This window comes from Lichenostomus cassidix, chromosome 2, assembly GCF_008360975.1.
Source record: "Lichenostomus cassidix isolate B80296 chromosome 2, HeHo_3.0, whole genome shotgun sequence".
Lineage (NCBI taxonomy): Eukaryota > Metazoa > Chordata > Aves > Passeriformes > Meliphagidae > Lichenostomus > Lichenostomus cassidix.
Window position 1 is genome coordinate 87185477 of NC_139482.1, and position 1153433 is coordinate 88338909.

Consider the following 1153433-nt stretch of genomic DNA (forward strand, 5'->3'; position numbering starts at 1 on the left):
TGCCTCCCTGAGGCTGGGGTTAAGGACATCACCAAGAAACTTCCCAGCCTGGTGCAGCTCTCAGACTGAACCCATGAGTGATCTGCCCCACAGGGGATGATGAAGTGGCAACACACAGTCCAAGAACAATCAAAAGAGGACTTCAGGGCCTTGGAACTCTTGGTAAGGGAATCTGGGCCACAGGTTATTTTCTCCTCTAGCCTTCCAGTTGCAGGCAGCAACACTGGAAGCAACAGATGGACAGAGTCTATTAATACACGGCTCCACAGCTGTTGCCACTACCAAAATTGTGGGTTTTGACAATGGAACAGCCTAGTCAGCACTGAGCATGCTGGCATCTGAAGGGACTCACCTTTTTCAGTGGAGAGTCTTTGCTCCACAACTAGTGGGGCTCATTGGCAGATCTTTAAATAAGATTTAATGGGAGAGGGGAGCAGCACCATGCTTGTCCCTGGAAAGCTCTGGGATGGAAGGACAGGGCGCTAGCAGGGCCAGGTTGGATGGGGCTCTGAGCTACGTGGTCTAGTGAAAGTTATCCCTGCCCATGGCAGGAGGGCTGGAACTCAATGACCTTTAAGGTTCCTCCCAAACAAAGTCATTCTTGATTCTATGACTCACTTTCTAAAATGCAATTTTAATTTCAGAGATCGTCGAAGTGGAGTGTAATTTTGAGAATTTGTTGATTGTTTTCTGGAAGAAGCATGTTCGGTGGTAAGAAACAAATCACTTTGCATTGCTTCTGGCAAGTTTGTGACATACCTGTTGAAACATAAAAAGTGAACAGGAGTAATAGGACTTTCACAAAAGTCCAATAGTCCTGGTCTGTGTGACATCCTTGGAAGGATGCAGGAAATAGACTGCATACTGTTAACTCAATAGTAAAAAGCAATTAATTGGTGGGAGTATAGGGGATGGAAGTGCTCATCACCATAATTTAGATACACATATTTACCAATTTATCCTAGAAAGGACTGACATGGCTGCAGTATAAATGAATACTGAAATTTTAGGTATGACAACCCTCCACAAAACCCCTTACAAGCCAAAGTATCACAAGTAATCCTTAATACTTTAAGCAGTTTTGACAGGAAGCAGACAGTTAAATACAGCTGTGACTCTGGACTAGTGATCACAATAGGCATTTTCTCTGATAGAGAGTAGAAACTTTCATATTAATAGAGAACTTAAGATAACAGCTACTTCTCTACTGAAGGAGAAGGGATTTCCCTCCATAACTCCATCATTTGTCTGCTTGGTTTCCAGCTCAATTGCTCTGCCTCAGTCTGGAACAAATGATTTGCTCACAAGTGCACATTATTAGCCTGGTTTATGTTAATTCAAATTGGTATGTAAAATTGTATCCAGATCTATCACAATGCTAATAATTTTAGAGCAAAAATATGATAATGCATGTCATATTTCTATTAATATGTAGTTAGATATTTTAAATTGCTGTCACTTGCATCAAACCGCAATCAGATATCAAACAACTCATTCAACACTACACATTATTAGAAATGTTTAGCATTTTAAAGACATACAGGGTAGAATAATAGTAACATTTTAAAAGAAGCCTTTGATGATAATTGGCAAAATGCATAAAACTTTTAACAAAACAATCAATAAGGTATAAGATCATAAGAATATTCAGGCTGGTCATCTAGTCAGAAGTGTTTCATTTCAGTGCTGTTTCCTATTTTTTTTCCCCTTCAATTCAAAAGCCTGTTTTCTTTTATTTCCTGGTCCCATTTTTAGAATTCTAACATTGCTTGCTTGTTAAATATCTTGTTTCACAAGTGCAGTAAATCTTACAAATAAAACCGATGGAACACATGCTTCTATCATGTTGTACAAGAGAAAATAAAGTCACAAGGCTACACCCCTTACACAATAATAGGTAATGGGGAGGTCATTTCTTAAAGGACATAGTCTAAAGTAATTGGCACATCTATGACCTCTGGGGACTTCCCAATCATCTTCAAGCACTACTGCTTGCACATCCATACTAAATTTGAGAGGGTACATTAAATGAAGGTTTTGACATGCTCTGTGAAAAGTTCCCAAGAATGTCCATAACCTGTGAAGTGGTTATCACACCCAGGCATGACTGATAGACCTTACCACGCTCAGGATGAAGCAGACAAAAGCCTAGACATCAGGGACAGTCAGAGAATCCCAAATTCTATAAATAAATAAATAGATATAGATATAAATAAATAATAAATATATATTTATTATTTCAATAATTAATAAATATAGATAGATATTTATCAATAAATATAGATATTTCAATTTGCATGAGATAATATTATTTTTAAAAATTTACTTATTGCCCTGAATAACTTACACTGATAAAAGTGTAACATACACTGATAAAAAAAAAAGCATCTGCATATACCAATAGCCAGAAAAAAAGGCATCATGCCTCTTTCAGACATATCACTAACAAGCATCATTCACTTGATGCTTGGTGATTTAGAAAGAATTTTTTTATTACATCCCTACCCATACAAAGACAAAGGGAGAGAGAAGAGAAAGAGGAGAGGAGAGGAGAGGAGAGGAGAGGAGAGGAGAGGAGAGGAGAGGAGAGGAGAGGAGAGGAGAGGAGAAAGGAGAGAAGGGAGAGAAAATATTTCACTTGGAAGGGACCTACAATGACCACTATTCCAACTGCCTGACCAGTTGAGGGATGACCAAAAGTTAAAGCACATTATAAAGGGCATTGTCAAAATACCACTTAAACACTGACAAGCTTGGAGCATCAACCACATCTACAGGAAGCCTGTTCCAGGGTTTGACCACCCTCCCAGTAGAGAACGCTTCCTACTGTCCAGTCAAAACCTCCCTTGACACAGTTTTGAACCATTCCCGTGTGCCCTGTCACTGGGTACCCAGGAGAAGACCTGAGCACCTCCCTTCCCATGTCCCTTCCTCAGGAAGCTGTAGGGAGCAATGAGGTTGCCCCTCAGCCTTCTTTTCTGCAAACTAAACAAACATGAAATCCTCAGCTGATCCTCACAGGACATGTGTTCCTGCTCCTTCACCAGCTTTGCTGCTCTCCTTTGGATGCATTCAAGGACCTTCACATCCTTCTTAAATGGTGGAGCCTAGAATCACACATAGTAGTCAAGGTTCACCAGCACCAAAGGTTGACCTCATGGCATCAGCATGGTTTTGAGGGAACAGTACTAATCAGCAGTGGAGATCTGCAGACATCTACAACAGGTTGAATGGAAACAAGGTGCTTTTTGCCTGGGTGTACCTTGCAGAAGATAAAATTTCTGCTAATGGGTACGACTGACTGACAAGGGGTCATGGTGGACTGGTTCATACCTCTCAGCAGTATAAGGACATCAAATGCAGTACCCAAACTGAAGTTTTTATCTCTCTACTTTGCTCCTCTGTCAGTGTAGGTGATTTGTGTATTTCAAAATGAACAAAACACAAAGTTTGTCTTCCTCTGGACAGCATGAACGAAAATCAGAGGAAAGCTGCCTGGCATTAACTGTTTGCAGCAACAGTGATGCCCTGAAGCAATATAATGACCTGTAAGGAATGATTTTGCATCAAATTAGATGTTCTGTCTAGTTTTCTCAGAAACCATTCCAACTACCTTTGGGTTATTTGAGCAATGCAGACAATTATCTATAATGCAGATATATTGTCTTCTGGAAAAAGAATTTCTACAAGAGCTCTACAGGTAATAAAAATCTCTGATTTTAACCCTTGTCATGATTTCCATCCACTTAAAAATATGTTTAAGCTGTAAAACTGTTTCCCAGCATGCAAAAGACTTGAGTATCGAGTTATGCTTGCAAATCAGACATTAAATATGCAGATCCTGTGACATGGAAATGGGAACATACATTTCAAAAAGACATGCTGGCATTGAAACATTTTCTATTTGGGTGTTCCTGAACACCACCAGTGTGTCTGTGCTTTTCATCATTTAACTATAAAGTCATTCATCAAAAGTGACTTTTTGGTTTTTTGGGTTCTTTTAATTTTGTTATGGCTTTGGTTTTGTTTTTAACTGAAAAAAAAATAATAGCTCTGTGCAAATTTGGGAAAGTCAATAGGGACACAGAGTTATAATTGACAGTAAGTACTACCCTGATATTACTGGGCACAGAGCAGCTCAGGGAGCTGGTAATGGTCAGAGCCTCGCACTGCATACTGAATGGACCTGTGGTTTACAGTAAATATGCTTTTGTTACAGTGCAAGATGATTCATAAATATTAAAAGATAATGAGAGTTCATGTAAATACATGCTAACTGAGATGCACTTTCTTGAAAATGAACTGAAATTAAAAGAAAATATTTACTAACATAATAATAAAACATTACCCTCACTTTAATGTATGAAATGTTTCCCCAACTTAGTTACTGCACAAAGTAGCACAAAGTTTATTTCCAATGTCTTTACTCCCCTTAGCGTGGCTGTGAATAATTTTGTACATATTTGATTTTTTTAAAAAAGAAAGACATCTTCCAAACCCTGTAAACTCTTGGGTTCATCCTTTATACTGCTGACCAATTTGGTTCAAGAGGAAACTGGAGAAGAAGTGGGCAGAAATTAAGCCTGTGTCAAGACAGAAGAGGATCTCCTTCCTCTGATTCCTGTGAGAAGCTCACTAAAGGACCGACATGCTCTTATTTTATTTCTGCTTCCCATGAGAGATTTGGAAAGTTTATTATTCCTGCAGTTCCTTCTTCCTCTAAACCCACAGGAAGCACTTTATCTGAAGGGAAAAAAAAAGAATTAAAATATAGGATTAAAATAAAATTGTTGTTTAGTTCTGAGAAGGTATCTTTTTCTATTTAATTTAGCAAGGATGTTCTGGTTCTAACCAACACTTGAATTCAAAATATTTGACCCCCTTCTCCATTTCAGCTGAGAGTGACTGGCAAGCCAGAGCACAGTGGTAACTATTGTATCCCTGAGAGCCCTTGTGGGAGCGCTCCAAAGGCACCTGTGAGGCCAGAGCCACGCTGAATGGCAAATAAAACTAGGCACTCCACATCCCTTGCCTACGACACTGATGGTTTGGTACTCAGTGGTTTGGGCACCATGACCTGTTTGTCTAGGCTGCCTGCAGACCTCCCATGGGCAGCTGGTTCACATAACATCCTCTCAGTGGGTACCGAGGCCAGTGTTCAGGAGCAACCATTTCATACCCCAGTACCTCCACAACAGTCATTCAGACAGCTTTATCTACTGCCAGCTATCAACAAATGACACTACTGTGAGTAAGCATCTTCCTTAGCATCAGTTTACATCCTGGAACACAATCCTTTACTATTTACTACATCTATTTACTATATGTACTTCTGGAGTAACTATGTACACTTACAGAGCTTACACGCTGGAGGAAATCTTCCACTATTTATTATATATGCTTATCTCAATGTAACAGTGGTGCTGAAGCACAGCTTGTATATCAGTTGCAAGTTGTGGATCCAACAGCTTGGCCTGCATTTGCTCTCATCATTTATGGGACAATGCCAATTCAAAATCACAAGTCATAAACAGACATATTTACTTGCAGTTGTTAATAGCACTGTAGATTATAGTACTTTTTAAAGCTCATTCATTTCTCTGCACTTAAATTCCTTATTTTTTTTCTTTTTTGTTCTTTTTTACTTCTTTCAATCTAGACAGTGAAAATGTAAAAAGGTGTCCAAAGTTTTTATATTTCTCTGCTTAAAAACAACTTTAACAGTATTTATTTTTAGTTGCAATGTATTCCTGTGGGTGTTAAGTCGGGTAAAAGCTTCCTTCAGTAACATGTAAATGTTTGCTGGATTTTGTCAGCTGTTTGAGATAAACGTGACCCTCCGATGGTCCTCATCAGCAAAATGCTGCGAAGTGGCTTCCATTTGGACCGGGAAGGAACATCATCTGCTGGCGCCGCTCTCTGCGAGTTACGCGTCTATTAAAGGCAAGGCTGAACGTAGTTTTACTACTTTTGATACGAATAAGCGCAGTTCTCAGCCTCCCGGCTTGTTACTGATGCTCTTCCCGACGACACCGTGCGACGTTGATGTGCCGCTGATAAGCAGCGTTCAGCTGTCAAAGCGCTGGCCGCCTTTCAGCACGCCCAACTTTCGCTTCCCAGCCCCGAGCTCCCTTTCTCCCGCGGGTGCCCCGGGAGGTGTGGGGCAGGAGCGGGGCACCGCACCCCGGAGGGCGAGCCCTGGTCCCGCCCGGACACCGGGGGCAAGGACCGCGATTCCCCCAGCCCCGCACGGGCTCTTCTCCCCGCGCAGCCGCTCGGCTCCGCGTCCCCGTCCGCGCAAGGCAGCGCGCAGAGCTCGCCGCCCCGCCGCCGTCCCGGCCGCCCCGGAGCCCCGGCCCGCAGCGCTGGGCGGCGGGGGGCGCCCGCGGGCGGCGGCGGCGGGAGCGCGGGCGCGGGGGTGGCCGAGGAGCGGCGGCGGCGTGAACGCGGCTGCAGAGCCCCAGCGAGCCGCGGGAGCGGGAGCGCCGCGCCCGCCGCAGCCGCCGGAGCCGGGCGAGGAGCGAGCGCGGCCGCCCGGAGCCGCCGGGAGCAGGCTCGGGCCGCGGCAGCCCGCGGGGAGGCAGCGAGGGGCTCCGAGCCGAAAGCGCGAACAACCCCCACACCCCCGCCCCGCCGCCTCCGCCCTCCCCCAGCGAAGAGAAACAAAACACAACCCCGGCACCGCCACGCTCTCCCTCCTGCTCCTCTCGGCATTTGGTGGTTGTTTTTTTTTTTTTAATTTTTTTTTCTTTTTAATTTTTTTTTCTTGGGGATTCTCCTCTCTCCTGCCAGACTGACTTACACGTTCTTGATAATTTCTCTTCCCCTCATTTTTTTATACTCCCTGCTTCCAAACCCTGTGTCTGTGTGTTTCAATACTATCACAACCTCTGCTAAAAATAGATCTTTTTATACCCTTCCTCCTCTCTGACCCCATCCAACACCCCTTGTTAAGGTGAGTTGTGTCTTTTCATCACTTTTTTCCTTGTGTGTTGTTTTTTTTGTTTTGGTTGTTTTTTTGGTATTTTGTTTTTGTTGGTTTTTTTTCCCCCCCATTTAGGGCAGGTTTTAGGGAGGAGGGGATGTGGATGAGAGAATTTCATGGGGAGTCAGGCATGTTTGCAAAGCCTTATTTTGCCTTCTGCAGCCTCAGCATCATTCCGGACTGCTCCCTTTTATCCCAAGGATGTAGCTAGCTGATGAAAGTGGGGAACTACTCTTCCTTAGCGCTGCATGCTTGGGAGCCACAGCAACAGCAGGAAAAAAACAAGCTTCTCTTTTTTCCTTCGTCCTCCCCCCCACTCCCCCCTCATTCCCTCCTCCTTTCTGTGTCCTTTTTTTCTTGGTTTGTTTTGGTTTTTTGGTTGTTTTTTCTTTTTTATATATTTTGGTGGGGTGTTTCGTTGGGGTTTGGTGGGCTCTTTCTTTTGGTTTGTTGTTTTGGTTTGGTTTTTTTGGTTTTTGTTTCTGTGTGTATGCTTGGTTTCTGTTTTTAAGCAATACACAGGGGACTTGGAATGAATTGCATGTGGTGCCGGGGGAGCTGCGTGTGTGTGCACGTGTGTCTCGGGAGTGAGTGAGCGTGTGTGTGCGAATGTGTGTGCAAAGTGCATTTGTATTTCGTGTTCCGGGGATGAGGAGTGTTAAAGCTTCCAAACAGTCCCTGTACATAGAGCAAGGAGCACGGCAGAGACTGCTGAGGGAGAAACCGGTCAGGGATGCAGGAAAGCTACAGAGCTCTGCACAGAGTTCAGTCTCCTGTGCTCCAGAACATCTTTCCATAGATCATTACTGGCACCTTCAAGGTGATGGCTCCCATTCCTTCTCTCCTGGTTTCTCAGTAGAGGAGCGCAGAAAAGGAAAACTTTACAGCTAATGTGAAGTGATGGCATTTCTGTTCCTCCAGCAGCCCGAGACAGTGTTATTCCAGGGATGAGTGGGGAAAATAGAGTTGCGATCCAGAGTAAATGGATCATTTGCTGTTACATATTAGTGTTCAGTGAGAAAAAGAGACATGAAACGTTATCAGTTTGGCCAGCCAGCAGAAGCATTGGAGTACAGCTTACTTCCCAATTCCAAAGTTGTTTTAGACCGTTTGTCATTCCTTAGCAAACTGTGCCTATTGATGGCAGAAATGTGTTTCTACGGTAAAACAGTCTATTATAAATCTGCTGGGGAACGATTTATTATTCAGAGGCAATCAAGTAATTTATATGTTTCATGGATTTCCCCCAAGTCTTTTAGTATGCCTTCAATTATGTATTTTACCTATGTGTGTGAAGCGGGGTAATATAGATTTTAGTTGCATTTTAACAAGGTGTTAAGGCATAACTTGCAGGGTGCCATTTGCAAAGTGTCACTTAATATAAAGCAAAATAACAGCCTCTAGCTCTTTTACATGGATTTTTCACATCTCCCTTGTTTTGCTTCAAAACAAGCGGAGATTTTGCTTAAGAACTTGTAAGGAAAACTGGCTTCACAATGGTACACAGTTTCAGATATTAGCTCAAAAGTATTAGACTTGTCTGGCTGTGAGACTTGAATTTTCTTATAAAATCTAGTTAATCCAAAGCACTTTGGAAAGCATGTGAAAGAGCACTTTGTATACATAGTTTTCTAACAGGTTGAATCATTTTTGTATCTAAAAGTTTACAAATGAGCTGAAATGGTTGTCGTGATCTGTGTTTGGAGGCCGTCATGGATACAGAAAATTAATGTTTCCTGTCTAGTTAATGCAATTCCAAAATATCCTGTCTTTCCACATGCTTCATAGATGACACTCAGCAAAAATGAGCAGTCATGGAAGTAGTTTCGTGCTATCAAGGGTCATTTCATCATTTCTTGTTAGCCTAAATTAAAATATTTTACACAAGTTTGCCTTGGGATTTTTTTCTGCTGTGGCTGGCTGATGTTGTGAAAGTGGCAAGCGTGCTTTGAGTGAGTTGTGGCATTCCTAATTCTTGATAGCTGTGAGCGGAGAGACACCTGATGTGCTGTGTACATCATCCCTGAAAGGATGCAGGGTAAGAAAAAGGGATGGAAAACGAGCTCAGTGCACTAGCAGTTTAGATAAATAAATATGGGTGATGCATGTTAGCTTGTCAGCTGCTGTTCTGCTGAACCCTGACTACTGGCTAAACACATTTTCTTGGTGAGCACTGCGATGTGATACAATTTTTCTGATTTGATAGAGTTTGCTGTTAAAATCACATGTAGCACAGAACAGCTCTTGTTCTCTAGACAAAAATTGTTTTAATCCACAGAAGGCTGAAATATCCATTACTCCTGCTGAAGTCACCAGGAGTTACTTGTGGTCAGCATTCTTCATGATTTTTTATCTTGACATGTCAGGATTTAGGATATTTCCAAAGGATGCTATTGATAGCATATCTGTAATATCTAATTTTGTTTCGATTTTACATTGGGTGCATATTGTAGGTTTACAGGTAGATATTTTGTTTTACCACAGCAACACTAAAATATTCAGGAAATGGAAAACCCTTGACATTGTTTTTCTCATGAGTTTTAAAGAGAATTCTGCTGGTGTCCTTTAACTGTTTCTGGAAAAGCAGTGCTCACTTGACAAATCTACACACTAAGTTTCTTAAGCTGATTGCTTATCTGTTGGTGAAGAAAAAAAAGATGATGGAATGTTTGTGCACAAAAAGAGCAAGTCATGTGTTTGAGGGTTTTTTTATCATAACAGCTGAAAGACAGGAGTGCTTTCAGCTGGATACGAAAGTGTTGAAGTAAGGTTAATGTCGGGTTTGATCTGGTGGTTGTTCCCATTGGTATGAGTGACAGCACACCAACACTTAGCTTATTCTGTAACATACTAACCTAGATTAAACATCCCTTTAATTTATGTTTTGAGACTTGGATATGACATCAAACCTTGGATTTATTCACTTCTAAAGCCTTTTTTGTTTGTTCGTTTTGTTTTTGAAACAAGCCTTTTAGAGCTGTGAACTGCTATAAACAAAGTAATGGAGTGTTCAGAAGTCATTCTGACTTTGTGGACCTTATTGTTATGAAAGTAAGGTGGGATTTCTCTCTACTGCTAACCAACTGAAATTATTATTTTGTATTATTGCATCTTGTTGTTCTGCAGTATCAATCTAAAATACTAGCCAAAGGAGTTTTTATTCTGTGGATGTGGTGGTTCCACAAAAGAAGAACATGTATGTTTTGTCTTGTCCTAAATTAAAACTACCCATCAGGTTCAGTGACCTTTTGTTGGCAGGGTGAAGTTGCTCTTTCATTTGGATATACTTTTCGAGAAAACTGTATTGACCATGGATTCTCTTAAATTTCTAAGAAACTAAATGAAAACTCTCACAGTGTTGCCTGGTATTTTGTGGAATGGGATGCAGTGGTTTTATCTATACCCATGCAGAGTACAATCACAATATACATTAAAAATCAGTAGCATCTGAAAACAATCAATTTTTCTCTTTAGATACCTCTTTTTTTTAAATGGCACTGTGTGTGTGTTTCCATCAAAATGTATATTTGTAGTTTTAAGATGTTTAGACAAATGATGTTACCTTATGCAAAGATGACTATTTATTTATATTTTATCTGCTGGAAATACAGTTTTTATAATAAAATAGGTATTTTTCTTCTGCTGTATTTGCTTACACATAGAAGATTAGTATTTTCCTCCTGGGAAATGTGTTACTCTGATGCTGAACAGATCTACAAGCAGTTCCCTTCCCAGTCTTGGTGAATGTGGAGGAGTGTCAGAGGTAACAAGTGCTTAAGCATGGCAGGGAAAGGAAGAGCATGGCTCTCTGGAGAGCAGGGTGTCTAACGATCTGGTGCTGCAGTGGCTGAGTTCCTCACGGCTAAGAGAGCAAAGTGCTCCCTCACCTTTACCGGTATTAAACTCCTCTGTCTTGTGGTTTGCATTCATCAGTCTGCTTCGTTTCCCCTTTATTAGATAGGGAGGACTTAATTACAGTCTGGCAGTGCTAATACAGCTCTCTGATGACAACTGTTTGTAGGAGGTCAAGTGGAAAGTAATTGTTGAGAGGGGTCTCCAGCTACCATGTTTCTTCTTTGTGGTATGTTTTTATTTACTCCAGTTTTCCCTGGATTTACATCCAGTTACTATACCCAACTTGCCAGCGTAGGCTGGAGGCTGTTTTGTGTGCAGAAAGTGTTTGTAGGAAAGGGAAAACAATAATACTGTTAACTTTGCACAACACAGTGTAACAGCTCCACCAATTGCAACCAAATGCAAGAAGAACTGTGGTGTTGCAGCTAAAATGTTCAGAATTTGCTTGACGTAAATATGAGATTTCATGTCTCCTGAGGAGAGACACATTTGTAAACATAATTCAAAGGTAATGCTTTTTTCAGAATGAGATTGAGTGTAAGTTTTATTGATCACTCTTGTCCCACAGGATCTGCTAGGAGCAGCCCAGGTAATTAGAGGTTAAAGTGGGGTGGGGCAGTTTCTCCTACTCAATCCACTGCTGTAACTCCATGCTGGTAGATGGGTGCCTCTTCCAGCACTGCCATTGTATCAGTAACAAAAACTTATATTTTGTTTATAGGGCAAAATATATAATGCACTATTGATTTCTGCTAGCAAGGCTTTTAACAAAGAGCATGAATCCAGTAATTTTGATTATGGATCTTGCAACATCTGACTTTGTCATCTATACATTAGATATATTTAGATACTGTGGACACTTAATAGAATCCAAGGAAGCAAAATGCTTGTCTTCTGTAAATTACAGATGAAATACTTAATTTGTTCATTCATTTGGTTTTTGGAGGTGTGGATGGCTCAGGACTACCCCTTATTTGATTACAATTCGGCTCTTGGTTTACTTAAAACTAGCTGCAGAAGGATTTATTATTAATAATTTTTAACAGTCTCTTCTGTATGCATTTTAAAAAAATGGTTATATAGCAAGGTTTTAGAGCCAACTTCAGAAGTCTGATGAAAACTCAGTCCTCTTAATAACTAGTAGTTAACATAATTTCATTAATATAAATGACATATTGTTGTGATTTAACCCCAGCTGGCAACTAAGCCCCACACAGCCACTTGCTCACTCCCCTACCAGCAGGATGGGGTGGAGAATTGAAAGAGTAAAAGGAAAAACTCGTGGGTTGAGACAAGACAGTTTAACAGGTAAAGAAAATGCCACACACACATGCAAAGCAAAACAAGGAATTGTTTCATCACTTCCTATGGGCAGGCAGGTGTTCAACCATCCCTGGGAAAGCCTGGTTCTGTCAGCTCTAACAGTGACTTGGGAAGACAAACACCATCATTCTGAACATCTCTCTCCTTCCTTCTTCTCCCAGCTCTATATGCTGCACATGATGCCATATACTAAGGAATATCTCTTGGATCAGTTGGGGTTAGCTGTCCCTGCTCTGTCCCTCCTAGCTTCTTGTACAGCCCCAGCCTCCTTGCTGCTGGGGTGGGATGAGAAGCAGGAAAGGCCTCAACACTGTGCAAGCACTGCTTAGCAGTAAGAAAAATATCCCTGTGTCATCAACGCGGTTTCCATGAAGAATCCAAAACACGGCCCTACTCTGGCTCCTGTAAAGAAAATTGGTTCTATCCCAGTCAAAACCAGTGCACATATAATAAAGTGACATGGTCTATTTCAAATGTACTGGCACTTTGCATACAACAGTATCTTTTATAGTGAGGCATCTGGAGGTCCCATAAAGATTTTTTTATTCTTCAATGAAATTTTGAAAATTTTAAGTAAATCAAAGTGGTGGAGTTCTTTGAGCTCTACTAGACTAAAACACCCATGAGTGTCTGATTATCTTACCAGTCATACCATTGCCATTCTTTCACCTGGTGAATTCATTATAAAACTTCTACAAACCAACCTTAGCAGTTTCAGGCAAAATCTTTAGGTCGTGATGGCTGCCTCAGTAATGTTGAGTACACCAGTGTTCAAAGATAACATGGTGAAAGACAGGGAAGGTCAACAGGGAAGTAAATATGATCCTGAGGTGGGCTTAGAAAACCCCTCAGGATAAAGAAAAAAACCTGCCTTTGTGAAGGAGAAGAAGACAAGTACCTGGCCATGATGTACTTGATGTACTTCCAAGCTTCTTTGTACTTTCTTGCCCAACAAAATCCCAGTGTTTATCAGCAGCAAAGAAACTTAATGAAATTTTGTAGAATTATAGAACTGTAGAATGAATTGGGGTTGAAAAAGACCCTAAAGATCACCTAGTTCCAAATTGTGCGATGGCCACCTTCCAGGGACATCTTCCAGGGACACCTTACAGTAGACCAGGTTTCAAATTTTTGTAACCCAGCTGAGGCTGCAACAGGAACAGAAAGGGAGAATTTAGCAAATGAAAATACTTGTTTTTAAATAAGAATGCAAATGGTTTCTTCTCCTATTGTGATACCAATGGAGAAGTGAATTCTGTTTCATTTTTGTACCTTTTGAAAAGGTTTATACATTTTGCCTTATAGTATTTAATGGGGAATGGCTTAGACTTAAAAATATAGAGATTGAACATCAAGGCTTATCTTTCATTTAACCATTACAGAGGCATGGTCCATATGTCAGGAGTTCTCATTGCAGGTCTTAGAAACATCTCCTAAAGTGGCACTGACTGTGGGGTTTGTGTGATGCTGTTCCTACCTGTAAAATGGGATAGCACAGCTATGGCTAAATTCAGCAATTCCTATTCGTGTTAAATAATTTTAGACTTCAGTGAGATTGCTTGCCTAAGCGAGAGACTCCAAACAGGCTCGTAGAACAGTGACAACAGGGAAGGTGTGAAGTATCTGTTATTATTACTTCAGAGAAGCTTATCTTGTATGAGATGGCTCCTGTTTCAGGCAGTCTGCATAGCTAAACCAAAATTCCCTGGCACTTTCGTTTGATTTCTGCAACATGACACTCTTGATTCCATCTCAGGATGAAATAATTTGAAAGTTCTTTCTAAAATCTGAGGTCTAAATAAAGCATATGTTAACTACACGAACATCTTATATGATAACGAAAATATAATGTTTTAGTGGTATGTTTTTGGTTATCCATCTATGTGCAAGAAATTATTTTGTCTATATTTGGATTTTCACCTAATGTAAAAATTTCAATAAATTCTAGAAGGAGGTGGATACTTCATTGTTTACTTTTTAGAGACACTGCTGAGGCACTGGAATAGGTTATGCAGAGAAGTTGTGGATGCCTCATCCTTGGAAGTCTTCAAAGCTGGGTTGGATGGGGCTTTGAGCAACCTGCTCTACTGAAGCCAGCACACCAGCATGGCAGAGGGATTAGAACTAGATGATCTTTGAAGTCCCTTTTAACCCAAACCATTCTGTTTCTGTGTCACGGACATCAGCTAATTAGTCATCTCAGCAACCCCCACCCTGTGATTTTGTAGTACATAGACAAAATTTTAAGCAGCAGTAATATTGAAATAAAAGGCCAGGAGAAGATAACTAATTTTCCTTCTCTTTTTTTTTTATCGTTAGCTTTCAGCAGTAATGTGGGGTAGAGACTAGAAAAGAATTGTAAATGTGACTGTTCCTAGCCACCAGCTTAGTTTTAAGACTGCTTTTTGAGTGGGGATAGGTGCCTGTGTTAGCATTTGGGATTGGCAGAATTCTCCTGCCTGGCAATATGGAAGAATCTGGGAAGAGGAGGATTTGATTCTTTCAAGTCTGAAGGTGGAACCTGCGGTGCCATATGGATAATATCAGATCATTCACTCCTGTGAGATCTTTCCAGTATGTATTGCAAAGGCAAACTCAGCTTCGATCTTCGTCTGAAATCTTAAAAGCAACATCTAAATTTGCACTCTCACTGAGATTTTGTTTGTTTGTGACACCTACAAGTGCAGCCTAGGGATGTGAGCAATGAGAGGCAGAAACAGGGATAGTAAAATATATGGAATCAAATAAACAATTAAACAAAAGGGTAAAAAAGTACCTGCATAAGCAAAAATTAAAGATAAATAAAGTAGGTATGAGGGAGTCCTTAAGAGAGAGGATGGAAGAGGGAAAATCATTGCTTCAGGATGGGATTAATAAGATTTAACAGTATGTGAGATAAAAGGCATATAACAAATATCAGAGATGGAGGCTGGATTGGAAGAAAGCACAACTAATGTTAGAAGGCAAAATGGCAGGCTGAAAGGGAGCTGTACACTGTCAGTTTAAAGCATAGTTTCAAAATCAGCTTAAGTTGATCTAAATTCCAGCTGCTTCTGCAAAGGGAGTCCTGCACAATGCTTCTTCTTTCCTCCAAATGGTATGCTGCAACTGGTAATATGAAAAAATAAAAATTTATCCCAATCAGATCCTTGATCCATCTAACCGCTCATCACTACAGCTGCCTCAAGGCAAAGTGGAAGAGAGGCATAGGAAAAGCCATCATAAAATTGACTTAGGCTGATGACAGATCTGTGTTCTTGGTCAGAAAGTCCTGGTGAGATTCTGAGTTATAAATTATTTAGAAGAGAGACTGGCTAGGAAGACATGGTGTGGTAACACAATGGAAGGAAGAAGCCACCTGGGACAGTACTTAGAGTGAGCAGTTAAAATGGCTGCATGCAAAGGAAAAAAGATGCTAAAAAAACTTACGAGGAAAAATCAAGCATTTAAATGTCACAAAAAGCCAGTATTTATGTTGTCTGTGTATTTCATTCAGCATCCACAGGCACACCTGCTGATGCAGTCTTTATTTACATGATCAAGTAGGGCATTTTCCCTACTCCCTGCAAGCAGCTACCTTATCCCCCATGACCCCCGTTGAGCAGAGCAGTGCTTGTGACCTGGGGCTTACTTCACCTGCCTGTATCCTGAATGACAAAGTCCAGTGCTCAGCAGTCCCACTGGCAGCTTCAGGCTTCCATCTCACATCCTTCATGGGCATCTCCATCATGGACCCCCAGCATATTCCACACTGACTTTTTATTAACCCACTGTTATACGCACTGTTTTAGTAACACAGTGTTTATGACTCCCAAACAAAACATCTTTCTGCACCTTTTTTCTCAGACCTCCACCTGCAGTGTGCTATATATGTGGAGAATGTGTTAATCTTACTTTTAAATATTAACTTATGCTTCAAGTTTCTCTTGGAATAAGAAGAAACAATATAGAAAGATAAAAGTAAATTCAGAATAAAATTCCTTCAGAGAAAAGGAGGCAAAGATTAGGATATGTTTTGTAAAGAATGAAATATAAAGCTCCCAGGTCTTATTGGTTATCTGTTTAATGATTTGTTTTAAAATATTAAATGGGGAAATAAGATTATGCAGAAATACACAGACATATACTAAACCACATTATGGATTCCATTCTTTAAAAGAGAGGGTTGAAAAAAGTAGTTTACCCAGCCCTGTGAGAAATAAGATGCTGGCAAATGATGTCATGCTGTCTAGACTGGAATAAAAGATGTATTTCAAAAAAATCTCAGCTAACTTATTTAAATAAAATATTTTGAAAGTCTGAGAAATCACAAGTGCTAGCTGATGATCTTAGATTTTACTTTGATCATGTTCTATGAGTTCTGGTGTCTTTTCATAACATATTTTTTAAAAACTTCGTTTTCTCCTTTAAACATACCAATAGAGAATTGCATGCTCATAAAAAGATATGACTGATTCTTCTGGGTTATCCAGTTCAGTCCCTTGCTTTTGCAGCCAAGATGTCATACAATCCCTTTCATGTACTGATCAAACTCCTTCTTACAACTATTTAGGGATTTTTTACTTCCCGTACTCCATTTGGAGGCTGTTCCAGTTTTCTGGTTTCTTTTCCCCTTAAAAATATGTTCATGGCTTGCTTTCATTACTTTTTTTTTGGACTAATGTACTTGAGCATCACTGTTAAGATGTTTACTGACTCAAAGTGTGGAGCAGTCCTGCTCATTGCTAAACTTAAAAAGCAAAGTCCTTGCTGGACAAAGGTCAGCTCTAATGATGACTGCTACATTCTTGTGGAGGATAGACAATGGTGTAGAATTAGACATAATAGGTTTCTGGTCATGCTCCTCATTTATGGATGACTAACCTTAAACCAGACTTCACTGTTGACCTTCAGAGTGTAAGTGATATGTCAAGAGCCTTACCCACATTTCTCTTTTCGGAGGTTTGATCTTCCAGTGCGCAGTGCTCCACGGGGTTTTTGCAGACTCATTTTCATTTGGCTTAGTTCTGGTTTCTCACTATAAATAGTTCAAGTAAGACAGAAAGAATCTTTGTTTATAGTTCGAAAAAAAGTCCTGTTTCCCCTTTGGATTAAATTTCAGTTGGTGAGAGTTGAGTTCTTGACATTTACATAGATGCAATATTCTAAGCATTAATCCTTCAAATAGGAGGTATAGCCATTATGCTATAAGCAAAGTTATTTTCATATCAGACTATCTAATACTCTTAATCAAGAATGCGTTGGATTTCACGTAGCTTTGGCACTTGTACTTCATTTGGGAAGCCAGAAATTACTAACTTTTGATTCTGGGCACATTTTCTGGTTTTAAAATTACTGGGAAAGGGAAGATGTATTTTTTATTTGTGATCCTTGAAGTATAATGTAAACAGAGGACAGGATATTCAAGTGGCTAGCTTTTTTACGTTTCAAGAATTTATTTCAAATGGCTTTCAAAAAGTGAAGGGCACCAATGTTGGCATACCCTCACCTTGAGTACTGTGTCAAGTTCTGGGCCTTGCAATTTAAGAAGAATGTGGAGATCCTTGAATGTGTCCAGAGGAGAACAACAAAGCTGGTGGAGGAGCTGGAACATATGTCTTGTGAGGAGCACCTGAGGAATTTGGGCTTATCTATAAAGTCTGGAGAAAAGGAGGTTGAAGGATGACCTTTCTACAGCTTCCTAAGGAGAGGACATGGGGAGGGAGGTGCTCAGCTCTTCTCCTGGGTACATGTGAATGGTTCAAAACTGGACCAGGAAAGGTTCTTACTAGATATGGAGAAGCATTTCTTCACTGGGAAAATGGTCAAACACTGGAACAGGCTCCCTGCTCAATGCCCTAAGCCTGTCAGTGTTTAAGAGGTATTTTGACAATGCCCTTTATAATATGCTTGAACTTTTGGTCAGCCCTGAATTGGTCAGGCAGTTGGACTAGATGATCATTTTAGATTCCTTCCAAGTGAAATATTCTATCCATTCACAATATTTTCAGTTTTCTCTTTCTGTTCTTTTTGAAAAACCAAGGAGTAAAGTTGTGGTATGGAAGCTTTTAGATCATTTGCAACTTGAAAGTCGTAGTCCCTATGTGTGAAATATTTTAAGTAATTTTATACATTACTATGTTATACAGGTAGTTAGTGTTTACCTAAAGTGGAATTACTGCATTTGTCTTTTACAAAAATACACTTCTGTGTATAGTACTTGTCATTATTCTTCTGCTGGAAATTTAACATGGATGAATAAGATACAGTTCTGTTATATTTATTATATTTTTTAAAATACCACAATAAGTAGTATTTACTATGGTAATGCTATAATGCTACTACAAGAAGCAGTATCTGAAACAGTAAAATTCCACACTGAATGAAGCAGCTGGAACTGTAACTCATATCAGCTGCCCAACACCAAACACTCCTTTCAGCTTCCTCCTGGGGCCGTTGACATTTGCCTTGCCTGCAGAATGACTGTGCATGTTATCTGCAAGGCATTAGTCCATTAGTAATGAGCCACCTTTAATCCTGGTGTAGATATCCTCTTCATGGAAAAGGATGTGTGTCACAGCATTAAGATTTCTGTATACCTACGTGGGCAAATAACTTCCCTCATTGGATTTGTCCCATTTAACCTAGTGGGACTGCGGTTTTGCATTTGAGTGTTTGTAGGAGTGAGCTCTGAGTCATATTTGTCCTGCAGACCTGGGCATGGAAAGGATTCAAAATCCATGTAGAGGAATAGATTGCCTGTGTGAATGCACAAAATGTGGGGCTGGGAAGGAGCCTGGAGTCCTTAGCACTAACTCAATCCAGAGTATTTGTGTTGGCTTAAAGGAATGCAGCAATACACACAGAAGTGTTGTTTGTGTTGCTGTTATTGAAAAAAAAAAAAAAAAAAAGGAGGAGGGGGGAACCACCAGACTTTTTTTTTTTTTTTTTTTTAAATTAAAAAATGAAATCTAGATCTGGAAAAAATATAATAATAATATGTCATGGCAGTGTCTGACCTGTTTTCCTGGGATGCTTTGGATGCTTTTTGATTTTGAATTTCTTTTTCCACATGCCATTGCTCTGGTAAGAATAAGCACATCGGGGAGATGTATCATAGCAAATAATTTCATAAAAAAAATAACCTGTAAGAGCTTTGTATTTCCTGGGACAGCATAGGGTCAGTTTGAAATTATTACTGAAGCCCTGTCAAAAGAGTTTTCAAACTGTGGGTGGCATCTCATTATTTGGGGATGGTTTTTGCATTATCAAAACAAATCAAGGAAGTCAACCTTTTAATCAATAAGGTTACATTACCTACAAATTAATTCTTACCTCCTTTAGAAAATATTAGGTCTTCCATAAATCAAGAGGGAAAAAAGATTTAAAAAAAAAAGGAATATGACAGGGCAATGGAGATGAAGCTAAGAAAAGCAAAATCAGAGATTTTCAGCTTTTGAAGGATGTATCGAGGGGAAGGAGGAGTAGAAAAGTATGATGTAGCCCAAGGTTTTCTCAACCTGACTTTTAGTAATCAAGTCATGATAAAATTGGATGAGTACAAGAACTTGGAAATACCAGCTGTGGCCTGTAATGGCATGCCAAACTCCTACATAGTAAAGATTGATCAAAGTAGTTGAGTATTGAAAAACAGGTGGCATCTTTAGATGGTTCCAGATCTAACTGCTGCAACATCATTATCAAGAGTACTTGTGTACCACAGCCTGCTAAACAGAGAGCCTATTGAGGAGAGTTTTGGATTTACTGAACAGAAGCTACCTACATTTCAAAATGTGATGAAATAAGCTTATCACGCGACGAGGCTCTGCTTTTAAAATAGTAACTGTAGTTACAGATTAATTATATTCATGAGAAGAGGTAGAGAGGGGATTAAAGACTCCAAGTTCTCTGAGTAGCTGAAGACGCAGGATGACAGGCAGTGGCTGTGTTAGAAGGTCAGGAGATCAACGGGAGTCCTTATTCAGTGTTAGAAGAGAGCAGGTTTGCAACACGACAAGTCTTAACTCCAATTTCTGCAACAAGACACTGGAGAAAATCGATGAGAGGGCTGCTGGTTCTCTCCAGAGTTATGGGCTTTTGATATAGGAGACTCTGGCCTGACCTGCCCATTTGATAGCCAGAAACAGAGAGACTGACCAAGAGAGTTTAATCCAAATTTAATGTTTGTCACCAAAACATTGAGGGTTTTTTTAATATAAATGTTTCCATTAATCCAGATGTTGCTCTAAACTGCCATTTAAATGCTAGGTAGAAGAGTAGCTCTGTAATATTAAACCATTTGAAATGGAAAGTATAAAAATATGTTTAGTGAGAGGTTAAGTTAATTCTTCAGACTACGATGACTTCAGTTATTTTTGAAGCAGACACCTCCTCATTCTCAGTCAGTGGCCTCATGCCAAGCCCAGCATCCATTCGGAATCATGCAGAGTTTGCACTTCCGTAGTGTTTTAGCAATGTGGCAGGCTTGCCTTCAAATGTCCTGGCTGCAATTTGCTCACAGTAACCTCATTCAGACCCACCTATGTGTTCCAAGGGTTAGCTTTCCTCTGTTTGGATGATGTTTTGATCCAGCACACCAGATCTCACTTGCAGGATGGTTTGCAAGCTCCCAGAGCAGCAAAGTTGTGGTGAAGATGCCTCCTTGGCAGCAGAAGAATTGTTTTTCTCTTGAAGAATTCTGCTGCTTGTTTGGTCCTCCTGCCTGCAAGCATAAATGCTCTCACATAGTGTGAACACAGTGGAGTTCAATAATTAGAGTTGAGGAAGCAGGGGGATAAGCTGTCCAAAAGACAGTCCTCTTGGAAAATCCCACTCTGATATCACTCACTAACTTCCATCAATATTGAAGAGGATTTTATGCCTAAGACCTCTCTGAAAATCCTGCTAACCTTCTGTTTTTGTCAGTCTTAGATGTGGATATTTCAAATGAGGGTGCAGAATTACTGTTATCTTTAGACTGTTTTTCTGAAAGGCTGTTGGTAATGTGCCTCTTGCCTTCCTCCTCTCCTCTCCTGTAACTCTTGTGTTTATTTGCTGATATCAGCCACATCTGCCATGAGAATGTGAAGCTCAAAATACAATCCAGTCCCTGGAAATTTCTTTCAGTTGTATGCCTGGACAGATGAGGAGAACACTGTAATTTCTCTGTGATGGGCTCCAAGAATTGACAGCTCCAGACCCTTGACATGCTCCAACTAGAGGAGTCAGACAACAGCTGGACCTTCTAAGACAAAGAAGAGACTTGCAATCAGCAAAAGTTTGCAGACTTTCTCTGTAATGCTTTTGTTCATAACCCTGACATGATAACTACACACCTTTCATGGCTAACCATGGCATTCAGGGATGCTCGGCACTGTGCAGACCTTTGTTTTCTGCTGCAACTTTTGTTAGAATTGTGCTAGTTTGCATTGTTATTACAGTGTCTGGTGAGTTTTGAATAGTCATATATTTCACTAAACAGTTTATTTTAAACGCTTCTTTGAGAAGGGCATTATTTTGAGGTTTAAAATGTGGAAGGTCTGAATGAAAAGGAATGTTCTTCTTTGTAGTCCTGTTTTGAGGATGTCTTCTGACACATGAAACTTTCATTATCCTTTAATTATTGATAGGAAGCATTTTCTTACCAGCATAGCACTTACCCACAGTGAAATCACTTTTCAGGAGAAATTACTGCAAGCAGTTTTTGGATGAGTTTCAGTTTTGCAAATTGCTTAGATTTTTTCCCTTGTTTTTTCTTAGTATCCCATAAATTAAGGTACAAATTATAAGCAAGATCGTTATGCTGTCATGAATCACTCAAGTACTAATGGCCTAATGCACTAACCCTTAATTAGTAATATTGTATTTTTAAAAAGACAATATTGTGAATGAAACCTGAACATGCACTGTTTTATAACTGGGCTTCCCAGAAGATTTTAAATGGATTCCTCTTCTTAGTATGTTTTTAAATAATTGATACGGCCACTTCAAGCCCTTAGTAGACAAACGAATTATTGGCTGCTGGTGACAAAATTTGGTTTGGGCATAATAACTTCACAGAGACATGGCACTGCATACATCTGCTGCTCTAATTAGAAAGTTTGCCTAGGGTGCTTGTATCAAAAAGAGTGGGAAAAAATAGTGCTGCACAATCTGTTGTAACAGAGTGATTCCTGCAAAATGTGATTTATTCAAGATTTCTGTTTAACTCTTTCACTTCTGCTGGAACACTCTGATACCATTTTAGCAAATTTTATACAGGCAGGACAGTACTGGCCTTACCTGAATGAGCTTCCTGCTTGGAAATTCCACTTCTGTGGGCTAGATTTAGGGCCTGCAAGTGCATTGTTCCATGGTGAAAAAGACCATTTTGCTGTCTTCTGTAGAACAGACCACTGAGACTATTGCTGCTCTGTCCTACAGAAGTCTTCTAAGAGGTCTTGAGCTGCTCCAGCCACAGAGAATAGCCACAAAATCTAGTGCTATGTCCCTTTATTCCAGGTAAGCTTTCCACTTATGGTTTTTTAACAGATAGTGAAAATGAAGAGTAACAGCTTAAAAAGAGTTTCGTAGCCCAGTGACAGCCATACCTTTTTGTGGGGAGAGTTGTTAAACTGGGTCTAAAACCAGTTGCTGTGAGACAATGATGAAGTGCATCTTGTTTAACCAGGGAACATACAGCACTGGAAACCAAGTCCCTTCCTACTGGAGTGGTTGGAATCCATCCAGTTGAACAGCATTCTGCTCAAAAGAAATAGCTGTTGTTATGGGAAGACTTAATTGGAAGTGTACAAGTAAGATTGGCTTTTTTTGTTGCCGGCTTAAATTTACCAATTCACTGACTATTTCCTGGAAAATGATCAGTTTCAACAAATGCCATGTATGTTCCATGACAACACACAGGAGTTTGGTGTCATGGAACTATAATTTATTGCAGCTTTCTGAAGAAAACTGGTAGGCTTGGTGGAGAGTGTACAGAGACCGATCTTGTTCTCCTTAGACCTCAAATTATTTATTTACATTAATAAATAATTCCAGTACAAGGCACTTTAAGGACACTGAAAATAAAGCAAAGTGGAATTTTAAGAAAAGGAAAGAAATCATGCCAAAAATGTTTATGCTTTGGAGGAAGTGAAATGTGGTTAGCCACATGAATGCCCTGTTATCAACCAATCTGAATGATTCAGAGAATAGGTAAATTTCTGAAAGGCAGGTACAAGTGTTGAGGGAGATAAAGCTATTTTACATGTCAAATTACCTGTTCATACTATCCTGTTGTGGAACAGCAAAGAGGCATAACAGCTATTCAGATAGGAAATGTTTATGAAAGCAAAATCCAATATCAGAAATTGGAGAAATGTAGCAACCTGAGATTAAGATGTACTTTGAAATATCTGTTGTTATTTTCAATTTTCCTTATTGATATCTTTACAAAGAAAGGCTGAAGCAGTGTGATGCTGACATATATTTATAGACACACAGCCTGACATACAGCTGGATTTGAATTTATTTCTTCTACATTTTTGTGCTCTAGTAATCCAAGCATTTAAGTAGGTTAACTCAATGGTGAATATAACTAGGAAAGTATTTCTCTTGTCTCTAAGACCACAAATGATGATGGTAGAATGGTATATAGAATATTTATACATATCCACAAATTTGTGGATAAAGATCATAAAGTCTTTATATTATTTCCATGAAATATCAGAGATTTTCTAAATAATGAAAAGGTAGTGGTTTTGTGCCAGGATGTAGGGAGGAATTAGAAAGGAAAGAAGGAGAGGAAGCTACAAATTGTTGCCATTTATTTGTTCCCCCAGCAGCAAACACCTAAAAATCAAAGAAATCTGATTGGAATGATGAGAGGCTTTAGATCACCTGGAGTTGGAGTTTATTTTCCCTGTCAGGTATGCTTACAGTGTTCTATTTATTGGTATTTGAGGGGTTTTTAAAGTTTAATTTCCACTGAACTGAAAGATATGGTTCTAGGGAGGATCTCATAAGGGAGGACTATATAAAACTCCTTTCTTATCCTTCTAAATGATTCTGCCTTTTCAGTGGGTCATTAGCTTTTATGCAGTGTGCTATGTTCATTTGTGCACTAACTTTTGACATATGTGTTAGTCATGTTGTGACTGGTATTCAAGTTTTATCAATGATTTCAGTGTCCAAAAGAACATTAGAAAGAAAGAGGAACATAATTTTGAATGCACTGGTACTCTACATGTTCATGTTGGGCATACACCCAGATTTTTGCATATCCTTTCTCAATCATTCTTGATACACAAGCAAAATTGAATAGTACAGAATAAGTATAGAAGGATATTTCAGCAGCAGCAAAGATGCATTCCATTCTCATTTGTTCTGCTTGCTTCATCAGCACAAAAGACCACATATACAGGCAATTTCTTTTTCGTCCTTCTGAAGTCCCCAGACAAGGGTACAAGACCAAAAGCATAACAGGAGGCAGTTTTTATGCTCAAATTACTTCCTAGTTTCAGAAATGATCACTCTTCAAAAATAAAAGAAAATGGAAGAAACGAGAATCAGAAGCTGATGGTCAAAAAGTGCAAAGGTGACTAAAACCTAAAATGTGACAGCTGGGAGATGTTTCCATGGCATCTCATTTCCATGGCCTGAAGTTCAGGGGGCTTATATCTTTCTAAGAACTTGGCTTCCTGACCAACCAGTGTCCCCTGGCATAAGGGAAAGCCTTTTCCCTTTTCTAGTGGCTCGTGAGAATGCGATGGCAAACAGCATCATGGAAGTCAAGCCAGAGGAATGAATAGGAGTAAATACATTTCAAATCACATGTGGGAAGAACTGTTACTTCCAAGTGCAAGTTTGTGAGCTTTGACTAACACTGGAAAAGCTTTTTGGTCAGGCTTTTTCATGAGAAGCAAGGTTTTCTGCCAGAGTGGGGTGAGAAAAGCAGGTGGAGGTGGGCATGGAGTGTTTGTCACTGAAGTATTTTTCTGTTGAAATGAGTTTTTGAAACAAAGTATTCGATCTTGTGCCATGGCAACACATGAGCAGGATGTGGCAGAATGTTGTCATAGCACCGCATGATCAGTGTAAGAAGGATGAGCAGCCAAAACCCCAGCTACACATATTTTTGGGCACTTGTTAGTAGACACTGAAAGTTCCTTGGATCTCATCTGTAGCTGTAACTGAGAGCCGAATGAAATACAATACTTGAAAACAATAAGGAAAAAAAGTCACTAAATATTTTGAGTGTAACAGAACTATATGCCAGCAGGCAGCAGGGATTCGCAGAATGAGAGCCTCATGAAGTTGTTATATATGTATTCATACAGACAGATATATGAAAAAAATACAAGAACCTAGAAGTTATGTGATATTCTGAGCAGAATGGAAGACAGTGCCTGTTAAAAAAACACAGTTATTTTTTGTGTCACGTGACCTCAAGGTTGGATGAAGAAAAACTAAAAAGTGCTGTCAGGTGGCTCCAAAGGAATCCTATTGTACTTATTTTTTAGGCATATTTTCTTGTCCAGTACCAACTTGAAGTTACTGATTTTTGGTAATCCTTTGAAGGTGCCAAGTGAAGCTCTCTAACTGTGTTGCAGTGCAACTTATTGCAGGCTACAGAGCTGGACTGCAGACTGGAATAAGCTCTAAGGAAAACAGAAAGATCTCATTCTTAATAAAGTAGCTCTGAAACAGAAACAGTGGAAGGAGATGCAGAGGGATCACTCAGGAAGTCTAGTTGCCTTATCCAGGTTGATTATTATTGTCATTTGCACATGCTGCTGCCAATTATACCTAGACTGAGTAGGTATAATTAGAGACCTGCCCTGGTCGCAAATATTTGTTGTGTAATAAGCAGCATTATCTGCAATGTGCCTCCTTTTCTTTGGTATAAGAATACAGTTGTGTTTGGAATAGTATAGGAGACACCTCAATATATATTCATTAGCATTTCTTTCAAGGAAAGTTGCTATCCTGCCTGGGTTCCTGCAGATTCCCTCTAATACTTGAAGCGTATTTTCTTCTGGTTGGAGAGTAGGTTGGGTAGTCACATTCATATGAATTGGAGACTTAATGAATAAGAGTGCCTCATAGAAATACTTAAAGAAATTTTTCCTCCTGAGCTTGCTCTTGTGAGATTTAATACGAGGAAGACTATTCCAGGCCAAATGAATGGCTAAATTCTTAGTTACAACTGAGATTTTTTCAATCTGCTATCTGCCTAGATACTCACAGTTTTCACAAAACAACCTTGAGAAATTCATGTGAGTGTATAGTTGCTGTGTACTTTATTTCTCTGCAATGATATTACAGGGAAATGCACTTGTTTCTTCTGTGTAGAGAATCAGGTTTGAATTTCCATATTCAAGGCCCAATGTATTTACAGTCTTCTGTGGTTTTCATTTTCTGGAGAACTTCTCACAGACAGCTTTGCTGGTGTTTTATTATGAGTCATGGTAGTATACTAGTCTCATCTGTGTCTGCCTAATCTCATCTGAAAATTTTAAAGTAATATTGGATTTCCTTTTTACTGAAATTGTATAACCTGTGGGATAAAATATAAAGCATTACTAATATATTGCCATTCAACATGATTCAGTTCAACCATTATACTTCCTTCAAAATCCGCCCCAACAGCTAACACTCAGAAGCACTGGGGTTTCTGACTCAGTGGGTAAGCTCCGTGTTGAAATCCCTCTTATTTGTTTCACTATTTTGAACACTTTAACATATTCCACCACAAGGTCTGTCGCTGCACAGAAATATTTTAAATAGCTCTGTTAGAGCAAGTTCAAAGGATGATCTCTCTGACATGCATTCTTCAAAGTAAGACTACATTTCTCCGCAACAAAAAAAAAGTGTCTTACCTCTCCCCCTTCCTACTGTGAGTTGTGCCAGAGCTGTCATTTTTTCAGTAGGGATTGTTTATAAAAAGGACCTATATTCTGCTGTTCAGCACAGTATAAACCCTTGAGTTTTCAGTTTCAGTGTATAAATATTGATTTTTGTACCTCACCGGTTTTGTTAGTTAACTCAAAGGTTATAGCATTTTTTGTTGAATGAATGTCTTTAAGGAAATAAAATATGGTACATTCCTGAAGACTAAGTGCTTGTATCAGAAAGTGACCATTTAATCCCAGCAGCTAAGTACAGTCTGGGGTATTCTCTCTTGGATCTGATGTGTTTTGTTGCTTAAGAAAGCCATTGTCAAAAATGACCACAGATGGCTGTTTATGTGCAAGCTATGGAAAATTTACACATAGATTCTAATTAAAGTCATCAAAACAGTTGATTCTTGTTAGATATGTGTAGCTATTCTTGATGCATTTCCTATAGCAATTTGCTTAATTCTTTCAATGTATCTTTAGATTAAACATAAGTATTATTCCTCATTAGAGAGCACTGGATTTTGCAGGACCGTCTTGATTTCACATTTCTGTTTTCAGTACTCCAAGAAATTTAGAACAGAGGATAAGTTAGAACTGGGAATGGTCCCATGCTTTGATCCAGTGAAAGTGCCCTTCGCAAAAAGCCTTTATAGCTAGTTATACATAGAAAAACTGCACTTTGAACCTCAGGCTCATGCTGTGGGATTTGATTTCTAGAAGTCATATTTGTGGCTCAATGACCAACCTTTGCTCCCCTTCCTGTGAACCTGACTTCAGAACTCCAGCCAGTTGGAAAGCACTTCTGCTACCGGAATGGGAATAGCCTCTGGCTTGCAAAGATTACAGATAGAGGATACTTGGCAATGTGAAAAATCATCCTCACTGATGTATATTTCAACACTTCTCTCAGGCTCAGTTTTGCAGGTTGTTGAGAATTGCTCAGCTGCCATCAATTCCTTCTGAAACCAGTGGACCAAACCCTCAGCTTTATAAATCGGGGAAACTGCTGCTGTTCCAAATATATGCGTTTGCTACACAGAGAAGTCACATCAAACCTGGACACTGTCTGAAATTTCAGGTCTGCATATTTTAAGTCTTCAGTTCTACCCAATGCTATTTGTCACTAGGGAAAGTTTCTGGTCAAATAGATTTGGAGGGGGGGATTTGATGCATAGATTAGGAAGCTGCTTTATTTTTTTCTTTTTAAGAGAGTAATTTTTTTATTTTTCCTCATAAGCATCGTGTGTCTCATTCCTCCTCCACTGATTAGTAAGATGTGAAAAGCACATCTGACTTACCAGCAATTCCTCTTTCAAGCACCTTCAGATAACATTTGATGAGTAGCACCAGTTGTGCAATATAAACAGGTGGCGACATTGCAGTTACTCTGTGCAGGTAATCTCTGCCTCAGACTTGATGAATTGAAGGCTTGATGGCTTTCACCAGCAAATACAAGAAACAAATCATCATTGCATTGCATTTTTCTAGGAGTTGGTGGAAAAAACTGAGGGAGAGTGAGCACAGCAATTCACATACATAACTCAGTAACAACTCCTGCTTTTGTCAAAACTTCCACAAGTTTGAAAAGAGCAATGAGGCAATGAGATGTGAAAGGGTAACAAGTACTCTTGTGTCTACACTTGCCCTCATCCTACAGTCTTCCAGAGAGCCTCACAAAGTGCTCCACACCAAATAAGGTTTTTCACCCTCTGAGCCCTGGAAGCTCATCCATAGGGTTTCCTAGTAAATCCCACAGTCTTGCATACATGGAGAATGCCAGCTTAAGGCTTTTTGTCAGAAGGCTTTTTGTGCAATAGTGAATCATAATTTCAGACTTGAAGAAGGCACTTCTTGCTCAGAACCACTACTTTCATAATGTTATTCCTTTCATACTTAATTTTGAAGTTATTCAGCAAGGCATCCATTCCTAGCTCTCTCCTTCTGCCAGGCTTTTATTCCTTCCTGTTTCATCATCATCACAACGGAGGTATTTCACACTTACCTGCAGTGTCTGCATGATTCAACTGCAGAGTTTGTTTGGGGCAGCAATCTGTCTCTACCTGTGCAAGCTTGTCTTCACAGGTGCAGTGGTGCAATTTTATCTGCCTCTTAGTGCATAGTTGGGAGCAAATGTTCTTGCTACGCTATTTATTTAGTTTGAATCTAAGTATTACGTCTTTCCCTTTGAATTGTACCTGTTCATAAAGAAGGCTCAACTTTTCACAGCTCTTTTACAGTTTAATGTACTGCAGTTTCTTTGGTCACTGAAAGTGTCAACTTTACTATAAGGAAATAGCACCTTGCAAGCTGTCTCAATGAAGATATTGCCTCTCCATAACTGTCTTCCTAATCCTTTAAGCCTTTCCCAACCTAAATTCCTGTCAAATTCATAAGAATTCAAGAAATCTAGGACAACAACTTAAAACAATTACCAAGATCAGTCTCTGTTTGAATAATGCAATAGTTGTATAAATATTGAAGTTGGGACTCTACATTTCTGTTTGTATTATTTCTGGCAATTAATCCTTCAAGAAGCCAAGGGGTTCATAAGTGAGAGCTGCTGATAGCTTACATAACCTTGCTTTGATGCTTGTTTTCATTGTGAATCCTAGCCTGGATGTAGACAGAAAAAAATTGCAGCTAAAATTCTGTTCTCTACGTATTAATTTTAAAAAAATTTAATTGTCTTTTATATGTGGGACAATAGCTAGCAAAGAAGCTGCATCTGCATATATTATTTGAGATAACTTTCTATTTTTAAGGTAGGGGCTGTGTAAAAATTATTTGCATAATTACTGTTGGAATATGGCAGTACTACACAAATCTTACTGTCAATAGAACTAGAAGGGAGAAAACAATTGAGAGAGCACATTAGCACTCCAAAGTATATAGTGTTAGTTCCACAAGAAAATACTTACTGAGCTGACAAACACTGGGCAAGGTTTTCCTTGCTGCCGATAAAATGAGTGCAGCTTCTCATTCCCATTTAAAAGCAATATTTGTAATTAAATGTCTGATATATATATATATAGTGTGTATATATATATATATATACACACAAAGCATATATATATATATACATACACAAAGATATACTGATAACTACTGATTTAAACTTTCTCAGCATGTGTGCACCCCAGTCTTCTTCTTTCCAAACTCTTTGCTTCATACTGTTTAGCATCCATTTCCTGATATGTTTCTGTGCTCAGCATCTTCGGGAATTAGGGGGAAAATACTTTGAGAAAGAGAGCACTTTTCTCCTTCTTTTAAAAGAAAAAGCAAATGTAAAAAACTCAACCCAAACTTAAGGCTTAAAAATAAGTAGTTTGGGATAGGGAGCACTGACCAGGCTGTAGCTTCCGTACTCTTGCTCTTGCCCTGTGCTCCTCCCAGGCAGAGGCAGAGTTCCTAGCAGTATTTTACAAAGGATGTGTTGTGAGCAGTCAAGCTGCCATTCTGAGACTGGTGTCCAAGCAGTATTATTCTTGACTAATTTTTAATCTTCTGATACAAAATACGCTGCTTGTTTTGATTAACGTAATGCATGCAGGAATCTACGTGTGAATCTGTGTTGAGCATAACCCATGTGAGAAATTCTTGTCTTTGCCCATTTAGAGTGACCTAAAAGAGATCTAGGGTCTCTTTAAGGGTGTCCAGAGCCCAGTCTCTCAGAGGCACCAAACTTCCACAAGGTTTTCTGTGAGTCTTCTCATGAGTACCTTTGAGGATCTGAGTCTTGCCCTTTTGATAACCCAACCTGAACTGATGAGCCTCAGCCTTGAAGAACCTACTGCACTGAAATATTACTTTGTGAATCAACATCTATCACAATAAGGCTTCTTTTAGTCTCAACAAGATATGCGTCTTAGGATGAGAAGCCTCTTCAGAGAAACATTGATTATAAATACCATGCATTTCACTTCTTTTAGTTCTTGAGCAGCTCCCTTAAGCACATCTGTTAGTCAATGTAGAGAGCTGGGAACCTCCAGAGGGACATTCAGTTATTATATGGATCAAGGTACCCTCAGGTTTAAGAGGACAATAGTTCCCTGGTAAATTAAGTGTTTTAATTTGTCCTGAAAAGACTTAAGAAATATTTCCGTAGGAACATAAATAATAATTGTTGCAAGGATCGTAATAGTTTTCAGCTATGATCTTACAGATCCCCCAGGCATCCCTCCTTAGGGATCAGTGAAAGGTAATTAACAATAACAACTCACTGTTAAAAATTTTAATTTTGTTATCTAGGCATCCATGCATTCATCATAAAATTATTGGGGAATAATTTTATATTGGGGAATATAAACAGAAAAAAACCACTGAAAAGCACAGAGAGCTCCTTCGTCACAGCCAAATGATTTTAGCATGCCAGATTATGATACAATCAAAGATACTCCCTAAATAACCCAAAATCATAAGGGTTTTTGTCGATGCATCTAGAGACAATAGTTATCTTACACCATGTCCTCCTGGGATCTCTATTTCCCAAGTTACTGCATTTTCACAGGACTCACCAATGCTTCATTTCTCCTAAAACAAATCATCCTGAAATGGGTCTGTGTTTCTGAGTCAGTTCTTCCAATCTTATATTTATAAGTGAGAAAGGGGATATTTGAAGTGAGGTGCTGTGGTTGTCCATGTGCCTGTCTGTAGCATCTGCTTGCCCAGTAGGTGAGACCTTTCAAGAGTCCAATTCTTTGAGCTCATTCTGTTCACACGGATGGCACAGAACACAAGTGGAAAACCATGTAAAAAGATAGAGGGAGTTCACCTCAGAAAACCACAGCTAGTAAAAGCAACAAGAACATTTACACAAATGTTGAAGGAGGTTTTGTGTTGAGGGCATACTGTCAGAGAGGTGATCACTGATCCACCTCTGTTTACTGCCCAGAAACATTTTGAGAGTATTTAGCTTTCTCCTACTTTTCTTCATTCAGATTTGTGCAAATTACCCTGCCTAAGGTTCTCATGACTAACCAAGAGGGACAATTTACATTAGCAACTTTATAGAGAACTGTGTAGATAGTGATGCAGACAGTTGAGTAAGAAGAGATCACTCAAAAGGATTTTGTTCAGATAATGAAAATCTACAAAGGAAAATAAATCACCACCCCAATAAGTTGTTTAACCTGAAATGAAGATGTTAGTTTTACTAACATTAATGAGTAAGAATTTTACTCAAATTAGTTAGTTAAATCTGTTCATTTTACTCAGAAGCAAGCATTAGAATGGTTAATTTACAGCTGCCTTGATTTTTTTTTTCAAACACAAACCAAAAAGCCCCAAGCCTTTGTACTGAATTTATTCATTCATGGTTAATTTTGCCAGGGAAGGCCAACAGGCTTTTTTTCTATATACTGAGGAGGGTGACATACCCAGACTTAATATCTGCAATGTTTGGGTATAGCAAATGCTAAGTTTGGAAAGGTCTCTGATTTTTCTCTTCCTCTTATTTTCTTCAGAAACATGAAAACATTTCTGATGTGATTGTCATTGTCTTAAGAGGTCAAATGTCTAGTAACTGGAAAATGGGAAATGTTTGATATGGTAGTTTGAGTCAGACTTTTTGTATGCTTTGTAAATGGCTGTTTAGCTGTACAGAAATAAATAGAGACTTCAAATTAATATCTTGTCTTATTAGCACATGAAAATTCCATTCAAATTATGCAAAAAGACCATACTGCCTTGTCCATAAAATGCTCTTGGGGTATGGTAATCTGATAATAACCAAACCCCATGGAGTTGTCTTGTTATTTTTTATAAAATCTTGTTAGTTATGTGGGCAAAGGTATGTGGAAAAAGATGAAAGACGAGATTGCTCATTTGGAACAGCTTCTCTTTAGGTTATTAATCTCTTCCCTTAAATGTTGATCAGCTACTCTGAGTTCCTCAGTGGAATCACTTCTGGGAATAAACCTGCATTATCTGTGAGCAGTATGACTTGGTGGAGGTAAAGGAGAATGATGCAAATCTTTGAATTTTCTTAAAATAGAGAGTGACAGAGAGATTTGTCATTTTGGTGGTGACTTTTTTCACCTTGCCTTTTGCCATGCAAAGTTTGCCATCAGGTAGGCTTGAATTTTGAGCGAATTGTTAATCTGTCAAGGAGAGTGTGCATGTGTGTGGGTGTGAGAGAGAGATTTTAAATGCATGTGGTCAGTTTTTCAAAGGAGCTTAAGACTTAAAACCTCTTCAAGTGTCACAGGCTAAGATGGGGGCTCTTTCTGGTGAGCTTTCATAAAAAGCTGAACATAAAAGTAAGGAGTCAAACTCAGGTCTCAGGTGGTATGAAATGATGCTCCACAGATTGATTCTGCAGAAACAGATCCAGAAAAACGTCCAGGAGGCAGATACTTCCCCCTAGGGCAGCTCTTTAACAACCCGTTAGATTTTCATGGTAGTGATTTCAGTAAGCTATCAAATCAGTGAACTGTTCTTGGCCAATATCCATTCCCAGTTCTCAGAGGCCTCTCTTGAGCATCAATATGTAATGCTAGAATAAAAAGAGAACAGTAAAGTCAGAGTTCATGTGGCTCACTTCTTCTCTATCCCTATGTTTTTACAGATTACAAAATGGGATCAGTTTGAAGTCATTTGTTATCGCACCAGAAATTTTCTGAAATCTCCTTACTTGTGAGATGATTCTCTAGTTCTCTATCCTACAAAAATATTTGGGTGGCTGTGCTGTTACACTGAAGTGCTGACAGGCAAAGAAATATAGTGGACTCTGCCAGATATTAATCCTTACAAATGCAAGGAATTCCACATTCAGGTTCAAGACTGAAACAGAGCAGGACTGCTTGTCTTCAGCATTTATGGCAGCAATTGCAAGCTTTTGGGTGACATTGAATGCTAACATTTAGGAGTCACCCGATGCTAACAGGAGTATTCTAACATTTTGAATGATGAACCCACCTGTTCATCCATCATTCAAAACTCCCTGTTCTTGAGCAAATCCTACTCTGGTTTGGGATTTAGAGTCTCCTCAGAAACCTGTGTGTGTTTCTATGTAGGTATGAACAAAGCCAATGGGCATCATAAGTGATGAGGTTTTTCTTCCCTCTTCCAAGTTGGTTTCACCTAAAGGGAAGGCTCCCTACAGACCAAACAAATAATATGTGTATTTCAATCAAGTGAGGCACTTCAGTCAGCAGTTCCATGATTCACTGAATTAAGGTCATTGACAATGCTAATTGGCATTAACCATTCTGAGCACTAAATCTTTCCACCTGTAGAGATGGTGTTCATTAATCATGTTTCAACGTTATAAATCTTTAGAAGTGAATTATGATAGTGGGAGTGCTTCTGCTTCTTTAGTGAAGGTAGGATGCATCAGGGATATGTCATAAATAACCAAAGATAGGTTCATGGCTCAGACCCTGAATTTTTTTGGCAGATGTGATTACTGGTTTGTGCTCAACCCTTGTCGCAAGTTTTTGTTTGCTGGGGTTTTTTGGGGGGTTTTTGTTGTGGTTTTTTTTTGTTGGTTTGTTTGTTTGGGCTTTTTTGTTTGGTTTTTGGTGGTGGTGGTGGTTTTTTTCTTTTTTTTTTTTTTTTTTTTTGCATGAGCATCATATTTTGGTTTCCTAGCAATAAAAAAAAAAGTCATTTTCTTGACTGAAAGGGTTATCAAGCACTTGGGAACAGGCTGCCTGGGGAAGTGGTTGAGTCACCATCCCTGGGGGTATTTAAAAGTCATGTCAATGTGACACTGGAGGGACATTGCTTAGGGATGGAGTTACTATGGAGGCACTATTAGTTAGGTGGTTGGACTCTATCATCTTAAGGGACTTTTCCAACCTAAATATTCCTATGATTCTATAATGATTTTTAGGGGGAGTGGCTTGAATTATGTGATCACAAATAGTTATCAAAACCTATATAAGTATTTATAGTAAGTTTAATAATCTAGTGAAACGAAATTGAATGGGGAAATTAATGTAGAAAGGCAGTATTTCAGTCCTTATTTCTACATTAACGTTGTAGAGTTTTATCTCCCAACACATTTAGCACCATCTTTGAAAATAATAAATTATGTTCAGAAAATTGTTGCTCAATTATTATTATTCAACTTTATTAAGTTAAATTCATGTTGGTCCTCATTTCATGCTTTCAGACTTAATTTGCATTTTAGGTCATAAGAACCATGAAATTATTCTACTTGGTAGAACAAACATATAAGAAAAAAAAAGAACACCTGTATCATGTACTTACTTAACATTACCTGTAAATGCTTCTGTTTTTTCTTTCATAGAATTTTGTGAAAATAAAATTTATTGTAAATTCAAGGATTATGAATTTTGCGCCTTGAGAGAGTGTACATACATAACATTAGAACTTTTGAAACCTTTTTGGAGGGAAGCTCTTGTCTTGAAGTCTTTGAAGGGTAATATGGATCATAAAACAGAACACAGCTGAGCAAACACTTGCTTAAATATGTTTTGAAGTGACCTGTAGAAGATAAAGGAAGGTTTTGATGCTTTGTTGGTTTGCGTAGGATTTTTTGAGGTTTTTTTGCTTTATATTTAAACATTAAACTTTCACGTGTTCAATCCTGTGTAATCAAGATAGCCCATGTTTGTGGGGCACTGAAGCAGCATGTCCAGTCCTGAACTGTCAGTCAAGTTGATAAGTATGTGTCATGTTGACTGCTCCTGTCAGAAGAAAGGTGATGATGGAAATCATGATATTTTTTCATTAAGTAACATTTCAAAATGTTTCATTGGTTTGAATAGCATTTTTTCTGCTCAAATACTTTTAATTTTTAACATCCAAGAAGAGCCTAATATGACTGAATGTAAATATAAGTTCTCTATTTTCTCTTTCCAAACTAACCCTTCTGCAATTCTGTATCAAGGGCTTTCTCTTCCATCTTCTCTACCACTATTACTGTTCTTATTTGCTTAATAATAGTGACTTTCTCCTTGCAGTCCAGCAAGGTATTATTCTGTCCTGAACTTATGTCCATTCTCTGTTCGAAGGAGAAATAGTTCTTCATATCTACATTTTCCACATCTTTAGGCAGTACAATAGTTACAGAGTGTATTAGGACATCACTTGGACCATGAATAATTCATGCCAGCATGCTTTCTTTCAGTTTATATTTGACTCAGTAGAACAATTCAGCAATAGGCATGCTTAGACTAGATTTTACTGACAGTTCAAGAAGAGCTGTTGGATATGGCTTTTAGGGTACTTGAGAATATTCAGTTTTATTTAACTTCTGGTCAGGTACCACACCTGAGGTTTCACAACCTGTCTCCCTGTTGTATTGGTCTTGTGCTACCAGATGCCATTCCAGTGACTCCAAAGATATTTTGCACCATACAGCAGGTTAATATAACAGGACATCAGGTCCAACTAAGTATGACTTTTGAGATGAAGTGTAAACACCTAGAGTGTCTTTATCTTAAAAGATTTTTTCTTAAATATTTTCATGTGTAATGATGCTTTCATTGTTTTATTGGATGTAGCAACAGTATCAGTTACCTAGGGTGGGTTTGTTGATTCAGAATCAGTTTTTGCAAATTGTGATCCAAGTGCTATGAAACTATACTTTAGGTTGAATGATTCATGTTGGGAGCTATAGTTTAGATGAACCAGGGGGTAGAACAGTGTGATGATAAATTAGCTGATTCACTAACCTTGTTCATGTGGCTAGCTAATAATAATAATAACCTCTGTGCTGGCCTGCATTGGCACCCCTGACAAATGCAGCTGGATAGGGTTACTGTTTTCATGGGGTTTTGGTTTGATTTTCTTCTGCCTTTTTTTCACCTTCATCTGTGAAATACTGAAAATTATATACTGGAGCTAAGGCTTGTAAGAGGAAGTTGGTATCCTGCTTGTCAAGAGCACAAAAGTTAACTATTAAATAGTGTTTTGAAGCTCTGACACAAGTTTTATCAAACTAATTTTTCCTGCCTGCTGTGCCCAAGTTATTATTGATGTCCTGTGCTTTAAATGACATAGAAAGCATGGTATTTTCTTGAAGGAAGCCTTTGTGAGATGTATTATTGGACAGAGTTGTTGACTGATTTAGGGGTTTCAATAGCATACTTTTTCTGAAGCTTTAGCAATCTGCTGAAATGAATGACTGAGTGTTAGCCATATCCCCCCTTTAATCCTTCATGTCTTATCTCTTTGCTTGCTGATGTTTTTTTATACTAATTTGGAGCACTCCTTCTTCTGCTATTCTGAGAAACTCTTAACTCATCAATGATGCTTTTGAAACTCAGGAGCATCACAGTCCAGTGTAACAACACCATCTCATCTTGTGGATTTCATACTTTTACTGTAACCACTTGCAACTTAATTTGCTGGGTGTACAGCATAATGTGAAATCTATCTCTCTTTTGATTTGTCCAGAAATTAACATTGTCAGCTGGTTTGATTAGGAGCATGATGCAGTCCTTGATGTCACGCATGAGAGAATGTCTTTGGAGATCTGAAGAGTACCTTGGGGGAGAAAGAGGAGAACATTGAATTCCCTTTTTGGTTTTTTTTTTTTTCTCTAACTCTAAATGTTCAGTGTATTTGAATAAAGTATGTTTCAGTTTTCTATGTATTTCCTATTTGTAGAGCATGGAATTACAGGTTGGGTACAACCTAAGCCATGGCTGGAACCTTGCAGGAGACATGTTTTCATTGGCTGGTTGGACTAAGTCTGGCCCATCAGCAGGCACATTTGGGTAATGAGGGCAAGAAGTGAGTTTTGATTTTGCAGCGCTCACCATTTCCCAAGGAGCAGAGAGAAGGGGTCTCCTCTGTAGCACAGTCATCCTTGCCTTGGTGAAGGCAGCATATCCCAGCACATTCCACCAATAGCTCCTCTCTCCCGTGGTTTTCCCTAGAGCTGAAGCCTTGTCCTTGGCTCCTCTTGTTTTGGTTGCTCTTCCTCCTGCCTCTCCTGCTGGTGGCCATGGCAGGGCATTAACTTCATGCTGGCTTCTAAGACAGAGCCATCCAGCTGATTCTGATCCATGTGTCACTTGCTGGCAACCCAGCTGCCCAGAGACTTGTCTGGAGGATGTGTGATTCACAGGTATCACACTGAGCATGAAGATCTTTTCCATTTCCATAATGGCTTTTTGCTTTTCTTTTTGAAAATAATGCTGCTGGTATTTTCCATGAAAAATGTCTGAATAAACACTGAGCATGAAGATCTTTTCCATTTCCATAATGGCTTTTTGCTTTTCTTTTTGAAAATAATGCTGCTGGTATTTTCCATGAAAAACGTCAGAATAAACACTTGTCCTCCATCAATGTTCTTTTACTCTTCTTTTGTTTTCCTCCTTTTTTTCCTACAGATATGGTATCTCTCCCTTCTTCCTCAAACAAATCCCAAATCTAAAAGTCAGGCAAATATTTTCAGCTTACTTTTTGTTGCCATCATTTGTATGTTTATGTGTAACAGAAGTTTATATAGTGGAATGGGGAGACTTGTCACTGGCTAATTTTGAATAGGAAAATGGTCTGTGGGAGAACCAGTATAAAAGTTGGCATGTGTGGTGACTGTTGTTAAAATACTTTGGAATGTGGTAGTAGTAGTAATGGAACAGGAAGCGGATAAAATTTTTCAATTTATAGCCCCTGATGTTTGAATTCAACTTGATTGTGACTAGCAGAAAATGGGACATATTCACAGCACTGCAATGAAAACTTCCCTTTTTACTGTGGCAAAAAGAAAATGAAAAAATGTAGGGAGGTAAGATAAACAGGAAATTTCACTGCAGCATTAGACACCAAGAATAGTGAGGTACTATTTTGAAGAAAAACATTGCAAATGCTGTGGCAACTGGCATTATCTTTGAATCAGTATTCATGAAGTTTATAATTAATTAGAATGTGTTGTTAGTCTTGCAGCTGAATTTTAACTCTACAGCATTTTAGAACGCTCTTTTTTCTTTGACCTAAATCCGTCTAATTTTTTGTCTTAGTTAAAAGTACTGAACAAAAACACTATTGTGTCTTGGGCTGTGCTCAAGCAGATCAAGTAAGTTTGCATTGCTAAGCAAAGCCATATACATTTTAGTCATCCCAGAAATGTTTGAGCTTGACACAATTAAGTGAGATGAATGTCCACGTGATGGAAATTTTAACTGGTTTTGCTTAAACCTGTTTATAAAACAGACAGTCCAATGGGGGAACAAAAGAGAGGGACAAATCTGAAAATGTAATCAGGCATCACAACACTTTAGAGAGGAGAAAGGTGTTTAATTTGTAGATGTAAATGAAATATCATTACAATTCAGGGTCTTCAGGAGAGTTCTTCATTTACATTGGTTAACGTTGGCATTTCTTACAGGTGATTTAATATATATGTTCAAAAGCTTTTTTTTTTTAAACTGGAAGATGATTCAGAAGAGCATGGCTGCATTCTTGCAGATATAATACAATCCACACTTCCCAGTCCTGTGATTTAGATTTCTATTCTAACCAGAAGAAAATGGAATACATTTTAAAATGCTGTGAAAAATAACAAAACACCCTATGTGCTAACATATTCAAGACAATTGCTCATGATATTATTAGATTCTGTTTTGTTATTTGAAAGTTAGTTCTATTTGCTGTCTTAAAAAGACCTGATTTTTATTAAAAAACATGCTGGGTTTGTTGTGGGGTTTTTTTGCCATGAAAGCAAAAGTCTTTGATCTATTGATAGGGTGGGATCACCAGCTGCCTTACAAGCTTTCATCCAGGCATGCCTTGCTGTTCCCTTGTGGTCCTAAGTGAAAAAAATTGTCTTTTCAACCCCTGGTATGTGTCACCATGTGTTTACAAGGCTGGTCCTCTAGATAATCCATAAGCGTAAATTCCATGCAATGCCAAACCAGGAGAAGACACTGCTGATTGCTAAGAAATGGGGTGGCCATCAATTCTTTTTAATATGGCTGATGAGCTAAGAATCTAGGACAAAGGCTGATGTAAAGGTTTGAGTATTTCTCACCAGGAGTGTGAACCAAAGAGGAGTAACAGAACTAAATAAAAGGAAGTTTGAAGGCTTTGGAGCAGAGCAGATCCTGCAAACTACAGTACCTATTGCAATGTTTGTTGAACAACCTTCAGTCTACAGCATAGACCTCTGGTTCACATCTTTTGCAAGATCCTTAGATCCTTCTCTAAATAAAAATTATCTGTATGTTTTAATTTTTTAAAGTAAGATCCTTTTTATTTTTCTATCTTCAAAACTTTTAAATGTACCTGCACTTTTTCATTAAAGGTTTTTCTACATTGGACCTACAAGTTACTGTCAAAAGTACATACCACAACTACTAATAGAAATAATAGAAATTTTCTAAGAGTATCTGTAGCCACGGGACAGCTAGCTTCTGGGCTATGTTCACTCTACTACCCTCCTACAGATAAACCTGTGGACAAATAAAACATTCCTGAAATGTGATGAACACTGGAAGGGAGAGTTGTGCATAAGAACAATATCATATTCAGGATCTCACAGCAAAGAGAAGACACATGACAAGCTAGAAATCCTGCTCTTGATGTCTTTCCTTCTCCCATCTGGATCACTTTCTGTGGATTGAGATACAGAGGTAGAGAGTCCATTTTATTTCCAGGAGAAGTATTTTCCAGGCAGATTTAAGGAAGATGTAACTCCAGACTGAACTTTTCAGTATCTTGGCTGTATGCACAAAGCGGTGCGGTAGCTATAACGGAGTGAATTCCATGAGGTGGATTATTTCTGAAGGTAGGCAAAAATAAAGGAAGGTCTGCTCACCCTATTTCAGGATTGTTTTATCATATCTTTATTCCACAGGGAGGAATGGGGTTATACTCATGTGGTTTTAAACTGTGACCCAGATAAAAAGACGTATGTATCATCTTACCATATTTAAGCCACCCAGTCTCCTTCTCATGGCTTTTGTTATTTTCTTGGACACAGTCCATCTTCCTCCATGACATTTCCTGGTTTTAGATGGTTTAGAAGCATGTTGTTGTTTGGACAGATGGGCTTCAGGTGTGCTGATGATCAAGTAGCCTAATTTTAAATGTTGGCAGTGCTGTTTCAAGTGTGATTGTATACTTGTCACGAATGTATGTTATTATGCTCTATATTTTGTGGTTTTTTAGACTTTGAATTGTCTGGTGGTTTTGTCATCTGGCAATTTCTTTTTATTTTTTTTTTCCAATCCTTGGAGTTTTTCTAGAGTTAGCTAAGCACTGTCACAGTTGACATTATCTTGTGTTAGTGATAATCCTTGCTGTGAGTGGGAGGTTCAAGTAGATGACCTCCAGCATTTTTTTCCAATCATTATTTCTATGATTCATCATGTATTAGTCATTGATTTTCTGTGTATCACAGGTGTCCTTAACTTTATATGCTTCCTGTGACTTCTTATCAAGTTTTGATGGAGCGGGAAGTCATTTCCTGCAGTTCCACAGCAGGTTGAGATCTCCAGTGACACAATCTCCTGTTAGTGGCAGGGAATGCCACATTCAGATGGCATGTCCTGTTAGTAAAAATCTGAGTTCTGTAGTTGGTGTCCTGATCTTTCCTTCACGGAAGGATCATTAGACACTTGCAGTGATGGGGGAGACCTCAGAAACTGAGTTTTCAGATTTATTTCAGTGGTTGTCTGAAAAGCTTCACGTTTTGTGCACAGATCAGTGAGGGTGGAGTTTGATCAGATGGATAAATAGCAGAGAAGAAAGAAAGAAGTTACCTAGTTGCAGAGCAGGACGTACCAGTAGACAGTGCACATAGGACTTAATTCACTGACATTTCTCCTGTACTATGCCAGCTGCAATGTTGACAAAGCAGTATAGTTATTTGAGACCTAGACCCTTAATATTTGCTTGAAAAGACATCTGCAGAACTGTAAATTTGCTACATGTATTGCTGTATTTGTTGGGCCAAGGTGTGGTATCTCACCGAAAACTCCAGCAGACCCTGTACCCCTGCACTTTCACACAGCAAAAGATAAATAGATTTGTGATGGGGAGTGCAAAAGCGAGAATCAGTTGGGGACTGACAGAGGTTGTATAATGAGCTGGAGATAAAAAATGAATAAAATTTAAATGTGTGTCTTGGCTAAGTGAGAGACAGATGGAAGAAATCTACAAATTTTGGGGGTGTGAAAGCTCTCCTGGAAAATGCAGCTCTGTTGAAATCAAAATAATTTACAAAGCAGGTCAACTGCAGTAGACTTTTACTTCAAAAAAATAAAAAAGGCTGTCAGACAGAACATATTTTAATATTTTGGAATACATCTTTTTTAATTCTTAGTTTTGAAGTGATCCTGTGGATTAGTTTTTTAATCTATTTTGTTTTATTTAGAAATAAGTGTGAACAATAAACAAATAATCAAAGGAGACATGGAATTTTCCTTCCAAGATTATTTGAAGTGTTTCAGTTTTGATGTAATTTGGAGCAAAGCCAGAGTATAAAATCCTTGGAAATTGCTGTCATCCATTCAGTTCCCAGGGGGCCTGAGAAGGACTCTGTTCTGTATCACACTTCAGCTGGTATCTCTTGAGATGCAGAAGCACCAGTAATTGCCAATAGCTGTACTACAGCTCATTTGCTTTGCACACTGGATTGCAAGGGATTGAATGTGCAAGTGATTTCAATATCCTGCTATGCCTGCTGTCCAGCTGTAGTGGTGCCACTTCTCCTGTAACACTGCTCTGAAAAGTAGAAGCCTTGCTTTTCCCCCCACATGCTGCACCTAATCTCTTTCAGGATCAAAACAAATGTAAGGGAAGATTTTCCTATTAACACTTGCTGGGGACTACATAAGAGATTTAATAGAGCTTTTCTTTCTCTGCCTTCCTTTTTCCACAAAATCTAGCATGAGGTGACTGAGATAAGTGCTGACTGGTATGTCTTGTAAGAAACAGCTCAGTTCTGCTATTGGCTATAAACTAATTGTTGTGTGCCATTGAGAGATCCTTTGCTGTGTTTGTACATGAAGAGTTCTATGATGCAGTCTGGTGTTTGAGTGTTTAAGGTATCATTTAGTGCTGAAGAAGTTATTGTTCTTGTGAGAATTCACAGAAAAAGTGTCTTGGAAAAGTGTTTGTTATCACTGCCTACTTCACAGTCTATTATAAATCTTTTGCATTATAGTAAGTTGGTTTGGGGTTTTTTTAAGAGACAAATTTCCTTGTCTTTATGTCTTGTAAGTAGGATATTTAAAGAAACACACAGATAGGACTTCATTTAGAAGTCAAACAACTGAATGAGCTTCTCAATTGAGCATGAAAACTGCGGGGGAAAAAAAGACTTGTAATTTTCATTCTGGTTCTGGTCCTGCAAACAACCTTTGGATTCATCTGGTGTGAGAAATTCACCATGATCCATTCAGCACTTTTCTGCCCACTTTGATGCAGTGCTGTCGTTCCTGTGAAATCCATGTTCAGGGGCTTTTTTCCTTTCAGGCATGCACATTGCTCCCACTGTGGATAATTGGTTATGTATGGGTAGCATGGGAAGAAGACTTTTCTTAAGTGCTTGCAAAGATGCTGCTCTGCAGAACTGCTATAAATAGCTACTTTAGCAGTGGTTTTAAAACCTAATTTATTAGTTTGTCCTTTTTAGATATGCCAACCTTTATACTAGCAAATACAAATTGCTTTATTGTTTAAAGACATCATCTGGCATTTTCAAGTGCTACTCAAGAGCTTTGTGTGCGTTCAAGATCAGTGGCCAATTTGCTTTGGTGAATGGAGGAGCTAGGTGTTCCACCCAGCTATCTTTTCAGCAGATTCCTTACTAGAAAGGAAAGTAAATTTGTCCCTGTTAAAACTTTAGTTCTTCTGTTTCATTCTCTGTGAAACCAGCTTTGCTCTGCACAATAGGTAATGCTACTCCTGTCTGGATCACAGCCAGGGGAGGATGGTCAGAAAGTCTGTGGATTCCAGGTGTGAAATGGACACTGATGAGTTTTTCAACAGAAATGCCTTTTTAAGATAGGAAAAGCTTATATGTTTGTGCTTTGTACCACTTTAACTGGGATTCACTGCATTTCAAGTAAAAGGTCTTTGTCATAAACCATAAAGAGAATATTCTATGGTATTAGTAGGGTTAAATATTTTGAAATTATAAAGTGCTTTTAAAATTTGAATAAATTACTTGAGGGTGGAGAAGGAAAAAAAATATTTAGCATTTCTGTATCTATTCAGGGAAGGTACTTAAGGGCTATTGTGTCTTTAACAGATAATTAGCATACATAACATGGAAATTTGCAAAAGTTACAGGCTGCATTGCAAAGTCACAATTAGAGCTGCAAATAATTAGACCACTGTAAATAGCACAAAAACTGGAGTTCCTTCAAAATAAGACATTAAGAAGGTCAGATTTTGGGGTTTGTTTGGTTTGGTTTGGTTTGGTTTGGTTTGGTTTGGTTTGGTTTGGTTTGTTAATGAAAAGGACCAAGCTGGATATGAAATAAAAAACATTATGTTCAAAAAGCATCTAATAGCTTTACATAATATCTCTTGAGTGAATGGCTTAGGTGCATTTTGGTGTCAAACTTCATCTCTTTGTGCATGACAAAGGGATTTTCTAATAGTAGATGCAAAACAGTAGCCAGAAATCTGTGCCAATCTAATGACAAAGCAGGTTATCAACTCACTTCATTTAGTACTAAGATCAGTGTAATTCCAAGAGGAGGGCCATTAAGGTTTATTAAATTTGTCTAACAATATCAGCCATACTTAGTTTAAAAAATACATGTAGTATTTAAGAAATATGTACAATCTGGAGCTAGTTTGCTTTCAAATAGCTCCTGTGAAAAGTAGTCCTTTATGATGATTTCATAAAGCCATTGAATGGCTAGACCAAATGTATTATTAAAGTGCTTAAGGATATATTTCATGCAGCAGCAGGAAGCAATGTGTGTTCCCGTTGTGATGCTTTGCCATTCACGAGAGAAAAAGTTCTTTTTTAGTATGTAGATACTGAATTTGTAAAATATATGTAGAAAAGCTTTAAGATCCCAGGAGCTCCAGTTCAATGCTTAGCTTGTAGAGATGTCTAAAGGAGGTGCAGATGAGCCTTTTGAAAACAGATAAGCAGAACAATTGTGGATCATCAAGCATGGTCATGGAGGAGGCTCTTCAAAGTGATGGAGACATATGGTGTTTATCAGAATTTATCTGTCCTGAGGTGGTCATCTGGGGTGAGAAGGACTGTTTCTTGTCAGTACTGGGGAGGCCCAGTGCTATCTGATACTTTCCTGGCTGATTGCAGACCTGGGAGCTGACTGTGCTCCTCTCTCAGGGTGGCAAGGCTCAGGGCTGCTGGGATACATACAAAAGTCCTAGTCCTTGGTCTTCCAGTACTGTGTGGTCCTGATCTAAAATCCCTTCACAAAACAGACTCTGGTGACTCAGGGTAACATGAATGATGGTTCTTGGTTCTCAAATGATCATAGCCTTTTCTCAAGATGTGTTTTGGTAACTCCATCAAACATCACCTTCATGAAGCAGAGGTCACATTTTTTTGCAAATGTTCTGCAGATGTGTCACTCCTCGCTGCTCATGATGGCTGCTACAGTGCTATCCTTGTTCAGGGTAGTCTTATAAAAAAGCACAGTCAAAAGCACACCTACAATATGAAGATAGAGGTAAATACTTAATTTAAATCCTCTCAAAAATTAAAAGAAAAAGCAATTAGTTCATGGCATTTTGACCTTCTAGGAGACATTAAAAAAATATGTGTTCCCTCAGTGATTGAGGATTTTCCTATTTTGGAGCTGCATCTTCTGTATCTTGTGCTGATCTTTTCCATTAGTCACTTAATTGCTGCCTCACAGGAACCTTTGTGGAGTAAGTCGAAGCTGTGCAGCAGTCCTGAAGCCCGTGGATAATCAGAGGGAGCATGCTGAGAGGGTATAATAATAGAGATACCAACTGCTCTGTTAAAAACCTTGGCTTGTCCCTGAGTCTGTCAAAGATTTCTGCAGCATCTTGCCTCTTTTCAGTACCCCTAGACAAGCCATAGTCATTGCACTGAGTAAGCAGAATTCCTTTTCAAAGCCTTGCTAGACTTTGACTGCTATTTTTGCACTAGAGAAGTCCTAAAATAAGTGCTCAGAATTCATTGATTCTACTTTTTTCCTGCAAAACATGTGGAGAGATTTTGCAATATTTCAATGTTTATTTAGTTAATCATACAGATAGAAACCCATATTTCTGTCAGGGACATTTCCAGCTCAGTGGTCCGTCTTGGAGAGCAGGAAAGTATAAAAATAGATTTACTGGAATCTATGCGAGTGACACAAGTATCTACTCCCAGCAAATATATCTCATAATGTCATCTTTATTGCAGTTTGTGAGCATCAGAAATACTTCAGGCCTCATGCGTTGTGAAGACAGAGCCATGGCAGGGAAACGGCGAGAGTGGTTTGAATAGCTTGTGCTACTTTTAAAAATTTCAACATCAAAATGATAGTAATATAGCCTGCTGTATTTTTAATATGCTCAAGTATAGTAATTTTTGCTTATGTTCAGCAGCATCCATGGATCAATGCTAATTTGTTAATGGGTTGAAAGGGCTACAGTTTTCAGAAATAAAGATGAAATTTTAGTAGGCTGAGGAGTCAGCTTTTTTTTCTGGAAAGGATAACCATTTTTTTTTCAAATGCAATTAATAATGACAGTACTGGTTTAATTGCAGGAGGAATTTGCCATCTCTTGGATATGATGGAATTCTGTTCCTTTTTGATTTGTTTCATGGTGCTTATGGAGCAAAGAAAACCCTAGCCATCTTGAGTTCTAGATTTTTCAGAAGTACTTAAAGCAGTAGTGAGTCAGAGCAATTTTGTTGATAGTAGGATGAGACCCATGTGTGTTTTATTTACAGACCTTTTAGCTATTAAACTACTAGTTCAGAACAATTTTCTTCTTAAGGGATTAATTCTTTTGTAAATGAGTGTGTGTTGCTGATATAACTTGTTGATCCTAAAATAACTGGACACATAAAATAAGTAAGGAGTTCAAACAACTGCTTTTAGCAATAAAATCTTTCAAAGGAGATAAAGCATAAACAAGTTATGATTACACTAACAAAAATTCATAAAATTAAATTCATTCATTCATTTTGTGATGAAAAACACTCCCTGATGCAACAAAATCACTTACAAAAATTAACAAAAAATATGAGAGACATAATTATGCTTTAGTTTTATGAAGAGGCAATTCTTCTTCACAGAATAAGGACAATTCTTATCTTTTTACAAACAGAAGTGTCTGTTTTGGAAGCCATACAAAAGAAAAAAAGTGGACGAGTGGGCCACCAAGTATGTAACACATAACAGATTCTGTTAAAATACAGTGGTTTTCTCTTGACTACAGCTATTCCTCATTTTTTTATTATGTTTACTTATTTCAGCTTTCATCAGTCACTTAAGCTACAAAACAGCTTTCTATAAGGAGCTTTTTTGCATAGATTTGATGAAGAGAAATCCAAAATGACAAGATAATATGAGAACACAATAATCCTGCTATACCCTCTTATGTCAGTGTGGCCAAGTGTTGTTATTTTTAGTTAGGGTCAGCTAGGTTTTTTTGTCCTATATCCTTTTGTTATAGATCTAGGAGAATTTGTGGGTTTTTTGACAAGAACTATTCAGTTGTTCTGTATTAATATAGATCATCCCTTCTAGATTTGCAGAACTGTTTAAGGCTTTAAAATCCCCTTGTCAGAAGTGCTGTAGGAGCCATGATAAGATGTTTCTCCTGACATAACTTCCATTTTTCATACCTTACTGTCTTAAAAACAGCAGGAGGAAAAAAAATTCACTCTCAAGCACAACAAATTGTCATGCAGGAAGATATATCCTAACCTATCACTTTAAAAAATGAAGCATATGACTTTTCTTACAAACCAAGGGGCAGCATCACTCCTACCTTAATTTTTATCACTCTTTCTGCACATGTTTCTATTGTTGTGGCAGTAAATCTTTGCCTGTGAGATCTGTCATGCTACGGGTTATCTTCTCTAGCTTCTGGGATTTTGAAGCTTATTGTTGTCTTCAGCCATGATTCACAGAGGGCAGTGGGGCCTGTGCAGTGAGCAGAGCTTTTCACAACCAGCCAGCTGTGGTGAGTCGCTGCGGAGAGCAGCACACACAGTCCGCCGTCATCATGGGCGGGTGAATAGCAGGAATGGTGAATAGGGATTAAACAATCCATTTTTTGTCCCAGTCCTGTATGGATGGGTTTTTTGTTACTGAAGAATCCTCAGAGAAAGACATTTCTCTGGCTGACCTACCCTGTCCTTCATTTCCAGGCAGCTTCACAGCCATTTCCCAAGCTGGAGAGTTCCCGTAGAGCGTAGTCCCTTTGCTCAGTTGTTTCTTTGAAAGCAGCAACCCTAGATGTGCAGTGCCTAAACACACATATGCTTGGTTACAGGAAACATTTCTAAGTGGGATGATTCCCCCACTGGCCAGCTATTAGAGCAATGGGATTTATGATTTTCATTTCCTGACTCCAGCAGCTAGGTAACATAAATAGTATTTGCCCTTCTTACTTCAAGAGCTTTTTTGGAAATCTTAATTTTTTTCTTCCTTTCTAGACTGACTCTTGAATCCTACTTATTTTTAAAAAAGCTGTAAATCTTGTTGAAGTTGATTTTTTTGTGGGGCAAAACCTCGCGTATGTCCTCCTGCCAATGAATTTTTTTCTTCCAGATTGTCTGGTCTTTAGGTTCCTGTGGATCAGTTGCACATTTTTTAATGATTTCTGATGGAAAAAACCCAACAAAATTATGTAATATTTTAAAAGTTTTTCTTTCTTTTTAGCTGTATGTGTGGATATCATTTTTCAACATTTTCTAAGCAATGTGGTTACTGTATACCAGTTATAGAACTGGAGTGGCTACACCCATGCGAGATCCATGCATAGCTACCTAGGATGATGCTCATTTGCAAAAGGCATCCTGTGATTGCTCTGATGTTGTAAGAACCACTTATTTTCCATTCAAAACATAGTCATGGTGTGGTGTTCATTCACCTGAATAAGATATTTTGATTACTCTGGTTCTAGCCAGAAGTAGAGTACATGGTAAACATACCTCCAGAGGCAGATCTGCAGATCTGGGGTTCCCTGCAGGATATCATCTTCAGGCTGGATCATTATGGCTGTTCAGTTCCTACAGTGAAAATCTTGAGCTTGTCTAAAAGTTTTGGAACTGCTAATCAGACTGGGGTAAGGCAGTAAGAGCTGCTCTTGGCTGAACACTGCTGTCCTGCCAGTGATGCTGTTTTTCTCCCCAGGAGTAAAATTGGATTGTAGGCTTTTGTAGCAAACTACAAAGTGGTCCAAACTTCTTTTCAATGAATTTCTACAAAGATTCATTTCAAACAACAACAAAAAATATAGAACATCAACTAATAAAGCTACATGGTATGACCTTGCCCGTGGAGAGCAGCTGACTGTTGCTGTCCAGGAAGTTTAATAGCAAGCCTTTGAACGTCAGTGATTCTGAGCCATAGCATGAAAGAGCCTCTCCAAAATCTGTGAGATCTTTTGTGTACTGAATACTGAAGTAGATTGCAGCAGTAGTAGTGCTGTTTTATGTAAATGTTAAAGCTACATATGTTACTAAATAAAAACTACTCACAGGTTTATAAACACAGCTCTGTAGGAATGTGACAATACTTCTGATGTCTCTGAACACAGCATTTTTTATTTGATGTTTCTTTTCTGTTGACAGATATATCAACTTAAAAGTAGCCATACGGTTCCCAGTTGAATATGAATTTGAGAGGGCTGATGCACATTGCTTAGTCTAAAAGTCTAAAATAAGTTACTCTAAAGCTATTTGCTCAGAAGTTGCCAGACTTTACAGGATATACATAAATAACTTTGTGAGAAACTTGAATCCACTGTCAAAGTTAAGCCATATGCCAATTTCAAGATCTCCAGCACAGGAGCATCAGACATATGCACCACTCCCTAATATTTTGGTGGAGCACATGTTTGATAAGAGATTGCAGCTCATGCCTCCTGGGGGTTGAGTCAATGGAGTGACTTCTGTTCACCACCATAGACTTTTGCTCAGGCACCATCTGTTGGTTTTTTCCCCGTGTTGGTAGTAGACAGCTGATTATTTGGAAACAGGATCAGGTCTTACATAATATTATTGTGTATTTAAGGGGCCATTGAAATGGGCAGAGTAGAAGTGATTGTTTGGATAACAGTCTGAATAAAACAAAGAACCCATGTTGCATTAATACTGCAACATTAATAATTAATCATGAAGGAATAAACTGATTTCTCAGAGAAAAGCATTTCCTAAACAGATAAATCCTTCAGAAAGATGTAGGACTCATGAGAAAGAAGTACTGGAAAGCTCAAGGAATCTAAGAATGGGGTATAAAAAGACAGAAAGCCCTTTTTTCTCCTGTCCCCCATTTATTTTGTTCAGAGGGCCACTATGAATCATATGTCTCTTGTGACTTGCAGGAATGATCTAACTGTCCAAATGGCTTAAAGAGAGCTTCACTAGGAAAGAAAATAATCAATAGGATGGGATATTAAAAGGGAATTTTTCCCCTTCTTACTCCAGGCAGCACTGTCAACACTCTATTGAATTTATGATCTACAGGAAATTAAACATTGACAGCATCACCCGCAAAGATAAGCATATATTGCTTAGGGTTAATGACTTGCTGAATTTTCTAAATCAAGCTATGTATACATTAGTACCTCAGATTTTTATCAAGTGACTGTTGGCAAGTAACCATGGATAATGATAGCAAATGAAAATTCCTTTTATAAATGACAGAGTCGTGCTGTTGCATTTTAAGCTCTGGCTTTCCAAATATCTGCCTACTGTCTTGGCAAAACTCATTTACATGTGTGCAGTATTTTATTTGAATAACATAATTGTTATGTCATCCACTTTTGCACACACTTATGGAGCCCTAGGAAAGGAATTAGAGATGCTGAAGCAGTTTGCAGTCCAGCAGATTTGGAAATATGTGCCCATGGTAGACTCTAAATTCATAATTAAGCATCTAAATTAATGGCTCTGTTTAAAAAAATGATGGGCTCTCGGGAGTCCCTTTATTTGCTTGAGATATACTGATCTTAAAATTAGGCCCCAGCTCATGGTCTCTGCTGCTCTAATCAGATGTTTTTCTTAACTTTCCAGCTTCCCCAGGGCTGCAGGCTCCTTTGAGCTAGAGGCATAAACAGATTGATTGAGCCCAGGACTTTTTAGTGTGCTTCTGTTTTAAATCACATAGTAGGGGCAGGCTAGTGGCAGGTCGGTATCCTCTTCCTTTGAGGGAAATCAAAGACCAGTTGCCTTTCCTGACTTGCCTCGTTGACCTACTGGAGGGAGGCTCCTTGATCACCAGGGCGCGATGTCCTTTGTGAAAGCCACCCTGCAAGACTGGTGATGATCAGCGGGAGCTGGCTGATAAGGAGAGGGCTGTGTGATACATACACAAACACTGAGCATTGCTGCTGTTGACATTTAGGTTATCTCTTTGGAAAAAAGAGGGAGAGAAGCTCCACACAAAATGTTCCAAATCATCTGGAGGAGCCTGTGTATTTCTGCTGGCCACAGGGGAACATCGTTTGTCAATCTAAACAAGATATCTGAAATTCATGCAGCAGTTCTCCAGTGTGGCAAAGTCAGAGTTACTGTAGACACTGTTAACTTACTGTTTTCTGCATGCTGCCTCTGTGATCTATTCATTTTTCACTAAAATTGAAGGAGGCAGTTGCAAACCAGGTTTATTTTTTGTTTTAATGAGGAAACAGAGAGGCAGAGAAAAAGTAGTTTTGGCAAAAATGCAAGAAGAATCTTCAGAGCAAAGAACATTTCCTTTGGGATGCATAATAATGGTACATACATTTCCTTTAACTTTTCTTCCTTTGAAGACCTATATAAAGCCACTGGTCAGGAACAACTGTCCCTTGCTTATGTGAGCTGAAAAGATTAAAACCTAGATTGGTTTGGTGTGCTTGGTTGGTACTGTTTTGTTTTGGGTATTTTTTAACAGTACTACTTGAAGCCTCGGGGTTTGACACAATAGTAAGAGGAATAAAATCCAGGTCAAGTACATAGCAGTTCTGATAATCCAATCCAGAGCACTGGCACTGGATTATCAGAAGAAAAATACCCCAAAACGTAAACATAGTCTATGGGTAAAATTTCCTTGGAAACTGCACAAGAAAATTAGAATTTTTGCAATAAACCTTTCCCCCTCTTGCTGCTTTGGATCTTTTTTTTTTTGTGGTCTTATCTGTATTTTACAAACAAAATTACAACTGTCAAAATGAGGCGGCAGAAAAAATATAATTAATACAGACAAGAAATAGACCTTTCCCTTGTATGCTTCTCCCTCTCCAACACTCTCATCCCCTCAAAGTCCTATCAGTCAAAGCCACAGCCAACAAAATAAAAAAACATTCTTCATTCCTGCTTTGAAGGGTGCTGAAGGCTTGTTATGAAAGACAAATGCCATGACAGAGGCACAAGCACCATGGTAGTAACATCTCTTCCCAGCCAAGAGTTAACAGTGTTCAAACCATTTTGCTTTATCAGCCAGATGAAAAGCCAAAGAAACTAATTTTCCAAAAGGAAGAGTATAAGTCTGACCCCCTCACATGTACCTACTTGTTAGTGAACCTTTAAAGAAATCTCTCTGGTAAACTCAAAGTTGGCACAATTTCAAGACTGCAATTTGTCAGTATCACTGATAGTGCACTTTGGCTTTAAGTGAAGAACAGATGACAAACAAAAATATATGAATCATTTGTCATGTGGCAGATTCAAAGTAGGTGAAAAGCCAATATTTTATCACAGTTGCAGTTTTGGTGGCAGTTTAGACTTTACCAGGCTTCAAGAAGAATTGAGCACTTATGGAAACATGACCATCAGAGTTAGAATGGTACTAACAAGAAAAGTAGTGATAATAATACAAATTCTCCTATTTCAATCTTTGTTTTCCCTTTGGGTTTTGAACAGGCTAAGTATATTTCTATTTAGAGGCCATTAAGGCAGCTTTTTTCTTCAGAAAACAAAATACATGTTTACTGGATGAAAAAAATTAGTCATATTTCATAATAAATCTAGAATCCATTTAGCAAGACTAAGATTGATGTACCACTCTGATGCCTAAAAGCAAGGGGACTCAATTTCTAGTCTCACAGAAAAATCCTGAGAATGCAGAAGGGAGAAGAGAATCTTTCACTGGGTCATGGAAAAGTTGCTGTCTTTACTGTTCTGTCCCCATAGTGTCAGGGCTCTTCTTGCTTCTGAGCAGTGTCTGCCATAGGCCTCCCTTTTGCATGCTGCAATCCTCAGGGAAAGGCTTTCCTTCAGAACACATACATTGTTGGAGAGAGAAGTGATTTCTGTATTTTTGGTAGCTGCATGCGACAGCCTAATCACTTGGAAACGGTACATGTTGAATCTTGGATGACCAAGTTATGAAACACACCAGTTTCATAACTAGTGTGTTTCATAACTTGGTCACACTAGACAGGCAAAATTGCTATGTTGTAATTGAATGTATAATTAAAAAATTAAAAAAAAAAAAAGGTGTTTCAGAAAGTATTCAGGCAAAGAAGATTTTCCAGATGTTCAGGATTAACTTTTCAGATAGGGGAGTGATCACCGAGCTTTCACAGTCTAGGTCTGTGGAAGATCAACATCTAAAAATTTGTTTGTAGAAGAATTTTGAGTTGCAACCAGTCAGACTGTAAGGATGTGTTAAATACCTAAAGAAGCTGGAACACCCATAATGAGACTTCAAAAGTACAGCAGTCACAGAATTTAGTTCAAGTTAGGTATCTAAGTACTGCTAAAAATTCTAGCAAATACCTACATTTGGCAGGAATAAATGCCTCTTAAAATCATGCCAGAAACTACAAAGGAATGTTCTAAACATCTATGAGAGAGAGAAAGAGAAAATGGCTTGATTCTCTAAATTTGCAGAGATTAAGAACAAAGAGAAAAATCACAATACAGGAGGAAAATGGGATCACCTTAAGGGGTGAAGTAATATCAGTAGAATGGAATTTTACAGTGAGAATTGGAAGGTTATGCATTTAGGGCCTCATAAAAAGCTGTGAATTTTTCCTAAAAAGATATTAGGCTAAGTGGCAGGAAAAAGCTATTTTCTAAGGAGCGACTTAAAGATTGTGGCTTCTCATTCTAGCATTCTCATTCTAGGCTAAGAGCAGGCAGCACTATTCTCTGTTATAACACCAAGTAGGTAAACATTTGAGATGAATAAACTAAGTGACTGCATTGGCACAGAGAAAAGGTGAGCACAAACAGGAAACAAATGAAAAGATTGTTAGCTATTAGAGAAATGCCTTTCTGCAAAAGATTTTCAATCTGAGCAGAAAAAAATCCCGGCAAGTTTTAACATTAAGATTATGGTGTTTGTAAAAGGCTTGATCTTGTGTCACTGATCTCCTAGTAGGGGAGAAGTAAAAGGTCTTTAGAGGACGCAATTCTTGAGGACTTTTTATTACTTCACATACTATACTATAGACTTTAAAGTGTGTTAATAATACCAGTTCTTAGCAAAATTCTCCTTAAACACTACCCATCTTAATTAAAAAAAAAAAAAAAGGATAGATTTTTTCTGTTCCTGGTGGGGGTTGTTGTTGTTGTTATTATTATTATTATTATTATTATTATTATTATTATTGCAATTGTGGTCATCATCATTACCTTGAAGTATCATTACCTTGAAGACTACAAGGACATTCAAAATGTGTGAAAAATTTCAGCCAGTGTATTTTTTGAGGAAAATTCCAAGGGGCTAAAACTAATGTTTCATATGTTAGTTTTATCATATTTGCAGTTGTTAAAGAGGAGTGAGTACTTCTGAATTTGGTGAATGCCTGGATATCTGCTTGTCACTGGAATCTCTGTTTCTAGAACTGATCTATGGCTGCTGATCTCAAGGTTTGTCCTTGCCTGCTTCATGGTGATCATCTACCAGGTTCCCAGGAAAATTATGAATGTGATTCAGGCTTCCATAATGTGTTCTTCTAGCATGTCCTGTCTGTGGCCTGTATGTGTTTTAGTCACTGATCAATACAGTCAGTGCTTGGTTATCTCTACTGAAGAAGGAATTTGGTGTTGGGCATGCTCAACATACAGCTGCTTGAAGCCCTGTTGTGTTAGGTGCAGCACAACTAAGTCACTCTGTTCATCAGCTAAAAGATGTTACAAGATCCAGCAGATAATTTTATCAGGTTGTTGCTGTGTAAGGGCTTGGATACGCCTTGATTGTTTGCCTTGTAGTTGTTTGTTGGTTACAGTTTCTAAATTATCTCTTCCCCCAATAAAATTTTGTGGGATTTTCTGGGGTTTTACCCATGTTTTTTTCTTTTATCCTCCATCTCCCTGGATGCATTGCTATTTATTCACTTTCATTGATATATTGGAAGTAAAAAACCACTTGATCAGGAACTATCTTAACACAATAACATTCCATGTTATATACCCAGTTTTTGACTACTTTCTGAAAAGTAAAAAGACTTTGTTGATATAAGCCAGCTTTTAAGTATTGTTGGTAGATTAAAAATGCTTTCTATAGTCCAAGAAGATGACTGCAATTTCACTTAAAGCTATACATCAGAAGGGGAATGAAATATTTCTTAATTGTGTTACTGGTAGGATACTGTGGTCCTCAGCTGAATAAGGATTTCAGAAAGAGGACTGAAATTCTGAAGTGGTTTATCTTAAAAACCTCATTCTTTTGATAGTTCCAACCCCTGCAGGTGTGAACAAATTGTGACAGAAAGGAGATGATTATTTTACAAAAAAAGTAAAAGAAAAGATGTTAATACAAAATGGAATTCAAATATTGGATACCTAGTGAAAAATGCTCTCATGATGGTAGAGCCATCATCCAAAACCATCTACATGAGTAACAAGGAAAATATGAAGAAATAATATTATTTGGCATAACTGAAAATCACAATATTGCTAGTTTGTAAAAATGCATCCAAAGAAAAGTCAGTGTTCTATCAGTGCAGAGAGAAAGGGTATGCATATGAATACTTTCCATTCTTATTTTTCTTCAACCCTTATTGTACAACCTGAATGAAAAAAAAAGGAGTGAGGTTACTTTCCATCAGAGTTGGTATCTACGAAGAGAATTTAGGACATTCAGACTTCAAAGTAATTGTTCCAAAATTTCTGAAAATCTGAGAAGTCATCCCTACAATAACCTCAGGGAATATGATTAAAATTTTCTTTAAAATTAAGGGAGAAGGGGAGTTCTTTGGGGTTTCAAGGTTGGGTTTTTTTGGGTTTTTTTTCCCAAAACCATAGAGATCTACCTATCCATGCTCCAACTAGCCCTTCACTCATGTGCCTCCATAATAGTCTGAAGTATATTTGCTTTCTGGAATAATCTTAAAAAACCTTGATTGATGCAATTTGGGAAACACGCTTATTACTTTGTTATGATTAGAAGAGATCTGCAGGATTCCTGAGGGGCAGCAGCCTGATGTTGAATTAGGTACAGCCAGTAAAAGATGTCCTAGCATATCACAAACAATAATAGTTCATATTACTCTTTGTGGCATGTAGTGGGACAGATTATTTTACTTGCTGAATCATTAGATTATCTTGTAAAAAACCCACTGAGAATAATGGCATAAATTAAATTATCTGTGCTGAAGTAAAAAAGCACCTTTTATAAGAGTGTAAGGACTGAATACTAAACACTCTGTTGTATGCAATGAAGAGTGTAAGATAAGGGGAAGTGAGGAAATACAACAGAGTCAAGAGAAGCTACTTTTGGAGGTCTCATTCATGGCCATGAACTAAAAAGCCATGATAAGAGAGATTTTCTTTTGAGTTCTGTTTCCAACCAGAAAATTTCAAAGGCAAAACATCACCTCAGCCCAGCCAGAAATTGCTTTGTTTCTCATATTTTTTTCAACCCAGCATTGGTGTAATGTGAAGAAAAAAAAATTTCATTTTAATTTTAAAAAGTTTGTTTAATTAAATTAGATGTAACTGTATTTTTAATACTTTTGGTCCATGTCAAACAGCTAATTTTGCCTGTTCTATTCTGATTTTTTCTTCTCATTCTTACTGTGCTACCATTTTCCTGTCTGCAGCTTGTGTTAAGGTACTGCATTCTGTTTGTTCTTCCACCTTCCTGTTGACAACACTGGTGTTTAAGTACCCTAAACTGACATGGTATTGCCATGTTTCATGATTTTTCTTTGGACATCTCTTGTAACTTCATGTCTCTTTCTAAAAAAACCCACATTTCTAGCCATCTCTGTTCAAGAAAAAATTTTGGCAAACTGATTCCACATATTTTTTTTTTAATTACCACAAAATACCTGTTCAACATTATATCTATGATATTATATTAGATATCTACTATATGTTTTAATGTTGTTTTTAGGAAGTAAAAAATGTCCTTACAGCACAAAATATTATTTTTTTTTCTTTGGCTTTTCACTAGTTTGGAAGCATTATGTAGTGTCAAGGTGAATAATGTGTGAATCCCAGTAATAACATGGCTGTATCTAAAGAGACAAAGGTCCGTGGCATTCCTGTCTTATTTTCTGGTTTACTTGTGCTATGTAGCTGTAGCAATAGTCTGGGGTGACATATAGTCCGGGAACATAACCAGAGGTCTTATCAGCAGTAGAGGATTCATAGTAATAAATTGCCTTTTTTTTTTAGTTACTGTTTTCCATAGCAACTCTGTTGAAATAGAACAGAGCTTATGATGAAAGTATGGAAGGCTGTGTCTAGCTCCCTTCCCCTCTCCAGCAGCAAGAGAAATTACGACAGGGTATTTTACACTCCTTATATTACACCGTTCTGTGCTTCTGGATTATCATGTGGGGCAGAAATTCAACCAGGTGGCCAGCACTGTCCTTTGGAGAAGTGTGTCTATCTCCATTAACTCTGGATGACTGTGGACAGCTGAGAGAGAACAGCTGCCTTAAGCTTGTGTGTGTTGTATACCTACCTTCCTTCCTTCCTTCCTTCCTTCCTTCCTTCCTTCCTTCCTTCCTTCCTTCCTTCCTTCCTTCCTTCCTTCCTTCCTGCCTTCCTGCCTTCCTGCCTTCCTGCCTTCCTGCCTTCCCTTGTTCCTAGCATCGTGTCTTACATGCCTTGGAAGTTAATGATGATCTAGGTGATGAATTACAGACCTATGTAAGAGATTATATATTTTTACTGTATTGCCTCATCTCTTCATATATTATCAGTTTATCTTCCTCAGCACTAAACAGAGTGTTCAAGACTTTGGAATCACTTCAGAGCACTGACTTTGTTTTCAAAATAGCAAGCAGTCTAGCACGGTGTTGTTTCTTTTTATTTAACCCACAGCCGCTGTGTCTATATTCAACAGCTACCAGAAAGCACCACTTGCAAATGATCTTCTGTCTGGAAGTGAGGCAGGTTGAGCTAGCAGCACACCCTGCACAGCTGGAAGGCCACAGCACAGCTGCTCACAAACAACTCATTTCCTGAGCCAGTCAGCATTTTCCCATTCTCCTTCGGCACTCCACCTCATTGATTTCAAACCGTCAGTATCTTTCCTGAAACACCTTATTAGAGGATTTGCTACACTTAGATGGGAAACTCATTGTATTTAATATCTTTGCCATGTCGCACCACTGGTTTTTAAGAAGGCTTCTCCATTGATCTCACTAGGGGTTCTGCTGTAAATCAAGGGTGTGTTTGGCTCTTTAGCAATAGTGTTGGTTCAAATAAGAGCAATCTCTGTTGCAGTCACAGGAATTCTTCCACACTGAAGGGATAAACATGCCTTCTATTTTAATCCTGACTTTGAATTGCCATCTTGCCCATCTCGAAATAAAAGTTTCAACAACTCCATATTTCCTATTGCCTGCCTAACACATTTGAGTGTAACTGGGACAAGATAGCATTGAAATGCAAAAGCTTGGGGAAAGGAGATGGTGTTTTCCTTCTCAGAGCAACTGCAGTGTTTGTGCTGAGAAACAGCTCTGTGCCCCACCCTTTATCTCAGGAGATAGTACTGCAGCTCTGTGTCATGAAGTCCTGCATGCATCTGATAATTTGTGACTTGTCTTTATGGCCCACTATAAATACACATGTGAACAGAATAGGGCATTCAGGAGATGGTATTCATTGTTTGTTCTCTTTCACCACCCTGGCACTCTGCACATGCACCAGGAACCCTGGAGGCACAGAAAACAAAAATTTTCTCTGTACATTTGTTCCTTGGCCAAACGAAGTAAGTGCTTTACTAGAGATACACACTCTCAGTAGAAATAAAGGGATCACGTAGCTTTATATAGATGATGGCATGAAGTACTTCCAGCAGGATGTGTAAGATGAAATGCAGTTCCTGAGAGAAGGGTACGACATACGGCAGCATACTGATGGAGAGGCAAGCAATCTGTTTGCAGCCTTATCTCAGCCTCAGCTCCTTATCAGGCAACCTTTTATAGACATGCCGATCCTGCAGAGAAAGGCATCATTAGTAGCTGTAATTGCTTCCTGTGCTGGAGTGGACCATTTAAAGAAATACTGTACAGCAAATATAAATGTCAAAGCTGCATCTGAAGAAGAACAGTGACAACCACAGGCATTATTCTCTGTGAGCAGACTGTGATTTTATGTTTAGATTTAGGAAAAATCAGTAATATTCTGAAACACATCTTTGCTTGTATAGAGGAGTACATACTGAGGTAACACCTAGACAAGACAGAAAGGGTCAATATTGACTATTCATGGTTTAGGTTTTTAATTTTAGTGGGAAGTCCTGCTCCCCCTATGTTTGACTCTGGGTTTTTTAACTTTTTTATTTTTATTTTACTTTGTTGGTGGTGGTGGTGTTGTCTTCCCTTTGCAGTGGCCATGAAAGTCTATTTAAATATTGCTGGTTTAAATGAGTGGTTATTGAAATTTGCTGTTCAACCAACTTCCTAGCACCATTTCTTAATTTTTTTTTCCCTTAATTACGTTTCTTGACTGGGCTAGTAAAAACCTTAAACCAAATTTGCTTAGTTGAGATGCAGTTTAAAAATGAGCAGTATCCAAATTGTCTGTTGGGTAAACTTCGTCATTCTGTTTTACACAGCTTTTTTAGATTCTAATATTTACTCACAGGTATAATTTTAGATAACCACCCAAACACAGTGATAGTTATAATAAGCAAGTACTTCCCTAGGAGTTTTAGAGATAATTTTCCTCATTTCTGTCAGTTAGCAAAATGTTAGCAAAAAAGATGCATTACATAACAAACCAGTGTAACATCTAATAAGCCTTTAATGAAGATCTTCAAAAGGTGTCTCGATTAGTCCTGGTCAACCTGTGCTAAGTGGCTTTGCTTGAGCAGGGAGTTAGACAAGATGACCTCTAGAGGTTCCTTCCCACCTCAACCATTCTGTGCGTCTGTGATTCTGCAATGGTGTGATATAATCCCCTTTTTTCATTGGTGAGCATGTCACCACTTCACATCTAAAATGCTCTGATCTGCTAAAGTATTTATTGCATACTGTTGAAATATAAGAATGGCTTGATTGGAGTTTCTTAAATGTTAAAACTACTATGTAATCCTATTTTAAATAGAGAACATAAATGTCTTCACTTCATAAGCATGTGATGCTGGCCTCAATCATACCAGCATAGCTCAGGAGTAGCTAACTAATTTCTAAGACTGCAGTAGTCTATAAGCTGAAGGGTGATAGAATATCTTGCCTGCTGTGCATATTTTTTTCCAGTGTCATAAAAAAAAGCTTGTTAGTACTCAATAAATCATACAACTCCCTGCCACAGGGTTTTTTTCATATTTTCTGGACTGCCTTCAAAGCAAGACTGGTGTCCTTTTTTTACCTCATTTGGGAGACTCTACTGTAAAAATCAACCAAGATTATGCCTATAATCTTGGGCGTTTTTTTAGGGTTTTTACTAGTGACTTACAGGTGGGAAAAATAAGTTTCTATTGAGCAGCTTTACCTGTACAGAAGAGCTTGATTGCTGTGATTTTAGTGTTGCATAGAGATATTAGAGCAAAATGTTTAAATATTTAGTTTGATTAGTCCATACAGTCTTGCCACAAAAGCACAGAACTCAGGGTCATAACTCCATTTTCAGCATATGTGCAGTTTCTACTGCTTAGTACAAATTCTTCTGATGCCCAAAAAGCACATTTAAAGCAAAAGTGGAGCTGCACCAGATCTTGTTTTAGAAGTCAGTGTCACAACTGCTGACACCATTCCCCAAAGGGAGGGCGGCTGACAGCCATTCAAGGAACCTCTCCAAATACATTTATTTGAGAAGAGAGAGAGTCCTTTCCTGCAGCTCTCTGTGTCCATGGAGTGGCAGAGTGGTCTACTCATAAACCTAGTCCTATTGGGGTTGTTTTTAATTCTTCAACAGGCCATGGAACTGTATCTAGGAAAAAAAAATGCCAGCATTTTAAAACATGTTAGGAAAATCAAGGAACAGAAATATTTATGTTCTGGGCTTGTGAGTCAGAGTTGGATTTTGGCAGAAGGTCTCAGAATATGGTGGGTATGGTGGCAGTATAGTAAGTGTGACTTTCAGCTGAGGAAAATTTAACACTTGGTTGGTGGCTGAGAATCAGATGGAAGTGTTGGTTTTCACTTACCTTTTTATCACAAAAGCAATGCAAGGACACATTTCCCAGGGTGTGCCAAACTGGGACCTCATTAGAGGGCAAAAAGAGAAAGATTCAGCAGTAAGATATACTGGGCAGGACAGGACAGGAGTACAGAGAGGTGAGCCTATTTATAGGAGCCATAGATTATCATCCCTGGTTCACTTCAGAGTCCCGCCGTGTCTGTGGAGATAGCCGTGCACTTCTGAACCCAGGCTGACAGTACAGCTTCAAGTCAGAAAGACAACACTGTGCTTAATCTGCTGCTCTTTCTGCACAAACCTTCCTAAAATAAGAGTTTCCCCGAATCACCAAAGTATTTGGAGATAGCAGCTTTGTATCTGTTAGCCATCAATCAATACCAATATTCAATGGGGTGACAAGTCCCTGGTATTTCTGACATCTAGGTGTCCCATCACACTTATTCTGTGATCTTCTCCAGTCATTGCTTCAAGTTTTGGATTCTTTATGCTTACTTTATAAATAGTGTTTCCATTTTATTATGTCAATCATTGCAAACCTCTAAGCTGAAAACAAATTTCAGTCCAGCTGACTTGTTATTCCCCTATACAAAAGTTTCACATTGCTTCTTCAGTATGAGCAGACATGAATCAAAGCCCTGGCTCCAAATTTCTAAGTTCTGAAATAGGTGAGATCCAGAAATTTCATCTGGGGTTTGTTTTTCCACTTTCACTTTCTGGTTCTTTACATGAGCAACACAGGATTTTTCAGGCATCTGTGAGGCTTAGCAGAACAAGCTGGATTGTAGTCCTAGGGGAAGAGAACAACCGTGGGGCTATCTGCCACCCCTTTTGTTCCCTAAGCTGGTTCTTTGACCAGGGCTAAGACTCCTCTTTGTAAGTTCCAATCTCAAGCCTTTAGGGGAAATGGCCTATCATTTCTTTGGCAGCTGCATTAAGACCTTACTGTCCATCTGTTAGGTGAGGGGATTAGTTAAATGGGAGCAATAGAGAACTCAGCAAACTCCTCAGCTAAAAAGAGAGAGCTCTTCATAACTTGAGTCAGCACTGTTCCCCTTCACCCCAGTAAATGTCTCCTGTTTCTATCCCCTCTGTTCCAGTATAACATTTGATGCAGTGCTACAGGGAAAGGCATGCCCTTGTTCCTTTCCATGCCGTTAAGTCAATATCTTTAGAAATAGTACAAGATTATCTGTGAGATTTCAGGGTGATGTGAAACTGTAGTCAAATGCTGTGTCTCCAAATCTCCTGTGGTGGAACAGTAGGATTTCAGCTGATTCAAGGTCCTAATTGTTTGTGGGTGGCACTCAAGTATTTTACTGAGATGTGGAGGTAAAATATCAGGCACTTCCAGTCTCGAGTGCTGTTGTAAACTGTAGCTCTTGTGCTCACTGGGAATACACTGCAAGTGCACTTCTCCTCCGTTACATTTTGAAATAATTTTTAAAATTATTCTGCAGATTTCAAGCACTGCAACTCCATTCTGGCAGGTCACAGTTTGTGAGGACATGGGAAAATTAATTTCTTGACCAAGGAGGAGAAGAGGAACCTGAACTATCTTGGTCCTACCAATAATTTCACATTTACTAAAATTGTAATCTTAGGAATAGATAGATTTAGATATATTAGGATATTAGGATTTAGATATATTGGAAAGTATTGGAGCATCAAGACTGAACAAGCACTTAAGAGACTGTGGCATTGTCATGAGGATTGTTCTGTTAATGCTTCTTTTCACCAGGCAGCAGCCTTTCTAGGCATGAGGCTGTCCCAAGCATTTGTTGTTGAGAGGAGGAATGGAAAGGGGAGATCAGCTCTTGGACCAGGGCCCCTGACCATTGCAATTAGAGCCATCATTGCAATGAGCTGGGCTTAATATGCTAAACACTAATAGAGGCCATTCCATTAGCGGATGATTTTAGGGGTTTTTTGGGGTAGTCACTTTTTCTGGGAGTGAATTATTGACAATTGTGCAACATCTTCTAAATATGGATGATGGTAAATTGTTCTACTTCTGCAGAAGATGGATTGAGGTATAAAGTTGTTTAAGAGGAGATTAATGTTCTTTTTTTTTTTTTCTTTTCTTATTACTCCCTCTTTTACCTTTTCAGTGCCATTTCCATACGGATTTAATCCTGTTCTAACTCTGTTAGGCACTAGTGCTGCATTAATGTGGATTGGCCATATAAGATCCTCCCAGGTGTATGGTCCTAGTTCCCATGGCATGCATAACTAAAGCAACTTGGTTTCCCATGGCTTCTCTCCTTCACTTCTAAAGTATTTACCAACCCTGCCTACTTTTCTGAATGAGTTTTATCACTGGTTATATTGATGCTATCCCTGAATGATGACTGATTTGGAGATACGAGATATTGAAAATTGACCCAGAAAAGACCAGAAGCTAGAAACCAATGGAAAAACCTTGCTGAGAGTGGTGTGTCATTAAAACTGTAATGCAGCACTATGTAATGATTTTATATTATATGAATATCAAAAAGAAAAATTATACTAATAACTGTGTATTTAAATGATCTTCAGAATCCTTTTTTTCCTCCCTCAAGTAATTCATTCATACTACTAAATTGTTTTGGTAACTTTGCAGCCCATACTTTATTTGGCAGTCTTACTTTGTGACTATGACAGTAATACTTCAGCTTGAATACCTTTTTAATTTTATGAAAACAAACTATTTGTTTTTCCTTTTCTATTGGTCTACAGAATGCAAAATAGCATTTCCTCAGTATTCACATTGAAATTGTCAGATGTGCATGTGCACTGTCAAAATCATTGTAGAATGTTAAATAAATTGTGACATCTGTGAGCAGCCTAGAATGACAAAAAGGCATGAGTCTGTGGAGAATAAAAGTAATGGCATGATGGATAGCCAAGCAAACATGTGAAATAATTTTCAGACATACCCGTTTTTCCCCCTGTACCACACCATACACTCTTAGCTGTTAAAATGAACTTGTGTATTTTAGGTATTGCATATTTGTGAATGCGCGAAATAGAGGATAGGTTTCATTCAGGAAGGAGTTATTCCTTTCAGAGCTTTTATATTTATAGGGAAGGAGAAAAATTTAAGACATTGCTTATATAAATATATTCACCTCAAGATCACCATAGCATGGGGTGGATGTGTGTAGCCAGTTTGCATGTTCTCTTCAGAGGACACTGTGCCAGCTCCCTCTGCCAAAGACTACAAGGTCAGGGAGTGACCGTGGGGGACAGAGACTGAATCTGGCCTGTGTCTGGCTGGTCCTTTGCAGGGTCTCAGCCACACAGCTGCCTGGTGGGTGTGCATTGCTGCCCAGTGCAACAGGGTCTCTCTGGAGAGCTCTGTACTCCTCTCAGCAAAAGGTCCCCTGAAGGCTATAAGACAAAACAGCAGCTAGTCTCATCCTCCAGCAGTTCTCCAGCTGTGGAGTTAACTTGTATCCTTTAACGGAGTTAATTCAGCTGGATAAGACTCACATGCCTATGTAGGGTAATGTCCATCAAGAAAATAAACAGGGAATTCTGCAAATTGCATTCAACAGAAAGCTTTAATTCAGGACATGTTTTGGTCCAAATCCAATGAGGAAAATTTGTTTTATACAGTTTATCCTTCTAGTAGGGTTTTCCCTATAGGGGAACCCAGGGGAAAGCTAAAATGAAAGCAATTCTAGCAGGTGTTTTTTATAAGGACGTTTACTACAGAACTAAACAAATCTAATGTGTATTTTAGCTGTATTAAAGTTGCTTAATCTATGAACCACATTCTGGTTTATGTTATTACTGGACAGGATCCTTCTGTTACAAAAATATTTAGTGGAATTGGTAACCTATTACATTTCTATGTTGTAAAATTCACCACATACCTACAGTAGGGGATAATACTGGTTACTCATATAAACACTTGCTTAACCTTCCCTAAGCTGTATGGAGTACATCTGTTACTGCATCAGGGACATAGTTCTCTGTTGTTCATTGTCCTAAAATAAATGTTGAAATACTGTTTCAAGAAATGATATGGGTAAATTCCATTTTATTCATGCAAGAGAAATGATCATTGAATCTTGTAAAACCTCCAACTCATATTCTTCCATGGAAACAAAATCTTACCAAGGTCCAGAGAGTTCTACCAGGAATTTTCATACTTTCAATGAAAGTTAATTTCTCTTTTTTTCTTTTTTTTTATTTTTGGGTGGGCTATAGAGGAGTAGGAGGAAGGGGCATGGTTACATCTAACTGTAGTACATTCTCATTGCAAACAAAGGACAAGCAAAAGAGTGGGATGTTGAAGAGGTAAAAGTAAAATAAATTACTTTTAGTCTGAAGCCATGATCTCATATGCAGAGGTAGGAACATTTTCTCATTTTAAATATGCAGAGTGAATGACTGGAGGCTAATAGTAATAATTATTAAAATAAAATTCCATTGTATTCTAACCACTGCAATCATTACACCCTTACAGATGAAATCCCAGACACTGAAGTCAGTCCCTAAATGCTTTGATAGGGCAAAATTATTCCCAGAGATTAGTTTGATCTCTAGCACCATTTTGTTCTCTGATACAGTATCTGGATCACATTATTACCTATAATGTCTAGATAATGCTGTGAAAACCTATGCTAATGCTATGAAAGGTTTCAAACAGCACTAGGTGTACTTAGTAACCAAGAATGTGGCCTTGAGCATTTTTGTATGAATGGTAGATGTTTGATACTTTCAGACAGGTATTGATCAGACAGAACATGGGTCAAACTTGTAGGAGGCTGTGGAATAATTGCCTTTACCAGTCAAAACCTCATGCAGCAGCCTGTTTGTTAAGGTTACACTGGGCTGATTTGTTATTTTCTTTTATGAAAAATGACTCCTGCTGTCACAAGGTCAGGTTCTTTGCAGTGCCATCTGCAATATATTCAGCATTTCTTGTAGTCACTGAAAGGTCTTTCTCTACCCATTGCACCTGAGAAAAAAAGTTTTTTGAGTTGAAGTTTAAACATTGCTTGGGAACCTCTGTTTGAAATATTATCATTTGATTCACTCAGCTCATGAATTACAGTTCTTGTTTTATCTTTTGCCTATAAGACTTTTCAGCTGCATAACAGAGCTCCAGCATTGTGGAACTGAAGATAGATGACATATAGCAAAAATATTATAATTTTATATATACCAGAAGGCAAAAGAAGATTTGACTTGGAGATGTTCTCAATCAGATCTGAAGAGTGAAGTAAATGCGGAGGATCAGCAGCATAAAGAAGTAATGAATAGCAAATTACACATAGTTGTCATAAGGCAATGTTTAAGCTCTTCTTCTGGTTGAAATAGGATCATGTGGCTTAGGAAATGAAAATGCAGAATAATATCATTAATTTATATGCCATTTTTCAAATCTCTATCATACTCATTGCTTTGCGTTGCTCAGTCTGTGCTTACGAGTTTGCTCAAATTCAGCCACCTTACAGACAGGCAGTAGGCAACAGATTCATAGCATACTGCAAAACAGTGGGAAGGAGGAGGAATTTTGCCAAAGATATTGACATAAACCTCTCAAGAAAAATGCTGCAGAGCAAGCAAGGAATGCAGTTTTTAATACATACTGATGCATTCACACATGGGCAGGATCTGTGTAATCTATTTCATCTGTAGTAAGCTGGTAGGATGAAAAGCTATGATTTTACTGATTCTAGGCATCTCAGTGCTGACACATACAGCTCTTACATCTTCCTTGTGGTGAAGCAGAGGCTTTAGAGAAAACGACTTTTAGGGCAAAGAGATTTTTAAAGGTTGGGAATATGTAACCTAGAAGGCTTAAATTTATAGATGAAACTGTTATAGCTGGATATGGAACAATAACCTGCAGACAAAAATAGTGGTCACAGACTAGCATTTCAAACATACCACAGGGCTGCTCATTTTTTCAAAATGTGGGGCTATAGCCATGTGTCAAGTTTAACTGCAGTCACAATATATTATCAGTATGGAAGCAGATGATGAATTTTTCACTCAAGGTCTTGAGCAGTTAATAAACTGGTAAGTTGGATTTGCAGCACATTCTCATGTATTTGTTTTAAACTTACAGATCCCTAAATTTCTTTGCTTTTTCAACTGAAAATGATGAGGGCTTTTGTTAATTCTTTTTCACTTTTATTGTGTCTCTTATCAGAGAAGAGCAAGGTAATAAAAAAAAGCATAAATGAAGAAGCATCCACTGACGTTTCATGTTTTCAGTCATTCAGCTGAAATCTAATAATCTAAGAATGTTTTCCAGGCCCTTCAAAACAAGTTCCTTTCATTGAATAAGGAATTTTTAATTATTTTTTCCCAAGTCCCATCCCTTGTTCTTCCATGGCTCACTGTGAGGTTAGCCTTAGTGCCACAAAAACTCAAGAAATGCCTTAATTCCTTTCCTATTGTAGATCATTAAAGACTGAAACATTGAGATGACAATTGCTAACCATTTTTTTCCTCCACCTGAATTGGATGTGATGATAGTACATGTATTATGGAAATAACAGGCTGCCTTAATACATAGCTCAGCATTTTGCAATGGAAATGGCCATAGACCAAATCAGCTGAATATTAGTATTGGCTTGTGTTGGTGGCATCGGGTGTTGGTATCATTTTGAGCAAGCAAAGGCTGAATATCTAATTCATTTTGTCTGGTTTACTTAATTCTTTGCTGAATCAACAATGACTCAGTAGGTTCAGCATAACAGTGATTATTGGAAGTTACTTTAGTGTGTACTTTGCCAAATGAATCTGTATTCAGAGTTGAATAATCACATTTTATATGGATACTTCACGAAATTGAGAGGTTGTATATAGCCCTGACCTTATTCAGGTCCATGTAAAACCCTTCACTAACTTCCTGGGGAATTGAGAACTGTCATTGCATTGCACATTACAGTGGTTTTGAGTAATTGCCACTACCTAGGCAATTCCCGAAGGTATTTCTTGAGATCATTAGCCCTTTTAAATGTGATATCGATACTTAAAAGACTTTGCTGGAAAACATTATGTGTGGAAAAAATAACAATTTTCCTACATTATCAGAACAAATAAAATCATAGGCATTTGTTTTCTTTGGCTTGACTAAAAGCCTCATAAGGGAAACATTGCATTCACATTTGAGAGTGGTAGACACAAGATCTTAATATGGTCACCATAGGCAAGAACATCAGTACTTTTTTGGAGATATCAAAGAAATACTTCCTATTGCTTATTGATGGACAGCTTTATCACTTCAAGTAGTATTTTTCCCTGTTTTCAAGTGTTCATTCATGTATCATTAGAGATGAGTTATGAACAGGAAAAATTGGGTTATTCACTTATATTTCCACTTTATATATTGCCTATTTTAAAAGAGCCTGCTGTAATAATTATATTTCACAGAATATTCCAATACTGACAATGACAATTTAGAGTTTAATTCTGCTGTATCTGTGTATCTATTCTGTTCTACTCTAAGGATCAGAAGTCAGATGAAATTCAAGGTTTTGTGTGCATTTTGCTGGAAATCCATTTCCAGGTTAACAGAAAAAAACATATATTTACCATCTGTAAATGCTCACACAATACAAGGTGACCATCAGGTGATTTTTAACCCTTTGAACTTTTCCCCCTCTTTGTTCTATTGCAGAGAATAAGACAGATTGGAAAAGTTCTTAGAAATGCTGAATTTTTCCCTGCTATTTAAAAATAAGAAATGTTGGAAACACCTGCTCTGATTCTTATTTTTAGAAAACGTACTGGAAATCTTAAAGATATATATCACAAGTTCTCACACTTAAGCTGAGACAAAAGTGTTAACAAAAAATCTCTTCTCCAAACTGTCAATGACTGTAGTTGCAGAATTTTTAAAAGAAACAAAGATTTTTTTTGTGTCTAACAGGAATAAAAAGTTATTTTATCTACACAACTTTTCTTTCATGTTTTCCATACTGTCATTTTGATGAGTTACCTTATCACTGTAGTGCAGGTAAACAAACTTTAAAATTTAAGTGTAAAAAAGTAGGAAAGTAGAGCTCATTCTTCCTCAAAAGGAAAAAAGGAGTTTTTAATCTCCTTGATTACACAAGGTTTGCACAAGCCAAAGAAACAGGACAAAATGCCATTTTGGTTCCATGCTCTTTGCTCATTCCCTTTATGGGTAGGTATCCAGAATGACTTTGAATCCTATTTAAAAGGTTCTTCAGAAAGCTTCCCTGCCCTCCTTGCACTTCCAGCCTTGTCATAGTTTAGTTACTGAAAATATGATGTATTTGGATTTATCATTTGCTTTTTGCCTCCCAGGTAGTGGACACTGCATATTGGTTATGATCTGTACTTTACTGCACTAATGTCAAACACAACACCAGAAAAAGTCATGATATGTTCAAAATTATTCACCACTAATAATAATTCATACGGGATAAAATTTATATTTTTCTGTGGGTGCTTCTGCCATTGAAGTGAACCTACCAGAACTTTTATTTCAGTGGAATATCTGGTGGACTGGGCCCCTTCTGGTGGGTACTCATGTACTCTTCCAGAAATAGAACTTCAGAGAAAGTCCATATAAATACGAAATTTAGTGGATAAATCAGCAGATGTTCATGCTGTAGATGTCAACACAGACTACTATTAACCTGTCTATTTGAAGGCTTTGAAGTTGATAAGGAAACAGTTAGAAAACAATTTAGCATTAAAAGCAAGACAGACGATTTGTAAAAAATAATAATTTAGATCTTTTACTTATAGGTATGAGGCAGGTAGTGCATAGTCTATTTGACCTGTTTTTCCTAAAGTGAGGAAATGATGAAGCTGAAAATGAGAGTTTCATAGTGTTCATTGCCTGAGGATTGATTTATACAACATGATATGTATTTAATAAAATTAACTTATTTTTCTTAGTATCAGAATTAGCTTTTTACTTAGCCACAATTACAGTTTCATCTCTGTAAATAATACCACCTGTATAACATGTTCTTCTACCCTTTCCCTTATCATCCTGCAGCCCCAGTTTTATGGGATACCAACCAGTTTTGCTCAAACACTGATCTTGCAGCAGTTTATTCAGATTTTGTGTCCTTTGCTCATCGTTTTCCTATGTTGTTCATCATTCAATGGCTCATTCCTTATGTTTTGCTTTTTAAATAGCGTGACTCATCTGTACTTGTCACACCAGTTTACTAAGAATGGCATTTTATCTTTAGAGAAAATAAGGCTCAGAGAAGATCCGTGATGCAGAGGTCAAAGGCGCAAGAGATTTCAGGTCTTAATTTGCATACACTGCCTGCCCACTTATAGGGCTGAGAGGAAGATTCGGGGAGAAAAATCCTCTAACCCAGACCTTCATGCCTCTACATGTGAGAAAATGGTATGCTATGGAGTTGAATAATTAGGACGAGATGCACCCTCCCTTAATCTTTAATAGTTTGCAAATGATTCAGTGGAGAGGCAGAATCACCGTGGAAGGACGGGGTCAGATTAGTTTGGGATGGAAGTGGTGTCAGCACGCATAGAATTTTTAAATTAAAATTATGGACTGATGACCCTAGTTGTGGCTACTTGTAGCACAGCCAGAGTGTGGTGCATTTTTTCTCACAACAAAGTGGTAATGTGTGGCTAGCGCAGGTCGTTCCCATGAGAATTCTTTTTGTGTTTTATAAATAAAGATAAGGTTTGGATGTTATTAAAAACAGTGTCCCAATATCTGGATGGTGCAGGCCTGGCCAATCAGGCCTAGGGGGAGGCTTCTGGCTGACCAATCTGGGTGACTTTTGAAAACTCTATATATATGATGAAATCAAAACAATAAAGGTCATTCCTTCTTGCCACTGAGAACGGAGTTCTTTACTCTGCTAGCTGCTCAACAGCGACAGTAATGCACCTCCCATAGAAGTGACCACAGCCACTGTGGTATCATATTCTGTGGTGATTTAAGGTGCAAGAGTCCTGCAGGAAGTGCCTTCAGATCACCATCCTCTTTTGGCTGATAGTGGAACTGGAGGCATTTTTTCATCCCCTAAAAAGGAATCAGTTGCTGTCTGAGTCCATATATAAATTTTATTTTTATAAATATATAAATAAAATAAATATATATTTATTTATATATAAATATAAATAAATATATAATTTATATATAAAATATATATATTTTTATATATATAAATAAATATATATATATAAAATTTAGGTTTGTGTTATAGCAGAAAAATACTTTCTGTGTCAGAATATGATTATGGATGCTCTTTATGTCTTTAGAGGAAGAGATAATCTGCTCTTCATTAAATTGGCTATGTCTTAGTATTATGCATCAATCAGTTCAGCATCTACCAGCAAATCCAAAATATGTCCTTGTAGAAGCAGAAGTAATCTATAGCTGGACTGTGCAGAAAAACTCTGGAACTATGCTGGATTTTACGTTTTCATGCTTGTAATACTGGAATGATTCCTTTTGTGTGCTGAATTTATTTACTACTTGAATCTAAAGCAGAGTATTGTCCATTTGGGTATTTTGAGACAGCCACTCACTAAAAATTATGAGGTAGCTAAAGATGGGGTTTATGGTCCACATTCACTCTGTTGGCTAATACATTTTTTCAGATCAGTTCAGGTAATGCAAGCTCTACGTAATGGGCCATTTTATCTCATGGCAGACTGACATAGAGAAATACTATAATTTTAAGAGAATGTTTGAGGTATCCTACATTTTTATGAAAAAAAATTTTTTTATATATTAGATTCATATTATATCCCATGGTGGACCTTTTTGACTCACCAAGGCTTGCAAGTGTGAGTCCCATGGATCTTAACAAAGATATACTGCAACTGAAAACAACCAGAACTTCACAAAATCATTATTCAACACTTTGAAAAAGGCATAAAAATGTCTCTTTTTCACTCGAAGTCTAATTATTGTATTGCAGAATTTTGAGAGACTAATAAGGATGTATTGAGCTTTTGAAAGCCTATTGCTGGTAGGCAATTTATTACTCAATAAATCCACTGCTGATGATCAGATTGCTAATGGAAAGTGCTCCAGACTTAACGTAACAACATGTGCTTTCACTATTAGCCCAATGTTTGCATTTAAAAGATCAATGAAAATAATTATTAGCACAATATCTACAAAAGAATATTCAGATTGTTCCTGGATCATTGAAAAATAATGTATTTTACATCAGGACTTTGGTTGTGGACTAGTTTTCCCCCAGTTTTATTTTCAGGCACAATGTCCTTGTTTGGGTTTTCCCCTGCATCTATCGCTAATGGATATTGAACTTCTTCCTCAGCAATAAAAATCTGAAGTTGGTACTTTATGTATTCCTTCTAGACATACACTGCTTTGCACAGTACCTCTCTGCAGCTTATCTAAGCTTCTTTGCTGCCAGCTGCCTTAGCTGGGGGTCAACTCTCACACGGTATTTCAGCAAATGTACTATCAAGACAGAGCTGGAGCCTGGGGCTGCTCTATAAAGATGTGTTTGACTCCTCTGTGGAGACAAATGCACAAGAGTGTCGTGATATTGAAATCACAGCATTGTACTCATAGAGTTAGCATTCAGTTTCTATATATTGATACGGAGATAGATTGCTTTGATTTTTTTCCCCTTACTAACCTTGAGCTCACCATTTCATTAACAGAAATACCACATGGCTATGATTAAATAAATGTTAAATCTTGAATTTCATTAGCCCTTGTTTGCATTGGCAACCTTAACCCACATAAAATCGAGAGCACAAATGAAAAGATCTATTTGTTGTCCAGTTCTTTCATTAGACATGGTTACATTTGGCATTAATCTGTTATCTGCGTTGTGTCTCATCTTGCAGCAGGTAGCCCAGGAACAGCAAAGCTGGAGTCTAAAATTGCATTCAGCTGTTAATAGGTAGTTTATATCTTAGCCTACAGCTAAGATTGCTTCTGTATGGGAAGTGTTGGAACTGCATTTGCCACTAAATTACTATGGATGTTCACATATTGTAAAGAAGAATATGTAAGTCCATGCTGTGTTTTGAAAGTTTCCCTGAGTCAGCACACAGTATTGCCAAATTATATTTTGCTCCAGACAAGGTCCTAAATATTTCCTGAGGAATATTCTCTCCACTGAGTGCAGGACCCAGAATATGCACAGACTTGAAGAGTACAACATCTACAACATTTCTTTCATTATGCTACAGTCTGCCTGTGGGTGGATTTTAGACAACTACTAACTTCCTTGCTGCTTCTGAGACATAAATTCAGACTGCAACTGCCATGGAAGTATGGTAACTTCTTCCCCAATGACTTCCCAATGGCTGGGGACAGAGACTGACAAGGAGGGCCTCTGACACCAGTGTGTGAAAGTTTTGCAGACACAAGAAAGGTGTTGCCAGATTGTCAAACACAAAGAGCAGTGCATGCTATTTACTCACACACTACTGATAATTTTAGATGCTTAATATAACAGGTGTCTAACATTTTAAGGTCTCCTCTACTTATAAATATTCATTCTTTAGACAACTGAGAGAGTACCACATCAATATTTATAAATATCTGAAGGGTGAGTGTCAAGAAGATGCATCCAGGCTCTTCTAGGTGGTGCTGAGCAATAGGGCAAAAGACAAGGGGCAGAAACTAATGCACAGGAAATTCCACCTGGATATGAGGAAGAACTTCTTTACTGTGCAGTGACCAAGCACTGGAGCAGGTTGCTCAGAGAGCTTGTGGAGCCTTCCCTCACTGGAGATACTCAAGGACCATCTGGACATAATCCTGTGCTCTAGGACTACACTGCTTGAGTAAAGAGGTTGGTGACCCACTGTGGTTCCTTTCAGCCTTACCTAGTCTGTGATTCCATGCTTTTTAAGAAACCTCTTCATTATAAAAGAATTTTCAGGGATAAGAGTTTAGAAAAGAAGTGATACTAAAAATTTAGACCATGGGTTATCATGAACAAAAGACAAATATTTGGGACATGCTGTATTGCCAGACCTATAGGAAGTATGGGAGTGGTTTTACAAAGCTTCCCACAATACCTGAGCACACAACATCTTGAAAGTTTAGAGAGATAATAGACCTTGTGCAGAGCAGACCTCATATAGGATGTCATTTGGTTTCCTTATATCCTACAAGCACTTGCTTTTAGGATGCCATTTATTTGCTAGGAAGTACTGAGGGACATAAGGGTTCAAATTCTTTCCTTAGAAAGAAGAGCTACTCATGTCTGGATAATAACAGTCTTTTATTTCATTTGGGTGCACCAAGTATCCTGCTGCCTATCATTTCAATTGCCAGACTTTTCAACATGCCATTAAAGGTAGTGACAGTAACAATGAGAACAAAAAGAAAAACAGGGATGAGAACAAAAAAAGCATCAATGAAAAATGCAAGAGGAAGTAAATCTTTATTCTCATTGTGTTACAACTCACTGAGTCACTGGGCTTGAAATGAGATCCCTGGATTTGCACTTCAATCTCATGTCTTGTTCAGTTGAGATGTAAAATCTTCCCCATCTTGAGTTAATTAAAGAACTGCCATTAATGCAAATTTGTTTGAAATTAGCTTTCATGCTGCATGCACAGGGAAGAAAAAGTTGGCAGATTTGAGTGGCAGAAATCTGTGCATGCATCTATGTGCCTTCTCAGGGTCCTCAGTCGCCTTTGGAATCCAGCTCTTTTGTACATGTGGAAGTCATCTTCATTGCTGAGATACAGGTCTCCCATAGAATACTCATTTCAGTGAGGTCCTGGACTACATATCCATAAAAGCTGTTTCTTTTTGGACAGGACATCTAAGGTCAACTGCAGAAGATGTAACAGTTTCCATTAGTTTGGTACTAGTTTAATTTGTCTCTTGTGCAGGGACTCCTAAAACTACCTTGGTACTCTCCTAGACTATATGGGTGCTTTTCCTGACAACCACTTCTGATGTAATTCTTTTGTGCTCTGTATTAGACCACCAAGACAGGATTTTCCTGCTGTCCCACAACGTGTATTCCTAAGTAGATATTTATTGACTCCAGCTCCACAATAAAATGCGGTGACCTTACCAGCTCCAGTGTCTTTGGTCAGTTAGGAATTCATTTTACAAGATATGTGCTTCCATTTACCTTATGAGTTTACCTTATGTTTTCAGAAAATAAGGTGAGATCCAAATTATGGACAAAAAGATTCTCAGACCTCTGTTTGAAACCAGACTCTTTTTCATTCTCAGATATAAATGGAAGGAAAGGTGTTGTCACCCAGATGAGGATACAACTACTGCACATCTTTAACAGCTGGGCTGCTTTTTCTCCCATCCTCCACTGTGTTGCTTTCTAGGGTACCTCTCCTGAATATATTGTGGGCATTATTTCTGTTCACTGGGGGATATAAATTGTAAGCATACAGCTGAGTGCAATGACCCAGATTGTTTTTTCCATGCAAGTAAGCTTCGCATTAAGGATTATCTGAATGTAAATATGATGCGTCATCTGATCAGAATAATGAGGACTTTGAAAATTCATTTGTCTATCAAGTGTTGATGGAAAACCTACACCAGATAGGAATTTTTCATCGTTTACATTTTAAAGTACTCTCTCTCAGAAAGATTATACTGCATCAAAAGACTTGCACTTAAGACATCATTTGAGTAGAGGAATGCTGCACAAAATCTTTGATTTGAAATCAAATTAGAAAAGGAAGCCATATTTTTTCTCTAAACAAAGGTGAAACGAAACAATTTGTAGATAACCTCCCAGATATCAAACTTCTGGTCATGTTGGCAAAATGCTGGGGAGAGCATGCTTTTCTTATTGAACACAGATTACAGGCTTGTAAAAATGATGTGGCGAAGGTTAATGGTTTGATAACTGAAAATGTTAACCTTTGCACTGCAGTTTCTGGGCTGGATGTGCACCATCCATGCTTCCTGTTTGCACTGACAGCTTTGGTACACACCTCCTCATCACCAGAAGAGCATTAGGTTTTCATTTCTTCAGTATAACCTCTGATCAATGTCACTGCTCCCCTCAGCCCGTAAAAACGCATTCTGTAACTAGGAAAAAATAATAATTCTGAGATGAAATATGAACAAGCAAGCACTTTTCTCCCCTCAGACAAATGGGTGTAATGAAAGCAAAGTGAAGCCTTTTGTTTGACAACTTGAATGAAAGTGTCCTTCACACAGTGACACACTCAGAAGGATGAACTCGCTTTGGATTCTAGGAACAGGCAATTTAAGGAGCTGGACTCCTCTGTAAAGTGGACCTGTGAGATCTGACACAGTTCTTTCTGTCTCTAGCATACAGGTACTCAGACCACAGAAAGGGGATTAAGACTAACTCTAATTAGTTCCCTTGCTAACTTTCTTGCTAGGACCTGTGAGCAACCAGTGTCCTAAGGGGCCTGAATTCTCTGTTGTGCTCAAAAGTGGAAGCTGGATTCCCCTTGGTTTGGTGTTATCTGATTCTCTGGTATCTGGCCCAAACATCTGTGCTAGCAAATGACTATAAAAACTATAATTAGAAAGAATTTACCATTATTTGCATAGATAAACAGTACATTGTTTACTAACTGACGGCAAAAGGCATAAACTAAACAGATCCAGTTCTCACTGGATTTGGACAGATCATAGAGATGGAGCAATCTGTTGCTGCTCTTGATGTGTCTAGCATGGGTAAAAAGGGGATGTTGCACCAAACACTGACATAAAGCCACAGCCAAGTTTTGTTCACTGGGACTTTCATAGCAGCTTAGTTCTTGATCATTACACTCATAAGCAATAAAAATAAGGAAAGTAAATTAACAGATTAGAGCAAGTGAGTGGAATATAATGCTTGAAGTATTGAATTATTTCAAAGAAGTAGAAGATGAACTGTGATGGTTCTATTTTCCTTTTTGAATCAAAAATCAAAATATTCTCTAAGCCACTAAATTAGACAAGCAGATTTATATTTTCTTTATTATGTTTTTAGTGGCATTAGCTACATGGGCATTGAACCACTTTGGAAAACCACTTGTTTTCAAATTGATCAAAAAAAAGTACTGAATGACAAATGCCTTCATTCCTGCTGGAATGAGCCGAAAAGAAAATAGTCCTTACAGTATAATGTAGAAATGCTGCAGTGCTATCTAACCAATAGGATGTAGTATCCCAAAGAGGGTAAATATTTTAACAAAACATAAAAACTTTTTTCTATCATCCTTTGACTAATTTTTTTCTTTTCAATATTCTCAGTTGTTCCAGGAATTCTCAGTAGTGCAGTATCCAGCAGTACCTGTCTGTTAAAACAGATGGCCATATTGCTGTAGGTTTTTCTGCAACGTAGCTTAAAGATGCTGACTGATTTTGCATCACAGTATTTGTTTCATGTCACAAAAAAAAAAAGGCAAATATCTTTCCAATGTGATTTCCTCATGTAGGCCCATGAGACTAATCAAATCATATTTAAAAACCACTTTTTTTCCTCTCTTGCCTTTCTCTCTACAGCAGTGGCCATCTATGATGCTCATACATTGCATTGAAATTTTTATCTTGGAAAAATCACTGTGTTTCTTAGGAATATCTTTATTTTCCTCAGGAGACCAGTCTTTCATTCTATCTATTAGTAAAATAGCACATGTATATGCACACAGCCTGCCCTGTGTTTGTAGTATTTTATACTGAGTTATTTTTTCACTGAATGTGAGTAAATAGTGTTTAGTGTCATAAAATACAAAAAAAATCAGGGCCACCTACCCCTTTAAAAATTAAGGAAAAGGTTAGATGACTGAAGAAAAGAAGTTGGTAAGAGCTTAAGACTAGTTGATGTTGTCAGTGGATCAGTGTGTTTGGCAGAGATTGGGAGAAATTTCAGTCAGTATGAATTTGATACATCCTGTCAGCTTGGTTAGCTCAACTTGTAATTCTTTTTTTTGCATTCTGAGGAGTCATAATTTCATGCTGATCTGTGCCAGCAGCAAACTATACTATGTTTGAGCAAATACATTTCCTCAAAAAGTTAGTAGAGAGCAAAGTGCAACCCATTTGTCAGTCCTTACTCAAGTCCTTGCCAATGGATCACATTTTCCTCAAGCCAGGGGGCTTTTCCTCTTTCTGGAGGGTACCATCACAAACTGTTAGATATGATTGGTCCAGCTGTAGGTTTTAGAGCTTAAAATGACAAATCTAATAAGGTCACAAGTGGATCAAGCTCTGCTGGGTCTTGCTCCATCAGTGTGAAAGGTTATAGCATCCTGTGGGCTGTGCTATCCATCCTCCAGTGGACATGAGCCCTGGAGCAGAAATAACAGAAGAGAGCATGCATCAGCTTCTTGACTGCAAATCACAGCCCAGCACATCTTCAACTGCCTTTGCATTAATATTCCAGGCTGTCAGCTGGAGCCTCTAAGGAACAGCCATCTTGCTGCAGGAAGATTAACGTCCAGGGAAAGTGGGAAAAGAGAGGGTTCAACCAGTTGATGGTTGTATCTTAAATCTCTGTTGTTCCTCTCTTCCTGAGACATTGGTAAAAGGCCAAGACTAAAATAAGCATGGTTTTGAAATTTAGTTGTATGATTGGTGTCCTGTTTCCTTTTTTCCCCCCTTTCCTATTCGTAGCTTTTTCTGCTTCTGCACAGGGGAAGCTGACTAAGAGTTTTTTGGTTATCTTGACTTCTGCATGTTTGGTGAGCAAATTTAATCCCACAAGAATCTTTTGTGTATTCTTCATAAATAACTAGAAGAGTACCATCTTCTTTAAGGCTGCAAAATATACTCATCAGAAATAACTAAGTTTTAACATCTATCCAGAACAAAGATTCCCACACGTTTGAAAAGTCAATATTAAAGCAACTTTAACTTTAAATATCTTTAAAATAAATTTAACTTTAAATATCTTTAAAATAAAGATATTTTACAGTGGGAAATTAGCGTGTCCATCATGCTTTAAGATAGGTGACAATGGGCAATTATTTTCTCCCACTATCTGGCATTCAAGCATTGTATCCATCACATACATACTATTAAGCAGCAGTTTTAACAAAATGTCAGATGTTAATGATACAATATGGCTCTTCTTAAATATTTCCTTAAATCTTTATCTTACTTGTATGGTATTAATAAATGTATGAGGATTTGAAGAGCTGTTCATGAAGTCTTATATTGGCCTTCAGATTCACTGAATTATTAGCCTGCTGTAGCAAAATGATAATGCAATTATGCTTTCACCAACAAATTCACCAAGGACAGGATCTTTTGTTTTCATTTTGCAAATACCAGCATGCTGGTCTTTGTTCCTGGATACTGACATCATGACAAGGTTTGTGCAAATGCTATTTCTGAAATACTGCCAAGCTTTGCAACTGAAAAGCTTCAGGGCCATATATCCTGCCTTGAGTGAACTCAGAATCTTCAGTGGAAAAATCAGTAGATCCCTCACATGTAATTGTGGAAAGATTTCTCTAAAGAATATGTTCAGATGGGATTTTTCAAGGAGTCTAAAGGAATGAAATGCCTTGTTTATATATCTGTATAAAATGGTATTGTCAGTCAGTGTTTTCATCCCCACAGCTCTTAGAGAAGAGACGAAAGCTCCCTTTTGATGCATAAATGCCCTGTAACTTAAATCACAGTTTGGGGAAACACATATGTCAGGCAGGCATGGCTGATCAAATTACTGGGCACACTGGCTCTGCATGCATTTTGCCTTTTGAAACTTGCTATTAGGCTAACAAAAACTGTGGCCTCTCCTTTTTTATTGCATTTGCAGGGCAAGAGTAAAAGGTGAAGGCTGTAAGAGAGAACTTCACTTGGAGCTCAGCAGCCCTTGGATTTGGCATGGGATGCTTTTCACTGTGCTAATATTTTTTTTTAATAGAATACAACCTACTAATAGCTTGTGTGTGCTGGATTAGTAAGGCAGCCCTGCATAGCTCTGTCAAAACAATCTCTTCTATGTGATTCTCTTGTTTCAATCCCCTCTCTGTTTGCTCTGATGTTGCCAAGACAGAAATTATGACAATGATGGGGGAGTAGGAAAGGATAGGTGGAAAAGTAGATAGAAGATTGCAAAAAAACCCAACAAACAGTGATCCTGAGATGTTTATATAGTACAAAAATATATTTAGTCCTGAAATTATTTAAACCACCTTGTAAAGCTCAGTTTAAAATGTCCTGTTCCCATTTACATTAATGGAGAATGATGTGTGGCTGGTGTGCCATCTCTTTGCTGTCCTGTTCCTCTGTTCTTCTCCCCCTCCTACTCATTTCATTACTGACTGATTGTCTGAAGGTCTTGCAAGTTGGTAGGTGTGGGTGAGACTAGCACTGACAAGTGCATGTCACTGGCCTTTTCATTTTTGCTTCTGAGTGCATGTGGATTAGCTGTCACTCTATCTGGTATTTATACCACTGGCACTGATGAAGATACTGGGCTTACTGCTTGAAAGCTTTTCCATTTAGGGAAGACTTTTTAAAAACACTGTAAAAACAATGCTCTTTTCTAGTAATAAAATAAGAAGCAAATAAGAGCCTTAGCAATTAGAGTAAAACAATAATACTAGTAATCCAAAAATAATTTATGTTACTGGGTGCTTCCACTTTTGTGCTGCTAGATGGGCAAATTATTTGATTCCTGTGGTAATCCATATGAGCCAGAAGGCATTTTTTCTTGACCTCTACAGTGCAAAATTTTTCACCTTTGGAGAGCTCTGTGAAGGGGGCAGGTGCTGGAGTCCAAAATTCTTGAGTGTAATTGGTCTTGTTGCACAACTGCAGCTCAATTATAAAAGTTACAGAATACAGCCTGCTCTGTAAATATTTAGAAGGACTACTTGACCACAGTATGTTAATTTTGTTTTATTTTACACTGTTCAGTCAAAGCTGTTTAAGTTCTCTCCAACTGAATATCTTTTGCTTTCTACTGGTTGCAGCCACACAGTGCGTTATGACAAAATATGTATATCTGTACAAGTAGGCATCTGTCTGAGCCTATGTGTATGTGTAGACATTAAGACATTATTGGTAAATTTAAGAAGAATTTTTTCCGTATTTAATTATTGATTATGCTTAATGGCAGCTAATGAGGTTTATTTTTGAGGGGCACATTATAGCTTGTGATTTTTCCATGCATCAGCAAAGTGAAGCAGATTAAATCGTCCCACTGAAATAAGTGAATATATCAAATCATTTAATCACTTGTCTACAGTGCAAACAGCAATCTTGTGTTTTGCTTATGTCATTAAAAAAATAAATTAAAAAAAAGGAATACTGAAGGGCTTATCTGGCGTACAGCACTACATATACAGACTTTTATTTTGCAGAATCACAGCATCATCGAATTGAGGTTGGAAGGAGCATCTTGGGATCACAGAGGACATCCCTTCTGCTCAAGCAGGCTCAATTAGAGCAAGCTGGGTTGGGTTTTGATTATCTCCCCAGAATGAGATCCTGCAACCTCTCTAGGCAATTGACTGCAGTGTTTTCAAGAATTCCCACTGCTAGCAATTGTTAAATAATGTAGGACAATGTACGGTAAGAGTGAAGATAAGTTTTAAGGGCTTTTTTCCAAACTTAAGAAATAATGTCTTCAAATGCATATAAGATCACTGGATGAAAACAAGACCTAAAAAACTGCAGATTTGAACCTCACCTTGATCTCAGAAAACTATATTATAAAGTATAATGGAAGTACAGATCATTGTTTTATTTCACATTTTCTGTGTTTCCTGTGGTTTTGAAGCTGAGGTTTTGCTCCTGGCTGGTGCACATAATAGCTCTAAATATTTCTTTGAAAATAAAATGTGGGATTTAGAATAGGAGAGGCATTTTTTTATCTGTGTGAAAGTTTGGATTTTCTCCTAGTATTTACTTTGGGTTTTCACATATCATATTTCTTTCACTATGTGAATAAACAATTCACATGATATGTGCACTGCAAGGAGTTCTTTGGTGGAAAGTAGTTTCCCATATCCTACAATTCCTATAGATGTTTGGATGTTTAAGAATGTTATATGGGTTAGTAACAGTTTCTAGAGGTTGTAGGTTCACTAATATTATCCCAGATATTTTTCTATGATAGATATATAGGCTATATTATCCTCGCAGCAAATAAAAAAATATGATTTAATTTAAAATAGTTTGTTCAATAATTTTATGTCATTCTTTGTGTCCATATATGAGCATGTCAAAATGGAAATTGGTAACAAAAATATACATGGGATTTTGCAGGGTACCAGGTGTCTTGTGTTAGACATGAAAAACCAGCACATAGGTACTGAGGAGAAACCTGCTAAAACCAACAAATGAAGTATACATTTGGGCAGTAAATATTTTAAGTATAGGTGGTAAAATCTTTGCTAAAATATTTAATGACAGCACTCTGTCTGTGTTGTGATCTGATTATAAGAGATGCCTCTCCCCGAGCTGAGGTGCAAGTAAGACCATGTGCCAAAGTCAATAGTACAGGTTTTATTTAACATGTGAGGTAGAAAGATAGAAGGCAATAGGGAGGTGAGGAGGAGAACAGAAAGAGAGTGAGAGAGAGAGAGAGAGCGATATTAAGCAAAAGATATCATCCCCATGTGGATTTCTCTGGCATCTTGCTGGTCATTCTTCACTCTGATCTGGATGGTGGGATTCCCAGAGTTGCCCTTCTGGAGGTACCATTTTTGTACAGTCCAAATGCTAGGTATGCCTGGGGTGTAGGTGTCATTCCCATAACTTGAGATGGCATGTACAAAAGCACTTGCTTCCTTTCCCACAATTTGCCATGGTGGGAATTTTTGTCTGGTTGCAATACCCAGATCTACCTGACCAGGCCTGAAATTAGCATCTTCCTGCTGTCGCCCTCTGTGCTTATCTCAAGTTCCATTGTGGTGACTTATGGGGACAGACTTTTGAGACCTACAATTGCATTCTTTAAGTCCTTACAGTCTATAAAACCAGATTGCATCAACCAACTAGGTAATGATGCAAGAGGAAAGAACCAACAAAATATGTGAAATTTTGCTAAGATAAAAAAATAAAAGGGCATCTTAGAAACCAAGGAAAGTTCCTTCTTTCTATGGGGTCTAGAGATAACCAAGCGCATGTTTCAGAATCAGGCATCTTATATATCGTTCAGATAGTTCTTTCAGGTGATCCAAGAAGATGTAGACAGAGGTTAAACTCAGAGGGAATTCATTCTCAGCCATTACACAGGCATTCCGAGATTCCAGTGCAATAGTGTACCAGTGCACTAGTCTGTGGGTGTACAAAGTGATATTTCTCAGTGGAAGCAGGAATAAACAGACCCTGCATGCAGCTAAACAATGCTAGTGGAAGGCTTGATCTGATGCTTTGGGCAGAATAAATGTTAGAGAGAAACTACCCACACTGTGGCTCGTGCTTGGTAGCAGAAATGCCAGTTGCAGGTTATGGAGAAAACTGATCTGGGAATCTGTGACTGTGATGCTCAGAAGCAGGAAGAGGAGAGACTTTTTGGACACAGGGCTTATTGTAACAGAAAGCCTGATCAAAACAAAGACACTTATTTGTTTTTCTTCTTTTCTTTCCGCTGTATTCAGAGAATCAGGACTTGACCTTTTAATTTTTTTCCCCTTTGTGTGTATGTAAACAGTATTACACTTAAACCAAAATGCTTACTTTAGGAGAAATACCATTATGAAGGCCCTAGTTTTGGGTAATGTAAAAGCCAAGAAAGCAATAAAGACAATAACGCTATTTTTTTCTCCCCTGCATGTCTGTGAACATCTGTTTTATGGTTAGATCTGAATAATCTGTATTAAATGATATTGAGCTCTACAGAAGAAAATTAAATCAGTCCTTTCATCTAGGAGTAAGCCTCTGAGGTGAGGAATGTCTATACAATAGCTAAAACTCAAGGGTTGCATTGGAAAAACTTTTGCTGAAAAACATTATCTTATAAATAATGTCACTGATTTTAGATGCTGCTCACTGATTGTAAGTCAGCTAGCCTTTGAGCCAAGGTGGAGACTTTGAGGACCCAATATTTATTTGTTTATAACTCTAAGTACCTTTATTATACTCTTTAATCTTATTGAATAATTAAAGTATAGATCTGTGCTAAGCATTGTGCTCCACTTTGAAAGGAATACACAGGTATTAACAGAATACATCCAGAAAAAAAGATCCAGAGCTCTGTGGTTGTTCACTAGCAGCTCATAGACCTGCAGAGTGGCCAGGAAGGTTTCTTCCAGCCTGTGGATCTCAGAGTGAAATGGTATGATTAAGGTAACATGGCAGAAGACCTCTCCCAAATCCTGCCAGGAAAACCATTGGTAAATGGCCTATTTGGGCACTGGGTCTGCTTGGGAAAACACAAGCAGATTATTTTTTTGTTCAGAAACAGGAGCTAAAAGAGAGAAATGTCCATCAACAGATGCACTAATCCAGTGGGGCTGGGATGAGAACAGTCTGAAAAGACAGTCCATTTCTGTTGAGTAGAACTGGTGCCTTGAAAGACAAATACAGAAAATTAATAGTTCAAGGACAGTGCTTATAAGCCAGGACAACTTTTGTTGTGTTCCTCTGGGGTAGCTGACAATTCAAATTCAGTAGTTTCTTTCCTGTCAAACCATTGTAACTGGGAGCCAAATCAATTCTACTTTGTTTGAGAACAGTTCTAGGAATGCTTGATCAATATTCACTTTCTCTTTTTGCCTCTTTGCATGGCTAAGTGATTTGTACCTTTGTTCTCTTACATAGCATCTGTTATAGACCTCATTGTGCAGTGTTTATCACTTGAAAAGTTCATGACTTGGAAGTACACTTTATTGTATCCACATGGGACTGTCAACAAAAGGATGTATTTTTCTTCAGAGTGAGATCTAAAGTTTCATTTCATAAAATAGCCATGTCAAATTGTACAGAGGAGAGATGGTCAATTTACCATTAACAAGTTAATAGCAATTGAATTTTTTTTTCCCTGGAACGCAAATGAGAGGGAAAGGACATTCCTTCTCTTATAGGTGACAGTACAGAAAATCTGTCACCTACATTCTTGTCCATTCTTGGACAGTCTTTACCCCTCAGCAATGATATTCCACTGTCTGTAATCACTTTATGTAGAAAGCAGTAAGAACCTCTAAATAATTGTTAAAAATCACAGGGAGTTGTGAAAGCTGGTCTCTAGCTACCCAAGTGTCAAGTGGCACAAAGTGGATTCACTTGCTCCATTCAAAAGTACTAATTTAAGCTTTACAAAGCCCTCAGAGTTTAGCAAGAAAAAGTTCTCGTGACTCCAGTGTGTATCAGCTATCAAATTCCTGCACAATTTACACAGAGCTAGGAACTTCTCCTGTTGTCTTACCTTTGTAGTATTCCACAAAGTGAAAATACCTCTCCCCCTTTCTCCCAGAATTATGTGAGATGTTAATGAGACTTTTTGCACTTGGCCTTTTTGAACTTCACGAGGTTTGCAAGGCACTGCCTCTCAAGCCTGTCAGGGTCCCTCTGGATGCCACCCTTTCCCATCAGTGTGTCAACTGCTTGGTGACACTGGCAAACTTGCTGAGGGTGCACTCAATACCACTGTCCATGCTGCCAACAAAGATGTTGAATAGTGATGGTCCCAATGCCTACCCCTGAGGACACCACTCGTCACTGGACTCCACTTGGACAATGGACATAGAGCCATTGACAACAAGTCTTTGAGTGTGACCATACAGCCAGTTCCTTATCCACTGGGTGGCCTGCCTGTCAAATCCATGTCTTTCCTGTTTAGAAACAGGATATCATTTGGAGCAGTGTGATATGCTTTACACAATTCCAGATAGATGAGGTCAGTTGCTCTTTCTTCATACACCAATACTTTATTCGCATCAGAGAAGGCCACCAAATTTGTCAGACATGATTTGCCCTTAAAGAAGCTATGCTGTCTGTCACAAATTACTTTATTTTCTGCCTGCCTTAGCATAGTTTTCAGGAGAATCTTTTGGAGGTATCACATTCTGGAATATCAAAATGTTCAGTTCCCTTTACTAATGGCCATTATTTTTCTTTCACATATCAAAGAAAAGGTAACATTGAGTTCCTGCAACTTGTTGGATCTCCCTGAAAGACTCTTGAAGGGCTTCTCTATATATTTCAATCTGTAAAATATGTTCATGATGTTTGTATTAGTATTTACATGACTGAAAGGATACTGTGGATATATATATCTGCAGAGTGTCTTCCACTTATATACATTCTTCCAACATCTAATGCACCATCTTATTTTAAGATTAACTCTAGAGAGCAGAGGAGTACCTCATAGACATAGTTTTCCCATCTTCTTTTTTTTTCATCCTTTTCTTTGGCGTCTGTAAAATTCATTAATGAACTTTGGAGCTGATCCCCTGCCAGAAATTCCAAACAAGTAAAGCCTAAGCAAAAGTCTTGATCCAGCTCATCTTCTTTCAAAGTCAGCTTTTCTGAAATGGGATGGTTTTGTTCAGAGAACCTTACTTGTATTCTACCTGTGCTTCTCAAATAAATGAGATGGAAAGGAAGGATAATATAATGAAAACTGCCTTTGAAATTTCACAATTCCCAGGATTTTGAGGGGTAGAGTTACTCAGGTAGAACAGTAATTTTATCATTGCTCTTCATGGTGTCTTTCAAACCAAAGTCTTCACCGGTTTAGCTACTGCATCAGACTAAGAAATTTATGTGGCAGTAGCAATTCTGTGTTGAAATCCTTCACAGCAGACTTCTTTACCTATGTGATTCGGCTATTGATGCTGTCAATATGGTAGCTTGATATACGGCATTTCTTATAAATCGTTATTTTCTAAGATTGTATTTCTGTCTAAAGTCAGTATATCACTTCTTGAAGGGAGCAGTTTAGTTATGCAACAGGAGAGAAACACTAAAAGTCTTTGAAAGGCAGGTTCTTTGCTAAACCAGAATAATGCAGTGCTTTTCCATAAATCTTTAGATGCCACTTAAAACCTGCCTTTTGAAGTAGCCCAGCTACAGTCTGTTCTCTAGCTAGTGTGACTGCAAGCATTTACCCTCACAGTTTTCAGGTGTTGGTCATAGGCAATTTTATTTTTTACGAGATCATAAGGCCATAAATTATTCTCATTGTTGTGAATCCACAATATTTCCCACAGAAAATTATGTACTGAAAAAGTCCAAAGAATTATTTTCTTTCTCACAAGAAGAATTTTTTTCATTCAAGTGGTAAGTCTTATGGACTTTCAGTTGTTTCTCTGGGTTTTTTTTTTTTTTGCCTTACCATGGGAGGTTTTCAAAGACAGAAGGATGAATTGGACCTCTCTGATTTTCACTGAGATGATGAATCCAGTGAATAGGCCCCTGAGTTTCCTCTAGTTCTTTGAAAACTGTCCACGTGATTCTTTTCATTTTCTGTGCATCCATTTCCCTGTCTCTGCTGCTTTTCAAACCTCTATAGAAACACTCATGTGAACCTGGAGGAGATATGTGCTCTATAGTCAACTCTTAATTGCCCTACTGGGTCCATCTCATTAAATGTTATGTCTTATTATCCATCTGTATCTTGGCCTTCAAACATAAAATGTGACCTTGGGCTGTGATCCATCTACTAACTAGACAAGATCAGATTTCACTACAGCTTGCACAAGAGATCTTCAAATGGAAACTAAGGTATCTAAAAAGGGTTTTTAATGATTGGGTAGGTGAGCTCAGTGAGCCACAGGATCAAAGAAGCTGATATGTGCTATCTCACTGTTTTGTAAAAGAAATAGCTGCATTTTACACCAGTTCTGACCATTAAATGCTCAATGTCATTTTCCTCAAGAACTGGTTAACAAAGAACCTAAGCTTTATCTCTGCACATCAAAGCACTCAAACCCATGTGCAATGAACCCAATTGTCCTTCTGTCCCTTCAGGATAAGTAAAGTCAGTGACGGGGTTCCATAACTGCTGTGGTTTTGGCAATCATGAATCGGTAAAAATTATCTAGCGGTTTCTGGTGAAAGAAAATTCCTCCATGGGATAAACAGCAGCCCCAAAAACCTTTGTTGACAGCAGCATAAACCATTTATCCTCTGGTTTGGCCATATAAAACACACACTACATGTAATTCACATACAATACCTTTAGAGTGTTCTAATGAGTATATATTTGGCTTCAGGAGACTTAAAATACATGAAATTATGATTTATGGAAAATCTTGATTGTTTTGATCAAATATCTACTAATAAATAGTAAATCCCTCCTTCAAGTGACGTACTAAGCATGTTACTGTCCCTTTATACAAGTGACAAGAGTGATAGGGCTAGAAAAAAATGCCTCCACTGTGAATTTTATTTTAATAATTTTCATTATTTTAAACTTATGTAATATTGCCTTATGAAAAAACATGTTGATAATCTAGGTGAACAACACAAGTGTTAAGAAGAGTATTTATTTTTATATATGAATTCATACACATATGCACACACACATACAGACAAACACATATATAAACACAACAGCTCTCTAAACGAAAACAAAATGGAGCAGTCAATTACAAAACTGAGGAATAGGCATTGGGAGTTAGGGGACAAAATCACAAACTTGTTCTGCCATAGCTGAAGAGTAATAAAGCAACATATGATGATTTTGTTTTCCTGTTAAATCAACTAGCCAAAACATGCTATTAAACCACAAACATGCCACTCATTAAAAATAATGCTCTGGAAAGAAAATATTTCCTGCACCTCTCTGCACAGCAGGTAATAACACCAGATGACAAAAGGATGGTGGACTAAGTCTCACAGTAGATGATTCAGTAATTCCTCCTGTAGTACTGCAAAACTGTAGACTCAGAGTCATACAGAAGAGAACTGTGTGAAGCTGGACTAGATTAACTGGATTTGTCCATACATTTCCCATGGTGGTTAGGTCAGACTCTTGCAGAAATCCTCACCATTTTATTACACACTGTAATCCTCATGGATGACATAGTACAACTGCTTTTTCCCTGTGCCTCTTAGATCTTTCTTCACTTAGTTACCTTTAAAGGTAAGAACTGATTCTGTCAGAAGTCATGTATTACAGAGAACTGAAAAATGTGTTAGTCAGGGGTGGGAAAAGGGTTAGTGTGGTGGGAAAAGTCTGCTTGAAAGGTGAATGAAGCATTCTCTACAGTGGATACTTTACAGTTGCTTCTTGAACTCAGAAAAGTAGGGGATGTTCCCAAAATATCATTTAGAGCTTAACTTAACAACTTAACAACTGGTCCAATTCAGATGTGACATAAATAGGAGAAGACAGAGGGAGTAAGCAACACTCCTGGTGTTCGTGCTAGGGTTTAAGGTGGCATCACTTGGTAACAGAGCGAGTGGAGAACAGAGCTGAAACAGGCAGGCTGACTTGTGAGAAGAGAAATAGAGAGTGCAGGACTGTTTCTGGAGGACAGACAGATGGGAAAGAATGTATGCACTATGTGGGCCAGAGACTAATCCTTGAAATGTTTGTGTGTTCTAGGCCAGGTCAGATGGGATTTTGAGTATCCTGATCTAGGGGAAGGTGTCCCTTCCCATGACAGTGGGTGTGGAACAAGATGATCTTTAAGGGTCCTTTCAACCCAAACTATTCTATGATTCTATGCTGTGTATTTCCACAGGTTCTTCCAAGTTCAGCTTTGTATAAGCAGTGATGTTATATCAGTGGATTAAGATTTTTCCCATGGATCAAATTTGGCTCATGGGCCAAACAAGAAGCCTGGCCCACAGATATGAAAATCTGTGTGTTACCTAGTTGGAGATGCTTATTTTGCCAGTCCGTGCTACGGAAAGTTGCAACCTCCTTACTGGAAATACTGAAATAGCCTTCCACCTTAATTGAGGAAGAAAGACAGATTTTTTTATACTATGTTCTGGAGCCCAGATCTACAAGTGTTTCCAAATTAATGTATGTACATCCCCAGTCACAATTTCTTCCCCCCTGCTAAGTTTGGAATTTAGGAATAAAAAAAAGGAAATCCCAGCTGCATAGCATTTATTATCATGCTTAAAAATTGCATGGAGAGTGCTTTCATTTGGTACAGTATTGCTTCTGACAGCCTAAATGAAATCTGCCTGCAGTGGATGTTGCCTGTTACTAGATAGAAACATTTATTAGGTCTGGTATGTGCTGCTTCAGCAGATAATGAAAAAGAGAAACAATGATTGCAATCAGAAGCCAAAACAAAAACATTGCAATAATGTTTCATATATGCATAGTTATCACTAACCTGTGGACAATGTATAAAATCACTTTTAATGCATATGCAGATGAGAATGAGTTTAAGAAAAGGGCCTGGGGAGACAGATACCAAGCACTATCAGACTGTGCAGTGACTTCTGACCTCTTTTGTACTGAATATGAAAGTCATCCAAAGCCTGGAAAAGCCAAAAGAGGAATCTTGATTTCAAGCTTGATGTTAATGGGCAGCTAGACTGACTACTTTTTGGGTAAAAAATAACAGTTTGTTCTCAGATGAAGGTTTTGGTGGAGTTTCTATATGAAATTCTCCCTCTCCAAAAAAGATAAGAGTTTCTTTCTCCAGCATAACTGACTGGCAGTAACATTCCAAGGCAAAGCCTTCATGTCATTTACTCCTGTCCAGAAGTCTTTGGAAATTAAAATTTCCATTTCACAAGTAATTCCAATATACTCCAATATGTTAATTTCCAAAACAGAATACAACACCGAGCAACACTTTGTCATTCTGTCTCTGAAACAAAGCTGGTGGAAGGAAGAGTGCACAGAAATATTAATATAAATAAATAATTTATCTTTTTCGGTTCATGACCATTTCTGGCTTTAGTATGTACATGTGATTTTATGTTGCTGTGCAATGGATGTGTTCTGATGAGCTGACTTCTTTCTACCTGTATTCATTAGGAATAAAGTATATAATTTTGGAAATCTAAAGCTGTCCCATCTCAATCCTATATAACTTTTCTGTCCTACCAATATCTGTGTTGAAATTCCCAATGACTTCAGTGGAAGCACAACTGAGACCTAAATTCCCTAAAAATGCTAAATTTAAATGGAACTCCAAAAACAAGACTTCATCTCCTCTTATTCCCAAAATGGACTAATACGTTGATTTTGAAGCCATTGTTTGGAGAATAAATCACAGATTAAGTGTGAGGGGTTTTTGAGACAGGAACTAGAAGTATATCAGTGGAAAAACACTTTAAACAAATTGTTTATATTGTCTGCCAGCTACTGCTTGGCTTTTGTAATTCAGCATTACTGATGTTGCTAACTTAGAATTAGATATTGTAAAATGACATGACGTCTGTTCTATGGAGAGAGAGGAATGCTGATGTGAGAGCACCTCTTAATGAGGAGCAGTTGATATATATGTGGGCAGTTTTATAGTTTTGTCAAACAACATAAAAGTGTTAGTCTGAATTTACTAGCAGGAAATAAAATCCAAATTGAAATTAGATTTTTAAATGGCACAAAATTCCAATGCTTTTTATGTCACCATTAAAAAGCCCATGCATCCTGTTAAATATGAAGCCTTAAAGCTGCAGTAGTGTCTTGAAGGCAAAATCAGGTATATTATTTACTCAAGCAAAAATTCTTTCTGTCTTACTAACATTGGAAAATGAGAAAGTATTATGCGTTATTTTGTCTTTGCTATAAGTTAGTTGCAGTTATTGATAGAAACACTGATTTTCCCATATCCTGTTAAATATGTCTGTAAGGGGTTCAATTCTGACACCTTTTCTTGCCATCCTTCCATCTTGAATTCTCAGTGAAGTTTTATCTCTGTAACAATTCATTTGCAATTTGAAGCAGTTTCAGGACTTTAATATCAAACCTTAGAAGCATAATCCTGAACATTCTTTTAGGTCAAATTATGGTTATTGACTTTTGAAACAGAGGTAAGAAGTGTTGATGCTTTTTTTTCTGTTTTGGAATGGAATATATATGACCAAACTCAACTTCTCCCTCTTATTTGATCCAAATCATCAACTTTAATGGGAAGCAACAGACAGGGTTTAGCCAGTGGGCACATAATGTTGAAAAGCAGACAATTCCACCTTTATCCTATTTCACATTTTTGCATCAATGTCTGCAGGGCATTCAGTTGTTTGCACTCAACTTCCATGGTTCACCGTTGCTTGTAGATGCATACAGTCCACTTTTTGTTTCTTTTTAAGATGAATTTCTCCCTCTCAGGCCTCACACTTACTGTTGCTTTAACTAGTTTTAGGACACAGGAAGGTGACACAGGCAGTTACTTTTTAGATGCAGGTGTGCTTGTTTGATGTGTTACTTGTTTCTCTGTGGAAAAGTAAATCTATTTACAAATACCTCCAAGGAATAAAAAACTCTCTTTTTGTCATTAATATAGAAGAGACACTCTTATAGTAGAGTGTGAGGTGCTTGGGACAAGATAAATGGTGTTTTTATTAAAATTAACCAAGCAAACCATTTTCTATAGGCTGGGTAGCATTAAAACATATTTTTCTTCCTAAAAGACAAGTGCAGTGACTCCCCAGTCTAGAATTAAAAAAATTTAAGGTATTGCTGGCAAATTATCAATAGACATAGAAGAGAGCTTGTTTTCCAGCTTGTGAAAAGAATCTGAAAGGGAAAAGGTGGGACCTGGCAGTCTCTTTTCTGACTTCAGCATGTAAATCACAAACCCTGCTGAGGATCACCTCTTGTCTGGGAAGAAGAGCTCAGAATGACTACAAAATTGGGTTACAGTGCAGTATTTAGATTAATCTATCTAAATCACTTTATTGATATTCTTCTTTCCTTGAGCAGCAAAATATATTTAGAAGGAATGGAAGGGAAGCTGTGTTTAACCTAACACTGCCATGCTGTGATATCCTACATCCTGGGATCAAAGGCTAACCTGTATCATGCTCTCCCTTCTGTCCCTTAATACAGAAAAGAAGGAAAGGAACAACTCCCTGGTGTTCCCCTCTGTTGTAGGAGGAGGAAATAAGCTCAGCCTATGGAAGAAGGGTAGAACTAAATTTGAGGCAAAGCTGTCAGTTAAGAGAGCATGGCATGATGTGATTTAGGGTGGGGAAAAGCAGGGGTTTATACTCCAGCCAATGTGTTATCTAAGGATTGGTAACCAAAAATTAATTTGTAACTGGAATATAGCAAAACTGTGTGGTCTGAAAACAAAGTGAGGTTAGGCAGGCAGGAAAATCTGACCAGAACACTTTACTTATGTCTCAGACAGTGATCTGAGCCCAGCCATGATTTTTGATAGGCACAACCAGGTTAGTCTGTTGTCTTGCTCCTACCTCAGGCTGCCAGAGAAGGGAAGTGCTGAAGAAAAAGCACAGTCAGACAACCAATAGCTGGGATATCTGGGGAACTGCACTGTTTTCTCTTCCAGGTTTGGACAGATGTTGCACTCCTGGCCAGTGTACCACCACTTTATTTCATATGGTCATTTCTTGCTGTGCAGCAAGGCTGGATTAAATTGCAGTAAAATCTGCAAAGAACCAGCTCAGGAATCAGGGAAGCCAAAGTGCTCCCACTCAGACTGTTTGCTTCATCTGTTCCTCTGATTTATGGATGTAGTGGGGGATTGACCTTATCATGTTTGAAAACATGAAATCCCATAAGAAATGTTGGGATACTGAGTTGCAAACAGGCCAGGATGAAGTAGAATTTTAGATGCTGTAGATTTCTGTGCGCGTGCAGGTAGGGTCTGTCCTGAGCAGAGATTAGCTCCTGTAGTTACACTGGATAAAGGAACCAACCTGATGGATGTATTAAGGCTTTCAGCTTAAACTGATCAGAATCAGATCACTTTGATATTGCAATTTTGATTACAGAAATCTTACAAAATTCACAACATAATGTCCTAGGTGAAACATGAAAGTAAAATACCTAGAAGTATTGCACATTAACCATGCATATATTTTCATATGCTTGCATTTCAGGTCTGATAAACTGATTGTGTATGATCTGAATGCATCCATTATTTTAGAGTAATCAAGCCTGATTTTAGTTTTCCCTTTCTAGTCTCCTTAAAAACAACCCCAAACCAAAATAAAAGTAACAAATTTCTCACCTTCTGGGGTAATATGCAAATGAACTGCTGACTCATAAGTACTTATGTTTTGCACAGATTGCCAGCTTGAGAGAAAAGCTGAGAGACTGTAACATTTTTTAGTTTTGAATTTTGTGGATGCCACTTGCTAATATGCACATGGGGCTTATGTTAGTGAAAAAGTCCATATTTTATCCTCTAGGCCTTCCATTAAAAAAATTAACTTCTGATTAATTGCTGCATGCTTCCATTACTTCAATGCAGATGGATTTTAAAAGCCATTTAACAAAAAAAAAAAAATGCACCTTGGGGTATTTTAAATGCAGCAGCTGTAGATCACTCAGTAATTTTTTTTGTGTGTTTTTAATATTCATAGTAACTGAAAAAGCAACTTCATCTAGGATCACAGGATAATAACTACAGTTCTGTTCTTCTCCAAAGTTTTATTTTCTGTTTGTGTTTAAGAAGCTGACAACCATATCTGAAACTCATTGATTATCTGCTTATAATAGCTCATCATCTCAATGGAACAGATCAACAAACTTTTTCCACTTTGTTGAATGTATTCCAAATAACAACAAAATGGGGCCAAAGATATTTGAAATTGAATTAGAATAATGCTAATCTTCTCTATTTTTTTCTGGAAAAAAGGCAGTATTTAAAGAATAATTTTGATCAATTTAAATGGATCCTGACTTCAGCTAAAACAAATTGTTCTCTTCATTTGTCTAAAGAGTATATTTATCTATTTTATATATAGAATATAGGATATGGTATATTTATTTATTCTATCACTGACTCATAATTTTTTTTCATAAATGAGAAGAACATCTTTGAGCAGTGCATGCATCCAATTAACATTATTTAATCTACTGATTCTAAGGTTTTCTCTCCTAGATTAAAAAAAAAAAATCCATTGCCCCACACACCAATTTTTCATGGTCATCCACATAACTTGACATTTGCTACTTCTTCATTAAATCTCACCAGACTAACATTGTTGTTCAAGTATGTGGAATTGGATGGCTTTCTTTTTTTTCTTTTTATTTGAAATCCAGATAATATGCTGGGTATTCTTGTTCAGTTTTTTGGCCTGTTCAAACACACCAGAAAACTGAAATATATCCCTTCTGTGATGAAACCAAGGCAACTCAGAGAATATTTCTGCTGAAGATCACAATTGACTGTCACAAATGAAAATAAATTGATAAATTACAGTTTGTAAATCCCTACAATAGGAAATTAATGTAGTGGTTTGAAATAAAGCAAATTTCAGCAGTTTTAGGCAATTGCTTACCACCATCTGCAAAAGAAAATTTTGTTTCTTTTTCATTGAATGTACAGAGATTTTTATAAAAACAGAATTGAATCCTTTCAAGAATCAGCTTTTGATCACAAGAGAATGAAATTATACTTCACAATGCATCTGCTAAATGACACATTTATATATGAGCAGGCACATTGATTGACCTCTGATTTTTGAAGAACTTTCAAAAATTGAAGTACAAAAAAATGTAATTCTCTGCTATTTATTTTGGGAAGCAAGTGGTTGAGCCATGTGCTGTGACTCAAATCTGGATGTCTGAATTTCTTATCAATATTTTGACAGAATGGTTGTAATGCACAGCCTTAAAATCAGTTAAAATGTTGGGCCAGGATGCCTGTGAACATAGAAAGTCGTGTATCATCCTAAAATACTGCCATTTGATTTTGGTACTTCACTGCAGCAAGAAAAAGCAGCAGTGAAATCTGGACCTATCAGAAACAGATTTATTTTTAAGTAACAATTTTAGTGTCCGGTCATTATTGTTAGTAATATGTAAATCCTAAGGAAATTTTGATATCAGTACTTCTACCCTGCATTAGTTCCTAGAAACACTTAGAATAGGAAATTACAGCCGAAATTAAACCAGTTGGTGTTCTTCCTTTGATCCCAATGGAGATTATGGATCCCAAGGGAGTCTTGTGGCTGTCCTGTCTTGCACCTTTCTTCCTGCAGCTGAGCAACTCAGCTAACCTTAGCTACCCTTAGCTACCTCTAACTGGTTTGACAGGGAAAATGAACCAACCTGGGCTCTGCTGGGATGGGGCAGCATTGCAGCGTCATGTTGTGAGACTGCTACCAACAAAATGCCTGTGAACTCACTTTTCACTTTTCTATGAGTCAGGTTTCCCTTGGAGCTTTTCAGTTAGAAGAAAGAAATAAACACTTAGCAAAGGCTACTGATAAAATCTACACTTTTACTATGTTTTTTTTATTATTATTATTTTTAATAGGAAAATGTGCAACCTCCCTTCCAGCAAAAAGATGTAAATTGTGGATTTTAAGAAACAAATCCTGCTGCACAGCAGGTTTAGACAGGCTGCTACAGTCGGGGCCTTAAGGCATTCTGTGGCTTCCCTGTGGTAAGCCATGGTTCTCATTTGTAAAGCCAGGAGAATACCCACTGTTGCTATAATCATATGCATGACCCTTCTTCCTTCTCAGTGCTTCCAGCATCAGTTAAAAAAAGAAAAATAGGGCAAATGTTGGTTGTCATGTAGTCAGCTATCCAAGAGCTTAGAAACTTCATATATTTCGAGGGATTTAATTTTGTCCTCAGGAAACAAATTAAACTCTTTAGCGGAAATCAAGAAAGGAAAATAAAAAAGAGAGAGAAAGAGAAAGAAGAGGAAAGAAGAGAAGAGAAGAAGAGAAGAGAAGAGAAGAGAAGAGAAGAGAAGAGAAGAGAAGAGAAGAGAAAACAACAGGGAAAAAAAACAAAACAACAACAACATCAAAACATGTCCTGATTCAGACGTAGCAGTAAAGGCATCAGAATTGGGGTTTTTGAGGTAAAATATTTTGATTTTTAGGTAAAATATTATCATTTTTCCCATGAACTCCTATTTTCCAAATATGGAAAATCCTTTCAGAAAAGGTCTGAGTTTATCCCATGATCCTTGCTGTAGTATAATCTCTGTGTTCTGTCACTTCTGCACTTGGTGACTTCCTGCCAGTGTTTCATTCTGCAGCTTTCCTATTAGCAGCCCTTGATGGACTCATTTTAGCATGTCTTTTTGATTCCCTTTATTCTTTTGATACTTGGAAAACATAAGTCAGTGTGTTTCACAGGTCAGTTATGTTTTGTGGGTGAAAGTATTTTGGTGTCTTTCAAGCCTTCCCTTTGAAAATTTCATTTTACATCCCCTCCTTCCTACACTGTGAAAAAATCTGACTATTTGCTCCCTACTTACTTTCTCTGAGTCTTTCATGATCCTGTAAACCTCAGTTTTCTCTCTTTCTGTCCTCTGTCTTTTGCTTTTCCTTGTTAAAAAGTGCTATCTGCTGCTTCTTGCCCTCTGTGGAAGCTGCTTCAGAAATTTCGTTATGCCTGCTGCCCCCTCATCTAGAAGCAGGGAAAAACCTAGATTGGGAGGAGCCTCTGGAGGTCAATTGAACCCACCTACAGCTGGCAGCACAGGTTTGGATTAAATTATCCATTGGCCCAACAAGATTAGTCTGGAATTACTTCCAGTAAGGGAGATGCCACAACTTCTCTAGACAACCTGTTCCAATGTTTGGTTGTTCTCACAGTGGAGAACTTTTTCATATAGTCTGATGAAACTGCCTTTTGAAGCAACTGATGCTCATTGCTTCTTTTCCTCTTGCTGTGTCCTTGTGAAAAGAGTATCTCCATCTATCACCCCTCTGTAGATACTGAATGTGATTAGACTTCCCCTTCCCTTCCAGCTGAATTCCTTTCACTCTTCAATAGGCATCAACTTGGTGGCCCTTAACTGCACCATCTCCAGTACTTCAATGTCTGTTTTGAACTGGGGGTCCAAAACTGGACACATTATTCCAAGTGAAACCTAACAAATACCAAGCAAAGCAGCAATGAGCTTTCATCTGCTAGTTTTACTTTGGTTGCTGCAGTCAATGCCCCAGGTTGATTTTGTTGGCACAGAGGTGCACAACCCACCCAGTCAGTCCTGGCCTATACTGCTGCTTGGGATTATTCCACACCAGATGCAGGATCTTATAAATATCTTTGTTAAATGCTACGCAATTCCTGTTGGCCCAGTCTTCCAACCTGCTGAGATCCTGTACGCTGTAGTATCTAATATATACCTTGTTGTGTCTTACTCTATTTTTTCTCACAGAGTGTGCAGCAGAACTCTGTTTCTGTTCCTTTACAGGTTATCAATAATGGTATATTTGCATTTTTGACCAATACTGAAACTGACTAGATGTTTTCACTAAAATATCCATGCTGATTTTGAGATCTGGTTCATCAACAGCAGTGTATCAGTGGTTCATAAGACCTAGCAGTGTATTTGAAGAGGGCATTTTATTCTCTGTGCATATTCATTTGAATTTAGCAGCACTGAATATCATCTATTATTTTATTGCCTAGTTTTTAAACTTCAAAAAGAGAAAACTGACATATGATATGGTCAAATATGAAATGGTACTGTTAAACAATACCAAGTGTACAGTGTTTCTGACAACTCAAGAAACAGAAGTCATCAAAAGAAGTTGTAGAATTTTTAAAACATGCAGAAATACTCTTATTTCTACACTATTTTAGCCACTGAAAATATGTACAGTTTCAATACTTATTTTAAAAATATATTTTTAAGAGATCTCTCTGGACTGAATAAGGACAAAACAGCCAAGGCTCAGAAAGTCCCAAACACAATGATTACAAAATTTCTTTATTTGACTGATTCTTAATTGTTTTATCACCGTGAATATCTGTGGTTTTCTATTACTAAAGGTAGAGTACTGAACTGTATGTTGTGATCTAGTACAGCCATTTCACATTATACTTCTGAATGAAATCTTCTTTAATTTCTAAGTCCATCTTAGACGGAAGTTCCCTGAATAAATCTTTCATGTCTACTTCCTTCTGTTTCTAAAGGTGGTCAGGGGAAAAAGTTGTTCTTAACTGTAAAACATATCCCTGGAACCCTGATGAATAGCATGCAATCTGTTTTAGAGGAAATAATCGTGAGAAAGTTCATTGCAAATAGCCAAAGGAATGTGCAAAGAAATGTGTTGGAATGATTCATAAACAGCTGCTCCTGTACAAGTGCTTGTAAGTGTAGTAGTGATCAGGCTGTTTATAAGGAGAAAGCTTTTCCAAACACACTGAAGTTAGAGATGAATACTAGATTTGACATAATTTTTAAAATAAACCCTTGGGAGAGTCCACAGACTGTATTTCTGAGAAATATATGGCTAAAATAACTAGCGATGCTTGCATGAGTTTATGTTTTATTTTTGGGATGTTACACCTAACAAATTTGCATCTTGTGTCTCCATTTTGTGTTTCCACAGAGCACCACTACATTTTAAAATTCCCTTGTCTTCTCACAGACATAATTCTCCTTATTTGCTAGCTATTTGTTACTCATCCTTTGGTATGCTTTCCTATATGAAGGGCTTGAATTCAGAATGGTTGTTGCTGTAATTTCTGATAAGTTGTCATATTTCCTCTTTCACTAGCAAATAAATGGAAGTACATGCTTGGTTGGGTGTGGCAGATAATTCTGGGATATAGAATGAAGAGTTCCTCTGGTGTCTGGGTTTGCTTCCTTTTCTGCTTCTAGGAAAGAGGGTGGACATGAGATCAAGCACTTTAAACTTCTACTGCCACTGAAGGAAGAGATCCTGCCCTCCTTCCACCCAACTGCTTTATTTCTTAGCTTGTGTTTTCTCTGGTGTTACCACAAGTGTTTCTGGAAGGAACCAGCGTGGGTTACACCCACAAAGGCAGCAATGTTAGCTGAGAGATCCAAGGCTACATTTGGTAGCAGCATCTGTTCATGCCAGCTTAAAATGTTAACACTTTAGCTTAAACAGGCTTTATTTGCTAATATTTGCAACATCAATGAACAGCCTTTACACTTCCAAATGGCTGTGTAAATGGGTAATCACACATATCTACATCACAGCTAATCCCTTAAAGTGATACTGAATGACTAAACAAGTTAATTTTTTCCTTTTCCCCTTGATAGAGAAATTTAAAAAAAAGTGGTTTTAACAGCAGACCCTGTAAGACCTCAAAAAGTAGTATGTAATAGGTTAATTTATTATTTTTGCCCATTAAATTGCTTGAATGTTCCCCATTGAGCTACTTGGTAGTGTAGAAGTCAGCTTCTTGCTAAATAAAATGGCATCAGTAAGTACTTGTTAGCTGAAGAGATGGCCTGTAACTGCACATTTAAGTTAATTTTAGCAACTATTCAGACAAATTCTCACCTCCTCCCCTTCACAGATATGTTCTAATTCCCTAGGAAAAAGGCGTAAAAAAGCCTGAAAATGATGTTTCCAATTAGTGTGGCTTTCTCATATTTAAATTCTGTGTGGCTCTGCCAGATAATTAAATAAAATGTGATACATTCTTTTGATCTTTGTTGAGATGATGTAGGCTGTAAATATTGCTTCGTTATACTGTTCACATTGACATAGATTGCATTGTGCCACTTATAGCTTCTTTGGCACAGCTCTGGAATCAAGTGTTCAGCAGTGATTAATGACCAAGGATACACAGACCTACTGTTGAGACTAAGAGCTCTCTAATCTCTGCTCCTGTTCTTTCCCTCAATTTCAGCATTAGTTAATGTGGCTTCTGTGAACACAGCAGTTCTGGTGACTTGTCACACAGCTTGTACTGCCAGCACTTAACATAGTGGTAGCATAGCCCTAATGATCATTAAATTCTCACATTTTTAATTCTTGCTTATTACTGTATCTTTGATGCCCTTTCTCACTCTTGCAGTTTTTTATTTAGAGTTTAATACAGAAAAGGCTTTTAAACCTGTGCTAGAGCCTTTTTTTCAGTCCTTGCACACTGTACAATCATTTAATATCCTTTGATATGTTATGCCAATTAAGTGATATGTGTGTTAACATAAATATTTAATTGTTAAAAGAGAGATCACTTTGGCCTAAAGCTTTAATTGAATTAGATGCTTTTCAGATGATTGTCAAGATTAAACAGTCCATTATGAACATTTGCCACTGCAGGAGATTTCTGCTTATTGAAAGACAAAAGGGTAATTTCATCTAGTATTGCTGTAAACTGTACGAGTCCTTCATACTGATAAGGGAATTCTCCCTCTTTTAACCTTGATATGTACTGTAGTAATGAATTTATGAATCTTTAAAATTCAGTCACATCATTAAAGTGGGGATATGATATTAACACTGCCAAGTAAATTAAAAGGATAAAAACTTATCTACATAACAGCTAAAGAGAATACAGTCAATACCAATTTGTCAATAATTACCATTGCTTTAAAAAGCAAAACTAACATGATAAAAGTAGGCAGCTATGGATCTTTATTGCATACTAACTGGAGTTTGATTAATTCCAATGACAGACTTCACATGGCAAACTCGAGTTTTAGGAAAATTAATTTTTCTTGAAATTTTCCTTGACACTGGGCTGCTGAGGCACCTAAACCATAACTCCCACAAAATATGCTTGTGTTAATATGGAGTCCAACTGTTTCATTATCAACCCAAAATATTTCTGGTTTGGGGCAAAATGTTCCTATATTGCAGTTTTGCCTAATTATGTGAACATCTTCCACAGATCAGAATCCTGTTTTTTGATGTGCTGTAGACTGTAGTCATGCATATATCTCACACTGAAAACACGTCACAGCAGTTTCCTTCAAAATATAGTACAGCTATGCATAATGCATGATAAGACTAGTGCAATGTGCAACGTGAATCAAAGTTTTAATGTCCTAGTTTTCCAGATATTATTATCTATTCACTGTGTTTTTAAAGGAGCTCTGATTAAGAATCATGTCAGCAGTGACAAACCATAAAGCCAAGCACGACTTTCAGTGAGAACCTGAAACAAACTCTGAACAAGTTTTAATATTAAAATCATTCTTGTGGAACCTGGTTCTTAATTTGCCAGGAGTGAAGGACTGCATCAATAGAATCCCACTTGCTGGCAAAGAAATTCAAAGCACAATTTGTGTTTGTTCTTTGTGTCTGACACAGCTGTCCTTACTGAAACTGTTCATCTGTGTTTGCTCCTTTGTATTTGTTGACCAGGTCTTCAAAAGGGCAGATGCAAAATTTCAACCAGCCTTGCCACCTTGGGACATGCTCTAAAGTAACTGAACGCCTGGCTTCACTTGAAGTCCTCTCTGCCCCCTTGGTCTGCAAAGCACCCAAATGTCAGAAAGGCTGTTTGAATGTAAAATATACAGCTCATCTTCACATCTGAGTGCAATCCGGTTGTGGGATTGCACATTCTATGGCTAGATCATTTTTTTTCCCCTTCCCCACTATCAGACCACTGGAGTCTACCTGAAACTTTATGCTACATGCAGTTCTTACATAGGCTTCAGGCTTGTGGAAGTCCAGCCACACCCTGAGTTGTTTACCATCTGTGGTAAATGGCATGAAATAGTCAACAGTGTGACTGATGCTAAGGTTACGTCTATGCATGTGAGGGAAGTCATATCCAGATTAAAATGAAACTGAAAATCAAACACCTTGCTACTTCTACAAGAATATTGGGAAGGGTTCTCTCATTAAGGTGACAAGTTCTTCCATTTTAAGCTGTCGGGCAAGATGCTTGCTTAAGCAGGCAGAAAGGTTTTCTCTTGTTCCTTGGTTTGTGTCCAAGATAGTGAAGGAATAGATTTGTGGAGGTGCTTTTAGGGTCCCAGTCATGTAACAAGTCTGAAATGAATTATTTTAAGTACTTGGATAATTCTTTTGTCATGATGCTTTCTTTAATAAAACCTATTTACTGAGCAGTGTATTACTGAGTGTATTTATTGAGTAGTAAATAAAATTTATTTGATAATTTCTGTATATTTATAGTTAATGGTAACAAAAAAAAAAGAGAGCAGTGCAAAAGTGCTTTATATACTTGGAATGATTGAGAACTGATTGTGTTTTGTATAAGAATTTTAAGTATCATTAAAGCAGTAGGCTAGACAGGGTGCTGTTTGGCTGGATGCTTTACTAGCCACTGGTGAGGGAGGCGATAAATTTGTATTGAAATATCATTTGAAAACCTAATACACAGGATGAGTTCTTACTGGGTTATGGATGTTCATTGATCAATTTTCTAGCTGTACTTTTTTATTCAACTGGAGACAGTAAAAGGAGAAAAAGACTGGTGGGAGTGCAGGAGCATGAGGGTCAATATGAGGAGCAGGTTGAGAAAGTGGGAAGAAATCAGACCAGGGAGGGGAAATGCAAAGATTTACTTTCAAATATGTTGGTAGAGATAGGAGAGCAAGTGCTGGAGGACACTGCAGAACAAGGTGCCCACAAAATAAAGAAGCAGACTCATGTAGTGAGGAGGGATTAGGAAAAACAGGCACTTCTAAATGCCATGTTTCTCACCGGTAAAGGTGGGTTTTGCAGCCACATTTCTGTCTTTGCTGAGTGGTGTGGCTGGACCCGAGGTGGAACTGGCAAGGGCAAGAGGGCTAAGGAAAACCCTTCGAGCTTGCCTTCCTGCTGCTGCCCTTGTCCATGCCTGCCCTTTCAAATGGGAATAAAGCTGAAGGGCAAGGCATGTCCATTCACTCTAGGAGGTGAACCTCACATATCAACAGCAGAATTGTCAGGCTGTTTTTCTCAGAGAAATTGCGTGCAATGGGAACTGAGCTGGGCAAGACCAACCTACAGTAGTGATTGAATCTAATAAGACCACATGTGACAGCCTGTGGAGAAGATTCCTCCAGGCCACTAAAAATGCCATTAACTTGGACATCTCCTTTACAGATGACCTCAGCTGTTAGCAGAGGTTCCAGTCTTCCAAGACCTTGCCTGCCCATAGCATGTGAAAGGCTGCATGGGACCTGCAGTAGGATTGCTTTTGATGCCCTCTGCCATTGGAGGGGAAGGCACGGTGCACACACAAAAAGTGTGCCACTTTTGCTTTCCCTCTGCATTCCTCTCCAGGATGCTGACACTCAGCAAAGCACCATAAGGGTTAGACAGTGAGCTGTCATTACTGGCACCAGACTGAGTGAAAATGAACCTACCCAGAGACAACTCTGCATAGGAATGACTCATGGCCCCCTTTCTTATGCCATGTCGTCTTTAGGCTGTACAAAACATCACAAGCATGCATACTCTGTTTTTAGCTCAATGCAGAATCAAATGCTAACTGTCCTGAACTGCATAAACATGAAATGTGGGGAAAACATAGTGTTTGTTGTGTCCAAAATTCAAATTAGACCTCCAGCTAGCTGAAACAAGTGACTTCTCACAAGCTGAGAATGAGCCTGTGATCCTAAAGCAGTCGTGCATAACCACATAGTGAATTGGAGTAACCCAAGTAAAGCAAAAATCACAACTCTGAAGAGAGACAATATTTGATATTTACAAACATTATTCCTGCACATGTAATTTGGTTCAACTCACCACAAAGAAGGGGTTTTGTGAATACAATTTTTGGAAATAACTATAAAAACCTTCTTTGTTTGCAAATTTGGAAGCCAGCTGAAAATTCAGCCTTAAGCAAATTTCTTCATAACTGTATAGCAACAATTGTTTGATAGCCTATAGATGTGCAATAAAGAAGCTTAGGCAGAGCACTGACCTGCACTGACAGCATTTGTGTTTTTTCTAGTTACCTCTGTGCTGGCCCTGTGATTCAGTATTATGTGGGTGAGATGTTTGTACTAGTACACAGAAAACCCTTGAACATGGAAAATAGTACTTGCTAAAATAGATAGCATTCCCAAGGGGGAAGTAGCAAAATTACATGAGATTCATAGAATAAAGTATAACTAAAATTGCTCAATTATTTAAACTGAGGTATTTTTCTATCAATATAATATCTTGCTGAGCTTGTGGAGCATAATTTAGAGTAGGCATTTTGCCTGCAGATCACGATATAAATATTTTATATTATCTCCCACACTATTAGAATAATAGAGGTAGTGTTATTTAATCCACTCCTGGCAAAGCAGATGCTTGCCAGAATGCATAAAGCACTCAAGGACCTGGTTTTGTTGTCGTTGAAACTGGTTGGTACAGTGATTTATCTGAAGTTTGATTCCTCATTGTGGAGGTGGATTTGACGATGCTTGTGAGACACAATTTAAGGTTGTATTGAAGCCTCAAAAAAAGAAATATGTTGTTGATGGAAATGTGAACAATATGAGGATGAAAAAAGCTCCTCAAATGTAAGCAGGTAAAGCAAAGCCATGTCTGGGTAGGAGGGCTGGGAGAGATTGCATGTCTGCAAATTCTTTGATTTAGACTTAATAGAAATTGTGAACGCAAAAAGTGAATTTGAATACACCTCTTGAAAAGCAGTTGCAAGCACAGAAACTACAAGCCACAGCAGAGAGCACTTTGATATCTTTGTAGCAGTCTCATAAAGTATGTTGGAAGACAGCAGGGGTGGAGAAGTTCAAAGTTTAATAAAGATTTTCCTAAAAATACAACCTTTGGAGTGTCATTTAATGCCTCTCTTGACAGTCATTGTTTCTATTATTCTTCTCCTGCAATACAAGTTTCAGTTTTGGTATCTATATGGCCTGACTACAATCCTTGGGCCTGAGGTGGGAATTTGGGTATTGCAGGACTTAGTGCAGGTGGTCCAAATACTTCCTCTCCAGCCTCCTTTTCTACAAAGTGGATGGGACATGAGTATTGATTGCTAAGCACCATAATTTTGCACACTTGAGCCAGGCTTTAGTAATCAAAATGTTAAAATCCTATGGAAAACATTTGAAGCTACGTCCTTTTTCCCTGAGGTGATTGTGCCTAAAGCTGATATGCATAGGGAACGACAAAAAGATGAGCATTGTTGTGTGCATCTGTATGTGATAAACTATATCATTCAGGACTCCTCCTGTCTATTTATGCTTTGTTTTTCTTGCTTATTGTAGCTTTTATTGATGTGTTTGATAACATGGCATCAGCTGCAAGGCAGAAATTTTTACTCTGTTGGGTTTTTTTTAAACTTTTCAATGTAGATTAAAAAACTTCAGCAGCCCCTGGATTGATAGGTTTAAGCTGAAAATTTACATGTGAGTAACAAATATTATAATGCAGATGAGCCAGACAGAGAAAAGGAAATTTATAATAAGGGACTGCTCTGGCAGTATTAATCTGCCTCATGTAGATTGTGTGATGAATCATCCCATGTCACCACAAGGACTGCTGCTGCTGCTGCTGCTGCTGCTGCTGCTGCTGCTGCTGCTGCTGCTGCTGCTGCTGCTGAGCTCTGCCAGCAAGTGGGACAATGAAAAGTGTGCATGGAAGAGTGGAGGGGAGGGCACACACAAGGGAAGAGGAAAGGGACAGAAAAAGAACAGCTATTTAAAACTGGACATCTCAAGCCTAGCGAGTAGTTCATGTTATATATAATTCAGCCAATTCACTGGGTAAATCATTTCATATGCTCCATGAAATGCAATTTGCTTCCATGGCCAAGCATGACAAAGGTTTCACAGAACTGCAGCTGGCAAAGAGCTCTTCTAGGATATTTAATTCAGGGCCTGTGAGATTGCTGAGGCATCTTGTCAGAACATTAAATAATCACACAATGTCACGAGGGAATATCTAATTAAGAGTCCAATTTCTCAAGGGTCTGAGTACCTGTTACAATGTGCCGAGAACCCTTAATTCCCACTGACAAGAGCAGCAGCTTAGGGTGTTCCCAGCAGGCATTTAATAGGATTGTGCCCTTACTTCATTTGGCTGGGGTAAGTCCAGGCCAGTGAGGTGAAGCAACAGTAATGAAACAAGACAAGATAATGACAAATAGGGTTACATTCCAGCAGGAATATTATTACTTGCAGATGACGAAACATTCCCGGGTGTGAAATCCCTGTGAAATATAGGAAAATATTTAGGGATGCATCCTTAGGGGTTAAATGTTTGCCTTTGAGAAGGATCTGTCTGTATTTATCCCATGCAAAAAGAGCTGTAAAAGGCAACACAAACCCTTTACCACCCCAGACCATTATCATGTATGAACAAGTGACAGAATTCCCATCCATGTTTTGGTTTCCAAGAACTTTAGTGATTTAGATGACCCCATGAGAGTTGTCTGCCTTACAAAGGCAGGCAGCTTTTCATCTGGTGTTTGGGAAGCAGAAAGCTTGAATAGAGTAGGGAAATGTGTGTGCTGAATTTTCCTGAGCAGCACTCTTGGTGAGACCGAAGAGATAGAACAAAATTTGAGGTGGACAGTTGAAGATTTACCAGTAAGACTTTTCCCTCCTTCTTATATACCTGCAGTTATATAAAGGACAAGAATGCTAGATACAGACAAAGGAGAAGAAATGTTGGATTTTGGCTTATGATGCTTCTCTCGGATGAAGGTAGAAATAGCATTCTTTTTCTGTCCTGAAGAAGCATTACAAAAAGGAGTAAATGAGTAAGGAGCATGGCATTATGTTAAGCACTTCTGGGAGAGTGAAAAGTTAAAATTAATCTTTGTGTTGTCAGGCTCTTAAGTGAGGAGTGATGCATTAGACTACCTGATTTTATTTGATTTGTTGGGAAACCAGAGCTGCAGTGCTATTTCTTGAACGGAATTACAGGCTTCATTTAAAGAGAGAGGCAAAGCACACACATCATTCTGGAGTAGATCAGCATAAGCATTTTCTATATCATGAGTAATGTTTACTGGAAGAAATCAAATTACTGTTACACAGACCATCTGTTTTCTTTGCATGCAATCATGTAAGTGTTTTAGGACAAGCCATCCTTTTTAATCAATTGTAAATCTCTTATGGCAAGGCACTGTTTTCTGTAATAAAATCTATTTTTATGATGAATGTAAGACTTTTAAATACTGGTTTCTCCTGCATAAATATAGTGTACATATTGTTCATAACATAAAGAGTAGGGGTTTACAGCATTAGTTATTATCTGTCAAGAACTTAATTTTAGGGCTTTTTGCATAGCCATTTTTGGATATTTGTTGGATTTGCAACTCATTGGTGTTCAACTATTATAGCAAATAACATAATGAGTAATACTGTCCATTTATAGCCCAGGAAGTTGATTCCTATCTGCATTTAGTAAATGGAGTATAATAGGGTCTCCATTTTGTAGCATGACTGCTGTGCCAAAAGTGATTACTCTGGAAGATTATTGTCCGTTGTCTAAATTCTTATGCTTGGAAACACTGAAGAAAACAAGGCATGGCTTATTAGAAATTGAGCCTGTGGAATGACATAATGACATTAAGGAAACTTGAATTTATGGTCCAAGAAGTCAGCGATACAGTGTGAGATTTACTTCATGTATAAGGATGGCTCATTCACAGACATACACAATCCCATTCATTTTAGTGGGTGCTGAATTGAGCCTACTATTTTATTTTTTTATCACTGTCAGCTGTCAACTTCCCTGATTCATGTATTGTTTTTGAGTGCACAGAGGTTGCTCTTGAATTCAGAAGAAGCTGAAGGTCTGCATCTTTAGCAAAGTCTCCTCTGATTTCAAAAGCAGCTGTGTGATTGAAATGCCAGAATTTGCTCTGTATTGCATCAAATGACCCTGAAATAAAAGAAAGAAACAAGAACTGTAAGTAACACAATTGGAAATTCCCTGAGCAGGTTGGCTGTCCTTCTCAATGAGGTTGGCAAGCTTGAATTTCATTTGTTCAGACACTTTCAAATCAATGTTATTTTGTCTGAATAATTAAGCTGCTTACTCAGGCTTGAAAAGTGTGTGGTGCTAAATTCTTGCTCTTTTTTGGGAAAACATGAAGAGGCAAAGAGGGAGAAACAGATGGACCATGCACCTGGAAAAATTATAGTGCCTACAGTCTGGTGCCATCCCTATGGTATAGTGGAAGTTTTCTGCTCAGGGAAACATCAGGTGAAATGAAGAGCCCCTATAAGTCCTCTTGTGAAGGCTGTACTCAAGATCTCCATGTCCTGTATATTGCCACTTATTATAATGTCATTTGTGAACTGACACTATGTGCCACAGGGAAAGCTGCCTTCCAAACTCCCATGATTACTGCTAGCACCTACCTAAACCTGATCAGTCAAGAATCAGATGAGAACTAAGTCATCAGTGAATTTCCTTTTATCACTTTGCACTAATTCAGTAAAAGGAAAAAAGAACAATGTGAATGGCTTAAAAAATATGCAGGTGATAGAGTGAAAGATAAAATATAACTGTAATTAGAAGCAGTCTAATAGTTTTACCTGTTCACATTTTTGTTGTTGTTGTTCAGATTCAGTATTCTTTCTTTGAGAAAAATATTAAGGATGAGACAAATTTTTACTTTTCTTCCTTCTGTTTTTTCTTGCTATGTTCACCCTTCGTTTATTCAGAGGGAAGAAAACCGCAGGCAAATTAAGTATGTCATAGAACCACAGCAATTTGTTCGTTAGAACAGACTTGTGGAGGGCTCTGGAGAGTATCAATAATGTCCTAGTTTAAGCAAGAAAAAATCAGATGACATCACCCACAGCCTTGTTCTGCTGAATTTGGAGTATCTACAAGGATGGAGATTTGCCAGCCTCTCCAAACAACCTATTCCTCAGATTTCCTTTTGTTCCCCTAGAAGCTCATCTGGTTGTTTCACGTGTTCCTCACCAGTTTCAAATCCAGCTGAGGTCTGGTTTCCCCAGTTTCATCCAAGCAGTCCAGAATGAGGAAGTTCTGCATTGCTCCCAGGTAGCCCTCCCAGCCTCTCCATCCTCTGCTGTCCATCTGTGCCTGCATGACTTTTCCCACATGGCAACCTGGGAAGTCCCAGTGCACCAGGGGAGCTGTTTTTGGCAAGCAGCTTCCACTTCTGGGCCCCTTTTTCTGTCTTGGCTTTCAGGAGGCACATTTCAGTTGGAGCTGTCAAAAAAGTTGATGCAAATGTTTGGTTTATATTTTTCATGTCATTATTCTTACTTCCATCTTCAGACCCCCAAATCTTTTTTCAGCAAGATATATCAGGGTAATGTGAGAGATATCAAAACAATCTATTTCCACAGGAGGGTTTTTTTAGCATGATTTTTCATTTGCATGTAAGTAAATTTACTTCAGTATATTGATTTTTTTTTAATTTTTTTTTTAATCTTGTTGTTTTTGTTGGGTTTTTTATCCTGAGCTTTGGAACAGTCACTACATCAGTTCTATGGAAGCTTCAGTAGAATAAGCACTATATTTTCTAGCTGTATGCTCTGTTTTTATCCAAGAAAGATATTTTGATGTATTTACAATTGTCATAGAAGACATTAGCCTACTTCTAGGAACAGTAAATGCTAACACTACTGCTTGAAAATTATCACATTTTTATTATCAAGAAACAATTCAGCAAAATCACTTAATTTGTTTAGTGGTAAAGACAGTGGTGAACTATGAATTACTGTTGTCATAGTTACACTGTATTTTGATACAGTAGATTTGTTCATTGAAACCATAATAAAACAATTTGCTCAATAGCAAGTATATACATCTCTTAAATTACAATTAATTACTTATTACAATGAATATCTTAAAATATAAATACAGAACTCTTTACTCCTTTTTAAGTGCAGTAAGTAGAGAATACTGCTGTTTATTTTAGGAATGTCCTGTGTCTGCAGTGCTCATTACACTGAAGTAGGAATCAATGACAATGTGCCATATAGGAGACTTTATTTATAGTAGCTTTATAACTGATCTAAAGTGAGACAATAGATTTTGATACCCATGACCTTTAATAGAAAACTCTCTGAAGAGAAGTTTCCAATTTTACCTCCAAAGTAACCCCTAGTGAAAGTCCTTTGTATTTTAGACTGTGAGGCAATTAAAATAATGACCCGATTTTGGTTTCTTTCTTCCTCAGTTACTCCTGTATCTTGGTTATTCAGTTGACAAAACAGAAAAACTATTCAGGGGAGCTCTACAAAGCTAGGAATTTGACCATTTCTGCTTTTTATAATGTTCTTAAGTGCAGCATGTTTAGAGTTTGCATGTTTACTTTTCTCCCCTTGACCTATTGCAGTCCAGTGGTTGTAGAGGATATGATCTGTGTGGGAGTTCCAAATTCTCCTCTTCCACTTCTTTGCCAGATGCACGGTATTCCTGAAGGAAATGGAGCAGAATAGATGATTATCATGCTTGGCTTTGAACTGCTGTCCCTCAGTTCACTTGGTGGTACAGGGAGGAAAAGAGGGAAACAGAAATGCTTAGTCACAATTTTGAAATATATTTAAGTCTGAGTGGTTCATCCTTAAAGAGGGAAAGGCTATAGGTATTCCAAAAAAAAACCATAAAACCACTGACTAATCTTCATTCTAGACATTCTGGAGTGAAAAACAAATGGAAAAAAGATAGCTTACAGAAGGTACAGGGAAGAGAATATGTGTAGAGTGGTGAGACTGAATTAATAGAGAAGATAATTGTCGTATCTGAACAATGGGATAGAATCGAAAAGTTAATGCATATAACACTGATGAAAAAAAGACAAACTTATTTGAAATGTGCTCTGTTAACTAGTAGAATTAATTAAGCCACTGAAAACTCTCCTCACAAATATTATTTCTCTACATCTTAATAGGGCAGCATAAAATTTTCTGGTCCTTACCAAAGAGTAATTCCCCCATGCTGTTTATTTTTAAACTAGCTATTGGGGTTTTTATTCCTCAATATTGGCTATAATTGAAGGAAGGAGGTAGGAACTACCTGAATTTCAGTACGATTGGAAATTACAGTTCCAGTGCCTTCAAATGCCACATTTGGTCTCTATATCCTCTCTGTCACAGGTAACCCCCTTACACCCAGAGCAAGAAAAGTAAATTCATTTGGCTGTCCCATATCTCTAAGGAACCTGATGCATGAGTGGACTAGAGAAGAGAAGAGAAAGAGAGAAAAACTCCAAAGACCTACGGATCATCTTGCTGGCAGGGTGAGTAAATGTCCTGTCATCTCAGCCATGTGTTATCAGGTGCAAAATGAGTTAGCCTGCTTTCAGCATTGCCTCAGGAATTACTTATACAGTAATTAGTGAGAAAAATAAGATCAAAATATGTCATGTTTCCAGGGCTCTGACACTGGTGCCTCACATGTATTCAGAAGTACAAACACCTCCTATATTTTCAGTTAAAGCCATGAACATGCATTTAATAGACAGGCAGTTCTGTGAAGGGAGGCAGGGGGTTAATGAAGGCTGTGCTGTTAAGGCGATTTTCAAATGGGGTAGGTGAAACAGAAATAGCCAACTATTACTGAATTAGTCCAAACTCTTCATGATTGAAAAAGAGATCCAAAAGAGGAAAGAACAGGAGAAAACTCATTTTCCCAGTGCTGACTCTAGTTAGATTCCTATGGATGTGGTTCTGTGTTCCCTGCTTTTCCAAAGCAACTTTTTCTTGTTTACAAAACACAATAAAAAAAAATTACGTAGCTGGGAAGCAAACATGCAGTTTCTGGCTTTGCCTGTTCCAAAAGGTGGTAGAAGCAGAGACTGTAGCAGGTTCTGGAGCATTTCCTCCAGTTCGAAGCAGTGAGCCAGGAGGTCTGTCAAGTACCAACAAGACAATTCAAGGGAATCAAAAGTCACATATACAGAGGATGACTTATTTTTCAAAAAGATGATGCAAGTCGAAACAGATCATGAACATGGCAGAAAATCCGACCTGAAGATTACCTCAGAGTCCTCTGTCTGGTGGTTTGTGTCTCTTCAAAAGATATAATAAAAAAAATGTTGCCGTCCTCATCTGGGGTGGCTGATGATTTCCCACTGTAGTTGGTCCTGCCCATTTCTGTACCCTAAACATTGGCAAGGCTCCATATGCTTCTGTCCTCTCTGCTGGGGCAAAAAGCATGAGTACAACCCATCTTCCCTGCAACCCAAGCCCAGTGCAAACTTGCTTTTTGAAAGGAAAAAAGCAGCTGAACTACATTTTTAGCTGTGTGAAAGTCCACCCTAGCTAGGAACCATAAGACAACTTACCAAAGCCAACAACATGATAAACAAAATAAAAAGGCGCACCAGAGGACAAACACTTTCTTTCAAATCCAACTTCAACTGCTCTCTGATAAGGAAAGCAAAACCTAGCAGTACAATAATGCCTTTACAATTCATATTAGGTGATGCCTTTAGTATATTAAGCTATTTTTATAAGCATATAAGCAGTACTTTGATATTGTCGAAAGTCTGCACTTTCCTACTCCCCATTCTTTGAGACCATCTGTCTAAATGCAAAGGCTGTCTGGACTTTACCTTATGCTCCAGTTAGAAGAAGAGAATTTTGCTAATTTTGCTTTTTATTGTGCTTTGGGTTATTTTGTTTTCAGTAAGCACTCCTCTGAATGTACTGGAAGATGACAATGGTGCACAGAATTTTTACAGAAATCAAGTCCCTTGCCCACTCTGAACCCAACAACAACAACAGCCAGTTCTGCTCTCTATTTCTGGAGTCTGACATCCATAGGAAAAGGGGTTCAGATGTTGATGAGTCACTTTTCTGCTCTAGCAGCTGCTTCTTGCCTCCTTGTGGAAAAGGCAGTGGAGCACATACAACCTGGGGGCACAGCTCTGTCTGTACTTCACACATAACACTGTCTTCTTCAACAATATTATTATGCTCTCTTGTTTTAATACAGTATTGTACTTTCTAAGGCACCACTTACTTGCCCCTTAGTTTTCTATTTTATTTGATATGATATCTGTGCAATGGAGATGGGCTTGATGTGTTTTGACCCAGTGACATCACTAAATGAGGGCCAGTATGACTGAGAGCAATAAAGGTGTTCAGTAAGACCTCAACATAGTTGAAGATTAAAGTTAATATTTTGTTTTATTCTTAAAACCATTTCTATGTGTGTTGCTTTTACAATTCATACAAAAATTAAATCAACCTCAAATTCAAATGTTGTTGAAGCTTCATGAACATTACTACAAGGAAAATAAGACATTGGCAAATGATTAAATGTGTAATTAAAGGTTTCACATTTAATCCTGTCACAATAGTGATTTACGGCTTATTATTTTGTCTAAGTGATGCACTTCTTTTCTAGTGTTTTTTCTGTCCTTCATTGTTGTGAATGTCTGTATTATTACGGTAAGGAAATTTATCACAAGGACAACACTTTTGTTGTCAGCTGCAAGATACAGAGGAGATGTAAATCAAAGCATAGAAGATGCAATACACTTCCCACTGCAGTTGGTGGGAGAATTGGGACGTGGTTACATTGTTGGGCCAGCAATGCTTTAGCTGTAAGAACAAAGGGCAAGATGTAGCCTCTGTGCTTCTCTGCTGTCATATTTAGGGCTGAAACAGGTGTCTTGAGCAGCCAGACCCAGAAAGGCTCGATAAAGACATGGAGCTGGGACACACAATCTCCCTCTGTGGTGCATACCAGAATTGGGTGGAAACCTGCAAACGCAGCAGAAACAGCCTTGAAATAACCCATAGCAAAGGCTGACCAGGGTGCAGTGCCTCCAGGCTGTGGAGTCCAGGCCCTTCTCCAGAGGTAGGTCCCCATAGCAGGGTGTTTTAAAAGGACTCACCAGGCTTTGTGGTCACCATGGCTGTCCAACAGATATGTGGGATCTTGTTGCTTGTGTGAAACCGGAGGCTCTTCCCTGCCTTTCCAGGTTGCCCAGCCACTGGGCTGCATGAAATTTGCAACTCAGCTCAGGCAGGGCGGTAGTATGTCTGGTGAAATAGCCCCAAATCCTGTTTCCAAACCAGCTTGTAGTTCTGATGGAAAGGCAGTGTCCACACAGCCTCAAGGTGGGGAGAGCCTAAAGACAGGATCCCTCACACTCAAGTTTGAGTGTTCGAGGTTATGCTTGTGTAGTACAGGATACTACTTCTTCCAGCTGCACCATAGAAAACAAGCCTGGGCAGATCTGAGATTTTGGGTCTTAGGTGTTGTTTCAGGGTCGGGAGGGCTCCTTAACTCGAGATGAACATCTTGTTGCTGAGGTGGAGTTTGTGGGACTTCAAAGACAGAGTGAGCATTGAGTTTTCCAGTGACAGTTTTCATATTCAGACTTGTAAATTTTTATGTGCTCTAACTTGCTCTTGATCAAGAACCCACTTAAAGAAATAAGACTTATTCTCTTACCAACATACGGTACTAAAAATCTCATTTTAGAGTAATTTCACACAAGTGTTGTTTCCAGATTACTGCAGGATGAAATAGCCTAGGTTTTATTTCTGGTTGGGAGTTTGAATTCACATTCATGTTAACTTCACCTAGTACTGTTAACCTGAGCAGAAAAAATATGTTGTCATCTTCACTGTTTTAACCTATGACTTACAGATGCACTTCACAGCAATGTTTAACACAGTTTGATTATGCACCGTTGAAGGTATTGTATTTTAGATTCTCTTTAATATTGTGTAATATTAATATGTTTCTTCATATTCTTTGTCTCATTGAAAACAGTGGGGCCATTTCTCTTAATCCTCTACAACAATTACCGTAGAAACTTCCAAGGGATCTTTACAGAATTGTAGCTGAACAAAAAGGGCAAAAATTAGTTTTCTTGAGAAATGGTGTTATAGAAAGGACCTCTGTTTCGTCTTTCTTTAGTATGTCTCTTTGTCTTTGCAAGTTTTTCATTGCCTTAATATTTTTCAGCTATTTGGGAGGATTTGGGGTGGGGTTTTTTGGGGTGGGGTTTCTGGGGGGTTTTGGAGGTTTTTTTGGTGTGTTTTCTCTTGTTGCTGTTTGGTTGGGGTTTTTTTGGTTTTTGTTGGGTTTTTTTGCTTGGTTTTGTTTTAAGGTAGCTAACTAGAGAGAAAATACTATTCTGGAAAGTTATAAGTCATGACTCGAGGACTACTTTTCTTAATATTTTTTGAGGCAGATATTCATGCCTTTTGAATAGATGTGTGGTTGTTTTAGGAAAGAATTTGTTCACATTAAACTTGTGATTTTTCCTGGAGTTATAATGGCTAGTTTAAGATCTGGCAATCCACATAAGAAGTTACTGTTACTCTACTCAATCACCAGACCTTTAATTGGCAGTCTGGCATTTTTCCCTGCAATTGCAATCCCCATTTGAATCAGAGATCACTCAAAATTTCATAACAGCTTCCTTCGTATCTGACTAACTTAATTAGTGATTGTTTATTATCTCCTCTTCAGAATAATAATTAAATATGTGCAATAAACCTAGGCCTACAGAAGTGCTGTGTTGTACCACCTTATGCTGATGATACAAAACAGGCAGGAGTAGCAGATACACCTGAAGGCTGAGCTGCCATTCAGTGGGACCTTCACAAGCTGGAGAGTTTGATGGGGAGAAACCTGATGAGGTTCAACAAGGGCAAGTGCAGGGTGTTGTACCTGGGGAGGAATAACCCCAAGCACCAGCACAGGCTGGGAACAGACCTGCTGGAGAGCAGCTCTGTGCAGAAGGACCTGGGAGTCTTGGTGGATCACAGGTTTGCCGTGAGCCAGGAGTGCCAATGGGATCCTGGGGTGCATTGGGAAGAGTGTGGCCAGCAGGTCAAGGAAGGTGATCCTTCCCCTCTATTCGGCCCTGGTGAGGCCACACCAGGAGTGCTGTGTCCAGTTCTGGGCTCCTCTGTACAAGGAAGACAAGGAGCTACTGGAGGCCACAGAGATTATTTGGGGTCTGGAGCATCTCTCTAATGTGGGAACTGGGCCTGTTTAGTCTAGAAAAAACTGAGAGGGGATCTCATCAGTGCATATAAATATCTCACAGGTGGGTGTCAAGAGGATGATGCCAGACTCTTTTTGGTCATTCCCAGTAACAAGATGAGGAGCAATGGCTGTAAATTAAAACATAAGACCCATCTCAACATGAGAAAGAACTTCTTTACATTAAGAGTGTCAGAGCACCTTCTGCCCAGGGAACAGACTGTCCATGGAGATTGGGAAGTCTTCCTCTCTGGAGATGTTCGAAACCCACCTGAATGTATTCCTGTATAACGTGCTTTAAGTGACCCTGCCTTGCCAGGGGGGTTTGACTAGATGATCTCCAAAGGTTCCTTTCAACTTTAGTGATTCTATGATTCACATCTTGCTGTTATTTAAAAGCTCATGGTGTAACTCATTTTATGGGTAAAAAAAAAAAAAAAAAATATTGTGCTATCATCTACCACATTTGATGCTTGAGATTTCTAGCCTTGCATTGTGAAGCACAGGTGTAGGTCACCCCACAGCAAGGTGAATGGTCCTGGTGGCTTCAGTGGGTTTTGTGCTTTGCATGAGTCACAGTTTAAAGATTGCAGCCCTTGCCTTCCTCGTGAGAAGCTTCCAGAAGAGCAATGCTATGGGTTGCCATCCATAATATTTGGCCCTGTTTGTGCTTAAGAATGAATAATTTATATTTTGGAACCCTCATATACATGCATATTTTGACAACATTGTTAGTTTGCTTTTTTCATTTTTTAGACAAATTCCTGCTTTTCACAGTGCACTGAACATATTTGCTTCTTCTGAGACACAGAAATCTGGTGTGTTAAATTCATTTGAGCTTGAGGATTACTACCCTTTTAGTGCTTATGATCAAAAGTGTTAGCAAGACCCTTGGGGCAAACTCCTTACTGGAATGAAGTAGGATGGATTATTTGAAGTCAACTGGTTGAGCCATTCCAGTAGAAAGGAAATTGGCCTCTGGTCCTTGTGCCGCCGGAATGTACTAGAGTTTTTACATACAGTACTAGCATATAAAAAAATACAAAATTTGGAGGCAGAGTATATTAACTGCTGTCTGCCTGACTCAGTATTAGAATCACAAAATCATTAAGGTTGGAAAAGACCTTTGAGGTCATTAAGTCCAACCATTAACCCGACACTGCCAAGTCCACCACTAGACTGTGTCACTCAATGCCACATCTACATGTCTTTTAAATACCTCCAGGGATGGTGACTCAAGAACTTTCCTGAGCAATTTAATCCAATGTTTTCAGTGAAAAAATGTTTCCTAATATCCAATGTTAATCTCCCCTGCTATACTCTATAAGTGTTTGGGTGGTCTATAACAGAATTTCACCAGGATATCTTCCCTGTTGGCCTTCCCTCTAAATATTCATTAACATTCAACCCATCATTAAGTTCTAGACAGTAGAAACACTCCCTGTCATACAGGACTACCTTAACTACCTCTCCTTCCTTGCCTATCTGTTCTGAAGAGTTTGTAGCCATATGATTTGGACTCTCTAGATGCTACAGTCTTACATATGCCATATTTAAACTTAAGAGATAGATATTTTCATCAACTTGGAAATAATGTACAAAGTGGAGGTCTGTAATGTAGATGCAAATATTACACCTGAGATCCCTGAGAATTCAAGTTCAAAACAAACTTTGCTGCTCAGATTGAAGTCCTGTTCAGGTGGAACAGTCCTTTTTTATTCTCATTGCACACCTTTTTGCCTTTTTAGCATGGAAGTGTTATTGTGGTATTACAGCCATTCCTTCAGAAAACTTGGGCAAAAACTGGTTTGTCTAGGTCACAAGGAAGAATAGACACAAGGAAAATGGTGATTGTTTTCTAAAATGCATATATTCTGTGGTGCATTGCTGAGTAGCAGAGGGCAAGCAGTTAGGAAGGGCTGATTCAATGAGATGTTTATGTAGAGCAGAGTTAGCATTGTGAAGTGAATTAATGGGAAAATTTTTATTGCTTACTTTTTTCCAGGTTGGATTTTTCCATCACAAGAACCTCAAGGCAGAAAAGCCACTTTAATAGTTAATACTATGTAGTAGTTAATACTATGTAGTTAATACTATGTAGTTAATACTATGTTAAGGTGGAAAATGTTATTTCATTCATTGTTTTCAGCAGCCCAATATTGTGCATAGAACTGAAGTTTATGAAGTTGCTCTTCCAATTGTAAACAACAAAAATGCTTCTGCTTTGCATGACATGTAGTGAACTTGGGATACCTTTATTTAGTATCTCTTAAAGATTGACAGCAAGGTAGCAATATCTCTATGGCATTTTTAAGTTTTGTAAAAGATATATAATAATGTTTTCTGATGGGTATGAGCTGACACTGAGAAGTATGGGAGGTTTTTTAGTGAGGTTTTTTTATACCCTTTTGTGGAGTGGAAGGTGGGAGATAGGTAGGGTGAAAGGAAGGTCCCTAGGGAATTTTTGAGGCTGAATGAAAGAAAAAAATTCTGCTGAACTTCATAGGAGAATGGCTGGTTTTCTCACTTGTGTGACTGCCTCTGGATGTTGTATTTAATAGGCAGTAAAACTTCATCTACAAGCAAAAATAATCATTTGGCGCAATAAAGATTGGAGGCTAATGAAAATGAGAAGCAACTTAAGTAAATGAGGAAAGCCAGTGGGAAAGGCCAGAGTGACTGAAGCAATATTCAAGTGAAAAAAATAAATGTGGGAGATGGGAAGAAAGAAAATTGGTATGATGGGACTGATAATATTTTTGTTCCCACAATCTTTGGGATTTATTCACTATTTTGTCTTTATGCATATGAACAAACCTCCCACCAGTCTGTGTTTCAGTGGATCTGACTCCACTTAACATATTAAATTTTTCTCCATGCTTAGCGAAACTTTTTCAGAAAAATACTCTAAACTGAAACCCAAAGTAACTTAAATGGGGTTTTTTTGTTAAAATTGTGAGATCCTTAAGTAAGCAAATGAAATATTAAATCCATATCTTCACTGTTCCCTAGCCTTTTGGCTTTCTTTTTCCTCAAGCAACCCAGGACTAACCTGGGAGATTTTACTGACTTTAAATGCATTAAATATATTGATCTGCAGAAAGCTTTGGCGCCAGGCTGTCTGTAGCCTGTGTCACGCTGTCAGAAAGGAAATGCTCCTGATTTTGTCTACAGAAAAAAACAAAATGTAAAACATTATCCTAGGTTCAAATTACTGTAAGAGCTGGAGAGGCCAGGGGAATTGGTTAATAGCAGCTGTATTGCAATTAAGGGGGAAGAGCATGGCTAAGAGCAGCAATGATTATTTTAGCATCTCAGAAAACATTAAATGTGTAATTTTTGAAAAACTATTTGTTCAGAAAGAACATATATATTCACTATATACCTATTCACCAGGCTCAGCAGCATTTTGTAGGGATATTTACATATCCTTTCCCATTTATAACATCATGTTCTCCCTTCAAAATTAGGTTCACTTGATGTCAGTACAGTCTTCTTTGAGTTCTGGACTAGCTTCAAGCTGTGAGTGAATCATATAAAGTCACTCTCCTATTTACCTTTTCTATTTCAGTAAGTTGCTTAGGTTCAGTGATTTGCCCCTACGAGCCTCTTAGTGCTTAGGCAGGTGAAAGGTTAGCTATCCAAATACACTCTCCCTGCAATTACAACTCACACAAACTGTCCACCACCATCTCCTCACAGGAGCTACAACATGAATTCAATCATTGTTGCTTTCCATCAGAGTTCCACTAAAAATAATGTGACTTTGGTCAGTGAACTCAATCCGGGTTCACCAAAAATAGTTAAAGGTTATGACTGCTGTCCTGAGTCACTTCCTACTCCACTGAATAATGACTTTTCCCATCAGTAATTGCCTGAAGAAACTTGTCATTTAGTCAAACTTAAATAGGAATTCTAAACACTTTTAGCTGCACTGCACAAACATATTCCCTTAGAATATCCACCACCTTAATGCCACACAAAACTCCCCTACTCCCATCAGCAGCTGCCCACATTTCCCTGGTCCCATCACCCTCCTGTCTTCCCTGTCTTCCCTGCCAGTCCTTAGTGAGCTCCTTCCTGCACTTTGCCATACAGAAGAACATCTTCTGCCACTGTTACCAGTAACTCCTGCACATGCAGCCTGTGCAGGTTTCACGCAGCCACAGGCACCACAAGTCCCTGCCTCTTCCCCCTTGAACACAGTGTAAAGCAGTGTAAGGAGTACCAAGAGGGGTGGCAGTGGCATGGCACCCCTCTCTCAAGTTAACCACATTGGATCTGAAGATTAGGCATGCTTCTGGGTGCTGTCTGCTCTTCAGATATGGGAGTAAGTTTGAGTGTGATGGGTTTTTAGAAAAATGTTGCTATATGAATGTTCATCCTTTTTTTTCTTTCTAAAATGTTGTGATACATTTTTGTAGGTATTACTACTCTTGTAGTAGTCCATACCTCAGTGCAGAGATTGCAGCTGTTTTCTATTTTTATTCTACACATGTAACATGTACACTTAGATAATGTACAGTCTTGCCTAGCAAATTTCCTTAAAGATCCGTTTTTCTGAATGTCAGTGCCACCTTCACAGGTGCTGCTGCTTTGCTTTCATTAATTCTGATATTTGATTATCCTCCCAAAGAGAAGTACCTTCCTGTATGGGCCAGGTGAAATGTCTCTTCTCGTTACAGCCAGTTCTTAGCTGGTGCCTACCAGGCAGCACTGGGGTTTATTTGTGCTGAGGAGCTCTGCTCAAGTGAGACAAGGAAATGCTTCTGGTGAGGTAATCCTGCATTGCAAATGAAAGTAGTGTGTGTTTTCTAGATTATCTCTGATTGTTACTTACCATAAGTATCTGTAACAATATATAGTTTCCTAAAATAAGTGTTTTCCTGGAGTTGTTTATCTTTGTTTTCCTTCAGCTTTGAAATGTAGAATCATAGAGTGTACTGTAAGGGTGCTGCTGGGGTGTATTAAAGCTATTTTCTGCTGTGTTGCTGAAGAGCATTCTTTCTGTGGTAATGAAGGAAGAGGGACTGGAAGCTGTCTTCTTCATTTTTTGCTGTCAGGACAGAGATGAATTAATTAAAAAAACAACAGGCCTGCTTAGTCTTGCTGGCATTAGTGTCCTAGGGTAAGGTGAATGCAGAGGGAGTTGAGATGTGGGTGAGGCAGGAAAAGGAGGGATTTGAAGTTGTATCTTGAATTACTTGAACACTGATACTATTTGCTCTTTGATCAGCTTGACCTCTGTTCTTTAGTAGAAACTCAAGCTAGGAGCATAGGATTGGAAGGGACCTCCTGAGTAATCCTGTTTTCCTTTTCCTGTTACAGCTGCTGTAGTATATAAATCTCTGAGAAGGTTGTTGTTCTGTATCTTCAGTTTAGTAGGGCTCTTTGCCCTTTTATAGATGGGCGGTTCTGTAGTTGAGCTTCTGTGAAAATTGGAAGCCTTCTAAATTTTTTCACTAAGACAAGTTTAAAGCCAATTTATTAATATTTACTTTATCTGTCCTTTATCTTAAATGATGTTGCCTCTTTGTTTCATGTGAAACTTCCTCACGTTTTATTTTTGTGAGAGTTGACAAATAAAGCCTTTAAAATGTGTCTTTTCAGATAAATGAGGTGGGGAACTGGGTGTTTTGTTTGGCTGTTTCAGTTAGGTGTTCTGTCAGCTTTCTTCATTTTTTTTTTTCAGTTGTGCTTGTTTTAGGATGGGTAAAATATTACCACTCAGCATTTCAAATTACTTTTCCAACAGTTTCTACAGAGTCAATGTTTCCTAATATAAAAACATTTATTGATACATCTTGGTCTCTCCTCTGGAGACAGAGCTTATAGGAAGCTTGTAGACTTCTTGACTAAGGGGAGATTCATCTTTCTTTCTTTGTCCATGTTGGAAGTAGCCACCTTGGGCTGACTGTATAGTCTCTACAGAAAAACAGGTAGAGCTAGGGTGAGATTAATCTGACCTATTTTAGGCATTCAATTTCAGATAAAAGGAATTGCACCCTAAATCTCAGAACCATTGAAGCCTAAGGTGGCTTGCATTGATGAGAGTTTCTGTATTTTATCAGAATAATCTTACTTCTCCTGATTGGCAGATTAGTTACTGGTTTGTAGTGGTAATTCCTGTTAATGTCTGTGAGTGCATGGAAGCACACTAGAATACAATCTTAATAGTTTTCCGTTCTTAAATTATGATTTCAAATTACAAAGACAAAATCTAAGACCTGCTTTAGACCTGCCTATACAAAATTATTTTCTACATGCTTCTGAAATAGTAGATATGGAGGGCTGATTCTGCTCTTAATCTTGCAAAATTAAAGAATTTTGAACTCTTAAGACTTGAAGGTGGGAGTTCAATGTTGGCAAAGCAAGAGGCCCTCAGACAAAGGTTTTTTTGTTTTGTTTTTTCAGTTGGTGGGGTTTTTTTGTTCGTTTTGTTTTGGTGGTTTTTTTTATTTTAATGACATCTAACTTAAAGCTGTTACATGTCAGACAGGGCACTGGGACTTGGCTGTTGCCAAGGAATAGGGAGGCAGACAGATGGCTCCAGATAGGGTAAAAGCTTCTTTTTAATGATTTTTAATAGAAAAATTCTTTCTGCTATCTCACCTACTAGATAATATTCAAGTAATATTATTGAGAACCTGGAGCATCTCAAGAATTTTCAAGATTAGCCAGTGCTATGCAGACCTTGAAGAAAGTACAAAGGTGTTCAAAATGCTTAAGCCCAGTTTTCAATCTTGCAGTGAAGCCAAGGATAAGCTTGGACTTGGATCGATTTTATGTTCTCCGTCAATCTTTTTTCTAAGGAGGCAACAACGTCTGTAAAGTCTTTCTGAATGACAGTTATTCAGAATTATTTGTAACAGCCTATTTGGAAATGCTTCACAGCTGTCTGCAAGCCTTGTAAGTACTCCATGCCTGCAAGCATGGGAACATGCTCCAAGCTGGTACAAGGCTAACCAAAGTGGCTTCACCAACACGTGCCCTGGTAGTCAGTGGTGATCATAAGAGGTAATGAATCTACTTGTACTTAAAAATTTGTCTAGCCTGCCACTCTTTCCCTGCCCAAAGTGGAATTCCCCACCCAGAGAAATGACTGGTCCTTAATTCAAGAAATATTAGTCCTCCACGGCTGGAGGGCAGTTCAGGCTTGGAAACACTTTCCACTTTGCTGGGTAAAAGGGAATCTTGTTCACTCATTTGCAGACAATGTCTGTTCAGAGCTGCTCTGATACAGAGAGGTGAAATGGATAAGAGGAGAAATGCAGCTGAGACAATCCAACGCCTGTGGGCCAGAGTGGGGAAGACATTTGTGTTCTGTGGTATGTGCATTCAAAATGTGTGGAAATGCTGTTATTGCTGTGATATGTAAAGGGAATGAAATTCCATGGAAGGCATGGAAAGACCTTAGGATTAGGTATTTTGTCTTGCTCCCACCATCCTGTGTAAGTGGAGGTCCCACCGATAGGTTTGTCTGCCAAGGCAGAAAATTTGAAGTGTACAGTTTTTGTCTTGCCACTTGGTAGGATTTGAAATATTGATTTTTTTTTTTTTAATTTTTTTTGGGGGGGGGCAGAATTGCACTTTCTGAAGTAATGATAAGTCATTAATTTACATCAGCAGATGTAATGGCCTGCCATCATCTTGATGACTTATGAATAGGCAAAACCAATTTTATTATTGAGTCATCCTTACTTACCAGTCAGTCTGCTGTTTCATTTGGCCTGCATGGGCTTTGCTGTATGACTGTGGTTTTGCAGGGTAACAGCTGATGGATGCCACCCAGAGTCTGTGTTCCATTTAGAAGCAGCTGCCAGAGCTTTCTCATGTCACTGCAGAATTTCTCTACTTCTTTATCCTTGTACTTCCTTTGGTTGTAGAACTGAGGAATTGGTTTTATGGTAGTGTGGTTCATATAATATTATGTTTCTCCTCAATTTGTAGACCTTGTGTAGGATCTTCTTATTACTTAACATCACCACCTCTGTAGTCTAATGATGTTGTACCAAATTCATGAATCTTTTCAGTATCATTCATATCACACTTCACTATCACTTCATCCTACACTTTACACAGTCATTCTATTGGCAGCCTTCTTGAAGACTTATAAGCCAACTAAAAATGATGAGAGCTCATTTTGTCTCATTTGGCTATACCTGCATGAAAGCTTTATGGTTGCTAGAGACTAACTGCTCAGCAACTGCCAGAGAGACCTGTTTCGTTCATTTATAACTTATACTTGTGGGATTTCAGTGCTATTTTGTCTTTTACCTTGGGAATAATATCTGCTGTAATTATGAGTGTTGTATGGGTTTGAGTCCCTTGGGATCATAATGCTGGTGTTATCCATCTCTTCTCCAGTGTTATCTACATTGCAGTCCAAGAATCACTATCCACCTTTGGAAGACCACCTTTGAGGTTTGTCTTTCATAAGACAAACCTTGACCTTGAAGCCCTTTTGAAACCTGGCACACTGTGTTAGGAACACACTGGCTTTGTTTTGCTGAATTTTAAGCTCAGAGAAGGGAAGTTGGGTTTATTAGTGAACTTGTTTGGTGTGTTTAAAAACTACCTCTAGTCTGAGAGTCATCTTTCTCATTGTGAGCCCAGCTTATGACTGCTGGTTTGTTTGACGCTCTCGTAGACAGCAGAGCTGAAACACTTTCCTCGCTTTCTGTAGATCAAGCCTTATCAGGTGACTTTGTCATACCCCCTCTCCTGTGGTGTGACAAAAGGGGTTTCCTCCACACCCCATGGACAAATATAACAATTTGATTATTGTAAAAAAATATAACAATTTGCTCTATTGGAATTGCCACAAATCCTACTGATCTATGTAAAAATCACCTGAAGGGGAAAAAAAATCCAGACAGCAGTTATCTGAAAAAGGGAATTGGATACTGTCAAAGCTGAAATGAATACCTCAGGATGCACTCGTGTAGATTGTACAGTACTGCTTAATTTAAAACTTCTGGGATTTTAAAAATGGAAGAATTCTCTGCAGGTTATGTATGTGTTAGTTCAGAGTCGAGTGTCTGTATAGACACATACATAAAAATACAGGCTAGATATGTAAACTGATATAACTGTTACTTGAAGGTCTCTCAAGACATCCCAAGTCTGACCATGTGAGCTTCTTTCTTTAGTCTTCTAGAAGTTTCCCACAAACAATGTTGTCTTCTTCTCTCTTGTGGACTCATTGTCTCATCTCTTGAATTGCTGGTACACTGATACTCCTTGGGACAATAGAAATAAGGACATTGTGGAAACTAATGCAGCTAGGAAAAAGGAAAGAAGCCAATCCACACAGTCATTCTTTTATACAATACAAGTAATAATTTCTTACTGAAAGAGATGAGAATAAGGAACTAAGATAGCTACTTCAGATGTAAAATATTTTGACTACTGAAGCTTTTAAATGATAAGTTTAAGGAGAGATCATAGAAAACCTATTTTCAATAAGGTCTCCAGACACTTTATGGAGGAGCATTGTGGATGATTCTAGTTCAGTTTTATTAAACTATTAGAGGTTTTGAAATATGTCATTTTGTGCTCAAAGAAAAAGAAACCTTTGAAAAGTAAAAAATTAGTTCATGACAAAAGGACTATTTTCAGTTAAGACTCCTATTGATGAAATATAAAAGATGTTGGTCAAAATATTATAACATTACTGAAGTATTCCAACTTTTATCAAACAATATGTTTGACAGAATATTTATTGTAAAGTTTCTACCCAGAACCTTGTGGTTATAAGACCAACTGTCTAATATGAGACAACTGTTGCAGACAGTGTAGTCTGATTAGACTATATGATTAGACTACATGCTACTCATATTTTTTTAACTGATTTACAAATGTAAATAAGAGTTAATCCCTCTTTTAAAATACATCTATCAAATACTTATTCTTTGAAGTGTGAGCTTGGATATCAAAGGTAATTTAACTTTTAAACAGATTTGGTATTCATAAACTATACATTAGCTGAGAAAATTTGAGTCCCTTGTTAAGATCCATAAAGTATTAGTAAGAAAAATAAATTCTAAAAATAAGTTTAATATCAAAGTAAAACAAAGGTCTGGGTTATTTTCAGCACATGAAACTTCCATGTATACTTTTTTTATGTTTCCAAGGGATCACCACATGAGAGAGTACTTACTAAATTGTTATATGACTATTGTTTAACACTTGCTTCCTATTAATTGTCATGGGGTTTTTTATCTCCTCAAGATGAATTGGAGTATGGGACCTACCTATGAAAGCTTCCAAACAAAATTAATCTGAAATATACCTGCTACTTGCTTGTTGTAATCAAGGTATCACGTTTGAAAATGTTAAATGCGGATTTTGTCAGAATAAAGTTACAAGATTTTTTGCCAGAATATGGTTGTGATTTAATCCCAGCTGTCAACTAAGCCCCACCCAGCTGCTCACTCACTAGCCCCCAGTGGGATGGGGGAGACAACTTAGAAGACAATAAAATACTCACTTCCAGCTTCTGAAAGCCAATGTAGCATAGTGTATATATGTTGATTTTTGAGCCACAGAAACCCTCACAATGTGCATTTGTTGCTTTCAGTACAGGTAAAAGGTGTTTTCTGGAGGTTCACAACCTGCATGTGTCCTTGTCTACATCAGTCAAGACCATACCTGCAAAAATAAACTGTAATGCTTCTCTGTTCCTTTGCAAGCTGTGACCACCACTGCAGGAGCAGTAGTTTTCATTTTTTGGCAGTGCACAAGAAAAGGTGATATCTTGAGACTCTATGTACCAGGCAGTGGGAAGTTAGCACCATGCTTCCACTACATTAAATACAGCATGCTGTTTTTAAAGTAACAAAAGTCTTTTCTATAAGTACCAGGTCTTGGTGACCCTAATGACCATGAGAGTTTTAGTTCATAAATGTAGTCGCATGAAAAATCCCTCTATGTTTTATGGTCTGATCCCATATTGGTTTTAAATTTCAAAACCTTACTTTTACAAATGCTTTTTAAATGACAGTCTCTGCTGAACAGAAATAGGTTCATGTTGCTTTGCTAGGAGGAAGACAAGAACCTAGAGCCACCTTTTGCTCTTAGAACCGGAAAAGTAAATCTCTTTCAGCTACTAAGGATGTTTTTGTTTCAAATTTGTACAGGATCAAGTATGGTGGTCTCTGGGCCTGTGATTAGGATGTCTAAATGCTATAAATGTGGTATATAAACAAAAATGGTTATAAGTGGAAATTTCCAAATTGGCTGTAGCTTGGCCTCATTCCTAGTGGCTTGGCTTATTGAAAATGTTCATCCTGTGTTTCTGAAGTATATGCATGTGATTCATATACTGCTTAGGTCATAATGGTGACTGACTGGCTCAGTGCCAGTCAGCAGAACTGAAAAAAGGGATGCCTTTTATGACAGCAGGCTTTCAGCTCTTTTAGACCAAAGGGGCAGTCTAGGGCCTTTCTCAAACTAGCTACTGCTAGTAAGAAATTTTTTTTTTTTCTTTTTTTTTTAATTTAACTTGCATCCATTCTGCCACATCTTTGCCATTTCAATGAGCAGCTTTGGACATGAGAGAAAAAGTGTTAAAATTTATTACATTTTTACTATAAACCCCTGAAAGAAGACATCAGAAGAAACAGCAGATCCACTTCAATGTTACTTAAGACAGGAATTCTTACCAAGTATGTTGACAGGTTGCATTTGGAGATAAAGGGATAGGTATTTTAGGTTTCTTTTGGTTTTTTTTAACAGATGGTATATAGTATAGTTCAAGGCCGCAATAAAGTGTTCACATTTCTATTTTTTTTCCCATTTTGAAGTACCAAGAAAACAATTGCAATCTTTCTCTCACTTCCCTTCTGGCATTATTATAATATATTTCCCGGGAAACTTCTGAGATAAATGTAACAAGTGTTAGCACATAGCTATTAAATCTTCTAAGACTGAAATAGCTGTTCCTGTCTGGCCATTTGCAGCCTTGTTATAAAGCACGTTTTAACTACAAAATCTATCATAGGTATAGAAAAGTTCTCACATTCTGTTTTCCCACAGTACTCCCTGCTAAACTTAAATGTACAAAATAACATCAATGTCAGCTGTAACTCTAGATTCATATATGCACAATTAAGAATGCAATAGAATTTTTTCAGTTTATGCTTTCATCATGGGTCTCAGTTGATACAATATTTGCTTTTCCATACTAATTTTGATACTTGTCTAGGGTGAGATCTAGAACACAGGTGCTGTTTCAATAATGTTTTATCCTGGTAGTATAAATTATTATTGGCTTCAGTTTAAGCTTAGAATTTGTTCTACATTGTACTGTTTAAAGTCTATTCTCTCTGTAAGATCTCTTCTGCACTTGCACACAGCATATCTTTACCACAAGCATGCAGCAACTTGTTATTTCTAGCCCATTACTCCGCATATGCAATGTGTGTGATTATGACATTTTGGAGACAGGAAACAATCTAATGCTAGTTTGAGGCTCTTCTAGTGGTGAGGTTTTTCCCTTCCATTAATTCTACTACAAAGATGATGTGATTTTCAAAGCAGTAAGATGAGGATGCAGATGAGGAACTTAGTCCTGCTTTATCTTCAAACTCTGCGTATCCTTTTTTCACTTAAACATCTTCCTAAAGAACATGATCCACTGAAAATATGTCTCCAGCAAACATGAAAATCTCTGCTATTTTTTTTTAATTTGGGTACCTAAGACTTTGGGTTTTTTCATCCTTCATCTTCAGATCCACAGATGTTCTATTATAATATTTTAGTTCTTTAGGGCAAGCTAAACAGTTGTGTTCAGTGTTATCTCCCAGATTTTCTTGCTTTCCTGTTCCCTTCTGCCTTTATAATTGAGATACTTCCTCAATTTCTCCAAGGGGAATTTTTATTTCACTAATAATCCCCATTTCAGGAAGTTTTAAAGCCACATTGCCTTACTGTTTTGTAAAGGAGTAATGTGAGTATTACTGAAATGGAATAAAACATTTTCCTGAATTTAATTTCTCAATTCAGTGTTCCATTAGTAAATTTAGTCAATTAGTATAGTCTTTTGCCTTTTTCTAATGCATTGTTTAAAGCCAGGTGTTGTCTCGAGTGGGATGCTGTTGTTATCTAAGAAAGTTATTTTATTCTTGGATTACTTTATTGGATGAATTTATAGAGTCTCCCATGACACAGACTCTTCTCTTCTCCCCGGCAGTAGCTGTATCTGCTCTAGCCAGATGTGCAGCACTGCTGCCCCTGCAGAGATCTGAGCCATCTGCTCTGTGTCAGTTGGACATAACCATCATTTCTTAAATAATTAGGTGGTCTTAACAACAATTTTAAGATACAGTGTTTGACATAAGCTGCAGGGAAAATAGATTTCAAACTGTGATTTCTGCAGGCAGCTTTGACTCCTTTACACCCACATCAATTACTTCTCATGTAAACTTGATAGAAACTGTCCCGTGAAAAAATGTGTGGTGTTTCTCACACAAACAGAAAAGTAAGAAAAAGCCTGGCTTTTGCTCACTTTCCTTCCTCATTCTTCTTAAGGGGCTTAGCCCTAGAGTAACAGCCTGATGCCTGCCCTCAGCTGTGAGCACGAGGCCTGGGTTGGGGTTCAGTGGGATTACAAATCACAATAGCAATTTATCTTGCTCTTCTTACATCCCTTCTAGCTGGTATGTGGTGTCAGGTGTTTTACAGACATACAGCAACAGTTTTACTGATGAACAGAGTATTTGTTTCCACCTCAAACAGGGAGAAAAATATTGCTTTCTTAACGCTGCAACATTGCAATTTCCAGAAAAGTAATTTTGAACCATTTCAGGGAGTACAACAATGTATTAGTACAAACTTCTTGACAAATTGTAGCTTGGGTGCTTGCAGAATAGAAGACAAAACAACACTAGATTATAAAGAACAAAATAGTGCTGATGCTGAAGTATTTTTCTGTTGTTAGAAATAAATTATTTGGAAACATTTCTGGAATGGGATATATCATTCTTGATTTTGCTCCTGTGGTGTTGTGGCTCCACTGATTAAACATTAAATATTCCCTCTTGTTTATTCCAGAACTGAGCAATGAAAGAGCCTCAATGTGATCTGAATTATGGCATTCATTGGAGGTAACCTCTATGGCTTGCTTCGAATTTTGGTGCATTTGATGTGGCTAATAAGGTGTTCTTAGTCATCTTATTTGCCCAGTCTGGCCCTAAGACCTGGATAAAACCTGTAGGTCTGTCTTATGATATTATTTATAGTAATTCAGCAAACTAATGCAAAATGCTAGTTAGATCTCTGCTCACATAGAACCTCACAGAACAGCTGAGGCTAGAAGAAACCACTCAAGATCTTTCGGTCCAATCCCCCTGCTCAAGCAGTGTGTAAGAGCAGGTTACCAGACCTGCTCACCCTTTCAATCAGGACAGGATGCTGTTGGAGCTTTTTGCCATGAGGATATGCTGCTGGCTCATGGTCAGCTTGTGCTTCACCACACCCCCAAAGTTGTCCTCCGCAAAGCTGCTTTCCAGACACTTCGTCTCCAGCATGTACTGGTGCTTGGGGTTATTCCTCTGCAGATGCAGGACTTGGTACCCTGCCTTGTCGAGGTTAATGAGATTGCTCTCTGTCTGTCTGCCCAGGTCCTGCTGAATAGCAGCACATTCCTGCTGAATAGCACAGACTAATACCATCTGGTGTTTCAGCCGCTTCTCCCAGTTTTGTTATGTGGGTTATTACTGAAGATGTTGACTGCACTGGCACCAGAATAAACCTGTGGGGTACATTACTAGTTACTTTCCTCCTGCTGGACTTTGTGCTACTCATCATAATTCTCTGGGACTGGCAGCTCCACCAGTTTCCCATCTACTCCACTGCCCACTTACCCAACCCACACCTTGTCAGCTTGTCTGAGGATGTTATGGCAGACTGTGTCAAAAGCCTTGCTAAGGTCAAGGTGAACATTCCCTGCTCAAACAAAACCCACCAAACTGGTCACCTCACAGAAGGTGATGATCTGCTCAGCATGATTTCCTCTGCATAAATATAGGCTGGCTACCTTCATGCCCTTTGTCTGTTTGGAAAGAAAAATTGCCCTGTCACCTTCCCAGGAACTGAGGGGAAGTCGATGCACCTGAGCCCAAGTCCACTCCCAAGTGTGTTGAAAGTTCCTCCTGTATGCAAAGCACAGATCACACCTGCTGTTTTGACATAGTAATAACCACCAAGTTAGTGACTCCATGTTTTTCCAGCTAGATGATTCTGCTCTGAGACACAGCACTGTGGACCAATCTGGTTTGGCAGCAGGGAGGTACTGCACCAAAGGGAATTTTGGTTGTACCTAGCATTTACCAGCATATATGAGAAATAGGCAGACCTCTTCAATAATAAAAGGTGTCTTTCCTTTCTTCATTATGGCATGTTCCTCATCCCAGGGAATAAAACAGTAACAGGTTGTTCTGACACTCTGGCCCTATATGTTGGCTTTAAAGGTGCAGGTTATCCCTGCTGCAAAGATGGCAGTGGGTCAGTGAGGTTTCCTTGTTTCTTCTTTGTTCCAGGCTCTCACATCTCAGTCTTGAATGTTTTCTGCAACTGTAATTGGTGAGTTGATGTACTTGAAGGAAATTTCCCTTCAGGTTGAGCACTGTGCCTCATTATAATTCATTTGTAGCCCATTGCAGCTGTTCCTCATCTTAAAAATATGGAATTTAGTAGTCCTCTGGTGAATTGTGCTCCTTATACAATGAGGGGCAGGTGGGGGTGGGGAGAAGCTTTTTCAGGCAGCTATTTCATCTGTGCTCACAGTTTTACCACAGCAGCATGCTGTAACATAAAATTTAAGAGGTCAGTAAACAACTTGGCAGTAACTAAGCAATTTAAACAAAAGCTTCTTCTCAGTATTTGATGATTGGAGGGAGAGGAGGAGATTCAGGATTCTATTGTTCAATGTGTTACCACAGTTGCTCCATTTCTAAAGAATTGTGTTTAATAAGGATAGTAACTATTGCTTTAAAGTGGCAGGCTTTTCTCCCAGATATTGTTGAATTTGTTTTTTGAAACTGATTGTGGATGCATTGCCACTAATGAGTTCTGTATCCTCCAACAAATGTAAAAATTGTGTGTCTGCACTGGGGAATTAATAACTGAGTTGGTTATGCCCCACTTTTTAACAGTTAGAATCAGAAAGATCTATGATCTGCATGCAACTAATGAAGGTACTGATTAATGTTATTTTTCTCTTTGAGGCCTTTATGTGCTCTTTTCCTGACCTAAAAATATTTTACAGTATCCAGCCTATGATAAAACTTGCTTTCATTAGGGCAACTGTGCTAATAAAGTGATGTGTCTTATTTTATGCAAAAAAAACCCTCCTTCATGTTAATTATTAGCCATATGATTGTCTTGTTTGTTTGTACTACGTGGTCAAGACTTAATTGGGTAATGCTATTATCGTCCAACAGATGGATGGTAGATTAACAAAATACGTGGATCTGAATTCTTCATCTATTTGCAATCTCCTCCTGTAGTGATGCATTTCTAGTTACTCTTTAACAGTATCCAAGGAAAATTTAAAGATCAATTTCAAATTCTGATTATAATTCAATCAGGTGGTTATTTTTTCTATAATAAGTGAATTCATACCAAAAACAGATTTGAATTTTGTCATAATAGCTCATATTTGCTTTTGTAATTTGGATAGAAAGACTAGTAAGCATAACGGACTAAAGTAAATATCACTGGTTTTGGAAACAACCACATAAACTGTTCTCAATGAAACTGAAAATTCAGTGATGTTGGACTCTGAGGATTCTGGTCTGACCCTTACCTGCTGCTTCACAGACTTGTGAGCAGACAGTGATGTGCACACATAGGGATTTGGGGCAGCATCTGCTGGAGCAGGGCCAAGCACGGAGACAGCACCAGGACAGAATGGATGAGGGGCTCAGTCAAGGCAGGCACTGCAGCAACCCCACACCCAGACAGTGACTCTGCACAGCCCTTCTGATATCCTACAAGCACACCAGGCCTTCATCTTCTCCACCCTGGGAGCACCATGGGGCCCTCTGTAGAAGGACCAGTCAGTGATATGGGGCAGGTTCAGAGCCAATGATTTAAAATGGCTTTTTCAGCTCTAGATTTTGAGGGAGCAACTTTGCTGCCAAGTGTTTCTCAGGAAAGTAGTTATTGCTTTTGCTTTACGTCATATATGCATGTGCATGCGTACACACATATAAAGTGTTTATATATATATATACACACTATAAGTTTTATACCTGCTTTTTTAAAAATTGTTTTTGTTATATGATTGAAAAAAGCAGAATGATGTATTTTTCAGGATGAGAGTGTTTGTTTTCAAAATAGTGTTGGAACCTGTTGGCCGTTAACATGGTCCATTTACAGTCTTTGGGCTTCTAGCTTGCATACAGTGATAGAGGCGTGGTGGGTTGGCATGGGTCAACAGCCACCCAGACACTTACTTACTCATTCTCCACTCCTGCAGAATGGGGAGAAAGTAGAAGGAAGGCAAGGAGACTTGTGGATAGGGATAATGACAGTTTAATAGGGAAAGTAAAAGCTGTGGGTACAAGCACAACAAGAGGAGGAGTTGATCCACTACCTCCCATCACTGGGTATGTGTCCATCCACTCCATGAGAAGCAAAGCCTTAGCACATATAATGTTTGCTCAGGACAACAATTACACAACTATGAATGTATGTGTGTCCCCTTCCTCCTCCTTCCTACATGTTTTTATTGCTGAGCTCTTTGAGGCTCTTAGGGTTTGAACCTGGCCAAACACCAGGCACCCATGACACCCTCACTTTCTCCTGCCAGAGCTGGGCAGAGGAGAGAAAAAAAATTTAAATGAAGGGGTTGAGATAAGGACCAGGAGAAAACACTCCAAGGGCAAAACAGGCTCAACTAACGGCGTCCTCCAGGCAGCCACTTGCTCCAGCGTGGGCATCTCCCTCACAGGCTGTGAGTGGATCTCTGCATCCCCTGTGGAACCCATGGGCTGCAGGGGCACAGCAGCTTCACCATGGTCATCACCACAGCCTACAGAGGAAATTCAGCTCTGGCACCTGGAGCACCTCCTGCCCCTCCTTCTCCATGACCTTAGTGTCTGCACGTTGTTTTCGTCACATGTTCTCAGCTCCTCACAGAAGCCATCTTTGTGAACCGCCCACTACCAAAAGCCAGGTCAAGCAAAACCAACACAGAGGAACACACTGAATTACTTCATCCTTCTGTGTTTTCCCCAAAGTGCACCTGGGTTCTTGACAGAAGGCAGTCCTAAGAATGGGCTTGGCTTTTCTCGGGAGAGGAGAAATCCATGCTGCTTTTTCCAGCTATTTCCCTTTATGCACTGAAATATTTGTGTTCCCACAGTATATAAGTACTTTGTTTGGGCAGCTGTTTGGATATCTGTTCCAGTAGCCTGAAGCTTTACACTCAAACAGTGCTGAAACCTATGATTTGTTGAGTTGAAGCTGAAGAGAGGAAGTTTAATAATGCCTTTTTCAGGCATCTGTCTCTGGAAGAAATGTAGCAGTGGTCTAGGAAGTTAGCTGTCATTTGACAAGGCTTGTAGGTTCCCAACCCAGAGTAAAACCTAGGGAAACTGGAGTTCCCCCCTAAAAGATGTTTAAACATGGTTGTGCTGGCTGAGACCCGCTTTTTTGGGATCTTTTGGCTCTTTTTTTGTTGTTGTTTGTTTTTGGTTTTGTATGAAACTCTACTGCAATTTTGAACTGAATCCCCTCCTTGTCCTCACTTATAATTGTTCACAAAGCAGTTTTCATGTGTACAAATAAGATGATTTGAATGAAGGCTGTAAAAAAACACTTCTTTCCAAGTGTGGTTCAGCCTCTAATGGGGATGGAAGACATTGGTGGCCCCTTTCAGCAGCTTGGTACTACTTCTGCATTTAGAACACCTATCCAGGGAACCAAACAAAATGCAGTTTTAAGCAACATACACCATCTACAGACAGATGTAGTGCCTTTGATGACAATTGCTTCAATGTACTACTCTGTTCATCTCGCACTAGTTTGCTAGTTACTTTGAACAGACCTAGAGAGCACTGCAGAGATTGCCAAGAGGTTTTTGTGACATGGTCTGAGAGCTGGGGCTTTTCCCTGGATAGGTGTTCCTGAGGCCTGTGGGAGCAGCTTACTTCATGTAGATGAGCCCTTGGAGCAGCATTCAATTTTTCCCTGTGAAGCACTCCAACCTGAGTCCTCAGAAGAGTGAAGGGTGCTTCACTGAAAATTCCTACATCTTAATTTCTGTGTGATGATCGTGCACTTGCTGCTGTGAGCCTTGGATGCTAACTGCATGACTGCTGGACTCACTTGAACTAACTAATCACAGTAAATCCAGAACTAATGGTGATTATGCTTTGGATGGGTCTGATACCTAATTACATACTGTTTCTTCACTTTGGGAGGGTACATCATGTCAAAAGAGACCTACAGAATTGCTGATTCCTGAAGGCAGAAAGCCTAGAAGAGAGGATGTGTAAGCGTTGCAAGAAGGGGTTTTCCAGGTATTAGACTAAAGGGAAAAGGTACAGCTCTAAAGGTTGAAGTAAAATCCTTTGAAAGGCAGATGTGTTTGTAGAGTAGAGGGCTGGCTGAGCATGCAGGAGTTGTGGATAGGGCAGCTGTGATCTGCCAAGGCACACAGAGCTGCTTACAAGAAAGGTGCTTGCTTACCTGGACAAGAGGTTACTTAGTGTTCCTTTGTGTTAATTCAAATGCAAGGATGAGGGGATTTTAAGAAAAATATCTTTGCAACCAGTGGTGAACAAATCCATAAAACACCTTGCTTCAGAAGGCTTTTTTTGGCCTGAGCGTGGAGCACCATGCTGGCTGGCTGTAATGTGATCACTGCAGCTCTGTCCCCATGGCCAACACGCTGGTGGCATGCCACACTTACTCTGTGTGGCAGGAAAACCCTGTAAGGAAACTCAATACAGAGAGAATTACAATAGCTTGTCTTTGTGTTTTGCTGTTGCGAGGCTGTAGAGGGATAAATAAGGTGACAACCTGTTCATACTATGCAGCTGCATGAGCTCTTTTCATGCTGCATCTGATGCCATGCCTTTTTGGTGGAATGGCCAAGGTCAGAAGCATTGTAAGGGTTCCTGAAGTGCCATGTGGCTTTCACACAGCCCGAGGGGCAGGCACTGTGCTTCATGTCATGTTTCAAGGGGCAGGGTGCACCTGCCCTGAGGAGAGCTGCTTCTTGCTATGCAGACATCTTTTGGCCAAACAACTCTGTGGAAGTGGATCCAAGTTAAGCAAGTAGTTCAGAAAAAGGAATATCTCATTTTTATACTGATTATACCAAAGATAATCTGAAAATGAGCATATGTACAGGCTTTCCATGCTTCTATAAAATACTGTTCCTAATGGGAGGTGGGTATGTCTCTCTAGTGACATAAGCTCTCATTTTGTGGAAGGAAGTTTCACAGGCATCATACAAAACAATAATCTGGTGCTTCAAAACAAGATTCATAGTAACTTTGGTAGCCAGTTAGATTTATTTTTGTACTTATTTTTAATCTGAAATTTGGGGGGAAATAGTTTCTGTGTGAAAATAATCAGTTTTCAGCTTGAAATTGTTGCTGAAATGGAAGAAACAGTGAGAGTTTCCATTGGCATTCTCTTCTCTGTCCAGCTCTGTGACTTTTCCTTGCCCAAGCAGAATGAGTGAAGTACATTGTAAGCAGGTGATTGTTGCCAAGAGATGCAGATTGTTCAGTTTAGCCCGAAGGGATGAATGTTGCTATAGAATTGCTCCCATTCACTGTAAGGCAGTGTTATGATTAGCTTTGATTAACTTCACTTTTTCTCTGATACTCTGGGAATTTTTTTCCCACATGTCTGACTGCTGTTTAGAAGAAAGCTGAACATATTTTTCCTTATCACTGCTGTGCTGAATCTGACTGCTGACAGCATAAGGCCTTTTGCAGCTCATTAACTCTTCATTTCTCCCCACCCACCCCCTATTTTTCAAATTTCATAAGTTATTTGTGCATCTGTGCTGGCCCTTGCTAGTACAATCTCTGTTCCAGCATTTCTCATGTATGCTAAGAAGGAGCAGGAGAAATTAAGCAAAGTCTAGAACAGTATTATGAGTGGTTTTCTTCATGGGTACAAATCTTACTTTTTTTAATTTAATGATATTCTGTGATGGGTCAGAGGACCTTAGGGCTCTTAGAGCCTCACCTCAACTACATGTAAACTTTTCACTCTTCAGACAGTTTTCTGTTAGAGCACATCCGTTGCATTCCCACTGAGGGTAGGATTTGAGGAGGGAGGACTTACCTACCACAGTGCTTCAGGAAACAAGTTGAGTGCATGAGGTCGAATATGGGTATCTGAAGAAGAGAGAAATCATTCAATGCAGACACAATTTCCTATTTTTCCCCCATGTGCAGCACAATGCATGCTCTAGCATGGCCGAATGGTACTAACTTGTTCATGTAGACTGATTTTACAGTTATGTACCTTGTACTGTTATTGCTAATTGAAGCTTGTATGTACCTGTGATGTACAGAAGATTTAAAGCCTTTGTATAAAGATGAGTTTTATAGCTTGCTTTCCTCTTGGTATTGGTCATCCTAATTATCCTTCACTTCCTTAGGGCAGTTTGAAAGAACTAAAGGGCATAAGAGGGTTCAGTTTTAATGATGCAAAAACTGTTTCTCATTGAACGATGATCTGATGCTTGAATAATTGTAGATTAGGGATTGAGTAGGAGAGTATGGCTTACTTTGCTGAATTGCAAGTGTAACTGGGGTCTGGGACTGAGGTTTTTCCCAAGTGAAGAGTTAAGGAGGGTGAGTAGATGTGTGGAAGTTTCAGCACTCAAATAGTCACTTGCTGAAGAGAGAATAGGAAGTGAATATAGGAAAAATGCTGTACCTCTGTAAAGCCATAAACACTAACCTTTCCTCTCTTCTGAGCTTTAAAACTTGGCTTAATCACCCACAGATGGAAATTGAATTGCTCAGTTTTGCCTCTAACTCGTGTTGCAGTTTAGGAGTGATACTGCCTGATATAGCTCTCCCACTGTGACTCTCCAAACCACTCTGTCCCATTCCTTTCTCCTGTGGAAGGACAGAGAGGAGAATTGGAGGCACAAAAGGTTAAGACCACAGGTTGAGATAAGAACAATTTCCTGGAGACAGCAATGAGATAAGACAATAAACTGTAACAGCAAAAGTACTAATGACAGAGGGTGCAGGAAAGAGGTGAATGATTCACACAGAAAACAACCACAACAATAGACAATACTGATCACTCCCTCTCCCACACAGCACCCACCCAGAAGAAAACCTTCTCCCTGGAAGAGACTCCTTTCCTCCTGCCCTGAAAATGACATGAGGTGTTAGAGAATAACCTCTGTCCTAACCATGCCTCCTCCTGGCTACTGTAAAAATTAACCCTGTCCTGGCTGGAACCGGGACAGTTGCTTCTTAAGTTCCACTTCAGGAGCCCCAATACCAAGTTTATAATTCTCAATATAAAAATCAATTTTTGTGGCCACTTGCTAACACCTCTGCTCTTGCAAATCTTCTGGTTTCATTTGATCCTATGAACAAACATTAAATATGCAATTATTGTGTTTTGGAGTTTGTAGATCTGTGATTTCCACCTTCATCTCTGAACTTCAAGACTTACTTTTACTTACTGTGATATTATCATTTTAAAGAAGTGGAATACCCTGCTGCCTCCTTCGAATGCTGGGAAGAAAGGGGAACAGAAGAAATATTGCTTATATTTGACTTGATAGATGCAAAGTCAGTTCAGGAGTCTGAGTATTTGCTGAATGAGATGTGTGTTACCTGTAAAGTCAGACTGAATGTATCTCAGTTTTGGCTCAGAAAAATTCCAGGACACTCCTATTATTGGAAGTGTGGAGGGAGGTTTTCTTGATTTTTGTTTGTTTGTTTTCACAAACTACATCAGGATTATGAGAACATTTCCTCCTTTGAGCTGCATAAGACATTAGCTGAAATTATGTTTTTCCCTGAAAGATTTGAATCCATATCTGTCTTCTGTCTATTGACTGCTGCAAGGATGGGGTAGCTTTCTAGTTCTGCAGCTCTGTCACACAAAGCAGAGATATTTATCAAGCAAGTCAGCAAGTGTTTATGTTGTCTGAAAGGCTGAAGATTTTGATTAACACATCTGTTCTAGTGCATGTATAATAGCAAAACTAACAACTCTGTCTTAAATTTTATGCCTCTGTAGAAAAACTGATATGCTAGGAGTGAGATTTCTCCTGCAATGTAATGGGTTTAACTTACCTAGAACTGAGGAAATGCTCTAAGAAATAGGATATTGGTTCAAAGGGAACATTCTGTGATTTCTACTTCTGTATTTATGTGGATCCTCTTTATTTTTCTAATTTACAAATGTATATATATATATATTCCAAAGTTCTATATTTAATTTTGGATTTGTTAGAAACTTGCATTTGAGCTGAATACAAACAAAAGCATTGTGAGATTCATGCATTAAAGTTTGCTTTTGTTCAATGGTCAAGCTAGGAAATATTATCTACACAGCCTTGCATTTGACTTTCTTTGCAGGAACAGTCATGAAATACAGGGGAAATGTGAGAGTTCTCTCACTTTAGTCTTTCAACACCAGCCAGTGTTACAGAACGTCTTAAGGTGCTGTAAATATTGTTTTTGTTTTCAGTGTGGATCCAGATAAGGGTAGGACAGCTTGTAGGAGAAAAGGTGTCTTAGATCCGTGTTACATTAAACAAAAGGGCATGAACTTTACAGTAACTATAATTTCATTACATCCTTAAAAAAGATGTAATTAGACAGCTTGTCTAAGACACACTTTATCTACAAGGACAGGAAAATGACTACATGATAAACCCGTAAACACTAATCTTCAATTTGCATTTTGGTATATACTGTTATAAGGAAGATGCCCAGAGTAACTCTATGTGAATGTGAAGTTGCCTTAGTCCTCAATTCCAAAGCATAACACACAAATTGCTGGTGAAATGTTTTGCTGTCAGGGCTCGTTGCATAGAATTTCTCAGTTTGCCAAAGAGCTTTTAATAACTTTCCTGGTTTTAGAACATTTTGTTTCCGAACTGTGCATGCTCACAGAGAATGACATGTAGGATGGGTAAATCCAAGTAATTTCTCAATCAGAGGCATCCAGGACAAAAAGACCCTTTTGTTTTTTTGGGGTTTTTTGCAAGATGCTGAATGGTAACTACGAAGAAGTTTGGGCTACTCTTTGTAAGCCTGAAGTATCTTTGAAGTGGCTCATGTGCATTGGGAGTATGGGAATAGACTCACAAAAGAGGACATAGCAAAGCTGATGGGAGTATTAGAGCAAAGAAACACTTGAAATTCATATTTATGCTCACTGAATGGTGTTCTCAATTTCAATTAAGTATTTTTGTTTCATGGAGATGTTACAGAGCTTTCTTCAACCGCATCCCCACTGTTTTGCAATTTGCCATTCGATGCAAGAGACCCCTGATTATCTGTGGTGGAAGGAGACAGAGCAGAGAAGGACAGTGACACTGGTGGCTGTGGAAAGCAAGTACAGTTAATACAAAACACATGTAAACCACGCTAGAAAAATGCATTGTAAAAGAGTAACAGAGATGAGATGTCGGTGAGGTAACACTCACTCAGGCCAGTTGGACACTGGCCATGTGAGCCAGGTTATGTGGGTTCTGAGCCAAAGCTGGCTATGCCTGGAGCCAACACAGATGCCTCTGTACCTGTATGGTTTGTGGTAAATTCAGTTGGCTGAACTTGATGTAAACGTATTTTCCCAAACTTTACCAGGTCCTTTTGCATTATATTTTTGCCTTCAGCTGTGTGTTTTTAACCCACTCTTAAGCCTACAAAACTCTTCCTCTTTGGTAGAGGATTTCCTGTCTTTGAATTGAAATTTGTGGCTTTTCTGAGAATGCCATGGCATTGCTTCCTACAGGATGTTGATATCCTATGATTTCAGTCTTGAATAGGTATGATTGTATATAAGAATCATTTAGAGGAAACTGAGGAAACAAACCCATGAACAATGTTTCCAGGTTGTGTAGGAAAGTTAGCAAAATGGAATAAATTGGAGAGATGACAGGAAGCTCAATGAGAGCAATAAGAAGTGATTGGTTTTTTTTTTTTAATATCTGAATTCCCCATTTTAGTTGGATGTGAACATACTTGTTCATTAAATTGTCATTAATAACATGTAGATCCCCATAGATTATTTTAGTAGAATAGAGTAAGTCTTCTAAATTCAACAAAACAAAAGCAATCTTTCAATGATAAACTAAAGCCAAGCAAGAATTGGCTGTGAGCATGAGCACGTGTCTTTCTGAAGTGTGAAATACTCAGCATAAATTCCTGACTGGAGTGAACTGAAATGTGGGATTGAGGGGATGCATCCCTTTTCCCCAACATCTGCTGCAAACTGCTGGATTGCTGCCAAGCATAGCCATCCTCTGACCACTACAGCTGCTTTTTACTGTTTTATTTCATTATCCCAGTAAGCTGACTTTCACCACAGTTTTGGAGCAGATAGACTGTAGCTTGCATGAGGCTCTCAGTGGCCTCTCCCTCACTTGTAGAAGTAATGGTCTCTCCACAATTATATCAACTGGGGTAAGATTTTAGCATAAGTAAGGCACAAGCTATGTCTCATGCCTTTGAACTGCAGCAAATGCCCATCTGTTGTCTGAATGCTATTTGGAATGCTTAACCCCTGCCAAATCCTGTTGTCTTTGAAGTCCATGGGAGTCTTGCCACTGACTCCAGTTGGGACAGAATTTAGATGACAACATTTCTGTTTGCCTTTGTTTCACATAATTTTCATATGGACTCTAACAGACAATAATATCTACTTATGATCAGGGCTGGATGAGAGAAGAGGAAATTTATAAGCAATATTCATCTCTGGCCTACTAATGGAGAATATTCTAGTTCACTGATTTTAAGTTAAGTTTTGATGTTGTCTTTTCTCCTTCCCTTTTAGAAATCATTTACTGGTGGTATGTCTTCACAAAGGGAAATTCAATTACATGAACTTGGACATCATACCAATTATTTAAAAATCAATTATTCATACAGTGCTGCTTTTCCTGAACAGTGAAGAAATATTTACCCTTGTTAGGAAAGACAGATGAATGGCTCCAGACACTCTTTGTAGAGAGTTGTTATATGAAATATTTAATCTTTTGGTAATATGCAGTTCCACACTGTGGAATGTATCAGCTTTTATTTCTGTATCACTTATGTACTTGTGAAGTGTAGTATACTTTTAAGCATCTGCTTAAGTATTGCCTGCACTTAATGTTTTCATGATCTGTGATTATACCATATTCTGCCATGGAGGGGATTATACTGTCAGTGTTGTGTCAGAGTAGCATGGAATTGCAGTCTGATATATAATTAGAAGGATATATTCAGGAATGTTTCTTAGGTGACTGAATTTATATTGATTATTCAGAAGAAGTGCACATCAAATTACAGACTTTGCATCTATGTAAGAAGCATACATACTCTTCAAATGCCACAGGCTGGTAAGGCACTGAAAAAATATGAAAGGATGAGCAGAAATGGATGCAGACCAGATCAAGTGCTCAGAACAGATTAGGGAGAGGTGTTTTGTGCAAAGTGATTTTGTGCTTAGTGGCTCCTCATCTTTCTTAGAGCCAGACTGTTCCTGTCACACAGATTAGAGATGGCTGGAGGGAGGATTCAGAGAGCTCTGGAAGGCCTTTGCAACAGCCAGCACCTATGAGACACAGCAGCATGTCTCTTTGGTGCTGGGATAAGCAAGGAGAGGCTGGTTTCATGGAGAATATTTTGCAGATGGGAAGGAAGAAACTACACTGGTACATGCCAGATTTATCCATGGCAGGATACATCAAAGCAGCCCTAGAGCTTTGGGAAAGCTGGCCCTATCAGCTGCTGCAGCTCTGGTGCTGGACAAAGAGGAAGAAAGGGTCTAACTTACTCGAGATAAATGCTACTTCTCTTTCTGCTGAGTGAATAAAAAATAATGGCTGAAGAAAGTCTCCCTTTTGCCTTTGCTTTTTTTCAACCCATAAATGCAAATTATAATAAATAGAGTGGGTTTGGTCCAGAACCTCCAGCTGTTGTTTTAAGGATGCCTTGTGTTTACAGACTCATATTGGAAATGTAATAGATAATGTAAAATAGCTGGTTCCATACTGTGTGAAACTATATCTCATTGTTTAGGGTGCTGCATAATTTAATGTGAGATCTAAATGTATTTCCAGATGCTGTAGTTCAATGCCTTGGGATTCGTCCATCTCAGATGAGATATAAACCCCTATAACTAAAGAGCTTGTTCTTGTATTTCTTCTACCAGATGCAAGATGAGACTTTCAGGTGTTCATCAATGTACAATTTAACCAAGAAGGAAACATATGTCTTGAGGAGGAATCACTGTAAATGTAGAAACAATAACTATTACAAATTTACAAGGGATTGTTCATACCAGATGTGTTGTCAGAATCTTCCTTGATTTTTGTATCACTGTGAAGCTGTAGAACTCACTGATTTGGAACTCACTGGAGAACTCACTGAGTTTCTGATTTGGAAACCTGAAAAAATGATGATAATCATTGCTTCTGTCTGTAAAGTTGTGTGTAAGAATAAACACAGGACTTGTTGTGGTTGCCCTGGGTAGCTACTAAATATTTTATATGAAGTGCTATTTTGAGTATTCTATTAATTATTCAAAGCTAAACATGGTTTCTCTTTATGACATATGAGATTTTTGAGTAGCAAAGGCTAAAGTGTATAGAATATTTTTGCGAAAACTTTATATTTTGTAGTATTCTGCTAAAGCCAGATGTATTTCAGCAGTGATTTAGGTAAGATTTCTCTTTGATAAAACTAGTCATTTTAGCAGGGATTTTATAAATGACCATTTGGATCAGCTTTGTGACCTGTAATGTTCAGTGTCCTGTCACTGCTCCTAGCTGCTCACAGATTTTTTCCCAAGGAAAATTTAATAAATCCATATATGGAATTGAGATTTTTTTTTAAAGATTGTAGTTAAAATTAATTCATCAAAGTAATCTCATTTGTTCTCCTTTATCTCCATATATAGCTGATGAATTTCAGCTGTATTGTATGCTGCTGAAGTTATAAGTAAATAACTCTGTTTCTGTTTATTGGAAATGTACCCTCAAAAAGCTAGAAACAAACTAATACAAATATGTAAACTACTGAAACACAACTACAAGACACTTACCTGGAAAAAACCCTGATATTTTAAGGGTGAGAAATCTGGGTGTGTTCAGCCTGGACAGGAGAAGGCTTCAGGGAGACCTTCCAGTGCCTAAAGGGGGCTACAGGGAGCTGGAGGGGGATTTGTACAAGGGCATGTATTGAGAGAATGAGGGGCAATGGTCTCATACTGAAAGAGGGCAGGTTTAGATTAGATATACTAAAAAAAATATTTTTGCAATGAAGGTAGCGAGACACTGGAAGAGGTGGCCCAGAGAAGTGGTAGAGGCCATAAACCTGCAAACATTCACAGTCAGGTTGGATGAGCCTCTGAGCAGCCTGATCTGGTGAAAGATGTCCCTGCGCTTTGCAGGTTGGTTGGACTACATGATCTTCAAAGGCTCACTCTAACCCAAACGATTCTATGATTCTTTTCAGTCCTAGAAGTCCAGCCTTAGTCTTTTTTTAGCTGTCTTTTACTGGCAACCTCATTTATTAATGACATCACATCACAGGTTGATTATATTGTCGGGTTTTGTATTCTGGTAGCAATATTTTCAGAGGGGTACACCACTTAATTTCAAACTGGTGTACTCACAGCACTTGCTTTATATACGTTTTGCATCATACAAGAAAATATCTAAATTTTTCATTCAGTTGATCATTTTGCTTTGTAATACATATTTCTCAGGTTTAAGAAATATGGGGGTTTTCTTGACTAAAAAAAAAAGCAAGGCAGTATACCTACTGATGTTTAGAATTCAGTTCAATTTGAGGAATTGTGCATATTTTCAGTCTGATCTAGAGTTTGTGTGAATAATTCAGGCTTGGGATGCTGCAGTTAAATTTATGCTTGAGACTTATGGGAGAGTATGGCTCTGGATTTAATGTTATACTAAGCTAGTAAAACTCATTCTTTACTGCCACAGTCAGTGATATTTGGATGTAAAATGAAACTGAGAAGCATTATTGCATCCACACATTTCTATTCCTTTAGTGGGGCTTACATTGATGTCCCTATTGTGTCACAGATAAGGATTATGGGTAGCTCTGGTCCCACAGTGCTGTGTGTCGGATCTGTAACCTTGCTGTAATGGAGCAAGAAGGAACAGGAATGCAGCACCAAGCAGAAGAAATTCTGTGGGTCTGTCACTCTGCTGTCACTTGTGAAAGTTTGTGACCAGACTCCTAGGATCATGCCTTTCCTGCCTGCCTTGGTGGCAAGCTCTCTCCTGCAAGGGGACACTGGTGCTTTTGTTATCCCATAAAAAGAGCACCCTGTGTTTCTTTTGGATTAGCCTATGTCTACTTTGAGTAATTTTCTAAGTATCTATCAGTTAGAATCCTTAAATTTAGTATCATAATCTCTCAACTTTTGGAGTTGTGACATTGGTTTTGTAGGTAAGAAACAGTAGCTGAAAGACTGCAAAGTTTAAGCATGAGATGTTTTTGACCTTTGTTTCATGAATATTTCCTAAGCTTGAAAGAGCATGTGTGGACTCCACAGGATTCCTGTATACATAATTTGTACCATTACAGAAAAATAACTAGTCATGTATATTTATTCATTAGTGTAAAAATATACTGTGGTTTTCTGTTGATCTCTCTTTTTTATTTTTTTTCTCTGAAAATATTTGGAAACAGTTGAGATTTAATGTTTATATTTGTTGTAATATTTTTAAGAGTAGCTTAGAAGAAAAAAAAGATATAACTTGGACTATAATTTTTTTTTCTTGTAGCTAAAAGAGCCATATGCTTTTTTCCTAGGCAGTGGTGGCACATGCTCCTTCTCAGGGCTGCTGGGTGATGGGGCATTTCCTCTCTAATAGTAGGACGTTTTTAGTAATATTTTATAGAGAAGCTGTTGAAATATGTGAATATGCACTCTTTAAAAGTGTTAACATCTTTCCTGTCCCACTTTTGAAGGCTTTGGCAAAGTTATGCTTGCATATTATTCTTGGTTCTTCAATGGTACTGTCTTGCACTTGGCAGGTTTCATTCAAAGTGTGGAAGTCCTTCTGTATGCAAGGAATTCTTCATTTTGCTGTGATTCATCCAAACATGTTCAGTGACACTGAAGTGGTTTTGATGGGAAGATGTGGTGGCTGGGGGGTTTCTTTGAGAGCACAAGGTTGCTGCCAGTCCTGTCAGTGTTTTATTGGAAGATTTTCTGCTCAGGGAGGGTGCGAAATCTAAAGCTTTCATGCACCGTAGTAATAGCTGCTGGATTTCAATATTAATGTGAAATTTTTGCAAAATGTTTGGGTTTATATGTCGAAATGTGTATATCTGAGGGCCATTAAGATTTAATCCTTGATGCTTGCACCACCTGCATAGTCTTGGGGGGGGGGGGAGTGGCGCAAGGGAAAGGATGCTTTCCACATCATTGTCCTCTGCCTTTTCTACATTTTTTTTTCTTTTTCACTTACCAGTCTAGTCTTTTTCTGCCTTTTTTCCTGTGATATTTCTTTCCCTTCCTTTAATCTGTATTACTTCTCTCACTGGTTGCCTGCCAGCTGCTCTTTGCTTTTGAGGGTGGAGCATCTGTACATGAGACAGGTGAATCTGGTATGTGCTCCCATTCTAAGATGACTGTCACAGGAGCAAAGAATCAAAGCTATTCTTATTTGTATTGGTCTTATGAGTGGTTCCTTCAGGGTCAGGAACTTGAAAATATTTTGGCTCCTTTTGTTTTAGGCTGCAGAATAGGACACACTGCAAAAACTGGTTCAGATTTGTGTTGGGTATGATTTCTTGCCCACAAAACTCCTTGCAGCAATCCCTGTGCTGAGGACTTACAAATCTTCTCACCTTGCCTTCTTCTCTTCCCTGCTCCTTTCCTGGGAGTACTTGGATATAGCAAAAGGTACCCACATGGGAAGTGATATTGGCAGAAACCCAAGAGGGGCTTTCTTTATAAAAAGCAGGCAAGCCATGGATTAAGAGAGCTGTAAAGTGGGGATAAAGTCTAACACAACTAGCCAGCTTTCTGTTACCTCTCATGTTAGGAATTCATTAAGCCTAGCCCCACAAGCACCAGCTGCAGTGGTGTGTTGCTCACTTTTGGAACACAGTGTGCATCATCTTCCTTTGCCTGGTTGCACTTGAGGCTTCTTTTGTTCTTTACAGATGGCTGCAAATGGATAATTCCAAATGTGACTGTATTAAGCATGTCTTACACCTAACACTTAGCTCTGTTTTGTGTTGTCAGTGTGGGTGGTGGGCTGCTTTTTGGGTTTTGGAGGCATCCTATTCTGTTACTCCAGATAACTGTGTTGGCTAAGTGCCGTCTTTTGTGGAGAATTGTGCCAGGATTTACTAATAGCAGTAGGGCATTCCCTGTTGGGTGCTGTGGATACATCAGCTTAGTCCTTGCGAAAACACATCTAAAGCATCACTGATGCTAACAGGAGTTTCATCACTGACTTCTGCCAAGTCCAGGATTTTCTATGTGGCTCCAAAGAGAGATCTGACTTTGCAGTTGTTCTCTTTGTACTTAGCTTGTGCATGACCCATGTTTAACCTGCGTGCTCTTGATATCAAAATTTCTATATAAGCTCTCTGGTTTCCTATATCTCAGTTTGTCTGCCTAATCAGAAAGAGGATTTTTAAACAATTCTTTAGTAGACATAAGAAAAAAGTGTGCTTAACATAACAGCAAGTGGGAAACAAGCAACCTTCTGCTGAAAGTTCACGTGCCAAACACAGATAATCCACCATATGTGTGACCTAAAAAGTACAGACATATGGATATTCTTCCCTCCCCCAGTTTCTCAGCCTTTTCATGGCTGCTGCAATTGTAAGTAGCCCAGTAACACTATATGCTTGATCAGTGTATGGGATCTGTGATGGTATTTTGCAGTTGGGATTGCTGCATTGCATAGCCTGCCTCAAAGTGAAATGAAAGGAATACCATAAGCTTTTCAGCTGTGACATGTCACCTCAGCCGTTGTGTGCCTTTAGAAAATACATAGGAGTACAGCCTTTCAGTAGCCCAGGGAAGGATGATGTCTAACAGCAAATATTCTCTTCTTGATTCTTATTTAAGTGGTTTGTACATTCCTGATGAGTTTCCCATATAAGGGACATGAATCTTTCCTTGCCCTCTGGCCACATCTGCTGCAGCCCCTGGAGTTACCTGGTTTCAGCATGGAGAGAATAAGACTCATGGTATGGGGAAAATAATAAGATTACATACTTTTAGAAAAGGATCTATTTCTTGGTCATAGCATAGGGAATATGTGGCTGTCATACCCTTGGGATTTGTTTTCTTGCCTTCAAAGACCAGTTATAAAAGGTTGAACAGTGGCCAGTGCTGCAACCCCCAAAGTCATTTGAGGTCTGATCCTGAACAGACGTCACATAAGTGGCAGACTTTGTGCTCCTTTCCAAGTAGGCTGGTACTCATCATGGGTCCAGTTTTGTGACACAGAATTCATGTCACTTGCTGTCTTGCTGCAGCATGTGGTATGTCACCCACTTAGGTCAAGATTAGAAAAACAAGCACAGTACATCCCACTTCATAGCCAAAGTGTAAGCACGTGCTTCACAACTCAGTTGTAGACAGAACACAGTTTGGCCAAAGTGAGTATAATCAGTTCATTTGTATGCAGAGCTAAAATTACTGACGAGTAGCTTCCAGATAAGGATTCGTTTAAGGAACTGTGGCAACTGCCTAATTAGCTATAGGTATGGCTTTAATTGCAGTGTATCGCCAATAAAGAATATATTTGGTCTATAGAAAGAAGCAGAGAAGTAGAATATGTCACGAGGCAGTTTGATGTTTAAAGTACTGTTTGCAAATGCAAGCTATTAAAAAAGTGAATCATGCTGGAAAATGGTCCCAAGCCATAAAATATTAATTGATCATTAAGTCCTTGTAGGAGGCACTGATATATACTTTGTATCTAAATGTGTCCCCTTTTAACTTCCATCTGCTTTGTGTACAACAGTGAAAGGAAAAAGCCACGTTTCTTGGGGATGAATGTGTAACAATGTTTGGATTTTACAGACAGTAGGATGTCCAAAGATTGACCAATATTTCACCAATAAGAGATTTTGTTCTAATGGAATGGTTATGTTAATAATAATGTTTTTCAAATCAAGAGATTAGTAAAAACCATGTCTTCTTTTGGGGACACGGCAAGTATGGAATATGGTATTTCTAATTTTATATCGAAGGTCTAACTAATTTAGTGTAAGAGAATATGCATACAATATAGATATGGAATTTAAGAGAAGACTTGAATCTTTGTCAACCTTGGGGCTGAGCCTGGAGAAATTTTTAGCTTGCAGGCAGAGAGCTGGAATGATGATGATTGCAAGGTCTGCACTGGGGAGAGTTCTTCAAGAGACAGCAGAATACAGGATGACTTAGGTGCCTATACAGGACAAGAGCATCAGCTCATGGAGAGTATCTGAAGGATGAAGCAGCAGATAGAGGGCTTGATAATTATGTAGCAATGTAATGATGATTCTTCAAAGAATCATACAATGATTCATGTTAAAATGGAGTTTAAAGATCACCTGGTTCCAGCCCTCCTGCCATGGGCAGGGACACCTTTCACTCAACCAGGTTGCTCAGGACTCCACCCATCCTGGCCTTGAATACTTCCAGGGATGGGACATCCACAACTTCTCTGAGCAACCTGTTCCTGTGGCTCACCACCCTCACAGTGAAGGGTTTCTTCTTAATATCTAATCTAGAGCAGTGCTTTCTGGTTGAAGCCATTACCCTTTATCCTAGCATTATATGCCCTTGTCAAAGGTCGTTCTCCAGCTTTCTTTCACTTTAGGTGCTGGAAGGCTGCTTCTCTTTTCCAGGCTGAAAAGTTCCAATTCTCTCAGTACAACTTCACAGGAGAGGTGCTCCAACCCTCTGATAATCTTCTTGGCCCTCCTCTGGATTTCCTCCAACAGGGCCAAGTCCTTATGGTGTGAGCATCAGAGCTGGATGCAATCCCCCGGATGAGGTCTCACTGGAGTGGAGGAGGGGGGCAGAATCCTCTCCCTTTACCTGATGGCCATGCTGCTTTTGCTGCAGCCCAGGATACACTTGGCTTTCTGAACTGTGAGAACACATTGCCAGGTCATGCTGAGCTTCTCATCGACACCCAAGTCCTTCTCCCGAAGGCTGCTCTCAATCCATTCTCTGCCCGGACAGTGTTTTCATTTGGGATTTCCCTGACCCGTGTGCAGGACCTTACCCTTGGCCTTGTTGAACTTCATGATGTTCACACAGGTCCACCTCTCAAGGTCCCTCTGCATGCATCCCTTTCCCCCCAGTGTGTCAACTGCACCCCACAGCCTGGTGTCATCAGCGAGCTTGCTGAGGGAGCACTCAGTCCCACTGTCCATGTTGCCAACAGAGAGTTTGAACAGTGATGATCCCAATATCAGCCCCTGAGGAGAACCCCCCTGTCACTTGTCTCCACTTGGATGACTTTCCATGAAAATCAGGTCTTCCAACTGAAAACATCACTCTGTCCTGTTATTTTAGCATCCACAGAGGACAAATTAGCTAGGTGCAAAAGGAAGTAGTCAATTAGCCAATGCACAGAGCTGTGGGTCTGTAATATGCAATACATGCATATGTGAGGAGAACCAGCAGAGTACACACTGAAGTCTGCTAGATTTTCCTTATGCTTATTGTTTTGTGTGTCTATATTGACAACTGTCTTCGGGGAAAATTTGAGTTTGATAACAAACAGTCTGCTGGGAAAGCATACACAAAAGAGGATGATATCTGCTTTACTTAAATATTTAACGTGCTAAAGCAGCACTAAAATACTACCCAACAGTACAATATATACAGTATTGCTGTACATTTTCCAAAACTGAAGTCTGATGGCCATATGTTAAAATAAAGGAACACGGCTTTCCCTGGAAGGTAATATTTTTTTACTTCTAACAACAGATGCATGTAGTGCTCTCTGCCAGTAAGATGAAAATGTCACAGTTAGGATAGGGCTGGAACTGGGGCTTGTTTGCACACTCAGAGAACTAGATTTCTCTCTAAACTTTTTCATTTGTGATTTCTAGCATTTCTGAATACAAACTAATAATTTCTGATGTGTTTTGCTTCTAGCAGGACTTTTTGGTAGTGTTTATCCTTCCATTCATGAGAAAACCTTGACAAATTTTTCTAATGTAAATAATTGACCCAGAGAATTTGAAAGTCCTTCTTCCAAAACTAATACCTTAATTTTCTAAAATGCAATGTACCCACTATTTCAAAATAGTCTCTTGCTTTTGGGGGAGGGAGAGGAGGAATATTACCTGAATCTCCTCAATTTAAAATGTTTTAAATATTTCATTTTGCAAACATCAGGTTTGTTCAGTTTCTCTCCCCCAGGATGTCTTGATGCCTGCACCATGGTGGAAAAGGGAATGTATGTAAGGACTGTTTTCTCCTCCTTTTGGCAGGGCATGCCAATGCATTATATTTAACATGCTGTATGGTATGCACCTGTCAGTGTCAAAAATGGTGCATGGAATGGTGACACCAATACTTTTTCCCCTCAGACCTGAACCAAATGTACCCATGGTACTCCTCTGTAGGTCTCACTTGTCGTCCATGGATAAATCATCTACTGTCCATGTCCTCAACTATACTAATTCCCCACATGTGTTACAAATTAAAACTCATAAAACACATGGATTCCTTTACTTCTTTGGCTTGTTTACAATGATATTCATTACTACATTCACATCAGTCCCCATCCCATCCTCTGCAATCACAGTGCAGCAGTTCTGCACTGCAGTGAAGCCCACATTATATCCATTCCATGTGGTCAGTACACAAAGAGCCATAAAGCATCTATTTTGTGACAAATTTAATCTACAGTAAAGGTGAAACCCAGCAATTTCTACTGTATCTCTCCCCACAACAGTCATTGCCCAGAGATGCTGTGAGTAATTGAGTGCATTACTCACACTCAGTCCTGCTAGAGCACAAGGCTTGGTTACAGAAAAACTGCTTGCCTTGGATCCTATACACACTTTGTGTTCATACACTGTGTCACATGGAGCCTGTTTAGAGCTCCTGTCAAGTCCGGAAAGAAACAGGGCAGGGTCCTGAGGAAGTTTACAGCATTCAAAAATTGAAGGTGAGATGTTTGAGGACTTTGCGATTGTCCAGTACTTTGTGTCGGAAGGACTGGTAAGACTTTCTTTGTCTGGCATTTGAACACAGCCTGTAACTCACTTCCATGGTCAATTAGGGATGGCTGTTAAATGTTTCTGATGGGTGCAGTAGTGGAAGAACTGATGTTGTGTGGTCTGAAACCTGGTGGAAGACAGCGGGGAAACTGGAAGGGTAGACAAAGAGAATTGGATCCTTTCTCAACTGATTTATGCTGTGTGAGAATTACTGGTGTCCTGATATTCTTACTGAGAGCAGATTTTTAGAACACAATGACTGAAACTGTCATCAGTTTAGTGACACACAGAGAAAGAAGGATAATTTCTGCCGTGAAATGCTGATGATTACAGGCAGAAAAAATTTACACAAATTGGCTTTTTAAATTTTTATGCATCTACCCATAATTTCACTATTACTTAACTAAATTCTTTACCCGATAAAATTGATATATATTCAGGGATAAAAAGTTGAAATAACATTTTGAAATTTCCTCCTAGATTGGACCCAATTATATAAAGCATTATGGCTTGATTTTTGCCCTTTATGTCTTTATAAGCTGAATATCTACTTGTTCTTCAAAAGTTTGGGGCTTGGGATTTTGTGGTGGTGATGGTGGTGGTTTTTGCCTGGGAACAAGCACCCTAAACTTATAAAAATTTTCATAATTAATTTTTGCTTTAAAAACACGTACAAAAAAAGCAAAACCAAAAAATCACTTTTGTGAAGAAATTAACTATAAGAAATTAGTTTCCAAGCTGGGTAATTGCATTCTAGCTCTGTAACTTTGCTTCTGAGACCCCAGCTAGACACAATGCACACTTTTTGCTAATCAGAGTGATCCTAATGAAGGACTATGGAAATTACCAAGGTAGTTTGTGTACTGGCATCACAGCTGCCATATTAAAATAGTGCTTCAACATGTTTTATTGATGCATCTGTTACCTCTCAGACAAGTAACATTAGCCATAGGTCAAGTAAGTTTATCTAACTTGATGAAATTCCTATTCTCTGTTGAAGGGGAATACTTTTCTCCTCTCTACTCTGAGCTTAGGCTCTTGTTCTGAAACGTGAAGGTGCACAGGAGTCCCTGGTGCAAATTAATCTTCTGTGGTCTTCTTTCAAGTGAAACTAACTCCCATGCTTGTCTCTTCTGTGCAGCTGTCAAGCCATTTGTAGACTTATTGATCCTTGCCACAATAGAACAGTGACACTTGAGCAACAGCAAACTGCCTTTGAATGTTTTCTGATGTATTGCTGGCATTAATGCTATTCAGGTTAGCACTTGAGCCAGATATGTTGTTTTGTTTCGCTTGCTGTTGCTCTGTTCTTTATCATCTTCTAATATGGATACGCTTACAATCTAATTTACACAGCAACCTAGAAACAGAGCTCCGTTTGTTAAAGTAGGTTGTTGTGCATTCCCGTTGTTTTTACGAACAGAGAAGCAAATAAGCCCCAGCACTGCAGTTTGTTCCAGTGCTGAAAAAGGAGAGGAAGAATTGCTGGAATCTGTGTTATACATGAGGCCAAAACTGCTAAAGTGCATGAGTCACTGAAGTCCTCTGACATGACTGGGCGTGTGAAGGCAGGGCAAGTATGTGTGTATGTATCTGCTTTGTTTTTTGGAGTGTATAGGTAATGGAAGCCATAGGGCTGCACTTGTCTCTGGACAGAAAGTCCAGAAATTAATCGAAAGGCAGATTTGTAATAACTGAGACCAAGAGCAACTTGTGGCAAGGTAGAGAAGCAGAACATTGCAGAGCTTGTTTCCCACTGCCTGTACAGAGATGATTTTCTTGAACTGCACTGAACAATGCATGAAAGATTCAGGGAGACTTTGTGATAAAGGGTGGGGTATGTGACATATGACAGCAGGAACAGTGGGACAGTTGTCATACTTGATTGTTGGTGTCAATCCTTTCCAGAAAAAGAAGCTGCATAATATGTCAAACTCCGGAGAAAAAAAAGAATAAAAGTGCAATACGTAGAAATAGGACACAACTTGAAAACACTCCTGTTGGAGACAGACAAAGCTTATTCTGGTATGTCCAACACACTGAAGCTTTTATAGAGAACCCTGCAGGTTCTCTGGAATTTCAAGCCAAAATGTCATGGTGTTTGGGTGTGATTATTTGCTCCGGGGCATTCAGGAGGTTCTTGAGGTGACAGACAATTATCTAGGTGTAGATAGTGCCTACACTCAGAAACCTATGTGAGAGATTTGAAACTTATTTTAGAAAAGAAAGCATTGATAAAATGCTATTTGAAAAGCCATTTGCAAGAAGTATATCTTGGGCTAGCAGTCACACACATCAGGTGTTTGATGCAGCTATTTTTGTACTGCATGTGGTAAATGTACTGAGTAATACTCTTATTAACCAATCTACTGTCCCTCCGGGTGCAAAGAAATGTGTCCTTTGTTTTCTGCCCAGGACTGGGAACAGTCTAAGTAATGCAATTTGGCAAAGAGGAGATAGGTGAGAGTCTCAGCATCTCTTCCAATGACCACTCAGAAATGCTGTCTGCTGTCTCCCCCGCCACAGCTGGTAGCCCCTATAAATAGCACCCGTTTGACAACAGCTTTTTTCATGGGAAATAATTGTGGAGGGAAGAGGTTAGGAAGGGAAAGAGGGCGCAAGCTCTGCTGCGTGACAGATGAGCACAGGTTAGAGGGTTTATTGAAGACTTTTCTTGAGGCCAAGATAAAACGTGTGAAAGGAGGGAAGAGGATCAGGCATTGTAAAAGGGAACAGAAGATGATGGAGACAAAGAAATAGTCTTTGAAGAGTTCTGAAGATAGGTGCTCTGAAAATATGAATTATGTTCTATCCCTCCTATATTTTTTTTGTTTGTTTTGTGTGTGTCTTTATCAACATAGAGCCTAAGAGAGGACCAGCATGGATATATTTTTCTTGGCTTGTGACAAAGCAGATTGCTTAATCTTCTAATGAAGTTGTAATACAGATTTGTTATTTCCCTTTCCACCATGCTGAGAAACTTGGAAAAGTGAAAATCCTAGGGAATTTCTTGTGCCAAAGGAAAATTTCAGGTTTGCATTTTTAAGTCTACGGCAGTCAGGGGTGTGTATCCTGTACTGGTGTGTGACAGACTGTCAGAGAATAAGTACTTTGTTAAGTACTAGTTAATTTATTGTGACATTCATCTCTTTGCAGTGATTAGGTTTTTGACAGATGTTTTTCCCATTTTCAATTAGCACCTGTGCAAGGAAAAACCTCATCTCAGCAGGTTATTTATTTGAGCTATCTTAAACTCTGCTTTCATCCATGGGTGCAAGAATACATGCAGTACACTGTAACTGAGCTCTGCCTCTGAGTCAAGGAAGCAAATAGCCTTCCTTCTACAGCTAAAGCAATCCTCATTTGCTGTCTGACTGAATCTTTTACACTGCTTCCTTGGCCAGAGGCCCTGACCCTGGCACCACTTTCCTGAGCAGCACTGCCCACAAAGTGGTGCAGTGTTCCCTGTCCCCACAATGTTGTCTGATGGAGTATCCTATTCCTGATGCAAAAACTAAAGTTTCTACAACATTGTCTTAATTAGCTTTAAAAATAAGGGTTGTTCAAACGTGTTTTCTGCAAATATATTTCCATATAAGTCCATGACATAAAGATAGAAATAAAATTTTTGAAAGGTTCTAATAGTGCTTTTGTGGGATATTCAAATTGAAAACCTCTAGCAATGCCTGATCATTTGACTGATTATTTATTTAAGCAAATTAAGTAATCTATTTCAGTCTTGGATCAAAGACCCAGGAGCACCTAGGTTTATGGAAGCCCATAAACCTCTCTTCTCTTGGAAACTGAAGTAGTTCAAGCTAACAAACTTTTGGGTTGAAAGTATATATCCAGAAAGAAAATGGTGCTGTATCCAGTTGGCATCCAGTCACTGATGGTGTTCCCCAGGGATCACGGTTGGGTACAGTCCTCTTTAATATCTTTATTGATGATAAAGATGAGACGACCAAGTGCGCCCTCAATAAATTTGCTGACACCAAGGTGGGTGAAAGTGTCAATCTGCTGGAAGGTAGGAGGGCTCTGTGGGGATCTGGACAGGCTGGATTGGTGGGAAAAGACCAGTGATATGAGGTTCAACAAGACCAAGTCCTGGATCCTGCACTTTGGCCACAATAATCCTATGCAGTGCTACAGGCTCAGGACAGTCTGGCAGAAAGTTGCTCAGCAGAAAAGGACCTCAGCAGAAAAGGACTGGTTGAACAGTGGCTGAATATGAGCCAGCAGTGTGCCCAGGTGGCCAAGAAGGCCAAAGGCATTCTGGTCTGTATCAGGAATTGTGTGGTCAGCAGAACAAGTGAAGTTCTTGTCCCACTTCCTCGGCACTGGTGAGGCCACACCTCAAGTGGCATTCCCAGTTCTGGACCCCCCAATTCAGGAAGAACATTAGGGTGCTGGAGCAAATCCAGAGGAGGGCAACAAAGCTGGTGAAGCATCCAGAGAGTAAAGATGAGGAGGAGCTGAGGGAGCTGGGGTTGTTTAGCCTGGAGAAAAGAAGGCTTAGGGGGAGCCTTATCCCTCTCTACAACCACCTGAAAGGAGGCTGCAGCCAGGTGGGGGTTGGTCTCTTGTCAGAGGCAACCAGTGACAGGATGAGAGGAAATGGCCTCAAGTTGTGCCAGGGGAGGTTCAGGATGGACATTAGGAGGAGTTTCTTCACAGAAAAGGCTATAAAACACTGGAATGAGCTGCTCAGGGAGGTGGTAGAGTCACTGTCCCTGGAGGGGTTTAAGGAAAGACTGGATGAGGCACTTAGTGCCATGGTTTAGTTGACACAGTGGTGTTCGGTCAAAGGTTGGACTTGATCTCAGAGGTCTTTTCCAAACTAATTGATTCAGTGAATCTGTGAATGAAAATAAGAGGGTTTTTAAATTGAGTTTTCCAATTAAAAGTCTTATGTCACCCATGCTGGTAATGAAGTGGAAAAGAGAAAATCTGAATATGTAGCACTGTAATGCATGTGAGGTGAACATCACTTTGGGGATAGCTGCCTGCCAGCCTCCAAATTCATCTGCTCTGGTGAGGCTGCACCCAGCAGGACATACTCCCAAGGACAGGGCACTGCAGCTGTCTCCTGGCCAGGCCAGACAGGAGCTGTGTCTCCTTTTGTCCTGTTGCTGATGGGCAGCCAGCACACTGTGGTCCTACATCCCTTTCAGGAGCATAGGGAAGAAGAGACCATGGTTGGTGGAGGCCCTGCCTGGTGGTATGAAGCAGAAAGAGCTATGCTGAAGGAGCAGGGAGATGAGAGGTTCTCTGACTCCCATAGTCTGAATAAAGAATTCCCTTTACACTCCTTAAAACTCAAATACTGTTTTCAGTCTGCTAGGAAGGATCTTACAGGCACCAATCACAGGGAAGGTGCTTAACAAGTAATAAAGAACAGCAATAACAACTGATTAGGTCTGGGCAGGTAAGAAGAAGGGGAATACTTTGTGAGTATTTAAAATCTTAAAATGTATTGCAAGCAAGTCCCTCCATGCACTGTTGTTAATTACCTAGACAATAGAAGCTGTGCAATCACCTTCAATCACAGGCTTCTATTTAATAAGCTTATTGTAATGTATTGCAATTAACACTCTTCTAACAGTTTGTGCAAATTTTCAGCTTTTTCTCCCAGGGCAGCATTGTAAATCAAGCTATAAAATTCATTGGTAAATCTGCTTTCACCCTGTTAAAATAAGTGGATGAAAATACCTGGTGGCAGAGTTGAGAGTGGCACCCTCTCGGTAGCAGGATGGGATTGCCAGGCAGCACTGGACAGCCACAGCTGTGCCCCCAGGGTGGGTGGCTCCCACAACTAATTGAGAAAACTCTAGGGAGATCTCACAAATTCCCCAGAAACATTTGTACATTCACACTATTTAAAATGCTTTCAGTGTCAGGAATGGGATCCTATCTGTCTCTCATCCATAGCTACATCAAACAAATTCCTTTTGTCTTGTACCAGTTGTGTTCAGAGCAACAGTCAGTTGGAAGTTGCTCCAATTGACACCAGAAAAATGCGAGCAAACTTTATCCTAAAAGAGTTCCCCCTAAGTTTACTTTGCCTTTGTATGGAATTGGCTGAATTTGTTTCCTAGATGTGTCTGCAACATCCACATGTGTGTCTATGCATCCGTGAGATTCTGCTGGCAGGCAGCTCTGGTGTGTGTGCTGTTAACAGTCACAAAAAATAAGTACAAGAGAGCACTTGAGAATGATTCTGCAAGGATGATACTGCCCAGGAAGCAATTCTTTACAGGCAGGATAGTACTGTTTAGGATATTATTCCTTGGCTATTTATGACCATAGATTTCCTTTCTGTTACTTTTCCATTCCAGGTTCGATTTAAGCAGTGAACTAGAATGCTGAAATAAAAGAAGCAGAGCAGTATTTTGACAGAGACACCCCCAAAAATAAGCATTAAATTCTGAATGACATTTCTCTTCTCCTAATAATTTGTTTAGACTATTTACAGGTTTTGAAAAATATTTATGGAGGAGAAATATCTGCAACACAGTTATCAATGATGGAATGAGACCTCTGAGGTTCTATAATTTAAAAACTGTGTGTGTGTGTTATCTGAAGATACCACCATGTGTAAAATTGGACAATATAAATGCCTTGTGTGATGTTTGTACCTGTATGACTCTTCAAGGTTGAGCAGAGAGAGAGAGGAAATTCTAAAAAGGTAAAGCACAGGCAGTTAGAGGCAGTTATCTCAATTGCCTATTCTCTTTTTGTAGTGTTTTTTTCTAAGCACAGAGCTTGAGTGCAGCCATCTCTCACAACAGGTGGACACTTCTGGACACCTACCGAGAGAAAAAATCTTCTTCCAGGAAAGGTTTGAAAGCATCAAAATTAAAATATTTGGTTTGTTTGTTTTTAATGCATGTCTTCATCTCCAAGGAACCATACTTTCGAGGTGAACTGTTGCAGGGGGTGGTTTGTTTGCTTTGAAGTTATTAGCCTCTCCACTGTGTAAGTCCTCAATAAGGTCTGTTTAAACAGTTTCTTTTCTGCTACAGAGATAGACAGGAGGCAGGTGCTTTAAGGTTTTAGAGGGAACAGCCTCCTCTCCCTCTGGTTTAGCTGTAGCTTTAATCCCATTCCCTTCCCCTCCCTTTTTTTTTTAAATTTAGTTGTTTTATTTTTTTAATAATAACCTTTCTTTCTGCATTTGTGCACTGGTGAGAAACAGGCAGAGAATAGCTTTTCAGTTCTCTAGGCAGTGGTGCAACTGCAGCCTGAATGTGGGATGCTCAGAGAGACACCCTGAGCCAAGTCTTGCTCCCTCCTTGGAAATATTACAGCAAGCAGCATTTTGGTGCAAGAAGCCATGGCACGTGCAAGGCTGTTGTTGTTCAATCTGAACTACAAGAGTTTCTTTCTGTAAAGTGCGTTTTTATGCATCTATGAAATATTTTGATTTTTCTGGGTATGGGATGCCCAGTGCCTCATTATAGGGTTCTCAGCAAGTAGCAGGGATGCTGTGTTGCTGCTGTGGGTGTGCTGTCACTCTGGTTAGTGGACTTCAGGGGCTCAGCTGCATTCCACATCCTCTCATGTATATTCCTATCACAAAAGTAATCTCAAGTTTGCAGCATAAGTTAAGAACATTTTTAACTGCACAGACCAAGGGACGTCAGAACAAGGCAAAGTGCTGGTAGAGCTGCAAGGCTTGCTGAACAGTTATCTTAAAGTTCAGAAAATGCTACAAGCTGTCTATTGAAACCAAGCCCCCAAATGAGAGAGAAAAATAAATATTGTACTGATTAATCTTCAGTTTTCATCCAAACTACATCTGTTTAGCCATAATGCCATCTATTTGTGGAAATTAAAGGCAGAAAATAAGTTAATTGTGGTAATTACTACATATCATGTTGTTTGCTCATTGAGCCTTTTCCCTGTGCCCTTCATCATGCTTATAGTTTGAAGAATATCTAGGTAATAATTTTCTTTTATTGTTTTGCTTAAAAGAATAAAATGCAACAAATAAGCAAGTTTTTTCATAACATGAACAGGAAATATAAGGTAACTTATACATAAATTAGGATGCCTTATTTCTGCTCCGCAAGACTGGTTTAACATTTTGATTGCAGTATGCCTGCTCCTCAACAGAATCCCCAGAGGAGTTCAACACAATTTCGTTCAGTGATATTTGTTTAGAAGCTTCAAGGGAAACTTTAATTAAAGGAGGTTATCAAAGCTTAGAAGGTATCACTTCCAAAGCATCTATGCAGATGTGTCAACTACAGTCAGCCTTCCCATCTGCACAGTAAAACTCTTCCTCAATCCCTTTTTTCTTTTTTGTTTCTTTTTTTTTTTTTTTTTGTGGGGGGGGTGGTTGTTTCGCTTTTTGGTTGGGGTTTTTTTTTGGGGTTTTGTTTTGGTTTTTTTTTTGAGAGCAGCAAAGGCAAGCATCTTTCTTTTATGTAGGTGAAAGACTAGACATGATTCTAACACCCTGTAGATTTGGGAAGGTGAGGGATGAATAGCACTTATTACTGCCTTATCCTAGGTCATTGATTAAACCATTTCCATTGCAAGTTTTGCTATTTTTGCAGAGTTACAGTACATTTTGGCTTTTCTCTTACATACATATTTTCTCTCTAATTATTTATACAGAGAAATGTCACATAAGATGATACAACTTCTGTAAGAGACGAGAAAGAAAACATCTATCAGGGAGTCATGAGAATTCTGAGATTTCGATGACAAATCTTTCAAGTTCTTTCATCTTCCAGTTTCTGACTTAGTTGAGAAAGAGTGGTCTTGAAGTACAGACTGTATGTCTGTATCCAAGAACAGTAACAACTAATTTTTGCTAAAATTAGTGTCCTAAAATGGAGGGGAAAACTTTCACAAATCTTGTACTCTAGAGTTGGAAGTACGGGATTTGATTACTGTCAATATTTAACATGACTTTTCAATTTATGTATATGCAAAGTCTCTGGGATCCTGATGTTGATGCACATAAATATAGAATGCTTTGCTGCTTAACAGAAAAATAAAATCTGGTATTATGTAGGTTTTTAGGACATCTCTCTTGATACATAACAGATATTCTGATTTTTGAAAAATGCTGAAATAATTTTGATTGTGCATCCTTGCTAAAACCAAGTAAATAGACAAGGATGTTTTGCAGAGTCCTACCTGGTAAGTGTATGGAAATTTGTGTAGTGCCACCGTGTTTATTTCTGAGTGCAGAAATGTCCTTGAATTCAAGCCACTCAGTGTAGGAAATTTGCCTGCATAGACTCCTTGGATATTGTTCTTGACAAGCTTATTTGCAGCTGAAAAGATAAAAGAATATTGAGAATACATGGAACAGTGAGTGTGTGGCCTTGTGGGATGTCACGGTTCTTTACAGGTAACACTGATTAAAAGATCTTGCACAGGTAACTCTACATGAAACAGTGCTTTGATAGCAGAATCACTTTGGAAATTGCTTTTTAAGCCTCCAAGTAGCTCCCAAGGAGGTGGTACTTGATAACAAGCTCTATATCATCAGGAAGGAGCAAGATCTGGCATCTGGAATCTGAGGAAACTTCAGACTGGGAATGTGGCACAATTTCTCAATAGTGAGGGTAGACTGCAAATAGAACACAGAAGTGTGTGGGTAACTTGGCACTTCTAGACCTTTAGGTCAATATCAGATGGTTTTGGGAAAGATACTTTTTGTTCAAGCATTTCTTTTTATTTAAAAGGTACTCTTGTTAAGAGTATTAAGGTTGAACACAAGAATTAGAAAATAGCATTCCCTGATATGATATTAAGAAAGGGTGACTAGATAATTTCAGAGTTCCAGTGCCTTATTCATTTCATCAAAATATATTGTAAAGGGCTTTTTGTTTTGCTTTACAGTTTCATGGTAGTTTTCCATACTGTACTGTACTGTGTACATTAATTTATTTCATACTTGAGAGTTGGAGTTGCATCTTTTTCACACAGAGCCATTGGTCCTGTTAACATCTTCACCTTTTGGATCCCAGGCTGCTGCCCTATGAAGGTTTTGCCAGAAATTTTAGGTTTTTATTCAGCCCTAAAGATGCCATTTTTTCTGCCATCAGCACCAGAAGCCAAATGTTCTTGACACAGAACAGAGGCAAATGTCAATGTGTCTTTGTACTTCTGTCACTGCTCAAAGTAGAACACCATTCATGAAAAAAAGCTTTTCTTTATTAATCTTCTCAAGGCAAAGGTATTCAGTCCAGATACTGAAACTCCCTGTATATTTTGAATATGATTAGAGAGAGCAGATGTTTTAATTTCAAAGAGTTTTTCAAGGTCCAGCTCTTGAGCAAAGAGCACAAACTGTGGGTAGTGCAATAGGCAGAAAGGCTAAAAGTCCTTGTCTCTGCATTATAACAAATATCCTCTTACTTTTCTGTCCTTTTGAGAAAGGAGATGGACTAAATCTGCTCTCTTGGCTGAAGGTAGTGTCTTCTATTTCTGAGAGTCATTGTTTTTGTTCGCTTATTCAATTTCCATGAACTCCCCACTTTGGAACTCAGATGACAAGAACTGGTTCAGGGTAAGATAATTTCTGTAAAGCTGTTTACTCCCTCTAAAGTCTCATATGGGTTCTTACAGTATCTATTTGACTACAGTCTGAAAGGGACAAAAATTATTGTGATGCTTTGTGGGCACTCATGCAATCTTACAGATTCTTTGTGTGTTGTACGAAATACTTGGATATATTAAAAAATAAACCACCAACAGAAAACAATGCAAGCTTTTATACACATGAAATAATGCTATAATTTATGTCAACACTTATATTGAAAATATGCACTATAGCACTAAGTAAACCTCGTTTCAGATTTATTATTGCCAGAAATTTGTTCTACAATACATATTTTCAGTCAAACATGACTAAGGAACACTGGAAATACAGGAGCTGCAAAGTTTAACTTAGATTGTCAGGAGTTAGCCAAATATGCTGCAGAACAATGAAAAAAGATGGAAGAGAAATAGAAATTTCATATATAAATGAAGCATTGAGTCTGTGTTGCCCGAAGGTATGCATCTTGAATGCTACTGAAAATTCCTCCGATCATTATATAATGAGGTCTCAACAGGTTTTATTACACTTGAGAAATTGTCCTGCATGGAATTAATTGTAGGTAATGAAAAAAAGACAAGAGCTTGAGTTTCTAGGTGTGCCAGAGCAGACTGGCTCATATCTGGGCTTGCTATAATAAATTCAGCTTAAATTTTGTGGAAGGAAGATGCAGAGGCTCACAGGGAACCTGAGAGAAAAAATTGCAGATATAAACAGAGATTAGTTTGTAGCAGTACTGGGGAGCCCAATGCCTAAAGAATCCTCACTCTGGTGATGAGGGTTTTGTGTTAGAGCTTTTACTGAACACTGATGTTGGCTGGATTGCATACATATGCTTGCACGAGATCATTTAGCTGAAAGGGCACTTTTCCCTGGCTCTGAACTGGGAAGAAGGGGAAGCTTCAGGTAATGAAGTTTTAGAAAACAGAGATGGAAATGTGAAATGGTTGTGTGTTTTTGTGAGTGAATTGAAATATGAGATCAATAAAAGTAACCCATATCTTTATTTCATTATCTATTAAAAGAAAATGGGGAGGTTTTCTTGTTTTATTGCCTGATGATTAGGTCATGTTTTATGAAATGTGTGAACCTCTTTAAAAATTGCATTTTCATTTAAGCTAGTAGAATTTTGGAGTGGAAGAAAGAGTCATCCTTGGAGAAGAAGGCCTCTTAGTATTCATGGGGGAGTTTTATTTTGGTTTTGGGGGTGTCTTTTTATCCCTTCAAAATAACATATATCCAGTATTGTAAAACTTTATGCCTTACAGGCAATTTCAGGAACTTGTTTAGTTGTATATCTAGCAGGCTGTCTATAGGCATAACAAAGACAAGATTTCTGGGAAAAACTGAAAATGAAGACATTTATCTTCACCTGTCAAGTTTGCTTTTTCTCAGAGAGAAGTGCTTTTTAAAAATTGCATATATGTCTAGAAGACAGCCTAAAGCCCACTTAAGTAGCATGGAATTAATCTAGATTCCTTTGTTTTCATAAAGATATTTATTGCTCTACACTGAACACAGCTATAAATATCAAACAACGCGAATAAAATATTTTTGCAGTGGAAAGCTCATTTGCATTTTTTGTAATGATTTATTTCAAATACTAGTTAATCTACTTTAAGTGCAAGTATGCTTTTACACTATCCATAAACTAATGAATTATTTATTAATCCATTTGTTTTAAATGTATCATAGTAATTTTTTTTTTAATTGTCATCTTATAAAAATATGTAAACCCCCCAGTAATTAACAGCAGAAACAATGGCTCTGGTATCTCAAATGCCTCTCCTAATCTCAAAGCATCCTTATCCTTGGACTACAACATGTCTTTCTAGAGAACAGGCAGGTTGCAACCAAGAGAGGCTCACTGGCCATGCAGTTCTGGACTGGGCCAGGGACTCCCAGCTGTCACAGATTTTTTTGGGTAGTGGTCCTTTATTTAAGTCTGGGGCTAGAAGATATCTGGTAGCTCAAGTAGAAAAATAAATAAAATAATATTTAGCAGAAGTTCCATTAAGGATTTTTGCTTTCCTAGGGATATTGAATGTCACCTGTGGATTGCTATGGTCAATTTAAAGTATTTCAGACTTGATCTCTTAAGCTTTTGTGCAACTTAAGTAAGAACTGGCTTACAGTAGTGAAAAGATCAGACTAAGCCTCTTCAGGTGGTACAGCAAGACATTTGTGCAATGAAGTTTTACTGAGCCAGCAAAATTAGAAGCTTATCCTTCCTAGAATGGGACTTCTACACTTCTTACTGGCTTTGGATGTGACAGAGAAAAACAGGATTTTGTTTGTGTCTGGACAATTCTAAATTTATGCTAGAATGGGCATGACTGAAAAATGGGACAACAGACTTTTTAAAAAAATATCTGCAGGCTGTGATGCCCTCAATTTTTGCAAGAGGTTTACAACGTGAGAGGCTTACAAAGGAAGCTTACCTTAACTTGTTTATTCATCAGATCAATTCAAATTTATTTTTGTCTGACACTCCTCCCTGCCCCCCTCTCTCCACAATTGTCATGGAAGGATAATTTGTGTGATACTTGACCTCCAAATGGGTTCACAAAATATTTAAACTAAAACCAACTATTCTGCTTTATACCAGTATTCTGTCTATATTATGGGGGTTTGGGGTTGCATAGTGGATTTTGGTTTCTTTGTGTTTTGGTTGTTTGGTTTTTTTGTCGTTGTTGGGGGGTAGTAGTGAGGTGGGAAGGGTAGGGCTCTTTATAAGATCAAGTAAGGTTGAGACGTTTGTCTTTCAAAAGAAAAAGTTGCCAACATCTCTGACAGGGTCAATTGAAAATATGTAAATATGAGAAGGCAGCTCATCTGAAATGAATGAACAGTTTGTTCCAAATGAAGATTTGCTCTAGTACTTTGTTTTTAAAATTCTGTAAGCCTGCATGAAAATATGCTTATTTTTACAACCAAAAATAAACCTTTTTGCTGATGCCCTGCAGGCTCATAAACAGCTTAAAAGCAATTCTGAGAGCTGATGCTATTAACAACTGCAACTCTGTTTTGATTGACTGGGAGTATTAAACCAAGAGCCCTCCACTGAACCTTGTAGCATTACATCAGTAACTCTGAGTAAAAATGAGATCATGCCATCATCCTGCAATCTGAGCTTTTTATTGTACCCACTGCACACACACTTTCTAGTTGGGTTAGAATTGTCATCCTGTTGCTTTCATGGGAACTGATTTTATTAATAAATGTAATATATAGTAATGGTGCAGACTGTTTTCCATTGCCTTGTGGTTTTGGGTTTTTATATTTGTCATGTGAACTGTGCAATGTGAAGTTAAGACTATAATATAGTGAACAGGGAGTGAAAAATGTTTCTGATTTTATTTATTTTATTTTAGAAAGATCTATCAGTACTCTGATCCCTTCTTAGCATTCAGATTTGTTAGGGGGAGAGTAGGATGATTCACTAATCATGACACGACAGCTGACTTAAAGTCAGGGTTCATTTCCTACTTCTGCCATCAGTGTTACTTTGCGATTCCTAATCCTTAGGCTCTCAGTTCCCTTGTGTATGTAGTGTGGACAGCAAGAGTTTCTTGTCTGAGGTGATTTTAGGGTAAATTGATTTATTTCTGCAATGTTTTGTTTGCAGCATTTTGCTTCACAGCTGAAACTGAAACAGGAATTTAAAGGAGAAAAGTACATAACAGGCTATGAAGGGTAAAAATATGTCAAACTGTCATGTAGTTGTCACCTGTAAAAATAATACCCTTTACATTGTTTTTCTCTTTTACATGTGCTCAACAGCTCTCTTTCCTGTGCCCAGTACCTTCATTGCCTGGAGTTTTTCTGTTGAATGCCTGTCAAGAAAGAGTGAAGTATTTGCCATAGCACATTGAGCTGACACCATGCCTTCATTCCTCTGGCATGGGGATGTGCCTAAGTCTACCACAGATGCAGCTACTCTCAGATTTAGAGTATTTCACACCACAGCAGCTCTGAGAAGACAGTAAAGAAGTGTAAATAGAGCATAAAATTCCTGACGGGATAACTTTTTGCCTTTATTTCTACCTGTTCAGAAGAGAGAGATGTCATGACTAGTGTGTCATATATACAATGGCAGTATTTTAGGTTGGAAGTGATTGAGATTTATATTGAGGAGACTTGTAAAGGAACGATAGAGCTAACATTCAGAGATTTTTATCTGGGGTTAGTTTTGACTTTCTCAGTAATTAGGAGTGTTTGTGATCCTCTAAGGAACTCAGTTGCAACACAATCAGCAAACTTGGTGAGTGATTATGATGTTGAAAAGCCATTTGTTTTGCTCACAAATGAGCAAGGATCACTGAAAACTGCGTTTGCAATTTAGACAAAGTTTGACAAACAGACCTCCTATCTTCAAAATTACTTGTAGCATGTGGTAATTTTTCCTGCGACTTTCAAAGAGGGTTTGGATCTGGAGGCTTTATATTTGGCTTTGGGATAATTTTGACAAAATGCATACTTTTTGATTTGCAAAAGACAAATTTGTTTTCCAACTTCTTGCAATTTTGAAACTGAAGAGTTCCTGAGCATAAGACATATGTTTGGCCCTCATAGATCTTGGGGAGGATTAGGTAGGAATTCAAAGGCTCTGTATGAGCCAAAGGATGTGCCAAGAAAAAGCTGATTTGGGAAGTATCCTTCTCTAACACCTCAGGAATGGTGTAAGCAGAGGAGCCTGAGATCCAACAGATGGTTGTATCTAAAGGCTGGTTTGATTTTTTTCACTGATATGATGACTAAGGGATCACTAAAATTGGGGAAGACAGCAGGAAAACAGCCTGTTTGAATCCTTTCCCATTTTCACTTTCAATGGAACTTCAGAGGCAACATCTGAGAGAGACCTGTAGGAATGTGTCATTTGTTCCATGACTTCGTTGCTTCTTTCTTTTTAAAGCAGTATTAAAATATATTTTTCCACAAAGTATTGATTTTTTTACATACGTTTTCAATATGTCCAGCCCTCAGCAAATGCATGGGACACGACAATTTCAGCTTACCAAAAGAAAAAAAAACAAATCTTATTGATGCCGAAATAATGCCTAAGGCTTCTAAGTGTTTCACTCGTTCCTTTTCATTCCAACCATATACTTTGGAATGTTGGTAAATTTGAGTTTGGCATTGCAGAATATGGGGTATAACCCAGCCTCTTTGAAGTAATACTATTTAAATGTCTCTTGCCTGATTAATCTTTTTTTCTGAGTTCATAGCAAGGGAAAATACCCAAACCTTTAAACTGTAGTTTATAATTCTCTTCTGTAAAACTGTTCTGTGCTCTCCTGGGTTTCCTAATTTTCATCCCTCTTGTGTAATCTTACTGCTTTTTTTCCCCCACCAGATTAGAGAACAATATCTTGCTGTCCTTGTCTAAGTTCTCAAGGTCTAAGGATAAGACTCACACTTACAAGACCAGTGAGTGCTCTTTAATTTTTCGCCAAAAGTTACCCAAAATAATTTTTCCTGACTGCCTTCATTGGTAATGGCTTTGTTACCAAGTTTGAAGCTAAGGGTAACAGAAACTGAAACCAGGCAAATTGTCATGCTTTGTAAAGTAAGTTTGTCACACAGCATCAAAAAGATTTTTTACCAAAAAAGATTTTTAAGCCCTAGCTCTTGATTATGAAAGTATCTTCCTGTACCTCAACAATTTCAATCAATTCAAAATTGGATTGCATCTGCTGTGCAACAATAAAACATAATGTACAGATTGATTTTTTTTGCCCCCAAAGAGCTGTACTTGTCTCAAACACTATATTTGGGAGTCCTCCATAATAGTGTTTTTTAGTTCAGTTTCTTCTGCTGCTGGTACAGTATTTTTTTTCCTGCTTTTGCATAGTGCCTATGGACATTTTTAATAAAGTAGAAGGAACTAGACGCTTATTTCCACATCAGAGATCATTTCTTAGGAGATTCTTAAGATTCTTGGAGGAACATTGCCAGTGAATAGCATTTGAGGCTCGGGTAAGTCCTCTGCTGGTGAAGAAATGACTTGGATTTAACACAACTTGTATTTGTGACACAGCTGGAGAATAGTTACAGTCTTTAATGCCTGCAGTGGCTTTTTTCTGGAGGCTGTCTGGTGTCAACTTCAAGTCAGAGAGAGTTCAGTGGTACTCACATCCAGTTCCTAGGCCCCTTAACGTATCACCCTGAGGTTGAGAGAAAGCTTCTGCTGCTTTCAGCATCCATGAGCGCAATGGGATGGTTGGTGGCTGTCCTCTGAGATATCTCTACCCTGAGTGAGGTAGTTTCTCATAGGTCAGTGACCTTTTTTCCTCGATTGCTTAGGAGTGCTACAAGTCATTGGTCAGCACTGTTCAGGGCTTAATTTGCTACTAGCACAGTTAATTTATTCTGTTTTTATAGCAGATGCCACCACTAAGTGTGCAGGGTTGCTGTCCCACCACAGCTGGTCTGCATGAATGAAGCACCATGCTTCATTCCCTGCGCTCTGTGGTGGAGGTTTTGTGACTGTACAAGAGCTCAAGGGAGCTTTTAGGAAAACTTTAAGGGTCTGCTCTGGCTGTGCTTCTCTCTTGTAGGGTTTGGAGAAAAAAACTACTTTAGACTGTTTGTGCACTGAATGGGAGTAGAAAAAAAGTCCTGAGGAGATGCAGGGCTTCACCAGTTCCAAGAGGAACTGAAATTCATGCATAAAACTAAAGAGAACTTTTAGGTGTCCTTAACACTAAGGAGAATTCTTAAGCACTACACATTTAGTGACCCTCTTTGGTACAATCAGAGAAAATGGACAACAAGGACATACAATGAGGGGTCAGCTGTTGGTTTTTGTTTTGTTTGTTTGTTTGTTTTTTTATTGCCATTGAAGCAGCAACATTAGAGCACCACTTTTTTTTTTTTTTTTTTTTTAGCCACTTCCAAAATATTCCCCCATCAAATTTTGTTCTATTCTTTTCTGTTTGAAGAAAGAGGAAATCTGTCCTGTAACATCACCATTTGTATTCTTAGGAGCTCTGATTATTTTTTTTTTCACATTTCAGACAGTAATTTAAAGGTCTTTGGGTAAGAGAGGGTTTTTTTTCTTGCATGCATACAGTACATCCATTCAATAATGCAGATATTCCAACTGGCACCTATACCTACTATCCCAATGGAAACAGGAATATCATCTAAAGCTTTTATTTTGAGGTTTCTTACTCAAGAGTTTGTTTCCCTGCTCATCTCTTAGATGAATCTCTAATTAATGGTTGGTCACTGACATGCTGGTTTTGATTAGTATATTGTATCCATTATCCTGGATAAGTCACCTGCTTTGTTAAAAACTGTTAAGGAATCCAGTATTTTTAATTTTTTTAATAATAAATACATACCCAAGTAACACAGCTTATCACAGTTATTTGTGTCCCTCTGTGTGCAGCTTCAGCTATTTGTCAAGTTGATCCCTTTGTCATCAAGTGGCATAGGAATTTTGGATGTGGAGTCAGTCTGCATGTACTCCCTTACCCAAAAATAAGCAGCAGAAGCACTTGCTTATGCAGGGTTCCTGGCAAATGTCTGCTATCTACTCATGCAAAATAAACATATCATTTCCATAAACACTCTAGGTATGCAGCATCTACCCTGTTTGAGATGCATGGCATTTTAATATGAAGAGAAGAGGCATAAATCAATCTTCACTTTCAGGAGCATGGCTCTCTTCCTCATAGATACTTTCTGGGTGTGCTCAGTTTGACGTGCAACAGGTTATATACCACACTCTAAATAGAAATGTTTCACACCAAAACATGGCACTGGACCAAAATTAATATATTTGAAAGGCAACCAGGAGACTTGTTAACATTAGACTGGGTGGATGGTCTGCTCTAAGAGGGAAGGAAGGAGAATGCCTGGATTGCTTTTATGAACTACAGGAGTTAATGATTTGTGTCAACAGTTCAAACTTTGGGTTTTTTTTTTTAATTGACCCTTTTTTAACAGAGTAAACTAGAGAAGAACAATGGCTCTTGGAAACTGATATGACAATCATCAGCAGAACACTAGCTATTGTAATGTGCACAACTATAATTAACTTCAAAGGCAATTAATTCTATGCAACTGTTGGCAGCAGGACAGAAACTTTACCTTCTAGAATAAAATAGCACAGAGGTGGGTTTTCTAGTCACATTTCTAATGTGATTAGAGCCTCTTCCATATCTCTGTGTTCCATGGCCCTTTCTTATCTTTACATAGTACTTTAATTGCCATAAAGCACATCCTGGGAAGCATTATTTTTCATAAAACTGCTACACATACTTTGCTTTCCCCTTGCCCTTTTTATTTTCTAGCCTCAGCACTATGAATTTTTGCCACTTGCTTTTCACCAGTTGATAGCTGATTTACTATGTAAGTGTAATCAGGCATGATAAAAGTGGTAATTACCAGTAACTACTTTCTTCCATTCTGAGATGTTTCTATGTCAAGTATTCAGAACAGTGTCTTGTAGGTATTCCAGAAGTGTGTGTACATACACATGTACACATTTTGTTATAGTATTAAAATATGGTCACCCATATTTTCTATTGATATACTGCAAGTTGTACTTGAAAAGAATCTATGAAAAATCCTTTGAAAAACAAACTTGTTTTTCTTGTTACTTTAGTCAGTCTGGTTATTTGTTCTGTTTAGTGAGATCTGTAGATAACTTTATTTTTTTACACTCAATTCAAAACTTGGGATTATTTGAAGGTTGCGGTTAAAGATAAGCCTGTCTTTTACAGACTAGTCAAAATGTGTCCTTTATTACTTTTCCCATTTTTATCTGTGTTGAATTGAGATGTGCTTAATCTGAAATTAATTTTATGTCTCAAACTTGTTCTGTGTCTAGATTTAAAGAGAAAAAAATTCTTCAAATTAAAAGAACATTATTTAAAAGAATTTTCTTTATATGCAATTTTCCAAGGAAAGACAAATAGCAAGAGGCACGTTCTTTAAAAGTGCATAGAGGGGTCAAGAGATCACCATGTCTTTGCTCATCCTGCAGAGGTTAAGCCATCTTCCTAACCTTTTCTGGGTGACATTTCAACAGTGACACTCAAGAAGCAGACCCTACTGTTTGAAGTAGCTTCTCAGGTTGCAAAAACTTACTGACCTAATCCAACAGCTGGCTGTCATCTAAACTGGTAATCCTGTTTACTCTTCTATCCCAAACTGCTTATCTGGTCTTGTCTTCTCTCTTGCTTTGATCCTGGTCAGCCACTATGCTTTGCCAGCAAAACAGACATTGGTGGCTTTTATTCTTTCCACAAAAAGCAAACCAAAAGTTTCTTGCCAGTTTACTGATGTAAAATGTCCAAGCACTGGCTCAGACAAATTTCTGTGTCAGTGCTGAGAAGATAGGGTAACAGCTGGCAGGTTGATCTATCCCCATTAGAACTGCAGCATGTCGTAGGACTTGAACTCAGAATACTCTGTCCTACCTGGAAAGGGCTGATTCTCCCAAAAGAGACCTTTAACATTTAACAAGATACCTACTGCTTGTCCTCCTGTTCGCTTGATCTACCAAACCTTACATTCTAATTTGCAGCATGTCATTGAGATGGATACTGGTAATATTTCTCAACCAGCTACCATAATTCAACAGAGTCCATCCCTAGCCAGATTTCTTCAGATGCAACTTGAGGGCCACCATCTTTGTGCCTTAATTATGCAGAATTCCCTGGGGCTTCAGCAGGATTTTTGACTGTGCAAGTGAGGCTGAATAAGGTCTCTAGTTTACAAGACTAATTACCCTGTACTTTGATTTGGCTCAAAGTCTGCAATTACTGCTGGAGAAAGTAGTACTAGGAGAAACCATCTTAAGGCAAAATTGGTTTAATTAATATCTTTATAAATTAAAGCTAGTGAATCTTTGCTCTGTTTCTTACTATGCTTTTTACACCTCCCCAAGACAAAATTTGTATCCAAACTGGTGTGAAAAAGATGAAAATAATCTGTGATTTATGCCGCAACATTTGCCTCTGTGTCTTTTGTTACAAATGTTATCTGTAGCTGCAAACATCTGTTGTCATGAGCTGCTTTTCTTTCTGTTTTATGTTGGCTTTCCCAGTAGACTTTTACTTTTGGTTTTCCCAGAAGAGTTCAGCGTCTTTTCCAGCATCACTAGCAATAAAAAGATCTCCCAGAAGGACAGATTTTACTTCCAGCTGGGTTCTACAAGTAACTTGAAAAGTCTTAATAACTCATGCAGAAAGTGGCTTATATTCCCAGGGAATTACTTAAATTACTCCTTTTCTTACTTCAATTCTGAGTTCAAAGGGGATTCATATGACACCCACACCACAAATTCTGTCTTTAATGCAGAGGCCAAAATGACATCAAACAGGAATGAAAAGCCCCTGTGCTGTCCTCGCCAGCTGCGCAGTGAGCTTTTAGCTCAGGGGAACTGTGATACCCAAAAACCTTCTAAGAGGCCACTTGTTCAGCAGCTCTTTCAGCTGCCTGCAGGAGCAGCCTGCAGAGCAGTGCTGCTGGATGCTGCAGAAGTCCCATTATGATAAATTATGCATGATAGTGGTACCTGCTGCTCCCATATCGGATGCACTTTGAATTCAGCTCGAGTTTATTTGAGGGACTCAGTACCTCTTGCAAACTGCACTTTTATAAATTATTGCTAATTTAAAATAGCTTTATGTTCAGTGGTGCTTAGAACCACAATTCCCATCAAAGTCGGCGAGTGCGCTTACAGCATTACATAGGTCTTCCAGCAAACCTTGTGGATCAGGTACCAGATTTGGATTTAATTCCTGTATGGTTTTTTGCCTTTGTGGGTAGGCATGCTGGTGGAAGAAATGTATTTTGCTTTCAATTCTGTTGTGACTTTGTTTTTTAAAAGTATTAAATTTGCTATCTTTTTATGTGGTTAGTAAATGCTCTTTTCCTCCTCATTTCAAGTAAATGAAAGTAGGTCCAATAAAGGGCTCATGTTGGAGTAACTGTGGGAAAAGTATCCCTATTGTCCTTCACCAGATAAATGTTGGAAACTGAAGGAGCTAACAAAGCTAGTGATCTTTGTTCAGATTTTTCAAGAATAGGATTTTTACCAAATGCTTATTTTCCCTCTTTTTCCTTAAAAATAAGGCAAACTGTAAATTCCAATCCATTTCTTTACTTTTCAATCCTCCCCCTGGATGTCAATGATAGATCTTAGTATCTTTAAAAAATGCAAAATTGACTGTCTTTTTTGGGCTTTTTCCTCTCAAAATTCAGGGTTGGAGGAGATTCTTTGTGGATCATGTCCTCCTCTTTTAAGTCTTAGCAAATTGGCCTTTTGCACCATGTTTGCTATAGACCTCTTACAGTAGAAAAATTATGATTTTGACATGTGGAGTATCTAGATACCTAATAAGTTATACTAATTTTACTGGTTTGATTCAGTTTAGATAAAAAACTATGCTACATGAAAAAAATAAAATGTGATGTGTTGCCTAGTGCAACTGACTTCAGCAAAATTTGGAACACAAATACATACAATCTGAATTTTCTCTTGCTTATTTTTCTTTTACTCTGTCTGTCCAACCTGTTGCTGTTGAGCAGTGTATGAAATAGAAGGGATGGCCATGATGTGTCAGTGGTTGATAAGTGAAATGCTATTTTAAAGGCTGTTCAACTCCACATTGTTTTTCTGGTCAGTTGTTCCTGTCATTTAAATCATGATTGCAGTAGATGTTAAAACAATCCCCCCTGATATGCAGCTCCCTTGATATATTTAACTTGATTTATTGTGGTTCATTGTCAGGATGCTTTGAGAGACAATTACAGCTCCTCTTAGCATTTTAAACAATGTGAAAATGTATTCACTGTCTTCAATAGTTCATGCCCAACTAGAACTTTCAGCTCAATTGCAATTATTGAGGAATTCTCTGAAAATTCATTTTAAATGTTCTTTCCTCTTGAGCCTGATGAAAAGCTAATGGATCTTCACCAGCAGGACCAATCCCAAGGATTTATCTTTTTGGTTTTGGTTTGGTTTGTTTTTTTCCATCTCATGTCTGTGTGTTTTGGCATAACATGGGACAGGCAGAGCAGCATGAAAGAGTCAGTCTCTGTGCACCTGCATTGCTGACAGTGCAAGGTATTTTACCTCATTCCCCGAGGCTTCTAAATTCCATTTCTCTCAGGAACCATAAGGAAAATTAAGCACTTTTAAGATTTTTGTTGTCTGAATGTCAATGCCTTTCTCTTTTCAAATGGAAAGGAGTCTCAGTTTAAGAAAAAGTAGCTTGGTCTGTGGTAAGGGTTTGTTTGGTAGGATATGGGGTGCCTCACCTCAGGTTTTCTCTCTGCTCAATTCAAAATAGTTTTGCATCCTATATCACTCACTGAAACAGAGCTCAGGCACTTGAACCTGGGCTTCCTGCTTCCTAGCCTATCATATTTGTCTTAGTTTGCTTTTCTTGTTCCTAAAAAATAATTTCATTGAAAGCATTCTCTAAATGGAAGTGTGTGTATGAAACATGTTGAGTTTGATGAGTTAGCACATATTTAACAGACTGTACAGATCAATCTTAGTGCCTACAGTTGGCAGGAGAGAGAAAATGCATAAAAATAGTTGCAAACAGACTACAATGGAGTTAATGCTGAGCAGGGATTTTTGCAAACAGTGAAGGAGGTGCTGTTTATTTTGAGCCAACTCATGCTTTGTTAATTCAGTTACTGGCAACTTGTCTGGGATTTGAGTCTCTCCATTTTGACTCATGAAAACTTAATTTTGCATGACAAAAATGCAGAATGATGAGTATGTGTTTCCAATTTTGAGAAGGCTGTTAAGGAGGATCCAGTCCTGTGCTAATGGAAGTCCTGCTGCTACTGTTGTGTAGTGGGAAAAGCAAAACTTGAAGGGTTGCACAGATAAGTGCCCCACTTAGCATTACATAGGGGATAGCATTTCAGCTAATGTGCCAGGCTCATTTCCTGCCAATTCCCACTCCTGCTCTTGGTTTGTTCTCCCATTTTTCCTCTTGGTATACGAGGGAAGGCTTCTGATACTTTTATTGCTAGTGACTATGGTCTAAGCCAACTCCTTGGCCTGCCTTGCTCTTGGTTACCTTGTGCTGCTACTGGCATGCACAATCTAGAAAATAGGCTTATTCTATTAGCTCATAAGGATTACTGGAGCCCCTGGAATCCTTGCCATTAAGGAATGGGGGAAGAGTGATATTGCAGTATGCCCAAAATTTAATATTTTTATATATGAGTCTTCCGTCTGTTGCTGAACTGGTGGGGTTTATCATCCTCTTTAATACACTCAAACCATGTTATGAGTTGGTGTACTTTTGAGGACTTTTTCTAAGCTTAGTTCTGAATTTTTGGCTATTGGGCCAACTTCTATAAAAGTGAGAGTTTCAAAATCAGGTAATTACTATGCAAAACAGAGCTCTGTCATAAAATGTGTCTCTGCTGTATATGGTGTACAGGTAGAAAAAAGGGAAACTTTTGTAATCTGGCCCTTCTATATTTTAGAAAAGCAATATATGTGTTTATTTGAGCCTGTAATGTTTAAATAAATTTTAACTGCATGCAGAAAAATCCTGTGAAAAATAACAGCAGCAACAAGATTGGATGCTATATTGTGGCAGAACAACTTCAAGGATGCTACCCTCTGAGGGCTGTTTTGCAATTCCAGTTTTGAATGTCACAGTTTTGTTTTTAAATTTGGGACTCTATGTGGAACCTTCAGGACTTTCACCTTTTCACTTTCCAGCTACCTTGATTGTTTTGCTGTGTTTATTTACCCTTTTGGTGGCATTGGCTTGCCTACTCACTGCTGTGGAGTTACTCAAGCACTCTTCTCAGCGAGCACTCGGCAGTGTTTGTTCCTTCAGTGTGGCTTTCCTCCTTTGCACTGGCCAGAGTGCAGTGGACTGCTAGCAAGCCATTCCCTTCTGCTGCTGCCTTCTGTGGTTATGCCCACCTTGGGCTTCGTTCATTGTTTTTGTCAAAAAAAGTGCTGCAACTAACTTCTTGAAATGGTTAGAAACTTGTCAGAAGTATGTAAGAAATGAGAAATCGACTTGATGCTGTTCTCTGTTGGCTTCTGTTGTACTTGCTTCAGATTTCAGATTTCCCTAGCCATCACTGTTTCTATTTTATTTACATATGTTCCAAGTTTTTACTTTTTGTGTGGTTCCTAATTTTCTCAAATAGGATTCTTAGAATATACTTCTTAGAATAATATTCCTGAACATATAGACCATCGAAATGTGATCATGCACATGTCCACTAATCCCTGGTGGTTACTAGCTTTGTGAATCATTTCAGGCACTCAGTTATAATAAAAATGTGTAATGCAGTCATCTGCCCTTCAAAATCCTCAACAAGAGACATACCCTGGTCCTATTTGTGTTGGTGTAAATCCAGAGTCCCTTTATATCCATTAGTAGCTTCAATATAGATTAACCCTGTTTGTAAATGGAATCAGGATTGGGCCAGTTGCATGTTTGCTTTGCATCTTAAATGGTGCTACTAGATTAATAGGAATTTGACAAGTGCTCAGTTTTCTCATGGGGGGAACACTCTGGCCATATTTGTCTTATGAACTTCAAAACTGACAATGTACAGCATTGCTTTAGGTTGCAGCAGGCTTATCCTGCCTTTGGAACTATGATACCAGCTTATATACCTTGTGAAGTTGCATTTTTAGCCCATTCATTAAATTTTGCTCCCAGCTGTTCTCAGATAGCAATGTAGAGGACTAAATTTTAACAGTATTTGGATCCATTCTTGAGAGATAACAATGGGTATAATTTGGAGCAGAACTTGAGATGTACTGCCCTATCACTAAGACAGGGAAACTTATTTTAATAAATGCCATTTGAAATATTTGTCAAATTATCTGTAAGCTTCCTAAAATATCATGGCTTTTATTTTGCATGTGTAAACAATAAAATATTAATTATTTAAAAAATTCCGATTTGAAAGGTTAAATATCAGCAACTAACAATAAAGAGGACTACTACAAATCTCACTGCTCAATGAGAGAGCACATCATTTGATGAAGCCAATGTTTCTAATGGTTTTACTCCTATCTGGTGTCAGTGAATGAAGCAAATGCAAGGGCTGCTTATCTAGTTCTGCTCATGGTATGTGACTCCCTAAAGAACACAGTGTTGCTGCTGTAAAGTCAGGATAAATGAAAATGGAGACTTGCTTAGTAGTGCTCATGTTGTTTGGTCTTGGGGAAGGGGATCCTGGTAATCTGTTTCCCCGTGGTTTGCAGGGAATTGCCTGAGTCTAGATGGGGACAAGGAAAGAAAGGAGTTCCTGGGAGATAGGGTTGCTTCTGTGAACAGATTATCAGGATGGGTTGTTCCAAGTACTCTTACGTAACTTGGGGTGAGAATAGTCCATCTTTTCAGTCAGGTATGCATCATTCTGAACATACTCTTCAGTGGCTTTTACCCCATGTAGCCATTTCTATTAAAAACTGCTGTGTTAGATTTTGACGTAAGGCTGCTGAAGGTTCTAGGGAGGGAGCGAGGGTGAGTGCAGCCGGCATTCATCCCACAAAATGCAGGACTGGAGAGGGATTCTTGAGCTCCACCTACAGTCAAATCAACGCTGTGCCTAAGCACGTGTAGGTTTATGCGGGCACCATGCCCACAGCTAAAGTTGCTTGCGTATTTTCCCAGCATGGTTATGTTAGAGTGGTGCTCCGGGGGCTGCTATTCTCTGTTTCTCAGTATAGTCTTGAGCATTGTGCTGACAACTTTATAATGCTGGCAGCGTTGCTGCTGGCATGTTCAAGTCTGCCTTGGCTATCTGCATCTGACTTCCTGTTACACACAGATGTGCCCAGTTTTGACTGGCTTTACTGAGAGCAGGTGAAGTTTGAGAAGCTCTGTTGGACAGATCACTTCATTTTTCCCCCCCTGCCTTTCTTGTGTGTGAGTTGAAAATAATGCTTTTATAATTGCTTTGAAAATTTAGGCACAAAGGGTGCTACATCATATCCTTGGCACATTTAAATGAAATTGTTTACATGGTGAGCGGGATGGAGATAGAAGTCTAATATTCAGCTGAACTGTATCCAACCAGAATGATGAGCCTTTGAACTTAAAGGAACTACCATTTGGGATTGGTACCGCTTTTCTTTCTAAAGTGTATTGCGTCCTTAGATGTGTCTTAAAAGCTCATAATGCAGTCAGGCTTTAAATTTCTGTCAGCTGTCTTCCCCCTACATGCTTTTGAATAAGTTTCCTTTCTCTTCTCCATTTCCAGCACATACATATATACTTAACAATAGACAGGCAAGACCAAAAGGAAGTAAAAATTCAAGTTTTTGCCACTGTCTTCTTATGAGGCTGGTATAAAGTGCACCCAGGACATATTTTATATCCTGTACTACTGCGTAATCTACTAAGATTAGTAGAAGTTATCTTCCTGCTATGGCTCCCCCCAGACCACGGGAAAAAGGATGGGTTGGTGATTCCTTCTGCTCAATGTCAGTAGAAGATGTTGGTCCTCAAAGGGATAGAGGAAGGGTGGGAGAAAAGAGGGGTACCCAAGGGCTTGTTTGCTCACCCACTGCATCAGCTGCTGTCCTATCATCTGCTTCATCTGAACAGATGTTGGATTACTATTCTAGGACTTCTGAGGATTATCACCTCCTTTTTCTACCTTCTCTCTCACCCTCCCACAATATGGTGCTTTACATCTCACCCTTGCCTTTTGCCTGCCCAACACCAGGGCAGCTTAATCCTTAAACACCATAAGGATTAAGCTGAGCAAGCTGACTCCAGAACAGAGAATTTGAAGATTCAGCTTGCATGGTTGTGATCTTGTTATGAATGCTGGAAATACCACAAATTTGACTTTTTCCATTTTTTCAGATTTGTTTAGTTGCTCTAAAACATATGCCTAAAATAGACTGCTGTCTCCAAGACTTGTTCTCTGTTAATCAGCAGCAAGCAAAGTAAGCCAGTGTGGACCATGTGTGCAGAGAAAAATCAAATGGATGAAGACATAATCAGAGCTATTCTTCTACTCAGAGTAAATATTAACAACAATGTTTTATGATAAACTGTAATTGAGGACATTAACTTACTGGGGAAAATAATTTTCCTTGATAAACAAGCACATGTTGCTGTTGCATCAGGTGCTGACAGAAGCAATATTATCTAGTTTTCAGTAAGTCTGCCTACATGAGTGTCTGTCTATAAAAGGGTGTTTTATGATGCAAAAGAATATTTTTGTGGAAGTGTTCCTGATTCCAATTTAATTTTCCCACTTGCTTTCTCTTCTTACAGAGTTAAATAGGTTTCATTTCTATTCACATTTTTGCAGCTACAAGAATAGCCTATATACATATTTATCTGTACCCATGCATATTTAGCTAGCTGCGCTTTGCCAATTTCAATACTATCAGAAGCTTTTATGCAAAGGTAGGTCTCATTTTTGGTCCAAATTTATATTTAGATTATTCTGTCTTTTATTCTTTTATGTCTGAATCTGTGTGATTCTGTTGGCATCAAGGCAATGTATATCAGATTCACAGTTGAAATAGAGAGACAAAGGCTATGCACCTTAATCTATTTTACTGTTGTGTTGTATTGGTAATAGAGAAAAGAACTTTAGTCCAGACTATAGCAGCAAAATGAAATATTAATTTCATTTTAAAAAACAAACCAACCCACCACCCCCAAAAAACCCCACACAGTTCATTAGCAGCAATGGAAGAAGGCAGGATTAGAAACCATTGGTTCCATTTAGGATTATACAGAAGAAAAATTGTCGGTGTGATTTTGGAGATGTTTGTTTGCTTGTCTGCTTGTTTGTTTTCCAGTGGGACTTGCTCTGTGCATGGAAACTAAATTGTTTGATAGAGCAGCAACAAAAGCAGGAACTGATCACTGTGAATTCATGTACTATCAGAAAGAAAACATATGCAGTAGATTAATGCAAAGATGGAAACGGGCAAGATCTTTTTTCCATAAAAGAAATCCCAGAGATCTTCAATTTTATTTTGACTGTGGTGATTCATGTCTCTTCAGAAGTTTCTCAACAGCAGCAACTGTTGTATGCTGCCTTTGAAACCCACATGCTCCCACTGAAGCAGGGTTTGAATCAGCATGGAATTTGGCTTATCAGACTGTGTCTGGGAAGCCAGCAGTTTTTGTCATGCCAGATTGCATCTGGATTAAAAACTGAAGAAAAATGTAGTGACACATTGTGAAAAGAAAAAGACAAGCTTTATTGGCTTCAGTGAAATCTCATAATCAGATAAATGTTTCATACTTTGGATATAATAGTTTTTAAGCAGTAACTATATTTTTTAAATATGTGCTTTAAATTTAATGTTGCTGGAGATATTTCAAGTATTAGAGATGGGCACGTAAGTAATTTTTCATATTTAGAAATCTTCTGATCCTCATAAGAATTTCATGCTTTTTGATGTGTTTATATGAAAATCAGGATGGAAGAACAGATTATTTTGTGTAGTCACAAACATCAAATAGTTTTATTTGTGATCACACCTTAAGAAGACATTGATACAACATCCTAGAGCAGTATGGTTTTTAATTGAGCAGTGACATTTTTATCTCACCCTGAAGAAAAACTGGATGTTCTTTAAGCATACATTAGTAGTCTGGACAGAAGATCAGAAAATAAAAGTTCATGTCTTTATTTAGGAGGTTAAGTTGGCTGAAATTTATTCTCTTTCCTAAAAGGAGTCTGACCAACAGTCCTGTACCTCTTTATCACCAAGGTGGCTGCAAATTGAATGATAACCTAGGAGAAACTGTAGGATTGCAAACACCCTCTCCTGAACATTTGTCAGAAGCATAGCTGTGGAAATTAGCTATTTCTAGCTAATCATAGCTAGATTATAAGGAATGTCAGTTTGATGGAGGTGAGGAAAGAAAGGGGCAGGAATGGGACTGTCAGAGTTAATTCTGTGAAATGACATCTGGCAAAAAAGCAATTAGGGTTATTTGGACAGCTTGCCCAGAATAGCATATTTCTCACCTTTGTCATTCATAGAAGGAGTAGCTGCCTGTACTAGATGCATTTTTGTGTAAAGGTTTAAAGAATATAGGTTATGTTTAAGCAAGCTGTCGTAAAATTTAAAACTAAAAGGGTAGTCCTAATATAACAAGTAGTTGGGTGGCTCACTACAGTACTAAGGTTCTTTTTTTTTTTTTTAAGTGGCATATCAATCTGTGTTTTGTGTTAAAATACAGCACAAGGCCAATAAAGTCCAGTTTTATCACCTGCTGTGCTAAGTGCACTGGAAGACTGAAGGCTGAGATGTTTTTACTCTGAGAAAAGCATGTCAAAGTTGCAAGAGTCTTGCAGATATGAGAAAACATGGAGAAAGAAAAATATAAACTCACAGTAATCTGAAAGCTCAGTGGTTTGCCCCAGCTTTATGAAACAACAGAATGAGATGACCAACTCCCACAGCATGTCACCACTGGAGCTAATGCGTTACTGACTGATGACAGTGATTATGATGTGAAAGAATGCCTATATGAGGCACCCCTAGGATTAATTAGCAGATAAAATTATGGAAATTCATTTCTGTAAATATTGCTGGGAAAGGCAGATGAAAATATTGGCTTCTGTATGGGGATTTGGAGAGGACTGGCTGATAGAGGTGGAATAACAGCTCACATAACCTAGAATGGTCTGGGACAATGGAGAAAGACCTCCCTTGGTTTCCTTGGCATCAACTAATTCCTGAACATAGCTGACCTGCCCATGTGCCTGTAGGCTCCTTCACAAGTTAGAGGATTTGCTCTGCTATTTTCCTGTAGCTCTGAAGCTCTTCTGCAGCTTTCTATTAATGACAGTAAGGTTCATCAGGTTCTTACTTGATTTTTCAGGCATATGGTGACTATTGGGGCACATGGGATTCTGGATTTGTTTCCCATTAATGTTAGCTGTAATGAGAGACAAGGCAAACAGAGGATTTCATCTAACACTAGCAGAGTCACAGGGTCTGGGATATTTTCCTTGGCTTTTTTTCAAATGTGTTTAACATGCCCTATCCTTTTTTCCTTTGCAATAGGAATAGATTTTCCTTCCACCTTCCCAGTAACCAGGTGGTACTGCAGTCACAGAGCATGTAGGCTCATGTGGGGTTAAATGGTTTCCTCCATTTCAGATTTTGTGCAGACTAGATTTAAATTTGACGGTGTTTGTTTAGGATTCTGTACTCAGCACTTTGTATTAGATGAGAAGAAGCCCTGTATTTAAATTATTCAGTCTTTAGGACTGATGAAAATTGTCAATCACCTTCTAGCATATTTAACTTATCCTAAAGGATGCTTACAGGTGCAAAAATTCACATCCAGTTGCATTTATATATCCTTGGGTTTATTTTGTCACTGAGTGTCTCTCAGTCCTCCTTCCCTTTTCATGTACTCTGGTGTTGCCCTACAGATGGTGGGCAGAAATCAGTTTTTGGGCATAAAAATAATAAATTCCATTTTCCTCAAATTGATAAGACTGACAACAAAACAAATAACATGGAAATGTTAAACATTAAATAACAGTGGCCAGCATGTCCTGCCTAAAGTCGTAGAAATGCCACTATAGCAGGTTATTCCCTTGGCTCTAACTGCAGAGTCAGTAAGTACTATAATTATTTCTGATACTTGCATTCTGTCCAGGCATCAGGAGCAGAGATGGTGTTAACTATGCAGTGAAAGCAGGGCTGCAGTGAAGGGAGGATGGGGCATGTATTCTGGGAGGGTGTGTGCGACAGACCTGAACCACCCACCCACCTTTCCCATCCTGCAGTGTCAAAATGTTTCCACACCACATCAGGATCATAGTTTTTCATTAAAATAAATAAATAAATGATTGGCAGGATCCTTCCAGGACCAGCCTATCCAGAAGCCACACTGGGATGCAAGGCCCAGGCCTGCTTGGACTGGGAGAGAGGCGTAAGGTTGGCTGCCTGTGACAGCATGTCCCAAGTGTCCAACCACCATGGGGGCAGAGGATGGCACAGGAATGGGCATGGCAAGGACAAGATCTCATGAGGCTCCAGGTGCCTCATGGCAAGGACAAGATCTCATGGGTGCCCAGGGTGCAAGGAGAAGCATGGAGGGTGTAGGCTGCCAGTTGAAACATCTCCTCATGGAGGAACTGGAGGCAGCACTGCCCCTGAAACAGGGTGGCTAGAAGGGGCTGAAGGCTGGCAGGCACTGCATTTGCTGGCTTGTGGCTTTGTGTTAGTAGGGAGTTCTTCCTGACATGGATGTGTTTTAGTTAGGAGAATCCCAGTCTGTTCTGCCATTTGAACAGTCAGGGAGCTGCTTTCTCCCTCCTAAAGGAGTCCCCATGGGTATGGTGAGCAAACCCCACAGTGGGAGAGATTTGTGCTCTTGAGCTTTTCCTGGGTTTCTGGCTACTTCAACCAGAAGAGACAGTCCCGGAGAATTGGCTGGTGGGCTGAAATTCATGTTCCTTCATTGCACATTTGCCCTCCTGCAGGTAAAGGTCATCCCTCAAAAGAAAACATTTGCCTTTATACCACATCCTGGTCTTGAATTTAGACAAAAGCCATTTGGTGATCTCCATAACGTACCAGACTTCAGTAAAAAGATGCTTCTAAGAAGGCTAATGGTCAAAGCATCACCATTGAGAAGTAGTTGGTTACTGAGCCAACACTGAAACTCTTTAAAACCATCTGAGGGAAATTCTCACATCCAATGCCCTTCACAGTGGGCAATGACTTCATAAAGCTTCATGCTGTAGTATTTTTACTGAGCTTATGGTCACTTCCATGGTGATATGAATTTCTGTGAGAACCTTCTTACGGACTTTAAAAAAAAACCCAAACATAAATAATGAGGAGGTAGAAATACCAGCTTATGACCAGGCCTGCATGCCTATGTTTCCAGAAGGACAGTATAGATAACATGTCTTATTTCTTCATATTTAGAAACTTTCCCTAGTGCTATTGAGCGAGGGACTCAAATTCAAAGCTATAAGTTTTTTTACTACATCCTGCAGGTCTCTGTAGTCTTTTACTTTTTTCCTTCTTCTGAATCTGGATTTTTTTTTTTAATATCATTTTCTGCCTGACTCAGCAGTTGTCTCTATGATAAATCTGAGGGACAGGAGACGGGACAGGCTCTTTATCTGGCAGAAATTTAATGAGGTGTGTGTTTCTTTCAGCTCTTAGTGGGAATAAAACTCCCTTTGTAAAAACCTCTGAGAAATTTATCCAACTGAGGGCTGTCGGATTTACATGGGCTTTTTTATTCATTTGCTAGCTTAAAAAGGAAAAATCAGACTTAGCAGTCAGGTGTACCATGTAGGTGTGCAATACACCCTAGAGGATTATGAAGCTGATGAATAGTTAGCTTCCTATAATGCTGAATATCTTGTCCATGATGTATAACAATACCAATTTTTAATGCCTTCAGAAATTCACACACAAGGGAGTTCTGCAGAGTCAAAGAATCCACATTAGAAAGCATCAAAACACTTTGTTTAGATTTCTCTTTTTCTTGCTTTATAATAAATAGTTGGGAGTAATTACTTGTATTTTATGTAACCATTTATGATGTTTCCAAGTAAGGAAGGATTATAAGTACATAACTTGAATGTAAAATTGTGGCTTCCTCATAAATGTTCAGTCCTAAAGTATTTTTTGGATGATTTTGAAGTGCATCAGGTAAAAATAAAGAAATATGGCACTGAATCTTTAAAACTAAATTAGAATGATGTCTTGGGGGGAATAGCTGGCTTATGAAACAGCAGAACCGTGTCAAATAATCATTTATTGGAGCTACAGGTGGCCAGCTGTCAGATGGGTCGCCACTGAAATACTTGCCCATTCCTGAAGATCTTTTCTTTTTTTGTTGTTTTACTTATTTGAGGTGAGGGGATCATGCTGTCATTTTCATCACTGTAATTGTACTTATCCGTGAGTTTGGAGTGTGCCTAGGAATCATAAAAGGAATAAATCCTTGAGGTTTGCCAAGAATCTGAAACCCTCACTTCTGATAATCTGCCTGTCATTTGCAACTAGGGAGATGTTAATATGAAAGGCAGGGTTTTTTAACGGGCTTGGGAAAGAGAATAAATTCCCATCACTTGTCCAGCTGCTGAGTGCAGTCAGCAAACAACTTTGAAGATACCTACACTATTTAAAATCAGTTTATGATTTTTCTGTGGGCTTTGGAGGGCCACCCAAACCAAATAAATGGGTATGTTTCAATGCAAACCATCTTACCGACCGTGTATTGCATAGTCAAATCTCCTACCATTCTCATTCCCTGCCATGATGTGTCCCTATCTGGGCCTTGGTGCTTATATCCATTCCCTTAATTTCATGGCCTCTCTTTCCAGCACAAATATATGCATCCCCACTTTCTACCTTTTATGCTGTGTAGCAATGTTAAAACTGACTCTTAACAGTCGAAGGGGAATATCTAACTGCTGGATTTATGATTCAATATACCACATTTTAGGAATTGGACTTCTCATTTCATTCCATGGTCTATACCTGCTTACTCCTCTGCTGAGGCCTCTTTGTATTAACCACGCTGGCCTCAGCACAGACATGTATTCTGGTGCAAGGGTCAGAAGAACCAAATCTGTGAGGAAGCAGTGCATTGTTGTATGTTGCAGCCTAAGATAGAAAGTGAAAAATGCTGCACTGACTCCCTTGAGGCCTGAAGAAACAATGATGTCTTGGGGAAGGTATTTGTATGTTTGCAAACTGTTTCAGTATTAGAGCTGGTGTGTCAGGATGATGGGCTGTGTAGCTAAAAGGGTCCTAATGCTGAATTGGGATCCTTGCAGCATTTCACTAGGTCACTCCACTAAGGGGTAGAGCTTTACCCCCTTGTTAGCCCTGATTACCTGCTAAATACAGAGATAGAAGTTTCTCCCCATCCCTATACCTGTCAGCTTCATCATCACAAGGCAGAAAACAGTCTTTTCATTTTTAAGAAGGTCCAAAACCAAATCTTTATTACTGGCACATGGTCAACTTTCAGAACTGGATCAGAGTGAACAAACAACTTTTCTATGTGCTTGATTGTCTTGCACTCAATTTTGATGAGAAATAGGAACGGGATGCTTGGTCTGCATGAAAACTGAGAAACCATACATACAAGCTGTGGGCTTTTCTCTGCTCAGCACCTACTTGCCTTACTGCTCAGCTGCAGAGAAAAGAGGTCTTTGTGAAAAGATGCACATGCAAAAATATTCCAGCTGTCTCTGCACAATCCAGCTCCATGGAGCAATATCAGCTAGGGCAGGCTGGGGCTGTCATCTAGTGACAGCAGTGTTGTTCCCTGAAAAGCAGCTGGAGTTTGCTGACAGAGCTCTGCTGCTCACACTGAGCTTTGCTGCAGTGGTGGTTTGGCTACTGGTGCCTGAGTTAGCCTAAGTGTGTCCACAGAGGACTTTTGGGATATAGTCAAACCACACTTATACATTTGTGTGTGTCTTTGCGCATGTGTGAGAGCAACTTCCTGAGGCAAATTACAGGTGGACTAATAATAAGGGTTGCCGGCATCTCAGGATCAGGTCAGACTTTTCTGAATTTGTCTCAGAGGTCTGCTCAGTGTCTCCGTTCAGGGATTTACTACTGATGATAAGAGATATTTATGGAACTTGATTCTGCATTGTTACACCAGTGAGTGAATATTTTCAGGACTGACGAATTAAGTTGAATTGAGCACTGAACTTGCAAGAGTGTTAATCTCCAGTAACTCACTTGTGCTGTGATGATTCAACTCTAGCTGTTGCTGCTTAGCTGACTACAAGATGGTACAGTAATACCATGTCATTAATTACCTGTACAATAATTCAGGAAGTGCATGGCTAAAATTCTTAATTCTTATTGTTTCCTGTTTTCTTACCTCAAAAGAATAGACTTTCACAAGGCGTTTAGGAACAATTTGAGCCCGCTGTCCTCCAGACTGTTTTTTTTCTGTGTGCTCAAACACCCCAGTTTGTATGTGCATTTTTTTGAACTAGGGTAAATTACAAATGTATCTCCTACTTTCATTTACTCTTGTTAAGTAATTAAAAACCTGTGACAAAAGGTGTGACTTCTGTGGGAAATGTACTTAGCACCTTGTATGCATCCAAAGAGACTTGAAACATTTTGTCTTCTACACTGGAGATGTAGTCGTGAAACTTGAAACAAAATAATCACCTCCTTAATTTTGTTTGCCTGGAGTATTTTTATTTCTACACTGAGAGCAAAAATGTAGGTGACTGGAGAGTAGCGTAGTATAAAGCATATAAAAGTTTATTTTTCTTTCAGAATAATATAAAGTTATATTCCTTATGAGCAGTGCTTGCAGCACTGAGGCCCTTTTTGCTTCTCACCTCACCCCACCAGAGAGGAGGCTGGGGAGCCACAAGGAGTTGGGAGGGAACACAGTTGACTCCAGCTGACCAAAGAGTCATTCCAAAAATATGGTATCATGCTGAGCCTATAGAGCTGGGAGGAGAATATGGAAGGAGGAGATGTTCAGAGTGATAGCATTTTTCCTCCCAAGTCGCTGTTGGGTGTGATGGAGTCCATCTCTCCTGTGGATGGGACACCTGCTTTCCCATGGGAAGTGGTGAATTAATTCCTTGTTTTGCTTTTTCCATTAAACCCGCTTTGCTTTCCCTATTTCAACCCACCAGCTGTCTCACTTTTACTCTTTCCATTCTCTCCCCCATCCCACCAGGGGAAGTGAATGAGTGACTGCAAGGGGCTTGGTTGCTTGGTTGCTGTCTGGGGTTAAACCATAATAGCTCCCTTCCTGCCTTTGTGTAGCTGGGGCTACAGAGCAAGGCTGACAGACAAGTACAGGTGCAAAATGGATTGTGGCAGGGTGATTTCTTTGGAAATATTCCACTTTTCTTGGAGTCGGGGAAAAGAACGTGGCCCAGTCAAACCTGGTGTTGGTGATGACTGAGACTGCAGTGCAGTCACAAGCTCTTCCACCAAAATGCATAAATTTTCACTTTGTTGCAATATTTAATTTTTTGTTCTATCACATAGAATAGTCAGTGGGGTGACTTGATTCAGTATTGAAGTGTTCAAATGGTTTAAAATGTTTGTGGCTGAAGTCATTCAGAATAGTATCAATTACTTTGGTTGCCATGTCTTGAAGAATTTTTTTAAGTACAAAGGGTGGATTTTTTTCTCATTTAATATGAATCACAAGAAAATACAAACTAGTCCTAACTTAAACTTCTCTGAATAGTAATTTGAATTTGTGTGTCTATTTTCTTTTTTTCTGAAGTACAAAATATTTAAATCAAGAGCTTGGGAAAATGAGCAGATTTCAGATGAACTAGAAAACATGATAAAACAAGAACACTTTTTCAAGAAGAAAAGTAAAGCTACATAATCAAAGGACAACAAATTTTTATTGGCTTGAGGTAGAACTCTATAGATGCCCAGTGGTTATTTTTAAGCACCTAAACCAGAATGCCCACAACAGATCTTTCTGTTTCAGATTTTATTATGTATGTTCACACAGTATTATTCTGATGACTCCTGTTTCAACTAATATCTTCTTCTTCTGTTTGTTTGTTTAATGAATAATCCATTACTCTAGAGCTCTATTTAGCAACACAGAGCATAAGCTGTGGTTTGTTGAGTGATTCTTGCAAACTCAGACCTTTCCCAGTAGCATCACACAAGTTATTTGATTTACCTTCAGCTATGCATGTCTTTGAAGTTTTAAGGGAAACCTGCCAGATATTGTTGACAAGGTAAAGAACAGCATTTTTTCAACATCTCCCATCTCCATGCTTTATTTATAGTTAGATCTTCACGTTTGGGCTGAGAAAGCCTGTATCAAATTTTATGGAATGTGATTTGACAACAAAAATCTACAACTCAGTGTCCCAAAGCATGTGAGCACTGTGAGGTTAAATAAAATGTTGAAATACCCCCAAAAAACTGCCAGAAAGCAGTGAAATTGCTTGATGTTCCAAAATCAGCTCTTATCATAGTGCTCTCCTTGCTCTGCAGCAATGGTGGGTTATGACCTTACTAGAAACTGATGTGGGATTTATTCACAAGCAAAAACATGCAAAAGTGTTTTGGGAAAAATAGGTTTGGAAAATACGAATTAAAATCAAACACTTTTAACTATGGAAATTCTTTCTAATGTCCATCTTGTCACTATCTAAAATTACACCAAAAAGAATAGTATTTTTGTCACCAAAGCTATTATAACTGAGGTTTTCACCTACAATTTTCAAAATGCATGAGATCAAAATTTACCGAATTTTCACAAATGTGTCTGTAATGCCTGAAAATTCTTGTGAAACTTTCTCTTCAAAGTGATATTTTACTGACTTTATAACTTGCTAGTGCATCTATGTAGTTCTTCTGAGAGAGAATTTATAGAGTTGTAGACATTAGGCTCAGAGAGCTTCCTGATTTTGCTTTTCTTTTCCAATAGTAACCAATGCAAATGTAAGCTAGGGGACAGAGGAATAGACTGAACTAATTTTAAATAAAGTTAATGATGTTTTTATGGCACCATAAATACTAATAGTAATCATTGTTACTAGTGAGCTCATAAATCAGATTAGGAAAATAGTGAAAAAGAGCCCTGTGGAAGTGAAGAATTTGATTTTATAAACTGAGGACAGAAACATCCTTGGATTGTATCTAAAGTCCTCTTTCACTTAAAAAGGATGTCACATCTATAACATATCAGAAAATCTTTTAAAATTTTGCATTGATTTTGTGCCCTTGAAGCGTAAGGTGGAAATATCGTTATCACATCTTATTGAAATTTGATAGGGAATTGATCTTCTTTATTTGATGTTGCAGGCTTTCCTTCAAGGAAAATTTGTACTGAAGTACCTGATAGATGGTATTTTCCCCCTCTTGCCTTTTCAGAAAGGTTTTGGGGCCAAACAGAATGAAAAAAAGAAGCTATTTTTGTGTTTTCCTGATGCAGAAATGCTTTGGAGGCAGAATGGATTCCCAGGGTAAACTGGCCAGCTCTGGTATCTCTGTAAATTGTGATTGTCACTCTGGAAACTGGCTGCAGTTTGCTTTAAACCATAAAAGACTTCACAGTGATGAGTGCTGTGGCCTTTTCCTTACGTCACTCCTTGTAGCAGCATCTGTGGAGGACAGCTTACAAGTCATCTTCCAGTGTGCCTGGGAAAGAGACAATTTTCCACTTTAACTTAGGCTTTGTATCACTTGAGTTTGCTTAATTATTGTCTAGTGGTTTTGTACCAACCTTATAAAGAACTTCCACAGCAATTATTTGGAAAACTCATTCAATAATAGAGCTGTGTTTTCAGATTGTTCAGTCCTCACCATAAACACAAAATGTCTTTGCCTATGGCAGAATTTGCTACCCTTGGTTTCTCAGTTTTTTTCCCTTTAGGGCAAATCTCAGAAAAAAACTGAGATCAAAAGCATCTTTTTTGATGATGAGCTCTAGAGGGACTAAATTGCTGTGGATAGGGAAATGAGATACTTCCTAATCTTACAGTTTCAATATTGATGTCATTAATTGGTTTATATTACACTGTCATGTTTTAAAAAAAAAAAAATATTCTGTGCTGATGTTAAAGACCTCACCTTGCTTTCTGAATAACACTCATGTGGCAGGTCAGCATACAGATTAAAGCACCTTCATCTTTAGTCCAAGGTACAACATTTTCCATTAACAATGCCAGATTTTCTTCATCTTTGTTTTGTACTCCCTAGAACAAATTTCTTCGGGAAAGGATAGTAAGAAAATCCTGACTTCACGTAGGCCTTGTTTCCAAATTTTGACTTGTAAAGATTATCTTAATAATTATCTTCTTGAAGAAGGAGGTATGGGACCAACAAAAATATTCCATCAAGAAACGTCCTGATATATAAGCATTTGAGACACATGAAACCTTGTTTGTCTTAGAATTTGTGTGTTAAAATAAATGTGATCCATTTATGTGTTTCAAAATAGAATTAATTAGGCTGGTACATGAAGTATAGAAAAGAAGTATGTTTTTAGGGGATTCAGAATCCCCTTAAGCTAAGACATTAAAAAAAACCCTGAACATACTTGTATTTAGAATTTCTAAGTGTACCATAACCATGCTACATTATCCTGCATCACCATTTTCCATTCAGCAGTTTGCCTCAAAACACAGAATATCTGGTCCTACTTTGTAATAAATTTACAGCTTCTATGGCCTCATCAGACCACTGCATTTCATTTTTTCTTTCTCTGAATGTTCATAGAGAAAATATGAGATACAGAGGAAGAAACACTCCTTCATCCTGCTTTCTTCCTGAAAACACGGGATTTGGATATGAAGCATCAGTGTGGGTGTACTTTCAGTTCCAATTATTTTGATGATGTTCTCCCAGCATTAAGGCTGAGAATCAGTGCACATCCCCACTCTTGCTAATCTGTTAGTGGCACAGGGTTGTGTTCCCTCAGAGTGGCAATGGTTTGAAGGGCCAGAGGCATTGCTGCCCACTGGCACCATCACCCATAGAAGGCAACAGGGAGCCAGCTTCCATCTGACAGATCATGTTCAAACCTGTGTGAAGATGGACACATTGCTTCCAGGGCCAGCTCCAGGCTGGAAGAATCAGATCTTGCAGTCTGAAATCTGGGCAGTTTAATCTCCCTGGGACCCAGGCTGGTTCCATGCCCATCCAGGGCAGGTGTCTGCGCGCTGTTCTTGTTTTCAGAACTCAGTATAGGCTGAAGTGGCTTTGAAAGGATATAGCAATGGTCCTGAGAGGTCCTTGCTCATCTCAGCCACCTGACTCGACCCATTCTTGTCCCTTGAGAGTTATTTCAGTACACAGACATTGTGTTTCCTATCTTTGCTGGTCCTTGGTAACTTTTTTCATTTGTGGAATGAATATGTGGGTACATGGGACATCTTAGTTCCCACGCAAAACCAGGCTGCATCCCTTAGTAGTTGTTAGCTCAGTAGAAGCAGCACAGTTTAAAAAAAAGAAAAATGAAGTGTCCTATTTCATACAAGAGAGTCCTCCTAAGAAGTCCAAGTAGAATTCATAAGACATCAGGCAGGGAAACATTTGTATGAGGGGGCAGAGCTACAAACTGAATCAGTACTATTAAAATGAGAAAAGAAAAAAAAAGCATCAGATGAATGGTTTTAGCAGGCTGGTGAAGAATAAGTGTAAGAATTTAAGAACTTATGGAAAGTAAGAGGCATTTAAAGCAAATGCCTCTTTTTGTAGATTCTCTTGTGCTTTTAGAGATGGAAACTTCCCTAGTTGACAGTCCAGAGAAATACTGATAGGCCCAGAAGGGAAACTCTGCCTGTCTTAACTGTGACAAAAACTTTGAAAGAAGACACAGCAATAATGTCAGCGTTTTCATAAGGGAGAGCAAAACTCCAGTGTCCTGAAAATGCTTCAGAGAAGCTTCCCAGTGGGGCTTTGTGAGGAGTTTAAAGAGGCCATGTGCCTTCACAGAAGGGAACTACATTGTCCTTTCCCCTCTGTGTAAGGTAGGGAGTTACGTGTTCTCCCAGTGAGCTAATAAATTGCTTTTGGAGGTGAATAACTAATGTGAGGGGCGAGAGAAACATTCAGTGCTGGATCTCAGTTCCTGCAAGAAACAAGCATGTCCTCCAAAAAGCTGAACATCCTTTTGGGCACAGGCTTCAGACATATGGCTGTTGGTATTTTGGACTCTTGAATAGCTGCCAGATGATACAAGATCTGATTGCATAGGTGAAGCTTGAAATTAGTCTTAAAACCTCCTAAGAGAAATCATTGCCCTTTGAAGTAATTCTCCTCACTCATGGCACAAGCAGAGGGCTCAGAAAGCATGGTCAAACACTTCTTAGTGCTCTCTACTCTAGTAGAGAGTCCTTTTTTTCTAGGTAAAAGAAGTAAAGTATTTCATTGCGGAAAACAGGAATCCTAGAATGCCAACACTGACAAGCCTTGAGACTTCTTGCAGATGAATTCCATGTGGAAAGCAAACTGATCCTGATATCACTATAACATCCAGGAATTCAAGCTTTGGAATAAGCCATGTATTTTACATGTGAAATGGAAAAGCTGTTCACTTTCAAGTTCTATAACGTTTGAACCTATCCCTGCTTGACATTCACTGTCAAAATGTGTGTGACCAATGGATGAACTCTGTATTATTATATCTGTTATATCATGAATGACTGCCAGACACCCTGCAGCCTTAAAAATTAAGCTAATAAAATTTTCACTGGGTAATGAAACTATTTTTTCAATGAAGAAAGGATTGTGGGGAGAAAGCATGGAAAGAAGGGTATTTTCAGAAGGTGCAATGTAAAATTATTTTATAAAGAAGATGGGAACATTTAAATTCTTGATGTGGATTTGTAGTGTCTGATTGAGGGATGTATATTGGTTACTTGCACTAATGTATTTACCTGCCAGCTGTCAGCAAGGACATGGACCTCAGTACAGAAAAAAATCACAAAATCTAATATTGATGGAAAACCTCCTTTACTACCTTTGACTTTTCTTTATTCATTTCAATTTCTTTCTTCTAGGAAATATTTTTGTGTGTCCTGTTAAAATGGACCTCATTAATTTTACCTTTTTTTTTTTTTTTGCTTATTCCATATGCACTCAAATACATTGTGGCATCTACAGGCTTTTTTCTGAATCAAATTAAGGCATACCATGTTTGATGAACCCATAAATAAAGAATTCTGTTTCAATCCATGTATATCGGCCAAACAGGGTAAGAAAACAGAACATATTTTCCTTTCAGTTTTTTGGGGTTACCTGAAAGATAGAGATGGAAAAAAGTGTTTGAAATCTTCTTTGTGTAAACTGAATAAATTGAAACAACTTATCGTGCAAATTTTTAGTACAAGACTGTCCAAGGAGAGGAGAAGTGAGAAACTTACATTCACATGCACTAACATCTTTTTTTTTTTCTTAAATGGAGATACATTTTGTGATGAAGCTGTTGAAGCAAGAATATTTTACCCTCTTGTAATACTTTAACTTTGGGCAGGAAGTTAATGTATATAAAATTTGGTAATAGTTGAGCACTTTTTCAAAGATTGTTTGAGATGGAAGTCAAAGTAACTAACAGCTCTTTGTCAGCAATACAGTTGCTGGGTGTGCAATGGCATATAAGTGTGTGAAGTCTTTCAGTTGCACATTTTATCACCCATATTCTAGGAAAAATAATAAATTATAGGAGGCTTTTATTTTTCAGACTTCTTTTAAACTTTGCAGATTCAGGCCTTAAAGTGCATAGAGTTTGGCATGTTAAACATACGTTTTCCTTGACTTTTGCAAATTGAAAAGAAAAATTTTTTTTTATGAGGTAACTGGAAAAGCCAACCAGAAAATTGCTGCATCTGATAGCAGTGCCTGTGGAAGCAACATTTCATAAATGTATGTGTAGAAAGATGAGATCCATTTGAAGTGCTTACTATGTCTAGCATCTACAGAATAGCAGGATTTCTATTTCTCAGCAAAAAATTCAGATATCTAATGCATATTCTTTTCAGCTGCTTTCTTATCTGCTGTCTATTTATAACTCTGAGTAGGGGAAAGTGGCCTTTATCAATGACTAGGACAAGAAGACACATTCTTTCCTCTTAAATTTGACATACTTAAGTGTCTGCTTTTGGTTTTACCTTCTCTATTTTTTTTACGTTTGAATTGAAGTGTACACTCTTATTTTAAAATTCTTGCTTACAAACACTTTTTATGTCTTTTAAAGCCATGACCACTTCAGTTAACAATGCCACTACTCCAGAGAGGGGTAGTAAAAAAAATTAAATTAAAAAAAAAAGAAGGGGAAGAAAAGAAAAATTTATCTTCTGAAGCAGTTCTTCTACAGCAGACAATTTCTTCTATTACATGGATATTCTGAAAATGCAAAACACAAATTCAGTAATTTCTGGGGTCCAAGGAGACCATATATAGCAGTAGGGAAAACAACCTTTAAACAATATGGCCAAAAACCAAATCACTATGAGAGTTCTGATATTGCAGAAGTGCAGATAGATCTATTGAAAAAGTCTTTTAAAGGTAATGTGGCATATGTGTGAAAGGAAACTGATCCAAAATTTAAGATACAACCGGCTTTGGTTTGAGGTTTTTTTCTCGTATCTATTTTTCCCTCAGCTAGTAATAAATTTTTATCTGGTTTGTTCTGCCTCCCCTGCCTGTTTTAAATTTGCTCCTGCCCTACCTTTCAATTTCCTACCACAAGCTTCCTCTCCCTTTTGCTGGAACCTACTTTTCTACTTGAAAACAAGCCAGGTGAGGAGAGTTCAGATGCCTGTTTATTTAAAATGCTGAAACACACAGGGGGTCACCATTTCATGCAGCAGGCACTGCTTATGAACAGTAGGATCTTATGGAGCTGCTCCCAGGTAATGTACTCAAGGTTCCACGCTTGGAATGGTCATTTCTCCTTACTGTGGATCACACAAGGCTCACCCTTCCTTCCTCTGCAACAAAATGGAAAAAGGCTGAGGATAACACTTGAAACCTTGCTACTTGTTTGAAAAATCAAAACATGTAGCCATTATTTTTGTGGAGGAAATCTTGTAAATGGAGAAGAGTAAATCCCAGACAATTGGAAACAAGATGGCAAATGAAACTACTCTGAATTTTAGAAATATCCTATTTTATTTAGCAGTTTTAGCGATTTAAGGTATATTTATGTTCTCAGGGTTTAGCAGAAAGTGTCTCTTCCATCAGCATTATCATTATCCTGCTGCTGTAATGAGCAGTGTTCAAGGCAAGGTGCAGATGCTCACCTCAGAAGAGGCTGAGCACCCGGGGAGGACACAGTGAGAAACTCTGCCAGTTACTTTAGTTAGGGCAGCACCACCATGGAAATTGGGTCAATACATTTGAGTGATTTTGGGGATCTGGAAGCTGTAGAGGTCTCTGTGCTGGGAACAAAAGTGTTGTTATGTCCTGTGCTGGCAGCATGTTGCTTTCCCCTGTGGCCTCACAGTCAGCCCCAGGCTTCCTTGTGGTGGCCAAGAGAACCAGTGGCTGGGGGACACTCTATATGGGTTTGGTCTTCACTGCACCTTTTCCCTCCTGCCCTTGGATGTTTCCTTTAATTGGCTTCAGCTTGGATTCTGTTCAACAAGTTTGCTTGGCTATAGGAAATGATTTGCTAAATCTAAATGCAAGTTAATATTTGTGTGCTTGTTATTTATGTGGGACTTCTTGCTGTGACAACTGCTTTTACAAAACTATGAAACAGTGATCATGTTTTTCACTCCCTGATATTTTTCTATTCAACACAATACAAATGTGTATTAAGATCAGTTTGAAGTATTTTTATAAGAAATGGCATATAAAAGTGGGTTGTTTGATAAATAATGGTGAAACATCTCCTCAAGATCAAAGAAAATGATGCAGTTATTATTTTAAAATAACTGCATAATTATAACTCCATGCTGATTTTTAATTTAGTCTACAGTTCCCAAGCAGCACCTAAACTGAAGAGAAGTTCAGATCCCTTGCTTTTCTATGGTCATTGACTCTAGTTAAGGGACTGTTTAGGAGCCAATGAGCAATGCTGAAGTTAATGAACCTGAAAAGGTGTTTGCAGTAATTTTATTGACAATGTTGAAAAAATTAATCTTAGTTTTAAACCAACTTCTCCCAATTCAGTCAATTGTCTGAGTTGTTAGAATAGCAATAACAGTGGATTCCAGAAGACAGTGATTTGAGTTGTCAAGCACAGGGAGAGGCATCCTTCTGTACATGTGCCTCCAAGCACAGTTATTTTAAAGGTGTGCAAATGCTGATGAGGGAGGAGGAAAGACTGCAGTAGTTTAGAAGATATAAAGCCCCACACCTGAAATCCCCTTTCATGGTCTCAACTACTAGCCACGGAACGCTCCAAAAACGTTAAAAAGATCAAAGTTTCAGACTGTCAAAATTCAGCTTATTGATTTGGAGTAAAACTAAGCTGTAAGCTTTAAAAGTCAGCACAGGCCAATTCCAAGTTGGTGCTTTACAGGCAGCCAAGAGCAAAGAGAATAGAGGGTGAGTGTAGCAGGAAGTTGTGTGCTGATGGGAGCACTTCAGACAGGGGATTGCTGTACTTGAGCTTCACTGATTAAAAGGCCAGGTGGTGTGGGTGTAAGGACTTATGGACTACAGAGAAAAGAAGAAATACCTGTGTGGAGAGTGTGCTTGAAGAGAGGAAGAAGGCAGAGGGCTTTAAGCCTTCAAAATAAGAATTTTATTACTTTGGAGGTTATATGAAACAAAGCTTCTCAAAACAAAGAAATGGTGTCCCTATTAAGTCAAAACAGAATGTAATGGATGACTTTGGGGCTTAAATTTCTGTAGCAGAGTTATAATTATATGCTGAATACTAGCGTATTCATTGCTGATTGGAAGTTGGGTTAATTTTAAAATGATGGAAGAGAGCAGAAATTTTATTCTTTGAAGGTAGAGAAAGATGAGAGGTTTGTGTGGGTGTTTAACAGCATAATGATGTGTTTGCTAACAAGATTTTTGCTAATTTTAGAGGCATTTCAGCAAGTGCTGAGGTATCCATATAGGAGTAAGAATAATACAAATGATATTACCTGCTAATGTTAACTGCTTTGCACTTGTTCTCATGGCTATTTTGGATCGGCACAATATCCAGAGGCATCTGCCAACAAGAAATGCCCTAAGAAGCAAAATTCACAAACACAATATAGGGTTTTGAACTAATTATTATTTTCTTTTTGTTTCTCCTTTGCTTCCTTGTATAGACAGTACCTTTCTTTCCCCTTTCATCTTCGTGAGTTGACCACTTCCATTACTTTCTTATTTCTGCTGAGGCTGGTAAGCTGGTTTGATGCATTCAGCAGTCAAAAGTGCAGTTCTCTGTGCATTTGTGTTGGCTGACTAAGCAAAGTGAAAGAGGCTGACTGTGAAAGTGAAAAGGTGATTTACGCTGGTGTCATAATGCTGTGCAGTAATAAAACTCAGGGATTGTTGGACACACATTATATTGTACAATTATATAATTATAAACAATATAATTGGAGGCAGTTGAGCTTGAATGCAGCAGGCTGTTATTTAGCAATCATCTCTTTCAAGGCTCATTAAACGCAGATTTATATACAAAACAAAAGCTTTGCTCTATAAAGGCTAACTGTGTAGTGGCCTTTATTCCCCAAAACATAATACATAGATCTAAAGCTGTCAGCATCTCTAATGGATTTAGTCAGTGATTGTGAATGAAGTTTTTCAGCACGTATGACAATCCTGAGCTCTCTGCATTTATTTGAGGCATTATTTCTGAGTTTTTATTTGTATGTCTGGTTTTGGAAGGCTAAAGAGCCTACATATACAGCTGTGATCTTAGATTTTGAAATTTGACAAGCAGGGACACTGCAGATGGTAAAGTGTTTTGAAAGATAGCAAAGATCTCTTAAAATCATCCATATTTTGGTCTTACATTAGCCCTTTAAAATTTTATAATTCTGAAATAATGAATGAGCTTATGGAGAAGAAAATTAGGAAGCTAAAAGATTTTGTTGCTGCTATCCCAAGGAATTTTTCTTTTATTACCTGATATAAAATAAGATTTTTTTTAAAAAAATAAAGGAATAATAATTTTATGGCTAAAAAAAGCCACAGAACTAAGAACATCCTACCATGAGGAGATCCACAACATATATAATGTTCCAGTCTGACTCAAGATTCTAATAGTTGGTAGAAGTGTGGAATATAAATGTATATTTAATGTTTATATATATTTATATACTGAAATTCAGGTGTTTAAATATTCTTTTCAGGTTTTTTTAATATCTAGAACTCTATCTACAGAGTTGTAAAAGAGCAACATAAAAAATTAAGGCACATTCTTGAAGGGAGAGCCTGCAGGCATCCTCTCTGAGTACAGCTCTGTGAGAGTACAGCTTAGCACTAGCAAGTGTCTGGCCCACATGTGCTCAAGACACTTTTGTGTTTGTTACCATTTCACACTTGAATTTTCAAATGCTTCGTTTTAATGCTGTCCCTGACATGCAGTGTGTTTCATTTCTATTCCTTCTCGGAGTGATCTGTGGGAGCCTTTTAGATGCAAGGCTCTGATTGCACAAATGCCCTGCCATGATACAGGTGCTGCATCACTGTCCCCAGAATGTGGCACCTGACCTCAGCAGCTTGTGGCTGTCAGCCTTGCAGTAAGTTACTGCATTTGGCACCACTAGCTTTCACTTTGCTATGTCAGAAATGTGGCTGCACAATAATTGTAGTTTACTTCAATTCACTTATGATACTGGAAAATGTTAATTAATCTAGTATCAGTCCTCGAAGATAAATGTTTTGAATATATGTAAAGCATTGTGCCGTTGATTTCTTTAGCAACTGTATCTTAGTTTTAGCTGTGATGCAGAGCTGTGTTTCAGAGCTGTTTTCCTTCCCCCACTTCTGACTTGTTGCTCATTTATCTAAATGTGTTAACTTGCAATGTTTCTCAGGGTCACATTAGTGAATTAACAAGGTCGAACTTCTTGTAACACCATTTTTAAAGTTTAGAGATACAGCATTCCAAAATGCCAGCCATGAAATTCAGTGTTTCTTGGTAAGACTCATTTTGTTTGCTTTTTATTTTTAAAAAAATATGTGTGTATTTTCTCAGGAACATAGGGAACATAGACAGTCTTCACTGTCTCCATTGTAAAATGGTCTTACAACATTGACAGTGGTTTGATAGAAAGGTTTTAGCACTTTTTTTCTGTCCTTTAAGTAAATCTACTCAATCTAACTAGGCAATCGCTTAGGTTTGGGTAGCAGATTTGGTTTGTGGGTTTGCTTTTAGTTTTCAGGGTTTTTTTTAGAAGTATGTAGATAATGAACCTTAGCTGGAAACAGTCTTGGAAAAGCTTGCACTGCTCATGTTCATTTTGTACCTTCTGAGAGCACAAGCAGGGCATAACTCAGATTGCCAAACTTTCAATTCCCCAGTTACATTAAACTCTTTTTAAAAGAAAATGCTGAGTTATGTTAATCAACACTGCCTTTTGTTTCTGTCTAAAGTCCTCTCAAATAAATTGCCAGTGGTCTCCTGGTGCTATGGATGAAAGAAGCAATCCTTATCTAGTGCTTTACAGCATTTCATGGCTAGAAAACAGTGCAATGTTAGAATTTATCTTGTTTAATCAGTACAGTAGCGTGTGCATAAACTGGTTGTATGATGTGCAAAATATTAAAGTTGAATGCCATATCAAGAGCTCATCTTTCCACATGTGCTTTGGGTTTTGGTTTTGGCTTTGAGTTACTCTCTCCTGATGTGCCACAGCTGCTCAGAGGAATTGCTGTATCACAGGGTTTTATCACCCTATGGAGTAGCAGACAACAGAAGAAACATCATGGGATTTCTCTTAAAATTCATGTTAGCAACATCTCCCCAAGGTGCCTGGTCCCTTGGGAGCCACAGACAGGGAGATCTCCACCACAGCAATCCCACATTGTCTTTGCTTGTATGACTTCTGCTGTGTGTCCTTGCCCTGAAAGTGAGCAGCTTATTCTCCAGGACACATAGTTTTGCCCTGCTTATCCCATCATGGCTAGCTTATTGGGAAGCTCTGCTCTGGGACAGAGCAGTAGCTGAACAAGGTTTTGTCTTTAGAGGCACTGTCATACCTGAACTGTTGTTGTTTCCCAGACTTGAAACAATAAATTAATATCTTGCCTCAGACATTAAGGAGCTTAGAGCTGAGGATCATTAGATTGTTATTTGAGGGAAAATAAAACAACATATAACACACACATTGTAAATTTAAAACAACCTTAAGATGAAAATGGAATAACGCTGCATGCCATATATTTTGCTCACTGAGGAAATTACTCCTTTTTGAAGCTTTAACTCTTTTAAGAAATTGGATAGTGGTTTGTGTCACTTGCATGTTTTTCCAATTGTATTTGTATCAGCTTTCATATAGTACATTTCCTAGTCTGACAGTTTAGTCCAAAGATAAAGTATTCCCTACTGTAAACAGCTATATTGCAGACAAACAGCACAGAGCACAACTAATAGGATTCACTCAAGGACCTTTTCCATCATTAGTATTGCATAACTGTGTGCTGTGCACTGGAGGTGGCGGTCTTTTGAAGGAAGCAAAGAGAAGATTGAGTCATGAACTCCATCTTGGTGTAAAAAGGAAATGCTTTCAGTTCTGTATATGAGGAAATATGTTTGAAATTAAAATAAGAAAAATGGTGTGTATTAAACGTGGTGAATTTTCAAACTAATTTTTAAAATCGAGATAAACATATGTATCAATGATTGAATATGTTGCTAATATATTTCCATTACACTGGTTTTGATTCATAAACCTTCTTCTAAACAAAAATGCAAATAAAGAGAAGGACACTATAGATTTGAAACATAAAAGTAGTATGCTTAAAGACATTATGAATCTTAAAGAATAAACAAATATATATATTTTGCTTCAGACTTTAACAAATAGATTATAAAGATGAGATAGCTACACCAGTGTTTATCCTGCCACTCACCTTTAAAATGTTTTCAGATCCTCATAAAAGGAGGCTGTGAAAGTCCTGAGTCATGGCTCTTCCTATGGCAGAGCCTGCTGGAGTGCCTGGACCACCCACGGAAGCCCACAGGACTTAGGTACCTTCAGGGAAATGTAGGGAGAGACCCTTCTGAGAACAGCAGGGGTCTAAAGAATCTGGTTTCATTTCCTACTCGTAATAGTTTCAAAGACAGAGAGAGGTTTGACTGCTTTGAAGGACCTAATGTAAATATTACTTCAAAGGCATTCAAGCCACAGGAAACGTAAAGCAAAGTGAAGTATAATTCACAGGGTGGGGGTGGCGAGGCAGCTCCGAGTTCTTCGTTTGAAAGCAGTGGATATATTTATTCTGCTCTGTAGTGCATTGTCCAGCTGGCTTAAAGCTTGTCTCTTTTAATTCAACACTTCGTCTTGAAGTGTTCCCTAGGAAAACTCTTGTAATAGCAAACAAGTGATGCAAATCAGCACAAAGGGCTGTGCAACTCATCTCTCACTTGAAGGTGTGTGTGACAAAGAAATTTGCTTGCAGGCAATATCAGAAGGTTGATGGCCTGCATCTCTTTGCTCTTGATACCATGCAAGTATGCTGTGGCAATATTATTCCTGAGGAAATTTATTTATGCGTTATAAAGCCAGATTGCTGGTTTGAACCTTGCAGCATTTAACAGTGTTAGTTTCACTTTCTTGTTTGCACTTAGCTATGTGTAAACATGGCTCACCACAAAACAAACAAGCCATGGAAATAATCCCCTCTCTCAACTCTCCCAAACAGCTACATTTTTTTTTTTCCCCTCCCTCTTATATCCTAAAATATTGATGGATATCATTCTAGTCCAAGGCAAGAAAAGAGGGCCTGCAGGATATCTTTTGCCATTCAGGCACTGCTATAACTTGCTATCAAGTTAATGGAAGTTCTGCCACTCAATTGTGTAGAAATGGGATTGAGCCTTTGCTTACTGATCTCATTCTGATGCAGTCGAGTTTCCTGCACCCGAATGAACAAAAGAAAAACAGGAAGGCCAACATTAATAGATATTGCATTCAAAAAAAAATCAATATTGGATGTCATAGGTTAAATGATCCTGACTTGTGTATCTTTTTGTAGCCTACTCTGAAACAAGATTTCTTGTTCTGCTTAAGTGGAGTCAGTGAAATAGTGTAAATCAGTAATAATGGATTCATATTTCATGCTTTGCTTGGGAGGCAAATAATCTAGCAAATTTACAGTTCTGTACACCAAAAGATGTAGATTGTGTGTTGTATCATCTCCAACTCACATTCATGTTATATTGCTGTCATGCTACTAGAGAGTTTAAGCTGTTTTCAAGAATATCAGCATTATAAATATGTTCTACAAACATTTATGAGTGTTGGACACATCTAACTTCTGCTTGCTTTTTAGTGAATGCAGATTGATAGGGAGTCTTGTTTGTCTTGCTTTGTAGCTCAAGAAATTTCAGCAAAGCTGTTTAAGATCTCAGTTTGTGTGAATATAAGAAGATTAAATACTTGACAGCTATGATTTTCAGAGAGCTGATTTTATAAAAATGGAATTGATATAATGGTACTGTTGGCAGAAAAGAGCCCCCTCATCTCTCTGACAGTCCTTATTATTTCCTTTCATTTGCCTTTTCCATTCCCTTTTTTTACTTTATTCTGAGAGAGAAAATATGTAGACTGGAGCAAAGATAAAAAGTGGGAGTAAAGGAAGAAAAATGTGTTTTGTTTTCTGGTCTTTACATATTTGTTCAAAGGGCATCATAAGAATTTGTATATACCAATTTTTAACAATCAGTCACTTCTACAGGTTTTTGCACATCTTTCTAATATAGTTCTTAGAGCCAAATGCTAGACCCCAGTGAACACTGTATAAATATTAAAATGAGATAGATCACTAATTGGGGAATCAAAATTATCTGTACATATTTGAATTGTAACAGAAAGTAAAAAGAAAGTTTTGGGATCATAAGTTGTCCGTGGTGCTAAACTGCCTTTTGTTCTTCCCCACAAAAATCCATGGTTTGTTAGCCTGTTCTAAAGAGGGCAAGATTTCATCTTTAGTGAAAATGTGTTGCTTCATATTCAACAGGTCAAGTTTTCTTCGGATTGAGGTGGAAGTGTGGCTCATGGACATCTGATGTGATACGTAAGTTGAATTTGACATGTCTTATTGCATTAACACCACATGAAAAACATTGATCTTGATTATGCTAGTACAAGTGCAAACTATTATCTTTGTTATTTTGCATTTTCACCAGTAGCAGTGAAATGAAAATTTACACCCCTTTCCATCTCTCCCAAATGACTCTTCAAAAACAATGTTTAAATAAGTATAGATGACCATTTTATTTAGAAACAATGTACATCAGGAAACATTTAACAAAAAAAAAGTAACTTCAATAAGCATATTTCTTGAAATAAGGTGCTAAGCTATTCTATTATGAAAAAGGATATTTGGGTTTATGAGAAGGCAGTTCAGAAAATCTGGTGTAATTGATGTATAGCCCATGTGCTGATAAATTAATAGATTATTGTTTGGGTGTCGTAATGGTCAACAATGCTAAATGATTCAATGACACTATTTTCTCTTTGGCTATTTAATCAATGGGCAGTGTTTTAAAAAAGCAGTCCAAGCATGCCTCTAATACATAAAAGTGAGTCTAAAGCAAGGGTAGAGTTTTATATTGTGCTGTTTGCTGAATGTTATTATTCGTGGCAATTATTTAATACTTAGGGCATGCATCTACATATCTGTTTGGTCTTATGAAACAGCAGTGTGACCAAGAAAGAGTTTTGCTTTTTCTGAAATATGTGAGGCTGCTCCAATTCTAGAGAAACAGTGAAGAAAATGTGAGAGGACTTGAGTTAAGCTGGTATAAGGCTCTAGAAACACTTTGTCACGGGGACATCCACCATGGAAACTATTCCTGGAAGGGTTTTGGCAATCAGAAGCAGTTAGGCAAATGGTGTCCTGCACTGCTTATGTCAATCAAATAGATGCATTGTGGAAAAGTGTATTTAATTAAGTGTATAGAGTTGAGCTGAACAAGTTGGAACTGTAACTTAAAGTTGCAGCAGAAATTTCTAAGTATGTTAAAAAAAAGAAAAAAGAGGAAATGACAAATTGCTATTGGTTTGCCATCTCTGAAAACCAGTTTAGGAGACTGCTTAATGATGTCATTTTTCAAGTTGCAAGGCAACTTCTTCTGAAGTAATCTAGACAAGATTATATATATTCCTGGTAGGATTTTGAGTCCTATTTACAATAAATGTTTTTTGTTCACGTTAACTTTTTTATGGTTAGGATTTAAAAATGAAGGCAGGAAAAGTATGTCAGTGCATTCTCTAGTAGTCTGAACATAATGATGAATTTCTGGAACTTTTGTGTTCATACTTCACAGTTCTCTTTTTATGAAGTTGTGTGGGAGAGAGTTTAACTCCTTTCAGCCCATTTTACTTTGATCACTTCATTCAAGGTATCAAATATGTTTGGGGTTTTTAACTTGCATTTTTCATTAATATTGATACAGACTATCAAAGGCAAACTGGGATGATGAAGTGCCAGTAAATTTAATGCCAGGGAAGGAAAAATATATGATAATATTTTTTGCACCAGAATAGCTTGCCACCCAGACCTGTATATCACACATGGATTGAGCAACTTCTAAAATGGTACATTGTGATTTACAGCTCAGAAATTTATCTTTTCCTAGATAAAATGAAGCTTAGTTTGTGTGTGTGTAATACCTTGCAATTTATTATAAAAGCAGGCACCTAATGGGGTCTGACCATGAATGCCTTAAATGAGAGGTGCACTCATATTGCAGGAGTGCTTGGGAGGAATTGGTGTTACACACTTGTTATGTAAATGTGATTGGGAACTGGATCAAATGGATATATTGCTGCATTGCCTTTTATCATGGATTGGATAAATTTATTCTTGCTTGTGGGAAGTGTAGAAAGGAAAAATGGTGCTGCAGAAATATGTGGATCACCCCTTCCTTGTAGAAAGGGAAAGACTCTTCTCAGAGAACACTATGAGCTCACCTTTTCAGTAGAGGTTTTGTTCTTTGTGTTTGTGTGTATCTGTTCTGTAGCATAAAAGATCAGGGCACTTCATAGATGGTTTTTTCCTTAAAAGAGGAAAAATCTAAGATCTAAGAGGATCAATTTTTTCCCTCACTGTGTCAGGAGCAAGTGTCCAATGCTTTGGAAGGTCTGAACCTGAGGAAATGGAATACAGACTGTACCACAGGCTTAAACCAGAAACAGAGTGACAGAATAGCAGTCTGTAACACACACAGAGTGTTGTCAAGCCAGGAACACACTGAAAATTTTTCATAGTAACATAATTAATATTTTAAAAAGCACCAGGAAAATAGATGTCAGACAGTGGATTTGATGTGCATATAGTTCATTATGTGGGGAGGATAGAGAGACTTCTATTGTTGCAAGAGGAACAGCACATAGCTGAAATAGAGAGGCAGGCACACTGGCAGCTGTTTCAGGAAACGAAATTCCAGCAAGTTGGAAATAGGGAGCTGAGAGAGAAATGAAGGACTCAAAGTGAGAGCTCAGTGGCAGAGGTTCTAGTGGAGGGATTACAGTGAGAAGCTGGTGGGGATGGGAAAGTGAACAAATACAGTTAAAAACATCCTTCATTATCACTGGTTCAGTGCTTTGGGTTTCTCTCATTGCTAGTGCTTAATTACCTGTTGTGATGGCAACTCCCCATCTTGATTCATTCTGCTTTAATTATCAGTTGCATGGCTTGAACAGAGCAAGAGGACAAAGGGGATGAAATTGGAGTCATAATGGCCAAGTTCAGACAGGTCTTCTAAGGATGGCAGAACAGAATAAAATCTGCCAAAGATATTTGTGTAAAGTTGCTTCTCTGTTAGGGAATAATGGTGGTAAGTGGTTTGTGGAGAAAATGAAGGAACACCATCCACATGTACTTCAAAAGTACAGGAGAGGTAAACTGTGCAGTGAACATGCACTATATGTGTAAGAACTCAAGCAAACTCACCTTTAAAAATTAGTTATCATATTGCTTTGCTTTTAAATTAATTATTAGAATGATTTATCACAGGTATATCATTATTTATCATTCAGCAGTCATATATTGGATACTGTTCCCCCCAGAGGTGAATTTGGAGTTGAAAAAAAAATGAAAATTGTTGCAGCAGAAAATAAACTTCCAGTGGAGACAGAGCTGAAAATGAAGCTGTTTCTGTTCTGACAGTATTGTTTTTATTAGAGGGCACTGCAACGTACAGAGGCTCAGAAAGATGTCAGTAATAATAACAACCTGACATTATATGTGCAGTAAATATTGAAGACTAGAGGCTGGTTTATTACTTTTTTTTTTTTTTAAATGTGTGGGTTGGTTGTTTAGGTTTTAGTTAATGCTAGTCTGCTTGATATCTGATTATCTTTCTCCTTTGGTTTCATGGCAGTCTATGTTTTTATGTTTATAGCTGTTTCTTTATCTAGTCTCATAATGTCATCATTTAAAAATGGTAACTCTGCTCAGATGTTTCCATAAGTAAATATCTCTTTAATTTAATATGGACCCACTGAAAAACTGAAGATCACTTACATTCAACAAATTTTACTAATAATATTATACAGTGCTTTGAGACTAAAGTGCAAAATTCAAAGTCTTTTAGATTGGATATCTAATCAGAGTTCATGACAATAATATAATTGGTTTTGTTTAAAAAAAAAAACATAATGCAAAAACAGACAAAACAAACAAACAAAAACATCAGGGCCACTGAGGACTTAGCCAGTTAAAGAAAAGCAAAAGCATTTCTTCTCCATCTCAAAAAACCTCCAAAGCTAGAATTGTGACCAGGATACTCACTGCTGCAAATATCAAGGTACATAGGTCTTTAAAAGCTGCATGGTAGTAAACACTGGGCTACGTGCTTTAAAAATTGTATGGCTGGCTGGGGAGTGGAAATGGTTGCTGAATTACTCAAGTGACTTTAAGCAGCTATGTGAGAAAGTATATGATTTGTATGATAACTGTTGGCCATCTCTTGGATGTCACTGAGGAATCCTCATGCCATGAATGAACCCCACAGTGTTGGCTGGGTTGCAATGGCAGGACACTCGCTGTGGGACCTCGGCTAAGGTTAGGAGCCTTATGGTGTCAGCTGTCAGTCCATTTATTGAGTGCAACTGAAAGACAGCAAGACCTCACCAGTAGGTGGATTGCTCTTGTGCTGTAGCATTGGAAACGAGGAAGAGTGGAGGGCAGAAAGAAAGAGAAAAACATGTAAAGTGATTCTTGTGTGATTGGGTTTGTGCATGAAACTTTTCTGTGTTTTCTCAGCAGTATCTCGTCCTGTGGAGCAACACAGTAAGTTAGCTGATCATCAGCCAGGAGGGAGTCCTTGCTCTTCTTCCTATTTTGTGGCATCAAACATGGATTTTGGAGAAAGCCCAGGATTAGATTTTAATAAACAAGTGGAGTTGTTTGTATGTTCTACAATGAGGGCACCTACAGTATTTTTGTCTCTTTTGATATTTCTCTGGTTCTTTCCTCTGATACACTCTTCCATGTGTCTATGTGCACTCAGATCTACACATGTAGCAATGTTTGTACTATACTGAATTAGCAAGAGATCCTCTATAAAACTTTGGTGTCTACTTTAGCAGTAATTTTAAAGGGAAGAAATAGTAACAAATCTTGTAGATGATTGCACTTCCTACTAAATTCATCACAGAGCGAGAGAAATCTCCCTGAATTGTGGAGGTAGTGTACTTCAACTTTTCTCAGTTCACACTCTGCTGCCTTGCTACTGTGATTGTTCTGAAGATCCTATGAGTCTGGCTGGTTGTTCATGCCGTGGTTCAGTGAACCAGAAGGCTCATGCTCTTGAGACCTTAATGAGACTTAAACATGGGCTGAAATGCCTTTTTCGCGGAACAATCACATAAGCATGAGCAAATACTGTAATGTGGCCTTAACTGTTAACATAAAACCTAACTTTGTGTTAAATATTCTGGGTTTGAAAATTAAATACATTTTAAAAGCTCTAGCTTTCACTTACCCATATATGTCCCACATATACATCACAGATTGACTTTGAAAATATTGCTGCTATTACCTTGAGGAAATATCATTTTACGAGTTGCTACCATCACTTGATCATTACCCTTCTTGTGCTCTTTCATTAGTTCATGGTAGGAAAAAATGCCATGTACTATGACATTTTGGTTTTATTTGAGAAATCAGAATATGCAAACAGATATATGACTTGTTTTCTGTAACTGCACTGAAATTTGCTTTCTGCAGCTGGAGAAGAAGAGAGCAACTGTGGGAGCATATGTGATTGAAAATGTGTAGTTTCACAGTGTGGCAGATTTGGTATGTAACAGGAGGGTCTTTTCCAGAGTGGCTGCTCTTGTGAATAAGGCTTTTCTTGACCTGCTGCTTTTCTTGAATGCCAACTCAGTTTTGCAAACCTCAGAGTAAGGGATGGGGGAACTGGAAGCTCAGGTCCTTCTGAGCTTGTGGCATTTATATTGCGAGACAGTTGAGATCGAGTTCATTTTGCTAAGCTGCTCACCCATAATGGATCTGTCACAGCAACTTGACACCATATTTATATCCATTTTGGGCAGCATTTGCTGCTCTGCACTCTCCCTGTGCAAGTTTCCAGCAGACCACTCCGATTTACTGTTAGTAAAGCCTCCTGTCCCCCTCGGAATACAGCTATCCTTTCCATAGGCTTAATAGGCAGTCGTCTGTTCCAGCTACCCTTTACCTTAGAATTGGTATCAAGTAGCTGAGAGCACCTCTTAATTTGATCCCAAATTTCTCTTGTTCAACTGGCATAAAGATGGCACAGCCAAAAAATTGAAAAAATTGTGTTCTATGTTAGCAACTCTATTGGGTTTTTTTGCCTGGAATTAATTTGTTTGAGTTTCTGGTTTATTGGTAATTTTGAAAGAGTTGTTGGTTTGTTTCTGATGTAAATATGTAGCAGGGCTGGTGGAAAGGAAAATAATGGTATTTCATAAACTGAAAATTGGACTTTCCTGCCAACTGTGTCTGGGAAACCAAGTTATCTTTCAGAGACTGGAGCTGCTAACAAATGGAGAAATAAATGACTGCTTTTTCATATCCAACACTAATGCTGATATTATGTAAGTGTATTTAACTCCAAGTTCTGATTCAAAATTGGATGTCTTATTCTACTGCAGACTTAATTGAATCTAAAATATAATTTCAGTCTTCATGGCAGAAGAGGATATTTTGCCCTCTCCCGTTCTCTTCCCCCACGAAGAGAATTTTTTCCAGTTCAAATCACTGAATAAACCTGCAGGAAGACATCCATTTCTAAATATAGCAAGCTGAGCTATAGGCATTACCAAGGCCTGGGGAAACAAGTAAAAATGAAACCACTGACTCTTCTCAACTAATTCATCCCCTGGGTCTCTACTTTTCGGATTTCTTTTTCTTCCTTCCCCTCCTTCTTCTCTGCCTTTCCCCTTCAGTGCTGCTTTTTCCTTAACAATAGTTATATAATGCTGTCTCTCCGTCTTTTTTTTATGCATCCTATATAGTATAGCTTATATATGTATTAGTAGATCTGTTCAAATCCTTATGCTTTCAGTTCACTTTATTGACTTTTTCCAAGCTTGAGCTCAAACAAGCAGTGGTTTTCCCAGAGAGTGCCAGGTCTCACAGCAATGCCCTGGTTCCAGGTCGGTGCATGGAGTTTAGGTTTAATAGGATGTCCTAGTATTTTCCTTCTTCGACCTACACAGCCCCATCTCTAATAAGACAGCATCTAAACTGCTCTTTTTGTGTTCACTGAGGCAGATAGAAATAATAATACTGGTCAAAGGGTAATGCTTGAAGGCACATTTTTTTCAGAAAAAACAGACACAAGTTCAATGAATTCTGCCACCAAAATGTGGCAGTTGAAAGTTAACTATGGAGAGAGAGTGAAGCTCACTTCATTCTCAACAAGGTCCATTTAGCAAAGCTGATCTTTTTCACTGGTGAAACTTTCTGCAATAAATAACTAAATTCTGTATCTAGTGCTTCTTTTTGGGATTTTCTTTTTCTTTTTGCAGAACTCTCTCCTAGAGCTGTCTGTGGCTTTCTGATTTCCATAATATTGGTATACTTCCTGTTGGTCTTCCATTACCTCCCCTTGAAAATGCATGTGGAAGACAAGCAGAGCACTTGACAAATCCACTGCTCTTCTGAGATATTTCCAACACTTCCAGTGTGAATATTAATTGTAAGAGATGAAATGAAATACCTTGGGCTGCACTGACCTCATCATCTGTTTTTTAAATAGCGTCTCCATCCCATAAATCCTCTTAGAGATAAATTAAAAATGCCTGTAGAAGAGATATAGCCTGAATGTAATAATTAAGAAGGTGCTAAGCAGTGGCCTATTATTCATATATCTGGGTTTTGCATGACCATTTTTAGAAAAAAAATTCTAAAAAGTTATTACTGCTTGAAGAGAGATTTGACTGATCACCCTCTCCGGCTGCCAAAGTGCAGAGTTGAGTAATTGGAGAAAAATCTTCTGAAAGAGACTCACCATCATCAGAGCAGAAGTTTCCTCCTAAGCAAATCAGTTTTAGGAGTAGCTTCTTCCTTGCTAGACAGTACCATTTACATTTTTTTGTCTGAATGCTGAATGAACTCTGAAGGGGCGAAAACCTTCTGTGTGTAAAAGGTGTAGGTGGAAACAGCACTGCTTCTATACCAGTGTCTTTTAAAATCCATTTTCAGTTATGCCTAGATGATAAGAGGTATTTATCCACAAGCTTGTGGTTAAGCAGTGGTGTATCAGAGACTGCTGTTCACAGATCATTCAAACTGAAGATTATCAGGCGATCCCAGCCTTGCAAATGAACAAGAGTGCAAAATTTCTGATGCCGTTTTTAAAATGGAAAGTGGAGGCAAACCCAGGATATTTATGTAGTGTGGCAGTAAATTCAGACATTTAGCAAGCAACTTCTGTAGTAAGTTTACTGTTTTCTACATAGAGAAAGTAGCCAACTGGGGTTTCGATTTTGTTTGGGTTTTTATGGTTTTTTTCACACTCTAAACTGCTTCTCATGAAATTATGATCACTTGCAATTTGGAAGCAGAAATACCACAGAGGGAATAAAAAGCCTCAGCTGCTTTTTCGCAATGAAATAACTGTGTCTAAAAGGACTCTGCCTAGGCAGCTTCCAGAGGGCTGCGGAGCACGCTGGCTCTGTGTGTGCCATGCTGGCGAGAGAAGAGCCTGGAGCCTGGGTAACGTGTTCTTTCCAAAAAGTGGGTGGCTGGAGAGATTTCAAATGTTTAATTGTCTTCAGAATAAAACCTTTATGCGTGGGGTTGGTAAATCTTACTTTAAACCCGTGTGTGAAATCGTGACAACGTCACTGGAGAAGGGCCTGTCTGACGGCAGTGATTGCGCTATCGCCAGCCAGCCACGTGTCACGGCCGCTGGATCAGGAGTAATTTGGGGAGATAAAACATCTGCCATTGTGTTTTGTACTGTGGCTGGCACAATGGGGCCCCACTGCTACCTGGCTCTGCTGGGCGCCGCCAGTCTGGGAGCATTAGAACAGCTTGGAAATTTGTGAAATGTGTAGAAAAGATGTTCAGATAAAAGGGGTACTGGAGCAGTGTGAAACTGAAAAAGCTTTTGAGAGATTTCCTGGTTAAACATTTGCTACTCTTCTGAGTTGTTTTGCTACTCTTCTGTGATGTTTTATCACCCCAAAAAAGTACTTTCTCATAAAAATAAAAAAGTATGCATTTCTTTCTTTCTGTGGAGAAAAGCAGGAATGCAAAGTCACAGTCAGGTCTCATTCAAGATGGATATTTTTCTCTATTTTCCTTTTCACATTGTTGAAGACATCATTTTATTTCAGCATTATGTCATATGTTAAAATCAATAAAAAATAAACACTCCTGAGCATTTTGTGATTTATAAAATATACTCTTTCAGATTTATTTTTTTCTGAACCAAGTATGGCATTCCCAATTTTATGAGTGGAGTCTCAAACACTCTAGAAGCCTTTTTTTTTCTTTACTATGAAAATAAGAGGTGGAAATTCCAAGGTGGAAAATGGTTGACATTCTCCAATATTTCTTTTGAATCTTGTAATTTTTAAGATTGTCATCAATATGTTATGAGCTTCTTCTTTTTGAAAATGTTTTCTTATAAAACAAGAACTCACTAATTTTTTTTAATTGTTGTGATTAGCTTTTGTAAAAATAAAATTTTAAAAAAGGCACAAGAACAGTAGAACTGTTTACAGTTTACCAATCTTTTGAACTGCAAGTAGTCATTTTCTCCACTGATGTCATAGTGCAAATCTGTGAGTCAGCAATTAGAAATATTTCCAGTATTTTCCTTGTAACATCTACATGTTGACAACTACCTTTCCCATATATACCTCTCCAGATGCCTGAGCATTTGAATAACAGCTAAGTACTTTAACTCTCCCATATTGTCACCCATCAGCTTGGTAGGACCACAGCAGCAGACTTGTAGAACCTTTTGTTTCAGTGACTGGTGATACAGCAGTGTAGGGATTTGAAGGAGGCTGAGTGCACAGATAAATTTGATTTGCAGGAGAAAAAAGTGGGAGTAAAGCTTGATAAAACTGAGTAGTTGATAGCAGTTATTTGATTTCCTTAATAAAGTCTCTGATTTCTTTGGACAAGAACAGTGCTGGAAGCATGTCAGGCCTAATTGCTTGTAGCACTCACCTAAAACAATGGGGGAAGGAGAAGATAACCCTTCCTTCCTTCCTTCCTTCCTTCCTTCCTTCCTTCCTTCCTTCCTTCCTTCCTTCCTTCCTTCCTTCCTTCCTTCCTTCCTTCCTTCCTTCCTTCCTTCCTTCCTTCCTTCCTTCTTTCCCTCCCTCCCTCCCTCCCTCCTTCTTCATGAAATGAATTAAATTAATCCAGGTTTCTCATCTCTAGGACTGAAAGCACATCCATGTCATTTGTTCTGACTTGGGTACCTGCAGGGGATCACTTGCAAAATCCCCACAGCTGGGAATGATCAGTGTAGGGAAAAAAACAGTTGCCTGTCTGAAGAAGGGTTTTATTATATCTTAACTCTAGTTAAATGTACACTGTCTTTACCAGAAGCATTTCTCTCAACTTGAGTTGTCTCCCGTATGTACTTCAAAGGCTGGAGATATTGCAGTTTGTGGCATGTTTCTTTTCCTTTAAAGGTTTTGAAATATCTGTAGAGCTGTTCTAAGATAAAAAGCAATATTTAAATATATCAATTATTTCAATACATTTAAAACATTTTTAAAGTCTACATGTCACAGTCAGTGTTGTTTTGTTTACTCCAAAATAGTTAGCAGAACTGAATGTGAGCATTTTTGTTTGAAGTGATCAAGAGGTTGAATATCCTCCTTTCTTTGCCTTCCAAAAGATTACATTGCTTTTAATTAGCTGTAGTCTTTTTGCTAAGTAGAATGAAATTTCCCAGCTGTGTAGGAGATGTGGGCCAGCAGAAGGTGTTGGAAGCTGGAAGCACTGTTTCCAGCAAAAGCATTCATGAGCCAATCTCATGTTGTGAGTAAAATAGCAGTGAAGTGCTTAGCTCTGTTTGCAGATCTGGACTGCAACCACATCTTTCTCTGGCCAAAATGTGCTGTTTCTGGCTTTTAAACTTAACTGTAGTAAAACATTATTATTGAGAATTTTCATATTTCCCAGTGCAGTTACACACTGTGATCTGAGCAGCAGTGCCATTCCTGTATTTACCAGGAAAACCAGCTAGTGTTTTAGCTTGATCATTCCCTGATGCTTGCTTGGCAGGTTAATTTGGGTCTTTCTCTAGAATTATTCATGGAAGATCAAATTGCAAAATCAATGGGGCCCCTTCTGCAAGCTGATGGTCTTCTACTGTGTGAGTAAATTACTTTTTCTGCTCTGTTGTCCTAGAGCTGCATTCAGACTGAGACCACATGGTCTCCTCATGCTTACAGCTGATTTTACTCTGTGTTGTAACTCATGCATAAGTGGACTGCATGTTTAACTTCTCAGTTGCTTTGTGCCATCTAGGACTTCATTTGGAAATATGAACTGGAAAAATGTGTGGAGAGTGATGTAGCTTCTAAATTTAACTTCTGAATTATGATTAGATTTTTGTCTCCTTTTTTTGTGCATAGTTGGTTCACCTCCTCAAAATAGTCACACACAGTTATTTAGCACTTCTGCACAGAAAGAGATGTGGTTTTAGTACCAAAAATCAACAAATACATTCTCTCAGATGTGCAATCCCATCGTGACAGAAATAAGATAAATGCTACATTTCAGAATACCATGTAGGGAAAGAGCAGCATAGAACCTGTTCTTTGATATCCTTCTTAACACATAACATTGTACACTCAGGGTTTTTTTTTTTTTTAATATGTATGTATATTATGTATGTAATATGTATATGTACAGTAAAAGAAAAGTACACTATTCTGCTGATTTCATAGCTCCATGAGCATTACAAATGATTTTTAATTTACCTTTTGCGTATTTACTTATGCAGGATTAAGTGCTCTTTGACTTTAAATCTAAACAAACCACTGGAAAATGTTTTTGTCAGTTTTTCCTTTTTTGCTTAGTAATAAAAGCACTGTAATCCTTAAGAAAAGTGTCATTTTCTTACTCTACAGTTTGAATGGCAGAAATCAGATGCTGACATGTCAAAGACAAATTATTCTCATATATATGTGTTATCAGAATGTTTACTTCTCTAGTTTTTTTGTTGTCTTCAAGGCTTAATTTTTCTTTTGTTATATTTGTCAAAGAATTTAAAAGAGTACTTCAAATGTGGATAGCACAGAACTGGGCAGCTTGGCTGATAGGACCAAATGATTAAGGGCAATGAGAGCTAACTCTTGTGGCAAAAAGGTCTAAGAAAACTTAATGTTATAGAGTGAATTTTCAGAAAAATAACAGATGAAATTTCATATTCAAATAATAAAAAACTTCATATTTGAAGCCAGTCTAGAGTACACATATTGCATTAATGGTCCTGAAATCAGCTATTAGCATTTAGACTTGGAGCAATGCTATATATCACTCCTTGAAAACTTTTCTTCAAACTTAGTAACAGCCAAATTTGAGCACTAGTAAGAAAGAATAATGAACAGAAAATTACTTAGGGTTTTGCATGTTTACTTGCATAAATCCATGGTGTGTTCATGTTTTGAAGTTTGCACGCTGGTCTGAATTTCTTTATCAAAAGAGAAAGGGGGAAATCACAAATTAATAAAAAGGCCAGCAATTAAGAGTACAAGACAACTTCCATATATGAGGAGATGAATTTCGCTGACACATTTTGCATTGCAAGAAACATATCTGAACAATAGCCCAGAGTTTTGTATAACCTTGAATAGTGTGGAAAAGAACACAGACTATTCTGTTTCTTATGGTGCAAGGAATCAGGGTATTGAACATAATTTTTCAACCTGAAAACTGTCAAAAAATTTTAAAACTGTTAGAAATTGTTTTACACAAGCAGGCTGTGAAATCATTTAATGAATTCTTGGCAAAAGCCTCCTGAAGCACTATCAGAGCAAAGGTATAGACACAAACTTGGACTTGGAAAATCCCTTGGCTCTTGAGGAAATATTGCTGCCATTCCCTCACTTATTTAGTCTTTCCTTAGGCGTCAGTTGCTTATAGTGGTAGTCAGAGGAAGAGTAATGAAAAATAGACATTGTGCCTGACTGACTTTTTTCCTACCAGTGCTATACACCATGCACATATGAGCCTTTTTAAATAAAAAGTATATTTTAAGGCTTGTTGTCAGTGCTTATGTGCTTGCTTTAGTAGATGACAGGGACTGGTTTTGTTTAAAATATCATGTCTGTGTATGTTTCATGAAAATTTCTTAGAATTAGAAATACACTGAAAGTGAATCTCCAGACAGGAGTTATATGTTATTGGCTAGGGAATATCTGTTATTAGTCTGCCAGTCTAGGTGCTGATTTTCTTTATTATCAGCTTCACTATCCTTGTTTACCTTTTTAGCACAGAGGGACCAGCAGTTCTGATGAACAGGGTCAAATTGTATGGGATGGAGTAGGAGCTCATTGGCATTCAAGTTGTGCAAGGCTGCGATTGCTATCCTGTCGGAGAGAAACAATAACGTTTTACAAGACTGATTTTTAATTGCATCCCTTACTTGGGTGCAGAGCAATCTCTGGAGGATGCCTTTTGCCTTCTTAACATGGAAAAAAAAGCAGTGCAAAATTATCATGTTCAAGGTAAAAGCAATGTGTGTTTGGAACTTGCTTGCTGGGTTATCTTCCTTATTTTTAATTGAAGAAATACTACATCTGAGACAACCTTGTAAGAAAATACTTGGTTTTGAAGAGACCTGTCAGTATTAGAGAATAGGATTTTTTTTTTTTTTTATATTCTAGTTCTAGAAAGCAAATAATCATGATTATGATTTTGTAGCTTCAAAGCGAGGTAGCTGAAGTCTTATTCTGTTTTAGGAGATCTTGGATAAAGAATTTGAATGTACCATATCATTATACTTGATTTCATTAGTATTTTAACTGCATTATGCTTAGTATTAATAAAAAACAGAATACATGTGACAGGTCGTGAAAGAAAAAGGACTTCTAATTCACTGGGATTGTGTTTCATTATACAGCTTGCATGGAGATCCATGAGATTCTAAAGCCTGAAAGAAAAAAACATGATTATTGTCAATGACTTTGAATTTACAATGCTTCCACCATGGAATTTTTAAAGGTTGTTAACCTCAAAAGGGTTGGAAGAAATGATTGAATTTGAGGACCTCCTGTCTTCAGCTGTTCTTGCCAATAAGTATGTTATGTTAGACAAGAGGTAGCAAAGTGGCTCTCTGCTCTGGGGTGCTTCCATATCCACCTTGGACATGGTGGGGTACAGTGCCAGCAAGTCACATAGGGTGTCACTGATTCTTTGTTTTGAAATAATTCACTACTAATCATGGGTATTCCCAGGGCATGACCTGCCTGGAAATGGGAGCAGTAAATATATTAAAAGTTTGCATGGTATGGGTCCCCTACACCAGAGTGTAGGTGTGGATTGACAGCTCTCAGTGAAAAATGATGCTGCAGCTGAGAGGCAGTAGAGAGTGGAGCTCTGCTGTGGGTGCAGATTTCTAGTGAACTTGCTGAAGACCTGCCTCAACTACTTTCTTGGTGACTGGGATTTGCTTCCTTGCATTCCTGCAGGTACATATACCATTCAGAAATTAACTCTCTTCCTTTTATTGATCATTTTCAGGGTGGGGGATGGTGGGTTGGTGATATCTTTTATTTCATCCAATAAGATTTAGTCTACATGGAGTCATGTTCTGCATAATGCAGCAGAAGCAAAAGTTTTTCTCCAGCTACCCATATATGACTTGTTGTCTTATGGGTGTTCACTTGCTTGAGAAGTTGTTGGTATTTGAGCTGAAAGTTGGAGGTGGCTCCAGCATTTTGGTTCCTTTGCACTGCTAAAAACCCTAAATATTTTTTGGTTTTGAGAGTAAAAGGAAAGAAGCACTGAATTTATGGTAGCGATTATTCTTCTCTGAGAATTCAGCTTACGGCTGGAAGATTATTTAGTGGCTTATGCCAGGTGAAATAGCTGCAGCAGAAGACAGAAAAGCAAGTAGAATATTGATCAAAATAAAGCAGCCTGGAAGGTAACGTTTCATAAAAATTTCTTGTCTGAGAAAAAAATGTTTGGATATTTCCCCCAGAAGCTTCCAAGGAATTTTTTTTCCTTTGGAAAGCATTTTTGATAGGAAACTGAAACATTTTGAAGGAAAAACCTCCCAGCCAAGTCTGATAACTGATGTGTGAAGACAGTAGTTCAAAATTGTGCCTCTCTCTGTCCAGACATTGCAGACTTTGAATTTAGAATCATATAATAGTTTGGGCTGAAAGGACTTTTGAAGGTCATCTAGTCCAACCCCTCTGCAATGAACAGGATCATCTTCAACTACGTCAAGTGCTCAGAGCCCCTTCCAGTCTGATCTTGACAGTTTCCAGGGAAACCACACCTCTCTGGGCCACCTGCTCCAGGGCCTCACCACCCTCCTTGTAAAAACTTCCTTTTAACTAACTAAATGCATCTAATTTTTTACATTTAAGCCTGAAAGCTAAAGTAGAAGACCTGAAGGATACTGTATGTATTATCTTTATAAAACTTTAGTACCGAAAATATAAATGCTTGCCACATTTTGAAAAATACCAACTTCTAACTTTTACGGGAAAGAAATGCCTCCTAAGCAGTTTTGCCAATGCTCACAAAAATTTTTTGCCTGTTATATTTCAATCATATTTGTATGCCTGATAATGCTACAGCTTATGTGGTGGCACGAATTACTCATGTAGTATTCTATGAATTTATGCAACATAGGACAAACACAAACATCTGATCCTGTCTGAATTTTTCAGTCCAAGATGGTTCACCTTAGTTGTGCTTATAAGGACTCCTATAAGGTTATAAACCTCCTTGCAGGTTCTAATTCCCTGTTTCCATCTTCCGTGGTATGAAGAGATGAAAGCACAGCAGTGTCTGTCTGCTAGGTTATGTTGCAATGCACATTATTGATATTAAATAAGAGGTGAATGTGCAGCTCATATTTTCCCAGTTCTGCCCTTTCTTGTGTTGAATGGATGAGGTCAGCTCTACCTGCTGAGGCAGGCTCCTTGGAAAGTCAGTCAGAATGGTGTTGCCTAAGTAAGGAAGAAAGAAGAGCATCAGAGCTCTGTTCCCATTCTGCAGAGTTCTAAGAGGGAAAACATAATATGCCATTACAGGAAGACTTTGTGGTTGAGGCTCAGAAAATCAAAGGAAGTTGAAAATTACACAAATGCAATCTGACAGTCTTACCTTTTAAAAGCAGGGCTGTCCGAGAGTCTGTTGAGTGTACCACACTTAGAAAGGAAGCAACAACAAAAACAAAAAAATAGGCAGTTGTATGATTCTAATAAAGGCTACATTTGAGATTTCACCTGTTGTTTTAAAAAGACAATAAATAAGTATACATAAATTTAATTTGTTTCATGGTTCTTGTTCTCAGCCTTTCGGGCTCTGTGTCCGAATTTTCTAATGTTAGTAACTTAAGTGTTGTAAGAGACTATTAGAAATCTTTAAAGCTTTTTATAGTCACCAGATAGTATGATCTGTATTTACTGCAAGTATTCAATTGCAGTAATTGTATTAAAATTATCATTAAAATTAAAGGCATTTTTTAGAAACATGAGAAGTTAGCAAACATACAAATTCTGAAAGCTATTACTATTTTTTCTCTCTGTTAAAGTCTTATCTAAAAGGATGTACAGTGTGATTTAATGGAATTCCTCTGATATTTGAAACTGGGATTTAACACCTTTTAGTTCTAATTCCACTGTTTCACTGTGGTATGTATCCAAATTATCCAGAAAATAATTTCTGCAAGCTTAGAGACAGTAGTATTAATCTTCTATAATTTGGTTTCCTTCTGATTGCTCTTATTGGAATATCTGTGCATTTTCAGGAAGGATTTAGTATGATGGAAGCAACCCTCCCACCAAACTTAATTAATCAGTCCTTTAGGTGACTAATTAGACATGCTGAATTTTCAGTGAGGTGTAATGTTTTATTCTAGGTCTTCATGCCTATCTTACCCAGCTGATATCTGTAAACTGAAAGAGGATGTTGCTACAGTGCATGGTTCCTAATAAAATTCAAATTAAATAATCACCTCAATTATAGATTAAAAACTCAGGTTCAACAATTATCCAAAGAGCTTCATTGAAAACCCACAGTCATGTAACTACTCCTTTCTCCTCCTGTCTGAATTTATAGCTCTCTCCTAGAGACATAATTTAGATTTAGTTTAAATTGTGCCCTAAGTTGTTTCCATTATCTCAACCTGGAGCAACCTGTGTCTATTCCTGGAATATGATTTCATTATTCTTGAACTGTGTTACCTACAGTGTGTGCTATCTTTTCTACACTGAACATTTTCCAGGAAAAGCTTTTTTGGTCCCTGTTAGTGCTTAGACATTTGAGTCAGTTAAATGTGTAAGGAAGAAGATTGTGTCTGATGTATTCATTCCAGTAATGGTAATGGTCTTTGGAAAACATTCTTATTTATTCATAGATTGTACCAAGTTTTTGGGATGTCCAATCTAATGTTTATAATACATAATTATACTTTATTTTGTAGATTAAGATGGCTACTGGTATTAGGTGGAAGAAAGAACAGCTGAATTCTTTTCATACCCCTGAGTCACTGTCACTACAAGAATACAGATTTCCTGGGATGACATTACTGGTGAAAAGGTTTAGGTTTTCAGAGACTTGATCAAAAACTCATGGAAATTCCTTTCTCACAAAGGCATTTCATTTTTCTTGTCAAATACCCTTGTATGTTATATGAATTCTCCTTTTGTGATCCAAGCTCATTTTGATTTGCTGCTGTTATCTGGGAAGTCAGATTTTTATAAAATTATGGGAACTCTTTCTCTCTGCTTACCCAAAAATGCATCTGCTTGAAGGCTGAAATGGTGAAGAAACTCTGGACAGAAGCCTTTGGAGTGAGGGGCTAATAATCTGTGTAGCAGAAGAAGAGTAAACAACAAATTAGGATCACAGATTATTCACGTAATAACAACCTGAAATCAGGGAGTCCTTTACTTCTAGTAACCTTCTGAATTGTGATTTTCCTTTGTATTTTGTGTCATAGGGTTTTGAGAATGAATGGGTTTTGGCACTGAATTTGTGGGTACAGCTGAAGTGCTAGATATGTGCTACTGACAATGTGCCTAATGCAAAAGGTGTGTTTTGGCTTCTGGGCGCGTTCAGGAGAAAATTATTCCTTGGATTTCAGTGGAGGTACAATGCTAGCAGTGCCTTTAGACTGAAAAACTCACCTTATTGATCCTCAGTGCAAACAGAGAATCTTACAATAGTTTGGGTTGGAAGGGACCTTTAAAGGTCATGTAGTCCAACATCGCTGCTGTAGGCATGGACATATTTAACTAGATCAGGTTGTCAGAGCCCCCATCCAACCTGTCCTTGAATCTCTCCAGCAATGGGGCATCCATCACTTCTCTAGGCAACCTATTCCAGTGTCACACTACACTTATAGCAAAGAATTTCTTCATAATATCTAATCTAAAGCTGCCCTCCTTTGGGATCTTTCCCTCTCATCCTATATGACTTTTTGAAAGATCCAGCTCACTAGTAGGCCCCCTTTAAGTACTGGAAGGTGCTACAAGCTCTACCTAGAGCCTGCTCTTCTCCAGGGTGAGCAATCTCTCAGCCTTCCCTTGTAGGAGAGGTATTTCACCCCCTCAGCCTTCTTTGTTGCCCTGCTCTGGACTCTCTCTGACAGGTCCACGTCAGATTATGCAGATTATCTTGGCTGATTAGAACATGGGGCTAATAACACCAAGGTCATGATCCCCATATGGGCCATTCACTCAAGAGCTGGACTCCATGATCCTTGCAGGTCCCCTACTACTCAGAAGATTCCGATTCTGTGATTCTATGTCCCTCCTATGTGGAGGACCCGAGAGCTGGAAGAAATGCTCTAGGAGGGGTCTCCAAGGCATTGCTAAAACTTTGGTCCTACTGGTCAAAGGTGAAGTGCTGAGGCTGGAGAAGCTTCTGAGGCTGAGACTAAGCTCAGTAGAAAGCAAATTAAGAAAAGGCTGAAGGGCTAATTTGATGTTCTGTCTGCAGCTGGTGCCTCGAGTCTCTGTTGGCACTAGGAGCAGGAGTAAGAAAGGAGGGGGCTAGCGCTGTCTATCAAGGGGATAGTACAGTTAATTGGAAATTAATTTACAGGCAGTGCTAGCAGTCGATCAGTGCTGCCATCTGCAGAAGTGACAGGCCAGATCATTCAAGGCAGAGAGAATTACTTATCCTGGGGTCAGGAGGAGGACTGCAATGTGAGACTAGTCCTCTCTCTTTCCTAAGAGGGCAGTCCTACAGAAGCTGTAGAGTTTTTCCAAGTGTCCCTGGAATTTCAGGTCGGATCACATCCATGCCTGGTTGCTCCTGCTTCCTCTTCCACTTCAGAGAAGGCTGGGCAAAGAATAAAAGGCAGGTCAATGGTCAATAAGCAGGGGCACAGCCTGGTGCTGTAAAGCTGTTGCTGCTGAGTTTTTCCATCCAAAAATTGCCCAGGGGAGGGAGGCTTTGCCCATGGAGCCAGAAAGATTTAACAGCTGGTGGAGTTCACTGTGCTAACACAGAAACTGGTGTTTTATTGTGTGATTATGTGATTTCCAAAACCCTTTAAGCTTAAGATATGAAACCTCTTAAGATACCCAGCATGATGTGGTGTTTGTAAAGATTTATTAGCTTTTCAAAGTTTCCATGTTTTCCCCTCCGTGACTGCTTAACGATTTTGAAAGAGCAAAATTAGTGCAACTCTAGAGTGGACAGGCAAACCTGTTTGCCGTACCAGCAAAGAAACAGAAGTGATGGTTTTGCCTGAAATAACTGAATCTGGAATTCTGTCATCTTTGAAACTTATGTTTGTAGCTGCTCTCACGTTGACATTGTCTTTCATAGGAATGTGGATAGTCTTGTATTTGTCATCTTCTCTCAAGCTGTTTGCCATGTAGATGGCTCTGTGGGGTTAAACAGTAAGAAATTGCTCATTTATAGGAAGGCAGGTAGAGCTCCTGTACCTTTTCACAGGCTGTATTTACCTCAGTGGTTGGTTTGAACCTCAATGTAGCACCAGAGATGCAGTTTCAGCAGGTCACCCAGGTATGTTCTCATGACCTAGTGACCATGAAGACAGTATCAAATTAATATTAGACATTCATCCATGTACTTTCCTAAATGAGACTCAGTGATTAAAAGCTGTGTGGGGTGGTCAGATATATTTAAGTTGAATTCCTTTTACTTCACTGTCAAATTACAGGGGGTTTTTTGCTGTTGAATGAAAATTATTACTCTTATTTACCAAGGCTTCTGTTTATTACACAGATTTTTGTAATTTTTTATTATTTGCTTAGCTTACTAAGAAGTAGAAAGGCTTATTTGGGATTTTTGCAGGGAAGAAAAATAATTACTCTAAATGCAGGAAAATATTCTCTTTCCCTGATATATTTGAAATGTAATTTTGTCAAGCAATTAGAGCCTATGAGAGACTGACTGGCTGGATATATCAGGTTATAGCCATGATCAAACAGAGTCCACTTTAATTAATCTGATTATTGTACATTTTGTGGTACTCTAAAATTGTTTCGGTTCCCTGACATTTATTAAGAATAAACTTCTCTTTTACCTAGGGATGATTGCATGATGCAGAATTATTAATGGTTAGTCATAAGAAACTAATCAAGTTAGAGGCAACATGAAGTGAGGGAATGAGTACAGAACCAGCGGCTAAGTTCTTATGTTAATTTGATACATGGTCTTGGAAAAAATCACTTACTGCTCATCACAGTCTCTTTATTTTCCTTCAGCTAAAAAAGGAATATTAATATTCACCTCCCTACTTTACCAGTTTGAGGAGAATTAGCTAATGCACATGTTTATAAATAAAATGTTAGTGCTTCAAAAAAGTCAATTTTTTTAAATCAAATGTTTATATATATATGTGTGTTTGTGTGTGTGCATTCAAAAAATTAATAATGAAACTAGAGACCTGATCATATTATTTATATCTGTAGTTCCCAATCCATCAATTAGGAAGGAACATTATCTGGTTTCTAGTTAAATGGCTTCTATCATGAACAGAAGAGCTAAAGGAGAACTTCCAGGAGAATCAACTCTTTTTTCAGACCTTTAGGTATACATGAGTTGAAAATTTTACTTGCTCTTAACTGCTCCCTGTTTCCTTTTGAGTGAAAAAAACTTCTTGTCTATTGAAATGTCGATGTTTTGGTTTCCTTTTTTTTGAGTAATTTGCTTAGAAGTGTAGAAGGAGTCTAGGAATAGAATTTGGTTCTTCTGGAGTCCTCATTTATTCCATGAAATTGCAAGGGTCCGTGAGTGTTAAATAACTTGGGCTCACCTGTAGTGTAAGCTTATTTAAATTAAAGGCTCAGGCTTTGAGATAAACCATTTTTATTTGTGTAAAAACTCATATGTTTTCATTCCATTGAAGCACTGTAATCTTTTGGCCACAAGAATTCTTTCCTCCAGGATGTGAAATGCTATTTGAAGAATACCCTGAGCCTTTGAACAAGAGAAGGCCTCAGTACTGTGCTTTCCTTATTTAGTAATTGTGCATTTCTGATAGCAAATATTTAAAATCATGGAGTCCTAGAATTATCTAAGATAGAAGGCACCTCGGAATGCCATCTGGTCCAAGCCACTGTCCGTCTCAGGATCTGCACAAAACAAGGCAAACCTAAAAGTTGGAGCTAATTTCAGACTTATATTGTGTTAGTTGGGGCCATTGGCAAAATGTCTACTATTTCCATCTTCCTTACCATTTATTGTGGTGGAATTTCTTATCTAACATCATCTGGGTATTCTTAGAATTTAGTCATCATCTACTAAACCCAGTAATGGCGTAATCCAGCTGAGTCAGTCCTTGATCTCTTGTCTAGATTTTCCTGGACACCAAGCTTTCTCAATATGTTTTGGAGGTAAAGTTTGGGCAAGCAACAAAATAAGGAAATATTTGCCTTGAACAGTGCCTAGACCATTTGACTGAGTTCCAGATAACAATATCTACAATATTGTTTTACTATCATGTAGTCAAAACCAGAGTTTAGTATGCTATATTGAAATGATATTCATGCTCAGAAAAATAATGTAATGTTCTATCTCTTAGAAAAAGAGTCATACGTGGAGAAAAGGAAAAACAACAACAACAACAAAACCAACCAACCAAGCAAAAAATCCCATACCAAACACATTCCAGGACTATTTTAGACCCTTTTTCTTATGGTTTTTAACTTTCTGAGCTGTGCCAGCATACTGTGTATGCATTGGAAATACAGGTTTATCACTTACATAGAATTCTGCAGGTTATACACTTATCCTGGTTGACCTTGCTTCTCTTTCTGCATCATGCAACTTAAATTTGTATTGTATGCATTCAAAATATAGATTTGGTGAAAATTACTGCAGTTGGCATCCGTTTCTTACCTCACAATTTACGACTCCACTAAATTTGAGCTTGAAGCTTCGTCCACAGTCTTCAATGCATTGTGGCTTTATTTAGACAATAGCTCAGTTGTTAGGTGTAGAAAAAGCATAAAGCTGTCCCATTTTAGAAGACTTATCTCAACAGGAAGGTGACAGATCAGGACAATCAGTACATGCTGAATGTCAGTCACAGCAGCTGTCTGTAGGTTTAGTAGGGTCTCATCCCAGTGTTGTCCATTGGACTGAGCCTTCCTTGCCAGGGGGATGAGCTAGACACTCCTGGAGCACATCTTTTGCTTTATAGAATCATAGACTCATTTAGGTTGGAAAAGACCCTTAACCCTCAGTCATTAACCTAACACTGCCAAGTTCCCCCACTAAGCCATGTCCATAAGTGCCACATGTACATGTCCTTTAAACACTTCCAAGGATGATGGCTCAACCACTTCCCTGAGCAGACTGTGCCTGTGCTTGACAATCTCTTTGATGAAGAAATCTTTCTTAATATACAATCTAAACCTCCCCTTGTGCAACTTTAGGCCATTTGCTCACTTCTTACTTGGGAAAAGACACTGACCCCCACCTCACTACATCCCCCTTTCAGGTAGTTGTAGAGAGCAATAATGTCCCCCCTCAGCCTCCATTTCTCCAGGCTAGACCCTGTTATCCAGACCCTTCACAAGCTTCATTGCTCTTCTTTGGATGCAAAAACCAAAGTGTAGCTTCATCCTGGAAAAATCCATGTCATTAGCTCTGAGACCCTTTTGTGATGTGTACCAAAGTGCAAAGTGAGGACACCTGGAAGATTTGCTTCAAAAGTGCCCTGCTGTTTCAGACCAAGACACTATTGTAGATCCATCTTAGACATTTAACACATTCACTTGAGAGGTCCTAAATACTTGCCTGTGAGGTAGTCTTAGGATTAGTCATGAGGTAAACAAAGGTGATGTATGGAAGGAGTGATCCCCTAGACTTTTATTAGCACAAGTAACATCAGAAGTAGGCCCTTTAGGTTTGCTGTCATGATAGATCAGAACTACTGGAAACCTGAGCTTCTGTGCAAGGGAAAGCAGGCAAAGCAAATAATTCTTCCTAGCAATTGTGTCCAACTCTTAATTAGAATTAAACTGAGAGAAATGCTCAATGAAACTGGTACAGAAAACCTCTTTCACTCTTCTGCCAGCTCGAGCCCACTGAAACCACATGACATGTTTTCTAAACTCAGTTAGATCAGCTCAAAAAACATTGACAGGAGCTTTGTTCCAGCAGGCTTCATGCTTCATTGTGTATCATCTGTTCTTCTGCAGCCAGCATAAACAAATCTACAGTGCACAGTGTGCCTTGGTGAATTTCAGGGCAGTGAGTGCCGCAGCCTCTCTGTGCCTGATTTGGAACATGCTCCTACTGCTGAGTAAACCAGCAGTGCACAGATCCAGCCCTTAGGACCGTGGCATTGTGACTGCGGGACGCTCACATAAATCTACTTCCCTTCTTTGGTAATGCTGCTTATTAAACATAGAGTCCTAATTTCTCATAATAATGTTTGTTGAAGTAATTTTTAATGACACCGGGGTGGGCTTTTCTTTCCAATTTTTCCTTCTGTGGCATTTGCAAAATGGCTTTTTAATGACTTCTAAGACAGGAAACTATTATCAATATTAGTAGTTCATACTCTCAAAAAACTCATTTTTTGCCTGAATGGACCGTATGCTGCTTTCCTTAGGTGTGAAAATGCAAGCAAAAACTCTGCTTTCAAAGCATAAAATGGTTTCTGCTCTGAAACAAACAAAAAAAAAAGCAGGAGATAGACATAAAGACATAATTAGCAATTTTAATGTTGAATACCTTATAAAGTAATAAAATTTAAATGCACACAGTTTTTCTGAGCTGAGTTGTTTCTGATGGTATGGTTTTAGTCTGAGTTGTTAAAATAGTGAGTATATGTATGAATCAGTTTGGACAGATTGCCTTCCTTTCCACACACATACACTACTGGCTTTGCTTAGTTGAACAGATATACAAACCCACATTTTAGAATCACGTATTACTAATATTGGAAGTAAAATATTTGCTATTTTCTAAGGGATCTTATGACACAATAATTATGGTACAGATAATGCAATGACATCTCTCAGTGGTATTTTGACAAGTATCTTCCCCAAAATCAAATAAATAAGTTACTTCCTAAAATTACATTAATATATCTGTTGGCCGTTTGGACACTGACCTGTGAGCCCTTATAATAATCCTGTGCAATGGTATTAGGCTTTTTCAAAGAATTCCATGAACTATTTACCTCTACACTGAATGTAGCACTGCAGCTGCATCTGGTGTAATAAAAGACAATGCTTGTTTTCACAGCAATGAAAAAATTTTATGAATACTAAAAAACTTACCTGGAATCTATATATTTTTCTTACTGAGCACTTCAAAATCAAGGATTTGTTTTCTCACTTCATAAGTAGCAGGAAACAAAAAATAAATCTGAGGTTAAAATACATTGCATATCTGTTAAATTATACACATTGAAAGAAATGGAACATAAACAAAAATAACTATTTTTTCCCCTGCTATATCAGTTTTATCTAGTCTAGTATTCCTTCAGGAGCAATTTTAATACTTCCAATTAGATGGTGAAATGACAGCTGAAAATGGAGATAGTGAGCAATACTGTGCAGAATTAGTAAGTTCAACGAAAAGCTCAAACTTTGGGTAAATTTGAATTCTTTCCGAAATGAAAGACTTGTGGCCTCTGAAACACAATTAATGGAGATTTTGTATTTCACTTGCTTCTGATTTACAGTCATGTAGCCATTTTCTGACGGTCTGGTCATTGTGTATGATTTTATAACCATAGTGCCTAAACAGTCTACAAATATGCAGTCAGGATTCAGAGCCAGAAACTCAGAAATTCTCTGTAATATTTCATTCTAACTATATCTCTCATCTTTTTTTCCCTGTTATTTTTCCTCCTCTGTTTTATAGTAGTTTTTTTAACTTTTCCCTTCTTATACCTAATTACCTAATGAAACAAGAATCTCATGACCATTCTCTGGATGTATCTGAGAGCTGCCTTCTTTTTAAACCAGCTTCAGGCAAACTTAACAGAGAGGTGAATTTCTAAAGCTTTTGAGTAACAGTGACTGTCACAAGAAAAGGAAGCCAGGCTATGTTTGTGCCCTCACTGAGCAAAAAACAACCAAAAAAGATCAGGCTATATTCAACACTAGCAAATGCACAGTAACCTTGACAAATCCATGCTTATTGGTAGTGATTCCCATGATTATTTTGTTATTAGCTACACTGGATATTTTCTTCTTGTTGCAGAAAAACTACCAGTTTTACATCAGTGTTGAGTGTGTTTTATACATTTATCTTACATATGCATACATAGATGTATATATATGTCTCCCAACCAAAGTATGTTCAGAAAACAGGAGAACTCATCCTATTTCTCCTGTGACTTCAGATACTCTTAAATCAATTTTCTAATTTCCAGGCTGAAAGGAAGCTAATGAGTTTTCCACGAGCTCACTGGGTAACCCTACACTAGGCCCAATGGCTTTGTGTAGAAAATACCAATTTTGACAGCAAATATTTAAGTCTGGTTCCATGTGAAGAGCAGTGGTTTGACAGATGTTGTTACAATGACTGAACCAATGTATTCTTGGCAAGAAAATTATAGGGCTAATAGCACAGAGATCTTTACAGCAAAAAGCATTGGTGGTGGGACAAACACAATAAAAAAACACCACCAAAACTTAAATTTGGACAGACTGCCCTAACCTCTTAATTCAGATGCTGAAGCAGAGTACTGCCTCAAGAGTTGTATGCATGGCAATAATTTATTACACTTTCTTTTATTTAAACCATTGGAAATATGTTCTCACTTAGTAAAGATTTTACTGAAAAGCAGAGAGCTCTTGTAAGCCTTGCAGGATTTTTTGGCTGAAATAATTGTTGCGTTTCAACCTATATTGAAGTTCTGGTAGAATTAACTCCATACTGTGTCTGTGCTGAGGTTGAAAGGTAATTAATAATCTCTAAGAATATGTGTGAGCTCCATTAAAACAGTCAGTTGAAAATTCCTCTGTTGCAGCCTGTCAGGAATACACATTTTGGAATAGATTGTTGCTATTTATTATTTGTATTTGCAACAATGCACTGGTCTCATTGTTCTGAAAAAGGACTCTCTGGCACAGAAGAAGTGTCCCCAAGGTCTTTGGTAAGGGACCCTCCCTTGATGTCTAATGAGAGGTTTGCATCTGGTAGCACTCCAAGCTGCATTCCTGCCTGTTCGATTTCCAGTTCTGCACTGAATGCCACCAACAGCCTGTTTCTGTTTTCTCCTGGCTTATTCCTGAGCACAGCTAATGCTCTCCTTGCCATGTCCCGGTCCAAACTGCTCATGCTGCTCTGGCATGGGTGGATAATCTCCAGTGTTGGCATGCTAACAGCACCCTTGAGAACTGCAGCTGCATGTCCAGCCACAGCTTCTAAAAACAGTAATAACTTGTTTGTGCAAACTGCCAGGCTAGTATGCCAAGAATAGGAAGAGAAGAGTTCTGGAAGAAGGACAAGAGTTCAAACATGCTTTTTTTTAAAAAAAAACAACTTGTTAATCAATGATGTTTATTGAGTCAGGAAGTCGTTTTTCTGTGGAAAGAAAAATGAGAGTTGACAGACCTTCAAACTCTTTGGGTGATTGCTGGGTGAAATAGTTTGAGTCACTTTCTTTTCCCATACTTTTGACAAACCTTTTTGTGTGTTCTTGCACAAAGACTATATTTTTGTTTTCACAATAAGGTAAGAAAAGCAAAATATTAATGGTCTTATTTGCGGGGGGGGAATTAGAAGGTTGTAACACTGCAGATGGCTTCAATAACCTTTCTGTTTTCAGCCTTGTTGCATCTCTGGTTTACAATTCATTCAAGGCAGATGTTTTCCAAGGAAAGCAAGCATGGTTCGTGCATGCATTGATATTGGTTGGGTTTTACAAGCAAATGTAAAATTCCAGTGATTTGTGTGTTCCTAAAATGTTTCATGACTTTGTCACCTTTAGCAGCTTAAACTAAAGTAAATGTAGTGCAGAAGATTGCATGAGAGGTATAAAAATGGGCAGAATTTGATGTGGTTCAGACATGGAATTTAGTTCTCTCACCTTACCTCATAATTCTAAGTAATGACAGCAATTGGTCAGTTGCTTTCTGTGGGGTTTAAATCACTATCTAAAAGTATCCAAAAATAAAAGGTTATAAGTGAGGTGAAATTTTACAGGAGAGAAGAAAAGCACCACATTTACTGAGGAAGGTCTGCTATCTGTCAAAATATGGAGCAGTTGGGATTATGTTACACAGTTAGTTTCATTGAAAAGCATATATGAAAAACATCAAAGGGCATGGCAACTTCTGCTGCAGTAAACAAAGTAGTTCCAGCATGTATCTCTCTAATTTGTAATCTTTTAACAATGGAAGATTATGTTGAGATTTTTTTTAACTGTTTCTGAAGTTTCTGGCTGAACAAGATGGCATTTATAATTTATAATGAAGTCTGTGTACTTGCATTAATGAGTGGTAGAGGTGCTACAAGATTTCTGACTGTGTCTTATATTAGCACTGCTCCCAGATAGAAATGAAAGGGTCTGGCTGTATGTGTTACATCTTTTAAACTCAGAGGCATTGCTTCTCTGGGATTGTGTTCTCACTCAGGGCCACCAGTGTGTGAGGAAGGGGGAGGGTATTAGTATTATTTCATATAGCTTTGGCTGAATTCCTCTTGCAGAGTCAGAAATTTAAAGGGCTTCCAAAAACAATTGGTGGCTTTTAAAGAAACACATGCCCTTGTTTGGTGAAGCAAACAGTCTACATCACCAAACACAGTACAGAATCACAAATTATAACATGGTCTTAGTGACAGTGATTTCAAACTCATCGTTTGAAAAGTAACATTAGACAATAACTTTTCCTTTAAATATGTTTTTATAAGAGGAATTAGCCTTCATCACATACAGAACAGTTCCCTCGATTTGTTGTGCCTGAAACAATCTCAGCCTAATCCTCTCTCTCAGGACCATTTCCTCCTTTTCTGCATGCAGGAGCAAGCACTGTCACACTCAGCACTTGCACTTAAAACTCCAAGAGCAGGTGAGCAGAGCTCTGCAAAGCTGAGCAAATACCAGTGGAAAAATCAGGCTGCTTAGAGAATGTTGAGCAACATGAAGGCAATGGGTTTATCCTCTCAACAGATTTTCTGCCTTCATTGGCACAGGATAAGGGCTTGATATTTGCTCTCCAATGCAAATTTCCATCTTGTCAGGCAGTGGGGCAGCCCCTGAGCCTTGGGGGCAGCTGTCTGATAGACTGCACACATCAGGCGTGCATTGCTGTTTCTTACAGGTGCTTCTTTACAGGAAGTAAGTATTTTCCTAAATATGCCACCCCATAGATTCTACAATTGTGGCACTCCCTGTTAACTGCTTTTTAAATAGTTGCTCAGCAGGAATTATTTGAAAAGCAGCAAGGTTTTGAGCTATGAATGGAGACATTCCTTTTTTACTTAAAATAGCACAAATATATATTTAAATACATTTAAATCTAATTGTCTTCCATGATTTTAAACTCTGTTTTAAACTATTTCTTTCTGGGATATGAAGTTGTAACAGTCACCTGAAAATCATTTTTTGTTTCAAGATCCAAATTAGGATCTACCAAAAAATTTGGGGATCTCTTTTTTTTGTTTGTTTGTTTAAATTTTATGACGTTTTCTCCTAGTTCTGTCATTATCTCATTGTCCTTTTCTGTCGCATCTAGTATCTTCCTATATAGAGAGCTGTTGTGGGTATCACACCTCAGGATAGCTTGGGAGCTGCCATGTTCATATGAGGGCAGCTGGGGGCATCTCTTGTCTCTAAAACAAACTGACAGTGGGTGAGGATGCTCAACCAGATGAGCCAAGCATGTTGAAAGATTTCTGGGGAGCAGGAATTCCTCAGACTCTGGGGAGTGAACCTGGGAATCTGGAATAAGAGATGGGCTTGGCTTCCCCAGCAGGATGCAGGGTCAAATCTTCAGGCTATAGAGAGGGAAGGGCTGATGAAACAGGACTGCAAGTTGTTTCTGCTGTATCCTCAAGTTATGGAATTGTGACCATGGCACTAGGATGCTGCAGTGGGCTTTTTGATATACAGCTCCCTTTCCCACAAGCTTCCTTAGGATGAAGTGATTTCCAAAAGACATTTTAGAAATATGAGTTTGCAGACATAAAATGTCTCTCTGTTCTTCAGCCTGATCCCTCATCTAACTGGGTCACTATTGTTACTCACAGTTCTAAAAAATTTCTTAGCAAAACCATCTCCTGGGTTAGCAGCACACTATTTCTCTTTCCTCTTGTGTGGCTTCTCACAATGAATCTCTCATTGCAGGGATGTATTTGTTCTTATTTTTATTCTGCTGAGACTGCCCTCTCTTTTTCCTAGCTCTCTGTTACATGACACCACACTTCTGCTGAGGCATATAACACCAACTAGAAGACTCTGTTCTGAACTGGATGCACTGCTCTGTCTTATCCAGTATTTCACAGTGACACAATAAATGTTTGGGTGATTCTCTGGGAAAAGCTAATGCAACGTTTTCCCCACTGCCTTTGGTTAATTGATGAGTTAATGTCGCTTGTCTAGTTTTCAGCCTTGTTTTATGCAAAATTACCTACAGGCAGATTGCTTTCATTTCAACAGTAGTTAATTCTTACAGCCATTTTAGAGATTCCCCTTCAAGTTTTGAAACAACTGCAATGGGTTCTTTCCAAGGTCACAGTAGATCTATTGTACACCTTGTTTATGGTCACACCTTAAATGAGAAAACAAAGAGTGACTCTGCTGAGATGAAGGATAAGTTTCTGTGCCTTTGAGCATGGTGAGTGTCATTGCTGTCACTTCTCCTGGGCACCTCCCAGTTTGACCCAAGAAACACAGGCCATTTCATCAGAAGGATAAAAAGAAATTAAATGTGTGCTAACCAAGTGCTAAAGATCCTCTGGTTCATATTTGGGTTTTATGGTAGCCTATTGGCCTCACTTTCAGACTGCTAAAGCAGTGCTTCTTAATAAGCCCTGTACCCAAATTATTGTTGGGTTCCTAATTTCAATGAACCCAGCCTCCCCAAGATGATGAGCTTCTTTTGCAACTGTCTCTGAACGACCACATGAGTGAGTACTCTACAGGAGTTGTAGGATTTTGGTTTTATTTTGGAAAACATTGCTACTATTTTGATAGACTATTTTTTTCCTTTACTATCTACTTCGCTTCCTCTCCTGTGATGATTTTCTCTGAAAAGCAATATTGTGTTTACCTAGTGACAGTGAAGGATAAGTTGTTCTCAGCAGTCAAATAGGCAACTAAAATTTGTGTTTGACCTAGAAACATTTAATGGCAGTGTCTTTTTCAGTGTCATATTGGAAGGTTGGGGAAGTTGGGAACAATCTGTGCGGTTTTAAAAGGAAGTTGCTTCTCAATGCATGGAAAAAAAAATTTGTGTGAGAAGGAAAAGAGATCTTTCATTACTTGATAGAAAGCAATAAGGAAAAATAAAACCTTTTTTTTCTTCAACTGGTAAAGAGATTTATAAAAGCAAAGTAACATAAGATAGATTTTTATCTTAGAGTACTAGATATTGCTTTTTCTCATAAGTGGACTGCCTAGGAACTACTGTACAAAAATGTTCTTTCTGCAGAACAAGTTACAGGGGATAGCAAATTCTGTGCTGGCAATTCCTGCTGGATGGCTGAGGTTACTACACCCTCTGCCTTAGAGCTGTGGGTTCCGAGATGCCCAAGTCAACCATGAAGCACTTTAGCATATTGAGCAAATCTATCAGGCCTTTGTTCAGGCAAACATTGCTGGACATTTACACCCTAGATAATTATCTATTGTTAGCCATTCTTGTTTTGAGTAAATACAGGGAGAAAGTTACAGATGAGGAACTATGTACCATACTACATCATGACAGATTTGGTTTCAGCATAGTAATACATCTTCACCATTTCATTATTTTTTCTCTTTACACCATGAAATGTTATTGCATGTATTCATTAAAGTTGTACCTGAACACGAAGAGCCCTGAGTAGTCTGCTTTTCTTGCTTTGACCACTAGTGCTGTTGTGTCATGCTGCAGAGCAGAATTGCTAGGACTTCTTGACTGTGATAAAGGTGAATCTTTGGACATGATGTTACTTAGACATACTAGTTGACTGCACTAACTTCTGCATAAAAACTTTTATGGTCTGCTGAGTGCTTATTTCTCTTTAACATCAACCTTAAGTAGCTGTAAGATTCACTTAGTTGTAGTTAATAACCTGTTTTTATGTTAATATACAATTACATACCACAAGATGTTTGAGTTGATTTTTATATTTTTTTTAATTTCTTGGTCATGTAAATATCAATGTCTTTGGTGATGTGGGTCCTGTACATTTCACTGTGAGAGTTCTAGGACTTGTTACACCCTGATACTTTAGGGCATCCATATAATTCTCTTTTTCTCAAAACTACGAACTTCATGCTCTTTTCATTATACAAAATTGATGGTTTGTGCCTGTAGACATAGACTTACGTTGCATAAATATAGATATCATTACAGGGGTTTGGTATTTATTGTTCATTGAAAGGCTTTTGTCTTAAAATGCAGTAGCTGTTCAACTGATATTCTCAAAAGAATAGTCAGTCTCTCAGACAAGGAATCTGATTTTTTTACAATGCCATTGACTGCACATGAATAATGTATGATTATGTCAGTCCACCTCCAGTATTACTTGAAGGCTGAAGTACTTAGAAAATCTATTTAATGACATTTTTAGCCAAGCTGCATTGAATGCTGTTATGGATGATGTAATGGTTCTTGATAGCATTTGGAAAGTTGGTGTTGTTAATTTATGTTCACACAGCTTCCAGCCAGCCAGTATGTTTAAGCCAGCTTGGTTATCTTACAGTAGGGACTTCTGGCAAACCATAAAAATCAGTATTTCCAGATGTAGTACAAGCAGACTCTGATTCCACTGACACATATTTGAGAGGAATAACTATAGTTTTGCTTGGAGTCACTCTCCACATATCATACGACTGAAATTTTACTCCACTGGCATATTAGTCAACTAAACAGCAATAATTGTAATGCAATTCAAGCTAGAACTTCATATCTGTATGGTCTGAAGTCTGAAGAAAAGTAGTGATTAGATGTAGTTTTTGCTTTTGGGATTATTTATAGATTTTACTAGAACTCTGTGAGCAATAAATGATACATCCTTATCTATCTTCAATGCAGAGCTACATTATGAAGGAAAAACAAATAATTTTTTTAAATTCATTTTGAATTAAGTACATGTAAACAGGAGAGCTTTAAAATGTTAGCAATCTGAAAAGAATAGTGACATTCAAAATGGTAGGTCTTTAGAAAGCTGGTATTGACAGTAAAACGAGTGCCAGAAGAGCTTTGCTGCTTCTAAAAAAGTGATAGGAACTATAATGCGAGCTTTTGAAATTAATTGAGGGATAAGTGATCATTAATGAAAATACTGAGTTTTCACTGATGCTGAAGATTTAGAGATATTTATCAGGAACAGGATAATTAATTTTTAAAATGCCATGCTTACTGTTGACAAAGTCCTGCTCTAGAGCTTTGTAGAACATGCATGGACATAAAGAGTTGTTGGGATGGTAGCAGCAGAGAGGACAGTTTGTTTAATAAGACCAAGGTAGAAGCAAGGGATTTGACAGTCTCCAGTGTCCTGAATAAAGAATCTTCATTATGTTTGTCATAACTGAATCGTATTCCTCCTGCTGCAGCTTGCATACATCTAATCACATTAGGACACAGTAGGTTTTACCCTGCTCATTTCCTTCACTCAAGAGCAATTTGACCTGAGATGATGATGATTCACAATGCACTTTATTAGAAACATTTGATAGCAAAAAGACAAATTCGTGTTCCTGTGTACAGAAGCCATTAGCAACCGAATCTCCAGGAGCCCATGAAAAGACAAACAGGAGCAGAATAGAAAATTCAGGAAGATCTCTGAAATGAGAGAAGTCTGACACAGTACAGTGAGATGCAGATGCACTCACTTAATGTATGCCATATGCACTGAGGGTGAAAATATTTGGAATTAATTTCTCTTCCCTGAAAGGATGAGATCTGAATAATGGTGACCTTCTTGCAGAAGTTAATGTTATTCTGAGACTGGAGGTAGCCAATGAATGGACATGCTTTCACAGGAGCATGCAGAGACCTGGGGAGAATGTGGAAATCTCTGAAGAAAGGCATGCAATCAAATAGGTATTTTGAGTTCAGTATGAGTAAGAAAAAACACATAAGAAATTGCCTGGTTGCTATGACCTTAAACAAGGACCTTTCAGATGAAAGCCCACTTTGATACCATCCACCTACTTCAGGTTTAGCTTGGCTTTAACCTAGCAGAAATAGAATATTCAGTACTGTCTTTGTGAAGATCACAAGGTTTTAGAAGTCCTCAAAGATCTAAGAGTCTGTGCCTTACAATATGATAAAATCAATGTTGAACCCTCAAGTCCTACAAAGTGTTCTTTACTACTAGCAGACAGATATACAGTGATTGTCCAAGCAACCAAATTTTCTTATGTAAGGAAAAAGTCTTATGTAGGATTGCTTGTGATCAACCTGAAGATGCTTAAAACTACATTTAGATTAAAGATGACCGGGGCAGGGAATCTGAGATGCTTGGACCTCTGAATCAGTGATGTTGAGTTAAGCAGTTTTATTGCCTTCCCTCCTCAATGCCTATTGTGGATATTTAGCACTCTCAGAAGAAAAAAAGCCAGTAGATCCTAGTTTCAGCATAATAACCCTGTGGCATGTTGAGTGAATGAAGGTTTTTCCCCCTTGTCATGTTGAAACAGTTGAAATATTTAACTATTGTTTGCTGTAAGGTCTTAAGAGCAATTGTCAGTAGAAAAAGAACATCAATAATAAAGATTAAAAATTGCCTGAGGTATAAGGAACTATTTATCTTGTTTTATTCCTCAGTAGTTAGTGTAGCTAATTTTTCTTACAGTTGGATGTAGATGTTATTTTACTTCTTGCAGTTCTTACACATCTCTTCCATAGCAAATATAGATCAAATTAATCTATCATTTGTGTCTTTTTTTTAACCTGCCTGGGACTGAAATATGATTTCATTGTTTAAGTACAGGATTTGAATGGGTATAGTAGAGATATACAGCATAGTGTATTTAAGCTCTTTGTGATCCTCTTTAGGAAATTACCTGTTTCACCACAGTGATTCCATTCTTGGCACTGCTTTCAGGAGCACCAAACTTTCAGACTGTGTTCTTGGAAGAAACTATTAGCATCAAAATGGACAGAGGAGGACTAGGCAGTGTGCAACTGATGAAACTTTTGGTGAAGAGGAAGCTGTTTGTGAGTCATCAGTGTACCCTGGCAGCAATGAAGTCTGCTAATATGTGGGTACGCATTACCAGGACTGCAGTTAGATCAAAGGAGGTGACTATTCCTCTTTGTTTCTTGGGCTACTAATAAAAGGAAAATTACAAACTGGAGCACATTCAGTGAAGAATCACCCAGATGGTAGGGAAATTGGTGCATTTGCCCCTTGAGGAGAGGCTGAGGGGATGGGGCTCCTTCATCCTTGGGAAGAGAGGAAACCTCACAGTGACCAGTCATACTATTGACATGTTTAAGATAATTTAAAAATTTAGGCAGCTAAACTGGGCTTTAAAATGTACACCTGAACAAAAGCAAGAGGGCTTGTTAGACCTTGGAGCTATAAGTGCAGGACCATCTAGACCATCTATGTCACTAGGATTTTTAGATGTGATCAGGTTTGAAATGCAAAGAATGTGATTAAACAGACCAGATGTGAATTCTGGGACCACACTTGTCTAGCTGGCTATTAATGTGTTGTAAATCGAAATGAGAAACTATGAGTTACACAATGAAGTTATAAGTTTGTAAAGAAACGATTAACTGACTCCTATTCTACCTCAGCAGAAAGTGCAATGCTGCTTTGGAAGGCTCTTTGTTTCAGAGCAGCTTGGTACTGATTTAAAAAGACTCCATACTCTTACACTTTTTTGGTATTTCTCTGTAGTCTTGGCATCCTACTGTGCTCACACTTACAGCTTTGTCCTTCTCTAACATTTACTGTCTTGCTGACTGCATCTTCATATTCACCTTTTCAAACTCTTTACGTTTTAGCAGTGAATTATTTTATCAGAAAAAACTCACAGCATTTTCATCCGATTAATGAAACACTGAACTCCTTCTCTATGACTGGTACAATGGTGACAATCATTTTCATTTGCACAGAAATTCATTTCAAAGCTGCTAACAAATTGGTATATGGTGACAGGTGAAGAACTGTAATTTCATTATTAAATTGCGGTCATTTCAAAGGGTCAGTAGAAGTGTCTGTTTAATAACCTTGCTCTTGCAGAAAGCGATATGGAAAGTTTGAAAGTGAGAGATTTTATGTGTTTCCTTTTTAATGAATCTTAATAAAGAAAATAATCTTCGACTAAATAATAGTTTTCAGAATCCTTATGCAGTTATGATTAAGTCTTAGCAGGATATAAAAATGCCATGCTGCATAGGTATTTGCTGGAGATATTAATGTATCTGTCTTGCAGTACACTTGGAAGAGAAGTCACCCACCAACCTGAGATATCATGGCTTCTGTGTGTAGTGCCTTCAGTCATGGGTGGGCAGACTCAGAGAATCTAAACAGACTAACTGAAGAGACATGAAGATGGCCTGTTTGCTCATAATCTTCACTCAGAAAGGAATTGAAAGCAGATGGTAAATCAGAAGTTTTCTTTGTGTAGTCACTGGGAAATTATACTCAGGAGTGATGTTTTGAAGATGCAGTTGTAATCAGAATGATGTTTCATTTCATCTGCTGAAAGTTTGATTACAAAGTAATTACAGGCATGGAAAGAAGTGATAATTATCTTAAAACAGTGAGGAATACATCAGCTCTTCTCTCTGAGCCAGCTCAAGTGTAGCCAGAGCTCGCTACTCCTGATGCTGTCAAGGGCAAGGTGTCAGCCACAGTTGCCCAGTGAGACCTTTCCTTTCTCACAGTAACCATGTTCTCCAACTCAGCCTCCCTCTCTGTGGCAGCAGCAGGACTGAAGGACTGTTCAGGGCAGAGAAGCTGCATGTGATGCTGGCATTGCTGGATCCCTTCTCCAGCCACAGGCACCTCAGCATTCTGCTGTCAGAGACAAATTTACTTTTACCTATAGTAAGGACTCTGTCTCCAGGCTGGCTGTTGTAAAACCAGTGTGGACTCCACATCATGGAAAAATTAGAATAGATAGTTCTTCCCTTGAGGATATCTGGTTTCAAAGACACTTCCTGTAAAATTTTTTCCCTATTAGATTTCCCTGTTTTGATGTGAACTGAAATGCCTCCACAGAATTCCAAAACATGAAGGGGAACAAGAGACTTAACTTATAAAGTAAATCTTGTTGGGGCAGTCCAGTTTTCAGACACAGAGAAACAGACATTGTAGTGAAGCTGGTGCTAAAGGAACCCTAACCTCTCAGAGTGATTTTCTTTTTAAGTCTCAAATATAAAACCTTCAGGAAACTAAATACAGTGGAAAAAGTCTAAGAAAGAGTTTATCAAGTAGATGAAATCCACAAAATTCTTATGATATTACTTGTCTCCTGGTTGGTGTCATTTATCACAGCTTTATTAATGCAGATTGTACATTGAAATTATATATAAGTAAGCAATTTTTCTTCCCTCCATATTGTATTGAACCCTGAACATTTTTCTGCTTCTCACATCAGTAGACATTGCTCCAGCAGAATCATAGGCTGTTTAGTTTGATGGACGTTCAATTTCCTGTAGAACTAGAGAAGTCCCCAGTTCTGGAGATAACTGCCTCTAGGTATTGTTTTGATACAATACTAATTGTACAGAAGCCAGCTGATTTAGCAAGAAACTTTTGCCTCAGACAATGAAAGAAACTACTTGATATAATTTCAGGATAAATAACAGTTTCTGGTATATGGATGTCTGCATGTCTGCATATTTATGCTTATTTGAAAGTCCATATACAAATTTGGTTTATGTGGTTGAAGAAATCCTCAGGATGATAGAGCTACTTCTCCATTCCCTCTCTTGTTCTCTCAGCTTCCTCCAAGGAAAGACTACTGCTCTTTCTTTAGCTCAGCTGACATAAAGGCTTTCAGCTTTAATTTAGGCTCTCATGAGGCTCTGAAGGATTAGCTGGGATTTAACTGCTTAGAACGCCTACATTTTCAGATGCAGTGTTTTAGAGCTTTGAACTAGAGCGAATGATAAACTATACATTAGGAGGAAGCAGTTGGGCAAATGTATCTGGTTCTTCTTAAAGTTTTTGAAAGCAGAACACTCCACAGCTGCTCCTGAATGCACCATTTCTATTTCAGGGTACACCTCCTGGCTATTAAAATAGCTGCAGAGCATGCCCAGCATAGTGTTCAAGTGCTTTGAGCTTTCCTAGGTCAGAAATCTTTCAAAGGATCAGGAGAGCTAAGCAAGGACCGTATGCATGGGCAAGGAGCATTTCTCACCTCCCACATACTTTTGAAGTAGCCTTGTTGAAAAAGAATAGAATGTACAGTCTGGTGTTCTACCTCTTTCATATAGAAACAGACAGTGGTTTGCTTTTTTTTTTGTGTCCCCTAAAGGTATGGATTTTATAGCTTAAGCTGCATTATGCAGCCTCTCAGCTTAACAAAGTTTGTTTTGTCTTTAATTTTTAGGTGCATGTTATACCTGACAGTGCATTGAGGGTGGAGGCAGAAACTGGGGAGAGAAACTTTGAACTGTGTCACTCCACTGAACTGTGGAGTTTGGCTTCCTATTGATGAGGATGTGACATCACACTTTAGAAAGAATTTTGGTTCAGTCTTCCCAAGATTCAATTTTATAGAGTAGTCTTAAGCATTAAAGCCACATTTCATTTCAGCAGGGATGCAGCTCAGTCTCATTCTATATTCACTCAATTCATAAGGATAAAGCCCAACTCTTCTTGTCTTTTATATATAACTGACATCCACAGATGCTCCAGCACAAGCTGTAGTTACTGCTCGTGATAAAATCTGACGGAGCAGTCAGAGCAGGCCAACGATGAAAACTTTTGCATTTACAATTTTGCTAGTAGTTTTCTTACCTGGATTCGGATTGGAGAAATTAATGGAAGAACATCAAGGTTCAACAAATGGAACATAACCTCTTTGGCTTGGGGAGTTCTTGAGTTGCTAGACTCTGACATAGAAAAGAAGTATGTTTGGCCTTTACTCACAATTTTCTAGACAACTACTGCTGACAGCGGTAACAAACTCCTTTTTTACTTTTGTAAGATTATTTGCAAAATTGCTACTAATACCAAGCATAGAACTGAACTTTTTCAGGTCATAAATATATGTTATTCAGATGTACATAGCAGTAGATAACTCCAGCTGTAGCATTTGGAGAAAACAGTATGCCATGCTGAAGAAATTATGCTTTCATTGAATACCTTGCTCAATTTTTAGCAAAGAAAAACAGAAGTATTTCCCCCAGGTGGTCCTTGGGATGTCCAGAGGATTATCACAAAATGAGATGCTGACATTTCTACTAGGTGCAAGACTAGAAGTTTGGGATACTACTTCTAAGGCAAGATAGAAAACATTCATATCCTTAAGTGAGTATTTCGTTATCTTCTTTACTGAATGTATAGGAAATAAAAACAAGTGAAGTGTCTTTTAAAGAGACTGCCAAGAAAGGAATAGGGCAGTGGTATGTGTACCTCTAAAGAAATTGTGTCAATCTAAGAATTAAGATAGATTTGAAATTCATAACTAAATGAAGACATGATTGTAATAGTGTATGTCAACATCTTACTGGAAAGAAGACGATCAAATAGACACTAATGCCAAATATTTGTATAAGGTGGAAGACTAATACTAATATAAGTGAAAGGAGATAAGATTCAAATTACAGTAGTCAACTCACTACTGCAGTTTCTAACATTAGAATTAATGTGGATTGAAATTCCCAGTGTGAGCAGGAAGAATGTAATACTTGGGCTACATTAATAACTACTTGACCAGAATGGTAGAACATTCAACCCCTCAATGGAGGATGTTACAAATGCAAAACGTAGACTCCACAGGAAATTGGAAAATCACTTGGACAAGAGACCTGTCAGAGACTGCTTTTGTTGACATTTTGGTCATTAGACAGGCTCTGCTGTGTCTCAGCAAGGATTATCAGCATTTTGCAGAGTACATCCTTCATTATTTATACACTTCCCCACACGTCTGTTAATTTCCCTCTTACTTTATAAACTGGAAGAAGAACTCCAGCTAACACAATGTTGAACTACTGATAATCAGACTGATGACTGATTTAAAAAGAAACTGTTAGTAACAAGACTTTTTCCTGTGGGTAGCAGAATGAAAGCTCTCCAATTTGCATCTCTTAATAAACTTTTGTGTAATGAAGTAAAATGCTGTTTCATTTATAATATGGTAGGTATGGTTCTGATTGTTAGTGCTCTTTGAAAAAAAATTGTCTAAAGTTCATTGTAGTAGAACTAGATCAAAATCTAATATTCAAATTTTCTTCTGTGTAATTGTAATGTGCTGAAAAGTACTTCTATGATTTCAGATCTGTGAAAGAACTGGCATTTTTGGGGTTTAAAGGCCATTTTTAAGCAGAATAGAATTGTATGTGGAGCAACTAGAAAAACAAATTCATTATTTTTCAAATAAGTTTTAGCTATTATTATGATTGAGGATACCTTACTCTTGCCAAGAGAGGAAGACCAAATGGATTCATTTAAAAGTGAGTAAATCAGGAAAAGCAGTAACAGCTTCTGAGAAAAATTGTGCAGAAATATAAAAAGCAATATAAAATACAAGGATTTGGATCTGAGAGTGAGGGGGTTGTCAAATGTCTTAGAAAAAATGACATGTTGACACTGAGTTGAGAAATTATGGCACTTTTTTATGGGTGGCTGAGAAAATTCCAATACCAGTAACTCATTGAAAAAATCCTCACACTAAACCAGCCATGGTGACAAACTGTGACTGCTCTGTTATAAAGAAATGGAGTCCCTTACAAGTCATCATGCAGGGGATTTGAAGTGGTTTGTGTTTGTTGGTTTGTTTCTGAAATCAAGGCTGTGTCTTCAGAACACCTAGAACCTGTAGCATACAAGCAAGTCTGCTTAGGAAGAATATAACTTTTATTACTTCAAGTTCATCATGAAAAGTTTTTCTTGGGCTTATAGCATTGCTTGTTTTCTTGTAGTTTTGTCATGATTATCCTCAGTTATTAATGTGTTTTTTAACAAGGTCCTTTTCTTTTTCACAGATCCAAATTTTCATTTACTCATATCCATATCTTAGGAGGTCTGTAGTTCCCAGAAGGAGTTCTTTTTATAATGTTCCTCTCTGCTGTTTCATTGGCATTTTTATGTCTAAGCAAAGTTTAATAATGGAAATTAGGGGAATAGAGTACTGCAGTGTGGGAGGACAAGAGAGAAAGACAGTGTTCTATTCTGAAAGGGAAAAATTTCTTTGTTGTTTTTAAAAGAATTTGGGGAAGGTTTTTTTTATTCATATGCTTCTTTCTATCCCTGGTGCTCTAAAAATGTCTGTCTGCAACCCTACTGTGTCTTGTGCCATTGACAGTCAGTTGCTTCTTAGCAGTGGCTTGGACTGTCATATGCATAGATAAACTTTTTCTACTCTTTAGCCAAAATTTAAGGAAAGGGGAAGGGGAAGAGGAAAGAGGAAAGAGGAAAGAAGGGAGGAGAGGAAGGAAGAAGAAAGGAGCATAAAATTTTGTCAGGATCCCTCTGTCAGGGAAGAGATGATGCCTTAAAAGAAAAAGTCAGCTTCCCATAGGTGTATCCTGGGTAAGATTTTCTTTGCTGGTCTTTTGTAGCAGCCTACAGCTCTCTTTCACAGATTCTCATCAGCATGTACTAACTTACGTGATCTTGGTCTGTAGCCCTGGTGGTTGCAAAAAGCAATTTTTAAAGCAATTACAGAAACTCATACCCCAGATGCAGCTACAAAGAATTCTCAATGCATTATTTAAAAGGCAGGAGAAGCTTAAATTTTTAATTAGTTATTAGAGTTGAAAATACCTATCTAGAAGAAGCCTCAGGTTTTGGCTTCCCAATGGTGTCAGTGTTGGAATCTAGCAAAACTAGTCTAGAATCTCTCCCTCATGCTAAACAGCAGCTGAAAATAAGAAACCAATGAAACAATCCTCCCATGTGAAAAAAGTTACTTTACCTGTTAAGTCTGTGTATGCAAATGTTGATCTAATGAAAGGAGTTTGAATAACTGATTTAAAGCTTAATCCTTGCAAGGGAGTTCAGAAAGGTTTTAGTTGATGCAGAATTCTTTCCATCATGTCAGAGTGTTTTCTAATTAAAAAATTTCACCCATTGTCTGACTCCAAGAAAGCTCAATGTGATTAAGAAATTTTAAACAAAAGTTATTCTCAGCTGTAGGAAAATGGCTGGAAAAAAGACCTCAACCAAAACTAATTATAAAAAACACCTTATCATGTTCTTTATTTTACACTGGTAAGGTGCTAAAGTTCATTGTAAACATTACCCAAGTGACTTAGAAATATTGGCTAATCAAAGAGCAAAAAAAATCCATTGGACAGATGAGGAAAATATGTAGTTTCCCTCACTACCCCAGCAAGGTATTGATAGAGATGAGAAAAGAAGGGCATCCAATTTCTGCAGACTTGTTGAAACAGGAACTGCTGCTCTAAGTCAAATGTTTGTTGAAGGCTACTGTGTTTTTATCTGTGCATTTTTATTTTTTTTTTAGTGATTCCTGCTTAGCTGGGAGATATTCTGAAATACATTGATTACATATCAGAAGCAATTTTAATGGAGAAAACAAAATTGTGCATATTTTCCAAATTTTCCTGAGTATATATGCTTTCTAATAATTATTCATCCACTTTCTGCTTGAACATGCAGGAGCAGTAACACTTTCTGCTTGTCAACATTTACGCAAAGACCATTTTATCAAGCTGAAATACTGATTTGGAATATTCAGGCTGATTCTGTTTTGCAAAAATCTCATGACAAAACTGCTCTTGTCATCTGTAGTGGAAAGATTAGGATTCATAAGCTAGTTCTCTGATAATGTAATGATGCAGGAGTTATGATTACAGCTCTTTCATAATAGCAGAGAGTGAGTTAATTCAGCCTTTTCTGAGATACTGAAATGACAAATATATCACTTAATTCAAAGTATGACTACAAAGAATCACAACTGGCATGGTTCATAAATACACAGCATCTCTTTGACTTTCACAGGGTTATCAATGTTTGTTATACAGCACTTCCTTTCTTGCCACATTGCGTGTTCCTGTGAATGTATTTTAGTCAATTTTTTAATAAGAGATAATCAGTGGGTATTAGTTGCACTAAGTATCTTATTTACTGGATATGGATATTGTCTTCCAGTATTTCAGATCTCTGACCTCTGCACATTAGTGTGTTTCTACAGCATTGCAAAAGTAAATCAGAAATCAGATATTCTAATACTATAATATGCTGCACTATCATCTCATCAGTTTTTAATTCTGTCACTTACTGTAAGCCCAAATTAAATTTCCAGCCCCAGAATGGATGACCTCAAAAATGATCCCAGCACTTCAGATCCGAAAATATTGTATTCACAGATTGAGATCAAGGATTAGCAATATGAAACACATTAACAAAATGCTAATAGAAGCAAACCTTTCTTCCCTTCCTATGACTTTAACATCTTTGTCACTCTGTAGGCATTTGGTCAGCCTGAGTCATTACAGTGTTATACAATGGGGATCCAAAAATTGCTTCTTTACATACAATGCTGGAAACAAGTTATATATAAAATTTGGTCTTAAAAGGCTTGCAGGGAAGGTGTGGCCATCATGGCTTATGCAGTCCAGAGAATTTTAGTAGCAAGTAATAGTTGCAGGAAGAGTAATCAAAGCATGCCGTGGAAGTAGGCATCATACACAATGAATGGAAAAAAACCTGCCAATGTCCCAGAGCCTAAGGACTGGTTTTTGGGTCTGCCTGCTCAGGTGGCTGCTGTTTAGGCTGTGCTTCTGGCTGATGTACTTCTGGCTGTACTTCCAGTTGATGGCAAGGGTGCAGGAGAGCACATGTGTATGCAGAGTACTGTGAACTGTGCCATTTCCATTCTCAAGGATATACAAAACCATGGATCCGACATCCACATGGTTCTCAGGGAGAGCCCTGTTGATGGATAAGCTTTAGGGTGTTCAGCACTGCCTATTGCCTGCGTGGCTGGACTGGAGGGGAGCTTAGAGCCTGGATGAAGGCAAGGATTTTGGTGTACCTCTCTGCCCTGGGTCTGACTGAGCTGCAGCAAAGTCTCTGGAGCAACACATGGAGAGACATTGGGCATATCCAGGCTACAGCAAAGGTTTGAGTATGTAGTACAAACCCATAGTAGGAAGAAAGAGTATAAACTCTTAAAAAGGCTATTCTGAAACAACAGGGGAAGGAAAACATTATGTTAAGCTTAGTCTGAAAATACAAAATTCTTTTGGAAGATTTCTGTGGTTAATTATTAAAAAAAATGAAAATAATAGCAATATTCCTGTGTCCATTTTCCCATAGAGGTGAATCTCACCCTGTCCTTCATCATCTTTTCCCAGAAACTTCACTTGTTTTCTGTTGTTTTGTGTTGTTAGGGCAAACTTTTAGATTCCATTCACTACGTCTCTGCTTTCATTCCACTTTGCAACTATTCCCTCTCTGCATCAGCCTTGAATATAAAAAGAACTTTAATACTGGAGAGTTGCATTTAAATCAAAGAGAGAAAAAGAGACAGGAAAAAAAAAGAAAATAAGAAGACATTTGGAACACCAAGACAAATGAGTATTTATTTGACTATTCGTACAACCATATTTCTTGAATATTGTGCTCTGCCTCTCTGCATTAGAAAAAAATTTTCACTTTTCTGTTTTTTCAAGTGTTCTCCTCTGGGTGACAGTGAAATGCTGTAAGCAGTGAGAGTGAGTGAGATGACTTCATTTCTGACACGAAGGTATGCCTTGCTGATCACCTATGTTCCTATCCTAGGAGACACCCCAATGAATGTGGGAAGGAAATGTCCCATAATCCTGTACTCTAAAATACAGTGCATTAGCCGCAAGGATGCAGCAAGAGCAGCTTGCAGAGTCATTGGGGAAATGTTCTCATCCATTTCTCCCTGCTTTAGCTGTTGCATGTTTCCCTTTCACTCCTGTCCCTAGGTCTTTTGAAATAAGTGTTTGATAGGCAATGTTCTGCAGGCAGTTTTGGTTTCTGAGTGGCTGCTAGTAGGTCTGCAGTGAATATAGAGGTTTTCAGAAAGAACAAAGGAATAAACAGAGAACATTCAAGAGGTTCAGACACACATGATTTTATCACCTTTTGGCAATTGTTCAGAAACACATTTCATTGTAAGCCAAGGCTTGAGTATCAACCTTTAGGCTGGTGTCCCTTCCTGCCTGTGTATGTAAAAATCATTTGATAGGCTGAATTAATCTGGTCTACAAAAATCAGTATGCATCTCTTGCCATATGGTAGGACATAAACTGAATCTCTGTCCCTCACATAGGGTAGTGGATACCAATCTGTCAGAAAATGGAAATGTGTTGACTAGTAAGTCTTTATAAGCACAGGGAAGATGAGCACAAGAATGGGAAGCATCTTGAGTTTTAAACATTGACTTGTTCTTTGAAGTTCTGCTGCTCTGTTTATGAATTTCATTTCAGCCAGTTGGCCTGAGCAGATCTCTTTTGTTTCTGAATGATTTGCTGAATCGGAAGAAAGTATTGTGAGTTTTATATAAATTGGGAAAAAAGGATTCATGCTTAAGCATTACTGAGCTTGTATTAGAAGAAGGCTCTTTTTGCCCTTTTCCAGAAGATGAAGCATTTTTACAGGAGGCTTTCATCCCCATTTGTAGATGAAACCAATTCATAAACAAAGGTCAAACAAAGCATCTAATTTTTTTTTTTGGCATTTTCCTACTGCTGAGATAATGTACTCTTTTAGCCTTTCCATGAGTCAGACTTAATGAACAAATCTGGTAGGCTCATTGGCATATGCTCACCAGCCAAAATCCTTAGCAGTAATGGGTGGTTATTCCATTTGTCAAACAATTCAGTAAATACACTGTGGGAGAAAAGGTTCCCTAGCAAGGTTTCTAAGGAAGCTAAAATGTTTCTCTCTTCATCTTTGTTTAATTTTTCATTCAGTTAATGAATTAATTGAGAATCAGGTCTTAAAAAAATGATTGCTTTATTAATAACGGATGGGCACCATTAGAAAGGCCTAATCAACCTGTTAGACAATTTCTTTAATAATGTGTGCAACATATTGTTAGCATTGTAAAGCTCTCATTTGAAGGGATATTTTCCCCAGTGGTTGCATTTTCATTATTACTGATTCATCTAATGCAAGTGGTGATTTTATATCCGCTTCTCAATTTATCATTGCTATCAACTGATATACACTGGACTGGATTTTCAACAAGTGTAAGGTAATAGAGTTTTATTTAGGTGAGATAAACGCACTGGTTTTTTTGCCCAGAACCTTAAACTGCAGCTCAAATCAGCTCTCAGCAGTACTCAGGATCACTCACCCACCCCTGGCTGTATCCAGTCCTCATGTCCTGTGCACTCACTTCCTCTCATCCACTGCCAAATGTGCAGGGGCACTGCCTTTGTGTTGCACAAACCCCTGGTATAGCTTTTCTGGTTTTCTCTCTAGCCTCCATTTCAATTTGTGTAATTAAGCTAAGCATGGCGCCAGCTCTAATTTAGTTATAATCTCAGCCTGAGACTGGCTTTTCAAAATCATTTCTCCTGTGTGTTCTTGTGTGTCAGCTTCTGACACTCAGCAGTAGTTTTGAATTGCTGCATATAATCAACAGTTTGGAGATGGAGCATCAGTAAAATTGAACAGGACTTTATGATGTGTTTATTAACTCTAGTGAGAGCTGGATGGCATTCTAGAAATCTCCACATTCTTCCTCTTAATGTAATTTTTTTTTTTAATAAATAATGCGTGTTAGTTACACCCCATGTAGGAATAGTATAAGCTGGAGCATTTCTTTAAGTTGAAATACGTAAAATGGAAGAACAGGATGAAAGAGAGTATGGGCTGAAAGGTGATTTGGTAATGGATTTGTGTTTTTTCAGTTTCGACTTTAATTTACAGCAGTAGTTGAAAGAGATCTTGTCAAGCTGTATGCTAAAAATGTGCTGGTAACCTCATGATTTCCTGTCATTTCAGCTCTAAAAGGCACTCTAAAATTCTGGCAATATAGCTCAGCAATGTAAAGTCTCATTTTGTTAATAACAATATGTATATTACACAGGTATAATTAGATGCACACACAGTAATACATACCGTACATGAGCACACATGTATATATTCACTGTATGTGTGTTTATAAATATCTTTACAATAAATACAGTAATTGCAAAAAACTCTGCAAATCCAATAAGTCAAGTTTTGGCAAGATTTTTCAGAACAATTTTCTTAGTGTTTGTATTTTTCTTTGTGATGTTCTTTGTCCACTGGGAAGAAGCTGTTCCCTGGAGGTGTCTCTGCCAATGGACCAGTCTTTTTTCAGCTCCTCTGAGTACCCTGATAAGGAACTGCAAGATCTCATAGAGCAGTGTCCAGGAAAGGGAAAGAGAGACACTGCCAAGCAATCAATATTTGTGCTGCCAGAGCTAAGTCAGCGATGGCATTAGTGTGTACAACCACATGTGATGTTGGACCTTACAAGAACTTGGGAGAATCCCAAGCAAAGGACGCTGTCCATGTGTGCAGTGTGAACAGCAGAGCAAAAAAGTCAGGTGTCTCCTGCCAGGATGTCACTGTCTGCAGGAAGAGATTTCTTGTGAGCTCTTCAGATTACACACTGAAATTTTGCTTCCTTTAATCTTGGCTACATTACCTCTGTTCTGTCCACAGTATCAGCCTGAAGCTTTCCTTACCCTTCAGATCAGAGATGAAGACTGAATACTAGAAACCTCAGATTTCCAGTGCAAGGTGTATTACACCAAAAAAAAAAGTTATTTAGCTCTCAACAGTTATAAATCCTGTGGACTAATAGGCTGGGTGACCTTGTAATCTATCTACACACTCCCTTTGATGTTAAATGTTGGGAAAAACACTTGACAGTCTGCAGAGGAAATCATGAATTCACATGAAAATGTGGTTTTACAAAGTTCTGTTAGAACAAAACAATGAAGGAAATCTTTTCACATCTTTCACAAAAGAATATATTTCCGCCTGTATTAACATTCAACTTTTGCCCTTGCCTTCTGGCTTAACCTTTTCTTAGGCTGTGTAAGACAGTCTTCCATTGAAGCAGATAGTGGAAACCTTTACATCAAAAGATAGTACCACAATAAGATACAGTGCTATGTCTAGCCCTAATTTCTTCCTACTTACCCTTTCCTTCCTTCATATGTTTTCAGTTCTTTTTTACCTCTATTGCTGCTGCTTCTCCCATTTTTTTATCATGACACTAGCTGAATGTATGAATTCTACAGGCTAATAAAAGAACTTTTTCACAGTCTTTTTCTCATCTCACTTTTATTCTTCAAACCTCAAACTGAAAAAAACCAAACAAACAACAAAAACATAAAATTACTTATTACACAAAATCAATCTAGTTGTGACTGGCTTATTCTGTTTGTAAACCCCATTCTTCCCTCCCCTTCTTTCCTGTACTATACAGATTCTGCATTGGCACCTGCAAACAGTATCAGGAAAAAAATGTTCTTTTCTCCCATTAACTGTTTTTAGGATATTGCTGGGAGAGGGTTTCCTTGTAACATAGTGCAGAGCACAATTAACACTGCTAATAATTTAGGCCATTCTAGAAAATCTGACAAGACATTATCTGAGATAATTCACTGCATTTCTCTCCTGTTATGAGATCCTATCACAGAACAGTGCAAATCCTGCCTGGCCTTCCTGCAACACTCTGTAAATGTGTGTGCAGTTGGCTTTTTTTTTTCTGGAGGTCTCTGCATATTGCTCAGCTGGGAGCAGCCAACTGTTTGTGCTACAGCCCCGAGTGCAGCATGAAATGCTCTATGGACTGCTCCACTCCTCAGTTTGTTCATGCTTTTTCTGAGCACAACATATCTCTGAGGCTTCAGCATGAGAGGGAGATAAGGATGGCTAGTGCAAGGGCTTCCAGGGTCTGGAGGGAAATGTGTGCCTGTGGCTGGAAGCAGAGCCAGAACCACCTCTGCAGCACCACCCAGATGAGGTGGCCTGACTCCTCCTGACTACCCAATTAGGACTCTTGACAAGCAAAAAGAGTTGAAGAATCCTTGTAACAATGTAGAAGAGCTGAAATAACACCTGTATTGTTAGTGGAGGTTAAAGAGTATAACATACATAAAGATATATTTGAGTATTATCATGATTTTCTGTCTTTATACGGTTTGAAAAGCAGTCCTCCAGAAAGGCTCATTTAATCTCATGCTGCTTAGGTCCTTTTGGCTGCTGCTCTCTTCAAGAATACACATTTAAAATCTGAAAAATCCGAATATGATTTTTTTGTCCATTCATTCACCCTGACATGGTGTCTCTGGCTTCTGTGCTTCTACAAAGAATCAAGCAGAGAAAGGCAAAAGCAAAACACCCCCTTCCTAGTTGTACCTGAATGGTAAATGATTCTCACTTTATTTCCTCTTTTTCCTGGCATACCCACCCTGCACACATGCCCACCTGATGTGCACCAGCAGCCCCCAGGGTCTGTCCCTCCAGTTGTCTCTGCAATGGTTTTCCCCCATTTGAAAAAGCAGCTGCTCTTCCTATTCCAGATCATGCTTGTTATTGATTACCTATAACATGCTTGTTATCCTTCTCAACTTACCTGGTCATCACAAGCTTTTATATTGCATGTGATTCTTCTCTCAACTAACAGTAAGAACTCCATTAGCTATAATAGGGAAATTGAACCTCTTCCAACTGTGGGTAGCTTATTTAGCCAAGATATGTTTTGCATGTGAATGGAGCATATTACATGTCAATTGAATTGAAAAGTGACTCTTAAAACTCTGTTTACCTTTTATTAAGTTTCAAAATGATTATGCCCTATGCCTAAATTAAATTTAGAAGCATTTCATTTTCATTTTTGTTTATGCTACTATGCTATGTAGTCTTATTTAGCTAATTAATGTCTTTTTGGCTTATTTGGCATTCCCAGCAATATTGTCTCATGCAGAATGTAATTGAAATTTTTTTTTTAAAATCAATTAAAGATGATTAATCTTCTTCACCTATTATTTTTTAAATTTATATATTTGGGGTATTTTTAAACCAATTTAGGCAAAATAATTTGTTACTATAATCATAAACTTGTGAGGGTTTTTTGTATTTATTTAAATCAAAAGTGATGCTATGTAAGTTCCTGGTCTTACCTTTCTGGCTTTTATGCTGGAGTAGCTGCATGCAGAATTTTCAGAGCTTTGCAGATTATCACTTAAGGGTGTGGAAATCTCTGTTGGTTAGTGCTTTATCACATCTTCCATGGGACTTCAAACAGGAATTAAAGCAGTTTCAGTATTGGCCCTGTGTCTATGTTGTAGTTGGAGACATCATTGGTTGATTAGAGTAATAAGATTCTCTAAAAGAATCTTGAGCTCAGTTTTGGTTGTAAAATTAATATGAACCTGAGAAACTGTGAGTACTTTCTCAGCTTGGTATGTGAATTTGCCGTAACAAAGGAAATTAAAAAAATAAAAGCATTGTCTCAATGTATTCTGGGGTTACAGTTAAACAGGATCAAATTTGCTTAGTCTGAGAGTCTGATTTTAAAACCAGGAGTTCATTTTGATATATTTCTGAGTTATTCTTGATGTGACTTGATTCTTCTCCCTTGAAAATTTCAATGTGCTTATCTGATAAAAAAAATGGCACTGCTTCCATTTAGATACCATGTGATTTTGTTTAGGATTGTAGATGAGCTTGAAGTGCTGAATAGCTGATGATCTCACTAGGGACAATGCTCTGAAACCATATTGATTGAAACATTTAAATCACGATTGAACAAATTTGTGGTAAATATTCAGTGCAGGAGTTTTCTAAATTAGTTTCTCCTTCAAAGGATGTTGGCATTTAAACCTATTAAAGCTTATTATTTTTATATGGCCTTTTTCCTAAATTAAAACTGAATACTTCAGTAGAATTGGTGTTAATCTCCTTGAAGTTGGAATACATTTGTCAAAATGTAAAGCAGAAGAGAAGATATGACTCCACACCGATATCACACAGGTATTTTATATATTTCATAGAAACTGCAGATGTTGACTGAACATACCTGACATCAAAGAGGTTGTCTAATATCTTTGATTGCAAAAAGATACCTATGCTGTTTCTGTGAATGAAACTACAGTGGTTATCCAAGGGGTGTACATTGTGTATATCTATATATATATATATAATTACAAATTAGAGGATTGGGCAATCACCAACCTCATGAAGTTCAACAAGGTAATGTGCCAGATTCTTCAACTGGGATGAGGCAGCCCTGGATGAACCCACAGACTGGGGAATGAGATGCTGGAAAGCAGTGCCATGGAAAGGGACCTGGGGGTCCTGGTAGATGGCAGGTTGAACATGAGTCAGCAATGCCCTGGCAGCCAGGAGGGCCAACCCTGTCCTGGGGGGCATCAGGCACAGCATTGCCAGCCAGGCAAGGGAGGGGATTGTCCTGCTCTGCTCTGCTCTGCTCTGCTCTGGGGCAGGCTCACCTCGAGTGCTGGGGGCAGCTTTGGATGCCACAATATAAAAAAGATATTGCATTATTAGAGAGTGTCCAAAGGAGAGCCATGAGGATGGTGAAGAGCCTTGAGGGGAAGCTGAAAGAGAAGCAGTCAAAGTAATTTGTTCTGTTCAGCCTGGAGAAGAGGAGACTGAGTGGAGGCCTCATTGCAGTTTTCAAATCCTCACAAAGAGAAGAGGAGGAGCAGGAGCTGATCTCTTTTCTGTGCTGACCAGTGACAGAACCTGGGGGAATGGCATAAAGTTGTGTCAGGGGATTTAGGTTGGACATCGGAGGTATGTTCTTCACCCAGAGGGTGGTTGGGCACTGGAACAGGCTCCCCAGGGAACTGGTCACAGCACCAGCCTGACAGAGCTCAAGAGGAGTTTGGACAATGCTCTCGGACACACAGCGTGACTCTTGGAATGTCCTGTGCAGGGGCAGGAGTTGGATTTTGATGATCATTTTTGGGTCCTTTCCAATTCAGCATATTTTGTGATTCCGTGATTAGGGGAGATTTTAGCTGCAAATATTTCCTTAAGTCTTCCTCCTGGGCAGTGCCAGTAACACACATGTGCTCTAGTCAGAGTGCTGCACACTTTGGTTTTGTCCCCACTTGGGGTAATATCTGAACACAGAAATGATTCATCTGAAAATGGTGAAATGGTGTTGCTGGTGCAGTTGTTATACTTGACCCCAACCATCTGTTTACTTAATGTGCTACAGTATTATAGTGAAATTTTCATTTCGCATCTTCAAGAAAGTCCTTTTCATCTTCCTAATGACTTTTAACATTGCCCATACTATTTGGGGTTAATTTTTCTGTAGCCTTCATCATCTCCTTAAATGTTAATATTTTCATTTTTCCCTTGATAGCTGATCTTCAAATCTACTAAAAGTTCACTTCATGTGCTTTTTTCTTTTTCTTTCAAAACTGTTTTTAAACCATGCTTTTGCATTATCTTTTTATTCCTTATTTCCATTTTTAGGTTTTGCTTAATTCTCTAAAATGTCAGCTCAGTTCACCTGCCTCCTACAACACCTCTTGTTTTAATTTAAATCTTGACTTTCAAGTAGCTACTGTCTCTCAAGCTTTTTCCTCTTTTTTGTTGTCCTGTGTTGCTTCTCTTTTGGAGCTGTGCAGTCAGTCATATTTTCAGCTTTTCTATCACTTGACCTCTGTGTGATCATTATTTTCACTGGGTTCCCTATGTTTTTCAGCTTCCTAATATTTATGTTTATAAAACTGAAGTTACTTCAAAGGAAGCATTTTCCATCCTGTAGTACAAACTGAGGTTGAACTTCTTGTTGTTCTCTTATATTATTTCTTAGGCTTTATAGCAATACAAGTAGTCAGAGTAGTATACTCATACATACAAGAGCAGATAGAAAGCTGGGGGGGAAAGGTTCTCAGAAATAAAAGTTCTCTAGAACCTGATAGAAGAAACTCATGTATATGTATGCCAGGTCTAGCATTTGACAAGTTTATGAACTCTGGGAATCTTTTATTTTGTGTTTGACAGAGGATACAAACTGCACTAGTAAATTAAACACTTCATAATATCTAGAAATACTTAATTTCAGGGATCACAGATTTTAAAGAATCCATGAGGAAAGCAGCCAAGTTAGTATTTTACATAAGTCTGTCTTGCATCCATTACCACTGGGTCTTGTAACTTCTTTTAAAATATATCTGCAGTTCCTAAGGTCATTGATTTGAGAGAAATTGGTGAATTGAGGTTCTATTATAAAAAGAGGTTTCTGGGTACTTCCAATGTTTGCCAATATAATTTGAGAGTTCTGGGTCATCAGAAGATGTCCAATGCAATAGTCACAGACTGGAACTATCACAGGCTAAGTCATGAAGTCTGAACTGCAGTGTTTCAAAGAGCTTTGTTTGTTTGTCAAGTTTGTTTCTGTTGGGCTTTGTTTTTTTCCTATATCAGTGACAGTGGTAAATAATATACAACTTTTACAAGTTCAGGTCATACAACTGAGGCATACCATAATACCTGTGAGGGAAAGATCCAAAGATCATGTAAGATAGCCAAACACTTTGATCTGACTATCTGTTGTTCACTGTGAATATTTAGAGATGCTTCTGTGTGATGCTTATTAGTGTAGCATTTGAGTGATACATGTACATTAATATTTTTATAGTTTATGGCAGAATAAGTAAGTGCTAGGTGTTTATTTTTGAATGAAATTAACAGTGTAGATCAAATGAGATGCTCTGGGGCTCACAAGAAACCCTTTGGTAGTTCTGGGAATGAAACCTTGCTCTTTCCAAGTTCCCCTTCTCATGGGATACTGTTAAGACTATGTGAACAGCACGTAGGCATGTGCCCAAAGGCAGTCAGCTGTAGAAACTGAGCCTGAGGAGGTAAGAGGAAGCTGTGACCACAGGCATGTTTTGTCTTTAATACAGTATAGAAATTCCTCTCTGAATTCCTCTGGGCAAGTGTCAGCAACAGGAATCAACTACGTTGTTTCAGATATTGTTTCTAAGAGAATGTATATCCTTTGTCCAAACTCGCTCACTCACAAGTTTCTACTCATTCCCAGGTTTCAGGAACTTTAAAAATCTGTCAGTCACCTTAAAATAAGTTTTTCATCCTACTTGATAAAACTTGTTCCCTCTTTGTTCACTTAAACTGAAAAATAGCACAAACCAAGTGGTGCATTATGGGTGGCACAGCCATTCCTACAGCCCTGGCTTTAGCTGGGCAGATCTTCACACAGCAGTTCTCCCTCCAGAGCTTCCACAAATCTGGTCCAGATGAGCTCAGAAGTGGACAAATAGTTCCTCCTGTGGACACTGACCCCAGATTAGCAGTGCTCATATGGAAGTCCTTTTCCCCAACAACCTGCTTCAGTTCCATGAAATCATCCAGTGAAGCTGCTGCCCAATGTGGTCTACCCAGAATCTGCTGCTTCCCTGCTGATCAAGTTTGGAAAAACCAACCTTCTTAAAGAAATCAAGTGCTCCCAGTAAAAACTAGGGACCAAAAGCAAAACACAATGGTTAACCAACTTTCTGCGTTTTCCAAGGGAAACTCTGGGTTTTGCCCTGCCCAATGTAGTTGACCAGCAAGAAGGAGTATATCAGGAAATTATTTTTATTCACTGAATTATGTTGTGTGACCCAAATAATGCATGACAGCACATATTTCAGTAACAAAAAAATATAATTAAAGTGTCTAGAGAGGAACTTCTTTGTTCTGTAGAGGAAAACAGGCAGTTGTTTGGGGGCTTATGTTTCTCCTTTTGCATTCACAGAGGAAATCTGTTTGCATTTATCATATCTGTCTTCTTCCTGTGCATCCCTCAGGAAACATTTTTTTGAAGACTAGGAAAAAATAAAACTAAATATGGCACAATAATATCCTCTTTTAAGCTCAACACAGTAATTTATATCTATTATCTAGCATATATTATTTTAAATACCAGAAAAATTATACCCTAGAATGAGCTGTGCTGCACATTGAGTTTTAATCTCCTTCTCCCTAGCAACAATCAAAAGAAACAATAAGGGCAATAAATAGCCAAATAGGGCATAAGAAATGAATAAAAACAGTGTCTCTGTTGGGGAAATGGATCTTTAATCACTTCTCCTCTGATGTCCCTAAAATTGAAGGTTAGAACAATTAACAGTTTCAAAGAGCAGTTTCAAAATAGCCTCAGAAATGGTCTTAGTCTCCAGAACAATAGGCCTTTTCTAAAATAAACATGATAATACCCAGGGGATCTTGCTGACTTCAGGAAGTTCAAAAGACATCCATGCTCCCACACACAGAAAAAGGAGAAGCAACAGCCTCAGGCCCTGTCTTCACTGGAAAAAGGGAGGTCTTTACACAGCATTAAATTTAGATGGTAGAGGTGTTGCTTTGCCATGACAGTGGGGGCAAGAGTAAAGTAGTTTTAGCTTTCTCATAGGCAGTTTGAGGTCCTACTTTAACTGAAATGCAGAGACAACCTTGATGAGGCTCAGTAATTGTGTAAAGCTAGGGTTTAAATAAGTTTAATGGCCATCCTGGATTATTTAGTTAAATGCAAAATGGAAATGGTTCATCATATCCAGGTGAAGTCAAGCCTGAATATGTTGTACACCAGCAAGCTGACAGCAACCCTATAGTAGGAACTACAACTGCAGCTGCTCTAACTTTCTGTGTTTAACAGAGGTTACATAAAAATAAATAAATAATAAATAAATAAAAAATAAAATTAATTAAAAATATTAAAAACCCCACCTTGTCTCAAAGGGTGGAGTTTGTATTTCCCAGTCTCCATCTGAAAGGGCTGAGTGGTTGAAGATACCTGTATTTGGGTAAATAAGTGTTAACCTAGGTAGTTCTTTGCTGCATTGCTCTTTGCTCTCTACACTCTGCAAACGAGCCAAAGCAGGTTTCAGAGGTTTGCTTCAACACTGAAGCTCTTTTAGGAAAGCAAAATGCCATCCCCAGCAGCTCTGTTATGTGAAAGCAGCAGAGAACCATGACCGTGCCTGAAAATGCTAGATATTAGTCCTAATTTTGCTAAATGTGGGAGCAATAGGAGCAAATTGTTATGTATCACTATTACTTGACTATAGAATGAGCCTAGGAAAACTAATTGTCTGCATTAGTAGGCTGGCATCACATGGCCCAAACATGTGCTACTCTCCAAGTGAACTGCAGAGTTATAGATGTCATTTTGCCACTCTGAGTAAGTGGCCACAGTGTTGTGCCTCCCAACAGTTTAAATGTTCAGTCCCTCAGACTGCTGATGTATTTTTTTTTCACAAAGACTTGTAGCAGCTCACAGGAGTCAGTGGCAGTTTTGCCATTGACTTACAACATGAAATTTTTGAAACCCCACTCTGGTTTACGTCTGAAAGTTATGACTTGCAAAGTTTAATTCAAAGATATAAGGATGCAGTTTGTTCTTCATTAACAACAGCTCCAAAGCTGTATTCTGCCTCAGTGAAATATTCACTGTGTGGGTTTTGTCCTGGTCTGTGGGTGGGAATTGTTGCTGCAATTAACTGTGCAGTTTATCTGGACCACCAGTCCAATCTGAATGTGTTGTGTCATTGGGCTTCCACTGAGCACCAGGGAGGAGGAAGCTTTCAAAAGCACACAGTGGGAGCTGGGTACTAGTTGGACTTTGAATCGGTTTTCTGCTTGGTCAGTAATATTTGTCAATAATTTTTGCTTTTTTTTTCAATTTAAAAATAAATGGGTCAGTAGATTCACAATAATACAGTAAAAAAAATGATGAGGGTTTCATGTTAGAAATACAGTTGACAGAATAGAAATACAGTTGACAGAAAATCACTATGGCTGCTTTCAAAACAAAAAATTCTGCTTTCAAAAATTCTGCAGTTTTTAAGTGATTTCTTACCCTTAAAATAACATTGAACTAAAAAGATTTTTCGAAGAAAAATGTTTCATCAAAGGTAATTTTATATTATTGTTATAATCTGTTGTGGGTTTTTTAAGAGACCCAGGGCTTTCCAGTAGGAGAATAAGTGTAAATAAACCAAGAACTGTAATTTTTAGCTCATCTTTTTAGAGAATCTGCTCTCATTTGTTGTTCTGAACTCAATACAATTTTGTATTTTCTTAGTTTTTTATTTAGTCTTGCAAGTTCACAGGAGAAAGTTGGCACAGAGAGAGTGCTCTGCTAGACTGCTATTTTGCCTGTGTGGGTAACATGATGAATTAGCATGTGCATTTATAGAAAAAGGTGTGAACCTCAAGATTTTCTGAAGAAAAGTGATGCCATGCAGTCAAGTGGACTGTTGAGAGATGTTTCCTTATTTATTACTACCCCAAATTTGCTTTTTGTTACGATCAATTATCATTAATTTTTGTGCACTAAGTGAAAATATTTTTTCTCCCTTTTCATTGCTTATAATATTGCAGTTCTTGAGGCTGACTTTCATACCCCCAATCTCCATAGCTTTAATTTAACCATGCGTTAATCTTTTAATCTTTACCCATAAATCACAGTCTCCTCTTCCTTAATAATGTGTTCCTCTTTTCTAAAAATTCCCTGTATTTTTTGTGATGCAGACTTTTCAGAAACAGGAACGCAATATTTCAGATACTGTCTCAGTGGTATATTGATTGGGATTTTCTTGTGTTGGACGTAAATAATACCATGTTCCTTGTTCTTCTATAAAATGTTACCAGTAGTGTGCAGCTAAAATGAGTATTTTGTAGCTTCTTCTCTTGTTGGCCTTGGATGCTCATGGTATGAAATAGATCCTGCTGGCAGACTGCAGCAGGGTCATCAACTGTGAACCATTGTGAGAGGGAAACTTTTCTTACCTCCACCAGTCCCTGCCTGGTGAAGCAGACACACTGCACTCATTCTTGGAGAGCTTGCTGTCCCCTGAGCATCGTTCTGCCTCACTTCTCTCTGTGAAAATGACTGCGAAAGAGGAAGAGCCTGTGTGTTAGCTGTGTGGGTAGATAGCTCTAGACTCTGTATCTTTAGATAGCAGTGTGTGGAAATCTCCAATATCACCTGCGTGTCAGCTGAACGTCACTGATGATCCAGAGGTAAAATTTTGTTTTGTTTTCCTTTAAATAAATTGATTAGAAACATGAGACATGTAAGTGCACAATTGGTTTTACTGGTTGAATATTGTCTGCTTAGGTAGCTTTCTGAAACTATGAAATCACTATGCACAATATTTGCAATCAAATCTTTATAGCTACCCTTACAAAGAGTAAGTTTGCTACAAGAGATGGAAAAAGGTGTAAATTTTTACTTAAATCCAGCCTTTCTTCTCTTTTGTGAATAATTTTCAGGCAGAACTGCATTTCTGTCAACTTGTTTGTTACTAAAGATTGTGTCATAAGCCCTGTCTGGGTATGTACTATAGCTCTGTGGCAGCAATTTCTGTTCAGAAAAAGTGAAATTTTAAAGATTTTAGTGTGACTGCATTGCCATGGGAATATATAAAGGCTTCTACAGGCTGGGGAAAGAGTGCCTTGAGAGCTACTCTTGAGAGCTGTTTGGCAGAAGGCGACCTGGGTGTGCTGGTTGACAGTCGGCTCAATATAAGCCAGCAGTGTGCCCAGGTGGCCAAAAAGGCCAATGGCATCCTGGCCTGTATCAAAAACAATGTGGTCAGCAGGACCAGGGCAGTGACCATCCCCCTGTACTCAGCACTGGTAAGGCAGCAGATCAAGTGCTGAGTTCTGAGCCTCTCATTTTAAAAAGGTCATGGAGGAGCTGGAGCATGTCCAGCAAAGAGCAACAAGGCTTATGAAAGGACCAGAGGACGTTTTATGGGGAGCAGCTGAGGGATCTGGCTTTGTTTAGTCTCAGAAGAGGAGGCTTGGGGGGAGCCTCATTGCTCTCTTCAACTCCCTGAGAGAAGGCTGTTGTGAGGTGGGACTGGTCTCTTCTACCGTGACTGCAGGGAGAGTACCAGAGGAAATGACCTTAAGCTGAGACAGGAGATTCATATGAGATATCAGAAAAAAAATTATTCACCATCAGGGTTATCAGATATTTGAATAGGCTTCCCAGGGGGAGGTGGTGGAGTTATCATCCCTGGAGGTGCCTAAGAAGTTTCTGGGGCTGGCGCTGGGTGATGCGGTTCAGTGATTTAGGGGTTACAGAGGTAGTGTTGGGTGACAGTTGGATTCGATGATCTTAGAGGTCTCTTCCAACCTTGACAATTCTATGATTCTATGGTGCTGAGTACATCAGTCACCAAGGTCTTTGATGCACACAGGGGACTTGTCACACATGTATTCTCTCTTGTTAGCCCTTCAGACAAGTCAGACTTCTATTTGTCTCACTAAGCACACAATTCTGGTGAAAGCTCTGTTCTCTCTTGGAAATTGTGCTTCAACAATCACATCTTCTAGTCTTCACCTCTTCTTTCTCTCTTGTCTTTTTGAAAAGTCACCTCTGAAGAAATTATGTTCACCTGGCTAGCTAACCCCACCCAAAGCATACACACTTTATTCTCCTTTTCTCCCTCATAAGCATCACTAATCTGTAGCACACAACTTTGCATATCGGTTTGGAGTTGTTTAAAAAACCAAGAGGGAAGAGTGCAATTAAAAACAGGTACTGCTGAAGAAAAATTCTTTGCCTATGTTGCCAGAGAGTAGCACTGATACCACACAGCAGGCAGAGCTTTTGAGGAACGGGAGGTCTTTCCATTCAACTAATGGATTCCTATAGTCCTGTTGAAATGGTCAGTGTGACGGTGCAGTCAGGGTTGACAGATGCCCAGTGCCTCCCAGAGCAGTGATTTTGTTTCGTCTGAAGAGATAAAAAGCAATACTGGCTGACACAGCAAGGTCTTTGGAGCCTTTCTTAGCAGGATACATCTTTCTACACTTTGCTCCTAAGCGCTCAGTATCCCATGGCAACCTCTTTTCTTCAGGGAGCTTTAGATTTTGACATATCATTAATACATGAGTTCAGGAAGCAAAGCTGCAAAGCTGGAGATTGGTTCATGGATTTAGCTGAGGTAAATAGCAAGGAAATTTAAAGGCAGGCTGAAACCAATTTTATGGTACTTCCTGTGGGATTAATGCCTAAATTTATTTGTCTGGTAATGAAGAAAAGTTATCACCTGCAGGTGCAGGTAGAAATTGCAGAGAGGTGTTTTGAAAGAGGAGAGCTACAAGATAACAACACCAATTTTTTTTTTTTAACTAGGGTATTTTAAAACACTGGCTGCTAATTGAAAAGGAGGGCTAGTGAAATTCATTCAGTACGGAAGTACTGCAATCTTCTTGACTACAGAATAGATATTATTGAGAGGACAGCAGGACCACTGGGAAAAAAAGTAGGGTGAAGTATGAACTTCATATATTCATATATACTTTGACATATAACAGACTGAAACACTTGAAATTACAACTGGCTCAGTTCATCCCTTTGGTATGTTGAGTTGTCAGCTCCTGAGCGATAGCTGTTCACTTTTTTGGCTCCAAGTTGCTCTAGCAGAGGGCAAAGTATGAGTTAAAAAGGATAATATGAAGATACTAAAGTGCAAACACTACATATTTTGACTGTACTATTCAGGAATATTTATTGAATAACCTCAAACTTTAATTTCTGTCAAGATCAGAATATGATGATTGACCAACAACATCCAAAACCCCTTTCCTCTGGAGTATACAGGACCTTGCTTAGCAAGAAAGATGCAAGTGTGTCAGCACCTCCACATGCTTATTCCCTGCCTGTAATGGCTTATATCAATATTTGGATTATATAGGGAGGAAAGGTGCATGGATGCAGATATTGAACCAGATTCTTCTTTTATTTATGAGATGCAGATCTTAGTTCACTGCAAAATGCTTGCTGATTCACCTGAAGGCAATTTCTGAAGTAAGAAACAGATCAACAAAGGAATACAGAGATGAAATGCATTCATGAATTTTATCTGCTGCTGCCTCTTGGTGCAAATTTGAAAGAATATAGCTTCAGATTTAAAAAATAGTTGTTTGGGGTTGTGGGTGGAAGGAACTCAGGAAGAAATTCAGGGACTTCAAAAACAAATACCTTGTGGAATAATTTTCCATGGAATTGGTAGGAGTTCATTTATTCCAGAGTAGACATGAAAACGAACCTGTGTACTTCATCTGGAGAGAATAGATGATAGGTTGTATAAATTCTCTACTTTTATGTTTTATTTTGCCTACACTGACACAAAGCAAGGTGCCTGAATGCATTTTGGAAAAACAAGCTTCTTCTGCTCATACTGTATTGCAAGGACATATCTGAAGTTGCTGATCTAGTTAATCGAGCAGAAGGTCCTGCTTCGTTATTTGTGGTTAATAGATTAAATCTAAAATGATATTCATTTGGATTGACATAATAACTTCAGTTAGAGGATAACATTAGCAAAGACCATTCTCTCTGAATGCACTTGAGCTACAGAACATCTGAGAAATGGTAAAAATAGCATTTTAGATATTGAACTTTGTAAATTAGATCTGACATTTTGCATTAGTTCTTCAGCCTTGAATTTTGTAAATGCATCTAGAAGATTCTGGGAGAGAAATGTCATCCTGTGTTGTGATCTCTTGCCCAGTGTAATTTTCCTTAGGACAAAATAATGTTTTAGACTGTAGCATAGTTAATTTATCTATGTCCAGCCTGAAATCTCAATTTTTAGATGTTAGGGGAAGATGACAGGGTCCTACTTTGCTGGAGTATTCAAGAAACCTGTCAGAGAAAAACAAAACCTACAATAACAAAAAGTACTATCTGTATTAAAAACCTTACCTAAGGTAGAATTTGCCTTTATTGAGCCTGAAAAAGCTATGGGTCTGGTTGGAGAAACGCCTCAAGCAGATATGAGGTCCTCTCTGGAAGCTGTGGAAATGCTGTGGCTCTTCAGAAAACGGCCATAGTACTTAGCCTTGGAAATGCTCAGCACTTATACAGATGAAGGATTACTGCTATTTTTTCTTTAATTCACTGTATCTGCATACCTGATGCACCATTTAGAACACTGAACAATTTTTTTGCAAAACGTGGTCTATTTGTGTGGCCACAGTGACGCAGCATGCCTTCTTCATCCCTCATACCCAGACTTTTAGTGATTAAATGGTGCTGTTATTTCTGGCAGGTTTTACTGCAAGACATGTACTTGTAGTTTTTCATTGAATCTATAGTTCTTGTGGAAAGTCAATAGAAGACACTTGATAGTCTTCATGATCACAAGGACAAATGTGAAAATATGGCCTTGCTGCATTTTGGAGGTTCAAAGTCACACTTAAAACTTCCTATTTTGTGATTAGACAGCTTGTGTTTGGCTGCTGTTGTCCTGTTTGGAGCTGATGATGGAAATGAGGTCCTCAGCTGCAGATGGGGGTTGTAAATGCAACTTTGAGATAAGCAGTGACAGCCACAGTAACTTGAGGTGTCTTGTCCTCAGAACTTTAGAGGTGACTTACCTGTGGTGGCTATCATGGTCCAATCCTTACCCTTTTGCCCATGTTTTTCAAGGAGTGACTTCTCACAAAGCAGATGGAAAGATGGAAACAAATACTCAGGAATATTTCTGCCTTTTAGGGAATGGCATCTTTTCTGCTTGTAAATGGATTGTCCAAGTCTGACCTGAAGAGGTACGGGGAGAGAGAGACTTGTCAGAGATTATGAATTGCTGGGTGTATTTGGAAGATGTGAGAATAAACAGGAGAAGATCAGCTTAGATCTTGATTTAGAAAAATGTGCTCTGGTTTACTTTAATATGTCTCTAAATACATTTCTTGGGTACTTCATTCAGCAGGACTTCCTGCCATTGAAAGATATTTAAATGATAAAAAGCCCAGAAAAATTGCAATAACTGAAAAAATAAGTGTAAGTACACTAGTTTTGTTGTCAACCCATCAATATGAATGTCTGTACATGAGATGCTTTTCATAAGGGTGGTATCATAAAACCTCCTACAGGCCTTGATAACATTAACATCAAACAAAGCTACTGGGGAAAAGAAGGTCCAGATGTGAGAGAGTAGTGCATTTCATATCATGCTTTTTTAAGAGGCAGATTCCATGTCAGAAACAGCACAAACAGCAGCAAAAAAGGGGCTCTCAGCTGTGACCAGGCTTAGGTGAACTGGCTGGCTGCAGATGGCCTCATAAATAATGAAACAAATAAGTGATAAAAGCACCTTCAAATATCCTTTCTGTATTAAGAGACATATACTTGAATGCGTCTTGCTGTCTTTATTCATTTCAGTTGCCCAGACACAGTATGTGGCTGAAACTCTCTTGTGGTATGACTGGGAATTTTTAATTTTAAATTAATCTTAAATGTAGTGAAATGCGAGCACATAGAAGGAATGAAAATGGTGATGTGTCACATCCTTTTCTTCATCTCCCACCACTTTCTACCACTGGACATTTTCAGATAAATTTTGTTACATTAATACCTGTAATTGATACTATTTTTCATTTGATTGAAAGCTGCTTACAGTTTCTGCAAGCAGAATAATGATGCCAATGCTGGTTGCTCACACAAAAGTGGCAGCTGGAAGATGCCATGTGACTCCATGCATATCTAGGAAGAGGGAAAGGCTGCTGATTCAAGTAGCTGTCTTGCCATGATCCTCCCTCCTCTCCACTTCCCTGGGCCTCAGAACCTGATCCATTTGGAGCAGCTAAGCAAGCACTCAATTGTTAGTATCTGATCTGTACCTCTTCTCCACCCTCATGAACCCAAATTTCCTTCCCATATCCTTTCTAACACCTCTGTAAGGCAAAAGTATTGTGCTGTGTGTGGTGTAGCACTGCATCAGCTGGGACTGTCCCTCCCATGGATTCCCATTTGGGAGCAACCTGAGGCTCACTGTCTCTCAGGTATATTTGCAGCAAAGCACAACTAGATCAAAGCAAGATAGCAAAACAGATTGCCAGGTGTAAAAGTTACCTTCATTAGTTCTGCACTGAGATGTCTCTGAACTGCTCAGTTGTTACAGGACTTTATAATACTCCTTGTCACTGGGTGCTCTTCTCCTTGTGCTGGCTGGGCAGGGACAAGGCAACAGAAATTTTCTGCTCTGACCACAGGATGTTTGGCCTTTCTCTGTGGATGAATATTCTCACAGTCTCTATCTATTATTATTTTACTGCCCATGTCTGAAGTAGGCTTGGAAACTAGGCAACAAAACATTTGAAACTCGTCAAAATAGATAAATATTTAGATTTGGAGTGGCTGCTACATTGGGTCTTAAGCATTTTGTGTTTTTTTCAAGCAAGGAAGCAGTGTACTTGTGACACAGATGAGTGATACAAGGTGTCCAAGAAGGGTTAATATCTTCCATTAAATCACTAATAAAGTCAGAAAGATGGACAGGCTTTTGGCAGCATGGTCCTTTATCTATGTCAAATATACAAATGAGTATGCAATAAGGAGTGTATTTACAAGATGTGTTATGATTTCATTTTATCTTTTTTTTACATCATTTTAGTAGGCCAACATTTAAGTGGAGGTAGAAGACAGTCCTATTTCTGTCTGACAGAACCATATCCTCCAATAGCTTCATTTTTTTTAAATACTCTCTTGCCCATATATGGCCCCTACCTGTTTATGATTTTGCCTATAACATGATTGGGTTACCTGAGCATGCAACATCACCCCAGTGCAATTTTACAGAATTCTGATAGTTATGAAAACATGGCTATATTTTGCAGCCTGTTTGCAGGACAGAAAGGTATAATTTTATCTGGATCTCAGATGTGCAGAACCAGAAACCTAAACAGAATGGGGAAGAAAGGACACCTGTAACTATTTTCTTAAACACATATAATTGAAAAAACAGGCTTCAGTGTTGGTTTGAATGAGATATGTTGTGTGGTACCTTTCCCTTCAGTCACAATATGTAGCATCATCAGAAAAGCCCTGCAGTTCAACCATCCTTGTACTCTGATATTCTTCAGTGGTCAGTGTCAATCTGCAATCCAGACCAAGGCAAAGAGGAAGTAAGAGGTATACAATAGGGAAATAACAATTATCTTCATATGTCTAGTCATTCCTTTCTCTCAAAGGTGTCATTGAGCAGGATCACCTTCATTATTCTTCATATTCTTGCAGTATTAGAACAGTTGTCACAGAAAGACTTTTAAATCATACTCTATCTGACCCTGGATCTTTTTTTCTTAAGTGATGTTCACTGTCTCAAGCTGTCAGTTTTGCAGAAGGTATTTTTCATGTCTGATCTTTTCAATGACTTTATCACTTACCTTCACCCTCTCACAAAGGTCTTTGGAGTTGTTGCAGTTAAACATGCCTAGGATTTCTCGGAGTTCAGTAGAAAGAAGACAAGTAGCAGAATTAAAACAGCAATGAGAAATCAATATTGAACTGCTGGACTCCTGAAGATCTATGGACCAGGGAATCAGGAATTCTCTGAGGTGCTGTGCAGACACTGCACTCCCTTGACACACGTGTTTTCCCTGTAGCTTCCTCAAAGAACTGGACAGGAAACAAAGCTGGAAGGTCATGTTCTGTTGTCCTGCAGGCATGAAGGCACTCATCATTGCATCTGTGTTGTGTTAGAACTTCATGATGTTTCATTTCCTTCCCCCCCTCTCTCCTACCTGGGAGTGTGGTTTAAAATACTTGGAGAAAAAATAGCTTCTGCTTTCTGACTCTTGTCCTTAAGCATGGCAGATGGCAGCTCAGTTTCAGAGTGTGCTCTAGCAGACTTTGATTAACAGTTAGCAAGCATGGGCTTTCAGGCTTTGCTTCCAGTCGTTTGGCAGTTCCCCATTATTAACTGTTAAAAACTGTTTTCACAAAAGTCCTTTTGCTGAATCCGTCAAAGCAAATTCCATGGTGACAGACTTAAGAGTGGAGAATATAGCTTTAAATAGAAAATAGTAGGATCTTGGTACAGATCACAGACAATTTAACATCTGTTCTTGTATTTCATCTATGATAATTACCTTTTGTTAATCAAAGTCTTAACTTTTGAGACAAATAATTGTATCATCATTGGAAAATAATGTCTTTAGCATACATTACTCCTAGTCCAGTTCCAATTTCTTTAGAAGCACCCTCTGACACCCCATATAACTGATTTTCCAGATAGTTATAAGATGGTGTTGGCAGCCTCTTGAGTCCTTCTTCAAGCACTGCATGATGGTAGCTGATAACTTTATGAAAGTGGAAGGGACAGTGTAAGACTGCAAGAAAATCTGGGAGCTATAAAGGTTTTCTTGAGATTCACTGGACCTCTAGAATGAGCAAAAGTAATGCCACAAATATTACACAGGAGGTCAGTTGAAATCCTTCCGGCCGTAAAGACTCAACTGTTACTCATACTTCATAAAGCTATTTATCTCTCTGCAGGGTTTAATAGCTCTGGGGTTTATGGTTATTTTTAGAGAAAACATAAAGCAAATGTCACCTGCCTTCTCTCCCTTACTCCTCACCAGGATTTCTCTCCAATACACGGTGCCACTGATTGCAAAGCTTAATGTTGATGGATGCTTGTAGAGTCCAATACCTGGTTTTGCACCCATTTTCACTAAAGCTATTCCCATTCAGAGGGATGGGCTGAGAGAAATGTCCTCCTGGATGTCCTTTAAGTTACATGGCAGCAGTTGTGGTGAAATTCTCATCACAGAGGAGGTATTTGTAGACTGTTGTGGGGCTCCTCACGCCAGGAATGTGGTGAACTCCAGCAGTGGCATCTTTGCTGCTGAGGAATTTGCAAACCACTCCCAGCTTTCCCCTTGGGATTCATTGCACAGAGGTTGTGAGGTGCAGTGTAAGCCTCAAAAGTTTCTGCTTTTCTTACATGCAGGAGCAAACATTTGTGGTTCCTAGATGAGGGGGATGTGTAAATAAATGAGCTGATGAAGAGTCCCTTCTCAGGATTCGGGACTAAAAACTGGTTGCAACCCAGTGAAGAGTGGGCAAAATGCAAGGACAAAAATATAGGGGGTATGTTTAATGAGCTGATTTAAACCAGAGCCCTGGGGATTTCCAACAGCATATGGAGAAATGCAAGAACAGTATCCCAGGAGGGATTGCCTAGTGAACCTCTTAACCTATAACTTAATTGGAGGCAGAGCTTGAGGACTGAGCTCTGGGATGAGCCCATCTCTGGCTGAAGCATTTGACAGAGCTCCAGTGCAGGTCTCACCGTGGCTCTCACCTGGAAGCTGGAGAAGTTCTCCAGGGTCTGGGGGCTTTGCACAGCTGTAATGTGAGAATCCCAAACATGGAGCCATATAAAAGATCATAACACTCTGAAGGCATTGAGACATAGCTGCTTGCAGAGGTTTTTTCACATCAATACTGTAATCCCTTTGGGAATCATGATTCTAAGGCAGTGATTTGTCTGATCAGCACTCCTGGGGGAACAGCGCTGCTCACCTAGCTCAGATGATTTGGCCTGTATGGCTGCAGCACTTCCTAAGTATTTACTGATCTTTACATTTTTGGAGCAATTGAATAAATGTTAATGTATCTAATTGAAAGTGCCTAGTACTTGAGATATCACTGTTTTCTCCTCTTCTTAGAAAAAATATGTGTATCATATCTCTGATAATGGGTTCTCTCTTAATGAACATTTTCATACATCTGCTTCTGGGAATAGTCTTAATAGTAAAGGAGAATCAAATTTTGCTTGTAAGAGGATCTGTGTAAATACATCCATCAAAGTCCAGGAGTTAAGTCTGGTTTAGTCTCATGTAACTAAAAGAAATAAACATAGAATAACTTGTCTTTTCTCTAAAACTGTAATTTTTTTCTTCTCATAAATTATGCACTCAGGCTTCCAAGATAAAACAGGCTGTAAATATATTATTGAGAAAGACATAAGGTCAAACATTTCTTACTCAGTTTTGAAATTCACATTCTAGTTAAGTTTGTAGGGCATTTTAGCTTCATATTGAGAAAGTATTAATCCCCAGGTCTGTTTTCTATTAGGGATAAATCAGCTAAAATGGTTTAGAGTCCCCTGTCATGCCTATATTCATGAAATTTCACATGCATTCCAGATTAAACAGTTTTGAAACCTGGAAGTATTTCAATGATGTTACTTTTCTTGATCATTGCCATTTGCACCTTTGCCTCCAAGGCTGGGCAATACCTTGGTGTTTCTGAAGCAAGCTATTGCAGCTCTTCTTTCAATTAAATGGTGTGGGATTGGCATTTATCTCAAAACCGTGTGTTGTTGCTGACCAGAAATTCTGCTTACTGGTCAGTTCAAATCAAAATACAGCTATTTGCATGTAGCTTCAGAGTATGTCTCTTACTTCTAAATATCTGAAGATTCACTTGAATTAACAGACCATGAGATGTAATGAAATTATACCACAAGTATCATACAACAGGAATCCTTGTCGTGCTGTCCTTTTGTTATATTTCTCATATAATAGAAAAAACACAAGCTCACTCTGAGAAAATGTCAGTAGTTTGGATGAAATGGGATATTTCTGGACCATCCCATGAAGATATTATATAAGTAATTAAGCAGAGCTAGATGTCAGGATGACAGATGCATTCACGGTCTAATGACTGTGACTCCTTCTTGCTGAGAGCACTGTCACTCCTGACTTTCTAGCTGAATGCAAGTATTCAACATGTATTATTTTCCCATATTTGAGTCTACATATGTAGATGTTGCAAAAAAAAAACAGGGTATTGAAGAATGATTGTTATAGGCTGAAAACTGAATTAAGATTACAGAGTAGGGCTCATATTTTATCAGCATGTGTTTATGTATCTTTCAAAGAAATAGAAGTCACGCCTTCAGCTGTTGCTTATTAACAAATTCTTGTGCTGGTCATAAGTCCAGTCACATATCTCACAGGATTTTTCCCCTTTCATCTCAGCTAAATTCATACTGTTTTTATTTTTTTGTGTATGATGGAAAAGTTAAGGTCTCAATACAATAACGAGGTCAACAAGAGTACTTCAGAGAACAAAAAATGTGGAATTGGGTCAGTTTTACTCAAGATAGTGATTTGTATGCTCTGATTGGCATGGTGTTCACAGACCTGGGCTTAGAAAGGACAATGAAAACTCTTTCATAGTGCAACACCAGAAGCCTGGTGGGCATGACTAGATGAAGATGTAAGGTGTCATTCCAGTGACAGGCAATTCTGTCACTAGAAGAACCCAGTGAGGACTTGCAGCTCCTCTGCTGCACTGATCAAACCCACCCATCCTTTTCTTTCATTTCAGTTCAAGCCCTGATAAGAACTTCTCAATTTCTGAGCAATCCTACTACCACACCATTAATGACAGGAAGCAATATTCCTTAAAATTTGCTTTTTTTATGGTTACTTTTCATCCTGCTGGGTTCAGGGAAGCATCTCTACTAAGAATCACAGTAGGGGACTGTGGAAGAATAGTCTGAGCAACAAGAAGATTTCTGGGCCCTTTTAATCAATAAAAGGTTGAGGACACTGAATCAGGCAATTTGTGAATTGAGGTGGCTTAAATGGGTGCTGGGAAACCAGAAGCTCAATACAAAATTTTTTATGTCTGAAAATTTCAATATTAATTTTTGCTACCCATTTTTGTGCCACTTCATCTTAAGAAAAAGAATCTGCAGAATAAATCTGATTAAGAAAACTCCCTTCAGGAGTTAGTTTCTCTTTCGTGTAGTATCACAAAAAAAAAAAAAGAAAACAACCCCAAACAAAAAAAACCAACATGGGTTTTTATCTTGTTCTTTTCATTAAGCATATATTGCTAGCAAGTAATCTGATTAGGTGATTCCTCTTTTCAGTGGTTTGTAGCAATTCAATATCTAATTCAGTACTGCAGTTCAGACTAGAACAAAAATCTGAACTCTAGAAAATCAATAAATAGAACACAATGCTTTAGCGAGATTCCTCAATGATAGAAGCTATGCCAAGTGCAAATTAAAACTGTGCTTTCTACTGACATTGCTGTGAATGTGAAATCAAATTCAAAATTACACTCATTTTCTCTTCAGTGATCTCCTGGAGGCATTTGGGATGCTCCATCCTAGGGCAAGAACCTGTCTCAAAAGTATTGTTTGTGATGCAATTTCTCACTCCTTTTAAATCCAAGTAGATAACTTGCCCTATCGTAAACAAATCCAAGAGCCACACAAATGTGTTTGAAAACAACAGATGGACACTGTATTAGTTGCCATATTTATTTCAATTTACAACTAAGCAAAAAAAGAAAGATTATTTAAGTTGCTATACATTATTTTTGTTTCCTTTTAGCTGTTTGTTTACTTGTAATGAATGGGAAAGTGCTTGCCATGTTTTTTAATCTTTAATTAAAACCAAAAGGTTTTTTGATTACTTATTGGACCAGTTTCCAATGTCTCCTTAGTCTCTGGTTGAGTAACACTGTTCTGCCATATGGGTGAAGTGTAGCTGGATGAAGCAGAATTTGGGAGAAAACAGTTCTTGGTTCATCTTTCTTAGGAAGTGAGAATGATCACCATCTTATCCTACTCACCACATGTGTCTTTGGCACCACCTTTTCTAATGAAGAAATATTTGATTCTATGCTTATTGTATTATTATTATCTAAAGTGAGAAAAACTGTTTCTGAACTGAGCACTCTTTGCACTGGGAAGATGATAAGTTAATGAAAAGCATGTGTCAGATGTTAATTATGTTATTTAATGCTCTGTTGGAAAGTGTTGGCAGCATGTTTTGTCATGTTTTTTAATTAATTTCTGAGTCAAATTACCTGCAACAAAATATTTACTTGGTTTAAAAAAAAAAAAAGCCACTTATAATGGAAAATTACAAGTGGATCATACCTCTGTCAGATCTTACTGTGAACAGCAAGAATCATAACCTTAAAGAAAGACATTAAGTTTGCTCTCATTTCTTTTTGCACCCGAGTTCCCTCTTGGCCTGCAGTGCCAAACCTGGAAAGTGAGCTTCCACTTTTCTGTTTCTGTTCTGCATACAGGTGTGAGGAATAAATTAGCAATTTAAATTAAATAGTTGCCTGTGAACCCTATTCTTTCTGTATGAAAATGTGATTGTTACAATCCACAGATGAAATCAGAAATGAATGCTCTGACTGAACTCCATTTAATATTTATGGTCATGAGCAAGAAAGTCTTGTGCAGAGCTGTGGATGAGAACAACAAAATACATAATTTTAAATTGTGTTTCGAATATTTGGTTTCAGAACGGTGGTAGGAGAGGTCTCCACATTTCCTGTGCTGCCATGGTTAAATCTTTTACCAAATTCAGCTGTGGAATGAGGATGGTGTTTGTTTGTTTGCTGTAGGGAACAATGAATATGTGAACCTCAGAATTACACTTGTTTGCCCTGTGGTATTAAAGTCTAGGTTGTGTGCACTTGTATGGCACACTACATGAGACAAGCAATACTAGGTCGTACTTGCCACTGAATGAAAGGAAGCAAGAACAGGTGTGAGACATCCCTGAGAACTGCCAGAAAATCAAAATTCACCCAGGAGAAGGAAGTGACTTTTTAGAAAAGAGCATGGAGTCTGGAGGTTCATCCTTCTCTAGGAAAATGAAGTGGTAGTGCTGTATTAGAACATAAAGGCACTGACTAGACTGCCCAGCAGCCCAGATGCTGACTGCCATGGCTGTAAACAAATTTGTGTGATAGCATGGAAATTCTAGCACTGGAATAGCCAAGGGCAGTTAAGTGGAAATTAGCAATAACATGGCACTGCCTCTGGCAGAGGTTTTTAGAGCACAGCTCAATACTTTTAGAGACTACCCTGTCTGAGAGGGTAGTGTGCTAATACAGGGATCATATCTCACTTTCAGCTGTAGAAAGAATGACAGGAACTACATCCTTGACGTCCCTTGGGATTCTGAGAACTGAAGAGCGCTGCTTTACACAGCAGGGACCAGTGATGATGTGCAGAAAGGCTAAAGACAAGCAGAGGCAAACAGATCTTTTATCTAAAACCAGGTCCAAGGTAGTGATACTTTTATGATCCCTGTGCATTAATCAGCAGAACTGAATTTAGGATGCTTGTTTGTGATGTGGCACTAGTGATGGAATTCAAACGCTTTTTCCAAATAAGCTGGATTGGATTCCCACTCTGCACTGAGCTAGGCACTTGGAGGCTGCTCTGTGATAGCTACAGCAGCACAGAGCAGGCTGGCAGTAGTCTCTCAAATATCACAGACCATTGCAAGTGCAAGAAACTTCTGAGAGTTTTTGAATGACTTATTGGTGAAATGGTCAAGGAAAGAGTGCAGCTGGGAAAGACTGTGGTGAGCAGATGTGAAAGTAAATGTTTGGACTGCAAGCCTCACGACACTGAGCAGTGCAAGTGAAACACATGGGTGGTAGTAAAACACCTGTAAAAAGGAATGACTTTGAACCACAGTGTCAGCTCATTCCAGTGTTTTCATGAACTTCCAGCTGCCACTGAAGCAAAACAACATTGATGAATGTGTAAAATATGGATGGGGATAGCAAATGAAAGGTGACACCTGTGTAAATTATTAATGCCTTCAGCATTTCTGGATTTCGGAGCTTAAACAAGTCCTGCTGTGGATTGTCTTGTGACGGTAACCATTGAAATTGCTCAAGTCCAGGGGTTTTGCTTTTATTTTGCCAGGCTTTTTAATGCTAGATAACAGTAAAGTGTGAACAAGTTCTGTTAGTGATGGACTATTGTTTAAGGAAGTGATGAAAACTCAGTTTGTTTCTGGTTTCTTCAGGAAGGTTTTGCAGTTCTGCTTAATATAAATGTTGCAATGATTGTAGGAAATGGTGGAGTATGAGGTCCAAAAGGAGTATTTTTATTTCCACTGAAATATGAGACACTTTCTCTAAGAACTTTCTTGCTCCAGAAGGACCACTGCTAGACATGATGGAATTGAAATATGTGCTGGTTCAGCCTCCCGTTGTTCTGTTTTGATGTCATTGTACATAATGTCTTCTGTTTGCTTGAGGTATGTGCATAGAAATTATCTATCCAAAACTGGGACAGGATTAACAACTTAACATGGTCTAAAAAAGAGAGTCGCTGTGAGGTATGAACATTTGGCAAAGATTGGTGTAAAAACAGCTTACTGTATATAAGCTCTGCCATTAGCAATAGGACTGACATAATCGTTTTTAAAGCACTCAGAGAAAATAAAGACCCGATTATAAGGTATATATCAGTGTATTTTACAGTTATCCCTTATTTATTTTTCACATCAAACTTAAGACATAAGTTGGCTACTTGCTTGTTCCAGGTCAATACAGGGATGCCTCAGCAGAAAATGCCTATAGTGTATTATTGCTTATAATAATGAAACTGCATTTTACTGGTTTTTATATAAGCAGCAGAGGGAAAAAATGTTTTGCCACTGTCTTTGAAACTCTCCTTTATAAGGGCAGATCTAACTCTGTGGGGACTGGAAGAAATTATTTAATGGGAGACTGAAGGAAACTACCAGCTTGACATCAAAGTTTTGATTTTTATTATAATTAATGTTTTGATATATGTTATTCCCATCAGTCTTTACATATACATGTGCATATACACTTGCTGTTATATAGTCAGCTAAAAAAGCAAAGTGAAAGATAAATATTTCACTTTAGCATATAAATAAACCCTACTTTGCTGAAGTCATATTCACCAAGATATAACATGTCTATTAGAACAGGTTTTACTTATTTATATAGTTTTCATCTGGTGACTTCAAATTCTTCAATGGATTTATCTTCACAAATAGACCCTAAAGATGATGAAGAACACACATTTTCACTTTACAGGTGGGAATGAGCTAGACAAAGACTATCAGACATATTAGTCCTAGTCTTTTTCTAAGCCCCAGTCACTGCTCTCTTTCTACCTCAACCTCTCATCAAGCTAGCAGAAAAGCAGAAAAAATCAGAAATTTGGATTCACTTTCTGCTCTGCAACACAACAGGCATTTGGGGGGATGTGCTTTCAACCTCTAATGTTCAGTAGTTTATTTCTGTACAAGGACAGTAACACCCTCCAGGCACTCATGAGAACATAAAAAAGGGTTCAGGTGAAAGATTGTTGTGAAGAGCACAAGTAAGTTTTATAATGAGACTCAAATAAATCCCCAACAATGATAAATCTTGTTCTTGCCCCATATTTAAGTCCAGCAGCTTCTGTGTGCTGAGTGGTGGTGAAGAAGTAGACTTGGTGTCCATTACACTGTCCTGCACACCTGCAGCCCAAGGGGATGAAGGAGGTTTATCCTTCTCTCTCTCCCTGGTGCAGCAGTCTGAGTTCTGCAGGGCAGGTGATAGTCAGGTGGTAAGTTCAGTCACAGACAGGGACAGGGAAAGAATGGAGCATTCTGAGCAAGAACAAGAGGTGCAGGCATTTTATCCAGCTCTGAAAAACCTCCCCTAAGTAAGTGTGTAAGTATTTCCATAGCAGTAGTCCCTGTTTCCATAGTTTGGCCAACGTTGGGAGGATTTGCATAAGAATATGGAGTGTATTTCTGCCACAAAATCTTACCCACCAATCTTCTGCAACTTACTCTTTCAGTGCATGAGATGCTGCAATTTCCCAGGGAACAATCACCTGAATTGTCTGAAATTGCAGAACATTGGGCTCTTTAACTCCTTTCATGGAAATGTCTGAACAGTTGTGTCTGAAATGGGGTGGTGTGATCGTGTATGGGAAATCCAGACTGTCAGAAAATAACAACCCAGTTGTTTGTTTTCCCTTCTCTTCAGGGGTTTGTAAGAAGAATTGGCAGGTAGCCCTAGTGGCTGGCAAAGCTGAGTTCTGCCACTGATAATGTTATTGATACAGCTACCAATGTTGCTGGCTTTCTAACAGGGCACATTGGTTCAAAATGACTGGTGCTCTTCTTTCTGTGTTGTCAGGATCCAGTGTAGGGTATTTTAACTCCTAACCAAAGACCAGTCTAAATGATGCCCAACATGCAACATCTGGCACACAAATTGATCATTCACATTTGTAATAACACTGGAAGTTGAAGGTTTTGATGTGTTTCTCAACTGATTACTTTGTAGGTATCTGAACAATTAATAATCACCAACGTGATATAGTTTGCTCCTTTGTACTGGGATATACATGAGAGTCATTCTAGAAAAATGCAGGGAAGCAGAGTTTGGCAACTACTGTAAGTGGAAAATTTAAACATGATTCAGCTTTTAATGAAGAGAGTAATTCTCTTTCATTTCCCTGCTAGACATGTAATTCTAGCTGGTCCTTCATTAGTACAGCTTTCATCAGAATGAAGATAAAGCTGTGTTTAAGAAATTACTTAAGATTAGAGTTCAGTCTGAATTTTCTTTGCTATCTAAATATATGTTGCATTTTTCAAACTGGAGTTTGATTGAATATGTCACAGAAAATATGTTTCTTTTGATTTTTTAAATTTTTTTTTTCTTTGAGGGTAGTGTTCTGGATGCCAGAGCCACTGTGAAACTCTTCAAATAGACATTACGTCTGTCACACACAGTTATGAATTAGTGAAGGAAAGGTTCAGAGTAAATTGTATTAGCAGAGGTGCATGTACTATTACATAATTCATTGCAAGCAGTGTTTTGTAAAATTAATATAAAATCTAACGTAGTCTTTAAAGGTTTAAAATGAAAAGACTAATTGCGTCAGCTCCATTTTGTCCTGTTTCCTGCTTACTGAATTCCAGCTGACAGCCTAGGAAACCCACACCTCATTACCATATTTTGAAACATCTGTTAAGGAAAACAGATCTGGTTGCCAGAATTCATCTTCCTTTCAGAAGTGCCAAGTATGTGAACAGAACCATTATTCCTTAGGCAAAAAAAAGACCATGTTCAGCTTTGCTGTCATCAGCCGCATTAACGCTTTATTTGGTTCAGAATGTATGTAATTAATTGAGGAAAGCTATTCATACAATGTCACTGTAATTACTGAAACATGAATATTTCTCCCTTGTATTTCATCTGAGAAATAATCCTTAGGTATCAGCCACATTCATTTTAATTCCACATTTTAACAGTTTGCTACCTGTTAATATTGTAATTATGACATCACAGCTACTGCTCTTTAAATGAGCTGCCATCAGAAACCAGATGCTGAAGTTGTGTTTCACATGAACAGGGATGGTGTCCTTCAGTCCATGGTTCTAAACCAGAGGTTCAGACACCTCTTATGCACTGTAACTACCTGTCTCTCAAAATACCCCTTGCAAGAACAGTACCTCTTTTAATTCTAGTCATTAAAGACTCCAGTAAGTCTTGAAAAAAGTACTTATTTAAACCTGTTTCACAAAAACAGTGAAATGTTAGCCTTTTATATTTGCATACTTTTTTCTTTTTTTTCTCTAGCCTTGCTTATTCCAAGTCTCTGTGGCCTTAAAGGGATTCAGTTATTGACATGTAGGTAAGTAGAAGATGATGAGGTTCTGGAAGAAATTAGTTTTCTTCTTATTTCCTAGAGTTGACAGCTGTGTAAGCACACCGTGCCAAGGTACTGCTCCCCATTTCATGCTTTGGCTTCGGTTTCCTAATTAGTGCAGCTGGCTCAGAATGAAAATGAAAAGCAAAAGAATTTATTTCAACTTTCTCCTTATCTCTTAATGGCAACTGATAACAACTGATAACAGTGGCAATTGATAACAAGGCAGAGAGCTTCTGCTCCATAACTGGGCAGCTCTCCTGGATTCAGACACCTGCCTTTTGGAGTTCAGGATGATGGCACAGTTTGGTGCTGTGCATGTGGCCAGATAGATTCAGAGACATATCTAGCTGAAAAGTAAGAAGGGGATGGCCTCAGTTTTCAGCTGGACCAGTCGTTGTTCAGGCTCATCACACTGCTGGTGCTGGCATGAAGAGAAGAAGGAAGGCAAGGCATTAGCATCTGAAGGGTTACTTTGGTGGCAAAAGCTTTATGGTACATGAAAGTTAGTCTTCAGATGTTCTTTTCACTCTCCCCACTTCGTATGTATTTACGTATGCTTTTGTAATGCTTTTCTCTCTGCTATTTCCCCTTACACTTTCATCTCTTGATCAGTCAGGTGTACATCATAGGGTGAATTTATCCCATTAGCTCTCCATGTTTCTCTAGTCCCTGCTGGAGTTAGGGTACCTTTCTTTATTCTGCATATTAAATTCATGCCCAGACACATGGATCACTAGCCTTCTCCTGGCCTTTTTCCACCTGCTTAAAACCCTGTCACCTGTGCATGGGCATCACCTGCTCTCAAACAGGGTCAGCACAGCGAGACAAATCATTTACATTGTAACAGAGTGTATTTGGAGGCGTGATAAGAAATAAGCCTTGAACTGATCTAACAACTTCACACAGCCGCTGAGAAGGGATGCTATTGTGCTTCTTTCCATCATCTTCCCTTGTTGTCTTGGTCACACAGCTCTGTTCAGTGCCTTGGGCCAGCTCTAGTGCCTGGTCAGTCTCTCCAGGAAATGTTTTATTCCTCTGACCTATTAGGGAGCTCGCCGAGCAAAGGGAAGGTAGGCTGACACAGTCCAAGGAAAGAAGAGTCACGGGGCTGGCTGTAGGATAGCAGATGTAAGGAGCAGGGGAAGAGAGATAGGAAGCAAGACCTTAAACTTTTGACAGCAGTGAGATCTGAGCATCCTTGTTGCCAGACTGACCTCACTTCTGGGGTCCCATTTGACAAATTACCAGCTGAGTGCTGAAGCAGTCAAGTGCACAATGTCTGTATACATTGGTGCTGTTAGACCACAGCAAAGCCTGACCTACTTTGTAACTGTGCAAACATAGGTTATATGTTTTCCTATGTTTTCAGGGTTCTCACTGATCCTTCAAAAGGCCAGTATAGTGTAATCTCAAAGCTCCCTGCCCAAGCTCTTCAGGTCTTCAGTAAAGTAGTTACCCTGCTCTTTCCTTTCCTTCCCACTTTTCCCACTGCTGGCTGAGTAATTGCTGCTTCTCTTAACTCAGCCAGTGCTCTCTCAGGTGAAGCACCTAAAACAGGAAGTGTAGCAGTCACAAAGTAGTTTTTAAATACATGGGTGATGCTCATCAGTCACCTGTAAATTATTGTTCAAACACCTAGTGTGTGTGTGTGTGTGTGTGTGTGTGTACTCCACCACTATTGCTTAACTCCAAAGGACCTGATGCCATTGCCAGAGTTTAGGAGGAAGTGTCTGTACCAAGCATTCTGAAGGGTTTAGAAACATTTTGTTATTCCATGTCTTTATGTTCTGGTTTAAAATTGTTAGATAAAATTATCTTTCCTTTGTTATCCTCCTCTGAAAACTTTCTTCCTATGATGCAAAAAGGTACCAATAATTAACTGCAGCTCCTGCCATGTCCAGCACCACTGCCACAGATGTTGGTTTGTCTCAGTTTTCTGGGTTTGGAACTTGTTTTGAAATATTATTACTATCTCTCTTTCACTAATATCTGTAAACTGGATTGCCTGTGGCAGCTTGTTCAGCATTTGGATATCAAAAGTAGCCAAGGCAGAGCAACATTCATACATCTTTCCTTCTTCTGTATTAGTGGTGGACAATGTCACTTGTAACTCTGTGTTTGTAGTAAAGATAGGTCACTTTATTACTTTCATTTAAAAGGTACAAAACATATTGTTAGACATTCCTCAGAGAAATGTACCTTGATGATAAAAGATAAATGAAAAAAAGGGAGATAAGGAGAGAATGTGCCCATGGCAAGGGCCTTGGAACTAGATCCCTTCCCATTCAAACCATTCTAGGATTCTGTGATTTTTTCCATACTTACCACTGCTCAGATCTGGGATGTAGGGAGGTGGAATGAGATGGCAACTTCTGGATGAGCATTTACTTATAAGGAAGTGCAGTTAAAAGGCACTGGCTTTCTTACTTGTCTGCTTAAAAGAAAAAAAAAAGACATGGTGTTTCAGCTATGGAGCTGGAATGGGAAAACCACGACTCACCAAGATCTATGTTTTTCCAAAACTTTTTTCCAATGGCAGTCAATTCTTCATCCCTCTGTGCCTGTGGAAGCAATTATTCTTCATTTTTCTGCCTATTTGGGTTGAAAATTCTTCCCTTAGTGACAGCTGTCTGTTACTGAACATTTTTGCAATTTACTCCAAAATGGGACTCCTGGTTCTAGAAGAACTCACTGATGAGACAGCTTTTTAAATACAAAATTGGGCTCATGAAATCCATCTTATGGAGGGTATATGTGAAGACTGGTGTAATGTCAATAGCTTGATCTCAGCTGTATCAAAAACAGATTCTGAATATTCAAGCTCATACTGAAAAAAGCTCAACTGGAAAAACAAAGAGATCACTTCCCTATATCAATGTAATTCTGAGTTCTGGGACTGTCAGAAATTGTTGTTGCTGCCTTTTGGCATTTTTTTGTTTTCTTGGAAGAAAATCCTATTCATTATCTCTGCCTCTGCATCCCAGCCTCACCTTTGAGAACTTTCTCTGCCTCCCCCTGTGCAACTCTCAGGAACATACTGCATGGACAGCATGCATAGCTGACAAGTTTAGCATGTACCATTCACCAGGAGTAAGATAAAAATGGGCTTATATGTTGGACCTCTTCCTTGGACCTATAGCTAGGGTGGAAAATCTTGCCTATGAGGATTTCCATCCCTATCATGGCTGCCATTTGATTTCTTGGAGGCTGAACATCCTGAGAAATTCCCTTAAATTTTTTCCCTTCTTACTTGGATGCCTGAGAAAAGTTTGGCAGTGAAATGTGACTCCTTTTTATCTGTCCCCCATTTCACATTCACGTTACCTCTCTCTCCCCTCTTTTTGCTTCTCTCTTTAAAGGTTGAGAGTGTCTGAAGTAATTTATGCTCCTGCATTTTGAATTTTTCTGAACTGTTTATAATGTGATTGCGAAATGCTTTTGTGACTGAAAGAAACTACAGAGAACCCAAGGGTGTAATATAAAACAGTCTGAGTGTCTTGAAATCAGAAAAGAGTCGGGTTCAATTTACCATCAATATTTGACCTTTCTTTAATTTTACAGATCTGTGAAGGTCTACTGGGACAGAAACTTTTTTTTTTTTTTTTAAATCTCTCAGTAATCACACTAGGGTCAAGTCCATTCCTGAGTATGGTCTAACAATAATAACCTGTATTTGTATGTGTCTAACCTGCAGGATATCTTGAAAGGTAGAATGTCATTCAGCAACAGAGTGGGTTGTATATGTGTGTGAGTAATAAAAGGAACAAAAATTTTCCTGGGAGTCCCATTGTCTGTTCCCTCTCCCTTGGTAACCCCACCTTCACCTTCCTTGCCTCATATTTGTTTGAGTTATCCCAGGGTGCAACGTGTATTTTTAATGAGTAGTGCTTTTAGAGGTGTGTGAGCTTATCTGAGCACAAGAGCTTTACATACAAAAATACAGTGTTACTGATGATATTGTCTAAATTTGTTTTAATCTGGTGCAATGACCTATTAAATTCACATTAAGAAAAAAATCTATCATCCCTTCCTCTATTGGACTGAAATCAGGAGGGGGTTGAATTCTTAACTGTGGCAAGGGAGAATTGCTCTGAGTAGATTTTCATTACCTGCTTAATACTAATACTTTTGAAATCATGTTTTAACAGCTAGTATTTGTCTGCCCTGTGCAATAAAAGTCACAGGATTGTGCAACACTATAAGGCACCCTGTGGTAAACTGCATCAGTGAACTCACCATAGCTGTGTCCTCACAGTTCCCCTTGTAGAAGTTAAAGGGACCCTTTTACTGTCTCCCCCACTCTGTGGAGCCACAAGGAGTGGGTTTCTCTATGGTGGAGCAAAGCAGTGGGCCAGATTACTTTCTTTGGGTGTAAGATTTGGCTTTAAATCAAAATATATACAGTTTCTGCTAACATGTTGAGCATTGGATTTGTGCAAGATCCCAGTGGCCTGTTGTAAAAGAAAAGTTTGCCACTACTTTCTTGGGAGCAAGGTTTATTCCTTGGTAAAGAGAGCAGAGCAATATTAAGATTCCTTATCTAATCTCTGCAAAATGTTATTGCCCAAGGGATACTTCAGTGTGTCTCACACCTTGTCTGAGCTCCATGAACTCTCTAAATTTGGATGCTCAAACTTTTATTGTGTTGGAGACCATTAAAATTCAGCTGGATGTACTGTGAGAGAAAACAATATAAATGCTTTGTAAGACCCTTTGTTATTTCTCTGGGGAAGTTTTCAGAGAACTTAGGCTTCAGAGGGATGGTCTGTGCTGGATTAAGCTACAGCAATAAGGACATTACTGCTTCCAGGTGTCCATAGCCTGAGCCATGAGAGACAGGCAGGTATGTGGTGGAGACGCAGGAGAGAATGCTGGTCTCCTCATCCTGCTGAGGGCTGGTTAAACACTGCAGTTTAATCCAACTTGTGAACTTCAGTGTCCAGAGAGCCATTGCTTTTCTTCGCATGCTGTTTCTGCTGTCCTTGTGAAGACAGTAATTGCTAAGAGGGTGGATGTCCAAGAATGTAATATTTTACACTTCAGCACTTAAATCCCACAGAATAAGTCTGTGGGAACACTGCAGGAGACCAGACTCTCTGTTTGGAAACGTTGGTCTATTTGTTTCTTTTGCTTATAAAATCATGACTAAACCTTTATATCCTTTGGGATATGTTTGTTGTTGTTTTAATTTTCACACTGGATATGTAACTTAGTGTGCAACTCTATGATTGCTTTCTCTTAAAACACATTCAGTGTATTTGCTATTTAAACAAATGTACAATGCAGAAAATAAGTGCCATAGTAGACAAGAAAACCTATCTATCATTATTTATTCACTCAGCAAAGCTATAAAAAAGTTTACTACATAATATACCAAAGCTATTCCTTTTGTTCCATTTATTTTAACTGAGTTATATGAGGGGTAAATGTGAACCAATAAATCTGAGTAATAGTTCCTCACCTACTACAATGTAACACATTTCAAAAATTATTCAGATGTGTTTCACTTGATGATACTGAGCTTTGCTGTCTCTGTGATTCTTTCATAACTGTCCGATCACGCTTTATTTAGTTTCATGGAGCCAAACGACAACGAGCTTTATGTCACTGAATCCATTGTTATGTATCTTTTTATGGCTACTGGCTTACTTATTAATGCAAGATAAACCGCGAAACTACAGGAATGTCTATACCAAAGATTACATCAGAGGAGCTAAACCTCGAACTAAGACATCCTTCTCCTTGAATGCATTTACAGCTGTGATCAGACTCAGACAGGGAGCTGTGTAGCACAGCTGTTGCCCAAAGAAACCTTATTTCAGCACTGTGTGTACTCCCAGAATATCCCATGTATCTGCCACTGAGATGCAGTTAGTACAGATGGCAAGTGTTTAGAGAGAAGGATTGAGGGGTATTCAAGCATTAACGTAACAGACACAGTTGAAGAGTTTGTGATGCCACTTTTTGTCTCTGTTTTGTGGAAAAATCAGAAGGGGGATTTATGCCAATGTATTTGCAAATCCTGTCTGTGGCACATCCTATTCTTTTAGAGCCAGCTAGACACCAGCCGTGTGCATGCAAGATGTTGGGATTGTTTTTCCTTCACTCCTTGCTTGACAGCAGAGATCCCTAATTTTATCTTCACCACATGCAGAAATTCAAGATTATCTCCCGTTTTCCCCATGATGTAAGTGGGGAAATTCTGAAATGAACATTTTGCCAGTATTTGTGGTCCTTACAGACACCAGTCTTGGCATGCTCCTTTTGTCTGAATTCTTGCCTAGGATAACAGACACTCTGTAAATCTGGAGAGGCTTGTGGCAATAAAATAAAACAAGTTAAGAATCAAACCAAAACACCACGGGAAGACAAACTTCATGTGGGACATTCTCCCTTCCAAAGATCTTTTAGCATTTCTTGGGAAGATGTGAATAGCTGGTAGTCTGTCAGGTACCAGCTGAAATATCTATCTTAATTTTTTAGACACCCACCAGTTCATACTCTAAGGCTTGTCTTATTATAGTTTTGTTACTCTGTGTATGGCACTTAGTTTAATAAGGTAGGAGGGTGAATTTTTTTCACAGAGTATTTTATTCAGAGACAAAGCCTCTGTCAGTTGTGAGTCTCCTCACTCAACTTTTGTGAAGGTTGGATGTGAATAAACTTAAGCTGAACCGCCTGATCTAACAGAGAGTATAGTGCTAGCACTGTTATGTGAACTTGAAGCCAAATGCAAAGAACCCTCTGACTCAATAGTTTCTGATGTTACTTTACCACAGGACCTGTAAGGCAGTCCTTTTGAGAACATGAAATTACAATGTTATCAAATCAAAGTCCAGATAGTCTGAAAAGGAGAAGTCAGGCTAAAGCTGACATATCCAAGCCTCCAAACTATATTTTAAGGTATAACCTTACTGTAGATAATAAAACCATACTAGGAATAAATGAGGCCCATTACTTCTTTTTTTCTCCATTGTCAATATGAAATTCTGATGATAGTCACTTTATTGCTCTGCATGAAGCTGCATATATTATTTAACTAGTTTGAATGATTTCCATCTATTCAGCTACGTGGGCAGCTTTCATGCGATAAAGTTTTATTCTGGCAGGGGAGTACTGCCAAGCTTTACTTTGGTTAAGTACATTAAAAGAAATTCTATCATCCATGTGAGTCTGCATTGTAAAATTCTGGTTTGCTCCCTGGATATTATTTTCACTAAGGTTATCAATGCGAGAAACCTTTTCAGTAATCTTTAGCACATGTTTGCTATGTAAATCAAATTATAAGTAGCAGATAAAACCTTGGAAGGGCTTATGGAACTGTGGATGTTAAATGGATTTGAATTCAGCACTAAGTCTAACTTAGAGAATGAAGAGCTTTGCTGTCTCACAAAATTCTGAATATACAGCTGTTAAATCTCCAGTTCCTGACACATTCTGTTTTGGTGACCTTGTCACTCTTACATCAGGTGTGTTCTTCTCTCTTATAAAAATCAGTAGCATATGATTGTACAATCTTCATTACAGTAAAGTAACACTCTAAGGCACTATCATGGTGGACATGATAGGCAGGAAACAGCATTTCAGGAAACAAAGAGTTTAAACTACTTTCTTATAAGTTTCTAGGAAGCAGAACAGTTCATCTTTTTAAAATCCTATTCTACACTCATGAAAGAAGATGCTGACAATGGGGCAGAATTGTTTGGTTTGAGCTCAGTATTCAGATTTGCCTTGACTGCAGTGGGGTAGTTCCTGGTCCGTTTGATCAAAGAGAGTTTTTTTCTGAAAAATTGAGGAGTTCAAAGGCCTCTGTTCCATTCTCTCTTGTTATGATAGCTGCTTTGGAGGTCATGGTGGCACGACTCAATACTTCTCAGGTCTGCTAGATCTACAGATAGAACAGATTTGATACATCACAAGTCCTTTTGCACTTTCCCTCATTCTTTTCCAGAATTACTTTAGGTTCAGAAATCTGATACACCTTTTTGTGCAGTCCAGTTTTCACCAAGATCCTTGCATCCCTTGAGAAGGACTGTACTTGTGTCCATCAGAATTTGATTCCTCTCAGCCTCACCCATGTTGCATCTGTTTTTCCATCACTTTTTCTCAGATCAGTCACACAGCTTCACAGCAGCTTCTGCTCTGCTTTGGCTCCAGACCTTTACTTGACCACCTTTTTTCTTAGTTTGCCTTCTCATCTTTGGTTTCTTCTCTTGCCATAGCTGTTGTGTCCTGTTCCTGCAGCTACCTACCAGCCCCAAACTCTGCCTTTGGGCTTATCTTTGTAGGCAGCTCTAACAGTGCCTGCTGTGTCTCATTGCTGAGCTCTCAGGGATCATGTCTCCACACTTCTGGTAACACAGTACTCTCAGACACTAACTCTGCAGGTCCTTGTTTTCCCATATGTGATTAAGGGTCAAACTTTACTCTTTAAATGGTTACCAAGAGATAAGAAGAGCAGTGATGAGTCAGAAGCTCTATAAAGCCAGCTGCATAATAAAGTTTAAGTGTTCAATGAGTTAGAATGGGAACAGTCATAAAGCCTTCAGTGCCAGAATGGTCTTTTTTGTTTATAAACACCTGCACAGTGGGATTTCCCATTGCATGACTGTAGTGCTTTGGCTCTTTTTCATTAAAAGACAACAATTTTTGAAAATAATACAAGCACTCAGGATGATGACTGAGAGAGTCCATGGAGAAATTGCATTTAGATAAAGAATCCTAGCTAGACAACACTCTCATCTTTCTTTCTTTTTCTTGTTTGACATTCTCTTTTGGACTTTATTGGGATGAAATAAGAGAAGAAAGTAAATTTTAGAGAGTTATTGCTGTATTTCTGAAATAGACACGTTTTGCTGTAGAACCTGTCTAGAAACCTGGATTATGTCAATCTGTGACTCTGGACAATAAATCAAGGCTTGGAGGATTCTTTAATTTTTCTACAAATGTTGGCTACACAGCATAACATTAACTTCTGTACATATCACTATGCTTTATTAAATGGAATGAGCAATGGCAAAAATGCTTCATGAATGAGCTACACTTGTGATCATATTGATGGCTTAAGCACTTTGAACAGTGGTGAGGTTACACTCACAGCACTCCATTTTTGGTTTCTTCCATGTAGTTTTCTAGAATAGGAATTAAAACTGTTTTAAAGAGTATAACAGGCATGCCTAAAGAAGATTTCAGCATTTCCAAAGAGTTCCTGATTTTACTGAGAAAGTAGAAAAAGTGGAAACAATAGTATGTACTTCAGAATAGTAAAACACATTTTAAAAGTTGAATTTCACCTCAGTAGAAATATCACAGGCGACTATAATAAAAAAGAGCTTGACTAACAGAGCAATAATCAGCATGAAAGAATTTTCTTTCAAAGAAAGAAAACATCCAAAGACAGAAATAAACTTAAGATCAAAGATATCATTAGTCTTCTCAATTTTTGAAATAGTCTCACAAGCAACATTTTCTTCCAAAATTACAGGGAAAATATGAAGGAACATAGAGTCTTATTAACCTTACTTTGGACATTTTCTTTTTGATGTCACAATCTGATAGCGCTGTGTCACAAGCATCTATTACAAGCTCATTTCCTTCAGTTCATGACTCCTGTGCAACAAATTTAATGCATATCCATTTATTATCAGTATCAGGAAGAGACAAAACATTCAAAGGCAACATACTGTTGTAACTCTGCCTTCCCAAACTTCAGGCATGCACTTAGTAAATCCCATCGAGAACCATGTATAGGATTATTCTCAGGTCTGAATGAAGAATTTTGTAAAGGGGTATTGCACACAGTGAAGAAGCAAAAAATAGAAATTGGACAGTGAAGAAGCAAGAAGTAAAAATATATATAAGTATGTTGAAATTCCTTAGATCACCCTCTGAATTTTGCCTAATTTACTTCTCCTGCAGGTTTTCTGTTCAGTGTCTTATGGTTCTCTTTTATTGGTGTGTTTTTATGTGCAATAGGGGCAAGAAGGTGTAGATAGAAATCAATAACTATAGATAGAAATCATATGACTGCTCAGGAAGCAGCTAAAGGCTGGAGCAGTTACAGAGATGGGGAAATGTCCTTTACAAGTAGAAGGGAGGCAAGATGAGATAGATGAAAGTAAGCATCTTTTATCTGAACAACAAAATACAAACAAACTTGGAGAAAAGCTCTTCTTCCTAGGCTGAGAACAGACACAACAGCACCAAGTGCAGATTAGGAACAATTTATGTTGATTTAAATTAATCGTACTGTTTAATAAGATAATTTAAAAGACAAAAATCACTGGTACCTGTGAAGCAAAAGGATGATACAACAGTGCTTATTCTTTCTAGAAGGGGAAGAGAGACAAGTTTTTGTCACCTACAGAACAAGATCTCGATAGGACGAAATTTTTACAGACCTAGAAAGCATAACCTGCTCCTTATGGAGGAATACCTGTTCCCTGTTATTTTGCTCTGAGACCTATTTCCTACATCTTCCTAGTGGATAAAAAATAAGCCAGAACTGGAGCTCTGTGGCAGTGATGTGGTATGATGTGGTTGTCCTCTATCAATGTGAATTCATTCTGGTGTGCAGAGAGTTTATTTTTGCACATACGTTTTCTTCTAAGACAGCTTGGTGAATAATAAGCACATTATATTTGGGAACATTGATATAAGGTGAATGAGAGCCCTGAGTCCTCCATAGTCTACAAATTTTTTACAATGATCAGTTTATGTAATTTAAAACACCTTAAATTCACATAGAATCTCATTCCAAAACTTTGCTCAGTACAGTTTAAGCCACATGAAATCAGTCACAAACTAGTTTACCTCTTTCAGTGCTAATTACATGAAGGGACTTCACATTTTTCATTGATTTTTTCATAGTTTTCCTTGATCTCCTATAGAGAAGGTCTTATTATTGTATCTGTGGATAATTGTGTGAATATATAATTTTTAAAATAATTCCTAGTTTTCAAAGACTATTAAATCAAGTTAAAACAATCACAAAGAGTACTGAATATTTTTCACACTTGGCTGCAAGCTAACTGCACCTATGAAGTGTGTCTACTTGACAGACCCAAGCACCTGCTGAAGCTTCTAGCAGGCCCTCCACGTTTTGCCCTGGTGTAAGCTGGCTTGCCATTGGGCTAAGGAGGCAAAGGCATATGCAGAGATCTATTCTAAATTTGTTTGGCCTTGACTGGTCATGACTAATAGAAAAAATCCTCTTTACCACTGAGCGTATATCGCAAGTAAACAGTTTTGCAGAACACGTATTTTTAGAAACCTTGTTGCATATCATCTTGGATTAGTGTAGGTTTTTGCTTCTGTGGAAGGCCACTCAGGAAAAGCCCATAACTTTCTGCTCAGGGTTCCATGAGAGAGGCAACTTCACATTGAGGTGATATATTACCATTTGCTGAAGTTTGGTGATTGCATTTAAATTTCCCTGGCACTGAAATTCCTCAGCTTTCCTGAAAGGTCAGATGGAGGAAAGAGAATTTCACCTGTAGCACAAGCATGCTTTGGTCAGATGGGGTATGTCTACTTTAACTTTTTATTTCAAATTGGAGGGTACTTTTTGATGTGACTCTCCCAACTCTCCCTAGGCACTGTGCTTTGGTTTGCAGTGCAGAGCTGTCTTAGAACATGTGAGATGTTTTCCTTTGGGAGGAAATAAAGCTATAAGATTTTCTCCAGAGGTGTTCATAGTGTGTTCCAGCTGAAAACAAGTATTCAGCCAGTGGAATCAGACCAGGACCACTCTGAAGTGAAAAGCTGCAAAATGGGAAAACTGCAGATGTGGGATCTCCAGTTACAAGCATTTTGCTCCACAGAGCTCATTTTGCTGGTGTGAACAACTGGAAAGTTAAGGACAGCCCTTGTGATCTCAGGGGTGCAGCATGTTCATGTGGACAGGATTCCCCCAGTTTCCATCTGAGTGACAAAAGATAATTTACTCCCACCTATGCTGGGACAAGGGGCATATAGACATATATAGATATATACTGACATTAAAAGATGCCTATAGGCTAAGGAAGAGCGAGGAAGATGTACAGTATGAATTGTTTGAGGTACATTTTTAAAAACAAGTATATGCTGTAGGGAGCTACCAGTCCTGATTTGACATAAAGAAATTATTCCAAGCACCAGAGGCATCTGCAGACACCCAATCCTAGAGAGTCAGTTCAGCAAAATTAAGACCTAGTTATTAAGTATAATCACCAATGTTTATAGAACAGATTACTGCTTTTGGGTGCCATTGATGTAGATATCTGATATACCACCAGTGACGTACCAAGTGAGAACTTGATTTTTCAAGGTTCATTATGTAATTAGTTCATATTTTTTACTGGGTGTTTTTTTACTGTAATGTCTTCATATCAGCTTCAAAATCTCTAACATAATTTTCACAGATAAATTATCAGTGCAGAAATTCTGCCATGCTAATTAAATGTGAGAAATTTACTCATTGCATTTGTGAATATGCATATCATTTCATACAAGTTTGCTTGCAAATGTATTGAAGGAATTTCTATAAGTATGTAATCATGTTTCGGAAAACTTACAGTTGTTTTTACTATGCTCTTGTGTTTCTTTTTCTTTTAATGTGTGGATAAATTACACATGTGGGGAATAAATTATTTATTCATATGAGGGTGAATTCTGCTACTCCCTCAAGCCTCTAGCTAGAAGGTAGTTCACCAAAATCAAGATGAATTACTTGTGGACTTCATGTCCTAGTTATTCTTTGGTCTGTGCCCATTTCTTTCTGTGCTTTTTTTGGAGAGGGGAAAGGGTGTGGCAGGGCAGAAGGGCGCCTGCTATGAAGTGGACTCTGACAAATCCCCTTGGGCTTGACCTCCAAGATGAACATAATCATGTAGCTTATTTACTCTAAGTTAATAGAGTCTGTGTTTAACATTTATTGTATTTGATTAATGAAGGTTTTGCTGTTCCTTTGCTGAAGGAAAGGACAGATGCATTCGTGGTCCATTGCTTCTACTTAAACAAACACAAAATCAAGTGTCAAATCTTACTCAAGGGCATACTTCATCAAGGGGACAATATATAGCCTTCAGTCTGAAATCAGCTGTCAGAAGCAGAAAGTACTATGGGGGTTTTTTTAATCACAGGTGTGAGAGTAGCTGTCCTTGAGCTTTCCACACCACTGAACATGCCCACTATTCAGAGCCAGGGGAAGAAACAACAGCCCTGGAAACCCAAGGCTGGTTCAGCCTTTGTATTCTTCATGTCCCTCAGCATAATATCCCACATTCCCTGCTTCAGGTTCAATTTTGGATGCCCAGTGCTCACAGCAGACACTTCCTAATCTGAATAATAACTATCATGTCATGTTTAGTTTGATGTACAGTACTAACTCTCAGAAACCACATGTAATTTACTGTCATTTAGAGCAAATCAAGTCCTGTATGCCAAATATGCAAAAGTTTTAGTTCATTCCTCCATTAATCTGCTTTATTTACTCTATTGAGCTATAGACAGGTGAGAGCTCAGTCATTGTCTATATATCTATCCATCTGCCATAAGTGCAGCAGTGGTCTTTTGACACTCAGGCTTGTTTGCCCATTCAGAGCAAAGTCAGAGGATGAATAGCATGGCTCCTTACTATAAGATTGACTTAAAAGTAAGAAACTTGGTTTGAAATATTAAGACAGGAATTCGTTTATGAAAGAAAACAGGATGATGGAGATTTTAGGAAATATAAAGCACATCTCAAAAGGAAAATCCCTTTGTTATCAGATATGCCCCATGTGTAGAAGCTGAGTATTGTTATGTAGAAGCTTAGTATTGTAATAAAATAAATAAAAATGTGTTGTGATTTGTGTTGCTGGTAGGCAGATGTCCCCATTGGCCACACTTGAAAATCTTACACAAGTGATCCCTCATATTTATAGCTCATCTAGAAAGTACAGACATTGCCACTAAAGTAGCATCTTCAACATATTTGTTTAATTTGCTAGCTCTAATGCAAGCTGCTTAATATGAAGAAGTTCTGACCTGATTTATAAGAACATAGTATCCATTATAGTGATGCTGCTGTGACCCTTCAGCTGATGGTGCACATAGCAGAACATCTTGACATAAATGTTTTTCAGGACAGACACTCTCAGTAAGCTGTGCTGTGCTATGAAATGTTTGTATTACTGCTGCTGAAAAGGTTTAACTGGAAATGACAATTGCATGGCGTTTTTCAGGTATTACTACTAAGGAAAACTTGAAAAATAGCAAAAGAGTGACTTTGTGCAGGCTTGTGCTAAATGGTGTGACTTACTGTCTCTGCAGAGATAGCCTACTAGTTTGTCTGGATAGTCAAGGCCTTGAAATGGTGTTTCTTTCTTGTGTATGTCTGGAGAAGTGACAGCTTATCTAAATCCAGTATTTTCAGGTCAAGAGATTGACCTGGAAGTTCCAGGGCGATGAAGTTACATGAACAGTTCTTATCACTAGCATCTTTTCTCACAGATTTTGACTGATAAAGGTTCCTCCTTGATCTTATCTCAGCAGAGTATTATGCACACAGTCATGTGAGCCTTCTGGGGCTTACAGCTTCCTCTGCTGGGACAAAACTATAACTAGGCTTCCTGGTTTTGAAAGGAAAAACAAGCTTACAATGCTTTATCCTGTGGTACAAAGGCGTTTTTCCTCTTGAAAAGAAAAAGATATAAAAGATTTTCCTAGAAAAAATGTATGACCTACTTTCTAGATGTGGCCAAGGGCTTTCACATTATTTAAGGCAAATGTGCTTAAACAATCTTAACTCTATTTCAGTACAGTTGGGAACATGAGATAGACACATAACCATAGTGTCTCTACAGATCATTCTGGGTAAACATAAATGCAAGTTCAGGTTTGCACTAAGCTCTTCATACCATTTCAACAGCTGCTAAAGCATGGTAATTAATTTATTTAAGAAAAGGAACATATTTTCACTTTACGTATGCTTACAAAAATCTTTGTCATAGGGGAATCATGTGGAAAACTTTCTGATTACATCTCTATTCTAGAAAACCAGCTGATTGCAACTAACATATCCAAGAAATAGCCTTGGTGTATTACTGCATTACATAACAAAGTCCTTCACCAGTAGAAGAATCAGCAAAAAATGCAAAACATTATATGCAGTTTTATTTTCATCATGAATTTGCAAAGTCAAAATCTTTACAGGAAATCCATGAAAAGCATAAACCATCATGTGTAATAAACATAATACATGGCATTCCTGCTTTAGCCTACTTCTCTACTGATAGTTTCATGGAATTTATTGAATTGTGATGGCTTCTTTACTCTGTTCCGCTTTTTCTAATTTCTAATGATGAATCCCAACAGAATCTGAGGGGCAGAGAGACAGATAGCATATGATGTAATATGCTAATAAATCTGGTAAACTGCTTTCTGTGCTAAATATGGCTAGACCTGGAGAGAAGCGATTAGCAAACGTTCTTTTTTAGGGATTCCTGCCAATTGTCAGTATGCATGACAGCTGAGAACTGCCTGTTCTTGAACACGAATGCTACCGCAGTCATTGTTTCCTGTTTCTGGCAGGAATATCGTGCCTGTTCTGAATCTGCAGGCCATAATCTTATTTTACCACTACGCCACATTCCAAAGGCTCATAACAGGGCTCCCAACTGCTTCTAGTGCTTAGAGCACTGCTGTACATCCAAAGCTGGCCTCCACCCAGCAGCTCTTATCACAGCCTGTGGAATACCAGAGTGGCCTGCCCTGAAAATGGGTTTGCTTGAATCTCTGATCACCTGCTGCATTACCACAGCAGTGCATGCTGCAGACATCATGTGTTTCTTGCTGGAACTGTGGTGTAACTCGAGTGTACCTGTGAAGGTGTTCTTGTCTCTAAACACAGTCTCTAAACACAGTAACTCCAGACACAGTGTTGAAACAAAGCCATTTATATTTTTAAGGTTCTGTATAGCTTGTCTTGGGAAAAGAGGACCAGAATCAAGTTAATTTGCCTGTTATGGTAGGAAAGACAGGTTTTTATCTCTTCCTTGAGCATTGCTCTTTTTCCTAATGTGCCTAATACACTGTACTTCTGCTTGCATTTAGGGGGATGCCCTACTGCAGTAGAATACTCAAAAGGTTTCTGGACAATCTTTATTAAACATGCATGCTCCACACATTCTGCACTATAAGTCTATGCAGCATCTATGTAAACCTCACCAGAAAGAGGGAAGAACATAACTTTGCCAACTGCATAGAACATGTTGAATCTGGAACTGTGATACACTGCAGGTTATTTCTTCAGATAACCTGAATGCAGGAAAATTCAGTGCAGGACAACCTTCACATTTACATTTTCAGTAAGTGTATTGCACCTGTCCAGTGTTCCAGAGGCTGGTATGCAAATCAAGTCCTGTGATGCAAAAATCCTAAAAAAGAAACTGCTAAAGTAAATTTTTATTATGGTTAACATTTCTCTTGAGAGGAGCTTGACTTTGAAGCTAAAAGCATCCCATGTTGAAGCAGAGGTTAATTATCTGGCTGCCACATCAGTATGTACCACAGAACCCACTGTACAAACCAATGAAATGGTCACTGCATGGCTCCAGACCCAGAGTAAGTTTATAAAGCACCTGACAGATGTGTGGGCAGGGTGAAAAGAGGTCAGGCATCATGAAAGTGTTTTCATAGCTCTGTGGTCTGGAGAAGCTCATCAATTCATCTGTTTCTTAGTCCTAGTGATATTTCTTTAACCGAATTATGAGAATATTCTGGGGTTTGACCTGCTTTTCAGCTTCACAGGGGACAAAATATCCTAACAGGTGTGACCAGCATGGCCTTAGTGCTTGGGCAATTAGAGTAAGTAAACTATAAAATATTCATAGCACATGATACTGTTGTGATTTTCTGGCAGATTGATTGCTTCACTCAGGCTGAGGGGACTGGCTGCCAAGGATTTACACTGGCTAGCAAAAAGCACTCATGATAATAGGTCCTACTGGTAAAAATGACAAAACCTGGAGGTCAAAGCACATAGAACAAAAAGTGAAATAAAGATTACTCTGTAGCGACTGTTCTGACCTAGGTGGGAGCAGCAAGTTCAGCATGCTAAAATACCTGGCAAATGGTTGGTTGCTTTTCCCAGGGCAGCACTCCAGTAGGAGTAGGGAAAAAGCTCTTATTTTAAAATGAATTCCTGATAAGGAACTACTGGCAAAAAGGTTATAAGGTTATGTTTAAAGCCACTTGATAGAACTTGTTCTCACTAATGAATTAGTTTAAATTGCATACACTCAAGCTAATGCCCCTCACATTAATGTGGCTTGAATGAGGAAAGCCACCCTATAAATTAACACCACAGCAATGCAGAGTAGCTGAGCTGATCAGCTCAGGGAATCAGTTTCCTGAGCTGATTTCCACTGTTTGGTCAGACAACTCCTGTTGAAAGTGTAACTATTCTTGAATGAGAGTTACTGGTTTTTTGAGGGTATTTTTTTCGTGCATGGGACCTGAGTTTTCAACACCACAAATATTAACTGAAGCTAACTCTGCCATGAAAAAAAGTCATGTGTCCATGCACTCCCCAGACCTCTTCACAGGCTGCGAGAGGAATTGTCTCTGTCTGTGGCCACATGCAGACCTTGGAAAGGATATTCCCACTGAAATTTGCATGTTTCTCCTTTTTGCTATGGGCATTTACAATTGGAAATCTAGCAAATTGATTTCATCCTCGCACTGAAGTTCACAGGAGTTTTTCTCGAGTAAAAGTGAGATGGCACAGTTTCAGCTTTGCAGATAGGCTTGTGATTATATCAGATGCAAGGGAAAGATATGCTTAAATAACAGAATGGCTGTCACAGAAGTGACAAAAGACAGACAGGTGTATGACACAAAGGAGGAACCAGCAAGTGAGATATTAGCTACTGCTGTAAAAATGAAAAACAAGGTCACTGCTGAGGCACTGAAGGACAGTGTTGCTTTCCATTTCTTTCTTTCAGTGGCTACTGAGGAGTAGTTGTTGAAGATTTAAATTATCTTTTAAAATCATTTATGAAATTATAAAAATTGAAAATATTTGTCAGTGAAGATGAGATACCTTTTTTGGATGCAGTCATATCTCTAGTCAATACTCAGGCAGTTGTTCAAAATGTGTACAATTTTCCTCAATAGCTACACAACTCTGACAGTTAAAAACAAGTTGACAAGCAGATTAAGGGCACTGCTTTATAAATTAGATTTAAAATAAATGGTAAAAAGGACAGAAGGCAACCTCCCTTGTTGAATTTCCACGTTCAACCTAATTCAAGGCAGACCAAGTTTCTACATCAGTTCAGATCAGAGAGGATCATAAGCTTCTTTTTGTAATGACCAGATACCCAGACTATCTCATGTGAAAGGTCAGAAGTAATTTCCTTCTTTCCAAAATACCAATGATCTGTGCCTGTGCTTGGGACTACATGGGGACCACAGCTTGCTTTAATCCAGCTAGTGACTTAGCCTTTCATTTCCTCGCTCTCTCTTTTCTTTTGCACTGCTTTCAGAAATTAGGTAACCACAGTAGTATTTCATATCCTTTAACAAACCTAGGACATTTCAGTGAGAGTGTGGAAAATCTAGGAGAAAGAAAATTCAGAGGAAATTAATCACTAAGGTCTAGTGGTTTTCCTATTGTGGCTACTTCAGTTGAGCATAAGGACTTGGGGGTCAGAGGGGGGCATTTATTTTAGTTTTGGATCAAAATATTTTTACTTGGAAAAGTCTAACATTGTATTGATAAAAAACTCCCTAATACCAACACAAAATGTTCCCCACCCCATTAAGGTCCAGTGATGGTTATTTCAGCAATTTCATACTGATATATTCAGCTCCACTGATCAAACTACTTTAATAAGTTCAACCATCAATTATGTGTATAAATGTCTTACATGCTGATCATATATCATAGATATTCAGAGCTGAGCCTTGGTCAGCTGTGCACGTGTGGATCAGATGTAGCACCAGTAAGCATAAGAGGAATATTTCTACTTGCACCTGGCTTTGCTGAAAGTAGTATTTGAGCCTATGAAGTGCTCATGAATCTTTGCATGATGTCATATTTACATATCACTTCCAGTGTGTGAGGTAGCCTTTCTATTCTGCATTACCTTTGATGTCCTTATTCACAAGAATGAAGATTGGAAAAAATATTATTTCCCTCTAGTTCTGTCTTACTGTTTACAGCTATGGAGGTAGCACACTGGCAAAAACTTTATCATTGTCCACTTTGTGATTTAATTCCTCTAGTTAAAGCTTAGTTGGGTACTGGAGTGGTTCTATCAGTATTAGAACCTTGGTTTAGAGGATAAAATGACTACTTTGGTTGATGAGTTCTACAAAAACATCTGCTACCTTTTGGCAGTGATATGGTGTATTGGGTTTGTGCGGACAAGTTTTGGTAGTGGTGGGGCTACAGGGGTGACTTCTGTGAGAAGCTGCCAGAAGCAGAGCCAATCCCTGGTAGCCCCAGAGGTGGACATGCTGCTGGCCAAGGCTGGGCCACTTGGCAATGGTGATAATGCCTCTGTGAGAACAGATTTAAGAAGAAAAAATAAGTTGCTGCACAGAAGTAAATGTAGCCAGAGGGTGAGAACCCAGCAGGGTGAGAACATGTGAGAGAAACAGCTCTGCAGACAGCAAGGTCAGTGGAGAAGGAAGGGGAGGAAATTATGCCAGAGCCAAGATTCCCCTGTAGTCCATGGTGAAGACCATGGTGAGGCAGCTCTACCCCTGCAATCCATGGAGGGATGCAGAGATCCACCCACAGCCCATGGAGGAGCCTCATGCTGGAGCAGCAGGTTGCCTGAGAGGAGGCTGTGACATTCTGGGAGACCTGTACTGGGTAGGGTTCTGGCAGGGACCTTCAGACCCAAAGAGAGAGTAGACCACACTGGAGCAGGTTTCCTGGAAGAACTTGTGACCCTGTGGGGGTGCCATGCTGGAGCAGGCTGTGCCTGAAGGACTGTGCCCTGCGAAAAGTGACCAACATTGGTGCAGTTTGTGAGCTGTCACCCGTGGGATGGACTCACATTGGAGATGCTCATGGAGGGAGGGACCTCAAGGTGGGAAGGACCTCATATTGGAGCAGGGGAAGAACTCCACTCCTGGAGCAGCAGTAGAAACAATGTGTGATGAACTGACCATAACCTCCATTCCCCCTCTTCATGCACCATTGCAGGGGAGGAGGTAGAGCTGGGAGGGAGGAGTGAGGGAAGGTGTCTTTAAGATTTATTTTACTTCTTATTATCCTGATTTTGGTAATAATATCCAGTTACTATCCCCAAATCAAGCCTGTTTTGCCCATGGTAGTATTTGGTGAGTGATCTCTCCCTGTCCTTGTTTCAACTCATGAACTCTTTGTTATATTTTCTCTCCACTGTCTGCTTGTAGAGAGGGGTGATAGAGCAGCTTTTGGTGGGTGCCTGGCTCCAGCCAGGGTCAACCCACTACATAAAGTGACCAATTTCACAGATTTCTGTCCCCAGAGCAGAGAAAATAATGTTCAAATTGCAACTGAACACCCAGTTTGGATCATATGACAAATTCAATACATTTTTAAGTTCTTCATGCACAGCTGACAACCCACCATTGATAATTGTACACTAAAATACACAGAGTGGATACACCATGTATCAAGAAGCTGGTATTACAACCACTGCCTACAAGTGCACTTTTTACATCTCTCACCTTGAATATCTTGATGCTGACGGACCATAAACATAGGTGGAAAATCCTGGAAATATAAGATCTCATGTCCCTTGTTCTCACTATCCTTTGGTAGCAGCTCTTGCTCCTCTGGAAGGCTCAAATTGCTCCCCATTTTTTAAGGAATCAAGTTTGGTAGTATGATGGTTTTGGGGGCTTTTTTTACTTTCTGTACTGCAGGACACATGAAACTTGGTGACTTTAACCTGACAATCAGAGACAAAAGACCTCCTTACACCATTGTCTGTTGTCCCTTTCAGATCTTCCCCTTCTCATGAGTTGTTGTCCAGGAAGGACAACAATTCCTGTAATTTGTTATAGTGGAAATTGAGAGCATGAAACTCTAGGATAAATAATTTCCCAGTATCATTTTCTGGTCTGGAAGAAGGAAGGGTTCCAGTGCTCTGCTATAAGCTCTGATTTTTCAAATGTACTTGCCAGTTGAAACACAAGATGGATTTCTATGCCAGGTCTTTCAAACGGGTGTTTTTCTTCTCTTCGTGAGACAAATACTTCTGTATCACATTTCACCTGTCCTAGAAGAGTTCCAACTGGCTGGTGGGAGATTCTTATTATCATTTCAGAGTGCTTTAACTTATCTATCTTCTGCGGGTAACTGTTGTAAGTTGGAAGCATGGCAAAGTGGCAAAAGGTTCAGTTGCTTTATATTTATTCTTGCAGGGCTACTTGTGTTTCTTTTGGGGCAGAAGCTCTCAGTGTTCTTTTTAGCATTTTATGGAAATTTAGCAAGCCAGTAGGATAAAAATCAATTAACCTGTAAACTTTTTTCTTTTACAAAACTGATTACAAGAGACTAGTACAATCAACAAATCAAATTTGTAGTTGGAGTTGCATTGATTGTGCTTAGTTGATTAAATTGATTTGTTAATGAATTAGTATCTGTGAAATTAAATCAACAGCATCCAGTTGTAGGTGGAAGGAAGATTCAAATTATGAAGTTGTGCAGCACAGCCAGAGAACTGCAAGGAATTTAACAACTCTCCAGCTCTTCAAGACAGTTCTGACAATCAGATTTGCTTCATGAGTTGCTTTTTTCTTCTCTTTTTTTCCCTCTTTTGTTCTCCTTTAGTAAGAAGGTGGGATTCACAATGCCAAAATAAATGTTTACAGTGTAAACGTTGATGTAGCCAAGCTTCTTAGCACCTTTTTAGTTCATAGAAAGTAATAAGCACCTGTAAGATGTACATGAGTCCATTCTAAATTATGTGTTTAAAAATGGTCACATAAATCACATGATCCCAATTTTTATTTCTCTTCACTGAGTCTAAAGAAAGTGCAGGGTATTAGCTTGACTGTAGACATCTTCATTGCAGAACTAAAATATTAGGTGGAAATTATCCTGTCAAGATGGTTCAATTTCTTCTATCCAGAAGATTAGTTTCACACAAACACACTGTTGCTGCCTCCAATGAAGCATTGCTTATTGAAAGCAACATTTGCCAAAATGTAGATACTGAAGAGTTAGCACTTCTTATGCTCACAGACGTGTATTCACACTATGTGAAGTGTTACAGCAAAACCGGTAATCAGGAGGCAGAAAACACCAATGCTATAAAATGTAGAAGAAAAGGAAATAGTGTTTAGAAAAGAAGAAGCTCCTCTGTTTGGAAGAAATTGAGCTCTTCAGAAATGGTGACACAGATGAGGGGAGCTCCAAGCCTCTTGTTTGCAAAGCAAGCTTGCAGTTTTCTTATTGCATAGACCGTAAAACTAGCAAGCTACTGATCATTTTTGGCCATAGAGGTCTAGAAGAAATGCACTGTGTCTAGAGCATGGTTGGACACATATTTCCTTCCCAAAGAGGAGCTAAGGAAATCTAAGTATAAATCATATTATCTGGTAAAGTGGCCCAGTTTGGAATAAGAGCTAAGAATATAAATTTTATTTACTGATTTTTTTTCTGCTTTCTTTTCTCTGTCAATTAAATAGCGTATACTGGGTTTGGGGTTTTTTTATGATATACATACATTCCAACAATCATCATAATCAAAGAAGTGAGAAAGAATAGTCTTAGCAGTAGGAATTTGCGAGTAATGCTGCATCCCATATTGAGGAGGGCAGTGGCAGTGTCACTGAGTTCAGTTTCTTTGCTCTCAGGTTTTGGTATAACCAGTTACTTTTCCATCCTTTTGGTCATTTACCATTACCTTTTTCATTTGCATTATCCTTGTTTTGTAAATGGTACAAATCCTGATAACTTACTGAGCAGCAGAGATACCCCTAGAAGAGTGCAGCCCCTCAGGTGCTTGCACCCTGGGAGAAGATCCCATGGGAACTTGTGCTTTCCCCTTGTGCTGAGACCTCATATGTGTGCCAGGGTTTTACTAGAGCCACCCAGCAAGAACACAAGGAGCAGAGGAGGAAGCTTCTGGTTGATAATTTCCCCAGGAGCAGGAGCCCTAGTATGCAGCAGTGATTCCAGCAGAAAAATAAATGATTCCATGATTTCTTTTATGTGTCTTGATGTATTGACTGTCTGCTCTACTGGTAGAAGGCTGCATTGCCAGTTCAGCTGTGCCTCCACAAGAGAAGGATTACAAGCTGTATCAGTATTTTGTCAAATCTTAAATTATTGGAATAAATGTATGTAAATCTTCAAATACGTTCAAGAGCTCAAGAGTAAATATTCATCACTCCTAAGATTAAGCAATCTAATCATGTTGTATGAGATAGACTCCTGAACTCTAGCTGTTTCTTATCTAGTACAATAACTTCGTAAATGATTCTGAATAGGAGGTTCTTATTCATTTTGTCAATGCACTCTCTCTGATACAACCACTCTTTGTGAAGGATGCTTACATTTTCTTGACTGTCATTCAGCTGGTCAGCAGATAACCTTCTTATCCTAGCATCCTCTAAAATTTTCCAAATAGAACTTACCCTTATCTAAATTGGATGCTCCAAGTACTGCTCTGACGTCTTTTCTTCATGCAGTTGAAAGCTAATGACAACACCTTCTTGCTGAAGCCTTTTTTTCTCAGGAAAAATAAGTAATCTGGAGAAAAAAGTAGGATAAAATAATAGAGTATCTGAATCCCTCAGAACTCAAGTATAATTTCATTCACACAGACAAGCTTCATTAAAGTAATATTAATATTGTAACCTAAGAAATTGAAAGGGTTAGCATTAGGTCTAGGAGGGGAAACGTAGGAAAAGTTTAAATAGCAAGTGTGCATGACAGGTAATGCAGGTTTTCCATAATTCCTACCGATTGGAGATCTATACATTAGTAGTTTTAGGTCTAATGATAAATCATGAGATTTGTAGTTTAGATGGGAATGCTTCAGTTTTAATTTGTTTTACAAGTTTCACCGTCAACCTAAGACAATTGGGACCAAAATTTACTTCCAACAAAGAAACTTGATCTGCCTGCTCCCTGAGGATTATAATGCTGCTCTAAGATTGTAGAGGGTTCCTGTGTCATGTTCCCTCTCCTCTTGTCCCATTATACCTCTGCTGAATCATGTAATGAGGAGCTAAAGAAACTCCTACTGTGAGCTAAAAATCCAAATAGACAAAGATATCTGAGAAAGATATGAGAACTTCTTTTAAATTAAAGAAAAACATCCTGACATGTTTCTTATTTTTAAAATGAACTTCTATGCCAAAAAAGTAGGGAAAACAAACACTAATATATTGAAAGCTGATATAAATGCATATATGTACTCTAGTCAGTTTAATTTGAAAAAAAAAAGGACTATAGTGGTCTAGCCTTTATATTTATTACTGTATGCTCTCCCTTTACAATGTTTTCTACTTTTTATTCCTGTGTAGGGATGAATGGAAACCTTGCAGAGAAAATCTCCCAATGAAATAATTTTTGCTTTCTACCAGTGTATTTTCCCTCTACCACAATATAATTCTATTCCCTTCAGTTATAGCTCCACAGCACAGTATTTTCAGGTGTTAGTTTTTTAGATTATTGAAGTTTTAGAAAAATTGAAATGGGCTTTTGTAGTATCCAGGAATTCTTTCAAAGAAAAAAAAATCAACAAATTGGTGTGCTGTTTTTCTGCCTTTCTAATAGCGAAGCAATGTATTTGAGGTTATTTCAAGTTGGTTAGGAATATTGCAAATTGTATCCCCAGAAAAATACCTTTAACAGAGGATGGCTATAATGTACTCCTCTGTGTTTATAAGCCAGCCTGCAGAGCAAGCTGTCACCTGGGAAATTTCTACCTGTTGTTCCATTAACAAGCAAGGAAATAACAGATCATTGCAAGAAGAGGAAATATTCAGAAAAGGTCATAGGTAAGACTTCCAATTAACTTGGCTAATGCAGGTATTATTGAAATTTGGAACCTTTGACAGTTTTCCCCATTAGATTTGCATGCAGGATATCAATATTCTGCTTCTTCACAGTGTATTTTCAGATACATTTTCTGCTAGGTAGTAGCAAGTTTATTCTCTGTAATGAGGTTTCCTGTGAGCATACTCTTTGTGAGACATTGGTTTTAACAAATTTGTAGTATGGTATGCCGGCATACGTGTTTGGAGCTTGCCCCTCTTAACACAAAAATTAGTATGTGGGCTTTTTATTGACTATTATCTAGTAATCATAGTTTTCAAAGCATTAGTTTAAGGACACTAGTCATAATATCTCCACTACAAATTACTAAAAATCAACAACTTGATGTTAAATCTGCATATTTGTGTAACTTGGTAGGGAAAGAATGTAAGACTCATGTTGTTGTTGCTTCTTATGCAACTTGCATTAGAATGTGTCTTTGCTGTGTAGCAATGTATGCAGTGTCATCTCGTCACACATTTTCATCCCTAGGCCCAAATTCATGCTGACCTCACATTTTTCCTTCTACTGAAGGATGTCTCTGGGTACATTACTGATTCTGTTCCTTAACAGGATTTTCTGGTTTCTATTGCTAGGTAGGGCTAAATAGAAACCTCTAAAAAAAAATCTTGTGATGAAATACTTATTTCTCTTTACTTGTCTATCCATCTATATTCTTATGTTATGGCTCTGCCACACACAGTACCTGTGAGCTGAGTGTATTCCTTTGCTTTGGCTCTGGTGTTCCTTGAACTGTTCAAGAGGACTCCTCTGTGACTCAGTTACCTTAAACAGCAGAAAAAAAAAAAACCTCCTCTAGACTGAGTTTCTGGGCATGACTTGATCTGGTTTGTTAGTGTCCAGGTGCAGAGCTTCAATTCTTGCCCTCCAAAGTCTAATGTCTTTCTCACACCACCCACCTTGTGCCAATTTGAATGCCATCTACAGCAAACCAGTTCAGGTCACTGAAATGGCACAAAAATAACTAGGTAAAATCTGCTTAGACAGACCTTGCAACTTCACCCTTTCCACAGTGTGCATCCCTCTATGAAAAAAAACCATCAGCAAAGGGCTTCTGACTTTTGGTAAGTTGCCTTTTTCACCTTGCCATGGTGATGGGGAGCTGTGTTATGCACAAAATAATTGATTGAGGAAAAAAAAAAGCAAAATATGGCATAACAGGAAAATGTAAGCATTTGCCTCAAGACTATCTGGAAGAAAAAATCTGACAGTCTATGTAATGTAAAAATATTCTGAATTCACCTTACACTTTCAAAAATATAGCTCAGAATAATACAGATAATCTGTGTCAGCATTTGTTGTTGTCCCCTGAACTTTTAAAAATAAGCTTGATCCTCAAGGCTTATAGTATTGCATCCAACTGATATAAGCAGTTTAGGAATATACAAACATACACCTCCACAGCTGTAAAACATTAAACCTGTAAAGCTCTTAGTGCTACTGCCTAGGATCAATGTTTCATTTCCTAAGCTCTGTAGTAACCTGTATATTTTTTTACTAACCTGGAGTGATACAGATTGCTCAGAAAATGCTGTCTGCTTTAATGTCTCTCTTGATACAACTATCCTATTAATAATATGTGGAAAAAACAAAGGGATTTAGTACTAAACATTTTTAAAAGGTCAAATGAATAGACAGCAATAGCATAAAAAGGAACACAATATGTTGAAAAGGAAGAAAAAGACCTGTCCTTCCAGCATGGACATGTTTCAAGTGTGCAGCTGGTTTAGATCTGTCTGAATGCTTCGGACAACAAGCATTGCATGGGCTAGTGCTGAGCTTGTTTACCTGCATGCAGCCATACCCATCTCTGCAAGCTTGCCTGGGGCACTGTCCTGCTCCAGGAACCTCCTCTGAGCCCTAGGGCAGCATGTCCATTCCCCTTCCTTTCTGAAAGACTCCAGACACTCTAATGGGGCACCAGCCCTAGGCACTGCTGGGTTGGGATGTGAATGTCCTGCTACTCAAGGCACCTTTCTTCTTGGTAATCCTGTGATCATGGGCCACAGGACAAAAGAATCTTGCTCTCACCTTTAACTGTAAGAGAATACTGAAAATGCTGTAAGCATTCAAGAACATATGCATGCTAAAATGAGAGATAATGCCTTTGTAATGTATTTTTAGATTATTTTCCCAGGGCAATAAAATTGTGAGCCAAAACACTTAGTGAATGAAGAAAGTGCTAGGCTGTCTCTGATAAAATCAACTTTTTGTGTGTCGAGGCAACAGTATGAATCTGACTCCTGGCTGACAACCATTTTTCCAAGCTTGATACACAAAAGGAATGGACAGTTCTACAGTCAATACTTTCAGGTTCTAATAAGCAGATAATAAAAGTCAATCTGAATAAGAAATAGGCAGATTTTGGCATATGTCCAGGTTAATATTAAGGACTGTCAGGTCACTGTAATGTTTTCTTTTGTCTAGGAAAAGTTGTCTCCTAGCTAACATGATGTAAAAAATACACCTTTTTATTTGTGAAAATTAGGCCTGCAAGCAATTAGTGAAGGTGAAGGCATTTACAAAGGAGTTTTAGTTTAGGAGCAATAGCTGTTCAATTTTTTTGCTCTATTTTCCCAGTAATGTTGGACATGTTCAGAAGCTTATCTGTCAGACAGCTATGGACAATCATTCAACTTTGAAGCATTCATCCTTATCATCATCCTGATCAGAGTCACATTCATCCACTTGGACATTGCAAATCAATAACTGGGAATGATTTGGGGAGCATTGTGGCAAAACAGTCTCTCAGAATATAGTCCTTAATGAAGTGAATATTGTGTATGCTTTTTGCAGTTGGCTAAATTCACATGTTTAATTCTACCTACAAGTTGCTGCTAGTTGTCCTTTTAGTGAATCAGCTTTCTATAGGCATCTTTTTTAATTCAGCTTTAGAACTAGTTTTGAATTCAGAACTAGTTTTGAATAAAGGACTTACATTCAGAAATCATGGCAATTCTCCTTAAGACAATATGTTGGTGACATTGTTTCTGTAAGTTCAATCTATGCTATTTATATTGTTCAGTAAAAAAGCACAACCTGTATCGAATAGCTGGACTTGAACTGCAATATAGTTTTTTAGAAAAAATTCAGTCTTGATTTGACATTACTGTCAAAATGTAGCACTTTTTTTTTAATCTTTTTCAGTAGTTTATTACTCCTACAGGTTAAAATTAAATGCATTAGCAAATAAACCTGCCTTCTATCTTTCCTGAATCTCAATGTATTTATATTCAGCTTTCAACCACCAGATCTCTGATAATGAGATAAACTCTTTTACTGTCAAACTTCTGCTTCTTGTATTAGATGTGAGACTATGATTAAGACCCAACCCTTAACCTTCTCTTTGATGAGCTAAGTAGATTAACCTTCTGGAGTCTTTCCCTAGAAGGCATGTCTTCTAATTCTTTAATCATTCCCTAGACTCTGTTATGAACCTTGTCCAATTTCTCAGCATCCTTCTTGATATTTGGATGCTTGAAATAGGCACAGTGTTCCAGCCACAGTTACACTGGTGCCAAATGCAGAAGTAATATATTGTCCTTCTGTCCCCCTCAATCAAATCTTACGAGTAAACTGGGAGTTGGGCTGCCTCATTTTATACAGATGAAACAGAGCAACACCATCTTACCCTTGAGACTTATTGTCATCCTTTTTGTCATGCTATGTCTGTGGTAGCATCCAGATTCTTATTCACAGTATTGCTCTTCTGTAGGCTTCCTGGAAAGGGGCTTGGTGTGTTTGGCAGGCTTAAATTTAGCTTTCATGCAGAGCTCTCCAGTCTGAACAACACATGGGGTTTTTTTGGTTTTGTTTTTGTTTTTGTTTTTGATGAGGCTCTGTTTTAGAGAAGATGTGTAATCAGCTGTAGCAGCAAGTTGATGTTTCAAATAGCCACATTGAGCTTCTCTCAAGTAGCAGGAAGTGTGTGAGCTAAGAGCAGAGAGCACCCCAAGCTGTTTGTAGCTTTCTTCATGCATCCCAATGCGTTCCTGGATGGAAACAATAGGAAAACACAATTACTGCCTGTTGGACCACTGTCAGACTCACAACCCAAAAGAGAGGAGTGGCTAAATCAACACCTGCAGTGGCACACAGAAACAGACCAGAGTTAATATTTTATACTTTATTTTCTTTCTAAGTTCTTAAAGAGATGCAGGTGCCTGGTGGTGCTCTTTTCTAATATTGGCTCATATATTTTAGTAATTTCTGTTCCCATAGTGCACTTACCGCCCATAGATCTGGTAACATGAAAATTATTTAACAGGTACAGTTTAATTCTTGTTCTTGACACTTGACCCTTTTATATTTTGGGCCAAATTCCCAAGTTGCTTTATAAGTCTGAGGGTGAAATCAAAGCCTTAAGAAAGTCAGAAGGTGCTCTGCTGACAGTATGGCCAGGGCCAAGCTCTTCCCTCAATCTTTATCTCCAAGTTCTTAAAGGCATTTTAGTAACTATCTGCCTTTGGCTCTTTATTTCTTTTTCCTGTGCATTTTAAAATTTAAAGCAATATTTCAAGTGTAGTCTAGTTGTTAAGACCCTTACAATGCCCCCATCTTTCAGGAGAGTGATGTCACTCAGCCCAGTGCAAAGACCAAGTGTACAATAGAGTGCTTTACTATTTATTTACAAACAAGAATGTGTGGTTTCAGAGAGAGAGCTCAAGGAAGGTCAGTCCTTGGCTTCATTCACCAGCAAAGGATTGTTCCCACTGAAAGGCAAGGATAGAGTAACTTACATCAGGCTTATGTAAATCTGGCATCATAGAAGAGCTTTATTCAAAGCTAATACATGCAGTTAGGATTCAATTAAAAATACCAGCACAACTGAATAAATTATGAGTAGATGACGAATATTACAAATAATTTTGTTAGAAGTTGTATTGTGGTAGGATTTACTTTAATACAGGAAGGCTTTCATTGAGCTTCTAACATGTAATCCAGTTTTTCTACATACACAGTTATACAAACGACCTTTCAAAGTTTTGTGAAAACATGTTCTTGTTTTGAGGTTGAATAGTATCCATGATGGAAAACTTAAAAGAAATAAAACAATGACCAGAACCATAAAGTTGGAAAATGCAGGTGCAGATACAGGTACTGAAGTGTATTTATTTTGTCAAGCTTGTGATAGTTGTGAGAATGAATGAATAGATCTACAACCAATAACATACACAAAGGGAACACCAGATCTTAAGACTTTTTTTTGAAGGCTAACAGGAAATTCTAGGGAAGTTTCACAGGTAAGAGTTATTGCTATTTTCTTTTTCTTATTCTCACTTCTCTATATGGGTCATGTTCACAGTTACTGTACATCTTAGGCATGTTATGTCTTTTAGGAAAGCATCTGCCTGCCCTGGTTTCTTTGCCACTTTTCATTAGCAGTAAAGCAGCAATGTCTGTGTGTTTTATTTTCTTCTTTCAATAGTAATTTTCTTTTTTCTTCTATTTTCTTCTTTCAATAGTAATTGTTTCTGAGAAGGCAATCAAACAAAATGCTTACAATATTCATCAGCTCTGTATGGATCAAAATTGGTCTTTGCAAGTGGAAATGGTCAATGGTTTTACAGAAAATAAGTCCACATTTGACAATGGACTTTTGATTAAACAACATTACAAATTGCGCAATCATTGTATCTTAAAATTATTTCATAGCTCAAAAAGAAATGAAACATTTTAATTATTATTGCTATTAGAGTTTACATGGTCACATTTGTAAGGTACTCCAGCAAGGGGCAGTGCAGGACACAGAAAGCAGTTCTTGACAGTAAATCTACTCCTCCCTAGTGAGGTTTGAAACATGTTTATTTCAGTTATTTTCTTGTGTTTATTTATTGTAGAAGTTCAAGTAAATTAAAATAATTTTAATTTGAGCAAACACTCTTGTTATTGGTCTAGATATAGTTTCTGAAATGGTGTTAAAAAGCCAGAAATCTTTCATGAAGGCAATTAATGACTGTATATCATTCCTTGGAATTTTTATCTATATTAAGTCTGTCTAAGACAATGGAACACAAGGCCAGGGCTGCAGAATCAGACCTGTATCCTGCTTCTTACCTTTTAAAAAGCAGCTATTCTTCCAGAATACAATCATAAAATTCCCAGAATTCACAAAATACCCAGTTATATATAGCCTGTATATATATCCTGTTGCAAGCAGAAGATAGGCAATGATTTGCAGCTTTATGCAAGTCAACAGAAAACATCAATCAGACCAAAATGTCATTCAGAAATTTTTACGGAGTTAAACAATACCTTCAAAGAAGTTTTTTATTGAACAAAGTTAGTTTCTATAATGGAAAGAACTTCAGCATTTTTCTTATTCTTCTGTTGATTACATCACTGAGGCAAAACAAGACATTAGAGAGCTCAAAAGTGTTCCAGGCTATTTTGTACCTTGGTTTACATTTACCTCCTGAGCAATAATTAACCTGATGATTGATAGTGAATTGAAACACGGGTGTGAGAATCAGAACTGTATTTCTCTGTTAAATTCTGAGCTTGACAAAGCCATTTTTTCAAAGCAGCAACCTGTTTGCTAATGGCACAGCAGTCTGTGAAATATCAGATTGAAAAGATGGAACAGAAAAATATAAGCATATTCTGAGGTAAATCTGCCATCTTGTTTCTGAAAGCTTGGATAAATTCACCTTGTCAGAACCAGTAATGTTGCTGCCGTGGGAAACTAATAGTTGTTGTCTCCTATATATTTAGTTATATTTGTTTTACTTTAGTTTACTTTATGAATTAAATTTTGCAAATATTCTGCATTCCTCATTTCCCATTCAAGAAAGCCTTATACATTTTTTAACCCATGAGCTTGCATTTTCCTTTTGAGAAATGAAATGCAAGTGGTGTGAGTTTAGTGTAGTTCTAGGAGTGACAAACCCAGGTGCCTTATTTTTTGAGGATGTGCAAGCTATTTTAAAGCATTTGGGTGTTGTATATCAATTGTTTGGAAATTTGAGAAAAAAAATAAGTCCATCAAGACTAGCTGTGTTAACCTCCTGTTCCTCATTAAAGTTCATCTGTTTGACATAAACACTTTGCAATGCTTAGGTTTTAATATGAAGTGTGAAAGTCCTCAACAGGCTGGGGTGTGGTCCTACATGTTGGTATGGTAGGTTTGTACTCTTTTCTGCAGTCACTAATGGGTAGAGGAGCCTTTCTAGTAGCAGAGTGATAACACCATTCAGTTCTTCTGACCCCAGAAAGGAAAAAATAACAAAAGTCAATTAAATTTATTCTGAGAATTGTGTCAGATCATTGACACTTCATATTTAAATAGATTTTGAAGACCATCTAATACATAAATCCTTAATGGATTGAGTTAGGCAAGCTCCAGACCTTCACCATGTTGTAAAAAGAAGTTGTCTCACTCCCACAGTTTTATTAAAATAAAACACAACCTGCAGTGGAGCTGACAGCTGAGCAGTCAGGTTACAAATCAGCCTGTGATGGTAGGGCAGACCGAATGAATATTGCCATGCAGCTTGTCAAAGGCAGGGTGAAAACAAGGCTTGATGAATGGTGGAGCATGGTCTGTGCAGTGCAAGGATGCACAAGAATAGCATGGGGGACCCTGGCTGACAGTACCTTCAAAAAGACATGAGCAAAGAGCAGAGAGCACCCCAAGCTGTTTGTAGCTTTCTTCATGCATCCCAACATGTTCCTGGATGGGGACAGTAGGAAGACACAATTTCTGTGTGTTGGACCTCTGTTAACCTCACACTCAGAGAAGAGGAGTGGCCAAATCACCTAGAATAGCACACAGAAACAGCAGAGTCAATATTCCATACCTCATTTTCTTTCTAAGTTCTTAAAGAGAGAACACATTTATTTTCACGTGCTGTGTGTTCTTAGGCTTTCATTAACAAAAGTATTCTGGAAGTCGGATTCTGGATGTTCAAAAGGAGAGGTATTTAAATAATACCTGTAGCAGTGGCAAGCAGTGACTGAAAAGTGAGTTGAACCAAGACCATGAGCTTTTTCTCCCAGCATGTGAGTTAATGGGCTAAGGACAGCCTGCCTGAATTACATTGGTGTATGGAGTTGTAATCAGAAGGATCATTTTAAGCAACAGTCTTTTGCTGTGATCAGTTAATGCTGACAAAATGAGTTCTCAACACCTCTTTGGATCGAGTGATAGGTAACCCTTTGAGTGATTTTGGCATGTATTTCTTTCTCTTCAGGGAATGCACTTCTCTGCAGCCTTGCCTGATAAATGTAATTGTCAGGGTAGTAATGATGTCTTCTGATTTTGCTTTCTCATCTTGATACATGCACACAGAAGGTGCTCTGGAATATTATTTTGGGCTCTCAGAGTCTGAGAACTAATAAATAATTTCAAGAAATCAGAAACTTTAAAATTTATTAGCAGGGATATACAGAACTCTTTTACAGATCAAGATGATTCAGATACAGAGCTGCAACTCTTCACAGCAGTAGTAAATGTCACTGAAAATAAGAACAGATACAGGTTAGAATAAAGGTTTCAGCACTGTGGAGTATGATTTGGGGTTTTTCTTTTTTAATTAAGGTTATTGGAAAGCTACATAATTATTACTTGCACACAGAAGAAAGAAGATCAATGTGTGCTATAGAGGAGTTCAAGAAAATAATCTGTCTTGAGAAGCTATAAAGGTACAGCAATTTAAAGAAAAAATGAACAGCAGTGGAGAACAGTAGTGAAGCAATTATGAGAGTCACTGCAGAGGACTGTAAGAGATGTACACTATTGGCCTTGGTTCCTCTAGGTTTTAGCATTGGCAGTGGCTCTGAGATAATTAAAATGCAAATGTGTAGTTCTGCCTGGCAAGGGAATGACAAAAACCATTCTCTGCTGTGGGTTGAGGCTGCAGGTTGGTAACCCAGGGCATGCACCCAGCAGACCCACAGGGCTACCTTCACCACAGCCCAGCCCATGCCCCTGAGGAAAAGCTGCCATCAAACCTCTCAGGCTTCAAATCAGATAAGCCTGCTTTGTCTTGGTTTGCAGCCCAGACATGTAGTCTCTGTCACTGCTGTTCACATGTCTTCCAGTGCACTTGGAAATTGGCAAACACACTGGAAATGTCTAAAACCCTGTGTTTCTCAGAACAATTATTCTAATATCAACAGCAGTCTCCAAGGTGGTTTTGTCTCACTCCACTTGACTGTCCTCTTTGTAGAGGAAGGAGGTGCTTTAATAATACTTTAACAGCAGAATATTTTAAAGGTAGATCAATAAATAGAAATATTGATTGACCAGTGTCCCTTTAGCTAGTACACTGTTGCCTTGATTTTTATGTTCTTAATAAAAATCATTGTACTAAGAAGAATCTGCTTCAATGGGTTAGAGCTATTATTATGTTGTCTCGTACGCATACATACATGTACATATCTATCTATCTGTCCTCCAAACTAAGTGTTCTATAATAATTATTTATTTGGCTCAAAGATGCTCTTATGTAACATGAATGGAATTTCATTCTGATTAAGACTTCACTGACTATTTCTGAATACACTTCAAGAATTCAGAGATGGTACAATAAGGTTTTATTAACTGATCAGGAAAAATGTATTTCTGTTCCATGTGATCAATTTCATTTCTTCAGACCTGTGAAATACTAAAAATTAGTAGGTTCAACCCCTGAGGATCTACTCAGAAGAAAACTGCTCATTTGTATTAGTCTTTTTAGGATGAGGTGTATTTCCTTTGATTTAGAGAAAAATACAAAAGGATCAGGAGGTAAAAATATGAGCTCACAAAGCCAAGGAAACAGCCCTTCCTTCCCCAACACAATTTCTGCTTCTGAGTGTTCAGTCTCTACATGCCATGAGAGCATTGGGCTCGGATGCTGTCAGGCTTTGCACCAATACCTACATGCAGCATCTTCCTTCTCTCTCAGGTTCATTGGTAATTTTCCTCAGTAAAGTGGGTGGACACCACCACAGAAAATGCAGCAGCTGATAGGTGCTATTTTATATTGTGCTATCTTAGGTGTAATGTTTCCTATCAGCAAAAGCATTTAAGTCATAAATTAGAATGGCTGTTATTAAAATGTTTCTGAAGTTATATCAGAACTAATTAATTTGTGAATCTAGTTGCTGAAGATGTAGTTGTTCTTTTTCTGTATTGAAGGCTGTCATTTTTCCTGAAACCTGACAGTTACATGTGTTGAACCTTAATACATAGTTTATTTATGACTCTTTAGGGATTTAATTTTTTTTCATTTTAATGAGTGGGAGGTTGTATGTGTACTTGCTAATAAAAGTAACTTCTCAAGAGCCACTCAGAATTTTTGGACACTCACAAGATTCACTTGATTTCTCTCACATGGCTTTCTGCAAGTCAAATATATAATTTTGGTCATAATTATTCAAGAAGAATTGAGCAGCTGAATCTGTGTTTAAAAAGGTAAGCTGCTTGCTATATTCCTCCAAACAGTGTGGGAAAAGCTGATGCTTATCTCTGGGAAGGAATTTAAATGGTGCTCATGTGGGTTCACACGAGCCTAGAGAAGTCTGAAGGAGGGAGATACTGGGCATAGTGAAATCTGTGGTGCAGGTGGAAGGGAATGTGCTGCCAGAGATGGTGCTGAATCTTCTTGCAGTAAACTGATGGGCAAGGAAGAGCTCTGGAGGGACTGACTTTCAAGGGGAGAGAGCTTACAGTGGTGTGAGATGTTTTCTAAGGCTCAGGTTGTGCAGTCAGTGCTTTCAGTAAGTCCATGGCTCCACAGGCAACAGCAAATGCTTCACAAACCTTCTGTGGACTTTCACCTTCCTGGGGTGTCCCATACAGAGGCTTTGTTCCTCTGTCTTCCTAAATGACAGCAAATCCTGTGCCACAGGCAAGCAGGCTGACTTGGTTAAAGGCTACGTTTAAAGGTGTGATTTCACCTCCACTTTTGCTGTAGCCTTCCTGGGAACAGGGAACAATGCACCTGTCTGTCATCTTCTCTGCTGACAAATTATTCTCCCCTCGGCAGCTTTGTTCTCCCTGCTCCTGTCCCCTTTGGGAAAGGAGCTAAGGGAGTCAGCCTTAGCCCACACCACTGCTGCTGGCAAGCGTCTGGGTGTTGCACAAGGGGCAAGATATTTGGCAACTGTCTCAGCTTAAACAAAAGGGGGCTTCCTGCTGCAAGCAGACCCACGTAAAGACAAGCACATTGTGATGGTACTGATTCATGTCACAGGAAATTCACAGGCTTGTCCTTGAAACAGACACTTCTAAAGGAGAAAATTATGGTATCAAGTCTGTGTGTTACCTCCAGGGACTGGAACAAGTTATTCATTCATTACACATTTATGAGATTGGTTATTCATCTGCTAATGTGTCTAGGAGTGCAAATGCCTATTTACTTAGAGGGTGTCTGGAGATATTAAAGCTCCTATAACAACATATTTCAGTTACAGTGAGCTTAATGGTCTTATAGCTCTGCTAGTAACAGAAATATGTTTCATCTCCTTCCTTCCTTTTGTATCTCATGGAATTCATTGGGGATGGAACAGAGCAGAGGTTTTCACAAGTTGTAAAGGTAAAGACAATAAAAAGATCAGGAAGCCCGTTAGTTGCAGGTTATTTGGGAACATTTCCAATGGGCTACTCCACCGTCCAGGATCTTTTCCTGAAAGAAAGTTTTCCCTTGTTTCTAAGCTGAATCTTCCTTCTTGTAGCCTATGTTCATTGTATCCTAACCTGCCTGTTGTGGACATGAAGAACAGATTTAGTTTTATGGCCTCACCTGAGTCTTCCAGTACTGGGAGAAGCAGAAGGGTCCTTTCATTTCTCTTGCAGTCTATTCTTCTGTTACCTATCTCCAGACAGAATTTGGCTTTCTTATGGCAGAGTGAAACTCACATGGCAATCTCCTTTGAGTGAAACTCACACTGCAATCTTCTTTGAGTTAAACTCACATGGCGACCTTCTATGAGCCTTACATGTTTTTTCCATTGTTTTCTTGCATAGACTCTTTTTTCCCCATCCTGCTGTTCCAGAGACATTGAGAGAAAGTGATTGATGAAGAAAAAAACATTTGTCAGGGTCTTATAGAGGGAGATTAAATCTCCTCAGCAAAATCTCCTCAGGTGTTTTTCTGGTAGTGACAGGAGTTTCCACTGGAAGGGCACTTGCAGCAGCTTTTTCAGCTGTATGGAGTGAGTCCCCTGAATCTCTGCTCTGCTCACCTCCTATAATCCAGGCACCACCCAGCACTTAATTAATTGCTACTTATATATCTTACCTACATCAAAATTTTCTTTTAAATATATTAACTGCACATAAAATACTGTCCTACATGACCATTTATGCAGGAAGAATTTGTATTGATTACTTAAAAATGTTTTATTTATGCAAAATTCTGCAGCAACAACCAGCAAGAGCAGTCTTTGGCACACAGGGTGTTAACCAGCTGTACATACTGGACTAGGCACAGCATGACCTGGGAGGAGGGAGTCATTCCCAGAAGTGTATTCCCACCAGGAATCTCCTGTAACTCCTGTGATTAACAGAATGGAAAGTCTTAAAAATGTTTTTCTTTGGAAAATTCAAATTTAGTATCTTGTCTATTTTGTGGTTGAGATAAAGCCACCTGAAAAGAAAAAAGTTTCTGTTTAAAGTGATACATCTTAGTTAATTTCTAACGTTTCAGGTGTAATACCAGGGGCAAGCCTTGGTGCTCCCGAATCGGAATCTTTTCTCTAGCAAGTAAACATTCTAACCAGAGTGAGAGTTTTGCATTCAGAACGGTTCCCAGTTACAAAAAGTTTTCTTCTTATATTTATCTTGACGTCCTGACACTCCTGGAACTGAGATGGACTTAAAAGTATCACAGAACCAGCAGAGAATGGCCTGACTTGTGATTCCTTTTGAGGCTCTGGGCATCTCTCTCTGGCACTGGCATCAAACTGACCTTAGTGAGCAAGGCACATACCTTGAAGTACCTGGTAGAATCTCTGCTGTGCAGAAATAGGTCACAGGTTCACTGAAGCTCAATCATCTTTTTATTTGGTAGATTTTTCTTTAAGGAATGTAAGCATGGAAATATATATATGACTATATGATGAAAATAAAACATTGCTTAGGTATGGATTCAATGTCTTAGAAATAAGGTACAGCAGAGAACAGGTTAAATGTTTCAAATGTTCTGTGGAAAGAAGAGTGAATTCTGATTTTCTGGTCCATCCTGAAGGATTTGCTCTGATAGCTGGGGATTTATTGATTGAATCTGAATCATTCAAAGAAGCAAATTAGCCCTTTGCTGTCAGATTCTGAAATAAAGTTCCATGCTGTGATTTGGTCTGTTTCAGCAAGAAAACTTTTTTTTTTTACAGTCTTTTCTTATTTGTTTTACTCCTGATGCACAGGAGTAGTCTTCCCACCTTGTTTACAGCAGTTCTTCAACACATTCATTGCTCAAATTACAGAAAGAAATCAATGACATGGGATGTGCTCCCTTCATTTGTGCTGCAGACTAATTACAAGCTTATGGAAAACACTGTATCTTGATTTCTGTTAGCCAGATTTGAGCACTAGTTGAAATCCCTGGAAATGTCAGTTAGTGACTAGGAGTTGTGTGGGCAGGGCTGAACCATGGCTCTGGTAGTCAAAACTCGTGTGGGTCCAGATTCTGCACTCAGCTGGGCTAGTGTGGCACCATGTTATGGTTTTAGCAGGGAATCCTTGGCAGAAAATGTGTTTCTCAGTGGAGTAGTAAGCCCAGCATTTGTATCTCTTTTGAAATGGTCTTATGTTGGTATCAAACCACTATATTAGGCAACTAAAACAATATTTGTGAATAATAATGAAAGGCACTGTGGTTTTATTTGCCAGCAGTGGTGCTTATTTCCAAATCTAGCTTAATAAAGATGCATTTCTGATAATTCTTTTTTGGTCTTGACAGATAAGGCTCTTACTATAACCAATATTTACCAGTGCCATTAATTTCTCTGTATATTAAGCATCCCTAAAATGTAATCTTTGTCAAAATCTTACATCTACAATTGAGGAAAGCAAGAAGCATTGTGACTTCTTGAAATGTTATAAGAAAGTATATTGGAGTGAATGGAGGAAGTCTGTTAGAGTAAAATAGAGCCTGTTCTTACAGATGATGTCAAATTCACTTGGCTTTGTTTCTCATTACTGCAACCAAGACTACACCCTGTGCTGGATATCAGTAAACTTATAGGCAGTGAAAAATAGTCCTATCACAGAACATGAACATTTTAAATTGACATGGGTTAAAGGAAAGACCATTAGAGCTGAATAAGCATCTGTGAATGTAGTCTACACCTCAATATACCTCCCAGAAAAATCAGTGCTCAAAATTGTTGAAAAAAATAGTCTTATTTTACCCTCCACTTGTTTTTAATGCTTAGAAGGTTTTATACTTTCCTCATGGAAGATATCTCTTGGTGTTTAGCCTTGGTAAATACTGGGGAGGCTGAAGGCATCACTTGATCCCTTGATCCAGTGGATGTACAATTGGGGAGAGGCTGTGGAGACAATCCCAGATGATCATACTGCGGTACTTCTTCAGATTAGTACCCAACATTCAAAACTGAATACTGTTAACCTGGATGGACAGCAATATCCTCATTTATGTGTCCATTTGACATATGCAGTTGCAGAAATAAATAAAATAAGTTCACTCAACAGGATACGTGTGAGTCAACAAAACAAACTAAGGCACTGTGATAAAACAGAACCAAAGCATGCCTTGCCCATTTCATTCCAAAGCCAGTTTTTCCAGGTTCTCTGAGTAGCTGAGAATAATGGAACTCACAGTGCCTTTTGGGTTTCTGTTTATCTTAAAAGACCAGAGAGTAATTAATTACCTTTATTTTCAATTAGTTTGAGAACACCTTAAAATAGCCATGACATTGCACATGGAATATTTGCATCTATTTTCAGATGGCTAACAATGCTGTTTAATACCAGATTACCTAAAAACTGAAGCTCTTTGCTTATGTTCATGCTCCATAGATATGGCTTCTTCCATGTATTTAAAAACAGTTGTTTTCATCATTTTTAATAGGTATCTTTCTGTTTGTTCTGTATTTTCCTCAGCAGTGATATGTCAACCACATTAAATTTTTCAGTAGGTATTTGCAGTCTGTGTTCTTTTTAGGGATGCTCTTCCATATGAGCATAAAGCCATGCAAGTAAAAATGATAGTAAATACTTAAACAAAACTTATAATTTTATTTAAAGTATTCATTTAATTATTTTAATAAATAAATTAACTAATTTATACTTTATTGAAAATATTAATATATTTTAATAATTTTTGCAATTATTTGCTCAAGTATACTACAGTGTTCTACATGCAGATGTATATGATCCTTATCCTTGACCTTCAGATTTCTCTTTTTATATCACCATTAAACACCGATTTGTTACTAATGCATACTTTGCAATTAAAAATTTATTGCTTAAAAAGCAAAGCCAGCTTCCTGCCTAGTCCTTAATTAATCTTTATTTAAGACACTTAAATATTTATAGTGACTTACTTCTTTTGTCATTATAAACACTGTCGTGCTTCAAAGAACTTTTATGTTTCTGAAGGGTTTTCACTTTAACTGCAATGGCTGCTCATAAAAAAAATTCAGCATCTGTCTCAATCCATAGGCTGTGATGTTATTGCAGCTGTAGGCACAAATATGTGAGTTTTAATGGTGGCAGATTGGTACAGAAAGGGTCAGGCTTCCCTTAGGCCTCATTCTCCCTCACTGAAAAGTGGAACAAAGTGCAGGTAAACTATTACTGTTCCTGCCAGACATAAGCAAGGCTCTACTAACTTCCCTTCATGCCAACTGCACAATTAAGGGAACAAAGAAGTATTGGATCTCTGGTCTTAACCTCCTGCCTGCACCAGCATTCAATGTGCCAGAGCAGCACCCTGCTGTCCTGAAGGACAGGGAGTGGCAGAGGTTTTGTCACACCATGGACAGTGTTTTCTGGCTCCTGTGCTTTATGAAAGCCACTGTCCAGTATCTGCATGGAGGGCTGGGTTATGCTTCCACCCTCGGGCCACCAATTGACTGTACTGCAAACCACTTTGCCCAATCCACAAGACAATTTTTTAGACTTTGTCAAATTTGCTGAACCCCTACTTATCTTGAAGATTTTCACAGGGGTGCCTGGACTTGAAATCATCAACTGAGCCCTATCCAGTATGAAACCTTTCAATTCCTCCAACTACTTAGTGGTTTTGGTAATGATGTAGCTGCAGATAGAATAGATTCTGCTTCCTTATTTTATAGACAAACCTGCCTTAGAGCTGGATGGGAGGCATTGGCCAGCAGTGATTTTACAGCACACTTTCTCTGACCATCTTTCAGTCTGTAGAGCAAATTTTTCTCTATCAGCTTTTCTTTTTCTTTTCTGTTTTCTCTTTAGAGAAGAAGGGAAAGCATAATTTATAAGAGAAATCCTATTTTCATACACTAAAACCAAACAGCTTTGCTGTTGAAAAGCAGGATACAGGTGGGAAGGGAGTAGTTCAGGGTTGTAGCCAGGGATTTGCAAACTAAATGGGATTCTGCATCACATATGCTAGAGGAGGTCACACTCAGTGATCAAGGAAGACCCATAAGAAGGTTTGAATCTGTAAGCAATGGAAACAACTGTGGCTTTCCTTTTGGTACAAGGAAGGGTAAGCTGGACTTCCATGTGCAAGTTAAACTAGAGAAACATCACTGTGCTTCTGCATGGTCAAATTGCCTTCAACAATAGGATCACCACGGTGTTCTGGGAAACATAGCAGGCAAAATTGCTAAGCGGATATGAGAAAACTGAAATCTAAACTGCAGTACAAGCAAATGACCTGCTGCTATAAACTGTACCCTTACAGATTTGCTTACTGATTGCAACATGCTATTTATTGTATATATAAGCTGTAGATTTATCAAGATTATTTGTTTCCATTTATATCTTGTTGGAAAGCAATGGGAGATCACTGTTTGAATGAGGTAGATTATTGCCAATTATTCTGATATGTGAAATGAGGAAATTGAATAAGCATTATTCTTGTCATTTTCAGCTGAGTTATTTAACTAAAACCATGGATGAAAAGGTGTGATTTTTCACACTGTTTAACTGGAAATATTAGATGTAGCCGGAGATCGATATTGGTGCTTAAATGGATGAAATATCATTTTAAGTATTGCAATGCTAGTATGGATAACATAACAGTATAATTGGTGATGTGTGATATGCATCAGGGATGCCAGCTGACCATATAAAGTGAAATCTTGCTCATCTTAATCATATGAATGATTTCAAGGAAGTGACCAAATGAGATTCTTTTACAAAGCAAGACCATTGTTTTAATGTATAAATGAAATGGGATTGTGCTCACAGATTCTTTTAACAAAGTGTGCATTCATTTATTCTAGTCCTGCAATAAAATTAGCTCATTTAATTGATACTATGCTAACATTTTTTTCTTCCTAGTATACCTATATCTCCTGTACAGTGAGTTCTCTGTGCAAATTGTAGGTCTGTGTTATTATTGTCCTGTTTCTCTTTGCTGGAGAGTACTTTAATGAGTGTCATTTTTGTGATGCTAGCAATAACTTTCAGCAATTCACAGTGAGACTCTTCTTTTCACTTGCCATCTGATAGCATCACCATTTCATTAACCTTAGCTTATTCCAGAGGCAGAGCAGTTTATCAGATAATGAAGCCTGAGTAAGCCTCACCGGTGTGACATGTGGCAAGTTATGTCATTTCTCTGCCCTTACCTGTTAGATGTATCATCTGTGTCAGTCAGTCTGCAGTGACTGGTACTTGCACAGAACTTAGGACAGCTGACATAAATTTTACTCCTAGTTCTGCCCCTTTCATTGCAAGACCTGAGGCAGTGGCGCAGCCTCTTTGTACTTGCATGATGCTGCATCCCAAATAGTAGAGGATTTTGATACTGTGGAAAAGAATGATAACCCTGAAGTGTTTAATATTCCTGCTGAGCAGTAAGGTACAATAAGCATGTCAAATTGAGATAGTGCATGAACTAGACAGTCTCTCAGAGATTCCATGTTCTTAACTATTACTGATCAGTGTCTACTGCACAGAGGTTATCTCATTCAGAGTGTGTAGAAGTGTGTGTAGAACCCCTGTTCCTTGCTATCTGCACAGTTTTCCCTAACTGTCAGTCCAAGCTTGTCAAACAAGGATCCCTTACTGACCACCACACTCTTTTTTGTCCATCCTCCCCAAGGCAATGCTTACTCAACTGTGGAATTTTCCTTGCACACATCTTTGTGTTGAGCATGTCCTCATGAAACTAAGCTGAGGCAATTAGAAAAGTTTAAGCATCTAAGTATTGCTTCCTGACACACCATGGTAACCTTCAATAAAAAAAACCAGCTTGGTTCTGAATGAGGTAGCACAGTGTCTGCTGCCTGGGATTACTCGTGTACTTTCCAACTGGAGTATTGCTCAAACTAGAAGGAGAGCACATTGCAAGCAGGAGGGAGATTTCTCTAGCACAGCAGCCACGAAAATTCTCAGTGCATTATGGACAGTTGGGACCAACTGAACAATCAGTATCAAATTAAGGAGGAGACAGCTGGGAGGACTTGAAATCTCTTCTTCCCTTGTCATAGATACAGTGATATTGCCTGTCTCTCTAAATGAAATAACAATAGGGGAGCCTCAGGGCAGATTGTCTGCTTCCCCTCTCTTGGGGAGTATGCCTTATTTTGCTCAGTGTATTAAGGGTGGCTGATCCATTGTAATGCAATGTCAAAGGCCTTTGGGACTTAAAAGATGTTGTGTGTGTGGTATTAGAAGGGTGAAGAGAAAGCTTTGACCCTACCAGATGTGATCTTTTCAGGTGGCATGTATGCATTTGGGTTGACCAAGCTTAAAGCAAATGAAATCATTCCAGATGATTATCCAAACTGACAGAAAATATAATTATTTTAATTTATTAATCCCATAGCTTTTAATCAAAACTCCTTGAGGAATATGGCAACCTTTGCATTACAGATTATATGATGGTCCCAGTAAAGTTATTTCTTAAAAAACTGGTTCATTTCTGCTGTAACATTTGACAAAAATGTCTGTTAGTTGCAACAGGTATTTGAGAACACTTACCTGTGTGAGGAAGCACTTTGTCTTGCTGATTGTTTTGTACTCACACGTAACCAACAAATCCAGGTGCAAACTAGCATTGTAGCTATTTTCTGTTTGTTAATCAGTCATTTTTTAGTCACCTGTATATTGTTGAAAGTTGTTTTGGTCTGTTCGGCAAGTAGAAACGTTATGGTTAATATGATGTGACCATTCATGAACAGTGTCATTCTTCCTCCACCATAAGGCAGAAGTAGAAAAAATTGTTACCAATGCGTGGCCAATAGCAAACAGCTGACAAACCACCAACATGCTAAAAGTGCGTTTTGTAAACAATTCAATGCACAATTAACAAATATCTTCCAAAATCTGCCCATTAACAATTTCCAAATGTAAAACAGGGCTGGAAAATGCATTTACTATCTATCTATACTGGATGTACAGTAGGACAGTAGGGCTGCATCCTCATGCTCCCAGAGAACAGAATCATTCTTTGTCTATGTAAGGGTTGCTCAGAGCAGTTCAGTTTCAGTTAACTGAAGATATGGAAATGGTGTGTATGACTGAGGTGCAACAAACCCAGTCTGGACACTTTCACTGAAAGCAAAGTTCCATAAATATGTTGCCTGCTCTAAGGATCCTGTAAGTTACCTTGGCCAGTGGCTCAGCACCCACCTGGCTGCTCCCTCAATCCACTTCGCTCAGAAGTGGAGCTCAAAAAGCTCATTACTCAAAATAAACTATATCATTTACCAATTACTGTCACAGAGAAGACAAACTCAACTTGGGGACTTGAATACCTTGCCCTAGACCAACACAACCCTCCAAGCTGAAGTACCAGTTAACCTTAGTGGTAACATTCATAGAGTAGACAGGTGTTGGAATAAGTACATGTCTGAATATGAAAGTCTTTTTGCTTGGACAGAATAATGATTTCAAGTCAATTGAGGTAACCTCTGAAGGAATTTATGCAGACACACTGATTTGTATGTAAACTTCATTTGTTTCCCATCAGTGTTGAACAGCTACCATTTCTCTCTATAGAGGATGAATTTCTAGTCACTGTTCCAACGCAGGTAGTTAGAAGTAGCTTTTTCAGCCATATCTCTTGAGTCTGGTTTCCGTGTTTTGAGCAAGGCTCTCAGGAATTGCTCCAGCTAGTGTGTAAGAAAAATTTTGAGAGCAGAAAGTTCTGAGTTTCACTGGGACCTCTGTACAATTTCCCATTCTAGGGTAATTAGAATAAATGAAGGGTTTTATTTTCAGAGTTCTTTTCTAGACCGTCCATAGTTTAGGGAATAAAAAATTAATACAATCATAATTATAATAATTCTCTGTACAGACCTGTGATGGTATTTTAGTGTTTTGGTATCTTGCATAAATGAGTAATTAAAAATGCCTACACTAGGTCAGACAGGTCTACCTAAGCCAGTATCCCACCTACAACAGTAGTCAAAATACCAAGTTAGCTTAGAATGGGATGACATATTCAGCTTTCAGGATATTTCACACTTTAGGAAGCCATGCAAACATTTTTTGTCCTGAACAGATATTGAGTAACCACTATGAAAGTACTGCAAGAAAATTCTCCTCAGGTTTCTGGTTCATTTCTCATCGACTGCAATCACACCAGGCTACGCCTCATCCCTCTTCTCACATGCTGGTTTTCAATGAAAAATAACCTGGGTAGGTAGCAGGAGTAAATAATTACAGCAACTAAGTTTAGTGATCTGAGAAACCAAGAACAGTGTGGGGCATGCCTGGCCCCACAACTTAGTTGCCACCTACACAACCAGAGACCTAGTCAGCCAAAGTCAGTCAGAACATTTCCATCATAGTCTTCTAAAAATATTTCCTGGCCATGGCCTTTTATCTGATCGGAAGCATTGGCCATCCTGTGGTGGAAGTCACAGGCCCTTCACCTGTGGCATAGCAGTCTCAGGGCAAAGTCTTTACTGGATCTGCATCAGATGAACAGAAGATGGATACAGAGTTCAAGCAACCTTGTTCATTCACTAAAATAATGTTATTTTATCACTGCAATAGACAGAAAGTGACAATTCCGTACATCCTATGTCTATGTGTTTGTCTGGAAAAATCTCTATTCCTCCCATCATGAGACACAAGAAACAGTTAAGATGAAGACCACTAACTACACAAGAAAGACCATTTTCTTCTTTTTGAGGGGAGAAAAGCCAGTATCATTACTTATTTCCATCAATATCCTTACTTATTTCCCTAAAATGAGAGTTTTGTTTATCAATCCCTTTAGTCTTCAGTAGCAGTTGGGTGCTTGGACACCAGACCTGAGGATCCTCAGAAAATCCTAGCCTAAGGCCTGCCTGCCTGACTAGGCTGCACTATTTGATCTTAAAATTATACATAAGCTCCTCTGTAGATATGTCTATATAAATCTAAAATCACGTATTTGCATTAATGCTAACATCTGCATGTTGCAAGAGATGACTAAGAATTCAGTAAAAGAGCAAAATTAATGCGAACAATTGGAACAGCTATATGGAAATCAGACCAAAGGACAACGTCCCTCGCTATCACCCTACAGCACTCTGTAATGCTTCTTAACCTGAAGGTTTATACTGTGCATCTTTGTGTAAAGCACAGACTAGTACTGGTTGATGTTTCTTTTACCACTACAATGACTTGCCTTTTCAAGCCCACACATGTTTGTGGCTTCCTCCCACATCCTGTGGCAATGAGTTTCTCCATTTAATTATGATCCTCGTGGAAAGCATCCTTTCTTGGGTTTTTTAAACTTGCTAACTCCTCATTTTATTGTGACTGCTTCCTTTGCTATGAAATAAAATGAAAAACATTCTTTTTTCACTTTCTCAGTAGTGTTTATGGTTTTCCTGGGGGTCTGTCACAGTCCTTTCCCTCATTTGTCTCTCTTCCATATGAAAATCCTAAAGCCTTTCTTTTTCATTTCCTAGTACAAAAACCATTAAATACCTTAGATCATCCTGTCACCCTTTTCTTTATCCTTCTATTGCTACCCTGTCATTTTTGCAATGAGATGACTGGAACTGTATTCAATATTCAAAATGCTAGGTGGGCAAAGGATTTCTATGGCAGCATTATCGTGTTTCTTCTGCTGTTTTCTGTTCTATTCCTAGTATTTCCTAATATACCATTTGGGGGGTTTTTTGACAGTTGATGAGGATTTAGGTGACATTTTCATAAGGCTGTCTCCAAGCTCTCTTTCCCAACTAGTAGTTAATTTCACTGTGTGTTTATAGATTTCCCAGGGTACAGGTAGGAGACCTTAGTCATTTAGCCCTGAAAACACATCTAAATTACAAGAGTAGTTGGGCTGTAAAAGGGAGATTGTTGATAGAATTTTGTACTTGCTCAGTTCTACTGGCAAATTTTATTCTTCTAGGTTTTGTTGTACCAGAGGTTTCTCACATGTATGTGAGGCAGTGTGAACGTTTGCCATGGATCTCACCTTTTTAGTGGGTTGTTGATTATGGTAACAGAACATTAATTTTTGCAGAAAACTCACTCAGGAAAGAGTTCATCCTATGAATTTTTGAGAGGGTTTTGCTATTTTTGCCACTGTAAGACATATCCTGACCAAAACCAAACAAGTCCAAACAAATACATAATCCTCTGCAGTACTAACTCGATGGAGATTTCATCCCATAACCTTCAATACCAGGTAGAGATGCACAGCACTTCAATCTTTTTCATTGCTGAAATGTGCTATTAGTATCATAATGATTGCTAAAATGGAGTTGGGGAGCTTAATGAAATCTGGAATTAAATAAATCACTTCAGGACTGTTAAAACCTAGCTGTGAAAGAACTTTAAATAGTTGTTTCTAAAAAAGTGCTGACAGAATAAATACATTGCTGCAAGTCGATCAGTCTCATCTCTGACTTTAAAGCACTTGCTATGTTATATTTCAGTGATTGCTGTCAAAAATTCCTTAACAGGCCAAAGACACCTCAGTATCATATCACAAGCAGAGATCTTTTTTAAATGACGTTTTCAGCAGTCTCCTTTCATGGAGTGAAAGGCATTTGATTTTGTCCTTTTTACCGTAAGCTCTTGTTTTCAAATTTGTGGTTACACTGCAGTACAGAATCTAGAGATCTATGAGATCTACATCTGATCAACATTTCTGCTCCTTACTTAATTCTGTTTATTCTTATGTGCTATAGGCAGAGTGTTATTTGTATGGATTTTTATGTCCATTCCAGTCTAAGTCCTGGGGATCTTGGAAAGATTGGCAATGGAAACATTATTTTATGCCTATGGTGGGCTGACTTTGGCCAGCAGCCAGGCACCCATCCATCTAGTCTCTCACTTCCTCTTCTCAGAAGAATGCAGGGAGAAAATATGATAGAAAATCTTACTGATTGGAATGAAGATAAGATGATAACTCACTGATCAACATCATGGGCAAAAAAACCCCCAGACACAACTTGAGGAAAATTAATTTAATGTTTTGCCTATTGAAAATAGAGTAGAAAAGTGAGAAACAAAGACAACACTAAATTCAATTTCCCTCTAACGCTTCTTTTTCAGAGGCTCAACTCCACTCTTAATTCCCAACTCCTCCATCCCCTTCCCCCACAGCCTGCATAGATGGAATCACTGATCATCTCTCTGTCTTTCAATTTCATTTTGATTTAGAGAGTTAAGAGGGCTCCTTGACACAGCCAACTCCCCTGTACGTTAAGGACAATTGGAAATTGCAAAGCCAGACTTCAATGTAGAATAACGTTTGAGTACAAAGAGATATTCTCAGCTACTAGACCACAAATTAGGAGGCCAAATACATCAACTAGTCCAAAAGATAGCAAATGAACTCTTGGTTATTTGTTTGAAAGACATTTAGGGACATGACTTTCTGTGCTTGTTTTGGAAAGTCATTTACTGCAGTGTATTGGTTTATTAAACAAGAAAGGAGCCAGACCTCTTTCATTTTCACTTGTCTCTGTCAACTGTAAGAGCTTGGAAAGGTAGGTATGCAAGAGAATAAGTTATATAATTACTTTTCTCATTGTCCTGACTCCCTGTGCACAGGAAGTTTGATCTGAGCAGTTCAACTTCTGGAAGCCCATAAAATCGCTACAAATTCACTGGGGAAATAAAACCATATTTTATGAATTAATAACCTCATAAAATGGGAAAGTAGTTTATGTTGAAAAAGTTTTAGTTTAGTATTTGATAAGTGATAAAATTACTAAATCCTTGATTCTTTTTCTTTTCAGAGCATACTCAACATTTTTAGATATCTTGAGACTGCAAAAGCTGACCAACGACAGCAGGTTTTTAAATATCACTGCTCTTCTGACAAGTAAGTCCTTCATTCTCAGATTTTTTTTTTTCCCCTGGCATTCCTGATTTGTATTTTATCCTTGTATTTATTATACAGACCAGCAAATTCATTGTCTGGGCCGAGTGAATATGAGTGCAAATGGAATAGTATTGAACTGCTCTTAAATTTCCCAGCTAGAATGAAACCTATTAACATTACAGATAGAGTTAAGATAAAGCACTGACTCACCTGATTATTCCAACTTGTAGAGCTGGAACTGTGGCCATATCTCTGGATGTTTTGGGTAACCTTTCTCCTGGTAATTTTTTTTTTTTAAAGAAAAATTAAATTATTTAGATATTTGGATTTTGTGCTGGACTTAGGGAAAGGAAGCTAGAAGAATTTGGAAACTGACAGAAATAATAGTGTCTGAGGATAGCCTCTACAGTTAGAAGAAAGAGTGCTAAAAGAACTGGTCAGGATTGGGAAAAGTGGAGAGGGAAAAAAATTTGCATTGGAAGAAGGAGGAATAGGATCCTTACTAAGAGGAACAGAAAGTAAAGTTCCTTTCTGTTCAGGACTTGTTGAAGGAGAGCTTCAGAACTTATTAAAAATTTTAGTTTTCCTGTGCATAAAGTTTAACTTTCATGAGAGACTACATCTTAAAAAACAAAGTTGTTATAAACAATGATGTTCACTTATCCTAACTTCTTAAATGAGAGATCTTATCTACCCAGAGACTGCTGCTCCAAAATATCAACAAAGATTCTTGTAGCACTACTAATATTCATTTTTCTTTCTAGTTTCATAAAACTACTGTAAATACTATGTTATTTGCTTCTTCTTGGAATATATTTCATTTCAGAGTAGCCAGTAGATTTTATGAAATGCAGTGCCTGGTTACAAGTTGGTTCAGCTTTGACATTTTATTATTCTGTGGATGATTGGTATAGAAATTTTGGGACTTTTTTTTTTGCCACTGCCTATTTCTGAGATAAAGAAGATAATACATTGAATTTAACTCATACAGTATCAAATATTTCATGACCTTGTATATGATAATTAAGCATGTTTGGCTACCAGCAGTCTCCAAAACAAAAGACTTCTGATGCATTATTTCTCATAAAAGAAGAAAAAGTGCTATAAAAATATGAACTCTTTCATAACTGCCAACAGGAATAAAAATCTTTGGGTTTATATTTATAAAAACAGCTTCCTTCTTTCTTATTGCTTGTTTGGTTGCATTTCAGGCATTTTGGCTATAAGCACACAGCCAAACTTTTGAGTCTTATTTGGGGTCTTAAAGATCACAGGGTCATGATTTCAATTTCTCTCTTCCCAGAAAGAAGTACCAAATACATCATTTGTTAAGTGATCCACTTGCCTGCACTTCTGTGTGGTCTGCTTGCCTATTTGGGCCAGAATGTGTCAGAGATGTGGATAAAAATACAAGCTTCCATTTCTACTTAATTGACATTCACTTGTATTTCACTGAGACAACAGACAGGCTAGAGCCAACAGCTTCCATTCTTTTTGGATTTGTCTCTGAGATGCAGTTTTGAAGCTCTGTCCTGTTTACCATGGAAAGCAGACTATAAGGAAGATGAGGCTGTTTGACACAATGAATCCAAGCTTAATAATTGAATTATTGAATCTCTGTGGCATTAAGCATGTCAGGACTGAGCACGAAACTGATTTATCTGTTCATCAACCCAGGAAATAAATAATAAATTGTGAGTCAATCTGAATGGAGAAAACAGAGGGTTTTGTTTCGAGATGAAGCAGGGAGGGCAAGTTCCAAGGAAGAGGCTCCATTTCTGCTTAGACAAATTAATTTATTTTCATTAACAACATTGTGTTTTGAGGCAAATGCTACAAAAGCAAAGGAGAAGGATAGGTGAAGTAGTGGTGGTTGTATCTCCTTTTATCTTGTAGTACAGCATTGTAATAGTCACAGGGCAAATCCCCTCTTCTTCTAAGTGATATTGGAACACAAATCCCTCACCTCTGATCACAGTAGCTATCAGCTTCCTTGGCTCTACAGTATTCCTAGAAAAGTATTTATTGTAGTTTACTTCAAACTACTCAATGTTCTGATAAAACATTAACCCTACATGGTGTCAATGGAGCACGTGCTAAATGAAAATATCACAGAAAACACTTGGGAAAAGGAATCATAATTGAGGGCGAGTTTTTGCAGATTTCAACAAGGTTCACAATTAGATATTTTCAGTATTTTGCAGGCAACCTGGAAGCCAACAGAATATCATTGTCAATGAAATTTGCAAATGATCCCAACAGTCCTGACCACTTGCTCTGTCAAGCAACCTGGGTTGCTTGGTAACCTCAGCCCATCTATGTAGAGCAACGTACTGAATTTAAGGCTGAAGAATACTAGCTTCATCGTGAAAAGAGGAACTGTGTTCTAAGGGGTCCTAATCTTTGAGGGAAATATTTCAGGAATTACAGCAGATAAGCAAGTTTGGTGAAAAATTTGATAATATAGAACAGGGGCTGTTGCTTTGGTTGTGAGTATGACTTTGGTGAGACTGAGGTCAGAAGGCTGTGTTTTGGTGTCTCTTCTTTAGGAAAGAGTGTTGAAAAAACAGAGAGGGTCAGACAAAATTATCTCTCTGTCTTTCATACTGTGCATTTACTTTGTCATTAGTTTTCTGGAAATGGGTTGATTCCTCTCATTTGGTATTATTAGAATATTTTGGCTTTCTGCCAGAATGGAGCAGTAAATAATATGGTGGTTGATAAACTCTCTAGTTTGATAATCTAGTCTGGGAAGTACAGTATTACCCAAATAAAAGTGGCTAATATCCTTTTACATCATCTTCTCCCTGCTTACTGAATTGTTGACTGGCAGCATAATTCCTGTAGTCAAAATAACAATGGGAGAAAAGTCTTTGATCACTATAATCAGTCCTGTTCCACTGTTGTGAGAATATCATACAACAGATTATTTTGACTGCAACTTTGTTTACATTAGGTACTTATATTGGTAAAGGTGAAGCTATATTAAGTTAAATTTAGAGAATTACATAAATTTATATCTAATATATATTAATATATCTGATATATTTATTCAGATTCTTGATATTTGCTTTTTGTTTTCTTAGAAACCAACTACTGACATTTCACTTTTTTATGTTTATTTAGTTATTACATATCTTAAGGTGATTTATTAGTCAAATTAGCCATTCTTTGTAATGAGTAAACAGAACAGTGTATTTCTTTCTGTGCCCTGCAAGATTTTAGAATTAGCAGATTTCAGTCTCTGCCATGGAGCTTTTCCCTACAGTAGTAAGTAAGATTTTCTGCCTTTATCAGCTCTCAAGAGATAGCTCTGCATGAACTAGATATTGCATAAAGCTAACCTGAATAAAGTGAAGAAAATACCTTCTCTGAACATGCAGACAAAGCTATAGATATCAAACTTGGACTAAACACTTCTGTCAGAAGCTGTTTTCTCCAGTCACTTAAACTCTCCCAGCTCAGGGGTTTGATGGTCAGCAGATATTTATCAACAGATACATAATACTTGAATACTGCATATTATTTAATGTAAATCCAGACATTGGATTTAAGAAGCTTGGCAGTACATTGTTGAAATTTCATTTTTTATTTTAAATTATCCTATTTGAAATAAAAGGATAATTTAAAGTAAAAATATATATTTAAATTGAAATAAATGCACCTATTAAGAAAAAAACAAACATCAGTTTGAGCAAAATCCATTCTTGTATTAAAGAATGATGCGTGACTTCCTATGCAGGCTGCCTGCAGGACAATGGAAAATGAAGCAAGCAGCTCTACTTTGCATGGCTATTTGGAAACCCTTGAGGTGTTAAAGAAGAGAAAGAGTGGCTTGCTTAAGGCAACAACTGTGTTAAACTTAGATGTTGATTTGCTTATTTAATAAGCATAACAAAATGGCAAAATACTAAATGAATTGTCGTAGTGAAAATAAACAGAATTATTACCATAAAGAAAACCAACATTATTTCTTATTTAGGGAATTTCAGAACCAAATTAAATGGACATGGAGATATAAAGGGAACAAGTATATTTGAGTTTTGTTTGGTAGTTATACAATATAAAGAAAAAAGAAGCTAAATGTGTATTCGATCTCTCTTTTTTCCTAGAAGTGCACCTTGAATCTTAGGCACTACTCCAGCTCCCTAATGTAAAATTGTGTTCAAATGAGTGTAATGGATTTACTTTCAGATATGTTTTCTGATTTCTAGCAGAATTTCTGCAGTAGAAGCCAATTGGCACTAAATTCTTTGTTGTAGAAAAAGGCACAGGAAAATTCAGATGAGTATAGAAAGACTATAAATAAAAAGCATTAGCCCCTGACCCAACAATTGTCCAGAAGCAAGTGCAATTATGTAGACAAATGGTGCTGATCACAATCTTCTTTCCCCACAGTGTGGCAATTGCTCTGCATAGAGCAGCGCTGAATAAATAGATGTGCTTTTGACATCAGCAGGATGGAATATGCCTGCCCACAGTGCGATAGAGCAGTCATTGACTGGGCTGACAGCTATAACAAATAAAGATCTTGGCTCAACGGGAGATGCTGAGTGCCTGTGGCACTTGTCTTTGCTAATTCAGATTTTTGCAGGTGAATGCAAGAGTGTATATGAAGGGCCACAGTCACCTGGTTGGGGGCGGGCAGCAGAGGGAACATCTGAAGGAAGAAATCAGTTTTAGGGAGCCTCTAATCAGTCAAGAAATACCAGTGGCACCAGACACAAAAAAAGCAAAAATTCAGATTTCATATTGTATTCAGGGATTACCTGTTCCCTCAGGATTTTGTGCTGGAGCAGGTATAGCCTGCCTTTGCCACCTGATGCTGAACCCACAGGCAGCACCTTCACTCCCTGCAGCAGTGGAAGCTCTTCACAGCTCTCCCTTCCTCCCAGGAATGTGTCTGCAGCCCCAGGCCTGATCCTGACCCCTCACGGGGACCCTTTGAGGGGACCCTCTGCAGGGCTGCTTATGGCAACAGGAGGAGTTAGGGGGGCAGGTCCTGCTGGGGTGTTGGGTGCTATTGTCACTGCTCTCATCCTCATGGATTCTCATTCCTTGAAAATCCCATGAACACACATCTGTCTAACTTCTGGCATTTAATGGAGGGCCCTAAGTTTAGTGGTGCCATCATCTCATGCTCTCCCAGCGAACATAAAGGAGGACTACTTGGAGTGCAAGACCTTGAGGGATCCTAGTCCGTTTAAGGGCTGAGTGAGCCTTCCAACATTTCTAGTTTCTTTCTGTTGTTGGCCAAAGGCAACTGTTCCCCAGAACTTGGAGCTTTGGTTAAGAGCCTAAAGGTAGGCAGGATCACTGTGAACCTCAGTCCTCACTCCTGTGAGTGAAGAGTGATCTCTGCTCTTTACAGTGCCCAGGCAGCCTGCTGCTCTGCTCTTGCTCTCCAGCAGGCACAGGAAGCTGAGCCTTCCAGACCTGGGCTCTCCCAGCCTCGCTCCCACAGGCACAAATCATGGATGCCCAGCAGCAGCTCTTGCAGTGAGCACAGGATTCTGGGCTGAAAGGGTCTGCAGGGTCAGCATGCCTGTCTCAGCCTTTTGGCTGAAGAATAGTTCTGCATCACTCACAGCATTAAAAATAGAAGAAATCGATGTCGCTGCAGCTGGGATCCCTGGGGCTATGGAGTATGTCTGTGACACCCTGCCCACAGCAGCTCCTCCTGGGGCTCTGGCAAAGGGCTGCAAATTCCTGACAGACCAAAGAACTTGGGGCAGAGAGCGAGTGTTTAGTGTCCTTTTAAGCTGGAGTGACACTTCCAAAGTATGATTCTCCCCACTTCTGATAGGACATGGCAGATTCAGTCCAGGTTAAGAGCAGTTTGGCTAAATGTGGTCTGATGTAACTCAACATGCATAGTATTTTTGTATTCTAGTAATAATAACCAGTTAAAAGATAACACTTATTAGGCAGATACAGACACATTATTTGCCTGTCTTGTCAGGGTAGGAATGAGCAAAAAGCCAGAAATACAGTTCATTAGGAAGGAACTAAGCCATACAATTATCCTAAGAAAACTGTCTTCGTATTTTTTTCTCTCTATTTTTTTGGTTGTTTTGTTTTTTGGTTTTGTTTTGTTGCTAATGGTTGCAGTGGTCTTACTATTCACTGAGATTTATATATTGAATAGAAGAGCAGAACATCTGTCTTCTGGCCTATGAACCTCATCAGGTTTAGGAAGTAGAGGAGGTAAAAGGAAAAGAAAATATGTGAATATAATGACAATAGCATGAATTATTTTATGCTGCCATATGGAGTTAAACTGGTTTGAAAAAAAAGAGGAGGAGATCTCCATTTCAATGCTATTTGTTTTATAACAGAAACTTTCCTTTTCTTCATGCTTCTGCTTCCAGAAGGGTCTTATTCAATGTATTCAATCCTAGACAAAAGGTCACTGCTGTCCTACAAGAGAGACCTCCCTCCCTTTCCTGTCACTTCTAGATACTGTGAATAGAGACCTCTCTCTCTCTGAGGCTGAGATCCATCGGTGGGAAGGTGCACTGGGAGCAGCTGAGTATCGCCCTCCACTCCCAGAGGTCAAGTATGTCACCCCTGGGTGCTGCGGAAATTGTGGGAAGAGAGGGATGGGCAATCCCACCAGTCCTACTGGCTCCGATCCTACAGCACTCACATCCTGACCACCCTTCCACTGCATTGTGCCATTAATTTAAATAAAGTCAGTCTCTTTGATAGATAGTTCCCTAGATAGGCAATTTTTAGTTTTATATCTGATTTCTTAACCTAGACATTAATATTTGTATTTGTATACACATTTTTCCGTGTGTAATCCTGACTTTGACAAGGCATTGATGAAGTAACACATCCTGCATATGAAGCAGTTAAAGGGCTGCTCGTTCCAGCCAAATTCTGATGTTTCTAATCACAGTAAATATGTTCCATTTTAGTTGTGTCTTATGGTATTCAGTAGTTCTTCTGGAGTGACATGCGAATCATTGTGAATAATGCTCTGGGCTTTTTCCTGTGATACCAGGAGAGGACATGCAGGAAGGCTGTTGCCATTCCAGCTTGTGCTGTGAAGAAATAAGAGACTAATTAACCATTATGAAATGCAGGCAGGACTGTATCATAAGGCTACTCAGCTTGGTGATTTCACTGGTTTGTGATCAGAGATGTCTCTTCAGCTCCACTGGGTGGTTTGAGTCAGACTGGAACAAAGAGCAACAGGCCCAACACTGGAGGAGGATTTGGGCTCTAGGATGAAAGAACAGTCTCAGACCCTCTGGCAGACATGTTTATGTCTGTCCTGCAAGAAATGGCTGTGAGGGCATAAAGGGACCTTTCTCTGCTTGTATTTTCGTACTTCCCAAATTAAACTGTGCCTGGGTGCCTTTACAAGCATCTCTCTCTCTTCACTTGCTTATAAAAACTCAGACCAGCTCCAAGTTGTTCCTATTAATAGGAAACTGTAAAGACATTTGATGAAAAAACCCAAACAAGACTCATTATTTGCAGGTAAAAGCTCAGAGGGAATAGGATATAAACAGCACAGAAGAAATCTTTAGAGAGTCTTGCTGCCAGTGTTTGGCATGCTTTTACTTAGTGTCTGCAAAAGGAGATTTGGGGCAAAGCTGAAAACACTCAAGAGACAGAGCAGAAGGTACACATGTAACATCAGGGAACTCCTGTCAAAATTAGCAGAGTTTCTCAGGGAAAAGGAATAAGAATAGCTAAATAGTGTTTTCCAAAACAGCTACATCAGTTTAATTGCGGCCTTTCAAAATATCTAACCTCAAATAGACAAGGAGCCTCAGAAGATTCAGACTGAGAATTTGAAAGTATGATAAGGTTGCAAACAATCTGTTAATTTTGGCTTAACTGTAGTCCTTTTTATCCTTAATTATTGGTGATCTTTTCCATGTACTGACATAGAAAAGGACAGACTAGAGACTCCTAAAACATGACTCTTGTAAGGCAGTGAGAGTGTTTGTATGAAAAGGACCAGAGAGGGACTAGATCAGTCCCCAGCAAATTAAGAATGTGTATTCACTATGCTTGTAATAACGATAGTATGTTTTATAACATTACATTTAAGCAATTGTAAGCTCAATCTTATGGAGCAAAAAGTGCAATCTCTGCTATTTAACTTTTAAATAGTGGATTTAATAGATACTGCTTGAAAAATATTCCCAGCCCTTCAATAGCTGGTATTGTCTCTCCCCTTATCCTACATGATTGTTTTAATTTAAACTAGCTCCCTGTTTTGTGCATAGAATTATTGGTGAAAATATGTCTTCCTTCAGCAAATTATTAGCTAAATCATCCTTTTATTTACAAGCAGCACTGTGTCCCTGTGCCCTAAATCTTGCTAGTTGGAAGAGTGGGAGGAGAAGCAATTTAATTAAGTTAACTTTATTGACCCACTGGAGCTGTTGTTTAATAGCATGGCTCCCTGGAGTGTAGTGCAGGTAAATTGAATGAATGCCACAGAATATCACTTCCCTGCGTTGCATATTTCAAACCTCTGCCAGGCAGTTTGGGATGAGCAGCCAATCAGGAAAAAGGTTTCCCAGGCTTGCTGGTGTGGCTGGCATTTCCCCTTATGCTCCAAACGAGGTGCCGAGTGCTACCCATGCGGTCCTCCGAGTTTATCGAGAGGGATAACTCTGGGACTGCGTGTTGTGCTCAGCTGCTGCATTTGGAAGGCAGCTTTGTGGATTGGCTCTTCAGCCATGTATCCAAAAATGCCTTTTTGTGAAGGAGGAAAACTAGCGTGTGAGTCTGAATGAAAGTACTGTGAGTAAACTATTTACTATTAAAACCTCAAAACACTCATTCTGCATGAGTAATCAGACTCCAGAAGGATAAGATATATTTTCTGGAGCTGTGCTTGTCATTAAATACTTGGGAACAAAAAGAAAAATCTGCAAAACTTTTTTGTTTAACTGTTATTTGATAAAACAAGAGCTACAAAGCCTTCTACAATGTATACTAATATATAATAGTGACTGGTACAATTTCAGTTATTGTTTCTGCTGTTAAAATTTGTCCCAATGTCTTATTGGTATATAAAATGAGTACAACTGCTCCTCTGCAGCTGACTGGAACACACACCGTTTTCTGCACTGTTCTTCAACACTGCCCACTGAATGATAAAAGACATTTTATCAAAGTCTGTTGCACCTGTACTTTCAATCACTTCTTTCAAAAGTCAAGCCAGATATGCAGTTCTGCAATGTAACAGCAACTTCCTACATCTTTTAACCCTTGAAGGATTTAATTTTCCTTTATTAAGCCTGAGACCCGAAGATTCAGTCTTACAGTTTTGCTTGAAGAATTAAATACAGGCACTCAGCTAATTTGTGTTTCACTCTGGAAAATAATAAGAGGTAGAATTTTAATTACAATGCCTACTTTTCTCATATTCATTCAATTCAATGTTCGAAAAAGTTTGTGTGTAATTTTTTATTTTATCTAGAAACAGATTTTTCTTTACTTCAGACTGCTGGTTTTCATTTTAAATGCTTGTGAGATGAGAGAGATGGGTTGTAGGGGAGAGGCACTGTTCTTTTTGGTGTGGACTAGGGTAACTGAGAGACACAGGCAAGTTTCAAGCTTGTAAATCCTTCTTTAGGTCAGACTTGTGTGTCTTCTAACAATCACATTTAAAGAATTGCAGTGATTTTTTTCCCCTATGTCAGGCTGATGATGAGACTGACTGTCCTTTAGAATGTCATTTCTCATGACACTGAGGCACTTTTTGGGGGTGGTTGGCCCTTGGGGCAATCATTTTCAATTCCTTTCCTGACCTTTATGCCCTAATATGCCACAGACATCCTCAGAAGTGGTGCCAGGTGCTTTTAATATAGAAACCCAAGCTGTGGTGCAGCCTAGGGAAACTCCAAGCACTCAGAATCTGGCTCTCTGCTCCGAGCTCTGGCCCATGATGTGAAGTTCAGAAGGTTAAACTCCTTTTAATTTGATGTTAAATTAATATGCCTTTTGACTGGCACTACGTGTTTGTGTGTTTGCAGAAAATGATGATGTCTTACATGAGTAACCCTGAGCAATTTACTAGCTGTTATTCTTCAGTGCTTTATTGCTTTACTTTCATTAAATGTGTGCTTTGGCAGCCATCGCTTGAAATCCATATTCTATATTTGTAAGAAAAGTGCAGGTTCTGTGCTAATGATTGTGTCTGAAACTATTCTGAAATAAAAATATTCTGAAAGCCTTATTGTGTATCTAATAGAATGAGAAGAAAACATATTTCCATGATGCCACCCCACAGTTCCTTCCAAGTGCAACAGACAAATCACAGTGAATCATAAGTGTCTGTTTTTCTGCGTGAGAATGCATGCTATATTTTAAGAAGAAGTTTCTTAAAGGTGCCAAAATACAAATACATTATAAATGCTTTCATTTTAGTTTTACTTGATTACAGTTTTAAAGGACTATTAAATCAAGGTTTCTAATATTACTCACTTAGTATGTTTAACATTTAACTTAAAATTATTTAATGTATGTATATATTAGTATTAATATAAATGAATATATGCTAATGGATTGTTCTTAGTGGGGCACAGAACTCATGTGTGACACTGTTTTAGACTTCTATGTGTATATTTTTTGGTAGGAAAATTGAATATAAGCATCTCTCATCCCTCTCTACAGCTTTCCACCCATCTCTGCCCCTTTCCTTCCCATTGTGCTGCCAGTTTTTTGTAGCACTGAACTCTGAACTGGGCTAACAACCTTTGAAGATTGTGCATCTCCTTTCTTTTTCTCAAGGTCCTTTCTAAAGCAGAGCAATGTGCTCACCTGGTTTGCAGTGTAGCCTCCAAATCATTGCTCCAGTGGGACTGAACATGCATCATGGGGAATGGAGCTGACTCTGTCCAGGCAGGCCAGGGAAAAGTGCCCATCTAACCACCAGTGGATGTTGAGATATGCCATTTGCTTGATGCTTTAGCCTGTAAACTCTACACAGACGCAAGTAATAGGAATGGTGTTTTTTTCTGAACTAAATCTTAGCTGAAAATGTTTACCAGTATAAAAGCAACATTTAGGGTTAGATTTAGTTTTTGAAATTTGAAGGCTTTGTGAGTTTGGAGATTTTTAGTGCCAAAAACTAGGGAAAAGCTTATGTCAGTGCATTTATACCACAGATAACGGCTGTTTTTTCATCTGAGAATTGGGTACAAGAAGTTTATTCTTTCTATACTTATAAGAGTGCTGATTTACAAGCTGGTTTTGGGTTGGTTTGTTGGGTTTTTTTCAAATACGGCATATATCAAGTGGATAGAAGTAACATACTGTAAATTTTTTCTCCCAGTAAAAAAGATTTTCCTGTGGCTGGTCTTTCCCACACCTAAGGGACACTGAGGCAAAAGTTTTACAGCTGCAGAGGGTTGGCATCTTCTATGCTCCAGCTGTTCTGCTTAAAGACATTCCTGCTTTCCACTGTCACCATCACCCAGCAGCTGGCAGTGCTGCCCCTCTGGTTTTGCTGCTGGATTGGCTTGCATGATTGCTTCTTAGCCTGAAGCCTGCAAACTCAGCCAAGCCAGCCCAGATCCACAACTCACAGTGCTTAAAATAAACTGCTTCCTTGTGCCCTGAGCATTTGAGAGAGGGTTCACCCAAACCCCTCTGCTGGCACAACTGTGGGGCAGAATGTGAAAAACAAGGAGAAGTAATGTTGTCAAACCAGAGTAATGTGTGATAAGTTTGCTGTTCCCTACGTCTCTTTAAACACAAGAGAAGGCAACAGAAGTGGCTGTAGCATGGTTGTGTCCAGCAGACTTGCTTCAGGCATGATGCTAAGCATGCAGCAATAAACAAACCCATATGCAAATATTTTTGTTCACTCAGAAATTTAAACATTCATTCACAGTTTCATCCCTTCTAAAGACAAGAGCTGGTTTATGCCTGCATTTTCAGCTTGGTTTTTTTAACTACACATTAATTGATTGTCCATTTATTTAAGTAGAGATCGATGATGATGTGTCAAACCTTTGCTACACAGGAGACAAAACTTTGATTTAGACTACAACATCATCTTTAAGTCAACCAGTTAGAAACATTAGAGTTGATTAGGAGGTGCTCTCAGCAGCTCATGGAGCTTAACCTGGCAGCAGACAGCTAATGCTCCATAATCCCAGCTATGGAAAGGCCTAAGGAGTTTGAAGAGTTCAGTTTGGTAATTTACTAGGAAATCCCTGATCATTCCTTCAGAAGAAAAATTAAGTATATGGAGAAGATAACTTGGCCTGGACACCTCAGGAGGAACCCAGATGCTGAAGAGGATTGATTAGCCTCTGTGACCTCAGTCAGAAGTCTGTTGCTGCAATATGTAAGTGGATTGTCAGCCTCATTGGGCATTACCATGAAAGGATGGCAGCACCACTGTCACAATAAGATCCATTCTCTGCTGCAAGATGTATCATCAACAAATTTGTGGTTTAAATTCTCTACCTGTAGATGACAATAACCTTTATGAGTAGAATTAACAGAAGAAGCAGGAGAAGAAATGTAGTTTTTAAGCTTGGAATTCACATATAAGAATTAATTAAACCCAGTGGGGCTTTTTTTCTTGAATAAGGGAGGTTAACTAAAATCATTAAGAGGAACCTTGTTCCCTTGCATAAATGCAGTGTAGCATTTCAAAAATCCTGACCACAGGAGAGAAGAAAAGATCACAGGAAAGAAACTTTGTTACTACAAAATCCAGGAAGTCTGAGGGGAACTCTATAGTACACTGGCAGTGGAGGTATTCTGATTCAAGAAACTACTTCAAAAGCACATCAGTCAAGTGAGACATGGTATTTTAAAGACTTTTATTGAAACACAAAAGGCCAGCAATAACCAACATCATCATTTCTGCCAGACAATAGGAATTAAATAGTCATTTCAGTATTTTATTTTATGATCATCATTAACTGTCTTCTGCACCCAGGTTATTAGACATCCCTTAGCTGTCTTCTGCATCCACAGAATCACAGTCAATTAGGTTGGAATAGACCTCTGAGATCACAGAGTTCAATGTTGAGGTGAACACCACCATGTCAACCAGGCCATGGCACTGAGTGCCAAGTCCAGTCCTTCCTTAAACACCTTCAGGGACAGTGACTCCACCAGCTCCCTGAGCAGTACATTCCAATCTTTAATTACGCTTTCTGTGAAGAAAGGTTAATTGGACATGAAGAGAGCTGCTGGGATATCCTTTAAACCTATCCTGTTCCTTGGCCTTGAGGGGAGGCTGAGGGAATGAGTTGGGGGAAGAAAGCCATATTCAGATGGACTTATTTCCATGTAAATTCCTGTGTTAGATGTTACTTAAAGTTTTAAGGTCAATTAAGGGAAAAGAACTAGACACAGAAATTAGTGTCCTTATATAGGCCCTTGTGACAATGACTTACAAATGGTATATAAAGCATAATATCTAAATGTAAGTAAGCATCACTCAACCACATTCCTCTTGGACTAGTTCATTTACAGAAGACATGGGAAATGTAGGAGTACCAGTGGTGCAACTGTAGCACAGCAAATTCACAGCTTTATTTGTGCTCTAGATTACCAGCCACAGACTGTCATGGTACTGGAAATACAGTGTCTCGTTAATGTGTGTGCTAATAGATTTTCTGTGTTGCAGAATACGAATATAATTTTGAATAATTCAACTCTCATAATGTGTGTTTCCTAGTCTAAGTAACTACTCGGTCTTTTAGCAATAATTCTTGATATTTTAAAAAATAGGGGTTTTAATTGATATTTGGGAGTTATAATTACTGGTTGAAAAAAGCCCACTAAAATACCTAGCCACCACTACTCAGTACATTTCCATGTGGAGTGGATGCAACTGCCATAATTCGAGTTAAATAAGAGGTTGCCTACATACTGGCCTATTTAATGGGTTTTACATCTAAGGAAGAAAAATCAAAGAGAAAAATCAAATGTTCTGTCTCTAGATTTTCTACTTTTTATTTCAGGTTCCATTCTATGGCTGAATTGTGGCAGAAAAGAGATGCTTTAATGCCTTGATAAAATTGTATTCTGAAGCCCCAGGCCTTGCCCAATAGAACTAGTTGTGATGACTAGCTTCAATAATTTAAAAGCAAATCTAGCACTGGCAGAGGAGGGGAGAACCACTTTTTGTGAAGTTTGACCTCCACATATGCATCCAGCAGTCTGGAAGAGTTTCAGAGATGAGCAAGACCTACTGTTTACCATGGAGTTGCAGTCGTGAATGTCACTTACAGGACCTGTTCTTGGCAAGAATAGCTCTGTAGGTTACAGGACAATCAAAAGAATGGTGGCCCTTTGCTTCTGGGGCACCTTCTGAACAGATATTACTGTAGACTGTGTTTAGGTCCTGTTTAATCATAAAATAATAGAATATGCTGAATAGAAAGGTACCTATCAAGATCATCACTCCTGGAGAGGACACTCCACAGGACACCCTAAGAATCCCTCCATGTGTGATTCTTGCATGGCACAAGTTTTCTCTGCATGAAGTACTGAAAAATATAAAAGCTGCTGGTTTTCACCCTTGTGAATATGCTGCATGAATTGCATGAATATGCTGCATAAATAGAAAGAGGCTGGATAGGAATTAAAGGAGAACCTGGAAATGACTGGCAGTGTTACGTAGAAGTAGCACAGCAGAGACTATGGATAGAATGAAGATGAACAGGAAGAAGGCCAAAGTAGCAAAAAGGAGAAAAGAGATAAATAGAATGGGAGAGGAGAAACATGCAATGATAGAAGGGCCAGAAAACTGTTAATGGAAAAATGAGAACAGAGAGAAGAGAGGTGGCACATTTTGTTGTTTAATGAACAACTTAATGTGCCAGGTACTCAGAAGAATTTTTAATCTAAATAAGGCAACTGAGTCATCTTCTTAACCTGAATTCTCTAAGCGTTCCCTTATGACCAGATGAATGTATGTGTCATCTCATAATGTGATTATGACAGAAGATGCAAGCAAAGCAGGTTTGAACCCAATATCTGTAGCATATAGGGAGAGCTCTTTGGAAAGTTGGGAACAGGTGGAAAGCCAGTGAACCTACCCAACTTTTAAAGCAGAATGCTTGAGAAAGCTGCTTTTTTGTTTGAAATACTACTTAAAGATCAGGACACACACAAACACACCCTTTCACTTTCCCACTCGAAGAGGGAGACTTGATAGCTTAGTCCTTTCGGTTTAGCCACATTTCAGCTCAAGGAGCTATGCAGATCTTGATCCTGTAATAATTTTTAAGCCATAAAACATACTTTGCTTACTCACTTTATAAGCTTCTGGGTGCTGCACCAACATTATTCAGCAAACTTCTCTTACAGAGAATAAATCATAAATTCCTGCCAATGAGCAAAAAGAACCTAAGGCAACATCCAATTACTTGTGTTCATTTAACATGGCTTTATAAGACACTGTACAATATTGCAGCTTGTAGCTCCCCAGTAGCATTTCATACCTCATTTATGTTGTAGGGGTGAATTTGGTTTCTCCATCTGCTACCCTCTCCCTGCACCCATGTGTGACATTGAACTGCATTGCTTTGGTCAAAATTACCAAAGTAATTTCTGTAATACAGTCCTAAATGACATTCTCAGATTCAAGGTGAGATTGCTTCTAAAAATACTTTTATATAACTTGAAGGAGATAATGTTATAGAAAGTGAAATTTTGATTATGTTTCATACAGATATCCTAAGTCTTACATATACATATTGCACTGTTTGCTTTTCATTCAAGAAATACTGTGAGAAGCATAGGCACAGATTAGTTCAAATAATTTTATTCATCAGCTATGTGTGGAAACACAGGATACTGAGAGAGCCATTAGTAGGGTAAGAGTATTTAAAGTGATACTGCCAAATTCTCAAGTGCCACTTCAGCATGTTAGTGGATTAGTGTTTAATCATTACTTTAAAATGTGTTGCAGACTCCAAAGTGGTCTGCTTTACAAGGGGAGCATTTTGAAAAACCAAAAATGTGAAGGCTGGATAAGAACACTGCCTAGATACTGTACAGATGGTAGGACAATTCAGAATCTGAAATGAGAGCTGGTTCCCTCCCTTCTGTGACCAATAAGGTTTATGTGCCTGTGTGATACAACAATATATAGTCAGCTACAAGGTCTGAGAAACTAAAGTAACAAATTAACGACTATTGTGATTCTGAAGCCCATCGATCTTTCTCCCTGTCCAAGATGGGGATGGCAATGTGAGTGTCAGGAAAAGCTATTACTAATGTAACATTTACTGGAAAAAAGCAGTGCTAGGGGAGGTTAAAATTAGAGCAGTCTTCAGTTTTTGCAATATTAAAATATAGATGATGAATCACAGTCAATGTGGATAAACCACTTACCTTCATAATGCTGATGTGGGATGGGAGCAAACGCTCCCCATTCAAATATCCTGTTGGATGCCTGTATACCATCCGACAGGCAGTAATCAAGGCAAAGCTCTGCTGAAATTAATTCCTATAATACTGAGGGGCTTAATGAAAATCCTGATGACAAATTGTCTTTGTTGTTCTCTTCACCACTTTATCTCTTGTATCCTAGGTTAATTACATGGTATTTCACAAGAAGCTTTTTGAGCGTACTATACATGTTGAAGGAAAAGTAAAATGCTGTCAGTTTCTAGAACTTGCTCAGTCTCTCACAAACACATATATTTAATTTCAATAGTATTTTAATCTGAGGGTTCATAATTTATATTTTTACCTGTCAAGCACTTATTCAGCTTCTCTTAGCATAACAGGTGGGAGCAAAAAACCAGTATTCTCCCTCTTGCTTCTCTTTTGTAAATAAAATGAAAGAAGCAGTAATTGCACATCTCACAACCTCATGATTTAGGACTAAAAAACACAATTACAGAATGTTTAAATTAGACACTGCTGTGAGTTGCAAAGCAGGCAAGACAAGGTTGCTGAAAAGTGAAACAGATGTTGACAGGCAGCAAGCAAAATCTGTGAGAGTCTGAGCTGGGAGGAGTTCTTTGTAACCTTTCTTGATTTTATTTTCCAGCCATATTGTCAGACAGTCATGGATCATTATTTACAAATTAGTATTTAAAATTAAAAATAATCTAAATTATTTATAGTCAGTAAGCATTAAGCATCTCTACTCCATTACTTTTCATTTTAGCTTAGTGAATGAATATGGTCTAGTGACTATGGCTCCTTGTAAAAGCTCAGTTGCATCTAAATTGACTTTGATAGACAAAAAAATTTTATTTAATTTATTTCTTTTTACTCTTTATTCTTTCAACAATTTTTTCTTTGACATGAACAAGTACTTTGAGCAAAAATTGAAAGTTTTCAGAATGATAACAGCAAATAGAGAGTTCAACAGCTCATTCTGGGAACTGTTTGGCAGGTTCCCATGTGAGACTGTCGAAGGGGAAGGGGAAGGAAACCTAGAGAGGATGCTGCTCTCTGATGATGACTTCCCCAGACCTCAGCTCAGCACAGAGCCCACACAGTCACACAGGCACGACAGGCAAGGGAGCTCCAGCCTCATCTCCAGTGCAACAAGGCAGAGGAAACCAAAGAGGGCTACTCAGGAGCAGAGTGGTGTTGGTCATGTAAACAAGGAATCAGGGAAGTCAGTGCTCAGCTGGATTTGAAATTGCTGAGGAATGGAAATGGCAGCAAGAAAAACTCCTAGAGGTAGAATCAAAAGGAGATCTAAGGAAGATGTGGGGCTGTGAAGCAAGGCAACAGGCTTGAAGCACACAGAAAAGGCTGAGCAACTCAGCATCTTCTTCTTGTTGGTGTTTCATGGACAGTTCTGTCCTCACATCTCCCAAGCAGAATCTGGGAATATTGCATTAGTGACCAAATACGCAAACTGGACATACACAAGACCATGGGATAAGAGAGAATGTATCCAAGGATGTGGAGAGAGGTGGCTAAGGTCACTGCTTTGTATCTTCTTCACAAGGTCCCTAGGAATCAGGAGAGGTTTCTGAAGGCTGGGAATAGGCAAATGTTACATGCATATGAGCATGAAGGCAGACCTGGGGAACTATTTGCTGATAGAGCTCCCTTCAGTTTCCACAAGGATTTTGGAGAAAACTCTTGTGAAGACCATGTGAAAACCTCCACATCCAGTCACATGGAGAAAAAGAATGCAATTGGGAATAGCACGGACTCACAAACGGACTGTGTGAGTCTTTGCTCTATGGAGATGGCTGGCATGATGGCTGAAGGAAAAGCAGTGGTTATTGACCTTGGCTTCTGCAAGGCCTGTTACATGGTGTTCCTACAGCCAAATAGATGAGACATGGATTTGAGCAGTGGACTACAAGGTGAACACACTATTGGCTACATCACAAGGCTCCAACAGGGGTGATCAGCTGTAAGAAGTCCATTTGATGAGTGATTTCTAGTAACATCTATCAGGAATCAACACCAGTGCTGACATTCATTCATGCCTTCACTGCAAATGTAGCCAGTGGGATGAAATAAAACCTTCAGCAAGTTCACAGATATCTGATTAGGGGAGCAATTAATGTGCCAGAGTGCACGGCTGCCATTCAGAGGATTCTCAACAAGCTGGAGAATAAATCTGGGAGAAACTTTTTTAAGTTCAGCACAGGCCAATGCAAATTCCTGATCATGCAGCAGGACAGGCTGGGCACCAACTGGCTCCAAAGCAGCACTGCATAAAAGGTCCTGGGTGTCCCAGCTGACAAAACCACTGCAAAGTGAGTCAGCAGTGCATCCTGAAGGTCAACGCCATCCTGGGCTGTACTACCAAGAATGTAGCCAGCAAGTTGAGAGAAGTGATTCTTTGCCCTCTGCTTGGCATTAGTGAGACCCTACCTAGAGGATTGTATCCTGTTTTGGATTCCACAGTACAAAATGGATATTGACATACTGGAATGAGTCTCTTGGAGCACCAGGTGGCTGGAGCACAGGACATGCTTGGAGAAGCTGACAGAAATAGGTTTCTTCTGACTGAAGGTGAGAACAAAGGCGGAATCTAATTGTTTCAAACTACGTACTGGCAACATACAGATAAGATTAAGTCAGACTCTTCTAGTTAGCGCACCAAAATGGGACTAGAGGCAGCAGTCACAAGTCGCAACATAGGAAATTTTGTTTGTCAGAAAAATCTTGCCTTTCTTGTGTGTGTATGTGTGTGTATACGTGTGTGTGAAATATTGGCACAGGTATCCAGAGAGTCTGCGGCATCTCTGTTCTTGGAGATAGGACAGAGCTGTCTGTGCAAGTCCCTGAGCAACCTTTGAACTTGGATGGAGCTTCATAGCTGATCTTGTTTGGGGAGGCCAGATGAGCCCCAAAGACATCTTCCAACCTGCTAATTCCAGCAGAATTTGTTTTACTAATTTAAATGTCTGCTTTGATGATTTAAGCAATATTCCTGGGACACTTTGTATTTTGAAGCAAAAGAACAGTGAAAATGCATATCATCATTATTACCAAAGTGTATGTTATTGCTGCTAGGAAATATTGTAGGAGTGACCATGTACACCGGGATGCCAGAATAGATTGTGAGTTTTTATTAAACAGAACAAAAAAAAGTCAGTTATCCCAACCTACTTATTGTTCCTCACACAGATACCATCCCTTACTATTAATTATCTTATTTATCTGTTCATCCTGGTTTATGTGTTTTCTACTTCAGGTGAGCCCCTTGGGGCTTAGAAGGTAAAGTGTATTTTCTTTGTGACTGTATAATCTCTCTTCCATTTAATTTTCCTAATAATTCACAATATTCCTTTTGCTTTAGGCTGATTCTTTTTAGAATGGTACATAGTTTCTCCAGTTGCAGTAGCCATATTTCAGATTTGTAGCAGCTCACTTAAAGCTCATCACTGGGTATACATAGTTAGGACTCTCTGTTTTTTATTCTAGATTGAACATTTATCAGCATTGCTCTTGGTCCACATTTTTATCACCAGTCACAAAGAATTAAGATTAATCTGCAACTTTTCAGACATCTTCGACTTTTACTACATTAAATAATCTAGTATGATTTACTGTCACCTCACTATTCAGCCTTAACCAAATTACTGAGGACTATGCTAAACAGTGCATTTCCCTACACTGATCTACTAGAAATCTCTCTGAATTGTGAAGAGTGACCATTTAATTTTCTGCTCTATGTTTCCTACTGTCTAACCAGCAAGGGACCTGTGCCCTGTGAAGAAGGTTTCAGCCTAGGAACCTCTGAAGTCTACTCCACGCTGAATACCTGTGTAAAGAATTCTTTTCCCTTTGCTGAGGTGGAATCTGATCTTATTTGGGTTCCCCTTTCCTGTCCAAGTTACTTATCCACCCTACAGACATTCTGACAGACTTCCTGTTTTGGATGTGCTTAAAAATATTTTATTATTTGTTTTATGCCTTTGGAAACTTGCTCTTCAAAATAATTTTTTGGCTGGACTTATTAAATTTAACTTTCCAGAGTTAATATTCTTTTCTATTTTTCTGGTTGAGAAACAACTTCCACTTTCAGAAGAACTTCTGCTAATCACCGTTACTGTGCTGTTAACTGAAATGGTGTAGAAAAAATGAGAACTCTATGTTGTTTGTCTTTCCACATTCCCTGCCTTTCCCCCCACCACAAAGTTGCCTGACATTTACTGAAAGAGGGCAGATTTAGATTAGATATTAGGAAAAAATTCTCTACTGTCAGGGTGGTGAGGCACTGAAACAGGTTGCCCAGAGAAGTTGTGGATGCTCCATCCATGGAAGTGTAGAAGGACAGGATGGATCAAGCTCTGGTTTATTGAAAGGTGACCCTGCCCACAGCAGGAGGGTTGGAACTAGATGATCTTTAAGGCACTTCCAAGCCATTCATTCTATGATTCTATGATTTTATGTAGTTAAAGTTATAAAATAATTATTGTTCTTTTTCTAAATTACTTTCTCTCTCTTTAGTGCCTCCTCAGAAGAGGCCCTAAGACGGGAAGAGAATGCTCATAAAATTCAAACCATGGGGAATAAAAAAAAATTAAAATAAAAAAAAGAAAGAGAAAACATTTGCAAAAATTAATAGGAAAAGGAGCAGAATGAAGAAAGAACAAGTGGGGGAAACTTACACAGATAAATAAAAAAGTGATCATGCCAAAATAATCACTTTTGAAATACAACCAATTTCACTGCAGCTTGCTCTACAGTTCAGTGAGATGAGTCCTAGAAATATTCTGAAACTATGAAATAGTGTGTCTTCTGAAAATTATACCCACATATAGATAGAAGTGTAGCTATAGATATATGCACGTGTTTAGGCATGCTCTGCCTCAACAATGAGGAAGTCTGAGGCAGCAAGGTTTCCACATTTTTTGATGGGATTTGAATAGCAAGCAGAACCCCCAAACTAGAGGCAATTTTCATCTTTGGGCAGCTGCCCAGATTTCATCAGCTAATTCCAAATAGTGGGTCCTGCAAACAGATGTGTACAGATGGGATTCCTGGGTATATTCTGGCTGTGGCCAAGCACTGCACACTGAAGCAACCAAGGATGGTGCCAGATTATGTCAGTGCCTTTGCGGGACTGAGTCCTGTGAGCTTTTGCTCATGAGCCACTCCAGGAGAGCTGCTGATTTCTCTCAGGGCCAGCTGCTCTGCACAAAAAGGGTGGTGGGTCTGTTTAGAGTTGTAACAAGGTAAAGCCTTCCAGCACTGTATTGACAACTTTAACCTTTCTCCAGAATTGCAGGGAGGAGATATCTTACCTTTTGGAACTCAGCAATTATCAAATATTAGAAATACACCTACCACCCCTTAAAGGGAAGTAATACAAAATCTAGTATCATTTTACATATAAATAACATATCCATTCTTACTCCAGAAGTTCTGTTTGATTCTGAGCTCTTATTTGAAAGGCCAAGTTGCAGTTGCAGTTATAAGCGTCTTTCATTGTTTTTTTAACTAGGCTTATCAATGAAACTTTTTATTTATTTTTCTGAGGACAGATATAGGTCCTCCAAATGACTGAAATCAAGGTAATTTGGCTGGTTGGTTCTGTCTTGAGAATCCACTGCACAGGACAAGGGAAAAAGCAGCTAGGAGCCATCAACACCTGGGCTGCAATCACTCCACAAACCATGTATAGCATGCAACAGCTTTGATTTTGTTTCCCAGTTGGGTCCAAGATATAAAATTTAACCTGTAAAGCATCCTGGGGTTTGAGCTGTAGCAACTTGAAGGCCTCTGCAAGGTTAGCAACTTTTTTGCACTGAACACTGTAGAAATCCTTATTTCAAGCAGACGCCATTCCTCCCCTGAAGCACTCATTATCTCTGAGGTGTTTTACACTGCTAAAGGCCTTCATGTATCCTGAATAACAGCTCTCTGATCATTCACTCTTTCTGATTTCCCTGTCTCCTCATCAATGAATGCTTGCCAGTGCAGGTCTCTCCTTTACCCCTGTAAAGGGAGAACAATTCCTTCAGGAGGCAAAGCAAGGTGGTTCACAGACAGGAAAGGAAACGTTCAGAGTAATAAGAGAGATACAAAGATCTGAGTAAGTTTGAGAATAGCTACTTATTCACAATCTAGAGAGACAGGCAATATCTGAGAAAGACTACAACAGTGGAGAAAAACACTGAAAGAAACCTCATCTCAGTAAGATGACACAGAAAAGTGACTGAAGCAATAAGACTACACGAGAAGACACAATACAGTACACAGCAAAACAAGGTGATGGAAGTTAGAAAAGAAAATGAAGAAACAAATGTTCAAGAGACAAATATAAGTTTTGTGGGTTTTTTTTAAAAGTTCAGTGGAAAATGTACACATAAAATGGTACATATAAAAACCATTTTTCTCCCATAATGATGTAATGCTACAGAATATAAATGAGCTGTGCTAATAGCAGCTCTGTGAGTTAGGACAAGTTATTATTTTATGTTCTTGGAGCTAAGGCACTGAAAGACAAAGTGAATCTCAAGAGGGCACAGTGGAAATCTGCAGGTGCAGAAGGGGTCTGAATTTGCTGAGCATCACTGAATTATTTCTCCCTTAGTAAAGTTTCATATATTAAAAAAACTATAATGGAAGTAAAATATGGGGCTTGATATAAAAAGTCATGATGGTACAGCAAGGTATGACTTTATGTTGAACAAAATTATTTTTCTACCTTCTTCCTCTGTTGTTGCTACTCTACTGGGCAACAACAGTACAATCTGTCAGAAAAGCTGCAGCAAATATACCTCCATAAGGCTTTAATAACTTCAGCTTGAAACACTGATATTTACGGAAATTTGAGTGTTATCTGCCAATATTGATGCAACATGTTCCAATGGTCCTGTAAAAGGAACAACTACCAATATACATTTCAAAGCTGTTTCTGATTTTACATCTATAATTTACTCCACAGCTCTTCAGTAGTTTCCTGATCAAACTAGTCATGCTCTAACCCTGACACACTGATAACTCTTATGTTGCACCAGCATATTAAAATATCTCACAGTAGCCTTTTACATCAAGAATTTCACTGCAATTTCACCTTCACAAGGAACTTGAAGAGCACAATACGGACAGCATATTAAAAATATTCTTGATCATTAGAGATGAACTATTTGCTTTTTTGATTTTATCCTCATTACTCTGGAGACAGAATTAAGACTGACACAAGCTGGATTTCATATGTTCAGAGTCAAGGCCCCTGACTCTCAGAAGCATTATGATACCAGTGAACATAAGTTTAGCTGAATCTTCTGAGAATGCAGAAGAAGCCAAGTTAAATTGGATCTCCAGCTTTCAGCAGCAAACTGGACTGTCTGTGAGCACAAGCAAAGCAGAAATTGTCTAAGGTGGCAGGCTCCTGGAAAGACAAAGCACACATCCCTTAACATCTGTCCACCCTCATTTTTTCCATATTAGGACAGGGAAAAACAGGTTGTCTGAAAGTGCTGCTGCCCCTAAAGTAGGAGTGGAAACTATTGGTAGAATGCCCAGCGCCAGCAGCTGTGATAGCTGACTGCAATCAATCCCTGGAGGCAGCCAGATTAACAGCATGGATCCTCTAGATCTCTCCATTGCAATTCTCCACTTTTCTGTGGCAGGCAGGGGTGGCCCTGTCCCATCTGTTATTTTAGGAGGATTGACAGTCAGTTTTGTCTGAGCTGTTGAAAAGTCTTGTGCTGGTTCTAGAATTGAAGGCATGCAAAATGTTTATAGTGAGGAATATTTTAAATGAGGAATAATCATGGGATTACTTATATTTAGAAATTCAGGGAGCATCCTTGGCCTCAATCTAGTATGTAGCATGCTACTCATTCCAAAATGCAGGTGACCTTATCAGTGTTTTATTCTCCACTTCTTTTTCTACCCCAAGTTCTTTGTGAGTTCAAGTTTAATATCAAAACCAATTTTCATTCAGAATGGATGGATGGATGGATGGATGGATGGATGGATGGATGGATGGTCTGCCATCACCGTCTGCTTTTGAGATTTGAATCACAAAGGTTCAGTTTTGAATTTCAGACTTCACTGTGTCTGGGAGATGTTGGTAATTTCTATACCTTCTACCAATGGAATTCCCAGACATTATTAATTCAGTAGCCAAAGTCAGAAATTCTAAGTGGAATTTCCCAAGTCTCTTCCAGAACTGCTTGATTTTTGTGCACTGGAGCTTTGTTCTTTCCAACTGGCAAACCTCAGGCCTTAAGAAATGGAAGTGAACCATTCCTTTAGATTTCTGAATTGTTGTCGTGGTCCATTCTGGCCTTGTGCTATTCCTTCATGTTGCAGCCAGTATTTTTCATAGTGGCAGAATTTTTGAACTTAACTGTTTCTCTGGTTTCACAAATCAAGATAGCTTTTTATTTAATTAATTATTTGCTTTTTACAATTGTTCATACATGCCACAGTGAACATTTTATCACACATTATAAACCCCCTTTTTGTTATCTGTATTAGGTCAAGGATTGCATTATGAGGCTCATGAGGATCAGATTTCTCACTCCTTTATTCATACTCCTTATGGCTGCTTCCTCTTTGGTATACTACTGCCCTAGGAGAGAAGAGGAACTTTCTGTGAGTTTTGCTCATGCTCAGTCTAGGGTGGCACTCTAGCCAGTTCACAGGCCTCCTTGCTCTTCCTATTTCTGCCATATTTTTGGTTGTTTGATTTTTTTTTTTCCCAGATGCAACTTATTCCAAGAGTAAGCAAGCGCTGATGTTTGTATACACATATCCTTGCCCTTTTTTGTGAAAACCCTTTGAGCACTGTGGCTGGAGGCTTACTTCAGCTTTTTAGTTGGACTGTGGCTCCCGTTATTTCAGTTGTCATTACTGTCAAGGAGCTGGATTGGTTTTTATATTAATCCCTGGTGAAGACTGGATAGTTGCTTGCAGTTATCAACAAACTATGAGGAAGCCACTCAAAAAAAAAGTCACCTCTTTGAGATTTTAAAGAAGAAAATGGTGGGTGATTTAATAATATTTTTAGCTATGTGATTAGTGGTGTATAGATGTTATTTAGACTTTATACAAAAAATACAGTAATTTCTTCTTTGTACCAGACAACTAGCAACTCCTCCTGCACCCGCTGGTATACTTAGTCACTTTTTTGCAAATCAGCACAAGCAAACTTCCCAAGGGCAGCTTTGATAAAATGGCACACTGCCCATTCCAGTGAAAAATGACCTGCTAGCTTCCCTGTAATAACCAAACACAGAGTCAGAGGCTGTTTGAAAACCCAGGGCTCACCCAGAACTGTGGAGTGCTGCTTTGCCAGCATGCAAGAGAAGAATTAGTTCATGCCTGTTAGGGATAATCCTTTCCCTGCTACTAAAGTCATCCCAAGCCAGTGACCCTTTGAAAATAGGAAGGAAATATTTGCCAGCTCTGTTCTTCTATGACCCTGCTGGAAGAGACATTCATGTCTCAAGACACCCTGTGCACCCTTCTTTGTTTTCTACTGATAATCTACTGGTTTCACTCTGTTTCATCTTGTCTCTCCACTGCAGTAGGCTTGGCTGGGTGGTGAGACACTGCAAAATTATGTTAAGCAAGACCTAAGGGCAGATATCCAAGTGCAAGACTGAGAGCAAAAGGGTACAAATAAAGCAATGACAAACTCACTTCCAGAGTTTACTTAACCATGACTCCATTTCTAAGTATCCCATGAGGGATTTCTTTTGCAGTGCTCTACAGTGAGAGCAGAAGATAGTGGATTCATAGTCAGATTTCTTCCCAGGTGGTGAGCTCACTTCTGTGTGGCTTCCATTTCTATATGCCCTGTATTCCTTTGGGACTCTGCTTCTGGATGCACATGTAAATGCTGATCATGTCCTGTCTTGAGAGGGACACCTCAGATACTTAAAAGGTTATTTCCATGTGAGCCTGGCAGGGAACTGTTAGTGAAATACCGCTGATTTTGCCTCCTGAGATCCGAAATGTTGCGCACCAAGAGTATATTCTCCTTTTGTCCTTCAGACTGCTGACAGGCTGCCCCCACCCATGAGATCCTTCAATTCTCATCATGCTCCACTGAGGTTATTTATAAAATCATCATATCTCTGAGATATCACTTGTGTGTGTGTATTCTGCAAGGTTCATGATCACTGGTACCTTAGTGACATTCTACAGACATCACACTTTAATAACACAGATATCTGATGCTGTAAAATTCATATGGTATGAGTGTTAATGCAACTTGTACCTAATGTTTCAGATTTTAAAACTGCAGGTTTATTATGATATTTTTGGAAGATCAGCTCCTCTCTGCTTTGCCATGTGTCTAGGTACAAAGTGCATTTTCTTCTGATCTAACTGCACTAGAATTCCAGGCAAAGGATATCACGTTTATAAAGCTACACTATAATCCCATTAAAAAAAAAAAAAATCCTGGTTTTATCTTATCTTGGATGTACAGTGCTCCTGGTTCCCTGCAGATACAGTCTCCCTTGATACAGAAACCCAGACACTGATTTTGAAGATAGACTTCATTTTGGACTTTATTGAGGCAATAGACCTTGGTTTTGGCTGCCTTCAGAGAACAGAATTTCAGTCAAGCAGAGCTGATGTTGTAATCTTGGATGATGATGGCATTTGTGATTGTTCAGTGAGCCTTCCAAAAGATCAGCCCACATCTCTGGGCTGATCTTTTGGAATTATTTAATAATCACAATTATTTAATAATCACAATTATTTTCATTCTGACAAAATTACTCATGGTGTGGAAGGATATCATGACTATAGCTGGGGTAGATTTAGATCTTTCCCACCCATAAGATGTTTTATTGTTTGCATCATGTCCTGCATTTTTAAAATTTTCAAAGTCAGTGGAGTAAAAGGCCATTCTGATTTTCTTTTCAGAATGTTGTATGAGGTCAGCTGTCCAGAGATATTTCTCTCTTTGCAGTATTTTTACTGGAAAAGAGGCAAATGTGTAGATTTTTAAAATTATGCTAAAACAGACATCATATTGAGATTTTAACTTTAGAAAAAAACTGGCTTTGAATGAAAGACTTCTCTCTTCCCTTCACTAATTCATGTTTAAAAACCCATCTTGGCACTTTTTTTTCCCCTGAAATGATACCTGTCTCTTTTTATCTGCATAAGATAGCTGTAAACCAAAATTATGCAATTACTTGAATTATATTATTCAAATGCTGTATATGTGGGGTTTTATCCCCTTTCTCCCTCCCACTAACAAGGGAAAGAATTCTATGTTTATGGGATTATACCACTAGGAATATGGTTTAATGTGAAGCTCAAATAATTGGCACTGGCAGTCTTATCAAACAAGAGTAACATCAGGATGGTAAAGTAAATGCAACCTAGAGAAATGAGACAGAAAGCAGAAACCAAGGAGCAGGTTTTTTCTACCACTAATGTTTTTGTAGTTGGTGGCCACAAAAACATCATTTTGAGATGTATTGCTTGCTGTGGTGGGCTGACCAAAGCAGGAGAGAGGTAGGATCAAAAGCTTTCTCGGACTTCCCAGCTACAGATACTTTCTGAAGAACAGGGCTCCTAATCAGTCAATAGAGCTATATGCTTTATGCCTCACTTATCACAGCTTTCTGTTGCAATCTTTGGCTTATTCACATCTAGTGAACTTAACTGTGCTTTCATTTTTTGGAGAACTAAATTTTTAATGTTTATCTGTTTGAAAGCAAGCCCTTGTAACACATGGTATGGAGTCAACATGGGCTTTTGGAACAGAGTATTGACTATTCTTTCTTCAAAGATCAGACTTTATTTCCAAATTTCAGATAGCTTTTTTTTTTTTTATTTTTTTTTTTGGTAATCTAGTGCATGGTGCAACCGCATTTGCAGAGTTTGATCCAGAAGAATCGAAGCACATGCTTAAGGAAAAGAATGGCATGCGGTTCATGAACCCCATAATTAGTTCCCCTTCCTAGCTCTAAGCAGTAATTAAATCTGTCACTTCTGCTCTGCTGATTCATTTATTTAGCTATTTAATTGCTCTGCTCAATAAGTCTTTATCTCCGGAACTGCAACATTTTATTCAGGCAAAGGAATAGCATAAGCCATTATTATTTTTTGTCCAAGGGCAGGGACATGTAAAAGAAAAGAACACTAATACTAGATGATTTGGTGGTGTTGTCAGTTTTCACTTATCAAACAAAACAGTATTTAAGGGAAAACTTCAACCAGTGCTTGAGGATAGCTTTCCATACACAAGCTTCCTTCTCCAGGAAATTATGTCAAATGCAAGGACCCAACTGATCCACGTTTCCATTTCTATAATGAAATTATGCATTCCAGGTAATGCATAATTCTCTATAAAATGAGTGATCTATTGGTGGAATATTTTATAAACAGTTTAAAATTGCAAATATACAGTAAATTGTTTATAAACTAAACATTATCTTTATGCATTTTAGTTTGGGGACATTGCTCAGTCAGGGAGATTTCTGTCATCTGTCTCTTAGATTTATCATCAAATGGAGCATTTTGATCTGAAAAGCAAATGGCATTTGGAATACTTTCAAGTTTGCAAAGACAGCCTAGCTGAATACCCCTCTCTGAGGTAAATTTCCATACATGAAGTTTTTCTCATGTTATATTTTCATCCGGCCTTGAGGGAGATTGCAAGATTCCTCCACCACTTCTATCCATAGGTTGGAAAAGCTGGTACAGAAAAGCAGGATGCAAAACCATGATGAGTAGATCAAGACAGACCAATAAAAACAGGGCCTTTTGACAAAAGGAGAATTTTTTAAATTTTTATTTTCATAAACCCTTTTTATTTCGCCTCTTTGAACTCTGGAATGACAGATACAAAAATTAAAGATACAAAACCCATCCAGAATTCAGAGACAAGGATATTTTTCTGTCACTTCTGGCATCAGTGGCTCAGTTGCACCAATTTATTCATCTGCCTGGCTGGCTAAATTTTTTTATCACGCACACAGTCTTGCATTTCACTCCATTACTGACTTATTTTGCTGTCTTGTTATTCAGTTCCAACTATGCAGTTATTAAGTCATTGCTCATGTTTTTGCCAGGTAAGCTTATTATTCTAAAAATCTTTTTCCTGCTTACCTGGAGGGGTTTTTGTTGTTGAGGATTATGTCGGGGTTTTTTATTCCTTCGGTGGGAGTTCTGTCTGCTCTTTCGCAATGCAAAACACACTTGTGCTGGTGCTGTGGACACCCAGCTTGGCCCTGGCTGAAGAAGAAGCAGGAGCCTGTTTAAAGACGAGTCAATGGAACTGGGGGGGTTTTAGCCATATTGCATGGCACACCTTGGAAATACAGGGGGATGTCCTGCCATAACTCTGGCTGCTGTGCTGGGCTGCACAGACCTGCACTATGCCTGGGCCGGAGTGGGGACCTCTGCTTCCCTCTCCCCCATCATCAGGGAGGGCTTTGTCAGCCCATGGGCTGGCAGCTTTGGCCCTACAATGCTCAGTCTGTGTTGTTCGTGTTGGTGTTATTTTTTTGCATTTGTACACTTGGGTTACTCAAAACTCTTTGTTGAAATAAAGAATAGTTCTGTCCCTGCTGAATCTAGGAAGTCTGAAAATCCTGTGGGCAGTTTTGTTCTTGCAAGCCTGCACACGTGATTTTTGGACTAGAGTTGTGCATGAGCTTCACTTAAATATTCTCTCTTTTAAATGTGTTTCTTCAAATGAACTTCTAAAAGTACACTCTTCGTTATGTCTGCTTTATTAATTCAGGGAATTGATAAAGCAGCAAAACCCCTCTGTGACCATCGTTTGTGAATAAGGGTGCTTTGAGAATAAGTCTATATGTGAATTGGTTTAGTTTGAGAAAGCAGAGTTCACTGCAGCAGGACAAACAAGTATGATCAGACAAGGGCATGGGAATGAAATGGAAAAAATAGTATTTATTTGTAGTAGAATTTGATTTTTGAGTTGATGGAAACCTGACAGAAGAAATAAAGGGTTAATTTCAGATGGCCTTTATCTCAGTTCTAAAAGAGCATGAGGTTGGTCAATAGGATTAACTACTTTTACACAGATTTGTACATAAACATTGAGGCACGAGACTTGGACATCAGCTGAGTGCCCTCCCTTTGCAATGATTACATTCTTGAGTGTCTGGGGAGGGAATTAGGTGACAGTGGCTATTGGCTTCCCCTCAGATGAACCTAGCTGTTGTCATCAGGCCATCAACAGACTGGAAATTACTATCTCGAAGGCACTGCAGAGTTTACAACAGTCTCATGGGACCGAAACCACTCTCTTCTCCCACTCTGCCGTGTGCTAGAACAGTGGCATCCAGCTACTTGCACAGTGTGAACTGGACATTTGTGGAGTGCTGCACAAGCCCAAGGTCTGGGCTGTGGAAGCACTTTGCTTGATCAAGGGTGTGAGGGTTTTCTGTGAGTTTTGTTGTTTGGTTGGTTTCTGTTTTTTTGTTAATTTTCAGCTCCAGCTCTCTGTATAGTTAGAAACCTCAAGTTGTAGTTTCTCCTCACTCACAGCACTGGAATATATTAGTGTAAAATGTGTCTAAATCACATTACATTAAATACTCCAGTCTTCATATAAATGCTCCCCTTTCTGCACTGTATCAGTGCATTGCTTTACTTAGTGGTGTATTTGGAACTTGTTAATGTTTTAACTTAAAGAAGTCACCGCTTGAACTATTTGTGTGATGCACCATATCTGTGGGGTTGGAGGTACCTCTGCCCAGCCCTGGTCAGTCGATTGGTTATATAAGGTGCACAGACTTGGGTACCTATAAATATTAGCCAGCAGCTGTCACAAAGGGATTGTGAACGAGCTGCTCGGGACCTCGAAAACATAATAGCTTGGCACCCAGAAATACACAACTTTGATAACATACTGCAAGGTCACGTACTGGGGGGAGAGGGTAAGGAGGTGGCAACTGCTTTTAATATTTGTCTCTTTTATAAAAAAACCCCTAATTTTCTTGTTTTGTGTTTCTCGTATACATGGAGCATTTACATTTTTTATCACATTAGGATATGACATTCCTGGCCTTGCCAGTGCTTTTGTTTGGCTATTTATAGCAGCTTCTGGTCATTGTTGAGAAAAGGCGATTGCCCTGCCCTCTGGCCCTTTCTTAAGCAGATTTTGGGCAGAAGCTCCTCTCATGTGGCACTAATTGAAGTGACTGGCGGGGGGGGGTGTTGTGAGCACACACTTGTGCTGATCTGCCAGGGTCTAAGCCAAAGGAGGAAGAGAAGAAAAAACGGGGAGAAAGGAGGAAAGAGGAAGGAGGAAGAAAAGAAAAAAAAAAAAAAAAAAAAAAAGGAGGGGAAGAAAAAAAAAAAAAAGCGGGCTTTGCCTGGCTCCGGCAGAGCGGAGGGCTGCGAGGGCTTGCCGGCCATCTGTCCGCGCAGGGCGGCACGGCGGAGCGGCGGCGCGGCCGGCGGCGGGAGCGGAGCGCTCCGCAGGTGGGTGCTGCCCGCGGGGCTCCGCGCCGCGCTCGGGGTGCCGGGGCGCTGCCGGGGTGAGCGCTGCCGGGGTGGGCTCTGCCGGGGTGGGCTCGGGGCTCTTTGTTGTGGCGGCGGCGGGAGCGGAGCCGGGCCGCCCGCAGGGAGCCTGGCGGGCCGCGTCCGGCCGCGCCGCCCGCCCGGGACGGGGCAGCACCGGGCCGAGTCGGGAAAACTCCGCTTGTAAAAGCCCGAAGCCAACAAGTTGCTGTGGAAGCGCTCCGTGCGGAGATGGGGCTGGCTGGTCCGCCGCACGAGTGAGCCGCGCTGAGGGAGATCCGTCAGGGACTGTCAGTCGGGCAGTGTGCGCTTCCCTCGGGTGAGTAACCCGCCTGAGCCGGGGCTGCGAGCCGATAATATCACCGGGAGCCTGCCCGCTGTGTGTCCGTGTGCCCCGGTTCGGAGTTCCCTGCAAGTTTAACGTGGAGCGGGCAGAGGCCAAGGAAAACCGCAGGGCTTGCGGAGGGATTAGGAAGGCAGAGGCTAATAAGTTTCTGACGTGCTGTAAACCAGCATCACTGTCGGAAGCAACCAACCTGGAATATTGTCCCGTATTTTGGGATTTGTATTGGCATTGGAGGTTATCACCTTTCGTTGAAGTGTTAACGCTTCTGGAGGCTTTTCTTGCTGTTGTTTTTAAGTTGCTGTGTAAACAGCCTAAGTAAACAAGCGGGTCGTCACTCTGCGAATTGCGCGGTGGGGGAAAGTAAACTTCAAAGTGTGTGTTTCCTAAAAGAAAGTTAGAAAATAGATGGTAGTTTTAAGCTAACGGTAATAATAGAGGAGTCTGGACTTCATACCTCATTGCTATGGTTATTAATATTATTATTTTTAAACATGAAAGAAATTTTGTTCGTGTGCGGCTAAAACTATATTTTAATGTCCTTTATGTATCTGTTAGAATGTTCTGTTAGTGGACATGGTCATGTTTAGTGCAGAGCTCATATTTGTGTTTCTGATAACTTTCCTAGTGCTACTGGAAAAATAAACACTGAGTTAACGCACATTACCTAAACGTATTTCAACAGCTCAGGAATCAATTGTAGGCAACAAAATGCAGTCATAACTGGCGATTCCTTTGAATGTTTATCTTCAAATGTTAAAAATAAATAAATAAATATCTGTTAGAAAAGTGTGTATGTGTGCACCATCCAGTCCAGCTGTAGTTCTTGTTTATTTCTTTGGCATACAGTTCTAGAAGTAGAACAACAGTGAAAAATGGAGTTGAGCAGTTGATAATCCATTTGGCCATTGCCTATCCCCACAAAGATTCCCAGTGCAAAGTTCGTGAACTGTCATTGAGAATGGTTCAAAACAGAGTCCAGGAATTGACCATGCTGAAGTCTGTCAAGAGTTTATAAAAATAAACTGAAAAGCTGGTGTTTGGTTCCTCATAAACATCTTAAAAATTATGTCCTCTATCTAGTGTGCTACTCACTGTATTGAAGGCAAGAAAAACCTTCATGGATCATGTGGCTATTGCTCCATACCATCCTTATCTATAATCGGGCAAACAAAAATATTTTTACTTTCCTCACAGTCTGGAATAGCTGGTTTCTTACAGAAGACCTTGCTCCCTTTCTTTCTCTCATCTGTGTCCTTGCTGCAAAAACAAGTCCTCAAGAATGTAAGCGTTTGTTTTAGTGGTTATATTCCTTATCTCTCCTGCCTTCCAATTTATGCTGGTTTGAATATTTCTGTAATATTGAAGTCAGTTGCCATTACTTCCTTCAAGGACCCTATTTAAACACATTTTAGAGCGTGTGCAGTATAACGTGTAGCACCATGGATATATTAATTTAATTTTTGCATGGCTCAATCTATTTCTCTTGTTACTTCAGAGAAGCAAGAAACATGATGAACACTCCATTAGTGGTATTGGTAAGAAATGTATTAACACGAGTGCACAGTCAGTAAGAAAGTGTTTTTGTTTGAAAGCCTTCTCGTACCAGACAGCGTACTAATAATCATAACCTGTGCCGCATATCTTCCGTGCTAGATTGCGTTTGCTTTTAAGTTCTTTGTCAATAGAATTTTTATTCAGGATAGCTGCATTTCTACCAGATGCCCAGGCTCCTTCTTCCTTTTCAGCCTCTGCAGCCTCTGAATGCTGCGGGAATTTGCTGGGCAAAGGACTGGGTGTCTGTGGGTTAGGCATTTCAGGATGCAGCCCTTCTCAGAAGCCAGCATCAGTATTGTAGGGCACTGAGGGTTGATAATAAAGTGAAGTTAAATGTGGTATTAAAAATATAAGTCAAATCCGAAGGCTGCTGTGTTGGTTGGATACCCAAGAGCAAGCTGGAATAGCCGCCTCTGACAGATTACTGAAAATGCGGTGAGCGACTTTTGCAAGCCGTGAGGGAAAGTGCTCAGTTTTCTGCATGTGAAGCTGCTTTCCACAGATCCCTTGCAGGGCAAGAGGCTGGGCTGGTTGAAGGACAGGGGTTCACATCCCTCATGGTGCTCAGGGAAGAAGGACAGGACATGGTGGAGCAGAGGGTGAGGTGGCTCTCCTGCTTGGGAGCCTGGATCCAAGCATGCTGGGCGGGGACAACTGCAGAGGGACGCTGCAGCAGGACAAGGGTGTATCACTTAGGTGGAAAGTTGTAGAGCAGCTTGCAAAACTAATGAGGGACATTACTGCAGCCACAGGTGTGTGTGGCAGAAGTGGAAAAGAGGTATTTGTGGCAGGGAAGGGTTTTGGAGTGTCAGATATTGTGGCAAAACACATGGTGCTTATGATGTAATGTTTTAAGATGGAAGAGACATCAAAGGCCTGATGGAGCAAGCAGTAAAGGCAGGTGGGTGATGCCAGGAGCCAAAGGGAGGCTATGCAGCTGGATGGATAACCCAGTTTGGGTGCTTTGGAAAGAGTGAGTCAGGAGCTGGGAAGAACCATCAAGGTTCTGATTTGTCATCACGGACCAAGGAGGAAGCACTGGGCAGCTTGAGCTGAGGGCAGATGACGTGCAGCAATTGTAACTGGGGTGCAGTGTGAGGGCTGACAGCCAGGAAGCAGGGGCACACTGAATAATCCTTAGCCTTTTCTGTTGCATATGTGAATTTGGGAAGACAGAGTTCAAAGCAAAACTTAAGGATAGCAATCAAAAGAATTCTGTGTCACTGAAGCTGTTTACTTTCATTGTTAGTCTTTCCCCAAGATTTTCAGTTAGTGGGATCTCCATCTTCTGTCCTTTATAACAACGTCATGATTGGTGATTGTAGAATGAACAGAAATTAATTTTCATAGGCTTTGCCACATCATTTTCCTTTAAAAGAGACCTAGTTGCACTTTTAATAACAGATGCACTTTGTTGTAATCATTTGCTAAGCAACAGGCTCACTGTGCTGCCTGTGAAGCACAAAAGCAAGGGACGCTTTGACACATCACGTAAAGCTTACGTAAAGTTTGTGAACAGCAGCACAAAGAATGAGTGATGAATGCTCTGTGTTTTGTTTCTTACTTTAAACTATTTTAAAGTTGGATATTTTTCTCTGCTGGCTGCCATCAGCAATAGGAGTATCAACAGGAGAAAAATGGGTCGCTTGGGTTTTAGCATTAAGCAGCAAATCCAGGGCCAATAGGATTTAGCTGGGATGTTAAGGTTTATTCAGTGCATTTAGTTAATGAAGTTGGGGGGAGGAAGAGGAAAAAAGTCAGTGTCTGGGCTTGGGGGAAGGGATGAAATAGCCTGCTGCCACTGCCTGCATCCCACAGTGACTCCTCCTGATTGATAGATGCTCCACAAGACAAAAAACAACTGAGCGAAGGAGGTTTTAATTAAAAACCAGCAACTCAATGCCAGCTCTTTCGGATTCAAATCAAGCAGAAATTCTTTGTAACAGACATCCACCTAGTCTTAAGGGTGTATATTTTTACCCCTATGTGTGTAGTGCCCATCAGCTGGGAGAAGGAAGAGGGAGATGGTAATATGTCCAAGCACCTGTAAAGTGGTCGTAGAGCTGCAGAGATACTCAGCAAGTGCAATTGTATGTTAACATTCGTCAGTCAGGCACAGAAATCAAGTTCAGGCTAACAAACTCCCATTTGAGCACTCTGCCAGATTTCTAGCAGACAGCCCATCATCCCCTACACACATGGGTGGCCCTTCGCTGTGCTCACCCGTATTCTGAAGCCTTTGTGTCCCCTGCCAGAGGCTGTCATCTTGTGTACACACATGCTGTTCAGCATCTTGACTTGCTTTCTGAGCCCTGAAAGCCTTCAGAGACACAAAAAACAATTAGTATAGAGAGTCATTGTTATTTAAAATATAAAGAGCTATTATCTATACTTCAAATAAAAATTTGCAAACCGACATGAATTGATCTCTTCTCCCGAGAGAGTTAGCTTGTTGGGTTTGTGAATTCTGGTTCTCTAATTCTGGCTCTCACTTGGATCAGACCTTGTTTTCCCCAAATCTGTAATGGTCATTTAGAGCTGGATGAAGTTTCTGTCTTCCATGCGATTCCTCGGAGGTCTGTGCTTGACCGTAGTGTCTCGACACTGCTGAGAGTTGTTGAGCAGCAATAAACACTGTCAAGACTCAGCCAGTGACCTCAGCAGACTTCCTCCTGTGGGCAGTGTGGGCATCAGCAGCAGGATTTGACTAACAGTATGGAATAAATAAGCAGCAGGTTTACAAAATTAACAAAAAGAGTCCGTGTACTTGTTGTTCTTGGTATAATCTAGTTGTTGTTCTTGGTATAATCTAGTTGCTCAGACAGGTTATAGCTTGATATAATTCTGTGAGGAGGATGCTGCAGTGTTTCTTAGTAGGATTTATTGCAGTGACACCTGAAAATTTTGATAAAATGGTCTGGAGAAAAACTTACACGTGTTATTTTTGGTTTTATTTCTTTTTGTTCTTACAGACATTTTAAGAGAAATATTTTGAAATAATAATTAAAAAAAAAGCAGTGAAAATACTTAGAAAAACACTTTACTTTTTTGCCTGGTCCTGTATTGTTTTATTTCTGTTAGATTTGCAGTACATTTACTGAAAAACATTCACTTACAGAGTAATTTCAGCACATGTCTGTAATAAGAAAGAAAGAATTTTATTTCATTAAAATTAAAAAGAAAAAAACCAGCAAAAGGACTTGACTGTGATGCTTTCAGCAGGGCTTTATGAATGTTCAGCCAAGTTTTAGAAAATGGGGGTGGCTGTGTCAGAACAGCAGTCCCAGGCACAGCAGCATCAGGAATCTGGGCAGCTACACACACAATGTGGAGCTCTAGGAAAAGACTATTATCATCTCTTATATACAAATAGATACATGTTTGTTGGTAAGCAAATACAGATATTACTGCTGATTTTAGGATTTCATTAAATGAAATCTGAACCGTCTGGTTGTCTTAGTGGCAACAAGGGAAGCATAATACCATCCCAGATGCAGAGCACGCTACAGAAAAGTGAAGAGGGGTACATCTCCCAGAGAAAAGAATACTTTTGGATGTATCTGCATGATAGTGAAGTGTTTGGTGCAATGTCTACACTATCTAGTCCTGTATTTATGATGTTCTATTACCTTTACCCTGTTGGATGTATTTTCTCATCAGTGGGCAGTGAAGCACCTGTTCAGCATTTGAGCTTAAACAATTAGAAAGACAGAGTCTGAGATTTGAAGACCACGGAATGACTTTTCTGTGATTTTACTCGATTGACGAAACTGCATGTATACCTCGAGGATCTCATTAGCGTGGTTCTGGCTGCATGCCAGCATCTAGCCAGAAGAGCAAACAGAAAATATCTGGCTGTGTTCTAACATTAAACATTCCATAGAATAACAGCAGAGGTTTTAAATTAAAAGCCTATGAAACATTGAGGGCTGATGAAACTTTCGTAAGTGCTGTAAATCCACTCAATAATTACTACATAGGCTCAATAATTACTATATAGTACTGGATTAAATACTGAAAGTCCCTGATCTGCATGGATCTGGTGGAGATTTCCTTACATATGATCAAAGTGATTTAAAAGACTGTTTATCTTTCTTTGTAAGTGTATGTTATACCTGTGAAAGAAAATTTAAATAAAATGTTTTGCTCCTGCAAATAGAAAGACATGAGAGTTCTACCTTTGTTCCACTAGACACATTTATAGTATTCATTCGCAGTCATGAGAATCAGGTTTGGAGTTGCAAGTCCTTTTAATTCAGAGAAGTTTAGATGGGTGGATTTTGATTGAGTAGGAGAGAACATCAAAAGTTACACCATTAAATTACTCTGTGAAGAACAAGGGCTCTAGCCAGATGCTGAGAGAGATACACTTTGTTTCCCCCTTCCTCCTTCTCCCATCAGCATTCACAGTGCATAAGTACAGATGCCTGGCATCTGTTAATTTACTGTGAGCATCCCATGGTGCTTACTGTGAGCTGGGATGGGGTAGAGGAAGCTGAATAAAAATGATAAGAGCTATTAAAACTGGCTTGTAACAAAGTCCAATTTCCCTTCAATGTTTGTAATGTCAAATAAGTAAGATTCTCAGAATCTGGACCTGTGTCTTAAAATACTGCTTAAATTTTGGAAGCTTCTCTTGTTTGTGTGGGAATGATACTGTTCTGAGAAAAGACTCCAACATGAGCCGTGATGGTGGAGCCTCCTGAAGCTGTTATTTTTCCATCCAGTAACTATAGCAGATCCCCAAACAACCCCCAATCCTGACAGAAATGTGGCTGGGCATGGAGGTGTCTGCTGTGAGCATCACGTGCTGGCTGTGGCTTTCCCACACTTCCAGCCAGTGTTGCTGTTGGACTCCTGTTTGCTTACAGGAGCTGTAACTACCAAAATAACGCTGGGAGCTTCAGTACCAATTAATCTGTACTTTAATGTGCTTGGATGACACTTTCCGATTTCTCAGAAATGTCCCTCTGGCCTTCTTGGTTTCTAGTTTCAATGAAAAGATGATAAAAGGCAGAAATAAGTGCCCTATCTTGATATTTCCATACTTTCTGTTACTACCCTTTTTCAGTCAAAGGTAGCCTTAGCTTTTGGATTTGGTAAACTACGACAGTGTTCTTTGTGTACTTTGGGTTTTGACTGGGCAATTGTATGAATACCACTTGCAGTGGATTACATTAATATACCCAGTTTTGTTGGTAGTTACTTCTTGACCCGGGATTTGCTGGCAGGAGATTGCTGACACACAGTTTGGAGTTTGGGCTTCGCCTTGTTATTCCTGTGTTTCTTGTTAGGGTGGTCTGCTAACCAGGACCTATTCACTTCTAATCCAGTTCGTTGTCTGAAAAGAAATCTCCCAGCGCCGTGACCTTTCCTTGTCTGTTGTACCACCAGTTGAGAAACAGCCCTGACCATGCTTTGAGTGGGTATGTGGGGTTACTGTGGTGCTGACAATAAAAGGCAAGCAGGCTTTACAAAAAAACATGTACAAGTATCTTTTTTACTGTGCTTTTATTAAACTTAGAGTGTTCTTCACTGATGGATGGGCTTTTACCTGGCTCAGGTGTAAAGGGCTCACTGATGTATGTCTAAACCTTTCTAAAGCAGCTTGAATTCCCCTAGGAGAAATGCATTAAAGTTCCTATGAGAATGTAGTTTTCTTTTACCTTGTGACCTTTCTGATTTCCCATCCCTAGACAGGAATGACCCAGTCTCCAGTGATTATTATTATTATTAGTCAATAAAGTTGAAAGTAGCATATCACGTATATAGTGGGGGATAAATGAAAATGAAAGTAGCCAGAACTAGGGTTGCCTATGGCTACTGATAAAATGTCACCTTTGTTTTAACTCTGTATGCCTTTGAGATCATACTTTAAAATACATCAAAATGCAATTCTCTCAATGAGAATATGGCTAAGTTGCCAGGAAAATAATTGTATTTCTAAATAATGTCCTTAATATATACAAGGACAAGCTTAAAAGGTTACTGATACACCTAAAATCAGTTAAATTTCTAGTTTCTGTGCTGCTAATGCAATTTAGATTTTTCAGATACATGTATTTTACATAGGGGGATTATTTTATGCGGAGTTTTTGAGATTTTTGCACAATCCTTTCTTGGTTGTGTTGATTTCAAAGATATTAATTCTTACGCAGTTGAAACAATTAACTGGGATCTTTATCTACAACTTTCTCAGGTTTATATTACATTAAATTTCTTGCATGCATTTCTAGAATGTGGCCAAATCGGGCAAAATTTGTGTATATGTTTGTCCTAGTTTAAAAGGAAACTAATTTGCCCTGTTACCCCTGCTTTCTGAAAAAAAGTTTGAGAAACTTCTGAGAAACTTTTTTGCTTGTGATAATCACAAAATTCCTCAGTAAAAGTTCTTTTGGATTGGTACTTTTATTTTCCTAATAGTAATTGCAGTGTTTTGGGGTGGGAATAGCCACAGAATAAAACCCCTCTGGCCCTGGAAATGTGTCCAAGTCTAAGGGCAAAGTCTCCTTTAAAAATCACATCAGCAGAGATTCAGTCTAGTAATGTGTTTGGCTCAGCATGCCTTCTGCTGAAAACCTTATTTCAAGAGATTATTAGTCAAAATTTGAAAACTGTGCAGACGTCTCTTGCAGAAAACTGATAATCTGTCTAATGAGCCTCAGCACTCTGGGGAAAGCCAAAGAACGGGGTGTGTACTTGAAGGCTTTTCATTAAGAACATCTATTAGGGTAGATGTCAAATAGATAGGCTATAGTAATAAACAAAAATGGGGTTAGAGCTCATGTTTGAAGCAAGCTTTAATGTCTGCAGCTCTGAATAGCTGCTGCCTCTAACAGTGTCTCTACACTTCTCATATAAGAGAAGGACTTACAGAAATGTATTTGTTCAGATAAATATATTTTTAATTTATTACGTGTAATCAACAAGGTATGAACATCATCTATATTAATTTTAACCTTATATTGTTATTCAGTTAATACTTAGTCAAACTCAGTCATTTTGTGCAAGCATTGAGCACCTAATTTACATACCCATGTGTGGTTTGTGTATATGCATAGTGACTTTGTGACAAAAATGGTATTAGAGGGGATTCTGAGACATAAATATCTTCCATTTATTGTCAATCTGAGGTACCATTGATCTGTATTCCTAGCCAGCAATGGTTTTGTACTTGTAGCTGTAGTTCTATTTTACTACGGTTTACCTGGTTAGTTTTTGGAAATTGAAACAGCTATTTCTATGTATTCCATTCATTTGCTGCCTTCTTTTGGACAGAGTGTGAAAGCTGTCCTGAATTTTAACATGTGTACAGAAGACCAAATGGGATTAAATTCCAAGCTGGAAGTAGCCTTGCCCTGTTGTAGCACCCAAGGAAGATGTTGAGGATGAGATGTCCACAAAACCCCTGACAGAATTTTTCCTCAATCTGTTGGAACAGTAGGATGAGAACAGGTTGCTGTCTAATCCCTGAGGATTTTGGGGATCCTCTGTCCTCCTACATCCATTTTTTATGATGACACAGTGTTGTTCCCAGACACTTCTGTTGGCTTTGGCTGCAAAATGACATCTTGTTGTGAAAGTGATGTGTGATACTGCTCCAGCTTGTGTCTGGATAAAAGCTTTTTCTCCAAGTTACAAGTGATAGGACAAGAGGAATCAGCTTCAGTTGTGCCAGGAGATGTTTAGGTTGGATGTTAGGAAAAAAATTGTTCTCTGGAAAGGTTATCTGCCAGTGGAACATGCTGCCCAGGGAAGGAGTCACCACCCTTGGAGATATTTAAAAACACGTCAATGTGACACTGAGGGACATGGTTTAGTGGTGAACTTGGCAGTGTTGGTTTAATGGTTGGTCTCGATGATCTTAAGGGTCTTTTCCAGCCTTAATGATTCTGTGCTTCTGTTGTCCATGGAAATTGCGTTTTCACAGGCTCTGTCTTCTTTCTCCATCCATTTCTCCTAACTTGCACTCCCCTATTCAGAAGATCTCCTGAGTTTTAAACCTGGATGGCTCCTTCTGTTGGGGTGAAAGGAGAAACGATGGGGTTCGCAAAGATACATTGTGTCAGTAATGGGACCATGGAGAGTGAGTGTAGTATGTCCATGAGATTGGAAACTGAGCCTTAAATAGTCTTTGCAGTATGTGTGAATACAAAAGCTTACCTTGGTATGTGGATTCTTTCCCACATCCCTGAGAGGAGATAATACTTCTATTGACGTAGGAAAGGTCAATGGTTAGTGCAGGAACGCTACTGTGTCCATCACCACTTCACATCAGTAGGAATAAACATTCCAAAACTTTTGTGTTTTCATTGCAACCACTTGGAACATTCAGCAGTGAAATAATTAAACGATCATATTCCAGGCAGAATTTTTTCCCACCCAGCCTATTCAAAGCAACCTTCTGGATCTCATATTAATCATAAGGCCAGCTTCTTGTTGTCTTTTTGTAGATCTCTGCTGCTCTGTTGAATGTATTAACAAAGTCTTATTGGAGATCGAAAATTATTTTTCAAGTTTGGCGTGTTTGCAGGAGAAGCTGGTCTTTGTTGTGCATGTATCGATATTGACTTTCAGGTTTTGAGGTAAATCTCTGCTACTCATTCCAATTTATATGAGAATGTATGGCTTACACTGACATTATTTGAAAATTGGGAAGTTGGATTAAGCTGGGAACAAGTCTTCTCTTGGCTGTTTGAGGCACATCCTGAGCACCCATGGTATGTCCATCTTTAACTGTTATGATGCGCCATTTGCTATGTTAATGCCATTTTTTTTCTCTTTGTGGGGGTAGTATTAACAACCTGTCTCCCATAAGTTGGAGGGGCAAATAAAAATACTTCTTTTGGACAGCCTGTTTTCTAAATTTATACTCAGCTTTGATGTCTCCTTTGAATTTATCTCTATGATTGAGCACCCAGACACCAAAACAAACCCCAGACCGTTTGGCAGATGACCGTACGATTGGGTTGTCTCCTGTGAGGCACAAGGCTTGCCTGTTTTACTTGGAACTGCTACATATATGAAATGCCTCCACCTCGATTAAAATGCAGTCCTGTGCATGCTGCTGTGAGGTATTAAGTTTTGCAAATGTCTGGCCTATATTCTTCTGTTCAGTTTTTCCTTCTTTAGCTGAAGGAAGTTGCTTCTCATCTTACCCTCTACCAATACTCTCAGTAATTCTCTTCTTTCATCTATATTGTTACCTGTAAGTTATTTATAGACTATGATCATATTCTGCTCAATCCTCTTTTCTGGATTATATAACTTTAGCTTGCTTAGTCTGTCTTCATATTCTGTGTCTTATCCTCCAATTCCTATATCATTTAAGTTAGCCTTCTTTGTATATGCCTAGTTATTTTATATCTTTTCTTTTTTGCAATAAGTGAAGATAAGAGCTGCATGAGATATTCCATTTGTGGTCACATCATGGCTTTGTACTCTGGAATTATTACCTCCTTGGATTTATATGAGGTGCATGCACATCAAAGACCAGCAGTTGCTTCTCCTGCAAACAGATCAAACTTGCAAGATAATCTTCGATCTCCAATCAAATATTGAGCCTATTTTCAGATGGCATCACATTCTATGCTTCTAGACAGCATTCAGTACTGCTTATATTCCAGCCTAAAGCAAGAATAGCCTTACTTACTATAATTAAATATTGCCTTGTTTTTTGCATCAAACATTTCAAATGTTTGTGGGTTACTATTCTCTTGTAGACAAAGACAAATCAAATGGGAAGGTGGGAAGTATTTTCCCCAAAGTACATGAACTTAGTGCTTGTGGACTTAAAATAATAAGTCATTCATCTTTACTGGAAATCTGTTTGGATTTTGTTTAATTTTCAAGTGTATTTGTCATTTTTTATTTCAAGAGAACAACAATGTAATAGTTCTAAAATAGAAAGAAATGAACTGCACATAAGACCAGCTGCTGGCAGGGCTCTCACAAAACCTACTTCAGTTTCTGTGCTTAGGAGGCTTGTAAATTTTTAGAAGCTTGGTTGGTTTTGTTCTTCACTCCTGACTCATACCCCCAGTGCATCAAACCTCTGAATTGTCTAATTTATCTGTCTTGAATTCAAAATGTTTTCAGTTAGTATGACCCAACAAGGAATTACATTCGTAAATCAAATTACATAGAAATATCATGTAGTTCCATTAATGACATCTGTAGTAACTTTTATTATCAAGAAATCTTTATTTTAGCTTGCTGTAATTTACTTGTAGTGTGCATTTTCTCAGTCAGTAGTCTTTTAGTGCTAAATTTATCCTACTAGTCTAATTCTTTCTCTACTGCTGCTGCTGCTTCTCTCTTGAGTAACATTTAGAACCTTTTACTTCCTGCCAGAGTTGCTTATCTGTGGAAAAGCTCACACTATTGACATCTTGTGTACTTGCCTGAGTGAATCCTAGAATTTCAGAACTAGTAAGGAATCAGTTTGTTGCTTGATTATCAAATTCATCTACCCATTCAGGTACAAACACTTAAAAGATTATGTGCTGATTGTATTGCCATTGGTCATTTCTTATTCTTCCCTTCCAGATTTATCATTGTCATAAGTGGTCTCATTTCTTATTTGCTTCCATACTAGTCTGTGCCAGAGATTAATTTGTTTCATCATGTTCAGTTGGAAAAAAATTAAGCATTGCTGTAATATTTTACAAAATATTTTGCTGCAAGGATGACTCTTGTCTAATTCAGGTGAAAGTTGAGTAAGGCAAGCTGTCTTTAAAACGTGCCTGCTTCCTCCTGTGGTGGAGGTCCTTGCCAATTGTTGGCAAATCCATTTTGACTGCTAGGTTATACTAGTTATTTTAAATAGTGTTAAAAAAGGTTTTAAATGCATTAAGTACTTTAAGATTAGTGCCAGAATGAGTGTCATTAAGTAGTCTAATGAATCCAGTATGTTGCCTTTTGAAGTCAGCAGTCACTGAGATCTGGGAGAGCAGTGTTAGTCTTGAAAAGTTGAAATGCTGTCCAAAGGAAGTCCAAGGAAAGGGCATATGCTGTAAAAATTGGACTGGAATTAGAAAGTAACAGGATTTAGGGGGAAAATTTAAGCCATTTGAGGGAAGTTTTCAAACCCTGGAGCTGGAGTCTTGTCTCATACATTGTTGCCACTGAATCTGCAGAGATGGCTTTGATTACCATCTGCCTGGTAAATGACTGGCTCCTTCCTAAAGTCTGTCTTGAGCTATTAGACGTGGAGTTTGTCTTGCCAGACTGTGCTGGATGATTATTCCTGGTTTGCCTCCCTGATCTGTAGAGCAAGTCTCTTGAATGCCTGTGACATTACTGTTAAGAGAAGGGTGGTGAGAGGCATTCTGCAGGATGAGTGTGTTCCATGAGTATCTGAGTTTGGGATGTTGAAGGGGCTAGTTATTTATTTATTTATTTTACTTGGCATCATTTCAGATTAGTAGGCTGCAGGAAGTTCGTGCTGTAGTACATAAATAGCAAAAGAAAAATGTGTGGTGAAAGACAGACACGTAGAGATAAGAGGTTCCCCAGATTAAAAGAAACCATTTGGTTTCCACTTGTACAGCTGAAGCTGTGTTGTTTGGTTTCCGAAACAAATGATGCTGCCATGTTACTGTGGTCAGCTGCAAAAGCCTGGGAGTGCCCTTGCAGTCCTGCAGTCTGTCTGGCATCTGGAGAGGAGGCCAGGGAACAGAAAGTGTGAGTGGGCTCTGCACAAGTGTGTGTCCCCATGGTATTTATAGGCTCTTACAGCACTGTTGGTAGGCAAGGCAAGGGCATGGAGCGTGTGACCATAATGCTTGTGGCTGCATTGCCAGCAAGAGAGAATAGGGGGGTGTATTTGGGGCTTTTTGTTTTGTGGATGGTTTGGTTGGGTTTTGTTGCTCTTGCATTTTGGGTTGGATTTCTTCCTTTTTTTTTTTTTTTTTTTTTTTTTTTTTTTTTTTTAACAAAGCCACCCAGCCTCATTAGTCTGCTGAGTGCAGGCAGTTGTGCTGCATGGACTGGTTGCTGTCTTTTGTCTGAACCTTCTGGGACCAGCAGAAGTGGTTATTCCGCAGCTTCACCTCACAGGCACTGGAAATGCAACCACATCCGCTCCTGGGTCAGCAGTTGTTTTTTGGGGGGGATTACTTTGCAAACAACCCAGATTTTTGAGGTGTGAGCAGTAATACTTAGTTTGCTTGCATTGTACTGGGCTCCCCTTCTAAGGTTAAGTAGGAGAACAGGCTCCTAGTCGTAGAGTTTCCTGGTGATTGGGGCAGGGGGAAGTCTGTAGCCATTCCAGATCCAGAGATGAGGGGGGCATGGGACACGAGTGACTGCTGCGTGTGACACTGCTCTTCCTGTTCCCTCAGCTGAGGCCGTGCCTCCTGCATTGACAGGCCATGGGATGCATCCCAGGCTGAGCTGGGAGCCAGCTGCATTTGGGACACGACGTCCCTGAGCATTGCTGGCACCAGGCTGGGAGTAAGGCAGCTGAGACCCACTGACAGTGCATTAATCCATTCTGACAGAGAATCAGAGCTGGCAAAGGATGATTTTCTGAAGAGTTAGGGCATCAGAAGTTGAAACCACAGCACCCATTGCGGGATTACAGTTACTTTCTCTTGACTGCTTTTTGTGCCTGGGTAATCCTTGCGCCTTAATTAATTCATCCTTCGGCTTGCAATGAGCATGTCCACCATGGTGCTTTGTCAGAAAGTCTGTCTTTAAGTTGGAATGACACCGGGAATGCTTACAGAGGCAGGAACTGTCCTACTATCCCTTCCGTGCGCTCTGTTTCCCCTTCCTCCCCCCCTACCCCCACTTTGTACACTCCCTCCACTTTTATCTTTCTGTTTTTTACCTTCTCTGCCAAAGCAAATGTAACACACAAATCAGAGTAACAATCACTTTGTGCACTTCTGACATGAAAAAAGAGGTCAGCTCAGGAGAGTTAAGTTGCAAAGTGCAGTGGAACAGTCACAGTTTAAGACCAATGGAGGAAAAGGATATTAGTTCATCATTCTCGGAGGGCTAAGTCACTTGGGTTAACTCTCTATTTCTCCTCCATACCCACTGATCAGGCAGTCACCAGTGGTAAGGAGGCACTTTCTGCTGCGATCTGAGTTATTTTACCCTATGTGTGGCAGTATTCTTTGCAAAGACAAGCCTCTATATTTCAAATTCACTTTAATATTATGAACCAAGGCTTATAAATTTTAGTGCAATTTTCAACAGCATGTTTCTTTTTTTTTTTTTTAGTAGTTTTATTGACATTACTTTCAGTTTTCTCTAGCTAAGCAGCCCAGTTGCCATTCCATCAAGTAACAAAGATGCTCAATAAGTTTTCATGGCCAATAAAGGAAAATCATATATTTTATTTCATCCAAAAATAAGAAGGATTTTTACTGAAGTAGTCAATTATTCTTTGAAGCCACTCTGGACCACTGATTCCGAGAGTCAAGTTTTTATTTGAGTTCTTTGCAGATTTATAGTAATACAAATATGAACATTAGATCTTTTATGATGTTGTAACTTGTTGGGGGAAAAAATGTACCAGTCTCTGCTGCATCTTTTGTTTCTCAACGAAGATTTCTGGTGTTATTTTATGTACTTGATCTGGATGTCTCTGAAAGCATGGTTGCACCCCGTTGCAAATGGGAGGTGCTGACTGAGCCTCAGTGTTAGTCAGTCAGACAGAGACTAAAAGAAAACAATTTTATTTTTCTTGACCAAGTGCAAGAGTAGATGCATACAACTTTTCTGGTTGACGTGCTCGTGAATTCCTCTCCCCGCGTGTTTGATCCATTTTTGATCCTCAAAAAGAATCTTGAATGTGAGCCAGATTTCTCTGGGAAGTTGTCCCCTTGATGATGACATTTGCCAGGAAATGGATTTCCACAGTGTGTTAGCAAGGGAAAGGACTGTTAACACGCTGTAGATGGAGGAATGGCTAACGTGAAAACCACCATAGAAAAAAATGATATTCTTCTCATCTGCATCAAATAAATATATAAGAAATTTTTCTGGTGATTCTATCAACCTATCCAGGTTTTTTCATGTTTTCTATCAAATTGCACTCTCTCTACAGAAGAATTTTTCTGAGTCTTTTTTGCATTATTACTTCCTGTATAAAATATTGAGAGGAGGGGTTGCTGTTATTGTAAAGAGCCTGCATAATCATCTAGATTGGGCCTTCACCAGTGCATGGTGGCTGTATTGTCCTTTCCTCTCTGTAGTACAGTGTATCCCCAGAAGCCATGATGTGCCTATGACAAACACCAGAGTTAGAGCTGAAGCTTGATCCTTTAGTCAGAGTTTGGAAAGGGACTGGGAAAAAGAAAGTACATAGCCATGAAGAACCCTGTTCAAATGATTATTTCTTTTAAATGCCTGCACCAAGAACACTCTATAAAGAATAGTAGAGATGCATATCTTCAAAGTGTGTACAAAACATGGATTGAACTAAATGATCCAGGAACTTCAATGCTTAGTGGGCACAAAGATGTTTTGTTTCCAAGTGCCTGAGGGGGTATCTGCCATGCAGAAGAGTCTCCTTGTAGACAGCATAATCCTGGCAGGGCCCTTTTTGTGAATCATATCTGTTGCTAAATAGGTGCATGAGATTCTCCCAGAGGAAATATGGAGAGGGCTAGACATCTGTCAGAGCAGCAGGCCCTCCCCTGGCTCCAGTGGGACTGAGGGAAGGAAAGAGTTCTGCAGGCAACTGAAATAAATAAAAAATAAGTGTTGTGTAGGTTGGTTCCACATCTGGTAATTCTTGGGCAAATGGAGGTGACAGGCAGGACTTCTCCAGGGTAGCAGGTGTGTATCTCCCTGGGCCCCAGATTGTGTATTGGCATTTCACTTTGAGCTGTAAATTAAGTCCACACATTCTGGCTCTGAACCAAGAGCAGGTGCAGATCTCACATCCTGATGGTCAGTCTGGAGTAGATAGACATGGATGCTTTCCTTTGTAATGGAAGGCTGATAAACTACAGAATGTAGGTTTGCAATGCAGTTCGTATCTAAATCTATCCATAGCAAAGAGACCTGAAAACATAAGCGTCTGTGACTTCAGTTGGAAGAAATCATGTCTACAGAACATGAGTAGGGTGTCTCTTCTTTCCCCTTCCTTTTGAGGTAGGTTGTGATAGCAGTATTCTAAGCAAAACAGCTAAATTGTGATAAAAAGATGTCTTTTAAAAAATAATTTTCAGCCGATGGTCTGTGAACCATATCTCAGAAACCCATGGCAGGTAAAAATGAAAAGCAAGCATTTTGCCTTGGGCTTAATTTTGCTATTCAAAGGTCTACGTCTCCACTGGAAAATATTTAGGGATCTGTGAATTGAAAACAGTTGAAAATCACTGACCTGAAAATATATTTCCTTGTTTTCAGAAAACCAGCAAGACTGAGCTAGCGGAACATTTCTCTATGGTGATGTTGATGTCTTTCCCTCCTACCCCCATCCTACTAATGGATCACATGACTTGTAACTAGAATATAGCCTTTCATTTCTTATGGTCCTTCTCTAATGAGATCTTTCTGTGTTGAAACATTAGCACGGAGCTTTCCTAGACTGCTTGTACAATTATCCAATGTACTGCAAATTTAAATGCAAATGAAAAGTTCAATTAGTTTTTTAAGAAATCATGTTTTCTACTAAATTTTAAATGGTCAGTCTTGCCAAAGAGATCTCCCATTATAATTAAGATGTCTTATAATTCTGGGATCAAGGTTTATTTCTATTTATGCTCAAAAAAAAAAAAAAAAAATTGACTACTGTAAATGGAACAGATGTGTCTACACTAGATGTCATAATTATCCTTGACAGTGTTGCCTGCCTTTGGAACACATGTGCTACAGGCACAGCATTCGAATATTTCAGACCTCTGACCTTAAGCAGATGTCATTATTTTAGTCATATGGACAAGCCAGAAGGAAGGTCAGAGCTCATTCATATATATTTATGTCATAGTCCTTTATTTTATGTATACATGTGGTATTTTTGCTTGAAGATTTATAGGAAGAGGCTACCGCTAAAAAGTGTTTAGGATGGAATTTGGCTTCTTTCTGACAGAACACAGGGTTTTTAGTGATGTGGCATTGTTTTTTTTGGTGTTTGGGATTCCCTGATGCCTTTTTTTCAGCACGGAACCCATAGGAGGTTGCTGTTACCTGAATTAAGCTCTGAAATCACTGGGATTGCCTGGAATGGACATCAGCCCAGACTTTTTTTCCCTCAAAGTAGCTGTCATCTCAAGTAACTGTCATCTTCATGGAATATGCTCATGTCTGATCATAGCCTTTGGGAACAGTCTTGAGCAGGAAAACATTCTTCAGTTCAGGTGATTGGGGCTTGTATGTGTTGCAGACCACTCTTAATGCAGGTAGGGAAGCTGCAGCTCATGGAGTTTAATTGTACTGCATTTTACTGGAGCACTGCTGTGATATTTGTGACCTTTCTCCTTCCGTTTGACTGAAACCCTATAATTTCATTTTGTGATGTTGCCTGAAGCCACCAGGTTATCTAAATAACTTGCTAGCCTCAAAGCAAGACTCTCCCCTTCTCCTGAACATCCTTTCACTACTACCACCAGCAATCTATCTTTTTTTCTGGGAGGGGGGAAAAAGCCATGCAAACCTCAAATCATTTTGCAATTGCTAACACAGCAAGTGAGTCTGATAAAAATAAAAGGACAACTGAGCAACAAATTAAAGGAAAGGAAAGGCCCTGAAAGGAAATGAATGTGTGAGTTCCTGTGTGGAAATGCACCTTTTTCTTACATTATGTGTATGGGGTGACAACTGCATTTTAGCTGAGTAATTGAACTCCGGGGTGCATGCTTTTGATGCCAGGAGAGCGGAATGGCTGAGGCTGAGAATTTCTCAGAGTTAAATCACAGACCTATTAAAGCTGAAGCAGCAGCCAGGTAAAACTGTGGCGCCATCTTTGTGGTAAGAATAGTCAGAGGGATTCTTGAAAACTTAAAACCATGAATTTATTGAAACAAATGCTGCTTTCAGCTCTTTAAGAAAGTACCTGCCTATAAGCAATGGTCAAAAGATGCTTATAGGTTATGAGAGGTACTTCTTCAACTGCATACTTTCTTATGCCTACAGAAGCATATTCAGCATCAATATGACATCCAAAACAGTTTTCTGTATGTATGACCTCAGTTTTGAAGAACACTGATGGAACAGCATGGTTGCAAGCAGTCGGTGTGTTGGAGCTAATTTCACCCATCACCTGGTACAAATTCTGGGCTGCTTGGTCCTCTCCAGTATGGTCCTCCTGGGACTGCTTGGTCCTTTGCCATGTGCTCCTCCTGGGCTCAGTGCTCAGGCAGAAACCCAGGCAAGAATTACTGAGCTGACACCAAGCTACAGCTGCCCTTTGGCTTTCTTACCGTTAATGAGGCTTGAGGCTCTTCATAAAGATAGGGTAGACAAGCCTGGCTTGTTTTTAAAAGGTTTGTTGCTTTGTTATTTGTATTTTAGGGAGAAAAAAAATCCTTAAAACCTTGAACACTGTAAAAATTGACAGCTCAATTCCTCTTTTTACCAAAACTCTCCTCTTTCCAAAATTATCCACCCTCCTGTTGTGCATTGTGGCTGAAAAGTACCAGAGCAAGTTAAGGGCAAACATTCATACTGTATGGATCTGTCTCTGGCCTTAAAGGATCCAACCAAACTGTATTGGGTTAAGATCTATTTTATCGTATTTTTTTATATAGTCCTGTAGAGCTGCATTTTGTAAGGCTTAAAGCTGTTGAAGTTTAAAGAAAAATAGATGAATTATGAAGAAGAGATATGAGAGTTCACTTACAGTTGGTCATACCTGGCACCTGTTTCCAACCACAGGTGGAAGGCAGCATATTTTGGCAAGGAGGTACACAGAAGTAGCCCCAGGCATTGTTTCTCTGTGGCACTAGATCACATCAAAATTACATAGGCATGACAATATTTAGATCAAAGCATTAGAGCTGAAAGGTCATCCAAACCTTATTGCACCTAAAAAAAAATCAAGTAATCCTTGTAGAAGCTTTGGCACAGCATTGCTTTGGTGGGAGGGGGAGATAACTCTTGAAAAAACCTGAGGTTTGCATAGATTGAAAGTAAAATTGAGATTTGCAGGTTGGCAGAAGTCACTTTTAAAGGATGAAATTGCATTGTCTAGTCTTCTTTTATAGAGAGATGATTAGTAACCTGATATGAAAATACCAAGTAGCTTCTTTGTACAATATGTGAGTAACAAGTGGGCACTATGAGTTAGCCTTGCAGTGTTCTGCATTGCTAGTACTGCTGGGAATAAGTCATTTAGGTTCCAGAACTCTGTGGGGGCCAAAGTAAAACGTGTTTGAAAATCACTGATATTCTAAAAGCCTGTTTGCTTCCCAGTTCATGCAGCTCAAGTTCTTAAAACCAAAGGAATGGAAGTTTAGGGCACAGTTTGTGTTCTTTCATAAGTGCAATTATGCATCCCAGTTGCTTCGAAAAAATAAGAGATCCATGGATGGGAGAAAGCTTTTGACTTTCTAAGACCCTTGCTGGTAAGAATCTGTCCCTCAGTATTCAACATCCTCATTAAAGAAAAGAAGCTTTTAACTGAGGATTTGCTTGGGCATGGGGCTTTGGGAATTCTGCTAGCTTTTCTATAACTTGGCTTTTTAAGAGTATCTTACTAGCTGGACCTAATAGAGTAGCAAGTGATGTTTGATCTAGAGGACAAATAAAGACATTATAGGCGACAAGCCAGTAAGTTGAAATGGGATATACCCTTTTAACAGTTTGCAGCTTTAATTTCTATGTCAGCCTGTAGAGAGACATGTCCCTGTGTCTTTACTGTAAACCTGGCAATATTGAAGCAAAAAATCTGTTTTCTGGGCCACAGTGGAAGAGCCCTAAATTTTGCTTTATATTAAAACCAGCCACAGTCTGCAGGGACCACAATACAGTTCTATGGAACAAATGTTAAAGTGGGAAGGATCAAAACAACGTAAGTGACTTCAGTTCCAATTTCTTGTTGTTGTCCAAACTGTAACAGATTTGGGCTGACTGGCCAAGACTAGTATAAAATACTGCTGGTACAAATTGGTGATGTTTTGCTCTCTTTTTGCAATGTTACACTGCAAGAGAAAAAAGCCAAGCAAGTTCTGTTATCTGTGCTGCCAGTAGGGAGATTTTCACTGACTGAAGACAACTGCTGTAAAAGCTTTAGCTGGTGGTAAACCCATCACAGGACTGAGGGAAAACTGGTTTTCTCTGCACTTTGGCACAGATGCCATTCTTTTCATGGAGAAGAGCATGGGGAATCTCTTGGCAAGTAAATTTTGTGGATGTTGCGCCTCTTAAGATTTCTCTCATTTCTATAAATCTCACAGAATAAGGCTTGTTTTCTGAAAGGGGATTTGTCACTGCTATCTGTTAACTGCCTGTAAACACTGTGTACTTTAAATATTTTATAGCTACATGAAAGTATTAGGGCTCAGGGCACTATGGTTTTATTCAGCTTATCTGTCAAATGGCTGTTATACCTTCAGTTTCATAATTTGTTTTACCTAGAAATGTGATTATCAGGACACATTTTAATAGATAACTCCTTTACACCAGGAGCGAAAAGTGAATATGGAAATCAATTCCTCATGAGTCTTTACATGTTAGTCCCTTGTTTGTTTTTTGGGTCATGGAAACCTCTAGCAGTGCACAAGAATAATCTGATTTAATGACAGGAACAAAGACCCAGCTCTCTGTTTTCCAAAGTTGCAGCAGATGTAGAGAATAAATTACAAACAATTTTCCAAACATAGCGTATAAATTCTTAGCAGTGACATCTTGATCTTGCATGAAAAACACAGCAGATACATACTAAACAGAGCAGTTCACTCTAACCAGATGCAAGGTTATCCATTAGGAATACTTTATCTGATTAGTATTGTTAATGGAAGGGCTTATCCGGCCATTCCGTAAAAGCGGATCTGCTGTAGATCATTATTTATTGTCAATACAGTCATCAAGGTTATCATGGTTGTGACAGCCCAGTATTAACCTACTAGAGAGAACTGGGCAGGAAAATACACCAAGCAGTCAGTGAAACAGAGACACTTCCATTTATTTCTTTTCCATGCATAGCATTGCCCCCTGCACTGCTTGTTTTCCATCATTCCACTTGGTAAGATATACTAGTTCAGTATCTTTCTTTACTCAACTTCTGATATATTCAGTGGCTTTATTGCAATAATTTATGATAGTTTTCATTTTTGTATTCATCATGGCCTTGATAAAAGGAAAGGTAGTGCAGAAAGGGCAAATTTCTGGAGCTGATGGACGTACCATGGTTATATTGTAGATTATACTAAACCATGAAAGTTAGGAAGCAAAACAAAAACTCAGTCTTCTACCTGAGAAAAGATTGATCTTGAGACTGGGATATCCTACATTAACTTTGAAGATGACCTAGCTAATATTTTAATTTTTTACAATACACTTTTGTTGTTTGTTGAAATATTTCTGACGACAATCACAGTATTTAATAATCTGTCTTGATTATAAATTGTATGTTTAGATATAAACATCTGTTTTCATTATAAACTGTATGTTTAGATATTAACAATTGAGCATAATTTTTAATCAAATTTAATTTATGTAGAAATCCGTTCAGTAGGTTATATTTTGTTTGAAGTCATCTATAGTACTTTTCAGTTGGTCTTTGAAGCCTCTTCAGTTAAAATACAGTGGATTTCTTGTTTATTTTTAATAACCTGGGAAAAATAAATCTTCTATTTGGAGTTAAGATACATGGCTTTAAATAAAACAGGTTTTCCTTAGCTATATGTCTAGCTCTGAGGGAAAACACTTATTTTTAATGTAAGATGCTGATACATTTAAAAAGCTGTTATGAGTGTAAATTCCTTGGAAAATAATCCTAAACCAAATGAGGCCTGCTATGACTGGCGTGCATGGTAACAAACACATGAAGCAGCTGTGCTATCACAGAGCTCTGAAACCACAGCACTTCTCTTGGTGCTGCTCACGATCCCAGTGCTGCACTGCCTTTGCAGCTCCCATGTGAGATCCTGGCAGCAGGAAGTCAGCTCTTTGTTGCCATGGTTGTAGAGCTGCACCATTGACTTGGAATAGCTGATCAATCCAAACCCATTCCTTTCCTGTTTTCAAGAATAACATAAAGATTAGTAAAAACTTTGGAAATATTTTGAATTTTATACACCTCCTGCTAAGACAAGGGGATTTTCATTGACATTTCATTGTGTGAGGGGGTTGTATTTCTATTCGTAACATTGTAAATGAGCTTACCTACCTAATTTTAGAGTTTATTAAATACTCTTTTAAGTTTCAAATACTTCCCCTGCTATTTTTTTCTCTGTATCACCCTTTATTGCATACACTTTCTTTCATTAATTTATTCTTGTCTTCTAACTGTGCTTGAATGTCTTAGATTATTTGTCCTTTTCTTTATTTCCATATCTTTCTTATCTTTGCCTTTCTGTTTTTACCCCTTCCATGTTTTCCTCCCCCACATGGGATACAGGAGCATGGGATATTATGTCCCATGCTCTGAGTGTGTCTGAATCCTGTTCACCTGCCTTTTCACCCCTTAGGTAGGGGTAAGGAGTAAAACTTGAAAGATCTGAAGAAGGGTCTGTCATAACCACAAGAAGATAACAATTCTTGAAATCTTGAGTGTACTGAGAGCTGTAAAAACTAGCAAAAAGACCACACCAAAAAAAAGTCACCAAAAAGAAGATAGTAAAGCCTTCAATGAAGACAAGAATTTCTACAAGAAATAGAAGCAAGACTGCAAGAGGTTAAAAAATGGAAATGGAGGATTTGAAACCATATTTGTAAAAATACTTGTGGTAAGTGGGATATCCAGACAGTTCCCATACTTTGTAATGAGGCAGAAGAACAAGTGAGTTCAGAGTGAAAAAAGTGGGAAAGAGGGATGATCTGCAGCCACATGCACAGGGGCAAAGGAATGCAAGAGTAAGTTGATTACAGGCAAAAAGACATCAGGGTTCATGACTTGGAAATCGCTGGGACTTCTAGTGACAGGCAGGAGGGGTTGATGCTCTGTTTTGGCTGAGACCAGAAGATACAGAAGGCTTGGGAAGAGAAGGCTCTGGGGAGACCTTAGACCTTTCAGTACCTAAAGGGACTGCAAGTGAGCTGGAGAGAATGGACGTGGCTCTCTGGCAGTTTGTCTTACTGCAGCAGAGCTGGCAATAACCTTTCATAGCATTCCCTTGGAGAGTTCAGCTCCTCACGTACCGACATTCTTGTATGGCTCTGTGTTTTCAGCCATCTAACACAGTTTTGATTTTAAGGAGTGCCCTTAAAAGAATAAAAAAGGGAAAATCTTGGTGAGAAACTGGAGGATTGAGAACAAGGTAAGCAGTTAGCACGTGTTTGTCGGGTTAAAGAATATAGTTTCTAAGTAGGAATTCTGTGTTGTGGCTTCATCAAGCTGCAGCTTACAGCAATCTGTTTCAAAATAATGATTTGCAGCTGATTATCTAATGCCAAATGGCCTGAAAATCAAATCTACAGTTGTGGGTTTCTACATGTACAACATACATTTGTAGGAAAACGGAGCCTTAAAAAAGATAACTAACTCCTTGGGAAAATGTATTGAGTTTAGTGAATTGGCTGGTTCAGGTGAGCAGTAGGGTCAATGCAAATGCCAGATTTAGAGTTTCCTTTACTATGCTGCTGTTTCTGGGAGGTCATTTTGTCTAAGTCTTCTCCACACTATTGTTCTCTTTTCTTTGAGCACTTCTGACAACATGCCCCTTGCACAAGCATTCTTAAACAAACTTCCAAGAACAAAGGGTTTGTGCTTGGTATCCAAAGAAGAGCAGCTCAAGTCCATTGCAATTAGGCTGTGATGGGTTAGGCACTGGAAGTGACCAAGGGGGTTAGTGAGGCTCTTCCCAAATGAAGAAATTAATGTTGTGTGTATTACCAGTCAATGTACCTGGCTTCTCTTTGGGTTGGGAGCTCTGTGTGCAAGAATTAACAGCTAGGCATTGAGCTCTAATGAAAAATGTACTATGTTATTGTTGGTTTGTGTGCCAAACAAGCTAAAACTGTCAGGAAAAAAAAATTAGTGACCTTGTCCTGCTAAGCCTTGAAATGGCATTGGAGCAGCAGCTGACTTTGGCCAAATTCTCTTGTAAAAACACCCTTAGCAACATTGCGACATATGAATAAACAGTAAGTGTTGTTCTAATAACAATGCAAGGTTGAATATAAAAATAAATAAAAACAAAGATAAAAACTGCTGACCTGAGGCACAGTTCTCAATCACAGATGTCAAGGGACTTTCAGCATGTTCCAAAGCAAGCAACATGTCAGGCTGACCGGGATTTGTATTTTTCCTGGTCTTGCTTGTATTTGCTCTCAACACAGCCTTACAGTGATCACTGTTTACACTGTGATCAGACATTAGTAGCTGTACTAGATGTGGGTCTTCTTTCACTGATATTGGAAGTGCAAACTTTTAGTTGTAGGGAGTTTTATTTTCACCTAGCAGCAGGATCACTTTTTACAATAATGAAATTGTCTCGTCATGCTAGCCGGTGCCTCTTGTGACTGTGTCTCTTCTTGTTGGGCTGGGCTCTGAATGTGGGATGTCACTGAATTCATTAATACATGGAAATGATTCATTTAAGGGAGGTTTCTTTCCCCTCCATACATGCTCACTAATTAGCAGATGAATTTTGATGTTCTAATTGATCTGCTGCAGAGAGACAGCTGTGCTCCCCAGCTGTCCCCCGCTCCGGTGGGGCTCCTGTGCAGCAGGGAGGCAGCAGCCCCGCTCCTGACAAATTGATTTAACTGGAGTGCTGTGCCTTGGGGGAGCCATGCGCCACGCTGTCGCTGCAGATGATCGCAGCCTTTGCGGATGGCAAACACTGGAGCGCTCTAATTGCCCAACAATGTCCTTTCCCTTGCCTTGCTGAAATTCAATTTTTCATGCCTCACCAAGCTTTCCAGTCCCCCTCCTGCCCCTAGTGTGGAAATGCTGTATTCTGCCTGACTGCCATTTTAGGTAAAAATTCAGATGTTTGAGAACAGGGCTTAAATTGTACTTAATATGCTAATACAATGTAATGTAATGTGCTCAGTTGCATATCAAAGTAGTTGCATTTAATTCATAGGGAAGTGTTCTCTAATTACACTGTATTTAGCAGGTAGTCATTGCTAGGAACCTTTCACACTAATCTTAGTGCATCAATGTTCTTTCCAATGCTGTATTGCTTGTGTAGGAATGATGGCTGTGGTGCCCTTTAAATATTTGCTTTTTCAGTTTTAAGTATAAATTTTTAAGACTTCATGTCCACTTACGCCCCATTTTGTCAAACCAGGTAAATCTTCTCATGTAACAGGTGCCTCTCCACAAAAATGACAACTGTGGCTTTAGAAAGTACAACTATCTAATAAGTCTTTCATGTCACTGTCCCTCATGAATGGAGTTCCAGGCTGTGCAGTGCAGCATCTACCCTTTCTCCAGGCCATTGATTTGGCCTGAATATAGCTCTGGGGGAAAAAACCTCAGCACTACAAAAAGTGTACTCATGAATTCTAATGTGTGCCACACCGCTACCTTTATGCATATCTGATAGATAACCAAGCATATCCTGTACATTTATGGGTGTGCAGATTTATAGACTACTAATAAGTAGCAGCTGTTCTGGACATTCACAGGTTTTGTGTGGAGGAGGGCATGCAGGTTTCCTCAGAAATGGCTGTTCATTGTGTTTGCAGAAATGTAATGTCACTTTATTATTATTACTATTATTTTTTCTCAGTATATATCTCTCTGTGTAAATGTGTGGAAGTGATGGGGAATCAGCAGAAACGAAAAGAATGTGAGTTATACCATTGCCTGTTGAAGTAAAACCAGTGTATATATGTATGCAGGTATTAAGCCATAAGGCTGCTAAAGATTTTGTCAAACTGACCATATGTTCAGACATATGTGACAGCCACTAAAAGTTTTCAGAAAACTACCTTTGTGAATTACACTGAGCTATAGTCCCAAAGAGCAGCAGAATGACCATTAGTGGGGGAGAAGCCAGGATTTTATCCTTCCTGTATGCCACTGTTCTCCACCCCTGCACACACAAACAGAACAGTATGGATAAAGCTTAAGCAAGTATTATTTAGGTAAATGTGTCTTCCTTGATGTGAGACAGACAATTTTCTTAATTGGCAGTGCTTTTCTCAAAACTCCTGTTATAATGTGCATATCTTCAGGATAAATACCTCTCTCTCTCTTAGGGTCAGCCCCTGTACCACATGTTGCCATTATTTTCATCCTTCAATAGCCTTTCTTGTTTTATTTGGTGTATTTCCAGTGAGATATAATGTAAGCAATTAGGCATTTTCCCTCACAGAATGACAGAAACATATCTTGCATAATGAGTAAGATGTTTTGTGGTTAAAAATAGTGCTTATCGGTCATTTTATTTCATTATATAGCAGAAGCTGAAGATTTACTGCGTACTGCTTGGTGGTACTACATGAAATTCATGGGCTGTGGAAGCAACCTGAACTCTTAATCTTTGGCAGCATTTAAAAAAGTGATGCCTAGTGGACCATCAGCAGTAGAACTAGATTATGCTGAGCTCATTTATGAGCCTTAATGGAGAGAAGGATATTCTTAGGGTTGAGCTTTGCATCCCACTACTGTGTGCTGTAGCCCCAAGGGGTGTAGAAGAGGATATGTTCTCCTGCCATGCCTGGGATCTCTTAAATGTGAATTGCTCCTTGAGGACTTCAGTGTTGATGGCTGTGCCTGCAGATGGCTACAAGTCACAGTTGGTGCTTCACTGGAGTGGGAATGGTATGGATGCTAAATGGCGATAGATGCATCCATCACCTTTGTCCAGCCAGCTCCTGTAGGGCATTACCCTGCCAGCCTGCTTGTGGCTTCATACCAGCAGTGCAATTGTGGCTGGTAAGTGAAAGCAGGAGGCCACAGTAGGGGGAGAAATCAAAAGGTTCTGTATCTTGCATTGTGAGGCACGTTTATCCCAGAAAAATTGCATTTGTGAGTCAAGTTTATCCCAGAAGGGCCTGAATGGGTAAAGCATATATCCTTAGGCACATTGCTCAGGATAAAAGTTCTCATGCTCTGACTGCCTCTGCTGTATGAGTACCATGTGCCCATCAGTCACCTTCACTGACTCGAGGTTGTTGCATTACAGGGCATTATTTGTTGCAGAAAGTACTGCTGGTCTTGGCATCTCTATGGATGGTCAGATGTTTGTCTTGCTTTATGTACAACTGTTTTTCACTGCCTTATTTCAGAGGGAAAAACAAACCTGGCAATCCTGTTTTGTTGTTAATACTGTGAGCATATGGCCCTCTGCAGCCCATATTCTAGATTCTGTCTCTGGGAAAAGCCAGTCCTTCCCTCCCTCCCCTCTGGTTGGGGTGAAAAGCCAGCAGCTACCTCTGGCTGATGCCAAACCTCTCTGCTTTCGTACACACTAGCAAGGCAGGCTGTTTCAGAGGAACACTGGAAATTGGAAAAATGTGGGGATTTCACCACTTCCAGGTTTAATTTTCTGGGAAGGGATTTTTTCCCCCACAGCCAAGATGGTTTATATTGAACATTTTAGGCTGTCATGTCACTACAGGGTGGTACTTTGCTAGCAGCAGGGTGCTCAAGATTGCCTGTCCTGTCATCTACATCGTAATGTTTGGCTGTTGTGTATCAGAGAAGTGTTTATTCCAGCATATGTTGCAAAGTACCATTTTGTGCTGCCATTATTTAGTTTTGTTTCATAAGAAGTGAATGGAATGGTAAAGGCACACCTGCAGTACAGCTTCCACAGTATATTATCACAGCTAAGGCATTAAGGAACTGCCACTTCAAGCAGGCAAATGAGTACAGACGTGAAAGAAAATGCAGTGCTTAGCTCTTTTATTTTGACCAGTGTAATGTAATTACTTACACTAATCTTCCATTATATTTCCTTGACTAGCAGAGACAGAGACCTAATTGTGTCTCTAGCTGTTGCTACTGCAAAGTACCTTTTAAATCATATTAACAACCGTACTTGATCTTCCTACTGGTTTTGACGTGTAGATCACAACATACTGTTAAATTACTCAGCAAGAGTGACTGGCTCACGGTGTATCCAAACCACAGCATAGCAATGTATCTAGTGTGAGTGATTTGATGAAAGTAGAAGAGACACTGACCCCTTTTCTCTGGGAAATCACTTGACCTTCCTTTTTCAAAGCATTATGAGTTCTGTGCAACATTCTACTCTAGCTGATACTTCAATACCAAGATGCCAGAAATAGTCAGAAATTAATTATTCTACTTCTGGCTATTCAAGAAACTATGCTTCCTTTTCTTTGGCGTGGATCTAGCAGTAGTGATGAACACATCCTGCATAACCAGGCTGGGTTATTGTAACTCACTGAAGCTGAAGATAAAAGCTCCACAGAACCTTCAGCTACTGCAGAGCGCAGCAGCCTACCTCATTAGTAGGTGCAGCACTGCGAGCACACAGCACCAGTGCTGTGCATCATCAGCTGGCATCCCATTTACTTCAGCAGCCAGCTGTGGGCTCATTCAGCACATAAGGCCACCAAAGGACTGGTATGGATGCTGTTTGACTACACATTGACACATTGCTAGCTTCGTGCCTCTGGTACAGTGCTGCCCATCATGTGCAGAATTAAAACTTCCTCGAACTTTACATGGCCAGTTTTGGCCAAAGACCTTTTCCAGAATCTAAGAGGCAGCTACAAAGAAAAAGTCTCTTCTCAATTTATAGCCTTTACGTTCTTTTGAAGGAATCCTTCCTCCTACAGAGGCATTTAAAATTTTGTATGTCTGAAAGGAAGGATAGTAAAACTTGGGAGCAGAGTCTACCCTGGAGAAGTCTGTGAACTTCCAGTTATGATGTTGCCATTCTAGTGATGTAGCAAAAGATGTCACAGAAATGCCTTAACTAGTGTTTTACTAATAAATACACCATAGTGTGCCATGGGTAGTTCTCAGTCTTGCTGTCAGGATAGGCATCAAGAAGACATTTAGCTCCTCTATGTAGCCTGGTTCCTACAAGAGCAGGAGACTGCTCCCCACAGTCCAAAGGGAGCTGTTGCCCATGCAAAGATTTGAGAAGGCTTGGGAGGCCATGGCAGAGGATCAGGGAAAGGCAGCAGGAAGACAGCTCTAGGAAATGGCAGATGGATGATGTGCTGACAGAGGGACTTCTGAAGAAAATGCATTGTTTGACTCCTGCTGCGTGCAGGAAAATGGAAGTGTTGTCATTCAGCTCTGTTACGCAGCCCTGTCTTGTCAGTCACAGAAATACAAGACTGGAGGGTAGAGAAGCTGTGAGGGTGACTTCTCCAGGCCCTTGGATGGGAGCATCGAGCTCTACTAGCCCCTCCTCAGCTGGGATGGGAAGCCATGCTACAGGGGAAAAGAGGCTTATCTCGTCCCCTCTGTCTTGTGGACCACCGTGGTTCTTACACTGCTTCTGCTAGAAGGGATCTCTAAAGGTAGCCTAGTTCCATTAGGATATAGAATTATTTAGGGCTACTTTATCTCTTTATCTCTTACAGATTTTTTTTTCCTTAAAAATCTACAGTGTAGCAGATTGCATGCAGTAGTCTATTTCTCTGCTTTGTGGTCCTTTTAGTTAGTAGCTCTGCCCTCTTATTAATTAGAATTACAAGATTATTATTTTTTTCTTTAATTTTCCTTTTTTTTTAAATTGCAATTAAAACCAGTGATTTTTTTGTCTATGGAGAAAACCAGCAGTGTCGTCATTTATGAAAACATTTTTCTCTCAGAAAGCTCTTATCTTTTTCTAAGACAAGGGCACCCACCCTTTTAATCTCTCCTTCCTCATCACACCTTCAGGAACTCTCTTTATATGTTGCTTTCTTCTAGATTCTCTCTGGTTTCTCCACACTTCCTGCAAGTGCAATGCCCCCAGACAATAAATGTGGCCTCCTTAGTGCTGAGCAGAGCACAGTAATTGCTTCCTGTCTTCTGCTAAACTATCACAGAATGAGAATTGTCCCTCCCCTGCCCCAAACAGCCTCACAGTATTGGTACTTAAGCAAGTCATAATTCATTGTGGGTTGCAGATCCCAAGGATTTTTGGGGGGGTTTGGGTTTTGGGGTGTTCTTTTGTTTTGTAGTTATACCCCACTGTGCATCTCTTGTATTTTGTACCAAACCTGAAAGTGTGTGCATCTAAGGATGTCTGATTTCACTGTGAACTTTTTGTTCTAATGAAAGCAGTCCTGTGAATTTTGGTGTATTGTTAAGGTCAGAAAAGGATATCAATAAGTTTTTATCAGGTATAGTGGTCTTAATGTGATGAATAACACAGTCATTACAGCATCTGGCTTTAAAATTGGTGAGAAGAAGGATTGATCCTAATGTTTTATGCCATGGTACATGTTAGGAGAATAGAAACAAATGAGGATCAGCTGTTGTTTTCCATATGAAGCCAAACTGTGGCAATGAGTCAGAAAACCTCAGAGAGTCCAAGCAAATTGTGTGGGTTTCCTGCTGAAATAAGTGGCATGCCCTGCAACATATGACATGTCTTCCTCTGACCTAGGACACCTTGCTTTTAGCAGCATTCGTCTCTGCAATTTATACAGGCATTCATATTTCACTTTCTCCATTTAATCCTAATAACCAGCTTTTAGAAGAACATGACAGCATAACATATGGGTGGTAAAACTGCTCATAAACCATAATAACATGGCCAAAAAAGATTAGATAGATAGATGCACTATGCTTATTGTGACATTCTCTGATTAAGAGCTATAGCTGCTTATTACAGCCATTAGCTTGGTGACTTGGAAGCAGACTGAAGCCATTATTTGAAAAACAGGTTGTAAGTCCAAATTCTAAACAACTGTGTACTTACTACATGTGAGAGATATAATTATGTTTGCAATTCTGTTCTTCAGTGTGCAGATGGTAATTTTGTTCATTTATGGTTTGCACACTGATAATGTCTTCTGTAGAACCAGCCTTGGCAGGATTAAGTGTGTGTTAACAGTAAGTAGGCAGTCTGTAATACATGGTTATAATTTTGTTGATAGGGTGCTGGTGGGATGAAAACCAACCAGAAACATAAGTCTGAATAATTTCTTACTGTAGACAGGCTTCCTCTGTGTGTGTACGTATGTTTTTGCACCTTATTATTTATTTTTATTGTGTGAAGAATTTTTTCTTTTTTTCCTTCTGATTTGGAAACTTTTATGTTAGCTTCATTTTCAGTGTAGGCAGTATCTGCAAGTTTGTACCTTTAAGAATAAAATTCAATTTCTACTCAAAGTAATTTGAATTTTCCTATTAGTTTTTAGGGGTTAATGTATTTAGTATACACTTACAAATGTAAGTGTATGAGAGAGATATAAAGAAGAAACCATCCGTTAGAGGTACCCTTTTTCTTTCATATTTCTCAGGAGTTATTCAACAGATGTTTGAGAACAATTAACAGAATATTTTCAACAGCTACTCCACTTTTCCAGATTGAAAAGGGAACAGATAAATATGCAGAACAAATGTGTAAAATGCTTTTATGATCTTGAGGTTAGGTGTTAGATAGTCATGGTACAGTACAGCTATTTCTCAGTTCATTGTTCAGGTTCTCCACTTTTAGAATTGTGTGGCACTCTCACTTCAATTTAATTAAATAGGTGTAAAAGGGGAAAAAAGTAGTTACACAGCAAGCCCAAGAGGCATAATAAACGTCTTCTCTTGTTCCTTGTTGTTTAGCCAGTACAAAGAGTGTTGCAATGTGTTAAGGAAAAAGGGGAGAGTACAGCATATTGCATCTAAAAATATATGTACATTAAATATATTACATATTATATAAATTAGGTACAAGTATACTTAAAAAATAGACTGCATATTACAATTATCTATGCATGTTTATATGTTAAAAATTCTGTATAATATGCATCAATTTTATGTCAAAAAAAAGAGTGCCATAGAATGTATTGACTTAGAATGGCCCAAATGGTATAAATTCTCAGAATAAATGATAAAGCTCAGTCTGGGCTTTGATACTATGCTTTAGCAACTCAAACAAAATTTTGCCAGAGCCACGTAAAGCAAATATGATTAAAAGGAGATCTCATTTAGCATCACAAAAATCCTGACTAGCTTATGTTCTTTTACTGTCCTCTACATTGCTAAGTCTGTGAAAGCAGCCTCATGGGTAAATGAGAGTGTTTCATCTCAGTTTTCCATGGTCATGGGAGGAGATAATCAGTCGTGGAGCCCTTTGTATCCTGTTAGGACCAACCCTAAAGGATCTTCCCTTTTACCTGTAACTTGTGGGCTGAAGCCTGATGTGAACAGACCTTCCTCCATGTGGAGCTGTGAGTGGCACTTCAGGAAAATGCACTCTGGTAATTGCATTGCACACAGATGTGTTTAGTAATGTGTGTGCAGTGTTCCCTGCTGTCTTTCCACTCTCACTCTTCTCTCTGAAGACTGTCAGCCTGCCAGGGCGAGGATTTCATCTGTTCTGTGGAGAACCTAGTGCAGTTGTTGGCAATGTAAATGTAAATGTAAAAGGAATATTAAAGATCACTTATATTAACATGAGTAAATGTATTCCGGACATAACCAAAACTAATTCTTTCTAAGACTGAAATGTTTACTGTGATTTTAAAGGAATATTTGTTTATGGGACATTAAGCCCTTTGGCTCCTCCATTCCAGATGTGTTAATAAGTCCTTTATTAGGTATTATTAGCACGAAATTATTCCATTCTTCATAGGTGTGACCATTCCACTTAGAATATGTTAGGGAGCTTTCAGACAGATGTGAGTAATTCAGGAGCTTGGAGACATGAGTGGAGATTGCTGTGGCAGTCATGAATTCTCTCATGAGGCAGTGCCATTTAAACATCTAGAAGATAATTTGGACTCCTATTTTTCAATTTTTTTTAATAAGCCAGCATAGAGTCAACTATCTGTGAATCAAAAAAACCTCATAAATAAATCTGAAATATCATTAAAAATCAACTTTTTTTTTAAGAAAATGAATAGGTTTATTTAAATTTTATAACTGAGAAAATATTACTCTTTAAATACAGTGTAGTTAAACATTTGAGTATGATCAAAAGCACACAACATGCATTTCTTTTCTTGTCTGTAAATAAACTTGCCTTTCCTTGCCCCTTGTTGATCTATTTATTGATGCAACACTGTTGATACTTCCTTAAATTGTTACAGCTTTGGGCAAATGCTCCTAATAGAGTGTTCTTTCACCAAACAGCAAGCAGTCTGTTGTGTGTTTAGTGCCCAGAGAGTTACACCATTGAAAATATATCCTTAAATATGTATTGCAAGTTTCCCAAATAATTTCTTCTTTTTCTGTCCTGGAGTCTCCTGGAAGTGAAGACACCTACTTGCCTGTCATGAATGCCACCCTGCAAAGTAGCATCTTTGGAAGGCATAAGCCACGATCCTCCTATTTCATCCCTATGCATTTTTGCTCCTCTGAGTCACCCATCTTCCCAATTTAAAATCCTAAGTAATGCTTTCTTGCTGCACTTTTACTCATCCCTCACTGTTGCTCCTTTTTGCAAGAGTAAAGTCTTTTTTTCAGACTAAGTGTTCAACCATCTGACTTGCTGGGACTTGGATTGTAGAGAAGGATGTGGCCTCAAAAAATCCAAACAGGATGGTATAACCTGTTATCAGACTGTCAGAAGAGATATGGCTAATTTTGAATCAGTCAGCAGAACTGGCTTTGACCATCTCTGAGGCCTTAAAATGTTTCTTGAGAAATACTGATGATTATTAAAAGAAAAGATAAAATGTTTCTTGAGAAATACTGATGATTATTAAAAGAAAAGATAAATTTCATGAGGCACTGGATGTTCATGCAGAGAAAAAAATAAATCATGTAAGTCTGGAGATTTCCATAGCATGTTTATGTAATCATTAGCAACCACCTCTTGTACAGTAGGTTGCTTTGTTGCAACATAAGTGAAATGTTGGAAAGAATCTCTCCGACACTTCCTTACTTTTTAGTCACCAGCTAATAAGTGTCACTTTTTGGCCTGGTTTACCTGTGAATGAAGTTTTGAATACTCTTGGAAAATAATCTGAATTGTGTGTTAGCAACCAGATACAATAGATAATCTTATGTAAATAACAAATTAAGTTAACAGACCACTATGTTGAATGTAATACTTAGGAATGCAAGTTCTGTCTTTGCCACAAATGCTTTCTAATAAATAGGGCTTTGCAAGCAGAGTCATAGGAAAGAGTGCTGCAAGGCACCTCAAAAGGTCATCCAGTGCAGCCCCACTGTCATAAGGATCAGCTTTCCTTAGTCATGCCCTGAAGGTCATCATGTTCCAGTTTGTTTGAAAAATTTGCTCCTTGTTGTGTTCTACAGTTTGTTGCCCTCATGATGAGTATGGGAGTTGAAATTCTGGTTTTTTCGTACAACAGTGAGAATCCACTCTGTAGCTATGGCAGAAAGGTACAGGAAGAGGAACAGTCACTTGAATGCATCAGACCAGGCTTGAAGTTACTGGAGAAGGGAGGGGAATGATTTGCTGCATCTTGTGACAGGAGAATACTTCTTCCCCCATTTCCCAAAGCTGGGCTGAGCTGTTGTCTGATGCTTGCTTATAATTTCATGTACAATAACCAACATCTCACACTCTGCCTGCAGCATACCTCCAAGCTTTGGTATGCTCAGCTGGCACGTTGCTTTTCTCCTCACTGACAGAAAGGTAGATACTTTCTGCCAAAGCCCCACTGTCACTGGAGGTGGTGAAGCCATGGAGGGTGAGTAGCAAGGCTGGTGTCTCTGGGAGAAGTTTCGTCTGCTCAAGTGCATCTGGTATGAGGTTGTCTGGAATAGTGATGTAATATGGTCAGTAGGTGGATGGGGAATGAGGAAGTAAATAAATCTATGCAGCAGACATTGGCAAATGGGACATAACCTGTATTATCTCGGTTGTTAAGGTTGATGGGGAGTTGTTGTATGGTGGGGAGGAGGGCAGAGCACTGACCACTGTGTTGCATGTCTGATGTTCTTCAGGCTTTGTGGCTCTGCCTTGAAGAGGTAGCAACCCTCCTGCTTCCTAATGCTCGTTATCCATAAGTGCTCATAGCTAAACTTAAGGAGTTGTCCTCTCTGATGCTTAGATAAACTCGTTCAGCAGTTGTAGTTGCATGTGGATGGTGCAAGACTGTGGTGCCTTCAGGGCACACTGCTATCCATCTTGCAGTACCTTGGGAGAGCACCTGGTCTCCCCTGTGACCTTCTTGGTGCTGATTGTTCCTCGTTACAAAGCTCAGCTGGATTTGTGCCATGAGAAAAGACAGAAGTTAATTCATTATCTCAGCCAATGTGCTCCTGGGTGTAAGGATGGACAGAGTGTGCGTGACCAGCGGAGATACCGAGAATGGCGAGACTGTGGAAAGCACTGTTATTTAGAGCTGTCCTATTCCTCTTTGAGTCAGACTCCTCAAGGCAAATGCAGTGAATTGCTTCAGTCAGCTGTGCCCTGTACCACAGGCTGATTTCTGTTTGAGTGCGTGATGTATGAGTAACTAACCGCCATGTTCCGTGGAGATCTTGTGCATTCCTGTGGAAAAGGCTGGAATCTGCAGCATCCCGCTGAAGGGACGGATAACTGTCTTCCTCTTGATATGAGTTATGTCACCTCAGCATTGAGAGGGAGCATTGTTCTTGCTCACCAGCTCCAAGGCTTTGTACACTACCAGGTGCTCCAAGTAGCCTCACAGTGTGTTCCTGGTCTCTGTCTCTCAGGTGGGCACTGCACACCTCATGGAAAAACTAATACTTTGGAAGGAAACAGAATGAAAATAAATGTATAGTAATTTAATCAGAGTTGAACTGCTTAGTTATTCACTTTCCCCTTTTATTGGGTTTTTGAACAGTTTATTTTTCCTGAAAATAGAATTTTTCATGGGTAATTTCTAGCTTTTTTTTCCTACTGAGTTTTTTTTTTCTCTTAATTCTGCCTTCTCAGATATTTCCTGATATCCTTTCAGCTTGGTGGTCGCTGAACACTTGGTTGTGAATTAGTATGTATTAAAAAATTATATGGACACACTGTCTTTGGTATGTAAGAGGTCTTTATCCCTTGCAGAATTGACCTGTGATAGTTAACACATTTCTTACAAAGACTCCAGGGAAGAACAATCCATCAGCTTGTAAAATAGATAAATGAATTCACTTGACAAAGATCAAGCAAAAAGTCTTTGGGAGAGGGGATGTGAAGCAAGGTTTCTTATAAGCCTGGTTTGGTAATGTGTGTCCTAGACCAGCCACTGTCTCTGATAAGGGCAGTCAGAAGCACTCAAAGGCATGTTTAATTTTGGCAATTGCAAAGGTCATTTCTTCAAAGCTGGTATTGTCCGCATCGATTATTTTTTCTTATATTTCTGTCCATCATTTGATTTTGATCACAATTCTTTCTTTTTAGGGTTATGTTGCTTGGGGGCAGGGTAATTTCATTATATGAAATGCTAGTGCTTCATCCAAAGAAAGGCTAAATTCTGGTATTAAGGTCTGTAGTGGCTTTCATAACAAAAGTAGTATTAAGTCCTCAGTTGCTGTAGATCACAGGGGAGCTTCAGAATCGCATTTGAATTAGGTTTCATCCTCATCCCAGACCTTTGCTGCATTCTACCTTTGCAACAAGCTGTCATTGCAAAATATTTATTTGTTTTTCAGTACAAATGTGATGGGCTTGTAGCTGTCCAGACCTGCCAGCCCAGGAAGTGCACACTTGGTAGGTTTTGCAGTGCTTGTGCTTGGCTCAGTGAATCCAAGGTAAATCGGAGGAGTCCTGAGGTTTCAGTGCATTGTTACACACTGGCTGCAGGAGATCATGGTGGAGGCACAGTAAAAATAAAAAGGCCCCAGCAAGGGTTAATGTACTGGAACGACTGAAGTGATCGCTGTTGATAAATACTTTATGTAATTTGTATAATACTTTCTTCTGTTAATGAACTGAAGCTGTGGTGGGGCGCAGCTGCTTGGGGGCAGGGAGCACTGAGGGGGGATTTGAGGCTGTTTGACAGCACATTCAGCCTCTAATAATCTACTAGGCCATTTTTAATTCACAATAGTTTTTTCACAATATTTGATGTAGTCCTTTTTTTGTGTGTATTGAAATTGCCCCTAAGGTTTTAATTCCCACCCCAATGGAACAGAAAGTGGATAAACAAGAAAAAGAATGGAGATATATGAAATTATGATCTTAAACTTAACAAGCTTGTTTGTTTTTTCAAGCTGCTGAATAAATCCTCTGTGGTTTGTGCTGCAGAGGTCAATGTTCTGCAGTAGGAAATGACTGGTTACATGTCAGTATTCTTTAAGAGTTCATCTCAATTACTGGATTTGTCAAACATGACAAGCCTGAATGACTGTGTGGTGAAAATAGCACACAGTTTGACTATTAAAGTAATTGGAGCATTGACATTTAACCAAACTGCAAGAGAATTGCAGTAATAAGTCTGAGAAGCACTACCACAAGCAAAGCAGAGACTAATATTTTTATAAAATCTCCAGTGAAACTGATGCTTTTTTGTATATTTTTTTGTAATTTCAGTATATTTTTAATTTAAATCAAAAAATTAAAAGGAAAAAGTGATTCCTTTTTGCTACTTTTTTTGGAATAAGTACTAAGATTTGTATAATTGGAAATTCCATTAATTTGATGCACACCCTGGTGCAATTTTAATATTGTTATGAATAATTCATGTGTGAATTTTCAATGCCCTCATAAAGTATATACACTATAAAGTTAAAAATCTGTTTATGTATATACTTATGTGTATGTGGAGATCATCATGTGATGATCATCACAGAATTAGTGATGCACCTATAAATGTGTCTATTACTTGATGTCCACTTGCTACTCTGACTTGCTAAAGAGCTATTTTTGGGCTTTCAAGCCTGAGATGTGGGTATTAAAACTCATTGCTCAGCGCTTTTCTAAAATCATTTAAAAGTCATTTATTTGTATCCATCTGCAGTGAGATTTTCATTTTTTTAAGATATTTTTCTGATGGTATATTCTACATACAACAACTTTTCTGAGACATATAAGGGCTTTGGAGAACAATACAACTATCAATCACCGTGGATAATTTGGATTTATACTTGTGGATCAGACTAGATTTTACAGTCACCAAAATTGTGTTTCAGACAATGGCTTAAACCACAGCCTCTTCCAATGTCTGGAGAAGGGCCAGAAGTAATGATGATTTATGGCAGTAGTCTGAGGGGGCTCATCCTCAGGTGAGTTACCTGCATTTTGGCACATTAATTTTACCTTATCTGAGCTTGAAAACTTGTTCTCTCCCAATTGTGGGAGCAAGTCTTCATGTGGAAACTGGGACTCACCTGTTCCTCGTGAAGTAAATCAGACAAAATAATCCCAAAAAGACAGGGTCAGGAGCATTGTGCAATCAACAATATGTCTGAAGTACCTCTATTACATTAAGTTATATTTCTTGTGGAGTACAGAGTATGATTTGCCACTTCTGTAGCCACATCTTAATTACTGTGCCATCACAGGAGCAGAGAGCAGTACTTACTAATTTGATCTGTTACTTGCCTTGACTTGCTTAAGTCACATCTCCAAACATTATGCTTGATGTTGAACATTATACTTAAATATCTCCCTTGAGTAAAAGTAAGTATATCCTTAAATTCTTTTTATTTCAGTGAGATCCATACATATACGTGAGTTTTTAGCTCAGTAGTGTAAATCAAAATATAAATTTAACTGGTTTACTGAATTTGGGGCTTCAGTGATCCAAAGCAATACTTAGTCACCACCTAAGTACAGATTTTGGGCAGTCTTTGTAAGGATAGACTTTCCTGTATTTCCCTATGGAAAAAATAAAGGAGAATTCAAGGAAATCCAGCAGATGCTTGGGTATTTGTTTGCTGACCTTAGTGTGAAAATAAACTATGTGTTAGGACCAGAGCAATATCTTGGGAAAAACAAAAGGTGCAGGTGAGAGTCATAGTTTTGGTTTGTTTGTTTTCCCCCTGAATTACATCCTGGGAGTCTGTATGGGCTCAGGGTTGGGGAGAGGAGACCTATAGGCCACTTCAACTTTTGAAGTACATTCTATAAAACCAGTTATCTTCTCCTCTGTCACTGATGTAAACCCATTCAGTATCCTGACATTGCTCCTGATTTGCCCCTAGTGTATTAGAGATGACATACACTTTCCCACAGAACAAGCTCCTGTTTCAGAGCTGAAGTTGCACTATCCTTACTTAATGTAATTCTATTTATTTGGAGCATCATGGCATATTGCAGTTGTCCATCTCCTAGTGTTCTGGCTGGCTTCACCTGTGAATTAGCTTTGAAGATCCAAACTCAGACTAAAGTGTTCCTCACAAAAGCAGCTGAAGTGAAATGATGTAAATAATTCTAAAGGAATAGCAAGCCGTCCCCTTTTCTGGAGCTTGAGGGTCTAAAAGCGGAAACCTCGGATTCATGCATGCAAGAAGAAACTTCCTTATTAAGCATTAAACAGTTTAGACAGTTTTAGCTGCAAAAGTTAATGTAGAGCCCCAAATCAGATATTCGGAATGTCGGGTAGGGAGGAATGATTTTTTGTGTACCATACAGTGGAAATAGGAGAAATATCCATCCAGTTACAGGTAAAAAGCATCATGATTCTGAGTGAACAGTAAAATAGGAATATACTTTGGAACAGTTTTTTTTTTCAAAGCTTCTGGATTAGAAGGAATCAAGCAAAAACTGGGAGCAACGTTACCTTTCCACCCTTGGGCAGAGGGATGAAGGCAGCATGTGCTCTGACATTAGGAGGGCAGCACAGCCTGTGTTAGCCATCCAGCCTGTTAACTGTGTCTTGAATTTTCAGATGATAGAAACGATGCAGAAATGCCAGATACCAAACAGAGTAAAGCAGCATCCAGCAAAAGGCTGCTGCCAGAGATCTTCGAAGCAGCAGGAGGACCTTGTAGGAATTTTACCTAACATGTAGGCTGAATACAGTGAAATAATTTGTTGTTCTTGGTGGTAAGAAAGGAAGTGCTAGGGAGACTTTGCAGATGACTTCCAGGGAGTCACTGTCAGTAGAGACATTTGGACAGGTACCAGTTGCATTGGGACTATTGAGACAATCTGCATAAATACCAAGTGGAAGAGCACTCATTCCAAAATACCGAGTTTTCCTCTTGATTACCGTTCCTGCAAGAAGACAATAGTCTGTGAGGCCTAAAAATAGTAGCTTTAAAATGCAAGAGTACAGTTACAAAATACACACAAAGTACTTTCAATCAGATTTCATTTTGATAAGTCTGCAAATTTGCCCAAGATCCAAAGCTGTCCAGGTAACTGCTCTTCTGAGCAGAACTGTCTGTCCAAGAAGTTTCATCTGCTTGGTGAAATTGAGTTATAAAAAGTTTAATTCCAGAGATTTGTCAGTGATTTGGCCAACAAAAGAAAGCAAATCCCAATATACTTTAGCAAATCCTATTGTGAGTGACTTATATGGAGCAGATGGGGAACTAGGCTGGGTTTTGCTCTGTGGACTCTGATTGAAGAGCTCAATCGATTCAGGCTGAGGCAGCTTAAGAAGCTACTGCCGTCTGCTTTGCCCTGCCTCAGTTGGAATTCCTTATCCTTGAGGTAAAAATAGCAAAAAGTAGTATGCCTGGTCCCCAGCCACTGAAGCTCCCAGCTTGAGGGCAGGGTAATTCACCTTCAGGTTTTATTTGGTATTGAGGCAGCCGTGAGCAGAGGCGGTGGGGAACTTGGAGTCACTAACTCATCAGATTTAACTTCGGCAATGGAGCAGTATGGGAATAGGATGAGAGGACCAGCGGCCTCTTCAGTCACCGCTGTTAAATCCAGTAGGATTTGCTTTGCAGAGTGCTTGCAGTCCCAATTGTAGAAGTTGCAGTGTATCATTCCTTTCCTGTAGCGTGGTTGAGCAGTGCTTTGCTATCTTCAGGGAGTGAAGGAGCCCCTTACTAGCTGGTAATGGTAGTCATCTTCTAATTGAGCTCCTTTAATGAGTTTGCTCAGAAAACCTTGATGGTTAGTTAAGAAGTAAATATTAAACACAAGTAATAAATAAGTAAGAACAAATATGGAGCATACTCATCTACCTACATTGTTTTAGTGTTTTCTAAGAGGTAATATCTTAGTTTTGCTCCTGTAACTGATTCAGGGCAGAAGTAAATACTCTGAAGTGACAAGTGGCTAACAATGCAGTCAGTAAAGCATCATCACTGTAAACTTTGTAAAGCAGTTGCATAATTCAAAGATGCTTCTGGAGTAATTTTCAAGAAACCGTCAAACTCATTGAATGCGGTAAGCATAAAGGTGTGGTTTTGTTCTGTGATTCTTCCCCCTTTTTTAGCAAATTTTAAACTAGAGATTAGATTACTGTTTTTGTTGGGTTGGGAGATTATCTTTCAGATGTCCATAGGACCATGTGGATGGATCTAAAGTTTTGAATTTACACTAGAAGGTATTTTGTGATGCATCATATTATTTTTACAGGAAAAAAAAAAGATCTGTAGGTCTATGAATCTTTATTCATGCTTATACAAAAGTAAAGGTCTTAAAAGCTTTAAAAATAAACCATCTCTGCTTGCAAGGTTAATATAGGCTTGATGTGGAAAGGCACTTTGGCATTAGTAGTACTTAAGCATATGCTTAACTTTGAGTCTAGAAGCATTCAAGTACCTTTCTGAAATGGAGAGATAACCTGGGGCTCTGTTCAGCATGACTTGGAAGCTTTCTCAAGGAGTCAAGGGTTTGATTGGCCTTGCTTCTTCCCTGTGAGAGGACAGACCTGAGTCTCCTTTCCTAAGAAGGATTTTTACTGTAGCACTCAGGGAGAAACAGGGAAGTAGGAAAGGACGTTTCCTAACATAGCCTAATACGCTGCTGCCATGAGACAGCATAATTTAATCATTGTGGTTTTTCACTAAAATGATGTGAAAATGCTTTAGTTTTATAATATGGAAACTTTGAGACTTATGCTGAGTTCTGCTTTTTTATTTGGTGCCCCTTTGAACACAGCACTTAGGTCTGTGAGCTCATCAGCTTCACTCATAGCCAAAGACAGCATTCACTCATATAAAACCCTACAAAGTCAGAGCTCTGTTTCATATTCTGACTTGTTATTAGCTTCTTCTTAATAGCAGAACTCACAGCTTTCTTTGTTGTTATTTTTTGTTAAGGGAAAGAATAAAAGTTGCTTTCATTTTTAGATAAATTTGGTTATTTAATCTGAGTGTGACACTCAGGCTTCAAAGAATCCTGTGCAGTACATTTTTAATCTGTTGTTTTTAATGAATTCTAGTCACTAGGAAATACTGTTATCTAGGTCAGATTTTTTGAATATTATTTTACTGGCTGTGCATCCTGCTGTGCTTTCTCTAAAATGAGCTCCCCAATGAGGTCTTGTTGTTTTACTTTCTCACAGCTTCGTGGAGTAACTTTCCTAACTATAAATGTAGGTTGTGCTGTGTTTTTCAATCCAGATGTATTCTTGACTCAACCAACATCCACCCACCTAAGACTCAGTCTTAAACTTTCTTGGGGGACAAGGGAAAAGGATGTAAAGTACCTCCAAATTTTTTCATTGATATTTTTGATCCTTGCTACCTGGAAGGAATGGAAAAGAGATGATCAACCCAAAATTTATTACTGAATTTCAAAGGTGTTGATATAACTGCTTCTCAGCTGATAACAGCAAAATGGCCTTATCCATAAGGCAGAGTGAGACATCCTTTGATGTGATGGAGAGGCTCTGAGGTTTCTGAACATTTATCTTTCTGGACCTTTATTGTGACATCTCTAACTTTACCCTAACTTTCCTCTTAGTGTGTCTCCCCAAGAGACTTCTCAGTTCCCTGAAAAGAAAAGCATCAGGTCTGCTAGACCTGCCTCCGGTAGGGGACACTGAGCAGTGGTCACCTTAGGTCACCTAGATCAGTGACAGAATCAAATTGTGCCGGATTTCCTTCAGCTGACTATCCTACCCTTTTCTGACATCATGTTTTCTTCTATATGGTGTATGGATTGGGCACATACCTCTGTGTCCATTAATAAAATATCACTACTCAGCTGCATGGTTTTTTCGTTTGATTGACATCCTTCATCACTCCTGATGGAATGATTACTTTCATAAAGATATTTCCAGATAGATATCCTAACAAAGTAGTTAATCTCTCAGGATTATTTTCTTCGCCAAAGAAGTGTTGCAACTTATAATTGTTACAATTTTCTATGTGGTGTATGAATTTCTGACAGTGATGTCAGATCAGCTTATAGGTAGCTGAAAGGAAACGCCAGTTTTGTGATCTAAATGGGTAAGAAGAGAAAAACAGAGAAATAGTGTGGAGTTTATATCAGAATGAGGATGCTGAAACTGAAGAGATTAGAAGAAACCTGGATGACAGTCTGCTGAAAACACTTCTGAGGCAGCTCACCCCGTGTTGCCTGTTCTGGAGCTCAGGTGTTGGGGATTCTGGACTTTCCATCTCCCTGAGGTTTAAGGCAAACCTCAGCAGTCTGAAAACAGGGACTATAACAAGGCACTCGAGGAGCAGTTGCTCTGAAAAGCTCGAGCTTAGAGAAAGTCTGGGTAGAGTCACTGGTGCCAAACCTAAATAAAACTGACTGATCCCGAGGAGTTCTGAGCTCTGGGAATGCTAGCTGGGATTAAAAAGCTTACTTTTAATCAATAAATAATTAATTAAATACAATACTGCAGCTTTACTAGAAGTTTGCAGCTAGCATTGATGTACAGCCAAAAAACAAAGGAGATGTGGACTTCAGCCAACAAGAAATCCAGCCATTTCAACTGACCTGACCTGGTGTAATTTCATTTTCAAGTAACACAAGAAGGACTTCAAAAGGCCCTTGAATAGATGGTGGATAATTGACTCTCAGCAATGAATGCTGAATATGGAGGTGCCTGTGCTGGTTATTATTAGATGTATTGTCAGCCTTTGACACCACTGATCACAAGACTGGTTGACTCGTGTGCTGTATGATCTACTTCATACCTCAGTTAAGCATTCAGGCAGGTGGTTCACATAACAGCTATACCTCTCCCAAGTCTCATTTAAACCCTAGTTTGAAAGTTCAAGAGGGACTTAAAGCTGGCTTCCTTTCTGCAAAAAGGGAGATTACCGAGGTGAATTTTGCTGTCTGAAGGAGCCACTGGATGTGGGTTTGTATTTCAGTAGGCACCTGTCTCTGATTAGATCTAGCACTCATTACTGAAAAGGTAGTGCGTTGGGACACATCTATGGAAATTGAGGCTTTTTATAGTAGCAGTTTGAAGGTAAAGCTGTCTTTTCAATCCTTTGCCAGGTCCATAAACATCCAATTCTGCTTTTGTAATGTAAATTAAGTGTCTTTAAAGACCAGCTGTGGTGCTGGATTTGTTTTTATTTGTATATATTGTATTTGTGCTGAAGACATATCCTTAGAAAGTACTTGTACCTTTTTATTAAAGGTTACAGTTCTTCTGAAGCATATTTATTTGGACATCTCTGACCAGTGACATTTCGAGATCAAGACCTTTGAGGTTCAGTGTGCAGAACAAAATGTTACAATTCTTTTGTTTCTGCCTTCAGATTCATTCATTGAGATGGCTGAAACTGTGCCCTGTGAATCCACAGAGATCTGTATCTTGCCCTCCTTAAAGCTGCTGGGCAGCGATGGGAGAGGGCAGCAGGGTGGCATTTAGTGAAATATGTCTTTTTATCCACAGTGTTGCTTGTCTTCTCCTGTGTAAGCTTGGTGATGCCTCTAACAGCTGTGCTAGTCCTCATAATTGGTCTAGTTTCCTGCAGGAAAACATGGGTTCTTCTTTACTTTTCTGCTCCTGTATCCATGTAATCATGCAATGGGAACAGTCTATCTGTCACTGCTGGTTAAGCCATAGGAGTGGGATTCTTGAGGACAATAACTGCGCAAAGTCATCCAAAGAAGTTTTAGGGAATTTGAGAAGTGTGTCAAACCCAACAGCAGGTCAGGGTCCCTGTTCACACTGGGCTGTCGGCACACTCCATCCGAGTTGGCAGGGAGGGCATCTCCTTCAGGTGCAGCAGCCTGGGCTCTTCGAGGTGTGCCAGTGGGAGCTGATAGGAATCCAGGCTTTCTGCGAGTTCCCAAAACCTATTGCCCTTTTTTGGAGGTGGTGGAAACACCCAGATCTACGAAATGTCTAAGTTCAAAATCTTCTCAAAGCTCGAGATAAAGCAGCTTGTGCCTTTCAAAAGGTGCAAACAATAAAACTAACGAATCAAGATGATTCATCCTCAGAGCCACTCCCTGAGGAAGAGACTGGAAAAGAAAGCAAGACAAAAGACATTAGCACACAATGTTCAAGCGAAAATGCTCAGTCCTGCTGCTGAGTTCTTTAATACGTTCTAAAGCAGCAGTAGGGACATAACATTTTGCTTAGCAGTTAACCTCTTTAAATGAGGAAAGCATCCAGTTAAGATGTATATCTTATTCGAGCATTGTGATGGCAGGCTGATGCTCACACACAGAGGCTGACTAACAGTAGCCTAAAGGTAAATGGCTTTACATGTGTAAGAACGCCAGAGACAATCTTAAATTTAATACATCTTAATTGACAGTGTTGGATTACTCTTTTATTTTACTAATTGACTCTGTAACACCTAAGATCTACATTGTAACGAATGAATCTTATTCTGCCTTCCTTTTTTTTCAATAAAGGTGCATTTTTAGGCAATTAATTTGCCTACTATTTCCATTACCGTTGATGTGGCTGCCATTTATTGTCATGGCAAAGTTCCTGTTGTTTTCCACAAGAGGAGTCTTAGGGATTTAATCAATGTTTTTGAGACCTAACTTTTGCAAGAAAGTGTGGATTCAGAGGAACTTTAAAAATTTATTTCTTTTCTTTTAAAATAAGACTCTATTTTTAAAACTTGCCTACAGCAAGTGTATTTGACTATTTTTAGTATTGTAAATTGGAGCCTAATCTGCCTTTCCCTTCCCTATGCAGTAATACCAATAAGATAATTTAATTTACTCTAGACTTTTATTAGTCCCAGTGAAAACAACATCTAGTGAAATCAAGGTAGTAAAGGCTTTGTGTATGTTATTTGCATATGTATTTTCAGGGGAAATAACAGAAAAACAATTCTGTTGGCTTTGTTTGACTAAATCTCTGTACAAAAACAACTAACAGATTAACAATGCATAATGTGCTCTGTGTGTGTGAACTTCTGAAGAGTCCTTTTGATGCATGACATTTTCAAAGAGGGTAACACCTTCAGCAGGTCACATCATATCACTGTATGTGGTTATTGAAAAAATTTTAAAGGTATTAATCACACATTTCATTGAAAAAAGTTTCATCCAAATGCTCAGTTTCAAAAGACAAATTCTTCTTTTTAAGTCTGGTTCAGAAAGTTCTATATTGTTTGGAGTACAACTGGATGTATTTTTATGTTGATGTATTATTTTGGAGAGCTGTGACTCATTGCAAATTGGTCTGGGGTGCTCTGCTTCCTTTGTGTTCTTTTCACCGTGCCTTGTTAACTTGCTCCTCATGCACTCCAGAGATTCTCTTCATGTAGTGGCCTGGTTTTTGTCTTTTTCTTAATATTGTACAATCTCCTACCACTTACACATGGTCAAAAATTGCATCATCAATTTTATTCTTGTTATAACATTACCCTAGAATCTTCCAAGCAGATTATCATATGTTATCAATATAGCAGCTGCTTTCGAAATAAAGCAATGTCCCTGGGGCTTCTCTTGCCAAGCAGTTTCCTAATAATGTGTTCTCCACAGCATCTTTTCTCTCTCTTTGTCTAGCAGTGGACAACCCTTCTGAAGAGTGCTTTTTCCCAGACCTACAGGTCCAGTCCCCTGCTAATTTGTTTAGCAACACAATCAGTGCTGCTGTTCCTAGCAAGATGAATTTCACTGCTGCGTGGATACAAAAATACAAGCCACAGATGCCTAGGTCTATTGGAAAGTGAAGACTTAATTCAATAGAAAACACCAACTTCCCTTACTTTGGCTGAATATTTAAAATACCCGTATAAAAAAAAAAAAGTCATCTAATTGAAACAGTTTCCCACTGTTTTTGTGCTAAAGCTTGCCAATTTCCCAGCTGTCTGCTATTCAGTACAAAGACAGGTATCATCCTCTGTTGTGCTTTTTTGACCCAGATTCTTCATTCACTTACGTCAGTGTTTGCAGTAAACAGGAATTTGCAATAACCAAGTGCTGAATCCTGTTGTCTTGTGACTGAACTCTTCAATCTTTGAATAACTACCCAGCAGCAAAATAAAAATGATGCAGAGGAATAAAGCCTGAAATAATAAAAATACAAGTGAGGATCATTCCGAAAAATGGATGTGCAATGTTTGTAGGAAGCTGCACTGAAAGATTTGCATGTGTTGCAATTTACAATCACATCTACTTTGCATAGTCCACAGTCACTTCTCTATCCCATTCCCATCGTAGCCAGTGCACCTGAGCCTATGTGGAAAAAAAACAGAGACATCTGAAGATTTTTTCTTCCCAGCCCCCTCCTCTCTGCATTTCTGTGACACTGTTGTCAACCTAACTGGGTTATGTGTAACTTCGTAAGGCATATCGGAGTGTCATTGCCATTCTGGAGCTGGATTTGTGCAACTTGGCAAAAGTAAAACAAATTCTGCTTTTTCAAAGTTGTAATAGCAGTAATAAAAGGAAATCAACTCAGAGGCCTCTAACTAATGCAGAGTAAGCTCATACATCTCCCTGGGAGGCAAAGCTGCGATTAGCATGTTTGAATGCCTTACTACAAGTGATACTTTGTGGAAATGCAGCACTTTTTGTGGGAATGAAAAGTGCAGTTGCGAAGAAGGCTGTTAATTAACAGAAGAGTTAGTGTAGTGTTTGCTGTGATTTCATCCTAGCTTAACAGAGCAGAACCAAACTGAAGAGCCAAAAAATCAGGCAAGCAAGAGCCTTGTTGTTGTTTTTTTACATCCTGAGAAGTTGACTTTGTACATTATTTTAGTTCCCTGTACATTAGGGTTGGGGGCAGAAAATACTGGCACTGATTTTAATTCAAGCTTCCATATGTTATTAAATGGGTACCTCTATTTTTCTGATATTATTTCTAGTTGTTACAAAGCTTGGAAATGAACAAAGCAGGTTTACATTGTTGAAATCTTATTCCATGGTTTAGTCTGATTTTTGCAGAAGAAATAAGAAGGAAAGACAGTCTCCATAGGGTAAAGGCAATACATTAAGGCCTCAGTGTTCTCTCTTGTACTGCACTAATCCCACTGCCTAAGCAAACTCGTGTGCAAATGCTCACCTGACATCATCTCTCTGGCACATTTGGAATTGTGCTTCAGGTTAAAGTGAGTGGACACTACTTTGCCACTGACCCAGTGAAGATTGTTGTGGTCTGCATGTTCTTAAGGTTTTACAGAATTGCCGTGAACAAATTAGGTGCATTCTGACATCTGATACAGAACATCACTAAAAACATACACTCTGTGAAAATTAGTATTAGCAATGCCAGAAGATCACATCTAATTTTATTAGAAAAGTCCTCCAGATGGGCGGTCAATTCCAATTTTTTTAATGGATACCCTATTTTCTTACATGTAAAAAGCAATATTACCACATCCTGTTGTCAGATGAGAGTAACTGATGGATGAAATTTGCTTTCAGTGTTAAACTGTATGATAATGCAGGATGACAAAATAAAGAGAATTATAGATCAGTGGCCGATGAAAAGTGCTCCATCCAAATAGTCATTGATACCATGACATGACAAAAAGACTCTCTGTGTATGTCCTGCTTTATGAAATTATTTGCATTGCTTGCTATTCCTGAGCTACTGAGCAACTTTGGTGCCTCACATCATATGTGCTCATGTTCCAGTAAAGAACAATACAATAATACCTTCAAATCCCGGCAGTCTTAAAGCAGACTTTGCACAGCTTCTTCTTTGGGAAGGAGATTGAGGAATTCTTCCTGCCTCTCCAGCCTCAAGTTCCCATCTCTGCGCAGCAGTACCTGGACAAGGGCAGTGATAGCTGGTTTTCTTTGATGCTAGAGTTAGTGAAGATGGTGGTTCACTGTGGTCAAAGAACAGATAATACTGTTCCCAGGTTTTGAGTGTCTTAGTAAAAACCCATTCAACAGTAAGAAATGTTTAGGGGCCTCAGCTCCTAGAGTGACTTCACATATTCACGTCTCTGTTTCATTTATTCTTAAGTGAAATATGCTCTGTAAATTAATTTTCCTTAGCTGAAGGCCTATTTATAAGTGGGTACTTAAACCTTCATGACTGCAAATGAAGACACCCTGTGCTGTTGAAATGCCCAGGGTTGTCCCAGGTCTGGTCTGAGGCCAGAGAGCTCTTTTGACTGCTCATGCACACTGAGCCGCACAGCATGGCAGCAGCACCCTGTGATGGCTTCCAGGGCTTGAAGTAGGTCTTCTCTGCCTCCAGCTTTATCACTCTTGACACAAATCTGCCCTGAGAGGATGGTTTCTCTGAGGCAGCCTTGCCTTGTGCTATGGAGGACACCATGCTATGTCCAAAATGCAAAGTAAAAGGCTGCTGGGGCAGCATGAGCAGGTCTGGGATGTGGCTTGCAGCACGTGAGTTGGCTATGAAGAGTCACAGCTGCACAAAGTGTAAACCATCACCCACTGGCCATGGCTGGTACCACTTGGCATCTGAAACATGAAGAAATAGTATACAAAAAGCAGGCTTCCCAGACCCGTAAAGAGATGACAGTTGTATTGCAGTTGTATATTAATTGTGCAGCACTAAACATTAGCAAGAAAAGATTGTTTCATTACTAATATTGGTGACAAATCAAGTGGTGTCTTTGTGACCACTGTGAACAGGACTGCAGTTGTAAGCCCAAAAAATGCAAGCTACAAAGCTTTCTTGTTTCCTGTGATCAAGTTATATTCTCACATCAATGTGCATAGCAACAAATTCAGAAAACAAAGAGTCTTTGTTCAAAATAAGTGATTATACAGTCCTTTTTAATTTAGCATAGAGTGACCCTTTATACTGAGAGGCTCAAACACGTCTGTGAATTTTTTGAGTGCCTAAAATTCTCAGCATATTAAAATTGCACTTATTAGAAATGGAAGCAGTGAGCATAGCAGTTGCAAGGCTTGCAAGGAAGAAGAGGGCAGAACCAAAGGTAGTGCTGCTTTTTCTTGGCTTAGGTTTTTTGCGTGCAGCTCTGACTCATTTTAAAAAATCTTAGTGTGTGATGTTATGTGATGTTACTTGTAAAGCAGAACAAAAGTAGATGTCATATTGATTAGAACAATGAAGCTTAATTAAGTAAATGCTAGGGCATAGCCTCCTTACTGAGGAGGCTTAAACGGCAAGTTTTTGCTCAGAAAAAGAGTCAAACCAACCCAGACTGTGTTTATGAATGAAGGTTGGTTGAACACTGGGAATTAATATCTATGCTGTAAGTGCTGCCACACTCTAGACTGGTAACAATATAGACTGAAGTTGTGTTTAGCTTATTTCCAAATGAAGGAGTTCTTGTGTGTCCCCTAGTAGTGGTGCAGGGTTGTGATGCCTGTAGATTTTACTTTGCTGGTGGTGGGAGGTGATCATGAAGTTCTGTGAGGCCACAGGGGTTCAGTCTCTTTTCTTTATGCATCTTTTTTGCTTGAAAAGATACTTCTCAAGACAGAGACTCTCTTTTATATCTGTTTCCATTGAGGCACTAACCTCACTGTCAGTGCTTAACAGTGAGTATGTAGCATTTCACTGAAAACCAACATGAAAAGAACTTTAAAGTGGCAGAAACAAGCTCTTGGAAGTTAGGAAAAGCCAGATGTGTGGTTTCTTCTGTGCCTCTGATTTGGCCTTATTATTCATACGTATTGTGTTTACTGTCCCAAATTACATCATTGCAGCCGTTTTTCCAGAGCACCAGCATTCCCTTAGAGCATGAGATGAGCAGTGTTCAGGACATGAATCAATTTGGTGTAATGAATGAGGATGTTGTCAAAGAAGTTAATCTAGGAATTGAAAATAGTGTGATGAAGAGCAAGGATGGCTTCAGGAAAGGAAATTACAGTCTTGTGTGTAAATCAGATTAACTGGAGGCAGGAGACTTCTCTGCTGGCACTGCCCCAGGGTGGCAGGGAGAAGGACAACACTGGGATTAGGAGCTGCTCTGAGCAGTGTGGGAAGGGAGAAGTGCAGCCAGGCTTATCTGTCCGTCTTGGCTGCTGGCCATGGGCAAGCCAGGTTGCTCTGGTCCCCAAGGTTCCCAACGCAGTGTGCACAGCTGTGACAGCAGCACGTGGGGAGCAGGGGGCAGCTGAGAGGCAGGCTGAGCTTTGGATGTTTTGTTGTCCCAAGTGTGGAGGGTGCAGGCCAGTGGTGGATAATGATCACTCTGGTTTGTTATGCAGGGAGAGGAGATGTCTCTCCAGGTTTGACGATGTAGAAAAATTTGTGTTGGTTCAAAGGTAGTGTTGGCAAGAGGCCACCAGGCTACCACGCCTGCAGAAGGCAGCACAGGAGATTTTGGAGCTGAGAGCCAGGAACAAGTGTCAATGCAGGTTTTGTTTGAGTGGGCAGGATGTGGGTCATGATGCTGGATTAGGGGGCTGCTGAGGACAGCAGGTCCTCTGGGAAATTTTAGGAGCATGCAATCCATAGCTGCTTAGATCTTTGTGGTTTTGTGGTCACTGGCATGCGCTCTCCAACTGGCCAGAAGCAACAGTCCTTTCCTGATCTAGCGACACTTAGTGAGGAGCTGCAGATATTTTGCAGAGCCTTATTTGCATTGGGAAAGGCACTGCATATTATTAACGTATAATATAGGGAATTTTATTGTTTGATGGAGAATAAAAATAGAAATAAAGTTAAGGCTCAGTTTTGAAGCTTAAATCTTTCTGTTGGGCTTTGGCGGAAATACTTCTACTTGTCAATAGAGTTTGGAAGAAGTGACACTTCAGAGTTTGGCATTCCCAGCTCTGGTCTTGATTTCAGCTCATCTTCAAAAATCACATTAGCAAAATTGTCGAAACAAGATAGTTGTGCAAAGACATGCTGGGATACTGGCATAGAAACAGGATGGTAAAGTTTGCTTTTGGGTCTTTGGGAAAAGCAGGAAACCTGCTGACGGTAGTTGTTCCCTGCCACACACTTCAATATAAGCAACATCTTTATTCATTCCAGGAGCTTCTGAACTAATCAGATTACTCTTATGTGGTTCTTCCTGCAAGACAAAAATGGGTTTAAATCCATTTCAGGTGAGCCGGGAGAATTCAGTTAATAACACTGAGCCATTTACACTGGAGTGCCAGCGGATCACTAAAATAAATTCAAGTTGCTTGGCATGCCTTTGACAGGACATCTGCTGCTGAAGTTCACCTGGTAACATCTGGGCCCAAGTGCTTTTCTAAAATAGGGGGGAAAAGTTGTTTTGGAGAAATAGTGTCGGCATTTCTGCTGCATTAAAATTCACTATGAGCATTTTGTGTACTGTCTGTGCAGATGAGCAGGTGGTAATTTTAACAGTAAGGCTTACACTTTGTCTTTTTCTGGGGAGCTTGAAACAATTTTGAAATGTGAAAGAACATTTTTATTTGGTAATCAAAATGTGTTTGCAATAAAGCTTTCATTTTCTTAGAAAGTTATAATTAATATATAAGAAGGCACAGTAAATATGTTTTTCTTTTCTTGACTTTTCAGTCTGTATTGATCATTTAGCTGTCACAGCTTACTGGAAAACAATGTATGCTGCTCTTTTCTAAAGAAAAGAGATCACACCTGTGATTTGATGTATAAATTGCTGAAGAAAATTTGCAAGTTAATTTAGCCTCCAAATTTGACACGTCTTTCCAAATTGGTTAACTATGAGCACAGCAGCTCTGAGACTGATGAAGGTGGCAGTAGTAAGAAAAGACCACTCCTCTTGTTTTGCCAGCAGAAAGGCAACTCACGGCACATTGCTGAGACATTCAGCTCCAGGAATGTCCTCCTCCATTCATGGAGGGGGTCAGCATCATTGAGAAACAGCAGGAAATTACAGATAGCAAGTTGTGGTGTGATCACATGGAAACAGCAGGAAATTTTAACCCTGGCCAACTAGAAATGGGCAATGTGACTAGGGAAAAATTGTAGCATCTGGTTGTTCAGTACCATCCATTCTGTACAGACAAGTGTGGTTACACAAGCGTTTTCTCAGCCAGCAAAGCTATTTTAATAAGGCACCATTCCTGCACTGTTGTTCACCCAATTCCATGTTGTGCCAGATGATTATTTGTAGGGTTGTCCTATAAACCATACCCAGATTTTGGGTTTGTTCTTTGGTTTGGTTTTCAAATCAAATCACCTCAGTACAGTTTTGTTCAGTGTATGGTTTCATCAGTGTGACTGAGGGGATAGAGCACAGCACGAAAGAAGCAAATATAAAGAAAAAAGTATGAAGTCTTCTTAAACTGCATTTGTCATCACATGTTTCTGTATCTGTGCTTTCATTTTTGCAGGCTGAAGATGTGCAGTGCCACTCTTCTGATGTGACAGCAGCTTCTTAGTAGTTTTCTAGTGAAAGAGAAAGGGGAGTTGTCAGAAAAAAAGCATTACCTGCCACTTTCCAAATAGTTTATGGAAACAAAGCAGTTTCAGCGTCTTCTAATGACATATTCCTCGTTATCTGTCAGGTTATGGAAGGGGGCTGCTGAGCATGTGAAAGTAATAGCATGTGTGTGGGAGATGAGGATGTGCAACATGCATGTGGGCTTGCCTGCTCTGACACCAGGAGATTGCGAGTCTGAGCTGTAATGGCTCAGAGTCACTTACAATTTTTATATAAATATATATACTTATGTGTATTTATATATATACAGATATATATAATAAATAAATTGATGGGAGATGTTTGATTAATTTGAAATTATTTTTTATTCTGTGTCCATGGAAATTTTAATTTAGCTTCATGGCCACATTTAAAGACTTAACAGTTTTTAGAAGGGATAGTATCACTATGTATGAAACCATAGTCAGAAACCAGCAACCTCTAAATAAATTGTTAAATTAGAAACTTTTTATTTGGATCTATCAGTGCCTCAGGAATTTATAAACCAGGTTGTATTAAATTGATTAATACTATTTTGTAATGTTAATTCAAACCAGATTGCCTTATGATGGAATAAACCAAGTTGGGTGCACACACAACCATCTTTGAATGCCAGATGCTTTATCTTGTCCAGTCAATTTGTTACTCCCTGTGTACAGTTCAGGATAAACCTGGAGCTAGATAAGTCAAACCCATACACCTAAGAATGGCAAAAACACGTACAAAACTTTATTTTCTTTACAGACAATTTACCAGCAGGATAAAAACATGGTATTTGTCAAACTGCTGACAAGCAGTGGTTGAACTAGATCCAGTGTGTTCATACTGATCACTTCCCCAGAACTGCAAGATTTTGGATTTAATCTTCTTCGGTGCCAGTATATGATAAATTGTAACTCTGTCACAAAAACTATGTGCTCATAAAGTATCTTAAAGCAAGGGTGTGTGTGAAAATAAGTGGATTAGCTTTTTACATACCAGGAACAAAAGGGACATAGAATCCTCAAAATTAAATTTGTCTGAAAAGCAAACTCAAATGAAGCCAGCACTTTTAATCTACTAAAGATGCAAATGGCTGCTCACCTTGCAGAGTTCAAGGTAATATTACAAGCACAAGGAAAAGGCCCAGTCCTGTGTACTTCCAGTCACAATGAAATTAGGGGTACCTCCTGTCTTTACAGCTTTGGATATTAAGTAAGCACATTATAGCTTGTACACAGTAAGAACAGTAAACTGCTTCTGGTAGGTGCATGGTTCTGGCCATGGTTTGGCCTGGAAGGTTGTGTTGGCAGAGCTTTAGCACCCAAGAGCTGCATATTCCTGTCTCTCAACAGGCAGCGCTGGCAGAAACCTGCAGTATCGATCTGGCTAAGCCTTGCTAGAAATCAGATTAATTCTCTCACAGCTGAGCCTACCTACAGAACTAGATGTTGCTTCCATTTGCTTTGGTCCTGTGTGGCTGTGGGGACCTTGGTCCCATTGCTCTGAACTCAGTAAGTCCCCAGGTAGTCCTTGGGATATTGCTGTCTTCAGTGACTGCCAAATTTGCAGCACAGGGCTGTAAGTTTGTGAGTCTTGAGGTTGCAATGATAGGATATCTAGGTCTAAATAGCAGGCCTGGGCTTGGCCAGAATTCTTGCAGGATCTGGGGTACAACCACAGTGTAGGAAATGGCATAGCTGGTTGATGTCTCAGCTGCACCTAAGACCTTGGACTTGGTTTTAGTCTCTCAAAGCTCAGATTGAAACTGCTCTGGGTAAGATCTGAAAAAGAGGAAAGGGAGTGAGCATGGCCATGGGTTCCCACTTTGGTATTCTACCAGCTACATCATATTTGCTAGCTGCCACTTCATGCAGCAAAGACCTCTCCCTGGGAAGAGCCATTGTTATTCTAATATATGCTGCAAAACTGTTTAGTGATTAAAATTGGAAAGTGGGATTTGGAATGTCCTTCATGCAAAAAATAAGACTCTTTGTTTAAAATTATAAAGGAAACAGCAATGGAATAACTCAGTTTTCAATGAAAAAGCTGTTTTCATTAAAATCTTGCAAGCAGTGTGTCTCAGTTACTTCTGCATTTAAGAAAGAGATCAACAAGATGCCTTTTGTAATAGGCAGTGCACAAATTTGCTTCCAGCCAAACCTACATGTCTCAGAATTACAAGCCAATATTTTTCTAGAATATGTGAGTCATTTTATCCTTCACTACACGGATTCATAAATTTTTTTTGTAAGTATGTCATCTGAAAGGAGTTTCATAGCCACAAGTAACAAACTGGTCTGATGACTCTGGTGGCAAAATTAATTACTCTGTATCTCATTTTCTGAAAGAGTACAGCTGTTAGTATATTCAGTCTGCTCTTAAAGTCAAGCGAGGTTGTGTTAATAGTCCATTGGTAAGGAGAGGTAAGATCCATTGAGTTTTGCATTTATTTCCAGAAGCTGTATGGCAAAACAGTAATTTTCGGGATGTCAGTAACTGAGGAGTGGTGTAAGGGGGTTTGTGGGGGAAGGAAGAGATCATGAAAGCCGTAACTATTCCTCTACATCAAGCTTCTGTCATTAAGGGAGTAGAAGGACTTGGATTATGTATTTGCATGACCTGAAAAGTACTGTTTCTTAAATATTTAGTCAGCTTTGTATTTCTCTGTTGTTTTGCTATTATTTTTGCTATTACTGTTAAAAGTACAATAACATTTCAGTATTGCAGTTATCTTGGTTGTCTGTACTCCTGGGAGAGCTGGCTTCCACTGTTTTTCAGAAGCAACTGATATTTGACGTATTTTTAGGTAACAGAAATAGGACCTTTAGACTAGTTTTCCTTTAGGAATTCTTAACAAAGCTCTTTGCAGAAATTCAGAATATTTGGCTTTGGGTCTCTTGAACTAACTAGCAGAGACCTACTGCAGGGAAGAAGGTAAGCAGCATGGAGTGAGGAGAGTTTGCCTAGGGCTTGGGGATATCATCACAGATATCCTTTTATTAACACGTACGTACCTCATATAAAACATGATGCCTTATGCTTTAAAACTTCATCTTTGAAGAAATACTCTGGGAGGCAGTGATATGATTTTGGAGGTTTTGGGGTTTTTTTTCAGCTAACCATAATAACAAACAAAAGTGCAATTCTTTTCCAAGGTCCTAATGTTTCAACAGAATTTGTGCTTCTCAGATTTCAGGAAACAAAAGCAAAAAAAAAGAAACACAGAAAGTTATTAGAATTATTAGGTTCAACATTTCTAGGCTGTCTACATATTTTTCTTCAATTTTGCCATTAACCAAATCTGTCACAATGGCAAATTGTGAAGTTGAGCCTTCTGGAGGCTGTCGGTAAAGCCCAGAAAATCCTTCAGAGTGGTTCACCACCTTTCCTGTTTAGAACACTGGGAAACCAAGGGAAACAGAAGGGAACAATTAACACATCAGGTATGTCTGATATTTTCTTTCCCTAAAATGCCTAGTTTTACACCCTCTTAATCAACGGGTTGCTGTTGAAATTGCAAAGGAGTTTTTCTCCGTAGAAGTCACCCACCAAGTGTTGTGCTGTTCTCTTTTACATGGGTTTTAGATGCCTGACATCTTCCTTAAAGGTCTAGTTTGTGCCCTACAAAGGGCACAAAAGTCCAGAAGAGCCCTACCTGTGAGCTATCAGTCTGCACTCACTTGTGCTCACAGATCAGGGAAGCTGGATTGTTAATTTTATATGTCCACAGAAGTTGTGCTTCTGAAGCAGTGCTGCCCTGCTTTTGTTTGATGCTGCAGTTTAGGGGTCAGAAGTGCATGGACTTAATATTTTATTTGTGCCTCTTCCATGCCAGAAAGGCAAGACCAGTGTACCTTTGCCTGTCACTGTGGCAAAGGCTTTTCATACTGCGAGGTGCTGAGAATTTGTACCTCAGCTCCATAGGGGACCCAGAATAATCTGGGGCATGTCTGCAGCCTATGGCCGATCCAAGCTGACATTTGCATTGGCAAGAACAATACATAATCTGACATTTGTGTAGAGAATGACTGTGTGAGGAAACAGTGCTTGCTGCTGCATTTTATGTGATCAGAATATTATCTCTGAGCATTGGAAGAGTGTTGGGGCTGATGCAGGCAGTTTTATGCATGTGGGACTCTGTCAGAATGAATAGATATATGTGTATATGTGTATTGCATGACTGATCTCTCAATTATCTTGATTTTATATTACAGTACAGTCAGGGAAGGCTCTAGGTAGTGTGACTGAATGCTGTTACAAAGACAGAGCTTCCACTTTATGGAAGCAATTGAAAACTTAGAAGATCCTGCTTATGAGCTCAATATTAAACAGGCTTGGGGCTCTTGCAGTCTGGGAAAATCGTGATTTGTTTTATAAAGTAATGCAGACTAGTTCCTCTTGGCAATGTTTTGGTGTCATATTCCAATTTATAGAAAATGGATCAACCCTGTTACCACTGGACATGGGTTCTACAAGCACGTGTGTGGACATGGAGGTGCACACTGCTGTGTGTTGCATATATTGAACAGAAGCTAATTAAGCAGAGCACAGTAAAGCCTCCCACACAGATAATTTTCCTTTTCTATATCTTATAACTTCTCCTACTGAGGTGAAGGGTAGCCACAGACAGAAACTAGGCTTGCCCATTACAAACAGGGTCCAATTTCTTTTCAGCCTCTTTTAGCTGATTTTTAGCTGTATATGTAAGATACATCCTTGTAGATGAAAATCAATTGCATAGTCGAGAAATGGAGCATCAGAAAGAAATTTTAAGTAGATTTCCTTAAATGCTGCAAGAACAATGGTTAATTTTGATGGAGCATGTCCAAGGGAAAGGCATGAGGAATAGTTAGTATGCTATAGGGAGGTCATCCTTTGGTGCTGACCTACAAGCAGTAATATGTACCAGGTCAGCTCTTCTGATGCATTGTTGGGTTAACTAATTGATTCCAGACGGTCTTGGACAGTGTCTGTGGGTAGCTGCAGGAAGATAACTATCCTATGCATAAGACCTTCTTTTAGGATAGAACGACTGTAGATGATATTTTGTTCCGTGATAGCAAAATTTGATGTCTGTGCCCACACTGGGCAGGCTCCAGGATCCTTCATGTGCTTGAATTAAGGGGTCTAAATCACCCAGTTTTAAAGTCAGCTAAGTACCTGAAGACGTGCCAGTATCGCGACACTCAGGAGGCATCTCTGCTGTTCCTGCTGACGCACATAGATTTCACTTTTGGAGAAGCTATTCCATGTTACAGTGTAGTCTTTATATAGTCTTCAAAAAATCTTGTTTGTGCCTTGCCAAAGACAGGGTTGATGGGTAAAAGGAGGGTTGTGCTTCTGCCTAAACTGAATTTCTCTTGTTGCTGGAGTTCAGTGGAAATGTCTTGGACAGAGCATGAACTGTTCTTCCTGTCACTCGCTGAGATGGGTCTCAAGTGCTCTTGATAGGAACCTGTCATTACAGCAGGAGGAGAAGCTCTTCCCTGGTGAAGGCTGACCATGTGACTGACCATGTGACGAGATCCAAACCCATTTCCACTGAATTTCTACTCTTTCCAAGCTGTTTATTCAAATTTGCTCAAAACTGGAGTTTTAACGCTTTAAAAGTTGCTTGTAAGAGGGCAAACTGGCACCGCTGCAGGCAACAAGCTAACACCTCTATTGTTCTCTTAAGTAACCTGAGAGCCACTTGCCCCCTGCTGCCCTATCCTGACTTGACCCTGACCTTACAAACTGCTTTTATTATCATTGCTCAAAGGATTGTGTTGCCTTCTCTATCTTCAATTGCTGCCAGTGGTTTGAAAGCTTCATTCCAAATTTATGTGGCTGAGCTAAGGTAAACATGTGTGTGTTCAAACACTGACCCTGTCCTTAAGAACGTTTTATGAAAGATTTGCTGCCAAGCCACATCTGACCAGCAGCACAGCACAGGCATCTACTCATTGTCCAACAGTGGTCACTAGCTGGTGCCTCAGAGGAAAACCTGTTTTCACCTCGGCTGTTAAACAATACATCCTTACAAATTCTTCAGGGAGAATTGCTAATTAAGCATGATGGCTTTTGTTCTTTGGTGATACTGGCAAGACGACAAAGCCTTGTCAGAATCCATGTGTCTTATGCCGTGTACATTTTACATTGAAGCTCTAGAAAAGCAATGAGTAATTTCTTTGCATGGCCACTGCACAACTGCTGTGTTACAGCCCAAGGTTGTGAGATGAAAAATGAGGGGAGGAAGTAAATTTGTCTAAATTAAAAGGAAAAAATAGGAAAAAACCAAAATAATTGTTAATAGTCTCTGTTAATAGGATTTTCACAGCGTGCCCTTTCACTGGAACGTTATCTATCTTCAGGGCAGCTTCCCTACCTGATTTAGCCAACTACAAATCTTCTGTGAATAGCTGATATCTGCTACCAAATATTCACCTCGTCTTGAGGCATCAGAGAGGTATGGGCAGGGGTTGGTTAGGAAGGAGGGGAGAGAGCCTTGTTCTACTGGGTTTCAAGTAATTGATCAGCAAAATACACTGATGGTTCTTTTCTTTTTTGCTAACTGCAGATTTTTGGTTTGGTCTCTTTCCTTCCAAGAGTTTGAGTTGTTTACTTTGGGGATTATGTCTTTTATGAAAATAACCAGGCTTCCAAAGGCAGACTGTCAGGCTTGCCAAGCTACTAGCATACAGGTTGCCAGAGGAGTTTTGCTTCTCGTATTGCCTGTAAGTAGATCGGCAGTGTGGAAGCTTTGATTTTTTTTCATGTCCTCAGCTCACCTGCTGTGTTTTGCTGAGGAAAGGTGAGGCAGTGCAATACAGAAGAGGAGGATTTGTTGTCGTTCCCATTCATGACCTTCCCATGGGGACAACAGCAAAGATCATGGACACCACTTAAGAGCATTTCTTTGGTGGATACAGAGTTATATGCCCTAGATGGATGAAATCCCAGAAGGAGGCTGGGATCTTGACTGGGGCAAGAGTCATTCTGGTCATATGGGAAAGGAAAGCCCAAATGTTTGTGATGGTTAAGGCTACACGACCATGGAAATCAGGCTAATACAGAATTGTTTGGGTCCAGCTATTGCGCATTTGCATGATACCTTTTATTTCTGGGGATGATGATTTTTCTTCATTGTTTTCCTGAGAACTCTCAGGCCTCTTTTGGCATTGTATTTAAGTAATTCTTACATTTATGTGTCCAAACCAGCTCATTTCTGATGTGCTTGCTACAGCGTTATAGCCCAGAAGACCAGCAAATACCATAAAAAAAATCTCCAAAAAGAAAGGAGCAATCAGACAGGCAAGATTTTAAACTCTCAAAAATAAGACCATGTTAGGGATTGTTTTGCTTATTATCCTTATGGTCAGCTAACTCTGGCACTTTGGATTTTAGTGGTATTTGTCCCTAAAGCCTTACTGTCTGCTTCTGTTGCCAGAACTGCCTTCCTTCAGCCCTTGCTTATGCAGGCAGTGGATGTGTCTTTACAAATACCTGTTCACCCTGCCCAAAAAAACAAGCAAAGAGAACCAAAGAGCAAAAAAAAAACCTTTTCCAACACCTGATCTGTTACAGGGTACATCTTCAAATGCTTTTAATGGTTTGTGGGTTAACAAATCCACCTATAACACAAAAGTAAACAGGAGCCAACAATGGCAGTTTCCATTGTGTTGAATCAAAGCTCAGGCAGGCATGGGCATGTTACAGATGCCTTGCACTCAGTCATCTGATACACAGGTGACCCAGTTCATGACTGCTGATATGTGGGAAGTTATGCTGGGCTGTGTGCTCTGTCCATAGCTGCACTGTGGCACTCAGCAACAGGTGTTGGCTGTAGCTGCCTTTGGAAGGATGTCAGGTCAGGCTGGAGCCTGGGTTTAGCTCATGTATTATAAGGACTTCTGTCAACTGCTACGGATCGTTTCAGACTGCTTTGTGACTCTCAGTGGATGAGGTTGCAAATGTAATTCATGGAAATTATATTAAACTGATCAAGCACAGCACAAAGCTTTACCTAGAATGTATTGCATCTATGAGCTCCCCTAAATGGTAAAAGGAACTGATTTAGTGACTCATCTTTTCATGTATCATATCATCCATCAGATAACAGCGTTTTCAGAAGCACGGGAAGAGGAGAGATTATTTTGATGTCTTCTGCAGTGTGCAGCATAGATCTGCTTTCTCTTTTTCCCTGGTCTCTTCCCTGTCTCCAATTCTGTCTCCGTGTCTCTCTCTTTTCCAATTTATCTGGATTAAACAAGTCTCTGATTATTCTTTATGCCACTGCAAATAAAGTCATTTTCAGAAACAGATGTCGAAAGAGCCCAGTGAAATAATCCTGGAGGCAGATGCAGTCTTCCATAAGCTGCCAAGTGCATGGTGCAATCAAAGTGATGAAACAAAATGGAACAGGCTGCAGAAAAAGTAATTAAATTATAGTTCCATTGTAGAAGCACATTTTAAAATTACTGAGATTCAGAGCCCATAATGCTGGTATTATAGTTGAAAGAATACTTGCCATGGGTCATGAGCATTTTTTTAAACAGTTATTAATCATGCTTGACTGGAAAGACATGTGTAACCTACAACAAGTAGTGGCTGTAGTTGTGCCAAAGGAAGCTTTTGTTCCCCGAAGAGAATTGTATCAAAGGCCAGTGTGTCCTATTATTATGTGTGCAATAGCAACGTGCAGAATCTGAAACGGGCTTTTCAGATTTCAATACAGAGCACTGGAGGGGAAAAAAGAAAACAAGTATTGTATCTCTTTGAATGCTATATGACCTCCTTTTCCTCTTACCAAGTTAACTTACTTATTGACAAAATATAGTAAAAAAAATTCTAAGATATCCTTTCCCTCCCCAGCTTCAATAAAAATAATTCCAGTGCTTTGGTATAAATGGAAAAGAGACAGAAAATGTATAAAGTCATGGAGACTGGAGAGTAAAAAAGACTCCATGAGTTCATTTGCCTCTGTTTCCTTTATGTTTGGCTGACAGTGGCTAAGAACCACCTCCATCTTTCTGTCATTTTTAGTAAGTAGGTTTTTTTCTGTTCTCCTCTCAATGAACTCTTTCTTTTTCCACTTTATTTTTTTGTTTGTTTGTTTGTGATCATTTGGGGTTTTTTTGTTAGGTTGGGTTGGGTTGGGGGTTTTTTGTGTTGCTATGGTTACGGATTGTCCAGATGCAAACATAAAATAGGAGATCATTGTGTGCACATAGTTATTTCCTTTTCCCCTGCTTCAAAGTACAAGTTTTCAACCTTTAATTTGTAGCCTGGGTCATCCCCAGCTCTGTTGTATCATCAGAGCCTTCCAGATGTGACTGATTTTTAAGAACTGGGTTTCCCAGTTGTATTTTATTGTAAATGTATTACTTGTATTGTAGATTTATTGTCACTTTTTTTTGGCTGTGTTACTTTTGGGGTTATTATCTTTCTGCTCCTATTTGAGCTCTTCTCTTTTTTAATGTCTGCAGTCCATCCAAATGGCAATCATTAGTGTGATGCTAATACCCCCTTCTAGTCATTGATGCAGAGACTACCAAAACTTCAGTAATGTGGGTTTTTTTTAATTTTTGGGGGGGTATTTATTTATTTAGTAGCAACCCATTCTATAGTATATCTCAGGTGTTTCTGCAATAAGTCAGAAATTACCTTCTCTTGATCTTTACTTTTTTCTCTTGAATGGAAATGAATCATTTTGTGGTCCCAAGCCAAAGGTGGGAAGGTAAGGGCACTGACAAATCATTCACATTAGCAAAGGTCCTGTCTTGCTTTCATAAAGAACATAGAGCACCAAGTTACACATCCAGTTATGTCCGTGAAACTCTGTTAAAGGTAGTGGGATTGTCTATGACCCACAAAGCTACTGGAGCAGCTGGGGAAAAAAAATGGAATGTGTGTCCTGGGTCTGCTTAAAGCATCTTTTGTTGGGAATTTCTCCGAATCATGGGACTTTATCAGTGATTGTATTAGTTAACTTTCAGAGTCCCCTCCTCCTGCTTTGCTCACTCAAAATTATCACTGGGAGAAGAGAGTCTCAGTGGCCTGCAGTGGAACTGTGACCTTGCACCTCTGCTTAGTCTGGGTCTCAATGAAACTTGTGTGAACCTGACACTCTGACATGGCTGTATCTCTGAAAAATGTTGGAAGCATGTTGTATACACTCATGCACATACACACATGTACATATGGGTGCATGAGTTCATATGGAAAAGGACTGATGGTCAGACAAGCGGACAGACACTCCATGAAGTGCTGTTTCATCAGATCAGCTTGGTGAAGCAAATGAGTTGTTTATTCAAAAATAGGCTCTTTCCTTTCTAAAGGCTCCACAGAAGTAATAAATGGATGGCTAGAGCCAAATGCAGTGCTAGAACAAAATATAGTGGCTCACTTTACAACTGGCACTTTGAAGCCACTAATAAACTATTAGATGTTTTTCTTTGGTTTTGAATAGTTCATCAATTAGCATGGCTTTTGAGTTTCAAAGATTCTCCTGGTTTAAATCAGTGGCAAAAATATTGATTTAAGTGGCTTAAATCTTGGCATCTGTTAGGCTCTTTACTCTGAGTATTGACTGCCCATAAAAGAGTCATTTATTGTAGTTTTGGTTTTTTTATTGGGTTGGAGGTTTTTTTTTGTTAATTCTTTTTTCAAATTAGGCTCTGGCACTTGGGTTTCTTTACCTACTGCAGAGTCCTGAGTTTCACAGTGAAATCTGTATAATGCTGTATGCTTTTGACTAACCATCAGTGGTTGAGGACTTAAATATTCAAGTTGTGGCTTTTGAAGGCAGCACTTCCAACACCCTGGCAGGACATTGCAACATTGCCTTTTGTTTTCCCCATTTATTCCCATGAATGATGGAAGTCTTTGCAGCATTCAGCCATATTTGCAGCTGTTACAGCTGTACTGCTGTTTGACCAGTTTCTCAGACAAATCTTTGCCTCAAGTGAGCACAAGGGTGGTGACCCAGGAGGGAGCCTGTGACTCACACTCCAGAGGCTGGTACCCATCCTCTTGCTACACAAGGATGGGAGCTCATCCTCTTCCCGTTCTGAGATGCTGTGTGAATTTCCCTTTCTTTAAATAAGTATTTATTTTATTCATCTGGGAACCTTGAATGGATTTTCAAATCACAGCCTTGCAAATAACATAATTAAGGTGATGGCAAAACTGATATTTCTGCTTGTTTTTGTCAGAGATTCAATTATATAAATATATTATATTTGTATGTTTAATAAAATGAAATGTACCACTATTATTATTATTAGCTTCATTTCACTAACCAACAACCATGTTTGTGGTTTGAGTTAGACAACTGACTCATGTTTATCAAACCAAATATGTCTAGAAAACATTCAATTTACAAATAGGTTGGACAAAGATATATTCTAGGACAGATATAATTTCAACACCGATGGAAATATTAAACCCCAAATATATTTAAATATGTGTTTGTTCTGTGCCCAGTGGGAACATACTTGATGGGTTAATGTTTCCTATTAAAGAAGCTTCTGTATTTCCTTGACTATTCTCTGGTTTGGGGAACTTTTTCCTTTGATCAATAAGAAGCTGTCTGTACTCCTGTATGTACTGGCAGAGAAAATTACAGATCTCTATGTCTGTGAGACTGTTTTTACTGAAGATAAAAATCTCATTTAAAAATCATTCTATTCCTAATATTTGCTCATTAGATTACACCCCAGCAACGTGGTGCATAATGTTTTAAAATTTGTCCTCATCTGTCATGTAAAAAAATATACCTCACTTGCTTCTCAGCATTTAAGCATATTCTATGCATATATGCATACAATGTTGAAATGCATCTTTTTATGTATGTACATAAATCTTAGTTTAAATATGTTGGAAATAGACCATGTGAACAATTTCTCTGTTCTCTCACACATTTTAAAAAATGGGAAAGAGAACATCTGTTTAGGCTTGAGTCTCTTTCGTTTAGTGCAAGTACATTTCTTTTTAAATCAACAAGCTAAGCTGTTGCTTTATTTGTTTTAAATTATATTAAGGTAAATTTACAATTTAAACACTTTCAAAATGGAAATATTTAATTGAGGAAATGTCACAGTCATGCATTTGACTTTAGGGGGGCAGAGGTTATTTAACAAATACACCACATATTCACAATGTTTAGGTCATCACAATGTAGGATTTTTCCAGGAACAGGAATGGACCAAAAATCTGTTCTTACATGGTAGGCCATTCTTTTAAGCAACTCTGTGCTGGACAGACCACTATGCTACTCAGGGTGGTGGTGGTCTGTTCTGATTTTTTCCCTCCTTCCCTGTGACTTATATGTACATTTCTTTATTAGATTTATTAACCCACACCATATGGAATGATAAATCCAATTTAGTTGGAGTGTCTGTTTCATAGTCAAACATAAGTGAGTATGGCAAAATTTCAGTTTGAAACAAACAACATAAAATATGCCAGAGGTTTGAGAAGCATGGTGCTTTACTTGAGGGTTTGGAGCCATAGGATAAAGTGGCAGGTAAAGCTGATTTTGTGCTTAAAGCTGTGATTAGAGCCTTAGATTCTCTGGTAAATAACTGGTCTACCATAAATTTACATATGCAGGAATTGTCTTCCCTGATATTGCCAACTGGCAGATTCGTGATGAAGCTTAAGATTCATTTCATTGCTGCCATTAGGAAAGAAAAGAAAGCACCTTCTGCTCTGTCCTCCTGACCTCATCCTGGAATCCTCCTGGAGAATATTCGTACAGAGTAATTTATAGTATTTATAGTGACTTACTTGAGGAAGCATTTATATTGCATTAGTCCAGCATGTCAGATTCTATCTACAAGAGCTTTTATCTGCCTGGCTTTTGCACGTATGCAGAAGTGCTTGTTGGCTGCTGGGTTTGTGCAAAGTATTGACATGCTCACTCCACTGCTTGTTTTTTAGCTCATGGGGAATTGTAAAGATGCTCTCTGCACTCCTGCCAGGGTAATTCTTTCTGGAATAACTGAAGAAGGAGGGAAAATTAGAAAGATGGAAGATACCTTTGGCAAAAGAATCACTGTTTTCCATAGCCTAGAAATTACTTACTTCCGTCAGATCCCAGATCTATTTGGCATTTGCTGAATGCCATTGTGCAGCTTTTCTAGATTTCCTGATACTTGATTTCAATATATTTGATAGCTTTTATTATTACCCATTTGCCATGTGATGCTTTTTAATGGGGTAACTTTCAATATTTTGGCAGTGTGTAGCTTTTGGAATAATACTTGGACATTAATTTATGTTTAATAAATAATTTTTCATTAAATGTTGATGGTAGAACATTAGTGAACAAGACAATAGTCTTTATTGTGCTTCTGTAATTTTCCTCCTGTAATAAATTCATACTGCTTATTCAAAAGGCTTTACAAAAAAGCATTATAAGTAGAAGAGTCAATAAATATGTTGCTGTTTACTTGCTTTAATAAATCAAAAAGGGAGTAACCAGTGTAATTGCCTGAAGCATATGCTTATTGACTAGTGTGAGGAAAAGTGGTCAGTTTTAAGAGCAGGACTCATATACATCAAGTTCAGCAGCTAAACATTCATCAGCTGAAAACAGACAAAAATAAGTCTCTAATTTTTGCTGTTCTCTTCAAAGATTGTTTGACATCTAGTGATCTTCAGCAAATGCGATGTCAGTTGTATAGAGTGAGGGCATTTCTCATTTTAGGGAGAACACAAAAGCAGCTGCAGGGAGAACACAAGGCACGTTTTTCTATAGATGACATAGGTTCTTCCTCTGGCAAAATACCATTAAACACATCAAAGAAAAACTAGTGTCACTTCGCAAACTTCATAAAATTTCATTCAAAAGGCAGCATTCCTTGAGTCTTACCAGTTTTTATACTTGCTGTTGCCTTTAAAAGTTGTTATTTTTTCATCCTGTTCTTTCCTCATCTGTTTCACATCTTTGGCGAAACTACTACTTCCAGCTATCTGTACTAACTACAGATCTTAGCATATGAGAGATAAAGAGGTTTTTACAATAATTAGTAAAGGAGCACAGGGCTTGCTAAGCTGTGTAACTGCCTTTTGTTAGTAGCTGTTAACTGGTGGAAGAATGTGTTGCTTTTTAATGCCCTTTGAATTTTGAGCTAATATTTTACCACTTAAAACCCACCCCACAAACATATATTTTGTATCTCTGTTTGTGTACTCAATTACTGCTCTCTTAGTGGCACATGTTCAGCTTACTTTTATTAGTTGTTATTTATATCTCCTTGAGGGTGAATTTATGGATTTCCTGAATCCTTCTTCTCTCTAGTGTTTCCTTAAATTTCATTCTTGAGCTGTTCTTTTATCTTACTTTACCTTTTTAGTGAAAGCCCATTTTGCCAACTGACGCATGCTTTGTTCTGGTAACACAAAGAATTATTTTTCTCATTTCTGGATTTTTGGATTCATACCAAGTATCCCCCTATTTAAAATGGGCCATGATACGACGATTTAAGGGAGCCAGGTTCTGCAGATCTTGTTCTCTTAATGAAAGAGTTAGAGATTAGCATTAAATCTATTTTGGGGATATAAATTATAAGGATGTGAATAAAATGTATAATCTTATTCCTTCATGTAGAATCCTCTCTAGTAATTTGGGAGATGGAACTGATAAAGTAGAAAAGTTTATACTGCACCTCCTTCTTTAGCTATTGTTCTTTAATGAGGTTCTCCTGGTGAGGCTTCTGTGTAAAACTGGAGTGCTCCAAAGCCTGGTTTTTCTTTTGCAAATAGTTATTATTGGGAGACAAATCCTTTGAAGAGTTGTCATTATTATTACTGTTATGTTTTGTGGGCTTCCTTTGAGCTTTTTGTTCTTAGTAACCTCACAACAATATGGTTTAGTAACAGTGGACGTCTTTATCCTTCAGTTGACACAGAAACTGAAGAAGTGTATGTTTAGGAACATCCAGTTGTCTTCTTTTGCTTCAGCTGAGACTGTAAATATTATCTGATCATTATCCCTTTTCATAATTTCCGAAAAAAAAGTTCCTTGAAACAAATTAATACAACTGGAGCTGAGCTGGTTTTGCTCTGGATTTCACTTAGAGTTGTGGTTGTTGGTTTTTGGTGAGGGCAACTTATTCCAGTGTTTTTCTGGGTAATTATACTGTTTAGTCCTTTGACACCCAGAGATGTTACTTTCAAGTGAAAAGCCATAGATAATACCTGCCTAGCTTATCAAAGAGCTTGAAATCAAAGTAATTTCCTCATTTGATAGCATGAACCTTTCTATGGCAGACAACTTATTTTTAATTTCAAGCCTTCCTGTATGGTCAAATGTGTCAATTTCTACTGATAATGTCATCAGTTCATGTCCTGTGGTAATTGTCTTATGTTCCTTATCCTGTCCTATATTCCCTCCAGTTTAAATGAAAGACTAAAATCATGTAAGTAGAATAAATCTGCCTCCAAAGAACTGTGCTCTGCTGAAAGCACAGGTTGTTTCTTCTCATCGTGATCCCTGGCAGTGTGTTTCTTCCAATTCCTGGGAGGTCTCCCTCCACCTGGAGTCTTCTGATCAAGAGGACTTAGCTACAGCCTCTTCATGACTTTCTGTGTTTCCATTTTCTCTGTTCTTTTTTATTCACTCTTGCTATCTCTCTATCTCTCTTTTTTTTTTTTTTTTTGGTAATACTGTTTTTTGGAGTTCTTGCTAAAAAGTTGGAACTCTGAACTATTTCTTCATGACTTCAGCATGTTGCTGTCCAATGTCCAGTTCTTCATAACTCATGATAAATCTCTTTATTCATCTTCACATTACTCTGCTCATGTCTTAGCCCTTTTTTTCATCCCCTGTCTTTCCCTGCCCTCATGCCTATGGCTTGGTATCTGCCTAGCTACCTCTCCTTTGGGATGTTTCCATATATTATGAAAATGATGTATTTACTGTGAGAGACTGGATGTTCTTATGTTTCCCATATAGAAGCCATCTTTTTCTAAACCTACAGATACGTGGAAACAGTATGACTGAGTTTGTGTCCTCATGAAAATTAGAAGTGGCTTCTTCTGAATGTCAGTGACTATAATTTCCCCATTCCTGTATGTTTGTTATTTTTCTTCCAATGGAACAGCTGGAATTTGTTCTTTTGAATTTCATCAGTAGATTCTTCCTTGCTTTCTTCATAATTGCATTTTTCTGTTGGAGGTCAGGAAGCATCATAATTAGGTTCAAGAGGTTTTGAGGCCCAAATACAGGGAATGCTGTGCTGGGTGCTCTGGCCAGTTCCTCTTTCCCAACAGCTCAGAATTAACAACCATATAGTCAAGATTTCACATAGCAGGGCAGGCTTCCTCCTTTAATATTTCCAGGTGGTTCTTGCTTCCACATTGATTTTTCTCACAAAAAATCTCATTTTTCAGATGGCCTGTATCAGCGATCTGAAGCTTCATTTCACTCTTTCTCCCTGCGTTTCTCCTTCTCTTCTCTCTGCACCTCTGCTTTCCAGCACACCTCTGTGACTCAGCTCTGCCCCATTTCACCCTGTGCACACTCTCTCTCCCTCCTCCCTTGCATCCCTCTGAATCTTCAAGATGAGCAGCTTTCTTGGCAGATTCACGGATGTCAAATTATTTATTTGGGCTTTAAACTCAGAGATCAATTGCCTGATGTCTACCTTGGTACTATGTTGATTTTATTCATCTTTGGCATCCCTGCCTGCTGCTTTCTTATCCTGCGTGCCTGCAGTGGTTGCCTTAACATATATCTCTTTTTTAAAGCACCATGCAGCCGTATTCTCTGCAATGGCCTGCTTATTTTCTTAGAGGAAATTAGTAGGCTTCAGGGATAGGAAGAAAGGGGGTCACAAGGTTGACTTTCCGTGTGTCGGGCTTCAGGCAGCCATCTCACACTGTCCCCTCAGCCACGAGGATTCCTGACCTCCCTGTGTGTGCATGTGTGGGGGTTGTGACACTGCCCTTTAGCTGTATAGTGCGTCTTGTAGCTTTTATTAATTCACTGAAATCCCTAAGGAACTGTGTTGGGGTTTTGTAGTAGTCTGATGAACATGTGGCTTAGCTGCTTGTTGTTTTATTCACTTAAAATACCCACAATTACAGAAAAGCCATGGTAGAAAATTGTATGTAATGAATATTGAGCATATAGGACTTGTGGGTTTATGCCAGCTTGGGATGGCTTATCTTAAAACAGTATAGAAACACATACTTACAGATAAAAGGCATTTGCATAAGATTGCACATCCATTTTATTGAAGTTTTTAAAAGGTTGTGTTTTTTAAAATGCATTTTGATGTCTTTTTCTACCTGAAGAAAACTGTTCGCTTTTTACATCATAAACAGTGGTGGAAATGTCCACAGGACAGTGGAAAAGCCCCAAAGGAACCGAGATCTGCAGTTTGGTAGGAACTATGTAATGTGAGCTACTTTCCTTTGTTCTGTGGGCAGGATATTTTTTGCTTGTTATCTGGAGCTGCAGAGCACCAGATCTTGGATTTTGTGCATTCTGGTCCAGAGTCCCAAGGTCAGAAAGAGGATGTTGTCCAGCTGTCCTCCTGTCCCTGCCAGCTCTCTGCTGAAGGCGGGCTAAAATGCATATACTCTCACCCTTATCATTTAGCCATGCCACTCTGTCTCCCTGCACAGTACTCTCTGCTCACCTGTGGAGCCCTCTCACTTTCCTCTGGCATCAGGAAAAATGTGACACACTGATTTTTTTCAGCCTGAGACTCAACTCTCCTAACCCCCAGGGTAGCCATGGGACCTCGCCATACAGAGCTTGAGAAAGGAAAGCCTTCTCTGTTCAGCCTCCTGTTTGCTCACAGAGAGGCACACACAAGGCAGAAACGTAGTAAATTGTGCAAAATGCTGATTTTGGAAAGGAGAGGGAAATTATTTTGCTGATTAAATATTCACGATGCACTTGTGTATGACTGCAGTAGGTTTATAAATACATGGATGTTTTGCAGTCTGGTAGGAGGCTTTGTGGAGGGAACCATTCTCTTCCTTGTGCTGTATCTGACATCTGCATGCACACGGAGATAGAGATCAGCATGTTTGCAATGTTGTCTGCAGAAAAATTTGCTTTAATTAGTTAAAAGTAATGAAGTACAACAATGCATTTTACATTAATCTGTCTGTAAAACCAAAATACCCAGGTCATTAACAGGGCTGTTGGTTTACTTTGTAAAGCTGTACATGTTTTGCCCAGAATACTTGCACTGTCAGGACAACTGAGGCAGATATAGAAGACCTGGCATAGTAAAAAGTCTTCTCTGTTCATGGTATATGTATAGGTTTTACATATCCTTCCTTAGCATGTGAGACTGCGTTTTTGAATTAATTCCTTTTGTATCTCACACAGCTGCTTAACTCCTTGCAGGCACGCACACTCAGCCCTCCCCCAGACATCTGTTCTGCTTCTTGGTACCAGGTGCCAGAGTTTAAGCTTGTCAGGAGGAGGGACAATGACAAAATCCTTCATAAAATCAGATAGCAGTGATGTTTTTAACAATATTTGTGGTGCAATTTCATTTCTAACCTCTGGTTTCTTAAAAAGAACCCAAAAGGTGTTAGCCTTAATTACTGGGGGTTTTTTTCAGGTTTTATCTGAAAAGGGTCAGGCTTGGGTGGGGGTTGGTTTGTTGTTGGGCTAAAGATTTTTCACCAAGTTTTTTTCCAAAGTGATGCTGTAGTGTCCCAGTAATAAAAGGCCATGGCAACTGTAAACCTGTTTCTAGTCTGGGATTGTTTTCCCCACATGGAAATACATCTCATTAGCATCACAGCTTCATCACTGAATTTTGATCCACAGAGATCTTACGTACCTTGCTTCTACTTGAAACACAGCTGTTCTGGAATCTTCTAAGCATGCTCTAAAGCTGCCATCGGTTTCTAGAGGTCTCAGATGCCCGGTGTTGTTCCAGTAAAGTCCAGAATGCCGAGGTCTAGTCTACTATTGATGTACCAAAGTGCTCCTGTTTGGCATTTTGGGTTTGGTTGGGTTGTCTTTGACAGAGAAAAAAATGCTGGGCTGTCAGAGCCAGGACATTTCCCTCAATAAGGAGCAGGTGGGCAGCATGAGATCATTCCCTTTCTCAGTCTGGGAACAGCCACAAGCACCTCCTCTGCTCCATGCACTGAACGTGTCAGAAGCGACTGTCATGGTCATCTAGTTGCAGGCTTTCCCCTGAGCCCTGGTCTAACCTTAAAGAAGCAGAGTACAGCAGATGCCTTTCTCTGCCATTCCCTAGGATCTGCCTTGGAACATTTTCCTCTCACCTTCTTGCACTCATGCTGCATCAGAGACATGGCCAGGCTGCTTCTGTTTTCTGCCTTCTCACCCAGACACCTGGCTTCTCATCTCCCTTTTTCCGTTGGGATAGGGAATATGTAATGTAAGTGATAAACCTAGAAACGTGGAATAAATGGATTTGTATCAGCAGCTGTGGTCTGGGTGGTGGAGCATATGGGGAAAATTACACCAAGTCCATGCTGGGTTAGGGAAAATCAGGAAGGTGGAAAGAGTAGTTTAAGTTGCTCTTTCTCACTCTTCGTCTCTCCTTAGGTATGTCTGCCACTTACTCTTGCAGTCACTGAAGGCACAGAAACTCTCTGTGGCCCTAGTATTCCTGCAGAGGCTTGAGAGAAAACTCTGCATCTTCCAGTGCATTCTCCAGGGCCAGAAACATCAGGAATGGCTTGGCCACTCACAGGACCTGGCTGAAATGAGAAGTTTCAGCTTCAGAGGAGTGGCTTGGTGTGAGAGTCTTCAGATAATACACACTGGACAAAATGTGTAACAAGGGAAATTTCAGTGAGCAAATTTAAGCCAGATAGAGTTGAGCACTTTTTTCCACACTAATAATGAATCTGTGAGAGCACCACTTTTGGAGACTAGGTATATAGATTCAAGAAGGCATTAGACAGATTCATGGAGGAGTGGTCCAGCAATGGCTATGGAAGATGCTGGTCTGGAGGCAGTCTCCCAGGACACTGTCAATCGCTGATTGCTGGCAGCTCAGCAAGTGCATCAGGAATCACTCCACACGTCTCTTGTGCTCTTACTTTAAGAATTGCTCTTGACTTCTCTCACACATAATATGTTCAGTAAAGGTGGGCTTTACTTTGGTCCAGTAAAGTGCTTAGTGGCTCTTAGGATAGAGCTTAATCAATTGGTTGAAACAGCCTCATGTTACTTCCCCCCAGCGTTTTTAGGGGAATGATCCCATAGGCCCTTCCAATTGTTTAGTCCCATGCCTGAGCAGTCTTGACAAGGGGACAGCAGCCTACCACAAAAGTGAAACACTGCTGTACACTCTGAAACACAAAATGGGTGTCCCTAGGACTGCTCATTAGCCAGTGTCCTATTTATATATAGTGCAAGGCAAATTTTTGGGAAGCCCAAAGATGCAAAGCTAATAGGGTTGTTACAGAGGATGAGTGACAAAAGGGGATGGTTACTGAGAGGCATGATGTCTGTTTAAGGGTTTTATGCTCTATAAGATAAGCCTGAAAAGAACAAAACTAAATAAGGAGTCGCTAAGTCTTTTCTACTACGGAATTTGCCTGCCCTTGGTAATATTCCTTCCTGCCCGCTTTTTGTTTGTGCTGATAAATGTCCTTGCATTAATAAACTCATAATGCATCTTGTTTATCCCTTCAAAGCCAGCCCTTGCAGCTTTCATTAGCATTTTAGGACATTTATGGCTTTGTAAATGACTGAAAATCTGCAATTTGTCATTAGGAATTAAGAAAAATCTTCATATCACTTAGGGCTGAAGCTCAGCTTTGGCCTTTGAGGGACTGAGCCACCTCTGGGCCTCATAGACAAAAACAAAGTCAGACAGTGCCCAGATTTACAACAGCAAGTGGCTCTTAGTTATTCAAATGTCTTTGATAATGTGTCATCCGCTGTTGCTGGCAGGAATCAGTGTTTAGGCTCAGAATTAATTTCTCTCTAGCTGGAGAGAAAACAAAAATATCTCATCTGCAAGAGCAAAAAGAGAAAGAGGTAGTAACAAGGAGAGAAATGAAAACAGCACCAGTTACATGTAAAAAAATGCATATGTATGTATACAGCATATGCACACTGCAGAGGTTAACAAAGCGCGCTTCAGAAGAAAACGTATTTCACTCTACTGTGCTCTGTACTTTCAGCTTTGAAATACAGGAAGTTAAAATTTTAAAGGTTTCAAAAGGGAGTTTATCTTGTAATTGGTGAAGGGCTAAAGAGTTGGATGGGGAGGGATAATAATCAAAGGAACCTTTTCAGCATTAAACTGCAGTCCAGAAAATCAAAGGAAAGAATGTTAATTGGTTTGTACAACATGATATTCTCAGTTCTGAGTAGCTTTAGCCACTCAATGGTACTTTTTTTTTTCTTTCTCTGTCTCTGTAGGTTGATTAAGTGAATAGAAGAAAAAAAAAGAAAAACGAAGCTACTTTCAAGTATTGAAGGTACAAGGCCAGGATGAACACGAAGGACGGAAAAGTGTCTGAAGGAGGTCTCAATGTCACGCTTACCATACGCCTTCTCATGCATGGCAAGGTGAAGCATTTCCTGTTGCCTGTGTGTTGAGTGTGTGTGCAGCTACCAGCAGAGCCTGGCAGTAACACTGGCAGAGGGTCTGCTCCTCCTCCACCTTGAGTCAAAAGCAGCACTGCCATGGCCAAAAATTCCCCCCCTGCCTTTTAGGGAACCCTGCTGAAGTTCACAGTGCAGCCCGAGCTCATTGAAACAAACCCAGCCTCTAACGGACCCGTTTTGAGCGGATCCAGCGGCAAAAAAAAAGGAGTTCTTCCATTGATAGTGAGCCAAATTGGGCAGACCCTTGCAGGAGGCTGACCTGCATACAGCTCGCTTTTCTCAGCGTTTGCTGGGTTTTACAGTGGTTTTTTAGGATACCAGAACATTGACTCGTATGGAATAATTGCCGCAGAGTTACTGTCTATTTCTGTTGAATACAAGTGGAGTAGAGTTCTTCATTATTCTGGTGTAACATCTCATCAGACTGAGCCCCCTGGTATGCCAGGGATTCATCCAGGCCCCTGTGGGTTTGGTTTGGAAGGTTGACTCTCATTTCCTTTCTGTCCAGTGCAGCACTTAAAGCATGCAGATAAGGGGGAAATCTGTGCCATAGGTAAAGTGCCGGTTCAGTATTGTCAGACTTAACAGTCTGGTCATTGCTTATTTCACATTGACAGATCATAAAGTGGGCTTTTAATTAAAAAACACATTTCACAGGTCACTTTGTATTATTTGGATCACTCAACTCCAGGCATTTTTAGGCTTAATGAATGAACGTTACATAAAGGAGGTGGTTTGGTCTCTCCCTTAACGGGGAGCAGTGAATATATATACATATTACTCTGGAGATCAAATTTGTGTATGTAAATCTAAAAAAGTATTTTTACTCCTAGAGTTTAATTTTATAACTAAAACACTTCTTACATTTTAAAATAGTGGATGTTTTCAACCTGTGACATGAACACACATGTGATATACCCAGAGCACAAATAGGACACTAAGGTATCTTCTACTGGATTTTACTTATGGAGAAGTATGAGGGGGTACAGCTTAAGTTTGCAAATTAAAAACCTCAGAAATTAGGTTATGTCAGATCAAATTATGTTTTTTCTCAGAAATGATCTAACCATTTTGTTTGATTTTTCTTTTCCCCCTGAAATATTCTGCTTCAGGCAGGCATCTGGTGTGTAAATCTGCATCTTAAATAGGGATCTGTCAAACAAATTTAATAACACTCTCTCTTACAAAACCCACCTAAAATCTGTACACGTGTCTGTGCTCAAAATTAGGTCTTCAGAGTTGATTCTACTGGGTTTTGGTCCCAATCCATAAAAGCATTTGAACACATACTTATCCCAGTGGATATAAGCAGCCCTACTGGTTGCGGTTAAATTCCCGTGTGCTTAGGTGGTGATGTTTTGGGGTTTTTTAGTCACTGTCAGACAGCTCTGTTTCTTTCAGAATCATGCCTTTAAAGCAAAAATCAAGTATCTGTCATTTTCAGGACATTTTAGTTAAACTGTGGACTAGGATTATTGGGGCTATTTTTTAATCAGAAATTAAGTCAGATAAAGTTCATTTTCTCTGTTAAACATCATTGATTGCATGTGCAACCACTTTTAACAATAATGGATGTTATGTGTCCAACCTTCAATGCATATGTAGCCCCAAGGGTCTAAATTAAACCCACAAAAGCTACAAAGTTCAAATTTTACCTGGATCTATACCATGCATCCTCAGTTAACAAGGCACGATGGGTATACTGTTAGCTCCACTATGCTCTAATCATGTATCCTGTTGTTCCTAAGTATTGGAAAGAGTACATTAAATCAGAGTTTATTTTGGTGATAAAAGTCAGACGCTTTCCGTTTCTTTCATGTCATTTCTGTGAATTACAAATAATGCAGAGAAATGAAGGGTGTCTGAATCAATATGAACTCAGTGTGAGAAGGCATTCTGAAAGCTGTATATGCCTCTGAAAAGGAAGAAACACTTTTCTAGACTCTTCCTTGAGATTTGTTGCAGTAATGACATCAGTGGAAATTGCTGATCTCTAATTAGTATTTCTAGACAAAACAGTTTGTCTAGAAGCAGAAGTTGGTCTGTAAATAACTGGTCGTAACTTCAGAGAGAAGAGGGGAAATAAGAAGGTTTTAAAAATAACAGTAGCAAACCGGATTCAGTGATTTTTAAATTAAGATAATTTTGAGGTTACTTATTTATTAATGCATTTCATGGAAAAATGAGGGTCTCTCCCCACTATCTTTAACTCTCTGTGTCTAAACCATTATTAGCAGTGTACCTTTGCTTAGGGAAGATCTATGTGTTTTGTGTTAATTCATTCATTTTGATAGGAAGTCCATAACTTGTCCTGCTGTGTTTGGTTATCTTGGCTGTAAGTCCTGCAGACTTAGGAAATTTTCAGTGTGTACTCTTCATGTGATTTGTATAGACGCTTTAAGTCAAGAATGGACATCTTAATTAGGCAATTAAGGTAAATTCTATACCTGCAGAAAAATTAGGATTTGTATAAATGGACAGACCTATGCAAGACAGTAGCAAATAAAAAAGCCACAAAACCAAACAAATTTTAAGTGGCAAAACCAAAAGTCAGCATTATTGTGTGGTGAAAAGAAAACAAGAGGGGAATAGTCCTGAGCTCTGGGAGAACCTAGTGTCTCCCCAGTGCAGGTTGGACACGACTCATCAGCACCTTGGCTTTATCTTGCTTAGAGGGAAGGAGCAGCTGTGCATCCAGCTGAGCTCCTGCAGGGCTTTGCGCAGCCTCTGGATGAAGAGGCTGGGGTGGCCCCTGGGAGCTCAGCCACTCAGCCACAGCACAGCAAGGTTTGGGAGCAGCCAGCTGGCAACAAGGCAAGGCACAGCCTTGATATTCTCATGGCAGAAAACGTGGTGTGAAGGGAGGGCAATTTTTTTATCATGGAAGTGGGAAAAAAACTTGCATGGGCCCTGCAAAAAGCCAACCCCTGCGAGATATAAAAGGTTAGCCTTGGGGTAACCTCAGTGTTTCCAGGGCCTCGTATGAAAGGTGTCCTCCTGAGCTGGGACTTCAGAAATTTTGTGATGGTGTAAGATGAAAGGCTTGATTTTTATCTTGTGCCATGTTACATCAGTTAAAAAGTTACGATGATGTTACAGCCCTGAAGAGAAATCATGAGCAACACAAAACATTTTGTCACATTTACTTGTGATGAATTAGAGGGCAGGTGTTGGGGAGGATGCTGCAAGGGCAGTGCTTAGGCATTCCTTGCGTCCACAGAGAAGCAACTGTCAGTGTTTGCAGGAAATCTGAAAAGCAAGATTAGGAAAAACTTGTTACAAGGATGTGTGAGGAAGGGAGGAGGCTGCCTGGGCATGCTGCACCATCCATCACTGAAGGTTTCTAAGGACAAGTCAGACAAAACTGAATTCATCCTGTAAAGCTGCAGTTCACAGGCACTGCAGCGTCTGCTGCTCAGCACCTTTTTGACCAATTACCTGAATGCTGCTCCAGAGGGGTCAGGAACAGAAGAGCCTTTTGAAGGACATGCAGTTGGATATATAGAATATGTTAAATAATGCAGGTCTGCATTTTCATCCTTTATTAATGAGAAAGATGCACCACGTTAAGAAATAAAGCTGTTTCATATATTTCATGCTGGAAAACAGAAAATATGAGTTAAGGCTGTTTACAATGCCCTACTTTTGTATTTTCCATCTAATTCTTGCGGTTTCTTGAATTAAAATAAGTAAAATCACTGTGTAGGACAGAGATGTGAATATGGGTATTTTATTATCTTTACTTTAAAAATACAATTTCTCAGCAAGATTAGAATATTGCAGGGGTTGCAAGGTTCCTGCTTCCAGCAAAGGCGAAAATGACAGTATTTCACCAGATCAGATCAGTGTTTTTGAATGGCTCAAGGAAGACAAATTGAGTGTATGTGCATTCATGGGCAAAAAGCCCCCAGCCATCAGAGCCCTCTGTATAGAGAGGCAGAGCTCAGGCCAAAAACAACTGTATCTTTTATTTTTTCTTCCTTTCTAAATTTTTGTCAAGATAAGAATTCTTTAGGCTCTTTGCACGTTATCGGATATGGGTGTAGAGCTCCATGTTTCTTACCATTCCTTGCTCACCTTTTGCTGAATTTTCTATTCCCATGACTTGTGGCTGATTTTTTTTCCTTTCTTACTGTCACAGGTAATGAGGTTGGGAGACTGTGGGAAATTGTAACCTTTTCCACAGGTTAAAGTATGCCAACATACCTTACCACTTGTCATCTGCAGTGTTCTTGAACTAGTTTTGGTCGGTTCATGCCCAGAAAGTAATAAATGTTGAAAAAGCACCTACTTTGACTATACTGGATAACGATTACATGATTACATGGTTTGGTTTGGTTTGTAAACAGCCAGTGTTAACAGGCTGATTAAGACCCTGGAGACTCACCATTCAAGGTTAATTTTAGCTGTGGATAGTAAGGAGACTGTGCTGGCAGAAAGCTCTTAAATCTCAGGAAAGCAGCTTAATGGAGATTTAAAAGCCAGGTCCATGAGGTGGAACAGGAGAAAATGCTAAAATGGGCCAGCATAGAAAGGGCAGCAGGTCACAAATCCACTATGAGATCCACCTCCATCTCATAGTGGTGGTGCAAGAATCTCTGCTTCCTCCATCCAGTACAAACCTGCAGGAGAAATGATGCATTGTTTCCAAAGGCACTGTGTGAACATGTGCATTGATGAAGTCATATTGGGTGCACTGAAGTTTTCAAGCAGCCAAAGTAGAATATAGTACTGTATTGAGTCTAAGGAATATTTTAGAGAAAGGGAATGGAGTTCAGCAATAAAAACCAAAATGGAATAATGAAGTCGGATGGTTAGGGAGAACAAGGAAATAATTTACAGGTAGGTGAAGGGAAAACTGGCAGGGAAGTAGGACTCTTGCCAGATACTGAGAGGTGTAAATTAGAGTTGAGGCAATTAACTGGAGGAGGTAATTTAGAAGATACATGTTCAACGACAGAAGGAAATCTGGAAAGCATAAAAGGCTAAAAAGCATCAGATGTGGCAGTGTCTAGAGAGTGGCACATTTGGGATACGCTAAGTTGGAGAGGAGAACTATTGCAGCAAAAGTGCATGCAATTTTGGATGTATGGTGTTGGTGCATCATGGGGCAAAGAGAAGGTAATTACCTTACTGTTCTCCTGGCAGAATCACACCTGCAGTTCTGTGCTCAGCAGCAGGTGCCACATGTGTGAGTGATGGTAAAGACTGAGCAGAGGGGGAATTCACAGAAAAATAACAGAAGTTTTAGGAGACTGAGGAGACTGTGCCTAGCTTTCCTCAGACATTCTCGTAAATACATGGAGAGAATAAATACAAATGTTATGGAGTGTAGTTATTTTGAATGCTGCAAGTGCTTGTGACTGGAAAGAATGGGATAAAATACCGTTCTGAAAATAAATCCTAATAAGGGAATCCCAAGAGAAATTTCTGGTATTGAGATTTTCATGACATTCTGCAGGTCTCCTATGCAAATTTTAAACATGTCTGGAAAAGAATAACACATGTATGATTAGATTGTATAATCTGCATTGATGGAGGAAGGATATGATAACTGAGTGGAGCTTTTCTTTCCCTAATACCATTTGCTCAATGATATATTTCTTATTGAACAGCAGGGAATTAGAAAATGTACCTTCAGTCAGATATTTGGGTTTGGACAAAACCCTATGAGTGCCTTGATTTTTAGGTGCTAAACTTCCAGTACTGACATCTTAATTCTACATTCCCTGAAGAACTCAGGGTATCTGAGTTCCAAATTATTTCAGCAGGGTTAGTGGGTGACTTGTGACACTGGAAGTACTGGTTACAATGGACTTACATCCAGCTTCAGTGGTGACTGTCAGATGTGTTGGTGATTACTCTATGGTGCTACATACAGAATTTTTACAAGAAAAGGAAGGAAAATTTAGGCTCATAAAGTGATTGCTTACACTTTACAGCTCAAATGCAGAATAAAATCATGGAGAAAAATTGCCTTTTACCATTTTAACATCAGGGATTTCTTTTACTGGCCACTTTATTTCTTTTTTTTTTCCCCTGTTTAATTACCTCCCTGAAAGACCATCAAGCAAGTACAGAAATAAATTTTCTCCATCTTAAAGTTAATGCCTTTGTCCTTTCTCATTTTTTCTTTTATTTTTTACCTATTGAAATGTGGCATACAACAAAGTAACTTTAGGAATCACCTTGTCAGTAATACAACCCAAGCCATGAAATGCCAGTCAAGCCAATGTTTGTTCTATTCTTTCCAGTTTCCACGGATGCTGTCAGGGTATTATGAGGATTGACTGTCGTGCCTACTACTATTATAGTTCCTGTTTTGTTTGCTTGCATTACTGCGATACCTGAGAGCCCTGGTCATGGAACAAAACTGCATGCAAATGCTCAACACAAGATGGATCTCCTCTCAGGGTGTTTGTAGGAGCAGCCAAGATACTCTCACTAGCCTCAAAAATCAGCAGAAAAGAAGAGAGAGAGTTCCCCAGCCCCTGGGCACTCGATGTCCCTGAAAACAATCTCCATAGCCGAGTGTTCCCACTTTTACCAAACAAAATTTCCTCATCAGTCCATGACTGTAATGAACAGAGATTACAGGAGGCACACACCCTACTCAGTGCTGCTGCTTCATCATCACAGGTGCAGGGACAAGCACAGGGACAGAGCTGGTTTTGGGTTTAGTTTTGAGAAGGCTCCCAGGGAAGGCTGGGAGCTTAGGTGTGAAATTGAACGTAAGCTGGCTACCCATCTGCTATCAAAAAGCAAAGGAAAAGTGCCCATTGGCACAGCTGCCCAAAAAAATGTTAGATGGACTTTCAGAAGATGCATAATACTGGAATCTCCATCAGAAAAGACATAATTTGTGTATTTCCTCATACACTACCACATTTGTTAGTGCATGATCTGCCTCAGTAAGGAAAGCCTTGGACTGCAGTGCCTTTCTAAACTAAGGCTATGAGCATCAGACAGTGACTAGTGAAGCATCACCTAGGAACATGAGATCTCCTGTGTCAGTGAGGCTAATCCCACATAATCCCAGAACACAAATCAGATTCTCAATTTATCCAAGGTAACCATTTTTTCCCCTGAGGTAGACATATTATGTCATGTTTCCAGAAACTGACTTTTGTTCCAGTCTTTGAAAAATGTTGATGCCCCACGTGCTCCATGGAAATGCATTTTTCAGAGTGTCTTTGTGGAACCTGTTTCTGGGGTCTTCCATGCAAGCATATTCATGACCTTAATCGACTATTGGCAATTCTATCCTGAGGTGAAGGTGAAGAGAGAGAGTTGAGTTATGTTATGCCTCTTTATGGATGGGAGAAAGACAACTGGTCTGGGTCTAGAAAATTTTATCAGCACAGCTGTCGTGTGCTGTTGCCAGGACCCCTCCTTGTCTCGTGAAGGATGTGTTTCCCCACCATGGAAGGCTGTATTTCTTTCCTTTCACAGCTGTTTTGTTTGTAGACTCAGCCCCTCTGATTCTACTTTTTCTTTGCTCATAGAAAGCAGGTTAGCATGGGCAATCAAGGAATTGCCTGAAGGAATTTCACTCTTTAGGATGGAGCCTGTGCTTTGTTGGATGCTTGGGGGTGAAAACATGTATTCCTGTATTATTTCTTAAAGGTGTTTTCCATCTAGACATGGCTTTATCTCAGTGATCCTATGAAGCTTTTGTTTCATTTGCCCCATAGCACTGCTAATGAAAACTGCATGATAATACAGCAAGACCTGTGCATTTCTGTGGTCCCACAATAGCTGCCTGGGTTTGGTTTGATTTTCCAGGACTCAGTAATTATCAAACCAATCTCACATTTAGAAAAAGTCATGGAATTTCACATGTTATGTTTACAGATCAAAGGTTAATCTTTCAACCAAGGTTTGTTACCATTTTTTAAGCCTCTTGTTTTCTTAATATGACTGATTTCTTTCTCTTGTTATTCAAAGGACAAACCAGGTAATTGATTAGGAAATAGCTTTCTTCTACAGCCAGTTTTATATCTTTGTTTAGTCATTCTTACATCAATAACCCTGTAAAAGCCTTGACTCAGACTTTTTTGCTGCCACCTTTTGTTCTGCTGGTGCTGCCTTGCCTTCACCACAGATGACGCAAAATCTGCAGAAATAGATTTCTACTCTTTGATGGGCCCACCACTTCCCAAGTGTTTATTAAGAACTAAATTCATCCCAGTCTTGTGAATAAGGTGTGCAAATAATACTATATGTTACATTTCAGCATGAAAGAAGCCATGCCCTGTTTTTACCATTGCTTTTCCTCAAGTTACCTACAATGAATTGGCTGTTTTGTTAGCAGTCTGCTTTATTTAGATTGGTTTTTGGTGAGGTTCATCTCTGGTTGTTTTATCTACTTTATTAGAAATTTCCTGCTGAAGAAAATCCTAAGTGTAACTCACTCCCCCAGGCTTGAGAATTATCTTCAGGCTATCTGAAATCAGTATGTAGATTGCAAACTTTCCTGGGGTTTTCCAAAGTGACTCTTTGAGTACAAGTGTGATGCTCTCCTGCTTGAGATGCTATCACCAGGATGTAATGCCCTTTGGAAGGCATTACCTGGGCTGGGTACTCAGCACCATCTGAAACTCAGGCCCTTCGATGAATCTCAGGATGGGCACCCCAAATTGCTGTCATTCCTTGAAGGAACGTTGGTACCTATCTGTTCAGTGCCTGCATGTATATGTTGACTTTACACACAAATATACAAATATACCTGTGTGTGTATGAGTATGTATCAGTGGATATAGGCAGACACACACTTGCTGCATTCTGGAGTCATCCTGTTCATCCATTCATGGCTGCTGTGGAGGGTGGGGTCCTCCCACCCTATATGTTGAGTCCAGGAAGCCTTGGCAATACTTTTATATCTGGTATCAGTCTGCCAGATGCATTAGCTTGGACCCTGTCTTTGTCCCACTGAGTTTTAGTTCCCCCCTTTATTACTTCTTGTTGTGCATTTCTTTTTGATCTGCTGTTGAAATGTGATTATATGAAACTGAGTAATTGTCATATAATTGTTTCCACTTACATATGGATGGTTAGTCAAGAAATCAGTCTGAAATTAATGATAAATAGTTACTGTTAGCTTATATTCCTGAGCACTGGAAAACAGCAAATACTTCAGGAGTTGTTAGTATATTATAATAGGTAATTATTTGCTAATGGAGCTAAATCAAACACTTGTCTGACCTGCAGTGAGGCTGCACTTGAAATCAGCTGTAGGACTCCTCTCACCAAACTTTACATTTGTTAATGTCAGTTTAGGCTGCTTCTACTGCAGATGAGAAAAGCCAAAACCCTTGGGAGTACACTTCTGCCCTCCTTTATTAGGAACAAAATATCCTCCATTATCTGTCCCTGGACTGCAGCAAGGGTTGGTTGCCTGACTTACACTGAACTCCTAACTTGTAATGAGCCAGTGTGACAGACATCTTATGCACTTAACTACAGCACATTTGGTGTCTGGCAGATTTAGAAATATTTTCTGAAGAAGATAAAGGCATCAAAGTAACCTTGGGTAGAAATAATGATATAACTTGAGTGTCACAAAAATGGTATTAGGTATGTCATTTAACAGTAACTTATTTCACGGTGATATAAGAAACTGTATGAAACAAATACTGGGCTCTATAAAGAAATGTTAAAGTTTTGGTGAAATAGCTTTGGTAGTTGGAAGAATGATGTGTAAAGAGTGTTTTGATTTAATCTGTGTCTGAACTAGGTTTCTCATCATAATTAAAGACATGATCTGTTGTCACCAGTACTTTTTAGGAGCTTTCCTAGAAAAAGCCAAAGCCCCAGAAGAAACTGAAGTGACCCATTTGAAACCATTCTGCACTTTTATTTGTCTTTTTTTGGTAATTTGTATGAAGCAAAATTCTGAAAAAAAATCAGAAATGTCCATGTATAGTGCTTGTCCCTGCCCCTTACCTCACATTGCCAAGCAGAATCCCAAATCCCAGTGTAGAGGAAGAGGTGGAATTGGCTTGGGTGTTTTGAAACTGCCTTAAAGAATTTTATCTCCCCCACTGATGAGGGGGAGATTTGAAGTGCTCCACAGAATGACAGTGACACTTGCTAGTGTGTTCCAAGGAACTGGTCACTAGTCTTTCTGGAACATTTTTTCTCACTGGGATTAACACAGTTCATTTGCTCAATTCTTCGGGAGATAGTACTCCTTGTTAATAAATGACAAGGTGCTGATCAGTCAGGTAGAATTCCTGTTGCCTCTGAAATCCAAAGCAAAACTCCCACATAATTCAGTGAAACAAGCAACTTGAGAATCTCTTATTTTATGCTTTCATTTGCTTGTTTGAATACTCCTAATTTCCTTGTTGGAAATGGACATTCTTTTTTATCAGCGCTACAAACAGTACAGTGTTTTTCTGTTCCTACAGCAAAGTATGTTTTCCTGTTTCCAAAGAAGATATTTTTGCATTTATTAGCCATGACCCATCCATACATTTGTAAAAGAACAGCATCTCTCATTGAGACCCAAGATAATCAAATGGATTGGGACAAGTTGTGTACTGAGTTTATACTGACAGAGCCTTTGAGGTTCAACACCAGGCCTACAGATGCTAATGAAATGAAACTTCAGGTATACAAAACCTGAAGTTGTACCATGGACTGAAATATAGTTGCTTGCCTATAGCAACTGAAACAGAATGCTCTCACCCCTAGCAAAAGGTGCTTCTACTTCCAAAGATTTTGTTTTATGAAACTAATTATTTCTGAAAGGTGAAACTTTCAGAAGAATGGAAAGAAGAATGGAAAAAGTTCTCAAGATAAAACTGCCAGATGTTCTAAGTGGTCAGATGGGAACTGCTGGACATGGGGAATTCCTAAGGCTTGTCATCACTGAGAGCCTTGCTCCCTGTATTGTAAACCCAATTACTGGCAGATTGGCAGAGTTACAGTGATAATATAAAAAGTAGTAAGTTCTTAAAAATTTGAGGGAATGGGTATCCCAGATTTATGTCACTGCTAACAAAAAAGCTGCATCTCGTTTGAGAACCTATACAGCATGTAGTCTCAGCCTCTGGTATGGCAGTCTCAGCCACAGGAAAAGGTGTAATGTAAACCAGCATATTGAGAGACAGTAATTACAATAATTTGGTTACAAGACAGAAAACTGGAGTGAGTCCACTTCACTCATTCCCATTCTCACAGAGCTGCTTCTTTGCACTGTATGTACAAAGGTGCAGATGTCCCACAGTCCCAGATGGACACAAGCAGCTTTACCAAAAACACTCACACAGCTGTGTGACATGTAAAGGTCTACTCTACCTTGGCCAGCAGAACTGTGGGTTTGTAAAGGAGATACTTTTGGAAAATTTTCAGCTCCTGTCTGGACGATATCTGGTCTCCAGTCAGTGTGTACAGGAGAGCAGAATGCCATCTTGAAAGAGCAGGTAGAAGGGAAATAAGGGAAATGGGAAACAGGAAAAGTACAGTTTGAAAATAAAGCTGAGAAGGGGCCTCACAGGACTGAGGAGCTTTGTGGCTAATAATGCATTGACTTCAGTGGGTGTAAGGCCATAACTGAAAAATCACAGAGCAATGAAGGCTGGAAGCAACCCCCAAAGGCCTCCAGTCTGACCTCCTGAATCAAGCAAATTCCATTACAGCAGATTATACAGGGCCTTGCCCAGGCTGGGTTCTGACACTTTTAAAGATGATGATTCCACAGCTTCTCTGGGTGCCTGTTTCAATGTCCAGCCATCCCCATGGTAATTTTTTTCCCTCACATCGAGTAGGAATTTGATATTATAGCTTGCTTTCTTTGTTGTACACTGCAGTAAGACTGCTCTGTCAAGTCTTCTTAACAATTGTAGTTCTCTCAGCCTCTCCTCATGTGTCCTGAGCTCTGGTCCCCTGACCAGCTTGGTGGCCTTCATGTCTTGTGAGCGGGATGTGAGGAGCTGGCAAGCACAAACAGCTTCATATCATGAGCTTATAAACAACTGGCGAAAATAACTCAAGGTCGCTGCAGGTAGTTCTTTCATGCAGAGTGAAGTCAGTACTGCTTTATCATGGGTCTGTCACTGGATAGAGCCCTGGAGGACGATTTCAAAAATCCTACACTTTGGACTGTGTTGCAGAACAGATCACACTTAAGTGTAGGGCCTGGGGTGGGGGGGAAATGGTGTATCATATGTCTGGGACAGCTCAACTGTCTGAGATCTTTAGCTGTAGATTTCACAATATTAGTATGGCAGAGGAGTTTATTTTCCTTTAGCTGGTCTCTCCATCAGATGATTTCCAGTCTGATGTCACAGCTGTATGATTTGTGTAAAACGTCCAGACTATTCATTTCAGCATTAATAGTTTCATTTTTGCTACCTGTTGGTTTTATTCACCGAGCTTTTAACCCTTGGGATGTTGCCAGAACTGCCACATTGTTCCCCTGCTGTATGCTCACAGCCACACTTCTCAGTATTTTCTTTCCCTTCGTATAAGATTGTGGGAGCCCAGTAGCAATTCCCAAATCCCTAAAAAGTGATTAGTAATTATTGTTCAGTAAGTGCTTAATAGGGAGATTAAGACAGGCCACCAGGTGTTTAAACAATAACACTCGGTAGTGTGGAAATTCAGCTCTCGCTATTACATGGTGTAAGGAGGGTAAATGCCTGCCCTTGGAGAAACCAGCAATTATTTTGATGCTTGTATATACCTCATTTTCTCCCACAGATTGTGTGGTTCTGTTATTTCTTAACTTTTCATTCTCTGATAGGGATTTGTCTGTGTTTATAGTAGCAGGATTGATCTGTAACCACGAGATCAGTTTCTGTTAAAGGTGTTTTTCTTGCACGATCAGTTGGCTGGCAAAGCTGCATTTTTAGTCCATCCTTTTGTATCTAACATGGCATATTTGTATACAGCAACAATGGGAGGGAGCTATGCTTCACACTGAAGCTTTGAAATAAATGATAGTGAAATAGCTTAGGAGCAGCACAAATGCTCTTCTGTAACAAATCGTATCATTCACAGTGTCTCTTTTTTTTCTGTTTCAGGAGGTTGGAAGCATTATCGGAAAGGTCAGAAAATAACTTTATTTATATTCATGTCAAAATATTGTATGTCGGTTCTCTTTTTTTAGCCCAGGCTAACGGGTTTTTTTTTATGTTTCTTTAACAGAAAGGTGAGACAGTGAAGAAGATGAGGGAGGAGGTAAGACAAGCCTTGATGTCTTCACTTGCCTTCCTTTCCAGCTCAGAAAAACAGGGGGTTCAGCATGTGCAGACCGAGGCTGCCATCAAGTGGCCAGATAGTTTAACATCCCCATTCTTTGCAAGCAGTGAGGTATAAATGTGCTGGCCTAAATTAAACCTCGTTGTTAATGTAACCTCCTTATCGCCGCAGCAGTCTGGAGTCTTTCATTCCCACAGCGATGTGCCTGCTGCTGTCTTATCTCAGGAACAGCTCACCAGCATGATTCTGTGCATCACACCCACTGTATCTTTCATTAACATACCAACATCGGCCCTGCACGTGGCTTGGCCTCCTGGTAGAGTTTCCAAAAATCTGAAACCAAGCGTTAGACTGATGCACATCAAGTTTTAGGGTAGAGACAAGCTTCAGCAGAGCTGGAGCCAGACTTGTATAAGCCAGAGAATCTCCCTGCCATGTCTTGGCAAAGCCTTAGCCTTTCTTCATTTTGCAGCTGTGAGTAGGACGTGGGCAGGCTCGACCTGCACACCTGCCATTTGCATCCTTTGAAAAGGTTGTAGACACAAAAGGATTAAAACAGGGCACTGCATGAACCTCAGCCCCCCCAGTGTCTGCAGGCTTCTTTCCCTGCCACAGAGCAAGCTGTGCTGTCTTCAGAGTGTGCTCAGGTGGAGGCTACAAACCCAAACTGGTCCTGGAAGGCAGCACATCCTACCTGGAGATCCATGTAATTTTTCTACTTTGAAGCAACTGCTAAAAGTGTAAGTCAAAAGACAAATCCTACTGTTTAAAACTTTAGGAGTACAGTGTAAAGAGGCTGCCTCAAGAAAAGTCAATTTGGCTCTAGTAAAGCTGCAGTACATTATGGTGTCAGCTGCTTTGTTGTTTTCTACTCCAATAGAAGGTCTGTGGCAGGGAAATGTCAAAGTATTTTAGTAAAGAAAATTGCAGACATCCATCTTTAAATATACACAATAGGGATTTCATTGTCAGGCTGAGTTTAGAGCTCCTTTTTTGATGACAAGGGTCTTCACCCATGTTTTCACACATTTGCTAAGGCTTAAAGAATAAAAGGTGAGAAAAATGTTTTCAGTGTACTAGATAAACCTGGCAGTTAATTAAACACAGTTTAATTATTAATTATGATCATGAGCTGATATCTTTGTATATAAATTGTATGTACAGAAGGGAAGCCAACATTGGAGCGTGCTCCTGATTTCTGAGTAGAGCATCTTAGAGAATACCTATAATCCTTGGTTTGTATTTCAAGATAAATATCAAATGTTCATCTTCCCATCCTGGACATTTGCTGTAATGTACATGTGGTCAGAAGAGGCTTTGTTTGGGTTTTTTTTTTAATAAAGGAATTTATACATCTCTATATCAGAGCAGGACTAAGAAGCTGTATCTCCACATGTTGATAACTTGGTCCCCCTTTAAATGACTACCTTCTTCAGGACCTTCAGTACCTTTAAATGACTACCTTCTTCTTTAAAAGCAAAATGCAGTTTTTATTTTGACTTCCTGGCAGATGTGGCAGGGTGCATGCCATCTTTACGGTGTGAAATGTAACTCTGTCTTTTAGGGAAATGTCAGAGACAATTCTGTCACTGGGGAAATGTCAGAGACAACTTCATGCCTAAAGGAAAGTACAGAACCCTCAGTTCTGTGCCCAGGTCTGTGGCAGCAAGATTTTTCTGTCAGAAGTGTTGAGTTTTGGTTTTCTCTTTTTGTGTGTGGGTGCTGTTGTATGGGGAAACACAGTCTCTTGCTGTAGAGCACCAGCATGCTGTGGATAAGGGCTGGGATGCACAGCAGATCATCTGCTGCATGGTGACCCTGAGGGCAAAGGACCAAACTAACCCAGGTTGTCCCACGTTTGCGTCAGGCCCTGATCCCCAAGAAGGTCAGTGCCTGTGGATGAGTTGAGGCTCCACTGACTTGTTAGGCTGCAATAGTGCACTTCCATGCCTGAAACCTCAGGGAGCGCATAGGGTGGGTCTTACCTGAACTGGATTTGATCCTTACCAACACCAAGATCCTCTTAAATATATATATTAAAAATATATAAAAATAAATTTATAAATATATAAAACGCCCTGGTTTAGAGTTTTCTCTGCACTGCTACGGTGACATAAAGAGGACTGAGTATACCTGAGAGCCAGCGTGGTTTTCTAGCTCCATCCAACAGGCTCTTTGCCGTATGGACACAGTACTGTTGCTGTTTCCTGTCCCACCACTGCTTCTTTAAAGAGTTGCTCAGTGCATGTTGACTGACTGCCTTCATTTGAGGCACGTGTACAAGGAGCCTTCTCCACAGGGCAAGGCAAGGTCCCACCAGAGAAGTCAAGCCCCAGCTTTGGGGCTCCAAACCAGAGAGGTGCATCATTCCTGCAAGGTGCTGGTGCTCCCTGGAAACAACCACCTTCTCTTAAATTCTGCAGCTCTAGCCCTACTTAAGGTTAATCCTGCAAGAAGGAAGGGAAAAGACTTGATAATACAATTATTTGCAACTTTGAGTTACAGAGGCTCTATTTGCATACTGCGAAGAAGGCTGTGTAAGTATCTACTCAGACAGAATCCGGCTTCCTGCAGTTAGATGAATTTTTGGAATGTGATCAGTTTATGCTGAAATTACATGATGATGGGGCTGCAGTTGTAGGGGAGCGTATTAGATGCCTCAAGGTATTCCTTTCCAAAGTATATCCCTAATCCGACTTAGTTTGCTCCCTGGGAAGTATAACTTTGAAAAATGTTTGTTCCTTTTGACAGAGTGGTGCTCGAATCAATATTTCAGAAGGCACTTGTCCAGAGAGAATTGTGACAATAACAGGCCCAACAGATGCAATTTTTAAAGCTTTTTCTATGATTGCACTAAAATTTGAAGAGGTAAGCAAATAAATTTTTTCTCTCTTCAAGTTGAAATACACTGTTTGAATTTCCTGGTGTTTGCTTTAATGTTAAATAGGATTTGTTTAATGTTCTATTTAATAGCAATGAAAGTGGTTATATTTTTATAAATGCTTTTGGCAGCAATGCTGAAGAAAAATAATGGGTCAATTTACAAGATGTTTGATCATTTCTTTTGCTTTTTGGAGGCTTCAGGGAAAAGCAATTGCTTCTAGTAATGTGCGCTAATGGTAGGAAAAATGTCTTGGAAAAATTCTATTCCCATTGTGGATTTGGTTTGAAAAGAATAATTACCTTTTAACTCTGTTTTTATATGAATCCGGTTGGTATTGATGTAAATGTTATATATGTCAAAATGAATATTTTAACTAGAAAATTTTTATTTTAAAAACAAACTATATGATTACCAATTACCATATTTAGAGCTTGTCTTTTAAAAGCAATTAAAGTAAAGGCACTCAGAGTGAGTAAGGCAAGAACTCAATTCACTGTAGACTAATTGTTCTGTGCAGATATGTATCTAAATTGCTGGGAATTCTTTCAGTTTCGTGGACCAGCTACAATTAGATATGATCACAATTTTAGTGGGGAGCCTCACAGAAAAGACAGCAGAGTACAGAACATGAACTCTGGTCACTCTGGAGAGGATTTAACTCCCTCTACTTTTGAAAATCGTGTGTCTAGTCCAGGCATCTCTCCTGTCCTCTCTGGAGAGACATATGACCCTGCAGGAAGCAGTTCACCTTCTCCTAATGGAAGAGCCTGAAGAGAGGTGGACTGAATCACCTGCAGCAGAAGCAAAAGGCTGGGTCTCTCCAGAATGGATTAAACTGAAGGGATGTTAATCCCTCTCTTAAGAGTTCTTATTTCTCCAAGTCAGCGAGGTTAGTCTCCACATCTCCCCATAGCAGAGGGAGATGGTGGAATTGATGAAAATTGTCATCATGTGCCTTTATTTACCCAGGGCAATTGTTCAAGTTTAGAGCAACAGGACTAGAAGGGAACTCATAAGTCAAGTGCAGTTGTCTTTAGCATCAGCTGTGTGACTTGAACTTGCAACTTCACAGCAGGTTCAAAAACTACTTAGAATTTTTTCTGTTTCCTGATACTGGGTCCACAACTTCAGGTCTCTGATAATTAGATGCCTTCTTTTGACTCCTCACCTGAATTTATTCATGAACAGTTCATGCAGCTTTGTTCCTGTGCCGGCACTGGCCATTAGTTTAGATGATTCTTGCCTTTCCATCCCTGAAGATTCCTCTTCTAGATATGTATTTAGAAGCTGATTTTGTTCCCTCACACCCTTGCTTTTGCCAGAGAAAGTGATCCAAGCACAGTCATTCAGAGGATGCATTCCCCACCTCTCATGACTCTAGTAGTCCCTTTTTCCAGTTAAATTTTATGGTAAATGTGCACACTAATTGTGGACAAGTTGCAAATTAAGTTCCACGAAAGGCTTATTTAGTGGCATTAACAGTCCCCTGTCCTAGTTATCATGCTACCATGTCTCTGCCAGTGCTGGAAATGCCTCACCTCCTACTAGTGTAATGCTTTGCACACAGCCATGCTTTGCCTGGTGAGTGTCCCCAGCTCCTGCTCAGGTGTTATCACCTCTTCAGTCTTGCCAAACATTCTTGTCAGACAAATGACCCCTTTTTTTTTAATACTGCAGATGTTAATCCCATTTATATTTCTTCAATCCTTCATGGGTTTTCAGATCTTCCTGTGTGATATTCCAGTCCTTCACCCTGTTGATAAAATATCTTAGTTTTGTGGCATGGCACATTTTATAAGAATGCTTGGGGTTTTTTTCCTGCCGGTTACTGATGAAATAATAATGATTTTGAGGTTTAACCCTGCAGAACCACACAAGTAATTTTGTCTAACCCAATTTTAAAACCTCCTGTCTTCATCTCTTTCTCCTCTTCATCTCCAACACATCATGGACCAATCCCAGTTTCTTCTAGTTTAAGAGGTAGCTTGGTGTACAGTGCCATACCCTCCAGTCCAGAGAGTCCTGGAGAGAGCAGTGTCTCTGCTCTCTACAGGAAAAACATGTTCCACGTAGGGCCTTATCCTGTAAAATGCTGAGAGAATCATTAGCACAGATAATCCCTGCCAGTTTCCACCAAAATGAGTACTCAGTGGAAATAATGCTGCATTTTTCATAAAAACATCAAACACTGCCAGCATCAGATCCCCAGCTCACCACCCAACAGGACATAGTCTTTGAAAGTGCTACCTGCAGTAGCAATAAGCAAAGAAATCTGAAATTCTGGCGTCTGGCCGGATTTTGCACGTGTTTGCACTTGCAGGTTTTAGAGGGTAGTCTGGCTTCTTCATATGAGCATTAGCAAAGGAGTATTGGCACTCCTTGCAGATCAAGTATTGCTCTGAGATATCTGTATTTAGTTTTAACATAATTGGTTTGTGGTATATTTAAAAGAACAGCAGTAAAGAAATATGTCTCATATAATGAGTTAGGTTTCCTATAAATCTTCCTGCCAATGAAATGAGGTAACTGTAACGCTCTGGAGGGAAAATAAAGTGCTGTTTCGAAATTACAAATTAGCTAGCTACCAAGTGCTATTTTTCATGCATATCTTTTTGCTGGAGATTTCTTCAGCCATTTAAAAAATTCAGTCCAGCTCTGGTTATTGCAGCTACGTTGAAATGGAAGAAAACAGATGCATATGTGAGACTGCTGCTTTGAGGGCTTTTTTTGGTATTTGTTATGCATGCCCACATGAAGACCTTGAACCCTTAATGTCAACCCTACAGCAGTATACCTAGGGATATGCAGGCCTAGGAAAACATAGAAACCCTGGAATGCTTTTCTAATGTTAGTAAAAATCTCAAAATTTGTCAAATAGATAGAAAAATAAGAAAGGTTGTGTTCTCGTTGTGGTTGCTCTGCAGCCTTACATCACTGTGCTTTGACAACCTTCCTAATGGAAGTTGCTTTTCTAGCAGTCTTATGATGAATTTACAAGCTAGGTAGGTGTTTACCTAAATACCTGAAGTATTCACTGCAGAGGAGAAAGAGAGTTGCTAGAAAGTGACACTAACCCAGGCAGACCAGTGGAATTGCAAGAGGGGACATTTTAGAGTAGTCATGTCTGGACTGGAGGCTGAGACCCAAGAAATGGCAGCTGTAATTTCACTTATAAGTGGGACCTCTAGCTTTGCTTGTAATTCTGTATAATCCACGGGAAGCACATGGTAGTTAAGCACTGGAATAACCAGCAGGCACAGCTCGGTAGTCAGACCTTCTCCATATAAATAAGAAAAGGTTTGTAAAGCTTGCTCATCTGTGAAGAACTTGCCCAGCTCTAGGGAGAAGGAGAAAAGGAAGGTGATGAAAACAATCAGAAAGATGCCTTTCTGACAAACATTAATTCTTGCCAGAACAACTGTGGTCAGTCATGTGGTGGTTATTGCCAAGTGAGAAGCCACCTCACAGAATCCTCCTTGCTGTGAAAACTGGCAGGTTTGACATTTCCTTTGAAACCAGTAAAGAAGAATTTTGCTATGTTTTTTCCTTGGAGGCTTGATAGATTTCTGAGCTGCCAGGTTAGCTTGCCTTGGGAAGCCTTACATTCTATGACCCTGGGATGCAAAGAGCTAGGGTTCCTGCTGGTTCTCCCAGCACTTCAGTTAGCCTGTCTTGGCTGAGGAGCAGCCCACCAAGCAGGGAGAAGGCCGTGCAAGGTTCAGCTGTAGTGTCTGCAGGAGCCCTGAGAAAATGGATGCAATACCACAGAAAGTTGGAGGTTAAAGAAATAGGAATCTCCCTGTTTGAAAGATGACTCTTCTGTGGGAAAGTCTCCAGCCATCCCTATTTGGAAGCCTGCAGTTCTGAAGGGGATTTTTTTTTGCTCATTTCTCCTTTCTCATGTTTTTAAGCTAGAACAATTCCTTTATGTATTCCATGCTACTGCGCCCACATGTTTAGATTTTGCTCTTCCTAAATGATGAGGACAAAACAAAGGGAACAGTGGCTTCCAGTTCGTGCAAAGTAATTTTGAAGGCAAGAAGTTCAGTGAAGGCTTTGAGGCCAGGCCACATACAGTACAGAAGTGGGAGACATTATTAGGTCTGTGCTGTGTGGGTGAAGTCCTAAATCTGGATGATCATGTGCCTCCACCTGACACAAACATGATACAGTGAGATGGCATCTTGCAGCTGAAAAATGGGCATAATTTTATCTCAGATACATGGGTGCTGCAAAATTCTGTTACCCCTGGCTTTATTTTGGATTGCAATCTCTCACTGACATAGGCACTAAACAGAATGTGAGTTACTAGTGGCTGGCAGAGGAATGATTTGATAGCTGTGTTGTCACATGCAGCAATGCCTCCTTCCATTCAAGATGTTATTTTCTTCTCTTTTAAGCTAAATAAGGTCATACGGAGCTGTTTCTTGGATGGGAGAATGCTGCCATCACAGTTGGGGAGGTACTGTAGGAATCAGTGCTGGTGTCACTGGGCTCCCATACTGGTTCAGTGAGATGTGCAGAGTTGCCTGAAGTGCTGAGTAGGTTTGTTGTTGGGTAGGTTTTTTAATAATTTGGAGGTCCTGATTGCATAATATAGGCTCTTTTTTTTCTTTTTTTCTTTTTTTTTTTCTTTTGAAGAAATGATAGTCTTTATAAGCATAGGGAATCACATCAGTTCTGTCTGCTGGAACTCTTGTTGCATCATAAATGAGTTAATAGGAAATGGATGTTTTCTCATTCCTGTCCTAATCTTTTGGGTAACATTTCTGTGAAGAGTATAATAACCTGTGCTATCTCACAGGTGGATGAGAGTCTTCCCAGCTCATAGCTAGTAAATGAGAGTTTCATACTGAAAAACTCTGAAATTCAAATCAGTTGGACAGTGCTGTTTATTTTTGTGATCCTAAGTTCCCTCAATTCTGTCTATTGATCAGCAGGAAGTAAACTTTATCTTCTGCTCTGTGATGAAGTCTTCAGAGGGATTGTTTTGTCTTGCCTACAAGGCAATGAACAAACTAAATAGATTTAAAACAATTTAAACTTGTTATATACAACAAGTAGTATACCAAAATGATTAGGGAAGTGTGTAGTGTGTTCTCTTTGAATAGTGGGATACATGGATACATGGATACATTACATTACGTGGACACAGGCAATTGCTGTTCTGCTGAGCTCTTTATACGCTGGTTATGCAGCCATGATGGAAAAGACTTTAGAAATTGTGTAGTGCTGCAAATATGTATGGATCTGCTACAGAAGAGAAATTAAATCTAGAGGGCAGCAAAATATTTATCAAAATTACCTGATTTTCTCTGCTTCAGATTATTCACAGGTTCTTTGTCATTCCTTTTTTTAACATTTTTCCTTTGAGTCAAATCTGAGAAGAAGCTGTGTGAAATGTAAAGATGTATTATGTAGTATAAATGTTATAACTGAGGTGGTGAAAAGGAAACCAAAACAGACTGAAGCAGGATTTGGAAGCTTGTGAATCCAAAAGCCTCTTTGTCTTTTCCATCTGTTTTGGCTGGTCTAATGACAGATACCACCTCCTCCTCCTAGTCCTGCCCTCTGGTCCCACAGCATGAGCCTTGGAATGCCAGACATCTGAAGGGTTTCTCTGGCACCAGCAGCTTCATGCTTGCAGGGTATCACTGGCAGAGCTGTGATGGGCTTTCCTTACCAGAAAAACAAGCCACAGCTGGCTGCACACTCCCCAGCTCTCCACAGACAGCCTGAGCATTTGCTCTGAGCCCTTCAGTGCTCACCAGGAGTGACAAATCCCCCGCTAATACTCGCTGACACTGTGATTACAGGACATAAACGCTTCGATGACAAACAGCACGGTGACAAGCAAACCGCCCGTAACACTGCGGCTTGTCGTCCCAGCAAGTCAGTGTGGATCCCTTATAGGAAAAGGAGGTTCCAAAATCAAAGAAATCAGGGAGGTAAGTCTTGGGATGTCTGCTGGGGACACTGGCTAGCTCAGCATCCTACTGCAGTGAGCCCTGCCAGCATCACCTGCTGCACTTTCCTGATCCCACCAACATGAGTATGTGTTGACTGAAAAACCTGGAAAAGCCTTGCTCTGGGAGAAACAGGGGGTCCAGCACAGCTGGACTTGTACTTTCCTTGACACTAAAGACTGGGTGTGAAATAGAGAAACAGCTTTACAATTCAGAAAATCTTTGATGCACAGTTAAGCAAAGCAACAGTGACAGAAATGGCTCTTCAAGTTTCTCTTCAGGCTCAGTCCCCTCCCCAGCAATACTCAGGTGATCCCAAATCAAAGACTTGCAGCATTTCCAAATTAGTTACCATCTTTACAGTCAGAGAAAAGCTCAAGGAGCACTGGGGATTCCAAGTCAGTAGATCTACCTTTTAGAAAAATTTGATTTTTATGCTTCTTTCCTGTTTCTCCCTAATGTCACTGGTCCACTGGTGACCTGATTTCATGTGTTCAAAACACATACTGATTTCTTTTTAGTCCAGACTTTAGCTAGAGGTGTTTATTCAGTGTGCTAGCAGCCACTTTTTTGTCACCAGAAAATGCAAAAAGTACTATACAGTGCCTGTTTTAACTCTTCCATGCATGACTGTAACAATACAGCACATGGGAAGCCAAGGATCTGGTGTTTGTAATCACTCATACAAGAAAATCAGGCACATGCTCAGTTATATAGAGAAAATATAAATAGGACATTTCAGAAAAATGGATTGTTATTCTGCTGACAATATTCCTTCTAAATTTGAGTTCATTCCAACATTGTTGGAATGAAAAGTGTTGAATACTAAGATAACACGTTGATCCATCTTTTTATTTTGCCTGTGTCAAAACAGAAGGCTTTGACAGGCTCTACAAAGTTCAAACTCCCTTTTTTTAATCTAAAATGTGGATTCAAGACAGTAGGTTTTATAGCGCTTTTGAGTTGATTTTTTAGTTGTGTTAAAGTAGAAGCAGGCATGTGTGTGGACTGTGTGCTGGTGAGTGCTTAGCTGTAGGTTTTACAGCTGTCCATACTTTGGGTTTTATATTAAATATTGGTAAATTCATTCAGAATACTGTTGGAATGTGTTCAGGACATAGGTTTTTAAAGGTGAGATTGGTCTGTTGGTTAAATGAAATGACTGAAGTGATTATCCTGGTGAGCATAGTTTCAGAAGAAATTACCTACATTATGGTACAAGGAAGTAAAAGGATAGTGTTTGGCCAAATAGGTGTTTTGATAAAGCTAATGTAGCAAGAAGTCACACTGCACATCTTCCTAAGCATGAGGGTCATGGACAAAATATGCTCATTTTTTGCTACTGACACACGACCAAAGTCAGAGAATAAACAAGATTAGTACTGGAAGCAGATACATAAAAGACTCTGGTATTTGGCAGTCTTTTGTGCTGGATGTACAGATACCCAGGAATGTAAATTCTTCAAAAGCAAATACCAGGAAAGAGGGGGAAAAAAGGAGCATCCAGCCCAAAATGTGGTCTAATTTCATCATCATAGCATCATCATCTAATTTCATCATCATAGCAGTTGCTAAAGGGATGATCTTTTGTGTTTAGTCATGCACCCAGGAACAGCATGTAGGGTTGCAGTACTATTTTCAAAATCAGATTATGAAAAAAAAGAAAGGAAAAGCACAAGGGGTTGATCAAACGACAGTGACATTCCAAAGTCTGTTATAGAGCATGGAATTGATTCTTTAGCCTTAAACAGCACTAGTGAACAGAAGAAGCAATCAGTACATTAATCAGTCTTTGGAAAGAAGGATAACATGTTGTGTATAACCAGGAAAACAAATTAACTCCTTGCTGACTGACACAAAGTCAGTGGTTACTGAAAATACTTTGGTTTAAAGCCCAAAATATTGCATTGCAAAACAGTCAGGAATAGATCTGTTTTGCAGTATGTTAAAGAGCTTAGTCAATGTCAATGCTTGGGTTTTTCTCTATTGACTGAAAAGGTCTTCTGTGTTTGTGTAATAGTGACAAGAGTTACTTGGGCCTCCTTTATTTTCTTATTTGTTTGGTTGTTTCTTTTTTTTTTTTTTATTAAGACACACTAGTGCCAAGATCAAGTTTAAAAAACAAAGCAAAAAAACCCCCCAAAGTGGCTCATTACCTTCTTGGGTTCCTTAATGAGCTAAAAGTTGATGATATGCATATATTTAATCAACACTAATTATGATTTAGAAGTGCTTCTGTACCATATAGCATAAGGCAGCCCCAAATTTCAACAAGAGATAGAAGTCAGCCATCATTAGATTAAAGAGCCATTTATCAATAGATTAAGGAGTGATTCAATTGATTAGCCAACCTTCTTCAGTTATTGGTATTTTTTTCCTTTTATTTTTTTATTATTAAAGAGTACTTCATTTCACCCTTTTCACTTTTTAGTCAGCATTGCAACTGTCTGTCTTTGAGAGGGTTAAAATGCTTCTCCTGAAATTCGGGTCGCTGTTTGATTCACTAACAGCTACTGAGGACAAACCTCCCTAGGGTGGTGGTGTTGGCAAACTGGCTTGAACAGGCAAATCCATGTCCTGGGTATGAGTTTACATATGTGCTCTAGTGATGCCTGGAATAAAACACAAAACCTTTCCAAACAACGTTAAAATGATAATATAAAAGCAAGTCTTTAATGAAAGCTTTCAGGTGCGCAAAACGTGGGTAAATGCACACCTGATACAGTATTTCTACAATTTTTATAAGGTTAATTAATTAGTATATCTAGCCATTGCATCCAGTAGAGTATCAGTTACCCCTATTACCCACGCCTGGGTCTGCCCCTTTGGAGTTGTTCCAGGGGCTTCTTTGCTCTATTTCTTGTTACGTCTTCTTAAGTTAATTGCAAAACAAAATGTCCTTGTTAGAGGTTCTCTTCTTCAAAATAAGACTAAACAGAATTTCAGGAATGTTAGAAGGGTTAGCTTATTATTCTAAAATCTAAGAGAAAGGGTAGAAAAAGTACTGTAAGCTACATTACTATATATTAAGATACCCCAAAGCTACGAATACGAAAAAAAGGCTAAAAATCTTTCGGGGTCACTGGCACCTGTCTGGCAAAGAGAAGACGAAAAGTTTAGGGCTGCACCCCCTCTGTTGCGTCAGTGAATGACTGGAAGGTGCCATTGCCTGCCTGATGATGACAGTGTCTTCGCTCTGTCTCTGCTGAAGTCCACAGGAGCCCAGGTGCAGGTGGCAGGGGACATGCTGCCCAACTCGACGGAGCGCGCTGTGACCATATCCGGCACTCCCGACGCCATCATCCAGTGCGTGAAGCAGATCTGTGTGGTGATGCTGGAGGTAAGCAGGCATCCAGCGTGTCTCCTCTCACTCAGGAGATGCTCAAACACATTATTAATATTTGTCAATTGCCATGGGTTCCCCAGGGGTGCTGCCTGTCCTTCCCGTGCCAGGGATTTCCAGAGGACTCTTAGACTCTACTTTTCCCCGTTTTTGAGAGCCAGTCACAGCAGGGTTGAACAATCAAAGGCTGCAATGACACTGTCAAACAACAGCCAGGTCCAGCAAAGATCTTCAGTCATTCTGAGAGAAACATATTTTATTCTGCTGCAGAATAGGGCAGAAAGTTTGATTTCTATAGCAGTTTTTTAGCACTTAGATTAAATGATACAAAATCAATTTAAATAAAAATCTTGGCATTTTAACCCTTCCTGAAAATGCCCATAATTTCCAAACCATTGACCATTTTCAAAATGTGCCCATGTTTCCTGAAATGCCTTAATGTGTTTAATGAAGCTTCATTGCTTCATCTGACAGTGGCAGTAATGAAGCCACTGGTGTCACCACTGCCTGTTTTGGCCATGCAGTCAGGTCTTCAGCTTTTCCCTCGAAGCCCAGACAGGAAGCCTGTAGCTTGCTGTTGGTCTGGTGGGGTGGAGGGCAGGGTGGGCTGGGCTGGGTTATCTGCATGCCTTGTCTGAGGTGACCAAGATAAAGAGTAATCTTTTTAATACAAGCTCTGCTTCATTCTGTATTTTGACTGCTTTGTGTTTTTGTCTGCAGTCCCCACCCAAAGGTGCCACCATCCCCTACCGTCCCAAACCTGCCTCTGCACCTATCATTTTTGCAGGTGGCCAGGTAAGAGCAGACACCATTTTGGCTTCAGCTGGAAACCACACCGTCCTGGCCCAGCCTCAGCCAGCGCCTGTTAGTTTTCAACTTTTATTCTTTCTTGCCTGGTATAGTATTGATGTGCTTTGTCTACTGTGTGTGCTTACAGTTTGCAGGACAGGAGAACACTGCATTGCAAACTACACAAAATTGTGACAAGCTGGTATTTTACCAAGATTTAACAATGACTTCTGTAATAAGAAAAGTTTGCCCTTCTGCAAATTGAGAGGTGTCCAAATCAGGAGCTCATTGAGTGGGGAAGCACTGCTTATTGTAAGGGTTGTTTTTTCACACTTGCAGCACTATAGCAGTATAAGCAATATTCTAAATATTTAGAGATGATCAAAAAGTAGGACATCTCTGTTCATGATAAGCATAATTTTTCTCTCCTAGTTTTCATACTTTTTGGGACCAAATAATGTGTTTTCCAGTAAAGATTTACACACATACAATTCCCATTGCTTGTAGTCCCTTGGAGCCAAGTTGCAGTGGAGTTCTGAGGTGGCTGGAGCTCCACACATATGAGTGTAGGCCTTCCCACCATGGCGTGGAGCAGCCTGATTGATAACACAAGAACAGAGTTCCTGTTTCTTTTTCGTGTAAGGAAGTTTTGATAATTCCTCCTTCACCTTAAGCTATATCAGTCAGGGTTCTCATCTGCCTTTAAAAACCCACATGCAATGTGGTTTTTCTGTGTCTTTTAGTAATGCTCTGAAATGGGTTTGCAGCATGTGGCAAAACCATGGCAGGAATGCTCTACCATTACCCATTGCAAGGGGAATGCAGCTTTCCCTGAAGAGCCAGTGATGAACACAGCTGAGAAATACTCTAAAAAAATCCATGGGAGGGTCACAAGGGGACCTGTGCAGCCACCAGGCTTCGAGCAGTGGTGGAGGAGTGAGATGCTGCAAGCCCTGTCCAACTCAAGGGGAAATCGACCCCATAAAAGCAGCCTAGAGGAAGGCAGCCATCCCTCTACTCAGGTTAAATATATGTAAAGCCTCTCTGGCAGTAAGGCATCCCCACCTAGCCAAATCTTCTCCCCAAGGTGATGCCAAAGCCTCTTTTTAAGCAGTTACCCAATTACTCACCTGCATGGTGGCAGGTCCCCCCTCCCACCCCATCAGCCCATCCCAGGTCATCACCCTGTCACATGGTGTGAGCTGATGGCACAGACTTTGTCCTACCCCGGGCAATTTGGAGATCATATGAAGAGTAGGGGAGCTCCAAGGTGCTGCTGGCATTGTTGGTGTGACAACCTGTGCCACCACAGTCACAAGGAATGTGTATAAGGAAGCTCCTGCACTTCTCAAGCTGACACCAAAATGCCACTGCTTCTGACAGCCGTTGTCATGAACTTTTGCTGAATTTTTTTTGTCTCAGAGTTTTACCTTCTACTCTGTAATGATACATTCTAATACAAATCCAGATTTTCATAACCTGGATATAGCAGCTTTCATCATACTCAAGCCTACTACTTTTAGTTGTAGTCAAAATAAGAAATCTGCTTCCTTAGTGACCAAAGTTGAATTGGAATGTAAAATAATTTGCCAGAAATTGGTCTGTGACTGAAAGTTCAGAATTATTTTCTCCATATATATGTTTACACTGCAGTGCTTTCCTTTAAGAAATATGTGTGTGTGTGCATGTGTGTGTGTGTGTGTATACATATATAGATATATATGTGTGTATTCAGCAGCCCATTCTACCAGTGTGGTAATTGCCACTGCCTTCAAACTCTGTCTCTACATAGGATTATTCAAAAGTATTGAAACTGTTTGCTAGAGTGTGCTGAGCAGTTTGTATTAATAATTGAAAGTGTCCTATTTTCAGGTTTAATAGCTCTTGTCATCTTCAGTTTTATCAGTCAAAAAAGTGTTCTCGCTTTTCTAATGCAACCTTGTTGATGTGAGAAAGGGTGTAAGAGGCAGACACTTTCTGTGTGCTTTCAATTTCTGTGTGCTCTAAGCAGACTTCTAAAGAAAATGCTTGAGGTGTGTTTGGACATCAGTATGGAAAGACACTTTAACCAAATTTCATAAGTGGAAATTAATACTGGAAATAAAATTTTATCATCACTGTTAATTCCATTCAACCTTTCAGCTAAACTTTCAGAAGTTATTTTTCTATTCTAAAGGATATCATGGCTATTTGGAAAGGTTTTGGTTTGTTTAACACTTAGGAAAATAAGTAACATTTGCAAAATTAAATCTCTAGTTTTCCTTAACAGGTTGGGGTTCTTCCACTTTAAGTATTGCTTTAATTCTCTTGTGCTTCTTTGATACTGGATTGCATAACAGAACTAAAAGGAACCTGAACGGTGCCCTGCTCTGCCTTTTACTGATACTTAGCATGTGCAGTGGTTAAATTGGAGATTTCTACTCCATGTGCTGCATTGGTGTTTAAATGGGTGCAGCTTTGCTTTATGTCTCTTACCAGTATGATGGTCCAAACTGAGGAAGATTTGCAGACCAGGTCATCCCTGCTGTTGCTTAGGTCAGTGGGGAGTTGCCCCTGACTTCAATGGAAGCAGATGCATAGCCCATGTGCTCGGTGGAGCATTACAGGACAGATGTCCCAGTAGCCTCTAATCAGGCTCAGCAAGCCCCAGCCCTCAGCCCCAGAGATGCATGATTCTGCTGACAAGGGGTAAAGCAGACAGAGACTGTTTTCTCAAGCTAAATCAATCAAATTACCTTTTGGCAGCCTGAGAAATTAAAACCTTTCTTTCTCTCTCTTTTTTTTTTTTTTTGTTTGTTTGTTTGGTCGGGTTTTTGGGGGGTTGTTTCTTTGTTTGTTTTTGTTTCTTTGTTTGTTTGGTTTTGGTTTTGTTGGTTTTGGTTTTATTTTGTTTTATTTTTGCTGGGAAAGAAAATTCAAGGCCCATCTTGTCAATTCTGATTTAATGGTTTTCATGGACAGCTAGGCAATGAAGTATACCTGGTCTATGCACTGAATGTTTGTTATTTTTGTTATGTGTGGTTTCCAAACTCGCTATTTGCTCATGGGCACAAGCTGTAACCTCCCTGAAGCTGCTCCTGTGCTTGGCTGAGCACAGAGCTCCCACTCGGGCTGTCCTCACTTGGTAAAACAGTTAAACAAGTTTCGTTTGCTGGAATACGTGTTTCCTTTTGACCCATTGATGGCAGCAATCATTTGTTTTTGTGGGCTGGAACCTTTTTTGTGATATATAACCCACCAGTGGTGGCCATCCCCTATAGATGCACATGCATGTTTGCCCATGAGCCTCCCACTGAGCCTGATGCACACACTTCTGCCTGAAAACTGCTCATGTGCATAATCTTTGCCAGATTATGGCCTGGCTTTATAACTAATCTAAAAACTAAATGAAATGTTTCTTCTCCAGAAGGGAAATTCTGCTGCAGAAATGTGCATCACACAGTTGAGACATTAAAGGTTTTAATATCCGAACTCCATTAAATGAATTGTTTTATCATTTGCAGAGGATTCATTACTTTCTAAGAGGCCTTTTATCAAATAAGCATTTTGCAAACTAAGCTAATCAGCTCTGTTCCTGTTTGTAATTCTCACACTACAAATATTTATGTTATAATTTGTCCTTCTGCTTTCCTGCCTGTCTAAGCACAAGCACATTAAAATTTTTCTGACATGCCATTCCTTTCATATGTAATAGAAAATTATAAACTCTCTGTAGTTTTTTTTTGTAGGCCACTGCAGAGAGTTGAACAGGACCAGCAGGGGAGACAAAGGGCTGTGCTAACAGGTGCCAGTCATGCCACTGTACCCCTCCTCAGTGATGAGCTTTCTTGCCCTCACACCTCACCCCAGTGCTGCCAGAAATGATGCCAGAAACTACACCCCTTGCACTGCTCATGTAGTGCAGAGTGGCTGGATTTGGAGGGAGGATTTTGGTTTGCTGATAAGCCAAAGATAAAACCACCCACTGCCTTGGGGGTCTCCATGATGCTCTTGTCTCCAAACTGGCCTGCTGACGCCGTGCCCAGGCACTGCAGGACAGGCTGCCATCATGCTCAGGTACCCACTGGCACGGCAGCCTGGGCAGCAGCCCCATGGCTCAGAGCTGGCTGGCACATGTCCCTGCACACACATGGCAGTCAGGAGCTGGAGGACAGGGCAGGGCTTCCCCTGAGCAGGTCTGTCCCCTCCTCACTGTGCCCCTTGCTGCTGTGGCATCAGCATCTCTCTACGTGCATTGGTGTCACTGGGCAGATGGAGTTATAGGGAGGGAAAGTGGCCATCCCTGTGCTCCTTGACCCCTTCAGTGCCCTCAGGCCTGCTGCTGGCAGACAGAGCTGCACTAAACAGAGGTCCTGAATACTAAGATCATCAGAGCTCAGGCAGCAGCACTTGGCATCCTCTGTTTGCAAGGGGTACAGAGGCAGCCTGACAGAGACCTTTCTGTACCATTCCAAGGGTTATCAAGCAGCACAAGACAATTAAACTTCACTCAGCATAGAAAGCAGTGCAGGTGGATTTTGCTGGGGGGGGCAGGAGAAGCTTTTCTGATGAGAACAGAAATGCTGCTTGTCCCACCTGACTAACCTGTGTCTTAACTGTGCTTGTTGTTTCCAGGCGTTCACGATTCAGGGGCAGTATGCTATCCCTCATCCAGACGTGAGTCCAGCACATGTAAATTACTCCCTTTTTGTTCCTCTCCCTCTTATTTGTTCTGGGCAGCATTTGCTTTCTACAGTTAGCAATAAAGACATGGCCTAAGGACACCTTTCCTGACCAACACACTGTATAGCCAAGTGTTAGCCCAGCTGCATCTCTTACCTTGTGTAATAATTGCTAGAAAGTACAATGGCCCAGGAACAAATGACAGTTATCTTGGTCTTTTTTGCATGTGATATATTTGAGTTCTTTTAATATGTAATTCTACAGTAATTAGTTAATATTAACAATAGCCATTACATGTAATAACTGTAGAGGTGTCATTTATAACCAGTTTGTTTGAGTTTTTTTTTCTCTATGGTAGATTAGAATGAATGATTAAACCTTTTATTTTTCAATATAATTTTAATTAATCCAGTTTTAGAACACGTAAGATGGTTTCTCTGCTCTGAAATAATTCCATTTGATTGGTTAGTTCTAATTTCCCATCCTGCCCTGCAGTTGACCAAGCTTCACCAGTTGGCTATGCAGCATCCCCCCTTTACTCCCCTTGGGCAGACCACCCCTGGTTTCCCTGGTACGTACCCATGACCCCCTGGGGATGTCCTTCTTCTTAACAGCTTTGTTTCCCGTGGTCATTACATCATTTTAATAATAAATGTGGTCAATGACCAGCAATCCTTCTGTTTTTACACATTAATCTCTCTTCTTCCCTCCCGTACCTCTGTTACAGTTCCTTTCATCATTACTAAAATATGCTTCGTTTGTTACTTTCATTAATCACAACTTGCTTCGTTTGTGCCCTTGGCTAAAAGCCCTGAGTTTCTTCTGTTCAGTCCTTGCAAAGTTATTGTGGACCATACAGTATGTACCAGTTGGTTCCAAGTGAAATATTTGGACATGCTTCTTCTCCAGTTTGGTAATATGGATCAGAGAGAAGCGAACAGTTTGTAGTCATGGCACAGAAACTGCAATTAAAGAAACTATGACATGCTGAGACTTGAATTCTTGTAGAGCCAAATGTCTTGAGAGCATCTGTAATCATCACTGCTGGGACAAGTGCCTCACTTCCTACTAGATAACACAGGTACAGCTACAAAATGCAATGGAAATTCAGTTAAGGACTTCAAATTTGCTCCATACTTAAAAAGGCTGAGGCTGACTTCTTGATTCAAGAGTGAGAAGTCACTTAACCCTGCAAATAAACATTTTTACTGTACTTCACAACATACATGCTTGGCATCTAAAAAACTTCACAGAACAGAAGTGCATCTGTACTGGTACATGCTTTGTATGGCAAATAACATTTTATCACATACATCACAAATTCTGTGAGCAGCTTGACTATTTGATACTCAATGTGAAATAAGCTTATGCAACTCATAATTGAAGGTAAACATCAATAAAATGTAAGTGAATCACTTTTTGGTAGAATATTTATTTTTTGTGTATTCTAGTTGGAAATGAGTATTTTTGGTATGTCTTTACAGATAATACAATAAACACAAAAAAAAGAGAAAATAAGAGAAAGATACATGGCATCCAAAATATACTTTCGTTTCTTCATGATGTATTTGATAAAATATCTACAAGTAATACTAAATTGCTTTTCCTAGCTTTGTATTTTCCTTATTCTTGTCATTAACATCCTGCTCCTTAATCTTTTCCTGGCTATATTTGTGAGATGTACGTTTCTGTAGCGTTACTGTGTGTTAGAGCAGTAATTCCATTTTTCCTGAGCATTTTCCTTTTGTCCACCCAATTTACAAACAAATGTGTGCAGCTTAGAGTACTTTGTTCCATCTCCCTTCCAAAATTACCCTTCCCAACATTTCTTCAACTAATCCCACATATAATTTCCAGATTTTCTTAGGTTAATTTCCTCGTCCTTATTTTAAAGGTGTTTTTTTTTAATTATTTTTCATAAATATGTATTTTGTTCTGCTAATTGTTCATTTGACATCCACTTTAATTTTCCATATTCTAGAACTCCTAGTAGACAGGTCAAATTTCAGCCATCCATTAATTTCTCAATTGATGTGTTTAGAACAAGCTTCGGAGACTATTTTTAGAGGAAACCTTTCATTTTCTAGAAACTTTTTATGATGACCCTGTAGAATCTCATGTGACATTTGTTGCTTTGGTGGGTTAAAGGTTAATTAAAATAAGACTCATTTAAAATTAGTCCAGCCCTCTGAGTTTTGCATCCTTTGCTTTCTTTTCCGTTTTACTAGCAGTTCTCTATTTTTCTTTGCTCCTTTCTTTTCTCTTTTTTTTTTTTCTCCTCTCCTTTCTGTATGTTTCCTTCTTTAAAATTTCATTTGTTGTGTCTTGCCCTTCTCGCAAACAGCTGGTGTAACATTTTCCCTCTGTCCCCTGAATAGGACTGGATGCCACTACTCCAACCAGTTCCCATGAACTTACTATTCCCAATGATGTAAGTGGACCAATAGTCCGTATCTCTTTCTCTTCTCTCCCTCCTCTGCCACCAGAGGGGACACCTCTAATCTTTGGCTGATCTGTAAACAGCAGCCCCAGAATAAACTGTGCAGCACTCAGTCTGTCGGGAGGGGTGTGATGGGTTGGTGAAATGCTGGATGGAAGCAGCAGGAGTGACTGTCCCCTCTTGTGCCCCATGGTGCCTGGGGGCTTCACAGGCTTCACGAGAGCCTGGGCTCCCAAAACTCATCTCTCAGGTGGCACTGGCACGGGTGGTCTCAGCAGAGGGGCTAAAGGGGGTGGAAGAACATGCAGCCCCATGTGCTGTGTGTTGGGCTGGAGTCCTCCGTGCCTCTCTCCACTGAACCCCACATTTCCCCAAGACAGCATTTTTCCTGAGCAAAAAAGCTACTTTGGTTACATAAAGGTGCAATATGAGGGGTTATTGGATGAACAAGGGCTAGAAACACTCCTGCTCCAGCAACTCTGGGTCAACTGTGATCAACAGGCCCAGTGTCCATAAGCATCACAGTGCTGAACCTTAAAACAGCTACTCAGAACGCTCAGCTGATACACTGGGCGTCACATAAAAATGCCTTCCCCTTTTATTCAGTTTCCTTGCAAACAGGGTTGGGGTCTTTTTTCAGTTTTCATTGCTAATGATCCACTTGGAAAATGGAAGTTTTCCCCTCCAGTAAAAAAAGCTTTCAAGCATGAGTGGGATCACAAATAGCAATTATATTACTTAAGAGATACCTACAATATTGTGCAAGCCCTATTAAACTCAGTGGCAATGATTTACAGTAAGAAAAAGATACATAATCACGAAGAAGTGGAGGCATGAGTGCTGTGATTTCTTGAGCTTTCTGTTACATAAAAAGTGCTCTGCTGATTTATCAGTTCCTGCTTTACAACCGAATTTATTGTATGTTGAGAATTTTTTAGGAGCACTCTCTTTATTCTTACAGCACAAGTTTCCTATACTCACTTTCAGGCAAATGTTGTTCTTGCCATCAGAGATACAAATCCAAGGGCACTCTTCTGACTTGCCTTCTTTTGAGGTTCATAGTGAAGAAGGAGAGGGAAAAAGTTGACCCTGGGTCCTGTAGTGCAGTAGAAAATTTTTAAAACCATCAGTTTCTCATCCATGAGGTGTGAAATGCTCCAGCTCAGCCCTGTCGGTGGAAAAGCAAACACAAATCCGCACAATGTTTCTCATAGGTTTTTCTGGCTACACAGTGTGTGTTTTACTGTTGTTGCTAAAGGAGCTAAGCCAAGGCCAAAATGGGGTTAGGCTTAGAAAGAGCCTGCAAGGGCTCCACAGATGGTGAGAGGGAGTTCTGGTGTTTGTATGGTGTTGAGGTGTGCATTAGAGGACCAAAAGGTTGGTGCTGCCCACCTGTGCTCTGTGTGCATCTGTCTGTGTGTGCAGAAGGAAAAACAGGCTCTTGTCCTGTTGGGCATCAGGAACTACTTGGGAATTTTGCAGGTACCTTTCCTGAGGTGATGACCATGCATAGCAACATCCCATGTCCCCATCACAGCTACAGCAGGGCTGCTCTCCAGGCAAAAAATGAAGAAAATCCAAAAATGGATTTCTATCAGCAATGGTGTGGCCAGCGGGACCAGGGCAGTGATTGTTCCCCTATGCTTGGCTCTGGTGAATCTGCACCTCAAACCCTGTGTTCAGTTTTGGGCCATGCAGTTCAGGAGGGACATTGAGGTACTTGATTGAGTCCAGAGAAGGGCAGTTAATCTGGTGAAGGGTCTGAACACAAGTCCCATAAGGAGCTGCTGATGGAGCTGAGGGTGTTTAGCCTGGAGAGAGGAGGCTCGGGAGGTACCTCATTGCTCTCTGTAACTACTTTAAAGGTGACTGTAGACAGGTGGGGGTTGGTCTCCCAAGTAAGTGATAGGAAAAGAGGAAATGGCCTCAGGTTGTTGCACCAGGGAGATTTAGACTGGATATTAGGAGAAATTTCTTCACTGGAGGGGTGGTCAGGGAAGTGGTGGAATCACCGTCCCTGGAAGTGTTCGAAAGTCTTGTGGATGTGGCATTTGAGGATTTGGTTTAGGGGTGAAACTGTGGTGCTGAGTTAATCATTGGGCTCCATGATCTTAGAAGTCTTTTGCAGCCTTAATGATTCAAAGAGAAATGAGGATATGAGGGGGACAGAGAGCTATGAGGCAGTGAGGGAGCAGGGTGGGAAGGCACCAGCACCGTCAGTCAGATGCTGTGTGTGGAGGGAGGTCAGGGCAGGACAGGCAGCAGCAGCTGTGCAGCGAAGCCTGCATGAGCAATCTGAGTTCTCTTTCCCAATAAGCATCTCCTAGCACCAGTTTTGATGGACAGGCCATCAGTGTGGTATGGTGATGGTTTATTGGGCTGAAGGTGAAGGAAGCTGCAGGCCCTGGCACGGAGCTTCAGTGAAGCCCTGAAGCTGCACATGGCCAGTCCTTTGCCTGCTCCAACTCCAGGCATCCCCTGTGCTGCACGAGTTCCACAGCTTTCCTATCATATCTTTTGCTTGTTTTTGCAAAAGTCCAGCACACATGAGAGCACCATGAGACTTGCAAATACCTACATGCTTTGCAGATACCAGAGAAGTCAGTGTATATCTACATGTGCTATAAAATACTTTTTAAAACCAAAATAATGATAAGCACATAGAGCCAAAGCCTCAGTAAGAATCTGATGGAGAAAAATCAGATATAAAGGCAATAAGGAGCTGAGAGTTTAGCCTAGTCTACTGCAAATAGATATTAACAGCCATTTACAAATTATATAGCTTTGTATTAAAATAAATTTTCCTTACTCCCTCTGGCATTTATGCTGTGACAGAAATATTTTTTTCTGTTATTAATAATTCCTGTAACAGCATCATGCTGCTTTCTTCATGCAATATGCTGACAATTGCAGCTAACCTGTTGCTCAATAACAAAGAGATATTGGAGAATTTTTTTCTAAAAGTTTCAGGTGGTTATTTTCCACATGCTAAAAGTGGAGGTTTCCTCTCCGAATAATGAATTCAGAAGATTTATCTTTCTAGGTTTTTTAATAACTTCTATGTAACTTCAGAAAGAGAACAGAGAGGACACTCCTCCTGAATCCTCTCAAAAATCACTTTGATCCTTATCTAGTATCTCCTTTTGCTCATCAAAACCTCTTACAGGGGCACTTAAATGCCTTTCTTTCCTTGCTGGGATTTTGTCTATCCTTCCCCTGCTGTCCAAGTTACACAATATAAGTGTGTTTAACTTAGATCCCAGAATAAAGTAGAGTTAACAGGTCCTTAAAAGAATGGAAGAGATGACACCCCTGGGTGTAGGGGATTGGGCAAAGATAACAGATGTCCTAGGATTTTATTATTCAATACCCAAAAATGTCCATTGAGTGTAAATGAACAAACTAATAATAAGTAAAAAAATCTTTCGCATTAAGAATTAGGCATAATTTGCATCTATGTGGGAGAGATGGTCAGGGACAAGCAAGAGGAAAGCAACTTACCCCTCAGAAAGCACCAAGAGCATTTAAAGGCAGCTATAAATCTGACTAGTACTCCATAGAAACAGAAGTGTCAATCCACCCAAGAAGGATATGGCAGACTTGAAGAGCTGCCTTTATTTCCCCGTGGTGCCTTGAATACTTCCCTGCAAATGAACAGGACCCACATGTGCCAAATGTTCTCAGAGCAGCCCACAGTGGTACCCAGCACCTGCTGCACTTGATATTTCAAGGAGGCCTATGTGGCACTACCCCTTCTCCTGGCAGTCACTGGGGAACTGAGCTCTCTTCTTTGCAGATGTGGCAGTCAATGCTCTGCAGCACTGAGCTCTTTTATTAGACTGTCAGTGCTTTGGCATTACAGGAAAATTTTATAATTATAAATTCAAGTCCCACCCTTTAAGGGTCCAGATTCCTGACTCAATCCTGTTTCCATTTGTGCCAGCAGAACTTTACTGAGGAGCAGAGTAAAGCTAGAAAAAGGCAAAAAGCAGAACCTGTGTTTTAGGGTTGGTTTGTTTGCAGTTTTTTTGGCACAAGGAGAGATGAGGTACATTGAGGTAGGGGAAGACAAATGGAGGTGGTGTAAAGAAAGTGGAAAGGGAACCATTTTTACCTGGTGCTCAGAGATCAAGAAGGAGGGTACCTCAGCTGAAATTTTGGGGTGTACGAAAAAATGGTGATACTTACACACAACACATCAGCAAGCTTTGCAATTCACTGTCATGGCCCTTGGACAGCAAAAGGAGAATCAGGTTCAAAAAGAATTTGTCAGACAGATGGACTATGGAGCATAAAGGCAGAGATACCAGCTACTGCGCAGGTGTTCTGTAAGCTTTAGGTGGAAATTTGGAACACTAGTGGAAACTTTATTTTATACCTCACACTGGTTTTTGGTTTTGGTTTGTTTTATTTTTTTGTACATGTGTGCTTCTGCCACAGTCAGAGACAGACTACTGGGCTTGATATACATCCGATGGGAGCTCTTCCAGCCAAGTCTTGAGAGAGTAAAACTATATATGCATATACATGTACATACTATGTGTGTGTGCATGTACATGTGTGTATATTATAGACACTTACAATACAAGTATTCACAGAATCACAGAACAGGTGAGGTTGAAGGATCCAACCTCCCTACTCCAGCAGGGTCATTCTAGAGCACATGGCACAGGATTGTGTCCAGACAGCTCTCGAATATCTCCAGTGAAGGAGACTCCACACCTCTCTGGGCAACCTGTACCTGTGCTCAGTCACCCACACAGTGAAGAAGTTCTTCCTCACATCCAGGTGGGATTTCCTGTCCATCAGTTTCTGCCAGTTCCCTCTTGTCCTGTTGCTCAGCACCACTGAGCAGAGCCTGGCTCCATTCTCTTGACACCCTGCCTTCAGATTCTGATGGACATTGATGAGATCCCCTCTCAGTCAGCTCTTCTCAAGGCTGAACAGGCCAAGTTCCCTCAGCATTTCCTCAAGGAAAGAGAGATGCTTCAGTCCCTTAATCATCTTTGTTGTCCTCTCCTGGACCTGCTCCAGGAACTCCATGTCTCTTGTGCTGAGAAGCTCAAAACGAACCTTGGAGGACACCACAAGTGACAGGCCTCCATCCAGACCTTGTGCCACTCATGAGTATGTTTATTAGTAACTATAGTATTAGACTACAGTGTATAGTGGGCTTGGTATAGTCTATGGTAGGTTTGGCTCATCTCCCAAGTGGCCCAGAGGTGTTTGGATACAGTTTGACATGATTCCATCTCAGAGCAAGGCTAGGCAGGTGTCTTTATATAAAACCAAATGCCCGAAACCAAATGTCCCTTGAATTTCTTCAAGAACATCAGCTCTTGAATACTCAGATACTGCTCAGATTTCAGTGTAAATAACATGTAATGAGAAAGGCACCCCAGAGAGAGTTCCAGCCCCCAGCACTACTGTCCTTCCTGCATGGCAGATGGAGTAGTGCATTCTGCACAGGCCACAGGCCATGTCACAGCTTGCAGAGTGTGTGCAAACAGCTCATTGTCACAGCAATGAAGGTGACTTTGGAGAGTTCCAGAACAAAGGTTACCAAATCTCTTTTCCAGACTCCAGTATCACTAGCGTCCTTCACCAGTCTGGACTGCATCCTCACTGCTTCTCAGACTCAGCTCGGAGATGGCACATTCTTTGCACTGACCCACCTGGGTAACAAGCTGGAGGTCACTGGAGGACCCCCAGCACATACAAGTGTCAGCTTCCTGAGTGACCCAGCAGGTGCCTTCTGTGCCTGTGCTCTGTTGCTTTCCTCTCCTGTGCCACCTTCACTCCCTGCAGACCGTGGAGGCCAGTGACACTGAGGCATCAGAAGCAGAGGCTTAGGGTGTTGCCCACAGGTAGCCAGTGCAGAGGTATTGGTGAGGACACAGACAGGCCACAGGCTTCCTGGTGAAGCTCACATCAGTCCTCTGCACTGGCATGTGTAGTCACACACTGAGAGAGATCCTGGGAATAAGGGCAGGGAGCTCAGCAAGGCCCTCCTGTAGTAACAGGATGGGAAATCCTGTGTGCGTTTCCTGCCACCCCATTTTCCCCCCTCGTGGTTGCTCCTCTTGTGCTCGTCACAGCTTGGTCTTTGTTTCAGCTACCTGGGTATCCACTTTGGCTTTCTGTTTGTCCCTGAGTGTGAAGCAAGGATTGCGTTGGGAGGTTTTTCTTCTTTTGATAAAATGTCTGGACAATGTGAACTGTTCCTGGCCAGTTACTCCAAGTACTACAGTGCCACAAAGGGTAACATGTCAGGGCCTGAAGCAGCAGATAGGGTGGGAGAGGAAGGGCAGTCTCTGAACCTTGGCACATGCTTTTGCACAACTGGCAACATTATCCCAGCATCAGCAGACTTGTAGAGCAAAGTTTCCATTTTCTATCCATTCTGGCCCTGGCTGAGCTTCTCAGCACCCATCCTTCCTTAACACAGAAAAAAAAATCCCCTCCTCACCCTTACAGAAACCAAAACATCTCAGCCTCAGCTCAGGTTCAGTTTTGTTCACAAAATAAGAGTTTTGGTAAGTTTCTGTAAAGAAAGGCAGACAAATTGCAGTCTCTTCCCACACCTACTTCTGCCTACAGTCAGAGAGCTGTAAATCCCACTGACTTTAATGCACAGTATCTGGCCAAGCAAGAACCACAGGTACCCAGGGAGGTGTAGGGCTGACAGCACCTTGGAAAGGTGCAGAGCCACATGCAGCAGCTTTGGATGATCAGCCTGACTTCCAGCTGCTGCTCTTGGCTTGCTGCTGCCACTGGCAAGTCAGGCAGAGCTGTGCTTTGTTTTTCTGAGCATCACAGCACGCTGTCATTTTCTGCCATGGGAGACAGTGAAATAGTCTTGAAATACCAGAAATAAGATACTGACTTAACCATGTAGCAGCAAAACTGGATCTAGAGGCATATGATCATAGAGCCAATAGACTGCACTAGTGATTCATTCCAAACAGCAGAGCAAAAATATTTTTGTTTTGCAACTGAGCTGCTCATAACCATGTTTTTAGCAATACTACAGATTGCAGTTAAGTGGTTTTTGCTTGTGTCTGTGGCACTAATCTCAGTCTTTGTCCCGCTCCAGTTAATAGGCTGCATTATTGGCAGACAAGGCAGTAAGATAAATGAAATCAGGCAGATGTCAGGAGCGCAGATCAAGATTGCTAATGCCACAGAAGGCTCCGCAGAACGACAAGTTACAATCACAGGATCCCCTGCAAACATCAGCTTAGCACAGTACCTCATTAATGCAAGGTAAGTTGGCTTTGTAAGTGATCATGCTTCTGCCAGATTGCTCTGTCTGCTCTCCAGTAAATGTCTGTCCTGGGTAGATCCAGAAAGTTGCTTTGCAGTGTCCATTTTGCACAGTATTACTCAATTCCTAGCGGTTTGTAAAGCCTGTGTTATTAGAAGCTGTGTTTGCTGTTGGTTTGTATAGAAAGGAGCTTAATCCAGTGCAATTCCAGGTACATGTTGAATGACAAAAGCTGCAAAATCTGAATACTCACATTAGCATTCACCTAGAATATCAGTGGTTAAATTAAATGAAATGACAATCATAAATTGTTTAGAGGAAAATACTTTTCACTGACCCATTTTACTGTCCTAAATGGCAAATATAGTGAAACAGATTGCAAAACAGATTTAATTTACCAAGTGGAAATTGCCACTCAGAGTTGATAAACTGACATTAGGTTGCTGAAGAAGCACAGGATTTACTTTTTCAGAGACAGCATCACAAATCTGTAAGAAGCATTCCCTAATGAGACAGGGTGAGACTATCTGCTTCTCCACTTCCTGGTCCCAGAATTAATGAAAGCACTGGCTGTGTAGCTAAGCCATGGTGATGGCTTAGGTCTCCAACAGTTTTTATATGATTATTTAGAAAAATATTAAAATTGATCCCACTTTTATTTGCAATTATGCGGAGAAGAAAGTGCAATGGGTATAGTGCTGTCTCACAGATCTACTTGTAAGTGCTGGACTGAGGCAATATATTGTGGGGGAGGGGGAGTAGCGATGTATTTTATGGCTTTTTTTTTCCTTTTTTTTCTTTTTTCCTCTCCCACAAAAATACTGTGATAAGAATCAAGCTTTGTGTTTAACTATGTTTGCTGTTAAGGTAGTACAAAGTGTGTGATTTTTGTGGAGGCTGCAGTCACAGCAAGTCTGCAGCTTCCTGTGGTCCAGCCTCCTCTCCATCCCAGTTCTGTAGTGCACCACTGCAGTGGTTGGAGTGGAGGAGGAGGATATTTGTGCAGCTCTGTGTTATAGCAAACAAAAATACTGCTTTTTATAATTGAGTCTGAAAGCAGCTTCCTAGGGAAAGATATATGTAGGGGTGGCACTGTGAAAACTAAGATAAGCCATTTCCATAATCTTAAAACAACCTAGAGCTCGTTTGATTTATATTCTTTGTAGCAAATATAAGTCACTTCCGTAAGCCCTGTAATCAAATAAAAATGTGTTCCCTCCTTTAACCCTTAAGGATATGTTCTTCTCTTGGTGTTCAGGGATTCCCCACACATCGAGACGAGAATAGACCCCTTCATTTTTAGTTGCACAAACACCATATGGCATGCATCTGGATCTCAGAAGATAACAATTTAAGATCTTCAAGACAGCTAAAGCATGCAAATAAAATAATGCACTTATTAATGGAGTTGCAGTGAGCTGCTCACCAGAGACAGAAACTCTAGTGAACAAAACTGTTTGACTCACTTTAGGAAAGCCTGTGAACGCTCACACTTCTGTTGATTACTGTTTAATGGTTCTTTTGATGGAATGGGATCTGTATGAGGTCTTTTAACATACTTTCGCAAAGAAGAAAACTCCTCAGCAGTCATATACCACGGATCTCTATCTATACCCTGTGAAACCAGAAACAAAGTATTTTGTTCCTGTTAAATTTCTAGATAGAAGTCATTTGTTACCATCGTCTACAATAAACCATCATCTATTATTATGTACCATGTGTTGGAACTGTATTTAGATGAAGTGACTTCATTTGTAAATGAAGACTCTTAAAGTAATGCATAATAAATTAAGCTGTAAGGTAACATAGGCAATTAAGGTGGCTTTTTCATTTTGAAAAGTGACACTGTTCCAGACCTCTCCTTTCACGTGAGACATTGCTGTCCAGCCAGGTGCCACCACGGCAGCAGTGCGAGTTCAGCCGCACTGGAGAAAGCCTGAGCAGCTGTGAGGCAGGCGGGAGGTTTGCTCTAGTGGGGTTTAGGTGCTCGGGCAGGACAGAGGTGCAGAGCCAGCCTGCTGCTGCTGCTGCTGCCTCTGTGTGCTGGGAGCCACTTCCTTAACCTGCCACAAGTGATGCTGTCTCTTTCAAAGATGGTGGCATAACACAGCTCTGGGGAAGAGATGAGTACAGTACCTAGACTGCCCAAAGTGTGGTCTGGTATGTGAAAATAGTAATTACAAGAAATAAAAGCCATGTAAGCATTCAGCATAAGGTAGAACTTACTCTCCCCTGCAAGATCTGTTGTTCACGGGAACTGGTTTCCAGGGTCAGTATTTCTGCATAAACCAATGTCTTTCAGCAACATAAGATGTAAAAAACCAAAATTAATCTATCCACAGTATTCCTGAAATGTTCTGTGTGTGTCTTTAAACTATCCTCCAACCAAAGTTGCTATCTGTAGAATAATTTATCAGCTTAAGACTTTTATTGCAATCTGATGTTGGATATGTACATAGTATATTCTAAATTATAGATATATAAATATATTGATATAATACCAAGGCAGAGATTTAAATCTTTCTAAAGTATTGGTTTGATTCTGTATTGCTTACCCGAGCGCTGGCCTCTGTACGAATAGAACGTGTCTTAGCTTGTTTGCAGTAGAAATGTCTTTTTTCCTGTAAAGCCTTCTGTCTCTTTAACTGGTCTCCACTGTAGTAACTAGATTTTCAGTACCCAATTCCATCTTCTAGCTTTTATTAAGATTGAACTGCAGTTTAGTTTGCCCGTGTAATATGTGACTTTGGATTATAAATTAACTTAGCCAGCAGCACTTGCTCCTTGTTGAAGGGCAGTTTCCTGAAGGTATTTCTTTATGAGAGGTTCATTCACAGAGCCAACACGGCTGCCAAAGCCACACCTGCTCTCTTCTTCTCACCATTTTTGGGTAATGCAGGATGTGGCCTTCAGTGTATGTATTCAGGAAGTGCAGGTCTGCAAAGGGATAGTGTAAAATTGTCACTGTGAAATTTTGTACGAAGGCTGCCTCACCCACTTTCACATGCAGTGTTGTTGCATTCACAGTTGGTGTGGGAAACTGTCATGGAACAGCTGATAGCTAACCTGATGAACTCCCACCTTATGTGTTGCCACCAGTAACAAATGGGAAATGGACAAATTACTGCCACAGTTGTACCTGTGTGAGTAAACCAGAGACAGGGAGTTGGAATGGCTGCTACCAAAACCAGCATTTTGGCCTGTGGGATCTGTTCTCTCTGCTGGTCCAGGGAAAAGCTTAAGCTCAAACACCCTCCCATATCAGTAAAGATTTTTTTGTTTTTGTTAAATGCATGGTAGGCAAATTTGGAGTCTCTGAAAGACTGAGGCCTGCACTACCTTTCTTGACATAAACCCCTCTGTGTGAGTAGATGGCCAACAGCACAAGGGTGCACTGCTCTCTGCTTAGAAAAGCTAAGAGTTGTTCATCCATGGGGACAGGTAAAGACCTTGGGACAAGAAAATCAAAACTTCACCTCCCGCAAAGGAGTCTGAATTTCATGCACTCTCCCTCCTCCCCTCCCAGCTCGTCACAGAAGACCCTTTCCTTCCAACTTCCCAGCAAAATCTGCTGAGGAGTTAATGGTCCAAGAGCCCTCTTTTTTTTCTGGGGAAGAGAAGAGCTTGGTGCTCAAGCCTTTCCCTCTCTCCTTCACACTCCTCTCCCCAGCTCAGCCCCACTGCAGGTGTCCTGCAGATTCCCATCAGCAGAAATGCTTTGGGAAGCTCTAGTCCAATGTCCCCATTCCCTACATAGCACTGCTTGATCCTTGCATCCTTGCACAAGGCAGGTAGGTAGGCAGCTGGCCATTGCCTTTCTCTGCCTGTGAATGGCCATGGGGCTGTTACTCTCAAAACTGTGTCTGAGTCTAGGGTGAGGGTTTCTAACCCATGGTCCTATTTACATGTTAGGCTGCCACAGCTCCCTGCTGGTCACCTGCAAAAAGCATTCTGCAATCAGTATTTGTGTTATTTGCCGACCCAAAAGCCAGTGCACAGGCTTCAACAAGGAAATGGGCAAAGGGAGGATTAATCCAGGCAAACATTTTGGCATATGAAAAAACCAGTGTGTCCTTGGAATTACTGTACTTTAATGTCTCAAAATGTACAGAAAAGCAGGAGTATATGGGCCAAACTCATTTTGCCAGCTGATGGGTGGAGTTAGATTCAAGTGAAGGTGGTTTGATACCTACATCCTCCAAAGAGCTCATCACTGCCTTGGGCTCAGGGGTGGGTCAGTCTCAGAGTTCCTGGTGCTGGCAGGGTCTGTCTGAGGATGTGTATGTTGTATCCATGTAGTTCCTTGTCTGTCAGCTGGAAAGCTTTGTCATGTTCACTGTAACCACTGCTGCAAGCTCAGGAAGGATACCACTGCTGTGGAAGCCGGGGTGTTCTTCAGTGTTCCTTTTTACTAATTGACTTCTAAGTAGATTGCATCAATATTTTGTTGTGATATAAAAAAAAGGTTTGGGGAAAGTACAAACCGAAGTGAACACACTGGCTAATCTGGTTTGTTTTATATGAAAAATGCACATTAACCTCACAGTGAATGAAATGAAAAACTAACTCACTTTAAAAAAAAAAAAAAAACCAAAACAACCAAAACTTTATGCCTTAAATGGAAGCAGCAAATCACTGCTCAGTCTCCTCTCATTCTAGCAAAATGACAAAGGGTACTATTTATGTCACAAAACTGACAAATTGAAAAAATTACCAAAACCCCCCGCGTCCCCCTTTCAAAAATACCTTAATTTTGAAAAGCAAAATTCACCATATCAGTGCTGGGGAGTAAACTTCATAGTTATTTTAAGTTCTCTTTTAAGTTTTGTCTTTTCCATCTTTTTTCCATTACCTGCATCCCTTAGATTTCTTTTCTTCATATGTAAAATGAACTAGCAACACCCCCATACCCTCTTCTTTTTTTTTTTTCTGTTCCAAAAGAACTTTAGAGTCTCAGTAATGTTTTCCCCATCAAATCATGGAAAACCCTTTTGTTATTTCTCTTCTTTAACACATAACATGTTCCTCCTTTGACCCTCATTTTCCCTTTTTTTCTCTCTCTCCCCCTTCTCCCTCCCACTCGTCTGTCCCCGTCGCCCACCGATCTAATCCTGGATCCTGCCCTTTCGTGGTTGCTGTCCTTCCTTCCCTCCCTCCCTCCTTCCCTCCTCCTCCTCCTCCTCCTCCTCCTCCCGGCCCCACCGCCCTGGCTGAACCCTCCCAACCTGTTTGTTCCTCTTCCTCTCTTCGTTTGCAGCTTAGAGATGGCTAAAGTCAGCACCCAGACCGCTTCCGTCACGACCCCTGTTGACCTGAACATGAACCTCTCTCAGTCTGCCACCCCTACCTCCACCCCCACCTCCATGGCCGTGCTGGCGGCCGCCTCCGCCGCTACCGTCAGTACCCCCCCTCCCCTACCAACTCTGCCAACCACCCACTATGCCGTTCCTGTCTCCAGTCTGCTTGGCATGAAAACTGTCCCACTCCTGGCACTAAATGCCGCGGCCGCCGCGGGGGCCACGGGGAGTTTGTCCGCTTACACTGCCAAAATTCCTTCGACGAGCGGGGTTAAGAAATCTGACCGCCAGAAGTTTGCTCCATATTGAAGGGATGAGACACAATGCAAGCTTTGCCAGCTCTGCCAAGAGGCTGTGGTAGATCCTAGTTATCAAGGAAACAATACGGCATCTTTTATTTTCTGTTCGATTGCTAGTGTTAACTGTTGCCGACTCAAGTCGTCTTCCGCTCTCCATAACAACTAACACCAGGCACCACCGACCAACTAGTTCCAACAGCCAGCAGCTCCCAGCCCGGGCGCTTTCTCCCCGGACACTGTCCCTCCCACGGGGCTGGCCCTCAGCAGCCCCACAGCAAGGCAGGGGCCAGCCCAGCCAGGGAGACACAGTGAACAGCAGCAAAAAACATAAAAGAGGCAAAATATTGACAGCTGGGTCCTGCTCTAGCAATGCTGCCCGGCATAAAAACACACCTAAATCCATTTGCAGGGATCCCTCCAACTGCAGAACAATTCCTTACAGCAAACTGGCATATTTGATGTATTTTTTCCATTGCTAGAATGTGCAAATCTGGTATTTCTGATGACCACTAGTGCCCCTGCCATGCCCTGTGAAGTGCTGCTGGCACCCTCAGCCATTCTGCTGTTCCCAGAAGGCCTGGAGACCCTCATCCCCCTGTCCCGACAGCTGCCAGCCAGCAGGAGATGGGGGCTAGGAAGTACCAAGCTCAGGTACTTCTGCGTGCAACAGGCGAAGCTTTCTGGTCTGAGAAAAACTGCTAAATTAAAATGAGTGGAAAACAGTCAGAAAAAAATATCAGGCACCTGTGCCTTTCCACATGATTCTTTTAAAGGGTGCAGCCATTTTTCTCTGCTTTGGAAAAATGTAATTTTAAGAGCTTTACTTTAGGGAAGAAGGGAGAGAGAGAGAGAGAGAGAGAGCAGGCTTCTCCTTTTGCACTCAGATGTTTTACATTCACCGACACAGGACTTATTTCTGTAAGTGCTTCAGAGCAAGTACAAACCAGATGCCGTCACTATTCTGATACTTCCTCCCATGTATATTTTATTCAGCCAAAATGACCATTTTTTGTTAGGTTTCTGTACAAAATACATCCCTGTTTAACTCACCACTAATCATGCACTCAGGTTGTATGGTAATCATGAAAAACATGTAGCATTTTAGAGGTCCTTCAAAGGCTGCTGCCTGGGCAGATCCCATCCCTTTAGCAAGCACTTCAGGATGTTCAGATTAACTAAAACAAGGCAGGTAATTCCAGCCAAAGCGAAGAGAGCTGGGGAATGGAGTGGCTGGTTGCCAGCTGTTGGAACTAGTTCTTAACTGCATTTTCTGTTTGTCCATCCACCTTCTTTTTAATTTCTGTTGCATAACTCAGTAATGCAATATTGTTTTCCTCACCACTTCCAAATCCAGATTCCCATTAGCCCGCCATGTTCATCCACTTTGCACTCCTTGGACACAAAGCTTTAACAATTGAACTGTATTCAGTGCATTTTAATATAAACTAAAAACACAATGCAAATGCAATACTTTTTAAAACATGGTATTTCAAAGTGTGTTATTGTATAGGGCTAAGTACTATCTCAGTATTTTGTGTCATTTCTGTATTCTGTGGGCTTTTCTTCACCTTAGCACCTTTGCACTAAGTTTTGTCACTGTAACCATTTGTAGAACTGCCATTGTTACAATTTGCATTTATCCAAATGGGGTTTTTGGTTGGTGGTGTTGGGGGTTTTTTGGTTTTGTGGGTTTTTTGTTTGTTTGTGGCTTCCATTTTTTTTTCCTTTTTCTTTTTTTTTTTTTTTTTTTTCTGGTTGTATATACTGAAGGAAAAACTGGGAATAATGTTAAGGTACCACAGATATTTAAAAGCTCTAGAAAACTGATGTAAAATTGTTCTGGACTATTGTAACTGTTTCAATCATTCACATTTAAGAGGAAAAAAAACAAACCACGAACCTCTGTGTGAGAAAATTTGCCTGCACTGAAATGCTGTTCTATGCTGGTTGTACTCAAGTGGTATTTTTTTAATAGTGAGAAGATTTTTTTTTCTTTTTTTTTGCCTTTTTTTTTTTATTCCTTTTCTTTTCCTTGTTTTTGTTCCTACATTTTAGGCTGTCTTCAGAAGTTACTGGCCTGGGGGCTCTGTAATGTATCTCATCATGCCCTAGTGCATTAGCCACCAGACAGGACTTTTCCAAAGCCCCATGAGACAATGCTTTCTATGGACTAATCTACAGAGGAGTTTCTGCCATTTCTAACTTTCTTATTATTCTGAGACATCAAAAGAAAATACTTCCTTTACTCTTTAAGCAACTGTGCTTCCTAACTCTTGTGTTGCTTTCATTACTGTTCCAGTTTTAACACTGTTGTGGCTCATAACATAAAGCAAAGACAAGTTATTTTCGGGGGTTAATTTTCATTGATGTTCATGCTTTGGCTAATCTGTATAAAAGCATGGGCCGTTAGTGTTCTAAACCACTGTATTCAGCTAGAGACTCGACAGTAAGTTAAATGAGACGTTTTTATAAATAAATTTTTTTCCTGATTAAAAAACAAAAAAAGACGTGGTAGCTTTGTGCATACAACTGTTGTGTTGTTTAAACTTTGTTCTTTGTAACCGAGTTGCTAACTTGTCATTGAAGAAGCACTATTTTATGGATTGTCAAACTAAGATCACAGACAAATTGCTTGTTTTCAATTAACGATTAAAGGTTTCATATCATCACACTTAAGGTCCCAGTGCTCATTGGGAAAGAGTGTAACACCTGTGCAATACTGGCAGCCTTAGTAAGGATGTTAGCTCATTGTCAGGGATGATGAGTCTCTTCAGGACTAGATGGAGCCAGATTGTGCCATTAGTAGAGTAAGCAGTATTTCTGTAAAACTTTATTTGGTTTTTAATGAAGCTGCTCTTGGAGAACTTCTCACACTGCATAGAAAAGACAAATTTGGTGTCATGTTACAAGCAGACACTGATGTGTACCTCCAGTCTTTTCCCAAATTGATTTATAGATCAGATACTGGGGACAGGAAAACAGCAACAAAAGAACTTGGATACTGAGTACAGTATTGCTAAGGCCCTTTGTATTTTCCCCTTCCCAGCAGCACTGTCCAGTGGCAAGGCTTCCAGTCAGCACCTTCCACCCAGCTGGGAACGAGCCCAGCAGCTGGGACGAGCACAGCAGTGTGCAGTAAAAGAGGGGGAATGGAGAGCTGAGCAGGTGCAGGAACTGTCTCCTCCTGCCCTGATACCCTGCTCCAGCTCTTCTGACCCTCCTCTGCATCTGCTGAGGCACTGCAGTCACAGCCTCGAGTTCTCTCTTCACACACAAGAGAAGGAAAAGGGCTGTCCCCAAGCTGTGGCTTTATTACAGCACCCCTGGCTGTGCTCTGGCCATCTCTCCTCTCAGGGCACTGCCAGCACCATCACACGTACTGCTTTGTCCTCAGGAGAGAGCAGCTTTTGGGCAGTGCAAGAGCAGCATCCTTAATGACACAAGACTGCTTGTGTCACAACCTCCTTCTCCCTCCTCTGTTAAAGGTCTCTACCTGCCTTCAGTATTTAGCTTGGGGTCCTGCTTCCCCTCCCTGCCCCAGCTGAGCTTTTGGGGCATACCAGGATTATTTTCCATGGTCTCCAGGGTACAGACAGCTCTTGAGTCTGAGCCTGGAACTACAGGATGAGCAAGATGTGCATACAGACTTGGAGACCTGTAGAAATCAACAGCTTTTTCAATACAGATGCAGCCACAGAACAACCCCTGATGATGAAGGGTGCCAAGGGCCATGACAGAACAGCTCACCACGCCCTAGCACCCAGGAATTCTCTGTTAATATTACTTAAAATATATTTTTATTATTTATAACGTATTTAACTTCTCCTTCTCGAAAGGAGAGCTGAAGTTGCTTTCACAGCAGAGACCTCCATAGCTCTTCAATTCCTCAACAGCAAAAGCTATTTCTATGGCTAGCCTGGCTACTGTAAATGAAAAAAAAATAAAGAACAAAAAAGAACATTAGTGCAGCTCAACACTAAGTAGGTCAAAGCTTTGCTCTCCCAGTAAAGCTGCCAGGCAAAGGGCAGCAGCAGCCCTGGGGTGTATAGTATCTTCTACATTAATAATTCACATGTGCCTTGCCGAATTAAAAGATTTAAACTAGTGCAGGGGCACGTTTGTGTGAGGAGAGGTAAAATAAAGACACATGGACAAAGAAGGAAGTCTTCTGAGAGTGTTTTTGCAAAAATACAGGCAGAAATGTGATAAAATCTAGGCTTACTGTAATTTCAGTATTCTACTCGGAAAATATTTCTGTATGGCAAGAAAAGCTCCTGAATAGCTTTAATATACAAAAGAGACAAACAAAACACAAGGTGGTAAAGAAAAAAGGGGGGAAAAGGTAAAGAATAATACTAACCAAAATAGAAAAGTAAACCACTCATGCCTAAAGGTAGGTAAGAGGAAGCATGTACCCACTGTGAAAAGGTCACTGCCCACACAACTGTGAGTTTCCAGATGAAAGACAGCACAAGTTCTGCAGCTTTTGCATCATCAAATTGGAATTAGGTTACTGGAAATATCTCAAATGAATTCAAGCAGCTCTGTTGTGTTTTTCAAGTGAAAAAACACTGACAGCATGAATGCTGGCTGAACAGTCAACCAGAAGGAAAATAAACAAACAAAGTTAGTCCTCTGCTAAAACACAGAGTGCTTTCTGTTCTCAGGCATAGCCAGGGGGCATCTGTGGGCCCCAGGGCTCAGATTTGTGCCAGTCAAGCTCTTAGGAAGCAGCACAGTCTCCCTGGTGCCACGAACAGAGGCACCTGGTAAGTTTCTCAGCCTCAGAAGGCTGCACAGGCAAGGTGCTGTTTTTGTCAGGCTTCACTAGACAGTCTGAACATCCAGTTTCTTCCACAGCCTTAGTATCAGCTGAATGTATTTCAGCACTATTTGTATACTTGGGACAGGATCTTCCCCTGCTGGAGTGAGAGTCATGATTATGTAAAAGAAAGTCACAACACTCACTGATCCTCTGGTTTTACAGTGGCACAGCTTCTGCAGGGAAGACTAATTGTCAGGCTGCTCACCTGGGTGACAAAAGTGTGTGTTCAAAGGACAGCATTGAAAGGAGAGATTTTAACAGAGATCTCTTCTATCCCTTGTAACTGCTGCAGCCACCAATGGTGCAAGGCATTAGTGCCTCCACTATATTTTTGAAAGAAAGACCTGATTTAGATGCCTACACAAAGAACTGCTCATATTTGTTTCCCCAGGTATCAGGCCAGGATAATTCTAACCGAACTGACGAACAGAAGATCAAATGAAAGCAGATACTGAAAAACACCTGAAATTTCCATCTCTTGGCCCGAACAACACTTTCTAGGGATATAATTACACACTGCCCTTCTTGGCACTGAAGTGTACTTAATTCCTTGGTTCTAGGAAGGAATGCAGTAATGTTGATTACATCCGTTTCTGCATCAATGTATGTGTCCTGTCACCCTGCAGGCTGGCATGTGTCTTAAGACAGTAACTGGAATTAAAGAGCCAAATTCATTTGATGGTACCTAACAAAAGGGAATTTCTGTAACAATACTTACTCACATTATGGTTTCTAATGACAGCAACAGCCTGATTCATACAGGCTGAATGTCTGATTTTCTAGGGCAGCCTTTTATGGATTATAAGAAAAAAGTATTTTTAAGTGCTGAAAATATATGAGTAATACAGCTTTTCTCATTTCTAGCTCAGTATTTTTAAGATGATAAAATGCAGAGAGTCTAATTATAGTAGCATGTAATAAGCAAAACTTTTCTCTCCTCAAATTGAATTTATTGGCAGGGGGCCTGGCCAAAGCTAATGTTAATGTTCTTTTTAATCAGCATTTGCAACTTGAAGCAAATTTTGAAATTAAATGCTGTACTAGAGGAATAACAATCATGTTAGCAAATGAGAACATTGTTTGGTTTGTTGTTTTTTGGGTTTATTGTTTTTATACAGTCACTTCTGGGCTCCTCTGCACCAAATACAGACCTTGTTCCACAGCTAAGTCATGACAGCAGCAGCTTATTTCATCAAGGGCAGGAGAGAAGTTAGCACAGCAATGACCATTTGTGACTGCCTGCCTAGCCAGAGGAGAGCAAACTACCAGCAGCTGTAGCTGTGGAGAGCTGCTCCCTGGAACTCCATTTCAGACACGCAGGCACACACACTCTGCCCCTGGAAGTCACTTGCCAGACCCAAAACCACTGAGCTGGGGAGTCTCAGCTACTTTTTGGTGGCATGAAATTCCACAGTTCTTAAGTTTGGGTAACACTCTCCATTATTATATCAATAAAGAAGGATTACAAATGTCTTCCTCCCAGTTCTTCCAATTCCAATAATTCCAATACTTCAGTTTTCTGCAGGTCCTGGAGATCAGAGAATTTAAATAGTCTTCCTAATTCCAATTTCATTTTTAATGGCTATTGATAGAGCTAGTTATTAGGACTACTTTCATCTTTATTGTTTAAAAATAGAATTCAAGAAAGTTAAGAAGTGAGAAATAAATTAAGGAAGTACATATTTTTAAAAACAATTATTTCCTCTGGTTAATAACCTAGCTAAATAGCTCATCAGATTTACATAAAATTGTTTTCTAAAGCTGAAGCCATACTTAAGATTACAAACTAATTATGCCTATGTTTTTCTGGGATACAGGAGATTATTTACCTTGATCAATTAGCTTAACTACTGAATAAGGGTAGGATATCTCCCTCCTCTCATTGCTAAAAATCAGGATGGTTTCTTGCCCTCTTGACACAATAGCACATTTACATCAGTGGGCACGAGGGACAAAGTCACTCTTCATCTTCACAAAGCTCTCTAAAAGCTTTGTTTCAAATGCTGAAGAAAGGTACAGTTGTATGCAGTGAGCTGTAAAAAAATCTGGATACAACACTATTTGGAGATCTATGAGATTTCTCCAAGGAAAAGAGCACCAGCTCCTGAACAAGACACAACCAAGAGGGATGGATGCTGTCACTTCCCCAGCAGTGCACACATGCACTAGCTGGTCCATCCTTACCCTTTCAGCAAGGATAATAAGTAAAATTATCAGTGATCTGGTGTGTATTCCTGCCATCTATTCCTAATAACAACAGGCTGCACTGGTTTGGATTTGAATGTTCAAGCTCCCTGCACTGTAACTAAACTCACTGCCTTTAGCTTCTTATCACAAGACACCTCTAAAGAGGAGAGCAACTGAACTAAAACAGCTCAACTGTTTTAATGCTCAGTTCATTTCCCACTCACCCACAGCTGAAACCATGATTTGCAGATTTATGTACAAAATGAAAGTAAAATTAGAGAAAAACATAAAAAATAAAATTCAGAGTCCTAATTTGTGTAAGACTGCAGTGTCACATCAAACATTTTAGCAGGAACAGCTACTTACACTTAATGCCAGTAAATCAGCCCAAACCCAACAGCTGTAAGGGAGCACATGTGGAAGCAATAAACCACTAAGGACCATTGCTTGAATTTTGACAGCTTTAAAAATAGGAAGAGCTGAACCCAAGGATCATGAAAATTGGGAGTAATAAAATAGCATCTCACTATAAAAAAAAGGGCTCCTGCCATATCAAATCTTTCCTCCAAAACAGACAAATGAAACATCTAAGTTTAGTTTTAATCTTTATTGCTTGGTTAATAACCATCTCTGGAGCAAGTTGCTGGAATGCTTTCATAAGAGCAAAGCTTGTTTTCTCCCTTTAAAATCTCACTAGTTTTAAAACTAGAATTGTAAAAAAAAATTACCCTGTTCTTTCACAACTTGACTTCTCTATATCAATCAAGCCACACATCTCTCCTATTTTTAAAGTCCTCAGCAAATTTGAAATATTTGAACATTTGCAAAAGTAAAAAAAAAATATATATAGACACTTACCACAGGTTGTTCTGCTTTCCTTGTCCCAGTTTTGTCAAGTTTGTTGGTTCCTGGTTTTGCTTAATCTGTATTTATCAGAACAGAATCAATTTTAGACACTTTTTGTGCCTAAGATAGTATTTTAAGAAAAATTCCAGTATTTACAGCTATTATTTTACCTCCTCAGTTTCCAGTGCAGTGCCTTCCTCTCAGACATTTTGTCAGCCTTTCATTTAGTGATGCATATATGTAACCACTGTGTTCTCACCCCTCTGGTTCAAGAAATGTGAGGTATGCTACACTATGGCTGCACTAAGCAAAACAGGAGACTATAAAGAAAAATATTCAGCAGTGCTATGGCACATCACAGGGTATACACTGTGGAGAAGATGTAGCTCAGCATTTCTGAGCTTAATCCTTATATACACAGAGAAACTGTAACAGACCCTGAAAAAAAAGTACATATTTTATTGGGAGCTGGGGCAATGGACAGAAGGGCACTTACAAATTTTAAGAAAAATTAAATGCATAATATTTTCCTTTCCCTAAACCCCCAATCTGGGAAAATTTTGTAGACTATGCAAGTCCTTTACTTCTATAGACAATAAGGCAAGTCTCAAAATTACCAAATTGAGCTAATGCTTCCAAAAGTTTAGAGATTCTTTACAGATTCTTTAATCCCATTAAAATACTTCTGGTAGGAAACCAATCATTTTAATAGGAAAGGTGCATTCAGTATTGTAAAACATTTGCAATATACAGTTTTTACAACAAGTAATACACCACTGTAGATCTACAAAAATTTTTTTTTAATAAGCTTGGCTCTCTACCATCTCACAATCCTCTTTAAATAAATATTTAACAAAAGTGTCTCACTTCTAACAGTGGAAGTAACACCACAGATAAAAAGAGTATCAGCCACGTTGCAGAAATGCTACAACAAAGCCCCCTTCACCCGCCAGTCTTGAGACAGCAAATCCTGCAGTTCTTCTTCATCTTCACTGCCAACATCCTCCTCCTCTTTCTCTTGTGCTGCTCTTAATCTCATGGCCTCCTTTAACTTCTCCTTCATCTCGTCCTGGCGGTTCCTCAAGAGCTCGACACGGCGATAGCATTCACTGTTGGAAAGCAAAACACCAATTAACACTTGGGGCCTTTCCACATTAATTTGATCATCTCCAGTGCTGCATTTTGCTTCTACAACTTTGGGTAAAGAAGCTTTACAGCTTCCCATCAATTAAAAAGAAGTAAGCTTTCAAGATGCTAGTGCACCTTCTCCATGTTCATCGAGTGGAAACAGACTGAGGAGAGGTGTGATCAATTCTCTAGCAAAGAGATCTAATCCAAATATTTAACAACTGCAATACAGCCACAGACCATTTCTTAAAATGCGCAGAACCAATATCCACTTCCACACACGAAGAAACACTATTCTTTGCTCCATTTATGGTTCTCATGATAGAAGGGTGAGACATCAATTATAAATTTTGGTAACTTAGTGCATCAATTGCCTATCCATTTTGATAACTTAGTGGTGGCATCTCTGAAAATAAAAAAGCAGCACAAAATGTTCAGATTCTTCATCTGCTTCCCCTATGCCATAACAGAACATTTTAAGTAAACACAATCCAGAAGTTTCAGGTTTCCATTTACTTTAAAAGTTATGTCCTTGAAATGTGTTTTGTAACTGTTCTAGCCATTTTAAACAGGGTATTTTGTTGAAAATGCGAAGTAGTACCAGCCTGATTTAAATTCATCTTTGCTCGTTTCATTCTTATTTGCTCAGAAGAGTCAATGGAAAGATTACTATCGGATCCTGTTTCCCCATATCTCCAATATGATTCTTACAGGCAGTCCTAGCTGAAGATTTGAAGGCCAAGGAATTTATTTGATTTTCAACCTAATTTGAAATAGCCTGCATTTAAATATACTCAGGAGACAAATGGTACAAAAATTCTTTAAAAATCTATTTGGAGTTTTTATTTTGGGGAAAAGTAATTACAGAAACAAACTTGAAATACTCTACGAATTTCTGAATTTGGTTCTACATACTACAGCAGCCTTAGCTAGTGAGAAAAATGAATCCTCAAAGAGAGGCAGGTTTAGCTCAAGCCTTCTCCAGAATTACATGAACATTGTTAAAAAACATTCCTGTAATACCAAAGTTCAGTTTGAACCCAATGCTGTTGTTACTATACAAAGATTTATGTGTTGCATGTAAATCTGCCCAGATGGCTTAAGTGTTGCTTGAATTTCCAGTGTTTTCTTTTTGTTGCATCTTTTTCTTTTCAGCTACCATTGACATTATCACTGTTAATATCAATGTGTCAAACTACATGATAATGGCAACAAATTGTTCCATTAAGCTGTATTTCAGGTAACTTGCGTTTAAACCAATGCTTATCCAACCACCACACTCACCGTTTCAGCAAAACTAAATGAAACAAACCACTTCATGAAATTAAGTGCACCATTCCACAAAACCTTTAAGTAAACTTCTACTAGAATTAAAGAGGGTTTGCCACAGGACAAGGACATTTTCAGTACACGACATGTTTCTTAAAAGCATTCACATAAGTTCTACATCAGTCAAAATTCCCAGGGAATTACAAATTAAGACATTTGATAGGCGGAAGAGGGATAGTTTGTTCCAAGAATTTGCCTTGTGTACTTTCAGTCATTTCAGTGCATTCTCTCTTTGGAGAAAGCTACATAAATTTGTACCAAAATTCATGTCTTTATTAGGTATCATTCTGCAATTTGAGGGAGTCTGTCCTTCAAATACTCAGGTGATTAATGAAAGGGGTAGTATTGCAGATTTAAAGTGTTTTTATCGCTCTAGTCAAAGAGCAGTCCATTACTGCTGGAGAACAGAGAGTTTGAGGAAAAATTGATCTACTTACATCTGCTCATCAATTTCTCCAATCTGGCGATCTAGTCGTCCCTCCTCATCATCTTCTGCCACTATTGCTTCTGAAATCTAAACCAGGAAAGTGCTGAAAAAATTCACCTTCATCATGAATTCCACTTCCATTCCCTGACAGTGTCTGTGTTCTCCCCTGCTCCCCTCTACCTCAAGTTAGTGTCAATCTCCTCTATGTATATTCCCATCTTCACAAGGGCAAATACAGGGAAAAAAATGGTCTGGTTTAATTTGAAATGGAAATGCTTTTTCTCAAAATCAAAAGTAGTTTGGCTGCTTTGGGGTTAATCTTTCAAAATTTTCTCTACACTACAATTTGAAACTGAGCATAAACAAACCACACACACCCACAGTCTGAGGTTGAAATGGGAGCTACATCCCACTGCTTGGGACTTAGTTACACACACTTATTGAACATACTGTTTAAATATTCCCGCTAGATCCCGAAGTGTTTCTAACCTGTTATTTTTTTCAGCATATACTTTCTCAAATCTGAATGTCTGGGAGATGCTATGCAATCAATGGTCCACGCATAACTGAGAAGATTCCTCCTAAGCTGAAGAATTATCTGAATGGCTTATGCTAGCAAAATGTATCCACCACCGCTTTTGTATGAACATTCGCTCTGTTTATAGTGCTGACTGCTTTAAAATGAGCAATGATACATTTTTCTGCACCACTTTTCTCAGCAGTTGACATATATGAGTAACTATTTGCAATTAGAATAATTGAAAAGATGGCAAGTACTCTAGGGGAAGACTGAGAACACCAGGAATCTGTAGTACAGTTTTATATTGTAAAAATGGCCAGATATAAACCTGCTGCAGGAAGACTTTCCATGCAATGGTAAACAGTGAAAAATGGAAGTACAGAAAAACTGTGGCAAATTTACGTGTCTCACACACAATCTCTTCTGTCACTTTCCCAGATTTTGGAGTTCCTTTCTAGTACATTTAAATTAAACATGAAACCCACGTTACCTACACTTTACAGATACTTTTTTAAAAGAGACAGACAAATGGGTGGTGTTTTGTTCTGTGTTTTTAGAAGTTAAAATATTAATATATCTCTAGATCTAAAGAAGAGCCCACGATTGTGTCCTGTTTGGATACAGGACACCGATCAGAGGTATATGCTAACTAAATAGTATTTACATAAAATACAGTGTAACAAATGTTACTAGATACATATGCTGACTGGATCTTGATCAAAAGTTTTTCAACCTAATTTCCTGTAAGTGGAAAATACAAGGAACCCTTTGCTCATTTATAAAGTGCATTTAACCACACACTGCATTGAAACAAACAGCTGACAAATGCAGATGTCAGTCATTCTGCAGAGCTGCATGAAACTGTTGTTTTCCTTATTGTGTATAGTATTTAGAATCAATAAAAATAGATTCCATTACTTACTGTGTTGACCTGTCGCATTGCCTTTTGAAATTCATCCCATTCTTTGTCCATCTGATCCTTTGGAGCATCCACTTTTCTCACCTAAGGAACATGAAAATTTATAAACCAAGAATTTAAGTCTAATGACTCTTTGGGGCACTGTAAAAAAAATCAGGAGAAATTGGAGAAATTATGCTGTGTTATCAGAAAAGTCTGGTTGATGTACTTCTAAGTAATGGATGTGAGTGAGAGAATGCAGCTGCACAATGGTTTCAGAGGAAAAATCTGACTCTACTCCTGGATTAAAACAACATCGTGAATGCAGCATTAAAGAATAATTGACTAAAAATGGCTGGTGTGGAATGTCTGGAGTAACAAAAGTGACTCTGATGGTCTGTCATTTCACTGTGTCAGGTGATAACTATTAAATCCTTCTGTAAGCTGCCTGTACAACTGCATACAATAGCCATTTCACAAGCCAAAAAGCAGTGAATTGTTTGCCTTTGGCATAACTTAAAGTATCAAACTTTCCAGTCACTAGTCTGCTGGTGTTAGATAGTCTGACTGTATTTAAAATCTAGTCTAATTTTTTTGGCTAGCAGAAGAAACTGTACAGCTACAAACCAATTTTAATGACATGCAAAGCTTTTTATTCTGTGGTAGATGGTGTTAAGTACTAAGACATGAAGTCTGAAAAAGTAGTAGTGGTAAGAATGTGTTTAAGATCTACAGCTAAGGTAATCAAAGCCAGATTGTATTTTTAATGCAAATAAATAAACAAGGTAGTCTACCTGTGTAATCAAAACTTCCACAATTCAAGCCTGGAAGATGTGGCATATAATGTATTTTAGAGGACAGATTATGCCTGACTCAGGACTGGGTAGAAATTATATAGCTAGGAGAACTAAGCAGTTTGAACATCATCATTCATGACACCGTCTTTTTGCATTAGTTTTATTTTTCCTTTATTCATTCTGCTCTTTCGGTGACACATCAGTCATCACCTTAGTAAAGACAAGTTTGGTGCGTTTTGTTCCTGAGTGATTATACAAAATCAAGTAGTATGAATTAAGTTTATAGAACAAATTAGAAGCTTCCAAGCAAACTCATACTGGGAAGTAATAGTCATCATTTCATTTTTCTGTTCTGTTATTATTTCTATCATATGTGTATGTACTGTGTTATTATGCATTGTGGTTGTCTTTTGTAATTCATAATTATTTGTATTTCTTACAATAAATTTCAACACTAAAGTTATTATTTCTTCTTGAAATATTTATCTAATCCAGAATTTATATGCTTTACAAATACCTGATGCAAATAGCAATCATTTTTCGCGCCCACAATCTCCCTTTCAAATGCCCACGTAATTCTTAAAATAATTATTTTGTGTATGATTCCAACAAAGACCCACTGCAGCCATCTCAATGTAATTGATGTCACAAACATTTTCCTTCCTCTGAGTATTAACTACACTCAGAAAGGGCTGATTAAAACAAAGAGCCTGTGCAAGCAATTTAAGGAAGAGCTTACTGGAACAAGTAACCACTGGTAAATTTATCAGTGGAGGCAATAACCAGAACAAAGGTCACTAACCAGTGTCCTCACAGATATAAGCAGATCCTACTTTGCCTGTGAGGCACTCTAGCTTTGTACTAGCTTCCCAACTCAGGATGAAACTAAGTATTTGAAAAATTTAACAGTCCCATTAGTTAGGCACAAAACAAAACAAAAGGTAAACCAAACACCCAAAGGGTGGCTTTTTCGGCTACATATTTCAATATTCAAAATATCATTATTCAAAACTATTAACATATGGCAACACATAGGCGTAAGTGGTGCCAAAAGAATCTTGCCAGGGCAAATAAAACACCTAAGCTTGTTAGCTGGGCCAGTGAGAGTAACTGAACATAAAGAAGCTTTATTTGGAAGGTCTCCAAATTAGAAGTCATGGCTTAACCTCACAATGCAATTCAAATACACCAGCAGCTTTCCATAGTGTGAACAGGGAAATATACTCAAGGAAAATAAAAAAGACTTAAGCCTACAGCACTGTATTTCATTAAAGAAAGCAAGCAAGCCATCAAATCTGTGGCAGATTTTACGAAACAAAACAAAAAATGCTTGTATTTCAAATATCAGTGTTTATTTTGGTCATCATTTGGCACTGTGCAAGTTGAAGGGAATAAGAATGGTTTTGATGACAATTCCAAGATTTTTAGTTGTGGGAGGTTTTTTGAGAAACAAGTTGAATGCCCACATTTCTTTTCTGAGCATCAAAAAACCCCAAAGTGGTAAAAGCCAAGAGGGCTGAAGACCAAGTTCACTCTTGTGTGTGCCAGTATTACAGATGATAGCATGTGCCATAATGGAGTTATTTTCATTCCAACAGGATGTACCCTATCAGGCACACAGTAACTGTTAACATTTTTCATCAGGATTTCACAAAGGACACTACAGAACTCTTATTATATCCCAAATTCCAAAGCAAAACTGAACATACAAATTAGGTGAAATGCTTTTCCTGGGATGACTCACAGAAATCAAAGTGGATTGTCCAAATCTCAGTCCAGCATTCCAACTGACAAAAAACATTTCTTTAAGAGCCACAGAGGAACCACAATCAAAAATACCTTCCAAGAGATGATTTTAACAAGCTCTTCCAGCCCCCCTCCATCCCTTTTCACATTTTCTAATTGATACAGAATGAATATTTAAAGCTGCACCAGGAGAGGTTCAGACTGGGCATTAGGAAGCATTTCTTTACTAAGAGGGTGGTCAAACACTGGAAAAGGCTTCCTGGAGAGGTGGTCGATGCCCCAAGCCTGTCTGTGTTCAAAAGGCATTTGGACAACAACCTTAATAACAAGCTATAACTTCTGTTCAGCCCTGAAGTTTTCAGGCAGTTGGAGTAGACAACTATTATAAGCCACTTCCAACTGAAACAGTCTAGTCTAAATATTTCAGTCATTTTCTTATATTCCAATATGACAGATTACCTGCAAAAGCATCCTTACTACTCAGAAAATCATTACAAGTGGCAGAAATAAATTCACTAGCATGATAAGAGTGAAACACTTACTTTTGCATCCACTTCAGGATCATCAAAGAAACCTTCTGGCAAAGCTTCAGCAGTGTTCTCTTTCCTGAAATAATTGATTACTATTAGCCCAAGTTAACACTTTACAATCTGCTTTACTGCAGAGTTAAAAATGGCCAAAAATAAAATTCATAATTCTTTATGTAAGTATATAGAAACACAGCAAGTTTTTTAAACCCCTAGTTTTATCTACAACCACCAAAAGTTCCTCCTCCACCTTGGCCTTGCCTCACTTTGAAGGAACTGCAAGGTTTAAATCTCACTGTTAAAACAAGAGCTGTAGCTTATGCTTCTTAAACTGTTCTTTCCAGTGTGCTGAGCACCCAAACATTTTAACAGCACAGTCACTACTTCTGAAAGACTAAACCACTGTCTAAAAAAAGTGCTCAAGTGAGCTGAACCCTTACTATGTAAAAAGCAGTTTTCTTTAAACAGTAGAAAGCAATGGTTGACATTAAGGTCCCAGAGTACCCTGTGTTAAAATTTGCAAACAGAGATGTCTAACAGACTCTGTATGACACTGCTCCATCTCTTCTCCTGTCCCTAGGGTCAACACATCTGTCTGAAATAATGCCTGAAGCTGACAGATATACAAACTATTCTGAATCCAACTTAACAATATGACAGGTTTCTAAGTGATCACAGTCTCTGTTTCCTGGAAGACAAACATTTCTTTGCAACCCCTAAGTCTATCAATATTCGATTTGACTGCTTACCTTTCCACTACCTTCTCCTGTATCTCTGCTTTCTGTATGGATCCCGAATGGGAAACTATAGGAGCAGCTGGAGTTTTGGTGTCAAAAAAGTCTATAGGAAAGGACAGAAGTCTATGACAAAAAGAACAGCTGTTCAGGCATTTTCTAAAATTCTGACTGTACAGGAATTTCAATACCTTACTGGTAGGGAAGCATACCTTACTTCAAGGGAAGAAAAGCCAGACATTACTTCCCTTGACAGCTTCAAACAATTAGAACATAAAATCAATAAGCACGCTGAGAAACCACCACACAATAACAGGAAATTTTTTGCTAGTTTTTCTCTACTTCCAGTATTACCCACCCTCACCATCACCTAATCACCTATCGCCTAATGGCAATAATTAGAAAAATAAAATAAAAAACTTTCATCATCAGTTAAATCACAGGTTCTCTTTACTGAATCACTTACTACTTCAGTCAGCATTACCTGCAGGCAGAGAATTAGCTATTACTTCTTGAGTTGGAGGTGGAATTTCAGTTTTATGCGCAACGGAAGATTTGCTTGATTGTTCTTGTTCTTCCTCCTCCTCATCATCATCGTCGTCATAATTCCCTGACAATAAACTGGGACCTGAGCCCTTGGAAAGCTGTACATTTGCACTGTCTTGCTCCACTCCATCAAAGAAATCTGCTGGCAGCCTGGTAAAGAGCCCACAACACAACTGTTTGAAACCTCACACAAGCGATTCCAGTCCAGCCCCAGCAGCCCAGTCCCTCTGTGAGCTGTGAGATACTGAGTAACAAACACCCTGAGCTGCACAGCTGCCAACACAGCCACTGTCTCAAGGCAGTATACACTTGTTGCTTTCAAGTTCCCCAGAAATGACCAGGTTAATTCTAAAAACACATTTCAGATCCATTTTTCTATCTGGATATTCAGTATCAGAAACATTAATAAAAATAACCCATAACAAGTTGGAATGGTGGCTAAAGTAATTATTTTTCCACATACAAAGTAACATGCTACTTATTTTGGATACCTACTGCTGTCCAGAACTGCAGTATAGCACAGCCACACAGGCTCAGCAATGAGCAAACATTGATCTGGTGAGAACAGCTGCAACCTCCAACCCAAACATTTTTCCACATTATATTTTACATGAATCACACCAATGAGTTAAAAAATGGACAAACCTCTCAAGTGTTAATTTTGCACACAAACTCAAATTTCTACAAGGAAACAGCACATTGTGTCTATGCAAGATAGTAATTTATCCTGTGAAGTAGAGACCCACAGGTGTCACCTGACATCTATCAACCCTGTAAAGATGACCAAATACCATCAGAAATTTTTAGTGGCAATTTAGATGCTTAACCCAACCCCTTGAAGTCAAATACAGTCCAAAATACTTTACAAATATTTATAAAAGCTCAACTGCAGCACATGCAATTACATGAACTTTATGTGAAAAAAACCATCCTAATGAAGATCTGTCAATGACATTAGTAGTTTTTGCTAATAAATATAATTTAATTATGCATTCAAAATTTGTCTTAACATTTCAGACTACCATCTCTTCTGTAGTATGCCAGCATTATTAGAGTACATGCTACCATCTAGTTATGTTCATTAGGTACAAGCTGTGTACCACCACATGTCAATCCTTAAAAGTCTGAGAGTGACAGTAAAAGAATTCCTGCTTTCTCAGAGACTCTTAAGAGTTGATACAATTATGTCATCTGCAGCCAGGAACATCCTGCCATGTTTAGGAATATAAAATTCTGTTAGAAAACAAGTAGAAGTAGGGATCTGCTGACTCTCTCAACCTTTGGCCCTGTCTAGGAAGCAGAGACAAGGAAGAGCTGGGCGAGAATGGAGCCACAGGTAGTTAGAAAAGATTTGTATGTAATAACAAGATCTACTCACCCAGATGAAGATGAGTGTGGCTTTTCATCTGTACCTGTACAACAGCCAAGAATCACTTCTTAAAATCCATGCTTTTAAAAGAAATATCCCTCAGATTTCTATTACAGCAGCAAGTTTCCAAATGCATATGTATTTAACATATCTCATATATTGACATGTCTGGCAGCACCAAGGGAAAAAATTAACTGTCTTTGCTTTGGCAAGAACTCTGGTGCATGGTTTGAGGTAAACCAGTGGCTTGATCCCACTGAAATGGAGTAACACCACTTCTAGGCAAGTGCTCCTATACTGCTTAATTTATACTGCTTCTCGCTCTATTTGGGCCAAGCCCACAGTTCCATGACCTAATTTAACCCAATAACCCAGAAGAAAACCAGGTAAACTTCCAAAAGCACAGTTTTCTCCTGATACTGAACTCACAGAGAAAGAGCAAGCAAACTTTTTCCCTTTTCAGCAGCAAAGGGCTGACATTAGCTCAACAGTCTGGTGTATATACTCACTTCCACAGGAACAAAACAAACCAAAAGCATTTAAAATTGATGGATTCTAGCAAGCATTTCTCTCTCATTACCTTTTACTCTCTTAAGGTCTGTATTTTCTGTCTCAGCTGTTTTTCTCTTGACAGGATGAGACAATGTGCCAGCTGCTGAGCCAGTGGCCGTCTGCTTTGTGCCTTTTAATTCTGCAACTCTCTGTAAAGAAGTAAAAATTCAGGACACGTTATTAGCAGTAACTTCTGGATTGCAGCTTAAAATACAGTGCTTTTACAATAGCTCATCAAAGTGAGCTAATGCCTTTCTAGAACAAGATCACTGAAACAGACACCACAGGTACCAAAACAAAAGACTGATGCTTCTGTCAGCCTCTGGAATGATGTGACATGGAGGAAGAGGATTTGTTCTAACGTCCGGGAATATTAAGTGTTTGAAAACCAAAACACAGCACTTTAACAGCATGAAAGACATGTCACCGTGCCTTGCCACACTCATCTAGTCTGAATGCAGGCAATGAACTGGAACCCCTCAGCAGTTCCTCTGGTCCTCTCCTCAGTACTTGTAAAATTAAACACAGTCTTTCAGTTTTTGCTAAGAAGTAGCAGCAGAATTTAAAAGGATAAAACCCCCCCCCCCCCAGATTTAGGGTGGCATCCAAGTGACAAACTCCCTGACTTGCTTTACAAGTTCTTCATCTTAACTGCTAAATTGCAAGGAAAGAAAAAAAGGTGTATTTCCTCAGCCCCGCTGAAGCTGTCCCTGGACAGCTCACAGGTCCCGCAGCAAGCCGGGGGGTTCCAAGGCCGAGCTGCAGACAAGTGACAGCCAAAAGCTGTCCCTAGCGTGGCCACTGCTTCACCTGCCCGCTGAGCAGGGACCCCCTCTTCTGGCTGGCTTTTGAATCCCGGCCCAGGCTTTGAGAACAGAACCCAGCCGAACCAGCCAGGCCCGTTCCCACAGCCATGCCGCGGCCGTCCCGCTGCTCCCATTCCCGCACACGGCCAGAGCAGCGAACCCCAGGCCTCTCCCAATGCTCCCTTTCCAAGCGCTCCCAACACAAAGCCCGGCCCGGACCCGCACCCAGCGCTGCCCCGCTCACCTCGCGGTGCTGCTTGCCCAGCACGTGTGTCTGCCACAGCAGCTCGCCCTTCACGGGCGCGTTGCACAGCGAGCAGCTCAGGTGCCCCAGGCTGTTGTACGTGTCGGCCGCGTTAAGGCAAGCACCGTGCGGGGCGCGGACCCCTCCTTCCGCCCGTCCCTCCCGCCCTCCCTCCCCGCCGAGCGCTAGGGAGCTCGGTGCCGAGGATATTTGGCGAAGGGCGAGTCGATGCGCTTCTTGCCCGCGTTCTGGCGCTGCTTCTCCCGCATGAGGCGCCGCAGCTCCTCCTGCCGCACCTGCTTCCGCCCCGCGCCCGCCCCGGCCGCCGCCATCTTGCCCCGGCGCGGCGCGCAGGGCAGGGCGCAGGGCGGGGCTGGCGCGCGCCGTGACGCGCCGGGAGCGCGCCGGGAAGGGAGGAGGAGAAGGAATCATAATAACAATGGATTCTCTGCCTTCGTCGGGATGTTCCTTAGTTAAGCCTTTGGAGCACCAACAGAACTCGACAGACGGAGCAATCCAGCTGTGGGACGCGTCTCTGAATAAACTGCCTGAATGGTACCCTCCCACCCCTCGCGCCAAACCACCCAAATAAGTAAAAATTAGCGAACGGTACATCCCGTACATCCAGATCCAGAAAGCACAGAATCCCAGTGGGATCAGGTCGGAAGGGACCGCAGGGGGTTATCTGCTCCAGCCTGCCTGCCCCAGCAGGGTCATCCCAGAGCACAAGGCGCAGGACTGTGGCCAGACGCTTCCTGTATCTCTCCAGTGACGGAGATGCCACAGCCGCTCCCGACAACCTGCTGCAGTGCACGGCTTCCAACACAGCTGCCTAAAGTTGTGGGTTTTTTAAAGACCAAGCCAGCTTTTCTAAGCTCTGTCTCCCTGCCAATCCCGGGAACACCAGAGGTCCCAAATCACTCGCCCAGCGGGTGCTCCCAATGGCACACATGGCAGCACCAGCGAGAGCAGTGTCCACCTTCCCCACTAAAATACGGCTCAAATACAGAATTTAGTGACTTCAACGTGACCAAGGATAGCAGAGAACTTCCTTTTATTTGTATCTTTTCATTTATCATAGTACAATAACGTAAGTTAACAAAAAAAAAAATCTAGTGCCAACTTCCACGGTGTCAAGTGCTCCACTCCAAACCATGAGTGTCCATTAGAAGTCAGAAAGCGTTGCTCCAGGCTTACAGCGGCATTACCTTCCAGAGGACTTGGTCACAGAGGATGCCACTGTAACTTTGTGCTGTTTCTGGAGAGCAACCTGCCCCATGGCTCCAGACTCCACAGTTCCCTGAATGTCGGGTTTGGTTCATCTCACACCAGCCCATGGGATCTGGGAGAGAAAATGGGCCAAGGGAGTGTGCAATTCAATTTCCATTTTGATAAAAGACAAACCCTGTGGAACATTTTGCCAGGATGGCAAGTCCAAGGTGTGTAAACACAGCCAGAGCAACACAGCAACTTCAGGAAGACAACGGGATAAGTGCAACTAAGGCAAAAGGGAGTAACTTCTGTTTTCACATGATCGCGGCAGATGGTTGGGCTGAGGAAATGATTCAGTAGCAAAACAGGTATCACAGTACACCTGGACTACGGAATCAGTGAGACTATAGCTTAAGCTTGCTTATTTATATTTACAAATTCTGAAGAATGTTTAAAATCTCCTCTTCGTTCCCCTTCCTCCCACATTTGTAGTCTGCTGCACTTTTCAAAAGCACAGACATTTGCTTTTACTGAATTTAAGGCTATTAAGACCAAAAAATGTTTAGGACTCCTCTCTCCAAAACTAAGTATAAAAGTCAATTCATTCTAGAATGTCTTGGATAACTCTAAATACAGCCATCTGTTTTTCAAAACAAATCAACTTTTATATTTGGAAGACAAAAAAATTTATACTGGCGAAGTTGGTCTTCATGCACATACTTATGTCCTAGAAACCAAACCACTAAGCACTGCAAGCTAAGTTTAGCTCAGGACACCCAACCTCTGCTGAATACAGATGTGCTGGTGGGAGAGGTTCACCATCACTCCCTTTGCCTCAAAGTACCAGACCACCAAAAGATCTGCTATGGAACATGCTAAAGTTGATCCACCTTGCTTTGAGACAGGCCGAGATGTACTCACACAAGCACATCCCAGGAAGCAGCAGTTTTTGGGAAAGAGTGCAGGGAAGACAATGTCTGCCTGTGTTCTCACCCACGAGAGAAAACTACACAGGAACAGCAGAAATAGTCACAATCTTAGCCATGAGCTCAGCTCCTAGTTCTCTCCATGGGCACAGCAGGATACTTGTTTATTGTACATGCACCTGTGAAAGCTCAAGGCATTGGAGAACCTATACTGGGGAGGGTGAGGATCCTTTCCATCACAGGAAAGTGGTTGATTTTGCATTCCCTGAATTAGGCAAGTGTTGCTGGTAGTTTAAGAGTCAGCTTAATCTGGTCCAGAAGCAGCCACAGGCTAGGCAGGGCTTCAAAAAAATGACTACAACCAACGCTTCCTCCTCTTAACCTTAAAGTGCTGGGAAAATGCAGCATGACCAGACTAGTTAGCCTAGGAAAAAACTTCCACAATCCTAGCATATCCTTTCCTAACATGATAGATAAGGTTCCTAGGAGTTTAGACCGTTAAATCCTCCGCAGATGCTGATAAGAAAATTTCATAAGGAAAAAATATAAGCTTGGAGTAACTGGTAATCAGCAAAAAACATGACAACTCAAATTCAAATCTTGGTATGGTCAACCAGCATTTTTAGAATACAAGTGACCCTTTCTAATGCTCAGCTATCACTTCATTTGTTCAATGGCATTTTTCACTAAAAAAAAAAAGTTCCTCCAATTACAAACATCAAAGACAATACTGTAATAATAACACTTTAGGTATTATTTAAGCTTTACAACTTATTAGAAGTTAAGATGTTTTTACATACATTTCCTATTTTTATCTTGAAAGGACACAACCTTAAAACATATGGATAAAGGCTCACTACCTAAGGGGCAGTTCTAAACATTCTCAGCCTGACTCATTTGGGATCAAAGAGCTTTATTTCTTTCACAGAAAGAGGCTCCTTACCAGTCCCTGCTTCGCCAGCCGCTGCGTATCTGGCTGACCTCCCAGTGAGGAGCAGCAGTGACAAAGCAGCTCCTATACATTTATGTTACCTACAGGCTGACATGCTCTACACGCTCTACAGTCTGGTCAGAGCCTCTGACTGCAAAGTTGGCTGCACCCACTCAAAGTCACTGTCTCCTGCAAAAGCTCATTTCTCACCTAACAGAGAAGGTTAAGCACAGCACATATCTGACTGTGAGAATCAGTCACAACCCTCACAGATGGCATTGCTAAAATAAAGCTGTGTCTCTTTGCAACATGTTATAAAAAATCACTGATTGCCTTAACATACTGGAAATAATCACTGCATTTTTCCATTAAATATAGCATCATGAATTCAGTAAAATCAGAAAAAAGTATAAAAACAAAAACCCTTTCAAAATAGCTCCTTAGTTATACCTTGCTTGAACTGAACCCTTGGTATTTGAGCAGCATGAGTAATCTCATTTCATTTCTCACCGTAACTCAAGACAGAACACAAATAATAAAAATACGAATAATCTATAAAAACCACAGTACATCAAAAATCTATGTAAAAAACATACACCTGTATCAAGGAGCTCAGTAACAACTTAAAGCACCACTCAAAATTAAGTACCATACATGTTACAGTACATTCCATTTATTATGACAATTTAAGGCTAAAATAGGTACGACTCCCTTATAGTCAAGCTTTCTTATATTTATAAATGCATACAAACATTAAGTAGATACAAATGCGTAGGGGTTTTTTATTGCTCTGAACTGTCTACGAGAATGTTCAACTTTTCCAGATGTTGTCTCAGTTTGCCTTTTTCAATCAAGCTGAAGTCCTACAACTGCAACTTATGGCACTTGTACAATTATAGACCTTCTTTGATTTGAGCTGTAAATAAATTCAAAGATACATCAGACAAAATTGCCCACCACTGAAACTTCGTAACTTAGTTAACTAAACTATCTTATCATCCAATAAGATACACAATTCATCACAAAGATTAGTTCTGCCATTCTTCAGGAAGGATTTTCTTTTCAAAATAATAGTTCTAACCAAGCGGCAAACAAGACAACCAGCAAGAAATGATTGACTGGTACCAGTCTAACAGACTGGGCTTTGGGAAAAAAAAAAAAGGAAGCTGGATATGTGCTCCAAAACAAAGAGCAAACTTTTCTTCTTGCTCATAGAGCAATTATGTTTCCTAATTATGTAAGGCGATGCCTCATTCTGCCAGTGCCAAATTCTTTGACTGTAGCTTGTCCATTTCTTGACCAATATTCCCTTCAATGGTATCACACTGGGCAAGAAAAACCTGAGAATAAGAAACAAACAAATGTTATTGGATACACAGTTTGGCACTGGGAGGTGCTTCTGAAGAGCTGAAACTGCAGTTTCTACCATGAATTTGAAGATGTCAACTCAACAACTACTTTCCAGTTGGTTTGGTAATAGCTTATCCACACCTGCATTTACCCAGAATCCAACAGAAACATGACATTGGATAAGGCAATAGCATGGCTGCTCATCATCACCAGTCCTGGCACTGCAGTACTTTCAGTGGATCCAAAGTTCATAAACAACAAAAGGAAACTTAAAGATTCCGACAAGTTAGTGCTTCATTCAGTCTGGAACGTGACTTTTAAGCTCCTTTCTAAAACACATACTTCAGAGGCCAAGCGTGGGAAGGACAAACCTGCTCAAGCAAATCTAAAACAAGCTTTCATTAAACCAAGACCTTTTCTATGTCTTAAGACTACAAGGCACCACTGAACCCTCATCTTTATCAGTAAGTAGCTGGTGTTCCTCAAAAGACAGAAGGCTCCTTTCAGAAAAGGACAGTCTACAGCACCTTTAAGATTTCTTAGAACCTGCCCACAAGTTCTCACAAGCAGAGCAGCTACACAAAGAGCAATTAGGAGCCAGCAGGCCCTGGTCACTTTGCTCGTACTGTACACAGCACAACATGCCAGCACTTTAAGCCAATAAATTGTTTTAGACCAATCTCAAGGTATGCAAGTACAGTGCACTTTCTGAGAAGATTTTTCTCATTATCTGTTCATGTCCTGCACTTGTTTTTGCTTTGTCCGCACCAGATTCTGACAGTCAAACCAGGTATTTCATGTTATTTACATTAAAATGACACTAAAAAACTGCTTCCCTTCTAGAGCAGCAAACTTGTGCCAGGGGAATGTTCCTCAACCACCACACTGCTTTGAATTATCTGTTTACAACCAATCCCTTGAGCTGTCACCAACTCCTGTCTATAAAAACTTGAGTGATGAAAAAGTGGAAGTGGCAACAGCTACAGTTGCTGACTGTAACAGTTTTATATTTTTTCCCCACCCTGGAAAATGTGTGACTGCCACCAGCAGAAATCAACAGCTCTCCCTTGCTTTCATGAAAATTTAAGAGTAATAAGCATAATTTTTTAAAACTTAAGAGTAATAAGCATAAAAGCCACCGTTTTCTTGTTCTTGCTCTGGAAAAACAAACTGTTGTTGACTGCTCTGGTCTGAAACTCCTTAGGATTCTTCTGCAGTCCTCAAAGGGTTCATAACCTACAGCTGCAAAATGCTGTGCCTTATAAAAGCACATCAATAATTCTGATCTCTGTTCAACAGAGTCTGTTTTATACTCTAACAGCAGCTCTTATACAAAGCCTCACTTATATCTGCTGTAACTTCACCCAAGGCTGGAAATACAGTAGCTTCCACAAAGTTGTTAACAGCCACCAGTCTATTACAAGGTTTTGCTGCCTTGGTTAGGCACATGGAATCAAGAGTGTGTTCGGAATCCCACATAACACAGCTAAACCAGCAACCAACCACCTTTGTTTCCATTTGCATTATCTGAACTTACCTCAGTAAATGAGTACAAAGTGCTTTGTCCCTAAAGCTGTAACCAAAACCTTTTCTACTACAAAGTAGTTCTTAGTAGACCTTCCTCTAAAACAGATGGCTATTCTAAAAAACTGGTGAAACATCAATGGGAAGTATTTAATAAGATTACAGTAAAAGACAAAATCATTCGACTCTATATACGAATGCAAGGTACTTCCATGAACAATTTTTAGAAGCCAAACCTGGGACTAAAACTAGCACAATACAAATAAAAACAGTAATACAAGTAGCATTGCCATTCATTTATGTAAGCATTGCCATTCATTTATGTAAGCTTGAGTGGAGGGAGCTGAATGTCAGTATTTATTAACAAACCTTCAGTTCAAGGTCTCTAAGGAAACAATGCCTAGGAATTCACAAGCATCATACAGTATCCTCCACCCAACTCTCCATTCCCAGCACAGCTGCTCTTCTGTACATATCTTAAAGACCTACTCTCCACAGAAGGTTGGTGCACTGTGAAAGAAGCTAAATTTTCCAAAGGACACCTCTGGCAAGGTCAGGGGTAGGTCAGCAGGAGTTACAGTTGACTGCATCCTTGTGCCCAGACCTCAGTCATTACACTCCCATCCACCAAGATCCAAAATAGGAGGAATGATCAATCCTGTTGTCTTTACAAGTTACCAGCATTACTTCACATCGTCAGAGAGCCATAAGATCAACCACTAATGTAAACGGTAAACATTATCTGAAAACAGTATGAATTATGAAAATCTGTATTTTTGTGTGCTGTTTTATAAAGCTATTAGATACCTCTCAAAAGGAGGTCATAAGAAATGCCCATGTAAGAACAAACACTGAAAAAATCTAAACAGCTCATTTTCACAAACTCTTTCTATACAAGTGCCCAGCATTAATGGGAAAAAGGAAAAAAACTCACCAAAAACAAACCAAGAAAACTCACCTGAACCCTCTTCACCAACCCCTTCTTTTTCAGTTTGCAATCACTGAAATTCTCTGGCAGATTCTGCAGTAAAATAAACAAAAAAGTTGATGAAACTTAATGTTGAAATTAACACACTTACAGTAAAAACAGAAATTATCAAAGAATCCTCTAAACAGGCATCCTGAAAATGCCATGCCTGCTCAGTAAGGATGATTATACAGGAAAGAACATAAGAAAAGGTCATTAAAAAGTCGGGTATGCAGCATGTCGACTGCAAAGAATTGAGCTAGCAAATCTACCATGTATCTGTAGGGAAAATACAGCAACAGACTACACACACTGCTTTTTCTACTGTGGTGTGTGTTAACTGTTCTGCTGAGCTTCATCTTCAGGGTTTTTTCAGACATTATACCAGGAGCAAATTTCTTACAAATACATTAACTCAAGCACTTGCCATCATTAGAATGTATCATCAGTACTGCAGACATTGCCAGTCTAAGCTGTACATCTGATCATCTCTGCAGTGTACTCATAGAAGGCAACAGATGTGAAGTGTTACACAGTGTCAGCTTTTAATTTAATTCAAACTGCATCGTTTTCTCTGCTCCTACCACCCATTATATTAATGTATGACATACTGGCAAACGTTATATGCTTTGTCCTTTGTGAGCTACATGAAATTGGGGTGTTGCTGGGGAATGGTGCTCAGGTTTATGAATTTTTTTTTAACAGGTAAAAACCCATACAGATGAGTATCATTATATAAAGTTTATGTAAGCATTCTTGGAAACATTGTGCTTTCACTAGTGAAGATGCATGAAAATCTTGAGAGTTTCTCACTAGCATACCTTTTATTTTCCACCCTAACTCCAGATCAAGAATAGAGGTTTGTCTATACTAATCTGTTTCATTTCAGCCAACACGTGAGCCCAGCAGGGAGGTTTAGATAAATAGACTTGCATAAAATAAAAAAAAAAGTGCTCCTTTCTTTTACTGCTCTGACAAATGGTTTCTACTCCTCCTGTTTGTTGCCCATGCAGTGCACACTGGAGTGAAGTACTTCAGCTGGGCCGTCAGCCATGTCACCTTCCTACAGGAACACTTCTTAACTCCTCTGAGGTGTTTCACCAGTGTTTCACTCTTGGATCCTAATAGCATGATGGCTGGAGTAGAAAGCTACAACCTAGTTTCCATTACTGAAATGTGGTAGGACAAATCCATGACTGGAGTCAGGAGATGGCATTGCAAGGAGGTTGGACTATACGACCACTGAAGGCTCCTGCCAACCCTAACTATTCTGTGATAAACTGGCAAGATGCACTGCAGGCAATCACATACTACAGCCTCAAAGACTCATCTCCTCTCTCATGTTTTATACAAGATATCCTCAAAACCAATCACTGTTTACACAGTAACGAATGTGTGCATTTTCCTGCCTCTAGAGCCTCTGGGTTTAAGTGTTCTTTTAACTAAGAAGCCAGCATTACTCTCTGAGTGCTGCTTCTTACAGAATACAGATTCTCTTGTACTTTCCACTCTCATAGCTGATCTCTTAATAAAAATCACTTCCCTTACCACAGAACACCACCTCAACCTCTGCTCAAGTTCCATTTGTTCTGGGACTGCTTCCAGTAACAATTTCTCAATTCAGTCCTGCCACCATGTCTTTTTGTTTTCCTCTTTTGGTTCCTAAACCATAGATCCCAGTACATAATATCTGATACCTGAACCTACTTTATGGCAGTGGAGTCAATCAACAACAAATGCAAGCCAGTAAAATTTATTATTTATGGCTATCTTATCAGAACCAAAGGGACACTATTATTAACACATGCAATCTTCCACACTGGATGTCACTTGCACTAATAGCTAGAAATATTTTGGGGTTGTTATCAAATTGCTAAAAAAAAACCCAATAAAAACCATTCTGCTACACATAGCATCAATACTAATCAGTCACAAAAAAGGATTTTTATTGACACTCCATCCATTAAACAAAAAAGCTTTTCCATTAGTTTCATTCAAAAATACAAATGAACAAATAGTCTTTTATTGTGCAGTTTTTACTGACTGAAAAGTTACATAAACTGTAGTCATCGTACCTGCTAAGAGGAGGATGAAATAGAGGATGGAGCAGGGTGGAAAGTTACCAACCCAGTTATATCAATATGGAAGATTATAGGGAGAAAATGCGGTTGCTACTCCCTGGATGGAATGCTGTCAGCATGCCTGACTTCGCACACCCAGTGCATGCTGAGGGGGCCTAAAGAGAGGGAGGACTGGAATGGAGACACCATGGCCAGGGCCTGTCCCAATCCTTGCAAGAGGGGGAACATGGTGGTACCTTGTAGCTGATAAGCCAAGTACCAGCTGTCACCCAGGGAAGGAAAAAGATTCCCTGCTGTTGAACCAGCAATTGTGGCAAGGTAACCGATGCCCAATTCCATCCTGAAGTTTAGCTCAGATGCAGTACAGCCCCAGCCCCAAAGGTCACCTCAGAGGCACTGCTGACATTACCCACCTCAAAAGCAATACCACCCCCCACTGAACATGATGTATGACTAGAGTCACTCCAGCTCCACCTAAAAGTAAAAATAGTATAAAAGTAAGTTAAAAATGGCGTAAAAATAGGAAAGACTCCATTACTGGGGATTAGAGCTGGTTAGTATATTGCTTTGAGTACTTTTTTGCAGCCAGATACTACGATCAGTAATCCTGTCACAGTTTTCTATCATATTAATAAAAGAGTGTTATTCCATAAACTGTTAAGAGTGAGTCCTTCAAGGGCACTAACAGTCCCTGGCAGCAGGTAACATATTTGACTGTGGATACCCAGGAGGGGGTCCCTCTAATGCTGTTGGCTTTGTCCCTGAATCTTGCCTGGAGAACCAACAGACCAGTGAAAGGTGTGGAGGCCCAGGAGGTGGCCTTTCTGTTTGCACGTGACTCCAACCAAGTCAATCAAACAGCTCTCCCATCCAGCAGCACTGCTCAGGAAGGATGCCCATAAAGGGACACTGACAGACTGGTGAGGCAGAGGGCTGTCATCTAACCGGGGGCACTGACACACAAATCAAACACGAGAGTGTTGGAGAAGATCTCCCCTTTCATATGAGAGGGTTGGAGAAAACCTCCCCTTTCACTTGACAATGCTCCTTGAGCTTTAGAAATACCTTCCTCTGAAGCTTTGATTTCATGTTTACAATTCATGCTAAGAGATTAAAGATTTATAGTAAGAAATGCTTATCGTGTTTTTATTGATCCAGGTAAATTCAAAAGGTTTAGTAATAAGTTCTCATTCCATTGTAAGTGGAAAAACTCCCCAGAGCCTGGGAAGCATTTGTTACAGGTACAATGATGGGTTTTTTTTCAGAATACTTCCTTCTTTTAATCCTTGTAATGTTAAATTTGGTATTGATTTACCCAATGACAAGTATAGCAGAGATAAGGACACAGTAAAATTTTATCAGAACAACATGGCAATTTAAGTAAGTTCTACAGAGGAATTATAAGAACAAAATAATCCTCCAGAAAGGAGGATGGGCCACCAGAACATAACATGAGTCAGTAACGCTACCAATGTCCTCAGTACTGATAGATGAAATTTGACAGATTTGTCATGAACTTATGTTAAGAAAATCAGTGACTGGTATTTCAGAAGAGAGAGCTTTTTGTCAGTTGTTAGAACAATCTGTTCTCTGCAATATTGTCTTTCTAGATTTAAAAATCTGCCATTTAATAGGAGACCATCATGAGGACTAAGCGAATGTTCAGACTGCAACATTGGTGAAAGTACTCATGCAAATCAGAGCTGGTTCACAGGTACATACTGTCATGACCATGGATTTACATTTTCCTACTCAGAAAGACTTTCCTCTTTTTCTTGAGAAAGCCTTTCAGATATTTAATATCTGTGCCAGATGACCAAGTAAAGCATTTCCCATGTACTTGTCACTGAGATTTGCAATAAGTAGTGTATTTTGCCTTCGACTCCTGGACCAAATGTTTTAGCTTATGAAATAAATAGCACTTCTGCTAATGCACACACACAAATCTTCAATTGTTGAGCAAGACTCAACTGCATTCCTCCTGAAGAAAACTTCAAACATCTGTGGCTTATGGCAACATCTGACTGTGTCACAATATTTAAAATCTGTAAGATGCTCCTAAGACCTTACAATCTTAGGAGCAGTGAAAGCAGTAGCTGTTTAAATACATTTATGTTACAATGTTTAATTTACAGGGGCTCTACCCAAAAGCATTCCTTCAAGACTTTTCTTTCACACCTCTTGCTGTAACAACACTGTATCTTTTCTCTCACACCACTGCACGACCATAAACTGACTTCTCCACTTCCCAAGTCCCTTCTTTTAAATTCACAGTTGTTGAACACACAGTGTCTAGTTAAAGTGAATATTTAGTTCCAAACTCAGCTCTTCTAGTTAATGAGCTTGTCTGCTACCTAGAATAGAGAGGAAATAATATGCAGGCTTCTTTACCCTTGGCTCTCTTTAACCAACCAATCTCATTTTGTATCAAGCTGTATAGTTTTGAGTTATCCAAATAACACACAGCAGCTGAGACACTTTAATGAGCTGTGACGATTCTGCCAAATTAAACATCTAGAACATTTATAGTGTGAGGTTGCTGGTATGTTCCACTTCTACAAGGCATCATCCATTCTTCTCAGTCAGTCGCATTTTTCCTCTCTGAAATTTTCAACATACCATTGACTCAGTATCTCTACATGTTCAGTAGTATTTAATAAACTTGTCAGAACTTGCTTTTTTACTTGGCTACCAAAAAGAACCCTAAAGACAGTATAAACCAATTCTACAATACAGATAAAATATTTTCTGGGAGCTTTATGCTTTCAATTTCTATTTGCCATTTTTCACTCCAGTGGAACCCATTTGTTGGTCATACACACCCCTCATTACCGTTCTGTACTTCTGCATCTGTACACTGCACAACTACCATCTCAGTAAGTCAGTGGCCTGTTCATCTGATCTGGTGTAATACCAGCACACTGAACTCCCACATTTCATGTAAAGATTCCACCCACCTACAGGTATTTCATCTGCAAGATTTCACAGATGTCCAGTTTTCATGACAAATCTCACAGCCAGCATTGTATATTAAAGGAAATAAATATGTGCAATGTATTCACTGGTAATGAAAATTCTCATTTCTTTTTAAAAAAGAGAAAAAAGAGGCTTTTCAGTGTCATAGGCTCTTACACAACAAAGTCAAAAAAATTATTACAAATTTTGAGAGACTCTAATTATAATTACTTTGAGCTCTGGCTGTTCCACTTTCACAAGAAACAAAACTGAGGCATGGGGACTCAATTACTTCCTAAATCTAAACACAGTCACTAGCTTGTAAGTCTTCTAAAATCTTGTAGTAGACCTAAAATCCTTTGTCCAGTACTGTTTAGAGTATTTTGGAAAAGGAGATAGATCACAGCATGCTTTTTAAACCATGTAAAAAGTAACAGAATTAAAAGTAAATTTGGGAAATTGAGTTTGGATTAATCAGGAAGCACTGAAATGATTTTACAAGGCTGCCTGCTGGGTTCCAGAACTGCACACCAGAATACAAATACTGCTTTTTTTCCTAAATAGGATTTGGTATCAAAAATTGAAGGGGTCAGAAAAAGGCTTTAATACCATCCAACTGAAACAGTTGTCACCTTATTGATATTTTCATGACAACACATAGTAAATCTGACACTGCAAACAGGAAACCAGTTATATGAAGTCTTTACGTCTAACAGCATTCAATAACTGTCAGCATAATATTCTCCTTTCTATGAGGCACAAGAGGTAAGAGAAATTTTAAGATTTCAAAATACTTAGAATACAGCAATTTTTTAAAGAAGTATTTAGAACTGTTGGCTGTCACAAGCAGCAAAGACTAGGTTATGATAATAGGCTCACAATATAAAAGCAGCAAACTAGTCAGTGAGCTTCCCACCATTCATTTCATGATGGCCAATTCAAATTATTATTCTTTGATATAGTCTACTGCTGAACTTTTTCAAAGTGTCCATTAAACTACATTTGTTTCACCAGTTATAGGTATTTGCATGTGCATCTTTCTGAAAAAAAAAATTAAATAAAAAAATTCACTGCACTAAGGAGGAGACCCAAAGATACCATTACTACAGAAAAGCGGCATTTTTCCTTCAGAGCAGGATATTATGATCTTGATATCCAATTTGTAGTGAAGCTTACAGAGAACAACCAGCAGACAGAGAAACAGTTTAGGAAATACCCTGGTTGGGCCAATCTTCTGTTTATCTCTGTGCAAGACACTTATTCTCATCTAGCTCTCAACTACATGATACAGGAAGATGTCTATTATACTCTGGAAACGTAAAGTAAGGTTATGATCCACTAATGACTGCAAAGCACTTTGATATACCCCAGTACATTCCAAAGGAAGAATCCAGTCCTCAATATACAGGTATCTCAGATAAAAGTAGTCAGTCCACATGTGACTGACCAGAAAATCCTTCACTCTGCAAGACCTCCTTGTTCCTGTATGGTATAGAATATGAAGTGTATCTCATTGTTTGGTTTTTTCCCAGACCTTTACTGTTATCATGAAAGTTTACTGAGACAAACTAAAAGGGCAAAGCCTGAGCAAAGGACATTCATTTCATGTGGTCTCAGTGGGCTGCTGCCCCAGTTACAGAATTCTGTAGAATGGGAATTCATACACAGGCATCAATGGCACCATTTAGAAAGAGAGGCTGCCAAGTAGATTTTTGAGACATACATGGACAAGTATCGCATATTAAAGAAAAAAAATGAACAAAGGGATTAACTGATTTTCAATGCCAAAGTGATTTTTAGTACATTAAAATATCAAATAAACTGTAAGATACAGTCTTCACAGCAGGCTTCTGCTGGGATTTGACCCTCTTCTGTGGTTAGTTACTTACAATGGCATCAATCTGTTCAAGGGTCTTCATGAACTGCTCTGCAATTCCTTTTATCCTCTTGTCCAGCTGTTTTAGTGCTTCTGCTTGGAGATCCTTTGCTAAAAATCCCTGAAGAAGAAAAAACAAAGTTATCCCATATCCTAAACAATACTCACTTTAGAAAATCGGTCAATCCACAAGAGCAGAAAACATCTTTTAATATTTCTGTATTTTCAGGCATAATAGGGACTCCAATCTTAATCTGTATTCTTCTGTATTTTATCAAAATTCTTGACATGGTAAATGTAAGATCTGATAGATTTACTTAAATGATAAATAAATAATACACACCCTTCTTTGGACTTTGAGAGAACTCTATGTTTTTCCAGATATAAAGAATATAACTTATCACATATGAAACAATATTTACCTTTATCCCAACAGCGCCATGTCTCTATTTTGCATACTCATAAATGGCCTTCAGAATTTACCAAGAATTATTACTGACTATTTAAGAGGGGCAGCCTATTACTGACTACTCAAAACCTTAAAACTGTTTTGTTTGGGTTTTTTCAAATAGATATACCTACAAAACTGCTTTGCAAAGATATAAAGTGATACAAAACTGGCATACCTTCTGGATACTTGTGAGCTCTTTATTAACTTCCTCTAACTTATTAGCTATTTGCTCCACTGACTTCTCCAAATCTTTTAACTTCTTTAATTCAGCCTCTTCTTCTGGACTATTCTGTGTATTCAAAAGTACAACATTCACAACTAAGGAACAAATAAAGACACGATGCAGCTAAAAAGCAGCAGCAGTGGTGATACAGACATGAAGGCTCTGATGACTTAAAACACAGACTACACAGTGGCTATTCTTTCCATATTTCAATATCTACCAAATAAGCTTCTTCCAAAGCTTAATTGCAAGTCCAGTTAAATCAGAAATGTTATATAAACACATTAAATGAGATTAATTTGAAGGGAAAAGGAAAAGTGCCTTTTTTTTCATTTTTGTTAACTTGGCTTTTTTAAAGTATAGGTAACATTTATATGATGAGCTTATTACCTCATCCTCTACTTGGCAATGCCAGCCACAAGTCATTTCACCAGAAATAACCCAGATGATCAAGACTCAGTAGCTACAGTTGGGGAAGTTTCTTTAAACTAGAAAAATAACATGAGCAGATAAGGCCATCAGTGCACAGAAGGTACATGAGCACTGACCACAGATTAGGCACTCTTGTCAATAATGTAAAGCAGAAGCCAGTCAATAATGTAATTTCAGAAAAGTAAAAACTGCAGTTATTTGCAGTGTAACATGAGACTGAACTCAACTTTGTGGGTAAGTATACAAAACTAGTTAATGCTGCAGCTTGTTTCTGTGTTCAGCAGCTGACTTACTGACAAAAAATGATGGTATCTTGTAGGGAGAAAAATGGTCCAAAGGCAATGCTTACCCTTTTCCCAATCAACATGACTTTGCAACCATTTTTAACACCAAGTGCTGACAATGGCTGCTCCAATTCTTTCAGAGACTTTCCTAAATGAAGAACGAGAGAGAAAAAATACAGTTAAAGTACAGTTAGTGGCATAAGAATGTAATTTTGAAGACATTCAAGACATGGACAACTGAAACTGACAAAGATGGAAGTTTTAATCTATAAGAAACATTGCAGACTCAAAAGTTACCTTTGTATATCAGTTTCTGAAAAGGAACTGGAACTCCAGTGACTTGTTCTATAAGTACAGCCATGTCTTGTAGTGTAGGTTCGCCATCTTCTCGTTGAGAAGCAACTTGAATACTGTGTTTTTCATTACCTAGCAGAAAAACAGAGTAACAGTGATACTTATTGTAACCTAGAAAATATTACAGAGAATCCATTTCTAAATATTTACTACCATTAATGCAGAAAGTTTTCAAATCACAGGTTCTCATGTAGAATCATAATTTTCAATCAAATGATTCTACTGCACTTTCTTCCCCTTGAAGTGACTGACCTCAGCTGAAAATTTTGGTTTACATTGGAACAACCTGAAGAGCTTGACTGGGTATATTTTACTGGCATAATGCTTCTGCTAAATATTATTCCCTATCTCTTTTTAAGAATACAGATGGTGTCCAGACATCCCACAAGCTAAAGCATGAAAGCCCACACCTTCCTAATGCATCCTATTTCCTACTTGTAACAACTTTCAGTGTCATGAGTCTTTGGTATCTGAGACTAATTTATCACTTCTTTCGCTCTCTACTCCTCAAACATGAGAAACAAGCAATCATTGTCTACCCTGTTTCATCTCCACCACCAATCAGAGAGAATTGTCAGTGTATAAAAGCTATTTCTCCCCATATGCTACTGATAAGCAGACATAACCACTTGGAGAAGACCCAGCTTATCTGTCACCTTCCACTTAGGGAGCATCCTATTCAGACCCCCTAGGATTACTTGTGTGCAAACAGGATGTAGTTCATAGGGAAAAAAAAGGAGTATACCTATTAATCTCTGCTTTGCAACAGACCCTTTCTACAACCCCCTGCTCCCACACACTTAAGGTCCAGCAATCTGAAAGCACCCACAGGAATCAACCACCACAGCCTGCAAGGGAAATCAAAACAGGCATTTTTCACTCTGCAGGAAGAGAGAACTTAACACATACCAGAAGGAAAACTATTCTCACACCACTAATTTAAAGTGCACATACCTTCTACAAAGAAGAGTGCTAGAAACATTGATTTTAAAATACTCCAGCCTCCCACAGTCACATGACAAGTGACACTGTAGCCTCAAAAATTTTAAAGCTCTAACCAAATCTGTTCATTCCAAGACAATTTTAATCTTAAAATCACATTATGCCACTCTCACCCAAACATATTCCATAAACAGCCCTTCTTACCAATCTGTTTCAGTAAAAAAAAAATAACCAAACACAACCTCAGTATATTTCAAAAGGTCATTTTGATATATACAACTGTTTTGTACAAGGGCTCTGCTGGTGAGCATTTGAAAAAAACAAGCATTAACTAAAGAAAAGAACAGATGAAGCTTGTCTAACAGTAGAACCAGTTTAATTACAAATTATGAGTAAAACTTAGGGCAGACTGTAACAAGCTTTACTGTAAATTCACAGCAGAGCAAAATCACCAGAAAAAGTAACTCATGAGTTAAAACTGGTTATCAGCTTGTTTCAGTAAATTACAACACTAATTTGAAGTAATCGCTACTGCAAAATTCCAAAATACTTGTTTTTAAAAAGCCTAAATACATTTCAAAAAACAGGTCAGTTCATTTTCTTGTTGTATTGGGCTTGCATGGCAAGATTTTGGTATCAGAGGGCTACAGGGTGGTTTCTGTGAGAAGCTGCTGGAAGCTTTCCCTATGTCTAACAGAGCCAACACCAGCTCTGTTGGACAGCTCTTCCCCTGCTCCAGGATGGACTCGGTGTTTGCCTTGGCTGAACCCACCAGTGACAATGGAAACACCTCTGCAATAACGTAGTTAACAAGGGGGGCAAGACAAACCTGTGCATCAGCAAGTGCAGCCACAGAGAGGAGTGAGAACATGTGACAGAAACAGCCTGCAGACACCAAGGTCAGCGCAGAAGGAGCTGGAGGTGCTCCAGAGCTGAGATTCCTCTGCAGCCCATGGTGAAGCAGCTGTGCTACTGCAGCCTATGGAGGCAGAGATCCATCTGCAGCTCATGGAGGATCCCACGCCAGAGCAGGTGGATGCCTGAGAGGAGGCTATGACCCTGTGGGAAGCCTGTGCTGGAGCAGAGTCCTGGCAGGGACTAGCAGACCCATAAAAAAAGGAGTCCACACTGGAGCAGGTTTGCTGGCAGGACTTGTCACCCTGTGGGGGACTCAGACTGGAGCAGTCTGTTCCTGAAGGACTGCAATCCATGAGAGGAACCCCAAGCTGGAGCAGGGGAAGAGTGTGAGAAGTCCTCCCCCTGAGGAGGAAGGAGCAGCAGAGACAAAGTGCTATGAACTGACTGCAGCTCCCATTCCCCTGCACTGCTCAGGAAGGAGGAGTGAAGAGAATTCAGAAGGAAAGTTAAGCCTAGTGGGCAAGTCAGGTTTTCTCTTTTAGTTCTCATTGTTCTACTCTGATTTAAATGTAAATAAACAACATTTCCCCAAGTCAAGTCTGTTTTGCCCATGACCTGGTGAGTGTTCTCTCCCTGCCGTTCTCCCAACCTTTTATGGTATTTTCTCTCCCCTGCCCAACTGAGGAGGGGAGTGACAGAGTGGCTTTGCTGGACATCTGATTTCCAGCCAGGACACTTGCAGACTGTCAAGTCACACTTGTGGGTCTCCTGTCGTTCTATTTCTCAGCCCTAATTTCCATCTTTCCCCACTTTCACTCATGCACACAAAATTTTCCTAAAAATGTTTTGTGCAAAGTGGTAAAACAGCATCTGATAGCTGCAGGTATAAATCAGACGGATGGTGAACAAAGGCTTCTGTTTGCTACTTATTAATGACAAAGTAACTATCAGGTAAGAAAACGACTGGAAAGACAAAAACATTCCCAGACAAGCAGGCTGTTGGCAAGCAGCAAAATGCTGGACTTATGTCGATACCACTCAATTATTGGTATCTGCAAAATTAAAAACCTTCAGATCAAATGGACCCCACTGAAGGCATCAGTGAGCACACAAATCATGATGATTCAAACAAATTATTCTACAAAATTCCTCACCAAAGACTCTTAAATAAAATTACCAGGTGATAAAGGAAACATTTTAACAAAACAATTTAAAACACAATTTGAAAACAGGAATGAGCAAGCCAAAATAAACAATAAGCTCTAGAGATGGAAAGAATGTCACCAACACAGTGCAAAAGGAACAAAGGCAGAATTTATTATTCAATATTTTAAAAAATCCAATAAAAATTACATTTTGCTAACAAAAGTCAGCACAACACCTCGCCGATTTAATAGTTTACTATCTTTTTCATTCCTCCTACTGTCTCATTTAGATCCACTTCAACATTTAACCATGGTGTTTCCCATGTTGTTTCTAAGAACTGTGAAGTCCAAGCTATTCTCACCCCTTTGCACTAATATTTTATACTTACAGACACAAGCCCACATTCCCCTCCACCTTCTTCTACCTCCTCCTGTCTTTCTTTTTGAAGGGGAAAAAGCCCAACTTTGTCAGCTGGCCTGTGAGTGACCCATTCCATCAGGTCATCCCCTGGCTGTCCTACTGAAGAAACCACTGTCTGTTACAGTCTTGCAGCTCATAGCTGCAAACATCCAAGCCCCTTCAACGAGCCAGAAGAAAGCCTACTGCATAGCACCTGCTTTTAACATGCAGAGCTGACATCAGCTATATATTTCATCTAAATGACGATTACCAAAACAACAGTATCACAGAGTGAGTCAGGTTGAAGTGACCACAATGGGTCATCTGGTCCAACTTCCCTGCTCAAGCAGGGTCATCCTAGAGCACACGGCACAGGATTGTGTCCAGACAGCTCTCGAATATCTCCAGTGACAGAGACTGCACAACCTCTCTGTCAACCTGTACCAGAGCACAGTTACCCCCACCCATAGTAAAGAAGTTCTTCCTCATAGTCAGATGGAACTTCCCGTGCATCAGTTTCTGCCCATTGTCTCTTATCCTAGTGCTTGGCACCACTGCGAAGAGCCTGACTCTACCTCCTTCGCATCCCCCCGCTCGGATATTCATACACATCAGTGAGGCCCCCTCTGTCACCTCTCCTCGAGGCTGAACAGGCCCAGCTCCCTCAGATCTTCCTCTTAGGAGAGACACTCGAGTCCCCCCATGATGCTCGTCGCCCCCAGACTGCTCTGCTCTGCGCTCTCCAGCAAAGCCCCCTTGTCACCTGCTCTATCACCCTCACAGCACACCCACGCCCGCGATCCAGCGGGAGGAGACACTGGGAAGCTGTGGCCAGCAAGCAGCAGCAGCCGGGCTGGAGCCCAGGCTGAGCGGGGCCAGGCCGTGTCCCCTGAGGCCGAGGCCGCCCCGGCCGCCCCCCGCTCGCCTCCGCCGCCGGTGCAGCCGCGGCCCGCGCTCCCCACAGCGCCCGGTGCCGCTCCGGGCCGCACAGGGATGGCGAGCAGAGAAGCGGGGAAGGGCCGGGAGCAGCCCCCGCGGCCGGAGATGCCCCCCCGCCCCTGCCCCTGCCCCGGGCGCTTACTGTAGGTGACGGTGACGGTGACCGGGGCTCCGGGCGCCGCCATCTCGCCCCGCCACAGGGACCCGTCCGCGGCGCTGCCGGGCGCGTCACTTCCGGAGCAGGCAAGCGGGAGCGCTGCGCTCGGCGGCAGCTCCCCGCAGCGGCACGGACGCGGCCGGGGCAGGCCTGCTGCAAAGGGGCCTTTTCTGCCCCATCCCGGGCCAGGCTCCGCCTCTGGCCAACCCTGAGCACGTCACGCTGATAATCTGCCCCCCGCCCCGTTCTTGGGACAAAATTAATTGCCAGAAACGCCACACAAAGGGATCTGCTAATCTACGTGATTTTATGTGTCCATAGAATACATAAAGTTAATGAAACCCGAGCAGTTTTCAAGAAGGTTACAAGTACAATCGCATAAAAGTCTCAGGACTGCAGTAGTTTAAAAATTGCTTTCAGTTCTTTTATCAAATAGACGTAGTAATAAGGGAGCTATTTTACAGAGTAAGCAGCAACATACAGTCTTAGTCTCGAGAAAGAGAAACATAATACAAAGTCAAACCTCAGCTACCGACAGCCACCACTAGTCCTCACGTTTTACTTTGTCCATAAGACACGGAAATCAAAACCTATCAGACTGACTGCTTCCACTGAAGGGAACTGCGACGAATTTTCCACTAACAGAAAAGTCAGTAGTAGAACAACTTTCTCCAAAGAAAGAACACCATCAGCCACTCATATTGCATTCTAGGATGTAGTGATATTAAGGTTACACTGGAAAGACAAGTTCTCCAGGATTTAAAATAAAAAGATTCTTAATACAATTTGAAAAGTATAGTTCATTGTACACATTGTGCTTTTGAAACATTTATGTTGCTGGGATCTTTGGCAACCCAAATTCATCCACCAGTACGCCATCCTGTAGGAAAGAAGAAGAAATGACAGGTTAACAACTCTCCCCCAACCAGAGCGTTTCACAGAAGCTTCCTTACCACTCCTATAAAGTGTCTGTATCTGCAATTGTCACTGTGTGAGACAGCTGGAATCAAAACAAGAGCGTCTTCTTGTGTTCTTCCTCACTACGAAGCTCTATTAAAGCCCCAAATGCAAACATACAGCCTTTCTTATGGTTTTAAGATTAAAGCTGGCAGTCCGACAGTGTTAGATAGGAGTGACAAAATGTCATTCTAGTTCTTTTAAACATAATTAAGAGTGTTAAGTATACTGCACACTGTATTCTCAAATTCTCTGGAATTATGCATCCAAAATACATAAAACATTAAGCGCACTTTTTTGTTCAAAATAATGAGGATCCCAAATATCAAGCAACCAACACAAATGTGATTAATCCAAAACAAACCAAAACCATAATTTGCTGTTGAAGAGCAAAGGACTCACTTTGTTTTTTGTGTCTGTAGGAGTGACCTCTGGGATTGCTGGAGCAGATGCGGCTTCATCTAAGTAGGAATTGTCTTCATCAGCTAAAAGCTCATCTCCTAGCGCATCCAGTTCTGAAATTGAATTATACTGGTTGAAACATTATGCATGAAGTTCATTTGTAAGAGAAAAGCTGCTCTTACAGACTCAGGATTCATATTCAGTGCTTACATTCACATTCCCTTAGCATCAGTCAAAAATTCTCAAACACACACACTCTCTGGAGAAAGCTTCTTCCCTGTCTTGTAGCATTCCATTGGTATTTCATGTTTGTCTCATGCTCTTGTTACTGCTCTTACAGGAAATGCAGCTTTAATGTTTTAAAAAAGCTTTTAAAGCTTTTTAAAACACGTTTAAATAATTCAACCAATGAAATTAAAAATCACTGTATGACACTATGATGATTTTTATATTCAGTAATATAAAAAAACATCCTCCCCCTTCCTAACCTGCTTCCAAATCATCTTCATCAATCTCTGGTGTTCCATAGCTACGACTCAGTGCCTCCTGGACTTCATTGGCTTCTTCCATCATATCTTCCAATTGATCTTGTATGTCCTGAAGCAAATATAATTTTCAATTGGTCCATATTTACTCAAATTCAGTTTAGTAATTCCAGTACACAAAGCACTCAATTATTTTAATGCATAAACCATTTTTTCAAGAAGCAAAAACACAGGTCAAGACACACACATTCAGGACAACAGTACCTGAAAAGCAGAAAAGGTATGAAATGAAAGGTAGGCAAATTAAATTTACCATCTGGAAAATAAGCACTAACCTGAGTTGTGCCACAGCAGAATTTAGAAAATACATTAGCATACTTACTGGCACTGTACTTGAGTACATGTAAGGGAAGAATACTTGCCTAAAGGTTTACCATGCAGGCCATATATAAAAAATAGAATTTAGATTAATTCAGCACTGTCATTGGATAAGAGCCTATGCTGGATAAGTGCAGCATACCTGAAATTATAGTTAGAGATCTTATGGGGGTTTTTATGTATGTTCTGAAGTCAGGGCCTTGCTGACATTTGGTTAGTGGATTTTTTTGTTTGTGGATTTTTTGGTTTTAGGTTTTTTGGGTTTTTTTAATCAGGCAGTATCTTGAACTGGATGGGGTAAAGGACTAATCTGCTTATTACTAGTAGAGGGAAGTGAAGAAGAACAAAAAAAAACCATAGAAGGAAGTATTCACTAACACTGATGCTGAAGTGCAAAGGGAAGGAAAGGAGTGATTAAAGATTAGCTCAGCAAGGAAACAATAATCAGTTCATTAAGGCCAACAAGTATGAGAAAAATCAGGAAGGAATTATGATGGTGGTCCCATAAAAAAGGCAGACAAATGCATGTGAACTAAACTAAACTAAAATAGTCATCTTACCTTCAAGTTACATAGTCCACTCATCACTGTTTCAGAACTTATTTTTGTTCTTTAATAATTTAAACTATAAAAGCTCACCTCAATTTGATCAATCTTGACTTGCTTGTAAGCTTTCTTCATTTCTTTCACCCCCAGTTTCATTGCATCCACCTAGAAGTCAAATATCATGCTTGTAACTGATGTAGCACTGATTAAACAAATTAAACAAGTGTGAGATTAATAAACTGATACCGTTGTCTTTGTATCCTTCAGTGCTTGAATAGTGTAATTAGCTTGTTCCATGTTAAAAGATTGCTGTGACAGATTATCCCTCTGTTGTTCATACCTATTAAAAAAGGTAAATAATGGCTTTAAAACACCACACTATTTATTACCACAAACACTCCTAATTTTTTAAGAGTTGAAAAATCAGCAGCAGTAGTCTAAAGATAGGAACAAATTTGGTTTGGTTTTTTTTTTCATTTCTTATACACAATTGCAGAATAGACACCTTCATAAAAATCTGACCATTACGCATTTCTGTGTATTTGAAGCTGACAAAGCTATTCCTGAACTAAGCTTTGTTTTAACTGACAGCAACACCGCATTTGCCTAGACTGACAAAGTAGGTGAGGACACAGCAAAAGTTTCATCACCATAAACTAAACATGCATGCTATGCTCACTACTGCTGTAAGGTCTTAGGTTTTGCTGTAAGGAGAATGGAAGAGTTGGCAGGTTATCCAAACCACAGTGGCTCCACACTGGAGTTTTTCAGGGCAGGGAGGAGGGGGAGGATAGGGTACCAAAAGGAAACCTTTAAGAGTAACCACAGAGAAAAGAGACACTTTAAAATTTAAGAAATCATCTTTATCAAAGCTAAACTTGTATCAAATCAAGAATGTACCATGTCAAGTTAAGCAAAAGAACAAAAGCATAAAAATTAACCAAGAGTCCTTCTAACATGCAAAGCGGGAGGTCTGAAGGACAAGGAGGATCGACAAGCAAAACCTTCTGGACGACTAATGACTGCACAGGTTACTGTTCCACAAGATCAGAAGAAATTACTAAGGGATATGACAACAGCCTATTACGAGGGGCCCAGTATTCCCACCAAGGAAGATTAGCAAGCAGCCTAGTCAAAAAACAGGGGAAAAAAAACCCTAAAGCCCAAAATCAAGCAGTCCTCTCCTCACAATATCTAACTAAGGTATTGCATTCCTTGCCATATGATATTATGGATGGTAAGGGTTCACTAATACTTAACAAGTAATTGAGCAAGTCCATAAAGGTACAATTCATCTGAGGGATATGAAATACAAAATGATAGGAGCTTTGGCTCAGACAGCTTCTAAGATTTGCAGTTCATGGACTATGAGATATTCCAATAAAACATTCCTGAACGCTTGCCATGATCTGATATTCTTTCCTTTAGATCTGTTGCTGGACACTTTCAAGATAGTACACTAGACAAAACCAGACCACAGGATCATCAGTCCTATCCATTTTGGGGTTTTTTGCATAGACACAACACCTGCACTACATTTACTCAAGTCCTCAAGGGCATCCATAGAGAACAGGTGAGTTTCCAGTAAACCAGGACAAGGTCATCAAGTACACAATTTAGAGTTATCAATTAATAATATAAAATCAGGCAATCTTTCAGAAAGTTTAGGAGCTAAACATAATTGTAATAATGAGCAGATTTAGGTCATCTTGTACCAATCCAAATTTATATACTGACATATAATCATAAATACGCTGATGCGAAATCTGTAAGAATATGCTTCTGAAAGGTTTGTTCAGCATTTTTCTTTAAAGAATGCTCAGGAGAGTACTGGAAAGAGAAATGAAAGTATGCCACCACCCCTTAAAGAAAACAAACTTTTATTAACCACAAACTGAGAAAAGGTTTCAACTTACATTCTCTTCTGCTTTAACACTCTCAATGCTTTCTGCTTTACTGTATTCTGAAAGACACAGTAGTGTTACATTAGAAAAAATATCTGACTTTACACTAGATTATGCTGTTTAAACCTAATGCATTGGGTTCAAGTTTTCCAAAAGATTTCTCAGTTACTAGTGCCAAGAGTTTAACAGTAGTTACATTCAGCATTTGGCCTGTATTAATGATGAACAAAACAGGAGAGCACACAAAGCTTCTAGTAGAAAATACTCTCAGTTTCTAGCTCCTGAATTACATTTTCAGTAAGGAAAATAAAATGTCAAACTTATTTCATCAGAATTATCTTTCATTAACGCATTTTAATGGTCAGCATCAAATAATACTGCAACAGGTACTTTAACAATACTGTTTATATCAGATATGTTTATTTTCAGATACATTTTATATTGTAAATTCATCCCCTTAAAAAATGGGTTGCCCTGCTCCCTCTAGGCATAGTGAGGAGCTTTTTATTTTGGATGACAAACAAAAGAGTCTCTCTATTAGACTTAATTCAGGTAACAAGTAAGAAGGGAAACAAGTTACTTCTCAAGAGGAATTACATTACACTCAGGAACAAATTAAAACCAATGAAAACACTGTTCAAAGATGCATGTCTAATAAAAATAATCCTGCAGGATCTTATATCTCATCCATAGGGTAAGATGCAGCTTTAAGAACCTGATGAACTGGCTAAATCACATGACAAGAAGTGTGAGTCACATCCTCTCATGCTTAAACTCCACAGAAGATTCTTACCTTTGCAGGTCCCTCTCTCATTTTCTTCATTTGATCCTTATACTTCACTAGTTCTGCATCAAGCCTAGCAATTTTCTTGTCAATTGATTCAGCTCTGCTATCCACCTTTAATACATGAGGAGAAAAACAAAGAAAACAACATTCATTAAGGTTTTATTCAGGTATTGGACAACAAAAAGAACAGACTCCGTTTTGGTGTTTCTAACTGAATTGTTTCTTCATTCAGTGGTTTTATAAGCAGGTTAGATTTTACAGAGAATCCAAAACCAGAATCAAGTGAAACAACTTCTACAAGGAGCACAAGAAACAACACACTGAGGTTGCAGGAAGCTCTACCATTGTAACATGTTCTCATCATTTTGAGATGCTCCCTTGCAAACCCACTCAAGTCAGGTCTCCATTCAGGAATTTCTAGTAACACATAGTGCCAGGGACTAAAGTGGAATGAAAAACTTCCAGGTGTTACCTGCTGGCATACCACAGAGCTCTCATTTAGAATATATTTTAACCCTTCAGCATAAGAGGGTTAAAGATGACAATTACACAACCAAGCACGGCTACAGGTATTTCTAACAGCATACACAAATGCATAAAAGGCCTTTTTAACATGAAAGGGCTACCCCAGCATTTCTCTGGAAACAACAAAATAAAGCTTATTAACTTCTCACTCCAAGGAGCCTCTCTAGGGATTAGATTATAATCACATTCCAATTACAGCATGAGACCCATCAGTGCAAATTTACAATTCTGACTTGGTAATGGTGTGGCTAAGCATGTACAATTATATGGATTTTCTTTTCAGTGTTTCAATGACCCTTTTAAGACCCTGCTCTAGGATAGCAACGTGCATTTGCCAGAGGCACCCAAGAATAACATCTGATATGAATATTCCACACAGGATATTAAAGTGCCAGGGCACAGCTGGCATTGAAAATTTTGTAACATGTTTTCTGTTATGCCAAATATTTTACTAATAGCAAGGAAGAAAGAAATTTGTGATTTTAAAACTCCTGTAGGTTCAAAGCATAGCACCTCCTTAAGATCTTCATTAGCTAACTGCACCTTTGAGGTCAGCCTCCAGTCAGTTTATTTATATAATGACTCAAGCAGTACTAGCAGGAAACAGAGACAGAACCTCCTACATTGATAAACTACGTAAAAATTTCACACACATGACAACACAGGACCTCAGCTTTTAAAAATGAGACTGGACAGAAGAGGAGAGAATTGATCTAATTTATCCAGAAAACTACACTGTGTATTAGGACTTGAAGAGCTTCTGTCTATTACTCACAAATAAGGCACATGATGAACGTTTAATTTCTATAGAAGGGCCTCAATCTACACAAAGAAAGTGATTCTGAATTTTAACACAGTTGTCACAACTAAAAGACTTTTTTCCCCTATGTTTCCTACTTACTAATCTGAAAAAACCGTAAGTTTAGAGTATTTTTTCAAAGAGGAAAAGGTAAAAGCACTATTAATGCTTCACTTCCTGGTGCATCCTTCCTCCTACCGGCCTTGTGACAGCTTTGAGTCATCTGACTGTGCTCAGCCAGAAAGCATAAAAAAACCCTGCCTTTAAGCACAATGAATTTTATATAACTAAACCTGCCTACACAGGAAAGAACATCCAAAACATAGGCATGATTGCTGCCTAAGAGTTGTCTACGCTTTTAGCAAGTGTTACATTAATCAGTGCTCACCAAACACATTTCCTAATTACCACTGAAGTAACATGGTAAGATCTTACACAGCAATTCGACTCTTTCAAAAGGCACAGCAAGATGTGTCTAAGACAAGAAACATCCCAGAAGCAACATTACTTGAGCTTCCAAACTGCTGGATTTAACATTGTAAAGAAATAGTAGAAGTTTTTTAATATCTCACACAACACTCTTCAATAATAATTCACATGTAATTGAAGATAAAAAAATCTAATCATGTCTAGAGTTTTAGCAGAACCTAACCAAGACACTCCACGATTGTGAAAAGACAGCAAATCTTTCACAAATCAGGTAGATTATTGCATATAACTTGGCACAAAAAGTTAATTTATAAACGTCAAACTTCTAACGGAAGCATGTTTCTCCCCATGCTTACTAGTATACGTGGATGTCTTAAACTTTAATTGTATCCACAGAAATGGAAAGGCATCAAAACTGGGAAGTTTATAGAGTCGCTGTGATGACCCACTCTCAAGGGGTGTGCTTGCAGCCAGCCCTTCTTTTCTCAACAGCTGACCAGCACAGGCTCTCCATTTCATATTTTAAAAACCACCCTGTAACTCATCATTGGTTGCCAAAGTCATCACATGCAAAAAATAAACCTGAAATTCTGCTTCTCGAGTAATCTGCTGTCTTGCATAGTCAAACTTTCAGACAATGCAATTACAGACAACTAGAAGAGGATCAAAACTCAGTTCAGCAGTGTTTTTTTTTAGGGAAAAACCCCTAAATTCCTGGTGTTGCCAATCAAAACAGCTGTTTAAATTACACTTTTATGTATCCCAAGAATCTACTAGGATTCAACAAGCTCTCAGAAGAAGACAGCCTGCTGACCTATCTAAATTTTTATTTACCTCAACATTAGAAAATGGACATTAACTTGAAACTGCCAAAAGCAGCGTGAAAAATCTAACAGACTAACTAATAAGGAGTTAGTTGTTGTGAGGGAAACAAGGTGTCCTGCTTTTCCACTTATATTTCCAAAATGGCGAACTTAAGTATTAATAAAAGTATCTCACATGGATTTTGGAGTACAAGTCATCCACCAAAGTGTTTACTGGCAACAATGGGAACGCTAATCCTGATTTTCAACCAGGTGTTTTTTCACTGTTCTAACTCAATATATTTAGAATTATGTTTGGGTTTAATACTGCTAAAAAGCAATACAGATTGTTTGTCAGTAAGATAAAGTACCAGGAAAAACATTATAACCACTTCTCTCTCTCCCCATACCAGCCAGTGATATACACAAGAGACTGATGCATAGGTTTGTGGAGGTAGCACTGACAAATATTAGATATTTAATTCAGAGAGTCTCTTTACTGGATAGCAAAATAAATCCTCTGGGAAGAAAACTGTGATTTTTCCACAGAAACTTTTTGTTGTCAGGTTCCAGTGACAAAGCTTGGTTAGCCTTAGTTAACCTACATTTATACCACATCCATTACTGACCTTTGTTTACTGACACAAATACTCAAGAAACTCCTTTTTTTTTCACTTCTTAAAATTAGCATACAACAGAAGGAGCTGCAAAACCATACTACAGTTTTCTTCACAAATTTTAAAGGGAAAAAAAAAAAAGAGTATGAAATTACAAAATAAATCTTAACACTTTTTCTTCGGCCTCCTTGCAGGCAGGCCAATATGACAAGAGCTGTAAAGTGCTCTGAGCATAAATGTTTCCTGAGCGTTTCTTACTTGGTCTGGTCTTATCTGCCCACGGCACACACCTTTGGCAGCAACCCTACTGCAACCCTACTCACCCCTAGGAGACAGAACACTCTTCTTTATTGGACAGGGAGGCTGATTTTCTTGCTCCTGCCCCTGCCTTGCCACAACTTGCCGTGGCAGGAGTTAGCTGGTGCAATCAAAGGAGTCCTCAGATGAAAATGCTGAGAACATCCATGAAGATGTAAGGAGAGCCATTCCTTCCATGGACCTTGTGTGCCCTCATTTATGGGATGTTTGTGTCATCCTAGGCACAGGGCACAAACACAGGCCTAGGTATCGGGACAAACAAAGGTACATTGCTGTGCGCGGACCTACAGACACACCGCACCAAAACACGCCGTGTGTGGGAATGCAGCACACTCCCGTGCTCACCGCCAGGCCGGGTGTGGCCCTGAGCAACCTGCTCTGGTGGAAGGTGTCCCTGCCCGTGGCAGGGGGTGCAGCTGGGCGACCTTTAAGGTCCCTTCTAGCCCAAGCCGTTCTGCGGTTCTGCGATGTACACACATGGACATACACAGTGCCCCCGCACAGCAGTGTCCCCACACATACTCACACACACCCCCCTAGGCAGAGCTGCGCGTCCCCAGGGCCGCCCCGCCGCTCCCGCCCCTGCCGGCCGCGCAGCGCCCAGGGCGGGCACTCACCGTCCCGATGCAGTCGGTGAGGCTGGGCGGCGGCGCCTTGGGCTTGGCCTTGCCGAAGAAGCGGTTCATGGCGGCGGCGGCGGCTCGGCGTCGCTCCCGGCCCCGGCGGCGGCGGCAGCGCTCTCTCCCGGCCGACCCGGAAGCGCACGGCCGGCCCGCCCCGCTCCGCCCCGCTCCGCCCCGCGGAGGAAGGGCCGGGGAAGCAGGAAGCATCCCGGAGCTCCCACCCTGCTGCATGGCGGTGGGCGTCACTGCCTCTCGGGCCACTCGGAGGCACAGCTGTCCCGCACACGGGAACGCTTTTCTCCCTCAATACAGCCCTTGTAGCCAACTGGTGCCTGCAGCGCCTGCTCGCAGTGTAGATCACCCCCGTACCAGCAGCTCAGCTGATGTGTCTAAAACGCCAGGAAAGCGTGTAAAACCAAAGCCTATCAAAAACGCGCTATGAATCGGAGGTAGCGCGCCGAGCAGGACAAGAGCAGTGACTGTCCCCGTGTTCTTGGCACTGGTGATGCTGCACGTCGAGTGCTGGGTCCAGCTCTGGGCCGCTCAGTTCAGGAAGGACATCGAGGTACTATGAAAGGTCCAGAGAAGGGCAGTGAAGGTAGTAAAGGGTCTGGAGCACTAGTCCTGTGAGGAGCAGCTGGGGGAGCTGGGGGTGTTTAGCCTGGAGAAGGCTCAGGGGAGACCTCACCACTCTCTACAACCACCTGAAAGGAGGCTGTACCAGGGTGGGTCAGCCTCTTCTCCCAGGTAAGAAGTGACAGGACAAGAGGACACAATCTCAAGGTACACTAGAGGAGGTTTAGGCTGGACATTAAAATAGTTTCTTCACAGAAAAGGTGATCAGACATGGGAATGGACTGCCCAGGGAGGTGTTGGAATCACAATCCTCAGAGGTGCTTAAGGAAAGACAGGATGTGGCACTTAGTTCTATGCTCTAGTTGATACAGTTATGTTTGGTCATAGGTTGGACTCAATGATCTCAGAAGTCTTTTCCAACTACTGGATTCCGTGATATCATATTTGTTTTATTTATTTTTTTACAATAAGAACACTTTTTTTTTTTTATACAGAAGTTACTGAGGACCTAACATATCTTTAGGCTTCACCCACTGATCAAACTGGTCTGAAGTAAGGAACCCCAGCTTTAGAGCAGCTTCTTTTAACGTTGTCCCCTCTTTGTGCGCAGTTTTGGCAATCTTGGCTGCTTTATCATATCCTGTTACAAAACAAAGCCAACGAGTTATCCATTTGCAATTTCAGATGATTCATTGGAGGTGAGAGAAAAGTGGGACACTTGGTCTTTGGAGAATTATTTGCTAAGCATTATTACTGCTTAACTCAATTTGCAGGAAATGCACACCAAATATTTACACCAACTCCTAACTTAAAGTGAAAGTAAATTTTGTAATTCCGGTCTTAATTAATTTAGATCAAAGATTTACAGGACCTTCTCTTTTAAAAAAATCTCGTAATATTTCACTCATCACTATTAGAGGTCAGTTTAGGAAAACTGGTACACAAGTTGTCCCAATCTCCTTTTGACTCTAATCACTTCTTTTTCTAATATCCTTGCATGGCCACTGCAAGGAGAACACAACTTTTACAACAGTAAAAGCAATCAGTGATGCTGAAGTAAATTATCTTTTGACTTTACTTGGTCTCCCAAACATTGTGACAATACAAATAAAGCGTACAAAATAATGTTACCATAAAATATTTCAACATCATGTTCTGAGAAGTTTCTGAGCCTTAAACCTACCTATATGTGGGTTCAGTGCTGTTACCAACATCAGAGATTCATTCATCAGTTTGTTGATCCTGTCAGTATTGGCTTGGATTCCAACTACACAGTTGTCAGTGAAAGAAACACACACATCTCCTAGAAGTCTTGCAGAGTTTAAAACGTTTTTGATCTAACAAGACAAAGAAATACCAATCATTTAATTCAGATATTACTAGTTGCACATTCTGGCACCTTTGTTCATAACCAGTGCCCCCACTGCAATATCAACTTATTTAACAGACTGTTTTCCTTCCAGTGTCTAAAGGGGGCCTACAGGGAATCCAGAGAGGGACTGACTCTGTCAGAACTGTAGTGATAGGACAAGGAACAATGGGTACAGAATGAAAGAGCAAAAATTTAGGCTTGATATCAGAAAGAAATTCTTTTCTGGGAGGGTGGTGACATAAGGGAACAGGTTGCCCAGGGATGTTGTGCATGCCCCAGCCCTGGCAGTGTTTGAGTGTCCCCTGAGGATCTTTCTGTCCGTAAGTTATCTGACTGTATAATTACTTAAAAAGTCCTAGACAGTAAAACTTTTTGAGCTTACCATCATGGGCTTAAAGACATTCAGTTCAAAGTGGCCATTGCTTCCTCCTACAGTAACCGCAACGTGATTTCCCATAACTTGGGCTGCCACCATGGTCACAGCTTCACACTGGGTAGGGTTCACTTTTCCTGGTTGGGAAGGGAAAGAAAAAGGTTACCTAAGGAGAATGAAAGGGAGAAACAAACCAATGATCCAACCACCAGCAGCCATTTACCAAATCACATTCAGTAGAAAATGTTTTGCAAGAGGTAACTTGTCTTACTCATCTGTATCTGTGCGCCACAGAAAATAAAAGTATTTCCACAAATGATATTAAATTGACTGTACTATTCCAGTATTTTCAGCTAGGATTTGTAGAATAGCTATGGCTGCTTCAGCAGTCTCCTGAGATTCTCAGAGCTTGATCACATGTGCATGAGCTAAACAGCTGTTCATTACCACCATTCTTAATAATCAAGAGATTATAACCTGTCTTTACATCTGCAAGTTGGCATTTCTGGGAGATCACTAAAAAAACCTCACTCAACCTAAGGAAAGTATTATTTGTTAGAATTACTATGTGATAAAGTTATTACACTTTCTCATAAAAAAACCAAACCAAACAAAAAAAACAACCCCCCCCCAAAAAAAACCACCAAAAAAGGCAAAAAACCCACCCAAAACCCAAAAAACAAAACAACCAAAAAACAAAACAACCAAAATCAAACAAACCCCAAACTAAACAAAGAAACAAAAAAAACCCCAGACACATGAAACAACCCACTCCAAAGCCAACAATCACACCAAGTTAGAGGGGCCTCCCAACAAGTTTGTTTTATGGTTTTATGATTTAATGTTTTAAAACAATCCTACTAAGAACATTCAAACCGTTGTTTGCTTTTTTAAGAGCCAGATATGCTCAGGACCTGTTTCTTTTTTTAATTTATCATATAGGAGAAAATCTTAGAATAGTTTTGGGTGTACAGTATTCATATATACATACTTTTTAGCAGAGGAAAGGTATGATTACTAGTATTATTCCTTTCTTTCTTATCCTCCCATACAATGGGATCATTGCAGAAGGGAAAATGTGAGAACATAGCACTAATGCTAGGAAGACAGAAGTCATGTGATGGTGTTGCTACAATTAATAGATTAAGGATTATGTCAGAAAAGCCTTTACCTAAAGATTGTAGAGATCTTGCAATTCTAAAAGAAGGCTTTGAGAGGTATGCTTGTATTAATAAATAACAATTAATTAATAATATTAATTAATAATAAAATAATAAATAATAATAAATAATTAATAATACAGATACTACTTTCTCCCATACACTTGCTAACCCATAGCTGTGTGCAAGCATTTTTATGAACACAGGTTTTGGTAAAATAGGGCAGTAGATAAAACTTGAGGGAATCATGGACTTACTGGACTTTGTGATGTTGTTTGGAAACATCTGTTAAGAGACAGTGGTCAAAAAAAAAAAAAAAAACAAACACCACAAAAAACCGCAGGTAATTCTTCTCTATGTTTTCTCTGTTTTCTCTGTACCTGGCATGATGCTGCTCCCTGGTTCATTTTCAGGCAGGATGAGTTCTCCCAGCCCAGAGCGCGGTCCAGAACCCAGGAAGCGAATGTCATTAGCTATTTTCATCAGACTGCATGCCACTGTGTTCATGGCTCCACTGAGCTCCACCAGAGCATCATGAGCTGCAAGAGCTTCAAACTTATTTGGAGCAGTGACAAAAGGCAAACCTACAGGGAGAGGGCATAAACATTAAGCCAGTGAAGCGCTGCCTGGCAGACATAAACCAGACAATCAAACACATAACTAGCTTAATAAAAATTAAAAATTAATAGCACTGTAACACATCTCTTTCCCCTAGAGCTTTCTTCACAAATGTATTTCTTAATCAAATTAAAAACAAAAAGACACAATAAAAACTATTAAAAACATAGAAGAGTATAAAATTTTAGTATCTACCTACAACGAAGGTACAAATTTCAAGCTTCCATAGTGTTGCATTCTAAGCACTGCTTCTGCACCACAGTAGTTTGTGAATGTCAATAATCTTTCAGAAGTTAGCCCAACTTACACATTTCTTGCATTAAATCAAATTAGATACTTTAGATTGTTAAATGCTGTGATGCTTTCAGTTATAAAAATAGATTTTTTGCAGCACAGTGCAGGCATTAGGGCAAATAAGAAGTAATCACAATGAAATTAACTACTGAAAGAAAAAAAGAGGCATCTCAGTATCAGGACAGGAAGGGAAAAATAAACTAGAAAATAAGAAAAAATAAGAAAATAAAGAGAAAAATGAGCCAGAACATGAGAAGCTGGTTCAGACTTACGAAGATGCCTGCCAACAGCAAAAGCACAGGAGCAATGGAAGGAACAGCTCTGTTTATATTAATCAAATGCCTGAGATTGAAGCCTAGGTTCCATAATCAACAACATTCCTTCAGGACTTTGCCCTGGAAGGACAGTTCCAGCAGAATGCTATGAGTGGTTACAGACATCAGACTGACTCATGGTTGGATTTCTGCCCCCTAGAACCACTGATCTGAGCTTTCAGCACTAGTTTGAAGGAGAGCAGCATAATTCCCATAACTTCTAGTGTTTTGCACTTCCTGACAAACACCAAACCCCACCCACTTTGCACGGACTTCTGAACTACACAGCTGCCTTCTCAGTTGCAGAGATCTTTCCAAACCTTTTCTTTTGTCCTTGCCAATAAACATTCTCTGTAAGAGCACGTGGAACTTCAGGAGTGTACCCTATATCCATACAACCTGCCCACAGAGGACACAAAGCATCCACTGAGATGGGAGAGCTTCCTAACACCACCCAAACATGCCCTGTACTGCTCCTGGCAGCTGTTGTTTACAGCAAGTTAATTCTTTCTCAGGGTACAAGAAAGTCTTCACCCTTCTGAAAGACACTGAAAAACAGATCCATTAAAACAAGTTTCAGATTTTACAGCAAATGTAAATGACAGATGTACACATTTGTTTGGAGAGCATTTTAAAAACTGATACCGTGGCACAAAAATCCCATTTACAGATCAAAAACCTCAATTGCACTATAAGTTATGTTTTAAGATCTAGAAAGACAGAATCAAAAAAAAATCAGTTAACTTTTACTCTTTCATATGAAAAAAACCAGAGTGGCTTTGGAAGCGTTTTTTTCCCTTCTTTTGTGCCAAGTCACTGTAAATTAAGAGAGCCAGAGGAGCAAAGATCAAGACAGAAGCATTATGTTGGGCTAATAATAGAAGTCTGAAACTGTATCCATATGCAAAGAGCCTTACTCAGATAGGCATCATAATTTCAGTCACTATTAATGCACTGAGTATGATTATAAAAACACATTTCACAAAAACTCTGAAGTTGAAGGCATATAACACATGGCATTAACAAACATTTCATGTTAAAATACAAATACAATTTAAGCTTTTGAGAAGTATGGAAACTGAAAAGGTGCAGTTAGAATTTGACTGTATGCTTCATACACTGCTTTGCTGATAACTCACTCCTCAGTATCATTCCTCACCTGTCAGTTCAGCCACTTTAGCAGCAACTTTCTCAGCAAAGCCAATTCTTGTGTTCAATCCTGTGCCAACTGCAGTCCCACCAGCTGCCAGCTGATACACTCTTGGCATGGTGGATTCAATCCTAGCCACACCATATTTAATTTGTTGCACATAGCCACTAAATTCCTTCAAAAGAAAGGAGGATGAAGTTAGGGAACTAAGACAACAACCAAGAATAAGCAGCTAGATTACTTTAGATTTTTAACATGATTTGACTAATTTCTTTAAAAACCTGAAGACACTGAATGTCACCCAAATGCTAAATCTAAGCATGTTTTCATTAACAGGGAAAGTATACAGCTATTAAAAGACTGCTCCCATGCTACAAAGAAATATACATAAAGCCAATCTTAACATATAAAAATATACATATAATGCATCTTTCTCTCACCTTTTATCTCAGTTGTGTACTTAGCAGGATCTGATTCCATAGAAAATCAGCTCCAAGGTTAAATGAATATTCTCAAAGTACAAATAGAGAAATGGATCTTGGGCTTTGTCCACTTAATTTTAGTTAGTAAAAACCCCACCTGGGCATTCTTGGGAAAAATCCATACATTTTACCTGGATTTCTATCAATTCAGTTTAATTCATCACCAAATTACTTTAATATAAACCATTCCTGACAATATGATAATATTTGCACATATACATATATTTTATATTCACACATACATACACACAGGATCATGCATTAAAGATTTGCATTCAAAATACTTAGTGTGTGTGTGTTGGCAAAACATTTTTTTATATATATTTAACAGACTACAGGCTACAGCTACTTCTTCCATGCAATGTCAAAGTAACAGAAAAACTGTGCAGGGTTATTTGGTGATAAAACATCATTTAAAAACAATTTATATTGTAGTACTGTTAGAAGTAAAGCACATATGGAAAAAAAAAAGAAGAAAAATTATGATATATGTACTAGAGTACAGCATATCCAGCAAACTCCAGTACAGACTAAAAATACTCAGACTGAGATTCAGCCAGTTTGCTGTATTTTCTCTTAAAATTTAATTAAACTTAACTTAAACTTAATCCTTAAGTTTGACTTAATTTCCTCCAACACATTTACAAGAATTTTCCAAAGAAATGCACTAGTTTTTCTTTTTTACCTGTCCAAGTGTAAGTGGAACAGCATCTTGCGTATGAGTGCGCCCTATTTTTATGATTTGGGAAAACTCTTTGGATTTCCCTTCGAGTGCATTCTGTAGCTTCTTTAGTCCAGGTAACAACACCTCATTAACCTCCTGGGCAGCAGCAATGTGCATTGCTGTTGGGAAAGTGTCATTTGAACTCTGTGGAGAAAATTCAGGAAATTAATTTACAAGCTTTTCTCACCATTGCTGCTGTAAGATGTACCTATATGGCTTTATTCTCTTTATTTCATAGACAATTAGAAACTAAAATAAGTAAGCAACTCAGGAGTGTTCCACAAGATCAGTTCCTTTTTGATAAATCAATTTTTTATGACTTATCATTTATTTTTTATGACTTATTATGGTGGTATTTTTATGACTTATTATTTAACACCCACAGAGAGTTAAATTGTATAGATTGTTCACAACAACCTTGTGACAAAGAAAAGAAAAATAATTACCACAGCAGTTAAGAGAGATGGCTAACAAATGGACAGATGATTTTAAAGGAATTGTAGGTGACTTTAAAACACACTCGTGTTGCTTTGATAATGTTAAATCCATAATTCACAGGATACTGAGAAACCACAAAGGATCAGGAAGGAAAACAGCCAAGTCAGTGGCTTAATATTTCCTTCAGATTAGGAGAAGTTTAAGAGTGAAGTATAATAAAAATGTCTACTATGATCCAACTTTTAGAACCTGGACCTATATTTAACTTCTTTAAGACTGCAGCAGTGGTTGTCACAAGGCCACCTCTAATACATTATGTGTGAATTTATCTATCATGAATGAGTTCAAAGTTTTTAATCTGAAAAGCTCATAGTGTCACTGACAAGCATCTTAAAGTTCCTTTGAACTGAAATAAAACAGAAAATTGTTGCCACAGTTGTCCACAAAACTTTTTTTTTTTTTAATCTAACCAGTGGATACAAGAAAACTCAAAATTCACAATTCAAAGACATAAAACTTTTGAAATTTAAAGCAGTATAATACAAGTGTAACAACCTGGCTTTTGTTAACATGATCATTTGGATGAACTGGCTTTTTGCTTCCCAGTGTGCCCCCCATTATCTCAATGGCTCTGTTACTGATGACTTCATTGACATTCATATTGGTTTGAGTTCCAGAACCAGTCTGCCACACCACCAAAGGGAAGTGATCATTTAATTTTCCTTCAGCTACCTATAATGGAAAAAAGAGAGAAAAATTGTTCCATGAGGAAAAAAAACAAACATAAACCTGAAAATTTTATTGCCATAATTAAAATTATGCTCTCCATTATATATTTAAGTCTACATATAACAATGGTAAATTTACACTAGCATAATTAAGAGGGTTTTATGTAATACCTGATATTAAAAGGGAAAAAAATTTACTCTGCTTTTTGAAGACACTGAATTGGGAAATACAGATATATATAGAATTGGACTTCATGTTTTTACAGACATAGAAAGCAAATATTTTTAAAACATATTTTAGGTTACATCTTCTCTCAGTGTAACTGGACTTTGATATTTCTCAATAAAGAAATTCCATACAGGGAAGTTCCAGACCTCTTACACCTGTAGACATTACATGTTGCACCAACAAAACCAGCAGATGGCTGCTAGTATCAAACACCTCCTTCCTGTAAGGTACTCTCCTGTTTGATCAACATCTTTTGGAGCCTGCTGAATCTTAGACATTTAGAAAGTTTTCTAAACATGTGTTTGTGATACTATCAAAATCTGTGCCAAGAAGTATCACCCCCATGCATATTAGCCTCAGAAAAACAAAGGATCTGTTATCACAACTCTGAGGCTAGATAACCAGATTACCAGCATACATCAGTCCTCCTGCAATCATGCTTTTCAAAAAAGAATCTTCTCTATTCCCCATCTTATACAGGGGCAATGTTCCCACCTCCAAGAGTAACTTGATTCCTCTATTTAAGTTGTATTAGAAAATTATTTTGGAGGTGACGGAAAGGATATCATGGCAGAGGTGTTTTTAAAATACAACAAAAAAAAGCCACAAACAACTTTTAGAATTTATGAATCTAAACTAAGGAGCCTTAATCCACCAAAACTTCTAATCCACCTTTAACTAGGGGAACCCTAGAAACCACAAGAAGAGCCTGGACATATTCTGGAGTTCTCCAAAGCTATTGAATCTTGGGACTTAAGGTGCTACACATGGTAGGAAGAGAATAAGGCTTCTACAAACACTGAAATATTTTTAAGCTAGTATGAACAAGAAAACTCTGTTAAAAGTGCAGAGATTAACAGATAAAAACAGATAAAAACAGATAAAAACCAAATCAACAAATCAGTTGATTTATACAAAGTAAAACACCTGATATTATCGCACCTCAAACAATGGTCACTCACAACTCTGCACTTGGGTGGCATTTATCAACATGTATTTGAACATCCTATCATTTCTTTACATGCAAGAAAGAAAACAGTAAAATATTATATGAAGTCAATGGTATCTGGAAAACAAGATTTACTAACCAGAAGTGCCTTCCTGTAACAATCTGAGAAATGCCAATGCCCCAACCTCCTGTGAAAAGCTTAACAAAAATACAGGGGCAGTTCTAGTATTTTGAACAGCAGGTTCCTACCTCAGTTGCTGCCTGTACAATGGCTTTAGCAATCTTTGGGTCGAGACCATAGTCTTGATTTACTTCAGCAGCTGCTCTCTTCAAGATGCCAAAAGCCCTTATAACTTGGACCTGAGACATAGGAGTAAGTTTAAATACACAATTTCTTTCCTCCAAGGGACATGTTAGCAATTTATAGGGCATGTCTAGTTCTAAACAGAACTCCTTCTGATCTTAAATCCAGCAGTAGTCCATCAACCAAACCAGAGAGCAACCAGGTCATCTGACCTATGCTCCCACTCACAGCAACATTCACCCAAGCAGTCCAGAGGGCAGCACACAGCTTTTTTTGCAAGCCCAGGTATGCTCTGTGTATCAAAAGTTACATGCATTAGAACTGAACTGGTTCCATCTCTAAAAGCCTTTTGAGGGAAAACTGACATATTTCAGTACACAAAAAGTCAGTGTATGACAAAGCACATGCACATTAATGGTCTATGCACAGCTACATGTGACAAATTAAGTTTATATCAATTCATGCTATGCCAGACAACTTCAATAACAAACTGTATAAATGCTACATCAGACAAATTCCATTTGCTTTTTCATCTTTGTAATTTTTATTTTTATTGACCCTGGTTATTAAAAAATAAAGCAACACCATAAAATTATTCAAAAGCAATATTCAATTTATTTAAATTCAACAAGAACTACTTCTACCAGGACAATATAGTGCCATTTTCTACCTTTAATTAAAATTCAAAGTTGCTCACACTTCCAGCAAAAGCCTAAGAAGAAGATATTCTCTTTCACATCTAAAACATACTCTAGAGAAGAAGAAAACACAGATTTGAATTACTTACTGGCATCCTTTCTGAAACACCTCCAATCTTGAAGTTCATTGTAGATCTTACAGTCTGGGCACCATAGTATTTGTCACTTGGGACCTTCAGTTCACCAAAGGTATCATACTCTATCCTAAATGCCTCTTTAGTTGACTGTGGAAAAGGAAAAAAAAAAATCAAACACTGTCAGTAAGTATATTCTTTTTGAAAGCAGTAGTCAAGAAAAAGAGGTTCAAGAAGAGGGAAAAAAATACACAGACATGCAGCTAGTCATAGGTATTTTTCTAATTATATTTTCAAAGTTGAGATATTTTTCTAGTTTGAGCACCTGTCTCACTAAATGCCCCAACTGCAAACAGCGTGTACCACAGCTGACCCATGTGACAAGCATCACTACAAGGCTGAAGACCTCGGGTGCTCACTGCATGAAACCCCATCTTGATAAAAGACTCTGATTCTCCTTTTCAAAGAATTAGTTACTTAGTTTACAATTTACAGAACGTGTGTTTTGTTAAAACCCACCTGAAGAAGTAGCATGGTAAGAATTCGGGCAGCATCCAACTGATACACACGTAACACTACTCCTATTTGAAATCCACACTACATGCAACACTTAATACTGGAAGGGAGCAACTGACTAATGCATTAACTGACCATTAATTATCCTTTCTAGCTTAATAAACCAGTAACACAGTTGCTCTCTAGCTGTGCAACACAAAGGAACTATCTAGGTATATTATGTGCAATATTTACATATGGTAATGTTTCTGTGCCATGTATACATCTAGCATCTATTGTTATCTAACACAGGCACTGGTAAATTAATTTTAGCTGAATTAATTCCCAAAAAAGTAATTCTTTACTTTTTGTAGAACAGCCCATCAATTTGTGATGATGCAATCACACTCAAATGCAGCCCTAGAAATATTATGGAACTGGAAAGGAAGCAAGAGCAGTTTGCTCTTCCTCTTCCCACACCTTGGTCAGCAAAGTCTCAACTTTCTGTTCTTTCAGAGTCTTCAGGAAGGGGCAGAAGTCTTTTTCATCTCTTTCTCATGGACAGAGTAAAACAATCTCAGCCCTGCAGTTAGAGTATCTACATATACAATGCTGAGTTCCTGACCTAACCACGACCCTTGGGAGTGAGTCCTTGGGAAGCCTCTTGTCAACAGATTCAAGTCAGTATTGCAGTGCAGTGAAAGAAGAAAATCAGATGCAAGGAACTATCTAGAAAAGTAGAAGATACAAACAGAAGCACTGCTGGGCCATCATGGTTCATCAACAGGTCTTTGTGCAGATTTGGTTTTTCATCTCCAAAGCGTGTATTACTGGAAACAGTTCAAAGGCAATGAAATTGATAAAAGGTAAGGAACAGCTTTCTTAAGACAAATTACTTTTTTGTTCAGAAAAAAGAGAACCTGAGAATTGAAGGAAAACTGAGGGATAACCAGTATTAGCTGCTCATTGTCTCTTCCAACAGAAGACACAGGAGCCCTAACATGCCTGTGGGAGTCAGGTTCAAAGCAAGGGAAAGGGAGCAGCTCATCACACAAGTCACAGACTGTGTGAAACTCCTTGCCAGCTGATGCTGAGAATGCAAGAAGTCCACAAGCCTTGAGGGAAGATAAGCCCTCAAAAGAAAGAGCTAAACTAGGTTATTCTACAGACAAACCACAGACTCAGGAAAACCCCTGATGTGAAAATCATAGAATCATCAAGGTGGGAAAAGTCCTCCAACATCATTAAGTCCAACCTCTGACCAAACATCACCGTGACAACAAAACCATAGCACTAAGTGCCACATCCAGTCATTTCATAAACATTTCCAGGGATGGTGATTCCACCACTTCCTGGGCACCCCATTCCAATGTCTGATCACCCTTCCAGTGGAGCTCTTCCTGATGTCCAACATGAACCTTCCCTGGTGCAGCCTGAGGCCATTTCCTCTCATCCTGTCACTAGTTGCTTGGGAGAAGAGGCCAACCTTCTACAGCCTCCTTTCAGGTGGCTGTAGAGAGCGATAAGGTACCCCCAAGTTTCCTTTTCTCCAGGCTAAATAACGCCAGCTCCCTCAGCTGCTCCTCACAGGACTTGTGCTCCAGACCCTTCAACAGCTTCATTGCCATTCTCTGGACTCACTCCAGCACCTCACTATCCTTCCTGAATTGAGAGGCCCAGAACTGAACACAGTACTTGAGGTGGGACCTCAGCAGTGCCTAGTACATAAGGAGTTTGGGTCAGAAGATGGGGAAAGCACTGTCTATGGTCACGCAGCTCTTACTCTTCTCTAGGAGTCCACTTCTGAAGTCAGACTGTTCCTCTCTCTTCTTGGTTCATTTTACTCGCTCCTTCTTTAGTGGGTCTCAGTGTTCTTTCACAGGAGCACAGCTTGGTCAGAGGGTCATGGCCAGAACACCCTCTCCAGCAGCCCTGACCTTCTGCCTGCCCAGGTTTGCATCACTGTGGATGGCAAGCTGCAGGCAGGGAGGGCGAAGTGTCCCAGCCTTTTTATTGTCCTAAGCATCATTCCCAGCCAGATGGAGACACTCTGCCATCAGGTACCATCAGTCACATACCAAAGACACCAGCTCTGCTCACTTTGAGTACTCAGTGAGGAGGTGGTGCCTGTGAACTGAAGAAACTGCAGCCCAGCCCACAACAAGGGTTAGCTCTCACATTGCTGTCCCCCTCCCCACATCTTGTGTTTTGGCTGATGCTCTCCCAAGCACTGACTCCACAAGAATAGAAAGCTTAGTGTGGAACAGTATGTCATTCCTATGCTCTTTAATCCCCTTTATCCTGCTTGAGTTGCTTAGCATTCATTTACATGCTAACAAGAAAGAGAACATAGTAAATGCTTCTTTGGCATATTACTACCAAAAATGTTTAACAGGGATGCTTGTGGGTCTTACTGTACACATGCACACATTAATATTCCAACAGTCGGGATGATTGACTCACAATCTTCAAAATCCCTGCTTTTGACATTTGGACACCTTGTAAAAGCACACAATGTCAAGCTTTCACAGAGCTGGATAAGCAGAACCAATTCAGCTCCAAGCCCAGCACTCAAAATCATCAGTGGTTTAAATTAACAAAAGTATTCACCCTCAAACAATACACAAAGTTAAACCACCTGTAACCTTTTGGACATAAAGGCTAGCAGTTGCACAACTGATTCCTCAAACTTACATAATTCCAATGTCAACAACAGTGAAACAAAGACAAATAGGATCAGTACATCTTCATTAAAGTACTTTTCAACAATGAAATCATTATTAAAAAACAATCTACTTTCCTAGCCAATTCCACATTCATAAATTCCAACGAAGTTAATAGGACTAGGTACTTTAAGATGAATGCAATTTGCTGATTCCTTAAGTAAGAGGTGCCATCAGGTAAAAAAGCCAAGTGATATTTTTCATATAGACTGAAGTAACTGAGCTGCAGCATTACCCTCAGACTGGTGCAGCAGCCTGCAGCAGCCACTGTCTGAACGTGAATGTAACAAACATGATTCCCTCACTCCTCAGCCAGAATTCAACCTCTTGAGTGGCTTTACGAGCTGAAGGTCCCAGTTCCTGTATGCAAAGCAGTTTCTGCAGTCAGTCCCTGACCCAGAGGACCAGCTGCAAAATGGTGCATCAGCACAATCTCATCAACCCTCTACTCCCCCTTCCTGGGCCTCAGGAGAAGCCAAAAGGAGACTTGGAAACTCTGCCAAAAGCCAAGGCAAACTCCTGTGCTCACCTAGTTTCCATCCTAGCTACAAGCAAGGCTCTGCTCACAACCAGTGTTCCTCACATTTATAAATTTATTTTTTTTTCCTTAGAAGGCCTGACAAAGTATGCTCAGCCCTCCAAAATCCCTAGAAAACACAGTCCAAAGCTTGCAGAGTTAGGCAAACAGACCTGTACTGCCTTGTTGCAGGGAACTGATCAGAACTGATTGCATCATAACACATCAGAGATACTCAAATGGCAGAACTGCTGCAATAATGCTTCCTGTGGAAAATTACATTCTGATTTATGGATGCAGCAACCTTTGGATACAAGTATTTAAATTCATAGAACCATCATTTTTAGCATGTCAAAAACAATCTTTCAAGGCTGTCAGAGTATGTAATTTCTGTTCAACTGCTCTCTTTAGCAGATGAAGAATTCTTCCATTTTTAAGCATTGCTCCTCTTTCATAACATAATTTGAGTCACAAATTCTGAAATTTACCTTTTATAACCCAAACATTTTACAATGTTCAGCTACAGAAGGACCATTATGACAATTCCATTTAAAATATCTTTTGCAGTTTACCTCTAAGTAAAGGCAACACAACAAACATACCAGGACAGCACGAGTATTTGGTTATATCTACATACACAACGTGTTTTAAAACAACTTTTGCTACTGAGAAAATCTCTACAAACATTAAAAAGTGATGGCTTGGGTTTGTTGGGTGGCTGTTTGGGTTTTTTTTTAATTTAAATACTGGTTAGTACCTTTTTAGTATCCTTTGGTGGTTCTTCTTTTACATAAAAACATACAGAACTTTTCCTGTAAGAATTCAACAGCTGCCCGACTTCCAAATTCATGGAGAGATGTTTTGTTTTACCTAGTGCTGTTATTTAAACCCAAGGAACTGACAATACACACAGGACTGGTCACATTTCTGACCTGCAAAGAGCAAAACACATCTCGTTCTTGTACGATTGCAGCCCTTCATAAATAGCAGGCTTTCAGCAAACGAATGAAGGCTGTGATCTATAATGTTTTTCTCAGACGATGTCAAATGGCAAAATAAAAAAGAGAACTATCCAACAGGCCAGTGGTTTGAGTTACATAGTTTGCTCTGACACCAGTTTTCTTATGCAGGTAAGTTTCACCCACCATGAAGTTTTCTCACTCGTTGGGGTGCTTGCTCTTTTAAACGCTACTTTTTACACCTTAATCAATATCACAGATTGAAAACTAATGTTTTAGATAAATTTATTAACTAATTCAGTAAACTAAGGAATCAATAAAATCGCAAACACATCTCTTACTGCTGAAATTCTTCTGACAGTCTCAATTACCTCGTTGTTTTAAGGAGTGAACTCACGAACAGGCACCTGTGACTAAGGCTTCCCTGCAACATCCTACGTGTTAGTACTGACATTTGAAGTTCCTTATCCGAATAGTGGTTCTGTTTCTGTGTTGAACCACATGCAACAACCAAGTCCACTCGCGTCTGAGCCCGAAAATAAATTTATTATATATGAACATCTACTGATGATGCCTGCTACAAGTACCAGGCAGTTCTCAGCTTAAAGCTCCCTAGTTTTCCGACAGGCCCAAAGCTACTCCAGTGAGGAACATTCCCATTCTTGTGAGGATACAACTGTTTGTTTTTTGTAATTCAGCAGCTCCCAGGAAGGGCCTACAATTCCCGCGGCAGCAGCTGCCGAGCACAGCGCTGTGAGGCGGGTCCTGCACCTTCCCTACCGCAGGATGCCCGCCCTGCCCGCCCACACCGGGCCTTGCTCGGGGCGTGAATCTCACCCGAGCAGCGCCACGGGAGAGCTGCGCGCTGCCCATCCCGGCCTGCCCGGCAGCGCCTGCCGAGCGGGGCCGAGCCCGGCCGGCGCTGCCGCAGAACGGTGCGGGAAACGCCGCCAAAGCCCGGCAGGGGATGGCGGCCACGTCTCTCCCGGTGCCGGTGCGCTCCCGACGGAGCAGCACGCGGGATTAAAGCCCCGGCCCTGCCGGCGGCTCCGCTCCCCCGCCAGCGCCCGCTCTCCGTTGCCCGCCAGGGCGGGGGCGGAGCGAGGGCGGCGGCGGCCGGCGGTGGCACTTAGAGGTCACGGCTGCCCGCTCCCCGCCCGGGGCTTACCATGGCGGCGCGGCGCGGCGGCGGGATCCAGCGGCCGGGGCTGGCGGCAGGCAGCGGGGCCGGCGGGCAGGAGAGCAGGAGGCCGGCGGAGCGGCCGAGGCGGCGGCAGGCGCGGAGTGAGCGGTGCATGGTGGCGGGGGGCCGGCAGCACCGCGGGGGCGGGAGGTGCGGCGGGACCGCCCCGGACGAGCGTCACGCTGCCGCCGGCGCCCGGCCCCGGAGGCTCCGCCGCGCCAATCGGCGCTGCAGCAGCGGCGGCGGGTGAGTGAGCCTTGGGGCGAGTCCAACCGGCCTGGGAAAACCCGGGGAAAAGCGCCCGCCCCGGGCGAAGGGCAGCGGGAAAAGCGCTGCAACAGCGATTTCCCTACGAGGGGAAAAAAAGCATGAGCTTGTTCTGCCTTACTGTAGCCTTTTCAAAGATGTATAAAACCTTATTCCCCCTTCCTAACGACAGTCAAGGCTCCTTTTGTAAATAAAGGCCAAGTCAGGTACAGTCTCTTTACTTCCTGCCCAAGAAGGCAGAGTGCTCCGAAGTGCTCCATCTCTCCCTGGTGCAAAGTGCAGAAACCCTTCAAGAGTGAAAGGTGTATTCCATTTTTCCGCCCACCAGCAGCAACATTCCAACACTTCAGGTTTTCCAACATTCTGGGGTTTTTTTCCAACAGCAGCCAACATTCAGCCGTTAACATTTTTTTGGTCAAACACTGAGAACATTGAAATGCAGTCTGCATAGTTACACTGAAGTTTTACAACTATGTTATTCACAAAAATGCTGCCAGAACCTGCTCTAGTAATGCCTTACAAGTTACACCTTGGCACTAAATGCACATTGAATTTGAGTCTTGTAACCTTAAATATTTAGGCAAGTCTTCTGCCCCTTGGCTCCTCTGAGAAAAGACAGTTTAGGAAACACACAGGGCATTATACATTCAGAAGTTTCAGAGACAGTAAAGATTGGGTAATAATATTACATTCTATACTGTCTATATTATATTGTTCTATATTGGAGGAAGTAGAAGTCTCTTTTTTCATTATTCAGTGAAACAACAGCAGGACAATACAAAGTTATAACTACTAGTTCTTTTCTTCATTACTTACAATCAGCAACTATGATGTTTAAGTCCCCACACCACAAAATTCAGCATCTCCATCATTGCAATGAATAGCATCTATCCATCGTCATCTACTGCAATGAACAGCCAGGGTTGGAAGGGATCTCTGGAGGTCATCTAGTCCAACCCCCCTGCAAAAGCAGGTTCACCTGGAGCAGGTTGCATAGGATCACATCCAGGTAGGCTTTTAGTATCTCCAGAAAAGGACACTCCACACAACCTCTTGGGCACCTTGTTCTAGTGTTTTGCCACCCTCAACATAAAGAGGATCTTCCTCATATTCAGATGGAATTTCCTGTGTCTCAGATTGTGCCAGCTGTCCCTTGTCCTGTCACTAGGCACCACATTTCTTGCTCTTAAAATATGGAAAAAACTATACATTCACAATAAGAGCATTATAATTGTATACAGACCAGCATATTCAAACAAATACAAGACTTGTAATGACTTTATTTAGACACCTTTTGTGTTTTCACTGTTTTAACAGATGGGTGAAAGAACATGAGTTCTGCTGTTCTGCATTCCATTTTTAATAAATGTACAATAAGCCACAGCAGAATACAAGCTGGAGAAAAGTTCTGCCAGCATTTTCCATTCATTGCTAAGCGACAACACCATTTTGGTTTGCCTGTGCTATGCTTATGTACACTGCTTATGTACTCTCTGGGAGAGGGCTTCAAGTGAGATGGAAGCTGCTAGTACGAGCGGATCGCCGGAGGGACCGTCTGGCAATCTTCCTCATTCAAAGTTCTGTCGATCACTGGTCTGTACTTCAAGGTAACCTGAAGTAAACAAAGAACTTTAGGATGACAGGATTCAGAGAATGAGATACAAAAAACCCCAACAGTTAAGATTTTTATACGATCAGAATTCAGTTCTATCTTTGAAATACCGTAAAGCTGTTCTGCTAAACACCGAACAACAGGTTTTGTCACTATCAGAAGAAAAAAGCTTTTGAACTAGCCTGACAAAAGGGGAAACACAATTCCAGCTCAAATAGCAAAGTCACTTCCCAACGATCAACAGTAACTTCTCCCAGTTATGCCTACTACTCAACAACAGAATAAGTCTGAGTTTGTGACAATCATTTGCAGGATTATCATAATTTCCAAGGCTGTTTATGAGCAAAAAAGACCCTCAAGCACCAAGCTCAAAGTACCTTCCCAGTTGGGATATCCACGTATGAAAGAGTGTGCTTTCTCCAGTGCTCCTCAAATGGTCTCCGCTGTTGGCCTTGAAGTGGCTTAGAGTAGTCAAACTCATCTACCCGTAACTAGGGAGAAAATGAGATTAGCATACACCAGAAGTTGTATCTGCAGATCACTTTACAACCACAAGGTTAGCTGCCTTTTAATTACACCTGTAACTCAATGTGTCTCAGAACAGACAGCAAGCTTTATCTTAACACTGCCTGTGCCCAACTTGAAATGCTCATGCTTAACAAGTGCTTTATGGTAACTTCCCTTGCATAGGACAATTATTCTGTTCATGCATCTTTATGTCCTGTTTATGCATCCATGATTTTATTACTATAGTCCTGTGGCTAGCACAGGTTTTTCCCATGAGAAATTTTCTTGTGTTTTATAAATAAAGTTTGGATGTTGTTGGAACAGTGTCCCAGAACTTGGACAGTGCAGGCCTGGCCAATCAGGCCTGGGGGAAGGCTTCTGACCGACCAATCTGGGTGACTTTTGAGAACTCTATATATGTGATGAAATCAAAACAATAAAGGTCATTCCTTCTTGCCACTGAGAACTGGTGCCTTCATTACTCTGCTAGCTGCTCAACAGCGACATAGTCCTGGTTTAGAGGTCTCTAATCACTCAGATGTGCACATGTAACAACTCATCTCAAGACAATTCCCAGATGGGACCACAAACAAATACTGCAATAATCTTAACACTGAAGACTGTTCTTTGAAGAAGTTACAAATTTAAAATATTCCATCTGAGGACACATAACAAGGAGATTCAATGCTACATGCAGGTCAGAGAGAATATTAATACCTTGTAATCCTCTCTGGCATGGGCACCCCGGGATTCTTTGCGAGCCTCAGCACCATAAATGGTTTGTAGAGCACAAAGCATCAGGTTCTGCAGTTCGAGGGTCTCCACCAAGTCAGTGTTCCACACAATACCTGGCAAAACATTAAAATACTATGGAAGATGGTCCACAAACAAGAGAAATACACGAGTGAACCAAAGGTGCATCATCAGTTGCACTTAAATAGCCAAGTTCTTTTAAGATACACCACAAGACATGGCAGTATCTGTCTGCATTGGGATCTGCCCAGCTGGAGAATGGAAACTGAGTGTTTGGCCTATCAATAGTCTTGCTACCTCTTTGCAACTCCCCAGCCTTTTCAGAAGATACTGACAAAGTTTATCGTTCATCTTAGTATTTGGACAACTTCACATCATGTTCTGAGGGAAGAGCAGTTTGTACCTTACATGTTTAAATCCAATTTCAGCCTCTGCTTCTTCAAAAGATTATGCAACCAGAAAGTAACTGGTAAGGTCAAGTATTTTACTCATTGCCATGTTTAGTAAGTAGGGCTCTACAAAATATTTTGAAAGATTCAAAATGGTGAAAATCTTCAGCCAAGATTCAAGAAACGTATTTGGTTTACAGAAAGAAGAGAACCAAAACCACCAACACTTTTCCAAGAGTACTCTAGGCAAGGTGTGTTCTTTGCTATCAAATTACCTCTGTCAAAAGTCTTTAGATGAGCCAGATCACCATAAATTTGGCTAAGCTTTTCACAGCCTTCTTGGAGTACAGAACCAGTGCGGAATACAGCAGCATGGTTTTGCATTGCCTGCAACACAGTAGAACAAAATCAGTTTGATATGCTGCATATTGAAAGCATATAACTTCGTTAGGTCAAACAGAGCTTGATACAGAGCTGTTCTGGGTTCAAACTTGTCTGCAGCCTGAAAAACCCTGCTGTGTTCCATTCACTCCAAACAACTGAAACCCCTCCCTATTATACAGCCAGTAAACTGCACAAGTGGAACAACCATGAAGGGAAGAAGAAATTAACAAAAGTGATACAACCTTTGCTACACACACAATCTTCTTACAGACTTTTTACTTCTACATGGTAAAAATACTGAAATGCATTTTGCCAAGTGACCAAACCCCACAGCTGCTTGCAGCTTGTCCCACCCTGTTCTTGAGAGCTTCCCCAGGCTTACCTTTTGCATGTTAAGTCGCACCTCTGAAGTCCTTATGCTTCCGTTAGCAAACCTTAACTTGTCAAGGTTAGCAACTGACTCTTCTCCGGCATTTGGTTTAATGGGGGGAACTGGATCTCCTAATAAGAAAGTTTCAGAAGTTTGGTAGTCAGGCCTGGGTTTGGTTTCTGCCAGTTTCATAGACCAGCAATTACTAAAAATCAGATTTGACTAGAATATAATCTGCTTTCTTCCTCTGAGGTATGCGGTAAGTGTAACTTTCCTGAAGTCCCACCAATTGTATGCATACATTTAAAGTTCTCAGTGGAATATAAATCCCATTCTTTCCTATAACAAATAGAAGAGATTTTATAGGTTTGGCAAAATTCTGCTGTTCATTCCTTCGAAGCAGCACTTGATGAAAATTCTTCTAAACTGTGGAATAAGCCTGGGGGCCCTATCACCTTCTGCTGTGCTTTCCTTGTCTCCTCACTCCCAAACCTCCCACCCTTTCTTGGACCTGTAAGGGACCAGGACCAGTCAATAAGCTTGGCAGTTACACATGAGCTCTGCATCTTGCCTCTAATACTGGAAGCCATGTGTACTGAGCAACAAAGCAAACACAGCATCTTACCAGCACAGTTCATCTCACATGTAGCTTTGCATTCAGATTAATAAACCCCTTTCTACAATTTCAAACTCTAAAGGGCCACAGAAGGATTCAAAGAGATGCTGGCACAAAGCCAGGCCAAAATGGCATCACAAGACCTAGGCTGATTCCACGAGGAATCATCAGTCTCTGAATCTGGTGCAGTTTGGACACTAAGCAGTAAGAAAACAGATGATTACATCTGGACTCCAGTTGCTCTGGCAATGTAACTGCCACTTCCAGTGTTTTGTTTGGGGGTTGGAAGGGAGGGTTTGCTTCTTTGTTTTCTCAGGTCAACAACTGTTGCTGAACCAGATTATTTAAAAATATCTAATATTCAGCAGTGAGAATCCAGGGAATGAGTTGTTGCAATTTTTAGTATCTATCTCTTACCACTTCCATGTCAGTCCTTCTTATAAATAAATCAGCAAGGTGGCAGCAAATTCGTCTATACAGAAGTGCCAAGTGTAAAACATTACATTTTGATGTAGAAGATGGTGCAAGATATAAAGAAGTCAGTCGTCACATTCAATATTCTGTTTTAATTTCTCAAAAATACCAACTGTTCCTGACCCAATTCAAGTTTTAAAAGGATCAATTTACAAAGCAAACAGCAGCGTCAAAATATTTGCATAGTGAAGAACATGCCTATAAAAAGCATTAACACTGATTTCTTCCTTTTCTAACAAGTAAGAGCCTATGTCTACCATTCTAAATTTGAATCAGGTAGCAACAACTCTTTGTTGGGTAGAAAATACATCAGAAATGCAAATGTCTCTAAAAAAAGTGAGACTTACCAGGCTTGCATGTATTTGCAATAGTCAGGGCACAAGCACGACCAAAGACCACCAAATCCAGAAGGGAGTTTGCTCCAAGCCGATTTGCGCCATGGACAGATGCAGAGGCTGCTTCCCCGCAGGCGTATAACCCAGGCACCACCTTATCCTCACCATTCACGTGTGTGATCACCTGACATTGCACACACTCCGTTAGTACTCAGGTTTTAAACAGTTTGTAACCGTGCAAACCTCCTTATCTGCAAAGGCCACATGCATGTAGGGATGGAACACAGCAACCTAAAGTTTTTTCAGCTCTAAACCCATAATTATCTTAGTTTAAAGGGCAAGTAATAATGTGTGCAGTATGTAAATACAGATGGGACTAAACCCTAAGATTTCCTTATGTATGTTTATGAAGAGCACGTGATTCTACTTCACCACAACTCTACAGCAAGTCAGAAATGCACAGGAATAAAGTCTGACCTGCACATGTTTCTAAGGCAAAGTTTTACAATTTTGAAATTAACAAGTACAATATCCAAAGAGAAGAATTCAGTGGACACCATCACATTGACTTCCAACTAGTGTCAGTTGGAGGAATCTGCTTTAGTGTTTAGATTACATGAACTACAGAGGAATAATACACATTAACTCATGTTATAGAATGCAATAGAGCCCTCCTTGGATACATGTTTATATTAACCTCAGCTCGATAAACAAAGAATTGTTGTCAGATATGACAGTTCATTTTAGATATTTCTTGGAACTCCTATCTCCAGATGAACTGGAACACGGTTTTCAGGTTATTTAAAAAAACAAAAAAGATTGTGTTTTAAGTACTCTGACATGATGATTATTATTATTATTAGTCATAATCATCCTTACATTTATGAAAAACATTCTTAATGCTTTTCTATTTGGAAAATAATTTCCTATTATGATGATGAAAATACAGTCCAAAAATGATGCATATTCCTTACCTGTCCTTTGTAGTTAGTAGGAATACCTCCCATATTATAATGCACAGTAGGCAGGACAGGGATAGGCTCTTTAGTGACATCAACTCCAGCGAATATCATGGCTGTTTCGGAAATCCCTGGGAGACGGGTTGCCAGCTGCTGTGGTGGCAAGTGGTGCAACTGCAAGTACACATGGTCTTTTTCAGGACCGCAACCCCTAGCAAAAAAAGCAACATTGGAATACATAACAGGAGTTTACAACACACTAGTAGCATTTCTAATCCAATTTGTTTCAATTTTGAAAAAACCTTATTTATTTTCACTTGTTATCTGCCAAAAATTAATATCTAGCATTTTTAATAAGACTGCTGCACTTGGATGAATTGAGGCCATTTTTCAACTCCCAAATTCACATCATTTAAGACTTTAAACTATTACACCTCTGCAAAATACATAAACATTAGGTAATTAGTTAAGAGAACAGAGTGCCAAATTATTTCACTGATTGTAGTAAGAGTATATACACTACACCTGTTTGAGCAACTGTCTCTAGAGACACTGAATTCAAACAGGAGACTCCTAATGTCTTCTGTTCTCTTTCAGTATCACTAGGAATTAATAAGGAAGATTTCTGCCTTACACATAGAGATCAGCTTAACAGTTAGTAAAGCTCACTTTTGTGAATTACCATGTGCTTATCAAATGAACAATTGCACTTCCTACAGTCTAGTATGATTAAGTATTTATTCTGCAGCTTTGCTAAGAACATTTAACTAACCTTCCTTCACGGATTTCTATGGTCATAGAACGAGACACTACATCCCTGGAAGCCAGATCCTTGGCAACAGGAGCATATCTCTCCATGAATCTTTCACCTTGACTGTTGATTAGAATACCTCCCTCTCCACGACATCCTTCCGTGATAAGGCAGCCAGCCCCATAGATACCTGTTCAAGAGAGAAAATGACATCAAAAGGAGATGTCTCTACACAGCTTCACAATCAGGATGATGAACACTGAATAAACAAGGTGTTCTCAAAACAGTGCAAGTAGACCAGAGGGGCAGATTTTATTCTACCCTAATCATACCACCAGGAACTGTCCCCCAAGACTGCATAAAAAAAGTGTTGCTATTCCTTTCAAACACTCTTCCCGAGAAGTAAGCAAGTTGATTTGGAACACCCACAGTATTTCAAGTATTAAAACTGGAAGTGATCTGCACCCATTAATGTCAGGAGAATTTTATGAAAACCTTGTAGACCTTCAGCAATTATTTTAAGACTTTTGATAAACCAGAAGTTAATTATCTCAAGGTCCATTTGCTCGTTTTTGTTCCCTCTTCTTCTATGCTAAAGCAGTAAAAGATGGCTTCAAATCCTGTGGAATGTAAAAGCTTACTCAGTTTTCTTTTCCTTTCCAGAAGGAAGGCCTACCTGTTATTCTGCAGCATTGATTATCACAGAGAACAAAAATGCAAACCAACTGATGCACTTCATAATTATCTTAAAAGCTACAGAATTATCATACAAACAATGAAGCTTTACTAAGTCAAATGAACATCAGATCTCTGTGATGCAACAATTAACATAAAACTAAGCAAACAATTTACAAAAAAGTCACAAGTTAAAATGAAGCATATAATCTCACAAGTTAAAATGAAGCATATAATTAGTTACAAAAGAAATATAGTTTGTGATAATTGTTATTCACAGTTTAGATACTGATCCTGTGCTATAAAATCACACTTCTAAATATGTATCTTAACTTCAACCACCCCACTTCCATAGAATATTCTATATAATTCCCTAACATTTGCACCTATCACATTGCTCTTGTATCAAATATCAAATCCCTTAAAATATTAAGGACAATGGAAACATATGTTTAAGAGGTGGTTTCACCGTGTAATTCATAAAACCTGTTAGTATTGTAAAGACCTCAAAACACCTCAAAATATTTAACACTGGTCTTTAAATTAAACAGTTGAAACCTTTCTCACATCTTAAATCTTACTCTCAAATTTATATTCAACAGCAGCTGCAGAGAAGTCTAAACACATGTCACAAGCAACTACTCAAGTGATACAGAGAAGAGCAAACTGACTTGAGCACATCATGCTTGGGGTGACATCAGACTGGTGACCTGCCACTAGTGGGGCTCCACAAGATTCTGTCTTAGGCCCTACGCTCTTCAACATCTTCATAAATGATTTGAACACAGGACTGGGAGGGATACTGAGCAAGTCTGCAGACAGTACACCACTAGGAGCTGTTGATTCCCTCGAAGGCAGGGAGGCCCTGCAGAGAGACCTCAACAAATTAAGAGGGCTGGGCAATCACCAGCTGTATGAAGTTCAACAAAGGCAAGGGCTGGATTGTGCACCTGGGATGGGACAACCCTGGATGTAGGGACAGACTGGGGAATGAGATGCTGGAAAGTAGTGCCGTGGAGAGAGACCTGGGGGTCTTGGTTGAGGGAGAGTTGAACATGAGTCAGCAGTGCCCTGGCAGCCAGGAGGGCCAGCTGAGGGGGACATCAGGCAGAGCATTGCCAGCCGGGCAAGGGAGGGGATTGTCCTGCTCTGCTCTGCACTGGGGCAGCCTCACCCCCAGTGCTGGGGGCAGCTTCGGGTGCCACAATTAAGAAAGACATTAAACTATTATTGAGTGCCCAAAGGAGGGCAACAAAAATGGTGAAGGGCCTTGAGGGGAAGACAAATGAGGAGGAGCAGCTGAGGTCACTTGGTCTGTTCAGCCTGGAGGAGACTGAGGGGAGACCTCATTGCAGTTACAACTTCCTCGTGAGGGGAAGAGAAGAGGCAAACACTGATCTCTTCTCTGTGGTAACCAGTGACAGGACCTGAGGGAATGGCCTGAAGTTGTATCTGGGGAGGTTTAGGCTGGGTATTAAAAAAAGGTTCTTCATCCAGAGGGTGGCTGGGCACTGAAACAGGCTCTCCATAGGACTGGTCACAGCACCAAGCCCAATAAAGTTAAGAAGTGTTTGGACAATGCTGTCAGTCACATGGTGTGACTCTTGGGGTGTCCTGTGCAGTGCCAGGAGTTGGACTTGATGAACCAGACAGGTCCCTTCCAACTCAGCCTGCTCTGGGATTCTGTGCCATTATAAAACAACATAAAAATCTGTTCAACTCACTAAAAATAACGTTTTAAGTACTATTTTGTATTCTGTACCTGTAGGGTGGAACTGCACAAATTCTAAGTCCTGGCAAGGAAGCCCAGCTCGTGTGACCATGGCGGTGCCATCACCAGTACTGGTATGAGCAGATGTGCAACTGAAGTAAGTGCGGCCGTATCCACTACGGAACACAAAAGTTCATTGAATTAGCAGGAAGAAAAGTTAAAACACCTCTAGAATATACTACTAAACTATTCTGTTTGCACAACAGTGGAAATAGAGAAAAGGGTTAATAAGAAAAGTATGTAAGTTTTACCATCTCCTGTACTAGTTCAACCAAAAGAAAGCAAAACTGGTTTAGCCCTGTTATGCTCAACCACATTTGAAAAATGGCTGGTGACAGAAACTCCAAGAAAAAAAAAATCCAATTCCAAAGCAGGGTAGCTAGGTTAATATCAGAAGCCTTTCTGCCAGAAAAAAGAAGTTATTTCATAAAGTTCTCTCAATCCAATACCATTCAGTTTCATTTGAGGTATCACTAGCAGTTTTATAAAAAATAGCATATAACAATGGTTTAGATCCTCTGTATGGCCCTGGTTTTATATTCTTAGATTTAAAAACTTAGTTGTCTAGTTATTAAACACAAATTATTATGCTGAAAACAGCTAGGTTAGCCTCCATTAATGAGAACTGCCAATCTGCCCAACTTCAGGACAAACTCTCAGAAATCAGTCTACATACCCTCTGTACCTCAAAGCACATAAGCATGAAAAATACCTCAGAGAGCCAAATTATGTAGGCAACCAAACTAAATATTTTTCTTTGACAGATACATTTATAAATATTTTACATATTGAAATAGATAGGAGACAGCCATAAGCAGCAAAAGACTGATTTAAATAGCATTCTAAAAAACATATACAAACTTTGCAACCAAGAAATGTTAAGTTACACTCTTATTCTGGTAATTTCAACCTTGAACAGATAGAATTACAATGGTAATGAACCCATAAATTATGTTTTGTCAGTCAATGTATCTTCTCCACACTGTGGGCTCAAATACATGTACAAGCACACAAACTTTGAGCTGGTAACACTCCCACGTTTTTGTCTTTCATCACAAATGTCACATTACCCAGTGGCAATGACCGTGTTCTTTGCCCTAAAACGATGTATGGTGCCATCTTCGATGCAGAGGGCAATAACACCACGGCATTCTCCATTCTCCATAAGTAGGTCCAGGGCAAAATATTCAACAAAGTAGCTTGTATCATATCGTAGAGACTGGAGGAAAATTAGAAAAGGAACTTTTACTGAAGGAACCTCTCTTCAAAACTGTCAATGCATATGAGCTGTACCAGGATAAAAAACATCCCCACCAACTCTCAGGGAAGACACTTCAAAAAATACTTATTAAATAATTTGCCAATTAATCTATTCTAGCTTTAAAAGATGCAAGTAGTGGCAAAAGCACTTAATTCTGAGCAGTCATAAGCTAGTCAGCAGGACTTGTCCTTTCACTGTACATTTGGCAACACCTTAGCCAGCTGCAGGGCTCCATACATGTACAAGCACGTGGCACATAACCTCTCCCAGAGAAAGGGAAAACACCTCCAGGAGTCCAAAAAACCAGCAGGAGCAGCAGGCACCGAGTCAAACATTATTTCATGCCCTCAGGGATTAGAGCAGTGTTTGGCAGCACTGAGCATTTGTATTGCAGCAGCACACACAGTGCTAATGTGGAGGAGAGCAATTAGCTGGCTACCAAGTAAACAAAAAACAGTAGCTCCCAGGTAGTTGGATTTGTGGTTTCAAGTAGCTCACTACCATTTTAAACAGCAAGAACTTTCTTCAATTATAGTTTGGAGAATAAATAGGCAGACATGCTGGAACAGTAGTCAATTACTTGCCATAGAAGCTCAGAAATGCACAGTAGGCCTTAATTAATTTACACCTTGTTTCCCCCTCCTTCCAGTTTGAAGATGAGTGAAAAAAACCGCTGGATTGTACCACTTTTCAGAAGTCCCCAATGCTGCTGTGTCAATTTTTTTTTAAAAAAGGGCTTTAGGGGGGCAAAGTTTATATAAATTCTCTTTGGGTCTAGTTAACACACACAAAGGTACTAAAAGTGCAGAACTAGTCCAGATCACAAAGCCAACAGTACACAATAATTAGAATCCATTGTGTTCATCCTTCCACACTGTCTCAGGAAGGAAGATAACCCAGAATTGTTATAAGCCATCCCCTTGGATTTCTCATTCATGTTTTAACAACTACATGTTTGTTTGGATTGGGTTTGATTTTTTTTTCCAAACTCTGGGGGGAAAAAGGAAAAGAAATGCATTAATGCAAATACCCAAATCAAGTTTACTTCACAACTGCTTACCCTGCCATACAGAGTATGTAAGAGTGAATGTCCAGTCCTGTCTGCAACACAACAACATCTGTGGGCCTGACCTCCTTTTCCAAACTGAAGACTCTGTCCACCAAATGCACGCTGATAGATTTTTCCTTCTTCAGTTCTGCTGAATGGCATCCCATAATTTTCCAGCTGTTGAACCCAAATACAACCATCAGAAACTCTTGTGCATCACAACACAAGTTATTTTAAGATCATCTCCTTGGAAGCTAGCCTGTGTTATTTATAACTATTTGTAACTATTTATAACATCAAATCCCATGAGTCTCACCTCTATCACAGCAGCTGGGGCTTGCTCAGTCATGTAGTGTATGGCATCCTGGTCACCCAGCCAGTCCGACCCTTTCACTGTGTCATAGAAATGCCACCTCCAGTTATCATCCTCCATGTTCCCCAGAGCAGCATTGATCCCTCCCTGAAAATGAAAATCCATTTCCCTGGAATTACATTACTCAAGTACAGCTTTAGTCAGTTTACCTCCTTTCTATTAAAAATCACATACCACTTATGCATGTGCGGACAAGAAATAAAATCAAGTAAGATTTAATGTGGCTGTGAAAAACCCATGAAATTCCTTAGTTTCACAATGGCTGGTTCTGCTGTTTTGTGTAACACAGTGAATTACAGTTACACTGTAGGCAGAGAAGCAGCACTCCATTTTGATAATGTTTAGAAAAGGTGAAGAAAAAAGAGGCAGTATAATGAAGTGAAAATATAAGAGGAAATAAGGATTAAAAAAACAACTGGAAGCAAGATAAAAAAATGTGTCTTGCAAAGTCATTAGCTTGAAAGTAAAATGAAGTGTACCCGTTACTTAATACAGAGTTTGGCAGTGATAGGTTAATACTCCTATAATCTTACAGGTCTTTCCCAAACTTAATGATTCTGGGATTCTATAACATACTTCCCTCCAAAAAAGTTTCAACTAAGTATGCAATGTTTATAAAAAGAAGCATAGCCTTGAAACATGATGTTAAATGCCCCATTCCTAGAAGTGTTCAGAGCCAGGTGGGATGGGGTCCTGAGCAATCTAATCCAATGGGTGGAACCCCTGCCCAAGCAGGGGGCTTGGAACTGGGTATCATTTAAGGCCCCTTCCAACCCAAACCATTCTTAATTTTTCTACAGCCAAATCATCTTTCTGACAGCAGGCATTTTTTAAACCTTCATTCTGCCTCATTTCTCACCTGCGCGGCAACAGTATGGGAGCGGGTGGGAAACAGCTTGGTAACACAGGCAGTGTTAAAGCCAGCCTCTGACAAACCAAAGGCAGCCCGCAGACCTGCTCCTCCTGCACCCACAACAACTGCATCGAACTCATGGTCCACTACTGGGTATTGGGTGGAAATCTGGAAAAACAAATCGGTCTGTTATGATCACAAAGAGTTCAAGACAGGTCAAACACGTTTAACAAAAACACAGGGAGTATAGATATAATGTTCTCAATATATTCTTGCAGCAATTGCTACATCTGATACACTCTCTTGAGCCTGGACGTTTGGTATCTGTCAAGCATTAAGTGCATCATTGAATCACAGTATAAAAAGTACAAACATACCGAGTCAGAAACCTTCGTGGAGACATTTTTCTTTCCATAGACTGTGAAGTGTAAGTTCCGTGCAGGAGCCTGGCACGCTGCTGGCCACTACAGAAAGAAGCCAAGACAACTATTATAGAACAAATGCTTCCACAGGATAGATTTTCAGCATTCTCAGGCACCCCATATTTATAACAAATCTTCACATACCACTGGTAGCACATATACAAGAACATTAATGTACTTCAGAGCTACCTGCAATGAACTTCTGGCTTTCCTATAATCATGCCATGTAATAAAAAAGAGTTTGACTGGATGAGAGAATAGCCTGCAGTTAACAGGGTGTCCCAGACTATCCATTATTTACTTCACTAACAGTGACCAGTCTCTCAGACCTATCTGAGGCTGCCCCAATGGAAGAATATGTTTGCAATTAATGCTGTAGTATTCTTGCAGTTTCTTTCATAATTATGCAAAGCTGAAGACAGCTTTGTGGGAACCATGGGAAAAAATGGAAAATACCTCTCCTGTCAAGCACTACTTAAAATCTGAATTATTTCAGGTGGTCAGAGTACTGAAAATTAAAAAAGGTTGAAAGGGATGCTCTTTCAGCTGAGCATTGCTTCAAAAGTCAAAGATATTTCTCTTATTCTTTATTAAATCAGTGAACAATTTAGAACCATTTTCTAATGCTAACCACAAGGGTACAAGTTTTACCCTTCTGCAATGTCACTCCGTCCCCCCTGACTTGTACAAAACCAAACCCAACCAACAAACACCAGCACCCAAACCTACTCAATATGCAGTCTTTGCTTTGGTAGATTAAAACAATCAGAATTTCAGTCTTCACCTCTCCAGTGTATCAGAACCTGGTATTCCTTCATGACACAGTTGAAAAAGTAAGCCTAACTCAGCATGTATGATTGCTGAGAACAGCAACACAAAGCCATATCAGTGACCTGTTCAGTGACACCAGCACTTCCCTATTTGAAATATATCCCAAAATGCACAGGAGTGCCTCTTCCAGCAGCTGTTACATTCATGGTTCAATCACCCTACAATATCCTAACAAGCAGCTCTTCCCTCCCCATTACTTTCAAATGTCCACCTCTTCCCCCATCTCTGAACTGCAGTACACTTTCCGCAACCTAGTTTTATAATTTTTCATACCAGTTTCCTCAAATTATCTTCTTGCGTAACAGCAAATCTACTGTGTCATTATATCTGGTAACACATTTCTGGTTTCTACAGTCATTCTGGAATGAGATCAGTCTGAACACCCATACATAAGAGTGTTCTACCAGTACTTTCATATAGTGTTCTAACAGTACTCTCCTCCAGGCAGCTACTCTCCATGTTCCACATCACTGTGTTATCACACTTTGAGTCCAAACAAAAGTCCACGAAGCAGAAAAAGATGTCACACTAGGTCTGAAGGAAACACTGATTTCAGTAATCCTGAATTGTTATGCTGTCAGGAGGATCATGGCCCTTGTGAAACTAAAAGGTCCAATAAGGGCCAGCCCACTGCTATCTAAAACACAGACACACTCTTTATTTAAGCCTTTCCCTCCCTCTGTAGTTTTCTCTTCTGCGCTTGCTTTGTAACACAAGTACAGCTACAGCTCTGTTTTGTAATCCCAAACTCGTTATGGACACACAGGGTGAGAACAGTGGAAAGAAACTGAAAAGTCCCACCTCACCATGGAAAAGAACAAGCCTTCACTCAGGACTTACAGCCCAGATAACACAAACCGGCCAGACACCTCAGCAGCCCTTTCTAGGCACAATCACCAGCCAGGTTCAAGCAACTCAAATATACACTGGCTACCCACACAGGTCCAGAATCAGAGGATCCATTAGGTCGGAAAAGGCCTTCGAAACCAATGACCAAATATGACCATGTCAACTAGACCACAAAATTAAGTGCTATGTCCAGTCTTTCCCTGAACACCTCCAGAAACAGTAACTCCACCACCCCTCTGGACAGCCCATTCCAATGCCTAATCACTCTTTCTGTAAAGAAATTCTTCCTGCCGTCCAGCCTGAACCTTCCCTGGTGCAACTTGAGGCCATTTCGTCTCCTCCTGTCACTAGCGACGAGGTAGGAGAGGCCAACCCCCATCTTGGTACAACCTATTCCCAGGCACTTGTAGAGAGCTACGGAGTCCCCCCTGAGCCTCTTTTTCTCCAGGCTAAACAACTCTAGCTCCTTCAGCCGCTCCTCACAGGATTTGTGCTCCAGACCCTTCACCAGTTTCACTGCCCTTCTCTGGACTCGCTCCAGCACCTCAGTGTCCTTCCTGAATTGAGTGCCCCAGATCCGGGCACAGGTCTCGAGGTGTGACCTCAGCAGGGCCGAGTACAGGAGCACAGTCACTTCCCTGGTCCTGCTGTACGTACTGCTGCTGACAGAGGAGTCTGCGGCGAGCTTTCTGTCTCGGTGCTGGGGCCGCACCTGCCGGTTCCTCCAGGGCCTTTCCACAGCACACCCCATTCCCGCTGCCTCCCTCAGCCCCTCAGCACCTGCTCTGGGCCTCAGGCTACGGCGCTCGCTGCCCGAGCCAGGAGGCGCGGCCCAGCCATACCCACAGCCACCTACTCCCAGGAACCTGCCCCCGGGACACGAGTAGCAAGGTCGGTGCCGCTCCAAAATAGCACCGGAGAGACCGAACCTGACGGGCGTGGGGAGATCACCGGGCGGGTCAAGGTCACGGAGGAGACAGCGGAGCCGGGCCGCCGCCGGCGGGAAAGCAGGGCAGGAACAAGGGCAAGGACAGGAACAAGGGCAAGGACAGGGACAAGGGCATGGACAGGCATAAGGGCAGAGACAGGGACAAGGTATGGACAGGGACTCACCGCCCGCGAAGCCGCGGCCGGGTGCAGCCAGCGCTTCGCCAAGCCCCGCGCAGCCGCCGCCGCCATCACGCACCGCAGAGCCGGGGGGAGCGGGGTGTGCAGCGCGCAAGCGCGGGGCTCGGCGGAACAGACCAACCGCGCCGCGAGGGGGAGCCCCCGCGGGAAGCTCCCCTTCGCCGTGGCGATCCAGCCCCACCCAAGGGCTGCACGATGGGAAGCTCCTAAACAGCTCCTGGTTTGAGTGTGATTTAAAAAAAGAGGAAAAAAGCCTAGAACTGTGTTACTGCCGTTGTTTTTCCTTGGTGTAATACTGAAAAATGTAGTTGTCCAATGTAAGAGTCAGCCTCTTTTTCCCTCTGACAGCGCCTGAAATATTGCGCAATAAACTGGCCAATATTATTTTTTGAAGTTGCGGGAACGACAATTTTCTGGACATAACATTTGGACAGAAGGGTGAAGGAAAGACCATTTTCTCTGTAAGGCAAAAAGCAGACTCAGGCAACTCAGAAACCGCAATCTAGCCGCGGCTCCCGGCCGTGTTTGCCACCGCTGTTAATGGAATATAAAGCGCCCGTCTGGGGCGGGACGGCCGGCCGGCGGCGCTCGACTCGGGCGAGCCCTTTCGCTGTGCCCCCTCGGCTCCCCCCCTTTCTCCGGGCTGATGGGCCGGTCCGGAGGGGGCGGGGCCGGCAGGTGAGTGGCAGCGGCAGGGCCCGCGCGCTGCCGGCTCGTGCGTGGGGTCCCGCCGTGGGGGAGCGGGCAGGGGCGGGATGGCGGTGGGAATGCGGATGGGAACGGGGATGGGAACGGGGATGGGCCCGGCGTGCCGCGCCGCCGCCGCGGCTGCCGCTCGGAGCGCGGCCGAGCTCCCGAGTGTCGGGGCCGCCGCCCGAGGGGCTCGGGCAGAATTCCCAGCCCCGCAGCGGGAGGAAAGGGCGGCAGCGGGAGCCGCCCCGGCCCCTGTGCGCCGCGCTGATGCCGCGTCTCCCCTCTGTGCATCGCAGGTGCCTTCATGAATAACTTAAACGAGCCTCCCAACTGGAACATCCTGCCCAATCGGCGCGATCCCGGGGATGACGGCAGCCGCTGGAACTACGCGCTGCTGGTGCCCATGCTGGGCCTGGCCGCCTTCCGTGAGTAGCGCCGGGCCCAGCCCGAGGGGCTCCTGGGGCAGGGCGGTGACAGTCATGCCCCCAGCCCGAGGGGCTCCTGGGGCGGGGCGGTGACAGTCATGCCCCCAGCCCGAGGGGCTCCTGGGGCAGGGCGGTGACAGTCATGCCCCCAGCCCGAGGGGCTCCTGGGGCAGGGCGGTGACAGTCATGCCCCCAGCCCGAGGGGCTCCTGGGGCAGGGCGGTGACAGTCATGCCCCAGCTGGGGACTGCCCCGGGCCTGCTTGTTTGTAATGCTGCAAACAACAGGCACTGTTGGTATCGCTAAAGCAATGATCGCTTTTCATGCATGGAGTTGATACTGTGTTTAATAAGCTCCAAGTTACAAAGCTCTCTCAAGAAAAATGGGCACAGGACGTGCTCCTTGGACAGGTCCTGTTTGTCATTTGCAGATGAGAACCTGCAGAGGTAGCAACCCCAGATGTTGCTGATGTGTATTTGTTTACTGGGCCTAGAAGGTTCTCCATGAAGTACCTGCATGATAAACCTCCAGTTTGTTTCTCCATGACTTTATTTTCCTTCTCTAATCCAAGTAGTGTGAGTGTTGGCAATGAGAGAATAGGGGTGTTCTACTTCAGAGAAAACATGATCATTTAAAGTGACTTACTGTGAAACAGGGACCACAGAAACACATTTTGTGGGAACAGGTGCATAGAAGTGAGTATCACTGGGGAGGGCAGGAAAGAAAGTGTTTTACCACTTAATAGCTTCATTTGAGGCATAGTTAATTAATCATACCCGTCATTGTTACATGTTATACTTGCATCTGAACTCTCATTTGTATATGATAGGTTGGATCTGGACCAGAGAGTGTCAAAAAGAAATAGAAAAAGAAAAACAAGAATACTACAAAAAAGAGTCAACTTTACAAAGAGACCTGGAAGGCAAGTACCGGGATATAATCACGGAGAATCGTCGTGCTGTTGCTCACTTGGAGGTGGAGCTGGAAAAGGAACGCAACAGGACCCTGAGTTACCGGGAAGCCCTCGTCTCCCAGAGCCGCAAACTTGTAGAAGAGAGGAAGCTCCTAGAGCAGGAGCAGGTGAAATTGGAGCAAGAAAAACAATTCCTTTTGCACTCAGGAGCAGAAGGTACCTTGTACCAGAGTTGCCTGGCAAAGGAAGAAGAGTGGCAACAGAGAGCCAATATTTTGCTAAAAGAATTTGAAGAGGGACTGAAAGAAAGACAGGACATCTACTGCAGTCTTATTGTACCCAGAAGTCAGAGACTAGAAATAGAGAAAAATCTGCTAGTTAAAGCAGCAACTAATCCCATTGCTATGTCTTTAGATGTGGAGAGTGGTTTAAAAGATATTTTCAAACATGATAACTACTGTGGCAATGTGCTGAACAGAACCAGGAGTCAAAATGGAAAGCTTATGTGGCTGTATCTGAGATACTGGGAACTAGCTGTTGAACTGCAGAAATTCAAGAGGGTAGAAAAGTCCATGTTAGGAAAACGCTGAGTAGGGGAAGCAATGGGATTCCGTGTGATCCGCCATGCATAGTAGGAACAATCACAGTTGTAGTCTGAAGCTGTTAAGTGCTTCTGCTGTGTTGCCATCTCTCCTCCTCCTTGCACTTGTATTTGCATGGGACATGTGCAGTGCTGGTGCCTTTCCTCTCACTAACAACAGATGCTCTGGTGAGCTGTGCATGCCCTTGAACTCCGTGAGTGTGTTTGTGTTGCGGTATAGAGATACTCCAACTCCCACAGGTACTGGAAGCAGCAAAACAGAGCTCAGTTTAGAGGGATTTGCCTCACTGATTGTCACACTCCATCAAAGGAGAAGTGTGGTTTGTCTACTCCAGGTGCAGTAGCACATTATGCTCCTTATCCCTCACATTTTACATGGTGTCTCAACAGTCTCTTTTTTTATTAACTACTATTTTTTTAAAATTTGTTTAAGCATGACTGACTTTGAGGCAGATGTTTAAAAGAGATGGTGTTGGAGCCAGCTGCTTGACACATAAATCTTATGTGTCTGTGTGTGCAATTATATAAATATATATATATGCGTGAATGTGTGTGTGTGTGTGTAACTGTGTTAGTATTCAAGGGGGGAAATAGTGTGATCCTGCTTCAGATTAATCAGTCTTCCATTGTCTTCCAGCTTAATATACAAATAGTGCTTTATGAATGAAACATCCAAAAGATAATAATTCAAATAACATGTAAAGGAACAGACTGATGTCTCATTGTCTCATGGGATCCATTCTCAAATACCAGGGAGTGTAACTGGAAGTTACATTCTCATAAATTGAAGATACTTTAAGAATACTTACATTTTTTTCTCAGTCGAGGTTTTAGTTGTAACCCAACAATGTGCCACCATTACGGATGTTGCCATGCTGCTGCCTCTGCCTCCCAGGGCACTGGCTGCCACCTGGTTTGCTTTCAGGAAATTCTTTGCCATTGCACCTGGCTCTGCTCCTTGGACAGGTCCTGTTTGCTATTTGCAGATGGGAACCTAAATGGTAGCCATTACTCGCTCTCTGACTGTCTCCCTTCTCCCAGAACTGAAGTACATACTCTTTTTCTGCAGCTCTTAAATTTTGTGCTTGTGGTTCATCACTTTACATACACATGGCCATGAAAGCCTACAGGTATACAAACTTAGCAAACTTTTAAGAAAGGGGGCTTTTTAATTTAGTGAGTAAAATATAATAGATTTGGTAAAAATAATATGTGCAGGAAAATAATACAGGAAAAGAAACTGATCCAGATTAAAAAATCCAACAACAAATAAATTTAAAAAACCTAGTGCACTTCAATACCTGCAATTTCTTAGAACTTTGGGTATACTTTTGGTCCTTTTAGCAGTAGGGGCGACCTTCTTTTTCAAACGTGCCATGCATTTCAAATGATAACTTTCTTTCTTCTTTCTGACCCAGCCTTAGGCCTCAAAGGCACAGTGTTTACCCTTTTGTTTCTAACATCTAGTCTTCTCTGTTAATTGACCTTGATTAGTGTTGTAGGTTGTCAGTTAATTAGCAGTTCATTATTTACTGAGGGCTAGACTTGACAAACACGTTTTCTCTAGGCAGTCACCTAGAACTGTGGCTTGGAAGCAATCCAGCTAATGAATGTTCATCCTCTTGCAGATGTGGGGCGTTTTGTCTTACTATTTTCTCTGGTTTCATTTCAGCCTGGGCACAGAAGACAGCAGATAAATCTTTTGAAATAGCATGTGCAACTTAAGTTACTAAGCAGAAATACTTAACATGTAACAAAATTCCTGAACAGAGTAGGTGTTTCCCAGCTACTTGGTTTTCCAGTTGTGATTTTGCTCACCTTGGTAGTACTAATTATATCGCTGTGTTGATTTATTAGTCTTTATATAGTTATTTTTTAAAATAAAGTTTCAGTAGATAAACTTGGAGGAAAAAAAGAGATCACAAATGCTATAAGGGCCACAGTTTGTCTGGGTGCCAAGTGTGTGCAGGCTGGGAGATGAGAACACAACTGAGTTACTACTCACATGTGACACCCTGAGCCAAGCTGCTGCAGCTGGACATAGGCACACATTCTAGTTGCCCAGGAGATCAAATTAGTTTGAATAACTTGGCCCATGTGTAATTCCTTCGGGATGTGGGAAGTGACTGTCCAGCTGTGGCACGTTTCTCACATACGTGCAGGCAGTTAAGCTGCTCAGCTGACTAAGAGAGACAGCGAATCAATGCCAATGAATTTGAGATTCATGCCTTGAATTTGTACAACTTAGCATTAAAAGATCAAAGATTTTACACTTTTTCATTTTTTCATCGTTTGTCACTCATATCATTCAAAATGTTTAAAGAAAATGTAATCAAGGGTAAAATACTATTTTTCCAGTATAAATATGTACATTCAAGCCTTACACACTTGTACAGGGTTGGATGCAATGTAGTAAAGCTTTGGTATTCACTTTATTTTAGAAGTGTAATTTCTTTGTACAACTAATTGAACTATTGTTCATGGACCCTCTGAAGATCATTGTATTAAGACTGAAGAGTTATTTCAGAAGGCTTTTTAAAAGTGTATGACTGGTTTAGAAGCACTGGTCCTGTTAGTTTCTCCCAAAACTCATGTTTGTGGGTATGCCATGTATTCTTGAAATGTTCCCCCTTTCTAGGTTGTTACGCTGAAAATTCTAATCTAAGTTTTATCTTCCCCAACACTTGTTCTGAATAGGTTAATTGTTTGGAACTGCCCATATATATTATGTAGAATGCAAGAATAATTTGTTTTCAAAGTATTTAATGAACTTATTTTTGTTACAAAATTGTCACTCACCTGTAAACAATAACAATTAATAAAAACCTTTACATATTTCTGCAGTTTTGTAACTTGGGCACGGTGGGTGGGGGAAGTGAATTTGCTTGTTTATTCTGACTTACCAAGCTAGTTCTACTATTTTAGGTTTTACAAATTGTACCTTTTTTAAATTGGCTCGTAAAAAGTTTTGGTCTTGGTGCTGAGAAAAGAACATGTTGTAAAGTTTTTTTTCTTAGGAAAGAGCACTGTTAAACAGGTAAATGCACCAGCATTAACTAAAGATGTGGGGTTAAAGGTGAACATCCCTCTGAAAAACTGGGGACATTCCTTCAACGGAATGTTGTGTAGGATATTCTGCCTTCCTCCAGAGTACCTCAGATATCTCATTCTGCATGTCAGCTGCTTTTAATTTCCATCATCTTCCAGCTCTCTGAAGAACTGCAGTCCAGCTGCTGTAGTGTTCAGATACTCTGGAAATCCTTTTTCCTATAATAAAAGATTCTCAGTCTATTTGGCACAATCCTTCACCGTGCTCTGGCTCTTTAATGCATGGATGTGAGCACTCCTGTGTGAGGATGACAAAACAGAGAATGTTCCTCTGTGGAGGATACAAGGCAGAAACTGCAGTCAGTTATTGTGGTGAAATCAAAGGAATTTGAGTAATTGCTGTGATAAAAGGATGGAAGTCAAGTTTATAGTTGCACTTGTGCAGCTGGATATGAAGGCTTTGCTGGTGTGCATGCCAAGGCCTGCATTTATTGGTCATTAATTTACTGCCTGGTCCAGGGGCTTTCTCTGGACACTGTGTATCTGAGACAACAAATGGACCTCCTAAGAGGTAATTCACTGAAATTGATCTGATTGCTGCAACAGAGAGCTGGAACTAAACTGAAGTAAAATGAAAGCAAACGATGGAAACAAGGAGTGCAGATGGAAGAGTTTGAAGAGAGGTGGGGGATTGTGAGGACTGTGGTGGCAGCTGCTCACAGTCATGCCTCCGAACAGCCTTGTGCTGATACCACCCGAGCGGTCCAGCTGCTGGGAAAAAAAGCCTCTTCACCCTTGTGTTACTAACAGGTTTACATTTCTGAGATCCCTCGTTGGTGTTGGTCTCGCTGGATGCTGCTTCCCCCTTGCGGCTGATGGCGCTTCCAGCCGCAGCAGCATCCTCTGTTCCCGCGAGCTCCGCTGGAGCACTTCTGAAGCCACACAGTCAGAGCTCTCTGGCCCAAACACCTCCGGGGCGTAATAACAGGAAAGGTGAGGAAAAACTTGGTGTTTGATGACCAAACCACATCGAACTTGTCTCCACCAAAGCGGGTACTGCGGCAGATCTCTGCAGGCAGAGGTTGGGTGTAGTTCAGCAACCTATTAGCACCTCATTGTCTAGTACAGCGCTGGGAAAAAAACCGTGACCAATTTGATTAATCAAGAACACTGTTCATTGCTTAATGTGGTGAGCGGCAATATCTACAGTTGTCAACATGTTCTGCTGCCTGCTGGAGAAGAGACAATTGTAGGACAGATCCCAAGCAATAGCACTTCACTAAGAAATTTATGGGGACTCTGACCATCATGGAATGGTTTGGGTTGGAAGGACTCTTTAAAGTTCGTCTAGTCCAACCAACTTGCAATGAGCAAGGACATCTCCAAACAGACCAGGTCGCTCAGAGCCCTGTCCAACCTGACTTGAATATTTCCAGGGATGGAGCACCTATCACCTCTTTAGAGCAACCTGTGCCAGTGTTTCACCACCCCTGTTGTGAAAAACATTGTTCCTTATATCTAGTCTAAACCAGCCCTCTCTTAGTTTGAAACCATTACCCCTTATCCTGTGGCAACAGGCCCTGCTAAAAATTTATCACTGTGTTCATATAAGCCCCCTTGAAGTACTGAAAGTACTCCCCAAGTCTTTTCTTCTCCAGGCTGAACATTTCTTCTGTGGCTAAGAACACTGCTACTTCGACAATGAACAATGAACAGACAGTTTCCAGGCATGTCAGATTGTTGAAGGAAACTCCTTGATACCAAAAAAACCACTCCAGAAGGGGATGCTTGTGGAAGTCATTGTGTGTAACATCCTACCTCTGTTGTGTTCCCAGTAGCCTGGGACAGAGTTTCAACAACAGTTCAATGCTGTCTTATTTCTCCTCTGCAGTGATACTTGTTGGCACAGAAGGACTTCTCTCCCATCTGGGGAAGTTAACAATCTCATGGGAAGAAATTTAGCCTCCAGAGTTTGTTGGACGTCTCCCAATTCTTTAAGGTATCACTGCCTGAACTGCTGTGGGCTGGTGGCACTGGCTGTCAAACACTCACATAGGAAATCAAATCATGCCAGCTGAAGAGCTGTGAGAGCTGTGCCTCTTGGTTACTTATCAGGTAGAGTTTGAGAACAACGGAGCATAAAACTTAGATCAAGTTAAAGATCTACAGATCATTTATTGGCAAGGTAAACTGCATGACCACCTGCAATTGTTTATTACCCTTAAAACTAAGCAACTCTGAAATATTTTGCCTGCGTATTTCCTTTCTAATATGATCATTATTGTCCCCCAGGCTGGGGATTTTGAGTCTCCTCCTGAGCCTGGGTCTCCCTTTTTGCACAGCTGGTCAAGGATGTTACCCGTTGTCAGCTTGTAAAAGGATTTTGTGTTTTTTCCACCTATTTTTAAGGATGGGCTGTCAGAGAGACTATTTCATTTAACCTCTGAATTTCTTCTTCTTCTTCCTCTTCTTCTTCCTCGTCTTCCTCTTCTTCTTCCTTCTCTTCTTCCTCTTCTTCCACTTCTTCTTCACCACCATTTTTACATTTCCATCTTTTCCTGGTTTAGGCTCATTACACAAGTAAGAGTAATTGTATTGCTCTATATGATGCTTCGACTACAAAGTAGAAGCTGACTGGAAAGAAAATAGGATTAAGGCTGGTAAGATACTGCTTTAGAATTACTAGAGTAAGAGATTTCACACCAGTATCTACTGCAGTACTAAAAAGGTTCAGAAAATAATGTAGGTAATCCTAATAGCCTGGTATATTGCAAGGAAATATGAAAATATCTGGAGAGTTACCAATATGTCCTATGTCATACCAGCATGATGGAATCACAATGAAAGGATTGTATTGCATTTCATGCCTGAAGCTATGACTGGTTGCAAACTACGTATATTGCCAGTGGTCTCTGCTTTTCTCAACGGCTTTATATGAAAGGAATTGTGGGTTTAATTTTTTAAAGAATGGTTCCCTGTCCTGTTGTGCTTCTTCCTCTTTGTCCTCCACAGGATCGAGGTAAAAGAAGTTCCCCCAGTGCAGTCTCCTCCAGCCCATGACAGAGGGCAGAAGAATCATAGAATCATAGAATATCTTGAACTGGAAAGGACCCAGAAGGATCATCATCCATTCCAACTCCTTGCTCCTCACAGGAGCATAGCTGCACATAATTTTACATACCTGAGAAAGATTTCAGTTCACTTTTAAATTATCTCAAATGTTTTATTGGGACAATAAATAGGAACAATTAATACACTACATGAAGCTGTGCAGAGCAGGTTGATCTGAAAGCACCATACTCAGACCTGGCCACAGAGAAGGAAATGAGTGGCTCCATCCTTCCTGTGGCCTTGATTTATATCCCAAATAACCTTCTTTTGCCATTTCTTTTATTTATTGCCTCCCCCCATCATACTCTTTCATAACATCATCATCCTGCAAGATGAAAGACACATTCATCTAAGAAAAGGAGTATGCCCCCATTCTTCCACAAATGCCTATGTGTGTATGTTCCAGTAAAATACAGGATTTTTTTAAAGGGGATATTTCCTTTTTAACTGTGTTTTTGTAAAATTGTGTGTTATTACAGGCAAGTTGTCTCACTTTTTTGTATAGCACTCCCTTTTTAACTTTTGAGCAAATACTACATTAAAATTATGGAGGTAGGAGACAAAAAGACAAATGTGTAATTAGAAATGTTTTAATGCAAGTAATCCAATCTAAATGTAAGATTCATTTTCTCTGGCATTTATAATTAGCAGCTTGCAATACATGTCTTGTGTAGCAGCCTGTATCATGAAAGGATGGATTTTGTAGAGGTTTATTAGCCCTAATAAACATGTGGGACCTGCCAAACATAAGCCTGGCATCACTTGAAGGAGAAGTTTACCTTGGAGCACAGGAAAGAGCTCTGTCGAATACACAAGTGACTGTGACTAGGGAAGAGCAGCCGCAACTCTCCTGTTCCAGTCCACAGGGTGGCAATGCAGACAACACCTCCGTGCACCTGTGGATCATGCTGGAGCTGGTGCCACTGCTAGTGTAGGTCCTTCAGAAAAAGGCACAGTGCCTTCCAAGGTCATTAGCCATGCTATTACACTGATAAAGAAATCTGAGCTAGATGCCAGACCAGCGTATTTGCTTCTGCAAATATTTAACAACTGATAAATAACTAACAATCACTGGCACCTTGCATTAACAGTGCAAGATAAAATTCTTCAAAAAGATGATTTATTCAATAGAAGGCAATCAGGACTGTATTTTCAGATCCTGACAGAAGCTGCTTGCACGTGAAACTTAGCAGAGAGAAATTTTTGGCAGACCAGTTGCCACATGACCACAACTGGATGTATTAATAGAACTAAAAAGGAGCTATAACATGAACAAAGTGGTGTAGCTGACACAACAGAAGGAAGGGATGCCATCCATGGGGACCTGGACAAGCTTGAGAAGTGGGCACATGACAACATAATGGGCTTCAGCTAGTCCAAGTGAAAGGTGCTGCACCTGGGTCAGGGCAATCCCAAGCACAAATACAGGCTGGGTGGCAAATGGACTGAGAGCAGCCCTGCAGAGAAGGACTGTCGGGATGCTTGTGGACAAAAACCTGGATGTGAGCCAACAGTATGCCTTTGCAGCCCAGGAGACCAATCAACCAACTTCTGCATCAAAAAAAGCGTGACCAGCAGGTCAAGGGAGGTGATTCTCCCCTCTACTCTACACTCATGAATCCTCACCTGGAGTACTGCATCTAGCTCTGGGGCCCTCTGCACAAGGAAGATGTGGACCTGTTGGAGCAAGCCCAGAGGTGTCCACAAAGATGATCAGAGGGCTGGAGCCCCTCTCCTGTGAAGACTGGCTGAGAGAGTTTGGGTTGTTCAGCCTGGAGAGGAGTAGGCTCCCAGGAGACCTTAATGCACCTTCCAGTACCTAAAGAGACAGCAAAGAAGCCAGAGAGGGACTTTTGACGGGGCATGCAGTGATAAGACAAAGGGTAATGGCTTCAAAATTAAAGAGAGTAGGTTTAGATTAGATACTAGGAAGCAATTCTTCACTGTAAGGGTAGTGAGGCACTGGGACAGGTTGCACAGTGAAGCTGTGGATGACCCATCCACAAGGTGGGTGGTTGCTTTGAGCAGCTTGGTCTAGTGGAAGGTGTCCCTGCCACTGGCTGGGAGGTTGGAACTAGGTGACCTAAAATATCCTTTCCAAACCATCCTATGATGACTCTGGGAAAAAAGAACTAGGTAAAAATCTAATTATGATAGTAAGCTGTGCTTGAAAGCAGAAATGGTGGTCTAAGGGTTACTAAGGCAGCTCTTCAAGGATCAGTTTAGGAGCATTGTTTTGTCACTCTTACACTAATGACTAGGGACAAAAAATAGTATCATATTAATTAAATACTCCTGACACAATCTCAGATGGACTGTGAATGCCGTAAAAGTAGCATTCAGGAAGAGCTGTGCAGCTCAATGCACTGGAGTAGCAGAAACTGAGTGAAACTGAACATATGCTTTCAGCAACCTAAACAAGGAGGTTCTGCCACAAGCTAGGAAATCCTTGGTTGGAATCAGTAAAGGAGAAGAAAATTGCTGATCCAATGAGATAGCACATCCACAGACCTGACAGGGTCATGAAAAAGGCAAGTGCTGTCACTAGGCAGACTGAGAGATATTTCAAGCCATGTTAGGGAAATATTAATACCTATGAGAAGGCACAGGGAAAATCCATATGGGCTACTGTATGCAGTTGTTCATGTGAAGGATGGAGACTGTTTTTTGTAACTTTTCTATCCAAAGATATCGAACAGCCTCTGGAATCAACTTTGAATAAACATGATAAGATTGCAAAGGGATGCTATGATGTGTTCACCTCTTTTACCAGGGGCTGGACTTGCAAGATCTCTCCTAATTCTATATTTTGAGCACCCTCTATCACTGCATGCAATGAGCCTGCAGCTGACAAAATTCCTTATGACATATACAGTATTAGAGTTTATATATAGTTTTCAGTGACAAGTACTTATCTTTTGAAAACAACGAGGTTCAAAGGGAACAGTTTTGTTATGATTGTGCTGAAATAATGAGGATATGAGTAGTATCTGTGATATTTGTTAACCTGTGTCTTTTTTTTTTTTTTTGACCACTATATCTAGGGTCACTGAAAAGGTGAAGAGACCTTTGATTTCAAGCCCATTTATAAAAAAGACATTATGTTCTTCAAACCTTGTTCTGTACTGATTAGAGGCATCAGGGTAAGCAGATTCTGCTTATGACTTTAAAGGTCAGATTTTATAATCCCCTGCATTCTCCATCCTTTTGGTCAGAACATTTAGTAGGGCACAATCTATTACAGGGAAACATTTGTCATGAAACATACAATTCTGTAAGCACACATAATGGGAAACTGAACGTGATGGTGAGTCACAAACAGTTTATCTTCCTGATAAAAAATCATATGAAATCCCTATATTTAGTCTGCAGCCAGTGGAATCTTACTATTCCTCATTTGCTAGGGCTATATATGTATTTAAGTGAGTTTAAACAGGGGAGTGGCAAGGGGTGTTACATATCCTTACAGGCGATTATGGTTTATAGCCAAATAATCTCCTGAATTACATTAGCTGAAATCAATGTATTCTACTGGACGAACAGACTGTTCTGTAAAACCTTGGCAGATAAAGCATTAATAAGTGTCAGAGCTGACTTGGTCAATCGAATGATTTGCTGACGCTTCTTTTTACCACAAGCCTGCACTTACAAGTCCAGTGCCAAAGGTTCACTATATATAGCTGAAGACAGCAAATAGATGGTCTCTTTTTGAGCAGGGTTCTGACAGGCTGACTGTGTCATTATTCCTCACTGGCAGCTCTTTCAGTCAGGAAATTTAAAACATGGTGAAGCTAAAGCTGCCCAATCCTGGCTTGGAGGACAGGATACCTTCCCATGCAGAACTTGAGGTCCTTGAGAAAGAAGAGGCAGGCTCCAGACCAAAATGGGACAACAAGGCTCAGTATATGCTGACATGTGTAGGGTTTTGTGTGGGCTTAGGAAATGTCTGGAGGTTCCCGTATCTCTGCCAGAGCCATGGAGGAGGTATGTCTTTAATACATCTTAACTTACTTTGTATATAAACCAGACTTAATATCTCTTTTGGTAAACAAATAATGGAGTATGTTTAGAACTGGTCAGTTCCTGTGAGAACAGTGATGTTCTCTCTAGAAGACTGTGTAATGCACAAGGTAATATCACAGGTCATGAACACCAACTGAGGTCATGGTAGAGATGGAAGAAAAGGAAGGGCCTGTTTTTATTTTAGGACACAGGATTGAACAAATGAGTCTTCCACTGTCATGTACATGGTATATTTTCTCAATCTAAACCCAATGTTACTTTACATACATACATACATATATGAAGTATATATTTAAAAATAGTAATAAACTGCTTGGGACTATGATTCTGGGCATGATCAAATGATCTTTTTATAATAGGTTTTTCATTGGGCTTGGACTGATCTGTATATCACCTGTAGAGTCAGTGTTTGTGTAATTTGTGCTAGGAGTAACAGCATGAATGAAGTTAACATTAAGAATACCTTTTTAGCAGTTGGTGTTATTAAGCAATTTAAAATCCGAGTGTATGTTATTTACTGTATAATTTACTGGGACTCCTTAGGGTTAAAGTAAGGACTGAATGACCATGTTAAAAATTTTGTTTTCTTTTGCTGTTTGTTTTGAAAGGTAATTTTGAGCTGAATCATTGCTTAAATATTATACAACAATATAAATTTTTTATTTTCTTACAGACTTTTCTGTCTGCTATCTAGTCATTGTCCATGTTTCACTCTGGGATATGTGTAAAATGCACTTGTTCCTTTGTAATTCTTGATCTTGTAGACAATTTTTGGCTTAAGAAACAGAATTTCAAAGTAATTTTCTTTACATGTACATGGTGAGATGTTTAAAAATTACTGTCCTACTTAGGGTAGGGACAAATGAGGGCTCTGTGGGGAGCTGCTCACACAGACTCAGGGACATGTAACAACAGGTGGCTCAGGAGCAAGAAGAGATGCTTCTATCATTCAGATTTCTCTAACATGGGCTGATGTTTAGAGTTTGCAGTGCAAACTGGAGGTCATTTGCAGCAGAGCCAGCTTTTGTAGCTGAAAAGTTACAAGGCACACACACACACACAAAATCAGAAGCCATTTTCCATGTTTGACAATTTTAATTTGAAAAAGTGGATCTATTTCTCCAAAATTGATGGCATTCACTGGCTTCTCAGGTTCTTCTATTTAGAAAGTAGATATGCCCTGTTTTCCAGGGTGGATTCATAGGCACTTCCCTGCTTTTTGGTCTGTCTTTCCCTTGTGTTCTTGTCATATGAAATGCAGCTGAAAAGCAAGCACCTAACAAATGCAAAGAACTTGGTATGGATCATGGTTTTACGACTGATGTCCATGGAGATTTATGAATTGCTTGTGTGTGTGTGTGTGTGTGTGTGTGTGTGTGTGAGTCCTCTGGCAGCAATTACTTTTGTATCTCATCATCCTGTAGTTTGCCCTTTCCCAGGAACACTGACAACAGTTAATCCTGGTTTCTTGTTTCCCTGGGGCCCTCTCACTCAAATTTTGGGCAGAAGTTGTAAGGGAGCACTTAGCAAAGAAATTACAAGCTAATAGACAGATATGTGTCCTTCTAGCCAGACTTGCTACCTTCTCTATCAATTATTCTGCACAGCACCAAATGCTTTGACTCATGTCAATAAACACAAGTAGTCAGCAATTCCTTCCTGTGACTTCTTAGAGAGGACTCCCTAATTTCACCACACATAAGGATGGAGAGCTATTGTGCAATCCCTCCTGCTCCTCTGCTGTACAGTGCACCTCAGTCTCTTGTGGTAGGTCTAAATCCAACTCCTGCCACCACTGTCCTACTCCCATTGCAGTTTCTGCTCTCAAAATTTTCCCTTAAATGAGAAAAAAAACCCAAAAAAGGGCTGCCTGCTCTTTGGATGGATGCCTTTGAGTTTGAACATGTGACTATTTATATTGTAAAAACAGATCTTGAAGTTTCTTGTTTCTGAAGATATCTAGGTGTTGAGACAATTTCTGCCTCATGAGATTTTCTGCCTCCTGCATCTCTAATTCTCATTTAGCCATGTTCACAGCATACCAAGCACCCAATAGAGGCAGCACTCTGCAACATCTTGGACTGCAGCTGTCAGGTTGCTGAAGGAAAGTCCCTGATGCCATAAAACCACTTCAGAGATGCTTGTTAGAGTCATTGTGTATGACATCCTACCTCTGTTGTGCTCCCTCTATCAGGTTTCACCTATACCCAGTTGGAAATGTGTATTTACTAAACATTTGGGGCAAGTTTTGCCTCAGTCTTTGCCCCTCAGCATGGTGGCCAAGATGATTGATTCATCTTCGCATTTCTGTGGTTCACTCAGGGGCACAGATGTGCCTCTATAACAGAGTAGGGTAAAACTGCAACATTATGTACTTTCTTCCAAGTTATCCACTAGAAAGCCAGCACCACACTCATGAGTTCACTGGGAAAACTCTATTTTTCCCCAGTAGGTGCAGTGCCTTTACCCTGGGTGGTATATGTCCTCATACTTTGTGTCTTCAAGAGATGTCTTCACTGAATCCTGGCTGCAGAGCAGCAGGAATCCCTGCTCCTGCTCTCTCACTGGAAATGAGGATCATGTTCCTCCTCAGATTGTTCCCGGAGTAATTATTTTAGAGCCCTAAAGCTCACATTGGATATGATGGTGGATTATGGTTGTGCATTGAGAGATTAAAACCAAACAAACAAACAAAACCCAAAACAAAAAAAACCCCAACCAGTTATTTGCTGTGCAAGAAATATCTACAGTGGATGTGAAAAAGTCCTGTGTGACTATATATCAGATATTAGGTATGTGCAGAATCAAGGCTGCATGGACTATGTCCTGGAAATTGTTTCTAATTTCTAAGGATTGGCTTTGCTATCTTAACTTCTTTCTTTTTGAATATGAGTTATATGGATGAATGTTTAGATCATTTTGCACGGGTGAGGTCTGGTAGCAATGGTGTAGAGAGTATTTCAGCCAAGGACACTCCTGAATGAGGATGGATGTCCACCTACTTTGTGAACTGGTGCTTGCACATTTTATATCCCTTATGAAACATAAATGGACTACAGTGAAGTATAAAATTTACCCTTGTGTGGTACCTGGACTTCAAAGAAGATGGATTTTTTTCTCTGCAAATTGTCTGTAGTGAAGGTAGTTAGGAACACTGAGTTTATAAGTAATGCTTACTTTCAGATGTTGAACTTAAATCTGGAATTATTGAAGAGCTGCTTCTTCCTAAACACAACACTATGATAGTATTTTAACACTGAGATGCCCAAATACACAAAAATGAATTGGTGGTTACATAATTTACTTACTTTTGTTGTCATAGATTGTGAGTTTATATTTTTTAATAGAATATTTACCCCAGTGAAATTTAGTAGAGCAAAATACATTTTATCCTTCAATGTCTTAAAAGTTGATAAATCCATCATTACCAGAGTCAAAATAGAGTTCAATATGCACACAATGTAAAAGGTGTGGTGTTTGCCTCAATGATTTCACCAGCTTAATGAGATTGAAATTTCCCTTCATTTGATAGCTGTCTCTGACTTTGCTCATAGCTTTTGTTTAATCTTTATGGAGCTGCATGTCATTTAATCAACTGTTAAACATTTTCATTTTATCCCTGATGACCATTATAAAAAAGGAGGATGCATATTTAATGTTTAAACCATTGATTAAAAAAAAGTCTCTATGTCTACTGCTTGCATAAGGAAGAATTTTTTATTTCTGTGCATTCCACACTGAATGAAGTGACAGTAATGACATCTGCAGCTCCTCACTTAGCAGCTGATAAAATGACATGTTTCTACAGCTGAGATCTAAGAATATGTTAATGTAGTAAAACATCTCCATCTGAAGTCTGCCTGCCTTCCCTTTGTGAGGAATTACGTGCAATAATGATTTTTTTTCAGTTTGACATTAGAAGCTCTTAGATTAAAGAGAGAATAACAGCTATACATATGTTCAAACCAAATAATATTTGCTCTGAAATACACTATTGAAACAGGATGAGAATCTAATATCTCAGTTGTAAGGTTTTCAGAATGGAATATTAATCAATTTTTATGTACATCTGCACAGCAACTATTTTCAGATCATTGGTTCATTTGTTAGGATCATAAAATTGTGACAAATTAAAAAGTATTGGTTTATTTTTTTATATCCCATGTGATCCTGGAAATGTTCTAAAGGTGTGTGGGTGTGGCACCTGGGGACATGGTGTAGTGGTGAACACTGTGGTTAGTGATTGGACTCCATGATCTTAGAGGTCTTTTCCAACCATAATGACTCTCTGGTTCTATATAGCAGCTTTGCCACATCAAATTATTATTTTTCATTATAGCTTCTTTCAGAAAAGTTGGGGGAAAATTGAGAGAAAGGGAAAATACAGCAGAGATGGATTTCTGAGCTAGCTGCTAGAGTTGAACCCTAGAAACCAAAGAACACAAGCAAGTGACATATATAATTGAGAGCTGTAATTTTATTTCTCTTGAAAATATAACAACATTCCTACAGCTAAATATTGGTATTTTCAAATACATAAAATGCTATTCAAAATGCTGAGCCCTTTGTGGCACGTGCCACACATCAGGATGAATGACTAATCACTGAAAAGTGATTAGAGCACCAGAAAAGATATTTTTTTATTGAAGCCAGCTTCCAAAGGTACCTCTAGAGACATTAGATAAATTACTTCTATAAAGCATGTCATTTAGCCACCTATAAAAAACCTTCTTACTAAAAAATTACCAGGTTTTTTAAATCGATGTGGTTCATCTTGCTTGCATTAAAAACTAGCTATTACTGTAAAAATGTAGACTGACAAACTGAAAAGGTTTCAGAGGAAAGCCAGAAGAATAACTGACTTGGGACATACTTTTTATTAGTCAAAGACTGAATGAATTTATTATTAATTTTTATTCGTAGAGATGTTTGCTAAACTTCCAGCTTTGCTGACTATTTCTCTCTTTCATCTGTGTCAGTCCAGCCCTTCAAGAAAAGAATTATGTGGACATCATCTCCAAGGAGAAGTGTATCTCATTTGTTTTCTTCCTCACTTTTCACATCTCAGCTATATCCCACTCTCAGGAGACCATTTAGTCCTTGCAAGAACAAAAGCCTTGCATTAGTGTGGAGCAGCTCTGGGATAGGTCTAGGAGCCTCAGGCTGGTGCTGTCTCACTTTGGAGAAAAGTGGCTATTTTGTAATGCCAGAAAAGAGTGAACTACGGTGATCCACCCTAGTTACGAGGAAAATGAACTCCCCTGGGTTGCAAATTCAAATTTAGCACTCACTTAGTTGAGATATTAATACAAATGGTGCCAATGCTAAAGCAGTCAATTTCTGACTTGTGTCTTTCTGACTGTGTGTTTTCATGTCACAAACCTGTGAAACTTATAGGGTATATTCCAATTTTTGAGGGACTAGGATCACTTCCAAGACAAGGTTCTTTTCTCTGTTTCCCACCAGTCCAGGGTCTTCTACAAATTTACTGACTGCAGGAGCTACTCAGTCAGATGTAACAGGGCAGCTCTCTTGCCATGCTTTGTTGACTGGAGGCTGAAAGGCAACTAAGCCAGAAATGTTGATGGACTCCTCATCCACCTGTGCCTGGCGTCATTGTTGACAGTACAAAGGTTTTACCCGTGTTGCCAGAGGTTCTGGGACTCATTGAAACTATGTTAGACTCAGTCACTGAGTCTAGCAAGGAACTGACTCCCTCTGTCCTTTCAGTTTCTAAAGGCTTGTCCCATTTTTTCTTTATGAGCTTCCTTAGCTGTGCTGGAACATGCATTGGTGTGCACCTAAGGGCCCCAATTCATCTGATTAGACATGCTGTGCATGCAAATTTGGCTTCAAATTGTTTTTTCTCCACTGATTCTCCACCCTCATTCTGTGAATAACACTTCTCCTGACTGTTTTACTTTTGCTTTCATAGAAAACAAGATTTTTGCAGTGCATGCAGTGAGTGCTCCCTCATTCCATCCCCTTCCATCCTGATGGCTCCCTTTCCCGATGGGAGGGAACCCACCCTCCCCCTCCTGATGGGAGGGTCAGTGGCACATCCCCCACACATAGTCTCTGGCCTTTCACAAAACCAAGTCACTTACCAATGCATGGAAGTGCAAGCAGCCATAAATATGTCCTGTGCTCCAAGCCCAGGTCAGTCTGGCACAGTTTCCCTTCTGTTGCACATGACCATTGTGTTTATACCAGCAATTTTAAATTCCAGAGGATTGTCTCTGTTTCAAGCCCAAGACACCTTATAAGAGTCTGAAACCTGACCCTGCAGAGTTTGTATGGCTGCCTCATCTAGATCTTTTCTTGTTGCTAGCTCTTTTGGGTGCCATATAGGTCTCTGCTGTACCACACTCAATTCTCTCTGGTAAAGCCCTTCTTCAGCAATGGTAACAGTTAAGTCCAGATGATGGATCTGTACAGTTACCTGATCCAAATACTCTGCATTTGCACTGAGGATAAGTCCTTGTCACCCCTTGAAACTCAGCTTCCAGTGATTTTAGATCATCTCTTGAAACAAGACTAGACTGGCAGTTAGTTCTGCTGAGGTGCTCCTAATGGAGACACATCACTTTTTTTTATCAGGTCACAGTAAGATCACTTAAGGACTTATTAGAAATTATCTCCCAGGTCAAAGATCTTGTTGAATAAGGAAATATACAACCTTTATAGTCTTTTCAAGCTACAACCAATTGTTCCTTATCATGCTTGTCAAAGAAAAATCTTTTTTGATAGCTACCATCTCTCTTGGCAGAAGTGGGGATTAGTCTGTTTCCTATGCAGCATTGGAAGGCATTCAAAGGTAGTCTGAACCTTTTGCTTTCAGCAGAGAGCAGGCAGACTGATATTCTGATTTAGGCTCTATTTTTTCCACATTCAAGACTTTCTCACTAAATTTAAGTGCACACCTCCACTCACAGAGTCTGGGCAGATGTGGCTTTCCCTCCAAGACAGGGAGATTCAGCAGCAGCACAGTCCTTACACCATAGCATGTCACAGCACGGTGTGTAAAATTTGCTGCAGGACTCTGGGAGTTGAACCACCTTCTGTGGTGGACATGCCAACAGTGCTCCTGCTTACAGAGCAGCTTTACCTTTACCTTTACCTTTACCTTTACCTTTACCTTTACCTTTGCCTTTGCCTTTGCCTTTGCCTTTGCCTTTGCCTTTGCCTTTGCCTTTGCCTTTGCCTTTGCCTTTGCCTTTGCCTTTACCTGTACCTGTACCTGTACCTTTACCTTTACCTTTACCTGTACCTTTACCTTTACCTTTACCTGTACCTTTACCTTTACCTTTACCTTTACCTTTACCTTTACCTTTACCTTTACCTTTACCTTTTCCTTAAGATGCTAAGGAAGAAGCCTTTAAGCATAACATATCTATGATGGACCAGTCAGATAAAGGGGTTCCATGGCCATCCTTGCACAGACACAAAAAGAGGAAAGGAAAAAAATTTAAAAGCTGAGCTGTGTGCTCACAGCTCCCCAGCCTTCATGATAGCTTGGAATCCCCAGGAAGTAAATTTCTGTTCCTGGAATTGTTTTCATTCTTCAGATTTCCTCTTTCACTTGCTGTCTGATTTTCATTGCACACATGAGGAAAACGTCAGTAAATACCCAGACCTGAACCCTTCACAATCTGGTCTGCAGGTTTTTTTATTGAATTCAGATTACTTGCTTCTGTTTAGATTAGGAAGTTAAAGACATTTTGTAATGACAGATAACCATAATTCTTATATGTAGCAATATTCAAGCATTTGACTCTGCACTTTCATAGTCCAGTATGGTGTTCCATGTTATCTCCTATATCCAAGGTACATCTTGTTCAGGAACAAAACAAAGAATACTTGTCCTATACAAACCAATTATATCATTATTAACAAGGTTTGAACCCTGTACTTCTGATGTCTTCTGATCAAACATAAAAGTTGCTGAACACGATGCCAAGAACTTAGTGCTGTTTTCGGCAGACAGCACCACGCTCCTGCTAATATTTCAAAGTGCATTGCTTAGTTCATTCAACTAATTCACATATACTTTGCATGAGTCACGGTTATAAAACCATAATCTTTTGCGGGAAAAAAAACCAAAACAAACCAGAAGTCATTCCAGCAGAATAGATACCTTTCCTCCACTTGCAATAAAAAGGTGACTTTTTCAAAGGTTAACGTTAAGAGTGTGTAATTTCTGTTTATGTGTGTCGCTTGGGAAGACTAAGGATTCTTACCTGAAACCACATACATAATCAAGTGCCCTGCTTGGGCAGTCAGGCAAAAGCATTGCTCAGAAAACAGAGAAGGGTTTCCACAGAGATGCTACAGGTCGCTTGCCATGTCAATATCTCACAAAACTAATGTGTTTTTTTTTTTTGTTGTAGTACTTCGCTAATTGGAATTGTTTTTCTTACCCATCCCAGGAGCCTTCATGATCCCTTTCCTGATTTTGCTAGTCCTGGAAGGTATCCCCCTGCTTCATCTTGAGTTTGCCATCGGTCAAAGGCTGAGGAAAGGCAGTGTGGGCGTATGGAGCTCTATCCACCCTACCCTGAAAGGGGTTGGTAAGTCAAAAAGCCTCCTGAGAAAGCACAAGTCTCTGAACAGATAATCTAAAGAACAAATCTGTCAGGTTTTATTCTGGTGTACCGTAAGAGATCCCAGAATCTATTACTTTTCCCTTCTTGCTAACTCTCCATTTATAGGTCAAACTAATAATGATAAAGCACTGTGATAATTTTGTGTTCACATTCCCAAGTACTTTGGGCCCAGTTAAAACCTTTCTCTAATCTGAGACCAATTTCGGGCCTCAGAGATATTTTCCGTGTTATCAACATTGGTGTTTTTACCATTAGGATGAATCTTTAAGTGTACCAAAAATTGTCCAGTAACTGTTCTGTGGATAAATATTAGTTGAGTCTTTAACTGATAGACCTCAGCTCCACATAATTTTACTTTTTTGCATCTGAGAGGTACCAATCCAAAAGCCAAGGAAACAGCATTTTGCAAAAAGTGCTTCTTCACCTCTGTAGCAGACTCCCAAGTATTCAAACACTCCATTTGAAAATGTAGTAAAAGCAGCATCATGCACACAACATAAAAATCTCCACAGGTGCCTCATTCCACAGGAAACACAGGAGGTGCCATGTGAATATCAGGAAACACTGTGAGGGTGAGCAGCAATGGCACAGGCTGCCCAGGGAGGTTGTGGAGTCTCTAGACACAGAGATATACAAAATCTGCCTGGACATGGTCCTGGGCAACCAACTTTGGGTGGCCCTGCTTGAGCAGGGACCAAATGACCTCCAGAGATCCCTTCCAACCTCAACCACACACTTGAGAGGGAAGGAAAAAGACTGTCTTGGCATCCACTGCATTTGTAAATCAGTTACAAAAGATAATTGTTCATTGCATCTGGAATTTTTCAAGATTCGTTAGAGCCTAAGAGCCCTCAGGAGCTAATCATTAGCACTTACTGTCTGCCAGAGAAGTCATCAGAGGTTGATTACTTGGGAACAAGCAGAAGAGGACAGATACCAGAGTGAATTCTGTACCTGGTCACAGCCTGTGCCTCCTGGCAGCCATCCATCCTATACAACACCACCTCTGCTGACTCCTGTAGGGACATTGTGGAAGAAGGAGACTATCTGGGTCTCATTTGAGCAAAAGCCCAAATTAGTTGAGCTTTACATGTACTCAGCATCCTGAACTCCCTAGATATCAGCTGGTGAGGCTGTGGACTGGATTGTGTGGTGTCTGTAGGGAGTTAGTTCTCTCATAAAGCTGACTCCTAAGTGGGCATTAGCTTTGGTCTCAGAGTGGTTTTAGGATGTAACTCCACGTAGGACTCACATGTCCAATCTTTTTAGGATGTAATTCTACATAGGACTCACCTGTCCAATCTCTAGGCAACAAATTCACAATGATAAACCTGCTTCCAAAACATAGCAGGGGAGGAAGGAAAGGTTGAGCTTTTTAACATATACTTTGATATATCTTGAAGACAAGAGTGTTGAAATTTACACTACGTTCTGATTTTTTTTTTTCAGGCATAGCATCAATGTTTGTATCTTTCCTGGTGGGCTTGTATTATAACACTATTATTGCCTGTGTGATGTGGTATTTCTTCAACTCCTTCCAAGAGCCCCTGCCTTGGAATAACTGTCCTCTTAATGACAACAGAACAGGTATATATTTTGAAGTACTGTATTTTGTTGCACCTCACAGATTTCTAACAGCAACCCTAAATGAGCCTTTCTGTGAAATAGCAGTAAGGCATGGCAGTCCTGTCAGGCACATTGCATTATTTGATGCTTGTGTTTTGTACAAATTTACATTACAGAAAATGTGGCCAGCATTTAATCTTTGGGACAAATGTGGACTTTTTATATGAAGCTTCATGGTTGATTTTGACAGATGAGTTCATATACAGAATATTCACTAAGTGTGGATCTAGCATAAATCCCAGATCTGGGCAATGTGTTTCATCCATCTTTTCACCAACAGCCCTCCGTTAGCATACTGAAAAGAAAATGCTTAATCCATTTGAAACCCCTGTATCTCTCAAAACAAGAAGTCTGCATCTCCTTGGAGATCGCATGGTGACACCAGCTTTGTTTGCCATAGTCAACCCTGCATGAAGCTGAATGCAGCATGTTTTTCTGGGTCTGTGAACAGCTGTTCAGAGTGCTTTGCTCCTCTGCTGCCAGAATAAGTATGGAAAGCCTCATTTATGGGCAGGCCAGAGCAGAATATTGTACAGGCCAGCACATGGCAGGGAGATGAGGATTCAGCTTGAGCTGACAAGATCTTGAACAATGCCCCACAAAACAGAAAGACAAAATATTGCTGAAGAAGGTGTGGGAGAGGAAGGAGGGGTAGAAGAGGAAGAGCCACTATATTAAAATATCTGATAAACAGCTGTCTTTTAAATCTCTTGTTTTTCCATGAAACTAACCTCTAAAAATCTGAAAATTTGCCAAGAACAAATTAATTGGCATTAAGTGGTACAATTTAGAGCACTGGTGTTTATTATTTAGCTTCCATTTTTCAAGTAAATAAAAGACATACAGAATGACAACCATTTTGTGGTTACAGATTATGTAGAAGAGTGTGCCAAGAGCTCTCCTGTAGATTATTTCTGGTACAGAGAAACACTGAACATCTCCACTTCCATTGAGGATTCCGGCAGCATTCAGTGGTGGCTTTTACTGTGTTTAACATGTGCATGGGGTGTGCTGTATGTGTGCACAATCAGAGGCATTGAAACAACAGGAAAGGTACTTTGTTTTGGGGGGATTTTTTATGAGATTATATTAATCATGCTGTTGTGATTCCCTATTTATATGAATTAATAATGCTGTGGAAACTGTCTGTTTTTTGAGTAAAAGCATGTCTAAAAGTCTGTGTCATCACTGTGACTGCTTTTTGAAAAACAAAGGTGAATAAAATGTAATCTGACTTGATTTGATTTGATTTATGTGCAGATTTTTGTGAGCAATTTTTTGTGAATCTTCCTTGTCCTCACAGATCCTAGTAACACGTTCTTTTGATATTATCACCTTAACTTTAATATTAATCTTTAATGCAGGATTGAAGGGCTCTCTTTTCATTATGGCCATTCTCTTCAAAACATACCTATACAGATTTATTTGGGTTTGTGCTAGTCCTAAATATTACCTCTATGAAAGAGTGGCCAATGTTCTTCTGCCCAGCAAAACCCTAGGGGTCCATCCTTGCATCACTCTGGTCTCAGTGTGTAGGTTATTTTTGATGCTGCTTTTGAGTGATCTGAGTTGAATTTCAACAATGACAATTTCTCTTAAATAGACTGCTATATCTTAAAAAAAAAAAGTTTATTATTAAAATGTTCTACACAAACTATTTCATTGAATATTTATTACTGTAGTATGCTAATTGTGAGTCACTTGAAACTTGCCATTATTGTTAGTCACCGTACCTTGATTATTCCCCTCTTTTCTTCATTGCAGTGCTTTTTTTAAATTCAAATGTTGTTTTGTTTTATTTGAGTGATTTATTCACATTCTTTTTGTGCAGGCTGTGTATATAACATCAACCCTTCCATACGTGGTGCTTACCATTTTCCTGATCCGTGGCTTGACGCTGAAAGGATCAACCAATGGAATTGTGTATCTCTTCACCCCTAATGTGAGTCCCTGCATGGGTCACTGCTCAGTGAAACGTGATGTAGTTCTCTCTGTAATTAACAACTGATGGAAAATTAGTCCTTTCCACTGGTGCTTTTCTAACTATCCCTCAGACATCTCAAAAATCTTGTTTCTGGGAGGAGAATCCTTTGCATTGGATATAACAAGTGTACATGCACACAAATACTTTCTCTCTCTCTCTATCCTCCATAAAAATCTGTTATAACACATTGAATGATCATCACAGAGCAATGGGGCTGCCATTTATGTGGCTTGATTTATTTTCCTGTATTCTACTTAAGAACCAGCCTAATTTTAAAGCATAAATCATGCCTTTGGGAGTAGAACCCATCTAATTACCATATGAACAAAAGGTTGAATTATACAACAGTTTTTAAACAAGATTAAAAAGAGGATAATTTTCCATGAGCAGATCTCTGAATGATCATTATTAACGCCAAGCAATAAACACCTTCTCTGAAAACAGACATGGCAGCTGTCAGCTATGAAAAGCATTTCTAGTCAGTTTTCAAAATACTTCTATAAAAACTTCAGATGGGTTTTCTTTTAGAAAAAAAAAGTAAGTTTGACAAAAGTATTGGCCTGTTTGTTGAAATTTTTCAAGAACGGTGAGTTTTGCATGGTTAATGTTCTTGTTTTAATTGTTGTTTTAAATCTCTCTTACTCAGTTTAAATAGCAATGTTGGATGTGCTTAAAGCTGTGTGTCTGATGTCTCAGGTTACCGAGCTGGCAAACCCAGTGACATGGCTGGATGCAGGAACTCAGGTGTTTTATTCCTTCTCCCTGGCCTTTGGAGGCCTCATTTCATTCTCCAGTTACAACTCTGTTCAGTAAGTAGCAAGGCAAAATCCATATTTTATATAAGTATTTCATTCTTTCAAATGGAACATCTCTACTTTTGTCCTATTATTGTGCTCCATGGGACTAGGACAGCCTCCCCTCAGGCATGTCAGGTGCATCTCCTCTGGCTGATCCTAGCTGTCCTCAACCAAGATTTCACAAAATATTAGGGCAACCACAAATGCCTCTTGGTGCTTCAGCACTCTTGAAGGGAAAACTGTGTGGCATGCTCTAAATCCAGTATTTTTTTAAGAACATCTCTGAATTAAGTTTTGAATATATGGTTTGGTCATGCATCCAGAAATTTGTTTCAGTTTTGGTTTGGATTCAATTACACCACCCCAGCATTTCAGTCACTGAGGAAGTTCCTTGACACCGCTCTTGATTTCAGGCGTTTTTGAGAAGATTATCTGGAATTTTAAGTGCCTGCAAGTCTCAGTGAGAGGTGTCAAGCCCTGCTTAAGGTCCAAGTCAATGTCCCACAGCCAAGGGATCAGGACTGAGAGTATTCACCTTTCCAAAAGACACAAAGGAAAGGAGCAGTGTCCTCTGGGGTTTCCAGCACACTGGGCAGTGGCATCAGCCCATGTTTGTTCAATGCCCGGTGATTCATAACTTAAGGAGTAAACAGAAGGAAGTCATTAAACTCCCAAGGAAATATAAGTTAAAAAATCCCCATGCAAATTCCTTGGTGTTACACTGTGGTGTTGGGCCACCTGCAATCCAGCACCAACTGGACCAGCTGTCAGTGACTCTGGCCCTGGATGGTTTGGGAGTATAAAAACATCAGAAAATACAATAAGATTTCAATGCCATCAAGGGATCACTAATTCATGAGAAGGATCTTGAGCATCTTACTTTCTCTAAAAGCAAGAAATGTTTTTCAAGCCTGTCACTGAGAATCTCATGTTACATTGCAAAAATTGACATGAGACTACAGCAAGGAGTTTCCATTCAATGTCCTACATCCAGCAGAAGCCTATTTGCAATGTTATAAATGGGGAAAGGACACAGTGTGACAGGTCTTGGTTGGACAGGCTTGTCTCTTCTCTAGAACATGTTCAGAAAATTAAATAGGACAACATCAAGTTAATCTCAATACTCCTCTCATGCCCAGGAGAAATAAGTTATCCACAGTTTTACAAACTACTCATAAAACCATTAATTAATTTAATATTGATATTTTATCTTGTCCCTCAGATGAAAGTCTGTTTCTGGCTCTGCAAATTTTTTGTGTCAGCACAAGCACACTGGCAAGAAGTGCCTGCAGCAGAGAAGTTTCTACAAACAGCTTTTCCATCCCATCTTATCAGCACAGCATTCCATTGGTCTTCCAAAATTTGAAAACATTTTGAATTATCTTTTGTTCAACAGTCAAAAAAAACTCTTCCCGAATGCCATTTGCTACTGTAATTTCACCATACCTAAGTGCTATGAAAAATGAACTTCTGCTCACTCTACCTGCCTGAGTGTCTGAATTCAAATCTTTCACCTTGTAGCACAATCCATCAGCAGTGAAGGCACAGCCCATGGCAATGTGTGTCTGCACACATCCACACCAAGCTTGGGAAGAAGAGACCATACTCTTTTGTCCCTCATACTTTACTTCCCCTGAGACAGACATGAAAACAACTCAGGCAGTTATGCCTTATGAACAGGATTATTTGAAGGGGAAAAAACCTCACCAAAACAAACCAAAATCAAAGCTATTAAATTGCTTAAAGCCCCAAGTTTTAATTTACTAAATCTATTTTTAATAGCAGTACTTGTGTGCTCTTAGAGGATACACTGCTGTACCCATGCATCTGCAAACTAACTTTTTCTAAGTCTTGGTAGCCACCTTCAGTATTTACTTTGGGAATGTGATTGACATCCCTTATTTCTTCTCTTTGAAATGCAGCAACAACTGTGAGAAAGATGCTGTGATCGTCTCAGTGATCAATGGTTTCACATCCATCTACGCTGCAACCGTCATATATTCCATCATTGGATTCAGAGCCACAGCAAGATATGATGACTGTTTTGACAAGTGAGTTAGTGGGGGAAAAAACCCCACAGATTATGCAGGTGTTTGTTAGGCTGAGACAGTTCTGTTAGCCTGTTGATAATGGATTTATCGTTTCTGAATAATTGCAGCTCTTGGCCCATCTGGTATTGGAACTACTCATTACTTTAAAAAACTTCAAATCATGTGGAATGAATCCCATAGAAAATGATAATTGTTTGAGCCACCTGATTTCCTACATAAATGTTGCATAAGCAACCATATTTTACATTATTCTCCATGCTGATATATGGCATGAATGTAATATTCCCTAACTCCTGTGTTAACTCTGTATTTAGGTTTTCTCCTGGAGAGCTTAAGTGCTTGAGTCTCATCAGAGGTGAAACCTAAACATTTTACCAGGGCAGCCAGACTGTGGTTTCCAGTCTAGTTCCTCCACATTTAACTGTGAAACCGAATGATTCACAGCTGCAGACAACTTAGACATTCCCAGAAGCTGTTCAGTCTGCAATGCAAAGACAGGCACCTAACTCCTGCACAGGTTCCTAGACTGTCCATCCATTTAGCTGTGCCATGGAAAACAGTGTTATACTTACCTTGGAAGAAGAAAGAGAGAATTGCACCTGCACATCTGCTGGACTTTCCAATGTCAAAATCTGAACTTTTTATCATACTCTTAATAACTTGTTTGATGATGTAAACAAATCCTGTTGATGCTTGCAAATTAATAATTTCAAATTACCTCCATTTGACTTTTTCAGAAATATTCTTACTCTGATGAATGCATTTGATTTGCCAGAAGGTAACGTAACCCAAGATAACTTTGAACAGATGCAGCAGCTCTGTAACATGACTGATCCAGCAACTTTTGCCACCCTCAAGTTTGAAACCTGTGATCTGGAAACTTTCCTGAATGATGTAAGTTTAACACCCTAACACATATTGATACCTTAAATATGGTAGGAATGCATAGCAACTATTTAATTGCCAAGCCAAGTGAATACCAATGTAAATTTAAGTGCCATGTGATGTTAATGATCCTAAACCTTCCCCAGGGAGCTGAAGGAACTGGCCTGGCCTTTATTGTCTTCACGGAAGCTATCACGAAAATGCCTGTCTCACCTCTGTGGTCCATTCTCTTCTTCATCATGCTCTTCTGCTTGGGTTTGTCGTCTATGTTTGGAAATATGGAAGGTGTGCTTGTACCTTTACAAGATCTCAAGTTGATACCCTCCAGAGTGCCTAAGGAACTTGTCACTGGTAAGTGCTTTTTTAGAGACAAGTGACCTTCTCTCCCTCACCAGGGAACAGATTTTGTGCTGAAAAAGCAGCCTACCCCACTTCTACCTTCTGATCTGGAGTGGTTTGAAGACTCCCAGATTTTCTCATGTCCCACAACAGAGCAGCTCCTGTGAGGTTCCTTCTGGGGCTGCAGACAGCTTTCACCCTTAGGCTTGCCCATCAGCCTGCTGAGGATGACCATTGTCTCCTCCACTGGGAAGCTGGACAATCTGAGTCCTTCACCCGGGCAGGATTTCCCTCAGGGAAACACTGTCCCATCAACTATGAGGAAGAGGACCTGTTTTCTCTCCTCAGCTTTCTCCCTTTTTGTTTGCAACATCTCCCACCTGTGCAATGTTCAGAGAGTTTTACCATTTTACCCACATAGAAGCAGGTCTCCCCAGTGTGCCATTAAAAAATAAAGTGGTGGCCTTCAGGCTCCAAGTGCTACATTTTAAGCTTTATAGCTACTAGGGAAATATTTTATTTCTCATTTTGCTTTTGCTTTCTTTGCCTAAGTGTGTTGTTGTTTTGGTTTTTTTCCCCACAGGTCTCGTTTGTTTGGTGTGCTATTTGATAGCTTTCATTTTTGTGCTTAATTCTGGCAATTACTGGCTGGCTTTATTTGATAATTTTGCTGGCTCTATTCCCCTGCTGATAATTGCATTTTGTGAGATGTTTTCAGTCGTCTACATTTATGGAATAGACAGGTATGAAATACAGCTTAACCATTACTAGATATCAGTGCATAAAGTGATTATTGTTGTATAGCTACAATCTTACTGCATCTCTGTACGCAGAATTTCTGTTACAGAAATCACTGAAATGATGCAGCTGTAGTTTAGGGTTGCTTATATGTTTCAGATTTCTTATCGAGCTCTCAACAAAAAGAAATAATGCTTAAGAATAAAATAAGAACACTTAAGAAATAATGTTAAGAATTTGTTCATGAAAGTTTTCCACTTTAGTAATACATTATAAAAATTAATGCTCTTTATCAACCAGCTCAAACAAACACACCCCTAAGATATTGCAAGAAAATATTAGGCATTAATAAGAGCCCTGGAGTGCAATAATATGAGTGCAAATAATTTACTTTTAGAGTAGGCACCAGAATGCAGGTATTTGCAACAGTTACATAAGAGCCACTACAGCTCATTTGCCTTTTAAAGATGGTTACATTACAATAACTCTTCTTTAGGGTAATTGTATTAAACATTTAATTGGCAGAAGCAAAGTACAAGCACATTGGCACTGAGCTGAAGTTCTAAACCAGAGGTATATCCCAGGAGTGTTTACAGGGAGTGCTAAATGATACTGCCCAACACAAGGATCTCCAGGCAGGCTGCAGATATTGGTTTACAGCAGGTTGCAAATCCAAGGCTACTGAGATACGTTCTTAGCTGATAAATCCAGGACTTTATCAGTTGTAGCAGGGAGTAATTATCCTCTCAACTTTCTAGAGATGTAATAAATCAAGTTTCAACATCTTCATGTTTATAATTAATACATAAGAAATGTGAAATAAAGCACAGGGAATTCCATCACCCATAAGTTTCACTTGAACTTGTGCCAGATCCAGCTGCTGCTCCTGGCAATGGGGTGAATGCCCTTGTGGCCCATTTTCCTATATTTTTATACTACTCAAGGAAGCATGAATCAGGTTAGGTAAATTACATAGTGTACCCTTCAGAAAGAAGGTTTATTTTAATTTGTCAAGGACAGAAAAGTCTATGTTGATCACTTTTCCTTCCCTTTAAGACAACAGGACTCTTTACAAAGTAAATTAAAATTATCCTCCCCAGGACACAAACATGAGTTGGGTCCAAGAAGTGGGGGCAATGTGTATGTGTGTATGTTTGATTCAGAAAAGAGCCTCCTACCAAACTTTAATGTTCCTGACCAGTACACATCACTGTACCCCTCTTTGAGAACAGAGCTTATCAGGGCTGCCCAAAAGTGGTTATGTGCTCCTGATGAGTTTCTGCGACCTTTTTGTGAGAGAGGGTTGTTGGTACAAAGATGGCTCTGTTGCTTGAAGGAGAACATGTGTTATCCACGACACACATGAACTACACCTGAACGTTCACTGCATTCACGACATGAGGCTCATATTATTTTAAGACACCTAGATCTCAGAAGTTAGGGGTGAAAAGATAAAATAAATTTACATAGTAATTGAGATTCAAATTGATTCAGTGTGTTGTTCATAGCTGAAGGACCAACTGAATAGCCCCCTCAGGTTTATCCCCACAGGATATGCAAGAAAGCCAGACAAAAGGACTAAAACAGAAACTCCAAACTTCCAAATTAACCATTTTTAAAGAAGTGTATGCACAGGGTGTTGCATTATATGGAGAGGCCATAAATTGGTTCATATGGACTGATGCATATATCCAAATAGGCAAACAGAATCTAATTATAAAATTACTGCTATTTGCCTTTGTTCTTTTTTAGTAGTGTGTCATTCCCTTTAATTTTTGTAGTGCTGAGATCCTTACCAAAAAATTGTGAAGCAATACTGCAATATGCTTTGGAGAAAGTCGGTCTCCACTGACCCTCTCTGTTGAAACTATTTCATATATGCTTCACAGACTTCTTGAACATAGTACATTTCCAAAAATAATTTTCCTGACTTGCAATGATGTGTGCCCTAATTTGACCAACTAAGAGCTAACTCCTGCTGTTGTCAATTCTGGCCTCACATTGACATTAGCGAATTCCTGGGAACCACAGCTAGGAGTAGTTTGGACTTTCCTGTCTATGAGCAGGCATCCTTTGATCCTGATCAGCTTTTAAGGTCCTGAACTTCCTGTTTTTGTTTCTAGGTTTAACAAGGATATTGAGTTCATGATTGGACACAAGCCAAACATTTTCTGGCAGGTTACCTGGAGACTTATCAGTCCTCTCATTATGTTAGTTATCTTTTTCTTCTATTTTGTGGTGCAAGTCAACAAAGAACTGCTCTACGGTGTTTGGGACCCTAGTTATGTAAGTGTATAAACCAAAATATTTATTTATAATTATTTTAAGTAGTCTTCTTTAATGTAAGGGTCATTGTCAGTTATATTCATCTTCCATCTGAAACAGTTTTCTGGCACTTGCTACAAGGCATGGAAATGGGTCTGCTTTCCTTTCTCCTCCTTTGCAACCTCACTTCCCTCTTAATAACATTTCAGCCCTCCCTCACCTTTTGATTTCAGCCTTCCCACCCAAAGCCTATTTGGCCAATGAAGCTCTGGTAGCCTGTCAGGCCATTCCCATTCCCATTCCCATTCCCATTCCCATTCCCATTCCCATTCCCATTCCCACATTCCTTTGTGCCCAGGAAGTGTTCCAGTCCCCCAGTCTCCCTTCTCGGCTCTTACTTCTTTCATGCCATTTTCTTTCCACCAATTTTAAGTAAAAAGAAATCCAAAACAGCTGAGGCTGGAAACCCTTGAGCCAAAAGCTGCTGTGGAATTGGCAAATCATTGTGCCATGATAGCAAACCATAATTGTTCTGATTATGGTTTTGATCTGTTGAATTATTGAACGTGTACATGTTTCCAGGAATTTGCTCCTCGTGACTTTCTACAGCTTGGTTGTTTGCCCTTTCAGGAGGAATTCCCCAAAACAGAGAAGGTTGAATATCCTCCCTGGGTGTATGCTGTCATTGTAATCCTTGCTGGAGTGCCCAGTTTGGCCATCCCTGCCTTTGCCATCTACAAAGCCATCAGAAACCACTGCCAGAAAAAGAATGATCAAACTGGCCTTATTGCTACATCTGAGACTTCTATTAATGGAAACTTGAAGTATTTATCTTAAAGCCATTTTTTTAATGTGGAAGGATGTTTTGTCAGTGAGGGAAGTAAAAAAACTTTTTTAAGAATCTGGAGTTAATTTTATTTTCATTAAAGGATAAGTGTGCATTGCTTCCAGATAAACATTTACTTAACAATGCAATGCACTGTGAAGAGTTGATGGTCTGGCTCCTGGAAGCAAAATGCTGACATTTGCAAGTGATTGAGGCACCAGGCCAAATCATTTGTCCTCTTTCCAGTTCTGAAGCCAGCTTGTTTGAAACTGGCTTCCATCCCTTCTGCTTGGGGATGCACTGTGCATGAAATGCCCTAAGTGACTCTTCCATGTGTAATCATTCTGGTTGGGTGACCAATATGAAGGGTAACTTAATGCTGTCTTCTCTTGCATGTTAAATTGTTTTTACTTTACATGCCACTGTGTTGCACAAAGCCACTAATATTATTTGTGTCATACAGAAGTTCGAAATATTTAATAAAAACATTTCTATGTATGTCAGCTTGATTAATTTAGGATTCTACATACTTTATAAATTGCCTATAACTCCCAAGATGGGAGATCCAAGGCACAGAAGTGATGCAAATCTCCTTGCTCTCCTCTGTTGCCTTCAAGGTGAGTGGCTCTGGTTCATGTGTACACACACACTTTACAACAATTTGAATTTTCTAACTTCCTTGTGAACCAGTGGAGCTCAGTGAGGAGTTCCATTCTTCTTGTGGCCACCAGAGAGGAAAAGGGGCACTGTGAGGGTACCCAGGCTGAGTGCCTGGAGCAGGCAGTGTCCATGTCCCCTGTGGACAGGTGATACTCTTCATCCGGCTGTGTACATGGACAACACACTTGTGTCACCTTGCATCAACTCCTACACCTACCTTGTGAAATGAGAATGGATCCAATTTACACCCTCACACTCACTGCAATCAAAACACTCTCTTACAAGAAATAGGTGAACTTAGGGGATATTCACTCTAGAATTATATTTATAGTAGCCTATATGCTCTATATAGAGTAAAGTACCAGGTGTTGCATGTGTACTTCATGGAATCATAGAATCAGTGATTTGGGTTGGAAAAGACCTTGAAGATCATCAAGTCCCATCCCCCCTGCCATGGGCAGGGACACCTCCCACTTGACCAGGTTTCTCCAAGTCCCATGCAACCTGGACATGAAGACTTGCAGGGAGAGGGCATCCACAGCTTCTCTGGGCAACCCCTTCCAGAGAACATGAATGATTAAATTAATCTAAATTCCATTTGCAATTTTAAAAAATTACATTAATGTAAGTAACTATTTGAACTATTTGAAGATGTTGCTCTTTAATGAGAAGATGAGCGTGACAGCCTGGGGAGAGTCATGTAGTCTTGATCTGAAACTGGCTTCTGGTTGGATGATCTGCAATCTGACCACATTTGTGTGCTTAGCTACAGAGCAGAGCTTTTATTCTGGGGAAAACAATTCACCTTCACTTAGAAACTCTCTAGGGAATCCAGGCAAAATGTTGATTTACCGAAGCAAACAAGCTGACTGGCTGCCTGGTTTAGTGTGAACTGATGTGACACGCACACCAGCAAAACCCTGGTATGACTGAAAGAAAACAGAAAAATATTCACACATACTTTCCGTTGAAGGAAAGCATTCAGTTCTTGCATTCATCAGTAACTATTTAATGAATAATAAAAATAGTCACTGGGGATTCATTGACAGGTGGGAAGTTATTAACTTATAGCAACTATTGTGAAAATGGACCAATTCTAATGTCTGAACATACATGTCAGATGTCTAGTTTTTCTCAGCTTTTTTTCTAATTGACTTTTTGCATTTGGAAAAGATGCCTTCATTTATTTACTTCTATTAGTAAACTAGGAAAGGAAATGACAACATTTTATACACACATTTTTACAACTATTTTGCAATTTTAATTAGTCCACGGCAAAGGTTTCTTTTTAATTATATTCAGTGTCACACTTCTCTGACAGAGTCTGAGAACAGAAGGAGAACATAAAATAAAAACCTGTTTGATCCTGAGTTACCCATTAACAACATATTCCCAAGTTGTCTAACTATAGAAGGAGCTGCAAAATAGGCAAGAGTGGTAACTCTCTATATAATAATAATTCCTGGTTTTGTCTTTAAACTGCAGCCTGGGCAATGACACAATCCTTTGCATCAGATAAAAAGAAAGCTCCACCTCTCTTCCAGGATCCTTCTGTCACCCTGCATAAAACCTGTAGGAGAGACAGGTTTTGAAGCATCTTCCAGTTTTTAGCGAAAGGCGCTGAGGAGCCAAGTAGGATATTTCATTAAAATGTCGAAAGACTTATCAGCAACTCCTGAAATCCCTAAAGAAGACGGCAGACCCAAGTGGGACAATAAGTTCCAGTATATTTTAAGCTGTATCGGATTTGCCGTTGGCCTGGGGAACGTGTGGCGATTTCCATATTTGTGTCAGATACATGGAGGCGGTAAGGTTGAAATGGGGCTTTGCCAAAATGCTGAACTGCAATTCTCACACAACTATTCTAACTTCTGATGGGTATGCAAGTTACATAATTTGTATCAGTTATATAATTTTTTAAGGACTGTCTAATTCTCATGAATGCTTTGCACCAGTAAATTCGCTTTTTCTATATAAGTTTGTTTAATTATAATATAAAATAATGTGTTCATTTAAGAAGATCAGACTGATGCTAATGAGACTGATGATGGAGAAAAATCCTTGTTAAAGTTTTTATACTACTACTACTACAGTCTCAATGGATGCAGGAAACTGAACCTGCAGCCGGCTACCTTAAGGAGAGGTGAGAAGTCCTGGGGAGGCCTGAGTGAACTGGTCCCCAGACAAATGGCCACTGAACTTCCCTTTGGGATGGTGAGTGAGTCATTCCCCACCCTCCTCTGATGCTCTTGGGAGCTACCTCATAATCTGGAATTGCCCCTGCACAAAACTAAATTGTGCTTTTGACTGTCTGTAAGGCTGTTTAAAACATTTAGCTGATGGAGCAGCAACAGGAGCCTGCCAGGTGTTGTGGAAAGCATAAGCCTGTGCCTGGGCACCACTCCCACAAAGAATTGCTTTAGAAGCAGACAATTTGGTAAATATGAATGGATCAGAAAACAGTACTTGAAAAGAGTACTCACCATTCACAGAAACTTTTGAAATCTCCTACGGTACGCTGTCTAAAGAAGAGTGAACAAATTGTTTCAGCCCGGTGTTATTTATCTTTCAATTAATTGGAGAAACTAAAAATTTGCACCTGGAGAAACTGTCAAATGACAGAAAATACTATCAAATCCAAGTTTGTTTTACTGAGGTGTCTGTATTACTTGATGAACTACATATACTTCAATCAGCCAAGGAACCAAGAATGGATCTTGCCTGTAATGGAAGGTGTTTCAGAGAGAAATAGCCACTTAGGGACTCTGGTAAGTAGCTCGATGAATGAGCTACAGCAGGTTGTATCAAGAGAAAGAATCTTGGCAGATATAAACAGAGCACCATGAAGTAAATAGAGACATTGCTGCCTATAGTAAGACAACTTCTGAACCTCTGACTTTTTCTGAAAGTCCACTTTCCAAAGTCAACTTGAAAAATTAGACAAAATACAGAAAAGCCCCAGCAATTATGCAAGGTTGGAAAACTCTGGGACAAGAAACAACTTAAGAATTCAATCTGTTTAGGTCATGAAGTTGAAAATTAAAGAGTATGTTTATCATAGTCTATAAACAGGAAAATGGAAATTATTTTGGTGGCAAGGAGCTCTTTAAGGCTGAATATGTAACAGCTGAAAGTTACAGTTACACAAATACAACTAAGAAAAGACAAGAAGCAGTAGGTTAGATTCCTCCCAGGCCACTTGATGGCTTCCATTGTTTATTTACAAGACATGACACCCAGTGAAACTCCTGCAGAAAAGTGCCATAACTGGGTGGCTAGGAAGCCATGGGTGCACATTGTTTTTCTGCATTTGTCCATGGGAATGACTGAAAAAGCCCTGTCACTTCAGTTAATGATACTGGCATAAATGAGACATGATAAACATCTTTAGAGAAACATCCCCATAGCAGATATGGCATGAGACCTGTAAGGAAAATATTCTTCTGAAGCAGGAGCTGTAGGTCAAATACTCTACAGCATCTCAGACGGCTTTTCTATCTTGGAAAGCAAGGAAAAAAGCATCCAAGATTAACAAATAATGTAATAAAACAAACATAGTGTGATGATATTTTTGCAATGTAATGAATGATTAACACAAAGTGCTCAGTGGAAGGTTTGAAACTCCCAGGCAGGTCCATAGCAAGATGCAGCTCCTCCATACATGTCATTGCACAGAGCAGCTTCTGGAGCCACCAGCTGCGTGAGGCTACACAAAATTTGTGCAAAATCGAGATTAAGATGAAATATTGTTCCACTGGCTGTAAAAAGGCTCTCACACTTTTCTGTGAAGCACCAATGGTTGCTTCTCCATGGCCAGCTGTGGATCTGCCATCTTCAGATCCCAGCCTCACTTCAGAAGATAGCAATGCTCATCTGCTCCTGAGGTTTGATCTCTCCCCTCCATCCTCCCTTCAGGGGTCCCCTGCATCCCTGCCCTACAGACCTCACCAACCCAAGAGAAGCATGAAACTGATTGCTAGGAGACCCATGGTGACCTGTCTTATGGACTGAACAGTGATCAGAAAGTCTGCTAGCTTGTGTATCCAACTCTAGAACTCTGGTATTCCCCACAGAAACTTCCAGGGACAAATAAGACAGGGGGTAGAGCAACGTTTAAAGATAATAAAAACAGGAAAATGCTGCAGGGACAAGGGCTGAGTGCTCCTTTGCTCCCTGAGTAGTAATGCTGCCAGTGAAAAACCAGTTTAAAATAACCACCAGACTCAGTAATGGCAAACAGCTAGTCTTCATCACCACAAACAATGGCACGAGACAGTGGTGAATTAAGGTCAACGAATGGATGTACAGCCAGTGTTTGGTCACAGGGTTTCAATAAAGGGCTCGGAGAGCTCAGTAGCAGGATGGACCCTGTAACAAAGTGCTACAGGGTTTGTGAATAATTCATCCTAGAAAGCTCATCCTAGAAAGTCATTGGAAAAGTTAAGTGTGTTACGAAGATCACTGAGAAGACAGAGCTCTTGCACTTACATCAGTGTATAAGGTAGCTGCATTTTTCTTCTGTTAATTTAAGGGAGTGATGTGATTTGGGGTTGCATTTTTGAGAGCAAACAACTCAGGTGCAAAAGCCCAATAGATTTTCATGGGTACTGGAGCATAAATCCTGCTTGTGTGCATGTGAAGATGCGAACAGGGGAGAGAGCAGCAGCACTGTGTTTAACTGGGAGCCCTGAGAGATGCCATGGCTTTGTGCCTGCAGCCACAGTCACAAGCACAGGGAAACCAGGGATGGATACAGCATAGACATGCTTGAAGGCTGAATGGCCTCTGGCGTGGTTTCACAGCTGGTTCAGGTGATATCCTTGTTTCTGCATCTTTTCAAAAAGGAGATGGAAACAAGTGCTTGTGTATTTGTCTCATGTCAGCTGTTCCCATCAGACCTCTGGCCCTGATTCATTGCACATTAGCGTTACTCAGTAACTCGGATATAATATAATATCAGTTCTGCTGACATTTAGCGCCTGCTGCCGTTACTGATTATTTGGATTTATTGCCTGAGTTAAGTTAGTTATTTACTTTTCATGACTAATGGGTATGAAGGTTGTTTGCCACAGTCAGTGGAGACAAACACAAATGTTCCCAGGCAACTGGGATTGAAAAGAAATCTCTGAATAGCCCACTATAGAGTTTTTCACTTAAAACTGAGACACTAACAAATCATACATCTATATGTGCATACATGGAGTCTACCCATCTGAGTATTCCTAAGAAAAATCAATGCAGTTCCAGCTAAAACTGACTGCAGTGGTTTACTTTTGATTATAACTAGTATATATACATATAATACGTATATATGTGTGTGTGCTTGCTTAACCCACATGTATTAAAAATCTGCAAAATGTCTGAACCTATAAAATGACGGGAAAATATCTTTAATATATAATACAGCATCTTTCTAGGAAAATAAATACATATAAACACTACAGTCATGAGAAAAAGGGAGAACTGGTTACTTCTGGGACAACCATTTACAGACTTTCATAACCCGTGGCCTACTTGACCTTTTGCTCAAATTTGAACTAAAACGTGCTGTGAAATGCCTGGTTCACTGTGTCCTCAAAAGGAAAACAAAACCTAAGGGGAACAAAAGTATAACTGGATGATACAGTTATAAAAACAACAAAAAAATAAACCCAAAAAACCAAACCAAACCAACCAACCAAACAAAAAACCCCAACAACAAAAAACCCAAAACCAACTCAAACAAACATATCATGTTGGGAAGAGCAGAACAGTTCACTCTGACACAAAAATTGAATCACAGCAAGTAACAATTTTCTGGTTTGTTGTCATGTCCTGCTTAAGCCCTTGGTGAAAAGCAGACATGCAGGGTTGACCTTTTCATAATTTGTTATATTTGATTGCCCTTTACAGCTCAGGTTGGTGCATGCTTGTATGCGAGTGCTGCCTGCTTGCATCCTTCGCCTTTCACAGGGAAATTCAGCAAGCTTACTTTTAAGAGTTATCTGTGGGTGTTTCCCATCATCATCTGAAATGGCTACTGCCCCTTTGGTTTTCTGGACACGGCCTCAGCTCCCTCACTGTTGGTCAAGGAGATATAGTAATTTACATGGGAAATTCAACCCTACCAAGTTTCAGAGTCACTCAAATGTGTAACATGTCCTGCAAGGCAAAATCAGCACCATCATAAGCATGCTGCACAAATACAAAGCTTAGAGTAACTCATACTTTTCATCTGGATTGAGGCATGTGCAGAAGACTTAAAAGAAGTCATGAAGTGCTATCTTCTAGAGAGAGGGCTGAGTGTGATTAGGTTGCTTTTTACCTGATGTCTTGATGTAATTCCTTGCTGTGTTGACTATACTACTCTGCTTAGCCAAATTCCCATGGAGAAAGCAGGACAGGTCTGATAATCCCCTTTCTAATAGCTAATAGCTTTTTCTCTGTATCTGAACAAGTAGCTACCACCTGTTGCATAAAATTGCATAAATTATCACAGGTATCTTGCCATTAAGTGCTCAGTCTTTTGGAAAAGGGCACCCATCGCCATTCCTCCTATGTACCAACAGAACTGGTGAAGTGGATCTCTAAATGCTTGTTGCATTTTATCACATTGAGATGTGATTTCTGAATTTTTCAGACTCTACAGATGCATCTTCTTTGAGACTACTACTTTGCCACTTTCTAGGTCATTTCAGTCTTTATTACAATTTTTTTTTTCTATTCCTAAATCTCTGTCTGAAGGAAAATTATTATTCATGTTCTGGCCTTTCAAATGCTGTTGTGTCTTTTTATCATTTCAAGTCAGTTTTCTTCTGCTAGCTGACCCACAGGCCCTGGTAAGATGCAAGACTGAACACATGGATCAGCTCCTCCAACTTTTTCTCCACCATTTAGGAAGTCTTAGTTAATATTCCAATATCAAGCAAAGCTGTTGGGTTTTCTTCTGTGCTTCTCACTGAGGCTCATTGATTTCTGCTGGTCGCAGTACACAAAGATTAGGACGTTGCTTGGCTGATACTTCAAACTGCTTTACATTTCCACTCATCAGGTCTGTCAGTCTCTCTTTCCAAATGACAAACCCAATTTGGTTGTTTCACTCTGCCTTTCTGGTTGCTGAGAACGAACTTTGTACTGTGCTCCTTCCTGAGCCTCCTGGTCCCTCTGCCCTGTGGTGCATCAGCAGCTCTCCACAGGCTGCCTAGTGGTTCATGCACTTCCCATCCAGATTGTCACATGCAGGTGATGTAACATAGGTTGTGCCCTTCACGTGTCATTTTACTGGATATGGTTGGGTGGTTGTTTTCTGACCTGATTTGCCTGTGCATTGCAATCGAGGGGTCAGTTTTTAAAAACTCTCTGTATCCTGAGAGCACCTGGTCCTTCCTTTCCTACTGCTATGACTGTGGAGCAGTCTCCACTCCAATGGTTCTTCAGCAATCATGTTACACACTGGTGCTCTTTGCCACTTGGGATTCTCTTGTTAACAAGACCAGCTCCCCAGCAGGGCAGTAGCTGCAGTTGTTGATAGACTGATTTGAAAAAGCCTCTGTAGGCATTCTGTGCCTTCTCATGTGCATTGAGATTGTTCCATAGCTTTGTGGTAGCCTTCTGCAGGACTCCTTCCAAAATAACTTTTAACTCATGTCTGTTTTGAAGAGTTTGGGGTTTTTTCCCCTTGACTTTCTTTTACTACTGCGTGTATCTACTTGCAGAACGGATACTTTATGAATCTTCAGTGTATTTCTGACAGAAGGAATCTTGTAGACTAAAATTTTCCTAGGTCACACCCCAGGGATGCAACTAAATTGCACTTTGGCAATATGTTTGATTTTTATGGGCATTTCTCCAGGCTTTTAAGGTACATAAAAATGATTCATCACTATCATTTTCCTTACCTACTTTTTGAGAGAGGAAAAAGCATTTTTTTTTTTGAGGTAGAATGTGGAGATACAGGATAATTTGTTACTGGTGCTTTATGACTTTTTCTGCAAAAGCTTCCTTTTCCCATGCCCCATGGAAGTCAAATCTACAGTGTTCTGCTGTGCCTGTGCTAAACATCATATGGGTTCTGCTGGGGCTTTGCTGTGCTTGTGTTTGGATGCTCTGGTTTGTGATACCTTCTGTGTCTTAGGTACCAGCTTGCTGCCTCATTCTGCTTCTTGGATTTTCTGATTGCTTTCTCCATGATTAGATTTCTCATGGTATTTTTAAAAGAAGGTATTTAAATTTGGCCTTGTGGCACATCCTCCCCTATCTAATAAACAGAGCCCTCGACTGTACAGTGCTAGAGCGTTCCTACTCAATATTCCATATCTGATACCTTTGTGTTAATGTTTTTCCATGCTTTTCTATAGGTGGGGGATTTTATTGTGGAAAAGAGTAAGCTTCAAGTGCTTCAGCAGACTGTCTGTCTTTTTCCTCTTTTCTTTTTCCCTAAAAATACTGTAATGCAATGGAATGAATAACTAAAAAGTTAATTTTACAGTGCAAGCCATTTACTTGGATTAGGTTTGAGAAAGATCAGCTTCATAAAGTATTTCTTCTTAACCCATTCTTTTGCCATATTTTCATATTTGCAGATAACAGACTATTTTATATAATTCTTGTGGAAAACCAGTATTTTCTTTCCAAGTGTGACATTATGTTTTGCCATGCTGTAAATATGCCTGAAGATACACACAAGCCAGCACAAAGTAAACATGCTTTTATCAGCAGAATGTCTAAACACACCCCACTGCCAGTGGTTCAACTAGCAAACAGAAATGGGTAGAGAGATAACAGTTTGCACTAATTATTGCACAGTTATTTCCCAGGAGATATGATATGGGAGATACGTTGGTCTCTTATGGAGTGCTCAGCTAGCAAGGGCTCAGCATGGATTGCAGTGGGACAGCTGCTGCCCAGAGCTGGTGTAGGGCCAGGCAGATGGATGAAGAGGCAGAGTGCTCCATACTGTGGTGCTCTGGTTACTTGCCTCAATATTTTGCTCTTCCCAGGAGACAGTCCAAGGCATCAGACTGTCAGGAGGGCTGGGCTAGCACCGTCAGGTGTGCTGTGGAGAGGGATACTGCAGCAGGTTTGAAACGGACCACAGGACTGAGCACAGCAAGAGGTTACTGAGTTCTTGTGGAAGGAACTTCAAACTGAGGATTTAACATACTGGGAATTAACTGAGACTCCTTTTTCAAATGTGCTTCTCAGTTAAAAACATTTTAGGAATAGAGATATTAAGGTGAGACATTTATTTCCAAGTCTGGCAGTTTCAGAACAGTTCTTTGCTAAGAAGAGCTTTGCTGATTTTTGTTCCTACGTATTTCTTGATAAAAGGCTAAACCATTCAACAACACACCTTCTCTGGGTGTTGTATGCATTTATTGCAGCACCTAGCAAGAGGTAGCAAAGTTATTGCAATACAACATTAGCTCAAGAGATTAGATTTTATCTGCCCAGCCTTTCTAAATAGCCAGTGATTGCAGAACCCAGGCGCCACTCCAGGTGGAGACCAGAAATCCTTGTGCATTCCCCCACCTCTCTCTCAGGGCCAAAGACAGAGCATAAAGGAAGTTTCTAGAGCTTGAAGAGCTGAGCAGACCCAGATATGAGGTCTGGAGGCAAAGCAGAAATGGTAGAACAAGACACAGGTTTATTGACAAAGCCATGATGAGCACAGAATCTGCACGCATTTGTAGGAGGATTGGGAGGTGGCTGACGCAGGAGTTCTGTCTTTGTTTCCCAGGAGAAAAGAGACTTTGTGGTCACAGTGAGCGTTGGTCATGGCAATACCCTACTCAACCATTTCAATTTAATTGGACATTTGGGCAGGTGGTATGAAAATACTGATGAAACTTCTGGTTTCATCAGTATTTTCATCAGTTTCTGATGCATGAAAATCAGCATTTGTGCAAAAGGGACCAAATGTGTGTCCTTTCTGAGTGAAGGTGGGGAAAGTGAGGCACTGCACAGAATTTAGCAGGAATCAGCCAGGCTGTTGGTAGGACTGGTCCTTTCCCACAGGCAAGTAACACGACATGCTGCTTCTGATCCAAGGGAGATGTTGTGAGGAAAACAGAAACGACATAAAGGGGACAAACGAGGAAGAAATGAGGTTTCACTACTCATGTGTCTTGCAGAACAACTTTGGCCTGCTTTCAGCTTTCCATTAGGCAGAGGCTCTGTGCTCTGAGCAGAGCTTCATGCAATAAAGTAACCGGGTCTCTTGGGGTTATACAGCACATAATCCTGCTTTTCCAGGGCAGGACAGAGGAGCACATGCCTGAGAGCTTTAAGAAAAGAAACGAGGCAATGCACTGAAGGGAAAAGAGATGATACAGGGGACAGCAAACCCTTGTGCTTTATGAGAAGGGGGAACAAAAGAAGATGCTTAAAATAAAGGGAAATTAATGAAATAGTGAGGCGACTTATATGGGTTGTAGCAATGCCTGAGGGAAGCATCCTGCAGCAGTAAGCATCCCAGACCCTCCTTCTCCATCTCCAATAACAAAATTACCAGCAACATGTTATTTGGTAGGTGTCCCTAGCAATGATCCCTCTCTCAACACATTCTACAAGAACTCTGTTAGGTTCATAAAGCAAATTAATTATAAAACAGCAATTTCATTGAGATGCAGATAACCTTGTGGCTTAATCACACTTAAATGTCTTTCCAGGGGCTTTCTTGATCCCATACTTCATCGCTCTCCTCTTCGAAGGAATCCCACTGCTCCATCTCGAGCTGGCCCTAGGACAGTGCCTGAGGAAAGGCAGCATCGGAGCCTGGAACACCATCTCTCCTTACCTTGGAGGCGTTGGTACATCTTTTCAGTCCCAGCTCAAGGAACTGCAGACAGCTCCTACCCAGCACTCACTTCCTACAGACCTGTGCCTGATGCGTTTTAGGATATAAACAGAAATAAGTGTTAGGATTAGAAAGAATTTTTTTGCAATGAGGGTGGTGAGATATTGAGGGGTGGTTTCCCCGGAAACATTCAAGGCCATGTTGCATGGGGTTCTGAGCAACCTGGTCTAGTTGAAATGTCCCTGTCCATGGCAGAGGGGTGGGACTAGATGATCTTTAATGTCCCTTCCAACCCAAACCAGTCTATGATTCTGTATTGCTCTCATCAGGTGTTACTCCAGGTACACAGGAGCCTAAAATGCAAACCTAATAACCTTTGCTGTGGGAAGCATAATGAACATGGGTTTTGCTACTCAACACTGCCCCATTCCTACCACGTCTTGGTGCTCAACAAGAGCAGCCTGCCCATTGTGCTTCTCACTCCTTGCTCACAGCCCCTCCAGGACCCAGTCTTCTCTGTCCATGAATAGTCGGACTTGAGGGAGGACAGAAAGACAGGGAATCTGGGATCCTGGCACCTCTTAATGAGTCCAAAGCACCTGGGAAGGCCCCCCTCCACAAGAGGGTAGTGCTACTGAAGGGACTGTACCAACACAGCTGGGCACAAGCAACAGTCCACATGGCAGTGTGCATCAGACAAGTGTGCAGTCCTGTACTGCCAATTCTTTGCTATTTATTGAATATATGAAAAAAAAAATCTGGTGTCCTGTATGCATTGTTAGGCTGCAAAAAATTATCCAGAATAGCCACCACGAGGGGGTTAAGGCATTGATTCTACTGGGTATTTGAGGTAACACTATTGCGGCTGCAGGGCAAGGGGAAACTCCTGGATGCTTCATGATCTCCTGGATGCTTGCTGCTGGATCATGACCTGCTTTAAGCAGATGCCTGAAATGGGCTGGGCTCTAACAGTCCTGCCTGTGGGCCTGTGTGGGAGGAGAATGGGTGGGTAAGAGGAATCATCCAAGGGCCAGAGGGCATCAAGGAAGAAATACCAAGCTGCAGGTGGTGCTTCCAGCTAAACCCCTCTCCTACAATCAGGCATGTTCATACTCCCTTTGCAAAAATGCAAGCAAGCAGAAACTGGTTTTTATATTCTTCCCTCCTTATCACAGGAGCAAAACAATTACCAGTCTAGGGCATATGAGCATGATTTGGGACAAGAGTGGCCTCATGCAGCTACAGCACACTATAAAACTTTGGTCTCTTTTGCTCTCTACTACTGAAGTTGTCTGGTGTTGTAGAAAATAATGGGTTATATACTAGAGCAAATATTTCAACCCTTTCTGTCTAAATAGAGTCTCATCATTCCTAGAGCAGGGCTGGTGATTGGGGGGACTGTGTGCTAGTGTCTGGCTACTGAGGACACAAATGCCCATCTTTCATGGAAAAATCTCAGTATGGGGTTAGGGGAATGGAGAAGAAAATCTTGAAAAAATAGAAAATGTGAGCTTCTAAGAGCTAGTGGTGTGACTGACTGCTAACTTTTTCCAAAGCTTTCTAAAATGAGATGTTGTGTTTTCTGCAGGAGTTGGTTCGTGGGTAGTGTCGGTTCTAGTGAGCTTATACTACAACACTGTTTTAACTTGGGTGATGTGGTATTTCATAAACTCCTTCCAAGAACCTCTTCCTTGGAGTGTTTGTCCTCTAAATGAAAACAGAACAGGTAAGTACACTTCCATGACCACTGCTAGCAAAAGGAGGATCACAAATATCAGACTCAGGGCTAATCAAGAAACTCTGAGAAGCCACACTTTATTTGGCCCTGAGTTGTATACAAGTCCTGGTTTGATTTCCTGTTAAAAAGGCACAAGAGTAATGATAGCCTACTCAAATTCATTATCCTCACAGGAACAATAGCCAGAAAGTCCATGAGTCCTTTCGATTGACTTCAGACTGGGAAACAAAATAAAGAATAAGCCCTGTAATCCATTACAAAACCTTTAGTAGGACCAAAGAGAGACAGTGTACAGGAGAACGCAGGATAAGGAAGAATGCTCTCAGGTTTTTAAAACTGTTTTTCAGCTTTCTTTTTTTCTCAGAGCATGAAAGAGAACAAGTTCCAGGGCACAGCAAGAAATATCATGAGTAAGACGCTAAGAAAAAAAGGACAAAACATAGCAGAAGTAACCTTTCCTTTGGGGACCTTAGGACTATTCTAGAGTAAGAAGACAATTAGACATCATAGGTTGTGGAGTACACCATGTTCCCAGTTCCCCTTTCTTTAGGCACAGAGCCTGGCTGAGGAATACCCACTCCCCTGGATGCAGATGCCTGAAGTTCCTGTTCAGAGAAGTCCTGGAAACACAAACCAAAGTGGCCAATGCCTGGGTCTTTCCCCACCACAGGGCCATGACATAGCCAGGGGAGCCAGGCTTAGATGTATCCTCAGGTGCCTGAAGTTTGTTATGGCTTGACCAACTTGTAGCCATACAGCTAAGAAATAGCAGAGTTTTCACTGCAATTAGTTTAGATTTTACCTTGCACTGAGTACAACACTGTTTCTAATTGGAAAGCTATCCCCTGCATAAAATGCTGGTGATGTTCTGGTGAAGGTCTCATGTAAGTCGCTCAGCCTGCTGTGAGAGTTTGTCTTGCTGCACATTACAGACAGGAAGTCCATCTCTCAATTTCATTTTGCAGCCCACAATTTATTCTAACACCTGCCACTATTTCTTTTCAGGGTTCAATGAAGAATGTCATGAAAGCACCTCAGTAAATTATTTTTGGTACAGGAAAACTTTGAACATAACACCTGATATTGCTGAGAGTGGCACTTTACAGTGGTGGCTTATTTTGTGCTTAGCAGCTTGCTGGGCAATTGTCTATCTCTGCACCATCCGAGGAATTGAAACCACAGGAAAGGTGAGGAGAGGGCAGAGAAATGACCATCCAACACTTTGAAATCTTGCTCTCCAGATACTGAGTTTGTACCTCAAGGAAAGCCCTCCCTGTTTACCACACTAGCACTATTCAGAGTGCTCCTTGTCCAATGAAGTGAGAACAGCTGTATAGGTGATTTAAAATGATGCCTCCCTCCTTTCCCACTTCTGCCCCACCAGTCTTCCCTCACACAGTTTGAAGAGCCATTTTGTCACAAGTATATTCTGCAAAAGTAAATCCTGTTTATTTGAAAAATGGCCATATTCATTTGTAGCTGTCTTATCTAATATTATTAGGATTGTAGGTTGCAATAACTTAAATAGGATTTATAGAAGTTATTGCCAGTAACTGTCTGTCTTCTCACCTCCTTACTTTAGGCAATTTATGTAACAGCAATATTTCCATACCTGGTCCTGACTATATTCCTTATTCAAGGACTCACTCTACCAGGAGCCACTGATGGTCTGATTTACCTCTTCACACCTAATGTAAGTATTGGAAATATTTTTCCTTTTACTCCCCCTCAGATTTCATACTGTGTACTCATTTTCCAACAACTCCTGGTTTAGATATCTATCCAAGAGCTCAGCTAAGCTCTTTTTCTGAGATGAAATTACTTAGTATTTTAATATATTTTCACAAGAAAAGAAGCAGGAAAGAATTTAACAGTTGAGTAGTAAGCATATCAGAAAATACTGGAAAATTAAGAGTATTATGGGTGCTTCAGCCTTGAATGTGTAAATGAAACTGACGTACTTCACAAGTATATGAGAAAGATGGGATTTCCCTGTCACTGCTACAGAATTCACACAACTTTAATCTTCTAAGAATTCACAAGGAGAACGACTGAGGAATTACACTGTGAGTTTTTTTAAAGGCTGAAAGTAATTTTCTCCTACCCATGTTTCTTCATAGCAGGCGTTTCTCCCCTCCCCCATATCTCTTACCAAAAGGCAGAACTGCTAGAGAACAGCCCCTCTCCCATTTTCTAATCTTCTCATATGGACAGGAGTTCCAGATCCCTCCACATGCTGGCCATTTCAGAAGGACCTTTTCTACACTGTCCTTGGCAGCACTCCTAAATGCAAAGTCAAACTGTCCCACTAAGTGGTTGCTATCCACTGTAGGCTCCTCACAACTCCATCTCCATGGCTAAAGCTCCATGAAGTGATGGGTGCAGAGGAGGAAAAGCAGCACCCACTGACACATTCTCAAGCATCTGCTGCCTCCACAGCCACAGCAGCACTTCCAACACACGAGCACTGAGGTTTTTCCCTTTCCTTTCCTCCAAGAACACAGACGTTAAAGAAAACATAAGCCAAGAAGCTCAGAGATACTTTATATGCCAGGCTGGAAAGGGATAAGAGTGAGAGAAAGCTTGGATGAGACACCTTTTTATCCCCTCTTCTGCAAGCCCAGTGGCACAGACACCCATCTAAAAGCTGTCAGAACTCAAAAAGGACAAGCTTGGTTTTTACAGGAGATCAGGACATACACTCATACATTTCTGTAGGGCCCAGAAAGGACTGTAAGAGCTTGGTACAATGTCTAAGTGAAAAAAGCAGGTTAGACAACACAACCAGAACAGGGCTTGGCCTGTCATCACCTGGTCTCAGCCAGGCTGTCATGTTTCTCTGGAAGAGCTCAGGCATCTTTGGGACTCAGTTTGCAATGATCCTGAACTGAATGCAGAAAACTTGATTTGTGTGTATTCACAAAGCCTGGAAGTATTGCAGTGCTGAGTAAGAGCAGATCATCGTAAAAGAGCCGGATGGATCTGCAGACTGGCAACAGAAGTCAGAATGAAAATCCACCTACAGTCAAACTGCAGCTGATGGTTAGCTGGTTTGAGGAAGCAGATCCTGGGGACATGCTTGAAAAGTCATTTCAAGATGGCTGTAGTGATGTTCTTATCTACAACTGTGGAAAAGCTGATGAAACAGCCTGGTAAGTGATATCTGCTATGGGTGTTGCTATTGCACAGAAAGTTAGTGTAAGACAGAGGTGGCTTTGTTAAACTAACCTACCAATTGCCATGGAGGATTGTGGCACTTCAAGGACTTCAAAAGGACAGTAAGCACACAGCTTCAACACTGCCCTTCTCTCTTCTCCCCCTTTTCCCACAACAGCAGTACCAGTATTGCCTTTGCTGTTAGCCACCCCTGCTGTGAGCAAACACCTATTTTTCTTTTACACTTCTCCACAGGGGATGTCCCAAAGTGAGTTGTACAGGAGGGAGAGATCTTTTGGCAGAGATTTGCTTGACCCACCCAGGCCACATCAGTTTACAAAGCTGTAAAGCATATTTCTGATGTGCATGCTCTTTTCTTCTTCTTTTCCTATCCTTTTTCAGGAAAAGTTTTAGCAAAATAAAGAATTAGATCACCTACTGTCTATTTCAGCTTGCTTTTAAAATAGAAAACCAACCTTCTTGTCATTCTTTCCAAACTGGAGGCTATCCTTTCCAACTTCTTTCCAACTTTGCAGTGCAGCAGAAAGTGTAGTTTCTCTGTAACAGCTGCCACATCCACCTTCTGGTAACTGTGACACCTCACTGTTTTTTGAAAATCTGTGAAGGAAAGTAATAGCTAGCATAAAAATTCCCATCTTACCCCGTTTAAACATCATAATCACCCATCTGAATTTAATTTTCTTTCTAAACCCCAATTTTTATTTATTTTTAAATAAGTTTATTCACTTTCCAAGTTTGTATTTTAGTTCTTGTTAATAAGTACCACAAATAATAAAAACATGCATACAAATTTTAATTATGTGAGGCCATGGTTTTATTTTCATGCAGAAAGACATAATCAGCTTTTGCCATCTGACACACTTTCACACCCTAAATTTTAGAGCAAATAATGACTACTTCTTTTCATTGACTTTCAGATGTGGAGAAGTCTGATGATTTACTCTCCTTGTCAAAATTCCCGGTTACTTGGAAAATGAAGCTGCCAAGAAAACAAAAAAATATCCTGAAGTGACACCTGAGGGGAAAGTTGTTCAAGCTGTACAATGATGAAGCAACACAGGAGCTGGAACAGACTTTTGGAAAGGTTTTTGGAAAAATAAATAACCAGAGGCAGAGGACATTCCATCAAGCATCAGCAACAGTCTGCATGGTTCAGCTTCAGTGGACACCTCTGTCAGCTAAGGACTACATATGTCTCCTTGTCCTGACTCTTTAACATTTGGAACAGCTTAAGAGACTGTAAACAGTTGGAGATTCTCTGGCAATGAACAATTCCAAGAACTCGGTTGGGCAACTGCTGCCTGCACCCAGAACTCTACAGCTATTTAACAAGCAGTCAGAATGGCCAAGAAAAAAAAAGGCAGCACAGGCACAAATCCTTCACAGAGGCAATTTGTAACTTTTTCCTCTATTTTGCAGTTATGATTTATTACTGTACATGGACATGTAAAGCACCCTTCAAGGTACCTGGTCAGTCCATACTGTTTCTGGTGTTAAGGAGAACGAAAACACTGCCTTAAAGAACTGCAGCCTTTAAGTGCAGTATTGCTGGCCACTTGCTTATGACAAAAACATTAGCTGTCTTTACACCACTTACACATCACAGGGACCCCAGTAATTTTTAATTCTGTTTCTATGTTTCATATATTCTACAATCCAAACATCTTACCACTCATGAGGGAGCAATTATACTTCCTTTCCTTCTTCCTCCCCTGTTCATTCATTAACGTTTTGGTTGTATATCTTCATCCATGTGTTTCTGGCATCAGCACATTTTTTCTTCTGAAAATATGCTTATAAAATCTGTGTGCCATATAAATATAAAATAACACTTGTAATAATTTGCTGAAGACCAGATAATGACATTGCCATGGCATGCTTGCCCAGCCATTATCTTTTCATGTTTGGGGGTTGAATAGTATCTTTTGAAGTCAATAAATGCACTGCACATAGTACCAGTCCAAACTATCTCCAGACTCATTTGCCAAAGCTCCCAGTCAGAAAGCCAGACTTTTAGGATTTGCATCTGTAAGCACCAACACTGACTTGGCAGCACTTAAAGTGTGAAGGCTACACAGCCACTTGAATCCCAAGTTTCTGCACTGCAACTGCACCTGCACAAGGTCCTGCCAGTGAGCACTGAGGCCTTGAAGGGCTTGGCTATGATCTTTCAAAACAAAGCTCTACAAGAGTTTGCCTTTGCTGAAGCATTTCAGCCAGCAATGGTTCCACATATCTGCTTGCTATGCCGCGTTGTACAAAAGGCGACACCAGTTCTGCTGCGATCAAATGCTGGTATCCCTGTGGAGAGAGCATCTTCAAGCTCCAGCCAGCTTCAGAGAAACCCAAAATGCTACGAGGGGTCTTTTGGCATGCTTACCTCTCACTCCTAATGATGTTCCCAGCCATGGACTAGGATGGCTAGCACAGGCACAAAGACACACAACACACAAATTGTCCTGCATGACTGGGATGCAGATTTGACTCAGACTGTTGTGAAATGAAGTGAAATACTCTACAGCACCAGCAGTACTTTTGAACTATTTAGCTTTTTAAACATTCTTAACACTTCTATTCCCCCTCCTTGATAATGGATCAGAAAGCAATTCACCTGGTAGGGTAGGGTAAGAATGTAATACGACTTTGTAGTTTCTGTGGGAAAGCAGTATTTATTGATCACATTTACATTTTGTCAATTACTTATGCTTTATCTCCTTCTTTTATATTGATTTCAACAGCAAGATTCTGTAATGCAGCTATTTAAAACAGCTTAATGTTTATGTAATCCACCAATCATTGCTTTTTAATTTAACTTCTGTATTGCATTGACCTTACATCAAAATTAAAATTTCACTATCAGTTTCTCCCTTCTCCTTATATTTCCAATGTTGCCCTTTTATCTTTCATTGCTGTTTTCACAGCAGTTTGAATCTCAGATGCTGTTTTTAATGAATGTTCTCTTCTTGTCTGCTTGGGCTTTTAGTTATTTTTATTGAATTATTTTGTAAGCAAATTTGAAAAGCTATGGAATCACTTTCTCTCTTAAAATAATGAAGATTTATTATTTGTTTATATACTTTTAGGAAGATAATATTCTTTAACTGCAGGTTAACTAGTATGTGAATTAAATAAAAGAAAGAAACTGAGAAAGAATGTAACTTATTGTCCCTGTTGTGTTCCTAGTGCCTATCATTTAGAAAAACATTTTTATAATCAGAAGAGGTGTACAATAAAAGATTATATAATTGTTGTATACATTTAAATAGCCTAAATGGCATCCTCAAAACACCTGTTTTATTGACCTGCTTAGTATCTCTTCCCAATTTCAAAGTATTTAGGTGGCAACACAGCTCAAAATTTCAGAAATGAAATAAGATGTGAGCTATGAGAACTGGAAGAGAAATTGAAATTTTAATTTAAGCCTAATTCATGCATTTTTTCCAATTATTTCAGCTGAACACTTTGAAAAATCCCCGTGTATGGCTTGATGCAGCTACACAGATTTTCTTCTCTCTTTCTTTGGCTTTTGGAGGGCTTATTGCATTCGCAAGCTACAATCCATCAAAGTAAGCAGACTCCAGCTTTCCAACCTTTAATAAATGGCTAAATTCTTGCTGCATTTTGTGCAGTTTTGTTAAATTTTCAAAACTCTTTCCTTAGAATATTTATAAATTATCTAAATTTTTCTAAAGGATGTTAGCAGGTGCTGTCTTTCTAAAGGGCTAAAAAGACTGCCTAACAGAAAGGAAAGGGGGGAGGAGGAATCTTAAAAAACAAATGAAAAAAAAGTTTGCAGAAATAACAGAGAATCACAGATAATATATTGCCTTTTTCTGGTCCCTTCACTTTTTTGAATTCTATCTCTAGAAATGACTGTGAGAAGGATGCTGTGACAGTAGCAATTGTGAACAGCATGACATCCCTCTACGCTTCCATCCCAGTCTTTTCTGTTTTGGGGTTTAAAGCAACCACAGCCTACTGGGACTGCTTGGACAGGTGAGAAAGTTTTGTTCCCAAAGTTAAACTGTGGTTTCAATGCCTAAATAGATGTTTTATTTGAAAAACATACATTTAGAGAATTTATTTTCATTATAAAGAAAAAGCATCTGTACGCAGTTTAATGTAAAAATATAAAGTACTATGGCATTGAGTCAAGGATGATCATTTGTAAGAAGCAAGAAAAATTATAAAACAACCCATTTCAAGTAGTGCATCAAGGTTTGCATCTTACTCTCAGGCTAGCATTAGAAGTAGTAAAAACACACCACCTTTTTCTATTTCACCAGAATTACTAAGTTATTGAACACAAGTAGTGGAAATGGTCTGAAGACCCAATAAAACAAAAACATTTTACAGACTGCATCTGCATACAGCACTCAAGAGGTTTTGTCTGAATGAGACATAAAATAGTCTGAATATTTTCTACCATTTTATATAGTCAATATTTTCCTTTATATTGTGAATTATAGCACAGAAAGTAAACACAGCTTTTGAGTTAACACCTGAATACATGGCATATCATTTCCAGCCACATCATCTGCAAACTTTTAAACTAATGACATGTTGGCCTCTCTGGCAGGAACATTATCAGTATCATCAACGAATTTGACCTTCCCGAAGAAAGCATTATGCGACAGAACTATACATCCTGGATTAGTTTTCTGAATTCATCACATCCAGAAAAAATTGCTGGACTCAAACTGAAAAGCTGTGATCTTCAAGAATTTCTTGATCAGGTACCATAACTGTTTTCAACAGCTAATCCTTGAACAAAATTACATAGAAGGATTGGTGTCTTCCTTTTTCTTGTAAATACACGTACTCTGTTCTATGTGCAATGATGTATTACACATAATCATGAAACAAATCAAGTTTTCAACATTTGAAATAACAATACTGATGTAGGATAGTCTGAACGTATAGCTGTCTGTTATGGCAAACAAAATTACACATTATTATCACAAAACTGATCTTCCAGGGTGCTCCCACCAGAAGGCAACCATGGACACTAGATTCAGTCCTAGTTTGGTTTACAGAAATAAGCATAACAGGGGGAACACATCTAGATGGAAGATTATAGAAAAAGGATGCTGAATGGGAATTTCCTAAATCTGTACTTACGAAAGTATCAAAAAATCTATTACAGTATACACTGTTTGCCTCCAAAATACATCATGATCCTCTTCCTCTCCTTATTTTCCAACCATCCTAAAACCTTTCCCCTACCACTAAACACAGATGTTTCTTCTCTGTTTACTTGTCCCACCTCATTCCACTTGCTCCAGTGATCCTGTTTGGCAGTCAGAGTGTGCTAATGCACGACAGACTTAACACACTATGATGGTGAAACAGGCTACTTTACTCACATGATGGAGAAGTCCAAGGACACCATTTCAGCCCTGGCCCAAGTCAGTTTCTCTTGTCTCACTTCTTCTGATGGCACCCATTTCTGATTTACAGTTTGAAACATTTTACTTCCAAATAATAGCAACATTAGCATTTTTCAATGCTTAGATTTAAATATCCTTGTCCTTGGGAGACTAAATCAAGAGAAATTTGGTTGAAATTGCCTTTTTCCCTATTAGCTTTTTCTGCCTTGGCAATTATGGGGGATTTTGTGATCAACAATTCACCAATTCTCTTGGTGTTAAGAGTGGTAATCATATTCTTATTTATATCCCTTTCTTTCCAGCAGCTACTACATCATAGATATTTTTAAAAATACATTGAAGACAGCAGTAGCAAAACAATTGCTATTTCAATTACAACTCTCTGACCTGCTTTATTCTGGACCCATCTCTCTTTGCAGGCTAAAATTCTGCTCTATGATTGTATAGACACCTCTAGTAGAACATTTCTAATATAAAATTAAACTCCCAATGCCCATTTTCTCAACTGCTGGCTGCCACAGAGGCTGACGAGCACCCTTGACTCCAGAGAAGGACAGCAGTGTGTTATACTTACTTTATGCATGAAAAATGACATTGTAATCTGTATTTTTATCTATCTGCTTGTGAATTCTGCAGAGTGCATCAGGAACTGGCTTGGCTTTCATCGTTTTCACTCAAGCTATCATCCTCATGCCAGGCTCCCAGGCCTGGGCTATCCTGTTTTTCATAATGCTGTTCTGCTTGGGCCTTTCTTCGATGTTTGGAAACATTGAGGGTGTCTTCACTCCTCTTCTAGAGTTTCGAATTATATCTAAATCAGCACCTAAAGAGATATTATCTGGTAAGGTAATCTGGTAAGCACCTTTTCAGGTGCTCAACACCTTTTTTTCACTGTTCAGAGACAGTGGCTTCCTTACAGATGCACAAACTACTAACTGCTTAATTAATGTAATAGAGGAATTCATAATTTGTATTATTTAGTTTAATCTCATAGTGTAAGTAAGGGCAGTGGATTATGTTTGCAGCAGATAAGCACAGAGATGAGGTAGCAGTTATGACAGAAGCTGTCAGGTGACAATATTATATTGCCTTTGCCAGTTTTTTTCTTAGTTTGCAAGTTAAGCTGTTTCGGTTTGAGAAAGCTTCTAAATTGCTATTCCTGGAGTCAAGTTCACTCTGAGCTGTTACAGACATGAGGAAGAGCCTTGTCTTCTCTTAAGCCTTTGGCACTGATACAAATCACTTTAAGGCACCCATGACATCAGCTTGTCTGCCATAACCACCTGCACTTGAACTTACCACTACAAGAAAGGTCATTCACCCCCATTTTATTCAGGTTTATGCTTCTAGAGATGGTTTCACATTTAGTGGGAACACACCAGAGTAGAAAATTACCACTTGGAAAATGACGAATGAGTGTGTGTGATCTTGTTATTGTACCAAAACTGGAATATTTTCAACCAGAAATGTTTACTGAACCCAACCTGCTCCTTAAGAACCAGACTCAATGAGTCTGAGAGATCCTACTGTGAAAGTGGTCCAGAAAGAATGGTTTAGAAAAATCTCTGGGAGTTGCAAGTAATGGATTACTATTCCCTCAACGTGTCCTTTTAAATTCTTATGGGAAATTTTGCTGTAATGTCTTTTGTAGAGTCTTCCTGTGGCATCTAAATTATATACTTCATTTTACAATTTTTCATGTAGAAACAAGTTTGTTCACAACTTGATGAGATAACCATATTATTTTTAAATTGACTTTCTGACTGTAAACTTTTTTAATAACAAAAAAAAACTAAAACAAAAAAAAAGAGTCTGGAGCTAACATTTTACAGAATTGAACCAAAGGCCATCTCAGAGTCAGAAGCAATTAGCAACACATTAGAAAGACATACAAACTGATTTGTAGCCCATGTCTGTGTCCAGCAACCCCTTTCTTCCCTCCTTCCCACTTTTTCCTCTCAATTACTGCAAATCTAAACCTTGGCTGAAGGGGAGCTGGCTGTACAGGAGTGTGCTGAGACCCAAGCCACCCATGCTGGAACACAAGGGACATACACATTTGTAGCTCTGGGCTCTTTGAGGAAATGGGGGGCAGAAATCCAGGGAATCCTTACACTTCCAAGGTGCTGCCTGCCTGTGCTTTGAGCCCATGGCTGCACGGAAATGAGGGCACTGGAAACTCACCACATCAGCCAAAAATCAGCCCAGGCTGTCTGATGGAGGAAAGTATGAACAACTGAAGGATGCTCTGAGTCACATGAATGCATTCCTTCTGCAACAGGGGTGCCTCTTGGCCAATACACAGGGGAAAACTGAGTTGGAGAAGTGGTATTAGCTCCCCTAAGGAGAAAACAGCTTGTGACTCCATAGAGGAAGAGAGAATAAAAATTATTAGAACAAGAACAAAACAATTTAGAACAAAAATACACCTACTAAGTTCAGCAGTCCAGTAACAAAGCTTTTTTTTTTTCAGGTATAATATGTCTAATTAGCTTCCTCATTGCTCTGTGTTTTACGCTGGGTTCAGGGAGTTACTGGATTGACATTTTTGACAGATATGCAGCCTCAGTGCCTCTTCTAGTCATCGCTTTCTTTGAGGTGCTTGGAGTTGCGTACGTCTACAAAATTAAAAGGTATGCTGGAAAGAGATGGATTTTTTTTCTCTCTTAAGACATAAATGCAATTCAGGCTGCAGTAACTTTGCCCCTGACCTGGTATGATTTGGTGCTGATTAAATGAGACTTCTTCCTAACATGCTGTTTGTTCCCTTGGAAATTTTGGGTTTTTTTATTTTAAGTATCTGAATAGTTAACAGACCTGCTGCAATATTATCATTTATTTATGCTTAGAAACCTTAGACTAGGTGCTCAGGTAATTAAACTGACAATGTAAATTGGTCACTCATGTCTGGTATGGATCAATAAAGACCTAATTGAATGATAATATTATTTACTCAAGCGAGTAGTAAGTTATTAAAGAATGGTATGGAATCGAAAAGATTTATGGTGCTGTACCATGTGCTTTCAACTTAGAGAAGATTATAAAAAAGGGAAATTGTTGCCACTCTAGATCTGACATCATCATAAACATGCCTTCTTTTACAAGGTTCAGTAAAGATGTGGAATGGATGACTGGACGAAAACTCAATCTCTACTGGCAGATCACATGGAGGTTTATTAGCCCTCTGCTCCTGCTAATTGTCTTCATAGCCTTTGTTACTCTTCAGACACAGAAGCCACCAAGCTACCCAGCCTGGAACCCGAAATATGTATGTTCTCAAATATTTTCAAAACTTCTAATAAAAGCAAGAATTCTCTCTTTCTCTCCCTTACCAGATCCTTTAAAATCACTGTTATCTACTGCTTACCCATGGAATGCAGCCTGAAGCGATGCAGTGCTCAGAATGAGAAGCATGCAAAGAGATTACACATACTAAAAGGCATCTCTTGAGATGTCCCACATACTCTGTGCTCCCTCTTCCTTATGGATGTGTGTAATGCTCAGAAGTGTTGGAGTGAAAAGTGTCACAGACATTCCATACCTACTGGAGGTTCAGAGATAGAACAAATGCCTGAGCAGAGCTTTAGCGCTGCAGAACAGATGTCAGGGATGAAGGCATTTCTTGGTAAGAAATACCAGTATCACCAGGGCCCTGGTGAATATATGAAGGTGTACTTTTGACAGGCAGACAGGGAGGCAGTGGTCTAAGAACAATGTTGGTTAATCCAGCAATAAAGACATGGCCATGCTGAGAACATTTGATCTGGATGTCACTGTCTCATATCAATTACAGTTTCTTTGATCCCTCTCAAATACACCCTTTGCAGGGGTTGATTTGAAGATCAATTCTGGTCTTAAACTATATGAGGATGACTCACCAGTACTGTCTCCCCCAAATGCCAATAAGTATTTATCATCCCAAACAATACTCAGCCACAGACTTGCAGAAATTGCTTTATCATCATTCCCTCAAAATCTCTGATATAAATCTTCCCTATTCAACAAAGAACATGCTCAGTAACTGCTGAAACCAGGTAAGCTTTGAGTACAACAAGAATGAACAGAGTTTAACCAAGAGAGGGTGATGGTTTGGTAACATTTTGGGCAACCCCTGTATCCCTAGGAATGTGTCACAATTCCAGCTGTAAGTCTTCGAAACTGTAAAACATTTACAGCTGTCTTTAGACCCACAGGAAGGGTTTGTAGAGGACACAGACTGAATGCTACTGCAGTCAGAGTAAACCTTTTGCTATCCTTACTAAAACTGTAAGAAAATAGAAATCATAGCAAAATCTAAGTGTACCTACCAATTATTTCTTTTGCTTGCTTTTTTATCTCCACAGGAGGACTTCCCCATGAAAGAGGAGAAAGTTTATCCACCCTGGGTACAGGCTATCTGTGTGCTGTTGGCTGCCCTTCCTTGCGTGTGTGTACCTCTGGTAGCTCTCTTCCAGCTGGTCAGAAAACACCACAGGAGCAAGGACCCAAGCCTGGTACCATCAGAAATGTTTTCATGTCAGGGGGCTAACAGCAACTTTTCTCATCCAAAAGAACAAATATCCATTGTATCTGTCTGTAAGTAAAAAAAAAAAACCAGCCTTTGTTAGACAGGATGAGCTGTCGTTTGGTATCATCCAACCAGCTTGGTATACAGAGTTTATACACTTACAGCAATCACCACACTCTATAAACAATGCTGCTGTATTTCCTGTAATTTCAACCAATTTCACAGCTTCATGTATCTCTCCAGCCAGAACTGAAACTTGGAAAGCCTGTTAAATATTGCTGCTGCCTTCTGTCCTCCTTCACTTTTAAAAACCAGTCTGTTCCTAAGGATCAGCAACATAAATTGGAACACAAGCACCTACAGTTTCATTCACTGCCCTGGCCCACTATTCTGAGAATTGCAGAATGGAAGCTCTTGAAGAGTAAGGACTCCTCTTTTCCTCTATAATTTTTGTAAATCCCTATACACACTTAAACAGCAGACATTTTGTGATTATTTCATATTCTGATTATTTCATATTCTTGAGCATTTCAAAGAGCAAAGATAAAGCATAAGCAGATAAAAGAACATATATTAACTAAATCAGCAATTAATTTTGCACAAATCTCTTATCTGAGCAGATTCCAGCATTTACTGTAGTGGAAAATCCTGTGAAAAAAAAGTCCCCCTTTTACCCCTTAATTTCTCATACTGAACACAATAGCTGAATAGCATAAAAAAAGTGCAGATGTATGGCAGCTTTTCAGTGAGCTGCAAATTTATAGGGCATGACAATGAAATTAATCTTTACTGAAAAACAGGATTTCCTGTACTTGGCTGCAGATCCTGGCCACTCTGCAGTGATGGGAGATGAGGATTCCTTTTGTCAAGATACTTGAGGAACGAGCAGCCTCTGAAAAAATATAGGGAAAGTATGTGAGGATAAGGTATGACAGTTCCTTTAGGCTGAGTAATTGAGCAAAGGAAAAGGATTAGGGTTAAAAAGCTGTAAACACATAAGAATTTTTACCTAACTAAAACATACACTTTATATTCAAGTTTCTGACCACAGATAGCTAAATGTTCATTAAAATCATATAGACAACTATATGCAGCAGGTTTAAGTAGTTGCTCAAAGTTCTGTTCTTAAACAAAAACACATCCAACAAACACAGACAGAAGTTGAGAAAATAATTAAACTACATATAAAAGACTTTCAAATCTTTAAATCCATCTTGAGTCACTGTTACGGCATTTAGACTTGACTTTTGAGCTGACCTTTCCATCCACCAGAAGTGAGACTTCATGGATGACCAGACATGCAGTTCAGCCCAGGACAAGACTCTGGGAAGGACAATTTTCAGCTCCAGTAACTACAAATGATGGCAGGAAAACACAAGCTGAAGTTACTGTTTAGCTCAAGTAGCTATGTAGAAAAGGTGTTGAGCAACTCTTGCATGAACATTGCTTTCTGTTGTCACTTCTGATGTGACCTCTACCAAAATTCCCATGCCAAAACTGTAGCCTTATTCTAATAAAATTAGTGTTACAATCTTCCCCATCTTATTCATGTGAAGCATGGCATCCTACAGGTAAATTTTTCTCTGGAATAGCACAACTGTGTTACTTGAGGGAGCATGTGTATGCAAACATGTAACTGAATGTGTTAAAGTCTTACATGTTCAGCGCTTTCTCCTTCTGCTCACTCTTCTCCCAAACTTTTACCTCCACATCCCATCAAATCTTCCTTGCTCCAATACTCTGCAGCGAACTCATGCTGTTCTGACAGACAAGACTTTCCTGGAGTTGTCTGGGCTGCAAGAACCACCTGGGTTCTTTGGTGGTAAATCAGTAAAAGACACAAACACAGTCATGGTGATGTTCAGCCTTAACCAGAATCCACAGCCCCAAGACAAGGAGATCAATCGCCTATTAAAGGGAAAAGCCTCAGAAGAAGCACTGCAACAGCACTGTAAATAAGGACACATCCAAATTATCATAACAGAATAAACAGAAAATAAATGCAGAGGAAAAGCATATTCTTTTTGCAACACAGGCAGTTTCCTACATTGTGAAATTTGATACCTACCTCAACTTGAGATTCCCAGTCCATATTTCCTTCCCAAAAGGAAGCAGTGGGGAAAAAAAGGACATGTTTGGTGGATGCATCCAGATACGATGATCTCCCCAGAGGGACTTCTGTCAAATCCCTTCCTTACAGCTCTGTGGACACACTAAAAAACAATGTTCAGCCCTACTCCTCTATCTCCCCATATAAACCTCCCAGCAAACTCAACTTGCAGAGTGGTTTGCAACGCTTACAAACACAGGTTGTGCAGGGAGTTGTGTTCAGTGGTTTAGCTCTCAGTCTCACTACTCACCTTCTCTTAAATACCGAGACCTTAACCTTCACCGCAACTCTCCAATCTTTTGCAATTTTCCCAGCTGTCCAATGATTGTTGAAAATCCACATTACAGATTCAGAACGCTCCTAAGGTAATTCATTTAATATTTCTAGATTCAAGTTATTCAATCCACCCAAATGTTTCCTGTCAGCAGTTGCTGTTTAACACACTGCCTTGCTACCAATTAAGTAGAATATATTTTACCACCGTAACGTATCACACTATTTGTTTTAGAACAGTTCTCTGCAGAAATAGCTTGATGGAATATTTCTACCTTCCCAACATTATAAACACTTATTCTTACAGCAACAACTGTATGCCCCTGCCACGATTAAGCTCTTCCTTACACATACGCTCATAGTATTTTTTTCCAATCATCATGAGCCACAGCAGCAAGTTCAAGTTTCCAGTACAGACTGCCTAGCTCTTCTTCAAATCTCCAAATTCTCCATTTGCTAAAACACATACCACTTTCAGCTTCACTTTCACTTGCCTTCTTGAGGGGAGGATATTTTAAATGAAATAGCCTTCTGATTCCAACATTGTATTTGTATCTGTTTACAAACAGCCTTCAGGAACAGCAGTTACTGTTTAAAACTGATAACTCAGCCAGTAATTACGGGGAAAGGCAAACATCAGCTCAGAGAATTGCAAGCAATACGTCTTCATTTTTATAAAATTATACCTCCAGCTGAGACCACATCATCAGTTTATAGGCTCACAGAGAAAAATGGTCTAATTCAAGCCATTGGTGAAGTTTACATTCCCTCCGTTCTTCAGGTTGGAACATCTTGCTGTCTCTTCCTGCCCCACAGTCCCCTAAAATAAAGCCTTCTGCACTGCCAGGCCTCTCTTATACAATGTTGTCCCTGACAATGCTCCCTCATCCAGTATTACTGCAGACCACTGTGGGGCACAGGGATGTTTAAAGGTTTGAGCTGCTGGCTGGGGAGCAACTGTGTTGCTCTTAATTTCTAGTAGGAACAATTGTTATGTGACTTTTTTAAAATGTATTTTAACGGCGCCACTTCACAGAAAGAAAAAAAATCAAATCTGTATGACTGACTGTACATTTTGAACTGAGTTATGATGTTAATGGACAGACTGCAATACTGCAAATCAAATTCTAGGATAAATTCAAATTCTGTTACCAGTCCCTGTGTGGTGGGAGTCTGCCAGGGCATGAAGCAACCATGACTTCTCTGGGCAAGCTGTTCTAGGGTCTCAATACCTCACAGTAAAGAATTTCTTCCTTATACTGAATGTAAACCTACTCTCTTTCAGTTTAAAGCCATTTTCCCTTTTTCTTTCACTATATGTCCTTGAAAAATAATTTATTTTCATGGAGCCAAAGATATGTAAAAAGAAAAGCAATATACTTGGTCTATTATCTAATTAAGAACCTTTGTTTTGTAGGTATAAATGCACCAGCACCATTCTGTACAACACTGTATTAAAAACATAAAAGTATTCAAAATAAAACATACACTAAACATAACCAGCTTGGACAGCAACATTTTGGCATATATTAATTGTGATCTCCAAGACATAAAATTTCTAGCCTGTGCATCTTGCCATGAAATGCATTTGCCCTGTGCAGGTAACTGTTTTTCATAACATAACCCAGCATATTAAAGATTACTATAAAATAAAGGCCTTGGAAACAAATACAAGTTATTGCAATTAACCAGCCAATTTATTAAAAAATAGTCTGCAACACAGAGAGGTAAAAAACAGTCCTTCATGACAAATCAGTGAAACAAGAAAATAAATAATTTCATACAAAACATAGTTTAATGATTCCTTCACCAAGAAGATGGGAATCATGGAACAAAATGAAATAAATTACTTCAAATAGCCTGTGAATTTACAAAGAAAACCCACCAACAAAAATCCCAAACAAGACTGTATTAACAAAACCATCTGCTCTTTTTATGTCTTTGTATGGTATCTGAGAAACAAACACATAAAACTTCTGAGTGAACTTGCTTTTGGTCCACTCTACCATAATAAACTACAGAGAAAAGTCACCTAAAGACATAGCCTTTATTTTCAAACCCGGGGAAACTGTGAAGTAAACCTCCATCAGTTAGTCCCGAATAGTTTTGAAATCTTGACAAAGAGACGGTTCTGTCACTGCATTCAGTAGTGCCACAATATTCTCTGGGAGCTTCCTGATTAGCTGCATCTTACCTACAAAAATATCAGAAACAATTCATTACAACAGCAAATAACTATAAATTCTGGTTTGGGGAAAATAATGAAGCAATGAAATCAATACTAGCTAAAACCAACTAAAAGTTGAAACATCTGGAATACTGGGATTAAAAAAGCTATAATAAAATATCCTACTATTCTTCTACCCTTAAATCAGGCTGACAAAAAAGTTCAAAACCATATGTGAAAATATTAACATAGAAAAATCAAGAAGCAAATTTCTCTTATTTTCTGTTCTTGTGATTTTTTTTGTTCAGATTTGAGAATGTTATCAAATTTTTTTTGAAAAGTGTAAGATGATTTGTTCAACAACTTTACCCACAAAATGCCTTCTGCTAAACCACAGTTACTTTGAAAGACTGAATGTCCCATCAACAGAATTACAGACAGTAAAAAGGACTTTTTAAAGATTGGGAAGAACATGTAAAAACCTAGCAACAGTTTAAGTCTGTCACTAAACAGAATCAGCAAAATTGTCAATGGTGCAGAAAACCAGAAGTGCTCAATAAACATTTGCCCTGTATGTGGAAAGGAGACAGATGATGTATTTATATCTTATCATGATAAGGAAAGACACTTGCTCCTTTACCCGCTGGTAATAATAGGAGGGATGTTAAACAGTAACTGTGTTTTAAATACTTAACTCTGAAGAATGATGACAACTCATACTGACAAGCCCCTGATGTTATTTAATAGGTGTGGGAATAATGGGAAGAACCTCCTCCTCAAAACCTATAAGCTCAATACTGACTCCCATGGGCATGTGCAGGGACACAAGAAATAAACATGTTTATATCAATTCCTGTCAACAACATGACCTTACAGAGGTAATAGGTTTTATATAGCCAATACAATCTCCAAAATGACAACTAAAAAATGCAGCTGTTAAGTCAACACAGGGGCTTTTACCAGCCTTATTTATCTCTGTGCTACAGATTACTGTAGCATATAGAGATACCAAGCTAACTTCACAGGATCCCACCCTGAGAGTGACTGACTTCCCTGTCACCTTCCTTCTCCTTTACAAGAGAACATCACCACTAACTATCTTTGGACCTTTGGACTTTTCCTGCTCCAGCTCCACAATAGTCAGCAAGTAGAGTGTTGATAGGCTTCCCCAGGAATTTAGGAAGAAAGATCATTCCATTTCTCAAGGGCAATTCTCACTGCCAGAGAAGCCAATTGACAGGTGGTCAGCTTTCTGTTCCTGGGTGAGAAACTGTGCACAGAGTTAGGCCTGGACCACATGCAAACTGCAGGTCAGTATTGCAGTTAGGCAAGCAGCTCTATGAATACAGCAGGAGGAGCTTAATGACAATCACTATTCAAACTAGGAAAGCTTCACCCCTACTTCCCAGCCCCCTTTCCCTGGCATCTGTGGTGGTGTGATTTTGTGGACGGCAGAGACTGCTTTTATGGCTGATGCACACAGCCATGGAAGATGAGATTCTGCTGAGAAAAAAGCTGTCTGGGGTTGTGCCTCCACCCTGAAGGTATTGTCAGATTAAACAGCAAAGCATGCACAGAGAAGGATGGAGGAGCTTTGGCTTGGATTGTGGTCTGCCAGTCAAACATCCCAAGAGCAAAACCTTCAGCATTAGAGATGAAAACTCAAACGTGCCCTATGTGGATCTTAGAGAAGCGAGGCAGAGAGTCCATTGTGAAGTGAGTCCCAGAGAAGCCACTGTCCTGCTGGGTGTGTCTACTGCATTCTCTGCTCAGTTCTTCAGTCCCTGTCCCCTCCAAGTGAAGCAAGCAGCCCTGCCCTGGTACTTAGCAGCAGCAGCAAGCAGAATTGGGGCCTCTCATTTTGGTGTCAGTGAGTAACTGAGAGAAGGAGCTTCTCTAGGAACAGCTTTTGGAATCCTGCACCTTACAGCAAGTCCATAGCTCTCAAGAACATGGCTGGTAAAATCCCAACCATGAATTTGTTTCCTGTAAAAATTTAAGTGTTGTCTTGATACACTCACACTGCACCAGCGAAAAATCAGACTCTGCCCTCAGGCATTGCTGCAAGCCTTTGATAGGGGAGGGAAATGCTTCCTTTCAAAAAGAGAACTGCTCTCTTTTTGGGGCACTGGATCTCAGTGCAGGTATCAAAGGAAGCTTATGATACATTTCAAATCAAATAGGTGATACTCTGGAAGGAGACCCAAGAATTTCTTGTTTTTGTATAATAAAACTGCCCAAGCAATGACTCATTCAGAATGCAAATTACAGAGTCAGTGTTGAGAGTCTGGCTTTCACCACAGCTACATTCATCAACAGTACTGGCTGCTTCAGGAAAACCTCTTGCTGTCCACTTTTAAGATATTAAAACTGGAAGTTCTGTTATTTCTGTGGCTGGCCTGCAGGCAGACTGCACAGCTATTTAAGCAGAGAGCTCCACAGAGGTCAGGGACACAGACAACTTCTTTCACCAAACAGAAGTGTCAGACACACCAACACCACAACTCTACAAATATGCACCTGCTGTGCAGCCAGTGGTTCTGTTTCCAAGTGACCCTGGTGACACCTTTTTGGGTAAGAGTTTAAATTGTGGGAGAAGTTTATTTAGTGGCCAGTTAATCTACATTTTTAAACATAGAAGCTTGAGCATTTATATTTCATTTAGTTAAACCTGCTGAGAATACTTACAAGACTAACCCAATCTTATTATGCCTTCTGAACTGTACAAGCTTACTGAGTGCCAAGCATCAACTGCCCTGTGAGAACAAAGCTCTAGAACATGCAGTGCTGAAAAACGTTTTGATCTGCCAACTTACACTAATTAAATTTTAATAAAATCAGAAAGATCTAAGATGTACATCTAAGAACAATATTTTACAATGAGAAAACTTTAAAAATCCCATTTGTTTTTAAGTTTTATTAAAATTAACCATGGATAAAACTGTAAAAGTAGCTGAATACTTACAGACTTTTAAGGGTGAAAGTAGACATTTGTAAATAACTCTGTGATTTGACAGCTTGACAGTGAAGGCATGGTAGCAGAGCCATTCTGCTGCCTGAATAGGGAGTATGCCAGATATATGTTTGTTACCTTCAGCAATCCCTAGAGATAGAAAAGGAAAATAATGTAACTGAAATTAGGAGCTCTAAGAAGTATGTCTGATCTCTCCTCTTTCAATAAAATCCCCCCAGGATTTTTTACTAGAATCCTGTGTAGTCAATGAAATCTCATACATCAGCAGAAAACAAAAAACTAGTGCCTGAAACACAGTCTTCAGAAAACTGAGCTTAAGAAGAAAAATGCACCATGATTCTTATCATGTACTTCACAATATTCATTCCTGATCTTTATCCCAAAATTACACTATCAGACTGCAGATTCAAGATGCTTTATAAATCTAAAAAAAAAAAACAAACAAAAACCCCCAAACAAATCCAAACCCACTACTTCATTGCCATTAACATCCTATACCTGCATTTATTGTTTTCAGGATAGCATAGCAGCATGATGCAGTCTGAGAGATGATCTTCAGGAAGAAAGGAGGATTTTTGCTAACTTGCTGGTTGAATGGAAGTTGCAGAACACAGGCATGGAATCTGTTCACAAAAACAGCCTATTTAATCAAAAGTCATTTGCAATCTCAAGTGAAATCATGACTACACAGCTTAGGCACTATATAACATTTAAAAGCACCCACCAGTCTTAAGCAGCACCAACACTGTTACTGCATGACACCTCCCCCAAATACACACTGTCCTGGAGTGTCAGACACATATGATGTTTGCTTCTAAATTTTATGCTGAAAGAAGATCTTGAAGCCATCTGCCTTGGTAACAATTCTCCTCTGAGGAGAGCAACTCTGTTATATGCAGGAAAAGGTAAACTACGTATCACAGACCATGCCACCAGAGAACACCCACACGAGAGTGTGAGAGGAAGAAAAAACAAAGCAAAACTCCACAATAAATTCTGTTCAGTATGCAGGAAAACAGACTTCCAAATGACTCCACAGACCAGGATACTCACTTCTTTGTCTATATGGAAGCCAACTCTATAGAAATTATTTGTACCATATGCTTCCTTACACCTGTTTGAAAACATTTTAGAACTGCTGACTTTTTTTAACCACTTTTTACCTTCATACTCTGGCATTATAATCCTGCTTATTCTGAATATAGCCAATTATAATGTTGATTTTTAATTATTCAACAATGTATATACTTGCTTATTAAATTAATCCAGCATATCACATTCACTTTAAAAAATTGTGACACTTTCAGTATTTAAAGGATAAACCTAAGTACCATGCTGCACTGCAGGTCTTTGGCTGAACTAACCTGACATGCAGTTATCATGGTGGACAGTTTTTTAAATAACATACAAAGGCCGTTGTCAGAATGTTACCATAAAACCAAAAAGAAGTAACTAAGTGATCATATCTAACAGAGAAAAATCTTAAATTACCCACAACATAGAAGTTTAAAAGCTGGACACATCAGTGCTGTACTAGACAAACACGCTTACACTTCCTGGACAAAGAATACAGCTTGAGTGTGGATGAAGCTGAATTTAAGAACAAAACTAAAATGTCCCTTCCTAACAAGTGCGAGCATAGCAAAAGAGCAACATTTTTCTGCAAAAAGTGAAGAGCCTCTTAAATATTTGCTGTGGTAAAACAATAAAAAACCAATTACTTCTGCTGCCAATCATTTAAAGTTTTCAATGCACAGAGTTTAGTATTTTCTTCCAACTTGTTTATCAGTTGTGATTTCTTCCCCTTATCTGTGTTTAAAACATTCACTTCCTCAGCTGATCAAGACCAACTCACAAATGCCAAGATACTACCAGTTAGAGAGCAATTAAAACCTTATCAGCAGTAAGAAACTACAGTTAACTTGGTGGAATGAAACCTCACTTCACCTAAAGTTATACTGGTCAAAGTTCTATATGATTTTAACAAAATTCTAAATATAAACTGGCTAATATTTAACTGATCTAAATATAAAATGCTTAATAAGGCTTCTTGTCACACTCCTTAAGCAAAACAGACTGATTTTCTTGAACTGTTAAAACTGTTCAAACCAAGACACTGAAAATGCATTTGGTGAAGTATCACTTACACATACACATCCAATATATTCCTATATCCTAAACCTAACAGTATTAGTTAAGAACAGTGTTGAAACAAGAATTGACCTACTACTGACGTTTACTACTGCACGCATCATACACACATATATATGTATATATACACTGCACACTTACATGGCACATTTTTTCCTAATTTGTAGCTCCTCCATGTGTCAAGAAAGAGTAATGAAACACTGACTCTTACTTCAGAAGACAATGACCTACCTGTAAGCCTGGAGTAAAAATATCTTGTAGATATTAATGAGAACTGTTCTAAGGCTGTTGATCTAGAACAGAACAGGAACAGAGCTATGAGAATAGTTTAGTGTCATAATAGGATTTCTTGAAGATTAAGACAAAAAAAAATTTATGCTAAACTTTAAAGACTTCTTCTTTGCAACTAAGTTAACAACGTTGTGAAGGGTCACTTCTGGAAGACCTTACATTTTAGTTGATGCCAACATTTTCACACTATGTGAATTTCCTCTCAAAATAAACTTTCCTATGTTAGAACTCAAAACAGTTTTAATGCTCTTCATCACTAATCACAATATTGCCAAACATCTGTTTTCATAATCCCACCTGTAAATCAAGAAATAAACCATGACATTTCAGTTTAAGGACTGCACTCAGTTTTTCTTTCATGTTTTTCCCAGCTGTTCTAGTTGAATCAAAGGAAAGACTTGACGTGATAGAAGTACAGGTATAACTAGAAGGAAAAAAAAAAGTAGTTAAATAAACTCCATGGGCTAATAGACTAAATTAAATTCTGTCAAGTAAGTCTCATTTAACTTCCCATGTTACAGAGATTTCCTGCTAATCAATGAGCCAGTAGCTGAAAGATGACCATAATTAAGTCCAGTGTTGAGAGAGACTAGGCCCTGTAGCATTAAGGGTATTAGCTAAGGGCTGACTTCAATACCTCAGGGCTGAAAATTCACCCTGCTAAAAAAGCCATATCAATAACCTTAAAACCAAACTAAATGTATTTCTTAAACATGTGGGTCTAGCTAGAACATTATTAATTACTCCAGTGACAATCAGCTTATCTATGATCCATGCAATGCAGGAGCTTATGCTTGAAGCTACCTTAGTCACTGGAACAACCCTGATGATCCAGCTACTTAAGTCAAGCTTATCAAAAGCAAAGCCTTGTAACAAACACTGTGGTGGACTTGGCAGTCCTGGGTTAATGGCTGGACTTGATCTCAAAGGTCTTTTCCAAGATGAACAATTCTATGATGTCATGATTCTGATTAGTGTCTCCCAGACCAGTGGTACAGATGGCTGTATTAACACAAACTATTTCTTTCAAGAACTCAAGACAGTGAATAAATCCCTTTGGCTGTTGGTTTTGGTCCTTTGCTATGGGAAAGAATGTCAAAAATCCCTTTCCTAAAATGACCCAACTTTTCTGTTTAGGAAGAATACTGAAGAACTTTACCACCCTGTTGGCAGAAAACCTCCTCCTAATTTTCCACTTAAATGCTTAAGGGCTATTTATACTAAAAATAGTTAGTAATGCAGCAATATTATCCTTGAGTTTAAACAGCTCTTTTCCATCTTTAGCAAATGTCTAATGCCATCTCCAGTAGTCCATGTAAAGGGTCTACAGAACTCTTCAGTAGGATACATCATCCTGTCCTGAGTTCTATGCCACTTCAGAGTGTTTTGTGTAAACAGTCAAGGTTGCTAGTTTAAAGAGAACTTCTCTTCCCCACACATTCTTTCCCATCTCAAGTGTACCAGAGGGAACACCTCTGATGTTGAAAGCTAGTCCCTCTGGTCTATACCAATTTAATCCCAATCCATTTTGCAGTGCATTCAACTACACCATTCCCAAGACACCCTTGTGCTTCTCCCACTATGTACGAGATACTGCAAAGCTGGCACTGGAGTATACAACTCTATTTACCTGGAGTAATCGCCGTAAACCTCAAGTGTTTTTATATCTAATAACAAACCACACCATGGGATCAAACGACAATCTGGCAGCTGCTTAAATTTGGAACATCCTGGGATATCATCAACAGGGAAATTCACCACTGTCTTATTTGGGTTTATTAAAAGGCCGTACTCAGGAATACCTGTTGCTAGAGTCCTAAAACAGATATAAACAGTTAGGCTAAGCACCCCCCCCAAGCAAAGCAGACAAAAACTGGCACCATGCTGCAGGACACAACATCTGGAACAAAAGGGCAGAAATCAAAGGATAAAGGGAACCACAGCCAACTCTTTAGGTTAAGGAACACAGCTAGAAATAAAGAAAGTGAAGACATTAGAGGTAAATAACTACATAAAATAAACTTGAGGAAAATGAAGGAAAAATTTTACAGATTAATGCAAATTAAGCACATCAGCCATGCAACACTTGAGACAAGCTGTATAAACCGCACTCACAGAAAACTCTGAGATCAAAATCACTGGAAAAAGACAGAGGACAAGTTATTGTCTTTGGAAGTTAACAAAATCAAGGAGAATCCATATAATAGGAATCTCATTTATCTGATTAAAATTTTGAATTTTGAGGGGAATATTTTTCCTAAGAATGTTTTCATAGCCAGAATGCCTTATTACCTGCTACATATTGGATCAGCAGTGTCATGGACAAGCAGCAGTTTGTCTTACTTGGCAATGTACTTATGTGCAAGCTTTATCCTTTCAAAGAGAGGAAGAGGTAGGCTCTTATTGGGTAGTCACAGTTGTAATGCTACCTCCTCAAAACTAATTTATTGAGTCTGCCAGTTCCATTACGACCTTAGGAAAAACTGGTACTATTCCATTTGTGGCAGAGAGTTCATAGGATCTGTAAACAGTTCTGGAAATCTCTCACCAAAATGGCTACTTCTCTAATGAAACTCCACACAGCTGGTGCAGAAGTTGATATAGAACAAAGATGCAGACAACTTCAAAGGGCAAGAAGGACAATATCTGCACTCCTACTCAAGTGACATTGTGTTGAAAAGATGTAACAGAGATTAATAGCTTGAGGCACCTACTGTTAGTTTGATTTATTGTTTCCAGAACTGTAAACCCACAGATCCCTAGAAATTTCTTTCAGTTCTGATATGGAAATGAGGTCAAATGAAGCCTTCAAAGTACACAATCCACTATTTCATACAATTTATTCTTCAAACTACACTTAACTGATTGCTCCATCACCTTTCAGGCTAACAGCAGAGCTGCATCTTTCTGACTACTGAAAATCACGATGCAACTGACTACACTGCAGATGCTAAGCTGTTCTTCAAGACCTGTCCTTTGGATCCTTTAAACTGACTTTGGCATCAGCAGAACTCCCCTAGGACTGACTGTACACTCCTATCCACGGTAACCAGGAACCTCTTCTGGGATTCAATTTTTGAAGAAAAGGTAGCTCTGAAGCACAATAAAGAATTACTGTTTTAAAACTTTTGTTTGAACTGCATACTACCATGCTATTGGTATCTTCAGATACTCATCATGGAATATTAATGACCAGAAAAGTCTTAGCAATATTGAATCAGACAAAGAGTTGCATTCTTTCCCAGGGAACAGAAAGCAGCAGCATGAGTGCCCACTAAAAACATTCTGGGAATGTAAATAAGCCATCTTAAAAATTTGACAGAAAATTATTTTAAAAGACAACTGTCAGATGCTTTGGCTAGCCTGCAATACTGATTTTTGCTTGAAGCTCCACTAAGGTCAGTAGGTAGGTCCCTAATTTATGTTAACTGGATATCAAGAATGTAGCTTTAGGATTCTTACCAAGTACAGGCTACTAGCAAGGACTCCAAAATAGCCCTTGATTGTTAACTCATAAAACAAATACCCCTATGTGCATAAAGATGAAAAATAACTACATAAAAGGTATTGATGCTTACAACTTTGAAGACTATCTCTATAACAGCATACCTTAGAAAAGCTTTTGCCTTCATTAAATCTGGTGTAAGCAGCAAAAAATCATCAATGAGACGTATTAGGACTCTGTAATCAAAAAGAAACCAATGTCAGATTTTTTAATACATAATCCTTTCAAAGCTTTTTCATACATTTCAGAGCAACAATGTGCTTTTTTTAAAATTCACAAGATGGTAGAGGCCAGTATGAACTCCAAATTGAAAATCATGAAAAAATTCCCAGTTCTGCTTCTTTCCTAAACGTAAATTAAAATTGAAATAAAATAAGAAAGCAATTGTGGCTTCCCTGGATACAGGGTTTACTGCAAGTTCTACCTTGGAAAAGTGTATCTATGAGACAAGGAAATGAGGTGCCAGACCAGGTACACAAGGAGATTCTTGACAGACTCTAACTCTTTATCTTCATTTACCATGTAAAAACTTGTTTATAAAGCTATCGCTTGAATGTAGAACAGAATACCATCTACCACTGTAAAGGCTAGAATTTTCTTTTCCAACAGAATTCAGATCCCAAACATGCCCATATTTTTCAGGTACATCCTGCCTAGCAAATCAGAGAGAAGTAGCTCTGGAGATGATGATGTACAGTCTCATCTTCAAAGCAAGAGTACTGCCATCACTATGAACAGATCAGGGGCACCTGGTCCTGCCAAATCAAGAGCCATGTTATTCTTTTGACTTAAAGGACAAATTGAATTCTTAAGTTAATTTAATAGACACCTAAGCAACATTATAAAATCTGCTTTACATAAAGACAACTACATTACAGAGTGCATTCTTCTGAATTGGTTTAATAATTTCAGTTTTGTAACAACACCCTTTCAAAGCAATAGACAACTGTTCAGACTCACATCATCAGAACATCCTCAAGCCTGTAAGAAATCCACTACTTTTGTACAGAAATGTTTAAAATTCTGAGACCCAGCAAGCCTCCCAAGAAGAGATATCAGACAGATGCACTTAGCTGGAGTATTCCTACACAATTCTTTTTTTTTTTCTTTGGGTAGAATCCACAGCAATGAAGGGAGATGTCTAAACACAGACAAGTTTCAGAACCCAGCTCATGACTAAACACCCTAATCCAGGATTCATTATGGGATCTGTTCATATGAAGGTAAAAGGAACTCCAAAATTTTTACAGCTAATAAAGAGGAAAAGGTTTCATTAGGGTAGCTTTCTGTCAAGCTCCCAAAGGGCCCAAAGACTGAGAAGATTTACCCGAAGTCACACAGCGCTTCAATCAAGAACCAACATCCCTCATAAAAAAATCTGCAATAAAGTTGACCTTGATAAAATGTTAAGATGTACTGATTTTGGATTGGAAAGACCTCAGGCAGAAGCCTGGAGTATAAGAAAGTCTGTAACAACCATCCCATTGTGTTTAACATCAAAAGACCACAGATGATGTGGGAATGAGCAAGGCAGAACCATAAACTTCTCAGAAGTACAAGAGCTGCTGTCAGACTCTGGAGCATCTCTAAATACAGCGCTCTTTGTAAGAATATATCTCCTACCAAAGATCTAGGAAAGCTTCTCAGCATTTTCTTTGAATCTTATAACACGAAAATTCTCCCAAAAAACCACCAGTTTCATTGGAGCTGTAGAGATGCTTGTGTGCACCACACTCCTAATGAAGTTGGGAATCCTTGAAATTCAAAATTAAATATCAGAGCAAATGACTAACACATATAGTATATAGCATACATTACTGTAACAGTACAGAACAAAGCATCCCTACCCATCCTGCTGTATTCCACTGAGCAATTTGTTTTCCATGTCTCCATAGAATAAGCTGCAAAGTAAGGTGGACAAAATGGAGCCCTGTGGAATTCCACAACACTGTAAGTAGTACCTAGCAAAGAATAAAAGAAAACCAAAAATCAAAACATGCAACATGATAGCAATAGCTGTTCAATATTTTTTCCAAGTGTAACATAAGCTTCAATAAGAAAATGCTATATATGTTTGCCAGTTAGCTTTATTTAAATTTGTTTGTTCTTTCCTCTAAGAACCTCCACAGAGATCCACAGATTAAAAGTTTCACAGTGAAGAAAACCCCACTAACACACATACTCCTTTCATATTAACAAACTCCAGGAGACAACTGCCATTAAATGAAAGACATCTTACAACTGATCTCAAACCACAAGGCCTCCTTCTGCTGCAGACACATCCTTCATTTAATTTTTTAATTCTTCATGTTACATCTTACTGTGACAGCTTCAAGAGAAGTGTTCTTGTAATTGAAACAAAATGCACTGGGAGAATTTTCTATGCTGGCAGCAACCAAATGGCTCACAAAACCCAAGGGAATTATTTTTACAGCACCTCTTTGGAGCAATGAGACACTATGATGTCCATTTCACCACTATTACATAGTGGGTTGGTGAAGCTGAAGAGAATGAATTCGGCCACATACTAATTTTGAGCACTGATCCTAACTATTTTGAATCATCTGAAAATTTTCCCTGGAGTAATTTTACTTGCTTACAGACTTATGATAAATGTATCAAATGGTACTAAAATATTCCTTATAGGTCCCCAGCTCTATAATCAGCATTCTTCTCAAAACATCAAGTGAATGTTGACTAATTGTCATGTTTTTCTTAAGAAAGAGTCTATTTATTTACTAAACTTACTAGGGTTTTTTTGGACAAACGAGAACAAGCTATTTAAAAGGGGTAAGTTCATTTCAGGACAAACAGTATTTTTTCAGCCATGATTGAATTTAAATTAAATGCATGAAGCTGGTTTTCTCAGGGTGTGCTTTCTTTGATACCATTAAAATTCCATGAAGCATACTCACATTGGTTAGTCATTATTAAAGTATGCCACAACACCATTCTCATTATTCTGCCAAAGGGAGTGTAAGCATCAGTGCTAGACAAACCTATAAACATTCTTCTGTTTGACTCCTTGAAAGCTTTTCTCACTCTCCCTCAATCCTGTGAGATTCTAAAATAAATATTCTGCAACAAAGGTATTTTTTCCAGAGCAAGAAGCTATTCATTCTAATATACATCACTCTGAATTTACAAATAAATATCATTAAGTACTTCCTTTTTTACATATGGTACACATTTGCCACCTAGAGGCAAAATATAAATACCAGATCAGTATCTCTACCAATAGAAGAAAAAATCTGCATTACTACCTCCGTCTGTAATACCTGATTCTTAATTTCGAAGTTGCCAATAATTTGAATTTCTATTGCTACTGCCCCTTTTTTTTTTTTGCAACTTGCCAAATAGCAAAACCATGCACAAAAGGTTTAATTTTGCACTACAGGGAAATGACTAATAGGCTTTTTTACAATTGCTTGCACGATTGCATTTGCTCACCACTATGGATCCTACCATTTTGAAGTATTTTCCTTTTGAATTATGCTTGCAGTTTTAAATGAAGGTTATTCCACTTTCTACAGAATGATGCATTGTGTATAGTTATCATCCACGTAAGGAAGAGAAATTTTATTCAATATAAATTTGATTCCAAACTCTTCATGCTTCTTTGGAGCTTAAATTGATACATAGATTTCAAATTAACATGAAATAAAAATATTTAAAAGACAGCTATCAAAAGACCCCTGAGTCAATTAAAGGTATCCTACCTAGCAGAAAACAAACAAACCAAGCATGCTATACAAAGAATAATTAATTTCTTTTTCACCTGTTCCCAATCTCCAGGATGCTGTTATGTATCATTTGAAGGAAAAAATTAAACAGGCTGGAACTTGTCTCATTGAAAGTTAAGCTCTAGAAATGTGAGAAAACAAAACAAGATTTGAAACAAAAAATACACTATAACTTTAAAGATACACAGAAATCTTAAAAAAGGTAGGCTGTAGCAGCTCAAACCCCTAAATAAGCAAAAAGATAAACCTTAAACCCAAGATCTGAACATACTAAGAAGCTGCTCACATCCAACAAGTTAATTTTTTGTTGGATTTTCTTTTTTTTGTTTTTCCTTTGGAGAAATCAAATCTAATGTCTAAACCCACTTTTTAAACTGCTGGCATAATATATTGGATTATTACAATGTATGAGACCTCACTCCTTTGGCCACTTTCTGTCCTGTAGGACAATTTCTGTCCTTGTCATGGACTTCATGATTCCCCAAGTCTAGATACACTCACTTGCCCATTCTGCTGCAAAGCAAACACTTTTCCAGGTACTACTAACACTTCCTGCATGACTGTCCAGCCAATATTTATGGAACATTTTGTTCAAAAAATTGTGTAATAAAAAATCCGTTTACAACAATTTAAGTACCTTTAACAGCGACTTAATTCAAATTAAAATAAAATTACTTACTACTTGCATAGACACCAGACAAATGCACCCAATTTTTGATAGAGCCATACAAGATTGTGATTACTTGCATTGAAAAGATAATGTGATGGATCTGAGGTACAGTCACCTGGCCTGACATGACACTTTTCTCAAAATACTTTGTTCTTTTAAAATAGTGACACACAAATTGTTTTCCAATGTAAAATATTTTTAAATAGGATGTAACTGCTTATGCAGTATCTAGCATTGTTCTCTAAATCAGTTGGAAAAAAATAACAAAACAATATATACTTATACATGATCAGAAATCCAGCTAGTTTCTGTTTTCATCCAGGTACTCATTAGTCTTGATTTTTGTAGGATCCTGGAACTGTACACCAGCCACACCATATATTCTACTCCTATGTCCAGATACACAAGATCATTTAATTTCTATGCTAGAAATCACCTTTTGTCAACTCTGTCATTTTCCACTGGCAGGTTTAGAAATGAAAAAACTAAACTCCCCTAAACCTAACTCCCCTAAAGAAGAGTTCATTCTCATTAATTCTGACAGGTAATCCCTAAAATAAGTATTTTTTTAATAAAGCATAAAATAAGATCTCAAAGAAAGAATATTCTTTGCAGGTTGCTATTCAAGATGCCACATCCTCAGCTACTTGGCTTACATTTTCCACATTCTTCTGAATATTTTGGGGACAGCAAGTGTTGAAGCCTGTTTTTACTAGATATTTAATTTCTCACTTGAGAACTGTTGCAAGAAACAATGAAATTAGGAAAGGAAAAAGAAAACACTGGTTAAAATTAAATTTTCATACAATGAGAAAATCTGGGAAAACTCTAGGAGTTTTTGTCAGATTTCTTGCCTGGTGCACTCTTCCCATTGAACAGAGAGAGCCTGTTACAAGCATCAAAGAAGAGATGACAAAATTCTACAGAAGGTGCTGGTTAACTAGAATAAAGGTAATGTCACCATATAATATGTACATACAAGTAAAAATTCCAATCTTCCTCTAATTCTTCTGCAGCTTTCTTTTTCAGCTGGAAAGAAGCCTCACAACACTTACCTGTTCAACTACTATTGCATTTTGCAATGAGGCTTTCTCCTTTAGATGGGACACAAACTGCTTCATGTCTGGCATAAAGTCCTTGAAAGTAGACACCTGTGTATTTGTGTAAAGAAACAGATGACAAAAGTGGAAGAAAATTCAGTAAATGACTTTTTTATTCAGTGGAGGTCAAAGGACCTATTATTGCATTATTTTAATCCAACAATTCTACTACTGTTAAAATGGAAACATCTCACTCACAATTCTCTATTTCCACAACACATTTATCTTGATTCTTACTAAGAGTGAGTAAAAACTTAAGAAGGTATGGACTAAAAAGAAACTTTTCTACCTCTGGAAAATATCTAACAGTATCAATAAACAGTTTAAGTGCTTAACCGGTTCAAATTGTGACTAAAGAAAGCTATAAAGGAAAAATTTTCCTTGGACCAGAATATGTTTACAACAGCACACAGAAGAAATCAGGAAGCCATACATGTCTCCTGAAGAGCCTCCTGGCTTGTCCACTTGGGGTAATCAAAATCACAGCATAGCGCCGTATGCAGTACACAGTCCTCTTCTCAGGCTTCAGCACCCGCGAAATCACTTCCACAAGTTTATTATGAGGAATGGTTTCATAAGCCCTGGACACATCAGCCTGAAATAGAAGAGATATCTTCCACTATGTACTTGTCAATATTGCTGTAAACATTGTGGTAGCAAGAATAAGGTATTGCTGTAGTATGTAAGCAAAGCTGAAGAATAGATCACATGGGAGTAAAATTACTGCATCATTCAGGCCAACTTTGTGCCAAAATAAAAACTCACTGTTTATCTGAAACATCTTCCCCCACCCACTATTTCCTTAGAAGGGATATCCAAATCATCAGTTTTAGCACAATCCATCTCATTAACAGAAGATTACACCATATGCAACCTTAAATCTAACACTGAACCCTCAATCATTTTTAAATGCTGATATTTTTATATGTTTAGATATTTTAAGAAACTTTCCTCACCATATAGCCACAGAGATGACATCTTATATTTTTAGAAAGCTGCAAACCTACAAATTTTACCTTTCCCAAACCCCAAATTGGAAACCCACCTCTGCTTTCACTTGTCATAGTAAAAACTGAAAACTTTCAGTATGAAACAACAATCTTAGGACTTTTATGTCGTAAAATAAGTCAGTGACACGATCCTTTGGCTTGAAAGATAATGAGATGAAATTATGAAAGCTATTTCAGGACAGGATGACAAGAGACATATGAGAAGTGAGAGAGGAGCCCCACTATAATACACATTAATATGTGTAATTTTCATCTGTATACATTGCCCCAATTCAAAGCTATGAACTGAGCTCAAACACAAAATGTTGCCTGCTAGATATAACTGAAAAACAAAAATGTGAAGAACAAACTCCTTCAAATAGTGGGCTAGAACAAGCACTGATTTTTTCAAAGTGGAAGAAGAAACTTATTGGAAAGACACCAACCACAAGCCATGTGTTCATTTTCAACAGAAACTAATGATACTGAGACAGAAACCAATTTTTAAAAGACACTGAATTTATTCTATGCACAAAGCAAGTTTTATCTGGTTTTCATATGGCTCAAAAGCCTATCAGACCTTTCTCCCACTTTTATACCCAACTAAATGTAACTACAAAAAATTCAGTGCATGTATAGGAGCAAGAGTTCCTACATGACAGAAAGATGGACAGAAAAACACCTGGGTAAAGGAAGCTCTACTGCAGGGATGCCCATCCACAAAATACAACCAACCCCGCACACCAAAAAACTAATCAGTCTGTGAGGTATGCACAGAATTTTATTTTGAAAAAGAAATAATTAGGCAGTCAGATCACAAACAGTACAGCTATAAAAGTATCTGCACAAGCTGGTTTAGAAAAGCTAGTTTGAGTATGTAATTAAAAATACATACCTTTACACAGTAGAAATGAGGAATTTCAGAACCAGATCTAAGAATCTTTGTAACAAACTGCTTCCATGTCTTGTAGATATCATCTTTCCCAAACACTGAAGAGCCTATAAAACTGGTGTTTACAGTCCGTTCATAATTTAACACACTGAACAGATTTTTTAGTTGAGTGTTGTAATGATTCATCTAAAGAGACCAAAGAGAATCACCTTAAATTATGTTGAAGCATATTAAATTCTGTGCAATATAAATATTTCACATTTACATGAAGTTTGAGATTAAATTTACGTATTTACTATATTATTGTGGTCAATTGAAGCTTTCAGAAACCCTCAATATCACTGCAGTAACTACTTCAAAGTGACAAAACAGCCTTGGAGGTTCGTTTTTTTTTTTTGGTAGTTAAATCCTATGGAAAATGTTTTCACTCCTGCACTTGACTCTTGGAAACCAAGGTGTAATAGTTACACAGATAAACAGATGAAAGCCAGCAAAGAAAACCATCATCAATCTGAAAATAACTTCTTAAATATCATTCATTCTCTCTGCTGGAGATAATGACAGCAACACGAATAGCAAAGAGAAGGTGTGCCCTGAGACTTTATGCTGAACTCCAACGGCACCATCAGCTGAGCCTCTGGAGGTACTTTCTCCAAGTAACTGAGCAAAGATTTAACTCTCAGCTGTGGGGAAAGTCAAGCATCTCAGAGCAGCACTGAAGTCGTGCAGGTCGATTAGCTCTGTAAACACCATAATGTGGAATATTATGTGAAATAACACTTCACATTTAAGAACAGCTTTTAGCTCATGCTCTTCATCTGGTCTGGGATCACATTGTCTGAACAGCAAGTGCTTAGAAGCTGTTGACACCTCACCCATTTGGTGAACATTTAATCTTGTGAATGAGACTCAGCCTTAAGGAAAAACAATTAATGCAGCCATGCAAGATAGTGAAACTGCACTGCCACTATGTCTTGTGCTTAACTGCCCTGTTAAATAGGTTATTCTGTGCACTGACTGCTCTGCCTCTGTTCCCACACTGCAATTATTCTCAGCTTCCTTCCCATCTCTCTATTGTGCTTGCTCCAGCTTCCCAGCCCTTCCTTAGACCCTCTTCTGGAACACACCCAGCTCACCACTGTTCACTGGCTCCACAGACAGCTTCACAGACCAACATTCACCATCAGTATTCAGGCAAATCCCAACAGGCCACACTCACCCATACTAAAGAAAATGGTATTGCCTTACAAGCCATTGTCATTCTGTTGGGCTCATTTCCTTAAGACAGGTTTGCAAATGTGATTGTGAAACTGGAGGCTAATGGTGATTAAACTTTGGAAAGGGAGAAGTTAAGCAACTGACCCATTCAGCCATTCTGATTAAAATGCTCCAGTCCACCATGTTAGAACTAGTTTTACGTAACAAAAATCCTTACTCCATTTAATAGTTACCTACATCAAATACACATAAAACAACAGAGAAAATAAAAACCTTCTTTGCTCTGCTCTTCTTGTTGAGTGCTTGCTGCTTAGATTCGACAAGACCGCTCACTTTTACTATGGGTCTCAACCCTTTTGGTTTGGGAATAAACCGGAGCTTTGAAGCAACAGGAACAAATTTTTTTTGACGGAAAGTTTCAATCTCCTTTGAAGATAGAGGCCGTAGCTGTACTTTGACAAAATGGTTTCTGAAATACAAATGCACACTTAGTGTAGGCAATAGGAAATACAGAAAAGCAAAATATTTAATTTCTTTATGATAACTAAAGCCAAATTATTTTTCTAATACAAATACTAACCTCTACAGAAAGTGACATGAAATTCTGAATTTCAGAACAATACCACAGTATCTTCATGACAATGTAATACAGTAAGAGACCACACATTTCTGTTTGATGCAAATAAAAACCCCTCTTAATTGACACTAAATTTAAGAACAGGTTAGTGGAATACATATGGACATTCTGAAATGTTTTATGCAAGAAACAAGAAGTTGAAAATTGCTCATGATTTCAGAAGTTTAAAAGACATTAACAAAGTTGAAAAGAACCTTCTGAAAAGTATTCTAAGAGAGCTCCTGGGAAGGACTCACAAACTGTAATGGGCTGTTCTACTCCCAGCATTTAGGGGATCTACTACTTATTAGGAGTTACAGCTAACTGAGGTGCTAAGATACACAGCCATAAGGGCATTTAGGTATCCAGGACTGATCTAATGAGCAGGTAGGGATCAGCTCAAGTGAACAGCAGAAAATGATGAAGAACCAAAGGCTCCCAAGTCACAGGTTCTGAGCTTTCCAAGTTCACCTTAACAGGAAATGTGCTTTCCCCTCACATTCTGTCTCAGGATTTACAGTTCCATGTAGCTTAGTCAAAACCAATACTTTTCCATACAATAAATCAGAAAAAGGTGGTGGAGCAAAGATCTTGCTTTTACCTAAGATGCAGTGTTAAATTATACCACCTGGAATATAAAAGACCTGGATCATCTCCTGCACTGCTAGTATTGCTCAGAAGGACAACACGTGCCCTACAGAGTAGTAGTTATGATATTTACCTGGGAAGTAAATGAGGCAATTCAAGTCCTCACAAAAGAAGGGACATGAATCTAAATTTGCATGAAGACTTTTTACATCCCACACAATCCACCAGGCTGGTTTAGCAAGAGGAGGCCACATTGTTATAAAAAGCAGTGGGTGGATGGGGGAAACCTGGTAAAGATGCTCTAGGAGACACCCAAGAAACCAAGGACGCAGGTTAGAGGCAGACAAATGCTTATCTTTTGTATGCCAACACAACTCAAATACAAGCTAATGATCCAGCTGCTTGGGACTTGAGGTCTGAGGGATACAGTGCATGACACCTAGAAGATACAGTGGCATGCAGGGCCAGTGAGTTGAGCTACCGAAAAAGAGTTTTGAGGATTTGTATTCAAAATTTGAAATTAAATTCCCAGTACAGATGCTGCCCAAGTAAAGCAGAAAGGACTGCTGTTCCACAATCCACAGTAGTGAGGGATCACTATTATTTACAGAATTACATTCTTGCTTGAACACATGAAACATCATCTACTATACTATTAGGTAGATAACCAAGACAAAACAAGTAATGCCAGTTCAACAGAACAACTTCGTTATCAAATCTCCCTCCCTTTATAGCTCACATTTAAGACTGGAGGGGAAAAAAAAAAAATGAACCTCTATCACTATTTTAAAAAATATTACTTTCTTTGAAAGTGACGACAAAGACCAGTTATTGGCATATCTTTGCTACTACCTCTGGCCAGCTTTAGAACTGTATGTCATTTTGCCTACAGCACTTTCATTGTTTACTTTACATTGTTTACTTCATGGCATTTATAGCAGTGCCAATGATTTTGAATGTGTGCTAATCTCTCAGCCACTGAACTACGCCTGCTCTCACTGGCACTCACAACACTGTTAAGCACTGAAACTTGAAAGACCGTGACTGGATGGTCTTGCTGTCTTTTGACATCTCACTGCAATCTGATGCAGAAGATTCAAAATTTCTGCACCATTTTGAATCCTCAGCAGCCAGTCTGTATGGCAAGGGCAGGGAGGGCACAAGCCTTAGGAAAACAGGTGCTGTCACCACAATATTGGGTCCATTACTTTTAAAATCAAACTTGACATTCTGCAGGCTATGTAACTTGAAGCAACTGTATCATTAAATACTGGATTTTTCTTAATAAATTCTGCTTTTAATTTGGGGAATGAAATTTGGTATGGCTTCAAAAATTAATACCAAGTTTTCTGTGTACACTGACAGCACAGTCCCATCTCCACCAATACAGCAAGGCTAACATACAGATCCGGAGCCCCTTTCAGAACTGTGCTCCACATCCTTGAGCAGGATTCTGCCCAAGATCATCTACTCATAAGGACAGTCCTTCAAGATGAGGATTTAGTCCCTAATGAGAAAGCAGTGCAAGGGTAAGTTCACAAAAGTAAGGTCCAGGTCCATTCAGTCCAGACTGCTCCATCCATTCTCTTCCTCCAAAGGAGGATGCAGTACTGGAAAGGAATCAGTGGCTACCAATGCTTCCTGTGAACAAGCTCAGAGCAGCTGCCTGGAGCAGCTCCAGCTGAGGAGAACCAGAACAACCACAGAACAGTCATTAGGACAATAACTGAGGTCACCAGATACTCTTCCTCCAGGGAAGATGGAAGCAGCTTAACAGCTTTTGGCACCGATTCACCAGCAGTGCCTGGCTGGCTAAGAACGGTCGGTGTCTGAACAGCTTCAAAATGGGCAAGGCAGCCCTAACACCTGTATCCCAACATCTGTAAGCCCCAATTTCTCTCCTCCTGTGTGAGGTTGGCAGCTGGCCACGTGTATGAATGCAGGAAGCTGGACTCGTGGCAGGTCTCATATTACACATTCCACTTGAAAGAGCAGCGCTGAAAGCCCTGTCAGTGAAGCTTAAGCATAGCTGCAGGGCTCAGACTGGAAGTCCTTATAAACTACAAATCATGCAGCCAAGAGCAAACATCCTGTTCTTAGAACACACCTTTGGCAAGCACACAGCAGTACTTCCTTGGGATGTTTGTCCAGCTTCCAACAACCCACAGTTTAGGGACCTTCCAAGCCAAAGGTGAGAAGGGGCTTCCTGCATGGTGAGGAAGTATGCAGGGAGGAAGTCAGAAGAAACAAGATCCTAAATTAATGTCTTTTGAGTTCAAAGCACCTTGTCCTTATACACTGGGCTTTTCTGGGAAACTGGGAAGAGGGACAAAAGAGCTAAATCCCAAGTTACTTGTTTTCTTTTAATGACAAACATCACTAGAAAAAGAGCAGCACATTTACTACGTAAAAGTCAGTACTTGATCATACTTTGTGCCAAAAAATAGTCTTCAAGTACATTAAAACTGCATAAAATACTAATTGCAACTCTATGGCTGTTAGTTTGAAGACAAGACAAACAGAACGAGTGGGACTGAAAATTACATTCTACTACTACTATTTAAAGTTCATATTCTGTGCTACAACTACAAGCAAGATCAAGACCCCATTAAGTGCAAACACAAATGCAAAGAGTGGCACTGGAGATATCAATGTTGAAATCAGGCAGTGATGGGGCAGGAGGGGAAAAATCACACAGGTAACATTGTGGACCAAGAGACCACTGCAAAATCAAAAGGTTCACTATACAAAACAGCCACTGTAACACGAGACATCAAGTAAGCTCATTTAGCACAGTTCCAAAGTTCTCTCAGTCACCAGCAATTTATAATGAAAACCTGAAAGATGTGAACTATGCAAATGGACACACCACACTGCTCATTAAAACTGCCGTCAGGTATTTTCTATTTTCTCACTTAATTGTTTAAAATTTTATCCTAAATAAATCCCTAACTTAAATACATGCATGCTTTTTAAGACCAAAAAACTAGCATGGAATTCCAGCTGTACTAAAAAGAAGCTGCAGCTTTTAAATCCCCTAAAATTAAAAAAAAAAAACCCACTCAGCTACTGTCTGATCTTTATGAATAGAGTATTACAGCATTTCAGCAAAGCCTTGATTTTGATTTAGTTATTTCTAAATGACAGTAGTTGAAGCAAACTGAGTATTTTTAAAATGAACTTTCCCAAGGTTACTTTGGTATTCCATCACTATGCTTTACCCATTGTTAAAAGGTTCAAAAAACTGACTTATCAAAACAAAATCCCCTTCATAATGGATTTTATTATTGCCAAGATTTCTCTTCTAATAAAGAAGTCTAAAGCTAAATCAGTTTTCTCACATTAAATATTTCTGAAATTACAAACTATGCATGCTACAATCACAGGTTGAATTTTCTTTTGGGAAATTAAGCAAACAAAAGGAGGATAAACGGGCAATAAATAAAAGCAGAAACATAACTTTATACTACAAAACATGTGATTTCTACATATCCATTAATGTTTAATTAACTTTCTAGTGTTACCTAATTCCAATGCTGTGTAACTTGCCCCAAACAAACTTTCGGTAGTAGAAGAGCATATTTTTCTGGAACATGGTCTCGGTGATATAGAAAAATGATCTGAGCAACTCAACAACATAGGTATCCATCAGCCAGTATAGGAACTTGGCCAAAATTTCTTCACGGAAACGATGCTCATCGGCAGGAACAAAGTGATCACCTTCAATAAACAATTCAAAGGTAGCTATAGTAACTATCAATTCTTAGTATGAGTAAAGAAACAGAACACACAAACCTGAAACTCACACAACATTCCTGCCTTGAGGTCATTCAAAGGAGAAAAATAAGTACCAACAATTACACAGATGCCACTCCAAATTTTGATGGCATTAAATAATGTGACTGACCCAAGCTTAAACCACAAACACAGGAACTAACTGGCAGTAACAAATTGACATAGAGGATGCAAATACATGCCAGCAGTAGCTCAAAGACTTTCTTTCTTCTCCCAAAACTGATTGTGCAAGATCTTTAATGCATGAAGGCAAGATTATTGTGACAGGAGAGGTAAAATAAAAACAAACCAAGTCTACTACAGTATAAAACTTTTTTTAAAAAAGGAAGCAAAAGACCAAAAATACTTAGGTATGCTGTAAAAATTAACAGAACTAAACTGGGATGACTTGGGGATAAGAATGATATTCAGATTTCCCAGTTATGTGAAAATTAATTTCAGAGTTAGGCTTTATTTCAGACATCCTATGTAAAACTTAAAGCTGCAGTCAAAGAAAAAGCCCAAAAAACCTCAAATCACCTTAAGTCCATCAGTACATCCAATATTTAGATGGAACAATTATGAGCCCAGAGCATTCCTACCTACTGCCAAATTTATGCTCACACAGATCTGTAATTATATCTAAATATGGATGAGCAGGGAACAAAACCCTGTGTTGCAATAATGATTTTTTGGCCAACTTCCAATAATAATATTTCTAATTACATTTAAAGAGTAGAATTCAGCAAAATGCAACAGGATTCTGAAAGAAACCATAGAGAAATATTAGTTTAGCCGCTTAGCACAAATCATGATTATGGCACGAATGTGTTAAAACCAGCTTAATTTTGATGCAACAAAGCTGACAGTAAAATTTATTAAAGAGAAGTTTCCAGTTCTCTACTCTGTTCAGTTCTTGTATGCTCCAGGGCAGAGACATTTTCATGTATTCACAGGACTTTAAAAAAGACTAACAGGAAGTGTTTGCTGCAACAAAAGCCAGGTAACACCAGTGAAAAAATTCAGTGACTGTTGGAAGTCTCTCCAACTGAAGCATTACAATATGCAGTTGTAACGTGCAAATTAAATCAGGATGCTGATAGGTAGCTGTTCTGGAACTAGGTTATTGGTTTTCTAAGTTCTTGGTAACAGATGTCAACAATGACTACAATTCAGAGAACTGACAAGAAACCACTACTACTACTACTTCTGGAGGAAAAAAACTCCCCACCTACAGTGCAGCAAAGCAATTAATGTTTAAACTTCAAGCACGTGGGAATACTTTCATGGAAATTAAAATCAGTCCTGTGTTGCTTTTCCTGGAATATGGCCAGATAATAAGAGGGCATTACATTTTTCAAAGATAACGTATTCCAAATGACTATGAATCAAAGACATTTTACAATAAAGCCTTTTAAAATATTTAACTCCTCAGCATTTGAAAAAGTGTGGCTTTGAACCATTGTTTCTGAATAAGGAAATAATGCATTTCCTAGAATTAAGAGTTTCTTATGAGAGTGTAACCTCCCCTATTTTTGACATCAGTTCTCAAACATCACACTTTTTATTTCCCTCCTACACCAGAAAGAACCTGCATTAATTTCAGAACTTATCACACCTTTTTACAAAAGAACACCACTTACAGCTCACATTACTGTAGGATCCAAGCACAACACCAGGTAAGAACAAACACTGCAAGCATACCAGTTAAAGAAGTACAATCCACACTGCATACATGGAGAAGCACAGAAAAATGAAAATATGCATTAGATCCTACAGCAATCAACCACAGAACTACAGCTCCAGGCTAGATTTAAATCCTAGGATACTGTCTGAAGAAGAAACTTGAGGAAAGGAACATTCACCTGTCATTTGAAAAGAGGACTAAACAGAAATGGATTCGTACAGAATTTGGAGGCATCAGCTGTTGTCCTCTCATGAGAGCTTTTTAGCCAGGCACCACTCAGCCCAGTGACTTCTGCACCACCAATTACTCAGGTGGTGCAGAAGCAGTGCTCAGTAAGGGTCTCTTGATCCTAGAGAAGGGCTCTAGAAAGCTGATGGATGATGACAGCCCTTTTTACAAGGACATGCAATGACAGGACAAGGGGGAAGGTCTTCAACTGAAAGAATGTAGGTTTAGATTAGATGTTAGGAAGAAATGCTTTACTGTGAGGGCAGTAAGGCACTGGAACAGGTTGCCCACAGAAGGTGTACATGTCCCAGCCCTGCAAGTGTTCAAGGACAGGCTAATGGGGTTCTGAGCAGCCTGGTCTAGTGAAAGGTGTTCCTGCCCGTGGCAGGGAGGTTGGAACCAGATCTTTAAGGTCCCTTCCAATCCAAACCATTCTGTGATTCTGTGACAGGCAACCCCTGTACTGAATGGGTCCCACAGTGACATTTTTCTCACAGGGTTGATGTGAGGGAGTAAAAATATTGGTTTTATCACTCCCACAGCAGAGGAACACATGCCACTGCCAAGTGTCTTGATTTGTTTTTAGCTCCTTCTGAAGGCTTATGCTAACAAATAGGCTTGGGAGGAAGACAAACTTAAGTGTCTTTACACCATCAGTTACAAACACTACTAGGTTTGTTCTCTCAGCTAGGGTTACTACCGAGCAACTCAGCAATGCTGACTGCAGATTCAATACCCTCCCCCTTCCCACTTTAAACATGAACACCAACCATCTGACAGCCCCACCACTTAGCTCTTTAATATAAGAAGTACCTTTGCCTAGACGAAGCCACATGCAGTCATTCACTCTCATCCTCCACATCAATTCCTGCAATGACATCTTAGCAAACTTCCCCCTGGAAATGAACACTTTCACATTTTTCAGGAACCGGCACTTGTTGTGGTTTGAACCCCAAAGCTCAGCAGGGATGACCTTCTCCAGGCATTCCCTCACAAACATGTACACCTGCCAGTGGCTGCTGTGCTGCCTGAGGAGCTCTTTGAGGGCTGAATCACAAGCCTCTGCCGGGTTTTGCTCCTCACTCTGCGACTCCCCATGCACAGATTTTGCAAGGGGAGCACCTAAGTTGCCTGGCACATTTGTGTGACCAGATTCACATCTGCTGCTTGTCACACACTCAGTAGACTCCTTCCTACACTGTTCTGCTTGCTTGGGAACCTCTGCTTCCCCAGGCAAGGCTGCCTGACAAAACAGTTTGATTTTTGTCATCGTGATTTCAGATATCCAAACGGGGCAATTTTTTCTCAAAAGAGCTGAGTAAGCACACTTCCCATGGTTCTCTAACAGTTTCTGAAATGTATGCCTCATTTGCCAGAAGCGTTTGGGCAATGTTTCCTTTCTCCACTTGCTTTTTCGCCGACTTCGCTTAGGCCTTCGCTTCCCCTGCTTCTGGATTGAGAATATGGTTTCTATAAGCTGTTTTCCACCTGCCTCACAGTCCCGCAAGCGATTCAATACAAATGATTTAGGGAAACATTCTCGGAAACTCCTGTGAGAATACAGAAGAGGCTTCCTCTCAATGTATAGTGCGGAACCCAGGAGCTTATCTGGTAACTTCTTTGACAAATAAGGTTGGGGATTTTCCTGCCTTCTGCATTGTGAAGAAGTACCAACCTTGGGTCTGGTTGGTACTGGAGCCAGCTGAGGTACAGATGTTTGCACCTCTACTCTTTCCCTACGGGATTCTGCTTGCTTTTTAGTTTTGGACTTGGGAGGTTTGCTTGTCTGAATTCCCCGTAGACGAGATCTTTTACGTTTCACAAACGTCCTCCAGCCACGAGATCTCCGTCGTGAAGAAGGACCAGACACAGCATTGTTACTTCCTTGAGAAACACCAGGGGTTTTAATGAGACTTGCAGAACGTGGTGCTAAACACCCGGTTTCAGATCTCTTGGAACTACTTTGGTTTGCACCAAGAGTAAGACCACAAGCATTTTCCTCTCTCACTTTCTCCCCCATTTTTGCCCTGTTGGCTGGCATTTCAGGTTGTTCTCTATTAATTTTTCTTTTCTGAGAGGGAGCTGCAGCTGTAACACATGAACTGGAACTACTCTGTTTTTCTTGATGTTCAGTAACCATTCTCACCTGTTTGCTTGCTTTAGCAACAGCTTTTACAGAACACTGGGCACCAGGCACTAAGCTTGCACCAGGAGTAAGATTACAAGCATTTTTCTCTCTCACTTTCTCCCCCATTTTTGCCCTGTTGGCTGGAATTTCAGGTTGTTCTCTATTAATTTTTCTTTTCTGAGAGGGAGCTGCAGCTGTAACACATGAACTGGAACTACTCTGTTTTTCTTGATGTTCAGTAACCATTCTCACCTGTTTGCTTGCTTTAGCAACAGCTTTTACAGAACACTGGGCACCAGGCACTAAGCTTGCACCAGGAGTAAGATTACAAGCATTTTCCTCTCTCTCTTTCTCCCCCATTTTTGCCCTCTTGGCTGGAATTTCAGGTTGTTCTCCCTGAATCTTTCTTTTCCTAGAGGGAGCTGCAGCTGTAACACGTGAACTGGAACGACTCTGTTTTTCCCGATGTTCAGTAACTACTCTGGTCTGTTTGCTTGCTTTAGCAGAACACTGGGCACCAGGCGCTAAGCTTTGTCTCTTATTTCTTTCATTTCTCATTCTCGAGACATTATCTTGGTTTCTTTGTCTGCATTTCCACCCATATGACCTTAAAAGATAATTTCTATGAAACATAAGCCTGTTTCGCATATATTTAAGCAAGCTAGTACGTTTATGCTTTGAGAACCTTTGTCTAACAAATACCAGGGATGAGTCTACATTACTTGAAATAAGTTCATAAATTGGCTGCCCACAAACTTGGTAACAATTACTAGGGGGGACCAGCATGAAGATTGCACAGTGTTCCAGTAAATACATCATCACGTCATCGCCTATCCTGCTCAACAGTGTCTCCCAGAAGCCGCTGATACGTAGAGTTTCTGTGACAGTATTGGGTAGGTAGTTGTGTATCTTTGAAAGCGGCATGACTGTCAGCTGAGAACTGTTTTCATCCGGTAAGGAGTATCCATATGCGAGGACATTCTTCATCCCTTTTTCACACAGTCTCTGAACAACTCTTGTGGTGACTTCACTCTGACTGGATAACTGAAGAAACAAAGAAATAAGAAAATTAGCTTTCTTCACTTACTTCTCCATAAATCACAGCATACCCTTTAAAAATACATGCAAAGCTACACAGCCCTAGACATCAGCTTTCAAAGCAGTGTTAATGATTCGCAAGCATCACACCCAAAAAGCAAGATTTTCCAAGCGTACAGCAAGACATTCACATGAAGCAACGTAAGCCTACGACTTTAAGGAAGTCTTCTTACCATCTGCCCTTTTGATCCTGTTTTTTATGCCCAGGAAACGCCCTACACTACTCCCCTGGAATCCCTCGGCAGCTCAGACTCCCCTGCCTTCAGGTCGCGGTGCCCGTGAATCCGTGTTGCAGATCCATGTTTGCAGGCACACATCCGCACACACGTGCTCGCACAGGCTCCAACCTCCAGGGAACTAACGCTGATTTTCTTCAGGCCTCCATTTCCTTTTATGTAAAGAAAGTTCAACTAAACGACTCCGTACCCAATTCCAAACCCCACAGAACAAGTTCGCAACATCTGCTTCCTACCACAGCACAGTTTTGCTCATGCGGCGCTAAGAAAAAAGCGGTCTTCCCTCTCCGAAAAGCTTTTCCTCTGCCTAAACACCGACCTGCGACCCGTTCTACCCGCGTCTTCTCTCATGTCCCAGGAGCGGGGAAAGCGGCATTTCCATTCCCAGCTGCTCCCGGCCGCACTCCGTCTGCTCATCGCTGCGCACATGGGCACGCCGGCATCAGGGAACCCCGCGCCTTAGCCGCCCGCCCGCTCGCCGGCACCGGGGCTCGGCTCACCCAGCCCCGCGGAGCAGGGGCCGATCTGATGCCGCCGCTGCCCGCCGGCTCTGGGGCCAGGCTGCAGCCGGGGATGGCTGAGGGAGCCGGGGCGGCTGAGGGAGCCGGGAGGCCCGGCCGGCAGCAGCCACGAGGGGCCGAGGGCCGCCCGCCGCCCCCGCGCACGCACGGAGCGCGGGAAGCGCTGGCCCCGGGAAGCCCCGGCAGGGCTCTCGCTGCCCGGCGAGGGCGGCAACCCCTCGCCCCCGGGCCCCCTCCTACCTGCTGGAAGGTGAAGGGCCGCGGGATGGCTCGGGCACCGCGGGGGACGCACACGAGGCACTGCCCCACGAAGGTGCGGTAGGCGGGGATGTCGCCGGCCCGCAGCACCTGGGCGTCCCCGGGGCCGCCGTCCCCCAGCTGCCGGACGAAGGTCTCCAGCGGCACGGCCTCGGCGTAGCAGCGGCGCAGCGCGGACAGCACGGGCGCGAAGGGCTCCCGGCCCGCCATGTTGCGGCCAGCAGGGCAAGGGGCCACCTGCGGCGCCCCTCCGGCCGCGCCGCTCCCCCGCCGGGCAGCGGGCTGCAGCCGCTTAGCCATGAATGAAAAAATAAACTAAAGCATTAACCGGAGAGGCGGGGAAAGAAAAACAGAGAAAACATGCTTTTAAAGGCGCGGCGCGGCTGCTGCGCCCCGGTGCCCCCAGCGTGGCCGGGCAGGGGCGGCGGGCGGGGCCGGGCCGGCGGGGCGGGGCTGCAGGCCGCTGTCCAGCTCTGCCGCCGGGATACAGCGGGAACATTCAGCTCCAAGGAATACTGTTCTTTCTCCAGGATCAGCACTCCGCTGAGGATCTGCCTGAAATAAGAGCAACTGTAGGAGAGGTTATGGTGGAGGTGAGCAGGCTAAGCCCTAAAAATGCCGAAGTGGCTCACCCTGGTTTATTTCATCAAACTCATGAATGGAGAAGCCAAATCACTTGTGGTAGTGTGTAACCTCCTACTCAAAATTTATCTTGGTGTCTGAAGACTTCATGATAGAAAACTCGATGTCAGGCTGTGAAAGGGATTGCAGTGCAGTTCTGGGGAACTGCAGGTCTCTAAGCCTGATGTTTCTTCCAGGTGGATTAGTAGGAATCCTAGAATCATAGCATGATTTGGGTTGAAAGGGACCTCAAAGGTAATCTGGTTCCAATCCCCTTGCTACAGGCAGGGACAATATCTGTGAAATATCTGTGCAACAACAGAATTAGGAGATGTTGGAGAAATTGCTTAGTCAACATTGCTCCTGTAAGAGGGAGTCCTGCCTTTGAGTTCTGTCAAGTATTGGAAAGACATGAGAATTGTGGTCATCTGGTTGATATATGCTACTTGAATTTCCAAAAACCGTTTCAATGGAAATGTGGCAAGACACACAGCATAAATTAAACAAGCCTGGGACTTTTGAGCAAATGTTTTGGCAAGGTGGAGTTAGCACTCCACCATGCATAGTGAGGTGACTGTCTTCTAGCTAGGCTTTGTAGTTCGGTTGCTGTGAGCATCCTGCAGGAATATAACAGAGTTTCTCCTTCCCAAAGATTAGAGAGTACCTTGTCTTGGAGAGGAATCATCTAACAGCTCCCATTGTGGAAAAGGTTATTTTTTCAGGTGTGTTACTATGTGAAGGGAGAGCCGTAGACAGTCTTGTCCCTGGTTGTGGTGATGCCATGCAGTGAGTAATTCTCATCAGTGGCAGGGACAGAGGTGTAGAAGTTATTGGTCTGCTGAGACTGAGCAATGTGTACCTTTCCCTTCCTCCTGTGAAGCCTTTACAGACTAGGGAGTGAGGTCAGCATGCCAGTGCTCATGGAGGACTGGCTTCCTTTCCTACTAAAACAATAAATTTCTTCCTGGGAGCAAAGCAGCTCATCTGGTAACATCAGCATGGCTGAGAAGTCAACTCCCTGGCACCTTGTGACCTACAAGTTGAGGCATTCCTACATCACTTCCAGTTCATCATTGCCTGCTTGCCAGACTCTTTTAGCCCTTGACAGAGATAGACACCAGCTGGCATTCCCAAGGGAGGTAGAGCAGTAATACCAGGCTTCATGGGACCTCAGCAGTGCTGTAATTGAAATATTGCACTGCCACTGCATACTGAGGGGCAGGGGGTTTGGAGACAATCTCAATCCATCAACATCTGCACCTAGGGTAGAGATAAAGCTGATGCCCTTGGTCTGACCTCTGAGGGGTCTATTTGACATGTATTTCCTCCCATCGCTCTGGTGCTCCAAAGGTGACAGCACCCTCAAGGTAGACTGTTGCCTGTGGCAAACACAAGGTTCACCATTTCCTGTGAGAAACATATTCAGGAAGAAAGTAAGAGGAAAAGGAAGAAAAAGGGGTTAATTAATCTCTGGCAGCTGTTGGCAAGTCCCAGCCTGTGCCTCTTCCTGATGCCTGCTTGGTGGCAATGACCACAGCAGTGGTGGAGCAGGAAAGGGCTGCTGCAGCCAAGCTAAGGGGGGCTCTTTCCTCTTTCTTTTCACAGGTACCACTTGTTTTTCTGTATGCCTACCATCAGGCTGGGGAGAGAATTTAGAAGGGATAGGAGGAATGAAGTGACATGGAAAAAGAGAAAAGTGGTTTTTTTGGGCTTTGTTTTTGTTTTTTGTTTTGTTTTGTTTTTGAGGTGGGGGTGGCAGGATGAGTAAGGAAAAGAGCAGAATCATAGAGACATAGAACAGCTGAAGCTGGAAGAGATGGAAGAGATCGATGGAGGTGTCTAGTCCACTCTGCTGCTCAAAGCAGGGTCACTTAGAGCAGATTGCCCAGTGCCATGTCTAATCAGGCTTTAATATCCTCAAGGATGGAGACTCCACAACCTTTCTGAGCAACCTCCTCCAGTGCTTTATCACCCTTGAAAAATAATAATAAAAAAAGGGCGATGTTTAAATGGGATTTCTTCTCTTTTAATTTGTGCCTGCTTCCTCTTATCCTGTCATTGGATACCATCGAGAAGAGTTTGGACCCATCTTGTTTAAAGCAGCCATTTATTCATTTTGATATGATCCCCACTGAGCCATTCCTTCTTGGGGCTAAACAATCCCAGCTGCCTCACAATCTCCTTATATGTCAGACTTTCCAGCTCCTTAATGACCTTAGTGACCCTTTGTGGAATTTTCTCTGTGCTCAGTACAGTATATCCAGATCTTTTACTGGGAATCCAGATCTGGACAAAGAATGAGGCCACAGTTCTCCTTAATTTATCCTTCAAGGCATACTTAACTTTATCCACATCCTGCCTTACAACTAGTTTCTGTGAAAGGGAGTTACCCTGGGAAGGGCTGATGATAGCGGAGTGATAAAACACTGTTTTTATGGTCAAGCAGCAAAGTGAAAGAAAATGAGATTTTATGTTTAGATCCAGCTTCAGTAATGGCTATTTAAATAGGCAAGCTTTCTGCCTCTCTTTTCAAAGCTCCATTTGGAAAGGGTAAAGGAAATTCTAATGAGAAATGCCACAAAATGAAGAAGTAAGGTATCTTTCAAAAACCTGGAGCTGTGCTCAAATAGAAAAGCAAAAATCTATTCAACCAATATCAGATTAGTTTGATGAATAACTTCTCAAATTTGAAAGAAACATGAAACATCAGAAGTGGAACAGCTTGTCAGGAAGACTATAGTGCAAAAATAGAAAAGGAACACTTAGGACAATTGTGGCAATACTGAGGAACTTGAGGGGGGTCTGTGTCAAGTCTTTGCACACAGCATGCTTTCTCTCAAGCTCAAGTACTGTGAATTACGTCGTTCAAGAAAGAAAAAGGAAAAAATTGTTCAAAAATCAGCAAGTCTCTATAATTAGACGGTAATTACCAGTGAATTTGAAGGAACTCAGTGACTACCAATGTCAAGCCAGATTATTTCAGTATCACAAACTATGAAAATACATAACCTGACATCAAGGACCCCAAAGGAGATCATGGGGACTACCTAGCAGTAAGTCTGAGGCCTCAGCTGTGAAAGCTAACTAACTCTGTAGTAGAGAATGGATGTAGTGGACACACGGGTAACTGTGGCACATTGGAGGAGTCAACATTACATTTGCTGAGGGTGACATTATATGGTGCAAAGTAACATTCCTTTGGTCAGTTCAGGTCAGTTGTCCCAGCTGTGTCCACTCCCAGTTTCTTGCCCACCCCAGTCTGCTTGTGGTGGGGGTAGAGTGGGAAAAAAGAAATCCTGATGCTGTCCAAGTGCTGCTTAGCAATACCAAAACGTGGGTGTGTTGTCTGTTAGCCACAGACCCAAAGCAGAACACAAACAGACTGCTTTGAAGGAAAGTAACTCTGTCCAAGCCAGACCCAGTACAATTTGTCAGAGTAAGACCCCTTTCTGACCCATGGCATCTATCAGTCTGACTGGGGAATCTTTCAGCTGATGTGGCTGATCTTGGTGCCAGTCTCACCCGAGGCTACTGCTTGAGACAGATCATACAGTCATGTATCCTTAATCAAGGATACCCCTTCAGCTTAACCAGCTGCTCAGTGTAATCCATTTTTAGAGCATCCATCACATGTCATGGCTTTTACCTGCTGTGGAATGAAGCCTGCTGTGACAGTGACTAGCCCTCTTCTTTGTTAGGTGGCATCTGTAGTCTTTGTTTTCTTTACAGTGGTCTTGTTAAATGGAGGTGCCATTCGGTTCTCTGGCTGGCCCTATGCAGAGGGTATGTGGTATGGGGGAACAAGCGCTTTCTAGCACTGCTATCACAATTTCCAGACTTACATGGGTCCGGCTCTTCCCATGCCTGTCCAGCACAATCCTCTGGATTGGGACTCTCCCTCAGAGTTGCAGTGGTCCCTTCCCTTTTTAAATGTTTTTTCCAGGCCACTGAGTGTCTCTCACACTATGTGATGGTCCCTGAATGGCATCTCTCTTCTCGCAACAGCCCCAGACCTTGTTTGATTCAGCTTCTCCCTACTTGCCTGTTGCTCCTTAAAACAGTTGTTTAGCCCTTCCTTTCCTCCCACATTTGCCTCCTTGAAGTCAGGTCTGAATTGAATCAGACTTTGTGTCCATCGAACACTGAACTTGTCTATTCTAATAAATGCTCAGTGCTGGGACACAGTCCCAGTATTTCCTCCCACAAGCTCTTTGATCCTTATCTCAGCCCCTTGGCTCACAGCCAGCCATGCCCAAGTATATCATACTTTGCTCTTTCTCACACACATTATTCCTCAGTTTCACACTGCCTTTCAGTGACTTTGAGGGAAAATTAACTTTCCATGTGCTGGTTTTGGCTGGGATAAGTATCTTCATAGTAGTTATTGCAGGGCTATGTTTTGAATTTGAGCTGGAAAGTCTTGGTAACACAGGGATGTTTTTGTTACTACTGAGCAATATTTACAGAGTGTCAAAGCCTTTTCTGCTCCTCACACCACCCCACCAGTGAGGAGGCTGGGGGTGCACAGGAATCTGGGAGAGGCTACAGCTGGGAAAGCTGACTCCAACTGACCTAAGGGATATTCCATACCATATGGTGTCACGCTTAGCATATAAAACTGGGGGGGAAGTTGAGGGGAAATGCTGCTCAGGGAGAGGCTGGGCATCAGTTTGTTGGTAGAATAATTGCTTTAATTTGCATAATTTGTCTTTTTTTGTGTGTTTTATTTTCCTCTGTTTTACTTTACTTTATTTTTATTTTATTTTAATTATTTTAAACACCAACCTGCAACCCATTCTACCCCCCTCTTCTCTAATCTCTCATGAGTGGGGAAAGTAGCATTTTCCATTCCCAGTTGCTCCCTGGTCACAGTCAGCTTGTGATTAGCAGGACCAAAGCATGCAGATGAACCTCACTAATGAAACATCTACCTCGCTTTAGGCTGCTTGACACACACTAGCCTGTGGCTAGAAATTGCTACAGGCAAATAATGCCTGGTAAAAATGTTCAGTCAGCTCTTCAAAGACCAAAAAAAGAATAAGATAGTCCACGAATCTTTGCAGGCGTGCAAGAATAGGAGGTCAAATCATCATAAAGGCAACCATCAGAGTTGTCTCTTAATAAGGGGATAGTGGAGCTGTAGATGATGAAAGAGAACATTAGGGGACAGAAACTGAGAAGCAACTATACTCAAATACATACTTAGACTCAAAACAGCTTGCAAGAGGTTTTATGGGTACCATATGGCAAGGACTAAAAGGACAGAGTACCACTAAACAGAAAGCTGGGGACACCAAGGGAGAAGCTATCCTACTCTTTTAATCAAACACAGGCAGGCATGAGCCACAATGCCCCAGTGTTAAAAGTGTCTTTCAGATCTATTCCTTTTGATGGAGTGGACGTGTTAAAAAAAAAAAAAGAAAGATCTTAAAACAAACCAGGATTTTTGGGGACCCACTATTAAAAGGAGCAGTAAGAAACAGAATAGCTTAAAGAAACAGCTGAAGCAAACTGATTCAGATATCCTTAAAAAGGAGACATCACAGTTCTCCCTTTGTACTGTAAGGAAATTCTTATATAGAATCATAGAATATGTTGAGTTTGAAAGGACTTATCAGGATGATTGAGTTCAACTCCTGGCCCTGCACAGCACCATTCTCAAGAGTCACACCGTGCACCTGAGAACATTATCCAAATGCTCCTTGAACTCTCTTAGGCTGGTGCTGTGACCACTCCCTTGGGGAGTCTGTTCCCTTGCCCAGCCACCCTCTGGGTGAAACACTTTTTTCCTAGTAGCCAACCTAAACCTCCCCTGACTCAGCTTCATGCTGCTTACTCAAGTCCTATCACTGGTCACAAGAGTGATCAGTACCTTCCCCTTTGCTTCCCTTTGCAAAGAACTTTTGGACTGCAATGAAGTCTCCTCCAGGCTGAAAACTAAGTGACCTCAGCTGCTCCTCATAAAGCTTCCCCTCCAGTCCCTTCATTATGCTCATTGCCCTCCTTTGGATGCTAATAGCTTAATGTTTTTTGTCTATATTCCTGTAATGACTGGAAAAGTGCATTGATACTCATAGACACAGGCCTAAACCTCTGCTAGTGGGAGAGGGTGAGCAGTCAGAGACTGTCACTGGGCATTTGGAGAGACTGGGCTCTTTCTGGCCTTGTTTCTCAATACCTACAGCTAGGTTTATTCACTCAGAGGATTTTATATGGGACTATCAGGAAAACCTAGTTAGTGTTGTAAGAGGGGTAAGATGATGTGCTGGTACTGAGCAGCCTCCTGAAGTCCCTTCCCACCTCATTTAGATAGTACTGTAAGGAAAAGCTGTAAGCTGTATGTAATGTAATGTAAATGGAACCAACATTACCAATAAATTGCCACATTTCACTTCTTCAAGATGAGATTTATCTTCTGATGGAAGAACTGGAAATCATGGTGTTTGCAGACAAACAGAATTATCTGTCTGAAGTGTTTCTGTTGCTGAGCCAGAGCAGCTGTAGCTGAGTTACTGGAGTGTCATGTTAAAAGGGAACATGCACTAGTGCCGCGGCTGCATTTTAGCAGCACCCACAGCCCCTTCCCCATAGGGACAGAAGCACAGCACAGCAGACTTCTGGAGCTCTCCTGGTAAGGCAAAACCTGTCTGTGCTGCTGCCATTTTTTAAATCTGTTTGTCCTGTGCCTCCTGGGGAAAAAAGTCCGAAGGGTGGAAGGTCACCTCCTGGAGAGCAGCAGCAGGAACTGATGAGTAGGAAGCAGCAGGGTAAAGAAGTGAAGAGCATAGGTTCAGTCACAGCTCAGAGGCACTGCACCACGGACCATCTACACCCACAGGGTCCAGCCAGCTGCCTTTTGTCACTTACGTCCTCAGAGAATCATGACTGCTGTGGTATTATGCTGTGCTAGGTCCTGAACAAGAGCAGCTTCCAGAAGCATATGATGATTTTCTCAATTAATTGTAAAACAGCCCCAACCCCAAATCACAGTCATCTTTTAACTTCCAAATTCTAATGAAGGTGAGAATGTGAGATGATCACCTAGTTGCTTACAACAGTAAATCCCATTAGAAGTGATGAAGTTTTTAAGTTACACTTGAACACTTAAATAGATCTTAGATATTGATAAACCAGCATGAGCTGCAATACTTTAAATTTCATACAAGTTTTTCTTCCACATTAATCACATACAGAACCACTTTTTTAAGCTGATGTCATTACCACGACCAGAAAGTTAAAACACATAATTTAGTATCTCCAACGTTACTACTTAAAGTTTTTTACCACCTTTTTTTCCAGTAACAGAAGGTACCTCTTTATCCCGTATTCCAAGTCTTTTATTTGGAAATGGAATGCATAAAACAATGACTTGAACAGGAAAGTCTTGCTCATTTTAAAGACTTAAAATGTTCTAATTTTATATGCTTTATGACTATTGTATAAGATATCATGAGGTCAGTGACAAGAAATGCAAGACAGAAGACCAGTAAACTCACAGTATGTAAAGGTGCAAGAGCAATTTTTCAACAGCTGTGTACAAAAATGAGCAATGAAACATTAGAAATACCCAAATATGGTATTCTGGATTTTGAGATGCTACTCTAGAAGAACCAGTGACTTGGTTGTTTTGAAATGGCACAAAAAGGGAATGTGCTATATACATTCTTTATATCAGGAAAACTTTTCACGCACATTTAACATAATGTGAAGTATTAGTATGCTTAACAGCAAAGAGCTCATTCCAAACAAATTCAAAACAGGTGTAAGACACACCAAATGCAACCCCAGTTTTGCGCAGACTTACTTAGGTGTGTTTAATGCTAAAATCAATAGCCTGTAGTTACAATTAACAGCATAAAGGGACTTTAACATGAACAGGAGATAGTCACTTCAAGACTCCTTTCCATTGCCAGCAGTGTGTAAGGATGATCTGCGGCAAAACACAATAGGCAGGCACACTTCTTTGTGTTTCTGGGACCCAAATATTTAAATGTTCAGACTTTTGCAGTATCAGAACTGGATAAAATCCACTTCACAAAGTACTTACAGGCACAGGGGCTGACCTGTGTTATTCAATGAATATTTTCAATTAATGACAAATTGAGGTTAAACAGCCTTGCACAAACCGCATGCAATTTAATAAACTTAAGAATCGTTGTGGTTAATTTGTAAATTTACTGACCAAAGCAAAACTAGAACTGGAAACTAGAATTCTGCCTTTTGGATTTAACTGTACTTTATTTGCTGCTGAAAGGAATGCACTCTATATTTTCCTTACTCTATATGCACTCTATATATCTCCTTCCCAATAAACTTGCTTTTAAGAATCCTTAAAGAGTTTAAATTTAGGATTTTTCTAATGATTTTTAAAAGTGGTTTCTAGATATAGCTGTGGAGTATGGATTATGGTATAATGATTCAACCTGATTATTTTTACAAGTTTGAAAGAAACAGATCAAAATTCCTCCCTTAATGAATTCCATTCCCATGGAATACAGATTTTAAATTGTATGAAAGGTATGAATTGCTGTTTACAGGGCTATTATTTTTCCACTGTATCAGTGTAGTTTGTTGAACCTGTACTTGAGCAAAATCATTCTACTTGAATGATAGGTGTTTCATCTAATAAACAGGATGGAGTAAAGAGGGAGAGGGGAAAAGACTGAGGAATTATTCCCTTTGAAACAGTACAAAATTGGCCTAATAGGTCACTGTGGTACCAAATGATGAAGAATATAAGAAGCGTTAAGAGACTTTCCCAGCACATAACAATGATTGGCATTACACGAATACCTGCTATGCCAAGAAATCAGGTGTGTCAACAATGCAGAAGGATTTCTATAAACTTGCATACATATTGAAACAAATCATGTTACTGTTTTTTCACACCTTGATTCATTTGAAGAAAACTGAAACCCTCTGCCATATTGTGGGCCAAGAACACAGCACGATTTGAAGTTCAACAATGCCATCTGCCTTATCCTATATTTCCAACAATGTATTTCTTTAGCTATGAATTCACAATTTCTAAGATTTCCATTATCTCCATTATCAAACAAGAATGATTTGTAATTAGCATATAATCCAATGTTACACCTTTTATTTTTGACAGGCCCCAGTTTGGCAAAAATCCTTGATTCTGCTGTAACACACTGTCTTGTTTTTTCAGTTTTCATAGCCTAGTGGCACAGGCACCACAGTTGCAGTTTGTGAGTTGTCTTAAAAACACAGATTCTGATCTTAATTACAATGGTCAGGATGCTTAGGTTTTCACTGAAGAGAAGATGAAATGCAGGAAGTTTATATAATGTCATCTGGCAGACTGTAGAGCTTGTGAGGACAGAAGAGGGTCTTCAAATAGGAGGATATCAAAACTAGATTTTGGCAATATAGAAGACTTATTGTCCATGTAGTTCTGTTATAAGCTTTAAAAATACTCTTATTAAATAAGTTTTTCCTTCCTTAAGACCAGGTAATACACAAAGTGAGTAAGAGTCTAGGAGTCAGCATCTTCTTCATTTCTCAGTTATTCTCTCTGAGCTTTTAGCTTTTTTTTTTTGACTTTTCTTCGTAAGATTCTCCATACTCATTTACTCTGCTCTTATCCACAGGATAAAGCCTGGCAGAGAAAGACAAATGATCACTTACATTACAGTCTCCTATCTGAAGGAATTAAGTAGTTCTGTGATGCCTAATTTTAAAAGTGAATTTCTTTGTCATCATATTCTCTATTCCCATTTGTGGCAAAACCCAACAGTTTTCAAGATTTGTACAGACATATCAGCTTTTTCACAGTATGACTTAACCAGCTGTCTCATAACAGGACCTGTTAAGAGATGTATTAGCTCCCCTAAACTTGGCTGGAGTCTTTTCTCAGATAATCCAGGATACCTCTCAAACTTGAAACTACTGCCCAGCCCCTAGTTAAGAGCTGCTGAGCTCTTAACATCTACAAAAATACCTCAGAAGGGGACCTATTTTACTACAAATTGGTGCAATTACATAAACCCCAAAATGAAGTCTGCATTTAGTATTAATGATTAGTTAGATGTACATATCTCTGTATTCTGGTATAATGTGAACTTGCCTTAGAATTCTTGTTTGCTCCACATAAAAATGTTTATTCTTGGGAACAAGAATACGTTTTCTGTAGCTTCAACTATAAACAGTATTTCATAAGTACTGTATATAGCTTTCTACCCCATTTGATTTTAGTTACCTAAAGAATCAGAAACTCAACAGATACTCAACTTACAAGAGAACCTGATAACTTGTGTTTACAATCTAGATAAAACAGAAAAGCAGAGCAGGGCAGTCCCCCATCAGAAAACACCCTTCACTACTGCCCTGAAGAACAGCTTGGAGAGCATGTCTCAAATATTGAGCATATGGAGACATGGCCCTCAGCAAGGGTTAGAAGCCCAGAACTCCTAAGTGGGTTTGTGAATACAAGCTTAGGAATTTTTCTCCTTCCCCCTACTTCAGGTATTTATGTCTCAGGTTTGGTTTGTGGTTGCTTTTTGTTGGTTTTGTTGTTGGCTTTTTTCTTGGCTTTTTGTTTATTTACTTTTTTTGGCTTGGTTTTTTTGTAACTTCCAAATCTGGTGAAAAGAAGGTTGTTTTGGGGAGGTGAAAGGGGTAACTGACAAAAATTCTGAGTACTGTGAGAAGAGGAATTTTTTGATTACCCTGTATCATGTCCAGGATTATTGTCAATAAGAGGAACAAAAATATTTCCCATAATTTGTATCAAGATCTCCTTTGCAGGGTGCCCTGCTCACCATTCCCTTCACTAGCCATATACACAAATACCATTATCCAGACCATACCATACTATATATTACTATGGTATAAAACTTCTGCTTCAAGTCTATCCCAATCTATAGCTCCTTATAGATATGAGAACTGCAACCATTTATAGCATGGTAAAAACTGTAATGGATATTAAAGGAAGTCATACCATCTTTGGTAGAGATAGACCAGGAACACAACATCATCTCTAAAGCACGCCAGCCTATGAGATGTTGGCATGGTGATGATAAAAGCAAATATATCATCAATAAAGGTGTTGAATGCCTACAAATAAAAGAAAAGTATACTTCAATTGACTGTGAAGAAAGGAAGTCATCAGTCATACAAAGTTACAGGCTTCCTATGTTTTTCAGTACAAACACAGACTTCTTCCATATTAATAACAACACTTAATGGTTATGCTGGAAAACTAATTAATGAAAGCTTTAAAATGCTTTTTTTTCTAATAAAGACCATACTGTCAACTACAGACCACAGATTACAAGTAAAACGAAGTAGGACTGTTTAAGGTAAGTGAAAGTATTGTCATGGGAGGGGAAAACCACAGACCCAATTTCAGAGAAAACTTCAAAGGAAACTGGAAAACCCCCCACACTTTTGTTCATCCATTACTCAAATGACAAGATTTACAAAATGTCACTTTGCTTTCGTTTTCTTTAGAAATTAGTGTAAAAATTTGTCAACTTACTGCTCTTAAGAAGATTAACTTGATAGCCTTGGAAAGACTTTAAAATTTTTTCAGTGCTTTCCTGTAAGTAATCACGTCTTGAATAACGGATGGATAATTTTCTACACCATCAATTAGACATACTATAGGCTCTATTTCTGCAGCAATAATGAAAGGTAAATTAACAGAAAGGCAACTCCTTGGATCTGGCTCTAGCCTACAGGGAGGCTGTACACATCAACTCTTACAGTGCACCAGCTCTAGTGCTCATATGATGCAATAAACTATTCCAACTCACTAAAAACATCAGGAAACAAATCCAGCAAAGAATATGCCCTGTTGGGTTAACAAACCGAGTCAGTAACATGGCTCCTTTCAGTTTTAGCAAGCTGTACATTAATCCATACCATAAAGGGCAGGGGGAAAGTGATGCAAGCACAGGACTCACAAAATGAACCAATGATTATATGTTGGAACAAAACATCAGCAGGAAATGGGGGTGGTGGATAGGAGAGAGCTCTGATTAGCTACAACAGGAGAGCTCTTTCTGTCAGGTCAAAACAACTCCATCAATCTGAAGTGACTGAAGAATATGGACGGCACTTCTCAAGCCTGTGCAAAGGTTTGTCACGGATCAAAACTAAAAACCTTGGCAAGCTGGAAAAGAGAGCCTTTCAAAGTCAACACCCAAGTGAGTGATCCTACAATGATGAAGAAAAAGCCAAATGCTCCATCCTTCAGGCACATAAGCAGTCTTCACAAGCCACTGCAAGTGAATGCACCAACGCAGCCCATCCAATAGTGTTTAGACTGGATAATTTTCTTTTGAGATTACCTCCCTGGAAGGTACTCCTCATAAACGTAAGAAAGGCATAAACATAAAACCCACAGGAAGTGGAAAGTCAGAATTCAAATTAAGGAAAAAACCCAATGAAGCTCTCTAAAACACTGATCGCAGATGAGTGCTCAGACTCTTCTTTCCACTTTGAGTGATGAGAGCAAGCAACTTTAAATATCTATTAAAGAAAGTAAATTACTGCCTCCAAAGCTCACTAAATTAAACATAATTGAAAATAAAATAGATTTCTTTCACCATACACACAAGCCTTTTTTGAGGGTAGCCTATGGCATCTAAACAGGAACCATAAATGCTCTGTAAGAAAAGGCTATTCAGGAAGGTTATACTACTTTTCAGTTGAATAACCTCCCTTTGTTGTTTATTTAACTGCTGATGTCTCTGCTCAGTTATTATCTTTAGTGAAGTAAAATTGTGAAATTACTTCACCAATACATCTTTTGTTCCCTCCTCTTAAGAAACACAGTGATTTGCCTAGTATATGCCTGAAACACTATGTTTATTGTTATTTTTGTCACTACTTCCACATCAAACACTGTTTATTTGCTATTCTGCTACCAGCTACATATGAATCTGTTTTCCTAGATGCAGCCTGGTTCCTTAAAAACATTATGGCAGCAGAAAATAGGACAACTGCTGTAGGCTAATAGAAATGGAAAAGCCTTTAAAGTGTCTTTAGATTTATACATTTTAGTTCTCTTGTCCCAAATCTTCTGTTCAGAACTGGACACCATTTCTTGATTAGTTTTTAACACTTTCTTTTAAAGTACTGATGTACTTTAAATCCTAATGACTGAGATCAGTGGGAAATAAGAGTCAAAATACCATCAGTTCTTCAGGGGTACAAGAACAAAACCAGCATACAGTTGCCAACTGAGGGAGAACATAGGAGACATAGGAATGGTAGGTGTCCCTTGTTACCCATATCAGTGCATGGAATCCTGACTGCGATACTTGGGTATATCGTCTTGGTGTCTGAATACTACACAAACCACTTGGACACACAAGCAGGTGCTTGTGGATATGTGGCTGTCAAGGGGTGAGCGAGCTGATTTTCTTTTAAAATAAACTTCCCTTCCCTTCCAAGGTCTGCTATTGAACTTGGCTGCAGCATTGCATGATTTCCTACCAGGTTAGTCTAGGTAGGGGGGACATGACAATGCAGCCTCCCTCGTCCCCCATGGGAAAACCCACCACACATTTGCCCAGAACTACCACCCTAGCACAGAACAGTGTGCACATTAATTCAGTCTCTGGTAGCTCCTGGAACCTGCCAAAATAAGGTCTTTTAGCATTCCTGTTTCTTGAGAATTATCCATTGTCAGTGATCCACTGACATATTCTTAAAATAATGCATTGAATTGAGATTGATTAATTTATCTGCAGGACCAACATCTGCAGTCATGCAAGACAGCTGACAGTACACAAAGCAGTATTATCATAAAAGCTAGGATACAAGTATTCTCATTATATGAAAGTAATTATGAAAAATGAAAATCAGTGGGTTTTTTTTTAATGACACTTGCAAACAAGTTCAGTTCTTAAACAAAAAAAAGTACTGCCATCCTTAAGCTATTTATTATTAGGCTGCTTCTTACAGGAAATAATTTTCAAAATGACTCCACCCATCTTTAATCTGGAGCTTTACTCACTTTGTATGTGAAAGCCTTCCACGGTAAGTGTGCAACAGATTTCATCTAGAAATAAAAAATATCAAATTTTAGTGAAGTCTATAAGAAGAGACTAGGAAAGTAGACCTTTATCACTTTTCAATCTTACCTTGTAGTTTACAAATAGTTGGGGCAGCATAAACAGGAATCCAAAAGCATACACTCCTGAAGATAAAAATGGAAAACAAATGCACAGATGTTCATCACACAACTATACTTCCATAATTAGTGATTTGTACTCATTTTTTCCAAAGAGAGAAGATGCATCTAATTCTTTTGTTCATTTTGGGTTGATTCTTCTCCCTTTTTCAATCACTGTGATAATTTAGTAAGTTACTGCTCTGTATTACACTGATTCAACTGACAGTAGTTAATATTATACTTTTGAGTCTTGGCCTCCATTTGAAGAAATATGGATAGAAAAAAGAACAGAAGGGACTCACCATTTACAAAACTGTTAATCAACCAAGAGTACCAGCTACAAACAAAGAAGACAGTAGAGTTATATTTCATTTCAGCCAAAATTATAAAGCATCCTATATAAGACTGTACACTGACTACTCCAAGAAATGGCTATGTTACAAATTACTTCATGCAAGAACTAAACATCTCACATCTCCCTTTGATTAGGAGAGCCTCCAGAGAAGGTAGTTTAAGCAAAGGATGGTTATCAGTCCAAACAAGACGTTTGGAGAGCTTTTTCAACTGCTTTTATACTTTTAGAGACCATTTTAAGACTTCTGTGTCAATAACCAGTTAACTAACATGAGATAATACCGTGCACCGAACCCTGATTGTATTAAAGCCTGCAAAGGTGACACTGTATTCTAAATACTAAAGAGACACTTAATATGGCACTATAAGGGCTTATCAAGTTTCAAACAACAAATACCATTCACTACAACCATGACAGCAGGTACTTAAATAAAATGTAAATACAAGGAATCTGTGTTTTCCCCTCCTTACATCTAATAACCCTCCCAGATGTTCAATGGAGCACAATCTTAGCAAAACAGCAGTAGTGCTACAGTGAGTGAATTCCATATTTCTGCTTGCACTCCCTGAGAACAGCTAACAACTGTCATGCTCTGGTTACATCATTTAAAATTAAACTTGCACTGCTGTGTTACTAACATGTTAATGGCAACATTACAGTTGTAGCAGCATTTCAGTAATCCACAAGCATTTCAAGAATGCATCAGAAAATGCCTCCAAGATTAAAGGACAATCCACTGCTAAAATTGCTTGCTCTGTCACATTTCTTTATTGATTTAACAATGGCAAGGATTCTATTATATGAATTGTTTTCACTTCCTTAAGCTGCAGCTCCTAAAACGTCTGGAATATAGTATTTACAGTACTGAACAGATTCAAGAATTTTGTGTGAAAAGCCGAATTTCAAAATGCTGCATATTTGTTAGCTGCTTACTAAGACAAAAACCTTTCAAAAAACCTGCTTTTCTAATAGCCCAGAAATTGCCCCAGGTCCTAGTATGAGTGTTACGGCTCAGGTATGCAGCAACAGTTGAAAATAACATTAGGAAGAACTACTACTGCTTGTTTTCTCCCATCTCATCTGGGCCTAAGGACTATTAAAAATCTACACAGCCACCACCACGCTTGTGTTTGCAGACTTTTCCTACAACAAAGTCTCATGACTGCACACTTGCTTGCATGTCTGAACACAAAATGACCTTGCTATTTTGAGTGAAAGGAGACAAGGGTTTCACTTGTTCATGAACTATTGAGCGTCCAGCTCTTGCTGAAGAATTAACATGTTGCAGGAAGTCCATGGCTTTGAAGGAATAAAGAGCCCTCTATCAAAAATGCTTTTGCTCGCTTGCCATCCTAGCTATCATATTTAGGAACAGAGAAGCCTCTTGTTCAAAGCAACTAATTTTGTGCAAGTTTTTGCTTCTCTCTGCTATTGCACAGGTTCAAGCACTGAACTCCTTTCATCTCTCCTGTTACCAACTGAACATCAACATCAACACCAACTGAACATCAATGGCAGCTTTCTTCCTCCTCTTCTGATTGACAGCTTACTCATGTATGCAAGCTGTTGAATTCTATACTAAAGTGACATCAGGTTACTTGTGAAATACAAAATCCTCTTGCTTACAGGATGTTAAAAAGCCATCTAGACTCTTCAGCTTTGGACAGACAGAATGAGGAAGCTTCCAGTTCCTGGCTTATGAATCGAACTAAAACAACTGATTTCCATAACCATATAGAAAAAATGGGGAATGTTTCAATTCCATATGAGATAATTTAGGGTTACAGTACCTTTTGTATTTGACATTCAGCAAGGAGTAACCTGCACCTCCAATACACAGTGGATATAGCAAATATGACAAGTATTTCATAGCCTAAGAGACAAGGAAAATAATTAGTTCACGTTTTATATACAGCAGATTTTTCATGGCACTAAATAGAAGACACTCGCATAATTTTTTCCTGAAAATCTTGTTCCATTCCCAAATGTCTGCTGTAATTTCCACTGTGCCCCCAGTTCTAGTGGTGGCAGTGAAAATTCCAAAGACCAGTTCAGACAACCAATCACCTTAGAGCATATGCATCAAGAGACAGCACAAAGATCAGTGTCTAAAAGTAGCTCCCTGCTTAACACCAATGTTGTCACCTATGTTCAACTGCTTACAGAAATCAGGAACCACATGAACTTTCCTTCAGTATAAATAACAAGTACAAATAACAAGTACAAATATCAACTTTCAAATTTGTGAGTGGTAACCCTTTCAGATCTCTCTTCGTGTAAGTCACTTGCAATTCCACTTCTCAGAGCAATGTTTCAACCAGATTCAGCTACCAAAGGAACTCTTTCACTGTTTCATAAATTATTAGAATGAATTTTTGCTATCTGATCATCTACACAATGATAATCCACTTGACAACTGTGAGAACATGGAAAATACACTTGTAGGAAAAAAAGAACAAAACAAGTCAATCAAGAGTTCACATATACAGACTTTGTAGATCAGAAGTCATAGGATTTCCTCTTACCTGGGCATCATATTCCTCAGTTTTCTTTTCAGAGTCATTGTATGCACCAAACTGCAATACATATAAAAACCACAATCAAGTCAGAACATAGCGGAAAAGCATTTGCTGTCCAACTATTATAAGCTTCTATATAGGAGAGTTATACATCTGTCCTGTGCAGCCTGCTAAAAAATACAGGGTAGGCAAAAAGATTAACCTTTCACCTCACATTTTACACCAAACTTCAGGACTTCTTTGCTTTGAAAAATGCTGTTCAGACAGCAGAATTCACAAGCAAAAGCCAAGTCAAGTAGCCAAAAACCTGTCAGATACAGGAAGCATTTATTAAAAACCATAGCCATGAAGGGTCAGTTATGTATTATCTCCCCATGTCCAGAAATTCTGCCTGCTTAAACACAGTTCTTTGATTGCTGACACAGGAACAAGCAGAGCTGTCAGTCACTCCAGACACACAGACTTCAAGCAGTACGAAATCCCAGCACTTCTTGTGAAGTAAACACTGAAGACCAGACAATTGTTTCTCCTACCAACACGATAAACTTTCAACATAGGTTGCACTTTGCCACTGTATGTTCTGCAGTCTCAGCACTTCACCGTTACCCAGAAGAATCACCAAAGAGTGTACTGTCCCCAGAACATGTCACATCTTCTGTTAGCTCCACAATGTAGAAGTTACTCCTACAGGTTCATGGAACAGCCAGTTTCTTATTTTAAAATATGATGAAGGAGTGCCTTTCTGAGACAGTGGCAGGAGCACAGTCCCAGCTACTAAGATTTAGCAGGACTGACAGAGAGGTTCTGAAGTTTCTCACACCATAAATACATACAAATAGCTGCTTCTTCTAAGAACTCAAAGAAAGAAAGAAGTTTGAAAATGCTCATCCTACTATTGGACTAAGCCATTCATAAAGAGATACACATAGGAAAGTTGTATAATTTTTAAAAAAAAATCTTAATTTCACTAAAAGTCAAGTTGCACAGTAACCTGGAAACGGATGACTTGGGAGTGTAGTCATTAACAGGGCAATGTCTACTATACCTGAAATTTGGGTCTCAAACCTCGCCACTTGATTGTCATTTTCAAGGCTTTCTTCACTTTCCAGAGCTGTGATTAACAAAAACAAAACATGTACATAAAAGATTATACAAAGGAATATCTTACAGAGGATTCAAATAATAGAATCAAGATTCCAGAATATCTATGTTAAGTACCCATTGCATAAAGCAGTAGCAGCCTGACTGCAGCACACACTGCCTGTGTCTACACAAGCCAAATGCTGTGTCATCAGACAAGTGCGACATTGTGAACTTGCGAAGTCTCTTTATCAGATGAGGCACTTTAAGTGAAGTAATGTAGTCCTTCCAGGATATCTGGATTGCAGTGCCTAGGTAGGGTTAGCACCAACATGCACCCCAGGTCAGGCATTTAGAAAATTCTCCAGGAGACACCTGCCAAGCAAGCTTTAACATGCCTTCAACTAAGGTGCCTCAGAACTCCTAACAGTGATTAAGTTGGCACTTAAATGGTCATTACATTTCAGTAGTGGACTACAAGCAAAAATCAGTGAACCCACTGAATTATTTGGCTACTTACTGCACAGCTGTAACAGCCTGACCCTGATGTAAGCCAAAAGTTTCAGTTCACCTGAAAATTTACTCATGTACCCACCCTGCTATACAGATTCAACAACTTAGGCAATGCAGCTCCCCAGGAGAGCTAAACTCCATGAAGCTTTTTGTAGGCAAGGTTCATTTGTTTAACTTTAGATACACCAATATTCTCTTCTCACCCACCAAATATTCCAAACAAAAAAAAGGGAACAGGGTAAAGATGATCCTTTATTGTCATCTTTGATGCAAGTGAGAAAATTACTTTTGACAGAATCAATGTCACTATTGGTACTGCATGAGAAACAAGAGTCAAGAACAAGTTGTGAAAAAGTTCCTCCTAGAAAATTCTTCTGAGATGTACTGTCCTTATGACTGTTAACACTTTGAGACAACTGTGCTACCTGCAACCCACTGAAAAATTAAATTAGATGTGGACTTGTGGAATCATGCACACAGGCAGCAGTCTCCTCCTTTTCATCCTTCCCCAATCACCTCAATGCCAGCACTGTCTGTGGGCACACAGCCTGCTCCTTGACAATGCTTCCATGCAGGCTTGTTGACATGGTTATACTTGCTTGGCCAGGAGTGGGGCCTATCGGATGATGTGATAGGTGGAACCTCAGCACTGCTCTATGTTAGGTTTCTACAGTATCAGCTGGACTATCCCAAAAAACCTGGTATTTCCAGTTCAGTTGTTTGATCAAGGAACACAATCTCCTCTGCTACTGAAAACCAAAGACGTGAATGCCACAGCAGAATTTTCCAGTAACTAGTTTAGCATTCTTTTTATACAATGAACTATGGATGTTGCTGTGAATACTGGTATCTGGTGCTACAGCTTTAAGAACTCACCTCAATCACTGCACCAATGCCTGCTGGGATCAGGACCAATAAACTTGTTTGTTCATCCAAAAGGAAAAGAAATATTACCACAGTACTAAAGCACCGCCAGAGCACTAGACAGAAAAAATGAAAATGGAAAGCTTATTAATATTTAAATGAACAGCTGAGATGACAGAAGACTGATGGCCTATTTGGTGTTATTCTGTCTTACACAGCTTAAGCATGAATGTAGTCCTAGAAACAACCAGTGATCTCCAGGCAAATAGGGAACAAAAACATTTTATGCAATCCTTATCAGAGAAGATGAAAGAAAATTGGAACATTTAATGAAGGCTTCTGTACTGCAGCAATTCAGTAATGTATCAGTACTATTAGAAACTACATTCATGATTCTGGTCTCCAGGAAGCTGCAAGGCTGTAAGATAACGTAACATCAGTCTTTGAAACTCATTTATTGTTTGTAAATGTTAAGTCTTTTCAGTTTGACTTTACTGAGTTTTGAAACTGGCAATTGACTCTTATTTCTGAAATTCCATGGACCATTTTGAATTTTTACTAACATTTTGGCATACATATGCCAACAGCAGTACAACTGCTTAAAAAAAACAAATGCATTCTCATAAAAATGATTCTCCACATGAAAAAAACTTGCTGGTCATCAAAAATTAACATGCCTTTTTTTTCCCCTGGTATTGCTATTCCTTACATGTTTTAATCCATCTGTAAGTACGACAGAATTAGGCATAGTCGCAGGTCAAGTGACTACAGGTTTATAATTTTGCTTTATAATCAAAATTGGAAAAAATCTACTGGAAAAACCTTCATCTGTTTCTAGGAAGGCTTGGCAGGATGTCAGATCACTATGTTACTCTCATCTTTCCTATACACAAATCAAGTCAGCCCTCCCATGCTCTCCCCCTCCCCCCAACCCCAGGAGCCTCTATTGCTCTTGTTTACATCCAAGCTCAAATCAAGCAAGAGCATTACACTACAGCACTTTCCACCCACAAATATTTTGGAACCTGTAGTTATCTAAAAGGAACACAAGGGACTTGCAGAACAGCATAACCCATGAAAGCACATTCTCTCCACCCACAGAACTTTTTCTGATCCTCATTCTTTTCTCAAAGTACTTTTCTGTTCCTTCAGCAAGTGAGATATGGTAACTGACTCAGTATTAATCTAATTCCCAATTCCAAAACAGCCAAACCTCAGAAGTGACACGAGTGCTTAAATTCAAGCAATACCTGAGCACACAACTAAGAAAGCTGGAACCACCTAACAGTGTAGACTGTTAGCCATCTCTTAGTACACAAAACCGCATCATTTTTCTATCTCTGTGAACCTACAAAGAGTCAACTTAGAGCAAGACTGAAAACACACCTCATATAATAGACAACACATAGACAACACTTTGCATGCTAGTCCATACCTGCTTTTGTAGACATCCCAATCATGCTCTGCTTTTTCTTCCAAAAACTGATGTCATTTTTAAATGCAAGGAAATCAAAGAGAAGCTGCAAATAGGAAGAAACATACTCATTTGCTTAAAACATGCATTAATTAGAGACTGAAAATGTTAACAATGCATTCAACATGGCATTAAAAAACTTCCCATTTTAGAAGCTTCAGAAATGAAAATTAAGAATCACAAGTAAAAACTAAAAAGAAAAGCTGTTTTAGAAGACCAAGCTTTAAAAGCAGTACAAAATGACAGAATGAATTTAAAATACTGCTAGCATTGCAATGCTGAACAAATCAGTGTCCTCTAAAAAAATCAGTGACCCAATACATGGTAACTCATGATAGAAGGTGAAAAATGAGGACCCTGAAGAACCACACACCTCCTTGAGAGACCAAGCAAAGGCACACTAAATTAGACTGAAAATGCTCTGTATTGGATTGATAGTCAATTTGGGTTTGGACAATACCAAAGTTTTTAAAAAAACCATCCTACAATACAGCAAGCCAGGTTTCCTCTGTATTTTGTCACTAAGTCAACCGGAACTTCCAGGACATTTTAGAATTCAATTCATTTGCAGGAAGCTTTTTTATTTTCTTCAGTATTTTGATTCAGTATAATTTTCAGTATTTCCTTTAAGCATGCAGTGTCTTAAAAAAATCTGAATAGATTACAAAAATTCTTGTGTCAGTGGATTTTAATGAGTAAGTTTTCAGTAGTTTTTGTGGGGTTTGTTTATTTATGGGAGGGGGTTGCTGAGTTTTTAAAAAGTATTTGGGAAAATGATGCACAAAAGAAAGAAGTATCATAAAAGTATCAGACTTGTCCCAGTCTACAGATACTTTGCAACCTGATAAACAGAGAGGAAAAATTAAATTAATATGTTATGGAATTCTAAGGCTTTCCAATCAAATTAACTGCAAGTAATGTAAATATAAAGACACATAACACTCCAGGCAAGTCCTTATCTTTCTCAGAGTACATGAATTGTGTTGAGTGTAATTGTAGATTACAAAAACATTCACGCTGGAACCACAAAGTCTAAAAAAATAAGTTCATTAAAACTAAGATTCAGACTTAAGACAATGCTAAGAAAGAGACAAACAACAACAACAACAACCATGAGTAGAACCCTGTGCTCCACACTTTACAGCAATATTTTGGAAGCAATTTGTATCAGCTGATGTAAATTTCTGCAGAGATTAGAAGTCAGAGACTCAAACCCTACTATTTGTGCCCCAGCTACGCTACTGCAGTGGTAAATCTTGTCAGAAGTCAACAAAATTTGAACCAATTCTAGGGGCTTCAGTTCAACTACAACTTTAAAAAAGTGATAATGAAGGTACTATTTTATAGTTCAGTCAAGACTCTCTTAGTTTCTATCTAACTATCTCAAATTACTGCTGTATTTAAGATTTTTATATTAACTCTGTATTGGAAATATAGCTGACATGTACCAGAAAACGCTACCATTGCTCTACTGAAATTACAATTTTCAAGAATAATTCTTAATAAATGAAACCTGAAACTCAGACACACATGCCCCTTTTTTCTTTTTCATCTTATGTAGTCCCTAAAAACAAAAACCACTTACATGGAATGCTGCTACGAAGAATGTCAAAGCCAGAAAATACAAGTTAGTATCAACAAAAATTCCTTTTACTTCATCTGCATCCTTTTCTGAAAACCCTGTGAAACAGAAGAAATCATTGTACAAGAAGAACCAGAAAGTTCATTGCTGTTATGCTTAAGTCCAGTATGAAAGGAATTTTATGTCATCTGCACAAGTTTTGTTAACAAATCATAAATTCAAAATATGATGGAAGCTTTATTGCTAAAATCCTAATCTACCCATATTTTGGCAAGTTATTTGGCCTGCCACAAACAAAACCCATCAGTTACAAACCTTTAACTTACGATTAATTATAATTTCAATTACAATGTGTTTTGTACTATGCCTTTAACTCGTTGCATAATTACAACCTAAGCTGAAGACCTGACAGACAAATGGCAAGATAGAAATGACAGGAAATCATTTTTGCCTCATTTGAAAGAAAAAATTCAAACTGGCCTCTGAACTTAAGTTTGATACACAAGAAGAGTGAGCTTCATACCAAAAGCTGAAAAATGAGAAAAGTACTATACTGTAAAGGACAAGAAAAGTCAGTGAGAAACATGGTCATGGATGTAACACTGTGATTGAAGCCTACAGTTCTCAGAAAATACACAATGCTACATGGCATTGCATGGTTAAGCACCGACTTACTTTGCCATCACAGCAAGAACATGGCCATTTTCACGTGATTTTGGAGTTTTGTTACTAATCTGAGGTGACTGTTCCACAAATTACTACAATAGGACAATTTCAAACCTTATGTTTCACTATCTCTATACTTAGGAGGAATAAGCAGCATTGCAGACAGGCTTTTTTCCAAGGTAGAGGGGGTATTCCTGGGATGATAGATCTTGATATATGTGTCTATCACAAGACAAGCATAACATGGAACATGAAAATTTCAATTCTGAGGAGGCTCACAAAAAATTATGGAGAAGTGATGGTGGACAAATGCCCTACACCAACTCTGAGCAAGTAATTACTTGACTATTTCAACCCAGTTATGTTTAGCAGACATACACGTAGCTTTAATGCACATGAACCTGAGCTAAGGAGCAGCTGGATTTTAATTAGGACAGCCTGCCTGTACTTCACTTTAGACATATGGCTACAGTGAGCAGCTGTATATATCTTATATCAAAGCCTATGCACCATTGATCTGGCTTTTCTCTTCCATGGATGACAGGGGAAACCTGTGGCGAACACACCCTTCTTCATTATGTCCTCTTATGCTTTTACGTAGTAATATCCAAGTAAAATTAATTTTAATAATGGTTAGTTCACCTCTGTATTCTTGTTTTCTACCACATGTCAACATATATTTTTAACTCAAGGTGAAACAACACAAGATTTGTAGTACTAAACCTTTGCACCAGCTCTCCAGAAAAAGTGTCATCTGTGCACATAAAAGAAACAAACTGAGGCATTAGTTGTAGTTTCTTGGCCTAAAGTCATTAAAGACAAGCATACCAAATTGCTGGAGGGAGTACACAGCATCCTGCATGTGGATCCAGAATCGGAGTTTTCCAAGGGATATTTTGTCATATGACACTGTAAGAGGTAGCTCCGTTGTTGAACGATTTATAACCTGCATTTCAAAAAGACATAGCTTCATTTTAATGGCAGAAAAATGGCAACAATTACTTCATTTTTTTAACAGAGGAAGCGATTTTATCACACTACGATTTAATGACACCATTTTGAGAACTCTGTTTTTTGAAAGAGAATAAGATCTTAGACTTCTATACCATGCTTGAAGTCTTTGCATTTTTTCCAAGAAATGTTAAATTAGCAGTTTGTTCTGTTCAAGTTCCTATAGCAACTTCATTGTTGCTGTGTACAAATGCCTCTGAGATGGCAGCATAAATTGGGAATAGTGTGCTTAAGATAATTCTTCTGACAGTTCTTCTCTGAATGTATATGCTAAGATTACCTAGAGCATTACAAAAAAACCACAAAAATCTCAGCCAACAACCAACTTGTATGCCAAAGGCCACAGTCAGAAATTTACTACATTGAGGTTGGTTTTGAGAGAAATTGAAAGAGTGGGGAAGCAAGATGCCAGCAGCTGTGACTAGGGAAAACATCATATGTAAAGCTAAGTAAGATAACTTTGGGATCTGCGACATCACAAAGACTTTCTTCCTGACCCTCAAAAAGTAAATTTCAGCTAATCCTACTATATCATTTACATGTTACTTAAGCTGGGGAAAAAAAAAAGTCTTAAATTGCCTCAGCTCCTGCATGATAGCTGTCTACTTCTCAAACAGGTTAAAAAAACCCCCAAAAACCAAAAAAATCAAACAACCAAAAAAACACCCTTGTCCTCCCAGATGTTAGAATTCTCTGCATCCACCTCAGTACAAATTCAGGCAGTATGTTTTACATTTCCAAAGATAGCTCAGGACTACAGATTGGCAGGCACTCTCTGCAAGAGTTCAAGATCTACTGCTCTAGGCTTCTAATTACTCCCAGTCATAATTCCCACCTCAGACCTGCTACTCTACACTGCATGTTTCTACAGTAATTTTAGTGGACACCTAACTGAGATGAACGGACTTCTGATTCTTGTGACACTGAACATGGTTTTAGGCTCCCCCACCTCTCAGTCAGATGTGAACTGAGGGCTACGTTCATTTTCCTATGCACTCTTTCCTCCACTGAGCACAAACAAATCTCAATTTCACCAATCTCCCAAGACCCTGTAAGCTTTTCAGACAGTGGCAGAACATGAGGGAGAGGAATGGAAGCTGAGAAAGTTTTATGAATGCAGCAGAGAGAGAAAAACTTGACAAACTCATCTGGGACCTCTGAACTGAATGGGATAAAAAACCAAGTGTGGTTAAAGCTGACTGCACAGAACGCTGGCAAGATTCTACAGCTGTTTACCAAAACCTATATCAACATCTTCCAGGCTGTTTCTCCTTTTCAAAGGATTCCTGTAATTCATTTGGTCTCATTTCAATTTCTCAGTCTATCAATGACAGCATTATCATTTCTGGGAGAAAAGGAAATTCTATCTGTTGAGTATGGACAAGAAAGAAAAATTTTGCAAATGCCTGGGTAAGCAGCATGTGGCAAGTGCACTCTCCACAGACAACTACTTTGGAGGAGTCCAGGGTAGTGTAGGGTGAAAATCAGATTGTGATAGAAGACAGAAATAGGAATTCTCCAACACGAAAAGCAAACTAAAATACAGGCAAGATTAGAAGAATGAATTCTTTCTCAACAAACAACTAAAAGCCCACAAGTGGTGCCTCACAGCCTCAATGTGAGTGTGATGTTTGCTAAGCCTTTGAAAGCTAGGAATAGCCAAATCCCTGCAATACAACCTACTCTTACAGTATGGCATCAGAGTATCACACATTACTTCTGGCACTCTACTTAATCAATACTACAAAACTGTGTGAGCACTGCAAATAAGTTCAGTGGTATGGATTTCAAAATTATCTCTTTATTAAATTCTGCACAATCCCCAAAACCCCAGCACTGGCAAGCACATTTAAAAACACAAGGAACACATAATCTCTAGACTGCAGTACTTACCACAGAAGACCTACATCTTGATCAAAATAAGAGTCAGTTGCCAATCTATACAGCCCAGGAAAAGCGAGGAAAATGCATCTTCAGCTCCATGATTTCAGGTCAGGCATAGAAAACAGACACTATTTGTGCCCTTATTTGCAGTCAAATGTTAACCTGGCTCCACAAAAGCTGTACCACCTTCTTCCCTGCTCTTCACTTACCCCTCATCTCCTCACAGAATGTTTACTACAAGACCACTCTTTCTGCAGGGCTTGAGAGCAGTTTGGCCAGTCACTACTGAGACATCACATAAGCCAGTGCTGAAGGGGAAGTTTGCTGGTTTTAGTGGAATAGTCTTTGCAGAGCTTCCCAGGATTTTTAATGACTTTCTAAGGCAGTCAGTTACAACAGCATTAACCTTGCCATGCATGACAATTGCAGGAATGGCAGTAGTAACATGAGAATGCTGAATTTATTTGTAAACAGGGTACATGATTTGACCAGTTAGAAGTTCACATGAATGTACTGAACTGGACTGGATGAGCTGTGATAAAAAAAAACTTAAAACAAAGGACAATGACCACTAATAAAGACATTACAAATGTATATCTAAAGAAATACTGAACAAAATTATCTGCTATCAAGACTTGTAACAAATGCTCAAGAGTTTATTTTGCTGAAAAAATTTGGGGTGGAAGAGACACAAGTTCTTAAACACTCTCCCAAACACTAAGTAACAAAATTCTTTGTCTGAGCTAAAGTAATGAATTGGAGAGACAATTTGGAAGGCTTATGGGAAGTTTACATCTACCAAGGCTTCCTTCTAGAAGATGGAGAACCCAGATGTGCTCATTTAACAGTTTTGAGACATTCCCCAAGACTGCTGTTTTCAGCAACTCCAATTACCAAACTCCAGTCAGTGCAACTGAAAACAACTTCAAAGCTTAACTAAGAGCTGCTAAGATCAGCATGGTTTAGATACAGGGGACTGAATGTGTAACCTGTAGCAAAGGAACTGCATGATTTCCTACAAGAGAAGAGCTGGATAAAAACTAAATACAGAAAATTCTATAAAAGTTTATAGAAATACTTTTTATTTAAAATTACTGCTGGAGTGACTGACCAGTTTCCCATAAGAGGCTGTGGCCTTTCCATCCTTGGATATAACCAAAACTCAACCAGAGAAGGTCTTGAACAACTCACACTGTGTGATCCTACTCTGAGAAGGGGCATTGGACTAGTAATCTTCAGAAATCTCATTCAACTTCATTCCTCTGTAATTCTATTACTGAAGTTTCAAAATCCTGACTTATTTGAGTGCACAAAATCACTGGACATACTGTAAAACCAAGCTTTCAGGTGCCCAAGTTACTCTAACATGATAAAGAGCAGCACCAGGAAATTCAACCACCAGCGAATTTTGAGGAGATAATAGTATAGCTACTGACTTATCTCAAGTGTAGCTCCACTATCAGCTGTGGATATGTCAATATGCTTATTTTCCTAGAAAGTATCAGAAGTTACTCTGGAATTCTAACACAACTTCTTCATCTCAGGGAGTCACACTACTTAGGAGACTGCTCCTGCCATTGCTGGTGCTACAGTGATGTCCTCCATATCCACCCAAAAGGCAGAAGCAATGGAATCTAAACATCTTTGGTGGAATAGAAGACACTGCTTGACAGATACTTCTGCCACAGAGAAGTCTTAAAATCCAGTTCCAGCTTCTGCAGTTACCACAGTTGATCATATTAAGCTAAACAGCCATTGAGTCCTTTTGTCCGTTCATACTTTTTCATTACAGCAAACAACCTATGAGAAAGTCTTACTTAAAACAACATGGAAGATTACTGTTAAAACTGTTAAACATAATTAAAGGCATTCTATTACTCACCATCAAATCTTTCACTCTGTTGCTTAGCTGATCAATAAATAATATTGGAAGGTAATGCACTGTCTTCCCCAACTGAACCCTAGGATGTTTAAACATGGATTTTATGACTGTAGTGATCTAAAAAGAAAACTACTTTTATTCAAATTAGCACTCAATCATCATTTTCAAATCTACCCATGTAGAAATTTCCCACCACCTTTTCAGGCACATTTTCTTTTAACACACAGCAAGAAATTAGCCACTAGCCTAGAATCAATCTTTCATTGAAAGATATCTGTATTGAAAAATTTTGTTTGCTTTTACTCTTCTGCAGAAAGACAGAACAAGCAAATAAAAATACAAATGAAATTGGTTGTGATGATGCTGAAGCTTTTGCATGACCAAGGGAAATTTAAAAGTCAGTAGAAGAGAAACATGCTGCAGTTTACTGCCATGTTTTTGTATCCCTTGTCTCAAATATCCCCCTCCTACTGCAACCATGACACCTCTCCACCATTTCCCCCACCCCTCTGTGCCTGGCAAGACATCTATCACATGCTCTAGCCCATGAATGTGATGGCTGATGCATAAAGGGGAAGGCCAGATACTATTGCAGGGAGTGCACAAGGAACAGAAATCTTCTCTGCCATCCACAGAATTTGGATTGCTCTCACTTGGATTGCTCCACCCTCACCAACCTGCTGGAATCGAATAGAAACTTCCCAGCCTTGAAGCCCTCTATCAAATTGATTACTGTAAAGTTATTTAGCAAATGATGACCTACATGCAATTGCTTTGTCAGTATCTTAGCAAAGTGTTTAGCCCAATGCCCTAACAGAGGTAAGTCCTTTAAGTCTTCACTGCAAAGGTGGTTATCTACGCTGTGATGTTCTTGGTAAAGGTCTATAGAAGTGGCATAATGGAGATTTTTAAAGCCTGAAAGCTGAATTTTTGCTGTTGACAAAAGAAAGAACTCTTCATGCATGCTAAGAAAGACTGCACATTAAATATACAATGTGCAACAGTAACACAGGAAAGTACTGAATAGGGGCTCAGAAGGAGTGCTTGGTTATTTAATTGAAGTGATTTAGATTTCTATGTAATAACTATGATTAAGGCTATGTTAGTGAAATTGCAGCGGGTTATTTCATATCCCAGTGATTTGCCTTGTTAATAAAATAACAAAACAGCACTGATGCAAATCAAACAGAACAAAACATCCTTGTTTATCAATCCCAGTCCAACAACCCCTTCTTGTTATGGCTCTATCTTATGAATTACTACATTTATCTATTCTGGCTGGGAAGTTATCCCAAAACTCTGGGGTCTGCTGGTTAACCAACCACTTCTGGATTTCAGAGGGTACTTGCAGAGAAGGCATCAACACATGGCAGCACAAGCCTATAGAGCACTACTTAGATGCTTGATACTGGAAGCAATTGAAGCAAGCTGTCAGCAGAAGCTACTGCCTGCACCTAGTGGCCTAAAAACCTATCCCTGCTTGCTAGTATTTTCTTGAGGAAAATGACATAATGTAGGAAGACACAGTGTCAAAGTAAAATATGGCCAATCATTAAGGGAAAACAAAAATATATCACAGGAGATCAGCTGTGCATCTTCAGCACCTGCAGTCTGTACAGATAACTTGCAAATGAAGGAAAATTGGAAAGGGTCAAGGGATGGCAATTGCTCTGAAGGCCAAAAGGACAATTGGAGAACAAATGGGTTTGAAGTCTGCTGTAGCATTTTACCTGTATCTTTGTAGTCCTGCTTTGCCTTAGTGTAACTCCACACAGAAGATGTATTCTAACTCTGAGCTGCTGAGTAACCAGGTAACTCCAATAAGGTTTTCTTGTATATAATATTTTAGCAATTTTTCACTACCAAAATGAAAGCATAAAGAGCATCTGCTCTTGTCTCTAGGTGCCAATTTAATTATAAAATACTAAAGAACACCAATGAAGATTTTTGAAGAAATGTGCCATAAGTTTATAATAACAAATCTCACAAAATTAAGCCATCAACTTACATTTTCATGTAACGATGAACATCAGCAGGGAGAGATGATCCATCAAACACAAAATCTTCCACCATGACATTTAAGGTTAGTCTTGACCTCCAGTGAGAGACCGGTTCATCCAGGGCATTGGTCTGTTTTTCTGCTTCAATTTGCTTTAAAAAAAGAATAAATATACATACTACTAAACAACACAAAATTTTGAATAGGGTAATAATCAAAACTCACAGAATCCAGGAAGTCATTAACTATATCAAAAACCAGAAGCCCACTAAGAAACACTTTCATTTTGACCTGATCAAGTATTTTGCTCAAATACAACAGACTGGATTATAAAAGCCCACCATAATCTGATACTGAAATACTTCAGTGTTCATTCGCAGCCTTGTTCATCAAGACTGAATATTTACCTAATTAATCTTCATACCTTAGGAATGGGGATACTAATAAGAAAAAAACCCTTTGAAAGAAGGACTGTACAGTAATCAGATATTACTTCAAAACAGTCAAAAGGATGTGGATGATCAACCAAACATTACCTGTTTGTTTTCATATCTTATTCTGCCATTTTACAACAGCAAAGCATATTATTTCATATGAATTCCATTGACTATAGAAAGCAGCAGCATGCTGTTACAGATTAATACAGTATTTCTACCAAAAGCAATGAATCCTTGAAATTATTATTATTAACTAGGGAAGTCTTTTAATAACTGGACAGTGTTTTAAAGAGCTCTGCCTCTGCTCTGCTGAGTGGTCTGCTATTAGCGCAATAATCAAGAAGAGGATTTTGATTTTTCTTCCTGTTGTATCAGTAGTTTAAAGATGCAAGCACAGCAGATACTAACACTAGAAGTGTCTATGAAAGAAATTACGTATTTTGCAGATGTTCTATAGATGGAACACACACCTACCTGTGTGGCTGATTCACCAGTGAGTAAATTAATCTCTTCTGGTTTGGGGACCATGTACGTGGTCAGAGGGCTTACTATATGCACCTGCTTACCATCATGCCAAGGCAAAATGCCAGCATGATGAAGAAATATAAATGCATATAATGTGCCATTATTTCGGGTTTTCTTTGGTACAGAGACATTCACTGTCCTAAAACACAAAATAAATACTGCATGAGATGACAAAGTACATGCTGAAATATTTAGCTATTACTAAACATTTGGGTTGCCTGGAACACAACAATTACTTCTGGCTAATATGTCCCATGGCTGGATGGGTTAATTTTTTTATAACCCAGTACGTTATTATTATCTTAAGATAGTTTAATCTTTGTCCACTTCATACTTTATTGCCCTAGACAACACAGGACTGCATCATCAATTCTTTTGTTGCTTTCCTTTACTGATAAGTCATAGGGCCAAAATTATGACAGCACTTGCAAAAAACAGCCTTCCATGTGCTGGATATGTATCACAGATTGCATACATGATACCAACTTTAGGAAGAAAATCACGAAGTTTTGCCATGCACTTTGCATTATTAAAATATCTTCTCAGCTATGGCATACCAAGCACAGCACTCTAAACTGGAGCCCCAAACCATGAAGTCACTCCCCTTGTACTAGCCAAGAAATCATCCTACTTCCACCCTTGCATAATGCCTCCTCTATTCCTGTAGTCTTGTTCAGCTTATTCTGCTCTGAATACTTTCAATGGCTTAGCAGGCCCTGTCAGTAAAACAATTCTTATAAAGTCTGTCAGAGATGAAGTTTAATACGACCAAAACTGCAACCAACAAATTCTTTAATCATAGAAAATGCAGAGAGTGAAAGAACCTGGGAGACTACAGTAAGAGAGTCAAGAATGAGGCAATTATTTAAAAAAAAAACCCAACAAAAATTGAGGCAGGAAATATTAATGACAAAACAAGTAGTTCCAGTTATTTTAACTGTACAAAGTGCATATGTAGAGTGCAGTGTTATACTCAAAAATTTCTCTAAGGGCACAATCTTGGCACCTATACCCATTCAGAAGACCCCCAGACCCTAAATTATCAGAAAAGGTTTTCTTGTGTGATTATTAACAGAGAAAGAGTTATGGGGGAGTGTGTTGCTAAAACACAGGAAAGGAGAATGCAGTTTGACTTCCATGTCCTGTTTCAGGTTTGAATCCACAGCAATTAAGAACCAAACATAACATGTAACCAATGTCAACCTATGTGATTAGAGGGAAGTCTCAAGCATTTCCAGGCACATTTGTTTTTAGATTTTTCTCAATGGAAAGTAATTTTTACCCCTATAAACAGGACACACTTCTGCAAAATGTTTGCCTATATGGCTGAAAACAGCACACTGATCTAAACTAACCAATAGTGTAGTCTTCCTTGCTTCATGCATACTTCTGTCCATGTAACTCCTAGTTAGAATGCACACATCAGAATTAAACAAAGAACTCTGATAATTTGGACCCTACTGGGCCGGATCCTTACCTTTCAAATTTGGACTCAATATCAAAGTCCTCCACATTCAAAACGAGATCTATATTACTCTCAGCACCAATGCTTGACCGTGTGGTAGTATACACGCTTAACTGAAATTAAAATACAGCACAGAGAAATTAGAGTATGGAAATAAATTCATGCATCACTACATTTAGTGTATAGGTCTGTACTTCAGCTTCACTAATTCTCCCAGGCACAGGAATGCTGAATACATAGGGAAAGAAAATAGCATACTCAAAAAAAGTCAGTTCCTTTTGGGGGCAGAAATACATACTGTAATATAGCCACTGAATACATTTTAATAGGATGACCTGTCCTGAAAGTTGAGAGAAGTGGAGCCAGTTCACAGAATCACAGAATTGTCAGGACTGTACAGAACCTCTGGAGACCACCTTGTCCAACTCCCTGCCAAGGCAGAGTCACCTGGGGCAGGTAACACAGGAACACATTTGGGTGGGTTTGGCATGTCACCAGAGAGGCACATTCCACGACCTCCCTGGGCAGCCTGTTCCAGTGCTCTGCCACCCCAAACATAACGAAGTTCTTCCTCACACTGAAATGGAACTGCTCGTGTTTTAGGTTATGGCCATTAGTCCTCATCCTGTCGCTCGGCATCACTTAAAAGAGTCTGGCACCATCCCCTAGGAATCCATCTTTTGAAATACTTATATGAATTAATGAGATCCCTTCTCAGCCTTCCCTGGACTAAACAGGACCAGCATTTCTTCTGCCAGGCTGCTCTAACCAGTATGTGTGTGACAACAGATATACCAAATCAATAAAACAAACGGAACCCTGCCAGTGCACCAGCCAAGGGCGCTCTCCACAAGGCCCAGCACTACGAGAGGGCGGGGGAGCGGCTGGCCCGGGCGGGGACAGGGACAGGGACAGGGACAGGGGGCAGAGGCAGGGACAGAGGGCAGAAGCGGGGGCAGGAGGCCGGGACAGGGGCAGGGGGCAGGGACAGGGTGGTGCCGAGGAGCCCGTGACTCGGGCGGTACACCGAAGGTCCGACGGCCTCCCTCGCCCCGCTCACCTGCAGTTTGGGCCTCTGCGCCAAGTAGGGCCAGACGCATCCCCCGGCCGCGCCGTCCGCCGCGGTGGGGCAGGGCCGCGTGTAGACGATGCCGTACATGACCCAGCAGGTGTGCGCCACGTACACGGCGAACACGCCCACCACGAGGCTGGTGAAGGAGCTGCGGCTCAGCATGGTGACAGTGCCGATGGCGATGGCGGCAGCCGCCCGCCGCCGCAGCCCCGCTCGCGATCCGCCGCCGCCGCTCGCGCATCCCCCACGCGCCGCCCGCCCCGCCCCGCCCCCCGGCCTTGTCGTCACTTCCGGCGGGCGCGAGAGGCACCGCCCCCTCCTCCCCCCGCCGCCGCCACGGCAACCGGCGCCGGGAGCCGCGCGCGCCCCGCGAGGACGGAACGGCCCCGCCCGCCGAGCGCGCGGCCGCTAGGGGGCGCTGTGTGCGGGGCAGAGCGGTGGTGGCAATGGTGGCAGTGATGGCAGTGATGGCAGTGATGGCAATGATGGCAGTGATGGCAGTGATGGCAGTGGTGGCAGTGATGGCAATGGTGGGATAATGATCGTGATGGGGATGATCACCGCGGGGGCACGCGGAGCCCATCAGGGTGGAAAAGGCTTCTGGGGCCATCGAGCCCAGCCTATGACATCAGCTAGACCATGGCACAAAGGGCCGGGTCCAGTTTTTCCTTGAACACCCCCAGCGTTGGTGACTCCACCACCTCCCTGGGCAGCCCATTCCAGTGTCTAATCACCCTTTCTGTGAAGAAATTCCTCCTCATGTACAACCTGAACCCCCAAGTACAGCTTAAGACTTTGTCCTCTCAGCCTAGGAGAAGAGAGCAACCCCCACCTGGCTACAGCCTCCCTTCAGGCAGCTTAGAGAGTGATGAGGGCCCTGCTGAGCCTCCTCTTCTCCAGGCTAAACAGCCCCAGCTCCCTCAGCTGCTCCTCACGGGACTTGGCCTCCAGACCCTTCACCAGCTTCATTGCCTTTCTCCAGACTTGCTCCAGCCCCTTAATGTCCTTCCTGAATCGGGGTGCCCAGAACTGGACACGACACTCGAGGTGACACCTCAGCAGTGCTGAATCCAGGGGGATGATGACTGCCCTAGTCCTGCTGGCCACACTACTGCTGGTGCAGGCCAGGATGCCATTGGCCTGCTTGGCCACTTGGGCACACACTGGCTCATGTTCAGCTGGCTGTCAGCCAGCACCCCCAGGTAATAATAACAACAATAGCAATAACTGTTGCAATAATAACAACAGTAAGAATAACAATAAACATATCCTTAGGCAGTCTAACAAAAAATTACCTTTGATACCTTTGATAGGCACGGGTAGTTCTATGTGATGCAAAAAAGAAGTCAGAGAAAGAAAAGGAGCAACACTTCAAGGCCAGGTTGGATGGGACCCTGAGCAAAGGTCTAGTGGGAGGTGTCCCTGCTGAGGGTACAGGGGCTGGAAATGCATGATCTTTAAAGTCCCTTCCAACATAAACAATTCCTTCTCTATTCTGTACTGGTGTGGTCTCACCTTGACTCCTGTTTCAGGCATCACAATGTAAGAAAGATATAGAACTATTAGAAAAGGTCCAAAGGAGAGCAGTGAAGATGGCAAAGAGCCTTGAGAGGAAGCTGTATGATGAGTAGCTGTGGTCATTTGGTCTGTTCAGCCTGGAGGAGATGAAGCTGAGGACCGACCTCATTGCAGTTATAACTTCCTCGTGAGGGGAAGAGGAGGGGCAGACACTGATCTCTTTTCTGTGGTAACCAGTGACAGGATGGGAGGGAGTCACCTGAAGTTGTATCAGGGGAGGTTTAGGTTGGATATTAGAAAAAGGTTCTTCACCCAGAGGGTATTTGGGCACTGGAACAGCTCCCCAGGGAAGTGGTCACAGCACCAAGCCTGACAGAGTCCAAGATGTGTTTGGACAATTCTCATGGTGTCCCTCTTGGGGCTGCCCTGTGAAGGGCCAGAAGTTGGACTCCTTGATCCTCGTGGATCCCTTCCAATTCAGCTTATTCTGTGATTCTGTGAACAGGAACTAACAGTGAAGGGTGGTGGCAGAACCCAGAAGAAGGGGAGAGTCTGGTGTCCCTCCATCAGCTGAGCAAGCAGTCCCTGGGCAACATGACTACCAAGCAGTCAGTCACACTCTACTCTCATAGGCCTGAGCTACCAAACATTGTCCCTCCAGGGAGCTGGGAAGGCTGTTCCAGATCCTGTGCTTGGATTGAAAAAGGAGCGTTTCTTGTGGTTCTTACATGCCTGCTTGTGTGTGGGTCAACCAGAAAAAAGTGATGTGAGTATTCACCTCAAGTGCACCTCAGCGGAGAGGCTTGGGCAGAAGGGGCAGGCGGGGCAGGAGAGGCACAAGCACGGGTTACAGATGACTGCCCTAGCAGCTCAGTGAGGTCGCACAACCAGGAGTTTCCCTGCAACACAGGCAAGAGAGAAAACAGGCATTTGGGTAGGTGAAGGGCATTTGCTCCTATCCTGATTTCAGCTGGGATAGAGTTTATTTTCTTCCTAGCGGCTCGTACAGAGCTGTGTTTTGGTTTAGTATGAGAATAATGTTGGTAGCACACTGATGTTCTGGTTGTTGCTAAGCATTGCTTATGCCAAATCAGGGACTTCTAGCATTCCATGGTCTGCCAGTGAGGAGGTGCACAAGAAGCTGGGAGGGAGCATAGCCTGGGCAGCTGACCCAAACTGTCCAAAGGGGTATTTCATACCACAGAACGTCATGCCCAGTATATAAACTGGGGGGAGTTACTGGGAGGGGCTAATCACTGCTCAGGGACAGGGTCTGGCACTGGTCAGTATGTGGTGAGCCACTGTATCATGCATCACTTGTCTTTCTTGGGTTTTATTATTATCTTTTTCGCTTTATCGCTTTTCATTACATTATTATTATTATTTTATTTATTTATTTTTATTTATTAAATTTAAATTCTTTTTCTTATGCCAACCCTTATGACAAAGGTTTTACCTTTTTCTGATTCTCCTCCCCATCCCACTGGGGGAGAAGAACGGGGTCAGTGGCTGCGTGGTACTTAGTTACTGGCTGGGGTTAATCTACAACAGGTCTTTTTGGCATCTGGCAGGGGGCCCAACAGGTTGAAATAATGATAAATCTGACTAGAATGCATTAGAAAAAATTTAAGTGTTCATTGTATTAGTCAAATAGCCACTGGTCACAAAGTTGATTTATTTGCTCTCAAAGTTGGTGTGCTTTTTCCTAAAGTTGCATTATGTGGTACCTTACTTGCAGTATGTGTTCTCTGTTGTGCAGTTTATCACCTGTGGGGACTGAATCAAGGTAATAATTTTGTTGTACTTTGCAACTCTGGCTCATGATATGATGGAATGACTGGCCATGGAACTAATCTGGTGTTTGTACTCAGCACTGCTGGGGACTTTGCGAGCCATCTATGGGAAACTATTAATAATTATGCCTTTTACCTTTTCTCCTTGGAGAACCAATCCGTGGACGAGACACCTCTTGAGAATTTTGATTGTCTTTGGGCTGTTCAGTCCAGCCTGTTCCTATTGCTATGTCTCCTGCATGTGTTCCAGGACTGGTCTGAGGTCAAACAGCTATTTAAGAATCCTACCCAGAGATCTGCCCTGGGGCTGGATATTTCCTAAGTGGCAGGGTGTGGGGGCTGTATTGGGTTTGTATGGCCAAGCTTTGGTAGCAGGAGGCAGGGGTGGGCTACAGGGATGGCTTCTGTCAGAAGCTGCCAGAAGTTTCCTCCATGTCTAGCAGAGCCAATCCCTGGTAGCCCCAAAGCTGGATGTGCTGCTGGCCAAGGCTGGGCCACTGAGAAATGGTGGTAGTGCCTCTGGGATAACAGATTTAAGAAGAAAGAAAAAACAACGTTTTTGTGTAGATGTAATTGCAGCCAGAGAAGAGTGGAGTGAGCATATGTGGAGAGAAACAACACTGCAGACACCAAGGTCAGTGGAGAAGGAGGGGCAGGAGGTGCTCCAAGTGCTGGAGCTGGGATTCCTCTGCAGCTTGGGGGACCTCACAGTGGAGCAGGGGAACGACTCCTCTCTTTGAGCAGCAGCAGAAATAATGTGTGATGAACTGACCATAACCCCCATTCCCTGTCTCCCTGCTAATCAATGCTCAGGGAGGTGCTGGGCTCAGGGTGGTGAGCTGTTATATTGTACATCACTTGTTTCTCTGGGGTTTTACTTCTGTCTCTTTGTTGTCATCCTTCTCATTATTATTATACTTTATTTCAGCTATTAAAGTGTTCTTATCTCAACCCATAGGGTTTTCCTTTCCCTGCCCCCCAGTTCTCCTCTTCCCACCAGGGGTGGGGGGGAGATTGAGCAAACAGATGTGTGGTGCTTAGTTGCCAGCTGAGGTTAACCACAATAACTCCATACTTGATATTAGAGAATAACACTAAGAAAAACATTTACAAGTCTTCCCTTGAAATCTTTGTATCCTGATGGATGTATGTCATTTGTCGGGTGAGCTTCCCCAGTGTTTCACTTTTATTCTTAATACTGTTCACATTAATGGTTCAGCTCACACCCACAGGACTTCAGAGGATGCCTTTTTTCCACTCTCCCTTATCAATTTCTCAGGTATATAGGTGTGTGGAGTGCTGGATCCCTTCTTGTCTGTTTCCTGGATAAAAAAAAATGTATCCAGAGCTATTTCAGTCTAATTTATACTTATTTTCTGAACTTCTGGAGCACCTTTCCTGAATATTTTTTGTTCTTTCAATATTCTTTAAGCACACAAAATAGACCTGGAGTCAATATCACTGTCACAGAGGGATATTGATTTTCATCTTTTTTTTTTTTTCACCCTTCCCTCCCCTGAAACCCCTGTATTTCGTGCTCCCAGTTGTCAGGTAGACAAACACTCTTTTCTTACACACACTGACACAGAGAACACACATCAACAAAGCATGCCTAAACATACACAGACCCAGTCTTACTCACAAAGATGGATTGTATCCTTTCCCTTATTGTAAGCTGTGTTGTTTATAAAAAAATCAGGAAAAAAATCCAGAGGAAACCAAATACTTTTTGTTTCATTTTTAATTTGGCTTTACGCTGAAAATTCAATTTACAAGCCATTCATGAAGAAAATGTTTAGTTGGGCAGAATGAGCCATGATTGTGTAACTGCACATCAACACTTGTAGTGTATCATTTAGGTCCTTTTTAGTAAATCATCATACGCCTTCCATAGCACAGTTTAAGCACCTACATCATGTGCTCACTTCATCACACCCTATATTCCATTTCAACCTATCAGACAAGTCACAAGAGAAGAATGCTCAAATTGAGGTATTTCCTTCAAAAATGTACTGATCACTGGTATTCAGAGGTAATGTTAAATCATATAGTTTTAAACATTGAAAAATGTACAAAAACCAAGTTCCTTTTTAAAAAATATTATCCTTAGTCTTCCATGCATATTAATAAAAAATATAAAAATCAAATTTATAACACTGAACCTATACTTTTTGTTCTGCAAAAGTATTTCCACAATTGGAGCCACAAGGTATGGTCATCTTTAGTACACTACTTGTTTTTGCTCTTCATTTTATGAAGTATAGTCAGTTCAGTGCAAAGGTAATAGTCTATGTACACATATCATTGGAGCCACATGAGGGAAATTTACAGCAGAAAATATGCATTTAGATCATTATTATCCAGTAGGACTGTATATTGTTACAGATTTACACTGCACATCCAAGGGCTCTTACAAGAAAAAGCTTTTCTTTAAACACAACAGGTCTGTTTGAGCAGCCTTGAAGTCAACAACAGAAGTTGTACCACTGATAGAACAACCATGTGCTACCTCACAAGTGAGTCCCTACAAAACAGGTTCCTGCTCTGTCAACACAGGTTTCCAGCTAAAAGCATCCTCTTCATGGCAGTGCCTAACTTGGATTCAGTAGCAGTACAAGAAAATTCCATGATGCGATCATTTAAGTGGTAACTTTTTCATTTTTGCATTTAAAGTATCAAGTGTGTTCAAAACCATAGCAATTTTTTTTCCCCAAAATATAAAAATTCTATCCTCAATGCAAGTTCAACAATAGAGATCAAAACTATTTTTTTTCTGAGTTATTTTTCAGCTTATTGATTAGTCAATTTTATTTTTCCAAAAAAGATGAACTAGTACCTGTGATCAAATTAGAAATGTCTCACACACCTGGAGAGATGCTGGGAATTACAAAAAGGTTTAGAAAGTGGTCCCATTGAACAGATGTCAAATACTTTCAGCACAATGCTGCAACATTGAAGTAGTATAGTACATAATACAAGGTTGGCTGATGCTTACTCTTGGTCCTCTTCCAGGAAACAAAGTCTGTCACTTCTAAAGAAATTTACTTCTGACTTCTATTTCTAACATTGCTGATTTACATGGACTCCTAATAGCCTTAGAGCAATCCGAAAAGCAATATAAACAAATCACCAAACACAAACAGCTATAGAGACAAGCAGCTGCAATGGTTTTGCTTTTTGTCTAAGTATATGCAATTGCTAAGGAGACATGTTTAACTTAAAGGAAGTCTAATTCACGTATTTAAAAATACAATTTCATTTTCAGATGTTTACTTTAAAACTGCTTCTGTTGTCTGGAAAATACAGCACTGGCTAACCTAAATGTCCTTTCTGAAATATAAGAAATATTTTGCTTGAAGTTCATTATAAAAGAAAACATAGGACAAAAAAATATATACTTAGGCCATAAAAGATCTTTCAAAGTTTATTTCTTTAGCATTTAAAATACAAAATTGTCTTCATGCTGGATAGTGAATAAAAGACATGTATTTGGGTTTTCCCCATATACATTCATAGACTTAGAAACAACCTATCACCAGATGAATTTCATTTCCAATACCATGGTAGGATGAAAAGCGTCTGAGCGTCAGCTTTCTTCAGTATCCATGAGAAGACTTTGTTTGCCATCACATTTATAGATCCTGCATCTGGAACATGGAAGTGAACAGGCTCACACTGAAAGTGATATATATAGCAAGTCAGGAGTCAATCCAATTTAAGGTTTCACTGTAAGGTTCTAATACTTCTAAATTTAATTTCTTGTTGCTCACAGGAACAAGGAGAATCTTATAAGCTCTTTCAGACCTGCTGTCACCTGGACACACCTGCAGTGGTTGCTGTGTGTGCAAAGAAGCAGCAGTTCTGTACCTAATGGCAGGCACGAGCTAAAATAGTCCATGGGCTTTTAGTTTTGGGTAGCATTACCAGAACAGGACTTGAGTATTCACCTGCTGCTCATGGCTCAGGGAGAAGAGTCCATGAATGTCACTTCAGCTTAAGAGGCAGCAGGGTCTCCCTCCGGCTGCAAGAAGCCTACAAAGAACAGACAGCACTAGCAAGAACTAGGGATAAAGCAGACTGAATTCACCTGCTCAAGAGGCAGAAAAGATCCTTATTTACTGTGGGAAAAGGACAGCTGCAGAGTAAAAACTTTGCTGTCATGCTAGCCTTGATGGGATTTTCTACTTGCTGGTTCGGGATCAGAAGTTCAGCCTGATTTCTATCCAGCTGACGTTGGCTCAGAACTGGCACTCTTAAATAACACCCCATTGATAGTATAAAAATAGAGTATTACAGAAGTCATGATGACTTTTTTCTCTTGCTTCTGACATTTTTGGTCTAAGTGAAAAAATCTGAAATGTAAAACTATACCAACAGATTATCATACAGCACCTTTTTTGAGATCCCCAAGCTATCTCAAGTGAGCTCTGATGTTCATATGGCTCTGTGCAACTTAGCTCAGAATAAAGCAGCATGATAACTGTGTTCACAAAAAATACCCCAAAGAGCTAAGTTAACTATCAAGAATAACTTACTGAGGTGCAATCAGTGCTAAAGTGATTCCACTGTTTCTGTTCAGAGAAACAGAGACTGATCATTTGAAAACTGCAAAGAAATCTATATCCCAAAGTTGGCCTGCACAGGAGTACTCTGCTCTGCCACCCTGCTAAGGAAAATGGAATAAGCAGCCACTGCCACTACACTAGTAAAACCACTTTGCATAATGAACTTGCAAGACAATCTAGGCAGTGTCAACTACTGTGCAGAAATGTCTCAGCATATCTCACAGAAACATAAACCTGCTATTTTCATAAGCCTCTTACATTCTCTGCTCTCTTGGTATCACCTACTTCAGTTTAATCACATTACACATGATAAAGCACATCACACCCTCTGGGGAAAAAAAGCTGCTTTCTACAAAACAGATCACTCTTCCACTTGGAGAAGTCAAAGTAATTATTGTCTTGAAAGAAATCTGAAGTGTTTCCTAGAGAAAGACCCTATCTTGACTTGAGCATTGTGGTATGCAGGAAATATTCACAGATCCAATTCCAAGCACATTTAAAGGATGACCTGTTTGCTGCTGTGTTCTCTGAGTAGTTTTACCTCAGAATTACGTAATTTGTGCATGGTTTGATCACAATGTGTTGGTGACCACCACTGTATACCCAGTTCACTGCCATAACTTTACCACAGACTAATCATTGTACCTCTGAGGTGGTGCCTGTTTTACCTATAAGGAGATCTTACAAGGTTCCTGTAATGGTTTGAGTACTTTTCTCTGTAATTGAAAGAAAAAAGGCAGGGTGAGAAGATGAAATATCACTGTCTATGCTGCCAGTAACCAAGACATTGCTGGGATACACAATGCTGCTGTACCTTCAAGAAATCATCCTCTGACTAAAAGCCACCTGTCTGAAATTCTGCCCAGTTAGGACAGCAAAATTACCTGAATGGCCATGTCAGCTTTCCTACTCATATGCAAAACAGATAATGCACTTTTGCTGGACTGATCAATTAATAACTTAATAACTAATTATCAATGGCACTGATGGTAACTTACTTTCCATTTTGTATTTTTTTTTTGTAATGATCTATCCAGAATAATTTGTTAATTTAAGTTTTCCAAATAAGGTGAAGTTCAGATACCTAAAAAGTAGCAAACTATTTGAAGTGCTTGGTTCACAAGGAACTTCTGTGCCTCAATGTGGCTTTAGGAGCCAAATTTGAGTTTTACTAACATAGAACTCTTGGCCAGCATGTTTGTAATTTCTTATTTCTAGAGCATTCATGAAAGCTCTGCTAGCAAAAATCCCAGAAGCTTCACATTAAGAAAAATGCAACATTTCAGGTCTCATGACCCACCGTCTGACCTAAAGAAAAATTAAACTTACTTGGTCAGAGCTTTTAATCAGAATTTTGTTTTCTCTCCAGCCTAGTTTAGTCCCATAACATATGCAAAGCTATACTTAGGGGTTTTTTTGGGTTTTTTTTTCCCCTGAGATCATAGGATCTACAGCACACGCCACTAGAGTTCTGCAACTAGTATTCTCAAAGTCAGGGTGGGTTTAGGATTTTTTGCCTTTATTTTGTCTTTTAATGAGAATGCTATTTTTGAAGGAGCAGAGACTTTTGAAGGACAGTGACAAAAATGGTTAACATGAGAAGCTATACTTACCACGTGGTAATATAAAGGTAGGAAGAATAATTTAGTGTCAGTGCCAAAGATGGCCTTATCAGGAAACTCATAAATAAATAAAAACACATCTGCTTTAAAAAACTATCAGATGTTGAAGTGCAACAATGACTTCTCAAGAAAAATGTTTACTGCATTTTATGAACACAAAAATACTCCAACCAGCCCAATGCTTAAACTAGCTAACAAAGGTATTCAGCTTGCATGAACATTTAATAAGGAGCTCTGTGTGACACTTAGCTATTTATTTCCGGCAGCTTTGTCACTGAAGAGGTTGCATCACTTCCCTACTGCACACGTGTCCTTTTCAACCCCTGTGACCTAAGGATTTATACCTTCAAAATGGGATTAGCAAACACACACGTCTCGTTGCTATTTATCACACTTAGATCATTCTAGATACAATAAATGCATCCAAACATATAGTGTAATTAATTAAAAGAAAACTAAGAGTACAGCCTAGTTTCTCCATAAGGCTCATAAATTTCCCTATGAAGCATTTTATCTGCTACAGTAATGGACTCCCAAAAAATCTGTAAAAACACTTGCCATACTGTGCCAGAGACAGTGGTTTAAACATGCTTTGCACCTACTGAACATTTGTTTGGGTTTAGTGGGGTTTCATTCTGTTTAAAAAATATAAATAAAGCAAAACCAAAACAAAACAACTCCCCAAAATTTCATGTATCTTGGATTTTGTGGTTTTCTGTGTAACATTAAATACTTGTTCAGGCATACAAGAAGAGCAAAGCCTTGGCTGGGTATCTCATACAGTATGTAAAAATTCAGGTTGATGCAAGAGTTCTACTGGCAAGGGATGGCAGTGTTACATAAGAGTACAAGAATGCTCATCAGAAATGTCAAATGCCTTCACACCCCTGCATTTTTGTGTAAGGATCATTTCTCAAGTTAAATGGTTGCAAAGAAGCAAAGTTATTTCTGCATATGTCTCCCTGTAAATGTAGGGCCTGTTGATACTACCTGTTAAAATATAACAATCTGTCTACAAAATCAGCAATATTTTAATGGAAAGAATTTACATGTCAATATTTAGTGAAGGGGAAAGGAAGTTTTCACTTCTACTCTGACTTTGCAGCAAGTCACTAAAACTTGACTTTCACAGTCCAGCTGCTCCACAGTCAGATGCCTCTAAAAAGGCTTCTCATCAGGAACTACTAAAACACTTCTGCAGCTGGAGTTCGATGGATGAGTTGTAATGAATATATTTGCCATCATGTCATATGTTACATGCCTCGGCCCTCAAGAGCCTGAGTTCACCACCCTGTGGCAATGTGGCTTTTCTCTCACTACAAGGCAGTCTAATATTACTGCCTTATATTCTACAGATGCTAAAATTACTGGAAATATATTCATTAATCTCAACTTTCGTGACGTGATATGTGATCTAACCATGTTTTCATTGCTTGCTGATCCTTCATCCTATCATTCACCCTATTATGTCTCTATCTCATCCTGTATTTTCTCAAAAGAGGGAGAACCACAATTGCTTCCAGAATCTGTTGTTTTGTCTTATGCTCTTTTTTTTTTAATTATTTAATCCACCAATTTATAAATGATTTTTAATCCACCAAGAATACTTGCTTGTGACTTGTGTTGGTCACCGCCTTCTCCAGCAGCAGCTCTGGACTGAGCTCACTGATGCACAGGGCTTTCAGTGCCTCTGCACTACACAATGTGGCACCTGTTTAAGGGCACAACTACTACAGGCTGCAGTGCCCTTCAATGCACTCTGTACAGCTATTACACTCACCACAATTACAGAACATCTCACAAATAAAAATTTAAAAAAGCCAGTGAACCTGTGGGCTTTCATAAAGCAGACCCTCAAGTTACCAACACCATATGTGCAAATTAGACACACTTGTGTTCAGCCAACTTCAATCAGCTTTCTTTGCTCTTTCACAGATGTGGGCAGAGTTATCTCTTCCTTTGGAGCTTCTCTCACTTCTGAGTTGTTTATGGGATTCTAAGCTTACCTTTTTCTTCTTTTCAAACACATGTGTTGGGGAACTCCCCCTCATTCCCTGCATTCTGAAATTCTCAAATGCCCAAGCTAACATACAAACCAAAGGTTACTATCTCAGGCAGCCAGCTTGAGCCATGTGCCACAGTCTTGTAGAGATGCAATATGTCCAGACTACATGTGCCTTCCCTTACATACTGTATAATTACAGAAAACAGACCTCAGGGACATCTCCCTGTGACCCTGGGGCATGATCAATAAAATCAAGTGTCTCTATCTTAGCTGTCTTTGTTTTCAAAAACTCCAGTGAAGGAAGGCAGGCTCTTCACCCTGCCTAGAATAACCCCTTTTCCTTTAGCTTAACTAGGTGCTGAAGAGACTTTTCCTAATGTTTAACTTGCCTTTTCAATTAACAGCCTATATCTACCACCCATGTGGAAAAGAGTGCTCCCATCTCCTCTACAGCAACTTTTCCCATATTTGATGACTGTTCACATCTTCCTTCAGTCTCCTCTTCTTTGGATTAAAGGATACTTTTGCTCTCTTTTTGAGTACTCTCTGTCCTCCTGATTTCATCTGATGCAGTTACACTGCATCTCTCTCAGGTGCCCCAATATGAACAGGTACCTCAGGTAAGATCTTATCACATCTTGGTAACGAAGAAATACCTCCCTGCTTCTCACAGGCTACATGCTGATGCATCCCTCTATCATGAGCATCTTTTCTGCAGCAGTGAGTTAACAGTGCTCAGTTTGATATATTCTATGCCATCCTTGCCTCAAGATATAACACAGTAATACCCACTCCCTCCTCTGTGCAGCTGACTATTCCTACTGAAGTGTAGTTTCTCATATGCCTTATTTTTTTCAATCCATTTCTCCTATTTTTCATGATCAGTTTTAATTCAAATCTTGTTTACCAGTCTGCTCTCTCCCTGTCATCTTGGCTTTTGTTACCTAGATAAATCAAAAATTTAATTATCACCTCCACATACCCCATAAAGCATATTTTCTTGTAATTTTTTCCTCCTACCCTTTTTATTAAAGCCAGTTCCAGTTTGGAGACCTGCCACATACAGTTAAGGATTTCTAAGGACACATTCCAAATCCCTAATGAGCTTTAAAACACCTCCTGCTATTTAAAAAATAGTTATAAAAGCATTTGGTACAAACAGACTTTTTTTGCTAGAATTCCTCCCTTTCAAATCTAGTTTTGAATTCCTTTGTGGAAGATTCAAATCTTAATAGTTTTGCAATCACAAAACCATCATATTTTAGCTGGCCCTACAAAATTAGAAATTACTTGCAAGGTTTCTTTTGTTTGTTTGTAAGCAGAATTGCCATCACAGTCATTTCATGACATAGTCCTCCTTCCTACTCCTAGAGGCTTTTGTCACATTTCCTAATCAATGAAGCTCTGTGGTTTTATCATAGGCTAGATTTTTCTCTGAGACCTCCAGCAGTAGTTAAGGCATCTGGCTTTACAAAAGGAAACATAAGTATTACTAATACAAGTGTGGTGTTTTTGGTTTTTTTTAACAGTTCCAAACTATTCTAAGCTTCATATATGTTCTGTGAAGTATATGTAATGTTGCTATAGAGATTTAACTAGCACTTCTTCAGGGTGTTCTGCAAGTTGTTGCTGGCTTGGCCTCTGAAGTGACTGCAACCTTTTCCAACTTGTGCTGATACACCAAAGTTTCCATGATGTGTTCCATGCTACATTACCTGTACAGGCTTGCTACAAAAGAAACCTGTGATTCCTGATAAACCTAAATCAAATATAATTGTGTAAACATCTCCCATTAAAATGTTGTGTGGACATGATTTGAATTGGTTATAAGAGAAGAGCACAAACAGTTCAGTTATGTATTTTCAAACAGTATGTGGCATGTCAGTTTGGAAAGAATTCATGTTTAATTGCATCCGGAAGATTACAGTAGAAAAGTGTTGGGGTGAGGGATAAGGAGCCTTTCCTTTTCATTCTACCATGGAAAGAGACAATTTTGTCATTCAACAATAAAAATAAAAGTAATCCTTAGCAAGTTTTTGTATTACTGTTTCCAAGCTGTTCACTGAAACCAAAACAAAGGGCCAAAGTATGCTTGCCTTGCTCAAGAGAATAATCCCACTGAAATCAACAAGACTGACTATCCAGATATGGACAGCAGAGTTTGGCCCCAAATAAACATCCCCATAACTAGGGAAAACACTAATCACCAAAGTGCACTTTACACCATAGTAGCTACAGTTTCTTTATACATGCACAGTTTGTGCGACACTTGGTACATGGAACTAGCCAATGGAATATAAATAAGTTGTGCCGCTTCCTTTTAAATATGAACATTAATAATGAAGCACATTCACATTTTTGCCTTTCAAAGACCTTTTAAAAAAAATAAAAACACCCTTCCCAAAGTAACCTGGAACATGTTGTTAAATATAGCACATACACTCAAAGGATGGTATTAAGGTAGAAGAATTTTCACACACAAAACTGGTATTTGCCATATAATTGGAGTGACTTATGAAAATCCCAAGAAAATACAACCCTCTCACCAGGAGAGGAAGGTAACAGTTGTAGTGTTAATTCAGTTTCTTCTGCAGGGGCTTCCTTCTATCTCCAGCGCTCTCAGGGCTGAAGTCAGTACAGATACCATTAGGAGCAGAAAGAGATGAAGTCTCCAAGCTGCTCTCAGCTCCCATCTGATCAGCATAGAGATAGTCTTCTGCAAAGTGTGGGTGCAACTCAGCAAATGTGTAGAAGTCATCTAAAAAAAAAAATTGTTGTTGCACAGATTCAGCTCTTTGAAACAGAAGGATGCTAAATTTGAATACTTACACATATATAATCACATGATTTCTTTGGATAAAAATAGCAGCAGTTAACATAATGCTATCCCCAGTGCTTGTTTTAGCTTCTCAGCATAAGTTTACCACATCCGCAGAGCTGAGATGCTGCAAAGAGTTATCTAAGCCCTCTGAAAACACTTCAGGCCAGAGCTCAGCTTGTCTGAAGGGGCAAACAGACTCAGATTTGCATTAAAATGCATGATGAGCACCACATGTCCTGACATAGCATTTTGCTATTCACTGGGGAAGTACAGAAACCGTCTAGCTGAAGATCACTAAACAGCAAGAGTAGTCATTTCTTAAATTCTTAAACTCTTTTGCAAACATACCCTTTAATGCTTTGCACTCACAATTTGCTTCAACCTAACAGCAGCTGTCATTGCTGCCTTCTGCTTTCAAGATTTCAGCATTTTAAAAGTCACAATATTTTAGAGAATAATCTTGAGAAGATAACTTTTAACACATGATTAGCTTTTAACTCTTGATTTTAATGTTGGATAATAACATGACAATAAAAAGAGCCAGATTAGTTCTTGGGGAATGGGCAATTCTTAACATCAGGAAGTAACATTTTGTGTTAAAAATCAGACGTTGAAACTTTGCCTCAATTCGCCCATATGACTCTATTCAGACATGATTTGAGCACAAGATGCTGTACAGGATCCAAGCAACAAGAAGCTATTCTTATAATGTAAACTGACACTAGAAAAATCTGGATGCAAATGTTTTCACTAACTCAGTCACCTACAGTGTATCACACACCTCCCACTCAAATTCAGTGTGCTATCCCAGAAGAGCTTATGATCAGACAACGCTGTGAATTCCCCGGAGTGCAGAGGAGATGATATCTGAAGAAGCCTTTCACAGGAGCGAAGCCCAATTCCTCCTAGTACAACTGGGCTGGTATGGAAGAAGGGAACCACTGCATCTTTCCCTCCCTGCCACTCTGAGATAACATGATTCTTCAATACTGCAAAGGGCAAGGGAATGCCATATGGCTCACAGGAGCGCTGAAGTTGTAGGGCAACCCTGCCTCTGAATTGTTGCAAAGGGATAGGTGAGGAGAAGGCAAAAAACCATAACTTTATCCTTCCACTAATAAAAAAGTGGGTATCCTTTATCCACAGTATTCTGGATCTATAACTTCAACCGAAGCTGATGAAGTTTAGGTCATGAAAACCAACAATACCATCTATGCTGAAAAACCTCTGTGTACAACAGGCTGATGGATCATAATGATAAAGTCTTCACGACAAAAGGGGAATCCAAAATACTTGAAAATGCATACAACAAAGATGTTTCTTTTGCAAGTATTTAATGCAAGTTCAGCTTTAAAAAAAACCCAGAACAACTTATAGCAAAGAATTTGATTCATCTAATCCATCTAATTCATCTAATTTCCAAGAAGGAAATGTATAACATTTTGATATTTAAAATATTTAACAGTTGTAGTAGTTGCAATAACATATTAGAAACACTTGAGTGTAAACTGATTCATCAGAACCAGAACAATTAAGTACATTCAATTAAACCAATGGATTATATTCTTTGTCTGCAGCTAACAAGGAGACAGCAATCAGCTGTCAGCCTTAACCTTAACTGGGTCTGGCCTGCAGAAAGACCATGAAAGCATTCCCTTTTTTAAAGCACATCCCAAGGATGTGGTGGTTTTTGTAACAACACATACAATATGCGCATCATATTAATGACCATGAAAAATAGCCTTTTTTGTTCCTTGGGAAAGGTCATTCTAATATTTAGTCCAACTAAGGCAAGTATAAAAATTTCAGCCAGAAGTACCAGAGATGTTCTTACAGTCACATTAAACTGGGAAACACTGGACTATTTACTGCAGATGTCATTCTAAGTAATTCCTCAAAAAGTTAAAAGTATCTTTTCAGAAAATAAATTCAGAAAAATCCTTGAAGCAGTTTTTCACACAGGTACAATAGTTTATATCCAAACAATCATCCTGACAACTCTGTGAGGATCTATCCCTCAATGTTTGAGCAGTACTGGATCTAAATGAAAAACCTCTGTTTCCAGGGAGGAGTGAATTGAACAGGGTAACATTTTGGATACATCTGAGTAAGTTGACATTTTGGGTCCTGCTGAAATAAGTCCTGAAGATATTAAGGAAGATTTATCAAATTTGTACTCAGCAGAGTGCAATGAATAGTGCTTGGGATCCCATTTGCCTCATTCATCAGAAATAAAGTGAAATAAAGTGATGTAGAAAGAACAAACTATTCCAGAATTACTTCTAATCATGGGTCTCATCTTGGAGCTCAAACTGAAAGCAACTGTGAAGCATTAGACTGAAGGAAAGATCACCTCAGTCATTAACTTGGGGGAAAAAGGTGATTTTGCTTCTCACCTCTACTAAGAGCACAGAGACATAAAGAACTCAAAGTGGAGTTAAGGCTCACGTCTATATCTTTGCATTTAGTACGCAGTTGTACTGCAAGAGCTTCCAGAGGTTTTTCTCCTACCCTTGAAACACCCTCCTACTACTTGATGCTCCTCCTGGAAGCTCTATGTTCATGAATCTTGTCTAGTTTTAGTTTTCACTCAGCTACATAATTACCTTAGTGTACAGCAATTTAATAGGATAATCCTGTGGTTAATATATAATCATTTTAAACAAATAATTCTTCTGTTTGTTCATCCATACAGATACTCAGAATATTGTCAATTTCCCTTTTTTTCTGGTTAAAGCAAGCCAGACAGTTTTCAGAACACTTTCACAGTCTCAACTGTCTGTCAAGAGCTGGTGCAGAGTTTCCTAGAATTTGAGATGCCCTCCTACAGAACCTATTCAAACTCTCCAAAATCACATCTTAAGACTGATCTATCTTGCCTCTGTCTATGTTAGACTAAAAAGATAAGCTTTGCAATCAAAGTGCATCTAAACAACTAAGCAAACTGCATACTCCTTAGGAGAACTGATACACAGATCTTTGGCAACCAGGGTGCTTTCAACTGTGCAACTAAAATCCAGATTCCTAACAGTTCGGATTCACAGTTATCAATCTAGTTACACAACCTTGATTTTGCTATAAGTTATTCTGTTTACCTGCAACCTGAGCTTTTCCTTTGAGATCTGTGGCTTCAGGGACTCTGCTGTGTGTGCAGCAATTCAGGTTTGATACTTTAGATATTTTATCTTTTGCTCTCACAAGTAAGACTCAAGATTCCTGCTTTATGTTCCAACACCTTAGAAAGGAGATTGCCAGCACACCTCTGCTGTGTGTATCCAAAGTAACATCAGTTCCACCAGACTCAGAACCTGTCTGGACAATATCTTCCCAGCAGGGTAGTCTCCATGTTTTTCCACCTCTCCTTTCTACTAAATACGTGCAACAAACTGAGCCTGTGCGAAGTTTCACATATTCTCAGGAAAGGCAAGAGGTTGAATATTTATAGCAGGAGCTTTCAAAACAACTGCAATACCAGAAGTTTATTTGCAACTTCTAATTCCCTACCACAATAAATGGAACATTTACTCTTACTATTAAACTTCCAGATATGTTAAAATGACATTTTTATTAAAAAATGAGCACTTCTCTCAGAAAAAAGAGCCAAGAAAAGTTTAAAAAAATTTTGTAAACACCGTCATACTACCTACTTTGTGCTACCTCATAAAAGATTATTCTTGACTACAGGAAATAAAATAATGAAAATGAGAGCTAAGCACTCTGGTGGCCACTGCTGTGGCTTGGTGGTCCAGATTTTCTTGTGATGGGAACATACGATAACCACTTACAGGAAAAGTGCAGATTAAATGCAACTATTAAAGATGAATATTAAAATACAAATTCTTTGGTAATTCACATGACCTGGTCTGAGTTTACTTGTACATGATTTCAAATTTAGCTCTTCTCAAACAATGAAATGTGCCAAAATTAGAGTTATGCTATGCTTACCAGCTTAACATTTGTGCTGGTATTTTTGAAACCGGTGCCCAGGAGGTGGGGGGAAGAGTTGAGTCACTCCCAACTCACACATGAGTTGGATGACAAGGATCAACAGTGATGGGCAGGATGGATGTGGAAATGCTGGGGATGTGACAGATGAGAGCCACAGAAAGGAAAGGGTTAGTACAGAAGGAACCAAGAAGAGAAGACACAGGAGTCAGAAAAAAAGGAATGGACAGTGGCAGTGATACTCATTTCAGTAATTCTAAATATTTGTGTATTTGAAGCTTTACATACATACTGTATGATTGAAACAAAGGAATTACTAGTGTAGTGTAGAAACTATAATTTACTAACAATGATGTATTAATTAGTAAGACTTTTGCAAATTAAATACTGATTATCCTGAGGGAAAACAACTAGAACAGGGTATGTCATAAGCATCTCTACTGGAGATACATAATATATTGACTATCAACGACTCAGCTCATACTTAAATGAAACAACTAAATTTAGAACCTTACTGCATAAAACATAAAGAATCTCAAGTAACACACGAGTACTCTGACTCCCAGCACAATCTATTCACCCAGGTCTCCAAATGCAACTTTTTCGCCTCCATACCACCTACATTTTACAGACTACAGAATAGGCAGCCTGGTTAACCCCTCATTTCCTGCTCCCAGACACAAGAGGGAAAACAACAGGACAGAGCTAAGGCAGCTTTCTTTAAAAATACATATTCACATACATCAAAATCCACAGAACAGAATATGCTGAAAGAGCTAATCCTCCTATTATGTAACTTAATGTGGAAGGGAAAACTGAAAACATGCAAACATGGCATTTGATACCAAAGGTGAAACTCATTTCTTAAAATGTAAATTTACTTTGTTTGCAGTGCTTTCATCAATATTGAAGTCAACAAGCCAACTAAATGCAGTAGAGTTTAATGAAAATGTAACTGCTTTGTTTACCAACATGAATGCAGGCAACTTTGACATTTTGTGACAGTTCAGATCCAGTTAGAATACTTACCATATGTAATCTTTCCTTTTTCTTCTTCATCTACGGCTCTAAAAAGATGTGTAACATCAATCTGTGACACACCCATGGCAGTCTTCAGAATACGAGCTAAATCCTCTTCTGTTATAGTTCCGCTTTCTGACTGATACAGCTAAGAACCAAGACAGCAAGATAAATCATTGCAAGGCTGAATGCCAACTGCTATAAACAGCACTACATTGAAGTAAAGCAAATTAAAAACTTGATATTAGAAATTCTAGTCGTTCTCAGACTGATGTGATATATTAAGGACTTCAGATTAGTATGTGTAAAAGGTATCATCATCAGTTCACCTGTGTATGCTTAGAAGCTTGCTATGTTCAGAAAAATGTCCTATGTTTACACACCTAACCACTGGAATTACAGTGATATTCAGTGACAAGACTGTCAAACACTAACATGTTTTAAAAATACGTAACAGAATAATATTCAGTCCATTGAGCTACATGTCTGAACTCCAAGACAGTCTGTGAAATCAGGAGATATATTTAAGTCAGCCTAAATAAGATACCATTTCCACTTGGTCAGATGTAAAACCCAAGATTCCTTTGACCAAAATCCAAAAGCCAGTTTGCATAAAATGCATGTGTCTAAATGGTATTAATCAGGAGAATCCTACCCCATACACCAGTGATGGGCATATCATTTTCTACAAGTATTTATCCTAGAAAACAATAATTTGCATAATCTTACATCCTAAAGAGTTACCTCACAGAAAGAGTTAGCTTTACTATTGATAGATTGGTAACTAAAAATAATTGCTCATAGTCTCATTCCATCTTTGCATATGTGTTGTGTTTTTCCCTGAAAAATGGACCTGAGTATTTCAAAACATCTGTACCAAATACAGCTTCATTAAGCTTCCTTAAAAAAACTCAATTTGCCTGTACAATGGAAAGTGAGAGAGAAGAGTTTTTGAAACATTCCTGTCTCCTTTTCAAGCATGACAACACTGCAAATATAAAATAATGTAAAAAATGCTGTCTTGGAAACTTCCTTTTAATTTCTCTATATCATCAGGAAGGTGGGAACTGATGAGACTGAACAAAATGGGCCTAAGTATATATTTTTCACACAAGCAGAAGTTGCTGTCACGAGACAGCACACCATAGTGAAATAAAAGTATTGAAGTTCCATGGAAGACAATATATGCTGAAATCAGAAATCCTGCCTTTTCCCTGCCAGTAACTAACCTGCACACTGTTTCACAGGAATAGGGGAAAGGGTAAGACCTTTTTTTAATAAAACCTGCTACATTTTCACAGAACAAGTAGTCAGGTAATACTTGATGGCCATGCTCACAAACACCATGTTGACAAAATTTACAACAGCCTTTAGTTTCATGAGCACTTTGGAAGAGAAGGTGAAACATTTACACTGGATTGCTGCTCTTAGTCCAAAGCCACTGCCAAGGCAGGGTCACAAGTTGCACAGGAGTGCATCCAGGTGGGTTTGGAATGTCTCCCTGTTTGGAGACAGGGAGACTCCACAACCTCCCTGGGCAGCCTATTCCAGTCCTCTGCCACCCTCAATGTAAGTAAGTTCTTCCTCAGGTTGAGGTGGAACTTGTGATTTCGTTTATGGTCATTGCTCCTCAACCAGTCAATGGCACAACTGAAAAGAGTCTGGCACCTTTGTCTTGACAACAACCTTTGAGATATTTATATGCATTAATGAGAGCCCCCTCAGTCTTCTCTTCTCTAGACTAAACAGTTGCCTCAGTCTCTCCTCATTGAAGAGATGCTCCACACTCCTCATCATCTCTGTGGCCTCTGCTGGACTCTCTCCAGTAGCTCCTTATCTTTCTTGCGCTGAGAAGCCCAGAACTGGGCACAGCACTGCAGATGTGGCCTCACCAGGGCAGAGTGGAGGGGAAGGATCACCTCCCTCAACGTGCTGGCCACACTCTTCCCAATGCACCCCAGGATCCCATTGGCACTCCTGGCCACAATGGCACTGCTGGCTCATGGTCAATCTGTCACTGACCAAGACTCCCAGGTCCTTCTCCACAGGTCCTCTCCAGCAGGTCAGTCCCCAGCCTGTGCTGGTACTTGGGGTTATTCCTCCCCAGGTGCAACACCCTGCACTTGCCCTTGTTGAACCTCACCAGGTTTCTCCCCATCAAACTCTCCAGCCTATGCAAGGTCCTGCTGAATGGCAGCTCAGCCTTCAGGTGTATCTGCTACTCCCCCCAGTTTTGTATCATCACCATATAATGGAACTATTTTTCAAGTTCTTCAGTCATATACTAAACACTTTCATTTTGAAAACTTGTAGCTATGTGAAGTGTTGCATTTTTCCTGAAAGCAAACACGATGGCAAAAATTAGCACATGGCAGAGGACGGCAGCTGTTCAAAGTCATACACTCGTAAACTGGCTAGATCCTTCAATGGCTCCAATAAGCTGTGTGAATATCTCATTGTATGTGAAGTAGGACAGGATGTAGGAAAGGATTAAAATGGTTCTCTTTCCTTTTTTTTTTCCTAAATGAGCAGAATTTCCTCAGCTTGAGACTTTTCTCAACCCTTCCAATCACCACCAGCAGGATAAAATGAGCCATACCTGCTTCCCATTGCTAAATACTTCCCCTTCTTAAAAGGCAAAGCTTCACACATAAAGCTTCTTTGTGGCTTTATAGCTAAATTTTTACTTTGTAATTAAAGTGACTCAAAATTATGTATTATGAGTTGGAGAATGAAGCAGATAATGAAGAATAGAAATTTTCCTAAGAAACAGTTTTATTAACTTCAAGTGCTTCCAGAAAATAACCACCCAATCGGAGCTTTTCTTCCTTTCAAATGATAAAATGATATTGCAATTATGAAACATAGCAGCTAAATTAAAAACAAAAAATCCTCAAAGCCCCCTTTACATTTACTTCAAATTTGTTCATTTTAGTATGAAGACACAGTTGACCAAACAGCACCTGACTATTTCTATGCCATTTTACAGCTGAAACAGACCAAGTCACAACAGAGACCTTTCTTTCTACTTTATCCTCAGAAGCAGCAGTAAGTAACAGCTGCTACTAACAGCAGACTTCCCACAGTATTTGTAGGAACTAAATGTTTTTGCTCCTTCCTTTTTTGTCAAATTTGTTGGATTCTGGCCGAAGAGTGAGAATGATAAATGTGAACACTAAGCATTCACAGGAGCCTCATTTCTTCAGCAAAACATAGTTCAAGTAGTCATGCTGAAGAACCTGAAAACAACTACACAGAAAATAAGGCTGATATGTAGCACCATGCAATTGAATGTTCTCAGCTCCATGCATTCGCTAGTGAAGACAGCATCAAGACTTAGCACTTAGTCTCAGTAACACTGAAGACCATGTGAATTCAAGGCAGAGAAAAGATGATGCAGGATGCAGCAGAGTTTGCATGTTGAAATAGCAATATTAAAGAAATTAATTGAAAAGTAATAAATTAAGGTGTCAGAAACCCGTTGGTTAAGCATTGCTGCTGTCACTTTCCCAAAAAGCTTGCATTAACAATCTACGGTGATGCTACAACAAACCACTGAGGCTAGAGCAAGATCAGGAGCACTTCTGGGAAGCATCAAGTCTGGACAAAGACTGCAGGACCACCACCCAAACATGGTAAGACTAAGAGGGAAGAAAATCTTAACAAGAAGAAAAAAGGAGATTAAAATGATAATCTCTATTCATGTAGGGAATTTTAAAAAGTATTTATTAACTTGAAAAATTAGATTTGTTTGAAACATTCTAAGAGTAGTAAGTACAACTCAACAGCCTGTAGTTTAGAGGAATCAATACAAAGGACTTGAGGTTTGAGACTCAGTTTGCTGAAAAGGATTCTACCAGATTTCTACAAAGGACAATCTCAAACAGCAAGTTTCCATAATTTTACACAATTTAAGCTTGTAATGCATTTCCTGTTAACATGAACTCTTAATCTAACTTTCCATTAATATTGTTTTAAAATGTATTTAAGTACTAAAAAGGAATGTAAAACTTCTGTTAAGTCTAATGGCAGTATTAATAATTTCTGAAAATAAGTAAACTATATAGAGCAAGAAAATGCTGCTTACCTGAAATGCCAACTGAATTGTTTCCAAAGTTTTGGATGGCTTACAGACAACTGACAGAGCAATGACAAATTCCCGAATGTCAATTACACCATCTTCATTCTGTGAAAGAAAATCTTCCCTCAAAATAGAGCAGTTTGTCTGAGAATTTTTTATAAATACCTAACAGTTGCTAAAAATGCAGAATATTCAGAAAGATTGTTACATATGCCACAACAAGAAAACAGTCTCACTGAAATGAAATCACATGAGGACAAGAGTCTGGGTGGGTGAAAGCTCTACAGGTCCTTTTCAGAGTCCCAGTCAGAAGTCATAGTTTAAATATTCTTGGAAGACAGTGCTGGCCACTGTCACCCTTTACTTGCATATTTAAGATTTTTCCATTAAACCATCTGAACTGCTGGGCTGAAATTAAAACCAGAGAACCAGAGGACAATGCACCCTAATTTAAGCTCTGAATACATGACATCTGCTCCAAGAGAGAACACTGTGGACATATCCACCTCCTGGCCAGACAGCACCTCATCCAGACAAAGATAATTGTCATTTCCTCATGCTGACTGATTGCCAGGAGAACAAAAAACTGGCTCATTTGCCAAGATCCTCCAGGTTTCAAGCATCGTAGAAGAACAAGTCATTTATTTACAAGGTAAATGAAATGTCAGCTAACAGACACTGCCACTCTGCTCCAATGAGCAGCAGCAGAGGTCTAGCCTGACCCTAGCTTTCTTCCTCTTCATATTTTGCATCAAGAAAAAGAATAATTTCTGTCCAGCTGATACTCCTCTTAAGTTCTACCTGAAGGAATGCTTTATTTATCTGATGACATGTGCCCTTACTTATCTGAAAGGGAAGTGCAGTAAGCAAATATCATGATGAAGTGCTCAGAATCAGACCCCAGGGAAATCAACTGAAACAGAAGTAGGCTAGAGTGGACTTTAGCTAAAGTAGTAAAATTTTTAAATTTAGTGATGTTTCTTACCTCATCAAAAAGTGCAAACATACTTTCTAATGTCTGAGAAACTGGAAATTCCAAGTATGCCGAAAATTCTTTAAGATCAACCTTTTCTTTCTTCATTTTCATGGCACTTGCAGCATATTTATCAAGATCATCTTCAAGTGTTTCCGGTTTCAGCCTATAAAGCATATTATTTTTCCACATTTTAAAAATCAACCCAGTTTTAACAGTACATATTTCAATATACCAAATGAGAAAGTGGATGATAATGGTATAAAGCATTACAAAGTCAGGAATTATTACACAACTTAATTATAAAATAATGTGTTTCTGTAATTTTAAGGCTCCTGTTAGTTTTCAAACTATTAAAAAAATTACTGCAAAGGCTTAAGAACCCTGGACAAACTCATGTCCTTTAGTCTACCTTGATTATGAGCCATTTGTGTAAGCAATTCAACAGGAAGAAATACAGTCTAGAACTAGCTAATAAATTCCAAGCACGGATAACTAGGTGGAATTTAGGTCACCCAAATATGGCTGTATTGTAGGACAGTAACATAAACCAATTATGTTTCCAAATTTACTAATGTCACTGAACAGGAAGGACATGATGCATCTTGCCTAAAAAAAAAACCAAAACAGGGATTACATAATAGTGATTATACTGCTAATCCTTTTTGTCAGTCCTCATTTTTCACATTCAGTCTTGAGCTGGACACTGTTAGGCGGTAACCCAAACAAAATTCTGGCAGTTCATACTGCTACCGAATTTCCTCAGTCCTTCCCATTGCAAAACCAGACTTTGACTGATGATGAATGAAGAGATTTATACTAATGTAGAGATGTATGCATGGTTGTTGGGTAGTTTTTTCCTTAGCCAAGCTTTCTGTTTTGGCATTCCAAAACAACAAGCAAAACAAAAAAACCAAAACCAAACCAAACCAAAAAAAACCCCCAACCCCCCGCCAAACAACAAAACATCAATCCATGAAAAACTCTTACTGTGAAAACTAACTTTCCCCCCCATAAACAACATCAAGCAAATCTTGATCGGGTCTCTTTTGAACTGATTTAGGGTAACTTGGGCATCCAAATTTTCCACCCTTCCACTCTGAAGACAAAAGATGCCAGTAAAGTCTCCTACAATATCCTTCTGCAGTTGCCTGTTTTGCTGTTTGCTGCTGCAGACAAGGAAAAGTAGTTATTCACACAACTCAGAAGTTTACACCAGAACTGTTCCCAGACTGCAGCTGGGACTCCTCAGCAGCTTCCTCTCAGTAACAAGAATGAATAAAATGCTTAATATCAGCATTCTGAGCAGATTCTGAAAAAAGATAAGAGCATTTATGATAGTGAGATTATCTGATACATTAGCTCCAGAACTTGATTGCTTACTGTAATGACCCTTCCTCAACATCATGACTTTTAAGTATAAATACAATTTTTACTCCTATGTTGTCTGTCATGGCCTATACTGACCTACCAGTGTATACTAACTAAACAATGCCAAGGCTTATATTTCTGAATTATAAGACTTGAACATGCAAGAATTCTTCCAGAAACCCATGGCTCCTACAGAACCTTCACATGTTCTCCATCCTAGCATTAAAGCATCTATTTTAAGGGTTAGTCCTGGACAGGATAAAAGAGTGAGACATCCCTCTGCAAACATTCATTTTCCATGATCAAGTAGAAGGAAAAGTAACAAAAAAAAAAATCCACAGAGGATTTGAGATGCACACAGAACTCAGCTTCTCACATGCAGGATTACATGCCAGTAGTGTCCACTGATAATACATCCCATAGTAGTAGCTGAAGTGGATTTTAACTGTAGCAGGAGGACAGCTGGCATCTAAATCCTCCCTTGAGATAAGCCCCTACTGACACAGAATACGTAGTGTAACATTTGTCTCTAAATCAGAGACATTTTGTTTGCAATGAATTGACTCAAAATTCACCTTCTAGAACTGAAGGAGCACTCATTTGGTGAGCAGCACTCAAGACTTGCAAGATCTCTTCACCAGCAATTAAGTCTGAAAAGCTAAAGAAGTTTGAAGGCAAAACCTTGTATGGGAAGTAGCACAGCTCACCACAAATCTTACAGACATCTTGTGGTTTGTGTTTTGTAAATACAGAAAGATGTGAGGCAATCTCAAAAGCAGCACGTGGATCAGTGAGGCAAACTACTGCAACTTGAGTATGACTGTATTGTACTTCTAAGCAATCCAAGGTGGGCTCACTTCCCTCTAGCCCTTCAAAATCAGAAAGTAATTAATATATTGATAACCATAAACTACTAAACTGAAGTCTTCTGAAACTAAGTGCAAATCTCATAGTAGGTTCTGAACCAATGTGAAAAGCTTTGATTGTCCCAATTCCTTTACAACTGTTACTTTTATCCCAATGGAGGCCATAAACTCTAGAAAGCCAACAGCAAATGTCTTTCCTCATGAAATCCTGGCTTGCTGGCTTAATGGTTTCCATGGAGGATCTAGACTTCACGATACATAAAATTATTTGGTGTTGTGGTGTTTTGCTTCATTTTTTAGTCAGTGCACACTAAAGAGAAGTATTCCTGAGTCCATGAAGATTACAAGGACATTTTTCAAGATTAACAGCTCTGAACATTAAATTCTTCACAGTAGACTTCACAAGGAAAACCAGATCCCTGAAGGTAGAATATTTTACAGCATAATTATCACTATTTTTAGCAAGTAAGCTAGTTTTAGCTATACTTGACTGTTTGAAAACAAGCTCATTTCTTGCATGCTGGGAACCTGCCAAAAACCTTCTAGTGTCTCAGAGAGCTGGAAGAACAGCTGGATCTTGTATCTAGCTACTGTAAGCTGCAAGCACAGAGAAACATGCCCTAAGCCAGAAAAGCACATTTCGTTGAGTTTTGTGTCTGCTGACGTACTTCTGTGCAACTTCTTGCCATAATGGAGCAAGTAGACTGAAAAGCTGCGAAACTGACCTTCTTGAATACTCTTGGCACACCCTGCCTTGAACCACAAAGGCAGGGGCTACCATGGTTGGTATTTGCTATTATGCCTGATCCATGATCACACTTCCTGTAGTGGAGAGGATTGCTTTTATCACAAATGCAGATGATAAACATCCTCCAGAGACTTTTTCTTGTTATAGGTGACCTCTGAGCACTCTGAAGTCACAGCACTGATAGTTAGCTGGGAGGGTGATTACTTTGGGGATCCAGAGTTCTTCCTACAGTCTGGACCACCATTTCAGGCACACATGGAGAGCAGAAATCTGCATTGTAATCTGGGTGGTAAAGGCTGTTGAGCAAGAATAGACAGGCACCAGACCTATGATGTTCCTGCAGATCTTAGTAGCCTCTAGCTGCATTGCCTAATAAGATCCTTACGGCCAACTTGATGAGGTAATATTGGACAGAAGTAGTCAAAATGGAACTGTTGTTTAATTCATGCCATTCTTACCAAAACACTATGCCTTTTAAGAGACAGCAGAACTGTTCCAAGACAAGTGGGTTTGAATTTCACCAGGGCCAGGGAATATGTAAGGAGGTAAACCCTGCAGGCCTGTTAAGGTTGTAGAACATTCTTCCAGACATCACTAGTGCCCATCACAAAGGTACAAGATGCCAATAATACTCATGGTCAGGAAAGCAAGCGAGACAGGAATTCAAAAGAATTCAAAATCAAATTGCTGCCCATTGCTAAAGATAAAAATCACTAAAAGTAATCCTATTGCAAAAGTCAAGGCATCAAGAACAGTGGATTTTTCTCAAATTTGACCTGAAAAAGATAATGTGGTACAACTGTATTTTCTTTGAAAGAAGTAGACAATCAGCAAAGCCATACTCTGTTCAGGGAAAAGTACAAATGTGTATTAAAGGCACATACCAGATCAAGAACCTGCCAAGCCACAGGATCTTGTCCCACATCTACACCAGTAACAAAATGCACATTCATTGTGTTACCAAATTATATTTTTGCTGTATTTTCTACACTTAGTGCTTTTTGATGCATGAAGTGGAGGCCAACTCCCATGCTGGAAGAGAAAAATGTATCATCTTGTATGCTTATCAGTGCTGTAAAGCTTCAAAAAGATTAGAAAAACAGATGCATAACCTTAATTTTAAATAATACTTTTCAGAAAAATACTTTAAACTAATAAGAAAAACCAGGAAGTAGAAAACAGTGACTAAAACAGCAGGGTATGACACACATCCACTCTTGCTAGATGTTCATACCTAGGGTTTCAAAAGTCAAGGATCTGGGATAAAACAACCACGAAGCAATTAAGTCAATGATGCAGAGTACTGAGTGCTAACAAATTGAAGGGTAGACAAAAAGCAAGAGAAAATACAAGATCAGTTAAAAAAAAAAAAAAGTCAAGCATGGGTAAGCAAACAGATGATCCTTAATCTGGCTGCAAGTCTGATGAAGCTATAGATTCCTTTCTCCTCTCCCTCTGCTCCCTGCCCCTTCCCACCCCCACAAAAGTGCAAAAGGCCTGGACCCACTGGAATTATTTGAGTAAAATTTCAAGGTACTTTAAGACCTGACTTTATTAACCCTCATCTAATAGCATGCAAAACACAGTCACTAAAAAAATTCTACTTTGAGTTGCAATATGTGCTACATTTGGTGCTTTTTTTGCCTTAGAAATGAGAGATCTTTAAAAATTTTGTCTTTTTTTTCCCAAAACCCAGAACAATTAAAATTGAGAACAATCACAACTAAAACAAAAATTAGAAAACTGAATTCTCTAAGGAGCCACTAATGGCCTAAAAGCCACTTTCCAGAAGAAAGGGGAGCAACAATTAAGGCTAGAAGGTCCCTCTAATTTGTGAGCAAAGTGAATTCATGAACAAAAAGAAGCTTGAAACAATAAGAACAAATCAATTAAAATCAGAACACAAGGATCTCCTTGCAGGCAACTACCTTAAAGCAGCTCATAAGAAGGGTCTCATAAAAAGACTGAGACTAAATTAACTGTTTTAACGCTACCTGGAGAAGATACCTCAAAAGGTCTTTAGTAAGGCACAAAATTCAAACAAGATTCAATGTCTAGAATATGGCAATAGATCCAGCTGAAGTGAAAACAGAGATTCACTTTAAACAGTGGGGTAATTAATTACAGAATAAATCATCAAATGTAGCAGAGGATTTACAAAGTATGAAAAAAAATGTATGAAAGCTATAACATAGACTGCACATAGCTTAGCAATCAGCTCGTTGGTCAGACAAATTATCAGACTGAAGAGAATCATGACTGCTTGAGGAGTAATGAATGCACAATTTGAGAAGGTCGGTCTGTGATCAGTTGACCTGATTGATAAAGTGGTCATTTAATTACAGTTTGGTGCAAGCCAGCTGTACAGCTCTGTTAACAGAGCCCGAGCTCCTCCTTAGATGAGGCATGGGAACTCACTGCTGTGCCTGCATGGATTCTGGACTGGATCCCATCCAGCTGAGAACAGACTAAGCAAATTTTACAGACAATGATAATGAACCCTGTAGATAGATAATGTGCACAGAAGGAAATCTTCAGTGTAGCAAATTGAGGTGTAAATTGATTTAAAAAAATCTAAACCAAAAAGAAGTCTGAATTTGTCTTACTATAGAAATCTTTTGAAACTGATCACTACCTCAAAGTTATGTTATTGCTCAAAAACAAATATTAGGACTGGATGAAAAATCCATTGGATAACATTTACTCTTCTAGTTATTTAGGGATACAAGTGGATGATCTTAATGCCTCCCTGGCCTCAAAACCTTTGAATAAACAGCAAAATGACTACATTATTATCAAACATGCATTAGAGATGAAGTCACATTACAATCTTCATCCAATTGTGCCAGAAAAATACCATAATAATATTCTTCTTATTGGCACAAGCCCAAATTCAGAGAGGATTATATTTCACCAATGATTAATTGCTCAAACCAGAGAAAGAACTGGGCTGCAGTGAACCTCACTCACAAATGCATGTAACTGTTTCAGAGGCCAAACCAAAACCTAGGAAAAGCATAATTTGAAAGAACAGCTTTAAATTGAGCAGACAGAAGCCAGACAACTTAACAAGAGGATTAAACTGAATCCTGGGATTATCAACTGCATAATAAGAGACGTGGGTGGTTGGTTTGTTTTGTTTTGCTTGCTTTTCTTCCCTAGTACTGTAAATTCAGAGCCTTTGAAACAAAGTGAAGAATCTTTCTTTTCCATTAGAAGTCTCTCCTATCCTAATGGAAGTCTTTTCAGATGGAGGTTGTGACAATAGATCAACATATGCTTGTCATCTGAATTCATGGTATGTGCTGTCCTACATTCCTTATTCTCCAATAAAGCCTTTTCTTCTTTATTTTCATTTATGTACACAAGCTGAAGATGAAGGAAAAATTAGTGAAAGGAAATAAAATGCACAGTGGAAACATTATGCTCTATACTTTCAGGCGATGAGAAGACAATGAAAAAGGGTGTTTGCATATTAAGAATTAATAGGATGAGGCTGTACTTAGTTTGTGGGGATGTATTTAGTTTGTCGATAGAATCACTCGAAAAGCAAGAGAAAAATTGAAAAACAGCAGCAAGGTCTACTATTTGGTTTATACAAATTTTTCAGGCTTGCTGAGGCTTTTTTGAAAGGTAAAGCCAGCAAGAAATGATGCTATGGGAAGAAAGAATAGAAGATCCATGCTGTATACACTGACCTACAGTTTAGAAAGTATAAAGTGTACAGTTTAAAAGTGACCTGCTCAGATCCACCACCACCTTTGTGCTTCTCAGGAAAGGGTGACCTCTTTGTCCTCACTATGAAGAGGTTAATCCAGTCACAAGATTGCTATGGCAGCACTTGTTTTCCCTTCACAGATATCACAGGAAAAGGCCATTGACTCTTAACTGTATCAAATATTAGGAATCCCACAGTATTCCTGATCCTTTTCAGAATGTGTCTTCTAGCTCAGGAATGAACTCTTCAGGCTCACTTTTCTCACTTGTCAGATGGAAAATAAGAACTTCAAAACCTACTCCTTAGGATTCAGGGGTGCTGCTTGCAAGTGAAATCTAGTAGTGGTTTTATTTTATACTGGTGTTTCCCTGATTGTATGATGACAATATTCCATATATATTCATATTGTTATATGACAATTCATATTGTTATATGACAGGAAAACTACATAAACATAGATATATAATAAAGATGCACTTTACATATAAATATTGTATATGCTCACCCAAGGCTTCTCACAAGCTTTGCAAATTCTAAAAGACATGTATCTGAAGGTAGACGAAGTTGTCCTTCAGCCAGTGCCAGCTGACAGTCTTCAAATGTGTAGTCTGTCACTGAAACTCCCAATGCCCTTGAATAAACCAAAGAAACATTGTAAACAAGACACTCTAAGAAAACTGAACAGAGCAATCTCTTTTTTCACAGCAAAACATCCTGTAATAATTATGCTCTCTATTCTGAAAAGCTATAAAGAAGAGCTCATAAAAGTAAGTCCACACAGAGAGAATTAAATATGGCACTTGATCCATTGCAGAACATCTTCTCTGACTTTGAGTCCATGAAAATATGCATGAACACAAGGCAAAAATTAAGCAGTGCATAGACTTTCATACACATATAAATTTCATATAAGCTTTATTTTATGTTATTATATATTCTTTATTACAAATAGTTTGATCTGTAGAGGCAGTTACCTCTCATGCAATAAACAATTTCTGTCAGTCTCTTCCTCAGAACCTAAGGCCTTTGAATACCAAGGTAAATAACATAAACCAGTTCTCTTCTGACCACCAATTAATTATCAAACTTCAGGAAATCTGATATATAAGACATACATTTAACCTTAAAGATACTGACCAGTGTTTCTCTCTTCTCTTTAAGGCTAAGAAAGTCAAACATTCAGGAAGAACACCTCGCTAATAAATATTCAAGCCCAGAAGTACCATTTATGGAAAAAAAATTGATATTTGTCAGCTATTTATGAACAAAACAAGGGCATCAAAGGTAGTGATCTTGGCTAAATAGCCTGCCCCTTCTTAAGAAGAAACAACAAAGAGAAAGGAAGAAAAGGACAAAGCCAACTAAACCAAATGATTCAGGTACACAGAGAAGTTATCTTGAAGAACGCAGAGTGTTGACGATTAGATTGCCTCATACTGATGATCTAAGCAATTACATCCAGTTCCTCCTAAGTTTTCTCTGTTTCAACGGTTCTTGTTTCATCAATCTACTCCTCCTATGAAGTGTATTAGAGGTATTTGTAAATCAGTAAACCACCTTAATGGAATGGACAAGATTCTTATGATACCTCACTTCATTCCACAGACTTAGGTTAACATAGCAGCAAATGCTGTGTAAAATACAGATGAAGAACTCCCCCATGCTGCGGGGATTTAAATCCACTTCCAAGTTCAACCTCACCTAGAGATCAGGCATTGCGAGTGTGTCAAGACTTCTGTTTTATAGTATTCAATATAGTGTTATACAAGATGAAATCACCGGTATTTTACAATAAAAAAATAATTTTTCCTCAAAAGAAGAAAAAAGGAGTGGATGAAAGAAGCAGAGTCTATCCTGCCAGTTGAAATTACTCCTGTTCCCCTCTTTTGTACTGTCTGTGCACTCAATCATCCCTATAGACTTCCATGCCAATTGTCTCCCACTCCAGCAAGGGCATGCTACAGGCAGTACCATCCAGAGCAGTTCCAGAAAAGAATGTGGCAATAAACAAAGATCTTGCCCAGCCAAGCATATTACACCAAAATTCATCAGTTCTCCAGGCCACACTATAGGTATAGCATATAACAGAAATACAGGAACTTATAGGCAATCAGCTGAAGCACAGGAGAACTACATGGAAAAGGGGAAACTTATTTTTAACAAGTTAAAAGAAGAAACTGAAAGGGCAAAGTGTTCCTCTGTTCCACATATTAGGGAATCAGAAGAAGTGGTAAGATGCTCAAATAAGGTTCTGAAAGGACAAAAAAAAATTAGTGTTGCTGAAACGGATTAAAGGTAGCAATTAAAATAAAGAGACTTTAAAGAAAAAAAAGAAACCCAAGTGCTCACTCAAGGGAAACAGAGAAGATGGACAAGTTAAAACATAACCATGAGGTGACAAGCCAAAGCAAGAAACAATAGCTTGTAAAACCAAAAGCGAGATGCTTTTCCAACACATCAAAAGAAAGATGACTAAGAAAGATCAGGGCACTCAACCTGGGGGGAGGGTTGAAGCCTGACTGACTGCCAGCCCAGCACCAATACCAGATTTAAATAACTGCTAAATAATGGTCCCTGAATATGCTGAAGGAGCCTAGCCAAAGAGGAATTTAAAAAACCCAAAACAAACAGTCAACGAACAAGTAAAGCCAAAATTAAGATACAAAACAAATTCCAGACAAAAGCAGGGCTCATTTCAGACCTAGCCAAACCACAAGGGGAAAACGACCTGCATCTTCTTGTAGCTTTGTGCACCCCGTATAAAAGGGGTGGTAGTTGGGCCAGACCTAACTTCTATGGCTATGAGTACAGGATAGCCATACAATAGGATAGCCCCAGTACAATTAATACCTGCATGTATGTTCAGCACATACACAAAATGGGATTGAGAAAGACAAAAGCAGCTTCTCTTGTTCACCTGTTGGAATTTTCCAGCTGTTGAACTTCAGAAAAAAAGAGCCAGATGAACTTAAAACAGTGTAAATATATATCCAGACTTTCACAATAACAAAGATTAGAAGTGAGGAAGGACAGAAACACTTTTGCTCAATGCAAAGTTCAATCACACAGTCAACCAAGGCCAGATAGAGTTCAAGGGGATCTTGAGTTCAGAAGACAAATCACAAGCTGTACAGGGCTAGCAGTTTAAAGGACCTTGATTTCAGCTTAGAATGTTGACAAAACTGAAGCTGGGGAACACATAAAGGTCATTATTTGTGCTAAGACTTGTGAATTTTTTAATTTCTTAGAACAAAGCCTGGCTTATTAGAGCCCACTGTAAGGCCTTGGTACACCTGCAACTCACAGGATTTTCTACAGAACCAATTATCAAACTATTCTAACTTGTCCTCCAGGGCAATCTTTTTCTACTTCAATTGGGAGGGGGGGGGGGAGAAGATTATTTCAATTTGAGATGCAAGTCACAAGTTCAACCCAGTATTTTTAATAAGCTAAAAGCAACTTTTCCCATGTCTTCATTTGAAAGCATTTTTCCTCCCTCTTTTCTTCAAACTACATCTGCTTTCAGTCTGTTAACCTGAGCCTGCCCTTTCTAAGAGTACAGCAGATTTATATGGCCTGACATGCATGTCTGGCTTGACATATCTTGAGACTTTTTCCTTCCCTGCCCTCCCCAAAATGCTGGCTATTTACCTGTCATGACATCACACTCCACTGAAATTTCAGAATCAGCAAGTCCCTTGAAAATAATAAACCCAAATGAAACAAAACCCAAAAAGCTTTCCTGCAAACCCAATCTGTTGCACACAACAGTTGTACTTGTTATTTCCTGATGTCTTACACCAAACAGCTCCCTATAGCTAACATTTGTGCAGTCATAATACAAAATAAATTATTAACTTCCTCATTTTCTGCATACCAATCCACGATGCATGCAAAATGCCACACATAAAACAGAATGTGTCTGCTGGAATGTTATGCGAAGTGAGAGAAAATAGTACAGGCAATATTGTGACATTCTGAATCTACATTTCAACAAAAACATTTTCAAAATGTTTTACACTGTTAATAAGCAGAACTGTGAACTAATCAAGAGAATATTCCACAGGCTGCTCAAAAAAACCCCTTTAAATCAACTATAATCTTTATAAGGTGCTGAAAACATGAGAATTCCAACTAATTTGGTATTTTTCCTCATTATCGGATGTTCAGCAAAAAGACATACAAAACACAGTGGATAAATAACTGCAATTACTAGTAGTCATCTGTATAGGAGCTTCCTGAACCAGAGACCTTTTGTACCACTATGTTTTAGAATCACCAATTAACAAGTTTTTTACAGTGTATCTCAGCTCTGATGAAGTCATTTTATCTATCTGGTAATGAATGTCACAATTTTGTAAACACACTTTGTTTTAAAGGCTTAGTCCATTTACTTTCAGCTGATCTACTGTTGAGTCCATCTCTTCTGCTATGAAAAGTAAGCCTTCCCTTACTTCCCTAATGAGTATTTCCAGGATACTCATCATTTTCCTGACCTTCAGAATAACCCTCTACTTTTTTTTTTTTTCCATCCCTTCCCAAGCTAAGGAGCTTTCACCTGTTTAGTTTTGGAAGCCCAGAGTAGGTAGTCCCTTTTCTCTCTTCAGACTAGTATTTTGTGACATTCTCCAAGCAAATTAAGGTCCAGTCATGAGTCTGAAGTTCACATCAGGAATCTATTATCTCATGATGATTTAATTTCTAAACAGAAAAAAAATATGCCAACAGCTGTATTTCTCACTGGTGTTGTTTGAAAATGGGTCCTGTAATTGTTGGTCTTGTAAGACTTCCACATCACAGATCATCAAGGGGTAAAAAACAAAGGAGGCTCTCCTTGTGTTAGCATTCAAAAACCAGTTCAAACTAGACTGTTGCAAAGTATTATTTTGCTTTAAAAATTTATTTCTTGAGAAAATAAACTTAGCAAGAAGCTGCACAGTTAACCCTGTTCTGTGGCTATGTTCTTCACCTGTCACACTCACAGAAATGATCAGAATGCACAATGTATTTCTCATTTCCATTTTTGCATATGACCTGAAACCCAAACAAAGCACAAAATATTTTAGGTTGGAAAAGACCTATGAGATCATCAAGTCCAACCTCTGACTGATCACTATCTTTTCAACTAGACCATGCCACTAAGTGCCACATCCAGTCGTTTCCTGAACATCTCCAGGGATGGTGACACCACCTCCACCACCTCCCTGGGCAGCCCATTCTAATATTTAACACCTTCTATGAAGAAATTCTTCCTGATGTTCAACCTGAACCTCCCCTGGAGCAGATTGAGGCCATTTCTTCTCGTCCTGTCACTGGTTGTGTCAGAAAAGAGGCCAACCCATGCCTTGCTACAACCTCCTTTCAGGCAGTTGTAGAGGGATCAATAAGGTTCCCCTGAGTCTCCTTTTCTCCAGGCTAAACAACTCCAGCTTCCTCAGACACTTCTCACATGATTTACTCTCCAGACTCTTCACCATGGATGCTTCAAATTGATGCTTAAGTCCAGCTCTACAGTAATTCCATTAATACTAATGCTTATGGCTTTGATAGTATAAAAATGCCAAAAAAACCAGTTTATATTTCAAAGTTGAATGTTGAGCATCCAACCCGTACATGTGAAGAACCACACACAAACCTTCAGACAGCACAGGCACAGAGCACAGCAGTTTTTCCAAAGTTAGATTCAACAGGCCACTGAATGCAAGAAATAGCCATGAGACATGAGACAGACCAGTAAGCTACCATAAACTCACATCCTCAATGCTACTCTTCAGCAACTAGCATTACTCTATCACACATATTGGCAAAGATCACATTCTGATGCTGTCAGAACCTGCAAGAAAAAAAACCAAACCCAGATTTTGACTGTGTAGAAGATGACAAAAGGGAAGAACACAGAAGACTACCTGTAATATTTTTGCCTTCACCAGCATGCTGGACAAAAGTATTCATTTTTCAAAAGCAAAATGTAAAGCTCATATGTCAAGCTAATAAGTCACTGCTTTAACTGTATGACATGCTCCAACACAGGGAAGTGATCCCGGCAAGCACTTGACAGAGAAAACAAAAGGAAGACAGATGATTTCAAGTTAGATGTCAAACATCCTGCACTTTAATAAATTCCAGCATCTACTACAAATATATGTTTTTAAATGTGTCTGTAAGTGAGGAAGGAAAACAGAATTACTGGAAAAATGCTAACTGGACTACGACATTTTGCCATTTCTAAAGGAAGTCTGCATTTCTGGGCTTGCCAAAAATGAAACTTCAGAACTCCTGGACAGTGTCACACATGTTGTTACAATGCTGAGTTAAACACTATAAAGATCTAGAAAAACAAAATGCTCAAATGAGGAGTACTGACAGAACTTCAGATCTGAGGTGCTTACAGTTTTGAAAAACAAAGGGGCAAAGGTGTCCATCAAGTTTCAGTCTCAACGTCTGCCACATGCAAAAAAATTAACAAATTTGCAATATTTTGTCTTCCATCTTTTTCCCCAACTATACCACCTAACCATATTCTTCCGTATTCTGAAGACATTCCCTAGAAGAAATGAAAACTAAAGGAAAACAAATAGTGTTTGCATGTTAATAAGTGACCTGTGGCTCTGTGCATCATCATCTAATCAGCTTATCTGTAATTACAGGTGACGTTACTTTAGACTTGCACAAAGAGGCTGCAGTGCAGATTTTCACACTTAGCTGCCTGCACTCCCACTGGGTTATCTATGTACAAAATGAATTTTTGCAGCTAACTAAAAGCTAAGCTACTGACAGACTCCTTTCAAACATATTTGAGTCCTAATGAACAGCAGGGATACAAACTACCTTTTTAAATTTTTTTTTTTTTTTTGGTGAAGTGGGAACAAGAGTTACCTACTTTTTCCTTCAAATAGAATTTCTACAGCCTAAAAAGTACTTTGATTACAACTATCAGATGTCTTTCAGAATAAGTTGCTAATGAAAAGTAGGTGTTTAAGAATGGAATACTACCCCAGAACGAAGAGGCAACTAATGTATTTCTTTAAGGGAAAATAATCCAAACAAACTACAAAATAAATCACACTTTAGCTAGGTATCAGTAAATTAGGAACTATGATGCAGCAAAACACCACAGAAAGGTAAAAATGGATGAAAAGCTGCAACTGAGGCAACTACGACACACAAGAATTTTTAAAGCATAAGAAAAAGTTTTAAAAAAATAACATAACTAACCACTAGCTAAGGATAGTAAAACTGCCATCAGGCAAAGAAAAGAAAATTTGTCATGTGCAATACTTTACATTGGGAGACAATTAAGATGACATATCTTATGAATAAAAGTAAGTACTTCCCAATGCTCTAAGAGTGGTAGAAATGTTTGCTTTATCACTGAGAAATTTTTAGAAATAAATATTTATGATGGCAAGGTCAAGTGATTTGTTCCTAATAATTCTGGAAAAGCTGGGATTGAAATCTCAATTGGCTGACAATTTCACAACACTACCATGGTTCCCATAAATTACTACTTATTACTTCGAAGATGAAAAAAACCCCAAAAAACCCAACATAGGCCAGAAAGTTTGACACTCAAATAGAAAATATATAGAAGAAACTGTGGAACTCAATAAATTAAAGGACCAAAACAATCCATGTTGACTACCATCAACATTAGATGATAATAGATTATGCATAGGAAGACCAAAATGATTGTTTTACTTGAGTAATACAAAAGTAAGGCAATATTGTATTTATTACATTACTTATTTATCATTTATTATATTTATTACATGATTTAAAAGCAGGGCTGTTTCAGAACTTTGCTAGAGTGATAAAGAACACATGCAGTAAATTAAAGCTCAGGACAGCACCACATTTTATTTATTGATTTTAAAGAGAACTGGCTTGGACTGCTGCCATACTTAAAAGCACACAACATTTTCAGTGATGACTGAAAATGACTCTAAACACACTTCCTGATAGCATGTTGTGGGTGAGATGAGCATCGACTAAACTGAGTAGCAGTAAGAACGAGGCCAGAAAGACCAAACAAGACTGAGTCACTCAAAAAAAGCTGCATGAGAAAATCAAATGTGAAGCATATCATTAAAGGATAAGTAGGGGACCCTACTTTAAACAGTGAATTAATCTAATCTCATGTATCTTTTGTGCAAATTAAGAAAATGACCCAAAGGATGACAAGCACGTTCAGCAGTGGTGGCTCTCCTGTATTAGTAATTCCAGTTCTGATAACACAGGCACACTTTGGATTTCACTTTTTGGGCAAGTAAACTCACCCAATGAGCAAGAAACTCATGTTCTAAAGAAGAAAACCTCTGTGAATGACAGCATCTCCTTCATGAAATAGTTTGTCTTCATGTATACATATAAATTGATTTTCTAGAGACCACCATCACTCACATCTGTGGCTGGCCACAGGAAAGCTACTCAAACACAGGTAAATAGAAAATTTTTGAGAGTCAACAAGCAGAAGCAGCATAAGATGCAGACATCTTGTCAAATGCTTTGTTCAATGCTTAATAAAAGCCGTTCACAAATCAAGATTATGGTGAAGGCAAACCATTTCAGGAGTGGAAACTGTATCTATTGCTGAATTCAGCAACTTCTATCAACTCCCCTTGAAATCAGGAGCAAGACCCAAGATTTCCACAATGCTGGTTCTAGACTCCAGAATATATTATTACCTGGGACTGCCACCTTTGATGCTGTAAAATATCCAGCAGGATTAGACTCTTCTGCCAGAAAAATATGATGGGGAGGAGGGGTAAGCACACAGCTAAATAGATCCCAAAATGACCTCTTTACAACAAAATGCTACATTGCCACTGACTCAATCCTCAAGAAAAGCAACACAAATCTAGATAAAGCAGTCATGTTGTTCTTTTATTCAGCAGAGTGCAATGCTAGCACCAAACAGCACCTGAGGTACTTGAGTTGCAACTGCCACAGTTCCAGAACAGTCTGACCACATTTGAGCTGACATCTCCTGTACCAAAAGCTGCATGAATAAACTTGGAAGGTCTGGAGAACTGCCACAAGAAGTAGGCACCCGGAAGAGGTCAGAAGTAAATAATTTTAAACTATGTTGATGTTACCTGGTCTAAAGTTATTGATGGCATCCAGGCATCAACATTCTGTTTCATTCCCATCCACATTTTAACTTCAAAACTTTGGTATCCCAACACATTTATTTTCCCATTCACATCAACACAGCATCTACAGCCCCTATTTCATTCCAAAGCAAGTTTTTTTTGACACAGCTCATTCTGACAGTCTTCCCTTCACATCTGCATCCCTCTTCTGTTACTGCAAATGGTACTAATACTCTAATTCTTCAGGGGTGGGAGGGAGAAATGAAGTCATGTCTTTCCTCCTAAGCGCACTTAGAAGGGAAGGCTTGCAACATGCCAGTTATTGTAAACTTTTGTAGGCTTTCAAAATTTTTCTTTACAGCATACAATCCCTCTTATCTGATTGGAGCAGAGTTCAGAATGAAGGTTTAAAAAACCAACCTTCTACAGAAAGTCTGAGGACAACACTTGCCAGCTGAATGTCTTAAATTAACAACAAAAGTCTTTCAGGCCAGTGCCTCTAAGATTTTTGAGTCTAAGACAGGATGATTCAAACAGGTCCTTTTGTTCTTTTCTCTCATGAGAAACATCCTTTTGTACAATGGATCTATTGTTATATTATCATCCCAACATCCTTAAGGAAACTCACAGACCTGGGCTCAGCCAGAGAAGAATTCTCAGTTACTACCTACAAACCGGCCTTTGGCTTAAATTCGTAGCTTGGAAACGGAAGTTACACAAAGCAAATTAAGATTTCACAAGTTCTTTCAAAATCAGGATTAGGAAGATTCATAAACCTCTCAAGTGTTATTAGTGATCACAGGCCCAAGGGTTCACTATAAATACGGAAAAGAGTTACCTACTGACTAATGGAAGATTTACTGAAAGGACAAAAGATGAATAAAAAAAGTTAATAAAAAATGTAACAAAAGGGTGAAAGTATTAAATGTTGCCTTTATTATACCCTATAGACAAGTGTTTTAAGTATCATCACATTAACTTCAATTAATTTGCATTGTTCCAGTCCTCTGTTTCCAATGGAAGTGGCTTTCCTGTGCTTTACTATTTGAAATACTCACAGGCTAACAACAAATACATGAAACTATTCTTAACCTCATTAAAACAGTCACAGCTTAAAATGCAACCCAAATAGCACAAAATGCAGTTACATTAACTTCCCTGAAATTAAGCCATACCCTTCCCCCAAAATCAACCAAGCAAAACCAAAAAAACGCCCCCCCCAAAAATCCAACAAAAAATCCCAACCTCCCCTACCAAACAAACTAACTAACAAGCAAACAAATCCCCCCCAAACCCATCAACTCCTACAGTCCTTGCTGAATTTGTATTTGTGGCTCCCTGGCCTACTCAGAGGGGAAGGCAACTGCTATGTAGAAGATCTTGCAGACACCACTGCAGCCTACAAGGTTCTTTGCAGGCAGACAACGACACTGACTTAATTTTGTGATATTTTCTTCTGTCTAAAAATCACACATCTATTTTTATTCAGTATTACAATATACTTACTCTGCCATTACACGTCTGACGTTACTGGCATATAACACTGGATTTTTTCTTTCTTCTTCTGAAGGAATATACACGGGTAGAAACTGCATACAGAGAACTGAATTATACCAAAAATATTTAACATTTTAAACAATCTCTTATATCACTATGATGAAAATTGTATACAGTTTGTTACTTACAAAATTGTATTAAATAAAGGACTACAGAAAATATTAAAGATTAAACTCTTAAATGCTTAAGTGTAGGTCACACTTTTAGAAATTCATACAACATTGACTCTGCTCATTTCTTACCTCATGGAACCCAAGCAGAGTTTTATCTTCCTAAGTGGGACTAGGAATTTTCAAATAATTTTTTTAGCATTTTCTTGCATAAACCTTTCTCTTATACCCTGTATTGTTCAGCTCTTTCCAGATAACCAAAAAAGCATCCACTAAAGGAATATTGTTCTATATTCCTTAAATATGAAGAATCCAAATTTTTAGGACATCAGGTATTTACTGTTCCCCCTGCACATTTTGAAATCACGTGTGATTGCCTAATGTACTCATGAGAAGCATTTTTATTTTCTGTTGTTGGATATTTTGAAAATTTTTTCCCTTCAATTTGGACATCAGTCACTAACACGCCATTGAAAAAAAAATCTAAATGCAGATGACCAGAGAATCACAGAACAGTTGATGTTGGAAAGTGAAAACCTAAACCAGAATTGCTGAAGACCTGCAACAGAAAGGGCAGCTTTCAGAACAGAATGGCCTACGTTAAAAGATCTTCCAGTGTTTTAAGCTGTTTTTAAATGTCCATTGAAAAATTATGTAAGCCCCAAGATCATGGCCAGTGTCACCTATAAAAACCTCCCAAACATTTTGTTCGGCCAAGTAACTAATTTCTCAGATGGGAGGAACAAGAAGGGATCACTGATCACCACTCCTACTCAGTACCAGACAGACAATTCTCTTAGTAGTGCAGCACAATGAGAAAAATTATGCACTAAGTGAGCAAAATGCTCCCAACCTTGTGTAAAGCCTCTGAATTAGAAAAAAAAGCTGCAAGAAGTTTAGTTGTAGTTCATATAATTACCTATGGGTAGTGAAAAATAGGAATTATGACCCAGAAATCTCACACTGGTCTTTAAAATAGAGCATAACAACTGAGGAACCTATATAAAGTTTACAATTTCAGCAAATACTTCATGGTTTTTAAAATTACATAATGGTATGATCAACAGTACCCAAACACTGCCATTAGACATTCATCTGTTTCCTATAATGGACAAATCTTGAATTTAGAGTTTTGCTGGACTTTTTCCTCTATGCCCCACTGCAGCAGAAAACATATGACTCCTGTCTTCTAGCTCTACGTTACATGCAAGTACACCACACTCACGTAATACACAAAACCACAAAGGTGGTGAAGATGACAGAGATGGAAAAACTGTTCCTTCAATTTCCAAACCCCATTCCATTTATTTCAGTTGCAAACTTCTATCAAGCCATTTGTCCAAACACAGAACAAGTTTAAATATGAGGTGATTTTACAGGTGTTCTACTTGTCTGTGCCTAACTCAACATAAATAGCATAATCATTTCAACATCACTAACAAAACTAAGAGAACTCTCAGCTGCTGCAGACTGTTATGGATGTATGAACACTGAAGATGACAGGTCAGTAAAACAGACATGAGCCAAAACAAACTACACGTGCAGATGATCATATATCCTTTCTTCTTCACAGCACTGCCAGCATGCCAGTTCTAAGTACAGGGTGGGTAGATGGGCCAATATTTACAGAAACTTATTATAAACCTACATAGATGCTTGCTTCTCAATACACGTACTGGGTGACACACATGGTTATGAAAGAACATATTATATATCTCATATGCAGAGAAGCCCAGACTAGCTATCTTTGGATCCTGATTGCTGCCTGTTATATCTTACTGGCTATCATTTAGTCAAAAACACACTGAAGTTGTATTGTTTTGTAGCATGTCTCACCGAGTTATTGGACCATCAGCACTGACTGTGGTATCCAGGCTGGTATTTGCCAGTATCTCTGTGCTGATGGAACAGAGCAGGAATATAAACCAATACACTTTGGAGACCAGGGGAAAAATACCATTTTGAACACAGAACAACTAATTTTTCCTCTATGTTCCTAGTCCTCACTGCACTTCCTCACAAAAACAGATTCAACAAGTAGCTCTCAAGTTCTCTGCCTCATACTTGAGAGCAACCTTGCAAACAGCTCTGCTGCTCCTCTACTCTCTACCAACTCCTGCTTTAGCATGGAATGTTTCAGAACATCACTAGTTAAGAGTTTGCCTTATTTTTTTTACCCTCAAATCTACCCAAGATCATAACTTGTTATGCAAGATCTGTAAGAGCTACAGAAACTCAACATCTGCTAGCAGCTGCTGCCTCAAAAATCAAGAAAGCTCAGCACTGTTCACTCCTGTGTGAAAGAACCCGTGTTACTTGCCTAAGGCAGAAAACTGTGTTCCTGAGAAAGGGTAAAAATCCTGCCAACCAGCTGGTTTGCCTTATACCTGCATGAGGCAGTCTCTGGCCCTTCTGCAAAACACAGGCCACTATTCTGGAAATCACATTTTTTTAAATCCAACTAAACTGATGACACAAACCATAAATTTCTGCAACACATACAACTATTGAGTGGCTGGTATTTTGTGCATTCATTAATTTTTAGAATAACTGATTGCATAAATAAGCAAACACAGAGCAATAAGTACACTGATTAGCATGCAATATATGTTGCTATTGTAACATAGTGTATGCAAATATCCATAGCTCTTCCTCCTGATTTACCCTGCGATCAGTTCCATCTGTCAGAGCTAAATAAGCTATTTAGCTTCATTATTGGAAAAGCAACAGAACTGCAGAACATCTGTCAAATATCCTATATAAGACTTTTCAAATACTGTAATTGTCCACAAAAATGTAATTATTCTGTGTAAAATGCATAAGGACAACAATTTGAAAGGAGAGGTCTTAATTGTTTCCACGTTTTCACTATAATAGTTCTCAGCCTTAAAATTACAGTATTTTCCTCAAAACAAAACTAAGAATATAGATAGATTTTCTTTGTGTCTTCCAATTTCCCATTCTGGACAGTGCAGCCTAATAAAAAAATTAGCCACATATTAAATAACTTATGTGGCCTATAACACACGACCTACAATTTTTCTCTACAAGACAGTCTTTAGTTTGTACATCAGCATTCACACACTTGAATGTCTAACATACAAAGTTGGTACACTACTTGAAACAGCAACCACACTATTAAAAGACTAGAAATTTGTTCACAAAAGACTCTGTAAATGGAGACAGACATTTATCTACTCAATTCTAATCAGTAAGGAAATACAGTCTTATGTTAACTAGAAAACTGTATTTTGTTATTTCATTTTTAGACTATATTTTCAGATACAGAAGCCATCTGTCCAAAATATAAATGGTTTCTTAACCTGTTTTTACAGACATACATACAAGGCTTGAATGCAAACTTTTACCGCAGAATTAAGTACAACATTATGTATTCTGCAACTGCTCAGAATACACTGGAGTTTTTTCACTGACCTCGATTTCCACAGAATTGTGAAACTGACATAAAGTGAGCCACAGAATTTCAAACCTAAAAGGGGAAAAAGACAGGGAAGGATGGAGGAAAAAAAATTATGTGTAGTAAAACCATAGTACATTATGCTACAAAGTCTTCAAGTAGCATTCCTACTCATATGTATGATCATATTCAGATAAAAATTAACAGAAAAGGTCTTTGAAAGTACTTCTACATATTACATTCTGCAAGGTGGACCAAAAGAAGTTTACACTGAATTCGCATCTTAAAAAATAGTCAAAAACTGGAAGACAAACAGTAACAGGTAATATATGCATAATGTGTTAAAGGAAGAGTAAGTCTGTTTCAGAAAAATGCTGTATTCAGCACAGAGTTGGCAAGATTAATTATGTAACCACTGAGATTTTATCATTACCTCAGTTTGGAATCAAAGTTTGTTATACTTCCAAAGTCTGTTAATGAAAATGCAGTACGTGTGTCTTAATAGCCTAAGATACAAGATAACTGGAATCAACTTGACCTTAGAAAGCATTAAGATTCAAATCCAGGAAAGGATTTAGTAAACCTAAATTAAGGGGCAGCGTTAGTAGCCACATTTTTATACAGTATCTAGGTAGTTACAGCAGTCAATCATTGTGAGGGGACAACTGGTCAAAATCCTCTTACACAGATAATGTGCAGTTCCTAGAAGCAAAACCCTACTTCAGCTCGTTAGACACTCATATAGGGCTGCAGAACATTTTTCCCCTTCCTTCCTTCCTATTGAGCTTCCAACACATTAGCAAAAAAACAGGATCAAGAACAAAAATGGAGCCTGTGATTTGAAGTTTACGTGCCTGACAGAAACATGCAAGTCTGATTTCCTGGTCCTTCAAAAGCATTAAAAACAGCCAATAAACTACAAGTAAGCTTTTCTCTCTGCCAACTTTGTAATCCTCAAAGATTAAACCTTGAATTTAAATAAAAATTTAAAACAGATAGAACCTGTATCTAACTCAAATCAGATGAAAAGAAAATTCAGATTGTATATTATGGTCATTCTTTGTTTTCAAGGTAGATTCACTTGATCTGCTCTGAATACTGTCAAAGTAATAAAAACATTACTTTCAATAAGCGTAAGAAAGTGTTAAGTTTGCATTTGACAAGTATTCATTCCATTTTACAGGCTACAGCACCTTTAAACAAACAGAATATTCCTAGATACAGAAACATTTCCAGATTAACTTTTGGCTAACACTAGATACCTTTGCTGAGAAAAGGAAGCCTGTATCAGTCTTAATAGTATTTTCTGCTAAGACATCACAAATACATTTTAGGTCACCCAGGAGAATTAATCCTAATTAAGCAAAGCTGTAATTTAAACTGACCCAGTCAATTTGCATAACATCACATGCTGCCACAGATTCTGATTCAGCTTTAATTTAACTTTATTAGCAGAGGTCAACACTTCAGAATAAGGGTTTTGTAGACATTATAGTGATCTGAGGCAACACACCTACAAATTTCTTCCCTCTTCTTCCATTTCTGTGTTCTTGACTCCTCAGCTAGGACACTAAGGTGGAAGCAAGCTACTCACCTTTCTCCTCTATGGCTAAGTCACTTTTTTTTATGTGAATTGCAGTGCAAATGCAAAGGAAGATGTAGGAGCTGGCGATAACAGAAACCCATTTTTGCAGAAAATGCTGCAGTGTCTGTTTAGACTGTACATAATCATGGACTCATCTACTTCCAAAGTGACCAATTAATTGTAAGCTGAACCTTTGGAAGAGATCAAGGATTTCCTCAAGTCTCCAGATCATATCCTTAATTAGACCTGGTTCTCAAGTGCAAAACTAATTGACGAAATTCTAAATTACCCGAATATTGGCCAATCCAAATAGTTTCCTCATTACTACTAAAATATTGCATCTTGGGAGGGATATCCAAAACAATACAAAGCATTAACCATAGAAGCCAACTCCCATTTCCTTAGGGCTCAAAATTTGTTGTTTTCATCTTCACCTAAATGTTTTGGAATTTCTACTCAAGTCCCAACATGAAAATAATGATTTTTTTTTTTTCAACAAGCAAGAACCACTTCATTTAATATTTCATCTTACATGAATTTGCTGAAGAACTCCTAAAATAACATTTTGTTAAAAAAAGGTCAAAATTACATTCAGACAAGATAATGGAAACAGTATCTCCAAATTCTTTGAGTGGGTCAACTGTTTTCGTGAGAGTAGACCAATTCCAAACAATAGCCCTACAGATTTTATACAGTAATATACCAAATCAGTTTGTGGGCAATAAAATGTGTGGAGCAGAAGTAAGTGTTTTACTTCAGGCACTTGGCTAATAAAAAAAAAAACAACCAAAAACAAACAAAAAAACCCCTAAAATTCAGTCTGCAAACCAACAGACTCGTAGCAGCAGAAGTACCTTTTTTACACCTGGATTCCTCTAAATGACTATTATCATAATTAGGGAATAACAGATAAAAGATAAATTAATCCCAAAGAATAATCAAATAAACAGCAACTGGTTGACAATACATGCATATACATCATGTAAATAAAAACTAATTGAGGAAAGCAATGACACAAGCAATAAAACATAAACCACTTACGCTCCTGGCCCTTGCCACGTCCATGTGATTGTGTCCTAAGAAAAGAAGTGTGACAATTGCAATTAATTATTGTGCTTTCAACTTTTTACACTACACACAGCGTAACTGACAACATGAGACTAAACATTTTTCATCAAAACTTCTTGCTCTCTTTGCAAAACCTCTTTAACACTGTTAGGAATCAGCCCATCTTTTATATAGCTATGTGACCAAAATGAACACTCTGTGAAAACACTAAGAGAGGACAAATAGCAGTAAAAGAAGTGAACAAGATGCAAATAGCAAGAAGGGAACAGAGACCTGTAAGGGAATATATAACACATAGGAATATGACAGTAAAACTCATCACATTTTTAACTAAGAAACAGCACAGGAAAAAGTACTGCACAATTTGGAGATGAGATTTAAGTGTATAAGTAAGAATCTAAAAACCTGGAAATTAGTTCTGTTCTAACTAGGAAAAAGAATTCAATAATTAGTGTAAAGACAAGAGGACTCATTAAATTCAGGTTTCTAAAAGACCAGATCAGAAAGATATTTATTTCAACCTACTCAAAATGTTCCAATTTAGTTCTATGGTACCATTCAAACCCATTCTAGAGATTTCAGGTGATCAAATGTGCCATGACCATGAAAACTTAAGTTAAACTCAAGTTTTAATTACCACTTAGAGCAAAAGGCCATCAAAAGTAAAAACAAAAGAAAACAAACCCATCCATAAAAGGTAAAAAATGCCATTAATGTGACAGAACAGCTTGGAGAGTAAGGTCAATATGTCAAAGATCTATTAAAAAATTAAAACTTGACTTTTAACTATTACTTTCAATCAAACAAAATATGATAAAGGATGATTCTATCTATAGTAATCAATTTATCTGCATTAAGAAACCCCATCTCCATGCAGTGATCTTTTAGAACTTCAACGTAGATAGTTTTATTGTTACACTGTTTATAGCTATTTTGATGTCTTTGGTAACACTGCAAGTAAACACATTACAGCCTTTGTTTTTTTTCCACAAGGAACTTTGATTACAAACCGTGAGAAACCAGTGTAGAGAGCTGATAACTTATCTAGAGACTAGAGCTGCGTTACAGAACACCAAGCACTACACATCTCCAACTCATCTCTCTAAACTGCAACAGTGCACACACAGATAAATGAAAATGTGAGCTCTGCAAAAGTATCTGGATCACTGAACAATGCATAGGTGTTTTCAGAATCCAGCCTCATGCTGGCTAGCTGGTGAGTCAAACTCAAGCAAGCCATGTTATCAACAATCCTGCAAGAAATTCCCAATGCAAATGTCACAGCAGACAGCCATGCTTTTTCTCATCAAAACATCAGGATGCATCAGGAATAATGGCCAGAAATGCTATCTAGAGGAAAACAGGATTCTGATCTGCATGAGACAGAGCCATGTTACAGGAAACTCCTACCAGCATAACCAACATTTTTACAGTAAGAACAAAAAGCAGACAAAGGGAAGTAACGTTTTCCTTACCTAGCTGTCTTTTATATTTATCACATCTACCAGCTTACACTTCCGGACAGCATTTATTTTGCTATCATTCTGAGTACACTTTGAAACTACTGTATCTAAGTAATGAATACTGTGTGGAAGTACATAAAACGATACAATAGCTTGCTTAGAAAGGACCTTTTAAGGCCATCTATTCTGACTCCCCTGCAATGAGCAGGGACATCTTCAGCTGGGTCATGTTGGCCAGAGCACTATCCAGCCTGACCTTGAATGTTATCCCCTCTGTTCTTTCCCCTCAGCATGGGAGCAAACAGGGAGAAGAGCCATCTTCCACAGAGTTTTTATTTGACGCAGGATACTGGGAATCATATGTTAACCTTCAAACAGTAGATTGGCTGTGTTTTCATAGGTTCAGTTAACCATGATATAAAAAAAACTGTACAAGAGATGCTGCCACACCTCGTATCAAATACTACAGTTACTTGTGGAAGACACTTGGACACAAAAATACATTTAAAATGGCTTTGTGATATATAAACAGGTATATAGCCTTTCCTAATTAACAGCACTCTGACAGAAAAGTCAAATGAAGAAACAAAGAAAATAAGTGTAAAAAATTGTAAAAAGCAGAGCAGTAGAGAACCTATGGGTGAAGACATTAAAACATTTATTTTAATTAGAATATAGGTAATAGCTCTCAGGCATCCAATACCCCAAATGTTATCAAACTAGATAACCAGAAGCAAATTTCGAATATCAGGTCTAAACAACATTTTAAGCCTTAAAATTTCTTTCTGCTAATGCATCAAGAAAAGCAACATACTAAAATACTACTACTAAAAAAAAACCAACATTGCTACAGGACCAGAGATGTCATCTAATGCAAATAATCACAAACCCCAAGATGATTGTTATTCAGGGAGCAACCCTAACTATAAAAAATATAAAATAGAGAGTTCTTCACAGCAACCAGAACTAGATTTATTTGCTAGAAAAAACCTGAATTTACTGCTTTACTTTTGACATGTTTCAGCCCACTGCAGAACAGTAGTGCTTTCCCTAGTTCTTGAATAGACTACAATGAAATAAACACGCTTTTCAAGAGTGCACACACCTACTACACTCACCCCAGGCTCTGATCTCAAAAAGCCACCCAGTTCAGCCAAGTGCACTCAAATCCAAGACTGTTCTCATCTATACTGTGGAACTCAAAGCTCTGAATGTAGATCAGAGCAGGCACTTCAAGCAAAAAGCAGTGGGGTGACTGTACACAATGCATGCCTGGAATTTAATGGCTAAGCAAAGATCTTAAGAAGTTCCTTCCTAAACTGAAAATTATAATATGGAGCAGTCAAACAAGACAACAAATAGGAAGCCAGAAACATTTAAAGTTTGCTAAAAATGCTGTCTTAGTTTATGAAAACCAATATTCTTTCCCTACTCTGCTCTTACACGTGTTGTGGTTTAATCCCAGCTAGCAACTAAGTACCACACAGCTGCTTGCTTGCTCACTCCTCCTCCCCCAGGGCAAGCAGGAGAATCAAGAAGAAAAGGTAAGCCTTGCCTTGTAGGCTAAGAATAGCTCAATAATAGCTCAATAATTGAAACAAAATAATCTAACTCTGTATCCTAACCAAAATAAACCTCACCTTTCTGTACCACATATTTCTTCTTCCTCTCCTCATTCTAACACTGATGCAATTCTTCTGCAAGCTCAAGCTAATGTAAAAATCAAGTAGTGACAACAATTATCACCCCTGTCATTAATGCTTAGACCTTTGGAAGGTCTCTAGGAAGTAGATCATAGGAGATTAAAAGACTCAGTAAGGCATGGAAAACTAAGTGTTTTACAGCAATCAAAAGTAGTAGGAAAAAGTAAAGTCCCATACACAAATTTATGGCAGCTCACAATGGATATCTATATAAATAATCAAAATTTATTTTATGACATTTTTGCAGTAACAAAAAAATAGGAAAAATTTTATTTACATTTATATTGATTTACTCCAATGTCAGAAGCTCATGAATTTCTATTAATAAAGTGTTAAGAACATTTAGTATTGGTTTAAAAACATTGCATATTATACACTAGAGGCAACGATAACATTTCAGTATGCACCTGGATTTTAGAAGACATTTACAAAATAACATTTGATAGCTTTATATTGTTATAAGCTTAATATTAACAAAAAGTTACAAGGCATATTAAGTATGACATAAGCCATGTGCGTACTTGCCATTTTAAATGGCAGTGCTATCAAAATTTCAAACTATTTTTAGAAAAGAATCTTTCTTCCTGAAAATATGACAATTATGTAATGAAAAGTCCCAGGCAGTCTGCTACAAGGCACTCAGTACTATGCAAGCATATCAGGCTGCTATTCTTGTCACAGCATCTGCAAAGATAATTTTTGGGTTTGTTACTCAAACTAGTTGATTCTCATTACACCTTGTCTCAGTCAGGAGCAAATGGCAGTCTGTGTATATTAACTTTCCTTGGATCCTTTTCTTTTTTTAATCAAGCATATGTTTTATATCAATCTGTAAACTGACAAAAAGAACAGTGGATGGAAATATTTGAAAGCTACTCAGGTACCAAGAAGAAACAAAATCCTTCCTTTGAACAAAGGGTTGTTAATGGGCTAGTCAGAGATCCTCTGATGTGACATGCATCAGCAAAGAGGCCAGGTAGTCCACATTTTACTTCTGACACTCTCCACATCCTCCTCTATTTCAGAAGGAGACAGACTGGATATGAAAATAGCCCCAGTGGGCTCAAAAAGAAACTTCAGATATTGTAAATAAACACCATCATTTGCATTCTACCTGAATACAATTTATATTGGAGGACTAGTCCAAATTAGCTAATTCCTTAGGCAAGTGTGCAGTGCATGTAAAACATGGACAAGATGACACTTACAAAGGTGCAGAGGTCCTCAACACATCCTATACCATTCAGCCAGTCACAGTAATTCGTGACTAACACCCCCAAAAGCAGGAGATGCAGAAACATCTTCCAGCAATAAATGACATTAAGGAAACTCTCCAGCACACACTGCAGGAACACAGATCCTGGACACATAGGAGCACATAGGGAGCACACAGGAACACAGATCCTGGACAGAAATTGCCATTCGTCTCACCATTTGGACAGTACTTCTTGTAACAACCTGAACAACTTTCAGAGCAGAAACTTTTAAACTGTCTCTCAGTTAAGACTCCCTATATTGCTTGAGGCTTAAGGAATACATAACTAATCAGCACTTAGTAATGATTTTCAAATTTTTAGACCTAAAAGTTTACACAAGCACCAATAAAGGAAATGCCCTGAATTTCCGACTACACTGCAAGCTGAACTTACCAGTTTGTTTGGATAACGTAAAACCACCGGCTGCACAGGAACACCAGGAATAAATGCTCCTAGAAGGCACATATAACACATAATTAATTTATAGTGCATCTTGGTAGAGAAGAAATTTACTGCAGCAAGAAAAAATTATACAATTAATGGACTGATAGGAAGTAGTTGATAGTGAAAAAATAGGATCTGAAAGCAGCTTCGAAAGTAACCAAAAAAGCAAGCACTGGAGAATGACACTGCATATCCACCTTTACAGCAGATAGGTAATTAAAAATGCTTACATTCTCTTAATTATCCTCTACCACTCATACATATTGTCACGTACACAAATCAGAGCTTAGCACGAAAATCAACTTGAAAAATTATGGGGAAAAAAAGCATGTGCAAGATGGTTAAGTTAATATATTCCCTGTGGTCAACAATATTTTTAGTTAAGAACCTAAGCTTTCTTATGCAAAAGAAGCTTTCTATTTTTATCTGAACAACAACAATTTATAGGCAATTTATCATCTCTGAAATAACAGAATTAATGTCACTTCTATATCTGTGGGAAATCTAACCGTTATAAATTGAACTAGAGCTATATTGAACTAGAGCTATTATACAGAAGCATTGCTTCAGTTCATGTGAAAATTACAGTTCTGTAGTAAATAAATAAGCAGCATGAGCTCTATGTCATTTGCTAAGCACTTTCTTGGTTTCTAACACAAAGATTGGGTAAGCATAACTATCTTGTTCAAGACTTCTCTTAAAATCTTCCTCTCATGAAGAAATGAAGAGAGTTTCACTCAAAGTATGTTATTCTTGACAATATCCTAAGGTCTCCCTAATATTCCAATTAAAATGAATAACCCAATAATTGAAGTACACTGTATTCTTAGCATAACATTTGCTTTACAAAACAACTGTTGAAACATAAAAGGAGTAATTGTTAATGGAGTATAAACATCTTTAAATGAAGGTGATCTGAATAGAATCTTTAAGAGATTTGGAGGCCAGTGGTACCTTCTGCTCAGTCTCAAAGAACAGTCTAAGCAACTTTTGAAATAATCTGAGGCTGAGAAAAGCTGTGTGGTAGATGACTACCATTTAAACAAAACTAAACTGCCCTTGCCTGTATGACTAGCTTGCACAAACACAAAACCAAGAAAATGTATACTAAGAGCAAGGAGCATAGGCCATGCTAGTAGAGTGGGGAAAGGCATCCTGAAAGCAGTAACTTGAATAGAGACCTAAAGTAATGAGATATAAATGAGGAATTTTGAGGCAAAGGATTTCTGGAAGGCTGGATGGATACAGAAGCAGGTCTGAGTATGAAAAGTGAGACAGTCAAGAGGCAGGCAGCAGCATGTTCTGGACCAGAGCAGAGGAAAATAGATTGAGAACCTAGGGCAGAAACACATGGTGCCTGGAATGTCTATGGCACAGAGGGAGGGTGGGAAATCAGGGCTTACATGAAGGATTCAGGCTAGCATGGTCAGGATTCAGGTGGAGAGAGAGGGTGAGTAAAGAGCTAAAGAAGTGGATGCCTCCCTAAGAACCATTCATTAATCTGAAAAAGTAAGATCTGAGAGAAAAGTCTGAGATTCCTTCAGCCAAATGAATTGGTGCAAGGAACCACAATGCTGACTCACTGCACTATATTCTAATAGTGGTATTTAAATTGCAAGCCAAACAAAATACAAGACATACAGTAAGACCAGAAACTAGGCAGAGAACTAACAAGAGTCAAAGCACACATTCACAACTGCCTTGCCCACTGAAGCTTCTTCGTTTGACCATCTCCCTGCCTACATCATAAAGGCAAATTTACATTAAAGGTTGGTGCATTACTGCAGTTCTGGCATTGCTCCCTACTGGAAATGCTGTTTACAGCTGCAGCAATGTTCAGTGTTATGCCCTCTACTAATCTGGTAAGCTAAATGGGTGATACTACTGAAAAGCGCTTAGAACGTGGATGTTACATAAAAATTGTAAAATATGGCATCCCCCGTAACAGTGTTACATGGGAAACATTTTCATGTCATCTCCACCAGAATACAGCTCCACAGATGAGCTTGAGAGGGATCAGCCAGACACAACACAGCAACAAAGGCTGGGCAGCCTGAAATAGATACACTTTAGAGCTTATGGTAGCAGCAAGTATCTAAATGCTGCATGACAGACCCACAAAAGGAAAGGGAGGGGGCAAGGAAAAAAAAGCAAAAAGACACAACCACAAACAAAAACCCAGTAAGAAACACTAGTCCTCCAGCTCATATGCATCTCAGAAGCCAAAACAAAACCTGAATGACCTGAACAGTTTTGTTCAATGCTAGAATTACAATCTTCCTGTAACATCAGAAAATTTATATTCCAATTTCACCCTACTGCAAGGTTTTAAACTCAACTTCTGCAACAGTAAGCAAATTAAAATGCAAGTGGTATTTTAGAAAATGAAGATACAAGAACATTTGGTAGAGAACAGAGAAATGAGCATAATACCTACCAGGTTTGAATGTAATTAGACAGGATCGGTTTGTGCAAGTGCCCTCTGGGAATATCATTATCTTGAAGTAAAAAAAAAATTGACTTTTAAGAACTATTTCAATGTGAATTTATTTATAAACATATCTTTTCAAAGCTGTCATTAACTGATTACAGCAAAAATGTTCTCAGGAAAAACAGTTCAGTAAAGTTCAGCCAGAGTAAAAAAAATAAACGGTGCTAAAGATGTCAAGTAAAGTTCTAGCTTAATAGGAAAAATGTTTTTCTTTATCTATGAATTTGTCTCTTTCTTGCCCTCCAATAATAATTCTATTTATTGGAGCACTGACAGTGATCAGAAACATTTGTTAAGTATAACAGTATTTTCACCAAAGGTTTTGGTGCTGGCAAATGTATCATACTCTGTTTTATACAAAAAAAAAAATCCTGCTCCCAGGCTACCTGTTTCCAGGCTAAGAAAAGACAGTTATTTTCTCTTTGCAAGTACTTGGCATGCGCACAGATGCCCAAATGACAGAGACCTGAACAAAACCCTCCAAAAAAAAAAAAGAAAAAAGCAAAATATCTTCAGTTGAACCAATTCAGCAGAAGAAGGTAGATTTTACAAAAACAAAGCACCCCAAAAATCCATATCATAAGGGAACAAAGCAATGGACTAGAATTAACATTACTAGTTTTATTGCCCACTTTGTACTATCTTGCTTTGAAACCCAATAATGAAAGTTATGATGCAAAAGCTCTATACCACCTGTCACATTGTTTATAGCTGTTTATAATGTTTTGGCAGTCCAGTACGCAGAGGCATAGCCACTGTAAGCAGCAACAATCCCATAAAAAACATACAGTACCTTAATCCCCCCCCAAATAATCACAGGAATGCTTCAAGTTTGCAAAATAATCACATACTTCTAGGAATTTGGGTTCTTAAATAGTCATCCCGTCCTTCCCATTACTCTCTTTCAAGGCACATTATAAATAATCACATTTTAGGTACAGAAAAACTCCCCTGAGCCACTTATTTTATCCATGCTTTCATCATGTGGTTTAATAGATGTGTGCTCTGGTTACAGGAGCATCCAAATTGCTTGGGCTGTCTTGCCCAGTATCACATCAACAACGGCAGTGCCAAAATCTTGCTAAGGGCAAGAAAACAATACTTCCCCAGGCATTCTGCTGAGCACTTAATTCTTTTCCTCTTAGAGGACTTCCTAACCTGCTGTGGTCTGTCCCTTTAGCATCACTTATGAGCTGTCTACCCATGTACTTACTCAGTTTCCCTTGAAACACAATGCAATGAGAAACAGATGAGAATCTTACATTTTACCTTCTAGAAAGAGAAGGTGGGGGAAATTTCACACACACACACCCCCCACCCCAAACCACCTAATGCCACCCACAATGAAAAAAAACTGCATAACCAAAGCCTGGAAATGCCAAATACCATCTCTTAGAGAGTAGCAGAATACAGTACCTGTGGCCATTTACCATCAGACTGGGCACGCCTCTTTATCTCCTCAACAGTTTTCCTGCGAGAATCCTGGTCTGACCGAGATACAAACACTGGTCGGATATATTTGATCAGAGCTGAAGGGAGAACAAAAACAAGCAACCAGCCGTTATTTTCATTTCAGTTGAAAAAGATTCCCCCTTCCTCTACACATATCCCTATTAGTCCTCTGGACAAAAATTTTGTTAGAAGAACGTAACTACTTTATTATATTACACTGCAAACTCAAATACTCAGCTGAATTATTGCAGTTTTATTGAAATATTTTCTTTAAGTTTCTGTGAGAAAAACTGTTTTCACAACTGTCACTTTGCTCTTTTTCAATTTTTAATAGATAAATACATACAACACATAATATAGAACATGATGGTACATGTTATGCACAGTTTTCTGCAACAATGCAGCTGTGGCTGTCTACAGGCATTTCCTCCTTCCACAGAAATCAAAGAACCTATAGCTACTCCCAACCCAGCAAAGCAATAGGTATCTCCCTGCTACAAAAGTGCTTCCAAAAGACATCCTGTGGGTCAAACTGTTTCTGTCTTTAGAGCTTTTGCTCAGCTCCAGTGAAGATACACCACCGACGATATTACATACACCGATGTTATTTTTTTGGAAGAATCAATATCAACAGAAAAAACAGGCTCATTTTCTCAGTTGTCACTTGTTTGCCTGCTTCTCATACCAGATACTCAGACATCTTCTTCCTGGCTCAGTGAGAAACCTCTTGTATGTATCCAGACACAAAATGAACATAAGCAAAAATCAGAAATCAACCCACGAGATGCTCTCCACGCATGTTGGTCATAAGGACACCAAAGACAACTTTCAAAATAATATGAAGCCAATACAGCTCTTTTGCAGTGTCCAAAAGCACTACAAGAGAAGCACCTTCAAATATACTCCTTCATACCTTTATTTAAGCAGGTTGTCTTCAAATACCTTTTAATAATTTTTGTATCATATAATCTTACTTGAAGGTTCAAGAGTCACTAAAACATTAGCTATTTCATTTGCCCCAAATACAGTTTTCATTTTTCCAGCTACTGTGAGAGGAGTTCACTGACACCAGTCATATAATCTGCTTTTGTCAAGGATAGACTTGCTACATTAATGGATCAGCCAGTGCTTAAAGTGTGAAGAAAAAACAGTGTAAGGAACAGTGTAGTCCTGTACTCAGCAAAAGCTGCTGGTTCTGCTGCTGTCCCTCTAGAAGTTCAGCCAGCAACTCACCAAAATCCTTCAATTCTGAAGGTTCTGAGAAACGAATCTATCAAATTTTACAGCAAGTTCCCAAACATTCAGCCAGCCTCTGAAATATTACTTTTAGCCCACACGATGCCAAAGCTCAGGAGACAGTGTATCAAAAAAGTTAACTTACACTTGCACTTTTTCCTACATGCCTGCTCTTAGACATCTATAGAACAACGCTTGTTAGATCATCTTTGGCCAGCTGGGGTTACTGCCAAGGGAAGGTAAAAACAAACAAAAAAGCCCCAAAACAAACCACAAAAAAGACTAGCATACAAAGAATAGAAAAAAAAACCCCTCACAAACACAGAACAAGCAATAAAAATAACAAGGAAAATCATACTTGGTATCACAACTGTTTTCTTCTTAGTGGTACTATTCCTGAGTTTGCCCTACTGTTGCAAATTACTATTTCATAGCAAAAACATTATAAAGCAAAGGAAAGCAAAAGATTCAAACATCCCCAGCCTTCACTTGGAAGTTTCTTTTACATAGGCCCAAATGACAAAATTTAGGTTACTTCAGGCCAAAGAATGAATAAGATAATTCCAGAACTCCAAAGCACTTTTCTGAGGACATGCTGCAAGCAGGGTCTTATTTATAACACATGAAATTAAGCAAATGTACAAAGCAGACAGATTTTTCTTCGGGCGACATGACAGAAACCATCAAACTCCACTGATATAGTCTGTGTCTGAAAACTGTACAGGCAGGAAGTGCAAATCTGGGAACTTTACTGTTATAACCTTCCCAAAAGGAAGCCACTGCAATGTTACTGAGCTCCAGAGGAACATAAAGCAAGTTATCTTACAAATGACCAGCACCACAAACAGCAACAGAATCCTGTGCAAAGAAAAACTATTGTGGTATGTTGAAAACCAGAGGTAACTAAAATCTTAGCTTCCTATGGATTTGTCCTGCCTGTTGAATTAGCCTATTAGGGTGGTCATATTAAGTCTTACTTCTTTAGACATTGGACTAAAAAGCTGTCAGAATTCTTGTTTTAATATTAAACAGCAACTGTAGATCCTGTGAGACACCAACTACCAGGCCCTTAGTGGTTAAGTCCAACAATCAAGGTGAAATTGAAACTCTCGGTCTTCAGTAAAAAGCTGAAAATACACAATAACAGAAGGCTAACTCTGTAGTATTTTCTTATCCACTTCTGAAAACAGAGCACAACGCTATACAGACTTTTACTCTCACCACTCTCACATGTATTTTCATGTTCAGTAAATACACAGAAATCTGACAATTCAAACGCTGTACCAAGCCGATCTGTACAAGAAAGTCAGGAGCAGGGCCAAAGGTCTGCAAAGAGAAGCTGAGAAACATGCCAAATAGGCAGCCAAGATGAGACTGTCATCACAAGTCAAGCTGAAACACAGGGAGACAGTACCTAAAGTAGTATGCGATGCAAGGAATAGGCAGGACTAGGGCAGAGTTGGGCCAGGAGCAAATGCATAAAATGCTCCAGACAGCTGGCATACTGGCCAACTAAATGAAACAAGTAGAACTGTGCAACATGCTCAATAAACAGAACATAATCATATCCTTCTCTGCTTAGCAATTTAACTGTCCAAGACTGGCTGTAACCAGGTAGTGAAGACCCCAGCTCAAGTGTTCAGCGATTCTGAAAAATGTGCTTGCCCAGCTCCTCTCACTCCATTAAAACCACCCTTGAATTATCAAATCTAGCAGGCAAGGACAGACAGTCCTTCAATTCACAAAATTGATCTTGTGAGTGTCATTATTCCATTTTTTTCCCTAGCAGTGACAGTTCTATGTCATTTAGTCATTCTCAGTCCCAGTTTCAGATCATACAAGGAGTCTTGAGGACGGGTGACATGCTGTATTCCACCCTCTTAGGCAGGTGCCTGCAATTTAAATAGTGCTGCTCGTGCATCATTAAAACCTCTGCCTTGCAGGGCAGCCAGAATGCCCCAGATACTCAAACCAACTGAAAGTTGCTCCAAACAGCCTTTTTAAAGAGAGCCTGTAAAAATTCAGTACTGCTTTAATTAATTGCAGGGTGGCAGCTCCAACTGATTTCAGAAGTGTAACTCCCATGCAATCAATTTCAGCACCAGCTCAATACCTAAGAAAAACTAGTTTTTTTTCCTGATAAGCCAAACATATACAGTTAAGTGTCACTGAACTTCGTAGGATGGGGAGGGGCAGAATTATTTCACTTCTCTATTTGCATGCAAATGTCTGTGAGGAAACTTTGTTTCAATTCAAGACACAAAGTGCCATATAACACACAAGAGCAGAAAGTATTGTAGCAAACCATTTATACTGGCAACACCACCACTGGTTTCACAAGGCACCGGAGAACACAAAAAGCTATGGAATAGCAACGTGGCACTACATACAATTCTTCTAAAATGTACCCATACACGCATTTTTGAGTGGGTTGTTACATTTTCACCACTGTAGAATCAGCAACAAAGTGACAGCTGCAAAAGTAGAGAACGCTGAAGTTGAGGCTTTCACTTGGCCTCTCTCCCTAACAACACAAAACCCCATCACTACAATTCCCCTGACACTCTAAGGGAATCCTACAGAGGCAGCACAATGGGCTCTGCTTGCCTTCAATGTGGAGATAAGCTGTACAAGTAGCCTGCAGAGGGATGTCCATTTACAGTATTTACTCCTCAGCTTTTTTTCTAGAACGGAAAAATTACAGTTGTTTTTCTAATAGCAGTTGCCATCTTGTGCATTCTGTATGTAGGGATAGAAAATCCATGAAAGATAAAGGTTGAAAAGTGCTATTTTGGGCTTGGTTTTCAAGAGTCGCCTTACTCAAATGTACATGCTCACTAAATTCTGAACTCACAATTTTTCTAATGAAGTAACATCTAATATGAAAACTGCTCTTTTCTGGAGAGAAAAGAAGAAAAAAAAATTTGCAAGGGCTCAAAAGTCTTCTGAAAGTTATAGGGGAAAAAAGCCATTAAGGTTCCAGATTACAATTACTTCCTGTGTGTATGGATACAGAGACCTTAAAAATGGAAAAACAAGAACACACACACACCAAATACACAAAGTTGTATCAACGCACAAAACTCAATTCACCAAAAATTAGGATCTTTTCCACTTGGAATTACATTGTTCTTACAGAAGAAGTATTATTATAGTCATGATACTCTACAAGAGATTTGTAAAGCTGGTGGTAGTATCTTACTAGAGCAACAACTATACATAGAAATATATACTTACTTGACTCAAGTCTGAACCAACCACTGAAGGTAAATGTATGTCAACAACAACTTCTCCAAGTCTGACTAATTGCTTAGCAGATGGACCACCTGACAGAAGGCAAACCAAGTATTCATGGGATAGAGGCAGTATTAATGGGAACCAGGCAGGGAACAATGCAGCCCATAGCACAAGGAAAGGTCAACAGTGGGAAGTAAATAATCAGTGTCCTCTTTAGCTTTAACAGAAGTAAAGTCTGTGGTATTTGGGATGGTCTTACAAAATGTGCTCTATTTCCTTTAAGGACTTCTTGAGGGACAAAGACTTTTTTTGTATCCGAGAGTTGGCTGTTTGCTCTCACACCTGCAATACCTGTATGAGGGCATGGCTGTATGTTTTAGCTTTCTGCTGCCAGTCTAAAAAGTATTTGAGGCAGGCAGCAATGTTGGTTTGCAGGTTTCCTACATACTGCAGTTTGTAACTTCAATAAATGATATCAACTAGTGATGGTGGTTTAGGCATTTCAGCAGCAGTTTAAATGAGAAGTAATTTTTAAAGAATTTTCCAGGACTCCAAGCCAAATGATAAATGCCTATAATACACAGGTGACAATGCAAGTATTTTAAGTCTCTGCAAGAGAGCTTCTGTGAGGACTGAAATCCTGCAGGACCATTTGGGTGGTCACAGCCTGAAGGAAACACTGATCTTGAAACAGAGTGTTTTAAATGAGAAGATGAAATGGATAAGCTTGGCAACAACTTCAAGATGCTCCACAGAAATGGGGAGCTCATGTGTGTACTCAAGACAGGCTACAATGCCAACATAGTATAGGATTTTGGCATCCATCCTAGTGACCTTAGTGCTTAAGCTGCTGATTTACAGTGTATAAAAGAGATGAAACCTGTGATGCCTTCCCCTTAGAGCAGGTGTTTCCATAAGGAGTTTAAGGACTGTTAGAGAATCTGAGAAGTATTTAATTGTGAGATTCTCACTGAGGATCTATGGGTCTACCACACCTCTCTTCCTCATGTGCTTTGGAAGGGTGGGGGGACACTTGGGATGCAGGACTAAAGGATGAGGTTGCCCAACAGAGCTGATGGGTAATTTGTCACCTTCTCAGTTTTGAGATGAAAACATACCCAGCTACCCAGGCATAAATATGTTCCCCTGAATTATTTATTCCCATTTTTTAGTCAGGATGCTTGAGAAAGGCCTATAATGCACTTTCAAAAAATGAGCTTGAACAAAAATTCACAAGTTTACTAGATGTGGAAAAAACCACCCACAACAGAATTGATAGTTTTCTATCAGCACTGTGTGATTCTCCCTTTCTCTATAGGTCTGCTGTGTTCTGTCAAACACAAATTACCTCCTTCCCTTCTATAAACTTAAGCTACCATATCATCCTGTACATTTCACAGGTACCAACTCCCTCTCCTTTTCAGAGAGTGGTGTTAGAGATGTCAACAAGTTGCCTGAAGTTTAAATTAGCTTTTCAATTAGATTGAGTTTCTAAAAGTTCAGACAACTGAAAATGTTCAAATCATAAAAGTGATCCAACAAAATCCCCATCAATTAATATTTACTGACAAATCCCCTTTCCTTCTTACTGAAGCATTTCTTCAATAGCACCGATCACTTTGGCACTGAAAAATTACTTTTACCCAGGTTGCTTCAACAGCCAAAAATATGACAGTGAAGTGTAACTATTCAGAATTTATGCACAAACCTTGTCCTGACTTGAAGTGGGATTCAGTAGACAAAACAGGGAAGTGTAAGGATCTGTACTGATAAATTGATCTGACTTCTTCAGCCCATGCAAGATATAATTGACTCCTAGATGCCATTTTCCCACTGTAAGATTTAAGTGGTGCAGCAAACTTCGTATCTCCAATCTACCAAAACCCTGGAAAGCCATTGTCTAGAAACACAGATCTTCCTTCAGCATCATGATGTATTCCACCTGTTTGGAATTTGCTACTTTCCAGATACTCTTTTTTTTTGGATGACTATTGAAGTGTAATTTATATTTGGGCAAGCAGTTCCTCTCCAGAGTTTGTTAACCTTGTGGGTGCGCCAAATGGATAATTTTCTTCACTACTGACCACTAACTGAAGAGTTCATAACTCTTCTGTTAGAGTCAAAGAGCATTTTTAAATCTGGTTTTGTTTTCCTAAAAAGGAGGAAGATGTTTGTAAGAGTCACAGGACTGAAATCTGCTTCTGAACTTGGACTTTGCGAATCAGGAGAGCTGCCTTCAAAGTAGAAAGCAGTGGAACACTCATACACAAACACAGTTGTGGAATACTTCCAATTCTATAAAGAATGGGCTTTTAATCATCTGGACTTTTAAGTGGAGCAGAAGCTTAATATTCCATGACTGGCAAACTAAGGGTACAATAATATAGGCAGCTGTTCCAAAAACCTATTAAAATACTTGCAGAACCAATCTTGGTAACCATTGAACCAATCTTGGTAACCATTTAGCAATCAGATCATTTTGTGCCTGCTGAAGCACCTGATCCCTCTGGTAAACAATGTACAATGTCCCAATAAACACTGTCATTACATCAAAAAGCCAGCTTATTTATATCATACTTGAATATACTGGATGAAGATCTACTCTTTAGCCAAAGTCCACATACTTGGAAATAAAATTTCCTCTGCCAATTCATTTTTTACATGTTTAAGTCTGCTCAGATAGTTAAATGAATGTACTTCATTCAAAGCTTCCCAGAAGATTCAGAATAACCATTAACAAGACTCAATTAAGAGATAATGAGGTTGGGATTATCAGTGACTGGCTCCTTACTGAAGATAGTATAACAAGTTTGCAAGACTTGAAACACTGAAGAACACAAAATTCCAACCTCTCTGGGATGAATTCTGGATGCATGTTTAGAGTGTTGACAATTCATCAGGCAATCAAATAAAAACATGAGCACCTTATCACATAAGGAAGCATAAGAGAAATACCAGTGGTCCAGTAACATGAAATATATTTTTATGTGTGTGCATGTAGAGAGGCATAAATAACATTGGGATTAAAATACTAGATCAAAGAAGGAGAGGATAGCCAGCACTATCTGCTTCACAGAAAACTTCTTTCAAACCCGTAAAAGAGAAATAAATCACAATTCTACTGGAAAGTTCTCACTAATTTTTAAGCCAAACGAATCAATTCCATGATTACTACCTCTCTGTTAAGGTCCATTTACTCAAATAACACAAACACCACAAACTGCTGTAATTAATGTTGCTCATATAAAAGTACTCTCCTGAAAACAAAAAGGGTTTTTGAACTCTGAATCCCAGTTATGACCTTTGGTATGCCTCACTTCTGTGGCATTTTTGTGAACATTTCATAAGTGACTATACAACTTCTGTAGCTGCACAGCATAAAGCAAATGCAGCTATACAACACAAAACACTCATTTATTTGACTGCACTGTACATTCCAGTAATATTCCACCAAATCACTACATGTCTTCTCTTCCTCTGTAACTGGTTTTACTCACACGTGAACCAAATGAAGTGAATAATTTTTAAAATGTATTGTAGGAAATCTAGACTTTCAATGGAATCCAGTAAAAGTCACCTTAAAATTAAATTAGGTATTTAGAAAATAGTTTGAACTGCTTGACACACATTGTGTTACATTCAGTGGAACTACACTCTCCACATCCTACAGATTCTCCTAGTGCCCACAGAATCTACTACGTGGGAGAGTTAAGTAGCCATTATAGCATTCTGTTAAATGCCATTCTGCCATTTCATCTTATTGCAGTAATACAACATGGACTGAAGTTACCTCATTTAATTTGGGCCCTCCAGACAGACCATCTTCAAGTCAATGGGAGTTCCACACAGACTACTTTTATTTTGCTGAGCCAGCAGTTATTAAACAGTCAACTGAGTCACCTGAGAAAGAAGAAAAATCAGCCCCTACTTCTATGCCTGGACTGCTCCTAAGGCCCAGGCTGGCCTGCACACACCTATGCTGTACAGGATTGCCAACACACTGTCTCACAACAGTATCTTCTTTCAGTACTGGACAAGGGAGTTCAATTTCTTTTTGTTTTCACACTGTGCCTGTTTGCACACATTTGTTTTCAAAAACACATGCCTGCCTGCACCCTTTCTTTTTGTTCAAAGCATCTAGTAATTTTTACATAGATTTTTCTCTGCCACAAATTTCTAAACTCCATTAGTAAGATATTCAATGAAATTAAGATACAACTACAGATCTGGCCTGAACTTTACTTCATACAGGCAGACCTTTATATGACAAGATTCCTTAAAAGTAACTTCCACATCTGACCACTCACCCTTTGTGGACATGTCTTGGCTCCTGGTTTTGAACACAACCATAAAAACACATAGTATAATTAAATTTTAGAAGGATGTCAGCACCAACAGCCTGATTCCACTTCATTGCAAAGGAACTCAAAGCTTTTGTTCAGACTTCTAAATTAAAGAGTCCTACCCATGGTTTGCTGGTTGCTAGACACAAGACAAGGGGTTTCTCCAAATGTTTCCATGCAGACTTTGGTTAGAAGTCTACAAGCCCAAAAGCTTACACAATTCTTTTCCTGTCACAAATGCACCAAAAATCACAGGTGTCTCTCAGACATTTGTGAGAGCTTATATGAATAATTCCAAAGACAGTATTCAAGCACTACTGACTCAGGCATCTGCTTTTCTCATGACTAAACCCAAGTGCACAACAATCTGCTCTTGCTCATCTCTCACTCTCTGCCTAAAACAAACTTATTGATGTGTGAAGGATTAGCAGCACTCCCTCAAGGCAGGGTAGCATTCAGAGCAGACAACATTCCTAAAACACATTTCTGGGAGGGCACCCCAACTCACATCAAGTCTAAGCAGACTTTCTCTTTAGCATCACTCTTTGCTTCCATAGCCCCATCCTAATTTACTTTTCCATCTGTCAGGTCTTAAAATGTTGCAATTTCACTGCAAATTTAATCATGAGTTTGGTAGGATTGCTTTGACTTCATACACTGATTCAGCTTTGGAATAAGTGGAAAAAGAACATCCCTCCATCCCCAATTTTTTCTGTCGACATTCAGTAAAAAACCCAAAAATCTCACCATGTATTACAGCAAAATTTCCTTTCTGTTTCAGTCCTTCTCATACACACCAAGTGAACTTCCTAACCAATAATTTTTAATTGTTCTTGAAAAATTAAATATCTACCAACTTACTTCCCCAAACAGGAATATCTTTGCTTTCTGCTTTCATCACAATGGAGGCAAAGGTCATAGTTACTGGAATGGCATCGAAGTAGGAAGAATGGGGAGCCACCGTTAATATTGCTGCTTCTGCTGGCAATGCCCGTCTGCCTTTTACATTTATCCAGTGGAATCCACCAGCAAGCCACATCATTCTCATGATTGCTTTCAGCAAAACATCCACTATCCTGTAAAAAGTTGGGAAAACAGTTATGTTGCCACAGGAACACCTTAAAATAATGGAAAGAAAAACATGACATGCATGACAGAAATTCAGATAGGATACAATGCTTAAAACAGAGCTGGAATACTGCACAGACTTTGTTTTTCTCTTTCTCAGCAGATTTAAAACCACTTTCAAGGTAAGATGCTGTTCAATTTCATTTTATACCTGACTACTAATGCATTTTAGTCTCCAGGATTGGCATTTAGTCCATCATTAAGTTTCATTCAGACTATGACTGTTTTTTCTACACAATACCTAATAAGGTTTACTACTAGCACCTAAAAAGCTCTAATAAATTGAGTCCTAAAATATATTACTAGGATATTTTTAGAATGCACTTACCCTAATTCCTGGTTTTGAGTTTACCCAAACAAAACAGGGGAGAAATATAGGGTACAGATTCTCAAATACAGGAATGCCTACAGAATACATATGCGAGCCCTGGCAATATTTTACTTCCCTTTTCCCCATCTCTTCCTAATGTGATTTGGACTTCGTTTCTTGTGGATTTTTTGTTTCTTATGGATTTTTTTGGTGGGGTGGGGGAGGGTTTTTTTTGTGGCATTCTGTTTGTCTGGTTTTTTTTAAAGTCTTGAAAAGAGAAAATCTGAACCAACAGAGTATAAAAATCAAACACCACAAATTGTAACATTTACAGGGATTGGAGGCTGGAGAGCAGGGTGACACTGAAAACTGGATTAAATGGGGAAGGGAGAATGTAAAAAGATCCAAAATAATTGCATGCAAGACTGAAGGCAGCCAATTATTTCATTAGTTATTATACTGATATCACTCCAAATGAAATGTAAAGTGACATGCTTCTCTGGTTTTCAACCTCCTCCTCTCCTGTGATGCAAAACACAATCAGCTTCCTTCATGCTAGTGCCAACTCCTAATTTTAAAGTTGTCTACAGAAGAGGTAATACACTCCTCCTTTCATGCTCCTCAAATGGCAGTTTTCATGGATGGGTAGACACTATCTTACATTTTACCTTAATTAGCATTGCAATATCAAAGCCATCACAGACTTTTAATAAACACCAAAGTATGGGGCAAGCCCTCAGGGAATCAACACAAGTTTTGTCAATTCATCCCAGGGTAGAAAACAATGGGGTGAAGCTGTTTAAAACAACAATTTAGAATATGAAATCTGGGCACATTCCATAGAGTCAATCTTCATAACCAGAAGTTGACATTACAGGAGTAAATGCAATTGAAGATGCCACAACAAAGCTTCATACTACATTCTCAATAAAGATAAGGACACAGAGATTACCAATGTAATTCTTGGATCACCTGGTACATCAAAGAGTTGAGGCACTTCTAGTTTCCCACCTGAGAAAACTGTTTAATAATTTTTATATTTTGCTTTTGAACAGAAAAGCAGATCTCTGAGACAGGTATGAGGTATTTCCCATCTCCTCTATTTCAAACTGCTGAACTATATAATGATTCCCTTAGTATTTCACCATATCAGTGACTCACTTTCGCCACCAGGAGAGGGGCTTTTCAAGCTCTTGCTCGTCAGATCCCATTGAAGCAATGAACGCAAAAGGCCAGGCCAGCAACATCATAAAAGCAGCAAAAAAGAGTCGGATGGGAAACAGAGTCAAGGTCATGAAGGCAATCTGCAAAATAGTAATAATAAAAAAAAGCATTATTCTAACACAATCTCAGACTGAAAAGGTCAGTGATTCCAGAAACTGATACTGATTCTTTACTTAAAAATATCAAACGGTAAAACCAGCAGAATACAATTCAATTCCAGATATGCCAGATAAGGTTAAAAAAAGCACACTTTTTCAACACCACAATAGATGGGCAAGGATGAGTAACGAGGCATAAGGTGCTGTCTCATGTTGTGCTTAATCTGATGCATCTCCAGGCTGCTGTAGAAAGCTTAATTCATATTCTTCTCTTCCCTGATACAGATCTAGTCATCACACAGCTCACTTTCTACTTCCTCTCACTTCCCAAAACAGCTCAACAACCAACTCACTCTGTAGCTGCACAAATCTGTACATCTAGGGTAGGTGGAGGGAACACACAGCAGGAGAAAAGCCCAAGATACCACTTTCAAGCCCTAAGCTACCCACCCAATGCAGTTGGATTTTATGACGATGGTTCAGACTAGCACCATCATCCTGCAACAATGATGATCTCACTCTCCAGAACAGGATTCCAGTCCCTGTGAAGATTGCTTTAATTTGCAGAACTGACAGAAAAATGAATATTTTTTTCTCTTTTTTTTTTCCTTAGGCTAGTTTCCCAGATGAACCAGTAAAACTTCACACACTGCAATGGTCAGATGAGCACCAAAGTTACACCAACTCACACAGCTCTGCATCCACAGACAAGACCACCACATCTGGCAGCAAATAGAGGAGCATTCTGGAGATGAGAGCAGCTGCCTTCTAAGTTTGTAAAATGAGAAGGACCAGCCACTAAGAAATAAGGGAAACAAAATCCAGGTGAGGACACAAACCTTTGGGATTTGTATCTCCTCCCTCCCACTCCTCCAAGTCTTCTATTAAAGGCAAAGCTGAATGGTGAGTTACTGGTAGTGAGGTATTCCATCCCTCGCATCGCTGTATCAATCCTTTGTACCAAAGATCATTTTAGTGCCATGTCACAGAAGGGAAGTAGAAGTTGCGCCCATAATATCATGAAACAGCATAAATGTGCAGAAAAGGCCTCTTGGTCTTCCACATCTTCTACTCACATAGGAAATTTGGTAGGAGGAAAAAGTATGTTTAGCTCCGGAAAAAGGTTAGGAATCAAAAAAGACACTAACATTTGAAAAGGAGTTCAGTCTATATCAGTATTCAGACATCTTCCCAGGCAAGAAAGCTTCTATTCTGTAAAACCTATGTACAGCAATAGTGTCAGTGTCAGACAGAAAAAATGAGATCTTGTCCCCATGGCCACTGTCAGAGTTTAGAATGCAGGAGACATACACTCTGGCTCTGACCTTATGCGGACATTATTTCAGTGATCACGTTCCTACATATTTGGGATGTTCACAGAGACATGTCTTGTATTAAAATTACAAATCCTGTTTGGTAATAAGTCAAATGTAAACACCTGTGTTTTGAGATACATTTAAATACTCCTAAAGGTCCATCTGGAGTTGTACTTTGAGGGGTTCAACTCATGACTAAAGAAATCTCATGAAGGGGGTTGACTACAGCTTATTTAACACTTGCTGGTCTACAACATCCAACTTAGTTTTTCAGAAGCTGTAGTGTATACTGTGAAAGACCCATGGACAGATTGTAACAGAAGGCTGCCCTGGGAAACTGATCTCCATTCTTCCATCAGAAGGGCTTAAATCTGATGTAAGGCAAGTCACTTAAACTAAATAGGTATCATATGTTCTCCTTGTTTAGAGACTGCATTCAGATTTAAGTAGGACCTCACAAAGAAGGTATAAAATATGAACTCAAGTTCCAAGTTCTTCAAAATATCTGGTCCTACGTATCTAAGCATTGAGCAAGAGAATCACAGAGTACCCTTGTTTCTACTTCTCTAGGTCTGTTTCCTGTCTTGAAATCCACTATCATAGCCCTCGCAAAATGAAGCTGAAAAAATGCAATTTTGAAATTAGCAAGACAGTGAGAAACATCACTAAAACTAGTTTATTCACAATAAAATTTCCACAACTTGTTACAAAGTAGCGGTCACATAGTGAGAAAAGAAGATACTATTTGACATGGTAGAGATTTTGATTTTTCTTTTACAAGTATCAGACAGAGACTACATCTTGCCCCACTATTATCATCCCTATAGCTCATCTCACCAAAGATGGCAGTGAAGGAGCTAGGAATTCATCCCTCAACAATTCTTTCACTACCCACTTTCCCACTCTGCAAGTTCCCCAACTGACACATTCATGGAGATAAATAGAGGAGTAGAAATTTTCATGTGCAACTAAGCCAATCTAACAGATCAGTGCTGTGAAAGAGTGGTCCTGTTAACTCTCTCCTCAATCCTCCCCTGAGTCAGCTCTAGCACTTATGGGAGCTTGCAACGAGCCAATATAGCTCATTAGTGAGAAAAAACACAGCCATCCCAGCAAAAGAAAATAATCACAACACAGAAAACCACAATGATATGCTGGTTAATGAGCCAAATCAGCTCACCAAGGCACCAAATGAACACCAGCACTGGTGAAATAAAATGGGCCAGAAACACAGGAAGAAAGGAAAATAGCATTGTATTGTGTTTTTAAGTAGCAGGGAAAAGAGCTACAGATGCTTAGTGACAGCTCCAATAATGCTTCTGCCTGTTCTGCAGTGGTACACAAGAATCCAGAGCTTGGACTTACATGACAGGTGCCCAGAAGACGTTAGTATGAACAAAATTCATGGTTAATAAAATCCTGTCTGACTTTCTCACAGAATGATTTCAGTACTATAATAAAAAGATTCTAACAGGTAGCTTCAAGGATGACCCCTACTGTCACCACCTTATCAGAGTAAAATAGCCATCATTTCTACTGATGAAATTCAGTTCTGAATCAGTCTTACTGCTTTTATACTCCTGTAATCTCCCAGTTTGTATAAAGTCAATGAAAGATGATGTGAACAGTTCCTTGACAGTCAAACGGATTTCTTTTTGGTGTTGTTCTTCCTCCTCTTGGTTGTTTTACCCTCTTACTTTCTACCCTTCTTTCACTCCCACAGTCTTGGACTAGAACATGCTAAAAAGCATTTACTTTTGAGCTGCATTCATGAATAAAAAAGCTAATCTGACCTCTTGCAGAGTGCAGGGCGAGGTTGTAGTGAAGATAATGGGGCTATCTGGCAGACCATCAGCAACAGACAACAGACCATCGGACAAAGCAGTCTTGTCTCCCAGTGCCCTGGGCTCCCTCCTTCTTGCACCTACATTCCTAACCTTCCTCGACAGACTGCAGTCCCAGAAGTCCCCCGTAAGATTCCCAGGACAGAGAGAAAAACCTGTGACACACTATGTGCCTACAGCTGAACAGGAAGTGAGTTCAGCTACAATAGTTAACACTGAACCCTGCGTAGCTGGCCAGGGCTGTACGGAAGAGAATGCACACTTCTGCAATTCACCTGGGGAGCATTTCTTCTGGGAGCATTTGTCTCCAGCAGAACACTTCCACAGCTCTGCTTTAACAGCTTCTGTCTCAAGCACAACTTTTAATCAGTGAAGAGGCTGGAAAAGCATGACTAAGGCTAAGAAAAGAATCTACCATAGTTCTGTACACCAGCTTATGTGCTTTTTCCTGCACAAAACTGCAACAATAAGACTGAAGGGAGGCTGGGTTAAAGAACTCTATGCTGCTGTATATCAGCAAAAGACTGCTCGCTTGAAAAGCAAGTCCAAGATGCACTCTTTGGTGAGGACGCTGCTCCTTTGGCCTGTGCACTTTGACAAACTACAGAGGTTTAAATACATCCCAGTCTTCACGGAAAATAACAAATCCTTAAAATCCACTGGCAAAGGTCACATCTCATACCTATGTTCAGGGCAGTCCACACAGAAGGCAGGTGTGTCCTGCAAACACACTCTTCTCTGATGAAGCACCTCAACGTCTGAAAGGACTAACATCAGATCCGCAATGCCAGTAGCTCCCATGAGACTCATTACTGCAAAAACTGTAAAACTGAGAATCTGTTCTCCCAGCAGTATCTTTAAAATTTCTTATAAATAACCAAGTAGAAAGCAACATTAAAAAGATCAATTAACACTGCAAATAAAATACCGTTATAACTGTAGACAACCCTAGTCCATATAAACATGTGCTATCTTTGCTTCTCTCTGCTCCCTGAAAGACTTCTACCTCATTAATTGCATATTAACCATGACTTCAGGAACAAAGTACGTTACACGGAAAGTAAATCTTACAACTATGCAATTTATTGAGGAAGCCCTAGATATAAACTAAATGAGCCAAATGTCACAAACCTTTTCTCTTTTTTCCAGCTTAACCAACAATTTATCAGTAACCACTGATTACATACTGGACAACTCAATTAAAAAGTAAAATCCTTTTCTGCTGGAAACTGCTATGAATTCCTGGGCTGCTAGATATGTAACATGGGTCACATTCCGATGTTTTTTACGTCAGGCCATACATATCTTGTGTTAAGTATCTGGACAGTAACAGGGCAGCACAACAATGAACTTCACTAAGAATGCAATTAAATCAAAGTGGATCTAAAGCACCTTGACCCAAGAGGTTCAGTATTAGTGAATTATAAAATTTCCAATTTTAACAGGTACTGAAGGCTGCCAGGCTCCCAAAACAACAGCTTAAAAAAGCTGAAGTACTACAGTGATGGAAGCGGCAGAAATGGCCAGCCCCTCATTAGGTGAGCCTCTGACGGCATTTCTTCCTCCTGCAAGTGACACAGATCTTACCGAAAGCCTCAGACAAGGGCCATGCCCTGTGAATACCCAACCACTTACTGCTCATTGTGCGAGGCCAGGCAGACACACGGAGGTGGAAAAAAACATCAACAAAACCAAAACCAAACAATGAAATAAAGAGCCACGCAACTACAAATTTGCATTTCAACCCTGTTTCCTGTAACCTCACCGTTACCTGCACGATGCCTAAATTACGCCGCAGGGACTATTTACCCAGGGGCCAAACTTGGGCTGCACGGGATGCCTCGGCCCAGCTTAATACCCACCTTAACTTGACGCTGGGAAAGAGCGGCTCTGCAGGGCTGCACCCCCGCCCCCCAGTAAAAAAAAACCAAAAAACACCTCCATAAACAAAACCCCAAAAAAAACAGAAAAACGAAAAAACTCTCAAACCTCAAAATGCCAACACAACCCATAAGCCCCCCCTCCCCAAAAACAACAATAAAGAAAACCCCAACAGGTTTTTATTCCTTTGAGGAAGGCATCGGAGCACAAGTTGAGGCGCACGCCCTGCGAGCGCCGGGCGCTACAGCATCACGGCCGCCCCAGCCCCCGGCCCGGGCCCGGCCGCCGCCTCGCACCCGGCCGGCACCGCTGCCCCGGCTCTGCCGGCACCGCCGCCTCACAAAGCGCCGCAGAGCCGGCGGGAGCCCCCGCCCGCCGCAGGACGCGGCCCGGCAGCCGATGCGCCGCGGGGGACGCGCGGAAGGAGGCGGCGGCGGCGAGGGAGAGGGGCCCGGCGGCCGCTCGCCCCTACCTTGGCTTTCTCCAGGGGGCTGAAGCGCAGCTGGTGCACGAAGGGGCTCCGCGGCGGCGGCCCGCGCTCCCGGCTGCCGCCCGTGCAGCATCCCCGGCCGCGGCCGCTCAACTTCATGGCGGGGCAGGACAACGGGCGGAGCCGGCGCGGGAGAGGGCGCGGGAGAGGGCGCGGGCGCTGCGCGGCGGCCGCCGGTCCCGGGCAGCGGCGGCGCCGGGCGGGAGCGCGGAGTGCGGGCGGCACCGGCGGCCGGAGCGCTCCCCGCTGAACGCCGGCCCCCGCCCTCCCGGCCGCCCGCGCATGCGCCCTGCGCGCCGGCTACAGCGGCTGGGCTGCGCGCCGCTCGCCGCGGCGGGTGGGAATGGGAAGCGGCGGCGGCGTGGGCGCGCACCCTCCCGCCCTGCTTCCCTCCGCCCACCTACCCACCCTCGGAGCGTCCCCCCGGGCATGCCGGGAGCGCGGCCCCGCCCGGCGGGATGAGGGGCGCCGCCAGCCTGCTCCGGGGGGCCGCGCCGGCCCGCATCCCCGGCGGGAGGAGGGGAGTGGGGCGAGGTGGCCGCGGGGACCCGCAGGGACCCGCCGGCACGGCCGCGCAGGGGCTGGCACCTCGCTCGAAGCCCGGAACGGGGGCTCCGCTGGGCGTGCGGCAGCGGAGGGGCGTTCAGAAGCAAAGGGGAATGAGAAGGGGCGAGAGGAGTCGCTGAGGGATGCAGATGGGTCTGAGGTGCCGTAGGTGTACCCTCGGAGTGGTGCTGCATGAGCATCCCCGCCGTACCTGGGAGAAGCCAGGTGTTGTGCTGGCAGCACGTGCCTGGGAGCGGTGAGCTCCGTCGGGAAACCTCTGCTCCAAGCAAACCTAGACAGTTTTTAATGAAGTCTGGCTAATTTGCGCCGTGGGATCCTGGCGGAGTTGGCTGAGGAAGTAGCTAAGTTTGGGGTTTAATAAATCTTTAAATAGAAAGTAAGTTATTAAGTAAAGAAAAGCATTCGTGTTCTGTCCATTCTCAAAGGACCGAGCTGGATGACCTGTATTGTTCTTGACTGTTTTAACATAAACCACAGGCAAAACAGTGGAAAAAGATAAAAAATCGTTTGATAAAGAAATAAGTAAGATATCCTTAATGTCAATCACCTCACTTGTAAAACAATGCTGATAGCCTTATTCAGTGACACAGGTAAATTGATAAAAGTAACTGCAGAAACATGGCTTCTGTTTTTAATCTGATAGGCTTAGAACTGCAAAATGGTCTGACTCCTCTGGTTAATACCATGTGTACTTCTAATGGCTAATGCTGCTGAATGGTCAGTGTGTTATACAGAGAAATAGTTTTTTACTTTTGAAAGATCAGAATAGTTTTCAGAGGCTAATATTCATGGTTTTGGGTTGTGCAAGGTTCCATTTGCAAGATTTTTGCCAGAGATCCAAAATATACTCACTGTTAATAAAATCCATGGATGTGCTAAATGGTAACTTAGTAAACTACTGTGAGAGCAACTGCAATGTCATCTGGACTGCTTAGTAAAATTAACACTTTCAAACAGCCAAATGCACAAACCAAATTTACAGCCAAATTTTCCAGGAATGCAAGCTATGCCTCTGGAATGAGGTCTTAGGTCTCAGAAAAAGTTGTCTAAAAATCACATCAAGCAAAGTGTTACGGATAAGGTGCAATGTCCAGTCTGACTGGTGGATGTACTTCCACCATTACAGTGTGTAATAATAAGAACTGGTAGTAGAACAAGGTGTGTGGTTCTTGCCATTACAGATCAAGTGATGCAGAAAAGACCTGCTGGAACATTATAGTACTGGAGGAAGTCCCTTGTAACAATACATTGTCAATTTGTCTAAAAGATCTGCAAGATTTGCTGTGCTAAAGCTTTTTAAAATGGTACAAAATAATATGAAAGAAGAAGCAGTGCTCAGGAGCTGAGATACTGTAATGCAAATGTAATGGTTTTAATTACAAACAAGCTCCTTAGTTCAGTTTGAGACTAGTAGTAAGACTTAGTGGCCTGTGGTCCGAGTATGTGATCTAATGATCCCTTATAACCTTAAGTTCTCTGAAGTATTTTAGCTGCATTCCAAACAATTTGGCTGCCCTCTCCTTTTTTCCCTCTCCAGTGACTTCAAGCCAGTGGCTAGTTGAGCCATACGGGGCTGATTTCTGTAATGAACCACAGATTTCTTGCAGAATGAAGGAGACACTCTCTCTAACAGGGCCCACATGCTGCATAGCCACGGAGGAGTTCATTGCAGCTCCCCTCAGGGATCTTCCAGGCTCAGTAGCCGGTAAAAGCTGTCCTGTCAGGTCAGCAAGGAGGAGGTGGTGGCTACCCAGTGCATGGCCCATCAGAGCTCTCCAGTGGATGCACTCCTTCCCCATCTGGCAGGTGTAGGACACAAGGTGCAATGAGCTGAACAGGTTCAGCTGGGAGATGTAAGCTGGTTTATTTCTGCTGGTTGTGCTTTGTTTTTGAAAGCCAGCTTCCCCCAATGATCTATTATTATTTATTATTATTATTATTAGTCGCACCAGAGCTTTTGGTATTTGTAGGGTCTTCCTGAATTATAAAACCTGGTGATGTATGAGGTACTTGCCAGGTCCTTTGGCTGTTAAACCTTCTGCTATTAGAGCAGTTGTTCTGTATTACAGTGTGCATAAGCAGTATTCTAACCTTTTATTACTGCTTTCATGGGTTTAGTCAATTATTTTCTAATTAGCACATCCGTATCACCTGACAGAGTTTCCAGGAGACTTTGTGGTTTTATAGAGCTCATTTGTTCAGTAGGGATAATATTCCATTAATTGTAATTTGATAACCATCTTCTAGCTTGTTTTAGAGTCTGTATGTACATACATGAACTGTTAGAAAGTTGAGGTGCTTTCCTGCTTTTTGGTTCTCATTTGTTTTCTTCAAAATTCTGCTGTGATCAGATAACTTAAGATGGATAACGTAAAAAATGTACAGCCTAGATGTGTTAAACTTGCAGGAATGTGTTTCCCTATCTTTATAGTCCCCTTAATCTGAAATTGGAACAAGATGAATGTAAGCCCAGTTTCTTGTGTAATAAAATTCGTGCAGTGAAGGAACTGAGCATGAGCCTTGAACAGAGGCCATCCCATGGCATCTCTTGAATGGGAGAGGCAGGCTAGGAATCTGAAAGCAAACCAGTTTGGAACAATAAAAAGAGGGGTGAAGGGACCAGGCTACATGGCAGGGCAGAGTCAGCCACACTTACATGACACTACTGCTTACTGTGTAGTGAACTGGAAAATATATTTGAATTTTTCCAGAGACACATGATAAAACTTGCACCTGGAATTTTATTATATGACCCTAAGAGGATGAGGACTCTGCAAGCACGCTTAAAAAAAAGGGGCAGTATTTTATGCTTATAATAAGCAGAATCATAGAAATATTAAAAAAAACATGGATCACTTTTGTGAATTAATTTGAAGGTTGAATAAAGTATTTCTATAGTATTGGATATGATTGCTACTTTTTTGTGCAAATCACTAAAGAGGTATAACTGTGATGTTGCTGTCAAGGCTGGCATGTGCTAATAACTCAGCTAATAAGGACTTAAAAGGACATAAGGGGAGGTGACAAATTTATTGCTGGATTTATGGAATCTACCTTGTGTCATAGGAGGGGAAAATGTGTGATACATTATGTTGGATGTAAGTGTATTACGATACAATTGGAAAAGGAAATGTTGAAGCTGACTATCATGAGAATAAATTGCAGTAAGCTCTCAAATAATCTCCTTGGGGAAACTGTGGAACCTGAAACCATTAAAACGAGACTGCACAAACATCTAAGTGCCATTCTATCCCAAAAAAGCTCTAATTGGTCCTTTCTGTCATTCATTTATATGATTTATAGGGAGCTGTATAAATAAGAGGACTCATGCATAAAAAGCATACAAATATTATGAAATCTGCTTCTGTGAGCCTTGAAGTAGCAAAAAGAGTATTCAATATTTAACAGCTAAACTGAAGTGGTTTTCTCGAAAAGAAATCAAATAAGCATTCATAAAAAGCAAATATATTGACCACAGCCCTGAACTTTATTAAAAAAAAAATTGCCGAGGAAAAGTCCTTGCTTTGATTTTTATGATGGTCCTTGACCTTGATAGCCTTTTGGCAGAATCAGCTGATACCTATTCAAGCATGATTCTGGTACACTTCCACCCTTAAAACAATTTTTCTACAGTTGATTTCACATGTTCTGTAGGGATATTTTTTTCCTTTTTCTTTCTTACTTTTTCCCAAAAGACTTTCATTGCAAATCCATTCTGTGTTTACACTAGGAAAGGTTTTAAAAATATTTGGAAAAAAAGGTATTTTTTGAAGGGAAAAGGCATATAAGTTCATGCTGAATTACTAGAAGTAGTACAAATTTTTGCAGTGAAAATGCACTAACGTTTTTCTTCTGATTTGTGAAGAAACACAGAAGCCATCTGACATTCTTGAATCAGGAAAGGAATGGCTGGAGTTAGTGGCAGGTTTAGGGGAAGAAGAGCAGTTTCTTGCTTTAATAGTTAAAAGAAAAGAGACCTCCCTCATTCAGGAATTATTAGGAAAAATAGCATACATTGCTCTGCAATTTGAGATCTGCCTCATACCTGATCAAATCATCAGTAGTATCCTAATTTGTCCCATGTTTTTTATTTCTCTCTTATTTTTCTTAAACAGAAACAAGAAAAAAGAGTCCATACTGGTTCTGATAATATCTCATATACATTTTAAAATATTAACTTCTTAGGGATGGTTTAGATCTAGGCTGAACTTCTCTCAGTTCTTACTTGAAAAACCACATCCTTTTAAATAGCTGCACACACAAGGTGTAGGAAGTTCAAAATAGAGCACAGATAAAGGGAACTAGGTACAAAATTAAGTAGCAAATAATTTATGATTTACTATGATTGTAGCCCTCTATATCTGTATTCATTTCTTTCTCATGTTCATATACCTTCTCCCTCTTCTTTCTCTGAATGTCTTGGCTAAAAACTCTATGTTTCTAGTTCTGGCAGGAAAGTGCAATCCTCAGGAAATGAAGCAGTATGTTCCTGATATAAGATAATCTTGGAAGGTAGGGAATGAAATCCTTGACTTCTTATCTGTGCCTTCTCAGGTACATCTGTGGTTTTCTTGTAGACTGTACATGCTCATCAAGTTCTACAGACGTACTTACGCCTAAAAGGAGGAGTATTTCTCTGCCCCCATGTAAATCCCATGCCCAGGTATACAGCAGCTAAAGCTCCATGACTGTCATGATAATTTCTGCCAGTTAGAACACTGAGTGAATATTTGCCGTCTTCCGGATTGCATTATATAAAGTAGATAAGAACATCTAAAGCTTTCTGAATACTCCACTTGTATTTTTGTGCAAATATTGCAATATCTTGTGAAAATACCTTTTGAATTCCAACACATTTGAACTTTAGTTTGCACATATTCTCTTCCACCCACTTCCTATGATTTCTCATTTGTAAGTTATTGTACTTATTTACAGAGGTTTTGTATTAGACAACCTTTATTTAAGGGGTGCTACATTATTCAGAAGACGAGTAAGAAGGTATCCAAAGATTTATTTTAGGAAGCTTTGTTCATTATTCATATAACAAAATAGCCATAGAGATTACTGATAAGATGAATCAAATCCACGTCAATGATTTCACCAGAAGCAGCCTTCATGAAATTAATACCAGGATCCAATTGCATCCAATACTGTTTTCCAATTACATGAATTGCTTAATTTAATTTTTCTGAAATAGTGTATTACTTAATATGTTTTAAATATTTATTTACTATAAGCTAATAACACTGGCTAAATATGCAAAACATCATATACAAATATTTTAGGCTTTTGGAAGTGCAAATAGGATGAGCTGCCAAAAGATCCCTGGGCAAAAATGTCTGGATTCAATCTGTTGCCTTGGGAGGCAGATTTTAGGGAGACAAAGTCACAGCCTGAAGCGAAAAGAAGACCATATGGGAGTCACAGTGGTGCCAGTGTCCTTATGCCCAGCTCATGTCCCTGCCCCTGCCAGCTCTCTGGGCAGCTGCAGCCCTCAGATGGGACAGGGCAAGGCAGAAACAGGCTTTCTTACATGTATACCCCCCTCGCCCCCCAGTCTGCTGGGGAAAGAAGAAAATTAAGTGTGTGTGTGTGTGTGTGTGTGTGTATGTTGGCGGGAAGAGCAGTGATACACTAGTTGCTCTTCAAATACAGATGGATGCACAGATCTTCCATAGGGTCAGTAAAATCCAGGAATTTTGTGAAAATACAAAATATGGCTGTGCCACAGTGAGTGTTTTTGGCTTCCACAGATAAGAACCACAAAGGGCTGCACCTGTATGTCTGTGAGTCAGGATAGCCCAGAGGCAGGACAGGACACAGGGACAGCAGATGTTGTGGCCAGGAGAACTGAATAAGATGATAAAGAACTGCCAAATGCAGATACATTGCTTCAGGATGCATCATGGACTGCGTCATCCAGTGGAATAACCTATCTAAATCTAAGCATATTAAGTTCTCCAGTGAGTTTATTAATGTGGGCTAGCACCATCTGTTTGTGGATGCAGGGCATTTTATCTCTCATTAACGTGATGCAGCAGTTAAATTTAGACAGGCTCTTCTATAAGCTCAGAATCACTTAGCTGTTCTTCACGCTATGAAAGGTTTCTTGGTGCTGGAGGATAGAGTGGTTAATATGACTGATTGTACCTAACTTTTCTACAGCTTTTCTTAAATTCAAGATCATCTTGCCAATAAAAAGACAATTCTTTGAGTAGAGCATTTTGTGTCAGTAACATTTCAGAGGAAATATTTTACAACAGTGTGCCATGATGACAATAAGGTTGGCTAAACAGAATGCATTAATTTGATGTGAAAGTTTTAAATCCTGTCAAGTAGTAATAGTCACTTGAAACTATTCAGTTGTAAATTGCACGGTCCTGTTTTATACTGAGTAATATTGTAATTAGTAATCTTGTACTCAGATTTTAACACTTTTTCACTGGTTCTTGCCAAAAGGTAATTGATTTTTTTTTTAAAAGTCTGTTGTGTAAGGTGGAAAAAGATGGTACTAGGTATCCAGTTTTCAGTTTGCAGTAGCTCCCAGCTAGTGACTTTTGATTCATTCATAATGTGCTTTTGCTGGCTGGATCAGATAGTTTTCCCAGAACTTTGATAAGGATGGATAGATCTTAGAAAATCTACTCAGTGGCAGAGAAGGATACTCATAGTGATGTTCCCCAGAGTAGCCCCTGTTGAACAAAATGTCTTACACGGGCACTAAACTCATCTGTGTGACTTCACACAACTCCACCCACAAGCACCAGTAATCACAGGTCAGCCAGCAGAGAATTTGCAAAGGGAGCAGGGAGGATTATTGCCCCTGTGCCTTGCTAACAATACAGAGCTACTCACATGCTGTCCCCAGGAGGCAGAGGTAGTAGCAATGCCTGTGTGGTGGCTGCAGCCCCTCACCAGAGCAACCCTATCTGTGTCCTTTGATTCATCTGCTGTTATTCTCGGCTCACATCACCGTGAGCCAGAGAGAAGAGAAACAGTATTCAGGGATGATGAATATATCAAGAGGGCAAGGAGATCATCAGCCCAGAATCTGCTGATCCTCCCTACACAATGTTCAGGCTACAACTCATGTCACAGACATGCATTAACCTGGCTCTCCCATTTGGATTAAGCATGGGTCAGTCCTTTGTTTACGGCATGAGTGAGATTGTTACCAGAGTATCACAGCCTCATAAATGACAGTAGTCTTTAAGTGATTTTTCAGCCAGAAAACAAAAGAATATTCTGTGGTCTGGAAAAAAAAAACAGCTGGTGAGAAAATTGGAGTCTGATGTACCCTGTAGGATTCATAATTGCAGGCACTCAAGGAGATTGGCAATGGTAGATGACTCTAACCCTGCAGAAAACGATATTATAACAAGATCCAGTGATTGGAAGTAGAAGCTAAAAGCATCCAGATCCAAATTAATTTGGGGAAGAGCAGATTTGGGAAAAGGCTAGTGAAAAAAATAATTAAACATTCAAAGGTTTCCTCTCAGATGCTTACATTTCTCGCATTTGCTGTTGTAGTAAATATTTTCAGTCTTAATGGAAATAGAAATTCATGCAAAATTTACTGTCTGGGATTTGGGGCAGAAATTATAGAAATCAGTTTAGGTGGTCATGTGATGTTCTGCTTCAATGGCCATTGCTCCAGGAGTGGTGGACTTTACCTCTTTGGCTAGTGAGTTAAAATAATGAACTGCACGGAAGACCTACCAGCAGCCAGGGAGTCAGGCAATGGTTGCAATCAGCATCAGAAAAAAAAAAAGCAAAGTGTGACAAGTAGCCAAGTTGAAATATATTTCAAGGCTCATCTGTGCTAAAAATCTCAAGTTCATAATCTGTAGCATGGGTGAGACTGTTTTTGTCACATGAAGTGTTTGTGAAAGTCAGGGAATGGCAATGATTTAAAAAAGGAGTTTTCTCAGAAGACCTCTTTTGGTTCTGATGCACTGCTGCTATGGTGTAAAGCACTTTTTCTCTTCCTTTTTAACTACTCTTTGGGACTTTCCAGAAAGCTTGAGAAAAGTTTATGTCCATGCTTGTGGTGTCTCCTTTGAACCATTTAATCACTGCCTTCTGATGTCTGATACGATGAAGAGAATATTTTATACTGCTTTTCAAAACTGAGCCATGCCAGAATCCACAGCGTGTGACGAGCACCCTCTTAGCTTGGCTCTCTCCCTTGTGATGAACGTAAAATTTTTACTCAGTGGCTTATTCTATAACTGGCAAGAAATATAGCTCAGAAGCCTCCCAGTTCAGCAGATGCTTGTCATGTTATTTATAAAAATATACTATATAATAATAATTTATGTATATTCATGTGCACAGATACATACACCATACTTTCAGTTCTTTTTCTCACCATTTACCATATAAACTGGAACTGGTTGCATGCAGGTAATTTGTTGCCACAGACCACATACAAAAACCTACAGTTTCATATCTTCTTTCAAAAGATCCAAGTCAATTAACCCACAATGTCTTGTGTTCTTCTATGAAGCCCCAAATCCTCTGTTACACTGGCATGTTTCTCTTCTTCATGTGAGAATGCAGCTTAGTGCTCTTTCCTCATGGAAAAGAACCCAAAGAGGGTCAGCTTCACTGTATTTTGCAGTAAAGATGCATTGACAAATTGTACAGTAGCCATTTGTTTTATTGGTAGATATTTTTTTTAGCCAGTCTTTATATTCTGCCATGTTTAATCTTAAATCATGGAGTATGCAGCTTTTGGTTTCAAGCTTTTTGCTTTGGAGGCTGAATTTTTTTTACACTAACAAATCTGTTGATACAATGGATACAGTTTGATTTTTGTTGCACCACGTAGTTCAGTAAGTTTCAAAATAATTTATATTTCTTGGTGTATCTCCTTGTTTCTGTGTGATTTTCAAACAGAGTTTTTACATACAGGTGGCCCAGTTGGATAACTAAATGAAAGTTTTTTTCATCCACTGCCATTTAAGTTGGGGCAGGGTTATTCTGTGGCAATGAACGAAGGAGATGAATTCTACATCTGCGTGTGCAAGCTCCTGAAAGGAGGAGATTCCAGAAAGGGTAGCAGCAGTGCATGTCTGTCCTTCTTCGATGGATTTCAAGTAGCTGCCAATTCCAGTTAGCTGGCAGCAGTCACTAAAGAGGCTGTGAACCCATCTGCACTGACCCGGTAGTCATGGGGCGAGGCTGCCTGGCCCTTGAGGGCACTTTCAAGTTCAGGAAAGCATGATAGGCTTGCATCATGTTTTCATCCCAGGCTCCTCAGACCAGGGTCAATCAATCCAACAGGTGTATGTCTGGTGGAAGAGGACACACCAGGGAGCCTGATGGCTTTGTAAGTAATGGAGTGAGTCCAAGGACTTCTGCTCTGGAATAGACACCAAAAAACCCTGATGAAGAGGTGGGCATATGGTCGCTGTTGAGCAGCTAGCAGAGTAAGGAAGTCAGTTCTCAGTGGCAAGAAGGAAAAGGCCTTTATTGTTTTGATTTCATCATATATATAGAGTTTTCAAAAGTCACCCAGATTGGTCAGTCAAAAACCTCCCCCTAGGCCTGATTGGCCAGGTCTGCACCGTTCAAGTCTTGGGACACTGTTTTCAATAACATCCAAACCTTATCTTTATCTATAAAACACAAAAGGATTTCTCATGGGAAAGACCTGTGCTAGCCACAGGCATAAGACACCCCTGTTTGCTGCAATGCAAGGTGCTTTGTTGCCATCTCTGCCACCAGAAACACACCATGGCAACAGTGGTTTCAATACCTTTTCTGTTCTGTGGGGCAGGAGAAGGCAGCCTGACCGTTTCTGAGAGGGACGTGAGCTTGAAAGGACATCAGGAACACTCTGACCACTGCTATCACCTCTACTTGTTCTACCAGGTGCTCTACAAAGTAGCCCTGGGGTGTGGGACAGGGCAAAACACAGGCAAAGGAGGAGATACTCAGTAGTGAGGGCCATACATCTGGAAGAGGATATGAGAGGTTTTTAGTTTGGGTAATGTTCTGAGCACTCAATGACCACGATGCTTCCCTTGGAGGACCTCGTTTTACTGGTGCACAGGTGTGCAGTGTGTAGCATGGAGTCAAGGCTCAGTGTGGTGAGGCAACGTGGACTTACCCCATCAGTCACAGAGTATCATAGAAGGGACATCTGCACTTCAGACTTCCAGCAGCTCTGTCTCTCCCTTTCTTCTCTATGTCTTGCTCACCCAGGATAGGTTAAATGGATCTGTCAGATTCAGCCTCAGATTTCTCATTTGCCTGTCAGTACAGATTTCACTGTTGGTCAGCCTAGGGCCATGGTCAGCCATTCCTCTCTTCTAACAAAGTAATTATTAAAGGGATTTGAAGCCTAGAGAAGAAAACTGTCATTCTCTATCAAGAGTGATAAACCAGTCTTACTGTAACTAGACTGCTCTGTAACTTGACTTCTCTGTAACTCTATCAAACAATAAAGAAGTATTCTGTCCATGAGGAAACTCAGTGTATTGGATACATGAATCTCACCAGCAGCCCACATGACCATGTGGTATTTCCAAATGCATTGCAGCACTGTGTACTGCTCCTTCATGATGGCTGTGTGTGCTACTGTCACAACAACTGCTTTATCAACAGTGCTCCAGTGACAGCAATTGTAAATGGTGATCTTCCAGATGTCAGAGAAAAATCTTACATCCTGAAGAGAAATCTCACTTTAGGGGACTGCAACAGTATGTTTCTGACCCAAAAATTGTGATGGTGCTGCCAACTGCTGGGCTGTTCCACCAACCAGAGGTAGCTGTTTTGAGCCAAAGACAAGTAGTTCTTGAAAAAAAAAAAAAAAGACTTCATAGTCTGCTCAGTTTTAGCTTCTTCCATCTCACAATGCACACGAACACTACTCTGCTGCACACTAATGCTATGTTGGACTGAACTATGTCTGTAATTTTGGTTCTTTACTAATCCTTAACTTTCTTTTCCCACCTTGGGAAGTGATGGTACTTAAACACTTTTTAAGTGGACAGATTTGAACTCTTTGAATCTATTGGGGGAGATACTTTTTTCTATCTTTGATCATTTCTGCAACTCATCTCTGAAATGTCTCCAGTATTTCAACACCCTTTTATGGATGTTGCTGTTACGAGAGAGGCAGATGAAAAAGCTGCTCTGCTACCAGATGGAAGAGAGTACAGGAAAATATATCAGTAGGTGTTACCCAAGATTTCAAAAGAATTAATGCCTTTTGATGGGGGAGGAGAGGTGATCTTGATTTATACTGCAATATCTGCCAATGGAATAGCAAATCTGAGTGTCTGTGAAGAGCATTATTTAGGATTTTTGTTTCTGTGTTTACCTGTCAAAACTGAAGAAGATAGTAACCGTACGGAAATAGTGGAGGAGATAAAAAGAATAGCAGTAAGAATGAAGAAGACCAGATAAAGAACTTGCATAACATATGCATATAGATATCTTTTTCCTAAAGTAGCTTTCTTAGAGATGGGGTTTCTGCATGAACCTGCTATGCAGAAAATATTTTAGAGGCATTTTTACAGGTTTTGTGAAATTTTGTGTCTGAAGAAAAGACTGAGACAGGAAGACCAGTCTCTGTGATGAGAAGACTGGAACATAATTATGAAGTTGCAAATCTGCTTGTGAGTACTCAGCAGGTGTGAGGAAAGAGCAAAATTTCTGCAGCCTTGGGATCTAGGAATGTGGATTGAGATCTGCAAGATACCACTTCGTGTTTGTTGGTTCACCAGCTCGTGAAACAACTTGTTCCTCCCCTCGCAATGCAGCAGGTTAATCTGTTTATGGCTTTCTTAAGCCTAGGAGCACCATCTAGTGGAAAGCTATGCTGCTCCAGCAAATAAACCTGTTACAGGACAACAGGTTTTGTTTTTACGTTAGAAGTATATACACTTGCTTTTGTCTCTATGTACAAGCGCAGGTGAGAATTTTAACATCACGAATAGAATGAATTTTAGAAGTGTTTTTATGCTATCCGCTTTCCTGTCAAACCACTGTTACTATCAATTTTCTTGGCCATCATAAAAACACAGTATCACTTTAGACAGTCCTTTCTTTTTAAGTGCTGTGGATTCCCCACTGCTATACTTAGTATTTGGCGTTTTCATGTTCATATTACAGTACTCAGTGTCCTCACCAATTCCCTTGGAGTCAGTTTATGTGCCTGTAAATAGCTGAACTGCGACAGAGAGGTGCAGAAAAATCTGGTACAAGGGTGGAATCTGTATTTCATGAAAAATCGGCACAACAGAAGACCATAATAGGAACTGCAAATTATCTATAGAAATAAATGATTGTCCTTTAAATTCCTATGCTTTATCTTTAGTAAATTTTGACTTTAAACTTTCAAAGCTACCTCCTAAAATATGTACTTTCTAACATTTTATGAGAATAATTTTGCACTGAAGAATAAAATATAAATAAGTAGATGAACTGCTTCAGGCTGAAAAAGAGCTGTATGAATGTATGGAAAAGAATATGATAAAGATCCCTGATTTTTTGCTGTTTTCTCATAATGTGGTGAGTAAAGCACTTTCAATGAAGATGCCAAGTGACCTATCAAAAGTAACAAAGATGAAGTGCCCTTTTGCACAATTTATAAATGGAATTTGGAATTATTGCTGCAATATGGAGACCAGGAACTGGTTTAAAAAAGGGATTAAGCGTACTTTTGGAGGATAAACCTGATGTGGCTGTCAAACTCAGCAGTTTAGCTGCAGCCCTGGAAATCTCCCAGCTGCTGCTAACTGGAAGCTGGTCGGACATAACAATCTTAAGAGCAGAGGAGTGGCTGGACTGGCACAGATAATGGGCTAACTAATCCACTATCCTGTCTCTGACAGGATCCAAAAGCCTGTGGCTTGGGAACAATAAAAGCAAATCTATAAAATACTTTCCTTTTAAAACTTCCCCAGATGAGGCTATTTCTTGAGTCTGCTGTGGTCTCTGGAAACACTCAGGACCTTTTAAGTGCTTCTGCAGACTCTGTTTGAGACCCTTCAGACTTCTTGAAGCTGCAGGCTCTTGGGTAAGGAGGTTCTCATGTCTCTACCTGCTGTGTGGTGAGCCACTTCCTTTTGTTTGTTTTGAGCGTGGCTGCTGCTAAATTAATTTCATGGCTTTTGCTGCTGTAGTGGACAAGACAGGGAGCAGTCAGTCTCTTTTCCATTCAGGATGTTGCCAAACTGCTCACTGTGACCCCTTATTGTCCCCACATGTTACTGGAGAGCTGCTCCCAAGCTCTAGCTCTCCTTGGTGCACAAGGGCATGATGAAATTCCCGCTGATTCAGGGGGTGTTTTCACTGCAACATAAGGCAGACTGCTTGGGACTACTGTGGTCCTTTTCTCTCCTCTTCTTTCCTGATCCTGCTCCTGGCTGCAGGCTCCTGCCTCCTTGTATCAGCATCAGTGCAATTCAAGAGCTATGCCTGTAATAGCATCGGGATGCTCTGAGCTGCATTACTTGCATTTGCAGTTTTGGAAATGTGGTGCAGGGATCCCTGGGCTGGATTTTCTCGGAATGGGCTGAGATGAAACCAAATGGGCTTGAAACAAAAAAGCACAAGTTGCCCAGGGCTGTGTCTCAGCTCAGAAACTCTTTAAGACCTGAGAGAACTCTGCAGGTGTTTTGCCTTCTACCACAGAGCCTGCTGAGATTGGGGTCATGGGGAGAGGGCTGGGGGTGCACAGGCTGCCAGAAGTGTCCCAATGGCTTACACCATGTTCCTTGGGCCAAATAAAATAAATATGCCTTTGGAACTGGACTCAGACATCCCAGACTTAAGCATGATGATACCACATGTCCCTATTTTGCCATCTCCTTATAAATTGCATAACTGCTACTATCAACTAAATTAGGTTTTTACTAACAAGAAAAATCTTCTAGACCAAGCAGTTTGCTTGAGACAGATTGGCAACGTCACCACCAATATTTATATAATCCTTTTCTTCTTTTATTTTTTTCTTTTACTTTGTTTCTCTGTTGCTCTTCCAGACTCTTTCCCTAAACTTGTCCTACCTGCAGTTTGTTTCCTTCCAGCCTTATGGGTTTGCTTTGATGTCAGGTATGCAGCATAAAAGATATGTTAAGGATGGGAAAGCCTATCTTTTGGTGAATTTGGTGTATCCAGGTCACTGATGCTGTTGCAGCTGAGTTGGCTGTCTTGGGAATGGAGTAGTGCTATTTGAAACAGCAGCTGCTCTTGTCTGAGCCTCCAACCTTGTAAGTATGAATTGTGCCTGTGGCAGCAAAATTAATGGCTAACATAAAAGGAGAAATAGAAAGCAGGTGGCCTCTTGAAAAAACGGCCAGAGCTCCTGGACCACATTTGTACTACAGAGCACATCATCAGCCATGCATTTTCTTTACCCAGAGTATTTTCTGTAGCCCTTTTCTGTAACCTTACTCCCTACTTGACCCAGAGTTGTCCCAGAGGCACATCTGTCAGCCTGGGGAACTTGATGTTAAAGTATAATTAAGATGGATGTGTTCGGACCCCAGTAAAAGACTGCGAAACCCTGCAATGTTGCACTTGTCTATTCATTTATATTTGCTGTTCAGATGCTTTTATTTGTGAAAGCAGTTGAGTCATGAACATCCCTATTCTTGGAAGAATGTGGTGCCGTCATGCAAATCAACATACAGTTGAAGTCGGCATCTTCCTTTCTAATTAAAGTGAGTGATGTCTCTTTGTTGATTCAATTCTATCTTTGTATAAACTTGATCAAATACACTAAAAATCCCTTTTTCAGAGATGAATTGGAGGCACAGAGATCAGGTAGGGCTATGAATCTGCTTCCTAACGTCTCAGTTTTTTTAACAGATTTCTGTCTCATCCACTACACCAGAGGATCATTCCCTAACTGGCACAAAATACGAACCTTATATTTTAAAGAACTTTTAAAAAAAGCTGCCTTTTAAGACAGGCAAAGTGAGCTACCTAGGGGTTCTTGTGTGAGTAAAAGCTGGTAGACTGGGCAATCCATCTGAATGGGTGATTAATTCACCTAAGTCAACATTATGTGATACACACTGATACTACAGAACGAATTATTTGTAACATTTTGTAAGTACTAAAATTAATGTTGTATGAATTTGTCACTTCAACAGAAAAGTTATAGATTTTGTGTATTATAATTTCATCTTGTTAATGTAAAAGAAGGAATTTTGCTTTCACTAGCCTCTTGGGAAGCAAAAAAATAGTGTATCTAATTATCTGAACACTCAGGAACATAAAAGAATAGCAAGTGGTGAAATTACAAATCTGTTGGAACAACTCCATGTTTTCTGATTAAACTCTATTTCTGGTGGCTCTCAGCAATCATGTTCCTCCTATGTTCATAGTAATTGCATGTGTCAAAGCTGAGGCCTTGTGTAAACTGTACCAAATGAGTTACAATTTTAATTTAGAAGGAGATAACTGTATTTGCCCCTGCAGGCAGATTGCATCGGGTCAGAAGTTTAAAAACGAATAAGAAAGAGAGTAGGGAGGAGGCTGGAGGGCCTCCAGGTTAATAATAAGTAGAAAATCTAATAAGGCTTTCATTACAACAGTTGAATTTTAGGGGAGGGAAAGGAAGAAAAAATGCAATTTGCAAACATGAAGCCAAACTCTGTTACTTGCATATTGTCCGTGTATATGAATGCACATTACTAACTGCATCTGTGTATGTTTGGCTTTGGTAAAGGACTGTTTCTGTATTTTATGGGCAAAGGCTACAGCTCACTTTGCCCCATTCTAAACTGATGAAAAGATTTTGAAAAAAAATTTTCAAAAATTTGCAGGCTTTCAAAACCAAATGTATTTTCACTATTAAAAAATTTCTATTAGATTCCTGTAATTGCATTATCTTTCATTGCTTTTGGCCTAAGAAATACAGCAGACAGTTGTCGTAATGCTATGTTGCATTTTTAAAAGGGTAGTGTCCTCATGAAAAAGAAAATAATTTTTTAAATCTAAAATCTCTTTTATTTTAAATTTTAATCAAGGCTGTTAGAAATATGTTTGAATATGGCTATGAAGCAACTCTGATTTTGTGTATATTTGAAAGCAATCACTTTAGCAATGATTAGATACTGTCAATAATTTTGCTTAGTACTGGGATATGAAGGTTGTTTTCACCTAACCTTCTGTGCAGAAGACCAGTCAGACCCAAAGGTTGTTTGACAAGGATGAGCTCTTAGTACTGCTTTTAATTAAGAGTTAATTTAATTTGTCAACAGCATTGCAAAACTTCCCCTTTAAGGAGCCTGGTTCAAGCTGATTCTGTGTTTGTGCATGTTTGATTTTCACCTGAAGTAGTCCAGTCATTTCCCAGAGTGATATTACAAGAAGAAGCCCGTTTTGTACCTGTTAACATTTTTCTTCATAATTACTTCATTACAAAGCTGTACTTTGTCATTCGGTGCAGGATAGAAGCATAGAAGGGCTAGGATTAGAAGGGACCTTAAAGGTCATGTAGTTCCACCCCCCCTGCTATGGGCAGGGACACCTTCCAATATAACATATTGCTCAATGACCCATCCAGTCTGACACTGAACACTTCCAGGGATGAGGCATCCACAGCTTCTCTGGGCAGCCTGCTTCAGTGCCTCACAACCCTCACAGTAAAGAATTTTTTCCTAATACCTAGTCTGTAACCTTTCAGTTTAAAACCATTCTCTCTTGTCCTATTACTCCATGCCCTTGTAAAATCTCCCTCTCCAGCTTTCTTTCAGGCCATCTTCAGGTACTGAAGGGTTCTGTAAGGTCTCCTGAAAGCCTTCTCTTCTCCAGGCTAAACAGCCCCAATGCTCTCAGCCTGTCTTCATAACAAAGGTTTTCCAGCCCTCTGATCTTCATGACCCTTGTCTGGACTTGATCCATCCAATAGATCCATGTCATTGCTAAGGGCCCTGGGGCTGGACTCAATACTTCAGATGGGATCCCAGGAAAGTGGAATAGGAGTGGAAATCACCTCACTTCAGCTGCTGGCCACTCTACTTTTGATGCAGCCCAAGATAGGATTCATTTGAATAGCTAGTGTGTGGAGACCACGAGAGATGGATAATCAGCTGCTTCCTCTTTTACCATGTTTCAGAGGTAAACTACTCTCCCCTTGGAAATATTCTGCCTGTTTAATAATGGGAATGCCAAGCTTTAGCTTTCAACCTTGTTGTTGGTGCACTTTACACTGCTGGTTCCAAAAACTACTTAATACCTGTATTAGTATTTTTCCCTCGTAGAGCTGATTATATTGTGTAATCTCCTCTCAGTCTTCTCTTTGATATGTTAAAGTGATTGAGGTCTTAAAAGTCTCTCTCTCTCTCTCTCTCTCTTCTTAGAGGCATCTTTTTGCAGTTTGTGAATATTGTTTTAACCTTTGAAGCACCTACACATGCACTACAAATGACAGTGCAATACTTCCACTACATTTCTTTGTTTAGATGGAAAGGTGGTCCTTGTGATTATTTTCTATCAATTTTATGCATAGAAACATAGAAACATTTATCTTCTGAAATGTTTTCTGCTCTCGTTTCAGTTTGAGATCCTTGCTCACAAGTAACAGATCTCCCTGGCTTTTGTCAGCACCAGCACAAGTAAGTTGCCTTTTCTGCAAGGTCCAGTACTTCTCTGCATGCTGATTTGTCCCATGGCTGTATTGGATCCACTGCTCTGTGACAGTGTTTGTGCTGTCAGAATGCTGAGCAGGACTGGTTAGTCAAGACATGTAATGTTCTGTTAAGAACTTTAGTACTGAACTCATGTGTTTGGGTTTGGTGGGTTTATTTTTGTGGGGTTTTTGCTTTTTTTTCTTTTCCCCCATTTTTTTGACTTGTATAAATTAATTTCTTTGTTAGAGTAGGCCAAATCATCTTCTGTAAATGTATGAACACAGTACATGAGAAACGGAATCTGCAAGGAGTACAGGAAACACGGAAACATCATTCTTCTCTCCACAAATGATCTTCATGCATCTTCTTTTCTGGATAAGGCTGGGAGCTCAAGGGGATTACACATATTTCCTAGGACATTTCCTTTTTTTTAAAAAAAAAATCAGCTCTTCATTATAGTTAAGTCAGGTCTTTCATGTGCCAGAGATGAAACTTCATGTTGGATCAGTAATTATTCCAAAATGCTAAAAAAGAATTCCAGAAGCTAGTATATATAATCTGGATTATAGTCTTCATTAAAGTTTTCTATGACTTTGTATGTATCAGCCGGGATTACAGATTGCAAAAAGCCTAAGGAAAGTTCATAACTAAGCACATCTTCCACCAGCATGTTTTCATAAATATATTGTGACATATTTATTTATCGTATCTATTTGGTTTTTTGGTTTTGTGTGTCACTTTTGAGCAGGATGACCTAAAAATCCATCAAGAATACTAAAGTCTATAACTTAATAGTTTGAAATTGATTGTGGCACTGATTTAATATTTGAAGAAGGAGGATAAGACAGTAAACAATGTGGGCAGACTTGAGCTCATTTTCAGAGAGAAGCTTTAATGTAGTTTTGTGCCAAAATGAACCACAGATGTAAATGCGCTCATGCATTTTAGATAAAGGAAAGTATTATTCAAACTGAGGAGACTAAAATCAATTATGGGTTATATGCTCCTTAGCAAATAGTTCTATCATTTCCAATTCAATCTCCTATAAAATAATTCCTAGGATAACTTCTGACTGGCTGAAGGCAGATGGATATACTTTAGTCTTTTGGCAAACAAAACTAGTTCACAGTAAGGTCTCCTGAAGTGTTTTGTAAAGTGGTGGGTTTTGCAAAGCAATATTGGTTCCACAAAAAATTTCTACCTTGCAATAACTAGGGAGAAAAATCTGTCCTTTTTTGCTCAAAAGCAAAAATACCTTTATTATGAGAGTCAACATTCATTTATATAATCAGACTGTTTAGTGTGAAGTATTCAAAATCAGAATGATGTGACAAATTACAGCTTTGCTGATTCTCTTGGAGTTTCAAAATTACATCATTAAATGTTTATCCTGTTCCATGTCATCTGTTAGCAAACATATTTCCATTGCATGTCTGACCTTGTGTTTTCTCAGAAATAAATAATTTTCTAGCATTGGGAGATGTTTAATAACAAGTAAGTAAATAAATGACTGCAAAAGGCCTCCTTTCTGTAGATTTTAGCTTTCATTTATACATGGGAAAAATATATGGAACAGTCACACACACAAAACCTTCTTGTATGCAGTCAGTTACTGCTTATTTTGATATTAGTAATTTTGAAAAATGATCATTTGGTTAATATCAATGAGATGTGGGTTCTGATAAAGGACACAATGACTTTACAAAAGTGACTGGAGATTTACATCAGCCTTAAAAGAAAGTGGAATCTTTCTTAAAGTAAGGTAGGGAGTTCCTTCATCTTATTTAATCCTGTTTCACTGCAGCAGATCCTACAGCTTGCATGCTGTTAATTACTGTTAATGAAGCATACTTGATTTCAATTTCTCCTCAGAGCCCCATTCCCTGATACCAAATGATTTTGTGTAAACTGGAGATCTTTTCTGATTATCAACTATAAACAGAAAATTATACTGTACCTATTTTCATTGCTGCCTTAAAATATTAGTTGTTTTTTTAACTTTGAACTTTTATTTGTTTACAGGTTTATTTTTCTGGAAAGCTGTGTAGAATCACACATGAGTGATCACTGCTAAAAGATACTTATGAACCCAGAGCCAGAAAATACATTCACATTTTATACATAGCCCTTTTCTCCTTGTCCCGCCATCTGAGCCAGCAATGGTCCCCACTGTGTAAATGACCACTCCATTTCACTGCTGACTGATCTTTGAGCTCCCTGCCCAGTTATAATCTGCCTGTATTTTCCTTCAGAATTGACATGGGAGTATTGAGGAACATTATCCTGACAGCTGATCCCTGAGAGAGTTTATTATGAAAACTCTTATTATCAACGAGTCCTTATGAGTAATTATGTTTGGGCAACCATCATTTAATGACTTTACAAGCGGACTAATGTGAATAATGATTTCTGTAATGATTTTTTTTTCCTTTAAATTATGTGCATTACTAAACAGAAATATTCTGGGACAAAGCTTGTTTTTATAGCTATGCTAAACATTAGTACTAATAAAAAAATATAAGGAAATTCAATGGAGATTGAAACTGGACAAAATCAATGTGTTCCAATGGCAGTGTGGGATTCTATCTTTTTGTAAGAAAGTCCCCACTCAAAATTGCACTTCTGTATGCACAACACAAATACAATTTCCTCATGCGTGCCAAAATGAAAGCTAATCCAATATCATGACAAATTTTCACAATGATGTCAAATCCTCATCCAAAGTGGATTTAGGCTGCTCCTGAGACTCCTCACATACAGATTTCAAAGAGTCTAAAGTTGAAGAAACTATATTGTTGTGTTTTTCATAATGTATATCCTCAACATTATCAAGTGATGGAAAATAAAGACAAGGTTATACACAAGAGCCTCTGTGCCCAAAAAAATAACTTTTTAACTTTCTTTTTTTTTAAAATATGTCTTGGTCTATTAAAGAATGATGATTATAGATCTTGCCTTTCTAATGTCCTTTGACCATAACAACAATATAATGTGTGTGTTGAGACAAAACTTTATGTCTATAAAGAAAAGTTGTGTATCTAGCCTTTGTCTTTCAGTAACTGGCATCATCAGCAAATATAGTCTTTTTGAAAACACATTAGTATCAGTTTTCTCAATTTTCAAGAATTTTTAATTCTATTTCTTTCTGAAAACCACAGAGCTCTGCAATGGAGCCATCTTGCTCTTTGCTCTTAATTTTCATTAAATAAATTATGAAAGTCTTCAGGATGTAATGCAACAGATGACAAGGCAATTAGCACAGATTGAAACATACCATAAAATACTGTATTTGGAATGAACAATCTCCTGATATATCATAAAAAGACACTTTCTTTAGAAGTTTTCAACAAAAAACCCAAATCTTTGTGGATGCCACTTATGGCACATACCTTCTCTGTGCAGGGTCTAATTCATCTGCATCAATGTAATCTAATATTTTCACTAACTGTCAAAGGTTCCGCATATTTCTTTCAGTCCATTTATGGGATTTCCTTCACTGACACAAATATTGCTGCTGGTTCATCTGGAGGGGGACCTGACTCAACTTACAGCAACCTTATAAGAGTATTTTTCTCATGGAGGCATTGCTACCTTCTTGGTGGGGTCAGTGTGGGCAGCTCTTGTGCATTCCTCTTGCATGCCTGGGAATACTGCTGCTGTTCCAGAATTAGTCCCATGGAATTATGGGTTCTGTGCACTACCCAGCTACAGCTGTGATCTTCTAGCAGTTTTCATTATATGCTTTATTCTCCCTGGGAAGGTTTTGGCACATTTTTAGCCTTCTAGAACACACCTGTCTCCTCTTTTGGGCTCATGGTCCCTCAGGCTGATGGAGTAGGTTGAAAAAACATTTATTTTGCCCACAAATCAGTCAGCCAGCTCTGTGGCTTTCTTCATTGAGGTAGGTCAGATAACTAGTCTGCAAGATGATATCAAGGGGAGAGTTCTCAACCTTTTTATATTCCTATGACAGCAAGAACTAAGAAAAATGCTCTTGTTTCAGTCTCTGCCAAGTTCAAGTTTAGTAATATTTTATTCTTCTCTTTGTCATAATGTTGAATCAGAAAAAGTGTCCTGAGAAGCTGATTGTAACAGTCACAGCAAGGAAACTCCTCACCCAGATAGCCAACTTCAATAGCACCAGGTATTTCCCTCTGGGAATGGGTCTTTTTTACAAGAGACATGAAGAGACAGGAGTAGTCTGCTGTCAAATCAATCAAAATTCTAAGTTTAGGCACAGACTCTTGATTTCTAAATCCTGAGCTGGTGTAGAGTGCCTGATAGGTAGCAATAAAATAAACATAGAAGGTAGGCTTTATAAGTAAAGTTTGATATTCGTGAATGCCTGGTTGTAATTGTTAATTTGAATGTTTGAATAGAGCAGCACAATTAAGAGACATGACTGTAGCTGAGTACTGATGCTTCAATATTAAGTCATCAGGGATTATGTCTAACAGTATCTCTGCTTCTATTGCCCTTGGTTTGCCTCAGGAAATCTAATCTTATGAACAATTTTAATGAATGAACAAACAAACAAAAGAATCCAATTTAGTTCAAATGACATTTGTTTTGGGTTCAGTATTTCTGAGGTTAAGTTTTTTAGTCAGGCAGTGGTGTTTATTGCAACAAAGAATTGATTGGGTCATGTAGGGCACAGAGTACAAATAGCAGTGTCATTCACCAATAGGTACCACAATTTCCTCCAACATGTACTGAACTCCTACTGGTCCTTCCAGCACCAGTGGAAGAGAAACAGGACAGAGTATCAGAAAAGCACACTTCGTTTTCATTTCTATATCTTAAATAAGCCTTGAGGCTAAGGCTCAAATGAGTGACAGGCTGGCTTATGTTGTTTTAGTCTACAAAAGTGTTTTATCAAATCGGCAGTGCTCTGTGTCAGTTATATGTGACCTCTGTATGGAAAATGTTTACACGATATTATTAACTGTTTTGCTCCAGGGTTTCCTTATGAATCTGCTATATTCTCTGCATTAAGAGCATGGCAACCAAGCTTCCCAGATCTCCAACCAATTGTTTGAAAATACACTCTTAGATAAACTCAGAGTCTGATCAAGCACCTTTATTCAGATGTTTGGGGAAAAAAGTTATATTAAATTTTAACTTGGGATTTCTGTGTTGCTTGATGGAGTTTCAGACACTGAATACATTATTAGTTGCCAGTTTATTCTCTCCAACTTAACAATAATAAGCAAAGACAGATGACTATCCAACAGAGTGATAGAAACACATAATTTGCCCAAATAAATTTTGTATGGTGTCTACTTTTTCTAGGAAAAGAATTTTTGTTTTGAGTCACTTTCCAAGTCCCCTTCAGATCCACACATTCCCCCTCTTCTTTTACAGCACCACATACACCACCTTTTCAAGTTATGTTTTTCTCTTCTTCTTTTCTTTCTGTTATATGAGGCTTGCTTTATTTGGGCAAGGTTATTTTTCCAGACCCAGAAATAACAATTCTTGAGTGATCTGTGATCTACACTTCCCCATGCCAGAAAGGACTTGTATTTGAAAGATACACCTGATCCTTCATATCCATAAATACACGTGATTCTTCATACCCTAAAAAAGAAAACAAGCTGTTTCTGGTAGAGTCTTACTGCCTGAGGTATCTTATATTTTTTTTTGTAAAACAGACTGTGCTGCCTTGTGGCTGGGTAATGGAGCCAAATCTGTTCATATAGACTGCAGTGGTTTTACCAGCATCACCCATTTGACTCCTTAGAGTTTTATTATTATCCTGACCCACAGCTCAGTGAAGCCAACACACTGTTGTTCCCCAAGCAACAAAGTGCTCCTTATAAAGGCCTGTTTTGCTCCTTGGCTTGCTCCAGGGCTCTGGTTCCTTGATGCCTCATGCAGAATATATGTGCTAGAATAGTAGCATCACCAGTGACAAAACCAGTGTGCTTGAAAGAAAATTCACCAAACTATCTCTGCACCCTCCAGAAAACAGGAACACAGATGTGGAAATTCTTTAAGAATGGTCCTCCAGCAATATCTTGCTTTAATGGCTTGCATCTCATGTTGACAGACGTCCATACAATCTCACAAACATGGTTCGACATATTTCTGACATGCTTTACACCACCTTGTGTTAAGGGTTCAACCATGAAAGCATGTCAGTAACTTATTATGATTTCAGCTACCTGGTTCATTTTCAGTTTCTCCCTTTGTGTTAAATCTGTGAAATGATGTCTGGGTGCATGGTGTCTGCTAAAGAAGTTAGAACTTTTACAGTCATCTGCTTAACCAGCCAGGTCAGGTACAGGAAGGGGTCCTTCATGCTTCGCAGTCTTACAGGTTTGGGGCCAGTGCTTGGTACTGAGCTTTGGAGGAGTCTGGCCTGCATTTTGACCCTCTTGACCCCTGAAGGAGGAGACAAGAATGGAAAGGAAGATTATCTTCTGGGATGTCTTATCAATCTGCCTGTCCTGCCATCTTGTCTGGAACGATTGGAGTGGTGTATGGAGTGAGGCAATGCCTCTTTGTCAACACTTTATTCACTCTTGCAGAAAACCAATTCTCCCCACTCATCCTCACCCAGGAAAGAAGAAGACTTTGATGTAGCCTCCTGTATCCTGAAAACCCTGAATCATTGCAAGGACTTCCACACAGCTACATCATCATTCAGGTTTTTGCTAATCAAAAAACTTATTAAGAAGTCCCTCCCTTCCCAGACAGACCTAAATGGTCAGCCAGGTGCCACCACACATAAACACACAGACATACTCACCTCAGTCTCTGAACACAGAACAAATGCCTAAGCACTATTTACATTCTTGCAGTTGTGAGAGCACAAACTCATGCAGACAGAGCACAGATACATGCTGATCACTTCTGCACTGCTCAAGTCATGAACTTTGGTGATTCCTTTTTGTCTTACCAAGTTGAATTCAGAGTTGGCAGAGATATGAAGTGGTGCAAAAAGAATTTTCCCTGGCTTGCGTTCCCCAGGGAAATGCAGGTTGTCAGGGTAAATCAATAAATTCACATGCCAAAATGATTAGAAGTACAGTTATGGCTTGCTGTGCACAAGTCGGAAAATGCCCAATTTACAGTTACTGTTTAGATTTCTTTTCAGCTGTCTTGCCCTTCTGACCTGTACAGTACTTGACATGGAAGTCATTCAGGAGAGGTTGCAAGTGCTCACATATAGCAAATCTGGTTTATTTGTCTCTGGGATGACTCATCACTATGGCCTTATTCAGTCCAGAGTGTCTGTCACAACCCTTCTAATTGTACATAAAGAAATGTTGGATTTTTTATTACATGTGAAAGCAGAACTTGTCATTACAGATGTGCACACATACTAAATAACAGTGGAATTTCCTCCCGATGAATTCTTGGTTGTTGGAAGACCAATATGTCAGCTTAACCCCTGGTTTACAGGCTGTGGACACACTGTGGATTTAAAGCCCACATGTCAGCAGCCACGTTAAGTCAGATGGCAGGCAGTCTGCAGGCTGATATGAGCTAAAGACTTAACCTTTTAACAGCAACAGTGATGAGTGGAAAGGCTTATCTAAGTCTGGCACTGAGCAAGAAATTGGAAGCTGAACAGGAGATACCTGCAGATAAGCCATCTGATTTATGAAAGAATTTAGTGTGCTGAACATGTCCTTTAGTGGTCTACTGAGAAATCAGAAAGGCATCCTGATGCTATGCTTGGTGGAAAACCAAGCAACACTTCGATCTGATTGGAAAAAAGTGTGTATGGCACTGAGCATCCCCACGGAGAGGTGCTTCTTCAGGAGCTTGGCACATTGGCTGGCCAGGTTTCTTGTCCTCCTCCTCCTGGCACCTTCAACTTTCACTAAGGCAGATTAATTTTTGCTGAAGCAAGACCCAGGTGAACTCAAAGAACTGCTGGAGGAGGCAGTTCAAGGTTGGAAATATTGCTTTCAGTCCTCCATGAATCCAGCCTTGAGAATATTTATGTTTCAGAGAAGACAGGTCTTACTTATAAAAATGTCAGCTAACAGTAAGGTGTCACTGAGAGATGAAGACTGCACTGCTTCTCAGAGCATTTGTTGTTTGGCCTGTGTGGTTGCAGTTTGGGGCAGTTTGGGGCAGTTTGGGGAAGCCCATGCTTCCCATGGATGTTCTGTAAATAGGGAAAGGAAATGGCTTCTGCCCCGAGGGCAGAGAGGCAGAGCAGGTGGGCAGAGGGGCAGGGTGAGGCAGGAAGCAGCACTGAGGTAGAGACCTTCCCTACCAGGCTTCAGGGAAAAGAGACCTGTTTAAATATTTGTGAATTTGCGCCATTCACTTAAGATTTCTCTACATGACAAGTTACTCTGCACCAATATTGTGTGCTGAGTTCTGATAAATCCTGCTTTAAAAGCTGGAGGCAGATGGTATCTTCTGGTTTGCTCACTTCAGAGTTCTGTGGAGCAGCTCTAAGTCAAGGCTCTGGTTGATTCGTTCCCACCGTCAGTACTGAGCACAGCAAACAACCACAGACTGCACTGGGTGAAACTGCAGAGCAACACTGCCCATCTGAGTAGGAGGGATGAATGAAAACAATTTGGGATCTGCAGAGTAAAGGATTTGCACGTGGAAAAAGGAAGAGCTAAGTGCTTGCTCATTTCTCACACTGAAGAGAAAAAGTCCCAGACTGGCAGTGCTGTCTGCAGGGTGTTTTCTGACTTTCAGACCTTCAGGTGCATTCTCAGGAAGTGTCACTGCAGCTAATGATGCAAATTCTATGGCAAATATTAGTGCTTCAGTTTCTTTAATTATCACCTCACACTGCAGCCAGTAGACAGGAAGGGCTGCTGTGATCTTGTCAGCTAGCAGTGATGAAGAATATTTTAACTGAGATGTTCCAGTTTTGGCAGGCAAACCGACTGAAAAGCAAGCCTGGAGATCAGTGTGAGTATAACTGCCAACAGTTTGCATTGTGCTGGATTCACAAGAGGATGAAGTATCTCCAAAAAAGGACACTAACCTTGGTCTGCCCAGGAAATTAGCTGTGCCCATTGTCACACACATTATCAGAGTGTGTGCCCATTTCTCTGCTCTAGGGGCAAGATCCTAACTCCATGCAGCAACATTTAGTGATGCAAGCAGTCATTACCTCTGGATATTGAGAGTTAAATACCTTCAACAGGACATCCTGAGCAGTTTTATTTCAGGAGCATGTCTATATAGCAGAAAAAAAAATTGTGTCAAAGGATGGAGATGATCCATTTTCCCACTGCTGTTTGTCACAAATCTGAGAGAAGAGCTATCCTTCTGCCCATAGGTCAGAACAGTTTCAAGTAGCCCTGAATGGATGCAAGGAGTATTTTAAAATTGTTAGTTTTGAAAATATTAACGGCTGCAATTTATTGCTTTTTAAATATCTGTTCCCTATTTTCCGCTAATGAATTTTTAGAGACAGGAAATTACCTAAAAATTCCATTTTTCCCTCTGTGTCAGGGTGACACTCAAAGAAAGTCCTCGCAAGCAGCTACCCAAAAAAGAAAAAAGGTTGTCCAAACCTGTTTGCAGCTTGATTTATTCAACCACAAGCACCATCTCAGAACTGTTGGTAACTGAACAGCATGTTGGATAATGGTTTCTTTCAGAACTCTTAGATCTGTGCAAAGGTGTGGCTCCCAGGGAATAACTCCTGCTTAAGTTCTAGTTGGAACTTCTCAAGCTGTGATTTCTATGACAGTGCTTGTATAAATGGAGAGCAGATTATAAAATTTATTAATGTAATTATTAGAGAATATATTTATTCTGACAGAATAATCTCTCTTAAAAGACCTTAAATGTCTGCTTCAGTAAGTCACAAGCCTCTCACAACCCTTATTCTTATGTCGGTATCATTCCTCATCTATGAGTGCTGTCACCTGCACCTAAGTAAAAGGAATCTGAAATGGTAGCTGAGAACTGAATGAAAGGAAGATTTCTTTTAAATCCTTTTTGCATTCAAACCATTCAGCCTTTTGTCAATACCTTCCAGAAAACTCCCCAAAGCAAGACTAATCCCTAAACACTGTTGCAGAAGCAGAACTGTAAAATACTGTTTGCTGCAATCTAGGGAATTGCCCAGATCTGTGATGCTACTGCTTTATATCTTCTTCCTCTAGTCCGGAAATCCCCTCCTCAGCAATTACAGAACCACAGAATCATCAAGGTTGGAAGAGATCTTCAAGATCATCTTGTCCAGCTGCCAGCATAGCACTGACTCAGTTCCCCTGTGCAAATAATCTATAAAGATATTAAACAGATGTTTGCCCTGGGTGAGGACTCCCTCATGTGAACATGCAATGCACGTAGGTTTTATGTGTATTGATGTCCTTGCATCTTCTGCCCACTTTCTAAGGCATCAGTTGGTTTCTGCTTAAAAGCTTCAGTTTGGCCCTGGAGTAACTTCTGCAGCTTTTGCTTTGGTCCTGCAGTACTCTTAAAACAGTCTTCTTATTTTTTATGTGCATCATGGAGACATATAGAATGCTATTGTGTCTCACACGCAACCTGTCTTATTTCCAACCATGCAATACTCAGCACACAAGTTAAGCATTCACAGAAACACTCAGCAGGAGTGGAAATGTCAGTCACAAAGTGGGGACAATAATGTTCTCTCAGCAATCATTTTCCTTTTTGGAACAGAAGCTTTGACACTTGTTATTTTTTGGTCAATGCAACCAATCTGATTTACTCACAGGATCCAAATAAAGAGATTAATATATATATTCTTCTTTAATGACTCTTTGGTGACTTGGCTTACTGTGCTGGGACAATCCCCAGGGCTGGGTCACAACACCTAACTGCTGTAAGAGGACAGCTGAGGGCCATGTGCTGTGCCAAGTACAGAGTGAGCAAAGGGTACAGGGTACCTACTTTAGGACTTTGGCAGTTCTCATCTACATTTACATTTTTGTTGCTTTGTATGAAGAAATACCCACCTGTTACTGGAACCAGTGAGAGAGGTTTCCTTTTCTATGAACATGAGTTGTTGTAGTTGAACCTGATTTTGTAATCTGCAGATGTTAAAATCACCCATATTTTTCTGAATTATAGTTGACAAAGCCACAAATTAGTGACCCAAGCTATTTTTCCTGAAAGAAAATACCTGATCACTATAGAGACTCATTGTACAACAGCAGAAGAAATCTGTGTTAATACATATAGCAATAATATACAAATAATCATATACAAATGCATGTCTGGGTTTCCTATCCCAATTCCCAAGAGATACTATACTATCAAACATGAAGAGAGGTTGTCACCTCCACTAACCTGCTGAGCTCTACATCTGTTTTAAACAGAAAATTTAGGGAAGAGTTGGATGTATGCACTCCTTCTTTTATTTTTGCTTTAACTTTATTAACTATTCCGTCTCTGTTAAGAGTGTGGGGCACTTGTAAGCAGAAGGAACAGCCAAAATATGCAGATGGTAACTCACATTTTTGATATTTGAAGTGTGCTGTATAGGCAGTATTAGTTGCCTGACCCCCACCTTGTGAAAAACTCCTGTGTTTAGCACCTTGCCATCTTTCTGGGATCCTGTTAACACTCCTCCTCTGTGCCCAGCTGGGCTTGGTAGTCTTCCCCTATGAGACCTGCTCTGCTGGACTGTCTCAGTACTCAGCCCAAGCTGCCCTGCCAGCCCATGCCCTCCTGCTTGCACAGCCTCTTTGTTGTATAATCCCAATGCTGAGAGTAGCCTCTGCTCCCTGCTTCCATGGTGAAACAAAAGTTTGGAGCTAGCAGTGGAAGGGTGTGGCTAGCACAGGTTTTTCCCATGAGAAATTTTCTTGTGTTTTATAAATAAAGATAAAGTTTGGATGTTGTTGGAACAGTGTCCCAGAACTTGGGCAGTGCAGGCCTGGCCAATCAGGCCTGGGGGAAAGCTTCTGACTGACCAATCTGGGTGACTTTTGAGAACTCTATATATGTGATGAAATCAAAACAATAAAGGTCATTCCTTCTTGCCACTGAGAACTGGTGCTTTCATTACTCTGCTAGCTGCTCAACAGCGACAGAAGGGTACAGGTTGCAACAAAGCAAAAGGCCAAGAAAAGGATGCTGAGGTACTCTTGGTCCTAAAGGAGGGAATAATCTGTGAGGACATTCTTCTGCTGTATTGTCCATTGCTGTGTATTTAGGGCTACAGAGCGTGTCCTGTATTAATAATGCCAATGGCCATATTGCATTGTTTTTTGGGATTAAAGCCAGTAGACATGTGGTACTTGGGGATGAGAAAATTCAGATTTATTGTGGAGATGATCAGGACACTAACATGGCACTAAAGTTTTCCCCAGCATAGCAAGGATGCACTCTTGATACAGCCAAGGACACCCAGACTCTAAAGTAAAAAGTGAGAGATTAAAAGTAAGATTAAAAATAATTAATTAAACCAAATCAGTGAAGAAAGAGGTTCAGCTCATCCTGGAAAAAGGCTCCCAGGGTGTACTGAGTCTGAATGAATGGATGCTGGCTGTTTGTCCCAGGTGAGTTGTCAGGCACGAGCACAGACCTATTGAAACAGTGGTTCAGACCACACCAGTCTCAAAGGTGCTGGTCTGAGTTAGGCAATGACCTTTGCAAGGCTGCAGAATGGTCCATGGGATTGTGTATGGTGTGGTCATACAAGGACTAGAATAGTTTTCCCTGGCCTGATGAGCCTGGTGGTGCTAAAGGTGCCCTGAGCATTGCAAAGTATCCCCTAGAGCTCTAGCTCATTAAACAGGGCACCTTTTTGCTATTTGTACAGGCAGTTAGTAAAGCAAAGATTATAATGAAAGTGAAAAGTGCTGGATTACAAATAAATTACAGAAAATGCAGAATACAGTTGCGATTTATAATTCAAAATCTCAAGCCATAAATCAACTCAGTGACCCTTAAATGAACGCAGTAGCAATGTGGCATGACTTATAAATCAGGTTTGGACTTCATGCATCAACTAGGAAGGATGTAAATCCATTGTTTGACAAGGTATGTCAACCATTCAAGACATAAATAGTATCATAAGTATATATTCTGACAAAGGTCATCTCTGTTGTAGCTAGTGCTCAGTAAGAAGGAGGGGAGGAAAGAGCAGATGGTATTTCTGCATTTGCTGTACAGAAGAGGCTGAGGGAAGAGCTGGTTTTGCCACCAGGAGGAGAAGGCAGCTCAGCCACCTCTGCAGGGAATGCCAGCCTTGCACAGCAGAGATCAACACAAAGATCTCTCTGCTGGCCTTGATCCTGCTTGGCTGGGGGATATGAGCTGTGCATGTGCAGTGCTGAGCTGAGCTAATTTGCTTCTGTGCTGGAATGTGGCTGCGGATTTCAGGTTTGGATTTTTTTAGAGAGCTCTGCTGTTCCACATAGGTGTGCTGGCTCCCTCCCAGCCAGATGGGTATCTCTGACAATGCTCTGTGCTGCACTGTGTACACACGGCCTCTGCCAGCTACATATCCATTACAAGTTCTTGTGGAAATGCCAGGACAACTTAACACTCTGGGTAAATAAATCATGACTGAATGACAGAGCCCAGCACGACTGTGAGCTGGGAAGCAGGGCTGGATCTGGGTGATGGGGCAAGATGTGGAACCTCTGGAGTGCAAGGCTGATCTCTTGCTGTAACTGAGCACCAGGACTTTCTCTGCTATCTTAGATTTATTAGGTGTGAGGCTGTTTACTGCAGTCACGTACGAAACAATTATTCACTACCATACTTAGCTGCTCTGGAGTAACTCACTGCATTACGAAATCATTTCAAGTGTGCCACATCCTAATGTTTTTTGAGTGCATCCAGTGATGGTGACTCAACCACTTCCCTGGGCAGCCTGCTTCAGTGCTTGACAACTCTTTTAGAGAAGAAATTTTCCGAACACGGTCTAAACCTCCACTGGTGTAATTTGAGTTTATTTTCTCTTGTCCTGTTGCTCACCTTGGAGAAGAGACTGATGTGGCTAAATGATAACATATTCCCTGATCTCAAACAAAGTAAGGAAACTGTCAGGGCTGTGAGGACACAGCCAGCTCTGACTTCCCCTGCTCAGTCCCCTGCAACTTTCCCAGGGCCAGGCCACACTCCAGCTCCCCACAGCCCTGCCCTGGCCCGTGGCAATGAATTACAGAAAAAAAAGCACTGGTACCAATGTGAACACCCCTATTAAAGCAATAAAATGAGTTACAAACAGTGCAGATTTGTCAGAAGGAATTTGTGGCAATTTGTTAGGTTTCTTCAGCAATATGACAAATCTCTCTCACAGATGAGCAGCAGTTTGGTGGCGTTGGTTGCTGCCTCATGTCATACGCTGACAGCTGAGATAGGGAAGCACATTCTGGACAAACTGCAATTTAGAAATCATTTGGAAAAGTATGCTCAAAGATTTTTTACTACTGACTTCACTATCAAAATCGACAGGGTTCACTTTGTGTCTACAACTGCTCAGTATTTTTACCAGCAGCCTAGAGAATGGGATAAAGAATATGGCTCTGGACATGGAAAAGGGCACGAAGAGGAGAGGACTATGAAGGCAGGCACAGTTTGAAATCATAAGGGCCATGAAAAACTGGAGAAAGAAACTGGAAATGATCATAGGTCTGCAAAAAGTCCTCTGTGAGGGAAATTTGAACAAACAGGGGTAGTGGGAAGACAGATAGCAGATGCATGCAGCACTGCAGAAGAATCAACATTCAAATTGCACATCAGTAGACTCAGCACAGACACCAGGAAAAGCTTCTGCACTGTAAGGATGGTGAAACCCTGGAAGAGATTCCCTCAACATGCCAGTAAATCTCCCTCTTGGAAGGTATTTAAATTCAGACTATGCAAGCTTCTATGAGGGTGACACAGGCATCTCTAATTTTGGGTTGGGAGTGGGGAACAAGCAAGATGGCAATTTGAAAAACTTGCCAGTGCTGAGTTTTATGATCTTGCCAAGCAATTTGGATTATTGTGCAACTGGCTGGTCCCCAGTATCACCTATCACACTGCCAAGTTGTTACCACAGTTTTGTCATTGCTGATTTTCTTTTTTAAGCATATGACTATGTTAATTAGTATCAGACTTACCAGTGATTCCTCTTTCACTTTACTGGGAAAACAGTATATGTTTTAATATTTTCCCATTAATGACTAATAAGATCTAATGATAGTTAGTCATTGTACAAATTAGTCATTGTTGCTGAGCATTTTAGCTCCATGAGACAGACATGTGAAAAAGGTGCTAGTGTGGTTGAAGTCTGGATCAATGCAAGCATAGGTGTCATAAAAGGATGAGCTGAAACCTGTAGATGTAGAACAACTAAAAATCTGGACCACTGTCTCATGAAAAAGGAATTGTTGTATCCATATTATACATGTAAAGTACATTAGCCTAGAGCAAATATAACTTCTGTATGTATATTTTTAGATTTCACAAAATATTAGGCAATGCAATGGATTAAGCCTCAAAATGCCCTTCTGAAGTGTGTGATCAAATACTCTTGTTCTTAGCTCTTCAAACATGAAAGCTTAAGGCAACATGAGACTAGCTGTAAGCTAGTGTGAGCAGACCTTGAAATCACAGGTTCCTGATAGAGCTTTGCTCGTATTACCCGTGTCCTGTTCCTTTCCTTATATTAATTATGTAGTTAGAAGATTAAAACAAAATCATGAAAAAGGGAATGCACAGACACACACACACACACAATGGCACTGGTCTGCGGGACAAAGAATTATCTCACCAAAAAAAAAAAGATCATACTAAAAAAAACCCAAACTGGAATTTTGTACTGTCAAAATAAATATTCTTTTATGTTTGAATGCTTGTGCAGTTTCTTCATGGATGAACAGCACTAAAAAGCTAATTACAATCTAAGGTGTGTCTAGGAGACGCTTGTACATAGACAATACCTTCAGAAGATGGTCACAGAGCTCTAAATCACCAGGTACAAGGTGCAGATTGGGCACTGCAGCTTTTTTCTTCCCTTAGGCAGGAAGCTTTCTTTAGTCCCTCCAGCGGGGAATTGCTCCTCCGAGGGAGGTTGCAGCTGTGAGATGGAGGGCACTGGGATGTCCCAGCTGTGCTGTGCTGCCCTGTCTGTGTCCCAGGGTGCTCCTGCCATGCTGGGTGCTGCTCACAGGGGCTTACAACTGCTTCTGCTCTCCTACTTTGTCCATCCACAAATGCTTAAAACCAACACCTTGCAGTTTTATGTACTTTGTAGAGCAGTACCTTTTATTTTCTGTTTCCTGAGAGCAAGGCATTGACAATGACACCAGTAAGAAAGCAGGACTGGACATTGCAGAGCTGTGTTTGTAACCAGAGAGATAAGATTGGATTATCATTCCATATTTATAATACCTACCCTGAATCTTGTTGTTTGGGAGGTTTTCTTTTTGTATTCAGGACAATTCATTTGGACCTTAATCCACTTTCTGAGCATGACATATCTTATTTGCAGGTCAGGAGTTGGCTTTTCCAATGCTATCATGTTAGTCAAGTGACTGTTGTTGTTTAATATCACCCAACACTTTGAGTTGTCAATGTCCTGAATATGATAACCTGCTTCCTTTTTCCTGTGACATGTCACCCATTAGCATTCCAGCTGCATTACACACTGCCTTTAGGGATACAAAGTTAGGGCACCAGGCCCTACTAATATTAAACAAGAGGACCATCTTGTGCCCCTGAACACTCAGACTTCAGCTAGAGAAGTTAATAGAGAACACTCATTTGGAAAAAAACCTTCAGCTGGCTAAATTTATTAAAAACAGTCTCTTTAATTATCTTACTCATCTCTTTAATGAATTTGTGATTAAAATAACTACATACTTAATAGAAATTGTAATTTCTGAATTATTAATTACTCACTGCTTATATCTTACCTCTGTAGTTATTGCAAGTCTTCAGCCAGCTCCTGGTGACTTAATGCACTGAACTAGTAACTTTGATTCTAAGGCTCACCTCATATTACCAAAGCAATCAGGATTTGGGTAATATAAAGTCATCTGCTGGAAATAGAATAAATAGTTATTCAGTGTGGACTTATATTTGTAAAACTGTTCCTTTGAAACAACAATAAAAGATAAGAGAAACCAGAATGGAAATTATCTTTTAAAATAAAAATTCTATCCATTTGCTGAAGTGAGACTCATAGTTTTCCTTGTATTTTTTCCAGTCCAATTTTAAAAATCCCAAGCGATGTTAGGTAACAAATTAGACATGAGCTCCCAATACGTTGTGCCTATGAAAAAAAGATCAATGAGGTTTTGGGTTGCATTCACCAGGCACCCTATCATCCTGTACTGGAGCATGAAGCTAATAATCTTTCTGTATATGGTTTTAGGATGCAAAACATGCTCTTGCAATGCTGTGTTCAGTTATGGGCATCTTATTACCAGAAAGATATTGACAGATCATAAAAGCACAAGGGCTCAGGTCATCTTCATTTGTCACACAGTGTGACATTCCACCCTTCTCCTTCTCCCAAGAGGAAGAAAAAGCACAACAGAATTTGACTCTAGAAATATTCTGATTTATTTATTAGTGAATTATGGTAATAAATGTGTTGTTCTGATATTATATTATGCAAGTTTAAGTGACCTGCCAGTCTTGTGAGAACAATTCTGAATCCTCGCCATGTATAAAAACCACAGAATACTATGCTTGAAGGTCCAAATGAGAAGTGTAAATGATATTGCTATGTATTTTCTGCATTAGAATGGCAAAACAAGTTGGGTATCCACACATCAATTCAATTTCTGCAGAAAGTTGTTGGCATTTAGAAGTCTTTACAGGATTCCAGAAAGCTTGGCATGCCCTTTAAAATATGAAGATTTTTTTTCCATTCCTATCACAGAAACTACTATTATTTTAAACATTTAGGAACCTGTAAGCACTCTTAACCTAATCCCACTTGTGTCCCTTGTAGAGTATTATTAAGATTTCTGAATTAGTAATATATTACAATCTTTTGTGATTTTATGGATATTTTAATTTAGTTTTATAACTCAATGCCCAAAGAAAGCGTTTCTTATTTTTTTAAATTATGGACCAGGGAGTTCAATAGGAGTTTTCTCATTAAGCTTCTTGTAAAAGTTTTTGCAATTCTTTGGAGTTTCTTCAGCTTCTCACTGAAGGAGGAAAGGGTTTCCAAAAGCAGGGCAATTTTTGTAGCTTTATTCTGGATTTGAAAATATTCTTTATGAATCTCTGATGCATGGGGCATCAGATATGCTTTCAATTATGTCATAAGAAGAATGAATACATTAAATATTTATTCACGTCTCATGGGAAGCTGTCACCTGGAAAAGGACATGACCCTGGCCAGAGTGGGGAGTCCTTTGGCACTGTGACCTCAGTCACACCACAGGCTGTTGGAGCCTGGGTGCAGCAGCCACCAGTGCTGCTGGGCTTCAGACAGCCCCTCACCCTTGTGAATAAACCTAAGGCTTTAAAAATAAACATGGCTCAAGTTGCTTGTGAACTTTAGTTGGAGATTGAGTTGTATAACATCCCACGTTGCTCATAATGTGCAATACCTGATGTAAGGCATGATCTGTAAGTAGATTATAACATCCACCCTAACACAGTGATATGCACAGAGCTGTGTGCACACATGCATGTCTGTGCACACAGACACATCAATACACACATTAATACACAGATGTACAGTGCTAATGAGACAACAGACAGCAGAAGAGCCCAGGAAGGTACATGGGTCACCCCTGCAAAGCCAGAACAGACAGGTTGGATCAGAGTGGGGATATACTCCCTCTGGCTTTCTGTGTCTCTTTCCCCCTGCCCCACAGCCCATCAAGCTCATGCCATAACATGTGAGGCTCAGTCTACACAGGCACACAGTGTATAGGATAGATAGGAATATGTTTGTGTATGACAGGAAAAGCTACTGAGGGAATGAAAACCTGTGACTCCCATTTCATGGCTTAGACTTGGTAAACATCACAGTTTAATTAGTTGATCAAATATCTGGATTTCTGAGTGACTGAGGTTACAGGTGCTGGAGCTGTCTGAGGAGAACACTGCAGCAATTCCTGTTCTTTGATGAAAGTATAAGCTTTTAGAAGTGGGGTTCTAAAATAGAGAGGCACAAGGCCTGGAAACCTTGTGGAAAGGCAGAAAGTGCACTTCAGGTCCTTTATTCTGAAATGAGATTCTTCCCTATGTATCAAAACTAACAGTTTCATTTACAAAATCTGTAGTTTGGTAATTATAATATTGTCAGGACAGTGGAAAATGGCTCAAAGCCTAACCTGGCATTTTCAGGCTATTTTTTTAAGTCACATTTACTACCCCAGGGAGACTCATTTTACATGATATGATGCTGTTTACTGTGAGGGTGGTAAGGCACTGGAACAGGTTGCCCAGAGGAATTGCGGAAGTATTAAAGGCTGGGGTGGATGAGACTTGGAGCAACCTGATCCAGTGGAAGGTGTCCAACCTCACGGCAGCAGAGCTGGAGCTAGATGATCTTTGAGGTTCCTTCCAACTCAAGCCATCCTGTGATCCTATCCTGAGTTCACTCTTCCTTTGAAATACAGTTTTCTGCAACATCATGTTTGCCCTAATCTCTACTTAAAACCTCATAGACTTCAGTTTCTGCAAGCTGGATGTTTTATTAAAGTCTGAATGGGCTTGTAAAAAAAACCTCAGAAACATCTGCTGGCCTTTAATTTTTGTTCTGTATGGACACTTGTTCTGGTTTCAAGGACAAGGTATTTGGTTTCAATGGTAGTCAAAGGATGTTAAAAATATAGGTTATTCACAGAAAAAAGGGCTATAGAAATATAAGTTATATAGAAAAATCCAAAAGTGTAATTATTAATTGTTCCAAGCAGATGACTCCCAAAGCATAAAGGTGCCTGCAATACTGAATACATGCCCAGATTGGTGTCCTGACCAGTGACACTGTCATATCATAAGCCCATCTTATAAAATACACCACAGAGAACACATACTGCAATTAAGGTATTACCAGTATAATACAGACAAAATGCTGTGAGTGTGAGAGCAAATAAGTCCAAATCGTAACTAGCAATTGTTAAACCAATACAGTGAATATTTATAACAATTTTCCTTTAACACAGTGTGGTTGGATCTGTCCTTATCTCAACCCCTCAGGGCACACACTGGATGCCAAAAAGAGCTGTCATGGTTTTCAGCCCAGCTGGAGATGAAACACCACCCTGTCACTGGCTTAACACTCCCTCCCTTCCCCCCCACCCTGGTGGCATGGGGAAAAAAATCGAAGTAAAACTTGTATATTGAGATAAGAACAGTTCAGTAATCAAAAAGAAAGTAAATTGGGTCAGTTCAGGTCATCTGGCCCAGGTCTGCTCCCTCACAGTGCTTTTTTTTTTGTTTTTTTTTAATGTACCTCCTCACTGGCAGAGCATGAGACAAGGAAGAAAAGTCCTTGATTAGAATGAACATGACTTAGCAAAAAACCCAAAACATCAGTGTGTTATCAACAGCATTCTCATTTCAAACACAAAAAATTGCACTGTAAGAGCTACTGAGAAGAAATTACCTTAGCTGAACACAGGACAACACTTCAAAATTCCATAAAACTGGGAGATTCCCTCTGTAACTAATATGTGTATGTCTCATGGCAGTGGTACCTCTAGCACAGCAGTGCCAGCAGCTCTCTCCCTGTCTGTCAGCATGGTTCAAGTCCCTTGGTGCCAGGCAAGGATGCTGCTGAATTTTTCTTGAAGCTTGTGCCACTTAGCCATGCACAAATCTCAGTGCCCTGCTCCCCTTCTTCAGCCTTTTCTCCCCCTTTTCCTCACCACTGTGAAAAATGAGACTTTGTCCTGCACTGAGAGCTTCCGGGAGCAGAAATCCTACAGGTCCCTGTTTATGGCAGAGGGAACTCTAGCAAACCAGTACATGCATCACTTCTGAAATGCCACCCTGTTAGGAAAACTTCAGTTTCTACTTCCATCTCTCCCCTGGAAGCATGTGGAAGGATGCACTGCTGCTGACCAACAAATGGTGGAGCTCTTGCTTTGAGGAATGGGGATGATAATTTCACTGCTCCCAAGCTGATGCAGAAAGAGGAGCTGGCAAGACACGTATCTCTGTTAAACTGTGGAACTGCTGAAGGACCAGTTCTGTCTCTTAGACGGATGCCAGTGGAGAATAGAAATGCATTACAGCTAAAAAGACTATTTTTTTTTTTTTTTTTTTTGAGGCAGCTACACCAGAGAAGGTAGCTAAAGGATGCTCCTGATTCAACAATCTTCATTTTCTGAAACTGGCATAAACTAAGACCTCATCTGATTTTTTTTTTTTTAATAATTCCATTTTTGTGTATCAATTAAAGTTTTAATGAGAGTTTTAAAGACCGGAAAGTCAGTTTTATATTTTAATATTAATCCCCAGAAAGTAAAGAAAACATAGGCTGTGGATTTTCTAATGCACTTAGTTTTTGCAATATTTTCAACACAGCAATTCAGATCACTCACTAGAACTTTACAAAACTATGTCAGAAAAAGAATTATAAAAAATAATAGCTTTTATAAGAATCTTTCATCATTCAAGCCAGAATTTTTAAATTTCCTAGAATTGCTTTTAGTACAAATCTTTATTTGGATACTTTTTATAGATATGTTCCTAAGAAAGTTAATGTTTTATTTTCATTTCAAATGAGACATAATCACTGGACTAAAAGAATTAAAAATAAAGTTTTATGTGACTGCTGGAGTTATTTTCTTTTTGATGCTTAAACATAATGTTTCTAATATATATATTTGTGGGAAATATATATGTGTGCTCAGCTTTACATATATATCCAGTTACATCTGCCTGGTGTAGGGCAGGGATATTGGAAAATATCCCAGACCAGTATTTTTCCCCTGTCATTGCAATACATACATAAAAGCATGAGCCTGTGGTACACTGCCCGAGTACTTGTTTGCTCCATCCCAGCTGCTGACAATCCTACATTTTTGGAGCCAAAATATCCCCCATATGCCTGTAAGTGATGCATGGGATATAGAACCACCATGAAATAGTTAGTAAGACATTAATTATGTGGCAGATTACCTAGAATATCCTGGCCTTTCTTTTGCATAATGTGCTGATGGTTTGACTACAGATTGTTCTGCAGAGCAGAAACTCAAAACAAAATAGGAACCACACATACCTTCAAATCCAGCCTTCCAACTTGCAAGGGAACTCCACACAATATGAAGTATTTCAGTGCAGTTTGGTTTAGAGCAGCTATATGGAAGCTGAACAGCCAGGAAAGCTTTCCCTCTCCATTTCTTCCTTTGCCATTCTGTTTTTCTTCAGGACAGAGTGACTGGTTGCTGTCAAATAAAGCCTGCCTCCATTATTTCTCATCAAGAGCAATGGAAGGGGTGTTAGCATTGTGTCTTCTCAGACCTTAAAGGATCTACCAGCACAACCTGATGAAAAACCATTTTATTTGAAGGAGCATTTAATCTGTGCTTTAGTCTCACTGCAGGCTGTAACTACAGGTGTGGGATTTTTAAGGGCTCATTTTTAAAAAGGTGCAGGATTCACAGCAGTGCAGCCTTTGCCAGTCAGATAACACTTTGCACCCAGTGTACACCCCTGGAAGTGACTGCCTTGGTGATTTAGCCTGAGTGCTGTTCTGAAGCTGACTGGAATAGATTTACTTGTTTGGGTTTCTAATTGACTTTGTCACAAAACAGTTTTTATCAATCAATGGACTTTAATTGTACTTTTGTGACTGTTTCCTGAAGCAAAGCAGGGAAAAGCATTCTATAAGTGGCATGACAGGATTTAAAAAAAAAAAAAGATCAGATAATGCCAGCAAGCTGTGTGGGCAAAAGTAGGACTCAAAAATTACTGCTGAATCCTTTAAAAAAAAATTTGTGTGGATTCAGAATGCTGCTGCCACTCCTAAACTGAACTTGTGAGAAAGATTTTAAATAATATCTCATACACAAAAGCAGCTTGTAAAGCACAAAAAATTCTCTTTTGCAAAGAAAATCCATGTCTGCAAATCTAATGCTACAGCAGAATTCCCAGGCAGAAATTGCAGTCTGGTCTTAGGAGCAGCAGACACTGTTTAGGAGGACTTGCTCTCAAGGGCTCTCCAGATTTCAGATGCTCCAAAATTCCTAATTTTTCCAAATATTCTGCTGCAGCAGACTGCACTAGGGTTTTAATAACTTCTTTTGATAAGACACTGTACTGTAGTGATAAAATGCCTCAATTAAATTTCTCATCTTTTATAAAAAATGACTGAAATATAATTCGATATTATAACTGGATGGTGCTTAGCTGGAACTGGATTTGGGATGTTCATTAGAGTCAGTGGCTTGGAAGGAGGCATTTAGATCCATTCCATCAGTTTCCATCTCTGCTAATGTCAGAGAAAACCAGTCTAAATAGCTGTCTAGAAAGATTTTCCCCCTGTGTTGCTGTGCTTTAAATTAGGTGATTATGAAGTTTTCAATGCAGCTAAGTGCAATTTATATTAAACTGAAGTATATCTTATTATTTCTGAGGCTGCGCTTGAGCTTTTGATTTCAGGTTGATGAATTATCTTAACAGTATTCTGCATATTAACTCACTTCCTACAATGGATGCAAATGACTGAGAGATGGGACACAGCTGGCTAACTTGCCCACTGCAAGTTAACTGATACTGCAGTGCTACAAAGCAGAACAAGTAGATGTGAAAACTGTTCAACTTTTTCCAGACCAATATCTCTGCAATATCTTCATGTTTTTATCTTCATGTAGGAGTTCTCAGCCAGATCCACCTACTGATAGCTGGTGGCCAGGACCAAATCATTTATAGGCTATTAGGGTCCACAGAAGCTTGAGACCAACAGCTACCTTGAATTGTTCAGTTCTCCTTAACAGCAGGCACTATTTCCATTTAAATTTCTATTAAGCTTTAATTTCTGTGGTTATTTTAGATTTCAGGGTAATTTTCCCTCCCTGCACTGTCAGTTTTGCAGACTCCATCCATGTCTGTTCTGCCACAATAGATGCCTGTTGGTACTCAGCTAACTAGTTTGAAGCTGGCTTAGGTTTCTCTCTACCACAGGGCACTCCCTGGCTGTCACATTCATGCTGACTGCAATATATATGTACTGATAGCTATAGACAAGCTGGCACCATGCTATTCTTATGAGTACCAGCTATACCCACTGCTAGTTAAACCAGACAAAATTTCTCTTCCATTTGCCTACAGAAAGATTCATTTGTGCTCTCCTTTCACATTTCCCCCGGGAACGTGCTGTTGGATCTCTTTATCTTCCCTTAAAATTTCTCTTTATTTGCTTTTACAGACACTTAACTTTTTTCCCCCTGTAACACTTAGGAGGAGAAAAGGTAAAGCTTATGCAAAAGCTCATTCAAGGATGTTGATTTTGAAATCATCTACTTCTTGAGGGGATACCCTAGGCAAATTCCAGGAAAGTTAACCTGTCAAACCTTATTAGCTCTGCTTTTTCAGCCCGTGATACATCTTTCTCTAGTCTCTTCAACATTTATTAACATAATTCACTCCATAATTTTCTTTCTAAATAAAATATGTAGGGCTTGATCTTACACTGAAGCAAAGTGAGTAGCATGCTCCAGCTGAAAATGCAGCCCCATATACTGCCAAAGAAGAGATTATTTTGCAAAGATTTCTACATGCAATATCAACATTGCACAAACTTTTACATGCAATATCAACACTGATGAGACATAAGCTAGCTTTGTACATATATCTAGTCTGTTTGCTTTTTATTCTAGAACAAAGGAGTTATTGCGACTCTCAAAACCAGAGAATATAAAAAATCAACATTTATGGCATGGACTGTATAAACTTTGACAATACTTTGCTGAATATATTGATATTGTACAGACTATGCTTCAGAAATAGAATTGTGTAAATAATACTTCCTATTTTCACACTCTCAGGTACTCTGTATCTTTGCAACCAACATCCCAGAGCACTAGTTTTTCTCTGGTTTCCCATAAGGTCTCTTGCATATAAATATTCATAGATAGTGAAAATATAAAACAAGGAATTTGGCTATACAAGTAAAGAATGTTACAAGACCTCATGAATGTTTTTATTCCCAAGATGAACAAAAAATTTTTGACTGATGCTCGTGAACTCTCCTCGTAAAATGAACCTCAGAAATCCTTTACTCTTCATAAGGTCTATTGAACAATGACTGAACTTTACAGAATTTATCTTTATTCAGCTGAGCTGTTGTAAAGGCTAAAGCATACGTTTTATACATATTGAACTTCTGGTTAATTATTTTTTACATGCATTAGCACTAGTTAAATTAATCCACATTAAGTGACAATGATGTTAACGCTGTCCTGATTTAGTGGCAGTTATTATCATTCAGTATGTCTGAGTAGTTTTCCTAGGAGAAATCCTGGGACAACATATGCTTGCAACAGCAATGGGCAGTTAAATACATTGTACTACAATTATATTTTATATATGTGTGGAGAACTTTTCATCAAAACATTGCATTATGATTGAATACTGAATCATGTTCCTGCCAACAAGTGATGCATCAAATCAGTATGATTACAGTCAGGATTGAATCAGGAAATGAACTGTCAGAATCAATTGATGGTTATCCTGCTTTTAGAAATTTGTAGTTGCATCAGTCAGAAATGGACTTGTAAGTGTGGGCCAATAATGTGAATGAGCTTCAGAAGATAAAAAAATCACAATCCAAAACTAAACACAATCTCAGAAATATTGTATGCTTTACTTTAATATAAGCTGGTTTTAAAAGCATTTTAAGATTAATAAATCCATCATGTAAATCACCAGCATAGAAATGGGAAAAGAAACACAGCAGAAAATTAATAGATCTTGCTTCTCAAATCATCACAAATGGAGATGGATTCCAGGCTTCTTTGCAATGCAAGGTCTAATGATCCCAAATCCTGTTAAAGTCTAAATACTCAGGTAATTGCCAGAGGTCAATGCAATAGTCAAAGGATTAGAATATTGCCAGGAAATGTTAGAAAGCCTCAATCATTCAAGGTACTATAGATTTGTTACACAGGAAAGGAAATTATATTTAGACACCAACAGTGTTGGGACCTCCTCTCTACTCATTTGTTACAGCAGAACAGAAATACAAGGATGAGAAAGAACTTCCAGTGTCTCCTTGCAGCAGCAATCTCTACTTCCAGTCTTTGCTGCAGTCATCTTGATAGCTTTCTGAGGCGCAGAAAATTTCAAGCAGGCCCTTCCAGTCCCTAGAAAGGGTTGCCTCTGGGACATGCCTGGCTGGCGTTCCTTCAGCAGCCTCTCAGCCCCTGCTGCTCTGGCTCCTGTGTCAGCCCTACCCCTCTTCTCTCTGGCACATCCCACTGCATGTGAGCTTCTCCCTTGGAATGTGCTCTAGTGCGAGTGGGACTCTGCACTTATAAATAAAATTTAAAAACTGAGAACAAGCAGGTAAAGCAGATACTGTCCTTCAAGCTGGGTAACTCCTTTGTTTGGGAATATGACTGGTAGGGGAGATACTGCTGCATCACCTTCCATCCAGAAGCACAGGGGAACCCTCACTTGCCCCTCTCTGTCTTCTGTGACTTTGGTTCTCCCACTCATCCTATCAAGCCTGTATTGTTAACTCGCTCCTGTTGTAGTACTTGCCTTCAGCAGAGGGATTTGGTTGAGTCCCCATGGTTGGAGGTTTTCAAGATACAATTGGTCAGGAGGCTAGATAATCTCCTCTATGCTCCCTTTCCTCTGAAAGGCTGGACTACATGAGCTTTGAAGGTCCCTTACAAACAGAGCTGTTTTCTAATTCTATGACTTTTTCAGGACTTAACTGAGTCAGGACAGATATGACTCTGAAAAGGAATGACATGGCATTCATGCATAAAAGTGAGCACTGGGTTCTAATTTGTGCAACAATAACTGAATCAACTTTCTAATCTACATGCACCTTGCATAAATAGTGTGTATAAACTCCGGAGCAAGAAAAAGAAGCTCTCTCTTCTTCCCCAGATGTAACCCCACAACTAGTGGGCTACATCACTGACTCCATCACAGACCATTTTCCTTCTCTTTCTCATCTCAAGCAGGTGTATTCCCCCTGTCATATAGCACAGAGACCTGTGGGTGCAGTGCTCGTCTCAGAGTCATGAGATGTGGAGTTGAAAGGTTTTAGGAAGGAGGAGGTGCTTATTTCATCACTAATCATTGAGCTATCCTGCAAAAAAGAGTCGGCTACTTCATGGTGTGGCAGAAACCCCTTGTTGCTTCTTCACCTTGGCTGCTGGAAGTTGTTGAAAAGAAAGCCAGCAGAAAGGAAGCCTCAAGGAAGGAGCTGAGGCTGAATGTCTTACATAAGGAAGCCACATGGTGAAGGAAGGGAATGTTCTCAGAACCTGGCCCCGGCAGGGCCAGCACTTCTGGCAATCCAAGGTCTGCTGTGCAGCCTTGATGAGCTTGATGAGGAGACTAGGAAAGTGATGGAGCATGCTGTGGTCCTGCAAACAACAAAGCTGCCTTGTATCCCTGAGCACCTGGATGGTATTTGGATGCAATGGTCCTATGTAGGTCTGAGTACCTTCAAAAACCAGTGATTTGTGAATCACAGAAGCAAGCATGGTCCCGGGGGGGAAAAACTACTATTTTTGCACCAGACTAGGCTTGAGGTAACCTCCTGGTCTGAACATAATTCCTCTGCATGCCAGCAGTATGCCCAGACCTTTGTCCCATATGTCTGTATAGGACAGTTATCCACTCCCATTGCTGCTGGGACATCATGTCTCCTAGATGGTAAAATTGCATGGCAGGAAGGAATCTAATGTCCTAGCAGTCAGGACACCTGTCTGGAAGCAGAAAGCCCTGGAATTTGCTACCTTTTCCTTTGATAGTGTATATGTTTTATATTAGACACCTGTTGGATGAAAAAGAAGCCATTGCATAGCATGTTGGAGGAGAGAGATCACCACCAAGCAACATGACATTGCTGAAAATATATGAGTGGAAGGGGAAGGGAAGGTAGTAGAGGTAACAAGTGTTCAACAGTTAATTCAAACTTTTCAGTATTAGCATCATGAATCTGCCACTTGTGGCTGTGTTAAGCAGTGTTACACAGTTTAGCTCACACAGACCTTAGAATATCAGAAAAAAAATCAGCAAAACTAATATGTGAATCTCAAGGACTGTCTATTTGGATCAATATAACAAATGACAGGAAGAGGATTCAGGACTAATGTGCTTGAAGAATATTGCTTCTCTCATTGTTTATAGAATCAAGTTACTTATAAAACATGGAAAAATGCAACGTAAAAATTAAATATTGGTGAAAGTATTTACTTGTAGTATTTCCCAGATTTCAGCCATGACTGAAATGTTTGTGTAGGGGGAAACATCCGTAAATAGACATTTCAAATGACAAAATGAACATTACAAAAAGATTCACGGATCATCACAGCAGATAGATCCTAGTGCTAAGTGTATTAGAGTATAGGGTCTTTTTGCACATTTTCCTGCATCCTCATAGTATAAAATGTTTAAATGAGACAACTTAGTTAGACTAACCAATTTCTTTTTTTCAAAAGCAGCATCTTAATGTTTTTTTCCCAAGTCCTAATTTAGATGACCTGCTGAGTAATCTGATACTCAAACTTACTCTTTAGAAGTTCATTTTCTACTATGGTGAAAAAATATGTGTTGGACTGAGTTCTTCAGTTCTCCGGTTCTCTGACTGGTTTACATATAGCTGGTTTACATGTAGCTGGGACCAATTTCTCATGAATATTATTTGTGAAACTATGGAGGAAAAGTTAGGACCAAAGCAGAAAGAAGATAAGCATTTGCAAATCATGCCTAGGACACCAATCTTGCAAAGAGCTCTGCTAACTGCAAAAAGTCTTGCTGACTCCAGTTGAACTCTTACCAGTGTTCCAAAGTAAGCATGTGCCCAAGGCATTGCTGGACGTAAGTGTTAATCAATAAATCATCATTCAACACAACTACCATAACACAACAAGCCTGCAGGAAAAGCACAACTTAAAAAGGAGAAACTTTGGAAGAGAAATGCTTATTTCTTTCATTGTTAAATTGTTCAGAAGTAATCAAGGATGCAGGTGTTCTATTTAAATGGAAAAGTAGAAGCATCCACCCCAACAGAAGATGCAAATACAGTTGTCTCAGTAGTTCAAAATTAACAATGTTGAACTCTATACCAAAACTCCTCAAAAACATGAAACCATTACTTGGTATTATAAAAGGTGTATATAGATACGTAAGAAAGAGTTGGGATTTTATTGACATAGCTTTTGACCACTGAGTGTGGCAAGCCAACCACCCTCCTCTAATCCACAACATGAAGACCATAATAAACACTGCTTTCACTAACAAGTGACTGGGGACTTATTGCTTTAAAGCACAACCAAATTATCACATTAGCCAAATATCCATAAACATAGCCATAAATATTCATGTCTGCATTTAGCTTCAGGTAGATGAAAGAAAACTGGAATTAACTGAGCTCACAGTGAAAAACAGGTAGGGGATTAAATTATGTCACCTTCTCAGGCTGAATAGCAGATTCTGCATCACCAGAAATGTTGTGACTGATGTGCACAAGCAACCAAGCCATGGGACTGCCAAACTACTTAGTGTTGCTTGGGGTACTACCAAGATTTACAAGTGAGACATCCTCTGCCTATTTCATGTGCTAGCCTGATTCTTAGAAACTAAGAAACCTGGACTTGGACACATTCCTGTGAAGAGAGGTTTGAACCTGGTTTACACTGATCATGGAAGGTCATTTAACCATGAGCATACTGAAATGGACAGACGGAGGGGAAATGGAGCACAGAAGGAGGAGATACTGCAGTGTTAGCTCTGGCATTTCTTTGCTGGGAATGAAAGGACTACACGATCCTCAATGTTTGGAAGAAAGCCTCAGTGCCTAATTCCAGGAGAAAGGTCATGGTTATGAACACCAAATGGAGATAATCATCAAGAGTCCTCTGAAGAGCAGGACTTAATCTACAACCTGCCTATCAGCACTGCCTCCCTCAGCATCTCTAGCTTCTTGTGTGGCATGCTGGTTTCTGTAAATCCCATTCCCAGACTTTAGTTTGACTGTGTTTTCTACAAAGAACCTGCTTCTGCCTAGTTCACAGCTGTGAGCTTCACTAGGCAAAACTGCCTGGAAGCTAAACGCTCCAGCACTGAACGTCCAGGCGCCCTTGTGAATCAAGCCAGAATGTTTTGTTTCTAAATAGAAAATCAGAAGATACACTCTTTTGTACACATTGATTATTGATCTGATTTCTGAAATTGAAAATGCACAACCTGTTCCTTTCAGAAGAGATATCTGCTCAGGAAATACTTACATTTCTGTGGACCTGAATAAATGAACTGACACCTCCTCTTCAACACCAAGTTTGTGGGAGGAATGGGATTGTTTCTTTAATTTCTGTGACTCATTAATCTACTTGCCTACTTGTTTACTACGTAGATACTAAATTTCAAATGAAAAGATCTCATCAAAAAACCAAAGTACTTACTAATAACCCTAACCCTAAGTAATATTCTGTGGAGAAGGCAGTAAAAGCCTCTCCTCTCCTCTCCTCTCCTCTCCTCTCCTCTCCTCTCCTCTCCTCTCCTCTCCTCTCTCCTCTCTCCTCTCTCCTCTCTCCTCTCTCCTCTCTCCTCTCTCCTCTCTCCTCTCTCCTCTCCTCCTCTCCTCTCCTCTCCTCTCCTCTCCCTCTCCCTCCTCTCCTCTCCTCTCCTCTCCTCTCCTTTCCTCTCCTCGTTGGTTTCTGCAAAGAAAACAGTTCAGCTCAAACTTTTTTAACAGCAATTGTTTAACCAAGCCTGGTTCCAAGTGATTAACAGCCCTTATAATGTAGCAACAAAGCCTGTATGTTTAGAAAAAGATTATATATTTACCCACTGAGAATAAACACTGAAATATTTATGGCAAGACATAAAATCATGAGTAGGTATTGCTTGTAAATCAAAATTTAACCCTCTAGCAAAAGTAATTGCTTTTCCACTATATTTAAATTGATTAAAATAATTGATAGAAATAGTAAATATTATGGCAACACAGTACAAATTATGTGTGCATTAGTTTTTGCCCAATTCTCAAAACAAAAAACTGGAAAGTTCCAAATATGTTTTACATATTATAAAATATGGGTTTTTTTCTCAGTATAACATTTCAATTCAAGAAGGCCAAACACGCCATGAAACCCCATAGTCTACTGGATTATTTATGGAACTGAGTTTATTTTTCCCGTCTTCATCACAAATAGTATTTTTGAATGAGAATTTCCCAGTCATTTTTAGCTATAAGACAGAAGATCACCTTTTTGTTTCACTGAGGCCAAATTTAGAGAGTTCTACCTCATTTCATAACAAATTAACATTAGACCCAGGCCGAGAAGAGAGATCCTCATTGCCTAACACCATACTTAATATGCTCTTACCTTCTATACAAAAGACAGGCAATTATGTTTACCACAGGAAAAAAATGTTTTGTATTCAAGTTGTCCGCAGCCTTGGGTGTAAAGGTAAATGGTTACTATTAGTTCACCTTTATGGATTTGAGTTAAAAAGCTTTTGACAAAATAAAGACCAGATTCTTTGGTTACACTGAATAAACCTTTTTACACGAGTAGATACATTCTTTTTAGTGGGATTTAATGGTGAATCATTACTCATTTTGAATAAAGGGGTAATGAGTACAGCAACCATCTGTCACAATTTCACTTCCCACAGCAGGGATTAGGCATAAAATTGTGTTAGCAATTTTGATATTTCATCTAATGTAATGTCCAACTCTGGGCATACCACACAATTTTCCAGAAAGTGGTCCAATAGTCAAAAAGTTGTTGTGCCCTTTTGTGGCTAGCAGAGGTTTTTCCCACAAGAATTCTTCTTGTGTTTTATAAATAAAGATAAAGTTTGGATGTTATTGAACAGTGTCCCAGAACTTGGACAGTGCAGGCCTGGCCAATCAGGCCTGGGGGAAGGCTTCTGACTGACCAATCTGGGTGACTTTTGAGAACTCTATATATGTGATGAAATCAAAACAATAAAGGTCATTCCTTCTTGCCACTGAGAACTGGTGTTTTCATTACTCTGCTAGCTGCTCAAGAGCAACATCCTTTCTTACAGAAATTTAAAATATCATGCATAAAAAAGAAGGTATCTATAGCTACTTCACTATTTGATGTAAGGCACAGAATACTCTGTGCCTTTTCCCTTCCTATCAAATCTGTTTTCACGCAGAATGACCTGGAAGACTGAGAACTGTGAACTTCAGTATTTGCGAAATGGGATCAAACCCATTGAATTTATATACATTCTGAAAACACACAGGATCTTAAAAATGTTGTCATACTTGGATTAAAATTATTGTCTGTTTGTACATAGTTATGGTCTCTTTTCTTCGCTTTTGAACTAGAAATCATTGCAGACCAAACTAAAAAATTATTAATAGAGAGTAGATGTTACACCTCTGGTAATGATCCTCAGCCTTCTATTGTGGAGAAGCTGCAGAGACTAGAGTAATGAGTTCCTAAAGTTTTGCCAGTTTCAGGACCTGAAATGTCATGAATCAGACCCTAAAATAAATAAAATAAAAATAAATAAATAAATATATATAATGATCTCCAAAACAGAAAGACATAAGAAAATTCAAAGAATTATCTTAAGCAATTTCTTGGTATTATTTTACCTTCTTTCCCTTTCCCTCTTCTCTTCATGAGATGGCTCTGTCTGCTTTTTTGCTTGTGCCTAACAGATCTGTTCTAGCAGGCTCATTCTCCACCTCCACAGCTCATCCTAAGGCAGGATAGTCTGTAGGAGTTGTATCTGGGAAATGCCCAGCTCAGGACCCCAATGAACTTTTGGGTTCTGCTTCTTCCCTTCCTTTCATTGACTCTCTGAGAGCACTTCTAGATGCCAAGCAGAAGAAAGGTGGAACTGCCCTGCCTGCTTCCTAAGCACTCTGGATAGCTGTTTCTGCCCAGAAAACAGGCATCTGGAAAATGGTTTTTTCCTCAAATAGAGGTTTTTTCCTCAGATAAGCCTAATACTCATTAAAAGAATAGCACATCTTCCATGGTAGATGCTGACTTCAGAAAGAGGCAAAGTTTCAAGAAAAGCCCCAAGCTTGTTAAAATGGAAGTTGGTAACAGAGCTTAGGTGCAGATGTAGATGCACACAAGTTTCTGAAATTCTCAATTTTAGGGAATTTGGATTTAGATAATTCCTTTTTAGAAACAGGACACACCTATGAGCCCTGGATTCAGGTTCAAAGCTGACTGTTGGAATGCCAAAAGATGAAGAGAGTCTGCAGTTTGGGCTTTGATATGGTAGACCAGAAGGGTTGTCCTGGACAGCAGCCATGAGAAAGATGGTCTGTCCCATGTTATCAAATGAGAAACCTCCCATGATAGTGAGTAATGTCATGAGCTTACAATCAGGGAGGCTTTTGGAAAAGCAATGGCCGGTACGAGAAAGAAAAAGAAAAACATGTAAAGTTGCCACCTGATCCTACCAGAGATCAAAGAATTCCAGCAAACAGTGGATACTGTTGTGCTTTTGCACTTGTTAACTGATGGCACAAGAGGAAAGACAAAGGAGAAAAGCTTAGTCTAGGCATCTGCTTCTCTGTGAACTGTGACAAAGACATGAAGAGGCATTTACTTGTTATCATCAGCCCAGGGAGAGCCGTTCTGAGAATGGAAATGCTAATCATCAATCTCCCTGTGCATGCAATGTCTCTGTTTAATAGCTGATAGAGCGTCTCCAAAGGGGCTTTTTTTTGCTCTTTGTTTAAAATGACATATAATGGACCTGGACTTATCAGTGTCTCTAAATGCATTTTCTGTGCTTTATCCTTACTAAGGGATTTAGTCCGTTCTAATGAATATGTGCAGAATTGATTTTGAGCTTGGTATAATTTAATCCATCAATTTAACATTAAATTAATATGCGAAGGGGGTCTCTTTGTGGATGAAAAACAGAAGGGGAACATTCTTATTAATTTAAAATGGACTTGAGAAATGGAAAGAGGCTGCTGCTATTAGTATCTGCCACTGGGCTTAACCACTGGTTAGTGAGTTACCTTGTGTGAGTACTGCAGCTGCTAAAGCCATGGCAGCTGAGAGATCCTTGGCACAGGACAAGCCTGGAGCCCAGGAGGCTGTCGTCACCTCTCTGGGAATCAAACTACTGAGTGATGTCTTTCCAGGAACTCTGATGGTTAAAGGTTCTTCACCACCCTCCCACTCAAAATGGTTTTCTACAGACCACCACTCCCCAGACAGTTTTTCACATAAAAGAGGAGTCCAAACCCAAGCCATGTCCCAAACGCTGTTAAATGCTTGTGTCTGTGATCAGATTTCACAGCTGAGTCCTTGCTCTTGAATTGGACAAATTCTGAATAGGAGAAGATACCTGGAATAGGACATTGTGCAGTGTCATCAAGCAGCACAGTTTTAAACAGTGCTTTTAGTTCAACTATGGTGATGAAACAGAACTTGCAAAGATGGCACATAGCAACAACTAAAGCTTAGTTGTTAAAAAGCATAATTTTTAACAAGGAGATGCAAGAAGGGCAACGGGAACTGAAGCAAATTTTTCCAGAGCAGCATACTTTTAAAAATCTTTACCAAAGGAACATTTAAATAATTCCTTTCTTTTCCTTGGATAGGGTCAGACTTACAGGCTGTTACCTGAACTATCTGGATTCCCATTTTTAAGCAGCAGTACTAGTAGAAATGCTGAAGGACTGGGAGGAAGCTGCCTTTCTGCTACTCTGAGAATGACCCAGGATGTTCCTTAATTTTGCCTCAGCAACACTTGGGAGCCATGTGGTCCAGACTTGCTGAGCCTGTGGGTATTTTTCAAAGTTGCTGTTAGAATCCTCTGTCTCTATCTATGGATAGAGAAAAAGTTTTTGACCATCATTATATGAGATGAGTATATCATCTGCCTCTTAGGAGCATGGGCTCTCAAGAGCAGGGAGGTGGCAACAAAAACATGCTGGAGCTGATCCAGGAGAGCCAGAAATGCTCCAGAGAAATGTAACAAGCAGAATCAGTGGTTTAGAACAGCTTTCACATGAAGGGAGACAAAAATAAACTAGGCTTCCTACACTTGGACAACAGAAGATATAACAAAAAATAACAAGGGAAAAAAAATTGATTTGTCACATCTAAGTAACCCAGTGACAACCAAACTAGGTTATCAGTAAGAATTTAAAATAAATGTAAGGGTTTTTTTCATAACACATAGTTACATTTTAGAATGCATTGCTATAGGGGATTGTAGGAGATAAATTCAGAAACACACTAGAAAGAGTTGTGAGCTGATTTGTGAATATGAATATTTTAACCAGAGGTTTGGCTGCTCAGATGCAAATGATACTGTAGAAGCATTTAGGTTACTGTTACATTTTGTACAAGGCATCTTTTCTTTTATCAAATCATCAGGGCTTTATTCCTTATGTGGCATCTGCTGATTTGCAGCAGAAGTATGAACACTTGATAAAGAAGGAATGCAGATTACAGGGTGGGAATGCACTGATAAGTAACATGAACCCTGGATAGAAAGACTGGATGGTCTTTACCTCTCTCCTAATAATATATGGATGATTTATCTTGCAGTATGATCATTCTAGCACATTAAACTCTAAAAAGACTGATTTGTATCACATGCAAATCAGGAGGATTCTTTCTCTTGAAATTACTTACTCTCGTTTAATAATTTTATCTGTTCAGGTACACATCAGTCCAGAGAACTGTCTCTGAGAGAGGGCCCATGAAAGCAAAAATTGGAAAGCCAGCTAGAGTGGAACAGATACTGCCTCACCAAATGGAAAATACACATAGAAAAAAATGTAAACAGCAAAACAAAGTTAATGGCTTTTGTGTCCCTTAGCTTCAGCTACATACTGAAACTGTGGTGGGTCTTCATCAGATGAAGCACCTTCTGCCCACAGAATACTGACTGCAAAGTCACAAGCAAAATGAGGATGAGAAAAATAAAGGGGATGAGAAAGGAAGACTTTTCCCTGCCTTCAGCTCCTGTATTTGCCCTTAACACTTTGGCAAGGCACTTGGCATCAGCACTAGTCCTCCTTGGAAAGGGCAGATCCTTCATCAGAGCCTCACATCACTGGAGAAGGAGCCTGTTTCAGCAGCTTTGAGCAGAGGGATGCAAACCACTCTCCCTTCACTCCCTCCCCATCACAGCTGGTACATACTCAACCCTGCAACTCCAGTGCTTCTGGAGGTGAAACAAATATGTGATGGTGGGAGGCCTTTGTTTTTTTATGTTTTCTTCTGAATTTTCCCTCCACCACTTTCAAGGTGTGTGCTTCAATGTGGCAATAAGGGGGAAGATTTGTCTGCCTTGCAGAATTGCCCACAATAAATGTTTCTGGAAGAAAACTGCTAGCAGTTTTTACAGTTCTAAATATATTCACTAGCTCCTTGCAAAAACCAGCTCATTACCTCATCACCTAGTGTGTGCTTTTGCCATTGCAAAATTGCTCTCATGTTGCAATTTCTCAAGAGATGAAAGCACCCCACACTACCTGCACTCAGTTTGGCCCATGACTTGCCATCATCGCAGCTCTGTTTTGGTTTTGGCTTTAATCCTCCGCAGAGGTGGTACTGTCTTGCCAGCAGACTTGCTAGGACAGTAAAAAATCCCTGCTTGAAAGTCATCCCCCATCCAGTCTGTGCACTCTGCTCTTGTGCACTGCCTGTTTGGGACAAGTCCAAAATCACACCAGCAGCAGAGATGTGCTGCAGCTGCAGTGCTGGAGGAAGCAACTCTGCCAAATTTCTTCTGCCAGTGCCAGAGATGGGAGGAAGTGCAGAGATAAATTTTTATCTTTGTGACACCTGTGTCCTCTTCTCTTTTCCAAAAGTCTGTCGAGTCCACCTTTCAGAGGAAGAAGGAGATATGTGCCCTGGAGAGGGGAGGGTGAAGAGTTTGGGTTCAGTTACAGGGAACAGCTGGGGCCTCTCTTTGGTACCGAGGGAAAAATGTCAACCTGAGCAGAGAGCTGTGTGGGCTTGCAATATTCAGAGCTCTTTGTGCTGCTGAGCACTTTCAGCTACCTTTCATAATGGTCCAGTCCATTAAATCTGACCAGTTAATTTCTTTGAGGGCCTTTGGCTCAGGACTTTGACAACAACCTTTTGGAAATCTCAATCTCTGTGTCCCAAGGATAGCCCTAATCTCAAGAGTTTTGCTCCATCAAAGAACTCTACCAAATGCAGATTCCACGGCTTGTCTTTGCAAGGGCTGAGCCTTTCACTTTGCACTGCATTTATCCATATATTTGCCAGTTCTAGTCTTTTGTACAATTCCTTACTATTTTCCTTGTACAAATGTCAGGTTGTTGTTTCTTGGGTCACCCTGGGATCCTTTTAAAAACCTGATGCCATGCTTTTCAACTTTCCCTTCTCTGATACTGAGGAAAATTTAAGCACAGTTTATTGCATCACAGATAGGACAACTTCATGTTTAAATTTTCTTAGACCTCTGCAGTTAGTACTGTCTACTGCTGACAACTTTTTACTAGTTATTTTATTGATTTGCCCAAAATCTTTCCTAAGTTTCTTCAGTGTAAGGGTACTCCTCTTGCATGTTCCCTTTGCATGTAAAAGAAAGGTTGTCACACTGTCACTTTTTTTTTTTTGCAATGAACACTGAAGCAAAGAGTATTTTTTATTTTTATTCCAACCTCCTTTTCTGAATGCTCTTATTGAAAGATGATTGGTAAGATTCCTTCTGTGGGTGTTTGAAAATGTTTGGAAGTATTTTATTTTTTTAATATGTGTATTATTATTTTATTATTAATTAAATCTAGTTTCTGTTAATGCTATTTTTAAATCTATTTTGTCCTGCATTATTTTAGTTACCATAGTACAAGCTCAATTTTCATTTGGTTGTTTGAGTATCAGTTCCAGTTTCTGAAGGATTCCAGTTTAGTACCTGTAATCCCCTTACTCTACTGTTTTTTTGTTCTAATTAGGAGTGGGACAGTTTCCTTAACGGATGGTATAAACATACCCTGATTTTCTAATAGGGGTCTATAATAATGCAGTATTTTTTATCCTCATAACATAATATTAAAAACACTGATATTTTGATTTTTACCTATTCTTTTTCCATGCAAGTCAGTTTTTCACCATCTTCTCCCTGAATAAATGCTTCTTTCACAGACAGAACTGTGCAGGTAGGTTTTATGTAAGTGTCTTTAAAAGGATGACAGCATGGCACGGGAATCACAGAGATGACAAAGCTTTGAAAACAACTGGAAAGGTTCCTGTTTGAACTGCAAAGGTATGCAGTTCAAAATGTTCAAAAGGTAGCTGGTTTTCTTTTTTTCCAATCTTGCTGCCTGAGTACACTGGGAGAGGAACACAGTGGCACTTCACTGTTTTTCTGGAATGAAATTCTGCTTGAAACCAAGTGACTAGGGAAGCAAAGCTATAGCAAGGTGTTGCTAAAAGTCTGTTAAATACTTGATCTCTAGAAGCATTATTTATGGAAAATTGTTTTTTTTTTTTCAGAATGCCAAGAGTGAACCTGTTGAAGAATTTACCATGGAATTGTCAGGCATACTGCATTTACTGAAAGTCATAGCACAGCTCCACCAGTGGCTGGGATGCTGGAACAATGCAGGATCCATCATCTGTGCTGTGACAACACTGAGTGCAAAGTATAGCTGAGAGCAATCACTGTAACTAGACAAGACACATGGTGGGGTTCTGCTATGTAGAAAACACTTTAGATATTGCATCCCAGCAGTGGCCATTATCCCAAACTTACAGTTAGCCTTTCAAATTAGCAAGACCGCAGAGGTATAGAAGACTTGATATGGTGCAAGTCACTGTGTTTCCAACCTACTGAAGATGTGGTGTGAGGTGGATTCTAGGAAGAAAAGCAGTTAGCTGATGTGGCTTATCTCAAATTCTGCCTCATTATTGATGAGAAAAAAACATGACCTGAGATCCATATGGTTGAAGAACTTTGTAAAAAACACATGATGTCAGATCCATGGTCAAGAAGACACCTGTCTAAGGTAGGGGAACAAAGGTGCCTATGACTCCACTGGGTTTCACCTCATTTACGGCCAGAGCTCAGGAGAGTGGCTGAAAGCTGGCTGACCCAGCAACCCCACCAGAATCATCACTGGCTTGTTCAGGGCAGCCACAAGGCTGTTGGCCTGCAGTGGCACTTGACCCTTAGCAGTGTGGTGCCCACAGATGAGAGACTGTGCTGCCAGAGAGTCGCTGATGAAGTGGTGTCTGATCCCTCCTTACCCAGCAGTAAAATAGGGAGGAATGATCCAATTGTGCAGCCTGTATGGTCTAGTGGGAAGTGTCTCTGCCCACGGTGTGAGGGGAGTGGAACTAGGTGATGTGTAAGGTCCCTTCTGACTCAAATAATTCTATGATTCCAAACTTCCTTGCAGACTGTCCCTAAAAGCCTCTTTTCCTTTGGTTTAAACTGTCAGTGAGCTATCTGAAAGGATGCACATGGTGACACAGGTGACACATGTGCCAGCAAAATAAGTCTAGAGCTCAATCCTGTCCTTGGGAAGGAATGACAAAGGCCTGCTTGGGGCCAGTTTGGTGCACAGAGGGTTTTTTTGTTGGGGGGAAAATAAGTTCATAGTGTGCTATAAAGTACTGAAGAGAGTACTTTACTTCTTTCAGAGAAGGAAGCTGGATTTGAGTGTAAATGAGAAATTGTTTATAGCCCTGAACTGTAAGATTAGCTAAAAATATTAGGTGTTTTTTAGTCCCATGCTTTATTAAATTTTTAAAATAAATGTTAGTTTTTAATTTTTTTCTGCATCCAGAAAGGCACAAAACAACCATCTTCTTTTTCTTGTCTCCGGGAAAGAAAGGAATATTCCATATATATTTGCAGCTTCTGTAAGAGGAAGCTTTAAAACTAAAGGCATAATGGAACAAAAAGGAAAATCACAAGCTGGCAATGCTGACCTTTGATCTAGGAGAGCCAAGATCTACACAGATTTCCTCCTGACCTTTCAGCAAATAATTTAGCCATATAGGATAAAGCTGGCAGAAAACTGACAGGTCACTAAGAGAGTCCTCCACAGTGTAGACAACTACATAAGATACCTTTATTAACATTTATTTCAGACTCTTTTTTAACATTATATAGGTATTTTGCCCTCCACAACTCCTATTAGAGGGCTGTTCCAGAACCTTGCTTTTCTGGTACTTAGAAATCTTTTTCTAATTTCCAGTTTAATTTTATTCATGACTGGTTTATACTAATTTGTTCTTTGCTAACATTATCTTTTCTTAAATAGCTCATTTCCTTCTGTGGCATATATCCACCTGCTGAATTTATACAGTACAGTCTTAGCTCCTCTTGCCTTTCATTTTTCCAGGCTAAACAAGACAACTTCTTTTATATTTCCTTTTGTACTCTAGGCTGCCTGTTCTCTATATAATTTTTTTTTATTTAATTTTCTTTTCTTTTCTGGTGAGTGGCTGGAAACATGTACAATACTTTTTGGACCATCTCACCAGCACCTTACATAATACATTCATATTTAAATTTGCATTAAAAATACTTTGCTTGGCAAATTATCTTTTTTCATTCTTTCCCTGTTCATCTCATAATGCTGGTTTTGAACACGACAACTAACTCTAGGTCCCCTAAAATTGTGAAGCCATATTCTGACAATAATAGGGCTATCCTTAAAAGTAGCTCTGTTCTAAAAATCTGCTATAGAACCATCACTTTTGCACTTGTGTAGTTAAAGAGCTAGATATATATCCTGGTGAAAAAATATGGAAACTTAAACCATTCATCTATTTGAAATGTCTGTGATAGAGCATCTTTTATGTATATCCTTTGATTCTGGTTGCAAACCCAAACATTACCAGACAACAAGAGTTCAAAAAATGAAGAGGAGTTATCTGGCTTGATTTTTATACTAACTGATTGGAGAAAGGTGGATTAAACAAAGGTGACTTAACTTTTAAAAGATTAGGAGAAAAATGTTTAAAAATCCCAACATGAACACAAATGCCTCCTATGTTGCATAATGTATTGATGCCACTAAAATTTTTTACAGACACAATCTCTTTTTAAAATTATCCATTGACAAGAATTTTTATATAGTCAACCTTTAATAGAATCTCCTTTACTCTATACTAAAAAGTGTGAAAATATAGCTAGTATTACATGAAACCTTATTGTATTATAATAAAAAACTAGGTCTTTCTTTTCTCTCAAGATTTTTGTGTGAAATGGCTTAACACAAGATGCTTGAGCCAAATAAGTTTAGTAAAGCAGTGCTTATGGAAATACATGGGGAAAAAGGCTAGAGCATTGCCAAATAAGAGGAACAGTAAAACAAACAATCCATTCCATGAAGTATATGAAATCTAAAGCACTTTCTTCTTTTGTTGAAGAAATAGCACAAAATGTAAGGGATGAAGGTTCTAAGGCTTCCCATGCTTAGGAAAACTCATTTATAAACTATAAAAATGCAACTCCCATTAGTATCTGAGGCCTCTGAAGGGGAGGGAAGGAGTACAGCTGATGAATATCCATAAAGACAACCACATCTCAGTTATCACTTTCTTTTCAAAGACAGCTTTTATTTCTAGATATTGATTTGGTTTGGGCTTTTTTTTTTTTTTGAGGGGCAGAGGGCAGAATTTATTGATTTTTTTAAGTTTTAAATTTTTTAAAATTTCTTTTTCAACAGGTGTACAGTAATCTTAAAGGGATAGAAATAATCTCTCCTTTATCTGTAACTGGATTTTAAAGTCTGCAGGTGAGCAGAAGCCTGACTGATTGAATACAGCATCAAATGTGGACACTCTTGTGCAAGTTTAATGCTTGGAACATGTATGAATGACTGGTTTTGCAAGGACCTCCTGGTACCAACACAAATGGTGTTGAGCTGTTCTTAGTGATCTCCCCAAGGAAGGCTGAGCTCAGACACAGTGAACCCACATTGTCAGGGGTCTTTGCATAGGTTAACATAATTATCCTGCCAGACTCTCTCATGCAGAGAATGTGGGGCTCTAGGAGGTTTTAGATAATGATGAATAAGACATGGGAGGTTATATAAATGAGTATTTCCTGAGTCAGTGGAAAGAGAGGCTTTTTTCCACATGCAGTGTGTGACAGCTTAGATCTACCTGTGAAACTTGTGAGGGCACTGATCATCTGCCACAAATGAAACTCAGCAGCAGCTATGGGAAAAACTGTTTATATGGAGTAAATGAGAAGACTCAATATGAAGGATTTTTCCTGCTGTCCTGAGGTACTGCCCACTCAAAAACCCATTTTCATGGAAAGACAACTCAGAGACCAAGTCTTCAGAGACTCATGTAAGAGTCCTAGCAGTATCCTGAGCAATATATTTAAACAGGAGGACACTGTTTAAATGTTTTAAAGACTGAATCACTTTAATTCTGTCTTCCTAAAGCTTGTGACTGGCAGGACATTGGCTGTGATTACAGCATGGTAAATTGAATGGTCAGATAACTTTCTTTGAAACCCAAGGGTACCAAGGGTACCAAAGATACTCCAAGGGTAAAATGATCTCATTGTAAAGCAGTTCTACCTCATTAACTGAGTGTCATGAAATTTCTCCAATTATAAAAAAGAATATCCCACCCTGGTGTTAAGGAGTGCTGTTCAGTGCTTGAGAGCCATCTGGATCCATATTTCTTTGCTGAAATGGAAAAGCAATCACCACAGCTATTCACAAAAGTGTTGCTGTTGACCCGCTAGCAGAGAAGTAGAAACCCAGGTTCTCACGCAAGAAAAGAAAAAGTTTTTATTTTGCTTTCCATACATATAGACTTTTCACAGGTCACCCAGATTGGTCAGTCAAAAACCTCCCCCTAGGCCTAATTGGCCAGGCCTGAACTGCCCAATTCTTGAGACCCTGTTTGCAAAAGCACCCAAACTTTATCTTTGTTTATAAAGCACAGCAAAATGTTCTCACGAGAAGGACCTGTGCTAGTCACACAAAAGAACCAGGATTGCTTTATTTTGCTTGGAGGGAGGAGGTCAATGCCCTGTATCCTCTGTCCCACTCTATGTCTTCCTAGAACCCTGTCCAAGAGGCAACTGAGCTGTGTCACAGCTGAGACAAGCAGCCACCATGACAGCCTTGAGCCCGTGAGAAGCAAGCCCACTTCTGTGTAGGCTTCATCATCACACAAGTGAGGTACTGGGGCCAACACAGATACTGAAATACCTTTCACTCACAGTAGTCCTGTGAATATTGAAGGTGTAGTATGGTCTGTACCTCTGTAGAAGAGCATTTGCCACCTCTGGAATCTTAGTATTGATCCTCTGTGTCTCTAATATACTGAATCATAAGTAGATTGGGAATGTCTACTCCTACAAAGTCACAATGTCACTTTACCTTCTCTCTGCAATCATATTTCAATGCTCAGCTTTCTAACACGGTGAAGAAAGACTGCCAAGGAGGCAAGGGGAACTTACTTTCACTTAAGTGTCTTATTTTTTTATACTTGCTGGAATGGGACAAACACAGCTGTGTTGGGGGACATGAGCTACATAACACTGGGAAGACTTGCAGTCACAATGGAGACAAAAAATCATTCAAATGCTGTTGCTTTATGATCTATGTCTGCAAACTTCATGGCATGCCTGACTTTTGATCAAGTCATGCCCACAGAGCCAAACTCCTCATGCTTTTGTTGTTGGGACAGGCTTTTGTACTGCAGCAGCAGCTCAGAGGGAGGTGTTTATCTGAGGTTTTCTACAGGAGTTATCAAAATTAGGGCCAGGTTTATATGCAACTACATGCACACAGAATGGTCAGCTCTTCAAGCAGAAGGGCATCCATGTCTTGCTCACTGACAGCTGGACACAAGACACTGCTTGCAGTGACAGAACAAGGGGAAGTGGTTTTCAACTGAAAGAGCGTATATTTAGATGATTGGACATTTGGAAGAAATTATTTTATGAAGAGGGTCTTGAGGCACTAGAACTGGTTTCCCCACAAAGTTGTGGGTTCCACATCCCTGGAAGTGTTCAGGGTCAGGTTGGATGGGGCCTTGAGCAATCTGGTTCAGTGAAAGATGTCCCTGTGCATGGTGAGGAAGTTGGAAACTTTAGCTTTATGTTAATGGTTTTCAAGTTGTTTGATATTTCCCTTTTTACACCAAAATTCTATTACACCACCTTCAAAACAGTACAGAATCAGAGAATCATAAAATAGCTTGGACTGGAAGGGACCTTGAAGTTCATCTAGTTCCAAACCCTCTGCCATGGCCAGGGACACTTTCCACTTGATGAGGTTGCTTAGATCCCCATCCAACCTGGCCTTGAACACTTCCAGGGATGGGGCATACCTGTCTCTTGAAAACATTTATCTTTAGAAACTTGTTTTAAATTTATTTTCAAAAGCCTTCTTATTTTCTGAAATTTGAATTTGAATATAATACAGTTACTATTATGCTGTGGCCTTTTTTCATCTTGTGCATTCTCTGACTAAGGACCAACAACCAGTCATCACCTTGTGTCCAAAATTCACAAAACATCACTCCCCTATGCAAAATTCATCCAGTTTACAGAGGAACAAGTAAACTCATTGTTTCTAGGTTTTCTCTCTTTAAAACTTTCCTAACCTTCCATAACACATCAAATTGAATGACCATTGTGTAGGTTACTTGTAATGTAGTACCAATACCATATGGTTTTAAAAAGACATGGAATTAAAAACTTTAGGTATATATAAAGAATTATATATTTAATCTTATTACCTCTACTCTTTAAACCTGGAAAGTCACTCCTTCACAAGCAAACTTGATCTACATCCAACTTATTACAAAAGCCTACTGGTATTTCTTCTACTAGGTTGTTTAAAATCTATCAATCCTGGTTCATCTCCCTCACTTTCCATAGATTTGTATAGCAATATGTAATATTTGGGCTTAGTCTGGTTGTCTGTTTTTATGTTTCCTAATAAAAAGGAACTTTATTGACACTGTTGAATTTTACTGATTATGTTGGTCTTTTTCTCATGTTTTCAGTGTGTATCTAGAATCAGAGAATCACTCAGGCTGGAAAAGACCCTTAAGACCCCCATTGAGTCCAACTATAAACCTGGAACTGCTAAGTCCACCAATACTATCTATGAGTCTTTTCAATACCTCCAAAGATGTTGACTCAACCACTTCTCTGGGCAGCCCATTCCAATGCTTGATAATACTTTTATTAAAAAAAGAAACAATTCCTAGCATCCAATCTAAACCTTACCTGACGTAAGAGACCATTTCCTCTTGTCCTATTACTCCTCTATTTTCACTTGGGAGAAGAAGCCATCCCACACCTTTGATGTAGTTGTAGGGAAGGATAAGGCACTGAGTCTCCTTTTCTCTAGGTTTAACAACACCAGCTCCCTCAGCCACTTCTCACAAGATGTTTGTTCCAGTCCCTTCCCCAGCTTTGCTGTTCTTTGGACTCACTTTCTTGTCATCCTCTTCTTGGATGACTTCATTTGCAGAGGATATGTCATCCTGAAAGTGTTTTCTTTTGCTCTGCTGGAATTTCCTCCCTACTTTCCTATAACCTTCCTAACTGCCCACATAGTTGTATTTGCCATCCAGTCATTCTGGGTTTTTTACAGAGGTGGAACTTATATGGGGAAAAAAAAGTTTGTAAAAATGGTGTTTTATCTACAGACAGTTCATCTCCATGTTTATTATTGTTGTTAATATTATTGTTTTGCTGCAAAAAGTTCCTTAAGTTCTGAGACCAAAGGCTGTTACTCACTGAAGACACTGAGATATACAGTCCATCAAGTGCTCCAGGGCAATATTTCATGAAAGGTAGTTGTCTGGAACATACTTTTTCCTCTCTCTCTTCAGATATTTTATTTTATTTTGGCAATTACATGAAACATTACTTCATCCCTTATTATTCTCTTGCCATTCCTAATAAGCTGTGTTTTAATTTAAAACAGCAATTTACAATTCAATTAATATATAACAACACAATCCATTGTAATCACGATGCGATAAATTTGTGTTTTAAGTAATTTTTAATGCTCATAGCAGCTGGATCTGTGAAGTGTGGAAATAGCTACCATTTTTCACCATGTGCAATACCGCCTGTGCAAAGCACCACTTTTTAATTATATCACCACCAAAGCTCAATGTAAGGAAAATGGAGAAACTGTAATTGCAAAGGAAGAGAATTTTGCTTCTATTATATGCTTAATACAGAAAATATAAAAGTAATGCCAATATATCATTTAAAAACTGATGTAAAGGTGAATTCCCTGATACAATCACTACTGAAAGATGTGTTTTGGATTTATATCTTTTAAAAAGTAAAGGAATGTGATTAACTTACCTCCACCAACAAAGAATTACAAGATAATTACATCTGACCAGAAACTTATTATTTGGAAATTGTTAATAATGCATTATTAGTTTACTGGTGGATGCTTTTTGCAATTTCTTTTGTGACAGACATGTACTTTTTCAAATTTCTGCATTTCTAAAATATGTAGACAAAAAACTCCCAAAGGGCTAAATTGATAGTTTCCCTGACTTCAACAAAACTGCATTAATTCCAATGTAATTAAAACCTTTATTTGTCTGTAGTTTAGATGTTAAATACAAACGATTCAATGTCACCTGGAGAAGTATATAAATCCTTTTTCAAGTTCTCCTCCAAAAGGGGAGGTTAACTTCTCCAAGTAAACCCTCCCTTCTGCTCCTACCAAGGCCTTTTGGACTTGCTGTGATCACAGGCCTTTGCTACTACAAAGATTAATCAGGAAGAGAGAATTTGCACTCCTCTGTCAATGTTTTTACTCTTTAAATCAGGAGTAATTCTATTGTATTGAAAGGAATTGCAGCAGTGTAATTGTAAAGTCATAAAAAGGTCTCACTGCTTTTTTTCCCTCTTCTATCTAATGGAACATTAACATAGGGGTTTTCTGTAATCCTAATTTACTTCTAAAGGAATTTCAGTACAACAGCTTTCCTTTTATTTCCCATCCCAGCAGTGTGCCCTATGTCAGTTTGCTCCTGGTCACATGGAGAGTACTCATCAGAATTAATAATTCTGTGCTCGAGGCTTGCAGTTTTTGAAAATGGGAATTAAGTTGCTTTCGCCAACCTCCCATTTGATTTGGATTTTTTTTTAAACTTAAAAGCTTAAAAGCTTTTTTTAAGCTTAGCGCTTAAATTGTAGAAAAATGTTCCCAGAACTATGAAAGATCTTATAGGAAAAAAATAAACCCAGCCAAAAAAAACCCCTCAACCCAAATTGGAATAAATTGGGATATATATCTCCTCCTAAGTTACTGGATAACAAAGATATGTCTTAATTGATACAATGGTACGATCTTCACATTTCTACAGGTCAATAGGAAAAGCAAATAGGTAATAAAAACCTCAAGAACATAGATATTTTATCCTGTAGTCAGAAGGGAAGATACTGAAAATTGTCAGATGGGGAAATGTATCTACGAGTTGGTTTTCCTCAAAAGAAACATTTTTCCATGGGCCATTTCAATAGTAATCTTGTATACATGCATATAAAATAAACATCCACATTCCTTTACGACAATCATTATAATAGTTGTGGAAAAATACAGTGTAAATGAAGTCCAGGGCTTTTATTACTGGAAACCTCTATTGTATCATAAAAGTCCATTTGAGTTCAGAAATTGGATGTACATGGAACAGAATCAGGACCAGCACCCCAAAAATGTTAATTTCCTACTATTCTTCATTCAAATGCAAAGATAACATCTCTGGCAATTGCGCCACAGACAAAAAAAAATGCTGTTCTTTTATGTTATTACTGGCTTTTCAATTCTTACATTTGTCATTGATATAGTGGCATGAAAGTAAAAAATGCATACATAACATAAAGGCTGAGTAAATATACATTAAGGAGAACTAGCCCATCAAGTGATTTTACCCTTATCTGCATTTGCAGGTTGGTTAGATCCATCAATGTATGTACCTCCAAACTCTATAATTCCATTATAGAGGTAGGAGGAAGAATGTGGGAGTCTTTGAGGTGACGCCATGCATCGTATAGTAAAATCCAGCAAAGTTTCATTTTCAAATATCTGGTGGAGAAGTAGCAAAGTATCTCCAGTAATTTTAAGGACATTTTCCAAATGTTTATTTAGATAAAAGATAGATAACAGTAAAACTATAAAACCTGCAGCCAGATAACTAGGTTTTATTAATGACCTGCCATATACCGTGGCCGGATAATTAAAGTTCTCCCTTCCTTCTAACCCCCTCCTCCCAGAGAAGGAGAGAGTGGACAAATTTATTTGATAGTTTGATAACCAGGGGACACTGGTTGAAAACTATTGATATAATCAGGGTCTATTCAATTTGCTCACGACAGACACTCCTATCTGCTAATTTCACCTGTGAATAGTTAATTATGCCCCGGATGCATATGGTCAAGCCATTAATAAAATTTGTCTGTCATAGCTTTCTGTATATTCCTTTTTTGTCATCCTCATGTGCATTTTATCTATGGGAATCTTTCCCCTTTTTTTTTCCCTTTTAACATTGCACAAGACAGATGTTAGTGTTATTGGTATTTCAGCAAGGCTACGTTATAGATGGCATGCAGCATGGATCAGGATTGCACTTTTAGCCTGTAAAAGACTGGGCCTGTGTACATAATGAAGTTGCTGAAGCATGAATGATAATGGAGTTCTTAACCATTTCACATTTTCAAGCTATGCTTAGGGAATTTGCTTCCAACGAAACAAATGCAAGGGAAAATATGTTGGGCTTTTTTTGTTTTTTGTTTATTTGCCAGCTAATAAGGATTTTACATATATAGGATGACTGTTTTTACATTGTTTCTTTTAAATCTGGCTGCTTTCCCTTTCTTAAGACATTTCTTTGGGTGAATGTAGATATCAAATCCCAGATTTTCTCCCTCCAGCCATCTGAATTTAATAAAGTGCATATTGTATGCCAAAGCAATTTGCTTTAATCTCTCGATGGCCTCTCAGGACTCAGAAAACTTCTAAACTTCATGTCAAATTTCCCTAATTCTGCCATTTAATCCGGCTGGGAGAATTTTCTCCCAGTCTTCCCTACCTTATAAAGAAATTGTTTAGTTCATCAGAAATAATTTGTTTATTCAGAATACTTCAGGTGAGAACAGGCTGCTTTGCCTAACATCTCTGAATGGAAGTATCTAAAGAACAGTAATAAAACCATGACTAAGTAATTTTTCCTCAATTTTGCTTACTATTTTTATCAGACTGTTTGTTCACTATCCAAACGTAGTCTTTAAAGCTGCTGAGGGCTACACTCTCTGTTAATGTAACATTTTTGCAGATAAATCCTGGTTTCCATGTCCAGCTGTTTTGTTCCTCTCTGACCTATGCATTACAAGTAAAGTCTTGTCCTCCTCTTGGGAAGATCAGGGTGGAGAAGATCACCAACAAAGGACAAAGACTCTGGGCTTTTCTGGCCTCTTGAGCAGCAGACATTATTCCAACATTGTCATAAAAAATAGCCATACCTTAAAAAATTTAAGAGGATCTGCCAAATGCAGTATGGGTTGGGACCTGCCCTCCAGGTTTATTGAGTCTTGAAACCCTAACTTCAGCTTTACTTCTTAGGTCTTTTGGGTCCAGTCCTCAGTATGGTAACTGTGATTACCATGGTGTGGTTCTCTTAAGAATTCTTTCTCTCTGCTAGTCTGCATCAAGCTTGACTGAGTTTTGAATCCTTTGTTCCTAAGAGCACTGGTGGCTTTGTGCATTTTATGTTTCATGAACTCATTTGTCATATGAGGAAAAAAAAATCTAGAGAACCTTGCTACCAAGTTCTACCTTGGTATATTTTTCATCCCTTCTTTTAAGCTTTCTAAGAACTCTTCATTGCTGGAAGTGAAATGATAAGAAGAAGCTTGGATATTTTGTTTCTCTCTTATATTTTGCTTTTTTCATTTCCTAGTCTCATTGGATGACAGTGCTAGACAGTCTTGGTAGGTTGCTTTGCTGTTATCTCCACAGGAAGATCATCGGTGGAGGTGAGCAAAGGGGGAGCTGGAGAGCAGACTTGGAAAGCAGTGTTATTTCTGAGTGTGAGCAGTGCCTACAGAAATGTACTTAAGAGTCGATAAGCACCACAGACATAAAACCAAATTATTTCACCTGGCTGGAATATTTTAATGTGATTTTGGTAAAAAGAATTGAATTTAAAGTGAAAAATTTGGCAAAAGTAGCCCAATTCTGACAGAAAATTTGTCAAAAATTCAATTGAAACAATTACTTTAAAAAAAAGCCCCAAAGAAGATTTAGAAAGTTTTAAAAGCTTCTCATTTTCTAGAGTGGAAATCTGAGTTTCTTTCCTTTTATTAAAGAATAATTGATCTCAAATTAGGTTGCAAACACATAATTGACATTTTAGTGAGGTGGGGTTTTTGTTTAAATTTCAGAGTTCTAACAGGATTTGTAAGCAGTGACAAGAATATCAAATGGTATTATTTGTTAAAGCTAATGGGCTCAGTGTAGATGTCATTTCCCCCTGAATACTGTACCAGAGTCCATTTGAGGTATCTGAGAAGGCGGCCTGATCTCCAGGGGTAAATTTGTACTGCATGATCCCACTTCTAGGAATACAGGCCCATACACAAGGAGAAAGGGAAAATTCAACAATTATATACTTGGCACCACAATATAAAAAAGACATTTTTCTACTAGAGCATGTCCAAAGTAGGGCAATGAAGATGGTGAAGGGCCTTGAGGGGAAGACAAATGAGGAGGAGCAGCTGAGGTCACTTGGTCTGTTCAGCCTGGAGGAGACTGAGGGGAGACCTCATTGCAGTTACAACTTCCTTGTGAGGGGAAGAGGAGAAGCAAACACTGATCTCTTCTCTGTGGTAACCAGTGACAGGACCTGAGAGAATGGCCTGAAGTTGTATCTGGGGAGGTCTAGGTTGGATATCAGGAAAAGGTTGTTCACCCAGAGGGTGGCTGAGCACTGGAACAGGCGCTTCATGGGAGTGGTCACAGCACCAGCCCGACAGTTCAGGAAGTATTTGGACAATGCTCTCAGGCACATGGTGTGACTCTTGGGGTGTCCTGTACAGGGCCAGGAGTTGGACTTCGATGATCCTTGTGGGTGCCTTCCAACTCAGTATATTCTGATTCTTTTCTGTGATTCTTAGTAGTTGTCCTCTACTATTCCACTAATTTCTGTGGAAGTGTTTTGGTTCCTCCTGCTGCTGCTGCTGCTGTTGATTTGGGGAAGTTTTCTGCTCAGCTCCTAAAGGCTCCTTATCAAGCTCTTTTGTGACATGGTATTAATGAGAGAAATCCAAAATAATGAGTTAGCTTGCTCAGAAATCATGACTTTGACTTAAAAAATAAGGGGCTGTATGAAAGAAGAATTGGTTTACCACCACCCTAGTTTTTGAAACTCTAGGGCGAATCAAGGACAAATTTAATTTATTCTCCACACTGTGAGGGATTAAAATGTATTTGTTTAAAGTTAAGGCTGAGATTCTCACAGTATCCCAGCCTGGACCATGATGCGTCTGCATTGGGCTGAGGTCTCAAGAAAAACAGGCCTCCTGGGTCAGCTTCTCTTCAGATCTGTTCATACTTCTACAAGCAAGGTAGACATAATGACAGCAAGTTACACAGAAATTTAACCTGGAGGTCAGAAAAACAACACTAAAGTGTCCTGCTTTCTGTGAGTGAGACCTCCTCTTTACAGAGAGAGTCACAGTCATGTTTCAAGGTCTCATGAAAGGAATTTAAGCCACAGACTCATACAGCCACAGATTGCATGGTCATCATCTTCTCTAAGGGAGCTCTTTAAAAGCTCATGCTGGATAAATCTCACACAATTTCTGCTGTGGACAAGGAATTATATTGTGCTGGAAATCTTTGGCCAAGGATTCACCTAAACAGTCCATGCTGACAGACCAACCTAAGCTGAGTCCAAGAAGCACAGAGGCTTGTTGGTTCCTCATGTCTGCTGAAGAATTTCAGAGTGTTGCAAAGCTTAACAGCTGGTTCTTTGCCTGGTTCTTTGGCATGAAGTAGGGGACCATGACCACCCCAATCTCTCTGGGTCTGAAGTCCATGCTAGTGCAGGTGGAATACCCCATAAAGATACTTTGTATTCCTAACCATAATAACCTTGCTAATTAAATCTAGTGTGGCACCTTACACCGTTAGTTCAGAGAGTTGAGCAATTACTTTCCTTACTCCTTATCAGAAAAACAAATGATGAGTAACATCTTACCTGTTTTATGAAGCATTTTTTGCTGTTGTCCTCTGCTTACCTCTGGATGCTGCATGATTGTGCAGAGTGTTTTAGTCAAGCTGAACCTGAAAACACTGATGAAAATCATTGTCTTCAACTGAATTTCAAGGCTGCTCTTCAATCCACTTCCCATGACACCACCAAAATGCAGAGGACAAGGGATGCTCTGAATTATGGGGTCATAAATATGAACCTCTGCTACCTGTTCTCCCAGTCATGCTCCTTTGAGTAACAAGATACCTTTTTTATATATGTATGTGTATATATATATATATATATATATATATATATATATAATTTTGTATTTTTTTACCTTTTTAATACTATCAATCTGTTCAAAGCCTGGTAATTTTTCAATATTTCATAGCTAGTAAAAGCTGCATTTATTACATCAACTTTTTTCAAAACCATCTTCAACCTCAGTTGTGCAATTACAAAGGAGGTGCCTTGCAAACATGGGAAATGCTGTAGTTCTCAAGAAAAGGATTTGAATATTTCTTTAATGGAAAGTCATAAGTATGAAGTTAATACATGTGCAGGGAACCTAAGAGGCTTGCTTTCTTAATTGGACTCTTTTACTTCAGTAAGTTCACAGTGTGAGCAGGAAGTGCACAGAGGACAATGGACTTGAAACATCTAGAATGACAGCTTGAATGCTCAAGACTTAGAGGTCAGTAGATGGAGATAATTATTTCATTCAACATTAGAATGGGCAGAAAAAAATATTCTAGAAAGAATATGAACTTGTTTGTGATATAAGGACTGTACTGTGCAAGGCTTTCCTTTTATTCTTTGGCAAAGACAACATTTACACCTTTATGATTAGAAAAATAACTCTGTTTTTCTGGAGGTTTTTTGTTTGGGTTTTTTTTGTTTTTTTTTTTTTGAGGGGAGGGGGTTTATGTTGTTGCTTATGTTTTGAGTATGTATTAGTGAGAAAAGGATTTTTTGTAAGATTTCTGGAAACATCTGCTGAGCACTTAGCTGTTATCAAGAGACAAGTAGAACAGTTGGAGCCATTGAGATGGAAATCGAGAACAACATAGAAAGCATTATCATGTAATTATATGAAACACTGGTGTACCCAGGGGCAGTGTGTGCAGTTCTGGCCCTCTTCATAATAAAAAAAAAAAAAAAGGGTATTCTAAAACTAGAAAATGTGTGAAGAAAAGTGACAAGAAGGGGATCTGAAGTAAGGAATAATTTCTGTACAAGAGATTAAATAGACTTGTTCTGGAAATTGTTGAAAGTTGGGTGAGATACTGTAGGGAGATACGTCTCCATGCTCTTCTTCGATGTTTTCTCTATAAGTATCTAGTTAGAGAGCCACAGTTAGAGACACAATGCAGGATGAACTGGGCCTTTGGTCTGAAACCCTGCAGATGTTCTTCTTATGAGTAGAATGTCTCCTGGCACAGCCTTCCTCACCTGTGGGGAGATATGTTTGTGTGCTTTCTTATGGTGTAAGAGATCAGATCAAAATGTAGTTGCTGTGAAAGGGGAATATTCGGTGGTAGCAGCTTAAAAACCCTTCTGCAAATGCTGAGTATTTGGTAGCTGTTGAGGATACTGCGGGCAGTGACAATGGGCCTCCTTCCAGGATTAATTTCCATAATACTGGCTAAGTGCAGCTGTCTGTCTGTGCATCCTGCTCCGTGCAGGAAAGTGGTAGAGCAAACTGCCAGCACCAGGGCTTGCAGAACTGTTTACAATAAACAGTGACCAACATCCTCAGTTTCCTAATAGGGAGATTCCCTCTGCCAGTGGGGTAGACTGGAGATACTGAGAATGGCTGGCACTCCTGTGGAGAGCAGGCTGCTGTTAGTCAGCTGTGGAGAAGGCAGATGCTGTCTCTTAAGTGCTCCAGCATAACAAAAGCACTGTCAGGCCACAAGACAATGCAGTCTTTTGTTAGCCTTATGAGCTCCCACACACTCCTGAAACAGTGGTGTTTGTCACAGGAAAATGCTGAAGTACACTCATGCCAGCAAATGCCAGCAGAACTCGACTGGCTGCCAGATGCCATGACAGAGAAGAATCAGGCTAGAGGGATGTGAGTCACGGGTGGCCCTGAAATTGAAAGGAACAGAGTAGAAGTGATCAAATAAACAGCAGTTGACACCAGCATTGGCTGAGTAGTTTTAATCTGGGAAACTCAGTGGTATCAGGCCAGAAAGATATTGTAAATTAGGGGATAAAGAAGGGAAATTGAATTGCCATAACCAGAAGTGTCTAGGCTATGTAGGGCTGACTCTCAAAGGCTTGGCACCTCAGCCTGGCCATCTCTGTCTTACTCTGTTAGCTGGTTCATGAAGCCAGGCCACAGCCTATGGGGGCAGTCCCGTGTTTGGAGATCCAAGGCATCCCTGCAGTGCACCCTGGAAGTTCCTCTCCCTTCAGGCAGCCAGACCTTCCTTGCCAGGAGGCTGCCAGCTTTCCAGAGGAGTCCTTCAGAGTAATTTTTGTGGGAGAGCAGGCCCCAGGGTGGGTAAAGACAAAGGATGGAGTGTCAGTTTCCTCCTGAATCTCTCAGGCTGGCACAGGGCATGTGGGCAAAGCAGGCTATGAGGCAGAGCTGTGGGCACTGAGCACAGCAGCAAAAAGGCATGAGCATGCTCCAATCCAGTAAATGCCCCAATATCCATGCTAGCATCCCCATCCCTGCACATATAATCCCTATCGTCACAGGCCTTTGGCCTCCTCCTCCCTTCAGGAAGGTGATACTGTCTGTCTGCCCTTCCTGAGACCTCTGTGCACAGCCGTGGCAGGATGCCATTGTTCCTCATCCTTCTTCCATACTGAGTGGGGTACGAAGAGACAGAAAGATCTGCCATGATGCTCAATATGTTTTTTTCTTAGCAAAGAATGTGTCAATAAATTTCAAATGTAAAAATTGTTCTCTCTCACTGAAATGGATCATCTCCTGAATAAAAAGTTAAGCCGAAAAAAAAAAAAAAAGGAATATTCATTTATATTAAAAGAGTGAGGAATCACTCTTTAAGAAATAAAATAAGAAAGAAAAAGATAGAAAGAAACCAACCCCCACCTCTTTCACACAAAGCATATGAAGGCTCCTTATAAACAAGTCAAATCATAAAGTAAAACTTTCTTGTACCCTTAAATGCACGTACAATTATCATCTATTTTTATGAGATACAAATAATAAAACAAGTGATATTTCTGTTGAACAAGGAACTGCTTGCAAACCATGTAGACAGCCATGTTATATTTTGAACTAAAGTAAACCCCAACAATTAGATTCTAGATATAATTGTCCTAGGAAGAGCCAAAGAGGGATTTTTTCCTACAAGCTGTTGTTAAGAGATTGGGATCTTCCCTTTCCCTACAAGATGTATTAACCTCTGCTGCAACTCGTTGGGCAAGTACAATTCTTCTTTTGATCCATTAGCAGAATATGCAGCAGGTAGGTCTATCTCCCTGCCAGGCTTAGTCACATTAATCCTGGCACATGTCATTAGGCATTTACATGCAATGTTATCCATCCTCCGTGTGTTTTGCCAGACAACAGAGGGTCAGAATACATATTTATCACCAAGGATAAGCAAATTCTTACTCTGTTGAGCACTCCTACAGTTGAACTGCAATCATGAGCCACATGCCTGATTCATTTCAGTGGGGGTAGACACTGTAAATATCTTGTTGAACAAACCACACTGGTTTCTCAAGACAAATTCTGTTTTTGTCAATATTTGCAATATTGTTTTAAAGTTACTGTTAGCAATACGGAAAAGTGGTGGTCAAAACTTTTGAATCTACAGGCATAACTCAGCAGGCAGAGCTCATAGAAGATGCCTGTCTAGAGCAACACTGGGATGAAATTCTTAGTTGTTTTCCTTATTTTTGTTATTTCTGAAATCTAATAATTCTGTAAAATTTTTCAGTTTTCCACCACAAAATAAAATATTTTTCCATTACTTCCAAATAATATAACTGCATTTTAAGGCAGCTTAATATTTCTTTTAGCTCAATTAAAAAAAAAAAAAGAGAGGAAGTGTTGCAACAGAACAGTATTATTCTCATTATTTGTGAGAGCATATTTTCTGTATAAACATCATAGATGCAGAAATAGGTAAAATTTATGTACAACAAACCAGTGCATCACTTTGCACTGTCTTTTGCCTGTTTGAAAGAACATCTTTGGAAGTGTTTTCAGCTCAAATCCTCCCCTTTGTAAGAACAGCTACCATGCAGTCAGCTATTAGAATTCAGGAGGGGGAAAACAAAGAATCTCTGTAGAAATATTAGATATTACCAAATAGCTGGAGACCCAACTATGTTCCGTGCCTGTGATATTTAATCAGAAGCTTTCATTTCTAGTAGTTTCATGTGTCATGAAACCCCCCCAAAGAAGGTATTAACTTTCAAATGGAATATTTTTTTTCTTATTTTGCTATTTAATTGGCTTTATGTTTTCACTACAGCTCCATTAACCAGCCATTGACTATTAGCCTGACCATTACACTTCCCTTTGAAAATTATGATACAACAGTGGTTTTATGTCCATTCCCAGCACTCTTGTTACAGTTTCAGTACCTATTAGAGTTTTTAAAATAGTGTCAGTTATGGCTTTCTGGTAAGTGCCTTGAAATTCTACGTGAAAATTATGCAGACTTACTGATTTAATAATTAGGTTCAGTAGATACTGTTTTTAATGTTGTTTCTGGATAAAATAAAAAATAAGGACATAACTGAAAAATTTGATCAGTGTTTCTCTTCTGCCCATAAAACAAAGCCCCTGAGTGTTGCACATCTGACTTTTCATCAACTTTTCCAAATTCTGATAGAAATAGATTTTTAAAAGTTACTGGGATTTCTTTTGTCCCTGTTGGATAGTTAAAATTATAAATTTCTGGCCTAAAATCAGACTGCAGTAAAACCTTAATTAGTACATTCTTAGTATACCTGTCTTCCTCAGCAAATAAATTTCTTAGTATAAACCCTATGTTATTATTTACATATCTCTTTTTAAATTTCTTGTTTATTAGGGCTTTTTTAAAATATTGCGTTACTGATCTCGTAATTTAAAACAGCAGAACTATTTTATTACTGATTAATTATAGCTTTTTGATGTCATTGGACATAATGGTATCAATTTTCTTTCATTCTATCTGGCTAGGAATTCTTGCTTCCAAGCCTTTCTGTTAAAATTAATTCTAGCATTAGGATGCCAGCCTTTTTCACTAGTTGCCTAATTAAAGTCCCAAATGATTTAGACATATGCTTAATGCTTAATCTGAGTTACATAATCTGACATGTAAGTGAAGCTGAGTGCATATGTGCTTTATGGACAAGGAGAGGGGCTGCTAAATTAGGCCAGGCTGAGAAATAGGGATTATTGTGGTGAATTCTCTGGTGGATAATTAATATCTTCTGTGGCAAGATGGCACTTCAAGATCTGAGAGATTTTTGCTGTATGGCGTATGATAAATAAAGAACTTTTTATTTCTTGCAATTTCCATTCACAAAGGCATGATGGAAAAAGCGTGAAACTTTCTGGATTCCCTTTTGTGTGTTTGCAAAGTAGCTGTGCTTCATTTTACTCTTGATAAAAGAAAAATATTATTTTATATATTGCTTTCTTTATTACAGTTTATTGGCAGATAAGTCTGTCAAGTTTTAAAATCAGAGACAAACAAGATGCTACAAAAACATCTGTAGTAGTGACCTAAGCCTCAAAATTTTAGATTGTATTTAATTCAGTTGGCAGGATAAGATTTGTAAGTCACATCATTTATTGGAACAGTGGGTCAAGGTTGATTGGTCTGTATTACTCCTGCAAACCTTGTCCTGCCTGTGCTGTTAGGCTATTAGGGTTAAGGAAAATGATCATTTGGGTTGAAATAATATTTTTGGTTGCCAAATTAAATCAAATACTTATTAAACTATCAATTTACTAGCATTTTTATTTTATTTCATGAAATATACAAATAAGAATGTTTTTTGAGCTGACCATGGGAGTAAATGTATCATGGTCATGATGTGAAAGAGAACCTACTCAGTTTTCAAATGAATACTGCAATCAATTACTGGGCAGATGCTGAGGTTTGCTGAACTGATTGCCACACGGTGTAAATGGATTGATGTTGTAAATGCCAAAATTTTGCAGAAGTTCAAAATGGTTTCAGACAAAGTCATGGAGGAAAATATCACAGTGGTTATTAAGTAAAAAAATTATGACCTCTAGGTCTTGAAGCTACTGATGAGATACCAGGGAAATACTTGGGAAAGTATCACTACAGGGTGCACCACAAATGTGACTCCATAGTAATTGTAATTTATATTAAAAGTCTAGAAAATTATTAATGAGCAATTCCATGAGTAAAATTCCTCCAAGAAATATAGTTATTACAAGCTTTTAAATGAGCTTCATTTAAAAATTACCAGGATTCCATGTCTTTATTTCTTTTCAAAATATGCAGAACTCCCCCTTTTGCCTTCTGATTAAGAAAAAACAACATTCAACTAAGATAAGTAATCAAAGACAATATTGCAAACAGTATACATACAGCTTTTTAATGAAAAGTGGCTGTGATTTGAATAGAAATATTTCTGACTTTCCTTAATCTCCTCCAGAGAATATTATATTTATACTAAAATCCAGAATTGAATGACTTGTGCACTTGCTCAATTAATTACATTCCTTTAAATAATACACCTGCTTCCTGCCTCTACTTTGTGTCAATAGTCAAATATTTCCAATTCTTCAGTGACTTGAAAGTAATTAAGAATAAGCAACTACTACAAAAAGCTATGTCAAGCTACCAAGGACAAGTTTTTAGCTACTCCAAACTTCTCTAAAGGTCTAAGATGAATAAGGCAAAGACTTGCACAGGTAGCAAGTTTTCTCTGCTTGAAAACTTTTACTTTATTAATTTAATTATGTCCCAGAATGAAAACAAAGACCCCAAACCAATTTTATCCCAAAACCACATTCATTAAAAGTTAAAGGTGAAAGCATAGTTAACACTCATTAAAAGGCTATAATAATGAAAATAAGCATTATATACTTAAAATACTGAATTTCCACTATCATACATGAAATAAAGTAAAACGCATGAAGGCATGGAAAAGTACTTGAATGCCACAAACATTTGCTGGACTCTGAATTACAGTATCATTACTGAACTGAGATTAATCTTTAATGTTATGATGGATATCACTAGAGGCTAGACAATTTCCCAAATTCTTTTTCAAACAGCAAAAACCTAGAAAGAAACTGTATATCAAGCACGTGATGTTGGTTTTAGCAAAAGGCCTGTGCAAGAATCAGGAGCACTTTGTGTTAGTTTAACTAAAATCAATGTATAAGGAGCAGCTGTTTCCTCTGAGCTTGCTTTGGTGTTGAAGTAATATGTGAAAAAAGTTGTTGGTAAAAGCTTTGCAAATAAGAATATTAAAAAAGAAAAATGTCTGATCCCTCTTTAAGGAGAAATACAGACCAAACTCAATAGAAAAAAAGAAACAAAAATCTTTAAAGCGCAGCGTCAGCAGGCTTCATATTACAATTAAATATACATTTAATACACCTTGCCATTACTCCACAGTGCTGTCTCATCTGTGCTGAGATTAGAAAAAGTAATCAGATTAAGAGAGTGATACCATGGACATATCAAAATAGTTGTGAAGTTAAGTATAACAATCATTTGTATATTAAGAATATTTTTAAAAGGTTAAAAACCTAATAAAGCCCCATGCTGAAGTTGATTTGGTCCTACAGAACTAGCTGGAAGCTAATTTTAACCTTAAGAAAGTATTATTAGCCATATTTGTAATATAAGACAATAGCAATTTTCTGTTCTTCACCTGGAACTACATTGCATTAGTATTTTCTTTCACAGATAAATATACTTCATTTTACAGATGAAATAGGGTTTTACATAATAGATACCTTAAAATAGAACAGGATCATAAAATTGTGCAAGAATGTAGGTCAGAAAGCACCTCTGGTGGCAATTGGCCCAAACTCCTCTTCAGAGCAGTTTGGGCCAATTGACTCTGAAATGAGACCTAGCTCTGAATTTTGACCATGTTGTGTATGGCCTTTTCTGGTTGAGTTTGGAGCATCCCCCAAAGAACGAAACCCCACAGCTTCCCTGGGCAATAATTTCCCTAATATCAAACTGGAATTGTCCTTCTCTCAAGCCTGTTGCCATCATTCATTTGTTGCCATACTCTGGCCTTCTCTGGAATGTCCCACTATGCAGCTGAAACTCAGGATGGTTCCCCTCTTAGCCCTCTCTTATCAAGAGATCCCTTGATGCCTCGTACACATGAAGACAGAATGATTGTTTCTAACTTCCTTCAAGTGCATGTTTCTAAACCCACATTTTGCAAGCCTCCCTCCCTTAAATACCAGGTGGCACAGAGCATTCCACTGAACTTGTGAGCCCCTAAAAGTGTGTAGAGCTAAGTAAATTCCCTTTAGCCCCATATTGGTATTCTAATGATGGTGCACTCAGTAGCATGCTAAACTTTGATGGCTGTACCTCATTTTGTGTTCAATAAAAGATAACATGAGAGATCATTAGAGTAACTATGTCAGATTAAATGTATTTTCTTGTACAAAAGTCAAGTCCCTTCAGGAATCATTGCAATTTACTTTGTCTCATGGAGAACAATATTTTCCCGCTAGACCTCAACACAAAGGGCCATTACAAAATGTAATTCATATTTCATATGTTCAGAAACGTTCAGCACAAATTACAAATGGAGACTTTAGTGAAGTATTTATGTTCTGTTACCAACAAGATATGTATAAGTAATATGTGTCCCAGGGCTCCAGCCTACACCGCTTACATTTATTTGTTACAGGCTGCACTTATGCTTTGCAGTTAAACATAAGGTAAGTCATGTTGCTTCTTTGAAAACATAGAAAAGTGCAGCGGACAAAAACATTATTGTTTCTGAGATTTTCCAACAGCTGCAAAACGAGGAAGATGCCGTGCATCACTTAACTGCTGGACCAACCATTTTACACCCCAAGTTCAAAGGGCTCTGCAGTGAACTTCATCTCTTTCCCCCTGGAAAACTCGAGGTGGCATGAGTGCATTTAGAGACTAAAAAGAAGCCCTTTAGAGAGCATCCTGTAGTGTCCAGAACATTGCAATGCTATGTTTTAATTACTAAAAAGTATGCAGAGCTTGTGGTCTTTGAAACAAAACCCATGGATCAGTAAACAATTCATGAGGCAAACAAAGTTTTCTTGCAGAAAGGTTTAAACACTATTGCATATAGGAATAATTTTACCCTGTTAAACCTGTTAGAGAGGCCAAAGTGCTACCTTCTCATAAACCAGTAGTTTTTGTTTTTAAAAAAGTTCCGTTTCATAAAAACTGCTACATCCGGAAGTGATATTCTGCTAGACAGAATAATGAGACAAATGGTTTTCTGTTAAGACTATTCTGCTGTTCTTTATACAGTCTGTTCTAAAAATCACAATTTATCTAGTGTTGGTAACAGGATGGTTTAAAACTCCATTGACATTGGAGTTTTGCAATTCTTGAATTTTAATTTCTAACAAATTGTGACCACTGAAAATTATAGCAAGACCAAGCCAGGAAAAGCAGAGTACCTGACAATTATAATCTCATATTTTCATTGCTAAGCAATTATAAATTCAAGAAAGAAGACATCTCATCCTGCAATATTAATTTTGACTCACACTCACTAGCTGTTACTGTCAGAGCATTTTTCCTTCATTCAGGTGAGTCACCTATCAGGGACCACATTAATATTTCTTTTCTAAGGAGAGTCAGTAGTGCAGCCAAGCAGCAGGGTGCTTCCGTCTCTAATTCTTTAATCTAATGTCTAACTCTATTCTCAGACTGTACAACAGAGAGCGACAATCCCTCCCTATTTACCCCTGGACTCTGCTCTTTCCTCCCCTAAGGCAGCAATAGGGTCTGTGCAGGTGTGTGAATGTAAAATTACACATGGGGGGGTGGTGCATGCACCATTTTGAAAATAAATCTGAGAGAATCTGGATCAGTGTGGAGGCACAGCACATCAGCACCATTTGTGACTGATATTTTGTGTTGTGTCTGAGAACAAGGCCAAAATAATATCACTCATTTTCTCTGGGCAAGCTGACAACTCTAATGCTCCCCCGTGACACACAAGCCAATAATGGTAATGACTTGCTAATCTCCTATGAATCCTCCAGGAAAAAAAAAAAAACCAAAAGAGATTAATGAAGTTTTTCAGTATAAATGAATAGGAGAAGAGCGAGTTGCAATAGAAATGGAAATAACACTAAGACTCACCTCAAGTTTTTATCTTCACTAACTTTGCCCATATTTTTGAAAGGATGTGGGGAAAGTGAAGAAAACAATCAAATATAAGACCAGTAGAAAGTACCGTAAAATATGAAATTTGAAGTGTTCAGTTAGTTTATCAAAAAAGAAGACTGAAAAGTGACATGAAGAAAGTGAATAAAAAAGGAAAAATATCCAATAGTAGAGGATTCTGTAAAATCCAGTGTATAACTATGTAATAAAAAGTTCAAGTCAAAACCAGGCAAATTCAAGTTACCATGGGAAGCAATGGATTCTCCATCTTCGCATCCAAAATGTATAGGTTCCTTAAAAATATTCTGTTGTTACACAGGAAACATTTTGGGACACACTTTTGTGTTTCAGCACCTTTTGCTATAGGTGAAGGTGGAGCAACATGACCATCACATAGTCCCCTGTAGCCTTATAATTTTTGAGATTGATAGAGCTGACAAAGTTGAAGAGGATCTCAGTTGTTTTTATGCAACTGAAGTGGGAATCTTTTAAAAAACATTACTGCTTATATTTGTGAATTAAACATGTGCTTGCATTTTAATAAGATTTTCTTACTGAAGCACAGTATGCACTCGCCTCTGCTACAGTGTAAATCCTGATGCAACATAACAGTGGTGGTTCCTGTCGGGAACAAGAATATGATACAGATCTGAGATGAAATGGGTTTGAACAGTTTTGCACAAGTTGACAGAGATGTAGAAATAGCTAAATAAACAGTCATAAGTATGGCATGATTGAGATATTCTGTGTTATATAGAAGCAAATTATTTCTTCCACTGAACAGGAATGAGTTCCTGCTAAAACAGGAGATGATACCATTTTAGACTTCCTTTTGGATAGTGATAAGTGAAATGGAAAACAGAAAGAAAACTTAGTTTAGTTATCACAAGTCAATTCAGCTTTAGCTAAATGTAATGCTATACATAAACAGACCTATAGCTATGTAAGAAGGTAAGCCTGAATAAATAAAGAACACTGGACACTGACTCCATGTAGAATGAAGTCTCAGAGCCTCCAGCATTAAATCTAGGATGCTGATGTTATTAAAATTTGTCTCAAATCAATTGAAAAATTATGGGGAAGGACTTCAGAGCTAACTGTATGAACAGTCATTCCAAGGAGGATGTTAACAACAAACAGACTCAACACGAAGTAGACCTTGGAGAGAACAGCAAGACAAATGACAAAGACTAAAGAAGAGGTAAATCTGCAATTTTGGGGTATGAACTGGTTGGAAAAGTGAATAGGATTAAAATTGTTGCAGGCCTTGGATTGTCATCCCAAGTGTATACTATATTTTTGAAAGAAAAGATGAACAAATATTGAAAGAAATAAGAAAATTAGACAAAATACAGTACGAACAAATCAAAGCCAGTCATGTGGGACTGACATGAGTAGAGGGAGTAGATTTTGTCAACTTGATTTGCATCAGTGGACTTGAAGAAGTGCCATGTGGGAAACCTCAACCTCAATTAAGAAAAGGGGATTTATTGAAGAAAGTGTAGGGAAGGTAGGAAGCAAGGGAAGTAGGTGAGCAAAAACTGGAACAGGTAGTGCTGAAAGGGTCAGGTTCAAATATGAAGCTGAGCTGTTAATAGTTGGGCTCATGAACTTTTGAGTCAATCTTTTTTAATATTTTCTTGATTGAACATCAAAATTATGTTGGAGTTATTTTGAAGACACTGGTACAAAGTCAAAAGCTCCATCAATACTGAAGACTTCTGGAATGCTACAGGGATGGGCAATAGAGATGGAGAAGGACTAACAACACTGCATTTTGATGTCATAGGGCTTTACAGGGGAGGTATTTCTTCTCATTCTTGCCCAGAAGCAATGAGCTGAAACTGGATCAGGTGCAGAGAGAGGCTTAGAGGTCTAGAAAGCCAGAGAACCCATCTTTATGGAAAGGACACTGCAGAAGGCTGACTTGTTTATAAAAGAAGATTGTAGTATGAAGGAGGCAGTGATTGCAATCTATAAATATATCAAGTGTGTAAACACAGTGAGGGGAAATAACTTTTTAATTAAAAGGCAATGTTGGCATAACAAGAAATAGACATAAAGAGATTATAAATGCTCTTAGGTCTGAAATTATGAGATTCCTAAGCATTTTTCTATACTTCCAGAGAAGTCATTGCAGTTAAAAAACCCTTAACTTTGAAGTTAAACCAAATACATCTAATAAATCAGTTTTAAGACACAATTGTTTGTGATATTAAGAGCCAGGATTCAAGGAAGATCCTAGTCCTATATTTCACTGAACCATATTTAAGATCTTTATCAGCACAATTATGTCTAAAGGACAGCATTTATATGCACCTTTCTCTGTGTTTCTAGCAGTACAAGCATCTGCAATTATTGAAGGGAAAAAGGTAGATTTTTTTCCCCCCAGGCTGGGGATAAAGATAGAAAGAGAGAATTTATTACCAAAGGCATGCAGTCCTTGCCATGCTTTCTGCCACAACAGCTTATGAATGTATTTCTTTACTTTTGGAGTTATTTGCAGTAGAAGAAATTTGTTCCATATGAAGAAAGTGCTATAAAATTAAGGCTGAACTGGGGAGGACAAGTGTGATGTCAGAGAGAGACATTTAGTACAGATATACATTGGGTTGAAAGTAGGAACTCTGGGACCAGCTGTGGGTGAGGATGCTATCTCTGTATTTAGTGTAGCCAGACCTGTGACACACTTAGTTCTAAAGCCTGTGGAAAAGAACCAGAAGAAGCTACAGCATCAGGATTTTTTGGTTTTGCTTTTCACACAGTGAAGATATTGTGAGAAGTTGTGGGGAATATGGAGTTGATATCAGCTGTGAAAGGTTACTGAGAAGGGTAACCGGTGCATCCTCTGGAACCCAGTGAATAATGGAACAAGAAATGCAAAAGATGCGGGAAGAATTTGGAGAGGTCCTTAAAGAAAGCCTGAAGGATGTTCTGAAGTGATTTCAGAATTTATAGGGGAGAATGCATAAATTCTAAATGAGACCATGCTAGCTCAATAGAGTATCTCAGAACCTGGACAGTTTCTAAGTGGCTATTTTAAGCTGCTTTTGAAAAATTAATTTCAAATGTATAAGCATAAATCACTCCAAGATCTGTCTTAATTCCAGCACAACTGGTGCAGGCTCACAGTGCAATGAAGCCCATTTCTTTGTCTCTAGAGATTGAATTCTACGTGCACCTCCTGTTCTGGGGAGCCAGCAAGACTCATCTGCCCCACAGGGGCAAAATTTCAGTGTGTACTTTGATTTCCCTCTTTGGCACACCAGTCAGGATGGTGGTGTGTGCTTAACAGCTATGTGTGAAGAATTCATCCAAAATTCAGAACTGACTTTAGATTAACTAGAGCAGTCTTGCTCTGCATCACAGAAGAAACACCACATCTTTAATCCTTACCTGATTACAATGTTATGTAGCAAGAAGAAGGAACTGAGAGTAAAGGGAAAAAATTGCATGGACCCTTCTTTTTCTTAATTTAGCTGTATGGATGTCAGTTGAAATGAATATACCCACACAGGGACACACACAAACTGAGTGTTCTTGTCCACCAGCTTAAATATGATGACACCTTTACAATGATTTGTTTAGACATTTCAAATTACATGATTCTTCCTTTCTTACACTGTGGGGATTTAGGATTGGAAATAAGAATTAAAAAAAAAAAAAACTTTAAAAGCTAATTAGAGATTGAGTGGAATTTGTTTGCCAGTTACACAACACTGAGAAGCAATTTTCTTCCAGAAGAAGCAACACAGTTCTTACACATGTAATAGCTGTCAGAGGGAAAGGATGAATTTGGTAGTGCTGAGATGTAAAAAGAAATGTTTGGTTTAAGTGAAAGGTATTGTGGGAGGAGAAAATAAGTAGAGGAATTCAAGTTTTGGTAGAAATTAACTGAGATTCTACTGTTCATGTTTAAGTTATTTTCCTCTTCGTAGATCCCCTTCCTGAAGAAATAGTTCAGCCAAATCTACTTAATCTTGAAGAGAGCATGGACAGTTAATTATAGCATGGGGAAATGTGTGATTTTCCCATTTGAAAACTGTTTTGGTGCTGCTCTTCACAGGTACCAAATCTGTAGCTTAATTTCTAGCAGAAATTTCTGGTTAAAGTTTTAATGTAGTCGAAGCATGTCTTTGAAGACTTTGGAATCATCAGCATTTTTTGGAGGCAAATTACTTATTTCAGGTTGGAAATAGGGGATTAGAAAACTGTCTGTGGGCAAAAAATTTGAAGAAGGAGAGCAGGAACTAGATCTTCTCTTATACCAACCACAGGCTATTTATTCTGCTCAAAATATTTCAGGCACTATCCTACTAAAGCTGCCATCTCTGAGAGCTTTACCACAGTGGTGAGACAAAGTGAACCATCTCCAGATGGGGACACTGGGAAAGTGGTGCCTCAAGGTAAATTGTAGGTTAATGGTTATGATGCTCTTCAGCCAAGTGAAAGCTCTAGCTCTAATCCTTCATGGATGTATTACAGCAGGTGGTTATATAAGATGCCTCTTTCTCAACAGAGCAAATAAAACAACCCTTTTTTGTTTAGCACCCAAATCCAATGAATTATCCATTATTTCTGAAATCATGATTATAATAGGGCTAGGCGGAGGAAAATCTCTGATGTCACTTTCAGATAAATAAGTAGTAAACATTTTTTCTTAAAATGCCTCTTTTTTCTATTTTTCTGTTTTAATGAAAAAGTGACCTAATAGTGAAAAATGTCAGCCTGAAGGCAACAAAATTAGAGGATTTAAAAAAATCAATACTCCCTAAAAGATAAAAGCATATCTTGATGTTAGGAATGACTGCAAGCATTTTCAAGGCATAGTCAGAGAAAGCGGATCCAAATTAAAAAAAAAAAAAAAAAAAAAAAGAAGAAAAAGAGAAAAGGAAACCTATTCCAATGGAAAAGAGATAATCAGAAATGTAGATTGTTTTTCCCATTTATTGACAAGGGAAATAGTGAGGAAAGTAACATCAAAAGTGGTTTCCTGGAACAGTGAAGAAATATCTGAGGCTTTTGTATTCATCATCCAGTATCCTGTGATCATCAGATTGTGTAGATATGTTTAAGAGATGGTTGAAATTCCTGCTATTTCAAGTATACAGAAGATAAGAAGGGATGAGTAAGAAACTAACTCACCTCAATGGACAGAGTTCCATTGAGTTCAGTGGCCTTCAAATTAAACTCCAAAAATTTCTTTTAGACGAAAAAGTTTACTTGGGAGGTGTTTCTGTCAACTTAGGTCTATGATGCATAACATAACGTTTGCAAGTTATTGCTTTGTTATACTAAGGAAATATTTCCCAGATTGCCTGCAACCTACTCAAACAAAGTCAAGACTTGTGTATTCTGTGTGTGTAGTGTTTATTCTGCATGCTCTGCCCTCACAATGTGAAATTGGCCCTAGATGTCCAAAATGATTGGCTGTAACCCTGCCTGTGGCAGTCACAACTGCCAAGAATAACTACACAGCTCCTCAAAAGAGAATGGACTTGGATCTCCCTGGTCAGACTAATCCAGATGCAGTTACATTGCCAGAACGTCAAGATACATAACACAGAACTGGAGTTTATTCTCAACAAAACTGTAATTAAAACCCCCCTGTTTCTAGTTTTGTTCCATTTATTGTGATCTGGATGGATTTTTTGTTGCTTTTTACCGAATGATGAGTGTAAAGAAAAATACTATTCTACAAATGCAGATTCTAGTAAGTATCAGTGGATGGCCAAATCATTCTGACTTTATCTAAACTGAGCCAATTTCAGTCACCTTGATGGGGCTTTTCATCCTAGATTTGCCTCTGAATATATAAGAAATATAAAATGCAACCTGATTTGAATAAGCCATTCCTACAGGGAGCAGGGAAACAGGAAAAAAAAAGAAAATTCAGTTCTTTGGGGGAAGAAAACCAAAATCTTATATATAATGTTTCTCCATTTAAATTACGGTTGTAATTAAGTATTGTATTCCCTTAATTTGAAAATGAACCTCTCTTCCAATGATATGAGGTGGTGTTTGGTTGAAACTGTGCACTAAAAGTTTGTTTCATGGCATCACTTAATGTAAAAACACATTGTGTTGGTCTGCTTACTTCCCATTTGTTCTCTTTCCCCTGCCTTTTTTGCATAATATATTGGTAAGTAATAAGAAGCAGCACCGCAGCTACAATTTAATGGGAAACACAACTGTTTATTGAACCAGATACCCATTATTAATTTAACAACTGAATACAAACGCTTCTGGCAATCAGTGCAATAATTCTGTTTCCTTGATTACTTAAGGTTTGCCATTGGCTCCAGCGGAAGCTAAATCCAACCCTCAGAGGGGAGAAGTGCTGCCTTTTAACACTTGTAAAGAAAGAACAAGTACCAGCCTAATTCAGTTACTGTGCATGCATTCCCTCTGACATCTTTTAAACACACACACATTTCTCATGTGGTTTTAGGAAGAGATTAAAACTACCCTCTTTTTCATAATTTTTCCTATATTTTATGAATCAATTAAAACAAGAAATTTGTGCAGCAAAGAGGTTACAAGTTGTTTAAGGTTTTTTTTTTTTGCAATGAGTTATCAGCACTCATAATAAGTGAAAAAAAATTCCCATCTTGGTCCTGAAATCGTATTACTTATCTTTTTCAAGCAACCATTGTACCATTCAAATTGTGGCAGTGAATAATTTGCCCTGTAAAAATATGTACATTTCAAAGATATTCTGAGGGGGTTACACCACAGATTAATTTGGCCCAATGAGACTCTAGAGGGCAGTCTTGGTATAGTAAAAGAAATATATATTTTACTGTCATTAGAAACCTCAATCATGTACAGTCAGTACAAAATGTTACAGTTAAAAACAGCACAAATATTTTTAAAGCCGATTTTAACAAAGTTGTCTAATTTCAGCTGAAATATGAATGTACTTTGATGGAAGATTATAATTCACTATAATATAATGTAATTTAAAATTCCATGTATTTTTTATATTGTTAGGGTGGATAGATATAGGGTAAAATGAATGCATTAGAACCAAGAGTACAAGAAGATATGGTTTGCTTCTCGGTTTCAGCTTGTTCAAACACTACTCAACTCAGACAGTGCATTTCTATCAGCAGTACAAAACTTTACCAAAAGTCCATCAGAAGTCCTTTGCTTAAAGAGAGTAGAATAAAATCCAACATACAGTGCAGATGCAATTTTAATGTTAGTTTTTAAAAGATGTGTTTTACTTTATAAGTAATTAATCTTTATACACAAGTTTTGACTATTGTCGGCAGAAATCAAAATTGCGTGCCTTGTAAATTTTTAATTGAGCAGTTCTTAGATTAAAAAAATGCATTAGTCACTTTGACTGTGTTTAATATTTTAGAGGAAGTTGTTCTGCAAGAAAACAAATCATTGGTAATGAAAAACAATGTGCAGCTTGTAAGTACTTACTGTGCAAACTTTTGGAACATGTAACCTTTGTTTCTTTGCAGGCAAACAATATTGCAGGCTTGTTTTAAAATGGGAACTTACTTCCCGTGTAAGACTTTCATCTGTATAGCTCAAAACATCTAGAAGGGAAAAGAAAATCATTATTGCCATTTGATGGAGGGGCATTGCCTTCTCTGTTGGCCTCAGCAGTCATACTGTGAAGTAGTCAGTGCAACAGGGTTAGTCGCAGCAAGCAGAGGTTTGCTGGTTTGGGTCACTCACACAAGGAAGGATGGAAGATGGGAAGAGGTGCTAGACTGACCACAAGCCAAGCTGCAATCCCAAAAACTGCTCAGGTGCCCTTGATTCTTGGAGAAATGGATCTTCCTTGATGCCTCCGTCTTTGACCGAGAGAATATTGAGGAACACGGAGTCTTACATCTGCTGCTTCTCCAGGCAGGATGGACTTTTCTGTTCTGGCTCTGCTTATTTGTGCTCATGTTGAAGCAAGACTATGAAACTATCTGCTTCTCTGCCCATGTCACTTGGATGGTCAGCAGCAGTCTTGGGACCTCTCTATAGACTGGGTTTGGAAGCCAAAAATATAGCTATATCCACTTAAAACACAGTCAAACAAAAAAACCCCCACATTTAAGAGAAATTACCACCTGGTTACAGACCACTATTTTAATCTGACAAGTAGAACGTACACTCAGCATTTAGAAGTTGGGTTCAGTACCTACACTGGCCCAGGAGGCTTTAAATTAACATTCTGTGCAGGTTTGCTCTCCATACCGCCCTATTTTAGTGGGCTGACAACCTGCACTCAAAAAAAGAGAAAAAGTTCGTAGAGCTAGTGGGAGAAATAGGGGAGGAGCTTAAAGGACACATTGTAGGTGTCTCCACACTAACCATAGATAGGCTGGGATGACCTACCTGTTAGGCCAGGCAACAAGTATGTGCTGAACATTCTGCCTTTTTTACAGTGTTATCTCCATTTTAAACACTTGAGATCCATCCTTGGCTTTAGCTGATGCAATGCGTTACAATTAGAATAATAATGATTTGATCTATTGGAAACCCTAATTTTTTTCTGTTTGAGGATGAGCATGCCATTCACCTCTCCCTGAAAGTGTGTAAAGAAGCCTTCTTAAGTGATGAGTATTTTTGTTTTGGTATTTGAATTTCAAAACAATTCACAGCTCCTAGTGATAGGTACTTACAATATTTTGCATTCTCTCTGAAACGATGATTCTTTTTCTGATAAATTAAAAAAAAAGAATAAAAACATCAACAAAGCAATAAGTGTGTTATTCTTTGTGTACCAGAAAATGCTTTCAGAATCCTATTGAGGAAAAGGGCACTTACAGAGATTCTATTCTGATATCTGACTTCTAAACTCAAATTGTCACTGATTTGTGCAATGTTTGATTAAGAATAATAGAAAAGACCATAATCTTTAGCATAAACTTGCAGTATTCTCTACTCTCAATTTCCTGCAAAGGTTGCGAAGGCATAAACTGTTAAGTGTAAACAACTTAATATACATTTATGGTTTTCATATACATATATCACATGAAGCAACTGATGTTTTTGTGGATTTTGTTCTTTTTGAAGGAGTGTTTATTAAAGACTGAGTTCTTTTATAATATAAGGATATGAAAATAATGTAACTAAGCCTTTTACGTAGAAGTCTCCTCCAGCATTTAAAGGAAAAATCTGTAGGAATATTTATAATTTCCACTTAGACAATCAATAGAATTAAAAAAAAAATACAATCCAGGCAAGCAATGTGCATTTACTGAAAATTTACTTCTCTGTTACAATTCATAGAATTAGTAATAATGTTAGTAAGCCTAAGTCTCACAGAAACTTAATTAGTCAAATACTTAACAGTTCTTATTCTAGATAAACAAAACAGACAGTAGTATATACGGAAAGCAGTTTCCTTCCAATGAACACTGATGATGAAAATCTGCACTTTTAAAGAATGCTAAAACATAGCAACTTCCTTCAAAGCATAAAAATTATTACTTTACAAGGGTGGTGTCCTTATCCAAACCAGAGCTCCTTGCCTTATTCTCAGCTCCCATGGCACTTTTGTGAACCACACCATGAATTTTTATGTAACAGTCTCAGTAGCAGTACTACCTGAATTTCACTGCTGTGAAACTTCAAGTGGAAAAAATATAAAACCCAGAAGTAATTTTATTTTCTTTTGTGGGGAGACTGTCAATAAAATGACTGCATTTTTTTCAGTCTTAAAACACAGACTTAAAAGTATAGACTATTGCTGTCTCTCACAAGCTTACTGCTGATCTTTTCCCACTAATGGATCTTTACTGAGCTTGGCAGTAGATCTATAACAGCAAAATTACACATCAAAAACCCCTTCCCTAGATATGCATCTAGTTTGCCTTAGATATACATATAATACTGAAGTCCATGTAATTATTTCACACAGATGCATCCTCAGCTCTTGTCCTTATAAGCATTTAGGACACACTGATTTCTAAGGACTAACTTCATGGAAGCCTACAGGCCTCCAGGCGCCATAAATTAGTACAGATTGAAACAGAGATGTCAAAATCCTTGTTATTCACAGCTTATGCCTCTCCAGATGTTCTCTTCCTACCTGGCAAAGTATGTGGGGAGGGAAAGTATATACACTGATAGCCCCTCAAAGGAAAAAAAAGTATTTAGATACACTGGATTAAGGATAAAAAAAGTGAAAGAACAATAATATCTAAAGGAATAGATCTAAAATTTCTTGAAATATGTCAATATTGTAGTAGATCACATCATCTAACATCACTTCTGTAAAACTGGTGGTGACCTATGAGGCAGTCAGTCCCTGCTTCAGCTTATCCTCCAATATGAAAAACAGTTCAGCAAAGTACAGCAGTTGCAGATGTTTCTGAAGCTTGCTGGTTTAGCAGCCTGTCCTTCCAGAGACATTGTCAGCTTCTCCAGGTAAAAGCAAGCAGAACTTGGCAGAATTGTGGTGCTGACTGCTATTTGTGCATGTTGTCAGAGTACACTGAATAATTTTAACTACAAGTATAACTGTGTCAGATTTTGCAAGAATTTCATCAGGCAAAGCCTTGAACTCCCAACGTTTTTTCCAGTCATTATACAAAAAACACAGGAATGCAGATATGAATACTGTTGACTATCTCATCTGGTTGGACATATATACTTTTCTATGAAGGACAATCCTGTTTCTTCTTCTTTCAGGAAGAAAGAGAAAGATTTCAGAGATCTAGGTCTAAGTGAGAAATGGAAACAGAATATACAATGCACCTGACTTCTATTATACACATGCTTGGGTATGACGTGGGCTGAAAAAATGGGTGCTCTTAGTCAAGGTCATTTCCTCAGCTGGATGTGTTGAGAGCTTGTGCTGTGTCAATGAGTCCAGAATTTTCCCTCCTGAGAGGAATAACTAACAAATAGCTACAGCTGAAGATATTCCAGTATGAATTAAGAGAGATGTAAATCACTGTCAAATTAACAAGGTTGACAAAGTGGTTCAGAAGTTCAGCAATGCTCTCTGAAAGTGTGAAAGCATAATGTGGAGAATACAAATGAAATCTGCAGGACTCCTCTAAGGGTCATTAATCTTCATACCATGCTAAAGCTCTACCCAAACTGTGTTTACAAAAACTCTAAACAGACCTTAGTTCCGATCAACAGAAACCCTCAATAATATTTAGATATGCTTTTCTTTTAGATACTGGGATGAGGGCACCCAACAGCCATTTAAGGGGCATTTGAGCCAGGGCAAATGGGACATGCCAGAGGTCGAGTGCAAGGGTTATTGCTGGACCAAAGTTAAGAGATCTCTAGCTGGCTCATTTCTGTACAAGGGAAGCCTTAGCTGACAAAGGCCTATGGAATAATCTTTTCAAGTATAAGGGAACTGTCTCTGATAATGATTAATTGGGAAGGAGTGGCAATTCTTCTATCATGAACATGCTAGAGGATTAGGTGTCTTGCTCTTCCCTGTCAGGATGGAAGATTATTCGCGGTTGAAAAGACTTGAGTGCTAGCAAGGTCAGCATTATTACTTTTGTTAATCTTGATGTGGTGCGATGTTTCTTATTTAATGCTTGTTATTTGTATATCTTTATGCTGTGTAAAAAAGAACTGCTGCCTTAACTTCCAATTACAGTGTGTGACTGAGATAATGTGAACGGGACGGTGGGAGTGGGAGTATGGCAGCACTGATGAGTTCTTTCTTTCTGCCTTCTGCTGCTAAGCAGTTGTCATCTTGTTTATTCTCTAAAATTACTAATTGCCCCTCTGCAATCACATAAAAGCCAAATGAAAACACCACCCAAGCACTTCCACAATTTTCTTTTGCTGGTGCATTCAGTAGGTGCATGAGTTACGGCTTAAGGTATTTTAGGGTTCTGAACTCCATGGCTCCCCAACAGAGATTGCTGTGCCTCCAAAGGGGTATTTTTAGGGCCACCGACAGATGATGATCATCAGTAGGCATTTACCTGTGACCATCCCTGCTGGAAAGCCTGTCACACCTCACAGTGGGGGGGTCCAAGCAGAAGCCATGAAGTGTACCGTTTAGTTCACTTCACAAACAACAGAAACATCATAACAAAGCTCAAGCCCTTTTGTTAAGGGGAAGTAATTCTTATTTCATCCCCAAAATGAGTGATACATTTCCTGTCAAAGTTAACTAAAATGTCTGGATAGCAAACAGTGGTGTAGCCCATATGAAATAGTAGGTTCGTGAAGAAATTCCATTAATAAATTATACTTTTCTAAGGGCAGCAATAAATATGAGAAACTATTTCCTTCAATTTCATAGTTACTGTCCCAAAATAATGGAAAACCATTGTAAACCTTTCAATAAACTCTCATCTTTTTATTTATAAGAATTTTCAAGCATGTGTGCAGGAAAGAATGTGTGCTAAAAAGTTTAAGTGCGGCTTTAAATAATGAACGCATGATGTGGAGAAGTTTTGACCTAGGAATTTTTAAAAGTGTACACATATATGTGTGTGTGTACCTATATAATTTTTAAACCTGCCCAGAAATTAGCTTTTTTCATTGATGAATTAATCAGATATTTAATGCACATTCAAATGCAGCTGTTGAACAGTAGGAAAGACACCTGTGGTTATTCCTCATGACTGTGCAGCAGAGAAGCCAAAGGCCTCATATATACAGCAATCAGCACTTCATCACTGTAAGGGGGAGAACAACCTGTTTGATATTCCATTAAACCAAAGTAGGAGTAGCTGACATGCTAATAAGGCCAACTGTTACAGACAGAAAAATCTTTCCTTTCCTCTTTGTTTTTAATTACTACCATGGGATGAGGATCAGGGAGAAGACATGTGCTTCTTTCTGTTCTGTCTTGGTACCATCAGAATGATAATATCTTCTTTTAATTCTGAAGAAATTAGTTCACAAGACAAAATAAAGATAAAATCTACATTTTCTACAGTCTTGTTCAAAGCATTTCAGCTGAAAACTAAGATCTATGTATCTGGTTTGCTTTCTTATTCTGCTGTATTAAAATTATTTTATTTTAGTTTTTTTAATTCTGGGTGCCACATGTGATTTCTTGGCATGACTTTTAAAACCATAGAGATGTCAGGTCACTACAGTGTGTATCCAGTTTGTGGAATGTGATCCATGCAGGTCAAACTTGTACTGTCTTTGATCACCACTGTTTGATGATCTGTGCTGCTTCCAAGATCTCTAATTGACTTTTCAGGATCATAGCAAGGCTGCTCACAATAATCTTTGAAAGGTCATGATGATCAGATGATGAGCCTGAGGACTGGAAGAAATCAAATGTCACCCCAGTCTTTAAGAAGAACAAGAAACAGGACCCAGGGAATTACGAGCCAGTCAGCCTAACCTCAATTCCTAGAAAGATGAAGGCGTGTCTCATTCTGGAGGCAATCTCTACCCACATGGATGACAAGGTGATCAGGAGTAGTCAGCATGGATTCTCTAAAGGTAAATCATGCTTGACCAATCTGATTGACTTCTGTGATGAAGCAACTGCCTGGATGGATGAGAGAGCAGTAGATATTGTCTACCTTGACTTCAGCAAAGCTTTCAACACTGTCTCTCACAACATCCTCCTAGGCCAACTGAGGAAGTGTGGAGTGGATGAGTGGACCGTGAGGTGGATTGAGAACTGACTGAATGGTGGACCCCAGAGGGTTTGTAATCAGTGGCACAGGGTCTAGCTGGAGGCCTTTCACAAAGTGGTGTCCCCAGGGTTCAGTATTGAGCCCAGTATTGTTTAACTTGTTTGACTTGGCTGAAGGGGCAGATGCCTCCTCAGTAAGATCACTGATGACACAGAGCTGTGAGGAATGGCCAATACCCCAGAGATCTGTGCAGGCCTTCAGAGGGACCTCAACAGGGCGAAGAGATGGGCAGAGAACTGTCTGAAATTCAACAAAGGCAAGTGCAGGGTCATGAACCCAGGAAGCAATAACCCTAAGCACCAGGACAGGCTGGGGCCTGACCTGCTGGAAAATCACTCTGTGGAGAAGGACCTGAGGTTCCTGGTGGACAGCCTGGGGTTCCTGGTGGACACACTTGGCCAGCAGTGTGCCCTTATGGCCAAGAGGACCAATGGTTTTCTGGGATGAATTAGGAAGAGCATTACCAGCAGATCAAGTGATGATACCCTGCCCCTCTGTTCAGTCGTGGTGAGGCCACATCTGGAGTGCTGTGTCCAGTTTTGGGGTCCTCAGGACAAGAGAGACATGGAGCTCCTGGAGCAGGTCCAGAGGAGGACAACAAAGGTGATTAGAGAGTGGAACATCTCTCTTATGAGGAAAGGCTTAAGGAACTGGGCCCATTCAGCTTCGAGAAGAGATGACCAAGAGGGAACCTCACTGATGTCTAGCAGTATCTGAAGGGAGGGTGCCAAGAGGATGGTGCCAGGCTCTTGGTGGTGTCAAGCAATAAAATGGGCAGAAACCAAGACACAGGGTGTTCTACCTGATTATGAGGAATAACCTCTTCCCTGTGTGGGTGACCGAGCACTGGAACAGGCTGCCCAGAGAGGATGTGGAGTCTCCCTCACTGGAGGTATTCCAGACCCATCTGGACACAGTCCTGTGCCATGTGCTCTGGGATGATCCTGCTTGAGCAGGGAGGTTGCACCAGATGACTCACTACGGTTCCTCCCAACCTGATCCAGTCTAGGATTCTGTGATTCTAAGAGATCTTTCCAATCTGCCTCATTTTTATGATCAGGAATGCCTCAATCCTGGAAATCTTTTTCTATTATCAGGTCCACTATGACAACTGAGCCAGAAAATTTAGGATTTGAAACAAAAAGTAGTCTTCAATGTAATAAAATAACACATTTTTTATCAAAACCACAGGTACACAAAATACCTAACAATATGTAGACTTAAGCAAAAATCATATTGCTAACCTTCTGCTTTTTTTTTTCCCACCATTTTAATATATAGGTTTTTTTCTTTATTTCAAGGGGAAGGAAATAGGGACAAAAGAGAAAATTTCTACTATTTTAACTTCAGAGAAGTGTTGCTGAGATACTTTTTGCCTTGAATGAGTTTTATTTTTCTTGACTGTGGACTCATAAGATTTGGGGTCAATCAAGTTTCTGAAGGAAGAGAATTCCACATTAAGAAGTCTCATCTTTCTCTTTGCTCAAGAAAGGCTTTTAACGCTTCTGTACTGACTACTATAAAATATGGAGCAAAAGGGTGGGAACATTTAATATACTGGAGCTGAAACTAAAACCTGGACAATGAAGCATGAAATGAAGTATGCTTGCTATCACAGAGAAACAGAATTAACAAATAGGTAAGACAGAGAAAGTATGTGGAAGAACAATCTTTATGAATAGAAGCACACTGGGGTGATTGCATCTTGAAGAAGGCAAAATTAAAGATGGAATGCTTTTATGAAGAAATGGGTTACAGCACGTGTAATCATCAGAACACTTAAGAATGTATCATAAAAATATCTTTTCTCCTCTGACCTATTTCAAAACAGATACATGACTGGTTGGCATGAAGACCACCGAGTGCTTCAGAGAGGTGGGAATTTAAAGTATTGTAAAGCAATTAAAATTACATTAATTACTCTGCTTGATAGTACTACATACTTGCCTCCTTTGAAGGAAGGATGCTCTTATGTTTCCAGTGACAAGCTTTCTTAAGGGGGAAACCATAACAACAAGAGAAACGTAAAGAGTTTCTATAACCTTGTAATCACACATGTCATACACAATGTACTATTTTCCTCTTTATAGCAGAAATGCTCAGAAATAATATAAAGTAGATGCTTCAAATTATGTTTTCTGTGACAGAAGTTAATTCTAAAGTAAGTATTCCATGAAAGAGAAACAGAGAAAACATTTTTACATGTCTATCATTTGTCCTTAGAGGACACAAAACAAATATGTTTTTTAAAGCTTGACACTGGTATTATTCTGTGTGGCCTGCGGCTATATGCTTTTTCCAGTTTGTAGAATTGAAGGATAAGAAAACAGCTTTGCATTAAGAGGAACACATTGTACAGGTTAATCATAACCATGCAGAAATCAAAATGCTGCCAACAAAATAATGGCGTACTAGTGCCAAGGGAGTCACCAGGATGACTGTGAGGGAAGCTGAGGGAGAATAACAACTCCTTTGCATGTGGGGAAGTGTTTCAGGCATGTGCTTCTAATTTAATTATTGATGTGGCTGAAACAGAAGTTTTTACTACTGTCGACAATAGCAAATACTCGTAAAAATTTAATTGGCTAAAAGTTAATTTCAGTGTTCCTCAATCATGAAATGCATTAATTGAGAAGAGCCTTTTTTAAGATGTTTAAATTTTAAAAGGAAATAAAGCAGAAAAGCAAAATCAGGCAGGGGAATTTAACAGATGTAAAAATGTTGACAGAAGTGAGAGTCATTACCTAGTCAATATTGTATCAATTAACCAAACTAACCATAGTCCCTGATGAGAACTAAGTAAACTGGCATGATTTTCTAGTTTGTCTGACTCATTCCCATTATCCATTATGAGTGTACATTAGTGTGTACAAATCAGAGAGACTGAAAAAGCAGTGCCACATAAAACGTGGAAGAATTAGACAAAATAGTGTTTGTAAGAATTTTAAATGCTCTAAATCCATTAAATAATAAATAAATCATAATTTGTACCGGTGACAGTTGCTACTTTTGAAGGAGAGTGGCTAGTCTGCTCCCAGCTCTCCTTAGGCTGCCATGGGAACATCTGAGAATCACTTATCTATATTGTAAACAAATAGCATCCCAAGACATTGGTAGAAGTACCAGCTTTTCAGTTTAGCTTGTAAAAGTATAACTATAAAAAAAAAAAAAAAAAGAAAAGTAAACACAATTTTTTTTGCTAAGATACGTGACAGCAGGCTGAGACTGACCTAAATGCAACCATAGACTTTTTAGGTAATACTGACTCTGAGATTTTAATTCAGCATAGTTGAATAGCATAATATAGCCATATTTAAATAATTGGAATGGAAAACTACATACACTGTTGGAGGGCTAAACTTGTAAAATATTTTTCCCTTCACTTATAGAGTTTATATTTTCAGCCCTAAGTGTGCAACATCTTGATACCTCTGAGAAGCTGCTGAAAAGAATCTGTTCAGAGGGGATGACATAAAAGATAAGAGCATGCAATTTTATCACTGGAGTATCAGGACAACCTTTAGTTCCCTTTGAGGGACTTGTGGGTAACCCAGAAAAAGCTCATATATTTGCTATGCCTGTCAAACGTCTGAACACAGCAGTAAATTCACAGAAACACCTGGAAAGCACACTTGTCCTACAAATTCCCCATATGAGAAACTGTGTGGTGAAGGTTCCTTTGACTCTGCTATGGAAATCATGGAGGAGCTTAAGAGAAAGTGCTCACAACACTGTGAGGTACACTGTAACTTCTGTGTTTTCCCTTTCTGAACAGCAGCGAGACTGTAACACTTCAGTGAGCAACACTGCTAGCACACAGGCTCATCTGATGTTGTGTCGCCATTGTTTATTACATAAGGTAGCACCCAACAAAAACTGATGCAAAACTTATTTAATTTACTTATTTTAATGGTCATACATAAGGGGGTATTTCTTAAAAGCTAACAATCCTTTCTTATTGAACTTCCACTGTTAAAATTCAAAATGTCATTGATTGTTAAGGGCTGAGCTATAATTACACATTAAAAAATTATTTGGATTAAACTGTACAGGAGATTGTCCTGAGATAATTTCATCTATGAGGTTTACATATATAAAAGACACCCACCTCTTATGCTGTATTGTTTTGAGACAGCTATGGTCATCTAACAGGTTATATAAAGCTCTTTCCCGTTGTAGCTTATGCAGATGATTACCACAATGCACTATAGTAAATTTGCCCAAAATATATATGTAGATCCCAGGGTAAAATCTCATTCACTTTCATGCTATGGTTTGAAGACCTGCACATATATTCACTTGTAAGAGAGTTAAAAAATTCAAACCAGGTAATAAACTACAAAAGAACCAATGGATGATCTTTTGTTTGTATAGTTTGACCAACATTGATAATAGAATATCACTATAAGTAGATCTAACCAATAATATTATCCATTGAAAATACATTACATATAGTGTAAATTTTGAATTTTTTAGGACCAAATTTTTCTATTGCGCTTATGAAATGGCTACAATACATACAGCCAGTGGCAAAAACATTAAGCAGTATGTGTTCCTGTTTAACTGAGGCTGGGATACTTATTAAAAGTCTTCTGAAGCAGCTTATTTGTACAGAAGCTCAAGATTTTGTCTGAAAAGGCTGCTTCATGGGTTAATGTATTCACCTATAAATAAAAACAGTGACAGCTCTCCTGTCAGTACATGCTGATGGACGGTTCCTTTTTCCACCATTACAGCCTTGTGAATGTGGGAAAATTAATTTAAGTGGTAGTTAATTTCTAATGAATTCCATTCAAGCGGTTAATATGGTCCCTTGATGTTATGGTAACCTTCATGGATCATTGCATTATGTAAATAAATTCTACTTTATGCTGGTTTATTAAAAAAAGAGGAAGATTGGTGAGTCCAGTCAAACCTTCTCATATACAGACCTGCACAAAATTTCTTAAGAAATTGCTAAAAATAAACTGTTGGAGAGGAATACACTTGATATTCTACAAAGCATACCATTCATCTTTATAAGACATCTAATTTTTATATAATTTTGGCAGGATCATCCATTATTTTGAGCTGAGAATAAGACTTTTGTGAAGGGAATCCTCTTCACTCAAAATGATATTACAAATGCAGCTTGTGTGTCCTTGAGGGACTCTCCAAGCCTTTTGATCAGCTGTTCTGCACAAGCATGAATCACTGGACAGGTTTCACACATCCCAGCTCCCACCTTATTCCCTCTTCTGGGGGAAACCTCTGACAGGTGTGCTCTGAGGAGGATGTATCCATGGCATCTTACTCCTTGAAGTCACACAGATGGCCAGTGAGTTGTTCAAAGGCAATCCTAAAATATGTAGGGTGAGGTAGGTTTCTAAGAAACATGAGGTAGACATTCATCTGTCATAACAGAAAACCCAAAAATACTTGGGAGGAAAGAATTACATAAAATATTTCAGGAAAGATTAACTCAAAAGTTGTATAGTGTAGCCAATAATGTCTAAGGATGCATGAGAGGGAATACTTGTAGGTAGAGCTTGTAGGCATATATGAGAATGACTTGTCCACTCAAAAGCTTTCCTATTTTTTTCTAACAATATCAGTAATCTCATAAAATATATTACCTTCCTTACAAGCCCTATCTCAAAAATTCAAACGTTACACAAAAGCATTATTAGGATGATGAGAGGAGCATGAAGTCTGCTTCATGAGAAAAAAACTAAAAGGACCTGTTCAGCTTAGGAAAACAAAGATTGAGAAAGGCCATGAGAGCTACCCAGAAATAAATATCAAACAGGTAAATTCTCAAGGAACAGGAGTGCTGTTTAACAGAAAAGATAATGTTGGTATAAGTACAAACAAATCATGAATAAATGTGGAGCTGGAGTTGGAAGATTAGGAAGAGGAGGGAAGTTCTAGACTGTTTGAAGAGTCACGTTAGCAACAGACAATTTTCAAAGCAGAATTTAATACATTTATTTAAATAATATTAAGTACTTGCCAGAAGAGCAGGGAGTTGGAGTTTATGTGTACACATTGCCTTCGCAGCTTTTTCCATTGATCACCGTTCTGCAGAAAAAGTGTCCTAGAGCTGACTGACCATACTTCTCACAGGCAGTACCTCCACATCTGGAGAGGATACAGCTATGTCATGGTTAAGGAGACCCTAAATGATGAATGTTTCAAAGGTCTTAACACCAATAACCTCTACCTTGTGGCCCTGCCAGCACAGCTCTCTGCCCTGCTGCTCATGCCACACACAGACATCGATTCACGCTTAGCACCCAACTATGCCACCTCTCCCTCTGAGCCTTAATGTGAGATCCACTTAGTTTTGCTCTTCATTTTTTCTAGCAGTATCAAGGCACCTAAAACTCACAGAAAGGATGAATGACCAAATGACAAACCCAACTTATTATTTAATAGCTAGATGAGCATTCAAAGCAAAACCAAAGTACTTGGCACACAATCTAGATGCAAAAGTTCTTATTTAAAGCCTGAAGATCCTATGAAAGTTACCTATTTTAGATATTCCAGTCACTGCTTTTATAAACATTAGCCTCCTAGTATGAGTCCCTTTTAAAACTGTATAGACTCTGGGACTGCTTGCTCCAAGTCTTTTCCTCATTTAGACACTGTTCATCACCAATATTTAATAATGTACAACAGAGAGGTTTGCATTACTACTTACCTGTTCTTTTGTTTACTTTCAACTACTAAATGGAATCAATCTATTTTTAGATTAAATGACCTCACAAAGCTCACTTTTTATTCCTTTTTGCACAATGTGGCACATAAGAGCTTCTTGAAAAATACTGCTTTTTTTCAACACTTTATTCATATTTGCAGACAACAAAGTCTGATGCACAAACTTCTAGGTGGAATGGCAAATTTTTCATTCCTGGAGGCAGGTGGATAACTCCAGCAAGTGACAGCTTCATCTTGGGTGCCAATATTCTCTCTGTACCAACTTTCATCATTTTTAGATCAGGTTCAATGTCTTCACTGTGATGAAGCTCTTATAAAGATTGCTGCCTCCACTAGGAGTGGGATACGGAGCAATAACGAAACTGCTGCAGTTTATCTCCCAGAGGTATAGAAGTAAAACACCACCACTTACCTAAATAAACTGGGCTGTAAAGTGTGACAGTTCAATAACAGCTTCATGGGCAGTTCACCTATTCCTACAGGGAGATAAATTTAGTCCTGGAGAGCAGAGGAGACTGGACAGGGGAGGGCATGCCCCCTCATAGGTGTGGTGAGTTAAACTGTCCCAGCTAGTTGGAAAGAATCCAGCCCCTTCTCAGCCTCTGGGACTAACGTGTTCATGATCCCACACAATTTAAGATACTGGTACAGATTTCAAGCTCCAAATTAATAATCTGGTGAGCTGTAATAGAAAGAATGCAATTATTTAAATATAGAATCTGTTTTACTAAACTGAATGGGATTATTTTATCCTTAAATTCCGTTTTCAGAGTAATTTGATAGTTTTCAGCAGTGTATATCAAGGTGTGTCCACCTTTGCTGATTCAGAACTTTGCAATATGGTGATCCTCCAGAAAAACATAAATCAGCTTTGGTAATGAAACCTCCTTAGTGTCAGGTGCATGGAGCACACTGAAACCACAGAAAGATACTCTGTTACGTGGATGATACTCTGAACAGTACCTGCAGTAGCATGTTGTGTCTGTTTGCACTGTTAAACAAAGAGGCGAAAGCAGCTTGACTTCTCACTTGCTTTTGCATTGTTTAAGAGTATTTTCGTTTTATATTTTTATTTATGTTTTTCATTTCACTTAATTTCCACAAATAAAGAAAAATTCCTGTTGTTAATCCTTGGCAAAAGCATTGGCAATTCCTCTGAAATATCACTCCTTCTTGTGCCCTTTTTTTTTTTCTTTTGCGCATGGTATAATAGAATATTTGGAGAAACGACATAAGAACTACATAACTATATATAACTACATAACTCAAAACCAGCTGTTATTTTAACTGAGTGTGGGAAACTGACTATGGTGGTGTCAGAATCTGGAACAGTCACCTGTCAGTCAGCTAACCTCAGGGTGTACTGCCTCTGCCCAAGCAGACACAGCTTCTTGGTACTGTAACTCCTAAAGATTTCTCCCTCACCTGTCATTTTTGAAGAGCTATAGTCCTGAATTCAGCAACCAATACTGTAATTCCCATACACACAACCACAGACAAAGCCTGACAGTCATTAATATACATGAGCTCTAAGATTTATCCTCTAGTTGACCTAAATACATCTCTACCTGTTGCGTATCAGGAATCTGACAATCTCATTCACTAGAACAGTTCTGAGGAGTTAAGCAAGTTCAGTCATTCACAACTGCAAGTGATTTTCATAACTGTACAATGGAGACAGTCACAGGAGACATCAGTTGTCACGTTCCCACTCCACTGTGGAGATTTGAAGAAGAATTAAGACTTTCTGGAGGGGGTAACCTAGACATGTAAGCAGAAGGAAGCGAAAACCTCAAAATGTAATTGGAGCCTAAGTCTTATTTCAGTTTTCAGCATAGGGATTCTTCTTATGTTATTGGGTAGTATTTCCCCCCCAAAACTTACGTTCTAGCTGCGCTCTCCTTATCATTCCCCTCTCTTTCAGCCTCAGGGAGTGGGGGGCGGAAATAAAAAAGAAAACACATACAATTAAGGAACTAATATAGATTGGTATTTTTAGTATTGCAGGACTAAATTTTTGGCCTGGGTAAGTAAAGTTGTTGTTTTGTACCCCATCCTTTGCCAATAGCTGTTTAAGTAGCACAACATTCAGAAGGTCTGTAATGAAGGATGTGAACCCTTAGCTACCAACCACTAGGCTACTGGGTGACATTATTTCACCCGATTATTTTGCAGCTGCTGTAAAAAACCCTAAAATAAACATGCCTCACCCCCAGATATAGTCACCTTCCTCATGTGATTCAAATGACAAAAAGCTATAGAATCTGATTTTTTTTAGAACATCTCTGTAACAGTTTGTAGACATCATCTAAAAAATGGTATTTACAAGTGTGATATTCCTTCCTAACGGATGGAAAAATTGAGGTGGAAGAAGGTGGACAAAAGGTGGAAAAATTGAGACAATAGCAAAATCATCTTCGCAAGATTATACAGTAAGTCAATGGCAGAGTACAATTAGAATCCAGAGCCTTCTAGTTTCTAATCCTATAATCCTCTTTCCAAAATCTATTAAGCACAATGAAATATGCTGTTTCAGTGATGGCCATGAATGCTCCATTCTTTTGAATCCTCCACCCCAGGTATCACAAACTGACTGTTTAGATGGTGACACACAAATTGTTTACAGCCATAATAAACATTTGAATTCAAATTACTTCACATCTCAAGTTTCTGACGAGTAACCCTACATTCAAAGACTTTAATTAGGAAAAATTTTTTTCTCGTTGCAAGTTGTTGAAATAAGCTGCTGAGCCAGCACTTTATGAAAGCTTGTTTTAGGCTAAAAGGGGAGATGAAAACAGTAATTTGTGTCTCCCTCTGCTGCACAGTAATCCCAGCCCTAAATTTCACTCCACTTCTGAGCGTAGACAGTATTTCACATCAGTCTGGCAGAGTGAACTTGTCTCAGGGTCCCACACTCCGCTGAATTCAGAAAGTCTAGCCAGAGAAGGACTGCTGCTCCTAACCCTGGCAATTCCCACTTGCAGGTCTCTTAACCATGTGACACTGCTCTTGGCAAGAGAGTCCTTGTTTGAATACCTCCCCAGTGACCCACCAGCACAATTTGTCTTGTACCAGTGAGCTGCCTTCTTCTGACAGAACCAAGGGGCTGGATGAACTTTTTGGGAAGCAGTAAGACCAGCTGCCAACTATCTTTCCTAAAAAACCCAACCAACCAACAGACTCTCACTTCATCTCATGCCCAATCCATAGCTCAGTCCTTACTATACCCCAGAAATGTGGGTAGGCCTTAAAATCACTGTTTTTTTCTGGACACACATACACTGTTTGTCTTAAAGGTATACCAATAGCTAAACTCACAAGGTGTCACTGAGGTTCCCAGCATACAGGCCTTTTCTTCTGCGGGAACAAAACACACAGTACACACCTAGAAATGTGTACCATTAACAACAAGAATCAGAGCTTTTAAAATCTTCAGTTCCTAAGATGGCTTAACTGTCAAAGCATGTTAAAGGTGTAAGATTTTTCAAGTTTCTCTGTTTATATTTTATTTTCATGAACAAGCTGCAGGTATATAGAAGGTAAGAGACTTTTTCAGGAGCGTCTGAATTTCAATCAAACCTTTTGAAGTACAGCAAGTTTTCCACTACTTCAAGATTCTTTGATTTTGGGGAGCCTTACACATTTTGAGTCAATCTGTCACTCTTTAGTCAGATGAAGCTAGCCTTTTCTCTCTCCCCTCATTGCTACGAATTCCTTTGAATGCCCCCTAAGATGGATGTGTATGTTAACTAACCTGCTCCTCTCTCTCCAAACTCACATTTCCAGTGATGACTGAAAACCACCCAACATAGGGAAAACCCGCCAATAATTATTACCTCTGGAATGCTTAGCCACAGCTTTCCAGGCTTAGATTCTCATTGTCTACAAGCAGAGATTTAAAAAAAAGATTAATTACAAAAACTACTGCAATTGTAAAATTGTGCGATTATACGTAACTGGTTAGGAAAGGTCTTCAAGTCATCATAATATCCAATGTTACAGCAACTTCAAACACAGTGCTCAACCAATTTCACCTCTTCCAAGTCAGAGACTCTCTCACAGTACTCTAGCAAACTTGTAGCAGTACCTGGATAGCTGTCCAAAAGTTTAGTATGGTACCTTTCGCTAAGAACTTGCAGTTCAGAGGAAGATCAAACAGTCCTGCCTCAAGCACAGCCATATCAGGAAGTGTGAGGAACACCACTGGGGACTAAAGCAATTTTGGCTAATTAATTCATGGGTACCAATCCACTAGCTTGCACTCAACATGCTTAGCTGTATGACCTCTGAGGCATTACTGCTTTCAGCCATTCTCTCCACACCTTTGTTAGGAGAGGTGTTTCAAAACAAGAATTCTAAAGCCTTAATGTTATATGAGAGTGAGTCTAAAGCTCTGAAGATTCTTAAGGCTTGTTAGCTGGAATCTGAAATTGCAACTTGTATTGCCTTTATTCAGACCCTACCTCAAATGGTTTACAATCTCTTTGGGTTTAGATTTGGGAAGCTACAGAATAGCAGACAGAGTGTCCGAAAGGACTTCTTTGGGGAAGATAAGGCTGTGAACACTGTGAATGGTCAATATATCATTAAGCAATGACTTCAGACACTAAAACTTTAAAAAATGTTTATTACTTTACACTGATTAAAATACCACCATCTCCCTTCAAAACCCAGTGATAAGCAGCAAGGGTTTACACTGGCATTACTGAAGCTACATGGGATTATGTCTGCTGCTACTCAGTGGATAACATGAAATTTGTAACTCACCTATGAACCAAGCCAAAAGCTAGAATATTATCTTTCAATGTAATGTATTTCATACCATTTGCTACTTAAGAGCCCACCTGAGTTTGAAATTATTGGTTCTGTTACCAACATCTTGGCAGGGGAGAGTGGTGCTTAAGGAAAAAACCCACGGTATATTGTAATAATGAACATCAAAGGAGTTTATTTTCGTTTTGCTTTAATTAAACCCAAATGCACCTCAGAGTCCAACGATTCAGCTTCGCCCGTACTCATTTAACAGCGCGGTAATTTTAAGGCTTCACGACTAAGATGTCAAGAGGTCCTGCAGGCTTGTTTCCCACTTCAGCTCTCCGCATCCACGGCCTGAAGCTCCCGCAAGCTCGCACCTCGCTCTAGGTGTGCGCTAGGATGAAACACTGACACGCACACCATCTGGCGACTCGTGTCCCCAGCCGCCAGCTCCCGGGGGCCGCGGGGCGACAGCGACACGGGCAGGGGCAGCTCCGGGCCCGGCAGCCCAACACTGCCCTGCGGGTGCAGCGGCAGGGCCGCCCGGCCGGCGCTAGCCCTTGCGCTGCTTGTGCCGCGGGTGGCTCCTGCAGTACACGTACACTCGCCCGCGCCGCCGCACGAAGTAGCAGTCCTTGCAGCGCCTCCGCAGCGCCGTCTTCGTCTTCAGCCCGGCCAGCAGCGGCGGCAGCAGCGGCCCGGGCGGCGGCGGCACGGCCAGCAGCCCGCGGGGCGCACACCACGGCGGCGGGGCGCAGCTGCCAGAGGCCGCGGGCAGCCCCGCCGCCCGTCCCCGCGGGGCCAGCGAGCACAAGGGCGCCCGGCACAGCGAGCGCAGAGGGCCGGCGGCGGCCCTGACCAGGAGCGACAGCATGCTCGGCGCCCTGCGGGGACAAAGCGCCGGTCAGGACACCCGCACCCCTCGCACTCCCCTCCTCCTCTCGCACCGAGGAGCACAGCCGCCCCACTCCCTCCCTTGGTCGGTCGGTCGGTGAGGACCCCGCTGCCCGCTCACCTGGCCCCGCGCACAGCGCCGCTCCCCGCCCGCCCCACGTGTCCTGCCGCCGCCGGAAGCGCGCGCGCCCGGGGCGGGGCGGGGGCGGGGCTCGCGCCTGGCCGGCAGTCACGTGGCCGGCGCGAACATGGCGGCGCCCGCCGCGACCTTCCGCCTCCTGCTGCCGCGGAGCTGCCCGCTGCTGTCCCGCCCGGGGCTGGCTGCCGCCGCCCTCCGGCCCTACGGCGTGCGGGCCTCCGACACCGGCGAGCTGGTGACGCACACGGGGCAGGTGAGCGCGCGGGGCCCGCTGCTGCCGCCTCTCCGCGCCCGGGGAGGGCGATGGGCGCGTCCCGCTGCGCCTGAGGGAAATCCCGCCGGGGCAAGAGTAGCGTGCCGGTGTGGTGTAGCGGGGAGGCTTGGGCTGGACATAAGGAGGAATTAATTCCCGGAAAGGGTGGTTAGACATTGGAGTGGGCTGCCCAGGCAGGTGGTGGAGTCGCTGTCCCTGGAGGTGTTCGGGAAATGGCTGGATGTGGCGCTCAGTGCCGTGGTCTGCCTGACATGCTGGTGGTCGGGCACTGGTTGGATTTGATGTCAGAAGGCTTTTCCAGCCTAAGTTATTCTGTGATTCTCCGTTCAGTGCGCACAGTGGGAATTCATGCTCTTGGATGATTTGTAAACAGGAGGTATGCGTGGAAAAAAAACCAACAGAAAACCCTATTAACCATTAGCCATTATCGAGCGTTCCGCTGTGAATGCGGCCCGTGCCCCAGCTGAAGAGCTGACAGGTGGAGGCACCCTTGTGTCAGTGCGTTGTGACTCTGCGTTACCTCTGTCCCCGAGGAGAGGCTGAGCGGGCGAGCGAGGGAGGCTCGGGTGGTGCCTTGGGGTGTGAGAGGATGGCTGGTGCAGCTAACCCAGGAAAGCTCACACTGTGCTTGCTCAGCTGAACGGAAATAAATACAAACCTATTTCCTAGTTTAGTTCACCTGCCAGGTATCAGTGTGAGATCAAGGAACAGCATTAAAAGTAACACATTTATGATCAGAGCTAAGGCTTCTGTTTACTGGCTTTCATGCCACCCTCCACACCTCTGGTTTCCTTTTCTGCTTTCCGATGTGAAATTAATTACCTTGTGTGAGAGAAGTGGAAGCTAATTTTTTTGTATACTACCTGCTTGTAAGGTGATTATACTTGAAACTCAGTAAACTGGTCAAGGTATTTATTTTCTAAGTCTTCGTGTTCTATGTTTATAGTTGTTGCTATTTAAATAAGATCAAGTTTATTTTGCACTCTAGGTATATGACGAGAAGGATTATAGAAGAGTTAGATTTGTTGGACGACAAAAGGAGGTAATTCATTCTACTTTTTCTCATGGGAAAGGGGGTAGTTTTTGTTTTTTTTCCTTTGTACCTGATAGAAGTGTCCTCAACCTCATTGTCATTAAAAAAACCCAAACCACAAAAGCCCAAAAAACTTCAACAACCAAGAAACCAACAAAACCCAAACCAACCAACTAAAACAAACAAACAAAAAAAACCCTCTACCGAAACCAAACTGAACTTTGGGTTTCAGTGGGTTTTTTTTTCCACTACGGTGCAATTTTTTTTTTATTATAGTAGCTTTATAGTAGCTTCTGTCTTACCTCCCTGCTATGATAAACTTGGAAAACTGAAGACTTGCTTTACATGTGTTAAGTGCTTGCTTGTAGGGTTTTAGAGTTGTAGGCATTTGAACATCGTAAACTTGGAACAGTTTTTGTTTCAAGCATGTGTTTTAAGAAGCTGTCAGTGTGTTTTTAGTGCATTTATATTCAGAAAAATGACATAATTCAATACTCTGCTGAATTGTTTATCTGTTTATATATCTGTTTACATATATTTTGGAGCTTAATTTGCTTCTGTGTGGTTAAAATTCTGATCTTTACCCAAACTGAGTTTTTAATGAGCATGAGAAGCATTTGCTGAAAGAGTGATGTAACAAATAAAAGTAAAATGTAGAGTATTCTGAAATAATGAAGTCTCAAATGCGAAGTCTAGTAATACCAGCATCATCCAAGTGCAGTACTGTAAAGGTGGCCCTGTTCCTGCTGCTTAAAATTTCACATATCCACACTTACTGATAAGTCCTTCAGCTCTGAGGTTTTTCTAATGATCAAGCAGCGCAGCTCCATGAGGAATCTGCTGGCCTTTGGGAGAGAAACAGAGTTATTTCAGTTAAATTGTATTTCTCAATGCCTGAGCTGTTGAATAGTGCCTTAGAGTTAATGCTTTAAGTGTTTATGTATGGCAGATGCTATATAAATATAAGGTGTGGTAGATTTTTAATGTAGCTGCATGTAATTATTCTCTTCCTAAATTAACCTGAACTAATTATACTGAGTTATGAGTTTTCATATTGAGTTTACCTCACTGTGTGATGGATGCAATTTAACTCATGCTGTGTGGCAAAAATGGGGATTCCACATGTGAAATAATTAAATGAAAATGTCACATAAAATGCTGAATTAGCTTACTTCAGGGAGGATAGTTGGCAAAGTAGGTCTCTCCAAAGTGTATTGCCTGCTTCTTTGCTACTTCTGTTAATTTGTAGGAAATGCTCCATAAGCCTAATTCTCCACAGGGCAGTGGTCCCTCTAATGTGCCTTTGTCATCAGGTAATTTCAGACTCTATGTGGTGTGGAACACCCAGAGTTTTCAGTTCAGCCCAGTTCTTCTTTCTCCAGCAAAAGCCAAGCCTTAAGTCTGCTGAGCAAGGTTTAATGCTAAGTGTCAATAGTGAAGTTGTGTCAAGTGAAATTGGTACAAGATTTACATGTTAAATACTTAAAATGATGTGTGCCTATGCATAGGATCTCTCTCTAGGGGCTTTGCTGTTATCCCACAGTGTGTTTCATCTGCCAGCATTAGGGTTGACAGCTGTGTCTGTAGTCTGAATGTTGTTTTGTTTCTGAAGCAAAAAGCTCACCTGGTGACTGTTCTTTCTTGGTCGTTTCTTCCCTTTGCCTTCAGATGGTTGAGTCTGGCTTGGGATCAGCCCAGTCCAGCCACAGATTTTCTGTCCTGCAATGCAGCCTCTGGACTCTCCGCCAGTCAGGGTGTCCCAGCCTGTGTGCTTAAGGTGGCCAGGTCCAGTGGCACAGCCTAGAGTATGTGCTTGTTGTCCCCTTGGTTATGCTAGCCTAGTTGTTAATGAAATCCCTGTGTTTTACCTAAAAATTAGTGCTCTCTGTGGAGGACCAGGGATTAGTACTCTCTGGCAAGTGCCTAAAGCAAGAAGCTCTGAGAAAACTGAGAGTGGTGACTGCTAAACTGCATCTGCTGCAGTCTGATGAGGTCATCCTGCCCTTCTGTAGTCCCTAAGGTAGAGCAGGACCTATTTCAACACTGCCATTCCCACTTCTGCTCTACATTTTTTATGGGGCTGGTGCAGCTGAAGGTGTGAGAACTGACCTCAATGCTGGTCTGTTTTAAATATTCTCTCCAGCTTTCCCTCTAGGTCTTTGGACTTGGGTCAAATCCAAGTTTGGTTTTACCTCTTTGGTATCCCAGACCATGTACTGGCACAGGCGAATAGGTGGGAAGAAGCAGAAATGAAATTGTCAAACTGGCACTGTAGCCAGGAAAAGATTGCCCATTGATTTATGCATTGGGCAGGCACATCTGGATGTACTGAGGGAATCCTTTGGGTGTGCATGTTATTTGATATTCATGCTTGTATAACATGACCTTTGAAAAAGGTGTCCCATACTGGAATACTTTTCCCTGAGTTGCAGAGGTAGTTGTCTGCTCAGTGCAGGCTTGGAGGGTATTGGAGTGCTGTAGGTCCTGCTGAGGGACAAGCTGCTGTGTCACCAGCCTGTCCAAATGTGGATACATTTGCCAGGCCATGCAGGTGTGCTCTAGGAAGAAGCCCTACTTGTCAGTGATGTGCATATTCAGGAAGTGTGTATGATGTATTTGCAGAACAGAGTAGTTACATTTAGAGGTTTGTAGTTTTTTCTGGTACCGAACAATTCGTCTTTCTGGCTGTTATTATGCACCATGTTCATGTTTTCATGGGATTCCTGTGCAGTGATAGAATAAGATACATGGCTAGAGGCTCTAAATTTTACCAGCAGTTGTTTTATCTCATGACTGACCTTACTTGTGTCACCATTATTTTTGTGTTTATCAGCAGAGATTCTTCTGCAATTTTATCATGCAGTCACTAAAGCAGAATACAGTGTTGGTTAAATATCTTCTGTTCTTTTCTACTTGTTCCTGCTCACTTCTCTGCTGAATCTGCTGAAACCTGACGTGGCCTATATATCAGGGGAAAGGGACTACTTTTGCAGAGTTTAATGTGTAGTTCATTGATCTGGCTTATAGCACAGCCTAAGGGTTGGAGGAGGAGTTGGGAGGAAACCTAAATAGTAACTTCTCAACATGGCTATAGTGGACCTGCCTGGGTAGGCAGCAAATAGCAATTGCTTTCTCTTTGAGTGGGGATGGTGTCTCAAAGTGTTCCTCTTTTTCTTACAGGTGAACAAGAATTTTGCAATTGATTTGATAGCAGAGCAGCCTGTGAGTCAAGTTGAAAGCAGAGTGATATCATGCGATGGTGGTGGTGGAGCTTTGGGACATCCCAAAGTATACATAAACCTGGTAATGTCATTATTCTGCATACAGCATGTTTTGCCTGCATGTTCTTTTTTTGTACTATTATCTACTTTTTGGAATGTTAGTTTAACAAAATAAAAGGAGTCACCACTTGAGGTGCTCATTTTGTTTGGTGCCTAATATAAATCAGAAGAATTAGAGGGCTTCCATTTGAAGTTATAGAAATTCCTTTTTGAAATTTTGATTTGTTTAGTAGGACAGTATTTTTTTAAAAAAATCAGGTGAAGTAGTAAGAACAAGCACTGAGAGCAAAATTAACATCCTTGCTGCATTTTTAGACTCTAATTATTTAAATGCTACCATGTAGTTTGGCAATACATTTGCAGCATTTTTAGGAATATGCCGTTTATTTTCAATCTTGTAAGTTCAAGGGAAAAAGGAAAACCAAACAAACCAACTCGTCTTTTAGTCTTTGGGAATCTTGGTAGTTCTGAAGACTGGGTATTTCAATCATGGCCAGAGAATGAAGATTAAATGTTATCTTACCCTCCTGTTGACAGTAGTGATAGTTTCCAGTGAATTTTTGTTCTAGAGAGTAAAAATATTGCGGCTACTGTCCTAAGACCTTAGTTGATCCAGCTGTTGCTTAGGTACTGTTCTCAGGTAGACCCTGATTGCAGGTGTCTTAAAAATCTTTGCTTGCTCACCTAAACTTTGACATTTCCCAATGCCCAAAAGAATGATGGGGAAGAGCTGGTGTCCTTTAGTGTCAGTGTTGTTGTGACTCCTAAGTAGAACCATAAGCATTTCTATTTTGAACCAAGTAAGAACTTCGTAATAATTCATTTTACATTATCCATAGCCAAATGTTTGGAGGTTCTGGTTTGTAACACTTAGGAAGGAAGCTTGTGTTCTTCAGCCTTAGCTTCTATAGCACACTCCTGATCATTATGTTGATTCGTTTGACCTGTGCCTCACTCTTGAAGAATGCTTTATATTTTGTATATTTTGAGACCTTTTTTGTGCTCACAGCCATATTACAATTTGTCTGTGATTTAGTTCTTGAAAAGTAGTCTGCAAATGGAATGGTATTAGATTAGCTTCTTTTCTGTAGTCTTAACAACTGAAATCCAGGCTTTTGGGAATGGGGGGTAGCTTGGGTTTTTCAATTCTAATCCTGTATTAAAGGGAATGATGAGTTTAACTTTGTTTCATGCTGCAAGTGGTTATGTTGCTAAATAACAGAAGATCCCTGAGTGTTTAGCTATATTGTGTTTTGTCATGTAAGGAAGGTCTGCAACAATAGCTTGCAGTCAGTCACTATTCAAAATTCTAAAAAATACATGTATCTTTTTAAGAAAATAATGAAATTTTATACAGCAATAATTGCTCCTTTTCCCCAGAACACTTTCTTTCAGCATTTCTCATGGATTCCCACTGAAATTTTTTCCTTCCTACAACTAACTCTATTATTGACCAGAATTTCTGTCTAGGGAATGCCAAATCTTGTTCTGTATTAAAATGATTGTGAAATGATCTTTTCAGAATGTTGGAACAGATATGACCAAACTGGCTTAAGATGTCTGGTTCAGTAAGAGGATCTTGTATTGCTGCAGAGATATCACTTGGCTAGACTTTAAAATTATATTGTTAAAATTAGGCCTGGTTGTTGAAAGTCTGGCATAAGGAAAGCTGCATAGGATACAGAAATAAAGCATGGACTTCATACCATCATTTTTGCCTCCAGTGTTTCAAATAAGATTAAACTCCATACTTTGGCTGTATTGATTGGTTTTAAGGTGGCACAAATAAATAAGAGAAAAATTGTAATTTCTAAAAGTTGTATAAAGTGAAACTAGCAGCTGTTGTATTTTTATATTTTTGCAGGACAAAGAGACAAAGACCGGCACATGTGGCTACTGTGGACTTCAGTTTAAACAGAAACATCACTGAAAGATTATATCTGTGTGCTTGCAGATTTCTGTTCAGATGTTAATGTTCAACTATAAATAAACAATATATTTAGAAAGCCAAGATTTGTGTTTATCTTATCTATGGAAAGTCTAGCCTGTATTCTTTTAAAACCCAGCTTGTCAAGTATTTGAGAGCTGAATGGTATTACAATATCTGCTTTGTACTTAATTTAGTTTTCATGTTTGGCAGACTTCTTGCAGGCTTGGAAGTGGTGTTTAGCTGTAGATATGTTTGGTTTGCACTGGATAGATATGTATTCTTTTCAACACTGAATGGGCTGTAATTGTTTACTGGGTGATTAATTATCCTAGGTGTTTGTCTTTTGTCACTGTGTGACACCCTTAATTGGTTCATGGCCCAGTATCTAAAGCTAGAGTCACAAATGGAAGTGCAAAGATATTACGATACTCAGCATTACAACACTCACTCCTAGAAGCAAGATTGTCAGCCCTGAATTAAGTATCTGCTCTTACTACTTGTTTAAAAGAAGCCACCAGTGTGAGCTGGAGAGCTGCTTAAACTGGCACGTGTGAAAGGTGAGGACATAAACATTTGCCTTTCATTTGAAGGGGTGAGAGTGTAGCTGGTTCTGCTTGGGATTCACACCCTTGGAACCTTTGTAGGAACTGCGTCTTGTCGGACTCAAAGTAGGCATTGCTCCATTATGGGTGGCAGCTTCTGCTTTTAATGCAGGTAATCTGACATTGAGAGCATCCAGCTATGTGTAACACCACCTAGGCTCTGTGAGACTGCTTGTGGGAAATATCTACCTACTTGATTAATTTCACTTAGGTAGCATTCCATCTTGTGAGCATGACTTTCAAACGGCCTTTGTCTGGAGCAGAAGGGTCTGAGTTTGAGTTTGGTTTGGTCTTTGCTCCAGAAATCATTTTAATATGTTGTCAGTAAATTTTTTTTTTTTTTAAATGCTGGTGATGGAACATGGTCCCAGGGAGTAATTGCTAAAGTTTAACAGGGTAGGATTCTAAACGTGCTGTTCATGTAGTTAGATTGAGGTGGTTGTATCAAGTTGAACCAAATCATGCGGGCCTAAAGCTGCTTAACTTGCTTGTCAATTTAGAGATGAAGTTCAACTAGCTCAGGCTTGACTAAAGGTCTGAATTAGGTTCTGTCTGTAGAAGTTGTGTGTTTAGAGACTCTACTGCAAGTGAGTAATTTTTCATTTACTCCACCTATAAAAGCTTGATCTCTGTTTCTGTCTCTTCCCCTTATTCCTCCTTCCCTCACTTTTTCTCCTTTCCGTTGTTGCTGGTTTCAGTGATCATCTGGCCTTCAGTTTATTCTTTGTAATGGTCTAGATTTAGGAAGTACTAATTAGAGTTAGAGGTTGTTGTGCAGTGTAGGTTACTGAGTAGTGACCTTTCTGTAAGGCCAGGATCTCTTATGAAGGCTGTAATTTTGTAATGCTAGTGCAGTGGCCAAGTTAACATATGTTGTTTTGAGTAACACATGAGCACGTACAAAGATGGCAAAAGATCCATGAAACCCAGTAATTTGCAATCTGATCTTATGCAAATTATCTGTCAACTGAGCATAAATACAATGTTATGAACAGTCTTCTGATAAGTCTCATGCTTGAACTAGCAGTGTCTGTCTTGAAGCATAAATCTGGTTGCATTTTAGTTTGGCTCTCTACCAGTTTGTAGGGTGTCTTGGCTGGCAGAGTCCTCTCATGGTGCAATCATCTCTGCAAAGAGACCTGAAACAAATGATTCTATGCGGTCCTCTTCCTTGGGCCTTTGATGTTCTAATGAATAATACATCTGCTTGGATCACTGCTGCTCATAATAAATTAACAATGTTTAAATTGGCACGGCATCTGCTGAGGACCTAGACAAATCCCATCCCACTGAACTATGGAATGCTGTTCTTGGATGTTCTCCCTAAAGTACTTGTTCAGTGTGAAGTTGACACCAGTGAAACAAAGGCCTCTGCTTCACTCTGGTGATCTCCAGAGGAAGACTTTAGACTTTGGTTCTTACCCTTTCCTATGTGCTAGGTTCAAGTATCTACTTGGGAATGACTGTTGATGTGAAGTCTTGCACTTTGAACTACGCCATCCACATACCTGTGAAACATCCCTCCTTGATTTGCAGGAAAAAGAAGTGGGGGAAAGCAAGAACTTTACGGGTTGCCACAAGCAGATGCATGTGGAAATGGATCTGTGAAGATAGATTAAAACACATCAGTATCAGAGTATGGTAGACTAAACCAGGTAAGTACCAAAGCAGCTTTAAAGTTCTCAGGCCACAAATTCAGACTGGAAAGCAGTAGGGAATAAAACTTAGCCAACTGTCCCTCATAGATAATTCATCCCAGGCTGGAACTATAGTCTGTTACTCTGATTAGCGGAGTACAAACTATAGTTTATACTCTGTCTCTATGGAAATGTGAAGTATCAACACATGATAATGGTCACAACTTTATCTTGCCTTTACCTAGTAAAACCAGACAGGCTTTTTTCCCCTTTACTGCTGCATATATTAAGGTTGGTGAAAATCGCTATGTGTTTAAACTTGCAAAATAAGTAAGGACCATCCATCCTTTCCCCTAGATTATGTGGTAGCTCTCTGTCCTCTTATTAAAGAGTATTTAAATAAAGTGTATTTACAAGGCAAGTTCTGTTTACAAGAGTACAAATCATTACTATGACTGTGGCACAATATGCAAAGGCACCTTTTCTAAAACTTCAGTCGTATGGCATCTGACTGTGCTCTGGAAGTTGCCCTTGTAAAAGGCTTTTCCAGCTCAGCAAATAGTATCCCTAAATGTCTCTCTCTCTGACCTGCCCTTAATACTTGCCCTTTTTATTTAATGCACTTGCATATATCACACAAAATCCAGCGTGCTGTGATAGCAGCAGAAATGTTTGCTTTTGCAATATCCACATTGTTGCTATTTTTTAGTGTGTTCCCTGCTAGTGGTGTACATAGTTTAGAGAGGCAATACTTGTTGGCTTAGAGCCAGTACTAAAGGAGGCCACATGAGTTAAAAACCTATCCCTATGTTCAGTGGACAGCTAGTAGAACTATAAAGCTAAGTAAGATGTACATTGTAAAGGAATGAAATTGAATTGAAAATGAAAACAGGAGACTGATAGTCAGCATAACTAAGGCTGATATGGAGCACTGAATTACTTAAGAATCAAGAAGATGTGTTGGTCTTACGTGAGAGATGTGGTAAAATTGTAAAGTGGTGTAGAAAGATTGGCAAATTAAAAGATGTATGTGTTATGTAATTGTATAATAGGAAATCTGTGCAATAATTTCTAGTAATAGGCACTCAAGGGGTTGCTCTTTAGTAGAAGCTAAATTTAGCCATTTTTAAATTGGCATGCTCAGATAATGAGTTTCAACAGCACTGTCCAATGAGCTTCCTGGATCATTAATGCTGATTTTTTTATAAGCTTTCAAATACTGCAGAAAGAGCACAAAAATGGCTAATGTGCCAACATTCAAATAGGCTAAAAGGCATGACCTGGATAATTACATGTCTGTCAGTTTGACATCACTTCTGGGCAAAATAATAAGGGACCTAATTAATAATGAATTAAAAAAGTGTTGTATAATTAGTGCCAATCAACATGAGTTATAGGAAAGCCAGACCATGTCAAGTTAGCATGATGTATTTTTGATGAAATTAGAAAAAGTGGTTGATAAAGCTAAAAGTGTTAATGTAGTATCCTCTGATTTCTTTGAAGATTTGAGTTAGTAGTCCATATTTTGATTCAGAAATGAAAGTCTTGTGTAGTCAACCAGCAGTACTTCACATATTTTACATGTGTTAAAGGGTAGATAATTCTTAGGTATGAAACTGTCAGTGTAAAATGAGACTCCTTGCTGAAGGGATGTATTCTTGGGCTCCTCATGGAGTTCTTTCTCAGTCCTATGGCACTTAGGTTCTTAGGAGTGTCCTAAAAACCCATGTAATAGCTACTGATGCTTTGCTGAGGATTGAAAGGTTGAAGCATTGTTAAGTGGGGGAGAGGATTCAGCAGTGATTCTGTTTGCTGCCACTTACACAGCCAAGGCTGGCACAAAGCTGAATGTGTTCCAGTGCAATGAATAGTCCAGGAAAAATGAAATCCTATCTGTATTTATTGGAAAAAAAATGTACTTCTGTGAAGTTACAATTGTAACAGCCTGATTTGCAATTTATCCTGTGTGAGTAGAAGCCCTATTAACTTTGGGTTACAGGAAATACTGACTACTGTGTTTGACTGGGGGAGTTTGTTGATCATCAGATGATACGAATTTCCAGCCCAATTCTGTGTGTTAAATAACTTTTATGAACTTTGGAGGAATAAATAGAGATGTGTTCAGCAGGCATATCTTTCTGAATTTTACACGAGTGCGTTTGTTATTTGAACACTGAGTCTGGTTTGAAATCTGCGGTTCATTAATTAATATGGCTAAATTAGAGAAAGTTCAGAGAAAGCCATGGCACTAATTAAAAGAGTAGAAAATTTATTGTGTAGTGAAGGATCTAACAAGCTCTGTCTTTGCATTTCCTCTATAAATGAGGTTAAGGGGATGACTTGATCAGGGTCTACCAGTACAAATGCAGGGAACAAAACCTTGATAATGGGATCTTTAGTCTGGCTAAAAACGATGAGCTCTAGTGGCTGGAAGCCATAGACAAGCAGATTCAGACCAGGGGAAAGGAGGCTTCAGTGGGGATTTACTAAGCATTGCAGTAAATTCTGAAGCATTCCTTACTCTATTTTTAAGGTTGGTATTTTCTAAACTGTGTATTAATTGAAACAAGACTGGAATCTGAAAGCCATTATGGACTGTGTTCCAAAGGTAATTATATCCTTGCAGTGGTCCATTCTCAGTCTTAGAAATGAAATATGAATCAGGCCAGAGATAGTGGTTCCATTGAGCAGTGGTGCTGTAAAAAATGCCTTCCAGACCTTGTTCTGAACAAGATTCAGAAAGGACTTGAACTTTGTTTTCCCACAAAGAATATTTTAGTCGTCTGAGTGATGGGGACTTGAACTTTGCTGTTGCAAAATAATATTTGGCTTTATAACAATGTGGTAAAAGACTAAACCTCAAATCCTGATATCAATCATGATGAAGAATTGTCATCATCTGCTCAGTGACTAACAAAGCCAGACAATCTGAAATAAAAAAAAGTCAGTGCTTCAGGACATGGACAATTAGAAGACTTCAGACCTGCTCTCACTTTCTCATTTAAGAGAACGTATGTGATATCTACACTACCTTGTGGGATGAAAACATAAAAGGATTGTTTCCATTCAAACTGAAGTCCCAGATTCCAAAGGTTATTGTAATTTTATTTTTGTCAATATTGCTTTTCTGGTGTTCTTGATGCTATACCAGATTCTGGATTGGGGAGACTTGTACTTTTCAAGCTTTTCTTACCCACTTATGTGCCACTCTGGATTCCAGTGGCTTCTCACATTTTCCATGGCTTTGATGGAAGCCATGTAGCTAGCATTCAGCATCTCCTGTGTTGGATAATAGCATCTTCCTCAAGAATAGCCGTGGAATACAGTGTTTACTTATTAATCATGAAATGTCTTAATTTTACGCCAATTTGCATATTAGACATCAGATTCCGACATTTTTGAGAAGCCTGAGACAATATTAGGGAAACTGGTGCTTATGGGTAAAACATCTGTCTTCATTAATACTAAGAACAATTGAAAGGATTTTTAAAGTGTATTAAAAAACAAAGAAAAAATCCCAACACTTCCCCCCCTCCACTGCCCCAAAACAAAACAAAACCCAAAACACCACAAACAATAATCTTTGATAGTGGTTGCATTAAAGAGATACAAACCCCAGAAATTTTCAAAAGCAAGAAAGTATTTAACAAATTATGTCCAATGAATTGGAAAAGAGCTGATACTTATATTAAACAATTGTGAAATATCCTGGGATAAATGGAAAGCATGTTAGACATATATTCCAAATAAAGTCCTTTAGACCTGCAGGACTGGATAACTTTGAAAACATTTGGCTGAAGAGCTTTCACAGTTTACCTCAGCTGACAGATCTAACCTCTTGGAACACATAAGTGAGCACTCAGAGCACCGCCAGAGAGTTAATGTGACAATATTTAAAGATGGTGTTGATGACTGCATCTTTCTACTCATCCTGGCTGTTTCCTGCTCCATTAAAAGAGTGATTAGCATCTGTTACTTTACCTCCATTAAGGTTTTTATACACTGTATCCTGTAACCTTTGTTTCTTTTCCTAAGATACACAGAACAAGTTTTTATTTCTTTTGTGACTCAACACTCAGCAATTTTTCAACACATTATTACTAGTTACAGTGAATATAATAACAGCATTAAGAACATTGCTGCTGCATGCAGAAATACAATAGCAGGGAGGGAATCCCCTTTTTATTCAAGGGAATGTGTTCACCTTGGATAGCACAGCGCTGGAAGCTTATGCAGACTTGGTTGTCTGCTGTGCCCGCTGGATCTCTACTCGTTGTGGCTCCTATGTTACAGATTTGTTCTGGATGATCATTCTGTTCCTGACTGTGACCTTGGTTGTATGAAATTTCACTGAGCTGGGATGGGCTCAGCTGAGTGCTTCAAATCGCTTTGTAAGCAGTTCTATCTCTGTCTTTTTTTAGCTCCTCTGCAAATATTTGCATAACCAGACATAGTTTTGTATTTCTTTCTAATTCTGGGAAACAGTTTTGTTTGGTGTCAGGCCTTGCCTAATGAAGAACATCCTTGTTAGAGAAAGACTTTCTCATTTGGAACAACTTTTTGTAATCTGCAACCTACCTATTTCTAATTTCATCCAATAGTAGAAATGTAACAATAGTGTTAAACTTTTCCTAAAACACTCACACATTTTTAGGCTTTACATCTTACAAAATGGATTCTTCCTAGTGTCATATCTTCTGTAAGTTTTGACAAATTTATGTAGAACTTTTTCTGCATTCCCTATTTTTTACTGGTTTTAATCTTTTGTTTCAGTTCTTTTGGTATGATTGTGTGCGTCAGTAGCTTATTCGTGACTATGATCTGCTATTCCTTCTTGAAGTATGTTGGTAAATCTAAGTTAGTTACAAAGCAAACATGATGCTGTACTTCCTTCATTATGAAAGGTGAGTGAACAGAGCCTCATGTCATTCGATTAAAAATATGTATGTCTGTGTTAGGCAGTTGGAAAAAGTTGGAGGGAAAAAGAGAAACACAATGATTTAATGCTTCTTTTTGATGGCTTGCCAGTGAAGCCAAGGAAAGTCACACTGTCAGCTCATCACTCTGAACCCCATGGTACTATCTGAAGTGCTTCATGTATCATTCATTACAGCAGGTAGAGGGACAGTGAAATGTGGTTCACTTTAGCAGGAAACTCCTTTAGGACTGTTTGGTTAAGTGACTTAATGGCTTATTCTTAATGTTCTTTTCTTTTATCTTGAGACCTTATAACTCAAAATGACCGAAAATAATTCAAATTCTTCTTGGCAGCAGGTCACCTGTGAAATATTTTCTGTCCAACTTTATTACTTTTGAATACAAAATGCCAAGAAAAACACGTGTGCTTCTCTGGGTATATGAAAAGCTTACAGATATATACATCTCATATGTACATCTATGGTTCTTTTTTATCTTCTGTATACTTATGTGGGCATTTACAATGGCAACAAAGAAAAGGTGTTTTAAATCAGATAATCTGTTATAATCTGCTCCATCTTAAAAGCACTTAAGTTTTGACATGAGCCACTGGTAAGTGACATAAAAGTAGAAACAAAAGAGAATTACAAGCAGTGGGACTTAATGGGAGAGGAAAGATGTAAAGAAAAGATGGGAGCTAGTGAGCATTTGGGTAAAAGAGGGGAATTCAGAGGCAGAAAGCTGTGGTCTAAATTTTTTTCTGAATTCTCTTTTTGTAATATGGAAAATATCTATATATATTGCACAGACGAAATTTTAGAAACCATTCAATCCAGGTAGAAGAACTTGGAAATAGAAGAACTTCAAACAGAAGAGCTTGGAAACTCTATTTTAAAATAAAATGCCTCAGAACTTTCTAAAAGGGTAATTGTGTTCATTCTCCATACATCTTTTCAATTTCATTATCAGAAGAGATAACTGGACAGTCAAAATGAACATTTTATGGAAAAAGGATTTGCCCAAGGAAAACATCCTTCCTTAGGTATGCTGTGGTTTCGTGCAGATATCGAAAAAATGACAGGTTCAGGGTAGTGGTGTCTTGGGCTGTGATCAAAGAAATCATGGTTAATAGTCCCTCTCTGTAAGATTCTGATATAAGTAGAAAAAAACAGATAAAATACAAATCTGACAAAAGGAAGTGAATCCAAGCAACTAATACATAAGGTGACAATACCAAGTATCTGTTAAGTAACTCTTTTCCAGCTTATATTTTATAATCAGCCAAGGAAAATGGAACTTATTTACTAGCATTTTGTGATCTGTTAAGCAGTGAATGGGAGAGGTATGAGGCAGCTGCTGGAGGCAGAGCAGGAGCACTTTTCAAACCTGAAAGCACTTTTCAAACGTGACCCAGAGCCTGATGGTAAGACTGCTGCTCTCCTCTTGTACTTCTCTGCCTTAACGGACAAACCATCTTCACAAATACTAAAGGAAGTCTCCTATTTACATTTAAAAAACCCGACCAAAACAAAACCAGACAATTTTAGTTTGAAGCTGGTCTTCTTGGAGCCTATAAATTTCTAACCTTCTACTGGAAAGAGATGGCACATTAACTAATTTCTTTTAATAATAGAAGCTTGACCAGGATGTCTTAGCTGTGAGTCTACAGATGAGTCAAAACATCCTTTTACTTTCTGATTTGTTTCAGTATAGCTGTGGAACTGCTTGTTGTTGCCTTTAACATTCATTGTTAACCAAATCTTGCTTTGTGTCTTATCTTCCTGGCTTTCTGATACACTGTTGACATGTTTATGCTGTTGCTTTATATTAATTTTTCATTATGTGTCCCTAACATCCCTTCCTGTGTAAATCCTTTCACAGGACAGATTTTTTACTGAAGATTTCTGTAATTGGTGTACCTGTATCAAAGAGGTACTTTGATACAGGTACCTACTGAGAACTTCATGCAGTGTTGCCATGTGTGCTCAGGTATACAATATTTATTGTAAACTACTTCTAATATTTTATTATTCTCAAAGCATCTTTGAACCAAAATTTGTTCTAACCTTGCATTATAACTGCCCCCATGAAAGTTTACTTGGTTTAAATGAAATAAAATATAATGTATTGTTATGGCCCCTTCCACACATGCACAATCCAAAGAGGTACATTCTAAACGGACCATGGGGTCAAGTAAATGCAAGTACCAGTTTGTGGCACTGTAGTGATGTAGAATTTTAAAGTGGGGGAGGATCATTTTCTTATTTCTGGGAAAATTATTTGACAGGTGCTTTCATTTTCTTGGCAGGCAGTTCCTTATTTGCTGTCAAGGCACTTTCTGCAGCCCCACATCCCCCCAATAACAAATAAAGGCACGCAGAAAGGCTGATCTGTATTTCTTGATCTTGGTTACAATAGCGCATAAGACTTGCTAAAGAATTTCACTGTCAGGTGTGAAAACTCATAACTGTTCAAAGACACATAATTCCTCTCCAGCGCTGTGGCCACTTGTGGATGTCAACCCCACTGCTTTTGTATTGTCTGCCAAAACCACCGAAACAGACAGGCTGCCTGGAACATGATCTTCCTGAGCATTTTGCGCAGAATTAAAAAAGAAAAATGAAAAGCCAAACCCAAAGCAGACTCCTCACAGATTTCCTTTCCTGTGTCCTTTTCATAGAAGTAATCCTGATCAGTAGTTGAAGCTGGATGGGATGAAGCTGTGCAGGGATGATCAGTGCCTCTCACCCCACAAGATTTTCATAAATCTTGGTGACTTAAATCCATGTTAAAAAACCAAAGACTATGATCATTATCTTATACCTAATATATATTTTTTAACTAATTGAAGTTCTAGGTCCTCTTATTTCTATATGCTTCCTTGAAGCTTGCTAAGACCTTAAGAGCCTTCAAAGAATTGCAATAGTGAGTTCCTCAATCCACAGACATTTTGTGAGGAAAATATGTGGTTTTGGGGGGTTGTGTTTTACATTTTTATATTTTTTGACTGCCTTGTTGTGATAGGTCCTTATAGACCTTCTCTATATGTTTTACAATGCAAAGGAGAATTGATAAACATTCTGTATTTTAGGATATATATTTCTTCACATTTTAAAGGAAGATCTAAATTACTTCTCTGAAAATTACATGCTGCTACTGTGTTTGTGAAATATAAGTTTGGATATTTTTCATGTGGAAATGCCTTGGGTTGTAGAAGTGCCATTTTAATTGTCCTGGAAATTTTCAGTCCTTTACAGTGGTAAGATTCTCCTTTCATTTGGCCTTCTTAGGGATATCCAGTCTGTCAAAAGCTGATGAAGATCTGAAGAACCCAGGTTGTGCTACTGCCAAGGGAGTAACAGCTGCTGCTACAGCAGCCAAAACTGCAACTGCAGGGGCTGCCTCTGTGCTGAAAATGCTGACGTGTCACTGTAGTAGAGCTTGGGGTAGTGGCTTCTGCTGCTACAGTTCTATAGAGTACTGTCAAGTTTTGGTGTTTGTTTTCTTTAAGATTCAAATAAATAAATAAATTTTAAGAATTTCCTTTTTTTTTTCTTTTTAAATTCTATTCGAAAAATATTTCTGTTGTAATTTTCTGAACCACTCAGAATCTAGAACTGAGCCTTCAGTCATCTTATCTGCATGTGCTTCCTGTCTTTTCTATATATGCACTTGGATTCTGAATTGTATGGTCATGTGCAATTTTTCCCACATTAATCTTGCCTTATTTAGACTCCAGAGTAGAAACATCAAGGAGTGGGAAGCTGGTTGTGTGAGCAGCAATGGAAATACTCTTTTAAGTATTTCACTTTTCAGTAACAGCCTCCTGGTATATCACTTGCATGTAATTTGATGTGGTTGATTATGTGTCCCTTCTTCATCTGTTCACTATTTTAGTGATTCCAGTCATATAATCATAGAATGGCTTGGATTAAAAGGTATCTTTAAAGATCATCTAGTTCCAATCCTCCATCAAAGATCAGGGAGATCTTCCACTAGACCAGCCCCATCCAACCTGGCCTTGGGCACTGCTAGGTATGGGGAATTCACAGCTTCTCTGGGTAACTTTTTCCAATGTCAAGCCAAAGTAATTGCAAAAAGTTTCATACTTATATCTAGTCTAAACCTACTCTCTGTCAGTTTGAAACAATTTGCCCTTGTCTTTCACTGCGGGCTCTGGTAAAAAGAGCCTCTATCCATCTTCCTTAAAAGTCCCCTTACAGTATTCCAAGGCCACTATAAGGCCTCTCCAGATCCTCCTCTCCATGCTGAACACCCTGACTCTCTCAGCCTGTCTTCACAGGACAGCTGTTCCAGCCCATTAGTCATTTTCCTGACCCTCCTCTGGACCTGCTCCAACAGGCTCCTTCTACTAGGGACCCCAGAAATGGATGCAGTACTCCAGATGGGTTTTCACAAGAATGGAGTGAAGGGGAGAACCACCTCCCTTAACCTGCTGGCCACGTTTCTTTTTATGCAGCTCAGGACACGGTTGGCTTTCTGGGCTGCAGGAGCACGTTGCTGGCTCAGATAAAATTTTATATCCACCAGTATCCCTAGTCCTTCTCTTCAGGTCTGCTTGCAGTCCATTCATCACTCAGCCTGTACTGATACTGGTGATTGCAGCAACACAAGTGCAAGACTGCCCATGGCCTCATTTAACCTCATGAGGTTCAGTGACCTACTTCTCAAGCCTGTCAAAATCCCTCTGGCTTGCATCCTTTTCCTATGCAACCAAGTTTATTTTTAAAAACTACTAGTCAGATCTCTTAACAGAATAATGTCTTTGGAAAAAAGAATTTCCTAGGGTTCTGTGGATTTTCTGATGATAATTTTATTCCAGTTTACAAACTATTATCAACTTATCGATGTTACAGTCTAAAAATCACTGCCAAAGCATGCAGGTGGGCTTGGAAATGGAAGGTTTTTAGAAAGAACCTCCTCCTCAAAGAGAGAGTCCAGGAAGAGACACAGGAGTGCAGAGGTTGGCAAAGTGCCACAGAAAAGAGGATGAAAGCTTTTTTTTTTTCTTTTGTTGTTGTTTATTGTCCAGTGGTGAAGGGGCAGAGGCTTGGCCACTGGTAGGGAGCTAGACATACACTCCAGCAGGATGGGGGAGAGAATCAAAAAACTAAAAGTGAGGAAACTCATGGGTTGAGCCAAAGAGAGTTTAATAGGGACAGCAAAAGCTGTGCACTCCAGGGAAGCAAAACAAGGCATTCATTCACCACTTCCCATGGGCAGACAGGTGTTCAGGCATCCCTAGGAGGGCAGGGACCCATCACATGTCACAGTGACTTGAAAAGACAAAAGGTGATTGCTCCAAATCTCCCCCATTCCTCCTTCTTCCCTCCACTTTCTATGTGGAACATGACACCGTATGCTGTGGGATATTCCTGTGTTTGGGCTAACCATTCCCAGCTGTGTCCCCTCCCAACTCCTTGTGCACCCCCAGCCTCCTCACTGGTGGGGCAGTGGAAGAAACAGGAAAATCCCTTGACCCTGTGCAAGCACTGCTCAGCAGTAATGAAACCATCTCTATATTATCAATGCTGTTTTCAGCAGAAATCCAGAACACAGCCCTGTACTAGCTACTGTGAAGAAAATGGACTCTGTACCAGCCAAAACAAACACAGCATCTTCTAAAGGAACTCCAGGTAGTTCCATCACTACAGGCCTCTGGATTAATGAATTTGTTGTGTGGTCTTCTTGTATACTAATAACTGTCCAGGGGATGAGGGAAAAGCTATGTTTATAAGAGGTCAATTTTTGTGGAAGGACACATCATGAGTCTGAAATCGCATTGAGCTTATGCATGCAACATCTGGAAAAGAAGATAAAAACTACTGTGAAAAACAATATGATATAAAATTATTGAGGGCAGCAACAAATTAGAGTCACAGAAGAATTTTAACTGAATTGTAAAATGGTTTAGGAATTCAATATCAGTAAATAAAAACTAATACAGACAAGGGAAGAATATATGTAAGGAAGAACATGGTTGATAATTCTGTTAAAAATTGATTATGTGCTTTGTGATGCTAAGTAGGTAAATCTAAAAAGGATTAATGAAGGACTAGACCCCTGGACCAAAACCAGTTTCTGCAAATGTGCTTTAGGATTTAGAATAAAATAACTGATTTTCTTCAGTGGAATAATGCAGCTGATAGCGGGAGTCCTGGTGGTGTCAGTGAAGACTCAGACTGTGACACCAATTTCCAACCAGGATGTTGTCTGTATTGGCAATGTAACTTGTAATGGCAGGAGAGCAGCTAGCAGAGAGTGAAGGTGGTACAGCTCAATGGGAGATGAGTGTCCTGGGGCAGATGGGTAGTAGGAGTTAAAGATTTTCCATATGCTTAAAGAGCCAAAGGTGACTGAACAACTCGGTTCCTGTTCTCCATCCTGTCTAGCAGGGCTCCTTCAGCACCAGAGGAAAAAAAATCACATATCTCTGTCTCTTGGAGAGTGTTGCCACAACCAGTAGTCTTCTCTCTTATTCCTATGTGTACATTTTCACATGGGAAAATCTGGCAACCAGGGGATCAAAGACACAGGGTAAGGATGGCAGAGATCCTGGCATTTCTAGATGGTTTGCCAAGAGATTTCACTGCAAATATGGGCTCTTCCAGGAAGCAACATTACACTTGATGCACACGGTAGGGACTGATGCCCCTGTATGCACAGGGAGACCAAGAAAAAATGGATCCATGGCCAGCGTCAGGGCTGGGTGGAGCTGGATTGATGTGTTCAGTCTTGTATCCACATCTTATGTCTGTTTTCCAGTCACTCCATTCTGCTGGATGAGGGGACTGGAGGATGTACAATGGTGAAGTCAACAGCAGATCTTCACTTATCCAATCTTTTTCTCTGAGCTGTCTGTGATGGTGGTGGTGGTGCTATTGATAGCTCCAATGGGGAGAATGCAGTCAAAGTGCATCTGCATTCAGGGGAGGTGGAAACCACTTTTTGGTGGGATCTGCTGTGTGTTACAGGAGAGAAAGGAAAAGGAAACTACTAAAATGAGGAGAAAAGGTGTATGGGTTAAAATGTGTGGAGTGTAAGGCATTCATACCAGAGAAGGAAGATAGATACAGTGGAAATTGAGTAACAAAGAGGGAAAATGAAGGAGAAATGTCAAAGTTGTCAATTTGATAGAATGTGAAATTCTAGGAGGCTTGGGCTCTCAGTGAGAGGTAGAGGGACAGCAGTTGGGACATTCTCATGTCCTTTCAAGAATTCCCAGGGGCAAACAGAGTATTTATGTATGTAAAGGTTTGGAAAGGCTTTTCCTGTGTGGCCACATGATAGAAAGCTGTAGCTTTATGCTAAGAACAAATAAAATCTCATTCAAACTTCCTGTTTCATAAAAAGCTTAAAAAGAGAACAGAAATGTGATTTTGTCCATGCAGTGTAGAATACAGCCTTCAAGCAAGAATCTGACTTTATGAAGTTTGCATTAATGTACTGTTTCTATTTGGCATATCTGGTGGAGATTAGTAATTTCTTGGCTGGGAAATGACTTTAGTCTAAAAAAATGGCATATTGCCCCTTGAAAAAAAGTGTAAAAAGTCATTTTTGCATGCCAGTATGTAGTAAAGTACAACTGTATTAGACAAAGGTCGTGCAGTGATATTCATCAGCCACTGTGAGTTTAATCTCAGTATTGGTCTAGAAGCATGAGGGGTTCAACTCACAGAAGCATCAGAAAAAGATATCAGAGAAGGGACTAAGAAAATGAACATATCAGAAACGAAACACATGATATATAAAAAGGCAGCTGCAGGTTTTCATTGTTAGAAAAACTGAGCAAACATGAGATGTTTAAATGTAGAAGAAAAATATTTTCATACGCAACGTATAATGAACTTGTGGAAGAGCTTAATTATGTGTTAAAGAATTAAAGGCAGAAGATCTTTTTTGTAGAAACTACTTTCCATTCAGAAGCTGTTTTATTGGAAAAATGCAAATGCTTATATTTACTCTTAAAAAATATATTTCAGATCTTTTTCCTCATCTTGCTTTTGTGTTGCCTTTTCAGTTCTTCCCCAGAACTGGTAGTTCCCCGAGTCCCTGCTAGATGGCATGGCAAGCCACCACAATAACAATAATGTGATAAGGCAGATCTACTAGTAGTTCTGCTTAGTAGCCAAGTGAACTGCTCAGCTAACATTTTTCCATTCCCTTTTCCTTCCTACATTTTCATCATGTTTTCTTACTTATAGATGGGAGATCACAGCTAGGCTTTTAGTTTCTTTATTATTAAAGCAATTATAAGCAGAGGTAAAGTTCTCTTTCTCCTATATAGATGAAAGGAGATAAAATCAATACTGCTTGTAGCTGTATTTCATAAAGCATGCTTGAGTCTTAATAGATGTTCTCTCTGCTTTTTCTGTCTTTCCCACTGTAGAAATGGTGTGATCCAAGTTCTAGCAATGTGCCATTCCTTCCCTCACAGCCAACTGCAGGTGAAACTTTCTCCTTGGTCCCACAGGACCTTGTGAATCAATATACACTGTCCTGCTGCACATTTCTCTTTGGCTTCACAAAGGCTATGCTGGGATGAGGGCATAATGTTTGAATGCTGCCACTGACAAAACAAATACTCAGTTTTGCCTTCAGTGTTTCTTCTCCTTTTGAGTGTGCTAAAGCCGGATTCGGAAAGTCTGGTTCTCCTGCTACTCTGTTAAGGTGAAATTAAGTCCTAACAACTCACTGAGGTGACACTGTTGTAACTGCTGTTAGCAAAAGCACAACTAGGATGCAAAAGATTTACATGGTAACATTTTTAAAACTACCATTTTGAATGGATTTTAGAAAATGATGTTTTAATTGCTGCTGCCTTACACAGTAATTGCTTTAAAAAAAAATGATCGATGCAATGGGGAAGGACCAAAGATGGTATAAGCATGGATTAGCTATGGGCATGTTATCTGTAGTAGAATTCAGTCAATATTTGCAGGTGCAAATTTACTGAGAGACATAAGGGTGCAGGAGTCCTCATCTCCAAATCCTAGCAGCAGCACTGGGTTACTGGCTATCCACAGCAGCACACTGCCTTTTCTCCTTGTCCTCATGGTCACAGGAACCTGATGTAGATCACCTAAGGGGATCTGTGGATCTGTGACTCTGTGCAGCAGCTGGAGAGTGGGAGCCTTGTCCTGGGTACTGTGTGGTGGGGGAAGAAGGATCCTGCCTCAGCCTGTGATCGGGTGTGCAAGGGGTAAAGCTCATCTTGTGCCCCACACCTCTCCCAGTCATGTGGGCACTGCACTGGCTCCTGGTGCAGCTTGACTTGGCAAAGCACTCAGACCCTAACGAGAGAAGCTGCAATATTAAAGAGGTTAATGTGTAAAGCTGTCATGGGAAAAAAAAAAAATCCATGCTCTCTTTTTACCAGAGTTTAATAGAAAAAGCTTTTCGACATTGTAGAGTTAGTAATTCTGCTAGTAATTCTGTTCACACACAGAGGGTGAACAGAACTAGTGAGTCTATTATAAATAGTGCTAAGCTTATCAGTTCTAATCTCATTTGTTTTCCTAAAGAAAAGGTAAGCATTAACGGACTCGTAACCTGTGATAAACAAATTCTCTTGCACTGCATTTCAGGAAGCATCTAGCTATGGAAAACTCTGGGGAAACACCTACTTAGTGTAGTATAACCAGCCTGTTTAAAGCCTGCACAAGTAATTTCAGCAGTGTTAGGGCTGAAAGTATTATGGAGAATGTGAGTAATGGATATGAAAATACAGTATTGCATTGTAGAAAATGCCCTGGAGAGGCAATATGTGATTATAGAGTCTGAAGGATCTTTTGTGTGAGTCTTAATGTGAAATCTTTATGTTGTTCTAGTCAGTGGCAAGGGCTGTGTAATGACACCTGAAGGGAGAGGATCACAGACCCACTGTATTGATTATTGACACTGTCTTTCATTAGAAAATTATTTGAAGCAATGTATACCTCTGCAGGTAATCCTGTAGATAATATGGGTTAGGTGTGTGAACAGACTTCAGCATCCATGCGTTCTTTTTGGTGCACAATTCTAGTCTTAAGGAAGCAGCAGGATTTTTAAAGCCCTAGCTCAGTGTCTGTTGGGCATTCACAAACAAATAACCACAGCCAACCTGGTCAGGATCCTTAATGGTCTCAGCTGAATTCCTACCAGAATCGTCTCCCTCAGCTTAGCCAAAGGAAGAGACTTCGAGGACTGCCTTGCAGTGACCATGACTATTCCCCATGCACCTCTTCTCAGATTCATTACTCTGTGTAATTCAGAGAAGACTTGAACCTGCCTCTTCATCTGTGCCAGAAGGAGTACTGCAACCTCTTGGCTGTCAGATATTCAGAGGGGAGGGAAAGAGGGAGGAGAGCTATCTCCTGTTAAAACTCTTCCAGTATATACAAATAATGACAATTCATTACAGCAGAGACAGAGATTGATGACATAGGCATATAATTAGGGCTATCACCTGGGAAGTGGGAGAGTCAGGTTCTGGTCCATGCTCCAATGAATATTTAATTATTAACATGAGATGGAACAGCTCTGTCAAGCCTGGGTAGGCTGCACCTGCAATTCTGCAATGGTTTTCTGCTGCAGGCAGTCTCCTGGTCAGTAGGAGAACTGGCCTGAGCTCCTGGTTTCCACATTAATTTGTATCTCAGAGCAGATCTTTCACCTTCTGAGAGCACTCACCACTGAACAATGCTATAAGACAGCAAAGATTCCAGTAGTTTTTATTTACTTTTGTGAGAAGTCACATATCTTAGGCATTTACTTTTAAAACAGAGTGAGAATTTTTAGAAAGCTCTCACATCTCCAGAATAGGTTATTTTTGTTCTGCCAAGGTGGCCAGAATTGAGGTGTAAGGACCCAGCTGGTGCATTTCATAATTTATATGAACTCCTAAAGAGGAAGAGAGAAAACAGAGATAAAGTATTTTTGGTCCTTTCTCAGCTGAAAAACTGGGGAATCAAAATCTTGGGGTTCAGTTTCTGTGAAATGTTTGGGGAAATTTGATTTTCTGGTAGGAATGGAGTGAAAGGCAAACTACAGCCCTAGGCCCTACAAGGAGATCAAGCTAAGGAATACTCAAGGAGGAGAGGGAGATTCAGTTGCTGAAACAGGAGGGCCAAGTATCAATTTTGATGTTGGCTCTGACAACATTTTAAGCCCGCTTGGCCTCCACCTCCTGGTTTGTAAGGGAGCAGATCTCCCTGAAGTCCTACCTCAGACCTGCCAGCATCCTGCAGGTATTGTGGCTGCCCACGGTATCTCAGATAACCTGAGGTGACAACGTTTAGGCAATGGGATCCCACCTATCTAGTCCATCTTGCAAATATGGCATCTCCAGCCTTTGTCTTGTTATTCTACTTTGCCAGCAAAACCAGTGATTACTAATGTGAAAATCTGCCTCAATCTACTCTGTGGGTAAAATTGTTCTGTTCTTGCAAAAGGAAGGACAAAAAAAAAAGTTTGAAACCCCTTGTCATGGAGTAGCAGGTCTGGTTTTTCACTGATATAAAATATTACTCTTTCCTTTTAATTGCTTAAAGTAACTTCACAGTCTACAGTGCAACTTTTAAGACATGAGTTGCAAAAACTGGCTGAATTTTAATAGGTGTATATAGGAAATATGTAATTTTATTTGTTATTAATATCTTCCTTACTGATTTTGTCAATATTTTTGTAAGTAATTTTAGAAGGTTATGATGTGGTAAAAAAATATGGCAAATTCAGTTCTAAGAGATCAAAACCCACTGAAATGTATCTATAACATCCCATTGAAAAAAAGAACAACACAAGGAAGTTTTTAATGGAGAAAGATATAGATTAGGGACATTGTGCAAGATGTTGTATAATACAGTGTGTGCCAATAACAAGCAGTTTCTGTTTTCAAAGACATGCAGCTTTGCATCTTGTATTGTTCTGATTTTTAATTCATCTTGATTGTCTTATATTTGAAATGCCCTTTGCCCTTAATATAATCAGATATGGTAAGATTTGCTATCTCACTGGATTTCACAGTCTAGGTTTCATGTCCTTGACTGACATATACCTGGATATCAATTACATTTTATTAAAAAATATATCCATTGTAATATAAGCATTTCCTCCCTCCTGCTTGCTTCAGTAATACTTACTGAGAATCAGGGAAAAAAATCGCAGGTCACACTGATACAGAAAGGCAAGACTGCCTGAGCTTTTCTGTGAACAATGTTCTACTAAGTGCTCTGTTTCTATTCACTGTAAACATGGATTCAACATTGATTTTTTAAGAAGTTGTGTGGAACTACTTGCTACCAGTAGTTCCTCTTGGAAATGCCACCCAAACCTTCGGGCTTGCGTGCCAGATCTCTTTTGACTGTGTCTGTTGGCTGGTGAGCTTGTTCCAGTCTGAGGATATCACTGAGCACAAACCTTGCTTGTCTTCCTCAGCATCATTTTCAAGGCTTGGCTGTCAGTTTGTGTCCCAAAGTGCTGTGCAGTGTGCCAGCTAGCTGCCCTGCAGGAGAAAGCCAAGTCTGGACACTGGCTGGCAATGATCTTATGCTCAAGTGCTGTCCTATGATCAGCAGAGCTCTGACAGCTCCAGCCCTGCCTGCCCTCTTGCCATTACAGTCCCTTCTTTTCCAGGAAAACAGCCACCAGGTATACAGAGGGCTCCAGTCTGGTGCTCTAAAGGAAAGAGAGTATTAATTAATGCCTTGAAAAAATATATTCGGATACAGAACTTAGGCAGGAGTCTTAGGAAGCTCATTGACAAGTTGGCAAGAGAACAGTGGCAGATTATGGGTGACTGCTAACCACTCCTGAGGTTCAGAAGAATAAAAGAGGTTGGTGTGAGCTGCTGATGGCATCAAGGCAAGTTTTTGACATTTGACATTAGAAGAGTAGAAAGGCAATTGTGGTGGAGGCCAGCTGCCTAGACCATGGAGCTACTCAGCTAATGGGACAAAGGCCACTTCCTCCCAGTGACCTAGCCAGAAACAAAACCAAAACCAAAATCAAAACCAAAACCAACAAAAAAACCAAACAAAAAAAAAAAAGGGAGCAGCACCCTGAGTTTTGTATGACTCTGTGGATGGTCTGTGCCAACAATACATGACCTAGTGAACTGTGGGACCACTGGAATGATCATTAAAATTTACTTTATCAAGGATAAGCTAGTGATGATGGCAATTAGACCAAGAGCTTTTTCCTACCTCCTGAGAAGAATGTGAGCTACAACAATTTGCCTTCTGACACCATCACTAAATGGAGGGGCTTGAATAAGCATCATAGTAATTTTGCTCATCTGACTCATGGAATAAGTTGTGTCTTCTTTGCAGAAATTCTTCTAGCAACTAGGACAAAATTATCTGACTCTATATGGACAATTTCAGGCCAAAAATATTAAGATATTGACACAAATTATTGTTACAGAAAAATGCTTTTATAATGGGAAGTATTTTTCAAAGGCAATGCCACTCCTCTGCTTATTTAATTAACAGTGATAACAGAAAACAAGTCAGCTATAGACTGTGAAACTAAAATGCTGCAGAGGGCCCTAAGTCCTCATACAAGTCTGAAGCTTTTCTCATGATTGTAGAGAGTATTTAATAAGAGAGTTAGAATCCAAGGCAAGTGGTAGATTCTGGAGTCAGTGCAAAAGTGGGATTTCTTTCTGGGGGTAACAAGATAAAACTGTTTGTTTTGTTTTTTTTTTTCTGAAAATAAATAAGAATTTTTAATCAGTGACTGGAAACACCTTCTTTGCTTGCTTCTCCTTTTTAACATGTAATCAGAGACCTTGTGCTCTGCAAACTTTTCCACTACTGATAACACATCAGTACTTGGGTTTCAGAATACACCCACAAATTATGGAAGAAAACTAGAAGAGGAAGAACAAAAGAGCCTGGTGCAAGGCTTTTCTGTTTGTCTCCTAATTTTACACAACGGAACCTCTGCGTGTAATTGTGCATTTATGGGGGAAATAACTGTAAAGAAAAGAATGCAGCTTGAAGAATCAAACTTCAGTCCAATATAATTTTACATAAGCAGACAATATTTTTTATTCATTTACTTTGGATAATTTCTATATTTTTTCTTTACAATAAATGATACACTTTTCATATTTTTGTTGTTATGATCCTTCTATTATCCCAGTACTCCTTTACATATGTTAATTAATTCCACTCACTCTTAAGGATTCATAGTATTCAAATATTTATAAAGAATTAATGTTTCACCTTGATCATTACTTAGTCAGGGTTAGTAACTTTTTAATCTTGTCTTGCAAGGAAATCCTTCCAGGTCCCTAATTTTAATCCTTGCTCTCCTCTGGACTCCAAAAATTGCGTTAGTATATTTTTCTTCAGAGATATGATTCTAGCCTGAAGATTGTCTTTGCAGTGAACAAAAAAAAACCCAAACAAAATCCAAACAAGAGTAATGCAGCGCCGCTATGGAAAAAATAGGTCTATAAACATGGTGGTTTTTTTTTCATATTTCAGAGAATTACTATCAACAGGTAATAAAAACATAAGTACAACAGTTTCTCTGAAATATTTTCTCCCGCACAGTTTAATTTATAAGAAAAATAGATTTCCTCTTGAGATAATTTATTTATGCACTCTTCTACAATCTTTGTAATTTTTATGGGGTGCTTTGTTATTTCACCTCTGTGGAAAGTAGGATGTTTTTTTAATCCCCTCCAGATTGAAAAATACTTTGCTTAGGTTGAAGGTCTTCTGGTTTGTCACTGGAAGGCCCCTTTACTTGCTGATTTCTACTCATTAAAGTGGTAGTTTATCCACCTTCAAATGTCTCTGCTCTGTGTCACAGACACTTATTTGTTCTCTAGCCATCAAAGTGTATTAAAATTAACAGCAGTCATCACATGAGTGGAGGGTAGCCATTCTCAGACACACAGATAGTTATATACTCACAGCAGGAAACTTGCAATCAAATTCTAACAAAAGGTCACATTTGCAATAAGTAAAGGAAAATGTAGGTAATTGGTTATGGAATCAGTTAATATCTTTGCAGGCCTTGAAAGGCACTCTGACGGACTCGAAACCCTTTTGTTCAAGTAATTAAAAGTGAGATATTGTGATAGTATTAAAAAAAACCTCAATAAATTCTTGGTGTGCTGTAAAATAATGTTGCTACAATGGCAAACAAATTTAAGAGGGAAAATTATTCGTGGCTTGTTTGAAAAGATGTACACACTTGGATTCTGGCTGAAATGCAGCAAAGGAATAGGGAATGAAGTGCAGGAAAATGTGAAGATTAGCCTTACAAAATATGTTTGTATGCCTGGCTTCAACACATGTCCTCTGTTTCCCTCAGCAGATTTAGTTCTGTGGCTGCTTTAGAAATACCAGGCTGTGGTGTTTTCCCAGGCTTCCCACAGTCTTCAGGATATCTGCTGGTTTGGAAAGCAGTGACTGATTTTGTGAGGCTGGAAAGCATTTCAATGTGGGCTGAAGTGCTGTTTCTTCTAGTGTTACAATGCAGTCCTGAGCCACATCTACAGTTCAGCTGTATTGTAGGTTGTAGCAGCCTCCTGCCACAGAAGGCAAAGCATGAAACAGGGATCTGTCATGGGCATCTACCAGCATAGACTGTGGAAATGCACTGTTGTTTTCTTTGTCCGTCAAACACTCTTCACCTAGCTCAAGCTGGGAGTTTCTGATGGTTTCTGGTGTGACTGGGGACAGAGTCTTTAGGGCATCTGGCAAGACACCCTTCCTCTGCCTGTAGAAAATCAAATTTGGCACCTGAGGGCCCTCAGCAGGAGGCTGGGTGCTCCCTTGAACAGAGGGTAGCGAATCCCAAACCTTCCCATTTATGTTCTCGCCCTTTGAATTGTGAAAAAAGGATGTCTGCTGGATCAGGTGGAAAAGGTGTGTGACCTGGCTGTATTCCTGAGCCTATGGGCTGGGGCACTTGGCAAGAAGAAGGAAAACATGATTCAAAGCTTCTGCTTGAATAAACATTTTAAATAACCGAACAGCCATTTAATATTTTCAATTAGTTCTTTTCTGTCTACCGAGCGCTCTGACAGCAAAGCTCGGCTGTCACACTCACACCAACTCCTGGGTGCCTTAATCCAGATTTGATGGTACCACCACTTAAATTTTGATCCCTTCTACAAACATGAGGTCAGGCTGGTTCTGTTCCAGAACAGCCCCAGGCCTGGCATTCAGGAAGCTTCCCGGTAGCTGAGGAAAAGCCATCACTGAGCCCTGGTCTCTCCAACTATCAGTGAGTCCTCTCCTTGCTGAGCAAACAGAAGGTGGAACTGGCCCTACATGAATTTGGTGGAGGAACTCCATGTAGCCCAAGGCAAAATTGGGCCTCTCAGAGATCCCCAAAGATGTCCCAGGAGCTTTCTCAGATATGACTAGCGGGAGGGGGGGGTAGAACCAGAGATGTGGATGAGATACCTGTGGGTTTTCAGGTTGCTTCCAAGCAGTCCAGATGTGCCTGTGTTGTCCCAGATGAGCAAGGGGTAGAGCACAGTAAGTTTGACTCCCTTAAATGAAAATAAAAGCTCACAAAATGGGAAGCTTTTCCCTCCATTCAGCAGGTCTCTCTGCAAAGGTTCTGAAGTTCTATTGATATTTGCCAACAGGTAAACCTAATCTCTTCTCCTGTCTGTTAATTTTCTAATAGCTAAATTGTCCTAACAAAGGCAACACAGGCCTGATCTTGGAATGGTGTGTGGATTCTCCCAAAAGGAAATTTGGGAGGGGGAAGAGAATTTCCAAGGCAGAATCAAAACCTCATTAAAATAAATTAATTCAGAGGAAGACTACAGACTGTGCTTCCTGCAGGAAAAGCTGTTTCAGTGACACTCCCTCTCTCCAGGCTAAGTTTTCCACGTCCCACATGCCCATGGCTCACATTATCTTACCTCTGCATTATTTTTAGTCATTCTCCAACAAAGGTGATCCTGGGAATGTTCAAAGCTCAGTTTTCTGTGTTGTCCAAGCATAAACAGATGGAGAAATCACTTTTATTTTTTTCCTTCCTTTTCTTTCTCACGCTGGTGCCTGAAGTGACCGTCACCGCTTAGACCAAAGCTGGCATGAGAAGTGGTTTGCCTTGTATGAGAAAGAGTGACAAGTGTCATCTCAAATATGTGCTCCTTAATCTCTGCTGCTGTGCCAGTGCAGCAGATGGGTGGAGGGAAAAGCTCGTTAAAGTTTTCCCACCATGAGGTTTGTGACTGTGCCAGTCCTGACTGCACATTGTGTTAACTAACTCAGCAAATAATGAAGTTGTGAAAATTAATGAGAACATTCAAAAGACTTTGTATTTTAAGCATAAAATATTCCAGAGAACTGCATGTAATCTCTAAATTGTATGTGTGAAGGAAGAAGGGGAAGAATAACTCATACTAGCAACACATCAGTTTTATTTGAGGAATTTTCCCCAGAGAGTTAGCAACAAGGAAGATAATAAAGCATTTCCTGAATTGCTAGGTGGAGAGTATTTGCTCAGTTCTAATTGAAATTATTGCAGGAAACTCTTTGTAAATTTGCAAGTCTTTCAATTAATAGGAAGGGGGGAAATACCCAAATATCTTCTAGTATTTAAGTAGTCAATCATAGGTAGAAATTAGAAGTTTGAGTGAGACAATATTTGAATCAATTATTACAGTAGGTAAGTGATACTTTATAGGTTGAAATACCTTTGCCTAAGCAATCTGTTACAAAATTTCAAACAACAAACATTAAAAAACCCCATATTTTTTTATTATAAGTAGGGATCAAGTTGTTTCAATTAATTAATGAATTTATCCAACTGAAAGGCAAGAAAATGGAAGTGCTGAATCAAGGTAAGAACCTCTCAATGTTTTGCCTCTTTCTAGGCTAAATACTGGTAAAAAATATCCAGTCTAAAGCAATTTTCATGGAAGTTTTTTTTTTAATATAGGGGTTTTTTTGGAAAAAGTGTGAAACTTTTTTTCAGGACATTCTCTTTCAAACTATTTGGCCATGTGAGATCAAAACATTCGAGCCCTGTGGTATGAGGCCTCCAGAGCTCATCTTGCTCAGCTTATTTGAAAGAAGATCAAGATGTAACTTGATCACTGGTAACAGGAATTTCATAGTGGAAAAAGGCTCTGACTGTAGGGGATTACAATCTTGTTGACACAAACATCCAGAGATCCTACTGAAGCTGGATGGCATTCCTTGAAATACAATACTGTTTCCTTGCTGAGAGGGTAACAGAGCTTTTGTTGCATATACATCTAATCAGGTTCCCATCCTGGAGGTGTCTTGGTCTCTGTTGTCTTCTGCCTTTGATTGACTGAAATGTCACAGCCCCGGGGCTTGAGAAAAGGTATTTGATTGATTAAGGATGTATGAAATTTAACTTCCCTGAGAAGATGATATGACAGTCCTTTCAAAGCCTATAAAGGATACCAAAATATCTTGTTGGACAAGTTTGAGCTTGCTTGGGTTTATTTCATAAAATTTTGAATTAATGTTTTGTTCTTGGGTTTTGGAGTTTATTTTACATGATGCAATTGCTTTTGTGTAGTAAAATTCTATTTGTTTTCTTTGTCAGCTGAACAAAATCCCCCAGAAGCATTCGTACAACATTTCAAAACTGATCTCTGTCCTCTTATGAACCTGAAATGTTTACTGTCTTATTTTACACCTTCCTTCTACAGTAGTTTTCCAGTGTTGTACTGGAAATTATGTTGCACCATCTGCAGATTGAGTCAGATATAGATTAAATGTAGGGGTTTTTTTAAACTGGGATTATTTCTGTAGACTTGCCATTGATATTCTCCTCATGCAAATTCCCCATCCATCCTTCAATGACCAAAATACTTGGCTGGCATCCCAATAAACTCTTAAAAATAAAAATATTTAAGAATTGTATGGTAAATTTGAAGGCTGAGGGGATATGTGTAAGGCTGAGACTTACAGTTTCACACTCTCAATTCAAGTCATACCTGCAGCTGCTGCTGCTGATTCCAGCCATGCCTGTCCAGTCTGTGCTCATGGCTGTGGCACCCAACCTGCCCTACTGTCAAAGGTACACATGTGTAAGTAGTAATTGTTTTCCTGAGCTGAGGAGATCATAGTTTTGCAGAAGAGAGCATTTCATCCTCCAGGTTACCTGGAGACAGAGCCACGACAGAGCCATGCTGGAAAGCCTGATGGAGCCAAAAGGGTTGGGTGGATCACATCAGTTCTCTGGATGCTTCTGAGAGGAGCAACCACTTTAAGCAGTGAGCCAATCTCCTGTCCTGGCTTCCTAGCTCTGATTGGTTTTCTGGGGACAAAATTGTTCGAGTTTTCCTGGTCTTCCTGTTGTCACCCTGCAAGGAGGGGAGGGACAGTGCTGTGCTTGACAAGTGACAAAGGATCTTTTTCCTTTGTGCATTTCCAGAAAGAGAAGTATGGAGGACATAGAAGGCTTGGCTCATGGTAGATGGAGCTGCTCATTGTATGTATTTTGTAAATATTAGGGGGTTCAGAGAACAGAATAATAATGCTTAGCTATGAAATATTTATAATTTATCTATTTATAAAGCTGATAAACAAGTAATATCATGAAACCAATTTAAAATGTCCTTTTAGCTTTTAAAATCTCAAATTGGTTCAGCTCTCAGGATAATTCCTGCTGTAAATTTTATGTTGCATATTTAATACTATTTGGTTTCAAGTAATTATCTGTTTTAAATCTTACTGTTGCAGTTTCCTTGTATGCCCTAGGGCAACTGTGTATAAAGTTATCAAAAAGATACTATATTCAAAAAGAACAAAATATGTAAAGCTTTGTCATATTTTTGCAATCCCATGTATATTTATCATAGTTTCTAATTATTCTTTTTGCTTTACTGCATATTATTAGTTTAATTGAACCATAAACTTTAGACTAATAACACCAATTTGTCTTTCATTATACTTTGCTCTATTAACTTTTACAAATGGGTTCATCGCAGCCACTGATTGATGGGCTCACAGCAACTGTGCTAGATTTCTTGCCCAAACAGCCACATTGTATTTTCTCTTATTGGAAGATGCTTTTTCTTTTTTTTAAATTTTTTTTTCCTTCCCCTTTCCCCCCGGATAGAAGATTTTATTCTTTATTCTTAGGGTTTAAATAGAAGATACATTTTGTAACTTCCATCTTCCAAGCATTAGCCCTTCTGGCAGAAACTACCAGCAATAATAAGAGCTGGAATTCTCAATTATTTCAAGGCATCCTTTTCAAAATAAAATGTTTGGTTCAGAGTCCCAGTAAAGCCCTATTCTCTCCAGAATCTGAAGAATTTAAATCTCCTAGTGATCTTCACAGGCAGACTGTTAAGTGGTGGGAATTTCATGAAAATATAAACTCACCTATATCTCTTGGGAAAAAAAAACCCTCATAACTGCAAAACTACACAAAAAAAAGCAGCAAATTATAGGGCCACTTAGCAATTCATAGTTTGGTTAGGGCCAAGACTTTTTTAACAGCACAGTCCTCATATCCCCTTCTATTCTATTCTATTCTATTCTATTCACAAATCTAATTAATCTGCAGGGTAAAAAATTAGCATTGAAAGTAAGTTGGTCTCTCTCAGCTGGGTCAACTCTTATCTATGGTCACCTGGGTCAGCTTCACAACCTCAAGTGATGCTCTGCCTTGTGCTGTCCTGTCCCTAGGTCAGTTCTTTAATTGCTGCCCATGTCCTGTGAAGACTTCTGGTCCAACTGCCACAACTTTGAAAAATACAGAAGTAGAAAAATCCTGTCTTTGCTGTTGTTATTGAGGTCTTGTTTCTCAAATACCTTGCAACATAGTTTTCTCTCACGATCTTCTTCCGCTTAAAAAAGCATTTTCTGTTTTGTTATATCTGTTCTGCTGTTTTCATACAGGCTTCAAATACAGTTGTCTTTCCAAGACTATTCCCTGGAAGAAAGAGCAGGAGCTCCAATCCTGCTTTAGTCAGGCATACAACATTTGCAGTGTTACCTAAACACGTAGGGAAAATGCAGCCACTGCCAAAGGGACTTTCTGGAGTCCAAGACCCACAGAAAATTATGGAAGATACCAAGCAATTTGAATAAGGGAAAATGTGTGATGCACAAGTCAGAGATGCTTCTAAAGTTAGGTGTGTGTCACCACATTCATGATAAAAATCTGGCAAGCTGAAGGGAAGAAAAGGTGGAGGATGGATGAAAACAATGACATCTTGAGAGGCAATCAAGTGGAATGAGAAGACCATAGGAACAGAGAGGAGACCTGCATGAGGAAATTGGGATGTAAGAAGAAAGAGAATGGAAGTTAGAACTCCAAAATATATGAGAAGTTTCAGGGGAGAAGAAGCAGAGCAAGCTGCAAGCCATGAAGTCATATGGCACCCAAAGATCCTCTTCTGCAATAGAAATATTGCTTTTCCTTACTATGGAAATACCTTTTGTGTGTCTTCACCAAGAAGAGAAGTGTGCTTATTCCAAAGCCATGGTACCCCAGGAGGAGTGTCCCTAAACAGCAGCTTTTCTGAGGGAAACATTTACTTTGGGAATTTGATAATCCAAACAATAATATCCTACAGTAATATCCTGCTCAGAGACAGTGTCTCACCAGTAAGAAAAGTGTGACATGCTTTTCAATTAATCTTTTACATGTTGTGAGGTACTAGAGATTGTTAAAGATATAGGAAAATGGGGTTGAAGCAGTAACACTACAGCAAGAAACAGCAGAAAAGTATTACAAGTGGTTCTGGATTTTCCCATGTCTCCGTCACATATTTTAGATGTCTTCTTTTCTGTGCAGCTCTTGCTAGAACCTGTCTGGAGTTCCAGAGTTTGGGCATTTCTGGTGTGTTTCCAGTGTTTCAAGGAAACGTTACAATGACTGGGCTAATAGTTAGAAAAGGACACATCTCTTCTTTCTATATTGGACATTTCTTTGCGTAACTTCAAGCAGCATTAGTTTCAATTTAGTGCAGAGGGTAAATATAACGAAGAGGAGGAGAGTGAGGGAGAGCTGTGCACTGCCTGCAGTAATTGCTGGGGCACAGTAAAGCACAATCATGGCATTTTATTAGGTTAATTTCTATGTCACTATGCTCAGATATTCACAAATGACGACTCAGGCTTGTAAAACAATTACATCATTAAATGAATTATGAGACTTAGTAATAAATAATGCATCTGGAGACTCTGCATTTGCCATCTGCATTTTGAGAACACTCATGGAATACTGTGAGTCTTCCTTTCCAAGTATCTTTGGAAAAACCAAGTTTGGCTGCCAACCTGGTTGTCTAAACAAAGGCAGAGATTCTCCAATAATCACATATTTTTGTAGGTCAGGGCTGCAGAGTAAATTTTTATATCATGGCTTTAGAGAAAGCTGTGAGAGCTGTCGAGATTTCTAATCTCCCTCAAAGCATTTTTTATGTGTTTGTGATATATCTTGACTATTTTGTAGCCTGTGTTCAGATTTTGAAATCTGACATGTAATATTGAGATTTTAATGGATTCTTAAATCACCTTATATGCTTCTATTCTTTGCTGGCTTTTAATAAGGTAAACAACTTTAACTTTTATGAGGACAAAGAGGGTTCCTTTGTCTACAAAAGTCACCACACCCTGTATGTCACATAAAAGGACATCTAGTGAGCGGATAATCTGCAACAAAACATATCCTTGCAGTATCATTGAGCAGCAAACCGTGTGGTTTATCAAGCTAAATTTTTATGTAGATAATCCTGTGAGTATCTAGTTTGCATTTAAAGAAATTATATCTCCACTACCTGCACACTGGAAATGACAGTAAACTTTTTACCAGGCAGCTGTCAACTTCTGATTGTGTTTTCAGTATATATTTTTGAAAAAAATACTGTGAATATTTTTCAATAAATGAGTTAGCTATTTTTTATTTTATCTCCACCATCTGCAAACATTATTTACTGTAGAAAAATATAAACATTTCTTCTTTCACTTGAAAGAGGTGTTTCTTTATGATATGTCATAGTATCTCTGTGGTTTTTTGCTGACACTCTCAATGATGAATCAGTTCAGCTTTACCACATGTAAACTTTTATTCTGTTCCTCATCTTAACGATCAAAATAAAAATATTAAAAGGGGCAAAACACTCACTCTATTGTTCTGTATTAAATGAATTCACTGTAATTTTTAAAATATATTTCTCTTATTCTTTGCCTCAGTTTCTGTGTCATTCTTCCTGGTGGCAGTGGCAGAGGCAGAAAATGGAAAGTGTCATTTTGCTGGAACAGAAAACACAATTTTCTGATTGAATTGCTCACTGCGGCCATCCATGTCCTTATTAGTAAGTAATGTAAAGTTTTCACAAAAGCTTATTGTTAGTTTTTAAAAGGGCAATATGGGTAATCATTGTTAATAAACAGAATTTTGATCCACAGTACAATAAAGTGAGAAGGAGAAATTAAACATCAGAAAAAACCCCACGTTATAATAACTAAAATATATATGTCCTTAGTTCTTATTGAAATATATACTTGATTCCTACTCTTGTTGCTCTGAGTGTATTTGACCTGTCAATTATTTAAAATGCTAGCAAAGTTTATTGCTGAATTTTCCAAAAAAAAAGTGTAACTATTGACTTTTAAGCTGGCACAAAGTTTTTCACATGTATAATTAGGAGAGAGGTAGATTACATTTCACCATGGAAAGAACATTTTTTTCTATGCATCAGTTAAACAATTATTTTTTGGACATAGGCTTTTTGACTCAAAAAATTCTGCAGCTTATGAAGTTGTTTGTTATTTTGCTGTGATTTTATACACAATGGAAGGGTGAGAAAAAGGTCAGCAATAACTCTGCTGTTGCATTTTCACTGGGAAAAACATAATATTGATCGATAAGAAAATGGAAAAAGCACAACTATTAGCGTCTTACTTGATCTTCTCCGACCTTTACCCTGCCATGTTGATTTTATTCTTAAATGTTATGTCTGTCGTTCCAAAGGTTTGTCCTGTTTAGTCTTTTATTTAATTAATACATGATCTTGTTTACTCTTTCTAATGTTAAAACATGAAATTCATTTTTATTCCTTGTTGAACCATTGTCCTCTTTACACTCAGCAACACACGATGGATAATAACTCCATGTAGAAATTGGCCTGCTTAAAACTACTCTTAAATCATAATCGATGGGTACTTAAATTCACTAAACTGTTTTTCGGGTTCATAGGGTAATTAGATTTAAGGATGTGTAAGCTCTTTAAAGAGAAAATTTAAATCTCATGGTCTGAATCTTCTCGAGTGTAGACTGACAAGCAGAATATATGGTATTGAGCCTCAGTACTTTGCTCAGTACTTTACATCAATGTATCTGCTCAGTAGTGACTCTAAAATGGGCTCAGGGAAACAAGAGCTTTACACTGTGAGGACAGTCTGCATATGTTGCTATGTTTTGTACATGTTTTAAAAAGCACACACTTCCAGGGATGGGGAATCCATCACTCTGAGCAACTTGTGCCAATGTTTCAGAGAGTTTCTTCCTAACATTTAATCTACATCTACTCTCCTTGCATTTAAACATGCGGGTTTTGGGCTTTTTGGATGCACCCCTTACTGAGGAGCAAGTTGTGCCAGCATGGATATCAAACTTGCTGTGAGCAGGGCACACTTGTGTCCCTGCACTGCAGGAAGATGGGCATCCTTGTTCTAGCCCTGCCCTGGCTGACACCTTCTTATCCTCACACTCCTTCAGCCTTTGAAACACCCATTGTCTTTGGCAATGCCTAAAGAAATAGAAAAAGCAACCAAAACCTCAGATGGTGAATGTCATGCTATTTTTTCCTTCCCCATCTCCTTGCACTTTGTCTAGAAAGAATCACAAACCCAGCCCCAAACTGACTTGAGTCTGAGGTCACACATTTGTAGGTTCAAACAACAATATTGGGAACTCAATATGTCAGTAGCTGTGTTTATAGATGTGTTCTACATTGGGTTTATAACTTCTTATTTCAGGTGCTCTGTAACAGAAAAACAAAAACACCTGGTCACAAAGACATTTGCTCTGTTATAAGTAAATGGGCTTCACAACAATTTAAATAACTATAATAAAGGCATTTTTTACAAAGGAATTTTTATCATTTGAATCCAAGAGTTTTGAAATGATTGTGAAGGTTGTTTCTGGTAACATTTTAAAATTTCAGAATGGCAGGGAAATTCTAAAGGATGGCAAGTAAATTTGTACTTTAAAATGATCATTAGAATAAACCTGTAAAGATGACATCAAGTTTATCAAAATAATGGGATAACTGATATGAAAAATAAAGGATGAGATTTTAATTCCCTTCAGTTGACTTTTTTTTGTTTTTACATAAAACAATTCTTGCTGGCCCCATTTCCTCTCTTAAGAGATGATGGGCTGATTAAAAGTACCTTTATTATTCTGTTCAGGCTGAATATCTGTACAGTTTTTCACATATTACCATGCAAATTTCTCACTATCATAAGACAATATGATATGTGGTATGTGAATGATAAATATCCAACAGAGTAATTACCAGAATATCATAATCCAGTATGCTTCCACTGAGGTCTCTCACAGACCAGTTCTTGCTCCAGTTCAGCCATAAATCATTGACAAAAGCATATAAGAAAAGTTTGATAAGGTTTGCAGGTGCCACAAAAACAGAACCTGTGGTGAAAAAATCATGACGCTGGGTTGTCTGTACACAATCCTCTTAATTGTTTAATAAACTGGGAAAAAAACCCCTTATTTTAATATGACCAAATGTAAAGCTGCCACGTAGGAAAAAAAATGCAAGATTTAACATTAAGGGAGAATACTTTGAGAAGCACTGAGCCTGGAAAGGTAATAATACTTTTTCAGTGGAAATATTTTCTCATCTGGTGCTACAGCCAAGAGGATTAGTGTAAGTCTGTGGATTTACAAACAAGAAATCATGGAACAGGGGGAAAGGGCTGTGTTCTCTTTGCTCACAGAGCAAACGACACCACCGCCAAAATGCAGGCTGATATCTATTCTTCAAGAAAAGATTGTAAAAACTTGCAGAGTGCTCAGAGAAGGGCTATAGGAATGATTTTACAGACAGAAAATTACAGTTTGCAACCAAACCTATAGGAAGCTTAAAGTTTTTAGCTCCTCCTAAAGAATCATACTCAAGAGATGCATGTGTGCTGTATACAGTTCTCTAACAACGAAAAGTGTTTCCTTTTAGTAAGGCACTTGAATTCAGAAGACAAAAGTACCCATTCCAGTAATCAGAATATAAGTGATAACATTACGTATAGAAAGATTTTTTTTTATTTGAACTTGTGCATCAAAACTGAATGTTGAGGGTATTTTCTCTTTCCTAAATGATGTTTTGCAGTCAGTCACAAGCCTTTAAACACAGTACTAGAAGAAATTAAATGGCTAAATCATACATAAAACCAGACAATATTCTGTTTTTAAAAATCTATTAACCTCTTTGAATCTTGCTTACACCAACACTTGTCTGTAAAAGTCTTTGGCATAATGCCAGAATAAAAGACTGAGTTTATGATCCATATTTGTTCACATTATATTTTTTCTCAAATGTGAACAGTTGTTAAACAAATACCACAGGGTTTTTTTGTAAAACTGTACTCCTCTATCATCATATCATAATTTCCCCAGCTCTTCCTTTTTAAGTACTTGAAAGTTGTTTTCAATTGCAAATTAGCCAGGGCCAAAAGAAGATGGGCTATGAGATCTCTTTTTATGGGACTAATTTCTGATTTCAGTGACCTGTGATCTCAGATGTTTGTGGTAAATAAGGATTGTATAATAAAGAAAAGGTTGATAGGTATATTTGATCTAATGCTGGTTATGCCTAATGAAGCCTGATTTGTTTTCCTCCAAGGTTTTGCATATTTCTTTCACTGTGTGAGGTTAGGAGGAAGAGCCACAGATAAGAAAGTATCTGGAAGACTCAACAAGTTATCTGCCTTGACCTTTGGAGAGCCTTAAAGGGAAGTGTTGTCACTCTGAGGAGATGTAGAGGTCATACTAGGCACAGAGCCAGCCTACAACTTTTTTTAGAGTGTGTCAGAGCCAGGGCAAAGTGAAGACAGACTAGACTTAATCCTTTAACCTAACCTGTCAAAACTGCATCAAGTCAGCACTGCCAAATCTGCAGCCACCTCATAACTCAAAAAGGTATGCATGAGTGCATCTATGAATTTGCTTTTGAGAAGCAGTTTTATGGTTTGGTATTCACAGCATTATGAAACCTGGCCACATCACTGGGTATGCAAACATAAAGCTAAATGCTGCTAGCTGCATGAGCAATTCATCCCACTGAGGAGTAAGAAGATATGAAATAAGATTATTGCAAAAGGCGTTTGTTTTTAAGGGATACTTACTTCCAAATGTAAAAAAGATGCAGATTTCAAAGAAATTAGGTTTGTGTTGTTTTAACAAAAATGGTGGAAAAAGCTATTTGTCAAATCCACAGTAATAGATAAAGCACACAGCACATTAACCTGATATTTTATAATCGAGTGTGCAGAAAATACTGCTTGTTTGTAGTGATTATTGTCTAAAAGGAGAGGGGGATTTTAGGTGTTCGGGAGATTTACCTACATGGATGTGTGCATGTTGGCTTCTGTGTATGTATTTTCATCTGCATTTTGTGTGAACCTGCAAATACTTATAAAAGGAAGCTTCCATGTGAAAAATAACACAAATGCATGCAAAACACAGGGACATATCCTTACTACTGCAAACTAGCTGGGCTGACAATGGCACCACAGCCACGCTCAGACATGACACTTGTCACAGCTCTCTATACGGCTGTGAACTTTAAATCATGAATACACCCTGATGCAAATGAAAAGTGCTAGAAAGCTCATTTTGTGCCATTAATCCTTGAGGTTTTCCTTTATATGGGTAAAACACAGTAACAATTTTACCTCTCCTCAAGGAGAATGTTCTGAAAGCTATAGCTTGGGTACACAAAGGGGCTCAAGACTATAACCTTCTCTCGAAAGATAGGATTGTAACCTGCAAAAAAAGGCTTATTTTTTGGTCCTGTGCTGGTCTTGTGCCACAAAACTACAACCAGGTGTAAGAAAGAGATCACCTTCCCTCCTTTATCTGTGAGGGTTTATGTGGTCACTGCCAACAGAAGCACCCTGCAAGCCACAGCACAGGCTCCTGGGCTGACCCTGGGACAGGCCAGGGCTCCAGACTGTGCTCCAGCATTTGTTTAAGTGCCTTTACTGTTGGTTCCCTGCAGCACAGCATCCAACCTGACCCACTGGAGTAGATGAGCACCCAAGTGGAGCTTGCCAGGTCCATCTGCTCCCTCCCAAATGCAACAGCTGCCACGTGGAGGGCAAGGCAGCTCCTTCTTTCCCAGGGATGATGGTTCAGACAGTGTGGGGGTTTGTAGGGATCAAGGAGCCTTTAAGAGATGTGCCTGTTTTGTGGGGCGCTGGTGCTGTAAAGAGATCTGTGTCTGAGAGGGACAAGGACAGAGCACGAGTGTGATCTCCACCTTAATGATCAATTAAATAGGAAATTGTCAAAAGAAAACACAAAAATGTCAAAATTCTGTTAATAGTCCTTGCTTTTGAGCTAGGAAGAATTGTTAATGGCACTTTGAGATTTTTATGCTGGAAACATCAAAACTAGAATGTGGTCTTCCTTTCTCTCGGAAAACGAGTGTGCTCTCATCTTAATGAGTCACCTGAGCAATTCTGAGGCAGGACAAAGAAGTCCTGATATTTACTTTCCACATGGAACATGACAAATTTGGAAACCTGGGTAAAGTAAAACAAATCATGAAAAAAAAAAAAAGGAAAAGAAAATATAATGCACTGTTGAAAAGAATAAGGATGTCTGAATTATATGAGTGAAGTTGAGTGAAAATTATCTTAAACACAGGTGCTGGGGAGTTTAATTCATATGTGTCACTGATCTTGTGTGGAAACTCCATTGAGTAACAAAGAATTCTACTTTCAGAAGGAGCAATAGGTTGGCAGATGTTCCCCTCAGTCTTCATGCTTTTCTGAGGAATGACTGTGACAGTCTATTTATAGATGATAGTACGATGATCATATTAGGCACAAATATTAACTTTGTCAAGTGGATACAAATTGAGCAGTCTAGCTGATTGCTAACAGGAGGAAAATAAGAGCCTGTTGCTGTGAAATCAGAATAAGATTGAAAAATACTCAGTATCACCACTATTTCAAAAGAACAGAAAGTGTGTTGTTTCATGCCTAAATTACCAAAGATATTTAATATAACATACAAATAGAATACATATACAAGGACATGAATCAAAATGCTGCCAATAAAGCTGAAACCTGGATTATCTGTTACTACTGCTTTTGGATAGAAATGAGCCATTGCAGAAGAAATGTGAAGAAAAGCAGATTTTCAACCTCAAATGCATACAAAGGACATATTTTGACCTACAGTTTCAGATTTTAGTGCAAGAAGGCCAGTCCAGGTCTCTGGGACCTGGATGCAGGTTGTAACTCCTGCCTCAAGCCTCTAAAGACTTACAAATTGCCACAGACTTGAATTTATACTATGACCTAAGTATTTCCATCTTTCAAAAAATATTTTACCTGTTTTTCTCATTCACCAAGGTGTTTATTCAGGCTTCTTTCTTGTGCCTTTAGTAGAGAGCAACTCCGCTTCTTAGTGACAGTATGTGCAATGAAATGCTTATTTTATTCAGCAAATATTAAAGACCCACATCATGTGTTTCACAAACAATTCCATTAGAATATCCTGTAAAAAGGCAACAGTTTCTCCAAGACAGACACTGTAACTTTGGACAGTTTAGAACATATATAGCTATATGTAAAATTTTTCTATAGCTGATACTACTGGTGTAAGACAATAAATTCAGGGTGGCTGTGGATTAGAAAGCCTGCAGTGGCTGTACTTCAGCTGCACCTCTGTGTGAAAGTTACTTGCTTTGTTACCTTGCAATGAAGAGTGGGAGACAATACCAACAGGAAACAATACCAAGAAGAAACCCGAGATCCTTATCAAATGGCTTCTTTGATGCAAATGTATATTTTGCTTCAGGAATTTAAAGCTTTTTAGCAGGTACTCCTGCAACAGAAACAGAGAAAAAGCCTGGTGGCAGGAGGAGCAGGCATCTGTCTCCCAGTGCCATGGGGTGGCAGAGCATTCTGCTGTTCAGCCGGCAGACAGGAGGCATCGCCTGTGCTGGTGAGAGCTGTAAGCAGGAAAGCTCCTCTGTGGGCCAAAGTCCCTAACTCTGTCCCCTGTGTCTCAGGAATGAAGAGGTTTTTCCAAGGGTCTCGGCAGTGCAATGCAAGCCTTTGTTTTGAGCTCATTCCCAAGGGTGTGGTGAGCTCTTCATACTTGGAAGTCGGTGGGTTTACTTGACATTATTCCAAGGAGACAAACTTTTTATTCTGATCAGACTCAGAAACACTCTCTTTCACCTCTGACAGGAGCCTGATTGCTCTAGTGCTTTAGATCTGAGTTACTTAAAGATATCGAATGAGGCTGATCAGATGCTGAAGGGCTGCCAAGATTACAGGCCTGCCATCCCTATCACTTTTGTTATTAATTATGATAAAGCTGTACAAGCTGCAACCTGGTCCATTCAGTGCAGACACTGGGACAGCTCTCCTCCCTTAGAGTCCCCTCGTTTCACTGCTCCAGCTATTCTTAGCTTGGGGAACAGTCCCTTGTGGGATGATTGTCATCTGGTGTATATACATTGCAGCAGCTGACTCAGATAACCAGGAAACTCTAACCAGCTCCCTCACTGTCCTGGGAACTCAGCAGCATCAGGGAGTCTGGCCCAGCAACAGGAACAAGAACACAGCCATGGACTGCGTCCTGTAGAAGCAGAACACGTGTTTCTGATGCTTCATCACTTTTCAGACTAAGACCATAAAAACCTTTACAAAGCAGTGAAACATAGACAGATACCCAAACTGCAAAAATGAGACCCAGACTTATAGAAAAACTAAGAGGATCTTGATGATGTTTGCATGATTCCTGCCTTGTATCAGCACTGGCAGGTGATGATACAAGAGCTCTCTGCCTCTATTTAAATTACAAAACCAGCCTACCTTATTTTAAAAATCTTGCTAACTGCCCTATGCATTCCCCTATTGGTCATCTTCTATGATTCCATGATCTTCTGTCAGTGTGTCTATTTGTAGCAAAGCAAGCAAGGCAAAATTATTTAGTCGTTAATAACCCAAGGTGCACAAGCTTACCACATCCACAAAAACCCTTTTCTGAAAGTCTCTGTCATTAAATTCATTCTGATCTGATTTCTGAAAATTAGTCTTCCACAAAAAAACCTGAAGGAAAGGAGGAGAAGGGTTACAAACAACTGTGTGACAAGATCTCACAAAGCTGTTGGGGCCTTGAAGCTGGGAGCCTTCCTTCTGGTGTCAGTGAACAATTCTATCAGCTTGAAATGGGCATGAACCTTCACCCCAAGGCTTTATTTAGTTTCACAGGCAGTTGAGCCCACAATGTCCTACTGCAGACAAAAGGAGGAAATCTTGTCTACCCCATTCTAGTTTCTTATCCTCCTTCCCCTGCTCCTCCTCCCTGTCTCAGCTTCCAGCTCTTGATCTCTGCCTGCTCTTTTTGGTTCCTTTGCTGATTCACACCAGCTCACTAAAATTGTAAAAAACCCAATTTTTTTTCCATGGGTTACTTTTCCACTGTTATGGTGGACTGTAAGCTGATGCCAGAGCACCCTTGGCCTCTGTATTTTGACACACAGGAACAGCTGAGTTAGAGCAACACACTTCTATCCTTCTGCAAAAGTGAGAGAAGAGGCTGGGGCAATGTGCTTCCTGTTTCTTGTCCTTCCACTGCCTAACAAAGGTGTGGCTGCTCCTTCTGTTGCACCTGAAGGATGGTGATAAACTCAGCCTTTGTTTTGTATAAAATCCTTGGCTCCTTTTGAACTTAAGGTCTTCCCTCTATCAGCCTTTCTGAATGACAGCACTGCTGTTTAAACAGAGCAGTAGAAGCAATTAGAGGAAGTGCTCAGGGCAGATTCATCGCAGCCCCTGTGCAGAGACCCTTTTCCTGAAGACCTGATAGAGCTGTTTTCCTTAGAGGCCAATGAGCTGCAATTTCAGGCTTCTCTTGACAGCAAATATTTCTGCCAGCTCTGCAAGTCTCGGCATTGTACCATGACCTGTCATTGGAGTTTTCCTGTCACTGTTTCTGCCCTGGTCTTCTTACAACTTTCTGGTTTACAAAGTAAAAATATGTGGTGGTGATCCTGACTTGGCCCTGGTACAGCCTTTTGCTCTGAGCTTTTTCTCATTACTTTCCGGTGTTCAGCTAACTTCTGTTCCTGTAGAACTGACCTCACAGAGAAACCCTACATTTCAAGAAGGAGTTACAAGGCAGTCAACACACCAGGACTATTTGACTTAAGAGCCAAGTCAAGATCCCTGAGATCAATAAAGTGGTCTCCTCACATTCAGAGACCCCCTAACAAGCTCTAGCCAGTCGTCCAAAGCCTCAGTGCACAGATCTGTGCGGAAAAAATGCAGCCTGTGGACTGCAGCAGTGGGCAGCTGTTCACTCTCTGGAGGAGTAGGAGGCATGAAACTGTCTCAGGAGAGCATGGCCAGTCAGGACCTGGTAACAGGTCTTCCCACTTATTACTGCTTGCCTTAACCTGTCCTCCTGTCAAGTTCAAAATACCCTTTTTCCTCAGGTAGTCAACAGGAAAGGCATAGATATTTTTTCTTCTTTATTGCAGGGTCATTTAAGGGAAATTACATGTCAGAGAAGCTGCTCCTCTGAGTTTTGGGAGTTATTTACAGCTACCACTGGTATGAATGAATGGAATCTGGGGAGAAAAAAAGAAAAGTTGGAAATGAGGGCTAGGCAGGGAAAGTTCTTTGGGTATAAGAGGATGCAGAATGGTAACAGTGAGAAACTAAGAGAAGAAAGAGCAACAGCGTGGCTAGTGGGAACAGCGCCAGTCCAGAACTAGGATGAATGATAAGGGGCATGGGAAAGGAGGGAGAAGAAGAAAGAGAAGATTATGATTCATGAAAGCAAGCCAATTCACCCTTCCTAATTCTGCAGCGTGTTCCACTTTAAAACCTTTTGTGTGGTATCAAAGCAAAGACAGTATCACACAGCCTGAGCAGTCACCACGGCTGCAAGCTAGCAGGAAAGGGAAGAAGGAGCAGCACACCAGTTAGGATTGCAGGATGCTGATAGCAAGCCTTGCAGGATGGAGAGGTATGCTAGCAATGTCTCTCCTATTTCAACAGGCATGAGGGGTGTTTAGCTCCCAGCTTTACTTATGAAGATTAACACTGCTCCCTTTTAACTACTGCTTTGTGGAAAGTCCAGATCAAAAGGCACAAACCAGCTCAACAGAGAGTGCTGTTCAGGGAGAGACAGAGAAGTGGTCACCATGTGTCCTGATTATCTCATATGTAGGCATTTTGTCTGAACCAGTGCTGAGAGCTCCATGTTTGGGTTAAGAGAAATTTGGCAGTGCTGCTGGAGCAGCTGGGGGGAAGCTCCAGCCAGGCTGAGTTACCCATGGATGCTGTGTCCTGGGCCCTCATGCTAGGGCACCACATTTGAATGCTATGACAAATCACTGTTTCTCTTGTACACCCTATTCTGCACTTGAAGGAAACCTGAACAAAGAAGGAGGGAGTAAAGATCTGCTGCAGCAATCCCCTGATGTGGGTAGTCAAGGCACTGGGACAGGGAGAGTGAAGGCACAAGCCTATTCCTCAGTTCAGACAGAGCTGTAGTGTCAGCAGTTCTGCTGAGGTCTCCTGTAAATGTCACCTCCTGAGACTTCCTTTAGGCTGTTATTAAAGAGCCTATATAAACAGATCTGTATTGAGCTGGACCTGAACCTGTGACCAACATGTCAGAATGAAGTAACAGCCAGTGAGTAGGAAAGCCCAGCAAAGCACTTGCTTAAATTCACAGCAAGCCCCTAAGTGGGATTCCTCCAACCCACCACAGATACTGGAGATCAGAGGACCTGCATAGGAAGCATCTCTTTCCACTGGCTACAGAGGAAGTTAAAGTTGATTAGGTGAAACATCTTTTTTTTTTTTACTAGTCTGCAGGTTGTTTCCCCAATTTTCTCATTTTGCAGGAGCAAATTCTCCGTGGGGCACAATGAAAAAGCTGAAATTTTAAAAGTAATAATCTAATATGAGGCAGTAAGCCATATACTTCCTTTGGCTTAGGATAGGACATTTTAGTTACTGCAAAGAAACCCAAGATTTTTGAAATGCTTACAATTCTGTGTTTCTGTTGACTTTGATGTGTAAAAAACCCCCCCAAACTGTTTAATAATCTTCTGTTTATGAGTGTAATCAAACCTAAGACTTTGAAAAAGGAAAGTTTTGGAAATAATGACAGGAAAATTGTAAGATGTCCTAATATTCCTGCATCCTCTCTTTTTCTGTATAAAACATTCTCTGAGTTCCCTTAAAATTTCAAAGCCTTAGAAATATTGTTTTGCTTTGCTCCTATTTATAAAGAGTATCCAGAGAAGAGGGTGTTGGGGTTATGGGTTTACATGATCAGTCACACACATCAGAAGATGCAGCTCTGCATTTGAAGACAATTTGTTCACATAAATTATATGATGAATAATTATGAAAAATGATCTAATTTGTGAAAATTGCAATCAGGTCATGTACATTATGGGGAAAAGAACCAAATTAATTATGTACAGTATGTAACTGTCAAATACCAGCAACATCTGGGATGAAAAGTCAACAATATGTAAGGCTCCAGCTGATTTCTATAAATTTTTCTGGATGTTCATGTTCCTTGCCTTTCCAAACTCCTGTACCCCACCTTATCAAGCCATATTTGTAAAATGTCACATCAGGATTTCAAAGGATCTTTCAATGAGGATTTTTGTTCTGTAGAGTCAAAACCATAGTCTGGCTACCAGTGGCTGCACCATCCAATGAAGTTGTGTTGCAGGGCTCAGCAAAGCTCCTACAAAAACTGCAGGCAATTACAGACTGCCCAGTTTTGGAAATCAAACTTGTTGTGACAAATAGGCTGTCTGTGAACCACTTATACCCCTGAAGATGTCTAAAGAATAAATAATCGTTAAGAATTTTGGTCAGCGTCATCAATCCCTTAGATTTTAATAATGGAGTCACTGATACTGGTGGTCCACTGTAAAATTTATTTTGTGTCAAAATTCTGTGAATTTTTACTCTACTTGTTTATTTCCTTTATAATGAAACTCTTTAAGACTTTTTTAGTTTTACTCTCTTTGCTAGAGGCATTAAAAACATCACTAAATCTGAATTATACTAATAATTAAAACATGAGCAGTAATGAATGAAAAATTACTAGAAATGGCAGGATAAAAGCCCACCTGCTTTTTTATTGTTTTATATAATCAAAGAATCTAAAAATGGAAGCAAGTGTGTCAACTGTGAAAAATGAGAACCTCAACTTTCAGCTGAATTAGCTGGTATCTTTGCACTAGGTGGGACTACTGCGACTGAATTCAAATTGTATTCCAATTATAACTTTGGAAGTTGCTAATAAAAAATAATTATTATTTTAAAATACCTGATCCTAAACTTAGAAGTAGGCATTTTTACTCTGTTTTCAAAACCAATAATTGTATGACTCAATGTTCACATTTACTTTAAAATGGAAAGTACACATTTTGCACAAAATACAGATTAGGAAGAATAAAACCCCATTTTAGGTATGGACTGGGTGTTCACAACAGACTCACTGGGAAGTTTGATCTTACAGTCAATGACCATGTATTTCGATCTGCTTAGTTTTTTCCCTTAAAAGAATTCTTCCCGTATGTCATTTGAATCCTTTGGGGCCTTTGAAAGAAGATGAGAAGACTACTTAAGCAAGATTTGTAAATATATATGTCTGTCCATATGTATTAAAGTATACAGATAGTTTTTATCTCATGCCATACTTAAATTTATTAAAAATAAATGAAAAGTACTGAATTTTATTACAGCTAAAGTATGCAGCTCATACAGTTTATTTCATTTAACCTTTGCTGACATGTATCTGTTACAGACCAAGCTCAAATATTTATATTAAAGAATGAGAAAAAAATTTAGAAGTATGCCCAGCAGAAACATTTCCTTTTACACTTACAGAGATATATTCATGCAAATATCTGAGACTATTCAAGTAGGGCTTTTTCTTTATATAATCAATGCTAATAATTGTGGTCATTGAGAAATTGATATTGCTTAAACTAGATGAAGTTATACAAAGTACGTGCATGATTTATCATGCAGCTTTCCTAGTGCACAACAATCCCACCCTGAATTACCAGCTCACTTTCCTGACCTGTAGTCCTAATATTGTCAAACTGCACTAAACAAGATAGATCATGATTGGCATTTACCTATCTACCTGGTAGGCAAGTTCAGCCCAGTTCAGTTAAAGCAAATTACAGGTATGGTGGGTCACAGTGAGAGAGAGCAGATTCTGTGATCCTTGTTTCTTTCTGTGCACTTCAAAGGGCCAGGGCCAAGACTCAGTGGACAGGAACAAAAGATAGGAGAAATCAGCAGTATTTCAGGAGAGATACTGAACTTCCAGGCTTTTTAAAGCGAATTTAATATCAATATGGTGCTCATTGATGCCAATTTCTTCAACCAGAATCTTCATGACCTTGCAGAGGAAGAAATAAGGGACGGGATGCCCTAGTCTGATCTGAAAAAAGTTTTTCATTAGTATTATTTATGCAAGTGTCAAGGCCCAGATCTAGAAGGATAAAGAACTTGCTTAACCACTTTGCAGTTCAGCAGCAGAATCCAGTGAAATGTGCTGCACAAACAGCTCTGAAGTGAAGATAGCAAAATGCTCCAAAGTGATTAACTCCCATTTCTCAGAGAATTCCCCAGCCTTTAATCAAAACCCCCAACACATGTGGCGGCCTGTCATTGCTGAAGCTGTTAGATAACCTGGTACTGATTAAGAGCATATATTGTGTTTTTGCAGTGTAGTCACTGAACATATTCAGTCTTAAATTAGGCTTACTGTTGCCACAGAAAGATTTGGTGACATGGAGTATACATCAAAGTACCTTCTGGTTTTATCCCATACTTGAATCTGCCTGTGGAGTGGATTCAGTGTCTTTGCTTTGAAGGAGGCATCCTCTTTGGAAGCTGGATGCAATAATCATGGCCACACATCCCTCTTCAGCTCAGGAAGTCTCACTGGTGAGAACTGTGCCAAAGCCTGCCTTTAAGACTGCATTATCTAACTCAGTTTTGGTAACACATGCAAAGTCAGGAACTTATCCTTTTCCAGATCACAAACAATTAATATATTACTTCCTTCTGGCAGAGCATTAATTAGGATAAGTCAAGAGGAAGGCTGAGAGTCTTGTCTCCTTACATCTCAGTGCCTGAAGAATTATAGTAGTTAAAGGCAATGGAATGAAAATAAAACACTTCCTTACATCCTTTTCCTAACGTTGTCCTATTTGTAGAGCTATCTGTCTAGCAGTCAGCTACCTCAGTGACAGCAGCTATCACAGCTCTGTAACAATACTTCCCATCCTGTTCTCCTGGCCATCTACAGTGCCAACTACTTAAAAATAACAACCCCAGGGGCACAGCAGCTGAAATGAGATATGCCCAGTAGAGGAATCTATGCAGCTATCTTTGCAAGAATCCTTCTTCATCTGTACCTCTCTCATACACATAGCCTCACACAGCAGCCACCCACTGGGAAAAACAAGTTGCTTTTATTTCTTGGTCTGCAGGATCTCTTCCTGTGTTCAGCTGACTTTGTATCAAATTTGGGAACACGCTTTCAGTGAACAGAACATTGCATTTCACCGCTCTCCTGTAAGTGATGCATCACAAAATGAAGTGTCCCTGACCAACTCTGTCCCTGTGTGCCCTACCATTGGGATTAGAGGGAGGAGGATGTCAGCAGTTGCTCACGGCCTGCCAACAATGGGCTGCATCCTTTCTCTAGCCATCCTGGGAGCAGCATGGAGAAGATTTCGAGACACACCACACTGTCCCCACCCTGTGGGTGCCTCACACTCTAGAGTAACAAACCTCTTCATTCTTCAACATCCAGGTCTGAAGTTAGGCTGTGAATACCTTGGGGTGTTTGCAGAGGGTTGGGATGATGAAGATAGTCAGCTAGGGAGATAACTCTGCAAGGCAGAGCACTGGGCTAACATTCAGCCCAAACCATCCCGATACGAGGCTGATCAGACAGAAAAGTAAGGAAATGGGCTGATTCTCCCATGCTTTGTGACTCTTGTTTTCAGATTGATATTATAATACTGTTTGCCTGGATTAAAAACTGGGCATTTTCAGTGATATACTTGGCCCAGTCATGCTCTTCAGAATTAAGAAACTATAGTTTTGAAATAGTGGCAGCTGTAAATTAGTTCTACCTGTACCATGTCGAGCTTATTTTTTTTATTCTTGTTAATTGTAGAAGGATGGCATGAAGGAATGGTCTATGCATAGTTAATTAAAGCCTTTCCAAAACCAGGAGTTTGATATTTTCAGGAAGCACTGATGGACATGTTTCAAGAGGCTGAAGCATTATTTGTTTATTGTGTTTGCTTTCCTCCTACTCACATTATATGTGTGCAGTCCCTTTCTCTCAGATTTCTATCAGTCACTTCCAGCTAATAGGAAATTCTGATTTCTTGAAAAACTCAGTTTCTGTCTTGTTTGTTTGCTTTTCAGTGGAGAGTCCCAACAGAAGATGAGATATGGTGTATTGGTGGAAAATTCAGGCTTGATTTGTGCATCTTGTTAATCCATAATTTGGGATCAAGATTTGGTGTTCATGCCCTTTCATTTTGCTCTTACCATGTAACAAGGCTCATTTCTCAGAATTACCTGAGCATTTTGTTATAGGTTCCTTCCCCTTCAGTCCACTTGCAAAATTGGCTCTCTCTCGCTACTTTTTTAGTGGATTATAATTTCAGTTTTTGTGTCCTTCATTTCAAATCGAAAGTCTTACTTTAGGATCTTGGCAAAGTTTATTTTGTTAAATGTTATGAATATGTGAAATGGATGTGTTGTGGCTGTTTCCAGGATTACCTTTGTATTACACAGTTGCTCAAAATTGCAGAATTCAGCCCAGTACTGACAATGCCTCCCATCCACAGTGGTCAGCGCAATCTTGCATCTGTGAGTCTGGCTGTAAGTGAAGGACATTTCTTCCTACCTGATTTTTCTTCCTTTTTCATCACTTCTCCTACAAAAGAAAAAATCAGGCAAAGGAAGAGCAGCAGCAAATATTTGTGCATAGCAAGAGAATAGTTGTATTTGAAGACCTTTTACAGACTAGGTCGTGTGGCAGCAGATGGGAGAAGAGCAAATATCCTTATTTCCCTCACAGTTCTGTCAACCAACAGAGGCATTGCATTCTTCCAGATGGGAAGATGAAGAGAAAACTCTTGATGTTTCTTTCTCCTGCATGACTGTCAGAGGAAAGAGGCTTAGTGGAAATGTTTGACAGTAAACCTGGCAGTAAGTTGGAGAATCCAACTTCTGGCCTCCATATTTGTTGATTTCATTTGCTTCAATTTAATATAGAAGTAACATAACATGAACTGGCCTGCTTCTCTAAAGCACTCCATTTATATATCTAAAATCCTTAATCTAAACCAGTTACATACTGTTAGGTTCTTTCATGTACTTTGTGAGAGTTGTTAACCCCCAAATTTGTATGCAGGAACTGTGTCAGCAGGGGGTTTATCCCTCACACACAAGGATCCTTCCTGCTGTCTGATATGGTGTCATAAATATGGAGAAGCTCCAGTGAAGCCAGTCTGAGTTAAAGCTAAATAAGTCTGGTGTAAATGAAGGCAGAAATCAGGACTGGTTTGATTCACAAACTTAATAAACACTCTTCAATTTCTGTCATGAAAACTTCCCATCCCTGGTCCCATCCTGTTTTCCATTTTCTCTAGTGAGCCTTCTGTCATGGTGGGACTTTCTCACCTTACTTCCCCAGTAAAATCAACATGGATACACTATTTTTTTTGTTGTTATTTATTTCAGCTATTGTAGGCCAAACCTACCTCTAGTAAACAGACTACAAGTCTGTCAAGGCTGGTTCTGATCTGGTTTACTTTTACCTGTAAGATTATGATATTGCTCCTTTAAGTGAGCAGATGTCTACTTGTTTCTCTCTGGAGGCTGTAACCAAATAATTAAGTCGTGTGCACCAGATTTTGTGGCAAATGAAACTCAAAAAAATAATGTTATCAGTATTTGATCACATATTTGACACTGGACTAAAAGACAACATCTCCCAGTTTCTATCTCCTTTGTTTAACTGGTTGGAGTGTGGTACCAGTAACACCAAAATTGTGGGTTTGATCCCTATATGGGCCATTCACTTAAGAGCTGGACTCAATGGTCCTTGTGGGCTCCTTCCAACTCAGAATATTCTGTGATTCTGTGATTTGTCATCCATCTGTGTCATAGGGTCGGGGAGAAGATGGTATGTTCAAAAAGAGGGCAACCTAATGGCACGAAGCCTCAAAAGCACAGCATTCTCTTCTTGAGGCTACTAGTGATTGATGTCATGAGGGCTGATGTGTGACATCACCTTCATGTACAGCACTTTTGTTCACATGAGCTGTAATCTAACCAGAAGGAAAGGCATCATGCTGTGCTATATATACCTTCTGTAAGTGCCTAGCTAGTCACTTTGTCACTTTTTGGAAGGAAGGAAGGAAGGAAGGAAGGAAGGAAGGAAGGATTCCCAAGAAATTCCTTCTGTGCTCATTTCTCCTACCATGAAAATGTCCCACTTCAGCTCACTCCCTGACCACTGTCCTACCTTTCCAATAATTTTCGTCTTGGCAAAAATGTTTGTTAGCTGAGCACCTTCATACTAAGGACAACTTTTTGTAAGTAACTTTTCAGGTCATTACAAGCCCAGTACTAATAGATACCATGATAGACAACAGAGCTTTAGGAGACACACCAGCCTTTGATGTAGCACCTCTCCTGTCATGAGGATGTAGGTAAAGCATTGGTTGTTTAGCTTTTCTCTATATTTCTAGCCAATATTTCAATCCTATTTCACAATACAGTGCGCATAAGAAAATATTTGGTGAAATCTCAACTACACATTTTTTAGTTGTTTGATTTTTGGCATTCTATAGGAGTTGTAAAAATCAAAGAAATACTGTTGAAAGTAGGTATTTCCTGGATTCCATTTCATTGCCACCATCATCCCTTGCAGTGTTTCAGAAAGGATTTCTGAGGCAGTCCTTGAAAAATTACCTGATTATAATTCCATGTAAACCCCTGAAAAAATACTCACCAACTGCAACTGAAACCCATTTCAAAATTTAAATAATTACATGCTGATTTGGAGAAAGGAAGTGGAAGTAAAACTGAGAAGAAAAAGATTTTTATACCCTCACTTTTGTCTAGCCAAATGAATGACTAAAAGAATTTGTTAATGTCAGGAAGAAAACCCAAAAACATTAAGAGAACACTTTCCTTCGAGATATTTCCTTCATTTTCGTGCTTTCCTTAAACTGGGATGGACAAGAAATAGCTCTTGAGCACTGTAAGTAGGTCAATCACTGTTCTCATGCCCAGACCACATTCCCCACTGTGGGAAGCAGGATACCAGTGGGGCTTGCTTACATGCACTCTCTTTAGGTCGCATGGAGGCTTCTTTCTTTTCTCCCTGAAAACAGTCCCATTTCTCATTGGAATGGGGGCACACTGGGAAGCAATTACCATCATTTTCTTTTGAATTGCTACCAAGCATTTCCTCTCCCCTTGGCTCTTCAGGTTATGTTAAAAGTATCTTCACATTCTAAGTCAAATTAAGGTTTTGCTATACAGTCATATGATAGGACACCAATGATTTTGGCATTAAACTGCCTCCAGATATATATATAGTCGGTGTGTATATTAAAACTGCTTTTTGGGGGGCCTACAAATCTAAGATTGTTATCTCCTGTGCTGCCATTTCAAAAGGGGTAAGAAGAGAATGCTTCCCACAAGTCCTAAGCACCTCACAGACTTTTTGACAGCAAATGTGAGTTGAAACATGCCAGATGTCACATTTCAGGATTGGTGTTTTGACCATTACCTATTACATTTAAAATATCTTCCTCTTTAAGAACAAGCACAATTATAACTTCTTTTTTTTTTTTTTAACCAGGCAAATGAAAATGCATAATTTGACCATTACCATTCCTCCATTCTTCACTTTTTTAAATGACAAAGTTACATGCTCAGCCTTTAGGACTCAGGACTCAGGACTCAGATCCAAGCTCATTGCTTCGTAGCCAGAACTAACTTCATCTAAGTGGGGACCAAAACATTTTTACCTTTGGCCAAAACACAGTGGTGTTTGAACGATCTTTTTTCACCTCATTCATCTAGAAATCACACTCATTGAAACAATTTCTGATCTCTCACAAAATCAGCAAATTATAATATTTCCTTGCATTTTACAGGATTTCTGCATGAAATACAATGTAAGCATTAACTCTTTTCTTGGCATTTAACTGGATACACTTTCACACTCTCAAGCCTTCATATTATTTGAAGGTCAGATTTAAATGGAAAAGGCAAATGTGTATCAAAAAGACTGCAGTAAGTCAGAGTCTCTTTCTGACCCACTGTGTCTTAAAAATATATAATGTTCCAAGTCTTGCCAAGACAAAATTTTCTTGGACACCTTTCCATGTGGCTGGTGGGAAGGAGCTGCTGCACTGGGTTGTTTGACTATAAATTAATTACATGACTTTAAAAGTCAAATATTCACTCAGGATGAAATGTGCTCCTAAACATTAGTGGGTAATGTGGGACTCATTTCATCTATCTGTCTTTTAATTAGACACCTATAAATAAGCTGGCTGTTGCAAGGTGCTCTATAATCAGGTTACCTAAACATCAGCCCTTTCCTAGATTAGCATTTACAATTATGTGAGGTAGCTACAGATTGTTAATTGTGAGTGTTTCTTCTTCTATTATTATTATCATCATCATCATCATCATCATCATTTAAGGAACAGGCAACATGCCCCATTGCAATTTTGCATGCATGTCTGGGAAAAAAAGTAGATGACATAAATCACATGCATAATCTCAGGAGACAATCATTTTAAATCTTAATTGGCTGCCTTTTAAATATCATTTAAGGTCTCGTTTTCTCTGCCTCTCTCTCTCTAGTTAAGAAGGTGTTGTGTCAAAGTCTATTACCTTGCTGGACGTCTCGCCTCTAAGTTTTTAAAAAAAAAATAGAACCATCAGCAGAGGTTTGAGAGGTCGATAAAGCTTTTAGATTTGGAGATGTTTTCAGGGAGCCCATTTCCTGCGGCTAAGAGTTGTTAATGGAGCTTAAGGAATTATCTTATGACTCGGGCTGGGAGAGCCGTATATTTCTTCGCTCCTGTTCCCTTGTCGAGGCTGAATATGCTCCTGTCAAACTCGCTTAATGAAAAGTAACGCGTCGCTGATTACAGTTTTATTTGGGCCCTATGTAAAAAGCACTGTTAATTTAGCATCCCCTCCTTTGTGTGTTTGAATTTGCCATGGCTGAATGATTTAGAGTCTCTCAGTTTCAAGACGTTTCTCTATGATTTTTTCCCCCTCCTCTTTCTTTCTCAGTCTGCCTTTATATTTTTGCTTTGTACAGACATATGAGCTGCATGGCTTTCCCTTTCAGCCCTGCAGCTTCCTCTAAAGCTGCTGAACCTGATCTTTGACTCATGCTATTGAATCAAATGGCAAAATTAATTTCTCACACTCTTTTGTTCATACTAAAAAAAAATTAAATAAATCAAAATAACAAAACGACAAGAACCCCAACCCTTCTCAAAGACCTCTGCATTTCGTGGCTGATCTAAGTTATAAGACTTGTGTATTAAAGCAAGAAACTGTTTTCCCTCCCCCTTAACTGACACAGTCTCCTCTCGGGATGGGCAGTGTTTTGGTGTGAGCACACCCGGGCACAGAGATTTACCAGCCCCGAGATATGGCGGGTCCTCTGGTCTGGAGAGCCTTGCTCTTGTTGTACAGCAGCCATAAACTTACTGAAACTTGTTTTATAACAACAGTAACGCGAAAATGAAGGGATTAAGTGTTGATCCGCTTTTCTTTTGGCTTCTGGTGTTTCAGCGCGACTGTGTTTTGCCCACAGTGTTATCACCTTCATTTTAAGTCCGGAGGAGGGAAGGAAGGGGGGAGAGGGGTGGGTGTTGCCTCCCAAACAACGGGATGTCCACATTGCATCCCGGACCTAGCCAAAGCCGGCCAGCAATGACTTGTAAAATGACTTCTATCGGCTTGCGGGATCACCCGCGGGGAGCCAGCCCGGGGCTGCCGGCGGGGGTCGGCGCTCCACAAAGTCAGGGGGCTTTTCAGGCTGAGAGAGAATTTTGGCTGCTCGGTGGGCGAGACCTCTCCTTGAACACAGAGTCCACACACACATTCGGCTGTCGCTGTGTTAGGAGAAAGGATGGAGTCCCCTTCCACTCCACAGAGCCTCTGTCGCATGGAAACCGAAGCCCACCGGGAGCCCCCGTGTCCCCTCCGGTCCCTGCACATCCGGAAAAGACTGGCACACACAAACCTCCCGCTCTGACATCACCATCGCAGCAGCCGGAGGGGTTTATGCCCCATCCCGCTTGACTCTACCAATGGTTTTGAGGGCAGCTCGAGCACTCGCTTTCCTCCCTTCCCTCTCCCTCTCCTCCTTCATCCCCGTCTCTTTAGTTTGGCTGAAAATAATTTGCTTTGTCTAAAGGGTTTCAGAGGCAAAGCTCGCCGGCCGCCCCGGCTGCATTAAAATTCCTGCCGGCCCAGCCTTTAGCTCAGATCGCGGCTCCCCCGAGACTCCACTTTCGCTATTACTGTCAAGTACCCTTGACTCTTTATTTTTGCCCTTTTATCTATTACAACTAATTCGAGTTCTTTTGCCCTTTTCAGTTTAAGACGTGGGCTTTCTGTAAAGCCTCCCCCTGCCACCGAGCTCTCCGGGTGCAGAGCCTTTAGAAATTGAGGGGTTTACTGTCAAAATGAAAATTTCACTTCAAATTATCTCGGCTGATGCACGTTTTCCAGGCCGGGGGCTCCTGTCTGAGCCTTTTGACAGCCAGATCAGCAGAGGGGTTCAGTGATCTCGATAATATCATCCAAGAGAGCGAAAGTCAATACAATGACAGGGAATATGACTGGATACAATCCAATTACGGCTGCTCGCAGAGAGGGGAAGGGCTTGATCTGATCTCCGCACCTGGATTCCTTTATTCAGTCCTTGCACTAACAGGTCTCGCTAGAAACTTCGCAGGCTGGAGTATGTTATATTTTGTCTGAGTGTTGTCTCGGTTGCGTTCATAGTTGCCTTCCCCTTTATTGTATTCTTATTCATTTATTGTGGAGGGGAGTGGGCTGGCTGGGAGCCGCTGGGGTGGGATGGGCGAGAATGATGGGAGGCAAGGAAGGCTCTTCTGCTTTTCCCGGTGTCAGCTCGGTCCTTCGGGTGCCCTCGGTCCTCACCCGCAGCACCGGCTGCCGAAGCTCAGGGGTTTTAGGCAGGCCCGGGTAAGCCGAGATCTGTTATTGCCTCGCAGTTTCTTTTCCAGCAGTTCTCCCTGTCTCCCGGTCCGGGGATCAGTAAAGTTTGTTCCCGTTCCGGGGAAAGAAATGAAATCTTTTAAGCGCCTGTTATCTAAGTGGTAAATTGGCTGCGAGTGCTCCTGAATCACACGTCGAGAGCGCTCTTCCTCCCTCTCTCTTTTTGTTGGCTGCACTCTATTTTATGTCAAAACGGTAAAGCATCTGTACTGAAGTGCTGAAATATTCATGGCGGATCAGCGATTCTCCGCACAGGCAGAGGAGCTGGAAAGCTAAAACGGTTCTTTAAGAGATCAAATTTTCCATGTGAATCAATTGCTCCGCGCACGGCGGAGGCGACGCTGCGGCAGAGCCCGGCCCTTGGGGCCGACCCCCGCCCGCCCGCAGCCCGGGAAGGAGGGGAGGGGGAAGGGGGGATGCTCCCGCCCCGCCGGGTCTCGGCGGGCAGCCGGCGCCCCCGCTGTCGGCCCGGGAGGCGGCCGGAGCCCGGCGCTGCCCCGCGGAGGCACGGAGCGCAGACCAGCATCCCTCCTGCGCGCAGCGTGCCTCCCGTGGGTCCGTCCTCAGTCCCGCGGCAGCGCTGCGCTGAGCCTCTCTTCCCCTCTCCCGGCAGCCTGTTGACATCCTTGGAATTACCGGGACCGGCTCCGAAGGGGAGTTTGAAACAGAAAAGTTGTTTGCTGCCCAATGCAAAACGCCACCACTTGTGTTACCTCTGAAACAGACAATTTATTGGAGTGAGCATACCTTTTAACATTTTTTTTGTCAAGATAAATTTGTGCAGTAGGTGTAAACTTAGTAGAAGTGCTGTTTGTGAATTATATGCTAACAAGGAAATCAGGAGGAAAAACTCTGGAAAAGTCTTTATAACTAATGTCGGCATGCCTTAAATTAAATCTGAATTAAAATTTCCCGTTTGTAAACTTTCGGATGTAAACTTTTTAAGTAGGTCTACACTATAGTACGTGCTTTTTGGACATGGAATTAAATAACTTTCACGACATTGATCCCTTAAAGTCGCAGCCAGGAGAAAATGTTCAGAACAGTAATGAACAAAGTCTTTCCGTTGAACTGAGCAAACTGAACTTTAAATCCTCGTTTATGTTGTTTGTTTAAAAAAAAAAAGAAGAAAAAGTTTTATATTTAAATCTAAACTCTTGCAAGTCTCTTTTCAGTGTAGCTGACTCTTCAAGCGTTAGAAAGTCCTTTGCCCCTCAGCGGGCCTGTTAGGAACAAAACATTTTGCTTCCTGATTTGGGAAACGCCAGAAACTCTTTGTTTGAGTCATGATGGGCCAGGTTTGAGAGCTGCCCCTTGAGCACGTTGGCGCCGTTCCCCACCGCGCGTCCCAAGGCGCCCGTTTCCAGAATGGCTCCTTTGGTGGTAGCCCAGGAAACTGTTGTGTTGCTCAGGGCTTGATTTAAAGTACTGTGCCTGAACAGGGGGTCGTGAAACACCCCGTCCACCCAGTTCCTGAGGTTGGTGACCGGCGAATCCTGGTGCCTGTCGATGACGCTGACCGGGGCGGGAGCGGCGGCGGCGGCCGAGCCCCCCGGCCGTTTCAGCATGCAGGAGGGGTACTCGGCCTGGTTGAGGGAGGTGGCAGTGTGCGCCAGGGACCAAATCCTGGGCTTCGCCTCCAGCAGCTGCTGCCCCTGCTGGAAGCACATCTTGGACTCGCAGCCGCGCTGCCGAGCGCCCAGCGGGTCGGGGCCGCACTCCTCCGCCGCCGTCTTCAGGCAGCTCCGCGCCCGCTCCGCCGCCGCCTCCTCCTCCTCCTCCTCCCCGGCGGCGGCCGGCGGCGGCATCTTGGCGGGAGGCTCGGCGGCCCGCGGCGGGTGGCTGCCGCCCGGGAGCGGGTGCGGATGCGGGAGCGGGTGCGGGAAGGGCCGCCTCAGCTCGCACTCCGAGCTCTCCGACTCGGCGGCGTCCAAGTCCTCCAGGTCGCTGAGCTCCAGCTCCTTCTCCTCCTTGCCCGTGGGTTCTGCGGGGCGGGGGCGGGGGAAGGGACAGCAAAAAGAAGACACACGGTCACTGTCGGCGCCGCGCTGCCCCGCGGCCGCCCCCACCAGCGAGGCCCGCGGCCGCCCCCACCAGCGAGGCCCGCCCCGGGGGCGAGCTGCCGGCCGAGCCCCCGCGGCCGAACCGCTAAGTGCCTGGTTTTAGCAGGGTACCCTCGGCTTTCCCGCTCTTCATCGCCTCTTCCTGCGAACCCTCCTCCTCCTCCTCCTCCTCTTCCTCATAGGGCCGCTTCTCGTCAGAGCACTTGTTCCGCGGGGGCCAGGTCATCTTGTTCTCCTTCTTGAGCCGCCGGCGGGCGTTGGCGAACCAGGTGGAGACCTGGGTGAGGGTCATCTTGGTGATGATGGCCAGCATGATCTTCTCGCCCTTGGTGGGGTAGGGGTTCTTGCGGTGCTCCTGCAGCCAGGCCTTCAGCGTGCTGGTTGTCTCTCGCGTGGCGTTTTTCCTCCGCGTCCCGCCATCCATCGTCCCGTACCTGCAGGCACAGGGGAGACCAGGGGATGTGACACCGCGCTCTCGCCCCCCGCCAACCTGCCCGTCGCGGGGTCCCAGAGCACCTGCCCCGGCAGCTTGCCTGCGGCACCCCCCCGGGGGGCGGCTGGACCGGAGAGAGGGGAGATGGATGAGGACAGCTCAGTTTTAAGAGGGATGAGGACAACTCAGCTTTATAAGGGAGACTACGCTCGAGAATTCAGGCCGAGGAAGGAAAGCAACAAGGAAGGGTTCAGCTAGCAGCAGCACCGGGCAATGCAGATTCCTGATCTGCCTTGGTCGTGGTGGCAGAAAGAGGGAAGGAATCGTCTGCTTTTATTTGTGGTGAAGTCAATGTCGACATTTCGGGCAGCAGGGAAATCCAACAGCTTGCAAACTACAGAAATACCACTCTCCTCTCCTTTGATTAGTCCTCCCCAAACAGAATTCATCTGGGTGACCCCAGGGTGTAAGTGTTAATAGAAATATATTTCCTCTTCCTCCTTTTATTAGTAATCTCCTCTACCCTTTTGTTCCTGAAATTGTAGGAACCTAGCGCAGATGACACTGGGCTGCGACTGAATATTTAATGCACATCCTCCAGGAAAGGTCACCAGCGCCCAATGGGCCTCTGAGCTGGGAACGGTGTGTAAGGGGGTTTGCTCTGGTTTAAAACTAATAAATATACACGGGATGCCCAAGCCTGCCTCCGCGCAGGAAAAGATAATTACCGCCCCGGTTAAGAGGGATCGCCCCCCGCTCTACCGCCTGCCCGGGGGGCGGAGGACCCCGTGTCGGTGCGGGGAAGGGGAGGCGACACGGCTGAGGCCGGGAGATGCCGAGCGGCGAGGAGGCAGGTTGGCGGGGCGGGGCGGGGCGGGGAGGGGGTGGCGGGGAGGGGGTGGCGGGGTTGGAGGGCAGCGAGCGGGGCCGGCGTGGGGATGGCGCTTACCTGTCGTACTGGTACTGGCTGAGGGTGTGATCGTAGGGGTAGTAGGCAGCCGCCGGGGCGATGCCCGCATGCGCAGAGCCGCTCCCGTCCTTCGCATCCAAACTGTTCTGCAAGAGACACCGCCCGCCGCCCTCAGCCCCCACCGCGGCACAGCCCAGCCCCGCCGCCCGGCTCCCCCGCCCCAAGTCCCGGAGCGCCGCGACGGACCTTCCCGGGGGCCCCTCGGCCGCGGCGGCCAGCCACATCAATAGGGACATTAACGCTCGCTGTTACCGCGCAGGGGAAAGAAAAAAAAAAAAAAAAAAAGCTGTCTGGAAAGAGCGCAGCGAGCCTAGGTCTGGGTCGTCCTAAACTGCCCACCCGGACGGGCGCTCCGCACTCGGCCGCCAGCTCGTCAGGCGCGACTTTTAATTGCATTACCGTGAGGAGCGAGCGCCGGGCTGGAACAGCTGCTGACCGCGGGGCTGGACGCGGAGAGAGCCGTGCGGCACGGCTGGGAGCAGGAGAAGCGCCCAGGGCTGCCCCTGCCCGTGCAGGGGGTCCCGCCGAGCGGCCTCCGCCCCCGGGGGCACGGGGGGAGAGCGGGGAGGGAGCATCCCCCGGGGCGGCTTACCAAGGAGTAGAAGGCGGGAGCCTCGGTACCGTAGGTCACGTAGTTTCCATAGCCCTGGGGCCCGGCGTAGGGTCCGCCGTAGACCCCCAGGGCGGCGGCGGAGTTGAGCTCGTGTCGGGCGGTAGCGAGCAGGCGGCTCTCGTACACCGGGCAGTACACGGGGGTCTGGGCGGAGGCGGCCGCCCCCGTCTCGGCCAGCGTCCGGCTGCTGGACTCGCAGCAGGTCGTCAGGGAGTTGGTGCTCATCAGGAACTGGAGGGAGAGAGAGCGGCGCTGAGTGTCGGGGGAGGGGAACTTCATAAAGTGTAACCAAGTTTGGGTTCGGTTGGTTTTTGATTGTGTGGTTTTGGTGGGTTTTGTTTGGGTTTGGGGTTTTTTTGGCTTTTTTTTTTTTTTCCCCAAATCAGGTCGTAGCTTTTGGGTGTCGCCCGCCTTCCTCCCTCCCCTTCCGTATTTTACTTCAATCGTGATAGAAACGCTCTGGAGAAGCACAGAGGTACAAGTATTTTATCAGTTTTTAAAAACGACTCCACAACAACAACAACAACCAAACGCCCCGTGACTGAGGGCTTTTAATCCTCTATTACACATTCCTCAGGCCCTCTGCATTTAAAAGCTAACTTTTCCTGGGGTGTTTTCATAACACTGGGGTTTACACCGTTTTTTCCTCTTGCAGCACAATGATTCCCATCTGCGTTTTTAAACCTTTTTTTCCGAAGTCACTCATGCATATTTATTTTGACTGCAGATTTGTAGCAGCCACGCACGCATCTGTTATTAACCTGCTGGTTTAGAATATTCCGTTCTGTTTCTACGGGCCGGACCTCCGTACGTCCGTGTTTAACTGGTAAACTGTGAATTTAATCGTGAAAGAGAAAAAAAACAGGAAGGGAGGGGGGATGCGGGTGGGGGCTGGGAGATCTCTAGCTCCCTTTCTCACCTCTCTCATCTCTGTAATCCTCCCCCACGCGTCCTATTCACCCCCAAACACGCTAAATCCCGCGTGTGTCTTCCCATTTTAAAATTGGTGAGCAACACAGAACTTGAACATCTTGGAAAGCTGCGGAGCGAGCATCTGCTTTGCCGCTACCGCATGCGGGAGAGGATCGCTTCCACCCTCATCCCGGACGGAAGGCATCGCTAAGGACTGACATTCAATCAATTAATGTTGGTAGGCAAAAAGTCTTACCTGGGGTGCAGAGGAGTAAGGGTAGCCAAACTGAGGATAGGACATGGTACAGAGGCTCCCAGTTATCTAGAAACAAGGCGAGACGTCTGATCTGCACGCTATTGCAGCCTGGCTCTGCTCTGTTGTACCAATTGATTGGTAACCACAGGTCCCTAGATGCTTATAGGACGAAGCAGAAAACCACATTTAATTTATTTACATGAAAACTTAAACTTTTTTTTTTCTTTAAAATATGCACGGCGATTTTAGCAGCTTCCCCGCTACAGCTACGACACAGAAATAGTTGTTACGTGTAGGCTCCACGGCTGGCAAACGTGAAGGCAAAAATACATACATTATACCCACGGAAAAATAAAAGGTGGGAAGAAGGAAAGTGATACAAATGCATCAGCTCACAAGCACGTTGTTTTAAAAGAGCCGAGCTTCTGACGTCACGCAAAACCTACTCAAATTAACCTGCCTGGAAGTTTAACACTCATTTTCGGGAACCTTTCCCCTGGCATGGAAAATAGACTCTCCAGCATCGCCTTCAGCCTGCCTAACAGGAGCGAAAGTTTGGGAAGCTCTCCGGTAGCGGCAACGCCTGCTTGCAACACTTTATATATATTTCTGCGGGCAAGGGAAGGAAATGAATGTTTTTAATCTGAAGGATCAATGTTGTATCAGCTTTTTTCCCCACCCTCCTTAGTCACTGAAAGGCTAGTAAGCACTTTTAATTAGAAATTAATTAATGAGCAGCTGCTTCTTCCCACCCCACAGTAATAATTAGTCTCAATTACAAACAAGACATATGAAGGGACACACGACTGAGTCTTCATTTAAGATTTAATCAACAGTTAAAATTAGCGCTAACGCTGACAATAAAGCACATGATAAGCAATCCTGCTTTTCTTCTCGGCTTTTATTCCAGGCGTGTGATCACAGGTAGAAAACCCTACAAGCGTCTTCCGGGGAATGATGGAAAAGATGTTACTTTTCACGTTAAAACGACTTTGATCCCATCTCAAAGTTCCAACGCCCCCTTCTACCCAACCCATCCCACCGCTGCCATCAGCCTCCCTACCCTCTGGGGGTCTGGGACCCCCCCGCACACAAGCAGGCAGCAACCACCCTCTGCTTCACGCTCGGAGGGAGCAGGTAGCGGGCTGTGGGGGGAAGATGCTGGCAGCCCCAGCACCTCTCACCCGACGGCCGGCACCACCGAGGCAGGGCAGGCAGGCAGCCCCCCGGAGGATGGAGGAAGCAGAGGAGTCAGCTCCAAGGCTGAATCTGGGCTGCTGGTGCAGTTGAACGCTGCTCCGTGGTGTGCAGACTTGCTCAGAGAGATTCCTGGGTTCAGACATGTGAATAGCCCCAGGGTCACACTCTAATTAATGATGATATTCTCTTCTTCTCCCCAGCTGGAAGACTGCCTCCCAGAAACGAATCTGCCCACACTGACAGCTCGATTGAGGGTGATTGATGACTATCTGGAGACCACAGTACACATAATATAATATCTGCTGCGTAATTGCTTTAATTTACAGATGAAAATACTAGTTCTCAGATTGAGTTAGACTACAACGAGAGGCGTTTTATGGCGCTTTAGTGTTTGCAAATAAAAGATATCAGATACAGTACATGCAAATTATCCTGACAATTCAGTATCTGTAGCCGGGAGAAACGTATAAAGAAAGGGAATCAAATGACATAAATAATCGGTTTGGAATTCTGTATTGATTTTTGGATGGGAAGAAAGTGCTTTTTCTTTCCTCACCTGAAATGCTAATTCCTTTTTATTTCTGAGAATATTAATAACTTTGCCATTGGGTTTCTTTTATAGAATCGCTTCTCCATTCTTCCTCCTGCATTATACCCCGGTGCTGCCAAGGTATAATGATACTTTTAGCGACTCTTTACCAGCAGCTTCCTCCTGTGCGGCGTGCTGACGGACTATCGCATTGTTTGGGAAGAAAAGACACCCAGTGTTTACACAATGGTCTGCACGCAGTGTTCCGTGCTGCTCCCTCTGCCTCCTGTGCCCATTGCGCTGGGGGATGTTTGTTTAAGCTCCGGAATAAAACTCACCGGTGCTAGGGAAGAAAATAGTTGCACTTATCTCAAGAGCAGCTCGGTGTAAAGCACTATAATTAGCTGGGAGAGCTGGAGAACTGCCTGAAGAAGTCCTCTCAGTTTTCCAGGCTACAGTTTGGGAAATGTCCTGGTGTTGTGTTTTTTTGGTGATTTTTTTTTTCCTCACTGCAGATGTCAACTCCGCAGTGGCCCACAGTACACTACAGGTTTTGATATTTAGATGAGTCTATTAAACTTTAAAATACAAGGAGAAATTCAATATTTATAGTCCTTGTCTATTTATATATCACAGTTGTCTTTCACTGCGCCATGCAAATACTCTGGTGCCCATTTTCGCACTGAACTTTCCTGTATTAATCATGATAATTATTTGTCATTTTTCTTTGCAGCCTGCTTGCTCTATTACTTTACCCCGGTCAGCTTTGTGTCAGTTACAATCTGTATTCCCTAGAAAGCAGTCATTAAAAAAACCCCACCAAAACAAACAAACAAAAAGCCTCAAAAAACTTAACAACCTTAAACACTTAAACGCTGAAAGCTGACGTTATGTCCTCCCCCACTGCTGATGTCTTGTTTCACTTACAGTCTACAAATAATGGCCCTTTGTTGATAAGAAACTCAACACAATTATATTTCATCTTGAATTTTTAGTGCCAGAGCACAAACATGCATTAAGCTCCACAATGATTTAAAATAACCTTTGTGGTTCTTGCACATAAACAACGTAACACTGTTCAAATCCAAGCAAAGACGCTTAATGCTGTGGGCTATATCCTTAAGCATTTGGAAAATGCAAGTCTTTGCTGTGCAATAAAAATTGATCCTCCTCAAAGCCCCTTTCCTGTTCAAAGCAGTTAACAGCTTTCGAGAAAGAAACACACACACTGCTTTCTCCAAAGTTTGAGCAAGGAAACCCATGGCGATCAATAGGAAACGCTGGAGAGTTCCCTTCTGGTCAGAACCAGCCTGCACACTCAGGCAAGCAGGTATTTCCCATCCAAAGCCCAACCAGGTCTCTCTCCCAGGGTTATGAGTTTTTCCTCTGAGAACCTGGAGCCAATGCTCATACAAGTTTTATTGTAAAACCATGGAATGAGAATGAAACACTGTGATGCTGGAACAGGCCACAGCAGGTAAAACAGAACCTCTTCAGGACTCACGCTTTGATGGACGTCTTCAGGGACATGATCTAGAGGCAGTTAATGCAGCTACACTTACTATCTGCGTTTTCATCGCCTTCTCTTTTGGAGGGGTTATTGCCACTCCTGGAAATATTTCAGCAACGGAATTTGCTTATGGGCTAAACAGACTTTAGTGAGCTCTTTCAGTTGAGTTCGCTTTGTTTTCATGTTACAGACTTAAAGCAACCTTGACACCGCCTGACAAATGCCGTGCAGCTCTACATGTTGCCCATTTGGAATCTGACATGGAAGCGAGGGCAGCCTACAACATTTTCAAGTAGGTTAGCCCCCATAAACTTGCCACTGACAGTAAATATGATTGGGCTTTTTTCCTGAGCCAATTTGAGGTGTAACTGCACCTCCTGCACTCTGAATCGAGGGACAGTGTGCCGATGCTGCCGACCTGCACAAGCCCGTGCCATGGCTTGGGATTGGCAGAGCCATGATGACCAACAGAACAGTTGCATAAGAAGGCGCTGCTAATTAATTTACTCAGTTTACAACTACATGTTAAATCAGTCGTTCAAAGCTTTTTGAATGCTTTCATTTTGTAAGTCTTCAATCCTCTTGGCAAACAATCTAGATTAAAGCAGAAAGGCCTCACATGCTCATTCTGTTCTTTGTATTTATTAACTTTTCACGCTTAAGAACTAGAGCCAACACTTTCTCTCTCTCTCTCTCTCTGACACACACACACACACACACACAGAAAACTTTTCAGCAAGAGAAGCAAATGCTGCGACCTGGGCAGCTGCTCTATGGCTATAGATGGACCCTACAACATGCCCACATTTACCTGCTTGGTGCAGAGCTTCGCAACTACACTTTCACTAGCAAAGCAAAGATTGTATAAGGTTTCCTTTCTCAGCCCCAGTGCTGCAGACCCACAGGCATTCAGACGCAACCACCTCTGAGCTCTCTGGCATCTGACAGCATCAACTTACTTCCCTGGGAAGGGAAAACTTTCCTACTTGCAAGGTCAAATTCTGTGTCTTTTAAAGTTCGCCTTAAAATCCAGAAAGTTTGACTTGGTACCTTACCTTTGTGCTCGCTGAATATCATATCCACATCCCCTTCCCAAGAAATAACACACATATGTTAAAATGCATTTACCCTCTGTCCTAGGTAAAGATTGCACAAAGCCAAATGATTCATCACGGATAGTTTCTCTTCCCTCCAGCAGTTCGTTTTCAGCTGCCTTGCTGCTGAAGCAGGCTCCGAAGGAGAAGGAGGGGGGGGTGAGCCCCACCGCTCCCCTCCACCCCCCGCTTCCACACACATACACACACACACACACACACACACACAAACATCACCACCAAAAGAAGAAATTTTTTACCTGCGATCACGCCAGGCTTCGGCTAAAACCTGGTAGCGATGGCTGTGCCATGGCAGGGCTTCTCTCCTCTGGTCTGCGCTGGCTGGCGTGTCAGGGAGCTGCGGGGAGCTAACGCAGACATGTCTCAGTGCGCGGTACCTGCGCGGCGCGGCACGGAGCCTTCGGTCCCCAGGCGCCACAGCCACTTCACTAACCCCCTGTACCAGAGTGACGCTCAAGTGAATAGTTCCACTGATCACACTCTTTCCTACTGATTAACACTTTCCAACACGACCAGGCACTCCACTTCCAACTTTTCCCGTTTTAAAACAGAAGCAGCCGGCACCGCTTGCTTCCGCGGGTTATAAACGCCGTCTGGGGCGTGGGGGACACCATAATTAATAGCAGGTTAGTAAAATTAGTGCTGCCACTCCAATTGTTGTCCTCGTTGCCAACAATAATTGCATTGATTCTGGAAGGACACGAATGTCCTCCATTTAACCTAATGATCTGCGGGTTGCACACGCCGTGCGGCAGCCGTGGCGGTGATTAACTGCGCGCACCTCCAAACTATCATTTATCTCCGCGAGTCACGACTGAAAGGCGCTAAACTTACAGGCAACTCTCCCTGCCTCTCTCGCCGTCTTTGTTTCCCTCCCGCTGGAGGAGGCGGGCTGGGACGTCGGCGTAGCCCTGCGCGCAGGGGACGGGCACCTGTACCTGTCCCCCCGGCCGCCTCGGCTTTATTCATAGCCCGGGGGCAGCGCGGCGGAGCCGGGCGCCGCGGAGCTGCCGGGGACTGCCTTGGCCAGCGCCCCCCGGCCGCGGGGAGGGGGCAAGGGGGGGGCGGCGCGGCAGCGCCCGGCACAGGGGACCCGCTCCCTGCAGCGCCCCCGAGGCCGGCTACGCCGTGGCCACCCGCCCTGGGCACAGCCCCGCAGGGACCGCCCGGGCACCGGGGGCTTCCTCCAGGGCGGAGGTGGGGGGCAGCCGAGAGGGCAGGGGGGCAGGCGCCGACGGCGGCCGCAAGCAGGTCGGGGCAGGAGCGCTCGCTCCCGCCTGTCCTCTCCGTCCTCCCTCGCCCGTCCCTCTGGCCCGCCGGCCGCCCCGCCCGGTCTCAGCCGCAGGCTGCCACCGCCACCGCCGCCGTCTCCTGCCGAGAAGTTACACGGGCCCGAGGCTGGGCGAGCCGGCAGCGAGCTCCCGGTCCGAAATGCCTTTCCCGGTGTGCAGCCTCCCGCCACCCTCCCTCAGTCCCGGGCGCCCAGGGCCGCTTGGGGCTCCGGCCCGCTGTCCGGGACCGCGCAGCGCCCGGGATCCCCGCGGGAACCTGGGCATGACAAGTTCCACCGCGCGCTCTGTACTTTCTTTTCTTAATTGTTTGTTCAGCAGGAAAAGGGACAAATCGGGATTGACAGAAGGGGGAGGAGGGATCAATATCATTCCTGTTTAAAGGCGTGAGCCTGGGCAGACGTCTCAATAAGACAGAGGAGGAGAAAAAGAGTGTATTATATCCTACCTAATTAAGCGAAGACAAAGAGGTGTGGGGAGAAAGGTTCAGCAGAGGTGGGGTGGCAATGGGAATTTTTAATCCGGTGTCTTCCCACAGTAACCACCAAGGCTGAACAGTAACGTTAATAGGGAACATCTGTACATCGACAGATTTATTCTTGCCAGGGCTCTTTCATGCCTGTGTCATTTGCATGGCCCCGTGCTCGTAATGTTCGACACACGCTGCACCTTGTAGTGCAATGACAGGCTAAATCTGATGAATGCTGAAACTGGGAAATCCTCTTCTCTTTCCCCTTTCTCCCTCCTCGGATTGCCCTTGCAGCTTTCAAGGCGGGGAAACCACATGGAGAAAGAAAACGTGAGGCTTCTCTTCATTTGCACTTGTAAACAGAAAGCCAATCATGCCACGAGCCCTTGCATTTTAAAGCAGAGTAACAAACCCAAAGCGACGTGGGTGCCCCGGCTGGCCGCCCAGGGCTACTTCCCCGCCGGGGGGACGAGGGCTCTGTGGCTCGGAGGGGACATCGCCCCATGGCACCCTTACATCTCCCTGTCCCTCTCAACCCCGGCAGTGTGCGCCGTCCCCGTCCCGGCACTGAGGGTCTGGATTTTCCTCCCTTTCCCCGGGGAGCCTGTCCCTCTGGCGCTGCCCCAGGGCTCCCGCCCCGGGCTGCCTCTGAGCCCGGCCGACTTCCCTCCTGTCTGAGCGGGGGCAGCCGCCGCCGCCCCCCGGGACCCCATCCAGCCACCTGCCTGCCCGGCCGAGCCCGTGTCTCACAGCGCGGGGTGACACCATCCACCTCCCGGAGGTGACATCTGCCCTTCGGCCCAAACGTGCTTGGAGGGCACAGGGACCTCGCCGTGTCTTCCTGCAACCCTTTCCCCGTCCCGGCTCCGGGTGCTCGGCCAGAGGCTTTTCCCGACGGCAGAGTTACAGGGGGAAGTTCCGGTGGTGAGGTGCTGGGAGGTTGCTGGATTCAGCTGTCTCCCTGCCCTGAAATACGATGTTCAAGGGCAGGAGGCGTCTTTCAAAGAGTAATTTTTTATATTAACAGCTACCACCAGTAGCAGTACATTAATATGAGTCTTTTGTAATATAACAACCCCAGGTCCACGAGATCAACATTTTTAATTATTTCAGCGATGCTTAAAGGAAGTGAGCAGACTCGAGTCTGTCTTTTCCAATTTGCTCATGTCGACCTGCACACCTTGGAAATTGCCATCCATTGCCACAGTGACCTACGCAGCAGAAAGCACGGTGCCTTTCTGTCAGAAACTGGCCTAGCCAGGCAGGAGGGCAGCCAGTCTGAGTGGAGCTGGAATCCCAGCAGACATGCATGCAGGTCAGCCATAGAGATATGATGGACACTGAGGGAACATTGGTCACTGAGAAATCTGGGGAGGTGCTAGCAAGAAGAGCAAAAGCTTTCGGGAAGCACACCCAAAAAACCATGGGCTAGAGTCCAAGGCTGGAAGGGCATTGGTAGATCTCGCTTCATGTCATTTGTAATGTTGTTAGATTCTCTTTCTTTTTTTCTTTTTTATTTTTTTAAAATGACCAACAATGTTAAGGTTTCAACCATTTTTAATGTTTAAACTTTTAAAAGGTGCTCTTTTCACTGTAGAAATGCTGTTGTTCCTGTCTATCCTGGCATTCTTTGGCATTCTCTCCCATTTCTGTGGATAGAGCAATGCCCTCTCTGCTGTGAAAAGGCCATTATTAAATGATACCAAGTGGTTAAAATCCTTAATTTTCCATGTCATTAGACAAACAGCACTGGTGATAGCACCACATATTTCCATTCAGAAAGGAAATATCCTTTAATTGTCAGTGTCAATTCCTTCAGCACTGTGGCTATATTTTGAAGACCTACTTTCTAAGATATCAGATGGGAAAAAACAGCAGCTTGATATCTTAATTTTTTTTGCCTTTATTTTCCTATAGAGGTTACTAAATCACACCTAGTCAAGGAATAATATACTAATGTGTGTATCATAACTCATGTTCACTATGAAGGGCCTAGAAACACATTAGCTTAATCATGAAACCTCTGAGATAATTTACTTAACTGGAATAATTTCACAGGAAAGGCAATATAATTCAGAATGTAGTAAATACATGGATAGAAATCAGATTTTCACTGAAACTATTTTTGTCGTCATCTGTTTTGGGTGCCAAGTTATATGGTAGCCTCAGAGCAGCAAGGTTTATCTTAATTTGCAGGGATACATACAGGTACATTTCTTTTCCTTTCTCACATTAAATTCATTATGTGATGTTCAAAAGACTGATGCACACTAGAAAACCTTTAGGCATTTCTGTGTAACGGGGATGGTTTATTAAAAGGATAGGTTATTACTTTGAACAATGAGTTCAGTGTGTACGTTAAAATGTGAAATGTTTATCTGGTACTGGCCTGTATTGGCCAGAATCTGTACAACTAGACTTTTATTCATACATGCATGCCTAAGCTATTAAACCACATTTACTTTCAGATCCAGTGTGGTCATCTGAGGGTCTTTTATAGTCCACAAAGGTATAGGTTCACAATTATTTTTTCAAGAATTTTCTAAGCATGTATTGCCATAATTCCATTTGTGAGCCCGTAATTTTGAGAAGATATTTATTTTGTGTTAGAAAAAAAAAATTTGATGTGGTTAGAGAAGTAGCTAAGGCTGTTTTAGTGCGCTCAGTATGTGGATGGGTAGAGAGGATTATTTTTTAGTAGGAAAAGAGCATAATTTTAAAGACTTAGAAGCAGAACCAAGCCTCTTGGAAGACCCTGAAAACGCAGAAGATACCAAGTGAGTCAGCAGCACCAAGTTCTCCTTCCTGCACTGCCTCTTTGCTCGAGCCTGCAGACTTTGGCCTGGTGAGCAATGCTGCTGAGGTGGAGCTCCAGGGGAGCAACACAGCAATGAGCTCCTTCCTCCGTGTTACACAACCCAAGAGACTTGGGCCAGGGGTGCAGTCCCAGCAACCTTCCTGGGAGTGAGCAGTTCTGCAAAATGCGACTCGTGAGCGATCACTTCTTGCACAAAAGGATTACAGAGGAGAACTGTGAGAGCCTCAGAAAACAAAGATGCAATTAAAGCAGCGTTTGTAGTTTCCAGTTAGGGTTATCTTTCAATGCAGGATGAACCATCATTTTTTTCCTGCTAATTATTTTCATTAGCTGTTTTAACTCTTCCTGAGAGTTCTTAATAATTGCTTCAGAGCAGAATGTGTAAAACTGAAAATTATTTATGGCGCTGATTAGAACTACAGAATACTAATATGGGTAGTCAGGAATAATTCACCATAGCAGGAAAAGCACTATTTAATTGTTTAATATAGAAGTTTAATTGTGCTTGCATACAATTATCATGTAAATATCACTGTGATCACTTTAAGAGGTTATTTCTAAGTGTGCCAAAATTCTGAAGCAATCTGAAAAGAATTAATTTTTTTCTTACCTCCCTTCACAAGTCTCTCAAGTGTACTATATGTTTTAACTTAAACCAAAATATAGCCAAAGGCAGACAGGAGTTCCAACAGTGACCAGTGTAATACTCACTGCTTTTAATTACTGTAACAATAAATCACACAGGAATGTCCTCCAGGTACTAAATGATTTTCTAAAAACATTTGAGAATATTTTTGAAATTCAATTAATTGAAGGCACCAGATAAAAGGTACACATTCTTAATGGCTATAAAATAACCCTAAGGGATGTAACTGAGCTCCAAGCTTAACTTCAAAGTGTGACAGAAATACTTACTGTATTACTTTAAAAGTATTCAGATCAATGAATCAGTTAAAATTACTTATACATTTACCAACCTTTTCATTTTCTTTCTGAATATGATAGAAAGAATTGCTCTCATTTCCCAGGACACAAAAAGCAGTTGAGACCTGTAAAAGAAATTGTAATTAAAGCCAGCCTTCAGTCAAAATTGGTATTATGAATTTTTGGTTGACACAAGATAAAGGGGCCAGCGAAACATAAAAGTGGCATGATAAAACATACATTTAGACATTTTATACTGAAAATTAACTGGTTTGTGGAGATATTTCAGGGTCTAGGATTAAATCTGTCCTTGTTAAAGCCAGTAAGCATTTTTCTATTGAATTTAGTAGAACCAGTGTCACCCTGCAATCTGTATTGTACACAGCTGTGTGTACCTTACTGGCTGTCTGAATTATGGGCCAAATTGGTTCTCTTTTTGCCTTTTTTGTTCCTGCTCCTTGGTTTAATCCCACTGCCCTGAACACCCACATGGCTTTGCAAGGTGCTGAACATCTCAAGCAGTCACAGCATGCCTTCAGCTTTTGCAGGTAGTACTCTGACGTGGGATGCCAGCTAATGCTCAGTCGGATCTCACTCCATGAGTAAGTACCTTGACATCTGGCCTATAGTTCATGGGCATCAGAGGTTCTTTTAAGAAAAGAGGTGTTTAAACCATCACAATTTCTTGATTTGCAAGGTGATTTTACAATGCAGTGTGACTCAACAGCAGGAAAGTATTAAGAAATATGTAGAGGTTGAACTGTTGCTGCCAGCTGATTTTTTTTAGCAGAGGTACTCTGTTCTGCATGGCTCTTTTTTCTGCTCTGTTATCTCCATCAACAGCCATGCACCTGGCCTTGAAAACAGATCATAGACCCATGGTCGTCTTACCATGGAGATAAAGGTTAACTTCTATCCTCTGCAAAATGATTGCTAGTTATAAATATGTGTAATAGTTACACTGCACATATATTACTCCTGAGTGCAGAAAGTTTAGAAATAAGTTTAGAAACCAGAACTATGCACACATGTACATCCATGCACATCTGTATCTGTGCACTTGTATGTACACACACAGAGGGAAATGATGTAGAGAAATGTCTGTACTGTGTGAAAGGACTATATTCCATGAGAAGACTGAAAAAACCCTACTGAAGACTAATTGCAATATTTTCCAATGGGTACTTATTTTCAATGCTCACTGATAATTTTCTTAGTAGCACGTTAACATTTCCTCTATGTTTAAAACACATTAAACTGGGACAATAAAAAAATGACAACTGAGATAAATGTCTCTTTATCCCTTCTACTTGTTTTTCTTGAGCATTCAAAATCATAAACATAATAATAATAATCTTTGAACATTTAATATTGACGTTAAGTCATGACCATATAACTATTCCTAAATCTCCACACAGTAATTCTGCACCCTGCAGGTGTGAGGTGAGTGATCACTGAGCCTTTGAAACATTTACAGCAAATTGCAGTGGCAAAAATACAGTCACTGACAATGCATGTGTTGTATAATAGTTATTTCTAAACTGTAATAAATATAATACAAGTCTAAAACCACCAATAAGATACAGGTTTCATCAAAGAGCTCTGTTTAATCAGTGTAATAAAATAGTAAAAACTACTTTAATCTGGGACTGTAGGCTGTAGGAGACAGTTTGATGTGTTTATTTTGATGAGCAAATACCCATAACACTTGACTCACATTCACCAACAGACTCACATTCACCAAATTATCACCTGTGATTTGCAGCCAGGTTAAAGTCAATTCTGCATAAAAAAGCTTGAACTTTCAATTAAATGTTTTTTTTTCCCCATCTAATTACTCCAAACCACTGTTAAGAGGTATTTAGGAATTTTTCTTTTCTGGAGACTTTGAAGTCAAAAGATTTTTTTTCCAGAATAGTTAGGTTGTTTATCTCAAAAGGGCTCTTTGTCTAATTAATAACACATGGATTTCCGAGTATACATATCTCCACAAAATCTGAGAACCTGTAGAGCATTCCTACGTTTCTCCCTCTTTTCCCTCCTGTTCTGAAATTCTATAAATATTTGAACACTCTCCTTTTTTTTTCTTTTTCTTTTTTAACCTGTGGTGAAATGGTTGAACTGGAGAAATGTAGCAGAGATGAAGTAAAAAACAAGTCAGAATATTGGCTTCAGATTAAAGCTGGGTAAACCTGGGATAACTTGTCTAGAAAGTAGAATAATGTCATTGAAAATACAAGTCAAACAATGTTAAATATGGTTCACAAAGGAAAAAGGTATGCTCATATGTCTAATTTTTAGGTTTGCAAAAAGTTTGAGCAGACAAGATATGAAATGTAGTCATGTTTGTTGCAAGGTGCTGTTCCCTCTGCATTGTAGTTTCCAGTTAACACTCCTCCTCCTCTCCCAAGCATCTGATTTCATAGCAGGTAGAGCTCAGTCCTAAGGACACAGGCAGTGGGAGACGAGGGATTCCTGCAGAATCCTCATTAATGTCGAAGGAAGAGCCTGCCTTGGGAGGATGACTCAGTTTCCTGCCTTTGCCCACACACAGAGGCACCGTGGGAGGTGAAAGATAAAGAGCAGACACCTGCAGCCACATGTGTCCCCTGAGAGGTGTCCTGTTTGACATTTCAGGCCTTGCACAAGGCTCCCCATCACGCTCTGCTCCTATGGCAGCCTGTCTTTTAAGCTGGAAGTGGAGCAGAGTAGGACAAGGACTGCTTATCCAGGAACCAGGAAAATGTCAGTACCACACTCAGACCCAGCATGGTCGGGGATGTAGCAGAGCCAGGAGTGACATTGGTGGAGCTGAGTACTGCAGCTGCTGCGCATCACCTGCAGAAACTTCACCTGAGGTGACACAACGAAGACAGAGGTCAATGACAGCCCATGGCACCGCAGGCATTTCCAGATGCTCCAAGCTGCAAAAGGATGAAAGGATGCCTATTGCCAATTGGGCCAGGTGGCCGTGCCAGCTGCTGGCTGCTCGTGGTCAGCCAAATGAAGAAGTCTGAGTGGACAAGCATGAGAAAATCTGTCCCTCCCATTACCAAAGTGCAGGCACCCTGGGGCTTGCCCAGGCTCGAAAGAGGGAGCTCAGCTGGTCTCTTGCTTTTTCACCCACTGTCACTTCTAGCTTTAACCAACTATTAAAACCTTGAGCAGCCAAATCTATTTTGTGGTTCCCTGTGCGACTGTTGTTGGCTTGCAATTTTTCATCAGGTTTTCTTATCCGAAGTCAGATAGCCACCTTAGGCTGATGTGTACAGTAAGATCTCCTAACTCTGTCAGCTCCTGGGCCTTGGACAGTGCTTTCTGGGCTTGCCAAGCATTTGCAAGGAGGACTTGCTGGAAACATCAATCCCAGCTGACTGCTCTTTCATAAAACTTAAAAGATTTGAAATGGGAAGCATGACAGAGTAAAACCTGAGAAGATCTGGAATATAAAAAGCTATAGATAGATGCTGAGGACTCCATAAATGTAAGTAGCACCTATGAATCTGAATTTTTCCTATTTCAAGTATTTTATGTGAATTACACTGCTAGGATGAGGCAGATGGAGGAACTGCAGTCAATCCTGAAAGCAGAGAGGGACACGGGAAGACTGGGAGGGCAGCTTGTTCATCTGGTGTGTGTTTTGCCGGCCCTTGAGATAAACAGGTAAATGTGTCCCTAAATAGCAATTTTTTTAACAAATTGAGAGTCATGTGACTGTAGTAGTTGACTTCTGTGTAGAAGATGTAACAAAACCAAAGGCAATTTTTTTCTGCCTATTTAATGAAATATATTTACTTCAAACGATCCTAGCTTAATCTGTGCTTCAGTAATCACTGATAAATGTATAAGGCTCTCTAACCCATTATTTTTTCCCCTGGAATTACACAGTGCTGTGGCTTTCTAGCTAAATGATCCCCAGCATTGCTCACCTGCAGTTTAGAGAACTTAAATTCACTCAGATCTGCTTTGTGAAAGCACTTCAGAATTACCAAAAAAGACAGATAGAGGGGACATTTATGAATTTGTAAAAATACACTCATTAAAACTGCAGTTCAGGAGCCCAGTCCCAATTCCCTACTCCTTTTATTTCTTTCTTTCATTGAGCCATATGAGTTTCCTCTTGTCTTGCCTTGATTGCACTAAAAATCTGCATGAAACTCATTGAGAAACAGGATAATAATAATTTTTTCTTTTAATTTTGAATTCCACTTTTCCTTTCTGCAGTTTTTCAATTTGCATTGATGTGCACATGCCAAGGTAAATTTGTTGAATAGCACAATTTACATTTGAACATGTTATAGATAGAACTAGGAAAAAGAAAGTCAGTTTTAATAATACAAATAAAGAATGATTCTTGTGTTGCATATGAATCATGCAATTAGTGAATTCCACTAAGGATAGTAATTGTTCATTACTTTAGATCTGGAAGCTATTTTGAGACGCTCTGGAAAGCTGAATGAGAATAATATTGTTTATCTTCAAAATCAAGTTCAAAGAACTTACCTTCGAGCAAATGACGGCATTCTCAACTAGGGATGACACTACAGAGTAAATGCTAGAGGGAACTTAAAGCAGCCTAACATAGAATCTTGTCTGAAATAAAACTTTGAAGAAGTTTCCAGAACATATGATAAAAAAAACGTTTATGGTAAAAAATAGCAAGACAGATGAAGTCCTAGGACATTCACACCAAACACTTCTTTGTTTTTCACATATGCACTGCAGAACCATGTCCCAGTGCAGCTGAATCCCATCAAAGGTCTGGTGGAAGCCTAATATTTTTCTTTCCCTTGGAAGTAAAGGTTTGTGTTAGTACTATATAGATCTGGGTAAGTGGTACAGGTTCTGTGTATGTAACCAATTTGGTTTTGTTTTCTCTACTGGATTTAACCTCATAGTTTGTAATGGGTAAAATGAGTAAAATTATGTGGTCTGTCCGAAAACACTTTTAAACACATAAATAGCAGTCTGGCTTTTATACCATCATTTGTCAGGATTACAGAGAAGGGCAATTCTACAGGTAAATAAAATGCTCAGAATCTTTCCTCACACTTTCAGGATTCTAGAGAAGACAGGCAGTTCTATCAGTAAATAAAATGTCCAGGACCTTTCTTCTTGCTCTATCAACCCACAAGATTTGTAAAGAAAAAACACATCATGTCTTAGGGCAGAAGCCAACTGATGAACTCAAGCTGGTTTAAGAGAGAGTTTTTTAGTCTTCCTCTGCAGATGGTACTAGGCAATGTTAGAAATAAGACACTTGATGGATATACTGTAGTTCTGTTTCAGAATAGCCATTCCCATGTTTCTTCCAGATTCCACTTTTCTTTCCCCTTTCTTGGCTGCCAAGATTATCGAGGATATTTACCCCAACGCAGCACTCATAGTCTCATTTCTAAAACTTGCATTGAAGACAGATTTATCCGGACTCCTGCTAACCAGTCTAGAGGAAATTGTCCTTCTGGCAGCAATATCTCTTTGGGAATCTGTCAGTGTTAATTCTTTCTTTAGCTGTTGAACCAAACCAGGAGTCAAAATACACATTTAGGAACCCAAGTAAGTTTTCCAGATTTTCTGAGCAGCAGCAGCTTCCACTCTGGTCAGTCACAGCTGATGCTCAGCGTCTCTTTGACTAGGCCACTTTTTTTGGTAAATGTTTTAAATCTTTTATCTGTCAAGGGATGGAACTCATTTCCTTATGCCAGCATTTGCAGAAAGGGATGCATAAGTGATGTTTAGCAAGGCAATTTCATTTAGAGATTTAACAATTGCAAAAGTAAAGTAAAATTTGGTCTTATCTTGTAATAAGTCTGTAGATAGAGACAGTAGATATAGAAGCAAAAAACATCCTGCAGTCTTCCCTGTTGCACGTAAAACAGAGCAATTTGTGGTAAAAGAGTCAGCTCTAAAGGAGCAGGATAGGAACCTGAACTCAAGTCTTCATTGAGTTTGATTGCATGTGCCAGTAATGTCCCTCAGACAAAATATTCAGATTTCAGTTCCAAGGTGGAAATTCTACAGTAATTTTGGTTTTTTTTTAGCATATTGAAAACCTTGAGAGTAGAGGTAGAACTGAACGGGTCCCTTCAGGGAATTTTTCACTTAAATCCTCATAAATGCAGCCTGATTTTCAACAGTTATATTGAGCACGGAAGCACTCTGTAAGTATCTGTAGGGTCTGAACAGGGACAGAAGAAAGATAGACTGGAGAGTTGTATGGCAGAAGGGTTTGCGGTTTGAAATCCAGAAATAATTGAGAATTACATATAAGCAATATATATATATATAAAGGAAAGACTATTTTTCATCTCAGTCTTTGAACACACTGATCTAAAAGTTTTAGAATGCAACTGATTTAAAGGCAATTTAAATAAATTAACCTTTTATGGAAATTCTCAAAAAATTTTAATCTCTCCTTGAAAATATAGCCTGCCTTAAACTGGAAGAAATCTGCCCTACACTGAAAGCAAACCTGCTTGCATTACTAAAAACTGACATTGTTGAAAATGCTTCAAAAATTAGAAATGCCTAGTAGGTAGACAGAAAAAAAATTCGTTTGCACCTATAAGTGTCCAGTAGGAAATGGTAGAAACCTAACTAGAAGACCACAAAATAGAAATTGGATTCTTGTCTCTTCTAGCACTTGGTCCCTCTATTGTTAATTTCTCTAAATCTTTGTTGTTTACCCAAATCCAATGCTTTAGACAAAGATGTATTTGCACATTTCAGAGATAACAGAGAACTCCTAGAAGAGAGGTTAAGAAAACCTCTTGAATGTTTACTGCAATTTTGGATTTTGTTTATTTGTTTGTTTAATAAGTCCTAGTAGGACTAATTAATAGTTCCAGTATCCATGCCAGTCTGGCAAATAGACCAGATAAAAGACACTTTGTACTGCTTTCCCTTGAACTCATACTCTTTGATCCATGATTTTTATAAATAAGACAGAGGCTTCCTCTCAACTGCTGAGCTAGGCATTGTTATCTATCATTTGGTTATGTAGTCTGTGACCATTAGAGTTTAATTTCTGTAGACACAGATATACTGTTCTACAGATTCAAGTTTCTTTATGTAGAAAAATTATTATTTCCTGGGCTATCTGTTTCTTTAATTTCTTTCTTGTATGTTTCTTGCTTCACTTTTCTGTTTTGTTCCGAATCTATGGATTACATTATTGCTTGTGTAGTTTTCACAATACTGTATCAACTTTTGCTAGTTTATTAATTGCTGTATTAAACTGCTTTTGCAAAAATCTAGAATCTACTTTACTTTAAAATTGCAAGAGAAAAGAAGTCTTCTAATAACTTTAAATATCAAATTTAAATGTGAATAATTGGAAATTATCATTAGCAATACCTAGTATCAAATGGCATCTGCATTTTATAAAATTAAAGCACTAAGAATATTTGGCTCCTAAAAATCTGTCTGAAGTCTATGACAGACATATGGTCCTTTTTGGGCAGGAGAACATTCAGTCCTAATACTGGATTATGGCTTTTTATGTTGCCCAGAGCTGCTACGACCGAAAGCAGAAAGTTGTTCGATAAAATTTTGATAAGCTATCCACAGAGGTCTTGGCACTAATTCTCTGTTCATTGCATGACATAAGCAGTTTCCAAACCTGCTCTGTCCATTATGATAGGAAGACCACGTTCCACCTCCTGCAGTTGAGGAGTATGTTGTCAGTACAGCTAGCCTCCCCAGGCAGTCAAAAGAGACTCTGCAATCAAGACTTCCTTTTCATCAGGGTCTGTAGATTCCTTACAATCCTGAAGAACCATCAGACTAACCTTCTCTTGTTTGCTATCACCCCCTTCCTGGTCAGCAGTATTTGTCCTTTCTTTGGAAGCTGTTATTCCAAGACTCTCACTGTCATTTGAAAAGACTGCTTTGGAAACTGTTCCCTGGGCATCCTTGATTCACTTTCTCTGGGAACAGTTCTGGAGCACTTTTATTGCACGATTGCTTCAGAAAATTTTGGGCAAATTTCTTTTCTCTCCCAATGAGACTTCCTGTGAAGCCTTTTAAGAGATGGCTACTAAAATATGTATAAACATACACATTTTCTTTGGGCAATATGGCTTTATACTCAAGAAATGTTTGGAGTACTACAGAAAATTAATTTTCTAATTACATAATGGGCTTATTTACCTTCTTTATGGCTGTCTTGCCGCTTATTGCTCTATTAGCTTAATATGAAGGGTTTTATTTATTTATATACCTGTTTTAAACTATGGGAAGACATGGCTTGTGGGGTTTTTGAGATAAGAAAGGTAAGAGAAATTTTTGAAATAGTAGGTGCCTGCTTACAGGTGCCTTGTTGTCATTACCTCTCATTTCCTAATCTACATCCCTTTCTGCTTCCATAACTAGAGATTCTTTGGGCCAGATTAGTTTAGACATTTAGGTTTGAAGAGGGTGATCACAAACTTGTTTTGGATAAACAAGGCTACCTTAGGGTCATTTGTAGTCCCTGTTTCCTGACCATGGAACTGTAATTTAGCTACTACTTCGAATAAGCAGTGATTGTTTACAGATGAACTTTGAAAATGAGGAGGAGATTATGATACACTGAATTAGTTGTAAATAATTATTTCCATAGAAAAGTGGTTCTGTGATTCTGTGAAAAGGACTTACAGTCATCTCAGTGAGTTACTAATTTGTTTACCTTCAAGTAAAATCATCTCTCTGGAGCCAGCCAATTTTTATACTGAGGTGTAGAAGAGCTGTCCTATGTGGCAATGTGATGGATAACTTCATTATACAACTTAAGAAGCTCTTCTTCCCTTTCTTGTACCTTTTCACACTCTAGTTAATCACCTCACCCTGGTTAAACCAACTGACTACTTCAGCATTAAAAGTATGCAAAATTTACATTTCACTGCATCAGGGCCAGATAAAGGCAGTCCTTTCCATCTGGAAAACAGACAGCCTCCTTTAAATGATTCTGGCTTCTCTGCCTGATGTGTAGTCCAGCTGATGCCATTTCCAGTCAAGGCATTGACTCATGTGCTCAACTTCCATCCGTTCTCCATCTTTTTCATGATAGGAATATGGTGTGAGGATGGCTGGTCTGGGCTGTCCCCATCTTCAGTAGTGGCAGATATTGACTGCTGAGTGTATATGAACAGAAGAGGTTACAGAGATTCACAGCCTCCAGCAGTCTGTGGTTCAAGGACTTTCTGGGTCCAAGAGGATGAAGTTCTGATTACTGTCATTGGGCCAGATCCTGATCCGTGGGCTGACATCCTGCCCAGCCTCAGCCCATCCCCAGGGAAGTGCCCTCAAAGTTTCAGCTTCTCCATTGTATCTAATGTGAAATGACTTTGAAGTTTCTTTCACCTTGCTGTGTAAATTTTCCATCTTTTTGAGATGGAAGGCAGAATTAGACCTGGACACAGCATTCAGCATATTGATTCACTTTAGATTTATACAGTGACCTACTGAGATTTTTGAATTTTTTTTTATGTCTTGAAATTGTTTCATAACCATGATTTTAGTTTGTAGTTTCATAAAATTGGGTGAAAATTGTTTACATCCCTGGGGCCTAAATCATGTACAACCCTTTTACAGAAATTGCTGCAATTTTCAATAAAAAATGTATCTGTTTGAGAGATTGTTCCCCACCACAGAGAACATCAAGTTTTCCAGTTTTTTAGTCTTCATAAGAGTAAGGATTTGTATCTGTAAGACCTTATCTGCCCTTCCTTTGGATATTGAGATGGATTTTCCTATTGCAAGACAAGGTAAAATTCACTGCTGCACTTTCTCTGTGTAAGCAATGCTTGCCATCTCTCCCTGAATTCTGGGATTCTGTTGTGAAACAGTAAGAACAGTGCTGAAGAACAATTTAATGATGGTTATTAAAGGAATCTTTTTCTTGTTCCTTTTCAATTGAAAATTTTCTCCTCAAAGCTTTCACATGAACGCAGTTGGAAAAAAACCAATATGAGATCACGTTTTGTCACCATCAATCATTTGCTATGCAAATTGAGATGCCTACAGGACTTCAGAGTTCAAGGCCTGCCTGCACACAGGGCTTGTACAAACAATGAAAGATTTACTATGTGAGTAATAAGTACTTTCAGGAAAAGATCGATTACAAATGAAAGTATAAAAGGATTTAGATAGAGAAAGAAAAAAGAGCAAATGTTGATCACGGAAGGGAAACAAAGGGAATAGTGATCCTATCTGGCAAAATGGTTTCATGAAACACATTTATTTGGAAAATATGCATTAAATTCTTTTGTCTGAAACTTGTGCTCACTTTTAAAATCCTGAGCAGGTTTGAAAATTAAGTGTTTTACAAATAAATATAAAAGCCATAAACTGAGATCAAAGGTTTGCTTCAGAGAGGTTCACAGTGGATGCCTGTGCTAAAATATAGCAACAGGGAAGAAATATAGTGATATTCTTCTAGGCTACAACAACTCTCAGATCAGAATCTTTGATAAAGGTAACACCTCTGTGTTTAGTGGGCCCTGATTTTTTTTTCCTTTGCATTAATTCCTGACTCCTTTTTGACTTGCTCTGCATTTCAGCAATCCTGTGGCAAGGAGTTCCAGCACTTGTGTGCTCACTGATTGAGGTATTATCTTTTGCTTGTTTTGAACTTGCCACATGCTGATTTCATGCTGTGATTCTTGCCTGCTGGCATTCACTGGAAAAGTACATTCAGTATCTAGTAACAAAAGAATGGAGACTACTGTATCAGGACAAATCAGGATGGTAATATATTTCCCATTAAGGCAACACAGGCCAGATTGAGGTCATGTTAAATGAAAAGTCTCAAGGCTGCCACACTTCCCAAAAGACAGAAAATGCCTTTCCTCTTTCCATTGCAGTAGTGCCTAGTGATCTTCCCCAAATCTGTTTCTGAAAGGATTTTCCAGCTCCTTTGAAGCCCCTGGCAAAATTGGGTTAAAGATAGGCTTCGTGCGCAAAAGTAAAACAGGCTTTAAGTGCACAAATATAGATTGAATATAGAAGATATTGTTTATTACCAATTTGACTGAGTAGCAAATTGAGGGGGAAAATTCTCAGGCATACAATTACCTCTTATTTTCCTGGGTGCTTATGCAACTAGTGAGGAGGCTGTATTTATAGGCATGTTCTTTGACTCTGCCCTGCTGTTATAAGGCACCTGCTAATGACAATAACTTCTGACCATGTAGAGTTTGTAAAGAAACTCACCCTTACTCCTGTTATTCAACTCACAAGAGGGCTGGGGGCTAAGAATTTAAGATATCATTTTTCAAGAAACAGATGTCTGTTTGTGCAATGAAGAAAACCAAACCATATCCAAAATTATGCTGGAAAAATAAATATGAAAAATGTTATAAGACACAGTAGGTTTTGAAAAGAGATCTGCACTCAGATCCATGATGGCAACATAAAGTTCCCTTTTAGAAAAATAGCTGTCCACTTTTCTGATAGTGAATTGAGCAGAATTATATGATGAGACATTATAAACAGTAAAAGCCAGATTAATTTAGGGCAACTTATACCAAGGTTTAGGGGAAAACCCAAGAAATCATATACAAGGGTAGTGTTCTACTTACTGCATGAGCAACTTGTTCATGACACTGGCCACTATCAATCAATGAAAGCTGTAAGAATAACTTTCTTTGAAGGTAATTGTTCTAATTTTAGTCAGACACCTGTTGGTTAATACACTGAAGAATGATGTTTTCTATCCTTAAGGAATTTTTATTCTGTGGAGATGTCCCTAGTGTCCCTGTTGGTCTTCATCTGCTTTCAGCACAGTGCAAGTCTCCTGTAGGTTTTCTGTCATATTTGCCATATGAACCTCTTAGGATACTGTTGATCATGTAAAATGTGCCATCTTCAGGCAACTGAATGCTTCTCTTCCATCCTGTTCATTTTTGATCTGTTGGGTTCAACTGTATCTATCACAGTAAGTTCTTCTGCTTCCCTTCACACAAGGAAAGTATGAAATTCCTTTTCTAGGTCATTAATGTTCCTTCAATTGTATTGGCTATTGTCTTGGGTTTTTTGCAATGAGGAGATGAATAAGAGCTCACAACTTGCTCTTGCCTTTGCATACATTATTTTATTGGTCTCACATGTTTCATCTCCAAAGGAAAGAATCCTGATATTTAAAAACCCTCATTTCATGAAAATCTAATATTATACTAGCATTCACATTCTCTGAACACCTTCCAGTTCTGCATTATTATTTGTTTTAAATGAGGTGATTAGACTTAAGCACAATATTCAAAATGAAAGCGTACAACCTGATTTCAGCAGTGTGCATTAATCTGTGGTGTTTTGATGTCCACAAGCTTCCAAGCTGCATAAGGTTCCTTTGGGCTGCACACTGTGCAAACACAGAGATCTGGCTTGGAAAATCTTCCAATGAAATTTTAAAACAGATGTTAAAAAGGTGAATAAATTACAGAAATGAGAAAGGGAATAAAATGGTTTATAAGCTATAAATGCAAACCCAGCTAATATAATTGATGGCATTATATAATTTCCCAGGAATTATTTTAACCCAATTTTTAAATGCATTTTAAAATTTAGTCCTCCAAATAGTTAATAATTATGTTAGTGGAGATGCCAACAATGACTCAATGTCTCCCATGCCCCACTCCCAAATGATTACCATTCACTTAGAACTCATGAAGGTGTATCATCAGCTCAAATCATATTGAATGTTTTACCTCCCACTGTACATTAACATGCCTTTGTTAACACAGAGTTTTAACTGCAGTCAGGCAGCACAGTTGTCTATCTTTTAAAGTGCCTCTGGAATTCCACACAGTTCTTCCTGGTTTTCAGTAACCTAAATTATTTTGACATCTGTGAATATGCCACCTTGGACTTCACCTTTTCCCAAATAATTAATAGACACATTAATTAATCATTTCCCTGCATTTTTAAAAGAGCTCCAATATTATCTCTATTGTTTATGTGAGGAACACAGTAAAGGAAAAATCACAAAGCCAAAGTGGCAACCTGTTTCCTGGTTATTGTCTGCAAAAATAACCATCAGCTAGTATTTTTGAAATTAGAAATTATTGCTAAAGAAAATATAAAGGTAATTCCTTACTCTAGGCTTGCCTTAAATAGAAGGAAGTCACAGTCCCTGGTTATTCTGGGGCAATGGAGGATATTAATGGCAAAATGAAGATTACTATAAAGAGAAAAATCTGATTGTACCTCATCTGTCTGAAATGAAATGTATTTACAAGTCTCAAATGCAGGAATGCATCTTGGAAAAACAGACAGTGTCTCAGAAAAAACAATTCAGCATACAGGTGAAAAGCAGTGTCTTAAATTTCACCTTGATCTTGTAACCCATTGGCAAGGGCAGGGAGAGCATTTAATAATAGAGCTCCAATAAGTGCTTTTTTGTTCTGAGAATAAATTTAAAGATGTGGCCTCAGATGGATTTCCCTGCAATATTCTGATTTAGAAATGCCAGAGTTAGCTAGGGACAAATTGTAATCATAATAGTAATAGAAATAATAGTTATTTCAGAGGTTAGATGGCTACGTCTTAGGAAAACATAGCTTAAAAAAAGGAGCCTAGTCAAAGTAGCTTCCTTTACATATTCAAATAGCGGAGAATCTCTTTGTGAAGTAGCAGCCTTTTGATACAAAAGGTGGTGCTCAAAATTATCTCATGGGACTATTCATACTTGCTGTGGTTTTCAGAAGCTTGAAGCTTACAAATTCCTATGGAAAGCATCAGAAATTAGGCAATTTCTAAAAATCCACTTAGTGTTTCTGTTGAAATAGTGGTAGTGTCATATTAATTTGTGCATTTTTGGTTCAGTTTCCAAATTATTTACAAGCTTTTAAAATTCTACCCTGGACACTTCAGTAGATTGTGGGACAGTGACTGAAGACTCTCTTTTTGCCATGACAGATAATTTCAATTTTTAAACTGGGAAAGTTATCTCTGAACAGGTTAAAGATTAATTAATGGATTTTCTGTGGAAAGTAGATAGAAGTCACTTTTCAGGCAATCCATTCTTGTTTTTTTTTTTATGAATGAAAATTACTTTCTTATACACCCCACCCATTTCGAAAGACAAAGATTTAGATGGTCATAATACAGTTGGCACATCAGTTGCTATCAGTAACTTTTGTCAGTTCTAATGCCTGCATTTTGTTTTCTGCCCTGGAAGAGTTCCCAGGTGCAAACAACACTTTACGCAGCTTTGCTGGTGGCAGCTGATATTCTTTCAGTTCTGAATTTCATATTACTAAAAGGACCCTGGGAGAAATTCAGGGAACAGAAAAATAACCCAGATGGAAACAATGGGACACAAAATTGGTTTGTGGGGACAGAGTATAGAAGTGAGACATACACAGCTTTGTCAAGAGGTGACTGCAGAGTAAAGGTGGTAGGAAACAGAGAGCAGTATACTAATGGTATATAGAGGCTGAAGGTTTTTCAAGTTTGGGAAATTCATATGGTTTAAGATACAATTATAGGTAAAATAATAAAAATTAGAAGAAAATCTCATATATGATGAGTTTAGTTTGTGAAGCAGTTTAGCAATTAAAAGTTTAAGTTAGGAGAGGATTCCTTCTCAGAAAAGCTGTGGTGTGTGTGCTGGGTGAGACTGCGGGTGGGATTCAGCTCCAGGTTCAGGCAAGTAGCAGAAGTGTGTATTGATAGTGGGGATGCTCACGTGTGAGTGGGAGTCTTGTCAGAATCAATGGGGCTCTGTGACTTGTTCATTTGGCTGCATGTGGGCATCCACTGTCATTTAAGTTGCCATGCAAAAGATCTGACAGATCTAGCACAGGTTGTAGGGAGCCTTATGCCCCACTGGACTGGGCAGGTTTTCTTAGCTGCAACAAACCTGCTCTGTGTGCTCCCAACAGTGCTGGCAAAATCTCCTTCAATTTAGGGGAAGCTGAGCCTCCCCCACACCTGGCTTGTGTGCAGACACCTACTGCAAACACCTAAAGGGATGCTTCAGAATCCAGAGCTGAGCCCTGCCTTAGCTGTGTTTTTCTTTTAATCTTTCTATGACAAGGTAATTTCTGTAGTTAAATCATAAAGTCATCTACAGATTATAAAATAACCTCAGCTATAAAGGATGTGGAAATTAATTCTGATGTGTAATTAAAATGTGCTGTCTTTTCTCTTACAATGGTCTTACAATGACATGATAACACTTCAGTGTTTAACTGAATGCGATTTTTAATGTTTTGAAAATTATTTGAGTCTTTCCAACTTCTGTGAAATCTTTTGGGATAGTAAAAAAATCTAAGCAAAAGTATTCCAAATCCTTTCCTATTACCATCCCTGTTTATTTTGGTAAAGTCATAAGTTCCATGATTCTAAATACCTTAATTATTTAGCATTATCTGAATAATATGTAATAAAAAGAGACAAATCATCATGTTTTTTTCAGTAGTAAGTGCATCATACCTGAGTAAATGACCTGACTTTTCCATTAGAGATGACATGGCATGCTCAGAGTACTCACACTCAAAAGAAATGAAGATTTATTTTTAACAGTTTGATGAACATTTAAATACAGAAATGCTTAAGCAAATCTTTCCGATAGCTTTTTTCTTTTTGTATCTAGTTCACATTATAAATAGATCGCACATTATTTTTACTTTTAAAATATCCTGGTATTTTAAGAATCAAAATATAAGCATGTTTCTCAGAATTTAGTACCTGCAAAGTTTAGGTCAAATGACCTTTCACTATCACTAGCTTCCATGGAAAAATAAAGTTTTGCTAAATTTTTGAGGATAGATGGGAAGGAAAAACAACAGTAAAACCGTTTGCTTATTTTTAAGTAAATTTTAGTGAAATATGATTTGATCTATTTTACCATCTACTTGACATGCAATGAAGCCAATTAACTATTTTCTCTTAGGACTAAATCCATTTGCCTGTCTCGTGAACAGCCGCTCCATAACAACACATCATCAGAAAAAGCTGGGCTTAACAGCTCAGCCTTAGTGGCTGGTCATAAAACCACACTTGAAAAAGATGACACAACTAAGATAAACTATAATTCACAATGTAAAAACAACCCAAAAAGCTCAAGCCTTAAAACAAAATGTTTTATTGTCTGAAGCTGAGAGAATTGACATGTTAATATTCTGTATTGTGCTTTGCTCCAGCTTTTATCTTCAACAAAGGATGACAGCATTACAAAGTTCTGGAAGAGGTCGAGCACTGTCACTTTTATCAAATGTGGTATCAGCATTTTTCTTCAGTGATTTTGGAACAATGTTAGCTGCTCTACCTTAGCTTAGGAAATGTACTGACTGCTCGCTTTGTACCAGCATTTGACTTGTGCATTGCAATTTGAGGTAGCACTGAGGAAACCAATTAAACACACAGGAGAAAGGGAAATCCCTATTTGGGGTGTATAAAGGAAATGGTAGTTGCCTTTGATAGTATTTTGTTATTGGTTTGCCTTCTTTGTAAGTGTATTTCCAGGTAGTGAATCATTATGTAGGTTGAAATCCTTTATCGTGCAGTTTCACGGAACAGTTTGTTAAGGCTGGAAAATGAAGGACTAACCTAGTTGTTGAATAATACACTGGTATTTTCTCATGTTTGGCTCTCTGGTGGGTAACCCTCTGCCTGAAGCTCTCCTTTAAGTTGCATTTAATATTACTATTTTATATTACTAACTTGATTAACACTTAAAGGTATTAAAGACAAAAACTCTTATGTTATATAAGAAAGTAACAAATTCTGGCTGTGTAACGTCTGTCAAGAAAGCAACCTTGTGAAGGAGGAATTACCTGAATGTCTTAGCTATGTGTAGTAGCCGAGGATATATGACCTGGTTTTTTCTGTAATTAGGTAGCTGTCTTACTTCAGCTCATGTACAGTACATGTCAGGGTTTGTTTTGCACAGGGATTTTTGCTGCTAATTTCACATGACAACAAGATTATGCAGCTTAGTGCACAGTGGAAACATAAAGAAAAGGACTTTGGTTTTTCTTTTCTGATCTGTAAGTTAGTAGAACTTGTCAGATTAATCTGAAAAAAAGACACTGTGATATATATTTCAGGAATATAAATAAATGTTGAATACCAGTGGACACTTCTGGAAAATTCCTTACAGAGAAACCTAAAAGTCCTAGTAATTATTGAATTATTGAATAATTTGATGTAAGTAATTTACTGTCACATTCTCTTACATTCATATACTGGATTGATACATATGATGTATATGGTATTGGACTGATATGTTTGTGATGCTAATGCTTCTTAAAAGAGGAGACATGAGCAGAAGCAATCAGCCAAATAAACTTGTATTTTGTGCCAACACACTAAAGAAATCTCTAATGACTGAGTTAAAAAAAAGTATAGTGAGAGAGCTTGTTTTACAGTGATTGTACCTATTAGGGGAACATAGTAGATTCGATTGGAAATAGGATACCCAAAGCACTTGTGTATTTAAGTTTGAGGACAGGCTTGTGATATGATGACTCCCCAAAGTCTTCCTTGCGGTAAGTGGGAGTTGAACAAATAGCAGAACGAGTGGGATGCCAGGGGTTAAGCAGCCTTTCAACTCCAAGATATGCGGCAAGTGAGAGCAGGGGAAGCACTGATGAAGGCGGGGGCTGGGGGGAATAAAGTGCGCTGGTAATTTAACGCTTCCTTTGATAGAACAGTGCTCTCTTATTGATCAAAAACTTACAGATTTATTGGAGACTCTCAGATGGACTTTTGGTGTACTATATAGTAGGAAGCCATTCGAAATTTTTTGCTTTTTAAACCATCTATGTTCAAGCTTAGGTCTAGTACTCTAAGTATTACTGAAGTCAGGATATTTCAGGTAAGTAAGAATACAATTCAGTTTGTATTGTACCCAAAAAATCCATTAAAAATAGCAAAACAAGCCTGTGCATTTTCAACAAAGAAATTAAGATTTGAAAGCAAAAATCTAGAGACAATTGCAGTGGGAAACAGAGTAGAAAGGGAAGCTTAGCTCCTTCAATCAATAGTCTTCTCTGTACCTTTTGTGCATGCTCCAGTAGTTCTTCCATCCTTCTGTATTAAGCCACTTTGTAGGATTAGGACAGATGAATGATTATAGCTAAAATCTAAACCCCACTGGGATTAGGTCAAAACTTTCCTAATCTCTTCCTACTCCTTCAGTGATAACATTTTGTGTGGTTTTCCTTGAAATAGCCCAGTGTGGGGATCTCAGTCCTGGATGCCACAAGTGTACTGAGGGCTTTGTAGGACCCACCTCAGCATATTGTACCCAATTATGTCCTATTCTGTGCTTATTCTCAATGGAATTTCAATAGGATTACAGTCAATCCAACAACTTGGAAATATCCGAATTTTTGCTGAGCGCTGGGCTTCAAGTCAAGAAAGATGCAAACTCCTGTTAGAAGGACATAAATTGGTATTGGACTAGAGTTTGTGTTTTGGGATTTTTTTCCAGAGCCAGAGTAGTCCGAGTAATGTGAAAAGGTCTTTATGCAAACGGAAAACAATCTATACAGGAGCACTTCCCAAAGGTGAGCACAAAGGGAATATATTGAAACATGTATTTGCTAAATCATAGGAACACGCTGGTCACACTCTTCTTGTTTGTGTGTAGCATCATGTCTTCCTCCACAGATAATTCCACTGATTTCAAATAAGTAATTATGTTTATTAATATAATTATGTTAGCACAAGAGCTCTCTCTAGTGGAGCCAATGATGCTTTACTGGTTCTGTTGCTCAGATACTGAAAAATAGAAATGTTTAATACTAATGTCTCCCAAAACCAGCTAATGTCAGAATGGCATTACAGCCACACAGCATATAAGGAATGCTGTGTCTATGAAATACTTTAAAAACATAATTCACAAAAGGTGCTGTAATGAAGTCTTTGCCACTCAGTGACATCATTACCCTCAGCAGAGCTTGGATTTTTTCAAAGGTTTTAATGAGCCTGTTCAAGAAGAACGTGAGATTGTTTCTGAATGTCTAATTGTGTTTGTCAGTTCTCATTTTCCACTTTTGTTTTCTGAGATATGCTGACTCTAACTGGGAAAATTATAGAATGTATTGATGCTGTGTCTCTTCCATAAGGGGACTATGACACTGTGCTACATCTATGTCTCTCATCCTTCTTAAGGAACAGACAAAGCCCCACTGCCAGGTGTGGCAGCTTTCAAGAAATCATGGTAGTAGGTATAAAAGTTCATTGGACAAACACCATTTTCCCTCAGCCATGTGGCTGGCTTTTATATCTAGAAGGAAGCAGACATTGAGACAAGAATCTTGGAGATATGTGCAATATAAGTGCTCATTTTACATTAATTGAACATTGGTTCTGTAGACTTCTTGGGTTCCTTTGCACCTACTGGTAGTGGGTAAGGAGAAAGAAAAAATTTAAGATACTGCTTTTGGAGAAAGCAAGAATCAATTTATACTGCATGGCTTTTTTATATTTATATTTTGATTTTAGAAAGAGTTTTCAGATTCTTATGTGTAGATTTCATAGCCACAGTTATTTTTTCCCCTGGATTTTGAAAAGGCCCTTATGAACTGGAAAGAAGCAAACTGGTATGTAAACTATATTGCTATATTGGCTTGGAAATCAGTTAAACTAAATGGTAAATGAATGGTAAAAATAGCACATTTCTCTGAGGGAACATGGTAAATGGGGAGGTGCCCCCAGGTTAAATGCAACGGTCAGTGTTGTTTTAACAAATTAATTTATGCTAGTGAGTAGTGAGATGATAACATCTCTGGCAGACAGTCATTTGGATTAGCTACTATCAGGTAGGATTATGAAAAACAAGGTAAGCTGTGAGCTGTGGAGCAGGTGAGGAAGTTGAGGTAAACCACAGTGGGAGGAATCAGAGAGCTGCTATAGCCTGGCTACTCCATTGTCTTCCTCGCAGATCAGGCAAGAGGTGTAGACCTGCCTCAGATAAAAACCTAAGTGGGAGCAGTTAAAACAGTTCCACTGTTTTTAAGGAAATGTCTAAGGAGGCCAGTGCTGAGGGCATAAAATGCAGAAGTCTGAGGGTTTTCTGCTGGCTTTGTGGTCTACATGGTGCCACCAGAAGAACTGGCAGATATTTAATGAAGTATTTGCTGTCTGGAAACCTATTCTAAATGTAAGCAACTGTGCCCTATTCTTAAAATAGGTCCATGTTAATTTATTTATTTTTAAAATATTATTTTAGATAGCAAAATGTGGATTCCTCTTTCTAGGCTTGTAGCCTGGTTGAACATCATGTAGTTCCAGAGAATTGAGAGCTGGTGGTCCAGTTCCCTCCTTTTTCCCAGAAATCAAATATTTTCAAAGAGGGGCATGTTATTTCTCTCTGTCATGTCTTCTTCCACATCTTTCTCAGTTGCCTGGCCTGTGATGGGACTTGGGCTGAAGAAACCATCTAATAAAAACCAGTAATTTTTCTCAGGAGCCTGTTTGATGAAGAATTCCTGGGGAGTCCCTGAAAGTCTCAATGTCTGCAAAATAACATTTATTTTCCTCCTTCTTCTGCCTGCCTGCCATGCTGTAGCTAATGATCTTTATAGCTTTGGGTGTTTGCTTTTTATGATTTGTCTGTTTCTTTTAAACTCCTTCAGTAGGAATCATCCTTCTTGAAAATCATCAGAGGCAAAAGGGATGGTATTCATGCAATCATCTGCACTCCTCATCTCTGGCTTCTTTCAGAGAGGGGGAAATGTACACCTCCAAGGGCTCAGATCATGTCCTTTTAAAAATGACAAGTAAAGTAGGTCATGTGAATCCTGACTTAACATGCCTATTTTATGCCCAGTTTGAGTAGGAATAGAAAAGTGAAAGGACAGTCTGCTGCTGTTACTGTCTTCATGACCAAGGCAAGAGTTTCCTTTCCTTTATTATGTGATAGGACAAGCTGACTGAAAGGTGTTACCAAGAATCTAATACAAAGCATTTTGGAGAGCTGAAGAAATGTAACTGAGAGACTGACCTGGCTTGCAGCAGCATTGTTACTGGTGAGGAGGAGAAGAGCATGGCCTGTCTGCCCATCCTGTTTGATTCTGGCAGGGCTGGCAGGTGGAAGGTTGTAGTTTTTCTTTAAGGCTGAACACAGTGATATGGCCATCATTTGAGTCTGAAACTTTTGCTGTTCAAATGGTTACTTTTACACCTTTACTTCCTCAAAATAGATGTTCACTTCAGCTTTAATTTTGCATGCTGGCATTTGAAGAAAAGTAAGCTTCCTTCATGCCTGCCTTCTTTTATTCCTTTTCTTATTCCATTTGTGCAATACAGAGCCAGGAACCCTGACAACGACAGATAAATTTCAATTTCTGGATTGAACAGTTAGTATCTCAAGTGTTTTATTCATGGGCACCGTATGCAAAAAGTGAGTAGTTTTTTCTATTGTGGAAAAGTAATGTTATGTTCAGAACTGCCAGAGTTACTTGAATTTGACTCAGCTGTGTTTTCAGGTGAACCTAGAAATAAATGGAAAGTTGAAAAAAGCAGCTACATGTTAAATACATAGTATACCTGTAGTTTTAATTCTTTTAGGTCAAAAAATATTCAAATGCATTCACAGTATTTTTGATTGAAAGAATTTGTAATTGGATTTCCAAACATGCTGCTTTCATCTTGGGCAGTACAATATGCACTTTGATAATAACATGGCAATGTCATTAGAAAGAAGTCCATTTACTAGTTTAGGCATAAAATGAGATACAGAAGAAGACAATAAAATGCTTTCTAACGTAATGCACCTTATTTTTTATTGTATTCAATAGAAGCATGATGAATAAGTAATCTTATAAGTGCATCAGAAGTACACCTTGGTTGATCTCTTAGAGGTGTTGAGATTTCACTGCTATTGAGATTATTCATAATAACACTTTAATTTCTAATAAAGTGCACAGAACTTTATAATGGATCAAAATATGTGCCCACAAGGGGCTTAGATCATCGTGCTGGAAGACATAAACTTCCACACTTTAGAAGTATCCAAGAAAGAAAATTAAATTAAGATGAAATGTAACATCTTCAAAATTACTTCCTTTTTTAAATATAAAGCCTATAAATTATAATTTCCTTATTTCCACTTATTCACACTCCTTTACTTGCAGTTGAGTTATATATCTATAAGCTGTTCTGGGCATAAGCTACATTTCCCCCTATATTTAATGGTATCTCATGCAAATTAAATTTGCAGCAAACTAATCTGGTCCAGGTAGTAAACGTCACTGCTTGAATTATTTTATTCATCCATTCCTTTTTTTTCTATAGCATTTATGCAATTACCACTGCTAGTGGGATTCTCCCCTCCCTCCCCCCATGAAATCAGAAAAAATTAAATCCAGTGAAGCTAAATATGGTTTGCATTTTTTTCTAACCCTTTTTAAATTCTTTTCTCAGAGAAAGAGGAAAGATCTTTATTTGCTTTCAAGACATCCACAATTTAAAATTTAATATCAGAACATATGTAATTTTTCTGATATTAACAGCACTTATTATATTTATAGGAAATTCTTGGAACTGGGTGATTTTGCAACCTCAAAGACAATAGCAAAGACAGTACAGTAGTTCTTTGTCAGAAGGTTTGTGACTGGATTTGGACTTTCAGCATTTCATACATGGCAGGTCTGGCTGCTCATTAATAAAGACACTCTCAGAGTATAAGTCGTGATTTCAAATGGTATTTGTTTTGAATTTTGTTGCTCATGGGGAGAAAATGAGGCTTTTGAATTGGTCCTTGTTTCTTCTAAAAATATATATTTGAATTATATACTTTATTGGAAAAGGTATTGCAAAATGAAATCTGGTAATTGTTCCAGCTTTTGAAAATGTGCACTGGTACTAATGTTTTCCATGTTAGTAATGTAGTTTCTCTGAAACTGGTGAAACTGAAAATGGTTGGAGACTCATTTTGCACATTTAGATTTCATATTCTGAAACTGACTTGATGTTAAAAATTGCATCTACTGAATCATAGATCTTTATGAAAGCCACACTTCCTCTTGAAAAGATTTCATTTGAAACCCTAATGAATCAGTCAGGGTTTCTTGTACTGTCTCTTACCAAATATAATGTCTGACAATCCTTTTATTTTAAGTAAAAGGCTAGCTATGAATTCAGTTTTAGGATACAAAAACCAAACCGTGATGTATTGCAAGAATTTACAGTGGAAAATATCAGCTACTATAATGGCTGATTAGTAGTAATTTATTGCTCATACAGAAAGTATATAATAGTTGGATTTCAACGCCCTCATGCTAGCTGTTCCTATATAGACAGAATTGAGTCTTCTGTAAACAAAAGCCAATGTTTTCCAAAATAGAATCCTTCCAAAGAAAACAAGGGTACCAGGGATTTTGAGAAAATTTTATTCACAAAAAAAGAGATTTATTTAAAAATAAAAGGAGTAATTTCAATGTTTTCAGATAATCTTTGTTTTCCATGTTGAAAGCATTTCCACATAGAAAATTGCTAAAATTGAGCGAAAAAAGGAGATTCAGGTCATTAAAAGTTGAGCAGCAGCATAGAATAATAATTTTAGAATTTAGAAAATCCTCCAAAAATTACATATTTAAGTTATACAATAAATATAATATTATCCATCTTTCTTGTTTTGTGAATGAAGATAAAAATCAACTACTAATAAAACTGATCCCCTTGTGCACATATTTCACTATTTCTTTTGCAAAAAGCCTCCAGTATTTTAGCTGATCTGTCCCTGATATTAATATTAAACTTATGTGACCAGAGATTTTGCAGATCAGAAATTATCTAAAACTCATGTAAAATGGAGGAAAAAGAAATAATTGGTAAGTCAATAAACCCTGTTTGGTTATATTTTCCCTCTATGTTAGAAAAAAATCTTAGTTTGTGACAGGAACAGATTTATCCTTGTTGTGCTGCTTGCTCTTCCCAGATTGTGTGAGAAGAAATCCAATAGTGATGTGTTTTGCTCATTTCCTTTGTTTTACAGGGAGGGTGGACATCTTTTCCCCATCAGCAGATTCTATAGCAGATGACCTTACATATAGAAATAGTCCATGCTTTTATTTTCAACTACCCCCATGATTTGCTACACCAAATAAATTTTGCTCTTAAAACTGGCTTAGTTTCTTAGATAGACTACAGTATAAATGATGATGTGCTGTGATACATATTGTGATTTGTACCTAAAAAAGTTAAATATTGTCTTCAAAATATAAGAAACAAAAACCCAAACCACACCTCCTTCAGATTCTCCAAACCCACATGCACGTGACCTGAAAAAGCGAGCAGAGAAATTATGTGCCCTCAGCAATATTTGCTTTTTATAAATTCTAGAAAACTAGGAAAAGTTCCAGGAAAAAGAGTGCCCTTCACGTTACTCTGAGATGCCAAGAGGGCATGCACAAGAGCTGGGAAATGGTCAGTGGGTTTCATGCTGTGGCAAATTCTGAGAATACCTTGTGGTCATAGCAGTTCACAAATAACCAAAAAGTTCAGGGTAAAATTAATACTGGCCAGCATGGTTTCATGCAAAATTGTTCTTTGTTAATCAAACTTGCTTTCATTCTTTGATGATGATAAATATGGCTGATGCATTAAGCAAATGGGTGTGATGCACTTAGGCATTTAAAAGGCATTTGACTTTGTACGACATGCTGCTCTCATTTTAAAAACTCCTATCTCGATGCCATGTCAATAAAACACATGTTCAATAGATTAAGGTTTGAATGGCTGACAGGTAACACAGGAAGTTGTCAATGGAAGGCTGTTTTGGAGTGTAGGTGTTTCTCATGCCCTTCTGCACACGCCATGCTCAGCACAGTGCAACACGTGTCTCAGAGTCCATAAAGCTCATATAAAATCATTGCTGAAAGATTAAGTGAATGGCAAATAACAATGAGAAAAACAGCCTTGTGCAGAGACTCTGCACTTATCCAACACTTGATCTTGATTTATTTTCCTCCATAGGGAGCCACTGGTTGGAACTTTGATCTGCAACATACATTCTAATTCGTAAGATATCAGAGAAGCTCAGTGATGAGTTATGGCCTCAAAATTTACGAATTTATGTAGTGGCGGCATCTCTCTGTTAAAAGCCACAATGGAATAAGGTTAAGGGGTTGGTGGGAAGATCTGGTGAATTTCTAATCCATAGTTTAGGGAGATATGGCAGAACACCTGTGGAGATGCCTGGAGGAGTTTTTCAAGTGTGCCATAAAGTTTACCTCTGAGATGAAGAGAGAGGTCTGTTGCCCTTGCTGGGACATTGCAGTTCTTCATAAACATTGGGACAAAACATAATTCTGATGAGGGACATCAATTGCCAACTGTAATTCTTTGGGTAATGCCTCACGCTGGTGGTATTTACTTTTCAGCATTCAAGAATGCTGCTGAGTAAATAACATGCAATGGAGAATATTAGACTTCGTTGCTATTTCTGGTCTTAATCATAGCTTCTTATTTCCTGGAGCTTTATGTGCAATGCTGGTGGAGTTTGGGAGCGTTTTGGGTTCTGCTCCAATAATTTAGTCATAACTACATAGAAGTGTGTTGATGGTACTCCTTCTGGACCAGCAACACAAAATTGAAGTAGTTTTTGAAAGTAAGTTGTCTAGTTTTCAGCAGTATTATGCTGGCAAGTATAAGTTCTGAGATTCATTTATTTAGTGATAGATGGATCTAGAGGGTTACTTTAAATGAGGGTCTTAGTGAATCAAAATAAAAGAGCACAGGACATAGTAAGTGTCATTTCCTAGAAAGAGGAAGGATGTGCCCCTTAGAGTTTTGGGATAACCAAAATTGACCTTGCAAACAGGTGTACAGAGAAATTCAACCCTTAGATATTTTGGAACCTCAGTGCTAGTTTGTTTCAAAATAACCTTTGGGAAAAAAGGAAGAAAATGAAAGAATCAACTGCTTTTGAGAAGACATTGAGAAAATAAAGTGTTCCGCTGCTAGTGACATAGTTTTTCTTTGGTTGCAGAGAGCAAGGAAGATTATTTTTGTTTCACTTATTTCTTCTGAAATCATTCCCATGCCTAAAAGGGATGCCAGTATTTTGTCTCTGCTGCTACACTTTCTCTATTGAATTTTAAGTGAAGGGCTTAGAAGTCTGAGACAAATATTCTTTTACTCTAATATATTACCCTTTATCAATATTTCAGATTTATATTTATTTTCTTACTCTATTTTTCTCTTCCACTGACAGCTACAACACTCCATCATGCTCTTCCTTGAAAAAAACTGATGAAGGATGTGAAGATGTTCAGCACATACAAGTGTTTCTTACTGAGTTTAGCAAAATGTAAGATTAAAAAAACATTTAGAACAACAAGTATATTTTGAGAAGTCATGAAAGAGACTATTGAGCATATCTTTGTTCAATAGAACAATTTCAACTGATTCTCAGTAGTCAGACCTTTGTTCTTCACTTTCTGACATATTGAAGCAAGCTGAAAGGGATGTATTTTCAGAAAGGCTGTGTGTAAAATTGGACATTACACAAATAATTTGGAATATTCTTTTTGGCAGGAATAAATGCTTATAGCTATAATGCTATGTGTCTGTGTATATACAATCTGATGAGATTTTTTCAGCATTTCTTTGGATGTCTGGTTTCCAGCAACATTTTTGCTGTTGCTTTCCTGGTATTTTTCTTTTAACAACAACATAAAGGATGTAATTAATGACAGTGGAGGCACTGGAATATTTCCAGAGCCTTGTTCTATGTATGGATTGCATATTATATCAGAAGTCCCTGGAATCTATAAAGTGGCTGTACTTATTTATAGACGGTGTATTTCTTTTAGGAAACTATGGAATTTCTTGAAGAAATTACTTTTTTTTTTTTTTTTTCACATTTTTGGACCTATTATTTATGAAAAAAATAAGATTGAGATAAATCCTAGAAACAGAAGAGTAATCACCTCTAATTTCTATCAGTCACACATGGCGTGCAAATGGCATTGAAAAGAATTGTGTTGCAATAACATAGTCCAAAAAAACCACTGACAATAATTTCTGTCATTTGTCTCCTATTGTGGCTTTTCTATCTGTACATTCTTACTTATATTTTTGGTTTGAAAGCATCATGCAAAAGATGACAGAACTCCAATTTCCTTTCAGTCCATCCATTTTCCATCATGCTTATGCTCCTGGGAAATACTTTAATATATTCCTCTCACAGCATTAACAGATCAACAATCACTTGTTGCTCAGGTGCTGGTTCTCTGGATCTGTTTGTATGGGCTTGGTGATATTTCCATCAAAAGTTTTGTAATTAAAATTTTGTATGTATATACCAAATCTGGGCTTCCCTCTTCATGTCAGCACTGGCTGCTGTTCATGTACTTGGTACTCTTTCTACAAATGTACTAAAACGTCCTCAGTGCAAAATAGACAGGACATAAGCAGACAGGGAAATAAGAGTCAGAAAACTATTCGTAGTTTTTATTGAAGGCAGCTTGCTGAGGGATATGAACATTTTTGTTTGATTCTGGGTTCAGCCTAACTAAAGGATTCCTGTCCACTGAAGCTCTGGCCTGGGACACCCAGCAACAAGCTCCTGACTTCAGAAGGGGTATTGATGCATAGACTTGAGCATTAGGAGATACCATATCTGGCACCTGCTATCCTCCCATCAAACAGGGGAAAAGCCTGTGGGATGCTGCAGTTTGGAGTCAGTCCAATATCCTGGAGGCAACGAAAGGAGCAGGTCCCTTTCCCAGCCTGGGAGCCCTGCTGTTCTCCTTATGTCAGTTGAATTCAGACAATGGCAATGAAAGAAAACCAATCCAGGAAAACAAGGTAATGGTTTGGTTTTGACTTTTTTTTTTTAACCAGGTGGATAAGTCAGACTCGTTTGTGTGTAGACATAGTGATTGTGACACTGAACTGGATGAAGGAAACAATTATTTCATGAGTCAGAGATCAAAACTTCATTATTTTCACTGTATAGTGTCTAGAAGTAGCGTTTATTACATAAAATTCAGATCTTGCCAGAGCAATTTGTGCCGTGGTGCCTTTGGAGTGTGTTCTTGCAGGTCGCATGTGGACATGGTGGGAATCAGAAAGTCCTTCCTCCATCCCAGGCTCTGGCTGCAGACCCTGGTCTTTGTGGGCTCTGTGGGCAAGTCACATCCTTCCCCCTCACCTTCTGTCAACACCCAGATGCCTCAACTCCTAGGAAAGAAAGCCAGCTTACAAGCTGACACAGATCTTTGGTGTTTCAGCCAGGTCCACAATGGGGAGGAAGACCAAATGCACGGTCTACAGCATGTCCTGACCTTGCAGTTGGGGGTGGAGGAGTAAGGGATTCAAATATACAAAAGGCTTCTGACAAGACAAAGGAAACATTGATTAAAAATCAAAATTACTTTTTCAATTTGTGGTGGGTAGCTCAGGGAGTAAGGGGTTTAAAATTCAGAAAGGAATATATAAGGTAGATGTTAAAAGCTGTTTCCTTGTGGTAAAGACAGAGGAATAAATTGGTTGTATGTAAAGACCTCCAGAGATGAAGGTGCCAAAACCTAGACAATATTTCTCAAGAATAATAATAGTGTAGTAGATTTTCTTCAGGGAATGAGACTGGACAAGAAGACCTCCTGAGGTACCTTCCAGACCTTTGCCTCTATAAACTTTGTTTGAACTGACCTGGAGACCACAGGCAGAATGCATTAAAGGAAGTTCATCACCCAAGTTGTCTGGGTATCACATGCCCCCTTTATTTCCTAAAGCAGTTCTGGGCTCATCTCTACAAGATTCTGTGTTGTCTGGGCACTGACTTCCTGAGGCCAACCCATTTTCTGCAGGATTACCTGGCATCAGTGATATTGTGCTTGAGTCCTCAGACCTCTGATTTTACCCATGTGAGAGGCAAAAGCAATTATTTATGGCTCTAATGCTAATCTCCAATGTCCAGAGAGGATTTAGATTTACAGAATATTACTTATAAATGGGTGCCAATATTTCATCCTTATGGCACCCCCAAAGCTTCATTAGCAAGTTTGGACTGGAGTGATTCAGCAGAAATATGAATTAAAATATTAAGTTTTGTAGATGTGCCACAGGATGGGACAAAGCATATGTTTATATCCTATGAAATAAAATGTGAAAGAAAATAAAGATTACAACAAGCCTGTAAGAAACACAAAGAATTTGTAGCTGCAATATTGTTTGTCTTGTGAAGGAAACCATGGCGTTTATTTCTTAGTAATGTCAGCTGATGGAGCTGAGACCATAAAATGTTCCTTGCCACTAGCAGAACATTTCTATTGCCAGTTATTGATCGTATTACTAGTTATTGTGAAAAACATATATTATAAATTGCATTCCCTTTTCTTTTTCTTTTCGTTTATGTGAAAAGTTGCTGTGCAGTGAGCAGAGTAAGCTACTGCCACAGAAATTCTCTGGAGAAACAGAGTGGCACATTTCCTCTACACAGCCTGTGTTTGGAACACCAAATAACAGGCAGGCAGGCAGGCAGGTTTGTTGTGTCTTGCTTTTTCAAGAATCCTTGTTTGTATGTCATGGCTGCCCAGTTCCCACTGATGTCCTGCAAGTCTCAGGCTGGCTAAAATAGCTGCTATTCAGGAAGAATATCTCACTGCTACAGTTGATGGGCATATACAGAGGCACACAGAACAGCAAACACTTCTGAATGGTGTTCAAAACCACTGGTTACACTCAGGTGGTGGGAAGCTGGGCAAAATAGTTTGGCATTTAAGCTATGATTAAATCCACATATAGAAAAATCAAATCACAAATGGCAAAATAACAGAAGGTAGATCAAGTAGGTCTAGATAAACTCTCTGCTGTTATGGCTGCCACAGATCAAAATGTTCCAGACAAAAGAAGTCCCTGTTGTGTTTTTGATGTAATTTAAATGTAAATTGTAGCTTTCAGTTCCACAGCATTTGATTTCTACATTTTTCCTCTTGCTCAGGATAAGTGATTATTGTTTTTCTTTCAGAGCTGTAAGAATAGCAATAAAATGCCACCTCTCCCCCTCATCTTTTTTTGAGGTGCATCTAGCTCCCCAGCTTCCCCACTGTAAGGCCTATCCCTTCTACCCAGCTCCCTGTCTATTGCTTTCTAAGCACAATAATGTAGGAATATTAATAATTCATGTTCTTGTCTTGCTTTCATTTTCCTCTTCCTAGGCTCAGCCACAGCTAAGGTTCAGGCCCTAAACAAAACACTGGAGATCATTGCACACCAACTGCCTTGATGTGCTCCTTGGATTCTTCTCAAACAGCCTCCCTGGAAGGGCTAGAGGAGCATCCTTCACTCCACAGCCATGTGCCACATGGAGATGCTTTCCCTTTGCTCCCTCCCCTGCCCACTCTTGCTAGGTCACCACTGCTGGGTGACATGGATTCCCCTCTTGGCACAGCGACTGACTGGGGCAGAGGCAATGCTTTGTGCTGCCTGCCTCCTCTGCACTGCTGCTCGGTGCTGGAGCAGCTGTTCTCCTCCCTGATCGAGCATGGATCTACAAATCTGACTGCCACTTCCCAGGCCTTCCGACTGCCAGAGCTTTTTTAATGCGGTTTATTAATTTTCTTTCCCCACATGAACTCAGAGGTTTTTTGTTTGATTCTCACCACCTTCCCACCCAGTTGCCCTGTCTCTGGTTGTTACCATCTCTTGGGGTTTCCCATAGCTACCCATTTCCCTTTTTGTCCCATCATCAGTGCAGTTACACGTCTCCTTTGCCACCCCCTGGCTTTCTCTGCCTTTTGGATCCCTTAAAATCATCTCTCTTATCACAGGGATGTCCAGCTGGAGTTGTCTTCTTCCTATTTGCTAACAGTCAATTCCTGCTACTGCCTTTTCCACTGTGTTTTCTCATAGAGGCTCATTGCTGCAGCCCTTCTCCTTCAGCAGTCTTCTGCCTTAGTAAAAAATGTAAAATGTGACATTAATGTTTATGTTTTATTTAAATCAGAACATCTTAAACCCTGGCTTACAGTACTGACTATATGCTTCCAGGACTGAATATCAAAATATACTTTCAGTCTGAATGGTTTTTATTATTTTCCCTTTTCCCCAAAAAGTATCAAGAGCAGATATTGCTGTTTATCATATCACAATTGAGGATGATTTTAGCAATTATCCAAAAGGTTTTTCCAAGCTATTCCTTTCATGTCCTGAGTTCTTCCGAGAAGGAAATTATTTTAATCCACTTTCTAATTGCTTAATGATTTGTATGAAAAGCAGGCTTATTAGTTATAATCATTCCACATTTCTCAAAGAGAGATAAAAGTATTTTGAATGAAAATGCTTCTGAATAAGTTATTTGAAAGACTGATTACCACTACTGGCTCTTATTACACAAACATGAATATGTCACTTTATTTGTCAATATCTCATGAGTTTAAAATTAACTTTTCACTGACTGGCTTTGTAGCTGAGCAGTAAAAATTTCTTCATAAGAAGTTAAAATAATTTAATTTTGTTTTAGTAACAAAAGGAGATTTTTTCTATCAGGTGGCTTGCATGGTTCTCATGCCTTCAAATAATAAAAGAAAGACAGGTATATAATGTAAAGTTGTCTAGAAGCAGAGGATCCAGGTCAATGATAGGTCAGGAAGAGGAAGCATAGTTAAAATCAAATACACCTAAAATAATTATGCTTTAAAGCATTATATTGTGTTTCATATGAAATATTTTAAGTGAGTCAGAGAGGAGGATGCTAAAAGATACACTGACTGGAGAACTGTGCCAGTAATTAGCAGTCTTGGATCCTGAAGGCCTTAGATGTGATGGCTTTCCCCTGTGCCAGGAATATTTTTCTGAAAATAAATGTTAGCCAAAACCTTTTTTTTAAGCTAAAATTTTGATTAACATCTCTAATTTCTTCCAAGTAGCCTCCAGAAAGATTAAGCTTTTTTTTTTTTTTTAATTTAAATTGCCCCTTCCCTCCAAGATGAGCAGATAAGAGAGGTCAAAATACTCTGCTTCATGTTTGGGGCACAAGCAGAAGCAGATAAAATGCCAGGTATCACATTTATCCTGTGTACAGACAACACCACCTTTTACCCCAGAGCTCTTCCCACTGCTTGGTTCTCCCTTTTCCAGCCTCTCACTGACCAGCACCAGTGCATTGCACTTGACCTGGTGCTTTTCAGGGATGAAATAGTGGCACTGCAGTCATCCAAGATTACTGATAATCTCTTCCAGCCACTCATTTAACCCTGATAATACCTCAAATGTCCAATTTATGTGTTACTTTAGAGACACCTGCTCCTACTCAACAGATTTAAACTCTCAGTGGGTTAATCTCCCTACACTTAACCCCACAGTGTGGCTGCTGCTCTGATCCACTGTCACCCTGCAGTTCAGCTGCTCTGAGTGGCACTTTTCTCCCTCTGTTTGCTGCTAGCTGTGCAAGGCTGAGGGTCCTTCTGCAGCCAAGGGTAAGCAAACCTGCAGATTCTATGGTGAGGTTCACTCTGAATTTTGCTCATCCTCTTTCAAAACCTGAAGTAGAAATTATAAGGAGAACATCACTATCCTGCATATTGTTCACATGGCCTTTCTCAGGCAGATACTATCAGGAATATGATGCTGGACCAAATATGATGCTCTTTGGTCCAAGTGCAGGTTTTTGCCCTAGAAAAGATATAATGACTTCCTATTTTCTTCTTTACCCTGAGACAGGGATAATTGAATTATGGTGACAGAACACAGAATGATGCTTTTTCTCCCTTCTCCAGAATTTTTCCCACTTCCTGCGTGACAGTAAGTTCAATTGTTTGAGAACTCACAAGGCATTTTGATGGCCTTCATCTTGGAGCAACACTCTTTAAGTGCAGACAAACTTACAGCTGCAGTTCTGCTTTGTCTAATGCTCGGCAGTTTCAAAATCAGGCACTCTGTGAGCACAGAGACGATTCATGCTTGTGGCATTTCCTAGTTAACCAGTGCTGTGCCTTGAATCCCCACAGCTAGGTCTGCACAGCTTTTCACTTCCAGGAGCTTTTTAGTTCTGTGCTCCTGGGATTTCAGATTATTCTCTGCTGCTGTGGAAATGTGTGCAAAGTCAGGTAATGGTCAATGGATTTTATCATTTTTGTAGTCCAATGTTACATAGCCTTTAAAAATGAAAACTGTTAAAAAAACCAGGAAGCTTTAGCCTTTTTACCGTTATTGGGATTAATCACTTATATTTAGTATTACAGCTGTTCATGGGATGATTACACAACCATAGAAAGTTGTAAGGGAGATCAGAATCTGGTCCCTCAGGTTTTCCTCTGCTGATGTCCTGCCATAGCAATGTAATTTCCTATCTTTTATGGTCAATCACCTTGCCCTTTAAGCTGATTTCCTTTTTTCCCAGATTGTGGAAACAAAAAGATGAAATTCACAGAATCTTGCTTGTATCGGTTATTATACCAAATTAAAAAAAAATCTTCCTCATCCTAAATGTTTACAGAACACCTCTTCTGTTAGACACACAGCAGGGCTGTGAGTTAGAGTCATGTCTGAGGGGAAAATGACAATTTTTTTACCCACTGATGTATTTGCTGAAGCCCTCTTTCCATTAGGGCACCTGGATCTATAACTTCATGTTATAAAATAAGTGTTATTCATTTATGAGTGAACATACTGTACTGTTCCTTCTTGTGGGACTTACCACTGCTAGTAGGGGACTCTTTTCTTTTACTGGAAGCAGTCAGGAAAATCTCAGCAGGCCTTGGTACAATTATCACAGCCCCAGGTTTCCATCTAGTGCACTTCCAGCTTTGCTGTTCCTAGCCAGTGGGAATTTAGCAAACTACTTGGAAGGAGATCTGGTCACTGAGGCATCAAAATCTACCTTCTTCTCGCACACCAGAAGGTAGGGCTGCAGCCTGAAAGCTGCACTGTGCCTTTTCACACAGAGAGCTCATCAGGGAGAGAGTCCCAGGGTTGGGACACAGTGTCCAAAAATAAACACCTTTCAGTGCTTTCATTATGGGGGCTTGTAGTCTTTCCTCCTTTTGTCTTGGCTTTGGAAATTGGATGAGATATCTTGCCTGTTTGGCCATGGAGAGGAGAAAGTGATAATTTCAAGGGATGTCCTAAGTTTATTAACTTTCCCTGTCTGCCATGAGCAAAGGCAGGAAGCGAGCTCTCAAAACATCTCTTACAAGCAGATCAAACCTATAGATGTCTATGTCAGAAATATTTGAAAGTGTGATTAAATAAAGCTGCCTGAGCCAGGCACATTTAAAAAATAAGCACTGTATTACTTCAGCTTGTTGTAAATAGTAATTTACTTTAGTTATTTCCTTTAATTACAGCGCTCCATCTTTACACAGGGTTGTATTTAGGAACAAAGGGACCAGTGTCACTGTAAGGTGTATGCTGTAATAGAGACATTTATATTAGGCTTCAGGAGAAGCCTACAGTGTATCCAGCAGTTCTGTGGCTCTTGTGACCACCGACCCTTCCCTGGTTTTGTTAATGTGTTTTTTCCTTTTATATATGTGCTCATTAGGCTCCTTCTGTTTCTGCTATGAAGTTCTCCCAACACTTCAGCTATTACCCTGCACTGTTATTACTTTTCTGACAGATAATATCAGGATAAGCCAGAATTAAAATAGACTCTCCTCTATTATATAAAATGTACAGATTTTAAGGGAAACAATGCAAACCCAAACTTTTCACGTAACAAGAGTTATAAATGAGCAAATTGCCACAAATGTTTTTACAAAGAAACAGGAAACTAAGTTATCTAGCAAACCTATTTATACACAGTAGGTAACCCTGGGTTGCAGGCAGGACTAATAAACAAAGAATGACAACCTATTTCTTTTAATGACAAGCTGACTTATTTATTTTTATTATTTCACAAAAGTATGCACCAGACTCATCTTTCACACTAAAGCCCCATTCTCCTTTCCTGCAGGCAGAGAATGTAGCCTTGCTGCACTCAGGTTGAGCGAAAACATAAAAACTCAACCCAGCACTTTTGGAATAAAAAAGATATTTGACAGCCTGTGGTTTACTGCACCAGAACATAAAATGTAAGATTTTTCTTGTCTTAATAAAGTTTTATATGTTCATTTTTGTAAAGTTAAATTACAGCTACCAAAAGTGATTTTTATGTGCTTAAGCTAAATTTCTACTTCTCCATGAACTGAAACATAATTTCCTACAAAATATAGGAAATTCCTCTACCTAAATAAGATGCTTTAAAACTTCTGGGGCATTAAATCACACAGTTTAGAAATTATAGAGTCCCTTAAAATATATGAAAACTGCAATAATGAACTTCAAATATAAACTAAGTTACCATAAAATGTGCTTACTTTTCCATGCTTAGTGTGACATTTTCCAATAATAGCATTTTCTATAACAAAAAAAAAAGTGACAATTCACTTTTGCTCAAAGAAATAATCACCTTAGTTTTGCTAAATTTACTTTTTCTTTTTTTGTAATGGGAACCTAGACATATATAAAATAATTTATATTTTATTGAACTAGAATTTAGAGTAGCTACAGAACAAAATGTATTTTCCAATTGTGAACATGTAGAGATTGTGTATGCAAATCTCACACTGGAAATATATGAATATCTGTTTTGCATGTCAGTAAATGGACGTTCTGTTAATTAAGTCTTTCAAATGAAATTGTGTTAAGCTGTGGAAACATCTTGACAACAAAGATTTTTCTTAATTTTTATTTGTATTTTTCATAGACATTGAACACATGTTCTGCAAATGTGGGAACCTAAAAATGTAATGGTAAAAGAAAATAGAATGATAGTATAATGTGCTGAGTGGGGGTTTCATATGTTCATGCATAAACATTATCTTTCTGCTGTTTACAACAGCTGTTTGGTCATGGGAAATATGTTTCTAAGAAAGAAAGTTCTATTCTTATTCAAATAATTATGTTGTAGTAACTGGGGGACAAAAGAAGGGTTTCTAACCTTATAAGGTTGTCATTAGTTTAATAAAAAAATTCTATACTGTAAAAAAACCTAGCCCAACCCAAACCAACCCAATTACAGTGGGAAGAAATAGGAAATATATTTTTAAATGGTACAAACTCCATGTTTTAATACCATTGTACGACATAACCCATAACCCAGTCAGTAAACAGATCTTTTAGTTTCATGTAAATGCTGCTTACTTTGAAGATACAGCCAAGTGACTAAATTTAGTGACTAAACATTTCAGCATTCTGGGGATTTTATAATTTGAGCATTGTATATAAACCCCTCTGAGAGTGGATAACAATTCTGTCAACAAAAAAGAAAAGGCAACCTACCTGTTTAAAAATTCTGTCACCAGCACCCCCTTTATTAAATGCTTGAAAACATCTTCTGCCATGTCCATATTACTTGATTGAAACTGTGCTGGGTTTGAATGTGAGCTAATATAAAGACACTGTCACATTCTCTTGTGGGAATTCAAACTTTGTAGAAAATACAATCTTTTTTCCCCCCACACATACTTTCACTAAAAAACCCATCACACTATTTTAGGTGTCCTCCATCCTGCCAGTTCCCTGCACATTTTTTTATGATACCTGCATTTTATGGAAAAAAAAATGAACCCAAAATGCCAACATAGTTTTTACATTACCATGGATATACTTGAAAAGTGCCATTATTGAGTTAGCAACCTATTCCTGTTCATTCATGAATGAATAATGTTAGAATTAACATGAGCTATAGTGCATTATTTATTATTTCTCTGGATTTGATGCTTAGCAGAGGTGTTAAAAGTCTGATGCCTTTTAAATGTAATTCATTTCCTTTCATTATGTATTTTGCTAGCTAAAAGAGTCCCTTCACTTTTCTTTTGCTATTGCTGTTTTAGGGTAATACTAAAATTATAGAAATATTAAAAATATTCCAAGTTATTAGTTAAATAAATAGAGCAAATAGAAGCATGTGATTATTTAGTGTCAGTCAATAGATGCTGAAGTAAACTTGAAATCCAGGCATTGGCTAATATCTGCATGTCTATCCTGAAAATGAAAACAAACTTATGCTCTTATGGTCTTTTACTCTGATTTTTATTTCTGAAAGTTCAAGAACTAGCAAGAAAGTATCCAGGCTGGAAGTCTGACACCATCAAAGTAATGGGAAATTAATTCACAGCAGCATAACTGTGTGGTGATTGTTTGTTCTTGTTTAAACAAGATTCTTATTTATGTTGTTAAAGACTCAGGATTAATATTTTATGATTCATAATACATGGTGTTGAAGGTTGGTGAACTAGGCAGTGAAACAGTAATTTCCTAAGGAGCATTTTCAGCACAAGCAGAACTGCACAAATGCCATGCAAAAGAGGATGCTCCCGTGGAACTGAACAGGAGATGGATCCATACAGAAATTAAGAGTACTAGTTACAAGCTGGGAAAACACCCTGTCTGACTGCAAAAATCTAGCTATTGTGTATCAAGAACAAATTGAACAGAAAAAGATTCTTACAAGGCACTGTGAGAATGCTTTCTCACCTGTGGCTATATCTGATTATCAGACTTATAGTTAGGAGGGTTTTGGCAGGACTTGAAAATTCCTGCCATGACTTCTGTCTACTCAAAACAAGCTGCTGGCTAGTGCTCTTGGCAAGCTTAGCATTTGCTGCAAGGCTTCTGAAAAAAAGTGTTTCGGTCCTTAATCACTTAAGAGAACAATTGCTTCCCCAAGGCTTCTGTCTGCAATTTGAGTTGATGCATCTCTCCTGTAGAGATGCCATGTGACACACCACACAACTACCTTAATTTGAATTTGCAAACCATGTTTTCAAGAGTTTTCAAAATACCTATGCATCTCTATAATTATCCAAGTTGTAACTTTCCAGAGTCCAAAGAACAGCCTGGAATATGGGTCATAATGCCTAAAAGAAAACTGAAAGCAGCCAGACCTGCAGTGGGCAAGAAGATCTGGGCAGAGCTGGAAGGAACTTCCCTCTTTGAATATTTATTAGATGCTTGATGATTGGACAGAACAACATGAAGTACCACCACATCACCCTAGTTTTTCTCAGACACTGAGTTATCAGCTACTTCGGCTCACATCAGGTTTTGTATTATTATTAGCAAACGCTCTAAACACAAGCAGAAGTTGTGAAATCCAGCTGTTTGTTCCCATGCAAAGGCTGCTCTGGCCAACCTGACTGCTTGGCCAGCCTGTCTGGACGTGGCAGCTCCTCCTGTAAGCACACTGCAGGATCGAATCTCCCTGCAGTGGGTCCTGCACTGCCCTGAGCGATTGTTTGGGAATCTCAGCTGGAATTTCTCAGCTCGAAATCTGTGTTTCAGGCTCTGAACACCCTCTTCTTTCTGCCATCATGTCATTATGAGAAGGCAGTGCATAAATTAACAGTTATTAAATGCACTGATGAATCCAAAACAAGACTAATCTGAGCCTCTCTTCTGAAGGAGGCACAAGAAGGAAAAGCACATTTCATAGTCATTAAATGCCTGCTAACTTCAGACATGTGAGCTGAGCAGGAAGGATTAGGAAGGCAAAGAATGCCAACAGCCACAACTTATGTCTGGACAGTTTCATCCCCTTTTTTATAATGGACAAAGACTTAAACCCGCAGTAGCTTTATTTAACTCTTGTTTATTCTAGTGGTAATTATGAATGTGAGTAGGGACCAGACAATGAAATGCATATCTTCAGGAAACTTGGTCTGTGTGGTTTGAGTAGGATTGTGTTGCAACTTGTTCCCCTAAGGCTTCAAATACCTCTCACTCAAAACTGTAAGGTAAAGTATGAAACTATAATGAATAAATAAAGAAATTTAAACTACCTAATTAATTAAAATCCTGGAAAATTAGTATTAAAATTACATTCCTTGAAATAATGAGATTATTTACAGGTTCTTTCTACTCCTTATTAAAACCATAAACAGCTTTAATAGGAAAGAAATTTTGGAAAATGTACTTTTTATATAGCATTTTAATTGAGTTGTTGTAGTGAAATGATTGTACACAAGTGGGAAAAAACCTTTTTCTTTTAATCCATGTCATTATTTTTCCCTGTGTGTATAATTTATTTTTCTGAACTTCTGGGAATGAAAAATGTTTAGAGAGGACTAAAAACTCCACCCAGACATTCCCAGCAATAGAAAACATGCCTTGATTTCAAAAAAAAAAAAAAAAAGTTTAGTCAACGCCCATTAACAAAACAAACAAATAACCAACCAACCAAACCAGAGGCTAAGCAGCAGAGGACTCCAGTCAGCATCCTAAAGCATATTTGTGTGTCCTGCATCTTGTCATGATTGATGCGTTGCACTCATGTGGCATTTGAAAAACATTGTTTTGCTGCTACTTAGCATGATGACAAATTAACAAATGGAATAAATGGATTACAGAGCAGTTACATAGTCATTTATGCCTTTTTCCTATCCAGTCTGGACTACTACAAAGTGATCTGAGGCTAGTTACAAAAAGATATACAAGCTTTACAAGGTGCAGCATGCAGCAGGGTGATTAATGCAGAAAGATTAATGAACATAATTTGGAATCAGTAGGTTTTGTCTTATGCTAATTGCTCGTTTTGTTATTAATAGGCACAGAAATCATGACACTTATTTCATAAATCCTGAAAGGGCTGGCACTGGGCTGCCACAGATAGCATTCTTGAAGCATCTTTGAAACAGCCTCTGATAAACACGGATAAGGAAGATGGTCATCCAGAACCAAACATCTGAGAAACAGGGTAAATTAACTTGGGTGATGGTCCACTCTATCATGGCAGTGGAGCTTCTGGGTATTCCATACCCTACTGACCTGGCACTGTGGATTTCAGTACGCTGTTGCTGAAGTGACTTCAGGTTTGAAATCACTTGAAATGGGTTGTTTTCCAAGATTTTTATGGTGAGGAAATGACAGGAGTATTTTTTCACATGTGCCATCCCTGGAGAGAGATGATTGCTAAGTAGTGATGCTGCATTTGTAGACAGTGACCAAAAGTGTTTGTTTCTTGAAGAAACCTCATGGGATCATGATGTTTCTGCTGGGATACAGAGGCTTCTGCAGCAGAATGATGCCCCTATCTTCACACCAGTGCCATCAGGCACAGTGCTGCCACAGCTGCCACTACACCATATTCCTGCTGTCTCTTTCTTATTCTGTAATACATTTCTTAAACCTTGGTTTGTTCACTACTCACCACAGATAGCAGAGATCATGATCCCAAATATACTGCATGAATGCTTCTCTTTGTTCTGCTCTGGACAAGTAAACAGAAAAAAAATTTGTAGCAACAGTGTTTTGGGTTAATTATTTTTTAATGTTAAATCTGATTATTTAGATGACGCATGCTAATTTCTGACGTGTAGTAAAAGTGTACTGCAAGGTATAGAAAACATTTGGTGTTACACATGCAGCCTAGCAAGTTAACACGTGTCAGCTGAGATGTGCTAACTGCCCAATTTTGTGTTCTTTGCCTGTGGCAGCTCTATAATGGTTCAATTTAGCTGGCCCTCAGAGAAAGCACCTGCAGAGATTTGGTGTACCACAGACAGTCTCACCCCTTACAGGCATGCAAAGCTGTGAGTTTCTCAATTTGCCCACTACTGTTTTCTGCATGCTTGTACTACCTCGGGTTACAACACATGTAGTGTGGGGGATATTCTGAAAGCCAGAGGCTCTCCCCAGATGTGAAGCACTGAACACCTGTAGGATGAGCTCCTCCTGGTGCTGCTCACAGTCTGGGAAAACATAATTGCCTCCCCTTGTCTTTATGACTGCTGGAGGACACATTCTCAGTCGTGGATAAGATGCACATTTGTGGCTGCTGAGGTGATGGGGTGCAGAACAAAGAGCTGAGGTGTTTGTGGGGTTGTCCTCTTTTCAGCTAGGGAGGAGTTCTTTTCTTCTCACTAGCTCTTACAGTGCTGCGTTTTGGTTTTGGAATGAGAATGGTGCTGATAACACACTGATGTTTTGGTTTTTTTGCTGTCATTTTTATCCAAAGTCAAGGATTTTTTTCTTTGTCTCATGCTCTGTCAGTGAGGAGGCACATTAAAAAAAAAAAAAACAAACCCCCATAAAACAGTGAGGGAACATAGCTGGGACAGTGACTGGCACTGACCAAAGGGATATTCCACATCACAGAATGTCATGCCCAGTATATAAACTGGGGGGAGTTACCCGGGAGGGTGCTGATTGGGGTTCAGGAAGGGGAGTCTGGCATCTGCAGGTGGTGAGCGATTGCATTGTGAATAATTTGTTTAAAAAAATTATTATTATTGTATTATTATTATTATTATTGTATTTTACTTAATTTTCAATTATTAGACTGTCCTTAGCATACAAGTTTTACTTCGATTCTCCTCCCCATTACACGGGGGAGGGGGGAGGTTGAACGAGAGGCTGCTTGGTGCTTAATCTTCAGCTGGGCTTAAAAACACAGCAAGGGTTATTGGTGAGAGCTACAGGGGAATGAAATCTGGCTCTGCACATTTGCAACCCATTCTAGGAATGCCAAGAAGAACTGTTTCTGAAGACGTTTTGCCACAGAAATGCACCACACCCCATCTGGGGTGCAAGAAGGGGAAAATAGAAGAGAGAATGAAGTAACAGGCGAGGGAGTGACAGCAATTAAAGAGTTGCAACAGACATTGGTGCCTAAGGGTGCATGGGTGGCACGAACAGAATATTTCTGAGGCAGGAGAGCTAAAGGACGTGTGGTAAACTGTATCTAAGAGCAGTGATTTTAAGATTAAACTAGCACCTAAAAATTTATTATGTTGAATGAAACTCAATGACCAATCTACTCCAAGGCACTTGTATGCATCAAAATTCAACAAGAAAAAGAAACAGAGTGTAGAGTGATAAAATAATACTAACAGTGAGAGTCTGGTACTTTTCAATCACATTATGTGTAAAATCTGTGCCTGAAAGCAAGCTCTGGTAGTCACAAAATAGAAAATATTAAAGGAAATCGGTGTGACCTTCTCTTCTTGTTACAAGAAAATATTTGGTAGAAAATACAAAACAGACATTGACAAATAGAGCCAGTTACAGAAGTAATTAAAGAAAATTTGGTTCAAACATAAAACTAGTATTTAAGGATGTTGGAGATTTCATAATTGGATCATCACAATAAGGTTTATATTCTTCAGAATTGGCTCTTATTATGAGACAAAGCTCCTTCAGAAAGCAGAATTCATCAATTCTCTAAAATAAAGTGAGATACTTTTAAACTAAGTGATGCATGATCTCTGTGACACTTGTATAAATTAATGTGTTCTTCCAAAAATTCACTTTTCCAGTGACATACGTAGGAATTACATTTTCAAATAGACCACTATTTGGAAATGGAAGTGGCAAATAAATTTACAGATTAAATTCCATTTTTGAAATGTGAAACTTCATAAAATATCTGATCTGGAGAGCTAAGAAACATTCAGAAGAATATCACCCCTCTTCATCAGCAGAATATTCAGGACATTGTTTCTTGCAAAGTTGTTTTCTACATGTCAGATTTCATCTGGCAAGTTGGATATTCTGCAGGAGTTAAAGATGGTGTGTGAGGAATAAAAGAACACTTGGGGCAGAACTCTACTTGGTATCTGTAGGGATGAACAGGTAGCTACTCCTATCGCTGTGGCTAGCACAGGCCTTTCCCATGAAAATTCCTTTTGTGTTTTATAAATAAAGATAAAGTTTGGATGTTATTAAAAACAGTGTCCCAAGATCTGGACGGTGCAGGCCTGGCCAATCAGGCCTAGGGGGAGGTTTCTGACTGACCAATCTGGGTGACCTTTGAAAACTCTATATATATGATGAAATCAAAACAATAGAGGCTTTTTCCTTCTTGCCACTGAGAACTGACTTCCTTACTCTGCTAGCTGCTCAACAGCGACATATCTCCACTCTTCTGGTGAGTCATAGGCTGGCAAGGCTGGCATGGCACTCCCTGTGCCCTGCACAGTTCTGGATACATGCTGAGATGATCCAGCAATCCTGCACTGAAACAATGCATGTGGAGTTCTGATCTTCCTTGGACAGCACTGACCAGGGATTTGGTCATATGGGTGCTGACCTGGGAGCAGCATGTCCATGCAAACAGGTGCAGGACTACACCAGGGCTGTGTCACTGTCAGTGCCCAGCTGCACCTCCTCATGCACAGTGCCTGTTGAGTTTAGCTACATCCCCATGGCCCTTGGGGCTCAACACAGGTAATTCACTTGATTAGCTCAATTAGTCAAGAATAAAGAAAGCAAAGAAACATTGTGTTCAGTTGGAAGTGTAAGAAAAGGAATAAAGGCTGTGACATCTTCAAGAGCTTAGCCCCATAGGTCTCAGGACAGTCTTGTTTGCAGAAGGTGATGGACTTAGGAGACTGAGGACTTTTGGATGACTCCTGCATTTTTGAAGCATTTGAAAAATTACCTTGACCGTGCTGGAATAATTAATTGGACTTGGCATTTCTGTGTGTACTTAACTACAGATTTATGCGTGGTAAAGCTCACCACTGTCCAAATGTACCTGTAGGGCCTCAGCTAAAACCTTTGAAGTAACTATCAGTCTGAAGTGAATCATGCCCTTAACCAAATATTTCCGAGAAGCCCACTATGCATATGGAGAAATATTTTCTTGCTAAGCTGACATTTTAAAATTATATAATTTTTTGGCTTCAGGCCTTAAAGGAAATAGGACTACTTCCTTTTCACGTATTATTTTTTAATGATGCAAAAAATATGTTTTAGCTTCTTTTTATTTTAAAGTGCCTGTATATTTTTTTTCAGACTTTTCTAAATAACCAAGCCTTAGACCAAAAAATACTCTGAATCATTGATGGAAAAAAAAGCATCAGAAATCATTGAAAAGTTTTTGAAAGATTTAAGTTTGCAAAGCAAGGAATAGATGAAAACTCTTTTGCAACCACAAGAACTGTTCCGCACTGTGTGCCAGCCTGTGGGTGTTTGTGTGTGTCAGAGCTCGTCAGGTAGTTATTGGGATTACATTTTCCATCTGTGCTTATGAATCACTTAGAAACTGATCCAGATTTCTCCTATTGCTTTGTTATTTGTAAGCATAAATTGAATAATCTGGGTGATTAACTTTCATACTACAGAATGTCTGTAAATTTATTGCTGCAGTGTGTCACCACTGGCTGTTCACATAAAGTACACGAATAAAAATTTTACAGTGCACGCTTTCAACCTCCTTTTTAGAGAACTAAAACTTTTAAGAAATTTGAGCAATGAATACCCAGTTAAATCAGAATTTAACTACAGTTAAAGAATCTGATTTTCAATTTCTGTTGTGAATCTTCATCTAATACGAAGAAATAGTCGCATACCTTCTGCAATGTAAGCAAACATTTGAGCATTTGAATTGTGCTACTGAAGCAAAAGAATTGCTTTAAGAAACCTCTCACCAGCAGTTTAGCAGGGACACTTGTTTTTGTACAATTCAGTTAATAACTTGAATTTTCTTGGGTGTGAATCCGTAATGTCTGAAAAAAAAGACTATGTGTGCTTCTTGTTACTATCCTGTTATAACCACTTGTTGCTAGTCCAACAACACTGTGAAGCAAATGGCAGTATTAAAGTATTTGGGGGATAGATACCAATGAACCTTTGGAGGAGGTTAGTCCTTGCATGCCCAGCCTTTATGTATTGTTAACACCTGGGTGATGCCTGAGGCATGCCAGCCAATAATTATATACCTTCATATTTCTTTCCTGACAGTCTGTCATCATTAGTTTTAACTGGGAGTTAAAAAGATATTCTTCATGCCGCCCCTTTTTGTTCTGTACCAAATTCTACAATATCTTCCGCGAAATCATAGCTATTTCACCAGCAGGTTACATAATGGGGTTCATTACAAGTGCTTTGCATACAAAAGAAATATAATGCTGTGCTGGATGTTCTAAACTACTTAAGTGACAGCTGCAGAACAGACTGCTTGAGCAAACACATTGCAGAAAGTCATTTGCAATTAAAATATTTTTAATTAAATTCCTAATGACCATTCTTTGCTCTTGCTTTAAATCAGTACCATCATGGTTTGCAGCTCAGAGAAAGGAGATGGCTTAGGATTTGCACGTGATTCATGCACGGTCACTCCAGCAGTTGGCTTTCTGTGAGAAGCAAGGAGCCACCAAACACCCACATGTCAGTAACTCACCAAAGCTGAGCTGGAACAAGAGCAGTTCAGTTCTTTACATGAATTTGTAGGGTTGAAGGACAGCAAGAATCACTAGGTCATCTGGTCTGATTTTTTGTGCAATATGAGCATCTACCCCTGTAATGAGGTTAATAACTTGCTATTAATTAGCGTTTATGTTACATCTGACTGATGTAGCTCTTACAGAAAAGCTTTCAATCTTTGTGCAAAGGAATAAAGATGTGGGGAAACTAGATGTCCATGGGTCTTTGCTCCAGGGATTAATCATTCTTGCAGTTAACAACTAGAGCAAATCCTCTTCTAAATTTGCTTAGCTTTCATCTACTCAGTTTTCTGGTTTGGTTTGGTTTTTATTTTTTTCTTTTTTTTTTCTTTTTTTTGTTTTTGTTTTTGTTTTGTTTTGTTATGCCTTTCCTGATTTATTAAAATTCCTTTCACAGTTACTGGGGTTATTTTTTCCATGTAGATATTATATATGTTGCAACAGACCATCTCTCACTGTTGCTTTTTAAAAGCTGAGTAGATTCCTTATTCTGTCTGCACACTGCATTTTCTTTAAGCTCTCAAAAAATTAATGTGCACCTTCAACATCTTTCTTGAAATAAGAACACCAAAGCTGGTGGAGGCGTTCCAGTATTAGTCTCACCAAGGCCATAAGGTGCAGCTGAAATCACCTTGACTTTGCCCCCTTTATTGCCCTTTGTGTATCTGCAGATCATAGAGACCTCTTTTGCTGAGTCACTATAATGGAAACTGATTTTCACACATATGTTTACATGGCTGAAATTTCTTAGCATGTGGTTATGGTCAACATTCTTTTTTTCCCCCTTACGTGTATGAATTTCATAGAATCATAAAATTGTTTGGCATGGAAGAACCTTTAAAGGTCATCTAGTGCAACCTGCCTGCAACAAACAGGGACATCTTAAACTAGAGCGGGTGCTCAGAGCCTCACTGAACCTGTCCTTGAATGTTTCCAGGTATGGGACACCTCTCCGAGCAACCAGTTCCAGTGTTTTTCCACCATCATTCTAAAAAGTGTCTTCCTTATATATAGTTTAAATGGACGTTCTTTTAGCTTAAAACTATTACCCATTTTGTTTTGCTACAGGCCCTGTTCAACATTATGTCCTTAGCTTTCTTGTGGGCCCCCGTTAGCTGCTAAAAGGTGCTCTAAGGTCTCCTTGGAGCCTTCTCTTCTCCAGGGTGAAAAGCCCCAGCTCTCTCTGCCTGTTTTCACAGCAGAGGTGCTCCAGCCCGTATATGATCTTCACGACCTCCTCTGGAGATGCTCTAACACATCCCTGGCTTTTCTGTGCTGGGGGTCCCAGACCTGCAGGCAGTAAAGGTGGGGCAGAGTAGCAGGGAAGGATTCCCTCCCTTGACCTGCTGGCCAAGATTCCTTTGAAGCAGCCCAGGATGTGGTTGGCTTCCTGGGCTGCAAATACGCACTGTTGGCTCATGACCAGTTTTTCATGCACCAGTACCCCCAACTTCTCTGCAGGGCTGTTCTCAGTTCCTTGATCCCCCAGCCTGTATTGGTAGCAGGTGACTGACTAACTGGTTTAGAATTTGGCAGAATATTTGGCCTGCTGTCATCTCAGTTTCATTTGCTACTCAGCTGGATCAGTGATAGCTACAGATTTGGTTAAAATGTTGACTAATAGTAGGCTAAATGTGGACCCCACTGGAAAAATCTTCTGCTGTAGGTGATTCCCAAATTTTTGAAACTAGCTTGTGATCCATTATCCTCAAATAATCAAGTCATTTTTTTGGACAAGATTTACTTTCCAATATGCTCTGATGACTGGTGGTGGCGTTAATATATCCTTTAATACTTTGGGATGTAAATCCTACATGACTTTTTCATTAATCTATCCTGGATTAATACCAGGATTGCTGGTCTTTAGTTATGCAGGTCATCTGCTTGCCCTTCTAGTGAGAGCTTTTACAAAATTAATGCTCTCTAGGCATCTGAAGTCTTTCTGCTCTTGCAAGCTGTACTGGAGATTAGAATCAGCCAGCAGGGCCTTTCAGCTAATTCTTGTGGAATTCTTGGCTGAAAATTTTCTGAATCTGTCTTTAAGATATTTATCTCTTGTGGATATTGTTCAACATCCTTCTGAATTACTTACAGACTGCAAAATGCTGCAATGCCCTGCAGTCTCATGCATCATCCTTTTTATTGTCCCAGCAGCAGCATTTCTTGGTGACAAGGCTTTTGCTCTGGTATAGGTATGAGCTGGCAACTGAAGTGAATACTGCTCATTTCTTTTCATCATGATTCATAAATCTGTAGGAACAGTCTGTTCCTTTACTTGAAGATATAATTGTCATTGAGTTCAGCAGAACCTGTGGCAAAGGCAGTAAATATGTTTCAGGGCAAAATAACATCCTCTGGTTGATAAACTGGCCAAATGAAGGAGGAGATCTCTCATCCTGTGCAAACCTTACCTTGTTCTGAGGGGACTTGCAGCTGTAGTCTGAACACAATAGCCAAATCCTAGACATGTAGTTTGTGAATGACTGTATGTTTTGGACATCCCGTGATGGGTTGTGTTCTACTGGAGCCACTATTATCAGTGTCTTTCAGAATGCTAGTCATGCACTGCTTGGTTTTTATACTAATCTAACACAGGCAAATGCACTTCCTAAAATTAGAGCTCTACATTATTTCAGTTGGAAAAGAACAGATAGTCTCGGTAGTTATTTATTGCTGAACATGGTCCACAGAATGTTTAGGAGTGAACAAAGTAGTACAAATCTATAGCAAAGTACTTTCTAGTAGTGTTTGTGATGGTTTTGTAATTTTCTTTGTAAGACTTGAAGCATGCAGGTTTGTAAAATGTCAGGTTTTTTACAAATATTTGTGCCTGACTATAATATAAATTCTTGAAATATACTGATAGCAGTTAAATTGGTCTGTGTTGAACAAATGAATCAACTGAAATGATAAGAACTTACATTATTTAGTTACTATTTTGAATGTGTCATAAGTTCAAGGCATAAAAAGTGTATCTTAGGTAGAAAGACGCTTTTCAAGCTTAGAAAAAGATATGGGGAAACTCTATTCAACTAAATGAAAACTACAGAATGAATATCATAGGAAAAGGTACTTTACAAAGAAAGGATGTGCTTTTTGTCTCTGGTTTAAACAACATTGAATCATTCAGATTATGAAAAATATGGCATAAAAGCATCCTGTAACACCACAGAGACAGATACCTACTGGTAATCACAAATATGCACAAATACAAACAAATGTATTTCCACTGGTGTAGAGTAACAAACAATAGCAGCCCTAAACATAACTTCAGTGCTCTGGATGGAAAATATTTTGTCCAAGATGTGCTGACATTGGCAGGGCAACTTTATACCAATCATCTTCTGTTCTGACACGTTTTATGAAAAAAACACAGGAAAGGTGTATGTATCCTCTTCATGGCAACAGTGAGAAAGAACAAAAGACTTAACTTTCAGATTGAAAAACCTCAGAAATGCAGAATCAAATGACATTTTATCACCCATTACAGACACTTTCTGCACTGAGCAGCCTATATTAGAAACATCATGTACTAGCAAATATTGGATTGTTATTTTTTTTCTTGGTAGAATTCAGAAAGGTTTTCTGCAATTACTTTATGCAGGAGGGCAATAAATAAACTAAAGTAACCCTTAATATGGTACCTCTGGTACAAAACCAAAAAAGTAAAATAAGCAATAAGCATGAATCTACACAATAGCAACTACAAAGAAGAAAATTACAAACTACTATATGCCCTTCATGCTGCTTGTCCAGCGGAGACACAAGGCAGAGCATTCTCCAGGTGCACAAGGGTGTGATGGAGAGACATCTGGGAGATTTCTGAAGCTGTGGTGGCCACCAGGACAATGCATCAAGTCCCACAATGCTCTAATAAAGAGCCACCGAAGCCAGGGATCAGACTGATCATCTTGGTGGTGATACACTGAACCTTGGGCACATGGAATCAAAGGACAGAACTGAAATTGCTAAAAATCCTTCTTGTGGATGTCAGTTTTCCTGAAAATATTAGAGTTGAGTTCTGGTGGTTTGTTTGAAAGAGAGCACAAATCCAGTTGATAAAAGCATCGTCACTGATGCAGCACAATGTTTTCAGTAAGAGCTGTTACTATGAGACTATGACCATGTATTCTTCCACATTAAAAATTTGCTTTTTGGTATATATGTATGGAAGTATGAAGGACTACTGACTGCAGGTTGATTCTTCAGCTCTGTGTGACCCATGCAGTTCAATCAACTTTCTGGAAGAAAATCTACTAAGAAAAGCAATTAAGATTTATATGTAAAATTCGCAGATGATACCGAGTCTTGTGGCTTGGTAAAATAGGGTAAAATACTCCATTTGAACTCAATAACTTGATTAACTTTGGAGCAAACTAATACTGTGGTGCATTTTAATATAAGCAGAAACTAAGTAGAACCCCCAATATTACTATGTTTTACCAAGATTGCATCCTCCCCATGAGCAGGGCTTTCTTACATACTTGTAACTAGTCACTCACAAAGTGGACTTAGGAGGGAAGTGGGATCCTGTATTTTTCTTCAGTTTAGCCTTGAGTTTGTTCAGTATTTTCAGGTCTGAAGCAAGCAACATGTTACAATTTGGGGGTCTGATGCACATAACATCAGATAAATTTTGCTGGTTTTATGCAGGTGGGTAGATGAGTAAAAGTAAGTGCTGTGACACTCTAAATGAGCATCAGCCATCCTTTCTGCTGTAACCTACATAAAATTATTAAAAAAATGTACCCTCTGATTGCATGGCTTACCAGACTTGAGTATATCACTCCCATCACCTTTTTCCACCACAAGCTGTGCTATAACTCAAGCCATACAGATTGTCACAGACATGTCAGACATGCTGCTGTCCAAATTTTTGTTTCATCAGAAGTGTATAAGGTGCAAGATAACATCCATGTTTAACTGCAGGCAAACCATTCACAGAGAATAAACACAGAATTACATGAGCCCAACCTTGAACTGGTCAGTGTGGGAAAGCTCTCCCTTTTCTCAGTCCTGGGGCACTAAATATCTCTCTGGCTCAAAAGATCGATTTTACCAGAGAGAAAATTTGCTTAACTAGAATAACATAATTCTTTGTATAGGGAGATCACAGATCTGTCAGGTAACCCATATTAACTAAGTTTTGAACACAAATCTCTGAATTTCTTTTTTCCTGCCTGTTGTAGCCTTACAGGGCAAGGTGTCTCCCTTACTTGCCTTTCAGACCAGGAACAGTCAATGGCTCTTAGTTTGATCAAGCCCCTTGCTTAGGAAAGTCTTTTTCTTTCCATAATGCCAAAGGGAGGTCTGCTTTCTTTGTTTCTGAATGCAGGCTCCCTCCTTGTGCCAAATCCTTTCTCCTTCTGCAGACTTCTACGTCATGTTCCCCCTCCCATCCTAGAAGAATTTTGTGTTTCCTGTGTCCAGGAAGAGTGCAGTTCTCCTCCCTTCAGGGGCTCCCCAGAGTACAGAAAGCAGGAAAATTTGTTTTCTTTCCTTTTGACAGCCCTCTTGCACTCTTCAACAGAATACAGTTAATGGTACTCACAGAATAAACTGACCATAAACTTGCTAACTCCTTGAACCATTACTCTCAATCAGGCTGAGAACTCTTAATAAAATGATTCCTGGAATAAGTCAGCATTTAGCACTCTTGCAGCAGCAAAGAGAGCCTGATCTTATATTACACATATTATATATACAACATATTTAATAAACTTTAGTTCCACTTGGCAGGACAAACTGCATCCTGCCTGTTTCAGAAGAAAACACATTCTAAAGAGACTACAGTTGCAAATTTTTCAGACACTAAACCAAAAAAGAAGGTGAAAATTGAAAGTGCTGAGCCAAATAAATCAAAGAAAAAATGAGAGAAGAAGTGTAAGACAGCATAGAAAGAAACAAATTAATAAAAAGATGCTGCATTATATAGAAACAAAAAATATTACAGCCACAGTTCTTACTGTCTGAGAGAGAGCTGGGGACATCCAATCGGGAGAAGAAAATATTCTGAGAAGAGCTTAGAGCACCATCCAGTACCTAAAGTGGGCCTCCATGAAGACTGGAGAGGGACTTTTCAAAATGGGCATGTAGAGATAGAATAAGGGGCAAATGCCCTTAAGCGGAAGGAGGGCAGGTTTAGATTAGGTATTAGGAAGAAATTCTTTACTGTGACAGTGGTGAGACACTGGAATAGGTTTCCCAGAGAAGTTGTGGCTGCCCCATCACTGGAGGTGCTCAAAACCAGGCTGGATGTGGCTCTGAGCACCCTGGTCTAGTGAAAGGTGTCCCTGCCCACGGCAGGAAGGTTGGAATTAGATGATCTTTTAGGTCTCTTCCAACCCAAACCATGCTATGATTCTGTGAATTGCTTTCCTCATTGCATAAAGAATTTTATAAAAGCATATCCTGCTTATAATTTAAGATTATTGCCCTCTATTTCTGTTTCGCACTTCTGTGATTTATAATCTCCTGCAAGCTTCTTTTGATATGTGAAATAGTTGGTACGTCTTTTCAGGACAGCAAAGACTTCAACATTCACAGATTTATCACATTTTTCTGAATATTGGCAGTTTTTCTGCTCACATTTACCGTTTATATTACAGAGGAATAGATTTTTGCCTTCTCAATGGCCACACAAGATGTGAACTTTGAAAGCAGTAATTAAATATTAAACATATTTTTACTTTTAATTTGCACAAACACTACATTGAGTTTTAAGAATAATAGTGTTAAGATATGAGAAATATTATTTATTCATTTTTATTTTGGCATGTTTCTGAGCTGTGAAGGAAAAAATAGAAATCTTATCTGTGACATGAACTTAATAAGCTATTTCTCAGCACAGCACTTAAACGAGTTGACAGAAGGAAAAAAGAAATCAAAATTATCTGACTATTCATAAAATATGGATTTAATACATTAGCTATTAAATATTCTTTTAGCATTGATAGAATGGCTTGAATAATAAATACTTCTAGTTGTAAATAATGTATTCTAGTTCTAAAACCTCTGAACCTCTTATACCCTCAAATTTAATTTGATCAGGTCTAGAAAGTCTTGGCTGGAATTTCTCTTCTAAATATTGGGAGACTGATGTATTTACTGGGATAACTGGGAGTGAGCATGGAGTTTCTGGATAAATAAAGAGAAGACCCATCTGCCTGGGCTCTGCCCGGCTCATTGCTGTTTGGTTTGCATTCCCACCATCCTTGCTCCTGCTGGGAATGGAAACTCCAGAGTCTTCCCACAACTGCTGCTAGCCTTGGGGGACGGTATTACAGCTCCCTGAGGGTTATTCCTCTCCCTGAATATGAGCAGATGTTGCTAGAGAGCAAATAAATTCCATAAGAGCCCTAACTTTGCCCATACATAACAGGCAACCACAGAGGTGTCCTCATTCACCTCAGTGTAGAAAGTCCCTTGGAAAGCTAGGGGTTGTCACCAGTGGGAGATGGAGTATTTCTCCATGCAGGTAGCATTTTTTTTTTCCTATCAGATGTCCTGACTCAAGTGTCACTGGATGTTTTGTTGTGGTGTGACAACTCTGACATCCTCCATGGGCGAAGGAGAGGAACATCAGCCAGAGGTGCCAGACTGACAGGAAGCAAACTGGTGCCAGACAGATGGGGTGTGTGGATGCTGCCACTTCTTGTCATGGGAAATGGAGGGGCTGCCAGCTCCAGTCACCCCAAAGCCAGGAGCTCCTTTCTGTCCACCTGACTATGGCACTGGAGAGCCACCTGGGGCTACATGCAGCACGGCTGTACTCAGCCTTTGGAGGACAGTAGTTTCCCAGAACATCCTGCCTGCAAAACATCTTGCCTGCTAAAACCACCTTCACAGTCACTGGAGGAGCAGTGGTGGGTAGGATGGGTATTACATTTATATAGAAAGGTTAAAAAATATGTTTTGGGTTCCCTAAATATTGTTGGGGAGTATAAAGACTTTAGCAGTAATAAAGATTACTTATGGCAAAGGAGTGCAGTCTGGAAAGGAGTGCATTCTGGAAGTGGGAATGTTAACAGACAAGAATATGATTAGTTTTTACTGAGGGCCATTGACTATTTAACACATAGCAAAAGCTCTGAAACTTTCAGCTCTTTTCATGAGGCTGACTTTGCTTACAACCTGCACATTTAAAACAGAGACTAAATAACGCCTGTGTCCTGACCTTCACAGTGGTTTTGGTGGATGTTGCAGAGATTATGAGGCATCAGCCATAGGAGACATTTAACAAATTCATTTGGACTTTTAAAATTTTAAATAGGAGTAATGAATAAACCCTTAGCATTAACTTACCTTTGTTATTTAATATAGGTCTTTATTGTAAAAAAAAAAAATGGGAAAACATTTTATTTTTAGAGATGATTTGTGAGCCTGAAGGCATAGCTTGTGACTATCACACTCTTTTCCATTACTGTTTCAGACAGTGAGGTCTAGTCAGAAGCAGCAAGTAGGCTTCATTAAGAAATTAAAAAAAAAAAAGATGAAAAAACAGTGTTCTTGGAAATATCCTGGTGTAATTCAAAATCCAAGAAAATCTCCTTATCATTCTGAAATCTAGTTCTCCTTTTTGACACATGGCATATTAATGAGCAAAATTATTAACTAGTATCTTATGACAACTTCTTAACTCTTTTTTTTCTCAGTAATATGGAATGGCATATATACAACATCTGTAAACACTCAGGAATCCCAAGTAAGTAGAAAATTATCACAGCAACACTTCATCTTTCAGTATTTTTTCTTGGTGATGTCCATGCTTGAAAGGCTGGAAAGGGGACTATCTATCTTATCAACTCATGGCTACATTCAGTGTAGTAGTAATAATAATAATAATTTTGATTTAACTATAAAGACTTTAGCTACAGTCTTGTATAAACTGCATTGTTGTGGGAAAAATAAGCAAGGATGGGATCAATGAGGCAAATTTGGGATTAGGAAAATAATACTGTGTTTCAAGGAGCATTAAAATATGTTTAGATTAATCATGGATTAACATTGTAAAAACTGAAAACCCATTGTTGCTAATCTCTTTGAACAAGACTGAGCTATTCTAAGCCAACACTGAACAAAGTTTTCATTTGTGGAATGAGGCAGGATTTTTCAACTTTTCTTTTGCTGAAATCCAGATTTAAAAAAATAAAATCACAGTTTATATATTTGTTTCAGCAAAGATTTCCTCGAGACTTGGGTAGAGTTTCATGTCAAGAGAAGGAGAGGAGAGAAAATACCAGCTATGGAATAATCTGAGTGAGAAACCTGGAAAGTGGGCAGAAAATATAAAATAGTATGGTTTTATCCTGGGATAAAATATGGCACATGGTGCAATGCCATCCATTTAAACTGAAGCTGTATCTGCAATCCAAATAACAATCATTCCAATTAAATGCAATAGAAATTGTAGTGCAGCCAATTGATGAACTGTTTTTTGAATGAGGTCTACTTGCAAGACATTTATGAATTAGAACTAACTTGCATATTTTGAAGAGTCTGGTATTCCATTGTTAAACTAAATTACATGAAAGATCAGACCAAACTGAATTCTGTAATTCCTGAAGCATTCAGTTTTTGACTCCAACTGATTTATTTATGTAGAAAATCCACTAAATTGAAAAGGAGAAAGATAGGAATGTAAAGATATTTTTGCTCTCTGCCCTTTTGTTAGTGGCTCTGGCCACTAACCTGCAGAGATCCTCTGCACCTACAAGCTCTTTCAGGTTTCTACTCTATTAAAAAGACTACTTCAGAGTTCCCAATGTCCCACATTTAGTTTTTTTGTAAAAAAATTAGAGTTGGAAGTGAAGTAACCAGTAGGACATGCACTGCTGTGGGAAAGGACTGGCAAGCACGAATATGGGTGCTAGGAATGTGGTTTGACAAGCCTGGAGGGTGGAAAGGAAAAGAAAAAGGAGGAATAATAATATTTTATCAATAACATACAGTTCAAAAATGCATTCAACAGTGTGTTTTAAAATTTTTTTGTTTCTTTGTTTGCTTGATTTTTAGTATCTCCCTTACTTTCTTGCCTCATTGTACAAGGACTTCTCTTTTAAAGAAGTTTTCTCTTCTTGTCCAAAGTATACATATGCACACACAGAGAAATAGGTATGTTTGGAAAGTTATTTACTTAAAATTGAGCTACAGAAACTTGTGTGAATAGAAATTACAGCGGTCTCTGACACACTGTGCAGTGGTCATCTATTTTGTGGGCATCGAAATCGTACAGCCACTTGCTCCACAAGAGCAGTGTCTCTGGGCTGCAGTACAGCAGTTTTCTCCAGTGACACTTATTTCTTTGCCTGGAAGCATAGGAGATAAAAGACTAACCTTAAGACGATCGTGCAAGTCAATAGTAAGGTCCTGAATGAAGTGGGAGACGCAGCGCTTACAGTCCCTGCTGGACAGCAGTCAATATCAGACATCACACTTAAACTGTCACAATTTGACCTGACAATCCTTTTTCAGAAGGACCAGAAATACAGCTAGCCAAGTTACCTTGCATTTCTGAAGGAGGTCACGGGCAGGTCGCTGGCAGAGGGAAGTGTGTATTAAAGGTGTGTGGTATGAGTATGAGCGTGAACATTTGTAGCCTGCATAAACATAAATGTTAAGATGCATAAGGAATTGTTACTGTCCAGCTGGAACAGGGAAGTTAAGCGATCTTTATAAGGAACAAAGAGAGATGTTTGCCCTGTTCATGTGAAAAAAGAAATTACTGGAAGAAAAAAAAAAGAGACTTATATAGTCAGCAATATATGTTCTAAAAATGCAATTTCCGGATTAATAACAAAGACACTGTTCTAGTTCACTAGTTCCTTTAGGACGTGCGCTTTTGACCCATGCAACATATTGTGCCCCATGGCTCTTAGCTGAACTGTGTCTTAACTGCACCTATTTTTTTTTAAAATGTGTGATGTCTATTAAAACTAGCTGGTGCTTGTACCAGGACCCCAGTGGAAATGAAAGAGATGTCTCGGTGGACTGTCCATTGGTTAAATATTAAAGGATCAAACTTTCATATTTAAGTGTGTATGTAGTATATTATATAAAACAAATTCCCATCTGAATATTTTAAGTTTTCTCTTTAATCTCAGGAAAGCCAGTGTTTCCACCCCCTAACTCTAATTAACCAGATAAAACAGTATTTCAAGCATATATCTCCTATGGAAAGAGTCAGGTTTTTCTGTGATTATATATATCTTTGCTCCAAGGCATTTATTAATTTGCTTAAAAGTCCATGCATCATTTCATAGATTGTTTTAGCACTTGTCATCTTATCAGTCCACGTCTGAGTAAGGCACACATGAAAAAAAATGAAGAGAAAGATTAAGTATTCCAGCATGCTCTACATTATAAATATAACTGTCTTTTAAAAATGAATTTCCATAAAAGTGGAGCAACAGAGAAGGGTGAGAGGTGATGGAGCACAGTGAAAGATGGTGGGCCTGACAAATGCAGCTGGGGAGGGAATCTGAGGCAGCAGCAGGTTAGATACAGCTGGAAATCCTTTATCCCCCTGCAGCTGCAATACTACTTGGCTCCACTATTTCATGTCTCACACCAGGGAGCAGGAGAAGCAAGTCCTCTGCAAGGGCAGGGGAGAGTAGGGGCTGAGGGCTGATGCCCTGCTCTACCCCAGCAAGGAGATTTGAGCCACTTGATGATGGTAACCCACAGTCCCCATCACGATGATGTGTCCACACTCAATGCAAGAGTGTCCTGCCCTTGAATTATCACAGTAGACTGGAAACGGAAAACAGGTTCTCCAGGTGAGTGAAAGTGACACCCAGGTCCCCTTCAGCATCCCTATACACAAACACACTCCACTGAAGTGCTCAAAATCTCTGCCAAGCTACCTCTGGACAGGATGGGTGTTAAAACTCTGTAGCTGGCTGGCCAGTGACCACACACTATGCAGCCTAAATGCTGAGGTCAACCTGAGAGTTAACAGTGGCTGGGATCCCTGCCTCAGCCCAAAACTGGGTCTTAGTTTAGATCTATGCTTAATCTCCAAGTCAAGAGCTTGAGTGTCACCTTCCCACCTGTCAAATAAGGTCCCTAATCATGAGCTGTCTCCTCTCTTGCAATCTACACGTCCTAATTTATAGACAGTGGGAGGGTCTCAACAGATGACCTGGCTGGTCTGCAATGAGCAGTGCAACTCTGGGGACAGATAAGTATCAACTGAGTAAGCTGGCTCTAAAGTCAACATACTTGCATAAGATCAAGGTGCATTGGCCTTGGTCAGGCAGTTTGACTAGATGATCATTGTAGGTCCCTTACAACTGACTCCTACTCTATTCTATTCTGTTCTATTCTACTCTTTCTTCCATTCCATTCCATTCCATTCCATTCCATTCCATTCCATTCCATTCTTTCTCAGCCTGTTCCATTCTACCTTTTCACTTACTGTTTGCTTAGGAGTCAGATTGGGCATGTCAGCCATTTTTACTTATGTACAGCCATCAACCAGCCCTTGCACACAAAAATAACCAGAATGTAGGTGGAGGTGAATGCTATTTAAGTCACTTGGAGCCACTGCAGAGGCAGGTGCCTACGTCTACTCCCACTTGTCTGCTCTCCAGACATGGCTGATTTAAGCAGGTACTTGCTCTGCTGATTTCTGGGTGGTTTTTTTTTTTTTTTTGTTTGGTAAGAAAAAAAAATCACTCTCACTATTCATCACCTGGGAAGTTGTATTTAGGCTGAGAAATCCATGAGGTCACAGGGGGAATAAAAGTTAGCTCTGCAACATTTAAGTACCTTTGAGGATCTGGGCCCAAAGGCTTAATCCTACAGCATCAAATTCAATAGGAGCTTCCTGAAGTTAGAATGGGAAATTGAGGTAAGAATGCAAATATGTTCTTTTATCATTTCTTTCTTACAGTTTCTATTGATAAAAAGCCTTGGAGTAGCAATTCTTCTTTGATGCTTCTGCTGTAAAATCAGAGTTCAAAGGGGATGGTTTGGATCTGTACAATAGTCTGACATTTTATCCCTTTTCTTCAGCAGCAGAATCACATAAGCAAATTAAGCAATAGAATGAATTAAAAATAAATGCTATGAAAATGTTATTAATTTTACTGGCTGCTTGGCTTACTAGAGAAACTTAGCTGAGAAATCAGAATTTGCCAGTTTGAGGGGAGAAGTAGAGTATGTGGTTATACTACACAGGTAGAGGTATGGAGAGGCAGAAAAGGCAAACTGGAAAAAGGATGCAGAAAGGAAGAAATGCAATGTAAGAGCAGCTCGTTTTAGTTAAGAAGACATTTGACCTGAAAAAGTCAGGATTAATCTTTGTGATTTTTCCTAACATACATGAAGTATCTACATATGATCTAATATGATGCCACTTCATTTACTTACAATTAACTGAAGCAAACTCAAGCTATTATTTTGGTATACTACTTTTTCTCTGTACCTCTGTGAATGGCCAAATGGTTCAGCAGAAGGTTCAAAAAGTTTTGTTACAGAAAATTATGAAATAATCTGCTGTTAGGAAAGTTTCATCCTGGTCTGACTCTGATAGATCAGATAATAGCCATTGAAGTCTTGAACTGAGATCGGTATAATGTAATGGCATGTTCACACTCTAGGTATAAATCACTGTCTTGTTCTAAGCTCTCCATGTCAATGTCATCTCATTCCAAGGGAAAATGTGTGTGAAACATTTTCTGCACAAGAAAATACTTTTATCAGGTTTAAAAATTGTTGCCTCTCAGTTTTATGGAAGTTCTGCTTACTCTTATATCAGGTTAAGAGCAATTTTGCCCACGTAACTGCAGCTGAATTACTCTTCTAAGGGAGGGATCAGAGAGTGGTTGCACTGAAACTCATTGTTTGTTGATTAAATTTGTCTGCAAGCAGCTGCAACCCAAAGACATTTTGATTAAACTTTTCTGCAGGTTTTCCTACTCTGTTTTTGAAAAAAAAAATGTTTGAGAGGAATATTTTTTTCATGCATCTGGACATGAGAAATACTGAATTCCAGATCTGAAAAAATTTTGTCTCTGAAGGAGCTCATAGATGGGAGAGAAAAATGGAGCTGGATATGTAATGGAAGAAAAACCTCAGATGGAGAAGAGAAGGAATGGAGAAAGCAAGGAGCATCAGAATGAAGAAGAGTAAAGCAGTCAGGACTGGGCATATTCTCACTGTGTTGACCAGAAGGCAGAGCTTCCTTCCACTGGGGGGAGAAGCACTTATCTCAAAGCACTAGTAAAGAGCATTGCTAAAAGGGAAACTTCTGAATTTCTTTGCAGTAGGACACATTTCCTAGCAATGGCACACAGTTCATTCTCCTGTTTAGCTGTGGTGCCCAGATAATGTGAGTGAGTGAGTGAGAAGCTGGGGAGCCATTACACTGAAAAACACAGAAATACACAGACTTGATACGCTTGAGTTTTGCCTGACTCATAGACAAGATTCTGCACCATTTTTCTACTGGAACAAATTTCAATACAAGTGATTTTATTAAGGACTTGATACACAGCATGAGCAATTCTTCCTGTGAAAATGCTTAAAACTCCATATGCTTGGTAGATTGTGGCTAAAATTTTGTGGCAAAAAAATGCCCTGAACTTTGCATAGAAGCTTTTTTTTCTTCCTTAGCAATGACCACATTCTTAAAGCAGGACCACTTTTGCAGAAAACTGGATGTGGTCATCCTTGTGTACTTCAGTCCAAACTATATAGCAATGTATATTGCAAATAGCAAATACTAATAAAAAGTTTAGGATTATCCTTTTAGAAATATTGTGGGGAGAAAACTTGCTTTGTTAAGCAAGCCTTTGAATGACTGTTCTTGAGGCAGCGCTCCAAGATTTATGAAAGGTCTTCTTATGTTCCAATGAGATCAGAATAATCAAAATGTGGAATTAATGTTTTTATATACTGTACACTTTAAAAATAAAAGGAACTCAAAGGTTTCAATTAATCTCTTCTAAGCATGCTTTTTTTATAATTAATTGTCTCAGATATTTCCAAATTCTGTAAGGACACAAGATCAGTCCTTTGAAATTTTGGGGCATATTGCTTTTGGAAAGACAGATAGCAATCAGGCTTGTAAGTATAAGCCATACTGCTTGTCTAACTATGAACTTAAAAGCTCCCTCCCTTAATTGAACAAAATATTGGTAATGTATTATGACTATTCAGTTTTAATATTGCCTGTCTGAACTTGTATTAGGTTTTCCATAAAGAAAAACTGGAGATATTAATGAGGTCTTGCAACTTCTCAACAACATGAAAAGTATCACTAGCAGATTAATAGCTGGAATGCAACTGGAAGTTCCCTCTGCCTGTCAGTAATTTAACTCGGATTTTTACTAATCTTTAGCAGTTTAAAACTACTATGCAGCCAATAGTATACAGCTAGAATTAGTAAAACCTATGAAGAAATTCCACACTGTGTGATACACATAATAAGCTTACACAGATTTGGCTTAGAATAAGTTGTTAATTGACAGCATATGACTGCCTAAAATCACACAGATGCTTTGCAAACCATTCAGACAAGCAGTTCTAAATTAATACACATCTAATTCATTATTTATGTAACAAATTATCTCCTTTCACAGTTAACAATAAGGAAAAGCATTTCCAAATGGGTCATGACTGTAGCTGGCCATAGACTTACGTGGGATGCAGTTTTCAAGGGCTGGAGAGAGTTGGCAACTGTTTAGGAAAAAAAATGAGTTCATATTGGGGCTGGTCCTCATCTCACATCTCAAAAGGAAAGGAGCATAAATAAATAAATATTTTTCCAACTGCTTAGCTATATTTATTTTCCACTGCCTCCCTGCCTACAGCAACACGGATGTCCCTTGAGCTCTTGAACCTGTTTATTTCCCATCCGCTACCTGTCCAATTGAAGCAGCACTAATTATCCCAGAAGGCTTTGCTCCTGTCAGTTAAGGCAGAAAAAGCACTCAAAGCCTTCTAGAGATGCACCAGGGCCGTTGCAGGCAACAGGTTGTGGTGCTCCTGGTGAAACACATCTAAAACCTGGAGCCACATCCTGGAGCTGGGCAGGAGCAGGGGTAGAACATAAGGAGCATCAGCATCTGAGAAGCTCATTATTACAGACACATGCACTTCTGACCTAATTAAAGTTAGATTTATTTCTCTTCTGTGTGTAATTTGTATTGCTTTGTTCCTGGTGCTGTTGAAAGGAGGTACCCTCTGTAATTGGTATTTATCTCCCAAGATTGTTTTCTGCAGGTCCCCTGCTTTTTATTCAGAATTTTTTTTCATAGCTCATAGATTTTCCTGTTCTCTACAGACTCTTTCAGATTTTTAGTTTCAGCGGACAATCCTGAAATTCAAAAGGAAGAATTCAGATATATGGTCATTTTGCCTGATGAAAAGCTGACTCCTTGGGGTCTGCTTCAAGCCACATACCTCATGAGCACTCTGAGTGCCAAATCAGATAATTTTATGGGACTAGGCATAAAAAGACTTTAAATAACAAATAGTAAAATGTTAATAAAATAGTAAAAAAGTTCTTCCAATTTAATAATTTGTGGAAATTGTGGAAAATGTAGATGTATTGCACTTACTGTATCTGTGTCCCCACTGAATCTATACAAACCATAGCATGATGTTCAGGCAGATGTGGATGATGTGCTGGAACTTACCCTACCCATGAGCAAAGACATTAAGAAAGAACAAATCTTTCCATCTTCCCTACTTCCCTTCAGGCACAGGGACAGGGCAGGCACAAAGTGGGTATTAAAGCACACCTAGAATAGCAGTGTCATATTTTTACATCCTCTGGGCTCTGAAAAAAAAAGGGGAAGAGAAGATGCTCCTATTGGGGCAGCAACTCACGGCCTTTGCTCTCAATCTGACAACAGCCAAATATGGGATGAAGTGTGTGACAAACGAGAGGCACAAAAGTATTCATGCAGGAAACTTGCAACGTTCTGGGATTCACTCCCTTCATATAAATAATTCATTCTGTAGCTGGAGACCCTGTTTATGACATGTGTAAGATTGGCAGTAAAATATAAGATGGACCATGTGATTGTAGAGCTAGCTGAAAAATGAGAATTCAAGTTCAGGGGGAAAAAAAAGGAAGTGGGAGATTTTGAAATTTGTGTTCATTCCATATTGAAAAAGAACAAGTGACTTTGAAACATTATTTTTCCTTGAAGTAAAACATAAAAAAAAGAGCTATTCTCAGAATAGCAATACTGGAGGCACTCATGTGAAATGAAATAGTTGCTCCGCAATGAAATTCCTTCTGTCTGATACAGACAGGAACCTGCACCTGTGGCTTCCACGTCCCAGTTCAACAGTCACTTGGGGAATAGTTTCTGCTTGTCTCTCTCATTTGGATCAAAAATTTAATCCCAAGTCCAAGCAAAAAATGTTGCAATTAAAACACCTCTGGAAAAAGATTTTGCGTGGATGAATCTGGTGTTTTGAAAAGAAAAATGCAGAATAATTTTTTGATATTGCATGTGCAGCTACACACACGGCATTTTTTCTCAGTCCCCTCTTTAGCTCAAAGAAATTATTAACACTTCGTAAGATCTGTTCCTAGGACAAAATTAATAATTAAAATTTTTTCTTAGCTCCTTTTATTGTTAGTTTTTATAATAGCACTGTGTTATTTTCCTTTCTCTTCTGGTTATTTTAAAAAATGCTGTGTCTCAAAATGAAAGTTCTTACTAAATATGGACTACAGACTAACACTGAGAACAAGTCTTGCTTTAAATTCTTTTATTAAAGTTGACTAGCCGTTGGAAGGACATATGGTGTCTTCAATGGAATATTATGAATTCCTTACTCTACTAAGTATAGCTCTTCTCATCCAGCTTTTTGGTATTGCCCTCTGTATGATACTGGCATTCAGTTTTAATTTACCAATCAATAGAAAGCTGTGCTATGTCCTTTCAAAAACACCTCAGTAATGGTGATGAAGACTAAAGATGTATATGAGGAAATGTTTAATGAATGACATTTGAGATGTTGCAATATTCAACTGTCCATTACAGGCACCCTCTTTGTCCTACATGAAGTACAAAAGGGGGAAATATGGTCATTGCTCAGCTGCCCCCATTTACATCTTAGTCTTGATCCTGCCCTCAGGAGGATGCAGAGGCATCAGTGGTGTGAGCCTTTGTCTGTTCTCTGACTCCACTCCCGCAGCAGAAGGCTGGACAGAAAAGAAGAGGAAGGTATCTGAAGATGCAGACAAGGTGTGCTAACCAAGAAGTGCCTCAAAGTGGATCAGTAGCTGAAGCAATGAATTCAGATTTCCAAATGAAGGAAAAGTTATCCTGCAGAATAAATGCATTTTTACTGAGGGATGTCAGAGTTCTTGCGTAACAAAATGATGGGAAAATAAAACTCCTTGCTGAATGTTAAATATCTGATGCATCAGTTTGTCCTTGTCCTGCATGATTGTCTTGACCCACTTTTCCACAGCTTGATAATGCATACATGTGCTTAGATATAGCCTTTTGTTACTCAGAGAGATGTATGATGATTCACAGACAAATCTGTAAGGCTGTGTGTTTTTACCTCAATAAATCTGTAGATTGGTTCCCTTAGCTGAAACATGCAGTTCTCTCTGTCACGTGAAATAATGGTTGGTTAATGGAGATTTTGGACAGCAAAAATGTGAGAGCTTAACAGAAAAATAGACCTTAAAATTTGAACAAATTTGCACTATTAGCATGGAGTTCAGTAACAAAGTATTCTTGTCTCCCAGGCAAAAACATTTTGCATATATAATTATCTTGATATTGGGAAATACAGTTGTGTTTATAAATGTAAAGCTTTTCACTCTCTTGTTGAGAAGAGAGTGAGAAATGTTTGCCAGAAATAATGCCTGAAATACTAGGACAGCTGATAAAACACTCTTCTTGCTTGACAAGCACTGAAACTCCACTGAGAATGAGAAATTAGAAAAACATTGTCCTTGAGCCCAGAACCAAGATGTTGAAGATGGCACACAAACTTATATCATGGAGCTGAGACTCCCAGCACCCACATTTATCTTTGGAACCACAGACGTTTGGTTAATTGGAGACAGCTCCATACGTGAGACACACAATATCGTCTCCCACTGCTAGGCAGTCAGCAGTGCCAGCCAAGCAGATCCTCTTCAGTGTGAGAGAAAAGCAGCTCTGTTGTCCAGGATCCTGACAGAGCATGAAATATCTTTTAGGAAGGCAGACTGTGAGTGAGGGAACTTAAGATGGAAAAAAGCCAACAAAATTTCTGAAGTTCTGCCTCTGTGAAGCAGGGAATTGGCGACAAGAAGTTAGCAGTCTGCAGAGATGATCCATCTCAATGTTCACAGAAACTAATCTTTGAATTAGCAGAGATGAGAGATAAACAGAGGTTAGAGATAAGCTCAGGGATCTGCACTGAACCCAAACTGCTAAGCACTGTAATGGCAATAAACATAAAACACTGCAAATGCGTGCAGGGGGCTACCTGATTTATTAGGGAAAAAAAAGTTTGCTGTTTATGTTAAGAATGAGTTTTTCCCTGGGAACTATACAGACCAACTCTGACAACATGTGCCACATCATTCGCAGGTACTGCTACAAAGTCATTTCTATGAGTAGCTATTCATATTATTACATGAATTATAACATATCTCTATATTACCAGTGTTATCCACATTTTTTTTCTATGTTATTGCCTACTGGCAATAAAAATCCTAAGAATTTTTAGATAAAATTTTAAAAGCAATTCAACAAAATCAAACCAGGCTTTGGCAGAATATCCTGTTGAAATGCTTTTGTGAGGATGAAGGCAAAGTCTCATTAGACAAATGTCTGACTTCTGAGCCACTGATGACCCCCGGGAGTAGATAACACACCACTTTCAGACAATGCTTTCAAACCCTTCAGAGGGAAGGCAGAGAGCTTTAGATTCTGCTGTGAATAAGAGTGTCTGCCCCAGCAGTAAAGGTGCTGCCACAGCATTCGGGGACTTATCCAAGGACTTGAGGTGGGAGGGTGATCCCTGTGTTTCCAGTGAACTTCCAAAGCTCACCCAGCCTTGCACAGTGCCTAAGAAGCTTTCAGATTCTAGGTAAGCACGAAGTGTTGCCAGGAGCTAGGATGGCTCTGCATATTGCTCAAACAATAAGAAAAAGAAATGTTTAATTTTCCTTTAAGGAAAAGACAATCTCCTCTCTGCCTTACCACAATGTATTTTTCATTTGAGCCCTGAACTATGTCTTGTCAGTCTTGTATAAAGTCCCTGGGATGGAGGAGATCTTTCTCATGAAGGGCAATCCTGAGTTTTGATTGCTTTTACTCTAGGATACTCTTCAGAGACACTACTCTGCTTATCTTTAAGCAGATAGCAAGAGTGCCAAATGCAAGAAAAAGGAAGCTAGTGGGGACTGAAGATGTCTCTACCAAGTGTCTGTTGTCTTCTGAGAGACTGCTCCAGACATTCCAAGAGCCACTAAGGAAGTGCCCATGTCAAAAGGTGTGAAGGAAAACCATGGGCCTATTAAGTTGAGCTACAAGTTTGAAAAATTTTTGTTGGAAGTCCTGTCAATCTTTGAGCCACCTCCACATTAGTACTTAAATACAAACATTTGTTAATAAAAAAACCCAGTTAGGTACGGTGCTTTTTCCAAGCAGGCCCAGCTCTTCAGAGCAGCCCATCCTAAAAAGCTTCAAAGAAGGGGTAAGAAAGAAAAGCAGAAATTGCCCAGATGCAGAGCTGGTACTCTGTGCTCACTAACAAAAGTCTTGGCAACTATGGCAGTTAAAACACAATCAAAAAAGAAGCTACTGAGAATGCTTTGGGAAGTGAAAAGGTGCCATCAGCTTGCCACTGGGTACAGGCTGGATGTGCCATTTATCTCAAGTCATTCAAAAATATCATGAAGAAGCGGAGAGATAATCCAAGAGAGAAGGCTGACAGCAATGCAGGACTGTGGCACCCCTGGAGCTGGGAGGACATTCACTAGCAAAACCTAATTTCACTGAAAAATACTAGTCACTTTTGCCTGAAACATCTCTGTTTTGACAAACATTTGCTTCCCATTGCCTTTATCAATAGCATTACTATCAGAACACCTGGTGGTTGCATTTCTTTTTTATACAACTGCCTCAGGTTCCTGAGCAGATCAGTGAGATTGCCTCATACACCCAGGTATTTCTGCTTCTCACTTCTTTCTAAATAACCAGGTCCTGGCAGAAATGCTTTGCCTTACTTATTAAGTGACTCACTGTGACTGTCCACTATTGAATTCCATCTGATTACATTAAAATACCTTGTACAGAAACTCATGGTTCTTCTCTTTATTGACAGTTCTTCCCATATTTTGTCATCAGTACATCTAATTATCTCACTCCTGCTTCTTGTGACAAGACAATAAATGAAAATGCTGAATAAATAGAAAAGTATACTAGAACCAATCCATAAGAAAGCCTTTCTCTGAGCTTCAGCCACATACATCCTCTTTCAGTACTACTCATTGATGTCTTTCTTTTACCTACTACTTTTCTCCATTTATAGTTTTTCTGGTCATCATTCTCTTTTTCCACTTAAGTAATAATTTCCCATCTTGAGCTGTACCAACCACTTTATAGCAATTCGAGTAACTGTGGTATATTTCATTCCCAGTCTCTTTTTTAAAGAATCATGTATCTGATTAAAGACTATTGCTTGTGTGATACAGTAGACATGTGCTAAATCCATATTGCACTCTATCGCCTTTCTATCATTTGCTAATTATTTCAAACTCTGTCCTAATGTCTAGTATATAATGATATAATGTATGACAAGACACAGAATTGTCTGACCACTTTTTCTCCCCTTTCTCCTCAAACACAGGCATTGCATACATTGCATAGAGTGTAATATCAGATGGTATTTTGCCAAACCCATTGTGACACTGTAAATGCTATTGTGACTATCAATTTTCTCAGAATATTGGGATGGAGATCATCAAGTTAATTTTTTTTATTTCACTCTCTTTCCCCTATTTAAATCTTACAGTTTTTCTGCCACTTAATGAATTCATTTCTATTTCCACAGACCCCACTCTCATTCACCATCTCCCTATATTGGGGATGTACCCATTCCTGTTCACCTACTTCTTATTTTCTCTTGGGGATTTTTCTAATTTGTTTTTAAATCCATGTAGTTAAAGAATTTGTTTTATAAATTTTCTTCGCAAAAATTTATCACATCATATTTTTAGTCAGTGATTTTATCATTTTATCCTGAGAGTTCTGACCTCTAAAAGACATCTTTTTGTTTCTTGGACAGGTATTTCCTATTCTTAAGATGTATTTTTGGGGATCATTGTTCAATATTCAGACATGAAGGTCTTCCTTGGGTGTAAGATTTTAGCAGTTCTGTGGGGCACAAATTCCATGTGAATTTGTCAAACCTACTTCCTATCCCTTGACACCAGTAAGCAAGCCAAGTGTCTCATAAAACATCACAATTTTCAGCATCACAATTGGCAGTTATTGACAGTCTCAGTGGAGAGGACAATGACTAGATTGGCAACGAAAATGAATTAATTTGTCATTCTGAGTGGATCTCCTGTAACAAGGCTAAAGGAATTTGGCAGCTCATAATTGGAAATCTTGTTTTTTTCTGGCACTACTCTCTGTACAGTGAACGATGCAAAGGTTTTAGAGTTCTCACTCTGGTGCTCATTGGTAATTAATCAGATAAAAATACTAGCCAAGAAATATCAATTCAGCTAATGAGAAACAAAAACCAAAATGTGAAGCATGCTCCAATTTGGAGTTTGCCATCTCTTAAATTATTTTCTCATCTGCAATTTGGAGACAGCTCTGCAACAGGAACAAGATTTTTAAAATCAGCCCTAGACTCAACATAATGTTTGTGAGCAAATTTTGCAGATCAGAGGTTTTGCCAGATGCACAGATTTCAGTGCTTCATGAACAACTGCTGTGTTTAGAAATGTAGCAACAGGTTTTTTTGACGGTGTTGATTAGATCTTCTATCCACTGGGTCTTGCCGAGAAAATTGTCTAACAAATACCGCCTATAAAGGAGTGCCCATACATGCAGCATGGGCAATTCCCTCTGGAGATGATTTAGAAAAGATTGTAACCATTTTCTTTTACAGGCTGTTTACTTGCAGATTATTTTCTCAGACTTACAGCGCTGCTGAGCTACACACACATTTGCTCTGCAGTTTCTACCAAAGCCTTTGTCAGCTGATGTGAGATTTCTGTTAGGCTGTAATGGCAAATAGAATAACAGGTGATTTTATACTCTATAGGACCTCACTTTTCTCTCACATTGTCTTATCTGGAAAAAAAATAGCGTACTTTACAGTTTTGAGTGGAAAGACTGAGGACAGTTTTCCTCTTAATGAATCCCTCCTTTCCTCACCTGTGTTTTCCTCTGCTTCTGGAGGGTGATTTTCTCCTCTGTCTGGTTGTGACTATCTTTCTGGAGAATCCCTCTACCTCTTTGTTTTTGTTTTCCTACTTCCCCTTTGCCATTTTCTGGTATTGAAACTCTCTCTGATGATCCATGCAGTTTCAGGCTATGTCGAGATTTTCCTCTCTTTCAGTGTCCCACACTTCTAAGTCATTACCTCTCACTCTCTATTTCCCACAATGGTTTCTCAACTGTTTCTTGTTCCATTGTAGGTGCCTTTGTCTTTTTATCTCCCAGACCAAAGTGTGATGCCTGTAGGAGTCACAAAAGAGGGAAGATTGGGCTTTTCAGTGTCTAGTTACACACCACCTGACAATCTGCCCCCTTAAGCTAGAAGTAATATATGCACAGTAAAGAATAAGGATAAACAAAGACAGACTTGTCAAAATTTCATGCTTCCTATGGAACCCTTGATGACTTCTGATAGAACACAGTTGCAATGGAGGTGTGGTTGATGCTGTTCAACTGGTAAGTGATCTAGAAAAGGTCACACTTTGGTGACAGTTTGTTGCTGATAATTTACATAATTAATTATGTAATTCTGTAAAAGAGGTGCAGAAGTATCTCACAGTAATGAATTACTTGACAAAGGCCGATGCTAATTACCATAGATGTATGTAAAATAATGTACATAGGACAAAAATCCTAACTTTGCATGTATCATGAGTAGATTATCACCACCCAGAAACAAGGTCTTGGGGTTTTGAGCTCTGTGAAAACATGGAAGTAACACAGTCATTCAGCAGTAGACAAAAAGGAAAACAAAAGAAAAAAAAAAGAAAAAGAAATTGAATGTTTGGGATTTTAAGGAAAGCAATATAAAACAGAAGAGAAGACTAACATTACTCTGCCACCACCTGATGGTGATGAATCCCTGAGGCACGTAGAGCTTGAACACACTGTGTACTTCTAGTTGCTCCATCTCAAAAATAAAATGATTGAACTGCAAGAGGCTCAGACAAGGGCAACAAGGACAATCAAAAATCTGGGATGTTTTCTGAGCCACGCAGGAACCACAGGGCAGACTGGAGAGATGGCTGAATGGGTACTGATGGGAACTACCTGTCCTCTGCTTTCCTTCTCTACAAAACCTAGAAGTGAAAACCACCAACTGGTAAGTGCAAAGCAGATGACAAGAAGTTGTAGTTTTCCTAACACTAAATTAAAGTGTGGAATTCCCTGATACAGAACATTGTGAGCGCTAAAAGTTCACATGGTTTAAATGGTGTTTGGACAGTTTTATGGAAGAGACTGTTAAATTCCACTTTGCTTCTTCTGTACTTGCTCTCTTGCCAAGCAATACTGGATTAAACTGAACATGGGTCTGCTCTGATGTGTCTGTTTCATCTAAATGGTTATCATAATTTTGGCATAAAAGTTATTTTATTCTCAAGGAAACAAGGGCTGTGATGTTTATTTTTTGCTGCAAAACATGTTCATGATTAGAAAAAAATTAAGTAACCAGGCAATAACAGCAAGCAGAAGAGCTCTCAAAACTGAAATTCAACTTATTTGGTACATTAGATTGTTTCTACAAGGGGCTGGTGCAACCCTCTCCTTCAGACTGGGCAACCTGATAGCAAGTTTGTGGCCCAGAGGAAAATCAGTGAAAGAGCTGCTGTCAGCTCTCCACATCAGTGGGCAGCTGAGACTGGGAATGAGCGAAAGCTAGCGCTCATGCTCGTCTCTTTTCATTCTCTCTAGCATACCTGCCTGCTATATTTTTTGGGTGTTTGCAATGCCTCCTGTCAGTCAATTCCCATGCTAACAGCAATGATAGACATTTTTGTTCTAGGCTATGTCCAAAACACTAGCAAGTGCGAGAGCTGCCTATCCATGTTGGAAGGACACTAGATTTTTAAAGGATTCATCTCCCAACCAGAAGTTGTACATAAATTATGTATTTGGTCACACAGGTTCTTATACAATTATTTTCTGAATGAGTATGTAAAGTTTCATTCACACTTGAAGCAAATATATAAAACCATATTGCTTGAATTATATTTCTGACTTCACCCAAATAAATTAAAGAAATATAATACAACTAATTTGTAAGAAACAAAAAAAAAATCATAAGTTAGATTGTGACTGAATATCATAAGAGACTGCTTTTTTCCCTTAATGTGAACATCTGAAAGCCTGCAGTGTCTGTTAGCACCTCTTCTAACTAGGAAAGCTGACAGAAAGTTCTCTGTGAGGAGTCTCTGCTTTATAAGGTGATCTATTTCAGGATATTAGAAAAATACTAGGTTGACCCTTTAATGACACATGGCCCATTTGTTCTCTCATCCTCTATGTAGATGAGAAATGGATATGTGGGTGTTTCTGAAAATCAAAATACAGAGCAACTCACCAGACAGAGCTCAACTAGTAAGATGGATGACTTTGTAGGCTTAGATCTATTTCTATATTCCAGGTTAGGTTCAAGTTGAGCCTGCTGTTGAAAACAAAAAAGGGGATTTTTAATATGTTTTGCAAGTCTACTGCAGTTTCCAAGGAGAGACTGGTTTCACATATGATATAAGTGATATTTAATTCTTTATTCTGGCACTTTCTATGCAATTACATGTGCCTTTTAAATAAAAAATTCAGATTCTTGCCCTACAATAAACAAAAACTACATAGGGTTGGCCTCTTTGACATCACTGACTTAATTTGTTTGTGAAATGCTGCTCATTCACCCTCCAAATTCCCTCTCACCTTTCCTCAGTACCTTCCCAATTTCCAACCACCACTGTCAGTGCATATAGTATGTACATTTTTCTTTCCATTAGTATCACTTTTTATGCATTGCCAATTCATGATGCTATAAAATGTGGCTAAAATGAGGAGGCAAAAATAAGGAAGTAAAAGTGAGCCATTTCAGGCCTTTGTCTTTGGCTGCCTTTCTCATTTGTAAGATATCTCTGGCTGAAAAAATAGAATGAAGAAAAAGGCAGACTGTGCTGTTTCTAAAGCTCTCTGCTCCGTGAATGACTTATTTATCTAGTAATGTTTCACTACTCTCTTGATTCCTTAACATGTTTATAAGGCTATTTGCATCCTAAATATCCCATGGCGGGACACAAGATTAAGTTTTGGAGCCACATCAGCATAGCTTCCATTGTCTGGCCCCTTACTGCCCGTTCTCAGTAGAACTACTTCTTGTTCAATTTCATGCTTTATTTAGGTTGAAGTAGCTCCCCTTTCTTTGGATATTTCTGAGCTTGGTTCTGAGAAGCAATTACTTCAGATGTCACAAAATTTATTTCCTTAAACTGTGCCCCAATGTTATATTTTACCAGCTAATGTGAGGATAATTTAAATAATTTGATACGAGGAAGGACGTACAACTTATTGTCAGGAGGTAACACCTGGCATAAATTCTGTTTCCAAGAGTCATTCACACTCACTGACAGAGAGACTGTGAGTGTGAAATGACTACAGAAGCAAAGGAGAAAGCAGAGCAGTAGTTGCCTCCTATGTCTTTTTTTTTTCTTGCTGTAATTCACATCTCCTTGTTCTTTAACTGGTTCCTTCCATCTTCTTCAAATGTGAGCAGCCCCAAAAGTGGGGAGCAGGGTGGAAAGTACTGCTCTCTTCCTTGTTGCTTTCCACCTTCAGGGGCTGAACCAGAAGGCAAGGTAGAAGACTGCAGGATTAAGATATTTTATAATGAACAGTGCCCTTCTCTCCATCTGATAGGAATACCTAAAAATAATTTTCTTTCTTCTCCCAAGATAAAATTCCTCCTTAAGATCCACCAGGGATGGGGGTGGGAAGAACACCCAGCCAAAACTATTCTTAATGGATCAACTGCAGGATATAAGCAGTAGTTGTATAAATACATAAGATAAAATAAAGTAATGTGTAAGAAGACAGCAAGTGTTAGCTCTCCTTTAAGCTGGAAGAATGTGTGCATACACTTGGATTTTTTTGGAAGATGTTCAAAGAGTTTCTCTGTTTTTAGAAATACACACATGTTGCTTCCCATTATCCAGGAATGTTTCTTTTCTTGGGCCAATTTCTTTGGTGCATGAGAAAAATATAAGAAAAACCTTCAGGTAAGGTGTTTAAAGTAATGAAAGCATAGAACTTGAAACAATTTTTACAATTGTTTCATATATTTTTCTACTGTTTTAATCTACTTAAGGACTATTTTTAAGAAACACTTAAAACATTTGCTTAAGACATCTTGCAAAAGATACATCATAATGTAAAACGTTGTTCTGGGATATTTCAAGATTAACAAGTACAAAAGTGCTCCTGTAATACATTTACTTGTTTTTTTTCACATAAAGAATAAAAGTGACTTGCAAAAGCATATTTTCAGTGTAATTACATGTAATGCTTCTCCAGTATTTTTTTTTCCTGAAGGTAGATAAAACTAATCCAACCTTATTTGACTGGCTTTTCTTTAGATAATTCAGCCCATGGCTTTGTGTTTGCCTTTCCCTCTGCATACTTCTCTTCCTCTTTTGTTTTGGTGTCTTTCCATTCAATTTGCTCCACTTTCTCCTCCATTCTCTACTTTTGCCTCTTTCTCACACGTCAGTATCTAACCCAGAAAGACAAAAATTTTGCTTCCTGCATGCATCCATTCTTTACGTCTTTTTAATACATCTGCCATGACAAACCAAATTCCTCTTCCAAAAGACATGCTATATTCCTTTACAGAAAGTACTACTTAAATGCTGTTGAGAATTCTCCATGTGCATAGTTAAGTTGCTTAGTTGAAAAGTTCTCAATACATACAGAATCTATAATTGCATACTTCGTAGCTTATTTTTACACAGCATTTTCTCCCTTCAGTACTCACATACAGCTGTTGTTTGCTTGATCTTTGCAGCTATTTCTAAAAGACCAATGAAGCTTTCACAATTTATATTAACTTTCTGCTCTTGTCTTTTCCTTAACACTTTCTTCTTCTTAGTATTTTCTCCATCTCTCCTGACCTGTTTTTCTTTGTTTCCCAATTTTCCTTGTTCACATTCCTGACTTTTGAATCAGATACTGGGTGATTCATTTGACCTACTTGATATGTGTATAGCAAAGCAAGATGAATTGTACCACAGAATTGCCTGTTGCCTTTTATTGCCATTACCTACAAAGCGTCACTGGATGACTTGTTCAGATAGAAATATCTACAAAGTTAGAGGAAGCCCAAACAAATCCCCAAAGCAGAGAAAACTCAGTGTTTCCCCTGTTTCAATCTGGGCTAACTGTTGAGGTATTTAAAGAATTAATCCACTCTACCAAGTGTAGGATTGGACTGGTTGGCGGGAAGCAAACAGGGTGAACTGGATAGGAAGCATGCCAGGCTCTTGCAAAGAAAGACAAACACCTCACTGAGATGATAAAACATGGAAATGCCATGCCAAGATACACAAGTAAACCTTCTGCTCTATCAACGTGCTCCAAGTAATAGCAAAAGCAAAATATCCAGCCTGGGCTACTTGGAAATATCAGCTATGAGAACTTGAACAACCTGGGAGTAATTTATCCTGAAGAAGAAACATCTGAACAGGGATATGACATTAGCCTTCAAATACATAAAAGATTGATGAAAAGAGGAGAGGCACAATCTGTTCCTCCTGTCCAAGGTGTACAGGAGAAGATACAAAGAGCCTCAGTGGCAACAAGAAACATGATTTAGAGACATTTTTTCTATATTTCTGTAACTGTCATCAGAATCAAAAATATCTTACTTGGTGCGTGTGTGTGCGTGAACGTATGTATATATTTTAAAAGCCTTTCACGTGAAAGCCAGCTGGTAACTGCTAAGCTGTAAAACTGTGGCTCAGGTTTCAACTGCCTAGGGAACAAGAAGAGCACTGTTTCTCTGATTCATAAAAGGGGTGTGTGCTTGTCACCATCTCTCTTATCCTTTTGTCTGTAGAGAAACTGGGCACAGCTTGGGGCTACCAGCGGAGAATGCAAGCCTCTAAATCATAAGCTTCAGGCAGTTAAGTGAAAAGTATCCGTGTTTGGCTTTTTTAGAGGAGGAACTAGCATCTTATTATTGTTTTAGAGCTTTATTTAATGTCATGGGCAACTCAAATACGAATTTTTATATCCAATCAGTGTTTGAACACCTCCTCATCCGTTTGTGGCCTCCACGTCACAGAGACATAAAAGCCCCACAGAAATATGAGGGTGATGGATTCTAGAGAAGTGAAAGTTTTGAAATGAGAAATGAACTTTTTCCCTTCTAACACCTTCACCAAGGTACAGACAGAACTAGCAGGGGAGACATACTGAGGTGGATCAAAAGTGACAGAAAGACAGCTGTGCATATCTGGCACACATTTGCTGGAATAAGCCAGCATCTGTATACAATAACCCTTGCAAAATTTGGTTTTGGGAAGGATTCACTTTTCCAAGTTCTGTTGTTTATTTCTCAGTGGTGTTTCTAACAAGCACTGGCTGGCAAATCAATGTATTTCTGAAGTTGGCAGAGGTCTTTAAAGCATATTTTTATCCTGGAGAGAACTGGACTAGGTCTTTATTTCATAAATATTATAGTAATTTTTTTTTGCATCTTCTTCAGCCTAATTCAGTGAAGCATAAGTAAACAAGGCTGACAATGTGGCACAACTCACCTTGAAATAAAGAAATGGACATTTACTGACCACAGCAGGAAAACTACTTGTTCTTTAAAATAATGAATATAAAGGGTTGTATTCTTTGATAATGTCAATGGACACAGCCCTAGTGATTCATATTATCTAATTATCTGTCTGATATTCCCAGTACAGGATGGGAGGAGTATATTTTTTGCGAACTTATCCAAAGACTGAAAAGTGAAATTAAAACAGTAGAATCAAAAGTAGTATTTTTTATCTAAGTTCTCAATTCATTATTTATTTGCCATCATTATTTATTCCTCTCAGCATATTTCTAACTTGAGATATGACTATATGTGCAAATTTTAGGGACCCTCTAATGGTGACAAGAGTTAATTTTTATGAAGAATGGTGAAAGATACCAGCTATCCTTTGATTCCTTAAAAGACTGTCTGACATATATAGATTTGTGTTCAGAATACACATGAAAATAAATATATACACATGCATATTTTTTTCAGAACTTACGATCCTTTTCCAGCATTTCCTCCAGTAGTATTATATTATTCATAGATGTAATCCTGCAACCTACCTACTATCACCTTAACATCAAAGGGAACTGACTATAGTTATCAACTTACATTTAAGGTGTCACACTGTAATTCCTGTGTATTATATTTTTGCTAATAGTACATTTTTCCAACTTAAACTGTTTGCTGCCCTGTTGCCACCAAAATTTTTAGTTTCAGAATGAGAATAGAGATGTTAATAATCATCAGGAAAAAAAAATTATTAATGGGTACTAAGAAGTAACACAAGTTACATAAAATGTCAATCATGATTTCCCTTAGTTGATAATTGAGGTTTTTATTAAAAACATTCTTTTTTCTTTATTTTCTCCTATGAAATCAGCAATAGTTTATCTGTCTGTTGGCATAGGGAACCAAACTTCTTTCTACCAAATTGATTATAATGTTATATGTGGTAGAAGAATAGGTTATAATTAAATTTCCCACAGCTTGGGATGTTTCTGAATGCTGTATTAAGACATTTGTACATGCTGTGCTGCATGGATGCTGAAGAATCATTAGGAAAGTCTGCGAAGTCTGTTTATTAAAATGATGATGATGCTAAAGAGTCCATAAGGAACTGAACAACATACTCAGGGGAAATCAGGACCCAGGTTGTTATTTTTTAACATAAAAATGGAAAACCTAATGATGAAATACCTGTAAGAAACTTTCACCATTTCATCACACGGCCTTGCTGAATATGGAAAAATGTGGTGTGAGTATGGGCTTTTTCTTTGCTCCATTTTTTTTTTTTTCAAATATTGCTGCCACTCTCATTTATATAAATGTTATTCCTGCTCCTGTAGTAAGTTCTGCCTTGGTCTAGAAAAATGCACCCTAAAACAATATTACACAGAGGGATACAATGAGTACTCAAATTCTGCAAGAGTTAGGATTTGATAAAAAAGTTGCTTTTTCAAATACACATTTTTAAGCTCAGAAATCTTAATTGGAAAATGTAACACAAGATGAGTATTCATGTAATCAGGGAAAATGATTTGCAGCATACTATTGAAATATTTGTAATGGGGACCGATCACAAGACAAAGGAGAATAGACTTGTAGACAATGTTAATTTCACACAGATGACTTTGATGTAAGTTGTAAAAGGTTGAACTGTTACATAGGAGAAATATTTTGTGCTGAACAATTTTGGCTGAGAGAACAAAATGATCACAGTCCCATGGTGCCCTCCCACCTTCACCTGGTGAATGAATGCCAGTAAAGCTAGGAATTCCTTAGGTAAAAAGATTGCCAATGGGACTAAAAATTCCAGATTTACTTTTTAGTATTTTTTTTAATATTGTGTAACATGTAACAAATTTAGTATGTCTTATATTAAATTTCCATGTAAACAGCACAGCAAACTGAAGAGAATAACACTCTTGTAGGTGTCTGTTCTGTTGTCAAAATACGTGTTCAACAGCTTTCAGCAGCATGTTAACAACTTGTCTGACATCGAAACCATGTTTGCTCTCGTGTTGAACCTTTGTCTTGAATTTCCACTTTTAACGAAGTGCAGGGCAAGAGGATTTAAGAGTGGCTGGTTGCAGAGGTCAGTAGGTGGGAGAAACAACAGTCCTATAACTCACCTTCAGTCAATTTAACTGCAAGACAAACTCGGGATGATGAGAACTGTGCCAACCACGTCTGTGTGCTGACATGCTGCAGAGTGTGTTTCATGATTCATCAGCCACACCATGATTGATTGGCCCAGCATCCTGGCAGAGCCCAGAAATTTTTTACTTGTCTCCAAATGTGTTCCATGATTCTTCAGGCAATCTCTGATTGACTGGCATGTGGGCTGAACCTAGATTTATTTTTTCCCCATGCACTGAAATATTTGTTTGGTGATTCATCGTACATTCCTATTGACTGGCACATTGGCAGAGTCCAAAGTTTCTTTACAACATAAAATATTGTTTTATGATTTGTCAGGTAAATTGAGTGTTTCCTGCTGACACTTGTAGATAAATTCTGCTGTGTGTACTGGAGAGAAGAATACAACCTTAGCTTACAGGTGCTTAGGGCATTGATGGAAGATATGGTCACATTTTTTGGCAAGAGAAAACAGCTTCTTTTGCTTGAATTTATAGTCGGTCATCACACGTTTTAAATAGCTGAAAAAGACCTTACCTTGAAGAGACTGTATTACAAAATAGAAAGTAATGGCATTACTTTTACACATTAAATCTCCTTAATATCAGTCTGGTAGCTATGCTGAATACAATAGCCAAGCATGACTAAAGAAAATAAAGCCCTTATCTAAGTCTGAAAAGAGAGTAGCTTTTAACGAAACTTTAAATTGTGCCATTTGCCTTGCATCACCAAATCACACCATTCTCTAACTGGCTTTCAACCATACACATATTACTTGAAAGTCAAAGGAGAGATTTTAAAAGCTGGCAACAACTTTTGCACTAGTTCAAAATGGGAGTGACAAATCAGATTCTGTTCTGAATACTTGTAGACAATTATTCTCAGGTTATCCTTCCCTGCCCTTCCCCCCAGTGAATAACATTTATCCAGGGTGACAGATTCTCAATTTGTAATTCAAAAAATGATTTATTTGGCATTGCATGTCATTGTGTAAGAATTGACTCCATGACAAAAGTTTCTGGGAAGCTGATCTTTTCTTTTGTCCAGGAAGATGGATGCAGTTTCTAATGCCGAGTTTCCTCCCAGAGTTATTGAAACACAGAGATCATCACCTAAAATGTATCCCTTATGAACCAGGAAAACGATATCCCATATGTTTCTGAACCGTCTGTGTATATTTCTACAAACTCTGCCCACACTAGTATATTTCCATATATACTACAGAAAATATTTTACAGCCTGCTTGGAGTCATTGCAGAACTTTTTTTTCCAGGCAAAATTAAGTCTGAATTGTAGTTGTAACTCTTGCTATTCCAAGAAATAAATATTAGTCTTATATGTTTTCAACTCCTCTGCCTCCATAATTAGCCTATTTTTTATGTCTACATTAGAAGCAAGGAAGGACATAGATTGAGCAATGTATCACACAGATCAGTTAACAAAATTGGTGTTCCTTGGGTAACAAAAGGAATAAGGATAAGCAAGAAGAAAAAAATGAAAAAGAAGAAGAGAAAAACAGGGCTTTTGCAATGAAGAGGAACGGAAAAAAGGAACTTGACTCCCTTCTGAGTGGACTGTAAAATAAAGGCATTAAAGACAAAATCATGTTATGAGCTGAGAAATCACAGCACAGCAATAAAAATAATGGAAGAATTGAAAAGGATGGCTTTTTATGAAAGTCACAACCTAGGTAGTGTTAAGCTCTTGGCCAGGAAGAAGAGGCTATGGGCAACATTTCCTAACTAAGATGGTTTCCTAGATCAGTTCATGTGGTTCTCCTAGTTGGAAGAGAACCATTAACCTTCTTTGTTCTTTTCTCCCTTCCTCCTCTTTCTGTGCAGGATTTCCTTCTCTGGACTCCCCTCCAGTCATGTCTGTCACTGGAAAGGGCTACCTCATTCTGCAGTTCAAATTGCTAAGAGATCAGCCAGTGAGTGAAGGTCTCCCTCCCTCCCTCCCTCCCTCCCTCTCTTCCAGCCTCCCTCTTGGCCTCTCTCCCTCCCACTGAATGTTTGTATTTGTATTCCTTGTGACTTTATGCAGCTGAGGCATCACATTTGTCATGACTTCTGCAGGTCTCTGACACTATTGTAGGGTGCCACCTTTAGTTCTTTCATAGCTCTTCCTTCAATTAAGAAAAGATTGGTATAAATTCCAAGCCAAATGTTTTTCTCCTAACCTTGCCTGCATCAAAGAAGTCTACCTAGGTTTGTTAAGAAAGGGAATTAAAAAAAAAATCACCGTTTCTTCCTTAATTGATGTACTTATCTTTGGATTTTGGCTTACAATGACTAAATTTTACTGACTCCTTCACTCTAAGAAAGGCTCCTTGAATCTGAAATTCCACTGCACAAGAGATTTCATTAACGTATTTACAACTGGTTTTAAAAGTACTAGCTAAATGGGAACTGCAGCTGCTTCTTTTAAATCCTTTTTTTTTTCTCTTGTAGGAAAGACCCTGAATGGTATAAGACTGCTTTCCTTGCTTTTTGGCTTATTTGAAAATGTAGAAATAAATTAACAAGAAATAATTAATATAATCCACATAAGAGAGAAGTTGATGGGAATGAAAGCAAAGAAGCCAGTTGCGCACTTTTTAAATAACTGGGCTTCAGTTTTTTACCAGCCATCATATTTTTTTTTACCACATTAGGAACTAAAGCCTGAGATGCTATTTATGAGCCTGTAGAAACTGAATAAAAACACAGCTATTGTGTTGGGGCCCCAGGATGTGCTCATGTTGCCTACAGACTGGTCTAAAAAGACAGTGTGTAATATGTGATGTGCACTGATTTGCATCTTGTGAAGTCACTTATGCACTTGCCAAGAGCAAAGTACTGGTGTGTAAACACTTTAATTTTACATTGTGTGTTTTTCTGTCATCTTGTAAATTTTGTGGGCATTTATGACTGTTCAAACAGTGGAAATTGTTCTCATAAAACCAGAGAAGATTTTGAAGCAGGATTATTGCAAAATCCAAAGTCAATAAGATTGGGGTCAATTGAAACAGTTTAAAGATACTGTTTGCTAATAGAAGACTCAGCCAAATATATCACTAAAGCCTTCTTTGAAGCAGACTGAAAAATGTCAGCACTGAAATACTGTATTGTACACACTATTTCCTGATATAGTTTATTAATTTTGTAATCTAATTTTGTTATCTTTTGCCTTAAATGGGTTAAAAAGGACATAAAATTTCAAAAGCATGTTTTCATTAAACAGTACTTCATATCTTTCTAAACTTTTGCATTTTAACATAAAAGCAGAACACAACTTGGAAACATACATACCAAAGAGATGGTTGTATTTGTATGTAAAACCAAAACCAATGACAACTCCCAATTTTATGCATTACTTGTCCTGTATACTGTCTGCATAAAAATGGGAAAATAACATAAGAAAATGTAAATGGAGGCAAATTAAAGCAATTTTGGGGCTTCACTAATTTCTGGTGTTGCCATGGAAGAACATTTCTTGGTTTTAGTGTACTTCCCCATCAGTTGAAGAGATGGCTGTAACCCACCATTCATGAGAAGCAATGATGGGCCCTTCACCTGTCATTGTAGGAAAGAGTCATCATGGAGAACCTCCCACTTCTAGTTTTGCAGTTACAGCTGGGAAGAAGAGTGAGTGGCCACTCCTTATCCAGGCATTCTCTACCTGCTTCTACACCTCTTGATCTCAAAGAACAGTAAGGTGTCTGTGGTGTGATTACATGCAGATAAGGAATTATAAATAACAAAGCTGATAACACACAGGCCATTAATTTTCTCTTTTAGTGAAATCCAGATGAAATATTTTGTTAAATTTCAGATTCTCATAGGAATGTGGTTTTAGTTGTAGCTCATTTATCCCTGGTCATTAAAAAAAAATGTTACTATATAATGAATAAATCTGGCCATTACAATGTGAAATAAAGTCAGCTTATTCTTATATGATAAAATGTGTTCTGACATCATGACTTGACAGCTACTGAAGAAGGGTCAGGCAAAATTATTTTTTGAGAGAGTCTCAGCTGTATAACACTTGGCATCTTTTGTGTTCTATGACTGCCCATGATTGATAGTCTGAGCAGTAGTGCTGGTACTTGTTTGTGTATACACAGGCGTGAGGAAAACACAGGTCTGGAGTACTCCTCCCTTTCTCAAAACACGGATATTGTCAGGTGCATTGATGGCTTTGTGTACCTAGAACCAGCCCCTTCTGCCTCCCGGGCCTACAGACTAGAGTTCCGCTTCTGAGAAACACTCACAAATAATTATTACTGAATTATCACAAGAACCCCGACTCCAGCCCTGCATCAGGCTGCGTCTTCATTGAATGCAGCCTGTAATTTATAGGTTAGCTTTTCATGAGGAAAAACCCAGCTCTATCAGCCTGCCCAGAGAGAAGATATTTCAAAACAGCAAAGAAAGTAGTATTTTAGTCAGGGCACCCCGTGGCACGAAGGGCAACACTTGCCAGGCTGAGCACAACAGTGTGCTTCCAGCTACATGTAATTAGTAGCAAAATCCAACAGGTGGCACAAAAGTATTTGAATTTTATATTGATTTAAATCATATGCCGTTCAATTACCAAATAAAGTACGGGGGCATTTTTGGTTACAATAAAAGGCGGGGGGGGGAAGGAAAAAAGGGAGAAGCGTTATCCCGAAGCGGCGAACGGCGCCCGCCTGTGCCGGGCAGCGGGGCGAGGCCAGCGGCTCGCCGCCTCTCGGGCAGCCCCGGGCAGCCGGGACCCCGCAGCCCCGGGGAGCTGACACGGCGCTTCCTTCTGCCCGTCTGCCCGGCGGCGGCGGCCGCTCGGCCAGCGGGACGAGGCGGGGGCCGGAGCCGGGGGATGCCCGTCCATCCCTCACCCCCTCACACACACGGCCCCCGCGGCTGCCCGCGGCCCCAGCCCAGCCCGGCCCGGCCGGCGGGAGCCAGAGAGGGAAGCGGGGCGGGCGCCCTCCGCTGGCCGCCGCGTGGCCCGGAGCGTGGCCCGGAGCAGGGCCGGGAGCGGGGCCCGGAGCGGGGCCGGGAGGGGAGCCCGGAGCGGGGCCGGGAGCGGGGCCCGGAGCAGGGCCGGGAGCGGGGCCGGGAGGGGAGCCCGGAGCGGGGCCGGGAGCGGGGCCCGCCGGCTCCGCTTCCCTGTGCTCCGGCCGGATAAGCGGAGAGGGGACGGAGAGATAGAGGGAGGGAGCGAGGGAAGCACCCGCTAACCCTGGAGAGCCCTCCCTGCCCGCCGTAAATAAATAGACGAGTAAAGATCTTGGGCGTTCAACGCCGCCCGCTAGGCAGCACTAATGTTGGCTTTGAACCCCTAGGAAGGTGACTGAGATATTTTTAAAATGGGCTTGTGTTGGAGGTTTGTGTGGAGAGGGAGGAGAAATAAGGGTTTTCAGACACTTGTGGAAAGGAGAGTTATAAAGACACAAGGTACCTGGAATAGTGATACCCAGGAGCTGCAAGCACAGCTCAGTCTTTTTCAGCTTCCTGTGTAGTAAACACCTCTGAAGGGGCTTAAAGTAAGAAAGTGGGTAACTTGCTGAGGAAAATAGTGATAGGACAAGGAGGAAGGGTGTAAACGAAAAGAGGAGATATTTATATTAGATGTTAGGATGAAAGTCTTTACTATGCGGGAGGTGAGACACTGAAACAAGTTTCCCAGAGCAGCTGTGGACGACCCATCCTTGGAAGTGTTCAAGGCCAGGTTGGATGAGGCTTTGAGCAACCTGGTCTGGTGAATGGCGACCCTGCCCTGTGGCAGGAGGACTGGAACTAGGTCATCTTTAATGTCTCTTGCAACTCAGACCATTCTATGATTCTGTGCTTTCATTCTATGAACATCAATGGTGACAATATTAAAATGTTGCTCTAGGCCTTATGAATAGATTCACAACTGTGTGACAAGTTATATGATTGCTGTCTTTATTTGCTACTAAATTATTGTAGTGAGTCAGGTGGAGCTTTACTGACATTTTTATTTTCAAATATGAATGTAGGAGACATACAAATGGCTTCAATTCTTATGCAGTGATACACCTAAACCTGAGACTTAAGTGCAAGTCAAAGGCATATTCAAGAAGCTGGTCAAGATGCCTGGTATGCTGAATAGACTGAGTGAGGCAAAGAAAGAGAGGTGAAGGAGAAATGGGGCAATTGCCATAAGTCTTAGAGGGACTGTTAGGTTCGCATAAACATCAGCAAAGGTCTGTAAGAGACGTGAGCTTGGTATAAAAGATACTAATTTGAGCCATTTTACTTGACACGTTTATTCCTAATTAAACAAGTTGTGAGCCCATCATCTGTGACTTGTAGTAGAGCCAACTTACAGATAGATAAATGTCAGACAGCTTCTTAGTGAAAAGATCTTGTGCAGGTGCATGAAACAGGATCTAGTTTCCAAGGCACAAGCTGATGGTCTCTATTCCTATGGGACCAAGCTGGAGCAAATGGCTAACGTATTGCCACTAACCAGAGGAAAGCTTCAATTAGAACTCAGAGAGCAATCAAATCATACCACTGTGCAAATGAAGGAGGGAAAACCCCCAAACTCAGTTAGTCTTTTTAATGAAAAACAACAAAAAAGAAAACAATGACCCAGACACAAAAAACATACCTGCAAATTTGAACATTCACAATTAGCTGACATTCACAAGTGTCAGATATGAAAAGTCATTCAGTTGTTGGAGAAATGAGAGGATATAAAATAGAAGCAGCAAATAAAATTGCAAGTGTAAACCTAAAATTTTAGTTCTGTTGTAGACAGCTGGAGAGCAATAACACAGGTATGGCTGTAAAGTGCACTGACATGGTGACTCTGGGCAAGGAAAACTGGTAGTAGATGTAAAAATGAAATCGAAGGAGTAAACATGTAGGAAATAAATAGAAATTGAAAAATATCAGGGCTCTGAGAGCTCCAATAGGCTTTAACTGTTTTAACCAGCCTCACATGGGGCTTCTGTCCACAACCCTGTCCATGGACCCAGAAGCCCCGTTTCAGCTCCAGCTTCGGACTTCTGGTGTGCCCTTAACTCCTGGAGAGACCTCAGAACTGTGTTGTAGCTAGCTTGTCTTCCAAATGGATGCCTTTAGATGTTCTTTATTGTCTGCTTCTGTCTTGTGTTTGTTGTCTGGGTTGATGTTGGACCTGTGTTGTAACCTTATTTCCAGTTCTTTCTCTAGTTCCTGTCTGGAGAGCCAGTATGGTCTCTGGACCTGGTTCATCATTTTGCCATCTCTGGGACTGTTGTCAGTAAGTAGTGTCACCTATGTCCTGGGTTCAGATGTGGGACACTGATGTGGTCAGTGAGGGCACTGCCTGCACTGGGTCATCCTCCCCTTGGGGCTTGTACTACCTCAGGGAGCAGCCGGCCCTTGCTGCTTCCTAACACAATGTAAATCCTTCTAGCTCATTGAAGTAACTTGGGTGGTGGTTGATAACCTGCATTTAACCAAGAATGAATGAAGTGAGCCTGGATATTTGACCTGTGAAATTTGACAAAGAAAGCTGGAAAGGAAAAATAAAAGGAATGAAGTAATAGTTTGGATTCCTGTATGATAAATAACTTATTAAGAAGTGTCAGGGAAAAGATCCTGAAGTTTCGTCTATGTGAGTTCCTCATGCAGGTGTGGGCTAGATGAGGCAAATTGCAAGAAAATTGCAAGATCCACAGAGTTTTTTTTCAGTGAATATTTCCTGGCTCCAGGGATAGAAACCATAATGGCAGCTAGACATAATGAGTGGGAGCTTGGTGAAGAGGAGGGATTTGTTGAGTCTTGTCTTGAAACTCCTGTAATGGGATGAAATTAGCAGAATTCCTTGAAATAGAAGCAACTCCCTGACAGTTTTGCTAAATAACCCTCAAACCCAGAAAATACTCAAGAAAGGGGAGGGTTGCTGCATTGCATGAAGCTGTGGATCTGATAGAAATGGAACTAGGAAAAAAGCACTAAAGGGAACGAGAAACTCTTTTTCTAGAACACTGCTAATACTTTTTAAAGGAAAAAAAAAAACCAAGATAGATGGCATGGATGAGGTTAGTATAAGTTGTTTTCTGAAGAACACTAAGCCACTCAGTAGTCCTCTGACCAAGTAACCTCATCAGAGGTTGATGGAGGTTATTGAAAATCTATCAAGAAACATGGATGTTAACTATCCCTGACTCCTTGTTGTAGCTTCTTTCTTCAGCACGAGCTGAAACAGGGAGGGTAATAAACAATACAGTGTGGTATACTTCTGTCTGTATTTATAATATATTATGATGACTGTGTTGCGTAGTAGTAACTTATGGAACTGAAACATTAATATTAATCTGTGATAAGTGTATGGCCAAAAGCCTGAAATTAAGCCCACATAAACTGGAGCTTCTTCAAAAGGAAGTTGTGTTCTTTTGGCCTATGGTCAAGGAAGAGGGAATTCCTGCTAGTGATGACAACATATACTATATAGGGATTACTAGTACTGTAAGTACTCCCAGATGTGTACAGATTTACAGTTTTTAAAAATAGCTGCTTTTGTGCAACTAGAAGGAAATCCATTTGAATGTGACTTGACACTGACATGGTTAAAACCATCTGTGTTGGCCTCCTTGGGTTTCAAAACGGATTCTTGCATGCATGAGCTTGGATGGTCTTGAAACAAACAAAAAGTTAACAAGATCAATGGCTCATACAGCAAATCTGAGCTCTATAAAAATAGAACTAAATGTGCCACTGAGTATTGGGTAAGTCTAAGGAGTATAAGGAATCTCTGTGACTGAGTCGCTGTCTGCATTTGACTCCTTGAAGTTAGCAATCCTCAGACTCCTGGCCAGCTGGAAAATATGCAGAGTGATGATGTCATGATGTCTGACATGGATGTCAGATGGAGATATGGATGGTGCTGCTGAATTGTGAGCCACAATAGACAGTGGGGAAAAGTTAATTGCTGGGTTTTTTTTCAAAGTTGGATAGAAGGTGTTAGTTTGCGGTAAGCGTACACATAAGTTCTTTGAAAGTCTGCGTGGTTGCAGGTTTGGTAGGTACAAATGGGATTCGATCACTTTAAGTAGCTGATGAGCATGGCTGTGGCAACACAGAACCCAACTCAAGCTATAAAATTCAAGTCAAGCTATCCATGAACCTCAATTAAGGTGTAAAGAACCAAGTGAAACCAAGATATGTAATACTAGAGTACCTGAGATGGCTGTCTGAAAATGAACAGGTTTGACAGCGAGTGGTGGTTAAGTATTTACTGCAATTTACATAAAAGCTTAAAAAAACAAAATCTGGGAAAAGAGATACCAGAAGACATATGTTTAAAAGAGAAAAGGAAGATATGACTTGCATGGTTAGCGACTTCTTGATGAAACTAAAAAGCTTGGATCTTACTATAGTTTAAATAATTGTTTTAAGAACTAGGAATTATTAATGATTAGCGTGGTGGTTTTGATTGGCCCAAAACATCAGTGAAGTGTTTTTTAACATCTAGGAGAAATTTGGACCCCTCAGAAGCTGTTGTAGTAGGCCTAGGGAGGTGTCTGGGGGTTGGGGTGTGGCACAAAGATGGCTCCTGTGTGTCCTGAGTGAAAGTTCTGGAAGTTTTTACATCAAGTCCAGCAGAGCCAATCTCTGATGGTTCTGAAGGTGATGGACATGCTGCCGGCCAATTTTGGGCCAATTGGAGGTGCTGGTTACGCCTCTGTGAAAACATATTTAAGAAAAATTCAAAACAAAGCAGGCGCGCACTTCTTTCACTTTGTAATTGGAGGAGGAGGAGGTGCAGGTGAAAATATGTGAGGGAGAACAGCATGGAGAGTGCCAAGGTCAGTGAAGAAGGGGGGAGAAAGAGGTGCTCCAGTGCTTCCGGCACCAGAGCTGAAACTTTCTGCTAGCCGTGGTGGAAGCTATGGGGGGAGCAAGAAGTTTCTCCTGCAGCCCATGGAGTCCATAGGGATGCAGAAATCCACCCACAGCTCACTCCAGAGGAGCAGGTGGATGCCTGGAAAAGACTGTGAACCAGTGGGAGTCTCATCTAAGAGTTAAAACTGCAAAAGGCCTTGACTGGGAGAGAAAGGCCTTGCTCCTGGCATGGAAGCAGCCTGGCCTCAGCTTGGGAGAGTCTGCACAGCACCTTACGGACAAAAGAACTCATGTTGCAGCAGAATTCAGGTGGGAATGTTGCTCATGAGATTGGACCCACGCCAAAGAAGTTCCCAGAGGACTGTCTCTCGTGGGAAGAATCCCTGGCTACGTAGAGAACCTCTTTTCCTGATTGGACTGACCAGAGGACCCCTCAACCTGCCCCCTGTCTGTGTTGCTGGTTTGGAGAGAGGGAAGGGGGGGGTGGGGGTGAGTGCAGAGACTGCTTCTTAAGAGGGTGGGGATGAGAGCAGAAAACTGTCTGGAGAAAGAGAGAGAAACAAGTAGAGATAAAGAGTATTTGTAGTAGAAGAATTGTGGTGATGAATAAATTTGAGATTCTGCTCTGTGGACTGAAAAGAGACCCCACACCCTGCCCCCCCCCCGGCTTGTTCACTGTAAAGGAGGAAAGGGGGTGAATACTGTAGGTTCGTAAGAGGGAGGGGGGAGTGAACCAAAACTGTATGAAAAGTTTATTTTTGCCTTGCATTTATCCTCCAATTCTGTTAGGTAATTAAACACTTTTTGCAACTTTAAGCTTGAAGCCTGTTTGCCCTTTTTCGTGCGTCCTCCTGGCAGGGTCCTGTCTCAAACCCATGACAATTGGTTAGTGTACTTATTGGTGCAGCTGAAAAGGGGTTTCCAAGGTTATGTCATGATTCAAAATCACCAGACTTCTATCTGCCTTGTACATAGGGATACCAGTAGCTCATATGAATTGTGATTGATTAATGACTTTCTCTGTGCAAATGTGATCTGAAATGTGCTTTTTATCAGGCTGTTTATTCCTTGAGCCTAATTTGTGTGAATCACTTCAAGGATGCTGCAGTTTGTTCCAAGGACCAATTATGGTCCTTAGAAAACATAGTGCATAACCCTCTCAGTGCTACTTTAAGCAGACATTGTATAATCAATTGACATTCTCATAGCCAAAGTAGTCTGTCTACAGGATCATTCATTCAAAATTAATAATTTAATAGAGAACGAAAATGTCCGTTGTCAAAAATGCCACACTGGGTTCTTTCAAGGTCAAAACCTCCACTGTAACCATTTTCTAATTGCTGTTTAATGGTTGTATAATTCCAGTTGGTTTAGAAAGGTTTGAAAAGATCATCATGCGAATAACTAGGAGAGTGAGAAACAGAGGTGGATTTTAGGGAAGTAGACCAGTAAACTCAAACATCTGGAAGATACAGTTTTTCAGGAAACTCATCTGAGATAAGAGAGCCAAAGGAGGGCAGATATTTCTTGAACACATGAGTAGTAAGGACATACATAATTTTCTATTCTGCATAAAAATAAGAAATATAGTAAGATAGCAGCTTTTTAAAATTGTTCTTCATTTACGTCAGTTGAAAGAAGGACACAGAAAGGAAGAGAAAAGATCAGGTTACTCTCAGAAACACAGCAAAACTAGGAAGGTAATGGCACGAAATAGAAACAAATTGGACAGGTAGCAGGAAATGATTGTCTGTGTGCTCTAGCATTAAGAGAAAAGTTGAGGAAATTTTCATCAGTGGAGGGGCAAATTTGTTTACTTTGGACAAATAACACCTGGGAGGCAGATGTCTTTAATGTGTTTTTTTATCAGTCTTCACTAAAATGACCATCTGCAAGAGGTAGCTAATTCAATGCAGTCCACTGAGAAAGAAACGAGAATCTCAGCGTTGAATGAGGCATGTACAGTTTAGAGACAGTTAAGATTGATACTGCTGATTGATACTGCTGAAATGGCTGGGGCTGGGGTACCTCCTCCCAGGGTAACTGCAGAATTATTTGCTGTAATCAGCTGCCTCTGCAGCCAGACTTGGGATAGGGTGGTTGCTCTTGGTGTTGTAGTGTGTGAACTCTGTGTTGGCAACTGAAATGAAAATTGTGTTGGTATTTGAAGTCATTTTGTCTTCTGCTGTTCTGTCACTGGGGAGTGACATAGCTTCCTGTCCTGCAAAGTTATTCCAGTTTTCCACCTGTAATTAAATTCTGTGCAGCTTTCTCTCCTGCATCTAAGAATATGCAGCTGCCACACTAAAGGACTTTAGAGAGGGTTTGCTTACAGTAGTTGCTAGTTTAAAGATAGTTATTGTATTACAGGTTTTACTTGGGCTGTTTGTGGAACTTACATCCTTGACAGCTGGGAAAATATCAGTGTCTATGAATTCATTCCTGTGCTAGGTTTGGAGCAAGTGATAGAATAATTCTAATTCTAGTGGAACTGGTGATCTGTTTAGTTAAAAACACATCAAATGTAGTGCTCGTGAAAGTAGTTGTTTTTGTTTTCTAGGCAATGTTGTGCTCTATTGTTACAATCCGCCCCTCAAGGCATGTGTAAGTGCTGTTCTTGTTAATACATCCCTTGGTGTGGATTAGAGTGAAACTAAATTAGAGTGGATTAGACACAGAATGACCAGTGTTTATATATCTATATATCTATCTATATATCTATATATATATGTAGGGTTTATTTTAGAACAGTTTTGCTTGGAAAGAAGGTATGTAGCTGTTTTGCTTATTATCTACAGAATTTAACAATATAAAAGTATAGAGATATCACTTAAGAAAGTATATGAGGAAAAGAAAGAATGAGGAAGGATAAGAGTAGATAGTGGAGCAGAAAGATATCACCACCCTTGGATCCAGCAACAAGATTTGATTGATGCAATTGGGGTGTCTGTTGGTCAAAGTGATCGTCACAGTCTTGATTCATTGAGGGCAGGGGAAGCTCCCACCACATAAAGTTCAGTGGGTTAATATAGGTTCAGTTCAGGTGGAAATACCTAGGTATCTCCCCTAGGGGTGAGTTTAACACTGTCGGTTGCAACACTGTGGATCATGCACAGTTCTCAGGTGGAAGGCCCAGAAATATGTCTGCAGGCACTTTGGGGGTCTTTGGGTGTCATGTCAGCAGACATGACAGCTGCTTCTCACATTAGTGTAGTTGAGCCAGTTATGCCCCATCAGAGGAGATGAATGCCTTCAGGCCTATGTGTGAATAGGAGGGGGAGTTTTCACACCTGAGTCATTTGTGTAAGGGTGGACATCGGCAAGATAAGAAGCATTATCCCACCTAGCAGGATTTGCTTCTTATCAACCTTCTTCCTTATCTGGCTCAAAACCCAGCTTGTTGCTAAACAAAATTTGGTTTGTCAGGGTCATCCTCCGGTAGTGGGTGTGCACCCTCTGTGTCTTATGCAGATCAGAGGTTTTTCCCACACACCCAGAAACCACTCCTTCTCCCCTCTGATTGAGGGGCACAAATCTGATCTCAGCAAAGCACCCTGCTGATTTTGTAAATGGCTGATTGTTTGAGTCATTAACATTTCAGTCTCTCACACCTATGTAAAGTAAACTAGATAAAAGTTTTATTTTCATTATTTAAAAAACCAACATCTCAGCTATTTTTTTCACAATAGAATCATACCTTTTTTAGGTTTAAAAACTCTGGATAAGATTTTTATCCTCTGTTAGATTGTGAGATGTTTGGTTAACATCGTGAAAAATACATATGTGTGTGTGTGTGTCTGTGATGTAAAGACCTCTGCGCAGAGATGCTGGACAGATATCTAGCATCAATATGTATTTTGTAGATACACACCTATTCCTGCAACAAAGATACATTTGTGTAATAGAGTTTTATTGGTAAGGAGAACATAATTCCATAGACACCCATGTAGGGCAAGTACGGAGGTACTGCAGAAATACAACAGTTACCTGCTGCTACACAAGTGTTATTTTGCAGTGTATGTATCTGCACGTGTGTGCACATGCATACTTGTCTGTGCATCTCAATCCTGGTGCCTATGGATTCAGCACCTGGAGCATGTTCTGTTTTTCAGCATCCATGGGTGCACATACAAGTCAGAGGGTCTCACAGAGATGATTCTGTCGCCTACAGAACAGTGGGGAATGGGCTACATGTGAGTTCAGCACATCCTAACACAGTCTGCAGTTACTGAATATCTCCTTGTGCTTTGAGAGAAGTGCTGAAACTGCTATTTTGTCTTTGGCAGTACAAAACAACTTTGTGTGTGATAAGAATCTTTTTCTGATTGCATGAACTAAAGATTAAATAGCTATTAATATAGTAATTACTGAGACAGGAATCTAATGGTGTGGTTCTGAAAAGTGTCACGGAGTATCTTAGACTGAGAAGTGTCTATAATTACTCTTAGATGACTGAAGTACATGCTGCTAATACTAGATGTGGTTTTGTTTCTTAGAGCTGGGCCTTCTCTTGCATACAATTCTGTTCCCTTCCTTCTGCTGGCAAAAGTTTTCATGTAGCAATATTATGAGCTGAATCTGTAGCTACCTGAGGGAAAAGTAACCTGAGAAGGAAAAAGATGAGATCAGACCCTGATCTGACGCACACTGCAGCTGTGTTAACACCTGGGCAAGGTGGACTGAATGAAAACATGGCAGGGGACAAGGCAGGTGTGCAGGACTTCCCACTTGGCAGCAAGCCACCTTTAGTTTCTGGATCTGGGGCTGAAGTGACCGATCTTAAGTGAGATCAGAAAATGTGGTTTTTTTATTTTGTTATTCTAACTGATGACACAGATAAAAATGTCGCTATGAAAACTGACTGCAGAAATGGTTGTTCTCTCAGGATAAAATATAACTCAAATAAATATTTATCACTGCCTGATGTGATTATTTTGTCTGGTTTTGTCTTCTTGGCAGAATCAAGATCTAAAATAAAAAATCGTTCTAAGCAATTTGTGGCATATCCATCATACATAAAAATCAAATGTGACATTCTTTCACTGCTATTTATTCCATGTGTTAAAATTTAAAGCTCCTTGTGGACTATGTCGTAAGAGAAATACTGGTTAGTGAAGCATTTCATAAATATTTCGTGTATTTACTGAGCAGATTTGGTGAGAATTCAGAGTTCTAGTACAAGATAAGAATGAGGAGCTATGGAGTATTAGGACTTGTTTAGCAGAGATCAGTAAAAAACTAAAGAGCTTAGTTCCACAGAATGAAGACAGAAGTGTGTTTTACCCTCAGTGATTGTTCCATGCTATGCTTTTGTTATATGATAAGCATCACTCTTTGCTTAATCAAAAATCCCTGTTGATTCCATTGAGAATGTAGCCAAAAGAAATAGTGCAATACCTGTTTCTTGGGACCCCACCATTTTATTGCAGAATGTAAAAATGATTAAGATATGTTAAGAAAATGAAGTGTTTGTTAAATTCTGCTCAAATGTACTTTAATTTATATGCATACATATATTTGTATATTTTTTATGGGAAGCAGTAGGTGTAGTTTTACAAGCAGCTGTAAGTGTCTGCAACTGCTGTTCTTATAATTTTGAACATGATTAAAATGAGAAGAACCAGTGCCTAAGTTTAGTGGCATCATTTTCCAAATCAGGAAAAATGATGGTATTTGACAACATGATATTGATGGTATTTGCAGAGCATTTATTCAGGTATTTTTTTGCTGTAGCTTCAATTGCTTCACTGTGTAATAGGTATACTTTACAAAAGAAGTAGTATTGTACAGTTTTATTGTAATAAAAATGCTATTTGTGCAATAAGGCATGAACTCCTATCTCATTACATAGGTTGTGTATACAATTGGTTCAGATTTTGTTTACAGGCTAGTTTATGCCCCCAATTAAGACCTTAAGTATAAACCAGAATTCTTCAAGGTAACCACTTCCTGAGTCTTTAACATATATTTCCAGGCTTGCGAGGGAGTGACGGCTCTGTTTGGATTTCTGCAGGAAAATAGAATTAGCTTAGTTTTTCTTACAAATACTCAAAATTGCATAAATTGATGTACAGATATGCTGAAGAGGTACTTAGAGATCCATTTAATCTGAAATTAGGACCCTGCCTCGGCTCAGCCTGTTCACTGACTGCACTGCAGAGTTCGCCAATGTCAGTATTACAGCATGGATATATAGGTGTCATTTGGATTAAAAATAACAAGATTAATTTTAATGCTGCTAGTTCGTGTGACATCATACCAGTTTCAGGATGTACCTGAAAGGCTGAAACCCAGATGTCCTGATCTTAGAAACTTCCTAAGAATAGATCTGTCTGCCGTGGCCTGATGAAATGGAATGAGCGATTTTTCCTGTCTCCTTTTTCATCCCATGGAAGCTGTTTTTCTCACCAAGGAAACTTGTGAACTCACTTCTGCTGCTTAAGCCTCTGGTTAATTTTGCCTTGAGTGTATGGTCAGATGCCAACAGTGGTGATGCCCATCAGCACTGTTGGACCACTAGTGGAATGAAGTGTTTTGAGGGTGTAGCTTCCTGAAATTCTTGAAGATTTCCTCAGTTTGTCCTGTCATACTTGTTGATAGTTTCAGACCTTTTGTTTTTTATGTATTGTGTTTGTTGGCAGAGGTGTGCTACTTTTATAGATATTTCTGAAGATCACTGCAATGTGACAGTGCAGATTGTAGGCAGTTTTTCAGCAGCATGCCTTGGGTTTGAAGCATGCATGGGTCAAAGCATGAGAGACAGGTGATTCTGAAAGCTGCTGAATTTTCAAGATCCTCAGGATCTTCACACCCCTATTTCCATGTGGTGATGGAAAGCCATAGTTAGTGGGGGCTGGCATGTCCCATTGCTTCTTGAGTTTAGGGAATGGCAAAAATGTTGCCAGAACTGTCTTGCAAAGGCAAGGATCTGAGAAACTCTGCTGCCTTAAAATTGAAGTTCAGCCTCTTGAGTCTTTTTCCAACCTTTTCTTGTGCATTGTCAACAATACTGTCCTCTGATGATGAAAAAAAGGGGAGAGGTTGCAGTCTCCTTCTTATCATATTTGTTGGTATCACTGGGAAGAAGGTTTTCTCAGTTAAGAGTACATAGTGCTTGGAATTTTTGGTACTTTTACCTCATTTATGATAATTTCTGTTGTATATTCCTCTTGCTATCCATGCCAATGTTTATAGTCTGTCATCAAAGTTTGTTTGAAAACAGGTTCAAAACACTAATTCAGCTCCTGGCCCAATTCATATAATTTTTTTTCAAACTCACCAAACCATGATATGCCTTTTCTTTTTTTTTTTTTTTTTTCCTCTTTGGGCCCTGCTTTGATGTACTGTGCCAGGAAAGAAGTTGGTAAGTTCCATTCAATTTCCATGTTGCTGTTGAGGTTAAATGACCCTCATAATCCTTGCATTTTTTGTCTCTTCACTTGTAGCTAGTAGCCTGCTTTGTAAAATATCTTAATTTAATCAAGATGTCTGGACTGAGTTTCCTCGGTATCCTACTTTGTAAGATACTTGAGTGTCTGAATTCCTTAGATTATTTGGGTTCCCTGAAGAGTCCCCTAGGTTTTCTGAAGTTTATGATAACTGAGTTATGAAATTATTTTTGCTCTTTAATTTATACTAACTCTGCTTTCAATGTTGAACAATTAAGTTTTCATTACATGGCAAAATAAAATTTAACTAGTGTAAGGTATTTACTTATTGGTTGTAACATCCAACAGTGAGTTGTCTCCACCCCATCTCTACCTTCTACTTACTGTAGTCAGTTCTAGTCTTTGCCAGGAAATTTGTCTCCTGTCACAATAGCTATTATCACAATATCTAATTGTATTTCACTTTCCAGTGATATTGCAATGATCATTACCAAATTTATATCTAACCGTGGATCTCATAAGAAGAGTTTTCTTCATAATCCTTATAGCTTGGTGTGTACCCCATAGCTGTCATCTTTAGAATTATCTTTCCTGAGTGGTATCTGTCGTTCTATGTCTGTACTTCAATTCTGAATTCTGTGTTGTAAACCTTATGTTTTCTCTTTAACATTTATTTTTACATCCTGTAAATGTAATTCAAGATCTTCTACTATGTTGACAAAGCTTTTGAGAATTGTTTGCACATAAGAGTTGTTTCTTACTCCATTGTTCTATAGAGCAGACATAGGCATGTCATCTTCTTTTACCTGATTGCTGTTCATTGTCTTAATTCTTTTTATTTACCATATGTTCTCCTGTTACCACAGGATTTTTTAATCCATGTCTGGGTTCTCATTTACTCTATATTTTTTCCTTCCACTAGTATTTGGAGATCTATCATTTCTTAGTTTAAAGCTGTTCTTATCAGTTGTGTCAGCTTTGATCCTGGGTAGCTGTTCCCTTGAACATTCAACTCAAATTTATCTCTTGAAAAATTACTTCCTTCAATTAATGCACCTCAACAGTCAAACGCTATAGAACTACAGATGCTTCTTATTCCACTCATCGGTTAACTATTAGTTAGTCTAATCTCTTATTAGACTTTTTAGTCCTCTGGTGACTTGATGCCCCTGAAGTTCACACAAATATCTATTTGTTTGCAAGAGTTCCCTGCAACGGTCCTTGCTATTTTTTTCCAGTGGGAATTGAGCAGTACTGGTTTTGGGAGGTTGTAATTGTTTCTCAGGTTCCTTGTGATGCTTCCCAGATGCAGGTCTACCTGCCAGTTGCATGTAACAGGCATGATGCCATTTTGGGTTTTTGATCCCTTTCCGTGAGACTTCAGTAAGTAGTGAGGAGGCTGTGATCACACAGACCTGCTCTCATGGTTTTAAGCCCAGCTGGAGATTAAACTAGGACTACTTGCCTCTCCATGTGTGACTGTGAATCTCCAACCTTTTCTTATGAGTGTAATTTTTAATTTCATCTGGGACTCTGAATGTCCCTTCTGTTTTCTTTCAGTGTTTCTATGTACTGACTTGGTTCTCCTTCAGTTGCCAGTACCTGATATTTTTGTTGTCTTACTTCGTAGCTAGCATGCATTTTCTTCCTTCCTGCTACCCTTATTTTTTACTTTTTGTTTTCCTCTGGGGCATCAAACCTCTTTTTCTGTTCTGTTTCATATTCACAAGTTACTACAGTCTTTTGAGTTCTACTTGTCTTTTTCTTCTGTGGACAGATATCCTCAGCTAGCAATGTTTTTCACCTCTTGTTGTGGTTTGCAACCGAAGGTTTCATAGAGTGGCTCCTCTCTTCCCCTTTGTTCCAAAAGACATGTTGTCTCTAACATCATCAATTGCATCCACTGAATGATAATAAAGATCCCACTGTTTCATTACCTTGTATCCTTATCCTGCTACCCTTCAGGGACAACCATCATCCTTGAATAAAGTCTAATCACCTTTACCTAACCATCCCCTCTTGGAGTTGTGAACAAAAGATTTGGTCACTCATCTGACATGCACCTTTTTTTTCTTTAATATGTATTTATTGAACTACTTGAGTATGCTGAATTGACGTCATATTACTTGCTGTTCTTCGAGGATGATGTAATCATTGTACTGTACTGTATGTTATTACTTGTGCCTTGAAACTTCCCTTTTGGTAAAGATACTACACAATTACACACTGTATATGCTACTGAGCCATTAAATGAGGCAGGGACAAGTTGTATCTCTCTTGCTCTGCAAGATTTTTTATTTAATGCATATTTGACTATGTGGTCATTTCTGTCAAAATGCAAAACATATTGACAGCTGAGAGCAAATACATATTGCTGGTGTGTGTTGCAGAGGGAATTCTTTGAATACCAAAAGAAGGATGCTGTGGGTAAAGAACATGAGTTAAAAGAAAAAATGTTCAAGGAAGAATTGGATTCATAGACATGAGTAGCTAATGGTTGTTCTGTGAGTGTTCAAAAAGTAGGTGTTCTGGAGACCTTTAAGTCCAAGAAGTGATTAATGTATGAAAGAGGAGACAATATAGCTGAAAAATTAAACTTTCTTTTAATTTTTTTTTAAGTGTACATTTAGGAAAAACTGGGTGAGATTTTTCAAATGGTGAGGATTTTTGATGGGGAAATATGTTGGACGATCTTTCTCAAATCTGTTTATTGATGGATTTTTCTGAAGTCTAGGTGTTGATGGATGAGGTCTCTGAGCAAATGGACAAAAAGGAAGAGAATAAATCTCCAGACAGAGATGACATTCACTCAGGACTTCTAAAGAAACTTGGAGATGAAACAGCTGAAACATTACAGATGAAGCATGTCAGTGCTTCAGTGTTAGGTAAGTTAGAGCCAACTTTTTTGAAAAGTATACACATTAGATAGACAAATAGAAAACATATATTGGGCTGAGCCTTCATCTTCTGTTTAAAAAACCCAAGAAAATGCAGCCTGTCAGTGTTTTCTGGATTTAGTAAATGTATTTCCCAAAGCAGTTTATGAAAATTTCTTGCAAAAATCTTCTAAGAACCAAGAGACCATGGGATGACAGGGAAGGTTCTCATATGGATTAGTGGTTTATAAACTATGCTAACGGAGGGTGTGGGTAAAAGATCACTTGTCACAGTGGAAGGAATTTGCCAACAAAGTCAACTATTCTGTGCTGCAATATGTTCTTTAGCATATTCCTAAATGATCAGAAGAAGAAAGAATACTGAGGCAACAGTTTGCTGATGAAACCATCTACTGATGATAAAGGGCTGCAAAGCAATCCAAGAAAGCTATGATAAAACAGCTGATTAAATTTAGTGTAGATTAATAGATAATGATGCCCTTGAGAGTGGGGGAGGAGGCACGACGAGGAAAGAATGGTCCTAATTTGACATATTCTTGTATGTGTTGTGAGTCGACTATTACAACCCTAAATCTCATTCTGAGTGGTAATAGATAGCATTATAGAAACAGGACAGCAGCACTGAGTGGCAGTCAAAAATCAGATGGAATATTATGAATTATTGTGAAAGGATCAGAGAACAAATCAAAACCTCATTATGCCACTTTGAAAATTCATAATGTACAATCATTGTGAATATAGTATGGAATGCTAGTTTCTCAAATTAAAAAGAATATTATCAAATGAGAAAAAGAAGTTGAAAAGAAAAGGAGATAGGGATGATGTAAGAATGAAGTATCTGAGTTTCATTTTTGAACAGAAAATCCAAGAAAATAAAGAAATATGAACTTGTTTTCACATTATGTAGCTGAAGAGCCATTTTCTCTTTCTCCTCTCTTTTTTTTTTTTAAGATTATTTCCCTGTTTTATGATTAATTTGTAAGCAATATATGGAAGCAAAATATCAAAAAAGAGGCTACTGTGTAGCTCAGGACAAACACTTGGAAAAAAGTGACATTTTCCTATGAAGGAAGCAGGTTTAGGCATATATATATATGGAGTTCAGATATTTCCTCTGATCCTGCCATTCATGATGGAGGATCCAAAATACTGCAAGGATGAAAGAATGTTGGTGTCCCCAAAAAGAACGTGGAGATGATCATCACACGACCCATTCTGGAAGACAAAAAGAAATGGACACAGTTTGAGAAGAGATTCCCAGTTTGAGAAGAATTGTGGTGGAATTGTATCGCTTTGCAAGAGCTTACAAGACCTCAAAACACATGCAAGTATGATAACAGTACTGCTAGATCTAAATTATTTAAATAATAAAGAAAATGGAGAATAATACAATATTAATCTGATATCAAATGGGATTTTTTTTTCTTTTTAGTTGAATTGGGCCTTGGCTCATAAGCCACAATGAGGCCAAGGACAAGCGTTGAAACAGAAGATAGAGGTAGCCAAAGGAAGATGGATACACTTCAGTGCATAAGCTTCTGAACATAATATTCTAAAGGAATGTGGTAAATACAATTCTGTGTGAAGAAAAGCAGTATGAAAATGTGAAAACAGTGTGAAAATATGTAAAGGGCTCAGCATAAAAAGATGTTAGTTGTAGTAAAATAATGGCAAACTCTTTTCAACAAAAGAGGATAATTGCTAGAAGAATAAGAAAATTTGAAGAAATATTTCAGGGCTTCATCCTGGAAAGAGAAAGGAAGTTTTAGCATGGTCAAATAGCTAAATTCCTTGAATTCTTTCATGAAATGTGTCCTGCATTAGATCTGGTAGGTAATGCTTGAGCCCAGTTTTTTGTTGTTTGTGTTTTGTTTCGTTTTTTAAATTTTTCTCGATGCAGTGATAGATGTCTGGTAAGTGTCCTGGGAGAAGGAGGTGCTGTACAAACATCTGTATGTTTTCAGCAATCTGTTCAGAAAATATTTCTTCAGAGTGCTGCATTAGTTGTCATTGGCATCCAATGCATTTCAAAATCAGCAATGATAAAAAGTTAGTCCTGGAGTGAGCACTAAGGCATGTATACTGAACCTTTTGATTTAGGACAAAACTTGAGGGACATTTTGCTATGGAAAGGAGGCTAAGCTGAGCCCTAAGCTGAAGTGAATGAAGGAAACTTACCCACTATTGTGTCTTACATTGTCCCTTGGAAAGGTCAATCATGCTTGAAAAAGACTTCATGTAAACAGTGATATTCATGATATTAGGGCTTGGACCATAAGAATATGTCTATAAATAATGCCTTAGAAATGAATTGAAACTGCAGGCAAAAATAAAGCAGGAAAATACATCTGGGGAGCACAGAGGGAAAAAGTATCCCATGCAGTAAAGTGAACAGAATTCCCAGCCTTGGCTGCCCATATGTTCTTTCACTCCTCTGAGAAAGCCCTCCCTGAACATGCTGTCACTAAAAAGGTCATAAAAAAAACCAAATCCATTTAGACTAGCCCTTGTTTAATTTAATAGTAGCTGCTATTGGGAGATTAGTCTGATAAATACAGCATAATGTGGATACGCTATTCCACCACAGAGTTGTGAAGATATTAAAGGCCCTCCCAGAGCTGAAGAGGAACACAGGGTCAAATCAACAGTGTATTTCACCCACAGATGGACAAAGCTTGGTTTGCTGTCTGCTACCACTTTTTTTTTTTTATTTTTTTTTTTAGCTCTGAGAACTGAAAATATGTATATCTGCAGAGTTAGAATATTATATTCCACCTGCAGGTGTATATTAACAGAGCAGAATGAAAACCTCAGCATTCTGGTGTTCAGGAGAGACCCATAATTTATAAAAATAACACTGAGCTGTGATGTTACAGAGCTGAATGATTCAGCTACTATTGGAGAAACAGGTATAGTTTTAAACACTGTGTTGGAAAAGGCATAATTTCTTATGTATCATCATGTACTGCAGAGAAGTAGATGTTTTCTGTTCTGCAGTCTGCAGGAGATGAATTAGTGGTCACTCAACCAGCCATTTTGCTCAAGAAAAATGTTAGAAAATAGATGTAGTGGGTAGGTTGTCATTGGGGTAGTAAGGGACCTACTGATTAGAAAGAAATCTCTACAACTATTTTAGGATGTCACTTTCTGAAAAGGAGGTGTAACAATGACTTACCACTGTGTGATAGTATCATAGGAAGTCTCAGAGGGTTAGGTAGTGGGTTATTTAATTTTAATTTTTTAATTTAATTTTATTGGGGAAGGAAGATAACAAGTAAAATACCTTGAACTGCCTTCGCAGAGGTTTTTGGAAATGGTTGTTGGGCAGTGTGGAAACTCATGTAAGCTAAAGCCAATCAGTTAGATCTCATACATTAAATAAAATGTTCTTTTGCCAGGCTGCTTTGCTCTGAAATTACAAACCTGAAGATACAGAATGCTTTTCTCTCATTTTCCCAATGAATATTTCAGATTGGAATAGCTTAAACAGGAAAAACTGCAGATCATTCCAACAGAATTATCAAGGGCTTTGTGTTTCAGACATTCTGCGAAGAGCATTTATTGAGTTTAGATCTCCTCAGGTGGAGAGTGGTTAAGTAGCCTTGTGCATGTTATGAGTTGGATGTTGTAAATCCTGGGTTTCTGTAGAGGAAAAGAGCCATCTCCCGTCTCCTTGGTTTTGTGCCTAACCCTAGCTCTCCAATCCATTGCTTTGCCTGCTTTAGAAACATCTGTGGTAAAAATAAAATGTTTTTTGCCAGGGAAAATGAAATAGTTTAGTTTCTTCTAAAATGGAAGTAGCTTTGCTTTCCCATGTTGTTGAGGAGGAAAGAAACATGTTCTTATGTGCTGCCGTCAAGATGACTTTCTTGTTTTGCTTGGTCAGGTTTAATATTCATTCTCCAAGCAGAAATCCATCATTTTCTCTGCCCTGCTCTTTCTCTCTTCATGATCATCTGCTCCCCACTCATTTGCAGGATGAAGGGCTGAGCCTTAGCATGTGCCCTGAGCTCTTAGAGGCCAGAGGGGAAGGGACTGTTGCCATCTGCATGCTGTTGAACTCAGTGCAGTGTAAAACAGTGTCCACCTTTGAACAGACTCTGTCTTGTAGTGGAGACAGGGTAGAGGGTAAAAGGAATAACATGTTACTTTCACTGAAATATAATTAAACCAGTTAAACTGGAATAAGAAACATATAAATTGAAATAAGTGTGTTGATGAGACTTTTAATACCGGTTAATGGCATTAAAGTTTGGTCTTTGTTAAAATTGCATGGTTCTGATTGGAAACATGTCATGAGTCTGTAAATATTCTGCAGATCAGTAAAGATGTAAAACTTAGCAAATTCTGACTGAGCAATCAGGGAACATAGAATAAATACAGGAAATGTTTTATACTACAGTAGATGGCCAGTCAGTGTTCCGCTTCTGTCAGAGGATATACCTTAAAATGTGGCTACTAAAACATGGGGATACTGATTACCTGCATTTTTCCCCCAGGTTTAACCTATGTCAAACAGGTGACTTCATAATGAACTTAAGTTTGGACAGGGATAAATTACATTTCAATTGAATGTGACTGTTTTGATACTTGCACAAAGAATTGATCTTGTCTTAAAATGGACCCTGAGATCATTGAGTTCCAGATGGCAAGGTAACACAACCCTTACATGCATAGAGCTAAACAGTTCATAATTTATCATGCTCTTTCAGAAGTGTATGTAGGTAACCTAAATTTCAAACCTGTAAGAGATGATTCAATATTCAATGTCATTGTTAGAAAATGATAACTTAATTATATTTGATTTTTTGTTTAGTGTTAGTGATCAGTTATGGGTTCTGCTTTTACTCTTCTCCACTAAACAGCCTTGTAAACTACTTGTTTCAATGAATATAGCCATTCACTCAAAATCACAACTTGCTCTTTTGGTAAACTAAGCTGATGTAATTCTTGAATTCATTTAATGTGAGGCTTTGTTCAGCCTAAATCACTTTTGCATTTCTTCTGTCTACATATAATCATATATTATTTCTGAGAGCAGAATTACAGTATCTTCAGTAGTTCTCATCAAGGACACAAAGAGGTAAAGTGTATCTTAGTATTCTCACATGCTGCTATTCTGTTTACACACACAGTAGCCTTTTTTGTGGCAGAACTGGGTTGGAAGTTTTTGTTCAGCAGTTTGACAATTATTTAGGAGGCATAAGAAATGAAGTTACTGTTTTACTGAATAGAGTCCTTAGGTAAAGTTCAAGCAGGTATTCCTTGCTTCTGTATCTATTTGACTGTGTTAAGGTGTGTGCTGTAATAATGGGCTTAAACTTACTAAATTAATTTCCAGATCACTGTGCACAGTTGCCTTCTCTACCTTACTTAATATTCTGCAGGCTTCAGTGGATTTATAAATCTGATAATGAATAAGTTTTTACTTAATTACAGACCATTTACAAAATATTGAAAGGCATCAAGCTTTATAACACACCAAATCATTACCACTTCATGATTGTTAGTGACTGTTTACATCACTGAATAATTACTGTTTAAGTTCCATAAGTTATTCAGATCTTTATTCAATAATGGAATTTTGAGTGGCAGAACAAAGTGCTAGACTCTTTTGCCCTTTTGAAAAAAAATGTTTCAGAGACTACTTTTCCACTGCTGACATCTGTCTTGTGTGGTCAGTGAAACACATTTTCAAACACCTTAAACCAAATGTTGAGGTTCTTAGCTTTTATTTCTGAGGCATTTGTGATACATGATTTGCAGCTCTTTCTGGAATCACAGTATCATTGAGTTTGGAAGGGCCTCAGGAGATGGCCTAATCCACCTGTCATGCACAAAGCATGGTCAGCTAAAGCAAGTTGCTCAGGACTGTGCCTAGTCAAGTTTTCAATATTTCCAAGGATGGAAACTCCACAGCACCTCTGGAAAGCCTGTTCTAGTGTTTGAATATTTCTTCTATACCAGTTTGTGCCCCTTGCCTCTTGCCCTGCCACTGAATATGACTGAGTCTGACTGCATCATCTTTATTTCCACCTTTTCATACACATTGATGAGATTACTGTGAGCCTTCCCCGTCATATGCTGAATATGTGTTTTTTTTATTTTAATAAGATATGCTCCAGTCTTCATGCCCCTTCATTAGATTCAATCTAGGGATTCCTGAAGGAAGTCTTATTAATTAAGTTTGAGGTGAAGTACCTTGGCCTTTACCCATGTCCATTATCACTGGGTTCCCTGCCCCATTCACTGTCAGTCCTGTTTTTTCACCTGTGATTCCTTTCGCTGTTGGTAGGCCCCTGGAAGCCCTTTTATTGCCTTTCATGGCCCTCACTAGATTTGATTTCGGGTGGGCTTTGGCTTTTCTAATCTCATCCTTGGGTATTCAATACCTGTATCTTTCTCCTGTGTGACCTGACCCTGCATCTCTCTCCTGCATGGCTCCTTTTTATGTTAAGTTTAGTCAGGAGCTCCTTGTTTAACTACATGGGTCTTCTGCAATCTTTGCCTGACTTCCCACAGCTGGGGATGGACTGTTCTTGAACCTGGAGGATATGATATGTTCCTTAAAGAACAACCATTCTGAGCGCATTTGTAACTTTGATTGCAAACAGCAAAGGAGAGACTTGGAACTGCAAATACTGGAGGAATAGAACTGTTTAAAAATTAGGGTTGTAAATTTCTGGGTTAAGTGGAAATACTACAGAATTGTTATTTCCTTTCATTTCTGTCTGCACACGGAAATGCAGGTATGTGGAAAACCATAAATGAAAGACTTTGGAGAAGGAGATGCAAATTTACATGTGAAGTTTTGGCTTTGAACAAAGAGTGAAAGTGTAGGGTAGCTGGAAATTTAAATGGACTGTAGAAAATAATCTTTGATCTTACTGAGTTTCTCTAGGTATGATATAATTCCTGACAGGCCTCCAGGTCAATGAATATGCCTTCAACTCAAGCAAATGCAGTTTTCTAAGATAAAAGATAACTTCCATGTTGTATAGTAACACAGCTGATGCTTTGATTGCCATTGTCCCCATCAAGCAATCATTTCCTGTTTCGCAGATCTCTATAAGACAGCATGCAAAACCACATTTCACTTTGCATTAATGGGAAAGATAACACATTTTACATGTTGTTGCACTTTCAGAGATAGCAAAGGAAGAATAACCTCTAACATTTTGCCTTCTTGTGATGTCCTCAGTGCTCAGCTGCTGAAGTTTGGGAAGGAAGATTTTCTGTAATTTCTGTTTTTTAAAATTAGGCTGCACTATACTTTGACATCAGTTCTGTGGAGACAGATTAGAAGTCTCAAATATTCCAGTCCTGCAATATGGCAAGGAAAAAAAAAGAGTGCTTGTTGGAGGGAAAAAAGTACATTTTTATGTTAAGATTTCAATTTTTATAAATAAATGAATTCAGTAAAATTGAATAGGCTTATGTAAGTGTGTTATATTTAGATACTGTCTATAGCTGAAAAGTGTATATAGCTGAGTGTAAATGTTAGAAGTTTAGAGAAAGTTGCATGAGAAAGCTCAATTTTGATGTGCTGTTTTAGCTCAGGCTCCCTCTCTGGTTGAAGGTTTGTGTTTGCTCAAGATATTTCCTATTTCTCTTTCATTTAATTCCATTCATGTAAGTGCATTGGCTTTATAATAGAGGTGGCTAGAAGACAGCCAACTCTATCATTATTCAAATATAAAAGTTCCATAAGGAGAGCAGGATATGCCAGTAAGAGGAGGTAATGGTCTGTTTTGTTTTATCTGATTGTTTTAACACCTTGCAATTTCCTCAGCCATCACACTAGCCAAAAAAAGTGTGAGTCTGAAAATCAAAAAGATGGGGAGGTAATTTGATGCTGTTAGTCTCAGATATTTTGGCAACAGACTGTGAAAATGTGCAAGAATGTTTGCAAGTGGTTTGAATGAGTATGTGGAAAGATGTGGATCTGAGGTATCTTTTCAAAAATAAAATAAAACACTCTTAACATGAAAAGAGCTTTTTATTTTTTTCCTGGTGTGAAAATTATTAGCAGCTACAGGCAGTCCCCATCTGGGAATTTAGAACCTACTGTCTGGTCTTTCAATCAGATTAGTTGGTGATACTAGAAGGAATGAACGATACTTGGAAGAATTGTGTGTAGCTTATGATAACAAAAGGCTCAACTGGCAACATGTGGCTAACAGCTCACAGATATCTGGTATAAGCCATTTTCCTGGGGAATTAATTTTTGTTGAATTTATATCCCAAATATTTCCTTCTTTAAGGACAGACACTTGCTAGAAATTAGATAAAAATAAATACTGTTTCAAACTTTCATCATTAGCTTGACAGGAAAGGAAAACAAGGAGATTCAGCCTTTTTAATTCTTGTTTATGATGTCTTAAGAACTGATGATCTATTGGTTCTTGGCTTTTTGAGGGGGAGGCAGAGATGAGAAGAATTAGATTTTCTTCCTGCTCTATTTTTATCCTTAAAAGTATTAGGTATGTTGTCACATGATTAACTGATTTGATCCAGTGGCTTCCTGTTGTTCCCAGAGAAAGAAAAGTATGGCAAAAAAAAAAAAAATCCTGGTGGAAAATTTTCCATTGGTAGTGGATTTCTCCAGTGATTCAGAGTTGACAAAGTATTTCCAGTCTTCTTTCAAGCCAGGGCATAAAATAAAAGAGACAGAATGTAGTTGCAGGCATTGACTATTAAAAGTAATGAAGAAGGCTGAACATTATAGTGCATTGAATGGCCAGAGAATTTCACTTCTCTTCTTTTTTTTTTTTTTGCTAGTGTTTTCCCTAGAAGGATATAGGGAAGCAATAAGGGAGGCTGGGATTTTTCCAATCTGTAACTGAAGGAATGAAAAAGCATTTTCTTTTATGTACTAACAGTAGACTTGTTTTGACTAAGCAATTGTGTTAAATTTGTTTGTAGCTGAAAAACTGGTGCTTTGGTTTCGGATATAAAAGCGACTTGTTTGGCAGATTGTTTGGACTTGAAATCACCATATGATATTGTAAGAAATAATACAATATCTTACATATTTTACCTATAATATTGTTTATTCAATGCATACATGGGAATATTCAATACATTAATGGGAAATAGGTTTTAGACAGTCTGGGCAATACATTAGAACTTATCCACATGTCCCTTTTTGGCTGCAGTTGTTCTGGCCCCAGAAATCCCCCCGCAACAGTCTGTCATTGTCAGTTGCTCGAGTTCTACATCTTCTGTGATCCACAGGCTGAGCTGTGTGTGCCTACTCATTGACTTGCTCTTTAATTAAAATTTCAGAGGCTATGCTAAATAGTAGTCATGAGATTGAGCTTTTTTGCTAGTGAGTGCCTTTGACTTGTACAGTCACTCACAGGCATGTTTTATGTGGCAGATCAGAGAAGGCAGTGATCTCTGAGCATGTCTGTACAGTCAGCTGTAGTTTGAGTCTGTCTATGCTTGTGTTTCTAGTAGCCAGCTTGCATCTCAACCCATGGAAATGTGTCCAGCATAGTTCATCTTCTGTCCAGCAACACGTGATAGCACAAATACAATGCCACAGTTACCCAGCTTTCCTGAGGCTTTCTTGCAATTGTTCTTTCAGGAAGTGACTTTGGGGATGAAGCATGGGCCACCCAGGAGTTACATGTGCAGTTTCCATTTGGAGTGCACCCTGGTGTTTTCTCCATGCCATTACTGAGGTTTCTAAGGTATTCTGCTCAAACATACAGAAGATAGAAAAGGTCAATTAAATCTGTACAGTGTGTCTTTTAATTCTATAGCCCTATGATCAGAAGATAATTGATAAAGGGCAAGAAAATATCAGGAGGGATATGTATGTATAATCTGCTGCTCTAAATGGTCATCTTAAAGAGTCAGAAGACAAAACCTGTAACATAAGTCTCTGAAAATCATTTGGTCTGCCCTCTGAACTGCAGATACACTGCCTGTTTTTCAGTGTTAATCTTTAGGAGAGTGGCATCCCTAGGATGGCGTCAGTGGTGTGGAAAACACTGAGCCTTGCAAGCCAGCAGCTCTTCAGACATCTCTGGTCCCCACAGATGGTCCATGGTGGAGGGTGCAGCTGGATTGAAATCTGTGCTGCTGAAGAGAGTCATCCCTGTCCATGCTTTCTGCCCTCCTTTGTCTCCTGCTCAATTTAGACAAGCACACCACTGTTTGCAGGCAGTTACACAAGCAGGGAACACCCATAGACAGAGGAATGATCTCCTTCACTGGACACTTGGACTCACCATGGTGGAAACTGCCAAGACCATGGGTGTGAGGTACAAGTGGTCTGTAGATTTAAAAGTCTGCACGAGCAGAGAGCTGCTCTAGGGACTTGAAGGTGTTTCTGTTTTGGTCTTCAGAGATTCTGCAAGGTATGAGGTAATGTTTCCAGTGGCAAATGGACTGAAAGCAATATTGAAGTAAAACTCCAAAACATGTAATTGCCAAGGTCAGGGAACACAAAAGCCTCTTTTGCTGTTTCCTGGCTAGTGATACTGTGGTCTCTCCAGTTACTGCAGGCATATGGGTGTAGCTGCTTCAGAATGCTCACTGGTATCTCATAACCACTTGTACAGAGATATCATATTTTTCACTTTGAAGTTGCATTTCTTGGTACTTCTTTGGGAGTTGGCAGCTCCAAGTTCTCAGACCATTCCCCTGGTTTGTTATCGTGATGTCTTCCTGGTAGCAAAATTTCAGCTAAGCTCCCTGCAGATGTTTATCAGGTCTGTAGTCTCTACCACTCCAAAGGCTGCTTTGATTTGCCATTTGACATAGTTATTTTTGTTTGTTTGTTTGGTTCCATTATTTTTGTAATCAATTTTATTAGTCAACTCATCAGAAGGCTGCTTGGCATCTTGAGAGACTGGGATTTTACACTATGCCAACAAGGGGATATTCTGTTTTTATGTGGTATTTGGGCTTTATGAAGGTGCAAGAATAATGCTGAAGGACCATCAACTTAGAGGACTGTAATGTGACATGGTTCATAATCATATTGTCTGTGTCTCTTATGTGTGGCTAGCAAAGGTTTTTCCCACGAGAATTCTTCTTGTGTTTTATAAATAAAGTTTGGATGTTGTTGGAACAGTGTCCCAGAACTTGGACAGTGCAGGCCTGGCCAATCAGGCCTGGGGGAAGGCTTCTGACTGACCAATCTGGGTGACTTTTGAGAACTCTATATATGTGATGAAATCAAAACAATAAAGGTCATTCCTTCTTGCCACTGAGAACTGATGCATTCATTACTCTGCTAGCTGCTCAACAGCGACACTTATGTTTCTCTGTTTGTCTGTCAAGGGATCAGGTCTGTTTATTCCATAGTGGGATTTAGGAATAAATTACATTGTATGTGTTGAAGTTGGCTATGGGATTAGGCCATTTCCTAATGGCAAACCAGGGAGTGAACCATATTGACAGACTTCGTTAAGCTTACCTGTGAACTTGTGTCTGATTAAATGACAAGCACAGCAATTCCCCTGCTGCCTGTGATGTAGCTGGAAATAAAATGAAGAAGAAACTCTCCCATTTGATCAATCAATTAAGGATGCTGATTAACTCCCTCTTTTACAAAAGCTGAGCATTAAAATACATTGATATGATGATGAGTTATGAAAGTGATAGATTCTCCTCTGTTTATATACAAAAATGTTTCTTGGGCAATATGAAAATAAACTCCATCACAGGTCCACATTGTGATGCATAATTTTTATGGGTTATAATACATTTTTAGTTTTGTGGAGTTGATCTTTAATTACTGTCTTCTACAGAAAACAATTACATGTTAAGCAGCATTCTTTCTAAATATTGTAATTTTATGGAAGCCCTTATAAAATGATTTTGAGAACAATTGTGACTTAATAACTTAATGGGAAAGGTGAATACCTTTAGCAGAGATAAGTAACTTTGGCAGTGATGTATAAATCTACACTTGCAATTAGGCTGATCAGTCTGTTATTAATGAGCATATAAGTAAGCGAATGACTTCTGGGGCTTTGTTTAATGTGGCCATAGAGAGCAAAAGTAGCTAAAACTAATTTTCCACTTTGTCTGTGTAGAAAGTAATTGGTATGAAATTGCAGTGCTTATGGTAATCCTGCCCCAATGATATTTGTGCTTTTGCCTTCATGAATATTGATTTTTTATTTTTGCTTGAATAAACAAAGGAAACAAGATGAAAAATGTCACTACTTAACCCATTCAGTTTGTTTATCTGCAAACAAGTGCTTTCCACCTTCTTAGAAGAACTTTATATGTAGGGATAACACAAATCAGTAACTCATAATCTTTCCAATGTCTCTTTTCCTGTCTTTGGTTTTTAAAATATTTTGTGAGAGTTTTGTTTTGGTATTTTCTGTTTTTTGGTTTTTTTTTTTTTTTGTAGTGGCCTACTGTACTTATTTACAGTCTATGAGCTCTTATATGTGCCAAGGTTATATGTGTGTGTGTGTGTGAACAGTGCCTGACAGTGAGCCAAGAGTTTATGGCTAGGGCAGTGGACAGTGGCTGCAAAAACAAATAATTCACTTTTTTTCATAAAGGAAAAAAAGTCTTGCTGTATGTAGCATTGGTGAGGCCATACCTCAAAAACTGTGTTCAGGTTTGAACCCCTCACTTTAAAAAGGACATTGAGGAGCTGGAGCATGTCCAGAGAATGGCAACAAGGCTCATGGAGGGTCTAGAAAACATGCCTTATGAGGAGCAGATGAGGGAGCTGGGCTTGTTTAGCCTGGAGGAGAGGAGGCTCAGGGGGACCTCATTGGTCTCTACAGCCACCTGAAAGAAGGGTATAGTGAGGTGGGGTTGGTCTCTTCTACTGTGACTGTAGTGAGAGGACCAGAGGAAATGGCCTTAAGCTGAGACAGATTAGATATGAGAATAATTCAGACTAGATATTAGAAAAAAACCTTTCACTGTTAGAGTGGTCAGGCAGTAGAATAGGTTTCCTAGGGAGGTGGTGGAGTTATCATCCCTAGGGGTGTTTAAGAGGCATCTGGATCGGGTGATGTGGTTTAGCATTACAGTGGTAGTGCTGGGCGACAGATTGGATGATCTTGAAAGTCACTTAGAGCCTTGATGATTCTATGATTCTCTGCCATGAAGATTGAAATATTTTTTATTGTATGATGTGTGTGTACCCGAAAGCTCCTGATCATCAGAGGTGTAACTGCAAGGATGTTCATTGTCCAGGGATGATAAGCACATCATCACTAATCTCAGCCTTGTCTATAGTGTGCTATGTGATACACTTACCTGTCACACCAACTCTTCTCTTTCTTGTGTGTGTGGTGTGTTATGTGCATGGGTGAATGAGCTATTTCTCTTTCACTGTGCATGTACCTTAGCAAAATAGTACAGTCTCCAAGGGTCACTTACCTTTCCTACACAACACACTGTGATGCAGGCAATTGCGGCATTATTTACTGTCAACTTAAAATTATTAAGAACCAGCCTTAGGACGAAGAAAGTACATATGAACTATAATGTAGTTTAAATGAGATAAAATTTCAGTTACAACTTAATAAAATTCTCATTTTTTGAATAGTTCCTGGCCTGAGAGCATAAGACAACAATTAAGTGCTGGAGTCTCGTTGGCTGAAGCATATGTGACTAACTAGACACAAAGCACGTCAACAGAACATTAGTATGGCCTTAGTACTAACAAATACAGAATGGAAAGGGCTCATGGTGATATAAATACAGGTAAGAACAGGCTACAGATCATGTAATTTTTAAAAGACAAAAAAAAAACCCATGCCTTTGGAAGACTAAACCATCAGTATAAATGCTTTGCACACTCACCAAAAGCCTGCAGAAAACCTGGTTGCAATAACATCATCTAGGAGAAGCAGGAAGGGTGTGTTCAACAACTGGAGGGAAACAAAAGCTTGATAACTGAATGTATTTGCTTATTTTCATGTATTTTGAAAAGAAAAAACAAACAGTTGAATGAAAGATTACCTTCCTGTCTTTCTGTCATTCAGGTCAGTAGATAAAATGACAACTCATTACTTGCATTTTGAGCAGATTTGCACTTGAAGTTCTACACCTCTATGGCAAAAAAAAGTCTGCTTGAAGAGAATGTCATTCAGTGCTACTCTAAATTTCCAATAAATAATAATAAAAAAAATTTGGAATCTCTCAAGTACAGTGATTTTGGCTATGGTTCAGTCTTGCACAGTTCATAAAGACAGAGAGTCCTGTAGATTTTAATTTTCAAAATTTAAATGGTTCATAGAAAAAAATTAATTTTTAGTATTATGTTTTAAAAATGCAGTGATAAGAAGAAATACTCCTGAAGAAAAATGTCACTATTTAATAATATGCCACATCTGGACTTTAATGAAATATTGATGCTAAGTTATGATAGGAAGAGTACCTCTTTTTCATCTTTCTTTTATCTAAATTGTTTAATATTTAATACTTTATAATAGAGAGATAGAGTAGACCAAAGTAGAGTTTGATGCTGTTTTATTATGTATGATTTTATTACCAGATAAGAGTATTTAAAAATGTTTAGAATATTATAGAATCAGATACAGAATACTTAAAGCTATGTAATGCATTCTGTTACAGATGCTGAAATCCATGGCATTCATTGCCAAAGGAGACTGTAGATGTAGACTCAAAATCTGTAGAAATATTTGTATCTATGGTCCTTATGGGTCCCTTCCAATTTGAAATATTCTTTGATTATATTTCATTGTTGCCAAGCAAGGTAGGGGCTTTTTATTTTGCTTCTTTTCTTTTTTTTTTTTTAAGAAAAGGTGTTGAATTGAGTGACTCCTCCTCAAAGTGTAGCATAAAGAATGCTAAATTAAGCCTTATCAACATAGTATCTAAAACCTGATGAAGTGTGTGGTTGGCAGTTTCATGGAGACAGCTGTACATATGGGCTGATCTTACTAACCCTAATGTCAACTGAAAAGAATAACCAAATATTGAGGCAAAAAGTTTATTTATATAGTTGGTTCTATATAATTTCATTTAATGATGTATCCTGTGGAACTTTGCTGACTTTATTCTTCATTGCAAAGCAAAACCAAGTAACTGCTAACCAACGACGGTACTAAAATGTCGCAGGATGCACAGAGGGGTTACCTAAACATTAATTTCCACATCAAATGGAGATTTAGAGATTTCAAAAAATACTGAGAGAGACCATACCTTGGAAATATGTCAGGTGACCACAGGTGCACGTCAGGGAAACAGAAAGGTTCTTCTGAGTTAGATCACTAAATGAAACTTAGCCTTTGAATGCTTGGCAGTTGCTCTTCCAGCATATTTTAAGTAGTCCAATACAATGTCTTGTATTAGTAGTTTGACACAGGATTTTTGCACCTGCAAATCTATGAATTTTTAAGTTCTTGGAATAGGAATCAGAAGTCACCTGGCAAAGCCAAATTGTAGTCAAGTGAAAACAAATTTATGACAAACTAATGACCTTACCGTCTCCTTTGAAAAAGTGGAATATGTAACTTGCTTACAGAATGGACACTGCAAATCTTTGATAAAAGCAGGTATTTCTTTCACTTGGTTCACATCTACCTTTCCACTCTGCTTGTGTGGTGGAACTGATAAATCACACAAACCAATGTTTCATTGTCTTCTTGTATTTCTCTGTGTATCTAACCTATCTGTTTTCTGCTGCTGAGTCATAGATTGTATCCTTTTGGGAACAAGGGCCAACTTCTTGTTCTTTAGTCACTGTTTGAAGCACACCAGCAATACCTGACATAAGAATTGACAGTGACTCGGGCTCAAAAACCCAGCAATTCCCATTTTAAGTGAATCTGTGGAGTTCTGATGTTTGTACTGTGCTTGCAGGGAAGTCATGTCTCTAAATAGAGAGTCATTGTGAAAGCCAGAAAGAGAGAAAAGTAGAATTCTGTTAACACCTTAAAAGTGACTTTTCTGGTACCAAACCCAAATGTTGCAAATTGAAACTGAATCCGGGCAAACATCTTTGTATTTCTTACATCAATTAAATTACATGATAAATCCACTTTTATACATGGATTTTAATAACTCCATTGACAGATTATTTCAAGTTACTGTTTTCTCGGAGGTACCTATTCATGGAGCACATAATGAAGCCCAGGTATTACCTATACACTTCATTAAAACACCAAAACATGTTTTTGGTAGATGGATAAGTGCCTAGTGAGATTTTTCTGAAGTGCTAAAGTGTACTTTTAGCAACGTGAGTCATCTGGATGACCTTACTGTATAACCAGAGGTGAATAGGTAATTGAGAGCAGAGTTAGAGAAACTCAAGTCTCTAAGCTTAATAGTATTTTAAGAGAAAATTTTACTTATGTAGTCAGAAGTACAGCTAACAAATCCACCGTCTTTCAGGGATTAGCATTAAATGGTGTGAATGAGCCTGGAATTTCTGTTGTGACCAAAAGGAAGTGACAACTTTTTTAGATAAAAGGAGGAAGAAGCTTTGAGCTGTTTCTTAAGTTAATATTTCTGCCCTTATTTTAAACATTTGGTCTCAGCAGTCTAAGATCTTACTCTCTGGGCTTCTTCAAGCTCCCTGAGGAGTCAAAAATGGCTCCTCACAAAAGTGTGCTCTGAGCATGCCTCATCAGCTCCTGCAACTGCCTTGAGTTTAGCAATAAGAGAAAAACCCCCACCCTTATTCTGAGGTTGACTTTTGCTATGCTGATGAGTAACAAAGAACCTTTCTCAGAAGAAGAATGGGTTCTGGGCTATTCTAAGCATGGGGAAGTGTGAATTCAGAGGTGAGACTAATACTGAATTTAATAGTCAAAAATACTCACCTAAATGTATTATAGTGTTGCTAATAAAAATATTTCCAAATGGGTGATGTGATAGATTAGTTTTGGTGCAGGTGTGGTTTTTTTTTCCCTCCAGTGTTTCATAGTCAGGAATTACCATTTAAATGGTCTTTAAATAGTACATGCCTGCCAAAACAAAAATGAGAAATCCTTAAGAAAAAGCAGCCTGACTATGATGCTAAAATCTGAGACCTCAGAACTTCAGTGTTAAGGAATTAGGCAATGGAGGAGAGTAGAATCATTCCTTTCTTGCAGCAGATTGCAGTGTTGGGTCATTCAGTAATCAATAATGAAATGGGTAGCACCCTCAATTGCACATATTTCACTCTTAGTGTTAGCTCTGTTGTCCTTCTTGGGGATTAATAGTTTTATGGAGTGGCTCCTTAAGCAGTCAAGTGCTTTTTCACATGAATCTTTCTTCTGCTGCCTTCTGGGAGTTTAATGTGCTGGCTGATGTAAGATTTCAGGATCTGGGCACAGAAAAAGAATGTTCCACTAAAGACTAAAATCCTTAAGTTACTCTTTATCATTTATACAGAGTTTTCCTGCTATATATATCTAAGATTAATAACTTTCTGGTGATTTGATTATTTCCAAGACTGTATGGTAGTTCTACTAGAATAAATCCTACTTGAAATAATAACAAAATAAAACAGGATGTAAAATTCTGAAAGATTAAATATTTATCTTTCCATGAAAATGAAGACATGCATGTAAAACACTGAAATGCTGTGACTGAAAGAAAAACTAGCACTCTCTACTGCGTATGCTCTCTCACCTTCTTGGTTCTGTACCTCCAATTAATTCTGGGCTGGAATACTGAAAAAGGAATGTGATTTTTTGACAATCTTATTATAGGTGACATAATTTTTAGCTATAAACTGGGTGATACTGTAACACTACAGCATTTTGCAGCATTGTTTCTAACTACTCAGTTCAGTGCTATGCTGACAAAATGGCTAATGTGATCCTTAGGCATGAGCACAGAAGATCAATAAGTAGGTGATTTTTACCTCTTTAAACCAAGTCAGTGAGACAGATATTGAGAAGCTAAATATGGTTCTGCTCCCCACAGTCTGGCTGTGGTCATATTTTAAAAGTAGGGCCAGTGCGTAAATGAGCTGCAAAAATGATGTAAAGGCTTTTGGAAGGCAGACTTAGAAACCTCCAGCTGTTCAGCTGAGAGAAGGAAAAACAAAAGGTTGCAGTAACTTGATTGCTGCATGTATTTCTGAGGTGAAGAAAATGCTGGCTGTTGAAGAGATCTTCATTTTGGCTGGAAAGCACAATGAAAGTGACTCCCTAGGAGCTGCTACCATGCAGTGAGAAGGGGCAAGCACTGAAATGCACTATGGGTTGGGCAGGGGCTTCTTCAGGTCACAAGTCTTGGCAAGTCCTGGGGTAAAAATCTCTGCGATTGTTGGGCAAACATTACTGTAGCCTAGATAAAGCTTTTCAGTCTAGCATAGGATAGCTGAAAGATACATAATGAATGAAAAAATAAGTCAGGCTGAGTGGTTAAGAGATCCCTTCAGGGCTTAAACCCTGATTATTTCTTTAAGGACATTTACATTTCAAACTTCACTCCTCAAAAGCCAGTCACAGATCCTAGTTATATTTTTGCCTTTACCTTTTATCAGTAGTTTCAGAAGTGGAGACTATTGCCTTTAGATCCAGGATACCATAATTCTATATATTTTTTGTAGGGATGTTTCCCTGAAGTACGCCTCTGAGATCAGTGTTTGTATCATTTGCTCACTGGACTGTGAAAGGAAGGTCATGTAATTTGGGAAACTTTCTTTATATTGTTTACTGTTCTTACAATATAGAATCTTTTTCAGAGAGAAGGACATACTTTTTAGCAGACTCTGCTGAGACATCTTTCTGTTCTTAAAATAGTTCCATATATACTGCTGTTCCTTTGCTCCCTAATTTTATGAAGTAATGAAAAAAGCTAGAGCATATTTTTTATTGGTTATAAATAAAAATATTTTTATATATAGAAAAATAGGCTGTCATATCTTGTGATTAAGAGATTTAGAATAATGGAAAGCAATTATCTTAGAAATTGGAAAATTTTTGCTTAGATTCTAGAATGGATAGTTGGGAGTGAAAGAGAAGCCCTGCTCAGAGAGAGAGAGGCTTATTTTATAAAGCTTGTAGGCTTTAAGAAAGTATGACATCGTGATGATTGTTTTAAAAGAACATCCCTGCAGAGAAAAATATCCAGAACAGTGCTATCAGGAACATCTGACAGTGGCAAGACCATTTTATTTCACACAATTGTTAAACCCTCTGGAGGAATAAAAAATCTTATCTGTGTAGGGCAAAATGACCAAACCTGGAACCTCAAATTATGAGCCTCTCACAAAGGGGTCACCTCTAAAAGCTGAGCAGATGCTGTGCACTACAAACACGGCAGAAGTTATAAAAGTCTCTCATGGACTTTCAGCAGTAGCTATTGCATCTTACAGCTGTGGAGAGCAAAAGGAAAATGTGAAATAACTGGATAATTGCCATGTATTACCAAACAATATTGTCTTTGTCAATCACTACTGCCAGTAGATGACAGTGATACAGTCTTTTGCCTATCAGCATGCCTTCTGTCCCCTTACAGTTGACTTTCTCCAATCCCTGACTCCTGACCTTTCACCTCAGTCCATGGTTAGTGCAGATGATGGATGAGCCTTGTTAGACCCTTAAGATGTGCTGGTGCTAAGGAAAAATGCCAGCAGGCATGTTGTGTTCAGGTTAGATTTTCATAAGAGTTACTTGTCTTTAAAACAGACAAATAGCTGCACAGGCTGAGCAAGATAAGTTTGTCATGAATGTTTTGGTTGTTGCTATTTAATACTGACGTTATATCAGCAGATAGGGAAAAGTGAGCCAGGCAGAAGACTCTAAAGGAGAAAACTACAGTTGAGTTGGAACAGGCACTGGCTTTTACTAACATTATCCCAGCCAAAACCACAACATTCAGGAAGAGAATAAAGATTTAGTCCCCAGTGAAGTATGCTGTATAGCTGCCCATGTTGTAAGTCACACACTTGAAATTGAAAAATAAAGCATTAAGTGATGAAATCAATAGATTGTGGTCTTTTTTACCCCCAGAAATTTGAACATAAATGTAATTTTAAATTGTTTCTAATAAGGCAAGTAATATGAAGTTGTCATATAAAAACTTGAATTGCACCTACACAATTGAGGTTTTTCTACCTCTGTAAGAATGGTTAGGGATTTTTTATTTGTTTGAGTTTTGTTCAAAGAGAATTCTCTTAATTTTTGCAGGAAAGTAGAAGGAAAGAAAGCAGTCACTTTAATCATTAGCAGAGTGGGAAAGAGATTTCTAAGGAAAGAGTAATAGAAAGGAGAATTTCTTGCTAAAATAGTAGATAAGATTTTATTTGTGTCTAAGATGTATGGTTCCATGAAATGTTTTTTTGGGTCTAGATGTTTCCATAAAAATGCAAAGATAAGTACAAGGAACCCAGTGTTAGAGCTCTTAGTGGAATTTTTCCAAGACTCTGTAGGCTTGAACTGTGGGTTTGAATTCAGAAGTCCAGGTAGTAAATAGCCCATACAATATCCAAATAATCAACTTTGTATGTTTGACAGGCCTGATGAACAAGAACAAACCAGTGTATATTGGAAAAAGTGTATTTTTCAGCAAGACTTGTTATTTCCTTCTTGTACCATTTATCACATGTAGGTGTTTATTTGAGAGTCTTGCTCTTGTAATCAGTGGCTTGCATTTCTCCTGTCCATAGTGCATTTAGCACTATCGCCCTTTTTCCTAAAGGTTGCAGGGACTATCAGGACATTCAAGTTGCTGCAGGATGGCTGCTTTAATAGCCCTCACTTCAACACGATTTTACTTGGCTCAAAAATTAAAACAAACAGGAAAGACACAGATTCTGCTTCTGAAATTTTGTTTACCTCTGAACTGCTTTTTCATGAAGAGATCATGGAAAGGCAGTTTTCATTCTGTGAGTCTGTGCCAAGCAAACAAAATTAGCTGTAAGCCTTCTCAAATACTGGCATTTTAATCAGCCCATGTTTCAAATTATGTGCTGTGTCCCCATCATGAATGGGTTCTAATTCAGTGGTGAGACTTGCCAATGCTATGAGGAGGATTCACAGTACAGGCAGCTGCTTCACTGAGCTGAAAACTTTGGCTATGATGCACTTCATTTTTCTTTAGCAATTGGAAATGTCCCTGTGAGAGGGGAACCTCAGGTACACAAGTGTTCTGCTGTGTGGCTCATGGCATGGATGTGTTTGAAACTTGGGAAGCTTGCAAAGGGGAAACTACTGTCAGAAAAAGAGGTCCACTGCAGCCTCTATTTTAATAGATTTTCTGACTATTCAGAAATGCGATATCAAATAACTGGGGATAAGATAAATTTAACATATTTCTGTGAATTACATTTCTTGTTTTGGAACAACCATTTTGGAGACTGAAAAGATAAGAAAAGAAAACAAAAATCCTATCACAGAAAAGAATGTATATATAAAATTCAAAAGTATTTGAAAGATCATAATTATTTTAGCATGTTGGCAGCTGATGATGAGTAGGTGTTGAAAATAAAGACTGCTGCTTACCTTTTCAGTGATGCCTAGATCTGGTCTGCTGCTTCTACTGGAGTTTCGTCCCTAAACAAGACTCTTGTGACCATCCTACAAAGATGAAACACAGTTTATTCTCTTATTTTTTAGCACTGCTTCTTATTAAATGGAAATAAAAGCATGGCAATTAAAACAAGGGCAAGCAAATGAAAACAACATGTCTAATTTAAAGAATATCACTGGTTGCTAAAGCATAAAGTTTTTACAGTGCCCTGATTTGTGGTTCAGTATTAGTTTGCACCTGGCACACATTCCATGGCGTGTAACCGTGGGTATGCCTGGTCCCCTACTGGCAGTAGCATGAAAGGTGCTGAAATCCTGTGAATTGGGGAAATGGCATCAGTTTAACTCCAGATGGTCACAGATGTAACCCACATCCGTTTGAGTAACAACCCCTTGCTGCTCCAGAGTTGCAAAGGGTTAGAAGTGTTGAGTAAAGGAGCCACAAAAAGAACTTTTGTTCTGAGAAATATGAGTTATAATGAGAGTTTCGAGGAATTGTCTGTCCCTTTTTCTAAAAAAGAGATTTGAAATTGCAGTGATTATAATGCCCAAATACCTTCATGGTGAGAAAATCTCACCTCTGTAATCTAAGAGAGAAAGGATTAATGGCAGGAAGTTAAAGGCATCCAAATTTGAATAAGAAATTAGTAGTAATTTGTAACAGTGAAGGTATGGAAATACTGGCACAGATCACCAGTGGAACTGATGATTTCTACACCTTATAAAGTCTTCAAATCAATGTTAAATGTCTTTCTAAAATAATTGATTTTGCCAAACAGGTTTTGGGAGTACAAATAAGAAGAACTGCATGAAATTTAAGAACTTTTGTTCCACAGGATCCAATATTTGAAGTAGTAGTCCTTCTGACCTTATTTTCTCTGAATTCATGAAAGATAAGTGTTAGATAGCAGATGAATCACTGCTCTGAACTGCTATTTCTATTTGTACACTCAGCATTTCATGTAACTACTACTTTCTTATGATCCTCAGTGAGAGAACAAAATCTTATGATGTTTTTCTAGTATATTTATTTTAATCGGTTATATGATTTCAATACTTCATAAGTGGAATAGAACTGAAATGTCTTCTCTCTCCAATACGGTCTTGTCTGCTTGACCTCCCCTGACCAATCCTCTTTTTTCCAGGAGCGTAACATGGCCATTTCAGAAAGAAAGCTCCTCTAAGTCACTGAAGAGAAGCAAGATAATTTGTTATCACCTGGGGAGGTGGTGACCAGTGAGTCACCTCCCTTAGGTGAGGAGTGAAGCATCTTTTGTTCACTGGGCCAGAGGCACTTTCCTTATGCAGTGGACTCCCTTTCTGCTTGACTCTACTTAGATGTCTTAATGTAAAATCAGTGTGGGGCAAACAGTAGCTGCTAAATACAGATCATATAAATATTTCCTTTAAATTTTCTGAGTATGATAAAATACATTCATCTTCCTGATAAACATCGTTATGCACACATTCTAGCATTTTGTTGGTAGTGTGGATGTTTTTCTCTTAATATTAGTGTGTTTGATTCTGTGGGTTTTGACATCTCTATTCTTTTGTCTGACAAATCTGTGCACTGACTTGTAAAAAAAAATCAATATTGTTTTCCCGGCACTTTCTCTGCAGTTGAGTTGATTTATTATCACAGTTCCCTTTCCTCTCTTTTATCAGTGTATTTCTATTGCTTTAGGGTTGAGTACCTGATAACATCACAGGGTAGAAGACACACAGAGAGTTTCTGTGACCTTATCCCCTGTGTGATCTTGTCCAGTGAGCCATGGCTATAAAGTGAGCAATGATATTATCCAAGCTGTGTGATCAGATTTATGTTTGATTACATTGGAAATAGTGAGGAGCTAGAACCAATGAACAAAATGTAAATTTATGTTTAAACTGTTCTTGTCCAGTACCTCAGTGGCTAAAGGGAGAGTAGACAGCTGCTGAGCAAAATTTAATTTGTCTGCAAAGTGGTATGTGCTGGTAGAGCCATACAGCCCATAGTCCTTGCAGGATTTAAACCAACCATAGTGATGAGTTGATTGTTTCTCCCTAAAGATGTAGTTTTATTACTGCTGTTTCTGTTAGCCACTTACATCAAGGTAGCGTCGAAGAACCTCATTAAAAGTTCAGAGCTACTTTGCCCTAGACACTGCATGGACATGTAAGAGAACCCAAAATTCACGGTCAGTGTTTCAGACCAGATTCAGCTGAAGGCTGCAACAGGTAAGATGCTGTGAACATATTGGCAAATGTGAGTGTGGTCATGAAAACAGGGGCCCTGTTCACACTGAGTGCTCGAGGAAGATGAGTTAACCAAATTTGTTAAACCTGTGCCTAATATGGCTACATTGTATTAGAGCCACATTATTCTTGGAAGAGAGTATCCTCATGCAATGTCTTCTGCCTGCTCCTTTCTTTCTTTCTCTCCTAACTACCACAGAAATCTCAGACCACTCCTGGCCTTGCCACTGGGGACTGCCATTATCTGTAAGGCATTGTGAGAGAAACGTGCTTGAAGGTTGGCTGCAAAGCAGGGTTTTGTGAAGGGGTTTTTCTCATTGGCATGGACCAGAAATACAGTTTGACAGAGAAGGTGTTGTGTGTGTGTGTTTCTGTGTGTTTCCCTGTTTAGGGCTGAAGGGATTGGGAAACTGAGGGGGAAAATTGACAGCAAAATAAATTAATACATCTGGTAGTTAGAACAGGGCAGTGAAGTCTAATAAGAAAGGCATAGTAATGTGTTAACTCAGTCAGTGGAAGTGCATAAGTGTGATGATACAGTTGGAGAAATGAGGGAGGAGGGAAGTTCTAGCAGTTATTAGTGAATGTGATTTGGATGTCAGCCTTCCATAAGAGGAAATTATGCAAGTAAAAAGTCTGAGAAAATTTGATTTGGAAACCATTCCCTTGCACAATTGCCTCTTCTTTTATCCTTCCTTTTTTCCTGCAGGGACTCAGGAAGACTTAGCAGGATAGTGTAGCTGGCAATAGAAGGAGCAAGAATACGCGGGGGAGCAGAATAACCAGCATTGCCAGTGCTGCTGTTCTAATGCAGTATGTTTCTTGATGATGTCAGAAGCATAAGCTGCCTTCAGCTCTGGCTGAAAAAGTAGGTCCTGATTGGCTTTTCTTTCTTTCTTTTCCTCCCGCTTCTTCCAGAAGTGTAAGAAGTAGGAAGAAGATAGAATTTAGTAGGTTTGGTGTTTTCTCCTGTTCTTGAGTTCTGCTTCCCCAACTTCTGCGCTTTTATCAGCTGTGGATCTACAGGAGCTGCAGTTTGTACAGTGTTGGAAAAGGAGCAGACCTAGAGGTGAGAGGACAAGTGCCTCAGAACTTTGTCGTTTCAAAACAAAGTTGTGAAGCTGCAGTGGGTTTGGACTAATTTACTTGGAAGATGTGTCTACCAGGACTTCATATACTTTGGTGATACTTCTCAGAAAAAACAGCTTGTACAGTTGGACATATCCAGGTCCCAGTTACCTAGAAATAATCACACTGAGTGCCATAGTATATAATTTTGGCAAAATATTTCATGAACCTTATTACTTTTATCAATCAGTGTGGGTTTTTTTAAAGAGGCATGAAGTTATTAACATTTGCTTTCCATAGATCCATACTCAACAAGAATTTTATTACCCTACTTAAATTATTTTTTATAAGTCCATCCACTGAGAGGTGCTTGTGCAAGTAAAATTTTTGTACTTGATATTGATTCTTTTAATATATTATCAGAACTTAGATATTTGTTGTTGTTTTTTGTTTTTTTTTATTCCATCCTTTGGAGCTTCCCCACCAAGTTAACATACATAACATGTAGTTTTAGCAGTTGTTTTTTAGCATGTGGTTTAAGTATGCTTTCATTGAGAAATATGCCTTTAAATTGTCCTTAGCACAGGCATAATAATAGATTGAGTTGTTTTGCTTCCCTTCCCTTATCAATTTTCTACAATTCCTACGCTGTGATTTATATTTATCATCAGCTTCTTGTTTCTTTAATCAGCAAGCAATGCTTTCATAGCTGCTGTCATACCTGTTAGGGTAGTTTTAATTGGTAAAGGCATCTTTCTTAATTGCTTCAGGCAGAAAATTTTCAGACATGTACTGAAATGCTTTTACACAGTTCCCAGGTATCATTCATTTTTTTTGCTTAAAATATTTTCCCAGTGGATTTGGTCATATATTAATACAATTTTTGAGCTCTTTTGGTGGTGCAAGGGTTTGAGGCACAGTGATATTAGGAAGCAGACAATAGTGGAGCTACTTATTGTATGAATTTTTCTTCTCCCACTTCATTGATAGTTCCCTGGCTGTGCATATATATTAGCAGTGTTCTTAAAATTATGAATTTCTAAAATGAGTAATGTTTATGTCTGGCACAGTGGTGTGAAGTAAAAGGGCATATGTTTTGGTTCACAGAACTGTAGAACATTGATTTTTTTAAACAAAAAGACCAAATTTTAAAATAACATCGAATAGCATTCCTGAATTCTGTGTTGCTCAGGAAGCCATCCGAATTTTCAGACAGCAGAAGTTTAAAGCCACATCATTTTCCTCTCAGTGGAGAGTTCAAATTCAAGGAGATCTATCTGTCTGTCTGCCTATCTATCTATCTATCTGTTTTTTTGTTTTTATCATGGTTAGTACAGACCAGTTCCAAGATGAGAACATGTACCCTTTTCTTAAGTATCCCACATTATGTTTGAGCTCCTGTCTTTCAAGCAGTGCCAGGACAGACACTGATGCTCTCATTGAATCAATCATGCTTTCATTTAGTACATGAAAAACCCTTGCTGATGAGAATTATCCATATTGGTACAGCTGTCTGAAAAAATAAAATATATTGGTTAGTTGCAAAGATGCTACTCTGCCTGATGCTGCATGTTCCTGTGTATGAGTTAACATTATTAAGATCATGTGAACACTCTGTCTCTGCAGTCTTAAATACACATTTTAGTTTTTCACAAGTGGATGTAATATTATTTAATTTGATAACAAACAAAATAAACCTAAACACGTGGCTGAATTTGTGAATATACATGGCAGCTGCAAAACCATAAGAATGTGTGAGAATTTTCATGTTTTTTTCTGGAAACAAACCCAGCTTTTGACTGTGTGACTGAAATCTGTGGGTATCATTTACCTTTTATTGTCACAACCTTCTTCTTCTACAAGAATGAAAATAAATATCTTCCTCTTTTATAGTCTACAAAAGATAAATTCTTGTCTGCTCTTGCTGGTGATATAATTTTTCAAATAGCCACAGTGATTGAAGTCTTGAGTGTATGAATAGAAAATTGAAATTGTTTAGTTGAAAGAGAGTCATATGAAATTTGCAAGCATGCAGCAGGAGCAGACTATGAAGATAAAAATAAGATCAGTTTTGGTTATAATAAATGCTAAAGCTAATAATGAGAAAAAAACCAAAACAAACTACACCAAACCGCAAGGCTTTCACAGGCAGACTTGCGAATTTTGTGAACATTATAAAAAGTATAATAGTTTTGTATCACGTCTGGTGTTTCTTCAAAAAATCTGCTCTAATTACTGACCTATAATAAATCTGCCAGATTGCTTCTGTCACATTTGAAACTTATTCGACAGGGTCTTTTACAAGATCTCTTTGTTGTTCCTGAGTTTTTCCTATGCACACGAATACAATAACACTGTCAAATAAAAATGCAAATATTTTAATTACTACTGTCAGTTTGAGGGTGAAGAACTCTCTATTTTTTTTTTTAAATTGGACTCAGTGATCTTAAAGGTTTTTTCCAAACTAAATGATCCTATGTTTCTATGAAATACTTCCAGTGTCTTCTAGATAGTGATTTTCTGTCCCATTTGTGAAGATAAAGTCACCATTATGGCTTTACTTTTAGTTTGGCTTTGTATGCATTTTGTGGCAATGGATTCTCAATTTTCTAAGTATATAGGGAAGCTGAGATAATTTACTATTTAGTGAAAGAGTGATGTTAGGTAAAAGTTTCATACTTCAGATGAGTTTTATCTGAGTTCAGTTTTTTCAAATTTAAAACAGCAGTATATTTATTACAAAAGTGATTTTAATTTTAAGTAAATACTGATGTTCTGGGCTGCTCCCCAGAACCATACCTTTCAGATGCTTTGGTAGAGAAGCTGTAAAATGAGTAGAACTGTTGCATTAGGATCCATAGCTGCATTCTTTCTCTCTCAAATAGGGTTTGTGTTTACACTGAGTGTGCTTGAGGTCAAAATGACACTCAGGGAATAAAGTGGGACCTAGAAGCTGCCTTGGAGAACTGAGCTTTCAGTATTTACCTGATCTGAGTTATGTAGCTTGTACTGAGACTTGAGTGTTCATTAGCTGATAATACCACGAAGATACTATCTACTACTATGGTTTAGCAATAAATTGATTTAAACCCTTAATTCCCAGAGATGAGTGATTATGTCATCATCTTAGTTTTCATTCAGAAACTTGAGGATGTTATCAGTCTTCCTAGTGGTGTGAAGAGGTTGAGAACAGTCCTAAAGCACCAAACCAAAATGTCAAATAAAAAGATGTTAATATTTTCATTTTTTCCTCTATCCTTATGTTTTCTTTTTTTTTGTGGCTTTTTTTTTTTTTTAGTGTTTTTTAACATTCTGATGATGATTTTTGGGTCCCAGCAATGATTTCTTGTTTAGTGTTTGATGTTGCCCCACTAACACTCAGACACTCGGCAATTGTTGAGCTGCTATGACTACTGAGCACAACTCCTGGATATCACCCCCACCCTCCCCAATGTATTGAAAGGTAATATCTAACAACTGTTTTTTGCTAATAACTCATCTGTGTTCTTAACATAAAATTCCAGATTAGATGCTTATTAATGTTGCACCTATGCTTTAGCAAAAATGATGATAAGCTATGAATGAGCTATAAGCCACATAACCCTTCTCTACCTGGTATCACGTATTGCTGCCTTTATTGGTAGTTCTTGAGTAGTCTTGGTGACACAGAGAGATGCAATGAACAGGGAACTCTTTAGAGCTGCATTGAAAAGCAAAGGCAAGCCAGAACATATTTTCCTAGCTTGATTTTATTTTTTTGTGTTTGAATTCTGTGCTAAACATTGAGAACCAAGGTTAAAGGTACAAGATAAAGGGTTGTTAATGTGAATTGTTACTGGGAATAACACTTGAAATATGATTCTTTGGAATATAACTCTTTGGAATAACTAACAGTATTGCTTTTTGATCTTTAATGACAAGATTAATTGCCCAAGTTTCTATCTGTTTGACTGACAGCCCTGTTTTTTTAAAGGCAGCTCCTGCAATAGGGCTTTTCTCCAGCATCCCATCCTAAGGATTTCCACATGGAGGGGCATAAATGAAAGGGAGGATGATCTAGGTTAGATATTGGAATGTCCCCTAAGTGTGAATGCAAGCTTACATGTGATTACAGGTCTCTTGTGTCAGTGTTTTCTTTTGCTATTGGTGTCATGAGCTCCTTTGCAAGAGGAGTCCATGCAGACAGTAACAGAGATGATAGCTGAAGTAAAGGACAGTGGTGATGTAGGAGAAAATGATTTTAAGCCTTTTGAGACATCCTGCAAGGCTAAAAGATAAAGCTTGACTTAATGAAAATTAGCTTAAGTGTTCTGTACTGTAATACTATGAAGTTGGAATGCAATGCTTTACCATCTGTGCTTTGGTCAGTGAGAGAAACCCTTCTAAAACTTAGTGAGGCAAAGAGAGGGTCTGACCTGAGGAAGAGGAATGTTTGGCCTGTGAATCAAGCCAAGGGAAAAGTCCATCTGGGACATTTTGCAAGGCTGGAAAAACTGCATTGCCAGGACAAAATGCTGGGGTTTTTTTTCATTTTGCAGGCAGAGAGACTAAACATCTCAAGTCATTGCTAATTAACATTTAACATATAAGCAGTCTGAATCCTGTTTAGATCAGCTGAGATTGAAAGTGTACACATCAAATGAAGGCTTAGTAGCTATACCTTTAAATGAGTTTGGTGAGTCTCTGCTCTTTCCCCCATGACACTGATTATGATGGATCTCTCCCTAGTGCTGTTCACAATGCCTAACACACAGGACTATGACTTTTCAGGATCCTCTGCCAGAGACTCTTGTGTTGATTGCAGGCTGCAGGTTTCTAAAAGCTGGCAAAACTCAGTATCACAGGGATGTTGAAGCAAAGGAATTCTTAGAAAGTCTGATTATAGTGAATAGTTGAGACTGAATGTTTACATTAAAAAATTACATTTCTCATATTCTTGTGACTTTTGGCTTCTGAACATTTTCTTCTGGAAATACCATGAAGATACTTCATTTTCCATAGTTCTGCATATACCATATATGCATGTATATTCCATACTTTTCCATATCTTTCTTGTTTCAAAAGTGGTGGTGAGGGAAATGAAAAATGTTGCTTGTTTATTTATGTCATGTTTTGAACCATGATGGTTAGTGTCATTCCTGAAATTTTGTGATGAAACTGTGATAGAATGCAACATGAAGTGGCTGACATAAAATAGGGCATCCATTCTGTTAATTAAATTTGTATTCGTAAATATGCTAACACAGGCTTAGATATTTTTTGAGAAAAGATCACAAACAATGTATGATTCATTTTCCATTTCTTTTGTGATTCAGAGATGCAATCTGAAAGTGGGCTGTTGAGACTATCCATGCTATCTCTGGAATAAAGCACTTACAGCCAGAGTGGGGTATTCTATACCTAAGTGAATTTAGAAACAATAATGCATTTTATATTCTACAGAAGTAAGGGTTCTTGAATGACTGGGGTAGATACAAGAAACCAGAAATCAACTGTACTTTATGGACTCATAAGAAAATGAAGATGAAAACCCCCTTGATTCATTAAAAAAAAAAAAAAAAAGCTCCTGGATGATTTAAAGCAAGATTAACAAATCACTACAATGCAATTTATGGCTTTAGATAATGGGAGGTCAAACATGTATTACCAGCTGACTTAAATTTGATTTGACTGAAAGATAAAATTCCGCTACATGAACTATATTAACTGAAAGCCTCTGCTTTACATTTCTCACTGATGGCACCCTGGGGAGGCAACTTTCTTGGCATTTCACATCCAATTTAAGCACATCATTGATGAAAAGATGGCTAAATTGGTGCGTCATTTTGTAACAAAATATCTCACAAATTGTTTATCTGATCAATGGAGAATGCAGTCTCAAGCTGTTCAGGGCTAATGTGCTCATTGCACTGAAATAGTAAGTTATTGACTGTCAGAGGGACCTGGGAATTTCTAAACTCAGTTCAGATTTCCTGAGTGTGAGTAACATATTGCATCAGAATAGTAGGTTGTAAGATATTAACTCTGCTAGCTGAATTCTCGCTGAAACCAAATAGATGTGAGCAGAGGGCACTAAGCACTTAGTGGGAAATGTTCAGCTTCTCATATGATCAGGCTGCAGAGGGTAGAAAGGGGTCTTATTCTTACCTTACTTATGCATATTTTACATCCCTGCAATTCAACTGACTTTATTTGACAAAGTCCTGCAGCATAAGAGGGAAAGTTATGCCATATATGTTATATATAAAATGTGATTTTCAGAGCTATAGTGAGATATTTTGGTGCCTGGGACAGGATGGGACCACTCCTTCCAGATGGGAAGCATCTGGGGCCTCCTTAGGGCCAGAGTCATGTGGATAATCCCTGGGGAAATGCCTTCTCTTCAGACATAGGCTGAGCTAGCCCTCAGGGGAACTGGGTGGACGTGGTGTAGAGGGAACAGGGAACCATCATGTGAAGGAACAAGGTATGAAGACAGGGTAGATATTCCTTTTCTCCTTTTTACTTTGGCAGCTATATTTGCAGGAGCTGATGCTATTCCTTTTCTCCTTTTTACTTTGGCAGCTATATTTGCAGGAGCTGATGCCCACATTGCATCCTAAGGATAGGGAACCAGCTCCCTGACTGCATCCACGTTCAGCTGGACTCAGTCCTGGTCCCACAGGAATGCAGAGTTGTATTACTTATGCACCCTTCTCCCTAGCTTTCCATTTTTTATGCTTTACTGTTTCTTTTTTTCTCTACCATTTTTTCCCAAAAGGAAGAAGATAAGAATGATTAAGAATGGTTTTCTCAAGAAGCAAACCCCCAGGAACTCTGTGTTTAGCAAGCAAGGCTCCTGTCTCTACAAGGCTGGCCTCATTCACTGTAGATATGGAAGAGAATGAATTGTGTGATATAAGTTCATTATTTATTTATTTTCCTAGAAATGTTCAGTCCACCATAGAGAGAACTCACAGACAGAAGGAAACATAAAACCAGAGTGGTCGGTGGTTATTTTTAGTGGAAGGAAAGTGCTCTTTTCCCAAGGTTGAGTGAGGAAAAATCTTCTTTCTTTGCAGTCCATGGACTTAGGACCCTGCAAATCTTGGCTTACATATCCCTCCTGCATGGGAGTTGGTAAAAGAGTGGAAAAAAGGTGTCAAGTGCTTGTAATAGGAAATCACCTTCACTGGTGGTATGTAGGATATTCCAAGGTGAGTGCTCCCTGGTCCCTTGTTGAAGCTGGTCTGCTGTGAACAATAGATTTCAGTGTTATGCTTACAGGTGAGTGCAGCACTGCAGGCTGCTGACTTATGTGTTTATCTGAGAGCGAGAAGCAATAGGTTCCATGCCCTTCCCCTCCATTAGCTACTGTAATTAAGTAATAAAAATTTCTGTGGTTACTTTATTCAATCAAAAATACTAGATTCTGTTCAGTGCTCTAATTTCATTTTGTTTGACTGAAACTGGTAGTTTTGTTAATGGAATACAGATCATGCTTCCATGAGGAGAGGGGACACTCTTACACTTAAAGCAGGTATCAGTGACATAGAAAACTCAGTTTGCTCTGCACCAGTGATGTGCAGTGTTACAGAGGCCAGATGGCCAAACTGCAGTCCTTTTCTCTTGTCTGACTTTTGCAAGGTAAATAGTCCTAGGCTTGCTCGGTCCTTGGATAACAGTTCTAGGAAATCGCAGAAAGCAGAGAAACAAACTAAAGAATATTGTTTTGTCACTTACATCAAAGACACTGAACAAGTAGATAGATTAAATTTTGACACCCTGTTATGGTTTGTGGAAAGCTGGTGAGAAGAAAGGTATTGCCTAAGACCTGACTCTAATTCTAAGCATGTGTTCCAAAAAATTTTTTGGATGATAATTTGTCACTAATTTTATCCTCTTCTCCAACCCCTCCCCACCCTCCATGAAGGTGTTTATCTTCAGGAAAACATGAGTTTTCAAAACTCCTTAGGGCCTCTGACTGTGCCCAAACACTGATGGTTTCTTTGAGATCATACTTGTCGAGGCTACTGTGAAAACCAGAAATGTTAGAAAATGTTTTTGAGGAACTTGCTATCTAGAAACATCTGACTTAAAAAAAAAGTGTGTTAAATGAATGGCTTTTTCTCAATATAAGAAACAATAGTAGTTTGATTATACATCTTTCATGATCTCAAAGATTGTTAGTATGATGACTCTATTAGCATATACTGTCAGCAGAGGAATTATATTGATGAAAAAATGCAATGGGCAAAATAGAACAAGGACAATGAAGGAAAATGCTCCTTATGAGCAAGTGCTTTGCTAGTTCTGTGGTGTTTTCATCATCCTTGAAGTAATAATGCCCTATTATTTCAAAAAATATATAGATTTGTAGATAATGGCAAAAGCAGAAAGCTGAATTTACCAGTTTTTAGTTAAAGATACTTTCTTTGTGTCCTGGTGTGTTCCTGATGTTTGCTCATTCTGGTTTTGTGCAAATGAGGATAGAGCTCTTTAAGTGTTATACAAAATTATTCTAGTCTCGTATTAATCTTGTGATATGAGCTGTTCATGTGAAGTCATTCCTAAGAACTCTTGAGGATTCATTACCAGAATTACGGGCTTTATTTAAAATATTATTTTTACATGCGCAACCAAGAATACCAATTTTCTACCTAAGTGATAGTAAATGATTAGTTAATATTACTGCTACATTAAAATCATATCCTTTGAATCAGAGGAAGTAATGTGTCCTCAAGAAATTAAATACTCTTACCTTTTACTAGATTATAGAAAACACATTCTTAAAAATACCTAGATCCAGAGCAATACTTTCCTCATTCAGCAACCAGGTAATTTTTTTGGTCTGACAGGTGACTCTTCAGAGTATTTTCCTCACCCAGTGATTAAAGCAAAGCCTAAAGAACACACATGAGTAAATCAAGGGACTGATGTTTGTGTCACTCTCATTATTACAAGACATGGTAGTTCCCAAATGCCCCCAAATGCTGGAATTTGAGTTCTTCTGGTAAAAATGCATTTGGGATCATGAATCTCTCGATTATCAGATCAAATCTAACACTTATATAAGTTCTTTCTTGTCCTAGTTAGGATGCTTTTCCAATCTACTAGCAAAGTAATTACCAGGCAGGTGTGGAGTTAGGAGGTGCAACAACAGTAACTCTTGAACTACAACTCTGTCCTTCCCAAATATATCTAACTACTTTTTCTAGTTATGAGGCATAGTAAGTGATAACACAAATATTCAATCTCATTACCAAAGAAAGCCATTACAGTGATTAAACATCTGGAGAAAATGCCTTATGAGAAAAAAAACTGAAGGAGAGAGGTATTTTCACTCTGGAGAAGAAAAATCTCATAATGGAAGTCATCACCATCTTCCTTAAAGGGTGGCTACAAAGAGCGTCGGGGGTTTCTCTTCACAGGGAGTAATGTGGAGACAACAAAAGGCAACAGGTACAAATTGTTCCAGGATAGGTTTCATCTTGAAATGAGAAAATTTTCAGAGTGAGAATAATCAATTAATCAATCACTGAAACAACTTTCCTGAGGGTGTGAGAGTCCCCATCACTGAAGGTATTTGAGACAACTGGGTGGGTTACTAGCAAATCTCATGTAGGTTCCCTTCTCCATAAAAGGTTGAATGAGATGACGTTTCAAAGGCCTTCCAACCTGGGCAGTCATACAATTTTATCTCATGCAGTCAGAGTTTTTTGCTATGTTTGCTTTTGAAGGACATCTCCTACTCGTCATGACTTCACAGTTTGATGCCTTCCTAAGCCCATTCAATAAACATGCCTTTTCAGTAAATTTCCTTAGAGCTATCAACACACATCCCAGTTTGGTGTCTCTTTGGCTCAGCTCATGCTATTCTATGTGCTTCATTAAAGAACCCTTTGACCCACATTTACTAGAAAGAAAACTGGTTTTAGCTACGTATTTTCCTCAGAATTTATTTCTAATCAGATGAGAAAGAATGTGTGTATGGTAGATACCAGTTTTGTGATGAGCTTTTGGATCTGATCTTTAATTACAGGTTACCATGACTACATTGTTTGTTTCTTTTTTTCCCTGGCAAATGTCTTTTCTGATTTGTAGATATATTTAATTTGTGAAATGCTTCATATCTTAGTGCATTTAGATTAGATTTAATATGAGTTTTTAATAGAGAAAAATAGTTCTTTTCAAAATATCTCAGCATGTATGCTATTCTTGTAAAAGTTAGTGGAAATGTTGGCCCTTGTACTGAAATAACACCAACTAACAGACGCAGAGCATCTATTTGTTTGTGGACAGTCAAGTTGTATTGAAAATTTGTAAATAAAAAAAAAAACCTGAATGAGTCAATAGGACTAGACTGAACAGACTTGACTGAGATAACGGTAGGCCTTCATGATATGGTAAATATTAGAGGTGCACTGTTATCTTATTATAACTCATATTTTGCTATAGAATAGCATGCTCCGAGGCCTGTATTTATACTGCAATACAGTCCTGCCTCAGGCCTGTTTTGAGGTGTAAGGTGAAAGGACAAGTAGCTTTAGAACTTGAAAAGTAGATGCCTTTTACTGTAGCTATGTATGTAATACACAGCTGTATTCACGGGGTTATTGCCTGTGCTAATTGTGAGCAGTAAGGCTGGAGAATGTGTGTTCTAATGAATTGCTTCCCCTACTGTTCAAATATTTTCAGAGAGCAGGCAGAAACTCCAAAGAAAGAAATTCCAACTCCATTTGAGGGACTCAAAGGTATATTGTTCAAAAGTTTTTGCTGTAGTAGTAGTATTATGGGATATCCAGTTAGAGCAGCAGCTTAAATGTTACTACACTTCTTCTAGTGACAAGAGAGCTTAGCAAATACAACTCCCCAGTCTATTTAATCTCCACTAAGGATAAACATGTGGCAAAGAAAGAGTCTCTCCTACAAATAACCCATTATCCACAGTGGTCTGATTGTTCTTTGCTTCTAGTGTAGTGTAAATCTGGAGTGGCCCTGTGTAATTATTGGAATGGTATAATCAAGTGCTGTGACAGAGCATCAGATCTGCATCATGAAACTCTCTCTCAATTGAAATCAAGAAGAATTAGAGACTCGTCTCAGTGCTGGAGGGATTTCAGCTGCAAATATGTTACTAGAAATTATAGTGAACTGCAGTGATATATAGAAGTAAATTTCAAAGTCACTGACCAAGGATTCAAGGCAAAAGAGACCTTCTGTGCTCCATCAAGCAGAAAAAGAAAACAGTAATTTCCAAACTTTAAATGGGGTAAAGTAGGAGAATAATCATAATAAAAAAATTTAAAAAAAAAGAGTTACTAATAATGGTAGAAAGGGAATGGAAAACTAAAGGTAATTTTTTATGATTTCTATGCTTGTATTACACTGACAGGGAGTGTCACAAAAGATGTTGCAAGAAGAAATTTGGTGTGCCAGGGAATTTCAGACTAACACTAAGAAGGTCTGACTGTGGCCTGACCATTTAATTAGTGAGGGCAGATGCGTGGGAGGAATCATAATGCTAATTTTGCAGTTGCTGTACTGGGCTTTCCCTAGGTCAGCTGTGTGTAGTTCTTGGTGGTTCTGACCACAGAGCACTTACAGCAGTACGGTGAAAAAAAGGATGGTCTAATATGTATCTATCTAATAAGTAATAATTTGCTAGGGAAATTTCTGCCTCGCATTTCCAGTAGTTGTTTTGTCCTTACCTCTAAAGAAGGTATTTTATCTCCATTCGCTATAAGGATTGTAATTTAATTTTTAAGCCAGATCCATATTGCCCTTAGTCTTTGGGTCAATCTCATTGTAATATGACTTTATGTTTCTTTTATGTAGCTGAAAAGTTTTTTGCTATTTTTTCTCATTATTGTTGCAGGATCTTGCTCATTTTGCAATAATTTTTTTTTCTATGGAAACTCCTTTTGACCTCAGAGATACATTTACCAATTCTCTTTTCCCTTTCCTTAAAGACTTTCCATAGTGGACAAATAAGGAACAGCAAATAACAATGAAATCATCAAGACTGAGGTTCAGAAGGATCCTGGGAGGGATGTGAATGTCAGAAAACAGCATGACAAGCCATAAAAATCACAGATAAGTTTCTTTTGATGTTCTTCCACTATTAGAAATAAGCTGTCATCAAGAGAAGAGGGAACCAACAGAGGGTGACTGGAAAAATTACTTATTTGAATGTGGGGAAAAGGGAATATGTCATGCTTACTGCCTCTTTCAGTCTTTTTCAAAGCAAAATTCCAGTCAAGGTATATTCAGTTCAAATTCTGAAATTTAAGCTTATTGTGACAGGAGCACAGAACAGGTAAGGTTGGAAGGGACTACAGCAGGTCATCTGGTCCAACCTCCCTATTCAAGCAGGGCCATCCTAGAGCAAATGGCACAGGATTCTGTCCAGATGGTTCTTGAGTATCTCCAGAGACTCCACAATCTCTATGGGCAACCTGTTCCAGTTCATAGTCACCAACACAGTAAAGTTCTTAATAATATTCAGAACACTGCTCTTTTTGAGGCTGTGAACAGGCCCAGCTCTCTCAGCCTTTCCCTGCTCCAGTTGCCTGACCATATTTGTCACCCTTCAGAGCTGGACACAGCACTCCAGAAGGGGCCTCACCAGAACTGCGTAGAGGAGCAGGATCACCTCCCTCAACTTGATGGCGTTGCTCTTCCTAATGTTCCCCAGGATACCATTATTGGCCCCTAGGACACACTGCTGGCTCACAGAGAGCTTGTTGTTCCCCAGAACCCCCAGGTTCTCTGCAGAGCTGCTTTCTAGCAGTCAGCCCCCTACCTATAGTGATGCATGGGGTTTATATTACATGAAAATAAAGAAATTGCCAAATTCAAAACTTTCTAATTAACAAAAAATTATTCTTCCTAAGATTTTTGGCTTCATACATTGCCTGTATTTTAAACTTTTCCTGCATTTTCAATGCCTCCTATCACTGGTTTCAGACATTATGCCTCTACTTTCTTCTAGCTGGAAGGGGACAATGGAAGATAAAGAGAGTGCAAAATATGATGGCAAGGTTTATTTAATTCACTGGTTTCCTTTCACAGAATATTTTCTGTTACTGTACCAAATAGCAGGAATCTAAGTTTTAAGACAGATGTCTGGAGAAAAAAAATAGAAATAAGAAAATTGAACTGATTGGGTTTTGTCAATCCTTGAGAAAAATGTGGTAATTGAAAAAAAGAAAAAACAACAAAGAGACTGAACAGTGCTCATACTTGATGGCCTTATTTTTGTGGAAAAGTCTCTTATATTGACTTAATGATATCTGCTGGAATTGAAACAACAGCGTCTACACAAGGGACTTACCCCGTCTAATTGCATCAATTGAAAGTGATTCAATTTTTTTGGCAGAGACAAGCATAGGGAGATGGAAAAAATAAATGGCTATTTTTTTATAGTGAAATAAAGGAGAGGAAGTAAAGCAAACAACTTATGGCCCTGAAATGCCATATTTTTATACCTAGGAAACCATGACCAAAAGATGCTAATTTGTTTCAACTCACTCACTGTGAGGGCTCCCTTTGATCCTCCTCCCTTTCTTAGAGTGTGATATTCTCACATTTTAATGCAGTATCATTTGACATTGAGATGTAGGGAAAATTGTCCAGTAAACAGCTTTCTTGTACTGATTTGGAGCTTGTGGGAAAGATTATAGCATGAGCTGGTGCCTGCCACAAGAGAAATGGATTATTACTCTGGGAACACTTACATCAAGAAGGGCTCTTTTACAGCTGAAAAAGGCAACCTTTTACAAAGAGCTGTGTTCTGTGAACTCCTTGTCAGCTTGCTGAAAGTGCTAACTCACAGCATACAGGTCACTCCTTCCCAGAAACATGGGAAAAAAAGCTTTAGTGTGCTATTTGTGACTTCTTCTCCTTGAGTGTAAAGATGTTTTCTACAAAATGACACCCCATCAAAGAAAAAAAAGTAAAAATCAGATTTAATGAGACAGATGGTTTAGGGAGGAAGGAGTAAGGGGGTGTTTTAAAATACATCAATGCTATGCTCATAGCAGCGTAAGCTTTCAACAAACCAGACTGCGTGTTTCGGATAAAATGGGAGTGGTGGTATTTTCCAGACAAAATCCAGTTCTAATAAAACTCAGAGCTGGGTAACGAGGTCTCCCTGAATTTCCCTGCCCCTGAAATCCTGCTTTCCTTCCTATCAGTTTCAGTGTTGTGATAAAATTAAAAGCCTCACAAGGGAACATTTTAAATTTTGTTTCTGATAGACTTTTCTTTTTTTAAGTCAAAGCGAACTATAGAATAAATTATTACAAGGACATTAAAAGGATTTCATTTCCTTGAGCATACATATGCATTCTGCTGCAGCATGTCCTCTCCCTCCCAGTGTAGCCATTGATCCACAGCTTTTATAATGAACTCTAATAACAACTCTATTACTGCGAGGCTCCCGATTGGCTCAGGCACCCACAAAATTAGCTACAAAGAAGCCAGCTTGTCAATATTAATTCCGCCACAGAGATTACTTGTTATGGTAGAACAAAGGTGTTTTGGCTCGAGCTGAACAACTTAACTCCTTGTCTCATAAAATTTAAGCTGCTATTGATCTCCTTCTTCTATTGTGCTGAAGGATTAAAAAAAAAAAACCCAGGGGTGTGCGCGCGCAGACACGCAGACAGACACCGGCGTGCTGAATCACTCCGATGCATTCTCCTAAACCACCAGCCGCCCCCTTTCTTCCTTCCCTTCTTCCCTTCCCCTTCCATCCCCTCCCTGTCTGCTAAGAATCATTCAGTAACATGAAGCAAATTAAATCAATGAATTCATCCTAGCAGATGGGTGCTTTAACAGTCAGTTAGCCTTTAGATAATTGAGGCGTTGACTCCGGAATCATAAAATGGATGGCTCGTTTGTACATTTTACTGAAATAGATCACCGAGGTTAAATAAATGAAATCCCATTTGTCAGGCAGTAATAAATGGCCTCCCCTTCTGCAAACAGCTCTGTTTGGCCTAATAAATACAGGGATGTTACAGTGCTCCTCCCTTGATAGGGTTATGGCTTAATGAAATGGTCTTTCCTCTGCTTGTTTTTGCCTCCTCCTGCACCGTGTGATAAGTAGCGAACCAACGAAGCTTGTAATTACAATCTTACAGAGAACCCAGCCAATCTGTATATAAATCTCACCATCCAATTACAAGATGTAATAATTTTGCAGTCAAGCTGGTAATGAGGTCTAATACTCATGCATGTGATAATCCCCCCTGGATGCTGACTCTATCAGATGTTAGCTTTGTAATTATACTGGCAGAAAATCATTATTTCATGTTCAGCAGAAAAATGAGGTTGGTGGGAAGTTAATTTTCTCTATGCTCTGTGAAGCATAGACAAAATTTTAATGATTTAATCATTATGGTTATCCCTTTTGCAATTGACCCGCGTTACTTCTGTAGAAACATTGGCACATTTAAAAGTCCCTGTTACCCGATAAAGCTTGCCAGGTATGCAGCTTTTAATGTAAGAATAACCGTATACAATTAAACTATTAACCTGCTTGATAGGGGAAAAATCCATAGTTTTTATGTTTTCATTATTTACACACAGGATCCAAAGGAATGTTTATGTCCAGTCTGCACTGCGATAAAAAAGACTCTTAAATAAAGAAAAAAGAAAAATGCTATAATTAGGATGTAAGCTCTCAGAACAAAACAGCAGGTTCACAGTGGTATTTTAGCAGCTCAGTAATCTTTTGTTCCTTTCCAGTGTAGGAGACATTCATGAGACCTTATACTTCGACACAAAGGGCTTGTTATGCATAATCAGCATTTTCACAAGAACTAGTTTAAAGGAATCGCTTGTGATACATATTTTTAATAGTTCTTTTCTTCTCTCAAAAATTTCTTGTTATTTCTGTTTGTCCAGCCTGCCAGAAGGATGCAGAATAAGACAACAGTCACAACATTGAGACGGGAAAGTGAGGAAAAAAACCCCAGCAGTGCAAAATCAAAACCATAGGGAAGTAGGTAGGCAGGCCAAAATACCAAAGCATATTGCAAATTGCAACTAAGATATTTAAGGATAAATTACTTAAAAAAATTCAAGTTAATGAAAATGTTATCAAATTCTTTTGTGGTAGGATTTCAACTAAAGACGGGAAGATCTGTGTCCAAATAGTACTTTAACACTCCCAATCTCACTTAGATTTGTATGGTTACTTCTTCTATTTCCAAGTTTTGAGTCTGTGCCCATTATGTTCCTTTATTGACTAACTTCACATATATATATATATATATGTGTGTGTGTGTGTGTATTTAAATATTTATGTGTATTCATGCTCTATTTCTCTAAAACAGACATAAAAAGGTTAACTGAATTTTATTTTCTGGAAATATTTTATATTTTCTTTGGAACAAGCAGAGGCTTTAAGACCTATGCAGTACTTCAGCTGATGACTAATTTAGGCTTGATCTGGTACATGGGAAGGCTTACCACAGCAGAACCCAGTTAATATATGGAGCACATAAAAGATATCAAGCACATACTTGATTCCTGTTAGACTTAGACACTGCTGTTGTCTCAAGACAAAAGAAGTTAAGGATACTGTCCAGAGAATGATCTGTTGGGAGGCACTTCTTCTGAGCCCTTGGGATGTGGCTGATTCCATCTCACTCCAGATTTGTCCTTCCAGACCTGGGGGAGTCATCTAGAATCCCTTTACAGCCAGTAAGCACATCACAGGTGTCCTGCTCTCACCCAGCCAAGGCATCTGCCTTTTGAGAAGGGGATCTGTATCTCAGAAATGCCTTTCCATCCACTGGCTATAAAAAGTAACAAATGCATAGCTCAGATGTTGATAACTACTTTATAGGCCTCAAAGATTAGTTGAAATAAATTCTACCCTTACCTCCTTTGTGGGTCCAACCCAAAGTAGCTCTGGAGAAGGCCTGGAGTCTATTATGTATTATGTATTAAATTCCTAATCTAGTGATATAAAAAAGGCAACTTGACAGACACGAATCCTGATCTAATTATGGTTCTCAGCCTTAAAAAAGGATTATTTTTTAATGAGTCCTGTAACTCAAAGCACATATATATTTAGACAATTTATCAAACGTCTTAAAAAGCAAATCCTGACATGAGTTTTGGTGGTTCTACTGGTACTTCATATGTTTTATTCCTTCAGAAGAAGCAGGATGGTGATAAGGAATGCCAATGGCCTATAATTAATTTGGTTATTAAGAAGCAGAGAAGACTAAGATACTTGAAGAGGGACGTAATACAGTAGCCAAATGGACAATCCTTTGCTGACAAACATATTATGTCTGACATGTGTTGGATGAAGTAATTTGAAATACTTAATGCATTTCTAGATACAAAATAAATTGTTCTGAGCTGGTAGAAAGTTGAGAACATTAACATAGACTGTTGAATCCAAAGTAATATAAAATGTACAGAAACTCAGAATAATATGGAAAATAAAATATGAAATGCCATTTATGGCAAAGACACTTCTTTTTCTAGAATAATGCATTCCTTTTATCCATGTCAGTCAGGGTTGCCATCTTTTACAAATTTTACCATGAGTTCGCCATGTTTGTGGGGGAGGGTTGTGTTTAGAAGTATTGAAGTCACAGCTTTGGGTAACATTTCTACATTTCCTTTAAAAAAAAAAAAAAAAGAGAATTCTATAAATTTGTTCCATAAACTTTAGATTGGTGTCCCTGGGAAAATGCATAAAGCATAAAATGGAGAGTGCAGAATTGATACAATTGGCTCTTCCGTCTGAAATGTATTTTTACTCTTGCATACATACTTTTGCAAAACACTGTGAGACGTAGAGATTAACCTGGTTTTCTAAACTCATGTAATGAAAAGATCTTAACTCTTTATTTAGCCAACTAGACATTTTTCTCATGGAGGCACACCTAGGATTAAAAACCAAGTGAGTTTTACTGCTGGTTAGAGCATAACTGGACAAGATTGTATTTCTGTACCATAAATTAGGCTAAAGACTACAGGCAGAAGCTGGGAACTCTTTGGTTAAGACATTGGATTTAAATCCAATAGAATACTTCAGGTGTTTTTTAAGTATGGTTATCTTCTAGACCATAGGTGGATGTTAATTATACTTCCCTCATTTTCCACATGAAGTATTGAAAACACGAGCTTGCCTTAACCAGACTAAGTCTTTGCTACTCCTTAAGTTGTAAGAAGTGGAAAAAGGCAACTTAGCTTCTCACCCAAGTTCAACAAAATTTTTCTGTCTTAGTCTTTCTGAGGTGTGCAGGTAATGGCTGTGTCTAAAAAGATGCGTATTTGTCCTTTTTGATAGAGCCTGCAGTACTGGTGGTTCTGTGGTTTAATCATTGGATTTCTTTGAGCTTTCTGATGCTTATTCTGGTGTGTCATGGCATAGAGAGATGAAGTGTCTGGGAGAATCCCTGTTCCTCAGATTGCACATGTCAGTATGTAGGTGAACTAAATGTAAATTTGGGAAATAGTTCATTAATCTAGAGGTACTTCATTGTACAGAGACAGCAAACCTAGACAAACAATGGGCTGTGACTGAGTCCTATGATGTAAGTAAATAATCAGGTAGAGAGGTTGTCCCCTTCTTAGTTACTCCTAGCACAGTTTCTGCCTGCATTCCCTAACACTGACTCATATTTCCCCTATTTGACAGTTCTGGTATTTGCCTTGAGCTCCATAAACGCCAGAATGTCAGCAATCTGGGATCCTTGAGCCAAAGAGCTTCTCTTACTTCCAGTCATGTTCGTTTCCTATTTCAATATGGAATTTACATTCAGGGTAGTGGAGAACAAGTCAATAAGACTGCACACCCACCTTGCAGCAGGAGTAGTGTCTGTGGCTTCTCTGGGGACTTTGTCTTTAACATCTACCATGGCTGTGTTTTAGGACTATCCTGTTCTGGAATCTAACTTCAGCCAAGCCACAGAGGGGGAAACTTGGCATACAAAATTCTGGAAACTATGTGAAGCAGCCTTTGATTTTTGTATGATTTTACAGGAGATCAGCATAATTCTGTTTGAACATAGTTAAGATTATATATTCCACTGAAAAAATCCAATCCTTAAAAGAATATCTGGGTTCAGCCATGATTTCATCAGGCAATTTTTGGCAGTTGAACCCATTGAAAATGAAAATAAAATGTCTAGTGTCCTTTTGTGATTTGAGATGTCACCAAAGCTCATATGACGGGGTTAATTTATTAAAAGGCAAAGACTCTGAGTAGTTGCTATGTAACATTGACCTTTTCCCAAAGGCTGTACTGCTCCAAGGAAGGTGTTTGATAGAGGGAATGATTCTGTGTGGGTGATTAATTGATGGTAACCTATCCTGCAGGGAAGTTGAGAGGATGTAGTTTTGGAACAAGCTGTCATCTTCTACCTGTCCACTTCCATTCATATTTCTCTCTCTTTAGAAAATGAAACAAATCAAACAAACAAAACCCAACCAACCAACCAACCAAGGAAAACCAGAGTTTCTTCAATGTGCCTGTGAAACAAGGCAAGAACTCTCTGACCTCCCCTGCAGACTGGGTGCTAGAAGTGTGACTATTTTGTACCTGCAACTAAAAGAAGTCCCAAAGTAAGAGTTATGAAGCCTTCTCTTCTGAGTAGTTAAAAAAAGAAAAAGAAATGTGCCCATTTTCAAGGTGTTTATTAAAACGTCTTTTTAGAATAAGAAGTTAATAAATGAATTTGTGAGGTTTATATTTGTCTCAGATTATACATGAGCATTTTATCTTCTGTATTAGGAGTACTGCTTAGAGTTATTTCTTTACTTCTTCTTTGTTTTGTTGTATTTTTTGAGACAAGGGAAAAAGAATGATTGAAAACCCACATGCACACCCAAATGATTTGTAAGTTGATGAGAACAGCCTAATGACAAGAGTATTTAGTTCTGTGACTAAAAAAATTACAATTATTGTAGTTTTTTTTTTTTAAATAAACATTTTTATTTAGAAATAGGTGCATAGACTTCATCCTTATGGGCCAGGGTAACTTACATGACAACTTGTTAAATCGATTTTATGCTTCTTTTAGATCTGCTATTCAATTTTTTAAAGTGCAGATACCATGGCAACCCCCTCTCTCATATGGAACGTATGCTGCTTTAGAGATAAAGAGCAAGTACATGCAAAGATGGAACAGGATGACATGTAAACTTTTTTTTTATTATTCACACTTTGGATGAAAAAATATGCTACACAGACACATTTTCTTTCAGCTGTGGTATATTTTATGAAAGAATCACATTTTGTACAATGCAATTAATCAGTTTTTAGATCTTTTCATAAATAATATAGAAGGAAATGGCACCTTATGCTTTTCTGATGTGTATGTTCATGTGTGTGTGTGTATGCATATGTATAGCCAAAGAATTATTAATATCTCTACCTTTGTTTAAGAGTCCAATAGTGCCTTAAAGACTGACACTAACATCTTTATTTTTATTGATTTTCTTACCATTCCTTGATGGTAAGAATGTAACACGGTTTTTTGGTTTTGTTTTGATTTTATGAAGGAGCTTAATAGCTGCTACAACTAATTATTTTTTAAAAGGAAAGATAGAACACAGCTGAAGTATCAGTTTTGAGAAAAAGCAGGGGGACCCATGTGTACTTGGATATCTTGGCAGTTATTTACATTGTCTAGGTCAGAATTTTCAAAAGCACGACAGCATATTGGATTTCTCAATTAGCTTTCTAAATAATTGACTTCAGGGGAGTCTGCTGGGGCACAGCATTTTTGAAAATCTGGTCTCTTACGCGAGTAGCTTCAGCAAGAGTTGGACTTAGGTTGTAAGATATTGTTTATATCCAAAACAAGACAATTGATCAAGGAAACTGCCATTTCTTATCATTAACACCCTGTTTCTTCCTGTATTCCATACCTTGGTTAGAGACAGGATATACTTGAAATTTCAGTATTTTTCTGCTCTTTTTATTTTTTATTCAAGCCCAGTTTTGTGATTAAAGAGAGAGCTGAAATATTAGTTATGTTTCTAACAATACAAGCTGAGTACTCATTTCAGGTTCCTGAATGAGTAAAAGAAGGAAAAAAATTTTTTTTTTTCAGAATTTAAAAGAGCACTATTTAATTTGAAACCTGTGTTGTTCTGAACCTCAGTTTTCCCATTCCCACCCATAAACCCCAACAAATTACTCTCTCATGTGATCTTGTTGTTGATCATACAGATGACTTCCACATGCTTGGAGAAGTGGAGGAAGGAGGGGTGTAGGGTTTATCTTCCAGTTTAAACATCATTAGTACTGGGATTTGAGTGTCTTTTAATATGAAATTATTTAAATCAAGCAAACAGCTGTGCATCACCTGTCTCATATTTTGCTGCATTTTTGACATATGCACTACTGTTTGGCTGTCTGTTTTCTGGTCACTCTTTTTGCTTCTTGGCATTAAATTTTGCCAGCTTACTTTTTTTTTGCAAGCTTTAATAGGTTTGAAAGTTTAGTTTGGTTTTGAAAAGCTTGCACAAGTCCCAGACTGGTTTATCAAATGTGCTTGTGGCTGCAAATCTCACAAGGAAAGACTCTCATAAAAGACTGACTACAAATAATAAAAGGAAATGACTACAAACAATAAATGGAAGTTATAGGCTTTTCTTTTTCTTCACACCTTTCTGCTGGCAGTGTCTGAACCAACTCCCATTAAAATAGGGAATCCTGTTGATGGTATTAGGATGTTTGCCAGACTTCCAGACATCAGAGGAATTCACAGTGGAAACTCCAAAAATAATGAAAATTGCTGTTAAAAAATTGATTCTGCATCTTTGAATTATAAATAAATCTCTGTTCATGTTTAGGGGGATTGGATGCTGGAGCTCATGTTCACAATGGTTTTCCTTTGTTGAAATCAATTTGCCTGTACCAACCATTTATGCTTTAACAAGAAAGTAATGTGATGGTGAGAAAAAGCATGGCATATTGGGATGTTCCTCTGAGTGCTATTCCCTGAGGCAGCTGCTGGAGAGTATTGAAGGGAGGCTAAATCAACATTGCCTATTTTTTTTTTTTTCCCAGAGACCAAATGTGTAACCTCTGTGATGCAAATTATATTTAACCAGCTCTGGGGACTGAATATGGATCGGTGCTTTGGTGAATCTGGCTCTGTCTATGTGGTCACAGAATGGTTTGTCTCTACATTACAAGGCCAACTGTGATACATATTTGTATATGAATAAAGCAGTGAGTTTGTTTTAAAATTATTAGTGACAGATCTGGCTTAATTTCTTCGTTATTTCAGTTTTGTTTTTATGAATAATAGTGCTTTCATAGTGAGTAGCAGTGTTGAAAACCAAGATAACTGTAAAGAGTATTACCCAACTCGATCTAATCAATGCAAATTAAAGGGTTAACTTCAGTCACAACACGTTCATTGGAATACACTCCAAACAAACACATTTATTAATGTAGATAGTGCATCTTGTACCTTCCCAGCTCTGAGTTCATCACTGACTAGAAATATTAATAAGTACGTTTTATAAATGCTTTCAAATAATGATACCTTCGGGACAATAAATGATTTGCAAAAAAATTAGGGTATCCAAGGTATTTTTGTTACGTATCAGCAATTATTATGAAGTGAATTCTGTAATTCAGTTATTAGGAGTCCTAAATAGACTGCAAATGGTATGGGAAATGTATTTTTTATTTATACATTGTAGCAAATACTCAGAAAATAACAGTAAATTAAGATATATATGGAGATTGTAGGTGCATATTTATTTTCTCTTAAAAAGCTTTTTCTGATGGCTTAAATTATCACTTGTGGTAAATTGTCTTGTTACAGTTACTACCTATTTTAAAAATGGGATTATAAAAAGTTCCCAAAATTAAATTTTTCACTAATGTCTTCGATAGCCATTTCCATGACAATATTTTATTAATTGTAGTTTTTAATAAAGTAGTTTTTTATTTGTATTTAAAAAAATCTGTTTATCCCTTAAATACTTTCTCAAATTATGTCTTTGTTTCCTCTTCATACAGATAGCAAATTAAATAAGCTCCCAGCTTCAGACTTGAGGCAAACAATTAAAAACATAGGTTTAAAGTAGAAAACAGTTCTGGAAAGTGTCTGATGGGCTTGGCTTATTTTTATCTTGGCACTACTAAACCTGGTATGACTGTACTTTATTTTAAGGAAGGACCCAGAAGTAAAAACCCCAAAACCAAATCAGAAACAGAAAACCCACCACCACCCCTACCACCCCCAAAAATGCTGTTGAAGAAGTATTGTTTCAAGGTGTACACATCATATACATAAAATAGTGCAATTGTCCCTTTATTTGAATGAGGTTTTTCTTTGGGGGGGTGGAGCTGAGAGGGTGCAGGGACATGTGTGGGGGGACCTACAAAAAATTAAGAAACAGCACTTAGCATAAAAGACAGACTTTCTCTTAAAATAATTACCAAAGAATTCAACTTTTGAAACAGCCTGGGAAATGGAAGGTTGTTTTAACTCTTTTTAAATGTAAAATGCTTTAACTGAAAACAGAACATGATAATAACAATAATTTAATTATCCAACACACTGTATTTTTATATCAGTAAAACCCTCAGTGATTCAAACTATTTCTTCTTTCAAAATTTGCTTTATTTTTAAATAAACACTTGAACATGTCTGATTTAGGACCTAAGCATGAAAACCTTCCAAAAATTGTAGATGTTCCCATTAACTGTTATTTAAATGTTGTCAATCAAATCCGTTTGCATCTGGTACTGATGCCATGTGAAATTTATTTGTTTAAACTTTCAGTCACACATGGAAAGTTTTGCAGATGGTGTCTCTTCTCATCTGTTTTTTCCAATTTTACCCCTAAACTCCAGTTCTTACTCTCTCGACCCCCCAATTTGATTCCTCCTTCTTCTAAAAAAATAGATCTAATCAGTAGCATGTTAAACAAGAGGGGATCTTTTATGTATTCTGTGTTAGGACAAGGAAAGCATCGCTGTAGATCACTAGAATAAACAACTCAGGCTGATTCAATTACAATGCCTGGGCCAGGCTTTTATCTGCTGGTGACATCATTTCAATCAAAATGTAAAATAATACAATCCAATAGATGCAAGAGGGAGAGATAGGACACAGACTGCTGCACTTAGTCATTTAATAAAAAAAAGTGGAAGAAAGCTCTTTCTGACAGGCTGCTAGGACTTCCATTTCCAAAACTCTATTACCTTGTATAATAGTATTCAAAAGAATTGAATGCAGGAAATTGTCTATTACTTTTTATTAGTAGAAGCTGTTATGTAGGATACAGCCTACTGCACTATTTTTTCTTTGTTCCTTTAATTAACAAGAGCATGAAATCCTTCTATTGGCAAGCACTTGTTCCAAAGCTTCTGTTGCCTTCTGTTTTTACTGAAAAGGTAGGTTTTTGTTCTTTTCTATTCTCTGAATGTCTTCTTTTTTTTTATACTAAGAAAGTAATTTTTTTTCAAGTCACTGTAATCTAAAGTCTATCAGTTACCTTAATGGGCTCAAGAGAGGGTAGAATGCAGGTACATTTCCATAGTCACACAACATTATTATAAAAAAGTTTCACATTTGAGGAGAGGGGAGATTCAGATTGCAGCTTTGTGTAGGCTAGTGCCAGTCTTCTGACCATTTCACTTGTCAGCTGAAATTTGCTATTGTTGCTTAATTTATTATGACAGAAAAAGATTAATTGGTACATACCCATTTGATAGATGCACGGTGCAAAGGAACATATTCTTTCTTGAAACCATATCCTCAATCCTTTAAGATTGTCTGTGACAGCATAGGATAGGGCTTTGTAAATATCATAAATCTGGCCATCCTACACAATTCTATCAAATTTTACTGGGAGTAAAACTACTAGTCCTGATTCCAGTGAAGTGTAGTTTCACTAACTTCTACATTCATATCTATAATGTGCCAGAAAGCAGATGTGAGGGGGAGAACTCTCACTTGTTGGAGAGAACATATTTCATTGATTTTAGTGATTAACTAAATATATAATTCAGGTTCACTGCAATTATGTTCATAAAGGTCTGAACTAACTTTATTTAATAGCAAGTTCTGTAGCTAAATTGTGACATTGGGTAATGAACAGGATCTTGCCAAGGGCAAACAATGGCTGTTACAGCTGTCACTGAAACAGTCTTCCTACCATACTTACCATTTTAAGGTGCATTATGAAGATGTAGATTGAGTTAAATGGCTAACTGCAGGTGTTGTTGAAGGAGATGTAACTCCTTAAATGAATTTTATCAATATTTTATTTACTAATACAATTATTTCTTGCTATTTTGCATTTACCAGTAGCAAATAGACTTGAAGAGAGCTGAGGTCTTTGGTGGTCTTGAAAGATGTCAACTTTATGTCTTCTTTTGCTAACAAAAAAAGATTTCTTCCATTCTGGATAGCATTATTACTCCAAGCATGTGGTAATCTTTTTCTGATAATTTATGAAAAGGATATATATGAGGATGAAGTAGTAGACTACTGTGTTGGGAACAAACTAGCAACAGCTATAATTGCTGAATAATTTTAATCCTTCCTTTCACAACCATCAGATGTGTTTTATAATTTTCATATTTGTATTTGATATGCTGTATTTTTTTACAGTTTCTGCAATGCTTGCCAACATTGTCCTGCTGCTGCAGGGGGCTTAAACCATAGCAGGCTGCAATCGTCGTCAGGATCAGATGATCCGTGTTGGACACACACCTGAATGGGCACAGATCTAATGTCATAGAAAGGATAGTTTAAAACATACAGTTATCCTAACTCCCAGTAAAGAGATAAGAACTCAAAAAGTGAAGAATGCTTAAAGCTAGATGTTGGCCTGTGTGGGGCAATGGCACATGGAGTATTATTGCTACTGTAGTTTGGATACCTGAGCTGAGGCTCCATAAGGTGAAGCTGCATATTGAGTTACTCAGCCCTTCTTTTATTTTCTGACACTCACCTTCTCAGGTAAGATAAAGGATGAACCAGTCCTAAGCCTAATCATATTCTAGGGGTAAAAGGTCTTTCCTGGAAAAGTGAGAGTCATGGATTTCAACTCCTGCAGGCTACAGGAGTATCTAGTACTTTGGTCCCTTGGCTTTTAGCTGAGTGAGTTTTCTGGTACTCAGTTTCTGGAAAAGAAAGGTATTTTACCATGTCTGTGACTGTGCACTGAGCTAGACTGCATTCATCATTGTCCAAGTGTCTTGAGGAAAGGTCTCTCTGTGCATGATGAAACAGAGACAGTTACAGGTGTCTTAAACCATCTCCCATCCCAGATTAGGATGTGTGTTAGTTTAGAGGAGGGTAATGCATTTGCATTACTATCTCAGTGCATATGAAACATTGTCATCCAAAATGGAGATATGCTTTTACTCTAGGCATCCCTGGACATTGTGCTGGAGAGCAGACATTTGTCAGAGATTCATTGATTCTTCATCTCAGTTCAGGTGGAATTCATATGATCTCCATTTTACAGAAGTTTTAACCGAAAAGTTGCATGTATGTCAAATTCCCTGAGTTGGACCTTTTCTGGTAATATATCCACCATGTTAAACCACAAGTTGCTTTTCTAACCTTATGTAGGTGTGAAAACTCCCTCTATCCTGACCAAAGTCCTCACTTAAACATATATAGTTGAGACCCTTTAAAGTCATCTTTCTTCATAGGAAATAAGCCAGGAAGATAACAAATAGCAGAATGAAACAACAGAAATCCAGAACTAGCCTACTGTAAAATGTTTTTGTGTGAGCTGGGGTTGCAGTCCCCCTCTGGATGAAAGTTGAATGTCTCATGTGCCTTTAGAGTTGAGCCAATGTAGGCTTTTTGGAAACACGTATTTAGTGGGTATTCATGCATGTTAAGTTTAAAATACAAAAAATATTTTCCTAGAATTTCCTAAAAACCCTAATACATTGGGAACATGAATTAAAAAAAAAAAAAAAGGAAAAAAAAAGCAGTACTTGTTGGTCCTGATTCTCCAGACAGTCTAGCAGAACCAAGGAATACAAAGGTTACATTTTCTGCTGGGTGCTTCTCTCAGTTCTCCTGCTGTGTTACGGTGCTTTCCAGTTTGTACATTTCTGCTCAACTCTTATGAATTTTAGTCCCATTTTCTAGCCCCACCTGATCTACCCCTTCCTCCCTGGAGTCAGCTCTTGATTTACTGCTCTTAGCCTGATGTTTTTGTTCTCCTGCAATTTCTTGACTCCCCAAGCTCTGTTCCATTTTAATTACAGGGATATTCTCTCCTGAAATCTGAAGGTTATGGAGTCCTGTCCTAGCTGGTGATTGTTTCAAGGTCTACCCAGAAATTACATCTTTCCTTTTTTTTGTTTAATAGGCATTACTTTTCTATATCTAGCTGTCAGTATGTTTTGAAAATACTTGAAGTAATTCATTAAACTAAAAAACTAAAACTGTTGTAAAACCTTTTACTTTATCTGAGAAAACTTAAGTTTTGTATTGTAGCTCATAATAGGTCTAAGTAATTCTGTAGTTATAATTAAATACATCTGATGAACAAACTATGCAGAAAATTGGATAATTGTTATCTTTGTATCTTTGTACCCTGTTTTATGCTTTTTCCATTATACCAAAATAATGTTGTTTCAGCTAATAGTATAGTAAAATAAATAATAAATAATTAAAAAAAAAACCCAGAAATGTTTGACAAAATAGCAAAACCCTGACTCTTACTAAAGGCAAGCTGGCCATCATATCTACTCACCTTATTGCTTGTTTAGATGTCTTGGTATTCCTGCATTTTTCAGCGCAGGATGATCTCAAGTCTTTTGGGTATAATACTATCTATAAAATGTATCAGCCTTTTCTCAAAATTTGACTTTTGGAAATAGTTTTGCAAAGTGTTAATCTTATATAAGCAGGGAGGAGGCAAGAGTGGGATTTTTACAGCTTTCACACAGTGCATTTAGTCTTCCTGTCAATTAGGAGAGTTTATACTATGATATGTTTTGGAGGTTATAAGGCTCCAATTGTTTGCCCCTCATTTCACCATTATGTTAACCTAAGTCATTCTTTATTGCACGTGCAGGTTTGGTGAGCAGGCCGTGTGGTCAAAAAGATTTATCAGAGAACGCTTATACAGAAATGCACTATATTTTGTGATGTGCTGCTGTTATCTCGTGACGTGCTGTTAATGCTGTACAAAGTGCACCTGTACCTCCAGGTACAGGCCTGCTGTTTAATGGGTGTACTGCAATTGATGGGGTTTACATAAAACTTTGTGCTGTCCAAACATGAGTGGACCTAAAGAAAGACTTAGAATTCATTTGAGCCTGTGGATTGAAATCTGAGACTGTAAATTGTGTCTCATCTGCTGGATGTTTACTCCCAGGCATCTTGGCTTGTTTTACTCAATCAGAATTGTCCCAGGCTTGATCAATTCGAGCCATTTAGACCATCTGGAAGTGAGAAAGAAGATTTTCTATCAAGTTCTTAATCTTTTAAAAACCTGACTCCAGGAAATATTTGGAGATGGTACTAGATAGTGACTGCTGGGATGGAACTCTTCTGAAAATACAAGGAAAGTGAATAACTTTATTGGCATTTGGCTGGAGAAGTTCATTGTTACCAAAGCAATTTCTGAACATGCTCGGGTCATCAGAAGTTGGGATTGGAAGCCCTTCACTGCTGGTGGGGCTATCTCCAGAAACAGGCAAAGCAAGCAGCTTTCTAGAGCAGCCAAGTGACTGTAACTGAGTTGGCTGCTGGTGCTGCTGCTACAGAAAGGGTGAGTATGTACGGAGAAGCCTCTGCTTCTGGATGGAATCCACACCCAGTCAGTGCTGCGATGGCTCACATCCGTGCACTCAGGACAGGATCTGGGAGCTCTCCACTGTCCTACTCAGTCTGGTGCCACTCCTCCTTCCTGCACTTTCCATGGCAAGAATGTCTCACTCCCATGGCAGCATTCAGAAGGCAAAATACAATTTTGCTGGCATTACTGAAAAGTCTGAGCTAGCTCTGACTGTCTGAAAGACTTCAAATCTCCTAAAATGCTGCCTGCAGAGGGGCAGAGCTGGAATCACTTTTCTCCCTTCCTATTAAAACAGCACTGCTGTGTGTAGAGTAGTTGGAGAGAGAGAAATTTTACAGCCTAGTGGTTACAGTATTCACCTGGGAGGGGAAGATGGGGCATCCATTTGTTGTGTAAAGGTCTGTTTATTAAGTGGCCAAAGGAAACAAAAAAACAAAGAAGGAAAGAGGAGATAAAATGAAAGACATAATAACAAACAGCAAAGAGGTAATAGTGAGAGAAGAATTTGATTCAGCAAGTTCTGTTGAAATGGTTAGTTTTCAATAATTTGCTATGAAAAGGCAGCTTTACAGAGATTTTGACTGTGAATGCAGTATCTTCCTGTTTTCCACCATCATCATAAATTTCTTATAAATACAACTGGTCTTAAATATGCATTCTTCCTTCTCTAAGCTGTTCCAGATGGGAAATGGCATGGTTTAGAGAGGAGCTGGATCAATAATCTTCCTAAACTGAAGAACACCTAGGCAGAGAGCCATGTTTTGTAAGGTTTCCTCTGAGTTGTTGAAGCTGCCCAGTATTAGAATGTGGTCTTAGGTTCAGGGCTTTAGTGGGAAGTTCAGCTAAGACACCAGTGTTTCTGGTTGTCGACATGGGGTAAAAGCATTGTGGCAGCAGTGGAAGTGTTTGTTGTTATTGTCTTTGCATTTGAAATGTACCTATCCATATTTGAAAATATCTTGGTTATGACATGATTAATTTCCACTATGTTGAGATTACTTAAATTATTTTAAGCAGCATCCAGGCAAATAATTAAAAAATTTAAATAAATTGCAACATGTGTAACATCTATATTAGATGACTTTGACTTGGTAAGACTAATGCCAGAATGATCAATAATGGCATGACTAAAGGACATTTATCCTACCGTTCCACATATGGAGAGATCTGCAAGCACCACAAAATAAACTGCTTGCCACTTTATCTGCTGGTGCTGTTAAGGGGGATTGAAACCCTGCATGAAACCGGATCTGTCCCTTGGCAGTGATCCCAGTTAAGTAGGCATGTCATTTATCAATGTGCCAATAACATAATTTCTGTGATATTTTTTCCTCCATGAATTTTGCATTGATAAAAGACTTCTTCAGCCAATAATCTTGCTTATTATATCATACAATGAAACTGCCTCTGCTGTATTCTCCACTTCTTTCCTTGTACAGCTGGGAATACCAGAACAGATCAATGAAGAATTAACCATTTGCTTGACTTTGTTAAAGGATAAACTACTAAGTATATATCACCTAAACTGTAAGGAAAATCTGATTTCTGTTTTGCAGAGACTGTTTTGTGATGTATTATGAGAAGAAAGTCCTCAGCTCTAACGCCTGGTGCACAGCCGGACTCAAGCTTCCTTAAACACAAATGTGAGATCTTTGTTTCAGCTTTGACCAACAGATGGGCCTGAGTTTGCAAAGTTAATTTAAGTCAGTTTAGATTCCATATTAATTGTTACTCTATTAATAATTATAATAAAGTATAGATAGGAGCTTTCTGGGACTTGATTTAGACCTACAGGTTTGGGGTTTTTTCCACATCATTTTCCGTAGTGGAGACAGCAAAAGCATGCTGCTTTTTCTCATTCCACTTCTTTGCTGAAGCTGCTTAAGAAAATGAGATACAACAAATCCATTTAGGATTATGTTGAAAAAGCATCTCTGCTTTTAATATTAACCAGATTTTCACTGCTAAGTTTTGCTGGCAAATCTCTGAAAGTTTCAGCTTGCAACTTATCCGGATCATTTAAATCTACAACACTGGCTTTGCAGTCTTGCAAGAACATCTGTTTTGATTTCCAAAGCTATCTTTTTTAGTCCTAGAACATTCTTCTTTAGTGTTTTAGGAGATTTTTTCAGAATCTTAAAAGGCCTTAGTTTTAACTCCAAAACATAATGAAAATCAGGAGAAAGTACCTCAGTGTAGTGTCTTGTGCTGGTAATTTCACTGAATATATTCAGTGTAAATGAACAAAGAAACAGCTGGATGTCCATGTCACACTTTCTTTTCTATGACTTTAGTGAAACCTGGCAATACAGTACCATTGTGTGCTACATCTCCTATTGAGGCATAGTTTGTATATATGAATATCTTTATGTTTATTAATTAATGGCTACTAATGTGTATAGTAACGTTGCTTTTCTTTGATGGTAAATGGAAGTATTTGGTGGGGGAAGCATTGGTTTAAATCTAAATTTAAAAAAATTATAATTTTCAAAATTAAATGCCTGAAAAATGCTGATGTATTGCAACCAGACAGTGACTATCATATAGAAAAAGGACCAGCTACACATCTGTTCCTTAAATTAATTCAGCATTCTAAACACAAAAATTAATAATGGTATTGTGTACACCTGCAAATGGAAACGAAGACAGATTATGATTTTGATAACTCCAGTTATCACTAAAACTTGGAGCAAGTGCTCCAACTGGAAAAATAGCTCACTAGCTGCTAACTTGTGTTCTCGAAAGCTTCACAGCTTAGCAGAAAAATATTAATTACTTGGCATTCAGTATCAGTATTCTTTAAACATGCTTTTTTATACTTCAGATAATTTATATACATTAATTTCTTATTTTATGTATGAATAGATGTTATCACTTTGCTGCCTAAATCTTATCCTCTGACACACATCTTATGTATAGTAACACAAATACCATAGTGTTGTTAACAGTATTGTATCCCAACCCTCTATCAAATTGTTTACTAACATAAAACTGTCACTTTTTGTATACACGTTCCAACCTAAAAAAATAATTTCTTTATTTCATAGTTTATACCAGCTTGATGTGTAGTGCCCTAAATCTCAAGGGCATTTCTGGGTAAAAAGCAAGTTATTATATGCATTGTTTCTCTTGTACATTTATTAACAGAACTTCTAGTGGAATTATAATTGAATTTGTCTTGTCATACCTGCACTGTAACCTACTTTGAATATATTATGAATTTTTTTTAGTGCAACTCATGAAAAATAACTGCTGTATTCAATTTCTTCTAAATGTTTTTCCCTTTTTTTGCCCCTTGGTAGGTTAATTTTTAAACAAAAATGCTATTTTGAAAACAAAAAGTTTAATCAATTTTTTACCCCTCACAGTATGGGAAAAAACCCTTTTTTGTCACACTCATAAGTTATATGTTAAAAATGTTGGCATGAAATAAAATTATATTTTCAAAAATCTCCTTTCTCCATTTTTTCTAGTATTTACCAAATTTTCCTAGAGCTTGTGAAGAGAATTTTCTGTGGAAAAATATGTGTATATATGTTTTAATATTTTCCAAGTTGTAATTCCAAGAGTCCACAGGAAATAAAAATTTTTAGTTAGTATTAGATACTACAAATGGTATAGGGAGGTAATGATTGTGTAAATTAATATGATAGGCATTAACCTTTTTTTAATATAAAGCATCCATGTAGCAATTTGATAGTTTTCAAATATATTAATAAACTGTAATTATCTAGGGATATATTTGAAAGAGTAGTCATTATTTGTGAAACCTGTGTTTGTTATTTCCTACTCATAGTGCTCATAGTTTCTTCATTTAAGTAATAAGAAATCATTGTCCAATTCCCACCTTCTAGTCAGGGAAAAACCCAAACCAGGTTAATAAAATGAAAATAGGAATGCTATTTATTTTTTTTAGTTCAATACACAAAATTTTCAGAATGTGCATGAAAACTTGTTGAACTCATGGGTGATTATAAAAAATATCCCAACTGTCTCTGAATTGCATTAATTGCATTTTAATTATTCCAGTAATTTCTGCACAGTCCTTGTGCTGGTTTGCCAGCTTATGCTAGTTCTGGAGGTTTTGTAATGCACCTTATGAGTCCTTGTTAATATGAGGTGGAAAAGAATGTGTTAAAAAATATTTCTGTAGATCACTGACCACTCCATAATTCTGTCTACTTCCATGAGCTTTTAATTGTGCTCTGCTGCTCGTGTATTTAAATGTCTCACATTATGTTTCTTTTATTGAGTTTAGTGTTTATTTGTATGACTAACTGCAAGGGTGGATGGGTAAAATGAAAAAGAAAGGTGGGATCGTGTTTTCCTCTTCTGTCTCTCTCTTTCTCTCTCTCACTCTCCCCCTCTTTTCTAAACAAGCTAAGAGTTTTTATAATTCATCACCTGGCTGACAGATGAGTTCTGCTGGAGAATATTAGAAAATGTCTCAAATCTCATATATATGCTAATGGTATGCTGAGACTGGTTGGTGGTATGCCGGAGTTTTTAATCTGTCTCGACCAGTGTGGAAAGTGGAGGAGACAAGTCATTGCACTCGACAATTTATGATCAAACAACTGAATTGTAAAGGAAGAAGGACATGCAGAAAAGGAGAGTAATTTTCTGATTTAACAGCGTTGTTACTACAAATAAAGAAATCTTGATTTTGACTGCACTCGACATTAAATGAGTTTCCTGTGCCCTGCTCTGAATTTTTCATTTTCAGATTTGTATAAAGCATCCTGCTTAGATACAAGTGACAGATAAGGAGACGATTGCATATGGAAATCAAATGTGTATAATAAAGCCATCTTCTGTTTATTAAATAAACACATGTAGATGACTTCCGTGGAGAATGCACTGATAATTCTTCATTGTGTTCTAGTTTTTTTGCAAGTCACAAAGAATCTTATTTAACAACCACGAATGACTAGATGCAAGCGTTTCTGTTTATTACCTTATAACAATCCAGGCAGTCTAATTTATGGCATTTATAAACATTTTATTTTGGTTCTTTAGTCCAAGTTTTAGCTGTAACAGTACAATATATTAGTGTTCATGCTATTAGAGTTCTGGAAGCTACATGAATGCATTAGTATTTTCTGAATATTATGTTTTCATGATAGAAAGATTAGCAAGATAATATGTACATTAGTGTAAAATGAAATCCAGGATAAAGGAAGTATAACATACAGCACTTCGGTCTCCAGATTAAAAAAATAATAAATTGTAGAACCAAAATTAGGAAAAGACCATGGGGTCTAAAGTCAACATGGTTTCTGATTCAGTGATTTAGGAGTCTAAGTTTCAGATGTAAAAACACTTGAAGTTCATCAAGGGTTGTGCTTCCAGTTCCATTTCTCCCTCTTGGTTCTTTTTGCAGATATGGCCCTCCTATAAATTATTATAATATATTGCAGTGTTGGGTAACATCATGAATAATGGTGGATTTTTTCCAGAAACGGTTTTTCTATTGCAACCAAAATGCTTCTAGGCATTTTAAAGTAAAACAAAATGCACTTTTTTCACCTTCTACTTCTGCAGAGTTAAGTTCAAATTTAGATTTTTGTTCACATTTTTATTTTGAGAATAAAAAGAGGTGAAGGGGGAATCAGTAATATCTAGACCTAAATGAGCTATTTAGTGAAAACTACTGGCCATGTCAGAGGACATCTTAGTTGGTTGCTCACCCTGCCTGGACTGAGAGGGCCATTATATTAAGTCTTCTCCTGTATTTATCAAAATCTGTAGCATCATTAGGAAGGCTTTACCCTCCGTGTTTTTTTCTCAAATTATCAGCAGCATCATCCTGTCCATTTGTTCATGCTCAAACTCTGTTTTGATGTTTTTGCTTTGATAAAGAAGAAACTACACCAAACAAATACCCTAGAAGCAAAGCATGCCCACCTTCTGCCAGGTGTTTACTGCTGGATGAGAGAGGAATTGTGAAATTCTGGGTCAGATTTCCAAAGCACCAGGCAGCTTCTCTGCCTGGGGTAACTGTAATGTGAGCTTTGGCATAAGTGCATCAGAAAATCCACATGAATTTCTTACTATGATTGGAAGTGATTGCTGTGCATGGAAGTGCACAACCAGTTCAAACAGGACTAGATAAGCTGTGTTGCAAAGCCATATGGCTTAGTTTAAACAGCACAAAGAGGAAGTCTTTGATCGTGGCCTTTGATCAGAGTTAACCCTAAATGAAGTGGTGGGCTAATGTAGGTAAGAAGGTGTCAGAATCAAAGCAACTAGAGGCTGGTATGAGTCTAGTAAAAGAATTTTGGAGAGGACACTGGTATGCAGATCGTTTGCTCAATTTTAAACCTTAGGTAAGGAAGAAAAAAATGTAGCAACTTGGGCACCAGTGGAGAAGACCAAAATATGGCAGGAACTAGGAAGATGACTGGATGCAGAAGCTGTAAGTGTATGTTATCCTTCAGTGAGTTTCTGACAGAATTTACATATGCATGAAGGGTCATCTCATAATGTTCAGGAAAAAAAGTGTGAGAGACTGAAATGCAGCTAGAAATGAGGGTAGAATACAGAAATGTGTTTGAGTATGACAGATAAGATGAAAGGAAAGAGCATGAACATAACTGTAGTTGCAGATGGGTTGATTGGCAGATCCCCAGATGAGAAGGAGACCTCTAGAAATACATTAAAATGAAGACAAGGCAGAAGAAAATACCAGAATGTGAAGGAAATCTGTGGAAGGAGTTTACTCTGTGGAAAGAGTTTGTTCTGTGAAAGGAGTGATGAGGTACAGCCTCTAAAGTCAGAATATTGAGCAGCAAGAAAGAATAGATTGAATAAATGGTAACAGCAGGGGCTAGTGGCTGAAGAAGAAGAGAAGACAACACATAAGCAGAAAGCAAAAAGGAAGAAAGAAGGCCAAAGTTTCACAGGAACCTAAGGCTGCTCTGAAAGATGACTTTTTGGATAAGAAGTATTAAGAGACTGGCCATCAAAGTGGATGGAAATAGAAAACAGTCTTGTGTGAAGTCTGTCCAAGCATAATGCAGTGAGGGGCTGGCAGAGTGTGAAAGTCATTCTAAACCGGCTGGGGAAGAATCCTTTCACTGTCAGTTCACCATTTGACTGTAAGAACAAGAAACTAGCTTGATCAGCTCAAAAAGTTGTGCTAGATGGGAGAAGATGTTCAAAGGGCTTTCCTGGAATTCTTCAGTTTTCTAGATCTAGAGGGCAAATCTTTGGGAAGATAATGAGTATCATCAGACTGGTGAAAGCACCAATGCAGAGTTTGAGATATTTGCCTTGTTTAGTACCTGGCAAAGCAGCCTTCTTGGCTTTCTGCTAACCTTACTGATAAAAGAATGAACAGTAGAAAGGAAGTAAATGCTATGAAGATAATAGCAAAGTGGATAGTTAAAAATAGGAGTGCTTAATTTGGATAGTGAGATTTAACTGGAAACTGCCTCAATAATTCATAGGAACTGCACAACAAAGTGGAGGAAGTCAAACAGAGAGTCAGATGTGAAAAAACATTATAAGAAAAGCAAAATGGAATAGCTGTTATCAGTAGAAAAGAGAGATGGAAGGAGCTTAACTATTCAGGAACTGGTCTGGTACACTTTGTCACGTAATGGCCTCTAAAGAAGTAAGAGGAAGCAGTGTTACTGAGTTGCAATCTGAATGGAAATTTTTTAGGGAAGACAATAAAGTACTTTTTGCAGTGAACATGCTGGAAATCAGAAACTGAACTCCAGTGTCTCACAATAATAAAAATCTCTCATGTCTCTGCAGCGGATGTGGTCTTTCAAAGATTTTTTTTTACTTCACCAGTGCAGCATGAAGTGCAAATATTGCTAATAATTGTAATACTCAAATACAAAGTAGACTTCAGTAAACAGTCATTGAGCTAGCAAAGGGGAATGTTTCTTTAACTTTGGTTTTAGACAAAAGAGTGTTTTGCAAGGTAGTACATTGTCTTCCTTTTTCCTTCATCCTCATCCCCTCTAGTTATTCTCACTATTCAGCTTGTTGTTGGCACAGCTTAGGACCTAGGATACAGGCAACACCTCACTGCAGGCAGCCTTCTTTTTATCCTGGTTATGGGGGAAGCAGTGCTTTAAAAAGGCATTTAAGTAGCATTTTAGGACTCAGGAAGGCTTGATCCACATGCTTTTGTAGAAAATTCGTATGACCAAGGATGTATACAATAACATTTTATCAATAATGTGCTTCCCAACCCAAGACTTGCAAATTGGATTTTTGAAGCTGTTTGACAGTTGTACAAATACATTTGGAACAAGGTGAAGTGGAAAGTAGGTAGTTTTAAGCATCTCACCCAACAATATTTTAGAAAGTCTATTATATTTTTTTATTTCATGTTCTCCCAAAAATTATTGTTTCAAAAATCTATTAATGATACAGAAAGCAAAATAGATGCAGAAATCCCAAAACAACAAAGACACACTTTGAATATAAAAATGTGAATTAATAGATGATGCTTTTCTCCCCCATGTTCACACAAGAGCTGTCTACACCACTGTGCTTGACTGGCCTTTTATTGTGTAAAGGCAATACCATGAATAAATAAAACTGAAAGTGTGAAACAGCTTAGAGTTGAAATGTGCCCTTACCAGGGCATAGCAAAACTTTATTGAACCTCGATGCCTACGAACAATGCCTCAATTCAACAGTGCCAGCAGATGGCACTCTTTATATTAAGTAGCTTTCATGGGAAAATTTAATTTGTTTCTTTTTTTTCTTTGTTTATTGAGTATGGGGAGGTACTATCCCATGTAATGTTTCTTCCTGTAATGGTAAATTGATCTATGCAAAACTTCAAATAACTGTATTTCTCATGGTGTGTATAAACTGAAATATTCTAATACATGCCTTTCTCAATACCTTGGGAAAATGAGGAGATGAAATTCAGTATGACTGGAGAGTTAGCAGTCCTGAGTGTTGGAAAATTAAGGCATAGAAACAGGTTTCTGGGAATGTTTTTGCAACTGCTACGTGTTTCTAGTGGTTAAGCATTTCCAGGCTGGATGTTTTATGCTTCATGATGGTTGGACAGTCAATTCTGGATGTTTGCAGTCTGGCATTGGATGCCTTCCTCACTTTCAACAGAGAAGATACTAGAGGAGATAAAGGCACAAGTGTCCTAGGTACACTAGAATAGGGAAGACTGGGAAGGAAGGATAACTACTTCAAATTATGTCAGTCTGATCCTTCAGAAGAAACTCAGCACTAGGGATAGAGACCCTTTTGTGAAGCCAACATATGGTGGTGGCAAGGAGGTGCCTCACCCATGTTTGAGCTGAGAAAGCATTGGCTGGGCAGGAAAGCACCAGAAGCAGAGCTCCACTCCACCAGCAAAGAGCTGCTTTTCCTCAGGAGCCTCCCAGCTCCCTGCAGAGCTGCTGCCTCCAGCGCTGGTAGCCGAGCCCACAGGCAACTTGACACTAGCCTGTGTTTACAAAGGGATTTTAACAGCCAAGGTGGTGTATATTCAATCTGTGAACAGTAATATAAAATCCAGCGTTTTTAAGTGAGGACGAAGAAGAAAAGCAGGTTCCCATAACTGGGAAATACTTCTGTAGCTAATAATGTGCTAGGTTACTGATGGACACAAGCCACATAGCCCCTAGGGGAAAATAGAAAGCTTTCAATTTTCCCAGCCACAGCAGATACTTCAGCTAAAGTGGAGCCTCTTTTTCAGAGAAAGTCAGTGGAAATAGCTTCTGCTGAGCTGGAAAGATACTCTTGATTACTTGCTGTGCTCTTAGATAATCAAGGACACAGTGGAAATACCACATAGCATGTGACCAGCTTTGATTTATACCAGGAAACCTCTCTCAACCCCAGAACGCACCGTAAACAGCTGCTTCACAAACTTCAGACAGAAAAACCTCTTCATTTTTTATCTCTTAGTTAATGTATAAAAAAGTTTATTGGGCAGTGCACAAATGCATAATTTCCGGTCGTTGCATAAAATTAGAAGATGAAACCAGGATGACTTCAAATAAATTTGTTTCTTGGGTGCAGTCTTTTGCAAGGTTTCAATTACTAACTCAAACCTGTTAAAAATATTTGCCTCATTAATCGCATTATGTGCTGCGTTACTTAGTACTCTGGCTATTTCTGTCCTCTTGCCTGGAATCTCTGCCCTCTAGAAACTTCTGATAGAGTTCAATCCTTATATGATTTTACCTCACACTATGGATGTTTGCAGCTGCTACCCCAGCTTTCATATCCTTAACTTCCCTCAGCTTCCTAGTTCTGGCAACTTTTAGCAACAACATCAAGCCTTGGTAAAAGTAATTTCCGGCTACCTCCATAACATCTTTTGCTTAATAGAAACACCCAAAGTTTTAAAATAAAAAAATAGTATATCTAATCCCTCTTTTCTTCTAACTGTACTCACTCTTTTTCCCACCCTTTGGCTTAATTTTCTCTGGATTATTCTGGAGTTACTCAGTTCTGCTCTGGTCTTCATTCACTGCTATGGGTGACAAAAGGTGTAGCCTAGCAAACTAAAACCTAAAACTGCTGGGTTCAAATGCTCCTTCTACTTCTCCCTTCTCATTACTTCTTCCTATATATAGTGCTGCTTGTTTTGCTTCCTTTTTACCATCTTTGAATCCCCTTGATGCCCTTTGTTACACAGCTTTTGTTCAGGCACTTGGGACTTCTTAAATTGCTTATTAGAAACCTTCTAGCAACACCTCACTTATTGCCTTAAATCTAGCAAAAATGCTGTCACATCAAAATAAGCTATTTCACTTACACTTCTGCTTCTGCCCAGTCACCTCCAAACCCTTGTATTGACACATTTCCTCTTTACCAAATATGAACCTCCTCTGGCCTGCTGCTTGTTTCTTTTCTTTCTTTTCTTTTGGCTGACCTCCCAACAACTTTATCAAGAAACGAAGCCTTGCAACTAAGCATTTAACTTTTGCTTTTCATCTGTTGCTCATTCCAGTACTCCTTCCTGCATCTCCATCCTCCTTGGATGCATTCATAGCCTGGCAGCCAGGGTGAGGTACTGCAAAGCTGTGCGTTTGAATAGTGTTAATATATGTGACCACAGTCCCTTAACTCACTGCAAATCTGCAATGGTTTCCTTGTTTATGCTTGTTTGAATTGTTTACAACTTCTTTTTAGTATTTCAAAATGTACTGTAGTATTCAGATGAAAATTGAAGCAATTAGCTCTTCTATTTTGCTAATACACAATAATGTGTGCAAAAGCTTTTGTGGGAAGAAAAAAATATAATGACAATTGCTGAGAGTCTACTCCCTTTACAATGTTCTTTGACAGGCTTTTGTGGATAATAGCAGCCCTGTAAGCAGGTCAGGATGAACTTTAACACCAAGCTCGAGGCAAAAGCAAGGGGGTGATGTGGCTACCAATACAAGGTGTTGGTCATTTTTGGTGATCCATGATGTCTGGGTCCAGTCAAAGATCAGTCTAACCTCTCTTGGGCAGTGGAAACACAAATGGGGCTTGTATTAAGGAGAAGAAAAACATATAGTGATAATCCCCTTGACTTAACCCAGGATTTTCTACTATTTACTGATTTAATTAATTTATGATCCATGTATCGCATCCAGAAAATCATGTGTTATAGCTATTTGGTTTAATAAATTTGTCTTACATTAATTTTCAGTATTTAGTTGTGCATTGTATTAAAAAAAAATCTGTTTGTTCCAGATTTACCAAGTTATTTTTCTTCTTTGTATTCCTCATTCTTTTGTTAGTAGTAATAATAAACCATGGTCCCCTACTTACCTTGTCAAGAACATTTATTATTTCACAGATCTTCCTTACATCCTTCTTCAGCAGGTTACTTTTCAGGACAAAAATCCTGGTCTTGTTTGTCTTTCTTTGTGTTATTCCACACCCTTTATATTTCTTCCTCTTTCTACATTTTTTTTAATTTACCGTTTGGATTGTTTTGGGGTAAGGTCAGTTTGCAACACAAGACAACTAGAGCCACATGAGTATTCAGGGTATGATCTAATAAAAAATAATGGTAGCATAATGAGTTTACTTTGGTTTACTGTTTTTCTTTCCTAATAGTGTTTTTGCTTTTTTCACCCGCTACAGAACAGTGAACTGCTCTCTGCTCTCTTTGCAAGTGGTAGTAGATAACAGTCAGAAACTGTGTAGTTAAGTAAGTAAGTAAGTAAGTACTTTTTGTGTATGCCTTCCTTTCTCTTTTGTTGGAATTGCATTTCTGATGACATGCTGTCATGTGATCAGTCACTAAATTGCATGTTCCCTTGGCATGCTTTTTACACAGTGTTGGTTCTGACTATTGTAAATAACTTTCTGTCTCAGCAAACTTTGTCATCTTGGTATTTTCCTTCTTTTCAACATCTTTTGCAGTATGGTGAAGGGCATAGATGGCAGTGTAGAGTCTCATGGCATGCCAGTGTAGAGTCTCATGGCATACCCTGGTAACCTTCCTTTCACACTCTTTATTTTCTATCTTTGTATACCCCTGAATCTTCCCTTTTATTCCATAACAGTTTGCTTTCTTTAGAAGGCAATGGTAAGGAAATCTGGGTGAGACCCCTAGAAATTCAAGCACATTGTATCATTTAGTTCAGCCTTGCTCAAATACTTGCTCATACCTTCAACAGCTTCAAGAAGATCTTTAGGGCATGCCTTTTTTGCTGAAGCTGCATCAAACCTGTCTCTGGTCTTATCAGCAGGTTTCACTGGAGCTTTTAACAATTTGCCAATGCACCCAGTTTGCAGTTCTCTACCACATTCATAAAAGTGAGGATATTCTTACAAATTTCTATCAGTTATAATCTATGTGTCCCCAGTAGTAGTTCACATAATACCTGAGTTCCTTTAAAACTCTTGTATGAACATTGTGTGATCCTAATGACTTTTACTGCTTTTACTGTCCTCTGTAAGGATCCTTGCTATAGATTTTTATGAAAAACATTTTATCGTTTGCTATCTTCTTTGAGTAATTTTCTTCTCAGGAGATGTCTTGTTATCTAGCTGGCATAAAACTAGTCCATCCATGTAATAACTGAGGTCTTAAACACACTGTATATCTGCATTCTGTTCTGAAAAGTTCATATTTCATTAGCCAAAGCATTATTCCTGAACATGCTTAATGTAACTGCAAAATACTAATATGAAATCTAAATTCACTGCCAGGTGTTAAAAGTTTTCAATAGAAAATCCTTGAGCTAGCCCAGAATTCTAATTCCTGGAAAAAAAAAAAGTTATTTCATTTAAACTGGTGGCAGTTCATAGACCAATGGATGGTCTATGAGCAAGTCAAACAAGTCGAGTTTATGAACAGTGGCACTGAGATGCAGCATAGTTTTTTGCAACTGTCACACTCCTTGTGTTTCTTTTCAAAGATGGGCAAAGTGAGCGTGGTACTGCCCCTTTTTATGTCAAGGTTCTCCTTCCAGATCTGCCTGCATGAATATCATGCAATATCATAGTTATAGGAAGAAATGATAGATTATGTTGTCATCTGTGCTATATCCTCTCATTTGTATAATGATTCCCATTATCAGCGCAGGATTAGATGAGTAGAGTGAGACACCACATAAACAAAGGGGAACATGGATAGAATTACTAGGGGGGACGCAGATGTTACCAGCAGTTCAAATCCTAGGTGGGAGTGGATGGAGGATCAAGACTGACTCCCACATGTTGGGAGATCCCTATTTTCCACCTAAGTGTTAATTCCTCCCTAGTGTAATGTTGCCAGTCCAGACAAATGATCAGTCAGTTGCTAGTGCATGGTCAAGGATAATATATTATACTTTGAGGCTGTTTGCTGCCTTGTCCTGTTGCATTTGTCAGATGAAGCCAAAGGAGCAAAAAGGCCCTAGCCCCTAGCTTTGGGGGATCCCCTGTCAGAGGTGGAGCTATTAACCTGGCTGAGATGGCTCTCCTCCCCTCGTCTAAGGCAGGGTGCAGGTGCTGGTGGCATTTGTTGTCAGTCACTGGCAGGGCGGGGGTGCTGCCTGTGGCTTAGCTCCCAGGCTTTTCTGAGTGGTTCCTTTGCTGCCACTCATGCAGCTGAACTTTGCCGAGTTACCACTTGCTGTTGCTTAGAGTTTCAGGAAGGCAACACAACAGACACAGCTGTCCTCCACCTCACCCCACAGTGTACTAACAGGTAATCTCCGGGACAGGGGAAGTCAGGGAAGGGAGATATCTGGGGCCAGACTCTCAGTTTGGATTGGGCTGTCGCTGCTCCTGCACAGACCACTGTGGAGAGACTGCTGCCCACCCCTTTATTACACACCACTGATTTAAATTACTCTTGTATGCTCGGCAGTTAATGCTCCTTTACGCAGAGAGAAATCCAAAATAGGCACTACATTATTACTTACTCATAGATCTGTATAGGAAAAATTCAGAGAGCTCTGCAGATCTTTATTTATGTGCGATAATCTATATCATACACACTCACAGATATGCAAATTGCAGCTTTGCATCAGAAATTCACAGGAAAGCCTCAGGCTGATGTTAATTCCATCATTTAAATAAAGAATTTCCCATTGTTACAGAGGCCTTGGAGTGCTTCTGCGCTCTTTCTATTTACATAGTGATTTTCTCAGATGAACCAAATGTATAGGGATACAGGCTAGTGATACTCTTACCAGTTATATATTGAATTATTCATCATTACAGGAGATTCCAACCAATACTGATTAATCATTTCTCTTCTAAATACCGTTTTTGTTATAAAGCTTCCACTAATTCTGTTCTTTTGCCATTATATATGATTTCTATCTGTTATCTGACTTGACTTTCAATCTGGTATTTAAAAAGTACCAGAACTGTCTAAAGACTATTCAGTGAAACAGACTTTGGAAAGATATACTGTCAAGGGCAGAGTATTGAACAAGGCAGTAGGAGAGAAAAGAAAAATCCAGACAACATAATGATTCAGTTACAGTGATTACACTTGTAGTAAGCATTACTTTCCTGGAGAAATGGATGGATGGCCCACTTCCAGAATAAAAATAGACAGTTCTTATTCTGCATCCCCCCCCAACCTTATTCCAGTGCCTCTCATGTTAAGGGATATGATTTTTGTCATGTCCTCCTAAAGAACAGGTAGTGAAGGAAGTACTGAGCTCCTTACATTTGTGCTTGGGGCTATCAATCCAAAATTAAGACAAAGATATATCTATCCAATCATGTGATCCGTGTCAGGGCTAACTTCTGACTTCTAGGCCAGCTGGATGGGAATGTTTTCACGTCATTGCGTTCAAGGCAGACCCTAGGTAAAGGTGGACTGGTTATGTCCTCAGGGTGTATCAGTTGTCCTCATGGCCTGGCTCAGTGCCTATCCCCTGTGCTCTAGCATCTACTCTCCCACAAATCTGTCTAGTGTGTCCTGCTTCATACATAGCATGTGACCACATGGATAGGCTTCTAGTTAGGAAACCACGGGGGAAACACATTGGTAGCCTTCTTTGAGACAACGTGCTCTCTCCTGAGTCCACCAACTGCTTGCCATTTCTGCTATCCCTGACTCTGCTGCCTGTGCTTGAGTAGGTCATAGCAGCAGTGCTAGGCAAGTGCCACTGATGTCACCATCCTGGGGGAGCTGGTCCTTCAGGATGTAAGAGGGATGCAGTGCTGTATTATGCTGCCTGCACGAGTCCTTGATTTTCCGCCAGAATCAGGCCCTCTTCCTCAGGTGAAACCAGTTTGTGTGGTTTCAGTAGGTATCATGGCTGACCCTGTGTACCCTAAGACTATCTGTAAGGCATGTACCCCATTGCAAATTGTCCTCTGAACCCAACTGAGTTTCTTCTTGCAAGGAAATGGTTGCCTTGGAAATGGTGCTCAGCTCAAATCCGGGCACAGGGTAAGAGTTATGCAGTGAGGATGATTGGGATATGCAGTTGAACAGGGGCTGAGCCACACCGACTGCCAAAGTTTGGAAAAGCACCAGACTGGACTAACCCTACCTTTAATTGTCACTTGCATCTAATTTCATAAAGTTATAGATCCACATGGTTCTAATTTCAGTCTCAAGGCCCATTTTTCAGGCTGATTTACCACCTTGAAAGATGCTAAGATTAAGGCTTTGTTCAAATGCTAGAGCAGCGTTTTGTTGGGGTTCTAAGACAACTTGTTTTTCTGTTATAAGTCTGATTTCTGACATGCATGTTAAAATTTCTCATACTTCTGTCACAAACACTCCTCTATGTTTGTGGATTTTTATTCCTGCCATATCTCCTATTTCTTTAGTTAGTTCTGTATGTATGTGAAATACAGTTAAGCGCAAGTAGTAGTCCTCAGATATAAATTCAAACATTCTGAAATAGGTAATATGCAGCTATCAAATCTGTTATTTTTCACCTAAAATCTCTTTGCATTCCCCCTTGAAGTTGGAAATTCTATTATTGCAATGATATCCGAATAGAATCAGAAATGTAGTAGCAGTACTTCATAAAACACTTTTTCTTCTAAAATTATAGAAAACTAATTAGTAGCATTAAGATGATTACTGTCTGCAATTGTAGGGAATAGTAATGCAATATAATAAAATTAAGAAGCTTGATTTATTTTTTTTTTAAAATTTTGTCTGATTTTTGGAAGCTTCATTTAATATCACTCAGTTTCAAGACTCTTAAGTCAGATGCCCTTTCTGAAAAGGTGAATATTGAAAGAGAGAAGAATATACAAAACTGAATTTAAATATGAATTTATCCTGGGACATGCAGTTTGTATGTTATCCTCAGTACTGAATTTGAATTACTGTTCTGCTTTATTATCTAGATTTCATTTAATGCTGACAAGGAAAACAGTTGGACTAAAATGTGTTCTCACACTTTATGCTTTAAGAGCATGATGCTAGTGTTTTTGACAAAGAGGTTTCTAAAGATGGTTTGTATAAGAGCTAATTTTTTGCTTCAGAATAGACATTATCTTTTCTCAGAGGATTCATTTTATAGAGAAGATTTAGAACACATCACACATTCCTTTCCGATTTTGGTCAATAAAGTTATCATGTAATTATCATCAACCAGTATTTAATAATTAATTCCTACCTCTAGGGCTGTCTGTGGACAAAGTATGATATCTCATCTAAAAGCAGAGGCTGAATTTGTCAGTGAGGTATGAGGGCAGATAATCAGTGTCATCATGAATAATAGAGCTTTCATAATTTTAACTGCATTTAGAAACCATTTCTGTACTTGTAACATGGCCAGAATGCCTGCAGCTCAGGACTTCATTGTACTTTTTGCATTGTCTCTGAAAATTCCGAGTAAAAATCTAGCTTTACACAGCATCTATGAAACAGAAATAATGCAGCTGTCTGCAGCTTAAACAGAGCTGAGCTTGTATACTATCAAATGAGACCAGTAGTTTCTGAATTTGCAATCATTTGAGGGGGAACCTGGGTGCAAGTGGTTGCACATCAGCTGAGACATCCTGCACTGGTCAGAGCAGTCCTACTGCCACACCATGCTGGCACTCAGTCAGAAAATCCCACATAACAGCATTGTGTGCAGCAACTGCACAGCAGAGGAGGCTAAAAGCTTTTTCAAATTTCTCTCTTTCTATGTGGACATATCCAGCAGTGAGTCTAACCTACTACCTGCTCCCACAGCTGTGCACTTTGGCGTTGGGGTAGAGCTCCTTCAGGAAGATGGGCAAGGATGCAGGGACTACTGTGTGAAGTTAATGCTGTTAGAGTGTCACTGTCACACTCCTTGCTGTCACAGGCACCTCTAGGGATCAGAGCTTGGTTCTAGCTCTACTGCTTTCCCATAGCTCACTGCAAGGGGGTTTTGAGTTAAAGCATAGTGAATGGATATGCACTGCGCATGAAAACATGGCCTCCATTAGACCGGTATGGCCAAAATTGTCTGCATTTTATTTTATAACATTTGGCTCATGTATAACTGAAGATTTATCTAGATTATCAGGCTGCTCAAAGGCATGGCAGAAGAATGTGGGGCTGTCCATCAGGGTTGCTGAGTCTCCATCTAGGGAAATATTCAGTGTGCCTGGATGTGATTCTGTGCAACCTGCTCTAGGTGAATGTGCTTTAGCAGAGGGCTGGGATGAGCTCATCTCTAGGAGTCCCTTCCAACCCCGACTGTGACATGGCTAGTCATTGCCCTTATGCAGAATGGTCACAGCTCAGCAGACTTCACTAACCCTCCTACCCAAGGTCCGGCACATCTGTCTCAGAGGTCTGTCCTGTGTGATTCATTTGGCCACCTGAATTAACCTTTCACCTTGACTGTGCAGGAGTTTTAGACCTTGTTATAGGGCAGCTGTGGTCCTCGGCTGTTTGAAATGGCTGTGTGATTCAGGGTATAGAGAGCACTTGGTGATCCTTATGGCATGAGCTGGATTCCTGACTTTTTGGGGGACAGTGTATTCTGAATAAAGAAGATACTGATCTATGCTGCTCATCTGACTCTGAGATGCAAACAAAATGGGTGCTGCAATATCAATAAGGTAGCTACTGATGTAGTCAAGATGTCCACCATTTTGACATTTGTAGGGTTGATCCTGTCAGGTGAGTAAAGGTCCACATGACATGGAAAAATACAATACTGAGAACTGTACAGGAGCAAGGTACCTTTAGAGAGGCACAGCAGATCTCAGGCACTCCATATTTCTGACAGACTGTTTGTCCAAGTTGACTTGCATCAAAAGAGGAATGACAATTTTCAGATTGCTGAAGCTGTGGAAGATATACTGGTGTTGGAGGGAAGGTATAAACCCTCAAAGCAGAGGGTTTGGAATTCTAAAGCTCCAACTCCACTGCCGGTCCACCCGTGTCTCTGGGACAAAGCCATTCCTTCAGTGGGTTTAACCTCCCTCACTCAAAACCTCTTGTGGTGGGAGAGACCCTGGCTAGGGTCGTGCCTCAAGCCACCAAGAGAGGGTGAAAGTGTCTGGAAGAGTCCTGATGAGCATCTGTGCAGTTTCCTGTCAGTCCAGGGCAATTCACAGACCAGTGCACACCATGTGTCCGAGCTCACTCCATAACAAAGGCAAGGATCAGCATATCTGTCAAGAATGCATGCTCCTTATTTCCATGTGTGGCAGAATTGATCTTTATGGGAAAGAAAGATTTGTAAGCCTAGTCCGTGTTTGATCTCTCTTTTGAAAACAGTGATTACTTCCACCACATTTAAGTGAAAACATTTTAAAGTTTCATTGTTTAGATATTCTTAAAAATGGAAACAATATGAAACACAATGATCATTAATATGCTCTTCCAAACAGAATCTACAGCTTCCTTTCTATCTGAAGAGTGCCTGTCACATAGCAAATTCTAATTATAGTGACAAACTTAATGAGAACCACAGCAGTAACAATAGCAATATTAAAAGGAGGGAAAATGAGGAATTACAAAAAATACTAATAACTTGCTAATTTCTCAATTTTTCTGTGATTTGTATTTGTATTTTGATTCCTTTATATCCCTTAAATTGAACTAATGATTTTTCAGGGATCATATTTATACTTAGTTTTCCTTTAAGAATATTTACTAATGTATATTATTGTCTTAATTAAAAATGATGGCCACTTTGGAGACATGAAAGTGCAATTTTCCAGACCTTTTTAATTCATGATTGCATATTAAGGCAGTGGATACTTCAGACATTTAAATATTGGTTGGTTTGTTTATGTCCATATTGATTAAAGGGAGTTCCATTGATAGCTCTTTGTAAAAGAAAAAAAGACTCTTGAAGAATTATTTTCTAACAAATTCTAGATAAAGAAGATCAGGAATTAAAAATAACCTTTGGAGCTTTTCTTGCCCTTGTTTGAAATAAATTTTGTAGCCTGTGGAAGAACATAAACTTCAAAACACATACCCTTTCTTCAAACTCTTTTTTTGTGCAGCTTAGGAAGATATCCTAATATGAAACATACATTTTTTTTCTGGACTGCTCTCCAGTCCAGTATGACCATCTGTGAGTAGTATGGCTTTAGCTGCCTTTAAAATTATTCTCTAAAGCAAAGGGAAATACTTCTGAATTGACACCAGCCTCTTAGGGAAAACAGAGGCAGGCCATGATACCCACTAAGTATTTAAAAACAGACAATAATTTAACAGAAACCAAAGAAAGTCTCAAAGCTATTAGTTAAATTTTAATCTATACCATATTTTATAAATACATGGGATCTAAGGGCTTGAAAAAACCATTAGATCATATAGATTTATTTCCTGAGCTCAGTGATTTATGTTTGACGAAAGCATATCTTCCAGGCAGACTTCCAGACCATGCTTTGGATATATGAAGTTGTGGAGAATCCACCACTTCCCTTGGTAGTTAGTGTCACTGTAAAAGCATACCTAAGTACTAAATATGCATTTATCTGTCTTTTTCAGCTTATGCCTGTTGACTCTTTAATTGCTTTCTTTACTAGATGAGAAGCCACCTCAGTGCACAATTCTTATACAGTTATAAGTCACCTTGATCTTTTATTTTTTCATCTTTCTTCTGAAAAGCCAAATCGCTTGATTTCCTTTAATGTTTTACCACATGGCAGCTTATACAGCATATGGATAATTTCTATTGTTACTTTCTGTAACCCTTCAACATCTTCAGCATCGTTCCAAAAGGAGGGACATGAGGAAAACTTGCAGTGATTCAGCACCACTTTGGTGAAGCTTTTCACAGAAATAAAACACTCCTGGCTCCTTTAGGTGTCCCCTGTTTGGGCACACACACATTCCCCTACCCCTGTCCCCATTTATATTCTGTTTAATGATACATTTTACTGGTAGTTCACATTTGGTTGCCTCTCAATTCAGATCCCAAAACATGTCTTGGAATCCTTTCTCAGTAGAATATGATGCCTCCTTCTGGAGGTTTAACTTCCATGTCTTATGCCTAACAACAGTACATGTAGCTTCACATTGAGACATTTTAAAGGACACTTGGGTCAAGTAACCAAATGGTTATTGATGGAATTCTGTGGGATTGGACATGAAATGATGATTCTTGAAGATTCTCATAGGAAAATCCTCATGTAAAAGCTGTTCTTCATTGAAACTACCTCTTGAGAGCTATTACTTGTACTGCCACATTTGTAATATGCTTTCATCTGATATGATGTGTAACATAAGGACGATGCTAATTGTTTTGTGTCTATGTTGTTTTCCAACTTTATTTAGTACAGTTTCCTCTTTTTTTTTTGTTTGTTTTGTTTAGTTTTTTGGTTTTGGGTTTTATTTGTTTGGTTGGTTTTTGGTTTTTGATTTTTTTAAAGTTGATGCTTGTTGAGTATAAGGAAGGGAAAGGAAAGCCAGAGTCTGAGGAGACTACTTCAGTGGCACACCTTGAAGACAAACAAGACTTATCACACTCTTCCAGCTGTCTGGTGTGTGTTTGCATTCATAACCTAACTATTCCAATGCAATCAGTTTCAAAATTTGTGGTGACAAATGCACTGTCACACAATTAAGATATGTCAGGCTCTTTCTCTAAACCAGCATGCGGCAATATGCTGAGTGGTTCCATACTCAGTCCCAAGATGTGACTGCCTCTGCATCTTCTTAAACATTGGAAAAGAAAAAAGCAGAAATTGATGTGACATTTCCATTCAGACCTATTTGGAGGCAAAAGCCATTAATATTTTATGGAGAAGAAAAACAAACAACCCAAACCAAAACTACCAAACAAAAAGCATTTTAATATCTGTTTTACAAAGCGTCATAACTTAAGGCTTGCTTACCTCGCTGCATATCCAGAGGCAAATGTTCTATTTTAACAAGTGAATTCAACATTTGATATATGGAAGGCTTCTTTCTCAGGCATATTTAAGGCTGAAAGTACTCTATCCTCTAAAAACGTAGATTTCAGTGAGCAGTGGAAGTTGTGCAAGACCACCATTGAGACAGTAATAAGAAAAGAAAGAGATTGTTAGGAAAATGCTATCAATTGTGATATTCAATACTAAAGTAGCTTTTCTAAGAAAAATGTCTATTTTACACCTAATCCACCACCAAAAATGAGGAAACTATAGAAACAGTTCTGTTTAAGAAATTTTTCTGGAAAACCATATATACTGGAAAGGGAAATCATAGTCTATCAAGAAGGTGGGGTGGATAATATAAGGTTTGCATGTTGAGGGTCAAATTTCCTTTACTTTTGCAACAATGCAAATCAGTAATAAGTGTCATGAGGTCAGCAGACTAACTCCAGGTGCATATATGTATAATCGAGAGTAGAAATTTGATTCAACCATGGCTGGATTAAAGTAAATATTATGCTCCTGACAGAAGTGCCAGCATGATAAAATAACAAAATTAATAAATAATAAATCTCAGACAATATTGTCTTTAAGATAAAAATGAGAAGAAGGAGTGAAACAGTGTGAAAATAACTGGCTCATTCATCTTAGGTTGATCTATAAGCCGTGGCATTTACTGATCTCTACCACACTGTGCATTCTCAAAGATGAGTAGGCAGTCAAATACATCTCAACTCTTTCTTTTATTTTTTTCCTTTCCATATTTGTTTAGTTTTTTTTTCCCTTTCTCAGAGAGACTGAGAGCAGAAATGTTGTTCCGCATTACGCTACAGATGCCTTTCGCAGGACAAGAAAAGGAAATTTTTCTGATCATCCATTTTCTGATTTCTGAGCCATTTCCCATCCTACTAAATTGCTTAATACTCCCTGTAGCTGGACCTGTGACCTGGAATCTTTATGCAAGATTAATGGGAAAGCAAATGGGAATTAGTATCTGGGCGGGTTGCTGCACAGCTCTTGCTTTTATCTAGCACTCCACCTGGTTTTTTTTTTTTACAATTATGCTTTCATTAGTTTCTGAAGCCAGCGATCCTAAAAGACCTTCGCATTTCTTCTCTCTATCTTCCCTCCCCCCATCCTCAATTCTTTCCATCTCCTATCCCAAAATTATCAAACTCACTCTGCTTGTAACTGACATGCTGACAGGAAATTATTACACGTCATTACACTTCTTAAAACACAATTTACCCAGCCTTTGCAAATTATTCTTCAGCAAGTGTGAGGGGGTAATGGAAACTGTCTATTCCACTTACAGTTGTCACTCATGCTTTCCTCTGTACAATGAACAATTTATGTTTTCTCTCTTTCCAAAAAAAGGCTGTGCTCAAAATATGTAAAAGCAACTTATCACAGAATAGGAAAATAAACCTTCTGTTCAAGTTCCCTCACTCTGTCTTATTACAGAGCAGATCCATTTTCTATTGTAACCTCATTAGCCCACATGCAAGCACAGAACAGGCTGATGTTTATTTAGTAGGAGCAGACCTCCTTGTGACTTCTGGCCTGCCAATTGCACTTGACACTGCTGTAAAAGAAAAGCGATCTTGTGTGACTGTAGTACCCAAAACTGATAATCCACAATCATAATAGTCCTATTCTTTGCCTGACATTTTATTCTTCATAGATAGCTACTGCAAAAGGGTGTCTGTGGTATGTTTTTACCCTGTTGCTGCTTCATTTTTTTTCATTTGCCCTTTGTCTTTTGGTTTTGTTTTCCACAAATTCCAACTACCAAATCTCAAAGCAAACAGGTTGTGTTTATTTAAAAGACTTAGAAACCTAAAAAAATTTTTGATGTGCTCTCTCCCTGAAGTTGATCATATTGATTAGCTTTCAGGCATTCTTCTGTCAGGCTCATTCTGCCTCAATGGGAGAAGGATGATGAATTGTCTGACGACTAAAGGCGGGGAGAAAGAAATGCTAAGCCTGGGTCTGGGAATTGGCTAAGTACTTCTGCGGAGCCTCAGCCTCTCAATTGCTCTCAGCAACTTGGCCTCCTTGATTTATAAACTGGAGTGGTGATTAATGGTCTTTTAAGTGGACAAGGCAGGCCAAATCTGCACAAATCGGGCCACTCAAACATGACTACTGCTTGTAGGAGAAGAATAACAGCCTTTACATAGAGGTAATTGAGACAGCTTCAGAGGATCTGGTAGTCTGCTTTAGCAGAAATAAATCAGCCACACAGGCCATCTATTCTTGAAATCAGTCCTTCTCATCAAACCTCCTCAGGTCAACACATGGCGTTGGGAATGCTGTGGGTTAGCAGATGTACTTCAGGTCAGAAACAAGGCAGACTGAGCTGCCACTGTGCTCAGAGAGCAAAGAGCATCCCACCTGGGCACCCTGCTGCAGCTTCTCAGCCAGTGCTGAGCATGATCCCACCTTTGCCTGTGCCTCCATGTCAGGTAAATGGGGGCTGACCTGTAGTTTAGAGGCTTAATTCCTCCCCCTCTCACACTTGTCCTGTCACTGTATTGCTACAACTTTTGCCTGGGCTGCCTGCAGCTGCCTGTCACTGAGTGCTTCCTTCAACATGCGGCCAAACCTGCTGGGACTGAGGGCCAAGTCAGGCTTTCTGCATCTAGAGGGGTAAGATGAGCTCAAAATGTTTTAACCAAGACTCAAACCTTGTGAGCCTCGACTCTGTATGTAGTCACAATGCCCAATGATGATTCACTCGAACAGAAGAAACACTGACAGCAAGTGCTCAGTGCACAGGAGCTTGTGTGAGCTGCTCCTTTTCTCCAAAATTTGGCTCCTCAGGCAAGTACCTAGGTTGCTCACCCATAGGGCAAATTCTGCAGAAAAATATTCTTTTGTAGAGGGACTAGCGAACTTGAAAGCTACTGTGGTGTCTGCAGCCCAAGAATAAAGCCTTTTTATACCATGTAATTTTTTATACCTTGTAAGATGGAGACCAGAAGTCATGGGGCATAACGAATATTTATCAAGGAAATGATACCTGGAATCAGGAAATCTGACAAGCAGTGAGTGGTGGCCAGAGGGACTGAGTAGTGTGGGGTAGCAGGATTGCTATGAGAAGAGTAACTTGTGGTCAGAAAGGAGCATACACTCTCCTTTCCCGGAGGGAGATTCTAGACTGATTCAAATCTAATGTCCCCTCTGGGAAAAGCTCCCCAATATCTGAGACCGAGGGGAGGAATCACAAGCCTGATTTCTGAAAGTCAGTTCTAATGAACAGAAATGTTTGCTGTGAGGTGGGTAATATCTTTTCCACCAGCCTTCCCCAAGCAGTGGAGCTGCAGCTAAAGTAATAAATTATGCCCAGACTCAGGCTATCTACAGATTAAAAACATCATCAGTCTGGTTCCAAAAGTGCTGTGGGCCTCTGTGAAAACTAAACCCAAATTGCAGTCTCTCCAAAGGACTGGAGAGGTTAAAAAACCACAACACTAGAACGCTAGGACAACACAACACTAGAAAATTCTCTCTGGAGGAACATTCCTGTTTGTCATGCCATTACTAAAATGTTGCTTTTAATAGAAAGTAGGTGGGAATCACAAGACTCAGTGCTCTTCCTCCTCTTATCTCCTTGAAGGTGACTTCCCTGCTTTGCTGTATTTAGGTTCATTCCTGTAAAAACTGTATAGAAAAATGCCTGTCTCACAGAGGTTTTGTGAAAACAGTTTTAAATTCTGTACCATCATATGCCAGAGCATAGGACTATATACCAAAATATACATGGACACATAAATACACACAGACACATGTTCTCAGATGTTCCAAATATCTCCTGTGATGTACTTGAGGTTGTTCTTCTGACAGCAACTGCTTTGAGGCTAGTGGCATAAACTTCCATGCCCAAAAGGCTCAGCTGTATTCTCCGCAGAGATCAAAAATCTTGCAAGTAGGGGCAGAAGGTAGATTGAAAAGTTAGTAGTAGCCCATATCAGAATGGGATGTTGATGTCAAACTGAAACTTCAATGAAAACCAGCCTAAAAGACTAAAGACTAGCCTTTATCTGCGATGTTTTGTCTTCCAGCCTGTTGCAAGCTACTTGTAAGGACTCTTCTGACTTGCTACTGAGTGAAGTAAAATCTCTCCCTGAGTTGATAAGAGAGTGGAGCACCCTATGACAAAACATATGTATACAGAAAAAGGATAGCTCTGACCTCCAAATGACTTACAGAAGGACTTTCTGGCTTCTAATGCTGGCTGGACACTCTTAGTACAGCTCTCATTGGAAAGTTAAGTTACATTACTTGTCCATTCTCAGGGAAAAAGCCAAACCACTCTTTGCAACATTCCTGGCAAATGATTTAGTGTTTTTTCCCAATCATTTTTTACTCCTTTCTACTTTTCTCAGAGCCTGCTGCAGTGTGGAGACAGGATTCTCTCTTCTGCTGAGAGGAGACATGGAGCTGGGTGTCCTGAGGGTGTGGCTTCCTTGGGCTACTCCTGCAGCTCCTTGTGCAGGCAAGGAAGACTTGGGATAAGCCTATCAGAGGCTACTGGATGTGTCAGTTTGATAGACTTGAATAAAATTACAACATATATGTATGTGCATGCATGTTTGCATGCTGCATGATTGGATGTGAAGACATGTATTAAGTCTAACAGAATGCTGTTGGTTGAATTTTTAGAAATTAAAACAGTTTTGTTCTACATCAAAGGATTTACCAAAAGTGGGCAGTAATGCTGTTTTGAAACTCTTTATGGCAACATAATCATTGAGATGGAAGAGGATGGTTCCTTGGATAACAAAGACCTCTTTAAATCCAATGCACACAATTAGAATGACCCAGCCAGCAGTAAATCACGGTCAAAATGAAAAACATAAACAGAAAAATTCCAAGCAGAACAAAAAACAAGCCAAAAAACCCACCAAAATGAAAATGAGCAAAACAAGCCTACAAAGTGTTTCAAAGAGGATAAATGGATGAATTATAATTTGGCAAATCTTCCTTGTATTTTCAAGATGTGAATAGTAGGAAGAATAATATAATAAGTTGTTAAACTGGTATTGTCAGTGAAGGTATATGCCTTATTTAGGTCAGACCAAATTCAGTTGCAATCCATTTAGAAGGACCCTAAGCCCAAGGGATAGGTAGATAAAATGGTTATAGCAAGCAATGCAGACCAGACATTATGATGGGAAGGACACTGATAGAGAAAATTAAATACTGCTGTGGAACACCCTAAATGTCCCAAACCAACATCTATAAATTGAAATAAGGTGGATATATTTTTAGCATTTATAAAAATTTTCAAAGGAAATAGCAGGAAACCTCATTCTGGTTGCCTTTCTAGAAGCTCTGCATCAGCTAAATCAACCTATTAGGTTCAAACAGGGGATAAAATGCAGCAATATTTTATAGAAAGGAACAAGAATTATTCTGTGTTCACAGACCATCTGTGCTGAGAGCACAGGATCAAATGTTAGCCATTTGGCCCTGAAGCCTGGGCACTTCGGAAGGCCCATTGAAAGGCTTCTGGAGGGCCATTGGAGGATTTGTGGAGGAGACCTGCTAGGAGACAGCATCAGTGACCTCTGTTGTTGACTGCCATGGTATTTCCTGCTAAATGCCACTCCCAGAACATCTTTAGGCTTGATTTCCATGTGTAGTGCCATAGAGTTTGTTATTATTTTCATTGATTTTATCTAAGTGTTTTGTCTTCAATCAAAGGTCTATATTAAAACAGCTACTCTTCAATTCTTTGAAATTCCAATCCATACCTAAAATCTTTTCACAATAAATGTTTTGTCCTTCACCTGGGAGTTGAAATGAATATATGTCTGTGAATATTGCCCAGTTCACTCAAAATCCAGAGTTTCATACCAAAATCTAACTTCCTGTGTTGCAGTCCAGTTCAAGAATGGGTATAAGCAGAATACAATAAAACACTGCTGTTTTTTCTTACAGTCAGTTCCCACTATTGGCTGTTTGCAAGCTGTCCTTTCTTCTTTCTTTTCCTTTCGCAGAATTTTCAGACTTTATGAATAGAGGGCTATTACTATGTCTTGAAAAGCAAATCAGCACATACAAGAACAATAACTGTATTTATGGCACAAAATACAACTGTTTGACACAACTGGCTTCCAGTTTTTCCAATCATTTATTAAGATTTTACATCTGCCAATAGACAGAGTATGCTTTGAAGAACTGCTGCACTGTCATGGCAAAAGTTTATTTTGCTATGGGTTGTTTCATCTCCAACCGGTTGCAATATTGATTTCTCTCAGTGGATTAATTATCAGTGGCAGTTTCAGTCTTCCTTGCAATGGGCAGAAGGAAAAATGATGTTTTTATTTCAAGGAGGTCTATTGACAATTGTGCCTGGGCTTCCCTTGGGTCCTAAAGTCAATGAAGTTAGAAGACCCATGTCATGAAAGTACTGTGCATGAAATTATTTATTTTTTCTAAGAGGCAGTAGAGGCAGTAGAGGCAGTATCATGTGAATGCCATGATGACTGTTTATTTAAAAAAAAAAAAAAAAAAAAAGAGTCTTCACATGTTTTCCATAATATATTGTAATTGTAATAGTAACACTGAAATTGGACAAATATCGAGTGATAGCATAATAGACAAAAATGTAGCAGGAGTCATGCATACTAGCAACATACTAGAAACAAACCTATCAAAATATTATTTTAAAGAGAAAGGCTGCATTCTGGAACAGAACATTTTCAGTCAAAAGCTCTATGCAGAATTTGGAAGGAAAATCCAAGCTTGTGTTTTTGCCAAAAAGGTCTGTGCTTAATATTTTGGGGATCTGTAAAAACTAAAGCCATAATGGATTAAATTTTGCATTTTATTACTTTCTTTTCTCCCAAATATGGGTATATAATAGACATCAGTATACCTACCTATTGACATATGTTTGTTTTATCTTTTTCTATGTATATATATAATCTACACATAATTGTTCAAACTTTGATGGTATTGTCACAATGCAAGGATTGTGTACTCATTATTATTGCTATTTTGAAAAAAATACAGTGAAAATATTACTACTAAATGAATTGTTAATGTGTGTGGTTTTTTTCTTCAGATCTTAATTCAGTTACTAAATAAATCAGATGTGAAAAGATTGTAAATTAAAAATTAGAGATAGTGTGGTTTAGGGTGCTGGTATTCTTTTCATTGCATTGTTTTATTTTCAAATATGCTTTCAGCTGTCTACAAATTTCCACTGCAGCATACAAGATTGATGATGTAACTGTTCATAAAATAATGTAAGATTTTATAGTTGGCATAGAGTGTTGCAAAGAAAATTATATAACCTGGATTCAATATCTGATTCTTTTAAACTGGAGACATTTTACTGAGATTTTGTTTAGCTATGTAGGTTAATTGGTTTGCATATCTGGAGCATACTCTATCAGTTTTGTTACTTTCAGGACACAGACTGAGGAGTGCAACTGAGAAAGATATATTTACTCACAGAAAAGCTAATTCGGCAAAGAGTCAAGCATGAATGCAAAACTCAGTGATAACATTCACAGCAATGCTGTTAAATTTACTCTGTACATTTGAAAAGCTTGTGAAATGTTTCCATCAGCTGTTTGGTCCCTCAGCTTTTTGCAGAAGTAAACAAAGAAGGAGACCAGTATTTAAATATCTCCCTTATCTGTAGCACTTTACAAGATGATTATTTCCCTAATCACCAAAGCCCAAGGCACCACAGAAGCCCAGGAAGACATCTCATATGGCTGAGAAGTAAAACCCCATTTAAACAGAAAGGGAAATGGATTGATGGGGTGGTAGTGACAGGAACTTCTGTGGATTTTTAATAAATTGACCTTATTCTGCATCATCCTGTTGTTTTGGAGTCAGAGACTTTGGATTCATTCTCTAGAGCTCAACTACACTGAATTTACAATGCTGTTCCACTGCAAATCTCATTTGAGCTGTACGTGGTCAGTGGTTCCCAGCAGCTGTGTAAGTAGTCATAGAGTTTTACTGATGATCAACACAAACATAATGAGGTAATTTGTTGAGAATCAGGCTACAGAGGAAGCTGTAAGCAGATGGGATTGGTATTCTACACTTCAGAGGAATCCATTTCTTGTTCTTTAACCATATGCAGTGACTATTTGGAGAAGTGGTAGAACATCAACTAAGAAGGAAGCTTCACTTCTAGCAAAGTTTTCTGCAAGGGAGCTAATGACATTGTTTCCTCATCAACCCAATTACAATGGGAAAAAAGGGTTGTTGAAAGATAATATAAATAGGAAATATCTGCAGTTTTCAGGCTTCGTTTTGGGAGACATGATTTTTGAAAACATTCTTTGAGAACTACAAGTAATATTTCAACTCATCTAAAAACTGAAAGATTTGGATGATAGAAAGTACAAATTCATATTATCCATGTACATGCTTGTTTTTACAATAAATTCAAAGACAAAACTATTAATTTAATAAACATGTATTAAAAAAAATTTTGAAAAGCCACATAAGAAAATTAAAATCAGTATGTTGTAGCAAACAGAACAAAAAGCAAAGAAACCACAACAAAGTTAAAAAAAATGAGTGAAGCAGATGTGCAGTTTCATGCTTGACCATGTTAGGACCATGGCAGTGCTGAGATTGTTTTAAGCCATCACAGATGAAACATATCAGGGATTCCTCAAAAACCTGTGCATGTTCATTTAACTATTACTATTCAGCATCCTGTTCCTTCCCTTGCAATTAAAATACTTGATCTGGAAATTAATCACATGTATTTACCACAAAAGTGGTTCAAAAGGAGGCTTCTTTGGAGTCCTAAACACAATCCACATGGCCACATGTGCTTGCTTGCTGTGCTGGCTGGAAAACAAAAATGTAGTGTTCCGGCATTGTCACTTCTCTCTCTCTATTAGGGGCCTATCCTTTATCCTTGGAAGGCAGGATATAAATGCCTTTGGGATCTTTGATTTCATTATTTATAAACTTATTTTCAGATAAGGCTTGATAATTATTCTCAGATAAGGTTCCCAGAAGTCATCACTCACTGTTGTGTCCTGAGGAAGCTATGTGGAGCTGCATAATTTTTACACTTTCACACTGGAATTGCTCACTTTCACATGCAGTGGCACATATATAGGTGTGCAAAATGTAAAAAAATAGATCACTCTCCAAAGTACCAGTATAAAAGGGGAGAAAGAAAACAAATTACTTTTTTTCCTACTGAAGAAAGAAACATGTAGGTTGATTACTCTCAACATCGTTTTACACAGACACAGAAGTTTGCTTGGAAACAAAGTACAGGTAGGCTGCACAAGGAAGCGCATGTAAGTATGCAAACTGAAAAAAAGAACAGTAAAAAAGTAGAGGAAAGGAGCTGAAAAGTATGCATTGAAACAAACTTAGCCAGCTACCTTAATGTCTGGTTTTAGGATCTTCTGAAAAATTCTTGTGTCAAAACCAGTAAAACAAAATTTTAATGTGATTATCTGAAATTAAAAAAAGACAGAGAAAGAGATTTTTGCAGATATACTCATAAATGGAAATTACATATCTATACCTGTATCTATATGTCTCAACAGTTCAGAACTTGAACTACAATGTAATTACAGTATAGTTACACCGTAGTTATGCAGATGTAACACTGGATTCAATATTTCAATACAAATGTCTGATACTTAAATGTCTAAAATAGGAATTACAAAATAGGTGAGTCCTTTTTTGGTTTAAAAACTTGGAGACAAAGTGTACATGCAAACACACATGGAATACAAATAAACATAATTAAAAAATTTCAATGATTCAAAAGCAAATAATCTGGAGATATTTCAGTATAAGGATTACGTACCAACATTTTTAAAACATCTACACTCCCTTTATAGATAACATTGAGGTGCAAACACACTGATATTGTGTAATAAAATTTAGATGTTGATGGGTTAATGTGGATCATGATGGAAAACTTTTCCCTCTCCTCTCCTCTCCTCTCCTCTCCTCTCCTCTCCTCTCCTCTCCTCTCCTCTCCTCTCCTCTCCTCTCCTCTCCTCTCCTCTCCTCTCCTCTCCTCTCCTCTCCTCTCCCTCTCCTCTCCTCTCCTCTCCTCTCCTCTCCTCTCCTCTCCTCTCCTCTCCTCTCCTCTCCTCTCCTCTCCTCTCCTCTTTTGCCTACCTTTCTATTCCACTGTTTTTCACCATTTGCCTTCCCTTCCCTTCCCTTCCCTTCCCTTCCCTTCCCTTCCCTTCCCTTCCCTTCCCTTCCCTTCCCTTCCCTTCCCTTCCCTTCCCTTCCCTTCCCTTCCCTTCCCTTCCCTTCCCTTCCCTTCCCTTCCCTTCCCTTCCCTTCCCTTCCCTTCCCTTCCCTTCCCTTCCCTTCCCTTCCCTTCCCTCCCCTTCCCTTCCCTTCCCTTCCCTTCCCTTCCCTTCCCTTCCCTTCCCTTCCCTTCCCTTCCCTTCCCTTCCCTTCCCTCAGCATTATTTATGTTTGTGGAATTTTTCTGAAGGGCCCTATGATGCATCCTGACCCCAAGTAGGCAAGATGAATTTCCCTTCCCTAAAGTTCCTGTATATAAAGACCAATTATGCAGATGAGGAGAATTTCACCCAAAATAAATTGCATGCTCCATCTGATTATGGGTAATAGATTATTCCAGACCTATACTGTCCTCAGGTGGAATTGAAGGATCCTTTAAACATCAAGGAGTATATTCATAACCATTATCCTCTTAACCCTTTGATGTGAAAAGATTGCTATAAAATTTACTAAATTCATCTAAAATGACTTTTGAATCTCCAATCACTTTGTTCTCTGCATTAATAATACTAGGACTAATCCTGCATGACTTGTGAGATTTAAGATGAGTAGCTAATAGCTTTTGAATCAAGGGTGCCTTTCAAGGGTGCCTCTAAGCAGTATCTAAAACTGTACGTGTGCAATTTGTCTTATCCAAATTGGTGCATATTCAGAAGACTATGTAACCCATATACAAACTGCATTTTCATTCAAGATGTATGTAACTCATATATGCAAATATAGTCTGGGGATTAATAGTGGATTTCTTTACACAGAGAACAGAAAAGAGCTACACATGAATACAGCTGCTTCTGAAAATTTAGCTCCATTTATCCAGCTAGGAAACGGGGGAGATTGTTCTTAGTGTGGTTTTGGATCCCAGGTGTTTTTTGTGTTTTCTCTGTGGTTCCAGGATTTCATCACCATGGCATTGCATTAAGGCTAGCACACTGAGACTAGTATTTTCCTCTTCTGTGCTCCACCTCTCATAATTTGTCTCTCAGGTAAAAAAACAGAGTAAGAAGCACTAGTCAGTGAGAGCAGCTGCATTCAGAGTTTGAGCTTTCCTGCATTCAGAGGCTATTTGCAATCTGGCCATTTTCTTGTCTCTGCACTTTGTCTGACTTTCCTCCTTTTTTGTAGTCTCTGCATTCAATGTTTATTCCTACCTGATTCTTTTGACATTCTTCTCTAACTGCCCCAGATTCAATATGCCTTCTTCCCTTATTCTTCTCATGTATCTCCAGGTAAGCTCCTAGTTCTTTCTTTGACATCCCTGCCTCCATCCCCCAAAGACATAATGGAATATACATCCTATTTTCTGCTGCTTTTACTTTTTTGTCTATCTAGAGGATAAACTTCTCAGAACAAGGATTTTTTCGCTGTCCTTAATGCTTACTGTGCCTAGCACAAAATGACTCCAAACACAAGTTTGCCCACAAATCTCATGCATGAAATCTTGATTTCCCCCCCCATATTAATGTAATTTGAGAATATTCATGTTCTTTTTTAAATCAGATAAAGACATTTTCATAAACAGAAACAAAACAAATTTCAGAACATATTTTTTCACCTATCATAAGTGGTAAAATCACAACCTGTTCAAGATAACAGTCTACATGGGAACTTGGATAGCATTATAGGACATGAATCCTGTTTGTGAAAGTTTAATCACAGACTAAGCTGAATTGCAAGGGACCAACAGGGAAAATTGAGTCCATCTCCCAGCCCAGCACAGCACCATTCCCACATGCCTCAGAGTATTGTCCAAATACTTCTTGAACTCGGTAATTTAGGGATTTAAATGATTCAGCTTGTTGCAAAATGGTTACTTCAGGAATTGTTTAGGCTATCATCACCAATGATATTCAAGATCAAAGCCCCATGTGTTGAGTTGGCCCTCTAAAAACATGAAATTGAGAATGGCATCAATGCCAGTCTGATGCAAAGTGCTGACCAGTTTTAAGCCAAATATCCTTTCTGTTTCCATCCTCAGAGAAGATAATTCTAGACCAAAATTTATGGAAAGTAAATGCTATTGTACCTGTGAGAAGATCTCTGCTATGCCTGGGATGATCATTTCCCCAGTGAAATAAAGGTGAAAGAAACTGCTGCCAGAGATAATGACAAGAGCTGTAGGATCCAATGGCACAGCAGTAGCTACATGTATTTTACTCACTCTTGAGCTCAGTTTGAGCTATCTCCTTGTGTGTTGAGCAGGGGTCCAGTCCAACCTAAATTACTTAATGACTCATTGTTCAGTGTCAGGTTTTCAGAGATGCTGTTCCATATTGACTCTGTCGTACCTGCAAGCCCAGTGTGCACTCCAAGGCTGTGTCCTGTCTCCATTTTGAGATGACAGCTGGGGGAGTCCACTTCCCTGCCTTCCTTCCTTTCCTCTCCTCCCTTCTCTCTTTCCCCCACAGTACATGAGAAGGTGTTTGTGTGGACAGATGGAAAGGGTGCATGGGCTGGTTGGATCCCTGGTGTGGATGTTTCATCCAACCAGGTTTTGAGCTGGATGATCAGAAGAGCTGGGAGACTCCTGCTCCTGCAGCTTGGCTATTATGGTTGAGTGTGTTGCTGAGCTCACATCCACTGAGGGAAGGAGAGGTAATCTTGATTAAGGCATGGAAAATATGTAGCATCTCACAAGTGATCTTCACAGTAGATGCTGAAGAGTAAAAGAGCAGTGATACCTTTGGCACTCAGCCTATGAAAGCTGTAAAGAAATACCATTTTCTGAGTCTTTTCTTAGGCCTACTTGTATCCAAATGTGAACACTTGATTGCCACATAACTGCAATTAAAGCATTGCACAAAGTGAAGCAGCAATCAGCAATCTGCACCCTAACAAAAACTGGAAGACTGTAGCTTCCAAACTGTAAAATAACAGATGATAAAACAATATTTCACTGGAAACACAGAATGATTCCCAACTGGGAAATTTCAGCCCTGGAAAATACATACAGACACAAAACATCATATCACAGCATGCTGTGTATTAAGATCAATAGGATGGTAATAAAAATTTGGTTTATTGAGTGACTTTTGGTTTATTTGGTTTATTGAGTGACTTTAGCAAAAATACCAGCATAACCAGGTTGAAAAAGAGAGACAGAGGTATGTTTCCATGCCATCACTTGTGCATGCCATGTCTTGGGCAGTTGTGGACTTCCTGGGGAGGCCACTGTGGCTGTAGCTGCTTCATGCTCTGCATCTTCTCAGACATTCACAGGGTAGGGCTGGACACAGCTACATCCCTGCTCTACACAAACCTCCTGCCAAGAAGCAGCTAATAGTTTTCTTATTTAGATAAGGTAAACACAGGCTCACAAGACCAGAACTAACCAGCAAAGCTGCATTTTGTGCACGCCTCCAGTCCTAGCTGTGCAGTGAAGTACTACCAAAGTAGTAGAACTAGAATGAATTTTACCACCTGAGAATATGACACAGGAACTGCACTTAACATAATTTGTTAACTTTGCCAGTAAAGTTGTATTACCCAGAAATAACTTGTTAAACTAAACATGGCAGTTCATATTTTCCAGCAGACAAAGGGCTGGCAAATGCTCTTGGCTTTAGAGAATCTTCTAATACTTTAAATAACCTTCCAGAGGAAAAAATAGTTTTCAAACTTACCCATATATATCTGTTACACAATTTGCTTACAGTTGTGCCTGTCTACTAATATATATATTTATTAAGCCACTATATTTTTCCTCTCTAAAACAGATCTTTCAATAAAATAATTCCTCTTTCTCCATAACAAATTCAAACTAAAATAAATAGTGCAGTTGACAATAGTGCATATAATTTTCTGTTAATTTTTCCTAAGAAATCATGATTTCTCATGAAAACTGTTATTAGCTTTTACTCTTCTCTAGCTTTTCTTTGTCTCTTATTTACACCTTCCTGAAGGAAGTCTTTTCATGACTCTCTGTCATGATCAGAGTGTTTTGCATTAGGGTTTTGCAATTGCTTGCCTGTGCTCGAATTCCTGCTATTTTTCTAAATGGAGCATGTGATGATAAATTTTAATTAATGTTGATTTTATAATATTTTAACTCTGCCTTAAGGATAAAAACTAAAAATCTATCACTGTCTCTTAATTTTCAAATCAATCCAAGAATATATGAAATTAAACATCACACAAGGCACTTATAGAAGATAGAAATTAATGGGAAGCTGTTTGATTTATTATACAACAGATAAGATCTGCATGATACAGCTTCCTGATGGTTTACGTGTCTTTGAAATCTTTCTAATGAATGTTATTCCTGAACTCATAAAATTTCATACCCCAGTCTATACTCTATCATCAACCTATAATGCTAGATTTGGATTCATAAACGTATTAATTACAAAAAAATTCTTCTGGTGATCCAATGAAGATATTCTACTTTTGTAGAAGATATGAGAACAGAATTAACTTCTGCCACAGCATAGCCACAAGGGAGCAGCAAAAATGACCACTTGTTACCTATTATCTTTCCACTTGGAATAGAAGGGGAAGACTTCACAAAAGTGAAGTCTTTTACAGATATAATGAAGCAATGATTTTTAGTTATTGTTTCAGATTTTATTTCTCCGGATGCTTTGCTCCACAGGAGATACATACACATATATTTGAGTTTTCTGTACATGCTGGAAATTAGTTCAATCTATAAACTTTTGTTTCCTAATAAGCTAGGTTTGAATAAACTCTGACAATTAAGGAAAGGAGATAGGATGCATTGATACACCAGGCAGCACTGCATTGATAAAAATTACATTGAAAAAGATCAGCCCCATTCAATGCTGAGTTACCCTTCTGACCTGAAAGGCACCAGCAGCTCTCTGAGGAACAGCTATGCTCAGCCCATCAACTGCAGCTGATCTGTTCAGAGCCTTAGAGAAACATCCCTCAGTAATGTCAGAGGGTACTTGCCCTTTTAGAGTCACCTGGCTATGATTGTTCGCTATAAATATTAGTTATAAAGATACTATCCTCATCTTTAATATTCTTCATTTTCAAAATCAAATCCAAGTAACAGGGTTAGGCTTCTATTTCCACAGTAGATCCCATTTAAGGAAAACATGTGTTTAAATTCAACCCTTTCGAAAACAACACATATACATGTTTTTAACATTAATATAAAAGTGTCCCAATAGGAATGATTTCCTGAGTGGGAGCTTTAATCTCTACCAAGTATTTGGTAGAGCTCAAAACAGGAAGAACATGTGGCACTTTTATTTTTCATCAAACATTTGCATAATAAAGGATAAACTAACAAAAGAAGTGACTTAAATAAAAAATGGGTTAGCCAAATAATTGAAATTTATCCTTAATGTGCAGAGGATAGAAAGTACACATGAAAGGTCCTTCAGGATTTTTTTGAAAAACAGAGACCACATGAAAAGTTGGTTGATATTTTGGTTTTTTCTTACCCTGTATTTCTATGAGTTCCTCCGCATGCATTCATAAGCTTTATTTGTCTTTCTGTGAAGCAATTAGAAAGCTTACTAAGTGGAAAGGAAAGTACTTTATCAATTAAGTATCAATTTCCATTTCCTTATTTATGAACCTGCAGCTAGTAATCATCAATAATTTCTGCTTTGCTACAATGTCACCAGGAAGATTGATTGTGCATGTCACTTCATATGAGAAGGCTTAAATGGAAAACATATACTTGTAACAGCACCAGATGCACTTTTGCAGAAAGAAGCAACTTAATCACATTTTTAAAAATAGAAGTTTTAAAGATGCATCACATCTTTGTTCGGATGAAAGCTCTGTATTTTTCTTCAAGATTTTTATTGACATAATTGTATATTTTTAACTATGCACTCAGCAATCATCAAACTAAAAAAAAAAATTACTGTTAAAAATGAAGCACCCAGATAATAGGAAATACCAAGGTCAAGGCTGCACAGAAAAAAATTTAAATCATCTGCCTGTGCATACAAATTATGATACAGGTAATTACATGATCACTATAAAAATACTTGAATGCACTTGGTCTTTGTTGTATTTGATAGATAGAGAATGTAGTGGTAAAAGAACTTATCAACAATTGTTTTTCAGATCTTTTCCAAATTCTCCTCCAAAAGAAGCCATTCACATTTTGATGAGAGAGGTGCTTACATATTTCTGACATATTTCTGTCTCACACTTAGGCACTCAGTTTCCACAAGTTTATAGAGATGCTTTAGCCCTCTGTTCAGTACTGGTGTTTTCACAGGCTGGCAGTTGCAGAGCTGTTCAGGTTTTAGTGCTGCCAGGAGTTTCATAGAATTATGGAATCACTGAGATGGGAAAAGACCTCCAAGATCATCAAGTCCAACCTCTGACCACCATGGCAAATAAACCATAGAACTAAGTGCCACATCTAGCAATTTCTTTAATACTTCCAGGGATGATGACTCTACTACCTCTCTGGGTAGCCCAATTCAATGCCTGACCACCCCTTCAGTGAGGAAATTCTTCCTAATGTCCTACCTGAACCTCCTCTGGTGCAACTTGAGGCTACTTCCTTTTGTCTGGTTGCTACTTGCCTGGGAGAAGACACTGACTCCCACCTTGCTTCACCCTCCTTTCAGGCAGTTTTAGAGAGTGATAAGGTCCCCCTTGAGCCTCCTCTTCTCCAGGCTAAACATCCCCAGCTCCCTCAGCCTCTCTTCACAGGTCTTATTTACCAGACCCTCCACCAGTTCCCTTGACCTTCTCTGGGCATTGAGTTCCAATGTCAAGGAACACTGGTTTCCTTGACACCTTCTCTGGTGCTCCAGCACCTTGATATCTGTCTTTAAGTGAGGGCCCCAGGGACAATCACTTCCCTAGTCTTGCTGGCCACACTGGTTTTGATTCAGCTAGGGATGCCATTGGCCTTGGCCACCTGGGCATTCTGCTGGCTCATGCTCAGCTGCTGTCACCAGCACCCCCAGGTCCTTTTCTGCTGGGCAGCTCTCCAGCCACTCTGCTGCAGTTTGTAGCATTGCCTGGTGTTGTTGTGACCCAGGGGCAGGACCTGGAACTTTGCCTTATTGAATCTCCTAGTGTGGGCCTTGGCCCATTGTTCAGCCCTGAAGCAGGATTCTTGGATTGTTTAGGGGAGTTGTTCTTTGACTGGTGAGGTCACACCCTTTGGGGTTCTCAAAGCTCATGAAACAGAAGGGACAGCTTTGAGCAGACTGCTTGCTTCACGGACTTGAGATGTCAAAAACTGGAAATGCATTCCTCCTTCAAGAAGGATGTGAGCCCCACTTTCTAGAAGTGTGCTATGGAGACAGTTGTTCCTCTTCAGGCCTAGAAAAAATATTTCTATTACACAAAGAAGTGCAGAAGATACCAACAAAGTCAGGGCTGAGGGATACTCAAAGGAGATAGATTCACATCCCTGACCCAAACTGATAACAACATAGAGAACTGGAAAATGCAGATCCTGCATACCAATGAAGCATCTCAATCAGGATTATTGGGTATTCTGGCTTTATGCCATCTCTCTGCTGTATAATTGCAGATGGAAGAGACTTGAAACATTGAAGCTGTCTGGCTTCAGTGTCTCACAACTGGCTGGCACTGATACTTTAAGCAAAAGCTTTCTGGAAACATCTTTGTCAGGACTCTCACTCACCTGTGTTCATGTGGGAAGAGCATATACCAAACGAAGGGCTCAGAATACCTTTGCAGAGAGTGTGAAAAAGCCCTGTGTCTTGCAGGATCTGATTTATTATTCCTGTCTCAGGTTCCATCATTGTCTTCACAGATTACCCTGCATTTTCACACCTATTGAGAGTGCTTCACAAATATGAGTGAACTTGTCACAATTCTTGGATGGGTAATTTCCAAACAGGGAACAGTGGCACAGAGAGATGAAGGTGTCCTGCTCTCAGCAGTGTCATGTTCCCCATCTTTTGCTTGCAGAGAGCTACTTGCAAGAGGCATGGAAGGCTGAAGAAAGATCTGCAACCCCCTAGGTTCCCATCTCAGCATGGAAAAGACTTTTAGTGAAGGGATAACTAGACGAAGAACATGGCAGAGCCTGTGGCACACTCCTGCCAACCTGACCTCTGCAGTTCACTTGCAACCCAGAGCAGAAATGCTCTCCATCTCAGTCTCTGCTTATATCCACTGGAAAAAAAAAAAAAAAGAAGAACCAAAGAACCAGTCACTGGCATTTAGATTATCCTTGCTTGTTTGACATGTAACACATACCACAGGTTGCCCTAGGGACTTGTGGGGATGAAAGGATTTTTCATTTGTGGGATAAGGAACAAAGTTTAGAGGAAACTGCATAGAAGTTCATATTAATTAATGACCAGTGACAGTGGTTAATTGTATGGTGGATGCTTTGTTTTCACATTGAATACATTTTGTGACCACATATTGTCCAGTATGATAGTAGTTTTTAATACTGTTTTTTAGCAGTGTAACTTATATTAATTCTTTATCCTGGAGACATAATATACTGTGCCCCATTACTCAGACATGGGTGCCTGTTATTGACAATTATATTTTTTACCTTCTTGGGGAAAAAAAACTAAATAAAAGATTTTTTGCCTCTTTCAGCAATCTTCCCTCTCCTCTTTTCTTTCACCCTTTCTCCCATCTTTCTGCCCCAAATATATATATGTGTGAAGGTAATACACTATTTTTTTTTTAAACTACAAAATGAATGAAACTTGGTACAATGTAATCCTGAATCTAGAATCTTGACCCTGTTTTATGAGATCTGAGGCCTCCTTTCAGGTCTGGTTTTCTACTGACTTCTTTGACATGCTTCACTAGACCTAATAGCTCCCTATTACCAGTTACAATTTAGCATCTGAGCCAGGAGCTGGAGGAAAAAGGGAAAAAGGAGTGTAAATTATACGGAGATGCAGTGAACAAAGGTTTTATTTCTCCTGAGCACAACCCTTTGATAGGAAAACGGGGGAGACAAATGTGTTGCTAATTTAATTAAGTAGTATGAGATGGCAGGGTCCACAGATGCCATTTAGGACTGGATTAATCAAGAGCAGGTGATGAAAATGAATAGTCACACATAATGTTAGCATTTTTAACAATCCGACACAGTCTAATGGAATCAAGTGCTATTTAACAACAGGGCTCAGTTTTGCTTGCTAATCCAAATTTATCTACACTTTTGCTGTGCACATTCATGTGGATCAAGAACTCTGTTCCCTCTGATTCCCATTAATTTTCTGGGGCGTTTTTAGTTATTTAACATTTTGTACAACATGTTCATGTCCCTTTTTACTGCACACAGAGAGAAACACTGTGAGGGCTGTGGAAGCATTGCATTCTATGTGCTGAACAAGTGTAACATCCGGCAGGTAAACACTTTTCAACAGCTCATACTTTCCATTATAAAACCTTTGTTTTCTTGCATGCATACATTTTGAAAAGTACCAAAAGGTTCTGGTCAGCTGGTTCCCTATAGAATCAAAGCTTGAAAATATTTTCGTTCATAAATTTTGTGACCACCTGCAGCTATTTGACATAGCTCTTCCAGTGTGCCTTTATCTTTCCTGGCAATAACTGAAGCATGGAAATCAGTAAAATCTTCAGTCTACCCTCCAGTGAAGGAGTTGCTAGATGAAGATTGAAACCTCTGCCAAACTGAAAGAATTTAACTGCATATGAAGTCATATGTTCTTAATTAACAGTTTCCAGCTAGAATAAATTTGGTGCCTATAATTTCAATGCTTGCAAAAGATTACAAGCTACTGTTGGAAATCAGATCTGTGTCCAGTTGTGGTCTTATATCTGTGAACTGGCTGTGGCCAAAACAGATATATCAGCTTTACAAAGCAGTGGGCAAGCAGCTCGTTCCTTGACACCTCTGACAGTTTTTGACACAGAAGAGAGTGTGTAGGAAAGTGCTGTGGCATCTGTTTCTCATCCACTTGAGCAGAGAGGGCATAAAGGCTCTGCCACCTATGCTAGGGCTCTGAAAGCTTTATAACCTATTACCTCTTTATGTGGTGTCATAAAAGTAAACCAAATCCTGTCCAACATGAGACTGACAGGGCATTCTGAACTATTTCTAGTTTTCAAAATCTGAGCTCTCTTTACCCTTTTAATGGATGGATTTACTACACTTCAGAGTGCAATTTCACTTTAGTTGTTATCAGGTCTGAGGGTAGCTTCTTTATGTCACAGAGAGAGGGAACTACTCCACTAGGTGCTGTGCATTTTGTTGTATTTACAGAGTCTTGCCAAGCTTGTTTTCTAAACCTTATGAAAATCAATTACAAACAGCCATGTCTCAGTTGCCATCTTTCAATAACTGTTCTCCAATCCCTGAAGACTCTTTAGAAGACATACCTCCGTGTGCCATAAAAACATTTGTGGTTTTAAGTACCTCTGAGTATAAAAAATCCAATACAAGAAATACAAAAATAAATATGCATTTCTTTCCAGTGAGCATTGCCAGAATTTGCTCTCTAGTTTTGCTTAGTGGTGTTTGCCTCTCCAGTTTTTCAGGTGAATATTTTATTTTTCAAAATGTGCCTGACAGAGAGAAGAGAATAACATCAGGGAGAAAAAACATCACATAAAAAGGATCCTAAAACACAAAAAGCAGAAGCCAAAAACCCTTATGTGTTTGTATGGCTGCAATTATATACCAAAAAACACCACCAGGATGACAATAAATTTCAGGATTTTTTTTTTTTACAATTGTTTCTGACAATGACACTGTGAGACTTAAAACCTTAGCAAAAGTGTTATGAGGCCTTTAGTAGTAGCATATTGGGCTGCCCATATCCAGCTGTCTCTTTTCTCCTTACATAATGGTAAACACACGACAGTCCTCAGCTGATTAAAAATAATTTCCTGGGATAATCTCCTAAACTACTAAACTACCTAAACTCAGTGTCCATATCTTTTTGCCCTGTAGTTGCTCCTGTACCATCATAAATTGCTCCAGCTGTACTTGCCAGAACCTGTCCAATATCCTTAAACTTGGGTGCATTCATAAAGCTGCTGTCACTGTGGAAGAAATTACCACATCTTCCTGCTCACTGTTGCCCCCAGCTGAGACATCACAACTCAGAGACTTCCACTTCAGTGCCAGGATTTTACTGAGCTAATCTCTCCTACTTTGGCCTGACCTGGACTAGAGTCACTGACGTGGAGTGGCAAACTGCTGTAGCTGCTTTGCATTTATGACGATGATCCAAGATTAAATGGTCATCTAATATTCTCCTTCTCAGAAGAGCAGAAATAAGGATGACTCAAGTGGAGATGTGTGATCAGCTGAAGGAACAGTGTGCTTTCATTCTAGAAAATGTCATGTTGATTTGATAGTTTAGAGTCAAGATTTGCGCAATTATTGGGGTGTGAGTGGCGAAGGAGAAGGAATTGCTGTGTGCTTGTCCTTCAGGCTCATGCTGGAGTGGAGAAAGAAGCTGCTTTGAATTGGAGGGAGAGGGGAGAGAAGGGATTACCAAAAGTATTTGATGTGTCTTTGTTTCTTGCTCTAATTAGGCTTTCAAAACAGCATACGTAAAGCTCTTTTTTTTTTTAAGTTCTCATACTTTCTCAAGTATGTTCACTTTTACAGATGCGATCTTGTGCATTTCATGCCCCTTTGAAGGCAGGGTTATATTCTGAGGTATACTTGGGTTTTTAATTAAAAATTACAGGTAAAATATTTAGAATGCTCTTGAATTATGGAGTATTTTTGTTTTGCAAATGGAAAAGTGTAACCAATAGTCATTGCATTTTATATTAAAAGCAGTGTTAAATTATAATAAAGGAAAAATGTTAAAAGCATTGCTGTCTGGATTTATGTATATGTGTAGAAGATTAATGCCTTTTGTTACTTGGGGTTGAAATATATATTCTAATAAGGTGTTAAAATTAGTTCTGAAAGTGCTCATCTGGCAACCATAAATATGTTATAGCAAAGTGTAATTAAGCCTCCCTAAAGTTTTTATCTCTTTACTTTCTTCTCTGTGCCCTCCTCACCCCCTTTTTTTTCTGTTTTTAGGAGCTTGAAGTCAGTTGCAAGGCCACCTCTCCAGGGAAAGTTGTAGATTCATAGAAGTTTGCAAATGAATTATTTTATGTGTGTTCTCACCCACTGAAAAAGGATGGTGAGAAAATCATGACAGTAAAAAGTTTAGTGTTTCCACAATTTTGAGATCTGTCTGTAATTTTTGCATGTTACAAAAACCTTCAAATTATCACCCAGACTTAACCAGACAGGTGGAAAACTGGACGGATGAAAACAGGTGTAGAATGTCCAGGCTCAGAAGGCAGCGGTTATTGGGTCAAGCTTTGCCTTCAGGCTGGTGAAGAGCAGAGAACTGCCAGGCTCTCTCTGAGGGACTGAGCTCTTTAACATCTTTAGTGATGACGTGGAGGAGATGATGGATGCCAGTCTTACCAAGTGTTTAGGTGACAGCAAGTTGTGAGGACCACTTGTTGTGCTCAAGGACAGGAGACCCATTCAGAGATACCCAGGCAAGCTGGAGGAAGGGGCCAAAAAGAACCTTGTGAAATACAACAGAGACAAATATTAGGCTGTGTTCTGGGGAATAAAATGCCCTTTACAATGCTATGGGTGCCTGAATGCCGGGGGACAGCTCTATGGACAGGTGCCTGGGGACCTGATGGACAGCAGGCTGGACAAAGAGCCATCACACCCTGGCAGCTCTGATGGTCCAGAGCATCAGTGGCTATTGTCAACAGGGCAATCAACAATAGGTGGAGGGAAGAGCTTATGTCTCAAAACTCAGCACTTGTTAGATGATGTCAGGAATACTGTATAACTCTTTCAGCTTCTACTGGAAATCAGACAACTGGGAAATACGCAGTGAATGAACCTACTGTCTATTAATGTCTCTAAATACCATGAATACTCTTTAAAGGATTATTATGACATCTGTGGAAGTGTAGCAATGTCATTCATTTGGCATTCTAAATATTTAATTTCTTTCCTTTGTAGCAAATTAGTTGTGCAGCTTTATCACTGCAAACACATTGGCAAACTAACATAGAGTCATAGCTCAAAGTTCTGAAGAGGTGAGAGTCATTCCTGGGGTGTGACCAAGAAGGATTCATCACTTGTAATTCCAGGTGAATTTTTAAATAGCCAGATAGGAACATCAAAGAGACATTAAAAAGCAGGCAATGTTTATTCCTGTCCTCTTGAATGAATACTCCAAAATGGAGCTGTATTGCAGTTAGAGGCAATAGGGAAAGAACATTGGAGTGACCAAAGCTTCCCACTCTCTTTTATGCACAAGGCACTGAGGAAAGCAATTGGGATCAAACAGAACACATCAAGTGAGTGAACGCTGATGCAGGGCATGGGGAAAAAAGGAGGCTAGCAATGTAGAAAATAATATGGCAGATTCACAGTTACTCTTCAGCTGAAGACATTTTCAGAAATAAGATCTGTCTACTGGAATTAAGTACAAGGTAATCATAAAAATTCAATTAATGTATAATCATCTATTCTCCAGACAACATTTACTTATCCATTTTTGGCTATAACATTTTTTGTACATTTAATTTCTTAGCTGCTGATTTCAGGAATTGGTATGTATTGAGGACTGGAATATTCTGACAAAGATGCTTGATAATAAGTAAAGCACTGCAGAGCTGCCAGGAGGAGCCAAAAGCTGCTGTAATACTCTGCAACTGAAAGCTTGTTTTCATTAGGTCAGCTGAACCTATATTTCCTGAGTAGATACATAGTCATAAATTTCACTAATTATTATTCCTTTTTTTTCCTGCCAAAGGAAAACACTCTCATGCTACAGCATCACAGTAGAAGACCTCCCACACAATAAATGGTTTGATCTTGCAGATGTTACAGGATGAAACAAATAAATAAAAAACTCCCAAACAACTTTATTTTGGATTGTTAAGTAATCTGCTAATCCGTATAGGTCTAATATTGTGCAAAACTCCTGACATTTCATTGGGAAGGTTTTCTAAGCTATATGCTCTGCCTGTGTGCCACGTGGCCTTTGGCTTACCCGAAACATCCCTGCAAATATGCAGTAGAAACCTTAGTTTCCTCCTGATCAGCACAAGGATAGAAAGAGAAACCGAGAATTCAGTTTTTCCTGAATTCAGAATTCAGAATTTCAGTTTTTTAGTTTCTGTTGTGTGTTCTATGACCAGTTCTTCCTCTCTTTAGAGAGAATCTTTAGCATCTGTAGCTCCATGGTGTTGACAGCCCAGTTCAGAGAGCGCTGAGAGTTCAGAGAGCAGTGGCTTCACCTGGGAAATATCAACCCAATGTGTGAGGAGGGAGAGAATAATCCCTCACAGGGGAGAGAAGAAAGAATAGATTATGGGAATGAAGAACAAAAAGAATTAAGTTTAACTCCTCTATGGTCAGTACCCATGGTAATTTTGGGAAGTCTGATGTGAATGACCTGTGGGATGAGATGCTGTACCTTGACTTCTTAAGGAGGAAGAATTTTTACAAAGACCAAGCAGCTGAATACTCAAAGTGGCAAACCTGGAATCTCTGGGAGGAGCAGGTGTCACCTTCTTATGAGACAGGAAATCAATACAGTTCGCATGTTTTCAACACTCTTTAAAGAACATGGTCATTAGATGTGGATACAGTATCCCAGGTCCATTTCTCTAGCACAAATGTAAAAAATTTCATTTTTCTCCTTACTTGCTTACAAGAGTCAGACTCACTCCAGTGCACTAAGGGGCTGTTCTCAGCAGAGAGGCTGTTCTGCCATGCCATCCCACCAACATGCTCTGTATCATGTCAGGCTTTATTGATCTGTGTGGATGTATGTTTCTAGATCAGTGGACATCTGCCACAATACTAACAGAGCACTCCATAATTGCCACTGATGAAAGGACTTACCTTCTTTCCTGCAGAGATCTTGAAGAGCAAACTTTGAAGCGATATCTGTGACACCTTCCAAAGAGCTGATGCTTTTCTCCTTTGCACAACTAAGATAAGAGCTGTTCTAGGTACACCTCCAACCACACATAAGTTCTTGTTGTTGAGTTTATTGTTTGGTTTGTTGTTTGCTTTGTTTTGTTTGTTTCTTTTTTTTAAACAGCAAATGAAATTTGATTTAAACGCCTCCATGGATGTCCAAAAATTCTGTATGTGCTTGGGTAAAAATCTGTCTGTGGCTTCATGGCACACCTTTTTGCCAAGTTAATTAAGAAGTATATATAAACTTGCTTGAGGCCTGTTAGGAATCAGCAGAGCTGTAAAAAAGATCTCGATGTGGACTTTCATCTCATAGCTTCAGCAATTAGGTAATTATATAATTGTTGTTTCTTTGTTTAGCATGTGCTCTGCAGTCTCATTAATCAGTGCAGCAATACTAAAATGGCCGTGATTTCCACCAGCACGATAAGACATGTTGGCTGCTACATTCAGGGGGATAAATTGGTTATTTTACAAAGTCTCAAAGGGTGAAGGCTTGGGGGTTTTATTTTAACGTTTGTCACATGATCTCGCTGCATGACATCGCAAATCTCCCATCTCTGCTTTGTTGGTCTATATGCATGAATAATTTTCCCAGTGCTTGTTTGTAGCTGAGCGGGAGAAAGAGAGAATTACCGCCGCACAATCTCTTGTTGTCGGTGATCAGCATTCCGATGGTCTGAGCTGGCTTACAACAGTGTAAAGACATCAGTGGCATGTGTTATAATATATTGAGCATTGTACTCCTGAAGAACGCACGAAAGAAAGAACATTGTTCTACTAGGGAGCAATTCATCGGGTTTTTCCCAGAGACTCTTGGGTCAAGTTTTTATAGGCCTATTTGATTTTCAAATTCTTTTTCCCCCTTTTTCCTCTCAGTGAGCCATAGTGTCCAAACTTGTCTACATTTACTTCCCATGTTTTGTGCATGGTAGATGTCCTTTAAAAAGAGTATCTCAAATAAGTCTTTATTCTTGTTTTGTTGGCTCTTATTCTGTGTTTTCATGAACTCTGGCCCTGGCCATGGCAACTGCAAGAAAAATGTTAACATTGATTGACAGGATTAAGAAAGCCTCCATGCCTATCCGCATTTCAAACACTTTGGGAACAATGGTGTTTGGTGTGATTGAATTAATGAGATATCGTGGACTGTCAAAAGAGCACACATACTTTACATAAACCTGATTATCTTTGCATGGCAGAAATGAAAAAAAGGAGGGAACAGAGGTTTGGCTTTCACTCATACCTCCAAAGGAGCCATCAAAGTGTGTGTGCCCTGGCTCAGAGAGTGATGTGCCCGCTCAACTGGCCTGCCCTCCCTTTCTCTCCACATACTGCCTGGCTCTGCTTAGCATACATCAGCCATGGGCTTTAACAAGTCTATTCAGGCGACTGGGCCCAAAACAACACTCTTTTCACAGCTCAGCACCTCTGTGGTGATTTTTTTTCCTATGGATCTATTGTTTAACTTGAACTAAGCATACATTTCAACAATTAGACCAGAACTGGCTCCTACCACCCTAGCTTAACCCCAAAGAGTGACATCAGTCATGATACTACATACATTTTGAGAGGTGAGCTACAGCTGGTGCTCACTTTTAGCAATAGAATTACTCGAGAGAGAAGAAAGTTTCATAGCAAACTTCTTCCCACTTAAGTCTTTATGTGATATTTCTATCCTCTGGGAAATGTTCCAGCAGGCATAATAGTATGGTGAAAAAATACAATTCATTGAAGCAGTACTGCATTTTAGCATAAGCTATTTTTTTTTTTTTCACAAGAGGACATCATGGATTAAGAGGCTCTGAAATGACATGAAATCCAAAAGCTGAAAGGATTCTACCTGCCTGCATACCTGTCTGTCTATCTCTCTACTTACCTGTCTTATGAACTCTCTAATAATTTTACATGGTCCTTATTACCACAGATGAGCATTAGTTCCTCAAATGCACACAGCATTGGCTTACTGAAAATCATAAATTTAATGGATGTGGCATTTGTTTGACTGCATAGTTTATTACAGCCCTTTCAAACTTTTTCAAGCAAGTAGTCACATTTTTATTGAATTAAACTCCTGGATTTAGAAAAAATCTAGCTGATTTTTTCATTCTATTCATCAATCTTTTTTTTTCTAAAAATATTTTCTCTTTTTTGTTTGCTAAATCCAGATGGAGGCAATGTAAAAATGTTATTTATCCAAAAGACTCTGGTCAGCAAGACAAGTCTTATATTATTTCTAGCTTGCTTGGAGTAAAGAGACACTGAGAAAACCTCAAAAAATTGTACATGCAAGAATGTCCAGACTGGTTTTGTAGACATATGAAGAATGGATTATTTAAGTGAAGTTTAAATAGAAAATCAAGCTTTGCTAGTTTACTTACAATATGTCAAATCTCTAGTCCTCTGAAGAGCCTCGTAGCATTGCATTACTTCTTACAAGGTATAATAAGCCTTTATGTCAATATGAAATACAATATTTTTTTTTTTTTTAAGGATCCTTCACTCACCTATATCATGCTTTCAGTCTTAATGAGTAAGTAAGACATAGTATTTGTCTCTGTAACTTCAGTGGTTATGGTGCTGAGCTGAAAATTATGAGATTTGGTGGCCAGATACAGTATTTCTGCCTTTCCTTCTTTATGGACTTCCCTAAAACCTTGTAGCACACCCACAAGCTTTAGTGATTCTATGCTGTGATAAATGAATCATTTTCACCAAGGATTTTGAAAAATACTGTAAGCATAAAGAAGTTTAAAAATCACCTGGTGGTTTTATTGAGCATTGCTTTGTAAATCATTAAATAATTTATAGCAAAACTCATTTTAACATGTGTGCATATTTTCTGAGGCCATGGATTAGTGACAGGCCTATCATAACAGATTAATGTTTCAGATCAAAGAAAAGGCGGAGAGCACTGCACTGTGAAGTCACAAAACAAAACAAGATATTTCCCCCCAAAGCTTAGCCAGTAGATGTCTCTGTTTCACAAACCCTGCCATGGTATCAGCTGCCACATCCTCCCAGTTACATCTCCTGCACCCTTCTCATTAGGATAAAGTCATCTTCACATAAAAATGGCAAGATGATGTGAGAATGGTGGTATTTTGAAGCCTGTATAAAGTTGTCAGAATGGTCAAGACATTTGAAACTCAGTTGTGCACACAATAAGCAGTAGAGATTGAGACAGCCAGTTATTTGGAGACTCTCTAATAACTGGCTTGGCATAAACAGACTGCTTTGAACTACCTGACAGGTACTTGGGGGTACCATAATTTGCCCCTTTTTATCAACAGAGTACAGCCAAGATCTCCAGGATGTAGATGACAAGAGGTAGAAATGTTAGTATGGCTTCCCCTCAGGGCTCCACACACTCATCTGCTCCTTCTGAACTCTTCCTCCTCCAGTCCCGTGACACAGAGTAAAGCAAGGGGAGATCCAGCCCCCACTGGAGGAGAGTATTTTATCTTCTCCAGTCTTCAGAACTCACGTCTCTCAAAACAAAAACCTCTCCAAAAAGATGCTTGACAGAGGGGTGTCCTTGGGAGAGGGAAGGAAAACTAAGTGTGATGGAATAACCCTGCAGTTTCTTCTGGACCTTGAGCTGCTGCCAAATTGCAGTGCCTCCTGCAGAACACCCTGCTCAGTGCAGCACGGAGCAGCTCCACCTTCCACAGAGTGTCACTGGCCTTCTTTCTCTACCAGAAGTGGAAGTTCTCCCTATTTCTCCTGCTGAGAGTTCTGCCATTGACTTAGAAAAGGTTTTCAAGTAGTCCTTTATATTCAAATGGCCACTTGTATGTCTATGAGATAGCAACATAAGGGAGCTTGAAATGGCAAAAGTGATTCCTGCTTTTGTGAACACAGGTATTGTTGATTTTTATGTAGACTTAGAAGGTCTTTCCTGCTCTCTTAAGAGTTAACATTCAGTATACCATGTTATTTACTTAAAATTTTATGAATTAATATTGCTTGCTTTTCTTTCTCACTTCTAGACAATATTTGCAGTAAAATTATTATTTTCATTTATAAAAACTATCATAAGTTGAAATATTAACACCTTTATCCTTGATATAAACAAAAGGATAGCCTTTTCCTCATCAAATAAATACTTTCAACTTGGGTGAAACCTGAGGGTGAGGACTTATAATTGATTTAAGCTAACCAAGGTGTTGTCTGCTGTTAAGGTTGGTAAACCTTGCCTACCATCTGCCATGACTTACCATGTTTTTCTGACACTCCTCTCGTGTCAGCATTAACACTGGCGCGTGTGCATGCCCGTGGTAAGCAAGATTGCTGCCCCCACCTGCTTCTCCTCCTGGCCATCCTCAGCACAAAAATGATAACAGGAACACCTGTCTGGGCATCTGATGGAGGTGGGATTTTCAGCTTTGAATTGCATGTTTTATTTAGAGGAACCTAATGCTATGGTTGAACCCCAGCCCAAAAGAGGAAGTCTGAATGTTGAAAAGGTACATGTTTAAAGATGTGTAACTAACAGCTATAATTTTTTCATTTCAGCAAAACAGAAACCTTTTCATTTATATCTGACCTCTTTTTTTTTTAGCTTCTTTACTGAAGACAGCATAATTTCTATTTTGGGCCCATTAGCAGAGATGGTGTTACTATCTGCACTTTTTTCAAAACATAGGCAAGATTTTAATAAGAAGATGAATAGGAAAGCACCCTGTAGAGTTTCTACATGAGCTGAAAATTTTTATTATCAGTATACAAAAAAAAAGTGCAATAAACTCCATAAAAAGCCTTGGCAAACAGGTATGAAAGCTAATAACAGAAAGGTGCAGAAACTGTATGAGAACTAATGAAGATGCCTTCATCCAAGTTTGCTGCGTCTGACTTTGTTTCATCTTGATCTCACTTTGAATCTTGCACAGTAAGCTGATACCTTTGCCCTGATGCACTATAGTGTGCATGCAACCTTCCAAGAACCAGCAATGCAGCATCCCTACAGACCTTATCCCTGTCCCAGGCCTCCTTCTGGTGTCACTCAGCCAGACTGTAGCTTTTACCTAGCTCACTGTGCCATCAGAGCAAGAGGATTTGTGTGGGTAGATAACCATACAGATTTCTTCCACATGTATAAACCTTGCCAGCCTTGATATCTCCTCTGTCTTCTTTGACCACCAGGAAAACTTTCTTTCCCTTATCCTAACACATATTTCTAACATATTTTCTTATATATGCATTTCGTTAAGGCCTAACTACAGAAACTTGTTCAATTTATGAAGTGATTATTGTCCTATTTTTCTCAGATAAATGTGTCAGTTTCTCTTATTAATAATTTGGTGTCTTAGCAGAGGCTACTGCCAGTGAGTTGGAACTGGACCAGCAAACACCAGCAGGTGTGGAGTAATGCTTTCGAGCACAAAAATTAAAACATCGTGGCTAACATAAAGTATTGGTTATTCTTCTAATCCTGGCAGACACTTTAAGCCTCATCTCCAGTAATATCCTGACCCAAGAGCAGTTCAGCAACAAAAATCCCATTTACCACAGGACACTCACAATTTCATTAGACCTTCTAGGAAAAGGCATAGAGTGCACCTAGGGGCATGGTCTTCCTGCCACTTCCACATTTTCATAATTCCTAAATCAGCTAGTACAGAGTTAGGCATTATAGATGAACAGACTTTGTTAGATTGCAAATGTTTTTTCAACGGCATTAGAAATTTCCCATTATGTAGGCCTTAAGTCCTCTAATGTCAAAGATGTCAGATGATGGCTAAAAATTAAATTGCACATCAAATTTATTTCCTTTAAATAATGAACATACAGTGATATATTCCAGGGGAAGTTCAATTTTAGTTATATTCTTCTAGTGAATTTCCACATTTTTAATTTTAGGAGCAAATTTTGCAATAAATTTTAATTAAAAAAATATTTTGTGTGAAATCTTACTGACTTTACAAAACTCTGCACTGAAAAGAAATTTCTTTAATGACAATATATGAAAAATAATTCACTATCTGTGCAATACCTTTCTTGATTTACATTATGGCTTCCTGATCATATTTCCCACTGGCTTAAACATAGCAATCTGAGTTTTAAATCCGGCAACATTTAGAGATTAGGAGTTTTCACTCATAGCAATGGTTGTACTTTCTTTTTCAACGTTGTTTCAAGGGGTGCATTCTTTGCACTGCAGATTCAGTATCCTTGAGTAACCGGAAATCATTAATAAATATAATTATCACTAGCAGTGCTGAAACAGGGGAAGCTTTGAGGTTAGTACAATGCCCTGGCAGAACATGTTTGACTGGATGAAAAAGTTTACGGAGATTAACACCCACAGAGTGAGCCCACTGGTAGGTTGTTGCAGGTTAATGGAAATGTGTGGCAACAGGCAGCAACATTAGCAGGGTCTTTATCTTTAGGTCTCATAAATATTCTCCTTAACCCCTGCTAACAGCCATGTTTCAGGCTTTTCTAGAAAGAATTAGGACGGCTAGCTCCATGGTTATTGTCAGGATTAGGCACATTCAGCTCAGGGTTTCCCCCCTCCTGGCTATCGGTTCAGAATTGCCTGGCTTCTTGGACACTTATTTTGGGCCTGTATCAAATGTGATTTGTTGATTGCTGCCCTTGTCTCTTAACCAAAGGAAGGGGAATTAACAGCAAATTCTTGGGTAGTAAAGTGACCTCAGGACATTTTTTTTTAAATGTAATGCTCTATTAAAAGAGCTCTGAAATGCATAAATGAAGATTCACAACTTCTGTGCTTAAAAACCAGTTTGGTCATTAAGTTAAATTTAAAAGGAGTATGAATTTCTAGTAATCATATACGAGTTTATTTCTCTTTTCAAGTCTTTGTTAGTTTCTTTGTATATTAAACCACAGAGACTTTTTCTTTAGCAGATTGAAAAATGGAGCTGGGAAGGGGTTAAGGATCTTCGTTGACTGCAATTTCTCAATCAGCCTCGGGAAGCCTCAGGTCAACTTTGCTCATAAAACTCTGCACAAATATTTCTTTTTCTATCAGAGGAATTCTAATTCCACACACAGACCAGTGCCACTCAGATTATTACACATTATTAAAAATTAATTTAAAAATGGTTTGGTCCCTGAAACTGTGAGAACCCAAGCTTTGAAAAAACGCACTCCCACAATAGTAAAATAAATACCAAATAAAGTCCTCTTTCCTTGCTATTTCTGTTTTCCTTTGATTTTGAAATCTTTCCTCTTTTTCCTCCTTGCACAGTACAAATGAAGGTAAAAGACTATCCTTATGAAAAAATAAATTATATGA

The 1153433-nt window shown here is 39.3% G+C and overlaps 15 protein-coding genes and 4 long non-coding RNA genes across 44 annotated transcripts; 6 read left to right on the forward strand and 13 right to left on the reverse strand.

The window, feature by feature from the left end:
* The first annotated feature begins 6484 nt into the window (after positions 1 to 6484).
* On the forward strand, positions 6485 to 498313 carry LOC146441716 (poly(rC)-binding protein 3-like). 13 transcript variants are annotated; one of them, XM_085052273.1, is made up of 16 exons: positions 6485 to 6955; positions 112226 to 112368; positions 205621 to 205677; positions 330679 to 330764; positions 438549 to 438698; positions 451769 to 451792; positions 451893 to 451925; positions 454698 to 454814; positions 460647 to 460778; positions 464008 to 464136; positions 464860 to 465003; positions 469543 to 469599; positions 470086 to 470161; positions 471969 to 472021; positions 479127 to 479296; positions 484555 to 486785. In XM_085052273.1, the coding sequence occupies exons 5-16, from the start codon at positions 438621 to 438623 to the stop codon at positions 484901 to 484903; spliced, it is 1362 nt and encodes a 453-aa protein (XP_084908399.1). In that variant the 5' UTR covers positions 6485 to 6955; positions 112226 to 112368; positions 205621 to 205677; positions 330679 to 330764; positions 438549 to 438620; the 3' UTR covers positions 484904 to 486785. The 13 variants fall into 13 exon arrangements, with proteins under 13 accessions (XP_084908399.1, XP_084908401.1, XP_084908408.1 ...); XM_085052282.1 differs by having other exon boundaries at positions 6487 to 6955; positions 469543 to 469584; XM_085052284.1 differs by lacking the exon at positions 484555 to 486785 and adding an exon at positions 480556 to 481011 and having other exon boundaries at positions 6491 to 6955.
* LOC146441717 (uncharacterized) lies at positions 190427 to 203714 on the reverse strand. Its single transcript, XR_014850022.1, has 4 exons — positions 203512 to 203714; positions 199584 to 199669; positions 195672 to 195777; positions 190427 to 192174 (listed from the first exon to the last, which is right to left on the reverse strand). It is a non-coding gene; the product is annotated as an uncharacterized LOC146441717 (long non-coding RNA).
* LOC146441718 (uncharacterized) lies at positions 472627 to 475806 on the reverse strand. The gene is made up of 2 exons (XR_014850023.1): positions 475532 to 475806; positions 472627 to 473198 (listed from the first exon to the last, which is right to left on the reverse strand). It is a non-coding gene; the product is annotated as an uncharacterized LOC146441718 (long non-coding RNA).
* On the reverse strand, positions 493191 to 504739 carry ZNF830 (zinc finger protein 830). The gene is made up of 10 exons (XM_085052287.1): positions 504585 to 504739; positions 504375 to 504474; positions 503353 to 503473; positions 502782 to 502815; positions 501342 to 501553; positions 500873 to 500963; positions 500139 to 500202; positions 497078 to 497158; positions 495646 to 495722; positions 493191 to 493860 (listed from the first exon to the last, which is right to left on the reverse strand). Exons 1-10 carry the CDS (start codon positions 504704 to 504706, stop codon positions 493677 to 493679), a joined length of 1086 nt encoding a protein of 361 aa, XP_084908413.1. The 5' UTR covers positions 504707 to 504739; the 3' UTR covers positions 493191 to 493676.
* Positions 504740 to 505411: 672 nt separating this feature from the next.
* Positions 505412 to 524485, reverse strand: BAG1 (BAG cochaperone 1). 2 transcript variants are annotated; one of them, XM_085052294.1, is made up of 7 exons: positions 524367 to 524485; positions 519884 to 520012; positions 519652 to 519734; positions 518823 to 518936; positions 518210 to 518317; positions 511276 to 511338; positions 505412 to 508783 (listed from the first exon to the last, which is right to left on the reverse strand). In XM_085052294.1, the coding sequence occupies exons 1-7, from the start codon at positions 524407 to 524409 to the stop codon at positions 508694 to 508696; spliced, it is 630 nt and encodes a 209-aa protein (XP_084908420.1). In that variant the 5' UTR covers positions 524410 to 524485; the 3' UTR covers positions 505412 to 508693. The 2 variants fall into 2 exon arrangements, with proteins under 2 accessions (XP_084908420.1, XP_084908421.1); XM_085052295.1 differs by lacking the exon at positions 518823 to 518936.
* A 184-nt stretch (positions 524486 to 524669) lies between these two features.
* Positions 524670 to 534110, reverse strand: CHMP5 (charged multivesicular body protein 5). Its single transcript, XM_085052293.1, has 8 exons — positions 533948 to 534110; positions 529846 to 529950; positions 529065 to 529111; positions 527395 to 527488; positions 527242 to 527313; positions 526229 to 526337; positions 525741 to 525853; positions 524670 to 525261 (listed from the first exon to the last, which is right to left on the reverse strand). The coding sequence occupies exons 1-8, from the start codon at positions 534014 to 534016 to the stop codon at positions 525211 to 525213; spliced, it is 660 nt and encodes a 219-aa protein (XP_084908419.1). The 5' UTR covers positions 534017 to 534110; the 3' UTR covers positions 524670 to 525210.
* An 847-nt stretch (positions 534111 to 534957) lies between these two features.
* On the reverse strand, positions 534958 to 550467 carry FH (fumarate hydratase). Its single transcript, XM_085052289.1, has 10 exons — positions 550299 to 550467; positions 544452 to 544586; positions 543610 to 543720; positions 542010 to 542186; positions 540978 to 541160; positions 539820 to 539985; positions 537815 to 538018; positions 536284 to 536411; positions 535713 to 535866; positions 534958 to 535169 (listed from the first exon to the last, which is right to left on the reverse strand). Exons 1-10 carry the CDS (start codon positions 550425 to 550427, stop codon positions 535027 to 535029), a joined length of 1530 nt encoding a protein of 509 aa, XP_084908415.1. The 5' UTR covers positions 550428 to 550467; the 3' UTR covers positions 534958 to 535026.
* Positions 550468 to 551840: 1373 nt separating this feature from the next.
* On the reverse strand, positions 551841 to 567064 carry SDHA (succinate dehydrogenase complex flavoprotein subunit A). Its single transcript, XM_085052288.1, has 15 exons — positions 566927 to 567064; positions 564089 to 564175; positions 563718 to 563879; positions 562802 to 562945; positions 562498 to 562662; positions 561247 to 561395; positions 560168 to 560292; positions 557752 to 557920; positions 556995 to 557190; positions 556033 to 556204; positions 554608 to 554726; positions 554117 to 554228; positions 553417 to 553547; positions 552570 to 552683; positions 551841 to 552192 (listed from the first exon to the last, which is right to left on the reverse strand). Exons 1-15 carry the CDS (start codon positions 566990 to 566992, stop codon positions 552106 to 552108), a joined length of 1998 nt encoding a protein of 665 aa, XP_084908414.1. The 5' UTR covers positions 566993 to 567064; the 3' UTR covers positions 551841 to 552105.
* A 539-nt stretch (positions 567065 to 567603) lies between these two features.
* CCDC127 (coiled-coil domain containing 127) lies at positions 567604 to 572409 on the forward strand. Of its 2 annotated transcripts, XM_085052290.1 has the most exons (3): positions 567604 to 567656; positions 567931 to 568059; positions 568888 to 572409. In XM_085052290.1, exons 2-3 carry the CDS (start codon positions 567939 to 567941, stop codon positions 569559 to 569561), a joined length of 795 nt encoding a protein of 264 aa, XP_084908416.1. In that variant the 5' UTR covers positions 567604 to 567656; positions 567931 to 567938; the 3' UTR covers positions 569562 to 572409. The 2 variants fall into 2 exon arrangements, with proteins under 2 accessions (XP_084908416.1, XP_084908418.1); XM_085052292.1 differs by lacking the exon at positions 567604 to 567656 and having other exon boundaries at positions 567706 to 568059.
* A 6997-nt stretch (positions 572410 to 579406) lies between these two features.
* Positions 579407 to 600369, forward strand: SLC6A19 (solute carrier family 6 member 19). Its single transcript, XM_085052296.1, has 12 exons — positions 579407 to 579715; positions 588184 to 588324; positions 589810 to 589947; positions 590858 to 591039; positions 591818 to 591928; positions 592667 to 592779; positions 594690 to 594818; positions 595556 to 595712; positions 595850 to 596054; positions 596626 to 596785; positions 598904 to 599066; positions 599676 to 600369. The coding sequence occupies exons 1-12, from the start codon at positions 579514 to 579516 to the stop codon at positions 599880 to 599882; spliced, it is 1908 nt and encodes a 635-aa protein (XP_084908422.1). The 5' UTR covers positions 579407 to 579513; the 3' UTR covers positions 599883 to 600369.
* A 1628-nt stretch (positions 600370 to 601997) lies between these two features.
* Positions 601998 to 630220, forward strand: LOC146441726 (sodium-dependent neutral amino acid transporter B(0)AT3-like). 2 transcript variants are annotated; one of them, XM_085052301.1, is made up of 12 exons: positions 602000 to 602338; positions 611181 to 611321; positions 612897 to 613034; positions 614052 to 614233; positions 614629 to 614739; positions 619677 to 619789; positions 620091 to 620219; positions 620803 to 620959; positions 622250 to 622454; positions 624087 to 624246; positions 624719 to 624881; positions 625957 to 630220. In XM_085052301.1, the coding sequence occupies exons 1-12, from the start codon at positions 602182 to 602184 to the stop codon at positions 626194 to 626196; spliced, it is 1896 nt and encodes a 631-aa protein (XP_084908427.1). In that variant the 5' UTR covers positions 602000 to 602181; the 3' UTR covers positions 626197 to 630220. The 2 variants fall into 2 exon arrangements, with proteins under 2 accessions (XP_084908428.1, XP_084908427.1); XM_085052302.1 differs by lacking the exon at positions 611181 to 611321 and having other exon boundaries at positions 601998 to 602338.
* Positions 630181 to 659733, reverse strand: TERT (telomerase reverse transcriptase). 3 transcript variants are annotated; one of them, XM_085052297.1, is made up of 16 exons: positions 659320 to 659733; positions 655910 to 658268; positions 652932 to 653127; positions 648477 to 648672; positions 646989 to 647171; positions 645538 to 645699; positions 645060 to 645155; positions 643370 to 643455; positions 641439 to 641552; positions 639696 to 639767; positions 637717 to 637902; positions 636384 to 636510; positions 636027 to 636088; positions 634143 to 634267; positions 633636 to 633773; positions 630181 to 630697 (listed from the first exon to the last, which is right to left on the reverse strand). In XM_085052297.1, the coding sequence occupies exons 1-16, from the start codon at positions 659635 to 659637 to the stop codon at positions 630594 to 630596; spliced, it is 4524 nt and encodes a 1507-aa protein (XP_084908423.1). In that variant the 5' UTR covers positions 659638 to 659733; the 3' UTR covers positions 630181 to 630593. The 3 variants fall into 3 exon arrangements, with proteins under 3 accessions (XP_084908423.1, XP_084908425.1, XP_084908424.1); XM_085052299.1 differs by lacking the exon at positions 659320 to 659733 and adding an exon at positions 658496 to 659308; XM_085052298.1 differs by lacking the exon at positions 637717 to 637902.
* A 7540-nt stretch (positions 659734 to 667273) lies between these two features.
* Positions 667274 to 693695, reverse strand: CLPTM1L (CLPTM1 like). Its single transcript, XM_085052303.1, has 17 exons — positions 693421 to 693695; positions 692373 to 692473; positions 690845 to 691034; positions 689943 to 690085; positions 687935 to 688013; positions 683986 to 684103; positions 682495 to 682589; positions 680871 to 680955; positions 679448 to 679551; positions 678024 to 678089; positions 676985 to 677035; positions 676250 to 676332; positions 674407 to 674441; positions 674073 to 674128; positions 673946 to 673990; positions 670919 to 671034; positions 667274 to 669577 (listed from the first exon to the last, which is right to left on the reverse strand). Exons 1-17 carry the CDS (start codon positions 693592 to 693594, stop codon positions 669502 to 669504), a joined length of 1617 nt encoding a protein of 538 aa, XP_084908429.1. The 5' UTR covers positions 693595 to 693695; the 3' UTR covers positions 667274 to 669501.
* Positions 693696 to 698466: 4771 nt separating this feature from the next.
* Positions 698467 to 767483, reverse strand: LPCAT1 (lysophosphatidylcholine acyltransferase 1). The gene is made up of 14 exons (XM_085052304.1): positions 767207 to 767483; positions 761533 to 761675; positions 759795 to 760009; positions 750082 to 750194; positions 748612 to 748672; positions 746124 to 746182; positions 741282 to 741316; positions 738673 to 738727; positions 735077 to 735159; positions 724984 to 725109; positions 717788 to 717941; positions 716809 to 716907; positions 712731 to 712869; positions 698467 to 707693 (listed from the first exon to the last, which is right to left on the reverse strand). The coding sequence occupies exons 1-14, from the start codon at positions 767321 to 767323 to the stop codon at positions 707509 to 707511; spliced, it is 1584 nt and encodes a 527-aa protein (XP_084908430.1). The 5' UTR covers positions 767324 to 767483; the 3' UTR covers positions 698467 to 707508.
* A 105726-nt stretch (positions 767484 to 873209) lies between these two features.
* On the reverse strand, positions 873210 to 874131 carry MRPL36 (mitochondrial ribosomal protein L36). The gene is made up of 2 exons (XM_085052307.1): positions 874058 to 874131; positions 873210 to 873926 (listed from the first exon to the last, which is right to left on the reverse strand). The coding sequence occupies exon 2, from the start codon at positions 873914 to 873916 to the stop codon at positions 873596 to 873598; it is 321 nt and encodes a 106-aa protein (XP_084908433.1). The 5' UTR covers positions 873917 to 873926; positions 874058 to 874131; the 3' UTR covers positions 873210 to 873595.
* A 10-nt stretch (positions 874132 to 874141) lies between these two features.
* On the forward strand, positions 874142 to 880674 carry NDUFS6 (NADH:ubiquinone oxidoreductase subunit S6). 2 transcript variants are annotated; one of them, XM_085052305.1, is made up of 4 exons: positions 874143 to 874328; positions 875338 to 875391; positions 878563 to 878685; positions 880528 to 880674. In XM_085052305.1, the coding sequence occupies exons 1-4, from the start codon at positions 874185 to 874187 to the stop codon at positions 880591 to 880593; spliced, it is 387 nt and encodes a 128-aa protein (XP_084908431.1). In that variant the 5' UTR covers positions 874143 to 874184; the 3' UTR covers positions 880594 to 880674. The 2 variants fall into 2 exon arrangements, with proteins under 2 accessions (XP_084908432.1, XP_084908431.1); XM_085052306.1 differs by lacking the exon at positions 875338 to 875391 and having other exon boundaries at positions 874142 to 874328.
* Positions 880675 to 903344: 22670 nt separating this feature from the next.
* Positions 903345 to 904825, reverse strand: LOC146441732 (uncharacterized). Its single transcript, XR_014849518.1, has 3 exons — positions 904650 to 904825; positions 903821 to 904268; positions 903345 to 903510 (listed from the first exon to the last, which is right to left on the reverse strand). It is a non-coding gene; the product is annotated as an uncharacterized LOC146441732 (long non-coding RNA).
* Positions 904826 to 934028: 29203 nt separating this feature from the next.
* On the reverse strand, positions 934029 to 945569 carry IRX4 (iroquois homeobox 4). Of its 8 annotated transcripts, none has more exons than XM_085052312.1 (7): positions 945405 to 945569; positions 943165 to 943272; positions 938572 to 938730; positions 937383 to 937634; positions 936770 to 936876; positions 935481 to 935821; positions 934029 to 935308 (listed from the first exon to the last, which is right to left on the reverse strand). In XM_085052312.1, the coding sequence occupies exons 3-7, from the start codon at positions 938614 to 938616 to the stop codon at positions 934551 to 934553; spliced, it is 1503 nt and encodes a 500-aa protein (XP_084908438.1). In that variant the 5' UTR covers positions 938617 to 938730; positions 943165 to 943272; positions 945405 to 945569; the 3' UTR covers positions 934029 to 934550. The 8 variants fall into 8 exon arrangements, with proteins under 8 accessions (XP_084908438.1, XP_084908441.1, XP_084908436.1 ...); XM_085052315.1 differs by lacking the exon at positions 945405 to 945569 and adding an exon at positions 943760 to 945344 and having other exon boundaries at positions 938572 to 938637; XM_085052310.1 differs by lacking the exon at positions 945405 to 945569 and adding an exon at positions 943760 to 945343.
* Positions 945570 to 1089925: 144356 nt separating this feature from the next.
* On the forward strand, positions 1089926 to 1101469 carry LOC146441734 (uncharacterized). The gene is made up of 3 exons (XR_014849519.1): positions 1089926 to 1090089; positions 1092545 to 1092619; positions 1100835 to 1101469. It is a non-coding gene; the product is annotated as an uncharacterized LOC146441734 (long non-coding RNA).
* The last annotated feature ends 51964 nt before the right edge of the window (positions 1101470 to 1153433 follow it).

Excerpts from the sequence above, each read along its gene's own strand:
- LOC146441716 (XM_085052273.1), top strand. The coding sequence starts at position 438,621 with ATGAACACGAAGGACGGAAAAGTGTCTGAAGGAGGTCTCAATGTCACG. Across the intron at positions 454,815-460,646 it reads TTGCACTAAAATTTGAAGAG|GACATAAACGCTTCGATGAC; the intron begins GTAAGCAAATAA and ends CTGTGATTACAG. Across the intron at positions 464,137-464,859 it reads TCTGTGTGGTGATGCTGGAG|TCCCCACCCAAAGGTGCCAC; the intron begins GTAAGCAGGCAT and ends TTTTGTCTGCAG.
- ZNF830 (XM_085052287.1), bottom strand. The coding sequence starts at position 504,706 with ATGGCGGCGGCCGGGGCGGGCGCGGGGCGGAAGCAGGTGCGGCAGGAG. Across the intron at positions 504,475-504,584 it reads ATCGACTCGCCCTTCGCCAA|GTACAACAGCCTGGGGCACC; the intron begins ATATCCTCGGCA and ends CGCGGCCGACAC. Across the intron at positions 497,159-500,138 it reads ATCCTGAAGTGGATGCAAAA|GTGAGAAAAGTGGATGCTCC; the intron begins GTAAGTGTTTCA and ends CATGTTCCTTAG.
- BAG1 (XM_085052294.1), bottom strand. The coding sequence starts at position 524,409 with ATGGCGGCGCCCGGAGCCCCGGTCACCGTCACCGTCACCTACA. Across the intron at positions 518,937-519,651 it reads TCATGTTGATTGGGAAAAGG|AATAGTCCAGAAGAAGAGGC; the intron begins GTAAGCATTGCC and ends TTGAATACACAG. Across the intron at positions 511,339-518,209 it reads TTGAACAGATTGATGCCATT|AATCTGCCAGAGAATTTCAG; the intron begins GTAAGTAACTAA and ends ATTTTACTGCAG.
- CHMP5 (XM_085052293.1), bottom strand. The coding sequence starts at position 534,016 with ATGAACCGCTTCTTCGGCAAGGCCAAGCCCAAGGCGCCGCCGCCCAGC. Across the intron at positions 529,112-529,845 it reads TGAGAGAGGGACCTGCAAAG|AATACAGTAAAGCAGAAAGC; the intron begins GTAAGAATCTTC and ends TGTGTCTTTCAG. Across the intron at positions 526,338-527,241 it reads TCAAGATTGATCAAATTGAG|GACATACAAGATCAATTGGA; the intron begins GTGAGCTTTTAT and ends TATTTGCTTCAG.
- FH (XM_085052289.1), bottom strand. The coding sequence starts at position 550,427 with ATGCACCGCTCACTCCGCGCCTGCCGCCGCCTCGGCCGCTCCGCCGGC. Across the intron at positions 543,721-544,451 it reads GTGTTTCAGAAAGGATGCCA|GTCCAAGTTATAAGGGCTTT; the intron begins GTAAGTAATTCA and ends CCTATGTCTCAG. Across the intron at positions 535,170-535,712 it reads AGCACTGAACCCACATATAG|GATATGATAAAGCAGCCAAG; the intron begins GTAGGTTTAAGG and ends GTTTTGTAACAG.
- SDHA (XM_085052288.1), bottom strand. The coding sequence starts at position 566,992 with ATGGCGGCGGCGGCTGCGCGGGGCTTGGCGAAGCGCTGGCTGCACCCG. Across the intron at positions 556,205-556,994 it reads CTACTAACTACAAAGGACAG|GTGATCACACACGTGAATGG; the intron begins GTAAGGAATATG and ends GTGCAATGTCAG. Across the intron at positions 553,548-554,116 it reads TCTAAAGACTTTTGACAGAG|GTATTGTGTGGAACACTGAC; the intron begins GTAATTTGATAG and ends ATGTTTTGCCAG.
- CCDC127 (XM_085052290.1), top strand. The coding sequence starts at position 567,939 with ATGAATAACTTAAACGAGCCTCCCAACTGGAACATCCTGCCCAATCGG. Across the intron at positions 568,060-568,887 it reads GCTGGGCCTGGCCGCCTTCC|GTTGGATCTGGACCAGAGAG; the intron begins GTGAGTAGCGCC and ends TGTATATGATAG.
- SLC6A19 (XM_085052296.1), top strand. The coding sequence starts at position 579,514 with ATGGTGAAGCTAAAGCTGCCCAATCCTGGCTTGGAGGACAGGATACCT. Across the intron at positions 579,716-588,183 it reads CTGCCAGAGCCATGGAGGAG|GAGCCTTCATGATCCCTTTC; the intron begins GTATGTCTTTAA and ends TACCCATCCCAG. Across the intron at positions 596,786-598,903 it reads TACATTTATGGAATAGACAG|GTTTAACAAGGATATTGAGT; the intron begins GTATGAAATACA and ends TTTTGTTTCTAG.
- LOC146441726 (XM_085052301.1), top strand. The coding sequence starts at position 602,182 with ATGTCGAAAGACTTATCAGCAACTCCTGAAATCCCTAAAGAAGACGGC. Across the intron at positions 611,322-612,896 it reads TCCTTACCTTGGAGGCGTTG|GAGTTGGTTCGTGGGTAGTG; the intron begins GTACATCTTTTC and ends TGTTTTCTGCAG. Across the intron at positions 624,882-625,956 it reads CAGCCTGGAACCCGAAATAT|GAGGACTTCCCCATGAAAGA; the intron begins GTATGTTCTCAA and ends TTATCTCCACAG.
- TERT (XM_085052297.1), bottom strand. The coding sequence starts at position 659,637 with ATGGCTAAGCGGCTGCAGCCCGCTGCCCGGCGGGGGAGCGGCGCGGCC. Across the intron at positions 634,268-636,026 it reads TTTTTACTCCAGGCTTACAG|ATTCCATGCCTGTGTTCTGC; the intron begins GTAGGTCATTGT and ends TTTTGTGAACAG. Across the intron at positions 630,698-633,635 it reads ACTTTCACCCTTAAAAGTCT|GTAAGATGCAGCTAATCAGG; the intron begins GTAAGTATTCAG and ends ATATTTTTGTAG.
- CLPTM1L (XM_085052303.1), bottom strand. The coding sequence starts at position 693,594 with ATGCTGAGCCGCAGCTCCTTCACCAGCCTCGTGGTGGGCGTGTTCGCC. Across the intron at positions 674,442-676,249 it reads CTGAATGTCAAATACAAAAG|CTGGTACTCTTGGTTGATTA; the intron begins GTACTGTAACCC and ends CTTTGTTTGTAG. Across the intron at positions 674,129-674,406 it reads GATTAACAGTTTTGTAAATG|GAGTGTATGCTTTTGGATTC; the intron begins GTGAGTCCCTTC and ends TTTTATCTTCAG.
- LPCAT1 (XM_085052304.1), bottom strand. The coding sequence starts at position 767,323 with ATGAAGTTGAGCGGCCGCGGCCGGGGATGCTGCACGGGCGGCAGCCGG. Across the intron at positions 760,010-761,532 it reads CCCCTCTCCTGGTGGCGAAA|GATAGTGGATGTTTTGCTGA; the intron begins GTGAGTCACTGA and ends AACTTTTTACAG. Across the intron at positions 712,870-716,808 it reads CAATTCAGTTGGCATTTCAG|CTGTATCAGTCAGAAAGCGG; the intron begins GTAAGCAGCATT and ends CTTGGTTCTTAG.
- MRPL36 (XM_085052307.1), bottom strand. The coding sequence starts at position 873,916 with ATGCTGTCGCTCCTGGTCAGGGCCGCCGCCGGCCCTCTGCGCTCGCTG.
- NDUFS6 (XM_085052305.1), top strand. The coding sequence starts at position 874,185 with ATGGCGGCGCCCGCCGCGACCTTCCGCCTCCTGCTGCCGCGGAGCTGC. Across the intron at positions 874,329-875,337 it reads TGGTGACGCACACGGGGCAG|GTATATGACGAGAAGGATTA; the intron begins GTGAGCGCGCGG and ends TTTGCACTCTAG. Across the intron at positions 878,686-880,527 it reads CCAAAGTATACATAAACCTG|GACAAAGAGACAAAGACCGG; the intron begins GTAATGTCATTA and ends ATATTTTTGCAG.
- IRX4 (XM_085052312.1), bottom strand. The coding sequence starts at position 938,616 with ATGTCCTATCCTCAGTTTGGCTACCCTTACTCCTCTGCACCCCAG. Across the intron at positions 935,822-936,769 it reads AGCCAGTACCAGTACGACAG|GTACGGGACGATGGATGGCG; the intron begins GTAAGCGCCATC and ends CTGTGCCTGCAG. Across the intron at positions 935,309-935,480 it reads GGGTACCCTGCTAAAACCAG|AACCCACGGGCAAGGAGGAG; the intron begins GCACTTAGCGGT and ends CCCGCCCCGCAG.